Below are 1,153,433 nucleotides of genomic sequence, written 5' to 3'. Positions count from 1 at the left end.
CTGAGCATACCCTTCCACACTTATGGTGGCCAAAATAATTTCAAAAAGGGGGTGGTGATGGACAGAGTATCTGAGTTAATCAGAACACTCCTACCCAGTCAAGAGATCAGGGCTTGATCCATCACCGTTTTTTAGCTCACTGCACCATCCCAGTTCAGAACCTGGCTATATGCAAATTAGTCTGTCCCTGGCCCAGTGCATCTTGGGAACAGGGCAGACCAAACTACCAAGCCAATTCTTCACTGGAAAGGAAACAAGCTTCCGGGGACCGGTTTCTGGCATTACAGCCGTCTTCAGCCCGGCTTGCTTGAATCCTGATGGTGCAGTGAGCAAGGGACTCATGTCTGAGCATACCCTTCCACACTTATGGTGGCCAAAATAATTTCAAAAAGGGGGTGGTGATGGACAGAGTATCTGAGTTAATCAGAACACTCCTACCCAGTCAAGAGATCAGGGCTTGATCCATCACCGTTTTTTAGCTCACTGCACCATCCCAGTTCAGAACCTGGCTATATGCAAATTAGTCTGTCCCTGGCCCAGTGCATCATGGGAACAGGGCAGACCAAACTACCAAGCCAATTCTTCACTGGAAAGGAAACAAGCTTCCGGGGACCGGTTTCTGGCATTACAGCCGTCTTCGGCCCGGCTTGCTTGAATCCTGATGGTGCAGTGAGCAAGGGACTCATGTCTGAGCATACCCTTCCACACTTATGGTGGCCAAAATAATTTCGAAAAGGGGGTGGTGATGGACAGAGTATCTGAGTTAATCAGAACACTCCTACCCAGTCAATAGATCAGGGCTTGATCCATCACCGTTTTTTAGCTCACTGCACCATCCCAGTTCAGATCTGGCTATATGCAAATTAGTCTGTCCCTGGCCCAGTGCATCATGGGAACAGGGCAGACCAAACTACCAAGCCAATTCTTCACTGGAAAGGAAACAAGCTTCCGGGGACCGGTTTCTGGCATTACAGCCGTCTTCGGCCCGGCTTGCTTGAATCCTGATGGTGCAGTGAGCAAGGGACTCATGTCTGAGCATACCCTTCCACACTTATGGTGGCCAAATTAATTTCAAAAAGGGGGTGGTGATGGACAGAGTATCTGAGTTAATCAGAACACTCCTACCCAGTCAAGAGATCAGGGCTTGATCCATCACCGTTTTTTAGCTCACTGCACCATCCCAGTTGAGAACCTGGCTATCTGCAAATTAGTCTGTCCCTGGCCCAGTGCCTCATGGGAACAGGGCAGACCAAACTACCAAGCCAATTCTGCACTGGAAAGGAAACAAGCTTCCGGGGACCGGTTTCTGGCATTACAGCCGTCTTCAGCCCGGCTTGCTTGAATCCTGATGGTGCAGTGAGCAAGGGACTCATGTCTGAGCATACCCTTCCACACTTATGGTGGCCAAAATAATTTCAAAAAGGGGGTGGTGATGGACAGAGTATCTGAGTTAATCAGAACACTCCTACCCAGTCAAGAGATCAGGGCTTGATCCATCACCGTTTTTTAGCTCACTGCACCATCTCAGTTCAGAACCTGGCTATATGCAAATTAGTCTGTCCCTGGCCCAGTGCATCATGGGAACAGGGCAGACCAAACTACCAAGCCAATTCTTCACTGGAAAGGAAACAAGCTTCCGGGGACCGGTTTCTGGCATTACAGCCGTCTTCGGCCCGGCTTGCTTGAATCCTGATGGTGCAGTGAGCAAGGGACTCATGTCTGAGCATACCCTTCCACACTTATGGTGGCCAAAATAATTTCAAAAAGGGGGTGGTGATGGACAGAGTATCTGAGTTAATCAGAACACTCCTACCCAGTCAAGAGATCAGGGCTTGATCCATCACCGTTTTTTAGCTCACTGCACCATCCCAGTTCAGAACCTGGCTATATGCAAATCAGTCTGTCCCTGGCCCAGTGCATCATGGGAACAGGGCAGACCAAACTACCAAGCCAATTCTTCACTGGAAAGGAAACAAGCTTCCCGGGACCGGTTTCTGGCATTACAGCCGTCTTCGGCCCGGCTTGCTTGAATCCTGATGGTGCAGTGAGCAAGGGACTCATGTCTGAGCATACCCTTCCACACTTATGGTGGCCAAAATAATTTCAAAAAGGGGGTGGTGATGGACAGAGTATCTGAGTTAATCAGAACACTCCTACCCAGTCAAGAGATCAGGGCTTGATCCATCACCGTTTTGTAGCTCACTGCACCATCCCAGTTCAGAACCTGGCTATATGCAAATTAGTCTGTCCCTGGCCCAGTGCATCATGGGAACAGGGCAGACCAAACTACCAAGCCAATTCTTCACTGGAAAGGAAACAAGCTTCCCGGGACCGGTTTCTGGCATTACAGCCGTCTTCGGCCCGGCTTGCTTGAATCCTGATGGTGCAGTGAGCAAGGGACTCATGTCTGAGCATACCCTTCCGCACTTATGGTGGCCAAAATAATTTCAAAAAGGGGGTGGTGATGGACAGAGTATCTGAGTTAATCAGAACACTCCTACCCAGTCAAGAGATCAGGGCTTGATCCATCACCGTTTTTTAGCTCACTGCACCATCCCAGTTCAGAACCTGGCTATATGCAAATTAGTCTGTCCCTGGCCCAGTGCATCATGGGAACAGGGCAGACCAAACTACCAAGCCAATTCTTCACTGGAAAGGAAACAAGCTTCCGGGGACCGGTTTCTGGCATTACAGCCGTCTTCGGCCCGGCTTGCTTGAATCCTGATGGTGCAGTGAGCAAGGGACTCATGTCTGAGCATACCCTTCCACACTTATGGTGGCCAAAATAATTTCAAAAAGGGGGTGGTGATGGACAGAGTATCTGAGTTAATCAGAACACTCCTACCCAGTCAAGAAATCAGGGCTTGATCCATCACCGTTTTTTAGCTCACTGCACCATCCCAGTTCAGAACCTGGCTATATGCAAATTAGTCTGTCCCTGGCCCAGTGCATCATGGGAACAGGGAAGACCAAACTACCAAGCCAAATCTTCACTGGAAAGGAAACAAGCTTCCGGGGACCGGTTTCTGGCATTACAGCCGTCTTCGGCCCGGCTTGCTTGAATCCTGATGGTGCAGTGAGCAAGGGACTCATGTCTGAGCATACCCTTCCACACTTATGGTGGCCAAAATAATTTCAAAAAGGGGGTGGTGATGGACAGGGTATCTGAGTTAATCAGAACACTCCTACCCAGTCAAGAGATCAGGGCTTGATCCATCACCGTTTTTTAGCTCACTGCACCATCCCAGTTCAGAACCTGGCTATATGCAAATTAGTCTGTCCCTGGCCCAGTGCATCATGGGAACAGGGCAGACCAAACTACCAAGCCAATTCTTCACTGGAAAGGAAACAAGCTTCCGGGGACCGGTTTCTGGCATTACAGCCGTCTTCGGCCCGGCTTGCTTGAATCCTGATGGTGCAGTGAGCAAGGGACTCATGTCTGAGCATACCCTTCCACACTTATGGTGGCCAAAATAATTTCAAAAAGGGGGTGGTGATGGACAGAGTATCTGAGTTAATCAGAACACTCCTACCCAGTCAAGAAATCAGGGCTTGATCCATCACCGTTTTTTAGCTCACTGCACCATCCCAGTTCATAACCTGGCTATATGCAAATTAGTCTGTCCCTGGCCCAGTGCATCATGGGAACAGGGCAGACCAAACTACCAAGCCAATTCTTCACTGGAAAGGAAACAAGCTTCCGGGGACCGGTTTCTGGCATTACAGCCGTCTTCGGCCCGGCTTGCTTGAATCCTGATGGTGCAGTGAGCAAGGGACTCATGTCTGAGCATACCCTTCCACACTTATGGTGGCCAAAATAATTTCAAAAAGGGGGTGGTGATGGACAGGGTATCTGAGTTAATCAGAACACTCCTACCCAGTCAAGAGATCAGGGCTTGATCCATCACCGTTTTTTAGCTCACTGCACCATCCCAGTTCAGAACCTGGCTATATGCAAATTAGTCTGTCCCTGGCCCAGTGCATCATGGGAACAGGGCAGACCAAACTACCAAGCCAATTCTTCACTGGAAAGGAAACAAGCTTCCGGGGACCGGTTTCTGGCATTACAGCCGTCTTCGGCCCGGCTTGCTTGAATCCTGATGGTGCAGTGAGCAAGGGACTCATGTCTGAGCATACCCTTCCACACTTATGGTGGCCAAAATAATTTCAAAAAGGGGGTGGTGATGGACAGAGTATCTGAGTTAATCAGAACACTCCTACCCAGTCAAGAGATCAGGGCTTGATCCATCACCGTTTTTTAGCTCACTGCACCATCCCAGTTCAGAACCTGGCTATATGCAAATTAGTCTGTCCCTGGCCCAGTGCATCATGGGAACAGGGCCGACCAAACTACCAAGCCAATTCTTCACTGGAAAGGAAACAAGCTTCCGGGGACCGGTTTCTGGCATTACAGCCGTCTTCGGCCTGGCTTGCTTGAATCCTGATGGTGCAGTGAGCAAGGGACTCATGTCTGAGCATACCCTTCCACACTTATGGTGGCCAAAATAATTTCAAAAAGGGGGTGGTGATGGACAGAGTATCTGAGTTAATCAGAACACTCCTACCCAGTCAAGAGATCAGGGCTTGATCCATCACCGTTTTTTAGCTCACTGCACCATCCCAGTTCAGAACCTGGCTATATGCAAATTAGTCTGTCCCTGGCCCAGTGCATCATGGGAACAGGGCAGACCAAACTACCAAGCCAATTCTTCCCTGTAAAGGAAACAAGCTTCCGGGGACCGCTTTCTGGCATTACAGCCGTCTTCGGCCCGGCTTGCTTGAATCCTGATGGTGCAGTGAGCAAGGGACTCATGTCTGAGCATACCCTTCCACACTTATGGTGGCCAAAATAATTTAAAAAAAGGGGTGTTGCTGGACAGAGTATCTGAGTTAATCAGAACACTCCTACCCAGTCAAGAGATCAGGGCTTGATCCATCACCGTTTTTTAGCTCACTGCACCATCCCAGTTCAGAACCTGGCTATATGCAAATTGGTCTGTCCCTGGCCCAGTGCATCATGGGAACAGGGCAGACCAAACTACCAAGCCAATTCTTCACTGGAAAGGAAACAAGCTTCCGGGGACCGGTTTCTGGCATTACAGCTGTCTTCGGCCCGGCTTGCTTGAATCCTGATGGTGCAGTGAGCAAGGGACTCATGTCTGAGCATACCCTTCCACACTTATGGTGGCCAAAATAATTTCAAAAAGGGGGTGGTGATGGACAGAGTATCTGAGTTAATCAGAACACTCCTACCCAGTCAAGAGATCAGGGCTTGATCCATCACCGTTTTTTAGCTCACTGCACCATCCCAGTTCAGAACCTGGCTATATGCAAATGAGTCTGTCCCTGGCCCAGTGCACCATGGGAACAGGGCAGACCAAACTACCAAGCCAATTCTTCACTGGAAAGGAAACAAGCTTCCTGGGACCGGTTTCTGGCATTACAGCCGTCTTCGGCCCGGCTTGCTTGAATCCTGATGGTGCAGTGAGCAAGGGACTCATGTCTGAGCATACCCTTCCACACTTATGGTGGCCAAAATAATTTCAAAAAGGGGGTGGTGATGGACAGAGTATCTGAGTTAATCAGAACACTCCTACCTAGTCAAGAGATCAGGGCTTGATCCATCACCGTTTTTTAGCTCACTGCACCATCCCAGTTCAGAACCTGGCTATATGCAAATTAGTCTGTCCCTGGCCCAGTGCATCATGGGAACAGGGCAGACCAAACTACCAAGCCAATTCTTCACTGGAAAGGAAACAAGCTTCCGGGGACCGGTTTCTGGCATTACAGCCGTCTTCGGCCCGGCTTGCTTGAATCCTGATGGTGCAGTGAGCAAGGGACTCATGTCTGAGCATACCCTTCCACACTTATGGTGGCCAAAATAATTTCAAAAAGGGTGTGGTGATGGACAGAGTATCTGAGTTAATCAGAACACTCCTACCCAGTCAAGAGATCAGGGCTTGATCCATCACCGTTTATTAGCTCACTGCACCATCCCAGTTCAGAACCTGGCTATATGCAAATTAGTCTGTCCCTGGCCCAGTGCATCATGGGAACAGGGCAGACCAAACTACCAAGCCAATTCTTCCCTGTAAAGGAAACAAGCTTCCGGGGACCGCTTTCTGGCATTACAGCCGTCTTCGGCCCGGCTTGCTTGAATCCTGATGGTGCAGTGAGCAAGGGACTCATGTCTGAGCATACCCTTCCACACTTATGGTGGCCAAAATAATTTCAAAAAAGGGGTGTTGCTGGACAGAGTATCTGAGTTAATCAGAACACTCCTACCCAGTCAAGAGATCAGGGCTTGATCCATCACCGTTTTTTAGCTCACTGCACCATCCCAGTTCAGAACCTGGCTATATGCAAATGAGTCTGTCCCTGGCCCAGTGCATCATGGGAACAGGGCAGACCAAACGACCAAGCCAATTCTTCACTGGAAAGGAAACAAGCTTCCGGGGACCGGTTTCTGGCATTACAGCCGTCTTCGGCCCGGCTTGCTTGAATCCTGATGGTGCAGTGAGCAAGGGACTCATGTCTGAGCATACCCTTCCACACTTATGGTGGCCAAAATAATTTCAAAAAGGGGGTGGTGATGGACAGAGTATCTGAGTTAATCAGAACACTCCTACCTAGTCAAGAGATCAGGGCTTGATCCATCACCGTTTTTTAGCTCACTGCACCATCCCAGTTCAGAACCTGGCTATATGCAAATTAGTCTGTCCCTGGCCCAGTGCATCATGGGAACAGGGCAGACCAAACTACCAAGCCAATTCTTCACTGGAAAAGAAACAAGCTTCCGGGGACCGGTTTCTGGCATTACAGCCGTCTTCGGCCCGGCTTGCTTGAATGCTGATGGTGCAGTGAGCAAGGGACTCATGTCTGAGCATACCCTTCCACACTTATGGTGGCCAAAATAATTTCAAAAAGGGGATGGTGATGGACAGAGTATCTGAGTTAATCAGAACACTCCTACCCAGTCAAGAGATCAGGGCTTGATCCATCACCGTTTTTTAGCTCACTGCACCATCCCAGTTCAGAACCTGGCTATATGCAAATTAGTCTGTCCCTGGCCCAGTGCATCATGGGAACAGGGCAGACCAAACTACCAAGCCAATTCTTCACTGGAAAGGAAACAAGCTTCCGGTGACCGGTTTCTGGCATTACAGCCGTCTTCGGCCTGGCTTGCTTGAATCCTGATGGTGCAGTGAGCAAGGGACTCATGTCTGAGCATACCCTTCCACACTTATGGTGGCCAAAATAATTTCAAAAAGGGTGTGGTGATGGACAGAGTATCTGAGTTAATCAGAACACTCCTACCCAGTCAAGAGATCAGGGCTTGATCCATCACCGTTTTTTAGCTCACTGCACCATCCCAGTTCAGAACCTGGCTATATGCAAATTAGTCTGTCCCTGGCCCAGTGCATCATGGGAACAGGGCAGACCAAACTACCAAGCCAATTCTTCCCTGTAAAGGAAACAAGCTTCCGGGGACCGCTTTCTGGCATTACAGCCGTCTTCGGCCCGGCTTGCTTGAATCCTGATGGTGCAGTGAGCAAGGGACTCATGTCTGAGCATACCCTTCCACACTTATGGTGGCCAAAATAATTTAAAAAAAGGGGTGTTGCTGGACAGAGTATCTGAGTTAATCAGAACACTCCTACCCAGTCAAGCGATCAGGGCTTGATCCATCACCGTTTTTTAGCTCACTGCACCATCCCAGTTCAGAACCTGGCTATATGCAAATTGGTCTGTCCCTGGCCCAGTGCATCATGGGAACAGGGCAGACCAAACTACCAAGCCAATTCTTCACTGGAAAGGAAACAAGCTTCCGGGGACCGGTTTCTGGCATTACAGCTGTCTTCGGCCCGGCTTGCTTGAATCCTGATGGTGCAGTGAGCAAGGGACTCATGTCTGAGCATACCCTTCCACACTTATGGTGGCCAAAATAATTTCAAAAACGGGGTGGTGATGGACAGAGTATCTGAGTTAATCAGAACACTCCTACCCAGTCAAGAGATCAGGGCTTGATCCATCACCGTTTTTTAGCTCACTGCACCATCCCAGTTCAGAACCTGGCTATATGCAAATGAGTCTGTCCCTGGCCCAGTGCATCATGGGAACAGGGCAGACCAAACTACCAAGCCAATTCTTCACTGGAAAGGAAACAAGCTTCCGGGGACCGGTTTCTGGCATTACAGCCGTCTTCGGCCCGGCTTGCTTGAATCCTGATGGTGCAGTGAGCAAGGGACTCATGTCTGAGCATACCCTTCCACACTTATGGTGGCCAAAATAATTTCAAAAAGGGGGTGGTGATGGACAGAGTATCTGAGTTAATCAGAACACTCCTACCTAGTCAAGAGATCAGGGCTTGATCCATCACCGTTTTTTAGCTCACTGCACCATCCCAGTTCAGAACCTGGCTATATGCAAATTAGTCTGTCCCTGGCCCAGTGCATCATGGGAACAGGGCAGACCAAACTACCAAGCCAATTCTTCACTGGAAAGGAAACAAGCTTCCGGGGACCGGTTTCTGGCATTACAGCCGTCTTCGGCCCGGCTTGCTTGAATCCTGATGGTGCAGTGAGCAAGGGACTCATGTCTGAGCATACCCTTCCACACTTATGGTGGCCAAAATAATTTCAAAAAGGGTGTGGTGATGGACAGAGTATCTGAGTTAATCAGAACACTCCTACCCAGTCAAGAGATCAGGGCTTGATCCATCACCGTTTATTAGCTCACTGCACCATCCCAGTTCAGAACCTGGCTATATGCAAATTAGTCTGTCCCTGGCCCAGTGCATCATGGGAACAGGGCAGACCAAACTACCAAGCCAATTCTTCCCTGTAAAGGAAACAAGCTTCCGGGGACCGCTTTCTGGCATTACAGCCGTCTTCGGCCCGGCTTGCTTGAATCCTGATGGTGCAGTGAGCAAGGGACTCATGTCTGAGCATACCCTTCCACACTTATGGTGGCCAAAATAATTTCAAAAAAGGGGTGTTGCTGGACAGAGTATCTGAGTTAATCAGAACACTCCTACCCAGTCAAGAGATCAGGGCTTGATCCATCACCGTTTTTTAGCTCACTGCACCATCCCAGTTCAGAACCTGGCTATATGCAAATTGGTCTGTCCCTGGCCCAGTGCATCATGGGAACAGGGCAGACCAAACTACCAAGCCAATTCTTCACTGGAAAGGAAACAAGCTTCCGGGGACCGGTTTCTGGCATTACAGCCGTCTTCGGCCCGGCTTGCTTGAATCCTGATGGTGCAGTGAGCAAGGGACTCATGTCTGAGCATACCCTTCCACACTTATGGTGGCCAAAATAATTTCAAAAAGGGGGTGGTGATGGACAGAGTATCTGAGTTAATCAGAACACTCCTACCTAGTCAAGAGATCAGGGCTTGATCCATCACCGTTTTTTAGCTCACTGCACCATCCCAGTTCAGAACCTGGCTATATGCAAATTAGTCTGTCCCTGGCCCAGTGCATCATGGGAACAGGGCAGACCAAACTACCAAGCCAATTCTTCACTGGAAAGGAAACAAGCTTCCGGGGACCGGTTTCTGGCATTACAGCCGTCTTCGGCCCGGCTTGCTTGAATGCTGATGGTGCAGTGAGCAAGGGACTCATGTCTGAGCATACCCTTCCACACTTATGGTGGCCAAAATAATTTCAAAAAGGGGGTGGTGATGGACAGAGTATCTGAGTTAATCAGAACACTCCTACCCAGTCAAGAGATCAGGGCTTGATCCATCACCGTTTTTTAGCTCACTGCACCATCCCAGTTCAGAACCTGGCTATATGCAAAGTGTGGAAGGGTATGCTCAGATGTGAGTCCCTTGCTCACTGCACCATCAGGATTCAAGCAAGCCGGGCCGAAGACGGCTGTGGTGCCAGAAACCGGTCCCCGGAAGCTTGTTTCCTTTCCAGTAAAGAATTGGCTTGGTAGTTTGGTCTGCCCTGTTCCCATGATGCACTGGGCCAGGGTCAGACTAGTTTGCATGTAGCCAGGTTCTGAACTGGGATGGTGCAGTGAGCTAAAAAACGGTGATGGATCAATCCCTGATCTTTTGACTGGGTAGAAGTGTTCTGCTTAATTCAGATCCTCTGTCCATCACCACCCCCTTTTATGAATCGTTTTGGCCACCATAAGTGTGGAAGGGTATGCTCAGATGTGAGTCCCTTGCTCACTGCACCATCAGGATTCAAGCAAGCCGGGCCGAAGACGGCTGTGGTGCCAGAAACCGGTCCCCGGAAGCTTGTTTACTTTCCAGTAAAGAATTGGCCTGGTAGTTTGGTCTGCCCTGTTCCCATGATGCACTGGGCCAGGGTCAGACTAGTTTGCATGTAGCCAGGTTCTGAACTGGGATGGTGCAGTGAGCTAAAAAACGGTGATGGATCAATCCCTGATCTTTTGACTGGGTAGGAGTGTTCTGCTTAATTCAGATACTCTGTCCATCACCACCCCTTTTTATGAATCGTTTTGGCCACCATAAGTGTGGAAGGGTATGCTCAGATGTCAGTCCCTTGCTCACTGCACCATCAGGATTCAAGCAAGCCGGGCCGAAGACGGCTGTGGTGCCAGAAACCGGTCCCCGGAAGCTTGTTTCCTTTCCAGTAAAGAATTGGCTTGGTAGTTTGGTCTGCCCTGTTCCCATGATGCACTGGGCCAGGGTCAGACTAGTTTGCATGTAGCCAGGTTCTGAACTGGGATGGTGCAGTGAGCTAAAAAACGGTGATGGATCAATCCCTGATTTTTTGACTGGGTAGGAGTGTTCTGCTTAATTCAGATACTCTGTCCATCACCACCCCCTTTTATGAATCGTTTTGGCCACCACAAGTGTGGAAGGGTATGCTCAGATGTGAGTCCCTTGCTCACTGCACCATCAGGATTCAAGCAAGCCGGGCCGAAGACGGCTGTGGTGCCAGAAACCGGTCCCCGGAAGCTTGTTTCCTTTCCAGTAAAGAATTGGCTTGGTAGTTTGGTCTGCCCTGTTCCCATGATGCACTGGGCCAGGGTCAGACTAGTTTGCATGTAGCCAGGTTCTGAACTGGGATGGTGCAGTGAGCTAAAAAACGGTGATGGATCAATCCCTGATCTTTTGACTGGGTAGGAGTGTTCTGCTTAATTTAGATACTCTGTCCATCACCACCCCCTTTTATGAATCGTTTTGGCCACCATAAGTGTGGAAGGGTATGCTCAGATGTGAGTCCCTTGCTCACTGCACCATCAGGATTCAAGCAAGCCGGGCCGAAGACGGCTGTGGTGCCAGAAACCGGTCCCCGGAAGCTTGTTTCCTTTCCAGTAAAGAATTGGCTTGGTAGTTTGGTCTGCCCTGTTCCCATGATGCACTGGGCCAGGGTCAGACTAGTTTGCATGTAGCCAGGTTCTGAACTGGGATGGTGCAGTGAGCTAAAAAACGGTGATGGATCAATCCCTGATCTTTTGACTGGGTAGGAGTGTTCTGCTTAATTCAGATACTCTGTCCATCACCACCCCCTTTTATGATATGTATATACACAGACATATTTATATATACCGTTTACTTCTGTTTACACGTTACCATCTCTCTCGAGCGGTGTTGGTGTGCAGGAAAGAGAAACCCGCTATATCTCCTTTACACTCTCTTCCCACATAATTAAAGGAATCAAATGCCTCAGGTCAGAACTGGTGTGAAAGAAATGTCCTTTTAATTGTACAATTTAAGGAATGTCACAGACCCAGCGTATTTTGGCTAGTCACCTCAAGCCTTGCTCATGGATTAGCGTGCTCACACACAAGGCGAAATTTAAAAGATAAAGTGCACACGTGAAAAGAATAAAAATGAAATAAATACAATACATCTTTATGTAATTTCTTCTCTTACATTCTTAGATTCAATTTCCTATAAAACTATATTATTAAACGTCCTAATAATATGTATACACTGCAATAGTATTACATTATATATTACAGCTTGCAGTTAATCATTTCAGTGATGTTTAATTCATCTCTAGCGATCTCTGAGAATGAGATGAAATGTTAACCATGATTCAATGTATGAGTACATCTTGCCATTTCTCAGGCTATCCACACTTTTCTCCAGTTATTATTATGTTACCCTTTCATCATGTTCAATTTTCTGCACTATATACATACTCTCATCAAACCAATTAGAGCCCAATTGGGCAATACTGTCAGATATTCATTGAACACCACAGCTTTTAATTCATAATTTCCACAATGTTCAGTTTATATCCATCGACTTTTCAAGAAAAGAAACAATAAAATGAGAATTATAACAATGATTCAGTGCATGATTATATTGTTTTGTTAGGCTAACCATGCTTTGCTGAGTTCATTTTTAATACCATGTTATCATACTTCAATCTTTGCCCATCATGCATCTCAGCAATTGATGCCATAGTGGACATATACTTACAACTCACAGCTGATCAGAAACAACCCCTTATCCCCAAAGGGATTACCCATGTAAGAGAAGAGAAAAACAACAAAAAAGAAAAAGAATATATACACAGCAATATAGAACAAACTTTAAATAAATAATCTCTCTTTATCAGTGACTTGGAGACTTAAAGGCAAATTAACCAATTTTCATTATGCTACACTTCCAGATGTACCACCAGATCCTCACTCATGTTGAGACGCAGTGGCTCTGTAGCTTCCAAATTTATAATATATTCAGAGTCCAACCTGTGCAGCCTCAGGCATTGATCACCCTCTCTCTGATATTTCCTCAACTTATTCAAACCATAATATTTCATGGGCATCTGGGCTCCCCCATGTTCCTGGTGCAACTGGATGTTTAGGCTCAGAGACGTTTTAATGCATGGGCAAAGTGGGCTCTGGCCCAGGGCCCCAGCCCTTCAAGGGGCCCCCTGACAGAGTCAGCTCTGTTCTCCAGTGTTTTGCCCTAATGAACTTGAATATTTCTTAAACAGATTGTTTTAAATGCTGTTTTCCTTTAACTTATTTTTTTATGTACCTGATGTGTGAGAGTCTAGTACAGCCATTTTGCAGAGAAATGTGTTTGTTTCATGCAATATACATGAAAAAGTTTATTTTAGATCAAAATAAGGCCTAATGTATAAGAAATGGGAGGGCGTCACAGAGATTATTTGCAGTAATATTGGTGAGCTGCTGCTGTGTTACAATATTAAAAACACACATAACTATCCCTGAATATTAGATGTAAACACATTTAGGGCCTTATTTGTGAGAATTGATGCATCGCTGTGTGAAAACAAGGATGCGTCACTTCTTAGTGCGCCCTCCTTGCGACATGATGGATGCGTCATATTTACTGTATGACGCATCATGTTGCAAGGAGTTAAAGATAAGTCAGTATTTCTGACGTATATGTGGGCGTAAAAGTGATCCATTGCTGGGGTGTGTCTGAAAATAGACGCAACTCCAGCAATATGTCCTTTCAAATGGGGCAAGCCCCATGTGAAATGGCCTGCATCAGTCTTACGCCTGCTGTGAGGCAGGTGTAAGATATTGACGCAATGGCGTCCTAGAAGTGGCGCACTGACTTCTCATAGATTTCAATGCGCCACTTCTACCAGGCTTTTCTCGGAGGAACACCCACCCTTCATACATTATACCTGGTTTAGGTATAATGTAGCGCTGGGCTTTACAAAGTGATGCATCTACCTAAATGCGTCACTTTGTAAATAAAGAGCAACATGACGCACCGGCGGCATAAAAGTGAGGCAAGGCCTCATAAATAAGTCCCTTAGAATGTGGATGAGTGTTCCTTTGCACTGTCAGGGACCTAATGAAATTAAATGAAATAGCGTGTTTAATAAAGCGTGCAGCTACTCAGACTAGAGTGTCCTGGTGCGTGACAGTGGGAGGAAAACGTGCGTAAAAGACCCAACAGTTATTAAAAAGCCAGGTTTTTAAGTTCTTCTTGAAAGAGAGTAGGTCTTCGGTTAGTCTCAGAGACTCAGGGAGTCTATTCCACCATTTTGTACCTAACAAGTAGAGGGATCTGCCTCCAGTGTGGGCACAGCATACTTTAGGCATGATAGCAAGGTTGGTATTGGAAGATCTTAGGGGTCTAGATGTTGTGTAGCGATGAACCCGCTTATTTAGGTAGCCGGCTTCTCAGCCGTGGAAAGCTTTAAAGAAGATGGTCATCGCTTTGAAGTCAATCCGTTCTTTTATGCGGAGACAGTATAGAGACTTAAGAATAGGGGTCACACTAGATCTGGGTTTAGGTCCCAGGAGGGCTCTGGCCGCCACATTTTGTACCACTTGTAGCCGCTGGATAAGGCATTTGGAAGACCAAGGTACAAGCTGTTGACATAGTCAAGCTTTGATGTCACCAGAGCCTGAACCACGATCTTTCTGCTCTCAAGTGGTAACAGTGGCAGGAATTTGTTTTGCATCCGGGGTATGCCAAAGCAAGTGGCAGGTAGAATTGGGATTGGAAAGCTCATGGAAAGTGTCTTGTCTATGACAATTCCTAAGTTTTTGACTTTCTCCTTTTACGCAGGCGGGGGCGGCAGATCTTTTGTAAAGCAAGAGCTCCAGTCAGGTGTTTCTGGATTACCAAAGAAAACAACATTATTTTTTGTCAGGATTGCTCTTCAGCTGATTGATCTTAAGCCAGTTAAAAACCTTTGTGAGGCATGACCTAATTATTGCCCGTTCAAAAAATATTTGGTTCTGTTGGGTGAGGCAGGTTATTTGAACAATCCTCATAGATGCATAAAAAAGCAAATCAACTCTCTGATACAAGGAATAGTGTTTCAATGAGAAATCGATTACTCAAAACACGGAAAAACCAAGTTTATATATTCCAAAGTATTGTATTGTACATATTAACACACGTTTGCTCCTTTATAAAACTGAATTACTTCATTCATGGATAAATTTATACAAACATAGCGAGACCAAGAAAAACAATTTTGTGACTTATTGTGAAATGAGTGCTTAGTGAACAGGGAAATATATACAGTGCAGGGAATGAATCTGTAAAGATATATATACAAGTACACTTGGAGTTTGGTCAGATGGTGGTTTGATCTCAACCAAGGATTCCTTCGATTACTGTGGGAATCCCGGTGATTCTGAACCTTTAGATTCGTCGACGTTTCGACCCTGGTGTGCCCCAATGGGTAGTCACGACGGGTCTTTCTCAAGACAGAAGGGGAAAGGGATGGTCTGTAGGGAAAGAAGACCAGGTATCAGAGAGTTGTGGGGGTGTTTCGCCCTGTGTCAAAACACCGCAGAGTAGCGAAAATACAGTACTTACTTAAAGATCAAGGCAGGGGTATCCTTCAGTTGATCTAGTGTGGCTCGGTGGCCTCTCGCATCTATGAGAATGGAATATACATCTAAGATGGAGGCTGAAATTGCCACAATTGTTCAAGACTATTTAGCATAGAGGCATGCAAATGGTGATTATATTAATCATGCGCCGGAGTGCTCGAATTGAATTGAGGTGTATTAGTTTAATCATGCACTCCGGCGCATGATTAATATAATCACCATTTGCATGCCTCTATGCTAAATAGTCTTGAACAATTGTGGCAATTTCAGGATACCCCTGCCTTGATCTTCAAGTAAGTACTGTATTTTCGCTACTCTGCGGTGTTTTGACACAGGGCGAAACACCCCCACAACTCTCTGATACCTGGTCTTCTTTCCCTACAGACCATCCCTTTCCCCTTCTGTCTTGAGAAAGACCCTTCGTGACTACCCATTGGGGCACACCAGGGTCGAAACGTCGACGAATCTAAAGGTTCAGAATCACCGGGATTCCCACAGTAATCGAAGGAATCCTTGGTTGAGATCAAACCACCATCTGACCAAACTCCAAGTGTACTTGTATATATATCTGTACAGATTCATTCCCTGCACTGTATATATTTCCCTGTTCACTAAGCACTCATTTCACAATAAGTCACAAAATTGTTTTTCTTGGTCTCGCTATGTTTGTATAAATTTATCCATGAATGAAGTAATTCAGTTTTATAAAGGAGAAAACGTGTGTTAATATGTACAATACAATACTTTGGAATATATAAACTTGGTTTTTCCGTGTTTTGAGTAATCGATTTCTCATTGAAACACTATTCCTTGTATCAGAGAGTTGATTTGCTTTTTTATGCATCTATGAGCATTGTTCAAATAACCTGCCTCACCCAACAGAACCAAATATTTTTTGAACTATCATATACCCAGGTTCTGAGGGACACCGGGTCACCCCTTTTTTTGTAAATCACTAATTATTGCCCCGTCAAAGTCGGGTCCTTTTTCACATGTAAAAACCGGCTGAGTATCATCAGCATAGGAAACTATTTTTGAGCCCTCTTCCTCTACCAGAAATGCAAGGGGGATAGATATATATGTAATAGGGTAGGACTGAGAATGGAGCCCTGAGGGAAACCTATATTCATGGCTAGAACCGGGGATGAGAAAGGGGGAGGGGCATATGTCCTGAGATCTATTTGCCAAGAAGGATGACATCTATGTTAAGGCGGTCCCGCCCAGGCCGATGTTAGCAAGTCTCTCCAGGAACCTCTCATGTCGGACCGTATCGAAGGCCACCGAAATATCAAGTAGTATTAGCACAGCATTGCCTCCCTAGTCCAGCTTACTCTTGAGAAATTCAGTCACTTCCAGCAGAGAGGGCTCCATATTGTAGTTAGCCCTAAAACCGGATTGAGACATGAAAGAGCTTTCCATCTTCAATGTGTTTTTGGAGGGCCTTGTTTACATGCTTCTCTAATATTTTGGAGAAGAGGGCCAGAAGAAGGGAGATTGGCCTGTAGTTGGCAGGGTCCGTTAGTTTGGCGTTTGCCTTTTTTTATCAGTGGAAGAATCTTAGCATTCTTCCATAATTTTGGCATGTTGCTTAAGGAGAGGGGAGCATTAAAGAGCTGGTTTACTGTGGGGTTTATGGTGGGAGCTAACAGGTTCAGGATATTTGCTGGACATGGGTGAGTAGGAGAGCCAGACGTAATGCTTTGGCGAAGAGTCAGTGACTCTTCAAGCTGAAACTCAGGGAAAGCTAGTAAAGATGGAGGATCCAAGAAGTGAAATTTGCTATTAGAACTAAGGTAGAAGGTCAGTTCTTTTTCTGAGATTTTAGTGAAGGCTTGTTGGATCACAGAGATCTTTTGTGGAAGAATTGAGCTACTTGCTTAGACGATTCTTCTGTGGATGGCCCTTCCTTTGTGCCGTTTTCGGGGCGGTAAAGGATTTAAATATGCTAAAGATTTCCTTACTCTTATTTTGGACATTTTCTATCTTGGATTGAAAGAAGTTTTTCTTGGCTGCCTTCATAAGAATGTAATGAGCTTTTACGGTGTCTTTATACACCTTCCTGTCCTCAGGTAGATATGATTTACACCATTTCTGTTCCATTTTTCTACAATTTCTTTTGCTAGATCTGAGATAATCGTTAAACCATGGAGCTGGTGGGGCCAACCTCTTTGAGGAGCGGGAAACAACTGGTAGCACTGCACCAATATTGGTTCGGAGCCATGAATCTATTGATCGGAGCCATGAATCTATTGAGAGGAAGTCCGAGTCGGGGCAGCCAGACAGCTCGGGTGAGGAATGGCTGAGGGCAGCTGCTAACATCGGGATGGATATTTTATGGCAAGTCCTGTAATTAGGGACCCTCTGCCCTGTGTTAGCCCGAGGGGCTGTGTCAGAGTTGGGAATGACGAATTTTAATAGGAGGTGGTCAGACCAGGTAATGGGAAGAGGTAGGCTTACTGATACGTCAAAGTTGTGAAAAATGTGGTTCTTCTCATGGGTGGAAGAAGAAATAGATGGAAACATGTTGCAGGCCTGCAGCGTTTCCAACAAGGAATTTGCTTGAGGGTCTTTTCTATTGTCCATCTGTATATTGAAATCTCCCAGAATAAGGCATTTGTTGAATTTTAAGTCCAGGGAGGTGGTGGCTGCATTAAGTGTAGTAATAAAATGTCCAATTGCCCTGGGAAGACTGTAAATCAGAAAAACAGCTATGCTATGATGTGGAGTTAAGGTACAGCGGAAGCCTAAGGACTCTGTGCCCTGGATGTTTTCCATCGGGATGGGAGAGCAGTCTAGTTTTTGGTTATAAATGATGTCGACACCGCCCCCTTCCCACTCGGTCGGTCCTTCCTAGGGATTCCCTAACCAGCAGGGATGGCCGAGGTGATAGTAAGGTTGGAGGCTTCAGACAGCCAGGTCTCAGGGAGAAATAGAAGATCAGGCTGTTCGTCTAAAAGTAGGTCATGAATGTGTGGTTCATGCTTTTACATAGAGCGACAATTTAAAAAGGTGGTCTTTAAGTCCTCTGTTTTCTTATTGTTTTTACACTTATTGTTGCGAGGGAGGATCTTGGATGTGAGTTTCCTGGGCTGGAGGACTTATTGCATAAAAAGTCTACCTCCAAGCTCGGATCAGAGGCTGTACACTGACATAATGGTAGCTGTCTAAGGCTAAGCAGTGTTTTCCTCTTGTAATATAGTGGAAGAAACTCACCGGAAGGGAACTCGAAAGCATCGATGGGGCAGGACACCTTCAGGACGCTGACGGGCATAGATCGGCACGCACACTGCGCGCGCCCGTTTGCATTGGGAATATATAGGCTAATACCTATTATGTAAACTAGATCGCTAACGCAGCTGAGGAAGCGGAAACTGTGTGGGAGGAAGTGAGGAGCCTGATAATAGCCCAAGCCCTCCACACAATCGGTGTATCAGCTGCGGCAGAACAGGAGTGGAGGAAAACTGAGATGCGAATTGGAGCTGCTAAGGAGGTGTAGGCAAACAGAATAAAGTAAAGTGCAAATACGTGTAAGTAGGAGAAATGGTTAAAAAGCACAGAGTAATTCAGCCACCTATATACAATTTAAAATGTATTAAAAACCTAGTAGCAGGGCAGGGAATAATAAATCCTACCGCTGTCAGCTGCGCACGTCCATTTGCATAGGGAATATAAAGTCTAATGCCCATAATGCAAACTGGATCGCTAACGCAGTTGAGGAAGCAGAAACTGCATGGGTGTAAGTGAGGAGCCCGATAGTAGCTCCAGACCTCCGCACAATTGGCGTATCAGCTGCGGCAGACCAGGACTGGAGGAAAAGCAAGATGCGAATCGGAGCAGCTAGGGAGGTGTGGGCAAGCAGAATCAAGTAAAGTGCAAGTGCGCGTAGGTAGGAGAAATTGTTAAAAAGCACAGAGTAATTCAGCCACACATATACAATTTAAAAAGTATTAAAAACCTAGTGGCAGGGCAGGAAACACTAAATCCTACCACTGTCAGCTGCACGCGTCCGTTTACATCAGGAATATATAGGCTAATGCCTATGATGCAAACTGGATCTCTTACGCAGCTGAGGAAGCGGAAATGGCATGGGAATCAGGGGCCTAAATTGGATCATAAATTCAAAGATGTTCTGAACAGGGGCCCCCAAAACATGTTTGGCCCAGGGCCCCCAAAATCCTTAAGATGTCCCTGTTTAGGCTCATTGTTGTTGATGAAAACTTTCACTCAGTAGAGCCTGCCCTAGGGAGATGGTGGTCCCCGGGCGGGGGGGGATCTGTGCGCCCCCCAATTTATTTGTACTATGTGGCCCTGGTGAGGTGGTGATCCCCGAGGCCCCCTCCACTTTATTTTCACATAATCACCGGGGAGATTGTGGTCCCAGGAGTGGAAATACTTGTGCCCCCCTCCTTTAATTGCCCCATGCCCCCAGGACCTAGCCAGTGTGGGGCTTATTAATTAAGAAGTGCAGGAGCCGGTGCCTCTTTTTTTTTCATTTTTGCGGCGGGAGCCACTGCTCCTACTGATTTCTTTTTAATGGGTTTTTGACCTGGCGGGGTCCCTCTGGAACCCCCCCCCCAAGAGGCCTAGGGGGGTAGGGTATTCCTACCCTGACCCCTTCTTTTTAGTTTATTTGCTGGTACTCGGCTGAAGCCGAGTCTGAAGATGGCTGCCAACACTTCCTGGTTTGAAGTGTTGGCCGGCAATCAGAGTTGAGCACAAGGACCATTGGATACTCAAATTTGGGTTATGGTTAATATCTCTAAAACTACTAAATGGATTTACACCAAATTACAAAAAGCAGTGCCCTGGATCAATATCTACCTTTCTGCCAAATTTGGTGTCATTCCGTTCAGCAGTTCGGGCTGTAGCTGTATCTAACGTTCCTATGGGAATTAACATGTGGAAATCGTGTTTGGTGACCCCCCTTTGTTCGCCCCTGCTTGACGGATCGGCATGAAACTTTCAAGACAGTAGCTGAAGTGAGCATCATTCCAGTTTTGAAAATGTCATGAGGATTCGTCAAATAATAAGTTATTGGCAAATGAAAAAAGCGCTCTTCTTATTGTCCATAACTAGCTCCTAACTGTAACTACCTACTGGCAATTGCCCGTAGGATATAGTTGGTATATATATATATATATATATATATATATATATATATATATATATATATATATATATATATATATATTCACACTGGGAAAACCAAAGGTTAAAGTAACATTATAGTTAGGTGAAATGAAATGCTCAGTAACAACGTAATGTTTTAAACTCTAAAAAAACACAGAAATGTACCAGTTATAGTTATATATATCTCAAGTAACTATTGCTCGCTCACACGCCATGCACATTTTTCTCATCCATGCTTTTACTTCAAATGTTGCAGTGACATTATCAATAAAGTCATAGAAGATTTCATTAGTGATTTAATATGAAGGATAATTATCAGTGCATGGCTCGGGGAATGCAGCCCCCCCTTCTCAAGCCGTAATAGGCCCCAGGGACCCAATTCTCCAGGGCCAAATTCAACAAAAAATTGGAAAGGAGGTTTACCACGCAGCCGGACTCCCCCAAACCAAGTTAGGCCCTAAGGACCCCATTCCCCGGGGCCAAGTAATTAATAAAGGGAGGGGGAGGATGGCCCCCATCCCAAGACTAATTAGGCTACAGGGTTCTCATCCACAGGATTGAAATGTAACTAAAAGAGGAGGGGGCCATGTGGCCCTACTAAGAATGGTGCTTGTGTTCTGGTTCACAGAGGACCTAGCCTGGCAGTTCTGGCCTGACTGTTCCCACTGGAGAAAGGTCAAGACTGATTTGCATATGCAGGCGGCATAGTGTGAATGGCATGCAGTCTCAAGTAATAACTAGTGGCTGAGATTAATTCAAGTATTCCATCAATCACTTTTTTGTATACTTCAATGTGATGCCCTAAGCGTGGCAGGTATGCTCAGATGTGGGTCCGGTGCATGCTGTGCCACAGGAATCAAGCTATACACTGTTGATGAGCCTTAATCATGGTGAAAGAGCTTCTGGGTGTCTTGTGTTTCGGTTCAGGGAGGACCTGGCCTGGCAGTTCAGGTTAGACTGTTCCCATTGGAGCAGAGTCAAGGCTGATTTGCATATGGCTGGGTCAAAATTGGGGTGTCATGGTATGCAAAACAACAATGGGCTGGGATGCGGCCCCCCATTATTATTAGTAGCTGAGATGAATTCAAGCATTCCATACATCACTCTTTTGAACTGGCAGCCCTTTTGCCAAAACAATCTATGGAGAGCATTCTAGTGATTGCTACATCCAATGGGTTCACCACCCAAATGCATCAGTAAAGGCATCAATTAATTCTTGTATGGATCACTAAGATGTTCACTTTTATCCGGATCAAGAGCCACACATACCTAGATTTCATTGAAATAAGTACTAAGCCGTATAGGCAGCAGCAAACCCACAGACGCTGTTCTAACACTATTCCTGAATTGGTGCTGATCCAGCTGATGGCTCAGTATAAACAAATAGAATAATACTTTTCTGCATGAAGAGATTATACCTTGAAGATTCATAGAAGCAATCCTCACATAATTATTAAAGAAAGGTCACCTGGACAAAAAACAGTCCTTCAATTAAAGACCTGTAATTGGTTTACCCACTGTGAGTAATATCTTTGAGGAAGCATTTTCTAAGGAACTACAAAAGCATTTGAAAAAGCATGAGCTCCTTGATAAAACCTAATCAGGCTTTTGTAGGGTCATGGAACAGAATTTGTGGAACTGGATATTGGCAGTCCCATCTGTATTACAGCAGACCGTGGAGATCTGGCTGTTCTGCTGCTTGCAGAACTTTCTGCAGCCTTCAGCCCTGTAGATCATGATGCTTGTTTATGTGCCTGAATCACGATAGAAGGAGGGGTGGCAGGTCTTGAAATTGAATGATCAATTCATTTGTACCAGCAAAAGCGGGCTAGTTAAACAAGGTTTGTTCCAGGCTGAGTCACGAAACTCAAGCTCAGGGGTACCAGAGGGATAACCTTTTTCATCCGTACTATTTAATGGTAACGTCCGCCTCTTCTGAATTTGATCAGTTTATGGGGTTTGTCCTTCCAGTTGTATGTTGACGATGCCCAGCACCTGGCAAAGGGCAATGTCGAAAGCATACACTATAGTGGCCTGATAAACAGTCTGGTCCAAATCAGCTAATGGATTAAATCAGGCTGCCCACAATTAAATGGCGCCAAGAGGAAAAGAGGCTTTTCTTGGGTCTCAAGTATGAGCAAACAAGCAAACCAATAAAGATGTTTTACCTGAGCTCCTTCTTCAAACATGTGTCCTGCGAGAAACAGAAATGTGGGGTACAAGTTGGTTGGTCTCTGTACTGACAACAATTGTGGGAAGTGGTACATACCATCTTATTTCAACTATACTGACTATGAAAGAGAATTCAAGGTATCACTGGAGCAGCTAATAAAAGAAGAGGACGACTGCATGCCCTAAATATATATATTGTCTGGACATTCTATTGCTTTATCATGTATTATTGTTCTTTAAAGGGCTGCATGTTTGGGCAGCAATAAAAGGTTATTGCATAATGGTAGCCTCCGATCTGTTAATGAAATTCAAGTTATCCCTGTCTAGTACTAGCATATAGTAATAAGAGTAATAGTCAACTCAAGCTGGATGACGCCAATAGTATTTAAGACCATATATCTTTCTAATAAATTAATAACTGGCCCAAATGCCAGATTTGTCTAGGCTCTGACCTTTTTAAATATGTATCACCGAAGGTCGTAAGTGATTAAATTGGCTGAAAGTGGAGGATAGGATCAGATTTAAAGTCCAGTGCTTGTTGCATTAACCCCGAAGGCTATACCACCCCAAACATTCAGCAATTAAGACACACCAGACTCCTTCACTAAACTGAAAATAAACTACAAGTGAAGACTAGATGTCAGATGGAGAAAAAGGGGTGGCGGAATTTGCGTAATCGCGCTACGCAAATCTTCTCAAAAGAGGCTAAAATCTCCTCAAACACGGGGAAATATCACGAAGACGTGGAAGTGCTTGCGCCGCCTGTTCGCAATGTTTTTTGCGTGATCGCATTGGAAATGTGTCGCCAACTTGCCCATGCGGTCCCTGATGGGCGCGGCCATCTTGTTTTCACTCGTCCCGCCCACTCGCGATGCTTATTTCCTGTTCCGGGTCGTGCATTGCATTCTTGCGCCCGTTCGTGATATGTATTTCCTGTTCGGGAACACGTATTACGTGTTCGCAACGCTTTCTGCGTGCTCGGAGGGAAATATCGCGCATACTTGCCCATGCGGTCGCAACGGGCACGGCCATCTTTTTTTTTCACTATATTGCTATGGTTCTGGGGCCTGCTTTTCAATCCTCTCTCTATCTTTTCAATCCTTTGTTTCAGGAAACTTTTTTTTGAACTTTTTTATTTATTATCTCTCTCTATTTTCCTGCCTCTATATTTTTTGTTTTTGTCTACTTGTTGTGTGTTTTAACCACTTTTTCTATTACCTGCTTTTTTCATTTCTTTTACTTACTTTTTTAATTTTTACCTTTTCTTTTCCGCCCCCGCCTACCCAGAACCATGGCAAATGGCCCCTGGGCTCGTCGCAGCCAGCCACGACCGCCTTCCTTGCGGAAGGCAGCGCCCACAAGGGGTGCAGGTTCGGGCCTTATTTGGGGAGGCGGAGTTGGCCACACTGCGCCACCTCCCCTTAACCCTCAGAGCAGGCTGCAGGCCTGGGTTCGGGTACGGGCTACGGGAGCGTCGGCAGCAGTGGGGAAAGGTGCGCCGGGCAGTGTTTCGCTGCTCTGGTGTCCGGCGCACCCATAGCCAGTTGGCGCACCGGTGTTCCGATATCCTGGACCGGGAACAGGACCTGCTGGACCTGCTAGGAGTGGAGGTCCTGGAGCTTGGTGAGTAGCTATTTAATTATTACTACTTTTTGTCTGTTCTTCTGCTCTGTTATATATTGCGGATTTTTTTTTTTTCGACCAGCTAGAATGCTGCTGCTTACATTACAGGTCAATTACGTTTAAAAGTCTTCTGTGATTGTTATGACTATGCTCTGGGCTACTAATCTTACTTGTTTGCAACTTTGCGTTTGCGCTCGCTTAGCGTGATTATGTAAAAGTTTATTTTAGAGAACTTAAGTTAGGAAATGCTAGAGTGACTCTGGTCCTTCCTTTCCTCTGTCACTAAGAGATAGTGGTGGATTGATACTTAGGTTTAGTTACTTATTAGTTATTAATATGAGTTTGTAATTTTTTTGTGGTCTGCGTGACACCCCCTCTGTTATGTCACGTGCTGCTGAGTGCTGCTAGTACTTACCCCTGTCCTTAGTAGAACCTTTTGTAGTTTGTTCAGTGAGTGGTTATAGGCTTAGCACTAGCAGAACATCAGCAGCAACCAAACAAACATTTGGTGCATGCAAAACTGTAGGCATGTCTTCCATTTATGCATTTCTGAGGACTAAAAGAATGGAAATGTATACTTAATGAACAATTGGCACGCCTGGAATAGGTGGGCTAGGTCAGGTGGTACTTAGGCTTAGTTAGTATTCTGGAATCAGAATGGAACACTGGATTAGTGTTGATTAATAATGACTAGTCGAAGCGTGAATCCCCCGATACTACTTGTTGACCAGATTAGGTAGGTCGATTTTATTGCAATTGTTGTTTACATAAATGTTTTTTTGACCATCTTTTAAAAATATTTTATTTGTTTCACAGCAATCATCAATGTTTGTCTCTTTCTTTCTTATATCTTTCATGATCAGCACCCAGGGGCAAGAAGATGGGGTCGGAATCGGAGGGAGCAGTTGAACACCAGGGACAGGAGGACCAGGACGAGGGCTCTTTTGCTGGCCCCAGTAAGTCTTCCTGTTTTTAATATTAATAATTCTTATTCCCTAACTTTTACTGCACCGTATTTTTTATGCACTATTGTTTCCGTTTCCTAATGCAATTTTTTTACCAACTATTATCTTTCGATCTAGACTATCTGTTTCTAAATTCTTGTTATCCCTGCCTCTAACTGCCTTTGATATGCCTCTCTGTATTATTACTATTAGTCTGTCTGTAGCTAGGCTTGCCTAGTTGGCCACTCTTTATTTAAAAGGTTTTAAATAAAACTCAGATTCACCAGTAGCTCTAGCCATTGAGTCCAGTCCTTTGGGATGTCCTCTTATACTACTTCTAGTCTTCTTAATCTTGAGGCTTTCTTAATCTTGAGGCTTTTTGACAATTCCCACCAACAAAATGCCCAACCAGATTTTACTATTTTGATAGGATAGTACATACTACTACTGTTAGGGATTTTGCACATACAGAACTTTACACAAGAAAATGGGACGTTGGTGATGGGAGGTTGGACCTTCCTCACACCTCAATCAGAACCCATCACCATCCCCTGCCCGACTAGTTATAGTAGTGTCTCATAACTATTAGCTCTCTTAACTCCCCCAAGATACCCAATGAGTAGACAACCCAGAACATAACACTCCCGACCTCTCAGTCGTGGAAGCAATGCACATGCGCACCGTTCCTTTTGCTCACTCACTCGTGTAAGTCCACACCAAATACCACTGAGTCTATGTAAGTTCAAAATGATTATTTTTAACTAACAAGCTCTCTACGTTGTTTTATAATGCAGCATCAACTGCAAAATGCATAAGATTAAAACAATAAACATTGTTACGCTTAGTTACAACTACAAGTCCATAGAACGAAGACAAAAAAATGCGAAATCATGATAACAGAACAGAGGTGGAAACACCACCATCCCCTTGGTAGGAATATCGTTTAAAATTATAAATGAAGATCATTGAGCGAATTCTGGGGACCCTTCACCTTAGAAGAACCTAGTACTGGTTACATCATAAGCTCTGCAAAGCTCTGGTTCGTAGAAGGGAATCTTCCGCCTGTTATGAGAAAATGGTGCGCGTTAGTATATTGCAAGCATTTCTAAGTTGTGCCAAAAAGTGTAGCATTTTTATGGATAAGCAATATAGACTAACACCATAACTCCATAACAAAGTGGCTTGTTTTGTTCGAACTTGTACGCAGCGCTTAGACATTAGCAGTATGAGCTCATGTGGGCTCAAAGGCATCCTATACAACAAGCTGCGAGGTAACATGCCCAAAAATAAAAGACACAAAGGTAAAATGGTTGCATGGCTCGGGTTAACTAGGCAAAGACTAGAATGACCCTAGGGACCATATAACTACTAGTGTCTACTCTACTACCTGATTTGTACTAGTGATGTATGTTGTATATGTATGTATTACTATTAACTCATTTAAAAAACTTGATAGTGAAAAATAGGGGAAGATGTATATGACATCTAAAAAATGTGTAATGTTTTTTCTAGGTGCACTACCGACCACCAGTGTCGGGGTCAGCGGCAAAGGCGACGCGGCTGCTGATGGAGGAGAGGATGTGGCAGTTGCAGGAGGAGCTGCAGGGGGTGAGCCAGCAGCAGTGGCAGGCGGTGGTAAGTTAGATTGCTAATCCTTACTTAATAACATTACACTCACTGAAAGGGTGTACTGTATACTGTACTGTTGAGACTTACTAAGTAAGAAGTTGTTGTGAACAGTTGAAGACATCCTTTACTTAGCATTAGTAAAAGCATTAGCGGTGGGAGTGTTGAGTAACCAATGGCCTCTTCTATCTGATTTCAACTCAGCTGTGAAAGATTTATGGAGAAGACTAAAAGTCAGATCAGATGACCTTGATGGATGGGTTGAACGAAAAGGGAAAGAAGGGTGGAAGGAAGAAGGACGGGCGAGATTTAAAATGTATGACTGGCAGGGAAGGATACGTGGGATGCATGCATGCATAGGTGGCTGATAGGAATCAGATTTATTTATTTATTTATTTATTTTTATTTTATAAAGCGCATGGTTACACTAGCAAGTGTGTCCCCGCGCTGGCAATGATACAGTTGTTTGAATACAGATGCATGGTTGGTTGAATGCCTGAAACTCCCACAAATGTTAAAGGCCAAGGAAGTGGGAGGATAGATACATACCACAAATGTTATGTACTGTGCTTGCTAGTGCTACCGTGCCACTATGTGTAGAATTAATTTGTCTTACTGCTTTGCTAAGAGTATATTTTACAATAGTCATGGTTTTTCTTCTTGATATATAGCTACTCCTTCCAAGGGGAAAACGGACAAGAAGCAGTTGGCAGCCAAGTTCCGGCGCCGGAAGCTGGAGGCCATACAGTGGGAATATCGTTGGCTGGTGGTTCTGGCAGAGGAGGAGGAGAAGGCGGCAGCAGCTGCAGCCTCCTCCAATGCCTCAGGCCCCAGCCACTCGCCGCCCCTCCTTTAACATCACTGCTGCCCCCCCTTGTGGATGCAACTGCCGCGCATTGAAGCGCTGTGTTGCCCAGCTAGAGGAGCAAGTACGTGTCCTCCAGGAGAGTGGAGCCCGCCGAGCATAAGACCCTGTTCATTGCCCCTTTTTTATTAATTCTTTTGGTCGGTGGGAATCGGGCTTTGGGGTTTCTTTGGAAATTGGACATTAGGTTGGACTTTTTTGTTACAGACATTGGTTGGGGTTAGGGAGAGGGGTGGGTCAGGTGTTGTGGGATTTTTTTTACATAGTTTATTTTTGTTAGGGGCTTAAATTTTATATTTATACTTTACATACGATGTTGTTAATGTTTTGTGGGTGGGGTTACTGTTTTACATCACACTGTTTCCTAGTTGGTGCAGGCCAGGGCTACAGCCAGTGATTGATTTAAATAATTGGCTGACTTTGTAAGACACAAACAGATAGATGCGGCCCCCCTCACTGAGTGACTTGTCCTACTAGTACTGCTAGTCTCTCCTAGTCTATGCATTCTGCAACTGGACTCAAAGGGGTGTGTGAAATTGAATTAATGATAACATGTCCATTATTAATTATGCCACTCCTTAACTTCACTTACCTTTGCTTAATGTTTAACTTAGGCGCAGCAATGGCTGCATGGTGATGATGGTTTTCTTTTCTAACATGCCATGGTTGTGGTGGTAGTAGTAGTAGTAGACACTGGCAGTAGCATTTGCAAAAAAAGAAAATGAGACAGTCAGTCGCCTGAGAGAGACTCTTCGAGGAGTAGTAGAATGAAGAACAGTACAGAACTTACTGCCAAACAATAATATGCCAAAATACAACAAAACATAATGGTGTTGGGGATAGCCTAGTACACAGAGTTACAAACTCTAGTTATGTCGAGTCTCTCGACTAGGCCTACAGTACACTGGACACTAGCATAACTGTTAGTGCTGTGTAGAAGGATGACAGCAAATCCAATCGATGCCAGCAATTAACCCGTTCCGTGCTCCTGTCGGCCAACGGCCGACGGGAGCACTACCTGGTTGGTGCTGCTAACGACCGTTGGTCATCGCAGCCCCACCCGTTTCTTCGAACATTCCGCACTGGCGTGGAACGTTCGAAGCAGCTAACGTGTTAATGCTGATGTATTAAGTTTCTTTGGTAAAAAAATTACCCCACAAATATACTACTCATGGGTGAGCAAGCAGAAGAAGATCCTTGCCCTGCCTTGAAATTGAATAACTGTTGCTTTTGCCACATCCGCCCCAGCAAGCATGTGATAAATTATCGGTGTATATTTAATTTAGTCATACCTCAATAAGTCACACAGCCTGGGGGAAGAGGGTTAGGGTTTTTGAATGGTTGGGAAGGGGAGTTTGGGGAAAGGTTTGACAAACAAAAAACAGTACGCATGGACAAACAACAAACGACACAATCTTTGTAGACTACCATACCCATATCAATCTGTTAAAGGAGAAAAAGTAAATGCATGCATGATGGCGATAAGGAGACCCAGTTTACAATCAGTTTGTGTTCAGTTTACCGGGCTTACTTTTAAAGATAGCAAAGAAAATTTTAAAATATCTGTAGGGGTGAATTATAAACAGAGAGCAAACATAATGATAATAGCAAGAACACACTGTTGTAATGATTGAAGACAAAAAAATTAATGGAAATATTTAAAAGATGATGAACGTTGATACTGTTACTGTGTTATCCTGGTCAAAATGGGGAGTTGCATGGATGCTCCGTCCATCAATCTTGGGTGACGCCACTGCCTGCCTGGCAGATGTAGATTCATTGGTAAGGTAAGTGAGCATTGTTTTCCTAAGTATAGCACAGGGTAAGGCCCGGCCTGTAATTGTAGATGGCAAAACAAAAGGGATATTGAGAAACCAAGTAAAAAAAAATGCACAAATTATGGTGTAGTGCAACAAGAGCACTTTCAGAGGCGGCATGGATGCATCATGGCAACTCTAGTCTAACATGACAGAGCAGGCCCACGGTGACGGCACCCTTTGCACATCCTCCATTTAGCGTACATTTTTTGAAAGAGTTGGACAAAGCACATATCCAGCAACATAGCATTTTACAATTTATGTGACTAAATCATTGCACCGCAGTCATACCACCGCTACACTCGACTCCACTGCTACACAGACATTTAGGTCTGCTGTGGTTGTTGTTGACTTGTTTACCTTTTATGCCACTCATTAAATGCCCTGACTTGTTCCATCAATCATCTCCGATCCTTGTACTGAGTCACTGCGAAGACACTATGTCACTGTGGTCATCATGATGGTGTTATTCAACTCAGTCTGCAGTGTACCAAGTGAGTCCAGATTCCATATTCAAAAATACAATGGATCGGCCTGCAGTAGAAGTACAATTGTGTTATTAAACAACAAGAGTGGAAATATTGACTTGAGTCACTGTTAGTGTGTAAAGTAAATACTAGTACACTTTGACTTCACTTCATGCACAACAAACAACAACAACACAAACACCAATCACTCAGAGTCGGTGTCCAATACATGCCATTCATTACCTGTTCCTTCTCATCTTAAGTGAAGGGGCCGTCTCTCTCGCCATCATCATCATCATGGCGTTGTCCTACTCAGTGTGCAGTGTACAAATTGAGACTCCTTTCTATATTCAAAATGCAATGTATCGGCCTGCAGTGGAAGTACAAATTTGTTATTAAAACCTACAAGAAGGGAAAAATTGCCTTGAGTTACTTTTAGTGTGTAGAAGATTACATATAGTACACAATGAATTAACTTCATGCACAACAAACAACAACAAAATCACTCAGTCAGCGTCCAATGCATGGCATCATTCATTACCAGCTCCTTCTCATCTTCAGTTAATGGGCAGGCTCTCTCAGCTCAGAAAGGAGGATAGCTATAGTAGTCATCATCATGTTCCACTTCTTTTGGAGGAACTAGGAAAGATTTTCTTTTTTCTTCTATTTTGCATCATCCAATCATCATCTGGCTTGAGAGCAATGGATTTAGGGAGATTCAGGAGAATGGAGGAGCAGGATTCGGAGGAGTGGACTGTGAAATGCAGACAGCTGAAACTCGTATATGGCAATAAAAAGACTAGATGACGGTGGTGATGTATTTGTTGTGATTCGAAGTTTCTAACCAGCAAGACAGACACACAAATAAAAGACAATAAGTCAGGGAAGTATAGCTCGTCCTCAAACTCTGGGGGTTCAACCAGAAGTAGGTAATCATCATCTAACACACTACTTCTGTCACCTGAGCCGCTGTCCTCATCTTCCTCCCTTGATTCATGTATTGTGTAATTCGGTGGTATAAAGTGCTGATTCATTTTGATCATGGTTAACCTCTCCACGTATTTGGGCGAGAGACTGGTCCTTCTCACTGTTACAATGGAACCAGCAGCACTGAAAACACGTTCAGAAGTGACACTTGCGACAGAGCAAGCCAGATAGTTTATCGCCAGCCTGCTAAGCAGTGGCCATTGGCCCCTTTTCCCATACCAATACCGCAATGGGTTTTGATCAATGTACACCTCTGTTGGGTCGTCCAGATAGGCCTGGACCATCCGCTCAATGTTCAGGCGTGCTACACCTTTTTCTGGCTCTTTTGTCTTTGCATCAGCACTGGACCTACCAAGCCTTGCGGTAAATACCAATTGTCTAAAGGTTTTACTGGGCCTAATGATCCAGTTCTTGCTATTGTCGATGGTGTTGGTGAGTGTTCTGAGCCAAACGCACTGCCCTCAGGCTCCGAAGTTGAACTTGACCCCGCATGCCCTGCTGCAGTACTTGTTGTGGGTTTATCTAACGGGCTTTTAATTATCAGCCGTTCATTTTCCAACTTATTGGCTGACTCAGCTATCCAAGTTTTGTAGCGGGCAACATCCATTTCTGAAAAAGGAATTAATTTCTTACTTTTCATTTCCCATTTTTCAAGTGGATCCAGAATTGTGGCACAAATGTAATGTTCTTGTGACAAAATCTTATTTTGCACCCAGTATTGTCAGCTAAGCCACGGGCTAAGCTCTTTATCAACTCATATGCTTCTTTTTTTTCCTCTATACCTTTGTATGCTTCAGACACCTCCTTCAGCTGATGCTCTAGCAATTGCAACAATGGGATAGCTTGGCCCATTGTACAGTCATCCTTGCTGACTTCACGTGTGAAGACCTCGAAAGGAAGAAGCATCGCAGTCAGGCATTTAACTAGGCACCATTGGTCCATCTTTTAGGTCATGCCTTTCACAGTAGCATCCCCTCTTCGCATGATATATTCATTGATTGGCCTGTATTGCCCAAACAGATGGTCAAACATGTAATAAGTTGCCACCTCCTGGATGAGTGCTTTGGCTGCCATTCTATAGTCACGTTGAATGAACCTCAGCTGCTTCCGAGCTTTAAAAGAATGGCTGAAATGACTGCATCTTCTTCAGCAGGTGGTCAGTAAGTTGTTGACTATGGCTCTTTTTTTCAGAAAGTCTTGAGCTATAATGTTAATGCAGTGCGCCAAACATGGGACCCTGAAAAAGGAACCAAGCGCCATGGCCTTCAGTACATTACTGCCATGATCTTTGGAAACAAAACCAATCTTAAGCCCTCTTGGGCGCAGCCATTCAAAAACCTTGCTGTGAAACTCTTCCAATATATTTACAGCAGTATGAGATTTCTCCATGGCCAACATGGCTACAGATGCATGTTTCCGAGTAGCTTTAAAAATCTCAGCTGTGTCAACAGCACCTACTTCAGATAGCTTATCTCTAACCCCCACAAAAGAGGCCCCGTGTGCAGTGATGCACATGTAATCAGTGGCTTGGCAACTGGTCCACATGTCTGTTGTCAGGTGGATATTGTGAACAGCACTCTGCTGCAAAGCTTGTCCAACCAATTCCAGCACATCATGATGTCGTGCTGGAACAGCAACTCTGGTGAAATAGGACCGGCTGGGAACCTTCCATTTAGGACAGATGGCTGGCACAAATTCAAGGAAACCCACCCCTTCCACAAATGAAAAAGGGAGAAGGTCCAGCGCTAACATTTTAGCCAGCTTCGCATTGTACAACTGTGCCATTGGGTGGTTGCGTTGGTACTGCCCCTCCAACCTAAGCATGCTCTCAATGGTAGGCTGGATTATTTTCCTTTCTGGTGCAGTTGTTTTCTTGAACCTAGTTAGGCTCAACGGCGCACTTTGTTTCATTGCAGTACTCGGTCACCTTGAGTATGGCTCTTACTGCTGTGCCACTGAGATGTTGCTGAGGATGTGGGCAGTACAACTACACTGCTGGGGACAGGGCTAGAAATGCCTCCCTCTTGTTCACCTTCCAACGCGATAATATCGTCCCCTTATTCTTCATGCATAACAACAACAGGTTGAGTTTTACTTTGTTCTAAGCAAAATAGGTGAGCCTCCCACATGGTAGTGTGGTGTATTTTGATATGACTTGTTTGGCCTCCAGTACCATAGTTTGTACCAAGCTTACCCCGCCTAATAGCATGTCGACAAATTGAGCATATAGCAATGTTCTCCTACTTACAGCTAACCGAAAAGAAGTCCTAAACTGGGGAGGAGAGCTTTCTGGTGCTGCTGGATGTGCCACTTTCAATACCAGATGAACTGGAGGGTGTGCTTGGAATGTGCCTCTGTGCAGCCACACTGTGACTACTACCACTACCTATACCTACTGAGGTGGTGGTTGAGCTGGATGTAGGTCCCCTGCCGGGCCTTTGCAAATGCAAATATGGAAGATGGAGGTCTTGGTGGTGTTACCTGTGTTGGAGGTATCCGTGCTAGATCCCTTGCAGCCATTTTGGATAGGGTAATAATGTTGGTCTCCGTCTCCTTTGGGCCGGGAGTGATGTTGGTGATGACTGGCTTGTCATCATCATCATCATCCCCCTCTTGTACATCTACCTCCATAACTCTAAGGCTTTCTGGAACCTTCTGGAACCTTCCTGTACACTAGCCTTGTCTTGTGGCGTGCATCACTTTCAGACTGAGCAGGTAGCTTCCCAGTCGCATCTCGATCATCAAAAGCGGGGCTTGAAGAAGACGATGATGGACTAACCCACCTTTTCCTTGCTGGGGGTCTGGAAGACAATGGATCTTCTGAAATAGTGTCTTGCTCCACTTTGTCTGCAGGAAGCTCGATTTCATGAAATACCCCTACTTCAGGAGGAACAACTACTATTGTGGGCTGTTGTTGTGGCTGCTGCTGTTGTTGTGGCTGCTGCTGTTGTTGTGGCTGCTGCTGTTCTTGCGGCTGCTGCTGTTCTTGCGGCTGCAGCTGTTCTTGTGGCTGCTGCTGTTGTTGTGGCTGCTGTACACTTATCTGCTGAGTTTCCACCTGATTGTGCACTACTTTGCGATAATGACATTTCAACATCGCTGCTCGTTAGTAGACTGGCTACCTCTGCGACACTCATGGGCTTGGGCCTAGGTTGGTGGGGTTGGCCCGCTGGTGCGGAGGTGCGGAGGTGCTGCTCCCTGCTTGGTCCCCGGACAACGCTGCTGCAGGCGTAATTATTTTGGTCCCAAAAAATACATTGGCCGGCACACCAGTCGTGGTAAGTGCCACTTCCTTTTTCTGTTCCTTCTTCTTCTCACCAGCAACTTTCTTGATACTGGAGGACCTGGTACCTTTCTTTGGAGTCATCTTCTTCAGATGTCAGGCAGGACGCAGGTGCACAAGTTGCAGAGATGTCTGTGCTCATGATGATGATACCTCCTCCCCTGTCTTTTTGTGCTCCTAAAAGCAAAGAAGCCAGGAGAAGAACATCAGTGAAATGTTGCATTTGTTGTTGTGGTTCAATTACTACTAGTACAAACAAACAAATACAAGATATAGTGTAACCATTTGTGAGACTTTGTCAACAAGGGCTGTGGTATACTACTGTGTACACACTACACTCTCAGGAAGGATAGGAAAGAATAAGAACAACAACCAAAACACAAATGTAATGGAAGTGGACCCTGTTTGGCATTCAATTATTTGATCTTCACATCATTCAGGGAGCTGCTGCTGGCAAAGGGGATTGATGGAAGCAGTAATTCAATGGGAAAACCATGCAGACCTATATGGAAAAAGCAGCACACTAATAACTCCCACCAGAAAAGGCCACCTGCCACATGGACACTCACAAATCACAAGCAAAAAGCAGGAGGCCTGGGAAACAATGTACTGACAAAAGGCCTATAAAAAGCCAGGCAAAGGGTGCATGCTAAACCACACTGCTTTGCCTTTTTAATGCATTAAAATGCAAAAACGAAAATTCACAGGTTAAAACAAGGCCTGCAGGGTACACACCAACACACCAGACACACACAACAAAGGCATTTCTTTAACACACACCCAAAAACAGAAATACCCCCCAAAAAACACATTTTGCAACTCAATCCAATGCCATCCATGCCCTAAATTATGTTTAAATTCAACAGAAACACTTGTTTAATGCACCAGTGGCTAACTCTGAGCCTACTGGATGTAAGGCCTGTTGGCAGAAAAGGCCACACAAGCTTGCAGGCATATGGCAAAAGTACAGTACTGGGCTTCAAAATGGCCACCAGCCGCATGACCAGGCCCACACAACTACAAGAAACAGAAGACAGACAATGCAGGCCTATTGCAAAAAGCACACTGCTTGCCTTCAAAATAGCCACCAGCATCATGGCCAGGCCCACAACAAGAAGCCTAGGCCACAAAGGAATACCATGCAGGCCTATATGACAAAAGCAGCACACTAATAACTTCCACCAGAAAAGGCCACCAGCCACATGGACACTCACAAAACACAAGGAACGAGCAGGAGGCCTGGGAAACAATTTACTGACAAAATGACTATAAAAAGCCAGGCAAAGGATGCATGCTAAACCACACTGCTTTGCCTTTTTAATGCAATAAAATGCAAAAACAAAAATCCACAGGGCAAAACAAGGTCTGTAGGGTAAACACCAACACACCAGACACACACAACAAAGGCATTTCTTTAACACACACCCAAAAACAGAAATACCCCCCTGAAACACATTTTGCAACTCAATCCAATGCCATCCATGCCCTAAATGATGTTTAAATTCAACAGAACACGCAGGAACACTTGTTTAATGCACCAGTGGCTACCTCCTCTGAGCCTAGTGGATGAAAGGCCTGCTGGCAGACAAGGCCACACAAGCTTGCAGGCCTATGGCAAAAACACAGTACTGGGCTTCAAAATGGCCACCAGCCACATGGCCAGGCCCACACAACTACAAGAAACGGAAGACAGACAATGCAGGCCTATTGCAAAAAGCACACTGACCGCCTTCAAAATGGCCACCAGCCTCATGGCCAGGCCCACAACAAGAAGCCTAGGCCACAAAGGAATACCATGCAGGCCTATATGGCAAAAGCAGCACACTAATAACTCCCACCAGAAATGGCCACCAGCCACATGGACACTCACGAATCACAAGCAACAAGCAGGAGGCCTGGGAAACAATGTACTGACAAAAGGCCTATAAAAGCCAGGCAAAGGATGCATGCTAAACCACACTGCTTTGCCTTTTTATTGCAATAAAAAGCAAAAACGAAACTCCACAGGGCAAAACAGGTCTGAAAGGTACACACCAACACACTACACACACACACAACAAAGGCATTTGTTTAACACACACCCAAAAACAGAAATACCCCCAAAAAACACATATTGCAACTCTATCCAATGCCATCCATGCCCCAAATGATTTTTTAAATACATTCAACACACACCAAAGGAACAGTTGCTTCATCCTGCACCCACCCATGACTAGCTCTGGGCCTACTGGCTACCCACAACAATTTAAAAAAAGAATGATAAGTACCAAAATTGTAGTTGCAGCAACTTCAGTGCCCCCAATCAAACACACAACGCCAACTTACTTGTAAAATATCAAATTCAAAAGTCCTCAAAACCAATGATAATGATGCAGCAGATACAAAGAGTGATCCTTCCAGCTCAAAATCCAAAGGCAGAATAAACAGGGGATGGACAAAGCACTGGGAGGAGCCTGCTGGACAGGAACAGGAAGTTGGAGACTCTGTGGCACTTCCTCCTTCTCTCCCCCCAAAAAGGACTCCTTGCACAAAAAAAGGACAGCCAAATGTTAATCTGAGGAGTTTTTTCATCAAAATCATCATTTACAGAAGGTTTTATGCTGCTAGAGATAATATTGTTCTCCAGATTGAAAATTTTGCGTGTTTGAGATCGCGAGCTTCACCACACTTCCGCCGGGGATCACTGACATAATATCGACGACACAAATATCGAGATACACAAATATCGAGTAAAAAATATCGATTGACAAAATATCGACTCCCTATCTTCAAACAGGTAAGTACCAAAATATCGACTCCAAAATATCGACTTACAAAAATATAGACTGTCAAAATATCGATTTTTTTAAATGTCTTAAAATTAAGTTAAAACTAATATAGTAATAAATATATTTAATATAAACTTAGAAATAATTAATAAAAAAATGTAATTTTAATAAATAATTTATATAATTAAAAAAATTATATCACCAAAAATTACACACACACATATATATATATATATATATATATATATATATATATATATATATATATATATATATATATATATATATATATATAAACATATTATTAAATAAACATATATAACATTTTAGAAAATGTTTAAAATGTATTGTTACAACTATAGTGAGTTCAACATTAGCAAAAGTGTTGGATAGCGTAGAGGTCAAATTTACTACTCCCACTCCAGTGGGTGCAACAGTAGGGAAAGCGCTGGATAGCGTAGAGGTTAAAATTACTATTCCCACTCCAGGGATGTATGACGTTACAACGCATACTTTTACAACGCCTACCATTACAACAAAACTTTTACAACGCAAAAACTTTTACAACGCATACATTTACAAACCAAGATTTTACAACGCATATACCTTTACAACGCATACCATTACAACGTAAGTATTGGTTATATAATAATTTTTTGAATATAAATTAATAAAAAATATTATAATATAATTTAATATAATTTAATTTTATTAAATAAATTTAATTTAAATGTAATTTTACTTTATTTTTACAAAGTACCCCTGTACCCCAAAAACCCAAAACTGACCCTGAACCCTAAAAATACCCCTTTACCCATAAACTGAAAACTGACCCTGAACACTAAAAATACCCCTTTACCCGAAAACTGACCCTGAACCCTAAAAATACCCCTTTACCCCAAAAACTGAAAACTGACCCTGAACCCTAAAAATACCCCTTTACCCAAAAACTGAAAACTGACCCTGAACCCTAAAAATACCCCTTTACCCCAAAAACTGAAAACTGACCCTGAACCCTAAAAATACCCCTTTACCCCAAAAACTGAAAACTGACCCATAACCCTAAAAATACCCCTTTACCCCAAAAACTGAAAACTGACCCTGAACCCTTAAAATACCCCTTTACCCCAAAAACTGAAAACTGACCCTGAACCCTAAAAATACCCCTTTACCCAAAAACTGAAAACTGACCCTGAACCCTAAAAATACCCCTTTACCCAAAAACTGAAAACTGACCCTGAACCCTAAAAATACCCCTTTACCCAAAAACCGAAAACTGACCCTGAACCCTAAAAATACCCCTTTACCTAAAAACTGAAAACTGACCCTGATCCCTAAAAATACCCCTTTACCCCAAAAACTGAAAACTGACCCTGAACCCTAAAAATACCCCTTTACCCCAAAAACTGAAAACTGACCCTGAACCCTAAAAATACCCCTTTACCCAAAAACTGAAAACTGACCCTGAACCCTAAAAATACCCCTTTACCCAAAAACTGAAAACTGACCCAGAACCCTAAAAATACCCCTTTACCCAAAAACTGAAAACTGACCCTGAACCCTAAAAATACCCCTTTACCCAAAATCCCAAACATATAACATTTTAAAAATAATTATATACTTACTAATACTTACATTGTAATAGTATGCGTTGTAACGGTATCTGCGTTGTAAAAACATGCTTTGTAAATGTATGTGTTGTAAAAGTTTTTGCAATTTAAAAGTTTTGTTGTAATGGTAGTGCATAGTAAAAGTAGCGTTGTAAACGTTGCATACCCACTCCAGTGGGTGCAACAGTAGGGAAAGTGTTGGATAGCGTAGGGGTTAAAATTACTATTCCAACTTCAGAGAGTGCAATAGTAGGGAAAGTAAATACTTCACAAATATATATAAATAACATAAATAGTAATACCAATTACAAATAATTAAAATATTAAAAAAGTGTATACAAATATTAAATATTTATTTATAAATACAAAATAAAATTATTTAATTATAAAAATTGCCTACTCATACTAATTAATTACCTATTAACAATAAATTAATTTACAACTTAAAAATTAATAAATTATTTTCAATTACCAATTATATTTTAATTAATTACCAATTAATAATTAATTAACAATTAATTCTAAATAAATATCAATAAATAAATTAACATATTTAATAAATTATAATTAAATTACTTCCCACCCTATTCCCCTATAAACACACAACCCGCTACAGAAAATAAATTACTAAAATTAAAATATTTATCAATTAATCAATTATAATTAATTACCAATTATATTTTAATTAATTACCAATTAATAATTAATTAACAATTAATTCTAAATAAATATCAATAAATAAATTAACATATTTAATTAATTATAATTAAATTACTTCCCACCCTATTCCCCTATAAACCCACAACCCGCTACAGAAAATAAATTACTAAAATTAAAATATATATCAATAAATCAATTATAATTAATTACCAATTATATTTTAATTAATTACCAATTAATTAATTAACAATTAATTCTAAATAAATATCAATACATAAATTAACATATTTAATTAATTATAATTAAATTACTTCCCACCCTATCCCCTATAAACCCACAACCCGCTACAGAAAATAAATTACTAAAATTAAAATATTTATCAATTAATCAATTATAATTAATTACCAATTATATTTTAATTAATTACCAATTAATAATTAATTAACAATTAATTCTAAATAGATATTAATAAATAAATTAACATATTTAATTAATTAGAATTAAATTACTTCCCACCCTATTCCCCTATAAACCCACAACCCGCTACAGACTTATATTACACAAAAAATAAAAATTATTATTAACTTACCTTAAATTCGATATTTTTGTTGTCTATATTATGTCTAGTCGATATTATGTCCATTCTATATTTTTGATTCGATATTATGTCCATTCTATTCGATATTAATTTTCTCTAGTCGATATTTTTGTTGTCTATATTATGTCTAGTCGATATTATGTCCATTCTATATGTTTTACTCGATATTCTGTCCAGTCGAAATAAAAGACTCGATATTATGACTGTACACCTTCCGCCGGATGTCGATGGCGCGTCCAAAATGACGTGTTTGTGATCTCACGCTCTCTGTCGCAGTGGAGATTGACGTGTTCGCGACCTTATGCTCTCTCTCGCTGTGGAGAATGACTTGTTCATGAAGTCAGAATCTCGCGCTGTCTGATGGCGAAGCGAATGACGTGATCGCGATCGCGAACTCTCGCGGGATAGCGCGACAGGCTACCAACATCTTGTGGAGCACACGAACAGATCGGAAAACTTGTCAGCGAACGCAGGGATCCCGGTAAGGCAATCGCGTGCGCGAGAACGCATTTTCAAAGCGCCAACATGAAAAAAATCTCCGCTACGCTGCGAATCGTGGACATTTTTACATTTACACTTTCTACGCGGGATGCGAAAATGTCAAAATATCGCAAATTCAGTGAGCGGAATGGAATTTAACGCCCACCCTTAGAGAAAACTGGACGGGGGAATTCTTTCTATTCTAACGCTAAGGTAATTGCCTGATTTTCCTAAGCATAAAATGCAGTGAGAATCTCATTTCCCAGTCTTCAATGAAAATACTATTGTCTAAATGATCATTGGCGAGCTAGCTATCCACCTCCTGTTATTTATAGGCAACATGGACGCAGAGCTCCCAAAGACATAGTATGAGGCGTGTGCCACATAAACATAATCCAGCTACGATGGTTACATTTTAATCTAGTGCCATAGTTCTTTGAATGTGCCTGAGCAGTGTGCTGCCACCTCACTATGTACCTCTACAAGGGCCATTAAAAGGACTGTAATAATTAAGAGGAGATATCAATATATTTGAAAGAAATTTGAATACCAGACTTGGCAAGTCACACGTGCTGTGGTTTGAATTTGATGGGTATGATGAAGAGGATGAAGTGGGTGTGATTTAAAGCATAACAAGGGCAAGCACGGGCGAAGTCTGAACAGTCAACCCATCCCAGAACAATAGGTACCATCTGCCTCAAAGTCATATGAAGGCATACGTTTGTAGGTGCTTTTTGCGCCATATTGGCTAAAACCGCACTACTATCTTTCAAAAGTGAGAAATGCTTACATCTGAGAAGCTCCTCTGGAGTGGCCTCTGTTCTTTAGGGGTCGAATGGTTATCAGGAATGGGCTGCTTTACACACTCAAATGATCTCTGGGCAATTTCTGAAATCACACAGAGAAGTATTGATAGAGTACAATAGTACAATAGACTGCAATAGAAACAGTACATCACTGGGATTCACAGAGTTAGACATAACCACAGGGGAGAAACCATGCAGATGAATGAATACGCAAGTACAGAAACTTTCAAGAAAGATTTCACTGAAGTAAAATGGAGAGATGAGAACAAATGCAGATGGATTGTACCAAAACAGAAATGTAATCTTGAGAGCTCTCTGCGGTCAGACTACAGCTGACCCCCAGAAAGGAAGGTCAGCTTCACGGACATCACTGAATTTGACATTGAAAGGTCAAGGAGACCATTTATCATGCGATGCTGCATTTATCAGGGATAGTCTGTCACAACTGTGAAAATAACAAGGAAGTTGGGTGTCTATACCTAAGAATACAATAAAAAACTACCATGCCATAGGGAACCAAATGAGAGATTCTGGTAAGAAGCACCTGGGATATCTGACAAGTGTGATCTACTAGACATTTCACATAAAATACAGATACACTGAGAGCAGTGACATTCCGTTTGGGTTGATGTCCCAAAGCAGGACATACTGATATTGCTTGAGATGAGAGATACATCAGGACTTCAAGAAAGTGGGAACCAGGTCACTCTGCTCTATGAGTAATGTTAATGGAAATAAAATCATGTCATCTTGGAAACAACAGGAGGATGTCTGTTTGCATGGAGATGCTAACAAAATGATGATGGGAAGTGAACTCTGAGTCACTAGGAACCCTCTTCACTATGATTGGCACCATAGGCAAACTATGCAGAGTACAGTCTTCACCTAAGTGAATCTCCGCACTGATGATGTAGCCCCTATTTGCTGGCACACCAGAAATAAAAGAAATTCAGAGGCACACCAAAAGGATCCTTGAGGCGAGCTCTGCTCTCATCTTTGTTTGCACTGCCCATATCACAAAAACAAGCATTTACAATGCAATGGTCTCGGCAATATTATAGGTAGAGCTATTAGAATTGCTCATTATTTTTTTATCTTTTTTGTATCCCTAAATAAATGGCATTGTCATTTGTATTGGCATTAGCTTTGTTTTTTGCATATGTGATACCTATTGCATTAGCAGAGAGAGAGTGAGGTAGTGAGATAGAGAGAGCGAGTGAGGTATTGAAATAGAGAGCGAGTGAGGTATTGAAATAGAGAGAGTGAGGTATTGAAATAGAAAGTGAGGTAGATAGAGAGTGAGGTAGTGAGATAGAGAGTGAGGTAGTAAAGAGTGAGGTAGTGAGGGAGAGGGATGTTGTGAGGTAGTGAGATATAAGCATAGAGTGATGTGATGTAGTGAGATAGAGAAAGAGATAGTGAAAGAGAGTGAAAGTGAGTTAGTTAGATAGAAAGAGTGAGGTAGCGAGATAGAAAGTGATTGAGGTAGTGAGTTAGAGAAAGAGAGTGACGTTGTGAGGTTGTGAGCTAGAGAGTGAGAGAGTGAGGTAGTGATGTTTTGAGAGAGAAGTTGTGAGATAGTGATGTAGTGAGATAGAGTGGAGTAGAGCGTTATGTAGTGAGAGATAGGTAGATAGAGAGTGAGGTAGTGAGAGACAGAGAAAGTGAGGTAGTGAAAGAGTGAGGTAGAGGGATGTTCTGAGGTAGTGAGATAGAAACAGTGAGTGAGTTTGTGAGGTAGTGAGATAGAGAGAGAGTGAGGTAGTGAAAGAGAGTGAAAGTGACTTAGTGAGATAGAAAGAGAGAGTGAGGTACTGAGAGAGAGTGAGGTAGATAGAGTGAGGTAGTGAGACAGAGAGAGTGAGGTAGTGAAAGAGTGAGTTAGTGATGGAGAGTGATTTTTGGTGGTTGTGAGATAGAAACAATGAGTGATGTTGTGACGTAGTGAGATAGAGAAGGATTGAGGTAGTGTAAGAGAGAGTGAAAGTGACTTAGTGAGATAGAAAGAGATGTTGTGACGTAGTGAGATAGAGAAGGATTGAGGTAGTGTAAGAGAGAGTGAAAGTGACTTAGTGAGATAGAAAGAGAGAGAGAGTTAGTGAGATAGAGAGTGACGTAGTGAGTTGGAGAGAGAGAGTGAACTTGTGAGCTAGTGAGATAGAGAGTGAGTCAGCGAGAGAGTGTTGTAGTTATTTTTTGAGTGAGTGACTTGTGTTATAGTTAGGTAGTGAGAGTGATATCGAAATAGAGTGATGTTATGGAGAGAGTTAGTGAGAGAGAGAGAGTGAGATAGTTTTATAGATATAATTTGAGTAGTGATGTAGTTATTTTTGTTTTGTGGGAGAGTGAAGTAGATATAGAGTGAGGTAGTGAGAGAATGAGGTAGTGAGGGTGAGAGTTGTTGTGCTGTATTGAGATAGAAACAGAGCGATGTTGTGAAGTAGTGAGCTAGAGAGAGAGTGAGGTAGTGTATGAGAGATTGAAAGTGAGTTAGTGTATTTGAGAGAGAGAGAGAGAGAGAGTGCGGTAGTGAGATAGAGAGAGAGTGAAGTAGTGAGTTAGAGAGAGAGTGAAGTTGTGGGGTAGTGAGAGAGTGATGTAGTGAACTTTAGAGAGAGTGTGTCGTGATATAGTGAGAGAGAGATAGTGATATAGAAATAGAGTGAGGTAGTATATAGAGAGTGTGAGGTAGTGAGATAGAGAGTGAAGTATTGAAATAGAGAGAGTGAGGTATTGAAATAGAAAGTGAGGTAGATAGAGAGTGAGGTAGTGAGATAGAGAGTGAGGTAGTAAAGAGTGAGGTAGTGAGGGAGAGGGATGTTGTGAGGTAGTGAGATATAAGCATAGAGTGATGTTGTGATGTAGTGAGATAGAGAAAGAGATAGTGAAAGAGAGTGAAAGTGAGTTAGTGAGATAGAAAGAGTGAGGTAGCGAGATAGAGAGTGATTGAGGTAGTGAGTTAGAGAAAGAGAGTGACGTTGTGAGGTTGTGAGCTAGAGAGTGAGAGAGTGAGGTAGTGATGTTTTGAGAGAGAAGTTGTGAGATAGTGATGTAGTGAGATAGAGTGGAGTAGAGCGTTATGTAGTGAGAGATAGGTAGATAGAGAGTGAGGTAGTGAGAGACAGAGAAAGTGAGGTAGTGAAAGAGTGAGGTAGAGGGATGTTCTGAGGTAGTGAGATAGAAACAGTGAGTGAGTTTGTGAGGTAGTGAGATAGAGAGAGAGTGAAGTAGTGAACGAGAGTGAAAGTGACTTAGTGAGATAGAAAGAGAGAGTGAGGTAGTGAGAGAGAGTGAGGTAGATAGAGTGAGGTAGTGAGACAGAGAGAGTGAGGTAGTGAAAGAGTGAGTTAGTGATGGAGAGTGATTTTTGGTGGTTGTGAGATAGAAACAATGAGTGATGTTGTGACGTAGTGAGATAGAGAAGGATTGAGGTAGTGTAAGAGAGAGTGAAAGTGACTTAGTGAGATAGAAAGAGATGTTGTGACGTAGTGAGATAGAGAAGGATTGAGGTAGTGTAAGAGAGAGTGAAAGTGACTTAGTGAGATAGAAAGAGAGAGAGAGTTAGTGAGATAGAGAGTGACGTAGTGAGTTGGAGAGAGAGAGTGAACTTGTGAGCTAGTGAGATAGAGAGTGAGTCAGCGAGAGAGTGTTGTAGTTATTTTTTGAGTGAGTGACTTGTGTTATAGTTAGGTAATGAGAGTGATATCGAAATAGAGTGATGTTATGTAGAGAGTTAGTGAGAGAGAGAGAGTGAGATAGTTTTATAGATATAATTTGAGTAGTGATGTAGTTATTTTTGTTTTGTGGGAGAGTGAAGTAGATATAGAGTGAGGTAGTGAGAGATAGAGAGAGTGAGGTAGTGAAAGAATGAGGTAGTGAGGGTGAGAGTTGTTGTGCTGTATTGAGATAGAAACAGAGCGATGTTGTGAAGTAGTGAGCTAGAGAGAGAGTGAGGTAGTGTATGAGAGATTGAAAGTGAGTTAGTGTATTTGAGAGAGAGAGAGAGAGAGAGTGCGGTAGTGAGATAGAGAGAGAGTGAAGTAGTGAGTTAGAGAGAGAGTGAAGTTGTGGGGTAGTGAGAGAGTGATGTAGTGAACTTTAGAGAGAGTGTGTCGTGATATAGTGAGAGAGAGATAGTGATATAGAAATGGAGTGAGGTAGTATATAGAGAGTGTGAGGTAGTGAGATAGAGAGTGAAGCAGTGAGTTAGAGAGAGAGAGTGAAGTTGTGAGGTAGTGAGAGAGTGTTGTAGTGAATTCTTGAGAGAGCGTGTCGTGATATAGTGAGGCAGTGAGAGTAAGATAGTGAGATAGTAATAGATAGAGTGAGGTAGTGATGTAGAGAGAGTGAGGTAGTGAGATAGAGAGAGTGAGGTAGTGAGATAGAGAGAGTGAAGTTGTGAAGTAGTGTGTTAGAGAGATAGTTACTGTGGTAGTGATATTGTGATGCTGTGAGAAAGAGAGAGTTGAGTAGTGAGGTCGAGATTGAGGTAGAGAGAGAGTGAATGAGAGATAGTGTAGTAGTGTGTGAGGTAGTGAGAGAGATAGTGAGTTAGTGAAAGAGAGTGAGGTAGTGAGAGAGAGAGTGTGAGGTAGTGAGAGAGTTCGAAGGGACGGTATAGTGGAGCTGAGGAGAGAGTGAAGGGATGGTGCAGTGAGAGGCTGAGGAGAGTGCATCAGTGAAGGACGGTACCGTAAGAGGCTGAGGAGAGAGTGCAGCAGTGAGTGATGGTGCAGTGGAGGAGTGAGGGCTGCAGCCTGGATGGGGGGCGGGGCTGAGCAGAGAGTGCAGCAATGAAGGGACGATGCCATCAATTTGAATATAACACGATGCAGCTGCGGGACAGTCTCAGCTTGGTGGTGCCTGCTGCAGGATAGGTCACACCACGTGAGTCCGGGCTGAACACGGCTGCCAGAGTTTAATTTGTGCCTTCAGCCTTTCATAACGCTTCCCCCGCTGGTACCCAGAGGAAGAGTTTTAAAAGTTTCACCAGGCCTAGTCAGCGCTGCCCAGCCCTGCAACCTGAGCAGTCAGCGTAATCCTTTCAGCAGTGTCTCAATTGAATTAGGAATTGTTGCCTGTGGTCCATTTGGATCTTCTTAAGGAGCCTTTCAAAGTTATTTAACTGCTCGTTAATAATTCCCTCCTAAGATTTGAGGGTCAGAAAGAACTGAGAGATCCTGACCATGCAGACCCACAAAACTGAAGCTAATTTCCAATATCATGTATTAGGCATACTTATTAAAAGATCTACCTGCAGAGAAATACCAGCTTTCAAAGAAAAAATAACCTTTTTATAGATTACCAAAGTGGATTGTGTCCTGGCCCAGCAGTGAAAAAGCATTGAGTCACACAGAATAATATTAACTACTGTTGACTCAAAGTAAGTTGTGTCGTTACAGCTATTTGATCTTTATTCTGTAGTTGACACAGTTCACATCACCCTATACTTTTACTTACTCTTAACAACATGGGAGTTCTAAGAGCTGTCCTGAACCAAACTGACTTTCCTCTCTAGTGGCATACCACAAAATGATGGGGCTCCCGGCAGAACATGACGAGTGGCTCCAGAGACTCCCACGTCACCACTCTTCGTATGCTTTTAATTGAATGGGAGTCCCCTGAAAGGGGGTGGGGGGGGGGCTGCACCACTGGGACTACAGAGGCCTTTATTACACCGCCGTTCTTCACTGATCGATAATTGATCTTTTTACTGCCACCCTTTTCCTTGGCACTGTTCTGACCTGTTCCCCCTAATGATTGGGGGTTAGTGCGGCTGATCCCCTAAGTCCCTAATGATAACTGTGACATTCTCAGAGAAAAGGGGGAATGCTCTCGTGAGTGCCCTCCGACCAGGTACATAATATACCTGAGAAAAGATGAGACCACCCCACACTCTATGAAGCTTCTGAAGGCGCTTCGGCACACTTTCACCTTCATACCATGCATTGTTTTAATACACACTACAGAAGGAATTCTAAAAGAGTCCTGGGCAAAACCACTAATGCATTTTGGAGATGTGCTCTCATAAACCCCACAAGTGTCCTCCAGCAAGTTACTGCCCGCACCTTCAAGGGTTCGAAGTGAAGTGGTACACTCGTCCCTTCCTGGGTGTGCCCAGAGCTGCTGTAACTCACTCAGCCTCTGGTCCAAAGGGTTTGACCATAACCCCGTACATTAGACACCACAGCCACAAAGGAAGACATGCTTTTAGAGTTAACCCAAACCCACCCCCGCAGAAGGTACCCTTAAAAATATCCTCGTGGCACAGATAAAGCAGCCCTCCGCCTGGTAGATTGGTAATACATATAACTGTTGGCAATAACGAAAGGCGTTTTGTAGGTTAATATTTTTAATTGTCTGGGGATAGACTCTTTTTGGTCCCCGCTGGCGAAGGATAGATTGGTGGATGTTCACCAGAAACCAAAGTTGTCTATCTTGCTGCTGGCCCTGGGTGCTAAATCCCATGTTTCAAAAATGCCCTAACAGGAAGAATGCGAGATACTGCCATATTCCGGAATGTGTTGTAAGGAGGGTGGAAATAGTTTAAAGAAAGCGTTTACATACAAAGCGTGTGCGCTGCTGCAGCATTCCAGCCAGCAGGGCCGGGGCGCTAGAGGGGAGAACGGACCACACCCTAAGAAGGTGTGAGGATGCCCCTTGGAGTGAAGGGTTTGGGGTGGGCGGTAATAGACTAGGAGAAGAAGATAACTGCGAGGTAGGCACGGTGGAGATAAGCATGTGTTTGGGGGGGGGGGCTTCTTGCGGTTTGCCTACTGATAAAGGTACTCTGGTGTGCTTCGTGCCCCCTCCTCTGTCACAGGAATAAAGGGACCTCCGAAGTACCCTGTGGCCCGGGTAAAGCAGATTCTGCCTTCACCTCCACAACTAGAGGTGGCCGGAGCCACACGGCGCATAGAGGCCTCAGTATCTGTACACAGAATGCGCAAGGGACACGTGCAAGGCCCATTGGGGGCACAGGCAAAGGCAGAGAGGGTGCGGGAGAGGTTTGCCTGTCACTGTGGACTGCTCCGATAAACCACAAGCGGCCACAGGGGGGAATGTAGGTAGCGCAGTGACGCTGTTTAGGGGGCGATACATTAACCACGGGTTCTTGCCATCTCCCCCCTCGACTAGGAGCGGGGCACGCGCGTGGGAGTTGTGTCAGCGGTTCACTAAAATCAGCCACGGTTTGGAGTGCTGGAGGGTGATCTCAGCCGAATATTTGTAGGGCGCACAAAAAAGGAAGACCTCTGTCATAGTGGAATACAGGTGACGGGGTGTGATAGTTGAAAGTGCAGTAGGCGTCAGTGCTGTAGGGTGTGAAGTACATTGGGTGGCAGGTCCTGTCCATGCAGATGGCATAGGGACTTCTCGGGGTGCACTGATGTTGAGGAGCTCAGAACATGATTAGGTAGGTAAGTGTGCAGAGGGGTTACCATAGCCCGGCAAGGCGGTACTATAGAGTAAGCTGTCGAACAAGTATGATCCACAACTCAACAGGGTAGATCAGGGCCACAGAAGGAGGTAGGGTGGCAAGATGTCGGGTAGAAGCAGGTTAGGACATACATGGTACGGTTGTTTGGGGGTCAAACGTGGTTGGGGCTGCCCGTGATAGGTGCGCCTAAGAGGTGGTATCGTTTCCAGTTCTTGCGACTCTTACCTCTATAGGGCTGATCGGGGTGGCGGACAGCGGCTGTAGGTACTCTGGGTGCAGCAGGTGACCCCCACGAGCGCTCAGCATCTTGAGCACCCTGATGGGCAGGCGCTGGGCCTGTCGAAGCGGGTCTGCGGGTGGGAGCTGGGGTCGCCTGGGGGCTCCGCCGTGCGAGAAAGGTAGCCGGTAGAAGGCGATGCCCGAGTCCCCTGGTTCCGGACTGTCGCAGTGCGCTCTCTCCCAACTCTGGGTGTCTCTGTCCCCCGGACTCTGCTGCTTACATCCGAGGGGGGGACCGTTCATTTGGAGGAGGGCGGCGGAGGGCAGTTGCGTGTCCTTGCTTCTCTCCCGGTTGCCGATACACTGAGTCCGTCTCTCGCTGAGCACCGCACCAGGGCTGCCTGCAGTCACCGGGCTCCGCCGTGCGAGAAAGGTAGCCGGTAGAAGACGATGCCTGAGTCCCCTGGTTCCGGACTGTCGCGGTGCGCTCTCTCCCAACTCTGGGTGTCTCTGTCCCCCGGACTCTGCTGCTTACATCCGAGGGGGGGACCGTTCATTTGGAGGAGGGCGGCGGAGGGCAGCTGCGTGTCCTTGCTTCTCTCCCGGCTGCCGATACACTGAGTCCGCCTCTTGCTGAGCACCGCACCAGGGCTGCCTGCAGTCACCGGTAGAAATATGGGACAAAAGGATGCGTGGGCGTCCAATACGCTGCTGGAACGACTGCCGACTTAAGGGCCTCCTACGGAGGCCTCCTTACTCGGCGCTGGCTGGGCAACAATGGCGCCCACAAAGCTTACAGCATTTTTCGTATTTGGGGGCGTGTTTTGCTGTTCTGAGTGACGGACGACGTCACTGTCTAAAGAACAGCAAAAATGACGCCCCCAAATCCGAAAAAGACGGGGCTTCTTTGGAGGGATGGCTCTCTCCTCCAATGGCTGGCCTCCTTTTAGGAAGCCAGCCAATGGTGGAGAGACAGAGCAGGGAGGCGGGTTCTGAAGCCCCACTAGAGGACATTAATTCTCCGGACCAGAAGCTGCTTCGCCGCTTAACGGTCCCTCGACCTAACAAGTCCAATGGTGTTTGAGTATGTCTACAGTAAAGTCACTAGTCCAGGCTTCTAGTGATAGCAGTGCATGAGATGATTCCGCAGGTGGTTCTTACCCCTACGGGAAAAAGTAAAAGCATGTTTGAAGTCAAGAGATCCAGGTCACCAACCATCATACTGGCTGGACAGCAGAATTTCATTTGATATCGACAGCAGCTCAAGTTTCCTATGTAAACAATGCTTTACTTAGAAGGATTCTGGTAATCTGAACCTCCGAGATTCACAACTACCACACCATGACGCGGAGAACTAGAGCACTAAACGAATGCCGAAACTAATGCATATCTCCTGTGTATGAGTGAACAAGTTATTCATCACAAATGGGGCTGTTGCAGATGTCAGACCACTTACATGGCTGCTAAACTAGTGAGCACTGCTGCAAGGCCAGTGGGTATGGCTGTAAGACGAGAGAAGGGCTTCACTACTATTTTCGTCATGGCTACACTGGTTAGGATCCTAAATCAAGCTTCCGTACCATCTCTACAGCACCCTGGTGCCAGGGCCAGTGCTACATTAAGTCGAATCAAAGCAGTTTCCTAACTAACGGTGCCACCCACAGCAGGTAACAGATTGCTACACATGGCATTGAAATAGCCTGGTTGCTAGGTAAGGGAGCGCCTTACTTTGGAGATATTTGCCCTGGAGCTGCTGGTCATAGTTCCAATTTCGTAGATGCTAGCTTTACGGCAGCATGGGCGTCATAGTGATCCCAAAAGTGACACACTCAATAGCACAGAATGCCCAACAGATATCCGATTGGATATCTTTTGAAACTGGTGGAGGTGCAGTATTGTTCTACTGTATAGTTAGACCTAGCTGAAGATTTCAAATATTTTCATCATAATGTCTACCTGCCAAAATGTTCTGATAAAAATCATTGTATCGAACTTATTTGAAGGGAAACTCTGGTAAAGTTTATTTCAGTTGAGCGCTCTTTTCACCTACCTGAATCTGGTCAAAAAAATAACCAACTTATTTCCTTCCATTTCCAATAGTATGTTCATGCTATCCCAACTCTCATTCCCCCATTGCTCAAGTCAGCATTAGAAATGATCATTAACCCTTATGCATTGTAATGGCATGCGTTGTAGTGACATGCGTTGTAATGGCTGCGTTGTAATGGCATGCGCTGTAATATGTCTGTAGGAATTAGCGAAAATGTGTCTGCCAGTGTGTTGGTTTGTAGGTAGGTATACATATGTGTGTGTGCGTACTCTATGTCAGTCCGTATATTGTTTGCCTCTCTGTCCCTGCACTACACACAAGACAAACCTATTGCTTTCTTAATACTTTACCAAGAATAAAACAATCGCTCTGTACTTTATTCTGATAAAGTTTGTGGACAGCTCAGATTTCCTGCCTTCACTGAGGCCGTCGTGTTTTCATCACTAGACGAATAACAGATACTTTACTCTCAGATACTTTCCTCTCAGTACACTTGCGTCAATGCCAAATTCGTGAAATGGACTGCTTTGTAACGTCTCCCCTGTGAACAAGCGCTTGAACTCTGCAACATGAGTAAGGCTGACACCAGCAGTGATACATCAGACCTCTGTATCCTCTGCTGACGTTAATTGCTAAGAATGACGAGGAAGCCCAGAATAAAAGCCATTTGGATAGTTTCCTTTTTCATTAAGAAACTGATAAATGCTGCCCACCTGTCTGGCCCAGCACACGAAGAATCTACCCAAAGACCACTCTTATTTTTTCCTGTGCTAAAAGTCTTGATCCAAATGCTCCTTGGAGTGAAAATGCAAGAAGGTTATTTGCCAGTGTCTGACAGGAAACCAGGCAGCACCTGACGCAGCATGGATTTCCCATCCTCCTCTCAGTCACGCCGTGTGCAGAAGCTCTCAAACTTGAGGCTGGCACAGGACTGACGCAGAAATGCAAATGTTGATTCTGGCAACAAGGTGCTTGTCTAACACAGCACATAAACAGTACAATGCGAGGTATTATGTGCTGCAGAACGCTCCTCTAGTCAAACAAAAGGAATAGATCATTGGATAAACACACCCGAGTCCAGGTAACGTGAAGGCACAGACAAATCAACTAATGCACCCATATCTGTTACCAATGAAAAACACCTTTTAGGCTGCAGTGTTTTGTAATTACATGATTCTGTTGGATTTTACTGAGTATTCTATTAATATTGTGTAGGGCTCACATCGAGGTAATATGCACAATATTTTTAAGGGCCTACTATTGCATATGAGATTATGTTATGAATTTGTAGGTTGCATGTATAAGGGAGTTTAATGACGTTGTAGTAGACAGCAACATAACCAGGACTAGAATGAAATGGGCCGAGGCAGAAAAGAGTAAGACACGAGAATGTTAAGACCCTAAGAACTTTAAAGTGTTACGCTAGCCCAGCTTCTAGCTTGCAAATCAGGCTCGCCATTGGATGCTTGCCCACCAACGATACTACATCATATTATCGACATAGTGAATCCTGTGATCAATAATATCGTGAATTCCTCTTTATCCACCGGCATAGTGCAAGATGAATGGAAATTCGCCACTGTAAAACCACTAAAGAAAAAACAAAATGTTGACCCTTCTTATCTTTCGAATTATAGGCCCATATCCTTATTACCGATTTTAGGTAAGATCACAGAGAGAATGGTCTATAAAGAACTCTCCAATTTCTCTGAGTCACCTCAGATTTTCCACCTCCGCCAATCTGGGTTTCGCCCGAAACATTCAACAAAATCTGCGTTACTGGAGATATCGGACACCCAGAACTGTATTACAGACAACGGCAAGAAGGCAGTTCTGATCCTTTTGGATCTGTCTGCCGCGTTTGATACCATCTCTCATAACATCTTGCTAGCCAGACTGAAATCCTGTGGCATCTCCAATTCTGACCTGGCATGGATTACATCCTTCCTTTCGAAACGGAAGCAAGCAGTCTCCCTAGGAACCTTTCTCCCCTCAGAACGCACCGTCACCACGGGTGTCACACAGGAGGCCTCTCTCAGTCCACTCCTCTTTAATATATGCATGGCCCCACTTATCTCGGCTTATGGGATCGAAACAACGGCTTATGCTGATGACACTCAGCGGATCCTGTCCCTGGAAAAGAACTCCACGGAAGCCAAAGAAAACTTCAAAGCTTGCCTTATGGCGGTCATCAAATGGATGAAGAACAACCATCTCCGTTGCAATACCGATAAGACCGAAATCTTATTGATATGGAAAAATAGTCCATTTCAACCCAAGGACTGGTGGCCGGATGAGGCGGCATCCCCTCCATCTACTGTGGAGGTGGCAAAAAAATCTGGGAGTGTGGTTTGACTCCTCCCTCTCCTTCAAACCCCATGCACTAAAGGTAGTGGGATATGCTTTGACCTAATTAAAACCCTGAAAAAGTACTTTGATCTGATTCCGCTTGCTGCAAGGAAAACAGGTGCAGTGGCTTTAATACTTTCGCGCCTAGACTAATTTAATAGCCTTCTGGCAGGGGTTAACAAAGCAACCCTAAGGAGTGTTGGGTTGTTACCTAATCCTTCATATGCACGAGGACTTGATGTTTGTATTCGAAGTCCCAGGATCTCGTGTGGAATGTGTGGAATGTGGGAGGCGGCAGTTGCTGCCGGGGAGAGCTGCACACTGGACATAATAAAGAGGAGCTACCGACTATACCTGCGATTCTCTCTTCTCTTCACTGGCGACGAAGGTCCAGTGTCTGCCTCCCTCCAAGTGTTGCTGGACGCCCTGGTGTAAGTTGAATTCCCACGGCGAGGCAACCGCGACGTCGTCTCTCAAAAACTGAAGAAACGATTGGTTCTGTCTCAACCCGACGGATTGGTGAGCGACGCACGCACCCAGGACTTTCATGCCTTTGTGAGCGTGAGTTTTAACAACAAAATCCCTAATTTTTCCCCGTTTTCGCATTTCTCCAAACTGTCTGCTTGATCTTCCGTGCGCGAGCTCTTGATTGCGCGAGCTCTTCTGTGCGCGAGCTCACGCACAACGTCATCGCTTTTGTTTTCAGACGCTCGTTGCTATAACAACCCAACAACAACACTAGCGCGTTGTCTCAGCGCGTCTGTTTCAGCGCGTCTGCCTCAGCGTTTGTCATCAGACTTTCGCATTGGGTTGTATTGTGGAGTATGTGAACCTGGAATTCACAAACATGAATGTGAAATGTGAAAAATAGTTGTGTTAATCGAGGAGTGTCATTCCACACTGGAGTTGTGTCTACCCCACTTGTTACGTTAATTTAAACACTATTAATGTCAAATTTCTCGCAGACTCAGGTTCACCATTCACCATAATTAACGTCAAAGATTCTGATATGTTAGACAACATTTCTCTATCCCAGTCTCTTATTAAGATGTTTGCTTATGGTGGTAAAAGAGTCGAGGTATTGGGGAAGTTCAAAGGCAAATTAGAATTTAAGGGCGATTGCACATCTTGTACAATCTATGTTGTAAAGGATGGTACTAATTTATTGGGATGGCATGAGCAAGGAGAGCTTGGTATCATTCTTGACCCCAACCATGTGGACATGGTTTTATCTAGACGTGAGGCTAAACAATATTATGCTACTTTGCCTGATAACATATCTGTACATTCTGTGAATTCGACATGTGACAGTGAGTGGATACAAGCGTACCCTGAAATATTTTGCGACAAATTAGGTAAACTCAAAGGTTTTCAACATCGAATTATTTTGAAAGATGGGGCTGAAGCAATTGCACACAAGGTTCGCAAAGTACCATTAAGCATGCGTAATGAGTTAAAGGGTGAACTGGATAGACTACGTCAATTAGGTGTGATTGAACCGATTGAAGGGTCAGAATGGTTGTCTCCTGTTGTTCTGGCGCGTAAGCCAGACAAATCCCTTAGGATGTGTGTGGATTTGCGCGATTTGAATGCTTGTATTTGGGTTGATCGACAACCACTGCCCAATATAAATGAGATGTTATCTACCTTAGAGGGTGCCAGGTATTTTTCCACTTTAGATATTTTTTCGGCGTATCACCAGATCGAATTAAGTAAAGATTCTAGGCATCTCACGTCTTTTGTCACACCTGAGGGTGCCTTTCGTTACTTAAGAATGCCTTTCGGTTTGGCGTCAGCTTCTGCAGTGTTCCAACGCCTTATGGGTAATCTTTTTAAGAACACTGCGGGAGTCGCCTTCTTCCAAGATGACATTCTTATTCATGGAAAAACTGTCCAAGAACACAATGAGAGAGTAAAAACAGTATTAGATATTATAAAAAATTATGGATTAACCTTAAGAAAGGACAAGTGCAAATTCCTCAGAGAGGGAGTTGATTATTTAGGACATCACATTTCAGCGAAGGGTGTCGAACCTAAAATTAAATTATTAGATGCCATCCAGAACGCACCAGAACCCCAGAACAAAGACCAACTACGTTCTTTCTTAGGATTGATCGCATATTATGCAAAATTTGTAAAAAAAAATTCTGATAAAACTGTATCCCTACGCAATTTATTGAAAAAAAATGTCAAATATGACTGGTCTGAACAGTGTACTAGTGATTTTAAATTGTTGAAAGATGTAATTGTGCAGGCACAACCTCTCAAGCCATTTAACATCAATGATCAATGCATTGTAATTACTGATGCCAGCAATGTGGGGCTTGGGGCAGTGCTAATGCAGAGGAGACCTGACAATAGAGAAGAGGTAATCGCTTTTGCTTCTAGGACTCTCAGGGGTGCCGAGGGTACTTATTCGACTATCGAAAAGGAAGCATTAGCTTTGTGGTAGGGTGTACAGTACTTTAGGAATTTTCTTTGGGGTAATCACATAATTCTTAAAACTGATCACAAACCTCTGATAGATCTTTTTACAACCAAAGGTGGTGGGAGAGCTTCTCCGCGTATTGCGAAATGGCAATATAGACTCGCTGAATTCAGTTATCATCTGGAGTATGTGCCTGGTGTAAGGAACAACGTAGCTGATTGCTTATCCAGATTGCCTCTTCCTTATAATGATTTGGAACTCAGTAGTGACCGCTTGGAAATGGTTTGTGCAGTCAGTACTGTGTCTGAGGTTAATACTGCATTATCAGAGGCGGATTGGAAACTTGCGGTGTCTGCGGATGTTGAGTTGTGTAATGTGATTGATTTTATCACTCATGGCTGGCCTGACAATAAGTTCCTTCCTACAGAGTTAGTTCCTTTCAAAAGAGTTTGTGACGAATTATCCTTGGTTGATGGAATTCTACGCAGAGGTGGTTTATTAGTGGTTCCAAAATCACTTTGCAAGACAGTTCTAGATCTAGCTCATGTTGGTCACTTGGGCATTCGTGCAATGAAAAGGAGGGTACGTGAGGATTTTTGGTGGCCAGGTGTGGATAGAGCTATTGAACATTGTGTTCGTGACTGTGGTGCTTGCGTCCTGAGTGATAAAACTCAAGTTACTTGTCCCTCTGCAGTGAGTCCTGTTCAAGTGAAAGAGTTGCCTTGGCACAAGTTGGCATTTGATGTGGCTGGTCCATTCAATAATTTGGGGACCACTCCCAAGTATGCGTTAGTCTTAATTGATTACATGTCAAAATGGCCAGAAGTCAGATTTGTTGATGGCATTAATTCCTGTACTGTTATCAATTTCTTTAAAGAAGTTTTTTTGCGGGAGGGTTTTCCGGAAGAACTGGTATCGGATAATGGTACTCAATTAGTCTCTGCTGAGATGCAAGATTTCTTTAAGACTCATGGTATTAAACACATTCTTACCTCTCTATATCATCCATCCAGCAACGGTTTAGTTGAGCGCTTGAATCGAGTAATCAAGGATCAGTTGCAGTTAGCTGCTATCAATGGTTTAAATTGGAAGATAGTGATATCTGACATGCTGTGGGCCATGAGAGTTACTCCTCATTATAGTACAGGGCTGTCGCCTTTTACCTTACTCAGGGGCAGAGTAGCTGGTTCCAAACTCAATAAGGACTGGATGTTGAGGAAGGAAGTGGATGTGATCAAAATGGGCAGAGTAGCTGATGTGAGGGGTATTGCTCAAGCCAAGTATGCGCAGAAAAGGATCAGATCATCACCTGTGTGTAGAGGGGACTGGGTCAGGATCAAAAAACCTGTGCTTTTACGCAAGGGTCAAGCTCGGTTTTCCCCTCCTGTGCAAGTTAAAGAGGTTAAAGATCATGTTGTGGTACTGACTAATGGGAAGATTTGGAATAAATCTGCCATTTCAATTGTCCCCAAGTCCAAAGTTGAATTTGTGAAAAACAAATTTGGTCTAGCGTCTCGGACTTCGCCCACCATCTTCCCTAGTTCTAGCACATCTCCTATTGACAACAATTTTTCTTCTCAGCGTTGTTCTACCAGATTTAAATCTGTTCCTGCCAGATACCGTGATTTTGTCACTTATTGAATGTTCATGTTCTTGCAGACTTTATCGTGATTTTGTCACTTTGTGAATGTATATTTTCTTGCTGAAATTCTGTATTCTTTTATCGTTATTATGATTAGACTTATGTGTTTTAAGGGGTAGGTGGGTTACATTCTTTTATTGTTTTTAACTTGTTTTAATGTGTTATAAATGAAGGGAGGGGGATGTGTTGGGTTGTTACCTAATCCTTCATATGCACGAGGACTTGATGTTTGTATTCGAAGTCCCAGGATCTCGTGTGGAATGTGTGGAATGTGGGAGGCGGCAGTTGCTGCCGGGGAGAGCTGCACACTGGACATAATAAAGAGGAGCTACCGACTATACCTGCGTTTCTCTCTTCTCTTCAAGGAGATTACAGATAGTACAACATGCAGCAGCCAGACTGGTCTTAGGGCTTCCCCGTAGAGCGTCAGCCTCAGCCGCCCTGAAGACCCTCCATTGGCTTCCGGTACATAAAAGAATTTTATTCAAACTTCTCCTTACAACCTTCAGAGCAAGTCACTGGTTAGGGCCAGTATATCTATCCACAGCATTTAAATTATACACAACAGACCCTCAGATCCACCTCAGCAAACCTTCTCAAATTGCCAGGCTTCAAACTTAAAACCAGGGGAGGGAAATCGGCCACCGTTTTAGAGGCAAGGGCGTGGAACTTTATGCCAAATAAACTCAGAGCAATGGAATCTGAAGAGCAGTTTAGAAAGGCCCTAAAGACATGGATCTATGGAACATCAGATGACTTATGCTTTGCACTCATCTAGATTGTAACTCCTTACTGTTGAAGCTCGTTATCCGAAAGCGCCAGGAGGCTCCTGTGGGAGTGACAGTTCGCGCTTTATAAACACCACATTTCATTTAATTTAATTTCAAAGTAAAAAGTATAGTTTTCAACTTCTTTCAAATAATGGTTGGTGAGGTCAGAGACTAGAGGTCAAGAGTGCACTTGGTCTATTCCTTTTGGTTCTAGGGATCTCCAGTAGACAGAGACCCCGGGAGCGCAGAGACCTTTGTAAGACATGGAGCTGGAATTTTGAGGCCAGAAAATGAAGTGAAGAGTAATGAATGGCCTTATGCAGGTGGTGCGACTGGTGCGGCTGCACTGGGTGCTGACCCAGAAGGGGGGCACTGACCTCAGGGGGGGGCGCTGTGTTAAGCAATGACTACTATTTAAAAGCACCTTCTGCAAAGTGCCTTGTGCATCCAGCTTTCAGGCAGCAATAAAAATGTCAGGAGAACTCTTGTGATTAATGTTCCTGCTAGAGAATGAGATCGGAGTTTTGTCTAGTGGCAGTTTTGACTCACCATAAAGTAGCACAGAGGGTTTATATGCCTGCTGCAAAGAACAGATCAGTATTTTATATGGACAGCTGAGTGGATTAATGAAGCCAGCCTTAACCATCCCTTTAAAATAAATAAAATGTATGTGAGAGAAGGGTTATGGAGAGATGAGGGGCATGTTTGCAAGTGAGATAGTGTGGGAATCCGAGGAGGTGGTCGGAGGGGGGGATAGTTACACTGGGCGTCAGCAGTGCTAAAGCCGGCACAGCAGTCGTACACGGTTCTTGACGGGAAGCCAGAGAAGGTCAGCTAGTGGTGCAAGTGCTTGAAATCTGAGGAATTACTGCAGTGCTCCTCTTAGGGCAGGGGGACTCATAGTACGGCCCGCGGGCCGGTGGCAGCCCGGCAAGCCTTCCTAGGTGGCCCGCGGACATTGCAGACACCTGTGTTTAAAATTAAATAAATTAAATAGTGTTTGCAAATACAGCCGCAGCAGCGCCGACTCAGACTCTGCTCTGTGGGGGCCCCGGGGGATTCCAGTGATTGTCAGAGGGGAGCTGCAGGGGCCTAAGAGGTGAAATTCAACAAAGCCTAATTAACATGTAAATGGCCTTTTAAAGACCCATGAAGTACTTGGTGCGGCTGTGTGCCCGCGGCCGGGGAAGCTGTCTCAGCCCGGGCTGAGGGCTGACACACACACACAGGTGAGACGACAGAGAGGGAGGGAGGGAGACACAGAGGGAGGGAGAAGGGAGACACAGAGGGAGGGAGGGAAACAGAGAGTGGGAGACAGGGAGGGAGACACAGAGGGATGGAGGGAGACACAGAGGGAGGGAGGGAGACACAGAGAGAGGGAGGGAGACCGGGAGGGAGACACAGAGGGAGAGTGGGAGACTGGAAGGGAGACACAGAGGGAGAGGGAGACACAGAGGGAGACACAGAGGGAAAGTGGGAGACTGGGAGGGAGACACAGAGGGAGAGTGGGAGACAGGGAGGGAGACACAGAAGGAGAGTGGAAGACAGGGAGGGAGACACAGCGGGAGGGAGGGAGACACAGAGGGAGAGTGGGAAACAGGGAGGGAGACACACCGGGAGGGACAGAGACACAGAGGGAGGGAGGGAGAGTCAGAGGGAGGGAGGGAGACACAGAGGGAGGGAGAGGGAGGGAGAGAGAGGGAGGGAGGGAGACACAGAGGGAGGGAGAGGGAGGGAGAGAGAGGGAGGGAGACACAGAGGGAGATGGAGGGAGAGAGAGAGAGAGAGAGAGAGGAGGGAGAGAGAGAAAGATGTGTGTATGCTGGGTCTGGTGGCTCAGTGGACGAAGGTGTCTGCTGCAGGGACCAGTGTTTAACCTCATGGTCACAATTTTTGTTTACTTTAGCCCCGCCCCCTCCACCTCTGACCCCGCCCCCACCGGTGCAGCCCTCAGCCACAAACCACACTGTAAATTTGGCCCCCGAGAGAAAGTTTGGGAGTACCCATGTCTTAGGGCTTCATTATGAGACATCATGTAAGTCTGATAGGGGCGTTAATAGAGATTGCCAACAACTGGAGATACCGGCTCAGTCAGAATTATGAGATCTACCAGAGAACTTTGGATCTGTTTACTTTTTTCTCCATATGATTTAATCATGCAGAAAAAAACAGAAAAGAAAAAAAATTGCAATTGCACCTTGAGCTCCCTTTTCAAATGCATAGTTGCCCGGTACGTAGGATTACACATTGGAGGAATGGCAGCCCAGGGATAATGTCACATGATATTTCTAGCTGTATGTCTGGAAACCTGCACGTGATGCAATTTTCAAGGCATACTACTGGAAACGTTAGCGATTTTCATAAACTCAATAAATATTTCATAGATAATATATGTGTTTCAGCTTTAAGAAAACTCAGAGTTCCGTCAAAACCTAGAGATTTGGAAGGACACAGATATCTTGAAGGTATATCGAATGAGACAAACGATATTGAAGCCATAGCAAGGGTGAAAAGACCTTTAAGATCTCTTCTAATTCGTTAGAAACAAGCAATTATCTAGTTCAAGGTAGTGCTTAGCCTAACATCAATTCAGTGTGGTGATAGCCGGTGTCTCTGTTTTGTCTCTTATCCCATTCCGTTTTTCTGGATGTACGGTTAACCAGCATATTGTTTCTTGTATGGTTTGTCTGTGGAATTGGAGAGGTGACAAAGTGTTCGTTGCTCCTGTTAGATACAGTTTCAAAGGTTTGTTCTTTCTGACAGATTGCTGTTGTCATTCCAACCTGAGACATTCTGAGTCTACCGTGTCCAAAATCTACAAGTAACAGTAGTCATTTCAGTCAAACAACAGATAGGAGTCAGCCAAAATAGGGAAACGAAAGAAGCCAGTCAAGTGCTATTACCTTCAGATCCTGAAAAATCAGCTCCTTGGGCTCCCCCCACCCCCCCCCCCCCATAACAACACTATACGCTCTACTCACACTCAGATCCTCAAGCAATTCCTAGTGTACCCTTATAGCTTCAAGAGCGATTTTCTGGAGATCAAAAAACTTTGTGTTCCGTACTAATTGCATTTCATATGACTTCCTCAGATGGCCAAACAAAAGTAGCCTTTGTTTTCTCACACTTTAGCACTAATGATCTGTTGATGTATAGGTTTTTATAACAGCCAGAGCACTGACTACCAAATAGCTTAGATGACCCTTTCCTGATTATGATTTTGTTATTAATTACAAACCAGATCAAAATAAGAGTAGGGAAGATGCATTATTCAGGCAGAGCCAACCTGAAAATAACAATACAGTGATTAATGATCTTGCCTTGGGGTCTTGATAGATGACAAGATGAAATGGGGCGCTTTAAAACAGAGCAAGAAGGGTGATTTAGTGCGTCCTAACATGGCTATTTTTAACTTTGCCTCAAGATTAGGTAGAAGACCGATTGCGGCAATCCTGCAGATACACAAGGCAAAATGTATTGCAAAAGTCTCCTATGACCATGAGATTTGGGGCTATGTTACCACAGAGGAATTACAAGTGGTTGAAAACAATTTTTTAATACGACTTTTATGTGTGTGTCAGGGAACTTCACGTTTTGTCGCTCATGAAGTGCTGGGTGTGCCATACCTCTCTGATTTGTTGGCTCTCCACCCCCTTAAATTGTGGTTGAACCTCTGGCTGCATCAGGGTCCAACTTTAAGTAAATTAATTCTAAATGCGTGTATGGGCCTTGACCATGCTCACCATTTCCCATGGTTCAATTATATTAAGAAAGGGTTGGGTAGAGCTGACCTATTTTCCAACCGGAATTGGTGCATAAGAAAGATCTGGCTGGGTAAAGGAGACCTTTTTTTAATTAGAGGACCCTGGACTGGGAAGAATGTGAGTGGAGGAAATCTAGTGTTCGTAGGTTTGTCGCTCTGAAAACTGTACAATATACCGAGCGATATCTTTTAGGGCCTTTAGTACTCACAAACGTTTTTTATTAACTAGGTTTAGCCTTGATCTCTTCCACCTCATCTTAGCTCAGCCATGTGGATGTAGCAGAGGTCAGAGCTTAGAGTCCTGTCGCTGCGACAGTAAGTCTCCACAGGACATGCTTCACTTTCTAATGTTTTGTAATTTTTATAATATTCCCCGGAAATGTTTATTATCCCCATCCTGAATTCACTGGATTTCAGGCAGGTGCGACCAGCTTTCATCTTTTTACAAATCTTATATGGTAACACCGTTTATTACATTCTTAACTTCTTAAAATCAGCAGTGAGGCTTAGATCCTGCTGCGACTAATTGATGTATTTTCTTTTGCACGTTCCACTATATAGGACTGGGGGTTTCGGTGGAGTTAGGGGTCCTGCGCTCATCTCCTTCCCTTTTAAAGAACTAGAACACCCTCATTTTTAGGTCTCGCCTACGCAGCACACATGCGCGGTATAGGAGGAGACCTTTAGCTTTCGTCCCCTTTTTAAGCCACAAAAGTGCACGCGTTCCATTGCCTTCAATGGCTACGCGTGCATGTGTGGCTATTCCCTTGCGGGCTCCAGCGCTGACACCATATGTTTGTAAATAAATTGCAAACATATGGTGCCCCTGCTCGTTCCCTGCTGCTGACCTCTTTAGCGCGAGTCGCGCACGCATGTTGTTTTTCTTTCCAACAAACGATTCCCACAATGAGGCTGCCGTTTGAATTGCATTATATTGCTCAGTGTTTTGCATAGTCCACGCAGTAACTTTTTTGTAGCTTTAGAAGCCGTTTGGAATTTAGATTTAACATCCTTACCTCACAACCCCACAGGAGCGGCAACTTACTTCCTGCCTGCAGTCCTGGGGCTGTGTTCTCCCTGGTGAATACCACTGCAGCCTCTTTTCATACTCCTATGAGCCAAAAGCAATTGTAATATCGCTGTAACGATTCCCAGAATGAGCCTGCCGTTAAAATTGCATTATATGGCTCAGTGTTTTGCATAGTCCATGCAGTAACTTTTTTCCCCTTAGATGACCCAAGTTGCCACATATCAGTTTCTCACGTCTCTGGGTAAAAAAAGTGATTGCTGTGGCTTTCCAAGCCGTTCGGAATTTAGATGTAACATCCTAACCTCACAACCCCAAAAGAGCAACGACTTACTTTCTGCCGGCTCTCGGGCTTCTACGGCTGGGGATTAGCATTATGTTCTCAAAATAGCATGCAACTGTTAATGCTTCTTGGAGATATGGGCGAGTCAACATAACAGAAGAAGCACGGGCCGGCTCAAATTAAGAACTCAATACAAGCCTCAAATAGGATAGGTGCTTCCATATAGCAGCTGCTGAGGATCTGTACTTAGGGAAACGTGCTGATCGGAACATGCTTAGCGCGATTATTTCCAAAAGTTGGTAACAGGGGATAGCGATGTTAGCGACTGTTTCCACTCGCTAACATCTTGGCACGCCCACTTTGCATGTCATTAGCGATAATCATCGCTGACATGCAGAGTGGGCGCCTAAATGCCCGCTATCGCCTATTAGCTGTCGCTAACTGGTGTTAGCAACAGCTAGGTAATAGGGCGATAAAATTATCGCCGCTTTAGCGGGGAAAATTCCTGCTAATGCGGCGATAATGCCCTTGGTAATATGCCCCCTAGTTATTTAAATAAAACAAGATTTAAAACTTTGGGAGCTGCATTTAAGCTCTGGTCCGCATTTTAAAAAAAGACTGGTCTTGGGAGGATACATTTTTATACTCAGATGTCCAGAAACCCCACGGTTCCGGGAATTTTCGCAGATGCAATAATGTCAGCTTGGGAGGGGTGCGGGCATCGGAAAATAGAGGATCTCTTAGGTCAGGATGGAATCCGTTCATTTTGTGAAAATCAAAATTAATGCGGTATTGAAAGGAGACATTTTTTTAAATACCTTCAGAGACGTAGTTTTCTTGCTGGGAAAAAGGGCGGGTCAAATGGCTTTAAGGAGGTTAAGGTTATTGGTATTATAAGAGATAGCAAGATTTGTACCATTAAGAGAATATATGCAGAACTATTGCTACTCAAGACGGGTGACCTGGATAAGCATGGGAAGAAATGGGCAGATAAATTGGGAATAGATGAAAATAAATTTCTTGACTCCCTAGAGCTGGGCAGACTATTTTGCGTTCTGCGGAGCTTCAAGCGCAGCATTTTAAAACAATATTCTCACTGTACTATACCCCTGCGAGGATTGCTCAGTGGGGCAGACAGGAAGAAATTAGATGCCCCCGGTGTGATGGTCTGCATGCCGATATAATCCATATGTTTTCAACCTGCCCTCGATTAGATACCTTGTGACGTGCAATTGAAAATGTTCTTGACCAAACGCTTAATATAAAAGTTCTGCTTACCCCTGAACTAATGCTCTTAGGGATAGATAGTAATGAAACACAAGATACATCTTATTACTTCCTCTTTCTAGTGATGGCTGCGTTGCGGATCTGTATAGCCTCTGCCTGGCTGGATCAGGCACCACCAACGTTCCAGCAATGGCTTGCCAGACTTCTAGCCTCCTATAATTTGGAAAGGAGGATGTATGAAAGAAAGTGTAAAAAAGGGAGAATGATGGTTAGGCGAATCTAGGCTCCTATATATAGATGGAAAGAAGATATGACCGTCAGGTGATTTTTAGATCTATAATAAAGGGCTAGCTTTGTAATTCTTTCTTCTATGCGATGTTAGATTTGAAAATAATGATTAATTTATCCTTTTCCTACTTAGACAAGGATTATTTTTGTAAATGTCTTAAACGATCTGATGATTTCTGAGCAAATTGGAATTGAGTATTTTTTTCTCAAGTATTAATTGTATGCAAATTGCTGTTCAATAAAAATTAAAAAATAAATAAATAAACAGAATATTACCCATAAATTATGTAATCCATACACACAATTGCATTTAAATTGAGTACACAACAAAATCTTCTTCCTTATCTATGTAATCCTTAGCTGTTCAGAAGCAGCAAACAAAAGAGGGACAATATGGAGGACAAGGACAGTTAATAGGATGGAAGATTCTGTTTCTTTGTGATGTGATTCTGTGTTCTGCTTCATGGACCTTTAAAGTTTTCTGTTCAGAAGGAGTGAATAAAAGATTAATGCATGATGCATGCCTCCCGTCTTGCCATGAAATCTGTTGGATGGCAGAGAAAGCAGTCAATAGGCCTAAATCACCGGGACGCCGCGCATAGAGACAGAACAAGTCACTGACTTGTTTGAACCGAATCGGGTTTGAATATCGCTGTACGGCATTACTTTCTGAAGTTTCAGATACGATAGATGGTAAGTTACCGCTTTATTAGGAGCCACAGCGAGCACCTAAACACACTTGGTCCTGGCGAAAGCCTCAAGAAGATATGAGAAGGCTGAAACATGTTGACCTACTAGTGCGGTAGACTAGTAACTAGGTCTACACACGCACCACTTTTATTTTTTCATTTCTCACATCACCGTCTTTCTGAATAAAATTCTGTGTCACCCGGTGATGTAGGGAATTTTAAGTTCACTACACTTGAACACACTCACGCCCTCTTTTAATCTCTGGATACTACTGGCAAATCAGTTGGTCTACCTCCAGGTGGAGGACAGCACATGTACTATCTAAAAACGCTATGATGATGCTGTAACGGTACACTAAGGTGGAGAATCAAGATATACCGCCAGTTGCCTGTGGACGCTTATAAGGGTTTTTATACGATTCCAACATTACCAAGACCCTGATTTCATAGGACAAGTGATCCATTCCCACCTTGATTTCCTGAACTAACCATTGGAAGCCGAATGGATCACAGCATCTCATTCCCTCCCCTTTGATTATTATATGCCATAGGCTTAAATTGCCAGACTCCGAAAATGGCAACTTTGTGGCGTGATATTGGGAAGGGTGGGATCCAGAAACACTAGTCTTAATAGAAATATAGGTCTCTTACTGGCAAAGAGAGACATTTTTTGGTCACTGGAAGTGATGAACCCCTCACCCCCAGTGGGAGAATGACTGAGGGGCATGGACTACTGTAGCAAAGCAAATTAAACTGTATGCAAAGATAGAGGATGTGTGATATAATACAAGAGGTGCTGTGAGACCTGGTGGTAACACTTTCAAATGTTCCAGACTGTAATACGCGGAGAACCCCCTCAGTGAGGCATTTTGCCTAATATGCACTGTGCAAAAGATACACATTGACTAATTCTGTAACTGACTGCACCTGACCTTGTGTCTATGTTGGCAATGTTATGAAAAAGCAACAAGCGGGGCGTGGCCAAGCCGCGGACCAAGATGGCAGCGTGGAACTGAAGTTCTGCCGGACGACCCAGCTACGTTGCGGCTATCTTGGTTCAGTGATCCTGACCGACCGTCGAAATGCATGTGTGCCGTCTTTGCTCCCAGGAACCGCCAGCCCCATGCACCTCATGCTCCAGATCACTGCGGAGGCCTAAGTGGCCTCCCTCGCTTTGTGCCTTCATTGGAACCGGCCCATTCACTCACCATACAGGATCCCCCCTGCAGTCGCCTTGCCGCTCTGATTCAACCTCCGCAGCCTCCTGACCCTATTGCACCAACTGCGACACACCTACCCCCTCAAAATTGTGGTGGCAGCTTACTTCGTCACCCTATTATCCGAATATGCACCTGGGGTCATTGCTGCACTGGGAGCTGGCTGCACCGATATAGACAAAACGGACCCTAAGCAACAGCTACTCACCTTCTTGGCTGTTGCAGACGGGACACACAATCAGAACGCCACCATGGCCGAGGGCGGACAGACCACCACAGTTATTCCGGATACAGGCCCCTCTAACCCAGACTTACTTACCGAACTCAGGGCTGGTTTCAAGTCGCTTGACCACAGGTTAGACACGCTGGAGAAATGCCTAGACACGTATGGGGCCAGACTGGAGGTGCATGACCGCCGATTGGACACTGCAGAAGGCCAAATATCTGACTTAGAGGATGGGGCTGCGCAATCCACAAAAAGGCTGGAGCGTATGGAAAATTTTTTGAAAGAAGTTGCAATAAAGAATGAGGACTTGGAAGCCCGCAGCCACCGTAACAATCTCTGCATTAACGGGGTTCCAGAATCTACCAACACTGACAGAATGGACACCTTTGTTGAGACCTTACTGATGGACATTTTTGGAAAAGATGCATTTACCCCGGATTTGTGGTGGAAAGAGCGCTTCGATCGCTGGGCACACACCCTAATCCCATCTGCCCTTCTAGGCCTATAATAGCACGCATCATGAATTTCCGGGACAGAGACACTGCACTAAGACTTGCCAGGGAGCATGGCAAACTGGCATGGCAAGGCAACACCGTGTCACTCTATCCTGATTTCACTTTAATGGGCCAGGAGGCCCGCTGCAAGTTCTCGGGTGTCAAGGCGATGCTCCAAAACCTGGGCCTCTGCTATGGGATACAATATCCGGCCCACCGTAGAGTGGACATCAAAGCGCGCCCTTGGTTTTTTAAGACTCCGAGTGAGGCGCAAGCTTTCTGCGCCTCACACCAGACCTCTAACTCCCAGCGGAGTGAGGACCGCGGAGGCATCTCCCCGATCCACAGCAGCTCTGTGGCTAGCATGGACCTTTTCTCAAATGGTTGATCCTGAGTTTGTTTTGCCTAGTTCCCTGCACCTGCTGCTTTCACATATTGTAATATCTGTCATTGACGCATGTAGATGTAATCACTAAGATAGTATGAATATTGTTCTATTATAATATTTCGATATTGCTGGGCTACGCTGGAGCGTTGCCTCCCCCCTAGGTGCATAGCACACTGTTGGTATTAATGATATTAATGCATCAGGAAATGTTCATATCCTTTCAAGATAGAAGTTCACAAGATGAATTTGAATCATGGTTAATGGGTGCTTCACCTGGCATGTGGCTTTGCAAGGGTGGGTGGAGGGTGGTGGGATGAGAAGGGGTTCACTTTGCCAGTTAATATTGCATTACCGGCTCCATATATGTTCTTCACTCATTTTGTCATTAATTTCAGTTTTTTTACATTATGGCACAACGGACCATGGTTCCTGACTTAGTCGATCATTCAAACCTAGTCCCCATGACCTGGAACATTCGGGGTCTCAATAACCCTAAGAAACGTAAACATGTCCTACACTACCTGCAGTGGCACAAAGTTGACATCGCCTTCTTACCGAAGTCTGACTCCACACACTACGCCTTAAGTTGGGGATCACACCACTATTTCTCCAATGATAGCACCTATGCAAGGGGCGCTGCAATCTTAATTCATAAGCGACTCCTATTTTCACTGACTCACTCCCAGGCAGAAAGGGAGGGACGATACATCATAGTAGTGGGTAATCTGATGGGCCACATGGTTACCTATTGTGTGTCTATGCCCCAAATGTTGACAGTCCCGATTTTTTCCAAGACTTAGACGCTACTCTCACACGCTGGGGTTCAGGCAATCTGCTATTGGGAGGTGATTTCAACTTACTTATGGACTGCAAAGTTGAAGGCTCTTCTGCCGCCGATTACTCTAGTTCTAGGGCCCCACAGGTATTGTTAGACTCCTGTGACACATTTCAACTTACTGATATATGGCGATTGTGATACCCGACAAATCCGGGATACACTCATTATTCAGCCGCATACAATACCTGGACCAGATTAGACTTTTGGCTGATTTCCCCTGGCCTCATTCCATGGCACACCACAAGCGAGACTTTGCCCAGATCGTATTCTGATCACGCACCTGTCGTGCTCAAACTCCGTGTCCCCAGGCCCGAAGGGCATGAACGCAGGTAGAGATTCCCTAACAGGGCCCTAAATGATGAGTAATTCAATTCGGAACTTAGGGAAGCCATTGAAGACTACTTTGACCTCAACACGGGCTCGGTGGATACTTGGGCAACACTATGGGAAGCTTTCAAACATAAATAAGGGGAGTTGTGATAGCCAAGCACAAGGGGTCCTGAGAGACCTACGGAAAATTCTTGCCAACATTGAACAGCAGTTGGTGGCTCTAGATGCCTCTATGCAATGCCTGTCGGACACATCCGAGGAGGAACGGCAACGGCTATCGCTGCTGATTGAATTTCGCGAAGCGGGTGACAGGGAAGCACACTATCTCAGCAAATACGTAACAGCGCGCTGCTATGGTGAGGGCGAGCGGCCTGGGCGAACGCTTGTGCAGCTGCTTAGACCCTAGTACTCTGCAGTACAATTTACTGAGCTCCGCACGGCCACAGTAGCAACGTTAACAGACACCGCTGACATTCGGGACAAATTCCTGTCCTATTATGAGCAATTGTACACTTCCAAACAGGATGGCTCACCCGGGGTATTTTGAGGAAATTGCATTAGTGTATTTGGACAACTGGCAAGACTGAGCTGTGATTTTGCTTGGGGAATTTGCTGGGGGAACGATTGTTGGAACTGTTTTTAATGGTATAATAATTGCACCCACAATTGCTGCCAACTTCACAGTTAAAAAAAAAAGCTAACTAGCCTACTGTGGCAGGGATTCCGTTCTCCTACAGAACTGTGCATAGAGATTTGGAACCTCACTGAATTAGGGTGACCCAAAACTCACCTCAGTACCCAAAATCCCCTTACCGAGCTAGCTACAGTGTCTCATTGGTCATAACAAACTCCCAATGTTTAGACAAACCAGAACATGAACTTAGAATACCTCAGGTCACGTGGAACACATGAGCACTCTTTCGTTATAGAATCATTTCAAACCTGAACGTGGAGTCAAAGAGGACACGTGAACATTTGAAATATTTATTTACTAATGCAGTGTTCTCAAACGCAGTATCTTAGATAATACAAGCAAACATATTATAAGAAACAAAGTTATCAGCATAGTTACTAGTCCATAAAAGGCAAAAGGTGACAACATGCTAAAATGTTGAAATGAATAAGGGTTAACAACACCTAATTCTCACCCTCCCTAACTAGCATATTATAATATTATCTAAGAAGGTCTCTTTGGGTTTTAGCAGGGCCGCCCCGTACCTCAAGATCTCAGTGTCAGAGGATCACATCATCTTCCACCAGCTCTCTGCATGCGAACCGCATCAAGTGTGTCTATGTGTTCTAAGCAAAGCAATATAAAACACGCCTGAAGCCAGATTTTGGCAGCAGCTGCATTTATGTTATGTCTAGGAAGGTGCGTCGATCATACCTCACAACAATACTGTGTCGAGTTATCCTTGAGGCTTCAGCACTCACTGAACAGACATAGTTTACCAAACAAAGCTGATATCAGAGCAATAACATATTATTCTCATGTAAATCACAACGCTCTTCTAGGCTGAAAGCTAAAACAACAATTATGTGTCGTGTGCAGAAGCAGCAAAAGGAAAAATGGTGTTTAAACATTTAATAAGCTCATGCTAACTTAACACGGTATATAGGTAAGCAGTAACTATATGACATCCCCCCATGATCCGAGCACGGATAAGATAAGATAAGATAAGATAAGGCAAGGGGCACATCATGAAAGCAGAGTTCAAGAACGATGAGCCATGTCAACATTGAAAAATGGTGGAAAAACGTTTTCATAAGTCAATTTAAAAAATTCCAACTTGCCAATCCATTGTTCACTTCCCCTTAAGTCAATAGGTCTGGGTGGTGAAAAATGTATATATAATTCGCTCAAAAAAATTATGTAAGTATAAAACGGGTTGTCATCAAAAACCTGGAAAGCCATTAGGACAAGATTGAATATCCAAAATATGCAGCAACAGCCTCCAACAAAAAGTCACTGTCATCATCCAAAAACAGGTCAGCCATCCAATTTAATAGTGGGAAAGAACATACGTGCTCTTCCAGTACCGGAGCCTCTATCACCATCAGAGGACAACTCGGTGGGTTCTCAATAAAGCTCTGTGCCAAGAAATCTTGCGCTGCTGCGAGTATGTTCCAATGCCCCATTAGTCCATGCATCGCTGCCAAGGCCATAATCCTTTCGTCAGAACAAACCAACTCGTGAGTAACTAAGGGACTCATCAGATGATTAAAATCGACGTCAGGTGACACCGTCTTGCAGAGGCATAAATCAAGGGCCCAGTCGAAATCGCAGCCCTGGCAATGAAACACAGGCTGGGCACATGTGAAATAGGAAAATCGAAACGATAATCCATATGCCATGCTTAAAGTCGCAAGCGGCAGCGTGCCATAGTATTCAAGCAGCCTGTTGCAAAACAGTGCCAGGTGGGGCTGTGCGGCGTGTAACACAGGAAGGGCATTCATTTTTAATAAAACAAAATATCACCAGAACGCCTGCAGCCAGTGCCAGCAAAACCGGGAATCCACCAAACAGACTTGAAAATATAGAATGAAAGAAAGCAGGAATGACCCCAAATATTTTTTCAAAGGAAGTCACAAGACCACTGCTAACTATCTTAAAAAAGTGTGCGAGCCCAGAAGTGGAGGACGCGTTAAAGATTGAATGAATCAGCTCGCTGAAATGCAACGGCAAATCAGTATTTAAAAGAGCCTGCACTTCTGTGCTAGTGTTAGCTATGTGAAGTACAAATGTTTCACGAGCCGAACTCAAGGCCACTTCTTTTTGGGACAAAAGGGCTCTTATTACACTCATACCATTGAACTCTGCCGTCAAGGTTGGGATGCGCGGCCAGATGGAAACATCCCCGTTCCCATGCGGGGGTGGGTACAGGACATTTTTGCAGCAGACCACATGTTCAGATACAGTCACCACATAAGCAACACCTCTAATTAACCCACAACAATCTTCACTATTTAAAAGTAAATAACTGCTATTTGCCAGAAATGTAAAAGTGGGGACGATTGCGGGAACTGGAGTTCCTTTCAAAACACAGGCTAAATTTGGCCGGTCCTGGTTACAAGAACCATGCAATTGAATGTGTCTACACATTAAAGAGAGATCTGGTGTCTCCGTACACTCCTCCTCATTTAGATACACTTCTTGTCCGTCTTTTAAACATCTGTAAGTAAACGGGAGTGACCAGGCTTCATGGAGAAACGAATTACCCAATGGTTCATATCGACCTATAGCAATATATCGCATACAATTTGTAAATTTATACAAAGCAAACGGTAATGTGATTAATCCGTGGATAAGCCACGTTGCAGCAGTGGCCGCTGCCACAGAGAATGGTAAGGATTCCAACCTTTCAATATGTAACATGGAAAAAGATGCATCTCGCATTGAAAGCAAGCGCCGCTTGTCAGTTAAATTAAAAGGGGCAAAGAGGGAGGACACATTCATGTAAGTCCATGGCACCCTGCCAGATCTAAGCGTCTGCAGGGTCCATGCAAATTGCATAATTGAACGCAATTGATTTTGACCATGGTATAACACAGAGACTTCATCCTGCACAATATCCACAACAGAGGACACAATATTATCTAACGTGTAAATGCGGGAAGAAAGCATGTTAATACTATAATCTACAACTGCAAGCATCTTTTCTAGATTAGCTTGATCAATAGCTCTAAGGCGTGTAGCCGCCTCAATCTGTGATGTCTTCCAGATTTCATTGTAAATCGCATATATCCATCTTTTTGATTTACCACTAGCCGGGCCTTTTATGAAATCATTTAAATCTACATCATCATTCAGCTTGGATAGATGCAGTTTAAACGCAGCCAAGGTAGAATGTTTCAGCCAATTTTGACATAATTTGCCTACTGAATAAGTGGTGACAGAATGGTCAGGTTCAAAACGTGGATCAGGTCTGACTTGTGTAAAGCCATCTGCTAAACCCAGAAAACGATGCTGGCATGAATCAGCACTCCTGTGCCACATCAGCCAACCTTTTGGAGCCAAACTGGATATGTTAAAGGATGAATTTTGCAATAGAGCTTGCAATTCCCTAATGGAAAACTGAGTAATATTACTCCAGCCAGAATATTCTTCTAACTCAGGGATGGTAGGTGTATTTAATTTTTTAGAAGTAGCCAACCCAAAGCATGTTGTTTGCGAAATAGATGAATTAAAAAACAACATATGATTCGGGATGAGACATGCACGGTGCAAAGCCTCAGTGCCTTGTACCTGCCAGCTTTTAGAACCCCAAACAGATTTAAGGTCAATAGTTTCCTTCCACAACTCGTAGCCTCCAACAGCTAGCTGATCAAGAAAGGACTTCTAGTACAATAACTTAGTATCGATAAGTCTAACCTTGGACATTGACTTCTGTGTCATTTTAAAATAAAAAGACTCGGGATTGGACTGATTAAAGTCGGTAAAATAAGTGTACTTTTTCAAAAAAGTACTTGAACTGCCTTGTAAAGGAGCTGGGCAATGCTCCCACTGCATATAATTTACAGTATCCCTTCTGGAATTAGTTTTATGTAAGTAGTGATTGCCAAAATGTTGGAAGCAAAACAAATCACCATAATTAGCAGATTCTAAGTACAAATCCTCAGCATCAAAGGCAGCATGATATTTCAAATCAGAAAACAAAGCCTCTACGGCCTGAACATCCCAATCATCAGAACGTATGTTTTGTTTTACTACATCCCCCATGTTTACCCTGAGCACATTAGGGACATTAACAACCTCAGTAGGGCCATGGATTTGAAATTTAACGGCATCCCACACAATCTCATCAAGGACAGGCCAAGCAGTGATGTTAACAAAAGTCAAGTCTCTTTTCAGTCTGTGTGCTGAATGCGATGAGGACAGGGGGGACAAAGTTCCATTTAGATGTCGAATGCAGGTTCTCTCCTCGACATAGTGTCCATTGACGAATCGAAAAAAATAAAACACAAAACCAATTGACATAAAAAGGTAAATTGAAAAAAGTACCTGCCAGATATATGTCCAAGGGGGAATAAAAAAATATTTTTTAAATAAACTGGCATACATCGCAATACGTGAGGGCTTCTTGGAGTTATGTGAAACAGTGTCAAAAGAAAATCTGGATTCTGTGGCCAAACGTGTTTGCAAATCAGGCATCGATAAGTCAGTTGGGTAAGTGTAATCTAGTTCATCAACGATATCACCAGGCAAAGTACTTAATAAAGGACTGGAAATTGCAGGCATCTCGATCGCCACCTCTGGCTCAGGATTAGAAGCTGTGGCCAAAACAGAATTTCTCACAATCGAAGGACAGGAGACTGCAGGTGTCATACTAAGAAGAATCGGCCACTCTGTGTTTCTTGACATTGTCAATTGAAATAAACCTGTTTCCCTTACGACCTGGAAGTGGTGGTAGAATGACTGTTCTTGTGCCCTTCACGCCAAGCACAGGAACCGGAGCTCGATAGGAAGGACCAAATTCTTTCTTGTTATCGATCTTCTCTCGAACCAGTTCTCCAACTTGGGGTAGCCAGCCAGCTACCGGGATATGCACCGCATCATCCGATGTGGAGGGCAAATGTTCCTTTGCAAGACTGTCTCTGGTCTTTTGTAGATCCTGTAAAACATTGAAATGTTCATCTACGTCAAAGGTTGTCGCGCGGGCCATGCAGTCTAGACCGTCAAGGTCTGGGGCGTACATCTTGATACCAAAGAGCATTTCGTGTGGGGTCCACCCACCCAGAGACCATCTAGGGAGATTATTAAGAGCACGCTGCACGCCATTGAGGTGGGCCAGCCAGTTTCTGCTAGTGCCTATAACTCGTGCTGTCAAAGATTGCTTTAAATCACGGTTCATTCGTTCCACTACACTATTACCCTCAGGTCTGTATGGAGACGAAAACTTGACTTGGACCCCCATCGAAATCATGGCATCCTTATACGCCTTAGAGGCGAAAGCCGGGCCCTGATCCGAATGGAAGGTACCACAGGCAAAAATCCCGACAAAGACACGCAAATCTCTTATGACAGTCCATGAATCAGCGCTGCAATGGGGCCATACCCACACAAAGCGTGTGCATGAATCAACTGCTACTAAGATGTACTTATACGCAGTATCAGAAGAAAAAGAACCGCAGTGATCTAAATAAACGCAATCTAGTGGTTTATTAGATATGTACAACTGTGTCTGTGGTGGACACGCAGCAGTCGAAGGCTTAATCTGCTGGCAAATGTCACATTGAAGGACATAATCGCGCATCTGTTTGTACAGTCCCCGCCCCCAGAAACGCTGTTGTAATTGGGTTACAGTGGCCAAGACGCCCGCATGCGCAGGCACCACACCTTCATGTGCCGCTGTAATCAATGTAGCCCTGCTATCCGAGTTGGGAATCAACCGTTCCCCAACTTCAGGAATTTTCACATAAGGAACCTTATCGGGACTTAAGTGGTATGTGTACTTCGAAGGGAACCCCGTAGGATGTTTACCTCCCTTCTCAGAGGCAGCAACAGCCGCCAAGATATCATCATCAATCTTACTTTTGGACCGTGTAACTGCTGCAACCAAATATGTTGATACTGCTGATTTCGCTGCCTCATCAGCAAGCGAGTTACCAACAGCGTGAACTCCAACACGCTGATGACCGAGAGTATGAATCATAAACACAAGTGGCAACTGCTGTTTAAGCTCAGCCACTCGAACCCAGATCATTTTATGTTTTATCGTGCTACCCTTGGAATCACGAAAGTCATTCTGAATCCAAAAGAACAAGTTTTCATTGTAAGACTGGACACAGTAATAGGAATCACTCACAATAAGAGTCGTCACACTCGGATCTGCGTACTCCAATGCAAGCAATAGAGCCAGAAGCTCTGCCAATTGTGCGGTGCAGTCCCCTAGAGTCTGCGTGTGCACGACTCTGGACTTGAACTCATCGTTCACCATGGCACCGACCACAATGGCGCATGCGAAAACGTAGGCATGTTTAGAGCCATGCGCAAACTGCGCCGAACCATCAGTGTAAATGATGCAATGGAAATCCTCCAAAGGTCGCATAGCTAGAGGAACGGGATGAACGAATTCATACTGCAGGTACTCTTGCGACCGTAATGAGGTGTCAAAAATAAACGTGACATCCGTGGATGTCAAGGAAGCAGCCCATTGAATCCACCGAGGATGCAAAGCTTTAGAATTTGATACACTGGCTTTTTTAACACCTTTAAGTGAGGACAGGGGGTAACAACCAACATGCGTTTTCCCTGTGACAGAGCACGTTCCTTAAGAATCGCCATCTGCACAGCCGTCAAAACTTTCTCCAAAGTGGAAAACCACATTTCAGCCGAAGTGTACAAGTGTGACTTGTAAGCACTAGGTACTGTGTCTCCTTCATTAAAAGTCATGTACGTGAAACCCACCGTCCCAGGAATGATTCTTATCACCAGGTTGGTGTGGTTTAGAAGCGAGCAGATCAGCCTGCAAGGATTGCAGAATAGCTGAGTGCTCAGGCAGCCAGCATGATTTGGAAAAAGTTGGTTGTATCAAAGCATACAAAGGCTTGATACGCTGGGCATATTCCGGAATGATGTTCTCCCAAAATTTAAAAAACCCAGTAAAGACTGTAATTTGTTTAGAGTTGTCGGAGCGCGCAGTTGTGCGCATTTCTCCAGGAAGTGAGGAGCCAAACCTCTACCTTCACTGTTGAGCTCGTAGCCCAGGAACAACACTGTATACTCTGCAATGTGCGATTTTGCAAAGTTGAATTTGTAACCCATGTCTTCAAAGGTACCAATTCAGCTGTTTACTCAACACAGATGCTCCCAAAGTTCGTCGTCTGTGAGATAAATGTCATCCACATACGAGCATGCATCTGGATCGATTCTCTCTAAAAGAGAGACTATGCGGGCAGTAAAAATCCCAGGGCTATTCTTATAGCCCATAGGCAAACGCCGAAACTGTTTTTTGACACCGCCGCAAGTAAAGGAGGTCCATTGGGAACTGAGACCATCCAATCTATGGGCATAAAAACCGTTGGAAATGTCAAGCGCGGTCTTAAAACGCTTACGCACAAAACCATCCACTAAGGCAGAGCCGTGAGTATTCTGTACTGCACAGGTACGGCAATGCAAGTTTAAATGCCGGTAATCCAATACCAAACTGTACGAACCGTCAGGCTTGGTCACAGTAAAAAGAGGGTTATTCATAGGTGACAAACATGTTTCAATTACTCCTTGGTATTCCAAATGATCAAGGATTTCTGCAACGGAAGCCTTAGCTTCACGTTTAATGGGATATTGAGGTTGTGGCTGTGGCTGAGACCGTAAAGGAATTTCGTGGGCCGGGGACAATTTATCCCACCCACAATGTGTACGGTACAGAGCCGGAGCTAGAACCTTAGCCCACTCTTCTGCAAAACTCAGCGCATGCTCCTTCGAGACTGTGTGCGCGAAACTGGGGAGGATCACCTCCTCCCCTCGCGGAGCTGCGAGAACAAAAGGTGGGGGCCAGTCAGCCTCCGAAAGAAAAGAGATTTTCCCAAAATACCCCTTTTATGGTACGTTGTATGTCACCTTCGATTAACAGGACAATTTCATAAAGTCTATCAGGGGGTGCAACTCTAGTATCAGCCGTTTCTATTACAAAGTAACGATCAGTCGCTGTCACCTTCAGTAGTGGACGCAGGGGCTCTCGCACTATGGTAATTTGCGCCGTGCTGTCCAGCAAGGTCAGAGCCCATGTCAGATTCCAAAGCCACGTTCTCACTATCTGTGGCATATCTCGCTGTTAAAGCGGCGACTTTCTTCTTTTGAAACTGGGGTCTCTTCGGCGTAGAGCCGTCCTGTTTTCCTGCACCGTCTTTTGGGTGGGGCTGGTCACGTCCTTGTTGGCCACCCCGACCCCTTCCGCCTCCTCCACCACTGGTCGCCGAGGCCGATGAGTCCTGAAAGGAACGAGGAGAGCGTTGATCAGAAACCTGAAATCGATCAGGTGATTTAATCTTCGCGCGATCGCGCAAGTCATAAACACGTTCTGTTTGCGCAGGCAATGGAGACGCAGGTCGAGACTCTTGTTTCTGTTGTTATTGCTGTTGCTTTCCCTGTTTTTGTTTCTTAGGCCAATTTTGTTTTTTGGACTTGGGCTGAACGTCTGTTTCAGACTTCTGCCCTTGGGGTTGCGTTTTCTCTTTAGTCGAAAAAGGCTTAAGACCCCTACTATTGCGACCCACGGTCTTATAAGCCGCAACAATAATCCTCGCTAACTGACGGGGTTTTTCGGCATCGGGGAACGCCTGCAAAGCATTGGCTACCTGAAAGTTCACTGCATCTCCCTTGACATTAGCAAGGACGAGATCGCAAACCACATCAAAGGTGCCACACAGGCGCATGCCCAATTCAACCGCAGCCTCGGGTCCGTGCTCGTCTTGAACACGCTTAAGGACCGCAGGCAGGACAGTCATAGACGGAGTGCCGTAGCACCTCGCATAGACCGCAGCAAAAGTTCTACCCCAGGTCTCACAGTCACCGATTTCAGGGGCCAAGTCTTTGGGTAAACTAATTGTCAGAATCCTGTGTTTTCACCAGGAGTCGTGTTAGGAAATACTGCTTCCAGCTGGTCAAATTTCTCGGCAAGCCAGCAAGGAAATTCATCCTTATCTTGGGGACGCTTGCCCATCACAGCATTGACCATTATGGGACTGAGCTTCATACCGCCCTGTCCGACCAGAAGCGCCGCACCCCCCGGGGGCCCACCCGGAAGATTACGGGTTATGTATTGCACTAATGCTCGAATTACGGCAATAGAGACTACATGTAGTCTACGAAGTTCTGGTAGGGTACAATTGCTGTGTTGAGGATGAGGAGTAAATCCAGCCAAAACAGACCAATTTGCGCCTGGAATGGACAAAGGACCTAACCTCGGAGCTGTTAAAGAATGGGGAGGGCGCCACCAAACCAAACGCGATGCTGCCAAGTATCAATAGGTACCTCCTGTGCCCTGTATGGAGTATATTCATTCGGTACAGGAGAGGGAGTGTAAGTGTGGAACACACCTGAAGTGCCGTCCACAGCCGGAAAAGTCACCCACGAATAAAAGATCTCGTATGGGTAAGCTGTTTCCGCACTCACCACCATTATGACGGCCATGCCATCCATGGGGACATTGTAATTTTGAAAATGATTGCGCACCGCTATGCGACTATGCTGCGGAATGTCCACGGCAACGGCCATGACGTCAAAGAAAGTGAAAAAGACAAAGTAAACTTTGTAGCACAACTGGGTAGTAATTCAAGGAAACCGTTTAGAAAGATTCAAGCTTGAAAAGGCCTATTTCAAAAATAGGTAGTTTTTTTCCGACACCACCGTTTTCCGGAAACGACAATGAAGGGGTTAAGGATTGAATGATGTACTACTCGAGTGCCATGTAATAAGACCACCAACGTATGGGCGCCATGTAGCAGGGATTCCGTTCTCCTACAGAACTGTGCATAGAGATTTGGAACCTCAGTGAATTAGGGTGACCCAAAACTCACCTCAGTACCCAAAATCCCCTTACCGAGCTAGCTACAGTGTCTCATTGGTCATAACAAACTCCCAATGTTTAGACAAACCAGAACATGAACTTAGAATACCTCAGGTCACGTGGAACACATGAGCACTCTTTCGTTATACAATCATTTCAAACCAGAACGTGGAGTCAAAGAGGACACGTGAACATTTGAAATATTTATTTACTAATGCAGTGTTCTCAAACGCAGTATCTTAGATAATACAAGCAAACATATTATAAGAAACAAAGTTATCAGCATAGTTACTAGTCCATAAAAGGCAAAAGGTGACAACATGCTAAAATGTTGAAATGAATAAGGGTTAACAACACCTAATTCTCACCCTCCCTAACTAGCATATTATATTATTATCTAAGAAGGTCTCTTTGGGTTTTAGCAGGGCGGCCCCATACCTCAAGATCTCAGTGTCAGAGGATCACATCATCTTCCACCAACTCTCTGCATGCGAACCGCATCAAGTGTGTCTTTGTGTTCTAAGCAAAGCAATATAAAACGCGCCTAAAGCCAGATTTTGGCAGCAGCTGCATTTATGTTATGTCTAGGAAGGTGCGAAGATCAGACTTCACAACAATACTGTGTAGAGTTATCCTTGAGGCTTCAGCACTCACTGTACAGACATAGTTTACCAAGCAAAGCTGATATCAGAGCAATAACATATTATTCTCATGTAAATCACAACGCTCTTCTAGGCTGAAAGCTAAAACAACAATTATGTGTCGTGTGCAGAAGCAGCAAAAGGAAAAATGGCGTTTAAACATTTAATAAGCTCATGCTAACTTAACACGGTATATAGGTAAGCAGTAACTATATTACACTACCTGCACGCTATTTGCACTTTTGCTTCTCGTGTGTTTGCTACTTCCTGCATTCAGCAGTCTCTCGCGCTTATTGGTCAGCTCTCAGCCAATCAGCGCGCAGGCCGGGTGGAGTTGTTGAGCTCCAGTGGCATTTAAAGAACGACGCTGCGAGGACGCGCGGCAAGACTGAGCTGTGATTTTGCTTGAGGAATGTGCTGGGGGAACGATTGTTGGAACTCTTTTTAATGTTTTAATAATTTCACCCACAGTTGCTGCCAACTGCACCGTTAAAAAAAAAAGCTAACTAGCCTAACTGCACGCTTTTGCTTCTCGTGTGTTTGCTACTTCCTGCCTTCGGCAGTCTCTCGTGCGGATTGGTCGGCTCTCAGCCAACCAGCGCACAGCCTGGGTGGGACTTGTTGAGCTCCCATGGCATTAAATGAATGCCGCTGCGAGGACGCGCAGCGGACACGCACCGAAGGCGCGCCTAAGGCAAGCCCGTCCGTGCCTGGACGTCACCAGAAGCCAGGAACTCTACTTCCCTTAAAGCTCAAAGATTAACTTATTCCTATGAAGTGCTATTGGCCCTACATGGAGAAGGCGCCTGTGGGACCCATAGCTGGGTTCCAGATGACTGCCCGACCCTCTGTGGACAATGTACCTTTAGGCTGAATCCTCCTGGGCACCTCATACCCTCAGGTCGTAGGACGCCAATATATACTATCCTGAGTATCAACTGTCGACCCCTGCCTAAACACAACGCTGAGGTGTTCGACCTCATCCAGGATCAAACACCCGAGGTCCTCTTTTTAACGGAAACTATGTTTTCCGAGGCCTATGTGGCTATACCAGCATTTGCCTTGCCAACAGGATACGCTATACACAGTCTAAACAGAATTGGGGGAGGGGGGTGGTATCGCGGTCATCTATAAATCAGTCCACTTTTGCAGTCTATCTTCTCAAGACCTCCCGGACTGTGAAAGTACATTATTTAAAATCACACTGGGTGCAAACTTTACCTTCTCTGGTCTCCTCATTTACCGTCCACCTGGTCCATCCAAAACCTTTAGAAAAGCCTTGGCAAATACTATCACAGTACTAGCTCTTCGGACTGCTAATTTTAACATTTTCCGTGATCTGAACCTTCACCTATAGATGCAAGAGTCCCCAGGGATCCATAGTTTTTTAGGGGACCTGGCAGCCTGCCAACTGACTCAATTGGCCCCCGGCGCTACGCATAGAGCCGGACATCTCCTTGACCCTATTGTTTCTAACTCGAGTCACTGGAAGCTTTAGCACCGCTCCCCATGATCTGGATAGATCACTTTCTCATCCCAATGCGGCTAACGATAGCTGGCCATAAGCCTCAGCCAAACCAGTATCCCTCACTGAAACAACCCTGGCATAAATTTAACCAAGATGCCCTCCTTACAGCCTTGAGTATAAAGCCACTAGTAAGATCTAATAACATGGAAGAGGCTGATGCACTCTACCAAAGATGGATTACCCAAGCACTGGACACCTGCATTCCTCTTAAACTCACTTATTCTAAAAGCCCCCGGGCTAACGCCTGGTTCAACAAAGACCTGACCCTAGCCAGGAAGAACTGTAAGATCCTGGAAAGAAGATGGAGGCGTTCATATGACTCCCAGGCTAAAACACAGTATAGAACAGCTATCAAATCCTACCATAAACTAGTACGCAAAACCAGGGCAGCCCACTACTTGAACCTCAGCCTTGGTGCTGTTGGATCTGAGCGCGGTATTCTATACGGTTTCCCATGAAATCCTGCTCCACCGTCTGTAGGAGATAGGGATTAGCAATAAAGCCTTATTGTGGTTTCCTCCTTTTTGAATGACCGGACCTTTCAAGGGACAGCTCCACCTTTTGCCTCTCGTGTCCACCCACGCCGCTGTGGGGTCCCTCAGGGCTCAGCACTGAGCCCTACGCTCTTTAATATCTACATGAGCCCTTTGGCAAGGATGGCCGAAGCACAAGGAATTTCCCTGGTGTCATACGCTGACGACACCCAATTGGTGATTACCCTATCCAACAATCCTAGCTAAGATAGAGTGAAATTTAAAGAAGATATCTCAGGCATCGCAGAGTGGATGACAGCCAACTTCCAGCAAATTAACTCCCCCAAATCCGAGATCCTTCTGATTGTCAAAGTTTCCCGCCTCTGGAATAATGAATGGTGGCCCTTGGCACCCCTCCTGCCCCTAAACCAGATGCAAAAAACTTGGGTTTCATGTTTGATAAAGATCTTAATTTTGAGACACATGCCAAGTCAGTGGCTGGGAAGTGTTTTGGACTACTACGTGGCCTCAAACCGATTCTTGGTCAATTTGATGCCCAAACGCGCCAGTTGATTATTCAAGCTTCCATACTGGCCCGATTGGACTACTGTAATGTGCTCCTTCTGGGCTCTAACAGATCAGTGCTGAATCGACTACAGCGGGTCCAAAACGCTGCAGCACGCGCCATCTTTGCCCTTCCCAAGTACAGCCATGCTTCAAATCTCCTTCATCGCTTGCATTGGCTGCCCCTCAAACACCGTGTTCGCTTCAAGGCGCTCTGTATCACGCACAAAATACTGACAGGGATCGGCCCAGACATTCTTGGGAATCTGTGCACCCTATATTCCCCACTGAGAGCACTGCGCTCGGCCAACCTGCTTCTTGTACGAATTCCACGCATACGTAGGACCAGATCTGGTGGCTGCTGTTTTAGACATCTGGCCGTTTAACTTATCCCAATCTACCTTCCGGAGTGGAATTAAAGAATGCATGTACGTAATAATCTGACCCGGTAACACCAAGATTTCAGGTCTTGGTTTATCACCGGGTTTACGATCCCTATCCCAGTCCTTAAACTGTTCCCAAGTTCCTCTCAACTCTGTAGCATGATTGTGATCATGCACCTGTTGCCACACATCGACGGGGACCAGTAAATCAAAAAACAATTCTATATCAGCTAAGGTCATTACGGCCGATGAAGCAGCCTCAGTAAGTTCTTTGTAATAAGCAGTGGGATTGCGACTTCAAAGAAAGGACCTCACTCCTTTTCCAAGGAGTATATACCCATTGCTCTTGAAATCGTGCTTCCACACGAGGTCTGGTCACTTGATCATTAGCATCCCTTAACGCCGGGAGTTCAGGATGATAAATAGGGTGGACATCCCGCATAGGATGCTGAGAGTCCCAGTTTGGGCATTTCGAAAATAACCGTTCTCGGTATTTCGTTATAGTCTCAACATTTCTATGTACAATGTCATAAAGGACCTGAGGGGCTCTTCCATATACAAAACACTGCTCCCATAGGGAAATCAACTGATTGGCCATGGCTTCCAAAGCATATTGCTGCATAACCAGCTCATAGTTCCTAAGGGTACTCCAGATATCTATAAGGGTATAGATAGGGTTCCGTACCTACTGAGGCGCTTGATTTAATACTAACTGCTTTTCGTCATATCCCACCATGGTTCGGGTATACAATCGCCGTGCGCTAAGGAGGCCGGGAACATGGGAGGGGATTGAATCAGTTATGACAGGGGTCGAGCTGGCAGACAACGACGGCCAAGCCGGGGCCGGTGAAGTTAAAACCACTGGGGAGGTACTGGAGGACGATACAATACCAGTCAAGAAAGTGGCCGTGGCAGGCACAGAGGTAGCAGGGGGATGATTAGGTCACGTAGGAGCGGGAGTCATAGATGCAACAAACACCGAAGCTTGTGGGGCTGACGGGACCGGGCCGTAACAAGAGGTACCACGGGATATACTCGCTGCAGGATGTAAGGGGGAGGTGGACGTGTATTCATTAAATACTCTATCTCATCTTCAGGCTTGGTTTGAGCTTCATAGCTTTTGTCTACCTGCAACCTAAACTGTCTATCCGTACAATCAATATTTTTCTCTATCTGTTCCTTGTCATATGCTATAGCCTTCTGGGTTATAGTCTGACCTCCTTTTATTTTATAGACAAAGGGGTCCCGGACTGGGAGAAAAAAGTTATATAGATAAATAGAACAATTGTTCAACACAAATGAGAAAACAGAGAACAAATCCAGAGTACGATGTTTTTATTCACAAGTACTCGTTAAACCTTATCATTGGTTATAGGATGCGTATCAAAGAAATTTTTCTTTTTCAAAGTAGTTTGTGCCCACATGAGAGAGGGGAAAAGGAGGGGAAAGTGCTGTGCGGGGATTCCGTGAAGAATGGCGAAGAAACACAGTATTCATTCATGTGACAAATAAATCCAATATTCTTCGTACATACATACAATCTTGAAGATGAGTACTTGTCAATAAAAACATCGTACTCTGGATTTGTTCTCTGTTTTCTCATTTGTGTTGAACAATTGTTCTTTTTATCTATATAACTTTTTTCTCCCAGTCCGGGACCCCTTTGTCTATAACACTTATCTACTCAGGTCCCAGTGACTCAGTTTGGGTTAAACCCTGTTTAATATAACAACACCTCCTTTTATTTTAAGCAACTTTTCCTCCCTAATACGCCTGCGTTTGGCCTCTTTCTGCCATAAGTTTAAAGAATTGCACATCGCTTGCCGGCTTCTTTTAGCGAACATTCGATCCTGTAAATACTGTATCTTCTTCTCATCAAATGACCCTGTTAAAGGCCATTGCAGTTCCACATTATCTTTAGTGTACTTATTCCACAAATTATTAAACAAAGTAGGCGAGATGCCATGTTTAACATACATATCAAAACTCGGACTACCCTCTGGCGGGGCAGGCTGGCTTTCATCCAATCGTCCCCCTTTTCGGCGACAGCAACACCCAAAACACAATTTACTAAAACACGACATCTTTGTTCACTCAATAACACACTCATTTACAAGAAAACAATCTCTCAAACATAGCCATGTTTATACACTCTCAGTCTTTCTTCGGCAGAATAACATACAAACGAACAAACAAGAACATATACTATTCAAAATTGACATGTCTGTTTCCAAAACCAAAACCAAAGATAGGAGCCCGTCGACTCCCGTTCGTGGAGAACCCGTTTATTCAAAACACCAGACCGACAGATACCAAAATCAGGCAGTCCGGAGACTACCAAGAGGCCACCAGACAGGAATTAACCACAGACCGGCCTACAGACCATCCCGCGATCTCCCTGGTTCACCTTCAGGACTATTCTGACTGAGCCCGCTGCCTTAGCGTTGCTTCAGATGAATCCAAAAGGCTACCCAGTTGCAACCGTGGGCCTTTCCGAGAACAGTCTGGCCAGGTGCGCACCACACGAGCCACACCAAGGCGTCCGATTAAAACCTCTATTATTCACGGAACAAGTCCGTGGAGCATCTGCCCGTGCAGCCACAACGCCGCCCCGTCAGACCTCCAAAGTTCTCCGTGGTACACCGACCACCAAATCCAAATACAGTTAACTGTTTCCAAGACGCCGCTCAACAGCGTAATCCAAAGACATCAAAATCCATACACTCACCTGGTGTACACAGGTATGATTGCGTGTTCTCTACTGCCCACTCCTGACGATCAAGATGGTCAGCTCCTGGGTTACGCCCGTAGGACTCCAGTGAGTGATCATTAGCAGCTGGGGCTCTCTGATCGTGAGAGCGGAGATCAGCCAGAATCGTTAGTCAGTCAACCCCCTCGACCAGAGCTCCCCTTTCTTTGTCCTTCTTGCCCCACTTACGGGAGGACGACCCCAAACGTGGAGTCCCACCAGAGTCGCCAACTGATGTATTACAAAAATAACACAGGGAGCTATACCTACCAATAGCTCCTATATAGTTTACCAAAATAAACAGTCAGTTGGCAGTGAAGAAAAATCAATTGTTTGTTAACACAAAATACTCTATAGAGGAGCCTCTCCGTCGTCACCCAGCCAGTGCGCAGAGAAGACTGCAAGTTCATAGTCAATACATGGCATATATACCTATATCATGAAGCATGAGATCACCGTACATGGAAAGATACTGATTGGCACTGAAGCTAGAAGGAAAGACCATATATGGCACACAAGGCTTGTTTGAAAGTCTGCTTCTACTATTATTGTGGAGGGTCAGGAGGGGTGACTCCCTTTCGTCTCGGTGCTGGGAGCGCAGGCACGGCACCTTCAGGAATGCCCTTATCACCTCTGAAGCTAGATGCGACCTTGGGTCTCAGGACAAAGAAAGAATAGTGTGCATATAGCTGCTCCTTATAACTCAGCTAGCAAGAGCCAACTGACTACTGAAGGGGAGCACGTGACCGCAGCTGAATCTAATGTGTGTACCAACAAAATGGCGTTTGTCTGGCTTTCAGTTCGTATTTAACACATAAAGAAAGACAACAAGTAGAGGCTACTTAACTAAAAATTAAACGATAACTAATAATGGAGGTTTACACATACAAATAGATACATCATGCTAATAAAAGATTACTGTGATTACAGGAAAATCGATTCTATCCCTCATGGTGTGTGTGTGCGGAGGGTTGCCACGCACGCGTGGAATTCCTCAGCACTGCGGGGGAATTCCGGCCGCAGCGGAGTTGTTAAGACTGGCTGAAAACAGGTGCCTAAAGAGCAACACATTCCAATTGCTTTGCATTCTAAACACTGCAGATTGTTGAAAATAATTACAGGGAGAGCAGATTGTTAATTAGGCTTTGGAATTAAACTGAAAAGCATTACAATACATTTTCACTATCATTTATCAATATATCTCCCTGAAATGTATTCAAATTTCCACAGTCAGTCAGTCACACACTTTTTCTTTGAGATTTGGAATGTTTTTGCTCATTGACACTAACTTAAGGTTGAAGACTGTAATCCAATTTTAAATGTTCCTGCAATATTAAGCCTATAGGTTTGTGTAGAGTGTATCCAAACATAGTTGGTGGGTGGTGGCAGGAGGCAGTGACCCATCCCACCAGAAATGTATCTCACATGAGGGTTTAGACTGTGAATATTCTTTCTACTTAGCTGTAGGATGAGTAGCACTGTGTGTATCCTCTCTTTTGTGGTGGGAGGGAGGAATGAAAGCTATCACCTGCTCAGGCCTACCCACAGCCCTCCCAATAATGTGTGGGGAAAGGGTGAAGTAGCTGTTATTAGGGAGGATAGAAAGTTTCTTAAAAACGTTTGAGCAAGGCAGTTTTATTGTCAAATGGTGGGGCTCCGGCTAAAAGAGTTGTACACTCTGGGCCATGACCATGCCACGAATCAGAATACTGCCCCTTGGACCTCATCACCAATTCGTGACCATTGTGGGGCAAATGTAGGGAGTATGGCGGAGGTTTTTTTTTTCTTCGGCACTATGGCCTGACCAGGGATTACTCTTCATTTCATTTTTATGATTCACAACTTGCCTTGTCACATTTGCATGTCAATTTCTGTAAGTCACCAAAAGTTAAAAGGGCAGTAGAAAATGTACTTAATTTATCACTCAGAGGTTCGCAAACTGAGAACTGCTTCATGAACTGTGAATGACCTAAAGCTTCATTCAAACATAAGTCAGTTACCCTTGTCTATATTTCAAATTTGTCACGACTTTACCTAGCATTTCCCATTTCCTACAACGCCCAATCACCCCCACCCATCCTTTGAACATACTTTACAAAATATTCTATAATCACTTTCAGCACATTTGTCAAACAGTGCCAAATGTATTAGTAATCAAATAGACTATTTGGCTCAAGAATAAGGCACTATCACTGACTCTCTAATGTAATATACTTATTTGTCCTTCTTTCCAAATCTGCCAAAATTACTAGGCCCCAAAAGTGAGCAGACCACCAATATATAATATTTGGGTTTCACTTGTTTTAGGAGACTCCTACATTTTGCAAAAGAGGAAAAAAAGGTAGGTGTCAGTTTGTTCAGTTTTACATCACCTGTTTTTAGGCATAGGACTCCTTTGGGTGAATATTGTATATTCACACTCTGTAATTACACACATTTAATCACTCAAATATTTTCCATATGCATATTAATTAGTCATTTTAGCAACAGTGATGTAGTATGGCTCACCCGTAGAGAGGAAATGATTGTAATAATTACAGAAACTGGAAGACCGAAATGATTGCTTTTAAAACTGAAAGCAGAAAATGAAGCATGGATTTTTATCATACTTTATTTCGTTGCACCCAATGTAACCTGATACAGAGATGAATTGCATAACTACAGAAAAACACAAGGCATTCATTGCAGAAGATGAGATGAAGACCATTCATATAATGTATTCAGAAGGCATTTGCACTTTGCTTGGCATACAGCCAGGCTGCTCAATGTGATAAGAAAGTGTTGCCACACCCCATTACAGGAGAACATACGGTGGAGGAATGCTGTGCAATGTGCTCAGTAGTGTGAATTTAATCATGGCCAGTTGCAGCAGGAACAGCTGGCATCAAAGACTAAGCCGGTCTGACAAGCCTGTTGATAGGTATTTCCATTCAAGCAGTTGTAGAAGCCGTTCTTCAATGTTGGGTTCGGGTAGAGGCCGTTGGCTTTACCCGCACAGAATCCACTGCCACCAGAGCTGCTGCCACCACTGCTGCCACCGCTGCTGCCTCCACCGCCACCGCTGGGGGCTGGAGCTGCTGTGACTGGGACTGCAGGGGCGGTACAACCTAAAAGGGCATAAATAAAAGGTACCAATAAGTGGAAATACTCTGCAATCCAACTCTAGTCCAACATGGTCTGCCAAATTAGCCCATGAATCTAATGTTGCGGCCTAATTACATTTCCACTTCATAATTATGAATGTTTCTTTTTTAAATACTGTTAATTGGTTCTGTATGGCATGCCCAGAAGGTGGACCTGTGCCATCTGAATTTCCTGAGCATCTTGCGACGGTGAAATGCAACAGGTAGCATGGTTCTGACGTTTTGCGAACACATGGTCTTACTGGAGAGAAAAGGCAGAGAAAAAGGAAACAATGAGGTTAAAATTATGAATCCTCAACGGGGACATGGAAATAAGGGGCTTCATTCCAAGAAGCCAGGCACAAACACTGTAGAAACACACCCAGACACAGGCAGAATACTATGAAGGAAACTGACCATCATATGCATCTAGTCGGCCAAGCCCCCGGTTACTGAAGCCTGGGCAGATGTGCCTTTACCACAACCTCATCTTTCTGCTAATGTTTGCTCCCAGGTGTACCATGTTTGCATTAGGAAATCCAAATTCTACATAGTCTCCAACCATAGTGTTGAAAAACTGTTGCATGCATTCAGCATTAATAAAGCAAACAAAGCCACTTTCGCAAACCCCAGCTTTTGCACAGATCATATGGACCTTCTTTATGACCCTTTTATGAGTCAGGTGGACTTATGCTGTCTGAATTTGGGCAACCACCGAAGGGGACAACCGTCCATTGTCTTGGCTTCACACCATATCTACGGTAACAAGCTGTGTTTCTTTGGAATAAGGACAATCTGGTTCCAGATTAAGCAGATACCACATTCATTCCTCGGTCAAAAATCTTTATTAGGCACATGAGGTTTTACACACCTAGAGACCCTCCCAGCTCTGTAAAGCAACCTTATTGTTCTGAACCTAAATGCTAGATGCTTCTGAGGCAGGTGTTCAATTCCAATTCTTTTACACTTTAAGGAGCGCAGTTTTATTAAATGCTTAGGATGCTATGTAGAGTTTGACAGAGTTCCCCTCCGTCCTATTTCGAGGGTACATGTGGTGGTACACTCCCAATAGGGCGGTAGTCCTGCATTCATTAAACTCTAAAGTGATTTAGCAGGTTAAACGAATCCATTAGAATGATGTCCATGTCTCACACAACATTTAGTATTGTTGTACTAAATTATAAAAATCATTTTGTTGGCAGTGTCAGCTTGTCCAGTTTGGAGTGCATTGGTTTTTCAATACCACCAAAACAAAATAAACCCTTAGTGGGAGAGGGTGGGAGACACTGTACAGGAGAAACGATACTGGTGATAAACTCTGGCTTGAGTCAACTTCATTATGTACTGCTATTGACAACGTATAGGAAATTTTAGATCTGTGTTGTTAAACTTTACCACAAATCCTCTTTTTACAATACAGTGCCCTGTCATTGTATGTTTAATACATGCAGAAAATTAAACCTTCATTAAGCGCTCAGTTTCATAAAGGATGAAAACTGAAAAGAAAGAAAACAGGAAGATGTCCTTCAAATGTGTGATTGTTCCTCACCTGAAGCTTGTACTCCAAGAGTAGTCTTCAGCGCAGTGATCAGAGGAAACTTGCCCTGGTTGCAGAATGTGCCAGTAAAGTCATCTAGGTCAATGGCCCAGACCAATGCACCAGCCAGGTTGTTCTTCATCAGCCACTGAGCCTGGAAGGATTAGATGGAACATGCTACTATAAACATCAGTTAGTTTGTGTTGCCTTCAGCCTTTGCAAAATATCATGGAACAGGCCAATCTGTAAAGAGAACCTTGAGCGTGAAACTCTTCACATTGTCGTATCCAAGCCACTGGTTGCCCTGGTATGCGTAGGGAACCTCTTCAGCAGATGACCAGTTATCAGTAGCTCCATTCTTCAGGAACGTGCAGATCTGTAAAGATTAGAGATTGTATGAAATGTTCATTAATTTTATTTTTGTTTTGAGTGGTATAATGTACTGGCCAGAAATAACTCCAAAGTCAATGAATGTGTCAAATTACATGTACCTCATAGTAGGCCCAGAACCCAGCTTGTCTGGTGTACGGCCCCGCAGGACCAGCTCCAGATGTTGGGGCTGCAATGCCGTTGTTGGATGGATTGCTCAGAACAAAAGTGTGTCCATAGGTGGGAAATCCGACAATGAGTTTAGAAGCTGGGGCACCATTATTCAGCCAGTAGTTCATCACGTAATCCTACAAAGATAATAGTTGTTTTCAAGTTAAATTCTTTGTGAGTGGTGCACAAAATGTCATAACAAGTTCATACATACTTTGAGAGTCTCTAAAACTAGGCACTTGACAAAGATGAATTGAAAATTTCAGACAGTGACGAAACAGCATGTCATCACTTTTGGTCTGTCACTATACTTACGACATTCAAGTAGGCGTTTGCCCCAGTGGCAGAAGGATTGGTGTACAAGGGGCTGTTCTCCCCCGTGTATCCCTCCCAAGATCCGTGTAAATCATAGGTCATCACATGGATGTAGTCCAGAGCCCTGTCAGAAAAGGCATACGCATAAATAGGCTGCTGTTCCATATCTTAAGGGCACTGTACAGAATTTACAAGACAAGTGGCAGATACAGTTATATTTCCTGTGGTTGTACTATCCTGATGCACCAGGATGTTTGGATTTCCTATTAGATGCCTGCCATGCAGCAGCCCACTCTTCTTGCCCATCTTATTTACTGCCAGAATGCACAGAAACTGTGAGCATTTACTCAAACCTTCTAATCATTAAACTTTCAAATTTTAATGTGTAATTTTTATTGGTGCTCCTGCATACAACATTGTTAAACCCATCCTCAGAAAGAACACTGTACTCACGCGGAGAGCTGAGGGATCTGATACCCAGCCTGGATATTAGAGATGCCTGCTGCCACAGCAGCTGTGACCATGAGCCGGGGCTTGTTGCTCTGAGTTGCCTCCTGCTCAAAGGCTGCCCGCATTTCCTATAAAGAAAGGAAGAAATTGAAAATAGAGTTTATAATGGAGGGAATGGTTACTCTAGCATTTACGGGTAAATTGATAAAAAAAAATACCTCTCTCCAGACAGCCTGGGTAATGATTAGTTAAAAACATATCTTCTAGCACAATACACAGTCTTTATTAAAATCATCCCTTACAGAAGGGCTTCTTGTTCTAGAAAGTGCAAGCCTCTCCAGCAGGAGGAGACAGCTCCACATAGGTCAAGGGCTGAAGATTTACTCCTGCTTTCAACATCTCATCAGGGAAAAGAGAAAAAGACACCATGCCTATGTCCCTGGAAATGTCCAAAGTTCCCTGAGGATCAGAGCTATGGTGCAGGTACAATATTCATTAACCCCTCCCCTGCTGGTGACGGAACCGCTCCGTCATCAGACACGGCCGCGCTGTGCTGATGACGGAGCGGTTCCGTCACGGCCCGCTCGGAGCGCCTGCGCGGCAGCGATTCCATGCCTGCGCTGAAAGTTCTTAAGATCTGGCGGGGCCGTGACGGAACCGCTCTGTCATAAGCACAGCGCAACCGCGTCTCGAGACGGAATTGCCACCGCAGCGAAGGGGTTAAACAAGGAACTGATGTACTTTGCTTTGGAAACAATGAACTCCACCATCAAAGTGGAATAGAAAACCAAACCATTGGGAAAGGCAGAGGAATCAAGATGCAAAGAAGGGGTAGGGGTAGCTACTCAGAAACCCCAAGAATTATTTCAAACTCTGTACATAAGAATATGGCAGTTCTCCACAGAGTGTCACAGTCAGGGATGCTAGCCCTGCAGCAGTTGGATTAGCTAAACTGCATATATTTTTTTAAGATATCCTTGTTGAATTGGGAGAAGTTAATAGAAACACATTTTTCATATTTTAAGCTCTGTAATAGCTATTTTTGTCAGAATGTAAATAATATATGTAGAGTCTATATTTTTATTCCAGACTTTTAAAAAAGTGGAAGAGAAAGTCATAAAAAGTCAAACAATAGTGTAAATATCATTCTTAGATGAGATTTAAGAGACTATCTGCAGACAGCAGTATTCTTTAAAATGGTATTGCAGACTACAGGTCCACTAACCAAATATTTTGCATGCCAGAGGTTAGGTTATTCAACCCCCGGGTGGTAGATGTTCTAGCCTTCCATTTGCCTTCCTGACACCATTATTTTAAGATCGGCTCTCTTATTTGCCCGCTTGATCACTAGTGTTCTTGACGACTCAGCTGGTTAGCACTTCTAGTCTCCTCTGCAGAAGCCCTTCCTCACCCAGTCATCCTGATGTCTGCTTGGAGCACCCCTCCTTAGTGCCTAGTGCCCACTCCCCCAGCCTCCTCGAGGGCTGCCTGGCAGACTCAGTGAGCCCAACTGCTGCATGGCATCCTTCCAGTCTCCTCAACCATTGTATGGCACTCTTTCCTAGTCTTTCCCCCACCCTTGTTTTCAAAACTAAGGCCTAGATTCCCACTAGTCACCAAGACAGCAAGAGCTGTTTGGAGCTTTTGTCGCTGCCTGACTGACATCATTATCACTCCACTTGCTAGTTAGTACCCAAGTCTCTCATGTAGCAGGTGGAACCCTTGTCTGTCTATTGGTAGCTTTGTACCATTGTCTCCCTGTTGCTGAATGGTACTCTTTGCCTCGCTGGATGAATGTGGCACTGGTATCGGCAACAACTGGCTGGCACCCTTGTACACCCAAGAATTGCCTGGTGACCTTGCTATCTGCTTGGTAGTCGGCTAACTCATCTCCCTGCTCATTAGCTGGCTCCCTTATCTCTGCAAACCAGATGTCTGGCTGACTGAGTGGATGACTCAGTTGTATCCTCTCTGTCCAGTGTGTTCCTTTTTTGCCCTGGCCCTCCCAATTGCTGGCCTACACCATTGCCTCTCCACTGACTGCAAACCATGTGTCCCTTGTGATGGATCCTCAGGTACCCATTCTCAAACGTACAGGCTCATCTGCTTATCTATTCAACTCACTGCTGCTCTTGCCCCCTCACCATCTGGCTAGGGACTTTCTGCCTGTGCAAGTTGGTGTTCCTTTCTTCACCACAGGCTTTGCCCTTGGTAAACCTGAGGTCTGATTACTCTTCCTCACCTGGACCAGAGTAGTGAAGAGTTGTTTGTCCTGGGGTGGGCTTCCTCTGGATCCAGGGTACTCCCAGTCAAAGTCCAATCCATCAAACCCATACTGACGCAGGAAACTGATGACAGAGGTGATGAAAGTCTGACGGTTCTGTGAAGTTGAAACCATGGCGGTGAATCTAAAAAGGAGAAAGATGAAAGGGTCAGGGTCATTTTGAAGAGTGATGGCACTGTGCAAAGTGGGTAATGGACGCAATTAGAGGCACCACAATTTTAAAACTCACGGTGCTGTGCCAAAGTTCCAGCCACCAATCGCCAAGAGAGTCTTCAGTGCTCCATTCCTATGGATAGAATGATGGGAAGAGAAAGTTTAAGAACGCAATCTTTTTAATAAATTATAATGTACCATTAGAACATACAACAAGAGGAAGGTGCCCTCATCTGAATAAGAGGACTCCTGAAATGCAACAGTGATTGAAATACATATTCATCCTGTACTGAAATACTGACAATCAGTGAATAATACGGTCAGAAGTGAGCATCACCTGTCCAGGACACTCAGATTTCACCTTCTCATCTTAGCTTTAGGTCTGTAATTTACTTGCTGCAAATCATGCATACATCAATAAAAGGATTAGCCTGGTTATTAACTCATATTTACTTATTGATTCTTCGTTAGATATTTGTGTTACATAATGATGATCTCCAGAGAACAGAGGAGACTTTGACTAACCATTTGATCGCCTCTTTTTTATTCTTGGAGACCCTTTAAGTCACAAATGTAACTGCAGACTCATGCTCCTATAGAGTTACTGATGTGGTCAATTACTTACTGGTTCTTGAGGTTCTGAAAGGAGCTGTAGAGAGTCACGTCATTCCACTCAATTGTTGCGATTTGGTTGTTAGACATTCCAGCAAAGGCGTAGATCAGGTGAGTACACAGGCATGGGTCAATGTTGTCTGGCTTGAATTTTCCCAGGCCTGGCCTGTACTGGGCCCAGTTGGTGAAGTAGCATGTCAGCTGGTAGGCAGAGCCTGCATTGTGAATAGGATTAAGGGAGTTATTGCACACATTTAACATTGTCTGTCAGGCACTATCAAGTGGATTGCATGCCCTAGTAGGTAATATTGTTCACACACATCTTCCCCTACAGTGCTTCTCCATTCCAAACTACATCGTCAAGCCTCCTAGCTGTTGAACAAATAATAAAATGGAGGCATGCAGCAACCAGAATACTGTGCAAGGTACAATGGTTGACAGACTACATAGAGCTGTCGCCTAGCAGTGATAGTCCATGGTCAGTTCCTAATGGCCAATGTTGTTTGACCTCATCGTCTCACACAGACTTTGATGGCCCCTAATTATGGTATTTGAATTCCCTTATTAGGCTTTTTGGGAGAACATGGGAGGAATGTTGAAGAGGGAGGTAAAAGTGCAAAAACTCTCCTTAAAATAAAAAATCTGATCTTCACTCCTTACATCACAGGAAGTGTCACACGATCAGAGGCGGTAACCCCCCAACAATTCATTAAGGTGACTCTGCAGAAATACTCGTAGCTCAATTAGGTCAAGTCAAACATTTTTCACTCTGATAGGAATGCTTTGTTAGGATGAGCCAAATCAGTTATCTCTATGGTTTACACTGTCAGAAAAGAATCACAGTGCTAACACTGAACGTTCTTGAGCCTAAGCGCATGTATTGAGTCACCGTCACCTTCAGACTACACAAAACTACCAGGTCATTCAAACTCACAGTATTACAGCAGGAAGGTTGAATTCAAGCCAAGGCACTGAAATTAAATTGCAGGGTGAGGTTCACATATATGGGCTTAACAGAGGCTTTAATCTAAGGGCCACTCATAAAAAATAAAACACTCTAGCTAATGCATTAAACTTCAAATAGTGCTTTGGGTGGCAGGGGTAGAATGTAGGAATAACTAAAGTTGCATTTACAATGAGAGTGCTATTTTCAACTCACTTAGTCCTATCTGATGCAAACATCTGTCTGAGGAACAGAAACAAATAATGAAGGCCACTTACCTATCTGGGCATTGAGCAGCAGAGCCAGACCTGCATTGAGGTAAAAATGTGGTTACAATATAGCAATGAGAAGAGGGCAACAGCCACAGCAAGTGGAAGGTTTAGGAGCAGAACTCAAAAAAGAAATTTAAAATTTGCTTCATTAAGAAAACTTCTTGTTTTAAGGACATCATTCTCTACAGAAACTTTAGATGTTTGCGCTGCTGTCACCATGAAAAGTCACCATCTACAAAAGTCTTCTTTCCTTGAGTCTTAAAAACCTGAACAGATACATTCCTCACTTGCCTGTCTGCAGTGACTGATGCTCTGACCAGCCAATTCTATTTGGACATTTTGAGCAGTTAGCAGGGACCAGGTGCCACGTGAATTTAGAATTCTCTGTTTTAGATCATTTTAACATTTCATGACAACCACATACCAAGCATATTGGATATTAAGAAGGATATATTTAGGGATCAAAAATTGTTCTTTAGGCATGCCTTAAATTAACAGTAAATCAATGCCACATTAGAGACGTCTTTCAAAATATTTCTAATTATAGCCTAAAATAGTTCTACTATGACAATTTGATAATATTTATGTATTTGCAGGAGATACACTTTATATTAATGAAATACTGTTGATATGAATTCACAAATAACACCAGAATCAGGGGGATTTTTGATTCAGCAAATTTGTATCCCATCTCTACTAAAGATCTGCTGTGAAGAATCTACGTAAGAAACGCAGAATCATACTCTTTACTGAACAATGCAGTTCTCTGAACCAGACATAAGGAGCCACATGCACTTCATAAAACTCAAATACAATTTGTGTTTATTAAGGTATGATGAAGTTGTCATGATTAAGGCTGTTAATAAATATTTCACAAACAGAACACTATCAACATTAGTTTGCACACTGAACACTAAAATATAATTGCCTGAAAATAGCTGTCACAAGAAGCATGTAAGTTAGTTATAAGATTTTAATATTAGAAACCCAATCTACGTTAAGGGAGTCTAAACATTCCATAGGAAATATATTATGGCATTGAAGGCAAGTATTTGGAATGTTAAAACAATGATTCTGTTATAAAATGTAGACTTGTATATCAACTGTGGCTGTATGAACGAGGATGTATGGATTAGTTAAATAGACATGATCAGGCAAAACATTTCATAGTATACCGAACTTATATTTAATTTAACCATTCATATATAAATTGCATATGGGTGCATGTAAACTACTTTATGATCTTTGAAATTGAGTGTTTATTTTAATAGTATTACTAATAGTCAATGCAGTCACATCTACATGATTCCATACCCTGATGATGAGGAGGAAGATTTCCATATGGCTCCCAATCAGCACCGAGAAAACAGTCATGCACACCCTGGTCACAAGCAAAAAGGACTACAGAAACCCCTCTATGACGGGATCCACAAAAAAGAATCACCAGAAGGCTGCAGGCCATTTAGAACTTTGTGGCCAGAATTACTCTCAATCTACAACGATGCACTCACATCACATGACACCTGAAAAAGCTCCACTGGCTTCACAATTCTCAAATGTGCACAATTCAAACTCCTCGCCCACGCTTTCAAGGCACCCCATAACACTGGCCCACCATATCTCAACAATTGCACCTGATTTCACAACTTTTCCCGACACCTCCGCTCATCCGGACATCTACTTGCACAGATCCCATGCATATGGAAAACCAGATCCCAAGGAGGGGCTTGGAGGGGAGAGATCAAGCCTTCTCCTATATCTCTAGGAAAGTGTTGAACGACCTGTAGCTATACATAAGAGCCTCTTCCTCACATTTGAATTCCAGAAGATGCTGAAGACAAGGCTTTGAGTAGTCCCACTAGGCCCTAGATCTGGCTAGGCTCACACGTGCTTAGCACCAGAATACCAATCCGGATGATAGTGCCCTTTATAAATCTGCATAACAAAACAATAGCTATTGCTTTCATTTTCGCCACCAACAAAGGTCTGCCTTCAATGGTCAAACATGGGTTATCACCGTCAGCAGCTTATGACTGGTACCTAGTATATAAACTGAGTGACTGCATTTATGTAATGCATCAGCTAACATGTAATCAAAAGCTCTGGGATGTTTCTCCACATCCCAAAGGGATTATAGTCCCCTGCTCTATGAGCAACAGGATGAAGCACATGCCTAATTCCTAAAAATACATTTATGACCAATCATTACTATCATCTCAGTGTATGTAGAATACTAGGAGGCTGAGGTCTCCAACCTAATATGAAAACAGCCTCTTTGGATTCATGTGGCAGATCTGCAAGTCAGTGCATCATACCCTTTAACAGCAATATACCTTCATTTATGATGTGATAATTTACTGTATTTAAAACAAAAGAATGTAAAAAGCTTGATGTATATGACAACAGGTCTACAGTACTGAAAACAAGTCACCATATCTAGTTGTCCTGTGGCACAGATCATTAAACTTGCTAAATCCAGGTTTTTGGCTCATAAAATTTAATTTGTAACAAACTCCACTAAATATATTTTTATTTATATATATTTTTAATATCACTAATTCCTTTATCTGGTGGAGATGTAATGTCCATGATATTCCGAACCACGAAGTTACATGCAAGAACCTAGAATACAACTTTGTGGAGAAATCAAAAAGTGATATGCCTGAGTAAGTTCCAATCTGGACCCTCCATTTACAAGCAAAGGCTTAGTGAGGCATCAGCTCATTCAATCATCTACTTTCACACTTGATCTTTTGAAAGTGCTTGCCCTTTCCATAGGATTCAGTTCCTCTTGTGTTATTCCAGCCAAGTTCGGATCCTGCCCCTGGAGATTGACAAGCTTGCCTCGCCCCTCACTCGGCCATGCAGTGCTTCTCTTGCGGCAGCACGGGTGCGCAATTTTGAAAGAACCATCACCCCATTCTTCTACTCCTAGTAACTAACGCTCTATTATTTTACTGCTTATGCTATCAATATTTTGGAGAAACAAGAAAACAATAGTCTCTCAATTGCCATAGAGTCAAATTCCATTCTTGACCTGCTACAATCCTGTTTCTATCTTACAACAGTACAGTATTGACACTGGCAACAGTGGGTGATGAACTGTGCTGGGTTCTAGATCAGGGAGATGGTTCAGATTCTTTTGGATTTGTCTACAGCTTTCGACACATCTCATGAAGCCCTAAAACCAAGGCTCCAAATGACCAGCGTCAGAGGCTTAGCTTGGGATTGGCTAAACTCATATGCACAGAATAGAACGCAAGTGCTCAAAAGAGCCTCTTTAATTTCAGATGTTAACATGAGGTTCCCCAAGGCTCCTTACTGAGCCCTACACTATTTAACATCTATATCAAGCTTCCCTTTTTACTGATCCGAGCATTTGGCTACTTTGTTTAATGATGTATGTTTGTAATACTTGCCTAATCATTGCGTTAGCAGGCCCAATGGAAATCAACCAGGCTTATTTTAAAAGTTGTCTTTCTGAAGTAGCTTACATGGATTCATTGCAAAGTCTTGAAACTTAAACCTGACTATACTGAAGTGTTTTATAATATGATGTCTGATAATTTGGGTGAGTTGGGCGATCCACCGACTTCAAGTAACACAATCAGAAATCTGGTTTTCTAGCTTGATGACGACCTTACCCTGTCAATCTAGATAAAAAATGGTTTCAAATGGTTTCTCATTTTTGAAACTGTTAAAGGAAATCTCCTCCCTTGTTCCTTTAGGATGTCGTAAACAGGTTTTGCAGCATTATTTCAAGACTTGACGACTGCAACAGTCTTTATATTGCTACCTCATAAATGTACTGCTAAACTACAACTCATTCAGAATATTGATGTGCTTAGGATGTTTGGTCTTTGCTGAGAAGCGCATCTCACCCCTTCCAGGAGTCAGCTGCACTGGCTGCCCTAGAGAAAAAAATGCTATTCAAGACATTATTCCTGGTACATTGAGTGTTAACTAAATCTGTCCTTTTAATCTTTAGGATACATTCCGTATATATATTCTTAATAGATCATTTTTTTCCGCGTCTGACCTTAATTTGATGACTTCTTGTTTCAGAAACTTAATTTGTTGAGGAGCCCATAGTTTACAAGAGCAAAGCATCGAAAAGCCCTCTCTGTTTTCCTTAAAGCTATAACCACTTTCAGTTCAGAATTAAAAAAATATTTTTTTACTTGAGCAAGTACAGTTATGGGTATTCAATTTGTTTCTCAGTTCGACCAGCTTTTAGTGCCAGAACACTCCTCTGGGTAGCAGGTGTGCTCTACAAATTTTAAAAACATATTGTTGTCCAGGGTAAAGGCAGAGACAAAGACAGCTATTCCTAAATTGCTCAAGAGCCTGAGGTTTATACTCACCAGTGAGGAGAAGAAACTTGCCCATGTTTGTGACTGTGCTGCTACTGAGGACGGTGTCCTGCTACCTTTTTATACATCAAGGTCCCAAATGTATTCCAGTGTTATCACATTATAATCTGTAGGAAACTGGCTCTATATATCTTTAGCCGAAGTATCAATATTGGACTTGCCACAGAACAAAGCCTCCAGAGTTCAACAAACAGTGCTATCATGTTTCCACAGTCTGAGTACCTGCACAAGTCAGCTAGGGGTTACAGTACCACTAAATGTAGCTCTTAGTAGTCTATGTGGTTGTTTTATTCTCATACTATGCATGATAACAGTCACAAGTCATGCTGCTTAATCTTTTTGACCTTGGCCAAGGTTTTTTCCATTTTGCTGCGAGGAAGAAAAATCTGAGATTCAGTGCAAAGACGTCTTTCAGAATCGAATGCTTGATTTAGTGTTATCTACGTTTTCAAATGGGTACAAGCACCATCTACCACCTAGTGAAGTGTTAGTATTTTTCATAAATTATTCAAGAGTTATTAGTCTATCTAAGCTATTAATGGAGAGCTCTTAAAAAAGTCTTCCTTTTCAGACCGTGTACAACTCTAAAAAGAAATGTACATAAGCAAGCTAGCTTGGCCTTGACACATATGAAAAGTACTGGTGCTTTAACAAAAAAACTAATAGGAGGAGCAATATAATGGTAAGTCAAGGGGACTGGCACAATCCCACGTTTGTTCCCAACTCTGCCTACCGATAGGATACCCATTTGTGGAGGAACAGATACAATATAATGGAAATCTGGGACCAATTACGTGCCAATATGTTCTGAATAAGTGTGAACTAGAGAAGGTGGTAATTGAAGAGTGAAAGAGTTTTTCCCCAGCACTCCTGGGTGTGGTGATTAACCCTGGGCAAAGTACTACGCTACGCTCGCGTAGTTTCCGAATGTTGCGCTACTTCGCACTACGCGAATTGCACATGGCACAGTGCAAACACGCATAGCGTAGCGGTCATTTTTAGCTTGCATCGTGGTCCTCAAAGTCAAGTTGGCGACCGCGAGCGAGTAAAATGACAACCCGGTGAGACTTTTTCCTCGTTCCCAATCAGCAACATCAAGTTGCCGATCGAGAGAGTGGAGAATAAACCTCCCGGCGAGAAACTCAACACGTGGAGGTCAGGTTTCTCTTTGCGAGTGATCGCGTATGCTCGCGACCGCTCGCGATGAGAAACTACCAGTCCGCATTGAGAAAGCTACTGCTCGAGTAGAAATCTACTCGAGCGGCAGAAAACGACTGCTTGCACTGTGCAAGATGCAGTTTGCGCTGATTGCACAGTGCGGACAAGCATCCGGCACTGTGCAATCAGTGCGAACAGCATTTTGCACAGTGCACTGCGTAGCTGGCGTAGTGCGAAGTGCACTTCGTGTAGCTACGCGTAGCGTTACTATGCAAACTACGCACAGGGTTAGTGGTGACGGTTCCTGTCCCTTATAACTTAATCGTCTAGACCTTCTTATTTACCTTGCTCTCCTTATTTTCTGACCTGACAACCGGGGACGATATACCAGTGGAGCCGGAGCTGGAACCAAAAAAAAGAGAAAGAAGAAGATTGCCAGTGAGAGAAGAACTTAAAGACCAAAACCACCGACCCCGAATTAAGTCAACCCCCCCCTTTTTGTGGATTTCTCTTGGTACTCTTTTTGTTGCATTGTCTTCCCGAATAATTACGCCAAAATTGAGAAGCACATCCGGCCTCCTAGGTTTATTTTCCGCCCATCCCTCCCAATAAGGCAAAAACGTATTCCTGTGGTTCAACTCAGGAAATCACCAACTTGAGTTCAGTGAGAGCTTCAGGTGTGGTAATACTCATTTACCATGTACACCAACAACCCCATTTCAAGCCCAAATGGCAGGTTCAGCATGACACCCAAGTGATGTAGCATCTGCATGGATTTCTTATAGCTCTGTGCTTTATCACCACATATAGCACTCTGTGGAGCGCAGGGCTGCATAGGGTGGGTTACAGCCGCTTGATGATCTGCCATGTAAGGTTCAAATCAAGTCACTATTCTTGAATAAACGTATGGGGCGCAACACCTACTTACACAGTGTAGGGCAAACCAGACAGGGGCACAAGGAAGGCCAAGGTGAGTGGGCAACTGAACAGTAGAGAAGGTGGGCAGCACAGTTAGGAGTTGGTCTAACAGCTAGGGCGCTCGACCTCGGACCTGGGGATCTGGGTTCGAGTCTCGGTAACGACACCAAAAACCTCCTGTGATTCTGGGAAAATCACTTAATCTCCCCGTGCCTAAAATGAATGCGTGTCCTCATGTAACGTAACTGGTGCTATGTAAAGCGCTCTGATACCTGATTCAGTTCGGGTCTAGTTCGCGCTATATAAAACTCTGCAAAAAAAATAAAATACCTCTGGGGAAGGGCTCATTCTCTTGTTAAAGTCGATAGACTGGCCTATGGGCTTCGATATTACAACAACAAGGAGGATGCACCACTATTACTGACAGGTTTTAAGGGATGGTTTAAGCTGGGAGTACGAAGGACCTAGGAATATGAGAACCTAAAATCAGTGATGGACTACCTGGAGCCAGTGGGGACACAACTGTTGAAGAAACTGAATGGCAACGTGTGGCCCTTGGACAGTTTGATAGAGTTGCTCACTGGGGTAGAGTCTACGAAAGAGCAGCGAGAGTTCAGACTGACTCAACATCTGTCCAGCCCACAAGGTCAGTCCGTGAATGATTATTATCAGTGACATACCTGTCAGTGAATGTTGGCATTCACCTGGTGAGACGGGTAGGGTTAGCAACATGTGTGGCTAAGAGCTGCATAAAATCTGTGTTTTACTTTTTGCCAGTGCACCCAGGTGATTTTGATCTGTTGGGCATACAGTTTGGGGGCACTTGTATGCCCCAAGATCATCCGAACCATCAACATAGAAAAAATAACCACTTCATTCCCATGACTCCAAATAGACAGGAGTACACCTACTACCCTATGGAGCACTGGCCAGGCCAGTGGCCTCCACTGCCTCCCACCATTCCCTTTCTCCTGTGCACAGCCTTTCAATCATTACCCCAGCTCTCCTGCCTTGAGTGGCAAGGAGTAGCCAAGGAGTAGGGGTAGTTGCTGATCAGGCATAGCTGATCAGCAACTCTATCTCTTGTGCCTTATTTGAGAAGATCAGTTCTTTTTTTTATACTGGCAGTTTACTTTTGTGACTGGAGCAATGACAGTGGCACACTACTTGGAAAATGTCTTTTTTGTGGAAGCAACTGGCTGTACAAACTATCAGCGATGGCTGGTTAGTTTTCTAGAGCACGTGTAGACAGCTCAAGAAAAGATGGAGGAAAAACAAAACACCGGAATCCCACACAGCCTCCAAAGCCGCCGTCATCCCACACCACATCCTCGTCAAAACCACAAAGAAAATGACCCTCCAAGACAGAATCAACGCCAACGCACACATAGCAAAGAAGTCTTCGCCATTGTCAAGGAGTTTGCCAAACCCAAAAGTGAGACCACAGAAGTCTCACCCTCCCAAGACCTTTTCTACAAACTGGGGACCTACTTTCACCACAAGATCAAGCATATCTACAGCAGCTTTGACACCAAAGACCCACCCATCACTCCCACACCACCACATACAACGACGATGATGATGCCCCCAGCAGATCCTGCTCATCTGGACCCTGCTTGCCACAGACCACACTCTCAAGACCATGAAGAGCATTCACTCCACATCTTCCGCAGACCTGCCATCGCCCCCAAACTACGCTGCACCATCAACTGCTCCATCGAGACTGCCACCTTCTCCGATGACTGAAAACACAGCGGGATCAAGCCCCCACTGAAGAAACTGTCTGTCAACACGACAGACCTCAAGAATTTCACACCCATCTTCCTGGTCACCTTCCCAGCCAAGGTCATCGAGAAATCCAACATTTCCCAGTTAACCACATCCTAGATTCCTCTCAATCGGGCTTCAGAAGCAACCACAGCACCGAAGGCACCCTCGTCGCCATCACGGATGGCATCTGCTCCCTCCTAAATGCAAAGAAACAGCAGCTTCCATCCTCCTGGACCTCTCTCCCGCCATCTCCCACCACACCCTAAGCATGAGACTCCACAAAGCCGGCATCCGTGACAAAGCCTTGGACTGTTTCCTTATCTTCCTCACTGGTAGAACATAGCGAGTCAGACTACCACCGGTCTTCTCGGAATCCATGGAGATTGGCTGGGAGTCCCCTAGAGCTCTTCCCGAGTCCCACCCTCTTCAAAATCTACATGGCCCCACTCGCTGCCATAGTCAGGAACCACAGACTCAACATCATCTCCTATGCCAATGATACCTAGCTGATCCACTCCCTCGCCGACGAGCCAACAATCGCCAGAAACAACTTCCAAGACAGGATGAAGTCCGTCATCACCTGGATGAAAGACAGCTGCCTCAAGCTCAACTCAGACAATACTGAAATGCTTAACCTGGGACAGACTCCTGGCGGCCCACTGAACTCCTCGCTCACCATGAGCTGCCAGAATAACAGCTTCTCCTCATCATGCTTTCTCGCTCTTCGCCTGCTTCGAAAGACCTTCAGATGGATCCCTACTGAGGCCAGAAAGACGGTCACCCACGCACTCATCAGCAGCAGACTCTGCAACGCACTCTACACAGGCATTACCCAGAAATTCCTCAGGAAATTACAGGGCATTCAAAATGCTGCACCCAGATTGTTCCCCAGCATCCCTCACCGCAGCCACATCTCCGAACACCTACGAGAACTCCACCGGCTCCCAGTCAACCAAAGAGTCACCTTAAAGCTCCTCACGCACGCCTACAAAGCCCTCCAAGATGGCATCCCACCATGCCTGAACTACCTCATCTCATTCCACGTACTCACTAGACACCTCCGCTTTGCCCAACTGGTTCTTGCCACTGTCCCTCTGATTCCGCAAGGCCAGAACTGGCCAGAACTGGTGGAAGATCCTTGACCTACCTCACCAACAAAACTTGGAACACCCTGCCTTTCAACCTCAGGCTATCCCCATTGCTGAACCGATACAGTAAGGATCTCAAGACCTGGCTCTTAGACTGAACTGCAGCACCCAGTCGCCACTGTAGCCCCTCTGTCCCCCACCCCCCAGCACCTTGAGACCTTCATGGGTGAGCAGTCACACTTAACAAGTACTGATTGATTGATTTGGCAAGGACACTAATATGCGGATCAATGCTCTGAAAGGTGAAAGAAAGGGGGAGTAGCATAGCTTTCCTAGATTGTTTCCATTGGTGGTTGCATTGGTTCTGTAGGGGGGCCAGGTTTGCAAACAAGCAACTGCTGTTTAATGTGTATGACATGGCTGCGGTGCAAATAGTTAAAGGTCTGTAAGAGACTCGAAGGTCCTGAAGCTGCTGAGTGTTTGTGTGAAGCCTCTTATGGCATATCATAGTGCTCAGGGAAGGCATGTTCTGGGAATGGGCAATGATGTGCGGATGCTTTATCTTGCTTGCAGTGGAGGAGATTTAGTGGACTTGCTTTGGGAGCGGACAAGGAGAAAATGCCAATGCCTCTAGGACCTGTGACAAATAGAAGCATTGGGGTAATTTTCACCAGCCAAGCAGAGGGTGTATGTACATTTTATTTATTTTATTTATTTATTTATAGAGTTTTATATAGCGCTGGCTAGACCCGAAGGTACCAGAGCGCTTTACATGAGAATCAACAATGTAGCAGAAAAAGTTCAACAATTACACAATACATCAAAAAATAGGCAATACAATTAGGAGAGGAGAGGAGAGAAAGGAGAGAGAAAAGTAGTGGAGGGGGCAGGGGAGGTGAGAAAGGGAGGAAAGGGACAAGACAACAGGAGAGACGAAAGGAAGCCTGTCTAAAGACCGACTGGGTAGGTGACGGCCAAGGGGAGAATCCACGGCCCATCTCCCCTATAGCTAAACCAGGTAGCTCCATCGGGCCTCAGACAAAATAGTTCAGTTTCAATACATTGAGAGAGGGGAGAAGGAGAGACATAAATAGAGGGAGGATGCGGGAGGAGACAACAGGAGAGACGAAAGGAAGTGCAACAATGTAGTTCAACAATATAACAGAAAAAGATCAACAATTACACATTACATCAAACAATCAGCAATACATTAGGAGAGGAGAGAAAGGAGAGAGAAAAACAGTGGGGGGTAGGGGAGGTGGGAAAGTGAGGATAAGGGAAGAGACAACAGTAGAGACGAAAGGAAGTCTGTCTAAAGACCGACTGGGTAGGTGACGACCAAGGAGGGAATCCCCCATCTCCCCTATGGCTAAACCAGGTAGCTCCATTGGGCATCAGACAAAATAGTTCGGTCTCAGGTGGCGAGGGAATAGGTTCATAGAAAAACAGGGCACGGGCAGGTGAGGGCAGAGGACAGAAACTGGAAAGAGCAAGCAGGCAAGCAAGTAAGATGTTGAGGACAGTGCATTCTTTCTTTGGTTAACCGTCCTTCTGTACTCCGGTAAAATCTTATAAGGTGATTGGGAAATAGGGGTTGAGGTTGAAGTAGCCAGCGGGCGAGCAGAGAGGCAAACAGCAAATAACCCAGGTGGACGTTTGTGGTCAGAGCGAGCAAGGAATTGGCAAACAAATAAAGAAGAGTAGGCAAACTTTGAGGCGTTGAGGCGGTCAGCAGGGGGCAGCAGGAGACGCCGGTAAACAGGTGGCCCAAGCAGATGGCTGTGATCGGGAAGCGATTGAGGTGGCCAGCAGGGGGAAGCGGGAGATGGGGAGTAAACTGTAACCAGCACAAGCAGACGGCCATGTTACAAGTGGAGCAACAGGGAAATTGGCAGGAGAAAGAGTCGAATAATCAAATCTTGTGGCAGTAGAATAAACCAGAAAAGTCAAACCTTATGGCACGTTGCAGGGACATAAGAGATCCAATGAGTAACGGTGGTCGTGCTCTGAAATGCTGGCCGCACCCCGGGGGGTCGAGGCAGATGGACAATGTGATTTCATCACAGCTACAATGGAAATATGGGGGAGAGAGAGAAAGGCCGCAGGAGATGCCAGAAAACACAGGTGGTGGAAGGTACACACTCCCTCCGTACCATCCTCACTCCCGACACCAGGCGACCCACCCGCCCTTGAAGCAGCCGAGCTGGCCTGCACTGTGTTTCGCGAAATAGTGGCTGACCCCAGGGGGCCAAGACAGGGAGGTTGCAGAGGTCATGATGGGGGCTACCAAGAGGAAATGGATTCCTTTCGAGGACTTCAAGCCGGGACTGAACACCGGCAGCAGGAATCAGGATAGTGAGGGGGCCGTGGAAAACAGGCCGAAGCAGGTGTGTGAGTCAGTCAGAGTGAGTGAGGAGGACATATGGCAGAGGAGAGAAGATATAATGAACCTTATTATGGTAATAATAGCCAAAGGGTGGTCGCATGTCATGATCTGCAAGCATAGCTTTTTTTGGTAAATTACTTTGAACTATGCACCAGCTCTCTTGTTGTGAGCGCAATGATTACAAGTGTGGGCACAGGAGAAAAGGAATGGCGGGAGGCAGCAGAGGCCACTGGCCTGGGCAGTGCTCCATGGGGTAGTAGGTGTACTTCCGTCTATTTGCATTGATGGGACTCAAGTGGTTCTTTTAGGTCTCGCCTACGCAGCATGCTTGCGCTGCAAGGCAAAAAGACCTATTGCTATCGCATCGGCTTTTCAGCCAAACTCGTGCACACATTCCATTGCCTTCAATGGCAACTCGTGCACGTGTGGCGATTCACTTGCGGGAGCGCACAGCACCATATGGTAGCAATTATCGCGCCTGGCACTGCACGCTCCCGCAAGGAAAACGCTTTCACTCGCCCCCTCCTCTTGCCCCTCCCCCTTCTGCCTCCTTTTAGCGTGAGGAAAACGCTTGATTTGTATAGCGCCCAGACGCCAATTAAACTTAACACTGAGGCGGCCCATTCAACGGTGCAGCTGAGACCCGACAGCAGTCAGCAATTTGGCATTACCCCCTAAACTGCTCCTGATACACCCAACACAAACCGTCTCCCAGCAGTCGGTTATGAAACACTAAAAAGCAGGTTTCCGACGTCATGGTCCGTGTATAGAGCATTTGTTTATCGCCTTCTAGTGCCGACAAGGAGTCAAAGCTCTTGCAGACAGTAACACAGTAACAAGCTGGTGCGGAGCTGTGGTTAGGGGGGCCAGACTGGTATTGCCGCTGCACTCACACCTGAATTTGGCAAGGAAAGAAGTGTTGGATAGCTCATGGATAAAGACATAGCAGTAAAAGGCCTGTTTGGTTTCACAACCTAGTAGTACTTGTACAGCCCAAGCAGGGCAGAGGATATGGCCAGAGCAGAGTGTCTATGCTATTCCCACTCGCAAGTGACTCAGCAAAGCCGTGCCTGGGAGGACTCCACAGGCCGCCAGGATTTTCCATGTGGGGCTGCAGCGGGGCAGGATGATCCCTGGCGCTTTAGTCATCGCCGGGGCAGGGCACTAACAGGGAAGTTGTGGATGCCCGGGTCTGACGTGTTGATCGGAATTTGTTATGGTCGTATAACATGAAGGGGCAAAAGCGGTCGAGCAAAGCGCCAATCTTCTCCCACACCCCCACCGGCGCGATGGGAGGGGCAGAGGCTTCCTTGCAGTCCCGCCCTTCCCTGCAGATCACAGACACCCACATAGGACATCGATGTATGAGACAGGGCTGTAGAATGTACGAGTCACGGGCCCGCCGAACAGTCATCTAGGCTGCGAACTGCAATGAAATGTTCTATCTTTTGCGCCTGAGGCCCCAGTCAGTGGCCTCTTTGTAGGGGGGCTGCTGGTGCCCTGTACGCCCTGGCACCATTCGTCTTGGCTTCCCTTTGTGCCCTACCACTAGTTGATGGGTGTACAGGAGACGGCAAGATATTAACACTGCCGCACACCGATCTGTCTAACAACCTTTGCAAAGCAACGTTCGCTTAAAAGGTTTAAACCCAGCTTGGTAGATATGTGTGTATTTATATCTGTGACTAAAGAATCGTGCACGTTTATAAAGCACAGACATTATCCCAAGGTGCTGAGCGCTATACGAGAGCACAAGTTTACTGCACATAACGGACCAATAAAAGAATCTTTAACTTTTTAATTTAAAGGACTGCTTCACCTAGTAAAAATGTCCAATCCTTACTGTGCCTAGAATCCAATTTTCCATACATTCACTTGCTATTGACTGTGCAAATACGAGTGGGTTTGTGTCACGCATACGGTGCAATGCGGCACCTGTAAATTGTCCACAGTTCAAATACAGCCTGCCGGATGTTGGCAGTTGAATTACGTAGTCTTCTGTTCATTTTCTGACACCTTGCCATTGCGCCTCAAACAAACATTGGCAGGTGAAAGGATAGCCATGACTTATAGTAGTAAAAGTAGATAGCAAGCTCCTGAGTTCGCTGCCTCAGAATGGGACAGAAAACCTCACCGTCTTCTTTACTTCCGTACAAGGAATATCGTTCATTTTAATTAGACGTGCAAGATTTAGCATATTCCGAATAGCAAAACAAGACTATTGGCCAATGACAACAGGATATAAAGTGCTGTCCAGTCATCAAGCCATTGCATTGCATATCTAAAAACAAATATTTCAATGCGCTTTCTTTCTCTCACTACCACAGAAGGCCCATTTCCTCTTTATTTATTTAAGAAAACACATACCACCAGGTCATTGTCTATCTTGTACTCTAAATCTCTTGGTTCCCCCATCATTCAAAAGACGTTGTTGTAGAAGATATTTGTATGCTCTGCGGCTACATTACTCTCACTCCCACAGCTGCCGTCAGTCCTCTACAAATACATATATTTTTTAAAGTTTTTGGAGAGCCACAGCCATTTGTTCAAGTATGAAGCGCCTCGCTCTGCCCCTCACCCACCACAGAGCACGTCTCGCGGCCTCGCGGCTTGTTTCCTTCACTTCCCCGCATGCTCTGCATTGCTCCATACTACCCACACCCTGCATGCCATGCATTGCTTCATACTACCCCTACCCGGCGCACTCTGCATTGCTCCCACCAACCCCATCTCATCCAGTGCTTCCACAAGGCCAACTTTTTTTCTTTTCTTATTTATTTACACATGCCTCTAGCTCCTCTGTAGCTCTCCTGTCTTACTTTCACTCCCACAGCTGCCGTCAGTCCCCCACAAATACATGTGTTTTAAAGTTTTTGGAGAGCCACTGCCATTTGCTCAAGCCTTTCAGTTCTAGCATGCATAATACTATTTTTTTTTTGTGAAGGTGACAATAAAAAACAAGCATTGGTATAGCCAATAGGTCTCGCCTCTGGGACCTTATAAGTGTTTAGCCATGCAACAGTGGATGTTGTTGCACCAAGGATATTGTGCTGCATAACTAAATACTTATAAGGTCCCAAAAGCGAGTCCTATTGGCTATGCCAAGGCTTGTTTTATATTCTGTGACTTTATTCTTATGTACTGTACTAGTGATTTTTAAGTGTGAGCTGTCGACTATGTTACATTTTTGTATACTGTACTGTTTTAGATTACTTTTATGGTTTTATGTGAAAATCGAATAAAGTGTATTCGGCGGATTGATTGATCCCCCCACTGTTTTTTTAATTAATATAGAAGCCTTTATTAAAAAGTACATACAGAATTACATTTCGTAGTTAAAAAAGCTTGGATCAGAGAACAGTAAAGATGAGTGATTGATTCAAGGCTATATATACTTGCCCTCACTTTAGTTAAGAAAACATGTTTCAAAATCCTAAAACTGCTGGGTGTCCTGGAGTAGCTAAAATATTAGCAGCAGTAGGAGATATTTTGGTGGCCAACTTAATTCATGAATGCTACAAAATGTGTTAAATATGTTCTATTAGTGGCAAGAATATACTGATCATATGATCCTTTTGATGTGATTGCCTGTGCCAGACAAACCGTAGCATAGAGCATCTAAAGATTTTATAGCAGAATTGCCTACAAGTAAATTCGTCATTTTGGTAGTTGTAGACCATCTAACGAAGATGAAGGATTTAAGTTAATTTCATTACCAGTTTTGTCCACTTCAAGCACTACACTACACTTAGCACAAATGTTCATGAACCACTTCATCATATTAATGAATTCTTCTTAGAAAATACTTTCCCCAAAGATTGGGAACTGGAATCTTTGTACAGGTTGGCTGTTACTGCAGGCAATCCAGGGGGGAAAGGATAGGTCTTTTTGCTTTGGTTACTGGGTTAAAATATTTAAAGCAATAGCTGAACTGGATATGGTACCTCAAGCAGTCAACCTGGCATGGCAGCTGCAACCCCTGGCATGCCCCCTGTGACTCCTGGCCTCAAAGGTGGTAAAATCAGTGCCAAAAACACAGGGGATGCTCACCCTTATAACCATCCTTGTTTTCAGCCCATTTTATTACATTAATAGTTAATAAAAATCTGTTATTTACTATTAGGGTATGATAAAATGGTGCACCAAGAGTTGGAGCAGGATTCTCGCTCTCAGTTGAGGTAAGTACAATAACATGCTTTAAAATGTATGAAGTGTGTATGGGTGAGAGTGTATATATGTGAGAGGTAGCCTTTGTCTGAGCATGTGTCTGTGTGTGTGAACAGGTATGTGTGAGTAAAAGTGAGTTAGAGAGAAGGAGCGAGATTGAGAGTCAAGTGCGTGAGTGAGTCATAGAGTAAGAATGACTAACAGAGTGACTACAAGTGAGTGAGGGAGAATTTCTGTGTAAAAATGAGCGCAAGAGAGTGTTAGGGATTATGAGTATGAATAGGTGTGAGTGACAGTGAATAAGTGTGCAAGTGAGAATGAGTGAGTGAGGCAAAGAGTAAGTGCAAATGAGTGTGAGTGAGAAAGTATGGGTGAGTGAAGTGCAAATGAGTGTGAGTGAGTGAGTGAGTGAGTGAGAGTGTGAACAGTGAGAATGAGTAAGAGTGAGTGAGAATAATTGAGTGCAAGTGAGTAAGAATCTGAGTCTGAGTGAGTCAAAGTTCTTCAGCATTAGTGACAATATGGTGTTATGTATGCTTGTATGTATGCTTGTAAGTCTGCCGTTCAGCCCTGGCATACTGAACTCAGACTCCTGGAATGCCACTGCAAACAATTGGAGCACAAATGGAGAATGATCCAGGGCAATGCAGACAGGAGGACATTCAAATCTGCCCTACGATTCTACCACCAAATGATCCGCACTACCAAACGTGCAGCTCTGGCGGACCGTGTTGATGATAGCACCAACAGAAGCAAAGAAATCTTTGCCATTGTGAATGATTTCACCTCACCATCAGCCTCCTCCAACTCGATCATCCCCTCACAGGCCTCTGCAACAATCTTCCTCTATTCAATAAAATCTCCGCCCTTTCCTGCGACTTCAACCCGCAACCGGACCCAACAGACCTCTCCAAACACCTCCTGATCTTATCCAAAGAACCAGTGCTAACCACGTGGCCTGTCATCATCCAAGAAGAGACAGCTGCCACCAAGAAGTCCATCCACTCAGAGGCCTCATCGGACCTCTGACCCTACCACTCATACTCCAGAGCACAGCAACCCATCAGCGCCATGCTCACACCCAATCTGAATGCCTCCACCTCTTCCGCGACCTTACTAGGAAAGATGCAACTGTCCTTCAATTGCTGAAGAAGCCCACAGTAGACCCTTCAAAACCCACCAACTACAACCAATCTCCCTGCTACCATTCCAAGCCAAGGTCTTAGAGAAAATCAACAGACACCTCACTGAATACCTCAATAACCACCAACTCCTCGACACCACTCAGTCTGGTTTCAGATCCACACACAACACAGAAGCTGGCTTGATTGCCGCTAGAGATGACATCTGCATGACTCTGCATCCTTCATCCTCCTGTACATCTCTGCAGTATTCAACACAGTCTCTCACCACATCCTCATTCAAAGACTACATTACATCGGAATCCAAGGGCATGCACTCAGATCGACTGGAAAGACCCAGTCAATCAGCCTGGAATTGTACACCTCAGATGCCCATACCCTCATTTGTGGAATTCCGCAAGAATCCTCCCTGAGCATGACCCTCTCCAGTGCATACATGATCCATCAGCTCGCATCATCCGCTCTCACAACATCAACGTCCTCTATTATGCCAACAACATGCAAGTCCTTCTTTCCCTCATGGACAAGACACCCAGTACCTGGATCAAGGTCTATGCCTGCATGATTATAATCATGCAATTGTGATGAAGGCCAACTTTCTAAAGCAGAACACTGACAAGATCAAAACCATGGTCTTTGGGAAGAGCATATCACTGTGGGACTCCACCTTGTAGCCAACAGAGCTAGCACTGAGACCCATTCCGCACCAAGACCTTGGGATCATCATAGACAACAAACTCGACATGACCACCATAGTCAGTGCTGTCACCGCCTCATACTTCCATTTCCTGAAGATGCAGAGGAACATTTTTAAATGGCTCCCAATCAGCAATCAGAAACCATCACGCACACCTTGGCCACAAGCAAGCTGGACTATGGGAACACCCTCTAGGCCAGGATCAACATAAAACTTACCAGAAGATTGGAGACTCTTCAGAACTCGGCAGCCAAAATCACTCTCAACCTCCCACGCCAAACTCACAGCACACCATACTTGAAGGAACTCCACTGGCTGCCCATCCACAAAATAGCACATTTCAAAGTCCTCACCCACACTTTTAAGGCACTACAAACCATTGTCCCAGCATACCTCAACAATAGCATCTGCTTTCACAAAGTTTCCAGACACCTTCACTCATCCTTGCACAAATCCCATGCATACCAAAAACAAGATCTGGCAGTCGAGCCTTCTCCTACATTGCTTCTAAAGCTTGGAATGACCTGCCATTGCACATAAGAGCCTCTCCATCACTTCTTGAATTGTGGACGAAGCATAAAGACCTGGCTTTTCGAGTAGTACGACTAGGCCCTAGGTGTGGCTACACACACACCTGCTCAGCCCCAGGATACCCACCCGGGTGATAATGCAATCTACATGTCTGCATAACATAACATAACTGAATATCATTTTTGGCTTAACGGTTAAGCAAAATGCTGGTGCAGGCACACTGGGGGTCATTCTTAGCATGACATGCACCTGTGATGAAATACTGGCAATGTGAATACTGGAGGTAATACTTGGTATATTGAGAATCCCTTCACTACATCCTGGCTTTAGCATACTGGAGGGTATTCTTGGCATGGGGCATTCATGGAAAATGAGTGGCACTGGCATATAGGAGGAAATGATTGGCATGGGGTATCAATGGCAAATTGCTGGTACTGGCACATTACAGTTAATTTCTGTCATAAAGGAGGACAACCATGGACTAGGGAACGGTACAACCATTACAAAATGCTGGTCCTGAAGAGCAAGAGGTAATTTTTGACATACAGGTCACCATGGTATATGGATGCCACTAATGAAAAAATTCTGAAATTGCACATTCCCTAGAAGAGACCAGACTCACTTGCATCACTCATTCAGGGGAAGTATTGTGCACCACATTTTTCAAAGATCACTAGCAGCCACTGCAAGAGCAGAAAGTAAACAGTGTCTTGATGAGCACTGTTGCTCGCTGCAAATTTCACTGGGACCTGGACATTGCGCTTCAGGCTTTGTAAAAATAAGTAAATTCAGTAGTAGATTAAATTTAAAAAAAATTAAAAAACAGACACATTTTTCAACAAGCTGTTGCCATGGCTCATTATTGTAAAAATGTTGTGTTTGAAATAAATCTTCAACTTTGGGTTAGTCATTAGTGTGTGTGCTTTGCAGATGAGCATTCACCAAAATGTTTTCACAATAATAAATAATTTAAGCTAATAACAAAGTACATATCCAATATATGGTCCATTAAAATTGTTATTGGCATAACTGCTAATGTTTTTTTTAACCCTCTTGTTGTTCCTCTCCCTTTGATTTATCAATACATTTCTTGTTACAGTATTCAGTTAGGGCACTATTAACCCCTTAGCTACCAGACTGTTCCCCCCTGAGCCCTTTTTTTGACTATTTGGGGCAATTTTCGCTTAGGGCTCCATAACATTTTTTTCCACACAAGGTATCCATGCCAAATTTATGTCCCTTTTTTCCAGATGCTGGAAATTCTAAAAGTACCCAGGGTTTATTGATTTATCAACAGGGGATGGAGAAAATAGGCAAACTACAGCAACATTTGAGTTTTGGTGGAAAACTGTGAAAAAGTATTCTGGATAAAAGGGTCTGTGTTTGTTTCTAAAAATGGTATTAACTAAAGGTTTGCTGTGCTAAAGTCACCATCTTCCCAGCTTTCAGGAACATGCAGAGCTGAATAAAAGAAACCCAATTTTAGCACAGTTTTGGCATTTTTCAAAGGATAGCCCATTTTTCCTATTTTTTGTGCTCTCAACCTACTTCCAGTTTGTGATGGAAACCAGTGTGAAACTCGTGGGTGATCTAGAAAAGCTATAGATTTCTGAAAAGTAGACAACATTCGAAATTCAGCAAGGGGTCCTATGTGTAGATCTCCCAAGGTTTTCCCAACAAAACTAACTATTGAAATAAAGAAATACTGAAAATAAGTAGGAAAAAACTGCCATTTTTGACGTTTTCATTAGTAACTTTTTATCACAATGACCGATTTACAAACAATATACCATTACGTCCTCCAGGCCTTTTATAGTTGTGGGGATGTATTGGGTTTGTAGGTTTTCCACAAGCCCAAAGTACACAGAGCCAACAAGTGAGCAGCATCGTACAATGTTTTTTAATTCTGTACCTCTGTGAGTATGGTAAGTAAGCAAGTAAAAATTTATTGTATTTGATTAATTAAAACCATTACAAAAAATACATTCAATTAAAAGGTTTTGATAAAATAACTTTTCGAGCAATGCTCTGTTAAAAGGTTTTTTAAGTGTCGGTGCACACGTGCGTGAGTTAAAAGTACAGAGCGTCCAGAGTCTTTTTGCTGGGAGCCTGTGAAAAATTATACACTAGTTGTAGTATCAAGCATCTTTTGCTTGGATGTTACTAAAGATAGGAACTTGACATGCTTCCCATTCAGTTGCCGATCTAGTGGGTTGAAGCATGCGAGAACTGCTTGTCTCCGAGTGCGTATGCCTCGTTCGTTAAAATGAGTTTTTAGCAGGCCAGCCCTTTCCTTATTAAGCTTTGCGCAAGAGCATGTTATGTGTTCAATGTCCTCCTTTCCGACTCCACATAGCCGGCATGAGTTCCTGTAGTTCTTTCTCAGCCATGGTGGAAAATGAGGTGTGGCAGGCATGATTCCTAGTCTGTGCTTTAGAAAGGCTTCTTTAGACTTCCTTGAATACCCTAATTCAAAGTATGCCTGTGATCCAAATGATGTATAATTGGATAGAGTTATCCATGCGTGGCTCCTGTGTGAAAATGCAGCTTTGTCTTCTATAAGGTAGAGTTCCTTAACAACCTTATTGGTGATGCGTTTAAGGTGCAGGTCCGTTGTTGGGATTTCCCATAGGTTGACTAGTCCCGTTATGGTGAGCGATTCCTCCAAGTAGGCTTTGGCCGGCGAGGTAGGTGTACTGCACAGTTCCTGCCAAAGCTGGTGATTCGGTGTGTTTTTGTCGGAGTTCTTCATTTTATGCTAGCACTTGATGTACGAGCCTCGCCTTGCGAGGATTCGCCTCGTTAGACCGAGCTCAATCCGAATCTGTGCTGGTGACGTATAAGGCGGAAAGTTTAACATTACTCTGTATGCTTTTGTCATAGTGGTGGCCAGTAGAAGAGCATCCCTGCCTCTCAGAACCTCGCTGCCATAAGTAACTGATGATAGAATTTTTGCTTCCGCAACACGGAGAAGTGGAGCGAATGTTGGTCCCGTCAGTTTTGTTTTGAGATGTCTTAGCATGGTCGCAATCGCCATTCCTTTCCTTTTAAGGGCTTTGAGCTGATTCGTGAAGTGACCCCCCCTTGTCGATCATAATGCTTAGGCATTTATACACATCACAGTTGGGGATTGCAGTTTTACCTAGTAACCAAGAGTGGGACCGTTTTCCATTTATTGTCAATGTTTTTGTTTTATCGATATTGACTTTCAGATAATTCTCTTCGGCGTACCTAAGCAGTGTGTTGAGTAGCCGTGGTAGACCAACTTGAGTATGGCTGGATAGAATGACATCTTCCGCGTAAGACATATTGGAAATGGTTTTTCCTCCTATTCGGGGGGCATGTGCATTACAGGCAGTAAGTGCTGTTGTCAGATCTGCTGTGTAAAGGTTAAAGAGAAAGGGTACAAGACCGCACCCCTGTTTAAGGCCTTTAGTTGTTTGAATATGCCTCACAGATAAGAGCCGTTGCCAAGCTTGACCTGTATCCATGTATTGGAATGTAATTCTATTAGAAGGTTCAAGAGGAAAGAAGGAATCCCGCAGTGAGACAGCTTTGTCCAAAGGTTGGCTCAGTTAACGTTATTGAATGCCGCCTTAAAGTCCACAAAGCAAAAGTGGAGAGTTTGTTTGGTTAGATCTGCAGAGCACCGAGGCGCATATCATACTTAGGATCCCCAAGCATCATTCTGGTTCTCAAGCCTTGGCTCAGCTCCACTGCCTACCTATCTCCAAGCACATTGACTTCAAAGCACTTTGCATCACTTTTAAAGCCGGGAATGGCTTTGGCCCAGAATATTTGAAACAGAAATTGCTCTGGTACCGCCCATCCACAACTTTGTGGTCCTCCTTAGCCTTTGTGATGATTCCCAAATTTAAGAGAGCTCACTGGGGAGGTAGAAGCTTAACTCACTGTACAGTCAGAAGATGGAACTCCCTTCCTCTCTATCTGATGTAAAGGAACATTGTCTTCATGCTTTTAGGAAAGCCCTGAAAACATGGCTTTTTAATCAATATTTTCTTCAATTTTTTACCCACATTAGGATCTTCTCCACTAACTTCCACATTCTTCAGTTTCTTCTCTTTCCGTAGCAGGAAGCGCCTAGATGCTTCTGGGCAGTAGTGCGCTATACAAAAATAATTTTCATTTCGTTGAAAAGATGGGCCATACAAATACCAAAATCTCCATCTTAGTACTCTTCAGTTTGCTATCTTTTATCTAAGGGTAAGATTTTTTCATAGAGCTGCGCATAGAGTGCCTAGTTTATATATATTTCCCTTAATTCGTATGTCTAGTTGCTTGTCATCCACTTCAATATGCAGATGGCGATGTGTATCTGTGCCAGAGGCAGCATGAAGATGAAGAAAGGCACCCACCATAACATGTTGCACTGTGATACGCTTCTTGTGGCAGACATTACTCATTATGGTGAGCTACCAATTTTAGGCTGTTGGTTCTCATGAGCCAGAACTGATCAACACCATTTTAGGGCTGAGTCTGTGATCCCTGATAACACTCTGGGAGCTCCAACAGGATTTTGTGTTATAAACGGCAGACCTATGAAGGACTATTTCTGGTGTCAATCTAAGTCAGACTTAGGTTAGGGGCCTGCAGACAATGCCCCACTCGACTATAGGAAAAGCATTAGTAAAAGGCCAGTCACAACGTTAGCATCAGAAACTTTCTATTGATGCTGTAAGGTGCCAAACAGAGTTACCCATGAAGGGACAAGAACAACAAGCAGTGGCAAAGCCAATAGGTCTTGCCTATGTGAGAATTATTGTATTTTCCAATATCTTTTAGCAATTTCGTACAGCAGCTTGGCTGCTGTGCAGCATGGGGTAAAGTTATACAAAAAGGGCTATGATGTGGCCAGGCCTGGTCGTGTCGTGCCATAACACTTTTTTTGTTATGGCAGGTGGGTAACATGGACAAAATGAGGGAGATATGGAGGGAACGGCCAACACGGATCACCCAGGGAAAGGGGAGCAAAAAAAAAAAGTGCTCTGACTTGGCCAGCTCTGGCCAAGTCCTATCTCTTTTTTCTTATGACAGATAAGAGCACAGACAATGAGAGGGTGGGGTGGAAAGGAAGAGGCAACATGGGCAACAAGAGGATGGAGAGTGGAAGAGAAGAGGCATCACTGACAACGGGAGAATGGGGGTGGGAGGGAAGAAGCAACACGGACGTCAGAAAGGTGAGGGTGGGAGGGAAGAAGCAAAACGGACAAGGAAGGGTTGGGACTAAGGGAGCAACAAGGACGGCAGGGGAAGAAGAAAGAAAAATAGTACCTTAATCACATAACCACCAGTGAAAGGATACTACTCAAGATGAAGCAACCAGTACTTGTGTAGTGAACTGGTCCCACATGTTCAGGAGTCATAAGTAGATGCTGTAGACCAGGGCAGGTAGAAGTAGAAGTAGTTTATTAAGTTCTAGATGAAGTTACATCAAACTTGGTCCATGCTCCAGATGAAAGAAGAGGAACTGAAGCATGCATGCATTTTCAAATAAGGAGGCAACAGATAATCATGACAAAGAAGCCTACAAATGGTATGCAAGGACGGGCTCCTAGCCCCTTGCAGTAAACAATATTGTGTGCATGCTCTGTCACAGACGATCCCTAAAATGAGCCATCTTCCTGAAAGGACATGTAAACATGTCATAGGAATGCCTTGACAATACATACATAAATACTTCCAAATGAGGGCTGAAACGTAACCCCTTCTCTGTGCTTCAGCATAACAATGCATTCCTAATATTAGCTTTTATGTCTTATTCACAGTACAGTACGTCCACCTTAACCAATCTGTGACCCTAGTCATTCTTTCAAGCGCATGATATTACTGAAGCTTTACATTTCTTCCTGAAAAGTACTAATCGATTAAGGACATCAAAGCAACCTGGCTCGGTGTTTGTTCAGATTTTGCAAATTGTACTTATTCATTTGATAATTTTTGTGGTGGCAGATGCATCCCTCTGGGCCTTAAATATCACCCAGTCAGAATCAAAGATACTCCTGATTTCACCAGGCAAGTCTCCTTTGAGTCGATCTTGAAAGCAAGGCTGAAGGTTTCAGCAGGATCAGTGGAACCATGGCCATAGCGTCTAAGGGAAGCTGTGAAAAATAATGATGGCAGTAGTTTAGCGGCTGTGCTGAGCATTTTCTGGGACAGCATTGGGCCCTTTGGCATACTTTGTACACCACTGCATGTAAGCAGCTATTTTGGCTTAATGGTGATTTCTGCTAAGCATGATTGAGTGGAATCTAGTATCAGGAATGAGGCTATGTCAATCTTTTCTCCTAATTGAGTGGATTTACTTCACCTCAGCACCCTGCGTACACTTGGGATGGCATAGCTATGGTATGCACTAAACCGATGCTGGCCAACGAAAGGCATAAGACAGGTGCGATAAATGCTGAAGAAATGGCCCTGCAACTTCACAGCTCTGTCTCATCTTAGCTTCAGGAGCAATGCATGTACATAAAGATGGCAAAATACCTGTTACTAGACTGTTTACATGCAAAGTGATACTGACTTTAAATTGAGAGCCAACTCTGAAAGCTTGTGAAATGAAAGGCTGCATTTACCAAAATGCACTGGGGTCTCACTGGGTGCAAAACACATAAATAATAAAATTGATGTTGCATAAAAAACAGCAAGTATCAGGATGCACTGGGGTCTCGCTGGACAATAACCGCTAAATACCATCAATGTTGGAGCTGCCTTACCTGAGCACCATCTCACCTCTTTTCGTGATCTCATTGTTATTGATTTGCTGAAGAAAGTGACCAGGACATACCTTTACTGGCATGAAAATAAATGTCATCCATTTGCTCTATGCCTGGACCATTCCCTTCCAATGAATGAATGGCTCGCTTGCATACTTTATTTGATCTGGATCTCTAGTTAAAGGTTTTCCTTTACAGATTATTGTTGCAACAAGCACACCATGATGAATAGAGCTGCAGCCTGCCTTGGAAATTCACAGAAAAATTGCTAAGGCTTACCTCTATTTTACCCCTCCCGCGTGCCCCTCCTGAAAGCTGCATAGAGTTATTGTGCGAGTCAATTCTCGGTGCATATTGAGCCCGTCTATCTCGGTTTAATCAGCTTAGTGCTTCACTTCGGGTGAATTATAGTCGAGTGGACGGTGCTATGCTTCATGCATTCAGTATGATTCATTAGAGTATGTTTTGGTGCCAGCAGAACAGCTAGATGACCAAAGCAGGCTGCTTACAGCAGGGGATTGAAAGTGTAGCATTGCATTTTCTTCAGGTGCTCAATACTAACTTGATTTATGTCATTAGTTGGATCTGAGTCTCACAGTCTGATTTAAGGAAGCCTTTCATCCGTTATTTCATTTACTGGCCTCTGCTACAGGTTCTCAAGAAAGCAGTTCTCTAAGAAGCGACAACGGATCTGTGATCTCCCTCAAATATTGTCCCACAATAACCACTGCTAATATTTTTTGGAACGAATACATTTGTATTTGATGCTGATAATATGGGTATTTTAGGTTGCCATTCCAACATTTATTGAGCCCTCGGGTACATTTCTAAACGTTAAATCTATATATGGCAGTCAATTTGTGTTCCTACAATCCACTTAATGACGATGATATATACTTAATGAACAAGTTACTTACCTTCAGTAACACTCGTTCTGGTGGATACTCTAACCACAGATTTCTCACGTAGTGAATACACTACATGCGCCAGACTGGATCCGGAAACTTAAAAGCAGTAATCAAACGGAACGGAGAATAACGTGCTCATTATGGTAATAGTTGAGGACCATTGCAGTTAAGTCTGAGGTAATAAAACCTTTGTAGTATTACCTCAGGTTTTTCTATGGGTACAAAAAAATTCTAATTCTAAAACACCCATTTCAGCACCATGATCAGCGAATATGACACCTACAGAGGAGTAGAGGTCAGAGCCACAAGCCCATTCACAAAGTATCAGAGCAATACATATCTCACAGGTATGCCAGTAGGCAGGCTACAGTCAAAGCTACATTAGCAGAGCATGCCCCCAGTAACCTGAACTAGTGCAAGCAGTTCTGACACAAATCATTGTACCCTGACAATCCTGTAGAGGGCAGTATCCCTTGTACAAATGCTAATATACACTACAATTCAACTGTGAATATTACAGTTGTCCACCACCTTAACAAGTGACATGTCTTCCCTGCTAAAAAAATGACAATGTCACATCTGACTGTGGAACTGATTGAGTGATGTATTTGAAGACATAAAGACTACTGGGAAGTTCAATTTCTGACTGAATGAATTGAAGCAGTGTACATTTCGATCCTAGACTTTAGAATATCGCAGCATGGGGGCGTGGCTAAGCGCCCGATCTGGATGGAGGTGCGGCGGTAGAGCTCCGTCCGTACCGGAGCTGACTGGTGGTTCGCGCCACCGACATCGCACCAGAGAAGCAGCGCACGATGTGGGACAACACCAGGCTTCACATGCGGTAACTCCCGCCGCAGCTTGAAGCCTCTACGCCCGCAAATTCCTGACTTCGCTCCGGTCGCGGCTCTGCAGTGGCCGCGACCGCGACCGCCATTTTGTGCTTCGCAGCGGCGCTCATTCCATACGTGAACTTTCTTCACGTCTGCACTCCAGCGACATGAGGCTTCCTGCTCTGTCTTCGCCCACTCTACCACCATGAAGACATCTTCTGACCTACACAGGTGACTCTTTTTTGCATTCTGCTATGACAAATGGCAATTACTTCGTCTTTTTCGCCTTCCTCAGAACGGGCCGCCATTTTGTTTTTCGTTTTCTCAGCCCAGAATTTCCTTGCGATTTGAAATAGGAGTTACCTTTCTCATTTGACTACTTTGGTATTTTTCTTCTGCCACATCACTCCATTGACTCTTTTTTTGGCTTCCTTCTACGACTTCCTACATTTTTGGGCGCTGTTTGTTCTTATTATCTAGTTTTACTCTTTAGCCCTAACTCGTGCGTCTTCTACAATCCTTTTTACGCACGCTTGGATGGCGAACTGTTCCAGCAGGACCCCTAAGCGCAACTATATTAAAAACTCCAAATTTTTTACAGCGCTAGCTCACTTAGAAGCTTCTGCACCCTCCATCGCCAGTGACACGATGTCTAATATGGATACTCCTTCACAAAATGTTTCTAAAACCAACTCAAAGAGGTTAAAAAAGGATCCCCCCTCTCCTACGAAATCCTCCTCAGTCATCTCCATGGAATTGCTTCTTGAGGAGATCAGGGCCTTGCGCCCCTACATGGAGGAGACTAATGCCAAGCTGCAAACGCTAACTGACAATTGGTCTCAAATGGACGCCAGGGTCTCCACCGTGGAAAAGTCTGTGTCATCTCTTCAGGAATCTGCCACCAAGATTCCCCACATGGATTTGCAGTTGTCCTCTCTCCAGAAGCAGGTGGAGGACCTTGAAAATAGAAACAGACGTAATAATCTTCGTCTTTACGGCCTGAAAGAAGGTTGTGAGGGGAATGATCCTATAACTTTCTTCAAAACCTTTCTGCCCAAGCTCCTGCACCTACCTGAAGACACTACGCTCAATATCCAGCGTGCTCACAGGCTTGGCCGACTCTCATCTTCTGCCTCTCCATCTACAAAGCCCAGGGGTGTCATAATGTATTTTCTTGAATACACGGATCTCTTGAAGGTTCTCCTGGCTGCTAAAGCTTTTCCACGCCTAACTTGGTCTGGCTCCACCCTCTTCTTCGCCCAAGACTACGCCAAGTCCACTGCCAACTGACGCAAGGCCTTCCTTGACATGAGAGCGGATCTTCGATCTATTGGAGCCAGATATGGTCTCTTTCATCCTTGCTTATTCAAAGTTACCCACAACAATAAGACCACAACCTATGAAGATCCAATGAGACTCCGAAGTTTCCTTAATTCCTGCGGTCCTGCTAACATGGAGCTCTCCAGTTCCAGTTCTTCATCCTCATTCCCTCCGTGACTTTTCACATTGTTGTAATTGGTTCTCCTAGTGTCCTGCTAGCCTTTTATTCATGTTTCTTTACCCTCTTTGATTGTTAACCCCCGTCCCTGTTTTTGACCAGTCTTTTTTGAATAGCCGACCTCCGTTGCTGTTTTATGCACTCTTATCTGTCTGTTTTATTGTCATAGTATATTCTTGATGTCTTTTCCTACCTAATCACGCTGTTCTCCTTCTTTTGTAGATCCCTATTTAGCGCCCCGTCATGTTTATCCGGTTGGACGTCTCGTTGCCCCGTTTTCCTGCCCTCCGTTGGTTGGTCTTACCCCCCTCGTCTCATCTTCGTTTTCATCCCCTTCGTCCTCCTCCCAGATTTTGTACCCTTATTCCTTCATCCTTGTAAGTACCTACCCTTCCTTACTTCCTATTTTTGAAATGTTTTCATATGTTGTATCTGTTCCTGACCTCGTACCCTACTTCACCTTGTTATTTATTTTGGTGTCACTCTTTTTTGCACAACTTTGCATCTTTTCATGTCTTCTCCCTTTTCTCATATGCTTGCATCATTTGTCTTTTACTCTTTCCTTTCCTTTCATCCTTTTTTCTCTCAGACTCACCTTGATCCTCGTTTCAATCTCCCTCTGGTTTGCTCCTGTTCTTTCATCTTCACCGTTTTACCCTTTCCTGCTGTTTCTTTCCTGTTTTTACTTCTTAATTTTTGCTGTAATCCTCTTACCACGTTCTTTATTCTTCTTTTTTCCACTTACTCGCTCCCCTTTTTATCTCAGTCTTCCCTCTCCATTTATCTGTACTACGCACTTATTTGAGGCTTCTTCTTGTTTTCTTACTTTTTTCACGCTTTACTCTTTTAATATTACTTAATGTCATTACGTATTGTATCGTGGAACGTTAAAGGTTTGCACTCACCAATTAAGAGGCAAAAAATTCTCTCCCATTTAGCTAAACTGAATGTTGACTTTGCTTTTTTGCAAGAGACTCACCTATCTGACACTGAAGCTGCCAAACTTAAAAGAGGTTGGGTGGGGGCTGTGTTCTCCGCTCCTGGTGATGGTGTGATGTATTCCTATAGGTTCTGTATCGATCCCCCTATTCCTGACCCTATTCTGGTTAACAAGTTAACTAGCAGCCATCCCATGAGGCAGAAAACCCCCATGATGCAGGAACCGTTATCTGATTAAGCCACACTACGGCACAGGAACGTGTTATCTGATTAGGTCATAACGCTTGCCATCTAATTAGACAAGCGATATTCCTCCAGCCCCTGATAAGGCATACGGAGTTCTCAAAACAAATCAAACCTATGACAACCTGGGAAAAACCCTGCGGCCATTGTTTTGATTTCACCGAGAACTTCAGCAAAAGAATGTGCTAACGACCAGGTCGTATGACATCCTTATTGACGTATCTATGTCCATCCTTACGTCAATCTCGGCACCTTAAAGGTATAAATATTACCGATATTGCCCTATGCAAACACACGCGATGGTGACGAGATCGGAGCAGCCAGACTTGCCGAAGCCCAGAGCAGAGCAGACCCCGCTGGCGCAGCCCCGCCTTCCTGACGCGCTGAGAACGAGACGCTGCTTTCTCCTGCCGAGAAATCCAGCTCCGGCGCTTCCGGGTAGCCCTCGCAGGCAGCCTGGAATATCGAGACCAGAGACGAGAGATACCATCCCTCATTCATCCTAGATTCCAGGTACAGAACTGAATAACCCCTTGCAGAGAATTCTTTAGTCAGTCACTTGGCAAAACAAACTTAACTTAAACTGCTACTTTCTATTCCCGCCCACGTATTAGGCTTAGGTCAGGTACATCTGGGGTAGGCGTAGTTAGAAACACCAGTTGAGTACGATTAGTCAAATGTATATGTGTATGTATCTATTTTATCCATTTTAACCCATCATATGGCTTAGAAACCATATCAATGTTTTTACAGTATTATTTTATACTTCTGGTTTTAATGTATGCACTTTACTTAACCATAAGTATTGCAATAATATCGATCCATTTCTCTTGTATGAGAAAAGAGACTGATCAATAAATACCATCTTTTATTGAACACGCCCGTCTCTTCCTTTTCTCTACAATCTGGTGAGACTAAGAATGCACGTACTGACTGAGTAAAATAAGTCGTCTTTTGTTTTCACACAACTCTAGAGATACACTCTTGATTAGGGGAGAGCAAAGTTGTCATGTTCTATGGTTGTCAGAAACTAAATCCCTTCTTGTCTATCCAGGGAGGTTCAACTCCTCCTTGCCTATTCGAGAAAGTTTCTAGTGAACTCTGAGCTAGCTGGCAAACCCAAAACTTTAAGTCTAATATCGACAATAGAAGACCTAGTTAACGTCTGGTCTAGGCCTATACTATTGAAGGTATTATTCCAATGCGCAGAGCCTATTGGGATAATAGGAACTACACTACATGGCGCCCAACGCGTTTGGATAGGCGATAAAACTAACGTAAGACATTTAGAGTAACTCAGTCGTGCTTTTTCACTCAGACCCCTTTTTTCCCATAATACTCCAAAGACGTCTGGAGTGGGTGAAAGGTAATATCCGCCAGACCTCGCAGGAGGAAACTCCTATGTATGGTCCTTGGTTTAGTCAACGTTGAAGGATACACTGTTCCAAAATATTGTGCATCTAATCTTTGTTTCCATAAGAACCTGATCTGCAAAACAAACTAAATAACCTTCTGGACAGTACAATGTCAGACACTGAAGGAGAAAGAGAGGCAGTTAGAATAGTAACTGAACTCGCAGCAGCTGATAATGCACTGCAAGACGCTGACCCGGATATAATACTCATAGCGGTCAACATAAGAAAATCTATAACTTTAAAACTTATAGAAAATGGACTGACACCTAGAGGTGGCACAGTCATATTCGTAATTGAGGCACACGAATATCGGCAGACAGAGGTATTCTATTCATGGATACACTTTCCAGCAGCAAATGCTGTAACAAAGGTCTTCCACTATTACAAAACAGAGGAACCTCCTAATGAGTACACTCCTTTCGAGGAGGTGGAAGTACCACTTAAATTTCAAGAGCATCTGCTCTTATTTAATGGCGCCCTAAAACATAATAATCACATCACCAGGCTCAGTCCATTAGGTAGACCAGGAGCAACGTGGCCGGTCCTAGCCGGATACACACCACATCCAGACATCGATGGGATGTCTGCAGCAGAGCTTTTAACACAGCTAAAACAATTAATAAAATTACACCACAGAACATACAATCCTGCCTAGGTAAAGTACCAGCTAAACGGGAACAAATACCATTCTGGTTAGCACAAAAAATCACCCAAATAGAGGCGGTGTTTCCAGACACCACCCCGTTAGAAAAACACAGGATTCTGACTATCTGTCTTCCAATGGGAATCGCACCACACGTGGAGGACTGTGACACTTGGGGTACAGTCTTTGCTTCCATCTACACAAAAACGCACGGTGTTCCATCCATTTCGGTAATACCAGATGTGCTAAAACAAATTCAAGACGAATACGGTCCAGAACCCGCTTTAACTCTTGGTATGAAATTACTAAAAGACTTCAAGCAGGTCTCGGCTATATTATTAGCCAACATAAAGGGAGAAGCAGCAAACGTGGCGATCCGCCAGAGGTTAAAGGAGACAGATGTAGCAGACCAACCAGCTGAAATTGCCAGAATTATAGAAAAATCCTATGAGGAACTAGGTAGAGATAGTTTAGGTGGAATACCAGTAAAACCACAACTGATTGAAAGTCCTGGAAAAATATTTTTTTATAATAATTCAACATCACAAAAAAAGAGCTGGGATGGAAACAAACAATCCAATCCTAAAGAAAAGAAATTCCAGTCCAGAGGAAGGTCTCCTCGGCGGAGAGAAAAATCTCCGAACCAAAGACACAGGTCACCCCAAAGTGACCCCTCTGGGAAAAGATATAACCTTAGAAATAGGGATAATATAAAGAAGCCTGATAGATATCAAGACATTGATACACGTCCCTCTCAATCTTTTCCGACTTCCTCGCAGAAATCGGAAAGAAGAGGACGATCAGAACAAAGAGAAGAGCACGCCAAGTCCAAAGACAAGGAATCTGCTCATCTAAAAAAGAAACTACAATTTCCAAAAAAGAAGGTAGCCAGTATCAGGGTAGTTAACAATGCCGAGAATACTGAGGACACAACTGAAAAACGGAGAATGGACTCAGACAATGCTACACAGCGCAGCAGAAGTGAGCATAGCTCGCAAAGTCCTTATGAATCTTCTGGAGACAGTGGACACGAATGAATATCTTCAAGTGGAAACTGCAGACACCAGAGTTAGCAAACCTCACAAAATATATGAAATAACTTTACGTATAGAAGGGGATAAGACTAGAAAAATAAGGGGACTATTTTGGGATAATCTCTCCAAGGGCTATGACATCCTTCTAGCTGAAAAAGACTGGCCACCAGAGTTTGTCAGGGAGTGCCCTCATGGCGAAGAAATAATTATGCCTGCCTTCTCAAATCATATCCCAATTCATAAAAAATACACACTTGCCAGAAAGTGGGCAGTAGCTCAAGCTCCTGCTTTATATAAAAATCATGTAGGATGGGATGAGGACTCTCCTCCTCACAAAATCCAGTTAAAATCACAACCTACTGCACAGAGACAGTATCCAATTAAGCAAGAAGCTAAAAAACAGGTAAAAGAAATCCTAGATCAATTAGAATACCAGGGGGTGATTGAAACTTGCACCTCACAAATGAACAACCCTTTGTTTCCGGTCTCCAAACCAGACAATTCATATCGTCTAGTTTTGGATTACCGACACCTGAACTCATGTTGCAAAACTTTTGCAGTGCAAAACTCGCATAGTGCTGCACTAATGAATAACATAGTGCGCAAAAAATACAAAACAACATTAGACATCGCTAATGGATTCTTTTGTCAAAACATAGCACCAGAGAGCAGATATTTGTCTGCGTTCTCAATAAATGGCACTCAAAAACAATTCTGTCGGTTAGCCCAGGGGTACAAGAATAGCCCAGGGGTATTCTCAGCGAGAGTAACAGAATTACTACAAACATATGATGACGAGGCATTATCTTATGTCGACGACATATACCTAACAGATGATGACTTGGATACTCACTTGAAGAGAGTGAACACCATAATACTTGGGTTCGCAGCAGAGGATTACAAATTCAACTTTAAAAAATCTAGAATTGCCCATCTAACAGTCCTGTTCTTAGGATACGAATTATCAAGTGAAGGCAAAAGCCTGGCTGACAATTTCCTAGAGAAATGTGCCGTACTCCAAGCACCTAGAACACTAAAAAACCTACAGTCAATTCTAGGCTTCCTAAATTTCGGAAGAACATACATTGCAAATTACGCAGAAAGGGTCAAACCCCTTTATGATCTAATAAAACCAGATTTTAAAAGAACCAATTGGACTCAAATACACACAGAAATTTTGAGATCCTTACAAACAGACATGTTAATTAAAACAAAATTAGAAACACGTGATAACACACGCAATCTAGTGATTCGAGTCATCCCAGGAAGATGCGGATTCACATACCTGACCTCTAATGAGGGAGAAAAGGTACCAATTGCATTTAAATCACACTTGTACACAGAAGCTGAAAAGAAATTCAGCATTAAAGAAAACATTGTTCATGCAGTTCAAACCGCAATAGCTAGAGAAAAAGATCAAGCGGACGGTAGACATATCACAGTCAGAACAGCAGAATCAGCCTTTGAGGCATTAACAACACCGTGTAATTTACCAACAACAACATTGAATCCGGAATGGATACAATGGGTGAATTCAATTACAACGGACAAAGTATACTACTACTTTGATCCAGAACTAAAGGAATTGAAAAATCTAGAATTTAAAAGAACATTCCCTCTGCCTATCGACATTCTGCCCTCACGACAATACGCTTGTGTAATCTATACAGACGGACATGCTCAACCCTCCGTTTGGGGAGAACAAGCATACAACCCCACATGTGAGATTACAAAAGAAGTGTGGCGCGGAGGTAACCTAAGACCTCTATTAACAAAAACACACTCAGTAGAAACTAATTCAGAACAACAGACTGAAATAATAGCATTGAAAATGGCGCTAGATAATGCGGATCGCGAATTCCCGACACTTATAGTGTCCGATTCATATTACTGCGTCAAATCATATAACAATGATTTGCAGACATGGATTCAAAACGGTTACAAAGATGACACAGGTGCAACAATAAAGCAAAAACTGCTTTGGGAACAAATAGTTCTTTTAAAAAAAGAACTACCAAAGACTCACGTGACACACTCACTGAGTCATCAGCGTGATGGCGTTCACGTTGCAGGGAATTCATTGGCTGAAACAGCCACAGCGGTAGCAACTAAATCGGCTTCCGTAGCTCGAAAAAAGCGTACAGTGAAGTATATTGACGGTGAAACAGTGCTGGCGGTGAAAACGTCATCAAAAGGCGACTGCTCAGCGCTACCGATCAACTATCCACTCAATTATACATACATAATTGATGCAAACTCCATCCCTTTTGCTCGAATCCCTGGAGTGGGGGATAGAGTGATTCCAAACATGGACAGGAGAACCTTGTTAATAGCAGACGCACATATGGGCGAGGGTCTCAGACACCTCAAACTAAAAGATTCTCTGGAAGAATTACAATCAAGGTACTGGTGGCCAGGCATGAGCCTGCATCATACCATGTTTGTAAAGAACTGCCCAAACTGTAACAGAAATCGCAGTGGTGAGAGAAACGGTGTAATACCGTGTCGTTTCACTCCAGAAAAGATCAACAGTAAAAAGCAAAGCGTCCGATTAACATATACAGGCTAGTTTCCACTTATAATGTAGATCACCAGCACTCGGCTGACGTCTGGACTGTTATACAAAGATTTGCGAGTCTAAATGGCATATACGCTAGAAGCATGCTACGTTTGACTATTGGGTTCACTCTAGCCCTCCAGCCTGAGGGGAAACATGGCCAAATGAGCATAGCACAGCGGGACTCTTCTCACTTCCTTCCTGAGGGATACGGGATGGTGTAAAGAAAAAACCAAGGCATAAAGCTATCTATAACAGAAAGGATATTAGGTTCGGGAGCTGGGTGGGTCAAACATCTAATAAGTGTCCAACGTAGTCTAAATAACCTGCCAAGAAATTCTCTGAAGGGATTCAGTCCGTACGAATTTTTGTTTGGAACTAGGATGTTAGTCTTAGACCTCGACAGTCAGACTTCAGTGGTGAAGGAAAAAAGCTTTGATATCAAACATCGTTTGGCTATTTTGCAGGACTTAAACGAAACAAGAAAAGACCTGAGCAACATAAAGTTGAAACAGCAGCCAACAACCACTGAAGAACCACCACCTGTCCCAGCAAGACCTGTCTGGATTCCAAAAGTCGGGGATCTAGTCAGAGAAAAGATCGCGGTAAAGAAGGAATTTGGGCCTTCTTACAGAAAAGCAGTTCCTGTCTTGTCCATCAACGGGACAAGATCAGTTGTACTACCGCCGCTTGCTGGTAAAAAGGAGAACCGAGTTGTATCCATCGACCTGGTAAAACCACAATCATGTGGCCGATAACAAATAGTAGGCCAAGTGGACTCCCGATAAGTAGTAGAACACCAAGATTTGCTACGAACACAGAGGTTCAATCGAAGAGGCTAATCACATTCGAAACGCCTACAGAACTACAACAAGGACTATGCAACAATGCAATGGAACTTAGACCTCTGAAAACCCAATTAAAAACATTTAGCAGAGACACACCAATCTATAATGAAGTAACAAACGACTATGCAAGAAACAGTAATCCTGAAGCAATTGGAACAATTGACAGAACTGCATCCGGCTACTTCATAAACTTCGATGATTCCTCTGAAGGCTTCACTGAATCAAAAACACAGCCATCAACAAAAACCTTTAAAGATAAAGTTAAAGTACTTTTGAAACAACTGAAAGAAACATATCTGATTTCTCCATGGATTGAATTTTGGGTGGGTTTTGGTGCATTTATCCTCATACTTTGGCTCATCATGGTACTAACTTTGGGACGCTTCATTGAGGGAAAATATGCTAAAATGGACACAGCAAGTCAGAAAATCAACTTGATCCTCAAACCACACACATCTTCACACGTCGAGAAAAGAGAACTTTCTTCAGTCAACTTCACAGCCAATCCTATACCGGGTGGGGTAGCATGGGACAACACTGACTACGAAATTTATGGTCCGGTTGAAATCCTGAAATATCCACACCAAATTAAGATCTCGTTGAGTGACTTTGTAAAACCAAGCTCATTTGCTGATGATTGGGACTTTGAAAGTATAAATAATATGATGACTGACTTAGTGATGTCTGCTAAATTTACCAAACATGATTATTTGCAGGGTTCGACAAATTATGATAGTATGTACTGTTATAACCACTATGGTAACCATTTTCTACATAGATCTGCACAACCTAGAAATGTTTTAAATTATAATCAATGGGAACATTTTGCAACCCCTCCAAAAGGAAGCTCAAGAACCGTTTATGACAAATATTCATACTTTTCAGGTTTTAACACAAGTAATGCTGAAACATTTTATTTCAAATTGTCAAATAAGACAGGGACAAAGACCATGATAACAAACACGAAATTGATATATTCAGACTCATTCTTTGAACAAATGAATACTTTTGGTTTTGATTATTGGGACAAAAATGTTGAAGTAAAGAGTGTTTGGGGTACAAAAGAATGGCAAGTACAGGGTATAGAATCTTTGTTTAGAGCCTGCATGATCCCAGAACAAATTATATTTTTAAATGACACTGTTCAACAAACTACCTGTCTTGGCCTAGCCAAAATCAAAGACTTAAATAAACCGTCTATTCCAAAACCAACAATGAACAGCAATAGCTCTACAGATGAAGAGATAGGCGTAAATTATGTATTAAACCAAAACAGAACACATCCTGATTGGAAAAAGTGGTTGATCTGGCCCACAGATACTAATAACTGTCAAGACAGATTCCTGAACAAAACACAGGGGTTCAAAATGACCAGGCCAGACCCTAGATATTCCCAAAGACAACACCCAGGGATAATAACCACCTACAGTGTGGGCAAATTATGCCTTCAGTGGCTACAAACTTCCACACTGGCAGAAATTAAGCAACACCTAACTTTACTTACTGATGGTGCTGACTTGCGTGATTTCATTATGGGACCGCGCAAACAGCATCAGAAACGTTTCATAGCAGCCTCTGTATATGCAGCATACAACGAGGCCTGGAAGGTGACTCAAATTGAGACAGCAGAAAGTATACGGGAAATTGACCGTATTAATTTGGAAAAATCACTCTCTGTAGTGGACAATGGGTTAATGACTCTGTCCTCCAGAATTTTTTCTCTGGACAGCATTGTGTCTTCAGCAATCGACATATTATCGCAAGACTTACTGTTGTTACAACACGGTCAGTCCCAATTGCGTTCTATTGTACAGCTTGGCTGGACGTTACAAAATCTGCGTTCAGGCTATGTGCCTTGGCGTTTAATCAACACAACGTCACTATTCAATATCTTTAACCTCACTGATAAACAAATCAGTATGGCACAAAAGGGTGCTGATTATACAATCCTGAGCATTGAGAAACTCGAGATATTACCAGTGACAATGTCAGAACGACCTGTCAGTGAATGGATAATACATGGGATAATTAATATTCCAATATCAACCTTCAGGTTTCAATACTGCCAAAAATATATACAGGCTGGCATGTACGAAAAATTGGGAAAAGGGTACATTAAAACAACATGGAACTTGCCCTATTCACATGCATGTGTCAGTAATAAAGGACAGAAAGTGTTTCTTAGTGGCAATAATTGTGCGATGTCACTGAGCGGTACACTTCTGTGTAATGGAATTAGTTTGCATGGAGCCTGTGAAGGGAACTCAAATAACATTTCATGTCACCAGCTAGGCACACCTGCAACAGAGATAGAACTATTTTTTCAAAGACTCTATAATGGGAGTTACATTCTAATTGTGGACCGCAGATGTTGTAGTCCTATGCCCGGGACTCCTTATCTCGTAACTACGACTGCGAAGGTCAAGTGCTGTGGACGCTTATTGTTCCCCAGCTCCCTTCCAGACAGGGAGGCAAGGGCATGGCCCAACTTGAAAATTACTTCTATTCGAATAGATACTTTAAGCAGAATGAAAACAGTGCTTCTTCAGACGCCGACCAGGCTCACGTCATCAAAAGGAACGTATGATCTCCTAGTCGCAAGGACGACTGCAGAGATTCACTCATTGTTATCAACTAATTCCCCCATACATTTCGCAGAAATCCTGAATGAAATCTTAAATATTTCTGATACCAGTGGAGTCTCAAAAGTATTTAAGACAGTATTTTCAATGGCATTAACACCATTCAAAGCCATACTGGGTATTTTTCCAGATTTCGTCCATTCGATTTTTGGCGGACTTCCCCTCATTTTGGGACTAATTGCAGGAATACTATTCTTAGTCCTTATATTTCGTTATGGCAAACCGTGTCACAGACAAAACACCTGCGACAAGGGAAGAAACAATCCTAGCCATTGGATACCGGGACCGGATATCAAAAATCCTGGGACTATCCCGGCTTAGAGATCTGAACATGACTTGGTTTCTTTCATTTCGACCAATGTGGCAACGATGTGTTTTACCTGTATTAAGGTGCTTGCTATGCGGAGAAGAATGCGTGTTAGACACCTGTCTGACGCTACAATCAGATGCGCCAATGGATGCAGAAACATTGTTGAGTCCAATAAAGGCTCATGCTTTGTGCTGCCCTCAACGGCTACCAATCCTGATGACGGCATTCGTGGAAGCTTCACCACTACGATTGAGGGGTAGTGAAGTTCAAGATGAAAGCAGCATTGATCAGGTACGACCTTCTGTCAGCAATACTAATCAAAACGTCAATGGAGACAATCATGCGCACGAATGCATGGTTACATCCTTTTCCGAGTTAGTGGAACTCTCCCAGGAAGCTGTTGACAGCTTTTTCGACAGTCTAAATGATATGATGTTCTCACCAGAGCAGAAATAGAGACTTTTGAGCAAGCTCGCACACGGCGTTCCCTGAATTTGGCCTTCAACTAGAATAGCAAAATACCATGAACAATTTTCCTTCCAGTTTACGGACAGCGATTTTTTCAGCAGCCCCAAAATATTTTTACATATTTTTCAGGACACTTATCTTCTCCTTAAAGTAAGAACTATTCTTAGAGAACTAAAACTTCTGATTTTAGATAGTTTATAGACATTAGCTGCCCGCTGGTATGTTCATAATTATTTTATTCTGCGATGGAATGGTCTCGAAACTTTTTTTCTGTATTAAGAGCCATTTCATGTGTAAATTCTCATATACAAATTAATGATAATGTATAGATATGCGTGATTACTTTAGCATTATTCTACAGCTTGAGTGCATATATTACATGTGACTGTTTTTTCCGTATATTTGATCATTTCAAAATGCATTTATGTATTTTGGGGTGGTAAGGTATACACGATACTCTACAGTATGTTTTACTATGCATAGATTCATAAATATGTCCATAGTTATCGTGGAGTGGGTGTGATGTATTCCTATAGGTTCTGTATCGATCCCCCTATTCCTGACCCTATTCTGGTTAACAAGTTAACTAGCAGCCATCCCATGAGGCAGAAAACCCCCATGATGCAGGAACCGTTATCTGATTAAGCCACACTACGGCACAGGAACGTGTTATCTGATTAGGTCATAACGCTTGCCATCTAATTAGACAAGCGATATTCCTCCAGCCCCTGATAAGGCATACGGAGTTCTCAAAACAAATCAAACCTATGACAACCTGGGAAAAACCCTGCGGCCATTGTTTTGATTTCACCGAGAACTTCAGCAAAAGAATGTGCTAACGACCAGGTTGTATGACATCCTTATTGACGTATCTATGTCCATCCTTACATCAATCTCGGCACCTTAAAGGTATAAATATTACCGATATTGCCCTATGCAAACACACGCGGTGGTGACGAGATCGGAGCAGCCAGACTTGCCGAAGCCCAGAGCAGAGCAGACCCCGCTGGCGCAGCCCCGCCTTCCTGACGCGCTGAGAACGAGACGCTGCTTTCTCCTGCCGAGAAATCCAGCTCCGGCGCTTCCGGGTAGCCCTCGCAGGCAGCCTGGAATATCGAGACCAGAGACGAGAGATACCATCCCTCATTCATCCTAGATTCCAGGTACAGAACTGAATAACCCCTTGCAGAGAATTCTTTAGTCAGTCACTTGGCAAAACAAACTTAACTTAAACTGCTACTTTCTATTCCCGCCCACGTATTAGGCTTAGGTCAGGTACATCTGGGGTAGGCGTAGTTAGAAACACCAGTTGAGTACGATTAGTCAAATGTATATGTGTATGTATCTATTTTATCCATTTTAACCCATCATATGGCTTAGAAACCATATCAATGTTTTTACAGTATTATTTTATACTTCTGCTTTTAATGTATGCACTTTGCTTAACCATAAGTATTGCAATAATATCGATCCATTTCTCTTGTATGAGAAAAGAGACTGATCAATAAATACCATCTTTTATTGAACACGCCCGTCTCTTCCTTTTCTCTACAATCTGGTGAGACTAAGAATGCACGTACTGACTGAGTAAAATAAGTCGTCTTTTGTTTTCACACGACTCTAGAGATACACTCTTGATTAGGGGAGAGCAAAGTTGTCATGTTCTATGGTTGTCAGAAACTAAATCCCTTCTTGTCTATCCAGGGAGGTTCAACTCCTCCTTGCCTATTCGAGAAAGTTTCTAGTGAACTCTGAGCTAGCTGGCAAACCCAAAACTTTAAGTCTAATATCGACAATAGAAGACCTAGTTAACGTCTGGTCTAGGCCTATACTATTGAAGGTATTATTCCAATGCGCAGAGCCTATTGGGATAATAGGAACTACACTACAATGGTAAGAGGAATGGTGTTTCCCTGTTAATTCGTAAATCTTTTCCTCATTCAGTTCTGTCATCTGAATTTGACCCTGAAGGTAGATGGCTGTTTGTTAAGCTCTCCTCGAAGGGCACCTCTCTTTCCCTGCTTAATGTTTACGCCCCCACTGGCGGCAATCCCGCCTTTTGGAGTTCCTTTACCACTCGTATTACTGAATGTATAGATGACAATTTTATTTTAGCTGGTGATTGTAACTTGCCCCTTGATCCCTTTTTAGATAGGAAATCCACCTCATTTTTTGTTCCTAATAAATCGCACAAACTTTTCACACATGCCATCTCTCAACACAAACTTGTCGATGCATGGCGAATTTGCAACCCAACCTCTGAAGAATTCACTTTTTACTCCCCTGTACATCACTCACAATCTCGAATTGACAACATCTTCCTTTCCCATCATCTATCGCAATCCCTCACTCAAGCTGATATTGGCCCCATAATGTTCTCTGACCATGCCCCGGTACTCATTAATATCGATATCCTACCCAAACCTATCGGACCCAAGAGGTGGCGCTTCAACAACGCCCTTCTCCTCGATCCTAAATTCACTGAATCCTTCACGGACTTCTCCATTGAATTTTTTACCCTCAACGACACCCCTTCTCTACCCAAACACACCATTTGGGATGCCTATAAAGCTGCTGCCAGGGACTTCATTATCAGACACGTTGCCACAAAACGCAGAGCTGCACGCAAGCTTACCAGTGATCTCCTACTTCAAATCAAGCATCTAGAACACTCCTTTTATACCTCCCATTCCCGAGACAGCTTGAATGCCCTTGTTTGCGCCAAAATGAAATACAACAAGCAAGCTACTGAAGACGCCTCATTATACCTGTTGAAATCTAGCTCAAAATTTTATGGTGGGAAAAACAAGGCGGGGAAAATTCTTGCAAATTATTTGAAAGTTAAACAGAACAAATTGAACATTGAATCTGTTTTTGATACTACTTCTGTTTTACGTTATAAAGATTCTGATATTTTAGAGGAGTTCTCCCGATTTTATTCCACACTCTACTCTTCTGACACCCACCCCTCTACTCACTCCCTTGATACCTTTTTTGCAAGCATTCAACCTCCTTCTAATTTTCCAGTCGATTTATCTACCCTCGAATTACCCATAACCACACGCGAATTACATAATGCCCTCAACTCTCTCAAAAAAGATAAAGCTCCAGGCCTGGATGGATTCACGGTCGAATTCTATTTACATTTTGCCTCCCTACTTTTACCAAAATTGCATGCCCTCATTGATTCCTTTGTATCTAGCGGTGCTTCCTCTGGCACATTCTCCGACACCCACATCTGTATTATACCCAAGGAGGGTAAAGATCCACAACACTGCAAAAATTACAGACCAATATCACTCGTCAACATCGATTATAAATTATATGCCAAGTCCTTAGCAATCAGATTAGATCCTTTCCTCCCAGAACTCCTAGGCCCCGAACAATCTGGATTCGTTAAAGGCCGTTATATCACAGATAACACTAGACTCCTTTTCAACGTCCTTTCCAAATCATCACGTTTCAACGATTCCCTGGCTGCAATCGCTTTGGATGCCGAGAAGGCATTCAATAGAGTCGAATGGTCTTTCCTTTTCTTTGCGCTAAGGTGGTTTGAGTTTGGTCCCAATTTCATCGCCCTCATTTCTCTCCTTTATTCTAACCCCAGAGCCGCGGTCTGTGCCAATGGCTTAATCTCATCCTTTTTCAATCTAGGTAGAGGAGTCCGTCAGGGCTGCACTCTTTCTCCCTTTCTCTTTAATCTAGCCCTTGAACCCTTTCTCTCCAGGTTACGTCAGAATCCCCACTTATATGGCTTTCAACTTTCTCATACCCATATCAAACTAGCTGCCTACGCAGACGACATTCTCCTCTTCATATCCAACCCTTCTGTCTCTATCCCCACTTTCCTCGCTGAAGTTCAGGCCTACTCTCAATTGTCTGGCTATAAATTAAACAATGACAAGTGCGAGATCCTACCCCTCATCAAATTTACCTTTAAGCCAGATTTTGCCGCATCCAACTTTACATGGAGTCCTACTCACATAAAATATCTTGGCTTACACATTACCCCTTCTGTCTCAGATACCGTTTCACTCTGCCTCAACAAATGCTCCCAGAAACTTTCCGATCTCACCTCCAGGTGGCATCCCCTTTACCTCTCCTGGTGGGGCCGGCTTGATACTGTTAAGATGATGTTGACCCCAATAGTCCTTTACGTCATCTCAAATATCCCTGTTTCTATCCCGACCAAATTCTTTCGGAAAATCAATACCATTCTTTCCTCCTTTCTATGGTCCCAAAAGAAACCGCGCATGTCCTTGCTCCGACTTCGTCTTCCTAAATCAGAGGGTGGGGTTAACTTTCCAAATTTCCCCATCTATCATAAGGCTTTCCTCCTCCGGCAAGCTTCCCTTTGGCTGAAGGATCCCGATGAGCCATCCCCCCTATGGGTTACAATCGAACGTCTTTCCCTTTCTCCTTTTTCTTTTGCTGAATACCTCTCCTTTTCCCGCAAACCCCAATTTCTCTCTACCCCTATTCACAAACACACCGCTAAGTTACTCCTTTGTTCCTCTCCAGACCCCCCTACCTCTGTCACTGAATTTCTTAACTCCACCATCTGGTATAACAATAGCATTCTCATTAAGCAAAAACCTTTTTATTGGAAAACCTGGAGACAACGAGGATTACTCTGGGTTTCCCAACTATTTCAAGGACCGGATTTCTTATCTTTTTCTGTCCTAAGTCAGACTTTTTCACTCCCATCTTCTTTCGCCCACAAATTCCCTTTGTTGAAAGATGCGGTCTTGTCTGCCTACAACTCTCTTCCTCGATCCCCTCCCCTCTCTGACCCCCTCACCCAGCCTCATCTCTTCACGCCTTGCTAAGCACTGGACCTAAGGCCTCTTCCATTTATCATTCATTTCATACACCCTTATCTCCCCGACCAAAGTCAACGGTGGAACGGCTTTGGGAAACAGACTTAAACACGTCCTGGCCTTCCTCCTTATGGGATAAACTCTGTACTAAACTTCGCAAATCTTCCAGAGCTGCCTCCCTCACACAAACACTTTTCTTTATATACAACCGACTTCTTTACACTCCATCTCTACTTCACAAGAGATTTCCCTCAGCCCCAGACTCCTGTTGGTCTTGTTCCGCACCTAATGCCACACTCCTCCACATGCTTTTCTCCTGCCCTCCTACTTACACCTTTTGGACTTAAGTCTGGGATCAAATCAACTCCATATTCCATACTACCTCTCCCTTCTCTATTGTTGACATTTTTCTAGGAAGCCTCTCTCCTTCTTGGGCACATGTTGACTCTAATGTACAAATTATTGATCTATTACTAGCTGTTGCCTTTCAGCAGATAACTGTTAACTGGAAGAATTCGAACAATATTACCTTCAAAGCTTGGTGGTTTAATGTTTGCCATAATCACAGATTAGACACTGCATTTGTTTACCCTCTTACCCTAGCCCCGAAGAGACACGCCTTATGGCTTCCCATTACCCTTTATCTAGATGTTTGTGCTCAACGTTCTACCCGTTTATCTCCCTTTCAGCAAGAGGTTTCTAAACCTCCATGACTCACCTTTCGTTCCATTTCTTTCTTCTATAGCTCGCTAATTTTCACAAATGCCTTCTGTTTTGCTCTCCTTCAGATAGCCTCATATATTGTATATCTTTTTCCTCTCTCCATTATTGTAATGTTTTCATGCCTTTTTTTTTCTGTATTTGACCTCGACACTGATATTGTATTTTACTTTGACTTTGTATTGACACCTCTTTTATTTTAATAAACTTTATTTTGAACTTAAAAAAAATATCGCAGCATCAGCAATCTCACAAAATATGCTTCTTCCAGCATGTGCTTTACAAATGGTTTCAGTAGCCACTGACTTTGGGAAGCAAAGCACTTGAATTAAGAGAGAAGGCAAATGGCACAGGGTGCTGACTTGTGTGGCCTTCCAGGGCTAGACTCTTTCCCATAGAATTTCAAAAGGACATATGCAGATTCTTTACATGAGTAGGTTGGTCAGAGCACCCGTAACAGTGAGGAAATCGCACTCTAGGTGTGTTATTTTCCAACTCCCTGTACTTAAGACCAGCAAGGAAAGCATCAAAGACCATGCTCAGAAAATCAAACCTCCCATGACGTTGCACTATAGAATTGTAAGGAGAATGCAACACTATTCCGATCTCCATAAATTCTGTTTGGGTCTCTATAGCTAATTTAAATCACATGTTTAACTTCTAATTAAGTTATGGTGATCTTTTAACATGTTTTGAAACCAAAGCATAGTACTGTTAAGAAATTGGCAAAGCAAGGCTTAATTCTTGGCTTTGTTCTAGTAAAAATGCATAGCCAGAGTAAAAAGGTTACATTAAACAGTCAAAAATCTAGGGGCTAAGGCCAGTCAGGGGAATCAACCAAGAGCAGCCAGGGATACTTTCTATGTGCAGTGCTAGATGTTTTGCTGTCCATTTCCTCTATTTGAAGAGGCAGGTCCGGAGTTCAAGCTTTCTCATACCCTTCCCCTAATGCTTGGAATAAGCTACCCTTTCCCCTCACTCAGCCATCACAATATGCCAGTCTATTATGAACACTTCAACATTTGACTGTTTATGTGCACTATTAATCAATAATCTTCTTGCTAGGGACCTGTTGGAGTCAGGGCTAGGAGGTCTTGATGAGTCACCAAGGCATTTGTGCGCTTTACAAATTCAGTAATCAAATCAAATCAAATCACCATGCGCTTCAGAACTCTAGTTCTTCATCATTATCACCTCTGGTTTGGCCTTTCTTGCCCTTAGGCCATGGGTGGAGAGAGGATTTTAGTGCTCCAGGTAGACAAAATAAGATTTAGCCTTTATTAGCTTATACATTGAAAACAAACTGGTGTCTTTGTAGAAATATGGCATTACTGCTAGGTGGCAATGCAATGAAGGTCCATTCCTTCTCTGGAACCACTCTTGCATCCTATGGCTTAGAAGCTTCAGAATAGTCAGGAAAATAAATAAAAAGAGGTTTCACATCTAGTAAGCGGCAAATAGGAGGATGCTGATGGGCAAGAGATGGAGGCTAAGGGTAGAAGTGTGGTTAATAGTTGCTAGTAAAGCTTTATAGTAAAATGATAAAAGATGGAAGAGACAATGAAAAACACGTTGTTTAGAAATGAAGGGATGCACATGAAAATTGATCATGAATAAAAATATATAGAGTAAACTTACATTTAATATCTATGTCCATAATTTAATGAGAAGCATGGAAATTAAACAAGGAGTGGTTCTAATACAGGATGAATGCTGCATGACAGTATTTTGCTTACAGCAAGCAAATAGGATGAGTCAGTCAAATTCAGGGTGTTGGATTTGGCCTTCTCTCCAGAGTGTCTTCCAAAACTTTAGCCTTCATCCCTCCTACATTTTCTGAATTCATGTTTGTTGGCTGTAGAACTCTGTGCACTTTACCACTGATAACCACTGCTAAAGTGGCAGTGCTCTCTCCATTAAGCATGGTTAAATTGGCTTACACCTGATTGGCATATTTAATTTACTTAGAATTCCCTTGTAGAGTGGTATACGATATACCCAGGGCGATTAAATTGAACGCTACTAGTGGGACTACAGCTCTTATTGGGCCACCCACTTAAGTAGTCCCTTAAAATGTTGTCCCAGATCTGCCATTGCAACCTGAATGCAGTTTTAAACTAACGGAGGACCTAGGTATCCCATAGGGCACAGTGAATTGTAACTAAAAAATTGGAAAAGTACTTTTAAGTGTTACTTATCCTGGTAGTGAAAATCTCCTGACTTTGTTTTTTTTAACTATTTTGAGGCCTACCTGTTCCATATGATAACATTGGGTTGCCTTGTTATATTTATTAAGTGCTAATTTTTTAGTGGAAACAGGTAAGCGATTCATGTTTGGTGTCTGTCAAATTGTAATAAAAAATCTTCTTTAATGGCAAAGACACATTTTAAATTGCAATTTTGAAAATGCCACTTTCAGAAAGTTGGCAAAAAGTTAGCATTTTTCTGCCCTTGCTATCTAGAGCCTGCAGCCTGTTCTAGGTCACATGACCGAGTGTAGTTGACAGTTGGACTTTGTTAATTCCTCCCAGACAGTCACCCAATTGAGGGATTAGGTGTGCCTGAATGGGCCATCAAATGGCAGGATGGGGGCGGAGTTGGGCACAGCCTCAATTGCACCTGAATGGGCTATGCTCTGCCTTCACACAAAGGACTTGTTACCACTGGCATGTCCCTGTTGCCAGCTTGGACCCAGGGGAGGGGAGCCATGAAATGTCAAGGACTTCAATGAGAATCCTCTAGAAGCATCTCCTACTTCAAAGAAGGCACAGGTATAAAAAAAAGGGACCCTTAGACCCACTCTTCAATTCACTTTCTGAACATGTGGAAGTACTCTCAGAAGACTGCCTGCTGCTGTGTACTCCACAAGACTGTTTTTCTGCACCTGGAAGGGCTGCTTTGCTGCCTGGTGCCTGCCTCGAAAACTCACAGACCTGCCCTGCTGCTTGAGTCCTGCTTCATCACTTGAACCCAGTACTACCAGAGTGACTCCAAGGGCTAGTTTGCTGGCCTCCTGATTAGAGTCTCAGGGACATAAAGGGACACATCTTCTTGAACCCGCACCTCGACCCAGCCGGATTGAGCCCAAAACCCAAAGTGGTGCCCTTCCAGCCCTGGACCCTTGCTTGTGGTGCTTAAGGTGCACAGATAGCCAAAATCTGGGACTTGGAAATCTTTTGGCTAAAAAGGACTCTGAGAACTAATGGAAGACCGAGACCAACCTGCTTGTGTATCCGCCCAAGGTACATCGCCTGTCATTCTGACTTTCCGGTAGCTCCCACTACGTTCTTGTCCGCAGTGGCAACTTCTGTTCAGCGGTCCTTTGCCAAAGGGGCATCTGGCCTCCTGGAACTTTCATCAGGTACAGCCTCCTACCTCGAGCCGCTGGAGATTTTCGACTTTCAAAAATGAGACTAAGGGGCCCATTAGGATGGCGCGCGGCTACTGCCGGTCTGGCGGGGGCGATCCGCCCGCCATCCATGTCGGAATGACCTCCCGCCATGTTGGCATGGCTGGGGGGTCCGCGGCGGGGGTACCATCATTTCAAAGTACAACGTGGCCTGTCACGTTGTGCTTTGAAAGGCACAACATGTATTTTTACCATTGCGGCAGGTGGTGCTTTCTGCACCGCCCGCTGCCATGGTAAAAAATACAGGATGCGCCCACCACTGTGGCAGGCGCATCCTAATTCCCCCCACGGGACCCCCACCCTTATGGCGGGCGGTCCCTTGTACCGGGAAGATGGCGGGCGGGCAAAGTCCGCCCGCCATCCTAATGGGGGCCCTAAGTCTGAGTGAAGAATTCTTCACCGCAACTTCGTCCACTGGCTTTCTGATGATGATGTATCCTCATTGGACACCACGTGCAGCCTTTCCCTGATGCATTTTACCTTCTCAGAACTTTTCGTCTGAAATTTCTTCTAAGTCTGAAGGTAAACGCTGACCGGGCCTAATCCACCTCTTGTATCCAACCTGTGCTCTATCATGGCTAGCAATATGTTTTGACTTTGACCCGGACTCGCTTGACTAGACGTCCATGGTTGACGCTTTCATCTTTTTGGCAGCAGTGGTGCAACAAAAGTTGATGGGTGCCCCCCTGCAATGTATACGGAGGGGCCCCCGCTCTGGATTTAATCCAGAGCACCCAGGCCTGAGTACTATGCTGAAGGCCTCCCTGCAGCTCGGGCCCCCCCCCCCGCACCACGGGGGCCTGTGTTACGCCCCTATTAGGCAGTAGTTTAAACCTTAAACTTAAAAAAATCTTAACTCCAGATCTACTGATTATATTTCTGTTGCTTTGTGTCAAATACTTTATAAATCAGTGTGTGATTTTTAAGTTTATTACTGTTTGCATGCTGCATAAACACTTTACTCTTTGCCTCTAAATTAAGCCTGACTGATTTTTGTGCCAAGCTACAAGGGTTAAGCACATGTTCATTTAGTGACTTTTGTGGTTCACCCAGACAGGCATTGTGGCTGTTGCTTGAACAGGGCTCACCCCCCACAAGCCAACTTCCCACAAAGGGAAGGTATAACATGAAATGTATCTTTTATTGGTATGACTTTAATGTGTGTGTGTATTATGTACATTTTTTGCACTCCTTAGATAGAGATAAAATAGAATCTTTCTGCATGTTTCTATTCATTCAAGCTAGTTTTTTAAACTGGCGTGTATTGAACTGTTTCTAATATCTGTCTGCAACAAATACCTAACAGGTTTTTGATGTGTAACATTTTGCATTAGAGGTTTTATTTTTATTTTTCATGTTTGCAAACCAGCTTGCTCTTTCATATGAAAGAACTATGCACTAAGGTTTTAAGTAGTTTGTGGGAAACGTGATGGTCGACCATGTATTATATGTGATAAAGTACCCCCTGGTGTACATGATAAGGATACTGCAAATCACCTCAAAGTTCCATAACCTATAAAGGAACTCGGCCATTGACCTTGTTCCTCTTTTTGGTTATGAAGCTCCTCAGTAACTTGCAATATCCTTATAATGTATGGCAAGGTACTTTATCATATCAATTAGGTGTGATATGGTTAATAATAATGGTTGCACATGTGTGTAAAGTAACACTATATATTGTTACGATATCACACATAAAAGCAAAGTAATGAAATGTTATAATGCTTTGGCCATAGTTTTGTATATAATGTATACTGTTAATTGCATTGTCAAGCATGAAATATTGTGTTTTCTTTTTCTAGGTTATGTGGAGTATAAAAAAAGTTAAATAAATTGGCGATTCATGTATTGAGAAAGGCTGTTGCACAGCCAAAACGCATCTCTATGAACTACTGGGTTGGGAGAGGCCCAACACATTAAAGTGGTATTTATTTCTCCATTCCTTGTGTGCATGCTCTCTGCTTTGAAGAAGTTAGGAGGTGATATGGAAATATATGTCTCCACATGGGTTGGTGTAGTAGTTTCGCTACGTTTCTTAGACAATGTCTTTGCAATCTGGAGGGGCACAGAGGAGAGTGCAAAAGATTTCATCAACAAAATCAATGAGGACATGTTAAATCTGAAATTCACTGGTGAAGTCAGCCACGATAAGATAAACCTTTTAGATCTAGAGGTACTCATCAACAACAACACAATAGCCACCAAGTTACATAGGAAGCCAACATCAGGAGACACATTATTACATGCCACTAGCTTTCACCCCAAACACCAAATTGGTAGCTTTCCGTTCGGAGAAATGATATGGGCAAAGCGCAATTGCAGTTCACCCACCGATGCAGTAGCTTGTCAGAGCGCAGTGATTGGCATATTCAAATCTATAAGGAGAGTGCCTAAAGAGCAGCAACAGAAAAAGCAAATTCATTAACTAGAGAAAATATTCTTATCAATTCCAAAAATAAAAAGAAAGTACAAGAGACAGGAATGATAAGAATGATAACCACTTACAGTAATCATAGGCAAGAAATAAGAAAGGTGATGAGAAAAAAGTGTCACATTCTTCAAGCTCACCCTATAATAGGGGTATTAATGCCCAGAACTCCCCTAATCAGATACTGCCGAGCAGTATCGATGAGAGATGAGCTGGTCAAAACAAGTCTTGAAATCACCAGATCTGGCAATTGGTTATCAGAGGGAGCAAGAGAACAAGGTTTCATAAATGCACGAGATGCAAAGCCTGCACCATAGGCGCCAACACAGGAGTATACAACACACCATTTAGTAAGATACCTAGGAAAATCAAGGGCACATACATATTGTAAAACCGACCATGCAATTTATGTCTTGCAGCTGCAATCTAAGATACGTGGGGAGCACTGTGCTGCAGGTGTAAGAGTGCATACTGCAACACATGCAAGGAATCGAAAATGTAGACAATGCTTATCCAGTGGCTAGACACTGCCCAGTGATACATAACAGTGATATATCACATCTCAAATATTTTGTGATTGGCTCATTCCCTCTGAAGAAGAGGGGGGAATAGAGTAAAACAGTTATGACATTTGTAGACCATGTACATATTAAAACTAGATTCCAAGACTCCAAATGGATTGAATAGCGGAGAGGATTTACACAACGTTCTATACATATAGGGGCAGATTCCGATTTCGGCCGGAAGGGCTCCGAACCATGTTCGGAGCCCTTCTAACCGAATCGGTCAGTCCCGGCCGGATTCCTTCCCGGCCAAGCCATTCCGATGGGCTCGGTCGGGAAGGAATCTGACTCAGATTTCCGGATTACATACGACAGGCTCGGAGAGCCTGTCCGCAGTCCGGAAATCCTCGAGTACTCCCCGGGTCGCCCCTGTGCGACCGAGGGAGTATGATCACAGCTTTTCACTGCCTTTTCGTGCCAGTCTGTCCGGCACAAAAAGGCAGTCAGAAGCTGTCTCTGGGGGCCCCCAGCAGGGCCCCAATGGGTGTGAGGCCGCAGGATGGTGGCCTTGGGGCACCTATGGTGCCCCTCCATTGATCCCTGCACCCGGTGGCAGGCACCTTGGGGTGCCGGCCACAGGGTGCAGGGATGAACTGCACCCCTGCGTCCAGCAATGCAAGCATGCTTTCTGGTCGGAAAGCATGCTTGCACTGTAAGGCATACGAATGCGACCGAACCCTGTTCGGTCGCATAGGGTTCGGTCGCATCGTACTACCAGGGCTGTAACCGACGACAGCAGGTCGGTCGGTTACAGCTCCTGCCCGATGTCGGACGGACTTAGGTCTGTCCGACATCGGAATAGGCCCCTTAGAGTCCTTATACACTGCATCCGTTTTGTATTTTATTGTAGCTTCAGTCACTGTGTATAGAGCAACATAATTTAGATTTCAATTTGACATCTTCAAAACCACCAGATAGCAGCTTAACTGGTCAGTTCCTGAATCACGTGTGTACCTGGCTTTGAGCCATATATGGACCGAATACACCCTTTTTATGCTAAATGTTTATATGTGCAATTCAGGTGTGGTGTACTCCCCTTGAGAACTCACAATTCTAAATGGGATAAGGCACAAATAAAATCGAAATTTTGCCCAAACTGCCCCAATACAGTGGAATCAGAAAAGCACTTCATCCTCCTCTGTCCCCAATACAGGAATGCTCTAAAGAAATGGTTGGTAGCAGCACTAAAAAATTACGGGAGTGAGATATTGTCAAGAAGCAGTAAGGCTCTTTAAAATTGATACTAGGGAGATCCTCGCCTTTGAAATATTGCGCAACTTATATAATATAGAATCTGTAACCATATAATTCTTTGAACATGCAGTTTATAAGATCATTGTATAACATTGAAATCATGGAATATCGCGCAACTTACTCTGTGCCTGGAACCAGAGGAGGGAGGCCCTAGATAATTGTCAACCCTGATACTAACTCTAAACCTGCAGGGAAAAGCTTCAGTAGGCCTACTCGGTGTTTTGTCTACTCCTTTTATTTTAACATTTTAACATTTAACATAGTTACTGGTTTTTATGTGCTTAGCCACAGCTTTCCTATTGTTGAAATGAATGATTACGAAGCCCTTTTTCTTCTCTGTTCCAGGGGAAATATGTATGTACATAGTCGATTTAATAACTGTAATTAACTTAACTTATCTATTCTAATTTTAATAATTATTGACTTTCAACACATTTATGAATGAATTTGTATGATTTTTATTGACAGTAATGTTTTGTGGTTTTTTTTTTATCTTGTTAGCTTTTATGGCTTGTTATCCGAAATAAAGATTATATAAGTATAAGTATATATGTTCAGTTCAGAGGAAGCAAAATAATATGGAGGAATCACAAACGAGATATAATAAGCATGATTAGCAAAGGAAGAACGACTTTTATTATATTGTACAAGTATTGAAGTTTTGGAGGACATACGAAATTACAAAAGACTCACAGGAATTTTAAAATAGAAGATTCTGGGGTAGATATCTCAAACTTGGAAATATATGAAAGTATCTTTGTCAAAGAATATGTATGAGGTCTTTCTTGTAAGCCAAAAAGGACGATGGCCTAGTGTAGAGGGCAGGAGGCCAATAGTCACAGATTTTTGGAGCATGGTGAATGATTAAAAGGGCAGGGAATTAATCTATCATCACCAGAACAGCCAATAAATTGAGTAAAACCCAGAGGATTAGGGCAAATCTATGCAAAAATTGAAATGAAAATAGAATATACTGCAAATATTTAAAGAAAACATAATTGACATATTCTCTTTCATTAACCTCATTAATGTAGAGTAGATCCTCTAATTCTTGCTCAACCATAAAGCATTTATACCTGTCCAATGGTGAAGGAGAAAAAGCTTACAACTAAATAAACAAGACCATGGAAGCAATTGTCAAACCAAAATATGTAAGCATCCTTAAGTAATTCCAAAACACCACTTAAATACAAGAGCATTTTTAAATATTTTGGACTCGCTTCTTTAAAAATAAACATACAAAAATACACAAAAGTATAATATGGATTTTGGATCAAATAAATTATAAGAAATAACTAAAATCATAAAATGCTCAATGTATATTAGAATAAATATTTAAACATTTAAAAAGATTACAGTTATCTCCCTGTAAGGTCAAAAATAAGAAAAGCATTTGAATGAGAGAGTTCTATACGCTGCTGGACCACGTTTCATCTATGCTTCCTAAGCAGAGAAATATATATTTTTTAAATCTCATATATCTTTTACATGCATGCTATTATAGGCATGGTCCCTTTGGATTAGAGCGAAGCCTGCTACCCTTCTCCTATTTCCACCCTTGAAACACTACTAAAGTTACGCACAGAAAATTGTTGTTTAACTGTGTTTTCAGAATGTGAATGGGAAGGGAACGCCTCATAGTTCATGGGGGTGCACTGCAGAGGAAGGAGTTTTCTGCACAAAGGCACATCTTGTTCATGTGGAGAAATAAAAAAAATAAAAATAATACACAAATTGCAATAGCCTATTTTTGCTATATTTAGTGAAGCAGATTATCCTCCTAGTGGGCTATCGATTTACGAAATGTATACGTACTCATGGAAATAGGGATTGATCACTGGGATAGATTTGCATGAAAAATCCCAGTGATGTTTTTGTAATTTATACAACAGTTAGAAATCTACATAAATGTAGGAGGAAGCATTGGGGTATATTTCTGGCATTTACAGGTCTTTTTGAATTGACCCACAGTGCTTAGGATAACTCAGTAATGATAAAAAAGAAACAGTTGATGGCCTACATGGGGTGCAGCTTGATTATATTGGGTCAGTGATAGGACTTACGCTACACTGCTGGTTCAATTGGATGACCTTACTTATGCCGGAATATCTAGGGCTGGCTGTCTGAAAATTACCTAGGGTGACATTTTTAAAGTCATTTATAGCCACTTGTGTACGGTGCTTTGGTATCCAATGGGAGGTTTACAAAAAATACAAAACTAAAATCAAAAAGCACCAAATTATGGCCTCTGTGTTTTAAGGTACAGACTAAATACATCAAGCATAGTTACCAGCATCAAAACTATGGCTTGAGACCAAAATTAGTTGAACAGAAAGTATAAAATAGGTGCACACCTATCCTTCAAACAAGTTACCAGCATAAAAACTAAAGTCTGAGACCCGAATTAGTGGAACCTAAGTTATAAGACAGATATTGAATAAAATAATAGAAACATATCTCAACTGTAGCAATTTGGATATCACGTGGTGCATAGTACATAAACACGTGTTTTTCTTTCTAATTTACACGAGTCGCCCCACTGGACCCTGAATAAAGGGTATTTTTACATTAACTTGTTATGTGTCGCCAGTCGCGTTATGGGTTTCAATCCAGTAATTTCTAAAGAAGTAGAAATGTATGCAATTCTGTAAAAGCAGGCCAGGTGTACGAATTATAAAATGTATGTAAATTGTCTGCATTAGACTACCTTTTATAATGTTTCTGGGGCTAACATCTGCCAAAATGTTTAGGAGAGAGTGATTGGCCAGGCTGATGTTAGCCATCGCCTGATTGGCAGCATTAAAGCACACCAATACAAGTCTTAGTAAGGGAAATATTTTGCAACAAAGAGCTAGACTTGAGTGACCATAAATCAGTACACAAGAATAAATGATTGTAAAGCACTAGATTTGACATCATGATGGATAGTTGCTCACTTATACCAGGTGCAAGCATTAAATCTTTATCCTCAGTCTGACATCAACCCACTCAGATATTCAAGACAATTCATTGCATATGCATGGGTGTAGTCAAAAGAACATTATTGTTCTTGGATGTTGCAAGATGTTTGCTGTCTTAAAAAGCATTACCTTTCAGTTTTTGTGGCGTACAGTTTCATTAAAAGAATAATGAGCACCAGCAGGGAAATTTGTTTCCCAGGGGAGAAATTTCTGAATAAGAAATACATCACATTTGATTATTCTGCAAGTAGGTAACAAAATCCTATTTAATTAGGCACCTGGAACTTTTCTTTTAAACCAATAACACTTTTATTGCATACCATGTTAAGGGCTGTTCATATCCAAGACAATCTACTTCATTTACAAATGAAATGGATGAATTTAAAAAAATGTCCATCTCATTAAAGGTGTGCAGATGAATTTGGGACTCATAAATAGTAATTAGAAACTAAATTGCATGAATGATGCACAAGCAGGGTGAGAGCTGTTGCTCAGAAAATGACACAATAAATGTTTAATTTACATTTAACATCTGTAGCCTCCCTCACCGAAATGTAATTAGAAAATGATCTGTGTCACACTTGTTTTTTCACGGATTTTGAAAACAGTGATTAAAGTTGTACTTACTAGATGCCTCATATCAAGCAAGGGAGTGTGGTGCTGACAGTAAATTATTAATCAAGGCTCATAAACTGTACAGTAGAGTGTATGTTCATTAAATCATTTAGTAAAAGTGGTTGCAATTTGCGCACTGACTTTGATCAAAGTCATTGTTTCACAAAATTCCGATTCGTAGGTTGCTGCAATTTGACTTAACTCCTTAATATGTATGTTGTAGGTCATAAATTGCAACACACTACGAATCAATAGCATCACAAGGATGGTAGCCTGCTGTTGTCAGAAGACCACGATGCCTGTGAATGCATTTAAATAAAGAGGACACGCTCAAGCCCCTGATTCAAGATGACCGTCTCCCAATAACTGTCAGGGAGCCCGTTACAAACTCCGAAGAATTCAGTCTATTTAAAGGCCTTTTTATTTTTAACCTGCTCCTACTTACTTGCAGTCCCTGAAGATACCCATGGTGCCTTTGTTTGCGAATTATAAGCAGTAATGGTTGACAAGATGAGCCTGGTAACTGCACCAAAGTTCTCTCTCCACTGCAACTGAAATTCCTGTCAGAGGAGGCAGAGTTAAAGTAGGAAACGGTGGAGCTTCAGCCTAAGATTTTTCTTCTGCTGATTTTACCTGCTGCACCTGTGTAATTACATTAGTTTGACCTGTTTCACTTGTTTTCTTGCTCTCATATTGTAATCCTGCATTTTCATTTCTCATTTTGTTCAACATGACTGGTAAACGTGTGTCTTCTAACGCTTATAAGCATAAACAAACCTTATCTTCGCCTAAAATTGTAGCCTCCTCTGAACTATCACATGTCACAATTCTAGAACTACAAGATGTTCGTCCGATTTGGATAATATTGTTGCAGAGATTAAAAACATTTGCAAAGATATGGCTGGTCAATTAATGAAAGTCTCTGATAATAAAATTAAAATGGGAGACAGCAAACATTTTTCCTGTAATCCCGGCCCCCTGATATACCTCTGTGACAAAATTGTTGTTCAGAGATTTTCATGTTTGAATCATCAGAGAAGTAATTTAGCTTGGGTAGACATTGATGATCTGGGGCAAATTTTTCTCGATGTCATTTAAAAAAATGGCAGATGTGTTGCAGCTATGATGTAATATTTCAGGAACCATGAGACCTATATACTTCAGTTTGGTGTCAAAACATAGGTTTATGGGGTCAAGTAGTCTTGTAGAGACAGAAAAAACTCCTCTGGGCAACCCTTCCACCTTTTACCAAAATGGCGTCTATAATGGTGAAAGAAGAGACATATATAGAAATGAAACAAATATTAGTGGGTTTTAATCCTTTTAAATATACACCAAACAATGTTTGTGATCTGAATATGAAGCAAAATTATGTTTATCACTTGTGTTTTAGACACATTTTCATAGTTCACTATATTTATTTGTTTCGGCAATCGCTCGTGGTACATTTGCACAATGTTGAACATTTGAGAAGAGCATATCGACAAGGACATCTTTTGGTAGCAGTAGTTTTCCAAGTACATATATATATACAAGTTCTGTGGGTAGAGGCTTTAGAAAGTTTGTAGGTTTTAGCACCCCATCAATATCTTTCTAACTAAATTCCCAAGGATCTTTCTCTACATATGCGTGATCCCAAAAATGTGCACATCTTCTGATCAAGTAGAAGAAGAACGCTCTTTTAATGTGTCCACACACAGAATATGACATTGGTGGAAGGTCACTTAGTGGGACTGATCTCTTGAACTCACTGTACCGAAGATCGTCAAATGTGTGACAGTCAGAGCTCATTTTCACACACACACAATGTATTTTTCTATGTCTTTAAAGTCACATTTTTCTTCTGTCTCAGCAAATCTTTTTAGAAACTTCACATGTTCAGCAGTTAAAGCTCCAAGCTTTGTTCCAATTTTGCTCATACTGTCATCATCCATAAGAATATGTGCTTTGATAGGAACACCCGTTGCATATCTGGATCAAGTTTCTTGTACAGAATATGAAGCAGGATTAAGTATCTTTTCTCACCTGTTCCATAACGTATCCATAAAGTTGATAATCCTAGATTTATGTACATTGCACCAAATCCAAGTTGCACAATAAAAACATCTGTGTCATTTGACAGTACAATGACTCATTAGGAACCATTTCGAACAGCTCACTCAACATGTGGCACTACACGAAGGTCAGCTTCCTTCAATTAGGTGTTAGGTTCATGACCAATATGGCCTGTACCTTTTGAATATATCTCTGCAGGCACCAACTCCTCATTGACAATCATTCCACTTGCAATATTTGGATATTCAGTGTTCCCTGCAGCATCAGCAATGTTTTGGTGAGTTAACATCTCCAAGTTCATCTTGTTCGATATTGATGACCAGAATTTATCAAGTTGCACAGGTATAGGTGTCAAATTTTTGATGCAGGCAAGGTCAATTATTCCACTTGTAGACATTTTTCTGATTCTCTCACATTCTTTGACAGATAGTTCAAGATAACTGTCAAAGAAAATGTGCAGTTCTTGCACGGTGCAAACTGACTTCGATATCTGTAGAGCAGTCTGAATGACCTCTCTGAAGTTTTGCATGGATGAAATCTTGACCATTCTCAATGTTGACATATAGTCCACAATAGCAGTTTTCAATAAGGACACCTTTTCGAGTTAAATTCTTCAGGTGAAAGTTTTTTTTGAGCTCTTATAAGAGTTTGTGCTTCACTGGTTTGGTTGCAGCAACTCCATCAAATAATGTGTTTGTTGGAACAATAACAAGCAACAGAATGTCCTTGATAAATTCACCCCTTTCTTTTCCTACATCCATCTCCCTATGTGTTTACGAAAGTTGTTTTTTGTAACCTTTTTTGTAGTGACTGATTGGACAAACCTCTTACTCTGGCAATTAAAGTGTGGAAGTTTAGCTTTAGTGATTATGTGAAACAGCTATTTGTTTTTCAATACATATCACATCTCTCCTGCTTCAGATCTTCGTAAAGTTTCGATCCATGTTCCAGGATATCTAGTAGACGTGTCTTTATATCATTATCCACATATTGTTTGGTCATGAAGTTGTATGGTCACACAGGCTCAGTCATTTCAAAGGGGTTTCCTTGCTGCTGCATGAAATGAAAAAGGCTGTCAACATGTTTATTAAAGCATTCCTCTCTCTTTCTCACACGTTCATGGTGAGGAACAATCACAATGGTCTATTAATTTAGAATTTGTCATCTCTCTAAAAGCATAGCAGATAGAAAGGGCTTCAGGGTAAACTAGCTGCCATTGAGCAACATATTCACTTCTAGGTGTCTGACAAACAATTCCCTTGGAGCTTTTCCGTGATCTCTGGAAAATCTGTTCCAGTTTCATAGCTGAAGCCACAGCATTGAACTTTCCCTCTATGTCTTTCACCACGTGGGTCCTGAGCTCACTGTGTCCCTGGAATCAAGCTATCCTGGCTGAAGCGGGGTGAAACTCCGAAACCGGTCCTAGGATGCTTGTTTCTGGTCCAGGGAGGATCTGGCTTGGCAGTTCGGGCTGGACTGTTCCCATGAGGCACAGGGTCAAGAATGATTTGCATATGGCCAGTTCTAAACTGGGGAAGCATGGTGAGCAAAAGAATGATGGATTTAACCCAGATCTCTTGACTGGGGGTGAATGTTTTGATTTGCTCTGCATTCCGTCCATCAATTGTGTGTCTTTTGCTTTCTCAAGTAAAGGTGGGCAGGTGGATAATGCTCTTTCTCACAGAATGAGAAAAATGAAATCATAACCCATTGGTCCTTCAAACTGTTTGAGTTTATTGTATATCTTTTTAGTTCTTCCCATTTAGAACTGCACATCCATGTGATATCACTTTTTCTTCCAAAGAAAACTCCTTAGTGGACAGACAAAACTAGTGTAAAATTATGCAACCATTCCAGCTTCGCGCTTGAGGTCCGTCTTCACTTAAATTTTCCTGGTGCCAAAACAATTAAAAGGATTCATCCTCTAAATAATCTAAAACCTCTAAGCAGATGGGTCTTGCTCGGCCTTCATGATGGAGAGCATCCAACATCTAAGAGACACCCTTTGTTGCTGGTGATTGGAGTGTTTGTCTAAATCCTAGATGCTTATTTCTCCATGCCGATATGCAAGGACTACCAGATGTTCCGCAAGTTCCATTCAGGAAGTTGGGTGTGGCAGTCCCAATACATTCCCCTTGCTCTTACCTCAGCCACGTTGATATTCTCCAAGCTCCTCCGCACCATCATGGGTCATCTCTACACCCATGGATTTCCTGTTTGTGATGAGCCAAGAAGTCAGTCGCCTGATGACTTAACACCTTATTTGCTTCATAAACCGATTCATTGTACTGTAGTCTTCTTCATGGTCTAGGCTTCGTGGTAATATTTTGGAATTTAGCTTGAACTCCTTCGGTAGGAGATTTCCTCAGCTTTATTATGGAAACCAAACTTTGACTGCTTGGTCTTCCCAGGGAGAAATATTGTCTTGTAAAGAATTAACTTTCTCTCATGTTAGACTGGAATCTCTTATCTCTCAGGGACAGTACCTCAATAACAAGTCTACATTCATCATCCATCTATGTAATGTTCTACTTGAAGAAGGGTTTCAGCTATTCAGATGTAATCTCTGCATGTCAGAATTGCTTAAAGAAGTTAAAATAGTACCTGAACAACGTAGAGGCCAATGCGGTCTTCATTTCCTGTCCAGATGTTCTAGAACTAGAGTTGGGAAGGCCAACCAGGGATCCCAATGTGCAAGGATTCATGTGAGTGGAGGACTAGCCTTTCAGGTTGAGTTTCAACTAATGCATCTATACTATCTGTATAGTATAGAAAGCATATTGGATAGAAAACTGCTCAGCTGTGCTCTACATGAAAAAGTTAGGGAAAGGAATCCAGCAGCCCTTGCCAGGAATCTATGGACTTATTGTTTATTCAGATAAATCATTGTTGAAGCATCGTTTTTTCTGGAATACTGTGGCTGACAGACATTTGAGAAATTTAAGGGACTCCTTCAACTGTAGTCTGGAGTGACAGGCACCTGTCCTAGACCAGGACGTCTTCGGAGGCAATGTCTTACCTCTGTTCAAGATGACTCCTGGATCCATGGTCTATGCTCATTACTGCTTAGCTCACCTGGTCAAAGCAGCTCCATTGTGGCCCTCTCAGGCTTGCTAACCAACCCTCCTAGAGTGAACAAATGTTGTTCCCTGTCAGTTACCCTCTTCGTATCAATCCTGCTGGACCAGATGAATTTCAACAAGTTAGTCTTACGAATTCACCTTACTGTACTGGTCTAGCTTGCCTTAGAGATCAAGACTGAGTCCTAAATAGTTCATGAGAAGCTTCATAACTAGTATCCCAGTACTAGGCATCTGCCCTGAAAAGATCCTATATCAAACAACAATGTCCCTAACATGGGTATCATTTAAAGAGCAAATATAGACGGCACAATCAGTTGCAGCGGATTTCATCCAAAAGAGGAGAAAAACAGGGAGACACATTCATGTAAAGGTAGCTTGTATTGGATATGTTGGACATATTAAACTTCATATGTACAAGCAAATGGGAAGGTAGCACTGTGTTACATTAATGGACATGTAACCAACAAGATACTGTGCACAAGTGGTCGAGAAGTTTGTGACGCGCATGTGCCATGTGACGTGGTATATACAGCGAAAGTGATGGCCGCGACAGGGGACAATGTAAAACAACCACAAGTTTACGTATTCAGGACATGCAAACAATTAATGATGTAAAATTTCCGAAACCCAGTTAGGTCGGGTGTCCATAAAGAGGGGCGCCAGAGGTTACGCTGTGAAAGTCGACAGTGTTTCGGCCTGCAGAAGTCTTAGGCAATCATCAGGACAGGTTACAATTGATTTAGAAGCAGTGAGGGAAAGGGTGGTGACTGGGTTCAGTCCGGTAGAAGCAGAGGTATCTGGGGTGTCAGAAGCTGTTTAGGAGTGGATCTGGAAAAAACGGGGGGAGGGGCTGGGCGTCTCGGGTCCCTGGGCCAAGGGTAGTAAGAATCAATCAGAGGGGAGTGAATCCATGTAGTCAGGAATCTGACATTAGTCTGGTTGAGAGGAACAGATCCTATACAGTAACATGGTCAGACTGGATGGGGTCATGAAAGGAATTGGATGAGAAACTGGTTGGATATACTCCCTCTTAAATAGCACACCATTTAGCCTCCCTTCATGGCAAATGCTTTTCTTATTGTTAGTTTAATTTCTATCACTCAGCTGTTTGCTCTGTTCAGCCTTTTCTAGATCCAGATCACATCAAAAAGGATCCTTCGATAAGTAAGTTGATGAGGGATGTTTCTCTTTTCACACCCTTTTCACACAAGATTCTCATCAACAAAGGACATCAATGCGGTTCTTTTTTGAGCCAGCAGAGTATAAACTCCAATCACTTGCTTATAGAATTTTCTGTCAAGTTAACCGCACTCTAAAGCCTAGATTCTGTTAAAAGATTGAATTACCTCTGACAAGGCAAACACAACATTATAATACTCTAGAAATTAAACACATACTCACAATTCACACTCATGTTTTTATATTCTGCAGCTGTTACCTCAACACAAAAGTCCCAGATCAACCTATGAGTAGGCTCCTCTGCAGTCCAAGAGACTTGTGCCTTATGGATTCATCTTCTCCTTGTCCTTTGAAGAGGGGCCTGTGTAGAAGTGAAGTTGTGGGTGGTAGATAGTGCAGTGGGGGAGTGGAACTGTTTGCTGCTGCAAACTCGTTCATGGGACATCATCAAAAAATGCGCTAAGACAGTACATGTAGGAACACCTCTCCTGATTTTTACCACTTCAATGTTTGAATATGCAATACTGCAGCCCGTCCTGACCCTCCGCTAGACACACTCATGCAATATCGTTTGAGGGCTGTTAGTCCCCCGATTCTGCGTGTGCACATTATTAGGCATCACATACTCTTTTCACTTCAAATAAACTTTACATCTGATTCCACACAGGTTTATTGTAACACTCTTTGCTCAAAGTCTCAATTCTCTGCTCTCCAATTATTTGACAATGTATGCAGTCAATTAGGGCCTTTTCACCCTTCATTATGAGAAACAAAGAACTGGATTTTATAATTATTTTTCTGTTAACTAAATCATAAATGAATCATTTAATAATATAACTTATCAGTATATTATTGTATACTGATGCCATAAGTGCAGAATAAAAAATGTTTAATCTCCAAACCACAAGGATTTTTTTATGATTCTTTCTGGTACTGTGCTCATATCCGTACATGGCCTCCTGCCACCCGTAATTATGAATACGTTCATGGTGAGGGAATATCCAAAAGATGAAATAAATGAAGCAATCACCCTGTGCCAGGGCAATGCGGGGGACTCAGTTAAATTATCATATTGTAGAATGAAATGATCAAATCAGGAATGCTCCATTTACTGCATAAGCTCTACTATATGTCTGCCATCAGTGGAGGGGGGGAGTTTAAATATTCTTATACTTATGGAATAAACAGGAGAGTTATCATTATATGATGCCGTAGGTGAAATAATGCCTTCCACAATGTAAATGCTGTGTTTAATGATGCCACATTCAGATACAGTGCGCAGGTCCATCTATCTTTGCGCGAATGAATGGATATCCTGACATATTATGCAATTCATGTGGAACCAGCTGTACTGTGTTACTTACCAAAACCCAATAAAGTTTGTTTAAAAAAATTATAAAAGAAGCAATCGCTAAAACTAATAAGATCTTATGACAATAACTGTTATAGCAGCAAACACCAGATGACAATAAAAATTTGTATTGCATAAAACTATTCAGTACAAAGAGCAAAGATCAAAATTATTATCATTAAGGGGGGCGTGGCTTGAGCGCCGCACAAGATGGCGGATTGACGGCGAGGCTCCGCTCACTGGACACGAGCGCCGGCAATTTTATTCACATACACCGGGATAATCCTCAACCACAACTCAGAATCTGGCATCGGAATGTGAGGTGAGCAGGAGGTTATATTCCCTGTCTCTGAATTCTGCCGAAATGCGCTTCTTTTTGAAGTGACGCGGTCCGCTATTCCGGCGGCCGCCATTTTCTTTTTACCGCGATCCTTCCATGAGCGGTTTTCGCCAAATGCAAGCCTCATTTCCCCTTCTTACAGACTGTTATTGAGAAGTCTCTTCCTCAATTAGCCTCATCTTACTGCATCATGCTTCTACAGCTGCAATTTTCGACTTCTATGTTTTGAAAGTCACGCGCTGTTTTCACTAACTTTGCCTCCTCACCTCAATGATTTTTCATCTTGGTTGGCGCCTTTTTTCACCACATTCATGCTTTTGGCGCATTCTATATTCTTTTATTTCTTTTGTTGAGGATTTCGTACAAAAAGAGAGTATGTGATACAACCAACTTTTGCTCCTTGATTCACGCAATATTTGTTTGGTATTCTAAATATCACATCAGAGTGTACATTCCTCACACAACCTCTTTTCCTGGATTCTGTGGTGGCACTGCTATATTTCTCTCTTGCCTTGTATGGGGAAACTGCGCACCCTCAATCTAACTGCTTCCAAGACCAAACCTCATCACTCCTCAGACTCTGATTCCACAACGCAGACCATGGATAATCCTGTTTCCCTTAAACCGGATGCTACACATGGGGCAATTCCTAAAGCTACTACTTCCAGTAAGCTTCTGCAACCTGGCTCTACGAAACGTCTGAAAAAAGATCCTCCCTCTCCAGGTTCCTCGTCGCACTCAGCATCCATGGATCTTATCCTTGAAGAAATTCGTGCGCTTAAACCCTTCATGGCTGAAACTACTCAAACTTTGCAATTTCTTCATGACAAATGGTCTACACTTGAATCGAGGGTTCTTTTGGTGGAACAATCTACGGAGTCTCTTCAAACTTCCTGTGCAAAAATTTCGTTGTTGGAGAAGGATGTCTCTCTCTTAAGAAGGCAGACAGAGGAGTTGGAAAATAGAAATCGTAGGAATAATCTACGCCTTTATAATCTTCCGGAACTCACAGAAGGGTCAAATCCAACTGCTTTCTTCCAAACCTTCTTACCGAAAATTCTGGATCTTCCTCCTTCTTCTTCACTCAACATTCAACGTGCACATAGACTTGGTCCAAAAGTTTCCAACAAACCCCGCGGAGTCATCATGTTGTTCTTGCAATATACTGACCTCCTTCAAGTACTTTCAGCAGCAAAAGCTAAAAAACAAGTTATGTGGGAAGGTCACCGTTTATATCTTTCTCAAGATGTAGCTACGGTAACGGCTGACCGTCGGAAGCAGTTCCTTGATTTACGTCCACGACTTCGAGCTCTTGGTGCCAGATTTGGTTTGCTTCATCCTTGCCTCTTCAAGGTGACCTACAAAGATAAGACGACAACTTTCGAAGAACCACGAGTCCTTGAAGAATTTCTCCGTCATCATGAAGCCGAAAACATGGACACTGCAAGATCTGTTTAAATATTCATGTTTTACCCTGTTTGACTAAAGTCTTTATCTCTCTGTTATCCTACCGTATCTAGTTTTGTTTCTTCCATCTTAATGCATACCCCTAGTCATAGTTTATTATGCCCTAGTATTGTGAATTTTATATATTTGGATTTTCTTATGTCTCTTTAACATCCCCTTTTCAATTTTTGTCTTCTTACAGATCCTCTCCTCATGTTCTCCACCCTGGTGTATTTTTGCTCCCTTCAACTGCTCCTATGCTGGTTCCTCAAATGTTCGGTGGCGTGAGTTTCCGTTGTCGATGTCGTCCTCTTCTGGCGTCGTCACCCCTCCTTCTTCTTCTGTATTTGTTGGTATGTTTCTCTTTTCTTCTCACTCCTTTCTATTTTCTCTATTTTCTCTACTGTTCTTTCTTACTATTTTCTTTCTTTACTCTTTTCTCAACCTTTCACTTACCCTATTCTCGATTTTTTCTCTTGATTATTTCTCTTATAGACTCTTTTTTGTATTCTTACTACTTCTCTCCTTTCTTCTCGACTCATTTTCTACTTCATCTTCTCTTTTATATCATTCTCTTGTTAATTTATATTCCGAGTAGTTTCCTGGAATGTTAAGGGGTTAAATAACCCCATTAAACGTCAAAGAGTTTTAACACATTTGACTAGACTTAAAGCCGATGTAGCCCTCCTCCAAGAATCCCACCTTACAGAAACGGAGGCTACCAAACTTAAGCGTTGTTGGGTGGGTCATGTTTTTCACTCTCCTGCTTTAGGTAAGAAAAATGGTACAATTATACTGTGTCATAAAAAGTTAACAGTTTCAGTTATATCTCAAGAATGCGATGATAATGGTCGTTGGGTTCTCTTGAATCTTCTTATTAATAAAATACCTATAGTTATTTTCAATGTTTATGCTCCTACAGGTGTTGATAAATTGTTTTGGCCTGCTATTTCTGACAAACTTGTTACCCTCAATGAACAATATGTTATTTTCGGTGGTGATTGCAATCAAGTCCTTGATCCCTTTATAGACAGGAATTCAAAAGTTAAATTTGTTCCCTCCAAAATGCATTCCCAATTTACCACATCTATACGGAACAATACTTTAGTTGACATTTGGAGGATATGTAATCCGGACCTTAGAGAGTACACTTTCTATTCCCCCACCCATCACTCCCAATCCCGTATTGATTACCTCTTCCTCAGCAAACCCTTAGCACAACTCGCCATTCACTCAGACATAGGCTCCATTTTAATTTCAGACCACGCTCCCGTTTTTGTGGATATTGACCTTATCCCCTTCTCCCCTCATTCAGGACGCTGGAGATTTAATAACTCTTTACTCCTTGATTCCAACTTTTGCACTCAATTTACCACTTTTACCACTGAATTTTTTACACTCAACCATCTTCCTGAATCTTCCTTTGCCATGGTATGGGACTCATTTAAAGCGGCTGCAAGGGGATTTATCATTAATTTTGTTTCTCAAAAAGAAAAAGCAATCAATCTCTAAATCAACTCAACTTTTAGATAAAATTAAGAAGCTAGAATATGCCTACTATAATTCTAACTCTGAATCTTCTCTTCGTGAACTTATCTCTGCCAAATTTGATTTTAATAAATATACCACCAACGCTGCCTCAAACTCTCTTCTTAAATGCAACTCCCGCTATTACGGTGGACAGAACAAGATGGGCAAACTTCTAGCCAATTATCTCAAGATACGAAAAGAAAGGACAAAAATTGAATCCTTACAAGGCCCGGCTGGTGTTTCTCTATTTAAGGACAAGGACATATTAGCTCAATTTGTTTCTTTCTACCAAGCTCTATACACTCCCGAATCTACTCCTGACCATATTGATCTTCTTACATATTTTCAAGATATCCCCTCTCCGGAATCCTCTCACATTGACTTCCAATCATTAGATTTGGATATTACCCTTTCTGGAATCTCACATGCGGTCTCTATCCTTCGTCGAGGTAAAGCACCTGGGACCGATGGTTTTACCATTGAGTTCTACAATCACTTTTCCTCCCTTCTTCTCCCTAAACTACTTTTGTTATTTCAATCCTTTGCGGCTTCCGGTTCTTCTCGGGGAACTTTTCAAGAAGCATTAATATGTTTAATACCTAAACCAGATAAGGATCATACCCTATGTAAAAATTATCGCCCTATTTCCCTAGTCAATACTGATTATAAAATTTTCGCCAAAATTATAGCTCTTCGATTAGATCCTCTACTACCGGAACTTATTGGCCCTGAGCAGTCCGGATTCGTTAAAGGCCGTTTATCGTCGGACAATTCTCGCGTTTTCTTTAACATTTTGAGTAAGGCCGCCCCCCTTTCTACTCCCCTTGCTGCCATCTCTTTGGACGCCGAGAAGGCTTTCGATAGAATAGGATGGGATTTTATGTTTCAGGCACTTCGCTGGTTTGGTTTCCCTCCTAAATTCATTTTTCTTATTTCTTTACTTTATTCGAACCCCCGTGCTTCAATCTTTGCAAATGGTATGACTTCCGATTACTTTCCCCTTCGAAGAGGGGTACGTCAAGGTTGCCCTCTCTCACCTCTTTTGTTTATTCTAGCTTTAGAACCCTTTTTAACTAAGATCAGACTCGATGATGATATTACTGGTTTTCATTATGGTTCTCAAAAACAAGCTAAATTATCGGTTTACGCAGATGATATCTTATTTTATTGTTCAAACCCCCAAACAACTCTACCTTCCTTCCTTAATCAAGTTTCCTCTTTCTAAAAAGTTTCAGGTTATCGTCTCAATACTGATAAATGCAAAATTTTACCCTTAAATCCTCTATGTCAAAAACATCTCTTTGACGCCTCTGGCTTTTCCTGGCAACCCTCTAAGATTAAGTATCTAGGTGTTTGGTTCGCTCCTCGTCTTTCCGACACACTTAAATTCAATTTCGAATCTCTCTCTGATAAAATTACTACATCAATCAATCGTTGGAATCCTCTCTTCCTTTCCTGGTGGGGTCGTTTGGACTCCATCAAAATGATGCTAGCACCTTTAGTTCTCTACTCTATTTCTATGATTCCCATTCATATCCCAGACCACTATTTCAAGTCGATAGACTCTCTTCTATTAAAATTTCTGTGGAAGGGTAAAAAATCTCGAATAGCACTCTCTTCTTTGAAAAAGGATAAATCCCTCGGTGGAGTCAAATTTCCTAATTTTAAATCATATCACAATGCTTTTTCCTTAAAGCAAGCCCTGCGGTGGCTTTCTTCTGATCTTCCTCATTTTCCTCCTCTATGGCTCTCGCTAGAATCTTCTTTTCTTCATCCTTATGAATTTGAAGAAGTTCTATCCTTTTCCTCTAATGTGTCATCTCTTCGCTCCCCCATCATTTCTCACTCCTGTTCTCTTCTTCGTCCATATTTATTATCCACATACCCTTCTGTTTCCTCTACTCACACCCAACCTATCTGGCATAATAAACTCCTTAAAATTCGTAATCGCTCATTATATTGGAAAACCTGGCATTCTCTTGGTTTAAAATGGATCTCCCAACTTCTTTCAGATACTCAACCTCTTCCTTTTCACAATCTTCAAACTCAATTTTCGCTGCCTTCCTCTTCTCATAAACAATATTTATTACTGATTCCTTCCCTTACCCAATACCTTTCTTCGCTCCCGATCACCAACTCTATACCTGCCACACATCTTTCGATTTCTAAGGTCCTCGACCAATCCCTTTCTGCATCATTTATCTATAAATCTCTGCAGTCTTCTAACGATCGTTCTAAATCTAAAGTTGAGTTGGCTTGGGAAAAAGATTTGTCTCAAATTTGGTCCTTCAATTTATGGGATAAAATTTGGTCTAGGGTTCACAGTACATCCAGAGCGGCTAACACTACACAAACTTTATTCTTTATTTATAACCGTACACTGTTTACTCCATTGACTCTGTCATCATTCTCCCCAGACACTCCTTCCACCTGTTGGTCCTGCCCCTGCCCTTTGGCTGATTTGAAACATATGTTATTCGAATGTCCTCCCATTTTAGGTTTCTGGCAATTAGTTTGGTCCCAATTGCAAAAGATTTTCAACCTTACTTTTTCTTTTTCCATCATTCACATTTTCCTAGGTTCCCTTTCTCCTGCTTTTACCGGGGCACACCACAAACATAAATTAATTGACCTCTTAATAGCCATTGCTTTTCACCATATTACATCACATTGGAAACAGGCTAAAGATGTTTCCTTCACTGCTTGGTGGAACGCAGTTTGTTTTAATCATCGTCTTGACACTAATTTTGTTTCCCCCATTTCCTTAGCAATCAAACGTGATCTTCTATGGCTCCCCCTTACCGAATATTTATCTAAGATTGCCAGACCTCCTCCCACCTCTCCAATACGTAATGTTGAAGTTCGTAAACCACCATGATTGCATTTTCTTATTTGCTTGTAATGTTTCTTCATTGCATCTACTGCTTTATCATATCATTTATATGTTTTTATTATTCCAGATGTTTCCTCATTCCCATATGTTCCTGACATTTATTGCTTATCCTATTTTTATGTATACGATAGCTTTAATCAGTTTCGCCATTTTTGTAGGAGAGATTTCTTGTTTTTCATAACTTTTGACTGTTTCTTCATTTTCTGTCTTTGTTTCTTTTTACTTCAATAAACTTCAAACTTAAAAAAAAAAAATTATTATCATTAAGGGCTGGAAACATACCACTACAGATTTATGAGTGAAAGAATATATTTATGAAAAATATTTCATTTGCATACAAACAGGTATAGAAATGTGATAACAGAAGATCATCCTCACAAGAGTATAGTACAACATTTAAGGGGCAAAAATATAAATTTACATGCCTTAAGTACGTTAATTGCAGCAACAATATTAAAGATAAAGTTGTTCAACATCCTCAAACAAGCAGGGGAATGATGTTAAAGATTTATAATATGTGTGCCACATATTTATGTGTATAATTACCCATGTGGCTTACCATATACAGGCAAAATTACCCTTAAAGTAAAAATACGATTATCTGAACATAACGCCAGCATTAGAACCAGAAACACAGATGTGGCTATTGGACTTGCACTTTTCCAATAAGAGGCACAATTTAATTCAAAAACGCTTTCAACTTTTAGAGAAAAATATAATTTGGAGATCCCAGAGAGACACCATTGTCACAAATCAATCAATCAATCAATCAATCATATCATTTGTAAAGCGCACTACTCACCTGTGAGGGTCTCAAGGCGCTGGGGTGGGGAACAAATGGAAAACTACTAATTGAAATTATTACAAAAGATGCAACACTAAGGGAGAAGTGATAACATGGAAATGAAGTGTTATCTATAGGAATACAAAACACAGTGAACAGAATCGTACTTAACGGCGATAGATAAAAGTGCTACGGGTTGTGGGAAGTAGAAGAAGCAAATATCACCAATGGCAGAGTAGAGCTTTTACATGCATCTGGAAAGGAACAAAAATACTCTTGTTGTGTGACTCTTCACCCGCATAGAGCCTAGCCAGTATCTTCAATACAGAACCTGCTGATGCAAGAACTTCCAATTGAAGGGGAGAACAGATGCCGTTAGGCAACCCATAGTGTGGGTTCTAGAACGCTTGAGGTACCACTGGTCCACGCAGTAACACAATGTCAACTGATTTTCCATGCATGTGTCCATGATCTCCTGCAAGGCAGATAAGCTTTGCAAGTCTTTTTCATATGTCGGCGAGAGAGTTTCTTGCCCTTCCTCCAAGTTCGACATTCTCAGTGTCAACATTGTGTTGGTGGGTAGCTGGTGAGCATCATGTCCTATGTCAGCTGTAGCCTCCTCAGAAAGTGGAGGACGAGATGGTCTCTGATCTCTATGGTCTTCAGATGACTCCAAGGCCACTTCCTGAGTGCCCTCATGCTTAAAAAGTATGATGTCCTACTACTGAGTCCGGGTATCTTACTGACACCAACTGGCACTACGGGGGCAATTGCATGCAGATGCATTGGCAGAGGGTTGATTTGATTTAGTTATTTTAAACTGCAACATATACCAGAGCCAGCTTTTTGCGAAATGACCAAATGAAACTCTGGTAGAGTCAACCTGCACCAATCGCTGCTTGCTGAAAAAAGTCTTTAGTACCTTTCAAAATGAAGATTGAATCTGCAGCGAGATGAGTTTAAGAGTGGACGACCATATCTCGAATTTACAAAAAAAGTTATGTTTAATATCGGTGATAACTTTCGCCGAGCAGTTAGACTTCTATATCAGAACCCGTCGGCGTGCGTGCTGGTGAATGGTGAACTATCTGACCCTTTTTCCATCACAAGGGGAACGAGGCAGGGTTGCCCCCTTTCCCTGCTACTATTCGACCTTTATATAGAACCCTTCGCCCAGCTTTTGAGGGAGGAGGAGGCTATTAAGTCTTTTGTTTATAAGGGTTGGGAAAGGAAAGTGGTTTGTACGCCGACGATATTTTGATATTTTCCTCGGACATACATACAGCTTTTCCAGCTGCTATTAAGTTGGCTCTAGAGTTCGGGGAAATATCTGGATATGAGGTCAATGCTCCAAAGACCGAGGTGATGGTTTGGAATGATGGAGGTAGTGGTACAGGGATACAGCTTACTCCAAGCCTGCGCTATTTGGGGCCTAATATTGTCAAAGACATTAACAAAATCACCATAACCAACTTTGCGGCTGTCGCAAAGGATTGCCGCAGAATTATGCAATCTTGGTCGCATCTCCCTCTATCTTTGCTGGGGAGAGTTAATTTAGTTAAGATGACTATTTTGCCTAAAGTATCGTTTTTATTTAATACCATTCCCCTTTTTTTTATCCGTTAGCCATATCTAAATTGCAGGGAGATATTACTTCTTTTATCTGGGACAAACACATTCCAAGGATTGCTTGGAAGAAACTCAAGCGTCACAGGGAGAAGGGTGGTCTAGCAGCTCCAGACTTGCAAATCTACGCTTGGGCGTTCCAACTCTCCCATGCTCGTATGTTGCTGAAGATGCCCACAGATTTGGGGGTCGGAAGTATGTTTTCAGCTTTGCTTAAAGAGGAAGGAGTAGCTCAGTCAGGCTTTTGGTTCAAATTTGGAGACCCTAAGTTCTTTAAAAAAAATCAAACTAAAAGTATTACAAGGGATGGTAAAAACTTGGGTTGGGGTGAGGAGTTCAACAAAATTGGGATATTTTTCAAGTAGGGCCCCGTTGTGGGGGTCACCCGGGAATCCTGGGTGGCTGGAAGACAGCCTGGCTGCTCCACTGCGGGATGCAGGGCTGGAAGTATGGGGTGATATATTTGTGGAGGGGTGTCTACTGCCATGGGAAGTCTTAAAAGAAAAAAATTTAAATATATCCAGATTACTATTTGGGCACACTCCTATGTCTCACAAGCCTCATATCGGAGTAAAGTTCCAGTAGGGGGTGGCAACCAGCTGGAATCTCTTCTCTTAGATAAACCACACGGTAAAAGGGAGATTTCTGTGTGGTACAATTTAATACAAGAAGAATCGGACGGAGAATTATATCTTCCTGATCTACTATGGGGTTCTTCTATTGCCTCTCACAACCTTCAAGATCTATGCATACATCATTTAAGGTTTTGTGGGACATAGTAAAGCCCATATGGTTGCGAAGGAACCATCTCTACACCCTTCATAGAGCATATTATTCCCCACAAAGGTTGGCAACATTTGTTCAAGGATCATCAGTAGCATGTGCCAGATGTGGTCTAATAGCTGCCTCTGATGCCCATATATTCTTTGAATGTCCTCTTGTAACAGATTTCTGGGATTCAATCAGTAACTTACTCACCTCATCTTTGGGTTTTCAAATTTCAATCAATCTCCCTCTTGTAATCTTTGGTGTAATGGATGGAGTTTGTTGTCCAGCTAAAAACCTTCTTTTTTTACTCCATCTTGTTGGCTAGAAGGGAGATTTGTAAAAGATGGAAGGACCGACTACCACCTTCACTTACAGACTGGTGAGCTTCTGTTTTACAAGTGTCAAAACTCGACCTGGCTAGATCGGGGAATAGAAATAAAAGATCTTTTTGGCATCTGTTGAAATGGAGCTAAGGAACGACAGGGTTTTTTTTTTTTTTACTTTTCCTCCTGGTCCAATGATTATGCTGCTGTGGTTGAACTTTTCCCTTGTTTTGCCTGTACTTAAGCTGGATCTTTGAGTATGATGGCAGTATTAAACACTGTTATTGGCTTTCTATGTGTGGGTCTTGGAAAATGAAGTCTTTTCTTGCTGTTGGGAGACGGAACAGTAAACTCAATAATTCCCCACCAGTTGTTTGCTGAGATAGCAAATGGCTTCTGTTGGACCTTTACACGTGGAACCATGGTGGAAAATGAGGACCAAAAAAAAAAATCTTGAATATACGGGCCAAAAAGCTGTGTCTGACATGGCTGGTCCAGTTGATATAATGTTGTATGTGGAAAATAATCCTCAGCTCACTTTCCGGCCAGTTGAAACCTCTACTTTTCTGGATACAAGTCCAAATGATTTGAGGTGGCAAGTTAGTAACACCTGTCTTCTACATTCCATATTCCAAAAGCATAAAACGAAATAAAGGCTGTTGTATTAATCCGGCTCTGATAAAATGTAGCAGTAATGACTGAAGCATGGAGGATCATTTGGATGGGAAAAGAGAACCCAATGTAGGAGGCGCAAGGTATCAAAGCTGATACTGCATGCTGCATTTATCTGGGAATTCAACATGAGCTCTGGGTCCAACAAGACAGGTAGTCATTTAAAATGAGGTGCTGCTGGCATCTATCTAGTTACACTGAGTCATTTCAACACTCACTGCTCATATGGATAGACAAACAATCAGTCTTGCTGGCATTCAGCATTCAAAAGTTGAGTGCCATCTATTGTTGTATGGACAGCAAATAATTGTGGGAATGAAAGAGACCCTGGAGGTTTTTTTATCAACAGGGATGTGAATTGTGTGTTATCCGCATATGAATATAGTGTATAATTCAAAGTGGATAAGACTATAGAACAGATGTATTTAAGTGTTAAAAAGCAATGGCAAGAGAAAGTATCTTTGAAGGCCCCCACAAAACCCCCAAGCTAGAACATGTGAAAAGTGCCCACCTAACAACCTGCTAATGGGACTCCAAAACCACTGAAGGGCCATACGGCTAAACCGGCTATCTGAATGCACAAAGGGCAAGGACGTCATCATCCATTGCGTCAGATGCAGAGAAGAGGCCCAACAGATGATCTGTTTTGTGTGCCGAGGTGGCACGTGTTGTGGCAGCCAAGAAGACAGGTGTTGTGGCAACTGAGGGGGCAGTGGTGGTTTCAGCCAAAGTGGTAGTGTTGGTTGTAGCCAACGTGGCAGTGGTTGCTGCAACTGAGATGGCAGTGGTGACTGCAGATGAGATAGCAGTGGTCGTTTGCATCTGCAATTGTAACACTGATTGCTGTCCTTAGTTGTGGTGGTGCATGCATTCTGGACAGCTCCTCTGGGTATTATCTTGGCTGAAATGGTGGGTGTTTTCTAACTGCAGTGATGGCTGCAGCAATTGGTGTCTCCCTAGTTGTAGTGGAGAGTGCAGTCTTGACTGCAGCACTAGCTGCTTTTGGCACAGTTGGTGTGGAAGTGGAGTAGGATGAGTCCTCATCTCCATCAGAATATTTAAGGGGGAGTTGCCTCCAAGGGGAGATGTCCATAAGTGAATGACATATGTCGGTGCTTTAGCAGGCAGTGTAAGTCTTCGGATTACATACCGATGACAACCAGGAAATGTGTCCTTTAGGGACAATGTCATGGATAGTCCTGCAGGTGATGACTGGGGTTTTATTGGTGAGCTAGGATCCCTTGAATATGTGCTACACGTAAAGTTTGTAGTTGTGTCTCCAGGCCCTGATATTGGTGTAACATTAGTGTATGTCCTGTGCCAGGTAGCATCAGTTTCAGCCCAAAGGCACAGTATTTAAGCTGTACATTAAGCCAGCCATGTTGAGTGAATTATCACTGTTATAAAAACATGCTGGGATATCTGTTAATGGAAATACTGACACGAGTGAAATTCCATTGTGTACCTGCTGCATCCAACAATCGTCTCCCTTACATCTTCTTTCAAACTGTACTCCCAATAGATTGTCCAGTTACTCACTCCTGGGCCTCCACCACGACTCCTTAAACACTGTTCTTCCCAAGAAATGTATCTCCTGGGTGGATCTGAGTATGGCTAAGTGGGAAGTCCACTGGTGAAGCATTGCTCCAGGCACACACCTCCCCGTTATTTGGTGCCACCGTTAATCCCCAGAGAATAATTGGCCAGCCATGAGGTGGGTTGCTAGCCATGGTCAAATGATGCTATATGTGTCACAAGCAGTCTTGCATAGGCCACCCAGCCACATACAACATGGCAACACGCATTATAGCCATCCCCTTCTTCCCTGCACGTTCACAGCTGCACATGGCATGATACATGTAGGACATCTGTGTACATTGGGCCACTATGCAAAAGCCACATCAGTGGAGATTTATGTATAAGGAAAACAATATAGACAAAAGAAATGGATACTATGCAAATGAGTGCGGACCTCAGATGACCGGGTACCTTTGTAAAGCATCTACTAATTTCTGTCTCTGAGACACATCTGATCTCCCCCATCCCACATGTCTCTCGATGCTCGTTGTTGAACGAACCCACCCGGCACAGGTATTGCTGATTTGGGGATTAAAAAGGACGTTCTGATTATACCCCGACAAATATTCCACTGTCACCGTACTCCCAAAACCTCGAAGTTTCCAGCACTTGAAGGGTGCAAGAGTCACCTTCCTCCTTCCAATCGTACTGCTATTCTCGTAGGGTGCAGCAGGCAGGTCTGATGAGCGGCTGACTCCTGACCCACGTAACAAAACGTGCACTAGCCGGCACGCTTCTCTGTTACTTATTCTTGGAAGTGAATTGGAACATTTGCAATTCTAGTAACCAAACCCTTAGGGTGCTTTGTCATTGGCTGTCCTATGTCAGTGTGCATCCCAAGCACATGCACCTTAAAGCAACATAAAAAGACAGGTCACCGGCACTTATTTATAAAGACTGGCACTTACTTATGACAGTCCACAATATGGCTGCCAGGCTATTATTCAACAGAGCTTATCAACAAAGTGCTCAATATACTTAAAACATTAAACTAGGCCATCCTTACAGCTTAAGGTGACATGGAATGGTCCAACACTTCGAATTTGTAATGCGTAATGGTTAGTAGCTGGCCATGCTGGCAGATAGTGGGTAGTGCCAATCATGGTAAAATACTGAGAAATAACTCGGGCTCTGGCAGTTACATTTTTCAAATTTAGCACGTAGATAGTACTCAAAAGCCGTGTTTTATCAAGTCCCCAGATTTGGCTCCACAATTCTCCAATCAAAGCAGCCACCTGCGCCTAAATGCTTTACTTTTTAGCCGCAATTTCAGTTTCAATGAGGTTGTAGTAAAAAAAAATTTAAATGGCAACCTTACAGCACTACTAACGTAGTGATGTTCTTCTGCCATGCATTTATTGAATAAAGTTGGATTACTGCGTCCTTTTCCAGTAGTGTATCAAAGCAGTGTCTTAATTGTTGTGATAGACATTAGGTAGAAGCAATTACCTTTTATTTACAACTACTTTCATCACATTCCGATTGTAACTTTTTATCCTTTATTATTCATAAAAACCCAGACTGGATTCTTTGTGTAATTTCATGCAGCAGAGTTACTCTGATGCATTTTACGACAGATCTTCAGCGATTATTTTTAGGGCTAGCAAACTGCACTGAAGAGTGTCTAGTCAAACATGACAGCAATAGGGCATCAGTTTTAATATTCTAGGTGCTTAGACCCTGCTTCAAGGAAGACATTATTGCTGAGTGTCCATGGAAGGATCAAGGCAGAACTCCTGGACAAGTGCTGCTTGCCTCTAGCTGTGAGCTGTTTCAACCTACGCACAGCATCATTGCGAAGTAGCAATTGATGAGGAATGCTCAAAATCCCATTAAGTCCCAGCCCCTCTGGTCACGAGGGCTCGAAGACTACTCGCCCAAGGCATGGCCAGTCCTAGAAGCCTCTACTCCTCTTCTACCCTTCTACTACCCCTCTACCCCTCTTCTACCACTCTACCCCTCTACCCCTCTACTACCCCTCTACCCCTCTTCTAGCCCTCTACCCCTCTACCTCTCTACCCGGCTACACCTCTACCCCTCGTCTACCCCTCTTCTACCCCTCTACCCTACTACCCCTCTACTACCCCTCTATTACCACTCTACCTCCCCTCAATCTCTCTTCTACCCCTCTACTCTACCTCTCTTCTACCCCTCTACCTCTACCTCTACTCTACCTCTCTTCCATCCCTCTACCTCTCTTCTACCCCTCTACCCCTCTTCTACCCCTCTATCCCTCTTCTACCCCTCTACACCTCTACCCCTCTACTCCACTTATAACCCTCTACCCCTCTTATACCACGCCACCCCTCTTCTATCCCTCTACCCCTCTTCCAACCCTCTACCCCACTACTACCCCTCTACTCCTCTTCTACCACTCTACCCCTCTACATCTCTACCCCTCTTCTACCCCTCTACTACCCCTCTATCCTACTACCCCTCTACTACCCCTCTGCCCCTCTTCTACCCCTATTATACTCTTCTACCCCTCTTCTATCCCTCTACCCCTCTTCTACCCTTCTACCCCTCTACAGCCCCTCTACCCCTCTTCTACCCCTCTACTACCCCTCTACCCCTCTACTACCCCTCTACCTCTATACTACCCCTCTACCCTTTTTCTACCCCATAACCCTTCTACTACCCCTCTACCCCTCTACTACCCTCTACCCCTCTACTAACCCTCTACCCCTCTTCTAACCTTCTACCCCTCTTCTACCCCTCTAACCCTTTTGTACCCCTCTACCCCTCTTCTACCCCTCTACTACCGCTCTACCCCTCTTCTACCCCTCTACCCCTCTACTACCCCTCTACCCCTCTTCTATGCCTCTTCTACCCTTCTATCCCTCTACCCCTCTTCTACCCCTCTTCTGCCCCTCTACACCTCTACCCCTCTACTACCCCTCTACCCCTCTTATAACCCTCTACTCCTCTTCTTCCCCTCTACCTCCCCTCAATCTCTCTTCTACCCCTCTACTCTACCTCTATTATACCCTTCTACCTCTCTTCTACCCCTCTACCTCTACTCTACCTCTCTTCTACCCCCTACCTCTCTTCTACCCCTCTATTTCTACTCTAACTCTCTTCTATCCCTCTACCTCTCTTCTACCCCTCTACCTCTCTTCTACTCTTCTACCCCTCTACCTCTCTTCTACCCCTCTACCTCCCTTCTACCCCTCTCTACCCCTCCCTCTTCTACCCCTTTACTCCTCTTCTTTCCCTCTACCCCTCTACACCTCTACCCCCGTTTTAACCCTCTACCCCATTTATACCGCTCTACCCCTCTTCTACCCCTCTACCCCTCTACTACCCCTCTACCCCTCTTCTACCCCTCTACCCCACTACTACCCCTCTTCTCCTCTTCTACCACTCTACCCCTCTACACCTCTCCCCCTCTTCTCCCCCTCTACTACCCCTCTACCCTACTACCCCTCTACAACCCATCTACCCCTCTATTACCCCTCTACTACCCATCTACCCCTCTATTACCCCTCTACATCCCCTCTACCTCTCTACTATCCCTCTACCCCTCTACCTCTACCGCTATTCTATTCTTCTACCCCTCTACTGTTCTTCTACCCCTCTACCCCATTCTAACCCCTCTACCGCTCTACTACCCCTCTACTCTACCTCTCTACTGCCCCTCTACCCTTCTACTACCCCTTTACCCTTCTACTACCTCTCTACCCCTCTATCCCTCTTCTACCCTTCTACCCCTCTACCCCTCTTCTATCCCTCTTCTAACCTTCTACCCCTCTTCTACCCCTCTAACCCTCTACCCCTCTTCTACCCCTCTACCCCTCTTCTACCCCTTTACTACCCCTTTACTACCCTTCTACCCCTCTACCCCTCTTCTACCCCTCTTCTACCCCCTTACATCCATCTTCTACCCCTCTTCTACCCCTCTACCCCTCTTCTACCCTTCTACCCCTCAACCCCTCTAATAGCCCTCTACCCCTCTACTGCCCCCCTACCCCTCTACCCCTCGTCTACCCCTCTACTCCTCTACCCATCTACTAGCCCTCTACCCCTCTACTGCCCCTCTACCCCTCTCCCCTTCTACCACTCTTCTACCCCTCTACCCCTCCTCTACCCCTCTTCTACCCCTCTTCTACCCCTCTTCTACCCCTCTTCTACCCCTCTTCTACTCCTCTACCCCTCTTCTACCCACTGTAACTAGCAAAGACACTGTGTCATGGTAGCATGACTCAGCGCCACCACAGCATCACTCAGTGCCACCACAGCATCACTCAGTGCCACCACAGCATCACTCAGTGCCACCACAGCATCACTCAGCGCCACCACAGCATCCCTCAGCATCACCACAGCATCACTCAGCTGCACCACAGATTCGCTCAGCGCCACCAGAGCATCACTCAGCGCCACCACAGCATCACTCAGCCCCACCACAGCATCACTCAGCATCATCACATCATCAGCACAGCATCACTCTGCATTACCAGAGCATCACTCAGCGCCACCACAGCAACACTCAGTGACACCACAGCATCACTCAGGGCCAACTCAGCATCACTCAAAACCACCACAGCACCACTCAAGGTCACCACAGCATCACTCAGCACCACCACAGCAACACTCAGGGCCACCACAGCATCACTCAGGGCCACCACAGCATCACTCAGGGCCAGCACAGCATCACTCAGGGCCACCAAAGCATCAGTCAGCGCCACCACAGCATCACTCAGGGCCACCACAGCAACTCTCAGCGCCACCAAAGCATCACTCAGCAACACCACATCATCACTCAGCACCACCAAAGCATCACTCACGACCAATACAGCATCACTCAGCACCACCACAGCAGTATCACTCAGCATAGCCTTTGCAATAGTACACCACCACATCATAATCACTCAGCAAGACCTAAGCATCATTCAGCATCACCTCACCATCGTCTCAGCACCACTCACCACCACCACCACCACCACTACCACTACCACCTAAACATCACTCAACACCACCTCAGCCTGCCCTCGGAATCTGCCATCTGTTGATTCTCCATTAGGATCTGGCCGCCGCTAGTCTTATAATACAGGTACTAGTTCACAACCTTCAATTTCCAATGGTTCATGCCCCCTCAAAAAAAACCTTTAACAAACAACCATTGGAATAGGCAAAAACAAGTTGCCAGCATTGCAAGAACAAAAGAAAAATTAAGATTTTTGTTATCGTACATACACTTTTAATATGGTTGTTCTGTTGGACATAATGCCTTCTTGGTCATATATAAGCTAACAAAAATGCTTCTGGCACATTTTTATTACAACTTTACAGCATGCTGCACAGCAGCCATACTTCTCTACAGCACAGCTTAAACACATTAGCAAAGTCAATAGCTCTGCCTAAACACTTATAAGGCACCAAAGGCGAGACCTGTTGGCTATGCCAATGCTGGTTTCATTTTCGTTGCGCTCTACCTCTAGGCCTGGGGTGCTGCAGCGCCCCTTGTTCTAGCCCCCCTGCCTACAGGTACTGTGTATAAGACTCTGTGATGCTTATCACTGAAATATCTGACCAGGTAACCCATAGTTGTGCAAGTTTCTGGCATCTTCAGACCTATTACAGCACCTCCAGCTCAGAATTGTGCTAATTAGCCATCCAGCAGCCAGGTGAGCACTGGTTCGAAACACAGAATGGTGTCTATTTAGGTGGCTAGAGTCAGTGGGTTTGTCCTGCAAAAGAAGACCGACAGGGGGAGGTTCACGAAAACCAGGAAGTATGGGCTGCTCCTTAAATCTTGTCCTCACAAAAAAAAGTCTTTCTAAAAATGGAATAGCAAAAGTCAAAGGATGAAAAACCATAACACCATAAGCATACTCACTTTCCTAGACCCCTCGTAGAGCGAAGCTGGGGGATGCTGCTGCTTCGAGACTGGTGTCTGCTCAGAGGACTTTCTGAACTTTCAAATAAATGAACTGGGATCAATGCCCAATCAGACACTATCATACAGGGAGCATTTTCTACACACATTTAAGCATGAAAACAGGGCCACTTACCCGGTGCTTAGAGAATGTTGACACTCTTTCAGGCATGCTGTGGGCCTAGTTTGAGCGATCTTTGCCCCCGAGGAATGAGTTGGCCAACAAGTCCATCTGCAAACCATGCGCCAGCTATGTCTACTTCAAACCGAGTTTAGTTCCACATCCTTGTCCTGCTGAAAGCTTATCGTTTTTCAGAACGTTGTAGTACCTTCAATATATTTATTTAATCTTTGAGATGAGGCGAACTATCAAAATATAGGAGGTGGCCATAATAGACTTTCAGCCACATGCATCAAGCGATTTAGGAATCGCAAACGGTGCGAATAGCAAAAATCGGCCGTTTGCGATTCCTAAATCACTATTTGGCATGCATCAATCCAAAATACAAGAAATCGCTATTTTTTGCGATTTCTAAAAATGCGATTGCATTTAAGGAATCGCAATTTGCGATTCCTTAAATGCAATGCATGACACCTAAAACAAATTGCGAATTCGCAATTAGGAGGAAAAAATTACAATGAGGTTGGACCTCATGGTAATTTGCGAAAAAGCTGAAAAATGCAATTTTGTGCATTTTTCAAACTGTCATGTTGTGCACACACATGCCCTTAGGGCATGTGTGTGCACAACATATGTGCATAGATTGAATTCAGGGGTGCAACAGGGTGTCCTTTGGACACCCCTGCACCCTTGAAATCGCAATCTCAATTTGCGATTAGCTAATTGCGAATCGCAAATTGAGATTTCTTCCCATTCATTCCTATGGGCCTTTTGGCCCATAGGAATCAATGGGAAGGGATTCCTTAATTGCGATTCGCAATTTGTGAATCTCAATTAAGGAAAAATAAGGAATCGCTAAAAAAATTGCGATTTTTTGATGCATTGCTGTTTGCGATTCCTTAATTGCGATTCCTTAATTTTTGCAATTAAGGAATCGCAAACGGCAACAATGATGCATGTACCTGTTTGCCTTTATTCTTTCTACGAGCTCTGTAGAGGCTGTGGGTGCCTGTTAGCAGACGTGTAAAATACATTCAGTATTTTCACAGAAGATAACGGAAGCCTTGTCCATACCGATCTAAAAGGAGAATGATGAACGACCTCAGAGATTTATCGGTCCTACCGGCCAGTTAGTAAACTTCGGTAAAGGAATGGATGTGGTAATTAAAATATGACATGATATGAAAATACCATGATGTCATCTATTGTTGCAGAGTTGTATACATGCTTTAAAACTGACCTCGGGGGCTGTTTTTTTTACCTTCTTTATTCCTGTGATAGGGTTGCAAAAATAGGAGGGTGCTCCTAAAGATGATTAGGGCTTGAGAGCCGAAGCCTAAACCTGTATCTGTGGGTTTGTGCGCCTAGTGTAGGTCTGCTACCTGGGCTTTGGGAAAGTCGAGTGGCTGACCAGGAAGCAAAGAAGAGGGTGACCAGGCATGGCGAGAGAGAGAGAGAGCTGTTGATAACAAAATTGGTCAAGAGGTATAGAGGTAGAAGAAAGTGAGAAGCAGGAGGGCAGGATGGATGGTGGAAGAGGGGCTGGTGACGCATGGTGGGAGCAGGCATGGAGAGAGGATGGCAACAGGATGGTCAAGAAGTATGATGGGAGCAGGGAGAGAGCAAAAGAGATGAAATCTGCCTTCTTTATGAGAAGGGTTCGCTATTGCATCAAAGGGGAAGCAGGTGACGGTGGTCCTCCACTCACATTTGTTGGCCATACTGTGTGGCACTCATGATAGCTACCACATTAGACAGGCCACTTTGTACTTTCCTACATCAAGCCTTAATGCTTGCCAGACTTCTGACAATGAATTCTCTCCCTGGACAGGTCCAACACTGAACGCCAAAGCCACTCTTCGAGACAAGTTCTTTCCCCACTTGCCAGAAAAAGATTGATGGGCAGATTACACCTTGTTTGAGAAAGCCGTGTCACTGTCACCTTAGCTGATCACAGGATACACCCTAGCCTGCAGACATACCTGGTCCCAGCAGCATGCACATCCTGAACCCAAACCACAACTACCCCGTTTGATAACACCCCACACCACAGCTACTCCGTTAGACGTTCTCAATGAGGATTCCTACCACCAGCTTGTGGTGAATTATCCAATTTCTTCTTAAGGAACTGTCAGACCTGCTTACCATAGCTAGAAACCCTACAGATAACGTTCTAGTGTTGATATTTTTAGTAAACCTCTCCCGTTTTCGTCCCTAAATGTGTTTTTAAAAACAGACACACACTCATCAACAGGTTAATGAAAGCAAATGTTTGTCTGGTGAATAAGGAGGCTTTAAGTGGAGGTTGCTTGGCTTTTCACTCACTTTTCAATCATTTCAACAACTTCCGGTCTGAAAATCCAGTGGTAAACACTATTGTGGCAGGGGGTGGAGTGACAAGATCTAAATAACCTATTGAAAACTGTGACAAGGACACAGGCAAACAATGTGCTGCCCTAATATACACTATCATAGTTACACTGATACCAGAAACAAGTCCTCCACCTCCTATTTTTATGCCGAGCCTGTGCAGCGCATGCGCTGCTCTGTCAGGCATGCTGTACTCAGGTAGGGACTTGAAACTCCGCCCACTCTCCGCCCATATTTTTCATTGGCTTGTGTCATTGTCCACTGGAAACTGTGGCTGTTCATTTGTCAATAGGCTTAGTAGTCCCTCCTTAGTACCGCCTTGTCTCATTTTGTAACCTCCCATGGCGACACCCCCTGTTTCGTGTGCTGTTACTCGGTAGTCCTTTGCAGCCTCCAAGCACTATTTTCTGAGATAGCTTTGTCCTGCCTGCTGGCAAGACAGGCTTTCTCCTAATATTTTATTTTTATTTTTATAGCACGGGGCCGAACGCATTTGCAAAGCAATAGGTCTCGCATTTGAGAGAGTTTAAGCTATTGTCATTGTAAATGACAATGCCTTTTATTTATCGGTTTTAAAAACAACACATACATAAAAGACACTGGGCCAGATGTAGGTGGCCCTTTACCGGTCGATAAACCCGAAATTCGGTAAATTTCAGGTTACCGACCGGTATTGAGCCATTTGCTATGTAGGGGAGATTCGGTAAATACCGAATCGGTATTTACCGATTCTGTATTTACCGAATCATCATTTACCGATTCGGTATTTACCGAATCGGTAAAGGACATGTAGGAAGCACTTTGAAGAGTGCTTCTGTGCTTTAAGGATTCGTTATTTACCACCAACTATTAGTTGGTGGTAAATAACGAATACCTCTGTAAATGCAAATCTGTGCATTTACACCAGTCACATGTGGCAGACATACATGCCCTTAGGGCATGTATGTGTGCCACGTGTGCACACAAGCACTATTCAGTGGTGCAACAGGGTGTCAATGTGACACCCTGCCACCCTTGAGTCTTTCCCTATTTTACCGAATCGATATTTACCGATTCGGTAATTGACATTCATTCCTATGGGCCTCCAGGCCCATAGGAATGAATGGCAATTACCGAATCGGTAAATACCGATTCGGTAAATACCGAATCTTAACGATTCTGTAATTTTTACCGAATTATTTGCTACGTAGCATTTACCGATTCTAAAATACCGAATCGGTAAAATTCGGTATTTTAGAATCGGTAAATACTATTTACCTAAATCTGGCACAATGTCATTTACAATGCCATTAGCTCAAACTCTCGTAAATGCAAGACCTATTGCATTGCAAATGATTGTTACTACTGGCAATTTAGTGATTTCCTCCCTCCGCTGCTTTTCATCGGGGTTAGTATTAACTAATCCATCAGCACACATCTACTTAACGCTCACTAGCTATGAAGCGACAGATGTAATCTATGTACAGCAAACTCAAACTAGCAAAAATGTTCATATAATATTGTTGTTTACATGGTGTTCAGCCAAAGGGACATGGCAAAATAATTCACTGTGCCTGTGGGCGACAGTACATTTCCCAGGGACCTTCGTGTTTAGTGAAGTTCTATTCCTGGCTTCGGGGCTGCTTTGAATTCTCTTCACAGTTCGACAAGTTCCCAGGCTTCAGCACAGGCAGAACATACCCATCAGTAAAGCATTTGCATAAATACACAGCCACCACCAGTATGTGGGATTTTCTAACGTGACAGCAGGCTCCTGGGAGGCAGGGGAGCCGGAAATGGCAATCCATCGTCGTGACAGATCAGCTGCCTGAAGATTTAGGGCTTGAATAATCAGCAGCCACGAGGGTAAGATTTTAAATTAGCATTTGTTCAGTGTACCACGGGGAAATGACATGGGACCCCCTTGTTTAAAAGGAACTGTCAAAAGCACGTGCCATTATGCACCGCTAGATTTGAGGTAATCATTGGTTTCATATTTTCAGCAATTTTTTCTCTGTGAATGTACCTTGCTTTTGAGCACTTAGCAGCAACGCCTTTAACTGCGGCTCAAGAGCTATATGGCTATGAACTGTGTGCAGTAGATAGTTGGGGCTCTTCTGACAACAATCCTGTGAGGAAAACCCTTAAACCCCTCTCCTCCATGTACCACCCCCCAGAGGGTTGTTACTAAAGACAAGGGTGCCTAGAAAGCAAGAATTGTGAATGTAATGCACAATGGTAATAACACACAATTAAGTCTGTCTACTGATTACTAGAAAACAGACCTTCTCTCTCCTTGCCTGAATCCCCCTTCCCATTTTTGTGTTTTGTCCTGTATGTGTGGGTCGCAGGTTGTGCCCCATTTGACATAGTTCTGTTATTACTAGTATTGTTTAAATAAATTCTGTCCGGCTGGACAAAGAACATATTGTCTATTTAACATATGTTGATTACGTCACTTGTACTAGCTTTCTAGGGACCCTTGTCTTTAGTAACAATTACTCACCCAAGGTCCCTAGTGTATCGCCTTTGGGTTCCCTTGTTCTTTCAAAAATAAAAACACCCCTAGGGTGGCAGACCCGGAATATTCTAAGGTCCATTCTAAGGCCCATATTTAGACCTTGCCAGAGTGGGTTTGTAGTCTCCCTCTGGTCAATGCTTGGCTCCCCAGCGCCAATTACAAATCAGTGACCAAAGAGGGGTCGCTGGAGAGTGCCAACAATGGCGTTTTCGTCACAACCTTCACTGCCACCCATTTGCCTCCTGATGTTGACATGACCTGGTGGGGTGGAAGAATGGCATTATGATGGTGGCTGAAGCTCTCAGCTCAGAGTTGGTGGTAGCACCCTGTTTTTAACTTCCCAGGATTCAGAAAATCTCATGGTTTTACCAAGCCTGTAGCGGATGGACACTAGACCAGGGGGAATCACCAGGATTAAACCACCACGGGTAGGGGGAGAGAGTTCCTGTTACCCCTGCACTTGCTGCTATCCTCGAGATGACTTTCCCTGGGGTGCACAAGCACCAGTCATAAAAGCGGAATCCTGCACACGAACAGTGCTCCCAAAGGAAGGTATTACAAATGTGCCTTTGTCCCTCTAGGGATTCTCTTGCCTCTACTATGCATGTGTGAGACATCAGCAAAGCCTCTTCATGTCAGGCTGCCATGCTAATGTCTGCCACCGCCTGTCATCCTCCAGTCACAACTCTCCTGCCCTTAGTCAACTTCCATTACAGATTGTAGGTGTGACAAGAGGTATGGCATTGGTGATGGGGGTGTTTAGTTAAAGGCACAGGCATTTCATCTTTCCAAGTCTCAATGAGGTCCTACGTGTTGAAAGCTTGATAATTAATTTAGAGAATATGGGGCGAGATGTATGACCATTCCATTTTGCGGGTCGCAAATTGCGATTTTTTGCGACTTGCAAAATGGAATGTACTAGTGTGTCTCAGACACATTAACAATTCCCGATGGGGTTGCAAATGACCTGTCTCATCAATATTCATGAGGCAGGTCGCAATTTGAGACCCATTGGAAATAGCCAATAACAGAGGGATGGTGGCTTGCTGGGGACAGCAGACCACCATGTCTGTGTTTACTTTTTAAATAAAGCACGTTTTTTTTCTTTAAATGCACCCCATTTTCCTTAGCGACCGCTAAAAACAGTTGTACATCTGGCCCATAGTGATGTAAAGATTATAAGGCCTGCCTCCATTTTAAGCAGGCCTAGGCTACATTATCTGCATTTCTACAAAATCATTAACATATCTGCCTTTGACGAAGATGCAATCTGTCCTTATCTTTCAAAGAACCTGTGTAAGTGTCAAGTCACTCAGACATAGACATCAACAAGACTCCTGATGCAACATCAGTCTGGAACAAGTGCCTAGTTATCACCATTTCAAGGACAAATAAGAACAATAGCCAAACTAATGTAGTAATAATTGTGGTATTTTTATCTTATTTGTTTAAAAGTATGCGTCTTAGACTAGCATTTTGATACTCATTGGTTATACCAGACATTCCTACGGTGATGTTGGAATTTCCTTCTTAAATAAGACACAGTATAAAAGAGCTATCACTTGCCAGAAGAGGTCCTTCACCCCAGATTATTGCGCAAGATATTGCCAGAGATGATCTTGACTGCCATAGATGCTGCCATATTGCACTTTCTACTGAAAGCTGATATTGAGACCCAGTCTGGGAGGAGTTGATACTGATGCGATGCGTGTTTGCCCTCCGCAGGGAACATGGCCTCCCTGACTACTAAGAATCACAGCGTTTGGTTGTAAGCAGGTATGTAATGCGCACATTCTCCCTAAGAAACTCTAGATGCCAGTTATTCTACTCCATGCCCTCCTAACGTAGCGCAAAGAAGTAGGTTTTGGGGTGTTAGGTTTTTAGATGACATTTTAACCACAGTAGAAATTTTCATTCTATTCTCGTTCTTTACAATATGCATTTGTGCTGTTTTAGTCATATTCTGTGTGATTAATTTAGATGTGCTGAGCAACAGGTTACACCTGTTGAAATACACATGCTTTTTTATTTAAAATGTATTTTTCTTAGAACAGTTTGTGTGTCTGGTACTAAGAAGAAAAAAATGAACTTGTTTCTGGTCACAACGGTATCCCTGCATACCTGTTTAGTGACTGTTTGTTACCCAAAAGCATTGACGCCACTTCAACTATGTATTGTGTGGGGTTTTGCAGGGCTACAAAAACCTGGGGGCATATTAGCAAGGACAATATCGCCGCTTTAGCTGGACTTCTTCCCGCTAAAGCATCGATATTTTTATCGCCCTATTAGCAAGCTGTCGCTAACTGTAGTTAGCGACAGCTATTAGGCGATAGCTACAGGTTTGGGGCCCGCTTTGCATGTCAGCGATATCTATCGCTAATGACATGCAAAATGGGCAGACCCAAACTGTTAGCGACTGAAAACAGTCGCTAACACAGCTAATGCCTATTAGCAAGGCAGGCGAAGCGATAAAAAAAATCACGCTAAGTGCGATTATCGCTATAATCTAACGCCTGCTAAAAAGTTGATTTACCTGTATAGTCAATGGGGGGATTATCAGATTAAGCCCCCATTGGCGTTAATGCGAGAATATCGCTGGATTTCCAGTGATATTCTCGCTTTTCGCCGCTATCGCTGGATATTTTAGCACAATGGAGAAAAACGTTTCTAATAGCATGTTTTCTCCGCTAACATATCCAGCGATAGGCAGCGATTAAAAAAAAGTCGCTAAGCACATTTAGCAATAAAAATCGCTATTTCTTGCTAATAGGACCCCTGTCTTTCACATTCAAGTGCTGGCGCATTGAACTAAGTTCACTTGTGTAACCTGTAGGCGAGAAAACATACCTTGTAGAGCTGAGCTAGAGACTCAATTTGCGCAACAATAGATGTCTCTGGTGTTATTAGATTGGTGAGGGTGTGCAAACTCAGGATGTACAGACTACTCTCAGAAAGAGAAAGGCTGGACAACTGAGCAGAACATTGAGCAGATAACATGCAAAAAAGAAGATACCACTTTGCCCTCTCACCTTGTACCATAAATAACCACGGAGAATACTCCAAAGTAAGGCAATAAACATAACTCAAGCTAATAATCACTACCACCTTACATAAGAAAAAGTTACTTAACTTCCGTGATATCGTTTTGGTGGGTATTATCTTCCTGCCTATGCCTCAATTTAAGAATATCCTCCAAGCACTAGACTGGATTTAGAAAATATTTCTCTAGTAATAAATCTCCCTCACCACCTATTGGGTTCAAAGACCTTCACCCACCTTGGATATGACAGTATCATGGTATACACAGTGCGATTGGGTGCCTTGGTCAGTGCCCATCAAAATGTGTAGAGAGGAAGCAAAAGAGCATTAACAACAGCATCAATCACAGAATACAACACAATTAGAAACCTTGGGAACTTATTAATCACAGCACTAACACATCAGAGAAGAGTATGGAAGGATTAAAGGAATATGCATGAAGATATAGTACCCACAATAAACATCTCAAGGTAATGGTCAAATCACTTGCAAGTAATCTTCATCAAACTGCGGCCTAGCCTTTCTTGTCCCAGTCCTTACATCTTTAGGATGTGCCAAATAATTGTTATGGCATTGTTTGAGACAAACACATTTCTATTCAGTAAAACAAATCTATATATTATTTATTAAATGATTGATATTTTCTTTTTTGTTAATTAATTAGGTACAACACTCAGAACTAAAGATCAAACACCTTTACCCGCACTGGAAAGCTGTAACCTAAACCACTTAACAAGAGTAACAAGTTGCTGCTTTACACACATCTTCTATAGATAATCCACAAGCAATAGCTCATGAGGTAGACACTTTTTGAATGTCCTTTAGAAGTAGAGGGCATAGATGCACCTGACGATTTGTAAGACTCATATATAGCTAGGCGTACCCACTGACTAGGTGTGGCCACCGAAAACTGAAGGCTCTGGTGGCTAGAACCAAAAGAAACAAAAAGGGAATCAGATTTGTGAAATTAAGGTGTTTTCTCTAAATACATCTTGTTAACACCTCCTATGTTCAAGGTATGTAAGGAATGCTCTTTAGACAGTGAAGGATGATATCATTGTTTGATATGAAACTTAGAAGCACCTTTAAGGTTAGAGTAGGTATAAGACATAAAACAAGACCTTCAGGAAGAAAGTGGAAGTAAGATTCTGAATAAAGAAGAACACCAATCTCCCTCAACCTACGTGCAGTGGTTATTTCAATTTGAAGTACTACTTTAATAGAGAAGTTTTTCATAGATTTCTCTTATAAAGGCTCAAATGAAGCAGACTGCAGTGTCTTCACTACTAAGGGAAGATCCCAAAGTGGAATAGGATTACCTGTGGCGGCCTGTACTTTTAGCAGGGAGAGGGAAGTCGAGGCACAAACGCAAACATAAACACTCACTCACTGTAGCATTCAGGACACAGAGATGGATGAAGTGTTGATTAAGTATTTATTAATCACAAGGGCCCGCGGTAGCGGGAAACAACTGGTGTCAACAACGGCAGCTGTCATCTGTCAACTAGCACAGATGACGTCACATAAATACCTTCCTAACATTCCACTGTGACGTGTATGACGCTGCTAATAGAAATAGATAACATACTAACCTAACATCGTCCCATTACAGTATGATATACAACATCTCCCTTCCTCCATGAAAACAAAACCTGAATTTATTCCATAACATAGTCTTTCAGTCTGGTGGGCAATCTTATTACTCTGCCCGATCTAGACGTTTGCTCCCCACCGGGGTGGTTGCCAACATCACTCATACCGGCTGCTGTATTTCCATTCCTCTCAGTTTCATTGTCAATCATTGAATCCTCCTGAACAAAAGTAGTACCCTCCAGGCTAGAGGAGAGTCTGGTGAAGTTCCTATTAGAATCCCACATCTGTCCTTGACTTGCACTTGAATGTAACACCTCTGAGCAACTAGACACATCATCCCATTCTAGGACACTCTCATCGAGATATCCGTCTCCCTCTTCAGCTTCTCTCATAATGATTTGTTCTTGGCCTGGTTTCAGTTTTACTATGTCATCCTTACTGCGCCATCCTTCTCCTTCAACAAACACCGCACCTCCTGACGCTTTACCAACCTTCATTGGTTTGCTGAGTCTCGACTCTCCTTTGCTTACTAAACCAGGCTTTTTCACTATTACCCAATCACCAGGTGTGATGACCTTATCCTTAGCTCTGTTTACCTTGTCAGCATACGTTTTATTCTGTGCTTGCTTGCATATTATGTTTTCCCTCACATTTAGTTCTTTGTCGCATATTTGTCTTGCCTCAACAGCTGTTTTCTCCCACACACCTATTTTCGGTGTCATGGCATTGTTGCATGCCCTTCCTCTCATCAAGAAAAACGGGGTAAACCCCGTTGCTTCCTTAGGCGTATTGTTGTACGCATTGATCTTGGTTTTAATAAAGTCTTTCACATTCACTCCATTTGCCACAGCCATTTGAATTCCTTCTTTGAAGAACCTGTTTATCCTTTCCACCTGACCATTGCTCTTGGGACTGTATAGAGGAGTCTTTTCCTGTTTTATTCCGCGCTTATCCAGAAATTCGACCATAGCTCGAGATATCAGCTGTGACCCATTATCGGATACGATGACCTTTGGCTGTCCTTCTCTTTCAAAAATCTTATCTAGGAACTTTATTACTACCTCTGTAGTAACTACTTCCACGAATTTGTAACACACCCACTTGGTGTAGTAGTCCATTAGAACTATTAGATGTTTGCACTCATTGGGCAAAATGTTGAAAGAGCCTGCAAAATCTATTGCTACCTTAGCCCAGGGGCCATCTGGGATTTGTACCATCTGCAATTCATTTCTCTCCATTCTCCAGTGTTTGTCAGATTTCAAGCATTGCTCACACTTGTCAATAAGATTCCTGACTTCGCTGTCCACCCCCGGCCACCAATAGTGCATTCTCAAGACATTCCTAGTGGCCGTGGTGCCAGGGTGCCCTCTGTGAGCCATTAGAATAATTTTTTGCCTGAGTCCAAATGGTGGTATGAAGACTTCACCTCTCTTCAAAAACCCATTTTCAAGGGTCAACTCATCACTCACTTGTTGATAATTTCTTAGTTCTTTAGGCATGTTTCTCACATGTGGCCATTTGGATTGCACATACTCTTTCACTTTTCTCAACACATTGTCTTCTTTCGCATTATCTTCCCATTCATCTTTACCTATTGATCCTTCACACATCACCGTTGCGTCTATGTGCGCAACTATGCATTCGTTGTCGTCCTGTTCCTCATCTTTTACTTCTCTCACTGGCAGTCTGGACAAGCAATCTGCTCTGCTGTTCTTTCCTCCCTTTATGTGCTCAATTTCGAAGTTGAATTCTTGAAGTTTCGACATTAGTCTGATTAGCCTGGAACTTGCATTGCCATTGCCTCGACCCTTGCCGTCCATCATGTGCACAAGCGGTTTATGATCGGTTATCAGTTTGAAACTCTTGCCCCATAGATAGTCTTTGAGCTTGTGTACAGCCCATACACAAGCCAACGTCTCCCTTTCAATAGTGATGTAATGTCTCTCTGTTTCATTTAGCTGTCTTGAAATAAAAGCTATTGTGTTTTCTTCATGACCTTTCCTTTGGCAAAACACAGCTCCTATCCCTTCGTTGCTTGCATCCACAGTTACTATATTCTCCAGTTGTGGATCGTACGGTTTCAGCGCTGGAGCTCTGGCTATCTCCTCCTTGATCAATCTGAAAGCCTCAACCTGATCGTCATTCCATTCGTATTTCTCATTTTTCTTAAGAAGTTTCCTGAGTGGACTCACCATTTCTGCGTACTTTTTGACAAACTTTGCATAATATTCACTCAGGCCAAGGAATGACTTGAGTGTATCCTTGTTCCTTGGTTCTGGAGCTTCCCTTATTGCACGAACCAAATTGTCCTTGGGCAAAATCCCATCGGCATTTAGGACGTGTCCCAGATATTCCACTTCTTCAGTAATGAATTTGCATTTGTCTCTGGCAACTGTCATGCCTTTATCTCTCAAGATCCTCAGAACAGTTCCTATCAATTTTACGTGCTCACTTTCAGTTCTAGAATGTAGTAAAATGTCATCTTGAAAGGTTTCTACCCCTTTCACCTTTCCAAACAAGACATCCATGAGTTTTTGAAAAACTCCTGAAGATGACGCCAGGCCAAAGGGAAGTCTTATGTATCTAAATGCTCCAAACGGCGTGATGAAAGTTGTTAATGATTTAGACTTCTCTGATAGACACACCTGATGATAAGCGGCCCTCAAATCTATGAGCGAAAAGTACTTTGACCCAGCTGTCGACTGAAGGATATCCTGTATTTTTGGTAGGGGGTGACAGTTTATTATAATGTTCTTATTGAGCGACCTCAGGTCCACACATAACCTGATGTCCCCTGTTTTTTTCTTCTTGGACACCACAATAGCAGAAACCCATTCAGATTCCTCTGCTTCCTCAATCACACCTTCCTCTTTTGATTTTTCTAGCGCCTCCCTTAGCTCATTCCTTACGGATAAGGGCACTGTTCTTACCTTGTGCTTACATGGAATTGCATTCTCTTTCAATTTTATGTCGTGACTGAACCCCTTTACACATCCAATTACATTTTTGAACACATCCTCATATTTTTGAAAAACAGTATTTAAATCTATGTCTTCACTCCCCTCACTAATACTATTCATCCATTCTTCCCTCAATATTACTGGGTCTTTTGCTCCCGGGACCAAAACCACCCCCAGCTGGGCTAAGTCTCTCCATCCCACCAGTATCCTCCCCTTTTCTGCAACATAGACCTTTGTCTCAATCGTTCTCCCCTTAAAGGTTACCGTGTCGATGAAGTACCCCAACATATTTATGTCTTTTTCTCCAAATGCCTTCGGGTTCATGTCGGACTCAGTCAATTCCACACCCTTCCACCTATCCTCAAAAAGGGTATCTGATATAGTAGTGATTGGGGCACCTGAATCAGCTGTAAATTTAAGTTCTACTTCCCCAATCTTGACATCACTAATAGGACCCTTTATTTTACCATCTTCCATTTCTATGTACAAAACAATATTCGCACACATTTCCTCATCAAAATTTCCTACAGTGTTAATACTTGTGTTACCGCTACCTCTCTTGGTCTTGCACAGGGTAGAATAATGGCCATACCTCTTGCATTTAATGCATTTCTTCCCTGCAGCAGGGCAATTTTTAAAGTCTGCTAAGTGGTCACTTGATCCGCATCTAAAACAGCATAGCTGCTTACCTCCCACTCTTCTCTCATTCATGTTCCTTTCAATAGTCTTACCATCACCCTTCTTCTTTTCCTGCAAATACAATACATTAGAATTATTTCCTGTAGAAGATATTTCTTTAGTGGAAGTCAAAGACCTCTCTATACCTCTAGCAATATCTATAACCTCCTGTAAAGTTGGTCTTTTGCATGCCAACAGTCTTTCTTGCACCTTTTTAGTGTAACAATAAAATACAATCTGATCTCTGATGTATATATCAGTCATTTCCTCATACTCGCATTCTACTGCTAAGACTCTTAAACATGCAACATAGTCTTCTACAGATTCCCCTTCTTGTTGTCTCCTTTGAGCAAACTTATGCCTGGCAACCATAATGTTGTTCTCCTCATCAAATTGCCTCTCCAATCTTTTTAATGCTTCCTGATATTCATTCAGGGGAATAAATGTTCCAGGTGGACTTTCATATTCAGGCAGGCTATCAAAGATGTCTTGACCTGCTTTGCCCAACAGTCCGAATAGTAAAGAACATTTTCTTTCTGCATCGAAATTTTTTCCATTTATAGAGACAATATAGTTTTCAAAAGCCCTCACCCACTTCTTCCACTTCATGGTAGGTTTTCCGGGCTCATCCAAGAAACGTGGAGGGGCACATATATTATTGCATTCTGCCATGTTATTTATTTTTCAAAAGATATTCCCACAGAGTTTTTCACATAAAATATGACTTTCCTGCTTCCGATTTATAATTCTGTGGCTTACTTGTGTTATTTTCCTCACACTTCGTTATCTACTTTCATTCACTTTCCTGTGCGTGTGACAATTGCCTCAGCTGGCTTGTAGAAAAGCCGATGTTCGGTACTTTAACCAAAATGGCCGCACGTTGTTTACGTCGTGATGTGCTCCAATCAGCGCGCTCCCGGCATGCTTCACGCGTCTCAGCTGAGGTAACAGACTGACGCCTCAGCTGAGCGCTGCTATAGTAACGCGCGAAAACTTCCTCGTCAATTTCACACCCCACTGCCGCCTGCTTTGTTTCCTCACATTCGAGTCAGATTTCGCAGCGTGGCCGTCAGACAAGGTTCTCGCTTTCAATTTGCGCTGCACTCCAATACTTATTTGTTAACGTTAAGTTCCTTTGAAGCTTTACTTTACGCGCTGCCAATTGTCTATTCACGCAAGCTTTCCTTAATCAGCGCCTCATTTCAACGCTTAGTACTCACTCCGTGTTGCTTCTGTTTACTTTCTTTGTCTCCCGCATTTACTTTTCATGGATGACTCGATCATCAATCATCGGTTAATCCATCATTTACCTCCGCCGACCCTTGTGGTGACAAGACCCTCGTCGCCAATTGTAGCATTCAGGACACAGAGATGGATGAAGTGTTGATTAAGTATTTATTAATCACAAGGGCCCGCGGTAGCGGGAAACAACTGGTGTCAACAACGGCAGCTGTCATCTGTCAACTAGCACAGATGACGTCACATAAATACCTTCCTAACATTCCACTGTGACGTGTATGACGCTGCTAATAGAAATAGATAACATACTAACCTAACATCGTCCCATTACAGTATGATATACAACACTCACTCTCATGAACTCTCAAACACATAAACAGAAACACACACTCACACACATCCATTCACAACGCTCACTCCCAAATATTCATACCTGTATGTACCAATCATTACAAATAAAATAATACTTACCAATGCAGCTCTTCCACAGAGATCCCAGGAGGATTGGGACTGCTGCCTTCCCTCATTTGCTGACCTTAGGTCCCTCAGGCAGCAGTACCTCAATCATCACAGAGTGGGATGGGTCAGTGAGACTGCTGACCCCACCCTGTGATGAGGTATCAGTCACTGACACTCTGCCCAGGGCACTTCAGGTCTTAGAGCTGAAGCGCCCATGTCTGAGGCAATCAGTGATGCTCTCCCTTGTCACAAGGGAGTGGGCCTTCGTGTGCTTTGCCAGGCTGAACAGGTGACGCCCACAGGAGCTCTGACTTCTTCAGCTTGGTTAAGCTCAGCTAAGGCAGCCAGGTGTCTGCGCATTCAGCGCATGTCTAACTCTTGGCTGCCTGACCTGAAAATAAAGAGTTTCTGTCAGGCTGACCTTTGTTTAGCCTGACAGGCACTCTTTATGATGGTAAAAAGGTGAGATGGTGTGGCCCCTCATCCCATTATCATGAGCCGTGGCTGAGGATTCCGAATCTTAGAACGAGCTTACTCAAAACAATTTTAAAGACGGGAGCTAATTCTGGAAGAGAACCCAAAATCCTCCTTAGAGATATAAAGGCTGTGAAAACTGACAATTGACATTGTAGGGTAGGAAGAGCCAACTCGAAAAGACAATTCTCCTTAAGAAAATCAGGGAAAGATATAGGGGGTCTCAAGAAAGTGAAAGTAGGTACTTTGAGACGCACCAGCATCTGAAGGAAGCTCAATGATTATTCCATAATTTTACTGTAGAGGGTAAACACACTGTTGGATTGCTGCTGCAAACTATTGAGTGACACCTAACTGACACAAGCCTAAGCTTTCAGACACCAGACATCAATTTGAGTTTACTCAAGTTTGGTAGAGGACAGCTTGACCACCTCAATGGTATCAGGAAAAATGGGAATGTCCACCCATTTTTGACACTCAGTTGCTTGTGGAGGGTGAACCACAATTTGCTGACCCAGTAAGGAGTTTTCCAAATTACTTGAGCCTCTATCTTTTGCAGTTTAAGAGGATTCTAGTTATTAGAACAAAGGGAAGGTAGGCATTTAGGAGTTCCTGAGGCCTAAGGGACATCAGAGAATCTTTTGCTAGCCTTTGTGGTTACTTTTCCTGGGAAGAAAAGGTCAGTAGCTGGATGCCTCTTATATTGCCAAAAGGTCTTCTAAGGGGTTAAGACATACTCTCTGAAAAGTTTCAGTTTTTAATCAGTAATCTGTCACGGTTGGGAATACCTTTGGTCAAAAGGTCTGGAATTAGATTCTTACTTCTGGGAATGAGGGTGTAGATGTGTGTCTACTAATATGAAGATTCTGTAAGCTATTCTCAATAAAGACTTTTACTTTAATTCTTCCATGTCAAACAGTATAGGTTTTCACTACCATATTGTCCTTCTGATCAGTACACCTTTGCCTAATGGGGAGAATTAAGGACTATGATCTCGCTCTAGGCAACTCAATTGCCACTGCTCAATCTCCACACATGGAGATGTAAGTTGTGGAGGTTTGGATGAAGGATTCCACACTATTGCTGAGACAGAAGATCCTACTGAAGTGATGGCCTGATTGGAGGACGGACGCCCATGTTCAGGAGTTCTGGTTACCACACTCTCGTGTCCCAGTCTCTTGGCTGTGGAGAAGCCCTAGGAGGAATGTTAACTTTGCATTTGGATCTCCTGGGAGAAACAGGAGAGTGTTTCTTCTTTTTATGGCAACAGCGTATTCCCCTCAGAGATTTTGATGAAAGAGAGGAACATGAAGCAGATCATGATCTTGTCCTTGTTCTAGAATGAGATCTAGTCCGACAACTTCTGAGGTTGTTCTTTTGCCAGCACATAATGATTCTGGTCTCTAAATCTTTATTGCCTTTGATTTCATCTTCAGGCAAAGAGCATACCTTGGCGAGTCGTGCCTCAAGTCAAGAAACCACAAGCAATTGTCGCATAGATCTGTAATGGACATTTGGCCATCATATTGGATAATCAGACTCCTGAGGCGTGAGCCGGGAGTGTAGACGCTGCTCATCTCGCTTTTTAGTAGCTTCACAGTAGCTTTTAAATCTATTGCTGCCGTTTTTAGCACTTTGTTTTATTTCACATTTACCTACCTGCGCATCGGGGAATTGCAGGAAACCGTGGGAGGCATTCCTGTGACGCGGGCGGCGGGTCGGGCTATTCCTGCGGCCCATTCGGGTTGGCTGCGAGTTCCGACATCTTGGGGGGAGTGCGAAGTCAGCGGGGCAGTTCTTCTGGCCCAGAGACTATTAATGCAGGCACAGCCATGCCCACGCAGCTGGCGCGCCAAAGGCAAGCTCGTCTGCGCCCATCCACGCCGGGCCACCGCCAGACGCCAGGACCCCTGCCTCTGCAACTGCAAAATTGATCAGGTACTCACGGGAAGAGCTAGTTTCCCTGAGTTCTAGTTGCCCCTCCTCACCCTGGGCTTTTAATGAGCCCTCCTTCCATTGTCAACTCTGCCCTTTTCAGCTGCTCTCTTCTGAGAAGGCCTTATGTCTTGTTGGCCACTCGACATATTGGTTTCTGAGCCTGAATTGCCACTCGTTGGCAAAACACCATGCAGAGGTGTTTGATCTCCTTGTCGACTAGTCTCCTGATGCCCTCTTTCTTACGGAGACAAGGCTCACACAAGATTCTGTGGCGAAGTCCTAGCTAGCGCTGCCGCAGGGGTATGCACTTGCGACAATCAACAGAGAGGGGGGCAGAGGGGGAGGTATTGCAGTAATTACCAAAGAAGCCTACTCTCTCAGCCTATGTAAGGAAATTATTGCGGGCTGTGAAAGCGCCGTATTTAAAATCCATCTGACTCACAATCTCACTATATCTGGCCTGCTAATTTACAGACCCCAAGGCCCGTCCAGCTTGTTCAGGGACAACCTACTAAGTATGGTTGGGCCACTGGCGAGTAAGTCAGCAAATTTTATTATTCTGGGGGATCTTAATCTCCATTTCGAGAATGGGGGAAATGCTGAGGTTGCTTGTTTCCTGGCAGACTTAGAAGCCTTCCAGTTAGTGCAGCACGTTACTGAGGGCACTCATGTGGCGGGCCACCTCTTGGACCCCATCTTTTCCAACCTAAGCTCTCTAACTGTTTCACCACCGGTCCCGCAGGTCTGGACCGACCACTTTCTGGTTCCATTTTCTCTGCAATCATAGGGCAAATTAGAAGAGCCGCGCCCAATTTGAGCGCCTAAACGTCCTTGGCATAAATTGGACCCGGACCTTTTTTCTAGTTGGTTAATGGAGCACCGGCCTCAACTTCCATGTGATGTGGAGGCGGCCAATTTTTCTTTCCTGGAATGGCTGACAGCGGGTCTGAATAGTTTTATTCCAGCCAAATGCGGGGGCAAGGGGCGTGGGCCTACTAATCCTTGGTTCACTGAATCTCTCACGCTGGCGAAAAAGCACTGCAAGCAGCTAGTGCGAGCATGGCGACGCTCCTATGAGTCGTCTGCAAAGACAGAGTATTGGGCAGCCATCAAACAGTACCACAGAGGTATTCGCAGAGCTCGTGCTGACTATGTGGCCAATAAAATCTTAACCAGCTCTAACCCTGCTAAAACTATCTTTTCTCTGCTTAACGATATGAAGAGTGCAGGGCTCAAGAGGGCTTCTTCCATCAGCTCTAACCAACATTGCAATGAGCTCGCTCAGTACTTTTTTAATAAAGTGGAGCTGGTCTATAGGGGGCTACCGACGAAGTCTCTCCCTTCGGAAGTTGGGTTGTTAGATACACCTGGCAACCCAGGGGCAGTTAGTCTGCCCTCTTTCCCTCCTCTGACCCTGCCAGGATATGAGGCTCTGAGTTCCAAAATCAGATCTGGCTCCCCGGTGGACCCTCTGCCCCCTGCCCTCCTTCGTCAACTACACTCCTCAATTTCCCCGGTATGTCTCGATCTGGCCAATCTATCCTTGAGCTCAGCTTCCGTCCCTTGGGCATGGAAGCATGCTAAAGTGGTCCCACTCCTAAAAAGTCTTTGTTGGACCCGAGTGACCCTGGGAACTATTGACCGATTTCCCAGCTCCCTTTTCTGGCCAAGTTGGTGGAATCCCATGTGAACTCTATCCTGACCGAATTCCTTGAGCAGAACGCTATTCTGGACACTACCCAGCATTGTTTTCGGCCACGGCATAGTACTGAGTCTGCGCTACTCACCGTGTTAGAGAGCATCCGAGGTAGCCTGGACATGGGGGACTCCGCGGAACTGGTCATTTTGGACCTCAGTGCCGCCTTCGATACGGTCTCCCATGAGATCCTTCTGAAACGTCTTAAGGAAGTGGGACTGAGAGACCTGACACTGGCCTGGTTTCGGTCTTTTCTAGAGGACAGGTCCTTTCAGGTCCTAGTTCCTCCATACCACTCTCGGGAGGCTGCTCTACTTCGGGGAGTCCCACAGGGCTCTGTCCTGAGTCCCCTCCTGTTCAATCTGTACGTCAGACCCTTGGCAGAGGTGGCTAAGAGCAGGGGGCTGTCCCTGGTGTCTTACGCCGACGATACCCAATTGGTGTTTGCTTTCTCGAAGAAGTGTGACAATAACTTGGGTAAGTTTAAGGACAACCTCTTGACCATCTCGGACTGGATGGTGGCTAACTGTTTACAGTTGAACGCCAGCAAGTCTGAGATTCTCCTCTTTGGCAGGGATCGTGAGCTGTGGTCTGACCAGTGCTGACTGGATCGCCTTAAGCCCGCCCCTCGCCCTAAAGAGGCAGTGAAAAACCTGGGTGTATGGTTCAATAGTAATCTGACCTTTGATAAACAATCGAAGGTCGTCGCGGGGACTTGCTTTGGACTCTTACGTGGTCTCAGGCCACTGCTCGGTTTCTTCCCCCCCAAGGTGCGACAGACTATCATCCAGGCATCTATCGTGTCCATATTGGACTATGCTAACTGTCTCTACCTGGGCGCCAATAAAGCGAGCATTAAACGCTTTCAGAGGGCTCAGAATGCGGCGGCTTCGCTTTTGGTTGCTCTGCCTAGATCTCACTCAGTTGCTCATGTGCTTCCTAGACCCCATTGGCTGCCAGTTGATCGGCGTATTGAGTTCAAGGCACTTTGCTACTCTCACAAGATTTTGTCACGACAGGCCCCTCCAGGGCTATTGCATCTGTTGGAGTACTATGAGCCGGGCCGCTTGCTTCAGTCTGCTGACCTTGCTTTGGTCCGCGTCCCACGCATCTGGAGAGCCAGGGCCGGTGGTCGTTCCTTTAGTTATCTGGCCACTAAACTCTGGAACACACTCCCTTTCACTATGAGAGTAATTTATCTGTTGTCTGGCTCTGGTCCTTTGGGGTTTCTGATAGCGCTGGGACGCCTTGTCACTGTGGCAGCTACGTGCTTTATAAATCCAATAAATAAATAAATAAATAAATATTTTTGACTGGGCTTTCACCCTAATTTCTTAGAGGGAGGCAATCACCTGCACTGCATCGCATTTCTTTTCTAACTTGAAGTGAAGCAAAATGCTTGCGAACTGCATTTAAAGGTGTTGTCAGGTGTGCCAAGACTTCCACAGAAACATAAGAACAATTTCCCAAATCCCAAACTCTGCTGCTGGCAACAATAAATCTTGCTACCGACACAAAAGTGCGGGAAAGGGGATTGGGATGAAAGAGAGACTGCCACTGATGGTGCCTTTACTTCAACTTATCTACTGGTACCTCATCTCATCTATCTTGCAAAAACATCACAAAGAGTGTAAAAACACCCAATAAGGAGAAATAATCAAAGCAGAGGTATTTCGATGCCTTTTTCTGAAAATATCTCTTCTCAGGAATGCGCTATGAGAAACTCGAACTTTTGTCTGCAGGAATGTCAGTTGAAGTGCACGCAGCACATAGATTATGCGCATTATGACATCTTAGCAAGGGCTTCACAGGGAACATCTAGACCCGTGCATTCCAAGAGATCTTCCCTGGGTGTGACATCTTGGAAGTACTACCTTCAAACCCTTGCAGGTACTACCTTCACCCCCTTGCAGGATCTTCATAAGCACTACCAGCAACTCTGATGAAGGGGAACAATGTTGTTTCCCAAATGGATTTTTAAATTGACTCTCTGCCTCCAACTTCTGGGTTGGTGATTTTCTCCCCTGCAGGGTATCTATTTATTCAGACCTGACAGGTGTTCAAAAAACAGAACTAACTTTGAGACACCCAGAAAAATGCTTTATGGCTCCCTTTACAAATCTACAACTCCACTTCTGGAATCAAGACTGAGCTGGTGCCACAAACCATCGCCAGAGGACTATGACAAAGGTTTGCGGATGTAGTCTGAGCCTTGGTTATTCAAAGGTGAGGATTCAAGAGGTAGAAGTATCAATCAGAAAGATTTTGTAAATACTGTTTTCAGACACCTTTAACAAGAGGTGGACAAGGACAATAGTGTAGCCCTAATGTTTAGGTCTAGCTAGAAAGGCAGTTGTCAGTGAGACCTTTAGGTCCATTGGTGTATTTCTCTCTCACCTCAAACTAGTTGCTACCTAGTGTATCATTCTGCCTTATCGGAAGTGCTCCTGCCGGGATGCATTAGGGAGTATTTCACATCTGAAAAGTACATTCAATAATCATGCAATTATCTATCGCCTATGCTCATTCCATACAGAAAGCAGTAATTTCCTGCTACTTTTTCTCCGAGGTAGGCAAAGCTGGTAGGGATAGCTATAATGAGATAAACGGCATTTGTGCATACAATGCATGGAAATAGTACTTATGAACATTTGCGTTTATATGTGTTGAAGTATACAAAAAGTGATGGATGGAATGCTTGAATTAATCTCAGTCACTTGTAATTACTCAGGCTGCTCAAACTACCACCATGAATAACACATATAACACAGACACAAAATGATAACACAAAATCATTGAACCTCTTAGGTAACCTCTTCATTCTCTCCAGAGGAGACTTCACCACTTCCTTGCGGAACAACACCATTGAAAAGTGTGCTGTTGTAAGGAGCCACAGTGGCTTATTTCAGTCTGGGGAGTCCCACAGAACTCATAGTAGATGCCAGATCTGTGGGGCTAGGTGCATTTCAGACTGAGGAGTCCAACAGAACTCATAGTAGATGCCAGCTCTGTGGGGCTAGGGGCCGTGCTACTGCAACAAGACCTTCAAAGAGAATGGGTACTGATCGCTTACACAAGCAGGGCGCTGTCAGCAGTGGAAACGGAGGTATGCGCAAATCGAACGAGATACACTGGCCATCAGGAGGGCCTGCCAACACTTCAACATATGCCTGTGTGGGCACCAGTTCAGAGTGATTACAGATTACAAGCCATTGGTGCCACTGTTCGGTGGGACAGCAAAAAATGGACTGCCACTAATTGAGCGGTGGGCGTTACAGCTTCAGCAGTATGACTTCCAGGTGATGTACCATCCAGGAGTCAATAACCCAGTGGATTATCTGTTGTGTCACCCTCTTGCAGCAGACCCAAGGACACAGCAAGAGATTAACAGAGGTGCCGAAGGTTGTGTAAAGCTGATCACCAATTTGTCATGTCCATGTGCACTGTCGCTTGAGGAACTAGTCGAAGTCACCAAGGAGGATGAGTGTTTATGTAAAGTGAAAAAAACGTTAAGGGAACATCGCTGGAAGAATTTTCTGGAAGGAGTAGGTCGCAGGATGGATGAAGAAAGAGAGGCCAGGACAAGCATATGTAGGTGCAGGGATGAGCTCAGCGAAAGCATTGAAAGGTTGGTACTACAATGCCAACAAATTGTGATACTGAAGAGTCTGTGGAAGAGGACTGTTGAACACGCTCATCAGGGTCATCAGGGCCTGGCCAAAATGAAAGTGAGGCTAAGGGCCAAGGTGTGGGTCAGATGATTGAAGAGTTGGTGCCTGAGTGCCACTCCTGTCTAATTACTGGGGAGAGCCCCCTTCCATGCTGTTAATCACAGAAAGTCCCAGCACAGAACCATGGTAGTCCATCAGTATGGATTTCGGGAGGTTCCCAGATGGTCACTAACATTAGTCACAATTGACAGCCACTCCAAGTTTCCATTTGTGGAACTCATCGGCTCCACTGCTTTTGAGCGAATCAAGTCATACAGACAAACGCCGCATAGTACCACTGGGTGCTCGCCGTGTGAGTTGATTATGAGGAGGCCAGTATGTGATCTAGTTCCGGTGAGTGCCAAGTGGGTACCAGGAGATTTGGATATTGCAGCTCCACAAGCCAAGAGGAAACGAAACAATAAAGTGACTAGCAGGAAAAGCAAAACTCACGATTTAGGAATCCACCAGGGAGACCAGATGGTAATCACGGACAGGCATCTGGGGTGGAAATTTAGAACACTCTTTGAGAGCGAACCATGGGAAGTAGTCAAAGTGAAAGGAACTATGATTACAGTCAAAAGAGGTGAGCTTGTGCTGTCAAGGAATGCTTCCTGATTTAAAATGATTACATCAACTCATAATCCTGGTAATGGCACAGGTGATCTGACACTTCCAACGGAGCCAAGTCTTGAGTAGGAGGAGCTGGCACTGCCCAGTTAAGGAGGAGATGCTGTGAATGAAGTTTCCGGAGGAAGCTAAAGCAAATCCTCTGAGTCACTCAGTCAGCGGGCCCAGGACGAAGGGAGCATCCACCACCCAGCTGGGATATCTCTATTGGTTAAGAGAGAATCCCGGATCTAGCCAAAGGCTGAAAGACTTTGTGTGCTGAGAACCATGGACATCACTGGAACTGTGTTTGATACATTCTCATTATGAGTTGGGTGTGGTTATTATACTATTATTATTATCAGTGTTATTAAAGGTTACGAGGGATGTAGTAAGCCATCTGGCCACTACTATAATTTGTTACACATTGCCCTCTCGGGCCGGGCTAGGTCCCTGGGGCCTCATTTATGAAAAGTGACGCATCGCTGCGTGAAAACAGCGATGCATCACTTTTCACTGCGCTCTCCCTGCGACATGATTGATGCGTCATATTTATAATATGACGCATCATGTCGCAAGGAGTTACAGATACGTCAGTATTTCTGACGTATCTGTAGGCGCAAAAGTGACGCATTGCTGGAGTGTGTCACAAAAGTGACGCAACTCCAGCAATGCGCCCTTTCACATGGGGAAAGCCCCATGTGAAAGGGCTTGCGTCAGTCTTACGCCTGCTGTGAGGCAGGCGCAAGATTTTGACGCAACAGCGTCCTAACAGTGACGCAGTGAAATCTCATAGATTTCACTGTGTCACTATTACGAGGCTTTTTGCGGGTGAACGCCCCCTCTGCATACATTATACCTGACGCAGGTATTATGTAGCGCAGGGGTTTACAAAGTGACGTCACTTTGTAAATAGTGCGCATCAGGAGGCATGTTTTACGCCGCTGATGCGTCACAAAAAGTGACGCATCGGAAGCGCAAAACTCACACAAGGCCTCATAAATGAGGCCCCGAGAGTATAAATAAATGTGTTGTGACTGCTCGAGGTCATTGCATGTAACCAGTCGAGTGTGTTGTGTGCATTGTTACTCACTGCATTAATATTAGGCCACACGTCGATACTCTTACCTGAGGGGGTCCCCTCTACAACCATCCCCATTTCCATCACTGGCCAGCCCCCATGTGCATCTGCTATTGTCCCATTACTTCTAGCATCTCTGATTCAATCATGCTCCACAGCAGCTGTGACCAGAAATATACTATTATTGAACATTTGGATGTCGCTACACTAAACATTCTACTGCTTCTCTCTTCATGTTCATGCTTACACGGTGAAATCCTACACACATTCCATGCACCACCATCTCCTCTCTAACCATGTTATTGAACATAACTTTAACCAGGTTATTTAAAAAAAAGTCATCTCTTCACCAGGATCAGACCATGATGACCCATCTTTTCTCGGTTTTCCAGGACGTTTGATACGCACAAACTAACCAAAGATGAGCGGAGAATGGGAAATGCTCCCCTTTACTTACTCATTTTCTCCTTATATTAATTTACTTTATGTCTAACATCCTCGAAAACAGGTTTATGATCATCATTACGTTTATTCTGTATCATTAATCTCAACACTGTATCTGGAAAAGCCTCTAGATTATAATGTGCACTTGTTTTACTGCAATGGGGAGATCCTGTACCACACACACCATACACGGAGAAACCACGGATGTAATTTGTTCGAGACCACAGATAAAGTCAGTTTTGATTCTATGCCCAACACAGAACATTTAATTTATCAGATTTAATTAGATCCCTTTGCTCTGTAACTTCCCTGCTCAGTTTAGATGGATTTTACCGGGGCGTCCTATTGGCCTGCCTTGATGAAGCTAAAATGAGCTAATCTCGCACATAAACCAGTTGATGGGGAAAAACAAATTTGTATAACACAGACAAGCAAGCATTCCACTTTATTTGGCGAGTGGCAGGGAATAAAAAATGAGGTCTTGATGTCTAGATAAGAGTGCCTGCCACATTATAGACCTGTATTGAAGCATAAGTGAAAATACATGTTAAGCTCTGAAATAGAGTACTAGCAGAAACTAGGCTACATTTTCCAATTATGTGAATTAATTGTTGATGTGGCAGAAGCCCGAATGCGAAATCATGGTTTATTATGTTCAAATATATTTATTCCAATGGTGGTGTTTCCCCGTGAATCAATGTCAAATGTCACTCTATACTCACCAGATGTTTGTTTCCGCAAAGGTTTGTTTCCAAGAAGAAAAATATGTTTCATAGAAAGCCAAAATAGTTCTTACATTTAGTGAAGGATTTGGGTGTCCTATATCCAAGAACTGCAATGTTAAGCTTTCTAATCATTTTATGCACATTGACGCACACAAGGGCCCATATTACAGTAAGTGCCCCAGGGAGGAAAGGGTGTTTGCTGCCATTTCTTGCACCTCCGGGGTATCAGAGAAGGGGCCAAACATTCTGTTATATGGATCGCACTGGTGTGATCAAGACGGCATTCTGCTTGGGGGGTGTGGCCCAGTGCAAATAAGGAAACATTTGCCAATGTCCCCTGCCGCACTACAGACGGTCTCGTCAGGAGGAGCACACTGTGTGCTACATAGAAGGTGGCGTACTATCAGTGTGCCTCCAAGACTAGTCCTCCTTGAAAGGCTGAATTGGCAGACCAAGGCGGGAAGCCCACGGACTCCCAGGCATCCTTCAGGAGGCAGCTGTGACCACTATCTGCAAACCCCCTCCAGAAGGCGAGTTGCCCCCCTTCCTTTCTTCTAACTGCGCCCATATGACTCAATCACCACTGACAACGTGCTTTGGTGCCTTAAAAGGTCGCAGTTTATTCACACATAAGATGTTTATACATTTACCAATATTCATGGTCATATCAATTTCATTTTTCATATCCATGTAAACACATTTTATTGTCTTTGCAATCATCCACTCACCTTCCACAGGCACCCCTGAAGAATGAAAGAATATGTCTTCTTTTTTTGCCAGGCAGCACAGGGAAAGGTGTGCTGCCTACTCCCAGCAGCTAGACAGAGTGGGGAGGAGGGCGCACGGTGGAGGTCAAGCCATGTCTGATTTTATTTAAAGGTAGCCTTGTGTGTGCGGTATATATACATACATATGTATATATATATATATATATATATATATTCACTGAAAAAACCATAGGTTATAGACCATATATAGTTAGGAATTAGCATTTAAAAAACCTTATTTTACTCACACAAAACCATTGAAATTCCATATATAGTTAGTTGCACTAACTATATATCGCGCACCCGCAATCCACTGCTGATGATGTCACATATTACATCATTCATGACATGGTCAGTGACATCACTGATGACATCATCCAGTGACTGTGTGTTTCTGTACAGTTTAAATATGTTTTACATATTGAAGAATGAGTAGATGTATAAGTGTCTGGACGAAGGATTTAGTAGGTGCATGACTGAATGTATGAGTGAGTGATTAAATGTGTCTCACTGAGTGCATGGGTTAGTGACTTAACTGTCTTAATTTGTGCATCATTATGTCTGTTGTTCTGTAAACTGCTGCATGTGTTGATCAGTAGCTATATGATTAACTATATGGGTTACTGATTGATTGTCCAAGTATTTGTATGGGAGACTGAGTGTGTGTGTGGCTGGCTGGGAGGTGTGTGACTCTGTGCAGATCAATGTGTACTTGTATCAATGATTGTATAAGAAAGTAAGTATGTGTTAGTATATGTTTGAAAATGTAAGGTGCTCTATGTTTAACTGTATAGACAAGAAAATGGAAGTGTGATTGATTCTTTACAGGACTGACTAGGTGTGTGAGTAACTCCATGGATGAGTGGCAGAGTGTGAGTGTCTGTATAGGTGTATGAGTGCATATGATAGTGTTGTAAAGATGAGTGATTGTATGTATGAATGATTGTATGGGTGAATGAGTGAATGTGTGTGTAGACGTAGGAATCAGTGAGTGCGTATGTAGTAACTAGTATTGGTGTGTCAATGGTTTCAAAAATTATACTCTGTATTTAACACTGGGTGAAACAGAGGTTATATTAAAATGTGAGGAGATGCATTGTATTGTCACATGAATGATATCATCAGTGATGTGGTCATTGATGTCAAATGAGATGTCATCAGTGATGTCATCAGTGATGTCATTTGAGATGTCATCAGTGATGTCATCAGTGATGTCACTGACCATGTCATGAATGATGTAATATGTGACATCATCAGCAGTGGATTGCGGGTGCGCGATATATAGTTAGTGCAACTAACTATATATGGAATTTCAATGGTTTTGTGTGAGTAAAATAAGGTTTTTTAAATGCTAATTCCTAACTATAAATGGTCTATAACCTATGGTTTTTTCAGTGAATTTTCAAGGTTTTGTAAATGCTAATTCCTAACTATATATGGTCTATAACCTATGGTTTTTTTCAGTGAATTTCAATGGTTTTTTAATAGCAAATATCATAAGCTGTCGAATGTCAAGTACGTGGTAAGTGAAAACATTTTCGTGTTTATGCACACTGATCTGCTTTGAATGGTGCCCCCCCCCCTCATTTCTATTAGGAGTACTCTCTCTTTGCAGATAGTGAAAGGTAGTTAACGCAGGCCTTTGCCCCCGTTGTAATACGTCGTGCCTGCTTCTCTCTCCATTTGATTGATTGTTATCCAAGCATTTACTGTTTTAGAATTGGTTCTCTTTGGTTCATTCTCTATTTACAAACAAACACAGAGTCGCAATACTCTGTTTAGTCTTTGCAGATAACGAAAAATTGTGTAAAAAAAATGAAAAGGAATCGAGCAAAATCAGTAGGCCACTAATGGGATCTCTTTTTGACCTCGCTAAAATAGAAACATTAGGAACAACCCCTCATGACAAATACAAAACTAGTGAGATGAACTGAACTCCACACAATGATGGCTGCAAAACAGCTCGGCTCCGCCACCCACCCCGCCCAAAATAACGATAAAGAGCGGCTACCATGATTGGTTGCGGAATGGCCACGACGGAGCTACGAAATGGTGGTGCTCTCATGCTAACCCCAGCTTCAGTCTGAAACATCCAGAAACACTGTAGACTACCAATTCGATCAGTTCCGGTAGCGCCCCAATGTAACCCGGTAGAGAAGAACTAGCCCTCCCCTCTTTGACTGATGGTTCTTGTTGCCTGTCCCTTCTGTTGTCATTTAACAGAACTATTTAGCCTGCTGAAAGGGGTTGTGTTCCGACCGCTGGTTGGTGGAGACATTTTGACTATATTCTGGACCTGCGTTGTCGCGTAATGCGTCATATGACGCGCCGCGTTAGCGCATACGGAAGTCATCCGGGGCGCGACGCGCAGCGCGTAACGTAAGCATAACAAGTCATGTGACTTGTTAATAAAACTTTTCATTGGTTCATTTTACTTTTCTTATTCTAATGATGAAAGGCTTGGTCATATGACCTAAAAATTACGCTTTTTATTACTTCCGAACATTATTTTTTCTAAAATATATGTTATAATGTTCCAGGCTAATGTACTTTCCCGGAAAATTTACAACTGTCCTGCAAGTAAAATATATTCTTTTTTCGAGAAAAAGAGCGTTTCTTCGTCCCATGACGGAGCCGTTGAGCAAAAGAGGGTCGACCTGCTGTCTTAGTCGCCGATACGCCTGAATATGAGATTCTTATCGATCACTTTATGTTGCAGGAGTAGAAAACACAACAGCCCTTGACCATTTATCTTTACTGCGTTCCTGCGTATTATACCTTTTACCCTTCATGTAATTGGTCTGCTTTATTTCACTTGCCTTTTAATGATTCTAAGACAGTGACTATTATTAAAAACTTTACCAATGTATATACTACTACCATGTTTTCTTTTAAAAACCTTTATTGTGAAAATTTCATTATACAAATACGAGCCTATAACCACGTGGGCCGGCCACGGAGCAAACTGTAATCGTATATGATGAGTAGACATTTACACTGTAGAGGAACGTAACGGGCGGGCCATTAGGTTGCAAGAACTAAGGTGTCTAACAGTTGCGGAATCGGTGGACGTACATTTTATAATTAAAATACGACAGGGCCAGTTACAATAAAATTATCTAGATATACATTTGCGGGCAAGTACCATGGGTGACGTTAATTCGAACTTTCAATAGTACAGTAATCAATAACACATCAGAACTTAATATCAATAGGGATGTCGAAATATTCAATCAATTCTCGTCCCCGCCCGCCATATGCTTCAAAACTGCATACGTATCTCGTGATTTCAAGGTTCTGCAACCAGTACACAACAAGGAGTTACGAGTCCCATTTATTCCGGCGCCATTTTGGGCGAGGACGGGCAGGTCCAGGATATAGTCAAAATGTCTCTACCAACCATCGACTATGATGATGTTCATATGCTGTATTTATTAGAGTAACACTCATCTGTCCACATTAAATTAATTTGCCACAATCTAAACATGTCATTTTAATCTTTCCAAAGTTCTAAATATTTGGGACCATTTCCCTTGCCTCTGATGCTGTCAGTGCCACTTCTTTGATGAATGTACTGGCAGGTCGGGGTTCTCCTCCAAATCTCTCTTTTATGCAGCACTATAATTAATTGGTGCCACCTCTCCATATGACGATGCATGGTATAGTTACCATAACGATATTTTTTTTCGGTTCCTCTGGAGAGTACATCGTGGCAGATGAAGCGTGTAACGTACCGGGAATTTACCTTTTTTTGCATGTACAGGAAAGGAAAAAAAAAAATCGAGCGTCCGAGTTCTAAAGTGTCCCAGGGCCATTTTAGTAGACCAGGCCCAAATCCAAAGAACAGGCCGCCATTTTGAGAGTCCTGTTGCAGCCGCCTGTCGCTGTAGCATCAAGAGCGGCCGAAACTCAGCTGAATGGCAACTGAAACGGTAAAGGGGCGCCCCACTACAGCAGACGAGCCTCCACCTAGGAAGGCCCGTTCACGCCGCCTCCCCCCCCCCCTTCGGGCACCCCACGCCGTTATTCGGAGCAGTATTGTAGGATGGCCACACCAGTGCGGCAACTTGCTAGACATCACCTCGGTGGTAACCGAATCTCAGCGCCTTGTGGTGTCTTCTCTTCAGAAAATATTCTTGCGCTACCTTTGCCCCATTCGCACATCGGTCCGCTACTGACGCCATCTCACAGGCTAATGGGGCGCCCCACGCCGAGTTTCAGCATTGTAGGATGACCACACCAGTACAGCAACTTGCTAGACATCACCTCGGTGCCATCCGGATCTTGGCATCTCAACGCCTAGTGGTATCTTCCATACAGAAAATATTGTTGCGCTGCCTTTGGCCCCATTCGCACATCGGTCCGCTACTGACACCATCTCACAGGCCAACAGGGCGCCCCACGCCGACTTTTACCATTGTAGGATGGCCACACCAGTGCCACAACTTGCTAGACACCACCTCGGTGCCATCCGGATCTTGGCTTCTCAGCGCCTTGTGGTGTCTTCTATTCAGAAAATATTGTTGCGCTGCCTTTGGCCCCATTCGCACATCGGTCCGCTACTGACGCCATCTCACAGGCCAACGGGGCACCCCACGCCGACTTTCAACATTGTAGGATGGCCACACCAGTGCGACAACTTGCTAGACACCACCTCGGTGCCATCCGGATCTTGGCGCGTTGTGCTGCCTTCGGCCTATTCGCACATCGGTCCGCTACTGACGCGAACTCACAGGCCAACAGGGCGCCCCACGCCGACTTTCAGCATTGTAGGATGGCCACACCAGTGCTGCAACTTGCTGGACACCACCTCGGTGCCATCCGGATCTTGGCGCGTTGTGTTGCCTTCGGCCTATTCGCACATCGGTCCGCTACTGACGGCGCCTCACGTGCCAACGTATTTTCTCCGCATTTTATACCCTATGCCGCATAACAGGTCATGTGACTTGTTTATAAAACTTTTCATTGGTTCATTTTACTTTTGGTTTCCTAATGATGGAAGGCTTGATCATATGACCTAAAAACAACACTTTTCATTGGATGAAAACTTTTTTTTTTCCCCAACGATGAAAGCCCCACCTTGTTTCTGGATGTTTCAGACTGAAGCTGGCGTCACCATGAAAGCACCACCATCTCGTGGCTCCGACGTAGTCATTCCGCGAGCAATCATGGCAGCCGCTCCCCACCAGAAGCCTGCAGGAGTCGGGGGCCCCCAAAACTTTTGATGAATCCTCAAGGCGGAGGGGACGCTTTCGAGAATGGGGTCCAAGACCTAGCAGACAAGCGTCCGATTTCCAAGGTGTCCCAGGCCCATTTCAGTGGACCAGGCCCAAAAAGGAAACAGCCTGCCGCCATTTTGAGAGTCCTGTGACAGCCGCCTATCGCTGCACCGCAAGAGTGGGCGCAACTCAGCTGAATTGCGGCTTTTGACACAGTGGACCAAAAGCGGACGGAATGGCAACTGAAACGGTAAAGGGGCACCCCACTACAACAGACGAGACTCCACCTGGAGAGGCCCGTTCACGCCGCCTCCCCCGGGGCGCCCCACGCCGTTATTCGGAGCAGCATTGTAGGATACCAAAACCAGTGCGGCAACTTACTGGACATCACCTTGGTGCCATCGTTCTGCTGCCTTGGAACTATTCGCACAACAGTTTGCTACTGATGACCCACCCCCCGCGACGCCCCACGCCGGATGCCGAAATCAGTGAAATCTGGACGTTGTGCTGCGTTGGGACTATTCGCACAGCCGACCGCTACTTCGTTGTTTTTCCCTAAAAATGTTTATATGTTATTACTGTTTTTGTTTTCTTGTATATATTTATAAGTTATTAAAGTTTTATAATCTTACTACTTTGTTGGAGTGCTATATTTTTTTAATGTAACACATAATTGTAAAAACTTTGATGTACAAAGAGTCATCCCTGGAATCTTCCGCTTCAGGCTCGGTCCCCTCCCCAATCACAATACAGGATGGTTTTCAGATAATAGGAACGCGTCTGCTGTGACGGATCTCATCGAGTGTGGGCCTTGATCTACTATAACTCCTTTGAAGAGGGGTGATTCTTTACAGCTGGGGCCATAAACTACATCTGCAGGGCTAGCTGATACCCTAGGACCGGCCTGGACAATCGGACACAGAGGAAAAGGAGTGTCAGAGGGTGCGGTAGTGAATAGGGCGGATAGGGAGGTGTCGGGCGGGCACAGGGTGTGATTCTCAGTGAAGAGCAGCGCAGATGGGGGGTGGTTTATTACCCATGCATAAGACAGAGAGCGGGGGTGACCACTGCCTGGGGGAGATGCTTGCGAGGGTGGGGAGCCATGCTAAGGATCGACAGCGTGCAGAGAGTGGGTCTGGTCAAGGCATCTAAAATGACTGCCGTGCACGACAAAAGTGTGGCATTTGAAAAAAGGCAAGATGGCGCAGACAATGTTTTTCAACACTTCCTGATTTCCTTCGAATCGAACGTTAACAGACGTTGGGGCATATTACCAAAGTTAAGCGATATTTATCCCTAACGATGCTTAGCAACGAATTTTTTACCGCTAAGCATCTTCTGAAATTATCGCAGATAAACCTTGCTATTATCAAGGTTTATCGCAAATACGATAAAAAACGACCGCAATGCATTAATATCGCTGAAAACTCAGTGATATTCATGCATTACCGAGCTAATGCTCTTAGCCATGTTATCCACCTCCCATTGGATAACATGGCTAAGAACTGCTCAGGGCAGGTGGTAGCTTTTGGAGATATTCGCGCTTATCGCGAATATTTCCAAAAGTTGGTAATAGGAGATAGCGATGTTAGCGACTGTTTCCAGTCGCTAACATCTTGGCATGCCCACTTTGCATGTCATTAGTGATAAATATCACTCACATGCAAAGTGGGGCCCAAGATGGTCGCTATCTCCTACTAGCCGTCGCTAACTGGTGTTAGCAACAGCTAGGTAATACAGAGATAATTGTATCTCCGCGAAGCGGAGCGCTGTTACAGATATATATCTTGTTTTTGAACGTTAATTTCTCAAAATCCACTGAAGCACATATATTGAGACCTAGCAAAGGCACATCGAGCTACCAGTCCCTACAATTTTGCCAAGTTTCGTGCAAATCCATTCAGCCGTTCGATTATTATTATTATTTTTTTTTTTGCCCCGCGGGGCCCTTTTAAAACCTCCACATCAAACCTAAGAGGTCAAGGAGGATCTACTATGCCCCCTTATGGTCATTTGCCCCTTCGCTTTGGCCTCCTCTTGTCTCTCGATCCTACCGAGAGACAAGATGGCGGCCGCTACGGACTGTTTGCAATGTTTACAGACGCCGGAGAACCAATCAGCTTCGCAAACCTCCGTTACGCGAAGCGGAGCGCTGTTACAGATATATATCTTTTTTTGAACGTTAATTTCTCAAAATCCACTGGAGCACATATATTGAGACCAGGCAAAGGCACATCGGGCTACCAGTCCCTAATATTTTACCAAGTTTCGTGCAAATCCATTCAGCCGTTCGATTATTATTATTATTTTTTTATTTTTGCCCCGCGGGGCCCTTTTAAAACCTCCACATCAAACCTAGAGGGTCAGGGAGGATCTACTATGCCCCCTTATGGTCATTTGCCCCTTCGCTTTGGCCTCCGCTTGTCTCTCGATCCTACCGAGAGACAATATGGCGGCCGCTACGGACTGTTTGGAATGTTCACAGACGCCAGAGAACCAATCAGCTTCGCTTCACAAAGCTCCGTAACGCGTAAAGTCCGCGAACCGGAGCGCTGCCCGGTCCGCTGTTACAGATATATATCTTTTTTTGAACGTTAATTTCTCAAAATCCACTGAAGCACATATATTGAGACCTAGCAAAGGCACATCGGGCTACCAGTCCCTACAATTTTGGCAAGTTTCGTGCAAATCCATTCAGCCGTTCGGGCTAAAAGTGAGGCCAACCGCCCTATGGAAAACTCAATGTTAAAAACACGTTTTGGGACCCCCCTTTTTTCTCGGCCCCCCCTTGACGAACCCCCATTTTCCTGAAAATTTCAGCCAATTCCGTCCACAAACGCCAAAGTTATTAGACATAGAATTTTCAAAAATCCCATAGAGAAAAAATCCTAACTATATGGTAATATATATATATATATATATACATATATATATATATATATATATATATATATATATATATATATATATTCACTGAAAAACATAGGTTTCAAGGGCGTTATAGTTAGAATTTAAATTTGCATATTAAAGGCAGAAACATTGGTGTTGCCGAGGGTCTAAAACTACAAGTTCCAGCATGCACAGGGGTCACGTGACTACTCACCTGAGAGAGCCACGCCCACCGGAGGGAAGACGCCCATTGAAAGGACTGAAAGGCTTTTAATGAACTTCATGCTGTCTCGAGGTTTGGCCACGGAGAACACACGATCGACTGCAGGCACGCCTATGATTAAGGGGCGGGAGGCCCCGAAACCGGTCAGGCACGGAACAAGCAAGCCTGTAAACACGCTGGTTCCTCCTAATAAATGGTCCTATGACGCGAGGCTGCGGTGTGCGTTCCTAATTGTTGGGCAACCTTGATGAAATATATATATATATATATATATATATATATATATATATATATATATGTATATATATATATATATATGTATATATATATATATATATATATATATATATATATATATATATATATCTTCACACAATTGTTCCAAAGGAAACGAATGATGGCACTCCACTCAGGGAATCTTTAAGATTTTATTTTCAACAACTGTGATCGCCTACGCGTTTCGAACTCGACGTTCTTGATCACGGCAAGTATTAAGACAGTTAGTCCCTTTTTCATTTCACATTATATACACATGTGACATGCATGGCATTCTGGGAGTAGTAGTCAAAGTCAAATCATTCAACCAACTTTATCCATATGGTATTAAAATGACACAATACGGTTTTTGTGTTTCATTAGACATTGTACATATGTGTTATGTTAGTTAAATACCTACGAGTATTTTTTTATTATTGTTCATACTCGATGTTTACATTCTGGGACTAAGTGTCCTTGTCTCCCATGCAGTTAGTGTTGTTTGTTCTGTGTGCGTGTTACTAAGCTGTTAGATCGCCTCCCAGATCTGAGATGGTATTGCGGTGCTAAACGCTTCCGTTTTTATAACTATATGTTGCTAGTTTTTGTCTTATGTGAACTGAGTGTTCTGACTTTAAATTGGCGTGTGTCGCCCTAAAGCTATAAATGGAGCGCTGAAGGTTCCTGGGCTGAGTGCCCTTGCCACCGCAATCAGTTACCATGAGTGACTGGGAGTATATGCAGTTGTGGGTGCTTCTGAGTGATCTCACTTTCTATGCGCTTATGCAGAGGTTATTACTAATGTACATCAAATTCAAGTTCAAATAGTCCAGGCAATTTCTTATGGGCCCCCCATTGTTACATTCATAAATGGACATGTAGTTCCGCGTCTCCATTTAATCCAAGAGGCTGCATGGTTTTAAATCTCATAATTAGTTTTGATTCGAGCCGTCTCAATTTGAGTTTTCTATCACCACCTCGTTCATGTTGAGGTATTGCAGCCAAGCCTGAGTAAGTCATGTTCAGCCATGTTTTTCCGGGATGGCTGACCATGTGCTTTGCCATGGCATAAGAGAAGTCTTTGTTTTGTATTGCACGGGTGTTTTCGAGAATGCGTTTCTTTAGGGGACATGTGGTGCTGCCAATGTATCTTCTTCCACAATCACATTGCAGCAAATATACAACATATGGAGTTTCACACGTTATTGATTCTTTGATTTCGAAGCTTTTGCCCGATGGATCCGGTATGTTCTTTAGATTCTTTCCGATTTTGCAAGCCTTACATACTAGGCATTTGGTGAATCCTCTCTCTATGACATCCAGCCTTGATGCATCTTTCCTAGTTTCGAAATGGCTGTGTACAAGATAGTCTGACAGGTTGGGAGCTCTTTTGTAGGTGATTAATGGTCTTTCTCCTATATCATTCCCTATGTCTCCATCCTTTTTCAGTACATGCCAATATTTAGTCATGATTTTTTGTATCTTATGACTCTCTTTGGTGTATCTAATTATCATCCTGGGTTGTTCTTCCATTGTTGTCTCCTCAACGCTTTCTGATGTATGACTTGTAGTTCCATCCGTGTTCTTTCTCTTGCCAAGTGGAGTTTTCTTCATTTGCGGTTTTGGTATGAGCATTTCATCTCTGCTTCTTTGTCTTGCAGCGGTCTCTCCCCTGATTATGTCTGTATGTTTATACCCTCTTTGTTTGAAGCGAGTTTTTGTTTCCTCAAATTTTCGTTCCATTTCGCTGGTTTCAGAACAATTTCTCTTCATCCGGAGTAGTTCTCCATAGGGTATACTTTTTTTAAGTGTCTCAGGGTGAAAACTTTGTCCGTGGAGTAGACTGTTTGTGGCAGTTTTTTTGCGGTGTACAGTTGTTTCTAGTTTGTTATTTTTCACATAAACTTTCGTGTCTAAGAATTCTATTTCTTTATCACTTAGATTATATGTGAACTTTAGTCCTACTTTGTTGTTGTTTAGGACGTCAAAAAATGCGCGAAATTCTTGTTCTGTACCCTTCCACAGGAGAAACAAATCATCAATGAAGCGCACCCACAGTACTACGTCGGCCATGTAACGGTCGTTTTCCTCTCCCCAAGCCAAGCACCTCTCCCACCATCCCATCATGAGATTAGCGTAGCTTGGGGAGAAGGAAACCCCCATGGCCGTGCCGCAGCACTGTGCATACACCTTCTTATTGAATAAACAGACATTGTTATAGAGACATAATGTCATCATTTGTATTAGCATTTTTGAATGTTCATACTGATTGATGGGCCGTTGTTGTAAAAAATAATGAATTGCTTTCAAGCGAGTTTCATGGTTGATTGAAGTGTATAACGATATGACATCAATCGTTACAAGTAAGTAAGTTGGTTGCCATTCTGTATTTGAAAGTATCCTTAGGAAGTCTCCAGTGTCTTTTATGTAAGATGTTAAAGTTGGGACAATTGGAGCAATGAAGTTGTCGACATAGGTTGAAACGTTTTCATACAGACTTCCACAACTTGAAACTATTGGTCTCCATGAGGTCTTGATGCACCCCTAGGAACTTCAGCAGCCAAGGGGACTTCATACCCCAAGCAGCAACATGCCAGGAGGCATGATTGCAGAGTGGTGCAGAATGGGAGCGGACCTCGAGGATTGTGCCAGTAGCTTTTTCTTTTTTTTTTATTATAAGGGTAGGTGGGCCGTGTGGACCCCATTCCCTGGGTAAATTTTCGCCCCGGGGACCCCATCCCTCGGGGCCAGGAATTTTTAGAATGGGGAGGGTGGCTGTGCGGCGCCCCTCCCCAGGCCGATCACAGCCCCAGGGACCCCATCTCCTCGGGCTCGACTTTTTCTTTCATTTTTTTTTTTAATAAACATACACACATTTAAAAGGCTACACACAAAAAGGATAAGACAGATATAAAAGTGAGACTAAAGGCTTTAGTGCTACTTTTATGTCTAACCTAACCCGGTTTTTGCTTCTTGAAATCTGGTCACCCTACACTACAATCACCTGAGGGAGATTTCCGCCCCCCCCTGTATAAAGCAGGTTAGGTTGCCATTTTGCACACTTAAAGCCATTCTGGCAACTTCAAACAATTTGGCAGCCTTTCACTAATGCATTGTTCCCAGTATAGACATAAGCAAACTCGCGCCTGCACAAGGGACAGCATATTCAGTGTAATAGACTGCACTGTTTTGGTCTGCTTGCCAGAAAGCCAGTTAAGATGCGCCACTGCACAGGCAAGGGCAGCGTACCCTATTTGCAATATAGGCAATGGTGTTTCAATGGACTAACTTGCGCTATTTAAAATAAAAGTCGTCAGCATGTGATTTTGAACTGTGCATTCAAATTTGGTTCACAAAATATTAAGTGAAAGTGTATTTTTAATGCTGAGCCAGAAAGATTTAGTTCTTTCTCCATGTAATGAATTTTAATTAGAGTCAATGAAAATCAATGTGGGTTAGTGGCATGGACAAACAATTGATGGCGATGTGTATTGTATTGGGTTTTGTACCAGATTTATAATGATCTAGAGGATTGAATAAGTACTTGATTTTATCTTTCAGGAGTGCAATACTAAAAATAGCAAAAGAGGGGCTGAATATTTGGCGTCTTTAGCTTGCCATTTTCTTGTATTAGTCCCATTTCTGAAACATAAGACCAACTTCACATTGAATCTGGGAATTTTCAGACATACCCTTGGCCAAATATACTTATTTGAAAAACCCAAATAGTCCTTACTGTAGAACAAACGGAAGAGAAAGTTGTGAATTTGTTTTCAGAGTCCTGAATTATCCTTATGATAGTAGAGGGATCTCACTCACTAATGGAGCTGCATCCTGGGGTAAATTTCTACACATATGTTACTTACTTGTATTGCTCTTTCTGGTGGGTACTCAAATCTAACTGCATATTCTTTGCCTTTAGAATATTCCCCAGGTGATGGGGGGGGGGGATTGCGCCCGACTGCAATGGCGGCTTCTCCGTGACGCTCCGGGGAGGTGAGGAGCCAAGCGGGACAGGCGCTGTGTTCTACCTCGTTCACAGCCTCGCAAAAGTGGGGAAAAGCTGTGCGAACATATGGAGCCTTTGATGCAGCCATCCTGAAGACATACTTTTGCCCCAGCCTGAAGTTACCGCTGAAATTCTTGTGTGACACGTCGGCCAGTTATCGCGGCCGCCATCTTGTTGCTTGGTTACCGCTGACGGAGAGGTTTTTCTGAGCGGTATTCTGAGCGACCTGCCATACCCTGAAGCTTGCTTCTCTCAGAGACTACGCCACAGCGGCTTCCTTTATACCTACAGGTACTGCAAATGCGTCTTTCACCTGCATATTGCACCTTTCATATTCTATAATGTTGAGACTCTGACACCACAGGCGCCATTTTAGGATTCTTCCTCACACGTCTCATATTTCGATGTGTGTGGATTTTTCCACCTCGCAGTGACTGCTATTTCATACGCAACTCATGTTATGCCGCTTCTCATTGCAACTAATACCAGCTATAACCATAATCTTGCGCAATTCTCTGCATTTTCACTTCATTGGCAGGAATATAATTTTTGACATTCTCTCAAATGTGTAAGTTTCTCTACTGTTATGCTGGTTGCCCTTTCATTATATATCCTTGACTTTTCTGTGATTTGTTAACCGGTGGCTCCATTCATTTATTGCATTTTATTGGTACGCTGTCTGTTTTGAGCTTATGGGAAGTCTGTCTAGAGCTTCTTTCTCAGATCAACCACTTCCCCGTAAATTTTTGCTACGCACCAGCTCTCGTTTTGACTGCCTATACATGGAGCCCTCAGATTCTTCCTCATCCAAAGGTGCCGCGGCGCCTCCCATTACTTACAGCTCTGTTGCTTCAAAGGCTACTACAAAACGACTAAAAAGAGCCCCTCCTTTTCCACCTACGCGGTTGAGTCCTGTCACAATGGACTTACTTCTTGAGGAGATTAGGGCATTAAAGCCTTTTATAGAGGATAGCAAATCTACTCTCCAGATGCTTTCTGACAAATGGTCCACTATCGACCAACGTGTCACTGAATTGGAGAAAAATCATTTCCTCTTCTACTTCCAAAGTTGACTCGATTTCTTCACAGGTTTCTACTCTTCACAGACAGCTTGAAAGTTTAGAAAACAGAAACAGAAGAAATAATCTTCGAATTTATGGCCTTCCTGAAGGCACGATGGGGTCAGACGCGATAACCTTCTTTAAGTCATTTCTTCCAACCCTTCTTCAGCTGCCTGAGGGAACCACCTTAAACATCCAAAGAGCGCATCGATTGGGACCTCCATCGCGCCTCACTTCATCTTCATCCACACATAAACCACGAGGAGTTATTGTGTACTTTCTTGAGTATACTGATTTGTTGATGGTCCTCTCAGCTGCTAAAGCAATGAATCACATAACATGGTCAGGAAACTCTTTGTTTTTCTCTCAAGACTATGCCAAGCCGACTGCAGATCGAAGAAAAGAGTTCCTAACCTTGAGACCGCAACTACGCTCAATTAATGCACGATATGGCCTCTTTCACCCATGTCTATTCAAGGTGACTATCAACAACAAAACCACATCCTATGAAGATCCGCTCAAATTGAAGAGTTTTCTTTACTCCTTTCATGCTGATGCGATGGACACTGCCTCGTCGATGAACTCTATGTAAACAAATATGGTTCGCATTATGGAAGTCAATCTTCCTTCTTTTTCATTGATATATGACATGGTTCCCATTTTATATGTTCTGCGTTCTATATCTATTTTGTAAGCGTTCGTTGTTTTTCATTATCGTTCTTCTTCATAACTGTTTCAACTTATATTACATTTTTGTCTTCACAGACTGTGTTTCCGTGCTCCCCATCTTCCCTTCATTTTTGAGGTCTGTTCGTCCGTCCCGTTCTCCCTCCTGCCTTCCCTGATGGGTCCTGGATGTGTCGCTGTTCGGTGTGGCCCTCCACCACTCCACCCTACGTATGTCCTGCATTATATGTGAGTTCTTTTTTCGACTTGTTTGTTCTTTCTCTTTACTTCTCTTTCCTTTTCTCTTTCTCTCTTCCTTTCCTTTTCGTATAACTGCTCATTTACTCATTTTCTTTTCATCCTTCACTCTTCCCCATGACTTTCCTCGGTATATTCTCATATTGCTCTCTTGTTCGCATTTTCTCATTTTCTTATTTCAATCTGATCTCAAGTGGTTGGTTGTTCAGTATGTTCGAATCAGTTTAAAATGTAATGTTCATCGGATTTTGCTAAATTGTTGTAACCTTCTATTATGCCTCTAAAAATTATTTCATGGAATGTCAGGGGTTTACACTCACCCATAAAATGCCAAAGAGTTCTGACGCACTTAACTAAATTGGATACGGATATTGCATGTCTACAAGAAACTCATTTAACAGACGAAGAATCCGCAAAATTGAAGATGGGCTGGGTGGGAGACATCTTCTTCTCCTCTGGGGATGGTAAGCGCAATGGAGTAGCTATTCTTTTTCGCAAATCATTATCTTTCAAAATCATATAACACTGCCATGATCAATTAGGAAGATGGGTATTTGTCAATTTTAAGGTAGATAATGTTCCAGTTTCTTTACTGAATGTTTATGCCCCTACCATTGGTGATACTTCCTTCTGGACCTCTCTTTCTCAACAAATTACACAATGCTACGATGACAATTTTATTTTAGCTGGAGATTGCAATGATGTCTTTGACCCTTTTCCAGATCGCAATTCCCCGAGCCAGTTTATCCCTCACAAATCCCATAAATCATTCCTACAGACTATAAAACACCACAAACTCATTGATGCATGGAGACTGTGTGATCCTCTATTACAAGAATATTTCTTTTTCTCACCAGTACACCACACCCAATCCCGCATAGACTACATTTTTATTTCTCATAATATTTCTCAATCCTTGGTAAGATTGGATATTGGCTCCATCTTGATTTTAGACCATGCCCCTGTCACTATAACCCTTGATGTTTTACACAAACCAAATTCCCCTCGTAAATGGCGCTTTAATAATGCTCTTCTTTTAGATCCTGTTTTCTCTTCCTCTTTCCATTCTTTGTCTGCGGAATACTTTACCCTCAATCAGACATACGATTTGGGACGCATTTAATGCCTCAGCTAGGGATTTCATCATTCGTTATGTCTCTAACAAACGGAAATTAGCACGCCAAAAAACTAATGCTCTTTTTGCTAAAATTAAACATTTAGAACACTCTTATTATTATTCTAAATCAAAGGACTGTCTTTCTGAACTTTTAAAAGTCAAATTCCAGTTTAATCAAGACACTACCAATTATGCATCCAACTATCTATTAAAATCGAGTGCGAAATTCTGCGGCGGTCAAAATAGGCTGGGAAATTACTAGCTAATTACTTGGAATCTAAATAACATAAATTAGATATAGAATCGGTTTATGGCTGTGATAGTTCACTAAAATTTAAGGACAAAGATATCTTGAACAAATGTTTACACTTTTATCAGACACTATACTCATCTGAGACCTTGTCATCTGATTCTTCTATTTCTCAATTCCTTTCCGAAATTCTTCCTAACTCTGACCCGCGCCCAGACATGTTGTCTTTAGAAACGGATATTACCCAAAAAGAACTTCACCCTGCTCTTCGCATCCTCAAAAAAGACAAGGCTCCAGGTCCGGACGGTTTTACGGTGGAATTTTTCACTCACTTTGCATCTCTATTGATCCCCAAATTGCATACCCTTCTCCTTTCCTTTTTAAATTCTGAAGACTCCACTGGCACTTTCTCAAACGCTCTTATTTGTCTCATACCAAAAGACGGTAAAGATTCTCAACATTGTAAAAATTATTGACCCATTTCCCTAGTCAATGTCGATTACAAAATGTTCTCGAAAGCTCTGGCACTAAGGGGGTCATTAGGATGGCGGATTTCCCGCATACTCCGGGCCGGCGGAAGCCACCGCCGGCCCGGAGTATGCGGGAAATCCGCCGAGGAGGCCTGAAAGACCCACCGCCAAATCAGGATGGCTGGTGGGTCTCCCAATCCGTCCGCCGCTTTTCCGCCGCGGTCGGAAGGCGACCACGGCGGAAAAGCAATAACATGGCTGGCGGTGTCTATCAGACACCGCCAGCCATATTAGGATGCAGGGTGAGTCATGCTTTTCCGCGGCGGCTTTTCCGCCGTGGAAAAGCATACGGACAGTCACTTTGGGGGCCCGTTGCGGGCCCCCTGGGTGAAGGTTGCGTGGGGGGTGCACATGGGGGGTACCTATGGTACCCCCCTGCCCTTGCGTGCACGAAGCGGCAGGCACCGCGCGGTGCCTGCCGCTTTGTGCATGCAAATGCACACCTTTCGTTTTTTGCATTGCGGCGGATGCTGCTTCAAGCAGCATCCGCCGCAATGTAAAACATACAGGATGTGACCGCCAGGGTGGCGGTCACATCCTAATTGCTATGGAGGGACCGCCGCTGCCCATGCGGACGGTCCCTCCAACTCAGGGGTGGCGGACGGACGCAAGTCCGTCCGCCATCCTAATCGGCCCCTAAGAGTAGAGTCTCATTTACCTGATTTGTTGGGTTCTGAACAATCCGGCTTCGTCAAGGGAAGACTTATTACGGATAACACCCGTTTATTCTTTGATATCCTTTCCAAAACATCGCATACTTCTCATCCCTTGGCTGCCATTGCTTTGGTTGCAGAAAAGGCGTTCAACAGTGTTGAATGGCCGTATCTCTTCAGCACACTTAAATGGTTTGGATTTGGCCCCAAGATTATTGCCTTAATATCTATCTTATACTCCAATCCAAGAGCCGCTGTCACTGCTAATGGAAGCATCTCTTCCTATTTTAGTCTTGCCCGGGGAGTTAGGCAAGGGTGTCCCCTCTCCCCATTTCTTTGTAATATTGCTTTGGAACCCTTCCTACTCAGAATCCGTCAAAATACAAATATACATGGCTTCACCTTTCAGGACTCTACCATTAAAATGGCAGATTATGCAGACGATGTGCTTTTATTCTTGTCCAATCCCCAGACCTCCTTACCTGCTTTTCTATTAGAAGTTGATTCCTTTGCATCGGTTTCCGGATACAAATTAAATAAGGACAAATGTGAGATTTTACCCTTGACGAAATATACTTTTAGCGCTGATTTTACTGCCTCAGGCTTCTCTTGGAGCCCTCATTCCATTAAATATTTAGGCCTACAGTTCTCCCCTTCCATTCCAGGAACAGTGTCGCGCTGTTTGGATAAATGTGTCGATAGATTATCCTCTTTGACAACAAAATGGCATCCTCTGTATCTGTCTTGGTGGGGTCACTTAGACACCATAAAGATGATGTTATCCCCTATTGTTTTATATACACTTTCCAACATCCCGGTACCAATTCCCCTTAAATACTTCAAAAAAATAAATTCTATTTTATCTGTCTTTTTATGGGGCAACAAAAAATCGCGAATCTCTATTGGTAAACTCATTCGTGCTAAGTCAGAAGGGAGGGTAAATTTCCCAGACTTTTCTCTTTATCACAGATCCGTTATTTTAGCTCAGTCTTCACATTGGCTTTCAAACTCTTCTATTAATTGTCCTCTTTGGACCAAGCTTGAACGATCCTTTCTCTCCCCTTTTTCCTTCTCAGAATATCTATCCTTTAGGCGTAAACCACAATTTGTTTCTACCCCTATCCTTAAATTCACATCGAAACTCATTCCTGCTCCGCCCCTTTCCACCTTTTATGAACTCCCTGTTTGGCACAATATAAACATTTTAATTAATGGCAAACCTTTCTTTTGGAAATCCTGGCATTCCAGAGGACTCACTTGGGTTCATCAATTATATTGTCAGAACCTACTTATGCCCTTCACACAAGCGAGTGTTGTTTTAGGTCTTCCCTCTTCTTTTCGTGCTAAATACTCCATTCTACTACAAGCCATTTAGTTTGCCCATGCAAAATACATCGCATCCCCTCCCAATACACTCTGCGCACCTACTAACCCTGTTCATTTACGTATCTTACTACTTCGTAGCTCTAAGGCCTCTGCTATTTATAACTTTTTACACTCCCCATCTATTTCAAGAAACAAAACTAAAGTGGAGTTATCTTGGGAAAAGGATCTAGACATTTCCTGGACTGTAGATTTCTGGAGCAAAATATGGCTTAAACTCAGAAAATCATCTAGGGCGGCAAACACTACTCAAACTTTTCTTTTGATATATAACAGACTTTTATTTACTCCGTCCACTCTCCATACATTTTCTCCCATTTCCTCACATGTATGCTGGTCTTGCTCATTCCCAAATGCTGACCTGCTTCACATGTTATTTACATGCAAGTTTGTTCGCCTTTTTTGGGATCAGGTTTGGTTGGAACTTAACTCCATCTTTCACACCAAACATTCCTTTTCTATCCTACACATTTTTCTAGGCAGTTTGTCTCCTATTTGGAAATACACTCAGCAGTGGCATTCCAACAAATCACTAAAAACTGGAAAGACTTTAGCAAGCTCTCCTATCAAGCATGGTGGTACGCTATTTGTTATAACCCCAGACTGGACACTACTTTTGTATATCCGCAACATCTAGCATCCAAACACCTAGATTTATTGGAACCGGTTGTTCTTTTCATTGATGCTAGTGCCAGACGTCTCTCCCCAATTCCCCCTATGCAACAAGAAGTATCTAAACCTCGATGACTTTCCTTACTTTGCTCATGCATAACTTTCTTTATATTTTTTCTATATTGTAATGTTTTAACTCAATATGTATCCATTTTTTCCTTCATTTGCTCTCTTCTTATGATTTTTCGATGAACTTGTTTTTGCTATTTACTTATTTTTCGAACAGTTTATGTTTTTATGATTTCATCTTTAATCTAATGGATATAGTATCTCAACCCTCATTACTTTTGATGTTCTTCTACAATTGTATTTCATGATGTTCTTTCTTATTAATAAACATCTTTCTGAACTAAAAAAAAAAAAGAATATTCCCCAGGTGCCAGACTAGAACATTTTTATAGCAATGCTCTTGCACGCGTCTAGATGATTCAGTTTGACTCTGCATTTGGGATTCTGGCGTGGAAGGAACAGAAAGGAGCGGCACATAATTGCCATATCTGCACACCAATGACAGTTTCTTGATTGAATTTTTAGACACCCTTATAGCACAAAACCAATGTAGAGATCTTTAATTTGGGACCTTTTTAGATGGTAAAAAGCAACCAGTCCAATGAATGGGGAAGTGGGAGGGCCATGAGTAATCTGCGGATAGATTAGTGGTCAAAGTGGGTGGGATCGGAGGGGCACGATGTGCCAATACTTTTTTAATTTAAGGAAAACCGTTCCCTAATTTCTGTGAAAAGATAACCATCATGGGGCGGTTAATTCTGAGAGTTGAAATGCTTCATCTGCAGTGTAAGGCAGGGAGTATCCTGTACTGTGAAACCGAAGGTGAACCTTCCTTTCAAAGTGCCCGCTTGCCTGAAACAAGTGTAAATGTGCACAACGGGACAACCTGTAAATGCAAAGGGAGCTCAGAAGGCGGTATTGGCTTTAATTAATGGAATCACTTGATGCTTCCTGATCAGGCAGATTTATTCTTTATGAGTGGTATTGGAAAGGAGTTACCAGCTGAGCTGAGAAGTGAATGCTTTTTAAAGAGGCGAACACAGGCCCCTGTGCCCAAGGGGCTACATCGGCCTGTGTTACACTCCTAACTATTCTCCACTGCTCCAATCAGGATCCAAATCTGTGGCTTTCTGGTTACAGACTCAGACCTTTGCAGTACATTTACTAATAGAGGTGTCCTAAAGTACGATAGTGCATTTCCCACTCATTTACTTAACTTGAATTTTTTTACATTTAAACTGGGTGTTATTTTATATGTACATACCTGAATCTGAAAGACTGAAAAAAGTTAGAGAATATAATGTTTTTTAGCCATGCCTTTGACCCCTCCCTATTGTTCACTGCATTACAGTTCCCTTACTTCTTTGAATGCACTTCGAGTGCCGGGCTAGATAGAGTATCCACCAGAAAGAGCATTACTAACTTGTTCTGCTGATGAATACTTCTAACCACATAATACTCACCTTTAGAATAGATGCCAAACCTATAGCTCCTGAAAGTGGAGGGTATGTGGAATGGGCTAAGACCAGAACATCCTGCAGGCCGAAATGGGCAAAATGCCATTCCGGTTGGACCTGTTTGTGAAGGCAGTTGTGCTCCGTAAACAAGTGCACGATTCCCACGCGGGGGACTTACAGATGTCAAGGACAGACACTCCACGTGTCAAAACAGTGGTGTCAGCCTTAGCCCTGATAGAATGGGCTCTCAGACCCTTCAAAGCAGCTTTTTGGCCAAAGTATAGAAGATTTTAATACACAGGACTATCTACCTCAACAGAGTCCTTTTCTGCAGAGCTTTCCTTCCTTCACCCCAGGGAACCCCATAAAAAGCTGATCATCCACCCGATGGTCTTTTTAAGATTGATATGAAAGCACTAAGCTCTTTTTGGGTCTGACTGGTGGAGTCTCTCTATTGAGGGGTGAGGTGGGGCGAAGAACACTGGGCGAATGATGAGTTGCTCAATGTGGACAGGAGCCATGCCTTTCTGCTAGAATGCCACCCAACTCTTCAGCACTAGTTTGTCAGTGAAAAAGATGGTGTAAGGGGCTTGTACAGACGCAGCCTGGAGTTCACTGATGTGATGAGCTGAAGTGATTACGTCTTGAAGATCAAAAGATGCAGTGAGCAGCTGTGCATAGGTTCAAAGCAAGTACATATGAGAAACATTAGGATCAAGTTATGGTCCCTCTGTGGTATCACAAACAGTTGGGACATAAGAAAAGTATATGTCACTTACCTTTGGCAAAACCTTTTTTTAGAAACAAGGTGAGACAGATTCCCCACCTTGTGAATTTGCCCCATGTGCCAGACTGGATCTGGAAACTTTCAAGCAATCTCCTTGCGCACTGACAGGTGATGTTGTGTGCATCAGTCGGTTCCAGATAGGGTGTTGGGGTCACTGTAAGAGCGCCACCTTTGCGCGGTCAGTGTCTGTCTAACCATTGTCTGTACCAACAGTCACAGAGCCTTAGAAATCAGAATATGATAGTGTGCACATCTTAGATATGGGAAGCTTATTAACAGACTGTAGGAGACCATTCCACAGTATGAGGAGGAGGGAGGATTGGTGAGAAATCTGCAGTAAGTCTCTACCAGAAAAGGTAGTACCGAAGGTAAGAGCTTGTTCTTCTGATTGAGACCTCTAACTGTAGTTTCCTTACCTTGTGAATAGATACCAAGCCAGTACACCTCCTCTGGTGGTGGGTCATGGGAATGTCTCATACTGGGAAATCCACCAGGACAGACCAGGTAAAGTCTTCATCCTGCCAAATCCGACTACACAGGCAGTAGTATTTGGAAAAAGAATCAAATGCGGAGAATGTCCATGATGGGCGCATCATGCACAAGAGCACTGGTAGCAGCCTATGCCCTGATGGAATGAGCACACAAGCCTTTTGGAGGCTGCTTCCTGGCTAGCCTAAAGCAGACTTTTATACTAAAAACAATCCTCTGAGTTGTTGTATGTCTTGCTTCTCTCAAGAGAAGTCTACAAAGCGTTGATCATCCAGGTGATGGTTTCTGGTCCGATCAATATGAAAACTCAGTACCCTTTTGGGGTCACGAAGTTGGAGCCTCATTAGAGGGGTGAGGCAGAGCATAAAATGGTGGCAAGATAATGGATTGACCTACGTGAAAGGGCATTACTACCGTTGACAGAAAAGACTCTTTTTTCCAGGGAATCATTTCTTCGGAAAGGAGGATGTCATCGTAGGAACCACAGACAAGGCTTGGAGTTCACTCAATTGCCTGACCGATGTTATGGCGATGAGGAATGTTGTTTTGACAAGGAGCAGGTGGAGAGGATAAATGTGCATGTGTTTGAAAGGAGTGCACAATAAGAGGCAGCCAGAGTGGAGGAAATGTGCTCATGGCCAGAAGGTTAGGGTGCCACACTATCCTCACACAGTCCGCTGCCACTAGGATGACTTGGGCCTGGTTGCTGTTGGACTTTGCCCTTTTGGCAGGTTCACCCCTGAACTTTTAGCCTTTAAATGTGACCTGATACTAGGGATTTTTGGCCTCTGCGCACTTTAGCAATGTGTCCCAGTGTAAAGTGTGTGCGCTCTCTGAGTGCATGTGGTGAGATTGGCCTGCCCTCCCATACGAATGCATGGGGGATATGTTAGTCCATGGTAGTTCCTGATATGAGAGGAGTGCAGGGGTGAGTTTAGTATGTGCAAACTCGTGAGAATAAATGCTGCGCGATGGTGTGCGCAGATTTATTGTCACTACCGGAGAAGTGCCACTTTTAGAAGTTGGCATTTCTGTGTGCAGTGTGTCTGCCTGCATGATGTGAATTGCATGTCTGGCTTGTGATTGACAGGGGCTGGCTGGTGTGGTTGGCTCCAGGAGCCAGGATGGGTCTGCCCGGTGGTGAATAGGGAGATCTGCATGTAGAAGGGAGGGAGGAGTTGCACCTGGGACCTGAATAGGGCTGTGCCTTCCCTCCACAATGCTGGCTCCACCTCCTAAGGTGCATCTGATGTCCCTGGCCTGTCTTGTGAATAGGAGAGAGGAGCTGAGCAGAACAAAGGGCTCCTGAACCAGTTGTTTCTGGTTCTCCCCTTGCCCTACAGTTATAGACAGAGGAAAATGCTGTATAAAAGCAGGGGCTGTGACCCCATGATGTTGTTCTCTTTTGGATCCGGACAGAGGGGGGCTTGCTGCTGGTGGGGCCCAGGAGGGACCGCCATGTGGGACGCCTCCTTGCTGGAGGGCCCTGTGTGCTGGCCCCTGGGCCCTATATTACCCCCCCCCCCCGAGGCCTCCAGGACTTTTGGGACATTTTTGCGGTTTCCTTGATATACCATGGACTTTGTGCTGGGCTCCTAGTGCCCTGTGAGCGCTTTATTTCTATGCCCAGAGAGAGATTTGTGGTCCTGAGGAGGAGCGCTTTATTTTGCTTTGCCCAGCTGATGGAGAGCGTGGGCTTCGCAGCGCCGAGCTGCCTCTCGCCAGGAGGGAATCCCCAGCGTAGGGATTCCCCCAAAACTGCCGGGACTTTGCGGGTGCCCACCCCGCTCATATCGCTATTTTTCGAGAGCGGGTGCCCACCCCGCTTATGGCTGCTTATCATTTATTTTATAGGCGGGTGCCCATCCCGCTTCGTATTGTGCATTGTGAGGGAGCCTATCCCTCACTACTGAGCTGAAAATCACAGTGGCGGCCCGAGTCGCGGACAGGGCGGAAGTCAGGCAACGATGTGCCTGGCGGCGGGCGGGACTTCCAGTTTTGAGAGGGAAGTCCTGCGCACACCGCAGGAGAAACCGACCCGAAGGAAGGTGATGGTGCCTGCCTGTGCGGGGCTCCATTACTGAGGGAAAGGGCCAAGGGCACCAGCCAGTGGAGACGGAAGGCGGAGGGGGCGCAAGGCACAATGCCGGTGCCTGCCCCCACCGCGTGCGGGAGAGAAGTGCTGCCACCGCTGTCAGAGGACTCCTGCCTCCGCCCCCCAGATGGTGAGTTCTGCAAGGGAGTCTGGGTGGGGTAAGGCAGAGTCTGAGCGGTCCCACCAGGAGAGCGGGCCGCTCCAACATGGCACAGTTCTTTTAGTTTGTATGAGCGAACCCGCCGTTGCGGGCCACTCCACCGATGGCCATAATTGTTTCAAGGGCCCTGTGAGGGTCCTGAGGTCCCATGGCCCGATACTGCCCCAGAGTGGTCAGTATTCTCCAGCTGTCCCACTTTGCAGGGGTCAGCTGCAACGAGGGGGCATCAATATTCCTAGAGCCTAGGTGGCTCCAACAAGGGCACAGTTTATTAAAGTAAAAAGTAAAGTCCACATTTGTAAAGCGCACAATCACCTGTAAGGGTCTCTAGGCGCTGGGGGCCGTCGGGAAGATTAAGCAAGCTATTGCCCAGAGTCACATGGTTCTGGGCTAACCTGCCGCCGGAGCCGGGGATCGAACCGTGGTCCCCAGATTCCAGCGTCAGTCGCCCTGGCCGCGGCGCCACACCTCTTATTGAGAGCCCCAGCCAGGCCCAGAGGGCACAGTTGTGCCAGGGCCCATTTGTTGTATCCCCAGCTGCGCCATACCAGCGCGGGTCCCTAAGAGAGACAGCAGTGGCCCATAGGTGCCAGGCCTTTCCCTCACTTACAGCTGCGCAGCAATTAGTGCCAGCTGCACCGTTTAGGCGCACAGTTATTTTGGGGTCTTGTGAAGTCAGGAGTGAGATGCACCCCTTTGCCCCACACTTTCCCAGCTGCCCAGCAAGTAGTGGGCAGCTGCTACATTTAGGTTTGTGCAGTGGCGCACCCTTGACTTTCGCTGCATTGGCAGCGTGCCCTGACATTCTGGACACAGGGGATTTAAGCCCCTTTTTGAGATGGCCAGTGGGCCATGGGGATTGTTAGATTTATAGGGCACCAGGCCCCCTAATGTGATTTATGTGCTAAATGTTAATTTGGTGCTGGGAAATGTAATTCATCTAGTATGTTTTACGCACCCTGTGTTATACCTCTAAAAGTGTTTTATGATTATGAGGTTGTTTTGCATATTATGGTTTATGCTAGTGAGATTATGTTTCACTCTGTGATTTATGCCCCTAATGTGAGTTATACTTAGGAGGTTAGGGTCTAATATGTTTAGACTTGTGAGATGATTGCATAATGTGTTTATGCTGGTGAGGTTGGCGCAGAATGTATTTCGCGCCTGATGTGATACTGTGCATAATGTAAGTTATGTTACAGGCTGATGCTAAGTACAGTGATTACCAGTGTTTACTGGTTGTACGTTTATGATCTGATTTGCTTTTACCAAGTTCGCTTTGTGATGGTTCTGACAGTTGTCCATGTGGCCATGTCAGCTGTAAATAATTCCCTTGTAAATATTACCCAGTGCCAGTTGGCACAGTGTATATTATGTGTTTACTATTCTAATGTGTTTTGAGAATACAAAGGCTATTTTTGATATAACCTTGCGTGGAGTTACTTTTGTAGTGTGCCTGGGATGTTGTTGATGTGTGCGTGCGCAAATGCTTAACACATGGCCTCCGGGATAAGCCTGACAGCTCGTGCCAAGCTACCAAGGGGTGATCAGGGGTTATCTTTTGCGTGTAACTCCCCAACCCTGACTAGAGTGGTGGTCTCTGCCTGGTTTTGGCGCAAGCCTTAGCCAACCAGAGATCCCATTTCTAACAGTCGCTCTTTATCTTTTTCAGCCCCCTAGGTAGGATATGGAGGGGGGCAAAGGCATACAGGAGTCCTAGCCCCAGTGATGGCGGAAGGAATCTCCAAGGAGGACTGCCATGGGTATTCCAGTGTGCAAAAATGTAGACACTGCTCGATCTTTGTGGAGGCAAATAGATCAAGCCAGGGTTCTTTACATTGTTAGAAGATGCCCTGAGACACCTCTGAGAGTAACTGCCATTCGTGATCACCAAGGTTTGTCTGCTATGGCATTTAAAGCTGCTGCCAAGTCTTGGGTGATCAAGGAGATGTCCTGAGCAGTCACTCACTTCCAAAGGTGTGTATCCTCCTGGCACCAGAACCAAGACGCCACACTGCCCTGTTTGTTGCGGTTCTAAATGGCAGTTGTGTTGTCCATGAAAACGTGCACCGATTATCCCCTGATGGTCAGAAGGAATGACTTCAGTGCCAAGGGAATCACTCACAACTCCAACAAGTTGATCTGGAGCTCAGCCTCCACTGGAGACCAGAGTCTTTTGGTATCCACCTCTCCAAGGCCACCTAACCCAACCCAGCAATGATAGATCCATTATGACCATTAGGTCTGTTTGGAGTAGAGAGAGGGGTCTGCGGCTGGTACAATTGCAGGTCGTTTGTAATAACATTTGACAGCTGTATGAATTCCAAGTCCCCTTGATGATGAGCCCACTGAGGCTTCAGAGCCCACTATGTTTCACTGGCGTGGTCCATAAGCCAAATACAGAAGGCAAGAGGGCTCAGAAGCCTCAGAGACACTCTCACTGAGACCCAAGCTAAAGGGTAAAACATTGGCATCATAGTCCAAATGTCCTAGACTCATTGAGGCAGAGGAATAGCTCTAGAAACCCAATGTCCAGGATGGCTCAATAAAAGGGAGTCTCTCTGAAGGAGTCAGGTGTGACTTTGGCAAGCTGATGGAAATACCAAGCGAAGGCAACAGATTGGCCGTCATCTGGAGGTCGTTTACAACTGCTTTGGGCAAGGCCACCTTCAGGATCCAGCCGCTGATGTATGGGGAGACTGATATTCTCAACCTCTGAATTTGGGCTGGGTAAGGAAATGCCTCCTTTTGTATGGTCACCCTAAAGGTTTTGGGCTAATGCTGCTGGTTTTCAGGCTATGAGAGTGCCCTGAGGCCTGCTAACCAGATATCAGTCCCTTTGCCCTGACCTCAAAGTATGTATGTTTGATTGACTTATACCTAATTGTTATAAGCTAACTTACTTACAACGTACTGCAGCACTGATTGCACCACCCTTGGTATGACAAATGGCTCCTAGTCTGCCACCACAGACTGGAAGGGCAGTTTTAAACTGCTAACTTTCCCATTTAAGGTAATGGCAAAGACAAGTTCTTCTTTTTTTAGTATATGTTAAGTTACCCCATAAGTAGCCCTAAGTGAGCCCTAAGGAAGGGACCTGTATATTACAAAGTGGAACGTGTTTGGCATGTTTCAACAGTAAAAACCTGCAATTGTCGTTCTTACTGTAGAAAAGGATAGTAGCCCCCTTGGTTAGTGCAGATTTGCAGGCTTTCATAGCAGCACTACTAACTTCTGACTGGGAATACTAAAGTTGATACTTTAAGGTATCAAACAGCTCATTAAATTACACCAGACTTGATGTTCAAGTCGAAATTAATGTAACTTGTTGCAGTGTGCAACTTTTATAAAGTTGCCACTTTATTGCCCTAAATCCTCTGTGTCCGTCTACGGTTGCACATGGGGAGAGAATAAAAGCCTGCACTGTAGAGCGGTGTTACCTCTATCTGACAGGAAGCCACACGGATGTTGGCCAAAAAGTTGAGCTTCAAAGGAGAAGCCGCCTTTGAAGGGCAAATGGTGAACACTTGGGAGAGTGGCTGCTCTATTGTTTAGGTAGACAGGATGGCACTCAGGAAGGAAAATGGAAACCAGTTGCCAAACAGATTTTTCAGGGATGTGTAGCACCCTTGGTAGCCCACCTCTCGGTTGGGCTAGGAAGCTCTACACGCCAAGACAAGGGTTCTGCCATGTTGGAAGAGGACAGAATAGAGAACTCTGGGGCAGTCATTTGCCACACTTTGCAGGAAGTGGTCATTAGGAAGTATGTAATCTAGTAGCCCATTAGCTACTAAGTCCACCCTGCGGACATTTTCTGTGCACAAAAAGGCCACCTCTGAAACCTAGACCTCAAATCTCAAAGGACTGGAGAAAAGGACTGGAGAAGGACTGCCCTGATGCACCAAGAACCTGGTGAAGAGAGGCTGCACTGATGTGGACTGCACCTGCACAATCAGATAGCTAGCAAAGGAGAAGAGATCGAGCGTGCTGTGTCCTGCTTCTGGAGATTTGTTTCCAAATCCCAGCCAAAGCAAGAGACTCCAAGAGTCAGTTGGCTGGCTTCCTGTACGCAGCACTGGGCCACATAAGCTGAAGAAGTCTATTGGGGCAAATTGGTAACCCAGATCTTGTCATTGTTGCTACTCGTCGCTGTACAGCACCAAGGACCAGGAACCAATGGTCAAAGTACACCCGAGTCTGCTAGACCCGGGACAGTCGTCAGAGAGAAGCTTGAATGCCCAGAAGGCGAGTTACTGTCCAAGGAAAAATTTGCCCGTGACCACCTGGTAGCAGTGGATTTCTGCCAGGACCAAGAGGACTTCAAGGGATGTTGATCCCTGTGGCCAGAACCAACTCACTAAGTTGTGGACTGAGGGGTAGCCACAGGAAGACCCCATCCATCGCATCACATCCACAGCATTCTTGAGCCTCTTCTGCATCCTGTATTACTTGCATCAGACCAATTCCATAGCAGTCTATGGCAAGGAGATAAAGGTTCCTGGAGGCAACTGAAGAATGCTTCTTTTCTCAAGGTAATTGTTTCTGAGGACCTGCTGGTCCCCCCAACTGGCAGGTAGGGAGCCGCAGTTGGTAGCATAAAGTTATTTAAAGTAAACCCGTTGCTACTTACCCAAGTTTTTCTTGAAAAAGTTTGTAAGTGTCAAATTTGCTGAATTTGCCCATGCTTGTTTGCAGCTAACTAAAAAAGTGCATAATTACCACACCTTGTAATTGCTGTACCCCAGGAACCACTTGGTGGATCTTTTTTGTTTTGGTGTCTAAAATACATAAAAATATAATCTATTTTTATAAATTGGTGTTGGATTTCTTGTGTGATTCATGTACATCCACTGCAGTTCCTTTGGTACTGTTTACATGCTTTACACTTGTTGGTTTGTGTATGCCTGACTACTCAGAGACACTGCTGCCTAGAGTTGAGCTAAGAGTTTGACAACGAAACCTATTGGTCCTAAAGGGGTTGGTAAGTGTACTACATAGTTGGGTCGCACAACCACACCATATAATACACCCCATTTCTCCACAGGCAGCATCCACTACCATCACCTTTGTGAACACTTAGGCTCACTGGTCATGCCGAATGGGAGCACTGAGAACTGCAAGTGCTTGTGACCTACCTGAAATCACAGGTAGCCTCTGTGAGTCGGCAGGACAGGGATGTGAAAGTATGCATCCTGTACATCCAATGCTACCATCCAGTCTCCTAGATCCAAGAAATACAGAACCTGGGCCAATGTGAGCATTATGAAATTGTCCTTTGGAGGAAATAGTTTAGCAGGTGAAGGTCGAGAATGGGGCAAAGGCCACCAACCTTCTTTGGTATGAGAAAAAAACTGGAGTAACAGACAATCCCGATCACTGATGATAACACTCTTTCTATTTACTGCTCCCTTGGCCAAGACAGCAAGAACGTCTCCACAGATGCCAAATTGAAGGGATTTGGCGACAGCGGCACAGGAATGGGTTGAAGTATTGGTAGAATGTTGCCCCTGGTGGCCTTTGAGGCCCATATTGGAGTTGCCTTTGCTGGTAACTACCCCTCGAAGGCTCAAAAGGGGAGCTGCTGTTGCGGAAACTGCTGCACCTGCTGAGCTAGGTATAGAGAATGAATGGTGGCCGTGCACTCTTTGGAACGTTCTAAGGACAAGTCAGCCTTCACTCCGAACTGCTGAGAGCCATTGAAGGGCAGGTCTCTTAAAGATTATTGGACATCAGAGGAAAAGCCCACTGAGCAAATCCAGATATGGTGCCTGAGCACTATGCTGGTTCTGACTGCCCTACTAGGACAGTTCGTAGTGTCTAGACCAGATCAAATAGAATATTTTGCGGTATCTTTTCTGCCAAAACAAGGCTATTATAAAGTATTGAATGAAGAAGACGCGCTGAGGAGGTAAGTATGGAGTCTTCTTTATTCAGTCATCCACTCTCCACAACTGAAGCAGCTGTCAAATACCTGAACATTCTGAATTAGGCTTCTTTGGATTGTTCAATTTATGACCAAAGAAAAGGGGTGAAGGAACATACCATTGTCATGAAAAGTGTACAAGTTATCTATATAAATATATACACTATGTGGCATACTGTTTTATTACTTTAAAAAGTTACAACAGAGGCCTTGCATGGTTGGACAAAGTTCTCCCAGGACAACCGGCAACATCTTCACCATCTTATCCAAAGTGCCTGCGTATATCACCCCAGGAAACACAATGTTTTAACCAACATTACGGCAAGGCTAGTCAAGGAGGAAACTATCTTGGCGAATGTTTCCATTAGCTTTTATTTCCTGTCCTGTGGCATAGTAGAGAACGCATTGGGGTTCAGCTGGGCTTGTAGAGGCTTGTACCACCAGGCTCTCCGGAGTGGGATACTGGAAAATAAGGTCTGGCTCTCCAGAGGGCTGGTCTGTCACCTTGCCACCTGTCTACTGACCACTACACAGGAACCAGTTTTGGCCTAGGTGCCCACCAACATAGCTGACATGGGAGGCATAGTCCTCAGAAGCCTGTGCTGGGTTTGGTAAGAAGAGACCGGTATCAGATGAAGGGTCCATGCAATTTGCGTCCCGAAGATCATCAAACAAGGTACAATGGTCATTAGTATTTGTGGAAACCACCTTTATCATTCTCACCAAAATAGTGATCAATATCAGGCTCAGAGTGGGCATATTGGTGAGGTCTGGGGCTGAACCTGACCCTCGGAGTCCTTTAAAATAATGGGGCATATTTACAATAAGTGACGCATCCCTGCATATTAGCAGGGATGCGCCACTTATTGTGCGCCATGCCTCCGCCACAATGGATGCGCCGCATTTACAATGTGGCAAAAAGTGGCTCATTGCTGGAGTTGCGATGCAGCTCAAGCAAGGCTCTAGAGTGCCCTATCCTTCAAATGCTGTGTCAATCCTTACGCCTGCTTCAAGCAGGCGCAGGGTTTTGACGCAGCATTGGCCTAAAAGTGACTGAGTGAAATCTTGTAGATTTCACTCAGCCACTTTTAGGAGGCGTTCCTGCTCAGGAACACCCCCCTCCTGCGCAGGAATGCCTTCTTATGGCGCAGGGCTTTACAACGTGATGCATCTCCCAGATGCGTCTCGTTGTTAATACCCTGCACCATGGTGCATCTTTTGCGCCGCCGCTGCGTCACAAAAGTGACGCAACGGCGGCGCAAGAGGCGCAAAGGGCTTGTAAATCTGCCCCAATGTGTTCCTCTTCTGGCATCAGTGATGTCAGAGCCAGAGTTGAGGGTGACTCAGTCTTGTCGCCCGAGGCATTCAGAATGGCATTAGGCACTTCCCTGGGGCTGGCGTCGGTGGAACCTACTCTGAAATGTCGGGCTAGGGAGCCAGCATCGGGTGTGGAGCTGAATCCGGAGACAGTGGAATCGGGTTAAAGGATGGTTTCAAACCTTCACGGGGGGTCAAATGGTACAGTGGGCATCGTAAAGTATCTGCTGGTGGTAACCTGACTGTAGGCCACCTCTGATCCTTGGGGACCAAGGGCCCTATTGAGGGATCAGGCTAGGGAACCAATTTCAGCTCAGTAATATGCTGCGGCCGCACTGTCTGTAGTGGTGGGCCAAATCAGGATTAGTACCGGTACGGAATCTCTGGAAGGAGACAGGCTCTGCGGCCTAAAAGCTCCTGGTCGGTCATGTGACTGAGAGCATCACGAGCCATGCTTCATCTTTTTGGGTTCCGTATGCGACATTGTGGGGCTTCATAGGAGCGACCTCGAGAGCAGGAGTGGGACCAGGAACGTTCCTGTGCCTGTAACCTCACTCAGTGCAGCCTTTTCAACTCAGAGTTCGGTAACTGCTAACTTGTCTTTGCAATCTCAGTTGGTCTTTTCATTCATTTTTCCACAGCATTCACATGACTTTGAGTCACTTACAGGACCTACATGGCTAAAACCCTGTTGTTTTAAAGGGAGAAACAATGCACACTTTTCAAAAAAAGTGAAGGAATCTGTCAGAATCACAGGACGAAGATTTCCGCTATGGTAGGCATGGAAAAAAATGAATCAATGAATCAATCAATCAAATGTATAGAGCGCGCTACTCACCCGTTAGGGTCTCAAGGTGCTGAACTGCTCGAAAAGCCAGGTCTTGAGGTGTTTCCTGAAGGTGAGATGGTCCTGGGTCATTCGTAGGTGTGCGGGGAGAGAGCTCCATGTTTTGGCTGCCAGGTAGGAGAACGATCTTCCTCCGGCGGTGGTTCTGCAAATCCGTGCGACGGTTGCGAGGGCGAGGCTGGCGAAGCAGAGCTGGCGGGTTGGGGGCCCATGCCGTGGAGCGCTTTGTGTGCATGGGAGAGGAGCCTGAATGGGATCCTCTTGTTGACGGGGAGCCGGTGTAGGTTTCTCAGGTGGGCGGATATGTGGCTGTGGCAAGGGATGTCGAGGATGAGTCTCGCGGAGGCGTTCTGTATGCATTGTAGTCGTTTCTGAAGTTTGGCGGTGGTTCCGGCGTATAGGGCGTTTCCGTAGTCCAGTCGGCTGGTTACGAGGGCTTGGGTGACCGTCTTTCTGGTTTCGGTGGGGATCCAGTGGAAGATCTTTCGGAGCATGCGCAGGGTGTTGAAGCATGATGATGAGACGGCGTTGACCTGCCTGGTCATCGCGAGGGAGGAGTCCAGTATGAATCCTAGGTTGCGTGCGTGGTCCGAGGGTGTCGGTGCGGAGCCCAGTGCTGAGGGCCACCAGGAGTCGTCCCAGGTGGATGGGGATTGTCCGAGGATGAGGACCTCCTTCTTGTCTGAGTTCAGCTTTAGGCAGCTGAGCTTCATTCATTCTGTGACGTCTTTCATTCCTTCCTGTAGGTTGGTCTTGGCGGTGGCTGGGTCTTTGGTGAGGGAGAGTATCAGCTGGGTGTCGTCAGCGTAGGAAATTATGTTGATGTTGTGTTTGCGTGCGATGGCGGCGAGGGGACTCATGTAGATATTGAAGAGTGTCGGGCTGAGCGAGGAGCCTTGGGGTACGCCGCAGATGATCTTGGTGGCTTCTGAGTGGAAGGGAGGGAGGCGGACTCTCTGGGTTCTGTCCGAGAGGAACGAGGTGATCCAGTCCAGGGCCTTACCTTGGATCCCAGTGTTGAAGAGGCGGGTTATTAGGGTACGGTGGCATACGGTATCGAAGGCTGCGGAGAGGTCCAGGAGGATGAGGGCGGTTGTTTCTCCGTTGTCCATCAGGGTCCTGATGTCGTCGGTGGCTGCGATGAGGGCAGTCTCGGTGCTGTGGTTGGCTCGAAACCCGGACTGGGATGGGTCGAGCGAGTTGCTAGCCTCGAGGAATGTAGTCAGCTGTTTGTTGACGGCCTTCTCGATGACTTTGGCCGGGAAGGGAAGAAGAGAGATGGGGCGGACATTCTTGAGGTCTTTGGGGTTCGCTGTGGGTTTCTTCAGTAGTGCATTGATTTCTGCGTGCTTCCAGCTCTCTGGGAAGGTGGTTGACATGAAGGAGTTGTTAATGATGTTTCGGATATGGGGTGCGATGATGGTGTCAGCTTTGTTGAAGATGTGATGGGGGCATGGGTCCGAGGGGGAGCCGGAGTGGATGGAGTTCATGACGTTGGTGGTGTCTTCAGTGCTGATGGGGGTCCAGGTGCTGAGGGTGGTGGTGGTGGTTGTCGGTTCGGTGATTGGAGGCGGAGTCTGGGGTCTGAAGCTGTCGTGTATATCTGCGATCTTTTGGTGGAAGAATGTGACGAGGGAGTTGCAGAGTTCTTGTGACGGTGTGATGTCGTTGTTGCTGGCGCTGGGGTTGGAGAGCTCTTTGACGATGTTGAAGAGTTCCTTGCTGTTGTGGGTGTTGTTGTCTAGTCGCTCTTTGAATTATGTCCTTTTGGTGGTGCGGATTAGCTGGTGGTGTTCACGGGTGGCGATCTTGAGGGCTGTCATGTTTTCTGCAGTATGTTCGTGGCGCCACGTTTTTTCGAGGTTTCAACAGGATTTCTTTGATTCTGACATCAGCGCATGCAGGTTGCTCTCTTATACTGTCCCGATGTCATATCTGAAACCGAAGGACCAGACTCAGAGCCACACAACGCCACTTGTCAAAGCGTGAGGAAATTACTTGCATTTTTCTGGATGCAGTCTGGCACCTGGAGGAAATTCAAAAGGTAAGGAATCTGTAGTTAGAAGTCTCTATCAGAAAGTTACTTACCTGTGGCAATGATCTTTCCAGTTGATACTCTATCTAACTAATCCCATGCATCAGATCGGATTTGGAAACTTCAGAACTCCATGTTGCCTGCAGGGTGCACTGGCTTCGTACCGACACCCGGAGTGGTCATTGAAGCCATATAGCGCCCACCCCGGCACGCCAAAGTCAGCTTCCATCCATTGTTTCCAAGTCTTTAAGGCGAGCAGATAGACTGGCATCGACATTGAGTAGTGCAGTACCAAAATGAAATATTTTGGGAATCTTATTAACTTGGCCTAAATACATACATCAAACAGGTAGCCAGGTGGATCAGTGAGCAATATTGTGGTAGAAAGAGTATCCACCAGAAAGATTACAACAGGTAAGTAACTTTTTATTCTGATGGATACTTCCACCTGCAGATTCCTTACCTGTAGAATAGATTCCAAAGCCGTACCCTTCCACGGAGGACGGTTGATGATTAGTTAGTTGAGGAAATCCTACAAAATGGATCAAGCGAAGTGGCTGTCCATTTGCAGTTAGCAAAAATATGCAGGGATGCCAATGGAGCTGTTTTGCACAACTCTGTGATCGGTACTCCACTGGCATGGGCAGAAGTAGTCCATTTGACCCTGGTGGAATGGGTCCTGATTCCTTCTTGGGGCTCCTTCTTTGGCAAAACATGTCTTAATGCAGATGATGATCCGTTGGGACAGAGTCTACTTCCCAACCACCTTTTGTTTCTTGGCACCATAGTACCCAAAGAAGAATGGTAATTCAGTTGCATGTCCTTGGTGTGATGCAGGTAATAACTAACCGGCTGCCATGATCCAAACTATGCTCTCTTCCTCCTCCTTTGTGTGAGGGGGAGGGGGATAGAAAATCAGAGGGGTGATGGCCTGACTCAAGTGCACGAGGATCACCACTTTCGGCAGGAAAGCAGCCCTATTTCATAGCACCAATTTATCATGGAAAAAAGAAAAGACAGTGGATGGGAATTCAAGGTCTGCAACTCCAGAATCATCCGGCTGAAGTGATTGCTAACAAAAAAACAGTTTTTTAAGTCCACATACATAACTGGCAACTATGCAGGAGCTATGCAGGTGTCTCCATGAGAACAGTTAGAACAAGGTAAAGGTCCCACTATGGCACATCAAAGGGGGTAGGAGGACATACATTAGTCAACCACTTTAAGATAAGCATCACAATAAGGGAGTTAAACAGGGAAGGCTGGTCTGGGAGTCAAAGGAAAGCAGTCAAAGCCATAAAATTCCTCTTTACAGTGCCAACATCACTCCCACTTTGTGTCAGAGAAAGTGCAAGCTATAGACCTGGGACGACTTAACCTGCAAGTACTGTATGTTGCTGTCCATGCACCATGCAACAAAGCTATTCCATCTCCCTGAAGAGACTAGTTTGGCTGCAGGGACACAGACTGGCAGGATGTCCTTCGATGTTAGCTGGAAAGATTTTAGTAGTTCTTACTCAATATCCAGGCATGCTGATAGGGGCCTCTGAGTTTGGGATGCAATCCCATTCCCTCTGACTGGGAGAGAAGGTCTAGTTTGAATGGCTGCTTAAGGAGACATAGGGAGATGAGCCACAGATCTGCATACCATATCCTTTTTGGCCAATCTGGGGCCAAGAGAATGACTTTAGCCCAGTCTTGGTGAATCTTTCTCAGAATGTGAGGAATCAAAGGTCTCATGCAAATGCATAGTGCAGCTAAAAGTTACATTTCAACTGAAATGTGTATTCCAAGGCTCCTCTTGATGGATACTGGAGGGTGCAGACCTGTTGGCATTGAGCATTCTCCAAGGAGGGCAACAAGTCCACTTGAAGGTTGCCCCACTTGGTGAAGATTTCCTGGACTACCTTCAGCATGAACAGACTCTTGTGATCTGCAAAATAACTCTGACTCAGGTGATTGGATCTGACATACCGATATCCTGCTAGGTGATTGGCTCTCAACCAGATCACCTGGCAGTGTGCCCAAGACCACAGCCTCAAAGCCTCTAGGCAAGGGAGTGGAGGCCCTGCTACCCTTTGTTTGTTCATGTACCACATTGCTGTCATATTGTAATGGCATACTTAGGAATTCTGGGACAGGGTTATGCCCACTTCACCAAGGAAGTGTTCATATAGGAGGCCTAGTGATCCCAAGGGTCAGTAGCCCATCGGCTACAACCCTAACGCCCCTAAATTCCGTATTTAAGGAATCCCTGGCACCAGAGAAGCAGATCCTGACAACCTAAGAAAAGAAAGGACACTAAAGAGCTGCAAAAACCAAGAAGAGAAAGAAGCAGGTGACCTAGTACCAACCCTACAGGCCAGTCTGCATCCCTTGTCGAAAATGGCGCCAAAGTGGACTCGTCCTGCAGCTGTAACTCCAGAAATTTGGGAGAACTGCCTGCCTTTGAAAACAAATCAAGACCTCCTGTGAATAGATGACCTGTTCTAAAGAATTTTCAAAAGAGAAGACTCTAATGCCTCCGGAACCCCCAAAACCTGACACCGAAGAGACCACTGCACCTGTTGCTTCTGGCCCAAGTTGAAGTGGGCCACTGGTGCCATCAAGGTTCCCCAGCCCTCTGGAGCTCGAGTTGATCGTGGTTTCACCCCTCTTTGTCTCCCCGAGATCGCCTGCAGACTCTGCACGCAGAATCCTTCAACCGTGACTGCTCTAGTAAGGAAAACCCTGACACCTAAGGACACCCCTGCACCCGTCGTCCCTGGGCCTTGGAGAAGAGGACCAAAGGTGTCTCCCCCCATCCTCGAGCATCACAAGGCCTGAGCCCACTTGCTGGCTCAGCCCGACTGCCTTCCTAGCCAGAGCCTGCAGTCTCTTTTTACAGTGACCGATCCCCAATGAAATGCATTGGTCTCCCGATGCTGATTTGTACCCTGCACCTGGCCACCCTTGTGCCGCTGGTGGTGTACTGGTGGTGCTGACTTGGACCTTGCACACCACTCAACTTAACTCTTGGAGATTGGTCCTGTAAGTCATTGTACTGTTCCTGATTGCAGAACGTGATCTTCCTTCCATGGGATTGCAGAACTCAGAAAATGCACTGTGCCCACTTACTAAAGTGAAAAGAATGTATAATGTACTTAGCTGAATAGCTCCTTGTTGAAGGTTGGAAGCCACTTATTGTTGCAGGATAAAAAGGTAGTCCGGGGAAGGGGGCATAGGGGTGAGGTGTGAAGTGGAGCCCGAAGGAAGGGAAGGGTGAAACCTCTTTCTAGGATTTGGAGTACCCACTGGTCTGACGTGCCATTGTGTCAGCAGTGTTTAATCCCGAACCGATCATGTGGTGCGAAGCAATCTGATCATCATGTACCTCTTCCTGAAAGTGTGGACTCATATATTCAGGGACGGTTTGCCTCACCATCCGGGCTATGTCCCACAAAGCATTGGTATAATGTGTCACTAGGCACGTGGCATTGAGAGTTTAAGGACATACACCCCACTGAGAAGATCTTTCCCCAGGCCTCCAGACACTTGGACTCTGTATGTGTGGGGACAGATGGAAAGGTGGCAGCCAACTGTCCTGATGAGCAGGAGGTCTGAATCACTAGGCTTTCCAGCAACGGGTGCATAGATAGGAAGTGTGAATAACGTGCAGATAAGTGGTATCTTCTTGCCCTCAACCTATTGACAGCTGGTACTGAAGTTGGCTTCTCCCAGGCTGCCATCACTGGTCCAGATAGGCATTGTTAAATGGGAGGAGGGGTTCCACAGTTGGTGCAGCTGATTGGAGGACCTCAGTTCGGACATTTGCCCCCCCCCCTAACTGTTGGGAGCTGTAGCTCCAAGACTTCCGAACCCAAATAAAAGAACAGTATCTCCTGTGTAGAGGGGCATGAGGGGCAAAGGAGTCAGGTGAGACTTCAGTTTGTTGATAGGGCACCCAATGATGTCAGGAGGTTTGCATTTATCTGGAGTTGGTCCCTGATAGACTGTGGTGAGGCAGACTTTAATAGCCAGTCATTGAGATAGGGGAAAACTGGTAATCCTAACCTCCAAAGATGGGACACGACTACCGCCATCACTTTCATGAACAACCAAAGGGCACTGGTAAGGTCTATGGAGAGCATGGCTAACTGAAAATGGTACCTTGAACCGAAGTCAACTTCTGTGGGACTGCAGGACGGGTATATGAAAACACTTGTTCGGCAGGTCCAAGGCTACAATCTAGTTGCCCAGATACAGGGCAGACAGAACCTGCACCAATCCTAAATGTTTCTTCTGTAGGAAGGCATTCAGAGCCCAGAGATTTAAGATAGGACAAAACGCCCCATCCTTCTTCGGCACAAGGAAATAGAGAGGGTAACAACCTGTTTCCATTTCTGAGTAAGGAACGCTCTTAATCGCTCCTTTGGAGAATAAAGTTAAGGCCTCTCACATTATAATGGACAGGTGCTCCTATAAGAGCCATTCTAATGTAGGAGGGAAGTGCAGCAAGGCAGAAAAAAAGAGTTGGGCATAGTCAAGCAAGTTACTTACCTTCGGTAACACTTTTTCTGATAGCTATTCTATCTAACCACAGATTCCTCACCAGGTGTCAAACTAGATCCAGAAAAATTTCAGCAGTACCCCAGCAAGCCAACAGGTGGCATCCTGTAGCTCTCACCAACATCATTACGCTCCAGAGGTGGCAATAGGAGTCGCACATAAGCACCACCTATGTGCACTGGATTGCTTTCAGGGCTGTCTGCACCCTCAACAAAGAATCCAATAACAGATTAGTTGGGACCATTGTGCAGATCTCTAGACTTGGGATATTTTTAAGTGAAAAAGAGTCCAGTACAAAGAACTAGGAGGATGGCAGGGTCAGTGAGGAATATGTAGTTAGACAGAGCATCTACCAAAAAGAGTTTTTAGCCCCTTGCGTGTTACCGTCGGCCAACGCACTACCTCCCTATTGGTGCTGGAGCCCCGCCCACCCTTTAGAAAACCCGCACCGCGGCGGAAAAAAACCATCACGGTTAAGGCGTTAATGAAGGTAAGTAACTTGTTCTTCTAACCCTTTGAATAGATAACAAAGCAGTACCTCCCAGGTGCTAGATCTGTGAACTGGCTCAAACCAAAAAGTCCTGCAGGACAGAGCAGGCAAAATGCCTATCTTGATGGACCTAGATGTCCAGACAGTAGTCCTTTATGAAAGTATAGAGTGATGGCCAAGTAGCAGCCTGGCAAATATTCAGAAAAGGCAACCGGCGTGTGCCAACACAGTGGTACAACTTTGGGTTTTGTAGAATAGGATCGCAGACCTTCTGGGAGTAGCTTCTTGGCCTATGCTTACCAGATTTGAATGCAGAGAACCATCCTCTTCTGATGGTCCTTCTCTGCAATGCCTTATCAGATCTGAAAGCAGAGCACAATCCTCTTCTGATGGTCCTCCTCTGCAATGCCTTATCAGATCTGAATGCAGAGCACAATCCTCTTCTGTTGGGCCTCTTTTGCAATACCTTGCTATAAGGAAACAGGCTTTCTGCAGGTGCCCCCCCCCCACTTTTTGACCCCATTTTGACTACTAGGCAGCAGGGTAACAACTCTGTAAAACCCTGGGCCCTGCTGATCAGGACCAGTGCATGTGCTCTGACCTTTACAAAGTGTATGTTTAATTGGCACAACTTGACTTACTCTTAAGTCCCTAGTATATGGTGCCAGGGTACCTAGGGCTTGTAAGTTAAAGTGTCTCTCGTGGACTACAGCACTAGTTGTGCTGAAGTGCGAAAAACAAAAGCAGGACTCTGAGCCTGTCATTGCTGGCTGGCAGAGCAGTTTTAAACTGCTAACATGACTTTGCCCTTTCAAGCTGTGGCAAAACCCAAACCTTCCTTTTTTAATGTTTTACAGTCACCCCTAAAGCAGGCCTACAGAGCCTTAAAGGCAGGGTGTATTATGTTAAAAGGTTGAACCTGTAGTCTCATGTTTTAAAGGTCCTAACAGTAAAAACACACATTGTCATTTTTATTTTTGTAAGGCTAGTAGCCCCATTGGTAAGCCTAAAGTTACATGCTGACATTTCAGCAATGCTAACTTTTGAATGGGACTACTATGACTGGTACTTCAAGCACCAAAAGAATCAGTGAATTAAATCCAATTTAGTGGTTACATCGAATTTAGTGTCACTAGTGAGCAAAGAGCAACTTTAGTAAAATCAGTTAAGACACAAGATGTCAGCGGTAATAACAAGAAGTCAGTCTTTAGGACATTATGTGCATAACTACTACGGACTTCCCCCTATTGGACAATGGGCTAACGTATGACTGATGCTGCTCTCTTGAAATCTTTTCTTTTCACTTTAAACCGAGAGGGTGAACTACAGATAGTTACAAGCTTTAATTTCTCTACGGGAGGTTGCAATTGGATTCGATACTTGGATCATCTAAAGACTTGACCTTTTAGGGGTGTATTTATCATGTACTCCTCCCATACGTAAAGGGGGCTCTTGAGGTCTATTCCCTTGATTTGAAAAGGTCAAACGGGGTTCACAACGTTCTTAAGTCTTGAAAAAGTCAGCAACATGACAAAACACGTGTCGGCTGTGTGCGCCTTCTATCTACCTACGTGTCAACGGACCATCAGGCTATAAATACTGTCTACATATGGACTTTTGTTGAAATTTGTGCTGTCTTGAAGCTTTATTCTAATTAAAATTGGATCTGCAATAGTGATGGATCAAAACTACTTTGTTGTTGAGCTCTGAATTGTAAAAAAGAAATACAACTTTAGTAAGTTGTCACTTTGTAGCCCAAGGTTTTCCATTTACAGTTGCACAAAAGACTGTCTTTCAAGACAGTCTCCGGGGAAAAGTGTGAACAACCCCTACAAGGAGACAAATAGGGACTGCTGTGGGAGGAGGTGTTGTCTCTTTCTGGCAAGAAAGCCACACAGGGTGTGAGCCCAGAAGGTGAGATTTAAAGGAGAAACCACTTTGAAAGGCAAATGGCAAGCACAAAAAGGGGCAAATGGCAAGCACAAAAGAGGGCAAATGGCAAGCACAAAAGAGGGCAAATGGCAAGCACACACAAGAGGGGCTGCTCTTTTGTTTTGTTAGACAGGCTGGAGTCAGGGACATAGAAGGGAAAATAGTGGTTAGACCAGTGTTTCTATGGATGTGTTGCCCTCAGATAGCCACAACCCAAGAGAGGAGTTTTGCCATCTTGAGAGTGGGCAGAACACGGCATAATGGGATACATAGAGGCCACACTTCACAGGAAGTTGTCATCGGGCCGGAGGCACCCAAGCAGCCCATTGGCTAGTGATCGCTGCATCCCCTAAGAGCACCTTCTGGGCATACATGTGGCAACCAGGTCTTAGATCTAGTCAGTACTGGAGGAGAGGACTGAAGAAAGACTACCATGCTGACCTTGGACTTGTCAAAGACAGACTGTGGCGAAGATGGACTACACCTGCTAATCCTTGGGCTAACAAAGAGGACGGTGCCTGTAGTGCCCGGTTCGAGGAGAGTTTGTCATGCGGTCCCAGACAGAGAAAGAGACTCCAAAAGTCAGTTGGCTGACTACCTGTTCCAGCACCAGGGCCACAAAATCTGAAGAAACTTGTCTTGGCAAAGATAACACAATTGCTGTTCACCACCAAAGTGAAGGCTGGGAAACAAAAGTTGCACCCGAGTCTGCTGGACCCAGCAGAGTTGCTGGAGTGCAGTTTGGTCACTGAGAAGGAAAGTTATTGCCAGTATAAAACCACCACCGGTTTTGTCATCACCAGAGGCATGTAGCAACTGCTTTCTGGATGGACTTCATCTGGACTTCGAGGGACATCGAGCTCTGTGACCAAAGCTGCCCCTTTGTGTTCTTGGACTAAGGGGTGGCTGCAGAAAAGCCCCCATCGCCGGAACAACAGCAGCATCCTTGAGCATCTTTGTTCTCATGCATCCCTTGCATCAGGACCACTCCACTGAAGTCAACTGCAAGTTGCCATTAACGCTAGAACTGGACTAGAAACTGCTTTTTCTAAAAAGTAACTGTTCCTTGGGACTTTGCTAGTCCCCCTGACCTGCTCCCCACTGGAGTTGATCACCAGAAGTAATCAGAATTGACTACATTCAACTTTCTCAAAGCCGAAAAGAAGTTTACCGAAAAAGTTTCCACGTCCCATTTTAGCAGTACTTACAAATGCTTGTTTGCGATAGAGTAAAAAGCTCTGATGTATTGTTTCTTCAAGTATTTATACCTCTTGAACCCTCCGGTGGATTTTGTTAATTTGTGTGTCTATAAATTCATAAAAGTGCAGTCTACTTTTAGAATTGGAGACTGATTTATTGAGTCTTGTTTCTTTCTTGTTCAGTTTTGTACTTCTTAATGCTTTACACTTGTTGCTTTGTCTACGCCTGACTGCTCAAACCCACAGCTATCCAGGGTAGAGCTAACTTGTCCCAAAGCCCTGTTTAGACAGACTTTGTAAGCGGGACAACTTGCAGCATGGATGACATCCATAACTTTGGGAGGAAGACAGAACACAGTCAAGTGCCGCTGCTCAACCTCCATGCAAGAATGTGTAGATTGTGTATCCTAGGAGCAGAACCCTGCCCTGCTACTGCAACAGGAGACTGTCCCGAAGTAGTAGCCTGATCAGAGGACAAATACTCAGAACTTCTAAGTACCACACGCTCCTGGCCCAACCTGGGGCTACAAAGATGATTTGGGGTAGCTCATTCCTGATCTTCTTCAGGACTCAACGCATGAGAGGCTGTGGTGGAAAGGCGTTCAGGAGTCCTGTGCTCCACTCTAGCTGGAATGCATCCCTGAGAAATAGCCTTTTTGGAAACTCCAGTCGGGAAAAGTTTTGACACTGCACATTCTCGACAGTTCAGAAAAGATGAAGCCAGGTTCTCCCCATTGCCGTAAGATACCCTGTGCCACATCAGGATGTAGCTGCTATTCATAATTCGCCTGGCACCGACAGCTGAGTTCGCCCGCCCTGGCGTTCAAAGATCTTATCAGGTTGTTCACGGCCAGGGAAATGCTCTGACGCTACAACCAGCTCAAGAGGTGAAGCTCCTTTTAGCACAAGACCCAGATTCCCACACCACCCTGCTTGTTGCATACCACATGACAGTGGTATCATCTGTGAGGACCTGACCTAGCCTCTCTTTGATGGATGGTACGAATACTTTCAGCACCAGGCAAATGGACCACAGTTCAAACACATTGATGTGGAGTTGGATCTCTGCTGGAGACCAGTGTTCTCTGATCTCCACCTCTCCCAAATGACCTCCACAGCCAGCAGTGACACATACATCACAACCATCAGCTCTAGATGGGGGAGGGAAAGGTCTCTGCCACTTATCCAAGCTCATTCATACAGCCACTACTGCAGATCTTTTTACAGCCTCCTCTGAAACCCGGGTGTTTTCCAAAATGGTACCCTGGTGCTGGACCCACTCCAACTTCAGATTCCACTATAGAGGTTGCATATGTGACCAGCCATAACTGACAAGCAGGATGCAGGAGGCCAAGAAGCCTCATAGCAATTCTCAATGACACCAAGGACCAAGGCTGAAACATCTGGATCCTAACCTAAATGTCCTCGACTCATTGTGACAAAGAGAAGGCCTGAAACTGCACAGTATCCGATCTTCTCCGTAGGAATCAGGTGTGACTTTCACCTGTTGATGGTGAACCTAAATTAAGTCAGAAGGTTTGCAGTCGTCTAGGTCTACAATTGAATTTGGGGGTACCACCTTCAACAGTAAGTCATCAAGTTGGGGAGAAATGGAATCCCCAAACTTCAAAGGTGTGCTGTGACCAACACCATCACTTTTGTGAACACCCGAAGGGCACTGGTGAGGCCAAACTGGACAATGGCCCATTAACAATGCTCCTGGCCTACTCTGAACTGCAAGTAGTGCCTGTTGGACAACACGAATGGCACATAACAATTGAAGTACTGCAGGTCCAAAGACCCCATCCATTCAGCCGAATCCAGGGCAAAACCTGGGCCAACTTTAGCATCTTGAATCGGTCCTTCTGGAACAAGGTGTTCAGAGAGTAGAGATCTAAAATTGGACAAATGGCTCTGTTCTCCTTTGGCAGAAGGAAATAGTGGGAGTAACAATCAGTTTCTAGTCCCAGGTACAGAAGCCTCTCTATGGTTCTTTTGGTCAAAAGACCCTGAACCTCTTCAAGCAAGATGGACAGCCGCTCTAATGTGGGAGGAATATGCAGTGGGTCAGAAAGGAATGGCAAGCATAGCCCTATTGAACAATATTAAGGGCCCATCTGGTGATGCTATATTTTGACACCCTTAGAGAAAAGAATGATCCTGCCTCCCACAGTATGGGTTTATGCCACAAAGAACAAACTAAAGGCGTATTGAGGGTGCTATCGTAGGGGTGGGGGAACAGAGCAGTTCGATTCTCCTGTCGGCCTGAACATTGTCTGATTGGTTCCACACATTGACCCAGAAATTACTGGGGTGCCTGTAGTGCAGGCGGTGGGCTTTGGGGCAGCCAATACACTAAACATCTGTAGTAGCCACAAAGAAAAAGTTAGCTACCTCCGGTAATGATCTTTCTGGTGGATTGTTTATCTACCTGCACTTTCTTCACCTGTAGAACAACTTCAAGTGTCAGATTGGATCTGGAAACTCCAAAGCAATAAAGTCACTTGTATATAGTGCTAGACTCAGTTAGCACCAGAAGTGACTTCAGGCGATGCCACAGAGGCCAAAACACACCCGCCTCAGCATATCAATGACAGATTCCCTCTGTTTTTAGCAAGTCTTCAAGGCAAGAGGGGAACATTGACATTGATAAAGCATTGCAGTACCAAAATAATGTAAAATGGCATCTCATTAACTTTCCCTAGTCATCCTAAAATGAGGAAGCCGGCAGGTCCATGAGGAATCTGCAGGTAGACAGAGTATCCAGCAGAAAGATCATCAACACAAGTTGGTAACGTTTACTTCTGATGGATACTTCTACCTGCAGATTCCTTACCTGTAGAACAGACTTCACAGCAATAGTCAGCCCAGGAAGCAGGTTGATGGATGATTAGACTAGGAAGTCTAGCAGACCAGACCTAGCAAAATTTCCATCCTTGTGTACTTCCACATCTAGAGAGTAATGCTTTGCAAAGGTGTGAAATGAGGCCCATGTTACCGCCTTATAGATTTCTGCATTCAGGACACCTTGAGCGAGTGCAGAAATGGGTGCCTTAGCCCTGGTGGAATAAGTTCCGATTCCTCAGAAGGCTCAATCTTGGCTAAGGAATAACAGGACTTGATGCAGAGGATAAACCATTGAGATAGAGCCCTCTTCTTACCTCTTAACCATTCTTGGCAACATAGTAGCTCGGAAAGAGCTGGTCATCTGACCAGATGTTCTTGGTGCAGTCCAGGTACTAATTATCTGCCCACGAAAGATCCAACCATTGCAACCATTCCTCATCTTTCCAAGGGTGATGGATTGGGCAAAATGGTAAGAAGTGAGTGCTTTAGGTAGGAAAGCTGCCCTGTTTCTCAACACCAACTTGTTTGGAAAGGTAGTGAAATGAGGGTGATATCTAAGGGCTTGCAATTCACTGACCCTTCGAGCAGATGCAATTGCAACCAAAACCACAGTTTTGAGGGTCAACATATAAAGGGTAAAATTGAAGGGGCTTAAAGGGAGTCGCCCGCAAAAAGATAAGAACCAGATAAGTCCCAATGAGGAACCAGAAAGGGAGTGGGTGGGAAAAGATTGGTCAGGCTCTTAAGAAAACTCACAACAACACATGACCTAAACAGGGACAGCTGATCTGCTGGACAGAAAAAAGCATGCAAGGCTGCTATATTGCCCTTCACAGTGCCAATGACACATCTTGTCGGAGCAAGGGAAGCACAGACATCGACCACTTCCGGTGGCAGCTGAAAAGGGCCCAGTTGTCCCTGCTCAGTTTCCAGGCATGAATGTGGGGGGTCTCTGAGATTGGGGAGCAGAACCAGTCCCCCCGACAGGAAGAGAAGGCCCGGCCTGAATGGACGTCTGAGTGCGGGCATGTGTAGATGTGCAGAATGTCGCCATACCACACGCTTCTTGGCCAATCCAGGGTGATGCGAATGATGTGTGCCAAGTCGGGGCGATTCTTACTGAGTACTCGAGGAATCAAGAGTATGGGGAGAAACACCTAATGCAGCTGAATGTTCTATCTCAACTGAAACACGTCCCCCAAAGCTCCCCTCAACGGATACTGTAGGCCGCATAGCTGCTGGCAATGAGCATTTTCAGAGAAGGCAAAGAAGTACACCTCAGGAGTGCACCACAGGACATAGATGTCCTGGGCTACTTCCGGTAGAGGTCACCACTCATGATCAGCAGGATAACATCAGCTGAGGCTGTTGGCTCTGGCATTCAGAAGGTGCTGAGACAGAATATTGAATTGGAAATGTCGACTTACACAAATATCGAGTTGGAAATATTGTGATTCAGAAATATTGACAGCAAGAATATCATGGTCAAAAATATCGAATTTAAGGTAAGAAATATCCTTAAAAAAAATATAGAAGTCATTAATATTAATTGTAAAAATATAGATGTTTAAAATATCGATTTTTTCATTAGTGTTAAGTATTTTAGTTTATATATTAAAAGTATGTGATGTATGTTTTCTTGTATAAGTATTGTTTATGTTTTTTAATATATGTGTTATATTTTTAGAAGTTATGAATTTTATTTTATTTAAAGGTTGCATTTTTAGTTCTGTAGCGGGTTGTGGGTTTATAGTTAAATAGGGTGAGAAGTCATTTAATTTTAATTAATTAACAATTAGTTAATTTATATTATTTGATTGAAAATTCATTATGGAAATTGTTTTATTAATTTTAGGTGCAGATTGTGGGGTTTATAGGGGTAAATGGTGGGAAGTAATTGATGTTTAATTAATTAATAATTAGTTGTTAATTAATATTAATTGATTGAAAATTAAATATGGGATTTGTGTAATAAATTGTAGGTGTGGGTTGTGGGGTTTATAGGGGTAAAGGGTGGGAAGTAATTTTTGTTGAATTAATAAAAAATGAGTTGATCATTAATATTAATTAATTTCATAGTTAATTAGGGTATTTGTTTTTGTTTTTTGTGTGTGGGCTTTATTGTTATAGGGAGTACATTGTGGGGAGTAAATGAATTTTACTTTATAATTAGTTGTTAAATACTATTTGTTTTTTAATTAAAAAGATGTTTTAATTGTGTAATTCATTTTTTTCAGTTTAATTTTAGCTGTGGTTTGTGGGGATTATAGGGGTAAAGGTTTGGGAAGTTATATAAATGTGATGAGTTTTAATTTGTTTTTTAATTAATATTTCTTTAATTATTAATTAGTTATGTTAGTTGAGGAAGTACATTTTTTTAAAATCTAGATGTGGGTTGTGAATTGTGTGGTGTTATAGGATAGGAAATAAAAAAAAGTAAATGTATGTAATTATTAATGGTTTTTTTCTAAATAATTGTTTATTAAAAATATTTATTTGTTTCGAAATAATGTTTCATTTTATTTAATACTAGCTGTACCCGGCCACACGTTGCTGTGGCTCAGTCTGGTTAAATGGAAGAGAAAGAAAATAAACAACCGCACGTTTCTAATATGTTTAATTTCACAATGCTTGTGGGTATACAATATGTTTTTGTGACTATTGTCTCTATGCGTCCCTTGTAGTTGTTGCGCAGCAAGCAAATCGATAGGGTCTGTTCGGCCTTTCGATTAAAAACAAGCGCGTTTTGTACAAGCGCGTATTCTAATCCAACGTTGTGTGTATATATAAACCCGCGCTAATGTTGCAAAGTGAACCAACTCCTCCCCCCTCCCTCCACCCACTTCCCGGTCTGCCATCCTGACACCAACTGTCCATCCTGATATATGTAGACTATTGTCTCTATGTGTCCTTTCTTAACGTTGCAATGTGAACCAACTCCTCCCCCCTCCCTCCACCCACTTCCCAGTTTGCCATCCTGAAACCAACTGTCCATCCTAATATATGTAGACTATTGTCTCTATGCGTCCCTTGTAGTTGTTGAGCAGCAACCAAATCGATAGGGTCTGTTCGGCCTTTCGATTAAAAACACGAGCGTATTGAACACACGCGTACTCGAATCCACCGTTGTGTATATATAATCACGCACTTAATAGAATCCAATGTTGTGTCAAAATTTCAAAGCAATCTGTGAACAACTTTCGGAGATTTAAGATTTTGAACAAACAAACATTGACCCACGCGTATTGGAATCCAACGCTGTGTATATAAAAACAAGCGCGCATTCGAATCCAACGTTGTGTCAAAATTTCAAAGCAATTTTTATTTATGTAGATAATATTTGTAGGTATTTAATTTATGTATTTAACATAATATGTTTTTTTAATTATATTAAATATATTTGTATTTGAATTTTTAACATTATACTTTTTTATTTATTTTGTTTTTTAAATATTTTTATTGTTAAAATTGTCTTTGTTTTTATTTTTGAACTGACAGGAGTGAGAATATTAATTGTTACTTCTGTGCAATCCAACTGTTGTACTCACTGGAGTGGGAATAGTAATTTGTACCCCTCCGCTATCCAACACTTTCCCTACTGTTGCACTCATGAGTTGAAATAGTAATTTTCACCCCTCCGCTATCCAACACTTTCCCTACTGTTGCATTCACTGGAGTGAGAATAGTAATTTCTACCCCTCCCCTGTCCAACACTTACCCTACTGTTGCACTCACTGGAGTGGGAAAATTCAGACGTCTCAATCATTATAAAAGCCATACTTCGCTTGGTGAAGTCCATGTTCACATAGTTGTTGCCATGAAACATCCAAAATCCAAGTAAAGAGTCCAATCCTTACCAAGATGAGGTGATAACCTCTCTTGTCGCCCTTTCCCACCTCCGTCATGGTGAGTATTCGGACAATCCATTTTCCTTCCAGGAGGCGGGCGGGTCATGCCCCCCATATTTACATCAGAAGAAAACTCAGTCGTCGGGGCCCCCGATCCTGCAGGCAGCCATGTCTGCCGGGGATGGAAAATCCTGGTAAATAAAGCACAATACCGAAGTACCACAGCCCAGTTCCAGACTTCACAGGGCATTTATTGAAATACTGCAGGCTTCAAATATGCGACCTCCTGACGCGTTTCGGCATGAATGCCTTAATCATAGGATGTTTGTACATTTTTATATAATTTTAAAATTATAAAATTAATAGTTTATTAATTGTTCTAAAGTAAATATATATGAATTATTATGTGTGTGTTTAACTTTTTATACTTATGTTTATTAATCATATTTTTTAGATTCATATTACATCAACTTATTTTTTATATTAATTTTTATTATTTAACATATTTAGAATATATTATTTTTTTATATATATATATATATATATATATATATATAAAATTCAATATTTTGTACAACTATATTTTTTACATTGATATTTTTTTCTCGATATTTTTGTACTTACCTGTTTAAGTACAGGGGTCGATATTTTTGCAGTCTATATTTTTGCATCAATATTTTTTACTTCTATATTTTTAACATCGATATTTTGTCGGTGAACCCATTCAGAGACCCCAGCTAGGTGATTGGTGGTGATATCGGTCTCCTGGCAGTGAGATCAAGACCACAGTCTCAACACTTTCAGGCAAAGTAAGTGACACCCTCATCCCCCTTGCTTGTTCACGTTCTACATTTCAGTTTAGTTCTCTGTCAATATCTGTATGGACCAACCCAGGATGAAGGGAAAGAAGGGTTGAGTATCAGCTGAATTGCCCTGGCATTCCAGCAGGTTGATGTGAAGTACTTGCTCTTTCAGAACCAGAGTCCCCCGATCTCCAGAGGAGTTCCCCACCCAAAAAGTGGAGGCATCCATCACTACTGTAGCTATGGTCAGTGGTGGACTGAAGGCCATCCTTTGAGTCAGGTTCGCCACATTCCCCCACTTCTGCTGCAGCGCTGGGTAGATTAGAGTCTGACAGGTCTCTCTCACACTGGAACCACTGCCAGTGGAGGCATCCTTGTAGGGCCCTCGTGCGCCATTGTGCATGTGTGACTAGAGAATGCAAGAAGCCAGCAGACCTAAGAATCTGAGGACTCTCAGGACTGGGACTCTCAGGCCTTGCTGGAATGATAGAACCCTCTCCTGAATACTCTATATTCTTTGTGACGGAGGGAAGGCGCAGAGAAGGGTGGTGTCTGGTACTGACCTTATGAACTGGAGTTGTTGGGAGGGCCACAGAGGATGTTTCAGCTTGTTGAACAAAAAGCCTAGGAATGGACAAGAGATGCCATTGACAGCAAGTAGCGGACACCATGACTGACGAGCTGGTTTTCGGGAGCCAGTCATTCAGGTATGGGAGCAAGGGAATACCAAACCACCTGAGATCTGCCTCAACCACCGCCAGCACCTATGTGAAGGTGGCTCGATGTGCTGATGTCAAACTAAAAGGCAGTACTGCAAATGCATGGTGTGTAGAACCGACCTCAAATTGCAAGTACTTCTAATGTGACCATAGGATCGGGATGTGGAAGTATGCATTCTGCAGGTCGAGTGACACCATACAGACTCTAAGATTCACAGCCAGTAGAATTTGATCTAGTGTCCGCATCTTTAACTTTTTCTTTTGGAGGAAGAAGTTCAGGCTCCTGAGATCTAGAATCAGACGCAGCCTACTGTCATTTTTGGGCACCAGGAATTAATGTGTGTAGCAACCATGGTCCTTTTCCTTATTTGTCACTAACGCCGTTGCTCCTTTGAGGAGGAGAGCTGCCACCTACTGCTGAAGAATGGACAAATGTTCAGAAGGGGAAGGAGGTGGGATGGGTGTGGAACCTGAAGGAAGGTAAGGATGTAGCTCATTTCTATGCCGGGGGAAAGAGGGACAACACAGACACCGAGTGGGGTTGTTAAAGGAAAATAGGTCTGCTTCACTTTTAGTGCGGGGAGGTGAAAAAGGAGGGTCGCCCCTTTCTTCGTTGTTGTCCTCTGTATGGTCTGATGAGCGGGTGAGGCTGCTGCTGGAGTGCAGGTTGGTATTTTCTGGAGCGAAAGGCAGATTCTCTCCCAAAGCGGAAAAGCGATGAAAAGGTCCATGGTCTTTGCTCTGACGTGGAAGGTGAAGGCCTAAGGATCGGCCTGTAACCTTACAAGCCTTGATGCACTTCAGCGCCAAACAGGCAGACAACATTAAAGTGGAAGTCCATTCGATTGGACAGGACATCAGAAGAAAAGTTGGACGTCCGGAGCCAAGCAGAACATCGCACTGTGACTGAGGTACTGGTGGCTCGTACAACAGAGTCTGCTGTGTCCAATCTGTATTTTATGATGTGTCTGGACACATTTTGGCTGTCAGCTATGTGTTCCTGGAAGTGATCCTTTATGCCGGCTGGGACATGTTGCAGAATCATCTGGACCATGTCTCATAATACAAGATTGTAGCATGCAGGAAGACAGGTGGGTTAAAACACTTGAGGGCTATACTCCCTTCAGAAAAGGCCTTCTGGCCCCAGATATTTTGACTCATGGTCAGGGGGGCCTGCAGTGAAGGCACCACCATACTGGGCCCTTGAACAGGAAGTTTGGATGACTAAGCTCTCTGGTGATGGGTGCGTGCAGAGGAAAGGTGGATCTCCAGGAGCAGGATGATAATAGTGGGCCATGAGCCAGATGACTGCGAGCATAGAGGAGGGCTCCTTCCAAACCTCTATGATGGGTTCACACAATGCCTCATTAAATGGGAGAAGAGGTTTGGAAAGGGCCGAAGAAGGCTGTAAAACTTCATTGAGGACCTACAGCATGATTTTGTGCAATGAGACAGCTTCTGGTGTTGGTGGACCTGCCAGAGATTCCTTAGCCAGCTCAGTGGAGAGGTCCACCTCAATGGCCGATGAGACGTCACTTCCGGCATCAACTGAGTCCAGTGCCCCCCATTTGTTTGTTTGTTGCTTTAAAGTTTCCAGATCCAGTCTGGTGCCTGAGGTTGTTCTACAGGTGAAGAGTGAAGAATTTGTAGATGGAGGTATCCATCAAAAAGGAACAATTGCTGAGGAAATTGTCTAGCAGGAGTTGAAAGTCCTAAGGATCATGGCATAGGCGAGCTCACTTTGAAGCGTTCCGAGGCAGAATCAGCCTTCTCCCCCAAACAGGTAATACCCATCAAATGGCATAAGTGATGCTTACATCTCCAGAGATGTCTGTGGATCTCATCCATGTATGACGCCAAAGCACCATGCTAGTTCAAACTGCTCTGCCCAAGAAATCAGTTGTGTCTAGTTTGGATCGTAAGACATACTTAGCCTCATCATGTCAATCCTGGATAATCTGTGCAAGGGAGGCCTGAAATTCTTCAGGGACTGCCGCCAAGATATTACAGACCACATCCCAGAGAACGTGGGAATATTGTCCTACTAAACACGTAGCAGTGACTGATATCAGGGCTAGGCTGGCCAACAAAAACATTTGTTTCAAGAATGCCTTAACTCTCTTCGCCTTCCTGTTTGGAGTGGGGGGTTTGTAAGCAAAAAATTTGGGTTTTCCTTGTTGGTGGAAGTTATGCCCACCAGTCTTTCTGATGTCGGATGCTGTGCTAAGAAATCAGATATGCCTGGCACCAGTCTGTGGCATGTGGATGCCTCCTACTTCACCAGTGGGGAAGAACAATGCTTCGACCAGGTGCCCAGTAATGGGTTGGTCAGGGGCTCATTGAATGGCAATAGAGTCTGGAGGAAGCCTGTTCAGGCTGTAGAAATTCAGCCATAACATTTGTTTTGACTTCCATTGTAGGAAGTTGTAAGTCCTCACCTGCACTTTGTATCACCACAAGAAAGGAGCACTCTCCTCCGTTGATGGTCCAAGGGGACGGGGAGTACCCAATCCAGTGTCAGTGGGTTGGGTCCAACCCACTGGTATTCTGTAAATCAATGTAAAGGTTGTCATCATTAAAATGGGGAGGTAAATCATCTCGATCATCTCCACTGTGTTTTCTGAAGGCTGGTTCACTCTGATCAGAGTCAGAACTGAAAACCAGTTTGAATCCTGGAGGGCAGCTCCATGGTACAGGCATTGTTCTATCTGAATCAGATTGTACATAAACTGGGTGCGTCAGAGCTTATTTGGGACATGACTCAGTCGAGGCAGAGATGAGTTCGGCTTAGAGACTGGCACGACTATTGCTACAGAATCCTCCTCGGATGTGGAAGCCACAGGCGTGGATTTCATGCAAGAGCGGGAGTCTTTTTGTGCTGAGTGTGGAACCCAAGATGGGGGTTTGAGACACACAGTCGGGCTGAGGACCGATCCACCAGCGGTAATCTGACTGAAACCCTCTATGAATACTTAAGGCCTGAAAACGCACCAGAGAGAGCCACAAGATTGCCAAAAATATGCAACACAGACCTCAATTTGCTGGGACATTGCAGATGGGCAGGAAAACTCAGGGTGCATCTGGGTCAGCAGGGGAATCGGATCCTCTGCGGGGAACCAGGAGTGAGAATGAGAGGTACCCTGACCTCCTTGCAACTTCTCTGGCACAGATTATTGGGGCAGCAGCAAATCATTCTAGCCTTCTTGTGCTTCTGTTTTGACTTACTTGAAGACTTGGGCCACAAAGATGACCTGTTGCAGGAACAGCGGGAGAGGGCAGAAGCCCCGACTTAGGGGTATATTAGGTCCGGTCCGCCCACCACACTAGCAGTGTTGGTACCGTCGGCCAGTGGTGCAGCGGTTCTGCACCGCCACTTAGGATGTATATTTAACGTTGTGGCAGGCGGTGCTGTATCCAGCACCCGCCACAATGTTAAAAGGGCACGCTGTGCATTTGCATGCACAACATGACAGGCACAGAGTGGTGCCTGCCACCTTGTGCATGCACATGTCAGGGGGTAACCAGGGTACCCCCAAGTGCAGCCCCCCCCCAGTGGGTCCCCAAAGGCATTCCCCGCATGCCTTTCCATGGCTGAGTCTCTGCCATGGAAACGCATGGGACTGCCATCATCGTAATCGGGTGGATTGCCTACCGGCAGAAAACTGGCGGACGTTCTTCCTGTCCACCTGGGTCCCCACCGCTATCGTGATATGGCGGGGGAAAATGTGATGTGGGCGGACGGAAATGGAGGGAGGGAGGGAGGATCGCCACCGCCGTACGGGCGGTGGAGATCCACCTGACATCATATTAGACCGGGAATGGGACTTGGGCAATTTCTTACAGTGTCCAACCAGGTACTGCTTCACTTCATGTTTCTGGATTGCCTTTGGATTCATGAGGACACACTCTTTGCATAATCCCCAGAAACAAACAACAGAGGCATACCGCATGCAGATCTTGCACAGGCATTTGTTTGTGACAGTCTCAACAAGGTTTAAATCCTGTATTTTTTTGGCAGGGACAAGTTCCCTTGCACAATGGTTTTCCCCAAAAATATTAAACTCGCCAATAAAGGAGAGAAGGGGGAGCGAGTTCTGGATTCATTTAATAAAGCATGAAAAGGAGGAGCTTCGTGCGCAACCGAGACGGCCGCGTGAGCACAGGGCTCCCGAGACCTTCGCCACCTCTCGCATTTATCCTGAACATTATCCTGATTATGACAACGGGTCATTGAAGACGCAACCCAGCTGATATAATAGCTGCTTTCAGAAATCGATTTGGACTCCAGGAACCGTAACTACGGCACTTTGAACTTTTGTGGCCTGCTCCATGACACTGCCTGGGGCTCGAGTCAATGTGGTGCCCAGGTAGTAATTGAACAACAACGGCCTACGGGGCCCTGCTCACAACCCCGGAGTTAACTTTCCGTTTCGTTTTTGGCTCCTCTGCCTTCTCTTGCCTCTAGACCGCTCTGACAGCCCGGGCTGCAATCTGACCCCGCAACTCCACTGTTTGATTGCCATCGAGTGTCTCTGGTCTTGTGACATCGGGCTGGAACTTGTTTCTGGTGCTCCTGGTGGGTGAATCTCGAGGAGTCATTTTTACCAGGTCTCGAGGGCCCCTCAGGGGCGCAACACCCAATATGGCGGGCAAACCCGAAAGCGAGGAACGGAAGACCAAGACCGTTCACCGGGGGGGGGGGGCGCTATTCAATCGAATATCATGGATCGTTACACTCATCCCAAGGGATCCCCCGGTGTTACGAGTAGGTCCCTGGGAGATGCTGGAGACGACTCAACGGCGGTTGACGACTTGACCCTGCATGATGTCATGGGCGCCATTGCTAGTATGAAGACCTCTATCGTCCAACAATATGAGGCTCTGGCCTTAAAGCTTGATACTGTGGCAATCTATGTCAACTTGATCAGGGCGGATTTATCAAAGACTAACGAAAAAGTTAAATCCTTAGACTTGAAGACCTCCAGCCTTACGACTGATGTGTTCGATTTACAGACAGAGGTTCGCAAACTGCGATCCTCTAATGATCTCTTTTCTTGCCGGCTGGAGGATTTTGACGGTCGGGCTAGACGCAACAACGTACGTATAAGGAGACAGCTGCATTTTCTAACGTGCTTTATCTCTCATGCTGCAGTTTGCGCGCAGCGCTTTAGAATTTTAAAAATCACCGTTTTTGCTATCTTTGTTAAATTTATTGTCTTACCTCCTGCTTTTAATATTGTTGCTCTGCCCACAGACTTGCACCATAATTGGGCCCCCCACCGCTTCTAGAGCGGAGTTCTTTGCGCCGGTATTGTTTGCTTTTGGAGACTGGCCGCCATATTGGGGTTGCTGTCTTTTAGCTTGCCACCTGACCCAGCGCTCTAGTGCTCCGTTTGGAGACCAGGGGAGGCTGCACTTAAGGCGAGCATTCTGAGCTGCTCAACCTTCGGTAAGGAGACAGCTGCATTTTCTAACGTGCTTTATTTCTCATGCTGCAGTTTGCGCGCAGCGCTTTAGAATTTAAAAAATCACCGTTTTTGCTATCTTTGTTAAATTTATTGTCTTACCCCCTGCTTTTAATATTGTTGCTCTGCCCACAGACTTGCACCATAATTGGGCCCCCCACCGCTTGTAGAGCGGAGTTCTTTGCGCCGGTATTGTTTGCTTTTGGAGACTGGCCGCCATATTGGGGTTGCTGTCTTTTAGCTTGCCACCTGACCCAGCGCTCTAGTGCTCCGTTTGGAGACCAGGGGAGGCTGCACTTAAAGCTCTCATCCCTTCGCGCAGCGGAGACGCGCAGCGGTGGCGCCTGACTCGCGCCTAAGTCAAGCCAGAGTCCTGCCCGTCTGCGCCCGTCAGCGTCCCGGAGGCGTTCTGGGTGGCGGGTGGGGCCTTGGTACCAGGTATGTGTATATCTGGCCCACCAATGCTGCGATATACTTCCGAGGAGCTCCGCTCTCTCCACAATCGAGATAGCCGGTGCTGTCCTGTCTTTCCCGGCCGCCACAGAGGTAAGTCACTCTGCCCTGGTTGTGGCTGGCGCCCCAACCGCGCGCTATTATCATCACCCAATAGTAACATCGTATGTGTGGGGTACTCCTGCATGCTGTTAAATACCAGATCTGCGTGCAGACACGCACAAGACATCTTTGAGCTTCTCGATACAGAGAAGCCACTCTGTCTTATGCTTACTGAGACGTGGTGGGGCGAATCCTCTAACCCGGACGTCACTATGGCAATTCCGCCTGATTATAATATCTTCAGGAAGGATAGAGCTCAGGGAAGGGGCGGCGGTGTGGCACTGGTGGTGAAGAAAGGCACGGTATGTGCTATCCTGCCTGTGGATGACATTCGCGGCTCCGAGTCCCTCGCTTTTTCGATCACTCTGGCGCCTCATCAATCGGTGAAAGGACTATTAGTCTATCGACCACCTGGTCCACCTGGAACGTTTTTTGAAGACCTTGATCTGGTTCTGCTGGGACTGGCCCTGAAAGCAGAACACTGTATAGTAGCTGGGGATTTCAACTTCCGGATGGATGATCCGTCTGACCCGGCTGCTACTTAGTTATCTGAGGCTATGGCCCCGCTGGGCCTTATCCCCTACCTTCAGGGGCCCACGCATGACAAGGGGCATACTCTTGACCAGGTTTTCTCCACATCCCCTCTTGAGGTGAAAGAGATTCTCCCGGTGCTATGGTCAGATCATCTGCTTGCCAAATTCTCGATTAGAGGCACAGCTAAATTGTCTATTCCTGTGCCACAGCAGCAGGGCCGAGTGTCGAGAGCTTGCCATCGAGTGACCCCTGCGATGCTGGCCCAGGCCGCCCTGGATCACCCCTGCTCCCTCTCAGGCGACCTGGAGAAGGATTTGGAGTCTTTGCAAGCATGGCTTTTCGACAGGCTAAACGACCTTGCCCCGGTGGTGACCCCTCGCTCAACATCGAAACGGGTCTCGGCCCCCTGGTTCACCGCAGCACTGTTAGCTATGCGGCAGCAGTGTAAGGTAGCCGAAAGAGCTTGGCGGGCACGTTACGATGCTTTGGATAGGTTGACCTACAAGACGGCGGTCAAGGCCTATCACCGGGACATACGCCTTGGAAAAAAAGCCTACCTTGCAGGGAGGATAGAAGCTGCCTCCAACTCATGCAAGGAGATTTTCACCATAGTGAGAGAATTCATCACTCCTCGGTCTATTACATCTGAAGAGATGCCCTCTGAATCCTGGGCCTCGGATCTCGCTTGTTTTTTTACAAGCAAGATCAAACTTATACAGGACTCTTTTCCATCGGGAGCACCTGCGGGGCCGCTCAAACCTGAGGTTGATATGTTCCCTCTGGTCTCGCCTGGGGCGACGCTGGCTGTGTTCCCATCTATCTCTGCCCCTGCTTCCTTAGTGCTTATGGGCAATCTCAAATCTGGGTCGCCTCTGGACCCTTGCCCGGCCAAATTTCTGGGGAAAATCGCGCAAGTTATCAATCCACTGGCGAACCCTCTCCTAAATCTCTCGCTGAGCCAGGGAGTGGTTCCGCTGGCCTGGAAGCAGGCAATGGTCATCCCTTTGCTTAAGAAGCCTGGTCTCGATCCGAAGGCCCCAGTCAACTATAGGCCTATTTCCTTGTTGCCGGCTCTCGCGAAAATCTTGGAGAAGCACGTTCAGACGGTGCTCTCCAATTTCTTAGAGTCACACGAGATCCTGCATGCCACCCAGTCTGGCTTTCGCCCAAACCTCAGCACTGAGACCGCGCTCTTAGAGGTTTCTGAAACCATTAAAGGGGTTTTGGATACTGGGGGCAAAGCCATGCTGGTGATGTTGGACTTGTCGGCGGCTTTCGACACCGTCCCCCACGATGGCCTTCTCGCAAGACTTTACGAGATCGGCCTATGGGGGACCGTGCTCAGCTGGTTTTCTTCCTTTCTAGCTGGCCGCCGGCAAACGGTCTGGGCCTCCCCAGACTCCGCCGTGATGCCGCCTTTGGGAGTTGGGGTCCCACAGGGCTCTATTTTGAGCCCGACCCTTTTTAACATCTTTATGACCCCTCTGGCGGCGGTGGCGGAGTCATTTGGGGCCCAGATCGTATCCTATGCAGACGACACCCAGCTCCTCTTCTCCTGTAAGAGAGGTGGAGACTTTGATGGGGAGAGTATCCGGGATTGCCTTGGGGCTGTTTTTAAATGGTTCCAACTGAACAGCCTCAAGTGCAATTCCGATAAGTCCGAGGTACTCTTCTTTGGGTGTGATACGGAACCAGACTGGCAGGCCTGGTGGCCCATTAATATGTTCCCCCCGTCTTGTTCTTCCCAAGTTGCTAAAAACTTGCAAATGGGGGTGGGGTCGCACACTACTCACACACCGGCGGTGTCGCCCCTAAGGACTCTGGTCAATGTAGTAAAGTGTTCGCGATGCATCATCTTTCGATCTTCTGCTATCTTCGCTGTCTTCGCCATCCCTGGACACGTGTTTCGGGGTATTACCCCTCATCAGCAGGGATAGGCCGTGTACTGGGGTTGCCGATGGCTGCCAATATCTGCCAGGTATAGTACCACTCAGGCGCGTAGGTGCGGGATCCCAGGCTCGTCAGCCCGCTGCTCAAGGGAGCTTTAAAGTTACAAATGGGGGTGGGGTCGCACACTACTCACACACCGGCGGTGTCGCCCCTAAGGACTCTGGTCAATGTAGTAAAGTGTTCGCGATGCATCATCTTTCGATCTTCTGCTATCTTCGCTGTCTTCGCCATCCCTGGACACGTGTTTCGGGGTATTACCCCTCATCAGCAGGGATAGGCCGTGTACTGGGGTTGCCGATGGCTGCCAATATCTGCCAGGTATAGTACCACTCAGGCGCGTAGGTGCGGGATCCCAGGCTCGTCAGCCCGCTGCTCAAGGGAGCTTTAAAGTTACAAATGGGGGTGAGGTCGCACACTACTCACACACCGGCGGTGTCGCCCCTAAGGACTCTGGTCAATGTAGTAAAGTGTTCGCGATGCATCATCTTTCGATCTTCTGCTATCTTCGCTGTCTTCGCCATCCCTGGACACGTGTTTCGGGGTATTACCCCTCATCAGCAGGGATAGGCCTGTACTGGGGTTGCCGATGGCTGCCAATATCTGCCAGGTATAGTACCACTCAGGCGCGTAGGTGCGGGATCCCAGGCTCGTCAGCCCGCTGCTCAAGGGAGCTTTAAAGTTACAAATGGGGGTGGGGTCGCACACTACTCACACACCGGCGGTGTCGCCCCTAAGGACTCTGGTCAATGTAGTAAAGTGTTCGCGATGCATCATCTTTCGATCTTCTGCTATCTTCGCTGTCTTCGCCATCCCTGGACACGTGTTTCGGGGTATTACCCCTCATCAGCAGGGATAGGCCGTGTACTGGGGTTGCCGATGGCTGCCAATATCTGCCAGGTATAGTACCACTCAGGCGCGTAGGTGCGGGATCCCAGGCTCGTCAGCCCGCTGCTCAAGGGAGCTTTAAAGTTACAAATGGGGGTGGGGTCGCACACTACTCACACACCGGCGGTGTCGCCCCTAAGGACTCTGGTCAATGTAGTAAAGTGTTCGCGATGCATCATCTTTCGATCTTCTGCTATCTTCGCCATCCCTGGACACGTGTTTCGGGGTATTACCCCTCATCAGCAGGGATAGGCCGTGTACTGGGGTTGCCGATGGCTGCCAATATCTGCCAGGTATAGTACCACTCAGGCGCGTAGGTGCGGGATCCCAGGCTCGTCAGCCCGCTGCTCAAGGGAGCTTTAAAGTTACAAATGGGGGTGGGGTCGCACACTACTCACACACCGGCGGTGTCGCCCCTAAGGACTCTGGTCAATGTAGTAAAGTGTTCGCGATGCATCATCTTTCGATCTTCTGCTATCTTCGCTGTCTTCGCCATCCCTGGACACGTGTTTCGGGGTATTACCCCTCATCAGCAGGGATAGGCTGTGTACTGGGGTTGCCGATGGCTGCCAATATCTGCCAGGTATAGTACCACTCAGGCGCGTAGGTGCGGGATCCCAGGCTCGTCAGCCCGCTGCTCAAGGGAGCTTTAAAGTTACAAATGGGGGTGGGGTCGCACACTACTCACACACCGGCGGTGTCGCCCCTAAGGACTCTGGTCAATGTAGTAAAGTGTTCGCGATGCATCATCTTTCGATCTTCTGCTATCTTCGCTGTCTTCGCCATCCCTGGACACGTGTTTCGGGGTATTACCCCTCATCAGCAGGGATAGGCCGTGTACTGGGGTTGCCGATGGCTGCCAATATCTGCCAGATCGTATCCTATGCAGACGACACCCAGCTCCTCTTCTCCTGTAAGAGAGGTGGAGACTTTGATGGGGAGAGTATCCGGGATTGCCTTGGGGCTGTTTTTAAATGGTTCCAACTGAACAGCCTCAAGTGCAATTCCGATAAGTCCGAGGTACTCTTCTTTGGGTGCGATACGGAACCAGACTGGCAGGCCTGGTGGCCCATTAATATGTTCCCCCCGTCTTGTTCTTCCCAAGTTGCTAAAAACTTGGGGGTCAAGATGGACAAGGGGCTTACGCTGAAAACCCAGATCCTTGGTGTGACTGGCACATGTTTCGGCCTCCTAAAGATGCTGCGGAGGTTTTTGCCCCTGTTGTCTGAGGAGCATAGGAAGCTGACTGTGCAGGCTCTGATCGGCTCTAGGTTAGATTATTCGAACGTTCTTTACCATGGCCTACCTGAGTACTTGCTACAACGGCTCCAAGTCGCGCAGAACGCTGCTGCTAGGGCCATTTTTGGTCTGAACAGATGTGCCAGTGCCGCGGGTTTGCTGCAGACGCTGCATTGGCTTCCCATCCGCAAACGGATTGCCTTTAAGGCATTGACTCTGGCCTACAAGGCTCTCCATGCGGTGGGAGCGAAGTACCTCCAAAAGAGACTTGCCTTCTACCACCCGGCTCGTTCTCTGAGGTCAGAATCCCTATTCCTGGCGGCTGTCCCGCGAGTGAAGAGAGCCCGCTTGGGAGGCCGCTCCTTCGGATTGCTGGCGCCACAGATGTGGAACTCACTGCCGCTCACACTCCGGGGAGCCACCAGTCTACTTGCCTTTAGGAAAGGCCTCAAAACCTGGCTGTTTACCCAGTAGGCTGTCCAGCTGCTTGTTTTCTCTGTGCTCTTCTCTGCTCCTCATTTTATTGTGTTATGTTATTGTGATGTAGTTCTCCTTACCTAAAGCGCCGGGACACTCTTTTTGAGTAGCCGTGCGCTATACAAAAACAATTATAACATAACATAACATAACATAACATTATTGGGGTCCCTGAAAAACCGGAAGATCCAGCCGTAGATCTCCTTGTTGAGGACCTCATCCTAAACCATCTTGCCCCCAAAGGCCTGAGCAACTTCTTTGCGGTGGAACGCGCACACAGAGTGCCGGGCGGGAAGCCAAAGCTGGGCGCCCCTCCACGTCCCATCATCGCCAGAATTTTTAACTTTAAAGATAGGGACGCTATCCTACAGGCGTCGCGGGGGGCGGCCCTACAAAGTTCGAAAATTCTGCAGTGAGCTTCTACCCAGATTTCACCCAGTTCGTTCAGAAACAAAGGATGGGGTTTCAGGGGGTGAAGCGACGATTGAGAGACATGGGTATGAAGTATGCGATGCTCTTTCCTTCTCGGCTGCGTGTAGAACGCGAAGATCGCACATTTTCTTTGACCGCCCTGAGAATGTGAGTGACTGGCTCGATACGTTGCCCATGCAGAGGGATCGCCCTGAACATTCTGAAGGTGCTGTAGGCGGCCCGGTGGAACAGGAGTGAGCAGCGGTTTCGGATTTCTGGACATTGTACACAACTGGCAGCTGTGGTTTGATGACTTTTATAATTGCACTATTTGTGGTGGAATACCCAGAGGTGGCGGGGGGGGGGGGGGGGTGAGACTCTTTCCTCCTCCGGGTATTTTTTGTAGACTAGTTTAATGTTAGGGCGACAGGCACACTGCAAGTTGGGGTGGCTTTTGAGTCTAACGCAGGGGTGCAGGGTGGGGGGGGTATGTTTTTGGTAATTGTTGGGGGGTGGGTTGTATGTGTTTCACTTTGTTTCAAGGCAACGTATTGTTTAACTTCTAGACTTGGGTGTTGTGCTCGCTGTGGGGCGGATTCTGCATCTATTTCCTGGGATGGGGGTAGGGGGCTGAAGTTATTGAGCTGGAATGTTAACGGGTTGGGGGACAGGATAAAAAGTGGGGTTGTGCTGCAGCTACTGAGGCGCCTCTCCCCTGATGTAGTGTTAATGCAAGAGACACATCTGATCGGAAATACATGCCACGCCAAGAATAGGCGAGGCTATCGTCTCCTGGGGCATTCTGGATTTACTACTGGTTCTAGGGGGGTGGGTATCCTAGTCAGGGGTTCCCTCCCCTGGAGGTCGACAATATAATCCTTGACGACAGGGGGCGCTACAGTGCTCTCACTGGTAGATGGGAGGGGAAGACTGTCTCTCTGCTTTCCGTTTATGTTCCCCCTGGCCTGCAGACTACAACCTTCGCTGACTTGGGGAGAGTAATTCTGGGGCTCCCGGAAGGCATTCTGGTGATGGGTGGAGATTTCAATTCTGTCGTTTCCGGTAGGGAGGACCGTCACCCCCCAGAGAACTCATGAGAGCGCAGTCTTGGTTGGGTGGTTTCTTGGAAATGCTGGGACTGGTAGATTGTCGGAGGCTACTGCATCCGGGACAGTCGCAATACACCTTCCACTCTGGTGCACACGGTAGTCTCTCTAGACTTGATTATGTCCTGATGCCGGCAGCGCAGGCCTCTTCAATCAGGGAAGTCAGACATCTGGCTAGGGTATTTCAGATCACTCCCCATTGTGGCTTATGATGGATATGAAGATGGGTTCCGAGGGTCGTGTGGCCCCGATTAATCCTTGGTATCTCCGTGATCCCGGAACCCGGGCGGAGTTGATCAGGTCTCTGGATCATTATTTTGCCGAGAATGTGGGGTCTGTGTCCTCTTCTGTTTCGCTGTGGGAGGCTTTCAAGACGGTTATCCGTGGCCAGGCGCTGTCGTTGATCGCTGGCGCCAAGAAAAACAAAAACGAGGCGGTACTCCGCCTCGAGACCGAAATAGCGGAGTTGGAAAGGAATTTGGAATTGGATATCACTCAAGACAAGATTCATCTCCTCAGTCTCAAACAACTTGACTATAGGGCGTTGGTAACGGATGCTGCTAAAGTTATGAGTAGAGAGCAGCAGGGACGTTTATATGATGTGGGAGATAAGGCGGGGAAATTAATTGCTTGGTTGGATAGAAAGGAGAGGGCGAGTAGTGTGGTCCCTGTGGTTGAGAGAGTGGATGGAGTGAGAGTGACTGATCCTGCCGGGATTGTGGAGTGTTTTGCGGAATATTTCCAAAAAGTGTATTCCCCAGTATCCGACAGACCAGAGGAAGACTCACATCTGCTGTTACGAGACATTGCATTGTCTCGCCTGTCGGATTTAGATAGGGAACTGATGGACGCGGCACTTTCCGTTGACGAGGTGGCGACTGCTATTTGCTCCGTACGCTCGGGAAAAGCTATGGGCCCTAATGGTCTCCCCATCGAGCTCTACAAGCTGCGTCCTGACAAAATGGCGCCGTATCTGCGTTCTATGTTCCTGGAGTCGCGAGATGTTGGCTCCCTCCCTCGTGATCAGCGACTTGCGACCATTGTGGTGATTCACAAGGAGGGGAAGCCGCGGGATCGCTGCGCATCTTATAGGCCTATTTCGCTTCTGAATGCGGAGCCTAATATCCTCGCGAAATTGTTGGCTAACCGTTTGATAAAGATAATTAGCGACCTGATCCATCCGGATCAGTCAGGTTTTATTCCACACCGTAATATAGCATTGAACTTGCGGCGCTTGCATGGCGTTCTTGCGAGTGCAGCGTCACTGCTTGAACCGGCCATCCTGGCTTCCTTAGACGCTACGATGGCCTTTGATACGTTGGAATGGCCGTATCTCTGGGCTGCTCTGGCTAAGTTCGGTTTTGGTCCTGGTTTCATCGGCTGGGTGAAACTTTTGTACGAGAAACCGTTGGCTCAGATTGTGGTGAATGGTCGGGTCTCTAAGTCTTTTCTTCTTGGAAGGGGCACGCGGCAGGGGTGTCCACTGTCCCCGCTCCTTTTTGCCCTCGCCTTGGAACCCCTGGCTGCTTGGTTGCGGTGGGAGCCAACGATGAGGGGTATTCGGTGGACCCCGGATTTTGAGGACCGAGTGTCACTCTATGCGGATGATATCTTGTTGTATCTTATGTCGCCTCGAAAGTCGCTGATCGTATTGTTTGATGTGTTGAACTCGTTCGGGAAAAACTCTGGTCTTGTGATCAACTGGTCCAAGTCCTGTATCTATGTACTCTCTGGTGACTCTCCTTCTTTGCCGCGCGGTTGTCCCATACAAGTGGTGCAGACGGGATTTAAATATCTGGGGGTCTTTATCACCTTGGACCCCGTGATCTGTTATGATCGTAATCTGCTTCCCCCGCTCCAACGATTAAAATCCGATGTTGTGGCCTGGCGCAGACTGCCATTGTCCCCTCTCGGGCGTGCAGCTCTTTTCAAAATGATGTCTTTGCCGCGGTTTTTATACGCGCTGCAGAACACACTTGATGTCATTCCGGCGAGCTATTTTCGGGAGGTGGAGAGTTTGCAGAGGCAATTGATATGGGGCGGACGTTCGCGTATCGCCCTCGCCAAGCTGATGCTTCCCTGGTATGATGGTGGTATCGCACTTCCGGATATAAGGCGATATTATTGGGCTTCTCAATTGTGCGCTATTAGCCATGGAATGTACGGTCCTGCGTCCAATCCTGCGTTTGAAATGGATAAATGGCTGTTGCCGGGTGGCGACTATAACAGGGCGCTTTACACCAAATCTGCTGGGAAGAACCTTTCGGGACCCACTAGGATAGCGGTGCGGGTGTGGCACTGTGCTAATGCGGCAATGGGATGGAGGGATCGACTGACTCGAGCGACTCCGCTCTATGCATCTGAAAGATTGGGCAGCCTGTGGAAGACGAAAGGTTTCGAGAAATGGGATATGATTGGTATCTGCAGGGTGAGTGATATCTGGGCCAAAGACAAGGTTAAGACTTTCGAGGAGTTGAAAGTAGAGTATGAGTTGAGTGACAAGGAATTCTTCCGTTATGTGCAGATTCGACACGCGCTGAGTTCGGTCTTTCCTGCAGGTATTGTTATCCCGGAATCGTCCCCACTTGAAGATCGAGTGCTTGATGGTTACGTTCCCGACAGCACTATTTCCTTGATATACAAGAAATTGATTAATGATCGAGTAGATTTGTTGATCCAACTTAGAGAGGTTGGGACAAGGGATGGTCTGGAGTTAGATGACGAGGACTGGCAGTCGGCGATATCCTCACCGAAGGAGGTCGCGATTCCGGCTCGTACAACTTAAGATCCTGCACCGGATCTATGTAACCGGTCCTCGCCTGATTCTTATGGGATACTCTGTGGATGGGTTGTGTAGGCGTGGATGCGGTTTAACCGGTACTTTTCTCCACATAATTTGGGAATGTCCGGAGGTGGTACGGTTCTGGAGTCGAGTGCATGATGTGATGGAGGAGGTCACGGGCATCGCGCTGTTGCCTGAAGCAAGGCGATGCTTACTGAATGTTTGGGAGCCGACTGATTATGATGTGGCGCAGGCTCAGTGGGGGACCCTCGGGAATATGGTTGCCAAGAGAGATATCGCGCAGTTGTGGGGCTCGCAGAGAACGCCCACGGTCCTGGCATGGAAGGAGAATATGGACTGGTGTATGTTTCGAGAGAAGACGGTGTATGTGGCGCGGGGCAGACCTAAAAAGTGGGGTAGGATTTGGGGCCAATGGAACTCCTACCGGGGTGATATATGTACACCTCCCCTCGCGGATGCTCCGGATGTTCTGTCTTCCCCCTGACCTGACGTTCCTAACGATGTTTTAGCTCTAATGTTTTATGATTCTGAATTTCCCCCCTGCTCCCCCTCCCTCCTGCATTGATGATCCATATCAAACTGTAATGCACTTCCTCCCTTGCTGAGCGCTTCTCCATCTGTATTGACTTTTATTGCCTTGTTTATTTTATGTTTATTTGAAAATAAAAAGAAATATTAAAAAAAAAGAAAGCATGAAAAGAAAGAAACTGATGTCAACACACTAACGATGCTGTCTTCACTGTCATCAGGAGGTGGTCTATGACTGACTGTGGCGAGCCCGGCTTCAACAGGCAATTGTCGAGGCAAGGGAAACTGGTATTCCGAAGACTGCCACATCGGTCACTTCTGTGAACAACTGAGGGGTAATGTCAGGTTGAAGGGGAGCACAACAAACTGAAAATACTCCTGGCTTACCTTGAACCACAGATAACATCTGAGGGACTGCGGGTCAGTTTTATGAAAATAGGCATACTGCAGGTCCAAGGTCACCGTCAAATCACTTCGGTTCAGTGCAGACAGAATCTGGGCTAATGTGAGCATTTATAATTGGTCCTTCTGCAGGAAGTTGTTCAAAGTTCAAAGGCATAAAATGGGGGAAGGGAGGACCCGCGCCCTTTCTCCACATAAGGCAATAGTGGCAGTAGAAAGCCTCTCATAGGAAATCACCTTCTTCGCCTTGGTTCTGTGACTGGCTTAAATCTTTGAGGCAAACCTGTCGGAGACAAGAACGGGTTTGGCCGAGAAACTATGACCAGCAATATGCATGAGATGGTAGAGAATAATGTAAGGGAAGAGTCTAGGGGAAGTCAACCTTCCTTCTCCTGCTTCTAACCTATGACAGACGAAGAAACTATACACTCTCTTCTAAATTCTAATTCAAGATCTCCATTTGAGCCCTGACTGCCAAAAAGTTTTCATAGGGCCACTAACATCTATTATCAATCAATCTATTGTATCCAGTTGCTTCCTGAAACTATGGAAAGAGGCAGCAGTTACACTGCTCCTAAAGAAACCTAATCTAGACCCGGAAGAGCTGAAAAATTATAGGACCCTTAACCCTACTTCTGATACTGTCTAAAATTTCGGAAATCACTGAATCAAAGGAGAGAGGGAGGACTAGGTAAGCTAGTCCGGATCCCCGTAGTTATATGTCAAAATCAAGAAGGACTAGCTAGGTTTTATATAAGGAAGACTCAATGGAGTACGTATGTCAAGAAAAAACCGGTGGGTTTTTTTGAAAGCCCTCACCCACCAACCTAGTTGGTGGCATGCTTCATCATCGGGCCCACCACAGTGGCACCTAACGTGCCCCGGGTGTGCTTCGACGCCAGATTACTGCGGAGCTGGTATAATTGCTGAGTGTGCAGTGTGGTGAGTGTGAAGGTGAAGATTAAAAAGCCATACAAAAATCCCAGCACCCGAGGGTAAAACTATTTTAATATACTGGGTCTCTGTTGGCAAATTAAAAGGCAGACGGACACGGTGGAGTATGGATTATGACCTCCAGTGTCCAGTGGTCTACATGTTTCAGCCTGGCATTTCTTAATTTAAAACAGGCTTTCCTCAGGACCAAGTGAGTATGTGTGGGTTTTAAATAGATAATTTACAGTGAGTGTTTTTTGTTTTTATGTGTAGCACTCCCTACGGTGCTATATGGGTGAGAAGGGGGTTCCCTCTCGCTTTGCTACATATAACATGAAAGGGAGACAGACAGACGTACAAGGTAGAGTCATATTAGCATATTATTGCAGAAACAGTCGTCATTCCACCGTCTTATAAGGTGAGTGAACGAACTATGCATGGCTAAGGTGTGGCCTTGTCAGTGGCAAGACTCAAGTGATAGTTATCTAGAAGCCGGTTGTTGTGGTGAGCTAGAATACGGAAAATACCAACGTGAGGTTCAGGTAAGTAAAAGAAAGTTTTCCTCACACAGTATTTATCTGTTCAAAGCCTTCTTGGGTCGCCTGGCAGAGAAAAAGACCCTGGAAGAAGGTAGTATTGGTTTTTAGAAAATTAACATCAAAGCTGACATGAATGGCCTGACAACTACGACCTACTACAAACCTACATCAAGGAACTCCCTTCTGAGGTTTGATAGCTTCCACCCCAGACCTCTACGGGAGAATCTCCCGTATGGCCAGTTTTTGCGCCTCAGACGCAATTGCAGCCGGATCCAGGACTTCAAACAACAGTCAGCCAACCTAGTCCGTAAATTGGAAGATAGGGGATACCCCACAAGGATCCTAAACACCACCTGCAAGAGGGCACGGAACCAGAATAGGGAGGCGCTACTTGAAGTTACAACTAGGCATACTGAGGAACCTACTCTGACATGCGTCACCACATTCAACACCGTCTCAAACCAGGTCTCCGGCATTATCAACAGGAACTGGAAAATTATAAATTCAGGCAATCGAAATTGGGAAAAACCCAGATTCGCATATAAGAGAGCGAAGAATCTGAAAGACTCCCTGGTACACACCAGACCTAGGCCCAACCAAGCCACTAAAGACAACACTGTCCTCAATGCGTGGGGCTTACCACCACTTACAGGACACCAGCCATGCAATAATTGCAGTGTGTGCCACCTCACATCCCCATCTAAAACCTTGGATTTGGAACCAGGAAAAGTATGGACACAACGCCAGTTCACTAATTGTAATTCTTCAAACCTGGTTTACCTGATGACATGTAGATGTGGCCTGCGATATGTGGGTATGACCACACGTAAAGTACGGACAAGAATGACTGAACACCGCAGCACCATCCGATGTGGCAAGAATATTAGTAAACTCACAGATCACTTTCTGTCCCACAATCACACCCCCAATGACTTCACTTGGACTGTGATTGAACAATTTGCCTTAACTGAGAATAATGAAAGATATCTCCTCCAGAAAGAACAACGCTGGATTTATCGTTTGTCCACCCATACTGGGGGGCTGAATGACTCCATACCGTGGAATTCCCTCACTACTTGATATACTGTTACCTTTTCTTCTCCCTACCATACTGTGCATCCACCCAATTTGTACCACCTACGATTTAATTCTCCTAATGTTTTATTTTCCCATTCCACATAAGCACGTTAATTAACTTGCTTGCCCCGCTGTTTCTTGGAGCTATAATGTGCTCATTATGCCCCTAATCGTTTCTTTGATAACAGCGAGCGCACACTTATTCTACCGCGCATGCGCGGTAACTGCACACAGCCTTTGCTCATCCGCGCATGCGCGGAGAACACTAATCCAAGGCTCGCGCTCTGAACAGGCACCACTACCCACTGCGCATGCGCTGTACACGGATGACATGGCGCTTTCGCGCAAGGGCACCCCTCCCTCTATTTCTACCCTCACCCAGGTGCAGGCAATCACGAAGGCTTTATAAACAAGCCCGGCCAAGCCCTCCTTTCACAACCGGGCGCCGCAGAAGGAAGACAGGTCCAAGGAGGAACCAGATCGACATCTTCGTGAGTAATGAGGCTGCGCTCTACAGCTACTGTTGGGGTAAGGTGTTGAGGTCTTCCCTTGCAGGTTGGATAATTTTCTAAAAACCAATACTACCTTCTTCCAGGGTCTTTTTCTCTGCCAGGCGACCCAAGAAGGCTTTGAACAGATAAATACTGTGTGAGGAAAACTTTCTTTTACTTACCTGAACCTCACGTTGGTATTTTCCGTATTCTAGCTCACCACAACAACCGGCTTCTAGATAACTATCACTTGAGTCTTGCCACTGACAAGGCCACACCTTAGCCATGCATAGTTCGTTCACTCACCTTATAAGACGGTGGAATGACGACTGTTTCTGCAATAATATGCTAATATGACTCTACCTTGTACGTCTGTCTGTCTCCCTTTCATGTTATATGTAGCAAAGCGAGAGGGAACCCCCTTCTCACCCATATAGCACCGTAGGGAGTGCTACACATAAAAACAAAAAACACTCACTGTAAATTATCTATTTAAAACCCACACATACTCACTTGGTCCTGAGGAAAGCCTGTTTTAAATTAAGAAAGGCCAGGCTGAAACATGTAGACCACTGGACACTGGAGGTCATAATCCATACTCCACCGTGTCCGTCTGCCTTTTAATTTGCCAACAGAGACCCAGTATATTAAAATAGTTTTACCCTCGGGTGCTGGGATTTTTGTATGGCTTTTTAATCTTCACCTTCACACTCACCACACTGCACACTCAGCAATTATACCAGCTCCGCAGTAATCTGGCGTCGAAGCACACCCGGGGCACGTTAGGTGCCACTGTGGTGGGCCCGATGATGAAGCATGCCACCAACTAGGTTGGTGGGTGAGGGCTTTAAAAAAAAACCACCGTTTTTTTCTTGACATACGTACTCCATTGAGTCTTCCTTATATAAAACCTAGCTAGTCCTTCTAAAATTTCGGAAAAACATCTTAACAGGAAAGTTATGACATTTATCGAGAACTATGAGCTTTTGGACAGTTTGGGTTTTGCGGTGGCCACAGTACAGAAACTACCCTGGTCTCAGTAGTCGATAACATACGAGTAATGGTTAGATGCGAGTAATACAGCAGCACTGATCTTGCTGGATCTGTCAACTGCTTTTGACACAGTCTCCCCAGTGATCCTCACATCTCGTCTTGTTCAGTTGGTTTTAAAGGCTTGCCCTAAATATTCCGAGATCCGTACTAATGGACAGGACTCAGATAGTAAACATTGGTCAGCTTAAATCCAAATCCTTCTCTCTTCCTTGTGGGATCCTTCAGGACTCTTCGTTGGCCAGTTACTGTTGTTGACTATATAGATAGTCTTTTTAGTCAGGCCAGTGCGCTCTGGGGTTGATGAGCCTGGGGCGGATAGGGCTAGCGCTAACAAAAGGAGAAAACACTGGTAACTGATATTAGTTTCTCTGGGGTTGATGTTGCTTGAGATACTGAGATTGGGCTGTTGCCTTGCTAGCCTTAATACTCTCTAGTGCAGCTTCAGCTTTTTCTAAGAATAATCAAGCTCCATGGCGGGGAGAACCAGGAGGTTAGCCTGTACATTATTGGAAAAGCCAGAAGTCCTCAGCCAAGAATGGAGATGAATGGAGACAGAGTTCACCATGGCTCTTGCCTTAGAATCAGCCATGCCCAAGCTCAACTTGATGATGTGAAGCGAGGCATGCTGTCCATCCTTCACTACCTCCTGGAAATGCACTTGCATGTCCTCCAGAAGATATGGGGTGATTATTTGTGTCATGCCCAAGAATGCATGAGTGTAGCGGGCTAACAGGCAGTTGGCATTTAGGCACTTTAACACCATGCTGACAGCTGAAAACATCTTTTTTCCCCTTGCTTTCAGCCATTTAGATTCTCTATAGCAGGTATAACCGACACTCATAGGTGTCTCAGCCATGTCTGTGGTAGTGGCGAAAGGACTACTGTTGAGATCATGCAGACAGAGAAAGCCTGAGAGATCTGGCAGTGACACAGCTGTCTTTGACTTTTTTTTCTTGTGCTTCTTTGACTTACCAGACTTGGAGGAAAAAGTCTTACAGCACAAAGACGATCATCTGCGAGAACATCTCCAAGAATGGCCCCTAGAACGGGACCAGAACTGAGAACGCCATAGAGCCTTCCTTCTTCTGCTGCGCCACCAGGTACTTCATCGCCCACTCGCAAATCGCCTTGGAGTGCATCTGCTTGCACTCGATGCAGGCCTTGGAGCTATGACTCGACCCCAGGCACCAGAGATGGACCTAGTGGGTATCAGGCATAGCCATTCCCCACAAGGCTTAATTTGGTTTAGAAGGGGATATGTCCCTAGCCCACTGGGAGCAATTTGCTCAAAAAAGGTCAACAAAATGTTTTTTTTAAAAGGGGTCAAAATGTGACCGAGGTAGCTCTACAGATCCACGCTGGTGTTGCAGAAAGAAAGTAACTGATGCCAGCATGCAGGGGTGTGGCTTAGAAGTGCCCCGTGACATCACTTCCAACATGGATGAAGCTGCCTACCGGCGTGTAGGGGTACTGCTCATGTCTTTACTGATCCACTCTGATGACTGGGGAATATTCTAGGGTGAGGAATCCGCAGTTAGAAGTCTCTCCATATACTAAGGGATTACAGGTAAGATAATTATGCCAAATAGGAATATTTGCTAGGGGTCAGAGCAAATGCACAGGGGCATGATTAGCAGAGTCCCAGTGCACACAGTCAATAAATTTGCAGCATCATTCCAAAAATATCAAGCAAAAATTAGGCATTTTCCAACACATGCCATAAAAGGTTTTGTCTCCCTCTCCTTGGTTGTCTTGGGGTGCACAATGAGGCACGACTCACATTAACTCAGTCATTATCTGACCCAGGCACCTATGCCAGATCGAATGAGATTCTATAACTGACAATCTGACCCTTACAGTCCATACAAGGCATAAATCCTGAATGCTTTGAAGGAGACATCGTAGCACTGCAATTTTTTATTTTGATTTAAGTAATGTGCAGTGTGCATTGGGTCCATATTGAAGGAGCAGAAAAAAGGGCACTGATGCTGTTGCGCTTGGGTGGGCTCTATATAGCTTCAGTGACGTCATCAGGCTTTGCCTACTAGCTTCAAAGAGTTTTGAAGTTTTGAAATGCAGTCAACACAGAGAATAATTCTATAGGAAGGGAATCCGCAGATAGATGTATCAATCAGAAACTCAGACATCAGTCCTGTCAACTGTTCTAGCAATATTGGAGAATCTGATCAAAGTATACAGGTTGCTAAGTATTTGTCAACTCAAAGCCACTTTCTGTTGAAAATATAATGCCTACTTAAACATTCCTCATCATTGCTCCAGGGACCCACTGTCTCTTAGACACTAGAAGGAACTGCTGAAGTACCTTGAAAAAAGTCAGTTGCACAGGAACATAGCACAGTAAACACAATCACCAGTGGAAGAACGGTTGTCTAGGTGGTGCTGTCTGGCTTTAAATTCATAGCAATCAGCTACTACGCATGCATATTTTTCCAAGTTCTCAATCACTGCATTATAAGAATATGGTGATCTGACACTGTGAATGAGCTGCCTAGATACAATCTTTAATTCAAACTTTTTGAAAAAGATGTTGATCTACTACTCCGGGTTGATGGCTTTCTTGACAATCTTAGCAGCATTGTCATCTCTGGCAATTTTTCAAATAATCAAAACAAAGAACATCAGCCACAGAAGTCACGTAAGAGGAAATAACACTGAAAATGCACTCTTGTTGCCATTTCACTACAAAAAGCAATTTAAAGCAACTTATAACTATAAGCTACACTTGCATCTTCATTAATTACATGCTTGAGCATAGTGTATCTTTAAGATCTATTGACCTGGTTACCTGTACAGTAGATGGTTCCTGTTCTGCATACCTACCAGGACGATGGACCTATACTAGTACCTCACCTCACAATTTAGTGGTTTTCGAAGGTGTACCCTTGCCTTGTCCTGGGAAAAACACAGTTTCTAAGCATATATGGTCTTTTGTTCTTCTCTTTGTGTTCATATATTTATGTGTGTTATTTGTCTACTTCTTTCAGCCCTGATGAAGTTCTCATAGAGAACGAAACGCGTTGGCTGAATTTTCCTGTTTTTCTGCGAATCGTTTGAATTTCAACAATAAAGAAACTTTGAAAATATCCAGAGGAAATTCCTGGACATTACTTGCATCTCCTGCCCACACCATTTAAGAATTGCTTTATGATCTGGAAGACAGTGGCACCATAGGGCGATTGGTGTCTGGGATTGTAGCGCGGGTCCTTTTATAAATTAGGAAACTGGCATAGAGGTGCAGGAAGGGCAGTCCACCGCCGGTGTCTTTCTCTTGCTTTATGGATCAAAATGTGGACAATTAAACAAATTAGGAGCCTGATGCAGATTGACAGTTATGGATCTCACTTTCACAAGCTCTTTGATGATTTCACCTGGTGGAACATCCCTTATATAATACTGTTGTCTTACAATCCTTAAATATAGTGTGTTTTGGCTAAGTAGTGTGTTGTTGTAAGCCACTGCATAATCTGTTAAGGGGATTCTTGGACCCCTCACTAAATAATTTGTTTACTTTACTTCAATTTCTTTTACTTTCCCAGAGGAATCAATGTGGAATTATATATGCAACTACTGAAAGCAACATACAGAAGCAATCTAAGCTTCACTCCTAGGCCTACACTGCATGTGAAACCACAGTTCGTTCATGAATTAAAAATAATCTTTAGATTTGCTTCAAAAATCAAGTGGCATTCGGTGCCCATCCACTAAACACCTGTTACTTTTGTCCCAAAAGGCATTCACAATGTAGATAAAAAGATTTAGGAGACAAGTTATCTATATCCACCTCGATTTTAGTAAGAAACAAAATTGTTTTGTAGAAAGAAATGAAGGCACGGTGTAACACCATATACAGTTTCTATCAAAGTTAGAAACTAATGCCCTCAATACGAGTGGCCTGGTAAAAAGGATCCCTTACTGCCAATAATGGGGACTTCCATGATACTATGTTAGAGGAAATCACAAGTTGGTCTCCTGGGAACTCCTATGTATTGGGGCTAATGTGTAAATAACAATGTTTCCCACCATTTTTCCACACGTAAATCCACAATCTCATTTATTTTACTGGTGACGAACTACTCGAGGTATAGCCAGGAAGATTTGCCATTGATACAACATGTAGTATTACTGCACCAGGGAATACTAGATACTTTAATACTGCAAAACGTTTGACTCTCAGTCTGGCCAGTAATTCTTGTTACCGGCCTGATAGGGAATCACAAGCCACTCGTAATGAGGGCGAAAGTTGGTTAATAACACATTGGCAAAGCGTATAGGTCTCCTCTTTGGGGCCTATTGACTTTGCTGATCGTTTTAGTCAGGCAGCACAACATCCCCTATGCTGTAGGAATAAAAAACAAAAAGGAGGTCTTGACATGGATGCTCTTCTATTTTTTTTGTTACCTATCCGATTCGGGTCAGTAACTAAAAAGACAAAAAAGCACACCCAAAAATGCTCTTTTTTAATGCAGGAGGCGGAAGTAGCATGGAGCATGAGGGGGGGGCAGAAGCAATACAGGGACGCAGGAGGGGAGGATCAAATAGGGGAAAGAAAGCAACGTGAAGCTGGCAGGGAGAAATCACATAAACGAGAAGACAACACAGGGGAAGAGGCGAGACACAAACAGGTATGAGAGAGGTTCACAGAGTCAGCAGAGGGGAGGGGTTAAAGCACACAAGGGAGACAACTGGAAAACCCACGAGTGCCTAAACAAAGATAAAAGTAGAACCTGAAAAAGCAAGCAGTTGTTGGGATCGAAATTCGATAACACGCATTATTGGCCTAATATATTCAATATAACCTCGTAATAATATAATCATGTAGTTATAGTTCTCTATGACCGCCTATTAACCAATGATTCACTTTTGACTTGTTTGCTCCTATTGGTATAACCGGAGCCATTTTGTTTTGTTTCTCTATGTGCAAGTGCTGTTTCCCTGAAATCACGTGATTACGCTTTCTGCTCGAAACCACGACGGCAGCCAAGCTGCCTACTATAGTTGTTAGCTGGTAGCTCAAGGAAACCCAAGTTCACATCTGCCCTTCTTGTGGGATGCGCACATTCTAGCAGAGCCTGTTCCTGTACTCCCCGGGCTACAGATAGGCAGGGAGGCACCTTACTGACCTGCCCCCAGAATAGCTTAGGCCTAGGCTGCTAGCAAATCAATTGTGCCTTATATATGGGTATTCCTCTTGGCGTACTGACAAGTTGTATTTTTCCTTGTAGGGTGTCATCTTGAACGCATGAAACGTATATATGCTTTGTATTTTGAACATGTAATCAGTCTCCTCTGCGCACCTCAAAGGGTCGTGTAGACTGAGGCTCCCCTGCCAGGGGCTGTATTTGATGAATAAACGATTGAACCTTCTCCATTGCCGACTGAATTATTATTACAAATAAACGCATATGGGCTATTGGTAAGTATAGCCCGCTAGATTAATTTTGAATCCTTCAGTTGGCGACTCCGCCGGGACTCCGCGATAGGGTCGTCCCCTCCTGTAAGCAGGGGTGACGGGACAAGGAGGAGTTCTGGCCGAGGGGGTGGACAGAAAGAGGATCCTGATTTTAGACACCCGTTTGTGGCATGAAAACAAGCCGTTCCACTCTCAAGCCCAGTATCCCTTCCAGCTACTGAAGACCCTACGCCGGAGTCCTACAGGCTTAACCCGAGAGAAGAACAGACTTTGTCGGTCTGTCTAGGTGTCAGCAGTGGAGAACTCACAATCGACCTGAGTGCACCAGGTGAGTGATATTTGTGATTGAATTGGATAAGAATCACTCAGAGGAAGTGTTTCTTTTTGGATAACAGTTAACTGTTTTTGTTTGAAGGTGGCCGGGGAAGCCGGACCACGATGGAATCTGGGGATCTACCGTTGCGGCGAAGGGGCTGCGCGGGTAGAGAACCCACAGACTTGTTTGGTGAATAATTGAGACTACATCTGATGCCTTAGCGGAGTACGGTGTTGCTCGCTCGGCCGAATTCTCTCCGGGAAAGCCTTGGGAGCAACTGGGTAAGCTAGGGTTCTGGAGACGTGTCCAGATGCCCGGCCCAACCAGAACAGGACCATGGGATGGCCTGTGAGAGAGTTCGTGGTTCGCCTATCAGATGCTCTCAGAACAGTCTGACGACTGTTCCCTTTGGTGAGATTTTTTTGGTCTGGAATTCTTTTGAATCGATTCCCCGAACAGGAGTCGACGGGCTCTGTTCGTATTTGAAGACGTCATTTGCATAGAAAAGATTCCGAGAAGTATTTGCCTTGCACTGTTTTACAGCACTTTATTGTGATGATTGAATGAAGAGTGTATGAGTGAGCGGTGAGAAGGGACGCGTGCAAATGGGTATATGTTTTGCGAATTTGTGTAGACAAAACGTGTAAGAATTATCATAATGTCTTGCTTTAGTAAAATATGTTTTGGGTGCTGTTGTCGGCGAGGTACACGGCTAGAAGAAAGACAGCCGGCCCCTCCCGAGGGCAGCCCCAGTTTCGATATGTATGTCAAACATGGTTTACAGCCGATTTTATTCAATACTCTTTGGAACAAATATACAAAGGATAATTCGGATTTACAATGGTCTCTTACGGGGTCTTTTGAAGAGAAAAAGATCAATTATATACAGAATAAATTATTTATGAAGAAAAGTCGTCAGTCAATGTTTTATTCCTTGAACTTATGGTTGAAGGAAGCAAAAAGACGACGAATTCGAGAAGAGAAGCTGGGGAGGGTGAAATCGGGTCAGACAGTCACCCAGAAAGCAGTAGCGTATGATAAAGAAAAGGTGGAAAAAAATATTGAACGAATGGATAGGCAGTTTCGGTTGGAGACCGATAAAAGCTATGTGGCTAGACCAGAGACAGGAGATGAGTTAGAAGAATTGCTGGAAGCCCGACCACCTCCTCCTTATGCCCCGCAAGGCTTGTATCCGGCCGTGCCTGTGGTACGAGTTGATCAGACGGGAGCCGCTTCGACCACCAAACCACAGACAGGGGTGGTCGCCACGGCCCCCGTTGACAGATTGGGACCTGATGTTCCGTTTTCCCCTCCTTCTCTCCGACAAACTACCTCACCCTTAATATCACTTCAGCCGGACGCGGCTGTCCCTTCTCCTTTGCACCCTGTATTTCTCTCCCCTCCGACTCAGACTACTTTAGATCTCCGAAGTGTAATTAGTCCGGGTGCCACGCCCAAGCGACCGTTGTCTGACTTGAGTGATCAGCGAGCTTTCACTCGGTCGTTGTTGGGACAGGAGGAGAGGAGAGCTATTATATTTCAGGCATCCCAGTGGATGCGGAATCCTATTTATACTTTGGAGGATATTTAGAGTACTATGAAGGATTTTGAACCCGTTGCACAGCAGCTGGCTCTAGAGAGTATGGTGATCCGATTGATTTCATTATGGGAACAGTGTTTCGAGGAAGGATTACCTCCTCAAATACTGCGTGACATCAGGGATCATGCTCATGAATTTCATCTCCATATTGAGGAAGTGTATCAGAATGTGAGCACGCTTTTGCATTATCGGGAACGGATGCACCGAAAGAGTGCCGAATGGGGAGCGCAGCACCCCATGAGAGAGGTGCATCCTCTTTTCTTCCCGGAACTACCTGACATAAGGGATAACGGGGGCAATGTCACGAGAGCGCGAGTGGACGCTAGACTTCAGGAACAATGGGTTTACACCCATTGGAAACGAAGTGAGGTCCTTACGTTAAAAGCCCAGCTCTCTGTCCCCCGTAAAAATCCTACAGCTTATTATAAAGAATTGGCCGAAGCCGCCAATTCCGCCATCATGACTATAGCTGATATCGAGCTATTTTTTGGTCTCCTGATTCCGGTGGATATTTGGAGACAGATACATGATACGGACCATGTCCCCGAATTAGGAGGAACATGGGATCTATTAAAAAATTGGGATAAGGAACGAAAGCCAGGTGAAAAACCCCGGGATGAAATATTAGCAGTACCAGATAAAATTGTTACACACATGAAGACTCTTCTCCCTCCTAGGAAAGTAGATTGGGATAAATTAACAGCGTGTAAACAGAAAAAGGATGAAAGTGTGTCCGACTTCTTTACTCGGTTTGAGAAAGTTTTCATAGATTTTAGTGGCCAGGACCTCTGTACAGAGGGAGGAATTCGATTATTTGTAAATAGATTTGTCACAAATTTGCTCCCTGAGGTTATGATCCGTCTTCAATCAGCTGAAAGCACGTGGACTATGGCTGCACCCTCTGTTATCCTTAGCATGGCCCAATATTATGAACATCGTGAAAATGAGAGTAAGGAAAAATCAGAGAAAAAGACTAAGGATCTAAAAACGAGGGTACTACTGCAGCAAGTCAGTAGAGGGCATAATCCAGGACGAGGAGTGCGAGGCTCATTTCAGAGAGGCCAGATGACAGGAAGAGGTAGAGGAGGCCCCCCGAATATTGGGATAAACCAATGTTCCTATTGTAAAGAGGAAGGACATTGGAGGGCAGACTGCCCTTTGTTGTTGACAAGGAACGGACCTAGTAGAGGACGAGGAAGGGGTCGAGGGAATATAGATCGCAATAGCATGAGAAGAGAGGAGTCACAACATGAAGGCTCTCGTAAGAATCATTTTGATGACCCTCACAACAGACAATACTACAATGAGACTTATCAGGATGACAGGTATGATGAACGGGATTATGCATGAGACAGCCATGGACAGAGCGGGGGCCATATTACAGTACCAGTCGACCAAGAGGGACCTTATGTACAAAGAGAACTGTTGGGCACATCAGGAAAGTTTTTAGTGGATACTGGGCGATGAGTAGTTCAGTCGCCCATACACTGGTCCCAGGGGCGGCTCTGTCTGGCCAAAATAATGTATCAGTAGGATTCTCTGGAATACCGGTAGTGAGCCCCGTTTCAAAACCTCTGCCTTTTACGATAGGTCCAATTTCCATGCATACACCCTTTCTTCTAACTTCTAATTGTGGTGAAAACCTCTTAGGATTAGACATTTTAAAGAGATTACATGCACGTATTTATTGCTCCCCGGATGGTGTTTTTCTGACAATGCAGAAACCACCTGTGAAAGAGACTCAATACTTTGCTAAAAATGAGACTTTGCCCCCTGAATTCTCTACCATTCCTCGGACACTGTGGGCGACAGGGGACACCGATGTTGGTCTGTTAAGAATAGCCCCTGTGTCAATCACATTGAAACCAAATGCACAGATGCCACGCATTCCCCAGTATAAGATTTCACCGGAAGGTGAACAGGCCTTGTTACATATCATTTGTGACCTCATTGACAAGGGGGTGGTGGAAGAAACAGCTGCTAACATTTGTAATAGTCCTATTTTGCCGATTCTGAAGAAAACACCAATTGATGGCGCCCCTGCTTATAAGACTGCATATCGCTTTGTGATTGACCTTCGAGCCGTCAATAAAATAGTAGTCCCTCAATACCCGGTAGTACCAGATATTACAGCAATTCTCACCATGATTCCCCCTACGGCACAATATTTTTCTGTCATAGACTTAAAGAATGCTTTCTTTAGCATTCCAATTCATCCTGATAGCAGACATATCTTCGATTCTCATTAGGAGGCCGAAGCTTTAGATTTACGCGTGCACCCCAAGGCTATACAGAAAGTCCCAGCATATATAGCCAAGCTCTGAAGGCAGTCCTGAATGAATTAATTTTGCTTGCAGGTAATGCAATTATCCAGTACGTGGATGATATTTTGGTGGCCTCCGATACAGAAGAAGGCTGCAAAGAAGCGACTGTGAAATTGTTACATCATTTGGCTGATAAAGGAAATAAAGTCTCCCTCTCCAAATTTCAATATTGTCAATAGGAAGTGACCTATCTTGGCCACTTTCTGTCGAAAGCGGGGAGACGGCTAACACCAGAATGAATATCTGTAATTACTAACATGTCTGTACCTCGTACTCAACGTGATGTCCGTGCTTTTCTTGGCATAACCTCTTATTGTTGCCAATGGATTCCTAACTATTCACTCCTCTCTAAACCCTTGTTGTGTTTGACTACCAAAGATGTGCATGAACCCCTACCCTGGACGGATGAATGCCAAGAAGCCTTTGACTCTTTGAAATCTGCTTTGTGTTCTGCACCTGTCTTGGGTACCCCGGATTACCTGAAGCCTTTTTCACTTTATGTGCACGAGGTGGACGGTTGTTCCCTTTCAGTATTAACACAGGGTTTTGGCGGAAAACAGAGACCCTGTGCTTTCTTTTCATCAGTACTAGACATGGTCGCACAAGCCCTTCCCAGTTGTCTGAGGGCCACTGCGGCGGTAGCGGTGGCCATCCGGCAATCAGAAGGTATAGTTTTGAATACAGAGCTCACAGTTTTGGTACCGCATGCTGTGGATATTCTGTTAAATAGAACTAAGACCCAGCACCTTACGAGTGCTCGTTTAACGGGATACAAACTAACATTGTTTGCACCCCACATTACAATTAAAAGATGTGCTACATTGAATCCAGCAACATTATTGCCTCTCCCTTCCAATGATAAAAAGGATGATATCCATGATTGTATATTTAGAACTGAAGAAGAAACAAAAGGGTGTGTAGATCTAACCGACACCCCTTTACCAGAGCCCCAAGGAGAGATGTATGTTGATGGTTCTTGTTTTAAATTACCAGATGGTACTGCCACAGCTGCGTATGCTATTATGACCCTAAAAACGGTGGTGGAAACTGCTAGGATTTCACATCATTCAGCTCAGGCAGCTGAACTAATAGCTTTGTTACGAGCATGTGAGATCAGTAAAGGCCTGAGAGTAAATATTTAAACAGACAGCCAGTACGCCTTCGGCGTTGCCCATAGTTTTGGGAGGCTGTGGAGTGAAAGGGGTTTCTTTACCACACATGGCCAGAAAATTCAACACGGTCCTTTAATTGACCGTTTGTTATTTGCCTTGACACTACCAGATAAAGTTGCCATCATCAAATGCAGTGCTCATCAGAAAATCATTGATTCTACGGGACAGGGAAATGCTTATGCTGACTCGGTAGCTAAGGAAACAGCACAAACTAAGATGACTCCCATGTTCCCTAGTGCTTCAGTCCGGTGGGTGGCGGAAACATCTGTGTTTGACAATACCATTGAGAGCGTAAAAGAATTACAGAAAGAAGCTACCCTAGACGAGGCACAGAGATGGGAACGGGAAGTGGGACAACTGGACAAGAATGAATGTTGGATAGATCGAACTGAGAAGCAGCGTTGGTTACTTCCTAATGCATTGGTATATGCTGTAGTGACCATGGCTCATGGTCCAGCACACATAGGAGAAAAAGGTATTTGTGCAGTATTAGACCCAGTCTGGAATAACCCAAATATTCCCAAAACTGCAGTACATGTGGTTAAGTGTTGCCCTGTGTGTTTGCGTTACAACTCAGGGGGCAGAGAATCTGTCCTGAGTGGAAATTTTGCACCGCCATCTCTGCCATTTGAAGTTATACAAATCGATTATATACAAATGGAGAGAGTGAACAACTTGAAATATGTATTGGTGGTGGTTTGTGCAATCAGTAAATGGCTTGAAGCCTACCCCACCAAAGAAGCCACTGCTGTTGCAACTGCCAAAGCTTTGGTGAAAGAATATTTCCCCCGATATTGTTTGCCCCGGATTATCTGGTCTGATAAAGGGACACATTTCAATTCCTCGCTGGTTCAGAATGTTTATGATGGTTTACAAATTAGGCAGAAATTTCATGCAGCCAGGCATCCCCAGTCAGCTGGTCTAGTCGAAAAATATAATGGTATATTGAAACTGAAGATGGCCAAAATCTGTGCTAGTACCGGATTAAGATGGCCCGATGTCCTCCCTTTAGCATTATTGTCTCTGACAACAACACCACACACAAGAACGGGGTTATCACCCTACGAGGTAATCTTTGGCCGTCCTGCCAATGTCTGGGGAGTTCCTAGGCCCAGGTCCTTTAGAGATATTGATTATCCTTTGATGACAGACTATTTATATGCTTTGACTAAAGATCTGCGTTCTATTCATCAACAGGTATCCGAGACATTTCGGCCGCTACCAGAGGGTCCTGGACATCGATTGGAACCAGGCCAGTAGGTTCTGGTGAAGAACTATCAACGGAAATCGAGTTTGGAACCGAAGTGGTCCGACCCCTACCAGATTATACTTGCTACGAGGTCGGCCGTGAAGGTGCATGGACGCAAGCATTGGATCCATGCCAGCCACCTGAAGCGCCTCCCGCTCCCTTTGCCCTTTGATTTGCAAAACCGCGAAGGAATTCCAAGCCAAGAAGGAGAGTCGCTTCAGAGCCTTGTACCTTTTTCAGAAGCCCGAGAAGAGGGACAGCCAAGTGAAGCGTTGCCCTCAGGTGACAGGGCGGCGGCTCAATCAGCGGAGGCCGTTGTTTCTGGTGCATCACAGGGTTCAAATGCATCTGATGCCCTTGCAACCGAGTTGTTTTCTGACCAGGAGCAGCCTGGTCGCTGTAACTACGACCTGCGGCCCCGAAAACAGCGCAGTACCCCAGTCTCTCGTGGAAGGAATTAGGGAAAGACTTCATTTGAGAAACATCGGATAGACACACTGGGGTACTGAGCGAGACACTGGACTGAACCCGTTGAGAGCTTGGAACACTGTGCTAAGTAGCTCTGTTCAGAAAAAAAGACTGAGTTGAGGGCTGCGGTTGGTCTGCAGGACGACAGAAGTAGCTTGTCATCTTTTCCTTTTGATAAGAGTCTGCCTGTGAGGCTCTAAACGGACACAGGAAAGAAGATCCCCTCTGGTGGTGTGCGTGCTTTGTGGATACAAAGATAGTTGTTGGACTTATAGAGAGGGACCGAGTTAGATCTGGATTTATAGAGAGCATGTTTCCTTTTGCTCGATTCGCAATGGAGGATGAAAGGCCACTAGCCCCTCGGCGATACGTGGATAATATGCATTTGTTTTCCGGATGGTCCACCAGAGTGAAGGTGGCATTCGTTGCTTTTATTATTATCATTACAGTAATTATGATGTGTGTATTTGTATACTTAGAGTTTCAGAATCCAGTACAGAAGCTGTTAGGAACTACTGTTGCCCCGGAAGAGCATATTTTCTATTCTTTACCCCCTCATAAGGCAAGACATAGAGAAACTTATATGAAAAACGCCTTTATCAAATGTTGCATCAGACTCACAGCACCACAAACAAAACAAATTGTTGGGTATGTGGGTTACTTCCCTCAGTGATGCACTAGCACAAACTTTCATCTCCTTACCAATGTCTTATTTAGCTAGCTGTGAAGCCTGGTTCCAATTGCTGTCTTTGATGTATTCACATTATGTAGCCGAGCCTAAGATATATACTGAAAAAGATTATGAGGCCATTTTGAAATATATAGAACGGCATCAAGGATTTGATGCTGAAGGAAATGGCGGAGAGGGTTCTTTGGACCCCAATGCTTTCATGAATGTATATACTGATTACAAATATATTACGTGGTTAATGGAGGAAATGCAGGATTTTGAACTTTTTAATGACACTATGTATTTTCAACATTTTAAAGAACGGAATGTTACGAATGGCAAAGCATTGCCAATCCCCAATATCAATACTACCTCTCCCTTCTGCATACAGGGACGAGGCCATGTTAAGGTAGGAAAGAGTAAATGTAATTATACCTACACTCTACAGGTATATAGTACCCCACCTATGATTACTCCACCAGATGTATATTTTGTATGTGGTGAGAATGCATACACATGGCTCCCACGGGGATGGGTAGGAAGTTGCTATCTCTCGTTCCTCTACCCTCCTGTGTATATTGCTCCGCCCGATTATCATAGAACTCATCAGTTAGTTCAAAAAGGGGTAGTAGTTAGCCGAAATATTAGGAGCTTTGACACTGACAGTACTGATCAAACGGACACCTCCCTGCAGCAATTCGAGGATTTTGCCAAGGGTCTCACCCCCTTTTGGGGACCTATATTCAATAGCCGTAGTATTAGACGCTTGTCCCGAATAGTTGAGAACGTGGTCCAGTCCACCACTGGGATCTTAACTAACATCACTGTGGAGCTTCAGGCGACGAGGCTTGTTTCGCTTCAGAACCGGATGGTTCTTGACGTCATCCTCGCAGATAGGGGAGGAGCCTGTCGTGTGATCGGCAGCTCTTGCTGTGTGTTTATTCCTGATTCAGCCCCTACCATTCATCTTGCTATACAAAAACTACATCGATTAGCCAGCGAAGCACATGTGGATAACGGCACCTGGTCCCTGAGCAGTTGGTTCTGGGGTCTTTTAGCTACTTGGGGTTGGAAGATTTTTATAGTGCTTGCCGGAGCTTTTGGAGTAATATTTACGTGTTGCCTGTGTCTCCAATGTGGCCCGGCCTGCGGCTCATTCTGTGCAGCCCGGATAATATCTGCTTTGAACTTTTCTCGTCAGGTCAAGGCCGAAAAGCAGATGATCCAAAAGGAGGTGTCAGACCTCATGCAGATCGATGAAGGAGTTTTTGTGGAGTGAATTTAGTTATATTGGCTATAGTAGGCCAAAAGGGCCGTCTGTTGGGATCGAAATTTGATAACACGCATTATTGGCCTAATATATTCTATATAACCTCGTAATTATATAATCATGTAGTTATAGTTCACTATGACCGCCTATTAACCAATGATTCACTTTTGACTTGTTTGCTCCTATTGGTATAACCGGAGCCATTTTGTTTCGTTTCTCTATGTGCAAGTGCTGTTTCCCTGAAATCACGTGATTACGCTTTCTGCTCGAAACCACGACGGCAGCCAAGCTGCCTACTATAGTTGTTAGCTGGTAGCTCAAGGAAACCCAAGGTCACATCTGCCCTTCTTGTGGGATGCGCACATTCTAGCAGAGCCCGTTCCTGTACTCCCCGGGCTACAGATAGGCAGGGAGGCACCTTACTGACCTGCCCCCGGAATAGCTTAGGCCTAGGCTGCTAGCAAATCAATTGTGCCTTATATGGGCATTCCTCTTGGCGTACTGACAAGTTGTATTTTTCCTTGTAGGGTGTCATCTTGAACGCATGAAAGGTATTTATGCTTTGTATTTTGAACATGTAATCAGTCTCCTCTACGCACCTCCGAGGGTCGTGTAGACTGAGGCTCCCCTGCCAGGGCCTGAATTTGATGAATAAACGATTGAACCTTCTCCATTGCCGACTGAATTATTATTACAAATAAACGCATATGGGCTATTGGTAAGTATAGCCCGCTAGATTAATTTTGAATCCTTCACAGTGGAAGGACATAGTAACGCGTCCATGCCCCAGGGGAGGAGCAAACACAAGAAGAGGAAGGAAAGCCCACACAGCTAACAAATAAAAAGTAATACAAATGAGTGACAATGAAGCAATTCAATGGTAAGCAATAGGTGAGCTCTAAGCCAACTGTAAGATAACACAATGTCTTGCAACAAGCAAAGCATGAGCCGTCTTAGGCAAGACCTAATGACAAAGACAGTAAGTGGCTTGCATATGGAAGCAATTCAGATTGGTCATTCTTCTTAAGCCAGTAAATTGTGGGAAGGATATTAGACAATACTCCAGGGCTACATACTGATGATCTCAGATATTCTACTTGTACAACTGTATAGGTGATAAAAACCACAAAGCTTAATAAACCCTTCTTCCTACATGTTTTTTCTGTTTAATAACATAAGCAGCACATTAGAAGAAAACAAAAAGTATATTTATTCATATGCAACACGAGATTGCATTTGTTCTTTAATCATTTTAGCTCGTGGGTCCATCAAACTAAGGGGGAGTCAAAACGTGTTAAAAATAAATAATACTTGTGCCACTGTTTCTTTGTATCCTCCTCTTCCACGTTTGTGTATTAGATGCTTCCAAGGACATCACTTTCACAGTGGAACAACAGTCACCAGCTTAAATTATTAAAGAAGGAAATACCAGGGAGGTTAAGTGTTAACACACATATTCCGCTTCAAATGTTTCTGAAGAGTCCTTAAGCGAGAAGTTAAGCCTTAATTGTGCTGCTTTTTGCTTCCTGCCAACTTGGACTTCAATTAAGGAGCATTTATCTACTGAAAAATCCAGGAATCACTTCTTTTCTATAGCTCTGGGACCGAAAACACATTCCACTAGACAAAGGATTATCAAACACCACACCCCTTATATCTCTCCGCATTCCTCTACCAACCCCGCCTGACAAGATGTAGATTACTTAACCAAATTCGGACAGCAGTCACACAATTTTAAAAAAAAGCACATCAGGAGACAAAGATAAAAACTGATGCATTCATTATCTGGCTAATTACTTCCCCTATAGTCTTTCAGAATAAAGTATTTGCGGGGTTAGCTTCAGCACAGATGCCCTCCTCCCAAAAGTGCTTGCTTGTGTTGTCAGTTCAGTTGACGTCGCTGAATTGGAAGGTGGGCCACAAGCCGGAAGCCCTGTAGTAAGACGTACTCCAGTATTGAAAGTCCACAAAGGAATGGAGCGATCCAGTGGTGTATCCATTTCAGGAGATGGTAGAGAATTCTTTAAGTAGAACTTCCTGGCTTAATGTATTAAATGCAAGATTCCGCCGTACATTGATGCTGATAGAACGAGCCTACAACGAAATAAATGTTCTCTTTATTTAAAGCTCAATTATGAACGTAACTTACAGACTTCTTTGTGTTCTCAACAGAAAGATGCACATTATCACCTCCATGCAATACAATACTGATAACTGCTTCAATACATGCACTTCTGGCCATCAACTATTATATGGTGGAACAATACACAGCATGTGAATCTAGAATAGGTTCACACTGCAAAAACAAAATTACTTACATGTAATAATGGATCCATAACCAGTTGCTTATGCATGCTATCGTCTGCTATCAGGGGTAACCAAGAAAATAACATGTACGGACGCCGATGATGCAGCCTGGTAGATTTCCAACACAGGAACACCTCTTGCCAACTTCCTTGTGGCAGCCTAGACTCAGGTGGAATGAGCCTTAAGGGCTTCAGCAGGCAGCTTATAGGCCAGGAAATACCATGTTTTTAAGCACAAGACAATTCTTGTACACAAGGTTAGCTTTTGGACCACTTTACCCATTTTAGCACTGTCAAAGCCAATAAGAAGCTGATTTTCCATCTAGTTCTCCTTCATGCTCTTGATATAAAAACTAAGATCTCTTTTGGGTCTAGCTCTTCCTTAGAGGGAGGAGGTGCAGCAAAGAATGCTACGAGAGTGACAGACTGTCCCAAATGGAAGGGTGTCACCACCTTTGGCAAAAACTAGGCCCAAGTTCACAGCACCAACTTATCAGGAAAGAAGATGGTATATGGAAGTTGTACTGAGCTTGTAGCTCACTGACATGCACTTTTAGAAGTCATTGCAATGAGGAATACTGTCTTAACGGTCAGAAATCTCAATAGGCAACAGTGCAAAGGCACAATGGATGTGCATATCAAGTACATGAATGACAAATTCAGGTCACAATGCAGCATAAAAAAGGGAGCAGTGGAGCATATTGACCGGGAAGAAGATTTCTTGCGGGGGAAGACTCAAGCAGAAGCAGGTCTGAGCCTTTGACTTGGAGCGAGAGAGATTTCTTCCTGCTTTCAGTTAGGTACAGCTTTAATTTGCGGGCATGGACACCTTTGGGTGCATTTGCGTGCACGCATCTCATCGACCGACTTGGTGCCTGGAGTCCAAATACAAATTTCAAGTAGGTCTTTGCCCAACTCTTGTTTTCTGCAGCCATTTCAAAGGCTTGAAACCAGTAGTTTTAGTTAACAATGGTCAATGTACTTAATTGTAAATATGTCCTTTACGCTTCTCTACCAAGTTTCTTGATTCTCAAACACAACAGCACTGTGGTACCTCAATTGCTCACGTTCGATCATGCTAATCTACAAATCTGCTTGACAACGGCCACTACCGTAAAAGGTGCCTCATATTTGGCACATGGGCGCACATCATGAAAGACTGTCCATGTTTTAGCGATTTGTGGAGTAAAATCACAGATTTGTTAGTAGAGGACTGCTGGAAAAGGAGTTGCAATAAATGCTAAATGGCACTGTTAAGACACTTTACCTACCCTTTGCATGTCACAGATGGCATCTCCTATTTGTGGATGCGCTTGCTGGTAGGCATACCATAGAGAAAAAAAAAGGAAGGAGAAATTGACCCCAACTACCTCCTATTTAAAGAATGGATAATAGTGATGCAGAGTATAGCCAAATTCAAAAGATACTACTTAAGTAGGTTGGGCCTACAAGACAGGGTATGAAGTCAATGCCTAGTTAACACTTGAGCTGGTAAGGTGGATTGGTTAGATTAGGCAGGGGAGAGGCTGATGAATGTATGACTCACTAGACAGAACTGATCAAGGCACGAGAGAATTATCAGGAACATAACAAGCAGAGTTTTCCAGAAGCAGGTGGCTCGAGTGATGAAAACTTAATGAATAAGGGGTCCATTAGTTAAGTGCTATTTTGTTCTGTGTTCTCGTTTTTAGGATCTTTCGCAGTATTAATATGTAAAGCTCTGGAATTTAAGTTTTTTGCTTGCCCTCTGAGATATATATATCTGCAGTCTCCTATATATCTCCTCCTGTTAATTATAATTCGGCACCTGGAGGGGATGGGGTCCCGGGGCTTATTAAGGTTTGGGAGGGGAATCGCAATTGCCTCTACTTTTTTTTAATGCATTTGGCCCGGAGGATGGGGTTCACGTGGGCTATTAAGGCTCGGGGAGGGCGGCCATGTGGCCCCCTCTTTTTCATGGCATTCAGCCCCAGAGGATGGGATTTCCGTGTCCCAATAAGCCTTGGGGTGGAGGACTGCGCAACCCCTCCCCTGTTAGTGGTTGGCCCCGGGAGATGTGGTCCTCGGAGGCAGTTAAGGCTCAGGGAGGGGGGACATGGGCCCCTCTCCCCTATTATTAGTGGTTGGCACTGGGGGATTTGGCCCTTGGAACACCTTTGGGTCTGGGAAGGAGTGCCACAAGCCCCCTCCAATTTAATACATGTCTTTGGTCCAACGTGATGGGGTCCCCGGGCCTATTAAGGCTCAGGGATGGCGGACACTCGCCCGTCTGCCCTATAATTTCTGTATGGTCCTGGAGTCCCCGGAGTCCATTGGGGCTCGCGGCACTGGGGGCCACGTGCCCCCCTCCCCTAATACAAATATGTTTGGCCCTGGGGATGTGGTCCCAGGGGACTCCTAAGGCTGAGGAAGGGGCCCCATGTGCTTCTGAGAACTCTTGGCAGAAATAATACAGGAGTCCTGAGCTCCACTCGAGACGTAGTGTGCTGACATTGCGTGTTCTCAGCGGTGGCAAATGGATTTAACCAAGGTTCTCCTCAATATGTGAAGAGACCTTGCATCACCTGCAGATGGTAAATTCTTTTGTGATCCACAAGCCATTGACTGCTGAGTTTGTCTGCTCTGGTGTTCAATGAACCCTGCCACATGTTGAACCACCAGGAAAATGCCCTGAGATTCCAGCCATGTCCCCATGTCCAGAGAAGACGGGCCTCCTAACACGGGGTCCACAACCCACCCCCCTTGCTTGTTGCATTACTACATAGCAGTGGTGTTGTCTGTGAACACCTGAACTAACTCTCCTGTGATGGACAGAAGATAGACTTTCGGTGCTAGCCAGATCGCCCTCAGTTCCAACCGACTGATGTGAAGCTGAGATTCTGCTGGAGACCAGAGGCGTCTGATCTTCACTTCTCCCAGGTGGCCGCCTAAACCCAAGAGTGATGCGTCTATCACTACTGTGAGTTCTGGGTGGGGAAGGGAGAGGGATCTGCTGCTGATCCAATCATGGTCCGTAAGTCACCACTTCAGATCTTTTGCAGTTCTCTCAAATATCTGGACCAGGTTGGAGAGATTCCCCTGAGGCTGCACCCACTGAGACTTCATATGCCAACGGCATGCTTCACCAGCAGGATGCAGGAGGCTATGAGACCCTGGAACATCAGAGTCAGTCTCATCGAAATCCAGGATAGAGGCTGAAACATCAGAATCATTGCCTGAATATCTTGGACTCGCTGTTGCAGAGGATAAGCCTGAAACTTCCCTGTATCCAGAACGGCTTCAATGAAAGGGAGCATTTGAAAGGGAGTCAGATGTGACTTCGGCACGTTGATAGTTAAACCAAACAAGTGCAGTATGTCCACTGTAGTCTGGAGGTGGGAGATGATTGCCTGGGGCAAGCCACTTGTCGAGGTAGAGTGGAAGCTCCCTACCACCCCAGATGTGCTGCAACCACCACCAACACCTTGGTAAACACCCGAGGGGCGTTTGAAATGCCAGAAAGGAGCAGAGCAAACTGATAATGCTCTTGGCTTGGCCTACTGTGAACCGCAGGTAACGCATGTGGGCAGAGTGGACTGGAATATGGAAGTAGGAGTCCTACAAGTCCAATGCTGCCATCCAGTCTCCAGGACTGAGGGCAGACTGCACTTGAGCTAAGGTAAGCATTTTGAATTTTTTCTTTTTCAGGAAGTAGTTGAGAGGGAGAAGGGTCTAATAAAAAACAGAGGCCCAGTGGCGTAACAATACATTAGGGGGGCCCCTGCAACGTACAGTGAAGTGTCCAGATCATACAATCAAAAAGTCAACCATTATGTTCAAGTACCTCATCAAAATTTTGAGTGCACATTTCCATGGTGACCAAGCTATAACTGGCTGATGAGCCCTAGCTAGGGAGAAACCGGTCCTGGGTTGCTTGTGTTCTAGATCAGTGATGACCTGCCCTGGCAGTTCCAGCTGGACTGTTCACAATAGAGCAGGGTCGAGACTGATTTGCATATGTCTGTGTCCAAACTGAGGTGGCATGGTGTTGAGAATAATATGGACTGGGATGTGGCCCGAGAAACTACCAATGGCTGGGATTAATTCAAGCATTCCATCCATCAATTTTTGTATTTTTTAGTATGTCACCCTAAGTGGGACGAGCATGACCAGACAAATGACCCATACACAATGTGATTGGAAACCAAGCTGCAACTGACTGATGAACCCTAACTAGGGTGTAACTGGTCACGATTGCTTTTGTTACGGTTTAGGGAGCACCTGAGCTAGAAGTTTGGGCTGGACTATAGTCATTGGAGCAGGGTCAAGACTGGATATGCCTGGGTCCAAACTGAGGAGGCATGGTGTGCACCTTAATGATGGACTGAGATGCGGCCCAAGTAATTACTAGTGGTTGAGATTAATTCAAGCATTCAATTCATCACTTTTTTTGTATACTTTCATGGCTATAGGTGGACATACTGAAATGTAATTTACACAATATGGGTTGAGGGGCTAACGTTGTGTGTCCCTGGACTCAAAAAATATAAATCAATGCAGCTCTTAAGAAAAGAGTCTTTAATCGGTTATTTTATGAGGGATGGGCGGATACAAGTGAATACCATTAAAAAATAAAGGAAGACCAAAGTGTCACCCTCACTACCATCACCCCATGATTAAAAATGCCCATATCCTTCTTTTTCAGTTGCAGTTCTGCATTATATTTTTTCAGAGAAAAACAGTCAACATGGTGCGGTATACCCCATGCGCCACTGTTCCATGCATGGGGAACTGCCTAGCAGCTACAGGACCCATGGGGCCTTTGTTAAAATCTCAGCTTCCCCATTCACCACACTGCGCAGCATTACACCTAGTACCTTAGTTTCCCAAACTGACAAGATTAATTGTACTGCGAGGGGAGTCGGGCTGCATTTGAGACAGCTCACATTGCCATACCAGCTACCACATTGTTAAAGTGTGCACATCATGTAAGCAATGACTTACTCTTTGTAGCTGTGTTGTGTGTTTGGATGTATCTAAACTTACCACTGCCATCCATATGTACACTAAAAAGCATTGTCAAAGCCAATAGGTCACACGTAGAATGCTTGAGTCAAGCTATTGGCTTTGACAATTCTTGTTTATAGACTGTTTTAAAAAAAGTTGCTTATAGAGTTCTGTTTTAAAAAAAGTTAAACAAAAAAAACGTAATTTTAAAATACTGGAGGAGAAGCAAACTTCTATCTTAAGCTATGTGAAAAAATAACCCTTAATTCATTGTTTTCAATCTTTATAAACAGTGTGGTTTATTTTTCAAATACCTTTCACACTGGAAATTCTTAACATAATTTATATTGTCTTTTGCACATGAGCCACCTTAAAAAAATGAACACGAGGACTAATTGTAGATACTTAAAAGAACATAACAGCTGTCTGATGTTGTGGGAAGGGCCCTTGTTTAAAGGAAAAAAAGATCCAAAGCCTAATTTAGTTTCCACATGACTCCGAACTGGAACAAAATCTCAGGACAACTGGTGCTATGCAGCAGCCCGGTAAGATGAATTATGAGGCTCTAGAATAAAGGACATCTCTAGCAGAGATAGAGTGCAGCAACCTGCCCCTCTCCCAGTGTAATAAATGATGCTTTGTATATGAAGGTCTGTGCTTTGATGCAACTTGTAGAGAACTCAGGGGATACACCTATACTAGCAGACTGCTTTTTTAGTCAAACACTGGAGAAAGTGTACCTGTTACTGTACTTTTGCAGAGCAACTGGGAGAGGAGAGGGGAAGTAACACAGAGAGCGTGGGTGGAAGGGATGTGAGGAAGAACAGCACATGTGGGAGACAGCATGAACACACATGAACTCCCATGGGGTGTTCAAAAGAAAAAAAGTAGTTCCTTGATGTCAAGATGTGGAATAATAAAAATCACCTAATTAAAATGATGGTTAAAAAGCTATGATCCAGGGAAGGGAGAAACACAAGAGAAGGAAGGAAACTATTGCACAAGAAATAAACATTTGTGATTGACAAGAAAGCTGAGCAGTGAGTAGCAGAGGGCAAGCTCAAATCCGACTGTAAGGTTTGGTATTCTCCACAACAGGTCTATCGACAACAGTAGGCTCTAAAAATATGACATGACTCTTCGGGAGGAGAGCATAGTGCCATGTTTTCACATTATGATTACTTTCCTGAAATTCCTGCCTTACTTCTCAAAGTATGCCTGAACTGTATGTATTATCTTTACCTTGCAGGTTGAACTAGTCTCTATATTCTGAATGGCCTTGAAGCACTTACTTATAAGAGCTCCGCGGGAGCATGAATTGGTGAAATGTGCAGATCCTAGGGTGCACACATAAGACAGTAGTGAGAATGAGCGACAGTAAGAGTTAGTGTGATTGAGAAAAAGGGAAAGGCAGTTTGAGAATGTGTCAAGGAGTGAGAGAAAGAGTTTGAGTGAGATTAATTGGGACCGGACCACGGAGACCGCAATACGCATCCTGATTCAGGATGTTTCAGATTTACAAGCGATAACAATCTAACAAATTTTGACCTTTTCCTCAGAAGTTTTCACAGCTTGCCTTGAAAAAGCCCATGGCCAGCTGGACTTTTGAGCAAAACAAGTGTCGGCTGTTCGTGTGTTCACTTGCATTTGAACAAAGAAGAAAATACTTAAAATAAAATATTGGACTTCCTGTATACACAACGTAATAGCGGACTTTGGGATTCTCTTACCCTAGGATTCTACATATTTGGTACAAACCTATCACAATTCTGAAATATTTACCTTCCATTAGGTGAAACCACCTGATAGGTACGCGTTATACCAATAATTGTCCTGTCCAATTATGTGTGAACCTTGGCAGCACCCACTACCTGAATAAGCTAACTACTTCAATATTTGACTGTCGTTTTAGAGCCTGTGGTTTTTTACCAAATTTTCAAGGGTCTTTAAAATAAACTATATGACCCAATTTTTTTAAATGTTTCTTGGGCAACGAACCCCACTTTGAGCCCTCTAGGAGAAGTTGGGCCAGCTTGCTTGACTCGCTTGCTGGAATTCAAGGGCATGTATTACACCCACCCACTTTCAAAGATGGCCACTGTGATTCCCTCTTCCAAGTCCACATCATCTTCAAGAACCCCCTCCAGCACACAGTGCCTCATGAGAAACCTGGACATCAAGCGGCTGAAAACTGAGAATGAGAAGATAGAAAACCAGAAGGTACTCCTCATTGTAAATGATCATAATTAATAACTGTTCAGTACAAGCCTCCCTCACACAGACACGGCACAGGAAGAAAAGAGAATTATAAGCCTCCACTATAAAACAGATGCTGTACGAAAAACAAAGGAGCAACGCAAACCTTGCTCATAAAAAAAGAAAAATACAACCAGGGATGGAGGAAGCAGTGCAAGCCTCTTTCACAAAATAAATGCAACACGGGAAGCAAGGAGCGGGGGTACCACCCATCACAAAGGAGATGCAGCATGGGATGGAGGGGCAGTACTAAAAACGATGGCATAAGCAACAGCTGCACGTAAAATTAGATGTAGCACGGGAAGCAAGTATCAGAGCAAGCCCTCATATGACAGCATGGCCTGCAGCTGGGCACAATTCTATGTCAGGACTGGAGGCGAGGTTTATGCCTTCTTTCTTCACTTGATTGGTACAGCAGCCATTCAAAACAACAAGACTACATTTCCCATCAACCCTGGGGAAATCTGTAGTCAAACAAATTTGTCCGATCAGTACAGTCCTTGGTCCACCAATTAGGGTCCTCCAGTGTCCAGATAGTCTGCCCTCACTGGCCCTTCCTCCTCTTTCTTCGCTGCTCCGTAGCCGACCAAAGTATTTTTCCTCATTCTCTAGTCTGTTGGTTATCTATGGTTTATTGTCTTGCTCAAAAAATTATGACGTTGTATTACTGTTTTCTTATATGCTCTTGCGCTCTTATGCCGATATCACATAGCGTTGTATTCTATTTATGCTGCTTGGTTTCTTTTTTCTCAGCGCGTACTAGGCTCTTGAGAGCGTTTCTTCGTTATCGGGCCTTGCTGCCCGTTTGTCTGTCAATTTTAACCCGTGGGGCTTTTTACTTATTTCACTCGCCAGTTTTGTTCGGGGACGAATGCCCGTCCCGCTGAGGCCATCAGGTGGCGCATGAGGAGTTTACTAAGGCGCGGGCATTTCAAACCTTGAAGGGCTTGTGCAAGGTGCCGTAGATGTGGGTTTTGCTGGCCTGAGGCAGATTGCAGCGAGCGGGATGTGAACGGTTTTCCTATTTTCAAACAGCCGTTCGGTAGTGCATTCCTCACGCTCCACTTGGCACATTACTTGGTGGATTCTGTATTCTTCTATTACACCCTCTGGGTCCTGTATTTCTGCGTGCTCTCACGCTTATTTGGCACTTGATACACAAACCAGTTTTGTGTTTTTCAGTACCTTACACGCACCAGACACACGTGCCCGGGGCTAATTACCCCCCTTCTTTGCCTCTCATTGCGAGTTTCTCACCCTGCATTCTGGCTGACACCCAGCACCCACAGACCTGGCATCTTCCCGCAATGTCTGACACCCAGACCCATCTACTGTTTTTTTCTCCTCATCTGGCCTTTGCGTTTTGTTTTTGTGGCCTGTCGTCATGGAATTTGAATATGACGACTCCCAAGGAGGGAAAAATGCCCTGACCGACCTCCAATGGGATGAGGAGTTCTATGAAGCATTGGACAATTCTATTTATAGAGCAGTTGGGGAAGCAATGACCCCCCCCTTGAAGAAAGGCTCACCCAGAGAATTGATCAAGTGCTGGCACCCATTGTAAGTTTACCGGTGGCCGCTCCACCTTCAACTACCCCATCCCGACAATTCTGCCGGATCCCTCATCTCCGCCAGCCAAACGTCCTAGATACACAGGGATGGACGCCACAGCCTTTGACAGGCTCAAGCAGGCTTTCCTTGCCACCCAATTGAGCCTACCGCAGGTGACTCCCCCTGCTATTCCACAGAACTCGGGGAATGATGATGCCAAACCGGGTCCTTCCAGACCCCACAACCCCTCTCCTCCACCAGATGTCTCCGATAGGTTTGATCCGGACGAGATCATGCATCCTCGCTCGTCCCACTGGGCTCCAGCGGACAAAGTGGCAGAATACGTGGCCTTACGCATCAGGAAGCCACTAGAGTAGGATGCCCGTAATTGTCTTAGGGCAGAATGCCCTCGCCCTTCTTTGGATGGCAAAGTCGCCCTCACACCGGTGATCAACATCCGCATGGCGACTTTCCTCCAAAAGTTAATGCGTGACCCCAAGAAGGGAATCGACAGGTCCTGGTGAGCTGCCAGGATAAGCTCCTTGATGTCCTTGGCCCTTTAACTAAGATTCTCAATATGGTGGAGGAAGCCAAGTCGTCTGGCTCCCTTATCACCCCCGATTCCCTGTCTGGTTGCTGGTTGGGCATAGAGAGCTATTGTGTTCCTTGGCAATGCCAACTGTGCCATCTCAACTGAACGGCAGCGCTCTCTGCTCATCAAGGTGGACCCCAAACTGGGAGATCTTGCAGACTCGGAAGCCGGAGCGGTAGCCCAAGGGGGTTTGTTTGGTGACCCATTCGTAAAACAATTGGGAACATTTGTTAATACTTTCACCTTCCTTGACAAAGCTCAATCTCCTATCAAGAAGGTGTTTCCCCAGGTTTTCCGCGGGCCGGTCGAAGCTGGGGCCGCTCGATTTCATGGTGCCAACCACCAGCCAAGAGGGCAAGGCTCCAACAAGGGCCAATATCAGGACCAGTCCTGTTTTGGCAACTTTTACCCCACGAGAGGCAGACGCAGCAAAGGACGTGGCTTCTGAGGACCTGCTTCCTCTTCCAATGGTGAGTCTACTCCCTTCTTCCCATCTAAAAATAGGAGGGGAGGCTGGGGAATTTTTTCTGTCACAGGGGATCAGTGGGTTCTGCAAACCATCCAAGGCTTTCACATAGAATACCTGGGAAACTCCTATGAACGCACCAGGCCCGCCCCCTTCAGTTTTCTCACCAGGGTTCCGCTCTGGTAGACGAGGAGGTTTCCTCCCTCCTTGCCAAAGGAGCTATCGTTCCCTCAGTCCTTCACCCACGAGGTTTTGTCAGCAATTTGTTTCTAGTTTACAAGACAGATGGGGGCAAACGCCCGGTAATCAATCTAAGCAGTTTAAACGAGTGGCTGGTCTACCACCCCTTCAAGATGGAATGTATCCATCTTCTCAGGGATATGCTGCGCCCGGACAATTGGCTGGTTTGCCTCGACCTGAAGGATGCCTATCTGGTGATTCCGATCTTTCCTCCCCACTGGCGTTTCCTTCAGTTCACTTGGCGCGGACAAGTATTCGATCCTGTTCGTCCTCTCGTCAGCCCCTTGGTGTTTTACCAAGGCCCTCAAACCAGTGGTAGAGTGGTTGCGAGCAAGGGGCATTAAGATGATCATCTACCTCGACGATCTCCTTCTTATGGACGCTTGCCTTGGCCAACTTCATCAGCATCTTCAGATGATGGTAAATCTCCTCCAAGGCCTGGGGTTTGTCATCAACGAGACCAAGTCAATGCTCTCTCCCTCACAGACTCTGACATTTCTGGGCTTCGTGGTAGACTCAAGTTCCTATACTCTGTCTCCCGCCTCGGAAAGCCACGAAGTTCTGTCACGAACTGCGACGCACTCTGGTCAAGACTCATGTGTCCCTCAGAGATTTATCCCGGGTGGTAGGTGTTAGACCTGGCACCTTGGCGTGAGTTTCCCTTCCACTTTTTGCTGTTGTGCCTCAAATGTTTTGCTGGTGTCTGCGACTCAGGGCACTGCGCCACGGCCAACCCGTGCCGCAGTGCAAGTGCTCCCTACTGTAAAGTGTACATATGATTGATGTCCATGATTGGTTCATTGGATTTACTGTTAGTCCCTAGTAAAGTGCACCAGGAGTGCCAGGGCTTGTGAATGCCAACACTGCTAGTGGGCCTGCAGCGCTGGTTGCGCCACCCACAGAAGCAGCCTTAAAATGTGTCTAGGGTCTGCCATTGCAGAACCTGCGTGCAGTCTGGTACTGTCACCCTGGCTGGGCAAGTGCACACACTTGCCAGCCCCTAAACCTTCCCTTAACCTTCATATTAGTCACCCCTATGGTAGGCCAGAGGGCAGGGTGCATTGTAAGTGTAAGGTAGAACATGCCCTGATGTGTGTGGCATGTTCTAATAGTGAATTACTGCCAAAGTCGTTTTTCACTATTGTAAGGCTACCTGTTCCCTTCTAGGCCAGATGGGCTGCTGGAATTATTACACTCTATGATCCCAGCAGGCTCAGGGAACATGGTAGAAATTCATGTTTAGTATGCCTGAACTCAGAATAATAAAATACTTCTTTTAGTAAAGTTTATTTTAATATCCTGTGTTTGCAAATGCTACTTTTAGAAAGTTAGCATTTGCTTGCCTAACCATTTCAGCCCGCCTCTGCTTGGATGTGGATCTGACTGTCTGGTGTGTGTGAGTGACAGGGCTGGGAGTTGACAGGTAGTGATTAGCAGGAGGACCCCTTAATGGGTGGTGGGAGTTTCCCCTGAATGATGCATCAGGCTGTGCCCCTGCCACCACAATGCTGGCTCCGCCCTCCTGGGGAGCGACTGATGACTCAGCCTGCACCTGGCCCAGGAAGGACCGAAGCTTGTCAACAAAGTACTCAGGCCACTCCTGCCCTCTCAATGCCGGCTCCGCCCCCCTGGGGAGCGGCTGATGTGCCTGCCCTCACACTGAATACAGAAGTAATAAGTACCCACAACAAGTACTCAGAGACTGGAGGAGTTATGCAGAGGCCCCCCTGGCTTGCTAGAACAAAAGAAACTGGGTATAAAAGTAGGAGCCCTGCTCCTTGTAAATTAGATCCTGTTTGTGCTACAGAAGAAACTCTGCCCGAAGAGAAGGACCTGGAAGGACAAGGAGGAGTGCTGTCTCTGGCCTGTGTCTGGTGCCTTGCTGCCAAAGGAGAGGAAAGAAAAGACTACCAAAGACTTTTGCTTATTTGAACTTTGTGCCAAACTCTGCTGAAAGATCTCCAAGGGCTTGCCTGTGAACTTGCCCCCTGACCAGCGCCCCAGGAACAGTGGGCGCTACCCTTCTGAAGAAAAGCTGCTGCTGGCGTGTGCTGTGTGTCTCTACAGCGCCAAGGAAAGGAGAGTTGAGAGCGCTGTGCCTGCCGCCACGCTCTCTGACAATTTGTGCAGCTGTGCTCCTTCCCCGACCACCGTGACTGTGGCCTGTTCGTGTGCCAGCCGCAAAGTAAGGATCAGCCCCGCGCTGGTTCGAGCGCTGTGACTGTCCGCGCTGAGCCGCCCTTGCAACGGAAAGGGAGGACCTGCCCGGTCCAAGCATCGCCGCCTGTGTGACCCCCGAGGTACAGGCTGCCCCGCAAAGACCGGCACTGCCAAGATTGTGCCCCTCGTGACTTGGGCGCTGAGACCCCCTGGCCCCCGCAGCTGGAAGTGACTCGCTGCTGAGCCGTGCCTGAATTGTGCCCCGCGCTCCGTGGAGTGCACCCCCCTCAGCCCCGCCTGCCTGCAGCTTCCCCCTTCAGTGCGAGTGAACCGGACTCTGGAGAATCCTGCCCCGCATCTGCACCGTCAGCCCGGGTGCCCTGTGACCTGCGCTGAGACTCGCAGGCCGCCGCACCCTCCAGGAAGACAACGCGACGTGGGACAGATCCACGGACAGCCGTCCGCTCCAAGACCTACAAGAAAACCAAGGTACTGTGTTCTTTGTCCTTGCGGTGCGAGCGTCCTACGTCCTGAGCTCGCACCGCGCTACCTGCTTCCCAGCGTGAGCCGCCCCTGAAACCGAGGCTCGCACTGTGCCGGGTCCGCGAGGCCCACGCGGGAAGCGTGAGCTTTAGCCGGCCGGGCCCGTTCTCCTCTCTGAAGCGAGCGGAGACAGCGGAACGCGCATTGAGGCGCTACAAGACACTGAACCTTGCTGGAACCTGGGCAGAAGGCCCAAAAGATTGCTTATTGCTAAGAAAGAACTGTGGCAACTTGAACCTAAGTAAACTGGAACCGCTATTGAAAGTTTGACAACTGTATTTACAAGCCTGCTTGAGATTTATATAAAGAACCTATATTTTTACAAATACAGTTTGGTGTCATTGTGTGGTGGGTTGGTGGTGATGGTGTAATATTGCAAATGTTTAACCCTACATGCCCCAGAGATTAGCCTAAGACTGCTTAAGCCACACTACCTAGAGGGTAAGCAGAGGTTGTCTTGAAGGTAACCCTCAGCCCTGACGAGGAAGAGAGAGGCCCTGCTTGTCGCCAGTGTTGCACTGCGCCAACCAGAGACTCCCCCTTCCTACATTGGACGCAGCGGTGAGGATTCGCGAATTTACATTTGCAGTGTTTTACCTTAGCTACTGACCATTGCATAGTGATTACAGTCCAGTAACTTAGCCACAGACTTTTTGATTTTTTAATTTTGCTAAAGAAGAAGATCCCTAGTGTTGCAAACATGCCTGGCACAAACAGCATTGATGGAGGAGAGTCCATAGCCTCTAGTGCGCAGGGGCTGGAATGGGATGCATCAAAGCTGGATGACTACACAAAGAAGCAGTTGAGTTATTTTTGCAGGAAACTCAAGGTTCCACACGCAGGATGCAGAAACAAACCTGAGTTCTACAAGGCCATGAGAGCCTGGCTTGAATCTAGGAAGGCACCTGAGGATCAGAATGCACCGGTGGATCCTGTGAGTCTGGAAAAACCAGACAGCGTTCTTAGCTTTGGCAGAGGCCTGTCGCCAGAGGAGCTGGCAGACAGACAGGCAACCAGGGATCATGAGATAAAGATGGCAGAATTGAAGTTGAAGGGCCAAATGGAGCTTGAAAGCAAAAAAATGGCTCTGGAAGAAAGAAAACTCCAGTTGGAGTATGATGTGAAAATGAGGGAGATGAGTCTAAAAGAGAAAACCTTGGATCATCCTCCCTCTGGTGGCAGCACAACGCCGGTGCAGGTAGAGTCAAGAGTGCACATCCCCAAAGATGTAGTTAAAGAGTTCTTTAAGGGGGATGACATAGGACAGTGGTTTAGGGCATATGAGGTAGCCATGCTTTCCCACCGGGTCCCTGAGAAGGATTGGGGAGCGGGGTTATGGGGAAGGTTCCTTAGCGAAGGGCGGGACACCCTGCTAGATTTGCCCTCTGAAGACCAGAGATCCTATCCCCATATGAAAGAAGCTTTAATGACCAGGTATGGGCTTACCCCTGAAATGTATAGACAGAAGTTTAGGGGGTGTAATAAGCGGCCTGGGAATACGTATGTGGAGTTTGTGACTTTTTTTTGCAGAGCACTGGATGGTTGGGTGAAGGGTAACAAAGTGAATGATTTTCAAGGTCTCTTTGATTTAATTGCATGGGAGCACTTGTCTGATCAATGTTTTCCTGAGTTACGCCAGCACCTGATTGATAGCAAGTTGTCCAACCCGAGGAAACTTGCTGAGGAGGCGGACCGCTGGCTCAGCACCAGGGTCCACAAGGGTCCAGTGGGAGACTCCGCCAAGGGTGGGCAGGGTCCCCAGCAGAAGAGTGGGGGGGACAAGGGAAAACAGAAAGGGTTCCAAAAAGGCCCCCAAAGTAATCCCCAAGGGGACCAGCAGAAAGGTTCTCAGCCTCCCCCACCCCCTAAGCAGAATGGGGCCCCGACAGGTCGACCTGTTCCAAAGGGGCCCTTCAATTGTTACAAATGTGGTGACCCGGGGCACATAGCCAGTGACCCCAAGTGTCGCCTGTTTGGAAAACCAGCACCCACTGGTGCTCCGCCCCGACAAGTGACCAGTGTTCACTTAGGAGAAGAAGTGATGGTCCCGGGGGGTGGAGATCCTGTTCAGATGACCCTAGTCTCACTAGGAGACAGTGAGATGGTCCCTACAAGCTACCTGCCCTCTAACACTAAACAAGCATTGGAAATGCAATAGGTCTCGCAGCATTAGAGTTAGTGCTTTTTAACTTTGAGCTATTAACATTATAAATGACATTGCCTTTTTATTTTCGTTTTTAAAACATAAATAAAAGGCATGGTCATTTACAATGCCAATAGCTTAAACTCGACAAATGCGAGACCTAATGCATTGCAAATGCTTGTCTAATATGGTCCCACGAGTCAGCAACAGATGCGCAACAAACTCAGCTGCCCTGCTGTGAATCCGCAAAAGTGGCATAGCCTCCTGAAAATTTTCACCAGTGAGAAATAAAGGGGCTCGTATAAAAATATCGGTACACTTAAAAAACGAATTAAGAATTTCTCAGATTTAAAATATTCCCCAAAATAGTTATGCATCTTAACTTATTGCACGATTAAATATTTCTCAATTTGGAGCATTATTATTAGTACTACTAGTAGTAGCATTATTACGATAATTATGATTTACTAATATATTATCGTTCGTTTCCTGGTTCGATAACACTTTAAGTGAAATATTTAGGTATGCATGCCTACTATATATACACACATCGCCACCTGAAGAGTGTCTAGGCGCCAGATTCACAAGTAGCTCACGTCTGTCTTTTAGTCGCATGAGGAAGAAACTCAGATGACAAAACTCAGCGTGGATCAGACTGTTGGTCAGGGACTCGGAACTATGCTTTGCAACTTTCAAAACCAAAGTAGTTAGCCGGGCTTCTCCCTTCGCAGCGCTTTCCCAAGGGTATTCCTACGAAGCGCGCCTCAGTGGCATTAGTTATTAGTGACGTTATATGAACCGCAGTGATCCTTCTTTTCCAGGTAGCAGAGTGAAATATATTGCGTTTATAGTGCCTATGTGGCTCAATGAGTTGAACGAGTTGAACGCTGCCTGCGAACAAATGCAGTCTCCTGCGGGTTACTGATTTAGTAGTTAGCCGAGCATCTGCCTTTCCTACAAAGCGCGCCTCAGTGACATTAGTTATTAGTGACGTTATATGAACCGCAGTGATCCTTCTTTTCCAGGTAGCAGAGTGAAAGATATTGCGTTTATAGTGCCTATGTGGCTCAATGAGTTGAACGCTGTCTGCAAACAAATGCGGTCTCCTGCGGGTTACTGATTCGAATTCGGGCTCTGTCCTCTCAACCGTGCATTCTTCTGAGGCCAGTAAATAGAGCAGCATAAATCGTGTGAGAGTGTTATCTGTCCTTTACAGTGCTTAGAAACGGCAGATGTGAGGAATGAAGCGCTATGTGAACTAAAAGATTATTTTTCAAATAAAGGTTCTAGTGGATGTAAATATTAACATACTGCATATGCCTGCTCTTGACAATGATGGATAACCAATTGGAAAAGAATCGAAATGGACGTGCTAATGTCACGCAAATCCTGTGCATAAAGAGAATGTCATTAGCAGTCTAAAAATACAGCTTTTGGCACAAAGTACGAATCCCGTGTAAATATAGCCGCACTTTTGGTGCATAGTTCTACTGGAGGTACGCTATATTCGCCTACTTAACAAGACGGAGGGAAGAGAGGGGAGGGGGGAGGAGAAATGCGACACGGCGGGAAGGGGCAGGCAGGATGACTCAGGGGAGGGGGCGGAGCGGGGCAGAGCGGCATGTGGGTGTGAAGAAGCCGGGCCTTTGGACTCGGAACTATGCTTTGCAACTTTCAAAACCAAAGTAGTTAGCCGGGCTTCTCCCTTCGCAGCGCTTTCCCAAGGGTATTCCTACGAAGCGCGCCTCAGTGGCATTAGTTATTAGTGACGTTATATGAACCGCAGTGATCCTTCTTTTCCAGGTAGCAGAGTGAAATATATTGCGTTTATAGTGCCTATGTGGCTCAATGAGTTGAACGAGTTGAACGCTGCCTGCGAACAAATGCAGTCTCCTGCGGGTTACTGATTTAGTAGTTAGCCGAGCATCTGCCTTTCCTACAAAGCGCGCCTCAGTGACATTAGTTATTAGTGACGTTATATGAACCGCAGTGATCCTTCTTTTCCAGGTAGCAGAGTGAAAGATATTGCGTTTATAGTGCCTATGTGGCTCAATGAGTTGAACGCTGTCTGCAAACAAATGCGGTCTCCTGCGGGTTACTGATTCGAATTCGGGCTCTGTCCTCTCAACCGTGCATTCTTCTGAGGCCAGTAAATAGAGCAGCATAAATCGTGTGAGAGTGTTATCTGTCCTTTACAGTGCTTAGAAACGGCAGATGTGAGGAATGAAGCGCTATGTGAACTAAAAGATTATTTTTCAAATAAAGGTTCTAGTGGATGTAAATATTAACATACTGCATATGCCTGCTCTTGACAATGATGGATAACCAATTGGAAAAGAATCGAAATGGACGTGCTAATGTCACGCAAATCCTGTGCATAAAGAGAATGTCATTAGCAGTCTAAAAATACAGCTTTTGGCACAAAGTACGAATCCCGTGTAAATATAGCCGCACTTTTGGTGCATAGTTCTACTGGAGGTACGCTATATTCGCCTACTTAACAAGACGGAGGGAAGAGAGGGGAGGGGGGAGGAGAAATGCGACACGGCGGGAAGGGGCAGGCAGGATGACTATGTGGCTCAATGAGTTGAACGCTGTCTGCAAACAAATGCGGTCTCCTGCGGGTTACTGATTCGAATTCGGGCTCTGTCCTCTCAACCGTGCATTCTTCTGAGGCCAGTAAATAGAGCAGCATAAATCGTGTGAGAGTGTTATCTGTCCTTTACAGTGCTTAGAAACGGCAGATGTGAGGAATGAAGCGCTATGTGAACTAAAAGATTATTTTTCAAATAAAGGTTCTAGTGGATGTAAATATTAACATACTGCATATGCCTGCTCTTGACAATGATGGATAACCAATTGGAAAAGAATCGAAATGGACGTGCTAATGTCACGCAAATCCTGTGCATAAAGAGAATGTCATTAGCAGTCTAAAAATACAGCTTTTGGCACAAAGTGCGAATCCCGTGTAAATATAGCCGCACTTTTGGTGCATAGTTCTACTGGAGGTACGCTATATTCGCCTACTTAACAAGATGGAGGGAAGAGAGGGGAGGGGGGAGGAGAAATGCGACACGGCGGGAAGGGGCAGGCAGGATGACTCAGGGGAGGGGGCGGAGCGGGGCAGAGCGGCATGTGGGTGTGAAGAAGCCGGGCCTTTGAAGTGAAGCTAAGCTTCACTTCAAAGGTGTCGGAGGAATGCGGGCGGCTGTGCACGCGCTTTTAAGCTCAATGCACATGCGCATTGAGCTTAAAAGTCACGGGCACTGCAAGGAATCGCCACGATTCCTTGCAAGTTAGATAAAGAGTCGATGAGCCCCTATAGTCTCGCTTGCTCGATGCGCATGCGCATCGACAGGCGAGACCTAAAAATATGGGCAGGTGGTTACCATCAATGGTAAGAAAGCTGAGGCTCTTAGAGACACAGGAGCCAGTGTGACTGCAGTGAGGCATCACCTGGTGTCTCAAGAGCAGGTTGTACCCCATGCCTACTGTAGGGTTGTCAACGCTGACAATTCAGAGAGTCAGTGTCCGATGGCTCAAGTTCCCTTCGAGTGGGGGGGGGTCTCTGGTACTCTGCAGGTCTGTGTGAGGAAAGCCATGCCTGTTGACTGTTTGCTAGGGAATGACTTGGAGGACTCCCCTTGGGAAAAGGTGGAGAAAACGACTCACCTGAAGATGGTGGGTCTACCTGACTGGGCGTGCGTGACCACCCGGTCAATGGCAGCCAGTAGGGGTGATCAAGAGGTCCTGGGGCCTGACGGAGAGGCCCAGGAACCGGCCTTAGGGAGAAGGCGCAGGGTGCGCGGGAAACCGGCCCCTGAAGTTCCCACGGTCCAGGAGGAAGCAGACCTTGAGGGGGATGCCCTGGAGCCTACTGGGGAACAGATTGCCGAACTGGGGGACCTGCCTGAGCTGACCCATTGGCAGCAAGAAGGAGGCCCCTCCAGGGAGGAATTCTGCAGGGAGCAGAAAGAATGCCCTTCTCTCGTGGGTATGCGGCAGCAGGCTGCAGACCAGGCCAATGGTGTTCAGGCCAAAACACATTATGTGTACTGGGAGAATGACCTCCTGTACTCAGAGCCTAAGGCTGCTGAACCTGGGTCAGCCCGTGTGCTGGTGGTACCCCAGAAGTTCAGAGCCTTCCTACTGGGACTGGCTCATGATGTGCCTTTAGCAGGACATTTGGGGATGGACAAGACCTATGACAGGCTTGTCACCCACTTCTACTGGCCCCAAATGCACAAGAGCTCAGATGCTCATTGTAGGACCTGTCCAACTTGCCAGGCAAGTGGGAAGAGCGGAGGGAAGAACAAGGCTCCCCTCCAACCCTTCCCTGTGGTCAGTACGCCATTCCAACGAGTGGGTATTGATATTGTTGGGCCTCTGGACCCCAAGACAGCCATGGGCAACAGGTTCATCCTGGTCTTGGTGGATCATGCCACCCGGTACCCTGAAGCCATCCCTCGGAGGACAGTGACGGCCCCCGTGGTGGGGCGTGCACTAATGGGAATTTTCTCCAGAGTGGGGTTCCCTCTAGAGGTGGTGAGCGACAGGGGGACCAACTTTATATCCAAGTATATGAAGTCCCTTTGGCAAGAGTGTGGTGTAACCTACAAGTTCACCACCCCTTACCATCCCCAAGGAAATGGGTTGGTTGAAAGATTCAACCGAACCCTGAAGGGCATGATCATGGGCCTGGAAGGTCCAATGAGGCGTAAGTGGGACGTCCTCTTACCATGCCTGCTCTTTGCATACCGCGAGGTGCCACAGAAGTCTCTAGGGTTCAGCCCCTTTGAGCTGCTGTATGGCCACCCCGTGAGAGGACCACTGAGTTTGGTAAAGGAAGGCTGGGAGCAATCTCCCAGGAAACCTCCCCAGAATGTATATAGCTACATGCTGGCCTTCAGAAACCAAACCAGGCGCTTCAGACAACTTGCTGAGGCAAATCTGGAAGCTAGCCAGGAGGAGATGAAGCGGTGGTACGACCAGAATGCCACTCTGGTAGAGCTTCAGCCTGGACAAGAGGTGTATGTCTTGGCCCCAGTGGAACCCTGTGCACTTCAGGATAAGTGGACAGGCCCATTTGAGGTTGTGGAGCGCAAGAGCTCAGTGACATACTTGGTGGACATGAAGACGCCCAGGAATCCTTTAAGGGTCTTACATGTCAACCGCCTCAAGCCCCACTTGAAAAGGTCCGAAGTGGGCATGCTGTTGGCCACTGATGATGGAATGGAAGAGGAGTCTGAGCCTCTTCCTGACCTCTTAGTGGCCTGTGAGAAGGATGGGTCAGTGGATGGAGTTAACCTCTCACCCACCCTGACCCCTGAGCAACAGGAAGACTGCCGCCAGTTGCTGGGGCAGTTTCCAGACCTGTTCTCCCTGGTTCCTAGTGTCACAGATTGGTGCGTCCATGATGTGGACACAGGAGACAGCTTACCTGTGAAGCATAAGGCTTACAGGGTAACTGACAGGGTCCGGGCCTGCATCAAGGAGGAGGTCTCCAAGATGCTTGCTCTTAGGGTGGTTGAGTCTTCCAGCAGTCCTTGGTCCAGCCCCGTGGTCTTGGTCCCAAAGGCTGCTGCGCAGGGAGCCACACCTGAACTCCGGTTCTGTGTGGACTACAGAGGACTCAATTCAGTCACCAAGACTGACGCGCACCCTATCCCCAGAGCTGATGAGCTCATTGATCGGCTAGGGGCTGCCCGGTTCCTCAGCACGTTTGATTTAACGTCTGGGTACTGGCAGATCGCCTTGACCGATGGGGCAAAGGAGAGGTCAGCATTCTCCACACCAGATGGGCATTTCCAGTTCCGGGTTATGCCATTTGGGATGAAGAATGCCCCTGCCACCTTTCAGAGGTTGGTCAACCAGGTGTTGGTCGGGCTGGATGAGTTCAGTGCCGCCTACCTGGATGACATCGCAGTGTTCAGTGGCACCTGGCCAGAACACCTGCAGCACCTCTGGGAAGTGTTGATGGCGCTGCGCAAGGCAGGCCTCACAATCAAGGCAAGCAAGTGCCAGATTGGGCAGGGTTCAGTGGTGTACTTGGGACACCAAGTGGGGAGTGGCAAGGTGGCACCCTTGCAACCCAAAATTGAGACCATCCTGGCTTGGGAACCCCCCAAGACCCAGACTGCAGTGAGGGCCTTCCTGGGGCTCACTGGGTATTACAGGAGGTTTGTCAAGGGCTATGGCACTATTGTGACCCCCTTGACAGAACTGACTTCTAAGAAGCAGCCCAGGAATGTGATTTGGACTGACACCTGTCAGAAGGCTTTTGACACCCTGAAGACTGCCATGTGCACGGCGCCCGTGCTCCTGGCTCCTGATTTCTCCAAGGAATTCATAGTGCAAACAGACGCTTCAGAGCATGGTGTAGGGGCTGTTCTCTCACAGATGACTGAGGAGGGCTGGGACCAACCCGTAGCCTTCATCAGTAGGAGGTTACTTCCACGGGAAAGTAGGTGGAGTGCAATAGAGCGAGAAGCATTTGCTGTGGTCTGGGCGCTGAAGAAGCTAAGACCCTACTTGTTTGGGTCTCACTTCCGGGTTCAGACGGACCACAGGCCCCTCAGATGGTTGATGCAAATGAGGGGTGAGAACCCAAAACTGTTGAGGTGGTCCATCTCCCTACAGGGTATGGACTTCACGGTGGAACACCGCCCTGGCACAGATCACGCCAACGCTGATGGTCTGTCCAGATTTTTCCGCCTTAGTGATGAGGAACTCCCTGGGGAAGGGTAGTTCTCCCCACATTTCAGCTGGAGGGGACACGTGTTAGACCTGGCACCTTGGCGTGAGTTTCCCTTCCACTTTTTGCTGTTGTGCCTCAAATGTTTTGCTGGTGTCTGCGACTCAGGGCACTGCGCCACGGCCAACCCGTGCCGCAGTGCAAGTGCTCCCTACTGTAAAGTGTACATATGATTGATGTCCATGATTGGTTCATTGGATTTACTGTTAGTCCCTAGTAAAGTGCACCAGGAGTGCCAGGGCTTGTGAATGCCAACACTGCTAGTGGGCCTGCAGCGCTGGTTGCGCCACCCACAGAAGCAGCCTTAAAATGTGTCTAGGGTCTGCCATTGCAGAACCTGCGTGCAGTCTGGTACTGTCACCCTGGCTGGGCAAGTGCACACACTTGCCAGCCCCTAAACCTTCCCTTAACCTTCATATTAGTCACCCCTATGGTAGGCCAGAGGGCAGGGTGCATTGTAAGTGTAAGGTAGAACATGCCCTGATGTGTGTGGCATGTTCTAATAGTGAATTACTGCCAAAGTCGTTTTTCACTATTGTAAGGCTACCTGTTCCCTTCTAGGCCAGATGGGCTGCTGGAATTATTACACTCTATGATCCCAGCAGGCTCAGGGAACATGGTAGAAATTCATGTTTAGTATGCCTGAACTCAGAATAATAAAATACTTCTTTTAGTAAAGTTTATTTTAATATCCTGTGTTTGCAAATGCTACTTTTAGAAAGTTAGCATTTGCTTGCCTAACCATTTCAGCCCGCCTCTGCTTGGATGTGGATCTGACTGTCTGGTGTGTGTGAGTGACAGGGCTGGGAGTTGACAGGTAGTGATTAGCAGGAGGACCCCTTAATGGGTGGTGGGAGTTTCCCCTGAATGATGCATCAGGCTGTGCCCCTGCCACCACAATGCTGGCTCCGCCCTCCTGGGGAGCGACTGATGACTCAGCCTGCACCTGGCCCAGGAAGGACCGAAGCTTGTCAACAAAGTACTCAGGCCACTCCTGCCCTCTCAATGCCGGCTCCGCCCCCCTGGGGAGCGGCTGATGTGCCTGCCCTCACACTGAATACAGAAGTCATAAGTACCCACAACAAGTACTCAGAGACTGGAGCAGTTATGCAGAGGCCCCCCTGGCTTGCTAGAACAAAAGAAACTGGGTATAAAAGTAGGAGCCCTGCTCCTTGTAAATTAGATCCTGTTTGTGCTACAGAAGAAACTCTGCCCGAAGAGAAGGACCTGGAAGGACAAGGAGGAGTGCTGTCTCTGGCCTGTGTCTGGTGCCTTGCTGCCAAAGGAGAGGAAAGAAAAGACTACCAAAGACTTTTGCTTATTTGAACTTTGTGCCAAACTCTGCTGAAAGATCTCCAAGGGCTTGCCTGTGAACTTGCCCCCTGACCAGCGCCCCAGGAACAGTGGGCGCTACCCTTCTGAAGAAAAGCTGCTGCTGGCGTGTGCTGTGTGTCTCTACAGCGCCAAGGAAAGGAGAGTTGAGAGCGCTGTGCCTGCCGCCACGCTCTCTGACAATTTGTGCAGCTGTGCTCCTTCCCCGACCACCGTGACTGTGGCCTGTTCGTGTGCCAGCCGCAAAGTAAGGATCAGCCCCGCGCTGGTTCGAGCGCCGTGACTGTCCGCGCTGAGCCGCCCTTGCAACGGAAAGGGAGGACCTGCCCGGTCCAAGCATCGCCGCCTGTGTGACCCCCGAGGTACAGGCTGCCCCGCAAAGACCGGCACTGCCAAGATTGTGCCCCTCGTGACTTGGGCGCTGAGACCCCCTGGCCCCCGCAGCTGGAAGTGACTCGCTGCTGAGCCGTGCCTGAATTGTGCCCCGCGCTCCGTGGAGTGCACCCCCCTCAGCCCCGCCTGCCTGCAGCTTCCCCCTTCAGTGCGAGTGAACCGGACTCCGGAGAATCCTGCCCCGCATCTGCACCGTCAGCCCGGGTGCCCTGTGACCTGCGCTGAGACTCGCAGGCCGCCGCACCCTCCAGGAAGACAACGCGACGTGGGACAGATCCACGGACAGCCGTCCGCTCCAAGACCTACAAGAAAACCAAGGTACTGTGTTCTTTGTCCTTGCGGTGCGAGCGTCCTACGTCCTGAGCTCGCACCGTGCTACCTGCTTCCCAGCGTGAGCCGCCCCTGAAACCGAGGCTCGCACTGTGCCGGGTCCGCGAGGCCCACGCGGGAAGCGTGAGCTTTAGCCGGCCGGGCCCGTTCTCCTCTCTGAAGCGAGCGGAGACAGCGGAACGCGCATTGAGGCGCTACAAGACACTGAACCTTGCTGGAACCTGGGCAGAAGGCCCAAAAGATTGCTTATTGCTAAGAAAGAACTGTGGCAACTTGAACCTAAGTAAACTGGAACCGCTATTGAAAGTTTGACAACTGTATTTACAAGCCTGCTTGAGATTTATATAAAGAACCTATATTTTTACAAATACAGTTTGGTGTCATTGTGTGGTGGGTTGGTGGTGATGGTGTAATATTGCAAATGTTTAACCCTACATGCCCCAGAGATTAGCCTAAGACTGCTTAAGCCACACTACCTAGAGGGTAAGCAGAGGTTGTCTTGAAGGTAACCCTCAGCCCTGACGAGGAAGAGAGAGGCCCTGCTTGTCGCCAGTGTTGCACTGCGCCAACCAGAGACTCCCCCTTCCTACAGTAGGCTTGCTCTCTGCCTCCATCCAGGCGATCTTTCCAGGCCCCCTTCACTATCGCGCGTTACAACGCCTCAAAGCGTCATACCTCCGGAAGAGGTGCCCCTACTTTCACAAGGTGGCTCTGTCAGAAGAAGCCAGAGAAGAAATCCAATGGTCTCTCCAACATATGGAGGCCTGGAACGGCTGTGCGATCTTCGGTTCTACTCCAGACTTAGTTATAGAGTAGGACACCAGCAATCTGGGCTGGGGAGCCAGGTGTGGCGACTTTTCTACCGGAGGGTTGTGGTCTCCAGATGAAGGAAAATTACATATAAACTGTCTAGAGCTCCTGGCGGGCTCCTTTGCGGTTCGCTGTTGGACAAGAGACTGAATTCAATCTTCAGTTCTCCTCAAGATGGACAACATTTTGGCGGTCTGCTACATCAATCATCGGGGGGCACCAGATCCAAAGCCCTCTCAGATTTGGCCCCCGTTTCTGGTAATACTGCATGGAGCACCATGTTTCGGTGACGGCGGAATATCTTCTGGGCTGAGAGAATCTGGTAGCGGATTTCTAACCTCGCAACTTATGGGATTCTAGCCTGTGGAAGCTGGACTTGGTGATCTTTTTGAGATTGAACGACCTCTGGGGGCCAATACTTGATCGACCTCTTTGCCTTGAGGCTCGATCACCAGCTGCCTCACTTCTTAAGTTGGAGAGCGGATCCCCTGGCAGTGTCCACGGATGCCTTCCTCCAGAACTGGAATCTGGAGTTGGGGGTTCGCATTTCCGCCTTTTGCAATGCTGACCCGCATCACGGCTAAGGTCCGTCGCCAGGGGCAGAGTTGGTTGTCCTCTCTCCCCTTTGGAGGTCTCAAGTGTGGTTTCCAGTTCTTCTGGAACTTTCCTGGGATTCTCCAATCCTACTCCATTTCCCCTTCTCAATCCCGATGAGGTTCCTCATCCTCTAGTTCTGCAGAACTCATTACGGCTTATAGCATGGAGGATTACAGGAGACGATGGAAAGTCCCAGGCATTTCGTCAAAAAAGGCTGAGGAACTCATGTTCAAAGCGTGGGTAGACAGTACCGTCAAATGCTATAGATCTGCTTGGGGCAGATGGGCCCGTTGGCGTCTGCGAAGGGGTGCCAATCCCATGGACGCAGATGTAGTACACGTTTTGAACTTCTTAGCCCATTTGGCTTCTAACGGTCTTGCTTACCGTTCTATTAACACCTTTCATTCTGCTATTTCTTTCTGTCATGTCCCCATTAACAACTCCCCTGTCGGGGAACATTCCCTTGTTTGCAAACTCTTCAGGGGCATTCGGCTATTCGTGCCGCCGGAGCCCCATTATTCAGCTCTATGGGATGTAAACCAAGTCCTGAATTTGTTTTTAGCCTGGCAACCCAACAGGTTTCTTTCATGGAAAGAGGTTTCGGCCAAATTGGCAATATTACTCGGTCTTATTTCTTGTAGACGTGTCTCCGATGTAAGAGCGTTGGATATCTCTTCCAGGATGTTTACTCCCTATGGGGTGACCTTCTCCTTACACAGACGGACAAAGTGTCACGCACAGGTGATTTCAAACCCAGAATTTCCAGATTGTCCCAAGTTATGTGTGGTTCGCTGTTTGAAGGCTTACGAGGAGATGACAGAAGAGATTCGGCCTCCAGGTGAACGCCAACCTCTCAACGCTCTTCGCAAGCCGTTTAAATCGGTTTCTTCCCTACCATCACCTGATGGGTTAGGTGGGTTATGCAAGAAGCAGGTATCAGCCTCCGAGATTTTGGTGCCCACTCAGCAAGAGGGGCAATGGCTTCGAAGGCATTTGGCTTGGAGGCCTGTTAGGAAGATATCCTCAACGCGGGAGATTGCTCTTTGGACTCTACCTTTAAAAGGTTTTATTTTAAGCCTGTGCTGGACATGGCTCACCTCGTGGTGAGCAAGCTTTGAACTAGCATAATCCTCGCCTCCAGTCCTGACATAGAATGAAACATTTCCTAGCTATCGTAACAGAAAGTTTCAATTCTATTAAGGCCCGGAGGCGAGGATTATCCCACCCTAGGGATCGCTAGAAGATTCCCTACCCCGTTTGTCAGTAAGTAACACATTTTTTTTTTTTTATTTGTTTGATTATACTGTTTAATCTGCAATTTTCAATAATGATGATGTCACGTATTCCCACCTGTGTGCTACTGCATCCAACTTTCAGTTCTCTTAGATTACTGTTCACAGTTTTGATGGTTGTCTGCCATGTCATGTTTTCTGCTTGTATCACATTCTTTTTCGTGAATTGAAGGCTCCTTTTGTCCTCGTAGGTTAAGACGTGAAAAACAGGATGCTTGAGGATTGAGTTTTTGACTGACTTTGCGCAAAGAAAGAAGAGGAAGGGCCAGTGAGGGCAGACTATCTGGATAGTGGAGGACCCTAATTGGTGGACTCAGGACTGTATTGATTGGACAATATTGTTTGACTACAGATTTCCCCAGGGTTGATGGGAAATGTAGGCTTGTTGTTTTGAATGGCTGCTGTACCAATAAAGTGAAGTAAGAAGGCATAATCCTCGCCTCCGAGTCCTTAATAGAATTTAAACTTTCTGTTACGATAGCTAGGAAATTTCTCATTGTTCACAGTGTATAAGGCCACTCAAAGGGCAGTAAGCCAAGAGTATATTAGAGACATTGAGGCTTCCCAGTCTACCAATGGCTATGTAAGCCTCTCCCACGAAAACAGGTGATTGACATCAGCAATAGTACATCTGTAGAACAAAAGATGTGTAGCATGGGCAACCATGAAGCATTGTTGTGAACTGGTTCAAAGTGGTATTCATGTTGTGTATGACATCTCCAGCCAATTGAGTATTTTTAACATTATTTGCCATTTTTGTAGCCCACACTCGATCCAAAAGGCATAATTAAAACAATGATTTCTAATCCCACAGTCCCATTGTTAGAAAGTAAAAATAAAACTACAGTCCTACAATGCATATTTATATAGCTAAAAAGCAAGCAATGAATTCTTATGACAAGGGGCGGATGTCAATTGGCAGCTATGTGTGTAGATATACTACTGACCTATACCAGGTGCTATTACTGAAATAGTAATTAAACCACAACATCCTCCATAGTTATTGTCAAAATTGCATGGATGCATTGGGTTATGGACTTTAAAAGAAATACTTAAAATGAATGTCTGACAGAGGTTCTCGGAGTAGTTCCAAGTAGGTTTCAAGGCTATGTGAAGGATCTAACATTTGCATTTCAAAGAACCTTTACTCTAACAATGTGTGCAGTTAGCTTCATAATGTGAGCAGGGGGTACCCTATGTATACAGTAGTGATGCAAAGTGGTTATTGTAGTACCTTTTACATTAGAGAGTGAACACACTTACAGATATCGTCCTAACCTCAACATGCAAGTCATTTAGGGGCATCAGCTTTCACTGGTACTGAACAACATTGGAATTTATCAGTCCTTTTCCATGAAACCAGGGAAAGCCTCACAGAGGTCCCTGCACAGCCGAATAAAAGAGAAGTGAAACAGTGATAGGTATGAGCGGTTCATTTGACTCTGTGTCCTGCTTCAGCATGCCAGTAGACTTTCTTCAAAGCTGTCTAGCAGCCGAGTACCAAAGCGGCAACAAAGCACAGCAACAAAGTTGCTGCCAGAGACTCCATCGCCGACAACACCCATGCTTTTTCCCCAAGTGGCACAGATAGCAACGAAGGGGTAGAGGCATCCAGATCTAAAACGGTCGCCAGGTTTGAAACTGGCTTCCAAACCCTGGCCCTTTGTGACCCCATTCAGCTTCTGAGAGGCCTTACAGTAAAAACAGCAATAATGTGCAAGTTTTTCTATATACTCTCACCTCGGTGGTAAACAGGCTTCCAGGAGCTGTTCTTTTTTAAGCAATCAAACGCACAGGAGGGCATGAGGGGGGCCCCCATGAATGGGCAAGCCTGGAAGCCCCCTGCACTGACGGATTTCTTGTGAAAGTTACCTGAAGATGTACAGGATTACGATAATAACCAGCGTGAGTGACTTATGGTGTACAGGACCTGGAGTGGTTCCGAGTTGTGTGGCCAGCAGAAGCTTAATGGCCCATTGCCGAATAGTCTTTGGATTCATGGTCCTGCAATCTGCACAGGCCGTAGCGTCATGGTCCTGTTCTACGCACCACAGACACACCAACTGAAGGTCTGCCACCAACCTTTGCTTGTGACAGGTCACACAAGGTTTGAAACCAATGGGTTTCTTCGTGGACAGGTGTGGAACTGACTTTGAGGTGGTAGGGGATGCACAAGATTCTTCTGCAAAATTGCCGAACACCACAGGAAGAGTATAAACATTCTTGCTCAGGTGGAGGCCCTCCAGTTAAAGTAATTTGAGCCCTTAGAAAGTAGGGCAAGAAGAGACAATATTAGGATTAGGGATGCAAATGAATGAGTTCAACTGTCAAGTGATATGCATATCATTGTGCGATGGAGAATACCCCAACAGATGGCACGCAAAATTCATGAAATCTTATCCCTTTACTAAAGGACAGACACAAAGGAGCAAATACATGAAATAAAGCTGCTGCACAGAAAGAAAAAAGAAAAGACAGAACTATCGACCCCATACAAGAGGGGTAACATTAGGATGATGGTAAATGAAGAACATTGATTCTTATAGCCAAACTAGATGATCCTGTGGAAAAGAGATCAGATTTAGAGAGCCAGATTAGGGCTAATGAAAAGTACTGACTAATCCAAAAATTACAACTGTGGCTGTAGAGCTCAACAGAGAACCAACCAATCACTGTTTATTTGTGGTTGATAATTCTTGCTTTTTGATATACTCTGCCTGTAAACATTGGGGGGATGGGATGAGAAGTCTAGCCTCATATTCTTTGTTATCGGGAGTAGGGAGGAGAATTTGGAGCATAGACAAACCAAATTTAGGGAGATAGCAGTATCATTTTAACTACAAAGAGGGAACTTGGGCAAGAAATATAATTCTGATTCACATTCCTTAACATGAAGGGACCTGATCTCCTACTAAAAGGAAACATGATTTATTACTAAATCTAAATCTGTATAAATTGTGAGACTGGAGGAACCCCTCCTGAAATCAGGAAACTATGGGAAATTAAAATCTAAATTATACACCAAGATTGATATAACTGTAATTTGAAATACCGGTGGACAGGGGGCTAGGATGGGTGGGGGGAGTGGGAATAGCTATCTTGATCTTGAGGTCACTTAATTTTAGGATGGTAAACAAAATGATCACTTCTACTATGCCCCATGTGTGGAAAATTGTTACCAATATACTTTGCTGCAGTCCCCATTCATAGTTCACAGATGACCACCTGCTCAAAGTGTTCACCAGATGAGCTGGCGTAAACCCAATTTGTTGTCCAGGCAACAAGAACAAAGGAACATCATCTCCTCACAACAGGACCTACAGCTGATGCTTCCCGGCTTGCTAATACACAATGCAGCAGTGCTGGCCATCAAGACTTACACAAGGCAACAGATAATCTTGGGCTATAAAGAAACTTTACGCAAAATATGGCCCACAATTCCAACATGTTTATGTGAAACTGCTGCTTTCAGCTGCGAGATCTTAGAACAATATAGTCATCTATAAGTGGATGCCCCATGTTAACTGGGAAGAGTTCAAAATTGCTGTCCCATCATGCCAAGGTGGAAAGAAGAGTTACCCTACAAAATGTTATTCTCAGTGGCCTATTGTTGTAACGCTTGAATCAGGGTCTGATCAAGGTGAATTTGATCGTTTAGACCATCCGAAGATGATTTCACTGTTGACTCAAGTCTCACTGCAGTCTCCATACTCTGCAATTGCTTAAGGAACCAGGAACTTGTCCAGTGGCTGGAATACCTTGAGAGCCTGAATGTTCAGGTCCGCCAGGAACAACAGAAGACTCTCAATGGAAGAAAGGAAGGCTTTCTCAGTGCTGGTGAGAATCTCATCTATTGCAAAAGGGTGAAGTTAACCTCAAACGCCATCTCACTAAATACGACAAGAAAGGCTTTAACAACCAATACCGAGGTTTATGGGAGGAATGCTTGCACTAAGTCTAACCACTGGCAATCGCTCTGGGTAGCATTCCAACCCATCGTTCTTTTACTCACCATGAAACCTCAGATTAGACCCAGCCTATTGGACCTGGCCCTTTCTGCAGGGTTAGCCACAAACTTTTTACTTTTCTCTGCCTATTTTTCTGAACTTTTTTTGTTGGTTTTAGGACTCCGGGCACTTTACCACTGCCATATTTCATTTACTTGTAAGTCCCTTGTAAAGTAGTATCTCATATACCCAGGGCCTGTACATTAAATGCTACTAGTGGGCCTGCAGCACTGCTTGTGCCACCCACAGAAGTAGCCTTTTAAACCTGTCTCAGGTCTTGCACCGCAGAGCCTGTTTGCACAGTTTACAGCCACTTTGACAAGGCATTTAAAACTACTTGCCAAGCCTTAAACTCCCCTTTCATTACACATAGGTCACCCCTAAAGTAGGCCTTAGGTAGCCCTATGGGCAGGGTGCTGTGTAAGTCAAAGGTAGGACATGTGCCTTTATGTTCTGTACTCCCAGCTAGTGACAAACAGCCTATTTCGTATTTCTCTGCTGTGAGGCCTACTCCTCTCATAGGCTAGCATTGGGGATTGCCTTATTTACTTTAGAGTGGTAATTCCCGGACAGAAAGAACTGGCGTTGCCATATTTGGTATGTTAAGAACAGTACTGATAAATCCTACTTATTGGTGAAGTTGGATTTTACAGTACTATTTTAGAAATGGCACTTTTAGAAAATGGACATTTCTCTGTGTTTATAACTCTTTGAGCTTTGCAGCCTGACTCAAAAACATGCCTGGGCTGGGTGACAGCAACACCTTGTGCATTCTCTCCAGACAGCCGCAACACAAGAAGGGCTTGGTGTGACAGGGGATACATATGCATACCGATAGTCTTTCTGGGCTGGGAGTGGGAGAGGTGGTTCACATTTACATTTGTATAGGTTGTGTCCTGCCATACCACAAAGAGCTGATTTACTCCCTATTGATCACCTGGAGCCAGGGCTGGGTGGAAAGGGATTGTTGTGCACCTATAAGGGTCCTTTTGAAGTCACTCCCGCCTACATCAAAGGCATTTGTGAGTGTAAGTACAGAGACTCTGACCCCATATCTTTATACACTGCGTGGGACTTGTAACAGATGATCCTGGCTCATGTGCACAATGGCAAAGTACCCCTGTGCTGCCAGCAGGGATTGCGATTTTACTGACGGCTTTGTTGTGTTGGCCTGTTGCCTGCTGAGTTCTGGACTGTAGGAGCGACTGCCACTTTGTAGCCTGCATTAATGTGCTTGCCTACTGCCTGCCACATTTCCTTGTGGCCCCAAGTGTTTGTTTGTTGGCTTGCCCCTGGTTTCGCTATCTCAGGGCCACCAAAGATTGATCCTAAGCACCTCTGCTGTGGGATGCTATTCTCTGTGAGTCCAGCAGCAGTGTGCTCTAACGAGGAGCTGTGATTGATTGTTCCTTGCTTGGTAACCAGGGGCAGGCGTGTCGCTGAATTTGCCAATGCTTGTCCACGGTTGAGGTAAAAGTATTGCTTTACTATACCTTGTAAATTCTGCATCTCCAAAACATTCGTGTAGATCTTTTTCATTTTGGTGTCTAAATTTACATAAAAATACAATCTATTTTTATAAATTGGTGTTGGATTTCTTGAGTGTCTTGTTTCTTTTTCACTTGTTTTGCTGTTGTTTAAGTATTTTACACTTGTTCCGGTGTGGTAGCCTGGCTGTTCAGAGACACAGCTACCCAGGGTTGAGCTAAAGGTTTAACAAACAAAAAGTAATGGTCATAAAGGGGTTGTTAAGTGTATTACATGGAGAGGTCTTGCATAACCAGACATATAATACACCCCATTTCATCACAATATAACTTTGTGGGGCGCGATGGTGCAGAGGTCATATGAGACCACATGATTCTTATAATCAGTACACCACAGAAATGACAAATGTGAATTTCTGCTAGGCATCTCACTGAATTAGTTGGAACAAGGCGTTAATTCTGAAGATATTAGTGGAGATTGGTCTAAAAAAATAATCACAGAACGGGAAAAAATTCCAAGATAGAATTTGCGACTGCCAGATGTCACTATCTGAAGGTGCAGAAGAGAATAAACTGATATCACCAGTCCCCATTTGGACATGGATGGAACACTTCATCACTTATAGAGATGTGGCCAAGTCGGTCCAGGACTAGCACCACAAACATCCAACAGATGCCTTTAATTGGCATTGCTAAAAATCTTCTGATTCTAGCCTGAGGATTGGAAAGGGTTCAAGATGAGGAAACTTTGGGAAGAAGTACACATTAGAAAGAATACATCTAAAGCACCTGAGAAGCTTATAAAACACAACAGATGAGTGAGTAAAATGCTGAAACTGGCCCCTGTTGAAATGGCCATATTTAATTTAAGAAACACAGGCAGGCTCTTTCTGGTAGAGAATCCAGCTAATCGCAGATTCCTCACCTTTTGAATATTCCCCCGCCATCAGACTGTATCCCAAAACCTTTCAGCACTACCTCCGAGAGCCATAAGGTGGTACCTTGTGCCTCTGTACAGACGCCATTCAACTCCAGAAATGCTGTGAGGGGTCTATATATGGGCCACTCCTGCACGCTGATGTCAGTTGCATTCAAGACTGTCTGTGTCCCCAGACGCAGAGCCCCAAAAGCAAATTGGTAGTGTACAGATTCCTGGACTTCTGATGGTATTAATGGATAGAGGCCAACCACAGAACGGGGTCTCCCTGCATGAAGGTGGAGATTGCGAAGGCCTGGCGCTGAACCTGCCTACTGCAACAGCAGATCCTCCTGGACAGGCAGCCTGATCTGAGGACACAGGCTTAAGTGAGGGTTTCTGGATACCACACTCTCCGTGCCCAATCTGGAGCCATTAGGATGATGTGGGCTCGGCCTATCCTGATCTTGGGAGCTCAGGGCAGAAGTGGTATCGTCAGAAAGGCATACAGGAGTGTGATGTTCCACTTGAGGCGGAAAGTGTCTTTGAGCAAAACTCCAACAATCAGAAGAGCCAACATTGTGTGTTCTTGCAGTGAGGAAAAGATCAAGCCAAGGCTCGTCGCATTTGCGCAAGAGACCTTGCGCCACCCCCGGATTTCGTAGCGCACCCTGCATCGCAAAATGTGATGCAGGGTGCGTTACGAAATTCGTTTTATTTATCAAATTGTTTACTTACCTTCAATTATCCATACTCCGGTTTTTAGCACCCCCCACCCTGCCCCTCCCCCGCCCGCCTCTCCGCCCCACCGAAACTCCCTCCACGGGCCGTGGCTGCCCAGGGCATGTAAGTTAGAGGGGTACCCAAGGGTTTGCAGCACTGGTTGTGCTACCCTGGATACCCCCCAGTAAAACAAGTCCCCAGTCAGCCACTACAGAATGGTAGAGCAGTCCTGTATTGCTAGCCTGACTTTGCCATTAAAAGCCATGACAAAGCCACCACTTCCCCTGTACATCTGTTTAAGCCACACCTCTGGCAGGCCTACTGTGTCCTAAAGCAGGGTGCAACATATGACACGGGTAGGACAGGTGTAGGAAGGGGTGATCCCCGAGGGTCAGGTTGTGCTCGCCCGACCACACCCGGACCCACCTCTCCCCCAGAACTTGCCGAGTCTTGATTGTGAGGTCCTCACCGGGGAGGACTTCGGGTCTAGGATCGTACACACTGAGCTCACACCACACTACGAACAGACACCACACCGGTGGGTTTTAGTAACAAGATCTTTATATAGCAAATAGGGAGGTAGCACTCTTATATACACAGGGGTCAAGGGACCACAGAGTCTTGGAGGATTCGGGAAGGGGGAAGCGGGACAGTCTTTGAGTCTCTGGGACAGTACGAGGCGTACCCTACGCACAGCTCTCAATCCTCGAGCTGGGGGGTACGGGATGATGGTCGTACTGGCTGCCTCACCTCCGTCGAGTCGGCTCGGTCGTGATGGTGCTCTCGATGGTCCAGCCGGACCAGAGTACTCCTCGAGCCGCGACGAGGTCAGCAGGGCTCGATCTGGAGAAGTTCGTGAGGAGCCGCGACAGCGTCAGCAGGGCTCCGATGGTTACAAGTTCAGCTCGAGCCGCGACAGCGTCAGCAGGGCTCCGATGGTCTTAGAGGTCGAGCCGCGTCAGCGTCAGCAGGGCTCCGATAGTTACAAGTTCAGCTCGAGCCGCGACCGCGTCAGCAGGGCTCCGAGGGTTGCAGGTTTTAGCTCGAGCCGCGACAGCGTCAGCAGGGCTCGGAGGTTCCGGATGAGTCTTCTTAGGGTCAGCCGCGATCAGATCAGCAGGGCTTCAGGTCCAAGATACAACTGCCCGCTAGTTGTCGGGCGGGCCCAGTTATAGTCCTTCTGCTCTTTGATCTCCGGACCCTCGCAGGCGGAGGTCTCAATCCCTGGGGGGCTGGTCGTTGGCGAGGTCCGGCGGTTGGCTCTTTGATCCCTTTGAAAGATGGGTCCGGGAATTCCCAGAAGCCCAGCGGGTCTGGAGCCAGCCCTCGGGGAGGCCAGAGGGGTGATCGAAACTGGCCCACAGGGGAGGGCCAAAGGTGTGACAGATACCAGCCCCTCAGGGGAGGCCGGAGGTGTCATCGAAACTCCCTGGCTTATCTCACTCGGGAGCCCTTTACCCCCCAGCCGGGACTGGCGCGCCTTTGGAGGCTGGGTTTCACTGGGGCCGGGGTCACGCTAGGCCCAGGGAGACAGGGATGTCGGGAAGGGAAGATGGCGTCCGGGCCTTGTGGGGCATGCAATGTTAGGCGCTCGGAGCCGGGAGCGGGACGGGGACATGCGGCCTGGTCGTGGGTTTACGGGGGTTGGGCCTCATCGGGGGTGAGACGACCAGGCTGCTGGGGGCAGGCTATTCTTGCAGGGACGCTGCGCAGGGGCTCAGGGTGCAGGCCTACGTTCGCAGGGTTCTGAGGGACAGAGACGGGCCACGCCACGAGGCCGGGTCCAACACGCGTCCCCCCCAGCTGAAGGCGGGGAGAAGTACCCATCCTCTTGGGGGTTCTCTTCGCTGAGGCGGAAGAATCGGGACAGGCCGTCTGCGTTGGCGTGGTCAACACCAGGCCGGTGCTCAACAGTGAAGTCCATCCCCTGGAGTGAGATGGACCAGCGCAGCAATTTGGGATTCTCCCCTCTCATCTGCATTAGCCACCGGAGGGGTCGGTGGTCGGTCTGGACCCGGAAGTGAGTACCGAACAGGTAGGGCCTCAGCTTCTTCAGGGCCCAAACCACCGCGAAGGCCTCCCGCTCGATGGTGCTCCACCTTTGTTCTCGAGGGAGTAGCCTCCGGCTAATGAATGCTACGGGTTGGTCTAGGCCGCTCTCGTTCACCTGGGACAGGACCGCTCCGATGCCATGCTCGGACGCGTCCGTCTGGACTACAAACTCTCGGGAGTAGTCGGGGGCCTGTAGGATGGGGGCGGTGCACATGGCGTCCTTCAGCGTTTCGAACGCCTCCTGGCAGGCGGAGGTCCAGCTGACTTTCTTCGGCTGGTTTTTGGATGTTAGCTCCATGAGGGGGGCTACGATGTTGCCGTAACTCTTGATGAACCGGCGGTAGTACCCCGTGAGCCCTAGAAACGCCCGCACTTCCGTCTGGGTCGTGGGGGCCTCCCAGGCCACGATGGCATCGATCTTGGGCTGGAGGGGGGCTACGAGGCCGCTTCCGACCTGGTGCCCAAGGTAGATTACGGACCCTTGTCCGATCTGGCACTTGCTTGCCTTAATGGTGAGACCTGCCCCCCTCAGGGCGGTCAGCACCGCCCGGAGGTGCTGGAGGTGCTCGGGCCAGTGGGAACTGTACACCGCGATATCGTCCAGATACGCAGCGCTGAACTCTTCCAACCCCGCCAGGACCTGGTTCACCAGCCTCTGGAAGGTGGCGGGGGCGTTCTTCATCCCGAAGGGCATCACCCGGAAATGGTAGTGACCATCCGGGGTGGAAAAAGCGGACCTTTCCTTAGCTCCCTCGGTGAGGGCGATCTGCCAGTATCCACTGGTCAGGTCGAATGTGCTAAGGAAGCGAGCAGCCCCGAGGCGATCGATAAGCTCGTCGGCTCGGGGGATGGGATGAGCATCAGTTCTGGTGACCGCATTGAGCCCGCGGTAGACAACGCAGAACCTCAGCTCAGGAACAGCACCGGGGGCGGCTGCCTTTGGAACCAGGACCACGGGGCTAGCCCATGGGCTGTCAGAGGCTTCGACCACCCCGAGGGCCAACATCTTCGATACCTCGGCCTTGATACAGGACCGGACTCGGTCAGGGACGCGGTAGGCTCTGTGCCGTACCGGAGGGCTGTCCCCGGTGTCCACGTCGTGGACGCACCAGTTGGTGACGCCGGGGGTGAGGGAGAAGAGGTCTGAGAACTGTCCCAAAAACTGGCGACAGTCCTCACGCTGCTCTGGAGAGAGGGAGGAGGAGAGACTCACCCCCTCTACGGAGCCATCTTTCGCTTTCGTGGACAGGAGATCGGGGAGAGGCTCCGTTTCTTCTTCTTCTTCCCCATCGTCCGTGGCGAGGAGCAAACTCAACTCGGACCGGGCGAAGTGGGGCGTGAGGCGGTTCACGTGAAGGACCCGCAAGGGGTTCCTGGGGGATTCTACATCGATGAGGTAGGTCACTTGACTCTTGCGTTCGATCACCTTGAAGGGCCCTGTCCACTTGTCTTGCAGGGCACAGGGCTCTACGGGGGCCATCACCCAGACCCGTTGTCCGGGCTGGAACTCGACCAGAGTGGCATTCTGGTCATACCACCATTTCATTTCTTCTTGACTGGCCTCGAGGTTGGCCTCGGCCAGCTCTCGGAACTTCCTCGTTTGGTTCCGGAGGGCCAAGATGTATCGAAACACATCGGGAGGGGGCTCTGGGGCCGCCGCCTCCCACCCCTCCTTGACCAGGGTGAGGGGTCCTCGGACGGGGTGCCCGTAGAGCAGCTCGAAGGGGCTGAACCCCAGGGACTTCTGGGGGACTTCGCGGTACGCGAAGAGGAGACAGGGGAGGAGGACGTCCCACTTATGTCTCAGGGGCTCTTCGAGACCCATGATCATCCCTTTGAGGGTCCGGTTGAAGCGTTCCACCAGACCGTTCCCCTGGGGGTGATATGGGGTGGTGAACTTGTAGGTCACCCCACATTGCTGCCAGAGGGACTTCATGTATTTTGAGATGAAGTTTGTCCCTCGGTCGCTGACGACTTCCCGGGGGAATCCCACCCGGGAGAAGATAGCCATGAGGGCCCGCCCCACCACGGGGGCCGTCACCGTCCGGAGGGGAATGGCTTCGGGGTAGCGGGTGGCATGGTCCACCAGTACTAGGATAAAGCGGTGCCCCAAATAGGTCTGGGGGTCGAGGGGGCCCACGATGTCGATTCCCACCCTCTCAAAGGGGGTACTGACCACGGGGAAGGGTTGGAGAGGAGCCTTGCGCTTCCCCCTGCTCTTTCCGCTGGACTGACAAGTGGGGCAGGACTTACAGTGGGCCTCCACATCGGAGCGCATGCCCGGCCAGTAGAAGTGGGTGACCAGGCGATGGTACGTCTTGTCCTGTCCCAAGTGTCCCGCCAGGGGTACGTCATGGGCCAGGTTCAGGAGAAAGCTGCGGAAGCGTAGGGGGACCACCAGCACTCGGCCGGACCCTAGTTCGGCGGACTTTTGTTCGCTATACAATAGGCCGTTTTCCCAATAGACCAAGATGGAGCCGGACTGGTCACCGGCGGCCTGGGCGGCGGCCTGCTGCCGCGGCCCAACCAAGGATGGACAGGAGGTCTGCTCTAGGCAGAATTCTTCACGGGACGGTCCCCCTTCCTGGCGCCACTGGGCCAGCTCAGGAAGGTCGTCCAGACTCGGGGTCGACTCGACGCTAGGGCCGAGGGGACCTGCGTCGGAGGGGAAGCTCTCCCCGGGGAACAGTTCAGGGGCTTCGGAGGGTTCAGGGACCTCGGAGTCCTCAGGGGTCGTTGGGGCCGCCTCTAAGGTCGCCCCGGCGGGGGTGATTCTTCGGGCGGTCATCGACCGGGTACCCACACAGGCCCATTCGGACAGGCCCACCATCTCCAGGTGGGTCCTCTTCTCAACCCGCTGCCATGGGGAGCTCTCTAGGTCGTTGCCGAGCAGGCAGTCCACGGGCATGTCAGAGCGGACTGCCACTCTTAACTCCCCAGAGACGCCCCCCCACTCGAACGGGACTTGGGCTATCCGGCAGGTGCGGACGGAATTATCGGCTGCGATCACCCTGCAGGAGATGTGAGGGACAATCTGGGCTTCGCTTACTAGATGCCGTTTCACCGCAGTGATACTGGCCCCCGTGTCTCGGAGCGCCCCTATGTGATGGCCATTGACAGTCACCTGCTGTCGATACTTCTCGGTATTGTCGGGTAGTGGGGCTCCTGGGACCATCTCTCTATCACCCAGCGATACTAACATCATGGCTGCGGGGTCAGCTCCCCCGAACTCCTCTTCTCCCTCCTCTTCTTCTAGGGCTACTGAGGTGATGTGGCGCGCTGGGGGGCCTGCAGCGGCAGGCTTTTTGAATAACGGGCAGCGGGGGTCATTGGCATAATGCCCTGGTTGCTGGCAATGGTAGCAGGCTTGGCTGGCTCGGGGCCCTGGCTTAGCTGGGGGAAACCCTGCGCGTGCTGTGGGAGGCGAGGTGCCGGGCTGGTTTCTGGGGGGACTACGCGGGGACCCTACCTGGGAACCCCTCTGTCTATTCTGGTTCCTTCCTCCCCTCTGGCGGGAGGACCCCTGTTCATTTCGGCCAGAGTCTCCCCCGGGCCCCCGGGGTACTCTGGTGCTCACCCAGCGATCGGCCTCGACGGCCAGCTTCCGGGGGTCAGCCAACTTGCTGTCCAGGAGGTGCTGTCGGAGTTCCACAAAGCAATTCAGAGACAAATGTTCGTAGGCAATGAGGTCGATGAGCCCCTCGAAGGTGGATACTTTGCTGCCCTTGATCCATCCTTCCAGGGCCCGGCTGTAGAAATTTACATATTCTACCCAGGTGGTGCCGGGGATCTTCTTGCAGTCTCGGAAGCGTTGGCGGTACATTTCTGGGGTGAGCCCGTACCTTGTGAGGAGGGCCTCTTTCATGTGGCTGTAGGAGGTCTGTTCGGCAGACGGTAGGTCGAGTAGGGTGTCTCTCCCCTCACTCAGGAATCGACCCCACAGCCCGGCTCCCCAATCTTTCTGCGGAACTCGGTGGGAGGTCATGGCGCCCTCGTAGGCCTTGAACCATTGCTGGATGTCATCATTTTTATAATATTCTTTGACCACGTCCTTGGGGATGTGGACCTTGGGTTCCACCGGGGGAATGGCCTCTCGGGTCGCTGCTGTTTTGCTGCCTTCGTTCCGGGCTTTTAGTTCTATTTCCAATAGGCTGCGCTCGTGCTCCAGCTGGAGCTTCTTTCCGTCATGTTCTCGCTGGAGCTTCTTCTCCTCCAGCTCTCCTTGCAGCCGCAACTGCTCGATGGCTAGCTTTTTCTCGGCCAGCTTGAGTTCTCCCTCCATCTTCAAACGGGCTAGTTCTAGCTCGTGGCATCGGTTGCGTTCTCGGTCGGCCATCTCTTCTGGAGATAGACCTCTCTCCGTGCTGGGAGTCCGCGTCGGGGACTCTGTTCTTTCTTGTTCTGGAGCGTGGGTTTCGGTCAGAGGGGCTCCCCCCCCATCGGCTTCTGTCGGTGCTGGAGGTTGTGCTCCGGCCTCCACCCAGGCTGTTAGAGCTTGTTGGAAGTCCTCTTTGGTGTTTAATCCCGTTGACGGGATACGGAGATCCTTGCAGAATTGCTTGAGCTCATGGTGCGAATAGTTTCCCAGAAGCTCCATCTGGAAGGTGGTCTTGTCGGCTGTGACGCTCATGGCTGCTTCTTCGTTCGGGTAGTGTGTCAGTACTGTACGATCCCTAGACGTAGGTTCTTATCGCGACGCTGCCACCAATGTAGGAAGGGGCGATCCCCGAGGGTCAGGTTGTGCTCGCCCGACCACACCCGGACCCACCTCTCCCCCAGAACTTGCCGAGTCTTGATTGTGAGGTCCTCACCGGGGAGGACTTCGGGTCTAGGATCGTACACACTGAGCTCACACCACACTACGAACAGACACCACACCGGTGGGTTTTAGTAACAAGATCTTTATATAGCAAATAGGGAGGTAGCACTCTTATATACACAGGGGTCAAGGGACCACAGAGTCTTGGAGGATTCGGGAAGGGGGAAGCGGGACAGTCTTTGAGTCTCTGGGACAGTACGAGGCGTACCCTACGCACAGCTCTCAATCCTCGAGCCGGGGGGTACGGGATGATGGTCGTACTGGCTGCCTCACCTCCGTCGAGTCGGCTCGGTCGTGATGGTGCTCTCGATGGTCCAGCCGGACCAGAGTACTCCTCGAGCCGCGACGAGGTCAGCAGGGCTCGATCTGGAGAAGTTCGTGAGGAGCCGCGACAGCGTCAGCAGGGCTCCGATGGTTACAAGTTCAGCTCGAGCCGCGACAGCGTCAGCAGGGCTCCGATGGTCTTAGAGGTCGAGCCGCGACAGCGTCAGCAGGGCTCCGATGGTTACAAGTTCAGCTCGAGCCGCGACCGCGTCAGCAGGGCTCCGAGGGTTGCAGGTTTTAGCTCGAGCCGCGTCAGCAGGGCTCGGAGGTTCCGGATGAGTCTTCTTAGGGTCAGCCGCGATCAGATCAGCAGGGCTTCAGATCCAAGATACAACTGCCCGCTAGTTGTCGGGCGGGCCCAGTTATAGTCCTTCTGCTCTTTGATCTCCGGACCCTCGCAGGCGGAGGTCTCAATCCCTGGGGGGCTGGTCGTTGGCGAGGTCCGGCGGTTGGCTCTTTGATCCCTTTGAAAGATGGGTCCGGGAATTCCCAGACGCCCAGCGGGTCTGGAGCCAGCCCTCGGGGAGGCCAGAGGGGTGATCGAAACTGGCCCACAGGGGAGGGCCAAAGGTGTGACAGATACCAGCCCCTCAGGGGAGGCCGGAGGTGTCATCGAAACTCCCTGGCTTATCTCACTCGGGAGCCCTTTACCCCCCAGCCGGGACTGGCGCGCCTTTGGAGGCTGGGTTTCACTGGGGCCGGGGTCACGCTAGGCCCAGGGAGACAGGGATGTCGGGAAGGGAAGATGGCGTCCGGGCCTTGTGGGGCATGCAATGTTAGGCGCTCGGAGCCGGGAGCGGGACGGGGACATGCGGCCTGGTCGTGGGTTTACGGGGGTTCGGCCTCATCGGGGGTGAGACGACCAGGCTGCTGGGGGCAGGCTATTCTTGCAGGGACGCTGCGCAGGGGCTCAGGGTGCAGGCCTACGCTCGCAGGGTTCTGAGGGACAGAGACGGGCCACGCCACGAGGCCGGGTCCAACAACAGGTATTTCACGTCCTGACAGTAAACACTCAAAAACACAATTTTTATTGTAGAAAGACTTGTTCGCCTAATTGGCGAGTAGAGGATTACACACTGACCCATCAGCTGTGCTAACTCCTGAACAGGGCGACCAAAGTTGCCACCCCAAGGTATCAAATAACTCATTACATTAAACCCGACTTGCATCTCAAGTGGAAATCAATGCTTTTACTAAGTTGCCACCTTAGTGCCTTTAATGCTTAATACTCGTTCCTTTGTGTAAGCCTTGCTGCTCAGTGACATAGCTACCCTGGATTGAGTTGAGGGTTTTACAGACGAAACCTACTGGTCCTAAAGGGGTTGGTAAGAGTATTACACGGTGAGGTTGCACAACCACACTACATAATACACTCCATTTTCTCACAAGTGCTTCGAGTGAATTCCGGTGCCCCATCGGTCAAGGTCAGACCGGTGTTGAGTTGGTGTTTCGAGAGGACAAACAGGGTCGCTTTCAGGAGTCTAAGCCAGCATTGGTGCTGATGTTTTGGGAGCCGGCATGGGTTGTGGCACCTACAGCGGTGTCGGAACACAAGCAGGAGGTAAGGTGAGTGAGGAGAATCCAGATGGTGTGAAGGGTCAGGCTGTTGGCAATATCCCAGGTTCAAGGCATATTGGCTCTGTGGGGCTGAAAGCCTGCCAGAGGGAGAATGCAGGGATCTAAAGAGTCAGGGCATGGCTGCGCAACGCTCTTCAGTCTGACACGGTATAGCTGAAGGTCTCGGAAACTCAGGTTGCGCCGGAACCAAATCAGTTTCGGCTCCGTAGTTGGCTGACTTCGTGCTGAGATCAAGACGGTTGGTGCAGATCCCACACTAGTTTTGGCGAATGCAAGTGGCATATGGGAGCAGAACCCCACTTTGACTTCTAATAATTTTTACACTTACCTGAGGACTTGGAGCGTGAAAAAGAGGGCTCTGTGGAGAGAGTCTGACGGCTCCGGAAAATGGGATGGAGATCGAATGTTAGATGTGGAGCGTGACTTGGAATGGTCCAATTGTGGAGTCTTCTTGTGTTTGGCAACGTAAAGTTTCACCTCACATTTCCTGATATCATTTGGGGTCCTCGATGAGTATGGTTTTATTCAAATGGGGGGTTGGGGGGAGAAAGGAGTAAAATCAAGATCCATTCAGATTCCAGGCTTAGTACAAAGATCAAGAGGGGGGAGATTGGACCACTTGTAACCACGTTGCCAGGGTTCTTAATTCTTGGTGTCTTTCATAAAAACCCTCATACAGGCACGTAGATGGTAATGCGGTATATCTTGATTCACCGCTTTAACGCAGAGTTAATGCATCATCATAGGGTTTTGTTTTCTAGTATGCTAACCTCCACCTGGAGGTAACCACTGGGTTCACAGTAGTGTCCAGAGAAAAAATTTAATTAAGTGCTCAGAGTGAAGTGGGTTAAAATTCTTTGAACATCCTCATTAATACACAATTATTTATTGAAAAAAAGAGGGGGCTGTTCAAGAAATTAAAATGATAAGTGTGCATTTATAGATCATGTTACTGGATCCTATGCACGGAATGTAAATTATAAACTGAGGTCGACATGTTTCAGCCCCGTTATGCCCAGCCGGGTCTATCGGGCTATCTTCAGGACCAGTGAAAAGTGATCTTGCTGGCACTATTTGTGCAGCAATTGAAAGTGATATTATTGCGCCACTCTGACAAGGAAAGGTCAGTAGTACCTTTAATCAGAAAACAAAAGACAAAAGGCACACAAAGGAATTCAATATGTGTGTAACCCTATTCTTCAAGATTAACTATCTTATGTTAAACTTTCTCTTATTCAGTCTGTTGAGGTCGTAATTTACGCTCTCACATTTGTCGTGTTTATCAGTAAAATTAGGCATTGCGGACAACATGGCAAAAAAACGGTAGGACAGCATGGTTAATATTGAGACAAATAAAAGGTCGCTAGATGCTCAGAAGATGGCCGCGATTGTGATCTCAGAAACTTTAATAACAATTCATCTAGTTTGGTAGATATCGAGACTAATTAGTGGTATTTGGATATTCAAAAAGGTGACCGAGATTGTGATCTCCGAAACGTTCATAACAATTTAACTCACACCATTCTCTAATCGGAAACACATAGACTACTTTCAGAATATATTGACCGTGCTTCCCGTAAATGTGCGTCCCTATATTCAGGGCCTCTCTTGATTTTACATATTGATAAACATTGCGCTGTGTTATCTTCGTCGGCCAAAACATTGGCCTCCTCAGGGGACTGGCGAGAGTTTTTCCCGGTTTCTCTGCGATGGGAAAATTAAATATTAGTAAAAGACCTTACTTGAAACTGGCGTGTGACGTCCTTCGCTCTCGTGTTCTCACCAGCTACAGCGGGTATTTCCTGCTTGTGCTCGCTCTTCCCAGGGATATGCGGGTCTGTTTGGAGCAGCAGTTAGTCTCCTACCAGTTGTAGAAATGGAGGATAGACTGCGTAGTGCTCATCCCATAGGCAGTGACGGAAGATAGACTAGATTGTGACAAACTAATCTATTGCAATCTATGTGTTATATGTGTGTTAGGCGTTAATCCTTAACGTGCACATCCTAAGTGAATTTTATTTTAAAAAAAATTAAATATTACTTTGTCTGCGTTCCTTATGTGGATATCCTATGTGACACACATATCGGTATTTCCTATATTTATGCTGTGTGTGTGTTAACTATAGGGGCCAAATGTAGGTAGGCAAATACCGGTCGGAAACGGCCGAAATTCGGAAATTTCGGCCGTTACCGACCGGTATTTGGAAAATGAGATGTAGGTGGGCATTTTACTGATTCGGTAATTTACCGAATCAGTATTTTAAGGAATCGGTAAATTACCGATTCCTTAAAATACCGAATCGGTAAATACAGATTTTGTTATGTAGGGAGCACTCAAATGAGTGATTTTCCCATTTTAGGATTCGTTATTTACCACCAACTACCAGTTGGTGGTAAAAAATAAAAACCTTGGAAAAGGCATTTTTTTTGCTTTTCCAACAGTGCCATGTTGTAGACATACATGCCCTTAGGGTATGTATGTCTGCAACATGTGCACCCATACACAATTGAGGGGTGCAACAGGGTGTCAAAGTGACACCCTGCCACCCTTCAATGTTTCTCCCTTTTACCGAATCGGTAAATACAGATTCGGTAATTGGCATTCATTCCTATGGGCCTCCAGGCCCATAGAAATGAAAGGCAATTACCGAATCGGTATTTACCGATTCGATAATTACCGAAACTTACCGATTTTGTAATTTTTTTCGGAAAAATTACCTACATCCCATTTGCCTGTTCTTAAATACCGAATCGGTATGATTCGGTATTTAAGAATCGGTAATCTGGGATTACCTACATCGGGCCCTAGGTCTTTTAAAAGACATAAGATCTTTTAAAAGTAATCGCAGTGAAAGTGGTCGTTATAGTGTTCCTTATGTAACCTTTTAGGGATTTTTAGTGGTACCATTACCTGTTCCTTAAGAAACATCGCCAAAATACTTCTGGCTTATAGAGTAGCCGAAGATCGCGCACAGAATATAGTTAAAGAAATCAAAGGAGACGATGATCAACTGGTCAGCGATTCTAAATCTATTCTGCTACAATTTGCTTCTTACTATCAAACTTTATATACTCCGGAATATGTAACCTCGGAAGACAGTGTTAAAAAGTATATAAAACTCAATACAGTTAATGTTCTAAACCCACAACAAACAAAACAACTAGAAGAAGATATCACAGTAATAGAAATTAGAGCGGCTATTAACTCCTTAGCAACAGGGAAAGCAGTAGGGGAGGATTCTATTCCTCTGGAATTATACAAATGCTGTGCTGAGGAATTAATACCGTTATTACTGGAAGTGACCCGGGCAATTGGTAATGGACAAAAAGCACCTAAATCTTGGAATCTAACTCAAATAATTTTTTTCTTAAAAAAGGGTAAAGTACCTTATGAGAGGGGGGTCATACCGACCAATCTCACTTATTAATAGCGACGCCAAAATCTTTGCTAAAATCTTGGCCATTAGGCTTGCACCAGTTATGTCTCAATTAGTATCTTCCCAACAACATGGATTCATACCCAAACGAGATACAACAGCACACATTAACATGGCCGTTTCTGCTTTTGATGCTGCAAGGATACAATCCGCCCCACTCGGTATGATCTTACTAGATGCAGAAAAAGCATTTGACCGAGTGGGGTGGGGTTTTCTATGGCCAGCCCTACAGGCATTTGGTATTAACGGTCAATTGTTGAGGTGGATTCAATCACTTTATGACAACCCAATGGGTAAAATATCTTACATGGGGAAATACTCTCCTATGTTCCCAATCAAGAGGGGGACAAGACAGGGGTGTCCTTTATCACCCCTGCTCTTCGCTTTGGGTATGGAACCTTTCTTAATCGCTCTGCAACGTCAGCCTTTAATCAACCCATTTTTTAATGGTTTAAACAAATTGGATATCACGGTATATGCAGATGATGTAGCAGTGTTTTCCGCGGATGTACCTCAAGCTTTGAAAGGTATTTCTATTGAAGCAAAGATATATGGATCAGTCTCTGGTTATAAACTTAACGCAATTAAAACTCAAATTGTTGCAAATCATCATCTTCCTACCTCTATTTCAGGTATCTGTAAGGTCGCAACATATCTTGGGGTTAGAATTTCCTCAGATATTGACTCTATTGTGGCTTTAAACTACGAAGTATTATTAAAAGAGACTATAATACAATTTAAGAAATGGCATAAACTTCCCCTTAATATTATCGGACGTATTAATCTAATTAAAATGAAAATTCTGCCTAAATATCTATATTTATTTCGGGCAATTCCTCTACGCGTTAATAACTCTTTTTTTGTCAGACTAGAAGGGATTATTGGTAGTTTTATATGGGGATATAAAAAGGCCCGACGGGCAATTTCCGCACTTAAGTTTCCTTTTATTCAAGGAGGCTTGGCTCTTCCCGACTTCAAACTCTATTATTGGTCAGCTTTTTTAACTCGCTTTCGTAGTTTAACAATTCCGGATAAACATTTGTACTTTCACAAATTTCTGTTAGGACAAGATGCCACTATGTTTATATACAGATTAAATGACCCTAATTATTTCAAAAGGGTGAAGTTTAAGACTATACGAGACACTGTTAATATTTGCCGCTCCATCATGTTGAAATGTAAGGTTTCTTTCTTTCATTATAAAACACCCCTTTGGGGCAATCCAGGATTCCCGTCAATCTTTCATGAATCTATATGTAGACTATACTCAGAATCTGGTATTAGAGCATTAGGAGACCTGTACGATCATCAAGGGTTTATGACATTTGGAAAATTGAGGCAATGCTATAATTTATCTGAACTGGCCGGGTTTAAATACTTGCAAATTAAGGATTATTTAGTTAAAAAATTAGAGCTTAAGATGATAACAGACTCAGATTTTTGGGACTGTATTTATAGAGAATCAGATCAAGCTTTGATCAGTATAGGATACAAATTATTTGCGGGCTTTTATACTAGCGATTTAACAAAATTAACTGCGAAATGGAATACAAGACTAGCTGCAAATATACCACCCGATTTAATTACATTATATTTTAGGAGCTTAGATTTGTCAGTTCACTCTTCCAGCCTTAAGTTGCAAATGTTTAAATCTATATGCCAACTGTACCATACTCCAGAAAGAATTCTTAAATGGACAAGGAATATAAATTTTAGTGAACGTACGAAATGTCCCAAATGCGATTTAAGTGGGGCTGATATCACTCATATGTTTCTACTTTGTCCTATGCTTAAAGAATATTGGAGTGGTATACTTAAGGTGGTTTCCGATAGACTTAATTAACCAATTTCTTTCTCCTCAACTGATGTATTGATTGGTACAGGCGCGGGTCAAAATGAACCTAATGACTTGTTGAACATTTTAATTTCGTGTGCCAGACTTATTATTGCCAGAGTTTGGATTCAGAAAAATACACCAACAGTGATGGAATGGTGGAGTTTTGTTAAAGAAATCTATGCTATGGAGACTACTCTCGCCAACTCCAAGGGCCTTCGGGCTAAACAAAAAATGGACCAAATTTGGGGAACATTTATGTCTTAATTATTGGCATCTTCTCTTTCAATTTTATTGTCTTTTTATTTATTTATTTATTTATTTTTTTTTCTTATTTTTTTTTCTCTTTCTTTCTCCCCCCTACTGTTAGTTTTCACTTTGGAATGCACACAACCCAAGTTAACATGCACACAACATAAATATAGGAACTACCAATATGTGTGTCACATGGAATATCCACATAAGGAACGCAGGCAAAGTAATATTTTAAACAATTTTTTCCATAAAATTCACTTAGGATGTGCATGTTAAGGATTAACACCTAACACATAGATTGCAATAGATTTATTTGTCACAATCTAGTCTATCTTCTGTCACTGCCTATGGGATGAGCACTATCATCCATTTCTACAACTGGGAGGGGACTAACTGCTGCTCCAAACAGACCCACATATCCGGGGGAGGAGCGAGCACAAGCAGGAAATACCCGCTGTAGCTGGTGAGAACACGACAGCGAAGGACGTCACACACAAGTTTCAAATAAGGTCTTTTACTAATATTTATTTTTCCCATCACAGAGAAACCGGGATACTCTCGCCAGTCTCCTAAGGAGGCCAACGTTTTGGCCGACGAAGGTAACACTAACCAACAAAAGAAATGCCAGTACTGATATGCACAATTTCAACAACAAAGCAACTTTGCACCAAACACCCGAAAATAAATCAGGAATTGGGGATACTATTCAATAGTTTTTTATTCACATTATTTTCAATATTTGACTTAACATTTGGTCTAAATTACAAAAGGATGTATTTACAGTGGACACAGGGGACGAAAAATATATATTAATAAGTCAAACATTCACTCAAGTACACTCATATCACAAGCAACATCATGTATACATACTGGGAAGGAAAAAACGAGGGGGATGGAGAAAAATCACAAGAAAATATATACACGGTCTACGAAATTTTTCAAAAAACTTTTACAAAACTAATTAGAGTAAGGGTACATTCCTATAGTTCTACAAGATCAAATACAACTCATTGAGGACATTTTTACATGGTAATGTACAACACTATGCTTGGGGTTCGATTAATTGAATACCCAAAGGCATCAGTAGACCAGTAAGGTGGGGCCTACGCGTTTCGAATCCCACTGAAGTCGTAGGGGATTCTCTTCAGGGCCTTTCGAGTTCCTGTAATACATTGAAATAAAACAACAACAAAAAGGAAAGGTAAGAAAAAAGAGAGGGCGCAAGTGACGCATATTGAACAGGGTATTTTACAGGGTATTTATAGGCCGGCTCATATCGCCGTTACTGACATCAAGAGAAGCTAAGTGACACCACCCGGTCAAACGTTATTAACATGATGTTATCCAATACATTGGAGATTAATAACAAAGGACCCTACAACTATACATATTGTTCGAGAAGAGTCATTCCCTCAGATGTATGTATGTATGTGCGTAAGCATGCCCAATAGCGTATTCTCACTGCGTTAGAACAGAGTTGTTCTATTTAATATGGGAACTTCCCATTCAGGTTAAACAAGATCAAAAAGAATCAAAGGGGGGCATACAAAGTTGTTTAAAAAGCACATTTTTGGGCTGAATTAATTAAGTGAGATCTATAAACTTTAAGGGGATGCTACTATTTGCCCCTTCCCTGCTTGCTTGGATTACGCTGAGGCACTCGTGGTCAAGCTCAGAAGTCATTTCACCCTTCAACTTTCACGTTCGTGATGGTATAAATCAACGCCCCCTTTTGGGCGGTTTCCGCCAAGACATTCCTTGGTATTTAAGACACTCCTTTCGCTCGCATTTACCTACGCATGCGCGAGGGAGTAGTGCAGATTGAGACGCCGACAGCCCATTGAGAGTCACTGACGGTTCCGACCCGGCTTCGCCGGCTGACTAGTAAGTGTGGTCGCCTTTTGTTCGAGCACTCCGACTCCGTTTCATGTACAAGCTACAACAGAGACGTTCTCTTGTTATTATTTTTTTGCTGTTACAAATTCCGGACGAGAGGAGGCTGAAACTGTCTTCCGCACTCCGTGGCACCGATTGATAAATAACCATGTAAGTGCTTTATTTAGACGAGAAGGCTGCATGGCTTTAGCACAGCCGCCCCCTGCTTCCGCTTTAGATTAAAATCATATGCAAACGGGAAATGTGCTTTTTAAACAACTTTGTATGCCCCCCTTTGATTCTTTTTGATCTTGTTTAACCTGAATGGGAAGTTCCCATATTAAATAGAACAACTCTGTTCTAACGCAGTGAGAATACGCTATTGGGCATGCTTACGCACATACATTCGTTTGTCTTTTTAGCGAATGCCACCTTCCATCGGCGTGGCTCCGTACGTCAGAAATTAATGATGGCTCTTGCAAGAATATAAGCCCGTCATTCCAGTGGGTCTCATGTTTGGAGTGTATTAAGAATACACCTGAATTAGAAGATAGAGGTAAGCGACGACCTTCGTGCTACCCTCCAACCTAGGCTAAGGCTACGCCCAATTAGACCAGCCTAATTCCGTCCTTTAACTTTATAGGTAACCGCAATTCCCTCCAGTGCGCAGTCAAGACACGGGGATAATTGTCACAAGGACATATATCCGCTGTTCGAACATAGGTGAGTAAGAAAATGTAGTCTCTTGCACGAACTGTTAGACAGGTGTGAGTTTAGTTACTTTACATCTGAGGGACTGACTCTTCTCGAACAATATGTATAGTTGTAGGGTACTTTGTTATTAATCTCCAATGTATTGGATAACATCATGTTAATAACGTTTGACCGGGTGGTGTCACTTAGCTTCTCTTGATGTCAGTAACGGCGATATGAGCCGGCCTATAAATACCCTGTAAAATACCCTGTTCAATATGCGTCACTTGCGCCCTCTCTTTTTTCTTACCTTTCCTTTTTGTTGTTGTTTTATTTCAATGTATTACAGGAACTCGAAAGGCCCTGAAGAGAATCCCCTACGACTTCAGTGGGATTCGAAACGCGTAGGCCCCACCTTACTGGTCTACTGATGCCTTTGGGTATTCAATTAATCGAACCCCAAGCATAGTGTTGTACATTACCATGTAAAAATGTCCTCAATGAGTTGTATTTGATCTTGTAGAACTATAGGAATGTACCCTTACTCTAATTAGTTTTGTAAAAGTTTTTTGAAAAATTTCGTAGACCGTGTATATATTTTCTTGTGATTTTTCTCCATCCCCCTCGTTTTTTCCTTCCCAGTATGTATACATGATGTTGCTTGTGATATGAGTGTACTTGAGTGAATGTTTGACTTATTAATATATATTTTTCGTCCCCTGTGTCCACTGTAAATACATCCTTTTGTAATTTAGACCAAATGTTAAGTCAAATATTGAAAATAATGTGAATAAAAAACTATTGAATAGTATCCCCAATTCCTGATTTATTTTCGGGTGTTTGGTGCAAAGTTGCTTTGTTGTTGAAATTGTGCATATTAGTACTGGCATTTCTTTTGTTGGTTAATGTTTAGGCTCAGCCTTACTGATTAGAGCCAGCCCCCTGTTGTTTTTCGACGAAGGTAACACAGCGCAATGTTTATCAATATGTAAAATCAAGAGATGCCCTGAATATAGGGACGCGCATTTACCAGAAACACGGTCAATATATTCTGAGAGTAGTCTATGTGTTTGCGATTAGAAAATGGTTGAGAGTTCAATTGTTATGAACGTTTCGGAGATCACAATCTCGGTCACCTTTTTGGATATCCAAATACAACGAATTAGTCTTGATATCTACGAAACTAGATGAATTGTTATTAACATTTCTGAGATCACAATCTCGGCCATCTTCTGAATATCTAACGACCATTTATTTATCTCAATATTAACCATGCTACCCTCCCATTTTTTTGCCATGATGTCCGCAATGCCTAATTTTAATGATAAACACGACAAATGTGAGAGCGTAAATTACGACCTCAACAGACTGAATAAGAGAAAGTTTAACATAAGATAGTTAATCTTAAAGAATAGGGTTACATACATATTGAATTCCTTTGTGTGCCTTTTGTCTTCTGATTATAGGTACTACTGACCTTTCCTTGTCAGAGTGGCGCAATAATACCACTTTCAATTGCTGCACAAATAGTGCCAGCAAGATCACTTTTCACTGGTCTTGAAGAAAGCCCCATAGACCCGGCTGGGCATAAAGGGGCAGAAACATGTGGACCTCAGTTTTTAATTTACATTCCGTGCATAGGATCCAGTAACATAATCTATAAATGCACACTTATCATTTTAATTTCTTGAACAGCCCCCTCTTTTTTCAATAAATAATTGCGTATTAATGTGGATGTTCAAAGAATATTAACCCACTTCACTCTGAGCACTTAACTACATTTTTTCTCTGAACACTACTGCGAACCCAGTGGTTAACTCCAGGTGGAGGTTAGCATCCCAGAAAACAAAACACTATGATGATGCATTAACGCTACGTTAAAGCGGAGAATCAAGATATACCGCTTTACCATCTACGTGCGTGTATGAGGGTTTTTATGAAAGGCACCAAGAATTAAGAACCCTGGCAACGTGGTTACAAGTGGTCCATTCTCCCCCCTCTTGATCTTTGTCATCGATGAGTAGCCTCCACTTTCCAGCGCAAATTTGTGGCTAGCAGTCTCTATCAGAACAACATAACTGTGGCAATACAGGAATATCATTTTAATTTTCTTCATTTTAGGTTAGTATACTTTTCAAAATGTCTGAATATGTAATGTTTTGCACAATAGTTTAACTGACCTAGGGTAAGTTCGCATTTTAGAGACTGGTGTAATTGTGGAAAAAAAGGTTACACAATCCAGTTTCCAATGTCTCTGGCCACAGAACACCCTAGAATTATGTTGCAAACTATCCATAATTACAACTTATAGTTGGGTATTGAACACAATTTGGATCTTGTTTAAGGATGTCATTATAGTTCAATGCTGACAATTTATGTGATATCCCTTGGCAGTAAGCATATTAGCTGCTTTGCCCGAATAAAGCAAGCCAAATAAAGAGAAGCAAAAGCAATGGGCGAATGATTAGTAAGTAACTGGACATGCTGTATTCTGATCTTGGATCCAGAACATATTGAAAACAACCACACACTCATCCCAGTGAATACTGGGAATTTTTCACATTAGTCAAAGTTCTGTAGAATAAATATTGGCAGCCAGAAATGGCTGAAGACGTTAATTCACATTAAAGCTGTGACTTTAAAGTAATTTCTAGAAAGTGGCGACCCAGTGGATCATATACCAGCCACTGGAGGAAAGAACAACAAGCACAAAAGTGTAGCTCGACCTTGCTCAAAATAATAGGGCCTCAACAGTGCGGCCAAAGAGAGTGATGGAGACAATATAATTTACATTAGGAACGTCTCAATAGAATTTCTCACTACTATCTGATGAAGCATAGAAACGTATGCCTCCCAGTAGATTTAAGTTTAGGGGTCAGCAGCAAAGGCAGAGGACAATATAGTTATCAGTTATATCAAGTTGGTTACGCAAGGGATTGCAAAAGCCAACTAGAAGGTTAGGTAAGGTGCCACCGAGAAAGGAGCCCAGGACAGTTCTACAAAACAAGGATCAGAGAGACCAGCAAGTTCATCGTGATAACCGTGTGCTACCCCAAAATTTTGCCATCGAGGGAAAACAATGGTGCAAACAAGTTGAATTCAATTACCTAAGTCACCGTCTACATGCTTACTGAGATCTTGTGGTGTGTGTCCCAGCCACAGTATTTAGAGTGTTTTTAACATCAATAAATGCACTTTTAATATGACGGACAGGACGTCCACCACTTTTTGGCAGATGTCATGCATCTGCTGAACTCCAAATAAATCCTTATGTTCTCTCACAAACTCTTCTACAGCAATCAATTTAAATACCAGCTGAACCTCAGGTCAGGCTACTTGCAATAATGTAGAAACGTTTGATTTACAGAAGGGAAGGATAAGAAAATCTGCACACATCCATATTAATAACATTTTTTACTTTTCTGAGGCATGTGCATCTTGAAACTTCTAGGTAAGGTGTTACGCTGCGGTACGGTAGAGAAGTGCCTTTTAATGCCCCATCAATTATAAATGAGGCAGACAAGGATAGAAAAACTAACATTTTATGAGGCCAATATATATATATATATATATATATATATGTGTGTGTGTATATATATGGATGTGGAAAGTCAAACTAATATATTACAATCCACAAAACGTAATTATGCTACCAATGTTTTTGAAGTTGCTGCAAAAGCTCACCAACTCTTTGAAGAAAGCTGCTTCTTTATGTTGCTCTGCATATCTTTCATACTGATCCAAGCCATCTTGAAGCTTCAGCGTGAGGGTGTCATAATTAGAACGCACAACTTCCAGGACCTACAACGAATAAGAAACAAAGTTATGAGGTCACAGACATTCACAGCTACAAGCCAATAATACAGGTTCAAAAAGAGAGAATACAACGCATCGATCTACTTCCTACTTTCTTCTGGTAATTATTTACACAGAATTTGCAGTAGAGGGAGATGGGTGTGCCCAACATCAACAGTGAAACATGCAGATGTTTCTTTCATGGGCTCGGGGTGCTGGGGATAAGATCTCTGTCAAAAACACAAACCTTACTCTTAATTTATAGTTTCACCCTGGAAGTTCTTCACTTCCAGAAAGGTTCTGCGTACAGCACTCTACTATTTTGATAGTGGGGCCTGAACAAATCTATAAAACAAAACAAAACAAAATGCTTTGTGGTGAAAGCTGGTCACAGTCGGAGGACCAACATCCTTCTAGAGGTCCAGGAGACAATTTGAAATGAGGCCTACATTGCAAAACTGCAGAGGTCTACGAGCAAAACCCTCAAAATCAAGGACTTGGGTCACTAAAGGACCTCATTAAACATGGAGGGTCAAATGTTTCGGGCACAGTCTGATGATCCAACTCTTGTCAAATGTCAAGGGAGGAAACAACCTGCCAATAGATGGTTCATTATGCCAAAGACTCTTTAATAATCAAAGAACTGTTCATCTGGACTCCACGAACCGTGAGTGCCTAATTATATCAAGATGAAGAAATAAAATGTGCTCTGCAGCATTAGCACCTACTGCACCCAAATGTGGTAGGCTGTACAGGGCATCGTGTATTTAATGTTTACAAAATGACAGAATGGTTAAAAACAAGCCTGTGCGAAATTTTCATTATGTTGGTGTAATGTAGTGTGATCTGTGGCATGTTATAGTTGTTACCCAACATTATGCCATTTCGTCACATCAAATTATTTCAAGTATGTTTGTGGAAGCATTCTATTCTATCAGGGGAGCAAAGTAACACCATGACTGAACAGAACAGAGCAGCTGCTGTTCGCGGAACATGAATTCTCTGCACAAAAATATAAAACGAAATGCAGACTTTGCAGTTCACATAGTTTTTCTGAAATGTTGTATAATGATTCCAAAGGAAATCACGCAAATTTCGCACCCACCCGAGGCTGGTTCTAGCGCAAGGCAATACTAGAACAGCACCAAAAGGAGATGCAAAATTGCCATAAATCAACAACTGTGCCATGATTGAAAGGCTAAGAACACTCCCGGATGCCTAAAATACCTTTAAACTACAAAAGACAGAGCTATGCCAGATTTTGGGGCAAACGTTACAGACTGAACAGCCTGAGTATTCCCTGTAACTTAGGTGAGCAGTAAAAGGCTGGTTGCCATAAAATGGTTTGTGAATATCACGTCACACTTTTACAGGAAAATCGATGATCAAGTATCAAAATCAAACAGTTTATGATTGCACGGAGATTAAAGCTCCAAGGTATGAACAAGTTACATACCTTCGGTTACTTTTTTCTTGTAGACTATATAACCGCAGATTCATCACCTTTTGAGTATTCCCCAGGCGTCTGACTGGCTCTTGAAGCTTTTCAGTAGACCTCTATGTGCCAGAAGGTAACAAGGTGCGGCTCTGCCCTGATGTCATTCCCCTTTGGAAATAAAGGGCATGTCCTATATTCCTCCTTCCAACGGAGTGGTAGCAGTTTTGGCCCTGTTAGAATAAGCACTCAATTTTTCTGGACGTTGATTGTTGGCCAATATGTTGCAGATTTTAATGCAAAGCTTGATCCAGTGGGTGATGGCATGGGCGTCCGCAGAAATGTTTCCGGGGGGTGGGGGGGGGGGGGCAAATTTGTAACTTCATCACCATCCTCCGACATGATTGAGCAGAAGTATTAAATACATTTTTTTAAAATCTAATAAGACAAAGAGCTTAAATAAACAAAGAAACCCATAGGGGGAAGAGAAACATCTTGTGAGGGCCACAGCAGATGACCTGGCAATTACAATGAAACAGAGGGAAAAACTAAAAAACAAAAGAATTCTAAATCAGGTTGATGTGGTTCTAGAGAGACCCACATCAGCAAACCTTTCAATGATGGTACAGTGGACGATTGTGTCAAATTGAAGAGCTAGTAGGATCAGCCTCGCTAAGCCACATTATATCAAACAACATTAATGAAGCACCTCATTAAGTACCAAAGCCATGACTGATTCCATCTATCAACTTGGACAGAAACTCACAGAGGAGTGTACAGAGCATTGAATTCTTCAAGATGGTCGGTAAGTTGTTTAGACATTATTTGCTTTGTCTTTTTTTCCAAAGTGGGTAACAGAACCATGAGATCAGAGTTATAAACATTTGGAACATCCAAACCATCTCTTGAAGGCAGAGGGCTAACAACACTGGATTTCCAAACTTTCAATTTAAAACCCTTTGCCTCACCCACAAAATCCTGTATAATGTTGGCCCCCAAACTCTGCAGGAACTGTGCTCTTTCTATACCCCCACGCGCGCACTCCGCTCAGCGGACCTCTCACTTGCCTGTACTGTCAGAATTCGGAGGAGCAGAGCCGGTGGCCGCTCCTTCAGGTATTTGGCCCCTAAGCTCTGGAATTCTATCCCCCTAAAGCTCGGGCCACTTCAAATCACCTGCAATTCCGAAAACTCATAAAAACCTGGTGGTTTGCATCCATCTAGCACCTTCTTTACCATACTAGTACCTGGCTTGTCCGCAAGCGCTGGGACTCCCCGTCGCTGGGGTAGCCATGCGCTATACAAGATTACATAACATAACAAGTCCAGCTGTGAACAATGCATTGATAATATTGGCAATTTCCTAGACACTGGCAGTAGATATTCCTTGTAATATTCTCACACAGCACAAGTAATTGGGAAAGCCAAGTTTCAACATGGACAGAAGAATGCCTACCCCCTATATAGAGTCAGTGGAAAAGCAAGAGAGGGAAATCTCAGTGCAGAAGTAAAGGTCAGGTGCAGGAAAACTGAAACAAGGAAAGCAGGGGACTGATAAATGGGTAGGTTTTAGGTGTACTCTGCAAGTCATTGAACATGGAATTGGCAGGGCTACATGTCCTAAAAAACAACAAATAACTGTGGGTCTAATGATCAGCTCAGGACATGCTATATGTAGCTGGCTATGTGTCTGCTACTACTATTTAAATAGAAGACAGACTGGACAGTTAACCACTGTGAAAAATGTCCATCAGTTACTCGTTCTTGGGCACCCAGTACATCATCTGGTCTACTCCACAGTAGTTTGACCACCACTCTATCCCCATAGATATATATTGGAGATAAGTAGTGTGGGATGGATGTCTGGTAGGTGTTGTTTGTTCGTAACTGAGAGCAGTGCATAAAAAATGAGTGAAAGAAAAAATAATATAACGTGTAAGATTGGATAGTGCATACAATAATCACTTTATTCTGGGGTCATGCACCTCCAATATTAAAAACAACAATAGTGCAAAAAAGTCAGGTGGTTCAAACAAATACCTTCTGACTGGGTTATCTGGTCGACATGTTTCTGCGGACTATGGTCAATTACTATACCAACCGCTTCCTCAGGACCCATAAACTTAATTGCTACTGCTTAAGTGATAATAAGTGAAAAACAGGACATTTATGAACAGAAAAAAGTGTCACCTGTACACTTCCATTTTCCTCCTGTAAAAGTCCAGTTGTGATTAAGCCAGCATATCCACATGTAATGAGATATAGAAAATAATAATAACACCTTCGTTAGTAAGGGCTACACAAGCGACATTGCTAGAATCATATCAGTACTGCATCTCGGTCAAATGACCCTAATATGTATAACATTGTATGCGTAATCAATGCCTCACCTTAATTTGTAAGGGGAATTGCCTCACCTCACCTGGCAAACAGCTCAGGAAAATGAAGCACCGCTCTAAAGTGCAGAGAATATAAAAAGTTAGCATTAAAAAACCAGTGTCAGGTCAGTGCAGAGTCACAACCTGTGGGATGCTAAACAGCAAACCAACAGGGGTCAGATTTCTTATCATTCTCCAAGATTAGGCAAATTTATCTCTATGGCTTCAGGCATAAAATAAATAGATGGTCTTTTCAATTGCCATTCAGTATATATGGCTATCATGACGTGATATATGTACATTGCCTTCAAGCCAGATTTATCAACTTGGGGGTTAAAGTTAGCGCGTTCAGGCATTAATTGTTTGTGGCTTCGATCGTTAGTATACCGCCAAAGTCAAATATGAACGGTCAGTCTCAATGCGCGCCCATGCGCTGAATCTTATTGTTAATGCGCATTCACTCAATTTACACGCCGAGCGTCTATCAAGTACATCTTGTCAGTAAGGAGTTAATCAAAGCCCCTCCTTGACCCTTACCTCTCCGTCGGTACTTCAAGCAGCCGGCCGGGCTGTTTGGGGAGGTGCCGCGGGGGTTGACGAGCACTTCCTTATTGTTTCACAGCGAGCGCGATAGGTCAAACGAGCGACTCCAGAAACTACCAATGCCTCTGGGAAATGTGGTCCCATGCGCGCATTGCATGATTCCTCAATCGCGCGGCTGTGGGAACTACACTCGCCTATGGGAAATGTAGTCTATGAAGCGCCTATCAGTCGCATGACGTTTAGACTACAACTGCTCATGGGAGTTGTAGTTCAAAATGTGGCAAGCACATAGATTGGTATATTAATGATACTCTATCAGGACTTATGAGCTCGTGCGCGCTCTAGGAACTACTGGTACTAGGTGTAAACGCTGAGAAAACCTCATAGACGGTAAGTGTCATATTAGTGTCCCTAGGCGGTTGCTTGCACTGCTTTGCAGATATCACCGTGGGCACGAATAAAAAGACTGATAAATTCATGGCATTGTAACCATGATTACAGTAGATGGAATATTAATCAAAACAAGATGATTGGGTTATCTTGAAATCATTATGTAGGATGGCCCTGCTTTTGCTCATCAGGATACTAGCAGGTGGCCGGTCAATCTATTTGGTCAGTCATCTCGAAAGTCATATCAATGTCCATGAAATCATAAGATGTTGCTTCTACAGTGTCATCCATGGGATGTCTTCGTTCACAAAGGACCTACTTAGACTCCTTCCTGACCTTGATTTTAATATTTTGACAGATCACCTGGTATCCTTTGACGTGGAGTCACTCTATACCTCCATCCCTCAGAATGAAACACTAGAGGCGATTGAAACTCTGTTGGGCGAGCAAACTTAGGATTCAATAACACCCATTTCACTGATCATGAATCTGGCTACTATAGCTATGAAGGAAAAAAAATTCGAATTTGAGGGTCAGTGCTACCTACAGACGTCTGGGACAAGCATGGGCAGCGTTTTTGCTCCGTCCCTGGCGAACCTCTATATGCACAAGTTCGAACAAGATCATGTTCTGAATAATGAGAACCCGTTTTCAACATCGATATGTTCATGGAAGAGATATATTGATGATATCTTGGTGATTTGGCGTGGAGATGAATCCTCTCTCCGCGCGTTCCACAACTGGCTCAATGACCAGAACAGATACCTACGCTTCACACTGGAAAGCAGCCAACACTCTTTGGCTTTCTTAGACCTGTTGATTACTGTGACACCACAGGGCCTCAAATCTGAACTATATAGAAAGCCCATGGCTCGTAATTCCTTACTACAGTACACCAGTTGTCATCCCAAATCGCTACGCGATAATTTACCGTATGGACAGTTTTTGCGTGTGCAGCGGAATTGTACCATCAAAGAAGATTACATTAAACATTCTGATGACCTGGCCTTGAAACTCGCTGAACGGAGTTACCCCAAGAAACTCATCAGGCGCTCAAGGAAGAGAGCAGCTAACAATAACAGGGAAGCCCTACTGGAACCACCGGTTCCCAAGGAAAAGAACGAAAGGCTGACATTCGTGAACACGTTCAGCACAAGATCTAATGCTATTCAACGCATAGTCCAAAAGCACTGGAGGATCTTGAACACCGGTAAAGATTCCTTGCCACAACCACTTTTTGCTTTCAAAAGAGCAACCAGTCTAAGAGATAAGCTGATACACACCAGACCCCCACCTAAGGAAATCCATCAAGTGGGTACAATATGGAACATGCCACCTGTGACAGAACATCATCCGTGTGGGAATTGTGCCGCGTGTCCTCAGACTAGACACACCACCTCGATCGATATAGGAACGAATCGTCCCTGGGAACAAAAGCGGTTCACAAATTGCAATAGCAGCAATCTCATCTACCTCATCACTTGCCCGTGCTCACTGAGATATGTCGGAATGACCACTCGTAAGATCAGAACGAGGATCTCAGAACATAAGAGCACAATAAGGTGCAAAAAGCAAGCAACAAGGTTGACGAATCATTACATCCAAGTGGGGCACAGACCTACGGATTTCGAATGGACAGTGTTAGAACAACCTAACATCCCCATGCACATCACAGATATATCCAAACATCTGTTTAAAATTGAGCAAAAATGGGTGTACAAACTCAACTGTGATAAAGGCGGGCTGAACGAAGACATCCCATGGATGACACTGTAGAAGCAACATCTTATGATTTCATGGACATTGATATGACTTTCGAGATGACTGACCAAATAGATTGACCGGCCACCTGCTAGTATCCTGATGAGCAAGAGCAGGGCCATCTTACATAATGATTTCAAGATAACCCAATCATCTTGTTTTGATTAATATTCCATCTACTGTAATCATGGTTACAATGCCATGAATTTATCAGTCTTTTTATTCGTGCCCACGGTGATATCTGCAAAGCAGTGCAAGCAACCGCCTAGGGACACTAATATGACACTTACCGTCTATGAGGTTTTCTCAGCGTTTACACCTAGTACCAGTAGTTCCTAGAGCGCGCACGAGCTCATAAGTCCTGATAGAGTATCATTAATATACCAATCTATGTGCTTGCCACATTTTGAACTACAACTCCCATGAGCAGTTGTAGTCTAAACGTCATGCGACTGATAGGCGCTTCATAGACTACATTTCCCATAGGCGAGTGTAGTTCCCACAGCCGCGCGATTGAGGAATCATGCAATGCGCGCATGGGACCACATTTCCCAGAGGCATTGGTAGTTTCTGGAGTCGCTCGTTTGACCTATCGCGCTCGCTGTGAAACAATAAGGAAGTGCTCGTCAACCCCCGCGGCACCTCCCCAAACAGCCCGGCCGGCTGCTTGAAGTACCGACGGAGAGGTAAGGGTGCAGGAGGGGCTTTGATTAACTCCTTACTGACAAGATGTACTTGATAGACGCTCGGCGTGTAAATTGAGTGAATGCGCATTAACAATAAGATTCAGCGCAAGGGCGCGCATTGAGACTGACCGTTCATATTTGACTTTGGCGGTATACTAACGATCGAAGCCACAAACAATTAATGCCTGAACGCGCTAACTTTAACCCCCAAGTTGATAAATCTGGCTTGAAGGCAATGTACATATATCACGTCATGATAGCCATATATACTGAATGGCAATTGAAAAGACCATCTATTTATTTTATGCCTGAAGCCATAGAGATAAATTTGCCTAATCTTGGAGAATGATAAGAAATCTGACCCCTGTTGGTTTGCTGTTTAGCATCCCACAGGTTGTGACTCTGCACTGACCTGACACTGGTTTTTTAAGGCTGACTTTTTATATTCTCTGCACTTTAGAGCGGTGCTTCATTTTCCTGAGCTGTTTGCCAGGTGAGGTGAGGCAATTCCCCTTACAAATTAAGGTGAGGCATTGATTACGCATACAATGTTATACATATTAGGGTCATTTGACCGAGATGCAGTACTGATATGATTCTAGCAATGTCGCTTGTGTAGCCCTTACTAACGAAGGTGTTATTATTATTTTCTATATCTCATTACATGTGGATATGCTGGCTTAATCACAACTGGACTTTTACAGGAGGAAAATGGAAGTGTACAGGTGACACTTTTTTCTGTTCATAAATGTCCTGTTTTTCACTTATTATCACTTAAGCAGTAGCAATTAAGTTTATGGGTCCTGAGGAAGCGGTTGGTATAGTAATTGACCATAGTCCGCAGAAACATGTCGACCAGATAACCCAGTCAGAAGGTATTTGTTTGAACCACCTGACTTTTTTGCACTATTGTTGTTTTTAATATTGGAGGTGCATGACCCCAGAATAAAGTGATTACTGTATGCACTATCCAATCTTACACGTTATATTATTTTTTCTTTCACTCATTTTTTATGCACTGCTCTCAGTTACGAACAAACAACACCTACCAGACATCCATCCCACACTACTTATCTCCAATATATATCTATGGGGATAGAGTGGTGGTCAAACTACTGTGGAGTAGACCAGATGATGTACTGGGTGCCCAAGAACGAGTAACTGATGGACATTTTTCACAGTGGTTAACTGTCCAGTCTGTCTTCTATTTAAATAGTAGTAGCAGACACATAGCCAGCTACATATAGCATGTCCTGAGCTGATCATTAGACCCACAGTTATTTGTTGTTTTTTATAACTTGTGTGGGGGGTTATAACTGTGCCCGGGTCTTTAAATACTTCCCTTGAACCCTCAAATAATTGTTTGTTGATTGTAGGGCTACATGTCCTCCAATGCACATCTCTTTAGAACAGAGGCAGAGACCAAAGGGCAAACAATAAGGATGGACAGAATGGAGTTCATGGGTTTGGTGAGATGGAGTTCTGAATGCGATTTTGGTGCACGGGATGAAAGTTCCCTATTATGGGTGCCTCCTGAGAGGTATACAGGCTTGAGATTGGTTGATAGCTCTTCCTTGACTGCACCTTTCTGCTGAGGTACTGGGTTTTTAAGAACCGGTACAGAACCGGTAACCCAGCGGTGCCAGGGGATCAACACACCAGAGACCTCGGGTTCTCCTGAGTCAGACCTACAGAAACTTCAGAGTCTTCCAGGTGAAGTCAAAGATTAGTTTATTGGCTGCAACCAAGGTGACAGGGTCCTAGAAGTACGATACAAGTATATTCAGGAGACTGCACACCTTCACAAAGTTAGGCTTCTCTTCTTATACACAATATTCACCCTTTGGCAAAACATTCCTTGGGTGCGTGGTATTTCATTTATGGTTACTGTTTTACAAAAGAAAGCAGAGTCATGATGACATGTACATATTTCACGTCGTGCTGCCCATAACAAATCATCCGGCAAGGCCCAACATTTCATCAGATATCGATGGACCCCTAATAAAAATGGTCACCTCCCCACCATAAAATAAGTGAGGAAAAGGAGTGGAGAAAGATGTGAGCGAGATATGGCAGGTGTGTGTGCTGAAATGGCTTTATGGCCGGTTGGGCCTAGATACTATCTTGCTCGGCCACTGGGAGGGAACTGACCTAACGAGCTCGGCCTGGGGCAATGGTTCTAACTTGTACTGGGGTCAGGAAGAAGTCGATTAAGGAGTATGTGTCCTTGTGGAGTCAAATTCGACTGGATTAAGGCCTATGTAGAGGGCAACATGCAGCTAAGGGTTTAGAAGGCAAATGGCGATTTCGAGGTGAAATCGTCACTCGAATATGCCGAAAATACATGTACTTGATGTACTCGTCATTCTCGGTCTTTTGATACCAAATTCGTCCTATTTCGACGAAGTTTTTATTCTCGAGTCCGGTACTATTACGGATCCATATTTTTCAGAACCACAGACCCTCCTTTTGCCCTTACATAGGCAATTAATCTATCCTCATGTTAATCTGAGTCCAGATCTATATTCCTAAAGTCATTGAGATGTTGCTGCAACATCATTCTAGTGCTGAGTTCATGTCTTGACACAGGCTTCCGTACACATGATGTAGCACAGAGGCCACATATTGCAGGAGCACACTGTATACATAGACAGAACAGGAAAAGAATGGCTAAGACCATCCCAATGACCATCAGAATCTTCCATCCCCAGGCAGATATCAGTCCCCAGAACCATCCCATTAATGACCAATCTCCTTTATCCACATGAATAGATTCGGAAATCTTATGTAGTTTGGAGATGGCCCCGTACACTGTTGGAGCATTATCTGGAATGAAAATGCAACAACTGGACTGGATCAATTTGCATACTCCACCCCGGTCCGCGAGTATTACATCCAAAGCGACCCGGTTCTGAAGGGTCATCAGTCGATCCGACTGGAGCTCAGCAGTCAGGTTACTAAGGGCACCAGCAGTTTCAATCACGGTGGATTCAACTACCCTTGTCAATTGCCTTATGTTTCTGCTGTTAACCATGGCTCCCCAGAACGGCAGAACACCCATTGCAAAGTCACCAAATTCTTGACCCGCAGTGTCTTCTTTACTCAAAACACCTCTAACTACCCTTGTCCGATGGTAATCCGCCGCTGCTGTGTAGGTGGGAGGTACCAGGAATGAAACAAAACATGAGCCCGAGAAGTCAGGGGGCAACCATGTATAGGCTCTATCGTGGCAGATGAAATAAGTACCCTTAGCGGCTAAAAAGGCAGGGGAAGTCTGAGATCCAAAAACGTACGTTTCTGTGCAGACACTCTTCCCTAGCTGAGCTCTGGGATTCCTACCAATACCTTGCAGACACAGGTGACCTTGATGGGGTACGATCCAGATAGGGGACGATCTCTTGGCTTGCTGTTTCTCACTTAATGTAGTGCCATATCCGGTCACATTCCAACCTACATATGCAAGTATCTCATCATCCGGGGTATCTTCGTAAGAAGTCACTTCCTTGATCATGTCAACTATACCCTTCACTAGGGCGCTAGTCTTGAGGTTGTCTTTTACAGAACGTAGGGGTTGGATTTCTCGTGCATATATGAACATTGTCCTATATGCCCATACTGACCCATTGTGACTAAATGGCAGGACCAAATAGGGGATACCTCTATCCGTGGTGTGGGGCATGAGACCACACACCCAACAGTTGGTTGTGTTCATTACAAGTTGGTGTTGGTGTAATAGCTGAACGAAGGAGTTATTAATGAACTCTAATCTCCTATTTGATTCGTGGTTAGGAAAAGGGTGGAAAGAATGAGAGGAAACAGTAGGGGGAGGTATGGGTGATGTAGTGGGCGTGAATGTCACACGAAAAGAGAATAAAACATAGCTTATCAAAAAGACCATTACGCTAAATAGCATAAAAATACACATCATTATAAAAATTTTCTTTCTCATTGCTTTCAAAACTCTCTGCTTAAAGTTCATTTGTTTGGCAGTTCTCTCCACATCAGGAAACTCCATCCTCTCTAAGGTGCTGCCCGCGGCGGTAGGTTGTTTCTGCTAAAGGATGCTTCCGTCAGTCTAGGGTGGCTCCCTTCGACCAACTGGAACCAGCAACCTATTGTTGTCAGCTGCACCCAAAAGTCTTTAATCAACCGCGACCCTAGCAGCGGAACCCGGATGGCGGTTCAAAAAAAAAACAAGAATAAGCAAGTTGCCTAGATGGGAGAATCTGCACTTTCAAAAATAGCATTTTGGGAAAAAAACTTATTTTTTTTTATTAGTCCACAGGTTTTTCTCTCGGATCATGAAATAAATCACTTTTACTTTAGTCTGTTTTTCTCGGTCGTAAATGGTAGCGTCTTTTCCCGGGTGCTGTCTGGTCCGGAAATAGTAGCTCAGGTTCCACAGAGTTCGATTGTTCTGATGGCGGCGTAGTTTCTTGAAAAATGTTCCCACTTTCACAATCACGTTTAGCTTCTTTTACGCGTTCATCAGTTGTGCGCTTTGAGTCAGTGCCTCCTGTCCGGACCCATTGGTCATGTGGCAGAGGGAAAGGTATTTTCTTACAATGGATCCCGTGGACCCAATTGGTCTTCCCCTCCACTTTAACGGTCGACCTTGTAGACAGGAGGACGAGGTGAGGTGCGGTCCATCTGGGCTGGTCGTTTCTTGTCCTCTGGAAATTCTTGACCAACACCCAGGAGCCGGGGTCAATGGAGTGACCCGGTGTCTCGGAAACCGGAGGCAAGGTGTTGTGGACCTGTTGATATAAAACACGCAATTTAGCCGTCAATTCATACAAATAGTCAAGCAAAATGGGGTGTTGCAGCTCGCTAAACTTCGTGGGCCTAGGCACTCCCCATATGTTGGCTGGCCGACCAAAGACTATTTCATAGGGGCTGAGTTTCATTCGCGAATGCACAGTCATTCTGGTGGATAGGAGTGCCAAGGGTAGAGCGTCGGGCCATTTAAGACCCGTGCTCGCTTGGATTTTGGCCAATTTAAGTTTAAGCGTGCCATTGTAACATTCCACTAATCCAGCTGATTGGGGGTGATTTGCAGCGTGGAACTTCTGCCTAATGCCTAGCCCTTCACACACTCGTTTCATCACACAACCCACAAATTCACTCCCGTTGTCCGACCAGACCATTCTAGGCATTCCGAATCTGGGGAAGAACTCTTTCACAAGGGCTTTCGCTGTGGACAAGGCAGTATTGTCCCTTAGGGGATAGGCTTCTACCCACCTTGAGAAGGCGCAAACAACCACGAGCACATATTTTAAGTTGTTGCACCTCTCCATGTGTATGAAATCTAGCTGCAAAACCTCGAACGGATACGTAGGAGGTGCAAAATGACCAGCTGGAGTTGGAGTTCCCCTACCAGGATTGTGCTTCAGACATACCATGCAATTCTTGACAACATTCTCTGCACACTTGGGAATCCCTGAATTCTTCCACACTGGGGCCAACAACTCGCAAATCCCTTTCGCGCTGATATGGGCCATCCCATGAGCCATTGTAACCACTGCAGGCACATATGCATCGGGTAACAACCATCTCTGTTGCTCTGTCGATTCAATCCAACAACCATTTGCATCCGTTCTCCCTGTACTTTCTCTCCACATGCTTAACTCTTTCTCCGTGGCCTCAGCTTGGATGGACTTCACACTTTCTATCGTGTCTTCACATATTCCAACATCACCAGTCCATCTTTCTGGGCTCGCAACATACATTCGGCTCATCACATTCTTTGCCGTTCCCTTAGCAGTTTCATCAGCAAATGCATTTCCACGACCAACATCATCAATCACTTTCTTGTGTGCACTACATTTTACGATCGCTATTTTCAGGGGCAACGTCAGTGATTCAAGAAGCTCATTCACCAACTGACCATGCTGAATCTTAGCTCCATGCGAAGTCAGGAACCCACGTTCTCTCCACAGTCGTCCAAAACTGTGAGCCACTCCAAAAGCATACTGACTGTCGGTATAGACAGTCACTTTCATTCCTTTTGATAACACACATGCTCTCGTTAACGCCACGGGTTCGGCGGCTTGAGCTGAACCATGTGGTATTCGCGCAGTTTCAACGATTGTGTGCAGAGTTGTGACAGCATACGCTGTAGTCACGTTACCATTTGGGAGCTTAAAGCATGAACCATCCACCCATAATGTACCATCACATTCGGCGAGAGGAGTATCGAATAGGTCAACTCTCCCTTTCGTCTCTTCCTCCGTTCTGAGGAAGCAATCGTGCTGTTCTGAAGCATCCGATTCCTCAGCAATTGGTAACAATGTGGCTATGTTCAGGGTACTGCACCTTTTGATGTGCACATGGCTTGCTAGTAGCGTCAATTCATAACTGGACAGTCGAGCACTAGTTAAGTGCTGTGTCTTGGTCCTATTTAACAATGTGTCTACTGCATGCGGGACCATCACGATTAGTGTATTATTCATTACTAGACCTGCAGACTGTCGAATAGAAACAGCTGCTGCTGCTGTGGCCCTTAGACAACTTGGCAATGCTCGTGCTACCGGATCCAAAGTTGACGAAAAATAGGCGCATGGCCGTTGTCTATCTCCGTATAACTGAGTCAGCACAGACAATGCACAGCCCTCCTTCTCGTGGACGTATAATGTGAAAGGTTTACTGTAGTTGGGGGTTACCTAACACAGGGGCCGAACATAATGCTGTGCGTAATTCGAGAAAACTTTTCTGACACTCATCAGACCAAGGAATGGGATTGGGTGTATTTGTACACGTTAGTGCCAATATGGGTTTGGCTAATAACGAAAAATTTGGAATCCACTGTCTACAGTACGATGTAATGCCCAAGAAAGCGCGTACTTCTCTCTGCGTTCTTGGCACATTTAATTTAGCTATTGCCTGAATTCTTTCTGGGGTCAGTTTCCTTCCCTCCTTCGATAAGAGATGACCTAAGTAGGTCACTTCTTGTCGGCAATATTGGAGCTTGGAAAGTGACACCTTGTGATGCAGATCACATAGATGACGCAGTAATGTCAACGTGGCCATTTTACATATTTTCTCAGTATCCGCGGCTATGAGCAAATCGTCCACGTACTGTACGAGAGTGGAACCTTTGGGCAAAACCATTGCGTCGAGCTGGCTTTTCAGAGCTTGACTGTATATTGAGGGGCTTTCACAGTAGCCTTGAGGAGCGCGTTTAAAGCGGAAACTGCGACCACCTAAACTAAAGGAAAAAATATCCCTGCTTTCCTCAGCAATCGGGATACTGAAGAAAGCATTCTTCAGGTCAATCACCGAAAACCAGGATGCAGAGGCTGGAATCATAGTCAATAATGTTGTAATGTCGGGGACAACTGGGAATTGTGGCACCACTATCTTATTTACTTCCCTAAGATCAATCACGAATCTATACACAGGTGGCTGAGAAGGGTCAGTTCGTTTTAAAACAGGCAGAACAGGACTATTGCAAACATTTCCTCGTGTTTCTTCAATCACGTCTTTCTCAATCAACTCGTAAACGATCGCTAGCAAAGCTTTTTCGCCCTCATTGGATATTCTGTATTGGGGAATTCGTGGCATTTTGACATTCGACTTCAATGTTACAACATATGGTGGGATTTCTAAAAGACCTACATCATTCGGACCAGTAGCCCAAAGAATATCCGGAAGGAGTCCCAATTCTGCTGGAAGCGTATTTCTCGACAAATACATGGGAGATACCACTTTCTTACCTAAAGTCAGTTGTACTCCTGAGGGAGAACAGTACAAAGTCGCATACAATCTTTTTAGCAAATCTAATCCTAGCAAATTTTCACCACAACCTGTTGTCAAAATAAGGGGTGCTTCGAATTCACAAGGACCAACAGAAAGAGATAAAGGGTCAGAAATCGGATTTCTAACCGGGGCGCCAGAAAAACCTACGGAAACGTTCATTTCGCCAGACAAAGGTGCGCCAGGGAGTTTGGAGTGCATAATAGAACTCTTTGTAGCACCAGTATCCAACAGAAAAGGTTCTGACACACCCGATGTAATCACCTCAACGTAAGGTCCACTCTGATCTACTGGAACTGAAACAACTCCCTCTCCTTGTCTAAGGCTGTCCTAGCAATCGTTATTCTCCCACTGCTCATTTTCTGTGTAATACTCATCGACGTAGTATTGAGCTGTCCTGTCAGATACGTTATTTTGCTGGTCAAACCTGTTCATAGAGTTTTGTGGTGGAAGGGGACGTGCGTCCTGTGGGGTGTTTCCACGCCCTCTACCTCTGGGCGCTTGCTGACTACCACGACCTCTTACACCAGAAAATTCGTTTGTTCGTTGTGGCAGGGCAGGACAGTCATATTTGTAATGACCCTCTTGTTTGCAGTATAAACACTGGTTGGGACCTACGCGGTTTTGATTGTAATCGAATCTCTGCAAGTTTCTCTGAGGCTGCTGAAAAGTGTTCCGGTAGTGATTTGGACCATTATTATTTTTATTACCACCACCACGTGGCGGATAGGCTTGCTGTAGCAAAACCTTCGTTTTCAGTTCTCTAGTTTTCTTCTCTACTTTATCTTTCTCATCCTTGTCTCTATTCTCATAGTACTGTGCGGTAGCTAATATCTGGGCTGAAGATGATACTGCCCAAGAGCTTTCTGAATCTTTTAATTTCCTACACAAGTCTGGAAGTAGATTGTGCACAAATTTATCGACAAACAATCTCTGGCCACCTTCTGTGGTCATATCTTGACCGCTGTGGTCAATGAATGTTTCTTCAAATCTGGTGAAGAAATCTGAAACAGTTTCTTCTTTCTTTTGCTTGCATGCAGATAACTTATCCCAATTTACACGTATCGCAGGCATTATTGTCTTCATGTAATCTACTATCCTACCAGGTAGTTCCGCTATCAGGGGTTCAGGCTTGGCACCACCAACTTGTCGTGCATCTGCAACAGTAATATTAGCCCACGTGTCACCTAATTCCTGGTCATGATCTACATGACGAATTTTTCCCCATAAAGGCTGTGGAACAACGTTCCCGAATAACATATCGATATCGGCCAAATTCATAATACATGACCCAGCAGTTTGCGACAATTCTTTATAGTACCCTGCAGGATTTTTACGCGGATCTGGTAGTGTTTGTTTGAGTGCTAAAACTTCAGCTCGCTTCCATGGAACATGTACCCATACTCGGTGAAAGTGGGGCAGGACAGGTGGGACAGCTGTCGCGTCACCCTCTCTCCACTGCGGGGGAACTTCTCTCATAGGGTATTGTCGTGCCTTTTTCCTACTAGATGCACTAGATTCCGATGGTGACCCAGAACTACTTCCCTTACTTCGATATGATAATAGCATTTCAACTGCTTCTTCTACATCGGGACCTACAATCATACCTAGACTAAACTTAAACCTTATACGACACATCTCTTGTGGGAGGCAATCCTGATCATTGTCTTCTAAATCCTCGCAAAGAAAAACACACATCTGTTCGAACACATATCTCTGTGTCGCTGTTTCCCATTGATGGAAAACTTCCATGACAGACTGTAAATCATATTTTGCAGTGTCCATGACCCATTTCCGAGCTAAACTATTCAGGGAATCTCTCTCCTGATAATCGGGCAGTTGACTTCGCAACTGTCTTCTTCCTATGTTAGGGGTCGTAGCAGGCGACCCGAAAAGTGGTAAAAGAAGATTAGTAACAGTGCTTGCCATTTTCTGCCGAAGGGAAGGTGAAACGGAAGAACAAACAGATGAAAAAACGGGGTGAGATAAGGCGGGGGTAGAGATGGCAGAAGAGGCATGGGGAATAATAGATGTGGTACTAGGCAAAATTGTAGAAGACATAGATGAAGCAGAAGTGGTCGGTGGGCCTGGAGGAGGCTGCACCGAAGAAGTAGGAGCCAGCTGAAAAACAGCTGGTGGGTGCTGTGGAAGAGCCAGAGGCGCAGCTTGCGCAACTAAAGGTTGCGGGGGTGCTGTAGCATTCTGCGCATAGGGCGGTGGCGAAGTTAATAATTGCGACATTAATTGGTCTTTTTCACGCTCTTTTTCTGTCCCTTGCTGAAGAGACGGCAAAACTGGATAGCACTTATCTATTGCCATTTTACGTTGCCTGTGCAATTGTTCATTTATCTGCTCTTCCTCATTATCTTTAAACTGCACGGCAGCTTGCATTACTGATAGTCCCCCTTCTCTCTTATTTGTCTTAGCTAATTTAATTTCTTTTTATTTGGCTTCTTTGCGCCATATGCGGAAAGAGTCAAACATCGCCGGCCGGGCTTTCTTTTTGAAGAGTTTAACTTCAAGGTTGTCTAAAATTTCAGAATCAAAGCTACCATATTGGGGCCATTTTAAAACACCGTCTTTCCTAGTGTATTTAATCCATACCTCGTTGTAAACGATGGGGCCTACCCCATGTTTAACGTACAGCTCGTAAGTCGGAGTTCCAACTGGAGGAACCGGACATGAGTCCTCCAATCGGGAGTCCCTATTATTACTACCAAGACACAACAAATTCCCGAGTCTAAGACTAGGCATCCTTTCTCTCTAGTCTAGTTCCAAAACTTCAAAGGAGTTATCGATTTACGATATTGCTCGTGAATACACGAGTCCTTCGGTTATGGTGCTTGCAAGAACCAATAAAAACCTTTATGTATCTCTAAGATACCACAAAGTAAGTCCAACTAAGGACTAGGAGACGCTCCACTTATACTTAACTGAAAAATATCGATGGCTTCACCAGAAGACTCGTCTCAGCGTTTCGCTCTACCGAAAATTTCAAGGGTCCAACATCAGGGCGATAGCCAGGGCAGCAGTCCTTGTAGCCGTCGAGAAGCGGGGAACCTCGCAGTAAAGACCTTCGGACCACGTCGACATGCAGGGGTCGATGAGGTGGTGGGCCCTCCTCCGGAATTTTCACACGAAGCTCCTCACGATCTTCAGGCTTGATTGGTACCACTGGAATCGCTCCAACGCTGGGCGCCAAATGAGGTACTGGGTTTTTAAGAACCGGTACAGAACCGGTAACCCAGCGGTGCCAGGGGATCAACACACCAGAGACCTCGGGTTCTCCTGAGTCAGACCTACAGAAACTTCAGAGTCTTCCAGGTGAAGTCAAAGATTAGTTTATTGGCTGCAACCAAGGTGACAGGGTCCTAGAAGTACGATACAAGTATATTCAGGAGACTGCACACCTTCACAAAGTTAGGCTTCTCTTCTTATACACAATATTCACCCTTTGGCAAAACATTCCTTGGGTGCGTGGTATTTCATTTATGGTTACTGTTTTACAAAAGAAAGCAGAGTCATGATGACATGTACATATTTCACGTTGTGCTGCCCATAACAAATCATCCGGCAAGGCCCAACATTTCATCAGATATCGATGGACCCCTAATAAAAATGGTCACCTCCCCACCATAAAATAAGTGAGGAAAAGGAGTGGAGAAAGATGTGAGCGAGATATGGCAGGTGTGTGTGCTGAAATGGCTTTATGGCCGGTTGGGCCTAGATACTATCTTGCTCGGCCACTGGGAGGGAACTGACCTAACGAGCTCGGCCTGGGGCAATGGTTCTAACTTGTACTGGGGTCAGGAAGAAGTCGATTAAGGAGTATGTGTCCTTGTGGAATCAAATTTGACTGGATTAAGGCCTATGTAGAGGGCAACATGCAGCTAAGGGTTTAGAAGGCAAATGGCGATTTCGAGGTGAAATCGTCACTCGAATATGCCGAAAATACATGTACTTGATGTACTCGTCATTCTCGGTCTTTTGATACCAAATTCGTCCTATTTCGACGAAGTTTTTATTCTCGAGTCCGGTACTATTACGGATCCATATTTTTCAGAACCACACTGCAATGGATATTCTAGTGAATCACTTTAACTGGGTCTACAGGGTTTCCAGAGGGGACACTTTTGCACAACATACAGCAGTTTGTAACATCTTGCAGTAGGCATTTAGACACAAAACTGATATGCTCTCCTGTTCAAGATTTTTATATACCCAGATCAATTGAGTGGCCTGTATGTCATTTAAAAAGAACCTGTTCACTGCCATGAAATGTATCTGAGGGGACCTGGGAAATTGATGGAGGGCAATTAAAAGTAACTTTCCAGCCATAAGTTGAGATAGTCTGGAAGGGTTCATTCCTTCTTCATGGGTCTTCATGGGTCACCATGACCTGTTAGTCTGAAGGACTCTTCAATGTATCGCTGTGTCACTGCGTCCCCTTGTGGCCTCCGTCTTCACCGGCCTGCTGCTATGGGTCACTACTTGCTTCCCCCTGGTAGACAAGGTTGAGGTTAATTGGTGGCTTCCATCCTTTACTCATTTCCTTCTGCAGTGGGGATGTTGTCAGAGCCTGCTTCCCTTGCCAAAATGTTTTGTTATATTACATTATGTTATGAAAACCTTTATAGATCGCACTATTATCTGGAGGCCTGCTGGCAGTAATGGGACCCTTGTTTTACGAAGTTATCAGATAAATTATCAAAAGATTAAAAATGCGTCTTAAGAGCAAGTGCGAAAGAATAGATGTGAGATTAAGAGGGAGACCTTGTAGAAACCTCAGAACTAAGGTCGAAGAATTGAATTAATTTATACATGTGCGAGTGATAGGTTCTAGACCTTGCTTCATTTGAGCCAGTGGGAGAGGGGGTGCGCACCTGCACTCATTTTTGGGGACCAGTACTTATATTTCTTTGTCAGATTTTTATCCAAAGCAAGAGAGTGGAAAACACGTGAGTCCCAGGCTCTCCACACCACTGGAGTCAAGCTATCCAGGCTGATGAAGGCTGATAGCCAGAAACCGGTCCTTGGATGCTTGATTCCGGTCTGGGAAAGACATGGCTTGGTAGTTCGGACTGGACTGTTCCCATGAGGCACAGGGTCAGAGCTGATTTGCATATAGCCAGTGTCTAGCCCAGGGTGGTGTGGAGTGCAAATAAACGATGGATTTAAGCCCAGATCCTTGTACTGGGGTGAATGTATGACATTGTTCTACATTCTGTCCATCAACTGTGTTTTTTGCAATTTTCACTCCGAGTGGGCTGGGTATGCTCAGACGTGAGTCCCAGGCTCTCCACACCACTGGAGTCAAGCTATCCAGGCTGATGAAGGCTGATAGCCAGAAACCGGTCCTTGGATGCTTGATTCCGGTCTGGGAAAGACATGGCTTGGTAGTTCGGACTGGACTGTTCCCATGAGGCACAGGGTCAGAGCTGATTTGCATATAGCCAGTGTCTAACCCAGGGTGGTGTGGAGTGCAAAAAAACGATGGATTTAGGCCCAGATCCTTGTACTGGGGTGAATGTATGACATTGTTCTACATTCTGTCCATTAACTGTGTTTTTTGCAGTTTCAGCCCATGGCAGCCTGGCCCAGGAGAGGGCCCCCAGACTGGGCCTGCACCGGAGATCAGAGAGCAAGCGCCCCCTCTTGCCCCCCCCCCCCCGCGGATGTCCATGGGTGATGGTTTTCTTCTGCGCAAACTTGCCCCTTTTTACTCCAGAGAACCCCACAAAGAACAGATCACCCGCCCGATGTTTTTTGGTACGATCTATGTAGAAATTCAGCACTCCAAGTGATGGAGTTTCTCCTCCAGCTGAGAGCGGGGTGGTGGAGCATTTAACACCAGCAGGGTGATGGTTTGATTGACGTGGAACAGCATTACAATTTTTGGCAGCAAGGATGATGGAGGCTGCAGAACCAGGTTGTCTGGGACGTAGGTAGAGTACAGTGGAGTGACACAAAGAGCCTGAAGCTCACGCATGACATGCTGAGGTGATGCGAATGAGGAACACAGCTTCAATAGTAAGGACCCGTAAAGGACAGATGTGAAGCGGTCTAAACAGAATGCACATCAGATAAGTGAAGACCAGATTAAGGTTCCAGTGGGGCATTCCAAAGAAATAAGGGGGAAACGTGTTGCAGCCCTTTCATAAATCACACCTTAATGGTGACTTAAACAACAACAGGTTTTTAGGGTTGCTAGATCAGCAGAAAGATAACCCTCAACGGTTCCCAAATCAAAGCCTTGAGACAGAACAAACAAAAGAACGTCAGATCAGTCGGCCTGGAGGGGCCAATCTTTTGTGTAGTGTACCAAACCACAAATTTGTTTCAGTGACAGGCGTATACCCTTTCCTCAATGGATGCCTGGATGCCAAGATGACATCAACCACTTACGGAGGAAGGTTGAAGTGTTCAGCTGTCATATGCTCAATCTCCAAGCAGGAAAATGGAGAATATGAAGACCCAGGTGCAGAACCTACACTGCTGCTGTGACAACAGGTCGTCCAGCAGGGGTAGCCGGAACTTCAGATATCAATGCAGAAGTCGCATATGCCACCTGGCATGCTTGACTAGCAGGATGCAGGAGGTCATCACTGCCAGAAACCTCAGAGTCGACTTCACTGAAGGACCAGGACCAAGGCTGAAAGTTTGGAATCACAGTGTAAATGTCTGTCCTGGACTCTCTTTCCTAAGGGAAAGAAACAAAATCGAACAGTGTACAGAATAGCTCAGATGAAGGTCTGAGAAGAAGTCAGGAGTGACTTTGGCACATTGGCATTGAACCCCAAAGATGACAGGAGGTTTGCTGTAGTCTGGAGGAGGTAGACAACTTCCTGGTGCGAGCCCTTCCTCAACAGCCAGTCATCGAGGTACGTGAAGAATGGCAACCCTGACCTCCGAAGGTGTGCTGCTACCACCACCATCATTTTCATGAACACCTAAGAGGTACTGGTGAGACCAATGGAGAGCACATCGAACCGAAAATGCTCCAATTCCACCACAAACCGCATGTAGTGCACATGGACCAAAAGAACAGGTATATGAAAATAGGTGTCCTGCAGGTCTGACACCACAATCCTGTCTCCCGCGTCGAGGGTAGACAAGACCTGGGTACGGGTGAGCATTCTGAATTTCTCCTTCTTGAGGAAGATGTTGAGAGGGGGCAAGTCTAGAATAGGTGGAAGACCTCAGTCCTTCTTGGGCACCAGAAAGTGGCAGGGTTAACAACCACATCCTACTTCTGGCACTGGCACCCTCTCAACAGCTTTTTGGCCAACAGGGCCTGCCCATCCTATAGCAAATTGGAGAGATGGCCCTCCGTCAATCGCTCAGGGGATGGTGGAAGGTGTGACGGGGAAGAAAGGAAGGGTAAGGTGCATCTCCTGAGAACAATCTGTAGGACATAGACGTACAAAATGATCACCTGCCAAACAGGGACCAATGGGTGGATTTTGCTTCCCACTGAGTGTCTGTGCCTCTGCAAGGGCACGATAAAGCAGTGAGGCAGGTGGCTGCATTGGAGGGAGGGGGCAGTAGACTGGGTGGTACGCTGACCTTGACTGCAGGGGCATTTGGCACCTCTGTCTCTACCACAAAACTGATGGCTTCCCTGTGGAAGCAAGATAGGCTGGCTTTAAGGGACCCCTAGATCAAAGTCGCAAAAGGAGCGATTTGAACTGTTACAGGTGGCACGGTGAGGCGGAAAGGCCCAGAGAGTGAGTGGTAGCCCTTCACTCCTTTAAAACGCTTGAGAGTGGAATCAGCTTTGCTTCCAAACAGGCGACTCCCATCGAAGTGCATGTTTATCAGGGAGGACTGGACATTGCCAGAGAACCCAGTTGATCACAGCCATGCATAGTGAACCGCCTGAGAGAGCACAGGGAGAAGGTCTTCGGGCACACCATGGAGGACTTGTGCCACTAAATTCCACAGGGTGTGAGAGTAGCGTCCCAACAAACAGCTTGGGTGAACAGAGCGGACTGCCAGGCTGGTAGAAGAAAAGGTGTGTTTGCCTAACATTTCAACTAATTTAGATTTCCTATCAGGGGGAGTGGTAAGATGTGTGTTGGGATTGGAGCAGCTGGTAGACATTTGTACACCGGTAGGAGGTGCTGTGAAAGTAAAGCTGGGTCACCTAAAAAAGAGAGATGTCGCCAAGTAATTTGTTGATTGACTGGTGGGCCATAGCATGGTTTGGCCCAAGTCCCTAATAAGGTATCCGTCAGCGCTTTGTTGAAGGGAAGAAGGGGATCCAAAGATGTCTGCCTCGGTTGAAGGACCTCAGTTAAAACATTCCTCTTACCTCCAAGGGGGATCAACATGGGACCGGTGTTGATTCAGCGGAGAGAACAATCAGGCTGCTACTCTGGCATCAGTGAAGCTGGCATCGGCATGCCTGGGACCAGTGTGAGTTATGATGCTGGAAGAAGAGTTAGAGGCAAGACAGGGTCGGAGGGTCCAGCTGGCACCCAGGGCAAACGCATCTGAGGTTTCCCACGTGGAAGGCCTCTCAGCTCCTTTGGGCTCATAGGTACGCCAGAGGGAGTGAGTAGGGATCTAAAGAGAAGGTGCATGGCTGCTCAGAACTCTCATATCTGATACGCAGTGGCTGAAGGCCCCAGAAACTTGGGTTGTGTCTGACCCAGCACAAGATAATGATGGGTGGTACTGCTCCTGCTAAGGGTGACGGCAAGTGGCGTGAGGGAGCAAAACCCTGCTAAGTAACGTCTCAGTGAAACACAAAAAGAGCTCTGTATCTAGATCTGAAGGTGCAGAAAAAAAGAAACTGACGTCAGCGAATGGGAGTGCCACCTATATAGGGCCTGGAATTCATTTCTGGAGTGGAACAGCGTCAGTGCAGAGCAGCGTGGTGCTACCTTTCAGCGAACAGAGGTACTGCTAAAATGTTTCTGGATCCAATCTGAAGCCTGGGGAACAGTCATAATTTTGTGAACACCTGAGGGGCATTGGTAAGGCCGGACAGGAGCATGGCACACTGAAAATGCTCCTGGTCTACCTTAATCCGTAGGTAATGTCTGTGAGATTGCAGGACATATATATGACAATAGATAACCTGGAGTTCCAAGGCTACCATCGGGATCCAGGACAGACAGAACTTGGACCAGTGTGAGCATTTTGAATTTATCCTTTGGTAGGAAGGTATTCAGAGGGCAAAGATTTAAGATAGGCCATAGCCCTCCATGCATCTTTGGCATGAAGGAACGAAGCCTACACAGAATTGCACAGCACTAACTAGCTTGGTGTGGGAGCAATACTATGAAAAGTTTACAGATCCATTGTGTCATCTAGAAGATACTGTAAAGGTGAGGAATGTGTGTTAGGTGTAGCCATCAGAAATCTGTGATACTATTAGCAAAACTGTCTTTCATTAGAAGCCGTACCAATAAGAGGAACAGTGGTATGTGCTGGTTGATGCCCACTGAGAAGTGTTGGATGTCTTACTGAAAATCCCCTCTTCAACAACAGATGTTTGAATTAATCTGACATGTACATCGCCACAAAAGATGGAGTAAGTAATCAAACATAGGAACGAAAGACAAACTCTGGTAATTGCCTTGGTAATTACATCAATTGTATCTAATCAATCAATCAATCATCACATTTGTAAAGCGTGCTACATACCCGTGAGGGTCTCAAGGCGCTGGGGGGGGCGCTACTGATCGAAGAGCCAGGTCTTGAGAAGTCTTCTGGCCAGAAGGTCCTGGGTCTGTCGTAGGCCGGTAGGGAGGGTGTTCCAGGTCTTGGCGGCGAGGTAGGAGAAGGATCTGCCGCCGGTGGTGGTTTTACCGGTGCGTGGATCTGTGGCGAGGGCGAGGGAGGCAGAGCGGAGGCTGCGGGTGGGGGTGTAGAAGCTGAATCGGTCGTTGAGGTATGCTGGTCCGGTGTTGTGTAGGGCTTTGTGTGCGTGGATGAGGAGCTTGAAGGTGATCCTCTTGTTGACGGGGAGCCAGTGCAGGCCTCTCAGGTGGGGGGTGATGTGGCTGCGTCGGGAGACGTCGAGGATTAATCGTGCCGAGGCGTTCTGGATGCGCTGCAGCTGTCTCAGGAGCTTGGTTGTTGTTCCTGCGTAGAGGGCGTTTCCGTAGTCCAGTCTGCTGGTGACGAGAGCCTGGGTGACGGTTCTTCTCGTGTCGGAGGGGATCCATTTGAAGATCCTGCAGAGCATTCGGAGGGTGTTGAAGCAAGAGGCGGAGACAGCGTTGACCTGCTTGGTCATGGTGAGGGCGGAGTCGAGGATGACCCCTAGGTTGCATGCGTGGTCGGTCGGTTCTGGGGGTAAAGGAGTGTGAAATAATCTGTCAAACAGCCACCAAAAAAGGGTGACCTCTTGTACGGACAGGTATAGTTAAATCGGTCATTCACACAAATGTGGAGCAATACATATGCACATGTAAACCATGCACCTGCAGTAAAAACACATTTTGCCCATTGCGACTTGGTGCTCTGAGGCGACCAACAACGGGAGGAAAGCTGCACCCCAGGGCTCTCTGGAGACTGACGCACACTAAGTTATGAAGAATGCAGTGGAGGGCTACAATACTTCCAAGCTGCCAACCTCTGGGTTGTCAGACAATGGGTTTGCCCCAAGGTATTATGCGGTGCTTCTCAAAGAATCTGTGCAAGTGGGTAAGATGTTTAGACTTCTGCTCCACTGTGGAATGTTGTAAAACCAAAGCGACACCGTCCCTCTGAGCCTTCTCACTCCTACTTCCCACCCACATTTCTCTGACAGAATCTCCATCTGTAACAAGCATTTGCAATGGAATCGGTCTCGCCTTTGGAACCTTATATTTATTTAGCTATGCAGCACATTATCTTGGGTGCTGAAACATCTACTGTTCTTTAACATGGAGGGACAGTAAGCACCAAACTGCATGACATGCCAGGTATGGGAACACATGGAGAGAAATATTGCCTTTCAGCGGGAAATGGTGTAGTCCAAAGCTCTGTTTTTAATATAAAAGCAGGGCCTTCGGTGGTCATATATCTGAAAATACAGGATTTGAAAAAAATATTGTCTACCGGTGCTCGTGGTAAGACAATTTATATGGATTGGAATCTAGAGAATACTAAAGTGATTCTGGTATTTTACTGACCTTTGCTGGTCGTTTTCTATCAAAAAGTTAAATAGAGGCAGTTGCCAGAAAAATAAAATAAAGAAAGTCCCTCAGCAGAAAGCAATTCTGGTATTTTACTGACCTCTGCTGGGCATTTTCTATCAAGACAGTTAAATAGAGGCAGTTGTTCAGAAAAAAAAAGTCCCTAAGTGGAAGCAGACAAGGCCTACCCAAAAAGTACATACACAAATAAGTATATACTAATGTATATATACTAAAGTATATTCTAAAGTATATACAAGAGGTCTCGAATACACGACCTAAAAAGAGCATTGGTGTATGGAACTTAGCATCAAGCAAAATATCTCCCACACTCACGTTGTGCAGGTCCAGACGAGGCCTGCACTGCTCCTGATTAATGGAAGTGGCATATCCGCCTCAAAAATGCCTTCATCGTCCTGCCCCCTGTACATGCCATCAGTCATACGCATTATCTGTATCAAAGATGGAGTGAGACGAGGCAAACAGCATCAACGTTTCCCCCAGTCAACTTTCCGTATGCTCCCCTCATTCTTCCCTCTCCCCCTCTTCTCTACCCCCTTCTCCCCTCACTATTTACCCCGACTTCTCCACAAACCCATTGCATCTCTCTCCTCCCCCTACTCCTCCAGCATGGCTGTGCTACCCCCTTTTCCCCCTTGGTAACCCTTTCCATTTCTCTCCCTCGGGCCCAGCAGAACCATTTCCTTTCTTCAACTTCCCTTTCTCCCAACCCCCCTCACTCTGACAGATGCCTGTTCCCTCCCAGTCACCTCTCCAAGCTGACAGGACCTCTCCAATCACCTCCCCTCTTGTCCTCCCAAACCTCCTTCATTCCTATGACTCCACGCAGTCCTCCCCTCTCCTTCTGCATCACCGCCTCGATCCGCACCCATCTCCCCCTAATTATGTCCTTAATTCCTTTCCTTCTCCCAAGGCCAACAAAGACAACTCCCCCCTCACCTCTGATACACCAACTCCCACTCTCAACCTCCACCTTTCCCCACCTATGAACCCTATACCCCAACTCTCCTCCTGTCCCCCCACCTCTCCATGCCTTCCACCACCAATTTCACCCCCTCCTGTTTCCATCGAGCCACCCAACCATCCGTGCTCTGCCCTACTCTCGCTGGAAAACAAGCTAGGCTCTCTTATCACCTCCATCTCCCAGCTTGTAGCTACCATTTCACTGTTAAGCTCCAAGATTTCCACTTTTCCGTTCACATCAACTCCTTTGGAAAATTCTCACCTTCCCACGAGATGCACCTCGCACCCCATAATAACTAAGCATACCCTGTCGTCTGCAAATCTCATCAACTCACACAAGCCCTTGAACGCCACCCCTCTCCAACCTGCATCTCCTAGTAACCCTACTATCTACACTATTCCGACCATCTCCTCTGTCAGAACCAAGCATCCACCTAAAACCCCGAGCACCCCCGTATAAGAACAATATCTCTATCACCCTTCAGACCCCAAGTAACCCTGTCACCAAAACAGTCTTGTCAGAGCTGTGCTGTCTGCCCCACAACTGCAGATCTGCAATCAAACACAAACTTGAAATCTCAGACACATCACCCTTCACAACATAGACATGCTCTTCCTCACAGAGACCTGGTTCAACAATACCTCTCACTCTATGTTTGATCTCCTACTACCCACAGGCTATTCTTTACATAGGAATGACAGAATTGAAAAAGTTGGGGAAGGTGTTGCAGTCATCTTTAGAAAAACCCTTCAACTTAAGTCTTTTCCTATCAGCTCCTTCCGCACTTTTGAATGCCTATCTCTTGAGCTTCAATTACACCACCGCTCACCCCTCAGATTCCATGCCATTTACCGCCTGCCGTGCAGTGGCCCTTTGTTTATGGAGGAACTCACTAGCGACCAATACTCACAAAGTGACAGTCAGATCTTCGTGGGTGACTTCAATCTCCACTGGGGTTCGTCTCAAGACTCTTCTGCAAATTTGCTGGCCACCTTCCTCTCTACAAACGATCTTATCCAACACAGCACAGAATCAACACACTCTAAGGGATCAATCCTGGACCTTGTGATTTCTAAAGCAGGCATGCTTTCTATCGCTACCCCTATTCATGTAGACTGGTCTGACCACCTCCTCATCCCATTCTCTCTTCACCTATCACATTCTATAACTCTTGGCCAACCTAGGAGGGCTACCTCCTGGTTCTGTGACACTAAAAACATTGACATTGGTTCCTTCTGTGAATCAGCTTTGCTATCACTTCCAAGGCTAGACCCGAACCTACATGTTGACGAACTCACCTCCCAATGCCTCACAGTCCTTGCAGTCGAAATCAATAACGTTCCTCCTCTCCAAAGCAAAAAGAAAAGGCCCACTCCCTCAGCACCTTGGTTCAACAAATCCCTCTATGAAGAAAGGAAGCACCTTAGATTCCTGGAGAAACAATGATGGCATGCGCCCTCCATTGATAACTTGGCCAGGCTTCGCTCAGCAAGATCCAAGTACCACAAGCACATCTTCCTTGGGAAAGCGTCGCACTTCAAAATCCTCCTTGACTCAGCCAAAAATAGACCAAAAAAGCTATTTGATCTCATCAAGAATCCCAACTGCTCTCCCCCAACCTCCAAGCTGGAGGATTCTACAAAGAAAGCAGCGGATTTCGCTATATTCTTTGACGAAAAAGTGAAATCACTGGTGGACCAGGTCGCTCATCCTACCCCTCCAGAGGAGCGCAAATCCTTAGCCATTTGGCAGAACTTTGACCCCATCTCTGAAGATGCCCTACTCAACTGCATCCGTGAAACAAAGCCCTCCAACCATTCCCTGGACCCCATCCCTAGTGCCATTGCCTTTGACTTCTATACCCATTCTTTTTCCTATTGGACCACTCTGGTCAACCTCTCCCTCTGTCAAGGCTCCCTTCCTGTCTCCTTCAAAACTGGGCAGGTCACCCCTCTGCTTAAAAAACCCACTGCAGATGCGAATAACCTCAACAACTACCGCCCCATCACTAACCTACCCTTTCTTGCGAAGATCACAGAAAGATGTGTAGCGAAACAACTCTCTCGTCATATCACGGACAATGATCTTCTTGATAATTTTCAGTCTGGCTTCATCCAAAACTGCAGACCCTAAACAGCCCTGCTGCAAGTGATTGATGAGGCGCTGCGGATACTCGACTCGGGGGGTCTTGTCTTCTAATTCTTCTTGACCTTTCTGCAGCCTTTGACACTGTCAATTACAACACCCGCCTCAACAGTCTCCAACAGAGAATGGGCATGGAGGGCACTGTGCTTAAATGGTTTGCTTCCTTCCTCTCCGATAGATCCCAAATGATCAAAATAGTGAACAGTCTTTCATCTCCTTTGGCAGTAGGTCAAGGTGTACCTCAAGGCTCTATACTTGCACCCACATTGTTCAATCTCTATTTAGAACCACTGGGAAATCTCCTTAGTAAATCCGGGATCCACTATCATCTCTATGCAGATGACACTCAAATCTACCTCAAGGTTGCCTCCACACACGATCTCTCCATCCTAAGCTCTACTCTCGACTCCATTCAAAACTGGAAGTCAACTCAACAACTGATTCTGAATCCCTCCAAAAATGAATTCCTCCTCCTCTCCTCCTCGCTTTCTCCTTCCCCGGCTCAATCATGGATGGATCAGATGAATCTACTTAACAGTAAACCCATCATTGTCGACAGCGCAAAATCCCTTGGTGTCTTATTCGACAAAAAACCCAATCTAATCTCCCACATCAATTCCATTGCAAAGTCTGCACGATACCAACTGCGCCATCTTTGGGAAATTCGTCACTTCTTCCCGGAGCAAGACCTTAAAACACTGGTCCAATCGCTGGTCCTCTCCAGACTTGACTACTGCAACTCTCTTCTTACAGGCCTCCTCAAATCCCATCTGTCCCCCCTTAAATCTGTTCTCCATTCAGCAGCTAGTCTCATTTTTGGAGCCAAAAGAAGCGACCACATCACACCCATGTTATCCACCCTCCGCTGGCTCCCCATCGAGGCAAGATCTATCTACAAGACTGCCTGTATCACCCACAAAGCCTTGCATTCCTCCTCTCCTCGCTACCTGGCAAATAAACAAACTCTCTGGAGGCTCTAGACCATCACGTAATGTGGAAAATGTACTGCTCGAACCTCCCACTTTCAAGAAGGAAAGATCGATGGCCCAATCCTTTTCAGGCAATGCAGTGAGAATCTGGAACTCACTTCCGCCTCAGTTCCGGACCACCACCTCCTCTCAGGCCTTCAAAACTGACCTCAAGGTTCTCCTCCTTCAAAGACACTTCCAAATGTAATTTACGCCCTCTCTATTACCTGAAGGAAGACCTTCCATTACAGAAAATTCTATTCTCCATGACTATGGAAGTGCCTTCCCAGTGTGTTCTTGTGGTCTGAGTGTCTGCTAAGTATTGCAGTATTATTCTTCTACCTGTGTTTGGTACTCTTTTGTAAAATGCACACGTCACTTTTCTCTTGTAACACACTGTTTGCTACCTCTCACATTTTGTTTGATTTAGACACCTGCACAAGTGCCACTATTGCCTACGTAACGATTGTTTTTGTGTTTGAGTGTCCTCCATTTATTGCAGTATTATTCCTCTACTTGTACTTTGTATACCTTTGTAACCTGCACACATGACACTTTTTCCTCCTATAATGTACCGTTTGCTACCTCTTGTATATTGTTTGCTCACATTTGTCACTTTTGCCTAATGTAACTTAATGTTTGCCGTTGTAATTTGTTCACTTGTAAGTTTCTCCTCATATACCATTACTGTTCCTTTTGTGAAGCGCTCTGACACCTTCGGGTAAAGTCCGCGCTATATAAAAACGTAAAAATAAATAAATAAATAAATGCCATGTACAGTGGGTGGTGGGGGGGGGCTGCTCCTAATGTTGAGGAGACGCAGACGGCTGCCACGGGGGTTCCTATGATCTGTAGTTTTGGAGCTAAATCAGAAAACATTTGCAGGATAGTCTTTTAAAGGCATATATTTGGGTACATTTAGGAGGAAGCAATGCGGGTTTAGTTTAAATCCCATGAACGTAATTTATTTTGTCCCTTGTGACCCCTTTTATGACCCCAGGCCTCAGAGCTGGTAAAAACAGCATCAGGCACAGAAGGAAAAGAGTGTTCTGAAGAACACTGTTTACCTTCAGCAGATCCCACTGGGAGATTATTTTCTTAAATTGAAAATAAATGTAGAAGTGGATTATGCACTTCTGATTATACAAATACATTTAGACAAATGAAAAAAATATATATATATTTTTAAAACTTGATCAGAACCGCCCCCTTTGTGTTCTTCATTAGTTCATTTATCTTTTTTTAAATTATTATTATTTTTAAATACAGTTTACAATTACAAGTACTGTTGCAGGGTTAGCCACGAATGGTAGAAATCGTTCGCACAATGATGCATATGTAGTTACCCCTTACTGCTTATATTTTGACAGTGAAAGAGATGTAAGGAAAAAATTAGAGGTGAAACAAAAGGGGGATAGGACAGGCATGTAGAGAGGTACAATCGCTTGGCTTGTTCATTTATAACATATACCCCCAGATTCATCAAACCCAAATTCTGCGATTTCTAAATTGCGAGAAATACCGAATCGCAATTTAGAAATCACAGTATGGGATGCATGAAAAATTGCGATTAAAAAAGCGAATCGCAATCGGCCGCAATTGCCGTTTGCAATTTCCCCAAATTCGCATACAATTCACCGAATCGGCCGTTTTCCTTGTTGAAATTGCAATCTCGCAATTACCGAAATCTCAAATTGCGATCTCGCTAATTGGGAGATCTCAAAAACGGGAAGTCGCATTTCGAGTACAGTGATGACATCACAACCAGGAAGCAGGCAGTTCCCACCCTCAGTCTGCATACTGAGCCTGAAGTGGAAGCAGCACTGTCCAGAGCTCCACTCCAGACCACCTCCAGCTCAAAATCAGGAGACACCCCAGTGCAGAAAATGTCCCAGGAAGCAGCAGGGGGCAGTTCCTCAGAAAGAAAACGCAAAATAAAGTTTTCTGAACAAGAATTGGAATACCTCATAGAGGGAGTGAGCAAAGACCACGACCGGCTCTTTGGGAAGGACTCAAGGAGGGTGCCTGAGGCAGACAAAAGAAGGATTTGGATGCGCATCCGCGCCAAAGTAAATTCCGTGGGAGTGACCCAGCGCTCCATAGAAGAATTAAAGAAGAGGTGGTACGACCTCAGAGGGCGTGCCAAGGAGAGGATCGCAGAGAGGCTGGGAGAGCGTGTCGCAACAGGAAGAGGAGAGGCCACTGTCCCACCCAACACCCCACTTGAGGACCTTGTGGAGGACACCCTGAACCCCCAGGCATGCGTGGGGGTAACCCAGCTGGACTCCTCCCGACCCACCCAAGATTCCCAAGGTAAGTGCCATGTGACTGCGACCCTGTCCCCTAACAATGGCCATTACCCCAGAGCAACCCATCAGAAACCCCAGTCATGCAGCCCATGCACACCAGAAAAGCCCTATTGCATTGTGGGACATGTAGTCTAACCACAATTTCCATCTAGCCCCATACAGCCAGACCTGTCCAGTGAGAGTCAATCCTACAGACAGTCAGGGAATGTTAGCCTGCATGCATGTAGCAACCTTCCATGTGCAAGATACATGTCATTAATCAACGTCCACTTTACATCACAGGTGGCGCTGAAGAACCCAGCACTGATAGCGAGGCACTGCAAATAGATGACAACCCTGAGGACACCGAGGGAGACGTCCATCCTTCCCCTCAACCAGGACCATCAGGGCAAGCTGCAGCACCAGCAGTAGTACCACCACCTGCCCCTGTGGACAGTGCCACCTCAGCAACAACAGGCGCGCCATAACCGCAGCGTGTGACACACATGCCAGTGGGACTGACAACAACAGCTGCAGCACGGAAACAAACCCGGCGCACTGCCACTGTGAGAACACAGTCCAGCGGACTGGTGAGGGAGCCGCGCGACAACACCACACGCTGGCAGGGGGGTGAATGTGCGGGTACCTGGCCTCTCTATTGAGCGCTGTATGCTCCGCATACACCAGAAGCAGGCCTGTCATCTCGCAGCCATTCACCTACAGCTGCACAAGACCGCTAGGAATGTGGGACAGCTCTCAGACAGAATGGAGAGGATGACCGCTGCAGTGGAGGACAACACCCAGGCCATGTTGACCCAGCGGGACGTCAACCGGCGCCGCCACCGCCAGTTGCTGACCCGCCTGTCTGCGTACACGCGGTCAAACTACATCATAGGGAATGCCACCTCCCAACTCTCACGATGCTCGTTGGCCATGCAAGTACAAATGGTCCAATGCTGCCAGGATGTCGCAAGGGCACTGGAGCAAGTTACCACTGCAGTGCAGGGTCTGCAGGCAACTGGCCATGGCCAGGCAGGTGGGGGGGATGACGCAAGTGAGGGAAATTCAAGCCACAGCAGCCAATCGGTGCCACTGGTGATAGTACCCCGCCGCAGCACCAGGCCCACTGCTGCCTCACGGGCAAATGCTGAGGAAGAGCTGGAAAGGCGACTGGGAGCGTCCGCGCGGAGGCCCCATTGACCATTTCTTTTGTACCATGAAGGGCCTTGCTGCTGAGACAAGCATGCCCTCCTCACATACATGGGGACATATGACTCAATATAGCGCTCATGTTACTGTGTGAAAAATTGCTACTTTATTGTGAACAAAACAATAACATATATTCAGTACCAGTTAATCTGACTATGTCATTATTTCAATTGTCATGCATGAGTGAAGTGTTGGGTGAGGGGAGTGGGTGCACTAGAAACAGTTAATAGTGATTTGGTTGTGGCGCCTGTGTCCTTCCGCAGGATTCTCCCCGCGTGCATGACGCACATGTGCAGGTGGGCGGTTGTCCCCTTCCGACTCACTGCCAGAGATCTCTACAGGTATCCTGCGCTTGGTAGCAATGTTGTGGAGTATTGCACACACGGCCACGATGCGGCAGCAGACCTCAGGCTCGTATTTGAGGGCCCCACCAGTCTTGTGAAGTATGGGGAATCAGCTCTTCAAAAGCCCAAATGTCTTCTCAATGCAATTTCTTGTGCGTATGTGTGCAGCATTGTAACGCCGTTGCTGTGGTGTTGCAGGGTTGAGGTATGGGGTGAGGAGGTACTCACGGAGACCGTAGGCGCTGTCACCTGAATGAAAGGAGCAGAGGGTGAGTGCCTGTTATGCGCAGCTACATGGTCACAGTGTACTATTTGGTGGCATGTGTACTTACCTAGTAGGTGTCCTTCGCCAAAGTCTCCCCTGGCCAGTCGTGTGTGCATGCCGCAGTGCCGGAATATGAAGGAGTCATGTGTGCTCCCCGGGTATTGTGCCACTATGTCCGTGATGATTGTCTTAGCGTTGCACACCATCTGGATATTCAGGGAGTGGTAGGACTTGCGGTTCCGGTACATGTATTCTGTTTGTGCAGGTGGGCAGATGTGGATGTGGGTACAGTCAATGCATCCTATTACATGTGGGAATTGCGCAATGTTGTAGAAATGAAGCTTGGTTTGATTCAAGTCCTGTTGGGTGGTTGGGAATGTGATGTAATGGTGTAGCCGGGTCAGCATTGACTTCAGGAAACTCCTTAGGCAGCGGGACATGGTGCTATGGGAGATCCCCCCTGCAACAGCGACTATCCCCTGGAAGCTTCCGGAGGCCAGGAGGTGCAGGCTGCACAAGACCTGGACATGGGTGGGCACGGCATTGGTCCTCCTTGTTGGGTGCTGCATCAGGGGTTCTAGGTCCCGGATCAGCTTAGTGATCATTGCCCCATTCAGGCGGTACTTGGAGTAGATTTGCTCCACAGTTTGGCCCAGAAGGGTGATCCGCTGGCGGAATATTCGCTCCTGGATCCTGCGTCTGTTCCTTGCTTCATCCTGGAGCCTTCGCCGCCTGACCACCATGTAGAGTCCAGGCCTTATGAGAGTCCTCATGCTCCTACTGTGTCTCCTTAAGTGTGTTTGATCAGGCCTGCACCTGTGGCTAGTTAATGTTTTTTCTAATTGTTTTCTTCATGGTTACCACCTGGTTTGGGTTCTCCTTAAATTGCGCGTCGCAAATAGCGATTTTCTGATTTTTCGCTATTTGCGAGTTTTCATGAATTGCGTTAGCGATGATTTTGCGAGTTCGCATAATATTTCGCAGAATCCATGGATTCTCGCAAAATCCGATTCACTATAGGGGTTCCTCCTAGATTCTGCGAATTATTTTGCGATTTCGCATTTTTTTTTTAGATTTCGCAATTTTTAACATTTTCTAATCATGAATTGCTTTTCATTAAATTGCGATCGCAATAGCTAATTCGCAGCTATTGCGATCGCAATTTTGGTTGATGAATCTGGCTGTATAGATCCTACGAACCAGTACTAGTGGGCCTTACCACTGCATCTCCCTGTGAACTAGCAATAACCTTTCCCATAGAGGTACAATGTAAATTATTATGATATCAACGGGATTATAGTCTTGGGCATTATTTACTAGGATTCAGAGTCAAAGATCATATGATTTCACGTCCTGTGATGTCACTGAGTTGCAAAGTCACTTCCGCAACCCCTGTCGTTTTAGTGAATCGAAGTTCATGTTAAATCCACTCCAGGAAAGAATCAAGTTACTATTGGGTGGCCGGAAAATGAGACTGCTATTGCTCGAGCCAGAACCTGAACCCTAAGTGGAGTAGAAACAGACTCTCTTACACTATTTAGAGCACAGGGAAAAATCATCAAATCTCTATGATGAGGAAGGCCACTATAAAAAAAAAAACCATTCACCTCCATGAAGAAGCACAAACATTTCAGCATACTCATTTCGATGCTGGGGCAAAACAAACAAAAGATTAGCCTACCTCATTTATCATTTTTGCACCCAGGTCAGAGGCCACAGTGCTGTGGTCCAGGCCCAGGAAGCACATATAATGAATATGCTCATCCCGCACCTTCTGCTGCTTGAAGTCAAGCCTGGGTAGACTCTCCTTCAAACTCATGTACAAGAAAATACATTCTTATTAGCGAGCGGGGGTGAATGTTTTCTGATTTATTATAAATCTGGACTTCCATGGGCACACGGTTCTCCAGTTCTCTATCCATTATTGCTTCCCAGTCTTGGGACAGTGTCTTCACCTAAGTGTCCTACTTCAGCAAGAACACTGCCTACTTCAGCCACATTGAGATATTTTAATCAGGATCCCTGCAGTGGTATACCTCCATGATGATCTTATATCTTGAATTATGCCCACTCTCCTCCTCGCCGGTTTTAAATGGCAGCTTCATACCCACCAATTATCAGAATACGGTCATATATGCGACTGCAGAAACGATGGAATGAATATATGGGAGTGGAAGTAGGAGAAGTAATCGCTGCTCAGGTGGACCCGCCTATCAGAGTGGTCTTTTGTGTGGCTGTAGGTCACCTTGTTGGTCATTCCTTATGTACTGATACATAAAAGGTTCTCCGAGATTCATAAAACTCATGATTAGTAGAAATAATCATTTATTAGGAAGAACAATATTCTTAAACTTTGAAGAATAAAAAAATAAAGTACTTACTCAAAAGAACTAAAAATGGAATCAAAGACATCCAACGAGGAATAGCAAACCTGTCACTAGCTCCAAAATAGGAGATATTATGCACAGTATAGAGTCGACGAGTTTATTGTATCATAACTGAGGCATACGCCTACTGACACTAGTATATTTAAAGATCCTATTATAAAACACAGCTCAACCACTAAGCAGGTACGCACTTCAATTCCTTGGCTTTTTGCCAAATGGTGCAGCAGAATAATAAAGTGAGAGAGGTATGGTACCCATACTTTTAAATACCAAGTTCATCAAACTCGCAGCCTTGCACATTGAAATACATATTTGATCGGATGCAAAAGAACATTTATCATAATATAGTCAAAATAAATGGACTAGAGGACAACGGAGATCAATGGGATATAATTACTGTATTCAGAATTTACAAAGCAGGTGTTTTCAGCCCCACTGACAAACCATCTGTCACACAGGAATTGAAGACAAATTAATTCAAAACAAAAAAACAGATGGATTTGGCTTCAAGTCCTGCACCAGCAGTTCTCAAAAGACACATGAAGAAGAGGCTTCTCAAGCTGTGACACGAAACAGCATGATGCAGAGAAATAGTGGAGGAAATACTGCTCTCCACCGTTTATAACCAGGGACTAAAGTTAATTTCACTAAAATATGGATGCATGAGTTACATTCGCAATCGCATCACTGTACATTGCACACATTGCTTATTTTTACCGTACCGCTCTGGTTTATTTATTTTGCAATTTTGTATGGCGTGTGCGAGTCCAGAAGGGTGACACACAATGCTGTACTACTTTCACTTTGTTTAAAGGAGTGCAATTTCATAACCATGTTTCCAGTTTCTTGATACAAATTACAATTTACATTAAATGTTGTGATTACTTTCAAGACGCGATGGAAGACAAAGCAGCACGCACGTACACTGTGCAGAATTTATCGGGAAGAGGACTGCACATACAGGTATGTCTTCCACGAAACCCCAAAACATATGCAACAGGCAGTGGCAGACCATTATTCAGCGAATGGCTGGTGCACGGCAGTGCTTATATTTGCCTGTATTTCCTAAGAGGTCACCCTATAGCAGATGGTGACCCAAGAGTCTTTAGGACGCATGGGAGGTACGATTTTGGTGTGACATCAACAAGATTCAACTCCCAGAGAACGGTCAACACACAGATATAAGATTACGAGGTTAATTGCAGATTCTTCACCTTTAAATTATCCTCAGGATCCATACTGGATCCGTGAGAATTTTCAGCATAGCCCCTGCATATTGGTAGGTGGAGTCATGCGACTCTGCGTCAACTCTACTCTGCCCTGGAAGAGACGGCTGGAACCGCATAGAAGAGCCACCCAGGTGCGCATGAAGTCAGTTTCTTTCTAGACACAGTGCATGCCCTTGGATAAGCCCACAGACCAATAGTTAGAACCAGTGTGCAGAACTTTCAACTGGGACGTTTTCATATGGAAAGGAGTCCATTCTATAGAACGGGGAGGTGGGAGGGCAGTGAGGAACCTGCGGTTTGCTAGAGTATCCAGCAGAAAGGGTGTTACTGAATGTAAGTAACTTGTTCTTCTGATGGATGCTTCTAGCTGCAGATTCCTCGCCTTTAGAATAGATCCCAAAACAGTACCTCCCCCTGGTGGTGGATCTCTCGGGTGACTGACCAAAAAGTCCTGCAGGACTGGCAAGCCCGTCAGACCTGGCTATCGAGGCAATAGTGTTTCATGAACGTGTGCACTCATGCCCATGTAGCCGCTTGACCAATATCAAAGACAAGCATTCCAGGCTCCAGTCTGGTGAAGTGATCCCTTGCTTTTTTGCCAAACGTGTAGCAGTTCTTGATGCAGAGCACTATCCACCTGCATAAGGTCCTCCTTTGCACTGCCCTGCCTTTCTTTGCCCTAGAGAACCCCACAAAGAGCTGATCGTCCACCCAATGGTCTGAACGATGTAAAAGCTCAGCGCTCTTTTGGAATCTAAACAATAGACTCTTGCAAGGGGTGAGGTGGAGCAAAGAATGTCGGGAGTGTGTTGGACTGGCTCACATAAATGATGTCTATTTTTGTGCTAAATTTGGAAGACACATAGTAGATGAGGATTGTCAATAATCATGTGTCTGGATTGATGTTTTGAACAAATTAGCAAAACTGAAAGACAGGTGAGATTGTCTAGTTCTCTTTCTCTCTTTTTTATGAAACTCTTGTTGTAGTGACATGAAGTTTGAGTTTGTCACGTCATTGTTTTTTTTTTTAAGAAGAGGGTTATTATACTCATGTTTCATGTAATGTGTATATACTTTAACTTAATTATCCATTGAATGATATGTGTGATGAATATTTTACATTAAATATTGGAAACCTTATGTAAACTATTGTGGCACTTGAATTACTCAGGCTGGGGCATGAGAGGTGGATGCACGGAATTTTTTTAATGCATGCATGAAGGAATTATAATAGATAGATAGGTGTGTTGAAAGGTGGTTCCAAAGGAAAAAATTGTGACTTCACAGACATGAAAGAGATTACAAACAAGAAAAAGAGAGCGAGAATGAAAACTCACCAGTCTACCCTTCACTTTGTAAACCCAGGAACAAGAGCGAGTACTCTACCCAAGAGTTCCTATAGAGTCTCTAACTCACAGTAATAAGGGGAGGAACCTGCCCAAGGTCACCATTGTTAAAATACCTTTCTGGTAGGTGACCTTGAGTGAATTTTAAATCACTTGCACCTTTTTTTCACTTCACTCAAAAACAACCAGCTCCGCTGTAATCAGGGGTCACCGCACACCTTGGAGGCACTCTGCTTCCAGGGTGGGAACCTAGTGACAAAGCAGGTCACCAACTTGGTTGGTGAGTGGGGGTTCTTAAAAAAAACGGAGGTTCCCCCCCCTATTGCTGTGAGTTAGAGACTCTATAGGAACTCTTGTTAGGTAAACAGGGTACTCCCTCTTGATGTTTGGTATAGACAGGAAAGGGAGTCATAATCTTCAGTAGAAAGGCCGCACTAGTCCGAAGCATCAGTTTTCCCCTGAAATAAGGTGGTGTAGGGCAGTTGTACCGAAGAACTTTAAACTCTCTCAAACCACTAGTTGAAGTGATTGCGATGAGGAAAACTATTTTCAGGGTCAGGCGAAGCAGGGAACAGCAGTGCAAGGGTTTGCACAGGATATACACACACGGAAAATAAGGGCCACATCAAAGGTAAACGGAGGCATCCCAAAGGGCTCTGGGGGAAACGTGGGCAAACCTTTTAGGAAACACATCACAACAGCTGATTTAAACAAAGACTTCCGGTCCCATAACTGCAAAACAGTTTATAGGGCCAACAGGGAACCTTTAACAAAGCGGGCTGCAAATCCTTGTTGTGCCAAAGACAAAACTAAAAGTAACAAATCTGACAGTTTGGCCTGCAACGACTCAATATTACTGATGATATACCATGCAAGAAACTTGGCCCATCATCTGACAAACAGATTTTGTAGAATGCCACTTAGCCGCCAACATGACATCTACTACTTTAAAAGGAGAGTGAATGCAGTCGACTACTACCGCACAAACTCCATGTATAGAGTATATTACATAGGTCCGGGTGTATTACCCTGCCCTGCTGCTGCAACAGAAGACCCTCCTGAAGCGGTTGCTTGAACATGGGACAGATGCTCATGCCCAAATGTTCCTGAGTATCACACACTTCTAAACCAAATTGGAGCAGCAAAGACTACTTGGGCCCAGTCGTTCCTGATCATCTTCAGAATTGGGGGCAGGAAAGGTAGAGGCATTCAGAAGTCCTGTGCTCCCCTCTAGTTAGAATACATCTTGAGGGAGAGCTTGATTGGAAACTTCAGCATGAAAAGATTTGACATTGTGTGTTATTGATGGTGGCAAAAAAAGATCTGGCCAGGGTTCTCCAAACTGCTGGAAAACATCCTGTGCCGCCTTGGGATGTAAGCACTATTTGTGATCCGTCAGCCATCGCCGGCTGTGTTCATCCACCCTTGCATTCAAACCTACCCTGCTTGTTGCAGTACCACATTGCAATGGTGTTGTCAATGATAACCGGAACCAGCCTCCCTTTGATGGATGGCAGAAAGACTTTCAGCACCAAGCGAATGGAACTCCAACTCCAACAAGTTGATGTGGAATCAGGTCTCTGCTGAAGACTAGAGTCCTCTGATCTCCACCTCTTGCAGATGGCCAACCTGGTTCAACAGTGACACATCCATCACCTCTGGATAGGCCATAGAGATGGATCTGCCGCTGGTCCAATTGCCTCCGAGCAGCCACCACTACAGTCCACTACAGTTCTTTTGCAGTCTCCTCCAAACCTGGATGGAATATGAAATGGTTCCCTTGGTGCTGGACCCACTGAGACTTCAGGCTCCACTACAGAGCCTTCATAAATCACCTGGCATAGTAGAAGAGCAGGATGCAGGAGGCCAAAAGGTCCAGAAGCCTCAAAGCCACTCTCACTGAGACCCAGGACCAGGGCTAAAATGTGGAGATCACAGTTTGAATGTCCAGGACACATGAGGGAGATAGAGACCAGAACTGCACTGTATCCAGAATGACTCCAATGAAAGGAGGCCTTTGCAAAGGAGTCAGGTGTGACTTTGGCATGTTGAAAGTGAACCCCAATGATGTCAAGAAGTTGACTATCGTCTGGAGGTGCTAGACGACTGACTGGGGCAAGCCTGCCTACAACAGCCAGTCATTGAGTTAGGGTAAAATTGGAATCCCCCGACCTCAACAGGTGTGCTGTGATCCCACCATAACGTTCATGAAAACCCGAGGGGAACAGGTGAGACCGAAGAGAAGCATGGCAAACTGAAAATGTTCCTGTTTTACTCTGAAGCACAAGTAGCGTCAGTGGGACTGCAAGATGGGCTCATGAAAGTAGATATCTTGCAGATCCACAGATATCATTCAGTTGTATGGATCCACGGCAGACAGAACCTGGGCCAACGTGAGCATCTTGAATTTGTCCTACCCCAAGAAGGCCTTCATAGGGCAGACATCTAGAGTAGGAAGAAGGCCTCTGTCCTTATTCGGCACAAGGAAATAACACAAGTAACAGCCAGACCCTATTTCTGGGCCTGGAACAATCTCTATGGCTCCTTTGGTCAAAAGAGCCTGCAGTTCTAGAAGTAGGATGTACAGGTACTCCTTTGAAACTGCTCTGATAAGGGAGAAAGATGCAGCAGGTTGGAAAGGAATGGCAGGGCATAGCCCCACTGAATTTATTTATTTTATTTTTATGTATTTATATCATTTCTTAAGCGCACTGTTACCAACCGGTGTCCTGGCGCTGAACTAATAACTCCCTAAACTTCAAGCCTCGCAACTAGAGAGTGAAAAGCCATGTTTTCAGATTTTTTCTGAACGTCAACAGGTTCATATTTTGTTTAAGGGTCAGGGGAAGGGCACTCCAGGCCTTCGTCGCTCTCCCTTCACAAAGCTTCTGCCCCCCCCCCCAATGCAACTTCATGAATCCGGCTGTTTTAACCAGCCCCAAACTGGCCGACCTCAGTTTTCTGCCGGGTCTATACCATTGGAAAAGCTCCTGAAGAAACACCGGGCCCTGACCGTGCAGTGCCTTAAAGACAATACACAGGGATTTAAACAGAATCCGCTTTCGCACCGGGAGCCAGTGCAGCTTCTCCAGTTCCCGGGTGACAGATGAAAACTTAGGCAGATCCCCTATAAGGCGGGCAGACGCATTTTGTAGGACCTGAAGTTTGTTCAGCAGTCCCTGTTGAGCCTCAAGGAGAAGGCTTTTTCAATAATCGAGGCGTGACAGCACAAGTGCAGTCACCACCGACTTTCTGCTCCCAACTGGTAAGAAGGGGAGGACCTTCCTGATGATCTTCAACATCCAATGTATGGAAGAAGTGATAGCCTTAACTTGAGGTTTGAAGGAGAGTTGATTGTCTAGGATCACTCCTAGAATCTTCACCTTCCAGGTAGGAGATGGTGGAGATCCCATATCTTCCGGCCACCACTTCGGGCTCCAGAGGTTTGTGTTGGACCCGAAGATAAGTACCTCAGTCTTGGAAGAGTTCAGTTTTAAGCAACTCTTTGCCATCCAAGAACTGACTGCTAGCATGCAGTCCTGGAATCTAGCAGCCACCCCTAACTCTTTCCCCGGGAGCACTGAGACCACAATCTGAGTGTCATCAGCATACGATGTTAACTCGAACCCAAAGGATCAGATCACCGGGGCAAGAGAGGAGACATAGATGTTGAATAAAGTGGGGCTTAGGGAGGATCCCTGAGGGACCCCCCCTGGAAGTTCGAAAGGTCTTGACTCGAAATCTCCCATCGCCACCACTTGCACCCGATCTTTCAGGAAGGCTTTACGGATATTCAGTGCTCGTCCTTTGACCCCGCAGTCCTCTAACCAGTCCACCAAAACAGTGTGGTGGACCGTATCGAAGGCCGCAGACAGATCCAGAAGAACCAGCACCGCCTGACCCCCTTCGTCCAGTGCCTTCCTAACCTCCTCTGTGGACTTGATCAGGGCGGTCTCGGTGCTGTGTCCTTCCCTAAACCCATGCTGAGCTAGGTCTAGCCCCTGCGAGTTGCGCAGAAATGCACACAACTGGAAGTTCATGGCCTTCTCATTAAGTTTGGCCGGAAGCGGCAGTCTGGCAATGGGTCTATAGCTGTTGGGATCAGTAATATCCAATGAGGGCTTTTTAAGCAATGGAGAGATCGATGCCTGCTTCCACTCTGTAGGAAAGTCAGCCATCTCAAACATCAAATTGAAAAGGTTGGCCAGAGTGTCAGCAATTGGGGAGGCTGCCAACTTAGCCACTGATGCAGGGCAGGGATCGTGCGGAGATCCTGACTTCATTCCAAGCAGCAGTTTACGAATGTCTTCGGAGCGCACTGGCTCAAACGCCGAAAATGTGGCCTCTGATGAGTTGGCAAGAGGGGCCCTATGTGACCCCTCCGAGAGACTCTTAGCTACCTGCGGTTCGAGAGTAGTGAAAATGGCTTGCACCTTGCTCCTAAAGAAATTGGCCAGGGATTCACAAAGTTCAATACTTGGTGGAACCATCACCGGTTTAGGAGTAGTCAGGCTAACCATAGTATCGAATAGTTCCTTCGCTGAGTTCTTGGCTTTCTCTATGCGGTCTGTAAAATAAACAGTCTTAGCCTTCCTTATACTCTCTTTGTACGCCCTTTGGCTAGCTTTCAGTCTCTCTTTATCCAGGTCATTGTATTCAACACGCCAAATCCGCTCTAATTTCTTGCAGGCTGCTTTGGCTACTCCGAGCTCAACCAAGAACCACGGAGCTGACGGAACGGCCCGAGTGGGCCGACAGATCTTAGGTGGAGCCAGCATATGGCAGGCCCGATCTATCCAGTCCGTATACTCGGTAGTAGCTCTGTTCACATTTGCTGGCAGGACCATCCTAGAGGCCTCCAGCAGTTCCTCAAAAGCAGTGCCGTCAAGATTTTTCCATGCCCTACACATCCTGGTTGATTTCCCGTCCTGCAATGCCTTCTGCAATGGGGGGCTAAAGATGGTAAACAGCACCCCCGCATGATCTGACCAGGCCACCGGATAAATTTTAGCGAACCTGAGGTCGGGGTTATTCGAGAAAATCCCGTCTAAGGTGTGCCCAGCGAGGTGCGTTGCCCCTGTGACCACCTGAGTCATAACGGCCCCAAGCATCGCCTCAGCTAGAATGAGTTAAAGGACTCAATCTGATATTATGCTTTGCCATCCCTGGGGGAAATATCTTGTCCTTCCTCTCCCACAGGGTAGTCGTGTGCCACTAAGGGCAAACTAAACTGGTTTGCAGACTGCTGCTGTAGGGTGAGGTTGGGGACTGGAAAGTTTGTTGCTACTGCTGCCTGGATGTTGTCTGCTTGATCCCTACCCTGAAAGGACTGGGGTGCTTGGTACTGCCAGTACACCACATCTCTGGAGTATCCCTGAAAGGGGTGAAACTGCTGAGCAAATTGCCTAGCAGGAGAAGAAAAACCCAAGGAGTCTGCCATGGTCTGGCTCTCTTTAAAGTGTTCCAGGGACGTATTAGCCTTCCAACCAAGCAGCTGAGATCATTCGAAAGACAAGTCCATGTAATGCCTGCAGGTCTCCAAAGAAGCCTGTGGATCTCATCCCCTTGTGATGTTGCAGCACCACACTAGTTCCAACTGCTCCGCCCAAAGAGACAAATCTGGAATGTGTTTCCTGTTGGCCACATCCTGATCATCATGAATGGGTTGAACCAGGAAGACCTAAGCTTCTTTGTGGACTGCCATCAAAATCTCACTCATATGTGTTCTAAGACATGGTGAGCATTCCCCTAACAGACAGCTGGCATTGTCAACCACAGGGCAGGCTAGCAGATGAAAACATTTGTTTTGTGAATGTCTTATTCTCTTAGACTCTCCATCTGGGAGTAGGGGGTTACAGGAAAGAATTGGGGTCATAGGATGTAATTGGGGTCCTGCTGTTGGAAACTTGAACCTTCAGACTTTCTGGCATTGGGCGTTGCAAGAAAACATATTTACCAGGTGCCTAGTAATGTGTTGGCCAAGGCCTCACTGAATGACAGTAGAGGTTCGGAGTAACCTGTCCAGACTGCAGAACTTTGATGAGAAAATTTGTTTTGACATCAAAAAGGGAATTTTATGTCCAAAACCTCAGTTGCACAGCATACCACCATAGCAAATGAAGCACTCTCCTCTACAGATGGTGGCAGTGGAGTGGGGAGGGAATCATTCCAGTATTACCAGAAGTGGCCAACCCACTGGCCTCGTGTTAATCTATATAAAAGTCATCATCACAAACCATAGCTAACTCATCACCAACAATGTTAAAGTCAGAACCTAAAATTTGCTGGAAGACTGTAGAGCAGTTTCACAGCAGATGCATTGTCCTGTCAGAACTGGATTGTTGGGAACAAGATATGTAAGGCGAATTTGAGAAGCAACATCTGTCAGAGCAGAGATGAATTCTGCTTGACGTCAGACATAGCTAGTGGAACAGCTTCTTCCAGCGTTGTTGGGGCTGGCGTGGATTTTGAAGCCAGAGTATCAAAGCCAGAGCAAAACCAAAGCCAGGGGCAAGAACCATAGGTGGCACTGAGGATGGATCTGCTGATGATGAGCCATCTAGAGGTCTCAGCAGATCCTTTGGGCCTGAAGAAGTGCCAGAGGAAGCCAGAAGGGACCTGAAAATATGTAACATTGCCACGTTAAAGGCCTCAATCTCTTGCAATGTTGCAAAGGGCCCAGGAAACTTAGAGTGCCTTAGGATCAGCTGAGGAATCAGCTCTTCAGCAAAGCTACAGGAATGAGACCAAGAGGCACCTTGACTACCCTGATGTCCTCACAACTTCTCAGGCAGAGAGTGGTGTGTCTGGGACAAATTCTGCTTAGTCTTCTTGTGCTTCCGCTTGGACCTACTGGAAGACTCTGACTGTGATGAGGACCTGTTGCTAGGAACAGCTCTGACAGAGGGAGCGGATCCACATCCTTCACATTGAGCCAAAGCGGGACTTGCAAGGTTTCTTAGGGTGTTTCGCTATCTACGACTTCACGTCACGTACCTGGATTGCCTTTGGATTCATGAGGGCACAATATTCGCATGACATGGAGTGGTGCCCAAAACCTAAACACCACAGACATACCTCGTATGAGTCAGTCACAGACATTTGCTTGTGACAGTACCAACAGGGATTAGACCCTGAAGTTTTAGGAGCCTGCGGATTTAGGAGGGGACACATTCTCGTGCACACATTTTTAGAGAGGATTTGTAGAGAAAACTCATTAACTGTGAAGAAAAAAGGAATTGGGTTCCAGACCTGCATATGAAGGTGCAGAAGAAAAAGAACTGACAGTGCGCTGAAGAACAAGTTACTTACCTTCGGTAATGATCTTTCTGCTGGATAATCTAACTGGATTTTCCTCACATTCAGAATACTTGTCAGGTATCAAACTTGAAAGCAGTACTCCAGCAAGCCATTAGGTAACGTTGGGTACTCTGCGCCAACGACGTTCTGTTTCGAAGTGATGAGCGGAGCAGCATATAAGCACCGCGGATGTGCACCGACATCAGATACTTCCTGAGGCTGTAACTGCCCTCAGATGCAGAGCCTATCAACAGATTGGCATGACCAGTGTGCAGATCTCAAACCAGGGACCATTTTAGATGGAAAAAGCCCAGTTCACAGAATGGGGAGTTGGAAGGAACAGTGAGGAATATGCGGTCAGATAACAGTATCCACCAGAAAGATCGTTACAAAGCTAAGTAACTTGGTTCTCAGCACCTCTCACTGGGGTGGGTCTGAACCAGCTCATGCCAAAAAGTCTTCCAGGACTGAGCAAGCAAAATGCCCCTCTCTGCAGAACTGACTGTTGAGGCAATAGTTCTTCATGAACTTAAGTACTAACGTTCACATAGACGCCTGACAAATGTCTAGGACAGGTACTCCATGTGCTAGTGCAATGGTCGCAACCTTTGTTCTGGTGGAATGAGTCTATAAGCCTTCCGTAGGCTGCTTGTTTGCCAGAGTGTAGCAGATCTTTATGCAGAGAATGGTTTATTGGGATATGGTCCATTTTTCCACAGCCTTGAATTTCGTTTCCCCATAGAACATAACATCTAGCTTATTATCCACCCGGTATTCTTTAGTGCAATTAATATAAACGGTTAATGTCCTCTTAGGGTCTAAACAATGAGAGGCTAGGAATCTCAGAAGAGTGATAGCCTGCCAAATGTGAAATTGAATGATCACTTTGTTTTGTGTTGTAATTCTTTATTGCGAAATTAAAGGCAGATAGATACATAAAAGTGTAGCACAACATAATGGACCCACAAGAGTCTATTGTCAATACATATATTAATGTGCTATAAAGGAGAGAAAACTACACACAAGAGGAGGGAGGAAGGGAAAAGAAGGGATGAAATAAAAGACAAGAAGCCCGTAGTGGAAGAGAGGGATATTGTATATAATATGCTTAAAAATCCATAACTCTGGTTGTTCATAACCACGGAATGAGTTAAACAGAGTGAATCATGGATAGGGAGGATACATTTGGATCTACAAAAATGCTAAAAATTTAAAATATGATGTACATGGAGGATGATGGAAGGTCCTAAAGAGTCATAAATAAATAGATAAATAAATAGATAAATGAATAAATAGATAAATTAATAAATAGATAAACAAATAGGTGGATGAACAAATAGAAGAATGAATTAATAGAGGAATGAGGAGAAATGTAATCTCCTTACCTGGAGAAAAAAAGAACAAGAGCATGAGAAAATTATAAGAAAAAAGAGAAGGTAAGAAGAGAAAAGGGCGTAATGAAAAAAGAAAGAGGTTGGGGAAGAGAGAAACAGAAGGAGAGGGGAAGGAGAAGCAAAAGATGAAACGGGGGGAGAGGGAACAGACAAGGCGGTAAAAGAAAACATTGAGGAGTCTCAGAGAAAAGAAGCCCACACTTGTTGGAATATTTCTTCCTGATCTTGTAGTTTATATATTACATGTTTATGGGATGCAGTCTGAATCATTGCTACCATCCAATCCTCCTTCGAGGAAGGACTAGGCATTTGCCACAGTCTTGAGATACACATTTTGGCTGTAGAGAGTGCAGTATGTAAAAGACAATGCTGTGGGCATGTAATGTCAGGTGAACTCCCAAGATCATGCAATAAAATAATGGGAGAGGTGCCCTTGTCTAAGGCTTCCAGTATGTCCGGCCAGACATCGTCCTCTATGGTAATGTGTAAGCGTTCCTGCCATTTCTCACGAACAGCTTTAAGAAGTGGTTGGGAGTATAGGTGATTAGTTAAAGCAAAATATAATCCCAACATTACTCCCTTATGTTGCCCCCAGATAAGAAGATAATCCAGTATCAGTGATGATTCTAACATCCAGGAAGAAGGACCCAGACATCTCCTCAGGCAATGCTGTAGTTGCAAGTGTCGCAAAGCCTGGCGCAATGAGAGATCGAATTCCTCACGAAGCAGGACAAAGGATTTCAACTCACCGTTTAGTATAATCTGGTCTAATGTCTGGATTCCTCCCGATTTCCAACTAGACCAGTGAAACGCATGACCATTGATTCGAATATTTTCATTACCCCAAAGTGGAGCTTTAGGGCCAGATGCACGACCCGTTTTTGCATGCATAAAAGGGTTTGCGACCTGTTTGCGCATGCAAAAACCTAAAGGGCCATGTACAAACCCTATTTAGTGAGTCGCAATTTATTTGCGACTCGCTAAATAGGATTTGCGACTCACAATTAGGAAGGGGCGTTCCAAGAGCATCCCTTCCTAATTGCGACTCGCTACCCTATGTAAGAATGTTTTGCAACCGCAATTGTGGTTGCAAAACACTCACAATTTACCGCCCTCTTCAAGAGGGTGGTAATGCAGTTGCAAATGGGATGGGGTCCCCAGGGGACCCCTTTCCAAATGCAGGGGAAAATATTTTTTAGGGGCAGGGAGTGGTTCAAGGGACCACTACCTGCTCTTAACAAATTAAACGAAAATGTTTTATTTGTATTTTTTTTAAATGCATCCCATATTCCTTCAAGGAAAATGGGCTGCATTTAAAACAAGCATTTGCAATGCAATAGGTCTAGCATTATGAAAGTTTGAGCTATTGGTCTTGTAAATGACAATTTTTTTATTTATGTGTTGATTTTGAAAATAGCTAAATTAATAGCTTTGTCATTTTCAATGCCAATAGTTATAACTTTCGCACATGTGACGACTATAGCATTTGTAATGCAACATGTTTTGTATTTACGTGACTTAGATGTATTGATATTACAAATAGCAACGGCTTTTAATTTTTTTAAATAATTAATACTTAAATAAAAGTGATTATAATTTATATTGGCAATAGCTTAAACTTTTGTAAATAACGTTTGTGAAGATTATGTTCAGTGTATTTTATTGTGATGAAAATCCAAGAACAGAAGTGAAATTACATCTTTTTGTGACATTTGTAATAAAGCTTGAAACATTGAGAGAACATAATTGAACCAGTTGTTGTTGAATGGTTACACAGATTGATGCTGTGATGTCGCTGAGTGATGCTGGGAGTGCGCTGAGTGGTGCTGTGGTGGTGCTGAGTGATGCTGTGGTGATGCTGAGTGATGCTGTGGTGGTGCTGAGTGATGCTGTGGTGGTGCTCAGTGATGCTGTGGTGGTGCTGAGTGATGCTGTGGTGGTGCTGAGTGATGCTGTGGTGGTGCTGAGTGATGCTGTGGTGCTGCTGAGTGATGCTGTGGTGGTGCTGCTGAGTTCTCTCTGCAACTGCACTCTGCAACTGCACTCTGAATCTGCACTCTGCACTCTGCACTCTGAATCTGCACTCTGCACTCTGAATCTGCACTCTGCACTCTGAATCTGCACTCTGCACTCTGAATCTGCACTCTGCACTCTGAATCTGCACTCTGAATTTGCACTCTGAATCTGCACTCTGCACTCTGAATTTGCACTCTGAATCTGCACTCTGCACTCTGAATTTGCACTCTGAATCTGCACTCTGCACTCTGAATCTGCACTCTGAATCTGCACTCTGAATCTGCACTCTGAATCTGCACTCTGCACTCTGAATCTGCACTCTGCACTCTGAATCTGCACTCTGCACTCTGAATCTGCACTCTGCACTCTGAATCTGCACTCTGCACTCTGAATCTGCACTCTGCACTCTGCACTCTGAATCTGCACTCTGCACTCTGAATTTGCACTCTGCACTCTGCACTCTGAATCTGCACTCTGCACTCTGAATTTGCACTCTGCACTCTGCACTCTGAATCTGCACTCTGCACTCTGAATCTGCACTCTGAATCTGCACTCTGAATCTGCACTCTGAATCTGCACTCTGCACTCTGAATCTGCACTCTGCACTCTGAATCTGCACTCTGCACTCTGAATCTGCACTCTGCACTCTGAATCTGCACTCTGAATCTGCACTCTGCACTCTGAATCTGCACTCTGAATCTGCACTCTGAATCTGCACTCTGCACTCTGAATCTGCACTCTGAATCTGCACTCTGCACTCTGCACTCTGCACTCTGCACTCTGCACTCTGCACTCTGCACTCTGCACTCTGCACTCTGCACTCTGATTCTGAATCTGCACTCTGAATCTGCACTCTGCACTCTGAATCTGCACTCTGCACTCTGAATCTGCACTCTGAATCTGCACTCTGAATCTGCACTCTGAATCTGCACTCTGAATCTGCACTCTGCACTCTCAATCTGCACTCTCAATCTGCACTCACAATCTGCACTCACAATCTGCACTCACAATCTGCACTCACAATCTGCACTCACAATCTGCACTCACAATCTGCACTCTGCACACTGCACTCTGAATCTGCACTCTGCACTCTACATATGGTATGTTATGCTTACATACGTTCCATATATTATCCATGCATATGCCACATTTAGTTAAGAATATATGTTCTGTTTAGTTACATTACTTTGTTTGTATACCCTTTTATGCTGCTCTAAAAGTTATTTCAATGGGTGAAATGCGGAGCCTGGGTAGCAGGAAGGAGAAGATAAGAGAGTGCATCGAGTGCGGACTTGTGAGCAAGCGCCTTAAGCCATCAGGATGCTACTTCAAGGCACGTAGACAGGGTCGTAATACCCAATGATACTCGTAAAGGTAGCTACAAAAAATGGCGTTAGCTTGTGCACACACCCTGCAAAGATGCGTGTAGCGCCTGAAGTCACAAGTTGAACCTGGTGTTGTTCGCTACAATAGACGATAGTTATCAGTGAGGTTTGTTCCACCATGAAACAAAAGTTGGCTGCCGAGAATAACAAGGCAGTGCTGGGAGGGGGGCTGCGCACCAACTGAAGTGCTCTGGTTGCACGGCCTGCGGCCGTGTGAAGAGATAAGCCTTGAACGGCCTGCGGCCGTGTGAAGTGATAAGCCTTTTAAGTATGGGAGTGTGGGAGGAGTGCTGCTACGGCCTGGGGGAAGCTGGCTGGGGAGGGGGAGGAGAAATGAATGTAAGGCTGTGGGGAACAGAGTTTATGGCCCAAAAGCGCGTGCCTGTGGCCACGTGAACTTCAAGAAAACTGCAAGGAACGAAGCCCTTGGTTTGACGAGGATTTCGAGCACTTGAATTCTCGATCCCTCAATGCGCTTGCGCGCATTGTAGGTCACGAGACCTAAAAACTGCTTTATTTAAAAGCAGTCTCGGACATGGAGGTCTGCTGAGCCCAGCAGGCCACCATACCTGAGAGGGCCAGCCATTCTCAATGGGGGTCGCAAATCGCGAGTGTCTCATGAATATTGATGAGGCATGCAATTTGCGACCCCATTGAGAATCGCAAACAGTGTCTCTGACACTGTTGTACTTGTCATTTTGCAAGTCACAAATTGCGACTTGCAATTGAGCGCAAATTGTGACTCACTAAATAACATGGTTGTACATCTGGCCCTAAGAGTGCAAACGGGGAGCGATGCGCTCGTTGCCATGTTTGATATGTAGCTTGAATCCCAGGGTGCGGAGGAGATGTTTGTGGTTTACGAGTACTATATAAGAAGTCAAGGCCGTTGTCACAATTAAGTAGGAAGTGCTCTGTTGTGACCCAGTGTGGGGGGGTCAGTCGCACCTGGTAGCAGATAATCCAATTGTGAGAGGTGCAGGGCTAAAGAGTAAGGCTACAATGATGGTAAACCTAATCCACCATGGGAGCGGCGAGCCATTAATTTGGCAGCAGCTAGACATAGATCACCAGACAAAGGCCCGTATCCGATGAACACGCGACATAGTGAGGACAAATGAACTACCATCGGAAGCATTCCAAGAGCACAAGTAAAGCAAGGTAAAGTGATCGTTCCTCCCCACTTGTTCTCTTCCTCCCCTTGGAAAAACCCAAAAGAGACCATTTGGCAAAATCAGTTTCCATTTGCACTATATGGGGTGAGAGATTATCTGAGACCATCCCTTACAGTCCACGATTAACCAAAAATCCCAAATATTTTAATTGGGACGATTTCTAGCAAAAGGGATATCCATCAATTGATGCTTTTGTGGTGCCGGAAGAGAGTGGGAGAGCTTCACTTTTGTCCCAATTCACCTTATAACCAGAAAGGGCTGAGAACTCATTAATAATTTCGAGTAAGGCTGGTAAAGAATGAGAGAGATCCTTAAGAGTAAGAAGGATATCATCAGCGAATTGCTATAACTTAGATACATATCGTGCTATAGGTATACCCCGAATCTGCGATGAGTGGCGAATGAGTGAGGCAAGGGGTTCCATCGCTAACAAGAATAAAAAGGAGGGAAAGGGGACAGCTTTGGCGAGTACCTCTTCGAATTGGAAAGGGTTCCGAAAGAAAACCACCACAGTTGACCTGAGCTACAGGGTTGTCATATAATAAGTAGACCTTGGAAATAAACTGATCCCCTGACCGAAGCGTTTCATGGTGGCAAAGACATAGACCCAGTCAATGTTGTCAAACGCTTTTTCTGCATCCAGGGAAAGGGCCACTGCATCTTCTGTCATCCCTTTTGCAGCCCATAAAGTATAAGCTAATGTTCGGAGGTGATTTCTAGAGGAACGACCTGGGACAAAGCCAACCTGTGAGTGGTGTATGAGGGAAGGAATGAATTTGCAGAGTCGGGACAATAGAATACTTGCCAAGATGTTAACATCTCCATTTATTATGGAGATAGGACGGTAACTACCACAAGTTAGCGCATCTCTGTCCGGCTTAGGGAAAACCGCAATTAATGCCTTATTAGAAATAGGACCAAGTGAGGATGTCTGAACAGCCTCATAGAAGGCAGAATGAAGAGTATCAATTGTTTCTTCCCCAGACCATTTATAATATTCCGCAGGGATTCCATCCAATTTGAGCCTCAAGTTCAGTACGATGCAGGGATGCTAACTTATTGGCCTTGGCTGCATCTCCCAATAGTTTCGCAGCTGCCCAGACAGTTCTACTGGAGGTAACTGATGATTTATTATTGGGTAAGTAATCAGAGAGATGAGACCTTACCCTGAGGCTTTACCCTGAGGTGAGCGCAGAATGATCAGAGTGAGCGGCTTCAAAAATAAGGGATTCACTAATGATTGCAACTACCGAATGTGAAATAAGAAAATAATCTATCCTAGATCGGGTGCCAAGAGCACAAGAAAGGAAGGTGTATTCCTGATCTGAGGAATGACAGAGGCGCCAATGATGCACCAGTTCATGGTCCGATGTTATGTCACCCAAAACGGCTCTGTCTCCCTCATTACATCTGCCTAAGGGACCTGTTCTGTCTAGAACTGAGTCACAGGCAAGATTCCAGTCACCACCAATGACGTAGCAGGATGCTCCAATTTCCACTAGCATGCGATTTAGGTTGAGAAGATAGGAGCGTTTAGCACTCATTGGAGCATATACTGAGCCAACACAAAGGATCCTATCTCCTATTTTTAACTTAGCTAAGACATATCTGCCTTCTGGCTGAACCCAGGTTCTGACAATTGTAACGGGTAGGGATTTGTGTAAGGGAATAGCTACTCCACATTTCCGTGGCTGGCAATTCTCAGAAGGGGATTGTGTTGTTAATCCGCAATGAATTACTTTTCCCACCCATTCTCGCTGTAACTTAGATGATTCCAAAGCATTCAGATGAGCCTTTTACAGAAGAGCAATATTAGTTATTTTCATTTGCAGATATGAGAGTACTTTCTTGCGTTTAAGGAAAGTCATAAGGCCATTAACATTCCACGAGATGGGTGAGAGGGAGAAGATATATTCGCTGTCAAAAGTGCGTTGGAAGGAGAAAGAGGTTAGTTTTAAGGGAAAGCTGAAAGGAATGAAAGGTGTTAAGTAACGGGGGGTTGAAGCAAAGAAGGAAATAACGTATAGAAGTAAAAGCTGTGCAGATAATGGAGGAGTATCAGGGGAACGATAGTGGATAGAAAAAAGGAATAAGTGAAGAAGCTATGCAAGGGAAAGGAGCTGAAGAAAGGAATTGAAGAAAGGAAAGGGGAAGATGGAAAGTATGATCCGGGTAAGGAGAAATATCAAGGATGTGATCAATAACCTCCTGAAAAATTCCAAGGAAGTTAAAGGGTTGTGAAAGGAAAATAAGACACAGAGGAGTAAGTGAGAAGGGGGGAAAGCAAGGATCTAGAAAAACTAGAAAAAAGACAAAGGAAAGAAAGGGAAAAGTGGTATATGTGCTACGCAGGAAAAACGCAGCACCAGGGGGATGGGACTGCTCTCTGCGGGTCTAAACTTTCGGGCTATGCGCGCCAGAGGAGCCCCGTCCGGTGACAAAGTCAGAGGTAAAAGACACATCTATGCAATAATATTAACAGTATTGGGATTGAGATAATAAGAATACTCAAGTATTCAACAGTTCGATTATTTGACCATTAGTATGAGTTAAAAGTTGAAGTAATTGGGGGGAAAAGACGGCATCTTACAAGTATAGTGTTAAAGAATAGGAGGAGATCATAGGGAAAGGAGAGGAAGGGAGAAGAAGGGGAAGGTCTATGTAATATGAAATTATCAGATGCAAGGTAAAATCAAACAAACTTTGCATAACATAGTAGTAGTGGTAACTAAATATTAAATATTATCATAAGTAGATATTATCACAGTTAAATACTATCATAGCTAAATATTAGCACTGTGTAGTTAAATATTATCGTAGTTAAATATTGACAATTACATATTAAATATTATCATAGTTAAAGTTCATTACTCATAGTAAAAATCATAAATATTGGTTAAACAGAGGAAGAAGGGAGGGAAATGTGTGAGAAGGGATTAAGAGAGGAGGAGCATAATAGTACATATAATTCATAACATATAATTGGGCATTCAAGCATATAGTCACTGATCCTAATTCCTGTCATATAAGGTTTACCAATACAAAGTGAAAAGCATAAGCAAACAGGCTTTGGAAGAAACTTTGAGACCGAAGAAATGTTAACATAGGTATATATTGGAAAATATTGAAAAAGAGAATAGGATGATAGAAGTACATTATAAAGTAGGCAATATATAAGAGGATGAGCAAGAGTTCAGGTACTTATCTAGTCACTATCTTCTGAAGGCAAAAAGGCAGCAAACGTTCATCAACTCATCGATAAAGAAAGGCAACATATTGAGCCAAAGTTCAAGACACACACTCCTCGGATGAAGGGGGGAGACATTAGAGGAGAGCGCAATCAGACATTGTCTCTTTGATGTGTAAAGGCTGCCACTGCCTGAAGTACATATATTAATTCGATTTCATCTTCAATGGGTGTCAAGACAGCAGATTTCCAAATTATCAAAAATGAGGGAGGTCAATCGATTAACACAATTCAGGACACACCCTCTTCTGATGAAGGAGGTTTTAAAGGGGAGCATGATTTGTCCCCCTCTCTTTCCTGTGTGAGGGCAGCTACTGCCTGATGGGCCTGTGCTAGGTCTCCCAAAGGGCGAACAGGTCAGTCCAAGTCTCGGCCCCTGCTCTAGGACCGGCCTGGATTACGTCGGGACCCACCTGCGGATATCGTAGAATTTAATGATGGGAGATGGGATCCAGGTTCTTGTGGGGACGTAGTACATTCCATGTTCTGAGGAGAAAGATTGTCTAAGAAATGCTGAAGGTCTTCTGGAATAAAGAACTCCTTGGAAATCCCATCTTTGGTAAACCGCAAACGTACAGGCCTGAAGAGGCCATATTTGATTTCAAGCTGTAGCAGGCGGGGTCTAAGAGAAAGGAAAGCTTTGCGACGGTCATTAGTGTCTATCGAGTAATCTGCTGCCCTTCTGATCTCAGGACCTTTGAATGTATATGGCCATGGGTACGAGGAGCTATGATCAATTGGCGGGCCTGTTCATGTCGTAGGAAGCAGACGATGATCAGGCGTGGTCGCATATTTTTCCCTGTGTTGGGCGGACCAATATGATTGGCTCTCTGCATCTCCAAAGGTGGATCAAAAGTAAGACCTGTGAGCATTGGAAGGGGTTCTCTAAGAAAGGATTTTGCATCTGAGCCTTCTATTTTCTCAGTAAAAGCCAAAAAAACTGACATTATCTCAACGGCTTCTATCTTCCAGATCTACTACCTTACTCCTGAGAAAAAAAATGATTGGTCTCGTTCTGGTATAACATCAAGGCAGTTCTCAACAACTACAACCCACGCAGTTAGGCCATGCATCCGGCTCTATAATCCAGCAATGTCTGTACGTATAGATTTAGTCTCAGTAGTAAGAATAGATATAGAGGTCTCCATACCCTCTAATCGTCGGCCCACAGCAGAGATTTCTTGTAGTATCCGTTCCAAGGTAGACTCCGTCGAGGTTGTCATTGTAGGATTAGTTGACTTCTGAGGTGAGAAAGTGGTGCCACTAGTATCTGAGGTGGGACGGCCTGGTTTAAGGTTTCCGAAAAGAGGAGTAGTGTTGTTGGTTTACCAGATGTCTTACCAGAAGGCATCACCAACCGACTTGTGACAGTCTTTTGACATATAAATTCTTTCGTGTAATTGATATTATGATATATTAAATAGGTTTCCTCAAGAAAAACACTAGGGTCACTAGACTAGTAATTCAACCGAGTTCGATGCAAATCAGCAAAGTTCAGTACAGCATGAGGTGTGAGGCAAACAAGAAGGATCTCAAAGCACAACTGGAGCACAGACCACTCTTTCGGAGGAAGAGGTCACCTCATCTCAGCATGTGACCAAATAAATGGAAACCCCGCCTTGGAGGTAGTGGAGAGCCTGAAGAAATGGTGCGCAGCTCTTTCACCTCAGTTGAGTGCCACCTTCTCAACCTGTCTTAGAGCATCAGTAAGCTCAGACCAACAGTGAACAGTAATAAACTCCAGATAACCAGGGATGTAGAAGACGTCTTCAGGTGATTACCACAGTAGACCACTGATGAAAGAGAGGGGCACACGTCCAGACTTTTCTGGGCGATGACGGTCAGAGATGGTCGAAGACCGGTCCCCTCTTGTCTAAACAGGTAAGTAGTGTTGCAGCCATGTTACAGGGAGCCCTGGGATCGATAGTCCCGCCTGGGGAGTGAAAAGCAGCAAACAGAGACTCGCTGGGGCTGTGGAGTAATCCAACCACTGAAGAATCGCAAGTCAGCACAGGCCGGCGGACCAGGAAACTATGGCTCTGGTTAGGGAAGTCATAGGCAACATCCTGTTTTACCGCACCACTTTCCGCCATCAACAGGCAGCCTCCAGGATCAGTCGCTGTTGAGTGTCAGCAGGTGAACAGTTCTCTGTCCATACATTTAGGAGCACGTCCAGTAGTAGTCCCAGACACCGCTGTGGGTCTGCACAAAATGGCGGACTAGTAAACTTCAGATACGCCAAAGGGAGCCATAAGGAGTACCCTGTTTGCCTGTGAGGCTCTTCAGTAGCCGGTCTCACCTGAGCGCTGCGATGTGCACTACGGTGCACACCACTCTCCCATCCAAGGTCAGGAAGCCAAAATGCCAAAAATGGTGGGCGCTACTAAGCCCCAGAAGCAGAGCAGGTCACCTCATCCGCCTCATCCTCCAAGGGGCTGTGTCACCAGGCTACAGCCGCCAGACTCCAGGGTCAACGGAGTCAAATGGCAGTTGGGTCAGCTACGGGCCGGAACAGCAAAACAATGAGAAGAGGCTACTCCTCTCCTCAGCGCACAGGCTCACAGGACCGTTTCAAAGCTTCGCGTGTGCATCATGAACCGCCATTTTCTGCTCATAGGGCCACACATAACTCTTTACTGGAGAACATTGTCAAAAATGTCAAAAATTAACTTTATTTGGTTTATCACAACCATAAAGTGTACATATACAAATTACAAATAGTAAAAAAGAAAATAATTTTCTTAAAGTATTTTTAGTTCTAAAAAGTAAGACATTGTTTTCCTGTCCCCAGTCTTAAGCAAGTTCGACCTTTACTGGAGAACATTGCTTAATGCCGTCAGCTGGTCATAAGCGCCGGGACACCCCGTTGGGGTAGCCGTGCGCGATATAAGACACACTAAATAAATAAAAATAAATTCTTGGTCGTGTCGTAATTCGATATCAGGGCTCAGACCGGCAAAATGCAGCGAGAAAGCCCTCACACCGCCATCTCGGGCTCTACAGCGAGGAGCTCTGGATTCAAGCGGCCATCTTGCTTCATGGCCAGACCACGCCCCCTAGAATGATCACTTTTGATACAAAGGATGCTCAAGTCCTCAACACCAACCTACCTGGAATTAATGTTGAGTAAGGTGGGTTGATAGAAAGAACCTGTAGCCCGTTCACATGCCTAGCTGATGTTATGGTGATAAGAAAGACCGTTTTCAATGTCTGAAGTCTTAATTGACAACTGTGCAATAGCTTATAAAGAGTGCACATCAAACAAGCAAGAACTAGGACTAACTCTCGCTATGGTATCACTAATGGATTTGGTGGAAATAAATGTTGATGGCCTTTCTAAAAACCTCATTAAAACAGGTGATTAAAATAAACGAGACCTATTGCATTTGCACCCCCCGACACAGAGCCACACACACTCACAGAGCCCCACACACACACACAGAGCCCCCCACACAAACACACAGAGAGCCCCACCAACACACAGCCCCACACACACAGCCTCACACACACACAGCCCCACACACACACAGCCCCACACAACCACACACACACAGAGCCCCACACACACACACAGAGCCCCACACACACACACAGAGCCCCACACACAAACACAGAGCCCCCCCACACACACAGAGCCCCCCCACACACACAGAACCCCCCCACACACACAGAACCCCCCCACACACAGAGCCCCCCCACACAGAGCCACACACACAGAGCCCCACACACACAGAGCCCCCCCCCCACACACACACAGCCCCAGACACACACACAGAGCCCCAGACACACACACACAGAGCCCCAGACACACACACAGAGCCCCAGACACACACACAGAGCGCACCAGACACACACACAGAGCGCCCCAGACACACACACAGAGCGCCCCAGACACACACACAGAGCCCCCCCCACACACACAGAGCCACACACACACACACACACAACGGCCCCCACACACACAGAGCCACACACACACAACTGAATAACGGGCCATATAGGCAGCGGCGGAATGGGTTGACCAGGGTCTAAAACAACATCACAGTGGCGCAGGCGTCAACATTACTAGTACCGTGAGTTGAGGTTCAAGTGCCTGGAATAGACGGAGGTTAATAAGAAGACAAGGCCACCTCCAGTTCGCAGACTCTAAGCGACCTGCCCCTCCCTTCCGAGGGGCATCACTGGTTCAACCAGAGACCGACTGAGGTCACACTTAGTCGGGAAAGGGTCACGACAGCCAAAATACAACCTTGCTTTAAAAAGACAATCAAAAAATGGTATACGAATACGTATTTTTAAACTAAGAGATACCTGCAGTCACTTTGGTAAGCTTTTTGCCGAAAATAAAAACCGTTGGGCGACACTTCCGCTTTAATGTGTCAAGTGCCCAGTCACTCCACCGAGGGAAGTCTGCTCACCAGGAAAGCCTCAACAAGTCGCTAGAATTCCGGATTTGCATAAAATGCAGAGAAGCTGCCCAGGAATCACCAGCTGCACTCAACTTTGAAAGGGTCTGTATGCAAACACCAGACGATTATAGTCCTAAAATAAACATGAGCAGTCAGTTGAATGCATGCATTGAACCAGGAAATTCATGGCCTTCTCAGGGGGGGGGGGTTACATTTATCGCATTTGATCAACTAGTAAAACGGGTTACACAGGAGTGGACGTGCTCCAACTGGTGAAATGGCTCAGCGAGTTTGTCTAACTGCTGCATATCCATCAAGGGGCTCGCAGTTGAGATATGCATGAGACCTGCACTTTACGGGTTCCAAACATAGGAAAACAGCACTTACCGCTAACTAAGATGAATGTGTGTATTGCGTAGATATGCCTTTGTATGTGAATTAATTGTAATTGCAATAAGGTAGCTCAGCTTGTCGTTGCAAAAATATGGCTTTAGTCTGCAGGTCAAAGGTTCCACTCCCGCCAAGAACGCTCCCTGAGTGGATGTACGTGCTTCAGAGATCAGTATAACTTGCAGACCTTTAACCCTACTGCTACCTTGCTACGCTCGCTCGAGAGTACGTGCCCCAAGGTTCAACATATTTTCTGTAGTCATTTTCTCCACGTTAATAGTCGCATGTAATTGAACATTGTTAAGTTCTGACCCCAAGGTTAGCGGGAGGAGTGAAGAAGTTAGAAATCTCCTCGATGCTGTGTGTCTCTCAGGCTACAGGTTATCAAGCACCCAAAAAGCGAGCGGGAGGAGAAACAGGGGGGTGGGGGGGCCGAAAAGCGAGCGGGACGAGGACGTGCCCTAAGGTTCAACATATTTTCTGTAGTCATTTTCTCCATGTTAATAGTCACATGTACTTGATCATTGTTAGTTCTGACCCCAAGGATAGCGGGAGTGTGAAAAGGTTAGGAATCTCCTCGATGCTGCGTGTCGTTCAGGCTACAGGTTATCAAGCACCCAAAAAGTGAGCGGGACGAGGAACAGGGGGGTGGGGGGGCCAAAAAGCGAGCGGGACAAGGAACAGGTGGTTGGGGGGCCGAAAAGCAAGCGGGACGAGGAACAGGGGTGGGGGGGGCGAAAAAGCGAGCGGGACGAGGAACAGGGGCGTGGGGGGCCGAAAAAGCGAGCGGGACCGTCACGTCAGTATTATAGCAGCATAGTATTTTTCGAATGCCACAAAAATCTGAAAATAATCCAACCCTTCCCTTTTGCTCAGGGGCGGCTCCTCCGCTATGGCGGAGGAGCATCGCCCAACTGCTTATAGGCAGAAAATGAAAAATAAAATGATAATAACATTTTATTTGTTATTGACCGGTTAAGTTTGCTGACTCTGCCGGGTCTACGGCGGGGCTAGGTCGCAGCATCACCAGCATGAGGAGCAGGAGTAGTAGGCACTAAAAGTGCAAATCTCGGTTTGGGCAGCCGCCTAGGGCCAGCCAAACTAACATGCGCACTTGGATATCTTCAGGATATTCCTTGGAAATATCTGCAGGGCTCAGGAGTACAGGCTCCAAGTCCCTGCTGGACCGTGAAAGCAGCCGCTCCTCCCAATCCCATCGCTTCTCTCATGCTGGAAGTAATGGCATGAGAGAATTGCTGAGATTGCATGGTGAGCTGGGAGCCTGTGCTCATGGGAACTGAGGTTCAGGGAGCAGAGGAGCAGTGAGGTGCAGCGCGGCAGTAGAAGTTAAATGTATATTCATTTATTTTATATTCATTTTTCCCCGTACTGCCCCACCACGTAGAATGGGCAACACCCACGACTGCTTTTGCTCCACTTATTTCAAAAGAAGAAAGGTTTGGTGAACGGCTTAATGTCCTGATTTTCTGCACAGCCTGACCTTTACCACACACACACACACAAACAGCTGCACTTGAGATGACGTTACAAATATGTCTCTACAAACCATTGTACAGCTGGATGGCATAATGCTACTCACACATTTTTATTCACTGCAACCATACTGATATCCACAGTAGAAACAAACACAACAGTAGCATACAATTCCTAAACGTTTATCAAAACCAGCAAAGAAATGTTCTGTGCAGGGCCAGTCAGCAACAGCAGCGATATATTAATCGCAACCTTAAATTAAACTTATCTTACCTGCTCTTCAGACAGCTGAGATATGTGATTCACTGCTGCATAGGATTCGATTTTGGGATTGAAATGGTTGATAATTGCCCTGAAAGAACACAGAATTGCAATATAACCAATTATTTATGAACAAGAACGCTGGGTAACAAAACGAAGTCTAAATGACTCAGTGATGCGAAAGACTGAGCTATTTTTAAGGTACCAAATACACTTGTCTTACATTATTGAGAAACATATTTGAAAATTAAATTAAGAACATCCAGCACAATATCGACTCTGTGAAACATAATATGTTTAACCGCAGGGCAGGCCGTCAAGACCTTGTGCACAGCTATGATGTCACGGGTGTGCAACACTTCTGTATGTAATTTATATTCTGCCAGACAGGTATGGCTTTTTTCCCTCTTTGTGTAAGTAATTTCCTGGGACCAGTGGATAAATAACTAGCCTTTTGAGCATAAATGCATGGCTAAGTCTTTATTCTGGGTACTCACATACGCAATGCAAGATCCACGCGGACCCCATTAAATAAATATCAAAAGCAGGCAACGCGTGAACAGTAATCCCAAGGTCGAAAGAGTCACTGGACAAGCATTTTTCAAAGCTTCATCATCAAAGCAACGATTGGCAGGTGTGAGACTTGAGCCACAATGTTGTGTACACAAAGAGCGGTTGAGAGTAGAAGAGTACTCTGCGGGCCTGAATAAGAGTGCCCCAGAATTCCCCATGGGCTGCACCTTTTGTTAATCGCCACATACCTCTCATAGTTTCCAGCAGCCTACATTTCCGGAACAAACTACAGGGGTGAAATGGAGAGACTCCCATAGATAATGTCTCACTTCTAGGGGTTGAGCCAGAAATCCCCTTTAATTCTGCACCGCTGAATCATTAACTCAGGAGGCGCAGAATTACCACCCACACACCGGGGCACTCACAATGAAGCCTTGCATTGCCAATCCTGCATCTGAAGAGCATGAGGGACATTGTTTTCAGGATACAAAGTTTGTCTACAGCGTCTACTGCACTTTCAAAAGAATTGAATCCACTCTACATGAGCAAAGATTTCCTGAACAGGCGTTACATGTTGGACGGTGAAGAGACCGTCAAAGAAAGAGTCTGTAACATGCAACCCCAACATCCAGCTTTCGAGTACCCCACCATTCACTGCTGTTCTAGCATCTGCAAATGGTGTCACTCACCACTAGAGAAGAAGAGCCGATGCAAGGGTTTGGAATAGAGCAGGTTGTGTGCGCGCCTTGGGTATATGATCTGAACGGCCAACTGTGCCATATTCAGATTTGTTTGTAGTTTGAACTAGGAAATATGGTGGCTCTTGTCAGGGGTATTTTGGGGGTCATTGTTGATACAAGAAATTGTGTTTTCTGGATGTTTAATGGTGAGCTGCAATTGTTAACCACATGGGATAAATCAGAGTACAATGGGAATCATAACAGAGAATCCCTTGGAAATTAGGTATTCAACAGAAATGCATTCAGTATGCATCAGCAAGTCTCTGGAATTGCTTGTGACTCAAATAGAGAAATAAAGCATTTGTCTCATCAGAGTCTTACTATGATCAAGACACCTCCATAGTCAAAGCTTTTTCATGAGCAGAATCCTGCCACTTAAGCGGTGGACATGGACCTGCCATGGTTAACAGTGTGGTAGTAAGGAGCACAGCCTTCCATGAAAGAGTCGAAGCTTACCAGAGACCGAGTGGAGGCTAGTGTCCATGTGCAGAAAGAACTGAGCAGTGCTTGTATACCATAAAAGTGCATTTTCTTGCCCAACAGAACGGGCCCCACGAGATTATCATTTATTGCATCTTTCTTGAGATGCAAAGGGCACCTTGCACCAATAATTTCCGTTTTTAAATTAAAACATGTTTTTTTTTGTAAAATGTTGAACAGCATCACATCAAGACAAACAGTAATGCACCAATACCTTTAGTTATTTTTAAAAAAACGTGAATAAGATGGGGAAACGGTCAGCAGCCTAATACCAATGCATGTGGGCACTTTCTCCACAAGGTGGTCTTTGGAATGACCGGAGTGTGAGGGCCCACACTGAGTCCCGCGGCGCCCATGGAGCTGGTGGCCACTCTCCGGTGCTTTTACAAAGTAACTGAATAAGCTAAAACTGGCTGAGCACAGTGAGAATATTGCAATTCAACATCTTCATGTCTGATTTTATAAAATGAAATTAAGAGTAAACGACTTGCATTTGCTCTATTAGCACTCAATGGTGTGATTAAGCATATGATTCACTGCACATGTCATGCAGCGTTTGCTGCAGAACAGCTTCTGTAATAAAGCTAAATTAAAACACCGAAACTTGGAAGCATTAGATATTTTAAAACCTCCCATGGACATACAACCTTAGAAACTGCCAACAGTATTAAAACAGTTGGACAATAATCATAAAATAAACCACATTCAGAAAATTGCAATGATTCTGTGGGGAGGAGGGTGGGGTCTGGGGCAACATAAAAATGATCCATACTTGTTCTCCCAATAAAGCACGAGAATGAAGGCATATACAGTGCACGCAGAGCAGCAAAATACCTCAGATGCATATAAAAAAAAAGGAATTAAAATGCTGGCAGGTAAGTGCGGCCCTTGAAGCATCTTGGCAAAAATACAGCACTTATGGTCCTTATGAGAACTTGTGGTGCTTTGACGGTCAGCTGGGCTGATTGAGGGCATCTGCCTACCTTTCCTAGTACATTCCGCGTTTTTCCAAAAGTGCCCTCATTTTGCAAGAACCGCCCTTGCCCCAAATAATGTTCTAAACAACAAGCTAAGGTGAGCATGCGGGTTAGGATGTTTCTTGTGCATGTCCAACCAACCTCGCATGCTTTTAATGACTGCTAGGAAGACTGTGCGTGAATGAGATATTTCGTGCTAGTTGTCGGTGATCCGCAGTTGGTGGAAAGAGTAGCTGGAATGATGGCTTGAGACAGACACAGGAAGACTGCACAAACACTATGATTATTATGATAACAAGCATTGGCATAGCCAATAGGTCTCGCTTTTGGAACCTTTTAAGTATTTAGTTATGCAGCACAATATCCTTGGTGCAAGAACATCAACTGTTGTATGGCTAAACACTTATAAGCTCCCAAAGGCGAGACCTATTGGCAAGGCCAATGCTTGTTGTTATTCCACCTTGCATTCCATAGAAGAACAAAAAAATGCAACAGGCATTTCAGGAAGCACTGATCCACGATTTGGCATGTCATTCAAAGGTGGGAGTAGTGGCATAACATAGGCCCCCGTGTGGGAGACCACTACAACGGTGGTTTCAAAGCAAAGACATTGAAACATATTTGCGTTTGCTGCCCTAGAGCTGCTGGCCTGGACTGCATGGGATGAAAACATGTCTGCATCTCCACAAAGACAAGCACCTGTACCCTTGCATACTCTATGTCGTGGAGCCATCATACAGACAACCATCAGAAACACCGAAAAAAAAAACATTTTGAACAGAAACTTGCCACAAGCCCATACCACCAAATCAGAAAATAAACAAACACGATGGAACCATAAAATATGCTTTTTAATTCCCTACAATGTTATAATAATTATGTTTACTGTATTCTAATGTCTAAAGAAGCATTGCACAGATAAGTCACACAAATTATGAGCGGGCTTTTCAATATCAGGACCAAGCACAATGCTGAGCAATCACTTAACCGATTTTATATACATTTGCTAAAAATAGAAAAAGACAGGAGAAGTTATTCAAATTCTGCCACAGGCATCCATTGTAAGCGGCAATCCAAAAGCAATGTCAAACACGAGATGTGATTAAATGTTGAAACACGACGTCTAGGAAAGTGGCCTAGACAAACTAAAAAGCTGGATCAGAAAATACTTCCGACAAGAAAGCTGCGCTCTGCCACTTGTAACCAAATGAAATTGAAATGGCACCACTGTGGCCGGCCAGCTGACTCGCCGCTAAACTAAGTACTGTTAAACATATGTACAGTGCTACCATACCAACTAAAAGTTAGACAAGCAGCACAAGACATGTTTTAAGAAGGATGCGGAGTTCAGGAACACTCATAGTCAGCTACAATGCCTCCTTAATAGTCTTTCCGGCTGTGTGCCTCAAAGCAGCCTAGCGCTGCCTAAGGCACTTTATACAACAAACACTGAGGGCAACTTGAAAGCAGAAATCTCGGACTCTAAAATTGTCAATGCCCCCTCTGATGCACGTACCATCTGAACAACCATTTATAGGACTAAAAAAACACAAGGGAAGGCAGAAGTACAAACAAGAAAGCAAATACATTTAAAACATTGAAGGTACTTACTGTTCAGTATTGTGACAGGAAAAGCATCGCCAAGAATGTGAAATGTCTTTGTTTGGGTGTTGGTGACATTAAACCGTATGTATCGGCTTTCGTCTGCACCAATAGGGCTCCCAAGGGGAGCATTTTCAGCCTTCTCTTCAGGCACTGTCACTTAAAATAAAAAATTAATAATGACCAAATCAGCACGTGGGATTGCGTAACTGCTGCGAGTCCTATGGTACACTAACTCGGAAAGGTAGGAATGCCGTGTGGTGACAAGTGTCAGCACTAAGATGGGAGTATATGCAACTAAAAATGCCGAGGTAACAAGGGTCATAGTGATCTGCCCACAGGGAAAGATAAGAACAACCAACGGGGAAATTAAAGGGTTTGAGTCTGCGTGAGGTAGAAATCAGTGAAATCTACTGTCTGCACAAATGCGCACTGTCCTGTCAGCAAAGTGAAAGCCAACCTGGTGGCAGTAAATACTGGCAAATGTGAACCGCAGTGAGGACAGTCACTACCAGAAGAGTGATCTATGGGTAATGAGGAGAGGGATTGGGTAAGCAGGGTCAGTGCTGGAGTGCTGATTACGTGCAGGAGAAAAGTGCAACACTGGTGGCCTTAGGAATCTGACTAATTGTTCCCAGTTTCGTGTTAAAGTGACAGTTACGTGTATGGGAGAGATAAAAACAGCCAGGAATGAAACATGACCCTCAAAGTGAAAAATCTTGACTACTGCAGTAGAGCGCATGTGCGCGAGACAAAAGACCGAAGAACAGAGCATCGAGACTGACCCGAAGCCAATGCTGGGATTGGGTGCAGGGAGTATTCGAAGTGATTGCAGCTGAGCTCAGAAGTGCAATCCATTACTGTACACACAATCAGTCAAGGTCCATATCATAAAAAAAAAAACAGCATGCACCTCGCGCTGAAAGTTACAAAAAAAAAGAAAAATGAATCCGATAGCCGCGCGGCCGTGAAAGAGACACGGCCGCGCGGCGCGAAAGTGAAAGCAAAATAAAGCTGACGAGGAGGGAGTGGGAGAAGGGAGGGGGTAGGGGAGTGGATTCACGCGCGTGCTGAAAGCCAGATGGCAGCTGTGCATGTCGCGTGCACTTGTGCGCGTAATAGCAAGCTGGTGGCCGGCAAGGTAGCACTTTTAAAGCAGCTACTAAATGTCTCGCCAGAGCAGCGCACGCGCTGGCTCAGGCGAGATCTAAAAAGGGCCACAGAGAGCAGCTAACATAAGGCTGGTGAAAATAATCACGTGTGAGAAAAAGGTGCTGATAAGGGGAGAAAAAAGTATTATCTAGGCTTTATAAAAAAAAATTGCACTTCAGTTCATCCCCTCTCCCCTGACCAAATGGCTCACTGCCTTGTGTTTTCTTTCCTGCAGAATCCACGTTATCCTAATACTGCTGGGTAACTTCTCTGATGCACACTGGTCGTTGGCTTGCTTCCGGCTGTAGAAGATAAACCTGTCGGCTGAACAGCCCGGCAGAGCCTTTCCCCCAGACAAGGCCACTCGCTGGCAGCGTTGTTCTCAATTGCCTCTGCAAGAGGGTGTGGGGCCTTCCCTTCAAGTGTCTGCCTCACAATTACATGGATCTCACACAGAAGGCCTTGGAAGTGGCTTTTAAAAAAAATACATTTTTACAGTTTTATATAGCGCAAACTTGACCCCTAAGCATTGGAGCGCTTTACATGAGCACCAGTTACATTGCAAAAGGACACATCATTTTGGTAGGCATGGGGAGATTAAGTGATTTGCCCAGAATCACAGGATGTTGAGCCAACGCCGAAACTCGAACCCGGTTCCCCAGCTCCACAAAAGATTTGGGGGATAACTGTACCAAATTCGGAAGTGGGGCGAGACATACTGACACACAGACAGAGACACACACACACCTCTCACTGCCATCCATGATGTGAGCAGACTGCCCAGTCAATGCAGGTGACACATTAGCACCTGTCTGCTCCAGCTGAAGGAGAATCAGGGGTCAGAGTCTTTGCCATAGCTGGGGCGAGTGCCAGCTGTCTGTGTCTATGTGGGGTGCACCACCGTCATCATTGTCACTGCAAGCTTCCCTCTTACAGAAAGCGGAGTAGCTTGCATACGTTCTCCCACACGCAGCTTTCTTTTTTTAGCATGGACTGCATTTGTGCAAGTTGCCCTAGCCCAAACAGGCCCAGCTATACACAAGCCCCATACAATGAGTGACACCACCAACCAGTCATGTCTTTGTTGGCAATTCCACTGCAATCATAGTCCTTAGTTTCGCTATATTGAATATGGGTTTAAACCTCGGCAAGCTTGGGACAAAAAGTCAGCACTGGCTGAAAAGGTCACACCGCATGGGGGCTAGGTAGCAGTAGTACACGAATCTCGAACTCATTAAAAATGTGCTTCCTAAAACCAATCCACCTCGCCAGCAGGATTAACTGGTTATGGTTAGAATTAATAGCCACAAAGTTCTACGACAATGTAACAACAGATCTGCTCATGTTTTCTCGTTATTCCTCTTTTACGGTCTAACTTCATAGAGGATTAAATGGTCCAGCACACCCAGCTCCTCCTGTCTACTCGCATTCTCTTTTGGTTATACAACATTCGCTATGAACTCACTGGCCCTCTTAAAAGTGCTTCCGTGAAATGACAGGAGCACTGCTCGTACTTTTAAGCACGTTTGGAGGATTGCTAGTTGTCTTAGGATCAAATCAATGTTTTACAAAGAGAAAAATTTGTGTTTCAGCCATTTAATAATTAGATAGCCAATACACAATAAAGGTAGCATTTTAGCGTCTAAATTCCACCTGTTTCTCCCGTCTTCTTCCGAAGGGAGTAAATGTTATTCCTGCTTCTGATATTCTCCATTATCAACTAGACCATGCCTAGTAGAGGGTGCTTGAAGGTGCTGCACTACGATAATATGAATGTGTGGCTAATGTTAGCACCTAAACATTTGGCTGTGCTCCCAAATACTATCCAAATACTGTCAACATAGTCTGCAGAGAACAAGTTATTTATGATTGGCAACCCTCTTTTTAGTGGATATTTTATCACAGATTCCTCACATTTTGAATTTTCATGGACCAGACTGGATCCAGAATATTTTTTAGCAATTGCTCCCACATGCTAATAGGTAGCATTATCAGACTTTGAGATGATATCGCACACCCTCCAGAAAAGACCATAGGGAGATGTATATAGGAGCTACGCTTGCATACTGGCGTCCGTTTTCTTTTTCAACTCTACCTCGCCCTCAGACATGGATCAACCCTGACAGGTTGCAAACATGGCAATATTGAACCTAACTTGGGACCTTTCTAGAATTCTAAATGTCTGCCCCACCGAACAGGAAGGAGGGAGGACAGTGCGCATCCACCAGTAAGAGAGTTACTGAAGGTAAGCAGCTTATTCTGCTGATGGATATTTATAACTTCAGATTCCTCGAGGGGACAGGAGAAGTCTCGGACACCTTACTCAAACATTCAACCACTGCCACCCAGAAGCTCTGTAGTATTGGGCAGTCCCAACCAATATGATAAAAGGGGCCAACCTGGCCACAGCCACGTCTACAGTAAACATGCGGCGCCCTGACCATCTTAACCAGTGTGGTCTGAGAGCAAAAGGAGAGGTGAAGGATTTTTTATTTGGCAAGACGGAAAACAGACCGTATAGCCACTTTTCTACGGGATGCCAAGTCCTCCTCTCATTTGTCATCCTCGAGGACCCCCAAGTGATGGACCTAACGCACTTTCAATTATGTGTGGACATCAGGTGTATTGTTATGCAAATCAGTTTTGACCCTGCTCTAATGGTAACAATCGAGTCGGAAGTGCCAGGCCAGGTCCTCCCTAAACCACAACACAAGAAACCCAGGACAGGTTTCGCCCTCCTTAGGGCTCATCACCCAGGTACATATCTTGGTTCCATTGGCACAGTGAGCACGGAACCCACATCTTGGTACACCTGTTGCACTTAGGGCGTCAACTGCAACAACATCAAGGTGATGGATGGAATGCTTGAATTATTCGCAGCCACTGCCAATCACTCAGGTCCTCATCCCAATGCATTTTCACCAAGCAACCTCATCTTGGAGCCAGTCATATGCATATTAGTCTTGAGCATGTTCCAATGGGAACATTCCAGCTCGACTGCCGGGGCAGGTTCTGCCTGAACCGGAACACAAGTAACCCAGGACCGTTTTCACCCTTGCTAGGGCTCATCAGGCAAATATAGCTTGGTGCCAGCAGCAAAAGAGAGCAACATATTTGAGATCATCACCTGCAATAGGTTCACTACCTCTGAAGACAGCCAGGAAGCAAAAATGCAACCAGCAGCCTGCATAAAGAGAAGCGTTCAACAGCTGTGTCACCACAAGATAAAGTCAAAAACCTTGGATTGGAGACCTGAAGGACCTCTGCTGCAACAGATCTTCCCTCCCTGTCCAGAAACAGAATCGGGGACAGATCAGAGTATCAGCCACCATCACACAATCTGGCACGTCAAGAATCAGTTGTGATCAGTCCCTCTTGACCTTCTAAAGCATATAAGGAATATCTCAAACAGTAAAAAATGCATAACACAGGCCCAGATCGCACATCAATCTAAGAAACCCTCGCACCTCACACACCACACCAACAGACAATCCCAGATGTAGCGCAGAACAGGGGAACAGCTAAGGAAGCCAACGGTTCCTCCTGAGGATAGCCAAAGACAGCAGAGATCAAACACTAAATCCAGAAGCACTGAGGGTTTGCCAAACACACACGTCTGCTGCATTAACTGCATGGCTTGAAATCCAAAGTGTATTAGCGATTCTTGACGAGGACTCAGCAATGAAATAAACATATTTAACCAAACGTCCAATCCATATCATTTTCAACAGCACTTTGGAAATATGGGAGAAATCTCAAAAGCCATAACACATGAGATGAGTATGTATACTCATTTGTATGGAGAAAGACTTTGAATCTAAAGTACATATGCCATCATCATGCCCTCTAGTGCGATTACCGAAATACTAATCTGGCACATGGTGAGTTTTAAAACGATAAACATTTATCGGAGCTAGTACTTCAAGAAAGAGCTTTGCATGAACAGTATGCAAGGAGTAAAAGCTCAAAAAAATATTTAATTACTCATAACTCAGCGGATTTGTGTTTCCTACTTCTTTACTCAATATAACTAAAAAGATATTTATCAGGACAAAATGCATCTACTATGACTTCTGAAGAAGTTAAATAAGCAATATGTACACATGTAGCTAATAAATGACAAAAGAAAATTCATATCTACATCATTAACATATAGAAAGGAAAAGCACACAATTAATCACCATGAAGAAAATTCAAATAAATGTTCTGCGTTGTTATAGAGCAATTTAGTGTGGCAAGCAATTAAGAAATTGAATGCTAAGCAAAATTAATGCGTTGCACTTTTAGAATATATCATCTATCATTTTTAATTTGTATGAATTGCCCTAAGTCCTCTTTATACAGTGTTTTACAGAGGAGCGTTTACAGAACATTGTAGAAAGCCTGATTTTCAACAAATAGAACAATAGAGTAGTTTTAAATGCAAAGTCAGCATTCAACCTAAGGGTGTCAATTCTGCACTAAACCATCAAAGAACCCACTGTGCGAACGGAAGAGACAACAATAACTATTACACGAGTGGCATTCACAGAGAACATGAGTATGGGCTGGGGAGCCAAAAAGAACTTCAGTAATGCTGTTTCTGGTGGATACCCTATGCACACAGAAAGGAGTATCATATTGACAACCAACTTGTTGTGGGGTTTGCCAATATCTAAAAGGGAAAGGTGGTATAGAAGAGGACTCTGTTGAAGAGAATCATCCAATGAATAAAGATCTGTTACGCCCTAGCCAAAGAGGATACCCCTGAGGTAAGGTTGCTATAACAGCGTCAGCAAGGGAAGTTGGGTATTTAGAACATGTCAAGCAGCAACATGTACATCAATGCACACATTGACCAAGCATTCTTGCATTGACAATCAGGATGCATAGAGGGGTATTTTGCTCACTTAGACCTACAGGACATTTTGGTTTGAGCCCACTCCTCTGACCCTCCACTTTTTTAAAGGAACTGCTGTGGTAGCTATTATAAAGTGGAAGGATCTGCAGATAGAAGTATCCATCAGAAGAATATGTTACTTATCTTTGATAAAGCACTGTCCCCTGCCTCAGGGTGCAGAAGGAGGAACATACAGAAACGGACATGAGCATACAGAAGTGGTGCCTATATGTTACACTGAGTTGCGGCCTGCGACGCGGACGAGCCGGGGGACACGCGTGACGCTGGTGGCCGGAGTGCAGTGTGACAACAACGGCGCCGGCGACCGGAAGTGCCCGGGCCGGCCCGTGAGAAGTGGAAGAGGACGGAATTTGTGCACCGAGGATTACCGTTTGCTAGCTGCGGTGTGACTGGGGTCCTGAGTGTGTCTCTGGTCCCGCTGCGGTCACGGGGACCGGAGTCGAGCCGATTGGGAGCGGCACCCTAGAGTGCGGAAGGAGGCGGGGAGCAGCGTAGCTGGTGGCTGAGAAACAGTGAGTTCGCCACGGGCCTGGCCACCAGAAATCTCCGGGCCGGCCCGCGAGGGAGGACGGACATGTCCGGTGGAGTCAGGGGTGCCGAGGCTGTTCGTCCCCCCCATACTGAGTGAAGCTAACATGGGAGCAGCGGTGCTACCAGTGGCTGGCGGTAGTGGCCCGGTCTGCACAGCAATGTTTGAGAGGTGCGAGTCGCACCAGCAGGACTGACTGCCTTTGTCTCTGGGGCTCCGAATGGCCTGATTGCCCCAGTCGCAACGTCAGCCCACAAACCGGCGTTGGGTGGCCCCCGTGGCCCCCGTGGCTCCCCGGTCCACACGCCCTTCGGAAAGACGAGCATTGTTGGGGCACATTGCCTGGTTGTTGCTGCTGCCCCAGGCCTGATCATCAACTTGGACCACTGAGACCTAGAGAACGCTAGTGGGCGCCCCAGTATATTGTCGATTCAGTGAAGACCCTGAGCTGCTGTGGTCGTGGTCCGTCTGGGCGCTATTTGCGTGGTGGTTCCAGTGACCTGCTCCCAAACTATAGATGGTCGTTTCCTATGAGAGATTCCATCTGGTCCGGTCGGCCTCAGGCGGCGATCTCATAAAGCAGGGGAGTGGGTACGTTTGTGGGGTCTGACCTGACCTGCGACCCACAAATCTATACGGAGCCAGAGCGGCGAGTCCCACCGGAGAGCGACTAACATGGCGGCCAGGGGGGATCCTGACAAGACTATGCCCAGATCCTCCAGAGGTCCTAAGCAGGTCCAATCCAACAAATTGGACAGGTACACTATGCCTAAAGGATCACCAGTGGAGGCAAAATGGTCCCAAATAACGAGTGGTGCTCCTCGGACGCGCCGACGGAACTAACGTGGTCAGCTGTGATGGCAGCTATTAAAGGAGTCCAGGCATCATTGGGGCAGAAAATGGAGTCTCTCGATAGCAAACTCGACACGGTAACAATAGAAGTCAACCTTATCCGGGCAGACCTAACAAAACCAAACGAGAAGGTTAAATCATTGGATATAAAGACTGCCAGCCTGATAGATGATATGACGCAGCTTCAGCAGGAGGTACGTGATCTTAAAGCCTCTCGGGCCCTGACGGATAGGAAGCTGGACGTTTTTGAGGGGAGGGTCAGACTGAACAATATACGCATCATTGGGGTCCCTGAGAAAGCAGAGAACCCGGCCCCGGATCTGTTTGTCGAGGACATTATTCTCAACCATCATAAGCCCAAGTGACTGGGGAATTGTTTCACTGTCAAACGAGCACACAGAATGCCCGGGGGCAGGCATAAACCCGGTGCTCCACCCCGCCCGATGATTGCGAGGGTCCTGAATTTCACGCACGGGGGTCCCCTCCAATATGAAAATGCCTCATTCTCCTTCTTTCCAGACTTCACAGACTTCCACACTTCACACAACTCGTGCAGAAACAACGTCAAAGCTTCCTACCGGTAAAGAAGAAACTAAGAGACAAGGGCTTGCGATATGGAATGATATTCCCGGCGAGATTGAGTGTGGAGGCGACGGAAAAAACCTGGTTCTTCGATAATCCTGAGGTGGCGGCAGATTGGATAGATTGAGTCGGAGAGACATAGTCAGGAGGGAGAAGGTGACCAGCAGGAGGCCGAGTGAAGATGGACGGTGGGATTGAGACACTGAGACAATGGTCAATCAGGGGGCTGTCCCCGCTGTAGTATTGGGATGTGGATGCGGGGCTGTGGAGAGCCGGAGGGTGACCCCGGAATGCCGGATTAGTGTTTGGAACAGAGCTGGGGTGGACATAACACATCGATTCTCCTCCCTGTTACTATATTTAGTTAGGGTGTTGAGTTTGAGTGTGGGGTGACAGGCACACTTCCAGTTGGGGATTGGCGTAAGCCACAAGCAGGGGTGCAGGGAGGGAGGGGGAGATCCAGGGTCGGCGAATCTTCTTTGGTTAAAGAATGCACAGTTTGGGGGTTTGTTATGTTTTGGTTTTTTGCATTGGGTGACAGTATTGCAATTAGATGCTAGCGGTGTGGGGTAAATGTCACATACTAGTCAGGGATCGGGGATAAGGGTGTTGAGCTGGAATGTCAATGGTCTGGGTGACAAGATAAAGAGAGGTATGGTAAATCAGCTAATCAGAAGACATTCCCGAGAAGTCGCATTGTTGCAGGAGACACATCTTCTCGGGAATCGATGCATGGCCCTCCATAAAGGGGGGTATAAACTTGTGGCACACGCTGGTTTACATCTGGGTCTAGGGGAGTTGGTATCCTAACAAAGAATTCCTTTCCGTTGGAAATTTAGGCTACTTGGTCGGACCAGAGAGGTAGATATGTAGGTGTCTCGGGGCAGCTGGGAGGTAGGACAGTTACCTTCTTGTCAATATATGTTTCACCAGGCCTTCAGTCCGATACTTTCAAAGATTTGAGTGCCATTTTTCTGACCCTGCCAATGGGTCTCCTGGTGCTGGGGGGAGATTTCAATGCAGTACTCAATGGGGAAATAGATAGATACCAGGCACAAATTCATACACCATCGCAGAGGTGGCTCCCTGATTTCCTTGAAACGCTGGGGTTGGTTGATAGTTGCAGGGTCCTTAATCCGACTCAGAGACACTTTACTCATGTGTCCGCCGCACACAACAGTATGTCCAGGTTGGACTACATATTGATACCTGCTGCTATGGCAGGCACAGTTAGAGAAGCACGATACCGTGGCAGGGGCATTTCAGATCATTCTCCGATGTGGTTACAGGTCGAGTTCGGCAACCGGCGGTTGGCAGGGTAGCTCCGATTAATGCATGGCATCTGAAGGTCCCGGCCACTAAAAAGGAGATACTCCGGGTTTCGGAACGCTATTTTCATGAGAATGTGGGCACTGTTGACTCGGCGCAGTCACTGTGGGAGGCATATAAAGTGGTGCTGAGGGGTGAGGTCCTCCCCTTGGTTGCAGGCAAGAAGAAGAAACACCAGGCGGAGGCGACTAGGTTGGAGGCGGAAGTGATAAGGTTAGAGGACCGGGTTGCTGAATCTGATGTTCAGGGAGACCTTCACTTACTGAAGTTAAAACAAGAGGAATATAAGGGCCTCTCCAGGGAAAGAGCAATTTTTCATAACCATGCCATACAAAGTCGAATTTATGAAGAGGGAGACAAGGCCGGTAAGCTGTTTGCTTGGTTGGAACGTGGGGAGTGGGCCTCTAGGTTGGTGCCGGAGCTGGAGGGGTCAGGATCCGACAGAATCACAGATCCGCAGGCAGTGGCAGATGTATTTTCTGAGTATTTAAAAGAAGTATATGCCTCGGTTGGCGGTTTTACAGAGGCCGAAAATGGCGAAATCATCAAAGATATCTGCTATCTGAGGACAATAGGAAATATCTAGACTCCTCTTTCACGGAGGATGAAGTTGCGCAGGCAATTAGAGGCATAAAATCTGGGAGGGCAACGGGTCCAAATGGGATACCAATAGAATTATATAAATTGAATGCCCATATAATCGCTCAGCATATTCGGGCCTTGTTTCTAGAAAGTAAGGAGTTGGGTCAGCTTCCATACGACCAGTGGGTGGCAAATATCGTGGTCATTCACAAGACAGGCAAGACTAAGACATCTCCTTCCTCGTATAGGCCCATCTCGCTTCTCAATGCTGAGCCCAAGATTTTGGCGAAATTGCTCACCACCAGATTGGTCAAGGTTATTACAACCCTGATATACCCCGGTCAATCCGGCTTCATGCCGCGTCGTAGCACGGCCCTGAACCTGTGGAGGCTGCACGGGATCCTGGGTGGCTCCCAAAAGATACTGGAGCCGGCAGTTTTGGTGTCCTTGGATGCCACTATGGCATTTTATAGGGTCGAATGGGCCTATTTATTTGCGGTTTTGGCCAAGTTGGGCTTTGGCCCGGAGTTTATCGGGTGGGTTCCACTGCTGTATGCCACTCCCTTGACCAGAGTGATTGTAAATAATTGTAAATCAGCGGATTTTTCCCTCGGGAGAGGCACGAGACAGGGATGCCCGCTGTCCCCACTTCTCTTCGCACTGGTGTCGGAGCCTCTGGCGGCATGGGTCATGTGGGACCGGTCAATACTGGCTTGCGGTGGACGCCAGAGTGGGATGATAAAATTTCGCTCTATGTGGATGATATTCTGCTATACCTCACTAACCCCAGGGCGTCCTTGAGTAATTTTTTGGATGTCCTGGCCATATTTGGCACATACTCCGGGTTTGCTATAAACTGGTCAAAGTCGGTATTGTTCGTTTTGTCGGGAGCGCCGCCTGTGGTTTCACAGTCATGCCCGATAAAGACTGAACTGGTGGGATTTTAATATCTAGGCATATATATCACCTTGGACCCAAAGACGAGATATGCTAATAATCTAGGGCCCCCCTTGAATCGGTTTAAAAAGGATGTGGAACGCTGGAAAGCTCTCCCCCTATCATTGCTTGGGAGGGCGGTGTTATTCAAGATGTTGGCCTTACCTCAGTTCCTATACATACTCCAGAACACAATGGATCTGGTGCCGTTATCCTATTTTAAGGAGATTGAGACACTTTAACGGCAGCTCCTCTGGGACGGCAGACCCCGCATAGCTTTTGTCAAGTTAACCCTCCCCTGGTACGATGGGGGCATTGGTCTCCCGGATTTGAGGAAATATTATTGGGCCTCACACCTTGCGGCAGTGAATCACATGGTTTATGGGCCCCCCGGGGACCCAGGCTATGCTATGGATCGTGGGCAGGCACCGGGTAGAGATATTATTAAAGGCTTGTATGCCAGATCCGGGAGGTTCACGCTGGCGGGCCCGACAGCGCACGCTGTTCATGTTTGGCACGCTGCTACCAGAAGTTCGGGGTGGAAGGGAAGATTGCCGTTGACCACCCCCTGTTCTGCTCGGAGAAACTTGGGAGCTTGTGGAAGTCTAAAGGTTTTGATAAGTGGGACCACATTGGAATCAGCCAGATTAAGGATGTGTGGGGGAGGGGCAGTGTGCAGACATTTGAATCTTTAAAAAAACAATACAGATTGAATGATAATGAACACTTTCGGTACCAACAGATTAGACACGCTCTTCTTGCTCACATACCTGGAGACGCGGAGCTTCCAGAGGCTTCTCCTCTCGAGGACCGAGTGCTGGATGGTCACATCCCAGAAAAGACTATTTCCTTAATATATAGGAAGCTTGTAAATAATATGGATGACCCGATTGGGAAGTATTAGAACAGCGTGGGGGGCAGATGGGCTGGAATTGGACGATGAGGACTGGGTAGAGGCAGTCTCCTCCCCTAAAGTGGCTGCAGTTCAGATGAGGCTCAGATTGGTGCACCATAAGATCTTACATAGGTCATATATCACAGGGCCTAGACTAATGCACATGGGGTGTGCGGTAAGCGGAGAATGTAGGAGAGGTTGTGGAGAACTTGGCACTTTCATGCATATCCTATGGCACTGTGAGGAGATACAAACCTTCTGGGTAAAGATACACAATGAGATTAAAGAAGTACTGGGGGAGGAGATACAACCGGAAGCCCGGAGATGTATACTGAACGTATGGGAACCCCCGATTTGAATGTGTACCTGAAACAGTGGGTGACGTTGGCGTGTATGGTGGCGAAGCAAAATGTTGCTCAGTTGTGGGGAGCCAGCCGGCCGCCCCGGATTACTAAATGGGCCGAGGATTTAGATTGGTGTATGTTCAGGGAAAGGGCCGTGTATGTGGCAAGGGGTTGTCCGGAGAAGTGGGGGAAGATCTGGGGGGCTTGGAATAGTTATCGCGGCGAATTATGTACACCCCCGATGCGGCAAAGGGAACCAGAAACACAGGAATCCCTGTGATCCCAAATTTTATACACACTGTAAATTATGATTCTGTATGAATGACAAACTAAACCTCACAATGATGTCAATTGTTGTTCACCTGATGCTAATGTTTATTTTGTTCCTTTACAATAAAAAGAATAATTTAAAAAAAATCTAAATAGCTACATGTAGTAATTTCATCACACAGAAAAGCCGGTGAAATGTCAGTTTTATTCAGAGAAACAGGGAACACACCATTAGGTAAGCTCTTAACAAATATCAGAATTAGGCAATACAACAGACCAAATCATTTTAGGAACACTAGGGCATCATGCAAGAGCAACAGAAATCAAATGGCAGGGTTTACAGAAAGATGATAATACTCTAAGCATAAAATGCTACACTGCACCTTGTCCATCACTGCTTGTGAGAACACATTTTCATGGTCTTCATTCAGCACTGGGAGAACCTCATTTGCCAGAGGGTGAGACAGCCTATAGCACCTAGCAATGGGGCAATTTGTTGCCAGCCCAAAAAATGTTTTTTGAGCAAGCTGAATTAATTGTATCAAACAGCGCCTCCTATAGTAGTGCTGCAGAGGAACTGGACAGATGTCTTCGTCAAAAACGTTGTGTTTTTGTTATGGCATGCCGCGATATGGGGTGAACTCGGGTCAAAGGTGGTATGAATTCAGGGCAGGAGCTAACATCAGATCGGGAACTGACACAACTAGAGAAACAACTTGAGAGGTCTGCATACTTTCTTTGGGGTCAATCAGCAGTACTGGGGAAGAGCTTGTTGCTGGTCAAGGTGGGCCCATAAGGACAGACGGAGAACAAAAGGGAGCTAGAATAGGTTTGAATAATTGCAGCCTGTCCTCTTTGAAGGCCTTGACTTCCTGCAGAGTTGACGTTAGAACAAAAATAGGAAGGTGAAGCCAGAGTACACCCACTGATTCAGCAATACACCTTAGCATATATATATTTAACAATCATAAAGTTTTTTAAAACAGTCACTGGATGATGTCATCATTGATAACATCAATGATGACATCTCAAATGACATCACTGATGACAGCACTGATGTCGCTGACCATGTCATGAGTGATGTAATATGTGAGGTTATAAGCAGTGCATTGCGGGCCGTGAGTTATAGTTAACTCAGGTAACTATAACGGCTACATTTCTCTGGTTTTGTATGAGTGAAATGTCAGCCTAACTATAACATCCCTGTAACTTTTGGGTTTTTCACTGAATTTCCATGGCATTATAAATTCTATTTTCTAACTCTAACATCCTTGTAACCTTTGTTTTTTCAGTTTAAAAAAAATTGTATTTGCTAACTATAATGTCCCTATAACCTTTGATTTTTTTAGTAAATTTCAAAGGTTTTTTTTCAAATTGTATTTGCTAACTAGAACATCCCTATAACCTTAGTTTTGTTTTCAGTGACTTTCTAAGGTTCTTTTAATTTTATTTGCGAACTCAACATCCATGTAACCTTTGTTTTTTTCTAGTGACTTTCTATGCTTTTTTAACTTGTGGTCGTGTTTGCAGAGTGGTGAAGAAAGGGGGCTGGGCCTCCGACCAGCTCTCAGGAATCCCCAGGGTAGGACTTACAGGAGGTAGCAGGAGGGCTTCTTGGCCCCTAAGGTCCCTAAGGGAGTAAAGTGGACTTCATCCCCCAACTATTAGACCACCACGAGCGGAACCACGTTTACAGAGTGATGGAGAAAGTGGGCGTGGTCTCCAAAGAACTCTTACCAATCTCGCTGTGTGGGATTTACTGGAGGTAACAGGATGGTTAGTTGGCCCCCAAGGACGTCCTTAGGGCCCAACTACCCCTCCTGATACCTCCATTAAGTCCCACACAGCTGGATTCCACGAGTGGATGAAGAACAGCCGCCTGAAACTGAACTCAGACAAGACGAAAGTCCTCATCCTGGGATCATCGCCCTCCACCTGGGACGACTCCTGGTGGCCCCCTGCCCTGGGCACCACTCCCAAGCCAACGGACCACGCACATAACCTGGGCTTCATCCTGGACTCCTCCCTCTCGATGACCAGACAAGTCAACGCCGTCTCATCATCGTGCTTCAACACCCTGCGCATGCTCCGTAAGATCTTCCGATGGATCCCCACCGAAACCAGGAAGATGGTCACCCAGGCACTCGTCACCAGCCGTCTGGACTACGGAAACACCCTCTACACGGGAACCACAGCCAAACTACAGAAAAGACTCCAGCGCATACAGAACGCCTCCGCACGACTCGTCCTGGACATCTCCCGACACAACCACATCTCCGGCCACCTGAGAGACCTGCACTGGCTCCCTGTCAGCAAGAGGATCACGTTCAGACTCCTCACCCACGCACACAAGGCTCTCCACGACCTGGGCCCCAAATACCTCAACAACCGCCTGACTTTCTACACGCCCACCCGCCAGCTACGATCGACCAGCCTCGCCCTCGCCGCCGTACCACACATTCGCAGAGCCACCACCGGAGGAATATCCTTCTCCTACCTGGCAGCCAAGACATGGAACTCCCTCCCCATCCACCTTCGGCTGACCCAGGACCATCTCTCCTTCAGGAAGAAACTCAAGACCTGGCTTTTCGAGCAGTAACGTACCCCTCCCCCCAGCGCCTTGAGACCCTACCGGGTGAGCAGTGCGCTATATAAATTATGTGATTGATTGATTGATTGATTCCTGATACATCGTAGGTGGTCAAGCCCCCTTTCTCCACCACACTGCAAACGTACCTTGTGGTGCACTACTAGAAGTCCCCTTGGCTATTGAGGGTCTTTGGGATCCAACTACCCCTCCTGTTACCTCCAGCAAGTCCCACACAGTGGCTGAGAGGTTTTTGGTGGCCACACCCCCTTTCTCCACCACTCTGGAAACACACCGTTTGGAGCACTACTAGTAGGGGAATGAAGTCCCCTTGGCTCTTGAGGGTCCTTGGGGCCCAATAAGCCCTCCGGTTATCTCCAGTAAGATCCACACAGCTGGATTGCTGAGAGGTCATCAGAGGCCATGCTCCCTTTCCCCACCACTCTACGAATGCGACTCCTGGCTTGGGGTATTAAGTACACTTTAGTCCGGAGGCCCTCAGGAAGCAAGAGGCCCTCATCACCCCACCAGCAGTTCGCTAAGAGGCATATTTGCAGAGTGGTGGAGAAAGGGGGCGTGGCCTCCAACCACCATTCAGCAATCACACTGTGTGGGGCTTACTGGAGGTAACATGAGGCCTAGTTTGGTCCCTAAGGACCCTCAGCGGCCAAGGGGACTTCATCGGCCAACCAGGAACGGGCCAGGAGGCACGTTTGCAGAGTAGTGGAGAAGGGGGGCGGAGCTTTGGCGATTTGCAAGCTTTTTTTTTCCTTCCTATTTTTTAGGAAGGGGTTGCGTTGCCCCCCTCCCTTAAACCATTTTGGGCCCTGGGAACCCCAGCCCCCCAATTTTTTTTTTTTTAAACAGGAGGGGGATCCACGTAGGCCTCTCCCAGGCCAAATTAGGCCCGGCCCGGCCTTTCATTTTTTTTTTTTTTATTAATTAAAGGAAGGGTCACCCCTTTCCTGGGCCATTTTCGGCCCCGGGAACCCATCCCCCTGGACCGGGCCATTTAAAAAAAGAAAACATGCTTAGGAGGGAGGGGGGTGAACAGACCGCTCCCCCGGCCATTTTCGGTCCGGGTACCCCTTACACACTGAGCAAGGCCGTTCCTTTAAAAAAAAAATGCTTTATTAAAGGGAGGGGGCCAAGTGGCATTACTCCTGGGCCATTTTCGGCCCCGGGGCATGGCCAGCTCATTGGGGACCGCGGGGGAGCCTAAAGGCCTCTTAGTTCCTGGCCAGCTCCTGCCTCCAGCAGGAGCCGTCACTGCTTTTTACACCCATGGAGCTGTGTGGCCCCTCTCATCTTCTGCAGAGCCCCGGGGAGGTGGCTGTACCCGGGCCTGTGTGAGGGGAGCACCCCCAGGAATTATATTTTGATATAGCCCCAGGGAGATGGCGGTCCCCAGGGTATCGGGGACCACGTGGCCCCCGCATTTTTATATATTAGCACCGGAAGGTGGCGGTCCCCGTGGCTGCGTGAGGGGGCTGGAGCCCCCCCACGAATTATATTTTGATATAGCCCCCGGGAGGTGACAGTCCCTGGGTCAGCAAAGGGGTGCATGCCCCACCTGCATTTTAATATATTAGCCCTGGGGAGGTGGCGGTCCCAGGGGCCGCGTGGAGGGCCGTATGCCCCCCGCATTTCAGTAAATCAGACCCCGGGAGGTGGCGGTCCCCGGGGTTGCTGGGTCCTCCATCATTTATTATTACCCCAGGACCTGGCCCACCTGGGGGCCTAAATTAAATGACGCGCAGGAGTCAGCACTTCATTTTTGATAACATTTCAGCCTGATTCGCTGATCCACTTTTTTGGGCCGTGTGGTCCCGGTGGGACCCCCTGAACAGGCCTAGGGGGTCAGGGTGTTTCTACCTTGTCCCCTTTTCTTTTTTTTAAATCTTTTTTCTTCTGACTCGGATCAAGTGAGTCACAAGGTGGCTGCCAACACTTCCTGGTTTGAAGTGTTGGCAGCCAATAAGATCGTAGCCAAGAGATCGGGAGGGCTCGCGGATCCACCGCACCACAGTTGTATATCTGAGAAATCTTTCAGGAACTACTGAATGGATTTACACCATTTAACAAAAAGAGTGCTTTCTGAACCAAGAGCTACCTTTTTGCCAAATTTGATGTAATTCCGTTCAGCAGTTCGGGCTGTAGCCGTGCTAAAGTTTCCTACGGAAATTAACATGGAGAAAAAGCGTTTTGGGACCCCCCTTTTTCTCAGTCACCGCTTGACGGATCACCCCGAAACTTTCAACACAGCAGCTGAAGTGAGTGGCGTATTATTTTTAAAATTTTGCGAAGATTCATCAATCAATGCTAAAGATATTGGCAAATGAAAAAAACTTTCTTCCAATGGAAACCTGGTCCTAACTATAACTACCTACTGGCAAATGCCAGTAGGATGTGTGTGTGTGTGTGTGTGTATATATATAGATGGATCAATAGATAGATAGATAGATAGATAAACAGCTCCTACTCCAACAAAACGGCATTCAGGAGTGCTTCACTTTTCTCTTGAATACAAAATGTTACCTCTCTACCATTAGAACTCTGTGATGAACCTGCAGCTGATTACTAGGGAGTTCATGAACAGACTGCTGCTGGTGTTGAAATTACACAATTTACTCTGCAGTCCCGTATGTTTTACTGAAATTGATCAGGAGGATATTTGGAAACTCATAGAAAAACTGGCCTCAATTTAGCTTTCTAGAGCAGTAATTATAACTTCTATGACAAACAGAGGCCTATCACTTCTTCATTAACTGTAGTATCGTCTGTAGGAAATGGTTTCAGTGTTACACCTTCGATTCCATAAAGAGGGGGTTCAGGAGTCCACACTTTTGTTAGCACTCTGGTTGCTCATTAGACCGTTGTGCTGCAGTTGATCACCAGGGAGTTAACGGACTGACTGCTGCTTGTGTTGAAACAGGTCACATTGTTTTCATAAAATGAGAGAGGAAGATACTTGAGAACTCAAAAATGTCGACATTTTAACTTTCTAGAGCCCTAACCATAATTTACATGACAAAAAGTGCCTCATTATTTTGTTCATTAACAAAATAAATACACTAGGAAATATAGTTTTGATTCCATCAAGATGGCTCCAGGTGTGTCACACTTTCACCAGTTTTTGGCGCTGTGATGGCATAGATCTTCAGAGGAGACCGGCAAGGAAGTTGGGCGCGACTTGTATGTTCTCAGAGAGCGGCTACCTGTGGGGGTGCTCCTGGCAGTCGTTTCTGGGCTGACGTGGAGGCTAGTCAAGACTGATGCGCAAATGAAGGCAGTCACAGCCTATCTTGGGCCCGTAAGCAGATGGGCAAACAAAGCCTGACCTGGGCCAGTACACTCAGCATGGAACATGCAGCCCCGGCCTGGATGCTACACCCCCGGCCTAGGCCGATACAAATAGTAAGGTAGATGCAGTAACTGCACATGGTTATTAGCCTTCGGGACAGACAAAAGGACAAGTCCTACCTAGAAACTTCCTCACCTTTAAGGATATAATGCGTTGCCTCACCTTCTCTCCCCTGCCATCCACCTAATGGGAGAGCTCAGACAACCTAATTAGCAATCCCTTACTAATAGGTTCTCATAGTAATCCTAGAGTTAACCCTGTCACCATCCTTCCTCCCTTCCGTACCTGGGCTCAGCAACAGGAATGTATGTAATACCCATCCACTGCTTGGGGGTGTCTTATCCATCCTCAATTTTGTGCCATGCTACACCACAGTCAATTCAAAATGTATCTCATTGTTCTCAGCAATCACACTCACGTGTAATTTAGTTACTATATATGTGACACAAATCCACCCTGCATATACTTGTGGCATGCACATGAAAAGCCAGTGCATTGATAGGGCTGTTACATGGAAGAAGAAATTTACGAGTGTGGATGGCAGGCTGCATTCCTCTCTCACATAGAAAAACAAGCATTAGAAATGCAATAGGTCTCGGATCTATTTGAGTTAGAGGAAATGGCATTGTAAATCGCAATGTCTTTTCGCCATGTGTTATGGAGTGTATGTATGTAGTGTGTAATGGAATTATGTGGTTTGGATTGGAATTGGAGCAATGGTAGCATGCTGAGCTTTAGATGATTATGTTTAAAAGTAAAGTTTGCAATACTGCTATTGGTACAATAGTTAATTGTGGATTCGTTAACAATTGATGTGTGTAGTGATGGCTGTTGTTGTGCACTGACGGGTGGTGGTGTGTGCCTGGTGAAAGCGTGCACTGACGGCTGGTGGTGTGTGTATGCCTGGTGAAAGTGTGCACTGATGGTTGGTGGTGTGTGTGCGCGCCTGGTGAAAGCGTGCAGTGACGGCTGGTGGTGTGTGTGATCTTGTTGAAAAGCTGATTACCCTGCATACTCACATACTGATTACCCTGCATATTGAAACACTGCTCACCCTGCACACTCACACACTGCTGGCCCTGGACACCTACGTAGTGCTCACCCTGCATACTCGCACACTGCTCATCCTGCACACTCACACAATGATGGCCCTGGACACCCACATACTGCTCACCCTGCATACTCACATACTGATCACCCTGCATACGCACACTCTGCTCACCCTGCACACTCACATACTGCTGGCCCTGGACACCCACATACTGATCACCCTGCATACTCACATACTGATCACCCTGCATACTCACACACTGCATGCTTCTGTACTGCTGGAACCAGTGCGCCTGTACTGTGTGTTCTGTGCTTCTGTACTGCTGGAACCAGTGCTCCTGTACTGTGGGTTCTGTGTTCCTGCACTGCTGGGACCAGTGTTCCTGTACTGCTAGGACCAGTGCTCCTGTACTGCTGGGACCAGTGCTCCTGTACTGCTGGGACCAGTGTTCCTTCACTGTGGGTTCCATGCTTCTGTACTGCGGGGACCAGTGTTCCTGTACTGCTGGGACCAGTGTTCATGTACTGTGGGTTCTGTGCGTCTGTACTGCTAAGACCAGTGTTCCTGTACTGCTGGGACCAGTGTTCCTGTACTGCTGGGACCAGTGCTCCTGTAATGCTGCGACCAGTGCTCCTGTACTGTGATTTCCATGCTTCTGTACTGCTAGGACCAGTGTTCCTGTACTGCTGGGACCAATGCTCCTGTACTGCTGGAACCAGTGTTCATGTACTGCTGGAACCAGTGCTCCTGTACTGTTCCATGCTTCTGTACTGCTGGGACCAGTGTTCCTGCACTCACTCTGCACTCACACTCACTCTGCACTCACTCTGCACTCTGCACTCACTCACACTCTGCACTCACTCACACTCTGCACTCACTCACACTCTGCACTAAAAAGTGCATTTCTTTAACATGTAGAAGCTGTGACATTAATATGTCACATTATATCAATGCACTGGGAAGTACTTATTTATCGGACTGTTTTTAAACATGAACCATTAGTGAAATCAGAAACAAGACAGTTGTTGTATAAACCTGAACGTTGCCCAGAGTATCACAGAGCAGCATTGCAGCGTATTCACCTCAGGACGGATTCTGAACACTTGCTCCAGACATCGGAGCACCTTCTATCCCTCTCAACTCAACATCAGGAGCAGGAACACCGGAGGGGAGGGGCTGCGGCGTCTTGAGGAAGAAGCAAAACCGAAGAGTGTCAGGAGGCAGCACGGTCTGTCTGTCTGTCAGCGTCACCCGAAGAGACAAACACATAAAATAGCGAGAACCACACAAGGGGCAGGAAACCACAGCAGCCAGAGGTGCCTGGAAGGGGCGGGTCTGCAGTGCACTCCAAGCGCATGATGACGTGTCATGCCCAAACTGTCTTTAAGGGGTGTGGCGTAACTGCCAGAGCAGCCGACTTTGGAGCTGGGGGGTCCAGGTTCGAGTTTCGGCATCGGCTGAACTCCTGTGATTCTGGCAAATCATTTAATCTCACAGCGCCTGGAGACCCGCACGAGTCTTTAGCACTATACAAATCTGAGTATTATGATTCTATTGCACACCGTGACTTTCTGAATAAAGAGTCAGCAATAAATCTCAAGTTTCTGAGTGGTCGCCAGTGACTGCTGTGGGTATTTCGGTGTTGTAGCGTGCATGTGGTCATGCGAGCTTTAGAGTGGCATGTGCATGGTCACTTATGCTTGGCAGTGGCATGCACTTTTTGCAGTTAGCTAGTCAGTTAGCAGGCAGCTACCATTGGTGGCAGCAAAGGTGATGAGACAACAGGGAGGGGAGGTGCGAAGTCGGTGGATTTATTTTGCTATTTTATACAGCGCGGAGTTTACCCAAAGGTGACAGAGCGCTCGACAAAAGCAACAGAGCTGATATAAGAGAACATTACAAGTGAACAAATTACAGAAGCAAAAGTTACAATACCTGAGGCAATAGTGACAATTGTGAGTGTACAATGTACAAGAAATAGCAAAGACAGTGGGGAGGTTCATTCTGTGAGGGTCAGAATGTCAGACTGAAGTCAAGCTTTGACCGGGAGGCAGCAGGCGCACAACACACACAGCAGAGAAAACGAGGCTTCGTAGAGCAGACAGCAAACAATGGTGCACGCGCGCCCAGCATCTGTCTTCAATTACCGCCAGCCATGACAGCTGGTAATTGAAGAAATATGGCCTTTTGCTGCTCGTGTCCACACGGAATATGCACGAGGCGGAGCAACTCTACCGCCTGTGGCCTATTGTGTGCTGTCTTCTAAAAAGACAGGCATGTGAGGCCCAATTGCCATGCAGCTGCCATAAAAAACGAGCAAAAATCACGAGCTTCTCTGGAATTCGTAGGTTAGATTTTCGAAGCACTCAGAAAAGGAATCTTAAGCCACGCCCACTTCGTGGGACGTAGGCCGAGCCCTAAAAAGACTGTTCGGGACTATTACTTCACAAAAACTGGAATGCTGTCACATCACTTCATGCCAATCCAGTTCACAGGCAGTAACTATAGGTTGACTAAGAATGTATTTCTGGCTCACCCTTCCAGGTCACAGAAAAAATGTGGGATCTTGGGCATTACCATGGGTAGGCCTAGGCCTCAGCACGCACGCTACATTAGTATTATTGCTAGGCCAGCAAAAAGTCAGGATCACAATTTTACATGCCATTGGGTTAATCAGTTCAGAAAAGGGGGTGGTGATGAACAGAGTGTCTGAATTAAGCAGACCACTCTTACCCAGTCCAAAGATCAGGGCTTGATCCATCACCGTTATTTAGCTCACTGCCCCATCCCAGCTCAGAACCTGGCTATATGCAAATTAGTCTGTCCCTGGCCCAGTGCATCATGGGAACAGGGCAGACCAAACTACCAAGCCAATTATTCACCAGAAAGGATACAAGCTACCGGGGACCGGTTTCTGGCATTTCAGCCTCGTCGGCCCGGCTTGCTTGAATCCTGATGGAGCAGTGAGCAAGGGACTCATGTCTGAGTATACCCTGCCACACCTATAGTGGCCAAAAACGATTCAGAAAAGGGGGTGGTGATGAACAGAGTGTCTGAATTAAGCAGACCACTCTTACCCAGTCCAAAGATCAGGGCTTGATCCATCACCGTTATTTAGCTCACTGCCCCATCCCAGCTCAGAACCTGGCTATATGCAAATTAGTCTGTCCCTGGCCCAGTGCATCATGGGAACAGGGCAGACCAAACTACCAAGCCAATTCTTCACCAGAAAGGATACAAGCTACCGGGGACCGGTTTCTGGCATTTCAGCCTCGTCGGCCCGGCTTGCTTGAATCCTGATGGAGCAGTGAGCAAGGGACTCATGTCTGAGTATACCCTGCCACACCTATAGTGGCCAAAAACGATTCAGACACTCTGTTCATCACCACCCCCTTTTCTGAATCGTTTTTGGCCACTATAGGTGTGGCAGGGTATACTCAGACATGAGTCCCTTGCTCATTGCACCATCAGGATTCAAGCAAGCCGGGCCGACGACGCCTGAAATGGCAGAAACCGGTCCCCGGAAGCTTGTTTCCTTCCCAGTATAAGAATTGGCTTGGTAGTTTGGTTTGCCCTGTTCCCATCATGCACTGGGACAGGAACAGACTAATTTGCATATAGCCAAGTTCTGAGCTGGGATGGTGCAGTGAGCTAAAAAACGGTGATGGATCAAGCCCTGATCTTTGGACTGGGTGAGAGTGGTCTGCTTAATTCAGGCACTCTGTTCATCACCACACCCTTTTCTGAATCATTTTGTCCACCATAAGCGTGGAAGGGTATACTCAGATGTGAGTCCCTTGCTCATTGCACCATCAGGATTCAAGCAAGCCGGGCCGACGACGCCTGAAATGGCAGAAACCGGTCCCCGGAAGCTTGTTTCCTTACCAGTATAAGAATTGGCTTGGTAGTTTGGTTTGCCCTGTTCCCATCATGCACTGGGACAGGAACAGACTCATTTGCATATAGCCAAGTTCTGAGCTGGGATGGTGCAGTGAGCTAAAAAACGGTGATGGATCAAGCCCTGATCTTTGGACTGGGTAAGAGTGGTCTGCTTAATTCAGGCACTCTGTTCATCACCACCCCCTTTTCTGAATCATTGGGTTAATCAGGGCGTCCGTACAATCCTGTATACCTTGCAGGGGACATTCCTGTCCCAACAGTAATGAAAAGTAAAAATCCTGTTGTCTTAAGGTGATACTCATATGTTTATAAAGAAAACAATTAAGTGAAAAATGACGTGTCACAAAAATACATTTTGAAAAACAAGGAAATGAAAGGAGAGCTTGAAATGCACAAGCAAAAAGTCCACTCACAGTCCAAGAGTGCCAATGGCTGAAGTGAGCTGGCACACTGCCCCAAGTTGTATGCTGTACACAGTAGAAATAAAATGCAAATGACTCGTATTCTTTTTTTCATTTTGGAAACCGAGAGGCTGACAAAACAGCGAAAGCAGTCTCTATGTCAGACCATCAATTTGCAACGACACACAACACTGCCTTCTCTCGGCCTCTGCACATGCCTTCTGGGAGGGAAGCACATACATTTGGCCCCCACACCAACCATTCTACTATTGATCTCCGCACATTAATTAGTAACCCTGGGCAAAGCACTACGCTACGCTCGCGTAGTTTGCGAAGTTTGCGCTACTTCACACTACGCGAATTGCACGTAGCACATTGCAAACACGCGTAGCATAGTGCAGCAGTCATGTTTTGCTTGCTCGCGGTCCTCAACGTCAAGTTGGCGACTGCGAGCAAGCAAAATGACATCCCGGCGAGACTTTTTCCTCGTTCGCGATCAGCAACATCAAGTTGCCGATCGCGAGCGTGGAAAATAAACCTCCCGGCGAGATTCTCAACGCTGGGAGGTCAGGTTTCTCATTGCGAGTGGTCGTTTATGCTCGCAATCGCTCACGATGAGAAACTACCAGTTCGCGTGGAGAAAGCTGCTGCTCGAGTAAAAATCTACTCGAGCGGCAGTAAAAGACAGCTTTCACTGTGCAAGATGCCTTTTCAATGATTGCACAGTGCTGACAAGCATTCGGCACTGTGCAATCATTTCGACCAGTGCACTACGCAGTTCGCGTAGTGCTATACGTAGCTCGTGTAGTGCTAAGTGCACTTCGCGTAGCTACAGGTAACGCTACTTTTCAAACTACGCCCAGGCTTATTTATTAGGCCCTCAATAGAATCGGCCAGTAAATTCAGACAGGCCCAGTAAAAGTTCACAAATCCACTGAAGTTGTACATATGTCAGTGGGAGGGGTTTGGAAGCATAAAAAAGTCGTAATCCCCACTTTTCCCCAGATCAAGAGTAGCTGGGATTTCCTGCAACAGTTATTCAGTGGCAAGGAAGTAACTGGATTTTAAAAGTTTTAAAGGGCCTTTCTTAATGCGGGCCGGTGTAAGTGGGAATGCGGGGAGGTTGGGGGTTTGAATATCAGAAGCTTTCTTTGTAACGAATCAATTATTCTGTATATTATTTCTCTTATGATCAGCCCTCAAGTGAGAAAACGGAGCGGAAAATACCCCAAAACTGTTCTCCAGAGCAGGCGCATCTGGAATGCGATGTTCGCGCATAAAGTATTTATTTATTTATTTATTTATTCAAAGTTTTATATAGCGCGAACAAGATCCTTACAGATATCAGAGCGCTTCACAAAGACAGGGTAGGGGCAGTAGGAATGAACAGAGGTAATGGGAGCAGTATAGTAGTTACTAACGTGATAGGATAATAATACATACATAAAACATATCAATATACAATCAGGTAAACAAGTAATATAAGACGGCACAAGTCATTGATCCCACTACAGAGGAGTTCAGGTACACCTTGGGTGTGTGGAAGGCTTATACCAATGTTTTAGTATAGAGAGAGCACTGAGTGGGGGCATCGGGAGAGTGAATCAGTGAGCCAACGTGTATCATATATTGGTCAGTAGTACGAAAGTAGCGTAGTAGTGTCCCCATCAAGTAGAAGTATAGTGCCAAAGAACAAGGTGAGCAGTGATACAAAGCAATGCTGGGTCTCTGATCCAGCACCTATAAGGTTCAGGAGATCTTGGCCAGAAGGATGGTTTTCACCTCTTTCTTGAAGAGTGCAGTGGAGGAGATACGCCTGGTTTCAGGAGGGAGCGCATTCCAGATCCTGGGTGCCATTCCTCAGAAGGAGCGCTTGTTTTCTCTTTCCGGAATCTACGAGGTTTCAGGAGTAGATTTTTTGAACTTCTATTGGATCTCGAACCTCCTGATATAGACAACTTTTGAGCGAGGTAGTTGGGTGCATTGTGATGCACGGCCGCATGTGTCATAACTGCAATTTTTAGCTGTATTCTGGCTTCAAAAGGCAGCCATTTTAGGGACTTTAAGTCTGGGGATATATGCGAATGTTTTCTTGAGCCAGTAATGAGTCTCGCGGCAGCGTTCAGGGAGGCTCTTAAGGGTGCTGTTGTGGATAGCGGGAGTCCGCTGAGGGCCACAATTCCGTAGTCTATTCGAGGGATGACTAACGCTTGTACAGCAGTTTGGAAGTCTTCAGCAGGGAGGAAGGGTTTAATTTTCCTCAGTGTGTTGATTTGGAAATTAGCTGCTTTTGTGGCTTTGCTGACGTGCTGCTGCATGTTGAGCTTGGCGTCAAGTGTGATGCCTAGGAATTTCGCTGAGTCCACAATGGTAGGTTGGACATTGAGTGCTGTTAAGTTATTGAGCCATGTTTGGGTGGTGGAAATTTTCGCCGGGGGTGAGATGAGTAGGAACTCAGTTTTCAGAGCATTTAGTTTGAGGTGATTATCGGCCAGCCAAGATTGAGTGTTAATAAGCGTGGAATTCAAATGTTTGATATCTTCCGGGGATTGAAGCTTTAGGTAAAGTTGTGTGTCGTCGGCGTACATATGGAATTGGACATTGGAAGCTTGGAGCAAGGTGGCGAGCGGTTCCATGACGAGGTTGAACAATGTGGGGGAGAGGGAGGATCCTTGTGGAACACCTAGATCTACAGGCACAGGTGAAGATAGCACATTGTCGATCTTGAACTTCTGAGACCGGTTGTGTAGGAAGGACGAAAACCATTTGAGAACAGTTCCCGATAGACCCATTCTAGTGCCTAGCAGCTCCAGCAAGTTCTCATGTTTGACCGTGTCAAATGCTGACGAGAGGTCAAGAAGGATGAGGAGGCAGGACTCATTGCGATCAAGAATTTGGAGGGCGTCATCAATTATGTGTGTCATAGCTGTTTCCGTGCTATGTTTCGCTCGGAAGCCTGATTGATGAGAGTTGAGGAGGTCAAATTGGTCAATGTGTTTTGTTAGTTGGAGTTGGACACATTTCTCCAGCAGTTTGGCCAGGGTGGGGATATTGGTGATGGGCCGGTAATTGTTTAGGTCAGACGGATCAGCTGTAGGTTTCTTGAGTATAGGCGTGACTTGCCCCACCTTGAGGGAGTCTGGAATGAGGCCTTGTTGCAGGGAGCAGTTGATGATTTTGGTCCAGAGAGGGAGGAGCAAGGGGATGAAGTCTTTTACAGCATTAGCAGGTAGAGGGTCTGTGAGGTGATTAGAGGGCTTCAAGGTGCAGAGCAGTTTGTGTATTGCTTCTTCCGAGTAGGTATCGAAGTACAGCCAAGATGCCTTGTTTTTAGGTTGAGTGTTAGACATCCTGGTGTGGTTGGGGAATCGGCTTACATCCATGATGAGGTCATTTCTTATGTTGTCAGTCTTTAGCTTAAAGAAAGTAGAGAAGGCTTCACAGTGTGGGGTGTCGCTTGTAGTGCTGTTTGATTGTAAGGTTTGTGTCTTTGTTTGGGTCTTGATTAGTTCGAACAGTTTTCTTGGCCTGTTTTTTGCTTGGTCCAACTGGCGGCTGAAGAAGTCCAACTTTGTGCGCTTTATTTTCCTGAAGTAGGCATTTCTCTTGTTCTTAAGCCTTTTGAGGTGCAGTGCTGAAGGGTCCGATCTCCAGGTGCGTTCTGCCATTCGCATAGTACGCCTGTTGTCATTGAGTCTATCGTCATACCAGGGGTTCGAACTTTTGGTGGAGACTCTCTTCAGTTGCAGTGGGGCGACTTCATTGACTATTGTATTCATAGATTCAAGGTAGTGGTCAGTCAGTGATTGAACATCCGAGGCACCTGAAGGGGGAAGGAGGACATTGCCGATGAGGGGGGGCAGGGTAGAGGGGTTAAGATTCTTCATGTCCCTTTTCCATGTTTTGGATTTGATTGGTTGAGCCGGGTTAGGTTTAACTTTTTCATTGATGAAGAAGGTGATAATGTGGTGATCTGACCAGTCGCAAGGTAGAATCGCCTCCAGTTGTGTAGAATTCTCTTTGGCAATGATGAGATCAAGTATCGAGCCTTTGTCGTGTGTTGGTTTATCGCATATTTGGGTGAGGTCAAGTGCATTAAGGAAAGTTTTGAGACTATTCACCACTGTGTCTTTCTGATCGTTCCAGTGGAGATTGAAGTCACCCAGGTAGACTTGGGTGGTCTGCCGACCGGCACTGGAAGTGATCATGTCCATGAGTTGTTGGGTGAATATGAGATTGTCACCAGGCGGGTGATAGATGAGATGTAAGGCACAAACTTGTTTGCCCTCGCTGGTGATGTCGAGGCAGAGGAGTTCACAGGAGGAAAGAGAGGGGGAGGTGACTTTAGTAACAGAGAGGTTGCTCCTAAAAATGCATGCAATTCCCCCGCCCGTCTTGCCTGGAGACCTGTCTAGCCTAATGATGTGATAGTTGGGGGGGACTAGTATGTCCATAATCGGGGTAGAGGCTTCAGTAAGCCAAGTTTCTGTTAGAATGGCTAGGTCCAGATCCATATCTGAGACGAGATCAGCGATGTCGGAGGAGTGTCTCTGGGCCGATCTGCAGTTGAGTAGGATGCATTTGAGTTTGGGAGAGAGAAGGGTGGTCGAGCTTTCTAGAGTGAGGGGAACTTTTCTGAGGTTGTTAGGGACGGAACCTCTGTTGTTGAGTGTTGGGAGTCTCAGAGGGTTTGTAAGAATTGTGGGTATGGGGATGTGTGTGTTGGATATGTGTTTTACCGGACCTGGGCCATAAGAGCGTAGGAGAGAGCATAGGTCGCAGTCCGACAGTGGGTTGAGGACACGACGGGGGCGGTGGGAGTTATTGCGAACGGGGATAGTCGGCCAACGCGGGTGTCGTTGGAGGCGAGGGTATGTAGGGCGGGTGCGTCATTTGTAGGGTAGAGGGATGATGGGAGGTAGACTAGGCTGTGATGAAAGAAGGTCTTTGATTGCGTGGACATCTTTTTTGATATGTAGAATATCCTCTTTGATTTGTTGGAGGGTGGATAAAGTCAGGTCAGGAGGTGCATTGGGGATGGCGTTGGTGGTGAGAGCCATTGGTGAATAGTTGTGTAGTGAGCTGGAAAGCGGGCAGGGTATCGAAGGGGGGGATATACTAGCGTTGTTGGAGGGTTCTGCGGTGCTAATGAGTGGGATGGCCTTCAACGTGTGGGCGTGTTTGTGGGCGAGGGGTGTGGGTGAAGTAGGTGAGGTAGGCGGTAGGTGGGAGGCATAGGTAGTGACGTCAGTGGGAGACGGTGCCGGTGAATAGAAGAGTGAGTGAAGGCTGAAGACAGTGGGGGAGACAGGAGGGTAGTGAGGGCTGAGAATAGGAGGTAGGAGAGAAGGGGATGCTAAGGTAAAGGAGACGGTATGTTCTGTATCTTTTGTTGGGAGGGTGAGAGTGTCGTGGGTGGGAGTGGGGAGGGAGCTGGGGAGGGAGGGAGGGGGATGGGAGGGGGGGGGGTAAACTCCGAATGGTGGTGTGTCCAGATGGTGGCGTGTTGTGGGTGAGAGTTGTTGTGTCAGGTGTGAGAGACTCGTGGGTGGGAATGGGGAGGGAGCTGGGGAGGGAGCGGGGTCTGCCGTGGGGGGGATGGGAGGGGGGTGGATAAACTCCGAGCGGTGGTGTGTTCAGATGGTGGCGTGATTTGGGTGGGAGTTGTTATGTCAGGGGGGAGAGGGATGGAGGGAGGGATGGAGGGAGTATGAGTGGGGATAAGAGGGGTCATGTTAGAGGGGCGGCTAATATAAGAGTTGGGGGTAATTGTGACTGTCCTAGTGGAGTGTGGGGCGTTGACCGCAGGTGGGCCATTTACTGGGGTGCTGGGGGTAGAGGTGTTGTAGGTGGAGGCTGCGACGTCAGGGGTGATAGTGCTGGTGGAGTTTTGGGTGGGGGTCCTCAGCTTGGATGAGCGGAGTGCGCGTTACCAACGGAATGTATATAATGTATATAGGATTTATGGAAGACTGTCCAAATGACAAGAAAAAAATGAAAAAAAAAAATGAAAACAAAAATGAAAAAAAAAATGAAAAAAAAACATGACAAAAAAAATGACAAAAAAAATGAAAAGGGAGGTCTCCTCACAATCCGTTAGGGGACGAGGAGAAAAACAAATGTGACAACTGACAAGTAGTCCCTAGTTGGCCTATAGATCAGGCAGATAGGGAGGTTCCTCAGTTAGATTGACAAAGGGGTGAGGGGGAGGGAGGGGGAAGCCAATTAGCCAACAGATGCCATAACCACATGAAAAATAAATCACAAATAATGAGGGAAAATTATAAAAACACAATTCAAACCACAAAGTGTATGTACTTGTACAAATTTTTAATTCACGATATACAAAAGTTAATATATAATACCAGTTTAAAAAAACATAAAAATGTACTTGTAAATGTACATGGGTACAGAAGAATAATTTAAAAACACAAGAACACAAGTTGTGTTCTTGTGTTTTTAAATTATTCTTCTGTACCCATGTACATTTACAAGTACATTTTTATGTTTTTTTAAACTGGTATTATATATTAACGTTTGTATATCGTGAATTAAAAATTTGTACAAGTACATACACTTTGTGGTTTGAATTGTGTTTTTATAATTTTCCCTCATTATTTGTGATTTATTTTTCATGTGGTTATGGCATCTGTTGGCTAATTGGCTTCCCCCTCCCTCCCCCTCACCCCTTTGTCAATCTAACTGAGGAACCTCCCTCTCTGCCTGATCTATAGGCCAACTAGGGACTACTTGTCAGTTGTCACAAATGACAAGAAAACCAGTCAATGAGAAGCTTTTAAGGATGTAGCATGCACTCAGTATGACTGACTTGTTTATATTAATCCTCCCTAAAATACCTGAATAAAATAAAACGGATAAAAGAAACCCTACGAAACGAAGACAAAGATGCTATGCATTGCTAGAGAATCCTGTCGTAAGACTAAACCACCTAAAACAATCGTGTGCTAGTAACTAAATCACTTAACAAAAACTAAATTAAACAGACACCAATTACCAGAAATCCCTACTGTGTTTACGGCATGTACACTATCAGATTCCTGGAGCGAATCTATAATCAGGGGCAGTAAATCAACTCATTTATCACAAGCCCAATACCAGACACAGCACGAACATGCAGAAAAACAGGCTGCCGTGGTCCAGACTTCAAAAGACATTTAACTACACTAGAAATTACCTCCGATGTTCCTGAAACTGAATTCTAAAATGTGATACTTTTAATTTTACTAATCAAAAACAATTTAAATAACACTGAATGAACACGGCACATTTGACAATTAATCTTCTAACGATACATTTGAGCGAATTACTAATCAGACATTCCATAAAGAATAGTTCTTCAGATGCCCAAATGCTATAATTAGGGCTTTTATGAAAAGGACAAGTTACAAATGTAATCAAATGCGACACAGTCACATTTTCTCATTATTCAAACAATCAGTTTATTACATTAATACGGAAATGTGGCTTTATCGGAATGAAAACATTGGACAGGGAGCATTCTGTGCTCTCCAACGAACACTTCAGGCTGCAACTCCTTGCATAATAATACGAGTTACTGGTTTGGAAAATATGTTTCGTGGCGTCGCACCTAGAGACTTCAGAAAGGATTCAACTCTTCTTGTCCTCATAGGCTCCCAAATTTACTCGTTGGGGAGGGTGGCAGAGAGGGCAAGAAATGAAAAAGCGGGACTTCCTGTCTATGTGATAAAAGGCCGGATATATAAACACAAAGCGGTCACAAGTGGCGCGCTCTGACTGCTGGTGCCGTCGTTAGGGTAAGACCAGTATTCTCGAAATAATTCAAGCAATGAATTAATGACGCTGCACTCCCGGGGGCTGCATTTACCAAATTAATTTAATATAACTGAGCAATGCACCAGATGCCACCAACGCGTTTCAACCATTCCGGTTTTAAGCACCACAGCTGAATCTGTGTTTAATTACGATGTTAGTGCTCAGGCCTTTTATAACCGAATGCGCATGTTAGTACTTGTGGTCCTTGTACTATCCCACCTTGAAGTATGTGCTGGGTTAACCAATTATTCATCGTTCTAAGGCGTGCACACATTTTGTAAATAGCAAAAACTTCAAGATGGGATAGTAACACGGACCTCAAGTACCACCATGCCCATTAGGGTATTGTAGGAAGGTGGCTACCTGACTATGGTTACCCCAGATTTTTTGCCTGTGTTTAGCTGGTTTTTTGACTTAGTTGACCTGGTTCCCTGCTAATCAGGGCCCCAGGCCATCTGCTCTCTCTGTAAAATGGATTCCATGTACCCTAGGTACATATTGGAAATGGACTCCTTGTCAGCCCCTGTATAATGCACTATAGGTGCCCAGGGCATAGGGGCCACCAAGGCCTACCAGGGGCTGCAGCATATCTTTTGCCACCCCTGGCTGGTTCTTAAATTGACACAACTGGCTGATCACTCAGCTGGGGTAAGGTGGTGTAATCACCCCTTACTTAGATATAGTATACCTATATCTAAACCTATATCTGGACACATATAAACCTGTGAGCCACTCCTATGGAAGGCCTCATCAATCCTGGAGGCAGAGTGCGTGGTTTAATGTGAGATGGAGCTCTAGCATGAGCTGAGCCTGTCTGCAGCTGTCGGGAACAACTCCCTAAGCTGTTTCAGGATAACGCCATACCATATACTCTTAAGTGCCTTATAATCCTCGCGGTTATATAGCAACTCTGGTTTGGCTTTATCAAAACATGTCGTGTAAGGTGTCATACGATTTGGAATACTATCCCCTCGCCAGTTCTGGCGACGGGGATAGCATTCCACCCCTCTAGAGGGGTAAGACATGTTACTTTACTTAAATGCGGTTAATTTCTAAAAGGACCTTAGATCCACAAAATGGATGCCTCTGCCACAGACAAGAGTCTGGACCCCTGCAGCTGACCGAAACTCAGCCAAATGGGTCCTGGACAAAGGGTTTCCTGCCACAGGAGGGTGTCACCACCCTCCAGACAGGAGATAGTGGATTGTAGCAGGGAGGTCTGAAAGAAACCAGACACTGCCTGGGGCGCACAAGGCTGCCCCTTGCATAATCCGGCCAAACCGGTTCTGGGGCACTCCAGCCCTCGTGCCAGGGCGGCCTGGATCAAAGGAAAGGGGTGTATCCACCCCCTTCCTGGGTCCCACCCATAGGGGGGGACCTAGCAGGTAATCACGCCCCCCAGATTCGAATAAGAGTGGGAGCAGTGCCAATGCACTTCAGATTAGCCTGAAGAAACATAAGAAACGAAATTCTGGACCCTTCGACATCCTACTCAACGTAGAAACCCGAAGAATCTCCCTTGTGGTCAAGGAGTGACCACCCTGTGCAAACAGGCACCATCCAGCTATCGACGTCTACTTTGTTGCAGTTCCCGCCGGAACTCGAGCGACAGAGATCGACGAGATCAAGCCTGCCTGCTTTCCAACAGCCCGATCCACAGTCCCTGCAGAGCTGAGACCCGTGGAGGCGACCGGAAGCGTGGGGCACGCCATCTTGAATTGACCACGAGACGCTGACTGTGCAGCCCACGAGTGACCCTCGAAGCTGTACACCGGGGTTTGAGAAGCCCCAACCCTGAGCCACTCTTGCACCGAAGCTCACCCCTCTACACTCATCGAGTGCTGCGTGGGGCCCTTCTGCTACTTTTGGCTCAACGCGTTGGCCCGGTCACTTGCCAGCCGGCTAGTGGCCCCTGTGCCGACGAAAACTTGAAACCGACTTGTGAATCTGGTTGCTCCAGATTTGCACCAGCTCCCCTGAAAAGGAGCCCCCACTCTGACCCTCCTGGTTCGAGTGAGAAGCAATCTCCCGGTTCCGCGTGGATTGCTTTTGCCAAGTGTTGTTTGCTCCAATCTTGAAGCCGACAGCGCCGACGGCGAGAGCCTGCGTGGGACAGATCGTGACCTGCTCCTGGACGTCGTAGATGCCCCAGAGCCCACGTGACAGCGGAGAGAAGCACCTCGACAGCGACCTGATTGCGCCCGACATTGCCTGGTTCCATCCTGGTTCCACCCTGGTCACTGCTGAGTGACCCAGACTCTGTCCCCTCTACTTTCAGGTACTTTTCGACTCGAGTCCGCCCTTGGACTCCACCGGACACTTCTCTTTCACCCCACCTGCATCCCTTTCAGCTCCAAGCACCAAGAGCCTGCGTGACGAAACCCGACTCAACTTCGACCCTGTGCACCCGCTTCCTGTGGGTGAGGTAACTTTGCTCCGCCGGTGTTCCCACACTGGTACACATCTCTAGGGTCTGTGTCTTAAGTTTTGTTCCTCTAGGTTCAGCGGAAGTGTCCTTAAACTTTAACTTTGCAACTTTTACGCACCATTGGTTAACATTGGTGCATGCGTGCGCTTTCCGCACTGCTCCCGAATCCCGTGGGCCTCTCCCGACTTCAGCACTGCTTGTCCTGACTGCTCCCAGCGATTCCCTAGGCCCTAGGCCTAACCACTGTTCGATTGGTATCTCTTATACCACTTGTTTAGTATATGGTTTGAGTGGCCACCCGCCCTCATCCATAATTGTGCAACTTGTATGTTTAAACTGTGCTTTTGATTTAACGCTTGTGCCCCTTTATTCATAAAGAATACTGGGGATTGTTTTTAGTAATAAATACATATATTTTTATAATATATACTTGTCTGGTGTCCTTTCATTTGATATTACAGGATTGTATGTGGTAAAACAGCTCGCTTAACACGACCTCTTAAGTTAAGCCTTTAGGCTGCTTAGTCCATGCTACCCCTAGGATAGCTTGTCTAACAAGGTTGACTTACAACCTGACACCATAAGGGATTGTTTGGTCTGATAACAGGTGGTTCCAGAATTGGAAACATCACCTATCAGGCCAACTTCTCACAGGTATAAAATGCATGAGCACTAACATCGCAAGTTAACACTGACTCAGCTACAGTGATCAAGAACGGAATGGTTGAAAGGCGTTGACATTTTGCTGATTTTTATTGAATCAATTTGGCAAATGTTGGCCCCAGGAGTGCAGAGTCATAAATTTGTTGCCTGAATATATGTATGTATATATATATATATATATTCTCTGAAAAAAACAAAAGTTGCAGAGACGTCATAGTTAGGCTCAGATTTCACTTGTACAAAAACCACAGAAATTCAGCAGTTACAGTTACCTAAACTAACTATAACGTACGTCCCTGCAATGCACTGATTATGATATTACATCACTCATGACATGGTCAGTGACATCACTGATGACATCACTGATGGCATCACTTGATGACATCATCCAGTGAGTGTATTTGCTAAGAGTTTATGACTGTTAAACATATATGCTAAGCTACTACAAAAGCTTAATTAGTATACTAGGAGTACTACTAATGACTGACACTACTTCTAACATAAATTATATGAGTGGCTGTGTGTATCCATGTGTGAGTGGTGTTTGAGTGGCTGTTTGGGTGTGTGAGTGGATGTGTGAGTGTATAAGTGGGTGAGTGAGTAGCTGTGTGAGTGAGTGAGTGGCTGTGTGAGTGAGTGGCTGTGTGAGTGGCTGTATTGGTGGAAGAGTGGGTATGTCAGTGGCTGTATTAGTGAGTGGGCAGTTGAGTGACTGTATGGGTGAGTGAATGGGTGTCTGAATGGCTGTGTAAGTGAGTGACTTGGTTTGTAAGTAGCTATTTGAATGTGTTTGGTTAAGTGAGTCGGTGTGTGAGCGGCTGTATTGGAGAATACGAGTGTGTGAATGACTATGGGTAAGTGAGCAGATGTTAGAGTGCTTGTATGTATGTAAGAATGGGTATGTAAGTGGTTGTGTGGGTGTGTGAGTAGTTGTATTGGTGAGTGAGTTAGTGGCTGTGTTGAGAGGCTATGTGGGTGCATTGGTAGGTGTGTGAGAGGCTGTATAGGTGAATACATGGGTGTGTAGTTGTAAGGGTGAGTGTGTGAGTGGCTGTATGAGTGAGTGGTTGTGCGAGTGGCTCTATGAATGAGTGAGTGGTTGTGTGAGTACGTGTATTGGTCTGTGAATGGGAATGCGAGTGGCTGTGTGGTTGAATGAATGGATGTATGAGCCGTTGTATGGGGGGGGGTGAGTGGGTGTGTGAGTGTTTCTGTGTATGTCATCAGTGATATCATTTGAGATATCAGCAGTGATGTCATCAGTAATGTCACTGACCACGTCATGCGTGATGTCATATGTGAGGTCATAAGCAGTGCATTACGGGGGCATACGTTCTAGTTAGCACAAGTAACTATAACTTCTGAATTTCTATGATTTTATATGAGGGAAATCTGAGCCTAACTATAATGTCCCTTTAACACACACACACAACCACTCACTCACTCATACAGCCACACGCACAACCTCTCACTTACCCATACAGCTACTCACACAACCACTCCCTTACCCATAGTCACTCACATAGCCACTCACTTACTCATACAGCTAGTCACAACCTCACTTTTTTACCCATACAGCCACTCACTCACAAACCTACTCACCCATGCAGTCTCTCAACACAGCCACTCGCCACTCGCTTGGTTCCAGTGGTACAGTAAGCACTGGGCTCACATCTGGGCATACCCGTGCCACGTAGGGTGTTACATCAAACACACAAAAGGTGATGGGAGGAATGCCTGCAAATAATCTAAATAGTAGCAGTCGTTCAGGGTAGCTTTCCAAAACATCATTTTTGTGCCTGCCGTGACACCTCAGATTAAACCAAGCCAAGACTGTTCCCATGATGAGCAGGGTCAGTACTGATTTGCATTATGTAAGCCTCTATCTAGAGCAGCACAGTGGGTGAAAAACAATGGGTTGGAATGCTACCCAGAGTGACTGCAAGTGGTTGAACAGTTTGCAAACATTCCTTCATCACCTTTTGTGTGTTCTGCGTTACTTTAGGTCCTTGCCTCCTTAATGTTCTATGAGAAAGTGTTGCAGTACCAGTAAGTGTCCGTGTGTGGTGCTCGACTTACTTCAAGGCTGAGCTAGAGTACATTTACGGCTTTTTTAACATATGTAGGGCTGTAGTAACTTTAGATGTATCGTTTTTGATTCCCTTTGTAAACCACTCCAATTTTGTAGCAGATATTCTTATTTTCTTACTATTTCCCCTGGTTCCTCCACTTTTGCTACTAAGTAGTAAACCTACAAGTGCTGAGATTTGACAATATTTGAACACAAGAAAGTGCAATGTGAAGTACATTTCCAATGCCTACAATTGATATTTTCTTAGTGAAGGACTGCTAAAACATTTTAGACAAGTTAACAACTTAAAGAGAAACAATAAAGCAACTGAAAACATTGAGACATGACCTCAAGGCCTAGCATTTTCTGGGAAAAAAACTCACATTGAAATTTAATGTGTGAATTTTCACCTTACCTTATATTAACAAGTGCATGGGTTACTTTGCTGGCTGGCTCCTTCCACTGGCCTGCATTCGTAGAAAGTCTCAAAACTGAATAAGAAGAATAAAAAGTGACATTTTCCAAAACAGAAAATATTCAGCTTGCGTCAACACGATGATCAAGTTCACATAGATGGACGTTATATACTCACCCATTGAATAAAGGTTGTCAAAAATCTGATGCATTCGAATGATCTCATAATACAACTCATCATAACTACTGGGAGTTGGAAGAAAGGTATCCCCATATGTGATGAACATGTTGAATAAATTCACTACCTGGAAGGAAAAACAGATTAGCTCTTTATTTAGTGCCAGGTATTTATGCAAAATATTTCTGGATTAACCAGCAGGGCAAACCACATTCCTTCAACTAAAAAGAAATATTAATTGTCAACGATATATTACTGGAATACAAACAAAGTTATTTTTTGTATGTGTCAATCTGCTACTGCATAACAATTTACTATTAATCCAAGCTGTATTCGGATTAGAAAACAAAGCACATCTTTCACTGTACAGAAGTACGTATAACATGTATTTTATGAAAGTGGCAGTCGTGTGTCAGCAGTGACACAGAACACAATAAATGATAAAATAAAAATAGAAATAACCTTAAAGACCCAACACCCACTGCCAAAGTTAGAACAATACCTCCAAATCCCTATTATGACCCCACCAGAATACTTCTGACAAGTTCTCAGAATAACATCGTACTTGAACAAGTCACTTATCTTTGATAACACCTTTTCTGGCAGAGACTATCTAACCGCAGATTCCTCACCGTGTGAATTTTCATAGGCACCATAGAGCATCCAGGAACTTTTATAGCATTTCCCTTGAGCACCAGTAGGTGGCGCTGTGCAGCACCAAGTCTAATTCAACCCATCCATGATGTGATTTTGGGGTCCCATATATGCGCCACCGCTACACGCTTATGTCAGTTTCTTTCTGTCTGCACTCTCGGACGCGGAGCCATAGGAATCAGACAGTGCACTGTGCAAATTTGTAGATTTGGCATCTTATTGACTATCCATTCCACAGGACAGGGACGAGGGTGGGTCAGTGAGGAATCGGTGTTTAGATAGAGTCTCTACCAGAAAAGGCATTACTGAAGGTAAGCAACTTGTTCTTCCGATCAAGTCTTCTAACCGTAGATTCCTGACAATTATGAATAAATGCCAAGGCAGTACACCTTCCCAGTTAGTCTCAGGAGATGCTTAGATGAGGCAGTCCTGCAGGACAGACCGGGGAAAGTGCCTGTCCATTCAGACCTGCCTATCCAATCAGTAATGTTTTGTTAATGTGGGGAGGAACGCACACGTCGCGGAACGACAACTGCCCATGACTGGCACACTGCGCCCACGCAGTGGTAGTAGCCTTTGCTCTGGTAGAGAGAGTGTGCAAACCTTCTGGGGCTGCTAATAGGGTAGCCCACAGCAAATTTTAAAGCATAAAACAAACCATTTAGAGATGGTTTCTGTTGCCCTGCTTTGCCTTTCTGAGTCCGAGAGAAACCAAAGAAAAGTTGGCCATACTGTCCGAAGTCCCAGATGCTGTCAAGCTGAGCACGCTCTTAGGGTCAAGGTGGAGGACCCATTCCTCGTCCTTGATGGGGTGAGGTAGAGCAGAGCATAGAAAGTCGGCAAGGTGATGGATTGCCTTATGTGGAAGAATGTGCCTAATTTGGGCAGGAATGCTGCTTTTGTCGAGAGGACTAATTTTTCCAGGAAAAATGGTAAGATGCATATCGGTTATCAAGGACAATGCCATGAGTTCACTCAATCAATTCACACTATGGTGATGACAAATACAATCTTGATAGTCAATAGGCATAGAGGGCACTTGTGCATCGGTTTGAAGGCAGTGCAGATCAGTAGGTGAGAATCAATTTAAGGTCCTACTATGGTATCAGAAAACTAGTTGGCGGGAAAATGTAGATCTGCCCCTTCAGAAAACGCATCACAACTAGTGACTTGAAGAGGGATGGTTGATATGGTAAACGTAGAAAGGCCGAAAGGTAACCTTAACTGCTGCTGCAGGAAGGCTTTGCTTCGCTAAGGACAAACAAAACAGCAGGCCATCCAATAACTGTGCATTCATAGTATGAATATTTTGGGAGAAAGACTAAACAACAACCTTCTTTCACCCGTCCTGCATAGAACAATTTTGTGGATGGATGCCTGGCTGCCAAGGACAACTTTGGGTTGAAAATCAAAAACCATCAACGCTTTGGTTTGCTTTTCAATCTCTATGCATGGAGGTGGAGGTTGTTTAGACTCTCGCCCAAAACTCAACCCTGCTGCAACAGCAGATCGTCCCAGACGTTCAGCTGGATTGGAGGAGATTTGCTCAGAGCCAGAAGTTTGGGGTACCACACTCGTCCAGTCCAGAGCCACTAGGATGACTTGGGCCCAGTCTTTCTTGATTTTTTTCAATACGCTGGGCAGGATAGATAGGGAAGGGAAGGTGTACAGGAGTACAAACCACCATCCCCCATCCAGGCAGAAGGCATCTCCAAGGAAGAACCAGATTTGGGAACTACAACATGCAAAAGCTTGGACACTGGGCATTTTCTCCTGTGGCCAAAAGATCGATCCAACTTCCTCCCAATTGTTGGAACACACCCTGTGCCACTGCCATTCATGATCTACTGGGTAATGTCAACTTAGTTTGTACGCCTTGGCATTTAAAGATCTTGCCAGGTCTTCATTGTTCTGGAGAAGCCCTGACTATTCAGTCACTCCAATAGATAAAGAGTGTGTAGGCACAGGACCCTTGACTCCACACCACCCAGTCTGTTGTAGTACCACATGTCGGTCGATTTGTCTGTGATAATCTGTACCTGTTCCACCCTGATGGTCAGGATGAACGCTCGCAACACCAACAACTTAATATGGAAATGGGTCTCGACTGGAGACCAGAGTACTCTGGCCTCTATCTGTCCCACAACTGTTAGTTCTAGGTGGGGTAGGGAGAGGGATCTGCCGCCAGTCCAACTGTGGTCATGCCGCCACCACTGCAGGTCTTTCGTAGTCTTCTCTGAAAACTCACCTGAATTTGAATGTTTCCCTTGGTGCTGAGACTTCGTATCCCACAGCAGAGCCCGCATGTGCTACTTGGCGTGGTCCACAAATAGGATGCAGGAATCCAGGAAGCTAAGAAACCCCAGAGCCACTTTCACTGAGACCCAGGTCAAAAGATGAAACATCAGAGTCATAGCCCAAATGTGCCTGACTCGTTGAGGCACAGGGAAGGCTCAGAAAAGCACCTTATCCAGGCTGGCTTCGATGAAAGAGTCAGGTGTGACTTCAGCACACTGCCGGAAAAGTCCAATGATGTCAACCAATCAGCCATCATCTGGGGTGGTTTACGACTGTTAGAGCAGAGCACACCTTCCACATTCGAGGTATGGGAAGACTGGTATTCCCAACCTCCACAGAGGAGCGACCATCAGGATTTTCTTTGTGAACACTTGAGGTTCACTGCTAAGGCCAAAGAGGAGCACAGAGAACTGAAAGCAGTCTTGGCCTACCTGAAACCACAGATAACACCAGTGGGAAAGCAGGACGGGAAGGTGGAAACCGGCGTCCTGTAAATCAAATACCACTATCCAGTCTCCTTGGTTCAGGGCAGACAGAACTTGGGCTACGGTAACTATTTTGAACTTGTCCTTCTGAAGGAAAAAGTTCAGAGGGCAAAGAACTTGTATAGGGCAAAGGTGGGAGGAAATAATGGGAAGAACAGCCAGCCCCGATCTTTGATGCGGGGTTTGGGTAGATCATTGACCCTGCGTGCCTGGACACTGCCAGCAAGAACCCTACGTCTATCTTTGAAAAGGACATAGGGCTGCTACTGTTAAGGCAAACTCTAGTGGTATCTTTGTTAGTATACCCACCCAAGGCCTCAAAATTGTTGAGAAAACTGGTGCACCATAGAGAGCATAAGAGAGCGTATTATTGCCTTGTTGTCCTTAAAATGCTCTAGGGCCGAATCTGACTAGTCTTTAAAGAGATCAGTCCCAAAGAAAGGGAATATCCATCAGTGGCTGCTGGACATCACTGGAGAATCCAGTGGAGAATATCCAAGCATGGCACCTCAGCACCACACTAGTGCAGACTGCTCTACTCAGAGTCTGTCATGTCCAGGCCTAATCTAATGGAGCATCTTGCAGTGTTCACTGAATTTTGTCCATTTTGAAAAAGGTGTTAGAGGTATGACCGTACATCATTTGGGACTGTAAGCAAGATACCTGGCACCATGTTTCATAATGCATACGTTTATTCCCCCAGGCTAGCACAGGAGAACATTCTTTTGGTGAAAGGCACCATGGGTTTCTACTCTCATTCTGGAAGGGTGATCAGTAGCGTATTGTGGTCAGGCGGCTGGTGGTGGCCTACACTGCCAAGTTTTCTGGTGACATATGTTGGAAGAGAAAGGCAGGCCATCCGGAGCTGCCTTGCAACTTACCTGTTAGCTGGTTTGCAAGATCCTGGTTTTGTTCAGACGCCCAATAGTGTGTCCATAAGGGCTTCACTGAATGGCAATAGAGGCTCCTGGTTAACTTGTCCAGGATGAAGCATTATGTCAACACATTAGCCTTTACCTCAGTGGTGGATAGAGTGAGGTCTAAGACTTTGCTTGCCCATATCACTATGACAAAGGAAGCAGGCTCTTCAGTGACTACATCTGGGATATGGGAGTGGAAGCCAGTGTCATGAGAAGTATCCAGGTTACTGGCATCATGCAAGTTCAGAAATAAGCTTTCATCCTAATAAACATGACATGAAGCATCAGCGTTGATCTGGAGGCCGGGGGTGGCTGTGGGCCAAGTGGCGCAGTCAGCATCAGTTGGCTGACCTGCCGGCAGTGGTCTGACAGGAGGCCAGCTTGAATCCCTGGGGCCTAAAGACTGTCAGAGGGGCCCAGTTGGGTACCAAAAATTCAGCCTATAGCCTCTATGAGGGTCATAATAGATTCCAGGGATTTCGCAGCTTTGGGGTATCCGGAATATTGCACAATACCGAGTGACAGGAGCGGCAGGACAAGGGAGAGCCGTCTATGGACTTATGATGTTTTACTCTTTTTGAATTTACCGGACAACTACGATTTCGAGGATGAGTTCACAAGATCGACTGGGCCTTCTTCAACTTCTGTTGATGTTCGGCAAGGTACAACTTGCCTTTGCGGTCTTGGCTGGCCTTGGAATTCATCTTGGCGCACTTGTCACACAACACTGAACCCTGCTTAGAGCTCAGGCACCAGAGAAAGACCTTGTGTTTGCACATCACCAACATCTGATTGTGGCAGTCCTTATGCGGTTTAAATACTGCAGTCGTAGGAGGGTAAGTGGCCCTTGCACACTGGAATTTTTTGAGGGAAAAACTGTCATTTCTGATAGACTCAAGGTAGCAAGTTCCAGATCTGCGCAGAAGGTGTGGGAAGAAAGGAACCGATGTCAACATGTGGAGGTGGTGTAGATATAGTGGCTCGAACTTCACATCTGGGGCAGGACGGATATGACAGAAAGCCTCACAATGCCACCTACCCGTGCACAAGCTAGTTGGTATGGAAATCTTCCAGATCCATTCTGGTGTAAGCGCAACTTCACAAAGTGAGGTTATCGATAGATTGGGGAGTGCGATGATTTTGAGAGTCCCCCTAAAGTCTCATTCAGGGAAGACTCAGAGCCTAATGCCTGCTCAACAGATTAGTTATAGCTAAGCGGCCAGAGGTTCTTTGGACCAAATCCAAAGCTATAATAACATAGGGTGAAATACAGGCTCTTCCCTTAAACACTCCACAATCACTTCCAGAAGCAATAAAAGAGACCTGCTGGGGAAGTTTAATAACTTCAAAATAACTCATTTTGTACTTTCACCATGCCCCTTAACTGTAAAAGCTGCACAATTCCACACTGCACGGTCATGAATATGATGTCTTTTCTCTCCTAGGTATTCCCCTGCTTAAGTCACATGTGTGTCGAAGAATCAATCAAAAGTGGGTAAGCATGATAAAAAGAAAGTGCATTTAACGTATGTTATTATGTTCTTCAAAGTAAAAATCAAGTATTGCTTGAATACATTTGCAGACTGTGTGTTATTGATTTCTGGTGCATTCGTAGAAGGTTGATAACTACATGTTTCATTTAATGTTGTTCAAAGGAACATGATCTTCCAGAATTAAAATAAGTGAAATGGCATCATGCCTCTCTCTGTTAATTATTTATTCGAAGAGTTTCTAGAACAGTGAAATAACGTTATAAAAGCCAAAAACAAAGAGAAAAGGGTTAGAGAGGAGACTTTCACACCAGGAGACACTGGGACAGGCAGTGCAAAATCATATCACAGATTGTAATTGAAGGGTACTGGAGAAGCACTTTGCATTCACCTCTCCGCTGGATCAACTTATCAATGCAGCTGGCTTTGAGAGACAAGAACAGCAGGCCTGGCTATCATAGTGAACATAAACCCTATTGTTCAAACTGGTATGCAGTTGTAAACCATCTCTAAAACCTTGAAATAGGTTTTATTTTCCACTGTGCTAGAATCAGCTTAGTGCCCAGAAGCAGCAGAATAGGGAGATAATTGCTATGAATATAGAACCACAATCATGTTGGAGTATTTCCTCTTGTTCACGCTGTTATGAACCCCAATGTACCCCTATTTAGGCCTAGGTAGTTACACATCCTTTTACCTACATCTGTCCTACCATTGTTCTACATAACAGGTTTTTGAGTGACATTGTACCTAGCTAGGTGCTACCTGACTGTCCTGTGGTTTTCCCTGAAAACTAACCTCATGTATTATGCATAAGGATACTCAGTATCACAGCAGGATTACCATCTTCTGCATAATAACTCTCTATAAGGGTCACCTCTGTTGTCATCCTTGCCTGACATGCCCATAGTACACTTCTAGGTAGAACCACTGAGGGTAACTTTTTGGTATATAAGTACTACATCTTCGCTGGGCAAACTAGAGGAGAAAGACTTCCAAGCTGACACTCTGACTGAGACTCTGAGGTCCCTGCACGCAGACACTTCAGCACGCAGTGGTCTGACATCCCTTGCGGGTGTCCATCTTGCGACCAAGACGGGGTCCTTCGCTATCCCACATTAGGACATGGAGTTGGCTCTATCCTATGGGGATTCTTGGCTACACACCTACATACATGCTAGGTACATTTAGGTACATCAAGTTAGGGCTTGCATCATAGGAGTATGCATTATTACGGTCATGTTTATATATGCCTGCATATATTCATTGTTTTAGCACTACGCTAGAACTCTACATTTATATATTTGTTTGTATCTAATGGTTGTTGCAGCACACGTATTTTATACTACAATGACGCTGCTTCAATAAATACTTTTTGAAAAAGGCCCCACCGTTTATTCTGTGCATCTCTCTGAGACAAAGTGAGCACGAGTGACTGAGTGAAAAGTACTGTACTGTTTCCACGATCCCTGAGGGGTCAGGGTTGTCACGTTCGATAGTTGCCAGAAACTATTCGCTCCTTGGTAAGAAGGGCTCATAGTGACACTGAGAGCTAGCTAGTCTTCAGACTAACGTATCCTTCGGGGGTTTCTGGAATCAGTCTGGACACCAATCCCTTAGTTTATGTTGTGCATTTGGTCTACTGATAGGTGTAGTGACTGTCTTTTTATCTGCTTCTGAATGGACATTCCCTCCCAGAACGCTCTGCAGTACCACATGGGAACATGGTCCTGAAACCGGTGGCGTACACTTACACCAATATTGCCTTCACCATATCTGTACTGTACAAAACTCTTCTAATAAAATCTTTTGAAATAAAAAAAAAAATACAAATAGTATGCTGCCTGATTTAGAACAATCTGCTGCATTCTCCAAAAATGAAATGTATGATGATACATCTGATTTTGACATCATGTATTGTTACCAACATTATGTTCATCAATTTTTGCACAAAACAAGTATTCCACGTAATGTTTTCACATACCACCAATGGAAACATTGCCCAACACCACCGAAAGGTAGTTCACAAACGTTTGCACAAAAGTTTGCTTATTTTTCTGGGTTTAAAACATAAGATCCATGCTCATATTAATATAAACTTGCACCTACTCCTGCAAAGAAAAATATGCTCACCAACGCAAAACAGATATACTCTGCTTCTTTTATCTCCCAACTGTCTGAACACATTTTCAAATTAGGGAAAGACACTATAGACATGAAATTAGTCTGGGGACCTGAAGAATGCCAGGTTCAGGGAACTCAGGCATTATTTATACCACAACAAATTATATTCCTGAAAGGCACTGTGCAACAAACTTCCTGTCTTGGGTTTGCCAAGATTTAAGGACTTGAACACACTTCGTATTCCCTTGCCTTCACACTTTGAGGGATGGCTAAATTATACAGAACATAGTGAGGGCACACACACTTCGTATTCCCTCGCCTTCACACTTTGAGGAATGGCTAAATTATACAGAACATAGTAAGGGCACGCTAGATGACATCATGCATGAGGTTTCACACAATTCATTAGTCCCCAATTGGAAGGGATGGTTGGTTTGGCCTATAGACACGAATAAGTGTCAATCAAGATTCAGGGGAAACACCCATGGGTTTAGTATCCATAGGCATGATCAACGCTATGTACAACAGGAACATTTGGGGGTGGTGACATCATAAAGTGTTGGGAAGTTATGCCTAGATTGGTTAAAGACCTCAACACTACCCCAGCACCAACAACACTTATCCTTACTTTAAGATGACATGGATCTAAGGGATTTTTTGTAAGGTCCCCGGAAACCACATCGAAAACGCTCCTTATATGCTGTTTACAACAAAGTATGGAAAATCTTTTAACAGGAGGCTGCTGATAGATTACGTGAAATTGATAGGGCTAACCTAGAAAAGGCTTTGGCAGTGGTAGACAATGGCATGACCATACTAACAGCAAGGATTTATTCACTGGGCAACATTGTGTCTTCTGCTATAGATATTTTGGAACAGGATTTGTCCATTCTTCAACATGGAAAATGACAGATACGATCAATTCTGTTAGTAAGCTGGACGTTAATTTCATAGCGCTCCAGACACGTGCCCTGGCGATATATTAACAGTACGTCTCTGTTCTCTGCTTATAATTTAACAAAAAGGCAGACCACAATGGCACAAAGAGATGCAAAATATACAATGTTGCACATTGACAAATTAGACCAATTACCTTTCACCGTGGCAGCATCACCTTCCACAGAATGGTTAATCCAAGGCCATATCACATTGGCAGTGACAACATTACAATTTCAATATTGCCTACAATACCACCCGGTAGGAAGGTATGAAGCGTTGGGTAGGGAGTACATCCATGAATCTTGGGAGTTACCTTACAGATTTAGATGCAGAAATAGTGACTGAAGTCTTTCTCGGCAGTTCAGACTGTGAGAATTTGTTAAGTGGATCATTAATTTGTCAGGATATTATGCTTTACGGAGCTTGCAGCGCTTTGGTTGCAACCCTAACTTGACAGTTGAAAGGGTCCCCGGCTGAGTGATTCATCTGGTGTTCAAACTACTATCAAACAGGAGTTATTTGATGTTGAATGATCTAGGTTGTTGCGAGAAGCTGCCGGGCATCACATATCTGGTCATAGTAAAATCCAGGGTTACTAGTTGTATGCAAGTATTGTTTCCACCGACCCACAAAGTCAGGGAGGTGCAGCTATGGCCTTCAGTGAACGTTTCCCTAATATGGTTTGATTCTCTGAGGAGACTGAAAGCCATACTTCTACAGAAAGAGGTGGCCTTAACCTAGGTCCGCAAGACTTTTGATCTACCGGTTGCAAAGTTTTCGGCTGAGATACAGGCCCTAGTCCGAACTAACTTTCTGCTCCATTTCAAGGAAATGGTACATCGTATCTTTAACATGTATGATACAACCATATTTAAGACCATAGGTTCTGGGCTATTAAGCAACTTTTAGATGGTTTTCGGAGTTATTCCATTTTTGATACTCTCTGTATATCGAAGCATTATTGGAGGTCTTTTGCTGATCCTGCGACTTGTAGTGGGTATCCTGGTTTTAATTTTTTTGCTACACAATGGATGTCCCAAATACCAAGGAGATGGAAAAAGCACTCTTGGAGCAACGTTGCAGTGAATGCATGGTACTACATCTGGGCACAAATCGGCTTCAGGAACTAAGTGAGCACTGGTTTCTGTCATTCAGATCAGTCTGGATAGATTCTGCAGACAAGAATGCGTGTTGGACTTCTGTCTAACACTTCCATTGGTTGTGCCTCCAGACATGGATGTACTGCTGGACCCGTTAAGGGCCCATGTAGTGCAGTGTCCTCTGCATATTCCAATCCTAATTTCGGCATTCTCGGAGCCACCACAGGATGCTTCAGCTCCTGTTGTGATGGACACTGGCTCTACACCAAGCTTACAAGCATTGAAATCTTTCACAGCAACAGCCGTAGGAACCGGAGAAGATCACCTGTGCTCCATTGACCTGATCCAAGAGGTGTTACAGGGACCGTCGTCTGCGAAGGCAGGCAACAGTGATGTTGCGTCTCCAGCACAGGAAACAAATATTTGGCTCTCCGTGTGCTGGGAACAATTTGGCCTTTATTCGAAAACAACTACAAATGGAATTCGAAAACATCATTTTTGTTTTATTTTCCCTCTTCTGCTCTCACTGAGCACTGTGGCTTTCAGCATGCTCAGTTGGTCTAACAGTATATTGACTTCTAGAGGACTCCCAGAGCTTTTTTTCACTAATCATCATTTTTTAACACCTACTATGTTTTTAGACGCACAAGTTACTACTTGTGTAACGATATATCTGTAAGAGACATTAGTTAGTATTAGATTCCTTACCTTAGAATATCCCCAGGCGTCGGACTGGATCCGGAAATCTTTGCGTAGCAGTACCCTTGCGCGTCGGTAGGCATCGTCTGCGGCTCCGCGTCCGTCGTCGGCGTCGTGGGCGCCGTGATGACGTCGTCGGAGTACTTAGACGTCGCCTCCGCGTGCTGACGTCAGTTCTTAGACACAGCTTTTCCGCGCCAGAAACGCAGAGCCATGTTAAAAACCAACACTGGTGCCATTGAAACTAGGGCCCTGAAAGGGGACAACCCTAACCCTAGATATTGGTTCGCAGAACGGGGAGGATGGGTTGGTCGGTAAGGAATCTAATACTAACTAATGTCTCTTACAGATATATCGTTACACAAGTAGTAACTTGTGCATCTGAAAGAGACACGTTAGTATTAGATTCCTTACCTTAGAATAGATACCCCAGCAATACCAACCCCGGTGGTGGGTCTGCGAACCAATAATCACACCAGAAAGTCCCGGAGGACGGAACGGCCAAAGAAGCCATCCCTCCGGACTTGGCTGTCCAGGCAGTAGTGTCTTGCAAACGTATGCAGCGATGCCCACGTAGCTGCCTGACAGATGTCTTGTAAGGGCACACCCCTGCCCAGGGCAGTGGTAGCCGCCGTGGCTCGGGTAGAATGAGCCTGCAATCCAGCAGGACGCTCCTTCCTAGCCAAGGAGCAGCATGCCTGGATACACAGGATGATCCACCGGGAGATGGTCCTCTTGTGCACCGCTTTCCCCTTCTTCGCGCCCACGTAACCAACAAAGAGTTGTTCATCCACCCGGAACTGGCGTGTGCGATCCAAGTAGAATGAGAGCGCACGTTTTGGGTCCAGACGGTGGAGCCGCTCTTCCTCTTTAGAGGGATGCGGTGGCGGGAAGAAGGTTGGCAAGGTAATAGACTGCCCGATGTGGAAGGCCGTGACAACCTTGGGCAGGAAAGAAGGTTTGGTACGCAGCACCACTTTGTCCGGATGGACAGAAAGGAAAGGTGGAGTACAAGAAAGGGCCTGGAGCTCACTCACTCTCCTGGCAGAGGTGATGGCAACCAGGAAAGCAGTCTTCAAAGTCAGAAGGCGAAGAGGACAGTTGTGAAGTGGCTCAAAGGGAGCGCACATCAGAAAGGTAAGAACCAGGTTCAAGTCCCACTGAGGCATTACAAACGGAACAGGAGGAAACGTGTGTGTGATGCCCTTAAGAAATCTATTAACGATAGGGGACTTGAACAAAGAAGGTTGATCAGGCAGCCTGAGAAAGACCGAAAGGGCAGAAAGGTAGCCCTTGATAGTGCCCAGAGCAGAGCCCTGCTGGGCAAGAGAAAGAAGGAAGAGAAGGACCTCAGAAAGAGGGGCATTGAGGGGATCCACAGCCTTTGATGTGCACCATGCCACAAATCTGTTCCACCTGCAAGCGTATACCGACTTTGTGGAGGGATGCCTGGCTGCCAGAATGATGTTACAAACTTCAGGAGGCAAGTCAAATGGCCTCAACTGTCGCCGCTCAATCTTCAAGCATGGAGGTGGAGACTGGACAGGTTCGGGTGGAGGACCGTCCCCTGCTGCTGCGACAGAAGGTCCTCCTGAAGAGGCAGACCCGGGGGATCGACAGACATACTGAGTAGCTCTGGATACCAGTACCTTCTCGCCCAGTCCGGAGCCACAAGGATGACTTGGGCCAGGTCGCGCTTGATCTTCTTCAGCACTCTGGGCAGAAGTGGTATAGGCGGAAAGGCGTACAACAGACCGCAACTCCACTCGTGCAGAAAAGCGTCTCCGAGCGAGTGCCGCCTTGGAAATTCCAACGCACAGAACTGATGACATTGCGCGTTCTCTTCGGTGGCGAATAGATCTAACCAAGGCTCTCCCCATCGCTGAAAGAGGCCTTGCGCCACGTCCGAGTTCAGACGCTATTCGTGATCCATCATGCACCGACGACTGAGCTCGTCCGCCCTGGCGTTCAGAGAACCTGCCAGGTGTTGAGCCACCAGGGTCACGCCCTGGTGTTCCAGCCCTTGCCAAAGGCGAAGAGCCTCTTGACAAAGGATCCACGACCCCACCCCGCCTTGTTTGTTGCAGTACCACATGGCGGTGGTGTTGTCCGTGAATACCTGCACTACACTCCCCCGGACAGAGGGGAGGAATGCCTTCAGTGCCAGACGAATCGTCCGGAGCTCCAACAGGTTGATGTGGAGCCGGGTTTCCGCCGGAGACCAGAGGCCTCTGATCTCCGCCTCTCCCATGTGGCCTCCCCAGCCCTGGAGGGACGCGTCCGTCACAACTACGTGCTCCGGTTGGGGAAGGGAGAGGGATCTGCCGCTGACCCAATCGCGGTCCATAAGCCACCACTGCAGCTGTCTCGCAGTGCCCTCCGAGATCAGGACGTGGTCGGATAGGTTGCCCTGATGCTGGGCCCACTGAAACTTCAGGTCCCACTGCAGAGCCCGCATCCGCCACCTGGCGTGATGCACCAGTAGGATGCAGGAGGCCATCAGCCCCAGAAGCCGCAGCGTCAACCTGACCGAAACCCGGGATAACGGCTGAAAGATGGGAATCAGAGCCTGAATATCCCGGACCCGCTGTTCGGGCGGATAGACCCGAAACCGTGCCGAGTCCAGAACTGCTCCGATGAAGAGGAGCTTCTGAGAGGGGCACAGGTGTGACTTCGGCACATTGATGGAGAACCCCAGCTGGTGCAGGAGGTCCGCCGTCGTCTGGAGGTGGCTGACGACTGTCTGGGGCGAGCCCGCCTTCAACAACCAGTCGTCGAGGTAGGGGAAGACTGAAACCCCTAACCTGCGCAGATGAGCTGCGACCACCGCCATCACCTTTGTGAACACCCGTGGGGCGCTGGTAAGGCCGAAGGGGAGCACGGTAAATTGAAAGTGCTCGTGGCCAACCACGAACCGCAGGTAGCGCCGGTGGGCAGGCAGGACGGGGATAAGAAAGTAAGCGTCCTGCAAGTCCAACACTACCATCCAGTCTCCTGGGTCCAGGGCAGCCAGGACCTGAGCCAGTGTCAGCATCTTGAACTTCTCCTTCCGGAGGAAGCCGTTGACGTTCCTTAGGTCCAAGATAGGGCGTAGGCCCCCTTTGCCCTTCTTGGGTACCAGAAAGTAGTGGGAGTAGCAACTACACCCTACTTCTGGCCCAGGAACGCGCTCGATGGCCCCCTTGGCCAAGAGGGCCGTAACTTCCTCCTGCAGAAGTCGCAAATGATCCCCCGATACACGGTGGTTCTGCGGTGGCATGGCTGGAGGAGTCGCCTCAAAGGGGAGGGAGTAGCCCCTTCGGACGATTTGCAGCACCCACCTGTCCGATGTGACAGTGCGCCAGTGGAGGTGGTGATGGCGAACCCTGCCCCCCACTGGCGTCACATGGGCCTGAAAGCACGGACTAGGAGGGTTTTGAGGCGGATGCTGCGGGGGAAGGTGTGGACTGACCTCGCCGCTGCCCCCGACCGCCCGGACGGCGGTTCCCACGGCCGCCACCGCGTTGGGTATTGCCCTGCGGAGCGTGGCTGGCGGCGCGTGTGGGCGCACCCCTTCCGTGGCCACGAAAGGAGTGAAAGGCAGCCGATTGCTGGCGCTGGCCTGAGAGGCCCAAGGACTTGGCCGTAGCCCTGGAGTCCTTAAAGCGCTCAAGCGCATGGTCTGCCTTGTCGCCAAAGAGGCGACGGCCATCGAACGGCATGTCCATGAGTGTGTTCTGGACATCTGCCGAGAAGTTGGCGGTCCTCAGCCAGGCGTGGCGTCTGACCGTCACCGTCGTTGCCATCGCTCTACCTAGCGAGTCGGTGGTATCCAGCCCACACCTGATGGAATACTTGGCTGCATCCCGGCCCTCCACAAGGGCTTGGCCGAGTTTGGCCCGTACCTCCAACGGACACTCTGGCAGCACCTCCGCGACCTTATCCCACACAGAGTGGGTGTAACGTCCCAAGAGGCAGGCAGTGTTGGAAGACCGCAGGCCCAGACTAAGGGATGAGAAGATCTTCTTCCCATACTGGTCATACCTCTTGGATTCCCTGTCCGGCGGGGCCGACGGGAATGCGGTCTGGGAATTGGAGGCCTGGATGACCAGGCTCTCGGGGGTAGGGTGGGAGGACAGGAAACATGGGTCGCCCGGGGCTGGGCGGTGGCGTCTGGCCACGTTCCTATCTACGGGCAAACCCGTAGCGGGCTTGGACCAAGTGCCCAGAAGAACATCGGTCAAGGCCTCATTAAAGGGCAGCAGAGGCTCGGCCGAGCTTGACTGCGGTTTAAGGACCTCAGTGAGGAGGTTAGTCCTCACGGCCGCGACGGGGAGCTCAAGGCCAAAGGCCTTGGCAGCCCTCATCAGCACCACACTATATGTTGCCCCCTCCTCCGAAGCCACGGTAGGAGGGGAGACAAAACCAGTGTCTGGAGAGGTGTCCAGGCCACTGGCCTCCCCAAGGTCTCCTGTCCAGTCCTCATGAGACTGACACTCCCTGGTCAGAGGGTCCTCAGACCCCTCCCAGTCCTCTTCATCACCCATCTCCTGAAACTCAGGGTTTTCAACCAATGGGGCCTGTTCATAGAAGTGAAACTCTCCAAACGACGTCTGGAGCGGCGCCCATCGGGGCCGTCCCGGCGCCGGAACAGGAACGAAGGTGGAACCGGGGACGGCGCCGCCCGAGGACGGCGCCGGAGGCGACACCTGAGGGTCCGACGCCGGGGAGGTCGTAAGGTCCACCGGCGACGAACCAGATCCCGAAGGAGGTCCAGCGGCGTCCTGCGGCGCCGGGACCGAAGGCGCCGGCGGCGCTGGAACAACTGAACCCCTCGCCGCCGGGCCCGAAGGCGCCGGCGTCGTCGGGATAACGGGAACCTGCGGCGCCGGGCCCGAAGGCGTCGGTGGCGCCGGGGCCGAAGCACCCAACGGCGTCGGGGCAGATCCCCCCGAACCGCTAGGGGTCCCAGACGGGTCCGCTGGGCCCGAAGGCGCCGCGGAGCCCGTCGGAGGAGAGAGTTTCCTCATGGCCATGAGGAAGCGCTCGATCTCCTCCGGCGTCGCGTTGAGCCCAGGGACCGGAGGGTGTGGGGCTGAACGCGGCGCCTGCGACTCCGTCGGAGCCGCGTGGGTGGTGTCACCCGAACCCCCGGCCGCATCGCGCGAGCGTCGGGGGGAGTCAGAGGAGCGATGACGCCGCTTGGACTTCTTGTGCCGCTTACCTGACGACGACTTCGACCCGGAGGAGTGCGGCCTACCCTCGGAACTGTGGTGGCTCCGAGCCCGCGACCTGTCCCTCGACCTCCCATGGGATCGGGACCTCTCGCGGCGCGGGACCGCTCCCGTCTGGCTTTCGAAGAGAGAGCCCGGCAGTCGTGGTCGACGCCGAGACAAGATAAACACACGCGGTGAGGATCCGTGACCGACATCAGGCGGTCGCAATCATCGCAGTGCTTAAAGCCGGGCATCCCTAAGGCACCGTCGGAGTCGAAAGACTTCGAGAGCAATCAAAAGTGATGAAAAAGTTAGTCAAAAAATGACTAGGGTTACTGCTTTTTCCAGATCTGCGCTTGCTGGCACGGAAAAAAGAAGAAGAACTGATGTCAGCACGCGGAGGCGGCGTCTAAGTACTCCGACGACGTCATCACGGCGCCCACGACGCCGACGACGGACGCGGAGCCGCAGACGACGGCTACCGACGCGCAAGGGTACTGCTACGCAAACATTTCCGGATCCAGTCTGACGCCTGGGGATATTCTAAGGTAAGGAATCTAATACTAACGTGTCTCTTTCAGATTCATATTTTAGCTATTTGTTTATGCTTTTAAAAACAGGCATATTTTAGCATTTAGTATTATGTTGTCCAGTCGGATGAGGAGTGGGTGTTATGAACCCCAATGTACCCCAATATAGGTCTAGGTAGTTACATGACCTGTTACCTACATCTGACTGACCATTGTTCTGCATAACGGGTTTTTGCGCTGACCTTTTACCTAGTTAGGTGCTACATGACTGTCCTGTGGTTTTCCCCGAAAACTAGCCTCATGTATTATGTAGGAGGGTTCTCAGTATCACATCAGGATTACCATCTTCTGCATAATAACTCTGTATAAGGGTCACCACTGTCGTCATCCTTGCCTGACATGCCCGTAGTACACTTCTAGGTAGAACCCCTGAGGGTACCTTTTGGGTATATAAGCACTACATCTTTGCTGGGCAAACTAGAGGAGAAAGACTTCCATGCTAACGCGAGACACTGAGGTCCCTGCATGCAGACACTCCAGCACGCAGTGGTCTGACATCCCTTGCGGGGTGTCCATCTCGAGATCAAGACAGGGTCCTTCACCCTCCCACATCAGGTATTGGGGTTGGCTCTATCCTAAGGGGATTCTTGGCTACACAACAACATATATGCTCAACAACATATATGCTAGGTATATCTAGTTAGGGTTTGCATCGTAGGAGTATGCACTATTACTGTTATGTTTATATATGCCTGCATATAGTCATTGTTTTAGCATATGGTAGAATTCGACCTTTTCTTTACTCTATTAGTGCTAATAACCGTAAATATCTGTTTGTCTAACGGCTGTTAGAGCACACATATTTTACACTAGAATGACACTGGTCCAATAAATACTTATTGAATATGTCCCCACCGTTTATTCTGTGTATCTCTCCAAGAGAAAGTGAGCAAGAGTGACTGAGCAAAAAGTACTGTACTGGTTCCAGATCCCCGAGGGGTCATGGTTGTCATGTCCGATAGTTGCCAGAAACTATTCACTCCTTGGTAAGAGGGGCTCATAGTGGCACTGAGAGCTAGCTGGTCTACAGACTAACATATCCTTCGGGGGTGTCTGGAATCAGTCTGGACACCAATCCCTTAGTTTATGTTGTCTAAAACATAAAACATGTCCTATATAGATTTGTAGGAACTACGCAACACCGCTTTTGATAAATGCTGCTGCGGTTTTGTGTGTCTTGATTGTGGTTACAATTCATATTGTATGCACCAGACTAGATGTCCAATTTTAAAATTAACTTTTAAAATGCATTCCTTGTTTTCTAGTGTTCTTGAGTGTGTTATCCCTTAATGACAGAGGGTTCCACTAGCTATACATGTAAAGTGCCATGGGATTCGTTGTTCCTCAAACACATCTCACGTAAATATTACTCAATTGATTGTGGCATGGTTGTAATCCACCTGGTTTTCTAATTTGGGTTGCCACATTGACTGAGTCCTTAGGGCCAGAAGATCTAGAGAAACGAGTCTACAACAATCTAAACTAGCATTAGAAATGCAATAAGTCTCGCATTTTTTTGAGTTAGAGCAATTGGCATAGCTCAACAGCTACCGGACAGAAATTGCCACTTTGCAGGTGCCGAACAGAGCATTGCTTGTGAAATGTCCTGAAAGCCTTAAACAGCGCTGATAGCCTACAAAATAAAAAGGCAGATCAGAATGACCAGGAGGAACCGGGGACATATTGTGATGGCCAATGCAAGCAAACAATGAGTGAAATCGCCTGGGCATGAACCAAGCATGCAAAGGCAGGAGAATCAGACCCAATGCACAAAAAAAACCGCTGTATTTCTAAATGGCACAACAACAAACAAATGGCAAGTCATGGGCATGCCAAAAGCTGATAGAGGAGATAACAACAGGTCTTGAGGACAGCGCATGTGTGCTGCCTAGGCTGGACCTAAAAACCTATTAGCACTGTATATGGAGACTCCTAACATCTTGTCATTATATAGAGCTGAACCAATAGCACACAACTCAACCCCACATCTGGTGTTGAACGTCTAGTAGGCTGATATTTGATATCTGAAGGTGAGCTTGTTTTTTTACATTTTAGATAAATGAATGATATACATGCAGAAGGTGTTATAAAGCTTTTATCTCTCCTCTCATAATGCTTACCATTAGGGCCAATGTAAAAATGTTGTGTTTTGCCAATAGCACCGTCTCATTGGACATAAGGAACTTCAACAAGTTGATCAAAGCTAAAATAAAAGAAATAGTTATATGTTAAGTAACAAGTAATGCCATCTTGATATAGTACATAAAAGTATGTTTCTACGTTTCAGGCCCAAGAGACCAGACCTAGCAAGCTTTCAGTGGCCCCATTATTCTTAAAGAGTTCTAAGGAGGAGCTGAGAGATCACTCCTCAAGTTGGACAAGAAGTATTTTGAGTTGATTGGTTGACACACCCATAATATGCAAAGCAAGCCAGTCAAATATTTTACTAATTTCTATGCACCTTTCCTTTTTGAGGACAGACTTTAGCTATTACAATCAGGAAAATGAAAAGCAAAAAATCTTTAGGGTGGGTTGCACAATGAATGGAGACTAGAGAAGAAAAGGCTTTTGTGTTCCAAAATTCATAGAGACAAAGGCAGAAGTACAGGAAATAAGAGGCATCTAAAAAGCTAATTGTAAAAAAAAAAAAAGAAACATATGCCCATTCAAACTGGGAAGATCTGCAAGTGTCCATAAAAGATGAGGAATGCGTTTTGTTTTAGAAGTTGCTCTTACGGGGCTCTGTAAATCAGAAAAACATACACTAATATTATAAATATTCTCAACATGTCAGAATTTTGTATTCTGAAGTTAGAAGGCTCTTTGGCCACTGTCCAATAGAGACATAATGTGAAAGAGGGTTAAATGACCAATCTCAAGTAACTGACTAAGCAGGATTCTGGCTTGCTACAGGATCACAAAACACAGGGAAAGCCCCACTCTCGATGGGGATTACAATCAACAACCTCTTATTTGACTCAAGCTATTAGAGCTAACAGCAAGCACTAGTTCAGCTTAATGCACCAGTTCCGAGGGAGGGTGGAAGGGGGGCTTGTGGAGGTGTTAGGTTATGTATATTTGTTGAGTGCACTATTACCCATGAAGGGAGTCAGGTACTGAGAAGATGTGAGTCTAGCCAAACCTAGGACCTAGTGGGACTCCTAAAAAAAAGGGTTTCAGCTTCTTGTGGAATACAAGATGTGAAAAGGAGACTTGTGTAGCAGCAGGTCAATCCACGCTTTAGGAGTGATGTAGGAGAAGGCTCGACCGCTGGGTCTGGTTTTCAGTATGTGTGGGATGTGTGCAAGCAGGTGCCCAGTTGACCACTGGTGTCTGGAAGGTTTGTGAAAGCAGATGCAAATGTTGAGTTATACTGGGACAGCGTTATATAGTTTCTTAAAAGTGCAGGGGAGAAGTTTGAATTGTGCTCATTTGTGTATGGGGAGCCAGTGGAACTCTTTGAGGTGTGGTGTGATGTGAGTGTGGAATGGAAGGTTGAGAGTGATTCTGGCCACCAAGTTTTGAATAATTTGCAGTCTTCTGGTGAGCTTTTAGTTTATCCCAGAATAGAGGGAGCTCCCATAGTCCAGCTTGCTTGTGACAAGGACCTGTGTGACGGTTTACTGGGTGCTGATTTGGAGTAGTTTGAAAATCTTCCTCAGCATTTTCACGGTATGGAAGCGTGAGGCATTGGCTTGGATGGTCCTGTCGAGTCTGCTGTTGATGATGATCCCCATGTTCCTGGTGTGGGTGGTGGGGTGGGTGTCAGTCTGATAACCATCAGGCGGAGTCCCACTGTGAAGTGCTCTTCCTGGAAATCATAGATTCAGTCTGGTCAGTGTTCAGCTGTAGACAGTTGGTCTTCATCCATTGGGCGATTTCAGTCATGCAGGCATTCAGCTTGACCCGGGTCCTGGGTATCTTGTCAGAGAGGGAGAATGAGTTCCATTTTATCGGCATAGGAAAGGACGTTGATATCATGAGAGCAGATGATGCTGGCTAGATGGATCTTGTATTCATTGAAGTGGGTCGGGTTAAAGAGGATTCTTGCAGAATTCCACAGATGAGATTGCGAGCGTCCAAGGTGTACCATGCAATGCTGACTGAGTCCTTCCAATCAGGAAGAAGCAGATCCATCAGCGTGGCCATGGATTCTGCATGTAGGGTGAGGATGGGGTGGGAGACAGCATCAAATGCTGCAGTGAGGTCCAGGAGGATGAGCACCATCATTCTCCTTGCTCCTCCATCTAGAGTCATGCGGACATCATCTGTGGCGACGATGAGAGCAGTTTCCATGCTGTGACTGAATCTGAAACCAAACTGAGTGAGGTTGAGGGGCTAGTGGCCATTGAGGTATTCAGTGAGGCATCTGTTGATGTTCGTTAAGACCTTGGACGAGAATGTTAGTAGGGTGAGTGGTCTATAGTTGGTGAGAATTGAAGGAGTCGCCATGGTTTCTTAAGCAATGGGAGGGAAATTGTATGCTTCCAAGCATCTGCGAAGGTTGCTGAAGACGTGAAGGCATTTAGAATGGATGTGAACATTGTGCTGATGAGTTGCAGCCCTCTGGAGTAGGCGTGGAGTGGCAGGAGTCCAAAGGGGCACCTGCCCCATGGAAGGGGAGGACTTCATGGTGCCAGTGGTTTCTTCTGGGATGATGAGGGGCCATGAGGTTAGCATTGCTTCTTTTGATGAGATTGGGAGGTGTTTGGAGCAGTCTTTCTGGTTTGGTTTCGGGTTGAAGTTGGCGTAAATGGCGCTGATTGTGTTGCTGAACAATTGGGAGGGACTGTTGCAGAGGTCCTGAGAGGGAGTGGTCGAGTTAGAGTCGGCCGATGGTGAGGTGAAATCCTTTGGCAATGGAGATTTCTTTGCTCTGTTGATGTCATAATTTGTGCTCATACTTTGACTTGCTTTGATTAATTTCAGCTGTACTGATTATATGTGATTTCTGCTATATTTTTGTGCTCATACTTTGACTTGTTTTAATTCAATTTAGTTGTATTGATTATATGTGTTAGCTGTTATAAACATGTACTGCTGTAAAGCACTCCGATATCCTTGGGTCTTGCCAATGCTATATAAAACTCTTAAATGAATAAATGATGGCATCAATGACGTCCTGCCAGAGCAGTGCATTTGGTTGTCCGTATCATTTGGTGGTAGGGTCTCAGGGTGGAGTAGTATGTGCTCCTGTCTGCATTGTCCTGGCTCATTCTCTATGAGCACTCCAGTTGTTTGCAGTGGCGTTTCATTACTCCGAGTTCCACTGTGTACCAACTAGATGTTGTTGTACTGCTGTGTTTGGGGGACAAGGGAGTTGGTTGGAGGTGATCCAAATGTTGAAATTCTTTATGGCTCAGGAGAGGCTGTGTTTGGGTTGGTGGGTGTTAAGAGCAGTGTTCCAACCTTCGTCAGTTATGCCGTCCTAGTTTTGACGAGTTGGTCTGGCGGTGGTGGTGTATGTTACTGGTAAAGGATGCTTAACTTTGAGGGGGGTCCTACGTCCAGGAGACTGTTGTGTGCTCATCCACAGGGATGTTGTTGAAGGTGGTTAAAATAGGGTCCAACAAATCTGGTGACATGAATAGGTCCCTTTACTTGTTGGGTGAGGCCCTAGTTTCCAAAGGTCTTCAATGAGTGGTTTTGAGTTGGGGTTGGCATGGTCTTCCATGTGCAAGATCAGGTCCCTGAGGAAGATGTAACTGCTCTTGTCGAGTCCAAGTGGTGTGACAAAATCTGTGATAGTGGTGGTGGAACTGGTGTGCAGACCCAGTATTCTGTAGATGAGAGTGCCACCTATGGTGAAATTGGGTGTAATATGAAGCTTGATCAACAGGTGTTTCATGTTAGAGGACGACGTATCTGTGGAGGTGGTGCAGCTGATGGCATTCTAGAAGATGAGGGTAATTCTGCCTAAGGGGCTAGAGAAGTCTGTCCTGCCTGGCGATCTTGTAGCAGGGGCGCTGTGGTGATGTCAGGTGCTGATGCAGGTTTCAGCTAGGTTTCTGTGGAGAAAACTAGGTCCGGGGTGTTGTCATACAGCAGGTCCCAGATCTCTGTTGCATGATTGGTTAGTGAGCGGGTGTTGAGGAGCATGCATACGAGACAGGAGTGTAGTGTCCTTGATCGCAAGACTGTGGAAGTATGAAAGAGTGGAGTGTTGGGTGCTGTTGGTACTGGTGCAGAAGAGTGCTGGGTGTGTGCATGTACATGACAAAATTGTAGAGAGCGCAGGAGAACGCTTCCTCAGTGTTGATTGGTGCACGAAGAAGCACAGTTGGAGCAGTGGCCAGGCTTCACTGCATGGAGAATCGCAGTGGGGTAGCGTCAGTAGGGGGGAGACCAGGATTCCTGGCACTGGGTGCGGTCTGGGCACTGATGGATTTGCCTTTGGTGTGGTTAGGGCACGCACAATGCACGTTTATGCTGCAGCCACCATTAGGTGAGTCCTGGAATGAGGGTAGAGTGGTATCACTTCTGGTGTAGGTCGATGATGGGAAATCCAGTGAAGTCACTCCCTGGTCAGATGGATGATGGGGAAATCCATTGTTGTCACTCCTGTGCAGATATGAATGATGAGAAATGTATTGATTTTACTTCCTGTGCAGATGGATGATGGAAATGATTCCTCTTGCTTGGCTTCTTCTTTTAAAGAAAGATTTAAATGTGTGTATGTATACATTTTGTGGTGGTCTTCTATCAGATCTATTTGACGCATATTTTGTGACGACTGAGGCAGATACTGTACAAGGGGTAGAGATTTAGAGTATGTCAAAATTAAGTGATGTTGTCCACCTGGACAATTAATTCTATCAACCACTGTGGAAACCCTCAAAATCAAACTACCAGAGATTTGAATTTGCACCACCTGTAAAACTGGACTCTCACAAGTACCTTAATGGGTCAGAGCCTGGGTATACCCTTACGCCCAAATCTCCAAAAAGATGTTGCAGGATTTATTTGATCTTTATGAGGTTTTACGCCTTAATTGGTTAAAACTTAGACATGACTGACATTTCACTGTACAGTACAGTACTATACAGTGTGCAATGGAATACTCAATCTATATTCTAAACAGGACAAATCAGAAATGTGTTACTATAATATTAAAGAAAGCAGGCTTGAATTTTCTATAATAGGACCAAATGAGATGCATGTTGATGATAGAAACGTAGGCCTAGATTTAGATCCTCGGAAGCTTGTTTCCGGTACATGGAAGACATGGCTTGGCAGTTCGGGCTGGACTGTTCCCATGAGGCACAGGGTCAGACTGATTTGCATATAGCCATGTCTGAACTGGGGTGGCAGAGTGGGCTAAAGAACGGTGATGGATTAAACCCAGATCTTTTGACTGGGTGTGAGTGTTTGACTGATTCAGATGCTCCGTCCATCACCACCCCCTTTTGTACCACACATTTAGATCTTGGCAGGACTACCGTCGTCCCTCTGTGGCAAAGTTTTCAAGTACTCCAAAAGCGGACGTAATCCCGCCAGCCCTATTTAGAGGTGTGCTGGCTGACCCGCAGCTAGCATCAATAGAGTGTTTCCCCTTGCGTAAAATGGTTTGCCGCTGTCAACGCGGCAGACTTCTCTGCTGGCTAACATTACTCCATTCACGTCAGCATGGCTGGATTTAGTCAAGCCTATTTAGATATAACAGTTGTGCAGGCGGTGTTCTAGCGGCAGGTTACGTGGGACACGACCAACATTTTACGATTCCTGTTGCTGTAGGATGGATGCTGGCATCACACACGTGAAGTGTTCTATCTATTTGTTTGCACCTGCACACCACCCTATATAACACACTCCATTTCAGACCACGATCCTTTGCCATTTCAACACAGCACAACATTTTCCTGGAGAAGTTTTGTCAAAGTATTCTAGGTTTATAATTTCACTCCCTCTGTTTCTTGTGCATGCTATTTTGTGCATGAATTTTATTTTCCTTGTCGGTTCACAAATTCATTTAATTTAATTACATTATAATGGCAGGGAGGACAATTCCCCTTTTACAGAGAGAGAATTTTCAGTAATTATTAGACTAGAGTCACAATTGTTTGAAGCCCAAGTCCAAAATACAACCATATCTCAGAAAAGGCAAATGTGGGCCAGAAAGGTTGACAAAGTGAATGCCGTAGCAAACAACCTGTGCACACAGGAGGAAATTAGGAAGAGGTTGAATGAACTGTGGGGGAGAATGCGTTCCCTGGCCTCCAAGTGTCACCTGAAGCCCTAGAGGACTGGTGATGGCTCTTCCAGCCACCCTTACAACTTTGTCCTTGGGAAGAGAAGGTCTTACAGATCCTACATCCTGAAGACTTGACAGGAATCCCTGGTGCAGTAGAGACTAGTAATGTATGCTTTGGAATGTGTCACTAAACCTAAATCTAAGTTTGCATCTTATTTTAGCTGCTGCTAAGTGTTTTGCACCTTTGTTAAACACATAAACCTAAACATATTAGTATAATATTGTTTGTCTAGTTTGTTTGTTTGAATGATTACAGGTTTCAATCTCAATTACAGTTCACATGATGTAATGGTGCTTTCAACCAAATAACATATTTCATATATGTGTTTCTATCCTAAATGCCCATATTTTGTTCTTACTGCATATTTTCACTTTGTATGTGTTTCTTACTATTTTGCAACTGTTGTGCATGTTTAAGTGAAATGACTACAACCACCATGCCTTGTTTTTGTTATATAAAATTAATATTGCAATTTAATTTAGCTCTTTCTCTCTTTTCTGTCAGATTTTCACATTTGTTGAAGTATTATGTAGTTTATCAATCTCTATTTCATGCTATGTTATTAAATGTGCTTGTGGTTAATGCTGTATGTTGTTCTATCCTTCATATCACATTGAATTGATAGTATTTATTTCACAAATCAAAGTTTTCTGACTTACAAATGTCAAGGGATTGGATTTTGTATGCTGAATATCAATTGTCTTTTTTTAAACATATTTGTATAATAAAAGTACTCTGCGAAGTTTATATGAGGAGTAATGCTATATATCCTCCCAAGTTGAGTAATTGTCTGAATTTTAGCCTGGTAAGCCTTTGAATGGCTTCTGTCCCATTTCTCCTCTCTACTTTTCTGTTGAATCTTTAGTATATGGTATGTATACTTACTAATTTGTTTTCATTTCAGGACATATTTTTACTTGTTTTTTTGAGGTTGCTTTGTGTGTAATTTAAACTGATAGTGTAATTTATCATAACATTGAAAAGTTATTTCAGTAAATGATTGTTTTTCTTTTATTCTACTTCATTTTGAGCTACAAACTCATTTGACTTATAATCCGGAGTTTTACAATTTCTTCTTTTTTTACATTCATTATATGTCCAACACCCAGAGTACGTGAACAACATTTAACCACTGAGTATACCCCCCACTCCAGAAAAGGAACAAGCCTTCAGGGATGACTCTAGTCATGAAAGTCAGGATGACGAGGAGTAGCCTGGTCCATCTGGCCTGCCTGGGAAGACAGCTCCAGTGAGTCACACTCGGCTCATACCTAAACCTCCTACCCGAGCTGTTACCACCCCTCAGACTATAGGTATCTCCTCTTCCAGTGTCCATACCAATACCACCCCAATCTTCTGCCCCCTAGTCCTGGCTGCAGTTCAACAAACACCACCACCACCTCCAGTTCAGACAGAAACCAGTGAGATGGGCACACTAGTTCATGGCCACAGGGTAGTGGGGGTAGGGTTTGTGTGAAGGAATCTGTGGGCCAACAAAGTGAGGCCACTGGGCTCACTATCACTTAGACCACCATCACCCAAGTCTTGGTATCCCTCCATTAGCCCCAAGGGATGATGGGACAGCTCCTTACAGAGCTCTGAGAGAAGAAGCAGTTGCAGAGGAACACAAAGTACAGATGGAAAATCTGAACTCCAATTGGGGACTTCCTGACTGGGTTGCTGCATGACATTTACACCCTTATGTGCAGGGCTTTTCCAGCACCATCTTTCCCTTTGTGTGGGCCAACAACATCTGTGCCAACTACATCTGCCTCAGCTACAGAAAGGGAGGTGTCAGGGCTCATCAGCAGTAATAGCGCTACAGAGTGCACGGAGCGGAACAGGCATGAGAAACTACAATTCCCGTCATGCCATGCGTGCGCTACCCCCCCCCCCCCCCCCCCCCGATCACACTGACGTCACCGCGCTTGCTAGCGTCCTGATGTCAGAGCTGGATAAGTAAAGATGGCGCCTGGACGAGGACGCAGAATATCCTGCTGATTTTTGCTCCTGCTTGTTTCCGGACGGTAAGGGTGCTGTTGCACCACTTAGTTTCCCTACGTTGAAGCTTTGATTCTCGGAGTCTCCCGAGATCCTCCCTGGAGTGGTCTTTCCTGTTGGCGAGACGCACAGCATTCTGCGTGGTCTCATGCGGGAAAGAAACCTGGCGTTCATTTCTGTGTCTGTCCCTCTTTTCCCTCCTTTTGTAAGAGACCCCTTATGGGACGATCCCAGGTGAAAAGAAACCTGATGGTAAACTGGCCTTTTTCCCCGTTGGCGAGACGCACGTTTTCTAGTGGTCTCTTGTGGGTGAAAGAACACCGGTTTATTGCTAGCAGCTCTCATTTACTGTGCCCTGTAGTGCCCTATGTAATTAACTCTCAGAGCTGCAACATTCGGTGTTCTATCTATGTATAATAAGGACTTCATCCCACACGCTATGAAGGAATAGTGTGTCTGTAGTTAAGGAATCCATGGAATTCGTTTTCTTTGACTCAATACACCATTGAATCGTTAAAATAAATTCAAGACTGTTTCGTCTTTTGTTTCTAGGGGAGATCAGTTGGGGGAATCCAGGGCTAAGCAGTTGAAGTTTAGCAAAGGACAAGCATGTGTCTCTAAAGGTACTATATAATACATGTTGGGGGTCCTGCCACACTGAAAGGAATGAATCATTGTATTATTGTAGAATTCTGAAAACCTGACTCTCTACTTTCCTTGTATTAGATATATGCTGATACCATGTGATTATCCGTCCGGTCTCACCCTCCAAGATAGCCCTCATTATTTTCTTTTACAGGTATACACCCATGTACTTATGGAGATAGTAGTGTTGGTACTTTAGGGTGATCTGACACGCTAGAGGAAGTGGATAATAGTAATACTGTTTTCTCTTTGTTTACTCCTAGATCTCCCTCCCTGCTGTTCCTACCCTTTCCTTCCCTCACTCAACCATACCACCAGTCCGAGAGGATTTAATCTATCCGGACTTGGGGCTGTTGAGCGGTGGACCCCATTGAGCATCGGCCTGATCCCGAGGAGAACTTGGAGCCTTGACCGGAGGCCCTGCCACAAGAGGTAACACCTGCACCCAGCTCAGTCCCTGCAATTGTGTATCCATCAGCCCCCCGCAGGAGCACGTTCATCTGGACCACCAGACGAGTATAGCAAGACCAACACCACCAAGAGACGCAGGACCTAATTTCCTCCAGTGTGTGACTACCATTCACTCTGTGGACTATTTCCTGGAAATATTTACCTTTCTGATGCCTGTTGTATTTTGGACATTGGATTTCTAACAGGTTTGTCTTTTTAATATTAGTTTCATTTATCATAATTGACTTTTATAATTTTTGTTAATTTTCCTTTGTTAACATCCTGTTTTCGTGTATTTGGTTTTGTTGAATAAAAACAAAACTAACAAAGTCAAAGACTGCTGTTGTATTTTTCCCTAATTTCTTTATCACTGTTTTCCTTCCATCACATATTAAAATATACAAAATTAATGTGATTGCTTATTCATGAATAAATGTCATGCAGGTTATGTTTCTCACAATCTCCAAAAATGACCAAAAAGAACAAAGAGCATAAACCCAAATTATGTATGTTCTTAAACTGTAAGAAATAAATGTTTGTCATAGTTTACTAAAAACAGTATAGCCCATGCATAATCCAAATCATCAGTGCCATGTTAACATTTACAGCCCCAGAAATTGCCACCATGGAAGACTGTGATATAATCCAAAAAAAAACGATTCAATAGCCGAACTATCATTGATTTTTGTCATCAGCTGGAGCCTGATCTTCTGGCTCAGAATAGTAATCCAACATCAATAACACCAATAGTGAAAATACGGGCATTTTTCCATTTTGTGGCCACAGGATAATTCTAAGACTTTGTTACAGTATCTGGTGCAATGTCAATACCAACTTTAAGTGGTGTGATACAAGAAGTTCTTTCTACAATGATGAGACACATCAACAGCTTCATACACTTAACAAAAAATGTGGATTTAGCCAATGTGAAGGAAGATTAGTATGGTTTGGGTTGAATACCACATGTGGTTAGAGCAATTTAAGCAGCACATATTGGCTTGATGGCATCATTCAACAGAAAACAAGTCTACTGCAATCTTAATAACTTCTAATCAATAACTGTGAAAGTTGTTTTTGTACAATATATGTACACCCAAAGTGTGTGTGTGTCTTTCACAGGATCAATGTGTGTTCCCTTTTGTGACGGGGTGGCGGACTATGGGGATGTCGATGCTGATGTGTCCGCGGATTGGTGGTCCGCTGTGCCGCTGACCCCCCTTTCTGTCATCCCTGCACAGACTGATGCCACAGGACTAGGGGACTGGTGTGCGACGGAGGTCAACAGTGTGTGGAATTACCCTCCGGAAAAAGAGCACTGCCCCTTTAACCCAGGACTACAGTTCGACGAGGCCCCGCCCCCTGAGAGCGAGGGAGAGTCAAAAGCCGGAAGAGCGATAGAGACGACGGACGGCGTTTCCCTGGAGGCGGAAGGTGTATTGGAGTGGAGACGGAGAGCGCGAATCTACTGGTCTACGGCCCTTCTTCATTCTGGCTAGCTCAGGATACACAAGAGGAGTCAGGACGGAACCCTCTGAATTTGCAAGACTGAGAGTGACTACCAAAAGAAGAAAAGCCTATCTTAAAATAAAACCTTCACTTAGAGCGCTATTTCCTGACTCTGTCTCATTAGATACTGTTCCCCTTGTTTCTGACTCGCCATCCCCTGTGCCCCCTGACCCTGCCCCCTCACACCTTTGTACTTTGCAACTGCAGCATATTACTGCAGCCACCAAGTCCTCCTCTACCTTTGCTGGTGTTTACAACTTCCAGAAGCCATGATGCCAGGAAGAGCAGGTGACAGGGCACCACCCAGCCTTCTCGCCAGAGGAGCTGGAGTTACTGGCAATGGAGGTCCTGTCCCTGTACAGCCAGCTCTATGGGTCACCAGAGAAACAGGTATATGTTTAACATTTATTTGTAAATGTGTCTTTTTTTTATTTTTTAGAAAACACAGGCTAGAAAGGCCCATTCAGTTCCTGAGTGAAGTGTAGAGATTGAAGAGAAGTGGCATTTATTTTTTACATTACATGAAACAATGATGGTGTGAATTTTTAAGCACTTTAGGATTAGAGAAGACAACATTTGTATGTGTTGTGTGCTTTAAACCCTACATGTTACTTGATGTGTATTTTGAGATATATCTATGTATATGTAGGATTTACATGTGAAATGTAGAAATTCCACACCATGTTAAATTAGAAAACACATTATATTTTCTTTACAACTGTGTATATATATATATATATATATATATATATATATATATATATATATCCCCTTCACGAGTGCTGGTGGTGGAGAAGCACTGTCAGCGGGCGGTCCGAGCCGGGCACCAGCAATCCCAATAAATTCTTTTCGCCAATCACATCTGTCAGAAATGATAGCCCGGACACTTCTTCTGTGCAAAATAATATAGATTTAATGGCAATAACAACGCGTTTCGGCGATTAAGCCTTGATCACGCTGATCAAGGCTTAATCGCCGAAACGCGTTGTTATTGCCATTAAATCTATATTATTTTGCACAGAAGAAGTGTCCGGGCTATCATTTCTGACAGATGTGATTGGCGAAAAGAATATATATATATATATATATATATATATATATATATATATATATATATATATCTCGTTTTTTACATACCAAATAAAAATTATGTTTGCTATGTGTATTATCCCACAACTCTCAGCCTAAAACAGGTGTCACCAACTAGTTGATTGGGAGCTACCAGTAGCTCCCAGCCTTGAGTTCATTTTCAAATGAGCACATAGTCTTATTTTCAATTAGTTAAGGGAAGGCTGTGTTCATTTGACATCATGATCATCAGGCTGCAGATAGCAGGGCCTGACAATGAGGAGTGCTCGGTCAAATGTATGGGCCAGGCTGGGGCGGAGTCATAGAGGTGAACAACTGAAGCACTGAGGGATTTGACTCTTAAAAATAATTCCTTGTCAAATCAAAATTGGAGTTGTGAACAAAATGATGCTTCTGAATGCTTTAAATGGACGAACAATAAAATGGTGAATTACATTAATTGAGTTAACACTTTATTTCAATTTTCTCCCATTTCAAAGTATTGCATTTACAAAAAGCAGGCCCCTCACTCACAGTAGGCAGTATACACGGTGCCATAAGTTTATAGGCAAAATACAGCCCTTTTTTACATGAGGGAAATTCTAAGTGCAGACAAATGTTCCATGCTATGAAGTGTTTGGTTGAATATGTATCTACACTTTTAATTTCTCCAAATTAAAAGGAACATACAATTGTATGTTTGTATCATTCATCGAACGGTGTCACATATGGCGAAAGGTATGTCCTTTGCTGCAAGTACATGCAACACAGGCTCTTAGTCAACTGTACAAATACATCCTCTTCATAAGCACACATGTTCATACATCCCCAAAGACCACGCTCTCACTGACACACATGAGCAGCCCTTTCATAGTGCCCTCAGTCATAGTATTTAGATCCAACCATAGTATCTGGCTCTATGGAAATTAGGCCTCAAGTCAATGTAGATGGGCATGTGGTTGTCTGGTTACAATGCGCAAGTTGTTTAGCCTTCAGTATTTCAAAATTATGTTCATTGCAGAAAATGTTGTAGCCCCCTGGCCTAGATGATTTCACTGGCCTGGATTTGTGATTTTAGGACAAGACAATGGATAAGGCTAGTCAAAAGGTTACAACAAAAGTATTATTTAGTGTTTTATTTTGGCAGAATGAAAAAATATATATTTTGTAGTAACTTTATGAATAATGCTTATGATTGATGTAGTATAATTGTGTTCCATCAATACAAACAAAAATTCACAAAGGATAATTTTTGTTCCTTTATTTCTTGTATCTATACAGGTCAACGCCCATCAAAAAAAGATCATTTGGAAGGTCATCGCTAAGAAGGTGGGGACCCTGGGGGTCTACAAGCGGTGCAGCATTCATTGTCTAAAGAGGTGGGCGGCCCTTCGACACTGGACCAGGAAGTCAATAGAAGTCCAGCTCGACCATTCCTCCCAACGTTGGAAGTGCTTCCGGCCTATCAGGAGCTTGATGGGCAGTTGAGTGCCTAACAGCAGCATCAAGGGGGTAAGTTCTAGTTTGAGTTTAACAGGTTAAATGACTATTTTTTGTTACAGCAAGTAATGCTGCCATCATCATAAAGGTTCATAAATGTTCAACGCACAAGAAGAATTCTTGAAGGTGTAAGTTTTCCAAAAGGTGTATGATGATGTGTTTCGTATTTGAATTTGCAGAAGAGGATACCACCTGATTTCTGTTCAATACCAAAGGACTGGTTCAAGCAGACACATGCCTGCCTAAACAACAAATATACATCAGGTTGTTTGATGAGGGACAGTTGCACCAAACAGGCAACTAGTCTTTTTTTTGTCAGGTGTGTTGCTCCTTCACTATTGTGAATGATGGAACGTTAGACCAACGTTGCAGGTGACATAGCATAAAATGCACTTATGATACAGCGGATGTTCCAAACGCCATATTGATAAGTTGGTTTTATACACAAACAAGAGTGAGCATGTGAGCCAATATGACTAGTAACATCAGATTAAAAGGCTACATTTTCGATTCAAAACATATCCCAAATGTGTTTTGATTCAAAAATACTATTTCATTCATGTTAAAAGTGACAGGTTTGCATGATGTCTTACTTCTTAACAAATGTGCATGTAAACCAGTCTTTTTTTTAGATAAATAATTGTGATAGGTATACATATCATAAAAATCTTAGGAAAGCTCGGAAAAATTTCATAGCCACCCAAATCGAGCAAGCTGACAACACATCAAAAACTTTGTTCCACATTCTCAATACGCTGATCAATCCCGAAGCATGCAACTCTGATGAAGAACTTTCCCAATCATTATGCGATAATATCACCAACCATTTTACACAAAAAAATCGAGGACATTTACAACAAAATATCCTCTCCTAACACCAACCCCAGACCATTCCCAACACAAGGAACCCGCCATCCCCCCAGTTTGTGCACCTTGAAAGACTTCCCTCTTCTCACCACACAAGACACAGAGAATTTACTGAAATCTGCAAAGTCTGGCTCCCCTACAGACCTTATACTCGCCAAAAGCGCAAAAAAACTCACTATCGAATTGGCGAAGCCTCTTTGTCCCATCCTCAATCATTCTATCAGCCAAAGTACGCACACTCCCTAAAGAATGGAAAGCTGCACAGATTATGCCAATCAAGAAAAACGCTAAACTGCCACCAAACGTTGTTACCAATTACCGACCCATCTCACTGCTCCCCCTGTATAGTAAACTACTGGAAAAACACATCAACAAACACCTCTCAGCCTTCGTGGAGTCCTCTAACTGTCTCGATATATCTCAATCAGGGTTCTGTCCTCGGCACAGCACCGAACTGGCCTTGGTTAACATAGCTGATGACATTCGTATGCAGGCGGACGCAGGTCGTGCAGTAATTCTCATACTGCTCGACCTGTCCGTCGCATTCGACACTATCTCCCATCATATCCTGCTAGACAGACTACATTCAATAGGCATCCAGGACGCTGCCTTCGAATGGCTGAAGGACTTCAAGTCCAACACCACAATGGTGACCAAAGGAGTACCTCAGGGCTCCTGTCTCAGCCCCACCCTTTTCAATGTGTACATCGCCCCCCTAGCGTCACTCCTTAGGAACATCGGGTTTACCCCAGTTTCCTATGCAGATAATACCCAACTTCTTCTGTCCTTTGACAAAAATACCCCCAATATTCAAGATATCTTTGCCAATGGCATGAAAGCGATTTCTTCCTGGATGAGCTGCAATTTTTTGCAGCTTAACACAGGTAAAACAGAAATCATGCTTTTCAAAGATGCCACCACGTGCTGGGCCCCCAGCTGGTGGCCTGAAGAACTCGGGGTAGCTCCATCGCCCAAGCCAGTAGTTAAAAACCTAGGAGTTCTCCTTAACAACAACCTGAACATGGATGAACACTGGGGCTACCAAACGAGCCTGCTTTCACGCCCTCAGCTTGCTGCGCAAAGTCTTTCATTTCCTCCCCCCCTCCACACGAAAAACTCTAATCCATGCATTAGTACCCAGCCGCCTGGATTTCAGCGATGCTTTGCTGATCTCTGCCAAAGAATCTGCCCTTCAGAGCCTGCAGGTTGTGCAGAACACGGGGGCCCGTCTGGTCACGAGCTCTCCGCACCGTACCCCCTCTCTCCCACTCCTACGTAAACTCCATTGGCTTCCCATTAGTAAAAGAATACACTTTAAAATCTGTTGTATAGTAATCAAAAGTCTAAACCAAATGGGACCGGTTTACCTCGCCAACAAACTGTCCAAATACACACCATCTCGCAACCTCCACTCGGAGGGGAAAGGCCCTCTTGTTATACCCCGCATCAAACAATCCAGAATGAGAGGCAGATCCTTTTCTTACCTTGCCCCCAAACTCTGGAATCAACTTCCCCTGGACATTCGCACTTCCACTAACTATCTGTTCTTCAGAAAAAAATGAAAAACCCTGTTTTTCTAATCACTTTCCCACTTGCCTTACTATTCACTGTCTCCCTCCTAGTCTCGCCCTAGCGCGGGGATAGCCCACCTGGGGTGATTCAGGCGCTTTACAAATGACATAAATAAAATAAATAAATAATATACAATTTTGGGAAAAATACAGGAATGTGACAGAGTAACACATACCCAAAACCATTTTTTTATGTCCGTTGTTATGTCCAGATGATAAATCGATGATTGAGAAAAATGGAATACTTAAAGGGACTTTTGAACATGGAATGCTCCATCACATACATATTGGAGTATCCCATCTGGAAAACTCAAAATCAGGCCCAACTCATGACTCAATAAGGAAAATGTAGAAATGCATCATAGTGTAATCAGCTGCATATTGTGAATTGCACTGAAATCTTTCATGTAAAAATTATACATGACTCAGTGTACTAATGTTTGCCTAAAGCGAAAACCAGCATATTTTGTAAAACAACTTCACAATTGTAAAACAAACTTGAAATAACTTGAGATATTTAGGAGTCAAATGTGTAAAAGTTTTTGCTCTTTGCTAAAGTGGATTAGAAATGCATCAAGCCCTATATATTTGCTTATGCCGCAGAAGTCATTTGACAATCCACCCAAAAATATGTCTTAATTTCTTCTACAGCATAGGTATAAACATTGTGCGTGCTTGATGAATTGATTAGATACTCAGTACTAAATCCATATAACATTTTTTACATTTGGAATATACTTTAGCTACTTGAAGTAAATGTTACCATTGTGAAATGCCCAAACAAAGGAAACAGACTTTCAGTTTATACAAATATTGGTGCAACATTGAAGTATTTGTTGACACACATTGATTCATAATTTACTTTTTATGAATGAAAATAATGCAGCTTTTTTGGCCTTGCTCACACACTATATAAAGGTATTTTTGGTTTATATCATTTTTGGTGACATTAGTTTACTATTCTAAACAACAAAGCCCAACCATTCAGAGGTGTTAAACAGTTCCTGGAGATAACTAAAAATGGATAAGAGAGAAGATCATAAATGATATAAGAGCTATCATGGAGATTTACAAAACTGTAACAAAATGGTTTCTGAGGATGTTCCCTACATGCATGAGGTAATGATAATAAAGAACCAACATTTTGAGAGCCTTGAAGCATGTGAAATATGAAAACTTGGAAAATGTTTTGTGATAAAAGTTCATGATCAGTTCTATTTACACAGATACAATAAAACTATTGTATATATCTTTTCAGCATCATCAGGAACATGTGAAGGAGAAATTGGCCATGTAGACGGGAAAGCAGCTGGCCACTGGGTTTCAACAGGTGAGACCACCATCATCGATGGACACAGTGGCAAAGAGTGAGGAGACTGGCACGGAGGCCACCAGCTCTATATCATCATCGGAGGCTCCATAAGCGACCAGTCCCTAGTGCTGACAGACCCTACAGTAACTGTTATACCTGCATCCTTGTTTGCCACCCAGATAACCATCTCCACCATTCCTCTTGCTCCCACCCAGTTGGCCAAACCAACCTCCTGAAAGGGCTGGGGTCTCCTTCGCTGAAGGCACCTCACCCTCCTGCCCCTGTCCCCCAGCTGCGCTGAGTGAGGAGGCAATTGACCTTTTATGCAGCATCTATGTAGGCCAGACTACACTCCTGAATGCCATCCAGGGCCTTATTTGCTGTATCCAACAAATGGTAGCATACCTGGAAGGCATTCATAGGGCAATGTTCGGCCTGCAGAGATCATTTACATGACTAGCCTCCTCACAGATTGCAGCCTTCCAACCAGCCCAACCTTGTGCCCCAACTCAGGCCTCTTCCCCATCCCAATTGAGAGTCATGCCTCAAGAACAGGCACTCCTTTTCACACACCCACTCCAACAGACAAAGGCAGCACAGCCACACAAACACACCAATAAACCCAAGCACACAACTAAACATACAAACACCGCACCCCGCACCCACACCCACCACCCACCACCCCCACCCACCACCATACTCAGAAGCCCCCCCACAACCACCACCACACCCACAACCACCACTACACCCACACGCACCATCACCAGCATCCCCACAAGCACTACACCCCCACACCCATTATCACACCCACCACCATACTCAGAAGCACCACCACAACCACTTTCGACACCCACAACCACCACTACACCCACAAAGCACATCCACACGCACCATAATCACCACCACACCCACAGGCAGCACAAACCGGCCAACCACCTCAACAGCACACCCACCACAACCATCATCACACCCACCAACACCACACTCAGAATAACCACAACCACCGCCACACCCACAACCACCACTACACTCACAAGCACCACAATCCCCACTGCACACACAAGCAGCACAAACAGACTAACCACCTCACTCATCTAAACATACACACTCACACAAACCCACAGCACCAACCAGACATGGAGGAGGTATGGGGTAGATTTCAGATTCCCCCATGATGGAATGCACCCCTTGTGATGTTACAGCTCTCAGGAGACTCTAGCCTAAATGTTGAATAGCATAAGTCCTTTGTCCAGAGATCTTTGATGATCTATTAAATGTCTGCCTGTTGTAAAGCTGGACTGCATCAGCCTGCTTATCTCTAATGCAACCTTGGCAGTGTCGACCGCCACATACAAAAGGTGTTGGGGCGGGGGAGGGGGAGTGTGTGGGGAAGAATAAAAAAAAAAGAATAAAACTTACCTTAAGTGGGCGGCCGTGTCTCCCGCCGCGCGAGGTGCTTCTTCTGAGTATCCCAGCAGGCATTGGGGCTTCATCAGACTCTCTGTCCAACCCCCGCACGGTAGCCTGAGCAGGCTAGAAAGCCGCCTTGCTCAGACATGGGAGTCTGTGGGGTTTCTCCAGCCCGGCTGCTCAATACAGCCAGGTTGGAGAAACCTAAGTGCTCATGTGTGTTTAGGTCGGTCTGAGACAGCCGGCCAAAAACACATGCGCACTTAGAGAGTGCACACAGCACTCCTCCTACCGCCTCCCATGCCTTGCCCCTGTCGCTCCCTGCACACGCTAGCTGAGCCATCTGCTTAAAAATTAAAAGATAATCAAATATCGTTTTATTTTTTTAACTGCTGGCTCTGACAGTGGGGCGACACTCCTCTGCCATTGCAGAGGAGCTGCCCATGAACCTGGGAGGTCTCGTGGAGAACCCTTGGTTGATTCTAATTACTGAATTGTTCTTCTGTAACTAATGCACAAGTTACTTACCTTCGGTAACGATATATCTGTAAGAAACAGTAGTTAGTGTTAGATTCCTTACCTTAGAATATCCCCAGGCGTCAGACTGGATCCGGAAAGTTTTGCGTAGCAGTACCCCTGCGCGTCGGTAGGCGTCGTCTGCGGCTCCGCGTCCGTCGTCGGCGTCGTGGTCGCCGGGATGACGTCGAAGTACTTAGACGCCGCCCTCGCGCGCTGACGTCAGTTCTTGTACATAGCCTTGCGCGCCAGGAACGCAGAGCCAAGCCAGAGACCAACACTGGTGCCATAAAACTAAGGCCCTCAAAGGGATATACCTTAACCCTGGATATCGGACCGCAGAACGGGGAGGATGGGTGGGGCGGTAAGGAATCTAACACTAACTACTGTTTCTTACAGATATATCATTACCGAAGGTAAGTAACTTGTGCATCTATAAGAAACAGGTTAGTGTTAGATTCCTTACCTTAGAATAGATACCCCAGCAATACCAACCCCGGTGGTGGGTCTGCGGACCAAGATCACACCAGAAAGTCCTGGAGAACGGAACGGCCGAAAAAGCCACCATCTCTCCGGACTTGGCTGTCCAGGCAGTAGTGCCTAGCAAACGTGTGCAGCGAGGGCCACGTAGCTGCCTGGCAGATGTCCTGCAAGGGGACTCCCCAACCCAGGGCAGTAGTAGCCGCCGTGGCCTGAGTGGAATGGGCCCTCAGCCCAACAGGGGGATCCTTCCGAGCCAAAGAGTAGCATACCTTGATACACAACACGACCCACCGAGAGATGGTCCGTTTGTGTACCCCCTGTCCCTTCTTAGCGCCCACGTAACCAACAAAGAGCTGGTCGTCCACCCAGAACTGGCGTGTGCGATCAAGGTAGAAGGAGAGCGCACGTTTTGGGTCCAGACGGTGGAGCCTCTCTTCCTCCTTGGAATGATGCGGAGGCGGAAAGAAGGTGGGCAAGGTGATGGACTGCCCAATGTGAAAGGCTGTAACCACTTTGGGCAAGAAAGAAGGACGAGTTTTCAAAACAACTTTGTCCGGATGGACAGAAAGGAAAGGAGGCTTAGAAGAAAGAGCCTGGCGCTCACTCACTCTCCTGGCAGAGGTGATGGCAACCAGGAATGCAGTCTTAAGAGTTAGAAGATGAAGAGGGCAATTGTGAAGTGGCTCAAAGGGAGCGCACATCAGATATGGAAGAACAAGGTTCAAGTCCCACTGAGGCATCACGAAAGGAACAGAAGGGAACATGTGCTTGATGTCCTTTAAGAACCTATTTACAATCTTGACTTGAAAAGAGAAGGCTGATCAGGAAGCCTCAAGAAGGCAGAAATGGCAGAGAGGTAGCCCTTAAGAGTGCCCAGAGCAGAGCCCTGCTGGGCAAGAGAAAGAAGAAGGAGGAGAACCTCTGAAAGGGGGGCAGAGAGAGAATGCACACCCTTTGCTGTGCACCATGCCACAAATTTGTTCCACCTGCAGGCAAGTCAAAAGGCCTCAACTGCCGCCGCTCAATCTCCACGCATGGAGGTGGAGGCTGGACAGGTTCGGTGGAGGACCGTCCCCTGCTGCTGTGACAGAGGGTTCTCCTGAAGAGGCAGACAAATCGGAGGATCGACAGACATGCTGAGTAGCTCGGGAGACCAGTATCTTCGTGCCCAGTTCGGAGCCACAAGGATGACTTGGGCCGAGTCTCGCCTGATCTTCTTCAGCACTATGGGCAGAAGTGGTATAGGTGGAAAGGCGTACAACAGACCGCAGCTCCACTCGCGACGAAAAGCGTCTCCGAGCGAGTGCCACCTTGGAAATTCCTTTTATCATACAACAATGGTCCCCAGCATTGGAAGCATTCAACACACAATGAAATATAGACAGAGTCAATCTATATTTTGGAAAGACATATCCAGCCGGATAGGGGTCTTTCAGAGTTTTTACTCAAGATTCATGTATTAAAACACACGAAGTACCTTCCAACTGTCCGCCAGTGTGGACCACAAGCCTGTGTCCAGTACCAACACAACAGGTACAGAGGGATGATATAAACAGCAAAGAAGGGCTTTTAAGGCAAATCAAGTACTCTACCAACAATACAATTGTACAGAGTATCACAACTAAGCACTACACATCCTATAGTAATCACAGTTAGTTTTCGTGCTTATGAGGTCGACGGTGTTTCGGACCCTTAATAAATCACAGGGTCCATCATCAGGACAATTACAATGAAAAGCCTTAGCGTTTTTGAGCCTCTAAAATGCCTAAAGGGGGAAAAGGAAATATTCACATTAAGTACACATGAGCACTGGCTACAGAAGTATACACATTACATGTATGAGGCCAGTGAGTAATCCAACACTAGTGGGGTGTACTAGATTTATAAATGAGCTGTGGTGGTGACGGACTTTGTGGTGTCCGTCGTGGATTGTGGCTATTGCCACAATCCACGACGGACACCACAAAGTCCTCCCACTCCCTGCGCATCCCCTTCCCTTATTCGTGGGTCACCCCCCACCTGTGCACACCACCACAGCTCATTTATAAATCTAGTACACCCCACTAGTGTTGGATTACTCACTGGCCTCATTCATGTAATGTGTATACTTCTGTAGCCAGTGCTCATGTGTACTTAATGTGAATATTTCCTTTTCCCCCCTTTAGGCATTTTAGAGGCTCAAAAACGCTAATGTTTTTCATTGTAATTGTCCTGATGATGGACCCTGTGATTTATTAAGGGTCCGAAACGCCGTCGACCTCATAAGCACGAAAACTAACTGTGATTACTATAGGATGTGTAGTGCTTAGTTGTGATACTCTGTACAATTGTATTGTTGGTAGAGTACTTGATTTGCCTTAAAAGCCCTTCTTTGCCGTTTATATCATATCATCCCTCTGTACCTGTTGTGTTGGTACTGGACACAGGCTTGTGGTCCACACTGGCGGACAGTTGGAAGGTACTTCGTGTGTTTTAATACATGAATCTTGAGTAAAAACTCTGAAAGACCCCTATCCGGCTGGATATGTCTTTCCAAAATATAGATTGACTCTGTCTATATTTCATTGTGTGTTGAATGCTTCCAATGCTGGGGACCATTGTTGTATGATAAAAGTATGCTCCCCGAGGTCCCTGCTGACTAATATTGGGGTCCCTTGTTGTTGTTTAATTAACCTTGGAAATTCCAACGCGCAGAACTGATGTCATTGCGTGTTCTCTTCGGTGGCGAATAGATCTAACCAAAGCTCTTCCCACTACCGAAAGAGGCCTTGCGCCACATCCATTCGTGATCCATCATGCACCGGCGGCTGAGTTCGTCCGCCCTGGCGTTCAGGGAACCTGCCAGGTGTTGAACCACCAGGGTGACACCCTGGTGTTCCAGCCATGTCCAGAGGCGCAGAGCCTCCTGACAAAGGGTCCACAACCCCACCCGCCCTGTTTGTTGCAGTACCACATGGTGGTGGTGTTGTCCGTGAACACCTGCACTACACTTCCCCGGACAGAGGGAAGGAATGCTTTCAGTGCAAACCGGATCGCCCGCAGCTCCAGAAGGTTGATATGGAGCCGGGACTCCGCCGGAGACCAGAGGCCTCTGATCTCCCTCTCTCCCATGTGGCCCCCCTAACCCAGGAGGGACGCATCTGTCACTACTACGTGCTCCGGTTGGGGAAGGGAGAGAGATCTGCCGCTGACCCAATCGCGGTTCGTGAGCCACCACTGCAACTGTTTCACAGTGCCCTCCGAGATCCAGACACAATCGGACAGGTTGCCCTGATGCTGTGCCCACTGAAACTTCAGGTCCCACTGCAGAGCTCGCATCCGCCACCGAGCATGATGCACCAGAAGGATGCAGGAGGCCATCAGCCCCGAGAGCCGCAGCGTCAACCTGACCGAGACTCGGGATAAAGGCTGAAAGACCGGAATCAGAGCCTGAATATCCCGAACCCGCTGTTTGGGGGGAAAAACCTGAAACTGCGCTGAGTCCAGAACCGCTACGATGAAAAGGAGCTTCTGCGAGGGGCACAGGTGTGACTTCCGCACGTTGACGTAGAACCCCAGCGAGTGCAGGAGGTCGGCCGTAGTCTGGAGGTGGGAGACGACTGCTTGGGGCGAGCCCGCCTTCAACACCCAGTCGTCGAGATAGGGGAAGACTGAAACCCCTAATCTGCGCAGATGAGCTGCGACCACCGCCATCACTTTCGTGAACACCCGTGGGGCGCTGGTAAGACCCAAGGGGAGCACGGTAAACAAAGTGCTCGTGGCCTACCGTGTACCGCAGGTAACACCGGTGGGCCTGCAGGACGGGGATGTGGAAATACGCGTTCTGAAAGTCCAACGCTACCATCCAGTCTTCTGGGTCCAGGGCAGCTAGGACCTGAACCAAAGTCAGCATCTTGAACTTCTCCTTCTGGAGGAAGCCGTTGACACTCCTTAGATCCAAGATAGAGTATGGGCCCCCTTTGCCCTTCTGGCGTCGAATGGGCCTGAAAACTCAGAGGATTTTGAGGCAGATGCTGCGGGGGCAGGTGTGGACTGGCCTTGCCTGTGTCCCCCGGCATCGCCACGGCGGTTACCACGTTCGCGATCGCATTGAGGTGGGTTCTGCGGCTTGTGGCTAGCTGGACGTGAGGGGGCGCCCCTTCCTTGGCCACGAAAGGGACGAAAGGCGGAAGTCTGCTGGCGTTGGCCGAGGCCCAAGGACTTGGCCGTAGCCCTGGAGTCCTTAGAACGTTCCAGCGCGCTGTCCGCCTTGTCGCCAAAAAGGCGACGGCCATCAAAAGGCATGTCCATAAGGGATGCTTGGACATCGCCCGAAAATTTGGCGGACCTCAGCCAGGCGTGTCGGCGAACCGCCACCTTCGTTGCAATCGCCCTGCCTAGCGAGTCCGTGGTATCCAGCCCACACCGAATGGAATATCGTGCTGCGTCCCTTCCCTCCGCGAGGGCCTGGGTTAGCTTTGCCTGGACCTCCACCGGGCACTACAACAGCACTTCCACAACCGTATCCCAACAAGAGTGGGAATAACGGCCCAAAAGGCAGGCGGTGTTGACAGACCGCAACCCCAAACTCAGTGAGGAGAACAGCTGGTCGTACCTTTTGGATTCCCTATCCGGAGGGGCGGTCGGGAATGCGGTCTGGGAGGTTGAGGCCTGGATCACCAGGCTCTCAGGGATGGAGTGAACGGACTGGAAACTGGGATCGCCCGGAGCCGGGCGGTGGCGTCGGGCCACCTTCCGATCCACAGGGAGGCCTGTGGAGGGCTTGGACCAGGTGCCCAACAGAACGTCAGTGAGGGCCTCGTTGAACGGCAGGAGAGGCTCCGAGGAGCTTGCCTGCGGTTTGAGAACCTCAGTGAGGAGGTTAGTCCTCACGGCCGCGACTGGGAGCTCAAGAGCTAAGGCATTGGCCGCCCGAGTCAACACCACGCTGTATGCAGCCCCCTCTTCCGTAGCCACGGAAGGAGGAGAGACAAAACCAGTGTCGGGCGAGGTGTCCAGACCACTGGCCTCCCCAAGTTCGTCCGTCCAGTCCTGACTCAACTGGCACTGCAGTGCCAGAGGGTCCTCAGACACCTCCCAATCCCCCTCGTCCTCCATCTCCTGAAAGTCAGGAAGAAATGATGGAGCCGGATCGTCGGTGAAGGGTTCACCTATCGGCGTCGAAGACGGCACCGGTCCGACGCCAGATCTGGACCGGGGTGGGGATCGGGGACGACGCCGCCCGAGGACGGCACCGGGGGCGACACCCTTGGTGACGACGTCGGCGGAGGGGTCATAAGGTCGACCAGTGTCGACACGGATCCAGGCCGGGATCCTGAGGAGCCCTGCGGCATCGGGACCGAAGTCGGCGCCGGGGCGGAAGCACCCGACGGTGCGGGGCCGAAGCCGCTGGCCCGCTTGGACTCCCAGACAGGTCCGCGGGGCCCGAAGGCACCTCGGCGGGACCGGACGGAGGGAAGCGCGACCTCATGGCCACGAGGAAGGCGCTGATCTCCTCCGGCGTTACGTTCAGCCCAGGAACAGGCGGGTGTGGAGCTGGACGCGGCGCCTGCGGCTCCGGCGTGGGCTGTGTCGCCCGAACCCCCGGTCGCGTCGCGCGAGCGTGGGGGGGAGCCAGAAGAGCACTGTCGCCTCTTCGACTTCTTGTTCTTCGACTTACCTGAGGACTTCGAGCCTGACAAGTGGTGCCGACTCGCCGAGCTATGATGATGGTGGCCCCGCGACCGGTCCCTCGACCTCCTCCTGGACCGGGACCTCGAGCGGCACGGGCCGACTGCCGGATCTCGAATCGCTTACGGGACCGCTACCGCCTAGCTTTCGACGTCAATCCCGGGCAGTCGGGGCATGACTTGTCATCATGGTCGGCCCGAGGCAATAAAGGCACCGGCGGTGGGGGTCGGTAACCGACATCAGTCGGTTACAGTCGTCACAGGGCTTGAACCCGGGCATCCCTACCGGCACCGGAGTCGATAACGACTCGAGAAGATCCAAAACAGATCGAAAAAAGTTAGTCAAAAAGTGACTAAGGACTACTGCTCTTCCCGGATCTGCGCTTGCTGGCGCGGAAAAAAGAAGAACTGACGTCATTGCGCGAGGGCGGCGTCTAAGTACTACGACGATGTCATCCCGGCGACCACGACGCTAACGACGGACGCGGAGCTGCAGACGACGCCTACCGACGCGCAGGGGTACTGCTACGCAAAACTTTCCGGATCCAGCCTGACGCCTGGGGATATTCTAAGGTAAGGAATCTAGCACTAACCTATATCTTTCAGATACCAACAATATTGAGCCATTGTTGGACTTGGCCCCTGCTTGCAGGGTCACCCTGGAACTTTTTGCCTTCTGCCTAGCCTTTTTGCTGTTATGGTAGTGGTGGTTTACGGACTCTGAGCACTTTGGCACTGAAGTTTGGTGTAAAGTGCATGTGCTCTCTGCCCTCCATAGGCTAGCATTGAGAACTCCCCCCTCTATGGAAAACTCCTAAATGAAACAAAATAAATATGTTATGGTTGGTGGCTGAACTGAAAATAATAAATGCTGCGCAATGGTGTACGCAGGTTTATTTTCACTGTTTTAGAAATGTCACTTTTAACAGTTGCCATTTCTGTGTGCCTGCCTGCTTGAGGTGGGTTGCAGGTCTAGTTCTCGAAGTGACCGGGGCTGGGGAGGTGTGTGGCTTTGTCCCTGTCAACACCCCTCACAGTGACAGTTGGGACTGGAACTGCCAGGACCCTTCCAGAAGCTTCTGGCCCTTTCTGGTAGGTGGAGTGAGGGGAGTATATAAGGAGCAGCTGAGACTCCATGTGGGGGTTGGGCTTGGACTTTTGATTTGGAGGGGACACTCTGCCAGAAGGTACCGCCGCAAGGGCCTGCGTGCTGGCCCCTGTGCCCATCTGTACCCCTCTGCCGCCCACAGGACCAGCAAGAGACCTTTGCTGGATTGAAGACTGCTGTGCCAGGAGCAGTGCCACATTATGGGGTTGACTGTTCCAGGGAACTGCTGTCCTGTTCTGATGAGCTGCCCTGCTGCCTGCTGATCTTGCCCAGCATTGACTGTGCTCTGCCTGCGTTCTAGCGCCTCGTGAGCACTACAGCTTTATTCTGTGGGACTCTGGAGCTGTGAGGACCCTAATGCTTCGGGAGCGCTGTATTTCAATCCCTCCCCCAGAGGAGAAGAGAGCGGGGATCTGCCAGCGCTTTGCTGTAAGCGTGCTACAAGGGGATCCCGGCGTGTGGTATTCCACCTGGGCTGCCTGCAGAAAAGCGGGTGCCCACCCCGCATTTTTGCTTTCTTGAACGGCGGGAGCCTACCCCGCACTTTTGATATAAAGGCGGGTGCCAAACCCGCGTGCTGCTTATTTAATACAACGGGAGCCCACCACGCGTTTTTCCTGCTTCTCAAACGAAGCCGGGTGCCTACCCCACGTTCCTGCATATTTAGAAACCAAGTGGGTGCCCACCCCGCGGTTCTGCTGAAGAGAGCGGGTGCCCATCCCGCACTCCGAAATCACTGCCACGACCCGGGCCAAGAACCAGGAGCCAACAGCTACGCTGCCTGCAGCGACCCGGAAGGGGACGGAGCCTCGCCCAAAGCCGGCCGGAAGTAAAGAAAGGGGCTCCCGTGGTGATGAGGGAGCCCTGTGTCTGCAAAGAAGCGAGGCGGGAGCCTACCCCGCGCTGTCTCAGCACCAAAAGATGGCGGAGACCTCGCTCCGTAGGTGGGGGGCTTCCCGTGAACAGAGGAGAGCTTCCTGCATGTCTCGAGTCGGCCGGCAGAGTCAAGAGAGGCCCCGGGAGCAGGTCCACCTAAGGCGCCTTGTCAAAATCTCTCCCCGCGGTGTCAGGAACCAGGCCTGAAGGAAAGCGGAGACCGAAGAGAGCGCTACCCCCAGGTGAGAGGTTGCTGGAGAGGTGGGGCCAGGAGGAGAACGGTATTGGCGTCTGGAGGGGCACCAGAAGTGCCAAGAAGTCCCTTCCACAGCGGCGCCGCCGTTGCAGGCTGCTGCCATGTTTGGGGGCATTTTCTTTTAGGTGAGAGTCCCAGAAGAGGGGCTCGAACTTTCTCTGTACTGATTCGGCTGCACAGCTGCACAGCGCAAGAGGGGGAAGCTGCAACGGTTTTGGGGCACCTTTAATTTCAGAGCCCCGGAGTGGGGCTCCCGAGGGCACAAGGGTGCCAGTACTCTTTTTGGGCATTCACGATTTCCGAGCCCCAGAGAAGGGGGTTCCAACTTACCCGGTGTTCTTTTTTTTATCACAGCTGCTCCGCAGAAGCAGGCAGCTGCAACGTTAGGCATTTTTACTTTGAATGCCAGGTTGCGCCTCTGCCCTATGGTGAGGACAATGTTCTAGGGGGCGCCCTGCTAATGTGGTTGACGCCAATAAGGTGCTGATGTTATGCATATTACGATTTACACTTCATGCTCATGTGCCTACTGAAATGCCTCATGGGTTGTGTTGCTGATGCATTTACGCTAATGAGGGTTATGCCTATTTTTATGCATAATGTGTTTTTAGGCCTACTGGGATGATGCCTTTACACTGATGATTTTGTGCAGGATAGGCCTCTCTCAGTAAGGTCATGATGTCTGCATAATGCATTTATGCCTAATGCTTCTCCCCTAATGCTCACATTGCTGGTTTTATGCATATTGTGCTTCTACCTGATCTAAGGTGGCCTATGCCTAACCTAATGTGATTTATGCTAATGATGATGCCTGATCTTCACATGTTTATGGCAATGCTAATATGATTAGGCCTAAGGTTATGCAGAATATGTTTTATACTTTATGCCTAATGGTTATATGGCTAATGTTATGCATACAGTGTTGTTTAGGCCCATAAGATGCTAAGATGGTTATGCATAATACAATTCTCCAGGTTCAGGCCGGATTACGTCTTTATGATTTAGGACTAACGTGATGATGCCTTATGTTTATGCCTGATGCCAATGTAATGTTACTAAGCGCATGATCTTGCCAGTAGCTACTGGCTGTTACACATTTATTGCTGATCTTACATGTATCCCTTGTGATGGTTCTGGCAGCGGCCCGATTGGCCCTGCCTGTACATAATCCCCTGTAAATTGCTACCTGGTGCCGGCTGGCACAATGTATATGTACCTGAGATGGTTCTACAATGTGTTTTACCTAACACACAATTTATTTCTATGCAACCTGGTGTGGAGTCTCTTCTGTAGTGTGCCTAGTGTGTCGCCTGTGAGTGTGGGCTGTGCAGATGCTTAACACATTGCTTCGGAGTTTAGCCTACCCACTCCGCGCTAAGCTACCTCGTTTCTATCAGCCATCTTTCATTGTCTAGGTTACACAGAATTTTCCTTATTTCATTCTCACTTTTTGCAGCTCTCAGGTTTGTTCTATACAGTCTGCTGGGAATATTTGTGACCAATTATGTCTGGACTTTATGGTGCATATCCCATAACCTGTGCTGTATATTTCAAAATAAAAACAAATGTTCAACAAGGACCTCCGGAATAGGTCTAGGATTTCAAGTGACTTTAGTGTCCTTCTAGGATAGCGAAAACGTCAGCTATGATTAAAGTGAACTAGAAGGGGGGCGTAGCCAAGATGGCGTCTCAATAGGACGCAGCCGTTTAGCTCTCCGTTTCCGCTGGGCCCCTTACCGCACCTCCTGCAGTCGTAGGTGCGCCAGAGCCTGCACGAGCAGTCGAGGGAGAATTGCGTCACATCCCGGGAGGTAGCGGTGATCCAGACACCCGGGAGAGCGGCGGCAGTGGATCCGCGGCAGAGCAGCAGGAAGTGTGCTGGAATCCCGGGAGTGGCCACAGCGGTGAGCCTTCATCTTCAAGCTCCTGCACAGGTTCCTGGTGGTCCCTCAGAGCAGTATTAGGGGGCCGCCACTGACACACAACACCCGCCATTCGACATAGCTCCCGGCGGCAACCGCTGCCCGGGAGGACCTGAGCGGGGCGACCTACGCGAGGCCCTGGCTTGGCTGGCCTGGTTGGGCCTCTCCTGAGTAAGCACATTGCTGGGAAAATGGTTGCCTGCGCACTACAGAGGGGGGTTTGCACTGTTGTCTGGCTTGAGCGGACCTCACCCCGAAGCCACAGCTGACTCCCTGGTGGACCCCGAAGGGGTATAAGGGGGCCGCCACCAGCATATCACGCATGCCTTCTAATAACATTCCCGGCAGCGCTGACACGGACACGCACCAGAGGCGGAGGAGGTGAGCTTCGGCCGCGCGCTCTCCCCGAGGCCCGTGGCATCGTCAGGCCTTCTTTGCGGTAGCACCTGCCTGAGGGGGTGGCCATCAGCGTCCGGCAGATAGGGGGGCCCGCTGTACGGCCAGGCCTGAATAGACTCTCCCCCATTGGACATTAAGGATTTCCATGCGGTCCCCCTGGAACTGTATAAGGGGGCCACCACAGCTACATAATAACCGCACCAGACAGCGCTTTCAGCAGCAACAGCACAGATACGCACTAGAGGCCGGCCTTGGAGGTAAGCCGGGGCTGCGCGCTCCGGTTTGGTTAGCCTAGAAGGACCTCCCCTGCGGCGGCACCTAACTGAGGGGTCAGGAGCCTGCCCCAACAGACACCATCTGGCCCGAGAGGTCTCTCCCCCAGGGTCATAGTTAAGGCGATCCCTGCAGGGCACCAGACATAAGCTAAACAGGACTTTGGGATTTGTGAAAGGCCATGGTCCTCATCGGGGGAGAACAAGCGCTGTGGGACCTGAAGGAAGTAGGTAACTGCCCCCTGTGACATGGGGGGGGGGCCACGATCAAACACAAACAACGCCAGAGACAAACCAGCTGGAGGGCTTGGCCCCACAAGCTCCACTAGAGCCCTAGCTCAACTACCAGCCGGGCACCCTTGCAACTGCCCTCACCGGACTTGATGCAGGGAGGCCGTGAAGCTGGGCCTCTGGTGGCGTAGCGAGTACCCATCCTCTGGTATTTGTAAACGGGTGGGTGGGGAGAGCTTGCCGCAATGGCACCTTAGCACATCTGAGACCACATTGCAGAGCCTTGCCCGTCGGGCCTCCTACTCTGGGTCGGCACCCATACAGTAAGGCCTTACAGTGACTGCGAAATGGCAACCCCAAAAAGCAAGAAGGACAGATCGGTAAAGGATTTGCTCCTCAAGCCGGCGGCTCAGCAAGCGGAGGGTCCGCCACCGGCGAAGCACCTGGACGAGGCTCAAGGCAGTGGGGGACCGGAGGGTCCGATTAGACAATCCATCATGGAGTCACTGTTTTCCTCGCTCCGCGAGGACCTGTCCACCATGAAACGTGAGCTCACAGCGAACATGAGGGAAATCCGGCGTGATGTGGAGACTCTGGGGGAACGGATTAGAACAGTGGAGGAACAAGAGGCAGGCTGAGACGAAGAACTTGAGCACCTCCAGCAAGAAGTCTTTAAACTGCATGAACAGAACCTGGACCTCCAGGCCCACACAGAGGACCTGGAGAACAGGTCCCGCCCCGGACAATATCTGTACAAGGAATGGTCAGGGTGAGGGGGATGGCGCCATCAAGGCAATGGAGGCGGGCCTCTTTCGCTCCATTCTGGGGGAGACCCCCGAGTTCCCCATCAAGTTGGATTGCACCCACAGAGTGGGCCCCAGGAGAGCGGCGCCTGCCCCACCGGCGGATATCCTGATGTGCTGACATAATTTTCAGCTAAAGGAGCGGATCCACAGAGAGGTCCGGTGCCGCTCGGACTTCAACTACGAAGGTTCAAAGCCTACACTATACCTGATTTGGCGGCCTCCACCCTACTCTAACGCAAACGTTTTCGCCCAATCACGTCCTTCCTCAGAGACACTGGAATCAAATATTCCTGGGGACACTCCTTTAGACTGATCTTTTAATTCAAGGGAGAACTGAGGCAAATCCAATCCCTTTATGCTGCGTGCAATCTTTTGGGCATTGAGGACCCTACAGCAGGCACATCGCTCCAGAATAACCTACCGCGCAGCCGCCGCAGTGGACATGCGTGCACCACTATCAAACATCCCAGCCCGTCAACACGCCCTGACCCGGACACTATGGCCAGAGAATGCCAGTTGGTCCTGGCGTCCCTCTCGGGGGCGTCTTCGGAGTAAATAAACACACCAAGGCAGAAGCTCTGCAATTTGCAGTTCTAACTTTTGACAGCCGCTGGATATAGTCTAATCATTGATGCGGGCTTTGCCTAGGGGAAGCGGGGAGCTGTTGGCCACAGGTACCCTAATCATCTTCTCCTCGGAGCAATACGCTCTGGACATTGACTGTTTGCAATTTTTCTTCTTTAAAGTATTTATTGTATTGGGGTGTTTCTCTTGTGTGTAATCGGTTCCCTCCCATCTCCCATGCGCATTTCTTGGCCAGCTTGCATGCCTACGATTCTTGCCTAGCTAGGGGCTCATGGATGCTGTCCCACACGGGCCCGAACAGGGAATGCACGACAAGCCCCACAGCAAATATTTTGCACTGTACCTCCTCTAACTGCTCGGATGAGTATTAAATCTTGACCCTTAATGTGAAAGGGCTCAACAACCCTATCAAAAGTAGAGGCATCCAGTCTTATTTGGAGAATTCCAAAGCTCACATTTGCTTGCTACAAGAGACCCACCTATTGCGCAGTGATACACATAGGCTACACTCAAAGGCCTTTCCCAGCAATATTTCTCCTCTCTCCCAACTAAGAGGTCTGAGGTTGCCATTTCCAATTCCAGCTCTTTCCCTGGGGTGATGGGGTGAAGGAGCTAGAGATTAGAGGGAGACTTTTGGCGCTTTCATTTACTGTGGTGTCACACACGCTTACACTAGCTACCATCTATGTTCCGAGGGCCAGGAGGCGTTCCTATGCGAATCGGTGACTGACTTGAGGTCCTCCTCTGATAGGCAAATACTTCTGGGGGGTGAACTGAATATTGTTTTTGATGGCCAGCGAGTTCGCTCAGCTCAGAGGCAGGGACAGACTGGTGCTCTCTCGGAAAGCACGCAGCAGTGGTTTTACGACCTGGGGTTATTCGATGTGTGGCCCCACTTTCACCCCCACTCAAACGATTACACTTTCTAGTCCCACTCCGGTGGAACTTATGCTCCCTTAGATTTTTTCTTTGGGTCCCGATCTCTCCTCCCCTTACTACAAGACTCGGTTACTGATCTTCAGTCGCTATCTGACCATGCAACATTGACCATGACCCTGCTGTCTCCCTCTGCCTCTCACCTATCTTTTCGTGGAGGCTTAGGGACACACTCCTCCATCGCCCTGAAGTTATTGCCCGCCTCACTAAGACACTAAAGGACTACCTAACTGTGAATGACACTCCTGAAACATCCATAGTGTCCTTATGGGAAACACTCAAACTGGTGGCTAGGGTAGACTTAATAGCCACATCCTTGGCGGACGATAGAATACGTAGAGAAAAGGGAGGAGCTCTCCCGGCAGGTCTCCGAATTAGAGGGGATTCACAAAAGAACAGGTGCTCCGAGGGTGTGGAGGCAACTAACCTCTGCACAAGCTCAACTAGTTGCTTGGACTTGTACCGAGTTGAATAAGCAGCCCTCCGACTCAAACACATGTTCTACACAGGAGGAGACAGATGTGGCCACTTACTGGTGCACAAACTCCACGTGCAACGTCAGGCAGCGGCGGTCCCAACGATCATAGATGAGGGGGGCTCTGAATTTTCCCAAGAGGTGGACATTTCTCGCGCCTTCAGGGACTTTTATGCCAATCTCTATTTGGCACAGCAAATTCCAGAACAAAACTCCTTGGTATACTTCTGGGACATAACATATTCTCGCTTGTCACTTGATAGGGCCACCTCGTTAGATAGCCCGATCTGAGTTAAGGAGGTAATGTCAGCTATTACCAGGCTTAAGCTCCTTAAATCTCCTGGCCCGGATGGGTTTAGAGCCATTTATAAAAACTTTCTGCTCAGTCCTAGCCCCAATATTGACACTGCTATTCAACGCGATCGGAGACACCTCAGTGATGGCCCCCACGAAGCGCATGGCATCAGTGGTAGTCTTGCCCAAGCCCGGAAGGACGATTGGTACTGTGCATCGTATAGGCCTAGTTCCCTGTTGAACATCGATCTTAAGATCTTCACTGGGATATTGGTGCCTAGACTGGGCCCGTTGATGCCTGGACTAATACAACCAGATCAGACTGGATTTGTGACGACGAGGCAGTGCAGCGATAACACCAGGAGGCTACTCCACCTCCTAGATAAGGCGCACCGCCAACCAGTGGAACGAGTAGTACTATCTGTCGACGCCGAAAAAGCGTTCAACAGTGTACACTGGCCCTTCTTAGAGGCCACACTGGAGCAGTTTGGAATAGGGAACCGATTTCGCAGTTGGGTGCTTAGCGGGTATAGCCACCCCTCGGCCACCGTCTGAGTGAATGGCTGCCCGTCTGAACCCTTTCCGATAGCCAGGGGCACGGAACAAGGCTGCCCGCTCTCCCCACCCCTGTTTGCCCTCTATATGGAGCCGCTGGCCCAGAGGATCAGTGAAAATCAGCAGATCAGCAGCATCTTTTTGGGGGGAAAGGCACACCATCAGCCTTTATGCAAACAACATCATGGCCACACTTGAGTCTCCGAGTCATCTGTCCCTGCCTTCCTCGCGGAACTGGAGTTTTCCACTGCCTCTGGCTTTTGTGTAAATGTCTCTAAATTAAAAAACCTTGGGTTTATCCTTGCAGCCTTCAACTGTTGACGCCCTCGTCCAGGCATTCCCCATTCAGTGGAATCAAAAATCCATCCCCTACCTGGGTATAACGTTGGCAGTCTCAACCGCGGAGACAGTCTCCTTAAACTACACGCGTATACTAGCACAGATACGGCGCGACCTGCAACGCTGGAGCCCGTTTGGCCTCTTGTGGCTGGGCTGGGTAGCAGCTCTCAAAATGAATATACTCCTTAAAATTCTCTACCTTTTCCAGACATTGCCTGTGGAGCCACCCTGGGCATGTTGAAGCAGCTCCAAGCAGAGTTCTCTTTTGTTTGGGCAGACAGGAAAGCAGAGACATGAGTTTTAGATCCACAGGGGAGGGGGTTTTGGGAATGCCTAACCTGGACTATTACTACAAGGCGACTCAGATCCGCTGCTTATTGGAGTGGGCTCAGCCGGAGTCTGAGAAGCATTGGCTTTTTATGAAGCGAGCAATGGCTGGGCTGCCTCTGTGGAAGATCCCTTTTCTCTGCAAAGCTTCCAGACCTTCAGGTCTCTATGGCTCTCCGATAGGGCGAGCCACTCTCAAAGTTTGACACTCTATGGCCACATGCAATGGCCTCACCACATTCTCATCGCCCCTCACTCCTATCACTAGCACCCCTGACTTTACCCCGGGTCTCAATCAGACAGCTTTTTGCCATTGGGATAAGGAATGCCGCAGATCCATAAGACACTTTTTTAAAGAGAAGGGACCCATGTCTTTTGAGGATGTAGCGATGATTTTGCCATGCCCGAAACGAAGCGGTATCATTACCAACAAATACGGCATTGGGTGATGGAACCCCAGGTGCGTTAAGGGACTGAGAGAAGGCTTACCCCCTACGAACGATTGTTACTATCCAATCAATCCACCAAACGACTCATCACAGAACTCTATCACATCTTACACCCCCCATGAAAAAGAGATCAAGTCCGCAGAGCCGAAAAGGTGGGAGGCAGAGCTGGGGTGGACAATGACCCAGAAAGAGTGGAGTGACACTCAGCACGCAACATCTCCAGCGTAGAGTCTGCAACTAAGATAGCGACATACTGGTACCTTACCCTTCATAGGCTGCACAAGAGCGATCCTGGTCGCTCTCCGAGCTGCTGGAGGGGATACAGAGCTGTTGGCACCTTGCTGCATATATTGTGGGGATTTCCCATTCTTAAGTCCAATTGGACACAAGTCTTGGATGAAATAGACCTCCACTTCGATACTACTATGCTACGATTTCCAGAATACATTATCTTAGGCATCTCTGATCGACATTTCCCCTCAAATCATGCAAAGGGAAGCAGATGGTATCGCCCTAGGGGCGGCTCCACAGAATATACTCTCAACATGGGGCTCGGATAGGGCACCTTCAATATAGGGGTGACTGCACAGGCTATGGTACGTGTTGGGCATGGAGCGCATCTCTTTCTCTCTCCAGGTTGATGAAGCCTCCTTTCCAGATCTGTGACACCCTTTCATCGCCCTCCTATGCTCTGAGTTCCGCAAACTCACCTGCCCTAGGTACATGTGCCTCTTGCGACTTACTGCATTATCGCAAGATTTGTCTCTCTGCCCGAGGGCTGCTAATTTGCTTGCTGTGGGCCTCAGGTACTTCCTTGGTAACAACAGGGGTGGGGGTAGGGTAGACAAGGGGGTGGGAGGGAGATCAGGTTGTTTTTTCTTGACTGTTCCGATTGCACTATTTAGCGTTTCAATTGCCAATGACCCACGAAGTGGGCATCATTGCCCGATGCATCGTGTTTTGTCCTTTTTGTCTTTCAACCCAATAAAAAGATTTGAACCTAAAGTGAACTAAAAGCTGAGAGTGACACTAGTGGTTACTAGGTTGTGCCAGTATAGTATTGCCATAGTATGAGAACAAATTTAAAAGCAGTAAAATGAAGTAGTAGACGTGAGAGAACATTACTAACTCAGTAAAAGGTTTTCTAAATCATTCTGAGAGGGAACAAAGTATAAGACGAATATTTATTGAAATTATTTAGTCAAATTTTTCCTTACATGGTTGTCTTGAGAAAGAATCTGTACTTTTCAATCCAGTCTAGAGGTTTGGAAAAGGACGGTGAACACCTCTTAAAAATGTGTTCCAACCGGATTACAGTAACGTTTTGCAGGCTTCAAATAGCACGGTCAATCTTGGTAGGCAATATAAGAACAAAATATTCCGAGGTGGGTTACTGATTTTTCTATTTAAAAGGTTTCAAATACTTTCTAGAATTGGCTCTGATTTTGCACATCCGCTATTTTCGTGGCAAACAGAAAAATGCCTTACACTTGGTCGATAGATCACAATTAATCTAGGGAATACACTGGAGTTATGCACGCGAAATACTGCCCCCATAAACAGCGATCAATAAATGACAATAACAAATGTCCAACGTGCCCGGCCAACAGTGCATGTGCAACCTTCAAAGGTACCATGTACAATATTTGTTTAAAAAAGCTTTGCAGTCTGGAAAGTTGCTGCATATAGTCTACCTCCACAACAAAGCTTTAGGCTCCTCTCTATATCACCTTTGCTGCGGGGCTAATTCCCCCGTGGCGCTGGGGGAGGGGGACGCGCGTATCGCCAGGGTGCTCGTGACGAACTCGGCTCGTCACGCTGCACGGTGGCACTGTGCTCATGACGAGCTGAGCTCGTCATGACCACGCCCATTTGTTAGAACGCTCAGCACCGCGGGGGAATTAGCCCCGCGTGTGAGCGCCGCGCGGCCATGAGCACACGACCACCGTGCCTCATGACGAGCTGAGCTCGTCATGTGCACGGAAGGGGTTATAGTAATAAAAAAAGTTAAGTGTGGTGACATTTGTTGGAGGACACCACAAACCACTTGCTTATTAGATTACATTTCAGTTGTGCTCCTCTCTAGGAAATGTGGCCAATTTTGAATTTTGAATTTTGAGTTGTTTATAAAGCGCACATTCACTTTGCAGTTTCTTGGCGCTGTAGGATTTCAAACTGAGAAGAAAGAGGAGTTATGGACTGAACGCTTGCTGAAATAAAAAGGTCTTAAGGTTTTTTCGGGAGAGAGGGAGAGAATTCCAGAAAGTGGGGGCAAGCACCGAGAATTTCTGTCCGCCGGAGCGTCTCTTCTTGAACCGGGGAATGACTAAAAGAAGTTTGGAAGAAGAGCGCAAATCTCTGGCGGGAATATAGTTAGTTATAGCCGCATTAATGAAGGCGGGGGCAGTGCAAGCTCGGGCTTGAAAAGTGAGACAACCGAGTTTAAAAAGGGCTCTTTGCTTTATAGGAAGCCAGTGAAGGGCAGAAAGAAGAGGGGAGGAGTGATGAAATTTTGGTAGGCCATGTACCAGGCGAGCTGCCTGGTTCTGCACCAGCTGAAGGCGTTGGAGTGCATAGGCTGGGGCACCGTTATAGATGATATTGCCATAATCGATTTTGGATAAAATCATGGCCATGACAATCAGTTTCAGTGCGGAGGGAGAAAAGAACCGAGATACTTTCCTGATGATGCGTAAAGAAAAAAAAGAGGAAGAGACAACAGAACTAATGTGGGTGTGGAGTGTCAAATGATGATTAAGCATGATCTCAAGGGTTCTAACGGAGTGGGAAGAAGTGGGGGGGGACCAAACGAAACAGGCCAGAAAGATGGTGACCAAGGGTTGCCGCTGCCCCCAGTCAAGATCAGTTCTGTCTTATCCGGGTTGAGCTTGAGGTGGTTTACGTTCATCCAACCTCGGATAAACAGAAGGACCGACTGGAAGTTAGAGGCCGCGTGCGAAGAAGAAGAAAAATTAAAAATAAGCTGGAGGTCATCAGCATAGTTATATACTGTGACCTCCATTTGTTGGAGTGCAAAAATAAGAGGGAAGATATAAAGATTAAACAAGAGAGGGGAAAGAGAAGAACCCTGGGGAACCCCGTTATGCACCTTGTTTGGTGAGGCTGAAAATTCTGCCAAGTGGACCGCCTGGGTGCGGCCCTTCAGAAAAGAATCTATCCAGGCGAGGGCCTGGCCCCCTATGCCCGCCGCCTTGACACGGGACAAAAGGATGGAGTGGTCAACCGTGTCAAAGGTGGCGGAAAGGTCCAAAAGGACTAGGGCCTGGGGAATGTTGGTGTCTAGGCCCTCCCTGAGTTGGTCCATAACAGAAATAACCACCTTCTCTGTAGAGTGCCGGGGGCGAAAGCCTGCCTGGCAGGGTGCTAGATAGCTACTACTCTCGATAAAGGAGCTAAGTACCTGGGTAACATGGGACTCTGCTATTTTTCCCAAATAAGGGAGAAGGGATATGGGGCGATAATTTCCGGGGGAGGAGGGATCGGCTCCAGGTTTTTTCAGTATTGGGAAAATTATGGCAGTCTTAAGGGAGGCCGGGACAAGGCCCGTCGTAAAGCAGTTGTTCAAAAGGGCCAAGGCAGGTAAAGGGCATGCCTGGAAAAGCTGGCTAAGGATGCGCGCCGGAGCAATGTCGGCAGGAGAGCCCGACTTGACTCGGTTGAGTAGGGAAAGCAACGATTCCTTGGCAAGTGAAGGAATAGAAGTGAGGGAGCAGTGGTTTTGAGGTGGCTGAGGAGAAATAAAAGTGGGAGGGGGAGGGGGAATATTGGCTTTAATGAGAATTATCTTATCAATGAAAAAATCATTGAGTGAATCACATAGGGCCTGGGAAGGGGTGATTTTTGGTGAGGCTCTGTCCGATGAAGCCAGCTCATGTACAGTGGAGAATATCTCGCGGGATTGGCATTCTGCAGCTAAGATGCGTCCGGAGAAGTACTCAGTCTTAGCCGTGAGTATGGAGATTTTGTATTTGTTAAGTGCAGTAACAAAAATCTGCCGGCAGATGGGTGAATAGGCTCGGCGCCAGGCTCGTTCGGCCTGTCTTACCTCCAATTTCTTGGCTTTGAGGTCGGAACTGAACCATTTATTAGCCTTATGGGAACGGTTGATAACCATTCGCTTCAAAGGGGCCACAGGGTCACAGGCGGTGGTGAGCCATCGATCAAGTGTTGCAATCTGGGAGCTGATCCCAGGATATCGGGGCAGGTGGCTGCGAGTGAATTGCATAGGGAGGTGATATCCACTTTGTTCCAATTCCTGGCCCAGGTGATTTTAGGGGCGAGAGGGGATATTTTTTGGGTCAGGTCCATCGAAAAGGCGAGTAAAGAATGGTCTGACCAGGGACAAGGCGAGATAATGGGGGAGGAAGTGGGAATGTTAAGGGTCCAAATCTGGTCTAAGATATGGCCGCCAGTGTGGGTAGGACTTTGAACATGTTGGATAAAATTAAAACTAAGAAGTGATTGAGTGAAATCTTTGGAAATAAGAGTCTTCAGCGGGATCAGTAGGCCAATAATTAAAATCGCCCAAAACTAAGACAGAGGCGTTGTTAATTACTAAAGTGGCCAGAAGATTCTGAAAAGCAAGGAGGAAGTCAGGAGACGACTGGGGGGGTCGGTAGGTTAGTATACATGTGACAGGGGTCGCAAGGTAGGTGGAACGCACTACGAGGCAGTCGGCAGCTGGTAGAGTGGGCGAGGCCAGAGTCTGAAAATGGAACTCCTTGCGGGCAATCAAAGTTACGCCGCCTCCTGCTCTGCTTCCAGGTCGATCAGCGCGGAGCATAGAATATTCAGGTGGGAGGGCGGCAAGGACGCTAGGCAGGGAGTCAGGCCTATACCAGGTTTCTGTTAAGAACAGGAGATCAGGGGTTTTTGAGTCCAAAAGATCGAAAATTTCAATCTGGTGCTTAACGGCCGATCTTGTGTTGAGGAGGAGGGCAGTAGTGATAGTGGTAGGGGGGGGAAGAGGTTGTGTAATAGGTCCCAGTGCTGCGATACCCAGTTTATGGGTATATGACATAGTAGATTGGTTCAATTGCCAGTCACCATTTAACGAGCGCAGCTGGTCAGCAGAATAGGAGAGAGGCAGCGCGGAGTGTTGTGTCCCGTGGCCCGGTCTGGCGCGGACGGGCGCAGACGGGCTTGCCTTAGGCGCGCCTTTGGCGCGCAATCGGCGCGCCCGCTGCGCTCGTCCGCTGCGCGCACGGGAATGACACATTTTATGGGGGACAGGAAGTGATAGTAGGGGGCGTGGCCTCTCGAGCGAGGGGCGTGGCCTATGTGGGCGTCGCTGATGGCGGCAAGTTCAGGTTCCGCGGCAGCGATAGACTCCGCTGCGCGGTAAATTTAGGAGCGTGAATGCTCCCTGGTCAGGAGGTGAGTGAGCGGTTAAGAACAACAATATCAAGTAAGTGACACTCAAATTTTAAAAACACACAACAGACAGGCCTACTCCCGGCTTTTCGTCTCAGGAGGAAATCGCTATCGCATCCCCTACCCAACCTCCATGAGATGGTCTCGACGCTGGCTGGTGCACAAGTTTTCTCCTGTGTTGACCTAGCCAGTGCTTACCATCAGGTTGCACTTGCTGAGGAGTCCAAAAACATTACTGCCTTTATCACACCTGAAGGCTTATACAGGTTTTGTCGTATGCCTTTTGGACTAGCGAGTGCTGCCTCCGTGTTCCAGAGACTAATGAAGGATACTTTGGAGGGGTTGAGTGGTGCCATAGCATTCCAGGATGACATTTTAGTGCATGGGAAAGATGACTTTGAGCATGACAATAACCTAAGGTGTGTGATTGCTGCATTAGCAGAGAAGGGTCTTACAATTCGTCTTGACAAATGCAAATTTAGGCAAAAGGAAGTGGAATATCTAGGACATACTATTAGTGGAATGGGAATCAAACCAAAGAAGAATCATGTTAAGAGCATCACGAATGCTCCGGTGCCTACGTCAAAAGAGCAACTCGTGGCCTTTTTAGGCCTTATAGAGTTTTACGCTAAGTTTATCCCAAATTTTTCGGTAAAAGTTGACCCGTTCAGGTGTCTTTTGAAAAAAAATGCTAAGTTTGTGTGGACTGACAAAATGACACATGCCTTTCAATCTTTAAAAGGGTTCATTGTAAATGCACCGTGTCTCAAACCTTTTGTGGTTGGCATGAAATGCATCATCATGGTGGATGCTAGTTCTTCCGGTTTAGGTGGAGTACTGCTGCAGAAAGATTGTGAGAAAGAATGGGTTGTGGCCTATGCATCTAGAGCCTTGCGGGATGCAGAAAAGAATTATTCTGTCATAGAAAGAGAGTTGTTGGCATGTGTTTGGGGAGCTGAACATTTCAGACCTTTCTTGTGGGGTACCAAATTTTTGATAAAGACTGATCACAAGCCCTTGGTGTATCTTATGGCCCCAGGTGGAGGGAGAACTATGTCGGCACGTCTCGCTAGATTAGCTTCTAGGTTGCAATCTTTTCAGTACACTATTGAATATGTTCAAGGAAAGGCAAATGTTCATGCAGATTGCATGTCCAGACTGATTTCGGATACTAATGTTTCTGAAGTAGTCAATGAAGAAGAATGTGAAGTCGCTTTCACTTTTCAAGATGTTAATTCTGTGTATGGTGATCGATTTTCTTTGCAAGAGGATGTCTGGATGGAAGAGATGAATAAAGATTTGGAATTGTGCAGTGTCAAGAAGTATTTGGTGCATGGTTGGCCGGAACAGAGGAAGCTGTCCGGAAGTTTGATGGGGTTTTTTAAAGTCCAAGAAGAACTTGCTGTGGAAAATGGTTTGATCCTTCGGAGTGATAAGATTGTCCCACCTTTTCAGATCAGGAATTCCCTACTTGAAATGGCTCATGAGGGACATTTGGGGATATCTTTCACCAGAAGACGTTTAAAGGAGTCTTTCTGGTGGCCAGGTATTGACTCATGTGTAGACCATTTTGTACGGTGTTGTTCCCTTTGTTCTAACAGTGATAAAACTGCGGTCGCTCTTCATCCTGAGCCATGTCCTATTGAATTACCTTTAGGCCCCTGGCGAAAACTGGGGTTAGACATCATTGGGCCTTTCAGTTGTCTACCCAAACAGGAGGCTTATGGAATTGTACTTATAGATTACTTTTCAAAATGGCCTGAGGTCAGAATGGTTAGGGAAGTTACTTCGTGTCAGGTGATAGAATTTTTAGATGAGATTTTTTGCAGAGAGGGGATCCCTCAGGAAATTGTGACTGACAATGGTCCGCAGTTTGTGAGTAAGGAGATTGAACTTTTTTTTGTTAAATGTGGTATTGTTCACAAGAAAATTGCTGTTTTCCATCCTGAAGCTAATGGCCAGGTTGAACGCTTCAACCGTGTGATCAAAGAAGCCATACAACTTTCTATCAAGGGTAATCTGAATTGGAGGAATGCTTTGCAATCCATGCTTTTGGCTTATAGGACTTCACCTAATTCCGTGACCCTAGTCTCTCCTTTTGAACTCTTAAGAGGAAGGAAGCCCAGCACTAAGTTAGTCCCTTGGTGGCTAAAGAAAAATTTAGCGGGTTTTGAAAATTGCTCAAAAGTTGATTTTGATGCAGTTCAACACAGGGTTCAGTCGTATAAGGATAGAATGAAACGTGACATGGTCAAAAGGAGTGGTTCTTTGTCTAGTCGTCCTATCAAGGTGGGTGATTCCGTTCGAATCAAGAAAAAAGAGGGTGTGAGTAAAGGTTTTCCGGTTTGGTCAAATCCTAAGAAAGTCATTGAAGTTTTTAGAAATGCGGTCAGGGTTGATGGAGGCTCTGTATGGAATCTTAGCAGGGTTTCTTTGTTTAATGGGCCTTGTCAAAATGTAGATGAATTGGACAGCAATGTGTTCTATGATGTCGGGAGACAAGATGACAATGCGGAATGCTCTCAAGCTGAATGTAATCCTGACAACACTAGAGCTACACGTTCTCATCGTTTACCTGTTAAATTTAATGACTTTATTATGACTTGATTTTTTTTTTGTGTTTTTTTTTCTTTCTGTTTTTTTTTTAAGGGGGGAAGGTGTGTTGGGAATGTACTTGTGCTTACACGAGCTGTCACGAGCGTTCAGGTGTGTCTGGCTGCTCGTGGCAAGCTCGTGTTGTGAGTACTGTGTTATTACTTGAATAAGTAGAATGTAGACAGTTACGGCTGTCATCTGTTTTGTGCATAACGAACTGGGATCTTAAGGCGTGAGCATCCAAATAAACTCCGTCAACTAACTACGAGCTTCTGGCATTATTTCCGACTTTCCTACACAACAATATCAAGTAAGTGACACTCAAATTTTAAAAACACACAACAGACAGGCCTACTCCCGGCTTTTCGCCTCAGGAGGAAATCGCTATCGACTGGCCGCTTGTAGTCAGCGCCAGATATAGTGGTGGTAGGGGGCGTGGCCTCTCGAGCGAGGGGCATGGCCTATGTGGGCGTCGCTGATGGCGGCAAGTCCAGGATCCGCGACAGCGATAGACTCCGCTGCGCGGTAAATTTAGGAGCGTGAATGCGCCTTGGTCAGGAGGGGAGTGAGCGGTTAAGAACAACAATATCAAGTAAGTAACACTCAAATTTTAAAAACACACAACAGACAGGCCTACTCCCGGCTTTTCGCCTCAGGAGGAAATCGCTATCGACTGGCCGCTTGTAGTCAGCGCCAGATATAGTGGTGGTAGGGGGCGTGGCCTCTCGAGCGAGGGGCGTGGCCTATGTGGGCGTCGCTGATGGCGGCAAGTCCAGGTTCCGCGGCAGCGATTGACTCCGCTGCGCGGTAAATTTAGGAGCGTGAATGCGCCCTGGTCAGGAGGGGAGTGAGCGGTTAAGAACAACAATATCAAGTAAGTGACACTCAAATTTTAAAAATACACAACAGACAGGCCTACTCCCGGCTTTTCGCCTCAGGAGGAAATCGCTATCCAAGTGAGGTATCCCTGGAAAAGAAAACATCCACTCCTTACCTAGAATTAATTCATTTATTTGTGGACCAAAGGAAAGGTGACTCCGGGAGCCAACTGCATCAAACTGGGCTGTATTAGGTGGTTAGTGGATGAGGGCAAGGTGCGGCGTTGGTACTTTTAGACCTATCTGCGGCCTTTGACACTATCTCCCCCTCGCTACTGATTGAACACCTTCAAGATATGGGTATCACTCAACAGGCCCTGACTCTTCTGTCCGCTTTCCTCAAACTATTCTCCGAGGGTGCTGCTGCAGGAGTTCTACTCATATGTTTCCTCTCTGCCATGTGGTGTGCTGGCTGCAGGACTCATCACTGAGTCCTACGCTTTTCAAACTGTATATCTCTCCACTTGCTGCCATCATCCGGGTCTATGGGATGTATGCAATTTCCTAAGCTGATGACAGACAGATCATTGTGTCGATTCCTGAGAACTCTGCTACCACAGCTGATAACTTCTCAAAAAGCATGTCAGCAGTCGCTGACTGGATGGGAAGGGCTTTTTTTGAAGCTAAATAGTGATAAAACCGAAATACTACTCTTTCGGATGCAAAGCTCACTCTGGAATATTAACTGGTGGCTGGGCACCTTAGGCACCTGTTCCTTTCCAGTCGACAAGGCAGAACATCTTGGGGTCATTTTAGACACCAAACTCATACTTAACGACCACGCTAATCGCACAGTGGCAACCTGCTTTTGGCTTATAGAGATGCTTAGGAAAAGGCTCCCTTTTATCCCATTGCCGGAGCAAAAGCGGGTCACATTAGCCCTGGTCATGTCTAGATTGGACTATTGTAATTACCTTTACCTTGAATCCAATCACAGTACTCCGCAGAAACTGCAGGTGGCACAGAATGCCCTTGCCAGAGCTATCCTAGATATTCCGAGGTGCCAGTCAGCTGCTGCTGGGCTGTGTGCTCTGCACTGGCTCCCCATTAGAAAACGCATTATGTTTAAAACTATCTGTACTCTGCGCAAGGCCCTTTATCTCCCCAGCCCTGCTGGGATTAAAACTATGTTTCATTGGCACACTTGAGCAAGAAACCTTCGCGCGACACACCGTAACTTGGCCTCTGTGCCTAAGACCCGAAAGAAGAAATGGGGAGGCAGAGACTTCTCGGTCACCGCAGGCAGACTCTGGAACTCCCTTCCGCAGTGCCTTACCGCGATCACAGAGCTGTTGCCTTTTAGAAAGACACTTAAAACCTGGCTCTACACCATATAGGCAGCATTTCGCCCTATTATTTATATATAGTGGACACGGTTCAGTTTTGGAAGTTCGCCTTAAGCGCCTTGATGCCTTCGGGTAATTGTTGCGCTTTATAAAAATCAAATCAGATCAAATCAAACTCTTCTATGTTATATGCCCTAATATGAAACACCCATACCAAGTTACATGATGACATACATGACACCATTAAATAATTGGAAGCCGATTACAATCACATGTGAACAGCAGTAAGAATTCTACCCTGGACCCAGCTACCAGCAGGACTTTTTTTTGGAAGTTTAATTCCACTCTCTGTGTACACCAGCACCCTTGTGACACCAGCCCGAAAATGTCGGTGTCACTCATGACTCCAAAAACCATGTTACATATAAATGAATCCCAGATCCTACTGACAAGGGCCATGTATTGGAAGCAGCAATCTGGAATTCCTGTGCTAACATGTCAGGCCCTTAATTCGCACAGGTAGCTTATATCTGTTTCCGCACAAATTCAACTGAAAATACATTTCAAAAGGCACCTTGATTAAGAAAATCCGTCAAGAGTTAAAGAAATGAATGAAAATAAAAACTAACATTTTTTTTTTTGCTGGTGCCTGGTTGATCAGAAAATGTTCTGATATAAACTTTATTTACGTAATCTGCAGCTGAGGCACAGGAAACCCAAAAGAGCAGAGTAACCGGATGAAATGATTTATCATACAGTGACTGACAGACGAGAAATCCTAGTGTCACTCAGCAAGGTGACGTTTACGCAGCTGAAAAAACCGAATCGCTATTACAAGCTAATGGAACAAAACTCCCTGAGGCACAGTGAGCTGCAGTCTATTTCGGCATCTATGTACGCTGTAACCAATTACTGGGCGACACTGCCAACAACTGATAGCCTGGCTGTCAATCAGCAAGAGGCAATGTATTTCAAGGCAAAGTTTGCAGGAGCAAAAAGTAAAATAATGGCTCTGTAACAGGCAGGTGTTCGCCGCGGCAGCCATAAATGAAAGAAATATTGAGAGGCCGAAAGGTTTGCTATGCTAGTTTTCCGACCTCTGTATGCAGCATATTCACCACTGATAAAGTCTCGCGGTGCTCGGAGTCGGGGCTCTCTCGCAGGCGGGAGTTCCGTCAGGATTGACTTCTTTTGAGTATGAAGCTAAAGGGTGAGTTGGGGTTGGTTGAATCGTGAATAGTACGCAGTGGTTGTGCTATGCCCTGGCTAGTTCGGGTCGAAGCAGTGTTTTCATTGGGGGAAAAAGAACTGCTGGCACCCACTCACCCAAGTGAGCCAGGGGCCTGGACAGGAGAGGGGTAGTGGTGGGTCTGGGTAGTGATAAGGGACATTTTTATAAAGTATTCGATTTGCCCTTGCATACACGAATGGTGTATATAATAGTCTGCTACAAATGTATCACATGTGCAGACTGACTCTGCATTGTGGCACAGGAAAACAATTAATACCTAGTCTGCTATGTTGATCATCTGTGGTATCTGTGCAGTCCACTGCACTAAGAGAGACAGTTAGGTTGGACCGTCATTGCTCTGTATCTGGACCTTTAGCACAAATGTGTCCGATGTAAAGAACTGCATTATGCGCAGGAGCACTATGCGCTTTTAGGGGGAAATTGACTTTGGCCAAACGCTTTTTGGTCCCAGTGCTGCATGGTGTTGGAATTTCCAACCATTATGTGATTGTGTGACCTTGAGCCATCGTGGTTTGATCTTGAGCTCGCACCTAGTTAGTTAATCACAGGTGTACAAATAGGCTCTAGTGAAATATTTACACAGTCTATTACATATAAACTCACAGGACAAGGTGGAACATAATTTCTAATTCTCACAGTGGTTAGTACAAATTTGGCAGGTCAGAATCTATGCACTCTGACACAGAAAGGTTTATACCAAGTGATGAAACAGCCACATCAGTCACCTTATGTGTTGCCTCTAACTTCGTCAGCGGATTCACTGCCCCGTTTCTAACTTCTGTGTAGTGGTACCTTTCTACCGCGCTACAATCCATAATCTTTTCCACTATAATTCATAATCTTTCTTGATTTTATCAAACAATTTATTATTCCCTTTTTTTAACATATCCCCAATATAAATGCATCTTGCTATCTGCCAATTCAAGGATGCTCTCATATCTAGTCTTGTTTTGAACTTTGGGTTACCCAAGAGTGGGGTATAAGGCGGGATTCCCACTCTGCGGATATAGAGAGTGAGAAATGTCATTTTTTATGTTTAACCAGGGAGAACACTCATGCGCTGTCGGCAAAATCTTTTGCTAACAAAAACAAAATCCTAAAATGGTCTTAGAGTGAAGTGAGCCCATTACTTACCATAGGTTGGCTTCGACATCACTCTTGTTTCCTTGCTTCTTATTCGTCACTGCCTCCTTCTCGCCACCTCTGGAGCTTCAGGGTTCGTCCTTGCTGTGGAACATGGACCAAGTACAGATTCTTGTCTGGGACCAGTGCCCTTCCGCTCCTGCAGGTACCTTTTTTCCATGCTTTTACACAAGTGCATGTGTCTTCAGTCCCTCCCTCCTCCCACAGTCCATGATCTTGCTCCAAACCCCCCTTCTTTCGGCTCCATGTTGTGGTGCTGCTCCATCCCTCCTCCCCACACTTCCCTCGTATTGCTTGCCCACCTGCACTCCCCCGCCCTCTACTATGTTTCTGCTCACTCCCTCCCACGCTACACCACCTTCAAGATGTTTGCCTCCCCAGCGCACCTCCTCCCAATGTCCCTTGTGTTGATGCCCCACCCCCAAAGTTCCCCCTTCCCCGGCAACACTCCTGTCCGCCACAAAAAAAAAAGTCAAATAGCTCTCAAGGATGCAAGTGCTATTTGGCTTTGTTAAATATTTTTTTCAGACATATTTCACAGCAGTCATCGCTTAAAGAAACATGCATTTACAATGCAATGGTTTCGCCTTTCGAAAAGTTTGAGCTATTGGCATTGTAAATGACAAAATTTGTATTTATGTGTTGGTTTTGAAAACAGATAAATAAATGGCATTGTCATTTACAATGCCAATAGTTTAATCTCTGGCAAATGCAACACAAAACACACAGACCCACACACACACACACACAGACCCACACACACCAACAGAGCCCCACACACACACACAGAGCCACACACACACACACAGAGCGTTTCCTCTGCTTGTTAACGTTTTACACATTGCGTTGCGCCGAAAAGCTGCGCGGTGCTTTTTAATCACTATACAGGTAGGTGTTAGCAGCTCATGAGCATGTACTTACATCTGCTTATTTTATTTAATGCATTTTTATAAAGTGCTTCTTTACCCAAAGGTGTCAGAGCGCTGTACAATAGAACCAGTTATGTTACTGGAGAGAAATGTTACAAAATAGAACGCTACAAAAATAGCAGGACACAATATCAAACACAGCAAGCGAGAAGAGGTAGGGAAAAACATAGAAGGCAAGAACACACCTTCAAACACAGCAAGCAAAGAATGTATAAGAAAATATTACAAATTTACAATGACTAACGATAACGAACTTCCTAGAGTGGTCAAAATCAAACAGCTTGGGCTGTTTGGTAGACGAGATGTAAAAAGGGCCTACATGAGATGCCATCGCAACCTTGCACTTGCTGGAATGCAGCAGCCAAACACTATGCCTAATTATGTCCCAAAACCTTTAAGCACTGCAGGGCACTGCTAAAACACCTACAACCAGTAGTCTGAAAGGCCATCGACCTTTTTAATACTGACAAGGGTTGAAATATAGTCCCACTCCCTGCTTATACTGATGACCAAGTGGGTAAAGTAAATACCAGTGAAAAGAGACTAACATTTATCATAGTGTACTTCACAATAAAGGGAAAAATATAAACAACAAGAAGTCCCTATTTTGACACATCGTGACCTTTAACTGAAAGAATGGATGAGAACTAGTGGAGGAACGCGCATTGTACACACATCTGAGAGGACAGAGCGTGTTACGGAGCACCAGTTTTTTATTGGTTTAAGCCCTGCCAATTTGTAAAACCGTTTCCTAAGTTTATAGAAATGGTTAGATTACTCTAGAGTGCAATAGCTTACACGCGCCTGATCTGTCTAGTATGGACATCCCCTCATCTAACAAACCACGCGAAAGCAAAGTATGATGAAATAAAATACGAGTGAATGGGGTGATGTAAAAGGGAGCGTTGCTACGACTGTGTGGGTATAAACTTTAGCATGGACAGCAGGAAAGCATCACTACTGTGTCTAGGCGTCCAACTGACAGATGTCTCAATGTTTGTTTGTAAACCTTCCTCGGGCTCTGGGCTAGGCCGGCCACAGCCAGTTCTGTCGGAGTCACCTTAGTCCCGCCCTCAGCGCTCTCGCGCCCTGTGACACCACATGACGTCACAGGCTGCAATGCAAGCCCAGCCAATCACAGCAAAGCACTATAAATGGACGGAGCTGGAGGCTGCCTGTTTGCCTAGCAACAGTGGGACGTAACCCGGGGAGGGTAGTGATATCGCGTGAGAAGAACGATTAACGCTCCAGTGCACAGAAAATCCTGGCGCACAGCGCTGCACCACAGTAACGCAGGCGAGTAGGTTACTCGCATCGCACCAACTCCTACATAAATACTAATAATAAAAAACGAGAAAATAAACATACTTTTGATGTGTATTAATGAAAGCGCATTTTTTCAACAATACCTTAATAAGGATAGCTGTGCAGAGAGGCTGGGACTTAACAAAATAAATGTGCATATTACACAAACCCAGTGTCAACCCGTGTTTAGTTTAAACGTGCACGATTAACTTAAAGACTTAGCATTAGCACAGAAACAACGTCAACATGCCGACGAAAGCATTACATTCGAAAGGACATGAGACGGGGGCAACAGAGACAACACCGCGAAGACACGCAAAGACTTAGCATTAGCACAGACACAACGTAAACATGCCGAAACATGCCGACAAAAGCATTCCATTGAAAAGGACATGAGACGGGGGCAACAGAGACAACAACACGGAGACACAGACAGGGAGACAACGAGGAGAGATAGACATACAAAGGGAAAGGATATTCGAAACAAATGCTGCTTACCTGATCGCAAATACACAGTACTTCCTGGGGAACTTAGAATTCGCAGTCCACTCCAACAGAAGACACTCCGAAAAAGAGAAAAACATGACCAAAAAAAAAAAAAGAAAACACGCCCACCGCCGCATGACGATCGCAAGGGGGCGGGATGAGTAAAAATCGCGGGAACGCCCACGAATCTGCTCCGCCAATGACAGACAGATCGCTCTTCCAATGGCTAGCCTCCATTTATGGAGCTAGCCAATGGAAGAGAAGGCGGACCAAAGCCAGTACTGTTCTAACATTAGATTTCGCCTGCGCGAACGCTGCTGTGCAGCGGACGCCAGGCGAAACCTAAAAAAAAGCGATGTGACATGGTTGATGCAGTCCACGTCATAGCACTTATTTCTTTACTTTAAGTCATGTTGCACAGCAGCCCACGCTGCTGTGCAGCTTGTCAAAAACATTGAAAAAGCCAATAGATCTCGCTAAGGCGAAACCTCATTGCTTTCCCAATGCTTGTTTCAAATTTAACCTTCTAGCTTGAAACTAGCAAACACATTTTCAAACTTTCACAACACAATGCAGGCTATTAACCTCCTCTCACAAGTCTGACGCTATGGAAACTGACAAGAGACAAGGAAATGGATCAACTGGTTTATCTTAAATTGTTAACATATTCTAAAATCTGAGCAAGCTCATAGATCGACGCACAGAAGCAGGCCGGATCGATATCCTCCAGTACAGTAAATGCCCTTAGCAAAGACTGCAAGAGAAGGTCAATATCTCACAAACAATTACAGAAAGTTCAGTAACCTAAACCTACTCTTTGGAACAAGTAAACACTGGGACCTATTCACGAAGATAAATTTAGTTGAAAACATATTACGATTGAATTCATCTTACTTTAAGAAGGAGTTCATAAAGGGTTTGCTGGTACGGTAGGAGTAAACCATCATATTTTTACTCCAGCACAACACTGGTGAAAATACCCTTTTCAGGGTGGGACGAGGAATGACATCCTCAGTTTCGCCTCAGGGAAACAGTTTTACTGTAGAGAAAACTAAACGAAAACAAAAAGAAAACAAGTGCATTTCCACAGGGGATCCAATTCCCTCTGCAGGGGGTTCCTTACTATATAGGACAGCAGAAATGGGATCCGGATTTCAAAATCATATTATTTTCCAGGAATCTGCATGGAAACCTTCCCATGGTGCAGCTTTCCATGTGGATTCCTGGAAATTTGTGTGTATTCTAAAAAGTAGTACATCTACACTCAGGCGTAGAAGTAAAAATCTGAGGGTAGATTTACCACATTTTGTTTGTTAATCGACCTCTATATCTTATGTTCAGTGTAACATCTTTGGGACTGTCCTTTGTAAAGCCGTACCACGTGGAGCTTCAAAGCACACCTTTAATAAGCGTGGCCGTGTTCATGACTAAAATGAGAATTCATGAAGACTTACATGCATCTTCATATCTTGAGTTCTTTCACGACTGGAAGGCATAACAACAGTATATTTTTATTGCCACAATTTGTATAATGTCTTGATATCACACAGGAAGGGCTAATACGTAGATTAAGCCAAATATAATTCCTCCATTGGCATTTCTGAGGCCCATGCATTTTCAGTAGCAGCAGGCACTCAGGAGCGGACTGAAGACTGGCTCTATGTTTAGATAGGTGCTGACAGCAGTGCAAGGTACCCACATACAACCTGGCACACTGGCAGCATTAACGATAAAGGTAATAGGGTTGATTTAGTGGTCGATTTTAATCCAACTGCTTCCCACTGTACCCCGTTATTAGAAAACAATGGTCCAAGACCTCTATAATTTATACAGCGAATTCATCAGTAGGTAATCATTAATTCAACCAAGTAAGGAGCATGTATACATTAATCAGCTCTATACAAAAATGCATGTATTTATGAAGCAGAAATCTGGGCATCGAATAGACAACAGTATCAAAAGAAAAGCAATATTTTAATTTATTGCTCCACAGTTACACTAGTTCACAATAATTCATTACTGCAAAACATTACAGTCCACCCCAGAAATGATGGTTCAAGCTGGTAAGGCACGCATTACCTGGAGTTTTCGGCGTTTTTTAGCAACTTTAAACTCCGGATGAAAATTAAATATGTAAACATTAAAGTAAAATAGGATTAATTCGGATGAGGCCTGTGCAGACTGTCACAGATCCCAGTAGGATTTTTTAAAATTTATTTATTCAATGCGATTTTATATAGCGCGAACATTACCCGAAGGTGTCAGAGCGCTTTACATAAGAACCAGTTGCGATACATAAGGATTTAGGATTACATGCGTTACATAAAAGATACAAACAGAAAAAAATTGCAAATGTACAAGTTATAAAGTCACACAAGGAAGAGATATTCAAGGAAGGGATACGAATGGATATACTCTAAGAGTCACATAGGAATGGTAGATAGTACAAAGGTCTACTGCATATACTAGTGATTAGAGTTATCTCTATATACATAAGTGTTAGACCTGTCAGCCCTTTGGGTGGTCCCTCCTACCTTTTGTTTTTATGTCCCCTTTCTGCCTCCTACATCTTTCCCCCCCCCCCCTTTTTGTCCATCATATATATTTTTTTGTTTGGTGATGTCAGTAGGCCTTTGGGTGCCTCAGTAATTGTTACACCTGAAGGGGCACAGGTGTTCTTTTAAATAGGAGGTGGTAGTGAGGTGAACATTTACAAAATGGTGGCTGCCAACTGTCAGAGAATTTTACCTCAGGGACTGGCCCATAGACTATTGAGAGTGATCTAGAACCTGCTGCCCCATTCTAGTGACCAGGGTCCAGGGGTATATAAGGCCAGAACCTGGGCGGCCATTTTGTGGTGGTGAAACCTTGAGCTAGCTGGAGTTCAGGCTGTGGTATCAGGGGGATAGGGTGCTTAGGGCTGACTTCTCCTAGGGGTTGCTTCCCTGCTGCTAACCTTGCCATCTACTTCGAGACCTGACCCTGCCGCGCTTTCATCTTGAAGGACTTTGTCCTGTTGATCGTCAACATCAAGGAAGGATAACTTAACCTATCCTCCTTAAACTTGATCGGAGTAACTGTGGGGCCCAAGCCGCTTTATACCAGCTGCACCACTGCCCCGCAAGAGTGTGAACTGGCCAGTGGGCCGGCAAAGAAACCAAACCCCCATCATCTGCCTGTGTCCGTCCCAACGACAGTGCCCCGGGGGGGGGGGGTGATAACCCGGGGAAACGTGCCCCGACTTACCAGTGGTGAGGTAAAACGCTTCCTGTGGTTTTATCTCCAGTGCAGAACTACGGAGAGTCGGCTGTGGCGTAAGGGAGTGGGTAGCGTGACTCGCAGCATCCTTAGAGCCCCACAAGAAGAGATAGTCATCGGTGGGTGAGGAGACTCTGTCCGGTGGTGAGAAGAGGGAAACGAACTGGTAGCAGTTCGGCTGCCTGTGACAGCAGAGGCTTCGCTGAGATGACGGCGCTGGCAGGAAGTGTTTCCCTCGCGGCGCAGGCCCGGAGGAGATCGTGAAGGTTTCCCTGAAGGGGCAGCACCGAGCCTCAGACGCGCCTCTCTTGCGCAGCCTCATTAACCCGCGGCTGCTCTGTGGTGAAGAATGGGCGCATCGGAGGCTAGAGGAAAGCCTTGCATCGTGGATCAATAGAAGTGACTCTCTCCCAGTGCAGGCCCAGTAGGTGTTACGGCCTTGCCTGGGGAAAGGGAGGTGTGCGCTTCAAACGTAGCCTGCAGGCTGCCCCAGAATATCGAACCTGAGTCAAGCCACTACAAGTAAGCCGGGATCTGGGGGCTGGGGAAGGATATTAAAGCGGAAGCAACGCCACGAAATTTAGTTAAGGAACCCTACTATGGAAGCCTGAAGGAAACGGATAAATAGACCAAGAGAGCCTGAATGGAAAAGACTGTCTCCCTGGGACTAGTGAGCTGTAATTCGTAGTACTATTGCTGGTGCTCACTCAAGTAGACCTGTTGTTAGAACCTCACGGGGATATACACAAATGATTGATCTTGCTGAAGTTTACTGCATATTCTCATCTGCTTAGGGGTGAATCAAACCAACAATTGTCAATGTAAACTCTGTTCTTACTGTATGGGGATTGGCAAATGTTCTCCAGGGCTTAAGATTTTTGCTCGTGCTCCCCTGAATTGAAGTGGGTGTGTACTCACGGCTAAGTGGTAATTTGGGTCGCAAAAGCGCTAACCAGAGTTTAAAGCAATTGTAGGAATAACTGAAGTCTTGTCAATGGAGAATAAGGTTCTAGAACCAAATGCGATAATGGAATCATAATAATTCTGGAGATCAAATGTGTGAAGTGCTTGTTTAACTAAAACAACCCCTGTCTGATGGAGGGGAGATCCTATAAAGAGTTTTTATAAAGCATTCCGTATTTTTCTAATCTGGTGTAGTGTCATTTTTAGTGGATGGGCGCTGAGTTGCTGTGTGGAGTGTGACGCAAACATAACACAAGGGCCTTTGGGATAAGTCTTTCCACTCTGTGCTTGGCTACCCTATGTGGACTGGTAACCCCAGGTCCAACAATAAGGAAGGGATACGCATGGATATAGTCTAAGAGTCACATAGAAATGGTAGAGAGTACAAAGGTCTACTGCATATACTAGTGATTAGAGTTATCTCTATATACATATATATACAAATAGTAGATTTTCTCAGGTCAAGACCCAAAAAACCAGGAGAGCAGAGTTCCATTAAGTAGGGTCGGAGAGGGGACGCAGTCACAACACCAAGGGAGGGTGGGAGGGATACAAGGGTATGGAGAAAAGGCAAATCAGAAAAGGAAGAAACATTTAAGGATCGTCAAGGGGGAAACGAGGAAAAAAGGGGAAAGGACGAGGGAATGGACAAGATGGCGGGTCAGGGTCCAGAGAAAAGTGGCCGAGAACAGCAGAAAAATGGCGGGCAGGGCAAAAGAAAAAACGTGTAGAGGTCCATGAGAGTGACCCAGTGAGTATGAGTTTGAGTGCCAGGAGAAGTCCGGGAGGGTACATAGTCCAGAGATCAAGTCAGGAAGGGAGAGGAGCCGTGTAGGCTCGGGTCCACTGGAGTAACTTCGAAGACAATCGTATTTTCGTATGATCCTGTACTAGCAGAGCGAGAGAATGGACATCACACAGAATGGGCGCGATTGTCTCTCTGGGGCGAGGAATGATGCTCGGATGTGGACTTGTGAGGGAAGTCGCTCAGATATGAGGTGGATCACTTCTGTTACAGGGCACTCGTGTTCCTTATGCGCTAGAAGTGGATTTGCTAGGAAAGAACTGATTCATTTGCCCCAAAATTCAACACCCACAAACAGATTCATAGTTAACACAGTCGCATGCGAGACATATTGTGTAGGAGTTTAATATACCCAACAGCTGTGTCAGAGTTTGAATTCAAGATACAGAGGCAGAGAGATGTAGGTTAATTCAGTGCTTCATTCTAGTAAGGTTTAAAATGAAGGAGAAGAGAATTTCTAATCAAACAGAGTTGGTCAGTAAGGCGGTATAAGCCACCGTAAAAATGCAGGCATATTGTGATTGTTGGGGGACAAAGCATGTGCACACAAACACACACACATGCGTGTGTGTGTAAAATCAAATTATATACCATCCAGATCTTCTATGGCCAAAACAGGCATAGGGTGGCCATGGATGGCAAAAGGTGGGAGCTTAACAAGCAAAATACCAGGAATCACTCATGCAAAAGTGTAACCTTTGAGCTTTGCACTAGCTGCCTCTATAGCCACTCTGTTAACCAATATACTGTATTCTACATCTAAAAGGTATAGAGTGAGAAAAACAAGAGGTTGGTAAGCCTAGCTCCTCCAAGGACAAATACACAGGTTAGTACAGTACCCGCAGACATATAATTCTTTATAAGAGATCATACTCCAACACACCTGTGTCATGGGTTAGCGAGAGTAGTACTGGGCGTTTCGGTACATGGAACAGTAACATCCAGTCAGATTTTCATTACATCAACAGTGAATATATAGGTAGAGATATAATTCCATCATGAATTATTTCCACACAGTTTTTAATCACTGGGGAAACCCAACTGGATTTTTCTAATTGGTGGTCAACGAGGTGAGCCCTGATAGTTTACTCTTGCAAGGCTGTGTACACTCTACAACTACTGCTGTCTGCTTTTGTGAAGTCTTTCACTAGTTTTCTGGGGAAGCTGCAGGACAACATCATGAACTGATCATCATATAGGAAGATAAAGCAACAATGCAGTGATTAAATGCCGCTTCCACTCGCGTTTGCTGCTCCACTTGCATGGGGGCTCAGAACAACCGCAGATATGACTTCCTCTCTACCAACTGAATTGAAACTACATCTTAATTCACATCACATCACCCTGAGCTACAGAACACACATCTAAAAAAAAACACATTGACTGGAAGAACTAATCATGCTCACAACGTCAAAGTTCTTCTCCCAACAGACGTCAGCACAGCTGTCATGGTCCTATCTCTCGTCCACAGAAGCGATGCCCTGCTCACCAAAGTCCCAGAATCACATCCCATCTCAGTGAAATGTGTCCAAGCTGCTGTCTTGCAGGTAAAGTCTCAAGAAGTTTGACGGAACCTCATCTGACCTTAAATACCTCCAAAGGCTCTCACTAAAGTCTCTCCTGTATAAGGTGTGCTGCATCACCTTTAACGTGATAAAAGCACGTTTTGTGTCATAGCTGAAGAGCAAGAACTATGCTCGGTTATGCAACACTTTGTGTAGTAAAATCAATAGGCTCAAGATAAAAAAAGATGCAGGAAAGACAAGACAGCAAACCACATCTTTGTAAATTCCTAGGACCTGAAACTTCCACCTCATCAAGATCCTCACTCCCGATTTTCGTGAAGGAACGGAGTATTCCTCTCTTCAAACAAGTGCAACCAGCTGGACGATGCACACTCGGTTGGTGATCTCATTGTCCTGTCTGCCTCCTCTCCCTCATCCATTGATATCCTACATCCACAAACCCTCTAATTGTGTATAACTGTTTCTTTGTAGCTAGGTTCACCCTCCAGAGACACAAATGCATAGACACAGGGCCGGCTTTAGCAGTGTGACTAGTGTGACCGCACTGGGCGCTGAGGTGTGGAGATGGGCGCCTACCTCAGGAGGGGTGCTGCATTTAGCAGTATCTTATGATTACAGAGAGGAGGGGCACTTTTTCCCAGTGGTAGTGTGAGAATCCGAGGAGGCGGTCATGGGTGCCAAAAGTGATTGTCGAACCGGGCGTCACAAGCACTAAAGCCGGCCCCACATACACATAACTAACAGACAAAAAACACAATTGCATTTCTTCCAGATTGAAGTTTAAAATGAGAGGTCAGTGATATGAAAAGGCCTATAGCCAAATACAGTACATTACACAGTGTTTTTTAAAAAAGTGACACCGTACAAAACAGAAGGGCCAGGTTAATCAAACCAAATAATTTGAAGAGATTACCTGACCAAAGTTCCCGCCACGTATAATGCAACCTCACACGGCATTTCTTCTGGTAACAGAGGACCTTATGAACAATTTGAATACATCGTCTACAAAATAAACAAAAGACCAAATTTAATGATGGGATTTTTTGGCATAGACTAAACACATTTTTTCCATAATTTAACAGTCAAACATAAGGCGAAAATGCAAAACAATTTGGAGAAGTTACACTGTAGCCTAAATGCTAAACAAAATCTCAATAAGCCCAAAATCTAGTCTGTACTGGCCTAGACTATATGATGGACTCTAAGCAATCACATTGTTTGGTAGGAGGATACCATTTTGTGGAATAATTTAAAAGAAATATAATGCATCATCATTATCTGTAGTATACAAAATGTGATGGTTGGAATGCTTTAATTAATCTCAGTCACTAGTAATTACTCGGGCCGCATCCCAAGCTATCGTTTTTTGCACACCGTGCCACCTCAGTTTAGACCCAGCCATATGCAAATCAATCTTGACCCTGCTGCAAAGGGATGGGGTGCACAATAACGATGGACTGGGATGCGGCACATGTAATTACCAGTTGCTGAGATTGATTCAAGCATTCCATCCACTATTTTGGGTCAAGCCTGCTTTGCATACGGCTGGGTCCAATCTGAGGCGGCTTTGAATTGCTTCAGCAGCTTGCATGATTTAGTGGGAGGGTTTTCAGCCAGACTGGCTGAAAACCTGAACTCATTGTTGCATGGTCTATCTGGTTATTTCTAGTTAACGTGGAACCCTTTTGAGGAATACTGGAGCTGACTAATTGTATTGGTTCCTGGAACTGTTAACCACGAATTGTAATCAATGACTGCTCTGGGAAGGAATGATAATTCTAGAAATCATTTGAACCAAGTATTTCTTGAACAATAGATACATTGCCAGGCGTGAGGTAGCTCCAAAGTTGGTGCCCATTTTGATCCGTATGACATTTTGCACCTGGCACTTGCTACCCCAAAGGACGTTTTGATTTGTAATCTTTGGGCCCCATGTGATTGTGAATAAAAATCCTGTCAGGACTCTTTGTATTTTATATTTTGCAGTTTGTTTTAGTTAACAAAGCTTTATTGAATAAAATATGAATGTACAGAATTATATATTACCCGGAAGGAGAAATCAAGCTATGAAATATAATTTTAACCAGAAAGGCAAAACAATACTGAAACTTAATACAAAGGAAGAAGTACATCATAAACTTAATTAATAAAATCTTTCTGTACTTAGAACATCACATTTTTGGGTATTTTGTGTATTAAGAAAAGGAAAGAAGAAAACAGGAGAGGAGAGAAAAAAATATATATATAAAAGAAGATGCTTTTTACAAGTTCGCCTGGGTGTTTTATATTTACAGATGTTATCAGATGTATTTGTTATACCAAATGTCGAAAGCTTTTAAAAAGCTGCAGGTTTTTTTACGGCGCATACGGGATGATTAATTGTATATCTTATAACCTGGATATTTATTTCCTAGGGCATGTTGTTTTTTATATATAGTCCTTCATGGACTTGGTTCTTTTTTTTTTTTGCGTTCAGAAAAGATTTATTGGGAAAAAGAACGTAATAAGATACAATATATAAGAGCAATAAAAATAATACAAAGTATACAATCTGTATTAGTTGAGGTAAAGGTTATACATAGGTAAAAACAAAAAGCAATTTAGGCTGGTCAGATATTCAGAGTATCAATATCATAAATGTTATACTATAGAGCATGAAATATAGTATCAATGAAGAATATAAGTCTAACTGTATAATAACATAGAGGAAGTCATGGAGGCTTAGCTACTTCTTGTTGCAGAGGTGTTAGAGAGTGGGCGCATCTAGCACTAGTGTCAATGAAAGATATAACCGGTTCCCATAAATCTAAACGTTTGGATGCTAAATGTTGGGGATAAACAAATGTAGTATCTAATCTATGATTGTAACAGACAGCATACCACCATGCTTGATAGGAAATTTTGGTAAAGTCTTTCCAATTTGTGGTTATTTGCTGAAATGCTACTGCAATTAGTAGGTCAATTATTTTCATGTGTGTGTTAGCGGACTTCCAAATTGGAGATAAACTGCCTAAAAATATATGCAAAATGGAAAAGGGATGACTAGAGTGGAAAATTGAATTTATTTGGGACCACACCTTTATCCAAAAGTTCCAAACCAATTTGCAATTAAAAAGCATGTGAAGTAGATCAGCATGTGGTGACGAGCAAGACCAACAAGTGTGAGGAGTGGTGAAACAATATGCATGAAGGGCAGAAGGAGTAAATAAAAGTCTATTATATATAAAGAAAAGTGTTTGTGTCGTATTAGCAGCTCGAGAAGATTTGCGTAGACGAAGCCATATTTTGTCCCACAATTCCACATTCCAAGAAATATCCAAATCTTTCTCCCAGGATAGCCCTGTTTTGGTTTTAGCTCTTGGAGTCGAGGGAGAGTGCAAAAATGTATAAATCACAGAAGCTTTAGAATTACGGAGTAACAAAGAACGTAAATTATCTGCATGAGTAGGGGAGGAAGAAACAGCAGAGGGAGAAGATACAGGATGTGAGAAGGCGGATTCAATGGCATGTGTTAGAATAGAGTATTTAGCACTGAAGGAGTGAGGAAGATTAAAAGTAATACTTGCTTGTGCAAAGGACATAATTTCATCTTGACAATACAACTGATGAACCCATATTATTCCCCGATGTCTCCAGGATTTCCAAAAGAAGGGTTTGTTATTAATGAGAATGTTTGTATTGTGCCATATAGGGAAATCAAAAAAGGGTATATCAGAGGGGGTTGGGAGAAGTTTAGAAACGTGTCTAAGAAGTGGGGTAGAAATAGATTGTGGCTTGCTCGTGAAAGATAGATAATCGTGAAAGGAAAAGGGCGAGATAAAAGATCGTTCCAGCGTAGTCCAAATAGGGCAATTTGTAGAGGAATCTAGGAACCAACGTGAGGATTGGGTAAGTATAAAGGATTTGTGCATGGACTTGGTTCTATGTATTATTTTTAACATTGCTGATGTCTTTTATGGTTTATCTAACATAACTGAATAAAGAATTTGATTTGATTTGATATCCAGAGGAAGACTAGCTAATAGAGAGATGCCTTCAGATTGGGTATATAGTGGGTCCAATTTCTAATATAATTAAGGGGTAATTAGGAAAGGATTCTTAGCAATATATTCATATTGTTACTTTTTCAGTTTGGTGATAGTTGCAGGAAACTTGTAAACTCCTATTTGGGGTAATAGGAATTTTGAAAGCGTGCATACTGAGAGCATTATGGAAGCTTGCAAAGTAGACAATGCTAAGTGTTGTGGGAGATGTCTAGTGTCTCTCAAAAATGAACACTCAGAAACCAGACAAGTTGTTCAACTCCCATTCATAAGCAGGGCAAATCCAGTCTGCTCAGTTAGTTGGCTTAGTTGTTTGACCTCCTAATGAAATGGGCTTTTTTCCAAACCCATAGCTGATGATCTAGCACCGAGCTCCAAAGGCTGATCATCGGTTGCCAAAGATCGTGCTCCCCTACTTGTTGATTTAGAATCTGTACATAATGCCATTTGTGAGCACAAAAGAAGGGAGATAAAGTAGCCACCAGAAGGGTCGTTACAGCGTATAACTAACTCTCTTCTGATGGATACATCCAGTGCTTAATTTGAAAAAATTAAGTGCTGGGGATGGGGCCCTTCTTTGAAAGCCACTGCAGTCTTCACCAGACAGTCCTCCTGCCATCGCTGCCAATGACAGTACCAACATAACACGTAACCACCGCACTCCTACAAGTATGGCAATTCACACTATTTCAGGCCACACAAAGCTATGATAATGACATGATAGGTTAGTATTATTAATTTCCAATGTGATTTGACTTGATAAACACGGTTGCTGTGCTCATCACAGACAGCGCCACCATGGGTGGACTGTCACAAGAGCTGGTGCTGACAATTAAGTGCTGGTGCCGAGCAACAGAAACCACTGGCTCAAATGAAGCACTGGATACATCTACCTTCAGATTCCTCACCTGTAGAACAGATTTTGCATAAACACCACATCCAGGAGAAGGGTTGATGGATAGTTAGACAAGGAAATACTACAAAACGAACCTGGCAATGTGTCCATCCCTGCACACCTCTGAATGCAGGCAGTAGTGCTTTGCAACGGTGTGCAGAGAAGCCACATTGGCCCCTTACAAATTTCTGCAATTGAGACTCCTGTGGCAAGTGCAGAAGTGGTGGACTTAGCCCTGATGGAATAGGCTATTATCCCTTCGCAAGGCTATTTCTTGGCAAAGGCATAGCAGATCTTGAAGCAAAAGATGTTCCAAAGTGAGAATCCCCTCTTTTGAACAGCTTACCTTTTATGGCAACAAAGTACTCAATAATGCTTGGTACACGTGTGCAGCGAGGCCCACGTAGCTGCCTGACAAGTGTCCTGCAAGGGAACGCCACGTCCCAAGGCAGTAGTGGCTGCTGTTGCCCTGGTAGAATGGGCACGCAGCCCCACAGGAGGCTCCTTCTTAGCCAACGAGTAACATGCTTTGATGCACAGAACGACCCGCCGAGAGATCGTTCGTTTGTGCACAGCCCGACCTTTTTTGGCGTCCACGTAGCCAACAAAAAGTTGGTCATCCACCGGAACTGTTGTGTGCGCTTCAGGTAGAACGAGAGCGCATGTTTTGGGTCCAGACGGTGGAGCCTCTCTTCCTCTTTTGAAGGATGCAGAGGCAGAAAGAAGGTGGGCAAAGTGATGGTCTGCCCGATGTGGAAGGGCGTGACAACGTTTGGCAAGAAAGAAGGACGAGTTCTCAAAACCTCCTTGTTCGGATGAACAGAGAGAAAAGGAGGTTTAGAAAAAAGAGCCTGGTGCTCACTCACACTTCTGGCAGAGGTGATATCTACCAGGAAAGCCGTCTTTAGAGTGAGAAGATGTAAGGGATAGTTATGAAGGGGCTCAAATGGAGCGCACATCAAATAGGTCAAAACAAGATTTAAGTCCCATTGAGGCATTACGAAAGGCACGGGAGGAAACATGTGTGTAATGCCCTTGAGGAAGCGATTAACAACTGTGGACTTAAAAAGAGAAGGCTGAACTGGAAGCCGTAGAAAGGCGGAGATGGCCAAAAGATAACCTTTGATAGTTGCCAGAGCAGAACCCTGCTGGGCCAAAGTGAGAAGGAACAGAAGGACCTCGTAAAGAGGTGCAAAAGGGGATCCACAGCCTTTTCTGTGCAGCATGCCACAAATTTGTTCCACCTACAGGTGTATACCATTTTAGTGGAGGGACACCTGGCTGCCAGAATGACATCACAGACTTCGGGGGGAAGGTCGAAAGCCCTCAACTGTCGCTGCTCAATCTCCATGCATGGAGGTGGAGGTTGGGCAGGTTTGGGTGGAGACCATCCCCTGCTGCTGTGACAGAAGATCCTCCCGAAGAGGCAGTCGGGTCGGGAGATCGATTGCCATGCTGAGTAGCTCGGTATACCAATCTCTTCGTGCCCAATCCAGAGCCACAAGGATGACTTGGGCCCGGTCGCGCCAAATCTTCTTCAGCACTCTGGACAGAAGTAGTATAGGCGGAAAGGTGTACAACAGACTGAAGCTCCACTCGTGACGAAAAGCGTCGCCTAACGAGTGCTGCCTTGGAAATTCCAACGCGCAGAACTGATGACATTGCGCGTTCTCTTCGGTGGCGAATAGATCTAACCAAGGCTCTCCCCACTGCAAAAAGAGACCTTGCGCCACGTCGAAGTTGAGACACCATTCATGATCCATCATACACCCGCGGCTGAGTTTGTCCGCCCAGGCTTTCAGAGAACCTGCCAGGTGTTGAACCACCAGGGTAATGCCTTGATGTTTCAGCCATGTCCAGAGGCGCAGAGCCTCTTGACATAGGGTCCACGACCCCACCTGCCCTGTTTGTTGCAATACTACATGGCGGTGGTGTTGTCCGTGAACACCTACACTACACATCCCCGGACAGAGGGAAGGAATGCCTTCAGTGAAAGTCGGATTGCCCGAAGTTCCAAAAGATTGATAGGGAGCCGGGACTGCGCTGGAGACCAGAGGCTTCTGATCTCCGCCTCTCCCAAGTGGCCGCCCCATCCCAGGAGGGACACATCCGTCACCACTGTGTGCTCTGGTTGGGGAAGGGAGAGGGATCTGCCATTGACCCAATCGCGATTCGTGAGCCACCACTGCAAATGTTGTGCAGTGCCCTCCGAGATCTGGACACAATTGGACAGGTTGCTCTGATGCTGTGCCCACTGGAACTTCAGGTCCCATTGCAGAGTCGGCATATGCCATCTGGCATGTTGCACCAGCAGGATGCAGGAGGCCATTAGGCCCAGGAGCCAGAGGGTCATCCTGACTGAAACCCGGGATAGAGGCTGAAAGATCAGAATGATAGCCTTAATATCCCAAACTCGCTACTCGGGGGGATAAACCTGAAACTGCGTCGAATTCAGAACCACTCCGATGAAGGGGAGATTCTGAGAGGGACTCAGGTGACATTTGGCACATGGTGGAGAACCCCAGCAAATGCAGGAGGTCGGCTGTATTCTGGAGGTGGGAGACGACTGCCTGGGGCGAGCCCGCCTTCAACAACCAGTCATCGAGATAGGGGAAGACTGGAACCCCTGATCTGCACAGATGAGCTGCGACCACCGCGATTACTTTCGTGGACACCCAAGGGGCACTGGTAAGGCCGAAGGGGAGCACGGCAAACTAAAAGTACTCTTGGCCTACCGTGAACCGCAGGTAACGCCGATGGGCCGGCAGGACGGGGATGTGAAAATATGCGTCCTGCAAGTCCAACGCTACCATCCAGTCTCCAGGGTTGAGGGCAGCAAAGACCTGAGCCAGAGTCAACATCTTGAACTTCTCCTTTCGCCGGAAGCGATTGACGTTCCTAAGGTCCAAGATGGGGTGCAGGCCCCCTTTCTCCTTCTTGGGGACCAGAAAGTAGTTGTAATAACAACCACGTCCTACTTCTGGCCCAAGAACACGCTTGCTGGCCCCCTTAGCCAAGAGGGCCGTGACTTCCTGTTGGAGAAGCGCAGAGTGATCACCCGACATGTGGTGGAACTGAGGTGGCATGGCTTGGGGGGGGGCAAACTCAAAGGGGAGGGAGTAGCTCCTTCGGATGATTTGCAGCACCCACCTGTCCGAGGTGACAAAACGCCAGTAGGGGAGGTGATGGCGAATCCTGCCGCCCACCGGCGTGGGGTGCACCCCAAAGCTCGGGCTAGGAAGGCTTTGCGGCACATGCTGCGGGAGCTAGGTGAACTGACCCACACTCTGGCCCCCTGTCCCACCGCGGCGGGAACCATGTCCGGGGCCGCACTGAGGTTGGTTCTGAGCAGGCTTTTGGCTGAACAAATGTGTCGGGCACCCCTTCCGTGGCCACGAAAGGAATGAAAAGCAGACATGCCGGGCGCTTGGTGGAGAGACCCAAGGACTTGGCCGTAGCCCAGGAGTCCTTAAAACGCTCCAGCGCACTATCGGCCTTATCGCCAAACAGGTGGGTACCATCAAAAGGCATGTCCATAAGGGAACTCTAAACATACCCTGAAAACCCAGTGGACCGTAACCAGGCTTGGTGACGGAGGGCCACTGTCGTGGAAATCACCCTACCCACTGAGTCCGCGGTGTACAGTCCACACCGGATGGCGAACTTTGCTGCATCTTTCCCATCAGCAACAGCTTGGAAAATCAGTGCCCGAACTTCCTCCGGACACTGAGGCAGCGTCTGCGCAACCGTGTCCCACACAGCGTGAGAGTAGCGGCCCAAGAGGCATGAGGTGTTCACCAACCACAGCACTAAGCTGGCAGAGGAAAACAGTTTCTTGCCAAACTGTTCCAGCTTCTTAGATTCCTTATCTGGCGTGGCGGTAGGGAATGCGCTCTGGGAAGTGGAAGGTTGGATGACCAGGCTCTCCGGAGTTGGGTGGGTCGTTAAAAAGGCAGGGTCATCCGGGGCAGGGCGATGACGCCTGGCCACGTTTTTATCCCTAGGAACCCCCGTGTCTGGCCTAGACCAGGTGCCCATCAACACATTAGTTAACGCCTCATTGAACGGTAGCAGAGGCTCCATAGAGCTTGCCGCCGGTTGAAGGACTTCAGTGAGGAGGTTAGTTTTGAGAGTTACCGTAGGCAGGTCAAGGTCAAGGGCACCAGCAGCTTTATGGAGCACCACAGTGTATGTGGAGCCGTCCTCCATGGCCACGGCAGAAGGAGAAAGAAAACCAGGCTCAGAAGAGAGGTCAAGGCCACCTGCATCCTCCGACTCTTCAGCCAACTCCTGTTCCGACTCGCACTAACGTGCAAGAGGGTCCTCAGTCCCCCTCCTCCACTGCCCGTGGCACAGGTTGCGGCGGCGGGGTTGGGACAGGGGACTGGAAATGGTCCAACCGGCACCGGTCGGCACCGATCCGGCTCCATATCCCAATTAGGGTCCCAGAAACCCGGGCAAGGGCGGAGGTGGAACGAACAGAACCCATTGCGGCACGGCCGGACCCACTGGCGGAAGACCTTGCGGTGCCAGGGCCGGAGCTGCCAGTGGCACCAGTAGCGGAGCGGGCAGCAAGGGAGGGCCCTCAGCTAGGACAAGGGGGCCTGAAGGCATGCCGGCGGGAGCCCGAGCCCTGAAAAGGCGGGTAATGGTAGCAAGAAAATCTTGTACCTGGGCCAGAGTCGCCGACAGACCCGGATAAGGTGGGTAGGCCGCGGGACTCACAGGCTCTAACGAAGCATCCGGAGACCGATGGGGGGAAGTCGGAGAGAGTAAGCTCTTCTTCCACTTCTTCTTATGACGTCTATTACCCGATTCTGAGTGTGAAGGCTTCGACCCTGAGGAGCGATGATGATGAGTCTGCAGTTGGTCCCTCGATCGACCCCTGGACCTCGAACAGCGCAGAGACGAAGGCCAGGCCTCCAGCAGCTTACGGGACCGCTCCCGCAAGGCCTTCGGAGCCATGGCCAGACAGTCAGAACACGACTGGGAGTCATGGTCGCATGCCAGACAGTAGAGACAGACGCCATGGGGGTTGGCCACCGACATCGTATGGCGACAGGCCCCGCAGGATTTAAACCCAGGCATCCCTACGTGGCACCAGGAGTCAAAGACTCAAAAGAGTCCCAAAAAAGTTAGTCAAAAAGTGACTAGGGTACGCTCTCTAACCGGATCTGCACTTGCTGGTGCGGAAAAAGAAAGAACGACGTCAGCGTGCATGGGTGTTGCCTAACTAGTCTTCTTGACGAGATGGCGCATACGATGCCAGCGACGGACACGGAGCCGCATGACACCACCTTCCGACGCGCAGGGGTACTGCTGACGAAAAACTTTCCGGATCCAGTAAGATGCCTGGGGATATTTTAAGGTAAGAATTCTATCACGAACGTGTCTCTCAGATATTCTGATCAAAGGGTCTGTGAAAACGAAGAATAGTCCCCCTGAGGCATCTTCTACTTCCTAGTTAAAACGTGCGGTGCGGTGGAACATTATTCCAAAAGTGGAAGGCTGGTGAAGCCTATTCCAACTGACCAGTAAGTAAGAATGTTGCAGAGCACTTGGAAACCAGCACTCAAAGTATAAGACCTGACAAACGTTTTATTGGAATCAGTGTTTCATGGTGATAGTGTAGGTGCAGAAGCGCGGAAGAAAGGAAAGTTGAGTCCATCACATGGAAAATCAGACAATTAGAACCAGAGAACCAGAATTTGCAAATCCAAGCCCAATCACTTCATGTGGAATGAAATGATTGAAGCGTGTGAGCCAGTTGTCGCATAAGAGGATAAGGAACAAAGTGCACGTTACAAGCTCCCAAAAAATATACTCTTGCTGTGCAAGATAAGCAACAGTGCCTCTCCTGGTGACTTGGGAAATTCTAGGCGTCTGGAGTGAGCATGATGGGACAGATCAGAACTATTGCTACTTTACAATTTTGTTTATTTACTGGTGCTGTCTAAGGACCACATATAAGACACAGTCTACTTCAAAGCACTCCAACATCTCGGCACCATGATGGTGCTTTTATCAATGTTCAATGAATATATTATCTTAAATCTGCAACAGAAACAATTTCCTATGCATCTGAAACTGCACCTGCCCTGGAGAAATATATCTTAGACAACCAAAGAATGACTTGAGTCCGGTCGTTCCCGATCTTCTTGAGAACAACCCTGCTCACCTTGAAAAATGAATGGGCCCTAAGTGATGGGGTCTCTGATGCTTAGAATGCAAGATGCTCATGAGGGGGTTAGGGGGGTTACCTCACCTGGCACAGGTGGTCAAGGTATCCCTACCCGCCCAAATATATTCTTTTTAACTTTTTGTCAGGACAGATGACTGAGTGTCCAAGTCCTGAAATGGCTGCTGCTCCATCTTAATGTTGATGTAGTGGCAGCCATTCAGATCATATCTTTAGATCTGTTGGATCCGTGGATTCTCTGCAACTTGCAATATCTACTCTTTTTCAATCTTAATTTCACAAAAACTGCTGAACAGATTTACACCAAATCACAAAAAGAACGTTTTCTGGATAAATATCTAGCTTTCTGCCAGATTTGGTGTAATATAAATACATATTATTCACAGAAAAAACAAAGATTAACGTGATTTTATAGTCAAGTGTGGTAATAGGATCTTAGCTTATGTAAAAAACAAAGAAATTCCCTAAAAACACAAAGGTTAAGGTGACGTTATAGTTAGGTGTTGAAAATGATAACAATATAAAACCTAACATTTAAAAATCACAATACCACTGAAAATCACCAGTTATACTTTACTGAACTAACTATATCTTGTGTCAATGCACGCACTGCTTATAAATCACACATATTACACCACTCATGACATGTTAAAGGACATCATTAATGACATCACTGAAGACATCTCAAATGATTCTTCAGCCATGTGCAGTGAAGGGTTGATGGCAGGCCCTGGCCATGCCCTACACATAAATCAACAATGGGCACCCAACTGCCTGCTGTGCAAAGCCTTTGGCCATGCACAGCTGGGGGTTAGGTGCATAGTCGGCACCCAACACCCAGTGGGCACGCAAGAACCCACTGTGCCCAGCTTTTGGGGTTGTACGCAGGGCCTTGCCTGTACCCAACCCACGTCTGGCCCCTAAAGCCCAACTCTTGCTTAGTTTTTTTTTTATAAATTAATTTGCTTTTCAGGAACCGCAGTATTTCCATGGTACCTGCTGGACAAGCTTCACCCTCATAGTTTCGAGGCACCATGCAAGCTTCCCCAAGAAAACGTGCCCAGTGCTGCGGTAGCATGGAGATGAAGCTTGAGTAGCAGCTTGCATTGGAGTATTACGGTACCCACGGCACAAAGAAAAACGCCATGGGTCCCCCCATGTGCCAGGAGGGGGCGTCCCTGCCCTACCCTCTTATGCTGATTTTACAAACCGTTTGCAGGAGAGGGGGACAGAGACCCTGATTCCTGTAATGGAAGCAGCAACATGTTCTTCTGGTTTGCGGCCAGCGAATCAGATTGCTTAGACCCACAGTAGAAAAAGCTCCCCTTGCCAATTGGAGGACATTATTATATTTTTCGTTTTTAAATTTGGTAATGCAGGATCCCATGGAGCTAACTGTCCAGATATACCTAACTTTTTAACAAGTTCATTCCCAAATAAAGCATCTCCCTAAACCCAAACTTCTCAAATACAGCTGAACGGATTTACACCGATTCACAAAAAGCCTGCTTGTGAGTAAAAGTTTAACTTTTTGCAAAATGTGGTGGTATTCAGTTCAACCATTGTTTCTGCATCAGACTGCAAAATTTGCCAATGGGAATCAATATGGGAAATTAATCTTTTGAGGACCCTCCTTACTTTTTTTGGCCCTTGCTTGACAGATCAGTGCAACACTTCCCATAAACGAACCGAGGAGGCTGAACTTTGTTTTTGGACAATTTTGTGCGACTTCGTGAAGCAGTACCAAAGTTACAGGCAAAACAAAAACAGGGAGCATGGGGACATAGAGAACTATATAAGTACGCTAAGCTGGATTTATAATAGAAAAATGTGTGACCAAGAAAGGAGGGACCAGGAGCACTGAAAGCCTGATGCAATTAGCAAAGCTACTAGAATTTCAGATTGGGAGTCAGTGGACCAAGCACAATACTGTGATTATCAGATCACACCTGCTGACTCTCAGAAAGAGGTTCAATCTGCAGATGGAGTAGCTACTCGGAACGTTTTTCCCAAAGGCAAGTCATAAGGACAAAAATATGTTCGCTGCCAAGAAAGTAATGCCTGGTAGGATCTGGCAATAATGCTCAGACGGGAGAAACTCTAGAAACCATCGGACGTTGGGTACTAAAGACATTCTTAAGTACAAGCACAGTTTTAATACATATCTCTAACTGAGGCGGGCCAGAAGCTGGAGTGTCAGAAATTGTGCTGGGTGTCACAAAGCTGAATTTCTCTACTCAGAATAAAATCGGAGGTTCATCTACATACATCTAGAAAAATGAAAGAGAAATTTGAAAACAGGTTTAATGGCTGCATCAAAGAGTAATCTAAAGAGACATCTCCTGTGCCACGCTACACAGAATGTGACTTGTATTAGACATAAAAGGGGGACTACCAGTACTTTGTCCACATTCAAAGTGAAATCAGGTGAGCTAATGTGGGACATGCCTTAGGACATAAAAGCAGAGAGGCAAAAATGCTGCCATTGGTAGAGGCAAAATATACAAATTGATTTGTGCACACACATTGGCACCATCAGCATTTATTTGAAGCTTTGTTCAACCTAGCCTATAGCCATTCTGGATGTGGGGTGAGGGGGTGGGGGGCAAGGCATTCTATTTTTCAACAAAAGTTTGTAACCATTTACTTACTTCAAGCAACTAGTTGGGAAAGGGAGTTGGTAAATGTAATGGAAAATGCTAGTTACAGATCTATTGGCTTTCTTAATCAAGGCTAATATAGCACTCCTTGCTCGATATAGTAAAAGTATTAACCCTCTGCTTTGTGATAAATCTAAAAATAACATTTGCAAGTAGATCAGCATTCTTTGCACAGGTTTTGCTTTTAATTGCCCCATGAGACAAGATGCTGGGGTGGGAGTATGCTATGCATTGTGTATAGTGGTGTCTTCTGCCCTGCCCAACCCCGAGTATCTGGTGTCCTGGTTTCTAGCGTGTGCAAAGGCCTAGCCCTGCCTTTGACATGCGACTTTGACTGGACCTGTCCAGACCTTAAAGGGCGAGTAGTGTAGTGTTGTCAACATACCATGCTTTCTAATGATCCTATTGTGACCAGGCCTTTTTTACCTGCGTCAGGTAAGCGAGAGCCTACTGGCCTACTTCTGTACATTTCCACTGATAATGCTGAACTGGGAATCTTGGAGCAGAGATCCTGAGGGCATGGATGAGTGTGAACTATGTTATGTACTACTTAAGTGTCTCGGTGAACCAGAGTGATAGTATAAAGAGCAGAGGGGAACATTGTTTAGCCCCACTTCTCAGGGAAATTCGGCCTTTTGCCTATATTGAAGGATTTCATTTTCTGCACCCTTTGGCTACTTCGACATTTGTCCTGCAGTTTTTGAATTCATTAAAGTTGCAATGGCCATTAGAAAACGAAATGAGTCACAATAGATGAAGAGGACCGTTCTAACTTTTTTTTTTAAATAACAATTTTTATATTGTGAAATTTTGGGATTTGTGATATGGTTCGTTGCATCAGATATCTGGTAGTAGGGATTATATCCCTCTTGTTAAATTGTTTGAACGTTACGAATTGCTTGATTTTATTGATTTTATCTACCATGTTGTACAAATATGCCAAGACAATTTTATAATGTAATCTAAGTGTCAAATTTTTATGGTCGATATTTTGACTTGACTTGACTACTTAAGTGTCTCAGTGAACCAGAGTGACGGTGGCCTGTGGGTTCCATTTTTGAAACCCCTGGCCTGTTCATATTCACCAGATGGTGGTGCAGTTGCTTTATCAGACAGAGCACGTGGCATTTCACTACTCCCTTTTCTGGGCAAAAGTTTGGAGAAACATGTCAACTGGTCATTAGCCAGTTTTTGGGAGGAAAATAACATTCTCAGTCCAACCCAGATGGGCTTTTGTGCTCAGCATAGCACAGAGACAGCACTCCTGGTGGTCACTGTGAAGCTTAAAGCTCTGTTAGATAATGGAAGATCCGCAGCTATCCTACTACACGACCTGAGCGCGTTGTTTGATACTGTTCATCACATCATCTAGAAAGATAAACTAAGGGAAGTAGGAATTCAGGATAGAGCGCTGGATTGGCTTATCTCCTTCATGGAAAACAGATCCTACCAAGTTATGGAAAAGACCTGCTTCTCGGACAGTTTGCTATCTATATGTGGAGTGCCAAAGGGATCGTCACTCAGTCCTACCTTGTTTAACTTATACATTCGACTGCTGGCTAACATAGTGCAGCAGTTTGGCATCTTGCTGTCTCCTATGCGTATGATACCCAGCTGATTGTTTCTCTGACAAATGGGCCTAATTCTGGAAACCAACAATTGGTCCCTGCCTAGAAAAAGTGGCCAATTGGATGTCAAATCGTTGCTTAAAGCTAAATGGCGACAAGACGGAACTAATGCTATTAGGAAACACGGGCATACCCAGACCTTTAGATAGTTGGCCAAGCGGTGTGGGAAAACCCCCTGATCCCAAATCCCTATAAAAACCTAGGAATTTGGCTGGATAGAGCCCTTCCAATGGATTGTCAAGCAAAACATTGTCTGGTATCTGTTTTGGGCTACTTAGAATGATCAGGAAGATATTAGCTTTGATCCCAGACCATTTAAGGAAAACTGTGATTCAGTCCCTCAAAGTCTTGCTTCTGGACTATGGCAACTCTCTTTATCTAGGCTCGCCTAAGTACATAACAAAGAGACTGCAGGTCATGCAAAATGCGTCTGCCAGGCTCTTGCTAAAGATTCCAAGCCACGCTCCAGTAAAAGAATGCCTCAAACAGCTTCACTGGTTGCCGATTGAGGCAAGAATACAGTTTAAATCCCTTCGTATTGCACACAGGGCCATAAAGAACAAAGACCAAGCTAAGCTTAGAAATCTGGTATCTTCATATGTTCCAGCTAGACTCTTAAGATCTTCTCAATAACATCTCTTCAGCACGACCAGAGTCAAAAGGGCAAAATGGGGAGGAAGATCATTCGCACACTTGGTACTTAAGCTGTGGAACGGTCTCCTTCTCAGTCTTAGATCACTGCAAGAGTAGAAAAAAACTCAAGACCTTATTGAAGGCATTAGTAGGTACAGTTACCAAGTTCAGCACTCACCAGCGTGGGGAAGCCATTGGGCAGCCATACGTTTTACAAACCCCAAATATAAACATAGTCAACATTCCTGAAATAAGTGGGAGAGAACCCAGCCATTGAAGTGGGGCAAGAGGAGACAAATGTCCCCTTAGAAATTTGATCAGTGTTTTCTGAAAATGACATTTGGTTGATGGTATGGGTGAAGAGTGGGTCTATAGTTCCTGTTAGAGTTGATCGTCAGGTGCAGACTACTCACACCACTTTGTGCCTGCGTTGTAGGTGCTTCAGCATGGCGATGACCCTGCTGTGAAAATCATCATTCAATACAAAGGTTGAGTCTGGAAGACAGCCTGAGAATGACACGAGAGCCCGTTTTGGAAGGGCAGACAGAGAATCCACGGCAAGTGGGAGCTGTTGGCCAACTTTTTCCAGTTATAGATCCTCTCTGACCAAGCAGGGTGACTCTAAAGAGTAGGAGTAACTTAAGAAAGAATACTATACTTTATATACTCCTATGCTCTGCATAAACTAATGAAGTGCATATGTGTTATTTCTTATATGTGAACTCTGAATTGGTCTTTCAGTCTTTTCCTATTGGTGGGTGGGAATAAATCCTACCAATAGAAAGCACCAGCCACTTTACAGGTGAAGATAGAGACAACAGAAAAGAAAATGTAAATTTACACCATAAAAATGTTTAAAATCAAATAACAAAGGGAAGCTAAGGCAACCTGGGTAACAAAGAGCTTGAAGGTCAAAAGTCATTTAGTACAAAACATTGTAAAATACTTACCTCAAACTTTTAACAGGATCATTAAAAAAAGTACTTTCTCTCAAACGCAAGCAGTCAAGCAATCCTCAACATTTTTATTAGGGACCTTGTGTGATCAACCTAAAAAAGATCTTTCAGAATTACTGCAGAGAAGGCTTTGATTCAACCTGCTTGTTGGTGGACAGAAGTATATTGAATTGTATTGTAATTGCATTTATATAGCGCTTAGTACCACTGACAAGGCGTCGAAGCGCTTGTATGTTTTTTTTTTTTAAACAAATTTTTACTTGTCAGAGTCATCTGTCAAAGCAAACCAAATATAGCCATGGCAGCAAACGACTTTTTGCAGGAACAACAATGCAGCACATATGAATATTTAACGAAGGTGCACCCCCCAACTCCCTCCCTCCCACTTCCTCCCCCCCACAAGATCGCACTAAGTCCATACTGTCTTGTCCGCAACGTAAAAAGGAAGTTGACAAGTCCTCATCCAGGCACACACACCCTCCCTGCTCCCTGCCTTCCCTCCCCCTATATTGGCCCAAGGCTTAATCCGGTAGCGAAGGCTCCAACATCACCGGAGGCTCCAGCCAGAGGCCTCGCTACTCCGCCCATCGTTTCCAAATTTTATAGTGTTTGCGCGGGCACCCCCTGGCCGCAAAGGAAGCGCTTGTATGTTTTGATCAGGCAGACGTTGTGTGCTTCAACAGACACAGTGCTTACCTTCCAAGAGCTGTAATCATTTGTTTATCAAATAGTGTAAGCCACAGCTCCTTATCTACTCTAGATATTGATTTACAATCAGAGTTCACCTTTACGCCAAACACATGCCACTGCAATGCGATATATACCCTATATAATTAAAAATCCTAATTACCCCATAATGCCAATCTTCAATGAACCCTAAAAACCCTTATTACCTCTTAACGGTCCCATCCTTGAACCCTAAAAAGCCTTGCTACCCTTCCCTAAACCATAAAATAACCATGCTACCCCTTACAGCTACTCATCCCTTAACCCTACAAACGACTACTACTCCTTAATGCTATTATCCCTAAAACCCTTACTTCCCCTAACAGTTACCCTTCCCTAAACCCCTAAACTACCACTTAACACTACCCTGCTTTCCATTTCTAAACACTAAGAACTCCTTACTACCCTTCCCTGAAACATAAACATTCTTATTACCCACTACTGCGACCCTTCCATGAACCCTACACACCCAATAGCACTACCCTTTCCTGAAGCCTAAAAACCTCTTACTATCCTTTAATGCCACCTTCCTTGAACCCTAAAATACATCCCTGAACTCTAAAACCTTAGTACCCTTTAATGCTTTCCATCTGATAATCCTAAAAAAGAAAAACTTACCACCCGTTACAGCTACCCACCCCTGAACCCTAAAAGGATTTAAAAAAATTCAGATTACTACCCTTTTCCGCTACTCCTGTCCTGATCCTGCAAACACCTTACTACAACTTAACATTCACCTTTCCTGAACTCAAAATACCCTTTATTACCCCTTGACGCTACACTTCCCTATACTCAACAAACCGTGTTACACTACCCTTCCCATAACCATACAAAAGTCTCACTGTTCCTTACTGCTATCCATTCATGAAAACCTTAACTACCCCTTAACACTATTCTTCCTTGAACCCTGAAAAGCCCTTACTACCCCATAACTGGTATACACCTCTCAGGGCTTGAAAAATCTGAAAAATGGTACTAGTCCTGCAGGTCTAGTACCTTGAAAAATCTCCTCGACCTTACAGTAACCTACTTGACCTCCGTCTCTGAAAGCAGAGCAAATGTGACAAGATAACAAGATTTAAAGGCATCTTTATTGCTCATTTGCTTTGTGAGCAATAAAAAGGCCTTGAAATCTTATTATCTTGTCACATTTGCTCTGTTTTCATAGAAGGAGGACAAAAGTTAGTATGTTTTCCTACTCGCCAGAAAGGACGAGTAGGACCTAAAAATAGCTCGACCTCATAAAATTTACCTCGCAAATGCGAGCGGTCGAGTGAATTTGTCGAGCCCTGCCTCTGTACCCCAAAACCCTTATTACCCCTTAAGGTTACCCTTCTCTACACCATAAAACACCCTTGCTACCACCTTACTGCTACCCATCCCCATACCCAAAACCTAAAAACCTCTTGCTACCACTAAACGATATTCTTGCCTGAACCCTAAAAACATTACTACTCTTTATCCCAAAGTATCCCTGAACTCTAAAATACATTTACTAACCTTTAAAGATACCCCTTTGTAAATCCAAGAAACTCTAAATACCCTAAATGCCACCCATTCCATAATCCTAAAAATGGTTACCACCCCGTAGAGTTGCCTATCCCTGAACCCTAATGACCACTTACTACCCCTTACTGCTACTCGTACCTGAATTCAACAAACCTTTTCTATCCCTTATCAATACCCATCCCTGAGCCTTGAAGACCCTTACTACCCCTAATGCTACTCTTCCCTGAAACATAAAATCCTAACTACCCCTGAATGCTATCCTGCACTGAACAGTGAAAATCCCTTACCACCCCTTAAAGCTAACCAACCTGAAGTCTTTAAAATCCCTTACCTATTCTTAAGGCTACCCTTCTCTGAATGCTGAAAAACCCGAACTACCCATTAACGCTACTCTTCCATGAGTCTAAAAACCTCTTACTACCCATTACTGGTAGCCTTGACTGAACCCGAAAAACACCTTACTATCCCTTAAAGCTACCCACCTATGAACCCTAAAACGAACTACTCCTTAATGTTACCTTCCTTGAACCCTAAAAACCCCTTAATGCTATGCATTACTGAGCCCTAAAATCCCTGTCCCTCAATGACCTCTACAAGCCCATACTACCCCTTAATGTTACTCATCCCTGAACCCTAAAGACCATTACAATCTTTTAACGCTACCCAACACCTGAACATTAAAAATCCCTTGCTATCACTTAATGCGACCCTTCTCTGAAGCCTAAAAAAACAGTGCGTCCTCTTAACACTACCCTTCCTTGACCCCACAAACCCTTAATAATTTGACTCCCTGAACCCTACAAACCACTTATGATCCCTTAAAGCTACTTATCTTTGAACCATGAAAACCTTAACTACGGCCCTTAATACTCCTTAATGCTACCCTTCCGTGAACCCTAAAAACACCTTGCTATGCCTTAATGCTACCCTTCCCTTCACACTAAGAATCTTAGTACCCTTAACTTGAACTACCCTGAACCCTACAAAACTCCTTACTACCCCTCAATGCTACCCTTCGGTGGACCCTAAAAATTAAAAGTTTTACTATACCTTAATGCTACCCTTTCCTGACCCCTTAAATAACCCTAAACGCAACCCTCCCTGAACCCTAAAAACCCACAACTACCTCATACCTGTACCCATTACTTAATTCTGAAAAATCCTTACTTTTCTTTAATGCTACCCTTCATTAAACCCTAAAAACCCCATGCTACTATTCAACGTTAACTTTCCCTGAACCTTACAAACCCATGCTACCTCTTAACACTACCCATCCCTTATGCCTGGAAAACCCTTAGTGCCCCTTAATGATACCTTGCATGAACCCTAAAACCTACACCCCTTACCTATAATCTTATTTGAACTTTAAAAGTCTTCACCACCCAATACTGCTCTTCCTGAACCCAAAGACCCTTTGCTACCTCTTAATGCGACCCTTCCCTGAATTCTAAAACCTCATTATTTCCCCTTAACACTACCCTTACCTAAGCCTTAAAACCCTTTACCACCCCTTAACGCCCCTTTCTATGAACCTTAAAAACCCTGTTGCTACTGCGTAACACATCACTCTCCTGAACCCTAATACCCCTTGTAACCTCCTAAGTATATCCTTTCTTTAACCCTTACTAAACCTTAATGTTACAGATCCCTGAACACTAATAACCTTTAATGCTACTCTTTATTGAACCCTGAAATCCCTTACTACTCCTTAACACTATCCTTTTCTGGACCCTAAAAGATTTTTACTAGTCCCTAACATTATCCTTTCGTAAACCCTAAAAGCCCCTTCCTATCCTTTAACACCACCCTTCCCTGAACTCTAAAAAGCTCTTACTATCCTTTAACACTACTCTTCCTGGAATCCTTGAAAGCCCCTTAATCCTATCCTATCCTATCCTATCCAGAACCCTAAAAACTCCTTAACCCCCCTCCCCCATGATGACCCAGACACTTTGCCTCCTGAAAGCAGGGGGAGCCTAATGGTGAAATACTGGAATCAAATTACTGATTCCCCCAAAACGCCCTCAAAATCCCACTTGTGATCCCTACTATTTCTATTGCCACCTCCCTTCCCGCAGTCACCAAGGGGAGGAAGGATATTACCTGGTGATATCAGGATGTATTCACAGCCCTTGATAACATCAAGCTACATTATTAGAAAAACGTTTTAGAGTTTCTGTGGAAGCACTGTCAGGACTACATTCTGCTGTTTATTTACAGGGGAGCTGTACTGCCTTGCCATTTGGGAGAAATGAGCACCACCCCACAAATGGAGTCATTTACAGAATGTTGACTGTTTTGTTGTTATACCAGAATTCAGAAAAGCATTATCAAAACCAGTTACGATATTACTGCGAATTTGGAGATAAATGTGTAACCAATGTATCCGTTTTGTTTTTCCGCAATTATCGGTGCAAAATTAGTACCAGCTTTTCGCTTATGCTCTGATACAAGCAAGTATGGAATGCAGTACTTTTATACGAAGTAAAAAATAGTGTTAAATGCACTGAAAACTACTTTCCACACAGTTCACCGGATATTTACACCTGCGCATATATTCAAAAATAACCCCAATGAAGTATGCATGGGCATATCAACATGCACCACATTCTAGTTCACGACTATCCTAAATGGTCCATAATAATGGCCTATGTAGGTAAGATACACTTCCCTTTTAAGGTCTTGCTCGAAAAAGCAGCTGTTTGGATGACACATTTTACCAATTATTTCAAATAAACGTTAAGTGGGCCTTGGCCTGGCTCCACCCACAGGAAGATTACTCACACCTCATGCTTTCATATGGTGATGGATAATTCTGCCTTACGAGAAGTGTTTCCATAAGAATGTACGAGGGTTTATTCTAAATCTGAAAAATTAATTAAACTATGCTGCATGTCATATTCAGTTCATCTCCTGTATGCATTCTACACAGAAAGCATTATTCCATGTTATTTTTAACAGTTTTGGCAGACACCAGTAGGACAGACTTTAGTGTGATAAACATTTGTGCATACAATACATGCAAACAGCATTGGTGAATTATTTTGTTTACATTTGTTGGTACATTGAAGTCAGACCTATTGGCTTTGCCAATGCTTGCTTAAGAAGAAATAATAAACTTGGGCATAAATTCTAGTCTACCTAGATGGTGTTCATTCTTTCATAACGTCTGATGCTTTGAGTTCTTCACTTGGTGCAATAGTTTCTTGGGGAGAAAAGTCACTAAAATTTTGAAGTCCGGTTCTTAATACTCTTGTAGATTTAAGAATGGATAATAAGAAAACTAGGGTGCACATGCATCAATATAGGCCATTGTGATTCCTTAATTGCTATTATTAAGGAATCGCAATTGCCTATGCATATAGGAATCGAAAAATCAAATTGTGATTCCTACGCATTCCTTAATTGCGACTAGCAAATTGCGACTCGCAATTAAGGAATGGCTTCCCATTTATTTCTATTAGCCTAGCGGCCCATAGGAATGAATGGAAATTGCCTGCGCAATTTCTGAGTACCCAATAAGTACTCGCGCAAATTGCGCATGCAATTTCAAGAGTACGAAAAGGTCACCCTGTTGCATCCCTGAAATTTCCATTTTACCACATGTTGCGCACACACATGCCCCAAGGGCATGTGTGTGTGTGTAACATGAAACTTTGAAAAATGCACTTTAGTGCATTTTTCAAAGTGTCCGCAAATTACCATCAACATCAAATTGACGGTAATTTGACGGTAATTTGCGACTGCTAGTTGCGAAATCACAAATTATTTTTTTGCTAGTGCATTGCATTTAAGGAATTGCAATTTGCGATTCCTTAAATGCAATCGCAATTTAAGAAATTGCAAATTCATTTGCCCCTAGATCATTTAAACACATCTTTAGGACAGAGGCACTTTAGAGTCATCGTCACTGGTGCAGTTGGGCTACTCTGCTGGTAGATGTCTGGCACAAACGCAGTGTTCAGTGACCAGCAGCTGAAATGATTGCTAGCCAATCTGAGCATTTTAATATAAAACATGCGGGCCCATTCTTGACCCATGTTAAAACACGGGGGACAGAACCATTGCAGATTTGAAGGATAAAGACGGACTATGCAAATGATCCTCATTTAGATTTAATGCCTATATTTATGCAATACTGGCATCTTGACAATGTCACAATGATTGGACAAATGTGGACCAGCTATGAACACCGCTGCAGTAGTGATTAAAAGCTCATCCACATCATCTAGCATATAGAAAGGTTTCAACAGATGACCGCTTGTTGATTGATATTGAAAAATGAGAAAGGTTTGCTGCTACAACCTGTGCTGCAACTTGCATTAGCAGCAATCTTCTAGCAATTTCCAAATAAATGTAGCATTAATCAATTACTCAGCAGAGTTTTCTACAAGGTTTGTCTGGTTATAGTAATTATCTCTCAAATGTTAGATGCAAGTTTCATTCTACAGACTTTGCAAGCAACTTTCTTGTTAAAGCGGAGCTTGGCCTTGATTTTCTCATACACTCGGTGTGCACTGATTCGGTTCATACATCATCTCTGACATTTTCTCATTTTAGCAGTAGAAACAGCGTTATGTGTTAGTGGTAAACTTTTAAAATTTTGGAGAAAAGATGATAAATTGCAGCAATACACACAATTTTTACGCCCAATTTAGCTCAAATATAACTTGCAGGCTAGTAATGGGACTTCGGGAGCCTTTTTGAGTATTCCAAGAAATCTTTGTAAATTAGATAAACATTTCACAAGATTCAGAAGAGCTTATTTTCACCAAACCTTTATACGCTTTATGTCCGTCAGATTAGGGAATGCAATGATCAGCCATATTCGCCTACTTGGAGAGTTGCTTAGTCAAATGTGAATCTATAAAAGATACCACCCATTTACAGGAGACCATATTCTTCAGCAATGAATCACCCGTAGATCGGTGTCCTTGCTTTAAAAGGCATGTAATTAAAGTGTGTCCTACTTGTGAATCTGCCTCTGCACACGCCTCACATTGCTGCTGATTAAGTTAAAGACCCAGTAATGGCCATGTTAGTAAATGTGTAGCATGCTAACCTCAAATTTTGAAGAATGAGCTGCAACTTACCCAGCATCGCTAATTATTTCATTTTTACATTGAATGGAAGCTCCTTTTCATTACTATCTGGCGTTCACTAATAGAAACTCATTTTCATTACTATCTGGTCTTTCTGAGCTTTTCACTAGACTATTTGTGATGCCTGCTATTCACATAATAGTAAGCTCATTTTCATTACTATCTGGTCTTCACTAATAGAAGCTCCTTTTCATTACTTTCTGGTCTTCACTAATAGAAGCTCCTTATCATTACTATCTGGTATTCACTAATAGAAACTCATTTTCATTACTTTCTGGTCTTTCTGAGCTTTTCATTAGACTATTGTTGATGCCTGCTATTCCCGAATAGAAGCTCCTTTTCATTACCATCTGGTCTTCACTAATAGAACCTCCTTTTCGTTACTATCTGGTCTTCACTAACAGAAGCTCTTTTACATTACTATCTGGTCTTCACTAATAGAAGCTCCTTTTGATTACTGAATTTCTAAAATGTTCACTAGATTATTTTTGAAGCCTGCTATTCACTAATAGAAGCTCCTTTTCATTACTATCTGATCTACACTAATAGAACCTCCTTTTCATTACTGTATGGTCTTCACTAACAGAAGCTCCTTTACATTACTATCTGGTCTTCACTAATAGAAGCTCCTTTTGATTACTGAATTTCTAAAAGTTTCACTAGATTATTTTTGAAGCCTGCTATTCACTAATAGAAGCTCCTTTTCATTACTATCTGGTCTTTACTAATAGAAGTTCCTTTTCATTACTATCTGTTCTTTCTAAGCTTTTCACTAGACTATTTTTGATGCCTGTTATTCACTAATAGAAGCTCCTTTTGATTTCTATCTGGTCTTCACTAATAGAAGCTCCTTTTCATTACTATCTGGTCTTTACTAATAGAAGTTCCTTTTCATTACTAACTGGTCTTTCTGAGCTTTTCACTAGACTATTTTAAAACCCTGCTGTTCACTAATAGTAAGCTCTGTTTCATTACTATCTGGCCTTCACTAATAGAAGCTCCTTTTGATTACTAAATGGCCTTTCTAAGCTATTCACTAGACTACTTTGCGATGACGAGATACAGAACTGCTTTATCGTTTATCTATGTATCAGTTGGACCCATTCTGTTGCCCTAAAAAAAAACTTCTTACGGTAAAACGTTAACAGGGTTTAAGCAGCAAAAGGGAAACTGAGTGACAGACATAAAATCCAGATGTTGCCCAGAAATAGGACAAGTCTTTCAAGTTTCTTGACCTTGCACTATTTTGAGAAAAACTTAATTGGGAAACTGCATCTAACTAACTATGCAAAAATACCGATTACCTGGAAATCCTATTTCTTAGGAAATGCATTTGATATTTGCAAAGTGATCGAGCACAAATGTAAACTCCCCCGATGTCGCGATCGTTCATACAAAACTGGATGCCCTACCCAGGAAAACAAAAATCATTCATTTTCTAAGTAAATCATTCCCAACCATGGTAGAGTAGGGCGTCTAATCAATTCGAATATCTCGTTGTGCATTAATCAAGAGTCTATATTCCAAACTTTTATATACTGTTGCTACATGAGTACTGCCTCGAGAATTTTGCAGGGCACAAGACACCAAAGACATGACCCATGTTTTTAACCCATCGGAGGGATGGTAACCGATTACAAATATTACACTGCACTCTATACTGGATGTGTCAGCCGTCAGAGTATGTAGAGTTCAGAACTACAGCAGAATGAGGCAGGCCAGCCGAGGCGTGATAAAAGTACATGGTTACATGTTAAAATGTTAAAATCCACAATTGTAGTGTGAGGGTGAGACAGCAGCAGCTATAGGTATATTTTGTATTCAGACAGAGTAAAAAACAAAAATAAAAAGGGAACTCAGTCTCAGTGAGTTTCTGAGAAAGTTTCAGGTGGAACACCACAACAGAGACTGATATCTTCGCTACCACCTCCTCACTGTCTCTGTCATTACGTCAATGGCACAAAATGGCCCGAAAGGGGGCAGAATGAAAAAGCAACTTACCAGAGGTGACGATCTTTTTGGTGGATACTCAATCTACCTGCACATTCTTAACCAGTAGAACAATCCCCAGGCATCAGACTGGATCCGGAAAACTTCAAAGCAACAGTGTTGCAGGACTCAGTAGGTGCCAGAAGTGATGTCCGCGAAACCACCGAGGTGATAAAGCGCCAGCTTTAACGTCAGTTTACCTGCATTGTTTCCAATCCACCGAGGCGAGAGGGAGATTGAAATCATGAGAAATGACACCACCAACAAATTTGTAATATGGAATCTTTTTTACTTCCCCTATAAGCCATCCATCAAACGGAGGAGGGCAGGCTAGTGAGGAATCTGCAGGTAGACACAGTATTCACCAGAAAGATAGTTACCGCAGGTAAGTAACTTTTACTTCTGATGGTTAATTATACCCGCTGATTTCACACCTATAGAGCAACTTTCAGAAATACCATGCCCAGGAGGTGGGTTGATGGATGATTTAACCAGGAAATCCTGCAGGGCGGATCTAGCAAAGTGTCCATCCCTGTGCACCTCCACATCAAGGCAATAATGTTTTGCGAAGGTGTGCAAGGAAGCTCTCAGGGTCGGAGTCAGTGCTTGGTGGAATGGGTACTGATCCCTTCAGCTGACTTCTTCTTAGCTAAGGCCTACCAGGTCTTAATGCAGAGGATGACACAGGGGAATACGGTCCTTTTTTGAACCACCTTCTCCTTCTTGGCTCCACAATAGTCCCGTAGAGCTTGTTGTCCAACCGGCATTCCTTGGTGCAGTCCAGGTAGTAATTAACAATACACCTAGGGTCCAACTGATGCAACCCAAAAAACAGGATTTCTTTATCCCTATCACCCACAAGGGTATCCATGCGTGGGGGGGGGGGGGGGTTGCTGCTGCTGATGGTCAATAACCAGGTTCCACCTACTTCATATGATAAAGGGGAGGTTAAAGGGTCGGAAAGGATTAGGCAAGTGAGAAGGGAATGTTCACTTTAGGAAGGAAAGCAGCCCTGTTCACAAGCAGCCCTGTTCACAACACCAACGTGTCTGGGAAGAAGATTGTGAACGAGGGCCAACAGCTAAGGCCCTGCAACCCACTGACCCTTCTAGCAGACGTGAGTTAAAAACACAATTCAAGGGTCAACGAGCGAAGGGTACAACTGTGCAGGTGCTCAAACGGAGTCCCCATTAAAAACATGAAAAACAAAATTCAAGTCCCTTTGAGGAACCACAAGGCGGGTAGGATGAAAAACATTAGTGAAAGCCTTAAGGAAACGCATGATTACTGGCAACTTAAACAGGGCTAGCTGATCCACAGACAAAGAAAGGCATACAAGGCAGATAATAACCCTTCACAGTGCCAATGACACATCCCTTATGAATCAAGAAAAGTGCAAAATGCAGCATTTAGGATAATTTGATCTGCTGGGATCCACACCATTGTCTGCCACCATGCAAAAAAATGATTTCATCTCTTTGTATAAGCTGACTTAACGGAAGAGTGACGTGCAGACAAGATGAGATTGACCACCTCCGGTGGCAGCTGAAAAGAGCTCAGTTGTCCCCGCTCAATCCCTAAGCATGTAGGTGGAGGCCTCAGAGATTGGGATCCACAACCATTACTCCCGACTGGGAGAGAAGATACGGCATGAATGAGAGGTGCGGCTGAGAACATGAGGAGAAGCGGAGGAGGTCTGCATACCACACCCTTCTCGGCTAAACTGGGGCTATCAGAAGCGGTGTTGGAGAATCTTCTTCAGAACCCAAGAAATCAGGGGTATGGTGGAAAATGGGTAATGCAGCTGAAAGTTCCACCTCAACTGAATTGCGCGCCCCTCCCAGGCTTCCGATACTGGAGGGCGCAGAATTGCTGGTACTGATCATTTTCCAAGGAGGCACACAAGTCCACATGACGAATGCTCCAGTTGGCGAAGATGTCCTTGATTGCCTCCAGTAGAAAATGCCACTCATGATCGGCAAGATAACGCCAGCTCAGGCTGTTGACTCCAACATTCAGAGACCTCGCTAGGAGATTGGTGACTAGTCAGATCCTGTAGCGGTGTGCCCAAAACCACATTCTCAGTGCTTCCAGGCAAAGGAGGTGAGACCCTACTCCCCTTTGCTTGTTCACATACCACATGATAGTCATGCTGGCTGTCTTGTCCATTAAGCTCTGGATGGACCAACCTACTGATGAAGGGAAGGAAGGCCTTGAGCACCATCCAAATTGCCCGCAATTCTAGCAGGTTTATGTGAAGAATCTACTCCTCTGGAGACCAAAGGCCTCTAATCTCTAGCTGAGCTCCCTACCCTAGGGTGGAGGCATCCGTCACTACTACAGTCATGGCTGGAGGGGGAGTGGAGGCCATAACATATGTCAGGTTCGCATCATTTCCCCAACAAGCTCCTTCCACTGCAGGGATGCAGGAGATCACAATGGAGTCGGACAGATATCCCCCGTACTAGAGCCACTGCCTGCGAGGCACCACTGCAGGGCCCTCATATGCTATGTATGTGTGTGACTAGGAGAATGTAGAACGCCAAGAGACCCAGAAATCACAAGACTCTAAGGACTGGAACTCACGCCGAGCTGGAAAGACGGAATCATCATCTTGATGCCTATGATCTCCTGTAGAGGAGGAAAGGTGTGAAGAAGGGCGGTGTTCTGCACAAATCCCTATAAAGTGGATTCGTTGGGAGGGCCATAGGTGGGATTTAGAAATAGTGATCGAAAAGCCCATATCGAACAGCAGAGACACAACTGGTTGCATCTCAGGTGATCTTCCTTTGAACAGCGAGTCATCCAGGTATGGGAAAATCGGTATGCCCAATTGTCTGCAATGAGCCACAACCACTGCCATCCCCTGCATGAAGAGATGAGTAGCTGATGTCAAGCCAAAGGTAATTACTGCACATTGGTAGTGCATAGGATACACCACAAATCTCAAGTACTTCCAGTGGGACCGCAGGATAGGAATGTGAATGTTTAGATCATGCAGGCCCAGTGACACCCTCCAGTCTCCAAGCTCCAACGCCCATCTCGGGCACCAGGAAGTAGCGTGCAGAACAACCATGGCCTATTTCCTTGTCTGACACTCACTCCACCGCTCCTTTCAGAAGGAGAGCGGTTACTTCCTGCAGTAAAATGGACAAATGATCAGAAGGTGGGGGAAAGGTGGCATTGGAGCATGCTGGCATAACTTGAAGGAAGGGAAGGGTGTAACCTTTTTCTGTGATCTCAAGGACCCACTGGTCAGAAGTAAAGATTTTCCAGGCCAGAATAAAATGGACAACCGCCCTCCATGGTTCTGTGTGAGATCAAAGAAAAAAACTTGCCATGCTTCCCTGGAGGTGCTTTTGAGGAGCAAAAGGAGCAGGGTTGCAAGGTGGATCCACGGCCCTGTCACCTGGTGTGGCCTCTGTATTGGCACATGAGGTGGGTAGGGTGTTGCTGGAGCAGCTGATAATACCTCAGATAGAAGGAAGAACCTCACGCAAAGCCACAAAAGCAACAAAAGGACTGAAGTCCTTGGATGGTGGTGGAAGTTTGAGGACCAGTGATCGTGCCATGGCTCTCAAAGTTTTAAACTTCTCAAGAGCAGAATCCGCTTTTTTGCCGAAGAGGTGTACCCTATCATAAGAAAGGTCCATAACGTTGGATTGGACGTCTGAAGAGAAGCTGGACATTTGGAGCCAAGCATGATGAAGAAGGAGTAGTTTCTGTCCTGTAACTCCAGTTCTGTAGTAGGGGTATCTCTGTTATAGTCATAATCTAGTGAATAGTCCCGCCCATGTGCGTGGACCCGGGAGCAATCAAAAATAATCTCTTACAGTGTCGAAAAATGCAGAACTGCACAGACACTTAAGAGAGAATTTAAAGACAGATAATGCAGCCTAAAAAAGGCTACACTGTCCAGTACTTCAACTAGAAATTCCACCACAAAATCCACAAAACAGCAAAGCCTGTACAGATTTCCCTTGCTTTACAGCAAAATCCCTCAGGAATGATAGAGAGAAGAACCTGGACAGACAAGCCCCATAGGCTGACATTATGTGGCTCAGAACAGGATACTGTGCCTTTAAGAGAACTTTCCATAACTTCACAGTATCCCAGAATGCCCTGCAGGTCCCAGTTACTTTCAGTTCTTTTTGAAGGCGTAACACGCCAGACCTGTAGCATTCCGAACCTGAATATCTCTCTCTCTCTCTCCACCGGGGAGGAGGGCGGGCGCTTATGACTATAACAGAGATACCCCTACTACAGAACTGGAGTTACAGGACAGAAACTACTCCTTCTGTAGTAGGGGATCTCTGTGTATAGTCATAATCTAGTGAATAGAATGGCAAGCCCATCCCCACACCAAGCGGCGGTGGAGAAAAAAGAAATTACGCCACTATTGTGCGAACAGATTCCGCAGCGAAGCCTGCCCAACCTGAGCGTCTGCCCTGGCATCAGCGCACAGGCAGTAATGCTTAGATGCTTAGCAAAGGTATGGACCGACTTCCAAGTGGCCGCCTTGCAGATCTCTGCAATGGGAACATTACGAAGCAACGCTGTCGTGGCAGCTTTGCCCCTGGTGGAATGAGCCTTAGGTTTGCCCCCTAAGGTCTTATTAGCTTTCTGGTAACACAATTGTATGCAGGACACAATCCACCTCGAGATGGACTGTTTAGAGGTAGCAAGACCCATCCTGACTGATCCATAATTGATAAACAATTGGTCTGACCTACGAATATCCTTGGTTTTATCCAGATAAAATTTCAGCACCCTCCTAACATCCAGGGAATGTAAAGACCTTTCCGCTGGAGATGAAGGATTCTGAAAAAACGTAGGCAAAGTTATAGTCTGGTTGACATGAAAATCAGAAATAACCTTGGGAAGAAATTTAGGGTGAGTACGCATAACAACCTTAGCAGCATGAAATACAGTATAAGGTTCTTGGCAACACAACGCCTGAATTTCACTCACCCTGCGGGCCGATGTAATGGCCACGAGGAACGCCGCCTTCCAGGACAGGTGCTGCAACGAAGCCTTATGAATAGGTTCAAAAGGCTCCTTCATCAATCTCGACAGCACCACGTTCAATTCCCAGGAAGGCGAAGGAAGCCTGACAGGAGGGAAACTTTCTTCAAGCCTTCCAAAAAGTCTTTGATCACAGGGATCTGGAAGAAGGAAGTCTGTGAAGGGCATTTCCTGTAGGCAGTCAAAGCAGCCAGATGATCCTTAATGGAATGGACATTAAGGCCAGACTGCGCCAGATGAAGTAGATATGGAAGGATGACATCCTCCTTGCATGCCGTCGGGTCATAGTTCTTGGACTTGCACCAGATGCAAAATCTCTTCCACTTGTAAGCATAGGAAGTCCTAGTGGAAGGTCGCTTAGCCTCCTTCAGTATGTCCATGCAATCTTCTGGGAGATTCAGATGGCAAAATTGCACTATTTCAGGAGCCATGCCGCCAAACTCAAAGACGAGAGGTTGGGGTGCAACATCCGCCCCCCGAACTTCGTGAGAAGGTCCGGCCTGCACGGCAGCTTCATGTGAGGAAGGAGAGACCGGTGAAGCAGGTCCGTGAACCACCACTGTCTGGGCCATTCCGGGGCAATCAGTATCATCCGCGCCCTGGACTGGGACAGCTTGATGAGAACCGTCGGAATCAGGGGAATGGGCGGAAAAGCGTACAGAAAGCTCTCCGACCAGTCGATCCACAACGCATTCCCCAGCGTCCCCGGCTGGTAGTACCTGGAGGCAAAGTCTCAGCATTTGCTGTTTTCTGCGGTGGTGAACAGATCGACGTCTGGAGTTCCCCACCTTGCGAAGACTTCTCCTAGTACCTCGTCGTTTATGACCCATTCGTGGTTTTCCTGAATCAGTCTGCTCAGTGCGTCTGCCTGAACATTCTGCACACCTGGCAGATGGGTGGCCGTTATTGACAGTCCTCGAGCCAGAAGCCAGCGCCAGATCGCCTGCGCCTCCTGTGACAAGGTGCGTGATCTCGAGCCCCCCTGCTTGTTGAGGTAATACATCGTGGTCGTATTGTCCGTCTGTACAAGCAGAGAGTTGGTCTGAAAGGACGGATGAAAGGCCTTTAGTGCCAAGTGAACCGCTCTGAGTTCCAGGAAATTGATGTGGTACGTGGACTCCGTCGGGGACCACGTCCCTTGAATCTGTAGGTCTCCGGAGTGCGCTCCCCATCCCTGGAGAGAAGCATCCGTCACGATAGTCTGAGTAGGAATGTCCTTGTGGAAGGGAACCCCTCGTAGGAGATTCTCCGCTGAACACCACCACTTCATAGACTGATGAGCATGTAGAGACAGTCGTATTTTGTCGTCCCAAGATCCTCTCCTCTGGTCCCACTGATCTTCCAAGCACTCCTGCAGCGGTCTCATGTGCAGCCGCGCATGTGGCGTCAGGAAGATACAGGAGGCCATCGATCCCAGTAGAGAAGACACCGTTCTCACTGTCGTAGATGGAGTGGACATGAGAGCCTGAGCCTTTCGAAGGAGTGATAATCGTCGTTCCTCCGAAGGAGACACGCTTGCCGACAGCGTATTGATGGAGGCTCCCAAGTACTGGATGCACTGGACCGGAGTCGGGACAGACTTGGACATGTTGATGTGCAACCCCAGCTTGTTCAAGAGAACGCACATCTTCTGGAAGGGTGCTTGAGCTTCCGAGAAGGAGGAGGCCTTGATCAACCAATCGTCCAGTTATGGGTAGACAAACACCTTGTTCTTCCTCAGGTGTGCCGCTACCACTGCCATGCACTTCGAAAACGTCCTGGGCGCAGACTTCAGCCCGAACGGAAGTACCGTGTACTGATAGTGATTGACGCCGACTCGGAATCGCAGGAACTTCCTGTGTTTGTGTGCAATGGGCACATGGAAGTATGCATCCTGTAGGTCTATGGCGCAAAGCCAGTCCCCCTGTTGCAGTTGAGGATAAATCTGATGCAACGACAGCATGCAAAATTTTTCTCTGCGAATCCACTTGTTTGCCTGTCGCAAGTCCAGAATGGGCCTGAACTCGTTCTTGTCCTTCTTGCGGACCAGAAAGAACCTGGAGTACAGACCTCTTCCTCTTTGAGACAGAGGTACATCTTCTATCGCCCTTTTCCTTAACAGGATATCGGCCTCCGCCTGGAGCTCGCGCAGCTGATACTGCGAGCTGACCGGAGGAATCGATGGAGGCGGGCTGGTGAACCGAAGACTGTATCCATTGCAAACAATATTCAGCACCCACTTGTCCTGAGTAATTTTTCTCCACTCTGCCAGAAAAAATTGAACGCTTCCCCCCACCGGAGCGGGTAACGGACGAAGGGGAAGTAACCGCTCAGGGTCGAGACCCGTCCGGGCCCTTGTTCGCGGTAGAGGACTGCTGTCCACCTCTACCCCTCTGACGTTTTTGGAAGGGTCTCCTGAACTGCTGCTGTTGTTGCTGCTGCTGTTGCCCAGAAGACTGTCCTCTTCCTTTCCCCTGTGAGCCGAACCGCCGTTGGAACTGGCGGTAGGGTTTCTTGTCTTTGGGCTTCTCCAAGCCCACAGCCGTCAGGGTTTCCGCCTCGGCCTTCATCCGGGCCATTTCGTCGTCTGCATGTTTCCCGAATAGAGTCTCACCGGAAAACGGCAGATTGGCCACTCGCTGTTGTGCCTCAGGCTTGAGTGACGTAAGCCTGAGCCAAGCATGGCGGCGCTGGTTGACCCCGTGACAGTAGCCATGTGCGGCCAACAGTGCTATGTCCGCAGAGGCACTGATGGCCTGGTTGGAAACCAGCATCCCTTCCGAGACAACTTCCATGAAGTCCTCCTTCCTGTCGCGCGGAACCAAGTCCGCGAACCGTTCCATGGAGTCCCACAGCGCACGGTTGTACCGCCCCAATAAAGCCGAATCGCTGGAGGCTTTCATAGTGGTGGAAGAAGTCCCACAGGCTTTCCTACCAGCCGAATCAATCCAGCGGCTCTCTTTATCCGGTGGCACTGTGGAGGACGGGGAGGTAGAATGCAACTTCCTGGCCGCCGTCACTATCACCGAGTCGGGCACCGGGTCCACACGTAAGAAGGCCGGGTCCGAGTCAGGAGCGCGGTACTTCTTCAGGAGTCTCGAAGGAGCAGCCTTCACCACCGCCGGTGTAAGGAACAGCACTTCCGCCGGTTCGACCAGTCCTGGGACCAACGGCAGAAGAGGGCGAGACAGATGCTTCTTGTGAAGCGTCTCGAATATCACGGACGTCGTAGGTGTAGGAGCCGTCACCGTGATACCCAACTTCGCAGCCCCCCTCAGGAGCACCTCCTGGAACGTGCCAATGTCGTCAACCGGGGACACCCTAGTCTCCGGAGAATCCGATAGAATAGGTGAATAGGAACGGGTCCTAGATGATGCCGTATGGGATCTGGACCTATGCCTCCTGTGGCGATGTCTAGATCTGGTGGAGGACCTGTGTCTGCTCCTCGACCTGTCTCTCCGTCTGGAACGCGACCTTGACCTCCTGGGTCTGGGACGTTCTGCCGGTTTTCCCGGGGCGGACGTCTTGGGCTTGGGTGGTTCCTTAGATTTAGGAGTCTTCTTGGGAGGGGTCGGAAGCCTGGGCAAGGAGACCGACCTCGGAGGGACCGGTGGCGGCTTGTCCGGTACAGGGGTCCTAGGTCCTGTTGGAAGTGGCGGCAGAGGAGGCAACGGAGGTAGACCTCTTGGTAATGGAGGAGGAGGCGGAACAGCCTTCTTCGGGGTATACACCTCTGAGTGCGCCGATCCCAGCGACCCGCCATCCTTTCCGGACTGAGGGGAGCCCCCCATAGTCCTAGGCCTGTCATCACGACCCCTAGACGCCGAAGAACGGTGACCAGGCGTCGAACGTGGATCCCTCGACGTCGAGCGCCCCTTCGGCGTCGACCGCCTTCCATGCTTCGGCGTCGAACGGCTTCTATGCCTCGACGTCGAGCCAGACCATCTCGACGACGATCCCTTATGCCTCGACGGCGATCTGTCGCGCCTCGACGGCGACCTCGACCGCCTCGACGTCGACCTCTTCGATCTCCTCGACGGCGACCTTGTCCGCCTCGACGGCGACCTCGACCGCCTCGACGTCGACTTCTTCTGCGCCGGAGATCTCTTCCGCCTCGACGGCGACCTCTTCCGCTTCGACGGCGGCCTCGACGACGAGGATCCCCTCGACAACGACCTGCTCGTCGACGGCGATCGGCGGTGTCGCCTCGACGGCGAGCGCCGACGCCGGGCCCGTCAACGCCGATCACTCGACGTCGACGACGAAGAAGACGACGACGAAATCGTCACTGGGTTCGACGGCGGCCTGTGTAAGGTCCTCGACGTCGACGGGCGACGTTTTCCCGATCCAGAGCCCTGGGGAGACCGAGAGCTGGCCGTGGACCTTCCTCTCGACGTCGTGGTCGGGGCTACCGATCCAGACGGAGACAGTGGACGTTTGCTGGACTTCCTGCCCCTGGGGAGCCCCCCAGAGGCCTCAGCATGGTCAGATGAAGCCCCTCCAGACCCACCTTGCGCCTTCAGCCTTCTTTCCTCGAGGCCCTGAAGCCTGATCTTCTTTCTTTCCTTCAGGGTCCTGCCAGAGAAGCCTTGACAGATCTCACACTCCTCTGGAACATGGGAAGAGGGCAGGCAGAGGATACACACCTCATGGGAGTCTGATTTTGCCTTCTTCCTGGAGCACTCCGGGCATTCGTCAAATAATGCAGGCATATTTGACACCAAAAAGGAGCAAAAACCAAGAAGAACAGCACAAAAGTACTTTAGAAGCACTCAAAACGAAATTACAGTGAATAAACACCAATTAACCCTTGAAAAAGGGAGAGCTTAATGCTCCAGGGTCCTGCTTGCAGGAGCCGGAAAAAAGAACTGAAAGTAACTGGGACCTGCAGGGCATTCTGGGATACTGTGAAGTTCTGGAAAGTTCTCTTAAAGGCACAGTATCCTGTTCTGAGCCACATAATGGCAGCCTATGGGGCTTGTCTGTCCAGGTTCTTCTCTCTATCGTTCCTGAGGGATTTTGCTGTAAAGCAAGGGAAATCTGTACAGGCTTTGCTGTTTTGTGCATTTTGTGGTGGAATTTCTAGTTGAAGTACTGGACAGTGTAGCCTTTTTTAGGCTGCATTATCTGTCTTTAAATTCTCTCTTAAGTGTCTGTGCAGTTCTGCATTTTTCGACACTGTAAGAGATTATTTTTGATTGCTCCGGGGTCCACGCACATGGGCGGGACTATTCACTAGATTATGACTATACACAGAGATCCCCTACTACAAAATGGAGTTGGAGGTACCCACTGCACAGGTGACGAAGTCACTGACTTGATAATATGCCAAGAAGCAATCTAACCTTCTGTGATAACCTCCTGAAAATGGTCTTTATGTCGGAAGGGATTTGTGGCAGCACCATTTGGTCCATGTCCCACAATGCATAGGTATAACAGGTGAGAAGAGAGTTGGTGTTTAACGATTTTAGGGTCATAATCTCTGCCGGGAAAGCCTTCTTGCCCCAAGCCTCCGGGTGTTTAGACTCCCTGCCTGAGGGTAGAGTAGGGAAGGCACCATCCACTTGCGTGCCGGAACATGAAGCTTGGATGACTAGGGTCTCCGGTGAAGGGTTTGTGGAGAGAAATGGTTTGTCACCCAGCGCTGAACAGTAGAGGTGGGCCAAAAGTTCTTCTACATGTGGTATATACAATGGTTTCTCTCATGCCACCAGGACAGGTGTCAGTAAGACCTCATTGAAGGACAGCAGAGATTTGGAAGTGGCTGATCAAGGCAAGAGAATCTCAGTAAAAACATTTGTCTTAGTCTCTGCTGACCGCAGCTGTTAATCTAAGGCATCCGCAGCTTTCAGCATTATCCTGTGCAGAGGCACCACCTATGGAGTTGATGGTCCAGCGGGGAATTCCAAGGTCAATTCCGGTGAACTACCTAGGCAACTTGCCGATGGCAGGCTCTGAAATTCTTGGAGGGAGTACTTGTATGACTCACCACAGGGCAGACACTCAACAGGGTCTGAGTCTGTGCCAAAGAGATTGTGGAGATGCACCTGCAAACTTCCTCTACCAGCAATCTTTGTGCCTCCCTGCAGGAATGGAAAGGTGGATCAACGTTGGTCTGCGCTGCCAGTGAAGCTACATCTGGAGTTGGATGTGCAGGTGATGGTGACAGCGGTTGTGGTACAGGTGGAGGGGGCGGCCCCAGCTATGGAGTTGGGTGTGGAGCCGAGAAGTGGAGTGCTGGATTGAAATAGGAGAGAGTCAGCCTTGGATCCAAAGGTGTGGCACCGAATAAAGTCGGCTGGATGGGTAAGAACATCAAAAGCCATGGTGGATCCGAAGGGATCAGAAAGCGCTACATATAGTGTTGACGCCTTCACAAAGCTATTGTACATTGGCACTGAGGAACGGCGTCGGATCTGAACCCGGAGTGAGGAACTCAGAGAATTGTGGCCTGGGAGGCTCAGGCAAGGATGATGGGGCCGAGGGCTCCGGGCACAGTGGAGGTCTATCTGGAGCCGATCACAAAACAGGAGCGCAGCTGTGCGGAGGATCCTCAAGTCGTATCTCGACCAGCACTGGCTCAGAGGATGAAGGTCCTGTGGGAGTCAGAGAGTATCTGTGAGACTTACCTCTCAAGTGCTTCTTAGCCTTCTTATGGTGCTTTCTCCACTTGGTGGACGAGGAAGATAGAGAGTGGGAACGAAGTTGAGAACGCTTCAGAAGCCAGCGGTTGTTCTTCATCATAAGCATGAACAACTTGACTTCCCGCTCCCTTGATGGCCTTGAGATTCATGTTGAGACACGAGGAGCAGGTCTCTGAATCATAGGCGGCCCGCGGCATCACACACAAACCGAGTGGGGGTCTGTGATCGATACCTGCCCCTCACAATACCTTACAGAGTTTAATACTAGATTTGTTAGGGGTGACATATTTGGTGTTTTTTGTGTGTTTATTTACACATTTGTAAGAGGAATTTCCTCGGAGAGAAGAAGCTCTGAATTGGCATCAAATGCAAGGAGAATAGGGAACTGATGTCGATACACCGGAGCAGGAAGTTTATGGTCTTGGTGGCATCACATGACATCACTTCTCGCGCAGCCGGCGTCCAGCAACCTCTGCCGTCGACATTGTTGCTTTGAAGTTTTCCAAGTCCAGTCTGATGTCGTGGGTTGCTTTACAGGTGAGGAATATGCAGACCGAAGTATCCATTAAAAAGAAGGTACATTTTTTGGCATCACGCCAGGGTTGGGATCTCCACCTTCTGCACCACACTGCCTCTGTTGTATCCCACAGCATCACCAATGTGAATCCTGAAAAGGCTGGCTGCAGAGCTTGGGACTTTTGGGATGCTTGAACAGTACACCAACAAGCCACATTATGCACTGCTTGCAGGAGCTCAGGGAGCGAGCCCACAATTTCTTGTCACCTTGCAAGCAAACAATCGGGATTGGAAGTGTCCATTATCAACAGTATGTCAGACTTCTTGAAAAAGCGGCAGATACAAAGTACACTTTCTCTGATGAACCAATTAAATTTACCATTTTGTCCGAGATTGCATTCTGTATCAAACTGGTATTGCACCTAGATAGGGCAAAAAACTTCAAGCAAACCAGAATGCTGCTGAAATTAAAAACAAAATGGGATGTGGACTGTGCTGCAGGTTACATGTTTTTTGCAGAAACACTGGTAAATTTCTTAGACAGGGCATAGAATCTGATAAAGAATGTTTGGAGATAGTGCTCAGGTGGGGTAGAGGTGGTCCATGGTTGACACTGTAACCTGCCGGACGCATCTCTGTGAACTCCTGAGACTACGCTAGCCAGAGATGAGGCAGCATAGGAAGCTCTAATCAACACAGAAGGGGTGCGAACTTCTCTGGTCAACAACGCCCGATCAACATGTACATCGGGATTTGTAGCCAGAGGAAGCTGGGCTCTGGGCCATGAGGGCTCCAAGACGGCAGAGGTTATGAAGCAATAGATATTGGGAGGTAACGCGGAGGAGGCAGCCAAGCAGAGGAAGTGAGGTAGGAAAGTGCTCTCCGCCTCCTGCCATGTTGACCCCCTCCCCCTCCTGAAAGGAGACAAGAGCAGACCTGCAGGAGCTCTGGAGACTGCATGAATGTATAGCCAAGACATCGCTCCCTGGGGGACGGGAGCATCATATTGGATTTGGCCAAATCGCTAGGCACACTTCCTCTTAATGAACTAGAGGGACATGAGCTGCCTGCAAACTACACAAGAATAGACTGGCACCCAGTGGCTCTCCTCTGAGATGCTAGCAGCACTATGGTTAAAAGAAAACACCATGCGAAGCCCAGCAACCATTTACAAAATCCCATTAGTCCAAAGGACAAGGCACCTAATGGACTACTTTAGCCATCACCGCCAGGTGGAACTGGAACACAACTTCACCCCACACTCTACTATAAGAGGCAGAATGAGATAAACCTGTGCCTGGACACTGCACAAGCCTACTCCTGAATCCGGGGGGTCAACTCTCTCTAAGCAAGCTCAACAACCAACAGACCATCTACAATATTGAATGCCATGCAATTGGAGGGAAAACTGGCTCAGAAGAAGCAACTACTATTTGATCAATCCCTAGAGAGTGGATGCGGAGAGACAAAGGACTCTTTCAGAGCATGACTCAACATGGCGGCAAGAAAGGTTGACATGGTAGTGACAAAAGAGCATCTCAAGGCCTTAGAATAGAGAGAAGACTGGGAAAAAAGTCTCCACCATGAGCTGAACAATATGAGGAATAGTACTAAATACTCAACAGCCTCATTAAAATAGGACATGGAGATATTTCCTAATAAAAACACGGTTTTGAGAGTCAGGGGAGTTACATTTCAGCTGTGCATTGGGTGACAAGTAAAAAAATGTGAGAACCAAAATTAAGGTCCCACTGAGGCATTACAACAGATTTAGAAGAACACATATACACTGAACCTTTAAGAAAAAACATCACAACAGGTGACTTAAACAAGGACAGTTGGTCCAGTAAACACAAAAAGGCCGAAAGGGCTAACAAATAAACTTTAACAGTGCCCAATGCAAGTCATTGCTGGGCTAAAGCCAACACAAAAATAAGATATCCAAAATGCAATTGCCTGTAATGGGTCCATATTGCAGTAACCACACCAAGTCATAAACCTATGACAGTGCTTGGTATGGACAGACTTTGTTGGTAGGAGCCTGGCTGACAAAATAACATCCACAACTTTGAAAGGAAGGTGAATGTAGTCAACTGCTGCCCCTCACTCTCCGCACATGAAGATTTAGGTTGCGCAGGCCTGGGTACAAGATCCTGCCCCGCTGCTGCTACAGAAAACCCTCTCAAAGTGGTAGCCTAATCATCGGACATGCTCATACTCATAGGTTTTGGGTACCACATACTCCTGGCCCAATCTGGTGCCACTTGGATGAAGGATATTACACCCGAAAGGTATTGGGTTTTCATGGCTATTTTGGACTTAATGAATAGAGAAAAAATACATGCCATCTCAACTACAGTCACAAGTGTGACGTCAACATTTGTGATTTACTTTTGAGTACTACAGTCAATTGGATTAAAAGTACTACTTCATTGGAACACCACCTTTTTATTGTTGTTGGGCCTTTGATTTAAAGACTGATTACCTTTGAATACTGGAAGCCTTAGGGCATAGCATTGCATGCTGGTCATAGAACATTTGTTCTAGTTATGTTAGTATACATTTCTTCAGGGTCAGGGAAGACCCCCTTACAACGTTGCATGCAAAGTTAATTTAATATGTTAAACATTGAATATACTGTTTGAATTCTGAATAACAGTGAATTACAACTATATTCTTTTACAGGACCCTATCTTGCCATGCATGTTGCAATGCCACATAATGTTGTTCGAGAGACCCTGTACCAGACTCCTTTTGATAGGCCGAAGAAAGGCGTTCAACACCAAGAGAACAGAGTGCAACTACAACAATTTGATGTGAGCTGGGCCTTCACCACAGGCCAGAGTCCTCTGATCTTCACCTCTTCCAGGTGATATTCACAACCCATCAGATATGCATTCATCACCACTATCACCACTGGGTGTGGTAGGGAGAGGGTGGGATCTGACAGGTTCCCTTGGTACTGAGCACACTAAGTCTTGGGATCACACTGCAGACCCTGCATGTGTGATCTGTCATAGTCAACAAGCAGGATGCAGGAGGCCAAGACGCCAAGAAGTCTCAGAGCCACTCTCATGGAGATCTAGATTGAGATGGAAAAACATTTTGATGATAGCCCCAATGTCCTGGACTCGTTGACCCACTTCAAAGGCTTGACTCTGCACTGTATCTAAAATGGCACAGATATTCTGCAAAGGAGTCAGGTTTGACTTCGGTATTTTGATCGAGAACCCCAAAAATGTTAGGAAGTTCACCCTCAGCTGGAGGGAGTCTATGACCAAATGTGGCGAGCCCACCTTCAACAGACAGTCGAGGTAGGGGAAGACTGGTATGCCCAACCTCCGAAGATGTGCTGCAACCACCATCACCACTTTATTTCAAATATCTCTTTATTTCGTATTTGCATAGAGCAGTAAACAGCATTATACACTCCCAACAACATACTATCACCACTATTGTGAACACTTGAGGGGCACTGGCAAAGCCTAAGGGGAATGGAAAACTGAAAATGCTCATTGTCCAGCTGTCCCGTAGATAACAACTGTGAGACTGCAGGGTGGGAATAAGAAAGTAAGCGACATGTAGATCTAGTGCTACCATCCAGGATCCAGGGACCAGGACAGATAGAAGCTAGGCCAGCATGAACATCTTGAATATTACCTTTTTCAGGTTTAAGTTGAGAGGGTGATGATCTAAAATAGGTCATAGGCCTCTGCCCTTCTTCAGCACCAGGAAATAGCGGGAATAACATCCAGTCCTTATTTCCAATGCCTGAACCCTCTCTATGGCTCCTTTGTAAAAAAAAGCCGGGATTCCTGAAACAGGATGGACAAATGGTCCCTTGAAAGCTGCTCTGATGTAGGCGAAGATGCAGCAGGTTAGACAGGATTGGCAGAGTATAACCCTGTTGGACTATTAGAAGGACCCACTGGTTGGATGTAATGCTCTTCCGCCCCTTGAACTAACTTCTCCCACCTTCTACAGGGGGGTCATGTGATGCTAAGGGCAAACTGAAACAGCTTGGAAGCTGAAGCGTGAGGGGCAGAGGACTAGGCAGTACGTTGTACCTGCTGGCCTGAACGTGGGTCAGCGGGATCATCAATCCAGACCTCGAAAGGACTGGGGTGCCTGCTACTGAGGTTATGGGCCTTAACGTGGTCTGTAAGCGACACCACTTCCGGAGCCTTGAAATGGGCGGAATTGTTAGGGATACTACGGTACTGGCAGAGAAAGGCCTAGGGAGTGTGCTGCATCCCTCTTTTGTTTAAAGCACTCCAGTGCTAAGTCTTCTTTCTTTCCAAATAGATGGGGGGCGTCAAATGGGATAGCCATTAATAATGACTGAATGCCACCTGAAAAACCTGTGGATCTTATCCCTGTGTGGCGCCAAAACACCACGCTGGTACCACCACCCTGTTTAAGCAGTCAATAGTGTGCAGTGCTGAACGGATGCCATACTTTGCCTAGTCCTGTTAATCCAAAATGATTTGTGCTAGGTTGAAGCGGAATTTATTAGGGACTGCTGGAAATATCTTGCTGACCATGTGTCACAATGCATGTCAGTACGTCCAAGGAGACAGCTAGCATTCACAGAGGGACAGGCAAGATTGGCTGAGGAAAACATGCTATTCCCATATGCCTCTAAATGTTTCCGAAGGAGTTGTATGAATTGAGTTTGAGTATACAGACCAATAACACTGTTCAATGTAGATGGTATAATATACATGAAGGTAGTAGCTACAAGGCTTGCTCCTCTTCTTCCAGATCTAGCATAAAAGGATCAATAGGAGTCATCAAGGGAAGACAGACCTTCGACAATGTTCAAAGGATAGCTCCTCTTGTCAAAGAGGCCCACAAAAGAAGTTAAAAGGTATGTTAGTAATGGATACAGAAACAGCCTGCAACAGACTGGACTGGACATTTAAGAGGGAGCTCCTCACAAGATTCAGACTGGGAGACAATTCTATAGACATGGTATTGGCTAGCTACTCGGACCCGAAGGCCACATGTTGGTAGATGGGGTTAGGTCAGCAATCGCAAACCTACTAAGGGCGACTATACGAGGATTCTCCTTGTCACCCCTATTACATATCATGGTTATCGAGCCAATGGCACTGGAAAGAAGAGTGGCTAACAAATTTAAGGCGTTCTCCTTCGGGGGAATAGACCACAATATTTTTCTTTTGCTGAGGACATTCTGTCATCGCTATCTGTCCCGGACACTTCTTTGACAATCTGGGGAACTATGGCTACAAAATGAATGCAGATAAAACGGAATGTGTGTCCCTGGGACTCGAGGAATTAGACACTCGGGAACCAGAACAAGAGGAACCATTCACGATCACAAATCTGGGTATCTGGGAATTAAACTAGCACCCTCTTTGGCAAGACTATATGTAGCAAATAAACTTCAATTCTGGAAATAAATCAAGAATAATCAAAAAAGCATGGCAAAGCCTGTATGTCTCCTGGCTCTGTAGCATTACAATTGTCAAGAGGAACGTTATACCTAGATGTCTATATGCATTTCAGTCATACTTAATTAATTAATTTGGGAGGGACTCACTCAGACATGCAAGATGCCCTTTTTTTGTGTGACGAGTGAAGAGACCTAAAGTTTCCTCTGATGTCTTGAAAGACCCCATCGAAAAAGTGGGCATGGGATCCTACTATATTTTTTACTACTATAAAGCTTCCCAACTGTAAATAATTGTGGAAGGGTCAAAGAGAAAAATAGACAAGTATTGAGTCCACATGTGTATGGTGGGGGATTGGGAGTACGTAGAGGTGGGACCTGATTTGGGTGCCCAGGCGATCCAGAGCACAGAATGTCTATTGTAGTCAGATGCCACATAGTATCCTGGATATCTGGGACACACTGGTTAGAACTGGAGGAATAACTAATAACATCATTAACCTCCCCTTGGACACCCATTCTTGATAAATCTGACTTCATTCCAGGTAAGCGTTACACAGGGTTCCTGAAAAGGAGGGAAGCTGACTGTTGTATGCTCAAAGACATGTTTAAAGGGGAACAAATCAGTTCATTTGTGGATTGCAAATACACACATGGAATTTAAAAATAAAAGCTTCTAGTACCAGCAGATCTGCAATTGGGTGCTCCGACCGTGCATCAAAGAGGCAGCCTTGAGACCTCTTACACAGGGGGAGAAGTATCTGATGTTGTACCATCCTTCCAAGGGATAAGTGTCGAACCTGTATAACCCATGGGGTTATATGACCAACTAGGAGGCTGACAATAATTTCTTCTTTTTGGGGAATAGAAGAAAGGGTTTGTTCACTTGTAAACTTGATGCAGTCAAAGAAATATACTATCTGATAAACAATATATTGTGAACAAATTGCAATAAAACACATTTTCTTTTAAATGTGTGGAGATATATGACCTCTACTGTTGTTTCAATCCACTATACAACACCTGAACATCTTTTTGATTAATGCTACAGAAAATGAATGTCTGTGAAAATACTTGATTCAACTGTAACCAACTGTATTCCACTCTCTCTTGTATGTTGGGCAACAAAAACAATAAATAAAGAATTTAAAAAATGTTAGGAGCTTAAAATTGATTTCAGTTCCCAAAGACTATGAATTGTCTCAAATATACGCTTGTGTGCAGTAATGGGTATTTTGGCAGATGGCCTGTAGGCAAGTTTTACTGACTTTTCTGGCAACATGTTTTTGGATGTTAACATATGCCCTACTACTCCATCGCCGCATTGCCCTTGTGCTGCTGGTTTTTCATTTAATTTCCACAAGTATCTGTTGCGGTGCACGTTCCATGTTCAGGTCATCTGAGGAACTGGACTCTTGAGAAAAAAGGCTGAAACCAGTTTGATGAGGTTTATTTTCCTTTTTTTAAACATTCAGAGGGCTTTCTGATAGACTGTGCAATAACAGATTTCTGCTTGTTCTGTTTAATTCCTATTCTTGGATAATGATTCGAAATAGCGGTACGTTTGAGTAGTGTGATAGAGCTTTAAAATCATGGGGAATTTGAATTGAAGTGAAAATGAGAGCAAGGGTGATTCTATTAATCGCAATACATTACTAACACCAGTGATATGTGAGAGAAAGTCTGGTTGTACATCTGGGTCCCATATATTACACAACTCAGTATTCAACCTTAAAATTATAAAACTAAATATTATCATCATTAATTAAGGCGCAGCATATTAAATGGACCCTTCTGTAAACTTGATTTACAAATTAAATTATTTACAATAATGTGAAAAGTACTAGTTAAAATAAGCATCCTTCACATGTCCTTATCTACTCCATTTTAGCTCTGGGTCCAATTTCTTTATGATTATAGGTCCATTATAGTTTTTCAAGCTCTGGTTTATGTTAGAAATGTTACATTAGAATGATTCACACAATATTCACACCTGATTTTATCACATTATAGAAAGCAAAAATCACATAAATAGTACTCTATGTGCCATATTCTTATAATAATGAAATGTGTTAATTTTCACATATTGTAAAACATTATATGTTTTTCTTCTAGTCACAATATTATTGCACTTACATGTATAGGTCCATAGGGAACTCTTTCATCATGTGTGTTACAATGAATTCCACCATCAGATCTAACAAGTAGAATAAAGGTATTAGACAGCAGAAGGATGCAAAACATTGAGGATGTCTGATATTGACAAAATAGTTCCTAGCTGGCACATCTTCACTAACACTTTGAATGATATGGTTACTTGAACCCTTGTACAAGAAAACTGGGCTGCCAACTACATCCACAAAAGCAAAAGGTATTGCATATAGTACACACACACAAACATTTCCATCAATTCTACAAACAACTAAAGACAACACAAAGCTATCAATTTGGTACAAAATTAAGGTAAAAGTAATAAGAAACACAATTGAACAACTTGTGTTATACAAGTTCAAAACACAAACAAGATCAATTCAACTTTAAGTTCTACATACACAAATGAATACGGAATAATTTATTGTTGGGTCACCAGAACTCAATTACTGTATGCTTAAAAGTCTGATATACATTAAAGGTACATCAGTTCTTCCTGAATCCATTAATATATTTAATCTCAATCCAACATCAAAGACATATTACATGTAGAGCACTTGAAGATTCCTATTTCGCAAATTATGAAGAATAAACACAATATACTCACCACAAAGGAAGTCTGATATTTCACTGCCAATTTGATGGCAAAACAGGTAATCCTATAGTAGCACCTAAACAATGTAAGATCTAAGAATACGCCTTTCCCTAACTTCTGCCTTTACTTCCAACTTCGAACACTGCACCACAGATACACAAAATTACCTTCACACATTTAATATTAAGGGCACAGGCAAGTCGGGTAGGATGAGAAACAGTTTTTATCTGGTGTGTAACAAATAATCCAAAAGTACCTAATGTATCACTAGAAAGTAAAACATGTATCATACAGCTATTGGTGTTGTTCATTAACAATTGAAAGTTTTATAGCTGCATCTGTTTGTCTAGGGTAGTTCTCTAAAAATGATATATTTCATAAATTTAGCTTTAAAAAATAGCTTTAATAAATTTAGTTTCTTGTTCTTCCACGCCTAAGGGCCATGGGAAGATAAGATAGCGACAAAAAATGCAATACCTTAAAATTTTGAATTTTGAATTTTAAAATATTTATTAAGCGCACTTATACCGGGGCGGTTTCATGGCGCTGGACAGCGGTGTATCAGTGGAGGCGAGGATGGAGGCTAGGCTGCTGCAGATCTAGAGAACAGGAAGGTCTTGAGTAGTTTGCGGAATTCCAGGTAGGAGGATGAGGTCCTAAGTGCAAGAGGGAGCGAATTCCAGAAGGATGGAGCTAGCACCGCGAATCTGGCCCCCCCGGACTTCTGCTTCCTGAATCGGGGGACTGACAAGAGAGCGTGGTGAGCGGAGCGGAGCTCTCTAGTCGGGAGGTAGGGTGAAATGGCTTCACAAAGGAAAGCGGGGGCAGTCCCGGACCTAGCCTGATACGTGATGCAGCCCAACTTGAAGAGGGCCCTCTCCCTCACCGGTAACCAATGCAGAGACTGCAACAGAGGGGTCGCATGGTTGGATTTAGGAAGACCATAAATCAGGCGGGCCGCCTGATTTTGTATCAGTTGAAGCCGGCGGATCAGGTAGGCCGGGGCGCCATTATAGATCACATTCCCATAGTCAAGGCGCGATAGCACCATGGCCATGAGAATGAGCTTGAGTGCGGCGGCAGAGAAGAATCGGGAAACCTTACGGATGGTACGGAGGGAAAAAAAACAGGCAGACACCACTGAGTTGATCTGCGTGTGAAGAGTGAGCAGGGGATTATTGAAAATGCCCAGGGTTTTAACCTTGGGAACTGGAAGGGGAGGGGGGCCAAGGGAATGGGGCCAAAAGGAAGAGGACCAGGGACTGCAACCACCCCCCGTCAAAACCAGTTCGGTTTTGTCGGGGTTTAACTTGAGGTGATTGCAGTTCATCCACCCTTGGATGAAAAGCATGACCCTCTGGAAATTCAGGGCAGAGGTGGGGGAACAGGAGAGATTGAAGATAAGTTGGAGGTCATCGGCGTAATTGAACACCGAGACCTCCATCTGCTGTAAAGAAAAAATGAGGGGTGAAATGTATAAATTAAATAGCAAGGGAGACAAGGAGGAACCCTGGGGGACGCCGCAAGTCACTCTCCGAGGTGGGGCGGCAAAGTCGGCCAGATGGACGCCCTGCTCCCTATCCGTTAAAAAGGATCGGAGCCAGGCCAGGGCCATGCCCCCAATGCCCGCCGCCTCGACACGGGTCAGCAGAATGTCATGGTCCACCGTGTCGAACGCGGCGGACAGGTCTAACAGGACCAGGGCCTGGGGGAGGCAGGTGTCAATGCCCTCCCTCAGTTTGTCCATCACCGATACAACTACCTTCTCGGTAGAGTGCAGCGGGCGAAAGCCCGCCGACGAGGAGAAAGGCGGCCCGTGGATTCCACAAAGGAGCTCAGAGTCCTGGTGACATGAGCCTCTGAGACCTTCGCCAGGTAAGGGAGAAGGGAGATGGGACGGTAGTTGGCAGGCAGGGAAGGATCAGTGCCTGCCTTTTTCAGAATCGGAATGATGACTGCCGATTTGTGGGCGTGAGGGACAGTGCCAGTTTTGAGGGAGTGATTGATTAGAGTAAGTGGAGGGGAGTAGCAATTGGAAAAAAACTCTTTCAGGGCAAATGCCGGACCAATGTCCTGGGGGGAACCCGATTTTACCCGGGCCAGTAAGGGGAGGAACTGGGTAAAGAGTGGAACGGAGGGGGAGGGGTGAACAGCAGGCGGTACCGGAAGTGAAGGGGGGATGTTGGCCTTGATGAGGGCTACCTTCTCAATAAAGAAGGAGTTAAGGGAGTTACAGAGTGTTTGGGATGGGGGGATTTTAGAGGTCACCCTGTCGGAGGCAGCGAGCTCATGAACTGTGGCGAATATTTCCTTAGATTGATTTTCCGCTGCCAGGATTCTACCAGAGAAGTACTCAGCTTTTGCTTTTAGTATGTCCCTTTTATATTCGTTGAGTACCGAGCAGTAGCTTGCTTTGAGAAGGGGGCAGTAGGTGCGCCGCCACGCTCGTTCGGCTCTGCGTGTCACTAGCTTTTTAACTCTGAGGGAGGGGGTAAACCATCTGTTGGTCGCGTGGGCGCGTTTAATGGTCACTCTCTTGAGGGGGACAGTGGTGTTGCACGCTTTTAACAGCCAGTTGTTAATGGCTGTGAGCTGAATGGGGAGGGATAGGCCACTAAGCTCGGGGCTAGAAGCTGCGAGGGAAGAGCAGACCGCGGGGAGGTCAGCCTTATCCCACTTTCTGGCCCAGGTGTTTTTGGGCAGCGGGGGTTTGGGCGGCCGTCCGAGGGCTACTGCAAAGGAAATAAGAAAGTGGTCTGACCAGGAGCAAGGCGAGATGGCAGGAGGGTTAATAGGGATATTAAGGGTCCAAATTTGATCGAGTTGATGGCCTTTGATATGGGTAGGCATACTAAGTTGGGAAAGAAAATTAAAGCTGGTGAGCAGGGCCGTAAACTCCTTGGATCTTAGATCTTCAGCTGGGTCATTCGGCCAATAGTTCAAATCCCCAAGCACCAGGATTGCAGAATTATTCACTACTAGGGTGGCCAAAAGATCCTCAAAAGAGGTTAGAAAATCGGGGGTAGGTTGAGGCGGACGGTAGATGAGTACACAAGTCAGAGGAACCCCGAAAGAGGTGGAACGGACTACTAGACAGTCCACAGCGGGGATAGGAAGGGAGGGTAGTGTCTGGAAATGGAAGTCCGTACGGGTAATCAGAGCAACACCTCCCCCAGTCTTTCCCCCAGGGCGATCCATTCTGATGGCCGAGTAAGTGGAGCAGCATGGACAAAAGGCTCGGGAGGGAATCGTCCCTAAACCATGTTTCCGTAAGGAATAACAGGTCAGGCTGGCGGGAGTCAAGCAGATGGAATAGCTCAAGTTGGTGCCCAACCGCAGACCTAGTGTTAAGGAGGATCGCTGTGGTGGTAGGCTGGGGGGTACCGGGGATACGAGGGGAAATGGGATCGTGTTTAGGTGACAGACGGATAGGGGATGGAGGAGCGTCGGACGACTGTTGAACTAGCACACTAGGCCGTGAAAGTGCGGCGGAAGAATTACGTAAGCCAAGCGAGGCAATGCGCTCTAGCACTGTAGGTAGAGGGGGACGTGGGTGCCAGAGAGAGTAAATGGTCGCAGGAGAATACATGGTGGGTGGATGGGCATGGTGACCGGTCCCGGGCCCCGGCCAGCCGCGGACGAGCGCAGCGGGCGCGTCACAGGCGCCGGACGGGCGCAGACGGGCTTAACTCTGGCGCGACTCCGGCGCGCCTACGACACGCCCGCTGCGCTCGTCCGCTGCACTGACGCATAGTGGCTGTTTAAATAGGAATATGACTAGGGGGGTGTGGCTAGGGTGGAGTAGGCCGACAACCCAACCCAAGATGGCGCCCGCAGTCGCCGGGGAGCACCGTTAAGCGGTCAGCCCACGGCGGATTGCTGGCTTCAGGCAGGCTGCCAAGGTGAGTGTGGCGGCTAGCAATCAGCAGTGCCACTAAGGGAAGATTTAAAACGTTGTCACTGCTCGTAGTCAGCAGGACGGATAAAGCCAAAAGTGCAGATAAAATTGCTCGTAATCAGCAGGGTGAAACCAAGGGTTTGAAATAAAATAACAGCGCTCCAGCAGATGCGCGCGAGCCCTCTGCCACCGGGCTGCAAGCTATCGCTGGTAAGGAGGGAAGGAGGATCCTAAATAGGAAAATGACTAGGGGGGTGTGGCTAGGGTGGAGTAGGCCGACAACCCAACCCAAGATGGCGCCCGCAGTCGCCGGGGAGCACCGTTAAGCGGTCAGCCCACGGCGGATTGCTGGCTTCAGGCAGGCTGCCAAGGTGAGTGTGGCGGCTAGCAATCAGCAGTGCCACTAAGGGAAGATTTAAAACGTTGTCACTGCTCGTAGTCAGCAGAACGTATAAAGCCAAAAGTGCAGATAAAATTGCTCGTAATCAGCAGGGTGAAACCAAGGGTTTGAAATAAAATAACAGCGCTCCAGCAGATGCGCGCGAGCCCTCTGCCACCGTTAAGACGTCATCACTAGTTGAAACAGACTCCAGTATCGATGCTAACCTCCAAATCATATGGAAAGTTACAGGACTGCTGAGAGGGCTATGAAGCGATACGAATGGTAGAATGGGCACTGTACCGAGTGCAATACTTTGGAGGCAGAGCATAGATGCGATTAAGATGGCCATCATCCATGAACTTGCTTGTCGATCCCTCTGCTAATCCACCTCAACCCAGCTTCACTGGTGACTATGTTCATCTCCAAGGCAGCAGTAACAGAAGGGAAGCGAAGAGGACTGAAGTGAGGGTGCTTTTGGGCCTGGGGAGCCATGGATAGCCGAGAACTTGGGCATAGACTGTGCCGCAACACCCCTGCCAGACTGTTTGATACACACTGATTGCTGGGTTGGCCCTGTGAGACAGCTAACAAGATCTTGAAAAATACTAATGGGTAACCAGGCAAGAAACCAAACAACCGGGCGCTCAACAAATGTAAAGGCTGTGTAAAAAGACAAAATTATCATAGGTTGGTGCTCCAAGGGGAGAGAGGTTGGCTACCACTTCAACCACATAAATCCCCACAGCAGTGGGGATCCAGCAAAGACAAAGAGTCTACCCCGAGCACTCAATAGAGTAATATTTTGATCCAATATAAAGGAGAAAGTCTTTGTATATATGTCCAAGTTCCAGTTCTTTATTCTGGTATCCAGTGTCCAATATTCAGTCAGATCATATGTTCAAGACACAGCTTGTTGCAGTAGTACATTCAAACAATTACAGCAAACACATGTTTCATTGTGTGCCGTAACACACATGTGACTTCTACAGGGCTGATATTATTGCCAGCTCATTATGCAATACACTCAGTAAAACACTGCGTATTAAAAATGTGAAGTCCTTGTACCTTGTTGTATTAACCCTGGCAAGTAGATATGCAACGTTCCTGAAATAATATTTCGAAGTAAATGGTTTTCCACTTACTTAAAATAAAAGAGCACGCCAACTGGAGGGATTCCCACTACGGGGGAACCCTTACAGATCATGGACATGTGATCCTTTACTTCTGCGCTTATATCTGTGCACCATCTGGTTATACACTCAGTGCTGTGCTCTTTATATTTTAAGTAAGTGGAAAACCATTTACTTTGAAATATTATATTAAATGTTACAATACAACTCCTATAGGAATTGATAAGGGAAAAAGTGGGAAGCAGCATGCTGGAGAAAAAAATAGGGAAGGTAACTGATGACACTAGCACAGGTAAAGTACACAAGGTATACTATCAAATGAATACTATAAAATTAACAAGTTCAATATATTATAACTGCTGTAAAGGGTGTTTAATGATTCTAAAAAGCACGGCTGCCTGTAACCTGAATTTAAGAGGACCATTTTTATTATTACACTTATAAATGGCGCAGCTACCCGACAGGGTCTACCGGCACTAGACATGTGGAGGCCAACACTAGACATGTGGAGGCCGACACAGCTGGACAAAGACAAAAGGGCAGATATCACAAAGGATAAAAGGAAAAGAAATCAGACAAAGTCACTAAACAGCAGCGTCTTTAAGCTCTTACGGAAGGCCAGCAAGGAATGACAGTCTCTAAGGTCAATGGGAAGGGCATTCTAGAGCCTGGGGCCAAGATGGAGAAGGAGCGACCCCTCATACGGACGAGCCGGAACCTGGGAACTTAAAACAATGAAAGGCTGGAAGAGTGCAGCTGTCGAGTAATAACATAAGGTGTGAGCAGGCTTTGAATGTAAGAAGGAGCAAGGCCCCATTTGGCACGAAACATGTAGCAGAGGGCCTTGATCTCAATATGTTTATTGATATTAAGCCAGTGAAGATAGTGGAGCAGAGGAGACGCAGAGGCAGATCTTGGCAGGTGGAAAAGAAGGCAAGCAGCAGCGTTCTGAATGACCTGTGGCCGATGTAAAGAGGCTTTGTCAACGCCTAAATACAGGACGTTGCCGTAGTCCAACCTAGATATCACCAGAGCCTGCAAGACTGTTCTTTGAGCTGCCAGTGGGATTAACCAGATGAATTTTTTTATTCATCTGAGAGCAACAAAGCAGGATGACGCTACCCTGGAGACCTGGGGTTTAAGGGAGAGCTGTTTATCAAAAATAAAGCCCAGGTTTTTAACTTTGGGGACAGGCACAGGGCCCAAATCGTCAGACCAGTGTTGAATACTCCAAAACTCAGGGTTATTGCCCAGAATAAGCACCTCAGTTTTGGAATTGTTAAGCTTTAGGGCATTACTGGTCAGCCAAGATGATACATTATTCAGATTAAGCTGCAATGAGGAAGAATCCTGGTGCTGAGCAGCGGAAAGGGAGACGACGATCTGAGTATTGTCGGCATAGGAGAAGATAGTTAGGCCGACTTCTCCGCAATGCCAGCCAAGGGGCTTACATATATTTTAAAACGCAAGGGGCTCAAAATAGAGCCCTTGGGAACTCCAGAGGTTAACTCGAACGTGTGCGATCTCACTATGTTAGAAAATACCTGAAAGGTACGCTCAGTGACTCCGAGGAGAGCAGACCCAGTACTGAGGCCATGTCTGAATCCAGACTGAGATGGATGTAACACACTGGATGTTGTAACAAAAGAGGAAAGTAAGGTATTAATGTGCTGTTCCATGATTTTAGAAAACACCACAAGAAGGACGAAAATTGGACCAACTAAGCGGGTCAAGACATTCCTTTTTAATAGAGAAAGGACAAGAGCATGCTTCCAACCCTTCGGTACCAAACCTGTACTTAAAGACTTGTTAAGTGAATCAAGGTTCACAGGAAGGACCGAGTTGTCCAAAAGACAGAGTTTAGAAGGGGGGAGGGGATCTGCAGGAGAGCAAGACTTGATAGAGCTCAGTGACAACTTCAAGGAAGGCAAATCCAGAAGAGGCCAAGAGCTGATCTGTTCAGAGTGCTCAGGCGCAGAGGTCTGGGAAAAAAATTCAGAGGAACCTGCCAAGAGACCAGCAGGAGGCTGTGGTTGAATAGCATCCACAGCAAGTTGGGCGTGAATGGACTTGACTTTGTTGTAAAAGAACAATGCTAACTCATTGCATTGAGGTTAAGAGAGCGAAAGAGGAGGCAAAAAAGCACTGGCGGCAAAGAGTTTATTAACCACCTTAAACAGAGTTTTCAGGAAGTGCTGGGAGCCAGAAATTATATCTATGTAAAAGGGAGCATGTGCCAATCTACATAGGGTGTGGTATTTCTTTAATGTTCCCAAGTACTCCAGTTTGGCAGCATACAGATATTGTTTCCTCCAGTGCCTTTCTAACTCTTTACAGCCCTTTTTCTCCTGTTTAAGAGAGTCAGTAAACCAAGGAGCAGGGCGATGTGTCCTAAACTTAGGCTTTGAGACAAGAGGTAGAACAGCGTCAGTGGCGGCAGAGAGCCAAGAGTGCACACTAAGTTGAGCTTGGTCAGCAGAAGAATCGTGAGCAGGAATATTGTCCCGAAGCACTTTGTTTAGAGAAGGCATATTACGTTTGGACCAGTTCTGAGTTTTAGGCTGTAAGGTTGGTCTAGTGGAAGAGGTACCCGGAAGCTTAATGGAAAAGGGAACTGTCAAAATGATCAGTCCTGCAGAGCTGGACAGGAAGTGCAATAATGGAAAGATTAGAAACAAGCATTTGCAATGCAATAGGTCTCGCATTAGGAAAGTTTGAGCTATTAGTATTGTAAATGACAAATTTTTTATTCATGTGTTGGTTTTGAGAATAGCGAAATGAATAGCTTTGTCATTTATAATGCCAATAGTTTTAACTTTCGCAAATGTGACATCTTTAGCATTTGTAATGCAATATGTGTTGTATTTACATGACTTAGATGTATTGATATTACAAAGAACAATGCCTTTTATTTTTTACAATAATTAATAGTTAAATAAAAGTTAGCATTAACATTCCCACCGGCGGCGCGGTAGTACAGTGAGTCACTGCCTCTGACTGCCCAATTACGGAGACCCGGGCGGGGCCTGACCTTAGCAGTCTTTGCATTACAGGCTGTGGCCCCGCGTGGGGGGCAGGTGATCGGATGTGACCTCACGAGACTTGGAACAGGCAAGGTCGGTCAGAAGCTGAGCGGGGCCGGGGCCTCGACTGGAGTCACGGGTCAAATTTAAAATGAATCAACATCATGATACCACGAGGACTGGACTGAGGGCCTGAAGAATCATGCTCGGGTGGCGCGGTTTGCCGCCGATGGACGAGTCATTGCGGCCACTGTAAAAACATTCCTACGTCGCATGATCCCGGAGCTGCAGCATATTCGCTCAGGAAGCCTTCGTAAGTTGAGCAAGTTATTCCCAAATCAATACTGTCGAGTCATCCTGCCAAGACACACGTTGTCTTTGAATCCCGTGCACATATAGGCTGTGGGAGAGCTAGGGCGGGCATAGTTGAAACTTTTGAAGCCAGAGCACGCAGCCGGGAGCCCGACTCTGCTGCAGCTCCGACTGTGTTGTGCTGCTGCCGGGGCTCCCAGCGTGGTAATGAACACTTACTACAAAGCTACCAACCCCCGGCAGACTCGTGGGTGGCCGCCGCTGGAGTTGTTGCCTAGTGCCGTAATACTGCAGCCTGGTCCCCAGGTATGTCAAATAAAACTTCAGAATTCCATGCCAGTCACAATGTATTTGCGTTTGAGTGTTAAGTATAAACATGTGCTCGGTAGATTCTGCCTCAAGATGTCCTTTTACACACTCGTGAGCTAAAGCGCGAGAGTATGTGTGTGCCTAGTACTCACTTCTGAAAAGATGCTGCCACCACTTTTGCTCTGTGACCGCGGCGGCTGGGACACGCTAGTAGCCAGAAGGAGGCGTGCTCGCGACAGGCTGGGGAGCACGCGCACACGTTCCAGGCAGCGACGGAGGCCTGGCGCGCACCGCCTCCCTGTGCCGTGTCGTGCGCCGTGGGTCTCCTCCCCTTTTCCTCTTCCCAGTGTGCGCACCGCGGGGGCCTGTTTCCTACGCTGGGGGCCTGCAACCGCTGCTCCCTGCGATGTTGGCGGAGGCTGGCGGGGATGCGCCCCCGGTCTGGGGGAAGCTGCCGGTTTTGCAGCCACTCTCGGTCCTTCCCCTGAAGCCGGGCCCGCCTTCCCACCACTGCCTCCTCCACCCGGAGCCCCCGGAGCTGCAGAGGAGCCTGACTCTAGACGGGCCGGAGTACGAGGAGGAAGAGGTGGTGATTCCGCTGACCGCTCCGGCGTCTAACTAGTAAGTACCGAGATTCAGGGGTATGGCAGATCTCTCGATGCATGGGGCGGGGGTGTGTGTCTGTGTGTGCGTGCAGGGGGGGTAGGGGCGGCGGCGTGTGTATGCGTGCGTGTCTGTCTGTATGTGTGTGTGTGTGGTGGGGGGGCGGCAGCGGGTGTACGTGTGCCTGTGTGGTGTGTGTGCAGTGGTGTGGGGGCTGGCTGTGTGCGCACTGGAATATGAGGCACTAGAGGGGCACGGCGCCGTGCGCGCCCACGAGGTCAAATCTGCGCTCGTGCCCCTCTCGTGTCTACATTCCCAAATACGGGCAACAATAGGTCTCGAAGCAGACTGCTGCTCGACCTAAAAATAGGGTGGAGAAGATGACCAGCAATGTGAGTGGGATGTGAATTTAACAATAGAAGATTGAGAATATCATTATCCTCAATTAATGTAGAGGCTTTTTTAACTTCAAGATGCTTGAGATGGAGATTAAGGTCACCAAGCACATAAAAGTTAGCAGAACGGAGAATATGGGGAGCCAATAAATCACAAAAGACTGAGTGCCAATTAAGCAAAGGCCCAGGAGGGCGATAAACAAGAGCGCCTGAGAAGGCAAATTTATGATTAAAAGGAATAGAAAAGACCAAGGCGGATTCTGAAGGTCCACAATTTTGCAGTTGTAAATAGTTATAAAAATGATGGCAAAACCACCCCCAACTTTGTGGGGCCTATTAATTCCCAACAAGGAGAAATTGTTAGGCAATGCCAAGATAACATCAGGCGGAGAACCATCATGAAGCCAAGTCTCAGTTAAAAAAGTACATCAGGATCTTCATCAATCAGGAAATGAAACAGATGAAGCTGGTGTTTAGGAAGGGAACAACAATTCACACTAAAACAGCGAAATTCACTACATGATGAGGAAACGGTTAAAAAAAAATTAGTAGAGGAGTCCTGAGCCCCACTCTGAATCTGTTCAGCTGCCAACAGAGAATTAAAAGTACACTAAAATTGACTGCAACGCACTGCAGGAGCAGAAGATCTGGAGTAAGAACCTGGCAAGTCTCGCCCAAATGGGGTCGAAGATTATGCAGCATTAAAGAAGAGTAACATCCAGAAGCTGACTGAAAAATGCCAGGGTTTCTAGTCCCTAGTCCCGGCCGAGCACGGACTGGCGCAGATGGGCTTGCCTTAGGTGCGCCAGCGGCGCGTCCTCTTGCCCATGTGCATTAAGTAGGGGAAGTGCGGCAAACTAGCCCGCCCCCTACCCAGAAGATAGCCGGGAGTGGCCGCGAAGAGCTCCTACCACGCCCCTCCACTCAAATGGCACTGAGCCGTGGTGGAACGGGGCAGTGATAGGTAAGTGTAAGTGAAGTTTAAAAGATTCAAATAAAGTTATAAACAGAGCGAAGCACAAATTATTTAAAATTAATAGAGCAGAGCATATCCCGGCAAAAAAAGCGTCATGCAGCAGCAGCTCACCACAGTCCGCCATAATTTTCTCAATCCCAAAACTTGGCACAAACCCTCTTCAGTGAAAAATGTATAAGTCTATTTTATTATTAAATACAAACACAAAGATTCTGGCAAGAGTCCTCTCCAATAAACTGCCCCTCCCTTACTCAGTCATTTTCGGGGGACAATATGAGGAAACTCCTATCTAAGTATCTTGTGGTGGTTGAAAGATTATATGGACGATAAAGTAGCTCTCTTGTTAGACACGAGAAGGTATGTGATCTAGTGGAATGGAGTTACCTGGTCAGGATTCATGAGAGAGCGGATCTGGGGAAATGTTATCGATGAAATATGTTAGGAATGCATTGAACCCCCAACTCAATTTACTTATAATAGTTTTACCTCAGTTATATTGCCTCTGAGGATGTGCACTCCACAGATTTGTTCCCTCTCTCCAATTTTGTTTAAAATGGCCCTTGAACTCTAAGCTTTCAAAAGATGCCAATTTACTGCAGTGATGATGTGCACAATGTCTCCGGCTGATCAGAGAGATCTTTCTGTACACAGACAATGTCTTGCTGATGCTCTAGAATCCAAAAGTATCTATGTCTGGCGTCGTGTCCCTCATACACATATTTTTGTCACTCTCTTATTGTGAGATTAATAGGTCTAAGAGCACAGTGCAGCCAATTTCCAGAACCACAGATAGCTCAGTGCTGGGTATGCACCTATTTCAGAGTATTACCATATTTCAGAATGATCAGAAGCAGTGAGGTTGACTATTTATATGTAGTAGACCTGCCCTTTTCAGTCAATGTGAACAATTCTCTCGTAGGCTACCAGGATCTTGTTTATATACACACCAGGGGCTCTTTTACAGATAGGGCGCACTCTTCCCGTTTGCACCACAGCGCGCTTTAAACAGGTGCGCCAGGTGAAAACAGGTAACGTGTGACCTATTATGTTGCATGCACTGCCCTCAGGGCACCAGCAAACTCGCACTGCCCCCAGGGCAGTGCATTCAAGAGAAAGACAGTGCAACTGTTTTTCTCTGTACAAGCGGCAACCTGATTAGAGATCCCGCTTACAAGCGGGTGAAGTAAGTGAAGTAAGTGAACGCATCCACCTGCCAGTGGATGTCTGGGGGGTCCGTGGGACCGTTTTTCATCCCTCCAGAGGCTGCCTTTTGACCTTTAGCCCCGCGATCCGTTCTCACCTGTTGAATGCGGCGAGCACTCCAGATTGTGAACCCAGCTAATAGAAGATTCACATACAGCTGTGCGTGCGAAGGTCTGCTGATCGAGGTACAGCAGACGACCTCAGTCGGGTTTCCAGAGGCAGACTTGCGGCACCTCTAGGTTATGAATTACGCACACTGATTGTACATGTGCAATGTCAGTTGCTCAAAAAATCACCATCTGCCATTCCTGGCGGGATCTTTATGCAATGATGACTATTTCGTTTTTTAGGTCTCGCCTACGCAGCGCGCAAGCGCTCCTTAGGAGGGGACCCCTTGGAATCGCTCTGTACTTTCTTGGAAACTCGTGCATGTATTGCGCTGTTTCCAATGAGTACTCGTGCATGCAGAGCGTTTGGCTTGCGGGAGCGAGCAGCGGCGCCATCTGTTTGCAATTATCGCGCCTTGCTGCTCGCTCCCGCAAGGCAAACACTCTGCATGCATGAGTACTCTTTAACTTTCGCGACCGCGGGGCAGCGCTTGTCTTTCAGCGTTAGACTCCGCCTCTCATTATGCTATTTATTTAATTAACACTGATTGAGTGGCTTTGATGTGGAGAAGGCACATCTTACGCAGAGTTAAGTGAATAAACCTAACTAGAGGATGGCTATACTGCTTTTGAGCTGCCATCTCCCCCCTCCTGCCCTGCGGAAGACACGCCTGGATGCAATTCCACTTTTGCACTATACATAGGGTCGAAACGTTGGCATATCGCAAATGTCTACACAACGCTTATGATCAGAGACCCATTCATCATTGGATCATTAAGTAGATGTGCCAATAATAAGGACATCTATGATTTCTCTTTTTTTTGTCCCCCTTTTTCTTGCCCAATTTGCTTCGGTATATAGTGGACTATCTTTATCACTAATCACCACACGTCACTGTTTCACTACAGTCAAGCACTGCATATTGCAATTGAAATTGTAAATTGCGACAGCCTTAATTTTTTGATTTTCTCTTAATACATTTGTATTTAAATATTTTGGTGTGTATTATATCATTCATATTTGTTATAAGTAAGCTGTTGCTACTTGTTCGAAGTAATTGAAACCCCGACAGAATCAATTTTTCCTTACATTTTTTATTTATTTATCTGGGCATTGCTAACTACCTTCTGTGTCATCTTCAGATTGTCTAGAACACTGCTGCCAAATTGGTGGCGAATGCTCCAGATTTAGTTTAGGTTTCACTCGCTCTTCAAGTGCCTTTTATTTATTTATTTAATTTATTTCAACAGTTTTATATAGCGCTATCTAGACCCAAAGGTATCCGAGCGCTTTACAAGGGCTGGGGGAGAAACAAATTGCAATTTAACATTAGTACGAGGAGGTAAGATGCAAGACAATGACAATAATAAAAATATGTCAAGGACCATAATTACATGAACACGAAAATAAGGAATACATTTAGGCAATAACCGATCTTGAATAATTAAGCTAGCTTGGGTGATCAGGGCTGAGGAGGGGAAAGTGTGGGGGAATGGAGGAAGTGAGGCGGGTGATGGGAGAGGTGATAGCATGAAGGCGCAGGCAGTGATTATAATAGAACTAGTAGAGGCAGGGTGGAAGTATAGCAAGGAACAGAGGAGGGGGTAGTAAGTCACATAGAACTATCAAGGGCAGGTTGTGAAACTCAGTTTGGTGGCAGGATTAAGGACCCCAGAATTTGTTTAAAAGGTGCCGCTTGAGATCTTTTTTGAAGAGGAGGTTGGAGGGGTTGTACCATAGATCTTTGGGGAGTGAGTTCCAGATAGTGGGAACATTTCCGGAGAAAGAGCGTGACTGGGTAGCTTTCTTGTTTACCAAGGGCGGTACTAGCACAAAATTATTTGTGCTCCTCAATTCTCTAGCACAACCCGCTTTGTGGACTTTGTCTGAGAGATATAATGGGGTGTGATGATGCAAGGCTTTATGCATAATGCAAGCATTCTTGTAGGTGGATCTGCCTTCGATGGGAAGCCATTTGAGTTATTTGAGGATGGGGGAGATATGGTCGAACCGCTTACAGTCAGAAATAAGTCTTGCCGCGAGGTTAAGGACACATTTGATTGGGCTAAGTGGGCTTTTGATGTTTCGGAGAGAATGGCATTACCGTAATCCAATCTAGAAAGTACTAGTGATCGAACAACTAATTTAAAGTCATCAGCAGGAATGAAGGGTTTCATTTTCTTGAGGTAGAGAAGAGTGAAGAGAGTGCCTTTGGCCGCATTTGTTATGTGGGGAGAAAGGCTGAGGTTGTGGCCAATGCTTATTCCAAGGGATTTAACTGAGCTAGAAGTGGACAAAGAGCAGTCGAGAGCTTTAAGGTCAGAGATCCAGAGTTCGATAGGGAGCTGGTTGTTTTTAGGAGCGAAGAGAATGACTTCCGTTTTTTTAGGGTTGAGTTTAAGATAATTGTTATGTTATGTTATGTTATGTTATCCGGATTTATAAAGCGCACAGATGCCCCAGCAAAGGGGCGTCCTGGCGCTAAATCAATTGTGCAGGAACCAGTGTTGAATCTTAGTTAGGGCATCATTGAGGTGCAGAATGTCAGCTTGGGATTTGATCTTGTAGTAAAGCTGGGTATCGTCAGCATAGAGGTGGTAGTTGATACCTGCTTGCTTGAGAATGAGGGGAGGGGGTTCCATGAAGAGGTTAAATAGAGAGGGAGAGAGAATAGAACCCTGAGGAACACCCAGGGGGACAGGAATAGGTTTAGAGAGGCAACTGCTGATTTTAATTTGTTGGGTTCTATGCTGAAAGAAGGAGGTGAATCGTTTTAGGACTAGACCATTACAGCCGCAACAATCTTTGAGGGTGTTGAGTAAGGCGGAGTGGTTAACAATATCGAAAGCCGCAGAGAGGTCAAGACGAATCAGAAGGGAGGCCACCCCCTTGTCGAGGGAGTGATGGATGTCATCAACAATGTTGAGCATAGATCAACATAGATATCCTTGCAACAAACAAAACCTTCCTCTTGAAAATCCACCACTTAAGAAAAGCTGACGTAGGTGGTACATCTTTTGCAGCGCTGAACCTACTTTCTGGAAAATTCTTTCAATTTAAGGGAAATTTCCGGGTGGTTGTCTTTTAGAAAAGATGTTGAAACATCTATTTCAATAGTCACTGAGGATGCCTGGTGAAAGTGTTCTTTTGTCATTTCTATGTTCATAGTATCAAAACCCTTAAAAGTGAAGGAGTGTCCTAGAACTCAGTTATTATAGTATATGTACCTCAGCATATACTACATTTAGCTAAAGAGAAAGCCATGTTTGGCATGTTGGGAATCCAGTGAGCCACAGTATTGTAGAATGTATAGGCTGCCTATTTTGAAAATGGATGATCATTTACTGGCACCAGACTGACAAGGAAAGAAGGAGGTAATTCCATGGGCAATGAGACTCCTTGTAGTTGCAAGAGAAGTTGGACACTGGGAGCATCTTTAGATGGGAAAACCTGGTACTATCAGGCCTGCCCGATTGATATTTCACAAAAGACTGTCATACCAAACAACATTAGCACTTTTCATGTCTGAAATCGAATGCTATTCTCTGCTCAATTACTGCTTTCACAGGAATTAACTTCCATGATTATGGTATAGTGGTATACCCTATTTCACTTGAAACTGCATTATTTACCAATGCATTTTATTTATGCTCCAGATACAACTCAAAGGATGTCTTCTCCTACAAGTGAAATACCTGTCCCCACCAATCCTATTATGCTTGGTAGGTTTAGTCAGCATTGTCCTCAGGGTGTTTTCTAGATTACAACTACAACTACAATTGTACCAGTATCACTCATATACCTCTTCAATTATATCATTTTTACTTGAGTACAGAGCAAGGTTTATCTTTATGTGAAATCAGTTTGACCCTGTGTTTTGATAAAAGAATTCTGTATCATTACTAAAGTGTAACAATACATTAGCTAATGTATTCCAGTGATGTCGCCACTGGCATTATTCCTATTGTTCAGTGGTTTCAAGGATGATGTTGTCTGACTTGTAGCATGTATGTAATACAGTGCACTTTAGAAGAATCCAATTTGCCTAAATCCGCTTTCTGGCCCTAGGCTGAGTGGTTTAAAAACTCAGAGTGATTCTAGTAAATTTTTGGATCTTGAAGCCATCCGTCAAGAGAAGGGGTACTGAGAAAGAAGCCTGTGTCTCAGCCTAGCTGACCTGTCCTTTTATTCCTGTTAAGGAACCCAGTTTTGGAATAAATCCTCTTTGCATTGTCTAAGCAAACTATTCAGGTATATCTTTTTCCTCAGATCACCCAAACAGTATTCAATGGGATGGAACAGTTATACCTGGGATGAGAATCAGAGTACTGATGGCAAAGTAGCAGTCGTTACTTTCAAGCATTTTAACTTGAACATGTACTTTGGTGCCTATGGCACCCTTGTTAGGGCCAAGCTTTTGTCAATCATGAGCTGAATAGACAAGGCTGGGTTAGTGTCAAATTACAATGCTGACGCGACATGAGGAGGCTGTAATTTATAACAAGTAGCTGAAGGGTGACAGTCTGTGCAGTATTGGTCACAATCCGTGCTGGAACCATTTAGCCCACATAGACACCTTGCTATACTACAGGGGTGTACCTCTGGCCTGTGAGAAAGCCTTGTAACGACCCATTATAATCAATTAGAATACATGCAGTTACCAACAACAAATATCTTGAAACCTGTGCTAACAAGACAAAAAGAAGCACTGCAAAAGCCAAGCGGTCTCACTTTAAATAGCCAGGATACTGCCTTTGCCAATGCTGGTTTGCCCTGGAGAAGGAACACATACATTAAGACGCACACACGAATAGTCAGCAATGCTGGAACTGGTTAACTATTAAAGGGTACCCATTCAAACATGGCTGTTCCACGTCATGGTACATGCATGCGTCACAATGTGTTTGTGTGCATTGTGAAACATGCATGCAAATAAGTCACAACAATTGACTGCCATTTTTATATTTGCTGCCCTAAAATGGTCGATGGACAGGTTAGAAATGTAAATCAACATGTTAAAAAAGACAATTAAAGTACACGTCCAGCGTGCAACAGCATGTTAAGGACCCAGCAGCACCTTTCAGCTGCAGGGCCCTTGCAAAACAAAATAACCTTGATCTGAAGCCACAGCTAGAGGGAATGGGACAGGGGATGGATAGGGCAGGGAGTATCGGAGAGTATTCAAAACATTTATGTTGTGGGAAGATATAAGCTTATCCAATCAGAACACTGCGAGGTCGAAATGCTCCCTGTGGGACAAAACACAAAAACGGAGGAAAGAAATCAAATCAAAAGCAGACATATGAGGCAGGCAACAAAACAATCCAATCATGAGCAATGAGCTACTCTAAAGACCACTCTCGGTATGTATAATTTATTGGAAACAACAGGTCTGCTTAAAGACAATTAAAGCTTTCTGTAGGAGAGACTTAACAAAATGGTTTTCAGTTTCCAGAAAATGTAGTAAAATCAGCTTCGGTAAAAGAGCCGCAAGGCTGGTAATTACATCGTATTGGGCAAAGGACAGAAAAGGTTCTGCCATACCTTTCAAACCAGTGGCGAGGAACAATCATTAGACATTAAGATTTCAAAACAAGTGTGATAAAGTTAAAGGAAATTCTGGAATACAGAGCCTGACCTGATGGACAACGTCCAGTATCTGGGGGTAAATCTAAAAAGCCAATGAAGAGTTTTTGGCAAAAAAGGTGACATGGACGAATTTTACACCTCTTACAATTATATATGCAGATGAAACTTGAAAAGAAATAAGTCTAATAAATAAATGTATAAATAGATCACTCTAGATTAAAAAGAAGTCTAGTACTATCACATATTGAAACAAAAGTTTTCCTGGCTAATGCAATCCGCAGCCAACAACATATAAAACAAGCATTGGCATAGCCAATAGGTCGCGCCTTTGGGACCTTATAAGTGTTTAGCCATGCAACAGTTGATGATGCACCAAGGATATTGTGCGGCATAACTAAATACTTGTAAGGTCCCAAAAGCGAGACCTATTGGCTGTGCCAACGCTTGTTCTCTTTTGGCAGTGCACATCCTATGCCTGAGGCTCATTGCAGTGGTCACCCCATGTCTATCTCTGTGAGCACGTCACATGTCTTTCGTTAGCGTGGCAGCCTGTACCAGTCCCTTGTGCTGCACTTATTATGTCTCTCTCTGTATTTCCAGTGTCTCTCTGCAGAGCATGACCTGTGTCTGACTCTTGCTGTCATTCTCATCCTTTGCCTGTGTCTGCAGGAGCAGCCTGTGTCTGCTCGTGTGCGGTGTTTAGCTGGTGGTCTTTCTGCCATGTACAGCCTGTGGCTGTCTCTTTCGGTAGGGCATTTCTTCTGTCTGCGTCTTGCTCTAATGTTAATCCTATGTCTCTCTCTGGAGTGCACCTCTTTAGAAGTCCTGTGGTTGTCTGTGAGGTGACTGGTTCTGTCGCTTATGTGCTGCACATCTTATGTCTATTTCTTGTTTCACTGTTTATCTGTCTGTCTGTGCAAAGTGCACCCTGTGTCTGTCTCTTGCTGCAGTGTTTATCTTGTGTTTGTCTCTGCAGTGTACAGGGTGTGCGTCTCTTACTGTAGTGCTTATCTTGCATCTATGACTGTAGTGTACAGCCTGTCTGTCTCTTGCTGCAGTGTTAACCATGCGTGTCTACAGGGTAGAGGGAGCCTGTCCACCTCTTGCTGAGCTGCACTTCTTCTGTCTGTTTCTGCACAACCTATGTCTGCCTCTGCTGTGTAGAGCTTGCAAACTTCTCTTCATTTTCCCAGTGCATGTCCGTTTCCGGAAGTGGTGAACCCTAGCTGCCTTAGCGGTTTCGGGCTATCTGGTATAGTTTAAGCCTGTACCTTGTCGCAGTATATGCCTGTCTCCAGGAGTGTAGTTGCCTGCCTGTCTCCGCAGTCTTGGTCTGGCTCTCATAGGCTGTGCCTGTCTCAATGTGTCCGTCTCCAGGTGTACAATCACCTCTCTGTTTCAGCAGTCTTGGTCTGTCTCAGTGCGTGTCTGTTTCCAAGTGTGCAGTCACCTGCCTGTCTCAGCAGTCTTGTCTGCCTTTTGTAGACTGCGCCTGTATCAGTGTGTGTCAGTCTCCTGGAATGCAGTCACCTGCCTGTCTCAGCAGTCTTGGTCTGTCTCTATTAGACTGTGCCTGTCTTAATGTGTGCCCGTGTCCAGTTGTGCAGTCACCTGCCTGTGTCAGCAGTGTTGGTCTATCTCTCGTAGGTTGTGCCTGTCTCCGTGTGTGTCAGTCTCCAGGTGTGCAGTTACTGCCTGTCTCACAGCAGAAGCCACTCTCTGCATTATCTCGCATAGGCTGTGCTCGTCTCTGGCTTCTTTCAGAGTGTCTGCCTCCAAGAGTGCGGCTACCTTCCTGTCTCAGCAGTCTATGCCTGTCTCACATAAATGGTGCCTGTTTCTTTCTTGATCAGTGTGTCCACCTCCAGGAGTGCAGTCACCTGCCTGTCTCAAATCGGAGTCACTCCCGGCCTGTCTCTTGCTTGTCACAGTGTGCGTCTTTCTCCAGGAGTGCAGTCATTTGCCTGTCTCAGCAGACTCTGCCTGTCTCACATAGGCTGTGCCGGTCTCTAGGCGTACAGTCACCTGCCTGCCTTACAGCAACAGTCACTCTCGGCCTGCCTGCTCTGTGTTTTCCTTAAGGTGCCAAAGTCACCTTTGTCCCTACCCAATGTAGCTTGGAGAGTTACTCACCTAAAGACTATGCTATTTTTAACATTTATATTATCTACACCAAATCTCTGAGCATAGGGTAGAGATCCCATTCGAGTTACACAGGGTTTCCATTAGTATGATCTAATTGGTAGCATAGATGGAATTTTGGACCTCTAAATAACTGATATGGAAAAACTGTCCACTTGCATCTAGGAACCAGACATAGGTACCTATTAGCATTCCCATGTTTTTCTTACGGACATATATAGCCTGTTGTAAAAACACCATGCCCTGCAATTGGACCCTTCCAAAAGACATTTGCAACCGGTGAATTTAAATTTCAAATCAGTTTGGTTGATTTTAGTCGCATCATGGAACTGGCGAACAAAGTCTCAGAGCTCGTTAATAGTATCTCATGGAGCTGGTTAATATTATCTTATAGAGCTGATTATTCTTTTTATATTTGTATGTGTGTTCTAGAATCTAATATGTCTTGCATCACATGGTAAGCGACTTGATTATACTGTGTTCTTTACGATCATGTCAAGCGCTCTCATGCACTCGGGTCTAGCTAGCGCTTTATAAAACCTATAAAATAAAAAAATAGCAAATTTAAAAAAACTGTGTCACCGAGACTTGTTCAATAGTGTGTCATGGAGATAGTTAATACTCTCTCAGGGAACCGTTAAAAGTGTATCACTGAACTGGTCAATGGTGTCTCGTTCTGCTGCGTTCCCTTGTGAATGTGGTTAATGGTGTGCCATAAAGCTGGATAACAGCTCGCAGGGAACTGGTTAACAGGTTTTCAATAGTGTTTTGAGAGAATTAACTGTGCCTCAGGAAACAGGTTAATAGAGTCGAAACTAGTTAACAGACTCTAAAAAAGAACTGGTAAATTGTGTGCCACATATTTGATTAATAGTACCTCTAGATACAGGTTAATAGTGTCTCATGGAACTGGTTAATAGATACTACTGCATAATAGTGATTCTCAAGGAACTTATTAATAGTGTCCTAGGGAACTAGCTACTAGTGCTACATGGAGATAGTGAATAGTGCCTCAAGAAATTGGTTAACATTGTCTCAAGGAACTGGTTAACAAATTCTAATACAATTGGTTAAAAGTCTCTCAAGGAATTGGGTGATTGTGTCTGAGAAAGCTTGATAATAATATCTCACGGAATATGCAAATAATGTCCTGAAAAACGAGTTATTATAGTATCATGCTATTAGCTAATTTTGTTACAAGGAATCATTTAATAATGTATCATGGTTATGCTTGTGACAACACTAGTATTCAACTTGTACGCCGCACCACTATCAAATGACACAAGCCACCACTGATAAAAGGGCATGAGAAAACAATAGGTCAAAAAGATGTTCCAGTACTCCTAGACACTAAGATGAGAGAGTGTTTTTATACTACATGTCTCAGACTGAACATTGACTCTAACCCTTGGTTATTTAGAACCTGGTCGCACTAGTGCTTGAGAAAGTCATAAGATAAAGAGCATCAGAAACAGAAATGTATCCACAGCAGAGCAAGCATCTCCTTGAGAAACAGTAGTATGTATTCATTATGCTGAGGTAGGCAAGAAGATAGCTCATATTCAACATCAACATATATATCCCTTGGTCATTAAATGTCAATTTTAATTTATATACCAAAGGAGATGAGTGCAGTGAAAGGAGAGGATCGAGAAGCATGTGCACGAAAAAATAGGAAGTCTGTGCCTGCAGAAGACCATGGAGAAAGTAATGAAAGATAAGGGAATACAAAATATGGCATGGTTAAGGGTCTTACAAGGGAAAAAAAGCAGCCAAGTGGCAACAAAGAACCATACAGCCCACCATAGTGACCCAACATATGTTTGAAGTTCTTGTTTTTTAGAATGGAGGGAATCAAAAACACAATTTTCAAAGTTAATCCTGAGAAGCCTGAAACTCCATTTAGATTGATTAGCTCCATTCAGTATCTGGTAAAAGATGCTGAAATGGTTTGCATCCTTTCAACATTTTTGATCCTCTTTTTGCAGTCGAGCCTTCAACAGTTTACCTTCATGATGTCTTGGAGGAGGCAGATATAATGCACGTGTACACATGCGAGTGGGAGGAGGAAACGTATTATCAATTTTGTTTACCATGTGCCAATTTGACAAAAGGCAATCCTGCATGGCATTTCCGATGAGGGGTACACAATTCGGTCAATTATATGGTTTGATATATTCCAACGCATGCTGAATTTACCAGGTAATCAGAGGGTTATCTTACAACCTTTCCACTATGCTATGGAGCCACATGTATAATGTGCCACCATGAAGCAACAGTAAGTATTTGTCAATCCTGGCTGTGAAAAATTGTAGAAAACCCTTGGGGGCAGTTCGGAAGTCAGTAGATTGAACGGATCTGGGCTCTTAGGCAAATATTTGACATATGGATAGGAATCATGAGTTTCACAACCAAAACCTTTCTTGTGCGAGAATGGGGCGGACAAATCCTAAAGCATGGATAAAAGATGCCCAAATCTTCCCTTCTGTAAAAATTACCTTGTTACAATTTACATTCGAACTTCTGTAACATGTGCAGGCGCAAAAGTAATGCACAGAAAAAAGTAGTTGGCTCATGAAATCAAAAAAGCAGAAAACATGATTTAAAACCTTAAACCTCGGTACGCAATCAAAACAAGAAACCTGGGCCGATTATAAGCTCCAAATCACTCGTTAAACAGTAAAGTTATAATTACTTATTAGGTTCCAATCTTTTCTTACTTCGTTTATACTGAGAGCTAGATTGACTAGCAAAAAATAGAGAATTTATATCAGGGATTATTCGCATGAACTCTGAACAGAGATAACAAGTAAACTGAATCCGAGCGCACAAAACACGTGGTTAATGCTAGCGAGATATTATTTACGTTCATCTGACGTATTAACATAGTAAAATTAATGTCATCTTAAGAACATGATACTATTTACCTTCAGTTTGTATTCTTTACCATCGTAAATAAACACGTACCAATACATTTTAAAACAAGCATTAACAATGCAACGGTTTCGCCTTTGGAAAAGTTTGAGCTATTGGCAATGTGAATGACAAACTTTTTATTTATGTGTTAGTTTTGAAAACAGATAAATAAATGGCATTGTCATTTACAATGGCAATAGCTTAATCTCTTGAAAATGCGATTTGTATTGCAACTATTTCAGTTTTTCATTTTGCACTACGATGAAAACTGGCTTGTGCATTTACTCCTGCAGAAGAGTATCAAGAGGAGAGTCAGCAGGCGTCCCTGTAGGAGGTAGTGTATTCAAGACTGTGCAATACAATACATGCTCCCTTCCCAACTCATTTGGTCTCGCACGCCCAGTCATACACTGCACCACCATACATTGCCACACAAATCTGGACATACATTAAAACGAAAAACCGCCTGTTTGTCTATAGTTGATTGTACTCGGTGGCCTTGAGAGAGGAGGCAGAACTGTGGTGAAACTGCTGGGTTTGTGTGTACGAGGGAGGAGAGGAGTCGTATTTGTGACAGAACTTCTGGGTGTGGGCGAAGGAGCTGGGAAGACCTGGCACAAGAGTGGAGGAACGGCAGGATCTGAGGGTTGGAGTGGCCTGGGATGACAGGTTTCCAGATGGATGCCTTGAGACAGAGTTTCACTTATACAGTCTGTGCTGCCTGCCTCTCACGTTCAGATGAGTGAGCACAGGTCCTGCAGAGTCCCCTTGCGGAGTTGCGTTGGACCCGCTGAGGGGGACGGTATGTAGGGAAGGGCGACACTGACGGCAAATGGCTCAACATCCTGCGATTCTGGGCAAATCACTTAATCTCCTCGTGCCTATCAAAAAATGATTGGATCCTTGTGTAACGTAACTGGCGCTCATGTATAGCGCTCCCATACCTTAGGACGGAGCTCGCGCTATATACAACTGCAAAAAAAATTGAGGAATGTGACCTTAAAATGCGCTGCAATTAACTGGAAATATAGCATGCACCTTAAGAAGGAATGCACGCTTCAGTAGTGGTGTGTACAACACTACTACCAATGCACTCCCTGGCTTAAACGGAATTACTGTGACGGGGTAGATGATGGGCGGTCATGTTATGGAGCAGGGCTTTCCTGCAATCAAGCCCTATCCTAGTAAGGTGTGCTTCAATAAGGAGGTAGGGCGGTTGGGGTGACGATGGCTGGAAAAGCTGCGTGGATAAACCTCAGAGGAACTCCACCCTGCCCCCGTCTGCAGACACCAGAAGCGTGCCGGGCTCATGTCACAAACACTGATAAGTCACCCCGCCTAAGCTCGCTCTTTCTGTCGTTTGAGGTGCACCTGGGGTGATTTATGTTGAGTGCTGCAGTGAACAGCTCGCGCCCTTCCCCCGGTCCCCTCCTCTTTGATAATAGTTAACCCCTTTGGTGGCACAACAGGTAGGTGCAACACTAGATCACTAGAATACTGCAAGGGTGGTGGTAAGTGGTCAGTGGCTGGTCATGGACGTCAGTCCTTCGGCACACAAACCCTCCTCCGGTGTTTCCAAGCACGTCTGCGGGAGCACGACCTGGCCCCCTGAGCACAGCACCTGACCCCTGCATAGCAGAGCTAAGCAGGAGGAGCACAAGGCCGAGCATTCGATTTCACTACCTCTGTTTCCACATAAGTCTGCAGGGCGCCACTGGAGCACTGGCCCCTTCAGCCAGCAACTACAACCTGCACAGAAGCTAACCCATGCACTGCACAGCAGGGCGAGGCAGCAGGTGCTGCCCACAGCCGGAGCACTAGTTTCCACATCTGTTTCCACACTACACACTAGTCTGCACAGTACTATTAGCACCCTGGTGCCATTAACACATCAGCTCACCCCTGTATTTTAGTCTATTGCATTCTGGGAGTTGTAGTGGTAGCTGACAACCTTTGAAACGCATCGGTGGGGGGGGGGGCGCTATTACTTTGGTTGTGAAGGCAGTGCCTGGGAGTGGACATGGCGTCATCTGGTGTAATTTAGTCTATTGCATTCTGGGAGTTGTAGTGGTAGCTGACAACCTTTAAAAACGCATCGGTGGGGGGGGGGCTATTACTTTAGTTGTGAAGGCAGTGCCTGGGAGTGGACATGGCGTCATCTGGTGTAACCCTCTGCCACCCTTGTATGTTCTTGGTTTTTTTTATGCCACCCATGTGTATTTTCTTGTGGGTGTTTTTTTTTTTCAAGTTATAATTTGGTGTAAAGTGGAATTTTTGCACCTGGTGCGTCGCTCCCACTTATGCGATTGAAGGAAGTATGTAGTAGTGACGGAGCTGCTGGCCTTAGGAAGGTGAGAGCTGGCTGCTGCTGATGGCGCTCTCATTTCACCAGATGTGAGATTCTGATCAAATGATTTGACTGACAGGTGCTTTGAATTGCCAATGAGAAAATACACGTGTAGGCGCTAGCTAGTACCCTCCCTTTGACTGTCGCCACTTTTCAATTCCCCTAAGGACCTCAGAGTAGTGTCTGATCTTTACACCTCCTGGGTAAATGCTCTGGGTACTATAAAATGTTCGCAATAAAACGCCCCACAGCTGTTTGCAGTTAGGTGTGCCCTACCCAAAGTTCTAAAAACTCCCACAAATCAGTACAGTTATGCTACCACCCTTTTTGGAGCCCCCTGTGCTCCGGACGTTGTCGGGGGTCACTGTACACTGGTTCCCTCTGCCTGGGGGTAGGCCACTGTGCTGGAATACGAGGAAGCAACCTCGAGCAGGGCAACACCCCCACCTCCCCTTAAGGTCGAGTCCCCCGGCCGGTGAGTGCAAGCAGACCGGTCTGGGGCCGCAGAAGGTCGGGTCTGTTTATTTTCCATTAGAACCTCCACCTATTTGAGCCGTCACTTCTGATGTGTTTTAATCCCCCTGCCTTCCTGCGCCCGTAGCGGTGGTTTACAGATGTCAGTCACGCTGATTTTGCCGGAGGAAGGGCAGATCTTTATTTTCTTGATGAGCCTTCTTGTGGAAACGCTGTGTTTGCCGCTAGTGCCACTGCCAGGGCCTCGTAGCGCTGTGCGTGCAGGGGCTCACACAGCCGGCCATGATGGGGACGCCCTCCAGGGTGTGAACGAGGACACAGAAGGCACCGTGACTTGGGCTGTGACCGCGGCCATGAACGAGGTTCATTAGTTTTCCAGGCGCCGGCCCTGCCAATTTTTCCAGGTGTCGGAACAAAGTGTAAAATACAAAAGCAATAAAGACGGCGGCTGGGCAAACACATGTTGTTAGTTCTTTGGCAGCCTGTTCGCCCGGAATGCGTCCGCTCCCGGTGTGAAGTGGGCGGGCTCTGGGCCTGTGGGAGGGGGACCCTGGATAGTGCGAAATTCACTCCTTAAAGGGTGGAGGGCGCGGCCAGGGCTGTGGGTGGGGCAGAGCTCAGCGCCGGACTGTGTATTGTTTCCCCCTAGCCTCGTGCCAGGGGGCTCTGTAGTGTTTTCTCTCATGCCAGGGCAGGTGCCCTCTCTTCCCCAAGCTACACAAGCCTGGTGAGGGTACATCCAAGGCCTGTGCTTCCAGCTGAGGGGAACGGGCGGTGCCCGAGCATGGTGAGGGTACCTCCAAGGCTTGTGACTCCCTCCTGCCCTGGCGAGGGTACCTCCAAGGCTTGTGCCTCCCTCCTGCCCTCTGAGCCCGGTGAGGGTACCCGTCGTTGTACTGACGCCGAAACGGTGTTTGAAGTGTACTGAGCTGCATTGCCGGGCATAGAGGGCGCATCCTTGTGCCCCTTTACCTCTACGCCCCTCCCTCATCCCTGATGTTGTTTCCCCTCGGGTTAATGAACCAGGCCCTCAGCCATGACTCCGAGGGGCTCCGTTCCTTGGGGTCAGACCGAGCACGAACTCCACGTCTTGGGCAGGTTTGAGGGAGTCCATCCCCCAGTCCACATGACGGTGCAGTATAGTGCTCCATGCTCCTGATGAGACCGAAGCGCTCCGGTGGCCTCGGGTTCCAAGACACATCCCATGTACGGAGTGTGCAAGGGGTATAGGTTGCGGTGTTGGGGAGGTGCACTACTGAGAAAAGTGAGGCTGGGCGCAGGCACCGATATAGGCTTTTAATGTCTATAGCATATGACAGACTCGAGGGGCATTCGCTGGAACGGGGACCATGTGTGGTATCTCCCACCTTTTTTCACACCATGGCTCCATGATTCGAGCCTGCGATGTGTAGGTGAGGCTCCGGGCTCTGTGCCAGGCACTTTAGCCAGCTGAGCTGTCGCAGTACCAGGCGCATTTCTCCCTTAGTGATGTGCATGTTGGTCCGGCCTTAGTCTTCAGTGGGGCTGTGTAGGACGCTCTTCCTAACTGCGCCGAGTCTGCCCCTCAGGAGCCATGCCGACGTGGCTTCAGATTGGGAGTGTTGAGACAGCGGGAGGGGGGCGGGCGGGCTCACGGACAGCGGGAGGGGGGGCGGGCGCGCTCACGGACAGCGGGAGGGGGCAGGAACGGACAGCGGGAGGGGGGGGCGGGAACGGTGACACGAACAGCGGGAGGGGTGGGGCAGGAACGGGAAGACGGACAGCGGGAGGAGAGGGGCGGGAACGAAAAGGCACACGGAAAGCACTCACCTGGACCTGGACTTCCTCCGTTGGCGGTCGGCCGCGGAATGGCCAAAACAAACCTGGACAACAACAAAAAATAAACCCCGCCCACGGCCGCGATGACGATCGGAAAGGGGTGGAGAGGGAAGAAATCGAGGGAACGCCCACGAATCTGGTCCGGCCATGACGGACAGATCTCTGTTCCAATGGCTAGCCTCCATTTATGGAGCTAGCCAATGGAACAGAGGGGCGGATTCCAAGCCACACTGTTTCTAACATTAGATTTCACCTGCGTGAAAAGCCTGCGCAGTGCGCAGGCTTTCACTTAGGCGAAACCTAAAAAGGAGACAATCAGAACCTACAAGTCATTGGGTGCTAGCACTGTCTTGTACTGCTAAATAAGATTCCGTTCCCCATCTTTTTCTTTTCAAAACTGTGTCCCAGGATGGCAGAAATAGCAAAGGCATTCAGATAAGGCTCGGCTTGCTTTCGGGGACGGGTAGAGAAGGTCTCTTCCTTACTGCCCAGCGAAGACACGGACAACGTCCTCTTCTTATCTGTGCTGGCAGCTGCACCCACTCCTCTCTTCCTATTATTCCCTCTCTTTCTGTCTTGCTCCTCACTTACTGAAAACCATGACTTTAAGAAACGGTTCAAAACCTCCCTTTCCTTCTTTCATTTAGTTGCTTCCCTGTGAAATGGATCCAAAAAAGACAAGTGCGCACCTCGCGCTGACGAGGAGAGGAGGAGGCAGCAGGGGGAGGGGAAGAGAGGAGGAGGCCTGTGCCGGATTCCCTTGCGGGAGCGAGCAGGAACCATATGTCAAAGCTCGCTACCGCAAGGGAATCCCCAAACGTGCACGAGTCGACATTGAAGGCAATGCAATGCCTGCATGTTTTTGGCAGCCAAACTGAATCGATAGCTAAAGGTCTCTTTACTCTGCAGCACATGCTCGCTGCGTAGGCGAGACCTAAAAAAAAACACAAAGCAACATGCTTTTTCCATCTATGCACCCATGATGTAGAACAACATTCCTGTATCCATCAGGACTGCCCCAACACTGCTCCAATTTAGGAAAGAGTTGAATACTCACCTCATTAAAAAACGTTACAGGACAATGCAATAACAGTCCACATCTCAGGTTCCTTTCCTATTACTAGTCACCTTTAAGCTTGGTTTTGACCATCTACAGCACCGTGCTGGATAAGTTCACACAGTAGAAAGAACATTTACATACATATATAAACGCAGAATCTATACCCGAACAGGAGTAATTTAATCTCCAAATATGGTATAACAGCCTCAAGTTCAAATAAAAGGCTAAATCCCCTAAAACATAATTGTTTGTGGTGTATCACAATTTCAAACCCAGCCAGTGCATAAGTAGTATTTTTTATTTATGAAAGGTGAAAAGAATGTGTCTATGATATTAACTACCACAATATTTTGAATTAAAGTATATATGGAGAAGTGTAGAATCAACATATTTAAATATAGGTATGCATACATCTTATATATCCTAAGTTAAAGGTACGTAGATGTGGAGTTAAGAATCGTAATTCTACACTTAACTATATATACTTAATTATATGATATTGTGGTAGTCGATATTCTGGCTATGATATTTTTGAATGACAATAATGTTTGCGCACAATATTCTGACATATAACATAAGTGAAGGTATTGTCATTGAGCATATGGTAGAAGATTAACAGAACAAGATAATGTGTCTTCGTACATGAAACAATAATTGGATGAACAAAGGGACTTCATGACTCTTGGGAGATAGATACACTTAGCAGTTCCTCGAGATATTAGAAAATGTATTCCATATCAGTGAAAGTTTGTTAGCCATTGAGACTGTCAAAAGGAAATCACATAGGTTCTACACCAAGTGTTTCTCCAACATTCCATTTATGTGTTGAGAATGCATTCAGTCTCTCTCTACCTGTTTAGGGAATAGTCCGTCTCCCTGTGAAAGGTCCAAAATTTGTCATCGAAACCTTGAAGGTGAGATGTCTCTTGCAGTCAGGCCAATGCAGTCATTAAAAGCAGGAGCCCTTCTCATATACAATAAAGTTGTCAGTATGTCCCGGTTTTGAAATCTATGTGTAAGGTGTTCAGTGAGATCTAGCTTATCTTGAACTAGTTTAGTAGAAACTGCAGATGAGGCAATACAGCATCTTTTATCGTGCCTTTACTAGGCTTCCTTCCCTCTTTTTTTTGCATGTATGGTCACGTAGTAAACGCATCACTAACACTCTTTCAAACTATGGTCTACATTTCGTAGCATACACATCACGTCCTTTTACATTGAAAAACGTTTCAAACAGTATTGGGTGTAAATTCGACATGGATTCATACTTACGTTTTTTACGGGAAAAGTTAGTTACAATATTACCAATTTGCCGATACGTGTTCATCAACTATATGGACGTAAACTATTCAGACACTGTTCAATATTTATTTTCATATATTTCTTTTGATCTCCGTAACAATGAAAAATGACAGCACACATAGCTACTATTCCAGAAAGATAATACATATCTAGTTTGCACATTTGAACATGCCCTTAATTAACTTCTTCTTTCTTTTTTAAAGTTTGAAGAATGTATACCCGAGTATGTCCTTTGCCTGCATAGCATATCCTATCCTAGTGCTCTTCTCCGTTTCTCAACTTCCGTCTCCCAAGAGAAGACAAGTTATGCCACAGCAAACATCTTCTAAACTATATAAGTGCAGCTTCTCCTCTGATATATACGTTTTCAAATGTCACGAATTTGCCCAAATGCACTGTTGATAAGCCAGCATTGTGGTCTCATAATTCCTAAAGGATATCTGACAGTACATAAAGAATTCATCCGTAGGTTGATCCTTTTCATGATCAGTGTAATATGCCCATACTTTATGTTCAGAGTGAGGATTGCTTCCAGTCTCTAAACCACCAAGCCAGCAAAGCTTAATATCAGAACTTATTTTTAAGGAATTCAGACAAGACGCAGTTGAGTTCTCGTGATTTCCTATTGCGCATTTGTTTTACTACAGGTTACATTTCTGTGCCTCGCCGTGCCTGGTCTAGCTGCGTTGTGGCTTTAAGTGAGTAATCCTCAAGGAAGATATTCTCCCACACAAAGGCTTATTGCGCTTTATAAAATGAGCTGCAGTATTTCACAAATACCTTAGTTCCTTAGTTATTTTACTCATTTCAACTAGAATGTCCTTACGTATTTTTTATAGTTATTCCATGCTGCAACCCCTCTTCCTTATTCATCTAATGGGATTATGTCAACTATTTCCCTGCCTTGTCAATTAATTCATAAATGACCTTTTGCAGGACAGTAGACTTCGGGGTTCTCTTTTCTGTATTCACCAGTCCCTTCTCCCATATCATTTAATTCTCTTTTCTGTGCTCATCACTCAGTTTTTAACTTGTGCATCATACAGTAGTTTTGACTAAGCACTGACTTAATGTTCAACTTAAAAGCTATTTTGTATTGAGATCAACATCAATAACTACTAAAAAATCTGCCAAATACACAAGCTCAACCCTCCATTTCCTTGGGACCTTTACTCTGGTCCTTTAAATTCTTTCCATACAGGGGGGTTGTCCAAATGCCCAGTGATAGACATATTGGTTTCTAAAGCACAGGGCACTTCATCATCAGGAGGAAAATGCAGTAGAAATGAGCTGCTGGTGAAAAAACATGAATACCTCTAGTGTATTCAAAATATCATCCAGTGCCAGTTTACTTGTTTTGTTCCCTGTACAATAGTGCATCAACAATAGATGTCTCTGCAAGCTGCACCTCCAAAATTCTTCTCTCACAGTGTGCCCCTTGACCACCCACCATGAACAGTCTGGTTCGCCCAGCCAAAGCAGTCAAGTTTTACCAAATGCTATAGTGTGCCCGATATCCAAGAACAATATTGACTTCAAAACTTTCTCGTTCTGCAGATGGATGTACCTTTAGCTCCCATCCATCTACCTCAACAAGTCCCCTTATAATGTGGATCCCCCTTTTAATATCAAAGATCAGACAACCTTCACTTAATGCTCTTTAACAGCCTCACTGCAGTGTGGTTACTATATAAAACAAATAAATAAAAGTTAACTTTAATCTGTCCATCAGTTTATTCATGTAGTTAATATTTTCAGAAGTAGCTTCCTTTTATCAGTTGAGTTGGATGTTATAATGCTACAATAGTCACTATGTTTTTTGTTTGTTTTCGGTCATATGATGCATGCAATTATAATACTAGTTTGGTAAAATTGGAAGCCTGGGTCTCACGCCCCTTCCTCCAACCGAGTTAGGCTGAGTCAATATGGCTTAGGCATCACCCAAAATTGACAATGGACCCTACTTGCCGTACATGTGGTGAAAAAGTCATGAACAAGGCTTGGTATTTTTAACTGGAAGTACCATTTCTGCCTGATATCTAAAGCCTTATCTCGGTGAATATGTGTACCTTTGCTGTGGCTGTCTCTCAGCCCTTCGTCTCTCTTATTTAGCGTATGTATAGCTATGACAGCATGCAAAATGAGATCATAGTAATTTTCACTTACCCAGCACTGCGCATACGAGAGGCCGACAGGGAATGTTCTTGTCAGCAGTTTTCTTCCTGTGTCTCATTGGCTTCAAACACAGAAGGACCAAACAAAAATCAATGAATTGATTCAACTTTCAAACTGACATTTAAGTCAACCTAATAACAACTGATAAGCTAGGTTGCTTTGGCTTTTCTATTAAGATGTATTGTGACGTGTGAAACTAAACACAACTACTAAAATAGAACTAGCTCAAAACATTCACATAAGATATTAATCCATGTTTTACATGACCTATTTAGTTTTTTCAAATGACAAAGGCTTTATTATATTCAAATAGCCAGTCATGGTCAGTATGAAAAATCATATGTGCTTATTTTACTAAATGGTTTAATGCCGGAGACCTACATTTCAGTAAAATTTTTCATAAATAAAATATTAACTACATCTACATATTTTTATTACCCACTCATTTGTATTAACAACCCAACACAAGAACCTGAGCCCATAGAATGCAACAACTTCAAAAGCTGAGAAAATAATACAGTGTGTGTGAGATTTATGAATGATCCAACTGTCCCATTGTGAACCCATATCATGTCATATGAAACATAAAAATACATGACTAATGAGACACAGCAGTAAATCAAAATGATGGAACCCTATTGGTAAATTCAATCTTGACTAAGTACAAAGACGTGATTTATTCAGGTTTGTTCACAACTAGGGATATTTTAGCCGTCCAGGTCAGGAGAAAGAATTATATTGTTAATTGAGGGTCTCCCCTCACAAATAGGGAGGAAGAGTGGATTTACTCCAACTTAATGTAAGAAGTTAGCACTCATTTCTTTTTTATTACAAATAAATAGCACAAATAACTGTTTTCCCTATTCAGCGAGTACAATTAATACACTACACATAAATGAAAGAGGACACTTCACATTAGAACAAGAATAGAAATACAAGAATAGAAAAAAGAAAAGCCTCCGACAATTATGACATCATTTTTAAGATATAACAGAACTTGGTGTATATAAAACAACAATGGGCTAGTTATACAGCACCTATCCAGAAATGATGAAAAGATGCGTGGGACCATGTGAAGTCACCTTCTCATTTTAAATGTTGCTATGTCCATTGCTGTGCCTTGCTTAGTTCTTCCAGCCAATTGACCACACTTAATTTGCTGCACCGATTCCTCCTGGTTGGAGTAGGTGGCATCTATTGGGATTGGCATTCCCAGTTCTTTATTTTTATTACATTTTGCACTAACAGGTTCCTGTACTTCTTGTTCCTTCGTCCGAAAATTCTCTGATCCCACACCTATTGCATTTATCATAGTTTTGACACTTGTTTTATGACCTTCAACCTCTGGCATCAGCAGTACATTTTCAGTAAAAGGATTTGGAACCTACATTCAAATAAGATCATGCTTTATGTACCCAGCTATTGCAAATGCTATGGAAAGAATAATCTGTGCTTCACAAATGAATTTCAATTTACAAAAGATCTTTCAAAAGTTGTGCAATTTCAAGCTGACTCACACTGAACACTTGACATGCCGAACTACTGAATGTTAATGCCCCATAAGCCGGAAGCAGACACTGTATGTGTCCAGAACAGTATCAATAATGTTTTACAATGAACTGTCGACACATCAAGCATCTTCGCACCCCTCACAACTGGTCCCAAGATAAATCGATCTCTGGTGGCTTTTTACCAATCCACGATGCACATCCGGTCTGCAGATCAATTTTTGGGAGTGGTCCCAAAAATTAAGAGAGTACCATCTGGGGGCCGCATGTTCTCCTATAATGCAGCTAAGCTCTGGAACGCCCTCCCGTTTCCATTATGTTCCACCCCACACCATCTTACCTTTCATAAACAGTTAAAGACTTGGCTGTTCCAAATTTTGCCATAATCATCCTGCCTTCTGACTTTTATTGTCACTAATAGCGCAGGGATGCCTAAGGCTAGCCAGGCGCTCTATTAATACCCGGTATCCGAAATGCGAAAGGGTTCAAATCCAAACCAAGGAGATCTTTCACACGCGGGAATGTTCCAGGCCTGGATGTGGAAAGAACCATGGGAAATTCCTTTATCTAAAGATAATGTTCGGTTTAGGATCTTGTAATTTATAAATTGTATGTGGCAGGCTTAAATTTTGAAGACCCCACCAACTTTCAGCTATGGCGCAGATGGTGTTGACTCCAATATTGTGTTTGAGGCCGAAGTTGGAAGCTTCATGTCCATCTTTGAATAAAACTTCAGGGTTGACTTAGAAGCGGGAGCAGGCTTGGAGAATGAATAGGTGGGTACAAGGCAGACGTTGTCAAGAGTTGAAGTGAAGCCGATCACATCCAGTGGAGCTGAAATGCTGCAAAGTCCGGATATGTTTAAAAAAGGACTTTACAGTTTGGGTAACAACATACTTTAAGTCTAAGAAAAAAAACTGCAAAAAGTATCAAAGAACCAGGGAAGAAACCAGGGCAACTCAAGATCCTGCATCTGTTTAGGGGATGAAAAGGAACCAACATCCCATTTGCATGTGGCATAATACATTTGAATGTTGCGTACTTCTGTAGAAATTGTGAGGTACCCATTGCTAACGCTGACATTTGGTGGAGCTGGCTCCACATTGCTACAGATAATTTCCCAGAACCAGTTCGGCACTTGGGAAGTGCTTAATTTAAGGAATCTATGAGAACAAATATTCAATTAAAATCTTACCTACACATAGAATGTGTAATTCACAATAACTGTAGAATAGCCAATTATATGAACAGAAAAAATAAATCTGTTAAACAATAGGGACATCGATCTTATTTGGTTCACTGCCTCTCCAAAGACTCGGAAGGACCCCAGGCAAAAAGGAGCGGATATATCAAACGGCAAACTAATGCATATTTTATTGTTTAAATAAAAGGCCAACTCTTTGACTGGGCGGCTGCGTTCCAAGTCACTGACCAGTGTGAACATCAATCATGTTAATCGTTTAGGTGGGTGAACCACTGAAAGAATGAGCCAGGCTTGAGAAAAATGCCTTTCTCTGGTCAGCTCGACGACATCTGCGTTCCTTGACCCAAAACAAGCTGAGCTTTGATCACAACGATAGGTTCCAATACCGGCCTCCACTCTGCCATCCTCTGAATCTTGGCAAATCTCCCTGTGCCAAAAAACAGAACATGCAAGTATTCTGTATCTGCTGTGAAATGCAGTTATGCACTTGGGCAAGGTTTGTGCTATGTAAAACTGCCCAATATAACATGTGGAATCTGCCAGTCACCCAGACTCTAATCTCATCCTCCAAAAAATAAGCACACAGCCTTATACTTTGATTGCAGAAAGAGATAGCAGTCTAGTGGGTGAATTGCAGAGTTTGAAACTGGAAAATCCAGAAACAATCCCAGCATCTCTGATTCGCCAAATTGTGTGATCCTAGGCAGCGCTGGCATTGGAAGCAATTTACTCCGGCAAACCCACAATTTGGGGGTCAAGATGTAGCGGAGGAATGAGGGTAGAGTCACAAGGGGCGGAGCTTGAAAAGCAGAGTCTGACAGTTAGCTTATAAATTTAAAAAAAAACCTGCTGCAAAGAAATTGGCAAGAAGGACAAATGCGACAGCAAATCTGTTTTAACGTAATTGGTCACAAAGAGGCTGCAGTATAAAATATCTTACATGGTTAGGACACCGGCTGCTTAGATCGTTGTGTGTGCCCAGCACACATTTTCAAGGAATTATAATAGCGGAAAAATAATTCTGGCAATTAATGCAGCTATGGAACAGTTCTGTTTTCTCCAATCTCCGTTTTGACTCAGAACGTAGCCCAGAGGGTTAATGTGCCTACTGCAAATCATACTGTGTAACATGCAGATCACAGATTTGTATTTTATGCAGACCGATAAGTGGGCTACTGTTTTTAACACTGAAATCAGTTTGTTACTTCCACTTCAAAAGTTGCAATCTTTGTAATATATAGCACAGTGATCTATTTACAGGCATCAAGATGCTGCATGAGGACTGTAAGTCATGGGTTTAGATCCTTATTATTTTTTCTCAATCTGTTGCAATTCTAAGATTGCAAAGAAAGGCTCTTCTTAGATTTAATAAAGTCTTGTTAGTAGAGACAACCACAATCACTGCGTTACGTTTTATATTCTGAATTTATGTTTCTCCAGACTGTTCACTCTTAACATATAATGTCTACAAATATTAACAATATGCAATTCCTACATCTTATAAACCTCATTATCTTAAGTAACATTTCCCATACATTGATTTACATACGTGTACGATTTATTGTGTCACTGTGTGTGATGGAAAGCACTCCTACACTGGGATGACTAGCGTTATAACAGCACTAAATAGAAAATGAATTAGTACATGCCATTCAAATCATTATTAGAGTAACTGATCATACACACAGGACAATCTTGCACCCTTACAGTGCATGCACATCTCTTACATAGGGGTTTTGAACAAAGTCAAAAACGTGCATCCAAGTCATAGTTTCTCTAAAGTGCTTGTGTAGTGATAGGCTGTGCGCCTTTGTTTCTTTTCATTCCATTAGCATCTAGATAATAGACTCCAGATAACTCCCAGTGAGGGTAATAATTAAAAAAGAAGGGCTGATGGTCCTTTAAATTAGGCCTTTGTTTTGGGACTGAATGGAAGCGAGAAGAAGAAAGCGCCTTTTCTGCCTGCAGACAATGTGCAGGAGCTGTTGAATTGTATCCAGGTGTCGGAAAATGACACCAGGCGAATTCAGCGTATTTACCCACATTGGCCAACTCCCCGAATTAGCTGCCGAAACCGAGATCCGGCGCGATCCTCCTTTTCAGCACTGATGTCAATGGAGTTCAAAATTGACAATGTACACCCAATGGATGGATAATTTTGTAAACAATACTTAGGATGCATTATTAAAGTCAGGGATATTTACATCAAAACTATTCTAACATACAACGGCCTCAACTATCTCACGTGTAGTAGTTAAAAGTGAATAGCAATAGAGTAATAAAAAGTCATACCATGTACATTTAAAGTGTCACCAGTACTCTTGACAAATGGAATGGTTGGTGATCCCAGAAGTGTGAAAAGCAATGGTCTGAGGAAAACAGGGCTTCGAACACATGCAACAGCTTCATAAAGCTGCGCCAAGCAAGGTGGCATTATTCTGTCCAGTGTTTCTAAGAAATAGCTGCTATAAACAGGCCTCCCACACGCTGCTCTGAGCTCTGCGGCAGATGCCACATTTGCAGGTGGGCAGAGAAAGACTCTGCATGTACGCAGCTCTCACAATGGTCGACTGATAAATTTTTTATATCTGCTGATAACAAATGGACAACAAGGAAAAATGTGACACCAAATCGGTTCTAACTTATTTAATTGATCACAAAGAGGTTGCATTTTAAAATATCTTACAGGGTTAAGACATCTCATGTAGAGATCTGTGTGTGTGTCCCACATCCGCTAAGAGAAAAGTACCAACCAATCAGGGTTAGTGATTTTAAATTTTTAAAAAAATATAAAGAAATTTAAAAAATCCAGAGTGGACAAACAAGACATGGTGGCAGTATGACGACTTTTTCACCACATGTACTCTTAACCCGTCAGAAGGACGTTCGGATAAAATTCCCCTCCAAAGCAGTGTAGAACTTAATCAAATGCACCCCTATTTCTTAACTTTAACAAAATGTAGTCTAAACAAATGTCTTTTAAAAAAATATGTACTTGTCCATTAGAAATCCACAGCCAGGGAACAGATACTGAAATTCAGCGGTTAGACAAGCCCAACACACGGCTATTAGAACAGCTGGTTTGCACTTTGTAAGATGCATAATATAAATAAAACTCAACCACACACCAGAGCTTTCCATCTCAGACCCACTTCCCTATGAGACTGTCTATTTACACAACATTTCACATACTTACAGACAGAAGATCTTACAACCAAATGTTAATGACCGACCTACCAACTCACACAGTGTCACAGCGTGCCACTCGATATCGGCTTCCTTCACACATTCACAAGGTGAAAAGCCAATATCACATAGTGGCAGGGAAGGTGAGCTGCAAACCCCAGCACGGAGTGAGTATTATGCACGTCGTTGAATGCTCTAAGCAGCTGAGATTTATTAAGGTGTCCCCGTAAGTTGGACGGGTATGCCCAGACGTGGGTCTTGTGCACCCTGTGTCACTGGAACCAAGCTGTACCTGACTGATGAGCCCATAACTAGGGCAAAACCAGTCCTGGGTTGCTTGTGTTCTGGTTCAGGAAGGAAGTGGCTTGACAGTTTGGGCTGGACTGGTTCTATTAAAGCAGGGTCAAGACTGATTTGCATATTGCTGGGTCCAAACTGGGGAGGCATGGTGTGTAGAATAAAGACGGATTGGGATGCGGCCAGAGAGATTACCAATGGCTGAGATTAATTCAAGCATTCCATTCATTACTGTTTTGTATACTTCTTGAGGATTATGAAGAGCCGTGAAAAATTCCCAAGACATCTGCAGCAGTAACAGCAAGATTTTAATTTTTTTGAAGAGGGGGTGCTGTTAAGGAGAGGCATTGGTGTCTCTCAAGAAGTTCTCGGCATAAAGCCTCACTCCCATCAGGGCCATGCCCCCTCCCCAACAGGTAAAAGGTTTGAGGAAGTTGGAAGATCTGGAATGAGCTGCACTCTCACCGCACCTTCAGATGTGGTAAATGCAAGAAACCCAAAATACTTTAATGTAACTCAGACATTTATAGTGTTCTGCTCCATTTATGAAAATAAACGTTAACCGCTTAAACTGGATAAAACACTACACTTGACTCCACTCTTATATATTCTGCATTGTATTCAAATTAAATTGTAGAGGTATTAAAATGCACCAGATTGAATTAGGATTGAAATTGGTTATTTGTTACATCGTACTGGGAGTGATTGAGGTTTTTAAAGCACAAGTAAAAGGGTTTATTTTACACCCAAATAACTCCATCTTGTTCTTCAAATAAGATCAATATTTTAGAATACTATTATAATTATTTAAAAAGGGTATCTCTTTTTAGGGGATTCTTTTATCTAACAAAACATTAAATTAGATAAATTGTACACACAAATCAATAAAACCACAAACTGGCAGTACAGCCTAATCAGCCGACCATCACCCAAGATTCTTAAATCAAGGTAGAAATGCTCTTCAGACATGATCTCTGTAGATAATTGACGACAGCAGGTGATCAATTTGATAGTATCTTTAACAGTGGAGACAAAACACTGTTGTAATTTTGAAGAGGATATGACTGGAACCAACACTTGATTGGGGATCATATGCAAATTTGTACTGATCATTATACCTTCCAAACTATCACTGGCTGCAAAAGTTATTAGACCCCCAGATAGAGTAAATCAATCAGTATGTGTAAAGGTATTTTGGGGTGAAAAACATAAATGCATCCTTTCACACAATTTCAGGTGTCCAACTGTTTAAATGCTAATCATGGTCATAGTACCTTTACAAAGTACATTTCTTGAAACTAAACTTAAAAGGTTTTCACATTAAATTGAACTTCATGTAGACCAAGTTTATGAGTGGGCGGGAGAGGAGTGAGGAATTTACTGCACCCAGTAAATATCAATACCCCAGAGTGCAGTGTCTACTGGGTTCAGTAAAAACTCATATTCAAAATGGACACATAAAAAATGGAGAATGACATGTGGAAACAGGTGCATACAGCACCTCTTTTTGCATGTATCAATTATTTGTAAACTTTAGTTGAAGATTTTTAGCAATTAATGAGAACTACCAACAATCACATACATGTTGGATTAATGAGATGATCTGTTACATTCTTGATAAATTTCACCATCCCATGCGGTATCTGGGGATAATGGTCTCCTTACTATACAGCATGTTAGAATCGCTCGCACCAGAAACTTATTAAAAGTTAATTCCAGACTGTAAAAACTTTTCAGGTTACAAATAAGACATGGGTATAGTGTTATTAACATTATAATAACACCATGTCCAAGGAATGTAGGAAGACATTTAACATAATTCAAGTGTGAGATTTAATGGACAAGTTGTGTGCTATCTTTGGTGGGTAAATGATGACGAAGGAACCTGCAACTCACGCTGCCTAGTTGCAGGATGTACTGAGGTGGAGTAGGTATTGGACATTTCATTGTAATAGGCAAGATCGTTCAGCCAGTCCCTGTGCAGTAGAGGAAAGCATTCAACCAGCGCATCTCGACCATTCCCTTCACCAACATCAGGGTAACGGCCATATACGATCTGAGGATTCTGGGAAAAATCGGCCACAGGAGCCAATAGAGCAATGAGAGGGATAGTAGCCCCATGGAGGCTATTTCATTTAGAGAGGTAAACCGTGCGGACCAGTATTTCCGCACTGCAGAGGAGCAGTACACCAAGTATAAGAAAATCTATTTCATTGGCAGAACAAGGTATGCACTTAACAATTTCTGACTCAAATGTAGGCATCACCTTAGGGGTAGAGTGAAGGCGGTGAAAACTTTTCAATGAATTAATTTATGACTACCGTTAAAAGGGACCTCTATAACTTGCATACAACTACAGTTCCACAACTGTCCATCAGAACTGACCCCCAAACCAATTACTCGTCATTTAGCACCTGGTGTCCAAGTTAAACTGGACCCACTCTGCCTCCGAATGGAAGAAGGACACAGTGCTTCTAGTTTTAACCCTGGTAATCAACTCAGTCATTCCCTCATTTTACTGTGCTTTATGCTGAGCGCCTTCTATAACTGACCGGTATGTTGAGGAATATATATAGTAAGACATGCTTCAGAAAATTTCCATGAGTTTCCAAAATTACATTTCAGTAGGTCATGTCCTTGGAAATTTCCCTGGGGAAAAGGACAGGGGGTGCACTAATTAATGAATTATCATACTTTCAATCTGTGTGCAGACTCGGAATGCCATAATTTAGCCCTGTACTCATAGTCAAGGATATAATATGTGCAATTTGTGCACTGCACACAAATACATAAATTAGCATTACATTGCCAAGATTGAGCACAACTATACTCTGTTGTATTCAAACTTGATCAACCTTTTAGACTGAACTGAGAAAAAATTGTACGCAACTGCTCTCCCTTCTAAATGTGATCTGTAAGACCCATCAGACACATTAAAATTCTGAGAGTTTAATTTGCAACCTTGAAGATAAAAATAACACAGCCTTAACATACATTAACAATCAACTTCATGGAACAGAGTCATTTTGAGCCCATGTCTTTGCCATGTCTGATCGATATGTGCCAGGTGCAATTCCCCCAGCATTAGTCTCCTTCCCAATTTCATGAAAGGAGTATGAGTGCTGTCATTTTTGTGGCAGGCAGGATACCCTCAATGGTGATGCTGTTTAACGATAGCTGATAAAGATAGTGCCCTTCTGCTTCTTGGACAGAACCACGTTTGGGCTTTGTCCATGTCGTATGAATTTGGAGCTCATTTATGTTCCTCAAAAAGCATTAAATCCCACCAAACTCTGCAGGTACCTGGTGAACTCTGACATTTGTACATATCAGTCAACCTTGAGTAATCAAATGTGGTCTAGTTTGTATTTTTAATGTGACCATAATCTGCATAGTGACTTCACCGGTCGTGGCAGAATATGTTCTCTGTGACTGATTTGTGACTGAGTGTGTGCTGTACCTATACAACTAGGGCTGGACTGGGAACCCAAAGCATCCCTGGCAATGTTATCAAACCGGCCCTCACCCCTGGGGTGGAGGTAGAGGGTGGCAACCGTGAAGCATTGCGGCTTAACAAAACCGGCCCCCAGCAATGTTGCGTTTGTTATTGGGGGGCCGATGTTGCATTACTGCTGCAAAACTGGCCCCCAGTAACAAAACTGGCCCGCCGTTCCAGCCTCCTGGGCAAATGGCCGATGCCTGCTACTGCCAGGCCGGCCCAGTATACAACTATGACAGAGCCCTTAGGAGGTGTGGCACAGGCTAAAACAAAATCGCTCACAAATAAGAACATGTTACTGCTCTTTCTGGTGGATACGGAATCTAACCGCAGATTCCTCACTATGTGAAGATCTCCAGCCATCAGCTTGGCTTGTGAAACTCAAAAAGCAAAGCAGTGCTCCTCTGGGCTAGTAGGTGGCGTTGTGCGTATCCACGCCAACTTCGTTCTACTCCAGAAGTGATGAATGGAGCCGTATATAAGCATCACCCATACACGCTGGCGTAAGTTTCCTTTGTAAGCTTGCCCGCACCCTCAGACCCTGAGCCCATCAGCAGATTGGATGGAATAGTGTGCTGATTCCTAAAGTGGGACATTTTTAGATGGATAAGGAGACCATTACACAGAGCAGGGAAGTGGGAGGGCAGTCAGAAATCTACAGTTATATAGAATATCCATCAGAAAGAGCATTACTGAAAGTAAGTCACTTGGTCTTCTGACTGATACTTCTAACCACAGATTCCTCACCTTGTGAATAGATACCATACCAGTACCTTCCAAGGTGTTGGTTCTGTGGAATGGCTCAAAACAAAAAGTCCTGCAGGACAGAACATGCAAAAAACTCATCCCGATGGACCAGGCTGTCAAGACAATAGCGCTTTGTGAATGTGTGCACTGATGCTCATGTAGCGAGCGAACAGATATCCACGTGCCAATGCAGTGGTAGCAGTCTTGGCTCTGTTGGAATGAGCCCTCAGACCTTCCAGAGGTTGCTTTTTAAGCTAATGCATAGCAGATCTTAGTACGGGGAACTATACATTGTTAAATGGTCCACTTCTGCTTGGCCTTGCCTGTTTTTTGCTCCATGGAACCCCACTAAGAGCTGATCTCCCAACCGATATTCTTTGAGATGAAGGCTCTCATCTTCTTTCGAGGGATGAGGGATGAGGCAGAGCAAATAACATTGAAAGAGTGATAGCCTGTCCGACATAAAAAGGCATCACTGCCTGCAAGAACACAGCCAGAGTTCTTAACACTAGTTTGTCTCTAAAAATGTAGCTAAGTGGGCTGGACCGGGAGGGTCTGAAGCAAACTAATGTGAAGCTCTGGTGTTATCACAACTAAAAAGACCGTTTTCAAGGTCAAGAGGCCTACAGGACAAGTGTGTATTGGCTCAAAAGGGGTAAAGATTAGAAAAGCGATTACCAAATTCAAGTTCCATTGTGGCATTACAAAGGGGTCTGGTGGACACGTGGTTTGCAAACCTTTAAGCAAACTCATCAAAGCATGTGATTTAAACAAAGATGGCTGGTCCAGCAAATGTAAAAAGGCTGAGAGGGCCAACAAGTAACCTTTTAGAGTGTCCACTGTAAGTCATTGTTTGGCCAAAGATAAAATAACCAATAACACATCTGACACTTTGACCTGGGTCCATATTGCAAGTGCCACACCAAGCCATCAACTTATCCCAGTAACTTATCCCAGTGGCTGACATACAGAGATTTCATGGAAGGGCGCCTGGCTGCCAAGATCACATCAATGACTTTGGAAGGAAGATCAAAGGAGATCAACTGCTGCCACTCAACCTCCATGCATAGAGGTGCAATTTGTGCAGGTCAGGTGAAAGACCCTGCCCTGCTGCTGTGACATAAGGACACCATAAAGCAGCAGTTTGATCACAGAACAGATGCTCAAGTCCATAAGTTCCGAGTACCACACTCTCCCGGTACAATCTAAAGCCACTAAGATGACCTGAGCGCAGGCTCTTCCTATCTTCAGATCTCTGGGCAGGAGCGGCAAGTAAGGTATACAGGACTCCCATTCTCCGCTCAGGGTGGAATGTGTCTCTGAGAGAGAGCACCCTTCGGAGCTCCAACAGGCAAAAGTGTTGACACTGACCCAGGGTTCTTCCCATTGCTGAAAAACACCCTATGCCATCTCTGTGTATGGCTGCCATTGGTGAGCCGCTAGGCAATGGGGGCTGTGTTTGTCCATTCTGGCATTCACAGATCTTGTCAGATGGTTTACAACCTGGGAAATGCCCTGTTGACCCAGACAGTTCCAAAGATTCAGAGTGTCCTGTCACAAGACCCGAGAACCCACCCCTCTTCTTGTTGAAGTACCACATGACAGTGATGTTGCTCATGAGAACCTGCACCAGCCTCCCATTGATGGTTAGCAGGAAGGCCTTCAATGCCAACCTAATTGCCCATAACTCTAGCAAACAGATGCAGAGGAGCGCCAGAGACCTCTGATCTGCCCATCTCCCAGATGACCTCCCAAATCCAGTAGTGATACGTCCGTCACATCATCAACTCTAGGTGGCAGAGGGAGAGGGGACTGCTGCTAGTCCAATTGAGGTTGATCACCCACCAATTAAGATCTTCTGCAGTCTCCTATGAAACCTTGAAGAAATTTGACATGTTCCCCTGGTGCTGGGACCACTGCAACATCTGACCCCACTGCAAAGCTCAGATGTGCCATCTAGCATGGTCAGGGAGCAAGATGCAGGTGGTCAGTAGACCAAGTTAGAAAGTGATCCTCACTAAAAGCCAGGATAGATTTTGAAACATCGGGACAACAGCCCAAATGTCCTGGACTCCTGGATATCAAGGGAAGGTCAAAAAACATTCAGAATCCTGGATAGACCCAATGAAAGAGAGCCTTTGTGAAGGAGTCAGGTGTGACTTTAGCAGGTTGACGGTGAACCCCAGTGCTATAAAAAGATTCCTCATCTGCTGGAAGTGGTCTGCATCTGACTATGGTGAACCCACCTTCAACAGCCAGTAATCAAGCTAGGAGAAGACTAGTAACCCTGACCTCCGAAGATGGACAGCCACCACTGCCATAACCTTTGTGAACATCTGAGGAGCACTGGTAAGGCTGAAAGAAGCACAGCAAACTGAAAATGCTTGTTGCCCACTTTGAAATGCAAGTGGTGCCTGTGGGCTTACAAGACAGGAATGTGAAAATGGGCATCCAGCATGCCAAACACTACCATCCAAGGCTTCTAGATCCAGGGCAGATATAACTTAGGCCAGCATGGGCATTGTGAATTTTTTCTGTCAAAGGAAGGAGTTGAGAGGATGAAGGTACAATATAGGATGAAGGCCTCCATCCTTCTTCAGTACAGGAAATAACCAGTCCTCACTTCTGAGGCCGGAAGCATCTCTATGGCCCCTTTGGCCAAAAGAGCTTGCACGCACTGTCACAAAATAGACAGAAGGTCCAGCTAAAGTTGCTCCAAAGGAGGTGGCAGGTCAAAAAAGCAATGGCAAGGTACAGCCCAGTGGGATCATTTCAAGGCCCCACTTATCAGAAATGATGTTCTGCCACCCCTGGAGAAAGTGGCAGACCCTGCCTCCTACAAGATGGTTGTGTGCCACGCAGGGTGCACTAAAGAGTTATTGAGGTTGATACCAGAGTGGTGGGAACTGAGACATGCTGTACCTGATTACATTATTGGACTGTTGGGACCACAGTGGTGCCTGGTGCTCCAAATATGCCATGCCCCAGGCATATCACCGAAAGTGACATAACTGTTGGGGAAGATTGCCGAACTGGTAAAGAAAGACCCAAGAAATGTGCTACGGCTTTGGTCACTTTAAAACACTCTGGGGCTAAGTCTGCTTTTTTGCCAAACAGACTGGATTCATCAAAAGACGTGTGTATTAGGGATGTTGAAATGTCCCTGGAGAAGCCTGCCGACTCCATCCAAGCATGGTGCTGAAGCATCACAGGTGTCCCAATAGCCTGTCCTAGACAATCTGTGATGACAAGGCCTAAATCAGATGAAACGTTTTGCTGCATGTAGCCATCATGATTGGTTTGGGTGAAGGAGGACTATAAGGGTACTCGGACTGCCGGTAAGCTCCCGCCAAGGATGTGCCAAAGTGCATGGGTGTGGCGTTTCAGGAAGCAGCTGGCTTTGACAGACCTCAAAGCAAGGCTGGCCTACGAAAATATTCTCTTTCCAAATGTCCCAATATGTTTGGACTCAGGAGAAGCAGTAAGAAAGAGGTTAGGGTCCACTGTGCTGGTGGACACCTGCACTAGCAAACTCTCAGGGGTTGGATGCAGAGTTAAAAAATGTTTACTTGCCTGAACCTGGTCCATGGTTATGTGTGACTTATCAATTAACCGTATGGTAAGAACATCTTTTAGCATAAGAGCGTGTCAGTGAGGGCCTCACTGAAGAGCAAGACAGGTTCAGTCGGCTTCCGGTCAGAGTTAAGAAGAACCTTAATTGGAAAATGTATTTTTACTTGCCCAGTTGGGAGATGTAGATCAAGGACGTCAGCAACCCTGCTAATAACTGTGGCAAAGAATATATTTTCCTCAGCTGATGGTTTTAGGGGCAGAAACCAATCCAGTGAAGGGTGAAGTATCCAGTCCACTGTCATCTGTCAGGTCCACAGACCCGTTGCCCTCATCACAGGGTGAGCAAGACTTTTTTTTTTGTTGTATGTTCTTATTTAGCGCTCGAATCACCGGGGAGGCATCTCGGCGCTTGCCTTGGGAACCCGTCCTGGCTTTTCCCTGTGAGATAGCCCCTACAGGGCATCCCCAAGTTGAAAGCCAGGCATCCCGCCGCGGGAGGGCCGTTGTGGAGATTAAGCAAGCTTAATGCCCAGAGTTGCAGAGTGAGAACCCATGATTAGGGCAGGCACCGGAGCGAGAATTATCGAGTCCGTGGACATTTGAGCTCAAGACCCTGCCGCGTCGGGAATTGAACCCTGGTCCGGGTCTGACCTCTGCTCCAGGGTCTGCCTGCTCTAACCAGTGAGCCACACTTCTCCATCACCCCAATTGCCACCTCCAAAAGGCAGACTCTGATTGGAGCCTGAGACAAAATGTTGGTGCAATTTCTGTGCGCAACTGCGCGGTAATGGTACTGTGTCTGAGTCAGTAGGGTTGAGGACTGGCTGTGCCACACCACTTGTCAGTGTGGAGAAAGCACTGCTTTTTGAGTTTCCACATCTCAGATCCAGTCTGGTGCCTGGTGATATTCACAAGTTGAGGAATATGTGGTTAGATATATCCTTCAGAAATAAGGGTACTGTTCATTTCAGCTGAAGAATCCTGGCCCAGTCAATTTTAGAATGAGTGGAGGATGTTAAAGCAGACAAGAATACAAGGAAACGTTTTTTTTTTTTAAACTCACATGGATTTTCATAGGTGTGCTCAGGCTTCTGTCTGCACATACAAGTCAAAACCTGCAACTTCTGAGGACATGCAGTAAGCAACAATATTTGGTGAGGGTCACAGAAACATTATGTGCTGTGTAATACATTTTTAGAGGCCAATGTTATCAAAATGAGAGTAATAACTTGTAGTGAACATCTATCACATAGATGAAGTGTCAACACAATTAACCCAGACATTGGAATTTTCAGCTTCAGATAATACTTCATATGGGTTTGGCAATGCACCTGTTTTTGTAAATTCAAAGCAAAGGACAAGCAAAAGAAAGAAAGAAAGTAAGAAACAGAGCATGTTATAAAATACACGTAGGCTAAATGCACATCTACTGAAGGCCCAAACTTGTGCTACTAAAGTGGGTTACAATGTTACAATCCAGCAATCCTCTAATTATCAGAGCGGTACCAGCGAACTGGCTGCACATAGCACACCCCTGCCAATGTCAAGAAATGTTTATTTCACTGTGAAATTACATGCCTCATAGCAGTGCAGATGATCATGCAGAAGCACGGGCAGAGAGCTTATTCTACTCCTCCTCCTTCTCCTTATGGTCTTCTCCACTCGTTAGCAACCTGTGCCCGTAGGGATCAGCCCCAAATGATTTAGAAGAGTCGTATCAGCAGCAGGCGACTATCAGTATGACAGCTTTTTATCTCAGAGGGGACAAAAGATGGAAGCTTGCAATTCCTTTAAAGTACAATGTACTGTAGAGAGAGTTGTATTCAGAATCAGGAGGAGAGAAAGAGAACAAACAAAAGTAAGGGAGAAGGGAACATGATCGAAGTGGAGGGGGCGCAGGCCTGCTTGTACATCCTAGGTGTTATATTAGGAGCACTGTGTAACAAGGGTGATTGTTTTGACTAGTCTACATCTTCATGTAACGGAAATACATTACAAACCATATACTTTCATTTAACTAATCAGCTCATGGAATTCTAAATATTTGTCTGGGTTTTAGACCAAGGGAAGGATGCAAATACAGCTCAACCCTTGTGAATATTTTTGGAATTAGAGGTAAACTGGTGGTAAAAACATGGTTTCTACAGCATGCTAACTGAGAAATCATTGCGGTTCGGTAATGTACAGTTTTGCATACGTAAAGACCCAATTCTAATAATAATAATAATAATAACTTTATTGCGTGATTAATAAAAATCTTTGCAATGACTCTTTAGAAAAAACATTGGAGTAAATACATGATCAACAGTTAAAAACAATAAAAGAGAGTTAAAAATGTGGACAAGAGACCCGTGCAAACTGTTGCAATACATTGTGATTGTAAGAAAGAGCAGTTCAAGATTTGCTGAGTCTTTGTTAATCAAAAAAGAGTTTTCTTAAGATGCAAAAGCAGGTCTTTTTGAGTCAAGTTCAATCGCTGGGTTCTGGATTTTGGATTGTGTTAACTGTTTTCATGAAGCGCACTAGACTGCAGGCTAATTGGATATCATCTCCCTTGAAGCTGATCAACAGGGCTTGTCTGCGGGTTCGCACACCGTTTTGGTTCCAGAGCTGCGTTAGTTGGCCCCTTCGGGCTCTGTCTAGAGCTTTGCAGCTGCATAACAAGTGCAGAACGTCCTCCATAGGGTTGTCGCAAAGCCTGCAATTGGTGTTCAATTCCTGGCGTTTCCATGGGGGTAGATGTACTTTTGACGGAATTACCCCCATCCTCAGCCGCAGGAAATCTTCCTTCACCTTCCTTGAGAAGCTGGTACTGAGGTATGGCTGAGGTAGGGGGCTAGTGTAGCCTTGAATCACGAACCACCCATGTGATCTCCTGGTTAATGCTGTTTGTCTTCTTCCATGGAAAGAGTTTTCACTGTCTTGTTGACAAGGCGCTTGAAGCACTTGTGTGAGCAGCTCGAGTGCCAGAGGTCTTTTAATGCAAGAGATTTTATAGCTGCCTGAAGGTAGGCCGCGGCGGGAGATCCCTTGTTTGTCTCCTGATCTTTCCAAAGGTGGACGTTCAAGGAGTCTGGTTCAGCGTTCTTTATTTTGTGCCAGCATTTTGCATATGCGCCTTTACGTGCAATTTGCTGCTTCTGTAGTCCAAACTCCAGCCTTGACTGTGCTGGGGAGGTGTAGGGGGGGGAGTGAGAAGAGTATTCGGAGTGTTTTACTGACCACATTGTCTAGAATGACCTCGTCTCTCCCTCTCATACATTCACTGCCGTATGTTATTGATGGTAACAGTTTTGCACGAAATACGTCCAGCAAGGGGATTAAGTTTGGGCCCGCTATTTTGTTCTTGATACTTTTTAAAGCGATGGCCAGTGAAATCCCTCTGTTTTTTATTGTTGTAGCATGTCGCTGGAATGAGCCGTTGGAATCAAAAATTATCCCCAGATATTTATATTCTTTAACTGTATCCATTTTGAGGTCATGCAGAGACCATTGAAATGTTTGCTTTTTTGATTTGTGATTAAAAACCATCACCTTCGATTTTTCCATGTTGATGGTCAGGCCGTTTTTGTCGGAGAATGTGCTTGTTGAGTTGATAAGATGTTGCAGGCCTACTGGGGTGTGACTGATTAATATTAGATCGTCTGCATATAGTAAGTTCGACAGTGTAAGACCCCCTAACTTTGGGGCGTGATGGTTGCAGTTGTCCAGATCTTTAGAAAGGTCAGACATAAAAAGGTTGAACAGGGTCGGTGCGAGAACGCACCCCTGTTTCAGTCCTTTTGTGGTCGGGATTTCTTTTGATAAACAATTGCCGGCCCCCAGTTTTATTCGGATCCAGGTGTCTGAATGTAATAAGATCAATAAATTGAGCAGTTTGGAGTCCACCTCCCACTTTGAGAGTTTTGACCACAGTTTCCCTCTGTCAATGCTATCAAAAGCGGCTGTGAAGTCGATGTAGCACGCATATAGTGGTTTTTTATGTTTAATGGCAGCATCTATCAGCAGGGAGAGGGCTAGAATGTTTGTCGAGGTTCCTAGATTTTTTTTAAATCCAGTCTGGTTGATAGGGATTAATTTTTTATTTGATGCCCAGGAGGTTAGTTCTTCCAAGAGTAGCCCAGAAAAATATTTTGCATCAATATCTATAAGGGCTATGAGTCTGTAGTTCTTGGCCTCGTTCTTGTTGCCTTTTTTATAGACCCAATTCATACTGTGTTACCGACTATAGCTGATAGGCCACCTTAAACTGACACAAAATACAGTACATTACTGGAGTACACTAAGGTGTTTTTTGATTCAAACACAACAATCCTCGGGTATAGAAGTACAGCAACTTAACCCTTTGTATGTGTCTCTGGCAATGTGATATGTAGCAAACTCTTGGGCTTTGGTGAGACGTGTCAGGGAAACAATATGAATCAAAGCCTTACAAATGCCACAATGTGGTAAACAGAAGACTATGAGCATACTCTAGGTTAATTAGACATCTGCTTTCTGAAGAATTGCTTTTCCTCTATGTTGCTAGTGCTCTTAAAACAAGCAAGGAATTACGGCAGGTCTTAAAAAAAGAGTTTTGTAGCAAACTCTAGTAATCAACTTATTTGGAATTGAACTGAATGTACTAGAATCTCAGAGGGAACAGATGTAACAAAGTGCACTCTACTTGTATCTCTGTAGTCTGTCCTGAGAGTATGTTGTCTTTTCCTGGGCTCCCCAGATTTATGAGCCACCAATATCTTAAAGATCTACTCACTTGAAAAAATAATGTTTCTCAGTAAAATATTTCTTGTCCTTTTAGCAATGAGTCTCATTCTTTGTACAACTGATGGGCTCTTGTCCAGCTTGCATTTGTTTTATTACTGCACCAATAGTGCTCTGTTATTTTCTTGTCTTTCACAGAAAGACAACTAAAGGAAGATGCTACACATACACAAACGTTTCTAGAGCTGTGGCACCATGAACTGATGAATCACAGAGATGTTCAGGAAGAGTACTGTAGGATGATTCTCCGGCCTCAGAAGTCATAAGGGAGGCAGCAGAGCTTCAGCACTGGGCTTAGAGCATCTTGGTAGAAGTTTAAGAGGATGGAGGATAGCATGTGGTCAAATTTTGCAATTGGGTTTGCGGGGTGACAGAAGTAGAGTGGCATCTCCTCCAGTTGTCCTTGCCACAACCTCCTCAAGGAAAGAATACTGGTGTGAAAGTCCTGAAAAGATAGGCCCATTGTACAATGGTCAAACTCATGATAGCTCAACTCTTGACCCACTTAAATTGTTGCCAAGTCACTTGAATAAGTGAACCAGCAAGGTGGTGTCACAAACTCTTTGTCATGGTGTACTTCTGGTATTGGAGCTCACTCTCAGCAGGACAGGGGTCGGGATTGCAAGGGAGCTATCACAGCAGGGGCTGATGCCTTCTAGTGCTTCTAATGCTCCTTCTGCCTCCTGAACTTAGGGATTGACTTTGGGAGTTCCTGACAATTGGAGAAAGACTGCCTCTTGAGCTTTTTGTCTGTGCTATGGCTCACCTCTGACTGACTGGGATGTACTGTACTTCTCAGTAGCTACCTATCCCGGTTATAGGCCAAAATGCCAAGGTGTGGATACTCTACTTGACAGTGTAATAGGGTCTCCTGTGCAGGTAATTTGGATCCTAGGTGATTATCAGTGTGTAGCCACTTTAGACCACACCCCTGGACTATGACAACAAGGTCCACTGGAATAAGTAATCAGAATCTGAGGGTGGATGGTCTTCTGACCTAGTGCTTTTGGCCTTCCTAGGAATTTCTTGAGCCCCTTGCATAAGGCCGGTTAAGGTGACCTACATAGGGGAGGAGTAAGGTCCCTCAGATTGAGGCTTTATTATTGCATTGTCAAGAAGAGTGCTCAGTGCCGCACCTGAAGGACAACACTCTGTATTTACTACCTGATTCTTCTTACTGTGGACAAAACTCAATATCTCGTTCAGGGATGGCGAGCCCTTGTTCTTCATGCACACCACGTGGCTCCGGAGGGTTTTATACCACTGGCAGCACACAGAGTGAGGGTGTACACCACATCACTCTTCTACCAGGCATTTAATGGAGAGATTATTATGGTTAACTACTGCCAATAGCACCATACACACCACTTAAAAGCTGAACAATAAAACTGGAGACAGAAGACACAATGTGCACAAAATAAGTCCTGGAATCGATTAAGTTGGTTGCTTACTTAGCTCAGTAAATAAGTTTACTCATCTGCAGATTTACTTTATGAAGCTAAAATTGTCACTGAATAATACACTTACCATTCTATGTAAGTTGACTCTGAAATTCATATTGTCATCGTGTAGAAATGCATTTGCATATTGATCCTGTTGAATATAAAAACAGAATATTTATGTTTTATGAGGTTCCGGGGAATGGAAGATTATTTTCTAGGCCAAAATCAGCTATTTTACAAGACCCAGTAACTGGAACATTCTAGAAAAGAGTAATGTTTCTGCAAAAATTTTTTCACTGCTTCAACAAAAGCTGGATTTACAGTCCTTGTTCCAATGATATGCTCTGAAATTTAGATGGAAAACTAGGTATTTTTTCTGAAACTGCAGGGATTGATTTAATGACATATTATTAAAATAAAATTAGGCTACTCATTACATTTCACAAAGGATTCCTCGTGGTAACTCTTTAAAACGACCATATCAGGCTTCTATTGAAACTGACTCAATCAATGTTCGAAGTAAAAGTAGGTTGTCTCATTAAAGAATAAAGACCTCGCAGAACAAAGGGGATTTAAGAAAGATAGGTTAACCCTCCATAGTGTAGGTACTTCATTAAAGAATAATTCAGACGAATACAGGGACTGAGATCTTACTAAATTCTATAAATTAAGAAGCGTTGCAAAGCTCACCGTCTGTATTTACTATGCTAATGTATGCCGCGTTAGAACAGCACAACGAGGCACACAGGAGGGAGCTGGAGTGGGCAGAGGGGGCTGTAGATGGAATGTAGTCTCTCCATCAGTTCAATAGGCACTTAGGTGGATGCAGAAGAATACACACAAGCAGCCAATGGATTTAGGTGAGAGAGGAATACAACAGTAGGATGAGTCTAGATGCAATTCACTAAGTCCAAACCTATGGACGATCAAAGCAGGTCAAGGGTTGAAAGGGGCAGGCCCGAACTGAACTTAAAAGTAGCTGGCACAAGTGTCTCACCAGTATCTCGCAACCATCCAAATACTGTAGTTGCACCAGTACCTAGCAACCACAGCCAATGCTATAATGTAAGCTGCCAAGATCATGCAAAGAATTTCTAGGCGCTGTGGGGCAAGTGCCTGTCTGTGCCTAGCAAACAAATGTAACAGAATAATGTGTTACAAAGGGCATTGGCCCAGACCCTACTACCTCTGCTATTGTAATGCAGCATAATGGCATGAAATAACAACAATAGGACCGCTTGACATAAAAGCATTTGCTGCTTCTAGCAGACAAACGTAGGCGAAAAACAGTTTACGTACATAATGTTTCAGATTTTGGAGTGATGGCAACATAGTATTCCGCATTTGTGTGATGGGTTCATACGGAAAGGTATTTAGGCAAGTGAAATATAAGCTATTCAAAGATGAGGTGCCATCCGCACTTCAGTCCAGTCTTCATACAGCAAAATACTACAGGGTAGCATTGCTCTTTAACTCATTTGTATTGTGCCAGTACCATCTGAAGGCTCTCTTGCAGCTGGCCTAAATGCAACCTAGCCAGCCAGAACTGCTTTAAGCTTCTTTCTGAATGCCAGTAGTAAGGCAGAGCATCTATCATATCTAGAGAGTGTTACAAATGGAAGGCATCTGGACATAGAAGGATCAACTACCCTTATATTTAAGGTTGCACCCTGGAATAATTACTGACCTGGTTAGCACTACAGAGACTCCTAGTAGGGACATCGAGTAAAATGTCGAAAACAATTTATTGAGCAGCCAGCCGCTGCAGATAATTATATGCATTGAATACTTCAGCCAGAAGAAGCCAGCGTAAGGATCTCATTGCAAGTGAGATATGGTTGTATCATCAGCCGTTAATAGCCCTAACAGCTCCATTTTGCGCTCTTTGCAATTTCATAGAGGCCACAATAAAGGCCACTGCACTAGTTCAGCTTTGTTGGCATTGATCACCAAGGATCAATAGGCTTTCGAAAGCAGTGAACTAGGTTTATCTAACTGCAAGTACCAACTCCTGACCACTATGCCAACCTGGGAGACAAAGTAACCAACGATTCAAAGAGCATCTCTGGAGGCTCCTGCTGTTGGGCCACCATCATACTGTTGATTAAGAAGTGTAAAAAAGAAAACAAAGAATGCAGTAGACCTTTTCTATCTATGCACCAAGGATCAGGTATAAGATCCCCGTATCCATAAGGACTGCACCATGCTGCTCCAATTTAGGAAACAGTTGAAGATATGCCTCTTTAATGAACACTACATCACAATGTGTAATAATTCAATAGCTAGCAACCTCCTACAACTAATCAACTGTATGCTTGCCTTCGACCGAATAAAGCACTCCGCTGCTTTTTTAGTTAGGTTCACACTTTGCAAACATCACACAGATTCCCCTTACTTTTTTCTGCTTTTTATTTTACTTGGTTTACTTTTTATCTGGTCAAAACAGGCAGGATTCGTGATGAGCTTCTCCATGCTGATGTACAGCTTCAGCTACAGCTTTATAATCCATTTAGAGACATACTTGTGTGTTAGTGTCTCTGTCTTTGAATTTCGTGTTCTGGGGATTGCCCACTTTGAAATGCTCTCTCGTCCATTGTGCTCTTCCTCCAGAGAGCAGCCTATCACAGCAGGACTGACTACTATCTTGATAGCCCCATACACAGGCCATGAGGGACTAGAGGTTCACATCTGGATGTCAGCCTCAAGATATGTGCATCAAAAGGTTACCAAAGGGCCCCAGCCTACTCTTTATGATTCTCTTTTCAGCGTATCCCCTTCTTCAGACGTGAACAGGATCCTTTGACCAGTGACCTCCTTCCAGAATCTAAGTATCACTAGTGTTGTGCACTGAAGAGCCAGGCTATTCCTTCCTCCAATGTATGTCTCACCCAGCTCTCAGGAATGCAGCAATCCACAAATCTATCTGAGAGAAACCTCCAACTCTCCCAGCTCCTCCCAAAAGCCCTGGGCTTCCCAAAATGGAACTTGGTATCTTTGGTGTGTTGTGTGTACGCATGCTCTACTGCGTGTGCACACACAAACAAGTGTGCAGCCTCCAATGCACTGTACCCTCGCACAGGCATCCACACATCCCTGTGCGCTCAGGCAATACCACACGCTATTGCCTACAAGTAGTACCAGCTCACAGGCTCATATATAACCCTGCGTAGATACGTGTATCCCAACGTACACATGCAGCCTTGCGCACTATCTTCTGATGCACTGCACCTTCCAAAGGCACACATACATCTCAGCGCTGCATATAATCTAGTGCAGGCCAAGGCTGAGTTAAGCACACAGCAATGGAACTTTACCAGTGTGTGGGCCAGGAATCACTACTGTTCTATCACTACTCCTGACACAGCTAAAAAGAGGCCTATTCGCTCTACTGAGCACTAAAAACGAAAACACTATGATGCCACCACCGTGCTCGTGCTACTTATTTACCAGAGAAGGAAGTATCCTTCCACACTTGAGGGTAGGCCTGTCTCATGGACTTTGATCTGCTTAGAATGGGAGGGGCACCCAAATCATTGCCTTCAAGTGGTGGAAGGGTACTTTACCGGTGAAGGCAGTACCTTTCTACCACTCGAGGGTAATGATTTGGGTGCCCCTCCCAGCAGATCGTAGTCCATAAGACAGGCCTAAGTCATAGTGCACTCACATAATCCGTGCTTGCTAATGACCAAAAATCATTACCAAGGATCAGATATCACCACAGCTGTAGCACTCAAGGCAGTGGTGCAAATCTGTCACCATGCGACTGACTTTTCTGTCTCAACATCTTCCCATTTGATTGGGTCAAGGCATCCGCAAGGGTGTTGATCACACCTTAAAGGGTTGCAAGGAATTCTTTCTTTACGACTACAGCTCTGATTCACCTCATGGATGCCCTGGCTCACTGCAAACTTGCCCAAGAAGGAAGACATTCAATTCTTTAGGGGTTGGGCTCAATGTGCTCTGATCATTTTTTGTGATGCACACTCACCTATCTCCATTAAGAGCCATAAAATCATTCTCTTTAGAATGGATCCTAAATTAGCAAAGATACCTTCAGAACATGTTCCAGGAGATACCAATGACCCCCTCTTTGGTGATCTATTTACTAAATCTCCATACACATTTCTGTTACGTTTATCACCTTAGACAAGGATCAATCCAATATTAAAAATCATTTTTACGTGTCTCACTCAGCGATTTACGAGGACTTTCATCAGACTGACCAGGAGGCCAGGCTATTCGTCATTCCCTTTGTGGAACCAGTGACTTCTTAAGTTCCGTCTTCCCTCATTCTAGTAGAGAAAAGAATGCAGGAGCATGATGAACTGCACATCATTGAAAGCAACACCACTTTCGGAAGTACAGGTGCCCGAGTCCTAAGCACAAGCTCGCTTGAACCAGTTTTTCTTGACATCTGGTGAACAGTTTGGCCCATCAACCTGAATAAATAATCTTATAAGAAGGACAGCGGGCGCAAATGACATCCACCTCCTATCAAGGGACTTAAACCCTTATTTGATCCTGCTCAACCTCCACACATGTAGCTGTAGATAGTGGAGGTTAGGATGTAACACTGTGCCCTACTGCTATGACAGTAAATCCTCCTGTAGAAGTGGAGGGCAAATGCTCAGTCAGCAGTTGCAAAGCACCAAACTCTTCAAGCCCAATCTGGGGCCACTAGAAACAGCTGTGCTTGGTGGGCCTCACTTTCTTTAGAACTCGCAGAATCAGAGGCTGAGGAGGAAAGTGTACAGGAGGCCGAAGTCCCTCCAAAGGCAGAATGTGTCTCTCAGGCCGAACACAGAAGGAATCTCTAGGCCGCAGAAGTCTTGGCACTGAGTGTTTTCAAAGGTAGCTAAAATATCTACCAATGGTGCACTCCACTGGAAAAAAACACCCTATGACACTTCTGGGTGCAGACGCAAGTCAGGGTTAATAAGATGGTGCCTGCTGATGAGTGATCCTATTGTAGGATGGACCAACAGGGAAATCCTGTGGTGTGACTCAGAGACAGAGCCATAATACAGAGGGCACAAGACACAATTATGCTATGCGTGTTGCTGTACCACATGTCATTGTGTTGTCTGTCAACACAAAATTGACCTGCCCTTGGTGTAAGCCAGAAAGACCTTTAGGGCAAGCCATAAGGCATGCAGATGGAGAATATTTATGTGGAGACACTACTCCATCAGCGACTAAAGCACTATGTTTGCCACTTTTTCAAGGTGACCTCCCTAGTGCAGAGACAATGCATCCATCTCAGCTATGAACTCCGGAGGAATCAAGCACAAGAGCATGCCGCGTGTCAGACTGACATCTGTCATCCACCACTGAAAGTTTCGAGCCATGTTATACACACACACACACACACACATGGATATTGTCTGAAAGATAACCTCTTTGCCACGCCAGTTTCAGCAGCAGATGCGACTGAAGGGCCTCCATGTACCACCAGGCATAAGACAGCAGCATAGTGTTTCACGCCCGATGCCAAAGGACCAAGAATTCCTAGAGCCATCAAAGTCGAACAGTAGCTTCTGCCTAAAGCATTGAGCCATAGCCTGAATGTACCAGACTCGTTGTGGAGGCGGGACATTCTTCAATATGATCAAGTCAATTATGGCTCAATAAAGAGAATTCTCTGAGCAGTTTGGAAATGGGATTTGGACTCTTTCATAGAAAATTCCACAAAGGAAAGCTGCAACACTACAGTCAGCAGGTAGTCAAAGACTATGCAAAGCAATCCCACCTTCTACAGCTAGTCATCGTATATGCTGAACCTTAGAAGAAAGGCTACAAACCTGATCTTCAAAAAGACTTGTTGTGCCAATGTAGGGCAGGAAGGCAGAAGAATGACTTGTGAATGATTCAACCACACCACAAAGTGAAGATATTTGCTTTGGGACAGCACTATCAGCACATGAAAGTACATATTCTGCAGACCCAGGGACATGATCGCGCCCTCAAAGACCAGAACCACCAGAAATTGAGCAGGTGGCATCATTCTGAACTTCCCTTTTAGAGGAAGGAGTGTAAATATCTGAGGCCTATAACTGGTCTCAGGTCTCCTTACTCCTTGGGGGCCAAGACATACCAACAGTAACAGCCCAATGCTCTTTTCACCACAGGTATGATTTTGATCACCCCATGGGCAAGCAGCATCAGCATTTAATTTGATAGAATCCCGAAGTGATTTGCAAAAGTATGAGTGCCTGGGGTACACGGAGAGGGGTGTCTAGAAAGGGAAGTGCATATCGTACTAGCACAATCCAAAGCACATACTGGTCTGACATAATGGAGCATTAGTAAGGCAGGCAATGCTATAGCTTCCCCTCATTAGGGCCCATAAGCCGGGCCAGGCATAACTCTGTTCCAGGGGCACCAAGGTACTCCAGACTAAAGAGCCCCACTCTGGCTGAAACTGGTTTTGGGTTGCCTGTGGTCTGGTTCAGGGAGGACCTGGCCTGGCAGTTCTGGCTAGACTGTTCTGACTGGAGTAGGGTCAAAATTGTTTGAATGTGGCTAAGTCCTACTCAGGTGGGATTGTGTGCAAAATAACGAGGGACTGAGATGGAGCCCCAAGTAATTACCAGTGGCTGAGATTAGTTCAAGCATTCATTCCATCACTTTGTGGTATACGTCAGAACCAAAGTCTGCACCAAAGTCAATGCAGAACCCAAATCAGGTTCAAGGTGCACAGACAGGGCTAATGGTGAAATTACCAGTGGTAACCCGACTGGAGGTCCTTGAGGATCTTTGCCACCCAGAGGCACATTAGGAGTAGGAAGCATGGCAAAAATGTGCAGTATAGCTTCCCTTTGTGCCTCAATTTGCTGTAATGTATCAGAAAGGCAGGTTGGTTCTCGACCAGACATCAAACCAGCTTGTCAGGAGATCCGAAGTGAGACTGTTTGGCATGTTTAGGGCTTTGCACCCTCACTGAAGAACAGGTATTGTGAAAAGGGGCCAAATCCTTCTTAGACTACTTATGCTTTTTCTTCGACTTATCCAAAAATCTGCTGTGGAAATGACATTGGGAGCAAGGACGGGACCTCGCTCTTGATTTCAAAGGGGAATAGAGTGGAGTCTTGAGGTGTTTTACAATGCAGAGCGTTGCAATTTCGTATGGGCTTCTGGTTAATCTGAGTACAGTCTTGCAGGTTCTGGAGTCTAGTCCCAAACACCAGAGGCACACTTCATGAGCATCTGCTACAGACATCTGTTTGCAACAGTTCCTACAAGGTTTAAACCCTGTCCTTTTAGGGTTGGCCATTCCCCTGCACACTGGAAAAAACTTTGAGAAAATTTCCAGATCCAGTCTGCCGCCTGGGGAACAATCACACGGTGAGGAATCTGTGCCAAGTAGTATCCATCAGAATAGGCCCCGTGGGAGGCCCCAGAGTCAGTGGTGCTGCTGGAATGGGCTACTCGGGCAGCTTGATGACAACGAGCTCAAGTGCAGAGGAGGACTCCAGCGAGGTCACTTCCCTCAAGACCTTGAGCAATGACAACAGGTTTTATGGTATTCTGTTCTTCGTTTCTTTGTTTCCTCCTCTTCCCCCTTAAGGATTTGGATAAGGATGAAGAACACAGAGGATGCCCTTCATGTCAACGGTGACCTGCAGTAAGCCAGACACTTGTTATGGGTCATTAAAGTTTGACCATGCACTTTCTGATGGCCTTGTCATGCATGAGGCTTGAGGCTTCATTTGTTGCACAACTGTGCGTCAAGCTTTGGCCAGAGGCAGACCTCAATGGGTCAGAAATGGACATCAGTACACTGCAAAAACGACAGGGTTTGAATCCTGATATATATTTTTTTTTGTGACAACATCTCTATGCACTGCTCCTAGAAATTTGAATAAAATGTGTTGAAACAATGCTAGAGAATGAGGAAAGTCAGAGAGAAACTCCAGATCCTCGCCAAGGAGGGCAAACATAAAGAGAACTGCCACCTGTACACCAGGAAGGCACTATATGGTTCTGGTGATGTTGCACCTTTGCTGCTTTCGGCACATAAACTGACCCAGCGCAAATTAGTGGCATAGGAGAATTTTGACAAGATTCCAGATCCCATCTGATGCCTCGGGAAATTCAAGAGGTGAGGAATTTGAAGGTGAAAGTAGTCATCAGATAAAAACAAAGTCCGAAGTTCCAATTATTTGCTATAAATAAAATTCATGCAGGAAAAACCAGTCTACGAAGTACGGGGTTGTCCCCGAAAGCATGGTTGAGTATGAGGCATGGTTGTCATTTGCAAAATGTGAGATCTGCTCAAGTTGCAGAGCTTATTGCGCTCACCAGAGCCTCTACTTTAGCCAAAGAAACGTGTTTGACTATGTAAACGTGCTCCAAGTATGCAATCAATCAAAACAAGCTTCATTCGGTTAGTAAACAACCATAAAAGCATTCTATAAAACATCAAGTATAAAAACGTTAAAACATTTATCATACATCATCACAGTGGGATATAAATAATTTATCACGGTGGGAAATAATAAAAATTCATGTAAAGTTCAATTACAAGCTAGGTTATCATTATACATTAAGTGCTAAGTCCATTTTGAGAAGAAGACCATATTTATCTTAGAAACCAAAAAAAGAAAAATTTCACCTGGATTTAAAACACTAATTATGCTAAGAACATTATAATTTTCATAGACTAAAACCATTTCATTTCCCTGCCCGATTCAATTACTACATTCCATATCGTCTCCTAATAACCAGTGCTACTTTAATGAAACTCATCATTGCAGAACAAACAGTAGAATTTGCCAATAGTTGCAAACACTCATATCCCTCTAGATATGTACATGGAGAGATATTTTTTAGTATTGGTCTAAAAAATCTCCTTCTCGGATCATCATAGAGTGTGCAAAAAAGTGTAAGGTGCATAGTGCTCTGGGGAGTACTGTTATCACAGCTCTGGGGAGTACTGTTATCACAGGGACAGGACCTAAAGGTTTCCACCCACCCGGTTTGTCTGGGAAAAGCAAGCAAAAAGTGTAATGTACCATGGCGAAATATGGTTAAATAAAAACGCATCTGACAATTTGTAGAAAAGGATAGATAATACTGCTGGTTAGACAAAAAGGCACATTTAGGGCCAATCGCCTCTTGCTGAAAATGTTTCACATGTGCCCAGTCCCCTTATTGCTTCTTGATTATGCCTTTGGCATTTATGGGGATATTTGTTGGGTTTTCATAAAACTCACCCAGCCCAATATCATAGAATCTTTCCTTCACATACCGAAACCAGGGAATAGTCATCACATTATCAAGGTTAAGGCAGTCTTCCATTATTTCCCTAGTAAACTGTAGTTCTTTTTTCATCTAAATGTTAGACCATAAAAGCAAAGGGGCAGAGCCAATACGATCCTCCAGGTAATCCAACCCTAACTCTCGATGAGAGAAAGAGGTGGCCGTACTGATTGGGATTATCAATAAGCGTTTTATGAATTTATTTTCTACCACTTGTAACAAGCGGCTTTTTTGATGACCCCAAACCCCTGCCCCGTATGATGCCACCAATGCACATTTTGCATTATATAGAGTAACAAGCTGTGGCACCGGCCTATGACCTAGCTTACGAGCAAACCTAAAAAGCCCCTCCACTACTCTATTGGTTTGTTGGGCCCTCATTGTAATTAAAAAAAACATTTAAGATCCCTGCTGAACGTATTACCTAAATATGTAAAGTTTTCCACCCTTTTGACCGGTTTGCCTCTGACATTAAAACTCCTGGATTTAACATGTTTTGGACCACAGACCATTATATAAGACTTTGAAAAGTTAACCTTTAAGTCTAACGTTGCCATATAATTTGTAAAGGCGTCCAGGGAAATTTGTAAGCTGTTCGCTGTCAGCGACATAAGAACTGTGTCGTCTGCGTACAAAAGTAAAGCAACCAGTTGCCCCTTGACTTGGGGGAAATCAATTTTCTGCCTCAACAGGAAATCCTCCAAACCATTTGTGTATACTAAAAAGAGGACAGGGGCTAAAATGCACCCTTGGCGCACTCCTTCTGTTGAAGCAATAGGTTTTGTTCTTTCCCCGTGAGTGCCAAATCTTATTGAGACAAAGGTGTTCGAATGTAATCTTTTTAAGAGCTGAATTAATGCAATTTCAAAACCCATCTCTGCCATCAGTACCCACAGTTTCCAATTCATATTTTAAAACCATTTAAATAAAACATATAAAACTTTCATTAGTTATATTAACGTGCACAGAGCAGTTGTCAGTAAATGTTTACACAGACCATAAATTAAGTAAAGCAAGGCTCAATTCTTAAAGAGAGAGAGAGGGACTGTTCCATCATCAATTGGTTGTTAACAGCAATGAGAGAAGATTTGCTGTTAGCTTTAAGGGGCCATGAGATGCAAAGATTAAGCAGTCTGGTCACTTGACACAAGAGCTTTTGCCCCTGCTGCTTCCATGAATTGAACAAAGCGACACGCTAGCTGTACATCTCCACCTCCGAAACATGCCTTCACAGCTTGTCTGCAGGTTCTTATCCGCTTACTTACAAAGAGCGGCTTTAGTAACTGTCGCCGTTCGGCATGTACATTTCTGCATATACATAGTAGGTGTAATACACTTTCGTTAGTGTCCTCACATAGGCGACATATTGACTGACCCTGGAGTCGCTTCCACGGGGGAAGATGCGGTAAAGATGGTAAAATACCCAATCGAAAGTGAAGATATTTTTCTTTCTTCATTCAATTAAAGCCCGTGCCTAAGTATGGTTGTGGAGAGGATTAGTCATAGCTGTGAACCACAAACCATCCGTGGGCTCTTTCTGTGAGTATCGCCTTGTCTTCTACTAGTGATAGCTTTTTCACTGTCTTGTTAACAATTTGTTTAAAACAATGATAGGACCCTGAGGCAGCCCAGAGTTCCTCGAGTCCCAGACGATCTATTGATGCTGTCAAATAAGTCCTTGCTGCACACTTCCTCTTTAGATGTATGTGAGCTCGGTGTGCTTGCTTCAGTTTTTTTTATCCTATACCAGGTCTTAGCATAATCTCCTTTGCGGGCTATTTCTGGACTTTGCATGACGAATTCTAGCCTTATTTGGGCTGGCGAGACATACTTTGGTAAATTGAATATTATCCTGGCAGCTCTTGAGACAGTTCAGTCCAAAGTCAATGCATCTCTTCCCCTCAGACACTCACTCCCATAAGTGATTGCCGGGATGAGTTTCGCTTGCCAGACTTGTAGCAGTGGGATAAGGATAGGGCCGGTCGTTTTCTGTTTGATCGATTTTATGGCTACCACGATCGAGTTGCCTCTGCTTTTAATTGCTTCTTTTTGTAAATTGAAAGTCCCCTTATTATCCATGATCACACATAGATACTTATATCAGATTCTAGCAGTAGTACAGGAAGTTTGCAAGGCCGTATGAATAGACCAACATTTCCACTGAGGAAATCTTAGAAAATCATTGGGTGAATTAGAAAGAAACAATGGTACCCCCAAGAACAAGATAGCTAAGATAAGTTAAGACACTCAAATGAAATGGCCTTAAGCCCTGTCAAAGCACTATGGCCTCTTAGCACAATTCCTTCACAGAAAACAAAATTGAGCCCATATGAAATAGTCATGGTCTGAATCATGACGCTACCCTCAAATACCCCAGTCTCAGCTGCTAAGTTTGATTTACAGCTGAATGATACAGTCCTACAGTATTGTATAAAACGTAAACAATGGCTCTACAGTTTCTGTTCTCCGGTTCAAGCAAAATTACCAGTGTCAGACAGAGGATTGCCACTCCCTACATCCTGATGAGGGGGTGTACACATGCATACACAAGAGGAAGACCACACTGCAGTCCCGCTAGCGTAGACACATTCAACTCATGACCAACACAGCTGTTAGTTGTTGCGGTCTAGTGATGTCGGCTCATCTCATTGAAAGCAAGTTGCTCCCAGCCTCGGATCAGGGAAGGGGGCACCGCTCTGTCCGTCGGTACCCCTGGCGGGTACATAAGCTGCAACCGGAGGTGCCCCCCTTACCTGAGCTGTCGCCAGGTTGAGGTGAGGCTTCTTATCCGTACACCACAGGTACTACCAGTAAATCTTGACTGAAAATAGCAGGAATACTGGTTTTGTATTCTTTATATTTCATTAATTTTTCATCACCATTCACTATTTTCGCGGTAGCATTTCTATAGGTCCTGACGAAAGCCTTGACACCTTCCAGGTCTCCCAGGCTGAAACATGTAGACCACTTTTCATCCGACACTTGCAGTTTTAAATCCATACTGCAAGTGCACGGTTTTTAATCCTGGCAACGGGAACTAGCTAATAAAGGCAACATCTTCGCTCCCGTTAGCTAGTTTTAATACTACTACCCACACAGTTAGATTAGGAATAAAACATCTCTGAGCTCCTTCATCTCAGAGAGGGAGTTGTAGCCCTTGGCGGGTGTAGGTATTCTCGCCAAGAGGAGAATCCCAGATGATGAAGCATGCCACCTTTGGTGGGTGAGGGATTTTGTCCTAAAAGGGATTCCCCCACTGGTCTCTCTTATTAACCTCTAGTGCCTCTGTATGTTTGTTTTGTAAGTACAGACCCAAGGATTTCTTTTTTGTTGTTCTTTGAACCATTGGTCCTGACCTGCAAACCCCTTTAACGCCTCTAAATTTAGTATTTAGGGGTGACCCTGGACATTGCCTCCTCAGATTAGACTTGGCCCCAGCCCTCCTATCCTGTCCTGTTTACGACCTGCCTACAGCAAAAACTCTGGCGAGTGCAGCAGCCAGCAACCCCCAAAGCGAGGAAGGCCTGCCCTGCGACCCTCTGCCTCCCGTGAGCACCAGATTTGCTCAAAGACTCACCTCCAGAATCCAGATTCCGGCAACTCCACGATTCTGCACCACTCTGCACCTGACGCCCATGGCCTGAGTTCGAGTAGCCCAACACCACAAAGAGGGCTCCAGAGTGATCCTGGCCTGGAATCTGGTGATCCCTGACCTTCCTCAAGCCTCAAGACGACGCCTGCAGCCTCAACCTGAAAGATCCCCTCGACCGGAGTTGGTAAGAAAACCTGATGCCAGAAGACACCCCTGCACCCGACGCCCCACGGCCTTGGGTGGCCCAACTAACAGTGTCCAGGCATCCCCCAAGATCCAAACTTACCTCTCCAGCCAGTGGTTGCCTTCAAGAAATCTCCCTGCCCGAGCCTACAGCAAATTCACAGAATCAAAGGTCTCCATTGCAAAGCACAGGGTCCCGATGTCCGTTTTGCACCCTGCACCCGCCGCCCCAGTGCCACTGTTGGTGCAGCTCCTATGCTGATTGTTGGTCCCTGCAGTGCTGACCTTAACCCCAGGAGCTTTGCTCCCACACCAGAGTGACCTGCTCGTAAGCAGTCCCTAATCAAAGGCCCCCTTAGCCCCATTGGCTAACATTGGGCCCCTCACTCTGCACCCAAGCTGCCACAGTGCCGCTCGTGGTGCAACGCGAGTGCCCGTCTAGACCTTGGGGAACCTTGGTTCTAACCCCCAAAACTCGCCCTCGTAAGTCTGGTACTTACCTGTGAAACAGGTAACACATTTTCTCCCATAGAAACCCATGTAAAGAGATTTTGGGCCTAAAAATGTCTGATGAACTGTGTGGTATGAAGAAAAGAGAATTCTATTGCAAAGTATAAAAAGTCATATTTACCTTGTATTTAGAGATCCTAAGATGTGGTGTCTAGGTATACCACCCCAGTACTCAAAGTAATCCAAAAGTAATGAAAATGAATTACTGTGTAATTTAAACTGTTTACAAAGAATATAAAAACCTGTAACAATTGCAAACTCAAGCACAACTGCATTTCATTGAACAGTCTTGCATTTGAAAGTATATTTTACTTGCCTGTACCAAGTCCTGCTTGGTTCTAAAATGAAACATAAGCATACCCTTTTTTATACTTACCTAATTGGTCTGGATTCTGTACCTGAGTGTGTGTAATCAGTACTTGATTGAGAGAATACAATAAATGCTTAACACACCCTCTGTATAAGCTTAACTGCTTGCCCGCACTACCACAAAGAGAGCTGTTAGTATTTACCTAATGCAGCCTCTGCTATACCTCTGGGGACTCCCTGTACTCTGTGCACACTATACCATACTTTGGTATGGTATATACAGAGCCAGCTGCCTACAGGGGTTAGCTGTGAAAACAATCATGTATTCCTGTTACTTTAACCTTACAGTTTCCCTGCATATGTATACCACAATGTACACTGATGTATGTTATTATGAAATGAAGATTTTTTTTCAATCAGTCTTACGTGCTCATCAGCATCAATGTGCATCCTAAGTTTGAGGTCTCTAATAGGCCTATACACCATTTTATGAAAGGTAGTGCCTTTTCCAATGTCCTGCATCATGTAGTAAAGTCAAGCATTATTTTTAATATTGGCCACCAAAAGCCTGATTTTAGAAAGCTAATTAATTTAACAGTGCGCTCATGCATTTGAATCTTCATCTCAACAACGTCTTGCATCTTTCTCCATGAGTAGATACTACCACCTTCTTATTAGATATGATTAGTTGAAATAACAGATTTATCGTGTTTATGGTCCATAGACTTTGTATAGAAGGAAAGTTGTATACAATACTGTTCAAAATTGTATGATTTTTAGTAGTACATGCTCCAACAGAGCTTTTTTGGGCAACAGAGCTATTCGGTGGAAATGACAATGGTCTCCTGATTATCTGCTGCACTGGTTGCTATTTTTGTACCAAACGCAAATTAGAGTTTTCGGATTCCCGACAAGCTGTGTTTTATTTTACAACTGATTATGGGCTAATCAGGCACAATTCGAGTTTAAAAGATGCAGACATTTGTCAGTGGCTACCAGTCATCTTATGTAAACATGTGGTCAACAAGGATCCCTCCATACGCACTTGCAGTATGTCCGTCTGAAGAAAAGTTAACTTTATGAAACATGATGTAGTGTACATCAATAATCTATCTGCTTTCAGATGACCTCTCTTTCGCATCAACCACTCCTAGCGACACTATAAATATATGCATTTAAACTTCCCTTAAGCCAAGGACGAACCTGAGATGGATGAGTGGCTCAATGGAAGTGTGGCTCAATGGTTAGAGCGGCAGACCCTGATGCAGAGGTCTGGCCCGGGACCAGAGTTTAATTCCCGCCTCGGCGGGTCTTGGGCTCAATTTCCTTGGACCTGATAATTCTCGCCTCGGTGCCTATTCTAATCATGGGTCCCACTCTGCAACTCTGGGCAATAGCTTGCTTAATCTCCACAACGGCCCCAACAGCGCTAGGATGCCTGGCTTTACCTTGGGTGTGCCCAGGAGTGGGCAATTCACAGGGAAAAAACAGAAAGGGTTCCACAGCGGTATGCGTACAAGCGCCTTGAGACCCCTTCGGGGTGATACGTGCGCTATACAAGTACTACATTTACATATATATATATATATATATTACCTACTGGCGGTCGCTAGTAGGTAGTTATAGTTAGGATTGATTTCCATAGGGAAATCGCAACATTCTATTGGGAATAACTTTGGCGCCGGTTGAGGAATCTGCCTGACATTTTCCTCAAATTTGGCTCGCGGCTCTCCGCTCCTTCCCTGAAAGTTTGGGGGGATTCGTCAATCGGGGGCCGAGATAAAAGGGGGGTCCCAAAACGTGTTTTCTCCGTGTTAATTTCCATAGGGCGGTCGAATTCACTTTTAGCTCGAACGGCTGAATGGATTTTCACCAAACTTGGCAAAATTGTAGGGACTGGTAGCCCGATGTGCCTTTGCAATGTCTCAAGATATGTGCTCCAGAGGATTTTGAGTAATTTGGGTTTAAAAAATATATATATATCTATAAGCGCGCCCCGGTACGCGCTCCGGGGAGCGCATCGGGCGCGCTACGCGACTTGCGCACGGAAAGCTGATTGGCTCTCGGGTGTCTGTAGACATTCGAAACAGTCCGCAGCGGCCGCCATCTTGTGTCTCGGTAGGATCGAGACACAAGAGGAGCAAAAAACAAAGGGGGAAATGACCAAAAGGGGGCAGGGTACACCCCCCCTGACCCCCTAGGTTTGATGTGGGGGCCATAAAAGGGCTCCGCGGGGCAAAAAAAAAAATATTTTTTTTTTGCGACTTTCGCGGGGGGGAGCGCCTGGTACGCGCACCGGGGAGCGTACCCAGAGGAAAAAAAATTGACAGAGATTCTTTAAAAATATAGGTTTATTTTTGTATAAAGTAAAGGTAGTTCTAAAAAGAACTTTTTTTTTTCTTCTTTTTGTTGTTTTATATATTTATTTTTTTTTGAACATTTTGTACTTTTTTGGCTTTTCAGAACACTTTTATATATTGTTTTATTTTTTCTTGGGAGAAACAAAAAACAGGGAATTGTAAATGGCTCAACTGGAGCAAAAAAAATAAATCAGGAACATTTAGGGTTTTCTTGGACACTTATGGTTATCACCAGCAACCATGATAAGTTCGATACTTTGCTCACCATAGCAAAGTATCTTGTTACAATATTTGCACACGATTTTGTAATCAGCAAACTTAGGTTGAATAGTAGCCAATGTGTCTCTTGCCCCCGGACCCGATGGAGTGGGTTGTTTTGTTGTTGAGGGTCTAGACGTTGATGGGGGTAGCTTACTGCAGAGGTCTCTTAACTCTGCATTAGAATAATTGTTTGGATGCAAACGCATCATGTGGCGAATCATGGTATGATTCCCGAAGGAATACTTTTTGTTAGGGTTCCCCCTGGACAACTCAGCACCACAAATTAAACAAGTCACCTTTGCAGCGTTGACTTTTTTAAAACCCCTTGGGATTTTGTATAACGCCCAAATAAAGTGCTCTTTTGGTTGGTAGGGCTGTTTATTTTCAGGCAGGAATTCCCTTCTCTGTTCCTCCTCTTCATCATTCTCCTCCTCATCCTCTTGACCACCAATGTAATCTTCTGGTGGTCTTTTAGATGGTGGTGGTGGTGGTGGTGGGGCAGATGCTCCAGCTGCTGCTGCTAATGTAGCCATTTCAAACTAGTAAAGAGTAGAGTTAGAACTCCAAAAAGGTCTTCCTCAGTCAAAGGACAAAGTCAGAATAAGGAAAAAAGGTGGGGGCTTTCATCATTTGGAAAACAAAACTGTTCTGGACCAATGAAAAGTGTTATTTTCAAGTCACATGACCCAGGCTTTCATCATTTGGAAACCAAAACTGATCTGCACCAATGAAAAGTGTTATTTTCAGATCACATGAACTGACGCGCTTACGATACGCGCCCCGGGGCGCGCGGCGTAAGCGCGTCGAGACGTTGCGCGATCGTATGCGATCGCGTGCTTCCGGGTGCGCTTACGCAGTGCGTCATATGACGCATCACGCGACTGCGCGAAACGTCACGATGTTGTTTAGTTCGCGGCAATAGCGCTAACAGGACGCTCACCGGTACGCGCAACGGGGCGCGCCGTAACACTGCGCTCACCGGTGAGCGCATCGGTACGCGCCCCGGGAGCGCTCCGGGGCAAAAAAATAAAAAAAATACATAAAAATGAACATATAAAAAATACTATCACATAATTATACAATATAAAATTCGTTATAAAAAATATTACTTTTCATACCTATAGAGATTTGCTATTAAAAAACCATTGAAATTCACTGAAAAAACCATAGGTTTCACACCAGTTATAGTTAGGAATTAGCATTTAAAAAACCTATTAAATTCACTGAAAAAACCATAGGTTTCACACCAGTTATAGTTAGCTGGAAGTTTTACTCGCATAAAACCATTGAAATTCCCACGTTATAGTTAGTTGGACTCACTATAACTTGCGCGTGCAATGCACTGCTGATGACGTCACATATTACATCACTCATGACATGGTCAGTGACATCACTCATGACATCACTGATGACACCATCCTTGTGACAAAGTGACAGACCTACTTTCACTGTAATGTAACTCTTGAAACACATATTCAAAAATAGAAACTTAAATTTTCAAAAAAATGGAGATACCCATATCAGTTACAACAACCAATTCAGTAATTCCACCATCTATATACACATCCACTCATTCAAGTCAAGTCAAGTCAAGTCAAAGAATTTATATAGCGCGCTACATACCCAGAGGGTCTCAAGGCGCTTGAGGAGGGGTGGGGAATTACTTGTCAAATATCCACGTTTTAAGTTGCTTTCTGAATGCTAGGTGGTTCTGGGTAAGGCGAAGGTAAGTGGGAAGTGAATTCCAGGTTTTAGCTGCGAGGTAGGAGAAGGATCTACCTCCCATGGTGGTTTTGTTGATGCGGGGTACAGTGGCAAGGGCCTGGTTGGCTGATCGTAGCTGGCGGGAGGGGGTGTAGAAGGACAGTCGTGTGTTGAGGCATTCTGGTCCGATTTCGTAGAGTGCTTTGTGTGCGTGGGTTAGGAGCCGGAAAGTGATCCTCTTATTGACGGGAAGCCAGTGGAGGTTTTTCAGGTGATCAGAGATATGTTCTTTACGCAGGATGTCTAATATGAGCCTGGCTGAGGCGTTTTGGATTCGTTGGAGTTTTTTCTGGAGTTTAGCTGTAGTACCGGCGTAGAGGGTGTTTCCATAGTCCAGTCGGCTCGTGACCAGAGCGTGGGTGACCGTTTTCCTAGTTTCGGTGGGGATCCAACGAAATGTTTTTTTGAGCATGCGAAGAATGTTGAAGCAAGATGAAGAGACGGCGTTGACTTGTCTGTTCATCGAAAGTGAGGAATCCAGGATGACGCCCAGGTTCCGTGCGTGGTCTGTCGGGATGGGAGCTTTTCCAAGGGCTTGTGGCCACCAAGAGTCGTCCCATGCGGAGGGGGAGGTACCTAAGATAAGGACTTCTGTTTTATCTGAGTTCAGTTTTAGACGGCTGTGTTTCATCCATTCGGCTACTTCTTTCATTCCTTCATGCAGGTTGGTTTTGGCGGTGTTCGGGTCTTTGGTGAGTGAGAGGATCAGTTGAGTGTCATCAGCGTAGGAGATGATGTTGAGGTTGTGTTGGCGTGCGATGGTCGCGAGGGGGCTCATGTATACGTTGAAGAGGGTAGGGCTGAGTGAGGATCCTTGTGGTACGCCGCAGATGACTTCAGTGGCCTCTGACTTGAATGGTGGGAGGCGGACTCTCTGAGTTCTTCCGGTGAGGAACGAGGTGATCCATTCCAGTGTTTTTCTTTGGATTCCGATGTTTCTGAGGCGTTGTAGAAGGGTGCTATGGCAGACTGTGTCGAAGGCTGCGGAGAGGTCGAGGAGGATGAGGGCGACTGTGTCTCCATTGTCCAGTAGAGTTCGAATGTCGTCTGTTGCTGCGATGAGGGCGGTTTCAGTGCTGTGTTTTGCTCGGAAGCCGGACTGTGAGGAGTCGAGGGATTTGTTGGCTTCGAGGAAGGCGGCGAACTGGTTGTTGACTGCTTTCTCGATGACTTTGGCCGGGAATGGAAGGAGCGAGATGGGGCGGTAGTTTTTGAGTTCGGTGGGGTCCGCTGTGGGTTTTTTCAGAAGGGCGCTAAGTTCTGCGTGTTTCCAGCTTTCCGGGAAGGTGGCGGATTTGAAGGAGCAGTTGATGACGTCACGGAGGTGCGGTGCTATGATGGAGTCTGCTTTGTTGAAGATGTGGTGAGGACAAGGGTCTGTGGGGGATCCTGAGTGGATGGAGTTCATCAGGCGGATGGTGTCCTCAGTGGAGATAGGGTTCCAGTCATTAAGGGTGTTCGAGGGGGGTGCAGGTCCGGTAGATGGTTGGGAGGGTTGGTCTCCGGGTTGGTTGTCGAAGCTGTTGTGGATGTCTGCAATTTTGTTGTGGAAGAATGAGGCTAGTGAGTCGCAGAGTGCTTGAGAGGGGGTGATGTCGTTAGAGTTGGCCGAGGGATTGGTAAATTCCTTGACGATGTTGAAAAGTTCCTTGCTGTTGTGGGCGTTGTTATCTAGTCGTTCCTTGAAGGCGGTTTTCTTGGCCTTTCGGATCAGTTGGTGGTGTATGCGGGTGGCGTTTTTGAAGGCGTCCTTAGTGCTGGTGGTTGGGTCTTTTTTCCAGGCCTTCTCGAGGGAGCGACAGAGTTTCTTGGATTTCTTAAGGTCATCGTTGAACCAGGAGGCCTTCTTGCTGCCTAGTTTGATTTGTCGTTTTTTCAGTGGTGCTAGGATGTCGGCGCTGTTGGATAACCATTGGGTGAGGTTGGTGGCTGCTTGGTCTGGGTTTGAGGAGTGGGCGGGGGGCTTTTGAAGAAGCGATGAGGAGATCTGGTCGATGGTGATTTTGTTCCAGTTTCTTTGCAGAGTGGATTGGGGGTGGTTGTTGGATGTGGGCTTGTTGTAGGTGAAGTGAACGCAGTTGTGGTCAGTCCAAAGGAGAGCTGTGGTGTGGCTGAAGGAAACATGCTTGCTGGAGGTGAAGATAGGGTCGAGTGTGTGACCTGCGATGTGGGTGGGGGTAGTGACAAGTTGTTTAAGTCTGAGGTTTGCGAGGTTGTCCAAAAGGGTGGTGGTGTTGCGGTCGTTGTTCTTTTCAAGGTGAAAGTTGAGGTCTCCCAGAAGGATGTAGTCCTCGGAGGGGAGCGCGTGTGGAGTGATGAAGTCCGTGATGTCTTCACTAAATTGTGCGCGGGGTCCTGGTGGCCTGTAAAGGAGGGTGCCTCTGAGTGTGGTCTTGGGGTCGATGTGGATCTGGAAGTGAAGGTGTTCAGAGTTGGCGAGATTGACGTCTGAGCTGGTTGAGATGCGGATGGATTTCTTATGGACGATAGCGATGCCTCCTCCTGTGTGGCCGGTACGGTCTTTGCGTATGATCTTATAATCTTCTGGGATGGCAATGGTGATGTCAGGGGCGGAGGAGGCGTTCATCCATGTTTCTGTGAGGAAGGCGACGTCCGGAGAGATGGTGTCTAGTAGATTCCATAGGTCAATGGCGTGCCTGTGGACCGATCGGTTGTTGAGCAAGATGCATTGTAGGTGTTTGGGGTCGGGAATCTGAGGTGTGATCGTAGCGGGGTTGTTGACGGTGCCGATGAATTTGCAGGAGTAGCATGAGAAAGGTCCATGGGTGTGTCCAGGAGCGGCTTGGACGCAGTTGGGGGAGCGGCCGGGGTTAAGGGCTAGGAGGGTGGTGGCATCGTATGTAATGCGGGATGGTTGGGCAGTGCGGGGGCCAGGGGGTCTGGCGCTGGGCGCGGTCCAGGCGCGGACGGGCTTACCTTTGGCACACCTTCGGCGCGAATGGGGCGCGATCGCTGCGCGTGAACGCTGCGCGCGGGAACAACTGTCATATATGGATAGTGGAGGGGGAGGGGCGAGGGCGGCTCAGCTGGGAGGCGGGGCGGGCTACGGAGGAGGACAACAACAACAAAATGGAGGCGGAGGGGTCAGAACGGCAAGAGCGCTTGGGGGAAAACGCAAATTCAGCAACAAAGTCACGCTGGCTATTTAAAAATGCTAATAAGCAAAGCGGCAATCAAAACGCAAATTCAGCAACAAAGTCACGCTGGCAATTTAAGAATGCTAATAAGCAAAGCGGCAATCAAAGCACACAGCAGGCAATAGATATTAATCAGATTCCAGTGCAATGCGCTGCACAACGATACCAAGCCACAGGGGAGCGACCACTCAGCTCGGAAGCGAAGAGCGAGTCACGGCGCTTCCAGGTAAGGGAGCGCTGTTTGTTGTCTGTGGGAGGGCGGCTCAGCTGGGAGGCGGGGCGGGCTACGGAGGAGGACAACAACAACAAAATGGAGGCGGAGGGGTCAGAACGGCAAGAGCGCTTGGGGGAAAACGCAAATTCAGCAACAAAGTCACGCTGGCTATTTAAAAATGCTAATAAGCAAAGCGTCAATCAAAACGCAAGTTCAGCAACAAAGTCACGCTGGCAATTTAAGAATGCTAATAAGCAAAGCGGCAATCAAAGCACACAGCAGGCAATAGATATTAATCAGATTCCAGTGCAATGCGCGGCACAACGATACCAAGCCACAGGGGAGCGACCACTCAGCTCGGAAGCGAAGAGCGAGTCACCAACAGTTCTATATAATCACTCATACGTATACTCACTCATCATATGTAGTGATACACCTATACATCCTGTTACACACCGACAGTCATCCATAAGTTACTCACACACATACTCACACATGCAACTAAACTATTGAACATCCATTTATTTGCATATAGAGCTGTACACACACTACCACCTTACTTCTATGGAAATTTACACATATTTATTCTCTTAAACAATCACTTATAGAAACATATACTTATTTAAACAGGAACTCTTACAATCTCTTACTCTCACATATACTCACTTATATGCATCAATATTCACATATACTAGATTAAAACATATGTAGTTACTGATAGACACTAGTGAGACAGTCATTCACTCACTAACATACACATATACACACTATTCCACCATACAGTCCTGCACATATGCTGTCTTCAAAATATATACAAACAGAGAGTCAGTCACTCATGCATCAATGTTGTAAGTAATACCCACACTAAACAATACAGACACTCACACTGATACTAAAAAACATCTAATAACTCATATACATACACATGTAGTTACTCACCAACCCATGCAGCCACTTATACACAAAGTGAAACACTAATACATATATTTAAATATTTAAACATTACTCACTAATATTTATTTTTCAGAAAGACGCACATTCACTGGATGGTGTCATCAGTGATGTCATGAGTGATGTCACTGACCATGTCATGAGTGATGTAATATGTGACGTCATCAGCAGTGCATTGCACGCGCAAGTTATAGTGAGTCGAACTAACTATAACGTGGGAAATTCAATGGTTTCATGCGAGTAAAACTTCCAGCTAACTATAACTGGTGTGAAACCTATGGTTTTTTCAGTGAATATATATATATATATATATATATATATATATATATATATATATATATATTGGGGCCACCGGTATTATGCAATTTTGCTGCTGCAGCATTTTCTGCATAATCAGTGATATGCCACATAAGCCATCATCAACTGCATAATCTGCAGATTTTAACAAAAAAAAGTTATTTTTGGTCAAACGGATCAAACGTTACTAAAAATATGGCAGGTGTTGCCACGCACCGGAATGCCCTTCGCAAACATTGACTGGTCAACTTTCTGTTGCTTATTGCTTTACTTGGGTGTCACACTGGTGCTAGTGAGGTGAAAGCTTTGCTCACAAAGTGTTAACAAGAGCATAAATGATCAAATAATGAGGTAATACTTGTAAAAAGAAATCTGCTGCATTATGTCACATAATTCGCATTTTCTCGATGCATAATTTAGTCAAACCTGCTGCATAATTTGTCCATCCCATACCACATAATTCCAGTGGCCCTGTGTATCATATTAAAGAAATACAGTTTTGTTTTAGGAGAGTTGCACACAACTTGCCTCTGCTATGCAGGTGAGAATGATCAGACATAGTTTACCACTGTTAAGTCTGTGTTCATCTGCAAGAAAAGAAGAAAAAATGTACTTTTCTACATAAGATAATAAAGAAGTTACATACCTACCACACATCTGGGGTCGGTGCACCAACAACATTACAGGAAGCACATTGCATGTTTATATAAACCACACAAATAGATATTTTATTGAAATATTGGCCTTGAAATATTTAGGTCATAGTTACATGATTAAGACCACAAAAACCTCTAACTTAGAGGAGCTGGACATAATAACTGGTTGTTTTCACTGATAGATTATTTATAGAACAACTAACTTCCGTCTTTCGCTTTCTCCAAATATATGTTTAGAATGATTACAGAATAAACAAAAATAAGACATGTGGCTCTAAGAAGGAAGACAGGAGTACGATAAGTTAATGCAAAATTAAGGGTTTCTTTTGTTAGAATTCGAAATTCAGTGATTTAATATACAATTTAGAAAGATAAAATATGAAAATATATAGAGTATGTCAAACACAGACATCTCAAATTGATTCAGGAGGCAACCAAAATTCAGTACTGCATGAATTTTCATTGCCGAGATTCTCAAGCAAGCCAAATTTAACTGCCTTGATGCCACCAACTTACCTTTTGTGTCTTGCATGACAATGGAGCTGTACTTCAGGAAGGTTATCAGTAGGTTGCTGCTCTGCTCATCAGCATCCAAAGGGAGCTCACCAGAAATCATTGCTGTAAAAGAGAAGATAAAAAGGGAGGTTACAGCAAAGCAGCATCTACTTATAACAAATCAGCTGACTTCCTATAGTACCTTTTTCATATTTCCAATCCAATTGAGAACTATTACCAGGAGCATACTCATAGCCTGAATGTTCTGGACTCCTTCTTGGGGGAAAGGCACAAAACCGAACCATGTCCAGAATGGCTCTGATGAAGAGGAGCATCTGAGAAGGAGTCAGATGTGACTTTAGAATGTTTACAGTGAACCCCAGAGATGAATGGATGTTCGCTATTGTCTAGAGGTGTTTGATGACTGTCTGCAGTCAGCCCGCCTTCAATAGACAGTTGTCAAGGTAGAAGAAGGCTGGCACCACTGACCGCTGAAGGTTCTGCTGCCACCATTGCCATCAATTTCATGAACACTCGAGGGGTACTGGTGAGACCAAAGGGGAGCACAGTGCACTGGAAATGCTCCTGGAAATAGGCGTCCTGCAAGTCCAACACCACCATTCAGTTTCTATGGTCGAAGGCAGACGAGCATTTAGGCGTTTCCTTCCAGAGGAAGACTTTGAAGGGGCATAGATCTAGAATAGGCCGAAGACCTTCGTCCCTGTTAGGCACCAGTACGCAGCAGGAATAATGACCAGGTCCTACTTCTGGCGCTGGCACTGAGTTTAATCCCCGCACACAATGGCTGGTCACGCTTGACATCGAAGCGCTATATACAAACATTCCTCAAAATGACACAATCAAAGTGATTAAAAAGATGCTAACAAGGGAAGGGGAAGACCTGTCGGAACACTCAATATTCATGATAGAATGCCTGGAACTGATCCTTAAAAACAATATCTTTCTCTTCAAAGAAACAATGTACAGACAAACAAAAGGCACCAGCATGGGAGCCACCTGTGCCCCAAGTCTGGCATGCCTGTACGTAGCAGACTTTGAACAGAAGCATATATTCAATACACAAGCACCTTTCTATTAGAATATATCAAAATGGTCCCGATTTATAGATGATATATTCTTCATTTGGCAAGGCAATGAAGAATATCTAATTGAATTTATCACTTGGCTTAACCTAGGTGATGAAAATTTGAAATTTACTTCCTCGTACAGTAATGAGGAATGTGACTTCCTGGACATTAAAATCAAAAACGTAGAGGGTGTTCTGGCAGTGGAGTTATACACCAAACCTTCTGACCATAACACCATGCTCCACTTTAATAGCCACCACCCAGCAGCTCAAAAGAATAATATACCTTTTGGTCAATTTTTAAGAGTACGGCGGAATTGTACCACAAAAAAAAGAGTATGACAAACATGCAGATATCCTGTTCAAAAAATTTCTAGAGAGAGGGTATCCAAAAACCATGGTTAGAAAGGCTTACAAACGGGCGAAATATTACAACAGAGATAGCCTCTTTGAACCTAAAATTAGACAACAAAGTGAGGTGAAATTAATTAATTTATTTATTTATGGGATTTTTAATGCGCAACTAATACCCTAGGGTGTCTAGGCGCAATGAGATGCTCTAGGATACACAAAAATTCAGGACAGGAACTTATTGATTAAATAACCAAGTTTTCAGGGCCTTACGGAAGGCAATGAGTGTTGGTGCTGTTTTAATATACAAGGGGAGTGTGTTCCACAGTATGGGGGTCACTACCAGGAAGCGTCTATCTCCCCATGTGGCCGTTCTTGTTCGGGGAACATGCAATAGGTGGCTTGCTGCTGATCTTAGATTCTTTCCAGGTATGTACACCTGAAAAGCTTCCTTTAAGAACTTTGGTCCAGTCTGATGAATGGCCTTATAAGCGATGCAGAGAGCCTTGAATTTGATTCTGCTCTCCACTCTTAGCCAATGTAGATGCCGTATGGCTGCTGAAGTAGAGTGTCGCCAAGGAATATTAAACAGAATCCGTGCTGCCATATTTTGCAGGGACTGTAGTTTGTTCAGGATGTATTTGTGAGTGCCAAGGAAGAGGGCGTTTCCATAGTCCAGCTTCGAAAACACTAAGGTGGTGATCAGTGTTTTCCCTGCCGAAGCGGGTAGGTATGGCATGAGTTTTTTTATTTTCTTCAGCACGAAGAATGCAGCAGAGATCACCTTGTTGACATGATAACCAAAAGATAGCCTGTTATCAAAGATCACTCCCAAATTCCTAACCTTGACAGCTGGAATTGGGGGGGAACCCATCTGACTGGGCCACCAAGTTGGGGACCATTCGGGAGAGATCTTACCGAAAGTCATAACTTCGGTTTTCTCTGCATTAAGTTTCAGGCAGTTACTGTGCATCCATGATTGTACATCCAGTAACAACCCCTCCTGAAACTTAGCTGCTACCACTGGACCGTTCTTATGCACCGCCAACACAAGCTGGGTGTCATCTGCGTAGGTAGTTAATCGCATCCCATGTGATTTAATAACCCTCGCCAAGTCCGCAACGTAGATATTAAAAAGCGTGGGACTTAGCGAGGATCCTTGAGGGACTCCACAGGGCAGTTCAGAAGTGGGCGAGTAGTAGTTGCCCAGTTTGACTGCCTGTTTGCGATTAACTAGGAAGGAGGCTATAAGGTCTTTAGCCAGATGACTAATTCCAAGGACTGCGACACGGTCGACCAAGATGACGTGGTCGACCGTGTCAAAAGCAGCTGACAGGTCCAATAAGATGAGCACTGCAGCACCTCCCGAATCCATGATCTCTCGAATTTCATCCGAGGCCTTTATCAATGCTGTCTCAGTTCCGTGTCCCTTCCGGAACCCGAACTGAGTGTCATCTAGGAGCTTATGTTGTTCAATAAACTCAGAGAGCTGTTTATTCATTATTGCCTCCACTATTTTGGCAGGAAATGGAAGGCAGGCAATTGGCCTGTAGTTGGAAATGATGGTAGGGTCTGGAGATGGCTTCTTAATCAAAGGTTTAACAATAGCCTTCTTCCAGGTCTGTGGATAGACACCTGTCCTAAAGATGGAGTTGCATATGTTGGTCAGCGGCTGGGTAACCACATTGTATAGTTGGTTCATTATGGTCGGAGGACATGGGTCCAACGGAGAGCCTGATTTAATTTTGCCAACAAGTGCGTTGACCTGTTCTTCGGTAGCTGACTGAAACTGAGTAAAGGAAGGGTGCTTCAGTGCTGGTTGAATAGTTAAATCAGCGGTTCTTCCTACCGGCTCTTTAGAAAAAGTGGAGTAAATATCCATTACTTTAGTAGTAAAAAATGTGGCTAGGGCGGTACAGAATTCCTGCGAGTTCTCTATTGTGGAGCCAGTAGGAGGACTGGACAGAGAGTTCACCACCTGAAATAACATCCTAGCTGAGTTCTGGGCGTGCTCAATACGACCAGTAAAGAAAAGATTCTTTTGTGTGGTGATAGCTTTCTTATATATAGCCAGAGCACTTTTGTATTCTTGCTTAGCCAATGGACTATAGTGCTTTCTCCAGCGCCTTTCTAAATTTCTACAGAACTGACGCTGGAGTCGCAGCTCTTCTGTATACCACTGGGCAGATGGAGTGGTTCTATTGGGGCGATAAGTTTTTTCAGGAGCAACTTCGTTCGCTGCTTTTAAGATCCATTCCTGAAATTTAATGGACATAGTTTCAGTATCGTCTCCGCTTTCTGGAGCAGATGACAGCAAGAGATTTGAGAGATGTGGTATGTCTGCGTTTTTCCACATTCGCGCCCCCACTGGTGCCCTATCTTTGGTCTGAAGGGGTTTGAGTGGTAGCGTCCGGATCCTAAAAATAATGGCTTGGTGGTCAGACCAGATCAAAGGTAGTGTTGCTACCAGCTCAATGCCATGGTCATTCGTAAACAGGCCATCCAGCGTGTGTCCGGCTTCATGCGTGGGGCCCTTCACCAGCTGCTGCAGTCCTATTGCCTGCATATCAGTAATAAGTTGGAGTGTATCTTTGTTTTCCAAGTTTTCCAATGGAAAATTAAAGTCCCCAAGAATTGTATAAGTCGGGGATTCTATTGCTGATTCCATAATTTCGAGGAGTGCAGCTAAAAATTTGGTTCGAGCTCCAGGTGGCCTGTACACCAGGGTTCCTTTAAACACCTGTTTGTGTGTAAGATTGATAGTAAATGCGAGAGCTTCGCAGTTGGTACTTAAAATGGGCTCAAATTTGGCGCGATAAGTGTCCCTATGAATAATAGCTAAGCCTCCGCCTCGCCCCGAGGCTCTATCTTGTCTAGCTACACTGTAACCTTCAGGAGTAGCTTGAACAAAGTCAGGGCCAGATGCATCATCTCCCCAGGATTCTGTGATGAATAAGATGTCCAGTTCATGATTAATAATGCTCTCCCTAATGTCCAGACTATGTTTGGGGAGAGAGCGTGAATTAATGAGTGCAGCTCTAGTATACTGTGTCGCTAAGCGAGGAGCGCTGGCAGTTATAAAGGGGTGGTCTGTAGTATTTGTCGCAGACAGGGGAGGTGGCAGAGTATAAGAGCAACCTGCACATGATATGGGTGTGGATAATGAGTGTTTTAATAACGGAAGTACTTGACAAGACATACCCAGTCCTGTGTTCCATTCCTGCAGCTGTGTGGAAGTATAGCGTAGGGTAGAAGCAGTATGTAGGATAGCAGCAGGACCAGGGGGAGTGGCCCTGGGCCCGGATCTGGCTCGGACGGGCGCAGACGGGCTTGTCTTAGGCGCGTCTTCGGCGCGCGCCCGCTGCGCTCGTCCGCTGCGCATCCTAGTCGAGCGAGGACTAAATAGCTCTCTCCCGGAAGTGGAGAAGAGCTAGACCGCGTCCCGACCCTGCCCCAAGATGGCGGCTGGTGCTCGTGGACGAGTGCCCTATTCCCTTCGCTCTGGCAGGTCAGGTAGGCACCAAAATACTGTGCAAATCACGCTAGGGTTAGTGCAATATTAAAAGCATTGTCATCACAATTAAAAAGACGTTTTTTTAAAATTTGTTCGTTTTTCCAGAATTCATTCAGCTTCTCTCTAAATTCATTTCTCACACCCTACAGAGTAACTGTGCAATTTTTAGTCTAAAATAACAGCGCTAGTGGGAGTAATCCGTTCAAGTTTCAAGAAATTTGTACATGAGAATCAACAGAGCAGAGGGCTCGCTCGCTCTAAATAGCTCTCTCCCGGAAGTGGAGAAACCCATTGTGTTTGTGACTGACTTCTCATGCATATCAAACAAACTAAAAAACTGCATTAACAGTAATTGGAAACTGTTGAATGAGCCAGGAGTAGTGCCCATGCCCAAACCTATCTTTGCCTTCAGAAGGAATAGAACATTAAGAAATAGTTTGGTCCAAACCTATCCAAGTAAAAACAACAGAAACTTGATTAGAACAATAGATGGGTCAACACCTACGGGCAATTTTGCCTGCGGTAACTGCACAAACTGTGCGTTAATACAAACAGGCCCCAATATAATCTATGACAACATAACACATAATCATAAAGCGCTTTTCAACTGCAGAACCCAAAATGTCATATACATGATCAAATGCCCATGTGAGAAGGCATATATAGGGGAGACTCAAAGAGAAGTAAGAGTTAGGATTAACGAACACAAGTCAGCTATCCGTACCAAGAGGACAACAGCACCACTGGTGACACACTGGTTGGAAAAGAGCCACAAAGTGGAAGATCTGAGATGGTGTGTCTTAGAAGTCATTTATCTCAACAAAAGAGGAGGAGATCTAACTAGGAAACGAAAATTGAGGGAACAGTACTATATGTCCAAATTTTACACTTACAAAACAGGACTGAATAATAGAGAAGAGTGGGAGAGAATCCTAAAATAACAAATACTCAATAAGAAGTGAGATGATGTGTCAATCAGCAAAAACTGAAAATATGCGTAGTAAAGGATTTTTCGGGAGCAAGTAAGTACAATGCGAATGAGTCCCTAGTGACTTTGTCAAGGTTATAACAATAATATATCCATTAATAGATTCTTTCCCATTAAACTAACAAGGTTTGGTGGTAAAAAGGAATAGTAGAGTAAAATGTGGAGTTACTCGATCATTAGCCTTCTCCACTCTAAGATGGCGGCCAAAAAGGGAATACCAAACGAACATACAATAAGTCTGGAGCTCCACGTTTATTACTACACGTTTATTATACCAATTAAATATACCGGATACTTGTAAAATAAACATATACAATAATAGAATCATTAGTATGAATTCCCAGAATATGAGACATAATTGATAATATTATCGGGGACGAATAGAATTTTCAGAAAAGAACTCTATTTCAAAAAGAACGGAATGCAATTATTATGTGAGGATCAAAATAGTAATATTCCCGATAAATGATGTGTGACAACATGAGGAGTGGCAACTGTCCACCGTTCCCACTTCATAATGGCGGCCAAAATAAGACGGCGATGGTATACATATTGAAGCTTATATCTTGAATACATGTGTATACAAGACAACCCGACCGAAATAGGTCTAAATTAATTATACAAACATCCTACATGGAGCTAACAAATAACCACTATAAAGTATCTAGGAGAATACGACAGACCGTTTTGGTTCCTTGTTCCCGTTCCAAAATGGCGGCCGCGCGGAGAATCGGCCGGAATACATCGAGTTTATGCAAACACTAACCGATGTTAAACCTGGCAAACTAAAACAGAGGCGCCAAACAAATTAGAATCCTCCAAAAACAGATAAGGAGAAAGAACAACAGGCCTGCCGATTAATTTTAAGTTGAATTTTAATATTAACGTTAAAACGAACACTGGCAAAAGGAACGAGACGTTACTAAATAACATTTCTACAGTATTACTAACAAATAGACAAATAACAGTATAAGAGCCCACAAGCCCGTATTAAACAACCTGTGGGATTTGAGGACATTAACAAACACACACTACAAGATGGCGACTGGCTCGCCTCATCCATCCCTAAACATACTCGAATCATCAAGAATACCAAACAGGTGATTACAATCTACCAATTTAGGATAGTATAAATGCCAGTCACAGAACAAGAGCTAGCCATTCAAAACCAACCTTGGGATGAGGAGGACGCTACGCAGATCAGCTACCAGCTAGAAGTAAGTAGGAGAAGGGTTTCTCTGCCAAAAATCTTAGTAGTTATAACAGATAGAAGCTAGCTCTTATATAGAAAAAGAAGTAAATATTATACTCTATTATTTTCTCCAGACTGAACAGCTAATTTTAAATGCAGCTCAAAGAAAGTGACCCTTGACTCCATGATGAATACATGCAAGAGTTAATCACTAAAAGATTCCTGTCTGCACAGAGGTAAGGAAATCAGTACGTAGTACAAGCTCTCTGAGTGAGGACAGTAAAAATAAAAATATAAATAAATTAAAAACTAACTAGCAACATCCTTTGCCCTTTAGAGAAAGTGGTGGACGGAACAGCATAAGGTAGCTCCCAGAGGCGTCCCCCTAACTACCATAACGATCAAGAAAATAGGACCGGTAAGCGTGGGAAAATATTTTTAACTTTGAAAAATCAGAGATGCTAGGGAGGGATAATCACATGCAACCTAAAAGTGAATCTTCACTTTAGAGAAACTGTAACTTACCTGTGATTACTCTTAACTTGTCTAACTTGAATTAACGATACCGATTAGGTATGGAGAAAAATATATGATAAATAAAAAAATAATAAACATTGACAAATGTTGATTGTTGTAAATTTATTAACAAACAGACCATCCTCATAATACAAATGTATCCAGTAATAGGATTGAAGTTGGTTCATTTTCTTCAAAACCCGAGGAATGTTTCAACATATCTCAGATATAAGGTAGAGTTATGCATGAATGCTCCTTTAAACTATAATACTCACTGAACAAATAGAGCCATCTAAAACTAGACATATCTTTTCTATAGTATATAGGATGAAAGAAACCTGAGCAGAGGGAAACGTGCTCACATAAACCTACAACAACAAAACCAGGAAAGACTAAACCTGGGTAAGTTAACGGAAAACAATGGGTTGGAAATAATAACACTAAACCTATTGGCCTATAATAACAAAAATAAAAATCTGTTTGGCACGAAAAGCTAATCGTTCGCCAATTCATGTCAATGAAAACAAAACCATGACATGGACATTAAACCAGTGACGACAAAATCCACTACTACTCTCGCTAAAGATATGAGAATATAGTAACATATGACCTGGGTTACAAAGTGTTCGGGGTTACCAAATAGAGGGATAATAGTTTAAATGTGATATAAATCTAAGTGCAAGTGTTGTAAAAAAAGTCTGGACCTAACGATATGTATTATGATATGTTTTTATAGAAAATATTAAGCTGTGAACGAGTCCTTGAAGAAGGTGCAGAATAGAAAAAGGCACCGAAACGCCACGTCGACAATTTCGTTCCTGTAATAATCCATTGTAATATGATGATGTAATGTTTATGCTTAAGTGCTAAATTAGTGAAGTTTTAAATGCTTTTTAAATACTTTTTGGACATTTTTTTAAAGTGTGAAAACAATTGTGTATATGACTTGTACATGCTACTACCTAAGTTTACTCATTCTAATAAATGTATGAAAATGTTTTAACAAACTGATATGTTTCATGGTTTTAATGGTATCTTTATGGTCCACACACACCTAGGTGTAAATTTGGTAATCGGTGTAACACTGCAACCCATTCCTTTATTGTGAATCATCCCCTATTTGGGATCTTAACATCATTGACTTCCAGGAGAAGGAACTTTCTTTTTTTGTTAGCTGGCACGCTCTCAACAGCCCCTTTGGGCAAAAGTGCTAGTACATCCTGCTGCTAAAAAGGTGAGATGGTCCTCCGTCAGTCACTGGGGGAAGAGAGGTGGAGGACTGAGTAGCACTCTCTTAATATTAATATTAGCAGAAACTGCTTTTGCAGCAGTTTCTATCAATGCTGTAAACATCACGGGTGTTAATTAAATGTTTACATATATTTTACATTTTTCAAATAACAAAGCTGGAGTTTGCACTGAAAAATGTAAAACAAAATACCCGCACACCATCGGGGAAAACTCCCATGGTGTGCGGGTATTTTGTTTTTATTTTTACTGTCTCCCTCACTGTCAAGTTTAACCTGGCAGTAATGGACAATAAAAAAAAAAATACATCCAACCATCCACTCTAAATCGAGCGGACGTCAGATGTCTAACTTCCGCGGCCACTACTCTGTTGGGATGTCATTGGAGTAGGTCGACAATGGAGCAGAAGTAGGTTCTATTGTCGACAAACTTCAGGTCTGCCCACCTCACAATTTGCAGATGGTCCTTGAGTTTGACAGAGTACCCTCTCCACCAAACTCTGGATCAGCCCGTAAGTGCTGGGGCCCAAAGTTTTGTTCAGACAGCCGCGGCCAGTTCAATCAACAGTTGGGGTGCCTAATACAGTCATGCAGTTCCCACTAATCCATAGGACCTGCACGTTTGTTGGACAACATAAGCTTTGGGTGAGGTGACTAGACTGATTCCGGGTCCTCCTACAGGATATGTTGGCCTAGAGACCGGCTAGCTCACAGTGCCACCATAAGCCCCCTATCCTTACCAGGTAGCAAATTGTTTATGGAAACTACTGAACATGACAACTCTGACCCCACAGGGATTGTGGAAACAGATCAAAACCTTTTGCTTCGTCACTCGCGCTTACCTGTGCTCAAATAAATATACAGAGAATACACAGTGGGATGTTTTCAATATATTTATTGAACCAATGTTATTCTTGTAGAGAATACATGTGCTGCGATAATCAGGTGACAGCAGCAGATAAAAGTGATTGCAAGCACCAAAAGCGTAAATAGTAGATATAGTTCTACCATGGTGCTAAAACAGTGTACATATCCAGGCACATAAACAAAGAAGTAATCAGGCGTACTCCTACTATGAGAACCCTACTCTAAGTGTACCTAGAGTGTGTATAGGTGTAAAGCTAAGAATCCCCCCAAGGGACGATCCAGGCCCATTACCTGGTGGGAGAGAATGTAGTATCCTGTCTGGGTCACAAATTAGACACCCCCTCACGGAGATGTCAGAATGCTGCGTGGTGCAGTCTCATCATGCAGGGACCATCAGTGTCAGCTGAAGTGCCTCCTCTGCTAATCTTTTGGGATGCTTTTTTATAATAGAAAGCAGCCTTGCGATGTGCTTATAGATTAGCGAAGTTATGGATATGCAGATAGCCCTATCTCCCCGTGGATGAAGACAGAACGGCATTTGTACACAGTGCCTAGAAGGGCCTTGTGTATGATGTTCGAAGTATCGTGATAATGTTGTGACACGCTAGATGTGTAAACAAAGTAGTTTCAGAGAAACTAATCCAACATTGTCATGCACACAAAAATGTGCAAAAGGTCACGGCAGAAATGTTATTGTGAAAAATAGGACAATGTAAGAAATGAGCTGCTTCGCTACATTGGTCTAACCTGGGCACATAACAATATCAAGTATGAGAAGTCTTGATTCCACCTCATTCCTCTTTAGTTCACCATCAGACACTCCCTGTCCCTCTATCTTTCTTTTGCACGTTCCTCCTTTCGCCCTTTGTCAAGATTTTCTCGCTTTCTCTTCTTCTTTCCCACTTGTGGCTTTTTCACTCTCTTGCTCTAGGTCAAAGTTTCATGGAAAACGGCGCCCAAAAATGAGTGCCGGTGTGTCCCACCGGCATCCCTCAATCACTGTATATTATGCATGGTGACGTTCTGCTTTAGAAACCAATTTGCACTTCACCAACTCCAAAAAAAAAAGCAACGATCGAATCCCAACGAATGTGTGTGATACGCAACATATATAAACATGAACAGATTAAACAGGACGCTCGGAAAAAAGAAATGTGTCGTACAGTAGCAACAAACCACTTATTCTGCCAAGTCCTGACAAAAATACGAAGCCTCAATAATGCTGAAGTCTCACAGCAGGAAGTTATGTGCACCTTCATATGAAAAGGTCGATTCAACTGCAGAGAAGACGTTTTTAAAAAATCTGCAAAGATGGGAGTCTTCCATGAATTTTAAAAAGAACATCCTTTATTGAAAACAGAAATAAATATAGGTAAGCATGCTTTTTAGGCACATGTATAATGAACTGCGTGGGAGGGACTATTAGCACTGAAAAAGCTGACAGCAAGAAAGCTCTAAAAATCCTCCGTGAAGTGTGCAGTGTTATTGGAGCCCTTCGATATCCATGGAAACAAGACAGATATATTCATTGAGAAGGAAAGCTTTTTATGGACGGAAGGAACATTAAAGTGACCTAAATCTTACATTTCAAAATGTAGGACTATTCAAGTCCTGGATATTATCACCACTAAGCTACATCAATTTATATTTTAGAGAGAAAACATTTGAGCAGAAATTTAGCGTCGGCCAGGGAAATCACTTATTATAAAGATAAACACCCCGATTAATCAGTTTATACTTTTGATTTAATCCCTTGCATAAGGACGGGGGCTAAAAATTAGAAGGCGACAGATTGCCTTGATAGAAAAATAATACGAATCTTCTCCCTTAGGCACACCTATTTTGCCCCGCTTTTTGCTAAACCTGATGATCGCATTTAAATTGCCTCTAACACTTTGAGGAATCAGTTTTGCTCATCACATCAAACTGCAGACTCTTTCTCTCCTACTATAGGGTTAATCAGCCACTGGGTGGATCGCTCTACAAAATGGCCACCACAGTACAGACACGTGAAAAGCCTTAAAACTGAGAAGGAATCTCAACATATATTTGAGCATGGGCGTGAATTATGGGTGGCCAAGGACCGCAGCTGCTACTCATGTTTTGGTAAGACTTCGTAGGACGGTGTCTTGCTTTGTATTACTGCAAAAAGGACATCTAAAACGAGTAAAATGACATTTAAATATCAGAAATCACCTACAACGAAGAGGTGATCCGTCTAAACTCATTCTGGGGTAAGGCACTGACCACTTCTGGGTTTTGCTTTAGATAAAGCCCAAGTGAGCTGTCTTTTGGGGTGGCGGGGTAGAATGGAAGGGCAGGCCTTCTATGCCATTCATTCTCACTATCCAGCATGGAGCCTGCAGCTTTAGGAAACTGACATAACATATGCACACATTGTGACACGCTAGCTCCCCCTCATGTGGTGCACATACACAGAGATGCTAGAATCACAGAATTTAGGAGCATGGGCAAAAAGCGAAGGAGCAGTGGAAGATAAGAACGATTCTGACAAACAGCGAACAGACGCTAGGAAAGGAAAAGGATTTGAATAGGCAAAAAGTGGATGAATCCGAAGGGCAGAGGAGAAAACCCTGGACTGGACTGCAGTGCGAGGCCTAGTGAGTTATTCCAGGACCTTTATTATCTGGGTGCTCTAGACTGGCAGACGTTTACAACATGTGGTGGACCAACATCTCTTTTTGACTTTCTTTTTTTGGATTTTCAATCTGTGTTCCATTCGTTTCCTCAGAGCTGTGAGTGAGGTCAGGAGTCGGGAGCTGCACGGGGCAAAGTGAAAAAGGCCTCATACACCAGGAGAACATAATTAGTGCTTTATATCATGAAGCTGCATTCGTTCTACAATTTTGACGAGGGGAGCTGATCCGGTTTCGCGATACAGGCTCCTATTGCCCTGATCCCACTCTCAAACCAAGGAAACATTTAGTTCTGAGATCCTGCCCTCTTTGTCAACTTTCCCCAACGGACCACAAAATTAAGGGCACACCCCCCCTTCAAAGCATCACACACTTCATGTGGCGTAAATTCCATAACTGTTACCTCCACCCGCTTGGGAAAGACACATTTAAAGCTGTACTTATCAACGTACGGTCGTTGATAAAAAAAATGCACTGGCATTCGCTGATTTGATCGATTCTAAGGGTCTGAGCCTAGCATTCATTACTGCAATTTGGGCTGACACTGCATCTGACCCAGATTTTATTTTGGCTATACCTCCTGGCTTTGCTATTTCCAGACTAGACCGGCCTCATAAAAGGGGCAGTGGGCTTGCAATCATTTTTCAGGAACAGCTGAAAGTCTCCTTTGAACCCATCCAAACCTCATTAAAACTGTGAAGCACTGATATTCAAGATCACCTTGACAAGCCGGTTCTCCTTTAACAGGGTGCTTCTCTATAGACCCCCAGGTCAGGGTGCTAATTTTATTATATAATACCTGCCAACTGCTAGATATCAAAGTCCTATTTTCTGACTTCACGATTTTAGGGGACTAATCTGCAACTTGAAAACGTAGCATCCAAAGGGGAGGCTGCCCTCATTGACTTGATGGGAAGTGTCGGCCTCACACTATTAGTGGATAGTCCTACTCACAAGGCAGGCCATACCCCGGATGGCATTTTTTCCGACAATCCCTATCTTAAAATTCTCTCGGTTATTCCTCTAACCTGGTCAGACCATTCAGTGGTGATGTTCAGCATCAGTCCAGAGATGATAACTGAACCAGGGCCATCCCTCCCACCCACTTTTAGGAAACGCCCTTGGCATAAAATTACCACAGAAAATGTCATCAGCCACCTACACCTCTCTAAACCGAGGCTTCCAGTGAACCTGAATGGGGCCACAATTACCTTTCACAACTGGATTATCGACACTCTCGACAACATTGCCCCCCTAAAAAGTAGAACTAATAAAAGGACTTGTCCATCTGAGCCATGGTTCAACGATGGCCTGAGATTACTTAAGCAAGCATGTCGAAGGCTGGAAGAAAATGGCATTTGCGTTATGCCCACGATGATAAGATCGTATACCAAAAAGCGGTTGCCGAGTACAAAGAAAAAATCTTAACAAAAAAACCCAGCACTACTCAGCCAAAATTAGCGCATCCCTTAACTCCACCAAAGAGCTCTTCTCCACAGTGTAGAAGCTGAGTAAACTCCCTGGTCAGAAAAATAGTATATAAAGACTTTTGCAACCGGCTAGCAGACTCTTATCAAGTCAAAGTCAAAACAGTCTCTGACTTATTTCTATCCACCCGCCAGGGGACGTGAGGGCTTTCAAATGGCCACCCTTCCACCACGTTAGAGGGTCCGAGTGGTGAAGGTATGCCAGTAGCCTCTAGTTCTTGTCTCTATGCTTTCAACACCCTCTCGGAAACACAGGTCATGACAATTCTTGGCCAGACGAGTTTAGGCTCCTCCTGGGACCCTTGACCACCTAAGATCCTCCACCTGGTCTTGGGGGTTACAACTAGCTACCTCACTGACATCTTTATCTGTATTTTCTCCAATGGGTATTTTCCGATACCATGGAAGAAGGCATCTATCCTCCCACTTCTGAAAAAAACTAACTTGGATAATACTGATCCTAGCAACTACAGGCCTATCTCCCGATTACCCCTTCCAGCTAAAGTCGTAGAGAAAGCCATGAATACAGAACTTAACCAGTTCATAAACGACAATAATCTCCTAGACAATGCCCAATATGGTTTTAGAAGCCAGCACAGCACCGAGCTGGCCCTGATTAACGTGTCAGAGGAAATAGGAGAGGTCTTCGATAAGGGTGGGAAGACTGCCCTGACGCTCTTGGACCTCTCGGTGGCATTCGACACGGTGGATATGATCTCCTAATAAATCGTTTGTTTTCTGTAGGGATCAGGGGCAAGGATTTGGCCCTTCTGAACTCCTTTCTTCGTGACAGGGAGCAACGAGTGGAGCTTGGCGGACATACATCTTCCAAGTTCACTTTTCTTTTTTTTCTTTTTAAAAAAAATATTTTTATTTTTTTGGAGAGTAAGCATTGTAATAACAAAGCAATCATATCATCATAATACATGAAACATAATCATACATTGATAAGTACATAAACAGCAGGAACAAAAGAAGATGCCATTATACTTAAATCAATAAGTAAACAGATAAGAGTATAAAGAAAAATTACAAAAGTGGATATTCATCCTAACTTAATCTATCAAAGGTCCCCAACTACGATAGAACTTCTTCATTGACCGTATGCCTCTGCCCTTAGCTATAGCCATCTCTTTTTCTAAGATATCCCTTAATGCTGCCCACCATTCAAAAGTTTTAGGAGAAATTATAGATATCCAAGTACGGGCAACACAAAGGCGTGCAGTTACAAGCATAATTGATATTAGAGATCTTAATCTAAGAGGTATATCTGCCTTATAACCAAGCATAATCTCTTTCTCTGCTAAGTAAAGATCGATGCTTAAGCGATCAGCTATAACATCTTGTAACAAACATATGTAAAATATCTGCAGCTATCATTCCACACTTAGCACACTTACATTTATCATTTGTATTTATATTGGTAGGATCTATCCATTTAGCTATACATTCCGGTGTATAGTAAAGCATAAACATTGTTTTGAATTGTTGCAATTTAAGGTTGATAGAGTGAACCGTGCTATTTAAATTCTCCATTGATTCTTCTATCTCAGACGAGTTAACAGCTTGGCCCAATATCCCAGTCCATTTAAGTGCTATCTTAGGGTAATCATCCTCCCAAGTTTGGGAAAGTATCTGATATGCTTTACTAATGGTCAATTTTAAATCTGAATGCATATATTGCAATAAATCTGAGACCGTAAGTTGTTTTATCCTCTTAGATCCTAATAGGTAATCCCTAAACTGAAGATATTTGTAGAACATATTTTTCGGGAGACCAAATGATGTTTGCAGATCTATAAACGTGCGGAACCCAGCAGTGTTATACAAATGAGTAAGCTGTTTAATACCAAATCTATCCCAGGATTTCGAGGAAAAGACAGGGGTGTCCCCTATCACCCTACTTTTTGCTTTATATATAGAGCCATATATTAAATATTTGCTTTTTAATCCAACCTATTGCAGCCTGGTTATGCTAACTGAACCAAACCTACACTGACAATCATTTATCTAATGGAAAACTCCTTTACCACATATCAGTGTAGGTGGTTTCATTATGTGGTGGTTAGAGCCTGAAGATGGAGTGGGAGGTACACTTTCCTACTCTGAGGGAGGGAAAAAGAAGGTACCCTTATTGTTCACATATTGACACGGTGTCACTCTGAACCGTTTTAGGTAGAGTCAATATAGCAATATGCCATATTGAGAAGAAGATTGGAAAACCTAATTTGCACATATGGCAGGCTGGCTTATTGCACATTTAACTCCACACTAGTAGTAGCATAAATTATTGATGGACTCTAACTGGCCCAGAAACGCTGTTGGGCGTGTATCTCAACACAAATGCATATGATTTTCCATGGGCATATTCTATCAGCCAGGCATTCTACGTGTTGTGGCACAAATATAAACACACTCTGCATCCACAGAGTTGTGTATCTCACACAGTCTCTGTGGCGGAACTTACATGAACTATCTGCAAATACCACGGCTTGTTAGTTTTTTTTCATGGTGGAGCGAGTGAAGAACCCTCTCTTACTCCCAAACCTGCCTGGAGAAGATCAGTCTTGGTCACTATGCACAATCCTTTAATTGGGCAGGTACTATCGAGTACTGAGTACCTGCACTTTAATTTGAAAGGGAGAGTTAATGCACTTCTCAGCACTGCTACAACACATTTAATGGGAGAGTACATGCACGCCTTGGGAGAAATCAGGTAGTCTAAATAGTGAGTACCTGCACTTCTTTATTTCCATTTAAAGCACAGACAAGCATGTTGGCATGGTGCAGATTAAGGCTGATTTGCGCATATCTGCTGAGGCTGAATCTCCTTCCCAATCTCGGTTTAAACTCAAACTTTCTTGCATCTATTACTGAGTACAAGTGTTGTTCTTTGATTGTGGAGTTTGAGAGATGGTCCTCCCTTCTACCTCAAAGGCAAAAATGGCCAATGGGAAAGAAGCCAGAGCCCAGGAGTGAGCACCATTCTGCAGAGAACCCTAAGGCAAACTTATAATCTTATGTCATGCACCACAAACAGTAGTGGCATTGGTAAGAAGATGAGGAAATGCCACGTAGGAGGAGTGTGGAGCCCACACAGTGCCTGTCTGGGTAAGCATCTTGCTACATTTGTTTTTTTGGGGAGGTTTATATAGCGCGAATTAGACCCGAAGGTATAGGAGCACTTACACGAGCACCAGTTACGTTACAAACGAACACCTTCATTTTTGTTAGGCACGGGGAGATTAAGTGATTTACCCAGAATCACAGAATGTTAAGCGTCCCTGCCGAGACCCGAACCCGGCTTCCAAGCTCAGAGGTCAACTGCCCTAGCCATTTAGCTACATTCTCTCCCATTGAAGTTCGAAGAGTTCCTTGCATAATTTTGAGGAAGATGGGAAAGGAAAGGACCACTGAGATATCAACTGGTCTGGAGTGCCAGAAGCAGATCTTCCTTTAAAGATGCAGCACTACAAAGACCTCTTGTATAGAGAGATCATGCAGACAGGTGGCCAAGCCCAATGCATTTAATGCATCATGTGACAAACTGCGCAGTGGTGGAAGGAATGCTTGCAGTAGTCTCAATCACTGGCAGTAACTTCGGCCCACATTCCAGTCCGTAGATTTTCGTCTACTGTAGCACATCAGACAGGCTAGCCATATGCAAATAATACTGGAGTGAATGCTGCCCATACGGATTGCCAAGGGCGGAGTTTCATTGGGGCATTCCATCCATTACTTTTTGTTTTTTTGTAATAATAAATCATGGCGCGTACCCAGTGTCAACAGGGATCCAGCATGAATTGCAACGAACTAAGCAAACTATAGGAACAAACAATAAGTGGAATGTCCTTTGCTCGAGACTGAAATGCAGAGTTCAGAGTTCAGAGTAGAGGCTTAACCACTTCAGCGCTAATGACAAGGGTAACTCGTCATGGACTTTCCATTGATTTCAATGGAAAGTCAATGGAACCCCTCGCACACCCTTAGCAGCCAAGTGGTTAATGAACGAGTTACTGCAGTTGAGACTGAGCAGGAGTGGCCTTACTCAGCATGAGATGAGCTATTGTTTACTTGCTGCATCATTAGTCTAAATTGGTAGTCTTGTTCTGTGCCACAAGAGGCAGCAAGATAAAGATCTTGAGTGATACCACCAGCTGGAGAAGGAGCGGACATGGAAAAACAATCCAGTGCTTTCCTTCTTCAGAGGTACTCTGGGAAACTATACGTACATTTCTGAAATGCTAAAGATGATGAGGCTCCCAAAGCAGAGGCCTTGGAGGCAGGCGGTTGGGTCGGGTACAGACATTTCTAACCTGGGAAACACACTGAGAACAATATAGTGAAACAGTCAGCAAACCAGAAGCAAAAAAGAATTGTTGGTGGCAACAGATTAGCACTTTTGTCTAGACTTTAGCCAGGTCACCCAGGAACAGAGGATATAACTTCAGTATATTAAAAACAAGTAGACACCTATAAAACTTGAAGCACCATGTTACATAGCAAGAAGCACACCCTGTTGCCTAGCCAGATATTGCAGTAGGATTGGGTCACCTTGCCTGAAATAGCCATGGGTTTCTTAGCTTCTGCATAGAGACAGGAACAGATAATTGATGCAGGTCAATCTGACTAACCTTTCAAATCGATACTTGCAGTTTAGGCGAGGCCTCTAGTATAATTTGTGCCACGGTTTTACAGGGAATTTTAGAGAAATGTATTTTGTTGAAGTTTCTGTAAATATTTAGGATTAACTGAGGCTTTCACCTCACCCTGTCCCGCTTGGGACTGAGGTACTTCTGTACATTTGTACACTATTAAGGGGAAGTGGAGAAACTTGATTAGAATAATTGGTTATTTGATCACTTGTATTATGTCTCAAAGTTCAACTAATCAATAAATATACATGTTTTGAAAAATTCCTCAAATGCTCATACCAATAATCTACTGTGCATGATAATGCAATAAACATACACCAGGTTTTTGAGGTGAGAAATGTTTTCACACTGAGAAGCCTTTTTTTGCAGCAAAAAAGTAAATTTGGAAGTACTCACAAATGCTCACACGCCAGTCTCTGATGCAGCCAAACAGGAGCAGTAAAGACAGAACCATAACACACACATATCATCATACCACCTTAACATAAGAAATCTCAAGGAGGCACTGCTTTCTGAGTACAAACTGACAAGCTCTGAAATTATTATATTATTATTATTATTTAAAATCTTATATAGCGCGCAGTTACCCTTGGGCATCCCAGCGCTTTTCCAGACAACATCCGATGGTCCTGGGGGACAGAAGTAACGCACTAAACGGGGAACAAAAAGGTTTTAAGACCTTTGCGGAAACGCAGTGTGCAAGACTCGGCGCGTAGTTTTAGAGGAAGCGAGTTCCAAATCTTTGCTGTATTAAATGAGAATCTTCTCCCACCCGTACGGGCCTTTTTGACTCTAGGGACTAGCAAGAGATGTTTCCGATCAGATCGCAGCGTTCTGCTTGCTTTATATGGAATAACTAGGTTTTTTAGAATGAGGGGACCTTTCCCTGAGAGGATTTTATGGGCAGTGCAAAGTGCCTTAAAAGTCACTCTCTCCCGTACTGGGAGCCAATGCAGCGCCTTCAATGCCGGTTTCGCTGATTGCGTCCTCGGGATATCCATAAGCAGCCTTGCCGCTGCATTTTGGACCTGCTGAAGGGTCTTGAAGGTGGATTCAGGGGCGCCCAGAAAAATGGCGTTACTATAGTCAAGTCTAGATGTTATAAGACCCTGAATCAACAGCTTCCTCGATGTTAGCGGTAGGAAAGGGAAAATTTTTCGAGCCGACCGAAGCAGGGCATAGCACACTCCTGCGGTTTTCTTGGCTTGGGTGTGAAAGGACAAGTCTGGTTCTAGCCAGACTCCCAGGCTCTTAATTGCTTCTTTGGGGGCTGGGAGGACACCCATGCATCTCGGCCAGTGAATCGAAGGGAAAAGGGGAGTTTTACTCCCCAGCAGCAATATTTCCGTTTTCGACCCGTTCAGTTTAAGGGAGGATTCTTCCATCCAAGTATGAACACCCGACAGGCAGGAGTTCAAAGTGTCGGGGTTGTCGGCCAGGTGGGATAAAGACACCACCAGCTGCGTATCGTCAGCATAGCTGACGATTTTGATGTCATATGGGGACACTACATCCTCCAGGGGGGCCATGTAAACATTAAATAATGTAGGGCTCAAAGAAGAGCCCTGTGGCACTCCACACTGGAGGGGAATTGACTTGGAGCTCTCACAGCCATCCCGAACCTGGTAAGATCGTCCGGAAAGGAAAGATCTCAGCCACTGCAAGGCCACCCCTGACACCCCTACCTCAGCCAGCCGCCGAATCAACACCTGATGGTTCACGGTGTCAAACGCCGCACTGCGGTCCAGGAGGATCACTGCCACTGACCTTCCTGAATCCAGAATCCGTCTAGTTTCATCGACGACCGCCAAAAGGGCAGTGTCGGTGCCCTGACCTGGGCGAAAGCCGGTCTGCGAAGCCCGGAGGAGTCCATTCGACTCCAAGAAGGCTGACAGTTGCTTGTTGACCAGCCGTTTCGCGATTTTGCCGAGGCCCGGCAGCAGCGAGATGAGCCTAAAGTTCGACAGGTCCGTGGGGTCCAGATTAGGCTTTTTTAAAAGAGCCTTCACAACAGCAGTTTTCCAAGTAGGTGGCACCACACCCTGGACAAAAGAAGCGTTCATTAGGTCCGTCACGGGAGCCACAATGGATGCGGTTACCTGTTTGAGGAACCTCATGGGAACCGGGTCCATGGGGGAACCACTTTTAACCGATGCTAAGGTTTTGGCTACCTCGCTCGCAGATACTGGGCCGAAGGAATCAAGATGGAAAGCTGTCTCTCCGAGTTCCCAAAATCTGCTTCCCATTATCCTGAAACAGCATAGGCTGGGGTAGGGAATTTAAGATCTTCTCAATTTTTGTGTGGAAGAACTCAGCAAGCTCCGTGCATTTTTGTTTGTCATAAGTGGCAGCCGGCTCAGGAACTTTAAGCAGTTCTTTAACCACTTTGAAACTCTCCCTAGAAGAACTAGAGGCAGATTTAATACGATCTTCAAAGAATCGGGCTTTCGCCTGTCGAAGAGCGGACTTATAGCCCCTCATTGCAGCCCGATAATCTTCTCTCCTCGATAATTCCCATTTCTTCCTCCATAACCTCTCCATCCTTTTACATCCCTTCCTGAGTGTGCGAAGTTCTACAGAGTACCACGGAGCAGAACCTACTCTTTTCTCCCTCTTTTGAACTCTCTTTTTGGGAATAAGAGCGTCCAACGAAGCAGATAACCAATTGTTAATATTGGCGTCAGCCTTAACTGGGTCCGACTCAGAAGGGGGGGGCATGTCTTCCAGCTTGGAGGTCCAGTTGTTAACCGTGAGTCTAGACCAGGCTCTGTCCACTAGAAAGGCCTGCTTGGCACTTGTAGGCGGAGGATCAATTTGCCAAAGTGCTGATACCATGAAGTGGTCTGACCATGGAAGGGGAAGGGCCGGCCTAGCTGTAAAGCGGGGAATGTTGGAGAACATCGGGTCGAGTAGGTGTCCCTTTTCGTGAGTGGCCCCGGAATTAATTAGGCCCAACTCGCACTCTTTAAAATCGCCCTGGAGATCCTGAGCTGCTTGGTCAGTGGGATCGTTGAAGTGAAGGTTGAGATCACCTAATACCATGAAATTAGCCGTAGATGCGGCCAGGGTCGTCACTGATTCCACAAGGGAGCTCACAAATGCACTACCAGACAGAATTAGAAGCACCCAGGATCATATACACTTCTAAAGAGAGGTGAAAACTTGGCTATTTCCTAGATCCCAGCACCACTCACATCCCGGCCCCAGAGCACAGAAAACAGTCGTACACTAAAGCACAATTTTCAGCTTATAACCCACAAATTGCAAACAACTCAAACAGCAAACCTCTTTCGTTATGCCGGTAAGCAAAAAAAGGGATGACCTATTATGTGCCATGGCATTGTATACTTATGTACTTCCATAACTAACAGTTATGGCCCACAGTAACACTAAACCCATAATACACAATGGTCACCAACAAATTGTAACTTATACCTCTTAAATTCACATAAGACATAACTGCTATGAGGGTTGTCCATCACCAGCACTGTACAGCCCAAAAGGCAAACATCACCTAATGAACAGGCATGGATTAAGTGAAGAGATATGTCATATACTACTCAACAGTTTGGAGGACCTTAATATAGTCCATTCACCGCAGTACTCAAATATCTAGACAATCTGACCGCTTCTTTATATCTTGCAAATACACTCGTATATGGAATGATGATGAAAATGTCCATCCCAATAGATCTCCCCACTTCTCTCTCCCTCCAACCATGTCTGCTCGGGACCACAACTATACATAAAATCTCAGATTGGACAACTCAGGGCAGTAACCAGCTAAGCAGACTATATCATATGAAATACCATAAAGGGACCTGCAGAGCTGTTCAAATACACCAACGTACTCAATACCATATTGCACTGTAATTGCCTTTATATAGCGCTTACTACCCCTGACAAGGCGTCAAAGTGCTTTTTCGCAAGTAGCATGCTACTCCGGAACCCATAAAGGATTAGTGTTGAAATAGTATAGTGAAATATGAAAGCAATTTGAGTGGTGGCTAGGTTAGTCAGTTATTTGGATTCAGAAGGATAGCGGAGGAATAGAAGAGGGAAAAAGGTTTGCATTTATATAGCGCTTGTTAACCTTGATGGGGTGTTGAAACGCTTTTTTGTCGAGTAGCACGCTACTCTGGAACCCAAGAAGGATTAGTGGTGAATATAACTGTCTGTCTCTTACACTTCATCATCCAACACACCTCTACGCACTGTGCCCCAATACACGATAACCTCACTTCGGTGGTCTTCATGCACAAAATGTAAATACTTCCCACATAGGAAAACAAAAACATCTTTCCAACTACACACCCTACATGCAGTAGCGTGCTACTCGCGTAGGCAAGCACTTCAGCAACCCACACGCGTTAGAAAGCACTATATAAATGCTGTAATACAATACAATACAATAATATAATACTGCAGGAGAAGCTTTAGTTAGCAGAAGCATGGAAAAGAAGCAAAAAAGCTGCACTTACAAAACATCAACACTGACAGGTGATATGTTTATGATTAAAGGTTCAAAGAAAAACAGAAACAAGAATCCATCAGTGAGATGGGGAAATAGGCACCAATATTATTGGCTGGATTCGAAAATCAGGCTAAGCATTCCCTTTGAAGGCAGGTCTTTCTATCTATGATTTTCATATTGAACACCAGAGGGAGAGACAGAAAGATCCGCCATGAAAAGATACAAATAAAGGTGGCTCTATTTCATTATCAACTTCACAGCATTCCTAAAACTTATTTGAGGGAATAGAATATGCTCCTATCTTTATTTAAAATTCAGAGTTTGTCTACTTGTAGTACATTTGCATGTATATGCCCAGTGTAAAACGTCCCCAACCCTTTCACAGATTCATTCCTATGATAGTTAAGTTCAACCTAAAAAAACAGGAGCTGATTGGTGGGTGTTTTTCTGGCTGATGGCAGAGGAGTTGGTGTAAAGCTTTCACAAATGGAAAAGGCCCACCTATTCTGCTAGTCCACTGCCTTGAGAAGCAGCATTTAGCAACGACTTCTCCTGTATAACGGTCTTCTCGCAGGAATCCACCGACTACAGTAAGTCTATCTATTAAGGACACAGTTCTCAGTGGCTGTCCTTCCCTCAGGACATGGAGACTCCATGGCCGAAAGGAGCAGGGATGCCACATCTCTCTCAGCTTTCTGTGGATCTGACTGCAGGTTTCGCCTCCATGCTGTCCTCTATCCTTTTCCCTAGCTGATTCCTGGATGATCTGAGCACCAAGTTGAAGACCAGAGTGTCACTAATCAGCTCTCTTCCTTGGGGAGGATGCCTTGCTACCCCACTGGTAGGAAGGGTGTTCAGTAATGCACCTGGTAGCAAAGGCCCACTACTTATCTCGAAATTCTTCTTCCTTGCAATGAAATCAACATGTATTTCAGGGTTAGAGCACTGTCACGTAGCATGAAAGTGAGAAGATTCGGAAGGGATCTCATACCTTTTACCGCACAAAGAGTGGTGGTGTGCACTGGGTAACTATTACCCCTAATCATTGAGTGCAGTGGGTACGTGCGTCTGATGCTGCAAATGGCCAACAGTTTAAGCTGATGTTCTGCAGCATGAGCTACATAATAAGGTAGGAGGATATGTAGTGGGAAATTAAACCAAAATATAGACAAAAAAGTTAAAAAACTAGGCAAGATATTCATTTAGTGTGAGAGCAGTAGTCCCCAAATCCACACCGATGGGAGGAAAAATTTGGAAAATGGTGAAGAAGTGCATATGTGAAAGAATTGGGCACTGCATTTATGACATACTCCTGTGCATGCGGTGCCAGTGCAGAAAGTTCTTAATTCTAAAGTGAGACAAAAGCAGTTTCTGGTTCCACCACTGGGTAGGTAGGATAACCACAGGTTGGCAACAGGAAAGAGGCAGATGTAAATGTAGAGGGTTGTCTACTGCAATCTGGACCAGTATGGACCAGGCTGTGGACTTTCAAAGTATGCAGTAACTTTGTGGAATGGGAAGTTCACCTGGGTATTCGTTGTTATAGGCAAGTCAACAGCAAGCAATTCAATCATAATCCAGGCCCGAAACATTGCAGGGTGGAATAAAATACAAAGCAGACCAAAAGACAAGAATCTAATTAGTACATGGATAGGAGCAGGGAAGGAAGCTAATGGTGCTTCCCTCACCGAAGCAGGTTGGGGAATATTAGAATTTGTGAGGTTACCGTGAAGGCAGCATTTGGGACGATTGAAGGGATTTTGGAAGATTTTAGAGTAAATTTCACACATATGCTCAAGTCTTTTTCAGCAAACAACTTAAAATAACTGTGGTAAAAACCTGAGGTGCGAAGGGAAAAGAATGAGAAGTCCTTCACAAAAATAGCAGACCCACTAAGGAAGACTGTTTATGACCAATTCAAGTACACTCACAGGAACTTGTAATTAAAAAGGAGGCCGGCGAGTTGATTAGAATTCATTTTTTACTCCCAGAAACAGAATCCAGTGAACTATAACTTAAAGCAAGTGGACTGCACAGCATACTATATATATATCCTATTTTGATAGGTGTTTATTTATGGATTTTGTGGGGCCATGTGAAAAATTACCAACATTTGCAGACAAGATTTCCTGACTATTGCACTTAAAACTACAACTACTGAATTCCAGAAGTGGACCTTAAAGCTTCAGATCAGGGGGCAGGATTAACATCAGGTCTAGTTAGGCTATTTGCCAACTTCTCAATAGTCATACATGGGGCAGAGGTAGGCAGAGCATGAAGTTATACCAAGAGATTTATGAAGCCAGTTGTCACATTTGTACATGTTTGTTACCATGTTTTGAGCAACACTTTTGTGATGTTATTTGACGTTCAGTCTGGTTTCCAAACATAGAATCTGGTACTGACCCCTTCCACATTTAATTCCACCTCCATAAACCCTAAATTCAGAGCTTCTTAAATGCATTACAGCAGAACAACCAATAGGTTACTCATGTTACAGTTTCTGTCAACACTGTAGGGTAGCATTCCTGAGTAAGCATATAAATTCCACATGCAAGCCTTTTCTAGATGTCTGAATGATTCTTCAGATTAATTTCAGTTTCTGATTGCGTAGCCTAGCCGTTCTGTGTATTCCTAAATATTCAGTGGGTTAACAGTGATCTTTTATTATTTTAGAAAGTCTGTATGTTAGTGATCGCTGCTTTCTATAAGGTGCAACCAATTTGTTTGCTGGGATAGTCTAAAACCTAGGGTTTGTTTCGTTTGAAAGAAATTACATGGATTGATATTTTTGAGCTCCCTCAGAAACTGGGATCCCTAAAGAAAACAACTTTTTTCAGGCAATACCTTTCCTGTTTTCCTTATTGCAATTCTTCCTCTTGTGTGCAGCCTGGAGGTCGGGACTGTGGTTAAATTTGCTCACCTGTGCTTCATTTCAATCTCTTTCTTGAGATAACATTGCCCTGCTAGGTTTCATACAGTTTACCTAGATTTGTGATCAATTTATCCTTTTGTATTACAGTCTATTAATGTGTGAGGGTTCTCATAAGGATTTATTGGCCTGTTGATAATTACAAGTTTTGCCACTCAGCCTAGAGTAATTTTCAGATTTTAACATAGATATATACATTTTTCACCTTGTAGAGTTCAATTCAAGTATTGTTTTAGAACAAAGTACTGCACACAGAGTCCTTTGGAAACAGATGAGGAAAGATTACTTTTCGAGGTATTTCTTTCAAATTTGGTCCCCGGTTTTCACCAACTAATGTGTCCCCTGCATTTTATATTTGGCTAACTTGATGAGTCTATAGTTTCCTTGCACATTATGGTGTATCATTTATGTCACTTGCTTGTTTACTCTAAGTAATGCTTGCTCTAATCTAATATTTTCTCGTGCTTCTCCCTGTGGTCTTTAGAAGCTCCATGACACAGCTTGAGGGATTTCGTGTACTGCTATTGTCGGTTTACTGTATAATCCTGGGGGGATCGATGATAGTGAATGAATGATATAAGATTGAGGTGCATTAAGATGCATATCATCCATACAGCAATAAAAAAGAATTGACACAAATTAAAAAAAATACCAAATGAGGGATACTTGCCTTTATAATAAATCCATCAATCATCATAAATAACATAATAACTGAAGTATATGCATTTAAACCTTAAAGTATGGATCAGACAAACTTTGTTCCCAGTCCTACATGTCCTACATGTACAATTATCATTAATGAGACTTAGAAGAGGTTGCAAGAACTCTTACCATCTGAAGAAGGAGGCGTTGTTCCAAGAGGGGTGGTTGGTGTTGTAGGAAGTGGACTCACTGGCACTGTCATCAATCCCATTTCTGGGTGGCTCTAAAGACAAATAAACAATCCCAAACAAAGTCTCCTTAGTGCAAATAAATACACACACACACAAAATTAAACTCTGGTCAAAAAGGTACATAAATGTTAATTAAACTGTAAAATGGGTGATATATTTGTCATCTACGGTCTGCCTTCTATTCCTGCTCCATCCTAGACCCCTCCCAGTCCGGATTCCGCAGGAACCATAGCACCGAGACCGCCCTCCTAGCCGCCACCGATGACATCCGCATGCTACTCGACCAGGGCCACACTGTGGCCCTCATCCTACTAGACATCTCTGCAGCCTTCGACATTGTCTCACATCGCACTCTCGCAGCCATACTCCACGAGGCACCGCCCTCAACTGGATCCAGTCCTTTCTCCCCGGCAGAACCCAGGGGATCAGACTCCCTCCTTTCTTCTCCGAACCCACAGAAATTAACTGCGGAGTGCCCCAAGGATCATCGCTCAGCCCCACACTCTTCAACCTCTGCATGGCTCCCCTCGCCGCCAATATCAGACAACATGGGCTTAGCATAGTATCATACGCCGACGAAACCCAGCTCATCCTCTCCCTCACGAAGAACGCCCTAGACACCAGACTCTGCTTCCAGGAAGGAATGAAGGACGTTGCGGTCTGGTTGAAAGAAAGCTGCCTGAAGCTCAACTCGAGAAGAGAGTAACCTTCAAACTGCCCACCCACGCCTACAAATCCCTCCACATCGGACCCAAATACCTCAACGAGAGAGTTTCCTTCCACGTACCCAAAAGAGACCTCCGTTCCGCCGACCTCACACTGGAAGAAACCCCCGCATCCGCAGAAACAGAGCAGGCGGAAGAGCCTTCTCCTTCGTTGCAGCCAAGGCCTGGAACAAGCTCGCTATCAACATCAGACGCCCCCCTACCCTGCACAAATTCAGGAAAAACCTCAAGACCTAGCTCTTTGACTGACTGGAGGTGCAACCCCCCCTCCCCGCCCCCCCAGCACCTTGAGACCCTCACGGGTGAGTAGCACGCTTTAAAAAACCTTGATTGATTGTGATGTTCTTCCATAAAGAAGGCTAGCAGCAAGTTTTTGTTTGCTGTGGGATTTGCCTACTGTGCAACCTGACTAAAAGAACGTATTAACCACTTTGATATTGGCAGTGGATTCTGCAAGTGGCGATTAGCAGCGTACAACCCACCCACAAAGGGGAGTGTTCTCAAGTTGACGAGACACTACTGAGCTGCTGAGATGTTGAGCGGTGCACTAAGGCCATATCCTTGGAGTATAGTCCAACCACAATTTACTAATGTGTGGCCTGGTACTGCATGTTCCGATTTTAATGTCAACTGTCTTCGGGCCAGAAAAACAAGAAAGCAAAAGATAGAATGCTGAGAGTAACTTTGAGTTGCAAAAATTAATTTAACCTTTCAATCCTTAAATGTTTAGTTTTTTACACATTATGCGGACTTGTATAGAGAGGATAAGCACAGATTGGGGTTCTTTTGCTCGTTGTGTGACTCCATTTGCCCCAGGGCTCTCTAGCAGTTCAGGCTGGACTGTTCCTTTATTGTAGGACCAAGAACGATTTGCTTAAATTTAGTCCCTTGCAGTTGCTGCACTGAGTGCATAGAAACGTTGTATTGAGATGTAAATAATTACTAAACAAGTATAGACAAAACTTTGCAGGTGACTATAGTGACACAGATTAATTGATATAATCAACTAAGTAAGGGATTTGTCAAGACTGGGTTTGCAGCATAAGTGGTCCAAGTCCATAATGTATACAAATAAGTGGCAGAGGGTAAGGACCAGGCAACAGCATGGCAGTCTGTAGGAACAGTAGATCTGGCCATATTTAAATATCTTGGTGTTCATGTTTCCAGGGAAGAGGATGTGTGCAAAACATGAAACATGGTCCTTCTACAAAACTCACTGACGCAAGCGATTAACAACTGGAATAAATTCTTGACATTTATTATGGGTGCTGTAGTTAACTTAACAAAGAAGTCTCTCCTGAAGATCTTCTACATCATTCATACTACCCACATCTATTCGACAAAGATGTCTTTCATTTTTTTTTTTTTTTTAATATATATTTTTTTTTTATTAGCATCATGAGTAACATCAAATACATATATACACAATATCAGACAAGTCATATGAGATGAGGCCTCAATCAAAAACAATACTAAAAATCAATATTGCTGTTTGGTCATTAAGACATAATTACTCCCCAGATTTCTTGTACCTTCTGTTTTTGCCTCTGTCCCTTAGTTATCGCCAAAGAGTTTTCCATATTATAAATGTCTTTAACCAAAAGCCACCATTCCATGACCGTGGGGGGATGGCTTTGTATCCAAGCCCTGGCAATAGTTAATCTGGCACATGTAAAAAGTATGTTCATCAAGTCCCGAAGTCTGTTATTTACCCCAACAACCCCAATCATAATATCCAGTTGCGTGAGTACAATTGGCCTAGCCATTTTGGCCGAAATAACACCGACTACATCCTTCCAGAAAATGGATAGCTCTGGGCATGAAAAAAACATATGAACAATATTTGCCCCCTTGAGTGCACATTTAGGGCATTTTGTGCGATCGTTCGATTCATTCGATTCATTATTACAAGCCCATTTTAGAATCCTATCTGGAGAGTAGTACAGATGAAACCAAGTTCTGAACAGCTGTAGTTTCAGATTTGATGATTGAACTGCATTATTTAGGCTGTTTAGTGAGGAGGTTATCATATCTGGTGTTACATTCACATCTAGCTTTGTGCTCCATTTTTCTGCCACTTTACTGATATCATCCTTGTGTAAAATAGAAAATATCTTATAACCACAGCTGATCAGTGCCTTGTCAGAATCCCTATACATACAACTCCAGATTTCGGATTCAGATATACTATCAAGGCCTGTTCTACGGGTAATGTAATCCTTGATCTGATTGTATTTAAACCAAGCCCTTTCTGGTAAGTTATACATCGTCTTTAGCTTTTCAAAAGTAAAAAATCCAGTATGATCATATAAGTCTCCCAAATTGTTTATGCCATTATCCGAAAACATACTACTAGCTGAGTCGTGAAAAACACCTGGTAACCCTGGATTATGCCAAATTGGTGTTTTAGCATGAAATAGGGAGATATTATTCCTATTAAGGATAGATCGCCAGATATTTACCGTGTCTCGAATTGTCTTGAACCGTACTCGTTTAAAGTAATTGGGGTCATTGAGCCTGTACAAGAACATAATAGCCTCCCCCCCTAATATAAATTTATGAAAATAAAGACGTTTGTCGGGGATAAGTAGGCTGTGAAAGCGAGTTAAGAAAGCAGCCCAATAGTATAACTTAAAGTCTGGTAACCCAAGTCCGCCTTGGTCATAGGGGAGTTTTAGCAGAGATAGCGCCCGTCGTGCTTTCTTATACCCCCATATGAAGCTGCTGATGATACCCTCCAATCTGCTAAAATAAGTATTACACACTCTTAAAGGTATAGACCGAAAAAGATATAGAAATCTAGGCAGGATCTTCATTTTAATTATCTTTCAACATCACATCAAATCCCCAAATCATTTTATAGGCACAAAATGGTCCCAAGATGCCTATGTTGAAGTGTTAGGAATCATATTTTGAAGGTGACTATATAGCTGTGTTACTGGCCCACACATCTGATATTTTGAATAAATGGTTGTTAAAATCAAGAAGCATTCCTGCGGGTAAAATGAAACATTGAGCATTTGAGTCCCCTACATATCCTCTATGGTGGACATATTGCAGCGGGGAATCTCCAGCCAGGCAATGAACATGGGGGTCTAGGAGGGTCGAATAACAAGAAAGAACGCTATTTGGGTCAGAACATACATGGCGGAAGAAAGTGAAAGGTATGGAAAGATTTCTGGGTTAGATCTCATCGATATATCAAATGGGATTATTAAATCGTTTACTGCATGTGACGGCTGCTTGGAAAGTCAGACTCGAAACACTAACTAACAAGCAGTGGAAGGAGAAAAAAATGGTTCAAACAGCGACAGCGATCTTAAGAAAAAAGATTTAATACTTTTCATCTGGCATCCTATATGGATTAGTTACTTACCTGTAATCCTAGTTCTCTTCCAGGGGTATCCTCATCAAAGTCATAAGCATTAGAATATTCCCGCCCATGCGCGGGACCCCGGAAAAACTAAATTATATGTGCCCCACATATATATAACCATATATATATATATATATATATATATATATATAAGCATATATATATATACAAATAAGCAATTGCAGCCAAATAAATATCAGAGCTGAATATGCAGTAAAGAATTTCCATTATACATGAAAGAAATGCATTAGAAACATGAGAAACAACAGCAAAGCTTGTTTAGAAACTGTTTTAATGCTCAGAAAACAGTAGAAATTCTCATAAACCACTGAATGCATAGAAAGCTCCCAGGCTGCATTGCAAATACCCAGTATAAAAAGACTGAACAGCTAACCTGTAGCTGCATAGCAGTAAACTGACACTGTGCCTTTAAGGCACTCCTGACCCCCAGCTTCCCATCATGCCTCAGGGGAGACAGTTAGGTCAGTTGTTCTTTGCGGAGACTGAATAAACCATAGAACATAGGCTAACAATATCTCCAAACAAATAGCAATCCTTTGCCCGGGGAGGGGGGAGGGTTGCTTATGACTATGACTTTGATGAGGATACCCCTGGAAGAGAACTAGAACTACAGGTAAGTAACTAATCCTTCTCTTCCAGGGGATCCTCATCAATAGTCATAAGCATTAGAATAGAATAGCGAGACTCACCTCATCTCCCTGCGTGCAAAGTAAAATACATGAAAAAACATGATAAGAACGCTCGGGGAAAAAAAACCAAGGTAGGATAGAGCCCTATCCAAACAGATGCCTCAAAGAGGCCTGGCCTACTTGAGCATCAGCCCTGGAATCAGATTCTAGGCAGTAGTGCCTCGTAAAGGTATGAACTGATTTCCAGGTCGCAGCCTTGCAAAATCTCAGACATGGGGACGTCATGCAAGAACGCCACTGTGGCCGCTTTCCCCCTGGTGGAATGCGCTTTGGGAGGTAAAGGTAAGGGCCTTTTCGCCAGCTGGTAAGCCATGGTGATAGAGGATACAATCCCTCTAGAAATAGATCTTTTCGCTGCAGGAAACCCTGTTCTCATGGTGCCATAGTTGACAAATAACTGGTCTGTCTTTCTTATACCTTTAGTACTATTAAGGTAAAATTTAAGTACCCTCTTGAGGTCTAGAGAGTGAAGAGCCTGCTCAGCTGGGGATGCAGGATTAGGAAAGAAAGACGGTAAGGAAATGGACTGATTGATGTGAAAATCAGACACCACCTTAGGGAGAAAAGAAGGATGGGCCCTTAGCACTACTCTGTTGTGATGGAACACAGTGTAAGGCTCATTGGTGCACAGTGCCTGGATCTCGCGGACTCTGCGAGCCGATGTAATGGCAACCAGAAAGGCGGCCTTCCAGGATAAATGTTGAAGGGAAGCCCGATGTATTGGTTCAAACGGGGGACCCATCAGTTTGGACAATACCAAATTAAGCTCCCAAGGAGGAGAAGGGCTTCGAACAGGGGGGTAAACTTTCTTTAACCCCTGTAAGAAGTCCTTAACCACTTGCATCTGGAAAACAAGCATTTACAATGCAATAGGTCTCGCATTTGCGAGAGTTTATGCTTTTGGCATTGTAAATGACAATGCATTTTATTAATTTGTTTCAAAGACCAACACATTAACAAAAGGCATTATAATCTACAATGCCAATAGCTCAAACTCTAGTAAATGCGAGACCTATTGCATGGGCAAATGCTTGTTCTTTTTCTCTCGTAGGGCTCCTGCGCTATATCATACAACCTTCCAAACGGCATCTGCATTATTAAATGACCAGTAGCAGCCCGCAGAGTGCATCGTTATGACATTTTCTCTGCCTGCTGCTGAAAAATGGAAAGAGGCTGGAGAGCGCAGCGATGGTAGGGAAATGTAATGTGTAGAGGCTTTTGCGGACCACCACAGTAGCGTGGGGCTCTGGAATGTGCGTGTTATGGCTTGTTAACAGGTTTACAAGCAGTGATGACACATGACAGCGATGGGGGCGGGTGGCGGAGCATGATAAAATTGGGCTCATGTAGAAAATAAGAAAGGCACATGGACGCCCCAGGCTCTGAAGCCCCAATATGCTTAAAAAGGGAAAGTGGAAGGACTACAATGTCTCATGCCCCCCTGGAAACGGAATTTTAAAGTACAGGGGCAGCGTAACTCAGGGGAAGGGCGTGGGGGGAACGACAGAAAGCACAGCTGGTGAAATAGAGATTTGAGTCCCGGCAAGGTCTTAACATCCCGTGAATCTGGGCAAACTCACTGCAGTCCAATACCTCTGACAGCATGCTGGCATTATGCAAGTAGGCTACGACCTTCAGCATGCGCAGCCAATCGTAGAAAAAGGAAATGAAAAGCGGGATGCCAAACCATACAAACGTGGAAGAGTCAATTTCCGGCATCCGTGACTGCTCTGCAGTCTGCTTCGCAACATACCAGTAGCGAAGGAACAAGGGGGAGAGACGGGCAGCCGTTCTTGAAGAGTATTCATAATTTGATTGTTCGTCCATATTTTTAACAAGGCAATGTAGACAGTATTGAAAAATACATGTTTAACCACAGAGCTGGACTGGTGTGCACACGCCCACTAAGACAAGACGAGAGAACAATCACCGCCGCAGCCCGGAGGAAAACACCGGAAGCAGATGTCCGGCCCGCCGCCTGATTGTGGGCGGGGCCGGGAAGAGGTGTGCCCGCTCCCACTGCCTTGCTCAAGCTTTGCCTGTTGTCCTCCGGTCGGTCTCCCGAGTAGTGAGGGAGACCGGAGATGCCGTGCCAGCCATGGCGGGGGGCCCGTGCAGAAGAGGGAGCCCCCGCTGGAGAAGGAGAGACCGGCCCGCCGAGCGCCAGCCGACCCGGTGAGTCCCGCATAGAGAGGAGGGGCGTGAGGCCTCATGTATGCGGCGGCCGGGGGCGCTTCTATGTCTGCGGCGGCCGGGGGCGCTTCTATGTCTGCGGCGGCCGGGGGCGCTTCTATGGCGGCGGCGGGGGGGGGGGTCTCCGTATGCGTGCGTGTGTGCGTGCGTGTGTGTAGGTGCGCTCCTGTGTGTATGCAGCGTGTGTCTGTTTAAGGGGGGGTGCGTGTGTGTATGCAGTGTGTGGATGTGCGCATGCGTGAGAGTGGCTTTGTTTGCAATGGGAATATGAGGCACGGCGACGTGCGCGCTCCCGAGGTGCAATCTCGGCAAGGGAAAGCGCGTGGAACTCTGCTGTCCTCCGTCCCCGAAAAGTAACTGCTATAGTTGTCTCGCATAGACAGCAAAAAGCTTTGCTTTTTGCTTACGTCTGGCGAGACCTAAAAAGGCTGCGTAGGAGACTTCCTATAGGCCGTAATGGCAGACAAATGCACTCTGATGGAAGCATACTTAAGACCAGATCTTGCTAAGTGTAGGAGGTAAGGGAGAATAACATCCTCCTGGCCCTTGGTCGGATCCAGGTGACGTTCCCTACACCAAAGAAAAAACCTCTTCCACTTAAACGCGTAAGACGTTCTTGTGGAGGGCCTTTTGGCTTCTCTCAATATATGCATACAATCAGGAGGCAGATTCAAATGTCCGTATTGGAGGACCTCAGGAGCCATGCTGTTAAGTTCAGGGAGGGAAGGTTGGGATGAAGAATCCACCCCCCCCCATCTTGGACAGAAGGTCCGGCCTGCAGGGCAACCTCCTGTGTGGAAGTACCAACAGATGAAGAAGGACCGGGTACCACCACTGCCGTGGCCAATCCGGAGCTACCAGGCTCATGGTCATGTCTGATCTGAGGAGCTTGGACACCACCTTCAAGATCAGGGACAGAGGAGGAAAAGCGTAAGCAAAGGTCCCTGACCAGTCCATCAACAGTGCATTCCCTCGTGTCCGTGGACGATGGAATCTGGACGCGAAGGCGTGGCATTTTGCGTTTACGTCGTCTGCGAAAAGGTCTATTTCCAGATGACCCCACGGATGGAAGAGGTCTGCCACCACCTCGTCGTGCAGCACACAGTCTGGTTGGTCTTCGAAGTGCCTGCTGAGTGCATCTGCTTTGATGTTTAGCTCGCCTGGCAGGTGCACTGCCACCACTGTGAGGTTCCTGGCGAGCAGCCAGTGCCAGATCGCCTGCGACTCCAGGGAGAGGGGACGCGACCGGGTTCCGCCCTGTTTGTTCAGGTAGAACATGGTCGTCGTGTTGTCAGTCTGGACTAGCACCGACTCCGATTCTATGGCAGGCAGAAAAGCTTTCAGAGCTAGAAGGACTGCTCGAAGCTCCAGCATGTTTATGTGGTAAGACTGCTCCTTGGTCGACCACCGCCCCTGTATCTGGAGGCGCCCAATGTGCGCCCCCCAGCCTTGGAGAGACGCGTCCGTCACTATGGATTGTACAGGGAGGGGCTGATGAAAAGGAACTCCCACCCTCAGATTGCGCTGTTGAATCCACTAGGAAATGGAGGATTTCGCCGAACCCTCTGTTGAGGGCCACTTGCGTTGGTTAGACTCGTAGCGGCACTTGAATTCTTTCTTCTTCTCTAAACCAACCGCTTTAACAGTGTCCAACTCTGTTTTCATCCGCGCCATCTCTTCTTCTGCATGAGTTCCGAAGAGAGAAGAACCAGAAAAGGGAAGGTTGAGGATTCTCTGTTGGGCATCAGGTTTCAGGCCTGTGAGCCTTAACCAGGCCGACCTCCTGGCGCATACTCCATGAGCGTAGGAATGGGCAGAGAGAACCGGCCCATCCGCCGCCGTACTAATCATCTGATTAGCCACCAGGGACCCCTCCCTGACAATCTCATCGAAATCCTTTTGATCTTGTTTGGGAAGCTTGGTTTTAAAACGTTCCAAAGAGTCCCAGAGAGCTCTATCATAACGGCCAAGCAACGCAGCCGCGCTGGAAACCTTAAGAGAGGAGGCCGCAGATGTACAGGCTCTACGACCCCACGAGTCTTGGGATCTGCTCTCTTTGTCAGGTGGCACGGAAGAGGTGGCGGACACCGCATGAGTCTTTTTGGCAGCCGCCACAATCACGGAGTCTGCAGGTGGATCTGTTCTGACAAAGACCCTTGAAGCCGGTTTATACTTTTTTAGGAGACACGCTGGCACTGCTTTTATAGTCGCTGGCGTCAGAAAAGTGTCCATGACGGGGTCCAAGATCCCCGGGACTAACGGAAGCAGAGGACGAGATGCCGTTTTCTGGTGGAGTGTCTCGAAAATCAACGTAGTCGTGACTTGCGGAACTGACATCTCAATATTGAGTTTCTTGGCACCTCTCTGCAGGACATCATGATAGGTGTTTATATCATTTATGGGAGAGACCCTGGAAAGTGGGCTGTCCGATAGTGTGGGAGAGTAATTCCTCCTTGAGGAGCGGATGGAGGAAGAAGAGGAGGTAGATGGTGTCCTTCTCCTTCGCTGATGCTCCTTGCGCCTTCGCTCCTGCGACCTTCCGACGCGTTCCTCTCGCCTCGGAGAACGTGATCTCACGACCCTTCTCTCTGGAGATGTGCGTCTGGGAGGACTTTTCGTGTCTGCCTCCTCAACCAGTCTCTGAAGAGGTGAACGATGCACAGAGCTGGCATACTCCTGCATACGCTTGGTTGCGCCAGAGTCCCGCCAGTGACTTAACGGCAATTGCCATCTAGGGGACAACCTAGCAGCCATCTGGGCCTCTTTGGATCTTGAGGAAGGCTTTCGGGCACGTGCAGCCACTTTCGGGGAGGCAGATTTGCTTTCTGGAATGGGAAAACGAGTGGCGCGAAGCTGACTCCGTTACCAGCACCACTGAAGCCTCCCTCGACCTCGAGCCATGTCTCGACGTCGAGCGCGCTCTCGACAGCGATCTGTGCTGTCTATGATCCCGCCGTCTGCTCGACGTCGAACGTCGGCTGGACGGCGACCTGCGGTGAGCTGGAGAACGCTCTCTCGACGCCTGTCCGTCGACGTCGAACGCCTCCTGGACGTTCTAGCAGGCTGCGGAGGGGTTCTTCTATCCCTCGACGCCGAGCGCCGTCGAGACGACGCTGGAGACCCACGCCTCGATGCCGGTCGCCGCTGTGATGGCGACGGCGGAGGGGTCCGTGCACTCGACGATAAATCGCTGGTGGGACTGCGATGATCGTAGAGAGCCTGCCCTCGACGTCGAGCGTCCTGCCAACACCGACGGAAGGTCTTTACCCCTCGACGCCGAACGTCGTCGAGATGACGATGGAGGAGGGGTTTTGTTCCTCTACGCCGATCGTCGCCAGGTTGACGATGGCAGAGGGGTGATACTCCTCGACGCTGATCGTCGCCGGGTTGACGACAGCGGAGGGTCTCGGGTTCTCGACGCCGATCGTCACCGGGTTGACGATGGCAGAGGGTCCCTTGTTCTCGACGCTGATCGTCGCCTGGTTGACGATGGCGGAGGGTCTCTTGTCCTCGACGCTGATCGTCGCCGGGTTGACGACCGCGGAGGAGACTTGTCCGTCGACGCCGATTGTTGCCTAGATGACGACGGCGGCGGAGGATACAGAATCTTCGACGTCAACGAGCCTTTTTTTCGACGGCGAGCCCGCCATCGACGGTCTTTTCTTCGACGAATATCCCTCTTGAAGGTCTTTTCTCAGCGCCCAGCCCAACGCTGATGCAGAGGGACGCGAGGACGTGTGCCTAGAAGCGGATCTAGGCCTCTTGGATCCCTTCTTCACAGGGGACCTACCTCTAGATTGACTTGCCAGACCATATAGGCGAATCCTCGCCCTGTCCTTCAAAGTCCTGCTGGTAAGGGTCTGACAAAGAGGAAAGGTCTTGGGATCATGATCCTCAGGAAGACAGAGACTACAGACCTCATGTGAGTCTGACCTGGCCTTCTTTTTCCCACAAGAAGGACAAGAGTCAAAAAGAGAAGGCATTTTCAAAGCCAGAAAATGCCCTAAACTGCCAAAAAAAGACAGCTACTGACTTCTAGAGTCAAAAGACGTCTAAGTAAGTAATAAAAGTTGTGAAAAAGAATGAATTTTCTGACAGAAATCAGAAAAGGAGTGGAGCTGTGTTGTCAGGATCCTTCTAGAAGGAGCCGGAAAGAACAACTGACCTAAATGTCTCCCCTGAGGCATGATGGGAAGCTGGGGGTCAGGAGTGCCTTAAAGGCACAGTGTCAGTTTACTGCGATGCAGCTACAGGTTAGCTGTTCAGTCTTTTAGACTGGGTATTTGCAATGCAGCCTGGGAGCTTTCTATGCTTTCAGTGGTTTATGAGAATTTCTACTGTTTTTGAGCATTAAAACAGTTTCTAAACAAGCTTTGCTGTTGTTTCTCATGTTTCTAATGCATTTCTTTCATGTATAATGGAAATTCTTTACTGCATATTCAGCTCTGATATTTATTTGGCTGCAATTGCTTATTTGTATATATATATATATATATATATATATATATATGCTTATATATATATATATATATATATGGTTATATATATGTGGGGCACATATAATTTACTGTTTCCGGGGTCCCGCGCATGGGCGGGAATATTCTAATGCTTATGACTTTGATGAGGATCCCCTGGAAGAGAAACATACATCTTTGACACATGAAATACTTTTGCCCCCCAACTGTTTGAAGTGTGGTTCTAAGAAGAGAGACTTTCTGCACTCCATGTGGTGGATGTAATATCCATCTGATATAGTGTCATGGGGAAAGGGAGAGACTAGGGGGTGCAAACTCTTTAGGCTCTATTTAATCTGAGTTTGGATCATCAATAGGATTTAGAGATATAAACATGCGTCCTCAACAGATGAGTGACTTATGGGCTCGCACAGAAGCCCTGTTATTCCAACCAGAGGCTGCCCAAAACAAACAGAGACCAAATCTGGGGTCCATGGGAGTCCTATTTTAACACTGACCTAATCTGACTCCTGCTATCAAAATGCACAAATCTCAATGTATTTTGTTGTACATATGGGGTGCAGCAATTTGTGTCTGAAGAATCATGTGCGGCCACTTGTTGTAAATCTAAGCTGCAGTAATGCATTAGCTAAAAGGTCAAGGTCTGATGTCGTCATTTTTGCTGCATTCATCAGATATAGATAAAGTGCTGCTTTGCAGGATAAACAGACCGATAAGGATGGAGCATAGGCACCCCCAAATTAATGGACTGACCCATATAATGCTGTTTTAGTTTATGTTCTCTAAATCTGAAAGGTACATTTAGGCAGGGCTGCATTTAGCCGCTGAAGAAAGGACCTGCCACTTTTTATTACAGAATTCCCAGGAATTTGAAAAATAAAAAGTTTATATTCTCTAAGAATCAACAGTTCTGCACCTCAGCGCATTCGCAAGCACATTGCATAGTGGTATTGTTCTATGTTATTGTCTTCCACTGAATGGCACAAAATATTATTCCAGGTAACTAACGAGATGTGCGATACGAAAATATCAACAGAAGTCCAACAGTGGAACTATCAAATGAATGCAATATATCTGCTAATACAGCTCTGACGTGTGCTATTCTGGACTTGAATTTCCCACCCAAGCTGTAGTAAAAGCTGTACAATTGAACCATTGAGTTCTTTGTGGAACTTTCCAATGTATTGATCCCATATGTGGCCAAAGTTCTGATGGCTGCCCAAAATCCTATGTGATCCTATGTAAGGAGAACATTAGATTAGAGGTTAAAGTGTCAGCTGTTGAAGTGGCATCGTGTTAAAATAAGAAACTGTAATAAAGATACACCCTAATGTGCACAAAATAAAGAAATAAACCTTTATTCTTTGGTTATAATGAAGGTTAAAATTAAAAACAAATGAAATAGGGTAATTTTTTGAAATCTGAAGTTGAAATTCTGGTTATGCTAAGAACTGCATTTAAATAGGGCTACAAGTAGAGAAAGTTAGTGCAAGAACAATTTTAGGGTTGATGTCATTGCTTCGTCATTAAGGCACAGTCAAAGTAAATTGAAACGAAAAAATCTACTTTATGAGTTAGTATACTGTATTTGGCATTGATGTGTTTCTTTACTATAGTATTCTTCTTTTTACATACATTTACTGAAAAAAGAGGCCGAAATCTCGGCTTGCCCCCTTGTTCATATGTAACACTTGGGGCAATCTCATAATCAATTCTCTTAAATGTAACATTTGAAAGAGCTTAAATGGAGGTTAACCCCGACTGCCATCGACTTTATAAAGAAAAGGACATTTGTCTTATGAGATTCAGCTGCCATGACCGCACTGAATCTGAGCTCCTGTTTTGTTTTTCTGCTTCCCTTTCAATCAACAAACAGAAAATTATACAAAACATAATGGGTCTATTATCACACAATGCGATTTGGCAGAGTGCTGAAGTTCCAATTAGGCTTTTTGGAATAGATACAGATCAATGCCAGTGTGCCAATGCTTGCTTAACTAATGGTTTTGTTTTCCTCAATAACAAAAACGTACAGTGCTCTGTAAAACACTCCAGCATGTTTATATCAAAGCCTCTCTCTCCCTTCAATTAACCCCTTAGAAAAGTCTCAGATCTTGAAAGGCACCTATTGGGATTATATAAATTTGCATATAAATTGCACAAACACACACATCAGAACGTGACAGATTGTGCCACAAAATGGTGAGCTGCAAGACGCAAAATGAAGCAACGGCCTAGCGGGCACACAAACAATCCTTTATCATTCATTCATTTCAAATTCCTGGTTTAGATACATACTAAGAAACCAAGTCCATCAATGTGTTAAATCTCGCTTTATCATGTCATTAAGAATAACCTACAATGCAGAATTTGTATAAATCAATACAGTTACAGAGTATTTGGCACAAAAACAGTATGTAAATTGAATAACACAAAGACTATACCTGTGCCAACACCGTAATGAAGTTCCTGTTCAAATGCACTGCTTCATACAGAGCTAAGAGAATTGCCTCGTTGGTTCTGTGAGTAAATAGAAAAAAACACGGTGAAGGTACAAACAGAGAAAACGGAGCAAACAATTTTCCTTCTTCCACATTTCTCTGGATGCTTTGGTTGTAAATTATCATATTGCCTTGGTAGCGACAATAAATATGGGCCAATAAAACATGGCATCAAAAGCAACTGAACTAACAAACGCACATTTCCACATTTAATTCTACAGTGCAAAGATCTAAATCTATCTCAATACCACAGCACAATGAAATGGACTACAGCAAAACACTTTTGCCGCCTCACAAATTGAATGTTACAGTAACTTCACATAGCAATCCAATTCAATGTCAAGACTGGAGGGGAAGATTACGCTTTCCTCCTTAGCTTTATTGAGCAAGTTACTTACATTCGGTAACACCTTATCTGGTAGAGACTATCTAACCGCAAATTCCTTACCTTAGAATTACTGACTGGATCCCAACATCCTTAACTATCGGCAACCCGGTCCTGATGAAGATCCTAAATGAATAGGATCGAAACGCCGTCGACCAGCAATACAGTGCGATTAACGGCGCATGTTTCTCTCTGGTTCCTCAACTCACTGTAAATACCTATTCACCAAGGCGGAACCAGCTACTTTGTACATATTGTAATTTCATACTTTCGCCTTTGTGCGCCCCTCGCTGTTTTTCTTTCACCTATATGTCACCTGCGCCGTCACCGTCCGTCTCACTATCACGTAGCGCACTAGCCCCCTTGGGTTGCCTACGCAGCCTTTACCTCCGATGCTGATCACATAATGTATTTTACTGTTTCAACCTGAATATGCCTTTGAATATATGATGCTGTATGCACTTCTAAAATCAAAATTCAAGTTTCTCTGGTTTTCTTAATTCAGATCTTTTGTAATGTTGTTCATACAATTGTGTCTGTTGATATAGTGATACCTATTGAGATACGGTTACCTCTTACACATATACACCCAGATCTCAATCTGGTCAACGGTTATACTCCTGTTGTCTTTTTTCCAACGGTTTGGTAAGGCACCGATTTAACGCTAGATACTGGAGTAACTCAGTCGTACTTTTCTCAGAGACCTCGTTTTTCCGTAATACTCCAATAGACATCTAGAGTGGGTAAAGGGATAATATCCGCCATAGCTAAGTAGGACAAAAAATCCTATGTATTAGCTTTTTGGTTTGTTCAACGTTGAAGGATACAGTGTTCCAAAATATTGTGCACCTTATCTTTGTTTACTTGAAACTTGCTCTGCAAATTTCATTAAACAATGTCGAATAACGGCAACAACACCGAAACCGCTGGAGCTGCGGCTGATCCAGCCAATGCAGTTTTTAATTGTACAAGTTTCCAAGAAACAGACGAGGATGCTATATCCATTCCTCTAAATTTAAGGAAAGCCATCACTATAAAACTTATAAAACATGGCCTAACATCAAGAGGTGGTAGGGCAGTTTTTGTGATAGATGCACATGAATATCACCAGACAGAGGTACTCTATTCATGGATAGTCTTCCCTGAAGCAAATCCAATAACACATGTGTTTCACTTCTACAAAGAAGATGATCCACCAGAGGAATACATTCCTTTGAAGGATATTGAAATTCCACTCACATACCAGGAGCATGAGCTCTGGTTTAAAGGCGCCCTAAAACATTTAAATCACATTACCAGGCTCGGTCCACTAGGTAGACCAGGAGCAACATGGTCGGTCTTAGCCGGCTATACACCAGACCCTGAGATTGAATCAATGTCGGACGAGGACTTACTTAGTAACATACAAAATTTAATAGTATTATACAGTTAAAAGTCTTTACTAAAAACACTCCTACTCCTTCTAAAAAGAAGTGGGAAAATAGCGAACAAACTACAAGTAAGTCTCCTCAAAAAGAGCCCTCTGAAAGGAGGTATAAGTAACCTCAGGAATAGGGATAATTTGAGAAAACCTGATAGATATGAAGATACTGATACACGTTCCTCTCGTACCTTTCAGACTTCGTCACAGAAAGCCGAAAGGACGGTCAGAAAACAAGGAAGAACGCGTGAAGTCCAAAGACGATCAACACGTTCAGAAAACCAAGAAAGCTCAATTCACCAAAAAGATGGTAGCAGGTCTACAAATCAGACATGCCGAGGATCTTGAGGACACAACTCAAGAACGGAAAATGAGCTCAGACAATGTTGGACAGCGCAGCAGAAGTCACAATAGTTCACCAGAACCTGAAGGATCTTCTGGAGACAGAGGACTTGAATTAATTCATTCAAGTTGAAACTGCAGACACCAGGGTTAGTTCTCCACATAATTTATATGAAATAACACTCCGGATGGAGGGAGACATACAAAGAAAAGTGAGAGCACTCTTTTGGGAGCGACTTTCTAAGGGTTATGACATTCTTCTAGCTGAACAAGACTGGCCACCAGAATTTGTCAGGGAGTGCCACATGGTGAAGACATCATTATGCCAGCCTTCGCTAATCATATTCCAATTGATTTCAAGTATACTTATGCCAGAAAATGGGCAGTTGCCCAAGCTCCTGCATTATACAAAAATCATGTAGGGTGGGATAAGGACTCTCCTCACCATAAATCCAGTTAAAAAATCGACCAACTGCACAAAGACAGTACCCAGTTAAGCAAGAAACTAAAAAACAGGTCAGGGAGATCTTAGATCAAATTGAATACCAGGGGGTGATTGAAACAGGCACCTCATCAATGAACAATCCTTTGTTTCCTGTCTCCAAACCAGACAATACATATCGTCTAGTATTGGATCACAGACATCTAAACTCTTGTTGCAAAACATTTGCAGTGCAGAATGCACACAGTTCGGCATTAATGAATAACGTTGTGCTTAGAAAAATATAAAACCACATTAGATATTTCAAATGGGTTCTTCGGTCAAAACATTGCACCAGAAAGTGGGTATTTGACCGCTTTCTCAATAATGGGGACACAGCGTCTCTTCTATCGGCTCCCTCAGGGATTCAAGAATTGTCCTGGGTTATTCTCAGCAAGGGTAACAGAGTTAATACAAACTTATGATCACGAGGCATTGTCATATGTCGATGACATCTATCTGACAGACGATGACTCGGATAGGCACTTAAACAGGGTGAACACCATTATACTTGGATTCGCCTCAGAGGGGTACAAATTCATTTTTAAGAAATCAAGAATTGCCCTACTCAACGTCCTTTTCCTAGGATATGAATTATCAAGTGAAGGCAAAAGCCTGGCAGCCAACTTTTTAGAAAAGTGTGCGCTGCTCCAACCACCAAAAACGCTGAAAAACTTACAGTCAATTCTAGGTTTCCTGAATTTCGGAAGAACTTACATTCTAAATTACGCAGAAAGGGTTAAACCCCTCTAGGAAATTAATCAAACCTGATTTTAAAACAGTAAATTGGACACAAAAACACACAGAAATGTTGCGTTCATTGCAAACAGACATGTTGGCAACGAAACATTTGCAAACCCGCATAAACATATGCAACTTAGTGATCCGAATCATTCCAGGCAATGCGGATTCACGTAATTAACTTTTAACGAAGGTGAAAAAGTACCAATAGCCTACAAATCACACTTGTACACACAAGCAGAAATTAAATTCACTTCTACAGAAAAAATTCTGACAGCTGTTCAAACTGCTGTAGCAAAAGAAAGAGCCCTCGCACAGGGAAAGCGCATTATGGTGGTGACACCTGTACCTGCCTTAGAAGCAGTGACAAAAGCGAGCATTCCTAATGCTAAAGCTTTACATCCAAGATGGATACAATGGGTTAATTCTCTTACTGCAACAAATGTTGAATACGTTTTTGATCCTTATTTAAAAACACAAGCATTTCTACAATACGAGCAAGAATGTCCTCTGCCTACTGAAGTTCTCCCTCTTGGCCAGTATGAATGTATAATTTATACTGAGGGATTAGCTCAACCCGCTACGGGGCAGGGCGGGGGGTTAAACAAGCATATAGTGCGGCGTGCGCGATCGTTAAAGGTCGTTGGTGTGATGGCAAATTTAGACCCATGGTCACTAAAACTCAATCCTTAGGAGATTGAACAGCTCAGCAAGGTGAACTACAAGCATTCAAGATGGAACTTGAGAATACGGACCGTGAATTCCCCACAATCATAGTGTGCGATTCGTATTATTGTGTTTAATCTTTCAATGAATACTTGCAAAACTAGCTTCAAAATGGTTTCAAAGATGCAAAAGGTGGCACCATCAAGCATAAAATGTTTTGGGAACAAGTAGTTCAGTTACGAGAAGGACTACGAAACACTCATGTGATACACACGCTGAGTCATCAACGTGATGGTGTTCACGTTGAAGGGAATTTATTGGCTGATGAAGCCGCAAAGGGGCTGTGCAAACGACTTCCTTAGCTGCAATCAGTCATTCAAAAACGAAAATAGACAGCGAAATACTGCTGGCTGTCAATGCTTCAAGCAAAGACAGTGATAAAGCATTACCGAAAGGGTTTCCACTCGAATACTCATATATAATTGATGCAAACAGCGTTCCTTTTGCTCGAATCCCTGGAGTGGGGGATAGGGTAATTCCAAACAGGAAACGTAGAGTAGCTTTGATATACGAAGAACATTTGGGAGAGGGTCTGATACATCAAGGCATCTCTAAAACGATATGAACTGTAAAAGAGACGTACTGGTGGTCTGGAATGAATGCTCACATTCATATGTTTGTCATTGACTGCATAGACTACAATAGAGATGGCAGCACAGAAAGCCGCCAGATACCTGTCTACAGCGAAGCAAGCCCAGTACAGACACCATTGTTAGACAGAATTAGACGGTCTACCTGCAAACGTCCCTGTGGACAAATGCAATCCCACAAATATTAAGACACTGTTCATTAGGATGTGGCCTCAGTGCTCGGCTGATGTTCGAACTGTTATAAAAGATTTGCGAGTCTTTATCGAAACATACGCAGTCGGCACACTACATTCTGACCAGGGTCCTGCCTTTAGCTCTCGAGCTTACAAAGAGGCTATGGCCAATTTTGGCGTTCCATTGCGGTACTCTAGACCATTCCATCCTGAGTGAAATTCAGTTGTGAAGATAAAAAACCGGGACATAAAGCAATCTATAGCAGCTAGGGTATTAGGTTCGGGTGACGGGTGGGTCAAACATCTAATAAGTGTCCAACGTAGTCTTAACAACTTGCCAAGAAGTTCTCCTATGGGTATCACTCCATATAAGGTCCTTTTTGGGACAAGAATGCTAGTCACGGACCTTGATTGTCAGACATCAGTGGTGGACCAAAAAGATTTTGATATCAAAGATCGTTTGGCTGTTTTACAGGACTAAAAAGAAATAAGAACAAAACAAAGCAACATGATCCTGAGGCCAACCACTACTGGAGAAAAACCGACTGTCCCAGCAAGGCCTGTCTGGAACCCAAAGCTTGGGGATCTAGTCAGAGAAAAGACCTCTGACAAGGTGGAATTTGGGCCTTCTTACAGACAACCACTACCTGTCCTAGCAATCCATTGATCAAGAACAGTATTGCTGCCGCCCCTTGCTGGTAAAAAGGAGAACAGGTTTGTGTCCATCTACCTGATTAAACCACACTATGTGGCCGAAAATAAGCAGTAGGCCAATGTATCAGACATCTATCTACAGTCCAAGCTACAATTCTCTAGCTACAATCCAAGAGGTTCAAACTGAGAGTCTCTTCACCTTTGAGGAATCTGCAGTGCGAAAAGAAGGACTATGCAACAAAGCTATGGAACTTGTACCTCTTATGACCCAAATAACAGTTAGTCAAGAAACAACTTGTGAGAAGTTGGCCTGGTATATGATGTTCACTATTCTAGTGAGCACCTTGCACCAGTCCAAACAACCCATATGGTGATGGTTGTAAAGTCAACCTTATAGACCAGCTATCCTAGGGGTAGCATGGACAAAGGCAGTCTTAGGCTAAACTCAAGAGGGCATGTGAAGCCAGCTGTTTTACCATATGCAAACCTTTTAATACCAAATGAAAGGACACCACACAGGTTATATATTCAAAATATATATGTATTTATTTCTAAACAACCCCCTGAACTCTTTATGAGCACAGGAGCACAAGCGCATAACAAGTAACTTAATATAACATACAAAAGTTGCACAAATACGGATAGGCCCTGGTGGCCCGCTAAACCATATACTAAAAAAGCGGTATAAGAACCACGTTACGAACAATGGTAAGGCCTTGGGAATCGCTGGGGCTACACTGGACTAACAGTTGTTAGGGAGCAGAAGGCCCACGGGGTGCGGGTGCAGTGTCTAAATGCACAGGGGTGCACACATAGAAGTCAATGGGTGCGTAAAGATAGAAAGTTAGAGTTTAAGGAGTCTTCCGACTGGACTAGAAACTAACCACTTGAAACTAGGACACTAGGAGTGTAAACATTTACAGGAGCACCGCAGTACTCGCGTTACCTCACCCACAGGAAGCGGGTGCATAGGTGTCAAAGTGTGTCGGGTTTCGTCGTGGAGTTCTATGGAGCCTTGGAGAAAAGATGCTGCAGGCGACCAGGAGAGAAGAGTCCGGTTGGATCCAAGGGCGGATCAAGGATGAAGAGTACCTGAAAGCAGAGGGGACAGAGTCTGGGTCACTAGCCAGTTACCCGGATGGAACCAGGAAGGAACCAGGCGATGTCGGGATGCGATCAGGTGCTGTCGTGAAGTTTGTCTCCGCTGCCACGTGGACCAGGAGGTGTCGACGACGACCAGGAGCTGGGCACGGACTGTCCCACGAAGGCTCTCGCTGTTGGCGGTGTCGGTTCTCGATTTGGAATCAACAAGCCTTGGCAAATGCAACCCACGCAGGAATCGAAGATGGCTTCTGGATCAGACCAGCAAGTTCTGATGGGCTGCTCCTTTTCAGGGGAGCAAGGGCCAGTCTGGAGCAACCAGACCAGCATTGGAAATTCAAAGATTCGTCGTCACAGAGGCCACTAGCCGACGGCCAAGTGACCGGACAGATGCGTCGAGCAGGAAAATGCAAAATGGCCCCACGCAGCACTCGGTGAGTGTGGAGAGGTGATCTTCGGTGCAGTTGGTGCTCGGGGCTGGGGCTTCTCAATCCCCAATGCACAACTTCGAGGGTGCCTCAGAAGTTGCACGGAAAGCAATTCGCTGGCTTTCCAAGATGGCCGGTCCCACGTCTCTCGTCGCCTCCACGGGTCTCAGCTTTGCTGTGCCTGTGGATCGGGCTGTTTGATGTCTGGAAGTCCGGGTCTTGTCAGGCTCTGTAGTTCGCGCTCCAGCAGGAGCAACGACAAAGCAAACAGTTGAGCGCTTGGTGGTGCCTGCTTGCACAGGGTGGTCACTCCTTGACCACAAGGGAGATTCTTCAGTCTTCTACGTCGAGTAGGATGTCGAAGGGTCCAGAGTTTCGTAGGGGGTGGTTACACCCCTTTCCCTTTGTCCAGTTTCGCGCCACAGCTGCGGCTGGAGTGCCCCAGCACCGGTTTGAACTGGCCTATGCATGGGACACCTTGTGTGTCCCAGGCAGTGTCTAGTTTCATTCAGCCCTCCCTGCCCCAATACACTATCTCCTGTCTGGGGTGGTGCTAGCACCTCCCTGTGACAGGAAACCTATTGTCCAAGCCTCCCTCGCTGGAAGGACTCCCAGCAGCAGGAGGTCAGACTTGTGTCTGTGGCAGCATCATCCATTTTGTGATGCTGAGGCTCTGGTTAACTTTAACCGGGATTAATGGAAGTAACATGTCTTTTCCCTCTAGAAGGGTGGAATGCTACCCCCGTCGCCAGAATTGGCAAGGGGGTAGTATTCCAAAGCGTATGACACCTTACACGACATGTTTTGATAAAGCCAAACCAAAGTTAGCATCTGACCGCGAGGTACATAATGCACTTAAAAGTATATGGTATGGCAATATCCTGGAACAGCTATAAGGACATGGTTCCGAAAGCTGCAGACAGGCTCAGCTCATGCTAGAGCACCATCTCACATAAAACCAAGCACTCTGCCTTCAGGATTGTTAAGGCCTGCCATAGGAGTGACTTACAGGTGTATATGTGTCCAGATATAAGGTTAGACATAGGTATAATATATCTAAGCAAGGGGTGATTACACAGCCTTGCCCAGCTGAGTGATCAGCCAGTTGTGTCAGTTTGGATGGCCATCCAGGGGTGGCAAAAGATATGCTGCAGCCCCTTGTAGGCCTTGGGTGCACCTATGCCCTGGGTACCTATAGTACACTGTACAGGGACTCATAAGAGTGACCCAAATCCCAATTGGTGATGTACCTAAAGTACATGATGTGAAATTTAGAGAGAGAACAGCAGGGCTGTGGGTCGGATTAGCAGGCCCACAGCCACATTAAGTCGAAAACCAGTGAAGCAAAAAGCAAAAAATGGGGTTACCATAGGAAAGCATACCCTACTCTCCTACTCTCCTACATAACCTCCCCCAACGCAGGGACATTAGACTAACCTTGACCAGTTGTGTCTTCATGTTCTAAGTGGAAATACCTGGAGAGACCATCTGCATTGCCATGGTCAGTCCCTGGTCTGTGCTCCACTGTAAAGTCCATCCCCTGTAGGGAAATGGACCACCTGAACAGTTTGGGATTCTCACCCTTCATCTGATTGATATTGATTCTAATAATCTTTTGGACTCGACCCAATTTGGGTTTAGGAAGGGTCATGGGACGGAGACAGCTCTGATTAAAGCGGCCGATGAAATTAGGATGATCCTAGATCAAGGAGGAGCGGCGATTCTTGTCCTATTGGACTTGTCCGCGGCTTTTGACACGGTCGATCATTCCATTCTAATCGACCGTGTCTCAGCCATGGGCATAGGGCATAAAGCTAAAACACTACTCACCAATTTTCTAGCTAACCGCACGCAATCGGTGAAATTGGGAGAATTGTATTCATCAACTTTTTCTCTGCCATGTGGTGTACCACAAGGATCCTCCATTAGTCCGACAATATTCAATATTTATGTATCGGACTTGGCTAGGACCATTAAAAACTTAGGGATGAGATTAACGTCATATGCCGATGACACTCAATTAGTGTTGGCAATACACAACGATGATTTGCAAGTGGCAGCCAGCTTCCAGGAGGGAATGTTGACCATCAGTTCCTAGATGGCACGAAATTGCCTAAAGCTAAACTCCGACAAAACGGAGGTAATGACTTTTGGAAATTTATCACCAAGTTGGTCCCCCATGTGGTGGCCAACCGACCTGGGACCACCGCCACAACCAGCAAAGAAGGTCAGGAACCTCAGGGTGATGTTTGACGATAAGCTCTCATTCATTCATCACGCAAATGCAGTTTATCCGCATCCTTTAACATTCTTAGAATGGTAAAGAAGCTTCTCCCTTTCCTTCGCTTTAGTGCGGGAAAAACTCATGTGTACGCTGGTTTTGGCAAAGATCGACTATTGTAATGGTCTCTTTCTGAATGCTCAGGAGAGAGTTTTAAACAAGTTACAATTAGTGCAAAACGCAGCAGCAAGGCTACTTTCTGGTACACCAAAATTTAAGTCCATATCCTCAGTCATCCGCCAACTACATTGGTTACCTATCAGATGCCGAATAAAATTCAAGGCTCTATGTATAAGATACAAAGCAATCAACAACGTTGGACCAGAGTTCTTGAAAAAAGCACTTTGTTTATATACGCCCTCCAGAACTCTTCGCTCATCCTCAGCACGCTGCTTGACCATCCCACGCACTAAGAAATCATCTTGGGGGAGACAGAGCATTCATAGTCGCGACCACCAGACTGTGGAATGCCCTTCCTTTTCATATTAAGTCCAGCCCATCCCTCATGATATTCAGAAAGTCGGTAAAAACCTGGCTGTTTATTCAGTGAGTACGCTTTTCAATCCTACGTTCCTTTGTCTTACAGCGCCGAGACACCTCCGGGTAGTTGTGCGCTATAAAAGTTTCATAAATAAATAAATACATAAATACATAAATCTGATTTAGCCACAAGAGGGGCTTATGGTCGGTCTCAATTTTGAAGTGAGTGCCAAACAAGTATGGTCTCAACTTCTTCAGGGCGCAAACCACAGCAAAGGCCTCCCTCTCAATAGCTGACCAACGTTTCTCTCTAGGGGTCAGCCTTCTGCTAATAAAAGCAATGGGCTGGTCTTGACCATCTACATTAAGTTGTGAAAGCACAGCTCCCACCCCCAACTCAAAAGCATCTGTTTGGACAATAAACTCTTTGGAGTACCAGGACTCTATAAGATAGGTGCAGAGCACATGGCCTTCTTCAGGTCATCAAATGCCTTTTGACAGCTAACTGTCCACTGAACCTTTTCTGGCATCTTCTTAGAAGTCAAATCATTGAGTGGTGTCACAATGGACCCATAATTCTTGACAAATTTTCTGTAGTAACCAGACAGGCCCAAGAAAGCTCTGACCTGTGTCTGGGTAATTGGAGGAGCCCAGTCCTTGATGGTCTGGATCTTACTCTCCAGTGGTTGAACCGGACCCTCGCCTACAAGGTGGCCCAGGTACACAACCTTACTCTGCCCTATCTGGCACTTTGTGGCCTTTATAGTTAGGCCTGCCTTTTGCAGGGCCTCTAAAACCTTCTTCAGGTGGTTCAGGTGATCCTCCCAGATGGAGCTGAAGACAGCAATATCATCAAGATATGCTGCACAAAAGTCATCCAACCCAGTAAGGACTTGGTTCACCAACCTTTGGAAAGTGGCAGGTGCATTCTTCAAGCCAAAGGGCATTACCACAAATTGATAATGACCTCCTGGGGTTGAGAAAGCAGTTTTGGCCTGGCATCTTCAGCTAACCTAATTTGCCAATAGCCAGCTGTCAAATCAAATGTGTTCAGAAACTTGGCAGAAGCCAATCTATCAATGAGCTCATCTGCTCTTGGAATTGGGTGAGCATCTGTCCTAGTGACAGCATTGAGACCTCTATAGTCCACACATAACCTCATCTCTCTCTTACCATCTTGGGTGTGAGGTTTTGGTGCAAGGACTACTGGGCTGGCCCAGGGGCTCTCTGATGGCTCAATTACTCCCAACTCAAGCATTTTTTGCACCTCAGTCTTTATACAGTCCCTGACATGGTCAGGTTGCCTGTAGATCGTACTCTTGAAAGGCAGACTGTCACCAGTGTCCACCTAATGGGTGCACCAGTTAGTCTGACTAGGTGTTAATGAAAACATATGTCTAAAGGCCTGCAGAACTTGTCTGCAGTCCTGTTGCTGCTGGTCAGTGAGGCTGCCTGCCAAGGCCAATCCATCAACTGAACCATCATCAGGGTTCTGAGTCAACAGGTCCGGGAGGAGGTCACGCTCTTCCTCCTGTCCCTCATCTGTAGCCATGAGCAAGCCCATGTCTGCCCTGTCAACATATGCTTTGAGTCGGTTGACATGGAGCACCCTGTGGGGGCTCCTAGGGGTGCCAAGGTCCACCAAGTAGGTGACCTCTCCCTTTTTCTCAACAATGGTGTGGGGTCCAGACCATTTGTCCTGGAGTGCTGCTGGGGCCACTGGCTCCAACACCCACACCTTCTGTCCTGGCTGGTACTCAGTCAGCACAGCCTTTTGGTCATGCCAAGCTTTTTGAAGTTCTTGGCTAGCCTCAAGGTTTTTAGAAGCCTTTTCCATATACTCAGCCATCCTGGAGCGGAGACCAAGTACATAGTCCACTATGTCTTGTTTAGGCTTTTTGAGAGGTAACTCCCATCCTTCCTTCACCAGACATAGGGGTCCCCTTACAGATGCCCAAACAAAAGCTCAAAAGGGATGTAGCCAACCCCCTTTTGTGGGACCTCTCTGTAAGCAAACAGAAAGCAGGGTAGAAGGATGTCCCATCTTCGCCTAAGCTTTTCAGGTAAACCCTTAATCATACCCTTGAGGGTCTTGTTGAACCTTTCAACAAGCCCATTGCACTGTGGATGGTAGGGTGTAGTGAATTTATAATTAACACCACACTCCTTCCACATTGCAGTCAAATATCCTGACATGAGGTTTGTACCTCTGTCAGAGACAACCTCCTTTGGAAAGCCCACTCTGGAGAAAACTCCAAGTAGGGCTCTTGCCACAACAGGAGCTTTTGTGGTCCTCAGGGGAATAGCTCCTGGATACCTGGTGGCATGATCCACTACCAAGAGTATAAATCTGTGCCCAGATGCTGTTTGGGGGTCCATTGGTCCAACAATGTCTATCCCCACTCTCTCAAAGGGTACCCCCACCACAGGTAGTGGTATGAGGGGGGCCTTTGTTGTGCCACCTGATTTGCCACTGGCTTGGCAGGTAACACAGGAGCGACAAAACTCCTTGGTATCTTCTGACATATGGGGCCAGTGAAAGTGAGGGACAAGCATGTCCCAAGTCTTGTTCTGGCCCAAGTGTCCTGCTACGGGAATATCATGGGCCAAGGTGAGAAGGAAGCCCCTACATTGCAGAGGTATAACCAACCTCCTGGAAGCACCAGGCTTGGGGTCTCTAGCCTCTGAATAAAGGAGCCCATCATCCCAATACACTTTATGGGTACCTTGAGCATTCCCAGCAGCAGCCTGCTGTCTGAGGGGTTCAAGAGAGGAACAATCTAATTGAGCCTGCCTAAGATCTGCCCTGGAGGGTCAACCTGTCCCAAGAAACTCCACCTGATCAGGCTCAAGCTCTTCTGGGACAGTTCCCTCTTGGATCACAGAATCATCCTCCTGGGAGGGCTGATCCTCAACCTGAGGCAGGGGGGAAGGCACTACCTTAACCCTCTTGCTCTTTCTCTTGGGTTGTGTCTGGTCTATTGTTTGAAGATCCAGCACTTGTTCAGGTAACCACTTTTTGGCCTGTGACCTGGTCACAGCAAGGACATGTGCTGAAATACCCAACATCCCTGCATGAGTCCTATACTCCACTTCTGACCATACTGAGTTTTCTAGATCATTTCCCAAAAGACATTCAACTGGGAGGTCTGCACTTACCACAACTCTTTTGAGGCCAGTTACCCCTCCCCAGGAGAAATTAACAACTGCCACACTACGAGTAGTGGTGACATTGCTATCATTGGTCACCAGGTAATTATCACCCAGTACAATCTGTCCAGGGTCCACAAAGTTAGGTGTCACCATAGTGACACTGGCACATGTGTCCCTGTAGGCCTGAGCCACTTTGTCATTTATCAAAGGTGTCTGTCTGTACTTGCCCAAAGTATTGGGACTCACAGTAGTGGACATAGCTATGTCCACATCACAGATCAGGACAGCCTGAGTGGGAATCCTGACTATTCCAGGATCCACATCAGTAACCATGGTTAACCCCACTATAGCCTTGGGTTGGGAACTACCACTGCTTACTGTACTAGGGGGTGCAGTTGCCTTAGGGGGTGCAGTGGTAGGGTCTGTCCCTTTCTTGGTGCACTCACTAAACCAGTGTTACAGTAATTACACCAAGGTTTCTTTGGACCTTCTTTGTTTTTCTTGGAATTTTGGGGCCCCCCTCCTTAGAAGTATTTTGGGGGCCCGAAGAAGACTTCTGGTCTTTTTGTTTCTGATCCCCACCCTTTTGGTCTGCCTTCTTCTTATCACCACCTTGGTTCTGGGGCTTCTAGTTAACCCTGGTTCTGACCCATTTGTCTGACTTCTTTCCCAATTCTTGGGGAGAGGTCAGATCCGAGTCAATCAGGTGTTGGTGCAACAACTGGTTCTGACAATTATTAAGGATTTGTTCTCTCATGATCAAATTATACAATCCTGTATAGTCCTTAACTTTACTTCCCAGTAACCAACCTTCCAGAGCCTTAGTGGCACAATCAACAAAATCAGTCCAGTCCTGAGTCTGTGTCTTCTGGGTGTCTCTGAACATCAACTGTTCTGTACAGTGTACTGTTCAGTGGTTAGGCCAAACCCATCAATTAGAGCACTCTTCAGGACAGGGTAGTTATTAGCATCCTCATCACTAACTGTGAGGAGCTTATCTCTGCCTTTCTCTTCAAAGGAGAGCCACAAGATAGCTGCCCACTGACTCTGGGGGACCTGCTGGACTTTGCATGCCCTTTCAAAAGCAGTTATCCACTTATGGATGTCATCCCCAACTTTGAAGGGGGGCACTATCTTACTCAGGTGCTTAGAATTCTTATGGGACCTGTCTTTATCCTTAGGGATATTGCTGCCACCAGTGGGTCTTGACCCACCCAACTTCTGCTCTCTAGCTAGGGCAAGCTTCTCTTTGGCAAGGGCAAATTCAAGTTCTTGCCTCTCAATCCTCAGATTAGCTTCCCTCATCCTAGCCTGATGCATGCTCCCTCCTCTCAGGAGAGGTCATCCTTCTCTGAGCAGGGTTATTGGATCCCCTAGAGGCCTGAGAGTGGTGGGAGTCACCTGAGTGAGACCTCCTCTCATACCCCATGTTAAGTCTACTAATAGGTCTGTATGGGTTTTCCCCATTGTCATCCCCATGTAGGCTTAGGTTAGCCTGGCTAAGTCTTCCTACTTGAACCTGGCTATCTTGGAAACCCTCTTCATCAGAGCCTTCCTCCTGTTCATCTCCCTCCTCATTCATGATAGTAGGATCAGATCCATCATCTGTAGAGGGTAAGACCTCTTCTGCCTACACGCAGGGTCCCTGTCTAGAGGCCTTCTCAGCATCAGCCCTTTCTTGGACTTCTATCAAGTGGGAAATGGTAGGGTTAGAACCCTGTTTCAATCTCCTTGAGGTGCACAAGTGCCTCATCTCTTGGAAATTGAGCATTTCATATCTAGATGGTGCCCTGGGAGGGTCACCTGCCCCAGGAAGAGTCATACTTGGCTCCCCTGTGGTACACATGATTCTAGTGAGGTGTGGTGTGTGCACCTACCTACACTATGTGTTTACTTACTAGAACCTCTCTAGGAGTTGTAGTCAGGGTGTGCTAGGCCCTTTCCTCTACAACAACTAAGTTCAGTAGAACTTATGTATTTTAAGTCTTGTTATATGTACCTAGGGTACCTAATGTGATCTTTCAAATGATATCAAAGATTACAATTGGCAAAACAACAGCAAGCTCAAATCCCAACCGCTGCACACCAATGTGAGAAGTTGGCCTGGTATACGATGTTCACTATTCTAGTGAGCACCTTGCACCAGTCTAAACAACCCTTATGGTGATGGTTGTAAAGTCAACCTTATAGACCAGCTATCCTAGGGGTAGCATGGACAAAAGCAGTCTTAGGCTAAACTCAAGAGGGCATGTGAAGCCAGCTGTTTTACCATATGCAAACCTTTTAATAAGAAATGAAAGGACACCACACAGGTTATATATTCAAAATATATATGTATTTATTTCTAAACAACCCCCTGAACTCTTTATGAGCACAGGAGCACAAGCGCATAACAAGTAACTTAATATAACATACAAAAGTTGCACAAATATGGATAGGCCCTGGTGGCCCGCTAAACCATATACTAAAATAGTGGTATAAGAACCACGTCACGAACAATGGTAAGGCCTAGGGCCTTGGGAATCGCTGGGGCTACACTGGACTAACAGTTGTTAGGGAGCAGGAGGCCCACGGGATGCGGGTGCAGTGTCTAAATGCACACGCATGCACACATAGAAGTCAATGGGTGCGTAAAGATAGAAAGTTAGAGTTTTAGGAGTCTTCCGACTGGACTTGAAACTAACCACTTGAAACTAGGACACTAGGAGTGTAAACCTTTACAGGAGCACCGCAGTACTCGCGTTACCTCACCCACAGGAAGCGGGTGCATAGGTGTCAAAGTGTGTCGGTTTTTGTCGTGGTGTTCTATGGAGCCTTGGAGAAAAGATGCTGCAGGCGACCAGGAGAGAAGAGTCCGGTTAGATCCAAGAGCGGATCAAGGATGAAGAGTACCTGAAAGCAGAGGGGACAGAGTCTGGGTCACTAGCCAGTGACCAGGATGGAACCAGGAAGGAACCAGGCGATGTCGGGAGGCGATCAGGTGCTGTCATGAAGTTTGTCTCCGCTGCCACGTGGACCAGGAGGTGTCGAGGACAACCAGGAGCTGGGCACGGACTGTCCCACGAAGGCTCTCGCTGTTGGCGGTGTCGGTTCTCGATTCGGAATCAACAGGCCTTGGCAAATGCAACCCACGCAGGAATTGAAGATGGCTTCTGGATCAGACCAGCAAGGTCTGATGGGCTGCTCCTTTTCAGGGGAGCAAGGGCCAGTCTCGAGCAACCAGACCAGCATTGGAAATTCAAAGATTCGTCGTCGCAGAGGCCACTAGCCAACGGCCAAGTGACCGGACAGACGCGTCGAGCAGGAAAATGCAAAAGGGCCCCACGCAGCACTCGGGGAGTGTGGAGAGGTGATCTTCGGTGCAGTTGGTGCTCGGGGCTGGGGCTTCTCAATCCCCAATGCACAACTTCGAGGGTGCCTCAGAAGTTGCACGGAAAGCAATTCGCTGGCTTTCCAAGATGGCCGGTCCCACGTCTCTCGTCGCCTCCACGGGTCTCAGCTTTGCTGTGGCTGTGATTCGGGCTGTTGGATGTCTGGAAGTCTGGGCCTTGTCAGGCTCTGTAGTTCGAGCTCCGGCGGGAGCAACGACAAAGCAAACCGTTGAGCGCTTGGTGGTGCCTGCTTGCACAGGGTGGTCACTCCTTGACCACAAGGGAGATTCTTCAGTCTTCTACGTCGAGTAGGATGTCGAAGGGTCCAGAGTTTCGTATCAGAGTTTCAGTCAGGATTATCTAAAGTCTTGGGACTCAGCTCCTACCTATATACCAAATCTAGGGGCTGGATTACCTGCTAGGTCCCTCCTATGGGTGGGACACAGGAAGGGGGTGGTTACACCCCTTTCCCTCTGTCCAGTTTCGCGCCAGAGCTGGGGCTGGAGTGCCCCAGCACCGGTTTGAACTGGCCTATGCATGGGACTACTTGTGTGCCCCAGGCAGTGTCTAGTTTCATTCAGCCCTCCCTGCCCCAATACACTATCTCTTGTCTGGGGTGGTGCTAGCACCTCCCTGTGACAGGAAAACTATTATCCAAGCCTCCCTCGCTGGAAGGACTCCCAGCAGAAGGAGGTCAGACTTGTGTTTGTGGCAGTAGCATCCATTTTGTGATGCTGAGGCTCTGGTTAACTTTAACCGGGAATCATGGAAGTAACGTGTCTTTTCCCTCTAGAAGGGTGGAATGCTACCCCTGTCGCCAGAATTGGCGAGGGGGTAGTATTCCAAAACGTATGACACCTTACACGACATGTTTTGATAAAGCCAAACCGAAGTTAGCATCTGACCGCGAGGTACATAATGCACTTAAGAGTATATGGTATGGCAATATCCTGGAACAGCTATAAGGACATGGTTCCGAAAGCTGCAGACAGGCTCAGCTCATGCTAGAGCACCATCTCACATAAAACCAAGCACTCTGCCTTCAGGATTGTTAAGGCCTGCCATGGAGTGACTTATAGGTATATATGTGTCCAGATATAAGGTTAGACATAGCTATACTATATCTAAGCAAGGGGTGATTACACTACCTTGCCCCAGCTGAGTGATCAGCCAGTTGTGTCAGTTTGGATGGACAGCCAGGGGTGGCAAAAGATATGCTGCAGCCCCTGGTAGGCCTTGGGTGCACCTATGCCCTGGGTACCTATAGTACACTGTACAGGGACTCATAAGAGTGACCCAAATCCCAATTAGTGATGTACCTAAAGTACATGGTGTGAAATTTAGAAAGAGAACAGCAGGGCTGTGGGTCTGATTAGTAGGCCCACAGCCACATTAAGTCGAAAACCAGTGAAGCAAAAAGCAAAAAATGGGGTGACCATAGGAAAGCAGACCCTACTCTCCTACACACCTGTCTACAATAAAGTAGCATCTGTCTACACAAACGTAACAAGTGATCCTGTGGTTCCATCAATTTCAACGAATCCTGATGCAATCTCAACAATTGACAGAAGTGCCTCTGGCTATTTCATTAACTTTGATACGTTTTCTGAGGATCCCAGCGAACCTGAAATGACGCCAGCAATAAAAACTTTGAAAGAACAAGCAACAGACCTTTTCATCACCTGGAAAAGACTTATCTGATTTCACCATGGATTGAACTTTGGATTGTGTTTGGAATATTTTTTCTTCTACTTTGGCTGACTCTGGTAATAACTCTGGGAATGCTGATAAATGGAAGATATGTCAAAATGGACACAGTAAGTAAGAACGTCAACGTACTCCTCAAGCCACACAAATCATCCCATCGTGAACAAAGGGACTTGTCATCAGTGAACATCACAGCCGCTCCTATAACTGGGGGTATAGCTTGGGACAAAACAGAATATGACATTTTTGGCCCGTCGAAGCTGCTGAAGATTCCACACTTATTCAAGATTTCATTAAGTGACTTTGTTTCATCTAGTACCTTTTCTGATGATTGGGACTTCAAGACTGTTAATAATATGATGTCAGACCTAGAAATGTCTGCAGTATTCACAAATCATGAATATTTAGAAGGTTCATCAGACTATGAACACATGTATTGTTATAATCATAATGGTCATCATTTCTTGCACAAATCTGCAAATCCTAGAAATGTATTAATGTATAACTAATGGGAACATTGTCCAACGCCGCCAAAGGGTAGCTCGAAAACATGTGCAAAAAAATTTCCATACTTTTCAGGGTTCAATGCATCCAATGCTGAATCATTTTACTTTAAAAATGCAAACAAAACAGGCATGAAGAGTATGTTAACAAATACCAAACAGATTTATTCTGCAGCCTTTTATGCCCAACTGTCTAAACTAGGTTTCGACTTTTGGAAAGACAACATTGAGTCGAAAACTGTCTGGGGCACAAAAGATTGGCAGGTGCAAGGGATAGAAGCTATGTTTAGAGCCTGTATCATCCCTGAGCAAATTATGTGTTTGAATGACACTGTCCAACAGACGTCTTGTCTTGGGTTAGCCAAGATCAAAGACCTGAACAATCCGCCCATACCTACACCTGAAAACAATAACACTTCGGAGGGAGAGGTTGACGTAATACTATTTTGCTTCACAACAGAACAGATCCAGATTGGAAAAAATGGTTGATCTGGCCCTTAGCCGTAAATCTTAAACTTCATAGCGGATTGCTCCATGGAAAGACTGGACTCACACCAAATGACCGATTTAGAGGCGAACATATCGGTGGGAGAGGTGTCTTTGGCTAAGAGTCAACGGCAAGCAGGGAAGGCCCTGGCCCTTAAAGGTTTCTGGTGGAGTTCTTCCGTAAACTTATCAATTGGAAAGACCTCCCTCCGCATTCGGCCTTTGAGGAGGCATTTAGGATAGGGGAACTCCAGGCGGATATGCATTCACCAACAGTAATTCTAGTCCCCAAACCTGCTAAGCCTAGAGATAGTTGTAAATCTTACCAACCAATATCATTATTAAATGTAGATCTCAAATCCTGGGCAAACTTCTAGCTAACTGATTGAGAAAGGCTGTGAAAACACTGGATCAGAATGGGTTTATGCCTGGCCGCTTGACTGCTCTGAAACTCCATAGGCGCCACAATATTCTGGCTTTGGTGTAGTCATCTTCTATGGGCTGTGCTATTGTCTCACTGGATGTCAATAAGGCCTTTCACTCAGTGGAGAGGCTGTTTCTTTTTGGATTCCTGGAAATGGGTTTTGGCTCCAAATACTGTCGATGGGTATGGCTGCTTTATGACAGAACCAGTGCAAGGGTGAAGGTTAATGTGTGCCCCTCCCAAGAGTTTCAGTTGTATAGAAGCATGAGATAGGGCTACCCTTTTTCGCTGATGCTGTTTGCGTTGGCAATAGAGAGTCTGGAAGAATGGATAAGGGTGGATTCGCAGTTCTGGGGTTGGCTGGGAGGATCAGGTAGGGAGGAAAGAATCTCCTTGTATGAGGACGATACTTTGTTATATTTGACCCATGTGCCTACGACAATTCGGAGGTTCAGGACATCATGCAGGTCTTTGGAGAGGTCTCTGGGTTTGCCTTAAACTGAGAAAAATCATTACTGTTTCCAATAGGCAGATGAGATTGGGGCCAGCCACTGGCCCTACCACAAATAGTGGAAATTATTGCATTTAAATATTCGGGGATTTGTATCACCAGGAGCCGGGATCTGTATTATGATGCAAATCTGGCGCTGGAGCACTTTGACCAGGATGAAATTTACTGGCAGTCAATGACAATATCCCTGTTGGGGAGGGCAGCAATGTTTAAAATGCTGTCTCTTCCTTGTTTCCTCTATATTCTCCAGAGCTCACCATACAGACTCCCACAAACCTTCTTTGTATGAGTTGATGTGTTGGTGAGCATCCTCCTAAGGGTGAGTGGGCAGCCATGAGAGGCTCTGCGTACCCTCCAATGGTATATATATGAAGAGGGGATAGCTTTGTTGAATCTCCATAAGTACTATGAGGCTGTGCAGGTTTGTGTGGTGAATTATTGGGTATATGCTCACTGGGGAGACCCGGCATTCTTGGTAGATTGCCAGGCTCTGGGGAATAGAAGCTATCTACACTGGCTGTATGGGGGTAAACTGAATTCAACACTATGTCCAATTAGGAAACTGGTGGTTAAGACTTGGAGGAAGTTAACTAAAGAAATTGGATGGGCACTCGACTGGCTCAGAGAATACCTCTGTGGGAGGGATCGAGTCTCTCAAGAGTTGCAGCCTTGAAGGGCTTTCGAGGTTGGGGCAATATTGGCACTTCGACAATTGCAGAGGTCTGGAACGCTAACGGGTTGGTCCCCTTTGCTCATTTGCAAAAGGAATACCAGATGCCTGTCACGCAGGCCTAAAATACACCCAATTGAGAGACGTTCTTCCGCACAGCATCCCCACTGATGAGGCGATGCAGGAGGACTCTCCATTGGAGAGGGGATTGCTGGATGGGTCAGTAAAGGAAAAACTGATTTCCCTAACATATGGGACTTTGACGAGAAACACACCACCGCCATTGTCTGGCCTACAGGATAGATGGTTGTGGGATTGTGGAGACCTTGATGAAGACGAGTGGCGTGAGGCACTCATGTTTCCAGTGGTTGTGGTCATTCCGGCGTCTCTCCGTCTTATTCAACTTAAAAATTTACATAGAGTTTACTACACATGAACGCTGCTTTACAGATTGGACAAGGTGGGGAACTCCGGTTGTCTCAGGGGGTGTTGCCTGGAGGGCACTTTCCATCAGATTCCCTGGAGCTGCCCAAAAATGGGGAATTTCTGGCAGGAGGTAAGGAAAACATTGGAAGGTGCAATGGGGATACCCCTGGGGCTTCAGCCTGGACTGGTGCTGCTGGGTGTACTGGGGCAGAAGGATCATATGTGATACCACAAACTATTAGTCAACCTAGGATGCATGCTGGTGAGCAGGCATATCGCCTGGAAATCGGTCTCTGGGAAATGTTCCTCAACATCAAGAACGAATGGATGGCATGGACTACTGTAGAATATTGGAAAAGGAAGTCTTTTGATGTAGGGGCTGTGAACAAAAATATGAGAAAATCTGGGGTGGCTGGGTCTCTTGGTTTTGCTTAAAGGGGCTTTTACAAGGGTGATACCTGCAAACTGAGGTAGCGTTCATGATGCAGACACCAAAGGACATTCTGGGCTGGACATGTGGGGTGCAGGATGCTTTGACGAGGATACAACACTGTGGCGATCTGACCTAGGTTATTATTTTTTTTTTAAATACATAGATGCATGCACTGTGATGGGGGAGAGGGGGTTGCGTTTTGTCGACACTGCATAAAACTAATAAAATATATTTTTTTTAATTTGCAAAAAAAATGTATATGATTGCACAAGGTAAGATATTCACCCATTGGTGAAAGACACATTCACGGACCTTTGTAGGATCTGGGCACCGTGATTGGCCGTGCACAATTAAACATTTATGAACATTGTTTCTGTGGACATTACTATTACTAGAGGAGAGTATGTGTCCTCAAAAGGACTGTGTGCGCGTATATAACTATAAGGAATAGGGGGAGCATATCTAGGGACACCAGAGCGCCATTTGAAACTATCCTCAAGCATTTATTGCAAGATTGCCATATCTGTGAGCAGCACTTTGTGTTGGATTTGCAAGCACAGATCCATCTTGGAGAATCCTGAACAAAAATAAAAATCAACAGTGCAACAAAGCATATTGTAAGTCTGTACTTCTGTGCACAGTAAACACCAGGGAGAAGTGAGCTTGGACAGAGAATAGGTGATTTGTTTTGGCAATATCATTTGAGATGTTAGTAGTAATATTATGTTCAAGGGCATGAACACAGTAAGCAGGGGTGTGAATTTTAGAGAATTTCGATGGTTTTAAGGTTTGGCATTGGAACCATAACACAACAATGTTTTTTCATATAATGCCTATGTATGCGTGGTAATTTGCAATTGGTGGTTATGCTGTTTCCAAGCCTTTGATTTATACCCTGCACATAATTGGCTTAACTGCTCAACTGACTTAGGCTCAAAATGACTTGTGAACGCACTTGATAACGCAAACAAATTTCATGCCTAAGATAAACAAATTATAGAGCTCAGTAAGATGGCACCGTACAGTTAACGACAAAGGACTTACTGAATGGAAATTTTCTCATCTGCATCAGCTATGAACATACTGCCAACCTGTGGTTTAAAAAAAATAAAATAAAGTGCACTTTTAGAGTCAGCATTTCTTATACCACGTTTTCGAAAATAAATGACATTTGTGCGGTGTTTTTTTTTCTTCTTTCTACAAATGAATCCTCCACTTCACAATTTCTTTATCTAGATTTTGAAAATTAAGACCAGTGAATGGCTGGGATGCAGTGCCCGCCTTGAAGCATGTGTGACATGTGAACAACTTTAATATGAAGTGTTATTGTACCCCTTACTTGACAACAAAAAGAGGAAACAAGCATGTACAATGCAATAGGTCTCGCAGCATTAAAGTTTGAGTTATTGGCATTGTGTATGACAATGCGTTGCATAACTTTTTTAGCAAACTTTGAATTGGTGAGCAGTCAGAGTGTGTGCAAGAGTATGCTGTTCTTGAAAGCAGTGTGGTACAGAGTGCAGGAATTTGGATGACCTGAGCAATGTGGATGATGCACCTCACGCACGGGGCTGACGCAGTTATTATTCACACAGCTCTGATGATGCACCTCACGCACGGGGCTGACGCAGTTTTTATTTACACAGCTCTGATGATGCACCTTAGGCACGGGTTCTCAGCTGTTATTATTCACACAGCTCTGATGATGCACCTCTGGCACGGGTTCACAGCTGTTATTATTCACACAGCTATGATGATGCACCTCACGCACGGGGCTGACGCAGTTTTTATTTACACAGCTCTGATGATGCACCTCAGGCACGGGCTCACAGCTGTTATCATTCACACAGCTCTGATGATGCGCCTCAGGCACGGGCTCACAGCTGTTATTATTCACACAGCTCTGATGATGCATCTCACTCACGGGGCTGACGGAGTTATTATTCACACAGCTCTGATGATGCACCTCAGGCACGGGCTCACAGCTGTTATTCACACAGCTCAGATGATGCACCTCAAGCACGGGCTGACAGTTATTATTCACACAGCTCTGATGATGCACCTCATGCACGGAGCTCACAGCTGTTATTATTCACACAGCTCTGATGATGCACCTCACGCACGGGGCTGACGCAGTTATTATTCACACAGCTCTGATGATGCACCTCAGGCACGTGTTTATAGCTGTTATTATTCACACAGCTCTGATGATGCACCTCACTCACGGGGCTGACGGGAGTTATTATTCACACAGCTCTGATGATGCACCTCAGGCACGGGTTCACAGCTGTTATTATTCACACAGCTCTGATGATGCACCTTCGGCACAGGTTCACAGCTGCTATTATTCACACAGCTCTGATGATGCACCTCACGCACAGGCTCACAGCTGTTATTATTCACACAGCTGTGATGATGCACCTCAGGCACGGGCACACCATTCAAAAGTTTTGAAAACAAACCAAATAAATGGTACGATATAGTACAATCAACGCATGCACTAGCTCAGACATTTCACATATTTTCCGACATTCTGGATTGATGTCTTCATTACAAAAAAGAAAGCAGGCAACCTGCCACATCTGTAAACGCCTAAGCTAGTTGTCAAGTTAAAGTAATGAGCAGTCTGATGTGCTCTGAATAGGCTGCACCTGGCTGTCAGCATTTTCTTAGTTGCACTCAGTGACAGCGGTTGTAAAACTTCCCTTCATTAAAAAGGTTTGCATTTTTCATTTAGCGCAACAAAATTCTAAGAATGAATTATACATATGTTTTCATTAGCTATTGTGCCGCTTAAGGTGGATCTTATTACCCCATTTTAGAAATGGCTTTACGAATGCTAAACAGAGGTATTCATATGCCAAAATTTAACGGAGATATTATAAGCTGTTTTTCCAAAAATTGAAACTTTCTGCTTGCAACTGGTGTATCTAGCAGCATTATAACTGAATATTTCGGCGTGAAGTATGTATTGGTGAAATTCCGAGTTATTTATTAAATCAGGTCAATTACACATTTAGTCCTATGAGAAGACAAAGCTAAAAATTCGCCCGAAAAATAATCTTGAGTAAGTGGGTAAAATATGGATTAACAACTCTGATGTAGAATAAGCGAAAATCATTACAAAGTCACATAGTTTCACATTTCACCACAGTTTACATTCTGTTATATCATGAAAATAATGTATTTTTAAATACAATTCACACTCATAGGCTGCATGACTGCAATATGTGCGCGCACTCGAAAACGAAACCTAGCGTGGGGGCGGGACTTCCTTCTTGTGCGCGAAGCCCGCGCCCACGGAGTTCCTGGTCCGAGGAGCAGTGGTGACGCGGGGCTTTCATGCCTGAGGGAGAGCCCCGCGGAGGCGACAGAACACCGGATTGGCAGTAAGTGGGCCTTGGGGGGCGCTCGTGTGTGTGTGTGTGTGTGTGCGCATGTGTGTGTATGTGTGCGACGGCGGGGATGTCTCTGTATGTGTGCGTGTATGTGCGCTCCTGTGTGTGTGTCTCTCTGTGCGAGGGGGGGCGGGGAGTGTCTCTGTGTGCGTGCGTGTATGTGCGCTCGTGTATGTGTGCGCATGCGTGCAGGGGGAGGTGTGCCTGTGTATGTTTGCGCTTCCCAGGAGCCAGCCACGGCGAGCGCGGCGCGTGCCAGTTTCGAATCGCCTCCAAGGCGATGCGCGCGGCCAGGATTGTCTCCTGGGAAGCAAACACGGCCACAATAGGTTCTCGGCGAGAACGCGCTTCCGCTCGCCTAGCCGAGACCTAAAAACTAGTTACTTGTAATTCTAGCTCTCTATCAATGATGGAATATATAATATGCACCCAACTGCACGCTATAAGGATATTGCAAGTGACCGAGGAGTCCAGTGACCATATAATGGAACGAGGGCACAGTCATACTGCCTTTATGATGTGAAAAAACTCAGAGATGTCTTGAAATATCCTTTTTCATGCACAGTTTTATAAAAGTTAATCCTTATAATCAGTGACTACTCCCCAGGCACCTGAGTACCTAGGAGTTACTAGTTGTCCCTTGTACAGTCCACCTTCACAATTTTTTGTTTAATTCTTTGGATTCTGCAAACTTAATAGTTATAAAAAATTGTGACTACAAGTCTTACAATGCAAATCACAATAGGCCTAAATGAACCAATCAAACCTTTCTAGTCGTGTGTAGATGGATTTAGTAGCAGGCGTCCTGGTAGCCAAGATGACATCTGTAACCACATCCGGAAGGCAAAAGAACTCTAACTGGCACAGCAGCAAATCTCCACAGATGCAGAAGATGCATCTGGCGACTAGGATGGCGGTGAGAGGAAGGTGCAGCCGGATAAGGTGTGCTAAAAGATGAAGTGATCATATAAGCTAGGCTCGATCCGCCCTTGCCTTCCGCATGATTTTTGAGAGAAGTAGGATCAGCAGAAATGGATATAGTAGGCCCTGAGATCAGTCGAACTTGAAGGCATTGCACACTAACTAGTCAAGGGAAGTGGATGGCACAAAACCCAGAACAATTCCTGTACGGAGTCGAATCATCAAGCTGGAGATCACTTTCATCACTTCAGGGTGTATCTGCCCACTTGTTATTATTTATTATTATTAGGTAATTTTATAAAGCGCGCAGCTGCCCCAGCAAAGGGGCGTCCCGGCGCTAGCGGCAATGAGCAGAGACAGTGACTCAATTAACAAGGGAATAAAAAAGTTTTGATGGCTTTATGGAAGGAAAACAAATCATCCAAATGACGGATCTGGGCAGGAAGGGAGTTCCATAGCCTCGCGGCCAAAAAGCAGATGGACCTCCCCCCGGCTCTAGCACGTTTCACACGGGGGACCGCGGCCAACAGCTGCTCAGCCGAACGAAGCTGGCGGTTGGGGATGTAAGGGATCAATAATTTCGCTAGAATCTCAGGGGTGGAAAATTTGAAAATTTTAAACGCTAGGCAAAGTGCTTTAAATTCGATCCTTTTCTGCACTGGCAGCCAATGGAGTCGTCTGATGGCACCAGAAGTGGAGCAGAATCTAGGGAGCCTAAGCAGAACCTGCGCCGCAACATTCTGGACTCTCTGTAAGCGAAGTACGTCCGCCTTATTAGCCCCTAACAGAAGGGAGTTCGCATAATCTATGCGTGACAAGATAGTGGCCTGAACTATCAACTGGCGCGTGGCAGAATAAAAAAAAATAAAAAATGGGCCTAAGGCCACGTAGGAGACCAAAACAGGTGCCATCCACCTTTTTAGTATGATCCTGAAACCCCAAGGTGGAATCAAGCCAAATCCCCAGATTCTTTACCACTGGCTTCGGGGTTGGCGCATGACCCATAGATAACGGCCACCATTGCGAGCTCCAAAGGTCCTTGTTTCTACCCACCAACAACACTTCAGATTTACTAGCATTAAGTTGTAAGCAGTTAATGGTCATCCACTCAGAAATCGCCTCAAGCCCAGTCCGGAAATGCACGGGGCCACAGACCCCGCCATCAGAAAGGGCTACCACCAATTGGGTGTCGTCAGCATATGACACCAAGGTCAAGCTGACTTCACGCACTATTCTCGCCAAAGGCTGGACATAGATGTTGAACAAGCAGGGGCTCAAGGCCGAGCGCTGAGGAACCCCCTGCTTGCTCAGATGGACCTGAGAGAGAAAGGGGGGCGATGTGACCTGAAACGACCTGTCTGCAAGAAAGGAGCGAAACCAGTCCAAGGCCCTGCCCACTACCCCCGCCTCCTCCAGGCGGCGCAATAGGATCTGATGGGAGACGGTATCAAATGCGGCGCTGAGATCGAGCAGAATCAGCGCCGCAGTTTGACCCTCATCCAGAATGGACCGCAGATATTCGCACACAGCCAGGAGTGCGGTCTCAGTACTATGTCCTGGGCGAAAGCCCGTCTTGGAAGGATCCAAAATGCTATTACTATTCAGAAAACACACAAGAGTGTTGTTAACGTGAGCCTCCGCCACTTTAGCGGCCCAGGGCAGGAGAGATACCGGCCTGAAGTTTTCAGGTTTAGTTGTGATCCTCCTTTGAGAGCAAATAGATAATCCATCCTCACATTGAGGGGGCTTCTTAGGGTGAAGTACTACCGGAAAGATTCCCCGTCATTGCACCCACTTCCACAGACAAATTCCATCTCGTCACTTTGCAAGCATAAAACCAGATCAGTCTGGCATGATAAGCATGTCCACTAACTGCACCAAGGATTTTGGCCAGGATGTTTGTTTCCAGGTTTATCAAGTAGATTGGCTTGTAGAAGACACACTCCTTCAGCATTTTTTCATCCTTGTGGATGAATAGTATGGTTCCTTGCCGCAGATCTCAGGGCAGTTTTCCCATCATCTTTAACTTTGCCAAATATGGTCTTGAGCGGCCTTGCAATGTTAGATTTCACACACTATTCAACAGGAAACACGTTTGGTAGTATGCCAGCCACAGTAACTCTGTCTAAGTTACCATTTAGTGTGAGGCTTAAAGAGGCTCCCACTTCAAAGATGGCATCAGGTGCCGCCGTGATCCACTCTCCAAATTTGTCCAGCCTGCCGCTATAGACCTGGTGGAAAATATATCAGGATGCCTCTGCCAGGCTCATTCCATTCCACTGACCACTAACCGCAGCGTATCATCTGTAGGCCTCTATCCAACTTTTCGTCATTTATACAGGTGGGACCTAAGGTCTAGAATCCCTGTCCCTGGGACCCTGCGGTGAACCCAGCATGGGCTAGTAGGTGGTAGCGGCTATGGTTAAGAAGCCCATACTTATTTCCTACCAGGTGTGTCTCCTGTAGCAGAACTAGGTCAGGGTCATGTTTATTCAGGCATTTCGCCACTATTCCCTTCTGTAATCTACCTACTGCCTAGGCCATTCACATTCCGGGAGAGTAACTTAAGTGTCAGCCCCCTGCAGGTGATGCATCATGGGATCTGCCATGTGTAGCGATTTGGTATTCGCATGGTGTTGGTGAATTCATGAGCACTATCTTGCGGACCTCAAAGCCTCCCACTCCCCAACCTTCCCTCCACACATCGTCAAGCTGCTGGTTTAGAACCAACCGCCTCCCCGTCTCCCCAATGCCCAAAGTGTCTGTTGTCCTTTCACATCATAAAGTTGATGAGTGAACATTAAGAACAATACATTGTTGGTAATGGTGCACCATGGAGAAACTCCATATCTAGTGTTAGCCACTACTTCAGAAGCTATCATGGCTGTCCAACCTGCCGTGTCCAGCGTTTTCCGTTTGTGGGGCACCCAGTCTAATGATCTTGGAAGTCATTGAGGTGACTTTCGTTGGAGAAGGTACCGCTCAGTCCCCTCCCTGTTCCCCCTTCTGAGTCCTCTGTCTCCCCTGCAAGGAGAAACCATCTATTGGCCTATGCCAGCAACACTGAGGACAACCATTCCTCAAGGGACAGCTCCATACTAGAGCCCTTGGGTTTCTCAGGAATGGTCATTAGTCATACGTTATTGCAGCGTGATCTTCCTTGGGCATCATTCATTCTCTCTGTCAAGGTGGCCACCTCCATTTCCAGTGTCCGCACTCTGGTAGCACACTTTTTTTTTTTTTATTAATTCTTTTTTTTTTTGTCCTCATACATGCCACCAGTAGATGTTAACTCTAGATGGGCTTACTCCAGGCCACTGGCACAAACCAACCTTTCGTGCCCTTGAGTTTGTGGATAGCCGTCGGAGATTGCCCAGAGGTAGGTCGTTTCCAATCCAACTCCCATTCCCGATGTTACTTGCCACTTTGGGAGGATAGGACCACTTAACCTCTGGCATAATCATTGGACTTATTGATATTATTTCTCACACCATGCTTTTAATACAGACCAAAGCTTAATGGAATTTTCCCCACCACACAACATGTCTAGATGACTCACCGCCATGATATTTCTTAGACAGTCTGCAAATTTGGGAGGATTTTCCACTCTTTACAGATCTCCCTCCTGGCGATGACAACTACGTAGAAAATAAACTGTGAGGTACAACTTTTTATATCATAATCATAGGGAAGTCCAAACAAAACTAATCTAGGACTATAAGTTATTGGTAGTGACAGCACCTCTTCTAGAAACCCACACACCTGCTCCAGTAGCTAGCTATTTCAGGGCATCCGACAAACATATGTCCATCATCTGCTGCTGGAAACCTGCATCTTGGGCATGAGTATTTTTCTGTTGCAATCTTAGAAAGTTTCGCAGGAGTCCAGTAAGCCCTATACGCCGTAAACAGGTGGTTTCTTCTCAAATTTGATGGTTTTATAACTTTTTGAGAGAGTGTAAAGGAGTCCATCCAGACTTTTAGTAGGTCTCCTGAGATCTGTACTGTGGAATTGTCCCATAACTTAATGGTTTCAGCCTCTAAATTATCTTTAGCTCCCACCAGTGTCCTATACCATAAAGCAACCTCGCCTTTCCATCCCTTCTCCCTGCTAATTGATTAAAAAATAGAGCTCTCCTCCTCATTGGTCCAATTCTGGCTCCCCCACCAAGCAGATAGCTGGTAGAATTTAAATCTCGTGATGATGCCTTCTGTTAAGTTTGATAGGGATTCCCAACTTAATAATGTCGAGCTATTACACAAATCCCCCCATTTCATGAGACCTGCTGTTCTCAGTGGAAGGGCAAGTTGGTCCAGTAAACATTCTGGTGTACCAGGAGAATCCCATATTGGGGCCCGAGGATGGTAGTAGGGGATGTCTAAAATTCTTCGTATTGATTGCCAATTGTCTAGGGCTGTCCGTAAGAGCTTCAAACGAATTTTCTTAAAAAACTTCTGATCTCCAAATTTATAGAGAAAAAAGTCTAAGCCAAGTGGTAGGTCTGATAGCATAGCCTGAAAAAGTCTACCATGAGAAGAGGAGTCCAACTTGTTGGCTAGGAGTCTGAAATTTTTAAACTGAAAAGCATAGCAATAAAAAAGTAAATCAGGGAGGGCCAGCCCACCCAGTTTCAGTCCCCTTCTCAATTTCCTCCAAGCTATTCTAGGGGACTTGGTAGCCCATGTAAAGGAGCCAATCCTCCCTTGCAGATTAGAAATATCCTTTTTATTGAAGTTTAAGGGGATGGAGTTAAATAAAAAGGTAACCTTTGGCAATATTATCATTTTGACTAGATTCACTCTACCAGAGATGTTAAGAGGCAGAGTGTTCCATCTAGTCAAAAGCTTCCTAACTTCCTTAACAACCATTGACCAGCTAGTTTTGGGAACTTCTTCTAGGTTGTGGGTAAGATAGATCCCCAAGTATCTAATTTTTGATTTTTCTTCTGGAATCGGGGTGGGGTTGTTCCAGCTCATTATGTCCGTTTTATCTTTATTAATACTATACCCCGACACTGTACCAAAATCTTCGGCCAATTCAAATAACCTGGGGATAGCCTCCACAGGGTTAGATGTATAAAAAAGAAGGTCATCAGCATAAAGAGCGGTCTTAAGCACCAGGTCTCCCATTATGAATGGTTTAATTACTGGATCTTGTCTCAGGGAGCAGACAAAAGGCTCAATATAAATATCAAAAAGGAGGGGGGACAGGGGACAACCCTGCCTCGTTCCCCTAGAAATGTTCAGCCATTCGGACAGACTACCGTTGACCAGTACTTTGGCCCGGGGACTCCTGTATATTGTCTCAATCCCTTTGATAAATACATCTGGAAAACCAAATTTTGTCATAGTCTTCCATAAAAATAGCCAATTAACTTGATCAAACACCTTTGCGGCGTCAATTACCACAATAGTAAGCAACATCTTCTTTTCGGTTGCTATATATATTGCTCCAATAACTTGGAATGTCAGTTCATTTAATTGGTGGCCGGGTATGAACCCCCTCTGATCAGAGTGAATTATAGATTTTATTATTTTAGCCAGTCTAGATGCAAGTATACCAGAATAGATTTTTGAGTCTGAGTTTAGGAGAGACATGGGTCGATAATACTCTATCTTTTTTGGGTCTTCATTTGGTTTAGCTATAAGGGAAATTGTGGCTTCTGACCAGGAAGCTGGGGTATGCTCCCCCTGCAAAAATATTTTATTAAAGAGTCTCAATAATGGGGCTAAAACTTCTTCTAAATTATCTTTATATACCTCAGTCGGCAATCCATCAGGGCCAGAGGCCTTATTTCTGGCCATTTTTTTCAACTGTGACCTTACCTCTCCCTCCGTGATCTCAGTGACTAAAAAAGTTTTATCCGAATCGCTCAACTGAGGTAACTCTCTCAAAGCCCACCAATTTTCCAACTCTACCAACCCCAGTCTATTCTTCTCCTGATATAGTTCCTCCATAAAGCCTCCAGCCTCTCCCTTGATATCTATGTCTTCTACTAGAGGCAACCCAGTACCACGCTGTGTTAAAGAGTAAATGTTATTTCTACTCGGCTCTGTCCTTGCCTTCCAGGCTAACAGGGAGCCACACTTCTCTCCATACTCAAAGTTACGGAGCTTGCTTACTTCCCACTTATCTTTGATTGTCTTGTCGGCTCGAGCTTTAAAGCCTGTCTGTAGCTCTAATATTTCTCTTTCAAGACCCGGAATACTAGCTCTATCTTCCAGAGCAGCCAACTGTAATTGTTGTTCCTTTATTTTAATTAAGTCTAGATCGTGAATATCCTTTTCTTTCTTGAGTTTTCTATTTAAAGCCATATGTGAACCACAAATTCCTCTTAGATAAGACTTAAGTGTGTCCCATACAGTTTGATCTGAAGCCGTTCCTTCATTAAACAAAAAAAACTCCAACAGACTCTCCTTGATTTTATTTTTGATCTCAACGTTTAACAGGATGGTTGTGAGAAGTTGGCCGGATAGGTGATGTTTCCAATTCTGGAACCACCTGTTATCAGACCAAACAATCCCTTATGGTGTCTGGTTGTAAGTCAACCTTATTAGACAAGCTATCCTAGGGGTAGCATGGACTAAGCAGCCTAAAGGCTTAACTTAAGAGGTCGTGTTAAGCGAGCTGTTTTACCACATACAATCCTGTAATATCAAATGAAAGGACACCACACAAGTATATATTATAAAAATATATGTATTTATTACTAAAAACAATCCCCAGTGTTCTTTATGAATAAAGGGGCACAAGCGTTAAATCAAAAGCACAGTATAACATACAAAGTTGCACAAATATGGATGAGGGCGAGGGGCCACTCAGACCATATACTAAACAAGTGGTATAAGAGATACCAATCGAACAGTGGTTAGGCCTAGGGCCTAGGGAATCGCTGGGAGCAGTCGGGACAAGCAATGCTGAAGTCGGGAAAAGCCCACGGGATTCGGGTGCAGTGCAGAAAGTGCACGCATGCATCAATGTTAACCAATGGTGCGTAAAAGTTACAAAGTTAAAGTTTAAGGACACTTCCGCTGAACCTAGAGGAACAAAACTTAAGACACAGACCCTAGAGGTGTGTACCAGTGTGGGAACACCGGCGTTGCAATGTTACCTCACCCACAGGAAGTGGGTGCACAGGGTCGAAGTTGAGTCGGGTTTCGTCACGCAGGCTCTTGGTGCTTGGAGCTGAAAGGGCTGTAGGCGGGGTGAAAGAGAAGTGTCCGGTGGAGTCCAAGGGTGGACTCGAGTCGAAAAGTACCTGAAAGCAGAGGGGACAGAGTCTGGGTCACTCAGCAGTGACCAGGGTGGAACCAGGACGGAACCAGGCAATGTCGGGCGCAATCAGGTGGTTGTCGAGGAGCTTCTCTCCGCTGTCACGTGGGCTCTGGGGCATCTACGACGTCCAGGAGCAGGTCACGATCTGTCCCACGCAGGCTCTCGCCGTTGGCGCTGTCGGCTTCGAGATTGGAGCAAACAACACTTGGCAAAAGCAATCCACGCGGAACCGGGAGATTGCTTCTCACTCGGACCAGGAGGGTCAGAGCGGGGGCTCCTTTTCAGGGGAGCTGGTGCAAATCTGGAGCAACCAGAATTGCAAGTCGAATTTCAAGTTTCGTCGGCACAGGGGCCACAAGCCGGCTGGCAAGTGACCGGGCCAACGCGTTGAGCCAAAAGAAGCAGAAGGGCCCCACGCAGCACTCGTCGAGTGTGGAGGGCTGAACTTCGGTGCAAGAGTGGCTCAGGGTTGGGGCTTCTCAAACCCCGGGGTACAGCTTCGAGGGTCACTCGTGGGCTGCACGGTCAGCGTCTCGTGGTCTTTCCAAGATGGCGTGCCCCACGCTTCCGGTCGCCTCCACGGGTCTCAGCTCTGCAGGGACTGTGGATCGGGCTGTTAGAAGGCAGGCAAGCTTGATCTCGTCGATCTCTATCGCTCGAGTTCCGGCGGGAACTGCAACAAAGCAGACGTCGAGGGCTGGATGGTGCCTGTTTGCACAGGGTGGTCACTCCTTGACCACAAGGGAGATTCTTCAGTCTTCTACGTTGAGTAGGATGTCGAAGGGTCCAGAGTTTCGTTTCTTATGTTTCATCAGGATAATCTGAAGTGCATTGGCACTGCTCCCAGTCTTATACTAATTTTGGGGGCTGGATTACCTGCTAGGTCCCCTCCTATGGGTGGGACCCAGGAAGTGGGTGGATACACCCCCTTCCTTTGATCCAGGCCGCCCTGGCACGAGGGCTGGAGTGCCCCAGAACCGGTTTGGCCGGATTATGCAAGGGGCAGCCTTGTGCTCCCCATGCAGTGTCTGGTTTCTTTCAAACCTCCCTGCTACAATCCACTATCTCCTCTCTGGGGGGGTGTAACACCTCCCTGCGACAGGAAACCCTTTGTCCAGGCCCCATTTGGCTGAGTTTCGGTCAGCTTCAGGGGGTCAGACTCGTGTCTGTGGCAGAGGCATCCATTTTGTGGATCCAAGGTCCTTTTAGAAATTAACCGCATTTAAGTAAAGTAACATGTCTTACCCCTCTAGAGTGGTGGAATGCTATCCCCGTCGCCAGAACTGGCGAGGGGATAGTATTCCAAATCGTATGACACCTTACACAACATGTTTTGATAAAGCCAAAGCAAAGTTGCTATATAACAGCGAGGATTATAATGCACTTAAGAGTATATGGTATGGCATTATCCTGAAACAGCTTAGGGAGTTGTTCCCGACAGCTGCAGACAGGCTCAGCTCATGCTAGAGCTCCATCTCACATTAAACTACGCACTCTGCCTCCAGGATTGATGAGGCCTTCCATAGGAGTGGCTCACAGGTTTATATGTGTCCAGATATAGGTTTAGATATAGGTATACTATACCTAAGCAAGGGGTGATTACACCACCTTGCCCCAGCTGAGTGATCAGCCAGTTGTGTCAATTTAAGAACCAGCCAGGGGTGGCAAAAAATATGCTGCAGCCCCTGGTAGGCCTTGGAGGCACCTATGCCCTGAGCACCTATAGTGCATGGTACAGGGGCTGACAAGGAGTCCATTTCCAATTGTGGTATGTACCTATAGCACATGCATTATTAATTTAGAGAGAGAACAGCAGGCTGGGGGTCTGATTAGCAGGCCCACAGCCTCAGTAGTCGAAAACCAGTGAAGCAAAAAGCAAAAATTTGGGGTGACCATAGGATAGCAGACCCTACTCTCCTACACAACCCCCCCCCCCCAAAACGCAGGGACATTAAACTAACCTTGACCAGATAAGTCTTCATGTTCTAAGTGGAAGTACCTGGAGAGACCATCTGCATTACCATGGTTAGTCCCTGGGCGGTGCTCCACTGTAAAGTCCATCCCCTGTAGGGAAATGGACCACCGGAGCAGTTTGGGATTTTCACCCTTCATCTGATTGAGCCACAAGAGGGGCTTATGGTCTGTCTGAACTAGGACGTGAGTTCCAAACAAGTAGGACCTCAACTTCTTCAGGGACCAAACCACAGGAAAGGCCTCCCTCTCAATGGCTGACCAACGTTTCTCCCTGGGGGTCAGCCTTCTGCTAATAAAAGCAATGGGCTGGTCTTGACCATCTTGATTAAGTTGTGAAAGCACAGCTCCCACCCCCAACTCAGAAGCATCTGTCTGTACAATGAACTGTTTGGAGTAGTCAGGACTCTTCCGGGTAGGTGCAGAGCACATGGCCTTCTTCAGGTCATCAAATGCCTTTTGACAGCTAACTGTCCACTGAACCTTTTTTGGCATCTTCTTGGATGTCAAGTCATTTAATGGTGTCACAATGGACCCATAGTTTTTCACAAACTTTCTGTAATACCCAGTCAGGCCCAAGAAGGCTCTGACTTGTGTCTGGGTAACTGGAGGAGCCCAGTCCTGTATGCTCTGGATTTTGCTCTCCAGTGGTTGAACCTGACCCCCACCTACTAGGTGGCCCAGGTACACAACCTTACTCTGCCCTATCTGGCACTTAGTAGCCTTGATAGTCAGTCCTGCCTTTTGCAGGGCCTCCAAAACCTTCTTTAGGTGGATCAGGTGATCCTCCCAGGTGGAGCTAAAGACAGCAATATCATCTAGATATGCTGCACAAAAGTCATCCAACCCAGCAAGGACTTGATTCACCAACCTTTGGAAGGTGGCAGGTGCATTCTTCAAACCAAAGGGCATCACCACAAACTGATAATGTCCACTGGGGGTAGAAAATGCTGTCTTGGCTTTTGACTCCTCAGCTAGTCTGATTTGCCAGTAGCCAGCTGTCAAATCAAATGTGCTCAGAAACTTGGCAGAAGCCAATCTGTCAATGAGCTTATCTGCTCTTGGAATGGGATGTGCATCTGTCCTAGTGACAGCATTGAGACCTCTGTAGTCCACACAAAACCTCATTTCTCTCTTTCCATCTTGGGTATGAGGTTTTGGCACAAGGACTACTGGGCTGGCCCATGGGCTCTCTGATGGCTCAATCACTCCAAGCTCCAACATCTTTTGCACCTCAGCCTTGATGCAATCCCTGACATGATCAGGTTGCCTGTAGATCTTATTCTTGACAGGCAGACTGTCACCAGTGTCCACCTCATGGGTGCACCAGTTAGTCTGGCTGGGTGTGAGTGAAAACAAATGCCTGTGGGCTTGCAGAACTTGTCTACAGTCCATCTGCTGCTGGTCAGTGAGGCTGCCTGCCAAGGCTACTCCATCAACTGAACCATCATCAGGGTTCTGAGAAAGCAGGTCTGGGAGAGGGTCACTCTCTTCCTCCTGTTCCCCATCTGTGGCCATGAGCAAGCTCATGTCCTCCCTGTCCACAAATGCTTTCAAACGATTCACATGGAGCACCCTGTGGGGGCTCCTAGGGGTTCCAAAGTCAACCAAGTAGGTGACTTCTCCCTTTTTCTCAATGATAGGATAGGGTCCACTCCATTTGTCCTGGAGTGCTGCTGGGGCCACTGGCTCCAGTACCCACACCTTCTGTCCTGGCTGGAACTCAACCAGAACAGCCTTTTGGTCATGCCAAGCTTTCTGTAATTCTTGACTGGCCTCCAGGTTTTTGGATGCTCTTTCCATATACTCAGCCATCCTGGAGCGGAGACCAAGTACATAGTCCACTACATCTAGTTTAGGCTTTTTGAGAGGTAACTCCCATCCTTCCTTCACCAAACATAATGGACCCCTAACAGGGTGGCCAAACAAAAGTTCAAAAGGGCTGTAGCCAACCCCCTTCTGTGGGACCTCTCTGTAAGCAAAGAGCAAGCAGGGTAAAAGAATGTCCCATTTCCGCCTAAGCTTCTCTGGTAATCCTTTTATCATTCCCTTGAGGGTCTTGTTGAATCTTGTTGAGCTCCTGCCCAACCCACACACTGCAGGAACGAGGATATGTCCAAACCACTTCTCCGACTCACCAGCCACTCCCTGACTTGACACAGAAGAGTAAGCTGTTGACTCTGAAAAGGGGGTGGAAAATCATAAGGCAACCACACCTTCCACCCTTGTAGCGTGTCACAACAAGAAACCCCCGCCTCCTTCTTCTGCTCCTGCACAAAAGGAAAAAACCAAATACACCCAACAGTATTATTTCAGTCCCCAGTCTTACCTCTAAGCCATGTATCCATATCCAATAAAGAGCATCACACACACACTTACCAGAAGCTCGAGCAGGCTTTGCTTCAAGGAGTAGTCATGCACTTGGAACCTATAATCCAAGATATCGTCTCTTGGTGGAATTAGGTATTGGACTTGATGACTGATATGGGTGTCTTGGTGTGGGCGAGGGCAAATAGGAATAGTACAGGGTAAAAAACACACCGTCAATAATGGCATGTACAAAAAACCCCTGTGAGCGTGGTTAGGGGAATCAGGACCGAAATTCACCCCGAGGAACGCGAGCCTCTTCCGCGTTGTTATTATCGGGAAAGCAAAAGAGAAAACCCAGCCGGGTTTGCTCGCGGAACGGCCCAAAACGTCACATCCACCTAAAACGAGGTGGAAGGGATGCGCATAGTCAGCCAGGGATCGCGCAGCGGCGCGAATTAGACAGTTTAAACACCGCGTCTCCGTAACAGGAGAGCGGCGTGCACCGGCGCTCTGCAAACAGGAGCCCCTGAATGCAGGCAAAAGATCCCAGACGCGCTTCCTCAACAGTAACACAAAAAAGGGGCGGGACGTGAACAAACAGGACTCTGACTACATCTAACTACAGGGGATCCAAACACAATAAGGGGTGACCAGAAAACAGGGATAATCCCAAAAACAAAACCCCAGGACAAGGAATAAACCCAAGAAGGGACAAAAAGGGAAAAAAGGGAATTCTCAATCCTTTCCACGAGCCCGTGAAAAGACAGCAATCAACAACAGGAAACTCCGGAGCCAGGATGCAGGAACCCACAGGTTAGCAATAACAAGCATAGACATAAGGGTAGGACTCCTTTTTATGCTCCTGGTGTGTCATGTGATGCTATTAGACATGGCAGAAGAAAGAGGACTGGGGACCTAATCCTAACAGTACCCCCCCCCAACAATCCTCCCCACAGGTCGAGGTTTTCGGGGATGCTGCCTATGGAACATTCTCACCAGCCGAGGCGCATGTATCCCTCCAGCCGGTTCCCATGTCCTATCCTCCGGGGCGTACCCCTTCCAGTCTACGAGGTAATACAACCTACCCCTCCGTCTTCTAGAATCAAGAATGGCCTGAACCTCAAACTCCTCTTCGCCATCCACTAATACGGGGGCAGGAGGAGGTAGGACCTGATCTGATGGGATGAAGGGCTTCAGCAAAGATGTATGGAACACCGGATGGATCTTATAGTCTGAGGGTAACAATAATTTCATTGCTACAGGGTTGATGACCTGCACCACTGGGAATGGGCCTACGTACCGGGGCTGTAGTTTCCGGGAACCCTGTAGTCTCAAATTACGGGACACCAACCACACTTGATCGCCCACTTTATACCCAGGAGCTGGGACTCTATGTCGATCTGCCTGCCTCTTCATAGCTGCCTTGGCTTCCTGCAAGCTGCTCCTAGCCATTTCCCAGATGTCTCCCAACCGTTTACTAACTTCATCAATGGCTGGCATGTGCCCAGTGGGTTGGACGGCTAGGACTCTAGGATGAAATCCCATAGAGCAAAAGAAGGGTGTCATGCCCAAGGCCGAGTGTACACTGTTATTATATGCGAATTCCGCTATGGGCAATGCCCTCACCCAATCACACGAAAGGGACGTAGTCAAGCATCTCAAAAACTGTTCCATCGTCTGGTTGGTGCGTTCGGTTTGCCCATCTGACTGGGGATGGTACGCAGATGACAAACGTATCTCCATCTTGAGCACCAAACAGAGCTCCCTCCAGAAGTGAGACACAAACTGCGCCCCCCTGTCTGATATAACTGCTGTGGGCAACCCATGTAACCGTACGATGGAGACCAAAAACTCCCATGCCATTTCTTTTGCTGTGGGAATGTTTCGAAGCGGTAGAAAATGAGCCATTTTGGTAAACAAGTCTACAACCACTAAGATCGCCGTAAAACCAGAAACCAAGGGAAGGTCTGTGACAAAATCCATGCTGATGGTGTGCCAAGGGGAAGGGGGTACTGCTAACGGCTGTAACAAACCCGAGGGCTTACAGTGTGAGGGTTTATTGATGGCACATACAGGGCAAGCTGTCACATATTTCTGGATATCCTGAGCCACCGTATCCCACCAAAACCACCTCAAACACAACTCCTTTGTTTTCCCAACACCTGGGTGCGCGACCAAAGAGGATGAGTGACACCATTGCACCACCTTTTGTCTCAACTCGGGAGGAACGAACAACCTCTCCCCCTGATATAACAACCCGTCTCTATGTACCACCTGAGACAATTGTAACCAAGGGGCCAAATCCCTGTTGCGTAACAGTTCTTTAATATTCTAAATGAATTCATCCACCGAAGCAACTCCCACTATCCTCCTACTATCCAGCATAGGCCTGTTCTCCTTCTCTGCTCTTACTTCCTCTGGATCAACATGGATCCGGGACAAGGCGTCTGATTTGATCTGTTGTGCGGCAGGTCTGTAGGTGATAAGGAAATCATATTCGTTGAAAAACAAAACCCAACGCATTTGTCTGGGGGTCAAAGCCCTGGCGGATCTAAAAAACTCCAGATTCTTGTGATCTGTGTAGATCGTAACAGTATGCCGGGCCCCCCACAGATAATGGCGCCATTCCTCGAAGGACAACTTCACCGCCAGTAATTCCCTCTCTGCCACCGTATAGTTACGTTCAGCCGGCAGCAATGTTTTTGAGAAATAAGCGATAGGGTGCATATCTCCCGTGCCCCCCTCTCTCTGGGACAAGACACCACCTACTGCACTTGCGGAAGCATCCGTTTCCACAAAGAAGGGAAATGCCGGATCTGGATGGGCCAGTACTGGAGCGGTCGTAAAGGTTTCCAACAATAACCGAAAGGCCTCATGAGCTGCCGGGGTCCACTCAAACGAAACCCCCTTTCTCAACAGGCGGGTCATTGGTGCCACAATATCTGAGAAGTGGGAGATAAAGCGCCGATAAAAATTGGCGAACCCTAAAAGTACCTGTATGTGCTTCACCGTAGTAGGCACTGGCCAGGATAATATAGCCTGTATCTTTTTAGGGTCCATTCGTATCCCTTCAGCGGATATGAGGAAACCCAAAAACTCCACTTCCCTGGCATCAAACTGACACTTTTCAAGTTTGGCATAAAGCCGATGTTCTCGCAATTTCTGCAGCACTTGTTGCACATGAGTATGATGGTCTACTCCGGTCTCTGAGAAGATAAGGATGTCATCTAAGTAAACTATTACTGTCTTATCCAGATGTTCGCTCAGGACCTCGTTAATGAAATACTGGAACGCCGCCGGCGCGTTACACAAGCCGAACGGCATCACACAGTATTCGAACAGCCCATGTTTCGTTTTAAAAGCCGTCTTCCACTCATCACCGGGCCGCACCCGGATCAGATGATATGCTCCACGCAAGTCCAATTTAGTGAACACCGTGGCCTTGCGGAGCTGATCCAGCAACACGGGGATGAGTGGAAGAGGGTACCTGTTCTTAATAGTGGCCTTGTTTAGTGTCCGATAGTCCACACACGCCCTCAGAGTGCCTTCCTTCTTAGGGATGAAAAAGATCGTCGACGAGACAGGCGAAGAAGAAGGACGGATAAAACCCAGCTCCAACATCTCATTCAGATATTCTTTGAGATGTCTTTCCTCTGGTTCAGACAGAGCATAAACTCTACTACAAGGCAAAGGAACCCCCTCCACTAGGTCTATCCTACAGTCAAAAGACCGATGTGGAGGAAGACTCTGAGCACGACCCTTGTCGAACACATCGGCGTATTCCACATACTGTTTTGGAACCCTGTTCTCTTCCGTGGCGGCACAATACAAGGGAGGGATCTTCTCACTGGCCTCGCTATAGCAATGTTTCAAACAATAATGCGAATCAAGCGTGACAAGCCGTTGTACCCAATCAATCCTGGGATTGTGTACTTGGAGCCAAGGCACCCCCAGTACCAAGCCAAAGGAAGGTGCGTCTATCAGGTCGAAAACCACACACTCAGAATGACCATTGTCACATAACAACCGCAGCGGCATTGTTTGTCTAGTAATACACCCTGATGACAACTCAGTCCCATCTATTGCACGTACCGGCTCTGGCTGTTTCTTATACTGGCAAGGCACACCTAGTTTCTCCGCTAGGGAAATGTCAATGAAATTGCCAGTGGCCCCGGAATCCAACAACACAGAAACAGGCACCCTTTGATACTCTGCCAACAACAGCTGTGCCGTAATTACAAAATGTCTGGGCGCCATGTCCACTGCCCCTAACACCTCATAATGGTCTCTTCTATGCACCGTTAGGGGCAGCCTTTCCACCTGTACACATGCCACCTTTTTACCATAACCGGCCCCTGACGGTTTAACGGGACACTCTCTTGCATAATGCCCTCCTTGTCCACAATAGAGACATAAGTTCTGATCCCTCCGTCTTTTTCTTTCCGCAGGAGTAAGGGGCCCCCTAACTCCTCCTATTTCCATAGGTTCAGGTTTTGCTTCCCCTGGTTGCTGTTTCACTTCGGTCTTTATGAAATTCCCTCGGGAAACCTGAAAACGGCCACGGTCACCGCGACGCTCTGATAGCCTATGATTCAATTTAACCACTAGGTCTATAAAAGCGGCACACTCTTCCGGGGGGTGTACCACCTGTGACACCACGTCCTTCAATTCGTCGTTAAGGCCCTGGTAAAACAAGGATGTCCGTTTATCAGCTGGCCAATGTGTCTCTGCAATCAGACGATTAAAAGACGCTATATATGACAGAAGATCCTGTCGACCCTGCCGTAGTTTCAGTAATTCCGAATCACTAGCTTGCATGAAAGCATGTTTGGCAAACAACCCCCTCATCAGTTCTTTGAATGCATTGTAATCCCTCAATACCTGATCATTCCCTTCCACTAAGGGGATAGCCCACTGGGCAGCCGTACCAGCCAGATATGAAAGAGTAAAGGCCACCTTTGCGGCATCATCAGGAAATGCACCAGGTCGACACATAAAGTGTAACTGACACTGGTTCATAAACATCCCATACTTCCCACTGTCCCCATAGAACCTTTCGGGCTGAGCCAGGGGAACAGGAACTGGGGAGTTTACAGTGATAGCTACAGGGGTACTACCTCCCGGGTTGCTCTGTCCAGCCCCCCCATACTGGAACGTAGCCGGCTGTATTACAGGATTCTGGGCTCTAGGCTGGACCTGTGCCTGTGCTCTTACTGCAACCAGCTCTTGTCTCAACCCCACATTCTCCTGTCTCAATTCCTGTACTTGGGCCTGTAAGGCAGCAAGGGCACCCATAATGTCAAAGAATCTCTCCACAAGCCCATTGCACTGTGGGTGATAGGGTGTGGTAAACTTGTAGTTTACTCCACACTCCTTCCACATTGCCTTTAAATAATTAGACATGAAGTTAGTACCTCTGTCTGACAATACCTCCTTTGGAAAGCCCACTCTTGAGAAAACTGCAATGAGGGCTTTTGCCACCACAGGTGCTGTGGTGGTCCTCAGGGGAATAGCTTCTGGATACCTGGTGGCATGATCCACTACCACCAGTATAAATCTGTTCCCAGATGCTGTTTGAGGATCCATGGGACCCACAATATCTATTCCAACTCTTTCAAAGGGTACCCCCACCACAGGTAGTGGTATGAGGGGGGCCTTTGTTGTGCCACCTGACTTACCACTGGCTTGGCAAGTGACACAGGAGCGACAAAACTCCTTGACATTTTCTGACATGTGAGGCCAATGAAAGTGTGAAACAAGCCTGTCCCACGTTTTGTTCTGGCCTAAGTGTCCTGCAAGGGGAATATCATGGGCCAAGGTAAGAAGGAAACCCCTAAACTTCAAAGGTATGACCAACCTCCTGGTTGTACCAGGCTTGGGGTCTCTAGCCTCTGAATAAAGGAGTCCATCTTACCAATACACACTATGGGTACCTTTGGCATTCCCTGCAGCCTCAGCAGCAGCCTGCTGTCTGAGGGGTTCAAGGGAAGGGCAATCTAATTGAGCCTGCCCCAGGTCTGCCCTTGAGGGCCCCCCTGTCCCCAGAAACTCAACTTGATCAGGCTCAAGTTCCTCAGAGACAGTCTCCTCTTGGACTGCAGAATCAGTTTCCTCTGAAACCTGATCCTCAACCTGGGGCAAGGTGGAAGGCTCAGCCTTTCCTCTCTTGCTCCTTCTCTTGGGTTGTGGTTGGTCTATTGTTCCAAGATCCACCACTGGTTCAGGAAGGCACTTCTTAGCCTGAGTCCTTGTCACTGCAAGGACATGTGCTGAAATCCCTAGCATTTCTGCATGAGTCCTGTACTCCACTTCTGACCAAACTGAGCTTTCAAGATCATTGCCTAACAGACAGCCTACTGGGAGGTCTGCACTCACAACAACTTTCTTTAGGCCATCTACCCCTCCCCAGGAGAAGTTCACCACTGCCACACTATGGGAAGTAGTGGAGTTGCTTGCATTGGTCACTAGGTAACTTTCACCTAGTACAATCTGCCCAGGGTCCACAAAGTCAGGTGTCACCATTGTGACACTGGCACATGTGTCCCTGTAGGCCTGAGCCAGTTTCTCATTGATTAAAGGCGTCTGCCTATATTTGCCCAGGTTACTGGGACTCACTGTAGTGGACAAAGCTAGGTCCACATCATATAGGAGAACTGCCTGGGTAGGGATTCTGACTAGGCCAGCTCCTACCTCAGTACCCAGGGTTAACCCTACTACACCCTTTGGCTGTGTTCCACCACTGTTAACTGTACTAGGGGGTGCAGGTGCTTTAGGAGCTGCAGTGGTGGGGACTGTATTTGTCTTGGTGCATTCACTGCCCCAGTGTGAAACTGATTTGCAGGTATTACACCAAGGCTTCTTTGGGCCATTATTCTTCTTTTTCTTGTTTCCATTTTGGGAACCACCCTCCTTATTACTAGTTTGGGGGCCTGAAGACTTCTGGTCCTTTTCTTTATCTTTCTGATTTCCACCCTTTTGGTCTGTTTTCTTCTGGTCACCACCTTGGTTCTGGAGTTTCTGCTTAATCCTTGTTCTGACCCATTTGTCCGCCTTCTTTCCCAATTCTTGGGGAGAGGTCAGATCAGAGTCAATAAGGTATTGATGCAACAGCTGGTTTGTACAGTTATTAAGGATCTGTTCTCTCATGATAAGATTGTACAATCCTGTATAGTCTGAAACTTTACTTCCCTGCAACCAACCCTCCAGAGCCTTAGTGGCACAATCTACAAAATCAGTCCAGTCTTGAGTCTGTGCTTTTTGGGTTTCTCTGAACAACAACCTGTATTGCTCAGTGGTTAGACCAAACCCTTCAATAAGAGCACTCTTCAAGACAGAGTAGTTTTTGGCATCCTCAGGTCTAACTGTGAGGAGCCTGTCCCTCCCTTTCTCTGAAAAGGAGTACCATAAAATTGCAGCCCACTGATCCTGAGGAACCTGCTGTACCATGCAGGCTCTCTCAAGAGCAGTCATCCATTTGTGGATGTCATCCCCTTCCTTGTAGGGGGCCACAATTTTTGTCAGGTTTCTATTATAATAGCTCCTGTCTTTTTCTCTAGGAATATTGCTGCCACCAGTGGCATCTAAGCCACACAATTTCTGCTCTCTTGCCAAGGCAAGTCTAGCTTGAGCCAAGGCTACCTCCTCCCTCTCTATTTGGAGTTTGACAGCCCTCATTCTGGCCCTATGCTCTATCTTCTGAGAGGCAGTCATACCTCTCTGAGATTCTCTTGAGGCACTAGAAATATGAGAGTCCCCTGAGGGGATCTCACTCTTCTGTTGCCTGGGAGAATGACATGATGGGATCTGGGGAGGTGCTGGCCCTCTCCATTTCCCAGTAGGTCTAAGTTGGCCTGGTTAAGCCTGGGAACTAGGACCTGGCTACCCCTCTGATCCTGTCTTTCTGGGTCCTCTACATCTGAGTCCTCCTCCTCCTCCTCTTCCTCCTCTTCTTCTTCCTCTGGAGGGGTATCAGTTACAGGGGGTTCACTCCATCTCCTGACTCTAAGGGAACTGCATTCGCCTTTTCTAAGTCATCCTGTTCTAGAATGGCTATCAGGGAAGGACTGGTGGAACTTCTGCCCCTTTTTAACCCTCTTGAGATGCACAAGGCAACCAAGTCTTTGTGGGTTAGCTTGTCATAGCTGGAAGTTGCCTGGGTAAGGTCAACTGTCACAGGAGCAGACCCTGAGGCTTTTCCTGTGTCAGACATGACTCTAGTGTGGTGTAAGTGATGCACCTACCTACATTAAGTGTTTCCCTACTGTACCTTGCTAGTGAGTTGTAGTCAGGGTGTGCTAATCCCTTAAATCTACAACTACTAAGTTCAGTAGAACTTATATATGCTAAGCTTTTGATTTATATGTACCTAGAGGTACTTGATGTGATCTTTCAATTTGATAAAAGATTGCAATGGTAAAACAACAGCAACCTCAAATCCCACCGCTGCCACCAATGTGAGAAGTTGGCCTGATAGGTGATGTTTCCAATTCTGGAACCACCTGTTATCAGACCAAACAATCCCTTATGGTGTCTGGTTGTAAGTCAACCTTATTAGACAAGCTATCCTAGGGGTAGCATGGACTAAGCAGCCTAAAGGCTTAACTTAAGAGGTTGTGTTAAGCGAGCTGTTTTACCACATACAATCCTGTAATATCAAATGAAAGGACACCACACAAGTATATATTATAAAAATATATGTATTTATTACTAAAAACAATCCCCAGTGTTCTTTATGAATAAAGGGGCACAAGCGTTAAATCAAAAGCACAGTATGACATACAAAGTTGCACAAATATGGATGAGGGCGAGGGGCCACTCAGACCATATACTAAACAAGTGGTATAAGAGATACCAATCGAACAGTGGTTAGGCCTAGGGCCTAGGGAATCGCTGGGAGCAGTCGGGACAAGGAATGCTGAAGTCGGGAAAAGCCCGCGGGATTCGGGTGCAGTGCAGAAAGTGCACGCATGCATCAATGTTAACCAATGGTGCGTAAAAGTTACAAAGTTAAAGTTTAAGGACACTTCCGCTGAACCTAGAGGAACAAAACTTAAGACACAGACCCTAGAGGTGTGTACCAGTGTAGGAACACCGGTGTTGCAATGTTACCTCACCCACAGGAAGTGGGTGCACAGGGTCGAAGTTGAGTCGGATTTCGTCACGCAGGCTCTTGGTGCTTGGAGCTGAAAGGGCTGCAGGCGGGGTGAAAGAGAAGTGTCCGGTGGAGTCCAAGGGTGGACTCGAGTCGAAAAGTACCTGAAAGCAGAGGGGACAGAGTCTGGGTCACTCAGCAGTGACCAGGGTGGAACCAGGACGGAACCAGGCAATGTCGGGCGCAATCAGGAGGTTGTCGAGGAGCTTCTCTCCGCTGTCACGTGGGCTCTGGGGCATCTACAACGTCCAGGAGCAGGTCACGATCTGTCCCACGCAGGCTCTCGCCGTCGGCGCTGTCGGCTTCGAGATTGGAGCAAACAACACTTGGCAAAAGCAATCCACGCGAGAACCGGGAGATTGCTTCTCACTCGGACCAGGAGGGTCAGAGCGGGGGCTCCTTTTCAGGGGAGCTGGTGCAAATCTGGAGCAACCAGAATCGCAAGTCGAATTTCAAGTTTCGTTGGCACAGGGGCCACAAGCCGGCTGGCAAGTGACCGGGCCAACGCGTTGAGCCAAAAGAAGCAGAAGGGCCCCACGCAGCACTCGTCGAGTGTGGAGGGCTGAACTTCGGTGCAAGAGTGGCTCAGGGTTGGGGCTTCTCAAACCCCGGGGTACAGCTTTGAGGGTCACTTGTGGGCTGCACGGTCAGCGTCTCGTGGTCTTTCCAAGATGGCGTGCCCCACGCTTCCGGTCGCATCCACGGGTCTCAGCTCTGCAGGGACTGTGGATCGGGCTGTTAGAAGGCAGGCAAGCTTGATCTCGTCGATCTCTGTCGCTCGAGTTCCGGCGGGAACTGCAACAAAGCAGACGTCGAGGGCCGGATGGTGCCTGTTTGCACAGGGTGGTCACTCCTTGACCACAAGGGAGATTCTTCAGTCTTCTACGTTGAGTAGGATGTCGAAGGGTCCAGAGTTTCGTTTCTTATGTTTCATCAGGATAATCTGAAGTGCATTGGCACTGCTCCACGTCTTATACTAATTTTGGGGGCTGGATTACCTGCTAGGTCCCCTCCTATGGGTGGGACCCAGGAAGTGGGTGGATACACCCCCTTCCTTTGATCCAGGCCGCCCTGGCACGAGGGCTGGAGTGCCCCAGAACCGGTTTGGCCGGATTATGCAAGGGGCAGCCTTGTGCTCCCCATGCATTGTCTGGTTTCTTTCAAACCTCCCTGCTACAATCCACTATCTCCTGTCTGGGGGGGTGTAACACCTCCCTGCGACAGGAAACCCTTTGTCCAGGCCCCATTTGGCTGAGTTTCGGTCAGCTTCAGGGGGTCAGACTCGTGTCTGTGGCAGAGGCATCCATTTTGTGGATCCAAGGTCCTTTTAGAAATTAACCGCATTTAAGTAAAGTAATATGTCTTACCCCTCTAGAGGGGTGGAATGCTATCCCCGTCGCCAGAACTGGCGAGGGGATAGTATTCCAAATCGTATGACACCTTACACGACATGTTTTTATAAAGCCAAACCAAAGTTGCTATATAACCGCGAGGATTATAATGCACTTAAGAGTATATGGTATGGCATTATCCTGAAACAGCTTAGGGAGTTGTTCCCGACAGCTGCAGACAGGCTCAGCTCATGCTAGAGCTCCATCTCACATTAAACCACGCACTCTGCCTCCAGGATTGATGAGGCCTTCCATAGGAGTGGCTCACAGGTTTATATGTGTCCAGATATAGGTTTAGATATAGGTATACTATACCTAAGCAAGGGGTGATTACACCACCTTGCCCCAGCTGAGTGATCAGCCAGTTGTGTCAATTTAAGAACCAGCCAGGGGTGGCAAAAGATATGCTGCAGCCCCTGGTAGGCCTTGGTGGCACCTATGCCCTGAGCACCTATAGTGCATGGTACAGGGGCTGACAAGGAGTCCATTTCCAATTGTGGTATGTACCTATAGCACATGTATTATTAATTTAGAGAGAGAACAGCAGGCTGGGGGTCTGATTAGCAGGCCCACAGCCTCAGTAGTCGAAAACCAGTGAAGCAAAAAGCAAAAATTTGGGGTGACCATAGGATAGCAGACCCTACTCTCCTACAATGGTCCTATCAAGTGTCCACCTATATTCTGAGGGGCTAATTTTAAAGGTTATTTTTAACTCGACCACCGAATGATCTGACAGTCCTACTGGGATATGTGAGATTGAAACAGTATTGGGAAAAAACGATTGATCTAGCAAAAAGAAATCTATTCTGGAGAACTGACTATACTTTTTACTATAAAAAGAGTACTCTCTGAGATTACCATGTTTAACTCTCCAAACATCCTGTAGTGTAAAATCTTTCATAACATTCTTTAAAGCTAGAAGGGATTTATTTGGGGAGTTGTATTTAGCTTTAGAGGTATGGTCTAATTGTGAATCCAGTATGAGGTAAAATCACCTCCTAATATGACTGGAGCTGTGTGTTGTATCATATATTGCTCCATCTTTTGAAGGAAACAGGCGTTATCTTCGATAGGACGATAATAAACCGCACACAGAAAATTAGAGCTACCGATCGAAAGTACTGCCGCCAGCCATCGTCCAGACTGATCCGTACCCCAGTCATGAATCCTGATCCCCTTATTAGCACGTACCATTATAGCTACCCCTCTTGTAGAACCAGTTTGCTTAGAGCAAAGAATTTCCTGAACCCAGTTGAGTTTTACAAATACTTTCCTACACACTTCTGCTTCCAGGTGAGTTTCTTGTAAAAGATATACATGAGCTTCAGAATTTTTCAAGATTTCACAGACTCTTTGTTGTTTCTTCCGACTTCCTAAGCTATTCAAATTCCAGGAAAGGAATTTACTACTAGATGTCATATTTAAAACCATAATACCTTAGTTCCGCACCTATAACCAGTAGTGGCCTGTGTTCATATTTGAGTTTAAGAATATAGAAACTTATGGCAAATGACGACATTTTTATTTGTTTCTTCTCTTCCCCCCTGTGACCCCACCCTTCCCACCCCCGAGGAACCCAACCCTCCTGTTTGGCGTGAGCACGCCTTAGGAGGCCCCTGCACCCTAACACACCTTCTTAAGTGAAACTGGACAACAGTCTTTTCCCCCATTCTATCTTAAAGACTCCCTATTTTATAGAAATGTTTTTTTTCTCCTTATATATATTTATTTTTTATTTTTACCAAATTATTTCTTAATTAAGTGAATTCCCTTTTTTTTTTCTTTTTTTTTTCCCCAGTCTCCAGTAAGCACTGTTTTAACAAGGGATTAGCTACTTTCTCATTTTTGATAATAGATCATCAACTTCTTCTGGGAAGTGACAAGTGAACATCTTATTATTCCACATTATTTTTAATAGAGCGGGGAACTTCATTTGGACCTGGGCTCCCTATGAACGTAATTCTGGCATCCTTGAACCCAGCTCCCATTGCCTTTGAGCAGTCTTTCCTCCTATGTCAGATCTAATTTGATGAGGGTTGGCACGATAGTGGAGAGAAGTACGTGCTAGACACCTGCTGAGAATTAGTTCTTTAACACTGTATGTTTGGAAATAAACCAAGATCTTCCTTGGTGCCTTACGATCCGGATGTAACCTGTAAGGGTCTCTATGTACTCGCTGAATCTCAGCTTCTAGGTCAATATCCAGTCGATCCTTTAATATATCTTTCCGGAGTAGCCTACATACAAATCCCTTTATATCTTCCACTTCGACCCCTTCTGGTATTTTGAGAATCCGGAGGTTATTGCGCCGGCTCTGCGTTTCCAGTCTCTCCAGGTCCATCGTCAGAGTCCGATTTTGAGCTTTGATAACTTCTATGTCCTTGGAGTTTCCTTTCGAAGTTTCTGAAAGTGCAGTAACTTTGCTCTCCAGTACACTAGTCCTGGCAGTGATTTCCTCTAACTTAATCTCTATGGCATCAAATCTATCATGTAACCCCCCTTTGGTTTCTCTCAGAGATCTCGAACTTGCCCAGCAGATCTTCTCTCAATGTTTGAAATAAAGAGCCAAGTCTGTCCCTCTCAGTCTCAATCTCAATTGGTCTGTCAGTACCATTAGACTGAAGGGTCAAACTATGTGTGTCATAAATTGGGGGGGGAGAGATTGGGACTCGGTATGAGCAATATGAAGAGCTGGGGAAGGAGAAATCACAACAGAGCTCAATGAGGCATGCATTATTGGGAAGGTAGGTAGGACGGGGACTACACTCACCGGGGCTACTGGAACACCTGAGCCAGAGCCTGAATCATGTTCGGGGCTGGTCTGTACTACTACCTCTAGTTCCCCCTCGTTGGGGGCTGACTCCAGTACTGCATACTTGTGGCACAGGGGTAGAGTAGGAGGAAATGAGGGAGTAAGTGCTCTATCTGACCGGACAGTATCAGCTACTTCAGAGCCTAATTTGGCTTCTGCCTTATTTATTGCGCCCTCCTTAGAATTCACTGCCTGCTCCATTATTTTGAAGTAACTTTTAAGTGAAGGAGTGCTTTTTGGTGTTTGTAGCTGCTTTATCACCTTGGCTGACCCTCCCTTTCTCACTCCGCCTTTCTTCTTTTGTTTATATGGAGAAACGGGCGTCGGCCCCCCTCTTTCAGCAGTATCGGCGGAGTCCCAGACCCCTTGTTTCCTCAAATCTTGCTTTGACCTTAACTGATACCTATTCCTTACTTCTCCCTTTCTTCCTTTAACTGCAATGTCCTGTTTTCGATGGTAATCAACAGAAGCTGACCCCTCTGCACAACTGCCAACCTTGATGTCTCTAACTGTTTTATCACAATCACTTTGGCAGACTGTTTTGGTGTTACCTGCCTCCATGCAGTCCACCCCTCCAGGAACCACCTTACCGCTGTTCAGTGTTGCATAGGCCCCCCAGCATACCGGACCTCTCACTCGAGAAAAAAGCGCCTCCCTGGAGCGAAGCCAGAGACTCCTGCGGCTGACTCGGGGCTCTCGTTGATCGCGTTTAGCCTCAGCAGTCCGGTTGCAACTAACAGCTAACTTCCGCGGCTTACAGCTCCAAACCCGGCTCAGCTGTCCAGTCTCGGCTTCCCTTGCGTAGCGCCGCTCAGGCCTCCCGCAGGGTCCTAGCACCCTTGCGCGCTCGCCAGCCTCCGGACCTCCGGACAAACAAACAAGGGAAAACTTAATAGTACCCAAAAGTAAATTTTTAAAAAGATATCCACCCGTCCTCACCGCATATTCAGACAAGGTCCTCTCTCAAACACGGGGGGGAAAAACCATCCGAAATGCTATTCAAGGTGCTTCAGAATGCAGTAACCCCGCAGCAGCCGTCAGCCTGCCGCCGCCATGTTCCTCCCGTCCTCCGTCATCGGCTCGGAATTGACCCTCTGGTAGCACACTCTGATGTGGTCAGTCCTACACAGGCGAGGGTGGACTCTTGTTTTGATCACCCTACCAACCAACCTTCTGTGGTCATCCATCAGGTGTTTCATATCCTGGGCCACTGTATCAATTTTCAGCTCCAGGGCAGTTGTTGTGTCTCTGATAGCTGCCAATATTGCTGGTTGGGCCTCTAGGCTATTATCTGCTTCTGTCAGCAGTGCTACGCACAGTGGTCGCTTGTTTCGGGGAGAATCCTCTTGCTAAAGCACCCTTGAGGATTTTGGTAGCACCATCTCCAGGCCACTGGGCTCTTCGCCCCTTGCACTCTCAAGAAACACAAAGGTCACTGTTCATAAAGGGTGGGCTTCCGATGAAAGGCTCTCCAAAAGAGCCCGTAGAATGTGCTTCTTCGGGGCCACCACTGACGAGCACCACCGGCTTTCCCGAGAGCAGGACCCCTAGCCCCCACCAACTAACAGGGAGTCAGCCTCACAGTCCCACATGTGGGGACCCAAACTAAGCCAGAGTGCTGCATCGCTCTCCTCTGAGCTAGGCCAACCAACACGTCAGGTACACGAGCACCCCCACAACTATCTCAGGTCTGTCACCTTTGCCCCTCTGAGCTCCGCCGGCCCAATAGTCCAGGCCCTGTGCTCTCCATGCCACTGGAGTCAAGCTATCCTGGCTGATAAGGGGTGAAACTCCAAAACCAGTCCTGGAATGCTTGTTTGTAGTCCAGGGACGACCAGGCCTGGCAGTTCGGGCAGAACTGTTCCCATTGGGTGCAGGGTGAAGACTAATTTGCATATGGATGGGTTCAAACTGGAATGAATATGAAACAAAAAAAACGATGGATTTAGGCCTAGTTCTCTGTACTGGGGTGAATGAATGACATATTTCAGCATTCTGTCCGTCAATTGTTGTTGGGTTTCGCCTGCCGAAGGCTGCGCTCTGCGCAGCTTTTCGGCGCAGGTGAAATCCTATGTTGACCATAAGGACTTCGGGAACGTCCCCCGGCTCTCATTGGCTAGCTCCATAAATGGAGGCTAGCCATTGGGTGCCGGATCTGTCCGTCAAGGCCGGACCAGATTCGGGGGCGTTCCCGAGATTTTTCCCTGGGCGGAGTTACGTTTTTTCCCGTTCCCTCCCCTTTCCCGCCGTCCGTGTTCTCTCCCGCCCCCCTCCCGTCGTCCGTGTTCTCTCTCGCCCCCCTACCGTCCTCTGTGTTCTCTCCCGCCCCCCTCCCGTCGTCCGTGTTCTCTCCCGCCCCCCTCCCGTCGTCCGTGTTCTCTCCCGCACCCCTCCCGCCGTCCGTGTTCTCTCCCGCCCCCGAATCTGGTCCGGCATTGAGCCGGCACCCGCCTTCCTGCTCCGGCCGTCTTCTGCGTCTCTCCTCCCCCTTTCCCGCCCCCTCCCGCTTGTTTTCCTGATGCTGGCCTCGCAATGGCGCTGCGTCTCTCCTCCCCCTCCCGCTTGTTTCCTGATGGCGGCACCGGCCGAAGATGGAGGCGTCCTTTCCCTTGCCGCAGAGCTCAGGGGCGCAGCCTGACCCTGCTCCAGAGCTCTCTTCTGCACAAAGTATCTCGGTGCCAGCCAGCCGGGAGGAGGGGGAGGCTGGATCCGGGTCCACGCGGACGGCGAGGGATCTCCGTGCACCATTTTTGCTGCCTGCCTGCTGCTCGTCGCTCTGCTGCTGCACGCCCGGACGGAAGGTAGGCACGGGGGCGCCTTGCTTTTCAAAGACGCCGCCTGTAAAAGTAACCTTTCACGTTCACCTAGCGTCGCCCTAGCCACTCCTTGACCCCGCCAGCCCCCGCCCCGGGTGGGGAGTCTCCGACTGCCCTCAGAAGAGGTCACTCCTGGGCCCTAGGGCGCCCCTCTCGTACTTCACTTGTCCTTTGGCGAGTCTCTCCTCAGCTCCTGACTTGCCCTTTGCGGTCCTTCATACCTTATTGCTGCCCTGCAGCCTTCTCCTGTCCTCTCATTAAGTCCCTCATTCGGCCCATTCAAGGGGCTCCTCCAGGTCCTTTCCACACCCTCTGAGGTCCCTCATACTAGCCCCACTGTCCTCTGATAGGATCCCTCGCGTGTTCACGCCCTGCGTTGAGGTCCCTCTTGTCCTATGAGTTGAGAGGCATGCCTTACGTCCCTTGTCCTCAGGTGAGGGGACTTCTGCTCCGTCCCTGCCCTCTGAAGTCACAGGCGGGCCTCCTTCGCCCCCCGGAGTCTCGTGCCCTGTAATTCTGAGGGTCCTCTCGCTTTCAGGTCACTAGTGATCTCTCTACTTTATCACTCTGACCAGGTACGAGGTCCTCTCGGGTTCCCACCTGTCTTCTCTCGAGGCCCCTCATGAATCATTCATGTGAGTTCTGAGGTCCCTCGTGGCCACTCTCGTGTATTCTGAGGAAGTTCCTCGTGGGCCTTCTGCAGCTCATTGGTGGCGTCCCTCCAGTTTGTTTTTCTTGCCTCTTAGAGTGGTACCGCTCGTGCCGCCCCCTGGCGGGGCACCCGGCCTCCGGTATCCGCGCTCTCTCGGATAAGAACTTCATTGCCCGGTGTTCGAATTTCTCCTGCCTCTCACGTGCATCTCCCTAGGGTGTCCTTTCGGGGATCTGCCCCTACCCTCTGAGAGATAGTTAGATCACTCACAGACCCCCTGCTCTTATCACAGTCCCTTGCTCTCTGTTTACCTTCTCGGCCCCTTGGGGCCCCTCAGCTAATTCACCCATTCAGTGATGCTCTCCCTCTATTCCTCTTTCTGCTTTTCCTTGTAATGGTTCTCTGTGCTGAGTTCCAGACATTTCAAAAGAAGAACTAGGGGCAGGCAAAGAAAACAAAACATCATGAGGGGTGGAGAGAGATTGGCAGACGTTCACCTGGTGCAGTTGAACACTGTATTTTTTTTTTATTTACAGAAGAAAACTGATCTGGCTGTATAACAGTGGCTCCCAGGGGCCGCTGATGTGTAAATCCTAAAACTCCCGCTGTTTCCAAGAGGATCAATCTTTCCCATTTAGGGTCTCATGATGTCAGCTTTAAACGCTGCGTTAACACTATAATTGCCGACAATGTCAAGTGTTGTAATTACCAGTTGCAGCAGTTCTGTGCTAATATAAGGTTTGAATATCGAAATGGGGGAATAACTGCGGGGGATCTGAGGTCGCAGATTATTCCCCATTCTGAACAGTTTGCTCTAGATGAATGCTGCTTGCTTTTTATTGCTGAAATGCTCTGGGTGTGTGTGTGTGTGTGGCTGGCTCTGGGTGTGTGTGTGTGTGTGGCTGGCTCTGGGTGTGTGTGGCTGGCTCTGGTTGTGTGTGGCTGGCTCTGGGTGTGTGTGGCTGGCTCTGGGTGTGTGTGGCTGGCTCTGGGTGTGTGTGGCTGGCTCTGGGTGTGTGTGTGGCTGGCTCTGGGTGTGTGTGTGGCTGGCTTTGGGTGTGTGGCTGGCTTTGGGTGTGTGTGGTAGTAACTGCTGTCTGCTGAGCTCGTCCGTAGGGTACAATAGGTCTCACATTTGCGAGAGATTAAGCTAATGGCAATGTAAATGACAATGCCATTTATTTATCTGTTTTCAAAACCAACACATAAATACAAATTTTGTCATTTACAATGCCAATAGCTCTAACTTTTCCAAAGGCGAAACCATTGCATTGTAAATGCTTGTTTTTGTATTTGTCACCCCAAGAGGGACGGGTATGCCCAGACTTTGGTCTTGTGCTCGCCATGCCACTGGAGTCAAGCTATCCTGGCTAATGAGGGGTGAAACTCCGAAACTGGTCCTAGGATGCTTGTTTCCAGTCCAGGTAGAACCTGGCCTAGCAGTTCGGGCTGGACTGTTCCCATTGGGCACAGGGTCAAGACTGATTTGCATGTGGTTGGCTTCAAACTGGAATGGCATGGTGAGCAAAAAAAACGATGGATTTAGACCCAGAACTCTGTACTGTGGTGAATGTATGACATTGTTCTGCATTCTGTCCATCAACTGTTCTTTTTGCATTCATCTCTGGTGTAACTCAGATAAGTTTAAAACGTGGTCTTGATTTGTTATCAATATATTCACTTTTCTTTATTTTTTAAATAAGCCCGTAAAATTATTGTTCTGACAAAGGGTTGGAATTTAAATGGAAACTAAGGGGGGGGGGGGAACTGGAAAACGTGCTACACCATGTTTACTGCGATATGACGTTTTCCCAACCTACTACATATTGTTCAATTGAACATGAAGACAATGGCAGGAGCAGGGGGTCTGCAACCGCCATCAATCATTGGGTATAATCGGCTGGAGTAGAGACCATGGGTGACCTGTATGTTGACGGGGCCCTGCTCTCATTCGCGGAGTTATCTGACACCACGGGACTCCCGGCCGGGCAGTTCCTACTCCATGCGTCGGTACTGCGGGCATACACTGACTCCTGGGGTGACATCCAGGTTGAGCCGCCGATGCACCACCTGGTCCAATATCTACATGTAATGGGCAGAGGATCGCACATCACGCATTGGTTAGCGCAGGCGCTTCTCATCCACACGCAAACACCCACGCAGCAGATCAGGGCTAAGTGGGCGGCGCACCGTGGGAGGGATTGGACGGATAAGGAGTGGAACATGGTACTGGCTAGCCCCGTAAACATCCCCCGCAACTCCCGCTTCCGCATCATCCAACTGTACATATTGCACCAGGCATACCTAACGCCAGATAGAATAAACAGATACTTCGCGATCGACACTGCCGTTTGTCCCAGATGCGACCTGTTGGGCGCGGATATCCTGCACATGCTTTGGCACTGCCCAACCCTGACCACGTACTGGGGGGAGGTGACCTCACTCCTGAATCACAGCACGGGCCCGGGCCTGCCAGACACGTGGGAGGCGTGCATTCTCGGACTCTATAACAGAACCAAACTGAACAAAACACAGGCACGATTCTGGGATTTGGGCCTCATCGCGGCCAAACGGCTGCTTACGCGACACTGGAAACGGCGGGAACCGCCTACCCCAAAACACTGGTTCGCATCCTTTACAAACTGGGCCAGGGCGGAAGGCACGGCGCTCCACCGGGAAGAAATAGCGGGTCTGCGGCAGTTCCCGATAGCACAGCTCTGGGATGGCATCCTGGGGACCATGCAGGGGGAGGGCACTGCCAGAGGGCTCACGTAGAATAAGTGAAACCGGAGGTGGGTCACAGAGGCTAATGCTGTATCGCAGGAACCACCGCAAGCGACGCCCCCCCCCCCCCTCCTGACACAGACAAGAATCAGCCAGCGCGTAGACCTCGGATACGACCCAACGCCAATGCGGGCGCCCATCAGCAGCCATTGCCCAGCAGCGCGCCCCAAGCACAGAGTTGCTGACATCGCCCCCGCAAGCACACTCCACCCCCCCCCCCACCCACTTTCACATATATGTTTACATGTTTACAGTATCGGACCCCTGCTCACGGACGGTGGCCTCCCTGACCCCCCGTGTTGAAGTGGGTAGGAGCCACTGGCGGCACTACAGACGGCGACTGCAGGCGTAGACGCCGATAGCCACACCGACAGCGAGGCTCCTCCACCTGATTGCAACATGCTCCACTAACAAGGCCGGCGACCGATGACACATCATGGCCCACAGGGGCTGTCCCACTCTAAGTTCAGGCACACTTGCGCACACACACCTCTGACCTCCAGTTGCACTGTAACAGCATCGGCAAACAACACACCGATCAGAGGTGGTTCCTACTAACACCGTGCAGGTGGGGCGGACTTCGAGTGGGGAAGTCGCGAAAGGAACATTGGGACATTGGGACATACCGATACGAACTGTTTTGTTTAGTTTGCCGATTTCATGGCTAAGTTCTAGGAAAAAAAAAGAAAAACAAGGCGTCATTTATGGACTTTTCCTTTCTAGACTTACGAAAATGTGACTATCTTATCCATGTCCTAGCACACCGGGGACACGAGGGACGCAATGACATGCCCTTTTATGATGACCCACACCCTCACGATTCACCGTTCATTTGCAGCCGGCCCGCAGGGTTGTAGGCTTTGCTATATGTACTGTACCTTTGAACACTAATAAACGTCTTAAAAAAAAAAAATCAATCATTGGGTATAATACACTTTCTACAAATATATAATGCAAAGATACCTACAACACTTTTATAAGGGATCGAATATAACAACTTTAATTTTTCAACACGTTTGAAGATAAAATTCTGAAAGGTATATATTATTTGAATAAAATCTCCTCAAGTAGAAGCACTTTGATTGGAATCAGGACTAATCACCACAGCTCGCTAGTGGCAATCATTTCCTGGGGATATTGCATACACTCATTCCGAGGTTTACTTAATATTGAATTTTAATTAATTGACTGTACAGTCTGGAAAGGTATGCATAATTTATCTTTAGCACTGTAACATTGAAATTTAATATGAATCGAAATGTAGGACTGTAAAAGCAAGTTTGGAGCAGAATGTGCATATTGTACATTATCTGAGATGGCAACGAAATCATCAATATACATAAAAGACAAGAATACATGAAAATACAGATTGAAAGTATAATACAAATATTTTTTTCATTTTAAGAACAGGAAGGTTACTCTTTAAAGTTAGTCCTAGGAGATTGTCAGTTGTGAACCCAGAAGAAAGCTTAAGTCATTTGTGTAAAGAAGGGTCTTGGGATTTGATATATGTAATTTTTGTTCTTCCTTCTCTAAAACCATCATGCTGAAAATGAAATGTAATAAAATGTATATTGCTAAAGAAGCTCTATTACATGCCAATGCCCCTGCAAATGAAGGGACTATGACTGTCGTTTTAATTTTTCAAGGTGTATGGCGAGGTGTGTAACTTATTTTTTATTGACTGTTGACCTTCTTATGAATCAAATAAAAAAATAAACAAACTTCAAAACTGCCATTCAAAGCTGTCCCTACTGAAAAGTATCCTACATGCTGGGGCACGCTTTTTTTAAGGGCCCTCAAGTAGTATGACCGTTTCACCTCCATCCTGAAAGAATTCTACTGGCTCTCCTTGGCAGCCCGAACGATGTTTTAAACTAGCTGCATCAACTACAATCCATCACAAGCGATACCTCAGCCTACTTGATTGACAAGCTAATGATTTCAGATGCCTCTCAGCACTGCTACAGTCAGGATACCATTAGACTAGAGACGAGGCAGTGCAAAAAAAAAAAACAAGGTAACAGGCTTTCTCCATCTATGCACCAGGGATTTGGAACAATATCCCTGTATTCATCAGGACTGCTCCAATACTTCGACAATTTAGAAAAGAGCTGAGAGCTCATCTCTTTGAGGAACAAGACATCTTGATGAAGTAATATTACACCAAGCAACGGACCCTGCTATCATACGTTTACGGTGTCTTTGACCCTGTACAGAAGTCTGTTGCATTTTGCGCTAGAACAAATACCGCATACATACTAACCAGTGCTATGGACTACAGCAGAAAGGCCACAGATGAGTATATATGAAAACCACAAATGGACATGTACACCTCACTAATACATAATTTTTAGCACTATTTCTAGTACCATACATTGGGTAAAGGCTTTGTAATATGTTCAAAATGCCTAACGGTTAGTCTTCTCTGTTCTTTGCCAAAGTACTAGGTATGGGTTATCAAATTCAGGGGGCACCAATGACTCCCAACAGACATCCACAAGCTAGACAGACCTCCACCTGCTCACGAAGTGATGCTATTGCATTCTCTAAAAATTAAAAAAATTGATGGATCCATAGGGTAGCATGGTATACAAATATTCCATTACACACAATACAAAGCATACATATAGAGCCTGTTTGGGTAAATTAAGTCAGGTCAGCATAAAAACTAGTTCTCAATAAAAACTTTAAAAACACCAATATTCGCTTGAAAACAGTGACATTTATAAGTTTCTCATCCAAAGGAACACAGCATTTTAGCTGTAGATAATTAGTCAAAACACTCTGACAAAACTGATAGCTTATTCAATAGTGTATTACTATAGATCCCCCGGTACATGTGCAAAACGAACAACCACAAATACGCCCATATCATACAGATCAAAAATGCGACCTTATGGCCCATGACCACCCTAGGCATTTCTCTACTGCTATAGTAATAGTAGTTGACGTGTCGGTGCGTAATATTCTTTCAGGTTCTGCACGCCTAGCAGTTTACTAATCGGCACCAGCCATGCACGTCGCGGGGCATCATATGCTGGACAAACAAATAATAAATGTGCAATCGACTCCACATGGGCCTGGCAAACGGAACGCTTGTTATCATCTGATTTAGCCCATCTAGCAGTAAAAGCTCTTAGTGGCAATGAGCCCACCCTAAATTGGGAATATAATTTCCGGTCATGGGGTTTAGTTATTGTGTCCCAATATTGTTCTAATCTCGGGAATAATTTTATTTCCAAAAAGATTCCTGTGAGTGATGAGGACTCACTACTTCCCAGGGTTTTGTGCATTACCATCTCCCAGAATTCTTCTTTTAGGATCTTTTTCAGGAGAAAATTAGCTTTAATTGGATCTTCCCATAGCGCTGTAGGACCAATACTTATTAGGGTATCTCTAACCTCTCGTAGCCATTTGATTTACTGATTAGGGTATCTCTAACCTCTCGTAGCCATTTGATTTGGTGGAAGTTATCAGCCTTTAATACATCCATGAAGCCTGCGGCATATGATGCCAATTCAGGTGTGCTCCATAATCTACGCCAGTATAATAAAGGAAGTATTTTGCAATAGCAGCCAGGGGTTTTCTGCCAAGGTCGTAAAGTATAGGACACGCTGGGGTACTTTGATGGAGGTTGGAAATCTTACGTAGGACCTTTTTTCTACTATGGTAAGTTTTGACAAATTCTAACACCCCATAGTTTGGCTCCATAGAGGGCTGAGCTAATCACTTTCATGTTGTATACCTGGAGCACCGGACTGCTTTAGTGATGCCAGGTCAATTTGTTGGTTCCATTTTAAATCACTCTGTATATTAACCCCCAGGTAGGTAAATGCTTTGACTTGCTCCAATGGACGATTGTTTGTTAAGATACTACCTTTTTAAATGTTCTATGTGGGTTAAAATACATACATTTCGTTTTCAAAACATTAACTTCCAGACCCCACGTGGAGCAAACCTCCTAAAAAATTAGCAGGGCCCGCTGAAGACCACTTGGGGTCTTAGAGATAATTAATGTGTTGTCCGTGAACTTTAAAAATAGGGATTTTTTTCACCTGCTAATGTCGGAGCATCAGTAGTGGTAGTTTCCATACAATTCACTATTCCGTTGATAAACAAGGAGAAGTGTAGGTGCCATAACGCAACCCTGGCACCCACCTCTCTGTACTGGAAAAGCACTAGTAACCATACCCTAGGAGCCCCATCGAACTTTAGCATAATTGTCCTCATGTTATGTTATGTTATGTATTTTAATTTGTATAGCGCATTGGTCACCCTTAGGTCTCATAGCGCTGTGACATGCAATCTATTAATGAGTGTTAGCAGTTCAGGAGGCATTCCCAATTCCTGCAGGACCACCCATAATTAAGAGCGGGGAACAAGATCAAATGCTGACTTTAAATCGACAAAGGCAGCATACAGGCTACCTTTGCCCAGGACCGCCGTCTTCCAGTGCCACAAAATAAAGCTAAACACCTGGTTGATTGTGCTAGTTTATGCCCGAAAGCCAGCCAGCAGGGGGGATAAGATACTTTGATCATGTATCCACTCCTGTATCTTGTTAAGAACTAACCGCCCCATTGTCTTTTGCAGGGAGTCTATTAAACTGATGGGCCTATAATTGCCTGGTTGGGATTTGTCCCCCTTTCTATAAACGGGGATAATTTCTGCCCCTTTCCACGAGTCGGGTACTGGTGCGCCTTTAGCAGCAGCGTTAGCCAGCAAAAGGATGTACCAACACCATCTAGCTTTATCATAAAGGAACATATCTGCAGGAACACCGTCTAGACCATGTGCTCTACCACCTGCTGCCGATCTTAGTGCTGCATTGACGTCAGCACTAAAAAAAGCCTCATCTAAATACAACGAGTAAGTAGGTTCGACCAAATTAGTCTCAGTGGGGCTACATGCATATTGGGGTTTAAAATGGTTAGCTCAATCTTCCTGCATTACATGATTTTGTGGCTTTTCTGGCTTCCCTCCTCTGTCCCACTTTACTATATTCCAAAAGGGCTCGGGATCACTCGTGGCAGAGGTTTCCTTGAGATCCTGCCATCTCTTCTCATCCCAAACTTTCTTAGCCTTTTTCTGGGTGTTCCAGTATGTTTGTCTAGCTACTCTCACTGCGGCAGGCTCACCTGCTTTAACCCCTTCGGGGCTGATGACGAGCTGGGCTCGTCATGGCGTAGCCTCCTCGCACGCTGATGACGAGCCCAGCTCGTCATGAGCCCCACCCTCGGGGGAAGCGCCAGCGCTCCCCCCGAGTCTGCCCGATTGTGTTCGTTTCTGCGGGGATGGCAGGGAAAGACCTTCCCCTGCCTCCCCCCGCGTCATCAATGACGTCAGCGCGCGAGGCGCGCTGACGTCACCGGAGGTTCCTTTTGTTTACCGACGCGCAGGGAAGCCATTTGCTTCCTGCGCGTCGTGTTGGAAACAGGTTCGTTTTGTGGCTGGGGCGGGGGAGATTGCTTCTAACTTCTAACGAGGGAAAGGAAACGCTTTTCCTTTCCCTCGATGGCACTTTAGAGGTTTCCTGCTGCACGATCGTGCGATCGTGCAGCAGGAATGTTAGGGATTTTTTTTTTTTGTTTCTTGATCAATTTCGTAGTTCGGGGAGCGGCCCCTTGGGGAAGGGTCGCTCCCCTTGTTGGGGGAACATTATCTATGAAGTCTTCTCTTGGCTGCAATGTTGTTGAAAGGCTGTTTTTTCTACAAAAATGCTGATGCGGGTCATTTATAAAGTGAAATGATAGTGCTCATTGTAATGAAGGATGCAAGTGCCTCTGTCCTTCATTACTTATACTGATGTGTGTTTCTGAAGTGGCTAAAAAACACACCTGTCCTGCGTAGGCAAAGCTCACTAGTGTTTTTGGGCTCATGAATGTTTATTTGTGTTTTAGCTGCAATTCGAACACATGCTTTGCCTCCAGTGACCATGTGTGTGTTACTATGCCATCGCTGCAATGTGCGAAGGGGTCCCTTGAGTGAGCTGTCCATCATAGTGGGAAGTTTACAAATGTTTTTGGGCTGATTGTTTTCCTGAGTTTGTGCTGCAACTCGAGCGCCATCTTTGTCTGCAGTGTCCAAGTGTGCTTTACTATGCAATCACACAGATGTGCGCAGGGGTCCCTTGTGTAATCTGTCCATCATAGTGGGAAGCTCAGAAATGTTTTTGGGCTGATGATTGTTTTCCTGAATTTGTGCTGCAACTCGAGCGCCATCTTTGTCTCCATTGACCATGTGTGCGTTACTATGCAACTGCACAAATGTGCGCAGGGGTCCCTTGTGTGAGCTGTCCTTCATAGTGGAAAGGTCACAAATGTTTTTGGGCTGATGAATGATTTCCTGAATTTGTGCTGTAACTCGATCACCTGCTTTGTCTCCAGTGACCTTTGTGTGTGTTATTATGCCATTGCACCGATGTGCGCAGGGGTCCCTTGAGTGAGCTGTCCATCATAGTGGGAAGCTCACAAATGTTTTTGTGTTGATGATTGTTTTCCTGAGTTTGTGCCGCAACTCGAGCGCCATCTTTGTCTCCAGTGTCCATGTGTGCGTTACTATGCAATTGCACAGATGTGCGCAGGGGTCCCTTGTGTGAGCTGTCCATCATAGTGGGAAGGTCACAAATGATTTTGGGCTGATGATTGCTTTCCTGAGTTTGTGCTGCAACTCGAGCGCCATCTTTGTCTCCAGTGTCCATGTGTGCGTTACTATGCAATCGCACAGATGTGCGCAGGGGTCCCTTGTGTGAGCTGTCCATCATAGTGGAAAGGTCACAAATGTTAATGGGCTGATGAATGTTTTACTGAATTGGTGCTGCAACTCGATCACCTGCTTTGTCTCTAGTGACCTTTGTGTGTGTTATTATGCCATTGCACCGATGTGCGCAGGGGTCCCTTGAGTGAGCTGTCCATCATAGTGGGAAGTTCACAAATGTTTTTGGGCTGATGATTGCTTTCCTGAGTTTGTGCTGCAACTCGCGCCCCATCTTTGTCTCCAGTGTCCATGTGTGCGTTACTATGCAATTGCACAGATGTGCGCAGGGGTCCCTTGTGTGAGCTGTGCATCATAGTGGGAAGGTCACAAATGTTTTTGGGCTGATGAATGTTTTCCTGAATTTGTGCTGCAACTCGAGCGCTTGCTTTGTCTCCAGTGTCCGTGTGTGTTACTATGCCATCGCACCAATGTGTGCACAGGTCCCTTGAGTGAGCTGTCCATCATACTGAGTAAATTTAGGAAAGATGGTGCACTCCGCTAGTTGGTGGGCGTTGCCAAACGGGGATCTTCTGTGTGAGTTCACATGCCTCTTATGTGTATAAATGGTCAGAGACTGTTGAGAGCAGCAGATGGGGAGAAAGAAGCTCCTGGTCATAGGAACTGTTTTAGGATTGCGCTTGTGAAAATCAAGGATGCAAGTGCCTCTGTCCAGCATCGCAGTTAACCACAGTAATTCTGTTGTCCCCCTCCCCATGAGAATCCCTGATGACGTCAGCGCGCACAGCACGCGCCAACATCTTCAGGGATTCCCAGGCGGTCGGGAAGCCATTTGCTTCCTGCGCCTGGAGGTGTTAGGTTGGTTTTGAGATATTTGGGGGGGTTTGCAAAGAGGCATCAGGGGAGAGGTAAGTGATTTTCCTCTCTTCTGATGTCTCTTTGCAGGGCATTTCTGGCTCACGGTCGCGCACAGCATTGCGATTGTGCGGTGGAAATGCCCCCACTAGCACCAGGGATTTTATTTTAGATTGTAGGAAGTGACCCATTGGGCAAGGGTCGCTTTCAGGTGGGTCGGATTTTAAATTTAGATTTTCTGGCCTCCCCCCCGGTGGGCAAATCAACCCGTACTTTTGTCCGTTTTGCCCTTTTTGATGGCCCATCTGTGTGGATGTGATTTTGGGGGTAAATTTGTGTATTGTTTATTCATTTGTTATGTTGTTTGTGAAATGTAGTATTAAATTATTTTTTTTCTTCTTTGTTTTTGATCCAGGCTTTTGCTGTTTGTATTGGTGTAGGTTGTGGTTCGGTTAATGCTGGTTTTGCAGCTTGTGTAGTTGCATGTGCTTGGTAAGTAAATGTTTTTTGTACTATTTTTCCTAGATAAATGTGTTGTTATGAAAAGTGAAGTTATTGCTGTTTGTGTGGCTTTGTGTTTCTTGATTGTTAACTTTTTTTTTTGTATTGCTGCTTGATGTGTACTTTGTCTAATCTATACTTTTTTTTCTTTCCAGTGGGATTTCCTTTCTTTTTGCTGTGTTTCAGCAGAGTAGGTGCTGGTGAATCTTCTTATATTTGGTTAGATTTGAATTGTTTTTGAGTGTATTGATTTTTGTGTGAAGACTCTACCTTGTTTACTTCTTACTTTGCACAGTGTAGGTTGTTGTTCACTTGTGTGTGTAGTCTTCTTGATTTGTAAGGATAATGGCTGCTCGCAGGATTACTGCTAAGCAGGTTGTTAGTTTGCTTTTTGAGTCTTCCTCTGACCATGGTCCAGACACTGACTCCGATTCGGAGCATGAGGTAGGTGCAGAAGATTCAGGCAGTGAGTTTTCTCTTCGCATGGTATCATCGGATGATGATTCTTCTTCTAGTGCTGATGAAGTGCCTGTGGTAGAGAGGGACATTGATGTGCCGGTAGAGAGGCGAGAGCCATGTGAGCGGCAGCCTAGGTCCTTAAGGTTTCCCTTTTTTTCTCGTCGGGAACAGGCAAGTGTGGTAAAGGCTGCGCCCAAAAGGTTTCACATTGCTGTGGTGCGCCAAAGGTTATCTGGTGCTGCTAGTCTTCCTGTTGTAGAGCAGCATGAGGCATCTGGTGCTGCTAGTCTTTCTGTTGTTGTTGAGCAGCAAGTGGCATCTGGGGATGCGAGTTCTTCTGTTGATGTTGAGATGCAAGAGGCAGCTGGGGATGTGAGTTCTCCTGTTGGTGAAGAGATGCAAAATGTATCTGGGGATGCTAGTATTCCTGTTGGTGTAGTGATGCAAGAGGCATCTGGGGATGCTAGTGTTCCCATTGATGTAGTGCAGCAAGAGGCATCTGTCCTGCAGGCTAGGGTGGCTTCTTCTCCTCCTCATGTTAGTGATGACGTCTGGGTTGCGCCTGGCATGGTGCAGCCGGAATTGCCAGACTTCACTGGTGTTCCAGGGTGTAGAGTGAATACTGACAATTTTTTGCCAATTCAATTTTTTCAGTTGTTTTTTGACGATGAGTTTTTGCAGGAGATTGTGGAGCAAACTAATTTGTATGCAGAGCAGTATTTGAGGGACCACAGTGCCAGCCTTAAGCCCCATTCTAGAGCTACCCATTGGTCTCCCACATATGTTGAAGAGATGAAGAAGTTTTTGGGATTAACTTTTTTGATGGGCTTGCTAAGGAAGCCATCAATGTCTTCTTATTGGTCCACTAGTCCCTTGATGGCAACATCTATATTTCCAGCAGTTATGACTCGTGATCGATATATGCTTCTTCTTCGCATGATGCATTTTGTTGATAATGATTTAGCGTTGCCACGCGATCACCCTGATTGTGACCGTCTTTTTAAGATTCGGCCTGTCCTTGATCACTTTGTTGATCGTTTTCCTGAGATGTTTGCACCTGGAAGAGAAATAGCTGTGGACGAGCCTTTGGTATTGTTCAAGGGCCGCTTGGTTTTTAGGCAATACATTCCTAGTAAGAGGGCACGCTATGGCATCAAACTGTATATGCTGTGTGACAGTGAGACTGGATATGTTTATAATTTCAGGGTGTACACTGGTAAGGATTCCAGCATTAACACTTCTGCTTGTCCGTCCACTTTTGGAGTGACTGAGAAAATTGTGTGGGAACTAGGTAGACGATTATTTAACAAAGGCCACCATTTATATGTAGATAACTTCTACACTAGTGTGCGTTTGTTCAAGGAGTTGGCCAAAGTGGGCACTGTTGCATGTGGCACGATGCGCAGTAACCGGAAAGGTTTCCCAATAGAACTTGTTTGCAAAAGGCTTGTGCGGGGGCAGTCTACTGCATTGCGATGTGGGAAGCTTCTAGCTGTGAAGTTTTCAGACAGGAGAGATGTTTACATGCTGACTACTATCCATGACGAAAGCACTGAAGCTCTGTCAGTTCGGGGTGAGACTGCTGAAGTGCGTAAACCTGTGTGCATTTTAGACTATAATAGGCACATGGGTGGTGTTGACAGAGTAGATCAGAGGTTGGAACCTTATGCTGCTCTTCGAAAGGCTTACGTTTGGTACAAGAAGTTGGCTATCCATCTTTTCCACTTGGCATCCTTTAATGCTTTTGTTGTTTTCCAGAAATCTTGTCCTGAGTCAAAGATGCCTTTTGTTAAGTTTCAGGAGACTATAATAGGCAGCCTTGTACTAGTGGAACAGGCAAGTGTGCCAAGATTTGGAGTGGTGGAGAAAGTGGCTAGACTGAAAGATCGCCACTTTCCAGAATACATTCCTCCCACAACTGCAAAAGACAATCCCACTAAAAGATGTAGAGTCTGTTGGCGAAGAGAAGTGCGGAGGAGTCTCGTATGCACTGTCCTGACTGTCCTTCAAATCCTGGATTGTGTGTGCCAGCTTGTTTTAAATCGTACCACACACAAAAGAAGTTTTGGGAGTTTCATTGAGCTTGTAAGTGTACTGTCTGGTCTGTTTTCTGTAATATTTTTTAGTTTGCTTTTAGGTTTGCATTAGTGCAAAGCATTTAGTTTTTGAATTTGTGTTAGCAGATTTGTAGGTTTCTACATTTGATTTGTGGTATTTCTTTAAAAAATTCTAATTTCGATGGTGGTGTGTGCAGGATTGTGCTTGGATTGTTGGTGTGCGTGGACTGGCGCTTGGCTGGTGGTGTGCGTGGTCTGGTGCTTGGCTGGCATAGTGCATGGATTGGAGTTGTGCTGGGGGGGTGAGTGGATTTTTGCTTGGCTGGCGGAGTGCATGGTTAGGGGCTTGGCTGGTGGTGTGAGTGGATGGCGCTTGGCTGGTGGTGTGCGTGGTCTGGTGCTTGGCTGGCATAGTGCATGGATTGGAGTTGTGCTGGAGGGGTGAGTGGATTTTTGCTTGGCTGGCGGAGTGCATGGTTAGGTGCTTGGCTGGTGGTGTGAGTGGATGGCGCTTGGCTGGTGGTGTGCGTGGTCTGGTGCTTGGCTGGCATAGTGCATGGATTGGAGTTGTGCTGGGGGGTGCGTGGATTTTTGCTTGGCTGGCGGAGTGTATGGTTAGGTGCTTGGCTGGCGGTGTGAGTGGAGTGGTGCTTGGCTGGCGGTGTGTGTGGAGTGGTGCTTGGCTGGCGGCGTGTGTGGAGTGGTGCTTGGATGGTGTTCTGTTTGTGGAGTGGCGCTTGGCTGGTGGTGTGCGTGGAGTGATGCTTGGCTGGCGGTGTGTGTGGAGTGGTGCTTGGCTGGTGTTGTGTTTGTGGAGTGGCGCTTGGCTGGTGGTGTGCGTGGAGTGATGCTTGGCTGGTGGTGTGTGTGGAGTGGTAGTTGGCTGTCGGTGTGCGCTGAGTGGTGTTTGGCTGGCAGTGTGCATGGTCTGGTGCTTGGATGGTGGTGTGGGTGGACTGGCGCTCGGCAGGCGGTGTGTGAGTAGTTACTTTCTGTTGGTCAATACACACACTGCTAGTTGAGTGACACTCCACACAGTCCATCATTTTGTGTAGTTGCAGTGTCAGAAATGTGGGCGTGTGAAAGTGATGGGCCCTTGAATGGCGCTGTTTGCTGGTGTGAGTGTTGAAATGTGATGGGTCCGCGGCTGGCGGTGTGAATGTTTTGTATGTGTCACGCGTATGAAAGGTGTATGAATGGCCTGTAAAGAGGTTGGTGCCTTGACGTGGCTTTACAGCTCACGTGCTGTGAGTCAGTGGTTCAGTTTATCATACTTTCAATTATACGCAGTGTATTTCATTTTTGATGAAATTACTTGCGTATCCAATTGTATGTACTGAATCATCACTCACCCTCGTGCCAAATCCAACCAGTATGTGTGTGTGCTTGCGGATTAGATGGGTGTGCAGTAATAATTGTTTTTTTTCTCTTTCTGCAGTAGGGTGTACCTTGCCCCTTATTGTGATTGTTGTTATGTGTTGCTTTTCCATTCGGATGGTGTCAATGGTCTGGTTTGTATCAGGTATGAAAGGTGCGTGAATGGCCTGTAAAACGGTTGGTGCCTTGTCGTGGCTTTACAGCTCACGAGTTGCGAGTCACTGGTTCAGTTTTTATGCATTTATTTATTGACAGAGCATTTCATTTTTTTGAAATATCTTGTTAATAAAATTTTATGTACTGAACCATCACTCGCCCTCGTGCCAAATCCAACCTGTATGTGTGTGTCTTTGAGGAATACATAGCTGTGCTTGAATGTTTGACTTTTGAGTAACTCTGTTAAGGTGTGGTATCCTTTTACTCGGGAGAACAAGGGGAACGCAGGGTAGTAGGATTTTTTTGCCAGCACGGCGATCCCACGCCAAAATGTTTGGAAAAGTGCTATTTTTACCTATTTTTAAGGTTTGCAAAGAGTTCTGGGTAGGAAAACATTGGGGGACCCACGCATGCCATACCTCCCTGGACTCTCCCGGGTGTCTAGTTTTCAGAACTGTTTGGGTTTGGTAGGTTTCCATAGATGGCTGTCTCGCACGGGGCCAGAAACCCAGGTAACCCCTCTTGCAAAAGCTGGTGAATTTAACAATGGTGAAAATGTTAAGTCCACCAGCTTTTGCAAGAGGGATTACCTGGGTTTTTGGCCCCGTGCGAGACAGCCATCTAGGGAAACCTACCAATCCCACACATTTCTGAAAAGTAGACACCCGGGGGCTTCCAAGGAGGTATGGCTTGCGTGGATCCTCCAACGTTCCTTTACCCAGAATCCCTTGCAAACCTCATTTTTTGCTTGGAAAAAATCAGTTTTTTCACACGTTTAGTGTGGGAAAGCGTGGCATCACTGGGCTCACACAAATTAACTCCCACCCAGCGTTCCCCAAGGTCTCCCGATAAAAATGGTACCTCACTTGCGTGGGTAGGCATAGCGGCTGCTTTAGGAAAAGGCCCAATTCATACTGTGGAGACCAAAAAATTACCTTTAGCCAAATAATCTTATTTTTTGAGGGGGTCACCTGAGCTTTTGGCCCGGGGCTTGGCAGGCATCTTTGGAAACTACCAAACCCAAACAGTTCTGAGAACTAGACACCCGGGGGAGTCCAGGGAGGTATGGCATGCGTGGGTCCCCCAATATTTTCCTACCCAGAAACCCCTGCAAACCTGAAATTTTGGTCCAAAAACCCACTTTTCCATACTTTTTTGGGTGGGATCTCGCTGCCAGGACAAATGTCCTACCACCCAGCGTTTCCCTTGTTCTCCCGAGTAAAATGATACCTCACTTGTGTGGGTGGGCCAAAGGCATGTGACTCAGGCTGGGGTGCTTAATTTGTAAAACTTAAATATGACTAAAAACTACTTTTTTCAAAAATCATTTTTGGCGTGTTCTGCTTTGGGGCACCCACACAAGTGAGGTATCCTTTTACTCGGGAGAACAAGGGGAACGCAGGGTGGTAGGACTTTTTTGCCGGCACGGCGATCCCACGCCAAAATGTTTGGAAAAGTGCTATTTTTACCTATTTTTAAGGTTTGCAAAGAGTTCTGGGTAGGAAAACATTGGGGGACCCTCACATGCCATACCTCCCTGGACTCTCCCGGGTGTCTAGTTTTCAGAACTGTTTGGGTTTGCTACTTTGCAAAGAATACCACCGAGCCCCGGGCCACAAACTCAGATGCCCCCCCCAAAATCAAGGTAGTTTTGCAATGAGGTAATGTAAATTCACCACCGTACGATTTGAACCGTTTCCTGTTGCAGCCACTATGTCTATCCACGCAAGTGAGGTACCATTTTTTTCGGGAGACCTGGGGGCACGCTGGGTGGGTGGAAATTTGTTGATCCACGCAGATTCCAGAACTTTCCACCACAGAAATGTGAGGAAAATGTGTTTTTTTGGTCAAAATTTTATGTTTTCAAGGGATTCTGGGTAACAAAACCTGGGGGTAGGCGGACGAGTCACCCCATCCTGAATTGCCCTGGGTGTCTAGTTTTCAAAAATGTATAGGTTTGCTAGGTTTCCCTAGGTGCTGGCAGAGCTACTGCGCAAAAACAAAAGGTAGTCTTTTTGTCCGAATCGTGCTAAATTTCACTGGGAAATTGAGGTGCGACCATGCTGCGTTTTGCGCTGTTTCATGTCGCAGCCACTATGCCTAACCACGCAAGTGAGGTACCATTTTTTTCGGGAGACCTAGGGGCACGCTGGGTGAGTGGAAATTTGTTGATCCACGCAGATTCCAGAACTTTCCACCACAGAAATGTGAGGAAAATGTGTTTTTTTGGTCAAAATTTTATGTTTTCAAGGGATTCTGGGTAACAAAACCTGGGGGTAGGCGGGCGAGTCACCCCATCCTGAATTGCCCTGGGTATCTAGTTTTCAAAAATGTATAGGTTTGCTAGGTTTCCCTAGGTGCTGGCAGAGCTACTGCGCAAAAACAAAAGGTAGTCTTTTTGTCCGAATCGTGCTAAATTTCACTGGGAAATTGAGGTGCGACCATGCTGCGTTTTGCGCTGTTTCATGTCGCAGCCACTATGCCTAACCACGCAAGTGAGGTACCATTTTTTTCGGGAGACCTGGGGGCACGCTGGGTGAGTGGAAATTTGTTGATCCACGCAGATTCCAGAACTTTCCACCACAGAAATGTGAGGAAAATGTGTTTTTTTGGTCAAAATTTTATGTTTTCAAGGGATTCTGGGTAACAAAACCTGGGGGTAGGCGGACGAGTCACCCCATTCTGAATTGCCCTGGGTGTCTAGTTTTCAAAAATGTATAGGTTTGCTAGGTTTCCCTAGGTGCTGGCAGAGCTACTGTGCAAAAACAAAAGGTAGTCTTTTTGTCCGAATCGTGCTAAATTTCACTGGGAAATTGAGGTGCGACCATGCTGCGTTTTGCGCTGTTTCATGTCGCAGCCACTATGCCTACCCACGCAAGTGAGGTACCATTTTTTTCGGGAGACCTGGTGGCACGCTGGGTGAGTGGAAATTTGTTGATCCACGCAGATTCCAGAACTTTCCACCACAGAAATGTGAGGAAAATGTGTTTTTTTGGTCAAATTTTTATGTTTGCAAGGGATTCTGGGTGACAAAACCTGGGGGTAGGCAGACGAGTCACCCCATCCTGAATTGCCCTGGGTGTCTAGTTTTCAAAAATGTATAGGTTTGCTAGGTTTCCCTAGGTGCTGGCAGAGCTACGGCGCAAAAACAAAAGGTAGTCTTTTTGTCCGAATCGTGCTAAATTTCACTGGGAAATTGAGGTGCGACCATGCTGCGTTTTGCGCTGTTTCATGTCGCAGCCACTATGCCTACCCACGCAAGTGAGGTACCATATTTTTCGGGAGACCTGGGGGCACGCTGGGTGGGTGGAAATTTGTTGATCCACGCAGATTCCATAACTTTCCACCACAGAAATGTGAGGAAAATGTGTTTTTTTGGTCAAATTTATATGTTTGCAAGGGATTCTGGGTAACAAAACCTGGGGGTAGGCAGACGAGTCACCCCATCCTGAATTGCCCTGGGTGTCTAGTTTTCAAAAATGTATAGGTTTGCTAGGTTTCCCTAGGTGCTGGCAGAGCTACGGCGCAAAAACAAAAGGTAGTCTTTTTGTCCGAATCGTGCTAAATTTCAATGGGAAATTGAGGTGCGACCATGCTGCGTTTTGCGCTGTTTCATGTCGCAGCCACTATGCCTACCCACGCAAGTGAGGTACCATTTTTTTCAGGAGACCTGGGGGCACGCTGGGTGAGTGGAAATTTGTTGATCCACGCAGATTCCAGAACTTTCCACCACAGAAATGTGAGGAAAATGTGTTTTTTTGGTCAAATTTTTATGTTTGCAAGGGATTCTGGGTGACAAAACCTGGGGGTAGGCAGACGAGTCACCCCATCCTGAATTTCCCTGGGTATCTAGTTTTCGAAAATGTATAGGTTTGCTAGGTTTCCCTAGGTGCTGGCAGAGCTACGGCGCAAAAACAAAAGGTAGTCTTTTTGTCCGAATCGTGCTAAATTTCACTGGGAAATTGAGGTGCGACCATGCTGCGTTTTGCGCTGTTTCATGTCGCAGCCACTATGCCTACCCACGCAAGTGAGGTACCATTTTTTTCAAGAGACCTGGGGGCACGCTGGGTGGGTAGAAATGTGTTGATCCACGCAGATTCCAGAACTTTCTACCACAGAAATGTGAGGAAAATGTGTTTTCTTGGTCACATTTTTATGTTTGCAAGGGATTCTGGGTAACAAAACCTGAGGGTAGGCAGACGAGTCACCCCATCCTGAATTGCCCTGGGTGTCTAGTTTTCAAAAATGTATAGGTTTCCTAGGTTTCCCTAGGTGCTGGCAGATCTACGGCGCAAAAACAAAAGGTAGTCTTTTTGTCCGAATCGTGCTAAATTTCACTGGGAAATTGAGGTGCGACCATTCTGCGTTTTGCGCTGTTTCATGTCGCAGCCACTATGCCTACCCACGCAAGTGAGGTACCATTTTTTTCGGGAGACCTGGGGGCACGCTGGGTGGGTGGAAATTTGTTGATCCACGCAGATTCCAGAACTTTATACCACAGAAATGTGAGGAAAATGTGTTTTTTTGGTCAAATTTTTAGATTTGCAAGGGATTCTGGGTAACAAAACCTGAGGGTAGGCAGACGAGTCACCCCATCCTGAATTGCCCTGGGTGTCTAGTTTTCAAAAATGTATAGGTTTCCTAGGTTTCCCTAGGTGCTGGCAGAGCTACGGCGCAAAAACAAAAGGTAGTCTTTTTGTCCGAATCGTGCTAAATTTCACTGGGAAATTGAGGTGCGACCATTCTGCGTTTTGCGCTGTTTCATGTCGCAGCCACTATGCCTACCCACGCAAGTGAGGTACCATTTTTTTCGGGAGACCTGGGGGCACGCTGGGTGGGTGGAAATTTGTTGATCCACGCAGATTCCATAACTTTCCACCACAGAAATGTGAGGAAAATGTGTTTTTTTGGTCAAATTTTTATGTTTGCAAGGGATTCTGGGTGACAAAACCTGGGGGTAGGCAGACGAGTCACCCCATCCTGAATTGCCCTGGGTGTCTAGTTTTCAAAAATGTATAGGTTTGCTAGGTTTCCCTAGGTGCTGGCAGAGCTACGGCGCAAAAACAAAAGGTAGTCTTTTTGTCCGAATCGTGCTAAATTTCACTGGGAAATTGAGGTGCGACCATGCTGCGTTTTGCGCTGTTTCATGTCGCAGCCACTATGCCTACCCACGCAAGTGAGGTACCATATTTTTCGGGAGACCTGGGGGCACGCTGGGTGGGTGGAAATTTGTTGATCCACGCAGATTCCATAACTTTCCACCACAGAAATGTGAGGAAAATGTGTTTTTTTGGTCAAATTTATATGTTTGCAAGGGATTCTGGGTAACAAAACCTGGGGGTAGGCAGACGAGTCACCCCATCCTAAATTGCCCTGGGTGTCTAGTTTTCCAAAATGTATAGGTTTGCTAGGTTTCCCTAGGTGCTGGCAGAGCTACGGCGCAAAAACAAAAGGTAGTCTTTTTGTCCGAATCGTGCTAAATTTCACTGGGAAATTGAGGTGCGACCATGCTGCGTTTTGCGCTGTTTCATGTCGCAGCCACTATGCCTACCCACGCAAGTGAGGTACCATTTTTTTCAGGAGACCTGGGGACACGCTGGGTGGGTGGAAATTTGTTGATCCACGCAGATTCCAGAACTTTCCACCACAGGAATGTGAGGAAAATGTGTTTTTTTGGTCAAATTTATATGTTTGCAAGGGATTCTGGGTAACAAAACCTGGGGGTAGGCAGACGAGTCACCCCATCCTGAATTGCCCTGGGTGTCTAGTTTTCAAAAACGTATAGGTTTGCTAGGTTTCCCTAGGTGCTGGCAGAGCTACGGCGCAAAAACAAAAGGTAGTCTTTTTGTCCGAATCGTGCTAAATTTCAATGGGAAATTGAGGTGCGACCATGCTGCGTTTTGCGCTGTTTCATGTCGCAGCCACTATGCCTACCCACGCAAGTGAGGTACCATTTTTTTCAGGAGACCTGGGGGCACGCTGGGTGAGTGGAAATTTGTTGATCCACGCAGATTCCAGAACTTTCCACCACAGAAATGTGAGGAAAATGTGTTTTTTTGGTCAAATTTTTATGTTTGCAAGGGATTCTGGGTGACAAAACCTGGGGGTAGGCAGACGAGTCACCCCATCCTGAATTTCCCTGGGTATCTAGTTTTCGAAAATGTATAGGTTTGCTAGGTTTCCCTAGGTGCTGGCAGAGCTACGGCGCAAAAACAAAAGGTAGTCTTTTTGTCCGAATCGTGCTAAATTTCACTGGGAAATTGAGGTGCGACCATGCTGCGTTTTGCGCTGTTTCATGTCGCAGCCACTATGCCTACCCACGCAAGTGAGGTACCATTTTTTTCGGGAGACCTGGGGGCACGCTGGGTGGGTGGAAATTTGTTGATCCACGCAGATTCCAGAACTTTCTACCACAGAAATGTGAGGAAAATGTGTTTTTTTGGTCAAAGTTTTATGTTTGCAAGGGATTCTGGGTAACAAAACCTGGGGGTAGGCAGACGAGTCACCCCATCCTGAATTGCCCTGGGTGTCTAGTTTTCAAAAATGTATAGGTTTGCTAGGTTTCCCTAGGTGCTGGCAGAGCTACGGCGCAAAAACAAAAGGTAGTCTTTTTGTCCGAATCGTGCTAAATTTCAATGGGAAATTGAGGTGCGACCATGCTACGTTTTGCGCTGTTTCATGTCGCAGCCACTATGCCTACCCACGCAAGTGAGGTACCATTTTTTTCAAGAGACCTGGGGGCACGCTGGGTGGGTAGAAATGTGTTGATCCACGCAGATTCCAGAACTTTCTACCACAGAAATGTGAGGAAAATGTGTTTTTTTGGTCACATTTTTATGTTTGCAAGGGATTCTGGGTAACAAAACCTGAGGGTAGGCAGACGACTCACCCCATCCTGAATTGCCCTGGGTGTCTAGTTTTCAAAAATGTATAGGTTTCCTAGGTTTCCCTAGGTGCTGGCAGAGCTACGGCGCAAAAACAAAAGGTAGTCTTTTTGTCCGAATCGTGCTAAATTTCACTGGGAAATTGAGGTGCGACCATTCTGCGTTTTGCGCTGTTTCATGTCGCAGCCACTATGCCTACCCACGCAAGTGAGGTACCATTTTTTTCGGGAGACCTGGGGGCACGCTGGGTGGGTGGAAATTTGTTGATCCACGCAGATTCCAGAACTTTATACCACAGAAATGTGAGGAAAATGTGTTTTTTTGGTCAAATTTTTAGATTTGCAAGGGATTCTGGGTAACAAAACCTGAGGGTAGGCAGACGAGTCACCCCATCCTGAATTGCCCTGGGTGTCTAGTTTTCAAAAATGTATAGGTTTCCTAGGTTTCCCTAGGTGCTGGCAGAGCTACGGCGCAAAAACAAAAGGTAGTCTTTTTGTCCGAATCGTGCTAAATTTCACTGGGAAATTGAGGTGCGACCATTCTGCGTTTTGCGCTGTTTCATGTCGCAGCCACTATGCCTACCCACGCAAGTGAGGTACCATTTTTTTCGGGAGACCTGGGGGCACGCTGGGTGGGTGGAAATTTGTTGATCCACGCAGATTCCAGAACTTTATACCACAGAAATGTGAGGAAAATGTGGTTTTTTGGTCAAATTTTTAGATTTGCAAGGGATTCTGGGTAACAAAACCTGGGGGTAGGCAGACGAGTCACCCCATCCTGAATTTCCCTGGGTGTCTAGTTTTCAAAAATGTATAGGTTTCCTAGGTTTCCCTAGGTGCTGGCAGAGCTACGGCTCAAAAACAAAAGGTAGTTTCTTTTTCCAAAGAACGTAAAATTTCACTGGGAAATTGAGGTGCGACCACGTTGCATTTTGTGCCTTTTCCTGTCGTAGGCACAAGGCCGACCCACACAAGTGAGGTACTGTTTTTATCGGGAGACCTGGGGGAACGCTGGGTGGGTGGAAATTTGTTGATCCACGCAGATTCCAGAACTTTCCACCACAGAAATGTGAGGAAAATGTGTTTATTTTGTGAAAATCTTAGCTTTGCAAGGGATTCTGGGTAACAAAACCTGGTGGTAGGCAGACGAGTCACCCCATCCTGAATTGCCCTGGGTGTCTAGTTTTCGAAAATGTATAGGTTTGCTAGGTTTCCCTAGGTGCTGGCAGAGCTACGGCGCAAAAACAAAAGGTAGTCTTTTTGTCCGAATCGTGCTAAATTTCACTGGGAAATTGAGGTGCGACCATGCTGCGTTTTGCGCTGTTTCATGTCGCAGCCACTATGCCTACCCACGCAAGTGAGGTACCATATTTTTCGGGAGACCTGGGGGCACGCTGGGTGGGTGGAAATTTGTTGATCCACGCAGATTCCATAACTTTCCACCACAGAAATGTGAGGAAAATGTGTTTTTTTGGTCAAATTTATATGTTTGCAAGGGATTCTGGGTAACAAAACCTGGGGGTAGGCAGACGAGTCACCCCATCCTGAATTGCCCTGGGTGTCTAGTTTTCGAAAATGTATAGGTTTGCTAGGTTTCCCTAGGTGCTGGCAGAGCTACGGCGCAAAAACAAAAGGTAGTCTTTTTGTCCGAATCGTGCTAAATTTCACTGGGAAATTGAGGTGCGACCATGCTGCGTTTTGCGCTGTTTCATGTCGCAGCCACTATGCCTACCCACGCAAGTGAGGTACCATTTTTTTCAGGAGACCTGGGGACACGCTGGGTGGGTGGAAATTTGTTGATCCACGCAGATTCCAGAACTTTCCACCACAGGAATGTGAGGAAAATGTGTTTTTTTGGTCAAATTTATATGTTTGCAAGGGATTCTGGGTAACAAAACCTGGGGGTAGGCAGACGAGTCACCCCATCCTGAATTGCCCTGGGTGTCTAGTTTTCAAAAATGTATAGGTTTGCTAGGTTTCCCTAGGTGCTGGCAGAGCTACGGCGCAAAAACAAAAGGTAGTCTTTTTGTCCGAATCGTGCTAAATTTCAATGGGAAATTGAGGTGCGACCATGCTGCGTTTTGCGCTGTTTCATGTCGCAGCCACTATGCCTACCCACGCAAGTGAGGTACCATTTTTTTCAGGAGACCTGGGGGCACGCTGGGTGAGTGGAAATTTGTTGATCCACGCAGATTCCAGAACTTTCCACCACAGAAATGTGAGGAAAATGTGTTTTTTTGGTCAAATTTTTATGTTTGCAAGGGATTCTGGGTGACAAAACCTGGGGGTAGGCAGACGAGTCACCCCATCCTGAATTTCCCTGGGTATCTAGTTTTCGAAAATGTATAGGTTTGCTAGGTTTCCCTAGGTGCTGGCAGAGCTACGGCGCAAAAACAAAAGGTAGTCTTTTTGTCCGAATCGTGCTAAATTTCACTGGGAAATTGAGGTGCGACCATGCTGCGTTTTGCGCTGTTTCATGTCGCAGCCACTATGCCTACCCACGCAAGTGAGGTACCATTTTTTTCAAGAGACCTGGGGGCACGCTGGGTGGGTAGAAATGTGTTGATCCACGCAGATTCCAGAACTTTCTACCACAGAAATGTGAGGAAAATGTGTTTTTTTGGTCACATTTTTATGTTTGCAAGGGATTCTGGGTAACAAAACCTGAGGGTAGGCAGACGAGTCACCCCATCCTGAATTGCCCTGGGTGTCTAGTTTTCAAAAATGTATAGGTTTCCTAGGTTTCCCTAGGTGCTGGCAGATCTACGGCGCAAAAACAAAAGGTAGTCTTTTTGTCCGAATCGTGCTAAATTTCACTGGGAAATTGAGGTGCGACCATTCTGCGTTTTGCGCTGTTTCATGTCGCAGCCACTATGCCTACCCACGCAAGTGAGGTACCATTTTTTTCGGGAGACCTGGGGGCACGCTGGGTGGGTGGAAATTTGTTGATCCACGCAGATTCCAGAACTTTATACCACAGAAATGTGAGGAAAATGTGTTTTTTTGGTCAAATTTTTAGATTTGCAAGGGATTCTGGGTAACAAAACCTGAGGGTAGGCAGACGAGTCACCCCATCCTGAATTGCCCTGGGTGTCTAGTTTTCAAAAATGTATAGGTTTCCTAGGTTTCCCTAGGTGCTGGCAGAGCTACGGCGCAAAAACAAAAGGTAGTCTTTTTGTCCGAATCGTGCTAAATTTCACTGGGAAATTGAGGTGCGACCATTCTGCGTTTTGCGCTGTTTCATGTCGCAGCCACTATGCCTACCCACGCAAGTGAGGTACCATTTTTTTCGGGAGACCTGGGGGCACGCTGGGTGGGTGGAAATTTGTTGATCCACGCAGATTCCATAACTTTCCACCACAGAAATGTGAGGAAAATGTGTTTTTTTGGTCAAATTTTTATGTTTGCAAGGGATTCTGGGTGACAAAACCTGGGGGTAGGCAGACGAGTCACCCCATCCTGAATTGCCCTGGGTGTCTAGTTTTCAAAAATGTATAGGTTTGCTAGGTTTCCCTAGGTGCTGGCAGAGCTACGGCGCAAAAACAAAAGGTAGTCTTTTTGTCCGAATCGTGCTAAATTTCACTGGGAAATTGAGGTGCGACCATGCTGCGTTTTGCGCTGTTTCATGTCGCAGCCACTATGCCTACCCACGCAAGTGAGGTACCATATTTTTCGGGAGACCTGGGGGCACGCTGGGTGGGTGGAAATTTGTTGATCCACGCAGATTCCATAACTTTCCACCACAGAAATGTGAGGAAAATGTGTTTTTTTGGTCAAATTTATATGTTTGCAAGGGATTCTGGGTAACAAAACCTGGGGGTAGGCAGACGAGTCACCCCATCCTAAATTGCCCTGGGTGTCTAGTTTTCCAAAATGTATAGGTTTGCTAGGTTTCCCTAGGTGCTGGCAGAGCTACGGCGCAAAAACAAAAGGTAGTCTTTTTGTCCGAATCGTGCTAAATTTCACTGGGAAATTGAGGTGCGACCATGCTGCGTTTTGCGCTGTTTCATGTCGCAGCCACTATGCCTACCCACGCAAGTGAGGTACCATTTTTTTCAGGAGACCTGGGGACACGCTGGGTGGGTGGAAATTTGTTGATCCACGCAGATTCCAGAACTTTCCACCACAGGAATGTGAGGAAAATGTGTTTTTTTGGTCAAATTTATATGTTTGCAAGGGATTCTGGGTAACAAAACCTGGGGGTAGGCAGACGAGTCACCCCATCCTGAATTGCCCTGGGTGTCTAGTTTTCAAAAATGTATAGGTTTGCTAGGTTTCCCTAGGTGCTGGCAGAGCTACGGCGCAAAAACAAAAGGTAGTCTTTTTGTCCGAATCGTGCTAAATTTCAATGGGAAATTGAGGTGCGACCATGCTGCGTTTTGCGCTGTTTCATGTCGCAGCCACTATGCCTACCCACGCAAGTGAGGTACCATTTTTTTCAGGAGACCTGGGGGCACGCTGGGTGAGTGGAAATTTGTTGATCCACGCAGATTCCAGAACTTTCCACCACAGAAATGTGAGGAAAATGTGTTTTTTTGGTCAAATTTTTATGTTTGCAAGGGATTCTGGGTGACAAAACCTGGGGGTAGGCAGACGAGTCACCCCATCCTGAATTTCCCTGGGTATCTAGTTTTCGAAAATGTATAGGTTTGCTAGGTTTCCCTAGGTGCTGGCAGAGCTACGGCGCAAAAACAAAAGGTAGTCTTTTTGTCCGAATCGTGCTAAATTTCACTGGGAAATTGAGGTGCGACCATGCTGCGTTTTGCGCTGTTTCATGTCGCAGCCACTATGCCTACCCACGCAAGTGAGGTACCATTTTTTTCGGGAGACCTGGGGGCACGCTGGGTGGGTGGAAATTTGTTGATCCACGCAGATTCCAGAACTTTCTACCACAGAAATGTGAGGAAAATGTGTTTTTTTGGTCAAATTTTTATGTTTGCAAGGGATTCTGGGTAACAAAACCTGGGGGTAGGCAGACGAGTCACCCCATCCTGAATTGCCCTGGGTGTCTAGTTTTCAAAAATGTATAGGTTTGCTAGGTTTCCCTAGGTGCTGGCAGAGCTACGGCGCAAAAACAAAAGGTAGTCTTTTTGTCCGAATCGTGCTAAATTTCAATGGGAAATTGAGGTGCGACCATGCTACGTTTTGCGCTGTTTCATGTCGCAGCCACTATGCCTACCCACGCAAGTGAGGTACCATTTTTTTCAAGAGACCTGGGGGCACGCTGGGTGGGTAGAAATGTGTTGATCCACGCAGATTCCAGAACTTTCTACCACAGAAATGTGAGGAAAATGTGTTTTTTTGGTCACATTTTTATGTTTGCAAGGGATTCTGGGTAACAAAACCTGAGGGTAGGCAGACGACTCACCCCATCCTGAATTGCCCTGGGTGTCTAGTTTTCAAAAATGTATAGGTTTCCTAGGTTTCCCTAGGTGCTGGCAGAGCTACGGCGCAAAAACAAAAGGTAGTCTTTTTGTCCGAATCGTGCTAAATTTCACTGGGAAATTGAGGTGCGACCATGCTGCGTTTTGCGCTGTTTCATGTCGCAGCCACTATGCCTACCCACGCAAGTGAGGTACCATTTTTTTCGGGAGACCTGGGGGCACGCTGGGTGGGTGGAAATTTGTTGATCCACGCAGATTCCAGAACTTTCTACCACAGAAATGTGAGGAAAATGTGTTTTTTTGGTCAAATTTTTATGTTTGCAAGGGATTCTGGGTAACAAAACCTGGGGGTAGGCAGACGAGTCACCCCATCCTGAATTGCCCTGGGTGTCTAGTTTTCAAAAATGTATAGGTTTGCTAGGTTTCCCTAGGTGCTGGCAGAGCTACGGCGCAAAAACAAAAGGTAGTCTTTTTGTCCGAATCGTGCTAAATTTCAATGGGAAATTGAGGTGCGACCATGCTACGTTTTGCGCTGTTTCATGTCGCAGCCACTATGCCTACCCACGCAAGTGAGGTACCATTTTTTTCAAGAGACCTGGGGGCACGCTGGGTGGGTAGAAATGTGTTGATCCACGCAGATTCCAGAACTTTCTACCACAGAAATGTGAGGAAAATGTGTTTTTTTGGTCACATTTTTATGTTTGCAAGGGATTCTGGGTAACAAAACCTGAGGGTAGGCAGACGACTCACCCCATCCTGAATTGCCCTGGGTGTCTAGTTTTCAAAAATGTATAGGTTTCCTAGGTTTCCCTAGGTGCTGGCAGAGCTACGGCGCAAAAACAAAAGGTAGTCTTTTTGTCCGAATCGTGCTAAATTTCACTGGGAAATTGAGGTGCGACCATTCTGCGTTTTGCGCTGTTTCATGTCGCAGCCACTATGCCTACCCACGCAAGTGAGGTACCATTTTTTTCGGGAGACCTGGGGGCACGCTGGGTGGGTGGAAATTTGTTGATCCACGCAGATTCCAGAACTTTATACCACAGAAATGTGAGGAAAATGTGTTTTTTTGGTCAAATTTTTAGATTTGCAAGGGATTCTGGGTAACAAAACCTGAGGGTAGGCAGACGAGTCACCCCATCCTGAATTGCCCTGGGTGTCTAGTTTTCAAAAATGTATAGGTTTCCTAGGTTTCCCTAGGTGCTGGCAGAGCTACGGCGCAAAAACAAAAGGTAGTCTTTTTGTCCGAATCGTGCTAAATTTCACTGGGAAATTGAGGTGCGACCATTCTGCGTTTTGCGCTGTTTCATGTCGCAGCCACTATGCCTACCCACGCAAGTGAGGTACCATTTTTTTCGGGAGACCTGGGGGCACGCTGGGTGGGTGGAAATTTGTTGATCCACGCAGATTCCAGAACTTTATACCACAGAAATGTGAGGAAAATGTGGTTTTTTGGTCAAATTTTTAGATTTGCAAGGGATTCTGGGTAACAAAACCTGGGGGTAGGCAGACGAGTCACCCCATCCTGAATTTCCCTGGGTGTCTAGTTTTCAAAAATGTATAGGTTTCCTAGGTTTCCCTAGGTGCTGGCAGAGCTACGGCTCAAAAACAAAAGGTAGTTTCTTTTTCCAAAGAACGTAAAATTTCACTGGGAAATTGAGGTGCGACCACGTTGCATTTTGTGCCTTTTCCTGTCGTAGGCACAAGGCCGACCCACACAAGTGAGGTACTGTTTTTATCGGGAGACCTGGGGGAACGCTGGGTGGGTGGAAATTTGTTGATCCACGCAGATTCCAGAACTTTCCACCACAGAAATGTGAGGAAAATGTGTTTATTTTGTGAAAATCTTAGCTTTGCAAGGGATTCTGGGTAACAAAACCTGGTGGTAGGCAGACGAGTCACCCCATCCTGAATTGCCCTGGGTGTCTAGTTTTCGAAAATGTATAGGTTTGCTAGGTTTCCCTAGGTGCTGGCAGAGCTACGGCGCAAAAACAAAAGGTAGTCTTTTTGTCCGAATCGTGCTAAATTTCACTGGGAAATTGAGGTGCGACCATGCTGCGTTTTGCGCTGTTTCATGTCGCAGCCACTATGCCTACCCACGCAAGTGAGGTACCATATTTTTCGGGAGACCTGGGGGCACGCTGGGTGGGTGGAAATTTGTTGATCCACGCAGATTCCATAACTTTCCACCACAGAAATGTGAGGAAAATGTGTTTTTTTGGTCAAATTTATATGTTTGCAAGGGATTCTGGGTAACAAAACCTGGGGGTAGGCAGACGAGTCACCCCATCCTGAATTGCCCTGGGTGTCTAGTTTTCGAAAATGTATAGGTTTGCTAGGTTTCCCTAGGTGCTGGCAGAGCTACGGCGCAAAAACAAAAGGTAGTCTTTTTGTCCGAATCGTGCTAAATTTCACTGGGAAATTGAGGTGCGACCATGCTGCGTTTTGCGCTGTTTCATGTCGCAGCCACTATGCCTACCCACGCAAGTGAGGTACCATTTTTTTCAGGAGACCTGGGGACACGCTGGGTGGGTGGAAATTTGTTGATCCACGCAGATTCCAGAACTTTCCACCACAGGAATGTGAGGAAAATGTGTTTTTTTGGTCAAATTTATATGTTTGCAAGGGATTCTGGGTAACAAAACCTGGGGGTAGGCAGACGAGTCACCCCATCCTGAATTGCCCTGGGTGTCTAGTTTTCAAAAATGTATAGGTTTGCTAGGTTTCCCTAGGTGCTGGCAGAGCTACGGCGCAAAAACAAAAGGTAGTCTTTTTGTCCGAATCGTGCTAAATTTCAATGGGAAATTGAGGTGCGACCATGCTGCGTTTTGCGCTGTTTCATGTCGCAGCCACTATGCCTACCCACGCAAGTGAGGTACCATTTTTTTCAGGAGACCTGGGGGCACGCTGGGTGAGTGGAAATTTGTTGATCCACGCAGATTCCAGAACTTTCCACCACAGAAATGTGAGGAAAATGTGTTTTTTTGGTCAAATTTTTATGTTTGCAAGGGATTCTGGGTGACAAAACCTGGGGGTAGGCAGACGAGTCACCCCATCCTGAATTTCCCTGGGTATCTAGTTTTCGAAAATGTATAGGTTTGCTAGGTTTCCCTAGGTGCTGGCAGAGCTACGGCGCAAAAACAAAAGGTAGTCTTTTTGTCCGAATCGTGCTAAATTTCACTGGGAAATTGAGGTGCGACCATGCTGCGTTTTGCGCTGTTTCATGTCGCAGCCACTATGCCTACCCACGCAAGTGAGGTACCATTTTTTTCAAGAGACCTGGGGGCACGCTGGGTGGGTAGAAATGTGTTGATCCACGCAGATTCCAGAACTTTCTACCACAGAAATGTGAGGAAAATGTGTTTTTTTGGTCACATTTTTATGTTTGCAAGGGATTCTGGGTAACAAAACCTGAGGGTAGGCAGACGAGTCACCCCATCCTGAATTGCCCTGGGTGTCTAGTTTTCAAAAATGTATAGGTTTCCTAGGTTTCCCTAGGTGCTGGCAGATCTACGGCGCAAAAACAAAAGGTAGTCTTTTTGTCCGAATCGTGCTAAATTTCACTGGGAAATTGAGGTGCGACCATTCTGCGTTTTGCGCTGTTTCATGTCGCAGCCACTATGCCTACCCACGCAAGTGAGGTACCATTTTTTTCGGGAGACCTGGGGGCACGCTGGGTGGGTGGAAATTTGTTGATCCACGCAGATTCCAGAACTTTATACCACAGAAATGTGAGGAAAATGTGTTTTTTTGGTCAAATTTTTAGATTTGCAAGGGATTCTGGGTAACAAAACCTGAGGGTAGGCAGACGAGTCACCCCATCCTGAATTGCCCTGGGTGTCTAGTTTTCAAAAATGTATAGGTTTCCTAGGTTTCCCTAGGTGCTGGCAGAGCTACGGCGCAAAAACAAAAGGTAGTCTTTTTGTCCGAATCGTGCTAAATTTCACTGGGAAATTGAGGTGCGACCATTCTGCGTTTTGCGCTGTTTCATGTCGCAGCCACTATGCCTACCCACGCAAGTGAGGTACCATTTTTTTCGGGAGACCTGGGGGCACGCTGGGTGGGTGGAAATTTGTTGATCCACGCAGATTCCATAACTTTCCACCACAGAAATGTGAGGAAAATGTGTTTTTTTGGTCAAATTTTTATGTTTGCAAGGGATTCTGGGTGACAAAACCTGGGGGTAGGCAGACGAGTCACCCCATCCTGAATTGCCCTGGGTGTCTAGTTTTCAAAAATGTATAGGTTTGCTAGGTTTCCCTAGGTGCTGGCAGAGCTACGGCGCAAAAACAAAAGGTAGTCTTTTTGTCCGAATCGTGCTAAATTTCACTGGGAAATTGAGGTGCGACCATGCTGCGTTTTGCGCTGTTTCATGTCGCAGCCACTATGCCTACCCACGCAAGTGAGGTACCATATTTTTCGGGAGACCTGGGGGCACGCTGGGTGGGTGGAAATTTGTTGATCCACGCAGATTCCATAACTTTCCACCACAGAAATGTGAGGAAAATGTGTTTTTTTGGTCAAATTTATATGTTTGCAAGGGATTCTGGGTAACAAAACCTGGGGGTAGGCAGACGAGTCACCCCATCCTAAATTGCCCTGGGTGTCTAGTTTTCCAAAATGTATAGGTTTGCTAGGTTTCCCTAGGTGCTGGCAGAGCTACGGCGCAAAAACAAAAGGTAGTCTTTTTGTCCGAATCGTGCTAAATTTCACTGGGAAATTGAGGTGCGACCATGCTGCGTTTTGCGCTGTTTCATGTCGCAGCCACTATGCCTACCCACGCAAGTGAGGTACCATTTTTTTCAGGAGACCTGGGGACACGCTGGGTGGGTGGAAATTTGTTGATCCACGCAGATTCCAGAACTTTCCACCACAGGAATGTGAGGAAAATGTGTTTTTTTGGTCAAATTTATATGTTTGCAAGGGATTCTGGGTAACAAAACCTGGGGGTAGGCAGACGAGTCACCCCATCCTGAATTGCCCTGGGTGTCTAGTTTTCAAAAATGTATAGGTTTGCTAGGTTTCCCTAGGTGCTGGCAGAGCTACGGCGCAAAAACAAAAGGTAGTCTTTTTGTCCGAATCGTGCTAAATTTCAATGGGAAATTGAGGTGCGACCATGCTGCGTTTTGCGCTGTTTCATGTCGCAGCCACTATGCCTACCCACGCAAGTGAGGTACCATTTTTTTCAGGAGACCTGGGGGCACGCTGGGTGAGTGGAAATTTGTTGATCCACGCAGATTCCAGAACTTTCCACCACAGAAATGTGAGGAAAATGTGTTTTTTTGGTCAAATTTTTATGTTTGCAAGGGATTCTGGGTGACAAAACCTGGGGGTAGGCAGACGAGTCACCCCATCCTGAATTTCCCTGGGTATCTAGTTTTCGAAAATGTATAGGTTTGCTAGGTTTCCCTAGGTGCTGGCAGAGCTACGGCGCAAAAACAAAAGGTAGTCTTTTTGTCCGAATCGTGCTAAATTTCACTGGGAAATTGAGGTGCGACCATGCTGCGTTTTGCGCTGTTTCATGTCGCAGCCACTATGCCTACCCACGCAAGTGAGGTACCATTTTTTTCGGGAGACCTGGGGGCACGCTGGGTGGGTGGAAATTTGTTGATCCACGCAGATTCCAGAACTTTCTACCACAGAAATGTGAGGAAAATGTGTTTTTTTGGTCAAATTTTTATGTTTGCAAGGGATTCTGGGTAACAAAACCTGGGGGTAGGCAGACGAGTCACCCCATCCTGAATTGCCCTGGGTGTCTAGTTTTCAAAAATGTATAGGTTTGCTAGGTTTCCCTAGGTGCTGGCAGAGCTACGGCGCAAAAACAAAAGGTAGTCTTTTTGTCCGAATCGTGCTAAATTTCAATGGGAAATTGAGGTGCGACCATGCTACGTTTTGCGCTGTTTCATGTCGCAGCCACTATGCCTACCCACGCAAGTGAGGTACCATTTTTTTCAAGAGACCTGGGGGCACGCTGGGTGGGTAGAAATGTGTTGATCCACGCAGATTCCAGAACTTTCTACCACAGAAATGTGAGGAAAATGTGTTTTTTTGGTCACATTTTTATGTTTGCAAGGGATTCTGGGTAACAAAACCTGAGGGTAGGCAGACGACTCACCCCATCCTGAATTGCCCTGGGTGTCTAGTTTTCAAAAATGTATAGGTTTCCTAGGTTTCCCTAGGTGCTGGCAGAGCTACGGCGCAAAAACAAAAGGTAGTCTTTTTGTCCGAATCGTGCTAAATTTCACTGGGAAATTGAGGTGCGACCATTCTGCGTTTTGCGCTGTTTCATGTCGCAGCCACTATGCCTACCCACGCAAGTGAGGTACCATTTTTTTCGGGAGACCTGGGGGCACGCTGGGTGGGTGGAAATTTGTTGATCCACGCAGATTCCAGAACTTTATACCACAGAAATGTGAGGAAAATGTGTTTTTTTGGTCAAATTTTTAGATTTGCAAGGGATTCTGGGTAACAAAACCTGAGGGTAGGCAGACGAGTCACCCCATCCTGAATTGCCCTGGGTGTCTAGTTTTCAAAAATGTATAGGTTTCCTAGGTTTCCCTAGGTGCTGGCAGAGCTACGGCGCAAAAACAAAAGGTAGTCTTTTTGTCCGAATCGTGCTAAATTTCACTGGGAAATTGAGGTGCGACCATTCTGCGTTTTGCGCTGTTTCATGTCGCAGCCACTATGCCTACCCACGCAAGTGAGGTACCATTTTTTTCGGGAGACCTGGGGGCACGCTGGGTGGGTGGAAATTTGTTGATCCACGCAGATTCCAGAACTTTATACCACAGAAATGTGAGGAAAATGTGGTTTTTTGGTCAAATTTTTAGATTTGCAAGGGATTCTGGGTAACAAAACCTGGGGGTAGGCAGACGAGTCACCCCATCCTGAATTTCCCTGGGTGTCTAGTTTTCAAAAATGTATAGGTTTCCTAGGTTTCCCTAGGTGCTGGCAGAGCTACGGCTCAAAAACAAAAGGTAGTTTCTTTTTCCAAAGAACGTAAAATTTCACTGGGAAATTGAGGTGCGACCACGTTGCATTTTGTGCCTTTTCCTGTCGTAGGCACAAGGCCGACCCACACAAGTGAGGTACTGTTTTTATCGGGAGACCTGGGGGAACGCTGGGTGGGTGGAAATTTGTTGATCCACGCAGATTCCAGAACTTTCCACCACAGAAATGTGAGGAAAATGTGTTTATTTTGTGAAAATCTTAGCTTTGCAAGGGATTCTGGGTAACAAAACCTGGTGGTAGGCAGACGAGTCACCCCATCCTGAATTGCCCTGGGTGTCTAGTTTTCGAAAATGTATAGGTTTGCTAGGTTTCCCTAGGTGCTGGCAGAGCTACGGCGCAAAAACAAAAGGTAGTCTTTTTGTCCGAATCGTGCTAAATTTCACTGGGAAATTGAGGTGCGACCATGCTGCGTTTTGCGCTGTTTCATGTCGCAGCCACTATGCCTACCCACGCAAGTGAGGTACCATATTTTTCGGGAGACCTGGGGGCACGCTGGGTGGGTGGAAATTTGTTGATCCACGCAGATTCCATAACTTTCCACCACAGAAATGTGAGGAAAATGTGTTTTTTTGGTCAAATTTATATGTTTGCAAGGGATTCTGGGTAACAAAACCTGGGGGTAGGCAGACGAGTCACCCCATCCTGAATTGCCCTGGGTGTCTAGTTTTCGAAAATGTATAGGTTTGCTAGGTTTCCCTAGGTGCTGGCAGAGCTACGGCGCAAAAACAAAAGGTAGTCTTTTTGTCCGAATCGTGCTAAATTTCACTGGGAAATTGAGGTGCGACCATGCTGCGTTTTGCGCTGTTTCATGTCGCAGCCACTATGCCTACCCACGCAAGTGAGGTACCATTTTTTTCAGGAGACCTGGGGACACGCTGGGTGGGTGGAAATTTGTTGATCCACGCAGATTCCAGAACTTTCCACCACAGGAATGTGAGGAAAATGTGTTTTTTTGGTCAAATTTATATGTTTGCAAGGGATTCTGGGTAACCAAACCTGGGGGTAGGCAGACGAGTCACCCCATCCTGAATTGCCCTGGGTGTCTAGTTTTCAAAAATGTATAGGTTTGCTAGGTTTCCCTAGGTGCTGGCAGAGCTACGGCGCAAAAACAAAAGGTAGTCTTTTTGTCCGAATCGTGCTAAATTTCAATGGGAAATTGAGGTGCGACCATGCTGCGTTTTGCGCTGTTTCATGTCGCAGCCACTATGCCTACCCACGCAAGTGAGGTACCATTTTTTTCAGGAGACCTGGGGGCACGCTGGGTGAGTGGAAATTTGTTGATCCACGCAGATTCCAGAACTTTCCACCACAGAAATGTGAGGAAAATGTGTTTTTTTGGTCAAATTTTTATGTTTGCAAGGGATTCTGGGTGACAAAACCTGGGGGTAGGCAGACGAGTCACCCCATCCTGAATTTCCCTGGGTATCTAGTTTTCGAAAATGTATAGGTTTGCTAGGTTTCCCTAGGTGCTGGCAGAGCTACGGCGCAAAAACAAAAGGTAGTCTTTTTGTCCGAATCGTGCTAAATTTCACTGGGAAATTGAGGTGCGACCATGCTGCGTTTTGCGCTGTTTCATGTCGCAGCCACTATGCCTACCCACGCAAGTGAGGTACCATTTTTTTCGGGAGACCTGGGGGCACGCTGGGTGGGTGGAAATTTGTTGATCCACGCAGATTCCAGAACTTTCTACCACAGAAATGTGAGGAAAATGTGTTTTTTTGGTCAAATTTTTATGTTTGCAAGGGATTCTGGGTAACAAAACCTGGGGGTAGGCAGACGAGTCACCCCATCCTGAATTGCCCTGGGTGTCTAGTTTTCAAAAATGTATAGGTTTGCTAGGTTTCCCTAGGTGCTGGCAGAGCTACGGCGCAAAAACAAAAGGTAGTCTTTTTGTCCGAATCGTGCTAAATTTCAATGGGAAATTGAGGTGCGACCATGCTACGTTTTGCGCTGTTTCATGTCGCAGCCACTATGCCTACCCACGCAAGTGAGGTACCATTTTTTTCAAGAGACCTGGGGGCACGCTGGGTGGGTAGAAATGTGTTGATCCACGCAGATTCCAGAACTTTCTACCACAGAAATGTGAGGAAAATGTGTTTTTTTGGTCACATTTTTATGTTTGCAAGGGATTCTGGGTAACAAAACCTGAGGGTAGGCAGACGAGTCACCCCATCCTGAATTGCCCTGGGTGTCTAGTTTTCAAAAATGTATAGGTTTCCTAGGTTTCCCTAGGTGCTGGCAGAGCTACGGCGCAAAAACAAAAGGTAGTCTTTTTGTCCGAATCGTGCTAAATTTCACTGGGAAATTGAGGTGCGACCATTCTGCGTTTTGCGCTGTTTCATGTCGCAGCCACTATGCCTACCCACGCAAGTGAGGTACCATTTTTTTCGGGAGACCTGGGGGCACGCTGGGTGGGTGGAAATTTGTTGATCCACGCAGATTCCAGAACTTTATACCACAGAAATGTGAGGAAAATGTGTTTTTTTGGTCAAATTTTTAGATTTGCAAGGGATTCTGGGTAACAAAACCTGAGGGTAGGCAGACGAGTCACCCCATCCTGAATTGCCCTGGGTGTCTAGTTTTCAAAAATGTATAGGTTTCCTAGGTTTCCCTAGGTGCTGGCAGAGCTACGGCGCAAAAACAAAAGGTAGTCTTTTTGTCCGAATCGTGCTAAATTTCACTGGGAAATTGAGGTGCGACCATTCTGCGTTTTGCGCTGTTTCATGTCGCAGCCACTATGCCTACCCACGCAAGTGAGGTACCATTTTTTTCGGGAGACCTGGGGGCACGCTGGGTGGGTGGAAATTTGTTGATCCACGCAGATTCCAGAACTTTATACCACAGAAATGTGAGGAAAATGTGGTTTTTTGGTCAAATTTTTAGATTTGCAAGGGATTCTGGGTAACAAAACCTGGGGGTAGGCAGACGAGTCACCCCATCCTGAATTTCCCTGGGTGTCTAGTTTTCAAAAATGTATAGGTTTCCTAGGTTTCCCTAGGTGCTGGCAGAGCTACGGCTCAAAAACAAAAGGTAGTTTCTTTTTCCAAAGAACGTAAAATTTCACTGGGAAATTGAGGTGCGACCACGTTGCATTTTGTGCCTTTTCCTGTCGTAGGCACAAGGCCGACCCACACAAGTGAGGTACTGTTTTTATCGGGAGACCTGGGGGAACGCTGGGTGGGTGGAAATTTGTTGATCCACGCAGATTCCAGAACTTTCCACCACAGAAATGTGAGGAAAATGTGTTTATTTTGTGAAAATCTTAGCTTTGCAAGGGATTCTGGGTAACAAAACCTGGTGGTAGGCAGACGAGTCACCCCATCCTGAATTGCCCTGGGTGTCTAGTTTTCGAAAATGTATAGGTTTGCTAGGTTTCCCTAGGTGCTGGCAGAGCTACGGCGCAAAAACAAAAGGTAGTCTTTTTGTCCGAATCGTGCTAAATTTCACTGGGAAATTGAGGTGCGACCATGCTGCGTTTTGCGCTGTTTCATGTCGCAGCCACTATGCCTACCCACGCAAGTGAGGTACCATATTTTTCGGGAGACCTGGGGGCACGCTGGGTGGGTGGAAATTTGTTGATCCACGCAGATTCCAGAACTTTCCACCACAGGAATGTGAGGAAAATGTGTTTTTTTGGTCAAATTTATATGTTTGCAAGGGATTCTGGGTAACAAAACCTGGGGGTAGGCAGACGAGTCACCCCATCCTGAATTGCCCTGGGTGTCTAGTTTTCGAAAATGTATAGGTTTGCTAGGTTTCCCTAGGTGCTGGCAGAGCTACGGCGCAAAAACAAAAGGTAGTCTTTTTGTCCGAATCGTGCTAAATTTCACTGGGAAATTGAGGTGCGACCATGCTGCGTTTTGCGCTGTTTCATGTCGCAGCCACTATGCCTACCCACGCAAGTGAGGTACCATTTTTTTCAGGAGACCTGGGGACACGCTGGGTGGGTGGAAATTTGTTGATCCACGCAGATTCCAGAACTTTCCACCACAGGAATGTGAGGAAAATGTGTTTTTTTGGTCAAATTTATATGTTTGCAAGGGATTCTGGGTAACAAAACCTGGGGGTAGGCAGACGAGTCACCCCATCCTGAATTGCCCTGGGTGTCTAGTTTTCAAAAATGTATAGGTTTGCTAGGTTTCCCTAGGTGCTGGCAGAGCTACGGCGCAAAAACAAAAGGTAGTCTTTTTGTCCGAATCGTGCTAAATTTCAATGGGAAATTGAGGTGCGACCATGCTGCGTTTTGCGCTGTTTCATGTCGCAGCCACTATGCCTACCCTCGCAAGTGAGGTACCATTTTTTTCAGGAGACCTGGGGGCACGCTGGGTGAGTGGAAATTTGTTGATCCACGCAGATTCCAGAACTTTCCACCACAGAAATGTGAGGAAAATGTGTTTTTTTGGTCAAATTTTTATGTTTGCAAGGGATTCTGGGTGACAAAACCTGGGGGTAGGCAGACGAGTCACCCCATCCTGAATTTCCCTGGGTATCTAGTTTTCGAAAATGTATAGGTTTGCTAGGTTTCCCTAGGTGCTGGCAGAGCTACGGCGCAAAAACAAAAGGTAGTCTTTTTGTCCGAATCGTGCTAAATTTCACTGGGAAATTGAGGTGCGACCATGCTGCGTTTTGCGCTGTTTCATGTCGCAGCCACTATGCCTACCCACGCAAGTGAGGTACCATTTTTTTCGGGAGACCTGGGGGCACGCTGGGTGGGTGGAAATTTGTTGATCCACGCAGATTCCAGAACTTTCTACCACAGAAATGTGAGGAAAATGTGTTTTTTTGGTCAAATTTTTATGTTTGCAAGGGATTCTGGGTAACAAAACCTGGGGGTAGGCAGACGAGTCACCCCATCCTGAATTGCCCTGGGTGTCTAGTTTTCAAAAATGTATAGGTTTGCTAGGTTTCCCTAGGTGCTGGCAGAGCTACGGCGCAAAAACAAAAGGTAGTCTTTTTGTCCGAATCGTGCTAAATTTCAATGGGAAATTGAGGTGCGACCATGCTACGTTTTGCGCTGTTTCATGTCGCAGCCACTATGCCTACCCACGCAAGTGAGGTACCATTTTTTTCAAGAGACCTGGGGGCACGCTGGGTGGGTAGAAATGTGTTGATCCACGCAGATTCCAGAACTTTCTACCACAGAAATGTGAGGAAAATGTGTTTTTTTGGTCACATTTTTATGTTTGCAAGGGATTCTGGGTAACAAAACCTGAGGGTAGGCAGACGAGTCACCCCATCCTGAATTGCCCTGGGTGTCTAGTTTTCAAAAATGTATAGGTTTCCTAGGTTTCCCTAGGTGCTGGCAGAGCTACGGCGCAAAAACAAAAGGTAGTCTTTTTGTCCGAATCGTGCTAAATTTCACTGGGAAATTGAGGTGCGACCATTCTGCGTTTTGCGCTGTTTCATGTCGCAGCCACTATGCCTACCCACGCAAGTGAGGTACCATTTTTTTCGGGAGACCTGGGGGCACGCTGGGTGGGTGGAAATTTGTTGATCCACGCAGATTCCAGAACTTTATACCACAGAAATGTGAGGAAAATGTGTTTTTTTGGTCAAATTTTTAGATTTGCAAGGGATTCTGGGTAACAAAACCTGAGGGTAGGCAGACGAGTCACCCCATCCTGAATTGCCCTGGGTGTCTAGTTTTCAAAAATGTATAGGTTTCCTAGGTTTCCCTAGGTGCTGGCAGAGCTACGGCGCAAAAACAAAAGGTAGTCTTTTTGTCCGAATCGTGCTAAATTTCACTGGGAAATTGAGGTGCGACCATTCTGCGTTTTGCGCTGTTTCATGTCGCAGCCACTATGCCTACCCACGCAAGTGAGGTACCATTTTTTTCGGGAGACCTGGGGGCACGCTGGGTGGGTGGAAATTTGTTGATCCACGCAGATTCCAGAACTTTATACCACAGAAATGTGAGGAAAATGTGGTTTTTTGGTCAAATTTTTAGATTTGCAAGGGATTCTGGGTAACAAAACCTGGGGGTAGGCAGACGAGTCACCCCATCCTGAATTTCCCTGGGTGTCTAGTTTTCAAAAATGTATAGGTTTCCTAGGTTTCCCTAGGTGCTGGCAGAGCTACGGCTCAAAAACAAAAGGTAGTTTCTTTTTCCAAAGAACGTAAAATTTCACTGGGAAATTGAGGTGCGACCACGTTGCATTTTGTGCCTTTTCCTGTCGTAGGCACAAGGCCGACCCACACAAGTGAGGTACTGTTTTTATCGGGAGACCTGGGGGAACGCTGGGTGGGTGGAAATTTGTTGATCCACGCAGATTCCAGAACTTTCCACCACAGAAATGTGAGGAAAATGTGTTTATTTTGTGAAAATCTTAGCTTTGCAAGGGATTCTGGGTAACAAAACCTGGTGGTAGGCAGTCGAGTCACCCCATCCTGAACTCCCCTGGGTGTCTACTTTTCAAAAATGTATAGGTTTGCTAGGTTTCCCTAGGTGCCGGCAGAGCTAGGGTGCAAAAACTACAGGTAGGCACTTTGCCAAAAAAGGGTCAATTTGTAACTGCTAAATTTAGGTGTGACCACGTTGCATTTTGCGCCGTTTCCTGTCGCAGGCACAAGGCCGACCCACACAAGTGAGGTACCGTTTTTATCGGGACACTTGGGGTAATTCAGATTTGTAAATCAACTGTTATTACCAATTGAGCTTTCATGCATTTCTCCCTTTGAATGAAAGACATTGTGTAAAAAAAAAAATCTTTATGAAAAATGACCAATAATTCTCATGCTAGTATGAGTATTCCCAACTTTGAAAATGTGCAATTATATACTGTTTCTGAAGTCTATAATTTGTACCCAATTCAGAAATACATAGGTGTCTTTCATACAGATTATTCCATGTATACATTTTCCAAGACAAAGTGGACTATACCCAGTAAATGAAAAAATACCATTGCAAGTTGCTGTTCAGTTTTTGGATCTGGGTTCATCGGGTTCTTGGTGAAACTACAAGTCCTATATATCCCCACAACCAGGAAGGTCTAACGGATGTAACGGTATATTGCTTTCCAAGAGTTGTCAAAATTAGAAAAAGTTATAGGTGAAAACGTTGAGACAAAAGGCTGTTTTTTTTCAACAAAATTTCAAATATTCCAATATCTAACTGTTAAAGTTTCTATAACGAAACCTTCATGGATTTAGACAAATGACCCCTTTCTGAATTCAGAATTTTGTCTACTTTACGAAAATGTAAAGCTTTCCAGGATCCATTATTGCTTTCAAACTCATTTCTACCATTAACTGGAAGGAGGTGGAAAGCTCTAAAAATAGCAAAAATAGGCTATGTCCCAGAAAAATGCCAAAACTGAGTGAAAAATTTCGGTTCTCTGACAAAAGTCTGTCATTCCCTGAAAGCTGAGAAAATGGAGATTTCAGCCCCACAAGCCCTTTTGTGATACAATTTTCAGGGAAAAACCCAAAGGCTTTCATTTGCAGCCCGTTTTTCCCATTTTTCTGAAAAAAACAAAAAAATTACTATATTTTGGTTAATTTCTGGGACCCCTCCAAGGGAATCCACAAACCCTGGGCGCCTTTAGAATCCACATGATGTTGGAAGAAAAGGACGCAAATTTGGCGTGGATACCTTATGTGGTCAAAAAGTTACAAGGGCCTAAGCGCGCACTACTCCAAAACACCAAAAAAAGCCTCAGCACAGGAGGGGAAAAGGCCTAGCAGCGAAGGGGTTAATAGCTTTCCCTAATGTTCCCGTGCATGTCTACATTCCTTATTAAACCAATGGCAGGCTTTCTGTTTTATAACTTTTTTAGACTTACACTGCTTTACAAAATATGTACGCAGGAGGGCAAAGAATTTATTATGAATATGAGTAGTAAGCTCAGCTACTTCACTAGTAGCTACACAGGTCTCTAGCTCCATTAGGGCACTGTCAATTTCCTTGGTAATACTATCTATAGTTTCTGGCTTTTCTACTATCTTCACCCATTTTAGACGTCTCTTGTCATTAGTGGGGACAATATCGTGAGAGAGCAATTCGCTCCCAATTTGTATGAGTGCCTTCTGCTGTAGCAATCCAAAAGTCACACACAAGGGGTTATGGTCGCTCTCTATCCGGTCCCTCACTACCATGTCTCCAAAAGTGTGCCATAGTTTCAAGCTTATTAATATATAATATTTGCGACTGGCTCTAGATCCCTTATTAAATGTATTCACCCCAAGTCTGTCTGATGGGGACCTTCCATTTGCCGCCCGCAAACCCTTTTCCAGGCAGATGGAGGTAATTTGGATGGCCACATCGGGCCATTTTTTTATGGGTACAAGCTCCAACTTTGGGATACCCCACTGTGCATCTTCCTCTTCTGTGAAATAACATTCCTCATTAGCAAGGGGCTCAAACATCGAGTTAGAATCGCCCGCAATTAGGACGTTAGAGTCTACTGAGTATAGATGAAGGAGGTTGTTGAGAGCCACTAAAATGTCTGACTTTTTTCCTCTAGTTCCCCTCACATAAATGTTGTAGATATCAATGTTCCCCTGTGGGCCCATTTTCAATCTTATAGCCTGAAAGTCATTACTCATGGGCGAGAGATCCTCAATGACGTTGCCTAATTCTTGGCGAACCCAGATTGTCAGTCCCCATGAAGGGCGGCCTTATGCTTCTCTCAAAGCTGGGATGTGATAATTTAGATAACCTGCACAGTGATGGGGTGCCACTAGCCACATTTCCTGAAAGAAGCAGATATCATAGCAATCTATGAAAGCATACCAATCAGGAGATGATAACTTAGAACGCATCCCTGCAATATTCTATGACAGTAAGGTTCCCCTATGGGAAGTATGACAGTGGGTCATTTGAATCGTTAGGAGATGTACAACTAGCCTCCCGCTGGCTATCAAAGATGGAGTCCTAATTATGGTCCATGAGAACTGACCAACATCTTTACTTAAAAGATGAATTTTAGGAGGACTACCCCTAGTGTTTATTGGGACTTCGCTGGGTCCTTGATGTGTTATAGTGGCTCCTCTAAGTCAATCGTTACTCTTTAGTGTGGAGCATCCCATCTGTCTAATAGGCATCTGTCTGGGGAGATGTCTTAGCTGGCTACTCGGGGTGAGTGTCTAAACTGAATAGATGACGAATCAGAGGAGCAGGTTCGAAACTCAAGAGCAAAAATATTTTCAACAAAATCCTCCCTTTTAAAGGTAAGCTCGATACAATCTCACTGACGAAGGAGGGAAGTAAGCCTGCGTGCCTTGACAATGTCTTCCCTGGTCACAGAACGGCATCCCCTTACATGCCGTATCCAGAGAATGGCTTTGTTATTTAGGGAGTCTGCCTTTTCTGTGCCTTTACTGGTGTCATACTTAGGTACGTTCACCATATAGATTCTATGGGTGTTAAACGCATTGTCAGCATTCTGTTCCCCCCGCCCAGATAAGGTACTAAGCTGTAAACGTTGAAGCTGGGTGAAGTGAGTGTGTCTCATGTATTGGCTGGTCTCGTGGGGTTCTACATTACAGTGATTGTTAGGAATACCGCAGTTAGAATAAGGCACATGCTTAAACATGGTGTATGGCAATGGTGTCGACTTTTGGTGCTTCACCACCACAGGATGCGGAGAACTACTATTGTGGTTACCGCCCTTGGTATGGGGGGTTATTTCTCTCCCAGAATTAGTTGATAGACAAGGTAAGGACTGATGGCTCACCATGTTGTTAACACATTCTGTGCATGAGGACCACCTTTGCGATAAAAGCCTAACCCTAGTGGTTAGGTCCTCAATCATTGCTTTCATAGTCCCTATTTCAGACCAAAGCGTGTGGACCAAATGGATCATATCCTGAGGGTCTGTGTCATGGGTTTGCAGCTAACCCTATGCTACTAATTGGAGACGACGCAGGTGGTTGAGACCTCTCTTACCCCTCAGTGTTCGACAAAGCCAAGAATCTGTTTGTGCATGTGATTGTGGGGTCGATTTGTTGGGGATTAATGCCAGAAGGACTAGAGGGGAGTCACCTAACCTTATTAATCCATGCTTTCCCTCAGCATTAATGGCAGTGGGACCTTTTTTACATGTTTTGAGAAACATGGCAGGAATAGTAGAATGGCGGGTTGGACTTCCGTTAGTGAGTTGGGTAGATCTAGAGGGAGACCTATCCCTGTCAGATTGCACACTTGGGTCAGCTACTAGTATATCCTCACACTCACCAATGAGAGTATCATTGCGGTCCAAGACACAATTGCTAACTGCATATTTAACTACCTTCCTGGCCTTTTTCCCTTTGCTACCCCTGCCCGTGCCACCACCTCTACCACCGCCCCACTTCCTTCTATGGTCTTCCATTTCCCCATACTTGTAAGATATAAGATCAACTCTATAGCCTTGGAATAAGAATATCATTTGACATAAAAACACTCCTAAAAATAGAAGCAATACTAGATGTTTTAGTGTTCAAGTTCCAGCACTTGTCCTCCGCTCTTGTTCCCAGCCTCAAGCCACAAATTTTAGAAAAGGGAGCAATTGAAGGAATACAAACACTCAGTAACTCAACGACCAAGGGAGTCCATAAAGCGATCCAGAACCCAAATGGCAGGTGGAAGAGAGGTGGCTCTGCCCTGCCTCTTCCTGACAATGACGGGCAAGGATAGGCCGGCCCTTGGCCTGGGCTTTGACCGGGCGGCCCTTCTCGCGTCCCGTGAAGCGGGAGCCGCGAGTTGCTCTTTGCGCCTCCGGCCACGAGGAATGATGACGGTGCCTCCTGGCGCGAGAGCAGGGCAGTCTGGGGGCTGGAGTCCCCATGGTGCAGCAGGTGCCGGTAAGATGATGCGTGGTTCCCACAAAGTGGGAGCAGGGGATTGCTTTATGCGCCTTCAGGGGCAAGCAATGATGACAGCGCTGCCTGCCGCAAGAGCGGGCAGTCTGGGGGCTGGAGTCCCCCTGGTGCAGCAGGTGCCGGTAAGATGATGCGCGGTTCCGGCGCAGTTTTAACCCCTTCCATGCTGATGACGAGCTCAGCTCGTCATCAGCTTTACCTGCCCTGTGCGGATGACAAGGTGAACTCGTCACTCAACATGGTGATTTTAAAAATCCAGCACACAGCGGGAAAACCGCTAGCGTGCAAGTGGTTAAGAAGGCCACACAAATTAAAGAAACTAAAAGTGAAAACAGACAGACTTGAACATTTAGAAGTCAATCGAATCCATCTTATTTCAGAATTCATGTAATAATGTGGGCCCTTTTCAATGTGTACCTTACCATATTTGTCAATGCAGAAAGAAATCCTGTCTGATTTTCCTCTTCTTTATCCCGATATTGCCTAAGGAGTGAGAACAGGAACACAGTCTTAAATATAAGCACATTAGATTTATTTTCATATTGTTTTTTACCATTTTAAATAAACATAAAAAGTACCATTGAATATAAGACCTCAGTTCATATACAAAACTGGGAACGGGAAATTTAAGCATAACAATGAAAACAGAAATCCTAATACAAGAAGGTTGATCTTACCCACCACTCCAAAGGTAATGATGGCTTGTGTCACGATACAGAAGGAAAGTTAAGATGTATCATGATACAAGTCTGGCATTCCACTTTAAATCGCAATTTGGCATCTGAGGGGCACCAACAGAGATCTGCCAAATTGCCCCTGTTGCCGCACCGCAAATCTCAACATCCTTGTTTACAGCGGAAGTTGAAGAATTCGGTCTAGGGGAAGAGATTGTGGATTCCCTCATGTGGTTATTTTTTGACAGAGGCATAGCACATTTGTATACACAGTGTGATCTAATGAGAGAACGTCCTCTTTTGGACTTGCCTGCCCTTCTTTCTGTCTGCATACCCCACAAAGAGCAGGTTGTCAGAGCTTATCTCCTTGGTGTGGTCAATATAGTAACTGACTGTTCCACAGGGGTCCTGTTTTGTAATCTCTCCTCCTCCTTAGTATGGTGAAATGGGAAATGGATTGTCCCAAGTTAAAAGGGGTCACCACTTTTGTCAGGAAAGCTGTTTTAGTCCTAAGGACCAGTTTGTCCCAGTAGAAGCTAAGTGCCTGCAACTCACCGGTGGACCTAGCTGAGTTAATGACCACAAGATAAACATAATCTTTGCACTATATTGCTTGTTGATGTCTCTCTGGTATCAAATTAGAGCTAGAGCTCCCTCCGGGCGAAGGCAACCTATGAAAAGTTTCCAGATCCAGTCTGGCACCTGGGCATATTCCACAGGTGAGGACTCTGCAGATAGAAGTATCCATCAGAAAAATAAATCTTTCCTCCTCATCAGAAATGAATGATTGGCCACTAAAGAAAATACCCCAAAATAATACTGTGTCAACCAAAAGGGAATACATCAAATTATTATTATTATTATTATTATTATAAAAAAAAATTATAAAGCGCGTAGTCACCCGGGAGTATCCCAGCGCTAAGATCCATACCACTGCAGGTCAGGGGGGGGGGGGCACGGGGGGGGAGGGGTTGCAGTTAAGGGAAGAGGTGGGTTTTCAGCCGCCTCCTGAAAGGTAGATAGTTGGGTTCTGTTCTCAAAGTCACGGGGAAGTGCGTTCCAGAGACGTGCCGTGTGAACTGAGAATCGCCTTCCGCCTGTGCGTGCCTTCTTGACTCTGGGAATGACGAGGAGGTGTTCCTGGTCGGATCGGAGGGATCTTGGGGCTTTATATGGTTTGATGAATTCTGTTAGGATCGGGGGGCCTTTGTTTTGAAGCAGTCTGTGAGCCAGGCAGAGGGCTTTGAACTTCACTCGTTCTCTTACCGGGAGCCAGTGAAGGAGCTTCAAGGCTGGTTTGGCCGAGGCTCTGACCGGAGTGTTGGTGAGGATCCGGGCCGCTGCATTTTGAATCCTTTGTAACTTATTTAAGGTTGCCTCCGGGGCGCCTAGATAGATGGAATTACTGTAGTCTAGCCTCGATATATCAGGCCCTGGATCAACAGTCTCTGGGAGGAGGGGGGGGAGTAGTGGCAAGATCTTTCGAATAGATTTGAGGAGCCCGAAACATGTCCCGGCTACTTTCTTTGCTTGCTTTGTAAACGTCAGATCCTTTTCGAGCCACACTCCGAAGCTTTTAACCTCGGGTTTCGGGTCGGGAGGCAAGCCCAGGCAGGGTGGCCAGATGTTATGTGAAAGGGAAAGCCCCTTCTGCCCAAGGAGGAGAACGTCAGTCTTTGAGCCGTTGAGTTTCAGAGATGACCGGTTCATCCAACCTTGTATCTGCGCTAGACAGTTATAAAGGTCCGCAGGTTGTTGGCTTGGGTGGGATAGGGACACCACTAATTGTGTGTCGTCGGCATAGCTAACAATCCTCACTCCGAACGGAGTGACGACCTCCTCCAATGGGGACATGTAGATGTTAAATAATGTTGGACTCAGGGAGGAGCCCTGAGGTACGCCACATTGGAGGGGTGTTTCGGAGGACCGGGTGTTATTCTCCCAGATCTGAAAGGAGCGACGATCGAGAAAGGACGATAGCCAGGACAATGCGGTTCCTTCTACACCGACACTCCTGAGTCGGCGAATAAGGAGTTTGTGGTTAACGATGTCGAAGGCCGCACTGAGGTAGAAGTACCAGAATAGAAAAGAAATCTTCCTGCTCATCTGCATACTTCTGTCGTCCTTTATGAAGAGTGTTCACACCAGAAAGGAGGGTTGTCTCAATTGCAATCATTCGATGTACAAGTTAATATTGCTTACATAAATAAAGTATCATTTTAAATACGCTGTTAGCCAAGATGGACGACATTAAACAAGCACAGATGCATTAAATCTAGTGAATTTCTCAATTTTTCACCTCACGTACTACACAAAAGGTACGTTTAAATTAACCAGACACATACTTTCTAGCTCTAAGGGTATGGAGTTGCTGTAAGACTAAAGCAACATAAAATATTGCTCCTAAAATGCGGAAATAAGGAATTGCATGTTGCCATTGGAGGCACACTCACCGATTATACTCAAATAGTGCTTGAGCAATCACCAATCCCATCCCCTACAAGCGTGAAAAACACAAGAGCATGAATGGTTTACAGTTCACAATTGTATTCAAGCAAGGTATAATGTCAAAGTGAGAACGTTTTGAATTTCTTGCAAGTATTAAAGAAAATTGCAAACTAAAACAAAGATTATGAAGTACCTTATGCCTCCACAGGAATGACTTATACCTATAAGTAGATCTGAATAAAACCAAAACATTCAATTAACATATTAAAAAAATCTACACTTAAAAATAAATCTGTTCTGCCACAAAACCTCTGAAATATTCATTGTTAAAACACAAGCTACTTTTCTTTTTGCACTTCATCATCCTTCTACAGTAATACAAACTTTTCGCCAGCATTCTTGGACAGAGCAATTTGTGTTCCTTTGCTTGCTCTCATGTTGCCTACGAGGAGAATCCTCTGGGAAACCCTGGAGTCAAAAATTCTTCTAGCATTTTATATAGGCTATAGATCTAATTTTAGAACAAGCATTGGTAATGCATCCGTTTCGCCTATGTAATGAATAAAGAGCTGTTTTCATCAATCATCGTCTGGGAGAAGTAAAGAGCTCCCTGAACGAGAAGACGGGAGTGGAGAGGATGTGGCATAGCGGCCAGAGCTGCTGACTCCAAAACTGGGGATCCCAGTCGAGCCTCGGCGGCGCTGTGCAACAGCCTGCGATTCTATGCAAATCACATAATCTCTCCGGGTGATAAATTATTATATAAATATGCTGCAATTGTAAGAGGCAAAACTTTATGGAAGGAAAATGCTACTTACCTAGTATGCATCTGTTCCTGGCATATAGAGCTGTTCTGTTCATAAATCGCCATCTAGTGTTGGGTCAAGATGTTTTCACTATGTTTTTCTTTGAGGAAGCCTTTCCAGTCACGAGGTAGGTGACGCCTCCTTTTGGTGATAGTGCACATGGGCATCGACTCGATTGTTAGATTGTTGTCCCGCAGAGTGTGAAAATTGAGTTAGTAAGAATAGTAAAAGGAGATGTCCATGAATGCATGTATCGAAGTAAGATGTTACTGCATCAGGTATAGGTACCCGGGGAGGCGGGTGGGCGCATATGACTCTACAGCTCAATATGCCAAGAACAGATGCAAACTGGGTAAGTAGCTTTTTCCGTTCGAGGCATATGAGCTGTAGATCATATGCTGTACATAGACTACATAGCAGTTATCTCCCAACGCGGTGGCTAACCTGTATCTGTTGCAGTGGTTTGAAATAGTGTACATAAAACTGTATGGCCCACTCTAGCTTGTTGTCTTGCTAACACATCCACACAATAGTGTTTTGTGAATGTGTGAGGTGTAGACCATGTTGCAGCTTTGCATATGTCATCTATGGGTATATTTCCTAAGAATGCCATAGAAGCCCCCAGTTTGCGTGTAGAGTGTGCTCTAGGGGGAACAGTTAACGTTCGCTGTGCTTTTGTATAGCATATTTGAGTGCACTTGACTATCCACCTTGCAATTCCTGATTTTGATATGAGATTGCATTTATGTGGTGGAGCAAAAGTGTCAAAAAGTTGATTTGTGTAACGGTGCTGGACTTGTGTTTCAACCCCGAAGGTATGGGCTCCAAAGTTGGTTTGTAGGGAGTCTTTTCGGACCCTAAATGCTTTTTGGTAGGTTTAGGTGCAGAGTCAGAGGGTGGGGCACCAGAAGCGTGATCTCGGTACCGACCGGGGCCAGAGGGCGTGGGTTGGCCTGGAGCCTTCTTTTTAATCGAAATTGTGTCTTGGGATGAGGGGGGAGCTTTACTCACAGTACATTGACCACGTGGGATGCCCTCCTCTTGGTCGGATTCAAAATCTGCGATGTCGTCCGGCTCTTGGTCCTCCTCTGCTCCCATGGCCTCGCCAGCCTCTTCGTCCGACTGTTGATCGAAAATGTCCGGAATGGAGCTTTTGTGCTGGCTCTGCATGTCGCAACTTCGAGCCCAGCGGTTGCAAAGTGTTTTCTTGGAGCGGAAAGCCTAGCACGCGTTGCAGTCTTGGTCTCTGTGTTCGGGGGACAAACACAGGTTACACACTTCGTGTGAATCAGTGCACAGGTATTTCGCATGACACCGATGGCAGAAATTATAGGGAGTTCGTTCCTTCGACTGCAGGTCGACTCGACGCGGGTAGGCCTGAAGGCCTTCCACAAACTTTCCATTCAAAAGATTACTTTAAGTAATTACGATACGCAATAGAAAGGGAGACGCAATCGAAAACAATACCGTCGAGGGTGAGGATCTTGCAAGCCGAGGGAAATCTGAAGAAACGGTGTTGAACCGGAGCGCAACGATATACATCCGAATCCGATGGCGGAAAAAAACAATCTAACAAAGAAGTCGATGCCCATGCACACTATCACCGAAAGGAGGAGTCACCTACCTTGTGACTAGAAAGACTTCTTCGGGAAAAAACAAAGTGTAAACATCCAGACCCAACACTAGATGGCGATCTATGCACAGCATATGATCTACAGCTCATATGCCTTAAACATATAGTTCCACCAAAGCGGATGTTAACAGTATTTAAAACAATAGATTTCTCAAGCACAGTGCAAACGCTGTGCAGGCAAAACCTAAAAATGGATCTTGGTAAATACCCTTTGTAGGAAGCCCGATGTTATGAGCAGAGTTTTACTAACACAGTAAACGCCTGCTTTTTTTACTTTGAAGACCTTTGGATGTTTGCAGCATTGCATGAGAATTTGAAATAATTGACCACAGGCCAACACCTCGTTGGAGGCGGCATTAGCCCTACACACACATCCTAAAAGTAGGGTGGCATATCTTCAGTATCATTAAGTTGTTGCACTCTTCAACTTCGCCAAGCCACTTTGTGCATTTGTGAAAACTACAGTCCCAAATAGTAGAACAGGCACAAGATTTTGTAATCCTATATTGAACTTAAACTTATTGCGTTCATTGCGCACCAAGCGCTTAGTTTCAGCTTTATTAATTACTGTTCTCTTCTCTTTACAAAATGCCTGATCGATAAAGCAAGTTATGAACACCCACTAGAGTTTTCAAGATTAAAATCGTGCCATACTTAAAAAATATGAACAGCATTTTGCCCCCATTTAGCACTAGGCAACATGTAGTTTATTTTATTTTAATATTTTATTGATATGGTTATCATACGCAAAACCTTTATAACTTTCCTTCGTGCAGAGTACACTAGAAATTAATTATACCCAGAAAGCATCCCTTAAAAAAGCAGACATTAGTTCATATATCGGATTTATGAATTTCACCATTTGAGGCGGCAGGGTCACTTAATTATAGTTATGGCACATATATACAACGTGCACAGTGCAAAAATAAGCAGTTGTCCAGTCAGTACTTACATTGAGTGTTGATTCATCGTCGACGATGGATAGTTTCACGATATAAGGATTCACAGACTGTAAAGTTAGCAGAAATACAGAATTTTTACTAGACCGCCTTCATGCCACAGTAGTAAATCAAGAAGCGCAAGGGGCACGAGTCACTTTCACACACCACTCAACAAATATCTAATACCACCTGTTTTTATTTCAGGTTTGGGGTAAATTAATTGTTGAAAAAACCCCATCAAATCAGATATATTATACAGGAACACAAAGAAAAGATTGATTATTCTTTTAAAGTAATAATCTTCAAGAAAATCATTTGTTTTCCCAAAGGTTTGCAACTAAACATCTGTTTAGCTATTTATATTTGAATAATGAGGCCTTCAATAGGGATTACGAAATGCAGCCTGTATATTTCCATGGTTCAGAATGCATATTTGTTGATTAGTTCAGTTTATAGAGTAGGACCATTCCTTTTAGGGATGACCTAATATGACCATAACATAGTGGGTGGGTGAAATATAGTCTACACTGACCACTGCCATCGTTCCTTCTCCTTTCAGGCTTCCGAAATCTGAAACTCTCTACCCCATGATTTGAGAGCTGCACAGTCTGAGAAACTCTTGAGAAGCAAACTGAAAACCTGGCTTTTCCGCTCTTCTTGATTACTACTCTGGATGTCCTGTATGTTTGACTCATTATAATCTGTTCTCTCTCTGGCGGTTCCTGGTCTTAGCGCGGATTCTGTGTAACAAGGCGCTTTATAAACAAATATATTATAAATAAATATTCATGTACTTGAAATGTTCGGACAACGTACGCCCTTCCTGGTGGGTCGGGGTGCGAAGGCGGACACCACCACCACAATATTGCATGCAACAAATCCCCAGAACAGATGACTCTCGAGCCCACTAATCCAAGTAAGGTGTTTATTTTGGCAGAAAACTATGTGTCTCAAACACAGCTCTGGTCTTGATCATATGTTAAGCGCACCGGAGTGGACAGATGTTCCAGCGAACAACCACTACTCCTAGTACCATAGTCATGTAGGGACCACAGTAACCCCAGCCTTCTTTTTTCATTTTTTAATGACTTTATTCCTTACATGTTTTAGGAAAACAATGGTTCTGGTGTGGCCAAAAGGTCCAATCGTGAGTGACCCTGTGGGAGGCATTATGTTTAGGGTTGAAGGTGTAGGTTAATTTTATAGGGAGCGGTAAGTAATATACAGAGGGACATGTAGGTCAGTTTATGACTGTTATTTATTTACAAAACAATAGTATTCAGGCGCTCACACAAGTAAGTGACAATAAGCGTTACGTGAAACGTGAGGGTGATATTAAAATAAAGATCTGAAAGGGCTGTGTCCTATCTCCACACAAAGGATTGATTACATGGAGCCAGGGCAGGAGGGGAGAACCACTGTGCACTTCAAAGCTTTCTGTAAAGTCTACCCATCTACAAAGGCACCACTGGGTATAAGTACTGGACCCCTGGCACTACCAAATCAGTATACTTCTGGACCTGTGACTACTCTGCTAGAGCTAGGAAAAAACTGCTGTGCTACTCAAATGGCTGTCACTCTGCTGGCTGCTGCCTTGATGTGCTCTTCCCTTGCTGAGCTGCCCTGCTGCCTGCTGTTCTCCGGCCTGGGTGAGAAGGACTGGGCCTGCATTCCTTGAACGCAGAGTGACTCTAAGGGCTTGCTGGCTTGTCTCCTGTACTAAGTCTCAGGGATATCAAAGACTTCAACTACCAGCACCTGGATTCTACAAGCTGTGAGTCTGCCCTACCAAGTGGTACAACTCCAATCCTGGGCCCTTGGAAATGAGGCTTACGGTGCTTCTTCATTCACAACTTGAGCATCCTCATTGGAACCAGCACATCTTCACATTTGCGTGAGTCGGAATCTGTGCATCCTGGTCGTTCCATGGAGCTGACTAGGTGCATCATCCTCGGAAACAGCGCATCGTCTTTAGCACTGATGCATCGCTTAGTGCAGGAGCAGCAGCCGCGCATTGCATCCCCAACCAGTGCTCGCACTTGTAACCGACACATTGCCGCAGTTGCGTGGAGAAAATCAACACATCTTGTCCACAGCATTGCTCGATACAGAGGCATCACGTCTGCTGCACCACGCATCCTCATTGACGAATCCCAGATGAAGGTACTTTGGTTCAGCAAGCTCAAGTGGGTCCCTGTATTCGAACTGCGGTCCATTGTGGTCAGTCTTCACTTTTGACTTTGGCCTGGTCTAGAGCGACCAGATAACTAATTTAAGCGCTTATTGCTTTTAAGGGCTATTTTGACATTTATTCTTTAAAAATTCATATCTCGACTTCTACATAGTATAGTGGATTTTTGTCATTTAGGTCTTGTTTTATTTATAAAATCTAAATGTATTTTTCTAACCTGATGTGAAGTGTTTTTGAGGGGTTTTCCTCTGTTACTGTTTGAAGAGTTGCACAAATACTTTACACGTTGCCGCTTAAATTAAGCCGGACTGCTCTGTGCCAAGCTAACAGAGGGTGAGTACAGATTAATTTAGATTGTTTTGTGACCTACCCTGACTAGGATTGTGGTTCTTGCTTGAACAGGGTACATACCTCTAACTAGAAACCCAATTTCTACCAATTAACATATACTTATACACAAACCTAACATTATGTCAATTAAAACCATTAACAAATTGCTTACCATTGATCTAAAGTACCATGATATAAAGGTTTAAAAAAACAACACTGGATGTACTTAACTGCAATGTACACATTCTGATGTTCAAATTCTCACCTAACAATTACCTAGAACGGTGCAATATGCCCAAAGGGTTCTGGACGTAATCTGCAGATACATGGTTGGAAAAACCCTGTGCAGCACAGACTCAGCTGAACAAAGGCAACGGAATTTGGGGATGCAGCTAAGGCTTTAAAGTGAGTATCTTAAGAGGAGAGGATTCCTAATGAGTGGTCAAACTAAGGGGTGCAAAACACAATTAGGTTACAACATAAAATCTCACAGGAAAGATTTTGCATTATCCCTGGATAATGAAAGCAGAACAGGTATGATGGTGTGATTTTCCAACACTCTGACAACCTGTACGTTCACACAGACATACAGAAGGACCTGACGAACACATACCACTGGCAGGTATGTGACAAAAGTGAGTCCAGAAATCCAAGTCTAAAATTGGATAAATTCAACTACTTCCATAAAAAATACAGACCTCCTGGCATTATACTTATTGTAAACAGGAATAAATTAGACGAGTGTTCAAGTAATCTACCATCATATGGTAAGGGGATGTGATATTTGCAATAGTGACACAACAGGTAGAAGCAATCTCTGGGAGAAGTTGTTTGCATAAGCCCTAAAAAATACATTTATCAACTTGGCCTGGTATGCCAAAAGAAAAACAGCACTCAAATGGAAGTCTCTAAAGCAAGAAGCAATAGTGCGGGTATACTACGTGAAATCACTGGCTATGGTATATTCTGATGTTACAATTAGAGGGTACCAAGAATATAATCAATCACTGAATGGATAAACATTTTAAATTATCTTCTTTACCCACCTAAATGGTATTTAGGGAGGTGATCAAAAACCTATAAAACGGTAAGATGATATGATGTAGCACTTACAAAAATGTAATTTAGGTATCAATCTCAGTTTTATTAGTGGAAGAAACAAGTGATGGATAAACATTTGATAATGAAGATGTTATTCACCACAGACTGATTTGACAGAAATTCAGCCAATAAAATATGCATTATATTAGCAATAACTATTTACTTGATGAATACATAACAAAGCTGCTTCTCTCAACAGGAAGTAGGAAATAATGATGCAACAGTAGAGCTGTGATGGAATCCTCTTACTAAAGACTTTCAATAGATCCCATTAATCAAATGAATGGTCAAACCCTAAAGGAAGGGTAGAGCTTTATAAATGTATTACAATTCCAACAATTCTAGCCGTTAAAGACATTTTAGAACGATTATACTCAATTGCATTAATTAATGGTAGGATCATAATTGCATTTCCTACACCTCTATGATGTATTAAATTGTTCCTATATATGGACTTGAGCATTGTAAAAAGTTCTTAAAGGTAGGCCAGTTAAGAAGATGAAAACGGAGGACAGACACCAAACTTGATTTAACTTCTTAAAAATCAACAGTAGAATACACTGCAATCCCAGATTCTTTGGTCCTTATTGGACTGCCAATAAAATATCAAAATGTAAAAACTTCCACAAAGCACTTACTTCATACTTTCGATAGTTAACTAGCAAAGCAAGCAGAACAACAGCATCATAGCCATGCTCCCTCCGGCTAAGAGGATTTGATAGAATCTGTGGGGAGAAAGCACAATCAAACTGTAAAACTACTCAATCCTACATATTAGTACAGCTGGCCATTAAGAGTGGAGTAGGCATGCAAATGAAAAACGTACCCGAAAGTTACCATTTGTTAATATTTTTGTGATGTTCATAAGAAAATCCATTTCCCACCACCCTATCCAGCTCAAATCTGACTACATCCACAACACAACACCATTTTAACCTGCTCAGTACCCGGAAACATAGAAGACCTCACTACATTCAGCAATGCATACACACAGGTAACAGGAAAGTGAGACTCCCCCTATTCATCTCTGGTCTTCAGTAATTGCATCCTTAAATGTTACTCAAACAACACAAGCACACACAACACTGGAGAAAGTGTAAACATTCTGGGAGGGAAGTTGAATTTACTATTCTAACTCCAGTATAACACACATTGAGAAAAGTGCCTGCATGGGGGATGGTGGGATCAGATTTACTATTCTTGATGCAGCCTAACAAACACTGAGGAAAGTGCATACATAGCTACATTGGGGTGGGGGAATTTATTACTCTAAAACCAGATTTACAAACACTGGGCAAAGAGCCTACATGGAAAGACAAGATTTTCCATTTAAATCTGGTCCAACAAATTGGCATTTTACGAAATCAAGAGACTTGTTACATTACAAATTACTTGCTGTCCAAGTCGAATTCAATTTAACATTTTGAGTAAAAGGCAACTTTGGAAAGTTAATACTCAGCTGCTTTTCCAGTGGCCATTTGCAGATGCCCTACTGGGAAGAGGTGTGAATGACTTGCATGAAAGTGCCAAATGGAGGCCTGCCATTGGAAAAGGTGTTACATCTTCTAGGCAGGAAGCCCAACAGGACATGAGCCCAAAAGACAAGCTTCAATGGGGAAGTCGCCTTTGAAGGGCAAATGGTGGACACACAGGAAAGGTGGTTCTCTTTTGTTCTGGTAGACAGGTTAGCGGCTAGGACAGAGAGAGGGAGAGGGAAAAAAAGTGGTCAAACCAGTTTTCTAGGATGGGTTACCAAGCTCCACACACTGAGAGAAGGGTTCTGCTATATTGGGCATGGGCACAATATTGCACTCTGGGATAGCTTGATGCCACACATTGCAGGAGGGGACCTGGGAGCCCATTGGCTAGTAGTCACTGCATTCTCCAAAGGAACGTTGGGGCATAAAAATGGCAACACTGGCACCAAGACCTCAGATCACGTCTGTACTGGAGAGAGAACCAAAGAAGAACTGCTCTGCTATTCCTTGGACCTGGGAAAGAGAGACTGCGCCAAAGACTAGACTGAACCTGCTGATTCTGGGCTAGTAAAGAGAGGACTGTGCCTGTGGTACCCTGGTCGAGGAAAAGTCACCCCATGAGCCCCAGACAGAAGAGGTGAATTCCAAGAGTCAGTTGGCTAACGTCCCATTACAGCTCCAGGGCAAGAAAAGCTGAAGAAGCCATCATGGTGAGTAGGGAGCCAAAATTGAATAGACACTGCTAACCACCAAAGCACAGCCCAGCAGACCAAGTTCTGACACTCAAAAGTGTATCCGAGTAAGCAGGACCGAGGAGAGTTGTTGAAGTGCAGTTTGGTTATCCATGACAAACACTAGCTGCAGTTAATGAGAACCGCTGGTTTTGCTGTGAAGAGAGACCAGAAGACCAGTGGCAACTGATATTTGGCTGGGCTTTATTGGATTGTGAGGGACATCAACCTCTGTGGCCAAAGTCACCCCACTGTGTTCATGGACTGAGGTATGGCTCCAAGAAGACCCTGTCGACTAAATTAGCATGCTCAGCATCTTCCCCATCCTGTATCCCTTGCATCAGGACCACTCCATTGATGTCTATGGCAATTGGACCACAGAGCCTGGAATTAGAGTAAATACAGCTCGGACTGCACGGTAACTATCCTGCTAAGACCTATTGGTCCCCTCGGACTTGCTCCCTGCCAGAGTTGGTCATACAAATCAGGCAGAAATATCCGAAAACAACTTTATAAAAAGTTTTCAAAGTAATCGCTAACAACAGGCGTTCCTAATGCTGGTTTGCATTTTGAGTGTGAAGCAGTAATTTACGATTTGCTTAATAAACTAGTTTATAACCCCAGACACCCTCTGGAGGATTTTGGTTGCACTGGTGTCTAAAAATGAGATCTATGTTTATAAATTGTTGTTCAATTTCCTCTGTTTCGAGTACTTCTTATTCAATTGTCTTAAATGCTTTGAACTTGTTCCTTTGTTCAAGTCTGACTGCATGAAACCACTACTACCCAGGGTTGAGCTAAGGTTTTATAAACAAGTCGGACTGAACCCAAGATGGGTTTGTGAGTTTATTACATGGTGAGGTTGCACACACATACACAACATAAAGTAAACTGCATTTCCTCACAGAGACCAACTCCTCTTAGATGGGACTGACCACGATACCATCCGATTCAACATAACGACTCACACGCCCGAACACAGAAGCAAAGACTCACAGCACCAGTGCCATATAGTATTTATATAGCGTGTTGATAAGTCAACATACTACAGTTAGCACATCTATAACCTTCACCCAGCACAAAATACACCAAAATACTCTTAAGCAGTCTCAACACTCTCCTTTGCTCTGCAGCTGACTGCTACATTTCCCTGAAACAATGTGCCTATCTTTTTCTTACCAGAACACAATTTCCACTAATACTGCACTCCATTCGGTGACTCACTCTTACTCAATTCACAAATGTGTTAGTAAATGTCCCCACTCAATCTCATCACTCTACCATGTCTCAACAAAAAATAGACCATCTTCACAATCGATTTCAAACAACTTTTACTGCTCAGCATTTTGAACTCATACGCGCCGCAATACTGTTCACTGTAATAACCATGACCTACGTCGACAAAGAAGACACACTCCTGCCAGATGCACCTCACACTGATTATGATGCTTTTAGTCACTTACCAGAAACAAGAGCAGACCCTCCTCTTTAACAGATCCTTCACCTTCTTCCAGCTCCACCAAATAACTCAACCCCATTCACCTTGGAAAACTATGGGATTACAATCTTTAACCAGTCCAGTCGGCAGCTTTATACTGCTCCCTCCCAGCACTACAGAGACTTTCTTGGAAGACCCTGATGCTCTCCTTATTGCCACATTCTCGAAACACGTATCTGTTTTTCTTTGCCAATAAAGCCTATATTCAACGAACTTCTCTTAGACCACTCACTCACAAACACTTGCTCCATCCAAACTATCTGTCACTCTCCCACTATCATTAGCTTCTCCCCTTTAGATCATTCAGCAGTACACGTCAACAACCATTCCCTTATACCAGAACCCTGTCAACACTACCATCTGGATGAATGACAGTATCGACCATAAAAATATTGAGATACAAAAATATTGAGTATCAACTTTACATACATATATTGTAACATACTAGAATATCATCTACAAAAATATATTGCAACATACTAGAATATCATTTACAAAAAAAGTCTGGACCAAAATATTGACATTATTAGGTACATATGTACATTTAAATATAATGAACATTATTCTAAATTGGTCACTTGTACCAACTTTACATAAATAGAATGTAAGATATCAGAATATTGATTACAATATAGATTACTACAAACTTAGTGGACCAGACTATCAACATTACATAGGTAAGAAGATATATATTTTAAAATGTTTAATTATTTTTAAGACGTTTGCTTAAAAATATATAACATTTAAAATATATGAATATCAAATAAATGTTAAAACATGTAGTTCACCCAAATAGATTTCTCTTAAAATAACTAATATATTGTCAACTCAAATATACAACACTGATAAAATAATTCTTAAATGAAAATATATACGTTCAAAAATAATAAAAACACAATAAAATATATCAAATAAATAATTTTTTTTAAATATATGCGTCTGAAACCATAAATAGACATAGAATATGTATTACTAAAAGGCATAACATAAGTGGAAATCATTTTAAAAACTACAATTAAAAGCTGAAATCCTACAAACATTAGGAAAAATACAAACAGTGTTGGGGTGGACTGAGATTTTCTATTCTAAGTCCAATTTAACAAACATTTGGGGAATTACACATATAAGGGCTAAAATATACAATTCTAACTCAAATTCAACAAACATATGGAAAATGGCATACATCAGGGAGGGTCAGATTTATCATTTCAACTACTAATGTTGGACAAAGTGCAGACATTGAGTAGTGGAATAGGTGGGCTAACATTTACTATGCTAATACCAGTCGGAAAAAGAACAGGGGAAAGAGTAATCATAGAAGAATTCAGATTTTATAGTCTAACTCTAGTCCGACAAACAGTGGGCAGTGTAAACATTCTGGGAGGGGAGTTGAGTTTACTATTTTAACTCCAGTAGAACACACATTGAGAAAAGTGCATGCGTGGGAGATGGTGGGATCAGATTTTCTATTCTGGCTTCAGCCCACAAAAACACTGAGGAATCAGGGTAGAGTGATTTATTAATCTAGAACCAGAGTCATTTGGGGTTTGTTCCTAGTACAAGTTTATCAGAATGCACTGTGAAGAAAGGTTCTTCTAAAGTGAGCACTTGAAGTTCACTGATTCAGCTAAGGGAAGTTATAGCTCCTAAGAAGGCTACTGTCCACGTAAAGAACTGTAGTCCACATGAATGTAGTGGTTCAAATGGAGGACCCATTAGTTTGATAGAACAATATGAAGATTCCAGACAGGTGCTGGGGACAGGAGGGAGAAATAACTCTTTATTCCCTCAACAAAAGCTTTGATAACTGGAATTTTCAACAAAGATGTCTGTTTTGCATGTACGCAGCTAGTGCTTCTCAGCGTAACCTAATAGAGGTATATGCAGGACCTGTCTTTTTTTATGTAGTAGGTTGCAAATAAAATACTGGGAGAGCAACTGGATTTGTTTTGTTAGGCAATAGTGTACAAATCTTATCTTTTTTTAAACATAACATGTCCAAGCGGTAGGCCTACAGGTTTGTTTTAGATTGGTAATACATTCTTGTGGAAGATTTTGGTATCCAAATTCTAGGACCTGTTCACTAGATTGAGTTGTTTGAGGTTGTGGTGTATAACCATGCCTTGCTCCTGAGTTAGATGACATGGCCATATTGGAAATTTTTAGTGTGGCACAACCAACAGATCTAGAACGGTTGTGAACCATGTTGGGGCAATTTAGAATTCGTGTGAGGGATGTTTGTGTGAGCTTCTGAACCAGGTAAGAAATGTGACCGAGAGAAGGAAAACCGTAAGCAAATCTCCCTGACCAGTTGTTCCATAGGGCATTGCCTTTGGATTGAGGGTGAGGAAACCTAGAGGCAAAGCTTTGGCATTTCATGTTATGTTGTGCGGACAAAAGGTCTATCTCTGGGGTACCCGACTGTGGTAAGTATGAGTGGAGTAGTGCATATCAATTTCTCACTTGTGCATCTGTTGTTGCATCCTGCTGAGCATATCCGAGAAATCGTTGTCCACCCCTGGTAGGTATTCTGTAAGGAGATGGATGTTGTGCTGTAAGACCCAAAGCCATATGCTCTTAGCTACCTGCAAGAGCTGTAAGGAGTGCATGCTCCCGTGCTTTTTTAATGTAGTACATGGCTGTCATGTTGTCTGTGTGGACTAGGACAACTTTGTGGTGAATAGGTTGTTGAAATGCTTTGAGAGCAAACTGAATCACAAGAAGCTCTAGGTGACTGATGTGTAGATGTTTCTGCACTGTAGACCACTGTTCACAAACTATAATGTCTAGAATTTGTGCACCCCAACAGTGTATGGATGCATCTGTTATATTGATCACTTGCGGTACAAGGGCTTAGAAGGGCTGACCCTGCAACAGACTGTTGCTGTTCCACCACTGCAGACAGTAGTGGGTCGCTGGCCCTATCAAAACTAGATCTTGTAGGCTTGATACCACTGCGATTGCAAGCATTGTTGTAGAGGGCGTATGCGAGGACATGCTCTTCACTTTTTTGACTGTGATGTGATGATGTGGTAGGAAAAGCGGCAGTGCACATTGCACCTTTTGTACTCTTGATGGACTGTAGCTTTTAAGGAAATGGAGCTTAGCCTAGCGCCTAAGAACAGCTGCATTTGTAAGGATTGCAGATGGGATTTTGTGGCCTTTAGGACGAAACCCAGTTTGCGTAGAATGTTGATTACTTTCTGAGTGTCCTGCAGACAACTATGCTTACTTGCATTCTTGATAAGCAAATCGTTCAAGTAGGGGTACACGTGTGTGCCTCCCCCTTCTGAGATGAGCGGCTACTACTGCCAGGTATTTCGTGAATACTCTTGGTGCAGTGGTTACTCTGAATGGCAACACTTTGAATGGATAATGTGGGCCAATTACTTGAAAACAGAGGTAGCGCTGATGGTCTGGGTGTATTGATATGTGAAAGTTGGAGTCCTTGAGGTCTATGGCTGTCGTGAAGTCTCCTTGCTGTAGTAGAGCAGAATGACATCATGTAGAGTAACCATGCAGAAGTGTTCTGACAGGATGTATCTGTTGCTTGGTCTTAAGTCTAATATAGGCTTTAAGGTGACATATTTCTTCTGAATGAGGAAATACATTGAGTCCACCCCTATTCTCTGGTATTGCTCTATGGCCTCCTTCAGAGGCAGAATTTAAGTCTCCTCTTGTAAGATTGTTAAGTGGTGATGTGACATATCTTCAGTCTGATGTGGGATACTGGGTGTAGTACAGGTGAGTGCTACAAAATATCTTTTTTTCTTATTATTGATAAAACCCACTGATCTGAGGTAATTTGTACCCAATGTGTGTGGTAGTCCTTTAACCATCCCCTCCACTGATGTTAAATGCGTGGGGTGACAGATGGAGTCACTGTTTGGTGTAAGAGGCTCCCTTGGAATGGACCCACGTCCTCGACCCCTGCTGGTATTGCCTCTGTAGTGTGTTTTTTCTGTGGGGGGGTTTGGGGCCCCAAGATTTCTTCTTCGAAAGTCTTTTTGCGTTTTGTTAGTGTGTCCAAAGGTGAAAGAAGTGATTTGATTACCACCCTTCCAGTATTTGGGTTCATGGACAGTCTTTTGCCTGGCATCAAGCTTTTCCTGTAATTTTGTTAAAATAGACTGAACAAGCATTTGTTGTGGTTGTAGTGCCAAGAGTGGTTTATGAACCAAATAATTTGAAGCCAAAGTTGCTTCAGATGCAATGTTCTGTGCCAATGTTGGCTTCAAATGTGAAGGTGTTTTCAGCTCCTTTCGTAGGTTGGAGTCTGAGGGTGCCCTGCATCTTTCTGTGAGATTTCGGTTCCAAAGGCTTGGAAGGCTTTTCCAGCGTTGCTAGTTGTCTTTTCGATACCAGCTCCAAAACGGACTTAAACTTAGGAGCAGTCGATGCCTTCATTTTTTTGGTAACCTTTACAGACTGTTTGAAGGAGGGAAGACTGTCTGTTCCTTTGCCTTATGCCAGATACCTCCATGTCCTGAGGCCATTGGTGTTCAGTGAGCCTGAACTTTAGTTTGGGTATGGGAGGCTTTCTCTACAGTGCCCACGTGTCCCGTCAAAGCGACTGGTTGAGCTTCTAGTTCGTGGTCATAGTCGGACACTTCCCCACTGCTGGCAAGAAGAATGGGGATGTCCATTGGTTTCCCTTGTATTTCTACCTCCTCTTCGAAGTCTCCTTTAGCCTGGAGGTTGCATCTGGTCCCCGAAGATATTGGGCCCGTCTTCTGTTTGGTGCGCCTGCATTGCGCTACGGGCCCAGTGGCGCTCTCTTCATTATCAAAGAGTCTTCTTCGATTGGAAGGCCGGGCACGCATCACACAAGGTTTATTTGTGTTGTGGAGACAGGCAGAAGTTGCAGACTGTATGGTGACCCTGCCTGGAGTACTTTACATAGCAGTTGGGGCAGAAGCTGAAAGGAGTCTTTTCCATCACCGAACAAGTGTCGAGTGGAAGATGATGGCAGTGAAACATTGAAGTGTAAAAGGAGCAGGACCGGGTGGAGAAATCTGCAAAAAACTAGTAGGTCACCGTCTTTTTTGCTAGTCTCCATTGAAAGGTGATGTGTTTTTCACCGAAAGGGCAGGTGAAACCGCGTCAAAGCTTCGATCCCGGAGCTCCAATGAAGACGTCCGAACCCGATGGAGAAAAACAATCTAACAAAGAAGCCTATGATCTTGCAGGGCTGCCCCGAGCCCACGCAGGGGGCCCTCCTAAGAGGGCGGCCCCAATTAGTGCCGCAGGATGGCACACGACCTGTCAGCCTTCCACTGTTTGGGACCCTCGAGGGTCCCCCAGGCATGCATCACTTCCGGGCAGGAAAGGGCGGAGGGAGAGGTACTTATACCTCTCCCGACCACTGAGCACCCTCTTTCTCTTTCTGCCCTGAGGCCGTTTGGTCACCTCCTGGAGCTGTTCTGAGTTGCGCGGTGAGTGTTTCCTCTCCACCCCCTCTGGGACATGGCTGCTAGCCCGGCCGTTGCCGTGGCTGCGGCCGCTTGGTGGGGCAGGACTGCTCCAGGGGCTTGGTGCTCTCCTTATGTGGTCGGGTCCGGGAGCCTTTGTGGTGGAGAGTGCCTTTCACGCACCGCCGTCCCCACGCTTGGCCACGGTGAAATTTGAACCAAGTTGGCTGCCTACCGCCATTGCCTGGTTGGGGCTGGTGGGGAGGGGTCAAGGCGCCCGGTGTGTGACCACCCCCGTAGGTTTGAATAGGGCGGGTCATTAGGTCTAGGAGTCGGATCGCGCTTGTAGCACAGGCCCCCGATATGGAGGTTAGGCTTCTTGTCTCCAGCATGTCCATTTCGGGGGTCCGTGCTGTGATGGGCGGCACAGCAGGAGCATTGTTTGTCGGTGGCACCGTCTGTTACCCACACCCTGGGGCACACCAGTTCGTGCGAAGTATCGAGGGGGGGTCTGGGCGTTTGTTGTCGCGGGGATAGAGGCGGAGCTCTGTCGGGCTGGCACGAGTTTCATGCACTTATTCAGCCCAGTGTTGCGGTGCGGCACGGGGGCTGTTTTCAGCACACTCCAGTAGGGCTGCCCACTGCTGTAGAGGGCCTCCATTTCTTTACGTAAAGGGTGTCCCAGGGTGGGGGCCAGCGGGGCTCGTGGCCGTCCATGTGCTGGCCACGAGCCCCGCTTCAGTGTGGGTACTGTTGTGCAGGTCCGTTACCCACCTGTTGATTTCTGATTCCCGAGTAGGCTGCTTAGGTCCGCTGCAAGTACCCGGGTCCAGGTTCCAGCATGTACAACAGGGCCCTCCCACCTCGACCCCCTCTCACCCCAAGATGGCGGCTTGCAGGAGGGACTGGGGTCTGTGCGGTTGGGGGTTTGGTCAAGTAGGAGGCGGCCGCGCTGGCATGCTCAGCACTTGACTAGCACGGCCGCCTATGTGGGGAAGTTCTCGCAATGCGTGGTCGCCCCGCATTCAAGGCAGTGAGGCCGGGGCCCCGGCTTCCCTTTCCGGGTCAGAGGCGTCTGCCCTAAGCAGCCTTGCACCCCCCCCCCCCGCCCTTCCTCGTGGGCAGGCATCGGGTGCGGGGCACTCACCTGCTGCAGCAGTAGCAGCAGCAGCAGGGCTTTAGCTGCTGGCTGGGGTTGGCGCGGAGGGAGGGTCATATCATCAGGGCAGGCATCTCCCGGTGTTGCCTGGATATTACCTGCGTTCAGTGCGCCGTCAGCCCTGGCCCTCATCGGGACTGCAGCGGTGTAGTATTCTTGATGCAGTCCACCGCCTTCTCTGTGCGTGCCTCTGGGGGTTTCATGCGTGCAGCGGTCTCGTCGGTCCGCTTGCGCAACCGAGGTCTGATGGTTGGGGGAGTGAGGCAGGCTGGGGGAACATGACGCGGGCCGGGTGGTTCTGTGGCCAGTCGGGTGCGCGGGTTCCGCGAGTTTCCCTTCAGTCAGGGGGCACACTCTCAATGCGTTTTTCCTTGAACGAGGGCCTCTTCAGGACAATGACTACGAGTTGGTTTTGACTCCGCCCCAATTATCTTCAGCAAGCAGCAGGTCTCGTGCACTTTGCTGATTGGACTTCAACCATGGGAACGGGTACAAAAGGGATGTGTTGTCTAAATAAGTATAAGCAGCAGCACTTAATGTGATAAGTGGGGGGGCAGTTGTTTTGTGCCTGCACGTGTTCATTACAGTGTTCATGCTGTGCGCTCCTTACCTTTGGGTCGAGCAGGTTGTCTGGGACCGCGGCTGCGGGTTTCTCAGTGGCTGTGCTCACGGCATGTGTGCACAGGCCTAGTTGCAGTTTGCTTGTATTAAGCAAGTTCACTCTTTGCCTGCGTATTGGTCCCGACTCGTGTCACTGGGGCGAGCGGTGTTTGGTCACCGTGGGGCAATGCCGCGTTGTGTTGCTTCCTGCACAAGGTCAGTTACACTTGGATTAGGTTTGGAATTTTGTCCCGTGCCTGAGGGTGCAGTGTTGGGCTGGGCGCATACGGGCGCTCTGGCGCCGTGCGGACCTGAAGGGGCAAATCACCTACTTAACGTGCTTGAAGGTGCAATGTAACGCGTTGGGCAAGGTAGTACCCATATATCTTTCTCCCGTGCCTCTAGGCAATGTATGAGGGTGCACGCTGGCGCACCATTACCGTCTGTGCTCGCGGTCTCTGAGCCGGCACATTAGAAGAGTAGTATTGGCTTTGGGTTTGCGATGCCAGGTTTGCTTGCATTGGGGGCAGGGCCACATAAGTAAGCACCTCCGGGATGGCCACACCCCTGCACACTTCGGGTGCAGCAACTTGGTTCATGACTGCAAGGGGAGGCTTTTCACTTTTAGACCAGCCTCGCGTACGGTTTATTTAGCCCTGAAGCGCACATCCTTTGACAGCCAAGGGTGCTCCTGGTTGTAGGTACGATGGGAACTTTAGCATATATCTGGAGGCAATGACAGAAATAACATTACAAGTCAGCTCACTCTCTGTGCGAGACTCAGCCCTGAGTTTTGGGCTTTGCGTGAGGCGCAAAGGTACGCAGGGCCCCGTCGCCTTCAGCCCCTTAACTAGCTCTCAGTATGAGGGAGAGCAGGTGTAGGAAACATGCATATCCTCAACACGGGCTAGGGCTTATACTACTGCATATTATCAGTGTCCTTGGCCCCCACTGATCCCCGATTACCTTGTGGGTTACGGGGTTCGTGTCTGTCTCATCTATGCTTTGTTTTGACAGGTTCGCTACGAGGAGTTAACACCCGCCGACAAGTCTTCAAGCGACAAGCAGTCCAAAGTCGTAACAGGGTTGTCACGGGAAGAAGGGCACGAGGGCTGAGGTACATCAGGAAACGGAAGGTGGCATATGTCGACTCAGCCGATAAGGCACGGGGACAGGGGCTTTCAATGCATAGGCATTTACCTGCCTGGGGCTGGCAGGGGGTGACCTGTAAAGGGACCGTTCATCATGCTTGTTTTCCTTAAGCAGGTCAGGACTGGACTTGCCACTTGGATCGCCAATTTAACAACCCGCCCTTACCGTCAGCAAATAAAACAGGTAATGGCGGGGGTGGAAACAGGGCTCATAGGGGCATGTGAGAGCATGCAGCAGTCCTAGCGTTGTGGGTCATGGGGACCTCCACCCCTCCTCGGATGAATGCGGGGCTAAGGCCCATGGTGAAGGATCAGGGGGTGGGGAAAGAGCTAACTTAAACTATGCTCCATCTCAGACACAGATTGTGCCGAGGTACACACCGAGCTGCTTCCTTTAAGCATTAGAGCCCACATTTAGGAGAGTAAGTATAGACGTGGGTGGGGCGTGCACATGGGACATCAGGAGGAAATTGGGCATGTGAAGGGATGGGGTGCAAGACTACGGTTGGGGGGTAAGCTAACTGCACTTCTGCTTCATCTCCACCACAGAATACGAGGAGGCACCCATCGACCGCCACCCATCCAAACACGTTAGCTCACTTCCAGGATAGTAAGTTCAGGCGCAGGTTTGAGCGTCAAAGAAGGCACAATGGGGGACCTTGGGAGGGTCTCTTCTCAGGGGTCGGGGTTGTAGCTCACAGCTGTTTTTTCTTCCAGTCCCGTTGCATCTCAGAGGTGTCAATATACATGATTGTGAATGCTGCACGTCTTACCGTGTCAAGACTGCAGGAAGCTATTTAGCAAGCCCCGCACGCAAGGCGAATTTTTGCCTCACATGACCAATAAGCATGGGGCATATGAGGTTTTAATCAGGGGCAACCTGTTAATAGGGGCTAGCTTTTTCGCTCCATCTAGTTAGTCACGGGGTACGCACTTGTTTTGTACCTTGTTTTAACCCACAGGGTGTGAAATTCAAGTCTGAAATTTCGTAAGAGCGGCATTGGCGCACCACTGCGATCTTCAGCAGCAAGTTCACCTTAAATCTGACTGGGTGGTTTTCTGGGGCAATAGGCACCATCAGTTCATTGTCACCACCGGCGCCTCCGAGGGTCTGCCACTGGGTGCCACTGTTTGGCTTGGAGAGAGGACCACCACAACAGGTGCTGAGTAAGTCAAGTCATTGTTGACTATTGCGTTCTGCCCAAGCCATCCTGTTAGCCTTGGGGGCCTGGATGGCCTCTTTTGTCACACTTCGAGTATAAGTTATATAGAGGCTGGTGAGTTCTGTAATTGCATTTGCCAAGTTTGCTGCGCTTCAAGGATAGAGGTTGAATGTCTCCTGACAAGTTCGGCTCGCAATTTTGGTTACTTTGGGTTTGGTGATTACATTATCCTTTAACTTGCGGTCAGAGAAAGTAGATAAGCTGTTTGGATAGAGCAGTGAATGATCTGGGACACTTAGCAGGAAGCCAGCAGACATGAAACACATAGATCGTCATCCGGAAGAGGAAGGCAGAGGTGTCGGTTGTGTTTAGTCAAATGCGCAGGTAGGAAGAGAGCTCCGTGGGTCAAGGCGTGCACTGCAAGGATCTGGGGGTAACCAGCAGGGGTTTGCTTCCTGGGTTGGTGAAGTTGATGAGCTGGGCCAAGTTGTGCTGCTCAGCACTGTGCATAATCTAAAGGCACAATTTTGTATAATAGCACATGCCGTGCATAATCTGTATGTCACAGTTTTTATACTAGCACACTCTTATGCGCAGTTACTATTGGGTTCTGACTCCGCTACTCCTGCACAACATCACATATATGGTATATTCAGGACACATGTTATACGTTCAACCATCACCGATGAGAGGTAACCACACATCTGCAGCGATGCCAATCTTTGCGGGCAAGATGGGCGAGTAGGGATTGCAACATGACACCGCCAGCAGGGAGTGCTGCCAGGCAGCAAAGAGTTGGTGAGCAAATAGGTCTGGCAGTCACCATAGGGATGCCTGCCACCTGGCCACTGCAGGGTGTTTATGGGGGTCACTAAGGACCAAGGAGGGGTCATGGCAAAGTAAACCTGGGCTGTGCCACATGCGGGGGTGGTACCTACATCATTTCACAGGATCACCCCCTGTTGGGTCTATCTAAGGCTATAGTACAGCATCGGTGCTATATTGGACCATCATTAACATCAACAACTGTCACATTGGTAGCAGGAAAGCTTTTGTTTAATTTCACCCGGGATTGGGGCAGGCAATATCAGCGAACTTTGCGACCAGAAACGGAATAGGTAATGCACAATGTGCACTCAGCAGTAAAGCAGTTAAGTTTCAGCAGAATCCGGTTATACCATCGGTATAAACGGAAGGGTGGTCTACACGCAAATAGGCACTTTCTGTCAGCTGGGGCGGGAGTTACCATTCCCAAGAGGGTGCGGTGTGCCCGATAGGCTGATTGGGAGGGGATGGAGCACTATACGGACAATTACAAGTCATAGTTAAGAGGGTGCAGGTACATTACTCAGAAGTTTTCTCCACGTCCCCTGAGCATAGGGATTGCATGCTATCAGTTGCTTCAGTTATGCACATTTTCCTTGGGAGTTGTCAGTTACCATCGGGACTGCGATTTTATGGTCAGGCGGTTGGCAGGCCTTTTAGATGTGGGTCTGTAGCTCAGGCATGTCAAAGTAAGGGTTAAGGGGCTAGAAGCCGGCCCTGGGATTCAAGTTCACAGGCCTGTTTAGCAGCAGAAGTGATAGGACTTGTGTTCAACCTCCTGGTCACAGGTTGAGATCTTGGTAGGTCCACTCAGCATTTCATCCTTCTGTGGTCGATAAATCGAGTACCATGGAGTTGAGTGAGAATAAACACATGTGAATTATCCGATCCTATAGCCTTAGCTGGCAACCGTGCAGGTTGTGGAATTTGTCATCCACCAAGTGGGCTACGGTCCAAAGATTGGGGAAACTCTGGGTTAAAGCACAAATGAGCTACTAAGTATTAAAAAACATTTACCAAGAATACTAGCAGAAGTAGGGGAGGGCAAGGCGTCACGTAGGGTGGTGACTGGCTTATTTCGATGGACATGCTCCAACAAGCGCTATACACTGAGGTGTGAGTTGAGCATCAAACTGGGGACCGGTGAAATAGGGTGGTCTGAAATAACCCCCCGGAAGCTTTGGCAGGAAGCGCATTCAGGGGAATCCACAAACACCTCGCGCAGGAGGGTGAACAGCGCCATGCATATATTCACTGAGAACAGGGGTTTGGTTTGATCTTGTATGGGTTACTGCACACCAAGTCCACAGGGTGTTTATATGCAGAAGGGATACACCTGTCTAAAGGGGGAATGGACCTATTCTTGCTTAATCTGGGGAAGGACTTGGAATCAGCAGGGGGTAGGTAACTAGGTCTCTCGTGGTGGGGGCCCTGGGGTGATGGTGGCCACACCCAGTGCTCTGGCGGAGTTACAGGGCGATCCAGAGGCTATAAGGTACAGTAAGGGTACCCTCTCCAGGAGCACAGTAAGGGTGCGAAAGCCAAAAATCCCCAGGGAGGTCCTCACGTTGGACCCTGGAGGAGCGACGGCACCCCGTTAGTCCTTCGGGCGGGTGTGGACCTGAGCAACCAGGGGTTGCCTGCAACTCTTCACCCCCCTGAGCTGGGAGGGGCGTGAGTAAGGGGTGGACTGGCGGTCCACTGGTGGGAGGGGCTATACCCTCCCCCAAATCAACAAACACCGGTTAGGGAGGGCCACCGGGTAGGTTGGCTCATCAGGAGGGGCTGCCTGCCCTGGGATCGCCCGTAAGATAACCCACCATGTTGGCATATTTGTTATGCAAATAAACATGCAGCAATTTTCTCCACTAAAAAATGTGTTGTGTCCGATTATTTCTCTGAAGTATTGCTGTGGGAGGGATGGGGAGTGTGCCGATATTGACTCTATGAAGGGCTGCCCCGGGCCCACACAGGGGGCTCTTCTAAGAGGGCAGCCCACTTAGTGCCACAGGATGGCACACAACATGTCAGCCTTCTAGTGTTTGGGACCCTCGAGGGTTCCCCAGGCATGCGTCACTTTGGGCAGGAGAGGGCGGGGGGAGAGGTACTTATACCTCTCCCGCCCACTGAGCACCCTCTTTCTCTTGCTGCCCTGACACCGTTTCCCTCCCCACCGCGTACCCGGCGTACAGGCGGGGGGGAGGGTTTTTACTAACTTATTATTTTGTGTTGCAGGCGGAGTTACAGGGCGATCCAGAGTCTGTAAGGTACAGTAAGGGTACCCTCTGCAGGAGCACAGTAAGGGTGCGAAAGCCAAAAATCCCCAGGGAGGTCCTCACGTTGGACCCTGGAGGAGCGACGGCACCCCGTTAGTCCGTCGGGAGGTTGTGGACCTGAGCAACCGGGGGTTCCTTGCAACTCTCCGCTCCCCTGAGCTGGGAGGGGCATGAGTAAGGGGTGGACTGGCGGTCCGCCGGTGGGAGGGGCTATACCCTCCCCCAAATCGACAAACACCGGTTGGCCAGGGCCACCGGGTAGGTTGGCTCATCAGGTGGGCAGGTGGTGAGGGGCTATACCCTCCCCCAAATCGACAAACACCGGTTGGCCAGGGCCACCGGGTAGGTTGGCTCATCAGGTGGGCAGGTGGTGAGGGGCTGCCTGCCCTGGGATCCCCGTAAGATAACCCACCATGTTGGCATATTTGTTATGCAAATAAACCTGCAGCAATTTTCTCCACTAAAAAATGTGTTCTGTCTGATTATTTCTCTGAAGTATTGCTGTGGGAGGGATGGGGAGTGTGCCGATATTGGCACTATGCGCAATACAGGCGATAGAAGCAATCGCTATCTATATACCTTGTGGTTCAAAAGACTTCTTCGAAGAAAAACAAGCTGCAACCGTCAAGCCCAACACTAGATGGCAGGAGTATGTTAAGCATATGTATCTATGGCCAACACATGCTGCGAATATGAATGTTATAGTGGCAAAAAAGAGTAGCTTAATTTGGTCTCTGCATATAATTATTTTAGCACTGATATATGTAGTTGAGTTTTAAAATAATATTTGAAATTGGAGGATAACTATTAACTGTTCTAGTCACCGATTAAATACATTTTTGGCAAGCAAACCCACATTTAAATAACTTCGGGAGAAGGCCTTCGCTTCACATGCTCTTGCCAATCACAATTTAGCTCGTATACGGATCATACCCACATTATACTACCAGTTTTCCTTCCTGTGTAATATAAACGTAGTAAGAGGAGAGGTGTGTCTAAAGGCAAAAGCTAGCTGACAAAACAGTTGCACACAATATTATACCGAAATCTATTTAAAAGATCAGTCGCTCTTAAAAGGAAGGGGCTAGAGTTAGAGAGTTGAACATTAAAATACAAGTGAAATGTACTGTCTAGTCATTGTGAATAATTTGTAACTCGTTGATCTATGAAAGTGTGCACTCTTTGATGTTCAATCAGTTTAAATGGCTGACACTTGCAATTAACTAACAAACAATGTGCACGTAATGTAAGCTTGAAGTTTTAATGGGCACAGGATGTCTCATGCAACCAAGTCGGTGAATTCTGGCCAGTAGGAGGTCTTGTCCTCCAAGCTAAGAGAGTGATGGGAAATAAAAAAAACACTACTCTGCATACTTAATATGACAAATATCACATACAACTAACATTTCCTACCTGTAGTATAGCCTCAAATATGCTATTAATCATAACATACTCCAATATTGTGTTCTGACTGATGTTGTCCGTCACCTGTATAAAGAACAAAACGTCAACATTACTACTTTACAAAACCCCCAAAATGCACTAGGCAAACACTCCAAACAATGGAACAATATTGAAGCGCGTGTGCACACCATGAATGTATGTATTTGCAGTATGCAACTATAACTCAGAGTTATAGCAACACTGAAAGGAATATAACGTTTTAAAATTAAATTACAAAATCATTCTAAAAAATTGACATATATTATCAGCGATAGGGATGCTTCTCAATAAACCACTGTTAACTTTATGGAGGAATAAAAATCATTAAGTCCAGTAGGGCAAATCCCATTATTCTAAATAAACAGTTCTGAAAATGGTGACTGCTACCTGGGATATACCAGCTATAAGAGAACACCTTAAATGTGGCTAATGGTCATTATGTGAAGAAATTGCTAATGCTAAAACGTTTACAACCGGGAATGCTACTCACAGGTTATCTATTATTACACATTATAACACCACTAATGTCCTCTATGCCGTAAAATGTAATTGTGCTTGCTGGTAAGGTGGCCTTGGGTGTGGAGAGTAGTGGTGGTTTGTATTGGAAAGCTGCCAGATGGAGGTCTGACCACATTGCTGGAGTAATCCTATGGATTAGTTCTAAGTTAGTGATGATAGTTCTAGGAATGGGGTATACTAGGTTTATCAAACTACATATTTAGGTCATCAAGGATACATAGGTTGGAGTCTAATGTCCAAAAGTTTGAAACTGTGTCTAGAAATGGGTCTTGGGATGTTCCAATGCTAGGTGGCAGTCAGTTAAGAAGGAGGAAGCTACAGGAGAAAGTTGATGTAGCTTTGCATCAGGTGATGAGGGCATTACAACCTTGAATGGAAATATCCTTAGCTTTGGTGAGATTTATTGTTTCCTTGAATACAACAGCTATTCCGCCTCCTCTTTTGCCTATGCAATTGTGTGAGTTTGATAGCCTGGAGTAACAGTTTTGTGCAATACTGGAGCCATGTCATCCCCAACCATGAAGGGTTATGGGTAACAAGTCAGGTTGTATGTATGTGAGTACGTCAGATGTGGTGCTCGTTTTAGAAAGAGATTGTGCATTAATTTAGGAGGCAGTTTAGAGATTATATTTTAGTGGTTGTGTGAATTTGCTTTCTGAAAGAGTGAGTAGTATACTTTGCTGGAGTAGGTGGATTACTGGTTATGTTATTATCTGTATTGAAAGACCAATAGTGTTTGTCTATTCCATTATGCTAGTTCAACAGGCTTAGAAGGCATTTTGTTGGGTGTGTGTGTGTACAGATGGTGGGGACAGTATGTGTGTAAAGTGTTGGGCTGTGCAGTTATAATTGTGGTAGTCTTATTGTACAATAGACAAAGAGATGCAAAGTTGTGAACAGGGGTGTGTTGTTTATGTTTTTTGTGTATGTTGAGGATGGAAGGAGTATGTGTAAGGTGTGGTGGTGAGCATGTGGTCATGTTTTGAGGCTCTAAATTGTGCAATGGATGAAAGGAGAGTGGATGTTGTGTATTGGAAGAGTTTGTGTTTGGTGTTATAAATGAATTAACAGAATTGATGCAATAGAATTTAGAGTTTCTGCTTCGAACATTGGTTGGGTGAGAGGGCAAGAATGGGGTGGAAGGGAATTGGAACAGCAAAAATAAAGGTCAGGCATAGCCATGCTAAATGATTAGCATGACCCATTTGTCTGACGTAATAGATTGCCACCCTGAGAGGAAATATTGAATACTGCCCCCCTCAGGATGAGTGTGTCCCTAGAGACAAAGTAAAGTGGCTTAATGGATGTTGCCGCAGGGGGAAGCGAGGTGCGGGAGGGGAGTGGGAGGACTGGTGCTCCTGGTGTCCTGCGAGTCGCCTGCAGACCCACGTCCCTGGCCTCAAAAGGACAAGGAAGACTGGTGTAGCCGTTGTCTCGTACGGCAGCTCCATTGAGTAGCTTCTGATTTTTCTCAACTCATGTGGGAACTCTTTGGCAGGGATCAAAAGACACAGAGAGTGTGTTATGGGTCTACTGTCCCTAAAAAGCTGCAGGGAAGAATAGGCATTTTCACCAAAAACCTGAGCTATCAAGGGCATATGCATGAGAAAGGCTTGAACAGCTCCAGAATGTCCTGTTGAGTGCATACATGTGTGGTGACATAACAGACAACTGGTGCCAACAGCCCTTTCCCAGATAATCAGTAGTACCTACGCAAACACAAATCAAATATTTGGCAAAACGTTTTGAGTTTTTGGTCCTCCTGGACATCAGCAAGATCTCACTGGCCATATCATAGAGGGCATGTTTTAGTGATCCAACAGACAGATCACATTGAAAGATCTTAAAGCCAGGCTAGCAGAGGAGAATGTTGGTTAAAACACGCTTTAATCCTCTTGCAATTGGAGGAGCTGTGGTTTGGAGTTCACCTTACTGGTTAAAGCTTGAAACACCAGGCTCTCTAGGGTGGGGTGCTTAGTGAGAAAATCAGGATTGTGAGGCATTGGTCTAAGGGGCCCGGCACCTGCCTATTCACCGATAGGCAAGATCAGGCTTTGACCAAGTCAGGGTCACACATCAGAATTTGGTGCCAGTGGAGTCGGTACCGACATCAAGGAGCAATTGCCTAGTGCAGGACCTGAAGCTGGAGTTGACACATGTACTGGAGTTGGTATGGGGCCTGGGTCGCCAATTTTAGATCCACTGTGGTAGTCCATCTAGAGAGAGCCTGCTGTTCTTTGGAGCCCAAAAGCATACCAGAGGGAGCTGGAAGTGTATCAACATCTGCAGCATGGCCCTCCTTGAAATCATCAATCTGCTGCGGAGTCACCCTTAGTCTGGGAAACTCGGGGGGAGGGGGAGTAGGCAGGTCACTAAATTCAGTCGATGAAATTGGCTCTGCGAGCTGAAACCTAAAGGGAGACCAACTGACATTATGACGCCCTCACATCTTCTCTTTACATACAGAATGGCAGGATAGGATTGTCTTGCTTCACTTTTTTAGTGCCTTCTATTTGGCTTTTATTTGGGCTTCATAAAGGACTTCAACCGCAAAGTTAACCTCTCTTAAGAATGGCCTTGTGATCGAGTCCACAACCACAACTCAGAGAGGAACGGACGTGAGGACAACAACTTCTTATGTTCGGTGACACATAACTTCACTTCTTGGTCCCGGATCTACTTCCTCCCAACCCCAACTTGACATACATGTGAGGTGACTTGAGTTATCAAGGCCTATATCGATGAGGTAATCAACGCAGTGAAGCGGCACTACTTAACACATAGAACAATCTATATGAAGTTATGGATAAGGTGATATGCCTTTTGGTCTGATTAAAAAAGAGGTAAGAAGAAGCCATATTGGTTGGTGAAATAGTTAACATGGAGGGAGGGATGGTCTCCACTGACAAAGAAATTACAAAGGGCTTTGCTGATTACTATACAACCATATCTGGTGAGGAAAGTGTTAGATCTGGGGGTCTCTAGTTGGCAATGGTTATCACCCTTGTCCAAATAGGGACCCTTACTTCTAAGTCAGGACAAGGGGATTACTAACCCCTGCTCACCCCCTTGGTAGCTTGGCACGAGCAGACAGGCTTATCTCAGAGGCAGTATGTTAAGCATTTGTGGATATACACAGTAATACAGTGATAACACTACAGATGGACACAACACAGGTTTTATAAAAATAGGTATTCTTTATATAGACTTAAGCACAAGACCACAAACGAGAAAAATCCACAATACTATACTAAAGGTTACTTTAAAGATGATGAAAGTATCTTAATTCAAGTTGATGGTAAATGCGACAAAGTTCTCAACAAAGTTCTTGGATGCGGCACGCAAAGTAAACAAAAGGCTAGCAGAAGGGGAGACGCGTCGGTTCCGTGACCCGGGGGAACGGTTGCGTCCTTCCTCAATGCTTGCGCAGAGTAGGGGACTCGTCGTGAGCCTTACCGGTGCGGAGGTGATGCGTAGATTCTTGACCTGTTGCGGTGCGCAAGATGGCGCCTTGATGCGATGCGATGATCCAGTTGCGATGCGAGAAGATGGCACCCTTGATGCGGCGATGCGATGACGCCCTAGCAGCCTTGCGACGACTCTGTACTTAAGAGCCGTGACAGGCCCTGCGATGCGATTCTCTGGTGATGCGATGACAGCTCTCTTGATGCGTCGCGCTTCTCCGGTGATGCGACAGCAGACAGCTTCGATGAACACACGCTTCCAGGGAGATGTGACGAACTCTCGCTTCTCCGGCGTTGTGATGATTTCAGCTGCGACGGCGACGCACTTTTTCTCGATGCGTCGCGCTTCCAGCTCCCAGCGGCACGCAACTGGAGTCAGAATTCCCAGCAAGGAAATTCAGGAGGGAGCTGGAGGTGAAGTCTTTTGGCCCTGAGACTTCAGCAGGAGGCAAGCACAGTTCAAGCCCTTGGAGAATATTCTGTAGATGAAAGTCCTTACAAAGTTCCTTCTCCTTTCCCTTGGCAATGAAGCAACCACTGCAGGCCAACCCAGCAAACAGCACACTGGCAGAGGGGCAGTCCAAACTCCTGCAGCTTCCTTGGTTTTTCTCCTTGGCAGAAAGGTTTCCTGTTCCAGAAGTGATCTAAAGTCTGTGGGACTGGGTCCCAATATTTATACCAAAACATCCTTTGTTCTCTGAAGGCAGAGAGGCCTCTGCCTAGTTTAAACCAGTTCCTGAGCACTGTGTTTACATGACTCTTCTCTTCCTTTCACTGTGCAGGGCAGAAACACCAGACGCCCCACAGGAGGTGGAGCCAGCACAGGGGAGGGAAGATGCAGCTCTGGAGTACTCTGTTGACAGGATTCCCCTTCTCCTTTCACTGTGTAGGGCAGACACATCGGACAAGCCACAGGGGGTGGAGCCAGCATTGTGGAGGGAAGGCCTAGCCCTATTCAGGTCCCAGGTGCACTCTTCCCCCTCCCATCTGTAGGTAAATCACCCTATTCATCACTGGGCTGTCCCAGAATGTCTCCTGGAATTTCCCCAGCCCTGTCACACACAAATCCAGACAAGGAATACACAAGTCAGCAGAGGTGGGCTCAAATGGTTAGGCAAGCAAATACCTACTTTTTAAAAGTGGTATTTGTAAACACAGAATACTAAAATAAACTTTACTAAAAGATGTATTTTATTATTCTGAGTTCAGGCATACTAAACTCTCCTTCCTACCACGTTCCCTGAGTCAGTTAGGATTGTAGGGATGTAACAATCTTCACTGCCCATTCTAATCTAGGAGAACAGGTAGCCTTCAATAGTGAAAAACGAAAATGGCTGTAATTCACTACTAGAACATGCTACACACATCAGAGCATGTCCTACCTTATACTTACAATGCACCCTGCCCTTGGGCCTACCATAGGGGTGTCTAATATGAAGCAAAGGGAAGGGTTAGGGACTGGCATGGTAGTCACAGACTACACACAGGCCTTGCAATGGCAGGCCTGACATACACTTTACAAGCTGCTTCTGTGGGTGGCACAACCAGTGCTGCAAGCCCACCAGCAGCATTTGCTCTACAAGCCCTGGACATACCTGGTGCACTGTACTAGGGGCTGACAGTAGATCAAATAAGCCAATCATGGAATCCAATCAGCATATCAATTTAACATAGGGAGCACTGCACTGTGGCACTGATTAGCAGTGACACAGGGCCCCAAACATACAACCAGCAAAAATATGTCAAAACAGAGGAGGCAATCCATCAAAAATGGAAGGGAGACTCACTCCAATGATGTCAGGTCTAACAGAAAGAAACATACTTTATGGATAATAAGTGAAGACAGGGGATCCCTAGAGGAGGAGAAATAGATTTTGAAAGTGATAAAGGACACAAAACCTCTTCAAAGCAAAAGGCTCCAGAACCACTCAGTCTGCCAGCAGATGATAAGAATGATGATGAACAAGCGTCATAGAATGTACAGATGCTTCTAGGAGTGGCCCGGCACTAGTCCAAAAGCACAGCATTTATTATATGGTGAAAAGCCATGTTTTTAGCTTCTTTTAGAAAATTTGCTCAGAGCTCTCTTCCCTCAAATACTGGGGGACTTTATTCCGTCCAGAGGGACCCAGGAAAGAGAAAGCGTGCCCACCGCTGATTACCCTATTGACCAACAATTCCTAGCGGGGCAATACAAATGGCCTGTAAAAGACAAGTAGCTTGGGCCAATGTTATTTAAAGCACGCAAAGTCAGCAGCAGTGACTTGAACAGAATTCTCTTCTTAACAGGGAGCCAGTGCAAAGAATGAAGATGATTAGAGGTCCTGGTTCTCGGAGGAAGATTCAATAAAAGTAATTCGGAAGCAGTCCGTACCACCTAAAGCTTATGGATGGCATAGTCTCGCAGTTCAAGAAAGAAAGCATTTGCATAATCCAAGCGAGAACTAAGGAGCACCTTGATAAAAAAAATTCCAGGCTGGTAAAGACAGAAAAAAACAGCAACTTTTTCAGTGCTTGCAAGAGGCCAAAACATTCCTCCCATCAAACTAATCGGAAGTTGGAAAGTTAACCGATTCTCGAACTTAACCCCTAAGTTCTTGGCCACTTTTGTATGAGAAACTGGAAGGGGGGGGCTACAATTGGCCAGCATGCCGGCCAGTTGTTACGGGTCGGGGTGCCAAAAAACAGTATTTCGTCTTGCCCGTGTTACAAATCAGCTGTTTCTGATGCATCCAAGCAAACACAACAGTCAGGCAAGGCTTGATTGAATCAGGGTCAAAATACTCACCAAGCTGGAATGTAAACAGAACCTGGGATTCATTTGCATCTGATATTATCTTGGCATTGGATGACTCAACCAAAAGGGTGAGAGGAGTAAGATAGATATTGAACACAGTAGGGTGAAGGGCAGAGCTATGAGGAACTACAACTGTAATAGCCTTTTTGCCAGATGCAAAAGGAGGAAGCCGTACCTCCTATTCTCTGTTGTTCAAAAAGGAGGCCATCCACTTAAGTGCCAACCCCTTTACTCCAATCCTAAGGAGGCGGCCCAAAAAACAGAGATGAGGTACTATGTCAAAGTCTACTGATAGATCTAACAAAATCAGTACATTTTATTTGCTCAGTAACCTCAAGACGGACCATCTCAGTACTCAAATTCTGCCAAAAACCTAACTGACTAGGATGTAGGATATTGTTAGTTTCCAAATAGCAGGAGAGTTGCCTTTAACAAATACCTCTAAGATATTAGAAAATGCAGGGAGCAAGAAAATGGGCCTATAGTTACTCGGCAAATTGGGGTCCTCCGAAGGCTACTTCAAGAGTGGAAGAATCCTAGCCTGTTTCCAGGCTGTGGGGATCACCACAGACGCAAGAGAATCGTTGAGCAGCTTGTTTACCAGTTGATCGATTCCCTGTGTCACCATAATTAGCAGACACTCGGGCACTGGTTTGCTGGTGAGCCAGATTTAAGACCCTGATGTCTGTTAGAGACTCCTCCAAGGAAATGGAGTTAAAGGAGGAGAGAGAGCATTCCATCTCTTTGGCTGTTAGAGACTCCTTCAAGGAAATGGAGTTAAAGAAGGAGAGGGGGCACAATCCAACTCTTTGGTCGCTTCCTTAGAAAGGGGAAGAATTGTTTAAACATAAGGTGTAAAGAGGCCCGTGAAGAAGGGAGTAATGGGGGGTGGGTTGGGGGGGATGGACTACAGCTGTACTTCCAACATGCTGTTAAATAGTCATTCATAAGCAGTAAACCCAGGCTTGACTGCTCATCACATTAACCAATATCATTACTCAACAAAGAAGTAAAAACACTGCTCAAAACACTAGCAATTAAACGTTTTCAAGTCTTTACATGGTTGACCCAGAAGGACTAGGCTTGTGCCTCATTAACAAGGCTGAAACTCCTCAGGCATTTGGTTCCATAGATTTAGGATATTTAAACTGTGTCTTGCAAACACTTTGCGTTTGGCCTTTCCATCAAAAGCATTGGTGAGCTTCCTGTACAAAGCGTCCATTGCAACAGTGATACTGATTTGTGTACTCTCCCCCATGTTTGAATTGGATAGGAGAACATAAAAAGGCTGTCCATTTTCCCCACTTTTTTGCACTTTGCATTGAACCTCTGGCCTGCTGGGTAAGGATCAAATCCCAAATTGAAGGAGTTTTTCTGTTGGACAGACGGGAGTACAGGATATTGCTCTAGGCGGACATCCTCTTCTATGCAGCAGTACCACCTGAAACAATTCCCACACTCCTTTAGATTCACTAAGAGTTTAGAGAACCCGCAGAGTACAGTACAGCAAATGCATTTTCATGACAATAAATGAGTGGGATATAAAGTAGATTCAAACCAGGTACATCAAAATAATTGAAGAAAAGTTTAAATATCTTGGGATAGAAGTTACAAGGGAGAAGAAGAGGCTTATCCAGTTTCAGATTAGATGCCAACATGAATTCCAAATTTTGATGTAGGGGAAGGGCTGCTATCTTTAAGACCATGTATTAAACAAGGGGAACCAGGAGCTATATTTAAACAGGTCCTGCACACATGCTCCACTGTAACAGTGTGATTCATGAGGGAGTGCAGTTCCTAAGGGAGGGGAAAGGAAGGTCTTTTCTAAAAAGTGCCTTCACACACCCCGAAGGATGTCATGCTTCATCATTGGGCCTGCTCCTCGTCTGGCCGGTGCTACAATGCCAGACGGGCACCCGCAAAGGGGCTCTTTGACGGGGACCTTTAGGTGATGAAGCCGTAGGGTGAGTGCAGGTGTGTGGGCTAGGTAGTGCAGTGAGTGTGAAGGATAAAATAGGTCTAGGGTTACCCTAACTTATTGTATTTATTATCAAGGGACACTAGCCTAACTAAAAAGCTGGGCCCTAACTGGATATAATGATCCTACGGGGCTGATGTGGTGAATGAGTTCGGGACGGTGACACTTCAACAGGACCAAGGAATATTAATAGGTACTCTGGCACTATCGCAATACTGGGTCAGTCATTACCAGTTAGTACCCAGATGCATTTAAGTACCCCAGGCCTGCCATGCCCGTCAGCCTTAAGCCCTACATTGTTGGGGTCTTTCTCCTCGGGATCCTCTGACCCGGGGTACTTAACTGCATCTGGTTACTAACTGGTAATGACTGAACCAGTATTGCAATAGTGCCAGAGTACCTATTTATATTCCTTGGTCCTGATGAAGTGCCACCAGACCGGTTAGGGGCTAACTAGGCACGAAACAAGTCGACCTCATGCAGGCTGTTTCATGCATCAAATAATTCCATGTCTACAGAACCAAGCACCATAAGATATTCTTGGCAGAGTAAGGCACAAGAATTATTTCTTTGCCATCTAACGGTGCTGCCCTGTAGCTCACTGCTTGATAGTCTCACAAAGACATGGGGACATTTATCTGAAACAGTATTCAGTATGGCAAAACAATGTTAATTTGCCTTTCAGAGGTCACATCCAGGTTATCCAGGCAGCACAGCAACAGTAGAGTAAAGGTGTTTGGGTAGAGAATTGAAGTGGGTAATGATGACACTAATGAGTAATTGGTTTTCTCTGTCACGTCGACATATCCCAGGAGTTCATAGCTCCCTGTGCAAACAAATACAGCTTTTATATTGGTTGTGAAAGGTAAATTTACATTCAGATGCAACTACGCACCCAGTGGTGATAAGGATATAAAAATATCAACTCACTTTGGAAACAAAAAAATCTGTTGCTCCAAGCCAAGTCCCAAGAAAGAAACTGTGAGCCTCTGATAATTCTTTGTAAACCAACAAATACAGTACTATCTGTTTGCAATTTCATCTTCCTTTGACAGCCAAAGTTTATATTTTTAGAACTATATTTTTCTCTTCATGGATGGTAGGCTTTAGTTTTCCTTCATAAAAAGTGCTTCACTTGTAAGATATTTCCAGACAAGCCAATTCTGTCCCAAGACATTTGAACTACTTATATTAGAACTCAATGTATTTCATAACCTGCAATAGGAAAGAGGGTGCTTTATGGGATTATTTCTATAATGTTATTCACATTACCTAAATGAGATACTTACCTGTAATGGTGGCTATCCAATGTAATATCCGGAACGCACATAGACAATTAGCATTCACAGTCTTTAGATTTAAGGTTGGCGACTAAAACTATTTAACACGGTTTTAAAGCTTTTGTGAGGAAACGTGAATAAATTTCGAGATACTGACACCCTCACAGAGCTCAAATCCTCCGTCCATTTTTAGCCAACCTAGACATGTGTGAAACAGATGCATCAATTACAAGCTTATTCGTCATGACATACGCATGGAGCCTGTATCAATCTAGTTAAGACACAACAACCTGTGTGGAATTAATTTAAGATTACACACATTGTGTACAATACAGTAGGGAAAGGGCAACTGTAAGGTTTGGCATAAACATTTTTAAAACCTCTTAATTCTAGCCTATAAAAATACAGAATGCCAAAAATACATAACCCATTTCATAATACATGCAAATTCTGGTGTAATTATCAGAGTTTAAAGGTAAACCTGTATGCACCGACCCTCTGCCTTGCCTCATATTCTACCTGACTCTATAGAGAGTATCTGAAAGGTGTTGCAGTTGCATGGGGGAGTTTACCTGCAGTTTTCAAAAGCAAGGAGGGGGCTGTAAAGGGACATGGAAGACGTTGATTTAGAGCATATCCTGGTCAACTTAAATGGTGGCTTTTACAGCTTAAGCTAAAAAAACACTTAAATAAAAGTCCTGGGGAGATCTGTGTGGTGAAGGAATATATAACAGATGAAGATGTGTGCAATTGTCCTTTTAATGGGAATGCATTTAAATTTTACAAACGAACGAAAGAGAGGAAGTTACATACACACAGTGTGAGAGGCAGCAAGTGCTAGAGACAGAGAGATATATGTATAAATAAATGTACCGTTTCTATGGCACTAAAATGAGGAACAAGGTAATGTAGAAAGTTATGCAGCTTCATGTAGACAGGAATACAATTTTAGATAATGTTCATTTACATTTCTAGAAGTAGAAATTTAAATTTCTTAGAGACTACGAGTTATTTCAATGACTCCAAAAGGGTGTTATGGGAAGTCTTGAAAAGATCCTAATTTTTAAAATATCAAGTATTAAAAGGCAGTTAATTTAGGATTTTGCCTTTCACAAAATGTACATGTCCTTCATGTAACATTACTGAACAGCAAGATAAGTATAAAAAGCAACATTGATTTATACCCTACTATCACTGATAAATAATACACATTTGACTTACTTACAGTTACTAAGCAGAGTAGCAGCTTCAAACATAAACTTTTCAGACTTTCAGATCCATCTCCACAAAGTAGCGCATCCAAACTTTCCATAAGATTCTGGAAGAAAGAGCACACGCTGAAGTTGTCTCCTAATACAATGAATCCATCATTCAGTCATTCTAGCAACATATGACCGACTTAGTCGTTTAAAAAAAAAAAAACAGAGGGGGAGGTACTTTGAAAGGTTACTCACCTGAAACAATTGTTCTCCAGCAAAGGATTCCTGGCCTTAGAAACACTCTACATTTTATTATGGCTTAAATAAAAACATTTTTAATGTTCCAGTTTTTCCAACAAAATGCGAGAATTTGTTGGAGAATGGACTCATTTGCTTCTTTAAATTTTGATTCTACGGTGAGCAGAGCGCACAAAGGCCGAGAGAGCTTAGTACCCAGGCAGACAACTGAAACCTTCAAGAAAGGAAGCTGGTGGGAAATTAATCTGGGGTGCACACACACTCTCTACAGAACTTTTGCTACAGGTAAGTAAGTTTACATTCTCGAGCAAAGGATCCTCCCCCGTTCAGAAGCGCGGAAAAGATGTCACATCAGTGCTGAAGCACAAAGGAGGAAGAGGTGGAGGGTATTGACTCAATAGTCAAACTGATTCTAGAGGAATACCAGACCTACCTGTGCATCTCTTCTCCGATCCAAGCCTAAACACAAATGGTTTGCCAAACCTGGGGGCAGGCGATCATGGGTCTGTATTTTTCCCTTACTCAAAAGTCAATTAACAAAAGGTTACATTTTCCAAGTTAGAGCATGTATTCCTTATTGCACAAAAGCACAGGATGGAATGTCAGATGTGGGCTGCAAAGGGACCGTAAAAGGACCTCTAGAATAAGAAAACCGTGAGACATATGTGCAGGACACTAACATTATTCCTGTGGGACACTGTTTAAGGGAAACAAACGTTTGGTATATGTATAAATTAGACATTTAAAGGCAAGAATTGAGTGAATGAGTTCATATTAATAAACCAAGTTACATTCAATCGTTGTCTTCATAGTGCAAACATGGGGACGACTCAGGTACAATTGAAATACAGGCCCCGATTCTGATAGAGACCCAGTGTTTGAGTACCATTTCAAAACATGAGTCATTCCTACTTTGAAATGCATTTCTTTCATTGAAAAATCTACAGAGAAGCAGAACCAGTTTTGTCCTGGGTATTAAACAGCTCTATATAAAACAGAGGACTAACTTATAGATTATCTGTTTGAGTTTTACTAACCGAGTAAAAGAATTTTTTTAAAAATTTTTTTTAAAACACATTTTGGTCTCAAACACAATTGACTTTGGGGCCGAGGAAAGATTTCCTTCAAGATTGAGTGAGAGAAAGTTGGTTTATCTGATAATGACTAGTCCACTACACCAGTGGCAGATGGAAGGTATAGAGGGTGGTGAGGCGGGGGACAACAAAAATAAAAGTTAACAAATTAAGAAAAAATAATCCCACTTAACTTCTAATTGCAACATTCTCCTCCTTGCGCGTGTCTTCTCAAGGCAGGCTCCAGCAAACTGCAGTAACCAATCCTGCAGCTGCTTACATGCTGCATGAGCAGCCCCGGATTGGAGAGAGTGGCCTCTCCCGCTGCTCCCAAGGGCACTGAAGCTCTATGCTGCTTCTAACCCATCTGTCTAAGACAGCTGAGTTAGAGCGGTTTAAACTGTGCATGTCTGGCTGGCCGTCACAAGACAGCCGGCCAAAAAGACATGCACACTTTAAACCTAAGTGCCCTGCCTATCACTGCTTTCTGCTACTGTCTGGCAGTGACTGGCAGCAGCAGAAAGTCCCGTCCTGGCGCTCGGCTCGGGACGGGGTTTTTAAACAAAGAATTTTAATTTATTACCATTTTATTTTTCTTTCCCTGTGGCATTTTTTAGTGGGGCGATGTTCCAACGCTTTAACGGAGGAGCCGCCCCTGCTCTACACAGCAAATTAATCAGCAAAATGCTTCTCGCAATGTAATCCATTCATAGCCACATAGCGCAAGACTCCACACTAGCTGAAAAACGTTTTATTAATATTAAAGGTTATTAGAAGAATGAGAGGTCAAACTTTCAATTCACCATTTAATAGAAAAGGCACAGAGTTTTCTAGTATACATGCAAACGAAGTTATGCTTAACTCCATTTCTGGGCATCTCATGAAACTCCAAGAGAAAGTGACAATAAAAAACATGAATTTCTGAATTGAAAAGCACATAACAGTATTAGTTTTCTAAGATTCAGCAAAGTGCTCATTGACAAAATAAAGTTCATCAGCACTGCAGGGGCCATTTTAAATATAAACCTTCCAAGTTAAGCATCCATTCTGGGCGGCAGAGAAACTGCAAGGAGAAACTACCTTCATCACTGACTATTTAACACTAATATTTAAAATGGTTCTACTTTAACCTGGTATATAGCAAGGTATTGACCAAAATGAACTGTTATTCCAGTAGACTGGAGAGTACAATGTACATACTTGAAGAGCATAAAAGGATCTGCTACATGAAAGTGAGTATTTTGCAGCAGACAGCATTCTTCATTGTTCACACATTTTATTATTTTGTATTTCGTGCTATGGTAGTGTCAGGAAAGGAGTAGCAGAAACTTAGCATAATGGTTTCTGTAAATTAAAAGGGCGTAAATTGATGGTTAACACGAAATAACCCCAATGGATTTGTATAGCACATTACAAAAGAGTGAAAATCAGATATCATTTGATTGTGCCCATCGCAGAGCTCCAAAACTGCACCCGCTGGCACAAGAACTGTTCATGGTGAGGTTCAGCTGTTTTGCCTTGGGTTGCACTTAAAATGTTCTCTGAAGAAAGACAGTAGTGTTCTGGAGCTGTGCCGCTTGTAACAGGAATACCACGTAATTTCTTATTTTAGTACCAAATAGTTTAATGTCTGTGTGCATTCAATACTGCTAATACGTATTCTTCGAAGGGCGGGGAGGGTGGGTTGGTGATAGGAAATCTCAGTCCAAATGCGCACTACGAGCTCAGTTATTTTGGGTCTACAGGAAGGTGAGACAATTCTCTTCGTGAAACAAAGCATATTTATTCTACTGAAGGAAAAAGGTACGTCGATTAGTACAATTATTGGAGAAAAATACGAAACTAAAGAAAGACATTTAGCTTTGGTTTGGTAAAAAGGAAGCCTGGGTCTTAAGAGCCACCTTATCTGAAAAGAAAACTCGAAAAGGCACAACTACGTCTACTGCCTGAATCTACCTCACAGACTCTCCTGGAAGAAATACTTGATATCAGGAAATCCACTTTCAGCACCAAGAGGCTTCTATAACATCTGCTCTAACATCAAGATTAATTTCCTAATGCTAAGATAGTAGAGCATTGAGTTCCCAAGACCTTGACACCTTTTAGAAGATCATGAATTAATGGTACGCCATGGTTGATCCATACTGAGGTGTTGCCATATATGGAGCATCTGTTTTTTCTGGACACAAAAGAGAAGTGAGACTGAGACATTTACAAGATAAAACACCTATTGAATTTTTTTTAATAATGTGTAATGACAGCAGTAGCAGTCCAATATTAGTAGATATGTGTCTACACTGTGAATTCCCCCTTATGCAACACAAAGGTGTTACTTATCTGCAGTAATGATCTTTCTGGTTGATATTCTACCTACCTGCAAATCCTCACATGTAGAATAGTCCCAGGCATCAGACTGGATCTGAAAACTTCAAAGCTCTCATGTCGCTGGTAGGAGGTGCTGGCTTCATATCGATGCCGGGAGAGGCATAAGTTGTCGTCACAAAAGCCATTTAGCTCTCACACCCCAACAACAAAAACAGTTGCCAACTATTTTTTCAAGCCTTTGGAGTGAGCTGATGGACTGGAATCCTTATAGAGTAGAACAGTACCAAATAAAATATTTGGGATTTGGAAGCTGTAAGTAGAAGTAACCATCAGATATTTGGTTGGTATGTGGCTTCACCTAAAACATAAAAACCTATATCTCCGGTTCTACTAACTGAATTTTCGTCATTGTCGCATGGTTTTATGTATTTAAACTTTCTGTTTTTCTAAATTGGTTTTTCTTCTGTTGCATTGATTACTGTCTGTGTGTTGCATAAATGCTTTAAGCGTTGCCACTAAGCAAAGGCTGAAAGCTTTGAGCCAAGTTAAAAGAGGTTTAGGCACATGTTCATTTAGTGACTTTGGTGGTGCACCCTGACAAGCATTATGTGTATTATTTGGGTGGGACCCCCATCCCTATCAACTAAAACTCTATTTCTTCAACTCGCATTTTCTTTTAACATAAAGTCTGCATTTTCTTCCATTCTAGGCTATCACTAACTTTATCACTTAAACTTCAAAGCATATATTTTACCCACCCTAAGTAAAATATATACTGGAAACATTCTTCAAATCCAGGCACATCTATAAGATATCACTGTATGCCTTTTGCGCAACAAAACAGAGCTAAATTTCATTTATCATTTTGTTACTGTTCTCTTAAAAGACCATATCGTCACCACAGGGTCACTTATGTCCCTATTGCAATCTACCTCAGAATGACATTCTTCCACAGTATACCAGAACAATTAGCAGCTGAAATGAAAGAATTAAATAAATCTTCTTGGCGTAGACTACTAGAGATGACAGCGTTTGAATGCATGACTTCATACAACTGTCACGTTAACGTAGGCATGATGCTGGCATACAGCATCCTCACTTTAGATGTATTACTTTTACTGTTGGTGGAGGGACTACATCTGGTCCTGTTTTTACACTGAAGCCATTGCATTGTTGTTCTAGTTAAAACTTGTCGACTCGGCAGGGACTCCATAAACCAGCTCAGAAATCATTTTATGAGGTGTTTTATTCACAAGATACAATTGCAGGCCACAGTATGTGTAAGTAAATCACACTATACAGATCGGGGCTCAAAAGGCTATCCTTGCCTTGTGATTAAAGTCTATCTGCCATTAACCACAACAACTGGCCATCAACAGTTTAACTGTTGTCGTGATAGGTGTGCATCCAAAAATCATTATGCAAGTTTCATTATTATTACTAAGGACGTTTTTAGGCGCTTATTGTAATAAGTCTCCCTTAGAATGATTTACCTCAAGATAATGTGTAAGCAATATTCCCTGAGGTTATTCAAGATACACAGAAGGCCCATCGGTGTGATCACACAATCGCTGTGTCAAAAGTGTAATAAGGGGCAGATGAAGACACTGTTAAGCCTGAATGGGAATATACTTTTGTATGCTTACATTCTTATAAAGTAAGAAAGGAATGTGATTCCCAGGTGGCCTTTGTTATCAAAAAGGGTCTGACTTTCAATCTATGTTTGGCAAATTTGTGTGTTTGTTTGAATTTCTTTCCTTCAAAAGAAATGCCTGTGGCACAATACTGAAGACACATTTTGCTCCGGTTAGAGAAAAGTCTTGTCGAACATGAAGCGTCTGCGCACTACCTCCGAATTTTAAAAACGATACTCATTATTATCGTTGGTGTGTATGTAAAAATTGCACAGTGTACAGACTAGTAAAATCCAATTAAAGTGATACTGTCCCCAACAATCATCACGTCTTTTTTTGTAATTTAATTTCTGTTGGATAACATGATGCACACAATTTTGCTCAAAGTACATCTAAAGTTTGCGAGGCCCCAGCTGACAGAAATATGTTACCAGTAACGCAGGCAGGGGCGGTGGGTGACATTTGAAAGTGGTGGGGCGCAAAGTGATTTGCATACTGCACCGTAGCGAGCGAGCGCAGCGAGCGAGCCTGAACCCCAAAAGGGGGGTTTTATGTGGGATAACCCCCCCCAAGAAAATTTTGAAAAAAAAGAAGAAAAATCGTGCATTTCCAAGCAAATTTGAGAAAGCAGGAAGGTTAATAAAGCAATTGTGAAAGTGCAGTTATTACATTAATAGATGGCATAACATAGGTAGCTGCTTATTTAGTATAACCACAGAGCTTCATACATTCCGTCCTATTACAGACTCCGATATTGGCATTAAAAGTACCCTCCAGCTTATCAGCTTCAGCAAGGTTTCCAACAGCATAGCACCCCTTTGCTACACACAGATTACAGGTTCAGCCACATGATGAAAATAGCAACTCATTCAGTGTGATAATTAAGGGAGCAGAGCGCATGGAAAACATAGTGATGGGCCGAGCAAAACACAACAAACAAATTAACTTCTTTCATCTCCTTTATTTCAAACCATTTACAGGGCTCAGGTGTTTTAAGCCTTGTGAAAACAACAAGCTAATTTGTTGAAAGCATACTTAGAAATCTGTATTTATGTATTGTAATTGTAGACTGGATCAAAAAAACGAGGGAAGGGGCTCCACCAAAGCCCCTCTCCCTTAATTATTTACATATAAATTTCATGCAGTCTGACAAGTCTGCCAAAGCTGCAGCAGATGAGCTGGGGCGTTTACTCCTGTCTTGGTTGCTGGGGCGTTTACTCCTGGTCTGTGTAATGCTGCAGAGCTGCAAACTAAGGCGCTACCAGGTAACCAAGACTCAAGTGCCACCACAGCATCAATCTGTGCAACCATTCAACAACTGGTTCAAATATGTTCTCTCAATGTTTCAAGCTATATTACAAATGTCACCAAAAGATGTTAATATTTTACTTCTGTTCTTGGATTTTCATCACAATAAAATACACTGAACATAATCTTCACATAATGCCATGTACGGCCTCCAGCGTCACCATTTTACCACAGTTATTCATGAAATCAAAAGACTTTTCTAGAATGCAAATATAAGAGAAATGCGGCAGACCTGGAAGAAGTGGTAAAGTACAGAATTAGGAGAGGTGTTCTGTTACTGCGGTCAATACCCAGTAGAAGATAATAAGTGCCCTATATACAGAACTCAAACAAGCCACAGAGCGCGGATTACACAAAGGGAAAAAAACTAAAACTGCTTGGGTGTGGCGGTCCTGGCAGGCATGTAAACCAAAAGAATGGGCAGTGAAGGAAGCACTTTCAAACAATGAGTGGGAAGAAATGTAGGGAGTGCCAGTTGATGTGCCTCTGCAGCTCTACATAAACGTGTGAACATGCCACATCACATGCTCTTCCTCAAAACAAAGTATGACATTACTTCTCTGCATTAAAACCGTGTCAGTAGTATCAATTTTGAAAAGTAAGGACAATATCTGCGTATAAAAAAAAATCATGGATAAATAAACAAGGATTCATAGAAGAACTATGGTAAAAATGGAAGAAAAAAAATACGCTGCCTCTGTTTTACAGCCTGTTCTAGAAGAGTTGGGCTTGTAATATGTAAACTGCTTTCCGATGTATCATATATTAGCACATACTAGAACCGTTTTATAGCTCACATTGAGGCAACTGGTTCAGGCACCATGGAAACACAATCAGTAGTAGCATAGTATCACTGGGATAATAGGAGAGTAGCAATAAGAAGCAGGTGTCACGTTAGAGGTGTGACCATGGAAATGTTGGTAGATCACTGCCCGCTGCTTTTTAAAGCTCCACTTTTTACAAAATTATACAATTTCATTGAGCATTTTCCCTGACCATCACATTGCCAGGCTGTTTATTGCCCCAAGATACTCGCATCTGTTCAGCATTCCCTCTGCCTGCGGAGTCCTTGGGGCATGAGGCATGATGAGCTTTGCTCTACATCGATCATCCTCGAGACATAGAACATGTAGGTCCTTCACAGCAGCCCCAACTAGCAGTAACTTTGGCCAGTGCTTAGTCGTACTATGGTCTCCTACCCACTTGCAGGAACATTATTACATAGTTATTAAAACGTATCTAATGTCTTTCTGGCTCTTTTGTCAAGCTTCTTCGTGCCGCTGACTAATGGAACACAACTACAGGTAGCAGGCTCAAATAGCCATGCCCTAAGCAACCCCAAATGCAGATGGGACCATACTGAAGTGATTGCTTGCCCTTTTACTGAGCCTGCTAAGTATGGACACAGCACAGCTGAATTTCAACATGATGAGCAGAGGCCGTTCCCTATGCTGCTATACAAGGAGATAAGACTCTAAACTTCCACTGTCCAAACTCCCTCTACAGTGCAAAGCATTCAAACTACATCCTAGAAAGAAGTAAAAACACCAAGGATGCGATTACAATTAAAGGCAACCAGCACAAGACACACGCATCAAGCCAGATGGGACCGACGACCATTTCAGCGCACATTTACCTGCGGAAAGACAGATGTCCTGATAAAAATAAACAGATTTTGGAATACCCATTAGAGTTTGGAAGGATTGAAAATTGCACAACGTGTTCCTTCCTGCCCTGCATTGCAGGCTGGGCTGCTCTGTGCGCAGGGCCACAGACATTCTTTGCTGGGGAAGCTGCCGGTCAAACAATGCCCGCGTGCCACTGATTTCATTAACGGAGACAGACGTGTGTGAGCTCCGAGGGTCGCAAACACACCAAGGGTCAGGGATGCTTACGGCGGGGGTCAACGAGGTGAGGTCGTCAATTACCCTGGAACCACATAGTATTTTATTTTATTTATGAGATTTTATATAGCGCAAACTTTACCCGAAGGTGTCAGAGCGCTTTACATAAGAACCAGTTGAAAAACATAAGGACTTAGGATTACATGCGTTACATAAAGGATACAAACAGAAAAAATTGCAAATGTACAAGATGTAAAGTCACACAAGGAGGAGATACAAATGGATATACTCTAAGAGTCACATAGGAATGGTAGAGAGCACAGCGGTCTACTGCATTTACTAGTGATTAGAGTTATCTCTATATACATAGGGAAGGGATAAGACTGGATATACTCTAAGAGTCACATAGGAATGGTAGAGAGTACAAAGGTCTACTGCATATACTAGTGATTAGAGTTATCTCTATTTACACAGGGAATGGGATACAAATGGATATACTCTAAGAGTCACATAGGAATGGTAGAGAGTACAAAGGTCTACTGCATATACTAGTGATTAGAGTGAAAAGCGTTCGAGTACTGAACATACCTTTTTAACAGGCACAAAATGTCTATTGAACGATCTCACTACACAGAACTGAACTGCTTCCGCCCTCCTGGCACTTAGAAAAAAAGAGAATTCCACACCTTTTCTTTACACAATAGAATACCTCTCACTCCACCACCTAGTTAAACTTTTTATCCACCCACAAACCTGGTTTAACTGGATCAATGTTATTTGCTTTGGAGTCTCTAGGTTCTTCCCAAAGTACACGAATGCCTCATGGTGAAGAAGCACTATATAAAATATGCAAAATACTATACATAAAACATGCAAATTAGAAATGTTTTCACCATATAAATAAATAGCTTGTTTTTGTTTTTTACCAATATGCAAAGGTGAGTGTGTACTGAAGCTTCATTGCCCGAGATTTGTTTTCATGCGTACCAGGTGAAACATCTCTATGCAAATTTGCACGATGAGCCAGCACACCCATTCACCAAAGCCATGTTGTCTGAAAATGTTTACTCCAGGTGCAGGTTGTAATTTTGCTTTTGCATTATAAATACAGTACTAGCAACCGCTAGCACAGACCTGGTGGGAGGTATCAAGCATGGCATAGGCCATGATGACCAAAGTGATGTTTCTCAAATGCAGAAATCCGCTTTAAATGCATTTACTGCCAATGCCTGCCTCAATTTCAAGTTTGTGTGGGTGTGGATCCCACAGCAGTAAAAATAAATGTGGTCCAATAACTTGTTATTTAGAGCAACTGTACTAATAAGCATACATCCCCGCATTTATTACAGATCAACTGTCATATTCAAGCTTATTACCACAATACAGTAACATTGACATGTAACAATTGCTTGACTTAGGGCAATATCTCTCCTACTAGTCAAGAGGTCTCTTCTATGTGATGTGTTTTTAACATAAAGTACACACTTAACCCCTTGCATCATGGTTTTGGTAATATATCTTTTGCACAAAAAAAAAGTACACCTGAAAAATGCAGTAGAATAATCTATCTAATGATACGCACAGAGTGGAACATGCAGTTTTATTACACTGTTGAGGGTTAGGTGGGGAGTCAGGTTCGCCTGTTTTGCCTCTTTTGTGTCATGACCTTTCCCCATATTAATATACCCGTATGCAAATACCTGAAACATTCACTTGAACAATGCTTGGATCCATACATGGACATGGTTTGTGCCAAACAAAAATGCTAAATAAAAGGGGCTGTCGTCTGGGCTCTTCTAAAGGGCACCCTCGGTCTCCACAGATCACTCTTTTGCCATAACCATTAACACATCCCTACTGAGAGCGAACCTTCTCTAGGCGCTATGCGTGTGCAGATAATGCACACGCATCTCCATCAGTTGTTTGGAGCACTGCATTCACCTAATTTGGCCGAGCACAACATGAATGCACTGCTCTCTCCGTCTCACCTCGAGTGGTATATTTTTGAGAGGTCTTTTCGCGGCCGAGAACTCATCACCTCTCAATAACTCCCTTCCTGCTACACATTGTTTATGCCCAGAATGAACATCACCTTGGAGTCACACTGTCGCATGGCACCATTTGTCACTTAATGCATTGTTCATTCTTTAGCTTTTCGATGCGTTGATTTTGCATAGGCGGCACTAGCATACTCCAAAGAGAGAAACCAAATATTAGATCCGTATATGATCTCATGGCTTTGCTCCTGTGCACATGCAACCCGGCTGCAGACACCCTCGAACACTTTATTTTCTGCAAGTATGTTCCTAACCGCCAACAGACCTACGGCCATGGTGACACCTTCCATCCCTTCGAGTATTTTCGCCAAAAGAGTTGTGAACACCAAGGCGTGAATGCCACTTGTTAGACTGGGAAACAACTACAAGTTCCAGAATGCACTGGGCTACCAACTAAATAGTGGAGTCTCACTGACGGTGTCCCGAATGTCAAGTGGGGGCTATCCGAATGTAAACATCAAAAGGTATGTGATCATATGATGTTTACGTTCGGATAGCCCCCACTTGACATTCGGGACATTCATATACTGTACCACTACCTGCCTTCCAGGGTCCCAGTTAGTAACCTCCACCAAATAGTTGTGCTCTCCGCTGGGGCCTCTTCTGAGCAGGGCTCCTGGCACAGCTGTGCTTTACTTGGCACACACGAGGTCCAAATGGGAAATCTTAGCCTCTCTTACATGTATATTTACAACTCTCCCCTGAACAGGCAACTATGCACACTAACTTTAACTGTCTCTTCCTGCACTTTCCCTTTCTCGCTGTACATAAACGAACGAAGCACTTAATTTTGCGGTACAATGGACGGCGGGCTCGAGTCGAGCAGCTTACACAACAGGCTGTATGTTATGGCTTTAAAAAGCATTGGTAAAATGCATTCGGTTTTGGCAATACAATATTTTTTACAAGTCGTCCTGAAAAAAAAAAACAATAACTGGAGAAAGGTTCCCAAAGTTTTCTTACCGCGGCGCCGACATCCTCGCAGTGCGTGCGTCAGAGTGACACTGTGTGTGCCACCCCCAAGCGCGGCATCCAATGGGATGCTGCACCGGTGGACAGCAGCGCAAGGATTGGCTAGCGTGGCATATTTGCTGCTCGCCCTGTCGCCCTCTGTAAACCCGGGCTGTGGCAGGCGAACAGCACCCCTGGGTCCCGCTGGGGACCTTATAGTGCGCATGCTTGGGAAAGTTTTCAACTTTCCCAAGCATGCGCACTATAAGTTCCCCAGCGGGACTGCCCACTACGGTCTGCTGCAGCCTGAGTGTCTGTCACTCAAGCTGCAGCAGGCCACACCCCCCCTGCGCATTCCCGGCGGCTGATTGTTCAGCGCAATGTCTTTTATAATAGATAGGCCGGCAGCCGCGATGCGTCCATGGTGGCTGGTGGGGCTACGCTCCTACGCCCCAATGGACGCACCGCTGCTGAACGCAGTGATTTGGGTAGAGGAGAAAAGAGAGGCAGGAAGGCTCGAGAAATGTTATGCAAAAGAGTAAAGAAAAGATGGGATGGGCGGGAAAAGGAAGGAAAACAGTAAGACTGACCGAGGGGTAATGAAGCAAAAACTGAGGGAAAAGAAACCTTGTATTCACTTTTCTTTGTCATGGACTGTTAGTACAGAAGACATAATATGTATATTAAACATGCAGGGCAGAAATGGCTAGCGTCGCTCTGATTTTTTTACAGTGCAAAAACCTTTATAGAATGATGGTAAATATATATTTTTTTACAAGTAATCATGGGCTGCCCCCCAATCAGAATTTGCAACAAACAAAACTGGAAAACAGAAAATCCTCTGCATAGTATTTCTCCTTGAAGGGCTTGGAGGTACAGTTTTTAGGTCGCGCCTATTCAGCGCGCATGCGTTGCATATGAAAAAGACCTTCAGCCATTGAGTCGGTTTTGAGGTCAGAAATGTGCATGCATTGCATTGCTTTCAATGGCAACACGTGCATGTTTGGCGATTCCCTTGCGGCAAAAAGCAGCGGCGCCATATGTCAGCAATTATCACGCTTTGCTGCCCGCTCCCGCAAGGGAATTCGGCGCAGACCCCCTCCTCTCTCCCCTCGCTGCCGCGCGCGCTTGTTTCTCTTTGCAAGTGCTCATTTTGGTTGTGCAGGTCTGCAGAGTCCTTGAGCCAGTAGCTGATCAAATCTGTTACAACTCCAACTGGGTTCGGAACATTTCTTAATTTCAGTGATCCAAGTCTGAACACAACGTCTTTCAGGTTTTTATCATATGAAAAAATTTAACAATCATCTTCCACATCATCTTTAGAGAAATCAGAAATATACTTGCTAGTCTGTGCTGATCCTGTAATCAGCTCTTTCTTCAGTTCGTCAACATACTTTCCATCTCCATGTCGGCAGCATCATTCGACACTTCCTCATTAGACACTTTCCCAGACCAAGCAGACAGGCCCTCGCTAAGAGTCACAGCGAATCCAAAGCCTATGCCTTTTTCCCATGAAATTTGTAGGAAATGAGGTTTGTCTGGTTGAGAAAGCACACAAATCTGTCTCACGTTCTTCGCCATATCGGAGATTTTCAGTTACGCTTGTCAGGGCTTCCAATTTATTGTAGTAGCCCCCGGTCTACTGAAAAAGCTATAGCACAATTTCAGCAGGTCTCTAGTTAGAGTCCATGGTGTTTTATGAAATGTACTTCCGTGTTATAGGACGGGTGAGATGTAGCCCATGTGCACACAAACGCCCAGTCACCGTGAGCAACCAACTTGAATCGAAAGCGAAAGTAACACGCAACAGTGGCATCCTTGCACTCTTTGCTACATGGACGTTGCTCAGCGGTAAGCTCACTACATTTGCTAGGTCGTCAAAGAAGGAAGTATGACCTCGGATGTTGGATCATTGTTAGAAGTAGTGGATTTCGCTGCCCGAAAACACAAACGCCAGCGCCGCAAGGATCCGGAGAAGACACCTTATATTAGTCACCCTATAGGTGAGCAAACGAACCCTGCTAAGTATTTGTACCACACCCTTGCTCAGTCTGTCTTCTGTTTTGTGTTCATGTGACCTTCTGTTCTCTATAGTACATTTAAACTTGGTACTACAAACGCAAAGAAGCAGGATTGATTTCGTAACTTGTAACCCAGTTGGACACGCAATGGATGTTTTATATACACAGTTATTTACGATAGCCCTCTTTGTTTGGGGATAAACGTTCTATGGAAGTTGGACAAGCAACTTGTAGTAATGATTACAACTTGTAAGAAGAAGGCAATTGAAAGCAGTCAAACAACCTGCAAAGTACTCATGTTTTCGATTCTACTTGTGAGTAGCTATGCGAGATGTGCTACTCAAGTCCTGTTTTTGTTTTTTTCCTTTGAATTCTGGGATTGTTTTATAATGGAATACACGACTACAAGTCCCTGAATCCAAAGGAAAACTTGGACTGGAGCAGCACATCTTGCATGGACCGGGTTAACTTGCCATGATATGCAAGTCTGTTTTTTAGTTCTCACTTGACATAGTGAGATATTTTGTTAGCTTGCAGGTGGCTTAGAGCCTTCCCATTTCTTACCACTGCTTGATCATCACTCATTTCCTTACTTCTCTTGTGAGCTGGCTTCACTTCCTCTTTGTATGTTTGCCTCTCCCCTGAAGCATGGCCCTAGTACCGCTTCATTTTAGTGCTCAGTGACCTTCTATGCTTCACGCACTTTTGTTGGTACTTTTTTAAAAACTTTGGAACGACGTTGGTTGTGGCACTTTATAAGAGTATGTGTGTTTGCAGGCCTTCTCCCCCTCCTGTTCCACGTTTTTGCTGGTTACATCTTCCTTTCTTGCCCTGTTGTTTCTTGTCCAGTTGTTGTTGCTTGTCCTATTGTCAGACCGTTTTTTTTGCTCCGTTCTCACCACCTCCTGCATTTGTGCTTTCTCCATAACCGCACCTCCCCACCTTCTTGCTTGCTCCACCTCTCGTATTGTTAAAAATAGCAATATGTATGTACATAAGCGGCGTTCATTTGTGTCCACAGTACCCCTTGGCGTAAACAGAATGGATATCGCTAAGACTCTGACTGTGTTGTCCCGCTGGCATAGCACACACGCACACGACAGCCATTTTAGGTACCATGGTCTCCCTGTCCACGATCGCTCATCAGCGCACTTCCCTGACCCTGCAAGCATCCCCCATGCACCCTGACTGCCCCGCTCTCTCATGCGCGAGTCATGAGCCCTCCCCTCCCGCATGACTCTGTCCCTAAGAATCGCACCCCGCGCCGGACCGGCACCTCCTGCCCCCTCCCCCCCCCCCATGAATACCCCTCCTTTGATGACCTCTTCCTCTGAGCCTGAATGTCTGCACAGACCGCTGGTCATCCCTTAGCCCAAGGATACAGTTTATTGCCCATCACTGTACGCACTCGTCTCTTTCGAAAGAAGCCACTATTGATCACGACCGCCCCACCCCCTGAGACTCGATCAGGCACACACATTCCAATAGAATTAGCAGAACACTCAGCCGCATGACAGCCCCTCCTATTGCATGGAGGATAAGGGCCCTACTGTAGCCACGTGTTGGAATACCTCCATACTATACAAAGTGTTGATTGTAATAAAGGTTGCCTGTGTGCCACCAACCTGTGTATAAAAGACGAAGCCTCCGAGAAACTTGTTAGAGCACCTCCCGAAGACACTACGCGAGTGTCCCAAAGGACAGGCTCTCCTCATGAGTAATAAACCCTGTTCTTGTTTTCCTACTTCCAGTGCCCGTCTCTTTATTTGATAATTATTCAAGATGAGAATGAAGAGTCGCCCTGCACCAGCAGCCTGGGCATCGGGTGCGATATGGGCTGACTTTTCCACAATTGGCGCCCCAAACGCGGGGGCCATCAGCGACATAGGGTCCGGTAAGAGAGGTCCAGACGATGGGGTGAACATCTAAGTGATTGGAGTATACCTGCCTTGAGAGGGCCCTCGTCCGGCTGCCGATTGAATGAACTTCACCGATTCTGAACGGACCTCTCTCAAGTGACCTATTGTCCTGACTGGAATCCCCACAGAAATGCTGCGGTAAAAACATGGAGAAAGAGAACGATCGGGCGCTGGAAAAAGGAAGGCGAAGAACTGCCCACATGGTCCGGTCCGGGTAAGGTCGTGACACACGACAAATTGCGAAATTGATTGATTGATTGATTGTTTGATAATACTAGTATTTCCTATTGATTGCTTCTGGGTGATTCTCTATTTGCAAACAAACACAGAATCGCCATACTCTGTTTATTCTTTATTTCTCTCCCTTTGCCGATAGTGAAGGGTGGGTAACGCAAACCTTTAACACGTCGTACCTATTCCATTCCTCATTGATTGATTGTTTATCCAAACGCTGACTGTTTGGGAATTGGTTCTTTTTGGAGGTATTCTCTATTTTGCAAACGAGCACAGAAGTCGCCATACTCTAGTCTTTGCAAGTAGTGAAGGGTAGGTAATGCGGACCTTTGTCCCCCCGTTGTAATCTGTTATGCCTATCTACTCCCCACTGGTTGATACGCCAGTTTCGCCCGGACCATTTACTAGAGGAAGATCATCTGACCCGACCAGAAAGCACCCCTAGTGAAAAGGACATATGAGATAATAAAGTGATCACTGTAAACTGTTAACAGAAAACTTTAGCATGAAACAATCCGGAAAGAAAGGAATAGGGAAACGAAATCAGTAGGCCACTGATGAACATGAACTTTTATTTAAACAACGAACAAAGAAACAATAACAATACGTAATAATAAAACCTAGTAATGCCCTAGAAATAGGAAACGTGAGAAACGAGAACGGTAAACTGTAGAAAATGAAAGTCAGCAGAACATCCGCCCCCACTCTGGAAAATTCCAAAGTGGAGCAGGGTGCAGCTACGCCCAGCCGGAAGCAACCCATATAAGGCGGGTCCTGCTGCCAACAGTCGGCCAGGAGATCGTAAACGTAGGGTGTAGCCGGAGGAGAGACCGAGGCCAACGGGACCCGGCCAGGGGATTGCCTTGACAACGGTGGAGAGTTGCAGGGGGGGGAATGTCTATGTCCTCGACCCTCCCCTCTCTCTCCCAGTCCGGCCACGGTGGCACGTGAGAGTTGCAGATAGTCCCGCCACATGCTCTCCCGGTCCGGCCACCAATGGCCGAGGACTGGGGCCGACGGGATCCGGCTGCAGCCGATGAGCCAAGGAACCCGTTCATGGGGCCAGAGCAAGGGACGTCCGGCCGACATCCACCGGAAGCTCGGCCCAAAGACAGACAGGACGTTTTTTTCCTTTTCTCCTCCGTAATGGCAGCAGCAACACGCCAGGCACCACTTTTTTTTTTATAATGGCTGCGACAACACTGGGGGGATGTCTTGCACATGCCTCCGACCCCCCCCTGTCTTCATCGCCTGGTCCGGCCACAACAAATGTCAAGCGAGATGCCGTGGGGTGCACTGGGAGGGAGAGACGGTGCGAACAGGCCTCTCCCGCCTCCCCAGGTGGAAGCTTCCCAGTTGCACCCTCAGCGCTCCAGGCGCCCGGAAAAGGGTTCTTCCACTGTGCCGATGCTGCAACGTCTCGCCCGGCAGGGTGGAGCCCGTCCGCTCATTTGACCCCGCGATCGCCGGTAGCTGCCGAACTTTCAAAATGGCGATCGACCTGGCAAGAGCGGGCCCAGCATGAAGGAATGGTCCGGTCACTTATTGACTCCACCGTCATAGTTCTCCACAAACTTGAAGATTCTAGAGGAGCCGCGGGAGTCCCCGACTCCCGCAAATACCCCCGATGGGGAGTGACTGCCATGATTGCCCACGGAACGATGGAAATGTAGCCGCAGGACGTCGGCGCTCCCATGCTGTCGCCAGCCTCAGTTTGAATGACTAGAATCCTGCAGACCACAGTCGGATCAGTTCCGGTGAAAGCACAGTATGACCCGGTAGGAATATTGTTGCACCCCCCCTTTTTTTTGACTAATGGTTCAAACCACCGATCCTTTCTTTTGCCCTTTAACGGAACTTTGGGACTGCTAAAGGAAGCCCTGGGCCCAACCACGAGTTAGTAGACATTTAGACTATGCCTGGTTCTGCCTGACTGCACCCAAAATGGCGCCGATGCAAATGAAACCCTCAACTCTTTATTGTACCCCGATTGCTCAGCCTTGATGTCATAGGATATGTATGAAGTTTTTTAAACATATAGATTGATATAGAATGTGTACTGATTGAGAGTTCGAACAATGGATTGATATAGGATGTACACTATAAATTCAGGAAATGAATTGATATGGGATGGGTACTGGTTATAGGTTCGGACAATGAATTGATATTGGAGGGGTACTGATTATGTGTTCAGACGGTAAATTGACATCCGATGGGTATTAAATCGAACATTCGGACAATGAATTGTGTGAGTTTTGCACATCGTGATTATTGAAAGTTGGAAGCCCAACACTTATGACACTCACTCACACTGAAGTCTCGACATGATTTTATTGCGCTTTTTCGCACTTTTGTATGAAATAAACGACCACCGACTCCATTAAAGTTTTCTACTAATAAAGTATCCTCGCATCTACAGTTTCAGCCTGCTCCGTGGCTGGTCCACAGGATTGTAGGCCCGTATTTATGCACCGACATTCTTATTAAAGATTTTTTGAGAAAGCAACTATATTTGTCCGTGTAAATTTATAAAGTCTTGAATGAATAAAGCCTATTTTTCGATGTAACTGAAATATGGGCGGAATGACTAAGCTCGATTAGATAAAAAAGGGTTGAAAAGGTATAGCACATAGAAATATTGCAAATATGAAGGGTCGAATTTTGGTTGTGTATTTTTCCTTTTTATACAGCCAAAAGCAACCGCTGAAGATCCAGGTATTTAGCCCATACTTTATATGCTACCTATATAAGAAAAATCACACTAACGATCCACCTGGGCTTAAACGCCCCAGTTGGCAGTGATCACATCCTGTGGAAATAGGCCGAGTACGCAGTAAGTAAAAGCCTTTCTGGGGTTATGCACGCTAAATGTGTCTATCAATGTAGCCTGCCCTCCCTTCCCTCCTTTTTTCTCTCTCCCTGCAGGTCACCTCGGAATGCCGACGAAAATAGTGATCCAACAGACGAAGAGATGGGAAAAGGGGTCTGATTATAGTACCTAACCACGACAAACCCCGAATAAAGCAAAAAGAATGTACACACATGATTAAGCATTCTTACGTTTAACTAAGTAGGAAAAAGTTTAGGGTATTTCGAGGTAGGGGTTACACAAGTATCCTCCGCCGAGAGGACTAGAGATATTGCCAATATTTGAAAACCTACTACCTCCTTTTCCGCATCCTCATAGGCTTAGAACCAAAAGCTGCCCCATTGCTCTCCAATTATCACCAACTGTTGTCTCAACCTGGAAACGCACTTGCTAAAAATGACTCGAATAAACCACTGTGAGCATTAGCCCGACCAGGTTAGTTCATGACCAGTTGCCAAAGACGTAAGTGTGTACAATCAAAAAGCCACCAGTAAGAGGTAGCCAACGAATAAAAGGATAAGAAAAAGGTAAAAAGAGCGTAGGATGATAAAGATGCTCGGCATACAGAAAAGGATAATCGTGGCCAATAACTGTTTTATGTTTTGTCTTGGATTTATTTGTGTATAATACATGTACTGTCTTCCCCGTCTGAAGTTTGTGTGTACGTGATGCATGAATCTACGTCATCCCTCTGTCTGTGTTTCCGTGTTACTTAACCCCTGTTGTTCTGTGTTGCGCGCACTGAACGGTCCATTATTGTACCCGCCTCTCTTTCTCTCCCCATGTCATACGTGTACCGAATGGACCATTTAGGGTGCGGTCTCCTCTCTCTCTCTCTCTCTCTCTCTCTCTCTCTCTCTCTCTCTCTCTCTCTCTCTCTCTTTCTCTTTCTCTCTCTCTCTCTCTCTCTCTCTCTCTCTTTTTCCTCTTTCCAAAAACCCCGTTTCCTCTTTTCAAGTATAAAGACGTTGTGCCCCTCCGGCACAAAACATTATTGGGTTTTCTCGAACACAAAGGTGTTCAGCAAAATTGACCAAAACCAAAGCGAATTGTGACTTGCCACATTACTACCTCTCCTTTCTGCACACGATTGAACCCGAGTTGGTAATGAAGGAAAGGACAGGTTAGACGACGGATGTTCCCTAATCTGGCCTTTTATAAGGGAACTATAGCGTCAATGGCCTTCTGTTTCTCAGTTCGTTAGAAATGCGATCCCCAAATGCCCCGATTGCCCCACCCCCTTGCACCTAAGTGCGGATGTCCAGAGCCACCCCACTTCCCCCGATCGACCCCAGCTCCCTGTTCAAAAGCACCCACGCGCCCCCGATCAACCCTACGATAACGCCCCTGCTTGCAAAAATTAGCCGACCCCGAAAAGAGATGTAAGATCGTCGATACTTGGGTTAAAGGGAAGAACGAGTCTCTACATAAAGGACTCGATGTTTGATGTGATGTAATACATTGTGTACAAAAATCCAATTTCTCTTATCATATGTCGCGAATGTACGCCAAAACTAGTCTATGAATTCAATGTGCAATACCCTTCTCCAGACTCCATAAGTGACGACCTTTTGATTGTGACCGATGAACCTATCCCCCACCTACTCAGGCATGGGGATGGATTGAGATGTATATCTATTCTCTCGACCAGTTTTTCTAAAACTTGTTTTTCACCCATTCAAAGATACAATCACCAAAGGAGAGGAGCTGGACGTGACGCACAGCCTGGCCACAGATCATGGAGCACGTGTGACGACCAAAGGTGGAGCCACAGAGCAACGAGACGCGGGACGAGGCACTACTTCCAAGTTCAGCTGATGAAGAAATAAGGGGCTGCCTTGAAGCCCTCGACTTGCTGACCCACTCGTGCCTGAAGTCCCCGTCCCTTTTTTTAGTCCGACTGATGGGCCTGCCTGCTCATTGTCCTTTGCTCCCTTGGTCCCTTGGTGTGTTCAAAGATCTGGCCCCACTCCGCCCTCTCCTCCCTCGATTATTCAACAAACTCTTTCATATAAACTTTGACTATGGACTGGGATTTTGTCACGGAAAAAGAAAGACACGCAGGTGCCCAGCATAAGGCACCCCTAAGAAAATGAGTTAGGAAACAGGACTGTGATCTAACAGCAGAGGACTGATCGCACCCTGCAACGCGTAAGGATGATTCCGAGCTGGACCTATAGCTCCACCGCCGGTGCTCAGCAGCGCCAACAAAAGAAGACGGACTCTGTTAAAAGACATTGCGACAAAGACCCTCCCCCTTTCCAGAACTTTCTATTCGCTCCTTGACTAAATTACTTGTATTGAATTGAACACCTCCCTCAACCATTTTGTATTGCCTTTTAAGAAATGTTTCATCGGTCACTCATGTGGTTAGTTGTCCAAAGACCCCCTATCGTACTGGCAAGCCGGAAGGTATCAGAGCGTTCTTTCTGTATATGATGTCACTAGAGAGAAAAATGTGAACTTGATTTTTATGTGTCGAAGCACTTTTTTTGATTCTACCCCGACAGAATATTATGCCGATTTCTAGGCTTGTATAAAGAGCCTAACAGATGTAAATTAACATGCATCGTATTCTGCCTATCACATCGACTGTGTAGAAATTGAACGTGCTTATGTAAAAAGTGGCGACTGTTAAAAATAGCAATATGTATGTACATAAGCGGCGTTCATTTGTGTCCACAGTACCCCTTGGCGTAAACAGAATGGATATCGCTAAGACTCTGACTGTGTTGTCCCGCTGGCATAGCACACACGCACACGACAGCCATTTTAGGTACCATGGTCTCCCTGTCCACGATCGCTCATCAGCGCACTTCCCTGACCCTGCAAGCATCCCCCATGCACCCTGACTGCCCCGCTCTCTCATGCGCGAGTCATGAGCCCTCCCCTCCCGCATGACTCTGTCCCTAAGAATCGCACCCCGCGCCTGACCGGCACCTCCTGCCCCCCCCCCCCATGAATACCCCTCCTTTGATGACCTCTTCCTCTGAGCCTGAATGTCTGCACAGACCGCTGGTCATCCCTTAGCCCAAGGATACAGTTTATTGCCCATCACTGTACGCACTCGTCTCTTTCGAAAGAAGCCACTATTGATCACGACCGCCCCACCCCCTGAGACTCGATCAGGCACACACATTCCAATAGAATTAGCAGAACACTCAGCCGCATGACAGCCCCTCCTATTGCATGGAGGATAAGGGCCCTACTGTAGCCACGTGTTGGAATACCTCCATACTATACAAAGTGTTGATTGTAATAAAGGTTGCCTGTGTGCCACCAACCTGTGTATAAAAGACGAAGCCTCCGAGAAACTTGTTAGAGCACCTCCCGAAGACACTACGCGAGTGTCCCAAAGGACAGGCTCTCCTCATGAGTAATAAACCCTGTTCTTGTTTTCCTACTTCCAGTGCCCGTCTCTTTATTTGATAATTGTTCAAGATGAGAATGAAGAGTCGCCCTGCACCAGCAGCCTGGGCATCGGGTGCGATATGGGCTGACTTTTCCACAGTATTCTTACTTACCCTGACCCCCTCCAACTCTGTCAATTGCCCAGCCCCCTTCCACCAGAACAAACATAGCTTAAACAAAATTGGAAAAGTCAAATAGTGGGGCTATTTAAATTTCTCAATGGTTTTGCCATGCTGCACATCATTGCCGATCCTGTGCCTCATGGTTTAATGTAAAAAAACTAAAAAAGAAAGCAATATGACATGGGCAGTATTGACCACATGATAGTGCTTTTTTTCTCCCTCTTAATCCCTGCTGCTGTACGACATGGCTAAAAAGTAATTGAAAAAGCCAATAGCTTGGCCAAGGTTTGTTTCTTTGCATTCTGGCACGCATAATTCTGATATCACTTCAGTCATTTAGAATGGCAAACATAAGAATCCGGACTTAAATCCTGGACTAGCTAAGCTATGAACGCATGGAATATGGAAGGTCTTGAAAAATGTGCGCACAAAGAAAACAAACTGTTCTGACTGCTAAAGAATAACTTTGTAAACTCATATTCAGGGCCACTGGAATTACGCAATTGTACAGCCTCGGCGATCTACGCATAATTATAGATGTACCGCATTTACCACACAATTGATAATCCACCACATATTCTCCATATTTTAACCCAAAAAACATTTGGGGGTCTAACTCAAATGGGTAAAAAGTTGATAAAAATGCAGTGACGTGTTGCAGTGCAGTGGAACACCCTTTGCAAAGCTGGACTGGTCACCTTTTTGTTTCTTATTGCTATATCTGGGTGTTAAACTGGTACTAATGAGGTTGAACCAATGACCATACAGTGTTACCAAGTATTGGCATAGCCAATAGTTCTCGCCTTTGGGACCTTATAAGTGTTTAGTTATCCAGCATAATATCCTTGGTGCAACAACATTAAGTGTTGCATGCCTAAACACTTATAAGGTCCCAAAGGCGAGACCTATTGGCTATGCCAATGCTTGTTATTTTTGCTTATTTGAAGGATAATGGAATGGCTTTGCCAACAATTTCGAACGAACAGCAAGAGCAAAAACAAATGTCTGACGGTTTGCCCTACAACTCTGCCATAGAATTCTGTATACTGCAATTTCACTGTATTGGAGAGGTAGGAGAGGAGGACTGGAGTGTTATGGGACAGCCTGACTGTTGCTATCATGCTGCATCTGAATCACATCTGTGCCCAGCGCTTAGTCACATGTGCAACAGTTAGGGTTATGATCTCTGATTAACCTGGGGCACCATACTACCTATAGTACAATACTTGTGATTTTGCCGCAATCCTTGGCTGGTGTAAGATGGCTTCTTGGAAGTTTGGTAAATACATTTTCCAGACGGGTCCTCAAGGGTTTAGTGGCTCTTTTTATTCACTACAGGACCTCGTCTGCATGCTTCCCAAATAAGTAAAGATATACACTATCATGAAATTGGATATTGTACCCTTCATAGAAACACTAATAATGGATGTAGAAGTTTGTCCACCCTCCTTCCGGACAACTTCTTCCTTTGGCACACTAATTCTCTGGCAGTTTGTCTAAGAAAGGGGGAATGCCATGCCATATTTCCCTATTTTATCATCCAAAAATTGAAAAGGAACAAAAGAAAACACTTGTCATCTTATCTGGAGTGGTTGCAAAAGCATTACCTTGCATAGCCATTGTGTCCATGCTCATCTGCTCTCTTCATCTGGTAGTGGCAGGTTCCTAAACTGATGCTGCACTGTAGCTGGATTTGTTAGTCCATTTTCACACTTACAACTCTAGCAGAGAAGGTAGCTCGGAGAGAAAACTCTCATACAATGGTGCCCTAATATTAAAAAAGCCCGCACTGGACCTTGGACATCAAAGGGGACGCATTAATTTCTAAGGTTAACTTGTGTATTGAAAGTCGATTTAATGGAAATCCCTTTTCATCAAGCTATGAAACTTACCTGTGTTTTTTTTCTTGGAAAGAATATTTGTAAAGTCTTCTTCAGGAGCCACAGTCAATCAATTTCAATGGGCTGATCATTATCCAGAAATAGATGTTCTTTTATCGTAAATCGCTTGTCAGGCTCATCTTCCTCTCTTTCTCACCTTCATGTGTTGAAAGGTATAGGCGTGTAATATGTTTTGAAAGGTATAGGCTTGTAGGAGCATTAAAAAGGTTGCTGAGGTGCTAAAATGTTACAATCTAGGTCAGAGAGTGTAATCTAGAATAGAGTGACTCTGCCCTGAAATGATGAAGACTCTCTTTCATAATAAGAGGGAGGGAATGCAGAGTAGAGTTCCTACATAAGATTCTGAAGACAATATAGGACATGAACTGCCACTTGAACCATAGAAGGAGACGGTCATAAAGCAAATGCTTGCTGTAAACTGTTGATGTGCCATCAGCACAAAACTCGCCCTCTGAAAAGAAATGCATGGACAAGTCCTGAGGGCGTGTGATTTGTCTGGTTCATGGTTAATAAAGAATGCTTTCTTGTTGACTTGAGTTCCTCTAGCATCGAAGTAGAGGTAGTTGTGTTGTCCTTTATGGTGAGATTCACTTCTGATTTAGTAGTACTGTTGACAGCACAGGGAAGCCCTGTAGTGTTGATGACACATTAGAAGATGCAACCGTTCTCCAGAATGTGGTCAATTCATTCACAGCAGGGCAAAGGTCTACTTGGCCACTGACATGGGCCTGGTCTACAGCCCCATGACAATGTTGCTGTCGACTTGGTCTGTGTGGTAGGCAATATTTTGGTCACTAATGGGTGGGCAAAGGTGGTAATTTTTCTCAAGGAAGGCATACTTCGCTATGATTGTTCTAATGAGTAAGTCATTGACAAAGGAGTTGCTGTGGTAGTCGACAGAGACAGTCTTATAGTTTGAGAACTGCATAGCTGTTGATGGTAACTTGAGTTGGTGTCGTATATGTAAATGCTGGTGACTTGCATGTCAAAACAATTGTATGACACTTAGGAGCAGCAGCAGAGGGTTTGATTGCTGGAACACATAGGACATCAAGAGATTAAGCCCAACCCTTTTTCTTCAAACTAAAGCTCCACGTCTTTTTCTTTTCTTAGTGCTTTAAGAATGTGAAGGGGTCACCTCGAATGGTTTCTCCTCCATAGGACACAGATTTATGTAGTGCCAAAACCAACTACCCCTCTCTCTCTTTCAAGGGATGTGAGTTAGGGTGAAGGCAGAAATACACAGTACAAAAGGGGTTCTTTGAAAAGCTTATTTTCTATATAGGTTTGGCACTGCTTAAAAGGAGAATTCTTAGCTTTAGAGTCTCAGCTGTAACGAATGTAGCTACAAAAAAATAAGACTCCTGCGGAGATAAAGTCCCCAAAAGTAACAATTCCCAGGGAGAAAAGTCAGAAAATAAATCCAATCTATTATTTTAAGATTGCGACTTTAAATAATCTTTCGAAAGACTAGCACTGTGGAGCAGCGTTTCCCAAACTGTGGGTCATGAGTCGATTTTTGGTAGGGCGGTAAAGTCTGAGAAATAAATAAAAGGTGCCCTTAAAGCAAAAGGAGTTTTTAAAGTGAATCATATGATAATCTTGCTGGAGTACAGGGGGCGTGAAAAGGAAGGCTGCAGGACGTTGTTTTATTTTGCAACACACAACAAAATACAAATACCTGTAAGTGAACTGTTTGCATTCAAAACTGAGTATGTCACGCACTGCCTCGGTGTTCCAGGGTGAAAACTTTGTCGCGTGCGGCTGAGGTATCACTTTCCAATCCTATGAAGTGTTAATGTATAAATCCAAGATGCATCTCCTGATTATGGGATGTCCCTCAGTGCACAGGATTTTATTGAAAGTAAAGCATTTATTGAACGTATTTCTTTTCTTTTTATTCACGGTACTTATGTTCAACACGGTGAATATATGAAGAGCCCCGATTGACCAGTGATGGTTCGATTCTTTTAATATTACAGACATATGAAGAGTGTGATCAGCCTACAACGAGCCAACTCTTGTGGCTTTATCTACTTATAATTTCGGATGCGCGAGCTCCCGCCTAATTAAGTAAGTGTGTAGTGAAACACAACGGGTTTTGAACCTCTTTTTTACAACTTTCGCTATACTCTTACACTGTCCATTTCATCTATAGGAATCATCCCGCGTCCCCATGGTCGTGAGTAATCACTTTATGCAAGGCATGAATTTGCATGCGTACTCCGTCTTTTCCGCTATCTCTCAACACACAACCCTCACAGGCTTTGGTTTGCGCTTTGACGCAGTTGGTGACCTTGTATATATTTTCTTGATATGCTGGAACACATTACAGTGACTATTATTTTTTTGCTTGTCACCTGTAAACAAAATGTTAGCATGATAACGTGGTTCGCTGGGTGTACACAACAGAACATGGAGAATCTTTGGTTTTATTTGTGGTATCATTCGTGTTGGATCATGTAAAAATAACTGTTTGCACCTGAGGAATATTATGGTTATGACACTTGTGGTTTTTTAAAAATCTACCTTAACGCTATGTTATGGGGAAACTGAATGCATCAAGATGAACATTGTGTGAATATGCAAGATATGTTCTTATTATAAGCGGTCATTATTGGTTTCATTTACAGATGGGCCCCCTGAAGAAGGGCACATAGTTGCCCGAAATGCATCAGGAATGTTTTTGTTGAATACTTATGGATTATCGAAATTGAGATTTCTGAGACGATTTATCAGATATATAAGAAATAATAAAAGAAAAGAAATACGTTCAATAAATGCTTTACTTTCAATTAAATCCATTTGGAATTATGACATTTTGTTTTCAACTACATATGCCCCCATGGGCTTGATGGCTGTGCACTGAGGGACATCCCCTAATCAGGAGATGCATCTTGAACTGTTTGCATTCAGCCATTAGGAAAGCAAAAATGAAACAAAATGTTCTATAATTCTGAAGTGTGCTGGAAATACATTTTAGTAGGATCAAAATAAATCAAGACATTTTACTTGGTGATGTACAAATGATAAATATTCACAGAAACTCGATTTCAACACATTACGATTTGTGGGCTATATAGTTTTGTCAGTAAAATTGTAGGTCTGTGCAAATATAGTGGGCATTTCAATGGAAAACGTGTCGTTTGTAAAAAAACAATGCACAATCTCGCAATGCTTTAGTTACATTAAACAAATGGCCTCGCCTCATGTACATTAAATGTAGGTGTGCCCAGAATGCTTTTAGGTGGGTCCAGAATGTTTGTCATCAGAAAAATTGGGTCGTTGTTCTAAAACATTTTGGAAGCATTGTTCTGGAGTATTCTACTTTCACTCAAAGTGCATAAGTATATCTCAGCTATAGAAGTCTCCAGGGAAGTGATGGTTAAATGCGTTCTACCTCTAAGACTCCCTTTATGGTCATATAATAAGCTGGATAGTTTGCACAACGTTATACGAGTGTCTGTTTTCATTCCTGTTAAATATTGCCTATTAAAGATTTCCAGTAGGAGAACAGGGAATAACTGAAGAATGTGAACATAAGAAATATTCACTGTGTACGAACTTGTGCTAACATCTACTCCTATATTTGCTTATTATAGACACATGGAATATTTCAAGGAATGCAGTGGTGAGTTGAAGTTTGTAGCTAACCAGAGAGAGAGAACAAGTGACTTTTAGTGAAAACACATGCACACAAATTACAGTATGACAATTAGAAGTACAGTTTTCTGACCCAGTCCCATGACAGTTAACCCTTTTCCTGCAATGTGTCCACCAACGACCTTATGATGTGTGTAAAGTCAGTAATGGAAAGAGGCCGCCATGTGACCAGCATCTGACTGTTTTAATTTATTTATTTATTTTTTATTTTTGGACCGGCAAACCCCTCCTCGGCTCGCCAAGAGGTGGCAAAGTCCTTCTTGGCCTGACAGTGGGGCTGAAGAAGTATGCTAGTGGCTTTCGAGATACACACAAACTTAAGAATGAGGCAACCTGGTACTCACTTCCAGGTCGACTCATTTATATGTGTGTGACATCACTAGTGACAACAGGGAGACTTGAGGGAATTACCATGTTTAGGAAAAAAATTAAAAATCAGACAAACGTTATGTGTTCTATTGGCCAGCCAGTAGGGACACAGGAGGTTTAGCTTGCCCTCATAGAATCCTCAGTCACGCAGAATTAGTTAAATATATAGATTATACTCTCAGGTACAAACTACATTTTATAGAAATACACACAAAAATTTGTATTGCCAAAATACAGACATTCAGGGCAATTATTCCTTGCTTAGCGTTCAGGAATTAATGTTTATCAATTTGAGAAATGCAGCAAAATATTAGCACATTTTTTGTTTTTTTTAAACAAAAATGACAACATTTCGATATTTTTCATCAAATCTTCGGCCTGCAATGAAATACTAAGGCAGGGTTTGACATAAAACATACCCCGAGTGTTCCAAAACCTTAGAACATATAATTTGCGTGCCTGCACAAAGAGACCAAAGTGGTTGAACAATCTATTGCCGATTTTTGGAAGGAAAAAAACTGCTCCTCAGTGGTGTCCAAACACCCCAGCATTGAAAGGGTTAATATAACCCATCGTGGGCACACATTACCTTAAACCGATCAGCCTAAATTTTTAACATTAGGGAACTTATCTTTCACTGTTAAACTCACCTTCATGCGTTGCTCTGCCTTATCAAATCCCATCAGCATATTGATGATGTCAAAGCCGGAAGTAGACTTATTTTTCTGATGGACTCCTCGGATTAGGGCACACAAGGTCTGATGAAAACAACATGAACTAATTAATGGTTATTACACTATTCGTTATAGGGTTTTACATATCAGTTTAGCCCGTTAGATATGAACATGCGCAGATTGAAAACCAGAGAGCATGCACACAAGGAAGGTAGGCACTAGAATTTCTGGCTGGTTCATTTCAACACATTATTTCTAGACTAAAGTGAAAAGTACAATTAGAAACATACAGTTCAGCTTTTGGCGATTTGTATGAGAACCTACGCCTAATTTATACCACTTAGGAGAGCTGTATTATTAATTTAAACAGTGAATAGGCAAACTAAAATATAGTCCAACCAGCTCAACGACTTCTTTGATGTAGCTTTTTCAAATGTACAAACGAAATACGTACAAAATGTGAATTCAAATTGTTAGATACAAGGAAGCTGATTATTAAAAATGGAAAGCTTCTGTAGGATGCTCAAACTTGGAGACTTCTCAGAGTGGCGTGTGACTGATCATTGGTTGAAGAGAAGTGCCTTAAAGACACAAGCAGTATGGACTTTTTCCCTTTCTTCCTTAGGGTAAACATTTTACTCTGCCTGTTGAATCTCACTGGTCTTGTCCCATTTACTGGGTCTGTATTATGGACAATAATTTGTATCCAATGGAGTGGGTTGTATCCATAACAAAGAGGAAGGCAGCAACCAATGAATGCTTTATGGATGGAGGCAAGGCTTTTATTTGTAGGAGGAGATCTCCCTTTTCATAGGGGAGCGGTGCTGCCACACATGACCACGTGGACTGTGGTTAGGCTCTTGAATAAGACTCTTGGAAATCCTCGACGAACATGCAGTTTCTTTAGTATTCGGTGTGAGAGATATGTTTCACTAGCTTGCAAAAGGAACTCTAGCAGCTTTTGATGATGGCTATTCTATTAAAAAATATATATATTCTTTAATGAGAGGCTATGACATAAGAGTCTCATCAGAAGCAGGTAGTGCACGCAATTCCATTTGTTTGGATTTCCAAGACAAGGCATTGGTTGAACAACACCCAAAGGTTTTGAAGAGATCAGATGACAACTTCTAGGTTTCATGATAGCATATTAGAAGGATATTTGGCTCCAAAAAGAAAGATGTGAGCCCTTTGGCTACTAATATTGGCTCCATCTTTCAGACATAGCCAGTTGTTTGTCCTCCAACTAGTGATGTCATTCAAATTTTGGTTAGGGTGGGGGCGCTAGACGATGGGTGGGGGAATATTCTCAACAGCAGAGCATCATCAGGGCAAGTGTGTAATCCAACTATGAAACAAGCAACTTTCCTGTAGCTACACTTCTCCCAGATCGATATCATTCAGATTCACATGCTTGAATCGCTGTTCACTGTCAAACTGAGTCCCACAGTAACCTTCAAATTACACTATCCCGTTACAAGGGTTAGAGGTCTACAAATAATGTCATTCTAGTAACCAAACAGCCTCAAGGAGAAGTACCCAAACAGAAGACCATCGGCTTCCAGCACCATGAACATCAACACCCCAGAAGCACCCCACTCATTTTACAGCACAATTATAAAACGAAATAAATTAGAATGAGCTTAAGACAGGAAGGGTGGTCATTAGCCTGTGATTCTATAAATAATTTGAACGTTGGATAATGAAACAGTTTATTACCTGTAACAATCAGTTTAAAGGTTGTAGTACTACGGATTCACCTGCTTTGCACACTCTTACTACCTTGTGCCGGACTCAGAACGTTATGTGTTGTTTTTCTTTGAAGAAGGAGTCTGGTTTGAGGCAACTGTGGCGTCTCACCCTGAAGTCCACCATGCAATAGGACATGGACTCAGAGTGGTTTTCACCATGGGTAGACATAGGAGTGAATACGTAAAGCATTATGATGTCTGTGAACTGTAATACTGTAACTATTAGAAAGAGTATGTCAAGTGGCACACATGTTGCATGTGCTCACATATGAGAAGGGGTGCAAGTGAATCACCAGCAATATAACCGGAACATTAATTGTTACTGACAAGTAACTGTTTCCATTTGAACTTGTTTAGCTGTAGATCATACGCTTTGCAAAAAATGGAAAACCGCGCCTCTGCCTGAAAATGGTGATCTGCAAGCAGAACTGGAAGACATGTGAAATAGTGTTTTTAAGACTCTTGACATGCATGTATGTTCACACACAATTTTTGTTTTTAATGTGTGGATAGTAGAATAAGTATCAGCATTGCAGATATATGTTTTAAAGAGATATTGCTGAGGAAGGCCATAGTTTCTCTTGTATTTATTTTTAGGAGTAGAACGTGCCATTGGCTTAGAGGGTAATTTACGGGTAGCTTTAACATAAAAATGGTGGATGCATTTTACAATCCACCTGACTATACCAGACTTTGAAATTGAGTTACCCACGTAAGACTGTGCGAGAGCAACAAACAACGGTTTGGTCTTTCTATTACTCATGAACTTCTCGAACATCTACTGCCCTTTCACTAAGAAATTGTACAATAAGATTTAATAAACATTGAGAAATATTGGTAATAGGGCGAAATCCCTATAACCTTCTAAAGAAGGATAGAGAGGGAATTATGCTGAAGCTCTCTTACCTTATAAGGTATTTTAGAGCGCAATGAGAAGATCCTTGCTCAGGCAGATATGGTCTGAGAATCTGAGAGGCCATAAGACCATGATATAGTGTCAGAAAACCACTCTCCAATTAAATAGTGCCGAAGGTGTAGTTGCTCGTTGGTCCATTATTCATATGAATATCTTTCCTGTGCCTAAATCGCAGTTTGCAGGAGCTAGATGAAATGAGTATGTAGTGTAGTTCCTATATTCCCAATAGGCTATGCGCATTTGAATAATATATCCTGTTGTTTAGACGTAGGAATGAGGTTGACTAGGTCTCTACCGAATATATTAAACTTAATTGTGAGTGCCAGCTAGCTCAGAGTTCACTAGAAACTTTCTCGAATTCACAAGAAGGGATTAGTTTCTGACAACCGAATAAACAGGACAACTTTGTTTCCCAAGAATAAGAAATCAATCAATAGAGTCGCGGAAACAATAGATAGCTATTTAACTTAGTCAATCGTGCATGCTTCGTTTCACCAGAGGCGCTGAGAAAATCGTGAGACGGGCGTTTTCAATAAAGAGTATTTATTAAACAGTCTTCTTTCTCAAGCAAAAGAAATATACTGCTACAATCGTAATACTGGTTATAAAGTACAAGGCATATAATACGAAAAGTATTATAAAGTAGTACTGTAAAATCATGATATGGTTTCTAAGCCATAAATTGCCTAAAACATATAAAATACATACAGTGATAAAATAATGACTAAAAGTACTCAACTGGTGCATCTAAAATACGCCTACCCCGGTGTACCTAACCCAAGTCTGGTACAAGGGAAGAAGTAAGTGAGGAGTAGCTTAAGTTTAGTATTTCTCAGCCAAGAATCTATCCAAGAATTCTCTACGGGTCTAATCAGCTCCGTACCTTGGTTTTAGAATGAAGGAGGTCTTGTATCTCTCTCTCAGGACTCTATTTCCCAGCAACCCGCAAGGGTAGCCTGGAAACACTGGAGCTGGATTTCTCGGCAGGAGAAAAAACAGCGTCTCTCAGTGCGTCAGCTGGAGGGTGGGCTTCCTTCGGCACTTGCTGCTGCAGGGCGCCGGGCAAGTAGTAAGTCGATCTGCTCCAAACCAATGTGTGTTTGTCTGAGCAAACCTAGGCATATTTATACTTTGAAGGTGCAGAGTTTGACGTGTGATTGGACTTATTAACATCATCAAAGACTCAGTTCTTCGAAAAGTCCATGATTTCCTAGATAAATTAGTATTCAGGCAAGGGGAAGTCCCTAGCTGCTGAAGGCGGGTTTCTCTAAGAAATCATTGTTGATTCTTGGAATTTAGTGGAAGTAGCCATGCCGTATTTGGGCTGCATAGGCTCAGTCTAAATATGGTAATAATTTCTATGCCTCTATAAGGATCGAACAATCTATACCTATATAAGGGCATGAATTGGGAAAAATTACACTAGATTCCTAGATACATTTACAACACTCACTCCACGATTTTAAGTTCAATACAACTAAACGTAGAAGCACTGACATATCTAAAGCTAGTGTTTACAATCTCACCCAAAATACAATATACAAATTGCATTTGAAAAGGCTTGTTTAAATGTAACAAGTATAGAACAAACATTTCTCTATAGACATAAAGCATAGTATACATTTTATCATTTGTAAAATACGAAATTACTTTCATGAAACGTCTCTGAAGTTTACAGAAAGGGAAACATTTTTTTTATTTTCAAGACCATCCCAAAGCATAATATCTAAACCGTTTTTGTTCTGATGATTTAGGCCAAATATTGTTATTTATGGGCTATAAAAAGGAAATCTTGTTCTCTAGGAATAGTTCTACTTTAAGCAGATTACTCTGTGCCAAAAGTTCTATTTTGGAAAAAGTTCAAATTGGTAGATGGTTTGTTTTGAAAAATGAAGGCCGAATTTCAGAGTTCAGTGAACCCTGTTTGAATTAGTCAAAAGTTATTCTCGGTGTCAGGAGAAAACATCAGATCGTCTCGGCTGGCAAAGAAACCGTCTACCATAGTAGGTGAAAGTGGAACCACTTCAGTTAGCAGATCAAAAGTGCTGAAGTGTGGATCATCGCCGTCAGCGTTTGATCCATTAGCAATGTCCGCAGTAGGTGGTACCTGTATGCCTGTAGTGTCTCGTATCTCACCCTCAGTTAGACTTGCTGGTGAGACCTCAATGAATGCCGTCATCAGAATAGGCAGCCGTTGGGGGCAACACGATGCAGGAGTCGTTACTGGACCTAGCAAAGCGTCAAAATCCGATGGCAGTTCTGATGGAAGTGTAAGACAAATGTCCAACAGTCATTCCTGTCCGAAAAGCAGGCATCGTAGAACAGGTAAGATGCAATCTTGCAAGATTGGTCTGAACGAGAGAAACCAGGTTGTGTTCAGATCTCTTAAACGAGCCAAGCCAAGAATCGGTGAAATTCTCTCACAATACCTCATGGCAAGGAGGCATTGTTCCATGGTAGCATGGTTGTCGCTGGTGACCAGAATTGCCATATCGGAGCAGAAGAAATAAAAACAGAATTCCTGCTACGAGTCTCAAGATGAGAGGCAGGCCGCAGAACACAGAGTGCACGAAATTTGGAAAATGCTGAGGACTGCTGTAAATGCTGTTAACAGGCCCGAAAAAAAAATACATGTGCGATGCCACTGGTATCAGACATATTTAAGACTTGACTCAACATGTCTGCGAAATGTACTGGGCAGTTTGTTGAAAATAATGCATGTATCTCTGCAGAAGTCCTTGCAACTTGCAGATCATACGTTTCTCTAGACGAGGTCAGTGGCACATTTGTTTGTAAAAGAATGACTTTCATTCTGCTTCAAGTATCAATTTGTATAGAAGAGACATTCAGTGAAGGCCATAATGCCGTCCCCCTGTCTGTCTTGTGCGTTGGATACAATACTTGCATACAACAAGTGACCATGGACGAGACACTGACTAGATACGCTTTTCCTGGCAACATGCCACAACAGCTGTGGTCGTTGAGCATAAGGTAACTGCCATTGGATAGCTGCCTGAAAATGGGTTCTATCACTGTGGAGGGTGTACCGTGCAGGTGGCAAGAGAGGTTATTTGCAGAACCTTTGCAGGCTCCGTGTATATTAATACTTTGGCACAAAAGTGTACCACTTAGTGAGTTCTTACAATTTTTACCACTAAGGAATACCTCCTTTCCCCCATTCCAACATCTGTGTGTGTATGGTAAAGTCCAGGTCGACTTAATGTATTCTTTACCCAACCTTTCATACAGGCCCGCTGGTATATGCTGTAGACAATACTGAAATTGGAAAATCGTCACTAGTATCGTGATGGTGCCATGTATTATCCATTCAATGACAGGCTTCTCAGAAACTGTCAATGGTAATCTTTCCAGTTTTTCAATGCTTAGCACCGTATAGTCTGCTCCTTTTTGTGCCAAAGAGATTTGTTTATCTGTAAGGTTAAACACAGTAAACAACGACGTGGTATTGATTAAACGCCATGGCACGTAGCCTGAACGAAGATTTTGCAACGTCCAGCCTAGCAGCATTATAGAATGTAATTGAGACTGGCCATGTTGTAACATTAGCAAGTCTTGCTCTATTACGTCAATTGCAGATGATACGATTCTGTCCAAAGAATAAATTTTGGAGGACATAGTTGTTAACCCATTGTCCACTACAGAGAGCTTTCTCTAAATGAATACGATCAATTTCTCGTATTCTTTCTGCAGTTTCTATTTGCGTTATTTTCCAAGCTTCGTTGTACGCAGCGTATATACCAGCGTATATGAAACGTTTTTGACGTGGTTTGCGAGGCCCCATTAAGAAATCTCGCAAATCATTTCCTTCTTTAAGTAAAGATAAGTGTTGTTTGATTTCTGGAAGTGTAGATTTTTATAGCCACTCAAGGCATAGCTTTCCTACACTGTAAGTAGTGACTTTCCCTGGATGTTGTCTCTGGGAATATCTTTTTTCTGGCCTATTCACTGTGAACCCTTGTGTTTTGTTCAGGAATCTATCTTGACAGTTATTCGTGTCTGAGGGCCAGATTAACCATTTTTTCCAATCAGGATTAGTTCTGGGTTTTTTAAAGTATATGGTACGTCTACTTCCTCTTCTGTAGTATCATCACTGTCAGAAGTGGGCTTAGGTACAAAATGTTTGTTTAGATCTTTTAACTTAGCCAGGCCAAGACAAGACGTTTGTTGAACAGTGTCATTTAAAAACATTATTTGTTCTGGTATAATGCAGGCTCTGAACAGGACTTCTAAACCTTGCACCTGCCAGTCATTCGTGCCCCAGACAGTTTTTGTCTCAATGTTGTCTTTCCAAAAGTCAAAACCTAATGTAGACAGCTGAGCATAAAGGTTTGCAGAATAAATTTGTTTAGTATTGGTCAATATTGTTTTCATTCCTGTCTTATTTATATATTTTTAAATAAAACATTTCTGGATTTGTAACATTAAACCGCGTGAAGTACGGAAACTTTTCATAAAATGTTTTCGAGCTACTTTTTGGTGGCATTGGACAATGTTCCCATTGATTGTAAGTAAAAACATTCCTCAGGCTTGCAGATGTATGCAAATAATGGTGACTATAATGATTAAAACAATACATTTGTTCATAATCTGATGAACCTTCTAGGTATTCCTGTTCTGTAAATTTAGCTGACATTTCTAAATCTGTCTTCAAGTTATTAACAGTTTCAAAGTCCCAATCATCTGAAAATGTGCTGGGTGAGACAAAGTCACTTAAAGAAACCTTAAACTGGTGTGGAATCCTCAGCAGCTCCACCGGGCCATAGATGTCATAATCAGTTCTGTCCCATGCTATACCACCAGGTATAGGAATGGCTGTGATGTTTACTGATGACAGGTCTCTTCTTTCACGATGAGATGATTTGTGAGGTTTCAGGAGCAAGTTGATTTTCTTACTTGCTGTGTCCATTGTACTGTATTTTCCATCTATCCATCTATCATCCTTCCCAAACTTAACACCAGTATGAGCCAGAGCAGGAGGAAAAGTACACCTAACATAATCCAAAATTCAATCCATGGTGAAACCAGATATGTTTTTCCAAGTTGATGAAAGAGTTCTGTTATTTTTTTCTTTGAAAGTTTTATTTGCTGGCGTTTCTTTAGGTTCACTGGGATCCTCAGAGAAGGTATCAAAGTTGATGAAGTAGCCAGAGGCAGTTATGTCAATTGTTGGAATTGCATCAGGATTGTTATTAATCTTTGGAGTTGCTTCTTCCTTTCTCATATTTGTATAGTCAGAGGCTACATCATTGTAGACAGGTGTTCCTTGACGTACTGTTATTTGGGTATCCAGAGGCACAAGTTCCATGGATTTGTTGCATAGTCCTTCTTTTCTTACTGCAGGTTTATCAAAGGTGTTAAGTCTTTCAGTTTGTACCTCTTGGATTGTAGCAAGATTTGGTTGTCTGCTACATCTTGGGAGTCCACTGGGCCTACTACTTATTATGGGCCATATGTTGTGGTTTGACCAGGTCGATGGATACAACTCTGTTCTCCCTTTTACCAGCAAGGGGCGGTAGTACTACTGATCTTGTTCCTTGGATTACCAAGACAGGGTAAACATCATTTACAACGAAACTTTTACAACGCACTACCATTACAACGCAGTCATTACAACGCAAACCATTACAACGCATTGCGCTGGGGGGCGCTCTAGGATAGGGAATAGGTTAATTTACTATCCAATAACCTTCCCTAGTGTCCACGGGGACTGGAGTTGGAATAGTAAATTAAACTATTCACTATCCAGCACCCCAAAGCGCTATGCGTTGTAATGGTATGCGATGTAAAAACCGCGTTGTAAAGGCAGGCGTTGTAATAGCCTGCGTTGTAACGTCATACATCCGTAAGACAGGTACTGCTTTTCTGTAAGAAGGCCCAAATTCCTTCTTAAATATTTCCCTGACTAGATCCCCAATCTTTGGAATCCAGACAGGTCTTGCTGGGACAGGTGGTTTTTCTTCAGTGGTTGTTAGCTTCTGTACCGTGTTACTCAGACTTCTTCTTGTTTCATTTAAGTCCTGTAAAACAGACAAACGATCTTTGACATCAAAGGGTTTTTGTTCCACCACTGAAGTTTGACAATCGAGGTCTTCGATTATCATTCTAGTACCAAATAGTAATTCATATGGAGTGATTCCATCCAGAGAACTTCTTGGCAGATTGTTAAGACTACGTTGGACACTTATTAGATGTTTGACCCACCCATCACCCGAACTTAATACCTTAGCTGTTATGGATTGCTTTATGTCACGGTTTTTTCTTTCCACTACCGCATTACCCTCAGGATGGAAGGGACTCGAAAACCGCAATGCAAGTCCCAAGCTAGCCATGACCTCCTTGTAAGCTCGAGACCTAAACGCAGGACCCTGGTCAGAATGTAGCGTGCTGATTGCATATGTGCCGATAAAGACACGCAAATCCTTTATAACAGTTCTGGCGCCAGCCGAGCGCTGGGGCCACATCCAAATAAATCTTGTCCTAGTAGTTGTGGGACCGCATCCTTCCATTATGATATTTGCGTTTAGATAGTCTAATGCTGTCTAGCAATGGTTTCTGAACTGGGCTGGCTATACTGTAGTCAGGTATCTGGTGGCTACCGCTGCTGCGATCTCTGTTGCAGTTAGGGCAATAAATTGCGAAATTGTACAAATCATCGCTCATTCCCGGCCACCAGTACATCTTTTCTAATTCTATTAGAGATTTTAAGATCCCTTGATGTCTCAGACCCTCTCCCATATGTGCTTCGTTAACCAAAGCACCTCCAGCTGCCTTCCATTGAGATTTTTACTGCTAGTAACGTTTCACCATCTATTACTCTTTTCGAGTGAGTGATTGTAGCTACGGAAGCCGTTCGCACAGCTGCCTTCGCGGCTTCATCGGCCAATGAATTACCTGCAACGTGAACGCCATCACGCTGATGACTCAGTGTATGAATCACGCGAGTCTTTTGTAGTTCTTTTTGCAAAAGAACTACTTATTCCCAAAGCGTTTTATGCTTAATTGTGCCACCTTTTGTATTTCTGAAACTGTTTCGAACCCAGTTCTGCAAATGCTCGTTGTAAGATTCGACGCAGAAATACGAATCGCACACTATTAGTGTGGGGAATTCCCGATCGGTATTTTCAAGCGCCATCTTGAAAGCCTGTAGTTCAGCTCGCTGAGCTGTACAGTCTAGGAGTGATTGAGTTTTAGTGACCATAGGTCTAAATTTACCTTCGCGCCAGCGACCTTGAACAATCGCGCATGCAGCACTATAGGCTTGTTTACCCCCAACTGCGGGCTGCGCTGATCCGTCTGTATAGATTATACATCCGTAATGTTCTAGAGGCAGAATCTCGGTCAGCAGAGGACATTCGTATTGTAGGAATTCTTTAAGAAGGGGTCAAAACGTATTCGAAGTCTGCTGCAGCAAGAGAGTTAACCCATTGTATCCATCTCGGATGTAAAGCCTTAGCATTGGGAATGCTTGCTTTTGTCACTGCCTCTAAGGCAGGTACAGGTGTAATGATCATTATGCGTTTACATTGTGCGAGGGCTCTCTCTTTTGCTACTGCAGTTTGAGTCGCTGTCAGAATTTATTCTGTAGAAGTGAATTTTATTTCAGCTTGTGTGTACAAGTGTGATTTGTATGCTATTGGTACCTTTTCACCTTCATTAAAAGTCAGGTATGTGAATCCGCATCTTCCTGGGATGATTCGGATCACAAGATTGCGCGTATTATCGCATGTTTCTAATTTTGTTTTTGCGAACTTGTCTGTTTGCACTGAACGCAAAATTTCTGTGTGTGTTTGAGTCCAATTATTTGGTTTGAAATCAGGTTTGATTAGTTCGTAGAGAGGTTTAACCCTTTCTGCGTAATTTAGGACATAAGTTCTTCCGAAATTCAGGAAACCTAGAATTGACTGTAAGTTCTTCCGCGTCTTTGGAGGCTGGAGCAGTCCACATTTCTCTAGAAAGTTTGCTGCCAGGCTTTTGCCTTCACTTGAAAGTTTGTATCCTAAGAATAGGACACTGTGGTGGGCAATTCGTGATTTCTTAAAATTGAATTTGTACCCTTCAGAAGCGAACCCAAGTATTATGGTGTTCACTCTTTTCAAGTGCACGTCCAAATCATCGTCTGTAAGATAGATGTCATCGACATAAGATAATGCCTCATCATCGTACATTTGTAGTAACTCTGTTACTCAGGTTGAAAATAACCCTGGACTATTCTTGAATCCCTGGGGGAGACAGCAAAATTGTCGCTATGTCCCCATTATTGAGAAAGCGGTCAATTGCCTGCTTTCAGGTGCAATGTTTTGACAGAAAAACCCATTTGAAATATCTAATGTGGTTTTAAGATTTTTTACGCACGATGTTATTCATAAGTGCTGCACTGTGTGCATTTTGTACTGCAAATGTTTTGCAACAGGAGTTTAAATGTCTGTAATCCAAAACTAGACGATATGAATTGTCTGGTTTTGAGACAGGAAACAAAGGATTGTTCACTGACGAGGTGCATGTTTCAATCACCCTTTGGTATTCAAGTTGATTTAAAATCTCCCTGACTTGTTTTTTAGCTTCTTGCTTAACTGGACACTGCCTCTGTACAGTAGGTTGATTTTTTGACTGGATTTTATGGTGAGGAGAGTCCCCATCCCATCCCACATGTTTTTTATAATGCTGGAGCCTGGGCCACAGCCCATTTTCTGGCATAGATGTATTTTTTATGATTAGGAATATGATTTGAGAAGGCTGGCATAATTATCTCTTCGCCATGTGGGCACTCCCTGACAAATTCAGGTGGCCAGTCTCATTCAGCTACAAGAATGTCATAACCCTTGGAAAGCTTATCCCAAAAGAGAGCTTTTATTTTCCTAGTTATGTCCCACTTCATTCAGAGTGTTATTTCATATAACGTGTGTGTTACACTAACCCTGGTGTCGGTAGTTTCAACTTGAATGCATTCCTTTAAGTCCACTGTCTCCAGATGATCCATCAGGATCTTGCGAGCTATGGTCACTTCTGTTGCGCTGTCTAGCATTGTTTGGGCCCACTCCCCGTTCTTGAGTTGTGTCCTCAAGATCCTTGGCATGTCTGATTTTTACGCTTGCTACCTTCTTTTTGGTGAATTGAGTTTTCTTATTTTTTGGAACGTGCGGTTTTTCTTCGGACTTCACACGTTCCTCTTTTTGTTCTGATCGATCTCTTCTCTCGGATTTCTGCGAGGAAGTCTGAAAGGTACGAGAAGAACATGTATCAGTATCTTGATATCTATCAGGTTTTCTTAAAGTATCCCTATTTCTAAGGTTATACCTTGTTTCAGAGAGCTCCCGTTGGGGAGACCTACCTCTGGACTGCGAATGCTTCTCTTTAGGAAGTGTTTGCTTAGTGTTTTCCCACTTCTTTTTAGGAGTAGTGAGATTATTTTTAATAAAAACGTTTTCAGGATTTTCAGTTAGTTGGGGTTTTAACGGTTTTCCATCCAAACTATCTCTACCTAGTTCTTCATATGATTTTTCAATAATTCTTGCAAGCTCCTTATGGTTGGTCTGTTATATCTGTTTCTTTTAACTTCTGGCGGATTGCCACGGATGCTGCTTCACCTTTGATGTTGGCTAATAGTATAGCCGAGACCTGTTTGAAATCTTTCAGTAATTTCATACCTAGGTTCAAGGCCGGTTCTGGACCGTATTAATTTTGAATCTGTCTCAGAACGTCTGGTATTACCGCCATAGACGGGACATCATGTGTTTTTGTGTAGAAGCAAAGACTGTACCCCAAGTGTCACAGTCCTCCACATGTGGTGCTATCCCCATTGGTAAATAGATTGTCAGAATTCTGTGTTTCTCATGAGGTGTACTATCAGGGAATACTGCCTCAATTTGAGTAATTTTTTGTGCTAACCAAAACGGAATTTGTTCCCTTTTGGCAGGCATTTTACCAATGACTGATTGTATAGTCTGTGGTATGATTTTGTTTGTGTTTCCCTGGTGAGGGGTGTGTTGTAGAATCCTTACAGTGGGTTGGACTGTTAAGGTCCGCATGACATATTGAACCAATTGTCTATGTATTTTAATTAACTGTTTTAGCTGAGCTAACAGTTCTTGACCTGTCATTTTTTCAATGTCAGGATGTGGTGTATTGCTGGCTAGTACCGGCCATGTAGCTCCTGGTCTACCTAGTGGACCGAGCCTGGTAATGTGATTTTGATGTTGTAGGACGCCTTTAAACCAGAGATGATGCTCTTGGTAAGTTAATGGAATTTCAACGTCCTCGTAAGGAACGTATTCCGTTGGAGGTTCCTCTACTTTGTAGTAGTGAAACTCATGTGTTCCTCCATCTGCTGGAGGAAAGTGAATCTATGAATAGAATACCTCTGTCTGTCGATATTCATGTGCCTCTATAACAAAGATTACTTTACCACCTCTCGAAAATACGCAATTATTTATCAGTTTGTAAGTTATAGTTTTCCTTACATTTACTGGGTTGTTTATAACATCTGGGTCATTCTGTAGCCTATTTCTGTCATCTAAATCTGCTTGTGCTGCTGCTGCAGCTCTTCCTAATTCTTCGTCAGTATCCGACATTTCGTCGATTCAGAATTTGCAGAGCAAGTTTCAAGGAAACAAAGATTAGGTGCACAATATTTTGGAACACTGTATCCTTCAACGTTGAATAAACCAAAAACTAATACATAGGATTTTCGTCCTACTCAGTTTTGGCGGATATTATCCTTTCACCCACTCCAGACGTCTATTGGAGTTTTTACGGGAGAAAGGGGTCTGTGTGAAAAGCACAACTGAGTTACTCTAGTATCTAGCATTAAATTATCGCCTTACCAAACGTTGGGCACCATGTATTGTAGTTCCATATATTCCCAATAGGCTCTGCACATTGGAATAATATATCCTGTAGTTTAGTCTTAGGACTGAGGTCGACTAGGTCTCTACCGAATATATTAAACTTAATTGTGAGTGCCAGGTAGCTCAGAGGTCACTAGAAACTTTCTTGAATTCACAAGAAGGAATTAGTTTCTGACAACTGCATAAACATGACAACTTTGTTTCCCAAGAATAAGAAATCAATCTCTAGAGTCGCGGAAACAATAGATAGCTATTTTACTCAGTCAATCGTGCATGCTTCGTTTCACCAGATGTGCTGAGAAAATAGAGAGACAGGCGTTTTCAATAAAGAGTATTTATTGAACAGTGTTCTTTCTCAAGCATAAGAAATGTACTGCTACAATCGTAATACTGGTTATAAAGTACAAGGCATATAATACGAAAAGTATTATAAAGTAGTACTGTAAAAGCATGATATGGTTTCTAAGCCATAAATTGCCTAAAACATATAAAATACATACAGTGATAAAATAATGACTAAAAGTACTCAACTGGTGCTTCTAAAATACGCCTACCCCTGTGTACCTAACCTAAGTCTAGTACAAGGGAAGAAGTAAGTGAGGAGTAGCTTAAGTTTAGTATTTCTCTGCCAAGAATCTATCCAAGAATTCTCTAAGGGTCTAATCAGCTCCGTACCTTGGTTTTAGAATGAAAGAGGTCTTGTATCTCTCTCTCAGGACTCGATTTCCCAGCAACCCTCAAGGGTAGCCTGGAAACACTGGAGCTGGATTTCTCGGCAGGAGAAAAAACAGCGTCTCTCAGGGCATCAGCTTGAGGGTCGGCTTCCTTCAGCACTTGCTGCTGTAGGACGTCGGGCAAGTAGTAAGTCGATCTGCTCCAAACCACTGTGTGTTTGTCTGGGCAAATCTAGGCATATTTATACTTTGAAGGTGCTGAGTTTGACGTGTGATTGTACTTAATAACATCATCAAAGACTCAGTTCTTCGAAAAGTCCATGATTTCCTAGATAAATTAGTATTCAGGCAAGGGGAAGTCCCTAGCTGCTGATGGTGGGTTTCTCTAAGAAATCGTTGTTGATTCTTGGACTTTAGTGGAAGTAGCCATGCTGTATTTGGGCTGCATAGGCTCAGTCTAAATATGGTAATGATTTCTATGCCTATATAAAGGATCGAACAATCTATACCTATATAAGGGCATGAAACTGGAAAAATTACACTAGAGTCCTAGATTCATTTACAACAAGTATGTAAGCCAGGAATATAGTGTGCTTAGAATAGAATTATGAATAATAGTTCTGGGATAAGTAAACTTTCTGTAATACTTGAGTCATCCACGTTTCATTAGGTAGTTTTATGTGATATGTCATGGAATCAAAACTTGTGGTGGCAGAAAAGTACCCAATTACATATAAATGTAATGGGCAGCGAATAAAAAAAAATGCAAGGTGCTTTTCAGGATCTCTTCTTGAAAAATCTATCTGAATGATTGCAGACAATGATTTTTTTTGTTAACTTTCCCTGGTGATTTTGGGTTTACTTCTAGAGGGGTCTGGACCACAGTATCAGACAGCTCAAATAACAAAATAATTATACATTCAATAATCATCTGGTGGAACATATATGCCAGACAGTAGCATCAAAAACAGAAGTTGCAATAGCATGTACACTATAATCATCTGACACTTATAGATACAAAATAATAACATACTGTAACAGATGTATCATAACAAAGATCACATACTCATTTTTGTTTTTAAAGATCTGATCCAGCGTCTGTCCTTACATTTTCAAACTCTTAATATTTTCAAGAAGGGTTTCTTCCTGTGTCGCTGGTCACTCGAGGACTTGTTCATGGTTTAAAGAGAATAGGAATCGTAGTCCACGTCTCTAAAACAATTTGCTCCTATGCCTAACGTGGAAATCCTGAAGCGGTTTTGTGAAAGGAAGTGTGTTTGTGTGGAGTGTCTTCCTTGTTGAGATATACATTTAACCAAGGCACATGGGCAGGAGTTCCTCATTGTCCCCAGTATCAAAGCCAAAGAAACCTAACATCACACCTAAGATAAATATTCCTTATATCAGTAGGTCTCAATAAGATTGTCAGTCTTTGTGACGTTATAACAGCTAAAGCCACATTTAATTTTACCCACAAAGGGAAGTCCAGTGATATGACTAAGCTAAATCAATATGGTTTAGTTAAATGCAGGCAATTTCCTGGAAATGTGAAATAAATTAGCTTTTAAAATACGTGTTTTAAAGGGGTGTTCACTATCACAAACAGAGGCCAAAGTTACATGGTTCAACAAGACTTTTGTGTGAACACCACTGTCAGCACAAACTAGATTTGGGTAGAAAAATTCGCAAGGAGAGCTCAGTTATTGTGATTTCAGAAATATTAACACATAGCAGTACCATGAGGGTAATGGATTAAGGGACAGCTGATGAGTGGATTTTCAGATTTTACTTCCCCTTAAGTGGACACAATGTAGAAAAGTATTGATTTCATTAAATGACAAATTAATGAGTTAGCGGGGGTATGAAGCAAGACTGGATAGCATGGAATAAGGTTTTCCAGCAACTGTGTGCAATGGCTACTTCGCGAAAGAAGTAAGGGGATTTTATATATTTAATTACCTGGTATTTTAGCTTCTCAAATCCTTAAGTTTCGTTAAAATGGAAGCATTTCTGACGATGTGTGAATTCCATCTGGACAGAGGCTATATCATTTAAAAAGCATAACACCACATCCTAATAAGTTGAATATATAATCTATCCCCCTTCAGGTAGTGTTAAACTCAGCTAAAATATGCTTCTTTTGAAACTAGGGATGTGGGCATTTTTTCCAAATTCAGCATGGGAATGTTTTCCTTTGTTTTTTATAACTTTCTGATGCTCTAAACCCACCTGTAATGAGACAGATGGGACCAGAAAAAGTGCTGTGCAGGTTTGCGGAAAGAAAACATGTTTTGGAGGCTGACAGTTACAGGTCCCAGGTGACAAACTTCCATCAACTATTCATATTTATCAATCCAGATAATTGGTGCCTCTTAAACATTTTGGTTAGTGACTGGTTTATTATGCAAACGTTTTGAATGGAGCCATGAATGTTTAGTGTAATAAGTAAGAACGAATAAATACAGACTGATGCATAACAAATACAATTCTGGTATACATCTAACGGTACGGTGGGGACCATTCATGAAGACACAGGCAGGCAATAAGAAAAGGCCTCGCTTTGGAATGAATGCATAAGAGAAGGGGGAAACGTAGAGGGCAGGATTTGTGTATTTAAGCCCTAAATATTAGCAAAATCAGTTGTGAGGTGACAACAGAAGCACTGCATGTGGTGATGCACAGATCCAAAGGGTCTAAGACAAGCTCTCCTGTCCGAGATCTCTCCACATCCTGCCAAAATCACCTGCCAGAATATTCAGCTGGTGTCTGGATCCTCTCGCCAAATCGATGGACAACTTACTACGGATAAGGGCCCCTAGAAATAAGTAAGCTTATTACCTACCCAAATTGTGACGGTCCCTCAAATGATTGCGCAGATCACACAGAAAATGACTGTGGTGGTATTGATCACTCGAATGTGGGCACTGCAAGTGTAATTTCCAGCAGATTTGATACTTTCCTGCAATCTTCCAGAACCAGTCCCCCAGATTTCAGGTCTTCTTCAGAGTCTGGCACAAAATTACCACTCTCTTGTGGAAGAAGGGATTCTAGAATTGGTGGCCTAGAGAAATCTGGGAGGAGATAAGACCATACCAGGGCTTTGGCAATATACTACTTTCTTCATCCATGAGTCCTGGGCTGTGAGTACAAGAAAGAGATGTGACTCACCGTGGAAACTTCGGGCACACTAATGTCTAGAGGGTGACAACAATCTGGTTTCACAGAGAACAATAAAGTGTTGACCTCTGTCACACCTAGCCCAGGAGGTCAAATCACACCGATTGATTTCAGATCATCCACCACCACACAGCAGGATACCAGTGGGTAAGTAGAGTAGAAGAGCCCTTCAATTTTGGACTTCTGAAGGATTTCAGCAAGTTAAAGCACGTAAGGAAACATGCAGATAACAGGCATTGGGGGCTAAATTATGGCAAGAGAGTAAGAGATGTTAAGGCTTTGGATAAGGGCGCAGATAATTATCCTCAAAGGGGCATTTTTTTAGGCTTTTAGAAGGATTAAGACAGGCATCAGATCTATCGTTTATCTGGCTTTCCCAGACCTGATGAAGATTTGTGTAATTAGGAGCTTTTGGGTGAAGTAGTGTTCCATAACAGTGGTGCGTACAGACCATAAGTGTCTACATATTATTTCCCTTAAAAATGTTTGATCCCATTTGTTCCTTTAACTCTGATCCAATGGGTCAAGTGTGTGATACAAGAAGCAGGCACTGACAAGTTTTCCTTTGGGGCACAATTATCATGGAAGCCATGGCCTCCAAGGACAAAGATTTTTCAGCAAGTACTAGGGGCTAGGCTATATTCTTAGAATGGTTGACTGGGCACAGTATTTGACATTTAAGAGATTTTGCTTTAATCAAATCTCACGCATGGTAATGCTGGCAGTGAGTAATCTTTCGACCAACATATTGTTCACCTCAGGTCTCCTGAGCACTTGTTGCTCTTTTTGGCAAAGGAAAGCTACAAATGTGCATAAGAGTAGTCATAGTGCAAGAGGCGTATCCCTTCCCTGTGTTTCTTTTAACAACAACAAAAAATATCTGACGTTTCCTTGGTTTTTGTGGCCATGTTTGACTAGCATGACCAGGGACTAGTCCCAGGGGAGGCTGTTCTGTGAATTACTTGGCATATGAGGGCCTAGGATACGACACTGGTGGGAGTTGTATTTCTCATGCCTAGGTAAATATACATCAAAACCCATCCTAGCCTAGAAATATGCTTGTGAATTTTATACAGAAAAACAGAAAAGTATATATTCCAGAAAAGCTTAAAAAATAACCACTACAAATAATAGATTTGAAGAATTTGCTGCAAAGCAGGCCACATGCTGAATTGATTTGATCTCCAAAGGAATGTAATGAACTTCTACATGTGGAAACTAATTTATTTAGAGCCTGGAGACACAGTGACTTTGTATAAAGCATCCTGAACCACTGAAAACAAACTAACTACTTGGAAAGGTTGTGAAGCACATTTCAATAAAAAGAAAACACACATGTAAACCTTACGTAATGTTTCAAACACAATGTTTGTAACAACTGTACTGTGTTTCTTTATGTGTTGGACCTCGGCTGTCTATTAACATCAGGAGAAATCAGAAACCCCCTATCTGTGCAACAGAATTCCCCTTGAAGGCGTGCCTGTGTTTTAATTCAATTTAATTTAATTCAATCAGTGTTAATTTATGGTAATAGTCATCTGCTGGAAAATATTACATTTTCTGCATTCCTTAAATCAAGATTCAAGTAACTCAATAAAAACAAGCATTGTCAAAGCAAATAAGTCTGGGCTTTGCAAGTCCACATGTTATTTTGTAAACATAAGCAATAGGCATTAAGAACTCAGGCTAACCGTCCATACTGAGCCATTTTTTGATGTTTGGCACAGTTTTGGCTTAAGCCTGCATAACGTTTTTCCACATATTCAGGTCAAATTAGTGTCCTTTTACCTCGACATGTTGGATATTCTACAGATACAGGGAGTTTGTCGATTACCATGGAGGGAACTGCGAAAACACTCACAATATAGCTAAATAAAAAATGTCATTTTTTGAAAATGACATTTACAAAATGATTGATATGCTAGGATCACACTCTTCAGCTTTCAGAAACAGGAAGAGTTGTGAAAAAATATAGTTTGTTTCTCCACTGCTTTTTGCAGTTTTGTTAAGTGGTGGCAAACATTTCCTATTTTGCGATTTCTACCTACTTGGAGTATGTCGGGGAAAGAGGTGTGAATCCCGTAGATGAACCTAAAAACCTGTGCAATTCTGTAGGTAAAAATTTTAAATTAAGCAAGCGGTTATTGGTGTAGATCACTCATTATCTTCCCATAAAATCTAATTGTTGAAAATAAAAATCTAACAAAAGTAAGTAGGAAAATATAGACAATGTTTACCTGCATTGTTTTGCCCCAATGGCAGTTTTGTAAAAAAAGTGGATTTAATACATGCCACTTTTACAGATAGCACATCTGTACAACATTCGGTAGTGAGAAATGTTCCTACTACCAAGCCCCATCTGACAAGCTTCTTCGTTCCTGAGAGGTTAGACCTGCTCTCCATTATGAAGGGAATCCACTCCGGATCCCCTCTTGATGTAATCTCTCCCAACCGCTGTATGGGAGCTCTTGATGGCATGATTGAGCAGATTGAACATCTAATCGCTCTTTCTTTTCAGGAGTGCCATGTGCCGGACGCTTGGAAAACAGCACAGGTTATACCCCTGAAAAAGAAAGCGAACATTCATATCTCCCAACTACAAAATCTCCGCCCTATCTCTCTCCTCCCCTTCTGTGGGAAAGTTGTGGAGAAGGTAGTGAATAAGCAACTTATGAAATTCGTGGAAGAGAACTCTTGCCTCCATTCAACCCAGTCAGGGTTTAGAGCAGGATATTCAACCGAATCTGCGGCTCTCTTTTCCACAGAATGTCTGAGACAACTTGTTGACGAGGGGCAGACAGCAGCGATGGTGTTATTAGATCTTAGTGCAGCATTTGACACCGTGCTGCACTCGACGCTGCTGTCTCGCCTCTCCGACATGGGAATAGAAGGTTCAGCCCTGGAATGGATAAAATCTTTTTTAGAAAACAGGAGTTTTCAGGTGCATTGCCCCCCATACAAGTCATCCCTCCACAAGTAGAGACATGGTGTTCCACAGGGCTCAAGTTTGAGCCCTACGCTGTTCAATATTTATATGGAGCCTCTGGCACATATTGTGGAAGCCTATGGTGTGGATATCGTCACATATGCCGACGATACCCAACTAGTAATTAGACTTGCCAACAATCAGGCAGAGGAAGCCACTAACTTCTCCAACTGCATGCGGTCTGTGGCAGAGTGGATGAATAGCAACTGCCTACGCCTTAACGGCGACAAAACTGAGCTGTTGGTGGTTGGTAAGTCCCCTTCCGCTTGGTCGCAGGACTGGTGGCCGACGGAATTAGGGGCAATTCCCCGCCCAGCGGAGGTCGTTAGAAATGTAGGAATCATGATAGATGCAGAGCTTTCCTTCAAGCAACAAATTAGTAAAATCACGGGAAAGTGCTTTGGGATATTGAAAACTCTCCGCAAAGTCCTTGACCTGCTCCCCATTGGTGCCAGGAAGAAACTTATTCACGCCCTAGTTACACCTCATCTGGACTATGGCAATGCCCTTCTCCTAGGCCTGAGCAAAAAAGGCATTCATCAACTACAGTGTGTCCAAAATGCCGCCGCCCGCCTGGTACTTAATCTTCCGCGCAGGGCATCTGGAAAGACGGCACTGTGCAAACTTCATTGGCTCCCCATTGTGGAGCGCATTAAGTTTAAGGCACTCTGTGTTGTCCATCGCATTGCCCAGGGAAAAGGCCCAGGCTATCTGCAAAACCTTCTTACCATCCATCGCCCCATTCGTAATCTCAGATCTGCCGGAGTGATGTTATTCCAACTCCCTCGTGTTCGCAAGACCAGGATGGGAGGTAGCTCCTTCCGCTTTTTAGCGAGTAAACATTGGAACAGCCTCCCCCTGAATCTTCGGATGGAGCCCTCCGAAATAAGATTCAGACAAAAACTAAAAATGTACCTTTTCCCGAGTAAATAAGTGCCTGTTGTAGCCTAGGATTTTAGCGAGGCCCGGTTTCGGCCTCTTTAGGGAGTATAGCATCTCTTAGCGCGGGGACACACCGTCTTGGGTGTAACCAGGCGCTTTAAAAATGGTTTTATTATTATTATTATTATTATTAATGGCAGTTACATCAGCCTGACGTTTCCAGCTGCAGGGATACATAGTGTTCTTTGGTTATCCAAAAATGTGGTACTCAGAACAATCAACTGAGTTGCATCGTATAATGATTTTTCATTGTGTAGCAACCACACATAAATTAATACGGTAAAATCTAAGAATTAAATATGGTTATGAACGAAAGCCATGCATTTTTGGAATGTTCGCATGAATCTGAGTTTATTATTAGGGGCTATTTGTAGGACTTTGAATTTGAGGTTACCCATTATACTATGGGAGACTCAGAGAGGACTTTGCAGAATGGCTTCTTTTTGCACACTGACCAAAGTTTAGAAACCAAAAATGGAGAGAAACTCAATAGATAACAACAAATGTTTCACTATTCTGTGGCTCCATCACCCCCAACAAGAAAGGTCCCAAAAGGTAAAGTGGAAAAAAATCAAGATTTTTTTTAATCGAATTTCAATCTTTCAGGGAATATGTACAGCTGAGGTGAGTGGGCCATCAGCATTTCCAGGTGCACCCTGGTTTGGAACAGGGTCAGAGTCAGAAACAAAAAGATTACTGAGGTTCTAGCGGCTAGCTTTGAAGGAGCAAAGGCAAAGGGTTAAAGTCTGGCTGCATGACAATTGGTTGCACTTTTGTAATTTCATAGATGGCATCAGTCGAGCATGGGTCGATGTTGCCTCAGGGTCCGACATGGGTGTCGGCGCTGGATCATCATTCAGCACTGGCAGAGTGGGCGCCAGCAGCAAAGTGGTGGGAACTAGAGTAGATTGTAAGGCTAGGGTTGTAAGTGTGTACAGGAATCGATAAGGGTCCAGTATGGGATCCAAGGAGACAGACAGCGCCTGGGAGGGACCAGCTGGCTCCAACCTGACTGAAGGCTCTTCAGGTTTCTTGGTGCTTAAAGGCATGCTAGAGGAAGCCAGAAGCAAACTCACTATCTGAGAAAAAGACCTACTTGAAGACCTCAATCTGTGGGGGCCACGACGGCCAGGGGAATTCGAAGCACATTCTGTTGAGCTGAAGAATTGGCTCAGTGGCTGGCAACCTCTAAGAAGAGCAACTTAAATGTTAATGCATTTGCGCCTTCTGCTTGGAATTGGGAGTCGCTTCTTTTATGCTTGCCTTTGGGACCTGGACTTACCAGAGGTCTTTGAGCAGAGAAAGTCCCAGTGTCCAGTACAGTCTCCAAGGCTGTGACTTAGAATGGGAACAGGATCTAGATGAAAGTCACATCATCTTCTTGTATTCGGCGAAATAGTTTCAACTCTGAATCTTAAATCACCTTTGGGTGACCGACAATTTCAGCAGCAGAACTTCAGATCCATCCCAGAAGGCGCAGAAAGAAAGGAACTGACATCAGGGTGCATGAGTGATGCCTATATATGGCTCCGCTCTGTCCCTTACAGGGCGGTATAGAGCACACACAGAGCTGTACGATGACACCTAGCAGCACGAGAGTGCACTGCTACAAAAACATCTCTGGATATAGTCTGGTGCATTGGGAAATGTTCGAAGGTGAGAAATCTGCGGTTACCCATGAGAAAACCAATCCTGACAACTTTCAAGTACTCGAGACTTCTGAAAGTGTAGATTGCATGACACTCATGAAAGGTACCCAGAATGAAATGCAGTATTTGCTCATATTCCAATTCTTTCTTCTGTACTCCTGCTTTTTTTGGGAGGCGAGAGAGAGACAGACAGACCAAGAGAGAAGGGTATGTCCTCCTCTTTAGAGCCAGAGAAGGATCAAAGTCCACCATCCTCAGGACAATGGCTTCAGTATTCGATAAAAGTGTCATGGTGGGAGTGGTGCTATCCCATGCTAGAGAGCAGCGGAAGGTGAATCATTGGTTAGACATCCAGTCAATTCTACTCCGTAACCAAACACCAAATTAAAGAACTTATTTAGCAATGGTTTGGTTGACTTCAATATAGGCAGACACCATACAGTCATCCTGAAGAATGAATTACCCATGGCACCACGTATCATTTTGCTTAGCAAAGGTTCGGTTTGAAAGCTGGTTAAATCCAGGGTCACAAACTTTTGTCACTGAACAATACCCATACAACTGCACCTGTTGTCAACCAGTCATCTGCTACTAAGGGAAATTAATTATATGTGGGCAGAAAGCCTATGGCAAATATGGTACTGAACAAAGTGCTTGGTCACCCTTATCTACTACAGTGCCTCACAATGGTGGCAGAAGTCTCAGTTTAAATTTGTCAGAAAGTACCTATCTTGATCTGGACTGGATACTTCTTGTAGAAATACAAGTCGCAAAGTATTCAGTCCTTGACCTGTAAGAGAAGCAGGAACGTGATGCCAAACGGTACCTGTAACGCATTCACCACTGTGATCTGGTGCTCCTCTCCCAAAGCCTGGATGCAGTGTTGGAACAGACTGTTAATGTTATCTTTTATCTTCATTAGTTCTTCTCCATCTAGAGATTGCAGCTTGGCTTCAAGGTACTCCAGGTTCACCTGTTCAAAATAAATAAAATACAATTTGTTGGAAATAAGAAGAAAATTACCTAATTTCCTTTGAAATAACAAGAATGAAAAACAGACATGTTAGATCTCAAAGACCAAAAACAACGCATATACATACATACACACACATATATATATATATATATATATATATATATATATATATATATATATATATATATATATATATATATATATATACACAAAACACATGGTTTACTAAAGGATGCATCACTTGTTCTTAACAACTGAATGGGATCACTGTGAGCATAGATTATCTGAAAAGTGCAATCTCAAGTTTATTTTCCTTTTTCAATTTAATTTGCAGTTCATCTGTTGCAGTAAACCACAGTTTCTACCTTGCAGTCCAATAACAAGTTATTTGGAACAGGTGTGCCAATAAACACAGAATCACACCTTTATTACTAGAGTGCAAAGGTACTGCTACATTAGAGTGTAATGGACATTCAGAAAACACTGGTACTGCCTCCCAGACTTCCAGAAGAAAACATTGGAGCCATTACACAAGACTTATTTAGTGTGACTTTACCCTAGAAGGGTATCAGAGCGCTTTACAGAGAGTTCAACTAGTAGAAAATAGATGACCAAGAATCATAAACGCTGACAATGTCCGTTGTAAATCAGCAGTGGGACAGTGAGTTATAAACCAGTACTCAGATGGCGTGCAAGTCCTGGTTGGATAACAGCGTCAGATCAGTATATAGAGAATGAGTTTGTGGGTTCAGATTAGAGATTTGTTCATTAAAAGCAGTTTGATTACTTTTTTTAATGAAGTGATTGAAGGGATTTGTCTGATTTCAGGGGGCAGGGATTTCCAGATTCTAGGGGCCAATCCGGAGAAGGCTCAGTTGTAGGTTTTCTTTTTTCTAACTTTTTGAGGTTTCAACAGTAAGGTGCTGGTGCTTCTAGATCTGCCACCAATGGACAGTTCCAGTTTGTCAGCTTGGTACTTCGGTGTATTGAAGTGTAGGGCTTTGTGGATCATGCAAGCAATTTTCATGTGAATTCGTGCCTCATAAGGGAGACAGTTGAGTGCCTTCAGATCTGGAGTGATGTGGCTGCACGGCTTTAACCAGTAGTATTTCCCGATTATGGTTAAACACCTTTGTTCACATATTACTGCAAATGACAAGCCAGAATGGCCGACATACAGATCCGCTGAGTGCAATATGCTGTTCAATCTCATTTTGGAGAGGTCAATCCTGGAAGTGAAGTCGCTTCTCTATAAATCCACGTGCTAAAAAAACCCTAAAATTAACAGGAAGGCAAGATGCACGGGGTAAGAATGGGTACAAAGCAAGTAGGCTGCCGAGTGATCAGAATAGAGTGGTAAGGCACTGTTGGAGTGCTTTTGAATTAGGTTTCGTTGTACTGCCCTTCTCTCCTCTCGATTCCCATTTTAGCCTTCCGCCTTATGCAGGTGGGACCTGTGGTATTACAATTAAGGGGGGTAAATATGTGTTTGGATGTTCATTTTCTTTGTTTTGAGTGTGGTTTTCTGCAATACAAGCTTCCCCTTTTTGATGCTCTTTTTAGAGAGTGTATATGGAAGGTTCCAACATGGATAGGGTATGTGGTTTTAATAAAAAGACATTTCAAGAAAATAAGGATTACATATGGATATAATTACACTTTTACATATCAAGAACTAATAACCCAATTACAGTGGGTCACGGGAAGTACCACAGGCAGAAAATTTATGGAAATACCTCTATAGAAGACATGCAAACCCTTACACATTTACCAAAACACTAACTCGGTCGATCATTCATATGTCATTTTCACCGTTCACATATGAAAACAGGGTGAGAGCTAAGGTTGTTACCTAATTTGTTAATTTCCCATCTTTCTAGGCTGTTTTCTCCACTATTAACAAGAAGTTAACTTTAACTTCAAATTAACTTTAGTTTTTCCATGACTATATGTAAATCCACCGCAAGAAAATGTAGAAGTTAACCATGGTGCTGCAGCCTTATAAATGCATGTGGTGCGTCAGAATAGTTCACGAGGAAGGAGAAGGGACAATGGACAGATGGGGAAGAGGATGAGGGTAGAGACATGAAGAGTGAAAAACTATTGGAATGCCATGCCTTATGCCTAGCAAATAATGGAGGAGACTGCGTTTTGAGGGAGTAGTACCAGCAAAAGAAGCATCGGCAAAGCCAAAAGGTTTCACTTTTTGGACTGGTTGGTTTTGCCAGTGATCTTTGTCAGCATTAGCAAAAATAAATGCGCTGGGGGGCCATATAATTATTTGTGTGGACATGCACCTCAATTTCTGCACCTGCCTATGGAATGACTTGGGCACCATTTTGTTCTTTTTTTTATTTATCATTCCAAGACGGCGGATGCCACACGGAATAGTACATAAAAAACCCTCAATTTTTGAAGTGGGATAGAAGAAGCAACTCACGAAAGTGAGAGCAGATGCAGGCAAAAATGGACAAGTTTGGGTGGAGGGAGGACAGAGCAGAACAGAGCCCATAGGGGAGACAGCAAGAAAATGCATGCACTCGTGGAGTACTTCAAGGAAAAAGGTGTTCCCTGAATGTAAGAAGTGGGAGCATACAAGTAATCCAATCAAAAGGATGGTAAAGAAGCTATGCAGAGCAGGGACTAGCTCGAGAAAAGGAAGGGAAACCAATGAATAAGAAGCAAGCAAATGAGAATGATACTAAAGCCAAGCAATGGAAAGTCGAAGGCTAGTTAAGTTTTTGATATCGGCCACAAGATGTCTCTCGGCTAAAAGCTGTCGGAAGGCGATACCTAAAAAAGGATGGCCTGTTAAAATATATCAAAATGAAATTGCAACAATTCAGTAAAAAAAACTTATGTTACTGGACAATATGGATTTCATTCAGCAGTACAATATCAGGCATTCAAAAAGCCCTTTTAGTTAAAGGGGCATTTAAGTTAAAAACCTCCAAAAACTGAAATTCTAAGTTGTTAATAGCTACACAATTCTAAATCCAGCACATCGCACAGCATTGTGTAGGACCTCTGCAACTGCATCATTGATGACAGCATGACAACAACATGTAACATAATATTACCACATTACCAATATGATCATCAATGAGATCATTGATACTGCCAATAACTGCACTTTTTTTTACATTTTTTTATTGAAGTGGGAAAGATCTGTGTTTAATGAGAGTTATGAATTTAGAAAGTAACTATATAAATGTTGTACGTGAGGACATTTAAACCCGGAGTACGTGCAGCCTTACAACTCATTTCACATATGTAAAAAAAAGTCCTAGTAATATGCAGAACTTGTTGAAACTGCTTATATTTAGAGGAACAGGTCACAGAAGAAAACCTTCAAGTCAAGTCTTGCATTGCTTCAAGAAACCTCCAAGATTCTTCTTTCATAGATTGTGGGTGCGGTCGCGTGCATAGCCTCCTTTCATAGGTCCTCGACAGGTGAATGCTTGAAGATTGAAAATGACACCACCTTAGCCCTAATGGAGTGTGCCAAGACGCCAAAAGAAGGCAGAGCTCCAGTGTAACTCAGGAAATTACACTGACTGACATTATCTATGAGACAACAGTGACGTTGGCGGCCACTCGGCAACCATTATTGTTGAGCAATATTGCTTCTAAAATTCACAAAACCATGATAAGAAGATTCCAAGTCCCAGGTTTGGTCCAAATAGATGTATAGCCCAGCTAGCCAAGCTATGCAGAGGCCTCCATGTTCCCTCACAATGTATAGAACTGTAGCGGGGTCTACTGAACCATCACCAGTCTGGATTTGACTACTGGCAGGAAGGCTTTCAGTGCCAGTAGCATTTCCTTACAATACTTTGGAAGATGCACCCCATCGTAAGGACCACGTTGCCACCTTTACAAGAAGGGCTTCATGAGTAGACGGGCTGGCACATTCTTAGACTAGTCACCCAGTATCTGCCCCGATGGAGCCAGAAGGAACCCGTGTGCTACTTGGCCTAAGGGATCAAAATCATGGCAGAGAAATTCGCAGCAGCAAACACCACTTAAAGGATGTAACACGGGCATTCCAGTGCGTGATTTGTCCAGGAAGCTTGGGTACCGTTACAAACATGTTTTACGATTTCCATTGTAGAAACACTGAACTCTTGCTAGGAGAGGAAGTGAATAGGCTAACCCCAGATTTACAGGGAGTGAATTAAAGCACTTTCTCCACAGGGAATTTTTTCCCCTGTAGACAAAAACAAAAACAAAAAATGTGCATCTGCAAGGCGGTTCCCATCCCCCTTTGTGGCTTTGTTCGCTATGGTAAACACAGCTCAGTGGGATCAGCAGCCTTTTGGAGTTATCACATGTCATTCCCAGTAATATGCACGGAAACCAGCGGCTGGCAGAGATTTTCAGAGGCAATACTGAGAAGGTTTGTGAATGGCAAATTAACACAAAAAGTACACTCAGTCAGCGATGCAGATCTCTGATGGTTTTTTAATGTTTTATTTTTGTGACTAAAGCCCAAAAAGGGTGACTGAACCAAAATGCCCGAAATAATATTTAAGAAAACCAGCACCTGAAGCAAGCCTGTGCGTTGGGCCCATTTTCTTGAACCTTTACAATGCAGATATGGGGGCCAGCATGAGAGACCTTAAAATAGGTCTGCCTAAACGTAGTAATTTGCACACACATATTGTGCAATACGTTGAATGACACAGTTGCTCTGGACCATACTCACTGGTTTACAACCTTCCCTTCATGCGGTTAGGGATGACAATAGGCAAAATAATGTATTGTCAAATTTAGGTAAAAACAAGAATCTGGTGTGTGGCAGGTGGCAAAGCACTTTCAACAGAAAACTCGACTTAATTGTATAAGATAACGACTTGCCCTACTACTATCCAAGATGTTTTTAGTTCTTGCGGATATTTCTGCTACAAACACATTTCATGGTTCCACCCACCCACCTGTAACGTCACATTCTACCGGACTTAGCAGAGAAAGAGGTGGTCCTGGACCACGCCCATAGAGCGAGCAAACTGGCCAGTGCACCACGTATGCCCCAGGACATTCGAACATGTGTCCACCATTTACGCCAGAAGAACGTCATCTTGGCAGTGGTGTGGGAAAGGGCCTTGATTATGTGCGAAGGTTTACAACTATGGTTGTAGCAGGACCTATCCACTATCACACTCCGACGTTGCCACCTGCTTAGAGCTGCTTCCTCCTTCCTGTGGGACAATGGTGCTAAATGCAGGTGGGGCCACCCATTCTACCCAACCTTCGCGAGGAACAGGGAAACACACGCGAATACGAAACAAGTTGATTATAGGCCTGGAAATCGACCAAGAAGAGACCACTTCCTCGGACGCCCATAGCAAAATACCAGGGGACACAGGAGGTGGCGGGATGGCCCCCTGCTCCTCGAGGAGACGCACAGGCAAGCTCAACAGGCCCACAGCAGATGAGAGCTGCAGAGAATGCACTGGTCTTATTCACCACATCCAACGCAAGGAGCCCTCACCAGACCGAGATGTCCCATGACAGCCACACCACGACTTGCCCTTAGATTGCACCTTCTCAAGGCTATCCCAGACCCATCGGCCTCGGCCCATGGACACTGCAGGTTCTTGGCCAACCATTGCCTGAACTGAACCGAAAAGGGCATACCACTTCCCGATATGTACATCTGTCTACCTACTCTATTTTTGAAAGGCCTTTGGTCGGATTTGGCCTCCACCCCACCACCCCCTTACTACGTACCTCGCAATGCTCCTTGGTCATAGTAACGACCACCGTTCACACGATTGCTTCGACACCCATGGAGGAAGTAGTTGAATCCCTCAGTTCCAGCATGAGTTTTCCCACTTCCTCTTCTGCTGACCAGTTTCTATGCAGTCATGCACCTATATAGATGGACAGATGCACAACTGGCCAAGGGTCCTGAACACACGTCCCTCACACCCCATTCACTGGGCACACGCCCACACCATTATTAAAATACTGAATCTAAATGTATGGGGCTTCAATGCCCCGGCGAAAAGGACAGCGCTCCTCTCTGTTTCGAGACTTCCAGTAAGATGTCTGCCTGTTGAAGGAAACACATCTACCTAAATGTGACTGAAAGCAAATGAAATATCTCTGGTTTGATCACCAATAGTTCTCTTCGGACCCAGGGAAGAAGGCTGGAGTAGCGATCTTTCTCGCCTCCTCCTTTCACAGACAGGTACTCCAAACACAGTTGTATCAGCCAGGGAGACTAGTTTCCCTAGGCATCACACTACACACTCCCACTTTTACCTTAGTGACCATTTACGCTCCCAATGCGCATCAAGAACAGTTCATACTCAGTGCATTGGGCAGATACGGACAACCCCAGATACCGACGTACTGCTAAGTGGGGACTTCAATTTAGTCGAGACACTTTCACTGATTGCTTGGCACAAAGAATAAAGCAGACTGGAGCCTTCACCCCACGAGGACTGAAGAACCGGGTTTTGGAACCCAGCGGCGCCAGGGACACACCCAAAGTCTTCAGGTTCTCCTGTCTTGGCAAACAGAGACACGGAATACTTCTAGGTGGTGTCAGAGATCAAATTTATTAGCTGCAGCTAGTAACAGTAATCTCAGCAATACAACACGGTGTGCAACTCAAGAAACTGTTCAATTTTCATAGAGCAAGACATCACCATTTGTACACAATATTCTCATTATAAATGTACACCCGCTGCGCAAAATTCTGACCAATAGGACACATTTTCTAACTGAGTATCACATTAACAAAAACCCAATTTACAGTAACCCAACCCAAAAGTTAATTATTAGGACTGTCCCAAATTCAATCTTTGCAAGCCGGACAAATTTATAATTGAAAGCACTACCCATGTAATGAAAAGTCGTAAGGAAAGAAACAATTCAGATGCTGATTAGGATAAGATATGTGCAAGGAAACTAAAGGTTAACGAGGTCCTGAAAATTGATTGGCAATCTCAGACAACGATCAGCCAGAGAAATTGGCTTCGTGAAGGGTCAGTTTCAGGTGAAGAGGTCAGCGTCCTGCAGTTCACTCACAAGTCAGAAAATGGCCTGTTTAATGCATACATGAAAAATGAGACCCATGCAACTTTGTTCGTTCGGTTACCTCCACGGCCTACGTGAGGGCAACATAAAATGGCGTCTCGAGCAACGCAAACAAAATGGAGTCCGGTCCCGAAAACCACAGAACCTCAGGACCTGCACTGACCAGAGGAGGCAGGTCTATTGGATATATGGCGCCAACACAATCCGACCAGCAGGTACTACACCTTCTTCTCCGCCACATATCAAACCTATGCAAAACTTGATTACTTCCTGGACACAGCATGCATCGTCGCAGTGGTTACTCAAGTTGAGATTAGGGTTGCAGCACCCTCTAACCACTCCCTGGTCTCGAAGGTGCGGACCATCCCAGAAGTACCCATGACACACAAGACATGGCGCCTGAATCACAAATTACTAATGTATGCAATCTACAGTCAAAGAGCTTGAGGAAATAATGCCCACGTCCTAAGCACCAACGACAACCTGAATACCTGCATCTCACTGCTGTGGGATATCCTGAAAGAAGCCCTCCGATGCACACTGATCGCCATATCCACGAGAATCAATACGTTCAGGAGAGAGAGAGAGACGCACAGCCCTGAAAACCCAGGTGAAAGACTTAACAAGCATTTACAATGCAACTGTTTCGCCTTTGCAAAAGTTAGAGCTATTGGCATTGTAAATGACAACATTTTTATTTATGTGTTGGTTTTGAAAACAGATAAATAAATGGCATTGTCATTTACAATGCCAATAGCTTAATCTCTCGCAAATGCCACACACACACACCCACAGAGAGCCCCTCACACAGAGCCCTCCCCGCACACACACACAGAGCCCCCCACACACACACACCCACACAGATCCCCCCACACACACACAGAGCCCCCCACACACACACAGAGCCCCCCACACACACACACACACAGAGCCCCCACACACACTGCGAGCCACCCACACACACTGCGAGCCTCCCACACACACTGCGAGCCTCCCACACACACTGCGAGCCCCCCCACACACTGCAAGCCCCCCACACACTGCAAGCCCCCCACACACTGCAAGCCCCCCCACACACTGCGAGCCCCCCCACACACTGCGAGCCCCACACACTGCTGCTGTTTAAAAGGAGGGGCAGCATGTAAAGGTCAAGTTGGACGCAAGCTGCCCCATGGGCCGTACATTGAGTATCACGGATTTAAAGTGTACTCGCAGCAAGTTAGAACGGTAGCCGGGCCCTAAAGCAGCAAACCCATTACTTTCAATTGAAAAACGGGAAGTAATTATCACCGTGACCTCTTCGAAATGAAGCAGTTTTTTCCGCCATGCATCTTCAGCAACAAAAATAAAATACAATGGCACTTAACCAACAACCACAGCGCTTTTAACAATTTCACTTTTCTCACAGACTTTACCTACCTCCACTAGGCTGACCTGTGCTGAAAAGGATGCAGTTTTGTTAGTAACAAGCACCCCTACATCTGATTAAACTAATATACTTGATGCTCCACGATCAGTATTGTTGTTCAATCCACATCCTCATAAAAATAGATTAAATTTACAACGAACATGAACAAGGTAATCAGATGTAACTAGGGCGGATGGCTTTTATGTTCAATAAACTTGTGAGACAGGGGTTGCATTGGTTTTAGATCTTAAAGGCAAACAAGCAACGAGGGGGGGTGAGGAGCTCACGCACACAAGCAACGAGAGGGGAGGGGGGCGAGGAGCTCACGCACACAAGACGGAAAACAAAGACGACAGCCACAAGTTTACCTTAAATGCAAAAACAGGAGCATACATACCAGGCAAAGACGGAAAACAGACACGACAACAACAAGCCACGCAAAGACGGAAAACAAAGACGAAAACAAAAAAAAGACGGAAAGAAGCCACGGAGACAACAATCGCGCAGCCCACTCCGGCAAAAGACACTTCGAAAAAGACCAAAACATGACGGAAAAAAACATCCGCCTACCGCCACAATGACGTTGTTAAAGGGGCAGACAGCGAAAAATAATCGCCGGAAGGCCCACGAATCTGCTCGGATAATGACTGACGCATCTCTGTTCCAATGGCTAGCCTCCATTTATGGAGCTAGCCAATGGAACAGAGAGGCGGGTTAAAACCCCATACTGAAACTCAAAAGATTTCACCTGTGCGAACCCTGCTGCGCAGTGGACGCCAGGCGAAACCTAAAAAACACTCACAAACAATCTGGCTCCCATAAGGTGAGGAGGCAATTCAACCTGGCCAAAAAACAACTTAAAACCCTAGACGCGGAGTATGCCCTTCTTCACACCAAGCATAGGTACGAAACTGGTGGCAAAAAAGCAGGTAGGCCCCTGGCGCATCGGTTAAGGGCCCAAGTACATAGAAGTAGAATTCAGGAGATACACACGAGCACAGATGTGGCTATACCTTAAGCGTTTGAGCGCTTCTATAAGGACCTGTATACCACAGAGACCCTAAACGCCAATGAAGCTGCAGCATATCTCTCTAAAGCACCTACTGTATGCTTTTCAACGTGGGACGCCCTCCTCCTGGAGGAAGACATCCAGGAGGATTAAGTCCATGCTGCAATTGCTAAACTTCAGCCAGCCAAACCCCTGGGCAAGATGGCTTCACAGCCACTTTCTATAAGCTGTTCGCCACCCAATTTGCAGCCATCCTCACACCCCTCTACAATTCATTTAGGGGCACAGCACACTTACTGACAACATGAAAACAACAGTCATCACAGTGGTCCCCAAACCAGGGAAAGATCACCCTAACTGAGCATCCTATCACCCTGCATCCTTACTGAATGTAGACACCAAAATCTTTACAGGCATACTGGCCGCTCACCTTTATCCGTAAATGCAGGGCATGATCGATTCCGATCAAGCCGGTCAAGGCCAGACTGGGAACCCAAAGCAGCCCAAGCAAATTTGCCAGACCTGCCCCCGATCAGTGCATAGCAAATGCAGCAAGTGAGCCTGATCACTGCAAAGGATGAGGTTTGGAGGGGGGCTCTCCGCCCAAGCAGATTTGGGGAAATTGGTGTATTCTACAACATATTTGTCATTATATGTCTAATTGTGTTAGCTTTTAAAGCATATTAAATAATGACTTTACTTTGCACCAGGATACGACCATCTTTGCTGGGGCTCTTCAATGATACCCTCACTACCGTCCTCTAGGAGTGCTCCTCCATCTATACATAGTCCCTCTCTTACATGTATTTCATCAGTTTTCGAGCACCTCTCATTCAAGTGTAGGGTGTCGGGCACTTTACATCACACACATCTACAGAGACAATGGATCATACATGTGTAAATCAGTGTATAGAAAATGTCACATAAGGCAAAGGTGTAGGATTCGCATGTCATCCGTACTGCTAGGGTTTTTTAGGTCTCGCCTACGCAGCGCGCATGCATGCGCTGCACAGGCGGGGATCTTTTGGAATCGATCAGCATTCTGGCCAAAAACGTGCACGTTTTGCATTGCTTTCTATTGCAACGCGTGCACGTTTGGAGTTTCCCTTGTGGGAGCGAGCTTTGGCGACATCTGTTTGTAATAATCCTGTAAACATATGGTGCCCCTGCTCCCTCCCGCAAGCAAAACGCTGCATGTGTCTGGGATGCAGGTCGTATCAGTTGCCTTTCAATTCGGTGCCGTGCCGCACGCTCCCTGGAAGCAATAATACTTTTTAAGCAAGAATCAAATGCCTTTAGAAACCAATACTTTGCTGGTCAGTCATTCGCTGTGTGTCAGGATCTCACTTGTGTGTCTGTCTGTCTTTCTAGTGCAGCTCCGCTGCCTGTGTCAGTCTGATCTCTCGTGTCTGTCTGTCTCTAGTGTTGTCAGTTTGTATCTCCCGTTAAAGGGTCGCTTTGGGGGCAGAGGGCGAGGGTCGCCTTCCCGGTGTCTGTGCCGGAATACATGCAACCACTTCCACTATTCAAAGCGCTGAGAGAAGGTTGAGTGTGCGGTGGCGCTCTATAAAGAATTGTCAGAGTGATGGGCAGCGCCCCCTAGACCTGTAGTTGGCACTCTGTCTTCCAGTGCCCACTGCATCCGCGCTGGGCGTGCCGCAGTGTGCCACTGGGTGCTCTAAAAATGCAGCTATACCATTAGCGAGCACTGTGCTGCCCTGGCACCGTGCCATGCGGTGCCAGTGCCCGTCATACTCGGGCAGATGGTCCGCACAAAGGGGAAGTCATGGTTCCGCAGCACTGCCCTCTCACTGCGGGGTTTTAGGCTCCGGCCCTCACTCTGTCTTTGCCAAGGGGCTGTGGCATGGTGCCAGGAGTCACTGTGAAGCTCAACGCCTGCCAATTGTTTGGCTTCATGGCGCTGCCCTGCTTGTCCTTAGGTGGGACCCTTACTTCCCAGGCTCGGAATGCTTTTTCACATCCCTTCCCGACCCTTGCTTGGGTGACACCTGCATCTGTTTTCGAAGGATAGTCCCTAGTTTGAGGCATCATATTCCCCTTGTAATTTGGCCAGCGTGTTTACTGTTCTTAAAAATAAATCTCTGCATTACGCATGAGGCGGTGGTGGTGGTTGGAGGGGGGTTAGCTGTTCAGTTATATTTTTAAACCGGAGTTTAGGCCGTTTCTAAGCACTCCCCGAGTTCAGCAGTAATTGTTTGTTCCTTAAATTGTGTAATCTTTCCTGTCAGGGAGTTCCTTTCGCGTTTCTACCCCTCCTTTTCTTTCTAGGGCACATTCTAGCGAGCAGGGTTTCCTCAGGGCTCGGCCTTGAGCCCCACCCTGTTCAATCTCTATGTGCAACCGCTCGCTGCGGTCGCCGGGGTGTGGGACCTTAACATCGTCTCATACGCGGACGACACGCAGCTGGTGGTTGCCCTATCGGAGGGTGCAACCGGGGATCATGTCAGATTCAGAGCCGGGCTGTCTGCAGTGGCTGACTGGCTGACAGCTAACTGCTTACAGCTCAATGCGGCTAAGACTGAGGTACTACTGGTTGGCAGGAACACCTATTTATGGGGAGATCACTGGTGGCCATCTACTTTGGGAAAAGCTCCGGAACCGAAGATAGAAGTGAAAAATCTGGGAGTCTGGTTAGACTCGACCCTTAGCTTCTCCACCCATACAAAGAAAGTTGCCGCTACTTGTTTCGGTATGCTGCGTAGCCTGAAACCTGTCTTGAAATTTTTTTTGACTCTGACACCAGACAGATGATAGTCCAGGCCACAGTGATGTCTAGACTTGATTACGCCTGCTCATTGTTATTGGGCGCTAATCAGGCAGAAATTGTCCGAATGCAACGCATTAAAAATGCGGCTGTTAGAGCTCTAGTAGGTCTGTCTAAATTTAGCTCTATCTCTGCGACCATCCGAAGGCACACTGGCTACCTGTAGCCCAACAAATACAGTTCAAGACTCTCTGTATTTCGTTTAAAATCTTTAGACTGACTACTCCTAGGATGCTTTGCCCGCTTCTTAACCTGTATGCTCCTTCACGAACATTACGTTCTGCGGGCCAAAAGTTGGTCGAAGTTCCTCGGTTCAAACGTAGTAGAGCGGGAGGACGCTCTTTTCGCATTCTTGCAGCTAAAGCTTGGAACGCTCTACCTACTTACATTAGAGAAATTCAAAGTTTGTCCGTTTTTAGGAAAGCCATAAAAACCCATTTATTCCTGTAAAATTCCTCTGGAGGTGCCTAATCACTACTTCGCTCATGGTTTCTTATTCTGGAGTCAGCGCCGGGACAACAAGCGTTGGCATAGCCAACAGGTCTCGCCTTTGAGACCTTATAAGTGTTTAGTTATCCAACCAAATATCCTTGGCGCAACAACATCAACTGTTGCATGGCTAAACACTTCTAAGGTCCCAAAGGCGAGACCTATTAGATATGCCAATGCTTGTTTTAAGAGTCCTTAGTCTGCAGAAGCACAAACTCAGGAGTAAGAACATAACATAGTGGTTAGGGTTGACTTTAATAATAAGAATGTATTTCTACCCAAACAAACCTTTATTAGCAACATCAGGATAATGAAAGACTAGGGAAAAAATGATTTTATAATCTGTACCAACAATTTACATACAGATCTTTGATGGCAGGTCATAGTTAGTTGCTCACTGCGCTATATTACAATTGTAACTTATGAACGGCTCAGTAACAAATCTCTGTGACAAAAGGAGTAACCCCACTGAGCTATGCATATAAAATACTGTCTGATATGCATTGTACACGTTCTTTGTAGCAGGCATAATAATCCTCTGTGCTACCTTAGAAGAGTCAAAAATTACTACTAGACAAAATTAGCATCTCTCCCAGGCAGGTACATTAATCTCCAGAGTTATCTTGACTCTTTTATTGTTGCCCGAATACTGCTAAATATACAAGGAATTTTGCAGTGCACCCCCCCCCACCCTTCCTGCCTCCTGATTCACCCAATGCTAGGTATGGCCAGTCTGGCATTGAGCCGAGATCATACCTGCAGTGACAACACAAAGCAGTTTTTCCATCTCATCGATAAAACGGGACGCCCCATACACCAGCCCTACTAATATCGATCGATGCCAAAGAGACCTTCTGATTGGGTACACTGGCCTTTTTTTCTGCCTAGTAATGGAGGGTGCAGGTTTAGGTGCCTGGTTCCGGAAGTGGGTCTGGTGCAATTACCAAGAGCCCACAGCATGTGTAAGAACTAACGGATTGGCGTCACAGAGCTTTACTACAGCACAAGGCAAAAAGCAGGGCACGCCTTTAAACCCACTCCCATTGGCCCTGTATATTAAATCTACGGCAGAGAGAATACGTACAAACGCGCAAATCACGGACATCCCCTTTGCCTGCCAAGAGCATAAAATAGCACTCTACGCGGATGACGTTATGATAGACCTGACTCAACCACACACCTCCCTTCCGGCACTTAACAGGAGCTGGAGGCCTTTGGCAGGGTGTCTGGCTATAAAGTTCATTTACAAACATCACAAATCCTGAACATCGCCGTGACCCGGAGCGACAAACCAGTTTGGGACGCTTCTTCCTCTTCCCATGGGCGGCCCCATGGGTGCCTTACCTTGGTTTAAAAACCTGCCCCTCAACAGGGAAAACAGCAGAGCGCAACTACAATGACCTATGGTCAACATCCGAACCGACTTGCAGACGTGAAAGGGAGGGAACATCAACTGGCTAGGTAGGATAGCTGCTATTAAAATGATCCTCCTACCAAAAGTTCCTCTACATTATGCAGATAATTCCTCTCCAGCCACCCCCACGGGCGCTAGGGAAACTACAGAGCCTATTAAAGATACTTACGGCAAGAAACCACGCATAACCAGGAAAATGGCCTACCTGTAGTTAGCGGATGGAGGACTAGGGATCCCCACCTAAATCACTACTATCATACAGCCCAACTACAGTGCATATTGTAATGGAACAGACCCCTTACAGAAAATCAATGGCGCTTCATTGATCAAACAATATCAGGGATTCAAATCTTGAAGATTCCCATGACTGCAAAAAAAAAAAAACACCACCCTCCAGGGGACTACATTTCGTCTACCACCCGAGCCACAGTGGGAACGTGGGCCAGGTGCAAGCTCTCCAGAAAACTGTCTACACATATTCACCTGTACACGCCTATTATAGGCAAACCTGCTTTCCCCCTGCCATGAAGGCCATGGCATTTCTCCCATGGAAAGAGATGAATTTCGAAAGAGTTGGAGACTTCTTTGACCACTCGGGCCTTAAGGATTTCCCCAAAATTCAGACTAGCTATGGCATACGAGCAGAAGAACATGGGCTTTACACAGCCATCAGAAATTAGTTACTCACCCCCCTGATCCACCCTCACGCGGCATGGCCCATTTGAGAAGTGACTCCTCACTCGCCATACCGGCAAAAGTTTCCTTTGAGATATATATGCTATTCTGAACACCACCTGGAGCCCGCCAAGTCTCCTGGACAAATTCGATGGCAATCTGAATTAGGATGCTCCTTTACCCAAAAGGAATGGACCGACATCTTAAGCAGGGCCCTTTCTTCCTCCTGCTTAAGATTGTACATTATTGGCATTACACCCAGGCCAGATTGGCCAGAAGGCGTCACGGGGGGATGAAGGCTGCTGGTCCAGATGGGGCCAAACAGGAACACTGACCCAATTGCTATGGCATTGCCCTAAACTTAAAAGATACTTGGAAAAGTGTTGAACGACATTAATTTATTTATAAAGTTTTATATAGCGCAAACTTGACCCTAGTAGGGCATCAGAGTGCTTTACAATTGGCTAGGCAAGAAATAATCATGACAACCAAGCAACACAAATGCTGTCAATATCCGTTGCAAAATGGGAGGAGGTCAGCGAGTTAAACACCTAGACGTCGGCAACGAGTGAGAGTCCATGTTGAAACACTGTGCCAGCAAAATGTCCATATGCTGAGTCAGAAATTCTAGGGCAGAGTTTTGCTCTTCAAAAACATTTTGACTTCTTTTTTAATTAAGCAGTTGACAGGTTCAGTCTGATTTCAGGGGAGAGGGAGTTCCAAATTCAAGGGGACTTTCCAGAGAAGGCTCAGTTGTAGGTTATCTTTTTCCGAAATTTCTGAGGTTTTAACAATAAGGAGCTGCCGCACCTAGAGGATCTGCAGCTGCCAGACAGCTCCAGCTGTTTCTGATTAAAGGTTCATTGAAAATAATCCATCAGTGAGATGGAGAAATAGGCACCTGAAATACTGGGTGGATTAAAAAATCAGGCTTAACAATCTATTTAAAAGCAGGTCTTTCTAGCTTTGATTTTCACACTGGACACTACAGGGAGAGACAGAAAGATCTGACCGATGTCCCCAATCAGCCCAGCTATATCCTACTAGGACTCCTTAACGCCATTAACTACCCACCTCCAACAAAGGTAAGGGCACTCACTACATTGGCACTCTGTATGTTAAACAAGTTAGTCTAGCTAAATGGGGCACAGACAAAACTCCCACCTACACAGATTGGCTGCACAAACTTTCAGGCCTGTCAGGCATTGAGAAATTGACTACAGGCATTGATAACACACTCTCACTCTATGAGAAAATCTGGGGCCCATGAATCCAGTTTCTGACATGAAGAATTCAGTGAACTCACCTGCCCAGCATACCTACTTGTGCTTTGATTAACAAGTGCCGGCGACCCTATGGGATTAAACACCACTCGCTAAAATCCTAGAGCTGGCACATGTAACCCCACAGCTGGATCCACCGAACTGTCTGTGACAGGGGGCGTCCTGAAAACTGAAACCCTTTTCTGAATTACACCCACCTCCACCACACTTAGTCCACCCACACCCCGCTTTCATGGACAAGCAGCACCTTGTTGCTTTCTTGCTACCCCCTTCTCCCTCTTTCCTATCTCACCAGCCACTGGATGCAGGGGAGAGTTTCTGTTTATATTATAAAATTATTAAGAGAGATTATTGTTCATAAACAATAACAGCAACTAGGAAAAGACAAATGTAGCACATTTTTTAAATCTGAAGAGTGGTGTAATCAAAGATTCTAATAAGAGCATAACAAATCAACACACTGATATATTTGCTGAAACCTTATTCCCACCGATTATCATTTATGCTGTGCCTAGTTTTATCAGTAAAACTGTATGTCTGTGCACATTTAGTTGTCATTTCAGTGGAAAATGTGACTGTAAATACAGTGCGCTACCACACCTTGGGTTAGTGATATATTTGCAGTATTGTTATGTAAAAAGTACCTCAAGTTACATACTGCGCCCTTACCACTCTCCTGCCAAATACATATGCAACACTTTGTGTGACGCATGGATTTTTCACAATTCCTTTGACTTCAATGTTGTAACATGAATGGCAGTACCCCCACTCTGAAAATTGTTCCAGCACCACTGGTGCAGGCCAACTGCGAAATTCATGCAGGAACCCTTGCTTTACATTTATTTTCAACGTTTCCGTTTCGACGCAGGTACTGAAGGAAGCACCGTACTCCAATTTAAATAGCATTTTCTCAAATATCAGGCAGCTACTTCTCAACTTTTACTTTAGTATTAAATGTCAACTTACAAATGCTGAAAAAGACTAGTTTTCAATGAAGCATATATACATCTGTAATTCACATCTCAACAAAACATTACAGCAGACGCTAATAGGACCCGCTTCACAAGAATCTAAACACATACAATGATATAATGAAAAGCAATAAAGGAAGTGTGTCCATGGACATTACAAACAACAATTAGACTACCCCCCAATATGCTCCTTTTTATACTACAAGTCTTCACAAATTGGTGGGGGTCTTTGTCAAAGAGTTTTTAAAGCACTTGCTACTTCAACTGAGACCAATCTGAGGTTTATTATAAGCCTAAGGATTTTTATCATCCATCTCTTTTCAGGAGCCTAAAAACATTCCCCTTCGCAGTACCCAGAGTCATCTTTTCTACGTGCCATGGAAGTTGCCTGCCTTTACTATACGAATCATTCAAATAGATAAGCTAAACATGCAATACATTTGGGGCCATATTATTCTGCAGAAAACAATTCTCCATGATCAGTCACTAAATAAAAGAAGTATATTTGTGAATGAAAATGATTGAACAGCAATGACAATTTCAGAAAATGATTTAAACAGGATATTTTCAGTAACACTCTTTGAAGTTTGAGAACTCTACATAATAACTATATGCCCGATTCACAAAGGTAAAGTGAGACGAAAGCCTAACTTTACGACTTTCGGTATTCACAAAGGACATTTACCACTCGTAAATGACATTTGTGAATACTGAAAGCCGTAAAGTTCGACTTTCGGTATTCACAAAGGGCATTTACGAGTAGTAAATGCCCTTTGTGAATACCGAAAGTTGTAAAGTTAGACTTTCGTCTAACTTTACCCTTGTAAATCAGGCCCCACATCTTTGAGCCATATAAAGCTATAAAACATTAAAAAAAACATTAATTCATTATTGATTATGGAAAAAAAAAATACCTTCAACAGAAACAGCTCCTCCCAAAATCGTGGGTTGACTTTTGTTGGGTCTTCCTTCTACAACAAAAGTTCACAGTTCATTATTATCAAGGTCACTGTGTAAACAATTCTACTCATAATGTCAAAAGTACAATTGACACAAGTATTACACATAACAGGATACGGAAAGCATGAAATAGGAACAAACTTATTCGACAATCAAATGTATTCTAATGTCCAAAAGCTAATCCTAATAAAAAAATCATTATAAGAAAATATAGACTCTAGGGCAACTTTTTCCTGTGTAAGGACCCTACATCTGTGTATAGGCAGCGGAGGCATTACATTTTCAAAGTGGCCAACTACTGTTGGTACATCAAGCTGACAGATGATTAAGATATTTCGTCACAGGTGTAACATTACGGCAATGGGATACAATAATTCACTGCTTCTTCCTCAACTTAGATACTAAGCGGAGCTGCATTTGCAATAAAGCCTGGAACCCTCAGGGATCCTAGGCAGCAGAATACAAAACAGAGCATGCACAACAGATGCAGTCCTTTTTACATTTTTCATGGGGGTCCGTGTGGGGGGGGGGGGGAGGGAAGAGATAGGAGGGGGGGGGGAATCACCATTCTGCAATCCACAGACAGAAAATAGCACATTTTGTTATGTAACATTCAAATATACCATCCGCAAAACAAGCATCTTTGTAGGCTATACATAGCATTTTTAATTGTCCGTCAGTAGTTATGAACCAATTACATCAATTTCAGGATTTGTAGTGCAAGCATATGTGATTAATCCAACAAACACAATGCTATAGATCATGAGACCCCGACTCACCACCTAACAAGGAGACCACCCAGCAATCTCCAATGCGATTTCGGAGTGGTCAGTGAGAAGAAATGCCTATGTGAAACATAACTATAATATAACTTTTGGTCAAAAAAAAATAACTCAAATGTAAAAGAAAAATATTACAGGGAGTGCAGCTCTAGGGGGCGCACGAACGAAGGTGTATAAACTGTAATGATATCTGCAACCATGTTATACAATCCTTCACATAAAATCGAATCCTCTGTGACGGTCAAGATGGTCATGCCTAGCGGGGGACTGAAGGGAGTTGTCAGGGGAGTCGTGGGGCTGTGTTTTAAAGAAAAGGAGAGGGAGTGGTGGAAAACATAGCTGACCGTGTAAGGAAGACAAGCCACAGGAGGTAGGTTTTTTAATGATAGGAATATGGTTCTTAACAAACTTCACTTAAAGATGGGCACTGTTATTGTTGCATCACCCAATTTCTTATTGCAAACAGACAGAGCAACAGCTATGGACTGTCCTGCTACTCCTTGCTTTCATCAGGGGCGTAGCTTGATCAGTAAGATATGGAGGTGTGAGCTTCATGTTGTCTGACACCCATGCAGGCATATCATATTAAAATACGTTATAAGAGAAGCAGCGAAGAAGGGGCGGTTGGAAAGGAACAGAGTGCAGATTTTAAGGGGTACTTAAAACACAATATTTTGTAAAATAACCAACATTTTTAAAGACATTTAGAACATAGCCGAGAGACAGTGCAGTGTGTGTGTTTTTTTGCCTCTGTGTGTATGTTATAATCCCACATGAAATCCAGCACAATCCTCATCATACCCGACTGAAAACACCTGCACCCAACGATTTATTATAGATCAGATTTATTAGCGGGGGTGTAGCACCCAAATTCCCCTCCGTCCTTAAGCTACGCCACTGGCTTTCATATAACGCAGGGATTGAGGAGTAAAAGGTTGGGTCCAAATGCTCTAAAAATAAAACAAGGGGAGGGCGAGAAGAAAAAAAAGAGATGAAAGATCATTTCGCTTGTTGAATCTTATCACCTCCCTCTCTTCCCCACAAAAACTCTGGTGTGGTAATAGTGCCCCTTTTTTGTGCAGTGCTCATTTCAGCAAAGATCCCTACATCTGGGCCGATGTCAGGTGACTTCAGAGGCCATTTTCAATCCATGCTGACTCTGCTCTGAGGTCTACTCGACTAAAAAGAGGTCTAACACCAATAAGGCTAGCCGACCATGTAAATACGTTTTGTTCCTCCAACAGAAGGTACCACACTGGCAACTGGACATTGTGCCTGTGGCTGCAGGAGATTTCCATTCGCAGACTTGATATTATCCTTTGCAAGCCATTCGGTGTGAGAAATAAAGGGTAACGTGCTTGTTATACAATCATTCACAGTTTAGATACAGAACCAGGTGGTAGGAGTCCAAACATAAAGAAATCCAGAAATATGGTTAAATTGGTTCAGCCTGGTTACAAAAAAAACAGCAAAAGATACCAAAGGCAGCAGAAGGCATTTCTGCAAAAACTGAATCTGAATCCTCAAACTACCATGACTCGGCAGTCAGTTTCCAACAGACAGAATTTCTTGGGCAAACGGTGATCAAGACAGGCGTGCAAAACAAACTGTAATGATACCATTTTGTTGGTTCTGTTGGTTATCTCCAACAGCTATTAGAATAGTCTTTCAGGTATATATATGTTTTGCATTTATCTAACATCCTAGTGTACATAGAAACTGCATAATTTAAATGGATTGTCAATTCATCCATAAGATACTAATTTAAAAAGCAAATCAATTATGATTTTTTTCCACAGTTCACACTTTAAACAGTCACATTTGTTTTTAAACAGTCCATCAAATTGTGCCCATCCATTTAACAACATCAATGTAATCTCATGCGATTACTAAACTAGTAAACTAGTAAATGTAGCTTATTTTAAAAACTAAATCCCACTTTTATGAGTGTAGTTGTCTAACCAAGAACACAAGAGGTAAAATTTAATGATCATTCATCTAAACAGAACTTCACTTCTGTTATTGCTCTTCCACCATCCCATACTCTGCCCATCATTTGCAAGTCACAAAACACAATATTACCTGCCCAGGATTCAATAGCAAACTGAAGATTTAGACACCAATTCCTAATGATGTAAAGTTAGGTAGTTTGTAAGACAAAAAAACTGCCCTGACAGAATGTGTATGTTAAAATAGAAAGAAAGAACACAAAAAATAGGTAAGAGATTAGAGGCGAAAAAGTTGTGGCTAACATGTATGACTACATAAAATGAAGATGTTAAAAAAGTACAATTTTACCTCTACACTGATTCTCCACTTAGCCCAAACACTAACCTTTTTTGCTGACACCATGTGGTCTCTGCCATTTGATGAAGGATATTGCCAGTCCATCCTGTGTTACATCTCCCCCCTACTCTGTCTGGACATATGTTCAAGTTGAAAATAGTGTCTCATGTAAATCCTCCTTACGCTCGGCCCAACTTTAAAATGGCGTCCGCGCTCGAGACACAGGATAATGTTGTTTTAGCCTGAATCTGGACTCGGTTCATATAAATACATTTTCCTATCATTCCATCTGAAATATACCGATCCCCAATGAACACCATTAATATCCAGGATACGAGTCGACAATTAGTGAAAACATGAAGCATGACCACAGGGTGCCTGCACAAATGCCCAAACACTCACTATTGTTTCACACTCACTGGGGGCAAGCTGGCGGACGAGGCGACCGACGCTGCTTCGATAGAACTATGACATTGCCCCCTGGGCAGATTCATAATTGTTCAGAGTTATCGCGGAGCTAGAGTAAACTTTGGCTAATGCCAGGTGGAGCTATCATATGTAGCTAAAGAGGAGCTTGACTCTGGTTCACCTCCTTGGCCGGCACCAACCCAGCTGGACATCAGACATTGTTTTCTTTCTCATCTCCCCGTTATGTTCACCTCCCTCCCTCGGTCTTGTTCTTTTCTATGTTTATTGAATGCACAAGCAACGGATGTAACTGTAATGTAACTGTAACTGATGTAACGCTGTAACACGTCCTAATCCTCATGTGAAGCGCTCTGATACCTCCGGGTCTTGCCAGCGTTATATAAAACTCAAATAAATACTCTTTCTTACTCAAACCCTTCTATCACTCTATCCCAATCTAACCCCTAACCCTTGAACCCAACCTGAATCATTCTCTAATTCTAACACTAATCCTTACAACAACCCTAAACCCACAATGGCCCTTAAAGCACTCCTTCCACTAACCCTAACCCAATATATAAAGGTAAAGTAACCCAACCCCAATCCCTAATCCCAGTTACCCAATCCTAAACTCAACCATTTGCTTTATGTTGAGAATTATATTAATGTTTTCGTACAGTCCAAAAATCTTATCCCTTCCATAACCCTAATCCCTACACATGAGGCAAACCTAACCTTGAACGTCTCCTGAACTACATCCCATACCCCAACTCAGGCATTTATTCCCAACATATTCAACAAATTTGTATATTCTTTTCTACCTTAAAATGTTTCCATCTGGAATAAAGCAACATAGAATTAAACATACACCTAAACCTCAAACGATCACTGTGTAACGTAATATATAAATACTGTTCAAATTGTCAACACTTTAAGGATTAATTGTTTTAATTGCTCCAATACAGTAAAATCAAGGGCTCGTTAGAATATAAAACAGGAAAAGGCTATAGTAGAGGAGCAAAGTGATCTATGGTGGGGGCGGGGACAAATCCTAGATCTTTTTGATTGATAACCAGTATCGTTTGGCAGCAGAATGAACCTCTGCTTCTTTCCCCCCCTCCTTTTGATTAGAATTACTTTGGTTGGCCTCAGTGTCACTCTTATTTTCTTGCTTCTTTCATTGAAGGCTTATGCAGGCCTTACTTCGTCCTGGTGCATGAACGCATTACTATGTCCTAACACTGCTAATTTTTAGGGTGCTATTATTTTTTCATTGTTAGTTAACAACTCCACAAGAAAACATGTATTTGCCAGCTGACTTCCTTGTGAGCTTCTCTGCGTCACTCTGTCTCGCCATGTGGTACAGTGTGCCCCCCTCCCCAAAGCACCATCTCAACTGGATAGACCGCATACCAACTGAGTTCGTAAATGCTCGTATTTTTTGAGTTTTTTTGTTAGCAAGGGTAACATTTTGCGAAATAGTTCTGGACCAAGCAGTACATAATGCTGAACGGGATGAAGATATATTAATTGCGTTATCGAATGGCCCCTGACAATGTTTGGGGGTTGCCAACATTAGTTATTGTTATTATAGTGAGGAAGACGTTTCTGGTTATACTATGCCCAATAAGAGTGTCTGTTCTGCTACATTACTGAATAATGCAGGAGCAATATTTGTTGTTTGCAAGAGGTGCATGACAATCCTCCACATCTAGCAATGCTAATGTATAGGTGTTTTGACCAACATTACACTGATGAACTAACTAGTATAGATTTTTCTTTCAGAAAGGCCAATACCAAAATAGACAAAGAAGGACGATCCATCAAGGAGGAAAGAAAAATGAATGACATACCCTCGAAATTCCCATGTGTGTATGCAACTACCTAAGGGCAGGGGATGTTTTTGAAGAAGTTGTTAGGTTACCTTGCCCAGTCTAAAAAATAATCACGCTGGTTGGTAAGTGAAAAGCAGGGAAACCTCAGGATGACTAACAAAAGACTAGAACGTTCCTGTAGCAAATCAGTTATATAAAGAGAGGCTCTGAAGGGTATCCGATCCATAGGAAAAATGCTCATTATAATCTCATCCACATAGTATATTCAGGAAATTACAGTTCCCTCAAATGGTATACCACGGACAAGTGTGTAAAAGACCAGACTAGCAGTTTGGGGGAAAGGGTCCATCAAAGTAGTCATCTTTTATCTTAGCAGGAAAATAAAGTTTCAATGAGAAAACATGGGCTTACCCTTGGGAATGAAGGTGCAAAGAAGAAAGACTTTCACCAGAGAAATGAGAGCAAAGCATTTAGGCAACACCAAAATACCATTAAAGGTAAAAGAAAATAATAAATAAAAATCCAAAACCAAGATAGTAAAAAGAAAATATTTTGATAATTAAAAGGACTAAAACAGCAAAAATTGAATGAAGGGAATCAGAAGAGATAAATGTTTGAAGCAAGTGTCAAAAAACAGACATAAGAGCAAATGGTGTTGTAAAGGACAGTACTAAGGGGCCCATTAGGATGGCGGGCGGATCGCCACCGCCCGCCACTGCTGTGGTAGCCACTGCCGGCCCGGTGGTGGGGATCCGCCTGCCATCCTTCCAGGATTCACCCCCGCCACATTAGATTGGCTGGGGGGTTCGCAGCGGACAGGAAGACCATCCACCGCCTTTCCGCCAGTCGACACGTCGACCGGGTGAAAAACTGCCACAATATGGTGGTGGTGTCTGTAAGACACCACAATCCATATTATGATGAGGACGGAGAGGAGACTTTCCATGGCGGCGTTGACGCCATGGAAAGGCATGCAGTGTCTGGTGTTGGGGGCCCGTTGCGGGGCCCCTGAGTGTTGGGGGGTGAGGGGTGCACTTGGGGGGTACCTGTGGTACTCCCTACATTGGCATGGACAAGGTGGCAGGCACCGCGCGGTGCCTGCCACCATGCCCATTCCAAAGCACAACGTGCATTCCCAGCATTGTGGCGGGCGGTGCTGTGAGCACCGCCCGCCACAATGCTGGGAATGGGGGATGCCACCGCCATGGCAGACGGTCCCACATACCGCACAGTGTCCGCCCACCATCGTAATGGTAACCTTAGTCTGTAAACATTACCAAAAATTACCATTGGGGTCACTCCTGCTCAAAAAACAAACTAAAGTTTCCAAAGGATTACTCATACAATACACAAGTTGGGGAGGCGGGGCGGTCAGTCACCTTCTAGGCTGGTAAACTCCAATGCTTCCAATATTCACTGATTTTACCAGGAGGCAGCTCATAGTTCCAAGGAGGAATCAAGACTCCTCTGCTCTCTGCATCACGGTCACAACCGAGGGTTCAATCACCACTAAATCTAGGAGTTAACTAAGCTTCAGCTATCAACCAATGCAATTACCAAGATCACAAGACAATTCCAACTACCACGATCTACTGAGAAATTACTGCCATCGATCCAAGAACAGACAGACTTCCTGTTTCTTTAGAGCCACAACCAAAGTCCAGTTCATTTTGGTAACTTGTCTGTCTTCAGAAAGTGCACACAGCCAAGAATCCAGTGCTGCAAGGCTGCGGAGTACTTCTTTAAATGTAATCTGCACTCTTGTCCAGGATGTTCCGGTGACCAACCAGAGACATGCATTCCTCAACCTTTTAGACACACTTCCAGAGTTTAGATACAAGGAAAAGCAGCTCAAGACATCCAGGCAATTGCAGATGACAGCACACTCTTCTTCTTTTCTTTAATTCTCTCTCGCTCTCCAGTGGTTTTCGGATTTCAGAAGGGAGTGAGGACAGAAGCTAAAGGTACTACAGCAGTGGTGGGTGGAGGGCTAAAGGGCTATCCCCAATCTCAGCCTCTGACAGCTTTTCAGTAATTTTCCTAATTTACAGAAAAACAATGTCAAGTAGCATATACTATTGTTTTTTTCAAAATCTCAAATGATTGTTATTCTGCCTATTCTTAAGTCAATTAAAATAATGCAGCTCCCTCTTTATACAAGTGTGAAGTCCACCTAAACTATTTCTACGCTTCTGTGATGTCCCTAGCAGGGGAAACCATCATGACTGACCAGGTCTAATCACATGGAGGTCAACACTACAACTGAACTCTCAGTATCAGGAGGAATTCTTCCCCACTGTTTGCTAGTGCCTTCCGTGTTATCTGATAACCACAGCCCTTCTCCTTCCCTCACATTCGTCAAGCAATACTTCTTCTTGCCAGAGATCCTTCTACATGCCAGCAGCCACACAATAGCCCGTTGTTCCTCTAACAGGGTGTCTTAGCTAATGTTCAAATGAGTGCAAAGATGGAATCCAGGTTTTCCCACCTTTTTCCAGTTCCAAGTTCTTCTTCAACAAATAAGGGTTGCTCCACAGTGTTCTCAAAGAGCTCCTATTACACAAATCTGCCAGAGATGAGGGGGCATCCCCTGAAGTCTGAGCAAAGTGCAACCGCCTAGAAGCCTACCTATTCAGAGAAGGAAGACAAGTGAATGGTGCACGAAGAGAGGCTATGAAACAAATGTCAAGGTTCCCTTTTCATGTATTAGTTTGGATAAAGAGACTTTAGTCTCTAAGGGATCCAGGGCAGAGATAGTTGGTGAAACAATGGATTGTATCTGAGGTTGAATCAAGATTAACAAATTTACACTGTCAGCAAGATAAATCTATTTAACATATTTGCAAAAATACATCAAATGGAGCCAATGAGAATGTGGAGCCAAAAAGATTTGTCAGTTTTATCTCTGAGATTTATTATCTGTTTGTACAAGTATCATTCATTAAAAACATCACATTTATTCATAAAAAGCATTTCATGATTTAAAAACAATATCCATTTAAACATTTAAACAAGGAAAAATATGTCGACGCGGCGTTTCGGTGATATAGATAGTCACCTTCTTCAGGACAATATTTCATTAAAACCACTCTAAATTTTAAGACAAAAATATAAAATACTTGTTATAGAAACTGAGATTTCTTCATATTTATTTACAGAGTTCAACATTTCATAAATTTAACCACAATCTACTCTCCACATTCTCCACCTTATTTTACATACATTATTCCAAAATTTTCTAGATTATTCTTTATTGTTTGAAACAAACATTTCATATATTAATTATTCCAATTCAATGATAAGTGTTTGCATTCCCCTAGTACAGGCCTATACAATATTTGTTGATCCAACAACCTCCTTATGTTCACCTTCTTCTCTGGGATCCCTGGAAAAGGATCTTCTTTTTATTGGGGCTGACTATTTATACCCTCAAGTCCATATTGGCTGCTCTGGTTCAGCTATTGGGTGGAATAGCTCAGCCGTAATTTAATTTGAGCTCTTTGGGTGGTTTACTTTACCCTCATCCACGGCTATCTATCGCTGTAGGTTTTTGGGGTGATTTTTTCACTCCCAACTAATACTTGAATCTTTCCGGTGTCTATAGTACATACCTGATTGAGTTGCCGGGAAACGCTTTAATCAATGGGCGGTTTCACGCTCTCTCAATTGTTGCATCATTTCTACAAATTGAAAAATTGCAGGATAGATTCATCAGAGCAAAGACTTTTGTACTGTTAATTTTTTGCTCTACTTCGTTCATTCGCATTTACCTCATTTTTATGATGGTTTATTCTTAATTGAAGGAATTTTCTTTTTCTTTCTCTATTACAAGCCCTCTGGGTGGTTCATCAATAATCACTATTGGGGAACGGAATTATTTATTATCATCCTTTTCCAAATCTAACATCATTTGTCATTCTATAATATGTACATCTTGGTTTTCTCTTAAATTATACCCTTACCCTATATATACTTTTTTTAAAGAAAGCAGTGATTAAATGTTTACACAAATTATGGTTTTCGCTGCCTGGTCTTTGAACTGTAACGGGAGCATTCATTATTTACTGTGATTGTCATCCCGGGTTCTATCTCATCGTTGTTATGCTTGGGGATTTTCCCTAGTCCTTAATTAATGAAAGGCTATATATTTTTTAACAAAACACACACATTTTTTCGATCTATTTGTCAAAAAACTCCTTTGGAACAGTTATTCTTATTAGACTTAGTTGCCCCCATTTCCAGAAGCACTATACATATTTAAATCAATTACTTCCGTAATTTCTATTCTAATCCTCGGATGTTTGGTCTTGTATTTTGGGTTCAAACAGACAATCTCATTTGAAGTATTTGGCTCTTTTGTATGCGGTGTTTGAACACGGAGTACGCATGAACCACAGGTGCTAATAATTGAATGTCTATTAGTCAATTAAGAGAGACATAAAAAGCAAAGCCCAGGTAGAGCAATGTCATTACAGCCCTGAAGGACGGTCCGTGAAGTCGATACTTTGGGAAGAAGAGGAAATCAGCACCAAGTAAGTAAGAAATGCGACCCCAGTTAATCCTTAGCTAAACAGACTTAAGTCCTCGTGCAAAGGATAAACAAAAGCCATATGCATCCCTTTGTTTTCATAGATGCTGAAGTAAAACACAGCCCCAAGCAAGGTGAAACTGTGTCATTATTGAAAGCAAGCAAAAGTGAGCTCTCGGTATATAAAAAAGCCAGGTAAGATCAGTAGAACAACATAGGACTGGAGTCTGAATGGGACATAAAAATTATAGCAGCTAACATGGTTCTAACTTTCCTCTTAGTAAGAAAACGCTATCATCTTTTGTCAAGTAACGGCCGTCCTTCCGAGGATTAGAATAGAAATTACGGAGGTAATTGATTTAAATATGTATAGTGCTTCTGCAAATGGGGGCAACTAAGTCTAATAAGAATAACTGTTCCAAAGGAGTTTTTTGACAAATAGATCGAAAAAATGTGTGTGTTTTGTTAAAAAATATATAGCCTTTCATTAATTAAGGACTAGGGAAAATCCCCAAGCATAACAACGATGAGATAGAACCCGGGATGACAATCACAGTAAATAATGAATGCTCCCGTTACAGTTCAAAGACCAGGCAGCAAAAACCATAATTTGTGTAAACATTTAATCACTGCTTTCTTTTAAAAAAAAGTATATATAGGGTAAGGGTATACTTTAAGAGAAAACCAAGATGTACATATTATAGAATGACAAATGATGTTAGATTTGGAAAAGGATGATAATAAATAATTCCGTTCCCCAATAGTGATTATTGATGAACCACCCAGAGGGCTTGTAATAGAGAAAGAAAAAGAAAATTCCTTCAATTAAGAATAAACCATCATAAAAATGAGGTAAATGCGAATGAACGAAGTAGAGCAAAAAATTAACAGTACAAAAGTCTTTGCTCTGATGAATCTATCCTGCAATTTTTCAATTTGTAGAAATGATGCAACAATTGAGAGAGCGTGAAACCGCCCATTGATTAAAGCGTTTCCCGGCAACTCAATCAGGTATGCACTATAGACACCGGAAAGATTCAAGTATTAATTGGGAGTGAAAAAATCACCCCAAAAACCTACAGCGATAGATAGCCGTGGATGAAGGTAAAGTAAACCACCCAAAGAGCTCAAATTAAATTACGGCTGAGTTTTCCACCCAATAGCTGAACCAGAGCAGCCAATATGGACTGGAGGGTATAAATAGTCAGCCCCAATAAAAATAAGATCCTTTTCCAGGGATCCCAGAGAAAAAGGTGAACATAAGGAGGTTGTTGGATCAACAAATATTGTATAGGCCTGTACTAGGGGAATGCAAACACTTATCATTGAATTGGAATAATTAATATATGAAATGTTTGTTTCAAACAATAAAGAATAATCTAGAAAATTTTGGAATAATGTATGTAAAATAAGGTGGAGAATGTGGAGAGTAGATTGTGGTTAAATTTATGAAATATTGAACTCTGTAAATAAATATGAAGAAATCTCAGTTTCTATAACAAGTATTTTATATTTTTGTATTAAAATTTAGAGTGGTTTTAATGAAATATTGTCCTGAAGAAGGTGACGATCTATATCACCGAAACGCCGCGTCGACATATTTTTCCTTGTTTAAATGTTTAAATGGATATTGTTTTTAAATCATGAAATGCTTTTTATGAATAAATGTGATGTTTTTAATGAATGATACTTGTACAAACAGATAATAAATCTCAGAGATAAAACTGACAAATCCTTTTGGCTCCACATTCTCATTGGCTCCATTTGATGTATTTTTGCAAATATGTTAAATAGATTTATCTTGCTGACAGTGTAAATTTGTTAATCTTGATTCAACCTCAGATACAATCCATTGTTTCACCAACTATCTCTGCCCTGGATCCCTTAGAAACTAAAGTCTCTTTATCCAAACTAATACATGAAAAGGGAACCTTGACATTTGTTTCATAGCACTTAACCCCTCCCTTTTCAGGAAAAAGGGTTTCTCCTTCAAAACTTTACTCTTGCACGAAGAGAGGCTACATAGGACAACCCAGCAATACTCCCAGAGTGTGGAGCACCCAGAAGAAGCCGACTAACACCAGGTGTGAAGCTAGTGCCCATCCCAGCTGGGGGAATTAAACCAGTCTCCTGGCACAGTTCATGTGGCGAACTGCTTGAAGAAACTTCCAGCCAAACTAACAGTGTACCGTCTGGCACACCACTAGCATGCCCAAAGGGCTGATGCTGTCACTCCCTAACATTAAATGTTCTGGGAAAGTGCCCATTGCCGCCATAGCGGAGGACCTGTCCCATGACACAGAGGCTGCACCTGCGGAGGACAAACACCCACAGATCTTGGCTGCTGTGCTGTTCATCCCAGCGTCCTGTTTGACGAATGCGGATGCTATCCACAGTTCCATGGGGTTGAAAAAGATGCTCAAGCACGTCATCCAGCGAGCAGGTTAGAGAGAGCTCAAGATAAAAAAATGAAAATGACTGTCTTGAACACAGCGAGATTAACAAGCCATCAGGAACTTAACATTTGCCACTGTGATCTCTTGGGCCCACGATCGAATTGAACGGAGTTAGGAAATACATGATGAGGCAATTGCTTAGTGGACTCACACCTGCGAGTGATCCCTGCCTATTACCATATTTATGGTAAGTCCCTGCAGATATTGTAGCACCCTAGAATTGGGATAGGGCACTGTAGATGGTGTGGTGATTATATCATAGAACCCTGTGGCTGAGCTCACCTCCATTGTAGTATTTCATTTTACTGGAAAAGTACTTTCTTTAAACTAAGACTGGGCTGGACAGTGAATTATTGTGTCCCTAGTTTGACTATTTGATCTCCGAGTCTCTGCCCCTTACTCTACCAGTTAAGCAAACAAAAGGAACATAATGTTATCCTATAGGCAAGTCTATTTACTTTTATGAAAAAACGTTTACTGTCAAAGGCAGCAAAGCAAAATCACAAGCAGGTACTAGTATACATACAAACATTTATTAAATCAAATAGTTTCCAACATGAGCTATATTCATAAGTAAGCACTAATTTGAATTATCTTTCACACACAGTGATGATCACAGCTATGTGGAACATGCAACAACAGTTTGATAAATACCAGATCTGCTTACTCTGGACAATGCCTTCAAAACTGCACAAGGCAAATAACACCTATTTATAGAATAATCAATTCCGACACAGCACTGGGCAGGTTAGCTTAAAGAATATATACCGTTACCTTTACCAAACTATATCATATGCAAATTATCAACTTTGTAGGATGTTACATGAGAGGAACTGCAGGTTGAAACAAAAATCAGAAGTAAGAGCGTAGCAAACTGCTCTACTGTACTGACATATGTACACATTCCTTTTTAGTAGGTTTGTTAAGGTTAGATTGACAATTAGTGGACAAAAGTATCAGACTGTAGAGTATCATTTACAAAATAAATATAAAATAGAAACGCAACCCACTCCTGGTCCACTAAAACGCTAGCTACATCCCCAATGGCTTACACTAGAACCTAAAAAAAGGCAGAAATATGTTTATTGCTCAAACTATGAGCCTAAATTCAACAATAATCGGTTATAGAAGAAATCCCATGAAGGCAGAAGCGAAATATGCTGGAAAACAAAGCAAAATGTTTACAATATCCTCAAACACTTAAAATATCCTCGAACACCATTTGCTTGAAATTACGAAAAATACACGATTAGTGAGAGAAAAAACTCTGGAAACCCCTAAACGCCTTACCGTAAAGATCTCATCATACATTAATACAACTTTTTCTTTCAGGGGTTTCTTTGAAGTTGTAGATTTTCGCAGTAGACCCCCTTTCTTCTCCACTTGCGCCATGATTCACAATCCAATCTGTGTTTTAGAGAAAAAAAGACAAAGCTTAACCCAACTTCACAGGACATTAGTACAGCAAGAACATGTTAAATGTTACTCACTACAAAGACTCTCATGCACGTTGAATTTATTGACAAAAAGACAGTGCAGTTGGTAGAAGAGGGTTGGAGTAATATGAACATTGTGCCTCCTAACTTTTCATTCAAAGTGGGCTTGCCACCTTTATAGTGAGCATGCAAAAGATGCTAAGTGCATACTGGACTCAGTCATCGAAACCGGACATCAACCTCCATCTATAAGGCCATGACGAGCGGGTAACCACATTATCAAATCAGCATGCAAACCTTTGTCTATATACACCCATATACACCAACACAATAACAGAGCTGTGGATGCTAATTAGAAGGATGTGAGATTTCATACAAAATAAGATGTATTAAGCAGTGCACTCTTGCATTTAGCTCCCATTCCACAATACCCATGGGAAGCACCTAGAACATTTTAATTTAAGCAAATATAGGCAAGACTTCTCAGCGTCAATATTCATCAAAATGGGGGAACAATTTGAGATTGCAATCTGGAGTTAATGGTCAATATATAATGCTCACAAAAAAAGTGGTATAGAGCCCAATACGCTGCTAAGCAAATCACTTTGGGCAGAATCCATTGACACAGCAATATTTTAAAATAAGGGGGGAACATAATAAATATTGGGGTTCGATTCTTGCTTGCTGATTAAAAGCCATCAAAATAAACAAACAGATTGAAGATCCTGAGGCTTATAAACCTTCCTGTTGAATACATATTTTCACTAACCCTGGGCAAAGCACTACACTATGCTACGCTCAAGTAGTTTGCAAAGTTTGCGCTACTTCGCACTACGCGAGTTGCACGTAGCACAGTGCAAACACGCATAGCATAGAGTAGCGCAACGGTCATTTTTTTTGCTTGCTCGTGGTCCTCAACGTCAAGTTTGCGACCGCGAGCAAGCAAAATGATATCTCGGCGAGACTTTTTCCTCGTTCGCGATAAGCAACATCAAGTTGCCGATCGCGAGCGTGGAAAATAAACCTCCCGGCGAGATTCTCAACGTGGGGAGGTCACGATGAGAAACTACCAGTCTGCATTGAGAAAGCTGCCGCTCGAATCAAAATCTACTCGAGAGGCAGTAAAAGACAGCTCGCACTGTGCAAGATGCCGTTTTCAATGATTGCACAGTGCGGACAAGCATCCGGCACTGTGCAATCATCACGAACAGCGCACTACGCACTTTGCTAGCTCGCGTAGTGCGAAGTACACTTCACGTAGCTATGTGTAGCGCTACTTCATGAACTACACCCAGGCTTAATTTACACACCTAAAGAATGCAAACATACTCAAATCACATGGCCAAGAAGAGAATTGGACAGAATGGTTGGGAAAATGGAAAGAGCAATCTCGTCCTGAGAACAGTTGAAAGATCAACAGTGGACTGAAATGTCATTCACAGAGCTGTCTAGCAGAAGAAGCATCTACAAGAAATACAGTGCTCATTTTTATTATCACTTTTCAAATAGGTTCAAAATGATGGCAGTGTTCTATAACTGGATCGTCGTACTAGTGGGGGACAAAAAGGGTAGACCATCAAAATGTCCAGGCAACAGAAATTTGAAGGTGAAAACACTTTGAATTAGGAGATGCATACAGATGTCAAGTAGGATCAAACTGGATACCTGATCTGGCCAAGTGCAAAACAAATAAACAAGCAGATGTCTTTGGAAGCGCCCAATGGCAGACTCTAGTAAGTAAAAATCACAACAGGGTTGAGCCTGCATATTCCTCTAGAGCCTAGGCTAGAATCAAATTCCGTACAAAACATGAATAGTTCTAGCAAGATAGATCCAAAAAGCATTCGTAAGCCAATATTAGCACTCGAATTGTCATTGGCAGGATTATTATGATCCAACTAAAATACTTTCAACAATTGTTTATATCACCTGGATATTGCTTTTCTGCATTCTCTTTATCATTTAAGGCACAACACTTATTGATGCAAATTCTTGTCATTTATTGTGAATTTAAAGTTAATTCCTCATACAAGTACTGCGAAATTTATAAAAAACAATCATCTTATATCCTAAACATTGCACAATCCTTGTCAAAACATAATAATGACGGTCATTCCCATTTTTTGAAATTTGGACTGTCAAAAGATACTCCGTTTAAGGACACGGCCGGCCAAAAGAGTTATATATGCAATGTTTCTAACCATTTAGAGAGACAGTCCTGTAATGAATGTGCTTTTCACTAAAACGACACACCCAAACCCTGCACTCCCACCCTGGAGGCAAATATACCACTGTACCTTTAAATAATACACTTTGAGCAGCACTCCCTAAAGACGAGGATAGGACACAGCACTCCCTTTAGACAAGGCAAGAAAACAAATCCAGATGCATTTAAAATACCACTGCAACTTTAAATTATACACTTTGAGTAGCACCCCCTAAAGATGAGGAAAGGACACAGCACTCCCTTTAGGTGAGGCAAGAAAACAAATCCAGGTGCATTTAAAATAACATACAAATGTATTAATGAGAACAGTAGGTCAAATATATCAGTAAATGCAGATTCCCAATTATCAATTAACTACAATTAACAATTAAATGAACAATTGAAATAGAATGCAGTATATACAAATGGCAAAGAGTAGAAAATATACATATATATTGGTTAGGAACACCTCACCGATTGAATTTGCATCATCCTTGATACTCAAGCTGGGGAAGCCCGTCAACAGCCCAGGAAGGAGTTCAATCAGGACTCAAGTTCCGTAACCTCCACAGCAATACATCTATTCTGTGGTGAACTTCCAACTGGCCCCCAAAGGTTCCCAGCTTAAATATCAATACTCAACGTGAGGCGAAGCTTCTAGAAAACCTCGCCCCCTTTTCATTGGAAAAACACCGAGCTGGCTGTACCAGTCTGCGTCAAGGCCAAGACAGAGGCTGGCCAAGCTCCCGTATTTTGACTTCGATGCAGAGTTGCACATTCTACAGATAATATCCAGTTCACTCTTGTCAGTGAAGAGCGAAAAACAAGTGAGGAGCAGAAACTTGCCCTCCCCACTTTACAGCTATGTGCGAGCAGTAAGGCAAAGCCAAAACAAGATGAAATGAGGCCATGTCAAAGCCAATAGTAAGGACTCATAATTAACCCAAACAACTTGCAAGCACTGCTGTGCACGCAGAAGCAAGGCAAAGTCAGAAAACAAGATGACATGAGGCCATGTCAAAGCCAATAGTAAGAACTCATAATTAACCTAAACAACTTGCAAGCACTGCTGTGCACACAGAAGCAAGGCAAAGTCGGAAAACAAAATTACATGAGGCCATGTCAAAGCCAATAGCACTGCTCTACTCCATGACAGCTCCCACTAAAAGACAGCAAGATTACAAAACAGAAGAGAAGCAGGCATATGCAGGACTGTCCAACATTAAGGCTAGGGTAAAATAACACACTAAAGTCAATTAAAATGGTGGTAGTCGAAGGTCATCATAGGGTGCCAAATCACAAGAGTGACTCTTTCACTACACAGTCCTCACTTCAATTATATCTCTTTTGGGTCTTGTCCGCTGGGCTCCATGTGGCATGGTCGACACATTTCGGCCTAAATACTCAGGGCCTTTTCTGGACTGGACAAGGGTCTGCACATTCATCAATGCCTTCCTACCTCCATTCTCACTAAGCCGGCCTCTATGGATATGATTCTCCCTTGAATGAAAGTAGATCCAACTGGTGCCTAATCTTCTGTGTGGCAGCGAAAAGGTTTGGGAGGCGTGTCAACTAAGCAGTTCAAGTAGCATCCACAGCAGGGTGTTCCAAAACTGAATCTAAGCCAACTGTTTTTGTACTTTGATCTTGTTAACTAGATCTTCACCAGATTAACTTTTTCCAAATTCTCATTACTCAATATGGCCATAAGGTAGGTGCTTAGGAAGCATGTGCATAGCTCAGTGATAGAGAGAAAATGGTTATGAGTGTCGGCGAGACATTGTGTTAGTTCCGTTGTGCCATGTAATGTAACAGAAATTGATGAGCTACCAATTGTCCAATGGAATCATGAAATACTGCTTAGTCACTTCGTTTGTGAATCCTTTTCTATACAAAAAGAATGAGAGGCAATGTCTTTAAGAAAAGGCCTCTGAAAAAGGCCAGGTATGTCCAAGGGATCAAAACCATTGGTCAATAGATTACGGCACTGATGCAGAGAGGCTATATTTTTGGCTTACCTTGACAAAGCTCAGTAAAAGGAATAAATCAAAGTAAGTGAGTTGACAATCAGCCTATACTTCTAGACAAACAGAAAAATAATCATGCTAAATTTGACTGAATTGGCTTTCTTCAACCAGAAAGATTTGAAGCATATCACTGTGGACACAAAAAAACAAGACATTAGATATAGATGCACCATCTTCTGTGATCTGCAGACATGGGTTTCAGTATACTTGTTCTTCTTCAGTAGAGAATAACACTTACATATGGGGATGCTAGTAATGCTGCTCAGAGCCTTCTCAGTTTTCAGCACCACTCTCAGAGTGCAAGTGCATCGCAATGAGCTTGTCAGCCCAACAGCTCAACTTGTAGCCAATCAAATTGATCAGCAGTTTCAAGTTGATGGCAAAAGCTTTTCTTTCGCCACACTCAAGAAAGATCTCATGGCCATACAACAGAAAGATGCAAATACAACCTAGCAGAGGAAGCATCGAGTAGCTCTTGACCACGGTACTCAAAATAACAATGAAAACCTTGAGAAGACGGCGAATGTCTGCGATGACTAAGGAGAAAAAAGGTTTTATTGGGGTTGCACTATGTGATGCCCTTTTACAGAAGTAAACTAATGAAGGAGAACTGAGAAGGGACAGATGAAAGTAACAGATTGCCCCAGCAAGTTTGTGACTGTGGGTCTGAGGAGTCATCACAATTAGGAGAGGGTTATATGTGATTTGAAAATTTACAACAAGAAGTGGGGAAGTGAGGCACTTGAGACGGAAATCCATGGATAGAGCAACTGTAGCAGAAGCCGAAAAAGGTAGAACAAAATGGATGTGACAAATTTCAAGTTATGTTAAGGTGGCTTACTGTAGGATAGTGTTTGGAGTATGCGCTTTGGGAACAAGGAACAAAAGGTGGAGATCTCTACAGGATTCAAATAGCGAGACAGATACAAATTGGGAATGACCCAATTGCATGATATGCATTCAATTTTTGGTCACCTATTGCAAACCGCTCAAACTCCCAAAACAAAAGAAGTTCTAACCCAGCTATGGAAAACTGGGGTAGATTGGTTAATTAAGCATAAGCCATACCACCTACAGGCAAATATTAACTGAAGGCAAATGTTGGCAGGATAGGTTCAAACATCTTTTAAATACAAATAAAGTCATCTGCAAATTTCAAGACATCTAGAGTGGGAGAATTAGTACACAGTACACACACTTCCGGGCTATGGAGCACCTCAGTATTAAAGGGGAACAATAAACACTGCTCCAAATGAACATTCGGGACTCTCGGATTACACTGGCCAAGGTATTTGGCCTCCTTACAGGATCTCCAGAGGACAAAACAGGGTATTTCAAACACGCCCTAGAAACACAATTAAATAGCTTGGGGAGCTATGGGGGCATTTTCATCACAGCAGATAGAATCCGAGGAGTTCTCAAAGCCAATAGATGGCCTATGATTGGCTGATATTGGGAGGCTGCAGCCTTTAGGTGAAAAGGACTTACACAGTCTTAGCCCAGGTATGCAAGTTATACTCAAGAATCAACCATTTCTTTTAGTAAGACCTGTATGGCTCCATCCTGTTCTATTACAATATCATGCCACACCCTGGACAAACCTCACCTGAGATTGCAGTCACCTGAACCCAAAACTAGGAGATGAAGGTTAGGCAGGCATATCTTGAAAGATGCTGTAAATTCAATGATTTGATCAACTACACAAGTTCAACCAACTTTTGGTGCCTTCAGTCCAAAGCATGGTCTGCATTGAAGGCAGGGAGTAGTAGCAAAATAATAGCTATAGACACAAACAAGTGAAAATCAATAGCTCTGAGTAAGTTACAGAAACAGGTTTCTGGTGTTCAAAAGGAACTTTAGCATTCTAGTTTCAAGAAGGGCTCTGGCACATTGATGGGAGTGATGGGGTAGTTTAAAATGTTAATTGTAGAATATGGTGTTGATCCATGTACTACAATGAAATCATTATAAAAAAAGAACAAAAAAAGTTGGTTGTTGACAAGTCATAAAAGACATTTCTCTTTCTGAAGGAGCACTCTAAGGGAAAGGCTATAGCACAGGTGTGTTGTTTGCACACATTTACTGATAATCCTCGGAATGATAGGGTTAACCATCACAACCTTAACAGAGAACAACATAAAACTTTAGATAAAGAGACAATTGAAGAGGAAGGTCTATAACTTAAAACTATCAATGAGCTAAGCAACAATATCCTAGCATCCTGGATTGAGGACCTCCTCTTGGGCTAATGGATGAGAGCCAGTCTGCTTTCATTCATTGCACAGCATTAGAAACCTTATTTACTTAAACGAGAAAGGAAACAATAACAAAGATCAACGCATTCATGATCTCTTGATGCTAAGAAAAGGCCTTGACAGAGTGAGCCTTTCCTTTGTGAAGAATGTCCAGGGGAGGTTATGCCTAAAACCACAATTTATCAACATTGCTATTGTAATCTACAGGGCCTGACGGCAAGAGTGCTGAAGAACAAACACTTTTCTAATGACATTTTACTATAAAGGGACACAAGACAGTCATGCACATGCTCTACCATGTAGTTGTTCTCCTTCTGCCCAGACGTTTGCTGTTAAAATAGAATCTCAGTACTAAAAAGTTTCTTTATATGAGAATGACACATTCTATCCAGTATCAGTTGTTCAAGACTTTAACGGGGCACTGATAATCTGCTTTCAGATCCACAGTTCAGTTCCAAGATTTACGGCACACTAGTCCTTTCTGGTAGCATGTGAATGAGTCTCTCCGTGAAGACTGAGTCTCAATGTTCATGCTCACAAAACGGTGCTTGCTATGGTGACCTTTTCCACTATAACTGGAACAAATCCTGACATAAATGGTATCTTACTGGAAGGCTGGAACACAAGGGATTTCTTGATTACAGATGATATAATGCAGTCTTTGTGGCACCCATAACTTCACAACAGGCATTGATCTAAGAGATTAGGCAACACAGAGAAGTAGCGTGGTTTAAGATCTTGACGAAATCGGAGATGGTAGCTTTGACCATACAGGTACGTGGACTCAAAGAAATTAAGCTGATATTTTCCTTTAGATCTGCAAATTCCTTTGTGAAATATGTACGGATTCATAAAACGTAATTGATTGGAAAAAGCTATATAATGTTAACTTTCCATCACTCACAGAACAAATTGGAATCGGCTTGGGAGACTTCATATGAGTCTTGGCTCTGTAGCATTGAGGTTGCTCAATAACGTTCAGGCCCCACCCAAACAAGATTTGTAACATTGTTTCAGAGTCCCTTCAGAAAGATCTCCTACGTTTGTGTGTGATGGGAAAGAATCATGCACGAAGTATAAGGGTGGCTTAGCTTTCCCCAATATTGCACTCTGTTAAGAAGAAACTCAAATTAGGATACGAGTTTAGTGGGTTCGGAGACAGTCAGCAAAAACATAGGCCTATGTGGGCCAGGCTATTTATTACAAGAAGGGGCCCTGGATTCCTAATAAAACAAACCACATTAACTTGCTCATATCCAGATAATAGCACCTTAAAGGATATATGGGATAGCATAGCTGTCATAATCTCACCACCTGTGACCAAGATACACATTAATTTCTTCCTAGCACAATCGGGGAAGTATTTGTCCAGTGGAGAGAGGAAAACTGTAGAACACTGAATATGCACGACGGCAATCACATCAAATCATCAGAAACATCTAAACACAAATTTGGAATGGCTGAAAGTGAAAAGCTCTGACGTGGTCACATTCACCGCTGGCTTTGCACCACCAGACCATAACATCTGCACTCATTAAAGCCAAAACACCTTTCAAATAATTGAATATCCCAATCACAGATAAAAATGCAAATGACTGGGATTTTTACAACATTTTCATGGTAACCAACCGAGCTACCAGAAGGAATTATATGATTATTAGGGAACAATAGAGATGAGGGGAGTGCACACAAGTGGATATGACTACGCAAAGATAGTCAAAAGATAGATATGTGGATGAGAAACAAGGTGACTGTCTACCAGGAACCGATCTCTTGGCACAGGTCTTGCTAATACATTGCTGCTGTAAAAAAAAAAAAAAAAAAAAAAAAAAGAAGAACAGCTACACATTCAGTGACTTTCAGGACAGTGGAACTTGCAGAAAAGTGCCTCCTCCCCACCACTGACAGTAAGCAGCTTAGTCCACAACTTGCCTATGAGATGGAGATGAATATGCGATGTTACATTGCATGCGGTACAACGCAAGCTATTACAACGCGGTCGTTACAACGACTGCATTGTTACAATGCATACCATTACATCGCAAGTCGGTTCTACGACTTGCTGTAGGTGGCGCGCTGGATTTAAGAATAGTATAATCTACTATTCCAACTCCACCGTGTGCAACAGTAGGGAAGGTGTTGGAATAGTAAATTATACTATTCCTTAGTTTAGAGCGCCCCCTACAGCAAGTCGTAGAAACGACTTGCGTAGTAATGGTTAGCGTTGTAACAACGTGGGCGTTGTAATCGTATGCCTTGTACTGCATGTGATGTAAACGCTGCTTCCGCTGGAGATAAGTGCTTCAGGGGTCTCTGACAGGACCTATGAACAATGGATTTGGTTTCCAAGGCTGAGTGAGTAAGATAGTGTGAACCTAAATAATAGGCAACATAGCTTGAACTGAATCTTCTCTTTGGCTGGTAGTCCTAAATGCTGTTATCCCTTTTTCTGAAGTCCAGATTAGGTGCATCGCTGCACTGTATTCATTACAGATGATGGAGCTGTGCTACAGTAGGCCTGCATAGACTGTGTTGCAATAATACATGTAAACATTTAATACAGCCCCACTGCACAGGCGGTGTTGGGTATGGAGAGTAATGGAAGGATACGCCACAATTTGCTTACTAAAGAGAAGCAGGTACTTCTACTGCACTGCCTAAACAGTCGATGGAAATATTTTCACTTCATCAGGAGGAAAGGTGTGTTGGCCAAACTGAACTTTTTTTTCATGAACAAGAATAATAACATTTGAAAAGTTCAGAAAATGAGCTTATTGAATTTTATCTAGCCTTCGATATCCTCAAAGTCTTTCAGAAGTGCTGTCATTGGTTCAGAATCCCTGGAAACTTGACATAAACCTCAGTGTTGCTTGCATAGAACTGTATGGACACTAATTGGTCATGGAGAATATTAAACTTTGGGACTAACTTTAGAAATCAAAAGGGAGAGCCAGAATCCCTGAGGGAGCACAGGAAAGGGAGACCTCCTGTGAGGTAAAGGGCCCTAGAATTACCATTTGTGTCCAATGAGTAAAAAAAAAAATCACAGTCTCCGCTCATTGGAATGAAGCAATGTGGCCGTCCTTTCCAGAAGAATAGAATGGACAACAGTATTGAAGGCCACAAAAAAAAAAAATTGAGCACACCAGCAAAAGGTTTGTTCTCTTGTGTGTCATTCTAAAATGCCAGAAGAGCATTTTTAGTTCCATGTCTTGGCCAGAACCCTGATTGTATTGGGGAAAGCATTTATACATCTTAAGATACACCTGAGGCCGAAGGCCTGTCGTTTTCTATAGCACCTTTGCCATAAGGGAGATACTGTAAAGTTAAAGGTTAGGTAGCGTGGATTAAGTTGGATTATTCATAAGGGGAACCATTCTGCCATGTTAGAGCTGTGATGAAACAAAGCTGTCCTGAATAGATGGACTGCTCAGTTTGCAAATGAAAAGACAGAACAGTGGTGGAACCTTTTTCAACTGCCAGGGAGAAAGCTGTGTTGTTGGGTGAAACTGTAGGCATACAGATTGCCAGGATGTTATCAGTTTTCTTCACATATATAGTTCTCAATGAGAAAGTGGTTATGTCTTGTAAAGAGGGATCCATATGCATCCAACAGTGTGCTGAGGGGTGACAACTAGTCACCTCGCAAATTGTAGTCATTTCCACCCTAATAACTTCACTTTTGTCAACAATGTACTCATTCAACTGAACACATAGGGCCACATGCATCATTGTTCCCGTTTGCGATTTCTTAATTGCGAAAAAAGCAAAAACCTTAATGCATCCCAAAAAAAGGGATTTGCATTCGCAAATGGCCGATTTTTGCGATTCGCACCGTTTGCAAATGCAAAAACCCTTGATGCATGTGCCCCTTAGGGTATATGTGAGAAAAAAATGAGTACCCTGAAAGGAGCAGGTTCACAGCCTAGTATGCTTCTTGTCCTGACCTCTTTGGTGTTTCTTCTATTTGGACTCAGCTCTCCTACTGGTCATATCAGTAAGTGATACACGTTACACACAATTGTGTGTTTAAGCTCCAGGGTATACCAAGGGTAGGAGTGGGAAGGCATTCTGTATTCCCAATAGGACACCTGCCTTCTGAAAGGCATGGTCAGAGAATCTTTAAAGTTTCCATATGCCACCAGAAATGAAAGATGTTCATTAGTGAACAGACATTGCGAGGGAGAAAGGCGATGTAACACAGTGAAGCTACTAACAAGATCATAGCAAGCTGGTATCTGACTGCGGTTGTACAGTGCATCATATAATCAGGACTACCACATCGATGTTGGAAGCCCAGTGGAGGCAATGCTTTGGAAATGCACATGGTGTGTATAAGCCAGATTATTTAAGGGCACTGAAGAATATATTGGAGTCCATCAAGAGCATGCAGAGATATCATATACCACAAATATGAAACTCTGAAATCTCGAGTTCAATATCTGAAACCTTGTGAGCAGTTGGGAAATCAGAATGATTAATGATATATCGATTGTTGCTAACGGCCAAGATAGCTATTACCAAACAATATAATCATAAAGAAGGTTCAACACAGGAGAGCAGGTACTTGGAGCTGCTGCGCTGAATGGCAGCTGATAAGACTTATGCCAACAAATAGCACTACTTCTAAACATGTTAATGTTTGGCATCCAGCAAAACTGTACATGGGGTAGGGATAACAGATGCAACTGTGTCCCTGTCTTTGAGTCCGGCAGCTCTTCAACCAGCGGCTGATAAATGAATGTATGCTCACATGGTCTCTTCCATGGGCGACAATTCAGAAATCCTCTAAACTCCTGAAGAAAGGTATGGGAAATGTGGAATTCATTAACAGGAATGGTGTGGAAGGGTGAGGTGGAGATGGGTGGGGAAATGAAATGCTTAGGAGACCACGTTGTCTAACCTTGTGCTGCAATATTTGCTGGAGACAGACAGTTGATAGAAGAAACTAGGGTCGAGATGTCAGCAGACATGGGAGACCCATGAGATTCAGCGTACTTGCAAGACCCTGTATAGTTAAGACACGCTTCTGAAAAATTGTGTTTTCCAAGCGCACTGGCAATGTGAGGTGATACTCTAGTAATGCTCATGTCATGGTAATCCAGGGACCACGGAGATAGCAGAGACTGAGAGGATCTCCTGGACAAATATATTGAGACTGTATGCAAACAGTGCCACAGAAGGGAGAGGAGAGGAGAGGAGAGGAGAGGAGATGAGGAGTCGCTCCTAACTATGCTAAGGTGTTTGTAGACCGGATATAATTCCTGACCATTTTGGGGACCATTTTGTGAGCATGAACATTGAGACTCAGTCTTCATGGAAACTCACATTTACACATTACCAGCCATTACCAGTGTGCAGGAATTTTTGGGTATGAAATGTGGGTCTGAAAGCAAGATTATTAATCACCGGTCATAGTCTTAAACAACCGCTGCTGGATAGAATGTGCCATTCTCAATCAAACAAAGGTTTTAGGGCTGAGATCCTATTTTAACAGCACTTTTCTGGGCAGAAGGGAAAAACTACATGAGATTATGAGATGGTGATTGACAAAAATGTGCTTTGGGCTTTTCCCCTTCCAGTACAGATGCTCCATTAATCTTCATGACAGTGGAGCAGATGTAGGCATAAGCTAAATTACAAAACATTAATAAATTATAAACATCATGCTGATGCAATGAATGATCACATGCTCTTCCAGTAATATGTAAGAAATATTAGTCACTGCTTGTTGACCTTAAAGAACCCACAGCAGCGAGGAACAGACAATACTTTTTAAAGTACATCAGGTAGCGAGTGAAGACAGAGTTATTGCTGGGATGTGGAAATGAATCGCAGATACAATCTCATTCGGCAAATACTCTAGACATGGCCATATCAGTTGCTTGTATAGTGAAGTTTCACACTAAGCTGCAGACTACAAAGTTAAGCATCTCTAGGAATTGCTCTTTTCCTGATAAAGCAAAGGCAAGATAAAATAAGGTATTATTTTGCCAACATTTTTACAAGAAAACTGAAATTAGGGACGCCCTAGGAGAACAGAGCCACAATGTGTGATGGTCATGGAGAGCCACAGCTTCTGAAGCAGTAGCACACAGCAGGACAGAGTAAAAAAAGCATTGGCAAAGCCAATAGGTCTCATCTTTGGGATTACTGGCTTTGACAATGCTTTTCCGCAATGCTGAACAGAATTATTAAAAGTCAAGGCTTTTGCTGGTGAGGTTTAGTATCAGCTAACAATGGCTTTTAATTTTTTTTAAATAATTAATACTTAAATAAAAGTGATTGTAATTTATATTGGCAATAACAAACTTTTGTAAATAACTTTTGTGAAGATTATGTTCAGTGTATTTTATAGTGACGAAAATCCAATAACAGAAGTGAAATATTAACATCTTTTTGTGACATTTGTAATAAAGCTTGAAACATTGTGAGAACATATTTGAACCAGTTGTTGTTGAATGGTTGCACAGATTGATGCGGTGATGGCGCGGAGTGATGCTGTGGTAGCGCATAGTGATGTTGTGGTAGCGCATAGTGATGCTGTGGAGGCCGTGACTGATGCTGTGGAGGCCGTGACTGATGCTGTGGAGGCCGTGACTGATGCTGTGGAGGCCGTGACTGATGCTGTGGAGGCAGTGAGTGATGCTGTGGAGGCCTGTGAGTGATGCTGTGGAGGCCTGTGAGTGATGCTGTGGAGGCCTGTGAGTGATGCTGTGGAGGCCGTGAGTGATGCTGTGGAGGCCGTGAGTGATGCTGTGGAGGCCGTGAGTGATGCTGTGGAGGCCGTGAGTGATGCTGTGGAGGCCGTGAGTGATGCTGTGGAGGCCTGTGAGTGATGCTGTGGAGGCCGTGAGTGATGCTGTGGAGGCCGTGAGTGATGCTGTGGAGGCCGTGAGTGATGCTGTGGAGGCCGTGAGTGATGCTGTGGAGGCCGTGAGTGATGCTGTGGAGGCCGTGAGTGATGCTGTGGAGGCCGTGAGTGATGCTGTGGAGGCCGTGAGTGATGCTGTGGAGGCCGTGAGTGATGCTGTGGAGGCCGTGAGTGATGCTGTGGAGGCCGTGAGTGATGCTGTGGAGGCCGTGAGTGATGCTGTGGAGGCCGTGAGTGATGCTGTGGAGGCCGTGAGTGATGCTGTGGAGGCCGTGAGTGATGCTGTGGAGCCCGTGAGTGATGCTGTGGAGGCCGCGAGTGATGCTGTGGAGGCCGCGAGTGATGCTGTGGAGGCCGCGAGTGATGCTGTGGAGGCCGCGAGTGATGCTGTGGAGGCCGCGAGTGATGCTGTGGAGGCCGCGAGTGATGCTGTGGAGGCCGCGAGTGATGCTGTGGAGGCCCTGAGTGATGCTGTGGAGGCCCTGCGTGATGCCGTGGAGGCCCTGAGTGATGCCGTGGAGGCCCTGAGTGATGCTGTGAAGGCCCTGAGTGATGCTGTGGAGGCCCTGAGTGATGCTGTGGAGGCGCATAATAATGCTGTGGTAGCGCATAGTGATGCTGTGGTGTTCCAGAGTGATGCTGTAGTGTTCCAGAGTGATGCTGTGGTGGTGCTGAGTGATGCGGTGGTGGTGCTGAGTGATACTGTGGTAGTGCTGAGTGATGCTGTGGTAGTGCTGAGAGATGCTGTGGTAGTGCTGAGTGATGCTGTGGTAGTGCTGAGTGATAATGTGGTGGTGCTGAGTGATGCTGGGGTAGTGCTGAGTGATGATGTGGTGACGATGAGTGGTGCTGTGGTGGTGCTGAGTGGTACTGTGGTGGTGCTGAGTGGTGCTGCTGAGTGATAATGTGGTGGTGCTGAGTGATGCTGTGGTGGTGCTGAGTGATGCAGTGGTAGTGCTGAGTGATGCTGTGGTAGTGCAGAGTGATGCTGTGGTAGTGCAGAGTGATGCTGTGGTAGTGCAGAGTGATGCTGTGGTAGTGCAGAGTGATGCTGTGGTCGTGCAGAGTGATGCTGTGGTCGTGCAGAGTGATGCTGTGGTCGTGCTGAGTGATGCTGTGGTCGTGCTGAGTGATGCTGTAGTGTTCCAGAGTGATGCTGTAGTGTTCCAGGGTGATGCTGTGGTGGTGCTGAGTGATAATGTGGTGGTGCTGAGTGATAATGTGGTGGTGCTGAGTGATAATGTGGTGGTGCTGAGTGATGCTGTGGTAGTGCTGAGTGGTGCTGTGGTAGTGCTGAGTGGTGCTGTGGTGGTGCTGAGTGGTGCTGTGGTGGTGCTGAGTGGTGCTGTGGTGGTGCTGAGTGGTGCTGTTGTGGTGCTGAGTGATGCTGTGGTGGTGCTGAGTGATGCTGTGGTGGTGCTGAGTGGTGCTGCTGAGTGATAATGTGGTGGTGCTGAGTGGTGCTGTGGTGGTGCTGAGTGGTGATGTGGCGGTGCTGAGTGGTGCTGTGGCGGTGCTGAGTGGTGCTGTGGCGGTGCTGAGTGGTGCTGTGGCGGTGCTGAGTGGTGCTGTGGCGGTGCTGAGTGATGCTGTGGAGGCCCTGAGTGATGCTGTGGAGGCCCTGAGTGATGCTGTGGAGGCCCTGAGTGATGCTGTGGAGGCCCTGAGTGATGCTGTGGAGGCCCTGAGTGATGCTGTGGAGGCCCTGAGTGATGCTGTGGAGGCCCTGAGTGATGCTGTGGAGGCCCTGAGTGATGCTGTGGAGGCGCATAATAATGCTGTGGTAGCGCATAGTGATGCTGTGGTGTTCCAGAGTGATGCTGTAGTGTTCCAGAGTGATGCTGTGGTGGTGCTGAGTGATGCGGTGGTGGTGCTGAGTGATACTGTGGTAGTGCTGAGTGATGCTGTGGTAGTGCTGAGAGATGCTGTGGTAGTGCTGAGTGATGCTGTGGTAGTGCTGAGTGATAATGTGGTGGTGCTGAGTGATGCTGGGGTAGTGCTGAGTGATGATGTGGTGACGATGAGTGGTGCTGTGGTGGTGCTGAGTGGTACTGTGGTGGTGCTGAGTGGTGCTGCTGAGTGATAATGTGGTGGTGCTGAGTGATGCTGTGGTGGTGCTGAGTGATGCAGTGGTAGTGCTGAGTGATGCTGTGGTAGTGCAGAGTGATGCTGTGGTAGTGCAGAGTGATGCTGTGGTAGTGCAGAGTGATGCTGTGGTAGTGCAGAGTGATGCTGTGGTCGTGCAGAGTGATGCTGTGGTCGTGCAGAGTGATGCTGTGGTCGTGCTGAGTGATGCTGTGGTCGTGCTGAGTGATGCTGTAGTGTTCCAGAATGATGCTGTAGTGTTCCAGGGTGATGCTGTGGTGGTGCTGAGTGATAATGTGGTGGTGCTGAGTGATAATGTGGTGGTGCTGAGTGATAATGTGGTGGTGCTGAGTGATGCTGTGGTGGTGCTGAGTGATGCTGTGGTAGTGCTGAGTGGTGCTGTGGTAGTGCTGAGTGGTGCTGTGGTGGTGCTGAGTGGTGCTGTGGTGGTGCTGAGTGGTGCTGTGGTGGTGCTGAGTGGTGCTGTGGTGGTGCTGAGTGGTGCTGTGGTGGTGCTGAGTGGTGCTGTGGTGGTGCTGAGTGGTGCTGTTGTGGTGCTGAGTGATGCTGTGGTGGTGCTGAGTGATGCTGTGGTGGTGCTGAGTGGTGCTGCTGAGTGATAATGTGGTGGTGCTGAGTGGTGCTGTGGTGGTGCTGAGTGGTGATGTGGCGGTGCTGAGTGGTGCTGTGGCGGTGCTGAGTGGTGCTGTGGCGGTGCTGAGTGGTGCTGTGGCGGTGCTGAGTGGTGCTGTGGCGGTGCTGAGTGATGCTGTGGAGGCCCTGAGTGATGCTGTGGAGGCCCTGAGTGATGCTGTGGAGGCCCTGAGTGATGCTGTGGAGGCCCTGAGTGATGCTGTGGAGGCCCTGAGTGATGCTGTGGAGGCCCTGCGTGATGCCGTGGAGGCCCTGAGTGATGCCGTGGAGGCCCTGAGTGATGCTGTGAAGGCCCTGAGTGATGCTGTGGAGGCCCTGAGTGATGCTGTGGAGGCGCATAATAATGCTGTGGTAGCGCATAGTGATGCTGTGGTGTTCCAGAGTGATGCTGTAGTGTTCCAGAGTGATGCTGTGGTGGTGCTGAGTGATGCGGTGGTGGTGCTGAGTGATACTGTGGTAGTGCTGAGTGATGCTGTGGTAGTGCTGAGAGATGCTGTGGTAGTGCTGAGTGATGCTGTGGTAGTGCTGAGTGATAATGTGGTGGTGCTGAGTGATGCTGGGGTAGTGCTGAGTGATGATGTGGTGACGATGAGTGGTGCTGTGGTGGTGCTGAGTGGTACTGTGGTGGTGCTGAGTGGTGCTGCTGAGTGATAATGTGGTGGTGCTGAGTGATGCTGTGGTGGTGCTGAGTGATGCAGTGGTAGTGCTGAGTGATGCTGTGGTAGTGCAGAGTGATGCTGTGGTAGTGCAGAGTGATGCTGTGGTAGTGCAGAGTGATGCTGTGGTAGTGCAGAGTGATGCTGTGGTCGTGCAGAGTGATGCTGTGGTCGTGCAGAGTGATGCTGTGGTCGTGCTGAGTGATGCTGTGGTCGTGCTGAGTGATGCTGTAGTGTTCCAGAGTGATGCTGTAGTGTTCCAGGGTGATGCTGTGGTGGTGCTGAGTGATAATGTGGTGGTGCTGAGTGATAATGTGGTGGTGCTGAGTGATAATGTGGTGGTGCTGAGTGATGCTGTGGTAGTGCTGAGTGGTGCTGTGGTAGTGCTGAGTGGTGCTGTGGTGGTGCTGAGTGGTGCTGTGGTGGTGCTGAGTGGTGCTGTGGTGGTGCTGAGTGGTGCTGTGGTGGTGCTGAGTGGTGCTGTGGTGGTGCTGAGTGGTGCTGTGGTGGTGCTGAGTGGTGCTGTTGTGGTGCTGAGTGATGCTGTGGTGGTGCTGAGTGATGCTGTGGTGGTGCTGAGTGGTGCTGCTGAGTGATAATGTGGTGGTGCTGAGTGGTGCTGTGGTGGTGCTGAGTGGTGATGTGGCGGTGCTGAGTGGTGCTGTGGCGGTGCTGAGTGGTGCTGTGGCGGTGCTGAGTGGTGCTGTGGCGGTGCTGAGTGGTGCTGTGGCGGTGCTGAGTGATGCTGTGGAGGCCCTGAGTGATGCTGTGGAGGCCCTGAGTGATGCTGTGGAGGCCCTGAGTGATGCTGTGGAGGCCCTGAGTGATGCTGTGGAGGCCCTGAGTGATGCTGTGGAGGCCCTGAGTGATGCTGTGGAGGCCCTGAGTGATGCTGTGGAGGCCCTGAGTGATGCTGTGGAGGCGCATAATAATGCTGTGGTAGCGCATAGTGATGCTGTGGTGTTCCAGAGTGATGCTGTAGTGTTCCAGAGTGATGCTGTGGTGGTGCTGAGTGATGCGGTGGTGGTGCTGAGTGATACTGTGGTAGTGCTGAGTGATGCTGTGGTAGTGCTGAGAGATGCTGTGGTAGTGCTGAGTGATGCTGTGGTAGTGCTGAGTGATAATGTGGTGGTGCTGAGTGATGCTGGGGTAGTGCTGAGTGATGATGTGGTGACGATGAGTGGTGCTGTGGTGGTGCTGAGTGGTACTGTGGTGGTGCTGAGTGGTGCTGCTGAGTGATAATGTGGTGGTGCTGAGTGATGCTGTGGTGGTGCTGAGTGATGCAGTGGTAGTGCTGAGTGATGCTGTGGTAGTGCAGAGTGATGCTGTGGTAGTGCAGAGTGATGCTGTGGTAGTGCAGAGTGATGCTGTGGTAGTGCAGAGTGATGCTGTGGTCGTGCAGAGTGATGCTGTGGTCGTGCAGAGTGATGCTGTGGTCGTGCTGAGTGATGCTGTGGTCGTGCTGAGTGATGCTGTAGTGTTCCAGAGTGATGCTGTAGTGTTCCAGGGTGATGCTGTGGTGGTGCTGAGTGATAATGTGGTGGTGCTGAGTGATAATGTGGTGGTGCTGAGTGATAATGTGGTGGTGCTGAGTGATGCTGTGGTGGTGCTGAGTGATGCTGTGGTAGTGCTGAGTGGTGCTGTGGTAGTGCTGAGTGGTGCTGTGGTGGTGCTGAGTGGTGCTGTGGTGGTGCTGAGTGGTGCTGTGGTGGTGCTGAGTGGTGCTGTGGTGGTGCTGAGTGGTGCTGTGGTGGTGCTGAGTGGTGCTGTGGTGGTGCTGAGTGGTGCTGTTGTGGTGCTGAGTGATGCTGTGGTGGTGCTGAGTGATGCTGTGGTGGTGCTGAGTGGTGCTGCTGAGTGATAATGTGGTGGTGCTGAGTGGTGCTGTGGTGGTGCTGAGTGGTGATGTGGCGGTGCTGAGTGGTGCTGTGGCGGTGCTGAGTGGTGCTGTGGCGGTGCTGAGTGGTGCTGTGGCGGTGCTGAGTGGTGCTGTGGCGGTGCTGAGTGATGCTGTGGAGGCCCTGAGTGATGCTGTGGAGGCCCTGAGTGATGCTGTGGAGGCCCTGAGTGATGCTGTGGAGGCCCTGAGTGATGCTGTGGAGGCCCTGAGTGATGCTGTGGAGGCCCTGAGTGATGCTGTGGAGGCCCTGAGTGATGCTGTGGAGGCCCTGAGTGATGCTGTGGAAACCCTGAGTGATGCTGTGGAGGCCCTGAGTGATGCTGTGGAGGCCCTGAGTGATGCTGTGGAGGCCCTGAGTGATGCTGTGGAGGCCCTGAGTGATGCTGTGGAGGCGCATAATAATGCTGTGGTAGCGCATAGTGTTGCTGTGGTGTTCCAGGGTGATGCTGTAGTGTTCCAGAGTGATGCTATAGTGTTCCAGGGTGATGCTGTGGTGGTGCTGAGTGATAATGTGGTGGTGCTGAGTGATAATGTGGTGGTGCTGAGTGATGCTGTGGTAGTGCTGAGTGGTGCTGTGGTAGTGCTGAGTGGTGCTGTGGTGATGCTGAGTGGTGCTGTGGTGATGCTGAGTGGTGCTGTGGTGATGCTGAGTGGTGCTGTGGTGCTGCTGAGTGGTGCTGTGGTGGTGCTGTGGTGGTGCTGAGTGGTGCTGTGGTGGTGCTGAGTGGTGCTGTGGTGGTGCTGAGTGATGCTGTGGTGGTGCTGAGTGATGCTGTGGTGGTGCTGAGTGATGCTGTGGTGGTGCTGAGTGGTGCTGCTGAGTGATAATGTGGTGGTGCTGAGTGGTGCTGTGGTGGTGCTGAGTGGTGATGTGGCGGTGCTGAGTGGTGCTGTGGCGGTGCTGAGTGGTGCTGTGGCGGTGCTGAGTGGTGCTGTGGCGGTGCTGAGTGATGCTGTGGCGGTGCTGAGTGATGCTGTGGAGGCCCTGAGTGATGCTGTGGAGGCCCTGAGTGATGCTGTGGAGGCCCTGAGTGATGCTGTGGAGGCCCTGAGTGATGCTGTGGAGGCCCTGAGTGATGCTGTGGAGGCCCTGAGTGATGCTGTGGAGGCCCTGAGTGATGCTGTGGAGGCCCTGAGTGATGCTGTGGAGGCCCTGAGTGATGCTGTGGAAACCCTGAGTGATGCTGTGGAGGCCCTGAGTGATGCTGTGGAGGCCCTGAGTGATGCTGTGGAGGCCCTGAGTGATGCTGTGGAGGCCCTGAGTGATGCTGTGGAGGCCCTGAGTGATGCTGTGGAGGCCCTGAGTGATGCTGTGGAGGCGCATAATAATGCTGTGGTAGCGCATAGTGTTGCTGTGGTGTTCCAGGGTGATGCTGTAGTGTTCCAGAGTGATGCTGTAGTGTTCCAGAGTGATGCTGTGGTGGTGCTGAGTGATGCTGTGGTGGTGCTGAGTGATGCTGTGGTGGTGCTGAGTGATGCTGTGGTGGTGCTGAGTGATGCTGTGGTGGTGCTGAGTGATGCTGTGGTGGTGCTGAGTGATGCGGTGGTGGTGCTGAGTGATGCTGTGGTAGTGCTGAGTGATGCTGTGTAAGTGCTGAGTGATGCTGTGGTAGTGCTGAGTGATAATGTGGTGCTGAGTGATAATGTGGTGGTGCTGAGTGATAAGGTGGTGGTGCTGAGTGATGCTGGGGTAGCGCTGAGTGATGATGTGGTGATGCTGAGTGGTGCTGAGTGATGATGTGGTGATGCTGAGTGGTGCTGTTGTGGTGCTGCTGAGTGATAATGTGGTGGTGCTGAGTGGTGCTGTGGTGGTGCTGAGTGGTGATGTGGTGGTGCTGAGTGATGCTGTGGTGGTGCTGAGTGGTGCTGTTGTGGTGCTGAGTGGTGCTGTGGTGGTGTTGAGTGATAATGTGGTGGTGCTGAGTGATGCTGTGGTGGTGCTGAGTGGTGCTGTGGTGGTGCTGAGTGATGCTGGGGTGGTGCTGAGTGATGCTGGGGTGTTGCGGAGTGATGCTGGGGTGGTGCTGAGTGATGCGAGGTGGCGCTGAGTGATGCTGGGGTAGCGCCGAGTGGTGCTGTGGTGGTGCTGAGTGGTGCTGTGGTGGTGCTGAATAATGCTGTGGTGGGCTGAGTCATAAAGTGGTGGTGCTGAGTGATAATGTGGTGGTGCTGAGTGATAATGTGGTGGTGCTGAGTGATAATGTGGTGGTGCTGAGTGATGCTGGGGTAGCGCTGAGTGATAAAGTGGTGATGCTGAGTGGTGCTGTGGTGGTGCTGAGTGATGCTGGGGTGGTGCAATATCCAGTGCCACATTTTATATCACTTTGTGCTACACTGTACTTGGCTGTAAATTAAATGGGAAAGAGTTTGTTCGTTTCCTTACCTACTCAAATGGCAGTTTATTCCGAAAATGATTTTTTTTTAAATAAAAAGCATAGATCTATAGAGATAATTTACGTTTACAGATGGAGGCATACATGCCTTAGAGTATGATACAAATGTAGTCAGTGTTGACCTAAAGTAGTCACAGATTGTAAGCTCTTTTTGAAATTCAGTGAACAGTGGCTTGAGGCTTGAAAGAGTGAAATTGTGGTTGTATATTAGCAAGCATAATAACCATTAAACTACTTAAGTGCAGAATTGGTCTCTGGGCAAGTTGTTGGCAAGATGTGCATTTTAAGAGTTTCCAAGTGACACTGTAACTGCAGAGCATGTCGTACGGTGAGAGTTCTTGCAAAAGTATATTAAGATGTCAAACATATAATAAGCCCCTGTCTCAAATTTAAATGTCTAAGGATTTGAACTCATGCACGATGCTTCGTTTCTGTAAACATGTTAGTCAAAAATTGTTCTTCACAACTTTTATTTGATAAAATAACAAACTAAAAACACTTCTGACCAACACGGGGCCCAACCCGATTACAGAAACGAAATACTGTTTTATGGTTTAAAGTATTTTATTCAGCACCACACACAAAGACCAAGTAGCAGCAACAGGAGACATTCAGTTCAGGCGGGGCGAACCCCAATTCCAGCTGTAACAGTTAAATGCAATGTATGGTATCAGTCCCTTTCGGCTATACCTGGAGTGCCACGGCTCAGTGTGAGATAACATTTCCATCCCAAACTCCCCCCCTGAACTCCAACAGCCCAACTCCCGGATCCCAACCCACTTCCTTCCCTCCTCCCCACGTCCAGTGCACCGCCATCATTCAAGGCCAACATCAGGACCACCGCCTGCGGGGAGAGTGAGTCCCCCACCAATTCACGGGGCTTGTGCTGCGGGGCTCGTAAGACGCAGGAGGCGGAGGTACTTAGGACAAGTAATTTCTTTAAATTCCATTGACAACAAGGAGTGAAATGGTTGCCAGAGTTCTGAAAATTGTGATATATCTCCAGCCACCATCAGCGACAGCTTCTCCATGCCCAACACGTGCCACAATCTATGGAGCCAGCCCGTAACAGAGGGTATCGTGGCAGTGCGCCAATGTATCAAGATGTTTTGAACCGCTGATCCCAGCGCGATGGCGATCTGCCTACCCTTACGAGATCTGAGGGGGTACATTAGACCATTCGGGAGCCCTAGCAAGGTGTAGGCGGGGAAGCGCGGCAGTTCAATGCCAAAATGCGTATCAATGTCGTCTAGCACTGCCTTCCAGTATGTGTCCAGGAGGGGGCAATCCCATAAAATGTGTGTAAGAGTACCTCGGTGCCAACACCCTCTCCAACATGTGTCCCCCCTGCTGCGATCAAATTCGTGCACCCGTTCCGGCGTGTAGTACCAATAAGTGGAAACTTTAGTTAGTGTGTCAGTAAGGCCCATATGGTACGCTGAATGCCTTGCTCTATAAGATATGTTCTCCCAGTCCTTAGGGCTCAGTGTCCTCCCTAGTTCCCTTTCCCACCTTTCTCTCCCCGGGTTGTAGAAGTGTGTGGATGGAGATTGCAGTAATTTATAAAGATCCGTAATCAGTTTTGAGTCCGAAGTACTTGTTAGCAGCCATTGTTCATAAGGCAAGAAGCGCCTATCCGCAGTATCCCTCACCTGTGGCTGGAGAGCCCAATGGCGGGCCTGCATATAGCCGTGCCTTTCGGTCTCGGGAAGTGAAAATTCCTGGCGAAACTGTACAAAGGGGATCACTCCCTCCTGGCCATACAAATGGCACAGGGCTCTACACCCCGCCCGTCTCCAATGTGCGAATGCCCCCTGTTCCATACCTGGGGTGAAATCTGGGTTATCTACCAGCGGCGTGAGCGGCGACGGGAAAGAGGTGAGGCCACACGTGGTGGCCGTTGCATCCCAAACCCGCAGCGGCACACGCGTAACAAAAGAGGCGTACAAATTCTTGGGTCGATGAGTTCGACGCAAAAACGGGACTTCCTGCAGGGGCAGCCCCGCCACCGCCTGGAAGAGCCAGTGTTTATCGGACTCCCACCTGCTCCACTCCACCAGGTAACGCAACTGCGTCGCTCGGAAATACCTACGGAAGTTAGGTATCCCCAATCCTCCCGCTTCAGGGGCCAGTAATGAGAGTGCTCTATGCATTCTGGGTTTCTTCCCCTGCCAAATGAAGCGCGAGACGTCCGCTTGTAGCTGCGGGATCCACCCTACCGGTGGCTGGAGCGGCAAGGCCCGGAATAAATATAGCACCTGCGGGAGAATTGTCATTTTAACCGCAGCTATCCTGCCCAACCAGGAAAGGGTGCCGCGGTTCCAACGGCCCAGCTCCTCCCGGATTTTAACACCTAACGCCGTGTAGTTGGCCGACACCATGGCCGGTAAGGTGGGTGCCATCTGGATCCCCAGATAGGGTATCGCTTCTGACGACCACACCATGGGGAAGCGGCTCTGCAATTCCGTCCTGGTGGAAGGAGCAAGGGAGACATCCAAAGCCACCGACTTCCCCATATTCAGTTTAAACCCCGCCACCGGGCCAAAGGAGGCCAGCTCCTCGACGCAGGCCGGTAAGGCTGTCCGGGGTTCGTCAAGTGACAAGATGACATCATCAGCATAGAGGCTGATAGCGTGTGTAAAGCCTCCCATCCGCACACCGGTCACCTCCGGGTTGTTCCGTATCCGTTGGGCGAATGGTTCCATATAAAGAGCAAAGAGCATGGGGGAGAGTGGACACCCCTGCCTGGTGCCCCTTTCAATGTTAAAATCCCGAGAGGCATACCCGTTCACCCGAACTACTGCGGTCGGTCGTCTGTAGCAGTTGAAAACCATCGAGCGGAACTTGTCCCCTATGCCCACCTTCACTAGTACTTTTTCCAGGTAGGGCCAGTGCACTCGGTCAAACGCCTTTTCAGCGTCCACCGCCAACATCATACGTTCCCCCGGGATCCGGGAGGCCTTCTTGAGTAGGTGGACGATCCGTTTCGTATTGTCAACCGTCTGCCTCCCCGGCACTAAACCAGCCTGGTCAGGGTCTATAAGACCAGATAAGTGCGGGGCCAAGCGAGCGGCTAGGATCTCTGTATACAATTTTAGATCGACATTCAGCAAAGATATCGGCCTGTACGATCCACAGAGCGTCGGGTCTTTCCCGGATTTGGGTATCACCGTGATGGAAGCTCACAGAAGATCAGGTGGAATAGCCCCCGACGAGGCAACCGAGTTGAAAAGACGGGTAAGGATAGGGGCCAGCGACGCACAAAACGTTTTGTAAAAAAGCGCGGTATACCCATCCGGGCCCGGTGCTTTGCCATGCTTAAGCCGGGCGATGGCAGAGATTACCTCCTCTAACCTAATATCCCTGTCCAGGTGTTCCGCCTGCAGGGGGTCCAGGGAGGGCAAGGTGACAGAGTCCAAGTATGCGGCCACGGCCGGCTCATCCGGCGGCTCCCCAGTGTAAAGGTCCTCATAAAACCCACGGAAAACGGCCGCGATGTGGGCGTCCTCCGTCTCCGTGGTCCCCATAGGGCTAGAGATAGCCTTCACTAGTTGACTCTGGCGTGCTACTCGGAGTCTGTTGGCTAGCAACTTGCCACAGCGGTCACCCCCTGTGTAGAAGGTGTGGCGCGGCCGGAGTGCAGCATACTCCGCTCGGTCCAGGTCCAGAGCCGCTAGGGCCTTCCTTGCTCCTTTAAGCTGTCGCCAAATTCTAGGGGCCCCCGTTCTGCGATGGATCTGTTCAAGCTCGCGGACCGTATCGGTGAGCTCCTCCCTCTTCGCCTGTCTCTCTTTATTTTCAGCCGAGGAGATCGCTAGGAATTCCCCCCTGAGGACCGCTTTCAGAGCCGCCCACTGTGTAGCCCGGGCGGTGTCTGAGTTGTCATTGTGCGTCAGGTATTCCCGGATAGCTTCCTCAATACGATCCACTACCACCTTCCTGTGCAGCAGGGTGTCTCGCAGGCGCCACGTCCGAGGGGGGAGAACCATTGAGGGTAAACTCAACGTGGCGTCTACCGGGGCGTGATCCGAAAGGGACAGCACTCCTATGTCGGATCCCGAAACCAGTGCCTGCACTGGGGACGTGACCAACAAGTGGTCCAGCCTAGCGTACGTCTTATGCACATGGGAGTAGTACGAATAGTCCCTGTCCGTGGGGTGCAAGTGGCGCCAGAGGTCAAGGAGCCCCACCTCCGCCAACCATGCCTTACCGTCGGCCGAGATCTCCCCGACCTGCGGGTAGCGCTGTGCCGACCGGTCGATAGCCGAATCAAAGACCATGTTAAAATCCCCTCCAATGATGACATATCTATCCTGTGAGGCAGTGATATCCTCAACCTCTGTTCGCAGGAAGCGTTCTTGTCGGTCATTAGGGCTATACAGGGACCCAATGGTAAACATGAGACCCCCAATTCTAAACCGATACGCCAGCAGCCTACCTTTTTGTTCCGCAGGTTTGTGGAGGACCTCCCCTTTAAAGTGACTGGACACCAGAATTGCCACCCCTGCGGTCTTAGAGGAACTAGATGAGAAGAACTGTGACGGGAACTTACGGGAGCGCAGTCTATGTGTGTCCTGCGGCAGCAGGTGCGTCTCCTGCAGGAGGCAAATGTCAGCGTGTGTATTCTCAAGGAGGGAGAGTACCGCCCGCCGTTTGACAGGGTTGTTCAGACCCCTAACGTTCAGGGTGACTACTTTAAAAGAAGTAGGAGGCATAGAAAGAAGAAAGGCAGCAAGCAAGAGGAACCCCGCCTGCAGAGGCGGAGCGCAAAGGCGCCCACAATGGCAACAAAAGCAGCAAAGCAGAAAGGGGAATGCAAGTGTGCAAGTAGCCTCCTGACGCAGGCAAACTAAATCGTGTGACCATCTTCAGAACTCTCAACATTCGCACTGTGCACTGGACGATCCCCCCTCCCCATCCCAACTCCCGGATCCCTCCCCCTTCGCCCCGAACATCCCCCGAACTATCCAACTCCCCGGTTCCCCTCCCCACTCTCCCTCCCCGGTCCCCCAACGGTCCAAAAGAACCCATTGTCCCAGTCCGGTCCTCAGCGGACAAGTCTGTGGAAAAGCACAAAAGTGGACGTCCAGCCACTACGCCTCAACCAGCCTCCCCCCCCCCCCCCCCCAGGACCCCCAAACCTGCATTACACTGGAAGCGTTGGCGATCTCCCCCCGGAGTACTTCTTAAGCAGTCAGCGCCACATCTCCAGACGCCGTGTCCCTGGCCACTCCTCTCACTGCGTCGGTCGTCCATCTCAGCTCGCATGGTAGGTGAGTCCGGTCGGGCAGAAGAAGCAGAGGAGCGGCGCCCAGGGACCGCCTGCCAACCGTCTCTGGTGACGCGCCAGCGATTCGGAGTCGGGGCTTCCTCGTCCGTAGCCGTGATGCCCAGGACACTACAAGTGTCCTGGAGAGAGCGCAGCTGATGCAAGGTCCCGTTCCAGCGGAAGATGATGCGGAAAGGATGTCCCCACGAGTAGCGAGTGTCATGTTCCCTCAGAAAGTCAGTTGCAATCTTAAAGGCCCGGCGTTTCTGTAGGGTGACCGTTGACATGTCCTGGAAGAGGGCCACCCGGTGACCACGAAAATCCAAAGAGGGTTTCAATCGCGCTTCTCGGAGGATTCTTTCCTTCAGAGGGTAGTCCGGTAAGCATGCTAGGATATCCGGGGGGGGAGCGGAAGATCGGCGCCGAAGGCCAACTCTATGCGCCCTATCTATTCGAACTGGAAAGTCGGCCGACTCCCCCAGGACCTCCCTGAATAAGTCTCTCAAGAAACCGGTCACGTCCTCCTCCTCCGCTCCGGAAGGAACTCCCCGGACACGAATGTTGTTTCTCCGGGACCGGTTTTCAAGGTCCTCGGCATGTGCTTGGAGGTCAATTTGCTGGTCCCGCAGCCTCACCACTTCCTGCTGCAGCTGTGAGATCTCTTTGTCCCGGGCATGACCGGCTTCCTCCATCGTGGCTACCCTCTCGCCCAGCCCGTCAACTTCTCGTCGCACCTCCCGCACTTCACCAGCCACCTCTTGTTTTAGCGTCTGAAAGTCTTCCCGCAGGGAGCTGAAAAGGGATTCCAGGAAAGATCTGGTGACCGGGGGTTCCCCTCCGTGCGCTCCCTGGGAGCCCCCCTGGGGGCTCGAAGATTGTTGCCCTCGATCTTGCCTCGCAGCGTTTCTGTTTAGCATATCCGGTAGGGTCCGATCCCCTTTCTTGGGCCCTCTGTTGCCGGCCATCCCGCCTGCCCTGGCGCGTTCCTGGGCCACTTAAGGCGTCGCCAATCCGACCCTGTCGCTCCTCTCTTCCCCTGGGTGCTACAAGTAGTCAGTTGCCGGTTCTCGAGGCGCACCGCACCCCAGCCACATGCACCACACTCCGTCCACCCCCTCTTATAGGCCGGATAACGCCGTCCGGTCCGCAATCCCGGGGTGGGCCAGTGTCCGGCACGGTCAAGTGAGGGGCACCACACTGTCACTCCGTCTGTTCAGGAGCCACCTGGGCGGTCGGGAGCCCTGCTCGCCGCGCTGTCCTCTCCTCGGGCCGGCCCACACACCGGGGGCCCACCGGAACCGAAGACCAGTCACTCTAGGCGGACCTTCAAGCCCCCAGGGCCATGCAACCACAGATGCACCGATCAGGCAGCCGACCTCCTCATCTAGCAGCAGTCTCGTAGAGGGGCAGCTTACTCCACCTCGGCCCCTCACAATGCTACCCCTTCCGCACTGGGGACCACCAGGCAGGCCCAATTATCGCCAAATCGCCAGAGGCCTCTTCCCCCAATGTGCCGACTCTGCATCCAGGGTGAGTCCAGAAGCGGGGGGTCGAGAACTGCCAATGTCCCCTTGTGGCGTCGCAGTGGCTCTCAAAGGGGGCCTTTCCCTATGCTCTGTCCCCGGCCGCGTCCTCCACTCCCTGCGGCCCGACCCTCCTGACTGGTGCCGGTGCGGCTGCTATGGGCCTCCACTGCCTCCGAAGACGGGACGTGCCTCCTGCCAGCAATCCCCGGGGGTCCTCTCAGCTGCTCCCAGTGCTCAGGTGCATCTCCTCGCCTCGCCCGGCTTCTCCTCCCCTCCAGCCGCTATCCTAGGAGGCCCCCGGGCCACCGCCGGGCACTCGTGAAGTTCCGCTTCCCCTCGGCCTCGGGGCCTGTGCGCTCCGGGTCTCAAGTGTTGCTCGGGACCCCTCCGACCAGGTCAAACGTCGCGGGTTCCAGGTCTGCGCCTCTGCCCGGAGCACTGACCTGTGTCGGGAGAGCGTCTCCGCCGGGCCTCCTACCCGCAGCTTGGGCCTCGCGTCCCTCTCCAGCCCAGGCCAAAGCCGCGTCCTCGGGTTGCTGCCAGTCAGGCCTCCAGGGGGGGGGGGGGGGAGGGGCGAGTGCTCCCCGGGTGCGGTGCGGCCCTCCTCCGGACTTCGGCGATCAGCGTCGCGGGCTATCTGCCTCAGCCCCGATCAGCTCCGCACCGGTCCTTCAGGGCCCTCGTCCCTACACCGCCTCTCGGCGCGTCTCGATTTCCGGTCCACGCCTCTGCTCAGGCAAGGGGCGCCATTGCCCAGATACACGGAACTCCGCACCCGGTGAATCTGCTCACTGCGGGGCCCGTTCACGGCCCGTCAGCAACTCGGCAGCTCCCTCCACTCTTCCCGCTCCACCAAGCGATTCCAGGGGGAGAATCAGCTCAGATAAGGGCTTGGGGCCTGGATGGGCACGGGAGCTCGGGAGAACACGTCCTCCTACTCCGCCATCTTGGCCACGCCTCCCGTAATACTGTTTTAAAGGCTAGAAAAACATCATATGTCATTTAAAGTTATACTTTTATCTTGCTAGTTTAATGTGAGGTTGCTGTGGCCTCTTATGAAGACATGTAATCCTCTGCAACGATTAGTTAAAAAGTAGGATGGCGGTGATTACAATGCCTTTGAATTCCTTGAAAGAGACAGAGTGATGTAATCCGACGGACTGGAAGTCCTACTAGCCAATGCTCGAGCAAGATGTAAACAACATTCCACACGATGGTGCAAAAAGCCAGAAACACCAGGGGGGTGGAGAAGCAGATTGCCTTCAAGCTATCAAGCCTTTGAAGACAAATGCCAGACAAATGCCAGCGGGTTGCGCACCTCATGCACTGTTGGAAGCAAGCCCCTTTTACAAAAGCTCTCGCGTTTGATGTGGCCAGCGAGTGGGATGGAAGAAAGGGAGTGAGAGGGAGCAGAAGCCTTTGATGGTGGTGTGCGAGGCCAAGCGCGTGCCTGGGGAAGCTTCATGCATGAGTGAACAACATGCATTGCACGAAATCCGGCTGGTTCAAGAGACTTTGGTTCAGTAGTAATAGGTTTTTGAGTTATAAATAACTCGACCTAAAAAGGTACAATAACGTGGCAGTCTTGCCATTCTGTAGTCATATGTATGCGTAACAATGCACACTTGAATAATTTTCTTTTGACCGAAACTCACATCGGTTAATTAAAAAAAGGAAATGTAAGTGCACAAAAGGACTTTTGTGGAGGGCCAGCAGAAATATTTGCTGCCTCCTCTTCAATACAATATATATATATATTATATATATAAAAATATATTTGTGAAAAATGAACAGCGGAGGGGAAGCACCGAAGGAGCAGGCTGGGGTAAAGCAACCGAGAAAGTGCAGGGGCACGAGGGAGAGAGAAACATGTGACGCTGGGGAGAAGCACACATGAGAGACAGCAACATAAGTGCGGGTAAGAAGCGAACAAGGGAAACAGCATCAAGGAATGCAGAAGTAGTATACAAGAAAGAGAGTGAAAGCTACAAAAAAAGAGAAAGAGCACAGGGTTATTTGGGGCAGAGAGAGAAACACATGAGGGAAAGAGCAAGAAGAGATAAGCAATCTGATGGAGAGCTTAACCAAAAAAAAATTGTTTCCAAAAAGTGAGCAGCAGCAGGTCATAAATTAGCCGCTTAAGAGCATGGCAATGCTCTAAGGGAGGGGTAAACATAAGATGGACAAGTAAAGCCGTCAAATAAGAAGCATGCAAATGAGAAGGACAACAAAGCCAACCAATGGTAAGCAACGGGAGGGCTCTGAGCCACCTCTAAGTTTTGGCAAGTCCACAAACTGTCTTTTACAACCATGCACCATGCACGGTCTGGTAGATCAGCCACATAAAAATAAAAAAATCAAGCCAGCCCAACACAAAGGGGGAAAGGGGATGTTGCACGTCTAAGCAACAGATACCAGTCCGTTCAACGGTCTATAACCAGCACTTGTGGGTGAAAGGCTTATGCTACTGCGACGTTCTGGGCCTGCTTCCCCACTAAGAGGAGCACAGATATTGAATTTTAGGGAGTCAAGCAGCCTGTAAATTGTGATCTGTAAAGACTGCACCACCTGCCTCTGGAGAATATCAAGACAATACAGAGTCTGAATCCAAATTTGGGGAGACGGAGGAGGTAGCAACAATCTCTAAGCCATATAAATAAGGATTTCTCAGAGATCTGTGTAAATCACCTCCCTGAAAGGACCATACAGATACCAGTAGACCGCAAACCATCTACCAACAGAAAAGAGATTGTGGAAATTCCATTACAGTCAAGGGTAACAACTACAGTTTTACTGAACAGAGAAAGTTTTACATCATCAGAAGCAACACTACTAAATAGATGGAGTGGTATTTATGAGTCTGTGAATGCTAACAAAATAAACCGTTACACTATTGACCAAAATGACACACAGAAATACAGAAGAGAAGTGAGTCTACTTGTAAACCCTAGGTGCTGCTGGGTACACCCGACCAAAATTACGAGGAGTGTTTAGTAAGTTTCCAATTTCCTGTAAAACATACAGATGAAGCCGAACTGCAGAGAGGATGGTATTCTTGCTAGGTGTGTGTGTTATTACAAGCTGTCCCTTCTCACACTCATGAACAGCTGTAGGGGAGCAAATTAGCCACACACAACGGAATTCAACAGAAAGATGAATTTTCGCTCAAAGGCAAATATGGCTGCCTGCTTTTCAGAATTCCAAAGTAAATAAACAGATAACTTCAAATAACGATATTACTAACAACAAAACAAGGAAGATATCACCAATTCATTTTCAGAAATGTGCACCAAGGAGGCAAAATAGATACAAAAGAAAATAACGGACAAGAAACAGTTGCTTCAAATGTAGAAAAGAACAGCGAACTGTAAATTCCAAGAGAAAGAACATCAAGATAAAAACTTACAGAAAAAGCAGAAGAGACATAGCAACCAAATTACAGAATTGCTCCAGGAAATGCTAGTAAGGTTAAAAAAAAGAGGCAGAGTCCGCAGTGTGGGCAAGCTCGGGAAGGGTAAATACAGGCGACGGATAGATGTAGGGGAGCAGCGCCAGGATGCCTGCAACGGCGACAGTGCGCTCTATAAGTTCTATAAATAAATAAATAATAAGATGTAAAGGTGTAAAAAATATAGTTATGAGTGGAACAGCATGCAAGGCCTTCCCCTGCTACTTGGTGTTTAAAATCCAACGATTTTACAACCTTGCAGTGGGAACTTTTCAGAAAGGAAAGACAATTCACACAGCTATAAAAGTGGTTAACAGGCGTAAAATAAATAATGGATGGACTTTTCCCTATGAGCTGCAATTACAACTTAACAAAGTTCAGAACATGATAAAACCACTCGATGAAGGATTACATTGCTGGGACTGTGAATGGAACACCACCAGAAAATGTAAGTAAGAAACACTCAATCAACTTCGACGCTTTGGAAACAATGGAAGGAATATATATTTCTGTCTTAATACATTTAAATGGTGCTTTTGCCAAAGAGCGCTGAATATTTGTTTTTTTTAAACGCGCAAAGTACAAATATCGCAACGAAAACGAAAAAATATTAAGATAGAAACTACCGGGAAAGAAGATGCTCTGTTAGAAAAGTACAAAAGGATTAAAGGCTCAGCCAAGCATTCATATGAGTGTGGACACATGAGGGATGAGGAGAAGACAAAAGGAACAAGGAGACAGACGAATCTGGAAGGCCCACCCACTGAAACATATAAATACAATATACAAGAAACTAAATTTAAGAGGAGAAAGATGTGAACTATTCGAGAGATTCAAGAGTCGGAGTGCCAAAAATCAATAGAAGGGTAGAAGTTTTAAAAAACGAAAAGAAATGCAGAGTGACCTTAAAAAGACACCATGAAAAACAAGAAGTGAAGAACAATGAGCATTATCACGCCCTGCATTCAATTTGACACAACAGAACAATATGCTGTGTATGGAATATCTAATAATACGTTAGCACACTGATCTTTAAAACTGACTTTCGGAATCCATAGTTATGTGGAAACACGGACTCACTAAAAGGTTACTGTGCCTTATAGTGGATTTTTATTCTGTAAAATAAATGTGACTGTCAGTGTCTAAATTGCCAATAACATATGCAATTCTGGCTGCATAAGTATAACAAATTGTGGAATGGTGTAAGAAACTGGGTCTAGAATATGAAACAAATGTCTGAACATCCCTATGATTACTCAGCCACTAGAATGAGAAACCATGTGACCATAGCTACACTTGGTAGGTAGAAAACAAGTTTATTTGGACAATTGCCCATAAACTTTTCTAAAAAAAATAAATAAAAAAAAACACATATAAAAGCAGTTACACTGCAAAATTAATTATAAACCCATCTGGCCCACCCATTATCGCCCACTGTAATCCATCATTAAAACACTATTTGACAAAACGTAAATACCGAGCAGTTCCTACTGCCACATCAAATGACGCATTTCAGGAAGCAATACAGCCTTCATCCTTTGTACAGTTCTGTATTTATAAAAGAAGTGTCTTAAAAACTTGATGAGGCGTGAAAGATAAAAAGCACAGTCCATAAGTAAATGCAAGAAAGAGCATTTTACATTCAGTGGGCAGGGACAAAAAACATTATCTTGGAACCTGGCCCAACAAGAGCGGGATGAATGGATTAGATTACATCCCATTCTTACCCATAAAATTTCATTCCACAGGCTGGGATAAGGGACATGTGTCAGGTAGGGAAAATAGTATCAAGACATAGAGAGGGTAATGAAAAACTGATTGAACGTTTCAGACTCCGGTAGGCCAGGTTGAGAGTCCTGGCCACCTTTGCCGCAGATTCTTTAAATACTTGTTTACCTGGAAAAGGAGACCAGGACGTAATTGTATCACAATCAGAATGGAGGTTCTTAATACCACCTAATCTATTTCTTACTTTCCTTGCCCACCTTCTTTCACGGTCTTGAATCTCGTCCCAGTGGAGGAGGTGATGGCGAATCCTTGCCGCTCACTGGCGTTTGATGGGGCTGAACAACCGGACAAGGAAGGTTTGGAGGCGGTGGAGATGGATTGACCCGCCCGCTGGCCCCCTGACCCGGCTCTGCAGGTCCCACGTCCGCAGCCGCACTGAGACTGTTGCTGCACAGGCCTGTGGCTCTGAAACAAACGTGTTGGGCGCCCCTTCAGTGGCCACAAAAGGAGCGAAAAGCAGAAGGCGGAGGAGGGCGGGAGACGGAAAGGCCCAAGGACTTGGCCGTAGCCCGCAAGTTCTTAAATCGCTGCAACGCACTATCTGCTTTGTCGTCGAAAAGGCGATAGCCATCAAAGGGCATGTCCATCAAAATGTTCTGGACATCCCCAGAAAAACCAGTTGTCTTCAGCCAGGCGTGGCGACGAAGCGCCACCGTCGTGGATATCGCCCTGCCCAGCGGGTTAGGCGGTGTCAAGGCCACAATGAATAGTGAACTTGGATGCATTCCCCCCTTCAGCAATAGCTTGAGAGAGCACTGTCCGAGCCTCCTCCGGACATTGCGGCAGCAAGCGCGCCACCATATTCCACACAGAGTCGAAATAACGGCCCAAGAAGCATGCAGTGTGCACAGACCACAGCCCTGAACTGGCAGAAGAAAAAATCTTGGTACCGAAATGCTCCAGTTTCTTGGATTCCCTGTCCGGTTCTGTGGTAGGGAATGCAATCGGGACGCAGAGGCTTTGACAACCAAGCTCTCAGGGTTGGGGTGTTGAGAAAGGAAAAGAAGGTCGCGCAGGGCCAGGCGATGGCATCTGGCCACCTTCCTATCCACAGGAGCCCCTGTGTTGGGGCTGGACCAGATGCCAAAAAGAGCGTCTGAAAGCGCAGTGGTAAAAAGCAGCAGTGGCTATCCGAAGAGGTAGCTGCCGCCTGAAGCACTTCTGTCAGGAGGTTAGTCATTCCCATCCACAGGAGCCCCTGTGTTGGGTCTGGTCCAGATGCCCAAAAGAACGTCCGAAAGTGCATAGTTAAAAGGCAGCAGTGGCTTTCCAAAGAGGTAGCTGCAGCCTGAAGCACTTCTGTCAGGAGGTTAGTCCTGATGGGCACTGTAGGGAGCTCGAGGTGGAGGGCCTCGGCCACCCTACGCAACACCACTGCGTAACTTGCACCCTCCTCCGTAGCCACAGTAGGAGGAGACAGTATGCCAAGTATCAAGGCCAGTGGCATCGCCCAACTCCTCTGCCCAGTCCTGATCAAACTCACATTGTGCTGTGAGAGGGTCCTCAGACCCCTCCCAGTTCTCTCCTTCCTTCGAAGGCTGATAAACAGGCCGAAAATTAGGAGGATGGACATAAGAATCGAAATCCCCCATCGGCGTCGGAATCGGCGTCGAGTTACGCCGGACCTGCACCGTATCCACTTTGGGGCTGAAAGCGGGGGCGATGTCGTCCAGAGGGCCGGGTGACGTCGTCCATTTAGGTGAGCACAAGTAGATTTTCCTAGCGCTGGCTGCACAGCTGCTTACTCAATTCCTACTTTTATTATCTATATATATATAATCGTAGACTTTCACACTCTCGCAACCTCCTCCCGGTGAAGAGAGAGTAACGGACCCAAATGATATTTTTGGCAAGATGTTTATTCAAACCTCACATCGATGACGCGTTTCGGGCAACTAGTGCCCTTGTTCACATATGAGTGCAGCCCGCCATAACTTTTTATAATTGCTTAGTACACACCCCCTCCTTCTGTGTCACGTGTTCATGAACAGGGAAAAAATACTTCCAACATTTACTATGTCTGGTAACATCGTATATCTCATAAGGTTGATGTTATTTTTTATCATTCAAATATCTAATGGACGGTGTCATATTAATTACGAATGCAAGTAAATAGACAAGCTAACCACAAATATATGTATATCAATATATAAAAATTGCATTGTAAATATGTGAGGCATAGCCATGCTTAAAAAGCACATATTATGCATTTCACTTAATGTTTTCTATTTGTAACATTCGCCAGTATGCGATTTGCCCATTCAAACTTAATCTGTTAGGCCATTCCACTTAAGTGACATATATATATATATATATATATATATATATAAAAATTAATTTTGTCATCTTCCTGCACAAATGCTGTAACTTGCCCATCTAGCCTAATCAATGGTTTGGTGGCAATGATCTTCAGCTCAAATGCCTTTACTCTGCAATATTAGATTTAAATGACATCATCACAACATATCAACCTTTTCGTGTTTTTATAATAATAGTTATTCCCTGTTCATTTTATTAAAGTGCATTGGTGCTTAGCAGCAAAACTAGATGTGCAAAAAAAGTGCAAAAAAGCGCTTGTTCTTAAAGTGCCTGATAGTGCATGTGCAAAATTTTAGCATATTGCCAACAGTAAAAACTTGATTTCAGTTAATATTATATATATGGAAACTGAAATGCTTGCATCAGTCCATGGACCACTCGGCCATCAATTTACTTCACTACCCACTCACTTCCTAGCTGCCTTGATTTGCTACCTTTTCTTAGTGAGACATTTACAACATAATTGCCAATAAAGAATTGAAGCAGAGCCACTGTTTGTGTAATTTCACTTTAAAATCTAATCTGAGACACTAGTAAAAAAGAAACGGGAAGTAAAGAGAATCTCCTGGCGAGATGGCATTAACATGCCTTTCATGGCTCCCTTCCCGCATGTGGGAAGCAAGGGGAATACCAAACAAGGAACAATGGGTGAACAGTTTATGCCTTGGCACCACACTTACTGGTCTGCCGTTCCATGATTGTGTTAAGGTCAGAGTTTGGCTTTTTGTTTCTTAGCATGTCCATCCCTGATCACTTAGGAATTAATTGTCAACACGACTTGATATTCACACGTTTATTTGCACGTTCAAAAGCACTCTTTGCTTTTTTGCTACTCACTAAGCACAGTCTGTCAGGATCACGTCTCTTTTTGTTTGCACGATTTTCACTCGCAGTTGATATTTATAGAAGTTTGAGATGGAGCAAGCACCATAAATTATCTGCTTTTTCTATTTAACACCACCTTGATTATAAGCATATGGTTCATAACTATATCGTCTTTTTGAATAGACTATGGCTTTCACGACATGAGGTTATAACTCTTTCAAACATTAGTTGTCTTTAATTGGCTCATGGCTAACATTATGTATTTTTGTTTACAGATACCCCTGATGAAGGGACTAGTAATGGAAGTTGGCAGGTTATGCCCAGACGTGGGTCCCTTGCACACTTTGCCACTGGACTCAAGCTAGCCTGGCTGATGAGTGGTGTTACCCCGAAACCGGTCCCAGGATGCTGGTTTCCAGTCCAGGGAAGACATGGCTGGGCAGTTTGGACTGAACTGTTCCCATGAGGAACAGGGTCAAGACTGATTTGCATATGGATGTGTCTGAACTGGGGTGGCGAAGTGAGCTAAAGAACGATGATGGATTCAACCCAGATTTGTGACTAGGGGCGAGTGTCTGGAAAGTTTCAGTGGTCCGTCCATTATCTCCTTGTGTTTCCTTTTCGGGAATGCCATTGGTAAAGCTTCGTGTAATGGACTGAGCTACTTGACTAGCATCACTTTACTAGGGCCTTCCCCTGTTTTGTATGGAGCTGCCATTTCCAAGGAAAAAAGAGAAGAATTGCCATGGCATGTAGACTTGTTTTATGTGTAGCCGCTGAACTTTGCCCAAAAGAAGTCGTCTCTACTCTGCTGTTAATATTTGGAAATTGTCTGTACCATAGCACGTATGGAATACGAAGAGGCATTTGTATTTAAAATGGTGACTCAGAAGGGATGTCCTGGCAAACTATCAGGAAGCAAGGAGTCAACGGTGGTAGTGAAATATAAAAGATATCAAGGCACATATGTATCAAGCCCTTGTCCCGTTCGCAAACTGGCCGATTCTGAGAATCGGCCCGTTTGCGAATGGGAAAATGCCTTTTGGGATGTATCATCCCAAAAGGGCCTCGCAAAATAGGGAATCGCAAAATTTGCGATTCCCTATTTTGCGAATGCATTTAAGGAATCGCAAATTGCAATACCTTAAATGCAATGTAGAAAGTTCACAAGTTGTGTGATTTTGGCTTAAGAAATCGCAAATTACCACCAACTTCAGGTTGGTAGTAAATTTCGATTTCTTTGAAAAATGCACTTTTTTGCATTTTTCAAAGTGCCATGTGGTGCACATACATGCCTTTGGGGCATGTATGTGTGCCACATGTGCACACATACATATTTCAGGGGTGCTACAGGGTGTCCTTTTGACACCCTTGCACCCTTGAAATTGCATTCGCAATTTGCGAGTACCTAACGGGTACTCGCAAAATAGCGAATGTCTTGCCATTTATTCCTATGGGCCTCTAGACCTATAGGAATGAATGGGAAGGTATTCCTTAATTGCGAATCGCAATTTGCGATATCCAATTAAGGAATATGTAGGAATCACAATTATTATTGCGATTCCTACATACATAGCATCTTGCGAGTCCATAATGGCAATTCACTAAAAATCGCTATTAAGGACTCACAAAAAGGTTATTTCATACATATGCCCCCAATACCTCAGCTATACTTGAGAACATAGTAAAATAGAGGGGGTAAAACTAGAACGATAAATAAGGGAAAATATGGAGGACAGAGAAGGAAACAAGGAAGCTTAAAATTCAACTCAGGAGACGTGTCATAGAAATAAATAACATTAGTACATACAAGAGAGAGCAAAAAGCAATGTTTTTAAGCACTTTAAAGCTGAAAGTTCCCCAGCCCTATCCAGGAGTGTTAGATGCTTAGTGGACTACCGAGAAAGGACTGCAAAGCTAGTCGGAGTTCTCCAGGATGGCTTCCAGGGGAAGTTAAAGGTACAGTAAATCAAACAATGTGACTGCGGAATTTAGCAGGATGCAAAATTCGAGGAGAGTCAAACACCACAAAGTGTATGCGAAGTTCGACGAGAAGCATCACCAGACACCGCGAATGGAAAGGGAAAGGCAAAAACAACAATGTGCAGTCATTCAAAGCAAGGCCAGGAGCAGCTTGGACGGCAGTAAATCATACCCGTTACAATGTTTCCAGTCAGTGAGCAGTAACGAACGCCACTACTTCGGCTGACTCGCTGGGTACATCCCGTCATTGTGTCACCGTGCTATGAGCTTTTTCGAATCCATTTTGATTTTTGTTGTCACGGTGCACCTATTCCAGCTGTCAAAACCAACAGACAGATCTCAGCTACGGAGGTGCTCAGGAGCCACAATATTCCAGGGCAGAGTCTCCGATGGGTAGCTTGGAACTATAGTAGTTAGTAAGGAACGTAGAGACTAGAAACCCATCTCAGTACGTCTTTCAGAGGAGCTGGAGACATGCAGTACCGTTCCAAACAACTAAAGCAACAGTTACTGCTGACGAACTCCAGATGTTCAGGATGTCAGCTAGACAAAGCAACAGCCAACACAGTGTGACTAAAACGTAACCATTCACCATGAAAACAAGCATCAGCAGAGCAGACAGGTCTCACGTACGCAAGAGATATTTGCTTTGAAGTGTTTTAGCCACGTTGTACATAGACCAGGGTGGCTGCTGTTCAGGATGATTAAAACTTATTGGCGCAGAGGAGAGTCACGTGAAGTGTTGTAGAGAGGTATGGTGAAAACTGGAGTAGAGTGTTGTAAAGTGCAGTGGCAGAGAGTGCTGTGTATTGGAATGGCATAGTGTGGAGTCACGCAGAGAGGCGTACACTGGAGTGACATAGAGCAGAGTGGACTGGTGTAGGGAGCATTGGTGTAGAGTGCTGCAGAGTATAGTGGCGTAGATGGCAGTGGCATTGAAAGGCATACTATGCAGCGTCATCGAATGTAGTGGCACAGATTAGAGAGGTGCATAGCAGAGTGCAATGGCGCACAGTAGAGTGGCATAGAGTGCAGTGGCATAGAGTGGTGCAGAGTAGGGTGGAATAGAGTTGTGAAGAGTAGAATATAGTACCATAGAGTGAAGCAGCATAGAGTGGGGTAGTGATGAGTAGAGTGTCGTAGAGTTCAGTGGTGGAGTGTGAAGTGTTGCAGGTTATAGTGTCAGAGTTCAGAGGTGTAGAGTAGAGTGGCGTAGACAGCAGTAAAGTAGGGTGCAGTGATGCAGAGTAGAGTGCAGTGGCATCAAGTGCAGTGGGTAAGAATAGAATGGCTTAGAGTGAAATGGAATAGATTGGAGTGGCATAGAGTAGGTTGTTTCAGAGTTGAGTGAAGTGGTATAGAGTGGAGAGGCGCAGGGTAGAGTGCAGTTGCGTAGAGTGGCATACAGTGTAATGGCCTAGAGTAAATGGGTGTAGAGTGCAGTGGTATAGAGTACAGTGGCGCAGAGTAGAATAGAGTGGCATAAAATGTATAGGTGTAGAGTGCAGGGGCACAGAGGTGAATGTTAATAGCTCTGGATGATTTTCATTGATCAGAAGTAGCTCTTCTTATAAAAAGAAGCTAAACACCCCTGTCCATGGGACACCTAATCACCACAACTTACTGCATCAGGGAGCATTGACCAATTTACATGGAGATGCATTCTAGGGCCGTTTCTGACAACGGGAAGACGACAGGCTGCTGGAACCCCTGGTTACCAGAAACAAATATTCTGAGTCTGATATACTGGAAGCATATAAGAAAAGCTGTTGGCGCAACCTAAAAAGCTACCTCCTCACTGAACTAACTTTTCCATTTCTTTCAGATGTTTGCATTATCCCTTGTACAAGACATCTAGAACACACCCACTGGACTGTGGTGAAAAACAAATACATAAAACATACTTCCACAAAAAGTATTTCCGCCGGTTCAACATATTTACTTTTTTGTACCCTACTTCCTGCACGAGGCATGTAAAAAAAAAAAAAAAATAGAAAACACCTTATTTTCCCCACACACATCCTTCATCAATCTCCATCAAAGTCAGCCCTTGTATCACTGGGAATGTGTGTCAATGATATGGGGCATTATCAGAGCTGGAATGCATTTCGCAGCCTGCAGATTGGACACGACCTTTCACACTGATTTTTCCTTACATTTTCTGTTGGTGGACACAAAAACAAGGAGACCAGCTGTCCCACATTTTATGCGATAGTCTTGGGTTTTTCAGATATTTCCCAGTGTTCAATAACTTCTTGAAAATCAATTTTATGTTCTGGTTCTTAGGGGGGGTAACAGTTTTAGGTCTCGCCTAGAGCACACCGTGCATGCGCTGATCTAGGAGAGGACTCTTGGAATCACTTCAGAATTCCAAGAGCCTTCTCCGTGTGGATGTTGCTCCTCCCACACTTCCCATTGGCCTTTGCGTGTGGCTTTCAATAATTGAAAGCATGCAATGGCCAAAGACGGGTACATGTCCAGCTTCTCCTCAAAACTTTCACTCCCATGGCCTAGGGGTATCGGGAGCACACAGGGTGCCATCTGTTCTGGGTCAGGTTTCTAATTAGCTTTTACTTTCACGTGCAGTGGCGGGCCCAATGGCAGCTGCATGCCTTACAGCGCACGCGCGCGCACCACTCCCGTCTGCTGATTTGAAGAAACACAGAGCACGCAGAAAACGCAGATCATTTGTATTCACTCCTTCAGCAGATAAAATACCCCCACCCTCAGGAATGTCTTACACATTTACCTCTCTGCATAAACCAAAATCGCTGTGTAAGACAGACCTAAAATTCACCTCTCTCCCATAAAGAATTTGCTGCGGCTCGGAGCGTCGACCTGGCTGCCAAATATTTACAAACAGTGAAGCTCGCACGCTGGTGCCTCGGCCCGTGCACGCACCCTTCTCGCAGTGCAGGGCACGGCTGAAGGGCTCGGAGTGGTTACGTAACCCCAGCAGCGTGAGCCTACATACGCTGCCTGAAGCTTGGTTTCTGTTTCTTATGTTTTTGTCGCTGGCACAGTGGCGAAGCGTCTCTTAGGAGGTTCAGGGACGACTTTCCTGTGCTTCTGAAGTCTGGTTGTACATCGATAAACGCCCAGTCAAAATCAAATGTGTGTGTAATTTGGGGAAATTTACAGTGTTGTCGAAAGGCAGGATGATTAGACACCGGAACAATAGTGCGTCACATGTGGGATTTGTTCTTGTGAAACACCATTTGGTAGTGTGGCGTGATGAGAATGAGGAAACTGTTGGGAAGCGCGGACAGTGACTAATGTCCTTGTATGACTAGCTACTCCAGTCAATGTTTTTTCCTTTTGCATTCTGGGACCTACAGTCCCTAGTTTATAATGAAATAAAGAAAATTACAAGTCGCAGAATTCAAAGAAAAAACCTGGACTAGAGCGGCTAGGCATTGGTGGGCACTGGGAAACGTGGAAGGGCTGACTACGTTCTGGAAAGCAACGGTTGATTACGGTCATATGGTATCTTTAGTAAGCCTGTTATTTTATAGTGATAAAAATTGTTTATGACGCGCAGGTAGTTATGTATAGCACTACAAAATTGTTTTTCCATTGCACTTACATCACCAAGGGAGGTGCTCACTTTGCAGGTGCTCACCTGACTTGCTTTGGTCCCCCGGGAACCCCCAGCAAAGAAGTGGTGAAATGGAAGATGACCCATCTCACTTGCTTTTTCCTGCCTCACTATTTGCTGTCATACAGATGTCTAGTGAAAAGCATCCCTGTTATTCACAGTCACCCGTGTCTACAATTCTAAATGTTATGTACAACTCTCTCAGAGTAGAAACAACGTGAATGTCGTATCCTAAATCTGGTTATTCACTGTTAAACTGTAGGAGCAGTTCGAAACAAAATGTGTTTGCATCGTTTTCTCTGTTATAAATGCATTACAAGCTGTACTTGGCTTATTTACTGCTATGATGTGGCAGCAGCAGTGTTGGTATTTGATAAAGTCATCCAAAGCTGCGCTAACAGAGCTCTTTTAGAGCCTGTCAGCGCAGCGCTGGCCCTTTACTTCAATGAAGAACAGATAGCACAGACACATATTTCTCCAGCTATCATCCCTCCCAAATAATAATGCTGGAAAAAACACTCCAGGTTTAAATTTGGGTGCGTGAAGCCTTATGTGGTTGAAGCAGCACAGTCCTTCAACCCCACAGTTGAATGGGGTGGATGTCATAAAGGGTATTGAGTCCTGGGTATCCTCTGCAAGTGTTTACTTACTCTCAGCACCTTTCAGTGTTGTCTTCTTCAAAGTTTTGTAGACGTCTGGGTCTTGAACTGCAGGCTGCGGAGTTTACTGCCATGGATGCTAAAGTGGCATCTCTCAGGTCCCATTGAGTGTCAGACAAATGTCTTATGAGGTATTATTTTTTTCTGGCTCACATTCTTCCCTTACGTTGATTTTTTGAATAATGACATTCCTGGTGTTGGTAACAATTTCTCGGGCAAAACGATGCCTTAGCTATCCATCACGGAGGAGGGAGAGGGATGACAAGGCATCCATCCATTCTTGCTTCTCAGGTGCCATGATCATGGTCACACGTTAGGTGTGACCCTTGATTTTAGCGCTGTCCTGCAGTGTTTGTCTACTTAGGAGGAAGAATGGAAGGCTATCCGTCAGTGTTAAATAAATAAATAAATGAACATATCTACAAGTTGCACAATTATCTGTGAGCACTGAACTATTTCTCTTGTGGACCTCCCCTCCCCCCCCCTCCCTCCCCTCCATACCATACCATTTAATAGAGGCCGGTGCCAAGTAGGCCCTGATTTTACATTAAAAATATCTTTGGACTATACAATTTCCAGCTGAAAGGCAATATTTCTCTCCATGTGGTCCCATACCTGGCGTGTCACGCCGTTTGGTGCTTACTTCCCTCCATGTTAAAGAATAGTAGATGTTTCAACACCCAGACTAATGTGCTGCATAGCTAGATACATATAAGGTCCCAAAGGCCAGACCGATTGCATTGCAAATGCTTGTTAACCAGGCGTCATCTCTAAGTGAATATCACTTGTTTTGGGATTATTTTTAAGTCACATGTGATTGCTTTGCATGCTAGGCTCACTGTAGGTTGACAGCACACGTTAGTTAGCACAATTTAACATATCTTCTAGGAGTTACCCTTAAAGGTGATAGGGAAAGATCAGTATAATTTAGACAGAGACACACACTCCTACCAATCCAGTGTTGCTCTAGGCTAATCAGCTTTCAGAGACACCAGTCTAACACTAAAACATGTATTTGTATTTTGAGTTGATGATGTTGACATACTACTGATTATAACCGTTGAGTAACTAGAACATGTGAAGTGGTCATACCTTTTTTAATCAATTGACAGACATGTGCGAAGAATAAATATGTGTTCCCCCAAAACCATATCTATAAATTGAGGAAATACTTTGTCCCCCCATGATGTTTTAAGCATTATAAAAATTTGAAAAATATGCACGGGTAATTGTGAATGTAACTGGGAAACATGTAGTGCTGCACATCAACTGGGGGTTTGTAGAGGAGTACAAATTTGAAAGTATCTCCATTCTATATTTCTACACGGTACAATGGCATCAGATTTCACATATTTACAATGTTCTTGGTACAGTGACATTACGTAATGTGCCCACAATCACACGTTTGCCATGTGCTGAATTAGACACAAGATTTCAAAGTTCATAAGATAGCTGCTTAGCCACTAAACTACCTCTCTTTGTCTTTGGAAACAACTGTTTTTCCGTTCATTGCCCTTTCTGTGTCACAGAGTGCATTAGAAGGTGGTATTGATTTTTCATCACAAGGTTTTAAGTTACTTGGCATTTTATTTGTTTTATTATCTTGTTTGTTTACTCCATTATTTTGTCAAGATATGAAAAGATCATTTGATATATTTATTTTTCATTCTTCCTTGGGAAATATATTAGTGAAGAGAAAAAGTGAAAAGTCAGGTGCATTCTTGAAGCGGATTTCTGAAACGGTGGTACTGGCATGGGTACTCACAAACATTTTCCTGGGGGCCGCAAAGTTCGGTCTATGGTGAGACCGAGGGCCGCACTAATGCAAGCGGGGAGCGTATAGTCGGAGTATGGGAAGCAAAGAATGTATATTTAGTGGCTGTCTTTAAAAATGAAAGTGTTCCTAAAGTAAATGGCCTAGCTACTTCCTTTCTCTAACTGCAATTAATCTTTAAATAAGTGATTACTTTATATTGTACTTTTTTTTCCATGATAGTGCGGAGTTGAGAAAACAGCAGCCCAGTGCTGCTGCTGCCCGGGGAGGGGCGCATGTAAAGGTCAGGAGGGCCGCATGAGCGGACTGGCCCTTGTGGGCACCAGGCAATCCCCCGGTGGGCCGCAAAGATGGGGGCTGGTTTTGGGCCCCTGGGGCCGTTTTTGTTACAGGACCGGACAGGCCCTGTAACAAAATCGGCCGAAAACCGGCCCCGGCAAAGAGCTCGGTCGCCCCCCCCAGGGGGCAGCCGAACACTTTGCCAGGGCCGGTTTTCGTTCTCAGTCCGGCCATGCGCATGAGGCCCCCGGGCCGTACTTTGAGTATCACTGCGTGTAGACGATAGCAGTGACGAAGTGCAGAACGCCCATTGGGATGAAAGGGCTTTAGCGTCCGCATCCCCCATAGTCTGGCGTAGGCTGTGCAGGATGGGCTGGGCGCCTCTCACATGTTTAAGATATTTTGCAGGTCTTCTAAAGACCATTTAACAGCAAACGGGTCTCTTGTTTGTTTTCACTTCATCATCCCCACTCTTTTAAAGGGCTGTTGCATTGCTGCCATAGGAGAGGATATATATTTCAGGAAAAATACAGACGTGGACAAGCAGAAAATTAATATGTAGTGCCAAGCCCGACCATAGGAAATGATCTGACTTGCCTCTAAGTGCTACACCACAAACAAAGCCCGCTGCATGATATGCGGATCTTTGTGTAAAATGTGGTACAGACTCTTCAAAATTCAAAAGGCGTATTTCTTTAATGTGGAAGTGTTTCACTTCAGGACACTAAAATGAAATTCTGCATTCAGTGACATTTAACATAAGTCTTAAAGCACATTCAGTAAAATTATGCACTGAGTTTGCAAATGTTTATTTGGAATTTACATTTGAGTTCAACGTTTGTTTTGCGCTTCAATGTTACCTGAAAGTAATGGAAAGCAGCGCTTTGCTCTGCTTTACTTTACTTTGTGTCAAGGGGGCATTCCAAGGGCAGGGCATAAACGCTCCATGTTTCAAAGTTTTTAATGCAAAGCCCGATCTACTAACAGTAGCCAAGAGGGTTTTGGGCCAAACATATTGCCTCTTTGATGCAGGTGTTAAAAAAGTGAAAATATTTTTATTTCTCCAAACACTTCCAACTTGGTGTCTGCTGCAATATACAGCATGCATCCCAAGTGGGAAATGTTTTAAAGTTTGCTTGGGTATAGCATTTTGAACTGGAAGGGCAAAATTCCAGTAAAGAAGATATACGGGACATCACGCACACAGCTTTGCACTCTCGTGAAAAGATGCGTGTGTGGCGTTAGTCAGCCTGAGTGTGCATCAGCACTATTTTAAAAGCTATGGTATTGTCTTGCTCTCTCCTTTCATGCAATCCAGTTCAACAACTTTGGCTGCTGCAATGCAGTGCGCTGCATTGCACAGGTTTTTAGTAAATCTATCCCACAGTTTCTAAACTTAAACCCAGAAACATTTATGTCTTCAATGTTGACGCTATTAGTGAACCAAGATACAAGAAAATCAAGTTGTGAACCCTGCTATGGTTTTAACAGCATGTGGAGCAACCTTACATGCATCAAAACATATGTATGTGAAGTGTTTGCTGCACACATACTAAACAGAGGTTCATTAAGGTACCTTATTATTTATTTATTTATAAAGTTTTATAGAGCGCGAACCAGACCCAAAATAGGGTATCAGAGCGCTTTACTTTTTTTTTTTTTTACTTTTTATTCATGACTGTATCAGATATTGCATGGTACATTTGTTCATTTTACATTGCATCAGTCTTTTCCTTTTTCTCTAACATAACTTTGGCATATTAATCGTCATATCCAATTTTTCATTGCATCTTACATTTTCTCAGATAAAGTTCCATTGCAACATTTATCATTAGCATTCAAATTGCGTTGTCGCCTATATATAAACTGTTCCTCAACCCCCACCCTCCCCCACCCCGTCTCCCGGCTATTTCTACGTTCACACTTTGTAATCTGGATACAGGAGCTTTTATTTTTTCCAGAGTATTCCATTCGGCAGGCCTGGTTAACCCATGCGCCTCGTCTAAGTAACCGAATGTGCAGGCACTCCATATACCCGGCATACGAGCAGATGGCATGTCACTGCGTTATGTCTAGGTCTACTTCTTCCAACTCTATCAGCATTCGTTCCCATTCTTGCGCAATAGGATATTTACGTAGGCCCTTCCCTACGCAGCTCTGCGGATTCCGCTTTGCCCCATTTCAGCAGGACCGAGCGCAATAATTCTACGTTCGGGGATCTGGGCGATTTCCATCTCATAGTGAGAACTCAAAGTGGCAGCAAGAGGGCTAAATCTAAAAATTTCACTTGTGCCTTACAGGACTTAGTCCTTTTCCTGTGTCCCAGCAAGCAGGGCAGTGCCCCCTCAGGAATCTGCAGGGCTGTTATGGTGTGTAGTATGTTTCTAATCGACCCCCAGTAGTTCCGTATTCTCGGGCAAGTCCACAACATGTGGAGGATGTGTGCTTCATCCTCCTGACACCTAGGGCAGTTGTGGGGGGTGGCAGGGAACATCCTGTGGAGGGTGAGATATGCCCTATGTAGTACCATCAATGAACAAACAGAATGCCAGTACTGTCACCACTAATTATTTTTAGTTTGTCAGACCATAAGAATTGTGCAATATGGTCAAATAACACGTAAAAGTTTTGAATGAATCCACTATTTTATTTTTGAATTTTTTCAAAGCAAGGATATTGGTTATTATTTCACCAATCCATTATACATTATGCAACCTCTTCTCAATATACATATATTTACACAATATTCACAAAAAAAAACATTTACAATATTCACAATAGCATTAGTGTTAAAACAATCATACCCTCATACATTCACATCCATACATAACAAAAAGTGTTATCACAAAACCTGGAATCCCAAATATTCACAGTGCGCCATATACAATAAATTTTCAATATTAACACATTTTTGGGGGGATTTTCTTTCTATTGCTCCTTTGTTTTAGATGGCGAAAAAGATTGTCTACGCGTTTCGAACTCACACTAGTCGCGGAGTTCTCATCAGGACAAATAAGCTGTGGAGAAAAGGAGAACAAAAAGGCCTTCCTTTAGGGTCATATCAAAAATTGATGTTAACCTTGCTTACGCCCCCTATTACTCAAGCCGCCGTATCTTACCTCTAAAATCAAATAGAACGATCTGCGGTTGCGTAGGTCACCCGTCGACACACACCAGTAATCCAAATGACACCATCTGTGTTCGAAAAAACACTTCGTCATTCAACCATTTCCATACCCGTCTTCCTTTCGCACCAGACTGAGTGAAAATGCACTTACTTTAATTTGGAGGTTGCTTGTGGAGCCTGGAGTGTGGCCAGTCCTGAAAGGGAAATTACATAGTTTTGGGTGATTTTGCTGGGTAAGCGTCTCAAAGGCTAACGGTGCTTACTACAGAGGAGATGCCCCGTTATTTCTACCGGACCATTTGGGAGGGGGCAAACGTTTGAACAATGTGCACGTGTCCCCAGGTTCTTACCTAATTCGGGAGATGGGTGGGTGTCCCCGTTACGCTGCAAGGCTCAGCGCTATGGTGGATGTCCGCACGCTTCCGTAGGGAGGATTTGCTGTCCCCGTTACCCACAGGGGGAAGTCACATGGGGTTCGTGGTTCCTAAAGTTGATGCATAAGCTGTTACTATTCGAAACTCTTGCAACCACTTCTATAGTTCCACCTCCGTTTGTACTAGGATAACGCTTACCCGTGTGGAGTAGAAGTATCTAAGTGTCAACAGTCACGCAAGCTGGAATCACTCTCGGCCGCACTTCCGGTTCCGGGAAGGAATCCTGGGAGTTGTGGTTTCACTCGAATACAGCGCTCTTATACTCGAAGTCATCTTATGACATTACATTTTCGATGTCTTTCCGGGCGTTCTATTGAAATGGCGTTGGCGGTATATTGTTTACAATCACGGGTCCAACCTCATTGTGTGGTGATGTGTTTGACACGTTTAGAAATTCTTATCGTGTGCTCGAATAAAGCTACTGAGGCGGCCATATTGGAGTGGATATCATGGTCCCTTGTAAATAGCATCCAGGTAACAGATTAGACCGATCGACTAATTTCCATACGCTGTGCCTCATAACGGGGGTTGGATTTCAACCTAATTTATATATTTCAGAGAGCTCATTGAGTCCATGCGTGGCGGTGTTAAATTTCACAATTAACATAGCCTCCTGTTTAGATAATTTCAGGTCCTGGTCCCCTCCTCTTATATCTTTCTCTATCTTAGAGATCACAGTCCACATCACGTCTGATTCTTTATGGTTATTTATGCGCCAATGATTCACCAATGGGGCAGTCAACACATTGTTCTTGATTCTTGATTTGTGTTGTTGGATCCGAGCTCGGACTTCTTGATTTGTCTTACCAATATATATGAGTCCACAGGGGCATTTTATACTGTAGACCACATATCTTGATTTACAATTCGTGAAGGCATCATGTTTCCATCCTATGTTGTTATGGCTGAAAAATGACCCTTCCACGGTTGTACTGCAACAGTTGCATGACCCACATTTGTGATGGCCCTGAACGGGAGGTAACCTCAACATTGTTCTTAAATCTGGTGTTGTTGTTTGTGGCAGTGCTGCGCGAATCAGTTGATTGGCAATACTTGAATTTTTCTTGAATGCAAAAAGGGGTTCTTTGCTGAAGGATGTGTCTAAGTTTTTTAATAGATTCCAATTGTTCCTAACCACTTTCTTCAGCATGTTTGAGTTCGGGCCCCAAGTCGAAACAAAGACCATCCTTTCAGATTCTTTTTTGGTTTTCCTTTCAAGCAAACATTCAAGAGGGGTCCACCATGCTCTCTTCATGGATCTTCTTAACAATTTTTTAGGGTAGCCACGTTGTTTTAAATTTGCAGTCAGGTTTTCAGCATGTCTTTGGTACTCCTCTTTGTCGTGACAATTCCGTCGGATCCTAAGATATTGCCCAAATGGCAAATTATCTTTGAGGCTGCGTGGGTGGTTGCTTTTATAATGTAGCGCCTTATTGCGGTCAGTTGGCTTTTTGTATAAGGTCGTCACTAACCCACCTCCATAAGGATAAATTTCCACATCCAGAAAAGGCATTTTACTTTTTGAGTAGCTAGTACTGTATTTGATGGTTGCAGTTCTATTATTAATCCAATCGAAGAATTTTAAAAGGTCCTCTTCAATGCCTGTCCACACAAAGAAAATGTCGTCGATGTATCGACTCCAATTATCAATCCAGTGTGCATATGGATTGTTTGTGTACACGAATGTTTCCTCATACTTCGACATAAAGAGAATCGCCAATTCCGGGGCGAAAGGACAACCCATCGCTACTCCGCTTGTTTGGAGGTAAAATTCTCCGTCAAAACTGAAATAGTTTTTTTTAAGTGCAAACGTTGCCAATTTTAGAATAAAAGATGTAGGGATCTTATGGGGTCTGACCCTCTCATCCAGAATTGACTCCAGGACATATAGTCCTTCTTCTTGAGGGATCTTCGTATACAAGGACGTGATGTCCATTGTGACCATCCAGGATTTATCTTTATCGAATTCTATCATTGATATTTTATTGATAAAATCCGTTGTGGCTTGCACGTACAATTTTACTGATGTCATAAAAGGTTTCAGAAAAAAATCAACAAATTTTGCGACTGGTTCAATCAGGGAACCACAGCCAGAAACAATTGGTCTGCCCGGTGGTGTTTTCTCGTTCTTATGTATTTTTGGTAATACATAAAATACTGGGACTCTCGGATGTTTTGTTTTTAAGTATTCCATTTCCTTTTTTCCTAAAAATCCTTGACTAAATCCCTCATCAATCATAGCATGAAGTTCACCTTTAAACTCCGCAGTGGGATCTTTTGTTAGTTTACGATAGCAGGAGATATCCTCAAGTTGTTTTTTTACCTCAATGGTATATAGTGACCTATCCCACACTACTATCGATCCACCTTTATCCGCTTGTTTAATCACCACTGATGTATCCTTTTTCAAATTCTTTAATGCTTCTGATTCCTTTTTAGTGATGTTATGTTTGACCCAGTTCTTTTTGGTTTCCATATCAGAAATTGCTGATAAAATAGTTTTTTCAAAGGTGATTACCTCTTTTGGAATTTTATTAGGTGGAGGACAAAACACTGATTTATTTCTCAGTCCCGTTGTTTCCATTGGTGTATTATATGGGTTGTCCAAGAAGTAAGTTCTGAGTCTCACCTTGCGGCAAAATTCTAACGCCTCAGTTTTCAGTTGAACAAAATCCGTGCGTTTTGTAGGGACAAAAGTCAGGCCCTTGCACAATACGCTTTCTTCCTCGGTAGTCAGAATTTTTGAGGACAGATTAAATATTGGTGATAATGCTAGTTCTTGTAATTCTGACGTCTTGTGGACATCTCCCATGGTTGATTTCTGGTTTTCCCTCGTGGTTTTGTCTGTCCTCGTCCTAAAAAAGAGGACGACTGTCCCTGTTGTGCCTGATGGAATGATCCTCTTCTGGAGTTATTCCTCCTTGGGTCAGGGGTTTCCCCTTCGCTATTACTCCCAGATGACGATGTGTCTGAAAATGTGATAAATTTAGATTGCGATCTCCCTTGATGGTCGTGGAGAAATCTCCGAGATTCTGGTCTGAGGTAAAAGTCTTGTTGTAAGAAAGGATACACTTTTTCTAGGTTGAAGGTTTTCTGATCTTTCTCAAATTGAGTAGTCTTTTGATTTATTGTATGATCTCTGAATTCACCAATTTCCTTGTCAACTTTTTCAAGTAACGCTTTTGAGTCAGTGATTAATTGGTTGGTGGAAATAGCGTTTTCCAAAGCACCTATTTCCTCAAGTTGATCCTTGGAGAGTCGTTGGGCTGTTTCAATCGTTAAGACCATGAGATCCCGGCTACACTTTGTCTCAATATAGCTGTAGCCCTTTTTATAGATTGGGTCCTCTGTGAAAATTACGGGGACATTCTTGATCTGTAAGCCACCTGGAATGGTTCCAGCTCTGAGGTGTTGCAATAAAAAATGACCGTGAAGGTCCGTTCGGATTTGTTTTTTCTTCAAACGGATCAATTTATCTGTCTCATTTTGATTTTGTGCAGAGGTACTTAAAGACGCAGAAGCGAATAACGGTGGGGCTGCAAGAAGGTTTTTTATATGTTCCTCACTGTAAGATAGGGTTTCATTTTCAGACATACTCACAATCAATCGCTCTAAAATGAACAAACAGAGGTTGACACTACATAAATACACACACCGGACGTAGGATTCTATTTTCTACTAGTCCTTTATCCCGCAATGAGTTTTATTCACAAAATTTTAAGCCACAAAATATCAATGAACAAACAGAATGCCATTCTGTTTGTTCATTGGTATTTTGTGGCTTAGCCTTGCTGTTGGGGGCCCAGACCCAGTGGTGGTTTTTGGTTGTATTTGCAGGCACTGGCCTGTGTGGTTTTCCCTTGTGGAAACTTTTGTGAATAAAACTCATTGCGGGATAAAGGACTAGTAGAAAATAGAATCCTACGTCCGGTGTGTGTATTTATGTAGTCGACACGCGTTACTTGCTCCCAAGTACCACAATCACATCGCACACTTCAAATCTCTTCATAACTTGTGAAATAATGTCTTCTTCACATATTGTTCATGTTTACGTCTTTTTAATTTTCGTTATTATGTTAATTGTTTCATCATTAACATTTCAGTTTTTTCTGTTGATTTCAAAATTTTTCAATCTGCCCAATGCATTTCAAGCAAAAAAATGCCCTTCCTCAGGGGACTTCGTTCTGTAAAGGTATAACAATATGTCGGTACATTCATGTATATCTACAGGCTTGTATTCACAAAATAATTCAACAAAATAATTTAAATTCACTTCCGAACATTTCCATTACGTGCTGTCTAAATAATACACCTTATAACCCTTTCTGTTGTTAACTTTGTATCCGGGCTACTTCCCAATGTCCTTCATGCTGTGCTATTATAGCTGTACTTACATGTATGTATGTAAACTTCACTCGCCGTTTTTCATTAATATAACTTCGTAACTGTAACCAATAACAAAAGTACCTAGTCACTCAAAACGGTCTCATAACGGTAGTTAGAGCCATTTAGATCTCTGCCCATAACTCCTCTTACCGGGTAGCTTGTAAACGGACGCCCATGGCGGTTTCTCCTTTCCTCCGTCTTGTTGCGATGTTCAGCGTGCGTCGCTCTAGCCTACTTCTACTCTATCACCGCTCGTCCGAGCACGTGATCTATGTGTGGATAACTAAACTAAAAAACGGACTTCACTAAACGTGGTAGTGTGTCAGCCATAGTGTATTAGACATGAGTGAGTAGGGAGGGGTGCCTCCGTAATTGAATGTGGGTGAACTCCCTCATTGTAAACAAACCAATAAATACATAGGTAAATTTAACAGGAACATATTAAATATCCATATTTAAACGTGACTGTCAACTACTCCAAATTTACCATGTTCATTAAAACAAACATCTACATGTCATCCAATCTCATCAAAATATATCAAAATGTTAGACACTTATGAGTTTAAATGAAGCAACTGAGTTCCATCCTCTCATTTAACCCTTTCGGGTGCAGCGTGCAAAGAAAATTCATCCAAAATGTTTCTCTTTTTAAAAGTTCAGTGTTATTGTCTGTACCAGGTCGAGTTGACACCAGTTCTAGTATGCAAAATTTTAATTGTGCCGGATTGTGTTTCGCTTCATTGAAGTGAACTGCCACAGTTGATTTGGTATTCTTCAATCTTATGTTACTCTTATGTTCCGTTAGTCTAGTTTTTATTTTTCTTTGGGTTTTGCCCACATAGGACAATCCACACGGACATCTTAGCATATATATAAGGTTGCTGCTGTCACACGTTCCCGATACTTTAAGCTTAACTGGTGTACCTTTAGTGGGGTGATTAATCACGTTCCCTTTGATGATCGCAGAACAGTTACCACAATTGTGGCATGGCAGTGTACCTTTGTACTTATCCGTGTTGATCTTCTTTGGATTCTTGATAATTTCTTTGATATTTTTTGTTCTTTCATATGCAAAAATCGGTGAATTTGAGAAGATGCCTTTAAAGTCTTCCTCCAACGCCAGCAATGGCCAATGTTTGATTATTGTTTTTTTGATACTATAACTGCGTGTAGAAAATTTTGATACAAATACAGATCTTTGTTCCTCTTGCTTAGTTCTGGATGCTAACAAATGTTTTCTCTGCAATTTATCCGCTCTTTCCGCAGCGGCCTCCAGAATTCGGTCGGGATATCCCCAGTTGCGAAAACGGAAGGTGTTTTTTCAGGGGTGGTTGGTGGAAACTTCTGTAATGTAACAGATTATTTCTGTCCGTACTTTTTGTAAACACGCTTGTTGTTAACTGCCCTTCCTCATTGGTTATTGCTACATCCAGAAATGTGATGCTCTTTTTGTTTATGGTGAATGTAAATTGAATTCTTTCATTGATTTCATTCAGACTTATGAAATCAATGAAAGAATTCAATTTACATTCACCATAAACAAAAAGAGCAGAAGTTTCCACCAACCACCCCTGAAAAAACACCTTCCGTTTTCGCAACTGGTCAGAGTAAAGAGAATAGCTTCAACAGAAGAGTTATATAACAAACATAAAGCAGAAACATTGAATAAATTCAAAAACAGAGGATATCCCGAACCCATTCTGGAAGCCGCTGCGGAAAGAGCGGATAAATTGCAGAGAAAACATTTGTTAGCATCCAGAACTAAGCAAGAGGAACAAAGATCTGTATTTGTATCAAAATTTTCTACACGCAGTTATAGTATCAAAAAAACAATAATCAAACATTGGCCATTGCTGGCGTTGGAGGAAGACTTTAAAGGCATCTTCTCAAATTCACCGATTTTTGCATATGAAAGAACAAAAAATATCAAAGAAATTATCAAGAATCCAAAGAAGATCAACACGGATAAGTACAAAGGTACACTGCCATGCCACAATTGTGGTAACTGTTCTGCGATCATCAAAGGGAACGTGATTAATCACCCCACTAAAGGTACACCAGTTAAGCTTAAAGTATCGGGAACGTGTGACAGCAGCAACCTTATATATATGCTAAGATGTCCGTGTGGATTGTCCTATGTGGGCAAAACCCAAAGAAAAATAAAAACTAGACTAACGGAACATAAGAGTAACATAAGATTGAAGAATACCAAATCAACTGTGGCAGTTCACTTCAATGAAGCGAAACACAATCCGGCACAATTAAAATTTTGCATACTAGAACTGGTGTCAACTCGACCTGGTACAGACAATAACACTGAACTTTTAAAAAGAGAAACATTTTGGATGAATTTTCTTTGCACGCTGCACCCGAAAGGGTTAAATGAGAGGATGGAACTCAGTTGCTTCATTTAAACTCATAAGTGTCTAACATTTTGATATATTTTGATGAGATTGGATGACATGTAGATGTTTGTTTTAATGAACATGGTAAATTTGGAGTAGTTGACAGTCACGTTTAAATATGGATATTTAATATGTTCCTGTTAAATTTACCTATGTATTTATTGGTTTGTTTACAATGAGGGAGTTCACCCACATTCAATTACGGAGGCACCCCTCCCTACTCACTCATGTCTAATACACTATGGCTGACACACTACCACGTTTAGTGAAGTCCGTTTTTTAGTTTAGTTATCCACACATAGATCACGTGCTCGGACGAGCGGTGATAGAGTAGAAGTAGGCTAGAGCGACGCACGCTGAACATCGCAACAAGACGGAGGAAAGGAGAAACCGCCATGGGCGTCCGTTCACAAGCTACCCGGTAAGAGGAGTTATGGGCAGAGATCTAAATGGCTCTAACTACCGTTATGAGACCGTTTTGAGTGACTAGGTACTTTTGTTATTGGTTACAGTTACGAAGTTATATTAATGAAAAACGGCGAGTGAAGTTTACATACATACATGTAAGTACAGCTATAATAGCACAGCATGAAGGACATTGGGAAGTAGCCCGGATACAAAGTTAACAACAGAAAGGGTTATAAGGTGTATTATTTAGACAGCACGTAATGGAAATGTTCGGAAGTGAATTTAAATTATTTTGTTGAATTATTTTGTGAATACAAGCCTGTAGATATACATGAATGTACCGACATATTGTTATACCTTTACAGAACGAAGTCCCCTGAGGAAGGGCATTTTTTTGCTTGAAACGCATTGGGCAGATTGAAAAATTTTGAAATCAACAGAAAAAACTGAAATGTTAATGATGAAACAATTAACATAATAACGAAAATTAAAAAGACGTAAACATGAACAATATGTGAAGAAGACATTATTTCACAAGTTATGAAGAGATTTGAAGTGTGCGATGTGATTGTGGTACTTGGGAGCAAGTAACGCGTGTCGACATTCATTGTACCTCCCATGCTCAGTGGGAGCATCACATGAGCACCAACTACACTGTGCAAAATTAAAAAAATATAAGAGTATTGATCAAACCGAGTGCGGAGCCATACCCATTGTGGTGGTTATATGTATTTATGTAGTGTCAACCTCTGTTTGTTCATTTTAGAGCGATTGATTGTGAGTATGTCTGAAAATGAAACCCTATCTTACAGTGAGGAACATATAAAAAACCTTCTTGCAGCCCCACCGTTATTCGCTTCTGCGTCTTTAAGTACCTCTGCACAAAATCAAAATGAGACAGATAAATTGATCCGTTTGAAGAAAAAACAAATCCGAACGGACCTTCACGGTCATTTTTTATTGCAACACCTCAGAGCTGGAACCATTCCAGGTGGCTTACAGATCAAGAATGTCCCCGTAATTTTCACAGAGGACCCAATCTATAAAAAGGGCTACAGCTATATTGAGACAAAGTGTAGCCGGGATCTCATGGTCTTAACGATTGAAACAGCCCAACGACTCTCCAAGGATCAACTTGAGGAAATAGGTGCTTTGGAAAACGCTATTTCCACCAACCAATTAATCACTGACTCAAAAGCGTTACTTGAAAAAGTTGACAAGGAAATTGGTGAATTCAGAGATCATACAATAAATCAAAAGACTACTCAATTTGAGAAAGATCAGAAAACCTTCAACCTAGAAAAAGTGTATCCTTTCTTACAACAAGACTTTTACCTCAGACCAGAATCTCGGAGATTTCTCCACGACCATCAAGGGAGATCGCAATCTAAATTTATCACATTTTCAGACACATCGTCATCTGGGAGTAATAGCGAAGGGGAAACCCCTGACCCAAGGAGGAATAACTCCAGAAGAGGATCATTCCATCAGGCACAACAGGGACAGTCGTCCTCTTTTTTAGGACGAGGACAGACAAAACCACGAGGGAAAACCAGAAATCAACCATGGGAGATGTCCACAAGCCGTCAGAATTACAAGAACTAGCATTATCGCCAATATTTTATCTGTCCTCAAAAATTCTGACTACCGAGGAAGAAAGCGTATTGTGCAAGGGCCGGACTTTTGTCCCTACAAAACGCACGGATTTTGTTCAACTGAAAACTGAGGCGTTAGAATTTTGCCGCAAGGTGAGACTCAGAACTTACTTCTTGGACAACCCATATAATGAGACTCAGAACTTACTTCTTGGACAACCCATATAATACACCAATGGAAACAACGGGACTGAGAAATAAATCAGTGTTTTGTCCTCCACCTAATAAAATTCCAAAAGAGGTAATCACCTTTGAAAAAACAATTTTATCAGCAATTTCTGATATGGAAACCAAAAAGAACTGGGTCAAACATAACATCACTAAAAAGGAATCAGAAGCATTAAAGAATTTGAAAAAGGATACATCAGTGGTGATTAAACAAGCGGATAAAGGTGGATCGATAGTAGTGTGGGATAGGTCACTATATACCATTGAGGTAAAAAAACAAGTTGAGGATATCTCCTGCTATCGTAAACTAACAAAAGATCCCACTGCGGAGTTTAAAGGTGAACTTCATGCTATGATTGATGAGGGATTTAGTCAAGGATTTTTAGGAAAAAAGGAAATGGAATACTTAAAAACAAAACATCCGAGAGTCCCAGTATTTTATGTATTACCAAAAATACATAAGAACGAGAAAACACCACCGGGCAGACCAATTGTTTCTGGCTGTGGTTCCCTGATTGAACCAGTCGCAAAATTTGTTGATTTTTTTCTGAAACCTTTTATGACATCAGTAAAATCGTAAGTGCAAGACACAACGGATTTTATCAATAAAATATCAATGATAGAATTCGATAAAGATAAATCCTGGATGGTCACAATGGACATCACGTCCTTGTATACGAAGATCCCTCAAGAAGAAGGACTATATGTCCTGGAGTCAATTCTGGATGAGAGGGTCAGACCCCATAAGATCCCTACATCTTTTATTCTAAAATTGGCAACGTTTGCACTTAAAAAAAACTATTTCAGTTTTGACTGAGAATTTTACCTCCAAACAAGCGGAGTAGCGATGGGTTGTCCTTTCGCCCCGGAATTGGCGATTCTCTTTATGTCGAAGTATGAGGAAACATTCGTGTACACAAACAATCCATATGCACACTGGATTGATAATTGGAGTCGATACATCGACGACATTTTCTTTGTGTGGACAGGCATTGAAGAGGACCTTTTAAAATTCTTCGATTGGATTAATAATAGAACTGCAACCATCAAATACAGTACTAGCTACTCAAAAAGTAAAATGCCTTTTCTGGATGTGGAAATTTATCCTTATGGAGGTGGGTTAGTGACGACCTTATACAAAAAGCCAACTGACCGCAATAAGGCGCTACATTATAAAAGCAACCACCCACGCAGCCTCAAAGATAATTTGCCATTTGGGCAATATCTTAGGATCCGACGGAATTGTCACGACAAAGAGGAGTACCAAAGACATGCTGAAAACCTGACTGCAAATTTAAAACAACGTGGCTACCCTAAAAAATTGTTAAGAAGATCCATGAAGAGAGCATGGTGGACCCCTCTTGAATGTTTGCTTGAAAGGAAAACCAAAAAAGAATCTGAAAGGATGGTCTTTGTTTCGACTTGGGGCCCGAACTCAAACATGCTGAAGAAAGTGGTTAGGAACAATTGGCATCTATTAAAAAACTTAGACACATCCTTCAGCAAAGAACCCCTTTTTGCATTCAAGAAAAATTCAAGTATTGCCAATCAACTGATTCGCGCAGCACTGCCACAAACAACAACACCAGATTTAAGAACAATGTTGAGGTTACCTCCCGTTCAGGGCCATCACAAATGTGGGTCATGCAACTGTTGCAGTACAACCGTGGAAGGGTCATTTTTCAGCCATAACAACATAGGATGGAAACATGATGCCTTCACGAATTGTAAATCAAGATATGTGGTCTACACTATAAAATGCCCCTGTGGACTCATATATATTGGTAAGACAAATCAAGAAGTCCGAGCTCGGATCCAACAACACAAATCAAGAATCAAGAACAATGTGTTGACTGCCCCATTGGTGAATCATTGGCGCATAAATAACCATAAAGAATCAGACGTGATGTGGACTGTGATCTCTAAGATAGAGAAAGATATAAGAGGAGGGGACCAGGACCTGAAATTATCTAAACAGGAGGCTATGTTAATTGTGAAATTTAACACCGCCACGCATGGACTCAATGAGCTCTCTGAAATATATAAATTAGGTTGAAATCCAACCCCCGTTATGAGGCACAGCGTATGGAAATTAGTCGATCGGTCTAATCTGTTACCTGGATGCTATTTACAAGGGACCATGATATCCACTCCAATATGGCCGCCTCAGTAGCTTTATTCGAGCACACAATAAGAATTTCTAAACGTGTCAAACACATCACCACACAATGAGGTTTGACCCGTGATTGTAAACAATATACCGCCAACGCCATTTCAATAGAACGCCCGGAAAGACATCGAAAATGTAATGTCATAAGATGACTTCAAGTATAAGAGCGCTGTATTCGAGTGAAACCACAACTCCCAGGATTCCTTCCCGGAACCGGAAGTGCGGCCGAGAGTGATTCCAGCTTGCGTGACTGTTGACACTTAGATACTTCTACTCCACACGGGTAAGCGTTATCCTAGTACAAACGGAGGTGGAACTATAGAAGTGGTTGCAAGAGTTTCGAATAGTAACAGCTTATGCATCATCTTTAGGAACCACGAACCCCATGTGACTTCCCCCTGCGGGTAACGGGGACAGCAAATCCTCCCCACGGAAGCGCGCGGACATCCACCATAGCGCTGAGCCTTGCAGCGTAACGGGGACACCCACCCATCCCCCGAATTAGGTAAGAACCTGGGGACACGTGCACATTGTTCAAACGTTTGCCCCCTCCCAAATGGTCCGGTAGAAATAACGGGGCATCTCCTCTGTAGTAAGCACCGTTAGCCTTTGAGACGCTTACCCAGCAAAATCACCCAAAACTATGTAATTTCCCTTTCAGGACTGGCCACACTCCAGGCTCCACAAGCAACATCCAAATTAAAGTAAGTGCATTTTCACTCAGTCTGGTGCGAAAGGAAGACGGGTATGGAAATGGTTGAATGACGAAGTGTTTTTTCGAACACAGATGGTGTCATTTGGATTACTGGTGTGTGTCGACGGGTGACCTACGCAACCGCAGATCGTTCTATTTGATTTTAGAGGTAAGATACGGCGGCTTGAGTAATAGGGGGCGTAAGCAAGGTTAACATCAATTTTTGATATGACCCTAAAGGAAGGCCTTTTTGTTCTCCTTTTCTCCACAGCTTATTTGTCCTGGTGAGAACTCCGCGACTAGTGTGAGTTCGAAACGCGTAGACAATCTTTTTCGCCATCTAAAACAAAGGAGCAATAGAAAGAAAATCCCCCCAAAAATTTGTTAATATTGAAAATTTATTGTATATGGCGCACTGTGAATATTTGGGATTCCAGGTTTTGTGATAACACTTTTTGTTATGTATGGATGTGAATGTATGAGGGTATGATTGTTTTAACACTAATGCTATTGTGAATATTGTAAATGTTTTTTTGTGAATATTGTGTAAATATATGTATATTGAGAAGAGGTTGCATAATGTATAATGGATTGGTGAAATAATAACCAATATCCTTGCTTTGAAAATATTCAAAAATAAAATAGTGGATTCATTCAAAACTTTTACGTGTTATTTGACCATATTGCACAATTCTTATGGTCTGACAAACTAAAAATAATTAGTGGTGACAGTACTGGCATTCTGTTTGTTCATTGATATTTTGTGACTTAGCCTTGCTGTTGGGGGCCCAGACCCAGTGGTGGTTTTTGCTATGTAGTACCATGGCTTGTATAAATTTGAATTTAGCATTCCTGGACACCCTCCTATGGTGACCCAGGATGTTCTTCCATTCCCCGTCCGTTATGGCCTCCCCTGTATCCGTAACCCAAGTCTCCCTGAGTGCGGTGAGGGGCAAAGCTGCATGTTCCCTGATGCCCACATAGAGCCACTTTACTAGGTCTCCACCCGTCCCCCTATAATGGAGGAGATGAACCAGTTCGTGCTGGTCTGGCTTTGTGCGTTGTGGAGCCCAGGTGAGTTGTACATAGTGGGTCACCGAGGCGTGTAGGAGATACAGTCGTTGTGATCAGAGCGCTTTACATCAGGCATAAGGTGAAACATTCAAAGGGAGCAAATGCATACAGGGAAAAAACATAGTCTGCGGGTAACGGGGTGTCACAACATTGAGAGAACTTGTTCTGAAACGCAAATAGGAAGACCATTCAAGTTCGTGTGGGTCATCATTTCTCTTGGCAACAGAATGTTCTGAGCCCAAAACCATTTAAGTACATGCAGGTCACACATTAAGCGCACCAGCGAATAACAGTAGTTTGGGGATTGTCGCTCGTGACGTGGTTGTCTCAATTTAAGATAGGAAATTGCTCATCAGAAATAATTTTGTTTCCTTTTTAAAGAGAGGGATAGAGGAGATTTTTCTGATGTGAGGTGGAAGGGAGTTCCAAATTCTGGGAGCTGCCCCAGAGAATGCTCTGTTGGAGCTTTTAGACTTTTTGAAACGTGCGGGTTTCAGAAGTAGATTGTTTGCACTCCTTGAATGTCTATTTCCTCCAGATAGGCTGAGTTTTTGGGCTAGGTATTGAGGGGTGTTGTGGTGTAGCGCCTTATGTGTGATGCAGGCCATTTTTAGGTGGATTCAGGCTTCGTAGGGTAACCAGTTGAGTGCTTTCAGGTGTGGCGATATGTGATAAAATTTCCTAGAGCCTGTTAAAAGTCTTGCTGCAGCATTGAGACAGGCCTTTAGCGGGGCGGTTGAGAGTTTGGGAAGACCCGCGAGGGTGGTGCATCCATACTCCAGTCTAGAAATAACTAAGGATTGGACTGCAGATTTGAGGTCCGCGTTACCGAGAAAAGGTTTCATTTTTCTGAGATAGCTGAGATGGAAGCGGGCATTTTTAGCCAATGAGTTGACGTGGTTTTTACATGTTCAAGTTCTTATCCAACGTGATTCCAAGTGATACGGAGGAGTCCACTACTGTTGGCGTGCAGTTCAACGCCGTGATAGTTTTGATCCATTCCTTTGTCTCTGTGGTGTTCTTAGGGGGGGGGAGATTAGAAGAAACTCTGTTTTTTGAGAGTTTAGCTTGAGGAAGTTGGACTGTCTTTTTGAGTGCTGTATTCATTGACCTTAGATCTTCGATGGAGGAGATCTTGATGTACAATTGGGTGTCATCCGCATACATGTGGAATGAAATGTTCTCCAATTGTAATAGCTCGGTGAGTGGCTCGACGTATAGGTTGAATAGCATGGGAGATAGTGTGGAGCCTTGAGGAACTCCCAATAGGTTAGGGGAGGGAGCTGAAAGATTGTTGTTGATCAAGTAGGATTGTGTTCTGTTTTCCAGGAAGGATTTGAACCACTGAAGGACCTTACCAGAAAAACCCATCCTGTATTGTAGTCTTCTTAGTAGTTTGTCGTGATTGACCGTATCGAAGGCTGAGGAGAGGTCGAGTAACACTAGCAGGCAGATTTTGTTGTGGTCCAGGGCTTGCAGGGCGTCATCTACTATATGTAAGATGGCTGTTTCTGTGTTATGCCCAGGTCTGAAACCCGATTGAAAAGTGTTCAGTAGATTGAAGTTCAAAATTGGTTTAGTTGTTGCTGAACACATTTTTCCAGGACCTTGGCTAGCATGGGAATATTGGTTATTGGTCGGAAGTTGTTGGGGGTCGGAGTTATCTGCCGTAGGTTTTTTTAGGATAGGGGTGACTTGCCCTGTTTTTAAGCAATCTGGGATGTGACCTTGCGCTAGAGAGGCATTGATGATATTAGTCCACATAGGAGAGATGATGTGGAGGAGGTGAGGTAAGCAATTTGAAGGGACAGGGTTGTTAAAGTGGTTATTAAATTTGGTTGTTGCAATAATATTGGTGATTTCATTGAGATCATAGGGTTTAAAAATGGACCAGAGAGAGTTATGTTTGGGCTGTGGTAGCTCAGGTATTGCTGGCATCATGACTAGGTTGCCCTTAAGGGTGGCTGAGTTGAGTGCTGCTACACTAAGTTCGAGTTGAACAGAGTTAGTTTTAGCAGAGAAAAATGAGGGGACATCTACACTATTCAACTGTGACTTCGATGTTAGGAGTGAAGATTTAGCTAATTTGTTAGATTGTTGTTTCAGGATTTCAAAGAGTTTCTTTGGTCTGTTTTTGGCTTTGTCTAGTTCTGACCTGAAGAAAACTTTTTTTGAGTGTAAGATACTTTTATTGTAAAAGTTTCTCGATTTCTGGAGAAGTTTGAGATGATTAGGGGAGGGATGTTGCCTCCATTTCCGTTCCGCTGATCTGAGTTTGCGTCTCTCTTCAGTTAAGGCATCGCTGAACCATGGATTATTATCTTTTTCCCGAATTCTTTTGAGTTTTGGTGGGGCGGCTTGCTCGAAGACTTTGGTCATTACGGAGTTGTAGTGGGCTGTGAGGTCATTGACGTCTAACCCGTTACTAGGGGGAGTGAGATCCTTCTCACATTAAGAGGCCAGGCTGCTCCAATGGATGTTTTTGGTGTCTCTTATCCAATTTGTGTGCTTGCATTGTTGCAGGAAGAGTTTCTTGAGTGCGGAAGGGATTTGGAAAGTGATAATGTGGTGGTCTGACCAGTCGCAAGGCATAACCGAGAGTGAGTCAATATTATTTTGATTAGATATGATCCAGTCTAGAGTGGCACCCTTTGAGTGTGTCGGCATGGTGATAACTTGGGTCAAGGAGTGGCCCGCTAGGAAAGTTTTAAGGGCGTTAACCTGCTTGTCCAGGGTGTTATCCCAGTGTAGATTAAAGTCACCCAGGAATATGTCTTTGGAGTGGGGGGAAACGTTTGAAGAAATAATTTCCATAAGCTGTTCAGTGAATTCAGCATTCATCCCTGGGGGATGGTAAAGAATGTGTAGTTTGTAAGAGTGGGTACTTGGAGAATTGACATAGATCCCTAAATATTCACACGAGACAAGATATTCTGAGTGAAATTTCGAGATGGCGATGTCAGCCCGATGTATGCAGGCTAAGCCTCCTCCGGTCTTGTGCGTTCTGTCTAATCTAATGATGTTGTAATCGGGTGGGACAAGAAGATCTAGGCAAGGGGAGGATGCCTCATTAAGCCAGGTTTCTGTGAGGATGATTATATCAATTTTCCTGATGAGGACAAGGTCGGCGATGTCTGATGCGTGTTTTGATGCAGATCTGCAGTTCCGTAAAAGACAAGAGAGCAAGTTACCGGCGCTCTTTGCAATAGTCTCAATTTGTGCGGTTAACGATTGAAGATTGAGATGACAAAGGAAAAGGAGGCATAATGAAATACGGTCATTAACTAGGATCACACAATTTTATCAAACAAGTATACCATTTGGTTCCAAGTATCCTACTTTCACATTGCCCAATTTAGCCACTAGATAAAGAGATGGGGGCTTGGTGATTCATAAAACTGGGTGGGCAGTAGAAGCCACATGACGACTTAGCTCGAGGTTCCAAAAATCTTTCGGAGTCAGGGCTCAGGATTTGTCTCTGGCCTTCAGTGGTTCGCATGTCTCTAGAAAAGTGATTATAGGCATGTTCAAAAAGCTGGCATTTTGTTGCAAGATCAACTGAATTTATTTTCTCCACTCAAATCCCTTATTGACGTCATGATAATCCTAGTTTAAAATACATCTGAAACTCCACTTGCCAATTGTCAATGACATGGTGAGTTACGTAGAGCGTCTATAGATATATGGCCCTGCATTCGTACAACTCACACTCCTCACCTTACAATTACACAGGTTCACCACTCAATGCACTCACAGGGTATTCTGCTCTTCCATTACTCGCACAGCTCTCCCTCCACTCACATGAACACACTGATCACATGGGCACCCCAATCACCCAGTACTTATTTAGGCATACCTTTCACTCAGCACTCACAACGCTGACCATGCAGCCACACAATTAACTGTAACCCAGCAGTGACACGGGCACACCTTTCACACAGCACACATTAAAATTACCCAACACTTGTAAACATGCACATATTTCTAATGCATCCACAGAATATCTGTTAATACTAGATACCTATTCAGTTCCATCTGCAACCACAGGGTGGGTGCTACACGGAAGCCAAATCTAAAAAAAGTAAGTCTCAGAAGTACTGAAATACATCCGTGAAGGTGCTCAAACAAAAATCTCAAAGCACTATACAACACATTAACTCATCAGGAATTACGCATAGAATTATGTATGTGTTGGGAGTACTGTTCTCCAGAATCAGTGACGTGTGTTTACTAACACTATTAGTTTTATTCTGAATCACTCAGTTCCCACACCTTTGCTTTAATACCTTTAGTAACAAAAAATGTGCACCCTTCCTTTCTGCACCCACTGTGTCCTTGGCTCCTATTGAAAATCTAGTATTAAGTGAATTGTAGTAACTATATAGCGTTAGGAGGCACACAGTGCATATTTGGTCAGTTTGAATACATACTCTATCTAGGACTTGTGTCTGACCCTTTGAGGAGGGCATGGTGAAAGCATGGGCTACTAGCCCTCAGTCTTGAGGCTGGGGTTGTTTGCCTCTGATGTTCATGAATCCATTCTATTACGGCTGTGAAATTGGGTCAAGTACATCCTCTTTTGTACTTGAGTCTCAGTGGTAGCAATGGAAAGCAGTCACAGGCTTCTCAGGGAGATAGTGTGTGGGGTGCACAAACCCAGAACTCAACCACCCATCAGAACAATATCTGTTTGCCCAGTACAGTGCTTAACTTGGATAAGAAAAGTACTCACCTAAATGAAATTCCACATAGGAATAGTAGCATGTGATAATAATATACATAGGTGCATGAGCTACTGTGCCCCCCGTCCCCTGCCCCATTTCCCTGGAGTCCATCCTTATGTGAATCTAGGCAGTTCCCAATTAGGTTAGAGGATTCTGTGCAACATGAATCAAGGCTCAGGCACAGATACCCCAGTTCAATAATGCTTGAGCTCAGTTCAATACAGTCTCTTTGAAGCATTCTCACCACAACGCAGGTATCCATGTCCTTTCGATAGCAAGTGTATTCAATCCCTCCCACTTCTAGGATGAGACGTGGTGGTTGCAGAAGTGGCCCTCAATATCCACAGGCTGCAAAAGGATGGGTAGCTAGCTTGGTAGCCAAGAGTTCTTCGATGAATGCAGATACTGGCATGGGGGCAGACAGCAGGCATTGAACCCACATCTGGGTTACTTGGTGTTGAGCAGCAGATGGGCAGCCACATAGACAGGGATACAGCAGCATGCTACCAGTCATGGGGCACACTTTGTAGATGCAACAGCCACAAGCACAGGTCTTGGCTTTGACTGCAAATACCTCCATAAGCACGATTTGTTTCACTTTAGCAGCACAGACACCCACAATCATTCCTATTGCACTGCGGCGAGGTTTGCTGCCAAGCCCCTATTTCCATTTGGCACCTCACTTCTGGAGGGACTGTGCCCATACTATCAGGCTAATCAACTGGTCTCTGCGGACTCCTTTCCCCTGAGCAGACCATCAGTTTGGCTCGTACTACAACACCTCCTGCAGGGTTGACAGGATCTTTCCCTCTCAGCAGGCATACTGGCTTGCAAGCACCTAGGTTCCGAGCTACAGCTCTTCCAGCAAGGCAAAATATCAGGGAATAACCCATGCCATCTGGGAGGCTGGCTGTCAGACAGACACCAGATGTGGGTGCACAGCAGTCATCACAGTATGCTGCAGACCGGAGAATTGCTCCTCATAATACAGTAGTCTCCAGACGGAGGGTGGGAGCACACTGCCTAACATCCCAGCACTCAATTTGCCCCAATGCATCATCGTAAATGTAGTGCATGCTAACACTTACTTCTTAGTCTCCAGACGGAGGGTGGGAGCACACTGCCTAACATCCCAGCACTCAATTTGCCCCAATGCATCATCGTATATGTAGTGCATGCTAACACTTACTTCTTAGTCTCCAGACGGAGGGTGGGAGCACACTGCCTAACATCTCAGCACTCAATTTGCCCCAATGCATCATCGTAAATGTAGTGCATGCTAACACTTACTTCTTTAATTTTTCATCCTTGTTAGTGCAGCCTGTGCTGGACATGTGTTCCTGAATTCCTTTACTCATCAGTAGAGAGCAGCTAATCATTTTGTGGATGCTGGAAATGCTGCCCATAGTCTAATCGGGCCTCTGTACCACTCACTGGGTGCAGGTGCATCAACACAAGCTTGTCAGTTCAGTAGCTCAAGTGAGCCTTTTCAAACAGGAGGTTGGGAGCACACTGCCCCACATCCCAGCACTCAATTTGCCACAATGCATCATGGTAAATGCAGTGCATGATAATACTTACTTCAGTAGCAGTCTTTATTTGTTCACCCTTGTTGGTGCAGCCTGTGCTGTGTAACTCTCGACATGTGTTTCTGGATTCATTCCTTCATCAGTAGTTAGCAACTAGTCATTGTGGGGGTGCTGGAATTGCTGCCAAAGTCTCCTCGCGTCTCTGTACCACTCACTGAGCACAGTAGTCTCCAACCTGGAGTAATCATTACATAGGCACAAAGAGGTGTGACGTTTCAATACCTGGCTTATCAACACCCACACTGTACAGTGATCAGGAGGAATACAAAAGGCTGGGTCACCTAAAAGATCCTTTTTACACTTAACAAGAGACTTCAGTCTTACCCTTTACCTCCATTGTTTTCAAATGACAGTGCTGCAGGAAGACTAATCAGCAACTCCTCTCAACAAAGGGGATCCAATACCTTTCTAAATGTGTCTTGGCGTCTCTGCCCCTACTTAATTTTCTAGTTCTCCTTCCTCCAGCTTCAGGAACATCAGCAAAACACTTCCACTGCCTTGGAAAACAATCTCACATATTGCATGTACCACACTAGCCACAGACAAAAACGCGCACAACATATGTTTGGAATGTTCATATTAGGATTAATGCACTTTAGAAGAACTTTACACAAGTGGGGCCTCCACTCCAGTGACACAGATAAAAAGGTCTGGTCACTACTATGGATTCACAAAACACGGTAAGCTGCACCACTGACCTACATGCTATTAGCCCACTGTCAAGTAAATGTCAGACCAGATCACAGGACAGGTACAGGAACTCAGTCACATCAAGGGAAAGCATAGGCCTCAATACACTAGATTAGCATGAGGCTAGGGCCAAAACTAATCTCTAGGATACCAGAAACTCACAGATAGGTATTCAAGAAAGGGCAACATGACTGAATACCACGCAGGGGACATTTCCGTCCCAACAGCATGTTCAGGCAATTTGATATTTTCCTAAATCAACATGGCTTATTTTATGGTCTTTTCACTCTATACATGTTTAGGTGACAACTGTAAATCTGTATTGTGTACACTAAACAAATGCATATGTGTCTCAGTATATAGGCTTTGGTCTAAATGTACATTATTTCCATGCACACATGGAGGAATAGCTGCTCTGCATCCTGTAAATAGTAAGCAATGTGGATGTTTCATTTTCTTTTCTTCTGTAGAAGGTAGCAAAGAAAGCTGTTTGAAGCGATACCTGATGTCTGACTTACTTCAGGGAGATCTTCTCTATGTCATGGAGAGCTAAGCTGCAGCTTGGGGAGCTGACAGCTGCCAAAATCCAGTAACACAAAAAAGAAGATCTGAATAAGGAGAGCTGCTTCATAGCCTGTATACCTGATGAGAGGTCTAAAAGTCACAAACAACAGCCCCTCTAGAAGAGTTCAGAGTAAAAAGAATAATTTAACTGCAATACCTGAAGTGGTAGGATCTAAGGACATCTTCGTTCCTTGGCAACACAGTAAAAAGGCCTTCACACCATGGACCCGTGGTGTCTGCATGACACAGCTGAATTACTTTCCACCCACCAGTGTCAGTTTCCCTCAATGCCTTCCCACTACTCAACCACAACTCTAGCAGCACAGCTCAGTGTACCAAATAACAAAACATGAAAGCAATGACAATTAATAATCTTTAACACTTTGATGCCTCCTGGTAAAATGCGCTCTATAAATGCTACAATTGCAACATCCTGACCAAAGAAGACTTCATCCATGCTGAAAACTCTAGTAGCCAACAGAATCACCAGCAGACTAATGTCATCTTGACTAGCTCTGTATCAATCCAGTCAGAACTGTTGACAACTCCTTGCCTGCAAGGTATCTTCCCAAGGGACCTCTTAAGGTCTTACATAAACCCTCCCTAAAACAAACATGCCTTGAAACGAGATACTTCTTACTTATGACCAATAACAGGCTGTTTTAGTCAGAAAGATAGAAAGATATGCTTTAATACAAATATCTGCACTGGAGTACCAGCATGCTTATTACTTGAGCTCTTCCTTGCCTTTGATACTGTTCCTCATCCCAAGCTACTACAGAGACTTGTCAACATCAGACTGCAGGCATCGAACTGAAGCAGATTGCATCTTTTTATTCAGACAGATTATCATCCCACTTTATCCCTTCAGGTCACTCCATTTAATTCATAGCTAATGTATTTAATAATGCTACCTCCTCTATAAGACCTCTCCGCCAGATCTGATCTCCTCGTTCAACCTCAACTATTACTGTTATGCAGATAATATACAAATTGCATTTAAATATGAAAACCGATCTGACGTTGACTGGGCATTGCTTCAAGAGGTCAAATAAAGGATGATCTATATCCACAGAAAAATAAACAAGTCACAAATCATACTATTCATATATATGCCAAAATAATCAAACACCACCCATGAACAATATGGCCCCAGCAACCAGACCACCACAAAACAATTCAACCCTAGTGAGAAATCTAGGGCAACCAAGGACTCCAATCTCTCAAGCATAATAAGATTGGGTTTGTCCAATGTATTTAAACAGCAAAGTTTGTCACTTCTTTCCCTCATATTGGCTATAAAGATTGCTCTGCCCGCATTGCTTGAAATTCTTGACCTGCACAACTTGGTGGAAGTATTGGCACTCACCACACCCGGAAGGTTGGGTCTAGTTGCCCTCCTGGCAAAGACATAAGAGATGTGCCAGTGACAGGAGAGGTGGCATGACAGATGAGAGAGGCTGACCAATATAAGAAAGGGAGGCAAAAAAAAGGAAGTGAAGGACAACAGGAGGGATAGACATTAGTAAGAGAGCTGGCAGCATCCAGAGAGAGAAAGGCACAGCAATGAGAAGAGAAATGGAGTGAAAGAGAAGCAATGATCACAGAAAAAAAGCATGGTCAGTGAAAGACTTAGAAAAACAGACAGAAGAAGGACAGTGACAGGAAAAAAAGTGTTATTAACAGCAGAGTAAACAGTGACAGGCGATATGGCAGCAGAAGTAGAGGTGTTCACAAAAGAAAAGATGTTCATGACAGGCAGTGGTAAGAATGAGTAGGCAGTGGCAGGAGAAACTGAAGCAGGTCCGGTTCTAGAGGGTGGGTCAGGCCCACCCAAGATAGCCCCATGGCCCACCCAAAGGCCCTTCATAAGCAGAATAACATCTTCTGTTCTATTTCTTAATTTAAAAAAATAATAATCACACGGGCCTGTAGACTTGCAATCAAAGTGTAATTGTGCACCTTACATCTATAATGCAATGCTATGGGATTCTTTAAGCGCCTGGGGACAGGAGTGAGGACACGGTATATGGCTGCTATTTATTTTTTTCTTTTACCGGAGTTTTATATAGCACAAATTTGACCCGTAGGTATCAGAGCGCTTTACATGAGCACCAGTTGCATTACACAAGGCACATTAATTTTTTGTTAGGCACTGGGAGATTAAGTTATTTGCCCAGAATCACAGAATGTTGAGTGTCACTGCTGAGATTCGAACCTGGTTCCCCAAATTTGAGGTCGACTGCCTAGCCGTTAGACCACATCCTCTCCCCATTATGTGCACCTATAAACAGATGGGGTACCTGAGACACCCCCACTATATCGAGACCGCAAGCGCCTGCCACCCAGTAATTAATCGATGAAAACAGAAAGGTAAATTACTCGGTGTAATGCAGTACATTTTGTGATAGTATTACCTCATTTATTTTTAATGGGAACGTCTTAGAAAAGTTTTCACCTCGTTATTACCACTTCAACATCGAAATACAGACATAGGCAACTGAAAGGCGACCAGTGAACTTTTGCAAAGGGCTTTCAATAACACAGCAACACGTTAGTGCGGGGCAGATTTACAAGCCCCTTGCGACAACTTTACGTCAGCGTTGCGTTACTTCTGTGAAGCTGAGGCGTTGTAACAAATGTGCCATGTTGCGACATATTTACAACGTGACGCATCTAGGGAGATGCGTCACGTTGTAAAGCCCTGTGCTACATTATACCTATGTCAGGTATAATGTATGCAGGGTGGGCGTTCCGACGTAAGAAAGCCTCGTAAAAGTGAGGCAGTGAAATCCACAAGTAGGCGTAAGAAGTGACGCAGCATGAAAGGGATAGGAATAGGAATTCCTGCCAATTGCTGGAGTTGCGTCGTGCTTGCGACATGACTCCAGCAATGCGCTGCCATTACGCCAAAAGATGCGTCTCGCATCTGTCTATCCTTGCGCCGCATTGTAAATACGAAGCATCCATGGGAGAGCAGGGTTTTTTTTACGTGACGCAAATTCACTGACGCTTCTCTGCTAATATAAGAAGATGCTCCAGTTCTTGTGAATCTGCTCCTGCGTTTTTAGAACATTCGATCTGTTTGAGCTAGAAGCAACATTTTGGTTTTGTCTGCAAATCATGCAGCAGACGGTTCCAGCCCAAAAAAATCAGGTATGAAAACTCTTGACATTAGGGCCATTCATGGAATTAAGATTTTTAAACAATGCACTAAGGGCTCTTCTTGGCAATTGGACGCAGGACCAATCACATTGCTGCCAGCGATCTTGGACCTTTCATAGTCATCAAGAGGGCACGGAGAAATAAGAGGCCACAGGGCAGGGGCTGGAGCTGGATGATGGGGAGGTTGATACATACATGATGGATGCAAACAGCCTCAGAAAGGAGTGGTTTATTTGTATTTGAGCTGAAAACAATGGAAAGTGAAAACATAAGAAAGAGGAGTGATAGGAATAGAAGAACGCGGGCTATGATGATAACAAAAAAGAAAATAAGCAAGAGAGCAACAAAATAAAAAGAAGGGTACGACAGGATAATTCAAATAAGAGAGGGCATGAGCACAGAGAGGAATACGATTAAAGTCTGAGACAAGAAAGAAGGACATAAAAGGGACCAATACGTTGGGAAGGGCAGAGAAAGGAACATAAATTGATTATTGATAAAGGATGCAAAAGAATGAACTATGTGAATAGAGTGAGGGAGGAATAGCAGGAAAATTATGTTCAAGAAAAGTGAAAATGGCTATGAGACGTGCAGGTACGAGTGAAGGAATGAACAACTGGTAAGGAAGCGATCTGGAACACAGCTCTCCCTAAACTAGGCAATGTGCTGAAATTGACACTTACCTTCCTACTCCCAGCTGAGTGTCTTTAAAATCCAATATCTCGCTTTTGAGTCTCCAGTAGTTAAAACTGAAGGAGGGGGAAGCCAATTGGAAAGCAACATTATACTGATTGACATATTAGGGGCGGTCGTAGGCGGGGCAAGCCAGTTGTACCGCCCCGTAAAGCTGTCGCTATAGGTGATAATAATAAAGTCCCTCCCCGGAAACGAGGAAGGAGCAGTCCTGGAAGTTGACAGCACAACCCGCCCCGGATATGACGAGCCCGACTGCACCGGAATTCACAGCCCCAGAAGTCCGGAGCCTGTGGTCCGCTATCCTAGGGTTCAAAGACAGGCAGACCTGTTTGTGTTATCTGGGCTTCTACCGTTGTAATATTTTATTTAATATATAGCGCGGATTTACCCGAAGGTGTCAGAACGCTTCACAATAGGAACAGAACCGATGCCGGGCGACTCAGGTTCCGGATAGACAGCATCCAAGGTTGCTAGGATCAGCACATTGAGTTCCACTTGCTAATAAAGACAGATAAAGGTAGGCGAGCCAAGAAAACCGGGAGAGCCGAGCGAAGGGTTCGTTCTGGCTTTAAGCGCCCTTGCAGACGAGCCTTGAAAATATTTAGCATGTGAATCATGCAACAGTCTGGCGCACAACGACACTTGGGCTGAACGGGCTTTAGTCCTCTCCCGTCAGTTCTGTGAGATGGTCTGGCTGGGCTGGGGCTGCAGCCTGGTCTCCAGCTCGGACACTTCAAAAGTGTTCGTTTCAAGCACATTTGAAATGCAACATTCTTCATTAGCTGTCCTGCCTATTCATTCCCCTGCCAATGAAGATTATGAGGTGTAAAAACGGCAGCACAGACACAAGCTGTTGTAATTACAGCCCAAACTATCAGCAAATGGATAGCATGGGTACCCTGCAACACGCCCTCTGCAATACAAGCCTAGTTTGTAATGAATCCCCAAAGTAAGGCAATTTGGACAGTCATGAGAAAGTTGACATTTTTCACCCAAATTAACAACATGACAACCTAGAAATGTCTTAACATTAACATAGAAAGTGCGTGTCAATATAAAGGTTAGAAAAAATATGCTTTTATTAAACGTGCAAAAAGAGAAAAATGCTACTTTTTGCATAAAGGCTCCCATTTCTGTCGTTCTTTCACTGCTTGGCCTCTATTTCCTGTTATTCTTTTTTTTCCCTTTAATAAATAGAAATGCCTTTTTGTACATGCTGATTTTAATGTTATAATTTAACTGTAGAACTTAACATCTTCGTGAAATGTGCTGTTTGCTGCAAAATATATTTCTTTCCTTCCTCAGACCATATGACTACATTGTATTTTAGATAGTTACCTCTGCCACATGCTTATAATGAACAAGTATATTGCTATAGATTCGAATCTCATGATCTAACCGGGACATGCTAGATATTAATGTTTAATTTAATAGAGCAGCCCATGGTTCCACAGTGGATCACTGAACAGCTAACAGAGCAGGATTGCAAGGTTTTCTTGAGAACCTTCAGAGGTGTAAGTTTTTGTAATATGCTGTAGCAACATTCAAACATAGCATTTAGTCATCAATGGAGCGCACACCGCTAGCCCCTCCTCCGGATCGCCCCTCGGGACTCTGGTGCTTGTAGTTCTTTAGTGGATCACCCAGGTGGGTGCAAGTCAGTACTTGTTGGACTGATGAATCTCTAGACCCAATACATGTCCCGGGTTTTAGGATATCGCCCGAGACATGTCTCGGGTTTCGGGATAACTTCCCTCATCAGTAGAGAAAGATCGTTAGGGGTGGAAGAGAAGGCCGCCACACAACAGTCAAAGGCCTCGATGCCAGAACCGGCACGCAGGTTCGTCGTCCAAGAGCCCGTCGGCCCAAAGCTCAAGGGAGCCATATTGTGTTTAGTCATCAATGGAGCGCACCCCGCTAGTCCCTCCTCTGGATCGCCACTCGGGACTCTGGTACTTGTAGTTCTTTAGTGGATCACCCAGGTGGGTGCAAGTCGGTACTTGTTGGACTGATGAATCTCTAGACCCGATACATGTCCCGGGTTTTAGGATATCGCCCGAGACATGTCTCGGGTTTCGGGATAACTTCCCTCATCAGTAGAGAAAGTTCGTTAGGGGTGGAAGAGAAGGCCGCCACACAACAGTCAAAGGCCTCGATGCCAGAACCGGCACGCAGGTGCGTCGTCCAAGAGCCCGTCGGCCCAAAGCTCAAGGGAGCCATATTGTGTTTAGTCATCAATGGAGCGCACACCGCTAGCCCCTCCTCCAGATCGCCCCTCGGGACTCTGGTACTTGTAGTTCTTTAATGGATCACCCAGGTGGGTGCAAGTCGGTACTTGTTGGACTGATGAATCTCTAGACCCGATACATGTCCCGGGTTTTAGGATATCACCCGAGACATGTCTCGGGTTTCAGGATAACTTCCCTCATGAGTAGAGAAAGATCGTTAGGGGTGGAAGAGAAGGCCGCCACACAACAGTCAAAGGCCTCGATGCCAGAACCGGCACGCAGGTGCGTCGTCCAAGAGCCCGTCGGCCCAAAGCTCAAGGGAGCCATATTGTGTTTAGTCATCAATGGAGCGCACACCGCTAGCCCCTCCTCTGGATCGCCCTTCCGGACTCTGGTACTTGTAGTTCTTTAGTGGATCACCCAGGTGGGTGCAAGTCAGTACTTGTTGGACTGATGAATCTCTAGACCCAATACATGTCCCGGGTTTTAGGATATCGCCCGAGACATGTCTCGGGTTTCGGGATAACTTCCCTCATCAGTAGAGAAAGATCGTTAGGGGTGGAAGAGAAGGCCGCCACACAACAGTCAAAGGCTGAGACATTTACTCTGGAAATCAAGAGAGAAGACGTCGGACCATCAAAAGATTCTTTCCTATGGGCTAAAGATGATCCAACATTCAGAGTTTGCAACATGTTTTGTCCTTTTCTGTAGTACGTGTTCCTAGTTAGAGTGTCAATGCATTTACAACCCCTTCAAGAGTCCTGTGTTTTTATCACATATCGAAATTTTGGGTTCTCTGCTGGGCACATTACACGTCAAGCGCCTCTTGTTTGGGGATCTATGTTGCGTCTAGTTTCTAAGCTCTGAAGGATAATAGACCATTGTGCTGGAGCTACGCACGGCCCAACAAAGCGTGGAACTGAACATCTCCCTGGCAGAAGTTGTGCATGGTACAGTATAGCAGCGACCCGCACTCTGATATTGTAAAGCCGGAACATATATCCTATCACTACAGGAGGTGTTCATGGTACGGTAAAGCAGGAACATCTATCCTATCCTTGCACGAGGTGTGCATGGTACAGTAAAGCAGGCACATATATCCTATCCCTGAAGAAGGTGTGCATGGTACAGGATAGCAACGATCCGCACGCTCCCTGTAGGAGGTGTGCATGGTACGATAAAGCAGGAACATATATCCTATCCCTGCAGGAGGTGTACATGGAGCTATAAAGCGTAAAATAGAGCCCCACACATGCTTCCCGCATATAACAAGCGCTATATAAATGCAAAACCTTACCTCTTCTATCACGCCACTATTCTTTTCAATCCAAATAACAAACTCACATGTCCACCGATCAAACAAATTTCATATCTCCCTATACTAATTCACCACTAATCCTTTCTGGTTCCAGAGTAGCATGCTACTCGCTTAAAAAGTGCTTTGATACCTCGTCAAGGATAGTAAGCACTATATATATTCAGTTATAATACAATACAATTCTATGGACATCTTCAACCTGCCATGCCCTTTAGCACTTGACTGTGCTACTCTTGCCTGAAATTGCTGTGAGCTACTGCTAACATCAATTTTCTGTTATTCTTTGTAGACTTTTCTCCATGCTGATCATAGCTACTGCTGTGATTATTTACTTCCACATGTGCTAACGACTGCTACTGCAGCTTTACGGAACTCGGCTGAGTTGTAAGAACTACTCTTTATAAGAAGTTCAACCTCCCATAGCTATTAACCTTTTGCTCCAAATTGTCTCTTGTTTTTTTTGTGAAGGAACTGTTTAAGGCTTCTGGCTAGGATAGGCTCGGTCCTTAGATTAAGATAAGGATTCATTCCTTTCCTGAACACACTGATATTTTGTACGTTAATTCAAACCAAATTTTTCTTGATAATTCTGTAAATTAGCTTATTTGACTAACTTAAATAAAAAGACAAAAATAGAGTCTAATCTCTTAATGAGAAAATAACACTTTTAAAACTATACCAACCCTCTCACCATTGACTGAACTTTAACCCCTTCGGTGCTCATGACGAGCTCAGCTCGTCTTGAGGCACAGTGCTCGTGTGCTCATGACGAGCTGAGCTCGTCATGACCACACCCATTTCTATTATGGTCCAGCACAGCAGGGGAATATCTCAAGCAGCCAAGGTGTTAATACTATTAGTTGATGATTATTTTAGAAATGATTTGGATTGTGTCACATTCTAACACGGTGTCAAAGATTCATCGATATGAAAAAGAAAATGGCGTAGAATTTGGATGTTCTCTTAGTAAGTCTCAAGGTTGAGCTGTTTATAAATGTTTTATAAGATTTCCGCGCTCACCCTATCAACAAATGCGCAGGAGGAGTACCGAGCAACAAGCCCTATGTAATAAAAGCCCAGCAATGAATCACCAAAAAAGGTAATTGAGTCAGTGATGTGGCTGAAGGATTTTGCCTTGTAAGGAAAATGCTCATGAAAGTAGAACTACAGGGTACATGAAAACATTACTGTTAGAATCAGTTTGTTTTATTTTATTAGTAGCGTCAAACTCCTCGCAATGTGCAGTACCACTGCATATGTGGAAAAAGTAATATAGCATCCTGACATAAGAGGTAAAAGGCGTTATTTATATATAATTGGAAAACACAAAAAAATGTGTCTCTGTACATAGATAGGCCTAATTGCCTTCCGCAGAGCTTTAAAGTCCCCACAGCATGAGTTTGATTTAGAGTGCGGGCATGTCAGTCTTTCATCCTTCTGGTATTTATACACAGGATAGCATACAGAACGTTTGTAGTCGTGCATAACTGTACAGAATATTATTATATATTTGTTGAAGAAGATTTCAAGAAAAAAGTTACATTGTCTTGCATACTACAACACCTATAAATAAGTTCTCAAAACCTCAGAAAGGTATCAGTTGAGGTTTTAAAAAATATATATATATATCATAGGTCTTTCCTCAAAAGTACTGGAAACCTTCCTGAAAAGGTGCATAGAGTTGTGTTGTGGAGTATGATAATCAATTCCGATATGCAATACTCCTGACACAGAACATATCAGAATTACAAATTTTGCACCTAGCCGCGCATGTTCATACATTTGTGCAAGTAAGTTTCATCATGTCAAACTGCCACAATTTACATGGGGAGAAAAAAGGTCCAGTAAATACTAGATTATAGGGATTGGCGTGAAAAGAACCAAAAGCCACATGTTCTGCCCCATTTTTGGGCAAAATCCTAATTGGTGCTTTTATCACACTCGATAAATTCAGATCCTGTGATTTGATTTTATCAGGTGTGATGAATATTACACTGTCCTCTAGGGCATTTAGAATCTGGCCCAAGGACAGTAATGTAGTGCACAGTACAAAGCTGTGCAGGCCCAGTGCATATCCTTTTTTCCATCTTTGCTTATTGGAGAATTTTATGCATGCAATGTTTTTGTTTTCAGAATGTCCATGGCTTCTTTTATGCTCTATTTATACTATAGATGTTCATTTTCTTCAAGTGAATGTGATGCATATTTACAAATGCCAATTTTAGTCCAAGTGTACATTCCCTGATGTAAATGTATATTTGCTGGTGCAATCGTACATTTATAGGTGTGTATATATATATATATATACCTAGTGGGTTCTTATGTTCATTGTTTATATTGGGGAAAATTTGCTTTTCCCAATGCACATTCATTAGAGCAAATTTGGAAATTCGTCACACCGCAGACTGAACTGCTCCCATCCAAACTGACGAAGGGTGGACCCAAAGTTGCTGGTGCAAAAGAATGAATTTTATTTAATAATTGCCAGCGCTGCCGCCATGACGCGTTTCGCCTCCAAGGAGGCTTGATCACATGACAAACTGCTAGCCTGCTAGCCGACAATTTAAAGTGACAGTGCAACATGGTAATTAATAGACATAGTAAGTATACTGTGCAAAGAACGCAATGATCATAGCAAAGTATTAATACATAATTACATTTGTAAACAAACTGCCTGGACATTTCATTGTATAGGGGGATCAAAATATTCGATAGACCAATAATTCAAGCATTAATGCTGGACAACCTAATATACAGTACAGTGTTGCAAAATCCTAAATAATCACGACAAACAATTTTGTCTGTGTAAGGAAACTAATAGGAAACCCTTTATAATACAATATCATGTCTATAAATAGATGTTTATATAAAAAAAAAGGTCCTCCATTTGTCGACAAGGCAGTTAAAACCATCATATTCGACGGAAAAAAGCGTAATTATGCACATTTTAAACCATTCTAATCCTGATGACAATATATATCATAATTGAAAGAATATATCCCAAGTGGGCCTGCCATAACAAGCTGTCTACTAATCATATAGAGTGCATATGAAGTGATGTGCAAAAAAAATGCAAATATCTAGAGAGTAAAGCAAATTCCTAGTATTTACACAAAATCTATATAAAGAATTCTAAACATTTTATCTACGAGAGTCACCACCTATCTCAGTTAAGTACCGAAAGGAAAGAATTCATTGAAATCAGTACATTATTTACATTATCCGGACAGATTTAAAATACATTCCTGAAAACCCTAAATGCAGGTATACAGATCTTCCCTGTCATTTAATCCATTTGGATTTTTCGTGTTGAGCTCCAAAATATACCTTGTCTCAAGGAGACGGAGTTTGGTCTCACGGTCTCCTCCTCCTTGATGCCTCCACTGTGTCTATGACAAAGTATTGGAGCTGATCAGGAATGCCCAGATGTTTTGCTTTAAAATGCCTGGCAACCGGATAATTTTGATCATGTCCCGAAATTGCACGTATGTGTTGGAGTATACGTTTGTGGGCGGGCAGCTTAGTGCAGCCCACGTATTGTAGCCCACACGGACACTCCAACACATAGATGGCATATTCCGTTTTGCAGGTTAACCATTTGGTAATAGCCGTAGGTTCCTGTCGAAAGGGGCTCTTGTAATGTGTCCTGTTGCTGCCATAACGGCAGGCTTTGCATTGTGGACAGGATTTGAAGCCCCTTTTGATTTTTAACCAAGTATTGGAAAGTTTTGGTTCGATGGTATTACTGACTAAGGACTTAGACATTGAAGGAGATTTACGAAAAGTAAGCAAAGGCTTTTTGCTCACTTTGTGACCAATGACTGGGTCACTTTGTACAAGGTTCCAATTCTTGTATAAGATCTTCCTGAGATCACCATGTTGGCGATTATAGGTCAAAATGACCCGGGAAGAAATTTCTTGGGCCTCCACGTATTGTACCCCAGCCCTCTTGATGGTTCTGTCTTTGGGAACTAAGGCTTGTGACCTGCTAATGGAATTGGACCGTTGAATAGCTTTTACTAGACTAGGGTTGGAATATCCTCGGGCAAGGAAACGTAATCTGCAAGCTTCTTGCGCATCCGCGCATTCGGCTTCTGTACTGCAGATTCTTTTGATCCGGAGCATTTCCCCAAAGGGAATGCTCCGGATCAAATGGGCCGGATGATGACTGCTGGCATGTAATATTGTATTACCGGCACTCGGCTTCCTATATAGTCTGGTTGACAATTTGTTAATACCTGCAGATACCTCCACATCCAAAAAACACACAGAAATGGGACTGATGTTAGAAGTAAAACTTAAGTTGATGTTATTCTTATTGATCACCTCAACAAAGCTATTTGCGCTTTCCATGCTCCCCCTCCAAACAAGAAATACATCATCAATGTATCGCAGGTACAGTAAAATATTGTTGGAAAACTCTTGGTGTTGGCCAAAAAGGACCTGCTCCTCCCACAGCCCCACGTGTAAACACGCGTAGCTGGGGGAGAAGCAGGCCCCCATCGCCACACCGCTGACCTGCTGGTAGATGAGCCCATTGAAAATGAAAAAATTCTGCTCCAGACACATCTTGGTCATATCTAACAGCATTCTGTTATGGGCCATCGAATTAGGGGGGCATTTGTTGAGATAATATTCCTAGGCCTTAAGTCCATCACAGTGTCTTATGGAGGTATACAAGGATGAAACATCCAAAGTCATCAGTAACATCTCAGAATCCCAAGCAAAACGATCTATCTTGCTCAGGAAATCAAAAGAGTCTTTCACATATGAGTTCAAAGACTTGACGTGATCTTGCAGAAAAAAGTCAATGTATTTGGAAACATGCTCAGTTGAACTGTCAATGGCAGATATTATTGGCCGGCCAGGAGGTGCATCTGTGCTCTTGTGAATTTTAGGAATTAAATAAAAGGATGGAATAACTGGATGTTCTTTCTTTAAGTAGCGAAACTCCTCATATGATAGAAAGCACGCACTTCTCCATGCCTGTAATTTATGATATTGGTCCACCCAAGTGGTTTTCACTATTTGAATGTTGCTTCTGCGATCGCAGGTGGAATCACTCAGTTGGTTTTCTGCCTCCTTAAGATACATTTCCCTTGGCCAAAGGACCACATTTCCGCCCTTATCCGCCTGCTTCACGATGATGTCATGATTGGTTTGTAGTTTGTTAATTAGTTGTTTGTAACATCTATTTTGTTTAGAAATGCAAAACTTTTTCTTGTTTGTAGTTATATATAATTTTTTGATGTCTTGCACCACTATTTCTTGGAAGGTGTCCAAGTTATCGTGAACCATAACCGGCTGGAATGTGGATTTCGCTTTAAAGGGTGTAACTGTTTGACTTATGGAGGCATGAGCTGTCACATTTTGGGTGGAACCTTCGTTTTGTAATTCCCAAATTGTGTCAAATGTAGCCTGGCTTTGGCTGTTGTCTATTGCTGGACTGTGCATGGTGTCTGAAAGGTTGTTCTTTTTTGGATGTAATTCGAAAAATTTATTCAATTTCAGCTTGCGGGTGAATCTGTATATGTCCATCCGTGTGTCTGCATAGTTCATGTTGCAGGGTGGGCAATATGAAAGTCCCAAGTTCAGGACGGCAGTTTCCCCGGAAGTTAGTTTCAAGTTGGAGAGATTGATCACGGATTTTGGTTCGATTTCTCGGTAGCTTTTTTCTGAAATCGTTTCCAATGGCCCTGTCTTCCTGAATTGTTGCCGTTTGAGGTTCCGGGCACAGCATTTTCTGCGTTCCCAGCGTTTGTGATTTGCCCGCTGCCTTTTGCTGCCTGAAACTTGTGAGACCTTAGAGTTTCTCGACGATCCTGGCATAGACAGTTTATCTCGTCGGCCAGGGATAGCTTTGTAAACCCCAAGTTGGCATCCTTGGTAGGGTCTGATTCAGGATCGCTTTCTGCTGCAGAACTCAGGCTTGAAAATGAAGTTGTTGGTAACCTAGTCATGCCAGATGCCTGCTGAGTTGTGTTGTTTATTCTTATTTTGGCTTTGGTTGCTGCATATCTGCGGGCAAATGTGAAGACTTGGCCATTTAAATAATCCAACCGGTCTCTTTCAAACTTGAAAGCCTTTCTTTTCTTTATGATTTCTTCTTCCTTGCTCAATCGATTCATCATGTCTGTTCTCATTTTAGTTATTTGGTCTGTGACTTCTATTTTGGAAATTTCAAGTTCCAGAATGTCAATTTCCCTTTGTAGTTTATTCCGGTCACTGTCTGCATATTTAACCAATATGTGCATTAATCTGTTTGAGGATTCAAGGTTTGCCTCCGCCCACTCCGTTAACATGGCAGGATCGGGATCCTCGTAGCTAGGCGCAGTTGTACTTCTTAAACCTCTCGGGACACGTCCCACCTCTAAGTAACGAGATAAGGACCGATGTTCCCACCACTTAGATTGTTCTGCGCGCATATACCGTTCTAATTTCTTGAAAAGTTCTCTGGTGGTGCTGTTGTCGGCATCCTGAGTTAACGGTGCGGTGCTCAATGATCCCCCAGCCGGGGAATCCGGAAACATGGAATCTGCTGCCTCGGCTCGGCTCCGCAGTCTGTTGGCGGACATAATGTAATGCACTCGGATTTACGGCAAATTATTTATAAATATGCACTTTAAGAAAAAAACGACTATCGGGACAATTAAAATTAAAGGTCTTACCCGATGTCACGCACACTCCTTACTGCTGATTCCGTGCGTCTACTTCGGTTCAATACACAGACCCCTCCTCCGGAGCACCGAAACTGAGAAATCTGGTTGCTGTCCCTCGTAGACCAGTTAACGGTTTTGCAGGGGCTTACTGCGGCTTTCTCCTCGCCGGAGATCGTATGCGTCCTGTGCCGCGAACAAGTTCCGGAACAGCTGCTTCCTGCCGCGTTGCCCTAATCAAGCAGGGGTTCCACTCGTACCATGAAAGCTTTAGGTACCAAAGTAAATTTGGAAATTCGTCACACCGCAGACTGAACTGCTCCCATCCAAACTGACGAAGGGTGGACCCAAAGTTGCTGGTGCAAAAGAATGAATTTTATTTAATAATTGCCAGCGCTGCCGCCATGACGCGTTTCGCCTCCAAGGAGGCTTGATCACATGACAAACTGCTAGCCTGCGAGCCGACAATTTAAAGTGACAGTGCAACATGGTAATTAATAGACATAGTAAGTATACTGTGCAAAGAACGCAATGATCATAGCAAAGTATTAATACATAATTACATTTGTAAACAAACTGCCTGGACATTTCATTGTATAAGGGGATCAAAATATTCAATAGACCAATAATTCAAGCATTAATGCTGGACAACCTAATATACAGCACAGTGTTGCAAAATCCTAAATAATCACGACAAACAATTTTGTCTGTGTAAGGAAACTAATAGGAAACCCTTTATAATACAATATCATGTCTATAAATAGATGTTTATAAAAAAAAAAGGTCCTCAATTTGTCGACAAGGCAGTTAAAACCATCATATTCGATGGAAAAAAGCGTAATTATGCACATTTTAAACCATTCTAATCCTGATGACAATATATATCATAATTGAAAGAATATAGCCCAAGTGGGCATTAGAGCAAATGCACATTTGACTAAGCTCAGGTTGACATGTAACAGGTATATTGTATTGCATTTTGGTTGCTTTGTTATATAGCCTTATGCCCCTGAGGAGGTCCCAAAGCACTTATTGGTTGATGGGTAACTAGGTATTCCATAGGTTGTGGTTCTTTAAATGAGTGTTGGTTTATAGTGTGATCTGGTTGGAAAGAGTATTGATGTCAGCCCTGGGGATCTATGGGGTGCACCACTTGGGGATCAGAAATTCACTCTGGCAGAGACCAGCAGGGCTCAAGCAGGTCCAGTGCAGAAGGCCAGGTGGGCAGTTTCAGGGAGACCTTTGGAGCTTGTTGTGTCTATGTAGTTCAGACAGGGGGTCAGTCAGCTGACCCTTGGAGCCACTTCAGCCTGGGACAAAGTGTGAATGGGCAGTCTTCCTTCACAGCTGTCAGGGCAGGCTCCCTGTCCTGTGGGCTGCCTAAAGCCTACCTTAGGGGTGACTTACATGTAATAAAAATTGAGTTTTAGACTTGGGAAGAGGTTTAAAACTAGCAATTTAAAACTGCAACATGGGACATGTTGTAAGGGACTACTTAGGTGGTGGTACAATAAGTACTGCAGGTCCACTACTAGCATTAAATTTACAAGCCATGGATATATATGGTTTAGTACTTTACTGGGGATTTATATGTAAATAAAATCTGCCAATCATGTTTAAGCCAATGTTACCATGTTTTAGGATGTGATCACAAGCACTTTGGTTAGCTAAGCGCAACAAAAACAAATAAAAAATATTAGGAGGGGTAAAGGCAAAATGTTTGTGGGAAGACCACCCGCAGGCCGACGGGGCTAACAAAAAGCACCTATATTGTAATGGATTTGACCTGGACCTTTGAACAACAGCCAGACAGGAGCGGATTTGTAAAGAGTGAATGAAAAATATATTCACAAGCTCACTATCATTCTCCTGAGGGTTTTGGAAAGCCTCTTGAAATAGCTTTGCAGAAACTAGTTTTAAAGTTCTTTCTTTTAAAAAGAATACTTTTATTAATATTTCTATAATTACGTCAATCTTGGGTACATAATAATAATAATACAAAGGCACTGGGATGCAGCCGTACAAATAATCATGTAGACCTCAACACATGTTTTGAACCATCTAAATATTTGATGTGGCATTTGCAAGACCATAAAACAGTATTCACTTTGTCATACTGCTCAGGGGTTGAGTGGGGCAGGATCTTCTGTGCCGTTTCTGGAGCTACCATCCGCCAGATTTAGAAATGACGGCCAAGCTGGCGTTCATTTCTAAAGCATTGCCAGGAACTACCGTCACAGTGGCTCCAGTCAATGCTTTTTGCAACTTGGTACAAGTCTCCGTCATGTTGACGGAGCACGCCACAAATTTTTTTTTTTGTGAAAAGAAAATCCGGACTTAAAAAAAAAAATGCCCCATTTGCCATGCTGTCATCTCCCATTGCAAGAGGGGGCATTTGTTTTTACTGTCCTTTACCGGCAGGCTTTCCTAGCAGTGACTGACAGTAACAAAACAGGTATATGTCTGCTCATCTTTATTGGGGAGACAAACATATAGCCAGTTTGATTGCCCCCCTCCTTTGGGCCATCGGAGAAGTTTGGCTATGGCGGTTATGAAATAGTCAGCGCTGTATCCAAACCTACGGTCCGCCCACATTTAAATCTGGTGGGGATGGACCACTGTGTTGGCATGGAGGAAACTCCATCGCCACTGTGACAGAGTTCCGTCCCCGCAACTTATGCATTGGGCCCTCTGTCAGTGGCCTATAAACATGGTCAAATGTTTTATAACGTTTGCTGTGATTCTATTTGGTTTGACAAGTATGTTTAAAATGCACTACTTATCAATCTAGTATTGGCTCCAAGAATAGCTCTGCCCCATTGTTTGAAGTGTTTGCCCCTCCTTTATTGGTTGACATGTGAGCCCCCCAAAGTGCGGGTCTAGTTGCACCCTTGGCAACAATCATCATCTTAGAATTTGTCTTCAAAATAAAAAAAAAGTGTGTTTATTACCCAGAATTGTTTCACCTTCGTACATCAGATTACATCTGCATCGAGAAGGAGTTATTAACAGTAGGAGTTTCTAAACGGTATGGAGAAACTTTCCTCCCACCTGGATGAAAATGCTTCTATTGAGGCAACATAGTTGACATGTTTACCCTACGTGCAGCTTAGATTCTTATAGCTGGATGTAGTAGCCTCCATCCATGTACACAACATCGAAACACTTCTTTATTATCAACACCACATCAATGTGTTGGCACGCAGGCACACCCAGCAGACTGACCACAACATTTCAAACCTGTACAGAATTGAGAATCTTTATAACATGTATTCTATTTAACCCCTAAGATACCACACAATTTCCCCCTTTAAAAAAAATGAATGCAATAAAAAAATACCAAAAACACAATTTAATACAGCAGAGTACTTTAATCACATTTAAACATATCACATTTTTTGGGTTTCTTCACAACTCTACAATGAGATGTCTTTACCTCAACTGGTACACTCGTACTCGCCTCTGCATCGCTAGGCAAATCGGACTCATGAACACAATAAATTTCTAATTTGAGTTGCCACTCTCTCTTGTGCACTTGTCATTTCCAACACCATTGAAATTATCACTGCTTGTGATTGTACACCAGGCATTAATTAACCCACTCCGGTCAATTCACCAATAATTTCCAAAATAATCTTTGCTCTCCTCAATATTACCACCTGCCCTGGTAAGGTGTCCTGTGTGCTAAACTTCACCATCATCCAACAAAACAATATTCTTCATTACTTTCACTTCTTTTTTTGGTTCACTAAATTTGCTCATACCTGTAGCAACGTTTCTCGAACTCTTCACTCACACCTATTGCTCATCACACCATCTCACTTGTTTCACTCCATGTTTGGAATCATGATATGCCTTATTTTTCCTTTGTGACTCCATGATGCATCTCCTCACTTCATTGACATCACACTCTTCCCCATCTAACCTGCGTTAACCGTTAGAATAAGGCACTCTTCCTCTCAACGCAAAAGGGCTCAAACCTTCTGAACCACGGCAAGTCACTCTATACATTCATACCATCCTTCTAAGCTCACTTTCTCAACAAATGTTGCTACCATTTGAAAGTTGTAGAATCCCTTTGATAATTCTGTTGACTCTATCCACGACACCATTTCCGCTAGGATGATACAAAGCTGTTAATCTTTGCCTAATTCCAGACACCTTTAAATATCCATTAATCTCACTGAATGTAAACTGCACACTATTATCAGTCAAGATTGTTGCAGGAAAACCTTCCCTCCAAAACACATCACTCAGAAAATTGATTACAGTTGTAGTATCTACTTTGTCTACGATGCTCAGTTTGAAACACCTTGAAAACATATCTACTAAATCAATAATATACTTTGAACTTTCATCTTCCAATTTATATGCCCCAATTAATTCCAAGACAACATCCTCCCAGTGTAAACTTGGACACCTTAAATAGCTCAAAGGGGGATAAAAACGTTTTTTATCTGCCACTTCACACATGACCTAACAAATCTTTCAACTTCTGTGTCCACCGAAGGCCACCAATAAAGATCCTTCATACTCCCATCTAGTGTATGTGATGCCCAAGCACCCATCATGACACAGGTTGATAATTTTCCCACATAGATCCGTGGGCGGAATAACTCAATCTCTTCGTAAAATAAAGGAATAACAAACACACAGTTTATCTCTGACTTCCCAAAATCCTCTCAAATCATCCTTTAAGCACTTCTTATACTTCACCAACGATTCGCAATTTTTACTTTCTCTTCCTTTAACACCATATCTTTGTCTTCAGCTTCCAACCAATCAATCTTATCGTAACGATCCTGAAGAACATGGGAAATACTGGCCCCTGAATATTCATTGGATGAGTCCATATCAGTTTTAGTGAGAGGTAATGCCGTTCTGCTAAAAATAAAATCTGCAATAAAAATTTTCGCCCCTAGAGCATACTGGAAATCATTCCTGAAATCCTATAGTCACATTAAATCTAGCTATTCTAGCCGTTGCTCTATGTAAACCCTCTGTGGTTAACAACTTCATTAATGGTTTATGGTCACTCCGTACAGTGAATCTCCTACCCCATAAAATAATCCTGAGGTGTTCCAATTTCCACAAACATGCCAAAGTCTCACGTTCTATGACTGAGGTATTTTCTTCTGTAAGAGTGAGTGATCAGAAGGCAAAAGTAATCACAACTTCATTCCGATCATCACAAATCTGAGAATGAAGGCTACCCAATACTTTACTGCTAGCATCAGTAGTGACATTTGTAATGGAAGTGGGATCAGTCCCTTGAAGATTAGGTGCTTTGCAAATCGCACCTGTAATGTCATTGAATGACTGTTGACACACTTTTGACCAATTGAAATTCACCTTGTTCTATAGTACATTTCTAAAGGTATGTGTTTTTCTGAAAATGTGTTTACACATTTGGAGTAAACCTCTGCCAAACCCAAAAATGACCTTGGGTCCACCTTAGATTTGGGCGAGGGGGCATTGACAATAGCTTTCACTAAATTCTCCTTAAGTCTTATTTCACTTCCACTGACCTCATGCTCCAAGTATGTGACTTTATTCTCAGCAAATTTGCATTTTGTTAGTTCTGCAGTTAACCCTTATTTATTAGCACCCTAAGAATGTTTCTCAACCTCTCATTGATGCAAAGTCATCCTGTGCCCTGGGCACCCCCCAACTTTTTGATGACTGGAGCTGGTGGTAACTGACTCTGACTGACCCTGGGCTCTGTTTAACCAGGCCCAGGGCCAGTGCCAAGCTAAAAGGAACACATTAGAATACAGTTAAGACACCCAACATACACTAGGGTACACTATGGTATGGTGGGGTACCCCTGTAATTGGCATGACCTACCCCATAAGCCCCTAGTATGTAATAGGGCAGGGGACTGAAACTACCTAGAAGTCTTCAGTATCCTGGGGCATGGCAGCTTAGAGGCCACCAGATTTTCTGCACTAGTATGTGTGCAGTGCTGAAGCCTGAGGTCAGTTTAAAAGCATCCCTGGTGGCCAGGACAGCTTTTAAACCTTAAATTGTGCCCAAACTCGACTTTGGGGGTAGGGGCCCTTAAAAATGAAAAGCCTACCACGTTTTTGTATATTAGGGACTCCAGGTATCCCAGGGGTGGGGGGTCAGTTATCTATAAGGAGCGCACTTTTAAAATGAGTTTTATATGCCTGGGTAAAGTGAAATTTTACATTTCACTCCCCACATTGTATTAAAGAGCTGCTCAAATTGGACTTTGATGCTAGAAGAATTGGGTAAGGATGATCTGCAATATTTCTGCAGATTCAGAACCCCTGAAGTCTCCCCTAGTTGCACAGGGGGTGGGGGCCTGTAGAAATTAGGGAAATACTTATTAAATATGGTTTTATAAGCCCTGGTTCTTGAAAAGTAGCCCAGGTCATTTTCCCTTTTGCAAACCCCATGGCCCATAGGTTAACATGGTAGGAAGTGATTGATTAATAAATATTGATAGGAGAGGACTAGCCGGACCATTCAAAGACTTCCCAGAATGGTCATAGTAAATCCAACAATATTATATTGTTGAATTTCTCCTAAAGTGTACGTACCATAAGTTATGAGACTTTCTTGTTTGTAAGTCCAAATTCAGTCTTTCAGTGGTCTGCCCTGATTGGTCAGAGTTACGTGGATTAGCCAGGTTGCTGGGAGGGCAGTGTGCTGTTCTATAGGAATGCCAGGCCAGGAGGTGGCGTCGTAAACTATGCGCTTCAAAGGCAGAGGGGAGGCCTGGGTTTCAGTCCACTATGACAGTCTTGACCCAGAGTCAGGGCTAGGCTTAAGGAAGGTTGTGCAGATGGTAGGGGGGGTGTTTAGCCAGCTCGTACCTCCTTGCTGGAAAATCAGCCATTATGGATTTGGAAGAATGATGCACTCTGGGACAAACTAATGCCACACTCCACAGGATGTGGTCATAACTATGAGGAGTTGCCCTGCTCTCATTGGTCAGCAGTGACCTGGTGCTTGACCCAGAGAATTTTGAATAAGTATCTGAGAGGGGCAGAGCCCTCCAGATCTGCTGCTTGAAACTGAATGAAGCAAGAAGTGCCCTGTTGAAGTTTGCTGCGCAAGGAACTCAAAGGCTTGACCTATGAAGACTGCACCATTTGAAACTACAGCCGTGTGAATTACCTTGCTGCCAAAAGACTCAAGAGTGGAACTCCCTGCAAGCTACAGGTTAACAGAGCTCACCTGGACAGCCCCACAAAGAATTCAAAGCTTGGAGTACCAGTGGATTTGTAAGGGTTTTGTTCAAGTGGATTTCGGAATTGAAGTTTCACACATTCAAGGACCCTCTTGGAGATTCCAGAACCTTGGATTGTGTGTTGGATACTTTGGGACCCGCAAGCAGAACGCCAGGAAGGTGTTCTAACTGGACCCCGCTTGCTGAAGAAGGTGGCCCACTACAGTGGTGAGAATTCTTCAGAACAATTTATAAAGGTGTGTCCCTGACAGAGAAAACTAAATGACTTAAGGGGCACTGTTGTTTTCTAAGCGCTAGAAAGTGACAAATCTTTAAAAACTCATATCTCTGGTTCCCTACAGTGGATTATTTTCGTTTTGGTGTCATTTCAAAGATAAAAATATTACCTATATTTATAAATTGGTGTTGGATTTTTATTTTGTGTTGTGTCTTGATTATTTACTGAAACTGTGTTTTTGAATGCTTTACATATCTGTCTTTCAAGTTAAGCCTGTCTGCTCGCAGCCACGTTACCAAGGGTTGAGCAAAGGAATCATTTTCCAAGACCTATGCTGAGTCCTATCATGTGTTAGTGGCTTTATTGCCAGTGGCAGACCTACAGTTGCCCCTACCAATAACCCACTTTCCAACACTCATCATGGTCTTTCCTACTACCGCCCACCACCAAGATGTCATCTTGAAAGGACACAACACCCTGCATATCACCAAACGATTCCGTCATCTGTCTCCGGAGCACCGCAGAATCTAAGCCAAAAGGCATACGTCAAAATTGGAAACAATCAAACTCAAACGGTGTACGAAATGATGTTATGGTCTATTGTGGAGAACCATTTAGCAGACATAGTTAACAAAAGTATCTCATATATTCTGGGCGAAGGAAATTGGTCCACTACAATGTTGTCATTCAGGCATCTAAGGTCCACACATAGCCGAATTTTACCATTGGCCTTTCTAGCAATAACCACTGGTGACATTCACTTTGAGGTTTAAATGGGTTCTTCAATTATACCAGCTTCTTACAATTTCCTAAGCTCCATTTAACCTTCTCTATAACCACAATTGGCACATTGCGAACTTTGTGTATTTTAGGCGCAGCTGAAGCTTTTACTTTTAATGGTGAGTGAACCTTTGAGTTACCCAATTTTCCCACAAAATACGTTTTAAAACTCATTTAGGATATACTTTTTTGTGTGCTTCCCTCTCACAGGCAACTAGAACTTGCTCCAAACTATGTGGATCTAAAATAATGTGTGATGCTCTTTGGTCTTTCCTTGATAAAACTGAAGGACTCTCCTCTGCTGTATACAATTTACAAGTGGCACGTCTGTTCTTGATACTAGAACTAACCACATAAATCCCAACATGCCCAATTTTTTTCCTGGTGAAACTTTCAAAGTTCACATCAATAGGTTCTAAATGAGGTCCAATAACGTTTACAAAATTATTTTTCCATATGGAATGAGCGATAATAGTAAACGGTGACTGTTGGACCTGGGGTCACCAGTCCACACAGGGTAGCCTGGAACCGAGTGGGAAGTTCTAACCTAGAGGCAAAAGTGTTAAGCTTGCGTCACACCCTTACAGTAACTCAGCGTCCATCCATCCAAAAATGACACTACACCAATTTTAGAAAAATACGGTTCACTTTTATAAAAATTCTTTTGTACTTTCTTATCCTATCATATTGTTTTGGTGGTTACTCACATCAAATATTTCTTCCCCAGACAATTCAACAATACATTGCTTCTTAACACCTTGGGGTCAACAAGTGCCATAGGAACTTCACAATACAGGCAGTTTAGTGGTTGATCAGTCTTGGCCCCTTAGGAATAAAGAGTCTTACACCTTCAAAGAAACAAGGAGGTTTTCCCAAGCATTTAGATAGAACTCACTTATTACAATCTGTATAATTAAGTTATACTAAGCAATTGTCAAGGAAATGCTCAAGTTAATTTATCCCTTCCCCCTCTGTAAGGTAAAGAATAGACTTCAATCTAAATCAATTTTAGACTTATAATGGTGTAGTAAATTCGTTGAACACTAGCACCCTACTTCACTTCACTTTTCATATTCAGTTCGAGATCAGGTGGTATCCCAGTCACGGTTCGATTGACTCGCCGGCCCGGTTCCTTCAGCCAGCACAACAAGGTTAAACAATATTCAAATGGGGGGGTCTCCCTTCTAGGACCTTCCACCTCTGATCCCAGGACCCTCGTCAGCCCCCACATCACTCCTTACTTGAGGTAATTAGCATTTGTCTCCAATGTCTCTGTCAGCCGAGGGAGGCCAGAGGTTTTATTTGGCCCCAATCTGCTCCCAACAGCGCCTCCCCCACAGGTCAAGCCGCTCGTTCCCAAGGCTGACACCGTGGGAAGGTCGCGTGCGAAGAAGGGAAGCGGCGGTAGCGTTTCTCTCACCGCCCTTCGGTACGCTGTCTCCGTCGTCCTCTGGATGAGCGGCTCCAGTGAGCAAGCGCAGGGGATCAGTGGCTCTTCTTCCGAATCTGCTCGAACGCGGCAGGTCTCCTGTTGCCACTCCGCCCCTCACAGGGATTAGCGATCGCCTCACAGGGCCTGCGCAATACCGCGCCTGCCCGATTCTCTCGGCCACTCACTCCGCCCTTTCCTCAGAGCGGCCACGCTACCTGGTGTCTCTGCCACTAATTCCTTCCCCTCCTTCACATCCAGTGTATACCGCCGTCCCAGAGTACGGAACCAGTCTCGGGGCTGAGAGACAGGCAGTACACTCCACAGGGGTCTCGCTATCTTTCACACGTGAGAAAACGATCACGCGTTGGCGCTATTAAACCCAGGTGAGAGGGGAACAGTTGGGAAAAGCGTGGAGTAAATATGGATATAAACGAAAGGAGAAGGGGGTATCAAATCCGCTCTTACTGTCCTCTCTCTTATCGTGGCAGTGCTCTCAAAGATTCTAGTAGATGTTCACCCACTGGACAACGAGGGCAGAACTACCTCTCAGTTCAGTCTCCTAAAGTCACTCCAATTCCCCTCAGGCTAGGGGTCGACTTTCTGGTCTTGGGAGGACCTTATGTCCAGGGACAACAGGAACACAACTTAGCAGGGTCAGGGCTGCAGAAAAAGGGGGAAGGGTGGTGATAGCAGTAAGGAGGCAACCCTTAAAAGGAAGTCAACCCTCTGAATGTCCTACCCCCACCTAGCGCCACAGCCTGTACTCCAGCTGACACTCTCTCTGTATGACAAAATGGCCGCCTTACAGTTGGCCTTTTATACCCCTAGCCCCTGGTGTCCAGAACAGGCCAGAAGGTTCTAGATTCCCCATATGTGTCTATGAGCCAGTCCCTGAGGTAATCAGTTTTGGCAGTTACCAGCCACCATTTTGTGTAACTAAACTTGCCCTTAGAAAAGGAGGGATTTCTAGGCCTATGAGGAATTTAGAGGGTCAAGGACGCACCTAACCCCCAGGACGACACCAAAAAGTCAAGTGGACATAAAAAATGAAAGGATTTGGAGGTCAGAAAGGGGACAAAATAAATAAATAATAGGTAGGGAACACCCACAGGCGGACAGGTCTAACACGCGTCCCCCCAGCTGAAAGTGGGGAGAGCTACCCAACCCCTTGGGAGTTCTCATCACTAAGGCGGAAATACCTGGAGAGACCGTCTGCATTGGCGTGGTCTACTCCAGGCCGATGTTCCACCCGGAAGTCCATTCCCTGTAGGGAGATAGACCATCTCAACAACTTGGGATTCTCTCCCTTCATTTGCATCAGCCAACGAGGGGCCGGTGGTCTGTCTGAACTAGGAAGTGCGAGCCAAATAGGTAGGGTCGCAGCTTCTTCAGAGCCCAAACCACCGCAGAGGCTTCCCGCTCAATTGCACTCCACTTTTGTTCCCAGGGAAGCAGTTTTCTGGACAGGAAGACAACAGGTTGATCCAGACCCTCTTCATTGAGTTGCGATAACACTGCCCCAATGCCATGCTCTGATGCATCTGTCTGGACAATGAATTCTTTGGAAAAATCCGGGGCCCTCAGGACCGATGCTGCACACATTGCTTGTTTCAACTTCTCAAAGGCTTGCTGACAAGCCTCCGTCCAGACTACCCGTCGAGGTTGCTTCTTGGATGTAAGCTCAGTTAGGGGTGCCACAATAGTGCCATACCCCTTCACAAAGCGACAGTAGTAACCTGTGAGGCCCAGGAAGGCTCGGACCTCAGTTTGGGTCTTGGGGGGCTCCCAGGCCATGATAGCCTCAATCTTTGCCTGGAGGGGCTGCACCGTTCCCCTTCCCACCAAGTGGCCTAGGTACACAACCGACCCCTGCCCGATCTGACATTTACTGGCCTTGATTGTCAAGCCAGCCTGTTTCAGGGCCTGGAGAACAGCTTGTAAGTGGCACAAATGGTCCTCCCAACTGCTGCTGAAGACGGCAATGTCATCCAGATAAGCAGCGGAGAAAGCCTCCATCCCAGAGAGGACCTGGTTCACCAGCCGCTGAAAGGTGGCAGGGGCGTTCTTGAGCCCAAAGGGCATTACGCAGAACTGGTAGTGGCCCTCAGGCGTGGAGAAGGCTGATCTCTCCTTTGCTCCATCTGTAAGGGAGATCTGCCAGTACCCTGAAGTTAGGTCAAAGGTACTCAAGTATTGGGCAGCTCCCAGCCGGTCGATAAGTTCATCCGCCCTAGGGATCGGATGTGCATCAGATTTGGTCACTGAATTCAGTCCCCGGTAATCCACACAGAACCTTAGTTCTGGAGTGGAGCCCGGTGGGGCAGCTTTCGGTACCAGAACCACCGGACTGGACCAAGGGCTACTAGAAGGTTCAATTACTCCTAGCTCCAGCATCTTTGTGACCTCACTGTGGATGCTGGCCTTCACCTTGTCTGACAGCCGGTAGGTCTTAGACTTCACAGGTGGGCTGTCTCCTGTGTCCACATCATGGGTACACAGGTGAGTCCTTCCCGGGACAAGGGAGAACAGTGAGGAGTACTGCTCCAAGACCTGGCGGCAGTCCTCTCGCTGCTCAGGAGTTAGGGATGGGGAGAGAATCACTCCTTCCACCGACCCATCCTTTTCCTGAGATGAAAATAGATCAGGGAGATGCTCACTCTCCTCTTCCTCTGCTCCATCAGTCACCATCATCAGGATGACCTCGGGCCTCTCATGGTGGGGTTTGGGACGATTGGCATGAAGCACTCGTAGGGGCTGTCGAGGGGTGTTAAGATCCACCAGGTAAGTGGCCTTACCCTTCTTCTCCATCACCTCAAAGGGGCCTGTCCAGCGATCCTGGAATGCGCTCAACTCTCCAGGTTCCATCACCCACACTTTCTGGCCAGGCTCCAATTTATTGTGGTCATACCACTCCTTCAACACTACTTGGCTGGCTTCCAAGTTGTCAGAAGCTTGCTTCCACAACTTAGCCATTTGGCTCCGGAAGGCCAGCATGTAGCTCACCACATCCTGGGGAAGCTTCCTGGGAATCTTTTCCCATCCATCTTTCACCAGGCTGAGAGGTCCGCGCACAGGGTGCCCATACAAAAGCTCGAAAGGGCTGAAGCCCACTCCCTTCTGTGGAACTTCCCTGTAGGAAAACAACAAACAGGGTAGGAGGACGTCCCATTTCCTCCGCAGGCTCCAGGCAGACTTCTTATCATGCCTTTCAAGGTCTTGTTGAACCTTTCCACCAGACCATTGGTCTGTGGGTGATAAGGAGTGGTAAACCGGTAGGTAACTCCACACTCCTTCCACATAGCCCGCATGTATGCTGACATGAAGTAGGTCCCCCTGTCGGACACAACCTCCTTGGGGAAACCCACTCGGGTAAAGATCCCCATCAGGGCCTTAGCCACTGCAGGTGCAGTAATGGACCTCAGAGGAATTGCCTCTGGGTACCGTGTGGCGTGATCCACCAGAACCAGGATAAACCTGTGACCAGCTGTAGTTGGTGGATCCAATGGCCCCACAATGTCGATGCCCACCCTTTCAAAGGGGTGCTAACGACAGGAAGTGGTTCCAGGGGAGATTTCAGCTTCACCCCTGTTTTCCCACTGGCTTGGCAAGACACACATGTCCGACAGTACGTGTCGGATGCCACCCTCATCTGAGGCCAATAAAAGTGGGGGACAAGCCCGGCAAAGGTCTTGTCCTGTCCTAAGTGTCCTGCCAAGGGTATCTCATGAGCCAGTTCTAAAAGAAAGGCTTGGTAACGTTGAGGGACAACCAAGGCCCGTGATGAAGCGTGCACGGGTGCCTTAGGTTCACTGTAGAGGAGTCCATCCTCCCAGTAAATATGGTAATTCCCAGTAACGTTCCCTGCTGCCTGTGCTTCGGCCTGCCGCCTCAGTCCCTCAAGGGTAGGGCACTCCTTCTGGCCCTTACAAAACTCCTCCCTGGTGGGCCCTCCTTCCACATGCCACTCAGCAGGGATAGGTAAGTTCTCCATGGAGACAACTTCCCCCTCCACGGACTCCTGGTCCACCACCGCAGGTGGCCGATCTGTCTCATGGGGTGTGGAAGCAGAGGCAGGCTTCTCCTGTCCTCGGTTTTTTCCCTTTTTGGCAGCTGGCTGGGCCTTTGTTCCAGGCTCCAGTCCAAGCGAACTCCCCCTCCGGGTAGTCGCGGACCTTGTGCTAGCACAGGCCCAGTCAGGTGTACCCAGCATCTCAGAATGAGTCCGGTATTCCACCTCCTTCCAAGCATTGTGCTCCATATCATTCCCCAGCAGACAATCAACTGGCACGGCAGGGCTTACGGCAACTCGAAGTGAACCTGCAACCCCTTCCCACTCAAAGGGAACCTCGGCCACAGGGTAGTGGCCCAATCTGCCGTCAGCCATCGCGGCGGGGTGGAGTACATGTGGAATCACCTGCTCTGGAGACACCAGTTGACTCCTTACCATAGTCATACTGGCTCCTGTGTCTCTCAGAGCCTCCCCTCTTTGGCCATTGATGGTGACCCACTGCCCATACTTTGTAGTATTTGAGGGCACCTGGATCTTAGGAACCATCTCCTGATCTCCCAGGGACACTAAGGTGACACCCGCCCGCCCCCCCCCCCCCCTTATCTAAGGGCAACTCCTCCCCGAGCACTACACTAGCGACTCCCAGGGCTTTCCCTCCAGTGGGAGGGGGTGGTCTTTTTGGGCACTTGACATCCCCCTTATAGTGTCCAACGCCACCACACTCAAAGCAGTGGACAACCCTTGGCTGCTGACTTTGGCCAGGATGAGGGTTTCTGGGCGGGTTAGCCTTAGGGGTGAATCCTGTTCCCTTTCCCTGGAAACTGTTTTGGGGGCCTTTTGAGAACTCCCTCTTTTTATTTCCCCCCCCTCTTTCTTCTGGGGGGCGCCCTGTCCGGTCCTTTGGGAATCCCCTCCAGTCCCCTTTGAGGACACCCGGGTACTAGCCCAGATGTCCACCTCCTCAGCAAGCTTCCGGGGGTTGGTCAGATTGCTGTCCACCAGGTGTTGTGGCAGCTCGGGAAAACTTTTCTCGAGTAGGTGCTCCTTGAGAATAAGGTCATACAACCCCTCATAGTCCCTCACCTCGCTGCCTTGTACCCAACCCTCTAATGCCTTCTTTGCGTAGTCCAAGAAATCCACCCAATTCTGTGTGCCTAGTTTGTGACTACCCCTTAACTTCTGTCGATATTTTTCTGGAGTCAGCCCAAACTTTCTTATCAGCGCCACTTTCATGGTGGGGTAGTGGGTCTGCTCTCCCTGCTCTAGGGCCAATAGTGTATCCCTTCCTGCAGGAGGCATGTATTTATACAAGCCACCCCCCCAGTGTTTCTCCAGTATCCCATGGGCTCTTAAGGAGACCTCATAGGCGGCAGCCACTTGGCGATGTCATCCCCTGAACTGTAGCTGGCAACTACGTCCTTTTTGTAAATAGGGTCTGGGTTCCCTGTTTGTATCTTTGAATTCGCTGCCACCATTAGGAGTACTGGGAGTCCCTGCTTGTAGGGCCTTGAGATCTAACTCTCTGAGTTTCAACTCATGAGCCATCCTCTGCTCCTCCCTCTCCTTTTCCAACCTAGCTAACTCCCACTTCAGCTGTCTTTTCTCTCTCCAGTCAGCTAATTCAGCTTCGGTCAAGCCTCTTCCAGAAACACTGCTGCCCTCCCTTGAAAGTGTCCTAGGACCCGTTAGTAGGTTCCCCACTTCAGGTTGGTACAATCCATCCACCCCGATGACAGTGTCCCGGTCTGCCTCCTCCTCCTCCTCCTTCCCATCTGGGTGAGCTGCCACCCACGCCCTCAAGCTGGTTTGGAGTTCCCCTTTTTAGCACCACGCTTGAAGAACACTCCCATATTTTGACAAAATTCTCGGAGTTGAGCCACAGTATAGGTCTCTAATTCTTCCAGAGCAAATTCCATTTTGCCAATGAGAGTCAGGGACAGCCACTTGGAAGAAATTAGTTTAGAGGGTAATTAGAAGCTACCTCCACCCACCACCAGGAGTAAATTTGAAAAAAAACAAAAATATAATTAGGGAGTCCGCTAGGAGAAAACTCCAGGTGTAGGTCTGTGGAGTACACTACGTTACTATTGAGTGGACGAAAGCACAAGCTCTATCCCACCGCTGATCACCAATTATGTTGGACCTGGGGTCACCAGTCCACATAGGGTAGCCTGGCACCGAGTGGGAAGTTCTAACCTAGATGCAAAAGTGTTAAGCTTGCGTCACACCTTTACAGTAACTCAGCGTCCATCCATCCAAAAATGACACTACCCCAATTTTAGAAAAATACGGTTCACTTTTATAAAAATTCTTTTGTACTTTCTTATCCTATCATATTGTTTTGGTGGTTACTCACATCAAATATTTCTTCCCCAGACAATTCAACAATACATTGCTTCCTAACACCTTGGGGTCAACAAGTGCCATAGGAACTTCACAATACAGGCAGTTTAGTGGTTGATCAGTCTTGGCCCCTTAGGAATAAAGAGTCTTACACCTTCAAAGAAACAAGGAGGTTTTCCCAAGCATTTAGATAGAACTCATTTATTACAATCTGTATAATTAAGTTATACTAAGCAATTGTCAAGGAAATGCTCAAGTTAATTTCTCCCTTCCCCCTCTGTAAGGTAAAGAATAGACTTCAATCTAAATCAATTTTAGACTTATAATGGTTTAGTAAACTTGAGCACTAGCACCCTACTTCACTTCACTTTTCATATTCAGTTTGAGATCAGGTGGTATCCCAGTCACGATTCGATTGACTTGCCGGCCCGGTTCCTTCAGCCAGCACAACAAGGTTAAACAATATTCAAATGGGGGGGGGTCTCCCTTCTAGGACCTTCCACCTCTGATCACAGGACCCTTGTCAGCCCCCAGATCACTCCTTACTTGAAGTAATTAGCATTTGTCTCCAATGTCTCTGTCAGCCGAGGGAGGCCAGAGGTTTTTTTGGCCCCAATCTGCTCCCAACAGCGCCTCCCCCACAGGTCAAGCCGCTCGTTCCCAAGGCTGACACCGTGGGAAGGTTGCGTGGGAAGAAGGGAAGCGGCGGTAGCGTTTCTCTCACCGCCCTTCGGTACGCCATCTCCGTCGTCCTCTGGATGAGCGGCTCCAGTGAGCAAGCGCAGGAGATCAGTGGCTCTTCTTCCGAACCTGCTCGAACGCGGCAGGTCTCCTGTTGCCACTCCGCCCCCTCACAGGGATTAGCGATCGCCTCACAGGGCCTGCGCAGTACCGCGCCTGCACGATTCTCTCGGCCACTCACTTTGCCCTTTCCTCAGAGCGGCCACGCTACCTGGTGTCTCTGCCACTAATTCCTTCCCTTCCTTCACATCCAGTGTATACCGCCGTCCCAGAGTACGGAACCAGTCTCGGGGCTGAGAGACAGGCAGTACACTCCACGGGGGTCTCGCTATCTTCCATCCAGTCTCACACGTGAGAAAACGATCACGCGTTGGCGCTATTAAGCCCAGGTGAGAGGGGAACAGTTGGGAAAAGCGTGGAGTAAATATGGATATAAACGATAGGGAGAAGGGGGTATCAAATCCGCTCTTACTGTCCTCTCTCTTATCGTGGCAGTCCTCTCAAAGATTCTAGTAGATGTTCACCCACTGGACAACGGCGGCAGAACTACCTCTCAGTTCAGTCTCCTAGAGTCACTCCAATTCCCCTCAGGCTAGGGGTCGACTTTCTGGTCTTGGGAGGACCTTATGTCCAGGGACAACAGGAACACAACTTAGCAGGGTCAGGTCTGCAGAAAAAGGGGGAAGGGTGGTGATAGCAGTAAGGAGGCAACCCTTAAAAGGAAGTCAACCCTCTGAATGTCCTACCCCCACCTAGCGCCACAGCCTGTACTCCAGCTGACTCTCTCTCTGTATGACAAAATGGCCGCCTTACAGTTGGCCTTTTATACCCCTAGCCCCTGGTGTCAAGAACAGGCCAGAAGGTTCTAGATTCCCCAAATGTGTCTATGAGCCAGTCCCTGAGGTAATCAGTTTTGGCAGTTACCAGCCACCATTTTGTGTAACTAAACTTGCCATTAGAAAAGGAGGGATTTCTAGGCCTATGAGGAATTTAGAGGGTCAAGGACGCACCTAACCCCCAGGACAACACCAAAAAGTCAAGTGGACATAAAAAATTAAAGGAATTGGAGGTCAGAAAGGGGACAAAATAAATAAATAATAGGTAGGGAACATCCACAGGCGGACAGGTCTAACAGTGACCCTGACTCCGCAGAATCTATATTAAGTGAAAATCACTAACCACCAATGGAGAGGGTGTCTTACAAATTTGATACTGTGAAGAATTGTGTGCAGTAAAAAGCTACAAAACATACAACAAAACCATCCCATAATTTTTCTTGCACAAAGAAACTTTAACACCTGTAAAAAAAGAAACAAGCATTTGCAATGCAATAGGTCTCGCATTAGGTAAGTTTGAGCTTTTGGTATTGTAAATGCCGAATTTTTTATTTATGTGTTGGTTTTGAAAATAGCGAAATTAATAGCTTTGTCATTTACAATGCCAATATTTTTAATTTTTGCAAATGTGACACCTATAGCATTTGTAATGCAACATGTTTTGTATTTACGTGACTTAGATGTATTTATATTACAAATAACAATGGTTTGTAATTTTTTTTAAATAATTAATACTGAAATAAAAGTTATTGTAATTTATAATGGCAATAGCTTAAAACTTTTGTAAGTAACTTTTGTGAAGATTATGTTCAGTGTATTTTATTGTGATGAAAATCCAAGAACAGAAGTGAAATATGTCTCTTGGTGACATTTGTCATAAAGCTTGAAACATTGAGAGAACATATTTGAACCAGTTGTTAAATTGTTGCACGGATTGATGCTGTGGTGGCGCTGAGTGATGTTGTGGTGGCGACGAGTGATGCTGTGGTGTTCAGTGATGGTGTGGTAGTGCATAGTGATGTTGTGGTGCCCCTGAGTGATGCTGTGGTGCCCCTGAGTGATGCTGTGGTGCCCCTGAGTGATGCTGTGGTGGTGCGATAGATAGATAGAGTGAGGGCGATAGATAAATAGAGGGAGGGCGATAGATAGATAGAGTGAGGGTGATAGATATATAGATAGAGTGAGGGCGATAGAGAGATAGATAGAGTGATGGCGATAGATAGAGTGAGTGCGATAGATAGATAGATAGAGTGAGGGCGATAGATAGACAGATAGAGTGAGGGCGATAGATAGAGTGAGGGCGATAGAGTGAGGGCGATAGATAGATGTGTGTGATTGTGTGTGTGTGTGTGGTTGTGTGTGTGTGGTTCTGGGTGTGTGGTTGGGTGTGATTGTGTGAGTGTGTGTGTGTATCAGCACTAGCGTCCCCTTCTCGTTTCACTGCACACCCAGTGAAAGCCAGCCAGACCAGCGGCGATACAGTGGGCGTGTCTGCAGGAGCGATAGATGAGGGAAGAGTCTAGATAGTGGTAGATCGTATTAGTTAGATGTACCTGCATTGGCATCTATAATCGGTCAAGCGCCTTTGAGTGAATCGGTCTCATGCTTCTGTGCCAGTCTCTAATCTTAAGAACGATTATTAGTGACCTAGTTCCCTTGTAACATTAATTATTTTAGCCATCTTTCAATATGGGCACGGTGCTTTGGAGGTGGCTCGTGTGCTGCTGTTGAAAAAGGTCCCCTTTCCTCAAATCACTTCTCTGGCTTCAGCCATCGTATGGCGGGGAGCTGGGGAAGTGAGACCCTAGACTGATTCAGCTTCACTTAATTATACAGGGAAGTGACTCCACTTTTATTCTCTGGGCCAAATCCAAAACAGCGGCCAGACTCCGCTTCCAGTTCTAACACTCAACAGATTCCATTTTCAACTGCGGGAAACAATTTCATTAGGGTTTTCAGAACACAACTTGGCTCATCAAAGTCCAGTCTGAGAACATAGGACTCCGATCCCATTAGGATCCATTACTAATTCTGGAGATGCAGAAAGGAGACGCAACTTCACTTTCAGCCCTATAGGTGAAAGGAAGCTCTTGCTCACAGCATGCTAAATATCACACCTGATAAGAATGGCTAAAACTTGAACTCTACATCTATTCTTAAGGCTCCGCTGTGCTCAGAGCAGCTCATAGATGCTATGTATGCTGCAGAAACAACACGTCCGGCGACACTCAATGTGAATCCACGTAACTAACTATTGTATCAATTTAGTTCGAAAACTTAAAATGACAGCGATGAGAATAAAAGATTACACCAGATGTATTACTCCCTTTTCAATAGATAGAAAGTACGTCTTCCACAAGGGAGACAGCCAGCTACTTCCCAGTACATCAAACTGCCCGGACTATTTTTACACAACACAATGGTGGTCATGTGTTATCGATGTTGGAGGAAGAGACACCAAGGCGACCCTGACGTATTAGAAACTGTAACCGGCAAGTGGAGCACGTCACGACAAACCTTGCCTAAAAACAATGAACGATTCTATATACTTTTGAACCCGTGACCCACTCTTTTGACATGCTATTCTGCAACAGATATACCGACCCTCAGAGCCACGTGCGGATTTATGAAAAAATACTCCTGCTCAAGATCCCCGAGGTAGAATTCCATTTTTTTTTCATTTGCATGCTATGTTTGCCTGAAGTCCGCAAACACATGGGAATGCAAATAGGACCGTGCTGGAGATTTACACGCCATGCCTAGATTGTAGCAGCTCTCCATCCCTACTCCTGCCCGCAATGATAGCACACAAACGGAGCATTATGATCTCACCTTCAGCCGGTTAATGTGTCTAGCCAGGGCACAATGCAGGCCATTCAGGGCATCGGCTTCCTGTAAAACGTAACGTTGGACGCTAAAACGCTCTCAAGCTTCCATAGGCTGTGGTACCTGTCAATCTACAGACCAGGAAAAGGGCGGGTCTTCCCGAACCATTCTCCCCCTGGAGGTTATTAACAAGCAGTGTGCGTGCACATCCCGAAACTGGAAGTTCGGGAGCATCACAGCTGGCCCGCGGTGGCTGCAGAAGTCAGGAGTGGCGGCTGAGGCAGCCGATGCGGTGAGTGGGGCTTAGTTGTAGGGGGGAGCAGGTGTGTGTGTGTGTGTGTGTGGCTTGTGTATGTGCACGCGCGTGTATGTGCGCGCGTGTGTCTGTGTGTGTGTGTGTACTTGTTTGTGTGTGTGTTCAAGGGGGTGGCTGGCTGTGTGTGTGTGTGCACGCCGTTAGTGCATGCTAGCCAAGCGAAAGCAGGGGCTGTGTGTGTGTATATGGAAGCACGTCTTCGCAAGTGCTTCTCTTTAGGGAGCATCATCACGGCTGTTGCGCGGTGGCTGCAGAAGTCAGGAGTGGCGGCTGAGGCCGCCGATGCGGTGAGTGGGGCTTAGTTGTAAGGGGGGACGTGTGTGTGTGTGACGCGTGTGTGCGTGTGTGTATGTGCGTGCGCGTGTGTGTGCGCGTGTGTGTGTTCAAGGGGGGGGCTGGCTGTGTGTGTGCGCGCCGTTAGTGCATGCTAGCCAAGCAAAAGCAGGGGCTGTGTGTGTATATGGAAGCACATCTGCGCTAGCGCGTCTCTTTAGAAGCGCGTCCACAGACACCAATCGTCGCGTGCCCAGGTCTGTACCACTTGGCAGGCAAGACGACAACAATAGATCTCGCTGGCGACAGCGCTTTTGCGCTGCATCACCAGCGAGACCTAAAAATTATAGGGTTGTCAAGTGGTCCCCGGGTCATCTCTGAGGCGTCTGCGCACTTGGATCACATCACTCCACTTATGGCAAGTCCCTGTAGCTAAAGCTCTGTCGACGGTGCACACACATATCTACCTGCCCTACGTCCCGGGGCGCAACTTGGTCAGTAGGTGGCAGGGGGCTTCTGATTTCCCAACAATCAAGCTTGGTGTATCACTTCTTACGAGTCCTTTGGCATGCAGCACCACTTGTAAAAGTTCCCGAACTAGGCCCTGTAACAGAAACAGCAACGTGTAGGTTTCTATCTTGTGTGTTCCACGTCTCGGGTAATACCTGTAGCGCTTTCCGCCGGCACTTTAGAAATTGTACCTTGCTTCTAAGCGCTTGAATTCCACTGCAATGAATGGTAAATGGAGAGCTCCGCAGTCTCTGTTTCTTGTGTTTGTGTTAAAATGACCACGTCGTCAAGAGGTCAAGGACAAGAGTATTATTATTTTTTTATTTGGTGTGTTGTTATATAGCGCTAGTCGTCATGAGTGCAGTAACACTGAGTATGAAACAGCTGAGTCCCAGGCCTCTTCCTTGCTTTCTCTGTTAACACAGGGAGGACGCCCAACACACACTCATGTGACCAAGGATGAAGCGGGAGGCAAGGGCACATCTCCGGAGCTTCGTTGCGCTTATTTCATGTGCTGAGCATTGAACGAGGAAAGCTCCCCTTTTAATGTTTTCTACAGAATGGCGATCGTATGCACGTGCAGCGCTCACGTCAGCGAATCAAGAGGTAAAGGCAGGCTGTCATGCTGACATATGGCGCCTTGACCCCAGGTCTGCAAGAGTTAATCTGTACTCACATTTATTCAGCTGACTTAGTCCAAGATTATCCCGAATGCTCCATTTTGTACAACTTGAACGTGTTTCTTTTATTCTTCGGGGCTCATAAGCACGTGGCAGTACATTAGCTAGCCAAGCGAAAGCAGGGGTTGTGTGTGTCTATATGGAAGCGCGCCTGCGCAAGCGCGTCTCTTTAGGGAGCGTCGTCACGGCGGTGGCTGCAGAAGTCAGGAGTGGCGGCTGAGGCCGCCGATGCGGTGAGTGGGGCTTAGTTGTAGGGGGGGGGGCGTGTCTGTGTGTGCGTGTTTGTGTGTGTGTTCAGGAGGCGGGCTGGCTGTGTGTGTGTGTGTGTGTGCGCCGTTCGTGCTTGCTAGCCAAGCGAAAGCAGGGACTGTGTGTGTGTATATGGAAGCACGTCTGCGCAAGCGCGTCTCTTTAGAAGCACGTCCACAGACACCAATCGGCGCGTGCCCCGGCCTGTACCACTTGGCAGGCAAGACGACAACAATAGATCTCGCTGGCGACATGCGTCGCCAAGTGCGAGACCTAAAAATGATCGACAACTAAATAAACAGGAAAATTGACATTCAGCACCAGAACTACTTATACCCATAAGGTGGAGTTGGCCCAACCCCTGAATAGTGTCACAGTTTGCCACACAAAATGTATTAAAAAAAAGCAACTACAAAAAATTAGGCATATCGGGTTGGAAGCGGAGTGGGTCATGTCTGCCCATTTGATACATGGCTGCCCTAGTTTAGAAAGAAACTCTTTAGGTGTACTTAATATTATGCCAACACTCCTATTAATAGCTGTGCTTGCTTCCATGGCAAGGTTAAGGTGGAGGGCAATCTTTAAATAACTGAAATAGCAACCTGCTCCTTCAAGTTCTCCTTGCTCGGTCAGTGCTCCATAATCTCCCTTTCTCCGAGAGAATCCGTGTGGAAGTCAAATTGGTGGCTCACAGGGTCACGTAACGTGATCTCGTTTGTAAATGTGACAATTGCGTGCAGAGTTAGCATGTTGTGCCAGAAAGTGCTGCACATGCAGTGCTTAAGACCGCTGAACACACAGAGGCATCATGTCTACTTTAAATGTCAACAGCGCTCGCACGCAGCATGGATGGACAATGGTAAAGTAGTCTCCCGCGGCCTGCTCCTCAACTGATCCCGTGAGGCGATAGAGTGGGGACAGTCACAAAGAAGATCCAAAGAAAACTCTCTCCTTGTAATTGTAATTCACATTTATAGAGCGCGTTATGACCTTCTGGTCTCTAAGCGCTATGGGAAAGAGCCCTACCCTAGCATGTGAGGAGATGTAATTGATTAGATTGCGCCCCAGGCTTCCGAAAAAAGAATTGTTTTTAACTTCTTCCTGAACGGGAGAAGGGCGTGTTCCTTACGTACATTCTCCGGCAAGTTGTTCCAAGTTTGGGGGATGGACGTTGAGAAGGCTCTTCCTCCTTTAGAGGACAAGCTAAAGTGGGGGCAAGCCAGCAGGCTGGCCTCCGAGGACCGTAGTACCCTGCTGGGAGTATAGTTGGCTAGACGATCTTTGATGTACATAGGGGCTTGGCCATAGATGGCTTTATGTGCGATGCAGAGGCCCTTAAACTTTGTTCTCTTCCTGACCGGGAGCCAATGTAGCTGGGGTAGAAGGGGGGTGGCGTGGGCGCGCCTAGGGGCTCGGAAAATGAGTCTGGAGGCGTCATTCATGATGACCTGTAATCTGGCCAGCAGTTTTCCCGGCAGGCCGATAGACAGGGTGTTCCCATAGTCCAGTCGCTACAGTATCATGGCTGATACAGCCATTCTAAGTGTAGCGAAGGTTAGAAGGGGGGCAAGTTTTTGCAACTGTCTCAGCATGCTGACACATGTTCCCACTACTGCGGACACCTGCTGGGTCATGGAAAGTTTGGCATCAATTTTGATGCCCAGGCTTTTTACGGCCATGCCGGCTCCGGATATGTGCCTAGCTCTTGTGGCCAAAAGAGGTCACTCCAGGGGTTGAAATCTGTAGTGACGGCCAGTACCTCTGTCTTATCGGGATTAATTTTGAGGGAGTTAGCCGTCATCCAGTTGACAGTAAATTTTAGAATATTTTGGATTCTTGTGTGGGCGGTCGGGGAGCTGTCTATCTGGATGATAATTTGAGTGTCGTCAGCATAATTATAGATCTTACACTCCATGAGATTCAATGCAGCTATCAGGGGCTGTAGGTAGGCATTGAAGAGGAGAGGTGACAGTTCCGAGCCCTGTGGTACCCCACACGAGAGTATGCCTGGGTCGGACACATGGTCTGTCAGCTATACTCTCTGGGAGCGACCCTTAAGAAAAGATGTAAGCCACGCAAGGGCCGTGCCCTGGATGCCCTGCTCCGAGATCAGTGACAACAGTTGGTCATGATTGACCGTATCAAATGCCGGGGATAGGTCCAGCAATACCAGGGCACATGGCTTTTTCTTATTGGCCCTTAGTCTTAGTTTATTTAGCACAGACAGCATTACCAATTCCGTGCTGTGGTGAGCCCTAAACCTTGCCTGGTTGACTTGTAAGAGGTGGATATCCTCTTTATGGTGTGACAGGGATTTTAACATGTGCTGTTCCAGCACTTTTGCCTGGAATGGGAGTTGGAAAATCGGCCTGAAATTCTTTAGGTTTTCGTGTCTGCCCTTGGTTTTTTTAGAAACGGGATGACGCGAGCTTCCTTAAAGTTAGTGGGGACATGCCCTGCGTCAAGGGATTGATTAAAAAGCGAGAGAACCTCGCTTTCTATTCCAGGTAGTGCCACCTTAAAGCTCCTAGGTGGACAGGGATCTGGAGGTGACCCTGACTTGACCCGCCCTAATAAAGGACACAGGGAGTCATGGGTGAGCATGGGGAAGGCGGTGAGTGGTTTATCAAATGTGGGGGACTGGGGTGCTGGTGCTCAAGGGCAAGGGAACGTGGGAGTAAGATGAATTTCCATCAGTAGGTACTTCACTTTCACTGCGAAAAAGGACTGGAACTTGTTGCAATCTTCCAGGCAGAAAGAGGGCTTCTGTTCTCAGCTCTTTCAGGATCCGGAAAGTCTCTTTTTGTATATTCTCAGCAGCCGCAAGTTTAGCTTCATAGAATTCTGCTTTCCTTGTAAGAATGACCTTTTTATAGACTGCAAACATAGAGTGATATTCTAACCGGGCTCCTCGGTCATAAGCTTTACGCCTGGTTCTCACGCACTGGCGAAGGGTTTGTTTCAGGTTTCTTAAAGCATCCTTGAACCAGGGGGCCCCTTTGCCTTTGTCCCTTATTCTTTCCCTGCGCGTTGGGCTACCATGTCAATACCGTTCTTCAGCCTTGTGGACAGGGAAGCACTTTCTACATCAAGGTCTCCCTGTGTTAGAGTTGAGGTGGCAGATTTATGTAGGAATGTAACCAGGTCGTCAGCTCTAATTTTATTCCAACTCCGCAACACTTTCCACTCAGGGGGTGAACGGGGTGCTTGTTTTGTGAGTGGGAACCGGCCACTAATTACATAGTCAACAGACCAGGAGCAGTGACTGATAACTATAGGGCTGGTAAATGGATGGGATGTCCAAACCAAATCGAGTGTATGGCCCTTCTCATGAGTGGGACCATTCACTAGTTGGCGGAGTTCTAAAGAGATCAACGCCTCCCCCTACTGTTTGGCTGGCTGTCTTTGGGAGACTGATCCCAGTGGAAATTAAAGTCCCCCATCAACACAATACATTGGTATCATGAGCGGATATTGTTAACTAGTTCCGTAAAGAGGTCAACGCACCTAGGCGGTGTTCACGGTGGCGGTACACTATCAAAATAGCTAGACAGGCGGTCTGGGAGTAAAACTTGGCCCCAAGCACATCAGCCCCCTCGATGCTTTCTGCGCAAAGAGTCTCATCCTTTAATTGGTGATTATAAAGGATCGCGACCCCACCCCCTCTTGTGCTACCGGGTCTATTGTGGCAAAGGGCAGCATAGTTCAGGGGCATGGTGGCAACCAAGTCCGGGGTTAAGGACTCCTCGAGCCATGTTTCTGTGAAACCTAGAATGTCCAGAGGGTCGTCTTGAAGGAGCGAGAAAACCTCAAGATTATGTTTCTGCAGTGAATGGGTGTTGAGGGTGGCAAGCCTGAGTCCCCGTGGGCCAAGACGGCCTAGGGTAACACGTTGTACGATTTAGGCTGCCAGTTCCCGTTTGTGACCTCAGAAGCCCTTCCGACATGAGAGCGACAGCTACGTTGTTATTAAGTAGCGTCGTACATTGGTTTAGGAGCAGGAGTTCCTCCATGGAGTACAGTAGGCCGGGGCCAGGGGTCCTGGCCCCTGGTCCCAGACGGGCTTGCCTAAGGCACGCCCACTGTGCGCACACGCGCTGCGCGCTCGCTCCAGCTTTGCTAATAAGCGTGACATTCCTCCCACCCACCACTCAGCTCTGCTGTGCAGCAGCTGGCTATTCCCGAGCACTAGACCGTGAGTAAAAGCGTAAGTGAGAGAGTGCTGGGAGTGAGTCAGTATCAGTGCAAACCACAAGTGCAAGGTACAATTTTTACAAGTTTTAAAAGGATTTAAAAAGGTTCCAGCAGTTAAAAATAGCAGCGTTTTTTAGCAAGCGCAGCAGCGTCATGAGCAGACCACCACGAGCGTAGACGCGACTCTTTTTTTTCCTCAGTTTTCGCAAAATTATCAGGGAATCATGTCCTCTAAACAAGGATAAGGCTAGTATGTGGAACCCTTGATTGTAGCAGAGCAATTTCTTCTACTGAAACTCGACATGGGCTCAAGAGGTTGATAGGCTGCTCGCTCGTCACCAAAATATTGTAGTAACCTCCAACCACACACACAACACCGAAACACTGTATGTGCTGGAATCTTCTTTATTATCAAGCCCAAGGCAATGTGTTGGCACACAGGCACACCCAGTACTTATGTAAAGAATTAAGCATGTTTGTATCATGTATTCTATTTAACCCTTAAGATACTAGACTGGAACAACATTATAAGCTGTTAAATCAGTGCTAGGAGAGATTCTGTATAGTGGACACCCTGTACTCAAATATTTGAAAGCGCTCTCCTATGTGGTAGCAAACACACATGAACCGTGGTGAAATTAATTACTAAGAATCACACAATTTGGCCAAGCAAAGGAGGCAGGGATATTTTCCAGTTTCACATTGCAATTCAGCCTTTACATGGGTATCTCTTTCTGATGCCAAAGGTTAATGCTTTGTCCTCAATTCTTGGAGGATAAGATTAAAGTGTCCTTGAAGTGCAGTATCTAGATATATTTTTGCCAGTTTTTCATCGAATGAACCTTGCCTAAGCTCATAAGAGCGCATCAAAACAGACACAGACTGCCTTACACGTTTGTTCATCCCACATAGATTTGCAGGGATACGCAGGATTTTGAGCCGGATGCAGGATTCAAACCGTGTTCTCCATTGGTAAGCAGCTGTAACAACTAAGCCGCATTGCCTCATGTGAAAGCTTGGCTCATTTTGGGCTTTAGGTTCAAAGAGGACCTCAAGCTGAACTAGAGCCAGGCTTTTGGTTTAAGCTTTTAAGGGCTCGTCCACCTCTACTGGCATATAAGAACTGCCAGAGCACAAAATGGGTCCAGCATTAAGGTGATGAACTTTCACCAAATTAAATTATGAAATGGTTGAAAAAAACAAGCATTAGCTGCTAACTAGTGCAGTGCAAGCACATTGGAGGCAGCAGGATTGGATAGATAAGGGTATTTTTTATAAGGTAGTCCCAAGTGCAGTTTAATACAAGTGCTCAAGTAGTAGAAGAAGAATACAAACAAACATCCTAGCTTCTAGAGTTGCTGACTTTTGAACCAGGTTCCAATCCAAGTCTCTGTTCTGCGTCTTCACTTAAATCTCACCTCTTTAAAACAAAAAAATGCTCTAAAGCCCTCAGGACAAGATTCTGCTTTATAAAACTGCAAAAAAGCAGGTCATATCATAAGGTGAGATGTATATGGCTGAGTCAGGAAGTGATGCTGAAAGAGGCTCGTCGAAAAAAGCCAATGCCTGTGGGACTTATTGGCTTTGGAGTACTTTTTAGCCATACTGTACAGCATCACTTTACTTACTTACCAGTGTGAAAATCTGTTTGCTGCAAAAAATACTTATTTTAACCCACAGTGTAATCGGGTTATAACCCATTCTTCTTTCCTGAAATCTTGTGAAGCTCATTTTCATTGTGTGTAATATATGTTTTCCTATATGTAATGCATCCTAAGGAGGCGGAGTAGAGATCCTGGAAAGGGTTACAGTTTCCTACGCTATGGGTTCTGAGGCAGTTTGAAAAGCATGAGAGTCATCCCTACATTCCTACTGTGAGGGTCTGAGGGGCAGTCAGGATTCTTGAGTTTCTTCAGCAGGGTTGAATGTGTCTCAAGCTTGGCTGCTTTGCGGCGCAACCTCAAAATAAAACCGAACATTAGCAAACAGGTTTTGGTCAGCACAAGACCTGATGAGTGTACCGAAGAAGAGACCATTCATTCACTGAGTAAAGAGCTCTGATCACTAACGAAAAACAAAATTCGACATGTAAGCCTGTCTGAGTCTCAATTCGCTCTGACAACTAGTTGAATCAAAGGTCTACGTTAGAAGAAGCCTCCTAAGCGGGAAGGACAAGAGAACAATGTGTTCACTTATACATATTTGTACTGCAAGCTGAAATAAAAGCAACTTTGCGGAAGAAGAAAAGCAGTTAACTTCTGTGTGACCTCATCTAATGACCAATTGTTGGCCGCCTTAAGAGGAATGAATTGCGTCAGAAGTGCACCAGCACAACATATTTTCATTTTAAGCAGTGGCCAATTTTTTACCATTGCGCAGATCTGTTACAGGAGAGTTTTTTGCCGAAATCTAGTGATTGCTTATTTACCAGAGAGCTTAATTTGATCCTGCTTCCCAGAGTCACCTTTTTAATTTGGCATATTCTGAGGCCTGCATATCATGTAAATATTTTGCGGGTTTCCTGGATCTGTTTTTTGCCTACCTGTACATTGTGTTTTTGTGTTTTCTGCCTCATCCTGGAGACTGAGGGCCTGATTACAAGTTTGGCGCAGTTGCGCCGGCTCTCCGCCGGCACAGCTGGGCCAAACCCACGCAAGGACCGCTGACCATATCACAAGTGGAACTGGTGTTACACGCATTCAACTCATGATATGGTCGGCGGTCCTTTGCCTGAAAAACAGGTACCACAGTGGGAAGGTCAAAAGGGTTCCAGCACGGTATGGATGGTGATGTCCATGCCAACCTGGGACTTTGTGGGAATACGGACAAGGGGGGAACACATGTTGTGCCCCCCTGAATGTATCCGCATGGCCGGGCGACATGGGGCCCTTGTAGGGCTCCTTTTGTCCCTGCACCACCAGCCTTTTCATGGCGGGGCTCCGCTAAGAAAAGGCTGGCTGTCTAGGAACTCGTAATATACTGAGCTGGACTGCGCTACTCAGCATACTGCGTTGTGGCACTCCTATGCCACAACCAAGGAATGACTGTTCCCTGGCACGGCCAGTAGGCGTCCGCCCCTATGACTTTAACAGTCGTAATACGGTGGACAGTGAACCGCCTCTGCGAGTCTGGCGGTTGCAAGACCACTGGACTCTTACTCAGGCCCTAAATGTTGGTCACGTTTTCACTATACAATGATTTTGTTTATCCCCCAGGAATGTGTGAGTTGAGAGGTATTAAATTGAAGGCTAAAGGGGGTTTCTCCCAACTGCTTCATAATTGCTACTGGACAGTGAAAGCACGCCAACTTTGTTTTTCTACTGGATTAACACAGGTGATTTCCACAAAAGTACTAACCATTTACAGGATTCATAGTGGGGCAGCGTGGAGTGGTAACACATGGTCTTGCAATCGCATGCATTCAGGTCTGCTGACCATCAGAAAGGGGACTTGTTACAGCTCTTGCTCATACCATAGGTGCCCAGTTCCCCAAGCCCCACAGCCCTAGGTTGGGCATAGAAAATTGTTTATGCTTGATTGTCCCCATCATTTTAGGATTATTCCTCCTCTTGTACCCTTTCTCGCATATTTTAACGTAAGCCATGATTGTTTCACAGTCCATTACTCTCATGCCTGCTTTTACCAAGTGTAACCCAATCCCTCAAATTAACAGTATACGTAGAAAGTCACTAGTGATCTAATTGGCTGTGACTCAATGACTTCTAAGTGCTAATGGCAAATAATCCTTCACCCCCCCCCCCCCCCATTGAAATCCTACACTAGCCAAGTAGTCGGAGTGTGGCCTGTTGATGTTCTTCTGTGCTAACAACCATACTTCTAGAGAAAAGCCTTAATTGTCCTCATTAGTTTTTCCGTGTATTATTCTCTGAGGAATGTATCATTCATAAAACTTTTCCCCATTTTTGTCGTCACGTTCTCAACGACTTTCAGTTGTGAATGCCACATTACTAGACACGGAGGTATTTACACTATTACCGTAGAGGGACAAAATATAGTTCATCGGGGCAATGGTAAAAGCTGATGAGTTTTAAAAACAGGTAAAATACAGGCCATTGCTTAACTAAACATGCTCAAGGTGCACAAACTGATTTTGACAGGCAATCTGATAGTTTTATAGTTACTGCCACCTGCTTTGGATAAAGATATGACCCTCACATTTCCATCACCATTCCTCAGGCGATTAAAGTGGTGAGGGTGCATCAAGAAAACGGGAAAGTAGAAGGGAGGCACAAAAATTCCATTCCTATTCTGATCATTTATAGATTCCAGTCTTCATTTTGCAGCATATCTAGTTTCTTTGCTTTAGCTGTGCTATTGTTGGCTTCATGTAATAAACAACGTTCATACGTGGTATTAGCTCTGGATCTTCTCCAGAAAGCATTGTATGTAAACAGTGTTGATAACCTAATTTTTTTTAGCTGTCAGCCACACCTGATACAGTTGACTGCTGTTGTCTTCTTAACTTAACTATGAAAGGTGTGCATTAAGCGTACTGTCCGTAATTGGTTTGAATCCGTCCATAGAGAAAGGACTGTAGAAGCCCACGACATTAGTGATGGGCAACTCAAAAGTGCCTTCTGCTGCCACTGAAGACAGGGACATTCTCTGGCTGCCAATTGAGACCAGGATATTGTACGGGTAATAAGTATCAGAACCTGAAACGAGGCAAGGATGTTGCTTTGTTTTCTTCATTTATTTCTCTAGCAGTACAACATAAACTTCATCACAAAACTACATAGCCTATGGAACTTGGTGGAAATACGTCAACAGTATTTTAACCAATCTCTAATGAAGAGGCTTCATGACTTCCTGTGTCCCCTTATTCTTTGTTGCTCTGGTAGCAGATAAGTACCATTTTGTGTTCTTTTTCTCTCTGTGTGGTCATAAAGACCTACTGCATGTTTTTATTAGGTCGAACCTAGTCAGCGCATGCGCAGTCTGGAAGACATTCTGTATTCAGTATGTGGGCTTTCATTCCGCCCCTCGCTGCTGATTGGTTAAGGAGAGCGTCACTTGCAAAAGCTTGCTTCTCAATGGTGTATTTGCCTTCTATGTCCCACCTTCTCGTTTCGTGCTCCTCCCATGGAGTATTGGCCTATTACAGGTATCCTTTCACAAAGGGTTTTCCCTTTGTGTTTTCGTACTCTTTGGCCGTTCGCTTCGCAGCTCTGCTACCCAGAGCAGTTTGTCACCAAGCACAGACAGCAGCAAGCAGGCGCTTTTTAAAAATGTAGAACGAGCACGTCTCCTATGTGATCATGTTTTGTTTTGTTGCGTCAGCGCTGAGCCCATTTGACTTCCAACGTGTTCTCTTTCCCGAAACTTGATGTTTGTGTTGCTTTATTTTGTGCTGCGTTGATGCTTTTAGTGCTACTGTTTTGTGACTTCAGGAACATTAAGGAAATGTTACGGTGAAATTGGATTACGTTCCCTGTGTATTTCTTAGGGTGGCGGCTGCTTCAGGTCCATTGGACCATCCAGGCGGTCCTTTCATTAGTGCTTTCATGGCGATGTGATGAGGAAGCTAGAAACTTTTGGTACATTCTCTTTAAAAGCACTGCATTTCAGTGACTCGTTGGTTGCTTAGACCTATGTAGCTCTTTAGATCTCAAAGCGCCTGGTGGGCACAGCAGTTATAACTCATGAAATATGGGGGCTAACTCAGAAGGAGGGGGGCAGATTTGAGTGCATGTTGGTCACGATCAAACTCTTAAGATGAGGGTTGGGACTTTCTCATTCTGCGCCCCTTATAGCAGAACTCTTTTTTTCCAGCTTGTTTCTAGTGTCACTGTGTGTGCAGTGCCGTGCATGAGATATCCACAGTCAGCACTCAGTCTTCTCTGGTACCCTCGCCCAACACCGAAAGAGTCTAACCCGAGTGGTCCGAACGTGGTGCTGCAGTTTTCTGTGTTCTGATTCTTTTAGGTGGGCTCATCAGCAGTGTTGTGAGTGTGATTAATGAGGTGGATTACTGTAACTGTCAGGGGTGTTTGCAGGGCTGGAATAGGAAACAATAGCAGCATTGAGATAAATAACCACTGTGGTGTGTTGGTGTGTGTGTGTGTGTGTGTGTGTGTGTGTGTGTGTGTGTGATGTTCACCAAGGCGCTTGCCATCTGGGAGGACTGCCAGTTCTATGTACATTATTCAAATTGGAGTATGTGTCTTTGGCAATGCCCCCTATAAATACCTGCATCCATATATACATTCACAATGAGGCATGTGTATGAAGACGCTACAACTCTTCACATAGATACTTTAATCTACAATGCAGCGGGCAAGGAAAGGAGCTAATTTGTTAAAGATGTTGATTTATAAAGTATTTAAGAAAGCCCTCTAAATTTGAACACTCTTCCTAAACCGTTACGTCGGTTAGGATTTTATTTAGACTGTGTGTGCAATCAGGAGGTGATTATTCAGACTAAAATCCCTAGGGTCTGAAGTAGAGGCACAAGTTGCTGTTGGCCTTTGTCTCATGTTGCACATTCTTTCTCCACAAAGTCAACCCACGGAGTATCTATGAGGCAGATGTATCAAGCCTTTTGCGACTCGCAAAGGCCGAAATTCGCAGAATTTCGGCCTTTGCGAATCGCAAAAGGCCTTTTTGCATGTTTTGGCATGCATCAATAATTCGCAAAATAAGTAATAGCAAAAATTTGCGATTCCTTATTTTGCCATAGCATTTAAGGAATCGCAATTTTGCGATTCCTTAAATGCTATGTATGTAGCATTTTTGAAATGCGATTTTTGTTTAAGAATTCGCAAATTACCTCCAACTTGTAGTTGATGGTAATTTGCGAAGTCTTTAAAAAATGCACAATTTGGCCTTTTTGATGGTGGCATGTGATGCACACACATGCCCATAGGGCATGTATGTGCGCCCTATGTACACACATGTACATTTCAGGGGTGCAGCAGGGTGTCTTTCAGACACCCCTGCACCCTTGAAATAATTCTCAAATTGCGATTAGCAAATTGCGAATTCGCAATTTGAGAATTACTTCACAATCATTCCTATGGGTGGCCCATAGGAATGCATGGGAAATTATTCCTTATTTGCGAATTCGCAAAATGCGAATTCGCAAATAAGTAAGATTAAGGAATCGCAAAAAAATAGCGATTTTTTTTTTCATACATTCCATTTTGCTATTTCTAAATAGCGATTCCTTAAAAATCGCTATTTAGGAATCGCAAAATGGAATCTTGATACATCTGCCCCTCAATCTTTGTGGTACTATCATGCAAAATCTAGTGTGCACAAGCTTACCAGTTATTTGTTACACAGACATCTTATGCTAAATGTGGTGCCGTTTTAATGATTATATAAAAACATCCTCTTTATGCGTCAATAACGTCTCTCCACGGAGGTGTGGCCCAACCCGAAGAAGGAGACGTGATGGAAGGTGAGTCGGTGGTGCTGTTCAGAGACGCCAGACCGGCAAAGAAAGAAGAGGACGTAGAAGCTGGGAACTGAGGCCGTCCAGAGGAGCCAGGAGGCCAACGACCCCACGAGCCGCCCAGCCACGCTCCTGGAGGAGCGTGGCTTGTACAGCTACTCAAGCGCTTCACGGGCTAGGTGGGGTTGCGGGACAGAGCACCCCCATAGTTCTAGAAGCCGCGTCCTCACCTTTCTACCTTTCCGTTTTTATTATCCTTTTGTTTTGAGCACATCCACGATTTGAACACACCACGTATCACATAGCGGAACCAGGCCAGGAGCACATCACGCGTGTTTGGGTGTTCCCTCACTACCCTCCCATGCAAATTAAAAACGGGGAACAAGGAAACTGACCAAAGCCTTTCTTTGTGTTCCCTGCTATATGGAACCGGAGCCCTTTGGAAGCCGCCGCCAGTCCAGAAAGGAGCGAGTAAGAAGAGAGTCCAGGAGAGAACGAAGCCCCTACCAAAAAGTGGACTTTGTAAAGCAGCCTCCTGAAAGTCTGACTTTAAGACTGAAAACTGTATTGAAGGCAATAAAGCCCTCTTTGCCCCAACTTGGTGTCTGTGTTAGTCCCTTACCCACGCAACAACTGGTGTCAGAAGTGGGATTCCCTCCTGACCCCATCTGTACCTTAAAGATGGATACCTTGATACAGCATCTCATAAAGGGGCAAGAAAAACTCGAATGGGCAGTTGAAAGGCAGATGTCTTCCGCACATGCAGATGGAGACGCCTTAAAGGATACCTTCGCTGCCCAGATGGAAGGGTTACAGCAGATGTTTAGGACCCCTCAAGTAGCCACTCCGAAGGAAACCCGAAGTCTGCCCCCTGGTCAAGCCCGGATTGCCTTACAAAAATATGTCCCGGGTGAGGACCGAGACGCCTTTCTGCTTAATTTCGAGGGCGTGTGTTTGGCCCTAGGATAGGTGGCCATTCTTTTAGGCCCCACTGTTAACAGGAGAGACACAGTCAGCATACCAGGTGGCCAATGCCACGGGCGATACCCCGTACCATGTGATTAAGGACGTGATCCTAGACCACCTTGGGTTAGACACTGAAGCTTATCCAGGTTCAATTCAGGAAGGAACGTGGGCAACCCGGAGAGAACCCTAAAACCCTATACTTTCACCTTAAGATTCCTGTCGATAAATGGTTATTCCAGTACCAAGGAAGATATCATGAAAAAAATCTACCTGGAGAAGTTCTTGGAGTCCGTACCATATGGAACCCAAAGATGGTTAAGGCAGCACCCCCACCTCTCCCGGAGGAAGCAGTAGAAATGGCCACAACTTTTTCTAGGGCTCAGCCACGCACCTTACCCTGGGAGAATGATACTAAAGGAAAAAACCTGTCCACTAAACAAGAGAAGAGACCTCGCCAAATGGCAGAACATACCAGACAAAAACCCGCAAGAATAGAGACCCCACCATTCCATGGACCACAATTCTTCGAGTGTGGTGACTGGGGGCACATCGCTCGGATGTGTCCAAAACGGAAGACAACTGAAGAACCCATGGAAGTGGGTTACGTTCCTCGATCCATTTTATACACCGCTGAGATGGGGCCAGCATTCCATGTAAGTGTTCACGTGAATGGAAGAAAAGTGAAAGCTCTGTTAGACTCACGGTGTAGACAGTCAGTCATACATAAGTACCTAGTAACAGAAAAACAAAATGTCCCTGATACTGTGGTCCATATCAAATGTGTACATGGCGATATTAAACCTTATCCTTTAGCGGTCATCACTATCTTTCCTCCACAAGGTCCTCCCTGCACTGTCCCGGTGGGGGTATTGGAAACACTACCAGAAGAACTTATATTGGGAACTGACAATCCTGAATTCCTTCATCTGTTGACTCACACCATAGAAAGGGAATCTAAGGAACAAGATAAAAAAGAGACAGATCCCCTCCCCTTTGGCATTGACCACCCCAGAGCCCTGGGTGTTGGATTAAAGTTTTAGGTTCGCCCAGTCCAACGACCCCACGCTTTTCTATGCATGGGAGGCAGCTCATCTGGGTCGGGATACCCCTAACTCACCTCTCCCATGGTTCCTCATCAAAGATGATCTGCTTTAAAGACAGGGAAACCCCGAGGACCCAGAACAGCTCATTGTACCTACCAGTTTCCGAGAACAAATACTATTCTTTTCGCACTCGCATCTCACAGCTAGACATACAGGTGCAGAAAAAACCACACAAAACATACTTCGCCATTTCTATTAGCCCGGTATTTATAAGGACATCCGAATATATTGCCAAGCCTGTGAGGAGTGTCAGCGGAAGAACGTACAACGTCATCCAGCCGTGCCGTTACAACCTCTGCCTATTATCGGGAATCCGTTCGCAAGGGTCGGAATGGATATTATCGGACCATTACCCCAAACCAGAAAAGGAAACCAGTACGCCCGGATATTGGTGGATTATGCCACCCGGTTTCCCGAGGCTTTCCTGATGAAAGCGCCATCCTCTCCAGCTATTGCGACAGACTAGTGGAACTATTTACAAGAGTTGGATTCCCTAAAGAGATCCTCATGGATCAGGGGACACCCTTTGTGTCACGGCTAATGAAGGAGGTGTGTAACACATTACATCACATCTGTACCTCGGTCTATCATCCTCAAACAGATGGCCTCGTAGAGAGGTACAACCGAACTATTAAAGCCACCCTAAAGAAGATGTTGGCTGTTGAGGGCAAAGAATGGGACCGGCTCCTACCCTTGGCCTTGTACGTCATCCGGTCCCAAGTCTAAAGCAGTTTGGGCTGCTCGTCCTTCGAGCTGCTGTATGGACGTCAACCCTGTTCCTTACTGGAGATGACAAAAGAAGCATGGGAGCATGAAACAGAGGAAGAACATCGCGGAACCTTAGAATCCAAACTGTGGAAACTGAGAGATCTGGCCTATATTAATCTAGAAAAAAGCCAGAAGTGACAGAAGACCTACTATGACCAGGGAAAGATGGAGAAGCCTATCCAAAGGTGACTGGGCTCTAGTCCTGCTCCCCACTTCAACAAAAAAATTCCTGTCAGAATGGCGGGGGCCCTACAAGGTGATAGAGGTCCTGGGAAAAACAACCTACTGTCTACAGATTACTCCACGTAAACAACAGACCTATCACATAAACATACTAAAGAAGTGGATAGGAGCACCGCCCAGGTTGGTATCCCTGACCGTCCCATCAGCTGACAAAGAAACAAGTACCTTGGACCAACTTGTTATAAACCAAGAGCTCACCACGAAAGACAAAACCTCCCTAAAGAAAACCTTGGAGCCCTTTTCTCCCTTGTTTTCGGACCTCCCTGGGAAGACCACCCTAATTGAACATCAAATAAAGACCACTCCAGGGAAGATAGTGGAGACAAGACCCTACCCGATACCTGCATCCAAACGAGAAGCTGTAAGAAAGGAAGTTCAGTCTATGTTAGAGTTGGGAGTTATACGCCCCTCCTCCAGTGACTGGTCATCACCAATAGTCATGGTGCCTAAGCCCGATGGAACAATGAGGTTCTGCATTGACTTTAGAGCACTGAATGCCATCTCTTAATTTGATGCATATCCCATTCCCCACATCGATGAATTGATCTGGAGTTTAGGAGAAGCCCAATTCATAACAACGTTCGACTTGACCAAAGGATACTGGCAGGTGCCCCTCAGGGAAGAAGACCGGAAAGAAAACGCTTTCGCAACCGCCAAGGGTCTATATGAATTTAATGTCCTCCCTTTCGGTCTACATGGAGCACCTGCCACTTTCCAGAGGCTCATGAATACGGTACTTCAAGCCCACTCCTCCTACTGTTCAGCCTACTTAGATGACATTGTCATATTCAGTAAAACCTGGGATGAACACCTACAACATTTACACACTATCCTAACCACCTTGGAAGGAGCAGTGCTACACATAAATTCAAAAAAATCTAGGGTAGCTTATCAAAAGGTGAGGTATCTGGGTTACATGCTGGGACGGAGTCTCATAGCTCCCCAAGCGGACAATGTAGAGGCTATTGCAGGAACCTCCTACCCACAAAATAAAAGAGAACTCAGGGCTTTCTTAGGCCTGATAGGCTATTACAGGAGGTTCATTCCTCAGTTTGCAGAGATAGCCACCCCCCTTACCGACATGCTACGTAAAAACAGTCGACCCCAACAATTCCATCATCCCACGGAACCCATGACACATGCTTTTGACACCTTGAAAAAAATAATCACCACCAGCCCTGTCTTAGTTTCACCAAACTTCAACAAACCCTTCATCCTACATTCTGATGCTTCCAACCACAGTCCAGGTGCCGTCTTATCCCAACTGTCGGAGGAAGGGGTGGAACATCTGATCCTGTACATCAGCCGCAAGTTATTCCCTCGAGAAACTAAATATTCCACCATAGAGAGGGAGTGCTTGGAGGTTAAGAGAGCGATAGACAAGTTAAGGTACTATCTAGAAGGGACTCCATTCACGTTGTACATGGACCATGCCCCCTTACAGTGGATGTATACCAATAAATCACAAAATCCCAGAGTAATGCGTTGGTTCTTGGCCCTTCAGCCCTTCTCATTTGTACTTCGTCATAGAAAAGGGAAACACAACGGCTGTGCAGATTATCTATCAAGGGTCTTCCCTCTCCCCAGTCGGGTGAAACCAGGGGAGGAGGTGTATGACATGACGAACTTACCTAATGGCACAGATAATGAGGACTGGTGGATCGCAAAACATCCCTCTGTGGCTTTCGTTTCTTCCCGACAGGACCCCTGGACTAACAAGACCAGAAGCACATCCTGTCTCGACGATATGCTGGAGGGAGGTATCTACGAATGGGGAAGCCCGGAAGACGTGACTCTGCCCGTGACATCACCGCCTGCGCATCCTCAACCCCGAGGGAATCCCGGAAGGAGGTGTGGAGCAACCCCGAAGAAGGAGAGGTGACGGAAGGCGAGTCCGTGGTGCTGTTCGGAGATGCCAGACCAGTGAAGAAAGAAGAGGACATAGAAGCTGGGAACCAAGGCCGTCCGGAGGAGCCAGGAGGCCAACCACCCCACGAGCCCACCAGCCACGCTCCTGGAGGAGCGTGGCTTGTACAGGTACGCAAGCGTTCCATGGGCTGGGTGGGGAGGCGGGATAGAGGACCCCCATAGCTCCAGAAGCCGCGTCCTCACCATTCTACCTTTCCGTTTTTATTATCCTTTTGTTTTGGGCACATCCACGATTTGAACACACCACGTATCACATAGCGGAACCAGGTCACGAGCACATCACGCGTGTTCGGGTGTTCCCTCACTACCCTCCCTTGCAAATTATTAATGGGAACAAGGAAACTGACCAAAGTATTCCTTTCTTTGTGTTCCATGCTATATGGACCTGGAGCCCTTTGGAAGCCGCGCCAGTCCAGAAGGGAGCGAGTAAGAAGAGAGTCCAGGAGAGAACAAAGCCCCTACCAAAAAGTGGACTTTGTAAAGCAGCCTCCTGAAAGTCTGACTTTAAGACGGAAAACTGTATTGAAGGCAATAAGGCCCTCTTTGCCCCAACTTGGTGTCTGTGTTAGTCCCTTACCCACGCAACAGCGGCTTACTAGTGCAGGTGACTCAACCTCTCGTTTTTCTGAGGCTGAGTCTTTCCTAATTGATTGAGAAGTTGCAGGCCAACCGGCCAATGACAAATCTGTACCTGCAGGGCTTCATAAGCAATCCTTTTTCCTGGTGGAGAAGAAAGATAAGAGGCAGCGCCCAGTGATTAATCTCCAGGAATACAAGGATGACTGGTTTTTTAACATTTCAAGATGGCGGGTATTCATCTTTAAAGGGACATCCTTTGGCAAGGGGAATCAATGGTACACTTGGAGCTCAAAGAGGCTTACCTGACAACTCAGGTTTTCTGCCACACAGCAAATTTGTTCAGTTTATCTGGGGACACCAAGTGTTCAAATTCAAGATCCCTTTGGTCTGTCCTCTATACCACCATGATGTTTCACGAAGGTCTCGAAATTAGTGATGGAGGAGCTGAAGGTTCAATAAATACGGTTCATTGTCTATCTAGATTACATCCTCAAGATGGATCAATGCCACAAACTTTATTGAACCATCTTCGTACAGTGGTCACCCTGTTGTAAGGACTAAGTTTTGGTATAAACAGTGACAGATTGAAGAAAAATCTCTTACACAAGATAATCTTCTTGGAATTTATAATAGATTCCATTCGGGCAGCCCTAAAACTGCAGTAAAAAAATAGATTGGGCAGCCTTCTGTCATCAATATAAGCAATCTTCCTGGGTCTGCTGCACTGCAGGATGCTCCAAAGACTCCAAGAAGGTTGTCATATTCACATGTATTCCTCTTTCAGAGGAGTCCAAGAGGGAGATCTGTTGATGGATAACTTGCATGGAGGCCTGGAATGGGAGCGCCTTCTTTGGCTTAAATCCTGATCTGGTGACAGATTCCAATGCCTGTAGAACGGGCTGGGGGAGCAAGATATGGAGAACTGTCTACAGGACGACAGTGGTCAGAACCAGAGTTGACACTGCATATCAACTGTCTGGGACTCCCAGTGGGTTCTTTTGTGGTAAAATGTTGGACAAAGTAGAAAGCTCAAGGCTACTTCCTGCCGTAAATGGACAACAACTCTGCAGTTTGCTACATCAACCATTTCGAAAGAACGAAGTCCAAGATGTTGTTGTAAACGTATTTAGGACCCTATTTAAATATTCCTGATTTATGCCCTTATGTGGTTATATCAAATCATATCCTTATAAAGGCATAAGAATCATACCCATATTAAGTCATAGCCAATGCAGTCCAAATACGGCAAGGCTACTCCCATAGACTCTTAGAAAGCACAACGCGCTCTTAAACAAACCAAGCCTCCAGCAGCCCTGGAATTCCCCCTGCTTCTCTATTGATTTGTCCTAGAACTCCTGGAGTCCTGAAAGAACTGCGAGTTCTTAGTGACATCTTATGTCCAACCTTACGTCAAACTCGGCACCTTCCAGGTATAAATATACCAGCATTTGCCCTAGCAAAACACACGGTGGTTTGGAGCAGATCGGCTATCTACTTGCCTGACGCCCTGCTGTAGCGAGTGCCGAAGGAAGCCGACCCTCCCATTGACGCACTGAGAGAGACGCTGTATTTTCTTCTGCCGAGAAATCCAGCTCCAGTGTTTCCCTGTCACCCTTGCGGGTTGCTGGGAGATCGAGTCCAGAGAGAGAGATACCAGACCTCCTTCATTCTATAAACAAGGTACGCAGCTGATTAGACCCTTAGAGAATTCTTGATTCAGATTCTTGGCAGAAACTATCTTAACTCAAACTGCAGCTCACTTACTCTTCCCACGTACTAGGCTTAGGTTAGGTACACCGGGGTAGGCGTATCTTAGAAGCACCAGTTGAGTATGTTTAGTCAAGATTTTATCTATGTATATATTTTATCTATTTTAAACACCGCATGGCTTAGAAACCATACCATGGTTTTACAGTATTATTTCATAATACTTCTTTTACTGTACGCACTTTACTTTATAACAAGTATTGCAATTGTGGCAACTCACTTCTCTTGCATGAGAAAGAAGACTGTTCAATAAATAACCTCTTTTATTGAAAACGCCCGTCTCTCTATTTCTCTGCACTTCTGGTGAAACTAAGCATGCACGATTGACTGAGTAAAATAGTTATCTATTGTTTCCGTGACTCTGGAGGTATACTCCTTATTCTGGAGTGAGCAAAGTTGTCATGTTTATGCGGTTGTCAGAAACTAATCCCTTCTTGTGTACTCGAGAAAGTTTCTAGTGACCTCTGAGCTAGCTGGCATTCATATTTAAGTCTAACATATTCAATAGAGACCTAGTCGACCTAAGTCCTACGTCTAAACTATCATTTATGTTATTCCAATGCGCAGAGCCTTTTGGGAATATAGGAACTACACTACAATGTTTGTGGATTTGACCAATGACTGTTTGTATTTCTGCCTGGAAATCAAGTGGCTGTAACAGCAGAATACCTTAATGAGAGAAGAATGTAGTGGCGGATTTGCATTCTAGGCATTTCCAGGGCCCAAGTCTGTGGAAATAGGAGATGATGGTCATCTGAGGGAAAGAGGACAAATGGAGACCGTATTCATTTGACTTTTTTGCATCAATACTAAACTTCCAGGACCAGAGGTACTTCAGTTGGAGGCCAGATTCAGTAGTAGCTGCCACAGACGCCTTCCATCAGGACTGGAGTGAAGAGCGAGGGTATATGTTCCCACCATTGCGATGATTAAGGGAACTTCAGCTCGTGTCCAGAGGCAGAAAACGGACGTAGTACTCATCACTCTATTTTGATATTGCAAGCCTGTTATCCTATTCTGATCGAACTTTCTTGGGATATGCCAATCCCTCTAGCCCAATCCCTCACCCGCTGCTGGCATTAGAACATTCTTGTGAGTCAGAAAGGGCATTCCACATCAACTGGCATCAGAAGGACTCCTGCACTTAACGGCATAGAAAGTCCCTGGTCTTTTTAAACAGCTTGAGGAATTCATTAAAATAGCTTGGGTATAGAACACTGTCAGCGATACACGTCAGCCTGGAAAAGATGGTTCAGTTGGTGTGTGCGATAAGATAAGGATCCAATGGGGTGCAAGCTTTTTCACATTTCGAATTTGTGTCGAAGCTGGCTACGGAAGGACTGGCTTACAAGTTGCTAAATACTTTTCAGTAAGCCATAGAACACCTTCTAGTGGATCGGACCCAGGTTGGAGAACACCCAATGGTGAGGAAATGTTTGAGAGGTGTCTGCATCTCTTTATCTGCAGAAGCAAGGTTTTCATGATTTTTTGGACTGCTTAATGTATTTTTTGCTTGTTTAAATAACTGTGTCTGTCCATTAAGAATATATTAGATATGTTGGCTATGTTATCATGCATCATTTGCTGAAGACGAGTGCCAGATGTCATGGCACTTGACCTCTCTGTCAGAATGGCTTGAGGATACTATGAATGCTATCAACTTTTCAGTATACTCCGCCTCTAAAGATTCTGTTTTAAACCTATGGTGGGTATGGCTACGCTGGTAGACAGTGAGCCTTGAACTAGCATAATTCTTGCCTCCAGTCGTAGTGTAGTTCCTATAGTCCCAATAGGCTCTGCGTATTGGAATAATATCTTCAGTAGTGTAGACGTAGGACTGAGGTTAACTAGGTCTCTACTGACTATATTTGACTTAAGTGTTTGCCGGCTAGCTCAGAGTTCACTAGAAACTTTCTCGAATAAGCGAGGAGGAGTTTAACCTCCCTGGATAGACAAGAAGGGATTTAGTTTCTGACAACCATAAAACATGACAACTTTGCTCTCCCTGAATAAGAGTGTATCTCTAGAGTCGTGTGAAAACAAAAGACAGCTATTTCACTCAGTCAATACGTGCGTACTTAGTTTCACCAGATTGCAGAGAAAATGAGAGACGGGCGTTTTCAATAAAAGGTGTTATTTATTGAGCAGTCTCTTTCCTCATACAAGAGAAATGAATTGCTACAATTGCAATACTTGTAGTAAAGTAAAGTGCATACAGTAAAAGCAGGATTATGAAATAATACTGTAAAAGCATGGATATGGTTTCTTAGCCATATGATACTTTAAAATGGATAAAATAGATACATACATATATACATTAACTAATCGTACTCAACTGGTGCTTCTAACTACGCCTACCCCGGTGTACCTGACTTAAGCCTAATACGTGGGAAGGAGTAAGTAAGTAGCAGTTTAAGATAAGTTTGGTTTGCCAAGAATCTGACTCAAGAATTCTCTGTAAGGGTTTAGTCAGTTCAGTACCTGGGTATTAGAAGGCAGGAGGTCTGGTATCTCTCTCTCAGGACTCGGTATCCCAGTCACCCGCAAGGGTAGGCTGGAAACGCCGGAGGCTGGATTTCTCGGCAGGAGAAAAGACAGCGTCTTTCTCAGCGCGTCAAAAGGGAGTGGCAGCGTCCGTGGGCTCTCGCATCAGCTGGGCTCTTCGGAAGTAGTTTAGCTGCTCTGCTCCAGGATTACCACCGTGTGTTTGCTTAAGGCAACGTTGGTATATTTATACCTGAAAGGTGCCGGGTTTGACGTAAGGCTGGACATAAGACGTCAATAAAGATGTCACTAAGAACTGGTCGTTCTTACAGTGCTTTACAGGAGTTCTCGGACGAAATCAAAACAAAGCAGCGGGGATTTCCCAGGTTGCTGGAGGCTTGGATTTGTTTAAGAACTTGGTGTGCTTTCTAGGGGGCTGGAGGAATAGGCTTGCTTAATGTGACAGCATGCGCTATGACTGAATTATGAAAAGCGTTTCTATGCCGTTGTAGGGACATTATTGACAAGGGCAAAAAATAGGAATATGGATTCAGGTACCTAGATAAAACACACTACACCCACTCCACGAATTCATGTCCATAATTACTAAACTAAGCAATAGTAAACATATCTAACGGTGCATGTGTATACCGATCCACCCCAAAATACATTATTTTGCATCTGAAATAGCATATGCGAAATACACGAAAATGAGTATAGGTACTGTATGCTTTCAAGCAGTGTAATCATTTATTAAAAGGATGCACATATATATCAGCATGAATGATTTGCGAAAATTACACATGAAATGGCTCTTAATACAGAAAAGAAAAGTGCGAGACCATTCCATCACATATAAATACAGCTATTTGTAAATATGCTAGAGGCTGAGGTAATATATTGTCTCTAGAGTTCCTAAAAATAGAAGCTCTGTTCTCTAAGAATAGTTCTACTTTAAGCAGAGGATGAGTGCCAAAAAAAAGGTACATATTTTGGAATCGGGAAAAAAATAATTTCGTTTTTCAAGGGAAGAAGTCAAAACAGTTCCAAATATTTTCAGAAGCTTTTGTTTTTCAAAGCTGAAGGCCGAATTCAGAGTTCAGGGAACGCTGAGTGCTCGTTTGCTTAAAAGTTTATTCTTTTTGTTCAGGGGAGAACATCATTTCAGACAGACTTTCAAAAAAGCAGTTTACCGCTTCAGGTGAAAGTTCGACCAAGTTGGAAAATGCCGCAACTGTGCAGTCGTGAGAATGATTGCTATCATCGATGACAGGATCAGCAGTGCTCACAGAAGGTCGTACCTGGTTGATGCTGCTCTCATCTTGCACTTCACTACCCTTCAATCGCAGTGGTGAAGTCTCAACGAATGTCGTCATCAGGATGGGTAACCGCTGGGGGCAACACGATGCATGAGCCTTTACTGGACTTAGCAAAGTATCTGTATCCAATGGTACTTCTGATTGTAGTGTAAGACAGACGTCTAACACGCATTCTTCTCCGCACAGCATACATCTTAACACAGGTAAGATACAATTCTGCCAGATGGGTCTGAATGAAAGAAACCAAGTCATATTCAGATCTCTTAGCCGGGCTAATCCAAGGACTTTAGTTATGCGGTCCCGATAGCGTATTGCTAGGATCGTTTCTTCCATTGTTGCTGGAGTCTTGTCGGTGACATGGCTTGCCATAATGAAGCAGTATTATCAAAAATAAAATGCCTGCTACGAGTCCCAACAGGAGTGGAAGGCCGCCAAAGAGTGAATGGACAAAATTAGGAAAGATGCCCAGGACTGCTTTGAAAGGTGTTAACAGTCCCGAAAAAATTGTCTTAAATACACTTGCGATACCATTCGTATCAGAAATGTTTAAGATTTCATTTAGCATTTCTGCGAAGTGTAGGGGGCAATTTGTTGATAAAAGGTTATGTATCTCTGCCGTTGTCCTTGCAACTTGGAGATCATACGTTTCTTTTGATGACGTCAAGTGCACTGGCGTCTGTAGAAGAACAGACTTCATTCTGCTTAAAGTATCAATTCGAATAGAAGAGATTTTCAAACTGGGCCAAATTTTTCCCTCCCTGTCTGGAGTGTCGTTTGGATACAATACTTTCATACAGCAAGTGACCCTGGACGAAACGCTTACGAGATAAGCTTTTCCTGGCACCAAGCCACAACATCTGTGGTCCACTATTAGAATGTAGCTCCCGTTCGAAAGCCTTCTAAAGAATGGTTCTATTTGAGTTGCAGGTGTGCCAAGTTGGTGACATGAAAGGTTATTTGAAGTCCCCTCACAGGCCCCAAGTAATACCCTGACACAGAAGTGTACCACTCAGTGATTTTACACAATTATCACCACTAAGAAATACATTCTGTCCTTTTTCACTATAACATGTGTGAGTGTAAGGTAATTTCCATGATGACTTGATGTATCCTTTACCCAACCTTTCATACTGGCCTGCCTGTATAGACTTTTGGCAGTATCGAAATTGGAAAGTTGTTATCGGAATAGTTATGATTCCGTGTATTATCCATTCAATGACAGGTCGATCTGACATTGTCAATGGTAATCTCTCAAGTTTTTCAATGCTCAGAATTGTATATTCTGCTCCTTTTTGTGCCAAACTGATTTGTATATCAGTAAGGTTAAAGATAGAGAATAGTGACGTTGTGTTGATTAAACGCCAAGGCACGTAGCCTGAACGCAGATTTTGTAACGTCCAGCCAAGCTGTACAATAGAACGCAATTGGGACTGACCATGTTGTAACATTAGTAAGTCCTGCTCCATTATATCGATTGCAGATGATACAATACTGTCCAGTGAATATATTCTGGAAGACAGAGTCATTAACCCATTGTCCACAACAGAAAGTGATTTTTCCAAATTAATACGGCCAATTTCCCGAATTTTCTCTGCTGTTTCAATTTGAGTTACTTTCCAAACGTTGTTATAGGCTGCATATATAGAGGCCGCTATGAAACGTTTTTGACGCTGTTTGCGTGGTCCCATAATGAAATCACGCAAGTCAGCACCTTCTTTTAGTAAAGTTAAGTGTTGCTTAATTTCTGCCAGTGTGGATGTATGTAGCCATTCAAGGCAGAGTTTTCCTACACTGTATGTTGTTACTATCCCTGGATGTTGTCGCTGGGAGTATCTAGGGTCTGGCCTGGTCAATTTGAACCCCTGTATTTTGTTCAGGTATCTATCTTGACAGTTATTTTTGTCTGTGGGCCAGATCAACCATTTCTTCCAATCAGGATGTGTTCTGTTTTGGTTTAAAATATGGGATACGTCTATCTCAACATCTGTAGTGCTATTACTGTCAGGAGTTGGTTTTGGAATAGACGGTTTTTTTAAGTCTTTAATTTTGGCTAGGCCAAGACAGGTTGTTTGTTGAATTGTGTCATTCAAAAATATAATTTGTTCTGGGATCATGCAGGCTCTGAATAATGATTCTATACCTTGGACTTGCCAATCTTTAGTACCCCAGATCGTTTTTGTCTCAATGTTGTTTTTCCAAAAATCTAAACCAAATGTATTCATATTTTCAAAAAATGTTTCCGAATAGATTAATTTTGTATTTGTCAGCATGGTTTTCATTCCTGTCTTATTTAACAATTTGAAATAAAACGTTTCTGCTTCACTTGTGTTAAACCCTGAGAAGTATGGGAATTTCTCATAAAATGTTTTTGAACTACCTTTAGGAGGAGTTGCACAATGTTCCCATTGATTATAATTTAAAACATTTCTAGGTTGAGCAGATTTATGCAAATAATGGTTACCATAGTGGTTGTAGCAGTACATCTGATCATAATTCGATGAACCTTGTAAATAATTATGTTTTGTAAATTTTGCTGACATAACTAAGTCTGACATCATATCATTAATACTTTCAAAATCCCAATCATCAGAGAATGTACTCGGTTTTACAAAGTCACTTAATGAAACCTTAAATTGATGAGGATACTTCAAGAGCTCGACCGGGCCATATATATCGTAATCTGTTTTGTCCCATGCTACCCCACCAGGTAATGGATTGGCTGTGAAGTTTACTGAAGAAAGTTCTCTTTTCTCGATGTGTGAAGACTTGTGTGGCTTTAAGACCAGGTTGATTTTCTGGCTTGCTGTGTCCATTGTAACATATTTTCCCTCGATGAAGTGTCCCAAGCATAGTACCATGATGAGCCAAAGCAGGAGGAAAAGTACACCTAGCACCACCCAAAATTCAATCCATGGGGAAATCAGATAGGTTTCTTTTAGTTGATGAAAGAGTTCTTTAGTTTTGTCTTTAAAAGTTTTTGTTGTCGGCTGTTCTTCAGGTTCGCTCGGATCCTCAGAAAAGTCATCGAAATTGATGAAGTAGCCTGATGCAGTTCTGTCAATTATTGGAATTGCTTCTGGATTTTTCTTTGTTTCATTAGTATAGGCTGTGGCCACATCTTTGTAGACAGGTATTTCTTGACGAATTGTTGCAATTTGGGTTTCAAGAGGCATAAGTTCCATGGCTTTGTTGCATAGTCCTTGATGATTCACTGTAGGTTTATCAAATGTGATTAGTCTCTCAGTTTGAACCTCTCGATTTGTAGCAAACTTTGGTGTTCTGCTATTTCTTGGGAGTCCACTTGGCCTACTACTTATTATTGGCCACATGATTGTGGTTTAACCAGGTCGATGGATGCAACTCGGTTCTCCTTTTTACCAGCAAGGGGCGGTAGTACAACTGATCTTGTTCCGTTGACAGCTAAGACAGGTACTGCTTTTCTTTAAGAAGGCCAAAATTCCTTCTTCACCGTGATTTTCTCTCTGACCAGATCCCCAATCTTTGGAATCCAGACAGGCCTTGCTGGGACAGGTGGTTTCTCTTCAGTGGCTGTTGGCTGTTGTTTCAACTTTATGTTGCTCAGGTCCTTTCTTGTTTCATTTAAGTCCTGTAAAATAGCCAAACGATCTTTGATATCAAAGCATTTTCCTTCTACCACTGAAGTTTGACTATCGAGGTCGTGGATATGCATTCTAGTCCCGAACAATAGTTCGTACGGACTGAAACCTTTTAGAGAATTTCTTGGCAGATTGTTAAGACTATGTTGGACACTTATTAAATGTTGGACCCACCCAACCCCCGAACCTAATACCTTTGCCGTTATAGATTGCTTTATGTCTCGGTTTTTTCTTTCCACCATCCCATTTCCCTCAGGAAGGAAGTGATAAGATTCCCGCAATGCAATGCCCATGCTGGTCATGGCCTCCTTATAAGCTCGAGAGCTTAAAAGCAGGACCCTGGTCAGAATGTAGCATGCCAATTGCGTCTATGCCGCTTTAGACTCGCAAATCTTTTATAACAGTTCAGACGTCAGCCGAGCGCTGGGGTCCACATTTTAAGTGAAACTAGTCTTAATAATTATTAAAGGGAAGCATTTTTCTGGGTATTTCGTATTGATATTCTTGTGATATCTAAAAGAAGGGCATTGGTAATACTCCGGGCATTTTGCCACTGCGGTCTCTGTTGCAGTTTTGACAGTAAAATGCAAATTTGTAGTTTTGCAGGCTCATTCCCGGCCACCAGTATATTGATTGTAATTCTTTCAGAGATTCCTTAATCTTAAGGTGTCTTAGACCCTCACCCATATGTGCGTCTGCTATTAATAAGTTTCTCCTGTTCATGTTTGGAATTACCCTATCCAGGGATTTGAGCAAAAGGAACGGAGTTTGCATCGATTACGTATCTATAATTGAGTGGATAGTTGACGGGTAGTGCTGCACAGTTGCCTTTTGATGACGTTTTTACTGCCAGCATCGTTTCCCCGTCTACGTATTTTTCTGAACGCTTATATGTAGCTATGGAAGCCGGCTTAGTTGCTTCCGCTCTGGCTGTCTCAGCCAATGAATTCCCTGAAACGTGAACGCCATCACGTTCATGACTCAATGAATGTATCACGTGAGTCTTTGGTAGTTCTTTCTTTAAAAGAACTACTTGTTCCCAAAGCGATTTTTGCTTTATTGTGGCACCTGTGTCATCTTTGTAACCGTTTTGAACCCATATCTGCAAGTCGTTATTGTATGATTTGACGCAGTAATATGAATCGCACACTATTAGTGTCGGGAATTCGCGATCGGCATTATCTAGCGCCATTTTTAACGCTATTACTTCAGTTTGTTTGTCTGAATTGTTTTCTTCAGAGTGTGATTTTGCTACCAAAGGTCTCAATTTACCTCCGCGCCACACGTATTTAACAATCTCGCATGTGACGTTATAGGCTTGTTTTCCCCAAACCGAGGGTTGTGCATGTCCATCTGTATATATTACACAGGCGTACTGTTGTATGGGCAGAATGTCGATTGGCAGAGGATATTCTCTTTCATATTCTAGATTTTTTAATTTTTTCATGTTCGGGCCAAAATAGTATTTCACTTTGTCTGTAGCAAGAGAATCTTCCCATTGTATCCATTTTGGATTTAATGCCACAGTAGGTAAATTACATGGGCTTGTTAATGCCTCAAAGGCTGATTCTTCTGTTATGACAGTAATCCGTCTGCCATCAGCTTGGTCTCTTTCTTTTGCTACAGCTGTTTGAACCGCATGAACAATGTTTTCCTTAATGCTGAATGTTTTTTCAGCTTCTGTGTACAAATGTGATTTGTATGCTAATGGTACCGTTTCTCCCTCATTAGAGGTCAGGTATGTGAATCCGCATCTTCCTGGGATGACCCGGATCACAAGGTTGCGTGTGTTATCGCGTGTTTGCAATTTTGTTTTAGCTAACATGTCTGTTTGCAATGATCTCAAACTTTCTGTGTGTTTTTGAGTCCAATTGATTGTTTTAAAATCTGGTTTTATTAGTTCATAGAGGGGTTTAACCCTCTCTTCATAATTTAGAATGTAAGTTCTTCCGAAATTCAGGAAACCTAGAATTGATTGTAAGTTTTTCAGCGTTCTTGGTGCTTGGATTACAGCGCACTTCTCTAAGAAGTTGTCTGCCAGGCTTTTGCCTTCACTTGATAATTCATATCCTAAAAACAGGACAGTTAGATGGGCAATTCGTGACTTTTTAAAGTTGAATTTGTAACCCTCTGCTGCGAACCCAAGTATTATGGTGTTCACTCTTTTCAAGTGAGTATCCAAGTCATCATCTGTTAGATAGATGTCATCAACATAAGATAATGCCTCATCATCATACATTTGTAGTAACTCTGTTACTCTCGCTGAGAATAATCCTGGGCTGTTCTTGAACCCCTGTGGGAGTCGACAGAATTTTTCTGTGAGCCCATTATTGAGAAAGCGGTCAAATACCTGCTTTCAGGTGCTATATTTTGACAAAATAATCCATTAGAGATGTCTAATGTTGTTTTGTATTTTTTGCGCACGATGTTATTCATTAGTGCTGCACTGTGTGAGTTTTGTACTGCAAAGGTTTTGCAACATGAGTTAAGGTGTCTGTAGTCCAAAACTAGACAATATGAATCGTCTGGCTTGGGGACAGGAAACAAAGGATTGTTCATTTGTGAGGTGCATGTTTCAATCACCCCCTGGTATTCAAGTTGATCTAAGATCTCCCTGACCTGTTTTTTAGCTTCTTGCTTAATTGGGTACTGCCTCTGTGCAGTTGGTTGACTTTTTAACTGGATTTTGTGAGGAGGAGAGCCCTCATCCCATCCAACATGGTTTTTATATAATGCAGGAGCTTGGGCTACTGCCCACTTTCTTGCAAGTGTATATTTTTTATGAATTGAAATGTGATTTGAGAAGGCAGGCATAATCATTTCTTCGCCATGAGGGCACTCCCTGACAAACTCTGGTGGCTAGTCTTTTTCAGCTAAAAGGATGTCATAGCCTTTGGAGAGGTTATCCCAAAATAGACCCCTTATTTTCCTAGTCTTATCTCCCTCTATACGTAACGTTATTTCGTATATTTTATGAGGTTTGCTAACTCTGGTATCTGCAGTTTCATCCTGAATGTATTCATTCGTGTCCACTGTCTCCAGATGATTCATCAGGATCTTGCGAGCTATGCTCACTTCTGCTGCGCTATCTAGCATTGTCTGAGCCCACTCTCCGTTTTTCAGCTGTGTCCTCAGGATCTTCGGCATGTTTGATTACTTTAATGCTGGCTACCTTCTTTTTTGGAAATTGTAATTTTTTACTTTGATGAGCAGGTTCCTTATCTTTGGACTTGACGTGCTCTTCCCTATGTTCTGACCGTCCTCTTCTTTCCGATTTCTGCGAGGAAGTCTGAAAAGATCCAGAGGGACGTGTATCAATATCTTGATATCTATCAGGTTTCTTCAAGTTATCCCTATTTCTAAGGTTGTATCTTTTCTCAGAGGGCTCCCTCTGGGGAGACTTGTGTCCTTGGTCCGGAGATCTTTCTCTCCGCCGAGGAGACTTTCCTCTGGACTGGAATCTTTTTTCTTTGGGAGTGGATTGTTTATTTCCATCCCAGCTCTTTTTTGGAGTGTTTAAATTATTTTTAATAAATATTTTCTCAGGATTTTCAGTTAGTTGGGGTTTTACTGGTTTCCCACCCAAACTATCTCTTCCTAGCTCTTCATAGGATTTTTCTATGATTCTGGCAAGTTCAAATGGTTGTTCTGCTATATCTGTTTCTTTCAATTTCTGAAGGAAAGTTATATCCTCAGTTGCCACTTGAACTAAGTCTCTATATGCCTGTGTTAATTCTTTTATTTTAACTAAGAGTTCTTCGCTTGACATTCTAGTAATGTCCGGATGTGGTGTGTAGCTGGCTAGAACCGGCCACGTTGCTCCTGGTCTACCTAGTGGACCGAGCCTGGTGATGTGAATATTATGTTTTAGGGCGCCTTTAAACCAGAGCAGGTGCTCTTGGTATTTTAATGGGATTTCCACCTCCTCGAAGGGAGTGTAGTTGTCCAGAGGTTCCTCTATTTTGTAATAGTGGAATTCATGTGTGACAGCGTTTTCTGCTGGAAAGTTTATCCATGAATAGAATACCTCTGTCTGCCGATATTCATGTGCCTCAATTACGAATATGACTGTACCACCTCTCGATGTTAGTCCATTTTCTATAAGTTTAGGAGTTATAGTTTTTCTTATGTTGACCAGAATGAGTATTGCATCCGGGTCGGACTGCAGGAGACTATTGTCATCCTCTAGGAGACGAGCTGCTATTCTAGCTGCCTCCCTTTCTTCTTCACTGTCTGACATTTTACTGACAGGAAGTTTTTTTTTTTTTGTTGCAGATCAGGTTTTCAAGGAAACAAAGATTAGGTGCATAATATTTTGTAACACTGTATCCTTCAACGTTGAATAAACCAAAAACTATACATAGAAATCTCTTCCTACTAAGTTCCGGCGGATTTTAACCTTTGACCCACTCCAGACGTCTTTGGAGTATTTACGGGAGAAAGGGTCTGTGTGAAAAAGCACGACTGAGTTACTCTAACGTCTTGCGTTAGATTTATCGCCTTACCAAACGTTGGGCGCCATGTAGTGTAGTTCCTATAGTCCCAATAGGCTCTGCGCATTGGAATAATATCTTCAGTAGTGTAGACGTAGGACTGAGGTTAACTAGGTCTCTACTGACTATATTAGACTTAAGTGTTTGCCAGCTAGCTCAGAGTTCACTAGAAACTTTCTCGAATAAGCGAGGAGGAGTTTAACCTCCCTGGATAGACAAGAAGGGATTTCGTTTCTGACAACCATAAAACATGACAACTTTGCTCTCCCTGAATAAGAGTGTATCTCTAGAGTCGTGTGAAAACAAAAGACAGCTATTTCACTCAGTCAATATGTGCGTACTTAGTTTCACCAGATTGCAGAGAAAATGAGAGACGGGCGTTTTCAATAAAAGGTGTTATTTATTGAGCAGTCTCTTTTCTCATACAAGAGAAATGAATTGCTACAATTGCAATACTTGTAGTAAAGTAAAGTGCATACAGTAAAAGCAGGATTATGAAATAATACTGTAAAAGCATGGATATGGTTTCTTAGCCATATGATACTTTAAAATGGATAAAATAGATACATACATATATACATTGACTAATCGTACTCAACTGGTGCTTCTAACTACGCCTACCCCGGTGTACCTGACCTAAGCCTAATACGTGGGAAGGAGTAAGTAAGTAGCAGTTTAAGTTAAGTTTGGTTTGCCAAGAATCTGACTCAAGAATTCTCTGTAAGGGTTTAGTCAGTTCAGTACCTGGGTATTAGAAGGCAGGAGGTCTGGTATCTCTCTCTCAGGACTCGGTATCCCAGTCACCCGCAAGGGTAGGCTGGAAACGCCGGAGGCTGGATTTCTCGGCAGGAGAAAAGACAGCGTCTTTCTCAGCGCGTCAAAAGGGAGGGGCAGCGTCCGTGGGCTCTCGCATCAGCTGGGCTCTTCGGAAGTAGTTTAGCTGCTCTGCTCCAGGATTACCACCGTGTGTTTGCTTAAGGCAACGTTGGTATATTTATACCTGAAAGGTGCCGGGTTTGACGTAAGGCTGGACATAAGACGTCAATAAAGATGTCACTAAGAACTGGTCGTTCTTACAGTGCTTTACAGGTGTTCTCGGGCGAAATCAAAACAAAGCAGCGGGGATTTCCCAGGTTGCTGGAGGCTTGGATTTGTTTAAGAACTCGGTGTGCTTTTTAGGGGGCTGGAGGAATAGGCTTGCTTAATGTGACAGCATGCGCTATGACTGAATTATGAAAAGGGTTTCTATGCCGTTGTAGGGACATTATTGATTTATAACCGGACAAGGGCAAAGAATAGGAATATGGATTCAGGTACCTAGATAAAACACACTACACTGACAGAATCAAAACTTTACTAGCTAGTGTGAAGGAAAGTTTTAATTTTGCTAATGGAACAGAGGTGAGGATTATACCATCCTATAGAATTAGTATCTGTTTTATTCCCATCCAAATATGTTGCTGGTTATTAAGAATGACTGTGCTTTCTTCTTTCCTAATGAATAATAGCTCGTACCATGGTAGGTAGTGATCTTATGATATACTGAATTATCGGTGTTAGATAATGCTGATGGATATTATATGTTTATATTAAAGTAATTTTTCAGCTGCAATGATTGGTCAGCAGAATTATTCTGTGTTTTTCTCACAGGAAATGATCAGAAGCATTAATAAATGCATACGGTCTGTAATACATGGCTGCTGCTGTGCAAAGAAAGAGGAGGCACTGGAAATCAGGAAGCTTCTTCCTTGGATCGGAACATTGTGATAGGTTAAAGAGCGTTGGCTTTTTCCACCAACTTCCATGGGAAATGCAGATTTGAGGAGAAGTTTATGATGTTCTGCTGGAGAAAATGTAGAAAACAAAGTATAGTCCTCGCATCTGTGTCCTTTATAGAATTGAAACTTTCATACCCGTTGGCTAGAAATTTTTATATTGTGCACCTACAATAAATCCAGCTTTGTTGAAGCACAAACAAATACGTTATTGTACCCTCAAAAGTTGTGCAAGCAGTAATTTAAATTCTTGTCAAAGTACTCAAATTATAGAGGGGGAGAGGAGGCAGACATTCTTCTGTTTTAGTGACCAAGAAATGAATGCTTTGCTGACCCCTTGAATATTGCATCAATTGTTCAGGGTTCAAGGAGAAACTCAATAAATACTTGTAATCTGTTTTTCAACTTTGTCTCAATACCTCTGCTTTTCCTATTAGCAGTTATACTCAGAGGCAGGTAACTGATAGGCATGCAAATGTGCTTTAAAAATGATCCATAGAAATAATCAAAATGTTGTTATGCACACTCTAGACGTGTTATGTTTACCTTCAAAGCAGCTCTCTTAGTAATATGCACACTTCACGCTTTGAGCACCCTCGGTTTAACCTTATCCCTTAAAATAAAGCTGCCTTGGTTGCTGCTCTTACAGTTCTCACAGCGGACCTGCTGGCGATTATGTGGGCAATGTGAAAAGTGTTGTCTGTGAAAAAGCAAGCCACTGCCCTGCTTCCCATGCTGCTCTGCATGACGTTGGGTCTTTGGCTAGTTATCAGAAAAATCTCTTGATCTCCCATGCCCGTTCCATGAAGTGGGTCTGCCGCTTTCTGCGATGCTCCCGGCGCTCAGTAGCATTTATTCAGCTTGAAGCCTCCACAGTGCTCTAAAGTGGCTATTCTAAATTTCCAGAACGCTATGGAGAATTTGTGGCAAGTTTAAATACTGTGAGTACATTAGTAATTTGCTGTTTTTTAGGGCGCTGAAGGCGAATTATGTTTCTGCGTGCATGCATGGCCATGCAACCCTCTGTAGAAGTTGGGTTGGACCTCATGATAATACTGAAGAAATATAAGGGTCTTCTATGGGCCATCTGCTCACTATGACTGCAAATCCATATGATTCTAAGCCATATGGACTGCCATGAAACTAATATCACTCTGGGCACTGTGGGTCGTGCAGTGTTTGAAAACGGTTGCAATTCGTCTGAGAGATCAAACACAGTTATGTTACCCACAGAGCAACGAGGGCATGAAATGAACAGCAGAGTCGCCGTTAAGGGCTCCTTGCCTAATTCGTTCGCTGAAAAAACATCGGAAAATTGTGTTTCTGTAGTTTTTACTGTATTACGGGCAGGGCTTCAAGTGGGCCGGGTCTCACGGTGATGCGTACCGGCAGTTTTTCAAAGGGGGCCTCGAAACGGGCTCTGTTTTGTGCCCTGGCACAGGCGATGCTTTTTTTTCGGACTGCAGTGACAGCAGGCACATCCATGTGTGCGTGCTTACACTGCTCACTTCTAACTAGTGGAGAAGTTGCGGCATGATGTGATGTCAGGTGAGCGTTGTAGGGGAAGGGAAATCCTTTAAAGAGCGACATTTTCTCTCTGGATTTCCCTTCTCTTTTTGAACCTCAGGAGCAGAAACATTGTCGTGGTGTCACCAGGGCTTTAAGTGGAAGCTTTTTCCATATTATATACAAGCCATTTCCAATAGTCCAGACTTATTGTAGGTATGATGTTACTTGTTGTATCATATATCTGGATGCAATGAAAGAAACAGCAAAATACAAGTCGGGAGGCACACTATTCAAAGCACAGATTTTTAGTTTATGCGTTTTTAAGCCACGCCCTTAATTACATTGTCACGCCCCCCCCACACGTTTTATCATCCCACTTAAAGCCCTGATTACAGGTACACTTATTCTTCCAGAATGTTCCTCTATGTCTGCATGCACCCAGCGCCTCTGAATCTGGCTTTCCTTATTGGCGCAGCTTGACACAGGCATAGCAGTGTGTGACGCACGAGCTTAACTTGAGTCTTAATTTTCTATAATTCAGTTAGGATCTTCCTCTGAGATGGGTCTGTTTGAGCTATTTGCTTGATGCTAACAAACTTGTGACTTCAACGAAAGGCTTTGAATAGACGAGTATCCTAAATGCAATTTTAGGATCCGTTCTTTTTAATTGAAATCTCCAGTTCATCTTGTAGAAAGAGACTTAAGAAGAAAAACAACAAAACTGTTCTGTGTGACTCTGCCTCCGTAACAATCCTGCATTATGGCCATGTATATATTTATATATTTTGCGCACATATATTTACAGGAATATATTATATATATATATATATATATATATATATATATATATATATATATATATATTATCCAAAAGCTATCAGCCGATAGCGCAAGTCAGCACTCAACAAAGGATATGTTTTGCCAAAGTTTCACCATTTATTTTCAGAAAGCAGCATTCATTGCACAACACCAACGCGTTTCGCAACCACCTGTTGCTTGATCACGGTAGGGATACAATGTTCCGGTTCTCTTTTATTTTTGAAAAAAACCGCCTGAAACCCATCATTCTGATCTCACTTCCTTTCCACGGCAGGAAGTGGCTTGGGAATTGTAGTTTTTTATAAAAATAGAGTGTCTTGGTTAGGAACAGCGATATTCTTATATCACACTTGTGTTGTTACAAAATATATGCACTTTATGGGTGTATAAACATAATCTGGTAATTAATACGATTAGATCCAGTTTACTAAACATTTAACTGATAATACGCTCCACATATGTTTAGTAGTTACGTGAGAGGAAGGGGTGTTGTCTGGATCAGATTTATAGATGACCTTCTAATAATTTGGGAAGGAACAGCCGTGGAATTTGAGAACTACTTTCGGATTCTAATATATATATATCCACTGATCGTTCACATAATCAGTGGTTATTCCTGTAAATCTAGGTTGGAACCTACAACTACTTGACACCGCTGCGCTAGAAGGGGAGTTAGATCTAGATCTCACTGATGTGAGCGAAAGGCTCAGAATGTGTAAAATGAAACATAAAAATAATGACGGCAGTGTACTTAGTATAAGTAGCAACAATGAGAGTGGCTGACTTTGTATCCCGGTGAGAAGATAAAAGCACAGCATTGTCTCTATGGCAATGTAACAATAGAGAGAAGTTTAAAGGTAAACTCACTGTTTCCTAATACCATACGAAAGGCCAATTACATTAGATTGGATCCTAGTATTATGTTGCTGCCTCCTGATTTGCAACTATGGGGTACTGTGTATGAAGATTTAATTGATGGGGACATATATTCAAGAACAAAGTCTATGTTGTATAGAGCGGGAAATATTTACTTAGTTGCCAAGGGGTTTGATAGATAGGAAGGTGGACTCCAGAGATCCAAAACAATTATTAAGTGCTAGTGGTGGCAGGGATTGTGGAAAAAAGTGTCTTGATATGTTAGGGAACCAGAGAAAAAATATATAGCAATGAATTGTTCCTGGTGTGTTCATAAAAGAGCTTGATAAATGAAATAGGTTTGTGCGCAGCAATATTTTAAGGGACTATTTTAAACCAACGTCAGGCAGAGCAGCATAGGAAGCAGGGCAGTGGCTTGCTTCTTCACAGACAACACTTTTCCCATTGCCCACATAATCGCCAGCAGGTCCGTTGTGAGAACTGTAAGAGCAGCCTGAACCACAGGGATGGCTCTGCTTTAAGGCAAGGTCATCCATGAACTTGACCTTGGTGCCAGAAGTCACTGAAAAGGTCACAGCAGGACAGTCTAGCATAGAGGACCCTGAAGGAGAAACTGCACAGGTGATGGGTGGGAGGGCAGAGGAGACAATAACCATGTACCTCAAGGAAGAGCTGCAGCTTGCCCTGGGATGAACCCCTGCTCAAACATGTTGGCTTCCTTAGGCCTAGCTATAGTGGCTTTTTAAATTTGTTTAGTTTCTGCTAAGGGAGCTATTCCACATTCTTCTTCTTTCATGGGATATATTTGTGCAGCAGTAGACAGTGCTCCTCCCTGCCTTAAAAATATTTGTTTTGTATAGCTAGTGCCTATATCGCCAATTCTCATTCGTGCCATATTTATCATTATACTCTCTCTACCTGGCTCATTGGACCCTCTCTGATTACCCTCCTTTTTGGTGTATGGGCACGCAGCATTTCCTGTGGCTAAGTTGGTTAGTCCTAATTATTAATTTGTGTGCATATAATTCACTTATCCTCACCCATCACACCGCCTGGTACTGCGTCCCATAACCCCACCTCAGTGGTCATCACAACATGAAAACACATCCCATGTAGGCTGAAAGATAATATCCTCACAACAACATACCCTACATGGTTTAGCATGTTCTCCGTAAGCGTAAGGGCTTCAGCACCCCATACAGGGGTAGTGAGCGCTCCACACATGCTACAAAACAATACAAAATACAATCGTCATCCCTGAACCCGAATTCATGGGATCGAAACTGCGTGGGACATAGCTGGTCTCTAAGGATGATACTTCTGCTGAATATTGATCAGCTTCCTCTGAGGATTGAACAGGCTGGGGAGCAGAGAGAAAAGAGCACATAATGGTGAAAGATGAGGGTGAGCGACAACTTGGTCCTGGCACAGCCACAATGAATCCAGTAAAGGGTAGCAGATGAGGTGAGTCCTTTCGAATCAATTTCTGCTGTCCTGGCTGAGGAGAAGGATGTATGATGAAAGCACGCATGCAGTTACTAAGCATGCCTTTACAACGCATCTGCCTTTTCCACACACTTTTTTTATCAAGCATATGTTTTTACCATATATATATATATATATATATATATATATATATATATATATATATATATATATATATATATATATATATATATATATATATTGTTTTTTACACGCAAAGTCTTAGAAGCACGCTCTCAGGACAAAAACGAGGTAAGCACCGGTATTCAAGAAGTGCTGTTTATTCCACAACGCGTTTCACCGTAAAACGGCTTGATCACGTGGAAGTATGTTTGAGAGGCATTGGTTTAAATCTATTGAATCATAGACATAAACATGGGACAGGTATACATATAACCAAAAGTAATTCATATATATGAACACATACATTTGCAAACGTAGTCTAAATACATGAGATCTCATAATTATGGTGTAATGGATAAATTAACCACAAAATATATGAAAAAACACCTCTGTACCTCACTTGCCTCTTTCAGCACTTCTCTTGCTTCTTTCTACATCTCTGTTGCTTCTTTCCGAAATTTTCTTGCCTCTTTCTGCACTTCTCTTCCTTCTTTTTGCACCCCTCCTGTTTCTTTCTGTACCTTTCTTGCCATTTTTGAGCACCCTCTTACCTTTTTCTGCACCCCTCTCGCCTCTTTCAGCACCTCTGTTGGTTCTTTCTGCACTGCTCTTGCTATTTTCTGCACCTTACGAGCCCCTTATTCTTCATTTACCTTGCTTCTTTCTACACCTATGTGGCTTCTTTCAGCAATTCTCTTGCTTCTTTCTGCACTTCTCTTCCTTCTTTCTGCATCCCGCCTGCCTCTTTCTGTACCTCTCTTGCCTCTTTTTGCACCTCTGTTGTTTTTTTCTGCACTGCTCTTACTTCTTTCTGCACTTCACTTGCCTCTTTCTGCACCCCTGTTCCCCGTTTCTGAACCTTTCCTACCTGTTTCTGCACCTCTCTTGCCTCTTTCTACACCTCTGAGTTAGAGTTAGTTTTAATCCCCTGCCCTATTATGTACTAGGGCAGAGGTCTTCAAACTGAAACATGGGAAGGGGGTTGCGCTCTTCATCTTGCAAAAAGACAAGGCTGTAGTTAAAATGCATTGGCTGGAGTGTTATTCAGGGACTCTTCTGTGCAGTGAAATGGAAAACAGGCAGGCAGCTAAACACACATTATTACCAGTGTGCTGGTGGCCTGAAAGAGATGCAAATGTGTGCAACTAATTAATCTGCAAATCCTTTACATTTAGTTATGCACATTTGCATTTCTTTCAGGCTAACAGCACAATGGCAGAAAGGCGTGTTTAGCTGTCGGCCTGGCTTCACAGAACAGAAGGGTGCTGTTGCACTTAATTGATCTAATCACTTGAAGCTTTTTGAGTAGTAGTGCACAGCCACGACCGGCAGTGGGAGTAAATGCAGGGCGGTGACGTGGGGAGGGGGAGGGACAGGGCGGGGGTAGTAATGTATGGATTACGGAGTTTTACAGGTAAGTAAACATTTAAATAAATAAAACGAATTTCGTTGCGCGCACTGCATCGTATTTTGGGATGCAGTGTACTCAACGAAATTCGTTTTATTTATTTAAATGTTTACTTACCTGTAAATCTCCGTAATCCATACATTACTACCCCCCACCCTGCCCCCCCTCCCCACGTCACCGCCCTGCATTTACTCCCACTGCCGGCCGCGGCTGGTAGTGCATAGTGTTAACTGTGCTGTGAAGTGCTTGATATTAATTGTCATTGTATATACATAGCACTTACTATCCCTGAGAAGGTATTGAAGGGATGGTTACGTAAACAGAATTGCATTGCATAGAGTCTGGTTATTACTAAAACTATGGGCCTCATTTGCAATGAAATGGTGTAGGGAAGTGCTGCAGGTATTTTTGCTGCACTGACCTATGCCAAATGGTAGATTTATAAGATACAGTGCATTCCTGTCCTTTATGCTGGCGCATTATTTGGTCCCTAGCACCAACGCAGGCACCTTTGCACCATGGTGCAAGGGTGTCTGCATTGTTATCAGGATTGTTTTGTGCGCACACGTTCCTGCATGAAAACAACCTATGGAGGCCTTTTCCTCTTTCTATGTGTGCTGCACATAGAAAGAGTAAACAATTGAGGAGAAATAAAGATATTTCTCCTTGTTACGCACCACCTGGAGCAGCTTACAGTTTTTGACGCATCCTTAGGTTTTACAGATACTTGTGAATCTGGGAATGTGTCAAAACCCATGGGTGTTGCGTGGGAAAACCCACCATAACGCCCATGGAAAAGCCTCCCTGACGCAGTGTAAGGCAACGCAGCGGCTTATGCTGCGTTGCCTTACACCATATCTAGAAGGCCATGAAAAGCCACGCAAAGTGACATTCCGGGGCCTCGTAGATATGCGTCTGCACTCTGTGCAAGTAGTGCGTCATAGAAAGTGACACACCGAAGTGCAAGAGGATTGTCAATAAGCCGCTATATTTTGGAAGCACCGTTTTATCATAAAAATTTGGCGCATTTTGTAGTGGTTGATCTAATACTGTGTGTAATGCAAGTATAACATGAAGACTTACATATTCACAGTGCTTTCTGTCACAGGCTGTGACCTCATAGCACAAAAAATACTCAAGTCCCTATTCACTACTGCACCAATCACGATTTAATTCTGTGGCTCTCTGGTTTCACACAGATCTTTGCAGTGCATTAACTAATAGAGGTTTCATAATATACTATTGTGCATTTCCCACTAATTAACAACTTTTATTTATTTATTATTCATTGTACCTGCCTGTTATTTTATATGTAGCTACCCGTCGTTGAAAGACCAAAAAGTGTACAGAATATTTTGTTTTTAGCCACACCCTTGACCCAGTCCACATGTTCAGACTCTCAAGGCCCCCCAGCCCCTAAAACATGACTGATGTCAACAACAGCAGCTAATATAACCAGGAGTCCGGTTATTCCTAAAATAGAAGCATTTATTTTCGTAATGATAAAAATAAAAAGCTTTTTAGAAAAGCAGTATGAAGGAAGATCAAGGGACCACTTCTTGCCCTTGAATTAAAGCATACTACTTGGACCTTACAGTTCATCATTAATGATGGTAAATGGTATGTTTTAATTATGATGAATGGTGTTGAGCTACCTCCAGTTCCATGCAGCTGTAAATGCCCAGCCATCAGCATCCCATGAAATATAGTACGGTTTTCCTCAGATGCCGTGCAATTAAGTTGCAGCCCATGCATTACAGCTATTCTTCTAAGGGCCACTGGAATTATGTGATTGTGCGGCCACAGCGATTTTAGCATAATTATAGATTTGCAGCATTTACCACATAACCCATCATCTGCTGCATAATCTGCTGATTTTAGCAAAAAAAATGTTTTACTCAAAAGCTTCAAATATTAGTAAAAAGCATTTAGTTGGGTTGCCGCTCAGTATAAGGCCCTGTGTAAAGCTGCACTGGTCACCTTTTTGTTGCTTATTGCTCTATTTGGGTGTTAAACTGGTACTAATGAGGTGCAACCACAGATTGACTGGTTCACTGGAGAACATTTATGGTTGTCAATGATAAGGAGTACCTGGTTCTAGAAATCTTTGTCACAAGGGGGTCCTTACACCTAAAAGATTTTGACCAGGGTCTTGGCATCAAAAGGTTTGAAGACCACTGTACTGGGGCTTTGCAGGGGAGGTCATGCCAATCACAGATGTACCCCAACCCATAGTGTACCCTAGTGTATGTAGGTGTTTTCACTGTATTCTAAGTGTCTTTCAGCATAGCACTGGCTCCGGGCCTGGTTAGTCAGTTACCACCAGTACCAGTCAGTAAGAAGTTGGGGGCACATGATGACTTTGCAACAAAGCCTTTTTCTGTACCTCTTTTGGTTCTTTCTGCATTTTTCGTGCTTCTTTCTGCACTTTTCATCGTCTTTCTGAACTTCTGTTGCCTCTTTCTGCATTTCACTTGCTTCTTTCTGCACCTTTCATCCTCTTTCTTCACATGTCCTACCTCTGTAGGCATAGTTAGAAATTATCATTTAAAAAACCTTGGAAATTCACTGAAAAAACCATAGGCTTCAGGGACGTTATAATTAAAAATTAGCTTTTAAAAACCATAGCAATTCACTGAAAAAACCATAGGTTTCAGGGACGTTATAGTTATAGTTAGTTGGACATTTCACTCATACAAAACCAGAGAAATTCGGCCGTTATAGTTAGTTGAGCTAACTATAACTCATGCCCCCACAATGCACTGCTGATGACATCATGACATGGTCAGTGACATCTCTAATGATATCACTGATGACATCAATGCCATCATCCATGTTGATAATCTGATGCACCTCCTCACACCCTAATATAACCTTTGATACAACCACTCTAAAATACAGACTACCATTTTCGAAACCATAGACACACCAATACCAGTTACTACATACCCACTCACTGATTCCTAGGTCTACACACACGTCCACTCATTCACCCATACAGTCACGCACACATGCAGTCAATATAGCACTATCATTTGCACTCATACACCTATACAGACACTCACACATCTCCATTCATCCATAGAGTTACTCACACACCTAGTCAAACATGCAAAGAATCATTCACACTCCTATTTACCTATACAGTTATACACACACCACCTCACTTATTCATACAGATACTAACACATACTTACTCTCTTATATAATCACTGATACAAGCATACACTCATCCATACAGCCACTCTACCAATCACTCACTCTCACATTTAGGGATTTATATACTCCAACACTCACATATACTGCCTTTCACATATGTAGTTACTCACACATGTACCACTGAGACATCCATTCAGTCCCCAACACACCCATACACACACTCATCCACCCATTTAGCCCTTCACAGAAGCACTCTTAAACCCACACACACAGTGAATCACCCACTCACTCATCTATTCACAAAGTCACGCACCCCCCACCCACCCACACAGACACTCAGGCACCCATACAGATACTCAGACAACCAATCAATAACCCATATAGACACTCATGTAGCTACTCACCAACCCATGCAGCTGCTTACACACCAACTGACAGACTGATGTAGACATTTACACAGTTTACTCACTAACCCATGCATTCAGTAAGACACGTTTAATCGCTCACTTATACAGTCAGTCAAGCACCTACTCAATAATCCATTCAGTCACTCATACACCCACTCATTCTTCAATACACCTTGGCATTTATATATATAAAACATTTTTAAACTTTGCAGAAACACAGTCACTGGATGATGTCATCAGTGATGTCATTTGAGATGTCATCAGTGATGTCACTGAGCATGTCATGAATGATGTAATATGTGATGTCATCAGCAGTGCATTGCGGGGCAGACTTATAGTTAGCTCAACTAACTATAACGGCTGAATTTCTCTGGTTTTGTATGAGTGAAATGTCCAACACTTTCCTGAAACCTATGTTTTTTTCAGTGAAAAAAAATAAATATATATATATCTATATATATATATATATATATGGATTTTCTGGTATAGAATTTATTTTTCTTCTATGTTTTGTGCTTTATTATATTCTGCAGTGAAGGACGTTTTGTTCCTTTATAAATACTTGTATCCTTGGTCCCTTATATACCCTTGGGTTCCCTTGTCTTTGAAAACACTAAATGCAATAGAACATGAACAAGGAGCAATAACAGCTGTTTAGGCTCGCTAACTGTGCGCTTGTAGGATTTTGTCCCCTCAAATTATTCATAACTACGCAAGCAGAAGTAATTGTGTAACTCTGCGTAAAAGAGTAACTTGGAATTACCTAAATTACTCCAATTACTCAAGTATAATTGATCTACCTGTGTCTAGTGCAGCTTGCTTCTCCTTCACGGGTGCATGCTGCTTTAGGGTGACAGCACACTCACTTCACTACATACCTCTTCTGGCATATTAGGGCCGTAACAGCGCACACTGGGCCAAAGCCCTTTCAGGTCACAGCACTGCACAGGATGACAGTTATCTTCTCAAAACAGAGAGACACCAGGGTGACAGGTCTCAATTTTCACTGTGGCCCCCACCTGGCATACGAGGGTTACAGGCAGCACAAAGGTTTTTACTTTGTGAAAGTCAGCTACTAGATGGACATGTCTTTATTTCTCCTATTTCACATTAAAAGTTAATGGTTTGTGTTTAATTCTCGGTGCATGAAATTAGGGTGTTGCTGACAGGCAGAAGCCACCTGAAAGTCAGGTGTTTAGTGCATCCTATATGTGGCCTAAATTCTTATTATAGATAGCGCAACATTACAGACCACTAAATCAGACACAAGATAGAAGTTTGCCTAGAATCACACAACTTGGTCAAGCTGGGAAGCCGGTATTAATCCCTGGTTTTATGCTTTCACATTGTTCGTTTTAGCCACTAGATTGCCATTTCTTTATTTCTCCTGTTTTACACCAAAGGTAAATGCTTTGTCTTTAAATTCTATGTAACATGTGGGTGGCAGGCAGAAGCTACATGCAAGTCAATTGTCATGTGCAACCTATAAATATAGATTGTTTTGCACATGGAACTACATCATAGTTGATTAAATCACACAAAAGAGTTATATGCCTACCACTCATAGCTACACACCAGTTCAGTTTCCACTTATTGCTGAATGTTTTTGAAAGTGCATAGACCAATGTATATATGTTACAACTTGAACTGGCCATTTCATGTTTGGTCAGTACCACAGATTGGTGCGCACTTATTTTCAAACTTTTAGAAATAACTAATTCTTCTCTCATTCATGCTGCAACTGTGCATTTTTCACAGCAAATAAGGGTTGTCTTGCATAATCCTTCTTGCTCCTCCTTGACCCAAATCATTCAGTTTTGTGCAGAAGTATCTAAATCCGTCACACCACAACAAAAAATGATCTCCAAACATTTGAAATTCTTTGCTTTACTTACCAGTTCCAATAATTAAATGTTAAAGATCTTTATTCCTTGAAAGGAAGACAAGTTGCTGTTTTGAAGCTTTGGAGATTCGAGAGTGGTGGATATGCTATGTTAAACTTGGCCAAATTGTTATCCTACCAGGGTGTGGCTGGTCTTATTTTTTGCCCTTCTCACACCTAACTACAGCAGAGATGCTGCCAAGTTTGCGATGTACTGTATAATTAATTACACAATAACACAGTGGCTTGTTTGTTAACGATGCTTCTAGGTCTGGCAGATTGATGTAAGTCTGAGTTATACTATGTATGAGATGAAAGATCATGTGTGCTTAAATAGGGCTTGTGTTATATCCTGAGTATTACATTTAATTGGAATCAGCCTAGGTCCTCCTAGCTGCTCAGCCAGAGTAAGAGATGGCAATGGAATGTTGGTGTGACTGTGATGAATGGAATGCCTGGAAGGCTGTGTGGATGAGTGGTGACAGTGGAGATGGGCTGAGCAGCTAGGCATGCTGCTCCTGGTGGGGCTGGTGTAGGAGAAGTAGGAGCTGGTAAAAGGCTGAAATGAGATTGATACTACCATGAACTGGAACTAATAAAGAAGACTTTGAATAATACTACAAGGCTACCAGTGTCTCTCTATGTAGGGTACAACATTTTATTTGGCAACGAGCGGACCTGGACCCAAGTGTGCTTAAGGACAGGACAGAAACTACATAGAAACCTCAGTAACCAGCGAAACTACAAGAAAAGGAAGCAACTACATGAAGCGTTATGGAGTTACAGGCAAGCCAGCCCCACCACTGTCCATGTCATCGGACGGCCCCAACCACTCTGTGTGTCCTGCCTGATCTTGCTCCATGGACTTGACCACAGGTATGGTCTGTATGTTAGGGGATGCCTTAATTTAAGATTCACCATACCACTTCCTTTAGTATCTGCCGTATGGATGTATCCACGGCATAAAGGAAATGAGGCTGCACATATTAGAGTTATGGACTAATTCAGTGAAGTAAATTCACAGGTGCCACACTTGAGCAGTGTGGTTCTTCTGAGATTGCTGTTTTGTTGGCACATAGGAAGTTCGACTATTGTCAGTGAACACTGTGGAAGTAATGTGCCTGGGGATCTGTTCACATCAGACTAATATTATATGACCCTATGAAATCCACTAGCGCTGTGAAAGAGGTGGTCATCTAGTGGAGGATTAACAATTATATTTGTCTAGCCTGCTAACAAGTCTCCTTCATCTTTTGCTACTGCACTAGATTGTGATGTTCCCACAACATGGAGATGCTGTACAGTGGGTAGTATGTTTCTCACAGACCCGCTCTGCATGTCTTGCTCACCAAGTAATTGAGGACATTTTCTGTTGGCTTGTCATGCTGTTTGTGACAAGTGCGGTACATTGTCTATGCTGAGTGTCATGGAACTGATGCCCATCGGCGGGTACATGGATCGAGGTGCACGCTTTTTCAGTGCGAAGAACATACTTTGTAGTGGTTTTCACTGGCTTTCTGTTTCGCTCATGGGTGGCGGAGATAACAGTTTAACTGCAACTGTGCGTTTTTAAAAATTTAACGCGCGAGCACACTCACCTTCATGCATGCCACGCGTTGACTCTTCAGTGATGTCTTCCTTTCAAGATTTTGGAACTCTCAGCAGTGACTTTCCTGTTTGCTTCAGCTCTTCGTACTGGCTTCGGTTGCTTTTAGTGCACAGACATGCCTGGAGCCACCCGGCGTGACACTGAAAACGTGCCGCCATCTTGCGGCTGGCACATTCTATCTTATTCTTCTTCACATCGTAATTGCCAACCACGCTGCTCTGTCTGTGCTGCGATAGTGTATGCAATAACCCTTGTACAAAGGAGTACAACATCGTCGCGTGTCAACTGTAATGGACTGGGCAGCGCGGGCTTGTTTACGAGTGTCAGCTTTGAAGCAGTCTTTTCGCTTTTCTGTTTTTCCATACTGTATGGCAAAAGTAATCTCCAGCTAACTAAAGGTACATTTATCTATTAACTTTTCGGCTGACAAATTCTATGTGGTTCCAGAATCCAGCGTGTGGGGTGTCCGGATTCAACACAGTGTTCTTCATTCTTTAAACAAGTAGTGATGTTTTCAAGGGATGTTTTCATTTTCAATACAAGAAGTGACTATTTTGAGGGATTTGTCAATGACGCTGTGCAATTAGTTAAAAATCCTGGATTAGTGTAACGTCAAACGTCGTTTTAGTAAGGTCTAGTGCAGCATGGGAATGTTCATGTTTTATTTTCCACTTCGCACCACACTCACTGCTGCCCGACATCTATTGGGTGTTCACATGTTTAGCACTCATTTTGGGGCTAATTGCTCTTTTTGTCTGCCATACTTTTACTGGTGCTATAAAAACACGGGTTAACCCAATAAGTCACTGGGACCTGGGTGAATGAGTGATATCAACAAAGTGGTCCCAAGTACTATCAATAGATATTATCTTGAATAAATTCAAAATAAGAATATCACAACATTGTTTTTAATCACAACGTGTACAGTAGAACAAAATTCATAAAATACATCAATAATAGATCACAATTGAGTGCCCCTAAGGGAAAGAGAAGGGAAGGTAGTGAGTGGAAAGTGAGGAAACTATACAATTGATGAAACACTGGTCATTACGACCACAGTAAAAAGTTGATATCATACTTTTACTGGGTTTTGCTGCTCAGGTTAGGTATTACCTACCGGTGTGTCGCATAAGGGCACATGTGTTTTTTATGAGGGGCATGATCTTATATTTTGATGTTGTATTTAAAAGATATTGTGTATGCACTACTTATAGTTTATGGTGTAGTATTTTTTTACAGCACATTTATTGTGTAGTGATGCCACAGTATTACGCTGTTTAATTGGTTGGGAAGTCCTAGTTTTCTGGTGTTCTTCCCCCTTGAGGGTGCTTCTGGTCTTGGTGGGTGGTTTCCCACTTCTTTGTGTTGTGTGTGTAAGTCGCCCTGCGCCTCACGTGTTGTCCTGTGTAAGTGGCCCTGTACTTCAGATGTTGTTGTGTGTAAGTCGTCCTGCGTCTCACCTGTTGTCCTGTGTAAGTCGCACTGAGCTTCGGATGTTGTTGTGTGTAAGTTGCCTTGCGCGTCATGTGTTGTCCTGTGTGAGTCACCCTGCGCTTCAGATGTTGTTGTGTGCAAGTCGCCCAGCGCGTCACATGTTGTCCTGTGTAAGTCGCCCCACGCTTCAGAAGTGGTCGTGTGTAAGTCGCCCAGCGCCTCACTGTGTATACCCTCTATGTGGTCCATATTGTGGTACACGTGAATTTTTTTGGTGTTTGTTCACCCTTGTTGTCTGTTTCTGGCCTCGGGTGTTAGTCGTGGGGTGTCTGCACCCTTTACTACATTATTTTCAAATGTTTTTGGGGGGAAGGATGGGGTTATTGCTAGTTTGTTACTTAATATTTCTTGACAATTTTTATTTCTTCCCAAAAGTACGCAGTGATATTTGCTGCTACACGTTTTAACATCGTTTGTGATTTGATGTTTTATTTCATATTTTGGAAATGACTTAATGATCTGCATGAGGGAGGATGGGGGATTTTGATGCATGTTTTTAAATGTCATATTTTGCCCATCTTTTCTTTATTTGCATTGTTCTCTCTCTTGTGATGTTTTACTTTTAGTTGCATCCCTTAGTTATGAACATTATCGCTTTTGTGTGTATAGTTCTTTTCTTTATAATTGTTATTTTTGTTTCCATTTTAAAAGGAAAATGATAATGTTATATCCTGAGTATTACATTTAATTGTAATCTGCCTAGGTCCTCCTAGCTGCTCAGCCAGAGTGAGAGATGGCAATGGATTGTTGGTGTGGCTGTGATGAATGGAATGCCTGGGTGCCTGTGTGGATGAGTGGTGACAGTTGGAGATGGGCTGAGCCGCTAGGCAGGCTGCTCCTGATGGGGCTGGTGTAGGAGAAGTAGGAGCTGGTACAAAGCTGAACTGAGATTGATACTACCCTGAACTGGAACTAATAAAGAAGACTTTGAATAATACTACAAGGCTACCAGTGTCTCTCTATGCAGGGTACAACATTTTACTTCTTCAGGATGAAGTTACAGTGAATAGGCAAGCCCAAAGGTCAGAGTTACTGTAAAACAAGCAGGTCGAGTAAGCCCTCTCCAAAGCACCATGCTGGCAGTATAGCATATCTATTATGTGCAAAGTTCTAGTTAGCAAGTGTAGTCTAGTGAATATTTTGATTACTGGACATAGTTTGTGCTGTCTCTCACTATTGCCACACCTCCCCAATTGTGTCTTTTTTCTATGCAAGCTAGCAATATTTCCTTGTGAAGGCTAATATTTTCTCAGAAAGTGCTAGTTGGGACTGGAATTGCATGTGCCCTTTTCTTTTTGAGTTAACTTTATCACCATTTCCTGCTTCACCTTGGATACAGGGTGGCTTATACTTATTTTGATGTGGAGCTGTTACCTCGTAGTGTTGGTGAATCTGAGGGTCATTTAGATACAGTTATGGCAACAATGAGAACATGAGAGATGTCTGCTGCTATCTGTGGAGGTGACATTTTGGGGGCAGTGTGTAATTCATAATAAACATAAATGCATAGCCTTGAACCTTTATGTAGGGTCTCATAGAGGAATACAAGGGTTACTATAGCCATTTTCTTTCACTACTCTACACTTGCTTACTCTTACAGCTTCTTTTTTTTCTACTTTTCTGTTATCATCATTGTTTTCCTATCTCTTTTTCTTATTTCTTTCCATTCTTTTGGTCTCCCTTCACTTTTTCTGTAGGTGAAAAAAGACTCTCAGTCTTCTAAAATGAGTGAAGGTGCCCAATACAGACACAATAGGTGGTGGGTAGGGTGGAGTAGGCATATGTTGCATAGTAGAAAGGTCTCACCTCTGGAGTGTGCAGGCAGCTAAAAGGAAATGTGTTGCATGTGGAATATTATGCCTGGTGGAGTAGGCTGGAGGCGGAGTTAGTTCAATCCTTGGGTAAAAAAAGTTTTACGCTGACCAAAGGCAACATAGTTTTACCATGAGTCTTCTGCCTAAATCAGGAGTGTTTGCACATATACTTCTTCTCCCTTGGCTTCATAATCCACTTCACAATAGCTGCAAGCATGCTTGATGGTTTCTAAACATGGAGCTCACTTCTTGTCCCAAGCCTTGGCCACTGATCCATCTGACAAGTTTCAGCACAATTTTCTGCAGTTATTAGGGTCTCTCTCCAGTCAGTGTACCTATCTCATAACTTTTGATGGTTTTATTGAACTCTGTGGTTCTAATTTCATCAGTTTTCCACAATGGTGAAAGTTTGAGGTAGCTTGTGTATTATTCAAACGAATATGCATGCTACTCATAGGACTCTGCAGGAGTAAGCTTTTAACTCATACAGCCAAATGATCAATCAGTTTACCACTTTGTTACATTTTTCTTCATGTATTTAAGCCTTTTAGAGATTTAAAAATTCCCCAATGTTTTATATTTTTTCTTTGCTGATGTCGACCACTTGATTCTAAGTTACAGAAATGATCTTTCAGTATTCTTTTTTTAAAATTTTTATTGCATATAAACATAACAGCATACAATCGCCATACAGCACACTTTTACAATCCTGGAGGAGGAAACTCCTGATCACTATCTGTTTACACAGCTTTTAAGCCAGCAACCCAATTTGGGTAGGCAGCGGCGTTTATCCTACTTAACTCTGATAAGACTGGAAGGCCGTGATCACATGCACCCACCGACGTGCGTCCCCCGGTAGTGTCTTTGCTCATTACTGACACCAACCCTTCTGTTTCCTGACCATTTCCGCACTGCAGTACATAGGCATGTAGCCTTTCAACCCTCTACCTCTATCTCATCTGCCCTTTCCTCTCAATCCTTCGTAGCATCTTTCCACACCCGCCTCGCTTGCGTCTCTCACTATCTTCCCCTCTTTGTGGTGGTGTTTGTCGTCCTCCGATTTCCGTCATTTAAATAATTTGTTGTCTCACTAGCTTGCGTATCTAATGCACTTGTCTGCATCATTTCCGTCTCTTCTTCCACCCCAGCCCCACTTTGCTTATATGTCATATACAGTCCCCAAAAATTCTTCGGTCTGCTGCGGGGGGAGCAGTTCACTATAATTCTCCGTTTGCGTGCAGCAATATAGCATATCGTGCGACCATCTCTTAACTGTTGGTATCGGGCCCCTCATCCAGCACAGTGCAACCACCCGTTTCGCATTTAACAGAACCATATCCACTAGCCTACGTATTGCCATGGGCAGGTTTTTAGAGTATCCTAGTAGAGCCACCGAGGGTCTGGGGTCAGTTCACGTTCCACTATCCTCCCCAATTCTCTGAAAATGTTTTCCCAGTATGCAAATTTCCCCGGACAGTTCCAGGCTAGATGTATGAAGTCTGTAGCAGGAGCTTGGCATCTTTCGCATGTTGCCTCTTCACTAAGCCCGTACCTACACAATTGTTCTGGTGTGTAATAAGCTCTATTGATGAACTTAAAATGTATGAGTCTGTGCTTGCCATGAAGCGAGACACGTCTAGTGTTCGTACAGCAATACTGCCACATCTTATCATCTATCGTTGTCTGCAGGTCCCTTTGCCACGCTAGCCTGGCCGTCGAGTAGCGATTTGCTCTGTGTGTCGTAGCTATTTTATGTATGTTGGTGACTATCTTACGCGGGGAATAAGTTTTGATGACATAGATTAATTCTGGGACTTCTGGCGGCTCAGATAGATTCTCTCCAAACAGTTCCATCATCGCTCTCCGCACCCTGTAATACTGAAAGCGCTGCAACAGAGTGACTGCGCCAGCTACCTCCTCCACCTGTTCCCAGGTTTTCGCCACCCCTTCCTGAAATAGATCCCCCGCAACTGTAATGTTCAGTTTCTGCAGTGCGCTTATGACTCCCCTGTCTCTGCAAGGAGCCAAGCAGAGGGCCCACTCTATCGGCATACCTGGAGTGTACAGTTACGCTACCGCCTGTTGCTGTAGCACACAGTGCCAGGCACAGCGAGTAGCATTTATGAAATCCAGGAACCCAGTTCTGCGGTCCATAGCCTCAAATATCAGTGCTGGTGGTGGGAGCAGAGCTGTAAATAGGGTTTCCATGCGCAGGAATGGGATACCAGGCAGGCTCTCCATGGATCCACGTATGCAAATGTGCGCCCTGAGCTGCCCTGTAGTATAGCTTGAAGTCCGGTGCTCCCAAACCCCCCATACTGTAGGGCAGTGTGAGAACCCTCTACTGTACCCTTGTTGCTTACCCGCCCATGCCAGTTTTATCATTGATTGAGTAAGCCTCTGGAAAAAAAAACGTGGTAGTACTATCGGGATGTTTGTGAACAAAAACAGGAGCCTGGGTCAGACCACCATATTCATAACTGAGATCCGTCCCATCAGAGACATCGGGAGTCTGCACTAGGCTTCCACGTCGTCTTCCAGTTTATCAATGGCGGTGCCACAGTTCTCTCCAAGCACCATCTCCGAATCCCTATGCAATTGAATACCTAAATATTGGACAGAGTCAGTGGTCCATTGCAACAGGTATTCCATTTCGAATTCTCTCGTAATCGGGGTGAGCAGAAACACTATGGAATTCACCCAGTTAACTCTCAGGCCTGATAATGCACCAAAGTGCACCACTTCCCTGAGTACCGTTGACAGGTTATGCTCTGGGTTCCGAACATACAGCAGAGTGTCATCTGCATATGTTGACACCACTATCCTGTATGGCGGGAACCCGATACACTCATGACCGTGGTATTCCCTGAGGGCACACGCCAGTGGTTCCGCAACCAAGGCATACAACAGTGGGGACAGGGGGCAACCCTGCCTAGTGTCCCTAGAGATGGCAAATTAATCCATGACTAAATTGCCTATTCTGATCCGCGCTGTAGGCTTATTATACAGTGTGCCGATCAGTTGCAAGAATACCGACCCTAGCCCCATCCTTGTCAGCACCTGGCGCATAAAAGCCCACTCCACCGAGTCAAATGCTTTTTCCATATCTAGGAATACTGCAACTGCCTTGTTTTCTTGCTTTACATGTTGCATGGTGCCGAACACAGTTTGGATGTTATATGTGAGATTTCTGCTAGGAATGAATCCTGCCTGTTCTGGTGCCACCAGTAGCGTAGACAGGGGGGCCAGGCGGTTAACCAAGATCTTTTCAAATATCTTGGGGTCCACGTTTAAGAGAGAGATGGGGGTGATATCAGCTACACTCCTCCTGCGGTTTCCCGGTCTTGGGGATGGCTACCAATATCGCTTCTCTCATGGACCACAGCATATTTCCTGTGACGCATAAATCATCAAAGAGCGCGGCGAAGTGAGGGAGTAGTAGATCAATAAAAGTTTTATAAAAACTAACCGTGAGACCATCTGACCCCGGGGCACACCTCGATTTCATGCCAGCTAGGCCCTCTAGTATTTCGTCCTTTTCGATGGGAAGCATTAAAAATTCTGTATGCGTGTTCGAGAGGAGGGGCAGTTCAATATGTTCTAGATAATCCTGTATTTCGTCTTCCATGTCCTCTGAGCGTGCAGTGTATAGGTCTGCATACAATTGTCTAAATCACTCTGCAATATCTACTTCTTCCGTGAGAATATCGCCCTCTGCAGATCTCACCTCTGTGATCAGCGTTTTCCCCCGCTTCGCCTTCAGGATCTGGACAAGCACTGAACCTGGTCTATCCCCCTCACCATATGTGTGTGCCGTAGCATATTTGCTCATATATTTAACTTAGCTGTCTGCAGCCTCATGATATTCTTCCAGCAGTACTTTTATTTCGTCCTCTAGTTCCCTATCCCCCTCAGTCACCTGCCGTTGTTCCAGGCATTTCAACTTCTGCTCTAAGTACAATAATCTCTGCCGTATAGCCCTGAGTACCCCCGAGTGTTTGGAAATCGCTATGCCACGCATATATACACATTAAAGGCTTCCCACACTGTCAAGAAACTATCCACCGTGCCTATGTCGGTTTCAAAATATATTCCTATTTCCTCCGCAAGCTCCCCTCTAAACATAGGGTCAAGCAATGAATAAGATGGGAAACGCCAAGTAAACGGTGGCAGGGTTTTCTTGGGAGAAGCCGGAACTAACAGCAACGGTGAGTGATCCGAGAGTGTGCACGGCAGGACAATACAAAAACGGACATGCTCCACCAGTGACGATGAAGCCAGCCAGTAGTCTATCCGGGTGTGTATATTATAGTAAGCCGAATAATGAGTGTATCCCCCCTTTAGTATGATTGCGCACTCTCCATACATCTCCGAGATCCATACCGATCATTATACTTTCCAACACTCTCGCTGTCGCAACCGGTCTCCTGATCGGGCCCGCTGATCTGTCCAGGCCTGGGTCCCTAACCAGATTGAAGTTGCTACCCCATAAAAACTGTGCCTCCCGGTACTGTTTGTTGCGTTGGCTAACTGCGTGAAGAACTCAGGGCAGTCGTAATAAGGGCCATACACATTCACGGTGATCAAGTTGATGCCTCTACCCTGACATCTTGATATCACATAACGTCCGTTGGAGTCCGCATGCAGCAAGTCAATCGTAAAATCAGACTTAGGGTTAACCCAGGTCAGCACCCCCCTGGCATGTGTTGTGAAACCCGCTGAATTAATATTTCCTATCAGTCCTCTACTTGGCAACATAGCGCTCGTTTGTGGAAGGTGTGTCTCCTGCAGTAGAGCTACATCAATGTTTTGCCTGTTCAGATAACTTAGTACCTTACGTAATTTACGGAAGTCGTTGAGCCCTCTAACATTCCAAGTCATTGCCCTCAGGGAGTCTGTCGGTTTCGGTACATTATTCTCAGTGCGGGTCGCCATCAGCCATGTGTATCCCAGAGCTGTGTCCAACTCGCAGTGTGCGCGCATAGTATGCGCTGTATGCTAAAACCAACCCCCGCAACCTTTCTGCAATAACCAACCCCCATTACCTCCCCCCCTCCACCCACAGCTGACCTCCCCCAACATGGCCACGCAGTACCCCTGAAATCTCCCACCCATCCCCCAACAACCACTCAGTTAACGTTCCCTCCCACTGGGAACTTCTTCGGTGAAAGCACTCGAGGGCAGAGGTCACTGAATCTTCATTGGCCGTGAATTATTAGCACTTACTCTACTGCCCTGCCTCACCATTGTCGTCTAAAACCTTATTCAGCATTCTACCTTATCCAGCACCCGCCCACAATGTGTGTGTACCCATTCCATCGCCGTCTGCGGCCCGCTGCCCTTCCTGAAACACATCCCACGCCCACTACTATGCAGAAGCAGCATTGCGTCCCGGGCCACTGGTAGTACGCAACCCACATTGCCTATTTCAATAACTAAACAGTAACTTTTTTCTGCAGCGACCGCAATACCGGGCATACCCCCCCAACAGGCACTCCTGTTTACGTACACTTGGTCCTCGACATATGCTCACTGACCCCATGAGTCAAGGTTCCCTCCACCCCCATCCCACTCATCGGTCATCCAACGACCCTCTGCTTCAGTCCTGATCTTCCAACGAACCGCCTGGCGCTCCATCCTGTAGTTGCCATTCCGGAATCTTGCGCTGTTCCTTAGACCATCCTTTCAGCGCCTGCTGTAAAGCTTTAGGGTCAATAAAAATGTGGGACCGACCTTGCTGGTTGACTCTGAGTTTTGCTGGTTACAGCATGGCATAGTCTATACCCAAGTCTCTGAGTTGCCGTTTTAGGGGAACAAAGTGTCTGCGGGCTTCCTGCACCCGAATTGTAAAATCCGGGTATAGTGAAATGTCCGAGCCTTCAAATCGCTGAATTTTCTTCTCGCGAGCAATGCGGAACGATACATCCCTGTCACGGTAGTTGAGAAGCTTCGCAATCATTGGCCGCGGTGGGGCACCAGGAGGGCGTCTAGGGCCCAAAGAGCGATGCGCTCGCTCCACCACGGACATTGTAGAGAACACGCCGACCCTCAGGAGATTTATCAATAATTTTCGATAAACTGCTCCATATTCCCTGTGAGAGTCGTCTCCGTTAGTCCAGTAATGCGTAGGTTACAGCGCCGAGAGCAGGCTTCAAGGTCTTCGGTCTTGTCCTGCAGAACTTGTAGAACATTCCCAAGTTGCCTGTGGTCCGAATCCAATGTTGTTTGCGCTTCCTCCACCTCTGTGAGTCTTCTTTCGGACATGTCCAGCCTCTCTGCATGTTTGTCCACACGCTCCCCCATTTTATCCATACTATAGGAGAGTGCATCCATTTTTGTGCCCAGCGAGGCGATTCCATTCTGCAGACTTTTTTCCATGGATAGGAGCATGCTGCGTATGTCCGCTCCCGGGTCGTCCTACGCAGGCGTCTGCATTCTCGTGGTCTCAGGATTTGTAGCGTCGTGGGATTTAGACCGCTTCTGCTCAAACGACAGCTTAGCCTGTGTCTTATCTCCTCTTCCCATTTTGAAAATGGATCAGAGAAGACAGTGTGTAGGGCTTCAGACTAAGGTTTCTTCTTTTAGGAGGGCAAGCTAGTGTGGCTGCTGTGCTGTGGTCTCGAGCCTATATGTCAGCCCCAGCTGCCGCCGCACCAGAGACTCTACTAGTTGTAGGCAGTGTCCTCCGAGTCACTATCACGCCTGGTTGTGGCCTCCTCGCGTAGCACTTATCAGCCGCTCCCCGCACCAGACGCTAGCCCTCGCAGCGGTCCTCCACTTGTGCGCACTTTCAGGGTTGTGCCACGTCTTCCCTCGCTGACCCTTTTACACTCTATACTGCCAAAGGTGTGTTGCCTAAGTCGTGGCGCTCAGCAAATATTGCCTTCAAGCTGCACTCGGCGCCCACACAGCCTTCCTCAATGTCTCTTTTGCACAGGGAGAGGTAGCTGCACCCACCCAAGCGTGTCCAGTTTCCCAGCGTTATCTCCCCACAGGTGCTCCCGCCAAGCAGTCCTGTTCCTCCTCCTCTTTCCCTGCAGGTGTCTCCTCCCGCAGAGCCCGTCTGCTCCACTCACCAACTTGCTCTGTTTCACCTTTGTGCTCAACTATTATGGCCTCTCTTGCCACTTTTAGAGTTATTGGACTCTCGCGCCCAGTCCGTAGCGCTGCCTCCTCACCTCACACCGCGTTACCACCCAATGCTCTGCACTGCAGGAGTTGCGCCGTACACATGGCTCCAGTCTAGATTCGGGCTCACACGCATCCGCAATTAGGGCGGCCCACCCGCTCTCACCCAGTTAGCTGCGGCTGCCTCACAGCAGCGGGGCGTCTGCTCACCACACTGTGGGACTCCCAAAGCACCTCTCCATGCTGGGCCCTCTTCTACTTGGTGCAGGCAAGTCCCATTTGTTTCCACTGACGCTGCCGTCTGGTCAGATGCTCCCCAAGTATCCGTGGGCAGGAGCTGCGATGTACGCCGCCGCTCAACCGGCTCTCCCCATACGCTGCTCTGCCAGCGCCACTTTGTTGTTCTCCGAGTTTCACTGCCCTTCCGGTCACACTCCTCATTAGACCCGAGCCATCCACCGGCCGCACGCTCTTCAAACCCGGCCTCAGGTGTCCGCTACTGCCGTCCGGACCCCGGCAAGTCAGCCGCACATCACAGGACGCAGCCCCGCCTCACTCTAGCCTGGGGATTTGCGGCCCGATTTCGGCTAGTCACCAGCAACAATTTCTTCCGATTGGCAGGTCGGAATACGTTCTAGTTGGTTCCGCCGAACCCTCTTACACTCCGGTAGCAGAATCTGTGGCGTGTGTCCACCAAACGGATGAATGCTGACGGATAATTGCAGGATATTAAGATGACAATTCGGAGCTCAAGGCTCAAGCGGCCATCTCGGTCGCGAGCAAGCTCTGCCCCTATCTTTCAGTATTCTTTTACAATTTTTTCTTTGGACCTTTTAAGGTGTGGGGTTAAAACTAAAGGAGTCATGCCCACAGAGCATGCTTTGGCAACTTATGTATGCTCGACAAGTGCTTGCTGTCCATGTACTTAATGTCACTGACTATACTAATGTCTGCCGAAACATCCTCCTAGCAAGCCCCTCAAAGAAATGCACAAGAAAGTAATTTTGAGTATGTGTAGTTTGTGTTAGTACAGGAGAATCTCTCTTATTTATCAACTCATACCAGAAGGTTACACAGACTATATTGACTGGGGCGGCTCCTCCGCTATGGCAGAGGAGCGTCGCCCCAATGTTTAAAGGTAGAACATGAAAAAAAATGGAAAAAAAAATGATAATAAAACACGTTTATTATCATTTTATTTTTCATTGACCCAGTCTAGTTTTCTGAGTGCCGCCGAGTCTGTGGCAAGGCAGGGCCAGGTCGCAACATCACCAGCGGGGGGTTCAGTAGTGGGCACTGAAAGTGCGCATGCCGGTTTGGCCGGCCGTCTACGGCTGGCCAAACAGACATGCACACTTGTATATATATCCAGATTACTCCTTGGCGATATCTGCATGGCTCAGGAGCATAGGCTCCCAGTCCCTGCTGGAGCATGAACCTGGTGCGCTCCTGCCAATCCCAGCGCTTCTTTCATGCTGGGAGTAATAGCATGAGAGAAGTGCTGGGATTGCGTGGTGAGATGGGAGCCTGTGCTCATGGGAACTGCAGTACCGAGAGCAGAGGAGCAGCGGGAAGCAGTGTGGGAGCAGAAGGTGTTTATTTAGTTTTTTTTTATTTGCGCTGCCCCCGCACAGCCCCACCACGCAGAAGGGGCAGCAGCCGCGACTGTATATAGACAATGGTGATAACAAGATTACTGAACAACTGCAAGCTATTTTGAGGGTAAAAAACACACTACTAGTGACATCAAGTGCCAACGAAAGAGGTCCCTCCACCATGAACTTGATAATGTCACCCTTGCAAAACTGTCTTGGTATCACGTCTTTTTTCACTAATTTTCATAGATCTCATGGGCCCTCCTCCTCCTCTTTGGATTATATTACCATATGTTAACAGATGGCTGACTGCTGATCACCATGTGTACAATACATAGTCTAGGAAGGTAGATGCTACTGCCAATCACTACAAAAAATACCAGATGCACAAGATTTTTTTGCATGTTGGGGATTCAATGATGTAAATGGTTTCACTACTCATTTCTTTTGGTTAAACACCCTGTGGCAATATGGTATGGTCAAGAATGTCTGAACTAACGTATGAGCAAATTATCAAGTTGTAACTGTATCTTTCTTACGGAATGTTGTTTGCCATGCTTGGAATACCAAATGCAGTGTGCAACTTGCATTTTTTGATAATGTTGAAGTGTGCTAAAATTGTCAGTGGATGTAATGGCGGTATGTTAGGTAGGTTAATACATTTTATAGTTTTTTTGGTGTGATTTATATAGCGCATGGCTACCTGGAGGCTACCCTGGGCTGTCGATAAGAGGTGTGATGAAAGACAAAAGGCCCCCTAATGGCTAGATGGAAAAAAACAGGTCTTCAATTTTTCCTGAAAATTTGTTCGTTTTGCTGCCCTCAGAGGTCCAGCGGGAAAGCATTCCACAGTGTTGACACCAAGTGGGAGAAAGATCTGCGTCCCCATCTGGATGTTTTAATTCTAGTGGTGCTGAGGAGGTGTGAGTGAGATGACCATAGAGTCTCGATGGGACATAGGCTGAGATCAGAGATTTAAGTTTGGGTGGGCCTTTGTTATTTACTGCCCTGTGAGCTATGCAGAGAGCTTTAAATTTTACCCTTGACGCTACTGGCAGCCAGTGGAGTACTTTCAAGGATTCTCTCACTGGCGCTTGTCTATGGAGTTTGAGCAAGAGCCTGGCCGCCGCATTCTGCACAGTCTGGAGCCTCTTGATCACATACTTGGGGCAACCCAAGTAAAGGGAGTTCCCATAGTCGAGGTGGAGACTAGTAAAGACTGTATGACGATTTTTCTGAGATGCTCCAGGATTAATTCTAGTATCTTTCTGAGCATCCTCAGGAGTCCAAAGCATATGCCTGACAATTTGTTTGCCTGTACGTTCATTGAGAGTGCATTGTCGAGCCACATACCTAAATCTTTTACCACCAGTTTAGGAACTGGAGGGTCCCCCATGCAAGGAGGCCAGTTATTTAGGGGTCTCGGATATCCCTATTACCCAATATCATGAATTCTGTTTTTTCACCGTTCAATTTTAGAAAGCTATTTGACATCCAGTTAGCCAATTTGTTCAGGCAGGGGCCCAAAGAGGAGTCTCCCTGATGGTAGTCCTGGGGCAGAGCAACGATCAACTGGGTGTCGTCCGCACACGAAATGCTTAGGATGTCAAATTCCTGTATAATGTTGGCAAGCTGCCTTACATATATATTAAATAAGGTCGGCTCAGGAAGGAGCCCTGTGGCACTCCAGACTTTAAGGGTAGACTGTCAGAGAGACAGTCCTTATCCATAACTTAGAGCGATCGATCGATCATCTAAAAAGGAGGACCACCACTCCAAGGCTCCCCCCTTGATACCTATTTCCTTCAGTCTGTTTTTTAGCAGTGTGTGGTTGACGGTGTTGAACGCCGCACTAAGGTCAAGCAGAATAATAGCTGCTGACCCTCCACCATCAAGTAAGCTTTTGAGTTCCTCAGTGACAGCCAGGAGTGCTGCTTCTGTACTGTGAAGGGAGTGGAGGCCCATCTGCGTGGGATGGAGGAGTGCGTTATCCTCCAGGAATTTGGTTAGGGTTTGGTTAACATGCCTTTCCAGGAGTTTGCCCTGGAGAGGGAGAAGGGAGATAGGTCGAAGGTTGCTCAGAGTGTCAGGGTCCAGATTTTTTTTTTTAATTGGTTTTATTATGGCGTGTTTCCAATCCTGGGGGACCGACCCTGATTCAAGTGATTTATTCAGGATTTTCACTAGAGGGGGAGGACCGCCTCCGTCACCTTGAAGATAGTTCTGATATTAACACTTGCAGTTTGTAGCATTTTAATGCGAGTGTAGAAAGAGGGTTCTGGTGTGGAAATGATAGTCCTTGAACGAAGGTTTAGTTTTAAAACCTTTATTGGTTACATACGTGATATGTAGCACAACCCACGACCGCTCATCCTGGTATCCCCGCCGTAACTGCCAAACCTACAGAGCAGCAGGGTTCGAACGAGAACTCCAGGATGAGTGATGTATCAAATAACCATAGCGCACGAGGGCAGGTGCGCGGAACTGACAAGTTGTCCTTAAAGAAACAAGGGCAACTTGTGACTATAACATCACCCTCTTTTTTTTTGACAGAAAAGGAAAAGAGCATTATTAGCAAGCAGTGCGAAAGTCAAATTTAACAAAAAGCACAGAGCAGACAAATGCAATGAAATGAGAACAGAAAAGAACAATGGAACAGAAGTTGCATATTAGAATAATAAGAGTTTATGAAAATGAAAGAAGAAAAGCAGGAAAGATAAAAACAAACAACTCATGCATCTTTCTCACAAATGATAAGCACCCACTCCCTCACACAATTAAAATAAAACAACAACCTAAGTACAAACATAATAAGAGCTGGCCAGGCTGACAAGAGTAAAGTACAGGGTTGAGAGTGTGATAAGATGAAAAGAGTACAGGAAAGCAATGAAAGAGTGAAGGACTGGCGTGGACAGAACAAGCAAAATGAAGTAGTGATAAGCAGTGGTAAGAAACATAGTTGAACAGAAAAACACTGTGAAGTAAAGTGTAGTAAAAATGAAGCTTTAAGTGACGAATCCACACGAGAGTGGAAGGGTCAATGAAATCGATGAATCCACGGAGGGGTGGAATGGTCAAATTACCTGTAAATAGTAGAATACATTGTAAGTGATGAATCCACTGAGGGTGGAACGATCAAACTACTAGTGCACCATGAAATAATTTGTAAAATGCACAGATGAGGTGTAAAGTACCTATGAAGTGTGAACATGGCACACTGAACAAAGCAAAAAGTACATATGAAGTGTGTACATGGCACACTGAACAAAACAAAATGTACGTATGAAGTGTGAACATGGCACACTGAACAAAACAAAATGTACGTATGAAATGTGAACATGGCACACTGAACAAAGTAAAACGTACATATGAAGTGTGAACATGGCACACTGAACAAAACAAAATGTACATATGAAGTGTGAACATGGCACACTGAACAAAACAAAATGTACATATGAAGTGTGAACATGGCACACTTAACAAAGCAAAATGTGTATGTGTATATTTAGGTGTATTGTACAAACCACACGGTAAGAAACATTATATGCATACCGTAAAACAGGATGTAAATGCCTGTATATGTACGCCATAGAAAGATAACATAACTGTAATATTTAAGTAGGTATGACATATGGCATATAACGCCACACAGTATAATATAACCGTAGAATTACACCAATCCTAAACAGAAAAACTGAGCGTACAACTCATGTAATTACTTATTTCAAATATGAACATAAAGATATTCAGGAAATACCTGTCTTTAAATATAACTGCTAAAAATATCACTCCCATGGAAAATACCTAAATAAGATTGTGGTAAGGAATAAATCCACATGTACAATTAGGCTTTTTCAACAATAAATTATACTGAATACATAGGAAAGAAGAAATACTGTCCCCAGAAAATAATAAATTAAAATAATTAAAGTGGTCACGGTGGTCTGGTGTCTGAATACTAGCGGAAGGCATTAGTTTCATATGGAACTGTTGCAGTCTTTTCATAACAGTAGACGCGCCATCAATGAGAGGAAACAGCAGAACAGAAATTAAAGGTATCAGCGGGAAATACCTTGAGTTAATGAGTTCCTTCGAGAGATCCATAACTGCTAAAATGCAGAATAACACTAAGATCTGTAAATAAAATATGCTGGTTGTAAACGCAGTGGAAAATAGTGCAGGAATAAATGATGCGAATGACATGGCTGTAGACTCCGGTAACTGCAATTGCCTGAGGTGATGAGATATAACAAACAAAGAGTAAAGCTGTTGCTTGTTGCAAGGTGCGAGCTCAAGATGGTGGAACGTACAGCACGCAGTCCCGGATGGCTCACGGGACAATGAATCAGCTAGGCGTCCCTCAGCAGCAACAAGAAATGATTCACAGACGTCACAGTGGGGCGAAGCAGGCAGCATGAGAAAGGTAATGCTGTGTGTGCTGAGAGGGTTCACGTGGTGTGAAGCTCATGGAATGTTTGAAAGTAAGCGGTCCAACTGCCAAGGTACAACAGCAGAAAGCTGAGACCCCAAATCACCAAAATAAAGTGCCCATACCCACCACACACCGTGTAAACTCGGACTCCGGTGCTCCGAAACCTACATCGTCTCACAAGAGGTGCTGCACCACACACAAGAAGACACTGTGGTGGTCACTCTTGGGAGAAGGATAAGCTCAGCTGTGGTGTGACTCCTAGGAACAAATTGCCACATTGAAGTCCAATGGGCTATACTGGTTCACTGCCCGGGTTCTGATAATACAGAAAGCGTTGGGAATGTCTCTCAAATTGCGTGGACAGCAAGCACAGGAGCGTTTATACTCTGTCTCTGAGTAGTGGCAGGCAAAGATGTGAAAGAAATAAAGACCATTGATAAAGTTCAGCTCCCGCACAGTTAGATGAATACTTGCACATCTGTGTCGAAGCGATAAATGAAGTGGTCAGCGTTGAGGCAGCAGTGCGAAATCCTTAGACAGGTTCATGTAAAAAGTTCTCTCAACGTTTTCCCAGTTACTATTCTTAACGTTGCTTGAAGATGTTTACATTGAGCGTTGGAGTCGGTCGGTGGGTTGTGGTAATAAGTGGGATACCAGGATTTTTAAATGCGCAGCTCAAAAGTTAAGAAATGATTTACCTTGTAAGTTCTTTAGTTTCCGATTTGCCGTGCTAAAATAGGTGGCAAGAGAAGGTTCTTTCCTCAGTATCGTCGCCAAATGTAGAAAGAGGGTTCTTGTGTGGAAATGATAGTCCTTGAACGAAGGTTTAGTTTGAAAACCTCTATTGGTTACATACGTGATATGTAGCACAACCCACGACCGCTCCTCCTGGTATCCCCGCCGTAACTGCCAAACCTACAGAGCAGCAGGGTTCGAACGAGAACTCCAGGATGAGTGACATATCAAATAACATAGCGCACGAGGGCAGGCGCGCGGAACTGACAAGTTGTCCTTAAAGAAACAGGAACAACTTGTGACTATAACAGCGAGCATGAACTGTGCTTTGTTCTTGGTGCCACTTTTAGTAGGTAGCACTTAGTGGCTTGTCTACTGTAGTCAGACACCAAACTTCATCCCTGTTTGGGCTGCTAATTCCTTTAAGCAGGGAACTCAAGTCACAGGCATAAGTACTGATAAGCTAATTTATTAAATGTTGTAATGCGCTCAAATTTACTCATGACAGTCATGCTAAACATATGTATGAGGTCTTAAGGGCTGATGTCACTTCTTTTGATGCCACTTCCTGTGAGTTCATGGGTTATGATGCCACTTCCTGTGATGTCACTTCCTGTAATGCCACGTGCATTGCCACAGGCTGTGATGACACTTGCATAGTGCTTAACTTTTTTTAATAGTAGTGCCTTATTTATTATACATTGTATGCTATACCTTTGCTGCTAGAGAATACAGTAAATAAGGTCGTCATAATCCATCCTCCGGTCTTGTAATAGAATTTTTGAAGAAATAGTAAAATACGCAGATTTGAGCTAAAAGTTTTGTAGCAACGGTTATTATTATGTGTTAACATGCTTTCTCTATCTGTTCCTATATTTAGGAATCAGGCACAACTAATATTTTACGCTGGATTGATCTAAGAGGAACTGGCACCCTCAAGTCTATGTAGATAGCTAACAAATTGTAACTATAATAAAAACTAATTAAAATATTTGAGAGAAGGAACTAGTTTAAAAGAAGACTCGAGTGCCATTAAAAAACTGAGATACTTTATTTTGACAGCTTCGAACTCCTCCCGCCTTCCTATGTTGCGCAGCAGCACCATCAGGCTGAGGTTGCGGACAAGTGCCCCATTGGCCTGGAGCTTCTAATTCCCTCGTGACAGGCCAATCGTGACCCTAGCTGGCTCTTCGCCCCTCCCCTCTGCCTGTCCCACGCCAATCCCCGCCACTCCTTCTGCCGGACCCCGCCCGGCGGCTCTACCTCACTGCTGTGGGACGGGAAGTTAACGGCAAAGAGTGTAGAAGACTCGAGTTGTTCCGGAAATGAGGAGCCCGTGATGTCAGCGCCGGGGGCGGTGGGCCGAGTGCGGGGCAGAGCCGAGGCGCGGGGCTGAGAGTCACGGGACAGCTGCCCTCCGCTCCCGATGCAGCCGCTCGGGCGGGGACTGCAGGCAGCCGGCGAGCCACCATGAGTCAGGCCGGGCGGCCGCCGCGCCGAGTCTCGGACTTGGAGGACTTCGGCCGGTCGCAGGAGCTGCGGGAGGCGCTGCGCGGGGAGGGAGGCGGCGTGGAGGTGCGCAGCAGCCCGGACGGGCAGCACCTCCTGCTGCTGCGGCGGGACCGCCGGCTGCTGCAGGCCTTCGACCGTGTCTCGTTACCCGCCGCGCCACACCGGCCCCAGGGCCGCCTGCAGAGGAGCTGGGCGCCGCTGCAGCCCTCCGTGGCTGGGCTGCTGTTCCTGGAGGGCCCTGCCCCCGCCGCCTGGGTGCTGGCCGTGGTTTGGGAGAACGGCCAGGCAGAGGTGTGGGACTACCGGGCGGAGGGTGGATGGGCGCAGAGACAGAGCCTGGAGCTGGGCAACAGCCCCCGGGCCCGGGTGGTGGCTGTATGCTGCCACCACCGGGGTTTGACCTGGTGCGAGGAGAGATCACCCTCGGGTGCCACCCTGCCCACCTCCAGCGCCGCCACCCTTGCCTACTGCGTGTGCCACCGTGACCTGAAACTCGGCGGCCCCCAACTGACCCTGGGGCCCATGAAGATCGTCCTTCACCACAGCCCCTGTTTCCAGCTGCTGGCTTCTCCGCAACACGTCTACCTGCTGCCAAATTCTCCCACCGACCTGAGCTGTATTTCCAAAACTCTACTCGTCTGGATGCCCGAGGAGGGCAAAGTCACAGTAGTTGCCCCGTCCACAGGGGCCATCCACAGCACACGCCTCACACTGGGAGACTCGGATTACAAGAGCCTCATGTTCACGTGCCTTGGACTAATGCCCTCCATTGAGCATGCAGATGTTCAAAGTTTTGCCTTGTCCAGCTGTGGTGGACTATTGCTCGTGTCCCAAAGAGGGGTAGTGAGTTTGCTTCAACCAGGTGGAACTCTGAGACGTGTTTACGACTTTGGTGGCAGCCACCTTTCCCCGGATGAGCTTGTCCAGTTGCAGATTTTTGGCAGTACTCTGGCCTGCTTTCTTTCTGGAGTCCTATATCTTATCAATTTGAACATTGGGCGGCTGAGGGAAAAGAAGATCCTGAGCTCTAATAAGATCCTGTTCATGCCACCTATCAACGAGGGCAAAATGCAGTTTCTGACACACAGTGGCATTTATGAGCTTGGCCTTACTGACAGCACCGTTAAAGGTAACGGTTCAGATCCAGTGCTGGTGGAAATGGTCTATGAAGAGGCCTGCAAATACTATCAGCAGAGGAGCCTGGGAAACACAACACTTACTGTGGAGAGCCTGAAAGATGGGGGTATGTTCCAGGCTCCCATTGCACTGTCATCCATACTGCAGGCTCGTCAGAGTGCCAAGACTGCTGCTGACCACAAAGGACAATTTGATAAATTGATGCACATTATAAATGCTGACCTTGACGTTTACCTAAGTCTGGAACAGCTCAAGTCTTGCATTGTCAGCTTGTCTGGAACAGATACTGAGCAGTGTTGTGAAAATCTGGTGGATCAGGAGATAGTTCGCCTTCTTAATTCTGGCTTGGAGAGAGAGAACATGGTGTATATGAACTACTTGTTTAACACTTTCCCCCAAGCGTCATGGAAATCGATTAGCAGGTGCCTCCAGCTGCAACAGAATGGAGTTGGTCATTCTATAGACAAAGCTGTACTAGATGTTTGGAAGAAGATTTTGATGCCAACCCCTTCCGTGTCACAGGAAGCGGCAATGAATGGTGTGGTACCTCTGTTTGAGTTGATCTGCCAGTCTATGTACAGTTACAAGCCCAAGGGACTGGCCAGCTTTGTTGCAAAGGCTCAACAATATGTTGGGGTACACTGGAATTACAGTAACAATTGCGAAGTCAATCCCTTGTACAAAAGGGCAATGTCTGTGCTGAAGAAAAGGCGATTTAACACTACAGCCAATGACGACTCGGACATTGAGGTTGACCTGCTGCTGTGCAGTGGAAGGCCCACTGCTGTTATTCAAGCGATACATATGCTTATAAGTGGCAAAAGGTGGGGTAAGGTTGTAGAGGTCGCTGGAAGGTATCTTCAGTTGAGTCCAGTTCTGCATAAAGACATTTTTACCATTCTCCTCATTGAGTTTGCACGGCATCGTGAGCTAGATCCTTACCTTGACCAAGTGTGGCAGATGTGCCCTGAAGAAATGAAAGCTACTGAAATACTTAACATTGTTCTACAACACATCCCAAGTTCAGCTGATGGCCACGTACCGTTCTCAAGCCACAGTGGTGACCAAGTAACTATTGGCTTACTGAGGCCACTCTTGAATAAAGTGTTGCAGTTGCGTTCAAGATCGGATGAGCTGTTCGATGAAAAGTTACAAACTCCATCTTTCCCTCCCCAAACTCCCCCAAGAGTACATAGGATAATTCCACAGACTGTTTCTGAACCAACATTGACTGACATAGGCCTGAAAGAAAGAGCTTCTTCTTCAGCAGATTTATTAGCAAGTTATACCAAAAAATAAACCACAAATTAGGTGTGTAAAATGCATCCCAATGCATTTAATCATAAGCTCTTTGTCTGTTTTGTAAAAAAAAAAAAACCTTGCCTTGCTATTTTAATGCATTTCGAGTGGACCATCTTGTCTAAGAATTTGTGTTTAAATGTCAGAACGATTGCTGCAATGCTACTTTTACTGATGGGCAAATCATTCTCAACTCCTTTGTCAACCAATGTTTCAGGTCAATCTAATCAGTATTTATATTTTGCAAGTGCAGTTACCCCCACCGTTGAACCCGCACTCCTAGCATTGTAGTCTTTCACTTTCACCCTTGCAATTATTTTGTTGTTTCGAGCCACCCAAAACTATTTGGCTCCTCACTGACCTGTAGTGGTCCTGACTGGAATTTACACTAGGCCCTTTAAAATTGTTGCTGATGGTCGTGCATGTTGTCTTATACCAGTGGTGGTTTATTTGTGTTTACTATCTTGGATGCTCATGAATGCTGCTTTGTCTTAATACATCTGTGTGCACCTTTTGTGGAAAAAAGAGAAAATGTAATTAAATAAGTCTTCCATTACTCCAATGCTACCGACCTTCGTTTTGGTTTGGAGTGACATGCATGTCTCCCGAAGAATCTTTCCAAATGTAGGACCCGAATCCGAGTTTGGATTAGAACAATACTTTTCTTGGTATCTTTTGTAGTGATTTTCTAGTATTGTTGGCCTTTTTTCTCATCTAATGGTCTCTAAAGTATATTGTATTCAGAAAGTTACTACCAATTTACCCTCGTTCTTCCATAAGCGATAAATACCTTTTTTTCAGTCAAATTATTGTGTTAAGTACCATCTTGCAATTAATGTAATCATAATGTACTTTTCAAAGCTGTTCATCAGTTTCTGTATAGTGTACATATTCAGCTCTGTGATGAATACCTATAATCGAGTATTGAAAATGCTTGATTTGCTAAACTGACTGCATTTGTATTGTACATTCTGTGGAAATAGACAGCTTTTCAGAATGTAGTGCTACATATAAACTTAGATACCGAAGTATTGCACTCACTCATGTGTAATACATATTGGTTTCTTTGTTGCCCCCTCTCTCCCGTCCATGATGCATGAGGCTTTCATGAACTTCCTTGGCTTTCTGAAACTTTTCAAAAGCTTTTGTATCTTTTAGAAGAAATATCTTGTTTCACCAATCCTTGGTGTTTGGGAGAGCGGGGCAATTTTGTTGGTTCTCTGTGCCATCACAAGTAGTCTAGTGAACGTATGTAGAAGGCATAGCATGTGGCACGTTGCAGGACTGGATCTCGTGGTGCTCTTAGCATGCTACTGGTCCCAGTTGTTTTGCAGATTTGTTCTTTCAGCTGCGAGGAACTGGAAGGTAGAGGTATCCTGGGCAATAGGAAGAACATGGAAGTGCTTTCTTCGTAGCACTGTAACACCCCCTCTTAATTTGGTCTATTTTGTACATTTAACTTATAACCGCATTAATTTTGCTTGAACCCCCTTAAATTCATTTACCTCTAGGCACAGAACAAATCGTACTCTGTTATTGAGCACACACACACCCCAGCCATTTATTTGACAAACACCATGTTACCAATAGCTCCTAGTTCATAAAGTTTGCAGTTTAATTTATAGCAGACCGCAATAACATTGGTATGTCTCGAGTAACTTTCAAAAGAGATATACAACACCAGCACGCTAGTTTTTGGTTGGTGATTTGTTATTCTCGCCTACTTAATACTGTTTAAGGGGCGGCCGTGTCTGCAGAGTTGTCTGGCCAAGTTAGAAGGCAGGCATGGAGAGCTTTTTAATTAACACTCCAGAGGGATGTTTGCATTGGGAGCTCTTGCGCTGACCTCAGCCTGTTGAAATGTCTTTGGGTGGGGGACTGGCACAATAAAATGGAGCAGAAGTGTGAGAGAAATGTTGTTTGTACATGCCATTAGTTTGAACTATGAATTATTAAAATTCTGTTCACAGATTGAAAAGTAGTTGAACCTTTCGAGATTCTTGCTGCGTGTACTGGCTCTGGTGTAGATGAAAGTGCCGTTGAGAAATGTAAATTAGTTAGTAGGGGATGGGAAGGTGAGCACCAGGGCACTTGCGTCATTAGCATGCGAAAAGGTTTGTTTTTAAACCTCTGCTTTCCATCAAAAGCACTGTACCAGCATAATGTAAGATTTCTAAAAGGTTGCATGTCACAGAACCTACTCCTGTAACCCTGTCATTCTGATGTTAAAATGTAAAAAGGTCCATTTAAATTAAATGGTACTGCTACAGTTTAAATGGGTTTTGTGTTTATCCTCTGCCCAACGTTATTCATGTACCTTACGAAATAATTTGGGAAAAAATAGCAATTCCCTTTCATGCGCTTTCTATAGTGATGTAAAAAGAAATTGTAACTTTTTTCAGTTTACGCTGTAGCTCAGCAAAAGTGAATCATGTCTTCATCACTGCATCCCTGGTTGAGAAACTGCAGGTTAAGTATTTTTAGGCGTTTTAAGTAGCCTTGTCAAGAGCAGGGCAATGTTTTGGCATGGATTGGTATCCAACAGTGTAAAATTTCATGTTGTGCATAAAATCAAAGGAATTTAATGAAAGATGCTCGAAAGTGTAATCTTAAACAACATTCAGGCTTCTCTTCTTGGTCAGGAATAGTAATGTATTTATTGTGTTGACCACGTTTGCAATATGGATAAGTGAGAGGAGTATATAGTTCCTAACTTGTAGTAAACATATGCCATGTAGAAATTCGCGGACAATCCTAATCTAGAAAATGTATTGAAATGGAAATATCAATATCTTTTATCTGAAGGGGGGGGGGGGGGGGGTAGACTTGCCACTTTACCAGTCAACGGAACATGAAAGCACATGGATGTTTGCCGCACTGGCTACTGCAGAGGGTTCTTGGTTTAGCAACAAAGATATTTTTTCTTTTATAAATCTGCACTGACCAAAAATTATAGAACTTGAATCAAAACCCTCCAAGTCCAAATCCCTTGTTGTACGAAGTCCTCATTGCCCTGCCTGGTACACTTAATTTTTTTTAAAAACACTCACCAGTGTTGGTACTGTCAAGCACTCTGTTTTACTCTCAAGTCACTTATTACCCTAGCTCCTAGATGTGGCCATACACCCTCATGGACGGCTTACTATGGCCAAGGGCATCATTTGCTGCCTTCCACAAATGAAATGTTCTGGTTATTACCCTTCGGCATATCTACATGTTGTGAAGAGGTATGTGTAACAAGTTTATATCTTGTAATTATCGCAGATAAGGAGACCACATTCAACCTTCGTCCTGTGCTGGCTGCTCTGAGAGATCTGAGACAACGAGCACCGAATGCTGCACGGGTCTAGAATTACAAGTTAAAAGTTAACTCTAAATAAAAATAATGCTCACACGCAAGGAGCTTGCTCGAACATGAGCGATATAACTGAAAGAAATGCACACATGGGAAAGGCATATAAAAACATTTGCTTAATAAATAACCGGTACAAACCCATCCCCTTGAGAAATAAAGTTGAGATTACATGGGGGGAAAAAACATCAAAACATTACAAGAACTCAGATACTGAACTCTATGTATATACATATGTTTTGAGGTAATATAATAATCCTTGAACTTAGCAGGGATGGGAACATTACATGGACCTCTACCAGATTGAGTGAGTGCTCTTGACTCAGTGTTCTGCCTCTCAGTAATACATTTCATCTCTCCAACTGGCCCCTCTTCAGCCATTTCAGCCTCAGAACAGTGAGCTGTGTCACCGGGCACAATATTATTCTCATCAAGTCTGCTACATGTGACTGCTTTAGGATTTACACACCAAGAGCTTTTATTTGAGGGGTAATCACAGCCTTTGACAGCTTGAATTTTATACGCTTGTTCTCGTGCCATTTTTACCACATCTCTTCTGCTCCACCACGTGTTATGTAACAGAACAGATCCTTTTGAAACCTTCTCAATGCACACAGATCTGGAGATTTTAGTTTCTCCTCCTTGTGGGAATCTTGACCAATGTTACCTCCTTGACATGATGTTTCTTATCAAAATTCTATTCAATCTGACTCCGTAAAGATTGCATCCTTGAAGCCACAGTTGACAAACTATTTGTCTTCTTGTTCCTTACCTCTCTTACCTAGTCAGGACAGACTAAGGATGTAGGAGATCTTTTATGCAACAACAAAAAAGGTCAAATCCCTGTGGTGCTTTGAGGTGTTATCAAGAAGGACCAGATCATTACCATCGGTAATGATTCCTTTTCATAACCCATGGTTAAAGATGTTTGACACCCTGCTTTGGAAATGTAGTCATGCTCTCAACTAGGCCATTTGAAGAAGGCTAGTAGAGAGCCACTTTGAGATGTGTACAGTGAAAGTCATTGAGGAAATCCTTCATGTGAGCTGAAGTAAAATGAATGCCAATGGCAATCTCCTTGGGTGCCCCTTCTATACCAAACCTTTTCCTTGAAAATGTGATTATGGAATCTGTGTTAGGAACTGAAGTAAAATCAAAATATACCCACTTAGAATATTGGTCCACCAACAGCATCCTGTATCTTTTAGAATTTGATAATGGCTCAAACAATCCGGCAAAATCAAGAGCTACTTTTTGCCCAGCTTCCTGCAGTAAAGGTACCATATGAATAAGAGATTCGTGTAATTTCCAATGCTCGTTGGACCCCCAGCAAGTGGTACAATCATTTATGAATTTGGCAAACTGAGATTCCATAGCTGACCACCAGTAATATTGTTTGAGAGTTTACTCGTGCTAATGACACCTAAGGGACCTTTTATGAGCTTCCTTAATCAGTACATTTATGAGAGATACAGGAGGCACTCGAACATCAGACTGTAATGAGACACGTTCTACAATAGGAAGGCCCTCAAAAACCTGAACGTACTGTCTTAACGAACCCTCCACATTTCTATCTTTAGGCTAACCCCCTTTCATGCACTTAACAATGGATTGCGAAATGGAATCTTGTTTGAAAGCCTCTAACCATTTGTGTGTGATTTGTACTTGTATCTCCCAAAATGTCAACAAGGGCAATCGCACTTATTCGCGTGATCCTTGTGTACACATTCATCTGAAAAAGGTAATCTGGATAGGCAATCAGCCCTCACATTTTGTTTCCACCATGTACTTTTAAGTGAAATTATAGTCCTGCAATTTTGAAGCAACCTTACCAAATATACTGATGCCTTTCCAGCACCATTCCCATTAAGTAAATGTAGCAGCAGTTTATGTTCAGTGTGCAGATCAAAAAGTGAACCTCAAATATATGTCTTAAATCTTTTAACCGCCCAACTGTAGGCTAATGCATTTTGATCACTAGTGCTGTAATGTATTTCAGAAGTACTGCTTGCGCAAGAGGCAAAGGCGATGGTATATTCCTGTCCTGAGCAATTTGCGAAAGCACAGCTCCCAGACCAATTTGACTGACATCAACTGTGATGACACACTTTCTGCCAAAAACAAATGGAGACAAAAGCTGGCACAGAGGTGATGAGTTTCTTAACCTTTTGAAACGTTTTATGCACTGAATCTGACCATACATATTTCACGCCGTTTTTAGGCAGATTTCTCAACTGTTGAACAATGAAAGCATATCCCTGCACAAAACGTAAGTAGTACCCACTAAGCCCAAGGAAAGAGCAAAATGTCTCCCAATCCGGAGGTGGTTGGGCATCCTCAATGGAATGGGGGTTGGGAGCACACTGCCTCACAGTCCCAGCACAGTTCGCCCCTTTGCATCCTGGTAAATGCAGTACACAGTTCAAACTTACTTCAAAATTGGCTGGAGTTTTTCATCAAAGTTGGTGCAGATATTGCTGTATATCTCTAGAAACGTGTTTCTGTGTTGAGCCCATCATCATTAGAGAGCAGCAGAATTAGAGAGCAAAGAAAAATCATCTGGGGTTGCTGGAAATGCAACCTCAATGGCTTTAATTAGAAACAATTTAGAGAGATTCCCTCTTTTTCACCAAATATTGTGAAGAACGCCTCACAAATGAAGAGTTATGTGAAACAAGTTTATTTCCTGTTAGTAAGTATTGCAGATAAGGAGCCCACATCCAGTCTTCTCCTGCACCGGCCGCTCTGAGTGATCTGAGATAACGAATACTGGAGGCTGCACGGGCCCAGAATTACAAGTTGAAAGATAACACTAAATAGGAATAACGCTCACAAGCAAGAAGCTCGCTTTAACATAAGCGCTGTAACAAAAAGAAAAATACATGGGAAAGGCATATCCTAATAACATTTGCTTAATAACACCGGTACAAATTACCCATCCTCTAGTTAAAAGCCTTAGACATAGCCATGTGAGGTGGTTGTTCTGTGGGAATGTGCTTGGCTTTGCCACATATGTTATCAGTCAAGTGCAAAGCTGGTGGTTATATGGCTGTGGCACAGTGGCCAGGGCGGCTGACTGCCGGGCTTGCGGTTCGATCCCTGCGCCGGCAGCAGCTCAGTTCAGCATCATGTGACTCTGGGCAATAGCTCACTAAATCTCCCTGATGGACCCCAGCGCCTTGAAACCCTCAAGGGGGTGATATGTATGCGCTTTACAAATAGGAATTATTATTAATTATGGCTCGTCCCTTGCAATGGCACATACTGAATTTTATTAATTTTTTTCCCTAGAAAATTATGAATAAAGAATTATTACGAGGACGAAAAAGATGCCAAACGTCACCAACGGGATGAACTAGAGGCCTGCTGAACTATTCTCATTCGCAAAGTTGGGATTGGAACTTTGCCGACCAACTGGTTTGTGAGTGGGAGTTCAGTACGCTTTGCAACCAATGTACTAGTAGGTCATTTTGCAAAGTGTACATTTTCAGGTGGTTCCAAAATAACCTGCCTAATGAATTTTAATTGAATGTCACAATTTACGATTTCCCCTCCCCGCCCTCCCCTTGGAATGGATGTAAATGCAGACCTCCACAGTACATTCCAAAAAGGAACCTTTTTTTTATTTAAAAGCAGGCTGTGTATATTAAAGAGACAGATGCTGCATAAATAAGTTTCCAGTTTGCCCAGTTTTAACTAACCCAATAGATTAAATATTCTTCCTCGGGAAGGTGACCAAAAGCATCATTGCTGAAACATAAGTGGCAAAGTGCATTACAATAAACATTTATTGAACCATTTTCTGGTGTCTAAAACATTTGTTTATTAACTTTTAAACATGTAGCTGAACATAGGTCAGGCTCTTTTAGATCCCAGCCTTGTTTACATCTCTCCAGTCAATCCTCCTATGCGCATTCTTGACGAAGGAAAAACTTCTCATTACTGACTGACCGATTAAAATCAAAAGAAGTTCTATGATGTTCATTTGAACACATGACCTTACCATAAAATATGCTTCCCTCACTGAAGCTCCTTCACTTTGAATTCGATTTACCGTACAGTGGTGTACAAACCTGTCTCTGTAAAGGCGCCTGCTCTTGTCTCCTTTACACCCATCTTGCAGCACACTTTTAGCCACACTTATGAGGAGCCCAAGCACTAACTTGACATGGTGCCTGTATTTTTGTGAGAACAATGTGAATCTCCGCTCCCTCTCCTACCTTACTCCACCCTGCTCTGCTTAGTGGTAAGGATGACCTCCGGCCCATCCTGAGCTCCTGTTGTCCATTGTCTCCATTCCTTGGATGGGCTGAGCCAAAGGCGCTCAATTGGTGTGTGGCTGCACTTCTGAGAGCAGAACAAAGGGCAAGGTAGTGACATGGGCTGGGGAACTGATGGGTAGAGCAGCGGCCTGAGCTCGGCACCGAGACAGCATCTGAGAGTCACCTGACATTAATTCAGGCGAACAAGAGTGGCTTTGGTACCCCAGTGCTGTTTAAGGAAGCAATACCGTTCACCTGAAATACCATTTATCTCAGTCGCCCTCCCCACTTCCGCTAAGGAATGTTGGTTGATAAACTGAAATACTTCTAAGGTTTCTGCTACCTATGAGCGTCCCAAAATAAGCTTGAGAGAGGCCATGGGTAGTTGTGCAGGGGTCACATGTAAGTCCGTGGCTCCAGGCCACTGCCCTTTCTTGCCTTGCACTCCCTCATATTATTTTCTCAACAACACCAACATTCTAGCAATTACGTGACTGGTGTTTCAGGCCTTGGTGACTGCGGAATCTTCTGGACAACAGTGCTCACTCCTATATCTGTCCTGTTCAAATAAAACCGAAAACAGTAATAATACTGTAAGACCCGCTGTTTCTAATAAGAAAGCCATCGCTGCAATAAGGGGTGGTCAGACTAAATGACACTGAGCCGCCTGTGTGTTCCCACATTATTTCTGCTGTGGGCAGTTACTTCTAGGCAGGCGCTAGAAAGGTTGTCAGAGGGAGTTACATGCAGACACAGAGGGCAGTCCGTCCCAAAATGGGGCTAGATTGGTAACTCTGCACGCCTCCCCTAATTGCTTCAGGCTTCATTTTCTGCTTCTGTCAAGGAGAATCCAGTGCTGTACATTCTAACAACCTCTGTTTTTCAAAAAGTGGAGGGAGCCCCAGATCCTTGATAGTGTGTGTCAGTCTATTGGTTTTTGGTTTAGGAATAAGCTGCGGTGGGGTGGTCACTTTGAACCGAATTATACTCCACACTGAAATCTGTGGGGCTCAGATTGTAATATTCCGCTTGCTCCTGGTTTTGGGGTACGGTATGTAGAACACCATTCAGCAAATCACATGTGAGATGCCTTTTGAAGTACAGATACGGTTAAGACCAGCATTCCCCGACTTCCTAGGCATTTTGTTCACATATAACGTCCACAGTTTTGTTTCTAATGTATAATCTCACAAGCTTTGCAGCACACATAAACCTCACACCCTTCTTTCCGCAGTGTCCAATGTGTGTATGTGTTTATATGTATAAATATATTTTTCCTGTACACTTTCAGATTGACCATTCTGCACAAAATGACTGGTAGCCCGATGTGCCTTTGCTAGGTCTCAATATATGTGCTCCAGTGGATTTTGAGAAATTAACGTTCAAAAAAAGATATATATCTGTAACAGCGGACCAGGCAGCGCTCCGGTTCGCGGACTTTACGCGTTACGGAGCTTTGTGAAGCGAAGCTGATTGGTTCTCCGGCGTCTGTAAACATTCCAAACCGTCCGTAGCGGCCGCCATCTTGTCTCTCGGTAGGATCGAGAGACAAGAGGAGGCCAAAGCGAAGGGGCAAATGACCATAAGGGGGCATAGTAGATCCTCCCTGACCCTCTAGGTTTGATGTGGAGGTTTTAAAAGGGCCCCGCGGGGCAAAAAAAATAATAATAATAATAATCGAACGGCTGAATGGATTTGCACGAAACTTGGCAAAATTGTAGGGACTGGTAGCCCGATGTGCCTTTGCTAGGTCTCAATATATGTGCTCCAGTGGATTTTGAGAAATTAACGTTCAAAAAAAGATATATATCTGTAACAGCGCTCCGCTTCGCGTACTTTTCGCGTAACGGAGCTTTGCGAAGCTGATTGGTTCTCCGGCGTCTGTAAACATTCCAAACAGTCCGTAGCGGCCGCCATCTTGTCTCTCGGTAGGATCGAGAGACAAGAGGAGGCCAAAGCGAAGGGGCAAATGACCATAAGGGGGCATAGTAGATCCTCCCTGACCCCCTAGGTTTGATGTGGAGGTTTTATAAGGGCCCCGCGGGGCAAAAAAATAAATAATAATAATAATCGAACGGCTGAATGGATTTGCACGAAACTTGGCAAAATTGTAGGGACTGGTAGCTCGATGTGCCTTTGCTAGGTCTCAATATATGTGCTTCAGTGGATTTTGAGAAATTAACGTTCAAAAAAAGATATATATCTGTAACAGTGCTCCGCTTCGCGGAGATAAAATTATCTCTGTCTTACCTAGCTGTTGCTAACACCAGTTAGCGACCGCTAGTAGGAGATAGTGACCATCTTGGGCCCCACTTTGCATGTCAGTGATATTTATCACTAATGACATGCAAAGTGGGCATGCCAAGATGTTAGCGACTGGAAACAGTCGCTAACATCGCTATCTCCTATTACCAACTTTTGGAGATATTCGCGCTAAGCGCGAATATCTCCAAAAGCTACCACCTGCCCTGAGCAGTTCTTAGCCATGTTATCCAATGGGAGGTGGATAACATGGCTAAGAGCATTAGCTCGGTAATGCATGAATATCGCTGAGTTTTCAGCGATATTAATGCATTGCGGTCGTTTTTTATGGCATTTGCGATAAACCTTGATAATAGCAAGGTTTATCTGCGATAATTTCTGACGATGCTTAGCGGTAAAAAATTCGTTGCTAAGCATCGTTAGGGATAAATATCGCTTAACTTTGGTAATATGCCCCAACGTCTGTTAACGTTCGATTCGAAGGAAATCAGGAAGTGTTGAAAAACATTGTCTGCGCCATCTTGCCTTTTTTCAAATGCCACACTTTTGTCGTGCACGGCAGTCATTTTAGATGCCTTGACCAGACCCACTCTCTGCACGCTGTCGATCCTTAGCATGGCTCCCCACCCTCGCAAGCATCTCCCCCAGGCACTGGTCACCCTCGTTCTCTGTCTTATGCATGGGTAATAAACCTCCCCCCATCTGCGCTGCTCTTCCCTGAGAATCACACCCTGTGCCCGTCCGACACCTCCCTTTCGCCCTATTCACTACCGCACCCTCTGACACTCCTTTTCCTCTGTGTCCGATTGTCCAGGCCGGTCCTAGGCTATCAGCTAGCCCTGCAGATGTAGTTTATGGCCCCAGCTGTAAAGAATCACCCCTCTTCAAAGGAGTTATAGTAGATCAAGGCCCACACTCGATGAGATCCGTCACAGCACACGCGTTCCTACTATCTGAAAACCATCCTGTATTGTGATTGGGGAGGGGACCGAGCCTGAAGCGGAAGATTCCAGGGATGACTCTTTGTACATCAAAGTTTTTACAATTATGTGTCACATTAAAAATATATAGCACTCCAACAAAGTAGTAAGATTATAAAACTTTAATAACTTATAAATATATACAACAAAACAAAAACAGTAAAAACATATAAACATTTTTAGGGAAAAACAACGAAGTAGCGGTCGGCTGTGCGAATAGTCCCAACGCAGCACAACGTCCAGATTTCTTGACGGCACCCAGGTGATGTTGCCTGGGTGCCGCACTGATTTCGGCATCCGGCGTGGGGCGTCGCGGGGGTGGGTCATCAGTAGCAAACTGTTGTGCGAATAGTTCCAAGGCAGCAGAACGATGGCACCAAGGTGATGTCCAGTAAGTTGCCGCACTGGTTTTGGTATCCTACAATGCTGCTCCGAATAACGGCGTGGGGCGCCCCGGGGGGGGGGGGGGGAAGGCGGCGTGAACGGGCCTTCCTAGGTGGAGGCTCGTCTGCTGTAGTGGGGCACCCCTTTACCGTTTCAGTTGCCATTCAGCTGAGTTTTGGCCGCTCTTGATGCTACAGCGACAGGCGGCTGCAACAGGACTCTCAAAATGGTGGCCTGTTCTTTGGATTTGGGCCTGGTCCACTAAAATGGCCCTGGGACACCTTAGAACTCGGACGCTCGATTTTTTTTTCCTTTCCTCTACATGCAAAAAAAGGTAAATGCCCGGTACGTTATACGCTTCATCTGCCACGATGTACTCTCCAGAGGAACCGAAAAAAAATATAGTTATGGTAACTATACCATGCATCGTCATATGGAGAGGTGGCACCAATTAATTATAGTGCTGCATAAAAGAGAGATTTGGAGGAGAACCCCCGACCTGCCAGTACATTCATCAAAGAAGTGGCACTGACAGCATCAGAGGCAAGGGAAACGGTCCCAAATATTTAGAAGAACTTTGGAAAGATTAAAATGACATGTTTAGATTGTGGCAAATTAATTTCATGTGGACAGATGAGTGTTACTCTATAAATACAGCATATGAACATCATCATAGTCGATGGTTGGTAGAGACATTTTGACTATATCCTGGACCTGCCCGTCCTCGCCCAAAATGGTGCCGGAATAAATGGGACTCGTAACTCCTTGTTGTGTACTGGTTGCAGAACCTTGAAATCACGAGATACGTATGCAGTTTTGAAGCACATGGCGGGCGGGGACGAGAATTGATTGAGTATTTCGACATCCCTATTGATATTAAGTTCTGATGTGTTATTGATTACTGTACTATTGAAAGTTCGAATTAACGTCACGCATGGTACTTGCCCGCAAATGTATATCTAGATAATTTTATTGTAACTGGCCCTGTCGTATTTTAATTATAAAATGTACGTCCACCGATTCCGCAACTGTTAGACACCTTAGTTCTTGCAACCTAATGGCCCGCCCGTTACGTTCCTCTACAGTGTAAATGTCTACTCATCATATACGATTACAGTTTGCTCCGTGGCCGGCCCACGTGGTTATAGGCTCGTATTTGTATAATGAAATTTTCACAATAAAGGTTTTTAAAAGAAAACATGGTAGTAGTATATACATTGGTAAAGTTTTTAATAATAGTCACTGTTTTAGAATCATTAAAAGGCAAGTGAAATAAAGCAGACCAATTACATGAAGGGTAAAAGGTATAATACGCAGGAACGCAGTAAAGATAAATGGTCAAGGGCTGTTGTGTTTTCTACTCCTGCAACATAAAGTGATCGATAAGAATCTCATATTCAGGCGTATCGGCGACTAAGACAGCAGGTCGACCCTCTTTTGCTCAACGGCTCCGTCATGGGACGAAGAAACGCCCTTTTTCTCGAAAAAAGAATATATTTTACTTGCAGGACAGTTGTAAATTTTCCGGGAAAGTACATTAGCCTGGAACATTATAACATATATTTAAGAAAAAATAATGTTCGGAAGTAATGAAAAGCGTAATTTTTAGGTCATATGACCAAGCCTTTCATCATTAGAATAAGAAAAGTAAAATGAACCAATGAAAAGTTTTATTAACAAGTCACATGACCTGTTATGCTTACGTTACGCGCTGCGCGTCGCGCCCCGGATGACTTCCGGATGCGCTAACGCGGCGCATCATATGACGCATTACGCGACAACGCAGGTCCAGAATATAGTCAAAATGTCTCCACCAACCAGCGGTCGGAACACAACCCCTTTCAGCAGGCTAAATAGTTCTGTTAAATGACAACAGAAGGGACAGGCAACAAGAACCATCAGTCAAAGAGGGGAGGGCTAGTTCTTCTCTACCGGGTTACATTGGGGCGCTACCGGAACTGATCGAATTGGTAGTCTACAGTGTTTCTGGATGTTTCAGACTGAAGCTGGCGTTAGCATGAGAGCACCACCATTTCGTAGCTCCGTTGTGGCCATTCCGCGAGCAATCATGGCAGCCGCTCTTTATCGTTATTTTGGGCGGGGTGGGTGGCGGAGCCGAGCTGTATTGCAGCCATCATGGTGTGGAGTTCAGTTCATCTCACTAGTTTCGTATTTGTCATGAGGGGTTGTTCTTAATGTTTCTATTTTAGCGAGGTCAAAAAGAGATCCCATTAGTGGCCTACTGATTTTGCTCGATTCCTTTTGTTTTTTTACACGATTTTTCGTTATCTGCAAAGACTAAACAGAGTATTGCGACTCTGTGTTTGTTTGTAAATAGAGAATGAACCAAAGAGAACCAATTCTAAAACAGTAAATGCTTGAATAACAATCAATCAAATGGAGAGAGAAGCAGGCACGACGTATTACAACGGGGGCAAAGGCCTGCGTTAACTACCTTTCACTATCTGCAAAGAGAGAGTACTCCTAATAGAAATGAGGGGGGGGGGCAGCATTCAAAGCAGATCAGTGTGCATAAACACGAAAATGTTTTTACTTACCACGTACTTGACATTCGACAGCTTATGATATTTGCTATTAAAAAAACATTGAAATTCACTGAAAAAACCATAGGTTATAGACCATATATAGTTAGGAATTAGCATTTACAAAACCTTGAAAATTCACTGAAAAAACCATAGGTTATAGACCATATATAGTTAGGAATTAGCATTTACAAAACCTTGAAAATTCACTGAAAAAACCATAGGTTATAGACCATATATCGTTAAGAATTAGCATTTCAAAAAACCTTATTTTACCTACACAAAACCATTGAAATTCCATATATAGTTAGTTGCACTAACTATATATCGCGCACCCGCAATCCACTGCTGATGATGTCACATATTACATCATTCATGACATGGTCAGTGACATCACTGATGACATCACTGATGACTTCTCAAATGACATCACTGATGACATCACTGATGACATCTCATTTGACATCAATGACCACATCACTGATGATATCATTCATGTGACAATACAATGCATCTCCTCACATTTTAATATAACCTCTGTTTCACCCAGTGTTAAATACAGAGTATAATTTTTGAAACCATTGACACACCAATACTAGTTACTACATACGCACTCACTGATTCCTACGTCTACACACACCTTCACTCATTCACCCATACAATCATTCATACATACAATCACTCATCTTTACAACACTATCATATGCACTCATACACCCTACTCATCCATGGAGTTACTCACACACCTAGTCAGTCCTGTAAAGAATCAATGACACTTCCATTTTCTTGTCTATACAGTTAAACATAGAGCACCTTACATTTTCAAACATATACTAACACATACTTACCTTCTTATACAATCATTGATACAAGTACACATTGATCTGCACAGAGTCATACACCTCCCAGCCAGCCACACACACACTCAGTCTCCCATACAAATACTTGGGCAATCAATCAATAACCCATATAGTTACTCATATAGCTACTGATCAACACATGCAGCAGTTTATAGAACAACAGACATAATGATGCACAAATTAAGACAGTTTAGTCACTAACCCATGCACTCAGTGAGACACATTTAATCACTCAGTCATACAGTCAGTCATGCACCTACTAAATCCTTCGTCCAGACACTTACACATCCACTCATTCTTCAATATGTAAGACATATTTAAACTTTACAGAAACAAAAAATCACTGGATGTTGTTATCAGTCATGTCATCAGTGATGTCATTTGAGATGTCATCAGTGATGTCATCAGTGATGTCACTGACCATGTCATGAATGATGTAATATGTGACATCATCAGCAGTGGATTGCGGGTGCGCGATATATAGTTAGTGCAACTAACTATATATGGAATTTCAATGGTTTTGTGTGGGTAAAATAAGGTTTTTTAAATGCTAATTCCTAACGATATATGGTCTATAACCTATGGTTTTTTCAGTGAATTTTCAAGGTTTTGTAAATGCTAATTCCTAACTATATATGGTCTATAACCTATGGTTTTTTCAGTGAATTTTCAAGGTTTTGTAAATGCTAATTCCTAACTATATATGGTCTATAACCTATGGTTTTTTCAGTGAATATATATATATATATATATATATATATATATATATATATATCAAAGCTCTTGAGCAGGACTTCCTCCCTTCCTTTACTAGTGTAGCCACCCTAACTGCTTTTCTCAAACCTGTAAAAGATACTGATGAAGTTGGAGGTATGACTGGCATTTATCTCCTGAACATGAACAGTAAAGTTTTGACTACAATTGTGGCATCCGGACTGCCCCTCTATATCCGGGTTCTCCAACCTTTTCTTTAATAAAAGCTACTTCTGTTTAATGAAAATCATCCTGAGTTACTCATAATAAAATGGTTGTAATACTTCCCACATCAGAACAAGATAACCTTTATCACTCAAATATCAGCTTTAAGTGTATATTGGAAATTCAACAATGTATTCTCCAAACATCAGCTTAGGAGTTATGAAACTATGCACATTTTCATCTTGAATACACAATTTTCAGTTTTGGTATATATTTATTCATTCAGGCAAACAAAATCGTCTAATTTAGTGGTTGGACTGCACAGAGGAGAGCTACTTACAGGACACTGACGAACTACCAGTAACTCATGAGCTACTCATCCAAGAAGCCTGCTGTACATGGATAAACTGTTGCTCCCTGGTCAATCTGGGACTGTCCCTGGGAGAGCCCCTTCTAGTAACCTCAGCACAATATTTGTTATGATGCAACAAAAACCACCAGCGGTTGAAACCATTGTGGTGTTCTTAGAAGTCTTCAACTCTTTAGAATGGCCTTTATACACTGTGGATGAGTGAATGGGTCTAGGATGTCCCCTGTGTAAACTGAGACAATTATTATATGCAGAATGCACTGACAAAGTGCATGTCAGTACCCAATCAGCCCACCTCCCAATTGGCAGAGGGCTCTTCAGAGATTTCCCTTTTCCCCCTTATTGTTCGATGTATCACTTGAGACACTAGCCTGCAAAAGTAGTCAATACCACTCACACAGCGGTATCTCGTTTCCGTGAAGAAGGATAATCATCTTGTTATATGCCGATAATATTCTCTTCTTTGGCAAGGACCATGGTGTTCACCTCACACCACTAGTCAGAGAATGAATACGAATTGGAGGCTACTTAGGTCTTTCTATCAACAGGCACAAAACCAAGCATGTGTCACTTAATTCTAGGTAGATAAAACCATGCCTTTAATACCCACTAAAATGGAATGGTTACTCCGTTAAATATTTGGGGATATATATATTTGTCATGACAAAGATAGCCCAACATGAGAGAATCGCAGACCAGTAATTGTCAAATTAAAACTTCAGATTGAAAAGTAGATCAAACTCCGAAATCAAAATCTGGCCGTAGAGCTATTATTAAAATGGAAGTACTTCGTAAGTTCCTCTACTTTTTTGTTTAAATATCCCAATTGCGCTAAACCCCTCCTTTTTCGCAATGTCCGATCTCTACTGACCAGGTTGATATGGCTGGCAGGCAGGCAGCGTATAGACAGATGGAAGACTCTCATTCTGCCATTGGTGGAGGGAGGAGTTGGGTTATGGCACATTTCTACTTATTTGGTCTGGTAGGCTCAATACTCTATAAAATGGCGGGAACCAGGAGAACATTAGCCTCTTCTCATAATTGAAAAAGGCCAGTCGGAGACCTGTCCCCTTGATAGTGGTGTTTGCACTAAGATTTCCAAGCCAACCGTGGAAATGTACAACATGAGTTGCACTCTTTAGGCCTGGAAGATACTAGCTCATAAGGCTGGGCAAAAGATATTATATTTTCCCTCTTTCTCAGTGATGGAGATTCCTCTATTTCCGCAGATGCTGTAGAGGGGAATCAGAGCCTCGCTGAAAAAAAGGGGAATTGAGACCCCTGACCTACTCTTAGTAAATAATACATTGATGACACTCCTCTCAGACTACAAGGCCAGGCCAATAACCAGCCCGGTAGGTAAGTTTTCACAGCTCTGGTTTTGGTGTCAGCTGGGGCCACATTACCCTCCTTCACTCATGAACCCCTGGAGTACACTCTTTTAACAACGCTATGGATATTGACCAATAAAAGTATGTAGTCTCCATGCTTTATATGATGTGTTGTCCAAAATGAGGCATTCTGCCCATTTGGCACAAAAGGTATGGGAAGACCTTTGTATGGTTTTGGAAGATAAAGTTTGGAAATGCTGCTGTGCTCAGACCACATTAATCTCCATGAATTATAAACATAAACTCTTACACTTAAATTCATTAACAGAATATAGAATATCCTGGTCTTGCTGCAAATATTTCATCCCTCCATGACCCTGATGTGACATAGGTATTGCAAATTTCCTACATCTTGTTCGGAAAAGTGCATAGATGTCTTCTACTAATTTATTTTAGCCCTGTAGTGAGATATCACACGATATACAATAATACTACCCCGTTTAACATCCCTGCTAGGGCATGTAACAGAGGTCCCCATTTCTGTACAGAGGTTGACTGCTCTGTTATTACTTGCTAAGCGCAGTGTCTTCTTGACTTGGATGAGAGGTCCCATGCCTAAGGTCAAGAAATGCTTTTGTGATGCTGTTAATTATAATTAGGTGGTACAAAAGGGGGTGGTGATGGACGGAGCATCTGAACCAATCAAACACTCACACCCAGTCAAAAGATCTGGGTTTAATCCATCACCATTCTTTGGCCCACTCTGCCACCCCAGTTCAGACATGGCTATATGCAAATCAGTCTGACCCTGTGCCTCATGGGAACAGTCCAGCCCGAACTGCCAAGCCATGCCTTCCCTGGACCGGAAACAAGCTTCCGAGGACCGGATTCTGGCATTGCAGCCGTCTTCAGCCCGGCTTGCTTGAATCCAGTGACAAAGTGAGCAAGGGACTCACGTCTGAGCATACCCTGCCACACATGGCGGCCAAAAGCGGTACAAAAGGGGGTGGTGATGGTTAATTATAATTAGGGCCGGTCGTAGTTTGCGAAGTAGCGATTTGAGAAAGCTACGCAAAGTGCACTTTGTACTACGCGTAGCACTACACGAAATGCGTAGTAGCATGTTTGCACTGTGCAAGATGCCGTTTTCAATGATTGCATAGTGCGGAAAAGCATCCAGCAGATTTTTACTTGAGTGGCATCAACGCGGTCTGGTAGTTTCTCATCGGAGCGGTGGCGAGCATATGCGACCCCTCGCAATGAGAAACCAGACCTCCCCGCGTTGAGAATCTCGCAGGGAGGTTTATTTTCCACGCTCGTGATCCGCAACTTGATGTTGCTGATCGCGAACGAGGAAAAAGTCTCGCCAGGATGTCTTTTTTTCTTGCTCGCGGTCACCAACTTGACATTGAGGTCCGCGATCAAGCAAAAAATTACAACTTCACTACGCTACGCGTGTTCGCACTGTGCTACGTGCAGTTCGGGTAGTGCGAAGTTGCGCAAACTTCGCAAACTACGCGAGCGTAGTGCTTTGCCCAGGTCTAATTATAATGAAGTTACTAGCTGTTTTGCAATGATATTACCTCCTCAGAGTAAGCCCAAAGACATTGCGAGGTCTTTATGATTTTATCTGTGTACTGTATTTTTTATATGATACATTGTGTAATGTACTCCATCTGCAACTATATGACCACACTGCACTGTTAAAATTTCACTAAAAGATAAAGGTTAAAACATGTCTGCAGAAATACCGGTAGTGGTGAAAACCTCTGTTATCACTCACCACCAAATGCATAGTTGGGGCACCCTGGACGCTCCACGTTCTTAAAAAATAGACAATAAATCAAAAATGTAACCAGAAATTTAATTGAGAAAGAAAGAGAGACCGAGATGCAATGGTCTGAATGATTGTGCCTTGGAAATAGATACCTAAATAAATATGTGCATGAGATTAAAACCGAATTGTTAACAATAGGTTTAACTTTTAGAGCTGTGTAGCCATCCATAACACAAGGTTTCAAATCGAAAGTGAACGTATGAAATGTTGCATTCTGACGCTAGGTTTATTGATGATTCTAATGATTGTGCAGGTCCTCCCAGCCTACCTTCCCTAATCCAACGTAATTGTTGGCTTAAGTAATATGTATAGCGGACACTGTCGTCTCTGTTCTGCATTCTTATGGGTTCTTATACAGATGCTGTATTGGGGGTGATGGGGTGAACTCTCCGACCGTGTAGCTGTCTGCATACTAGCCTTTATCACGGCTGCATGCCATCTTCAGAGTGCCCTCGCAAGGAGATCCATGCATAAGCAAGGTATATTATGAGTGCTGTGGGCCTGTGTACAGCACATACTGTTTCCCACCACATTATCGAACATTTCATCCCCCTGGCTTTATTGAACCTCTGCTCTCAAGGTGTTTAACCCAGGCATCCAAATAAAGTACCCTGTCATCTGGTGAAGGGCGTAGAGGTTACACCTGTGTTCCTTGTTTGGGTCTGTTACAGAAAAGTGCAGGTAAAGGCAAGAACTCATGCCTTGTTTCCTCCCCATCACATCCTTCACATCATACCTCGCCCTGTTCCCCCAAGCTTTTAAAATCAATTTAATGCATTTCTTCCACAGGATCAGTCATCAAACCCTCTCTCTTTGGTTTCCTTAACACCACTGCCAAAATAGGTTGGGCTATAAGCACGTGGCTGGGCTGCACTTCTCATATAGCATGCCCCACTGTGTAATTCCCATTCCTGAGGGTTGCTCCCTGCCACACGTGGGTTGACTCCTCAGAGCGAGCATCAAAGCTCATTGTGCCCTGTCACAACTGGATTGATTCCAGGCCTTGTAGCTTGGCTGGTTGAAAAAAATGACCACTCCTTGTCGCAGCTATGCACACATCTGATCAGAACTTATCCAGCAACAAGGCAGGGCCCAAACCGCACACCACCAGTAGGAGCAACAGCACATACCCATGATAAAAACATTAAAAAGAACGAGAAATAACGCACTGAGGTTGCTTTTGAAATCCCCAGAGAACAGCAGCCTCCTCGACACATATCGTCACGCCCAAAAGGCACTTAGGAGGGCAGTAACCCAAGAGAGAAAGGACCAGGAATCTCAATTCTGGGTTAAACTAGTATGGGAAAGCAAACAACAAAACTCAAAGACATTTTGGTCTCTTATTAACAATATCGATCGAAATACAACATCCTTTGGATCAGCGAACATCCAGGAAGCAGACTGGATCTCGTACCTAACAGAGCATTTCCAGGCACAAGATAATCCTGATTGCCCTGGATTAGCATTGATCTCTGGCACTAGTACGTGCATAACATCAAATCCTCCACTTGATCAAATGCAGGGGCCTTCCTTATTCGCGGAACTGTCTGAAGAAAGAGTAGTCAAAGCACTGACTAAAGGGAGACAAGATGGAGCACCAGGCCCGAATGGCCTGCCGCAGAGGCTATTCAAGTCCGACGTCCCTTTCTGGTCCAAAGTACTGTCAAATCTTTTCAACTACACCCTGACCTACCAAATCATCCCGGATTCTTGGAGAGGTGCCATTATCCATCCCATCTACAAAGCCGGACCACGAGGCAACCCGAACAACTATAGATTAATTGCCTTGTTGGACATAGAGGCAAAACATTTTGCTGGCCTCATTTTGGAGGATCTCAGACAATGGGCAAAGGATAAAAATCTGATTCCTTTTAATCAGACAGGGTTTGTTGCCAAATCAGGAACAATGACAAACCTACTGGCAACCTCCACCATCATTGATAAAGCCCTCACAAACTCCAGGTTGGTCTTCTGCTGCTTTGTCGACTTCAAAGCAGCATTCGACAGGGTGCCCAGGGCAGCGCTGTGGCAAAAACTGAAGCAGTGGGGAATCCCAGACAACATCTTGAATCCTATTATCCTGCTGTACTCCAATACATGGGTTCGAGTGAAGTTAGGGTCTGGCGCGCATCTCTCCCGTAAAATCTGGACCTCTCGTGGTGTCAAACAGGGATGCGTGCTGGCTCCCCTTCTCTTCAATCTATTCATTGCGGACCTATCAAGTACTCTAGAGAAAGTAATTAGTCATTCACCAAAAGTAGGAGGCACGGCATTATGCAATCTTTTATATGCCGACGACTTGGCACTCTTCAGTCTCACCAGAGTGGGGCTACAGAGACTTCTGGACGCCTTAATGCAATACACGGCCAACAACCAGTTAGAAATCAACATGAAAAAAACAATGGTTGTCCCGTTTGGCAAAAAACGCTACAACGGTGGAGGCTGGACAATAAACAAAGAAAGCATTTCAATCGGCCAATCATATAAATACCTAGGGGTCCATTTGGACTCCAGGGGCAATTTCACCAAACAGAGTACTGTGATCGCAGCCAAGGCAACAGCGCTAATGATATCCCTGGCCAAGCTATCGAGGAGACTTACAGGCCCCACGGTTCTGCCCTTACTGAAGTGCTTAGAGCAAAGATCGGGCCCACACTTTCGTATGGCATAGAGATCTTTAAGGGAAAAATGAACAAATCCCTAAACAAACTGACAACTAAACTCTATAAGAAATTGCTTCACCTGCCGAGTTCCTCCTCGCCAGCACAGGTCAGACTAGTGCATCCTCCAATGTTGGCTCATATCTAAATCTGATCCACAAACTAAGGAAGGCAGAAGCTGGCACCTTGGAACTCCTGGTCTGGAATGAAATTAGTATGAGCAATCCAGGAGGAACATATGGCCGCCTCCTAAATAACTATATCCATCAAACGTCTGCTGCGGATCTCTGGGCCCTCAACCCAAGTCAGACTGCCTTCAAAAACACAATTAAAAAAGTTATAAAACTGAAATCTCTGATTATGGACAAAGCTCTCCTTGCGAAACGCAGCCACGCTTGGGCAGTAGCCAACTCCTATAAACGACTCTACCCGGCAAATTATCTTTCGATAACATTTTCCTACCATTTAAAGCGATGTCTGATTGCCCTAAGACTGGGAGACTGGCGCTTCCTACAAAATCTCCCTGTATGGCGGCAAAAAAGGGCTGATCAAATGTGTAGAGGGTGTGGGTCAGTAAGCGAAACTTTTTTGCATGTGCTTTGTATATGCCCCTTCTTCACTTCCCAACGCAGACGCCTACTCAGGCCGGAATGGAACAGGCTGGGAGTTCGGACTTGCAGACACGCTATTACCGCTGCTCTGTCCTTAGAGAACACTGACTTAAACATAAAATTGGCCAAATTCGTTCTACATGCCTACAGGCTTCTAGAAAAATTAGACTACCGTGTAGCATAATGTGCATCTAACCCCATCTGCATTGTCCGGGAGTGCTATTTCTAAATCGATATGTTGCAGTAAGCACTGATAAGAAAGTCACGTTTTATTCTGCTTTTATTTTTCTCATTTTTAATCTCTTTTAAGCTGTAAGATTGTATTAATGTACTGGAAGAATCTTTTAAAGATATGTTTTTTTTATATCTAAATAAAGAATTTTGCTTGTCGCGTATGGATGAACCCTCCTCCGGTGATGCACCTCCCTTGGGTAGCAACCTTCACTTCCAGGCACTGTAAATACACACCACTCCAAAAATGGTTCGGTATTGGCATGTGCAACTGTGTCTGTCCTCCTACTTCTCTCATACCCACGCACGTAGTTGATGTTACATGCTTGTTAATGACACCATTTTGAGTAATTTCTATCCATAGGACACCAAGGCACTTTCCACACAGGCCATAAAACGCGCACACACTAGCATCTAATGTATAGGCGACCTACCCCACACTCTTTTTGCTTCAAATTAACACATAGGTGTAATTACAAAAAATAATAAGAGCACTGCTCTGGTGTTCATGCGTTATATCAAAATGCTACCCACATAGTCAACCCCTTCCATCTATAATACTTTCAGAGAGTAATCACTTTACCACTGCAAATATGCGTCAGTGACAAGCTGTAAGCACCTCGAGGCCAAACTGTTGAAAATACAGTGCTATGCAAATATTCCTTAACAACATATTCCCAAATAGATAACTCACGATTGGACATACAGAGATACTGATGACATGTGAGAGCCACCACCCCACCTGAGTGTCAATTTCCTGCCTCCTATGATTTTATAGTTCCTATGAAGGGCGAGATTATGAGGCAGATGGAGCAGTAGCCCTTGTTGGAATGAAACCGTTCTTGCTGATATTGAGAGGTTCGGTGTTCCCACAACCAAATTTACCGAGTGTGAATTGGTCATTCTGGTACCATGTGCTGCTCGGCTCATTCTCAGGTGTGATATGAGTGCTAAAAAACACCAACAAATTATCTGATGAGCAGCAAATTAAGGTTGCATAGATAGCAAGGCGGCCAGGATGTAAGCTAGGGGTATCCAATCGAGGTCAGCCCGAAAGAGACAACGTTGGAGCCTATCCACACGGTGTGTAAGAAATATACAATGTTGCGTTCAGCAAATTAAAAACTTTTTTGTACACACACATCAGAGTGTGAAAGCACTTTGAAACTATTGAAAATGGCGTGGCTGTTCTAGGCAAAAGTTATTATCATTTTATTAACAAAATAAAAAGGTGTCCCTCTCATTTTGACAATTCCAGCTGTGTTTTCAAATCTGCCCCAGCGTGCCAGTGTAGGGTGTATTCTGCTTTCACGTTATAATGCTGCTCCTAATTTCTTTTGATTAAAGATTACCCCAGGTACATTGTGGCAGTCAAATAATTATGCAAGTGTTTCGCTAGTAGACACTTTAACATTAATCGGGAATAAGAAGACATAAGAACTCAAAGCGACCGATTGCAATTACATCTCAAATACAATTTCCAGAACACTAATGGAAATGTTTGTTTTTTATTTTTAAATGTGCTTATTAATGTTTACTTAGCTATTTCACAGCATTGTGTGTTTTTCACAGGCTGTTTATTTGATTTGTGTTACATTAGCCACACTGAAGTAGTAGGTTTGAACCTCTGAGTGAGGAGACAACAAATATCTGTTAAAAACATACTAATTATTAAATATTGTTCTTATACTTCAGATATCTTGATATCACTAGTACCCTTGAATTGCAGACTCAATTATTGGACAGGTATCAAGGCGTGAAGAGGCTGAGCCCGGGGCGGAGGGTGGTGGCGAATGGAGGTAGATGTTGCATTGCCATATCTCTATTATATTATGCTATGAAAAGGAATTTATAGTAGTTCAAAAGGGTATTCTCATAATTCTTTTCAGTTAGGTTCAGGAGTATTGTGTTCCAACTGGTCTTTGTTTCTTAGTAGTAGTAGTAGTAGGTATTTATTGAGCGCATATATAACCCTTAGGTCTTATAGAGGGGCTCCCTGAGGCTGTGGGGGCACCGATGTGTTAGCCGGAGACAGACGGCGGGGATTGCTGACGGCACCGGAGCAGAGATTGCCGTGGGCCTGCATCTTGGCGGGCCTAGTTCCATCGCCGCATCCCTGGACTTGCGTGACCAGGAGGCCGCCGCAAAGGCGGGGCGGTCACCCCGCGGCCGGCCCGGACTTTGCCGCTTTTTCGTTCCTGGCGGCGGTAACGGTGGAGTGGCAGCGGGGACGCTGATAGGTGCTGCGGTTATCGCCTTTGTCGGGCTGGGGACCCGGTTGGCTGTGGGACCCGACACGGTGGCCCTGCGCCACTGCGGGGAGCTCTTTGCAGTGCTCCAGCCAGGCCCAGGAATTGGAGGCGCCTGAGTGCCGGGCCGGCTTATGAGCCCGATTTCGAGAAAGCTCCTTTGTGCTGGGAGTGGGACGTGTCTGGGAAGGGGACTCATCGTTATCTGCAGACTCGCCCACTGTTGGAGGCTCTCAGCTGGAAACCGGGTAGCTGGAGAGGTAGTCGTCGACTAAGTGGCGGGAAGCGGCACTTCACCAGAGGTACAGACGAGCCCCTATTGCCTAGGGACGGGGGCCTGGACTGAGGCCAGTGGGAGGCGAGCCCGGAGGGAGAGATACACCTGCCAATTGGGTCTGGAGGGAGTCGATGAGGAGCGTGGCCCAGCCGGGATCACTCCTGAAAGACCTGGTGACACGAAGCAGCCTCAGACCATAGGTGACTGGAGCAGATTGGGCGGCACCGCTTCAGGACCGAAGGGTGAGGTGGAGGCTACACCAGCACTGCAGTAGCCTGACGCCTTGGGGCTGGAGACGCCATCTGAGAAGGCGGCCACTGGAGGGTGGCACTTCTCACCAGCGATACTTACCTGTGCCGGTGGCGGCTCAACGGAGAGGTGCCTGGCCCGGCCGTACGTCATTGGCTTGACGAGGAGTGAGTGAGCGGCCCTGTGCTTATACCACTGTCACGGAGGATTGGACGTTGTGTGTCCTCCGCTTGATGGACCCTGGGACAAACGACTGAGACCAGGAATATGGGGAAACCGAGGGCAAAACCTGGGGCGCAGCCCCCTGATCCCGTGGAGGAGATGCCGGAGGGCCAAGATCAGGAGTCCACCGGGGCGCAGGCATCGGGATTACAGCAACAACAGATGGAACAAATTCTAAAAGCTATCTCAGACACAAGGGAGGCACTGCATCACGATATAACGCAGGTGTCCACGAGCTTGTGGCTACTGCGAGCGGACCACGGAAAGCTAGCAGACCGAGTCAAAACCACAGAACTAGCTTTGGAGATGTTGGAGCCGGCTCACAAGGTGACTGATGCGGCAGTGGGGGACCTGTTGCGGAGGGTGCAACACCTGGAGAAAAGGGCAGAGGACGCTGAAGGCCGTAACAGGCGTAATAACGTGCGCGTGGTGGGCCTGCCCGAAAACATCGAAGGGAACGATATGGTTGCCTACCTAGAGACCTGGCTGTGCGATGTGGTGGCCCCTGAGGGACTGTCGCAGTTCTACACTCTAGAGCGGGCCCACCGGGTGCCTGCCTGCCCGCCAGCCGCCCTCCCCGACCGGTGGTGGCACGTTTATTACATTTCAAAGACCGAGATGTCATATTGCAGAAGGCGCGAGCAATGGATCCCTACCGGGTGGATAATGCCTCCGTGTCCATTTATCCTGATTATTCCTACGAAGTTCAACGCAGTAGCTCCACTTTTCTAGCGGTCAAGAGGGCCCTTGGCGATGAGGGACTACAGTACTCTCTCCTCTTCCCGGCACGCCTGAGGCTGTTGGTTGATGGCAGGTTGTTCTTTTTTGACTCACCTGATGATGCCTGTAGCTGCCTGGAAATGTATAGGGCTGGCGGCGATAGCAATGGGATGACGGAGAAGACGACAGAGACCAGCCCTAAGCCCCGTAGGAGACGTCGGACCAGGGGACGCGCGGCATCTGCCCGAACACCATCGCAGTCACAAACGGAACTAGACCGACAGGCGGCCCTCCAGGCGGTCTCTACCATTTCGGGAGCGGTGGTCGCGGAACCTGTGGTGGACTCGGGATCCCAGCTGGGGTCAGAGGAACTGGCGTCTGACGGATCTGATGTGGACAACCGGGCCTTGCCACATGTCACGCCGGGAACTGCAGATGGCCTCCTGGACGAATGACTCTTGTGTGACCCAGCTCATGTACAGTAAGAGGGTGATATCCTGTAACTGGGCTGAACTGGTGGGGTGAGGGCCCGGGGGAGCCTGCCACCGAGATGGGTGTATATTGCCAATGTTTTTCATGTTAGGTGGGGTAAATGATGTAAATGTTTGCGGGGAGGTCCCTCCGGGGTGGGACGGCGCGAGAATAGGGGGTTTCTATTGGAGGCTGAGCGTAGATTGTGACAGGGTGGTATCACCGCCTAGCTCGCTCAGGTGTAGAGTCACCCCCCATACTCACGCTAGTTGTGAGACTCTGGTAGTTGCCAGAGAGTTCCCGTTCTCGGGACCGAGTTTGGATGGGTAACTGCGGTTTAGCACCTGTTCTGGGGAAGGGAGGGAGGGGGGTTGGTTGGGGATGTTTGGGGTTTTGGGGAATTATCAGTGTGCCTACTCTGGAGAGGGAGAAGTTGTGTCTTTTTGTATTCAAATATGGGGACCCGCCTTGAATTGAAATGTATTACCTGGAATGTGCGGGGGCTGAACTCCATGAGGAACGGTGCATGCATACTTGGTGCGCAGGGGGATCCAAGTAGCCTTCTTACAGGAGACCCACATTGTTCAGACTGAAGGTCGGGCGTTGCAGCGCAGATGGAGGGGTCAATTGTTTTATACTACTTATTCTGCGTATGCGCGAGGTGCATTGATTTGGGTGCGGGCAGGTGTTCCTTTCCAGCCTTTGACCACAGTGATTGACCCAGAGGGGAGGTTTGTAGCAGTGCAGGGGCGAATGGATGGAAGGGAGGTGGCCCTGTGCAGTGTGTATGCTCCAAATGTGGAACAACCGGCCTTTTTCTCGCGTCTGTCTGGGAAGCTGGCGACCCTCTTGACTGGCACGGTGTTTTTGTGGGGAGATTTCAATTCGGTCGCTAATATAGATCTAGATCGCTCACATCCTCCGCTGGCCCAGTCAACTGTGCATAGGATAGCGAAGGTGAGGCGAGATTGGCAGAACACATGGGGTCTGGTTGACACTTGGCGGACACACCATCCAACGGATAGGGACTATTCGTTCTATTCCGTACCGCATGATTTGCATGTGGGGATTGATGGTATCCTGTGCTCACCGGAAGCCCAGGGGATGACATATCATAGTGAATATCTGGCGAGGACGCTTTCGGATCACAATCCCTGTCTAATGGCGGTACGGTGGACAATATAGCGCCAGGCGATCCCCACGTGGCGTTTGAACCCTATGGCCTTGGAAGACCCTGTTTTTAGTGTTGAGGTCCGACATGGCATTGAACACTATTTCACTGAAAATGCGAATACGGCGTCCAGTAGGGCTCATGAATGGGACGCGTTTAAAGTTGTAATGAGAGGGGTGAGCATCTCGGCTACGACGGGAGCCCGCAAGACTTTGCTGCGAGATATCGAGAGGGAGGAAGATCGGCTGCGTCGGGCAGAGAGGGCGAGCCACACTGATGCAGCAGGTCAGGTGGCGGTCCTGGAGGCGCGTGAGGTGGTAGCCAACCAGGTGGAGCGGTTGCGTTGTCTTGATTATAAGGAGTACCTAGTGCGGATCCATGCAGAAAGGGACAAAGTGGGTTCTTTACTAGCTTGGCTAGGGAATCCGGCGGCCCGGGACACCCCGATCTTATCTTTGAGCACGGCAACCGGGATCTAGTGTACTCTCAGAAGGAGATAAATGACCAATTCCTTAGCTACTATACCTCGCTCTATCAGAGTGTGATGACAGACACGCCTGAGGAGATCCACGATTTCCTTTTGGCAGCCCAGCTTCCACGATTGGAACCGGCACATGGAAACAAGTTGGGGGAGGCTATCTCTTTGGGTGAAATCCGGGCCGCGATCAAACACATGGCGCGGCGAAAGACGCCAGGAGCTGACGGTCTCCCGGTAGAATTTTATGCGAAGTATGTTGACCTCTTAGCGCCAAGGCTGCACTTGGTATACAGGGAAGCAAGGGATCTGGGAAGGCTACCTGCAACTGCCAGGGAGGCGATTATAATACCATTGCTGAAGAAGGGTGGAGGTGCCTGCTTACGCTCGGCGTACCGGCCACTCTCTATGCTTACGGTAGATTACAAAATTCTCAGCAAGATCCTTGCGACTCGGCTCTTGGAACACATGACGGCCCTGGTACATCCAGATCAGGCGGGCTTTATCCCCACCAGGAACACGGCGACGTGCATACGTCGGCTGCTTAGAGTGATGGAAGGAGGTTGCCATGATGTCCCGAACGCAGCTGTGCTTTCGGTTGATATTGGGAAGGCCTTTGATAGAGTAGAATGGCCCTATATGTTTCAGGTCTTAAGAGAGTTTGGCCTGGGAGATCAGTTTATACAGTGGACTACGCTGCTATACAACTCAGCTACCGCCAGGGTCAGGACGGGACCGACTATATCGGCGGTGTGCCAGGTAGGGAGGGGCACCCGGCAGGGCTGCTCCTTATCCCCACTGTTGTTTGCTCTCGCGATCGAGCCGCTGGCTGCGCATGCTAGGCTGGGGAGATCGTATGAGGGTCTATCATTACGAGGGGAGACTCATTACATTTCCCTATATGCTGATAATCTACTGATGTTCTTGCCGGGAGTAGATGAATCGTTACGAGGTGCCAGAGCTCTGCTTCAGCAATTTGGTAGGCTGTCGGGTCTGCGTGTGAATTGGAACAAAACTTGCCTATTCCCATTGGCCACAGGCAGGCGGAAATCCCCATCGGGGGAGGATTTGAGGTGGGAGCCCTGCTGCCTGCCTTACTTGGGCACTCGTATTTATCACACACATGGAATTTTGGAGTACCCTCCCTCTATCGTTGCTGGCCGGGTGGCACTCTTAAAGATGGTGGCGCTGCTGCGCCTGCTTTACTTCTTTCACACATTGCCTATGTGGATTTCGACCTCGGTCTTCCGGACGCTCAGGGCTTTGACCACGGGTTTTCTCTGGGGCTCGGGTAGGCAACGAGTTGCGCTAACCACCCTGATGCGACCAAGGGCTGAAGGGGGATTGGCGGTACCTGACTTCGAGTGGTACTACTTAGCAGCACAGCTTCAGTGGCTTACGCTGGCGGTGGCTCGGGAATTCCGGGGACCTGAGGGTCACTGTGGTAGAGTGATTCCTCGACACGTCTTATCATTCATAGTCCTTCAACAGAAGATCGATCTTACCCAGCTCCCTCTTGAGGAACGCACTCTCCGTTTGTGCTGGAATCGGAGTCAGAAACGGATAGGTTGCTCCTGTCCATATGCCCCGGAGATACCGTTGGGCATGTGTACGGCCCTTCCCCACGGGGGAAACTGGTACGCACTGGCGGTTTTGGAGGAGCTCGCCCTTCACATGGTGGGAGATTTATATAGAGATGGCGTATTGTTGTCCTTTCAGGAATTACAAGACGTGTTTGAGTTGCCACGGGGAGACTATTTATTGCATGCTGCGTTGGTGGTGGGGCTGCCGCGCCGCTGGAAGATGGGGCTGCAGGAACCTCCGACTTCTCTGGGCTGTCAATATGTCACCATGGCGGCGAGTACGTTTAAAGCTGTTACTTGCCTCTATCAACGCCTTTCGAATGAACAGCTTCCGTCCCTAGATACCCTGAAAGGTAAATGGGAGGCAGACATCGGCAGAGCCATACCAGAGACGACGTGGCCCCAATTGTTGCGGCGGGCCTGGAAGGACACGCGTAATGCCTGGTTCCAGCTGGTACAGTTTTTTACGCTACATAGGGCGTATCTGACCCCGGCCAAGATCCTGTGTACTTTGGTGTTTCCCACTCAACGTGCCCGAGATGTAATGCAAACGGTGCTGATTTCCTGCACATGTTCTGGTCATGCACAGAGTTGGGATCCTACTGGGAAGAGGTAGTGACGTGCTTAAACCACGCGACAGGGCGGACATTAGAGGCAGAGATAGCGACTTGTTTCTTGCTCTGGTTTCCATATACTCCCAACACTAAGGTTACTAGTAAGTTCTATGACTTGGGGTTGATTATGGCAAAAAGGGAACTCACCATGCATTGGAAATCTAGGACGGGCCCTAGCTATCAGAGATGGCGGGCGAGTTTCTTGACTTGGGCGGGTAGCGAGGGGACGCTCCGCCTGCAATCAGCTAGGCACTCGGCTAATGACAAGGCGTTAGAGACGGCGAGAGCATGGGAGGCGCTGGTGGCCGAACTGCAAACCCCGTTCGCAGATACCGAGGAGGAGGGCGGAGAGGAGCACGCAGAGCCTACTCAGGGGGACCCAACGCCAGCACCAGATAGGTAGAGATTACACTAAGTGAAGATGAGGTGTATGGGTGAACAGGAGGGGAACCCGGCCGCGCACCAGGGCTGGCGAGGTTAGTGGCTTCGGCTGTGGTCCTAGGGCCCTGTCTGTCTTCGCGAAGACGCTTTAACTTGATTCCGCATTTGTTTTCTTTTGTTCAACCGGCTATGCAGCTGGATAGTCGGTTGATATTTTTGTGATTGACCTGAGTGAGGCACACTGGCGGGGGGAGGGAAGCGGAGGGAGGGGGGGTTGGATTATTGGTGGGAGGGATACTCACTTGAGATTTGCTTCATATCCTGTGGCAGCATGAGCCATCTGCGCAATGGCGGCCTTTTGTACTATGATTCTCAACGGTTCTTTATGCACAAACTAATAAAATCTGTTTAAAAAAAAATGGTTTCAAACAGATACAGAAAGCAGGGTATTAGCGTCATCTTGGCAGTGGCTAATCTCTCCATCACTGAAAGGGGTAATTTTATCCAGAACGTCATGGATGTGTTGGAAACGGAAAGAAAGTTTGGCTGATTTCTGCTGGTAAACTATGACCCCCAGATATTTAAAGGTTTCTTATTCCAATGTTAGTGGAAGGTGAGGAATTGGTGTAGGCCTAATTCATTTAGTGATTTGAGTGGGTATAAACAAGATTTCTTTCTGTTCATGCGAAATCCAGATATGTTGTCAAATGTCTTGTGGGCCCTCAATGCATTACCTAAATCTCTAAAGTAGAGCAAAATATCATCAGCATGTAGGGAGATAGTGGGGATTGAATTCCCTATACAAATACCTGGTTTGACCGCATATTACCAAATGCCAGTGGAGGTTTCTGAGGTAGGGGTGATGTGAGAGGGGAGATTCAGGAAGAGTCTGTCTGCAGCGTTCTGTATGTTCTGTATTCTTTTAAGGAGCTGGGTGGAGATGCCGGCATGAAGAGCATTGCCATAGTCAAGGTGCCTAGTGACGAGGGCCTGAGTGATGGTCTTTCTTGCGTTGACAGGGATCCTTCTGAAAATTCTGCAGATCATGCGGAGTGTGTGGAAACAGGAGGAGGCGACCGTGTTGACTTGTCGTTTCATGGATAGTTGGCTGTTGAGGATGATCCCTAGGTTGTGCGCCTGTCAGTTGGTGTGAGAGTGGGTCCAAGTTCAGCTGGCCAGCAGCTATGGTCCCAGGCAGAGGTGGTGTTTCTGAAGATGAGTACTTCTCTCTTGTCAGAGTTGAGTCTAAGGTAGTTGTCTCTCAAACAGTTGGCTACGTTGGTCATGGCGTTGAAGAAGTTGGTTCTGGCGTTGGTGGGGTCCCCTGTGAGCGAGAGGATGAGTTCAGCGTCATCTGTGTAGGAGATTATGTTGAGGTTGTGGGATCTTACGTTGTCTGTGAGGGGGTCATGTAGATGTTAAACCGGGTGGGGCTGAGGCTGCATATGATGTTCTTGGGTGCTGAGGTGAAGGGAGGCAATCGGATGCTCTCTGTGCATCCTGTAAGGAAGGAGGCAATACATTTGAGGCCGTCTTGGTGTATGCCAATGTTGCAGAGTCTGTTGATGAGGGTGAGGTGCGAGACTGTGTCAAAGGGTACAGAGAGGTCAAGAAGGATCAGATCCACAGTTTTTTCTGCGGTTGAGGAGAGTTCTGATGTCGTCTGTGGCGGCGATCAGCACAGTCTTAGTGCTGTGGTTGGCCCAGAATCCTTGTCTGGCATCCAGTAGGTCGTCTTGTTCCAGAAATTTGTTTGCTGTTGGTTGATGCCTTTCTCCAGTACTTTCCGGGTACAGGAGAAGGGAGATTGGTTGATTTTTTTTAGGAGGGATGTGACAGCTGCATGTTTCCATTTGTCCGCAAAGGTTGCTGTAGAGATGGAGATGTTGAGGATGCTGATGAGTTGTTGTGAGTTTTGTGGAAGTAGTCTGATAGTGTGGCAGAGCTCTTGTGAGGGACGGATGTGTTCTCTGTGGTGGTTGGGTGGGAGAATTATTTGATTCTTTTGAATAGTTCCTTAGAGTAGTTGGCAGTGGTGTTGATGCAGGTGGTGATGGCTGCTTTCTTGGCTTCTTGTAGGTGGCTCTGTCAGCTGAATTCTTTGTGATGTGCCATCATTTCTCCAGTTGGTACCAGTTGCGCTGGGTGGTCCTGAGCTCTATGGTGTACCAGCTGGCTTGTCTGGTGGTTTTGTAGTCTTTAGTAGGTTTCAAAGGGGCAACACTATCGGCAAGGATGGTGATCGAGGTGGAGAAGTTCTAGGACGGACTGGTCGAGGTCTGTTGAGGCTTCTGTTTGTGTGGTGGTGAGGGCCCGAATCCATTGACGTCCGGTTACCTTGCTCCAGCTGCAATGGGAGGAGGTGTGGCGCTTAATGATAATGTGTTGGGCATCAGAGATGGTTAAGTGTTCGATGGTGCCATCCTTTCAGGTGAGATCTGTGGTGTGGCTGAATTTAATTCTGTCGCTGGAGGTGAAAATGGGGTTGAGTGCGTGTATGGCCTTGTCCGTGGGTTCCGTGACCAGTTGGGTGGGACCAATGTAGTCAGGTTCTCTAGTAGTGCGGTGGAGTTGGCGTCAATGGGGCTGTCAAGGTGGAAATTGAGGTCACTGAGTATGAAGTAGTGGTGAGAGTGAATGGCTGGGGGGGCAATGAGGTTGGAAATGGCATTGCAGAAAATTGGTCCCGGGGTCTGTGCGCAAGGGTGCCCCTTATCGTGGTCTTTGCCTCTGTCTGTAGTTGGAATTTGAGGTGTTCCATGGGAGACGTGGGGAGACTATGGTGATTCTGATGGTTTCCTTGAAGATGAGAGCTATGTCTCCACCTTGTTTGTTGGTTATACGTGTATCATTTTGTTGCCTACTGGAGTGGCAGTGGTGATGTCGGGATTTGAAGAGGGGTTGAGCCACGTTTCTGTAATGAGTCAAAGTCCATGGAGAGGGTGGTGATGGTGTCCCGGATTTCTGTGGCATGTTTGCAGAGGGAGCGGGAATTGAGCAGGATACATAGGAGCGTTTCGGGGTCCTTTGTGGTCTTCTTGGCAGGGTGGCGTGGGATCCATCATCGGGTGTTGTGCAGTAGAAATGGCAATGTCGGCAGATGAAGGGTCCTTTGGTTGAACAAGGTGTAGCGGAGAAGCATCTGATGTTTCGTTATCCAGAATCTAGGTCCAGGAGTTCCTTGGTGGTGTATCAGAGGGTGGCGGGAGGACCAGGGGTTCTTGGTCTGGGTGTGGTCCAGGCGCAGACAGACACAGATGGGCTAGCATTTGGCTTGCCAGCTGTGTGACCATGCGAGGCCTGCATTTGTAGTCCTGGGAGGTGACAGGAGCTAACAGGAAGGTGGGAGGGTGGGGGAAAGAGTGCAGCGGGAACGGGAAAAAAGGCAGAAGAGCGCAATGACTGCAGCGAGTCACCCGGCACATATAGGGCAAAATGGGGGCGCAAGAAAAATAATGGAAATAAAGCTAAGCTAAAATACTAAATCAGAGAAATAAAGTTAAACGCTCACAAAATACAATACGGGCACAAAAGGAAGAGGTGAGGTCAGCAGATGTCGGAGGATGTCCAGTAGGTGTCAGTCACCTGGGACCGAACCAGTGTCTTCTGACTTCTGGTGGTGAAGTGCAGAGTGAGGCTTGAAGCAGGAGCGGCTGGAGAGCGGCGACCTGGACTAGGAGGTCTAGGGCTGCTCCTTGATTGGTCTGGGTGCATGAGGTCTATTAGCAGGGGCATGATTCTGTTAGCTAATACCTTGCTTAGCTGGTTACAGTCGGTATTCATCCAATTCTGGCAAGAAAAATTAACCATTTTGGCGATAAGGGTAGCTGCAAAATTTGGGCCCGCGCTCTGCCGCCCCCCTTGGAAATCTTCCAAACCCAGCCATTTCTGGAAACTAGGCAACCAGATGGTCCCAGGGTGGTCTGGTTTGTTTAAACCCCCCTACCTTTTCTTACCTACAATGCCCTTCAGAGCTCATACCTTTGCCTAAAACTTGAACTTTTCCTTACATCTCTGTCATAGAAAGTTCCAGTATACATTTCTTTGACAGAAAGTTCTGTTAACTGCAGGAATTCACAAATTTCCTGCCACACAGTGATCCAACCATTGTCACGATAAAAACGCTACCCTACTTGTGGGGGTGGGCCTAGCGCCAGTGACATAATAAGTCCCAAAATGCAACACAGATGGATCACATTTTTCTTCTCAAAACCTAATCCTTTTAATAGACATATTTATTTAAAGAATTTTATATAACGTTGCAAGACGCGAGGGTATCCGAGCGCTTTACAAACATTTGTCAAACATTGTCACAGGCAGTATTGGATAAAAATAGGTTGCAGAGTAGAGTCTTTTTTGAAGTCCCATCGGTTACAGTTACAAGTTACAGAATAGAGTCTTTATAAAGTCAGATCACAAGAATTCCTGGAGAGGGACAAACAATAATGTGAAATTCGAAGAGGTTTCAGGTTGCAGTCTGTCAAGTTTAGTCACTAGCTCAGTTGCTCGCCATCATTTAGTGACATCCACTCACTGTAAATGTGATAAGAAAAATCCTGTAATTGTTGAGAAATGAAGTATGTAAGATGAGGTGAAGGGGTAAGATGAACACAAAGGAGTGCCTGAGGCTGAGGTTCTGATGTTCTGTCCCAAGGCCCTTCCTGGTCCTAAGTGAAGGTGCCACAGCAGAACACCCATAACATCTCTTCCCTTAAAATGGACACCATAGGAGGAGAGCTTAAGTAGACACAGGACTCGACCTGCTGGGAGTTCTGAGTGGCTCATATGACCACTGCTCTTAACTTATGGCATAATGAGTGTCACCAGTGATAAGGGAGGGATGAATTGTTTAATTGAGGTTCAGCTCTGTCGATGTGCAAAGGCTGGAGTTAGAAGAAGGCCCTGCTTATTGAACAACCCCAACATGGATGCCAGTACCTCCATGGCTTAGTTACACAAAGGACTCTGTTCTCCACAATCTGTGAAACTGAAACGCCAAAATTGAACATAAAAAATGCAATAGGCAACAGAGGTCACACCACATACATTTTTAACCGCATGTATTACAGAGGGGCTGTGCAGGACCGCTGCATTACTGGGGCACTTATCAATCCTAACACTAGGCACGTTAGTCCAGTTAAAGTGAACTAAGACTATAAATTCCAGGATGCATCAAATGATGCCCAGGAATAAAAATATGTGTGCTGCCAAACTCATCTACCCGGCAACTCTTCTACGTTTAGGTTTTGTGGCTGACAATGCTGCATATTCTGAAATAACCAAGTCTCAAACATCTAAACTATTTGTATGCTACTTTTTATGTGTATCTATTTGTTCGGTAGCTGAAACTTCACGTGGCGCACACTGCATTCACCTGCCTCAAAGACAGGTCTCAATGAAATGCTTTTTGATGCAAATTGACCACAAGCTTCATTGTAAGGTTGCAGGAGCATTTAATGCCTGACCCACCCAGCCCTTACACAAGTGAGGGGCTGACACACTAGAAGCATTATCCAGGTCCTTACTGTCTTGAAAAGGGACAAAGATATCATGTTTGTGCTCCATCCTGGCTGTCCATCATTGAAGAATTGTGTCAATCTTTACCTTTACGATGTCACTATTTTAAATATACTGCACATGGAAGGTAGCTATATCTTTGCAGTCCACTTGCTGGTGCTTTACTTTCCGTTGCGTAAGTGAACATTGTTTGTCACTGCTCCCACCACTTCGAGTGCACCTGCCGCCGATTTGGATAAGGACAGGTCACCCTATCCTTTGAGGAATGATGTCGCCTCCGATAAGGGCAGGGGGGGAAGTGAAAACACCACCAAGTGTTGATACAGGCGCTGTTACTTATGACGGGCTGACTGTCTCGCCTCTGCTTCCCCCGGCGCCCCTTAGGCTGTCAGTGCCTTGTGCGTGCGGCAGGAGTCCCTGCAGCCACCACCAGCTTCTACTGTCTTCAGTGCACCACCTTTTTGTTATCTTGCCCCTTCAGAGGTGAGTGCACGCTGGGGTATTCGCTGCAGACACCCCCACCTTGCGTTGCGGCCTCTGCTCACAGCTTCTGGCGCTGCAGTGGTACACCCCAATAGGAGAGTGTCAGGTGCGTATGTTCTTGGAGTGTCGCCACAGGTGGCCTCGCCGCGGCAGTAGCACCCCTCTTCCACTTGCGACCTACCCTGTGTCTCTTCTTCCGGGCCGTCGCAGGACAGTAGGCAGTTCCAATCCTTATGCGCCAGAAATCAGGGCCACAACTACAGGCCGCCGGATCAGCAGAGTCATGGCCTTCGAGTCAACGGTTCACACCAGGCCTTCCGAGTTGCGAGCGGCTGCCCGGGCCCTTCGAGATGTGAGTAGCAGCAGCTCTATTAGTCAGCAGGCCTTGTTTCTTTGCCGCTGCGCTGGCCCCGCCAGCGAGACACACTTCTCCTCCCCCCCAGCGTCTGGGCCCAAAAGGATGCACTTTACTGCAGGCCCGCTAGGCCCCAAGCCGGGACCTCAATTAGCAGCCTTCTCCGGTGGGCTCCCGGCCGCGCTGCAGTTACGCCACCGCCTCCGCCTTGTGAGCACCGACCTGTATCCACAGCAGGTATGCCAGCTGGTGTGTTGGTTCAGGAGAGTCTGCGACGGTCTCAACAGTGACAAGCAATATATATGCCTTCCGGGTTCCGTCTGGAGGTTACGGCGCCGCCATTTTCACCTCCCGCTGTCTGCCTCCAGACCGTCCCGGTTTGCACCACCGCAGCGGGGTCGTGTCTTTCAAGTGTCACCGCCGTGGAGCGCAGGGCTTGTAAGCGTTCAATAACTTACTTTTCAGGCATTATGGACACAGGATTATGTCAGGATAGACTGCGGGGATGCGGAGCTCCTGTAGCTAGCCGCCATTTGCTTTGGCATCTAGCCACGCCCCCTAGGTTCTTTTTTTAATTGTATTTTGAGATTATATTCAATTGCTCACACCTAGGAATGAAAACTGCATAAGGCTGCTGCTGTTTTTGTGCCCTCTTTAAAATATTGTATTGCGCAAAGAAACATGACACATAGCCTGTACATTTGAATGAACTGCTTTTGCAAGTAAAGTAGTAGCTTCTGAGCATGTTTTCTTCCAATGGCTAACCATTGAGGCGGGGAATCCATGCAAGGCACTCCACCCTTTACTCCTCCTTGTGTCTAGTTTTAAAAAATGTCTATTTTTAGTAGGCTTCCTGTAGTGACTGCACTTCATCTTCTTTCTCCATAGTCTCCTGCCCAGCCCTGTAGAATGTTGACATCATGATGATGTATTGGAATGCCAAGAGAGCTCTAGGATTTCAGTTGAGAGTTAGGGCTGAGCTGGTACCATCCTGCTCGGGTCTTTATTTCCTTTACTTTTACTTAATGAATGTACTACTATCCTGTACATCATAATTTAAATAAATATATTTAATCAACTACCTGGATTCCTGATCATCCTTCACTACAATTATTTTGGCAACGATTAGGACCTACTTCAACCTCCTACCTACAAAGAGTTTCAATTCAAAGCAATTTCAAGGTAATGAACTTCATTTTCTTCCTATAGTATACTCGCTAGCCCCACCAGTGACCAATCCACTGGTCGCCCTCTTCCTGAAATTGCCAGTCCCTGCTGTAATTGATGCCTTCTTGATTCCAGTCCTTGCTGCAATTTCCTGCCTGTCTCCGTGGAGGATTCCCCTTGTTTGCCATTGAACTACGATCTGGCATTCGTTTCCAATACAAGCTGGCAGTGTTTAAAGTACTTTATTGACTTAATCTGACAACATGATTAAACTGTCTGCCACAATGAACACCTGTTACCTTCCTGCTACAGCGTTCAGTTTCAGTCCTGCTTTGCCTGCATTCTACATGCTTGCTGCGATGCTTTAAGCAAGTGTCATTGCTGTTATGAAGCAAATGCCCTTTATGTGCTCCCCGCTCTCCCGTGATGGAATGCCCTGCTTTCCCCATGCAGCGGCGTTACTCTGGAGAGTTTTGTCCCTCATGAGCAACGATCCTTATCTCCCTCTGCATGGTTGGAATTACATTTTTGCATTTGTGAACTATCGTCAGGTGAGAGTACCCCACCGGTTCCTGCCTGCCACGGTCATTGTGCTGTGTGACAGTGTCTGTTTTTCTTTTATTTTTCTGCAAAATGTACATTTACCATCGTTTTGAGGCATTCGACTATTGTTTTATTTACTGCGCCATTAATGGCAGTTTAACAGCTACTCTTATTTAAAAAAATAATAATAATACATGTACAACTTGGATGGCGCGCTCCGTTTACCTTCGATTGTCTCCAGAGTCATTTTGCATTCCTATGACATTACTCTTTCTTCATTCATCAACGTCAGCACAGTTGTGCGTCTACATTTGGTGTATGTGCGTGCCGTGAGTCATTCGGCTGTCCATCAGTAATGTGCCTCCATTTTCTTTGCGTGGATTTCTTCATTTATGCCATCCACCCTTGCCAACCACGTTTTTCTTTTCTCCTTTTTCTGCTTTTTACCAGCTTTACTTTGGGCTAATGCTGAAGCGGTTGTTCATCTAGGGTAATGCTCCTCATGAGATCCCCGACATCCTCATTTCGCCCGGACCTTTAACTTTCAATGATGAAGAGTTTTCAACTTTGCGACTGAAAGTTTATTTGACTGGGACTTTTCTTCAAGGGCAGATTTAATTCAAGGGTGCCACCTAGTGGTTTTCCAGCACTATCGCTCTTGATCATTCAATATAGTTAAAATACTATGGAGCACCCTTAACCCTTTAGGTGCTGCCGTCGGCCAACGGTCGTCACGGGCACTACCTCCCCAGTGCTGCGTGCGACCGCTGGACGTCCAGTTCAGCACTGGATAATGGACAGCGCAGCACTGGGGAGGTTTGTTTACGAGCTCCTAAGGTGTTAACAACTCTTCGTGTTTTTCTACTTAATGAATGTGACCTTCCTCTTTAAAATGGCACGAAATTGCGTGAGTACTTTATTTCTTTCTACATTCCTGATGACAACGGTGACTATTTTTCTTATTTTATTTCTTTATTTTTTATTTCTTCTCCGGAGTTTGCTTCTACAATATGTATTTGTCTAATGTTGTGCACATTTCTTGAATGTGTTTTGTTTTGTGCTACTTTCTAGTGCTATTAGCCCGTTTCATGCGCCCGCGATTTTGCAGAAGTGTGTCACTTCCGCAAAACGGGCTGGGCCGCGTCGGCCATTGGCCGACAGCAGCACTGGGCAGGTAGCGCTGCCGTCGGCCAATGGCCGATGGCAGCATGGAAGGGTTAATTAATCCTCGTTTAAGTTATTTGTGTATAATGAAAGGATTAGTTCCAATTAAAAAAAAAAAGTAAATTGCCTCATATCATTTATTGTCTACGCACCACTAGTTACAAGTATGTACATGTTATTTAATTATTGTGGTGCATAATTCTTGAATGTGTTTTTAGCTTGTAGTGCATTTAATTTCTCTTTATTCATGAATTATTTTCAATTATATATATTCAACTTTTGCATATTGTAACTCTGTTTGCTTATTGTTAGGTCTGATATGACTTTCCATATTTATTTCAAACAGCTATTCACATTTTCTTCATATTTTTATGATAGATTCAAATTTCTATGCTTGTTTGAATGCTCATATATTTACTGAATTTTCGCACCTTCGCTTAAGTTCTTGCACTGTGTATTTCCTCACAGGTTTTAATTTAGAATATGTTTCATTTCACATAATTCTAATATCTTGTTCTAGGATGTCGACTCCTGCATTTTCTTTTTCATTCACTATGTTCACTCAAGAGTTTTCACAGCGGTTCTGTGCACGGAACCCCTGTTATTTAATGTTCTTCTACAGTTATGCCATGTTCTGTTCTATTTTGCACAAAGTTCTCATTCTGAAATTTTCCTGGCAATTAAGATTTTCCTTTAATTCGTTCTTGATTATTACTCCTTTTGGGTGTGGTTTTTCCTCGCTCTTCTTAACACTTTCATGCTCTCCTGTTGGAGTAATGTTCTTGCTTTTATTTGTTATCTGTTTTCTTTTGATTATTCAGCGTTCTTTGATTCATGCATCCATTCCAGTATGGCCAACTGGTGTGCCTCGCTGTATCTTGAATTTTTTTTTATACCTGTTACTTTACGTCCTTCTGTGCATTCTTCGTTTTGTTTTCGTCTTTCTCTTTCCTATTTTGTCGTTGAAGGAGAAGATGTCCTGTCTTCCTTCTTTCATCCTTGATTATCTTTCTTTTTTTCTTCCTGGCTTAGTTTTTCTCCTTCTCAGTGCACCCTAGCACTGTTTCTTTCTTGTGTTCTAGTTTTTGTTCATGTGTGGTATACCTGTTCCACCTTATGCTTTTATTGCTTTCTCTTATTCTCATTCTTGATGTTCTTTTCTTGTTGTTCTTTCTTTTAGTGTTTTTCTTATTCTTCTCTACTTTGTCTTCTTCTTACTGCATTGCTTAAGTCTTATGTTTTTGTTGATATTGTAAAAGGGGAAGATGTGTAGTGAATGCACTTCATCTTCCTTCTCCATAGTCTCCTGCCCAGCCCTGTAGAATGTTGACATCACGATGATGTATTAGGATGCCAAGAGAGCTCTAGGATTTCAGTTGAGAGTTAGGGCTGAGCTGGTACCATTCTGCTCCTGGTGGGGTCTGCCTTTCCTTTGCTTTTCTTAATGAATGTACTACTATCCTGTACGTCATAATTTAAATAAATATATTTCATCAACTACCTGGATTCCTGATGATCCTTCGCTACACTTCCTCAGGTGATGGCTGAGTTTCGGCCCAAATACCGCAGCTACCATCATCACCAAATCAGGTAATAAAAAAAAAAGGAAATGTTTCAGTCTCTTCGTTGGGCTTTTGGGCATGTTGTGTCACAGACAATAGACCAGTACAAAAGGGGGGTGGTGATGGACGGAGCACCTGAACCAATCAAACACTCACACCCAGTCAAAAGATCTGGGTTTGATCCATCACCGTTCTTTAGCCCACTCTGCCACCCCAGTTCAGACATGGCTATATGCAAATCAGTCTGACCCTGTGCCTCATGGGAACAGTCCAGCCCGAACTGCCAAGCCATGCCTTCCCTGGACCGGAAACAAGCTTCCGGGGACCGGTTTCTGGCATTCCAGCCGTCTTCAGCCTGGCTTGCTTGAATCCAGTGGCAAAGTGAGCAAGGGACTCACGTCTGAGCATACCCTGCCACACTTATGGCTGCCAAAGCGGTACAAAAGGGGGGTGGTGATGGACGGAGCATCTGAACCAATCAAACACTCACACCCAGTCAAAAGATCTGGGTTTGATCCATCACAGTTCTTTAGCCCACTCTGCCACCCCAGTTCAGACATGGCTAGACCAAGCCGCACAAGTGTGGTCGCATCTTTATCAGGAATGTGGGAATGCTGGGTGATAGTACATTTTTGAATCCCCATAGATTCCAGAACATTCTTTGACAGAAATGTGAGGAAAATGTCTGATTTTAGGCAAAGTTGGCATTTTTCAGGGAATTGTAAGTACGAAATCAACATGGCATTTACACTAGGCACACTCTCCTGGTCTTTATTGGGTGTCTAGCTTTCAAAAATGTCCGATGTTTGGGTATGGTAAGTTTTCCTGGTTGACTACTAAATCCATGCCTGAATACTGCAGACGCTCAGTATGGCAAGTGAGAGTAAATTGAGATGTATCCCCCACTCTGCTGCCTCACTTGAAAAAACTAGGCCCAAAAGAAACATAATTTCCTCGGCTTGCCATGGAGATAGGGATGTTTTATTCCACAGGAGGTCAAAAAGACGGTTGCACCTGTTTTGGCATGGGGCGCAACCTGATATGTGCGTGTGCCAACTTCACCTCTTCTTTTTATTGGCCTTTTTTACCTATCTAGTGGGCTTTCTACCCCCTGGGATTCAATTGGGGGTAAAAGCCCTGTCTGTTCCCCACTGGGGCCAGAAAGACTTTATTTCCATGTTTGTGTTGGTGGGTGGCCCACTGCCAGGGTGCCCCACCCCCCTTTTTGTTCAAATGTAAAATCACTGCAAATCTCCTAGGGTATAAAGACTGTATTGCCAATTCTGGGGTAGGTATATGGTCCAGTGTCGGGAGGCACACACATCCTTTTGTTTGTTTTAGCACCATTTTGCAATTCCTGGTGTCTAATGAGCTTTCTGCCCCCTGGGGTGGCAGACAGAATTTATTGCCCCTTTCTGATATGGCCCATTGCCAGGTTGAGCCACCCCTTTGTTTTTGTGTTTTTATTTCCCTGGTGTTTAGTGGACTTTCTGGAGGTTTGCTTCCCAATCTGCCTCTGGAGAGTGGTGCAGAAAGAATGTTTTACCTGGGAGTGTGGCCCAATGCCAGGTTGGGGTGCACCCATCCCTTTATGTGCTCCAGTGTCTAGTGTACCACCAGGGAAGAGGGGGGGGGGGTGCCGAGATATTACAGGCAAATCCAATCTGCCCCCTGGGGGTTGGGCAGAAAGACTGTTTGCCAATTCAAGGGTGTATGACATGGCCCAATGCCAGATGTCCTGTTCCTCCCCTTTTTTGAGTTGTGTAATATCCCAGGTGTCTAGTGGGATTTTCTACCCCAAATGGGCAGCTTGGGGGCAAACACCCAATCTGCATACCAGAGGGGCAGAACAACTGTATTGCCCCCTTTGGGATGAGAGCATGTCCCTATGCACAGGTGCCTCCCCTTGCCATCACCTTTCTTTTTGTTAAAAAAAATCCTTATTGTCCAGTGGAGTTTCCACCCGAGGAATGTGGGCAGAGGGTATAGCCCTATACCAGGTTGTGCCACCCCTACCCCTATATTAAAACCAAATCCTTGCTGTCTAGTGACTATCTAGCCCCCAGGGGGATAGACTGAAAGAGCCACCCCCCACAGTCTGTCTCCTGGTGGTAAAAACTGTATTTCCATCTTTAGGGAGAGGGCATGGCCCTCTGCTAGGATGGGCCTCCTAACCCATTTTTTGCTTACACTTAATTTTCTAGTGGCTATTGAGCTTTCCTACCTCCTTGGTGGGACAGATTGATAGTAAAGAAAAAACATCTGCCCCCAGTGGGGACAGAAAGAATGATTGTGCACATGGATGGGGTAGGAGTAAAGGCTTGTGACTGGGGGGAGGGAGCTGCCCCCAAAAACATTATCCCTGGTGTCTAGTAGTGTGTATCCAATTTTGGGTTTCATCCAGGGTAATCCCCAAACTGGGATCCACTAAGGCGAAATACAATGAAAAAGGAAATTCTCCCCTTTACAAAGATACCTCTTGCTTTGAAATCGATGTTCGGGGGTCTGAGAAGTGACCCTGAGTATCAAGTTTATTTTTATTTTATGATAACGGAACTCGATGGAGATCCACATAAGCTGGAAAACCAACAACGTGGTAGTCAAGAATCTATTTTGATATACAATTGAGGGAAAACATATTCCTATCCAACCAAACATCTGCAAGTCCGAAGCAAGATCCAGCAATATAAAAATCTTCAGATTAAAACATTACAATATAATATAGAGTATAAGATAATTAAAAATATCCTTTATGCCCTTAGTGCAATTGACTTAGAATTAAAAACAAGTATTAGCAGTTTCTCCCTACAAACTTAATGAGCCTTAGTACTTATTTAGAAAACACTTAAAGTAAAAAATCTTATGAAAGAACATTCCATTTGGCGGCTCATAGAGAGAATCGATTAGTGCAGAGGCCAAAAGAATAGATAATTGTAAACATAGTGGTTACATCCATTTACGCCGACACAATAATAATGCAGAGCAGATAAATAGTACATGACTAACATCCTGGAGGCCATTATTGCACAAATTACAAATAGGTGAAGACCCATACCATTTAGACAGTAAAGAATTTAAAGCGAGCACACCCTGCCTCAATAATAGCCAAAAACGGCGTACTCCATGAGGGAGGTTCCAAGAGATGTAGGCCTGTACTTTATCATACAAGAGTCTATGACCGGATGGATACCCTTCTTTAGAGTGCAAGCTTCCCTGTCCTTTGTAAAACTTGATTCCCAGGTGGCCTGTTTCAAGGTGGTCTTTAATTGATACGACGTTAAAGTGAAGGGCAGGGACTTAACTAATTGCAGCAAACCAACTGCAGACCTAAAATAAAAAAATAAAAAATGACTGTTCTTTTAAACATTCTAAAATTTCTTTCCAAAGTAAAAAGAGTATTGATTAAAGTGAAATGAGCCACTGGGCATGCACATTCTTCATTTCCCTCAGGTGAGCTATAAGATTTCTTACACATAACCCAAAACGGATCAAATGGTCAGCTGTTTACTCTAGGCTTTTCCACAGCCTCGAAAATTTCTTATGTGAACCTGATCTCAGCACATAGAGCTGTTCGAAACCCTTTATTCCTAACATTTTGGCCCTCAAGTGTTCGAATGTGGGTATTAGTTTGTTTCTTCAGTTTTGGAAAACTATAGAACTGGGAATGAGAGTAATAAAAAAAAGTTTTTCAGATTTTCGTTTCACATCGGGAGAATAGCCCAGTAATATTAAAAGTAGATCACTGGGGGGGGGGGGCGCTAGAGGGCGCACTGTGGAATGGCTGGCTGAGAGAGTCAGCTCCGCCGGACGGGAGATAAATAGCGGCCTTTGACCCCCATCGAGCAACGTACACCTTGGAAAAATGACCAAAACGAACATCGGAATGCATCCTGCACGTTAACTGCGCGCTGGAGGGGCGAATTTCAGGTGCTGACTGCAGTTCTCGATGAAAATTGAGGAGAAGGCGAGCGGAATTGCAAAATGGCCGCGCCCGACGATCGGAGCAGCCTCGGGCTCTGGTGACTAGCAGCCTTCCCCTGCACCTCCCTGCCCTGTGGTGAGAACTGCGGAGGTGACCCCCTGTCACACAAGTAAGCGCGCTGCGTGTGAACGCGGGGAAACAGGGAGAACGCCGAAAATAAACTTGCGTTCCAGCGGACTCAAAATGGCGGAGGCGCTGGAGCGCACAGTGGAAGTAGCGAGTGAGGAGTGGGCAGCACATGTGGGCCTACACCGCTCGAGAGGCCACTAAAACGCCGGAGGACCGGAGGGCAGGGAAGAAAGAGGCGCAGCCAATTGCGGGAGGTGCCTAACACATATGGCATGAAAAATAATATGAGTAGCAGCGCTAGAGTGAGAGATTCGGCCGGGGATGCAACTGAGAGAGCGAGATGCGACACTGACCAACTACCTCGGTGAAACTTCTATTGCAAACCCGCTGCACTAAGGAGCACATTGACAGCGCTGGGCAGCTATTGATTCGCGATACAACGGATGCTACACAACGAGCCAGCAACATTTTTCAAGCTCTGAAGTCCCTAAAACTAAAAGGCAAATACGACACCCTGACCATAAGGCGAAGTTGGGGCGACACAGCACTGCGCTGAATGCGGCTCTTGTGGTTCTGAAATTCTGGACCCTACTGTTGTCCCGGTATCGAGGTCCGATACCCGTGTCCCGAAACATCAACGTACCATGACGAATTTGGTGTCGACAAACCGATAATGATTAGGACATCATTCCTATGCATTTGCGTCATGATCGAGACATGCTAACACCCCTGAATCGTAGTTTCCGTCCCGACCCCTCAGACTCCATTTTGTAAACGGTATCCATCTTGTGTCTTGCCCTCATGATAAGTCAATTAAAGGTCGAGCTTGATCTAAAAGGACACGTCCACCTTCCCTGCCTCCAGCCAAACCTGTTTGGGCAGCTCCTCGCCCAGTGGCCAAACACGATAGCATCAATGCACAACATACCACAAACCATTCACCTCTTGCAGATCATGTTTTCTACACACATACACACCTGTCCACGCTCCCTGTTTATGGCCAGTTTTATGACTAGGAGGTGCCTTCTTTTATTGGGGCTTCACCGATATCTGCTGGGAGTTCCGGGCCTGGCTAGGTAATCTATCACAAATTGGACATCTAAAATACGGGCTTGCCTACATGACTTCGCTCTTTTGTATTATTGTAGAAATATGTGTATAGCCATATCATAAACTCAAGAATTCTTGCTTGCAGCTATTATTTCTGTATATAAGGAGAAGGCTGGTTCTGTAAAAACGAACAGTCTCCTGAGAACACATGACCCGTGTTTGTCGTGCTTCTAGGACACCTGTTACTTGGTAGCTATCAATAAAACTTGATCACTGACTCGACTAGAAGACTCCGTGTTTCTGTGGTCCGGAACAGGGAGAACTCAGAGGTCTTCGGGTGTTATCCCCTGGCACCAAACGGGTTCCTAAAAACCCGTTACCTCAGTTGGCGCCCAACGTGGGGCTCGATCAAGCGGCGACGGTCCAAGCCAGATGTTCGTGAGGAGCTTCGTGTGAAAATTCCAGAGGACGGCCAGCCACTTCAGCGACCCCTGTATGTCGACGTGGTTCCGAAGGTCTTTGCTGCGAGGTTCCCCGCGTCCCGACGGCTACGAAGGACTGCTGCCCTGACTATCGCCTTGTTTTGGACCCAGTGATCCTTGGTAGAGCGAAACGATAGACGAGTCTTCTAGCGACGTCACCGATCTTCAAATACTTCAGTTAAGTATAAGTGGAGCGTCTCCCAGTCCTTAGTTTGTCCTTAGTTTTTGGTATCCTTGAGATACGCTTTGATTTGGTACTTGCAAGCCCCAAAGCCGAAGGACTTGTGTATTCACGAGAAATATCGTAACAGATAATCCTTTGAAGTTTGAAGCTAGACTAGTGAGCAAAGATGCCTGGTTTTAGCAGACTTGGAAACTTGTTTTGTCTTGGTTATAGTAAGGACTCCCGATTAGAGGATTCCTGTCCGGTTCCTCCGATTGGAACTCCAACATATGAGCTCTATGTAAAGCACGGCGTAGGTCCTATCACATATAATGAAGTATGGATAAAATACACCCGCAAGGATGGTGTTTTAAAATGGCCACAATATGGTAGTTTCGACTCAGAAATATTAGATAACCTAGAGGTCAAATTATTTAAGAGAAAAGCCCGGCCGGCGATGTTTGACTCTTTCCGCTTATGGCGCAAAGAAGCCAAACAGAAAGAAATAAAATTAGCAAAAAGGAAGAAAAGAGGTATGTCAATGGTGCAAGCTGCCGTTGCATACAGGGATAACGAGGAAGAGCAGGAAAACGAACAAATACTTAGGAGCAAGAAACTAGCAGTAGATAAATGCTACCCGATGTTACCAAATAAGGGACAAGGTCAAGAGGAGAGATCCGAGAAAGATCCATTAATGTCCTACTTATTAAGCTCACCTCCACCGTATGTGTTAAACGCTACTACAACACCAAAGCATTTTACTATACCGCACCCCGGCGCACGTAACCCAGCTCTTGCACGAACGCCAGCTCCTCTTCAGCTGGTTTCTACTTCTCCGGCGCAGCCTTCTCAAGGGCCGCCATCTTCGCTACCTACTCCATCTACTTCTACGACTTTGCCTACAGCTCCAGCTATTGTCTATGATACTACGTCTGCTATTACTTCGACTTCATCTGCTTTTGCCTCTACTTCTTCTTTGCCTCAGCCTGTTTTTTCCGATGCACTTGCTCCTCCGCAAGGTTCTCCTTCTATTAGACAAAGGTTGACAGGTACCGTCACTGGTCTGCTTTCACCTTTCTTCGGGTCGCCTAAAACGACCCCTAAAACAGAAGATAGACAGTCCCGTAGTCAACTGCCTGATTATGAGGAAAGAAAAGTGCTGAATGAACTAGCCCGTAAATGGATTACGGATACTGTTAGATATGATGTTCAGTCTGTTATGGAAGTTTTCCGTCAATGGAATGCACCCACTCAGAGATACGTATTCGAAGAAATGTGTGTATATCTGGCCGAAGATGTGAAGACAAATGATCCCAAATACACAATGAACGAACTATGGCGTACACGCTTTAAGTTCTATGAAGGTATGATTATAGGTGCAGATGTTGAGAAAGCGATAGAGTTATTGATCTCTTATAGGAGTAAGGGAAACGTCTCTAGATCATGTCACGAAGACGATGCACCAGACGAGAAAAGAGCGAGACAGTACCCCATGAGAGAGGTTCCTCCGGTTTGGAGGGAAGGCGATGCGAATGCGAATCCACCAATTCTGCCCCATTTCCAGCGTGTATGGGTACATGTCCCCTGGAAAAGATCCGATGTCTTAGCACTCAAGCAGACACTGCCTGATCCTCGTAAAAACCCGACTGGGTATTATAAGGAGTTATCACAAACTGCAAGCTCATGCATAATGAATTTAGCGGATATCGACATGTTGTTTGGGAACGTTGTTCCACATCCGTTATGGAGCAAAATACGTCATACGAACCATGACCAAGAACTAGGTGACTCATGGGCGAACATTGCCGCTATAGATGCTAGACAAATAGGGGGTTCTAAACCTGAGCCGTTAATAGCTGAACTTCCCGGTAGAATTATCGCGTACATGAAAACGATAATGCTGAAGTACGCGTAAACTGGGACAAGCTATCTGCGTGCAAGCAGAAGAAAGATGAGAATGTGTCTGACTTTTTTCACAAGATTTGAGGAAACTTTCACCGATCATAGTGGTCAGGATATGGCTACCGAGTGTGGTCAAAGATTGTTTGTAGACAAATTCGTACATAATTTAATCCCTGAACTGTGTAATAAACTGAAAGATTCAGAGAGTGCTTGGGCTGTCTCTACGTCAGCGCAAATTTTAGCTACAGCCCAGTACTACGAAAATAGGCGCAAAGACGAGCTAGATAAAGTCGACAAAAAGACAAAAGATTTAAAAACTAAAGTTCTTCTCCAGCAAGCCTATCCGCCTCGCACGGTTACTCAGCCCAATTATCAACAACAACAGCAGTATTCAAGAAACGCGCAAGGGAACGAGTTTTCCCATCAGCGTATGGCTTATGGCCCGAATCAATGTGCGTATTGCAAGGAAGAGGGTCACTTTAAAGGTAATTGTCCGGCTCTTGCGCGACGTTCGAGCGGTGCTTCAGGTGTAAGGGGAAGAGGTGTTCAACATGCCCCTAGAGGTAGGGGCCGTGGAAATTTCACCCAGAATACAACTTCTTTTCCGCCTCAGAATTCGATGAACAGCTTTGACCAACAGAATAATGCGTCGTCTAGGTCAGCTCAGTACTATGCTGACGACTATTACACCGAACACGAAAATGAGGGTAACGATTGCTAGGACAGCCATGGACAAAGAGAGGGAGTTATTTCAGTTCCAGTAGATCAGAATGGACCTTATGTCAAGGTAATTACCTCAGGAGTGTCAGAGCCATTTCTGCTGGATACTGGTGCTACAAAAAGTTCTATCATGCACTCGAAACTTCCTGGCGCACCTTTGTCTGGCGAAATGAATGTTTCAGTAGGTTTCTCTGGCGCCCCTGTTAGAAACCCGATCTCCAGTCCTATATCCCTTTCTATTGGCCCGTGCGAATTAGAAGCACCCCTCATTCTTACAACAGGTTGCGGTGAAAATTTGTTAGGTTTGGATTTGCTAAAAAGGTTATATGCGACTTTGTACTGTTCCCCCTTGGGAGTACAACTTACTTTAGGTAAGAAAGTTATTTCTCCAATGTATTTGTCAAAGGACAATATTCCGACTGAATTGTCGTCACTTCCTGATATACTTTGGGCTAATGGCTCTAATGATGTAGGTCGTTTGGAGATAGCACCGTATGTCATAACATTGAAAGCCAACGTTAGGTTGCCACGTATTCCCCAATACAAAATATCTAGCGAATGCGAAAATGCATTATTGACGATTGTTTATGACCTGATTGATAAAGACGTCATCGAAGAAACAACAGGAAATGTTTGTAACAGTCCAGTTCTGCCCGTCTTAAAGCGTACTGATCCTTTACAACCGCCTGTGTACAGGTTCGTGATCGACCTCAGAGAAGTGAACAAGATAGTTATCCCACAGTTTCCAGTTGTCCCCGACATTACTGCTTTATTGACGATGGTTCCAGTTTCAGCAAATTGGTTCTCGGTGATCGACCTGAAGAACGCTTTCTTCAGCATCCCGATTGCCGAGGAGAGTAGAGATATTTTCGTATTCCATTTAGGAGGACGAAGCTTCCGCTTCAAGTGCGCTCCTCAAGGCTACTGCGAAAGCCCATCAATATTCAGTCAGGCCCTGAAAACACAACTAGACACGATTGTTCTACCGAATGGTTCAACTCTGATTCAGTACGTAGGCGATCTGCTGATCGCTGCAGACACTGAAGAGATTTGCAAGAAAGCTACGTTATCATTATTACGTAAGTTATGTGACATGAAGCACAAAGTCTCTCTTTCCAAACTACAATTCTGCCGACAAGAAGTAACCTACTTAGGTCACATCTTGTCGAAGGAGGGAAGGAGACTGACACCAGAAAGAATACAGACAATTGCAGAACTGAGTGCCCCAAGGACACAGAGAGAGGTTCGAGCCTTCTTGGGCATTACATCGTACTGTAGACAATGGATACCGAATTTCTCACTACTAGCTAAACCCTTGCTGGCACTACTCTGCAAAGACACGCCAAATCCTATGCCTTGGTCTGAAGATTGCCAGACGAGTTTCCACGAGTTGCGTGATGCATTATGTTCGGCTCCTGTGTTGGGAAACCCCAACTACAGTAAGCCTTTTACATTATATGTCCATGAGAAGGAAGGTTGTGCATTATCAGTTTTAACACAACATTTTGGGGACAAACAGCGCCCATGCGCATATTTTTCGGCAACTCTAGACCCTGTGGCTAAAGCCCTACCAAGTTGTCTGAGGGCTACCGCCGCAGCAGCTGTCTGCATCCGACAATCCGCTGGATTAGTCATGAACAATACTCTGATCGTTATGGTTCCGCATGCAGTAGACATTTTACTAAACAGGACAAAGACACAACACCTTACTAGCGCTCGACTATCCAGTTACGAACTTACACTGCTAGCAAGTCACATCCACATAAAGAGGTGCGATACACTGAATCCCGCAACGTTATTAACCATTCCGACAGAAACAGACAAGATTGATAACCATGACTGCTGTTTTAGGACAGAAGAAGAGACAAAAGGGAGAGTAGACTTACAGGACACTCCCCTTCCTGAATGCAACGATACTTTATGGGTTGATGGTTCATTTTTCAAGCTGCCGAATGGTGATACGACTGCAGCATATGCCGTAACGACATTACACACCATTATAGAGACCGCGCGCATTTCCCATAATTCTGCACAAGCTGCAGAGCTAATTGTGCTTACCAGAGCATGTGTGTTGGCGAAAGGAAAGCGAGTGAATGTGTACACTGACAGCCAATACGCCTTTGGTGTGGCTCACAGTTTTGGGAGATTGTGGCGTGAACGTGGGTTTCTTACGTCACATGGTGCAAAGATACAACATGGTCAGTTAGTTAATGAACTCCTCGAGTCACTGACGTTGCCACTACAAGTTGCCATTGTAAAATGCAGTGCACACAAAAAGATTCAGGATGATGTTGGCCGCGGGAATGCATTTGCAGACGAGGTTGCGAAAGAGACTGCAAGGAACACAATGAGTCGGATGTATGTTGTAGGTCCCGCTAGATGGATTACTGATGTGGGAATGTGTGAGGATACCATCGAAAGCGTGAAATCTATACAAGCCGAGGCAACTGAGAAAGAGGTGAATGAATGGAGAGAAAGTAAGGGTAGGTTAGATACGAATGGTTGTTGGGTCGAATTGTCAGAACACCAGCAATGGCTATTACCTAACGCCTATGTACTTGCAGTAGTAACAATGGCTCATGGATTTGCGCACATCAGTTCGAAAGGAATCTGTAAAGTATTGGCCCCAGTATGGCAAAATAGCAATATCCCGAAATATGCAGAGAATGTGGTCAGAAACTGTATGGTGTGTTTGAAGTACAATCCCGGTAGGGGAACCCCAACTCCAGCTGGTCATTTTGCACCTCCAACGTATCCGTTCGAGGTTTTGCAGCTCGATTTCATTCACATGGAGAGATGCAACAATCTGAAGTATGTGCTCGTTGCTGTTTGCGTTTTCTCCGGTTGGGTGGAAGCATACCCCCTTAAGGACCATACTGCCTTGTCAACTGCCAAAGCTCTTGTCAAAGAGTTCTTCCCGAGATTCGGCATGCCTAGAATCGTCTGGAGTGATAATGGAATTGAATTCGTAGGACGCGTGATGAAGAGAGTGTGTGAGTGTTTAGGCATACACCAAAAGTTCCACTCTGCGAATCACCCCCAATCAGCTGGATTAGTAGAGTGCTACAATGGCACTTTAAAGCTCAAATTAGCCAAGATCCAAGCCTGTACAGGTCTTAAATGGCCTGACGCCTTGCCCCTAGCACTCTTGTCAACAAGAATGACAGTCCATTCCAGGTTAGGACTTAGCCCCCATGAGATAGTGTTTGGCCGCCCAGCCAACGTCTGGGGCTTGCCAAGGCCAAAGAAACTCAGCGAAATAGAGCACCCCGTACTGCTTGACTATTTGTGCGAATTGACAACTAAATTGCGTGTTTTACACCAACAGGTTCACAGTTCCTCTCCACCAGCCTCTGACGATCCAGGTCACTCCATCGAACCCGGCACGTGGGTCTTGGTGCGGAATTTCCAGCGCACAAACAACGGACAGCCGAGGTGGACCGGACCATACCTGGTACTTCTTCCACGAGATCAGCTCTTCGGGTCAAAGGCAAAAAGAACTGGGTGCACGGGACCCATTTTAAACGGGTCCCTCTGCCCCTTCCATACGACCGGTGGGTCAACGAAGGAATTGCCTACTCCGAGACAGAATATATACCTCGTTTTATCCCTTTCAGCGATGCACGTTTAAAAGAAACTGGTACCGAAAAGGAGAGTGATCATATTTTACAAGGACTTGTGCCACCGTCTATGCAGTTGGACACTACCGAACCTGAGACATTGTTTGAAGACCACACCGTACCTGGGAAACAACAATATAATCTAAGGTCAAGACAAAGAGACAAATAAAAAGCAAACCAATGTGATTTCCCTTCCCCCAAGAACTATTTTTGATTTTTTCAGCTCTCTCACTCTCAGGAAACTTGCTCATTTTTGATTTTCGAACCGCCATCCGGTTCTGCTGCTAGGGTCGCGGTTGAAGTCTGGGGAGTGCAACTGGGGACGTCTAGGTCAACGGTTCTGGTTGGTCCAAGGGAGTTACCCCAGACTGAACAGAGCGCACTCCCTGGCAGAACCAACCTACCACCGCGGGCAGCAACTAGAGGATGGAGTTTCCTAGGGTAAAGAGACCTACCAGACTCACGAACTTTGAAAGACAATTATGCACTGTACTGGCCAAAAGAAGGTTTTTGATAACATGTATTTTAATGTTGTGTAGCATGACGATGTTTTTGACTGGTTATACTCTATTCGTATTCCAAGTTACTTTTTCAAATGACACCCGGCCACCAACTCCTCCTACTATCTCTCCACACTACTTTCACCCTCTACCTGAACACGAGTCTGCCAGAAGACTCGAATTTGTAAATAACTCATTCATTCAACTTCTACACCAATACCAGTCCATAATGAACACATCGAACTGTTGGGTATGCGGACTCATGCCGCACACAACGGATAAGGGTATCCCATACTTCATCCTGCCATTCAGTTATTATGGTTCTCTGTGGGCTTTCCAGACCATGTTCCTATTCGCCCTAGAACCATACCCAACCCGTTCTACTGAGAGTGATTCCAGTAACAAGGCACTAATAGCAGGGATAAGAAATATGAGTAGAGAGTTCGACACCTATCTTACGATTCCCAAAGATGAACTCACTCCGTACACTCGTTGGAACGTAACTAAATATGGGGTTTACCTGAGTAAGAGCCAGACAGCAAAGAAATCCCGCCCAGTTTGGATAGTACCCAACCGAGGTCACTTATGTATACAAGGTATCGGCAGGGATCCCAAAGCACAATTAGGAAAGAGTATATGCACGGAAACATATGTGTTCGCTTCCCGAACTTCCCCTATACTATTAGCAGCCAAAGGCACGTATTTCGTCTGCCATGACCAAGCCAACACCTGGTTGCCCCCTGACTTCTCAGGTACATGTTTTATCTCATTTCTGCTGCCTCCCACCTACACGGCCAGAGCAGATTACCATCGGACAAGGACAGCTAGAGGTGTCGTGAGTAAAGACGACACCGCGGGTCAGGAATTCGCTGACTTCGCAAAGGGTTTTCTGCCATTTTGGGGGCCTATGGTGAACAGCAGGAATATTCGCCAGTTATCGAGGATAGTTGAATCCGCCGTGATTACAACGGCCGGAGCCCTTGGCAATTTGACGACCGAACTTCAGTCGGATCGACTTATGACCCTTCAGAACCGAGTTGCCCTAGATATCATACTCGCCGATCGTGGTGGTGTGTGTAGAGTGATCCAATCCAGTTGTTGCATTTTCATCCCTGATAACGCACCGACAGTGTACCAGGCCATCTCTAAGCTACACGAGATATCTGGTTCCCTTCACGTAGATAAAGGGGACTGGTCCTTACTAGGGTGGTTCTGGGAACTGATCGCTACCTGGGGATGGAAAACACTGATCTTCATTGGGATGATCTTAGCACTTCTGTTTATGTTCTGTCTGTGTGTACAGTGCGCTCCTGCACTATGTGGCCTTTGTCCTACCTCATGTGTACGGAAGCCTGTGTCAAGGGACGAACAGAGCAACAGAATGATGCTACAGCAGCATCTCCATGAATTCCTTCATACAGACTTAGACTCGGATTAACATGAATTATTGCCTTATATGAGGGCAAAAGGAGGGTCTGTGGTTCTGAAATTCTGGACCCTACTGTTGTCCCGGTATCGAGGTCCGATACCCGTGTCCCGAAACATCAACGTACCATGACGAATTTGGTGTCGACGAACCGATAATGATTAGGACATCATTCCTATGCATTTGCGTCATGATCGAGACATGCTAACACCCCTGAATCGTAGTTTCCGTCCCGACCCCTCAGACTCCATTTTGTAAACGGTATCCATCTTGTGTCTTGCCCTCATGATAAGTCAATTAAAGGTCGAGCTTGATCTAAAAGGACACGTCCACCTTCCCTGACTCCCCCCTGACCTGTCCCAACTGACTCCCTTGCCTCCAGCCAAACCTGTTTGGGCAGCTCCTCGCCCAGTGGCCAAACACGATAGCATCAATGCACAACATACCACAAACCATTCACCTCTTGCAGATCATGTTTTCTACACACATACACACCTGTCCACGCTCCCTGTTTATGGCCAGTTTTATGACTAGGAGGTGCCTTCTTTTATTGGGGCTTCACCGATATCTGCTGGGAGTTCCGGGCCTGGCTAGGTAATCTATCACAAATTGGACATCTAAAATACGGGCTTGCCTACATGACTTCGCTCTTTTGTATTATTGTAGAAATATGTGTATAGCCATATCATAAACTCAAGAATTCTTGCTTGCAGCTATTATTTCTGTATATAAGGAGAAGGCTGGTTCTGTAAAAACGAACAGTCTCCTGAGAACACATGACCCGTGTTTGTCGTGCTTCTAGGACACCTGTTACTTGGTAGCTATCAATAAAACTTGATCTCTGACTCGACTAGAAGACTCCGTGTTTCTGTGGTCCGGAACAGGGAGAACTCAGAGGTCTTCGGGTGTTATCCCCTGGCACCAAACGGGTTCCTAAAAACCCGTTACCTCACTCTGCCAACAGGCGCTACCACTCTGCTGAAGCACCAGAGATCATTGACCGGCCAGAAGCTGCATTTATTCTTTGACGGAGACAACAGCGCGAAGGAACAAGCGAACCGAGTATCCACCTGATGAGTAGATCTGCTACACAAACGGGATCACGGCCGCCAGCCCGCCGGAACCAATCCACTACATACGCCCAGGCAGCGGTAAGCCCAATAAGACATAGTCCTCCAATTTGCTCAGGTGATATGGGTAAGCCGGATAAACAGCAGTCCAAGTTACCGTTTGAAACCAAGAAGCAGACCAAGAACAATGCGACTGCCCCGGATCTAGAAGAAGAACAGGGCGCAACTGACAATACAGGCATGGAAGCAGTCTTGAGAGCTATCCAGCAGAGTCTCCAAGAGATGAATGGTAAACTTGATAATGTGGTGCAACGTGTAGACAGTATGGCGGCCAAAATAGAAAAACATGAAGGACGATTGGCGGAAGCGGAGCAGAGAATCTCTACGGTGGAAGACGACTCCAGGAACGCACTGAAAAAATGCGGCGGATTTGATAAAACGTTGGAAACCCTCCGAGCAAAGGTGGAGGACCAAGAAGCGAGGTCTAGACGCAACAACGTACGAATTTCTGGCCTGCCGGAATCCACCAACACGGGCAGGATGGAGACCTATGTCGAGTCATTGCTGAAAGAGATCTTTGGTGCCGAAAAACTGTCAAGTGTATTCCTAGTCGAAAGGGCTCACCGTTCCTTGGCGCCGACACCTAAACCAGGGATGGCCCCGCGCATGACTATAGCCCGAATATTAAATTACAGAGACCGAGACACGATCCTCAGATTGGCCAGAGAAATGGGCAAAATTACGCATCAAGGAAATACACTGGAATTTTACCCAGACCACACTATGGCAGTGCAGATGGCACGCAAAGAATTCGCCCCGGTTAAGAAAAAATTGCGAGAACTGGGATTGGAGTACGCAATGCTCTACCCGGCAAAGCTCAAAATCACAAATGCGGGTAAACCAGTTGTGCTCCCATCGGTACAGGCGACGCAGGAATACATCAAGACGCTAGGGAGACGGAGGAAATCGCAAGAACGAGATGAGCCGACTAGCGATGTCGAATGAAGCCTTGGGAGAATCGAACTAAGAACTAATATGTGCAACAGGATGTAATGTAACTTTACAATTGGACGCTGCAAATAGGCGCTTGTGCGGACAGGCATTGCGGACATAAGGAGTCAATGGAAAATACTTGTATCCGGATAACACGAGGTAGGGGGGAACCCGCTTGCAGTACGAACATGACTGCGCCCGTTATCTGAACTAGAGATGCAGACACCCGCAGTGAGTACACTGACCATGCAAGGGACATCTAGGTGAAGGGAGGCTGGATCCTGATTGCAAGATACTGGGTGACACCAACCTAGGTAAGATATTCTGAAATTAGTGGAGTAAGGGCTAAATGGACTCAGATTTAGCGAGCAGGGATGGACAGTTAACAAATGCTGCAAAATCCCACTGATTGCATTGATAAAGACAGTCTAGATCACATATGAACAAGTGAATTGGGCTACTGAAGCACGACGATTGCAATAGTAAAATGGAGGTGTTGAATTATGAGAAAAAGGTCATTTGCGCAATGGATAAGATGGGGAAAAGGGACACATATGCGATGTATTAACCGGACCGCTACCCCCTGTCCACATCCACTATGTGGATGGAGATGTGTGTACCTGGTGCCACCCCCAAGAGGGTGCGCCCCAATACCAGTTCTATAATTGTTTTGAATGTTATAAAGGGAAGGCTTTGGCACACTTTGGGAGCTGAAGTGGGAGGGGGGCGGACGGGGGTACTGGGAGTTGTTAGAATCGAACCACTGTGTCTGAGAGGCATGGCGACCTCCATATTTCTGAAACACAATGTCATTACTGCTATACTACATTTCAACCTCAACCTTTTGCAACTAGGGATGAGACAAAATACTGACACTTGGCGCATAGGGGTGCTCACTGGCATATCATGGCGTCAACAGATAACACCAACATGACTACATCGCATGATTTCAGGTTAATCACGTGGAATGTAAGGGGCCTGGGTAACCCCAAAAAAATCCGACAAATGTTTGCGTTCTTCGACAGATTGCATATTGACATAGCCTTTCTGCAGGAAACACACATAGCAACCACCACTGCTTCTAATCTGGGTACGAGATGGGCAGAATCTGTTACCAACTCGAATTACTCGTCCTACTCCAGAGGGGTTAGCATCTTAGTTCGCAAAGGGACACACTTCAAGATAGATTACACACACACTGATCAAGAAGGCAGATGTGTTGTAGTGATGGGTACCGTGCGGCAACGACGGATGGCTCTAGTTAACACATATGGCCCAAATATTGATGATCCAGGTTTCTTTAGGAAAGTGTGGGACACCATTACAGACCTTCAGGTAGAACACGTGCTGTGGGGGGGGGATTTTAATGTAGCACTACGAGACGACCTTGATAGGACCCCAGGTAAACTAGAACCACATGTAAGAGCCAGAGCGATGATACAGGATGCCATAGTTGACCCAAACATGGCAGATATATGGAGGACTCAGCATCCGGAGACGAAAGTGGCGACACATATAAACGCTGCGCACAACAGCTGGTCCAGACTGGACTACTGGCTGGGTACACATGAAGTGACAACATGGGCCGCTGCTTTAAAGCACCTGCCTAGAACACTGTCAGATCATAGTCCGGTGCTGATTGAGGTGAATGTACCGCACTATGAGCCGCCGCCATTCGCTTGGAGGTTCAATGCTGCGGCATTGCAGGACACCCTATATGTAGACACTCTACACACAGCAATGGTAGAATATTTTGAACTGAATGGCCCCACTACGGACGATCCTTGTCTACTGTGGGAGGCTTTTAAGGCCACGATACGCGGGGTGAGTATAAGTACCACCACAGGCCTATTGAGAGACATTCGACGACAACTGCAAACACGTGAGACCGAGATGCGCAAATTGGAACAGAAATACACACAAACGGGAGATACTAAATTGTTGGGAGACATACAAACATTACTAGTGGAACACTGCCAGTTTGCAGCAGACGAGCTTAAATACGTATCCAAACGGAAAAATGCTAGAGTGTATGGGGAGGGAGGCAGACCAGGTAAAGCACTAGCGGATAAGATTTGCTCAGGTCGCACACCCCAAAATATCACGGCTATACGAAACCGGGAGGGGACTGTCACCAGGGACGTTACGGGAATAAAGAAGGAATTTATGGACACATATAGTACACTGTATGCAGCACGCCCTGTGATACCGCAAGAGGAATTATTGGCATATATGGAAGACGTAGAAATCGCGTGGCTGGCAGATGGGCACCGAGAATACCTAGCTCGCCCTGTCACTGTTGAAGAAGTCACAGATGCTATTAAAAGACTACCGAATGGCAAGGCGCCGGGACCAGATGGGTTCGTGGCGGAGTTTTATAAACAATTTGCGGACTTGCTAGCCCCACATTTAGTGAGATTGTATGGAGCGGCACATGAGGCACAGACACTACCAACATCAATGCGGGAGGCAATGCTTATTGCGTTGTTGAAGCCTGGGAAAGAGGAGGATAGGTGTGATTCCTATCGCCCTCTCTCACTCATCAATGTTGACACGAAAATAATAGCAAGCTTATTGGCAGATAGACTTAAGCCACTGATGCCCATGTTAATACGACCGGACCAATCCGGGTTCATACCGGATAGATCCACCATGCACAACACACAAACGCTATTCGCGCTAGCCCATTATTTGGCACCAGAAATTAAGGCTGTGGCGGTGCTGTTGGACGCAGCCAAAGCGTTCGACACCATAGACTGGCCGTTTCTACATGCGGTGCTGATACGAATGGGTTTCCCAGGCATTTTTATGGGGTGGATTACAATGTTATACACGAACCTAACAGCGCGAATAAGAATTAACAAATATGTCACAGAACCCATTAAGATCTGTAGAGGTACCAGACAGGGGTGCCCCCTTTCACCATTATTATTTGCGTTAATACTGGAACCTCTGGCATGCAAAATACGTCAGCACCATCATTACTCGGCAATACAACTGCCGACACGGCCCATACACATCTCACTATATGCGGATGATATGGTGTTGTATATTAAAAATCCGGTACAACACCTCAATCCCTTGTTAAGAGAATATATCAAATTCGGCCAGCACTCGGGATTGCAGATAAATTGGTCTAAATCCCTAGTATTGGCGTTGACGGACAGCACGCATCCCACGACACTGGACTACCCTCTGGAGTGGTCCGACGAACCGACCAAGTATCTAGGGATATGGTTCCATAGAGACCCGGAACTGGTAATACGCACTAATTATGGTTGAACTATCGTGTCCCTAGAAGAAAAAATCACCAGATGGAATAAACTGCCACTGTCGCTGGCGGATAGAGTAGCGATAGTCAAAATGGTGCTACTTCCCAAGTTCCTATATTTATTTAATAATATCCCAATAAAACCGTCTGCAGAGGTCTTCCGCAACATTACGAAATTGGTGCTTAATCTACTCTGGGCGGGTAAGCAGGCCAGGCTTGAATTACACACTATGACGCTACCGTTTGCTCAGGGAGGTTTCAAGGTCCCAGATTTTTACCTTTATTACCTGTGCGCTCAAGCGCAATTCGCGCATTACTGGCACCACGAAATAGCATTCCTGACACATGTAGCGGTGGAAGCGGGTGATGCAGACCCGATTCCGCTAACAAGCATATTAACACACAAAAGGCCTAGGCTACATGATCATGATATTAACCCGGTAAACACTACCATAGAAACGTGGAGACTGATGGGAAAGGCTGCAAACTGCTTGCCGCTTTATGCACCTGCGCTTCCACTAGCGCACCATCCAGCACTTTCAGTCACACAGGAGAAGGTAGGAATGGATCTACTAAAATGCGCTGGGATAGATAAACTAGGCGACTTATACAAAGATGGGGTATTTCAGACACTAGATAAACTAGATTATGTCACTAACCCGACACTATTGTTTAGCTTCACCTACTACAGGGTGCAGAGGGCGATGAAAGAACATTTTCCGAACTATCCAAATGAGCCTGAGACTCTAGCGTCACTGCAGTTAATACTCACCACTCCCTCGGCCTCTCACATGGTATCGAAATTGTACACTAGCTTGCAGCGAGAAGTAGGAGGAACCACAGAGAAAGCGAGGGACAAATGGAATACTGCACTAGACACACAACTAACAGACGACGAATGGTTGACGACATGTCTACTCACGGGTATGCTGACACCCAATGGGAATCTAAGAATCATTCACTACAAGTATTTGCATCAAATGTACTATACCCCGCTGAGATTATTCAGGTATGGCCTACGGGATGACTCACGCTGCGTAAGGTGTGGACAAGAGAATGCTGACTTCATACATCTGGCATGGAGTTGCAGCCGGGTAGCGGGCTTTTGGGGGGAAGTGATGCAGGCCCTTGGTGAAATGCTTGGGACGTCACTGCAATGCGAGCCCAAGATGTGCTTGTTAGGCATTACTCCACAGCTGAGAGCGAAAAGGCGTAAATTCTGCGTGATAGCACTGTTGATGGCCAGGCGCAGGGTATCGATGCATTGGAATAGCAAAATGGGACCGAAGACTAAACACTGGCTAGAAGATTTAACATATTGTCGAGACATGTTAGTCACTTATGAGGAAGAGTTGCCAGTCAGATCACGCCCTAGAGATTATTGGATGTACTTACGCACCTATTTATTAGAACATGAGTCGGTAGAAACTGTTGATGACTAATATCATGGTATACAACAAGATCAGCGAAATGAAATGTAGACATACCGTATCGAAAGAGGGGGAAGGATGCTGTGACACAAGGGTATAGGTTTTCTTTAAAAGTTTTAAGTGTTTGGTTTGACTGTTTACAAAGAGGATAAAAATGAAAAGGGAGAAGAGTAAGATGACTAGCGTGATAACTGTATGCATATGCACTACTCTAAGTACTGAATCAACATTTGATGTAACGCCGCCGAGCCCATGGATGTCGGCTGATGGGCTGTGTACATGGACGATTACTTTGCTAATGATACAACTACATGGCCGGCCTGATGAGGTTGTAGGCGATAACATGTCTGTAGGTATTAAGAAATGTGCAATAAACTTCTTACACCAAAAAAAAAAAAAAGTAGATCACTGGGAAAGTAGATCTTTACAGTTAGTCTGCAATACTCTTGCATAGAGGTCCAAAATTCTATTATCTTTGGGCACTGCAGATAATATGGGTCGAACACACAGAAGCTTCCGTCAGGCACCTAAAACAATTACGTATTTCAAAAAGAGAGACAGGGAGAGTAAGCGGACACTCTTGTTCCCCGGTCAATATTTCATAAGCAAAAGAAGAGTGTCCATGAGAGAGGACTGCGCCAATCACAGGAGCATTAGAACATCCTCACTGGGATGTTAAAGAAAGCCCTCACTCACCACCTAGTGATGACATGCTTCATCATCGGGCCCCACCAAAGAGACCGAATGTCTCTTTGGTGTGCTGCAACGCCAGAATTACTGCGGAGCGGGATGGTGAGTAGAGGGCGTGTTGTGTGCAAAATTATACTAGTGAGTGATGGAGGTTAAAAATGTCAGTAGTGTATCAAAGAAAAACTTTATTAAATGATCACTAAAGACAATGAAATTAAAAATTATGTGAGGGACCAGTCCACTTTAATTGAGTGGTGGGTTCCTACAATGTTGTCGACATGTTTCTTGCCATTGAAACGGTGTTAATTTACCCGGCAATTCTTCAGGACTGGGTGTGTGATAAACCCCGGCGGTATGAGCACGCTAAGGCCCACCCTAACCTAGGGACGTGAAAGTGAAAAAAATTAAATCAAATAGTGTCAAAAAGTGCAAAAAATTAGGAATAGAGACTTATCCCTAATTACTCCTGGTTTAGGAGGCTTCTACTGATCGTTTCTGCACCTAGAAGGAAAAGGACAGAGACAAACACATAGAAAAAGACAGACACTTAGAATTGCTTATGACTGTCATAAGTTCAGTGGTGAAGAAAGTGCTCCAAATAGTGAAGGCATTCTAGCTGTGGTCGAATAGCGCTATGGTTAACACCACCTGATGGCCCCGGGTTCGTAGGAACTAGGAGAAGTGGGGTGTACTATTCGTGGTACGAACTAGAGGTGACTAAGGATTAAAATAAGTGAAAACCTTCATAGAAGATCATCAATATCGCGATCAATACATAAATCTATGGAGATCGCCATCAGTTAAAAATTGTCTCACTTTCTGGGTGTTATGAATAAACACCATGGGTCTCAGGAGGGGGGTGGAAGCGTATTCGGCACACCCTAGAACATGGCAAGGTAAGGGAAAACAAACACGGAGTTAATGCATAGCCCCTTAGAAAACGGAGCGCATGGTGTACTTAGCTCGATTTACAGCTGAGGGTTTTCACTTACGCCCTCGACGCTCGGCACCCGTGGTCCACCTACGTCGCCCTCAGACTGGACCCCGACGATGTCAGCGCGGGTTCCAAATCTGATCTTAAAGGCGAATAGGCAGAGTCGCGATCATTTCCGGGTGGGCGTTGCAGAGTGACACGCCGGCAGGCTTAAGCAACCGATTGGTGTAGACCAGCGGTCACGAGTGCGCTGTTACTAGGCGCCCAAAGTAAACAAGGGAGTGACTCCGAGGAGCATTACATCTCCCATGGTGGGCGTTGCAAATAGGGCGGTGGCAGCCGGAGCATTCAATTGTATGAGGCCAGGGATCACGCATGCGCCGTTACTAGGCGCGGCCAGGGATCACGCATGCGCCGTTGCTAGGCGCCCAATGTACACGGAAGCGACGCTCAGGGGAGCGTCACCGGTCGCGTGGTTGGTCGTCGCCCAGCGACCCCATGATCTTAGAGGGTGGGGTGTAATGCAAGGCTTGGCGCAACACTCATATGCTATCCCATGATAGTAACATAACAGCAATAAATTAAAGGGCTAGCGCAAGGGAAGGCTGTCAACCCAAATATTGACAGCCTTCCCTTGCGCTAGCCCTTTAATTTATTGCTGTTATGTTACTATCATGGGATAGCATATGAGTGTTGCGCCAAGCCTTGCATTACACCCCACCCTCTAAGATCATGGGGTCGCTGGGCGACGACCAACCACGCGACCGGTGTCTACACCAATCGGTTGCTTAAGCCTGCCGGCGTGTCACTCTGCAACGCCCACCCGGAAATGATCGCGACTCTGCCTATTCGCCTTTAAGATCAGATTTGGAACCCGCGCTGACATCGTCGGGGTCCAGTCTGAGGGCGACGTAGGTGGACCACGGGTGCCGAGCGTCGAGGGCGTAAGTGAAAACCCTCAGCTGTAAATCGAGCTAAGTACACCATGCGCTCCGTTTTCTAAGGGGCTATGCATTAACTCCGTGTTTGTTTTCCCTTACCTTGCCATGTTCTAGGGTGTGCCGAATACGCTTCCACCCCCCTCCTGAGACCCATGGTGTTTATTCATAACACCCAGAAAGTGAGACAATTTTTAACTGATGGCGATCTCCATAGATTTATGTATTGATCGCGATATTGATAATCTTCTATGAAGGTTTTCACTTATTTTAATCCTTAGTCACCTCTAGTTCGTACCACGAATAGTACACCCCACTTCTCCTAGTTCCTACGAACCCGGGGCCATCAGGTGGTGTTAACCATAGCGCTATTCGACCACAGCTAGAATGCCTTCACTATTTGGAGCACTTTCTTCACCACTGAACTTATGACAGTCATAAGCAATTCTAAGTGTCTGTCTTTTTCTATGTGTTTGTCTCTGTCCTTTTCCTTCTAGGTGCAGAAACGATCAGTAGAAGCCTCCTAAACCAGGAGTAATTAGGGATAAGTCTCTATTCCTAATTTTTTGCACTTTTTGACACTATTTGATTTAATTTTTTTCACTTTCACGTCCCTAGGTTAGGGTGGGCCTTAGCGTGCTCATACCGCCGGGGTTTATCACACACCCAGTCCTGAAGAATTGCCGGGTAAATTAACACCGTTTCAATGGCAAGAAACATGTCGACAACATTGTAGGAACCCACCACTCAATTAAAGTGGACTGGTCCCTCACATAATTTTTAATTTCATTGTCTTTAGTGATCATTTAATAAAGTTTTTCTTTGATACACTACTGACATTTTTAACCTCCATCACTCACTAGTATAATTTTGCACACAACACGCCCTCTACTCACCATCCCGCTCCGCAGTAATTCTGGCGTTGCAGCACACCAAAGAGACATTCGGTCTCTTTGGTGGGGCCCGATGATGAAGCATGTCATCACTAGGTGGTGAGTGAGGGCTTTCTTTAACATCCCAGTGAGGATGTTCTAATGCTCCTGTGATTGGCGCAGTCCTCTCTCATGGACACTCTTCTTTTGCTTATGAAACCTAAAACAATTAGTCAATATCTGAGTATATATTTTATGTAAAAAAGGTGTCGTCCGGTAAGCCAGCCACTTAGTATAGAATTGCATATGGCAAAAATGTGCACATTGGAGATGTGCACATCCATACATGTTCCCCTGACGACATTCTACGCCCGCTATTGTGCGGTTGCCGGATGATACATATGGTAAGGCCCTCATCCTCTCTATTTAGATATATACCTAAATCATCCACTTTCCCTAGAGCCAGGAATTTAAAGGAAAATGGTATCCTTTTAAATGCTCGTTCACTCATTAAAAACAATATTTCATTTAGGGAATTTGTATCAGACAGGAAGCCCTCCCTGGTTTTTGTTACAGAAACCTGGGCAAAGGAATCCTCCGGTCCAGATCTTATTGAAGCCATTCCAGAGGGATATCACCTGGCTCGTCAAGATAGACTGGGTCGGGTGGGAGGTGGGCTAGCTATTCTCTATGAGGACCACCTTCAGTGTCACACTGCCTCCATTACTGTCCCTATGGATAGTTTTCAAGCTCTTTACTTTTCTATAAAAGATGGTCATAGAGCCTTCTTTAATGGAATTTTGGTATATAGTCCTCCGGGCTCACGCTCTGATTTTGGCCAACGGCTTCTCCATGTCCTAGAACCTTATTTTGGTCGGAAAGATCTTACAGTTCTTGGAGACTTTAATTTTCATTTGGAGAACTATGATAGTAGCGATACTATATCCTTGCTAGATGCTATGTCATCTTGTGGATTTGCCCAATTAGTTAAAGGGGCTACTCATCGAGCTGGCCATACGTTGGCCGGGATTTTTTCCAATGACGAGAGGCTCTCGATCAATGACACTATCTTCTTGTCATGGTCCGACCACCTGGCTGTCTCATTTGAGTTAGTCTGTCTGCCTACTCAAACATTTAATAATATCTTGAGCAAAAAGGAAAGCCGCAGAAATTTTAAAAACATCTCTAACAGCTCCTTTACCCCATGGGCCCTCAATTTGCTTTCTCCCCAAGGGGAAAGTGTTTCCACAGCTGTCCTTCAGTATGAAAATACAGTGACTGAGGCACTGGATGAATTAGCCCCGAGCCGACTGTGAGAAGTTGGCCTGATATGCAGTGCTCACTATTCTAGTGAACACTATGTATCAGTCCAAACAACCCTTATTGATGTTTGGTTGTAAGTCAACCTGATAGACCAGCTATCCTAGTAGCATGGACACGTGCAGTCTTTAGGCTAAACTCTAGAGGGCGTGTTAAGCCAGCTGTTTTACCATCACATATACCCCTTGAACACCAAGTGAAAGGACACCACACAAGTTGTTATGAAAAATAAAGTATATTTATTTATAACAAGACTACCCTGGCTCTTTATGAGACAGGGAGCTAAGCACACAACAAAACTCTTAAAGAAATACTTAAAGTCGCACAATTTACACAAATGCCCGAGGGGCACGAAAAACCATATACTATACAAGTGGAATGCGAAATACTAGCAGGTAAGTAACTATTCTCATAGGCTTTAGAATCGCTAGGACTGGACTACTGAACCTTTAGATTACAAGCAGGAGGCCTAGGGACGTCGTGTGCAGAGTGGGAACTCTCACGCGTAAGGCGGGAAAAAGTCTATGGAGGCGAGTAAAAGCAAAGTTAGTGTTTTCGGGCGAACCCGACTAGGTAGGTCAAAAACGAAAGTGGATCTAGACACTTAGAGAGTTGGTCTACGCTGGAGCACCGGAGTACTCGGTTTACCTAGCCCAGGGGTTGCGGCTGCATAGGGTTCAAATGTCGTCGGGTTTCTTCGTTGATGAACCAGGAGCCTGAAGAAAGAAGTTGCTGGCAGGCGACCAGTGAAGAAGTTCTTGGGGATCCAAGCCTGGATCGGGAAGAGGAAGACCTGTAAGCAGAGGGGACCAAGTTCTGAATCACTAGCCAGTGATTTAGGTGGGCACCAGAGTGGCACCGGGCGAAGTCACCTCAGCCAGGTGAGTGGGCGCTGCTGGGCTCTGCAGTCTCTCGGACCAGGAGGCGTTGTCGGCGACCAGGATGGAGGTGCGAGCTGTCCCACGAAGATATCTGCTGTCGACGTCGCTGGACCCAGGATTGGGGCAACAAGTCTTGGCAAATGCAAGCCCACGCGGTGGACTTCAAAATGGCGTCTGGAGTGGACCAGGAGGGTCCAGGGTGCTCCTCTGTTGGAGGGGAGCAAGGGCCAGTCTGGAGCAACCAGACCAGCGGTGTTTGTCGTTGAAATTCGTCATCAGAGGGCCACTAGCCAACGGGCAAGCGACCTGGACAACGCGGTGAGCAGCAAAGAGCAGAAGGGCCCCACGCAGATCTCGTGGATGCAGGGGAGCTGAACTTCGGTGCTGGAGCTGCTCATGGTTGGGGCTTCTCTTACCCCAAAGCACTCGGTCGAGGGTCACTCGGGAGTCGTGCTGGTCAAGCGTCGTGCAGTCTTGGAAGATGGCCGGTCCCTCGAGGTCTCGTCACACCCACGAATCACAGCTGGGCTGATGATGCAGGTAGAGGTCAGAGGTGCCAGGGAAGCCGGTTCTTGTCGAGCTGTGCAGTCTTGATCCGGTGAGGAGACTTACAGCAGACCGCGATGCTTGGTTGGTGCCTGCTGCTGCAGGGTGACTACTCCTTAGTCACAAGGGAGAAATCTTAGGAAGAAGTCTTGAGTTCCTTTCGTGGAAAGTAGTTTCAGGATTCAAAGATGATCTGATTTGGAAGGGGGCCTGCTCCTACCTTTATCCTGCAAAAGGGGGCTGGCACGCGACTAAGTCCTGCCCTATGGGTGGGACTAGGAGGGGGGTGGTTACACCCCTCTCCTTTGGCGGGCTTTCCCCAGATCAGGGGCTGGAGTGCCCCTGGAACTGGTTCAAGCCGGCCTATGCACAGTGAGCACTGGGGTGCCACTTGCAGTCACCTTCCTCTAAAGCCCTGCCTACCTAGGATACACAAAATCCTGTCTGGGACGGTGCTGGCACCGCCCCTGGCAGGAAACCCTTTGTCCTTGCCTCCTGTGCTGGGAGGACTCCCAGCAGCAGGAGGGCAGACTTGTGTCTCGGTGGCAGCATCCATCTTGTGGAGCTGAGGCTATGTCTGACTTTAACCGGGGTTACAGGTTACATACATGTCGTGTCCCTCTAGAAGGGTGGAATGCTAACCCCGTCGCCAGAATTGGCGAGTGGTTAGTATTCCAATTCGTATGACACCTTACTCGACATGTTTTGATAAAGCGATACCAGAGTTGGCATATAACCGCGAGGATTATAATGCACTTAAGAGTATATGGTATGCGTTATCATGGAACAGCTATTAGGACTTGGTTC

General features: G+C 45.2%; 3 protein-coding genes across 3 annotated transcripts; 1 reads left to right on the top strand and 2 right to left on the bottom strand.

The window, feature by feature from the left end:
• Positions 1-88,223: 88,223 nt before the first annotated feature.
• LOC144755106 (acidic mammalian chitinase-like) lies at positions 88,224-100,321 on the bottom strand. The gene is made up of 11 exons (XM_078643615.1): positions 100,223-100,321; positions 95,865-95,894; positions 94,657-94,858; positions 94,108-94,164; positions 93,837-94,002; positions 91,598-91,722; positions 91,145-91,268; positions 90,781-90,966; positions 90,546-90,665; positions 90,302-90,443; positions 88,224-88,737 (listed from the first exon to the last, which is right to left on the bottom strand). Exons 1-11 carry the CDS (start codon positions 100,245-100,247, stop codon positions 88,484-88,486), a joined length of 1,431 nt encoding a protein of 476 aa, XP_078499741.1. The 5' UTR covers positions 100,248-100,321; the 3' UTR covers positions 88,224-88,483.
• Positions 100,322-290,659: 190,338 nt separating this feature from the next.
• Positions 290,660-984,374, bottom strand: ARMH3 (armadillo like helical domain containing 3). The gene is made up of 26 exons (XM_078643614.1): positions 984,241-984,374; positions 911,641-911,757; positions 898,010-898,066; positions 879,862-880,008; positions 856,052-856,159; positions 827,469-827,561; positions 816,176-816,250; positions 799,109-799,195; positions 794,860-794,916; positions 791,474-791,517; positions 788,769-788,829; positions 711,713-711,759; positions 689,126-689,201; positions 675,141-675,234; positions 648,364-648,465; positions 647,720-647,778; positions 624,417-624,482; positions 604,103-604,172; positions 571,340-571,400; positions 526,197-526,285; positions 468,504-468,586; positions 449,890-450,016; positions 449,713-449,788; positions 408,347-408,425; positions 345,909-346,025; positions 290,660-291,567 (listed from the first exon to the last, which is right to left on the bottom strand). The coding sequence occupies exons 2-26, from the start codon at positions 911,740-911,742 to the stop codon at positions 291,475-291,477; spliced, it is 2,070 nt and encodes a 689-aa protein (XP_078499740.1). The 5' UTR covers positions 911,743-911,757; positions 984,241-984,374; the 3' UTR covers positions 290,660-291,474.
• Positions 984,375-1,081,269: 96,895 nt separating this feature from the next.
• Positions 1,081,270-1,086,239, top strand: HPS6 (HPS6 biogenesis of lysosomal organelles complex 2 subunit 3). Its single transcript, XM_078643613.1, has one exon. The coding sequence runs from the start codon at positions 1,081,486-1,081,488 to the stop codon at positions 1,083,961-1,083,963; it is 2,478 nt and encodes an 825-aa protein (XP_078499739.1). The 5' UTR covers positions 1,081,270-1,081,485; the 3' UTR covers positions 1,083,964-1,086,239.
• Positions 1,086,240-1,153,433: the final 67,194 nt, after the last annotated feature.

This window comes from Lissotriton helveticus, chromosome 5_1 (assembly GCF_964261635.1).
Source record: "Lissotriton helveticus chromosome 5_1, aLisHel1.1, whole genome shotgun sequence".
Lineage (NCBI taxonomy): Eukaryota > Metazoa > Chordata > Amphibia > Caudata > Salamandridae > Lissotriton > Lissotriton helveticus.
Note: the sequence above shows the minus strand (reverse complement) of the source record. Positions and strands in the feature narration are given on the sequence as shown.

Coding starts and splice junctions, on each gene's coding strand:
- LOC144755106 (XM_078643615.1), bottom strand. CDS start 100,247: ATGGGCAAGTTTCTTCTCCTCACTG. Junction 94,859..95,864: donor GCTGCTCAATGCCCAGATAG/GTAAGTGGCCTT, acceptor TTCACAATGCAG/GCTCTGCCTACCAGCTGACA. Junction 90,967..91,144: donor CAAACGCCTACTTGAATGTC/GTAAGTATAGTG, acceptor TTATCTTTGTAG/GATTACGTGATGAACTACTG.
- ARMH3 (XM_078643614.1), bottom strand. CDS start 911,742: ATGGCGCAAGTGGAGAAGAAAGGGGGTCTACTGCGAAAATCTACAACT. Junction 689,202..711,712: donor GATGAGAAAATTTCCATTCA/GTAAGTCCTTTG, acceptor ATTTACTCACAG/AACCAACGAGGCAATTCTCT. Junction 675,235..689,125: donor TCATTACGGTGTTGGCACAG/GTATAGTCTTTG, acceptor ATTTGTCTTTAG/AGCCACCCAGAAATGGGATT.
- HPS6 (XM_078643613.1), top strand. CDS start 1,081,486: ATGAGTCAGGCCGGGCGGCCGCCGCGCCGAGTCTCGGACTTGGAGGAC.